Source organism: Pseudophryne corroboree, chromosome 6 (assembly GCF_028390025.1).
Source record: "Pseudophryne corroboree isolate aPseCor3 chromosome 6, aPseCor3.hap2, whole genome shotgun sequence".
Classification (NCBI taxonomy): domain Eukaryota; kingdom Metazoa; phylum Chordata; class Amphibia; order Anura; family Myobatrachidae; genus Pseudophryne; species Pseudophryne corroboree.
This window is the reverse complement of record NC_086449.1, coordinates 717,529,643-718,613,678: the sequence shown is the minus strand read 5'-3', so window position 1 is coordinate 718,613,678 and position 1,084,036 is coordinate 717,529,643. Positions and strand designations below refer to the sequence as shown.

At 46.5% G+C, this 1,084,036-nt stretch overlaps 1 long non-coding RNA gene across 6 annotated transcripts; it reads right to left on the bottom strand.

Annotated features, from left to right (window-relative positions):
• Positions 1-109,071: 109,071 nt before the first annotated feature.
• Positions 109,072-700,629, bottom strand: LOC134933289 (uncharacterized). 6 transcript variants are annotated; one of them, XR_010179669.1, is made up of 5 exons: positions 700,533-700,629; positions 468,745-468,822; positions 415,943-416,021; positions 339,871-339,944; positions 109,072-109,205 (listed from the first exon to the last, which is right to left on the bottom strand). It is a non-coding gene; the product is annotated as an uncharacterized LOC134933289 (long non-coding RNA). The 6 variants fall into 6 exon arrangements; XR_010179664.1 differs by lacking the exon at positions 415,943-416,021 and having other exon boundaries at positions 700,533-700,618; XR_010179665.1 differs by lacking the exons at positions 415,943-416,021; positions 700,533-700,629 and adding an exon at positions 644,807-644,941.
• Between the last annotated feature and the right edge of the window lie 383,407 nt (positions 700,630-1,084,036).

Below are 1,084,036 nucleotides of genomic sequence, written 5' to 3'. Positions count from 1 at the left end.
AACGTGGCTGGGTCTTCCAGCATGACAATGACCCCAAACACACCGCCCGGGCAACTAAGGAGTGGCTCCGTAAGAAGCATTTCAAGGTCCTGGAGTGGCCTAGCCAGTCTCCAGACTTCAACCCAATAGAAAATCTGTGGAGGGAGTTGAAAGTCCGTGTTGCCCGGCGACAGCCCCAAAACATGACAGATCTAGAGAAGATCTGCATGGAAGAGTGGGCCAAAATACCTGCTACAGTGTGTGCAAACCTGGTCAAGAACTACAGGAAACGTTTGACCTCTGTAATTGCCAACCAAGGTTATATTACAAAGTATTGAGTTAAACTTTTTGATTGTCCAAATATTTATTTTCCGCAAGAATATACAAATAAAATGTTTAAAAATCATACAATGTGATTTCCTGGATTTTTTTTCTTCAGATTCTGTCTCTCACAGTTGAAGTGTACCTATGATGGTAATTACAGACCTCTCTCATCTTTTTAAGTGGGTCAACTTGCACAATCGGTGGCTGTCCAAATACTTTTTTGCCCCACTGTATATATGCTTTATAATGTGTGCCGGTGTTAGGACCACATTGTTCATGCATTATCTTTACAGCCATTATTAATTTTTTTTATATAAAATGTTTCCTTTTAATTACTTTATTGCAGCCTCCAAATTAAGTCTGTTATAATTACTATTCTCTTGCTGCACAATAATAATAGATTGATGGATAAAATGAATGCTGTATTAGTAAAAATAAAACCCAAACTATTCTTTGGAAAGAGGTATGTGTTTTTTTAAATTATAAATGCATAATTGTATTTAGCCATCTCAGTGGGCCGGATGTAACGGATTGCGAGACGGCCAGAGCTCCGAGAGCCTGTCCGGATTTGTACGTTTGTTTAAAGCAGCAAGAGTCTTGGAGCTGCGTCCGTCTCGCAATCCATTACATCCGGCCCAGTGTCTGTAATCTTTACATGGAGCTCAGCAATTTGATTGTTTAATGCCTCTATTTCTGTCTTTCTTCTTACATTGTATAACCAAATTGATAAATTGCTTTAGCATTGTTGTTTTGCTTTTGTATTGGTCTACTTGCAGTACTCAGCCCTTTCCCCATATTCTCTGCTATTCTTCTCTCTTCCTGCAGTAAAGCTGCCAGCATCACTATCTTTCTCTCTCTCATTCTTTCACTTCCTTTCTCAATTTCATTTCTGCCATTGTGAAGACGGTGAACTGTTCTGAATAGTCACCCACATCTTTGTCCTTTCTTTCTAACATCACCTTCAGATCACTCAGTTCTTCTTCCAATTTATGCAGGTCATAAACTAATTGAGAATTTCTTAAACAATTTCTGTGGTGTCTCTTATGTCGCTTCTCTCTCCAATTCCCTCTTCTCTTCCTTTTTCTATTTACTCACTTCTTATTATGTCATTTTCCAGTTATGCTGATCTGGTAATCAGTTTTCCTCTCTACTTTTGTATTTGGTCTTTATCTGATATGGCTTTCTGTTTCACATTGTACAATGCACTGACCATATCTTCTTGTCTGTAATGCATGAAACTTTTTAAATAAAGTATTGAAAAAATATATATACAGTAATTATTTATATTTTTGCTGGGAATTGTTTTTGGGTTTTTTGTTATAAGCATCCCCTGGATGTATAATTGGGGTTCCACAGCAACTATCTGCTGTGAAGCCCCTATTTATGATTGCAACAGCAGCCCCACAGGTATTTATGGGAGCTGCAATATTGTGAAATTTCCCAAGCACCGGAATGCAAATCATTTTTGAGCTTGGACCCAGTAACTAACACCATCTTTAGATGGCATTAGCCAGTGTAGCCTATAGGCTACATATCGCACAAGTTGCCAGGATGGCCATCAACATCAATGATTCAAAATCATTGATGGTCTATGACCGATTGTAACTACTTTTACCATCGATGGGGGAGAACCAGATGGTTTCCCGCCATCGATGATAAAGAGTTATCAAATATATATATATATTTTTTACTCCAGGGTGTCAGGGACATGGAGCATAGCACCGCCGCAACACCCACAAAGCCACGTCCACAGGCCCTGATTTGCCCGCAACTCACTCAATGTCAAAGTAAGGGTGACTATCGAGGGTCAAATCCATCGATGGTTCCCTTACAGATGATTTCCCACCATTGAGGTTATCCATCAATGGTACCATCGATGGTAATCATCAATGGATAACCCAGCGATGGCCATCTCTACCAGGAGAGGGGTCCTATGATATGGCTACACACCATACTTGCCTACTCTCCAGCAAGTTGTGGGAGACTCACAATTTCTCAGGCAGTCCCTGCACCCACGGAAGAGTGGCTGGATTTCCAGCATCCTGCCTGTTTCCTAGTGAAGTGGACAGAATGAGATTATATAAGGAAATAAGGGGACGAGGCTAATGTAAATGTGATGTAACTGTGCATCATTTATCCCCATCCTCCCTGCGGACCTGCAAATCACACCATTTTGCGGGTATGGCCTACTGACTGACAGCCCCACCCCCAACAGTGGCAAGCAGCGTCTCCTCTCCTCCCAGTGAGGTGACTCTGGGGCTTCGTTGCGCTTGCCCCCTCTGCCGGCATTCTGCTGCCGGACTTCCCAGCGCCGGTCAGCCCTACCCAACCCATACAAATCACATTACTGCTGAATAAGCCACCCCACTGGTTAAATACTGGGCTGTTCATGGACTCAGGGCATCCACTGGTGTGTGTCGTATCACCACCAGTTGTACACACATATTCCAACGATCTGTACAGTGAGTAAGTGGGCGCAGATGTCAGTGTCAATATGTCTATTATAGATGATAAGGAACACAACTATTTCAAATACCATAGAAATATATTATCTCGTCCAGTCGTGGTATAGGAGTGTAGTATACTATGCCCATCTACAACGCAACTGTGTGTTATATGTGCCAATTTACCTAAACTGTACCTGTAACATTTATATTAGTTTCTTTTGCCTTAATAAAATTCTTTAGAAAAATGCCATCCCATAAATGATAGTCCTGCAGCCTTTACTCACAGTACTGAGCTCTACTGAATATACCTGCTCATTACCATACACTACTTATCACTATTTTAAGATACAGTGACTTCAAGGGAAACCTTGCTCAATACTGAGTGAATAGGGACAGATTCAAGGCAAATCTTTAAAGCCTAGGACAGCCCCTGCAAGTTAGGGACAGTTGGCAAATGTGTTGTAAATCCTGCGCTGCTCTCCACAAACTTCTGTGGTCCTGGCAGAAAGTGAGTGGCTCTGCTAGCAGCAGAGTGAAGGGCCACATACACTTATCTGACCGCATGTCGGGGGCGATCGCAGGTGATCACCCCAGCAGCCTCCCGGGGGCAGGATCGGCCAAGATACATTGTATGCTGCCCTTTTGCACCCAATGTATCCTGTGCGATCCCAGCCGAGTGTGGATCATTAGATCGACTGTGTCTAGGTCGACAATGTTTAGGTCGACAGTCACTATGTCGTCAGGGTTTGAAGGTCGAGATGGTTTCTAGGTCGACATGTTCTAGGTCAACAGGTCAAAATGTCGACATTGGGGTTTTTTCATTTTTTTTGGTGTCGTTTTCTCCATACAGTGGGGGTCATTCCGACCCAATCGCTCACTGCAGTTTCTCGCAGCGCAGCGATCAGGTCGAGAATTGCGCATGCGCCAGCGCCACACTGCGCCGGCGCATAGCAGCCATTGTTGCCTAGCGATCGCCTCTGAGGCAGAGGCGGTCGCTGGACGGGAGGGGGCTTAATGCCGCCATTTAGGGGCGCTATCCGGCCAACGCGGGCGTGGCCGGAACGTTGGGGGGGAGGGCCGCAGTGGCTGCGTGACATCACGCGCAGCCGCTGCGGTCCGGGGAGCGATGAGTAGCTCCCGGCCAGCACGCTAAAGCTGCACTGGTCGGGAGCTACTCTTGAAGTGCAAAGGCATCACCGCTGTGCGATGCCTTTGCACTTATGCAAGGAGGGGGGGCGGCACTGACATGCGGGGCGGACTAGCCCTGTGCTGGGCGTCCCCCCGCATGTCAGTGTGAATGATCGTAGCTGTGCTAAATTTAGAACAGCTACGATCAACTCGGAATGACCCCGATTTCACCCAATATATCGGGCCGAATGCCTGAATTGGGTTGAAATCGGGCATAATCGCTCTAGTGTATGGGGCCCTTAAGGCTTAGTGAGCATCAATGACAATCTTTGCAAAGTGTTACAAATGTCTGTGAAAAAAAACAAAGGGCCTCATTCAGACCTGACTGCTCCTCTGCGTTTTTGGTCTGCGATCACGCAGTCGCTGCCCTGAGAGAGTGAAAACCCGCCCCGTGCAAGTGTGGGAATGCATGTGTACGCTATGAGAAAACTTTGCCTGACAGCGGACAGCTGCAAATCCGTTCGCAACTCACTCACCATCAAATGATTTTTCTAGTCTATGCACAGCCCAGGACTTACTGTACTCCTACAGTGCGATACAAACAGGCTGTTTGGGGCCACACCCTCCTCTAAAACGCTTGGTAACGCCTGCGTTTTTACTGACACTCCCAAAAAATGGCCAGTTACCCCCCCCCCCCCCCAAACGTCTCCTTCCTGTCAATCACCTTGTGAAGCCTAGCAATCAAAATTTTCACACCATCCTGTTGCTGTTTGGCAACACGCATGTGCGCATTGCAGTGCATATGGGCAGTCATTTGCTAATCGGCCGCTGTGCGAATTCGCACAACAGCGACCAGGTCTGAATTAGGCCCAAAGTACCAACATGGCATAAGATCCTGAGGGGGAGATTCAATTAGCGGCAAAAACGCATCTTCATGGTAATGACACAAAATTAGCATGAATCATAGTAATTTCACCAAAGTGCCTATTCAATTGTCCGCAAAAACTTTTTTCACTGTCATTTTACCGCAAATTTCAATTTACCAACTCTGAGCAGGTGATATACTGTACTTGGGCAAAATCACTATTTTAAGTTCAAAATGTCAGGATTTGGGTCTGAACCCCTTGGACACCCCCCTGAATGACTAATTAGGCACTTAGAGAATTGTAATTATTTTTAATTGCCCAATAATGACATGTCATCTTTGGGGTGAAACAAAGTACAAAATGATGGAAATTGGGGTACAGGTATATTGGGGTGATTTATGAGTGCGACAAGTGTTTTAAGACTTGCAGATGGGAGTAATCGGTCTGTTTCCACTTTTTTTTTTTTTTTTTAAGTGTCCCCTAAAATTACCCAAATATATACTTATACATAGGGTTACCAATCCCGGGATCAGGATCGGCGGGATCCCAGGATTTAAACCTAAAATTGTCCGGGATTCAATCCCGGGATTGTATTTGGGAGACCCTCTCTCCCTTGCTGCCCTGTTTAGTAGAGCAGTGGTGAATAGACGCTATGTATCTATTCACCGTGAGAGGTACTGGGGGCATACCCAACAGTGATGAAAATAGAGGCGTGGCTTGTGGCCATGGCACTTACTACAAAGCCACATCCCCTAGCCATGGATCCATGCCCCCAATTGAGGCCACACACCCTTTCACACATAATAAGAAGGTCTTTCAGCAATCATCAGAGAAAAACAAGGATAATTACTGTAAATTCCAGATTACTGTGGTTCTTCCCAGAATTAATCCGTTGTTGTATATTTTTCGCATCTCCCATTCTGCCTTCCTCCAGTTAACCAGAACTTACTGTTAAGTCTGAGCAACCATCTTTTAAAAGCTATCTTCTTAGAACATGGTCAATCCTGAAAAACAGTCATGTTAGGAACAACCTCCCCAGGTATAGTTATCCTCTCCTAACGTGATACCCCACATTGCGAGATATCCCTTCCCAATGTGGATGCAGATGTCTGGAACTACTGCCCCCAGGATACAGAGAAAGTAAAGTTAAACCTCAGGAGTTTCAGATTGTATTAAAGGGGCTTTTGGAGCAGTTTTCGTGAAAAACTGCTCCAAACCCTTTAATTGTCATTTTTATAGTAACCCAGTTGCATTTCCCATACTTATAATGGGAAATGCAATATGGCCGAATTTACAAAACAATAAAGTAAAAAAATTCCACAGTGAGCCCTGTGATAATTCCGCCAGGCATAATTATCTGTAGGATCCCTCCCAGGAAAAGCAATTCCTGTAGAAACCTATGGGGTCTGCTTTTTCAGATGAAAATGGGGGATCTCAGCAGATACCTCTGATATTTGCTGCCATCCCCTGTAGATATATTCAGTTGATACCTAATAGTTGCAGGTACCCCCATGAAAACAGGTGTTTTGGGGTAAATTCCACAAATATAATTTGATAAGTAGGCACCCAAATCCTGCAGTCTGACTTCTCTCTCTTCCTTCAATACTGCTCCTTGGGGTTCGGTCGGGATGCCGGCTGTCAGTATACCGGCAACGGCATCCCGGCTGCCAGTATGCCGGCAGCGGGGCGAGCACAAAGAGTCCCTTTGCGGGACACCCATGAGAGGGAATAGTCTTGTTTTGCCGGATCCTGAACGCCGGGATCCTGACAGCCGGCAACTTCAACGTATAGCGCTCCTTGCAGTGACTTCATTAATTCATGGGCATTCACTGGAATGCCTGTACTCCCGTTTAGAATGTAAGCTCTCACGAGCAGGGCCCCCTCCCCTTATGTGCTTTTCCTTCGCTTACTTAAACCATCTTCTACTCCATATTCCCTTCAACGGCACCAAATCCCACAGTTTTATATACATACTTGTCCTATATTGTCTTGAACTGTAAGTCACTCTTTACTTGTTTTGCTTGCTTGTTATTTACTCTGTAATTTGGCGCTGGCAATCCCTTGTGGCGCCATATAGAGGATAATAATAATAGTAGTAGTAGTAGTATACCGTACTCAACATTTCCCCATTGTTGTGGTGGCAAATAAGGCTAATTTCATAACTCCCAACTTTGCAATATCTTGCCCTAATATTCCTTGTGTCCATGAGACCAAGCCCCCTGGTGCATGAGGTCTGGGGTGTGACTGCGTATGCTCTCATCCCCTCTCGATAAGGTTTCTGCCCTATCACAATGGTGTCTCCGCAGTAGCCTGGCTGCAACTGTCCATCTCAATCTACCCTGGCTCTTGTCTCCGCCTCTCAGTTTTGCACGCTCTCACCAGCGTCTCCAGGTTTCTAGTGTTGAAGCGCACGCCGTGCACCCTAAGGTTTTTAGGAGCTATAGTTAAGTACGCCTTGTAGCAATGCGGGGTATCACAACAGCACCCTGGTTGGAATCAAGCCTTTGCCCGTAATGTGGCTGTTCCAGCTGTTAGCTGGCGTTCTTATCATTTCTTCATATATAGTCACATTTTTTATAAAGGAGCAAAAAATTTATCTGGGTGGGAATGATGCACTGGAGTATTTGAAAAATTGTTTTAGCACCTGATTATTCTGATGGCTCAAAATTCAATTGAAGTGGCATGCAACCCGTGAAACGCATTATATACTTAATATTATGGAAACAAATGCTTTTTATAAACTGCTACATACTCCAACATTGGCGAAAAAGGAATATGTAAGCATTGATCAAATTCTTGGAGCTCATTCACTGGTATCGGACATTTTCCCTTTCTGGTAAGCCTGCACTTACAAAAAACTTTCTTTGCTACAATAGCCAAACAACCAGATCAGAGAACACTTTGGTCAGATTGCATTGATCAGATTGTTTAAGCTCAACGAACAAACAACAATAACATGATTATCATGGTAAGTCCTGAACCTCAAGGCCCAATGATGACCGCACAAAAGAAGCAATGGCTGGAGTGTCACCTTTTTTTTCCAACTATTCACGATCAAATATGCATCTACACTATGTAATGTTTGGTGATATGGTCAAGAATATCAAATTGATCAATGGAGGTGATTTAGAGATGGATGCTAATTGCTATAGCTATCCTAAAATATTCTAATGCTGGAGGAGGTGTCTGAGGGCACAATCTGAGTGCTGCATTGGAAGATGCAGTATCTGATCACCATTGCGATCATCAATCAGGCTGTGGCTTAGATGGCCAGTGGCACAGAAAGGGGTGGAAGCAGGTGCTATTTACACAGGCCAGATGGAAGGGCCAGGGTCTATGATCGCGCTCCCACTGTTCTGCCCACTACCGCTGGCTGCACCTGTATAGTAGTACATTGGGTAGTGAGGGAGTGGAGACTGCTGCTACAGCAATTTCCTCTCGCTGCCCAATGCACTGCTGGACTGCGTTGCGATGCAAGCAAAGCCAGCAGTAGTTGGTAGAAAGGATTGGTGTCCCCTGCGGCGCCCCCACTCCCCTGGAGCTGACTCCTTTTTTTAAGAGGGGTCATGGTAGCGTCTAGTTTCCCTTCGTGGGCAGGACCTTTCCCATAAGCCCCTGGGCCCATGTCACAAACTATTTGGAATAGAAACCTGTGGCGAGCGAAGCAGAGCGAGACACCGAGCCCGAAGCGTGGCGAGCGTCCACCGGTGCATAGGAATTTTTCTCATACGTCCTAGAGGATGCTGGGGACGACATCAAGACCATGGGGTATAGACGGGATCCGCAGGAGACATGGGCACTCTTAAGACTTTTCATTGGGTGTGAACTGGCTCCTCCCTCTATGCCCCTCCTCCAGACCTCAGTTTTAGAAATGTGCCCAGGTCGACTGGATGCACTCTGAGGAGCTCTACTGAGTTTCTCTGAAAAGACTTATGTTAGGTTTTTTATTTTCAGGGAGAACTGCTGGCAACAGGCTCCCTGCTTCGTGGGACTGAGGGGGCAGAAGTAGGAACCAACTTCCTGAAGAGTTTCATGGCTCTGCTTCTGGCTGACAGGACACCATTAGCTCCTGAAGGGAACTGAACGCTAGCCGTGTCTAGATGCTCACTCCCACAGCACGCCGTCACCCCCCTCACAGAGCCAGAAGTCAGAAGACAGGTGAGTAGAAGAAGACAGATCTTCTATCAAGAAAAGTGACGGCTGAGGTACAGCGCGGCTGGCGGGAGCGCACCGCGCCTTTGCTGCCCACACACACAGGCACTGCAGGGCGCGGAGGGGGGGTCCTGGGCAGCAAAAACACCTCTATAAACTGGCAAAAAGGGGGCATAAGATGCCCAGGCACAGCCCTACCCCCGCCAGTATAAATATTATGAAAAGTTTCTGAGGTAAAAAGGTTGGAGCTTCTTCCTCAGGCAGCCAGCACACTGTTCAGTGCCATGTTCTCTCTCCTCAGGCTGCAGAGAAATCGCTGGTCCTCCTTCACTTCTGACTACAAGTATCAGGGTGCAAAACAGGGGGGGCACAAGCAGGGCCGGTGCAAGGTTTCTCGGCACCCTAGGCAAAACTTCTGCCTTCTGCCCCTTCCCCCGGGTGGTCTTCTGGTTGCCGAATGTCGGGATCCCGGCGCACAGTATACCGGCGCCGGAATCCCGACACCCGGCCTACCGACACATATTCTCCCTCGTGGGGGTCCACGCCCCCCCTGGAGGGAGAATAAATAGCGTGGCGCGCTTAGCGCGCCTCCGTGCCTGCAGCGCGGCGAGCCCGCAAGGGGATCATTTGCGCTCGCCACGCTGTCGGTATGCCAGCGGTCGGGCTCCCGGCACCGGTATGCTGGTCGCTGGGAGCCCGGCCGCCGGCATACCATACTACACCCCCTTCCCCCTACCCACCCTTCAGATGAAAGGCATGTTGCTCTCACCCCCTCCCCCCTACTCTGGTAAATGTCTGCTGTTCTATCCCCCCAAAATCTGTGTGCATGCTGCTGCTCATCCCCCCAGACTGTGTGCATGCCTGCTCCTTATCTCCTCCCCCCAACCCCTCACCACACCGCTGCTCTCGCCCTCTTTCCTTATCAATGCAGAGAATGCACTGTGCAGCCACCTTACCTGCAGGCTGCAGTGCAGAGTTGAAACTGAGTAGTCTGTGAAAGAGCCTGGAATGAAGAGCAGTGCTCCATGTCACCCCCAGCCAGGACTCCAGGAGCTGTCAAAGTAACTGCCTGTGCCGGGTGGAGGTGGAGCTGGAGGCTGCAATACGGGAGCTTAGCAGTCACGGCTACTGTAAGATACGCATTCTGGGGGATTGCAGTGGCTGTAAAAGGTAGGGCAGCTGTAGCAGGCCGCCCCCTCAGGTCCCGGCGCCCCTAGGCAGCTGCCTAAAGCTGCCTAGTGGAAGCTCCGGCCATGGGCACAAGCGAATTTGGTGCTTTACAAGTGTGTTTTACTGTGTAAAAAGCGCTGCATGTCAGTGGGCATTCTGTGTTCACAGGCATTAGATACTGGCGCTGGGGTTGTGAACTGGCTGCTCCTAAACTGTGTCCCTCTGACAGATTTTACTGTGGGTCTGTCCCCTATAAGTCCCAGTGTGTCTGTGTGTGTGTTGTACACGTGTGTAAGACATGTCAGAGGCAGGGAGATCCTCCCCGGAGGAAACCATTTTAGGGACACAGAAGTGTAATGTGGTGACGCTGCCGGCACACCAAGAGCCTGCATGGGTGAAAGAAATACGTGATAGTATGCATCATATCAATAGGAGATTAGATAAGTCTGAATCTCATGCTGAGTGCTGGAGAAATTCTGCGGAGAATGTGATTTTTCAGGGCTCTTTCTTCCATCCGCAGGAGACCCCTCTGGGTCACATAAGAGACCATTTGCAAATATTGTGAATACTGATACTGACATGGACACTGATTCTTGTGTCGACGATAGTGACTCCAGGGAAATAGATCATAAATTGGCAAAAAATATACAATATATGATTGTGGCTATAAGGGATGTTCTGGAAGTCACAGAAGCCACTCCTGTACCTCAGGAGAAGGCTTATTTCTATAAAGAAAAGAAATCTAAGGTCATTTTCCCTCCTTCCCACGAGCTTAATACACTCTTTGAAGGGATGTGGGTGAATCCCGAAAATACATTTCGTATTCCCAAGAGAATTCAGATAGCTTATCCTTTCCCGGTGGAGGACAGGAAAAAATGGGAGTCACCCCCTGTGTTAGACAGTGCACTGTCCAGGTTGACAAATAAAGTAATTCTCCCTGCACCTGGCACGGCTTCACTAAAAGAGCCGGCAGACCGAAAGATGGAAACTACATTGAAATCCATTTATGTTGACAATGGTACGCTGCTCAGGCCCACAATTGCTTGCGCGTGGTTGAGTCGCGCTATTGAAAAATGGTCAGAAAGCGTGTCATCAGAAATTGACACAATTGATAAAGATGTGATACTCCTTAAGTTAGGGAATATCAAAGACGCTGCCGCACACATACTAGAAGCGATGAAAGATATTGGACTCTTGAGTTCACAAGCCGCTACCATGGCAGTATCGGCTCGGCGGGCGTTGTGGATTCGCCAGTGGAACGCGGATGCAGATTCCAAAAGAAATATGGAGGCTCTCCCATATAAAGGTGAGGCCTTATTTGGCGATGGACTGGATGCGTTAGTCTCGGCGGCTACCGCAAGTCAACATTTTTGCCCTCTGCGCCTGCACCGGCAAAAAAGACATATCACCCGCACATGCAGTCCTTTCGGCCCAATAAATACAAAAAAGCGAGAGGTTCCCCCTTCTTTGCGGGTAGGGGAAGGGGAAAGAGAAAGAAGTCCACAGCAGCTTCAGGTTCCCAGGAGCAGAAGTCTACCCCTACTTCTGCCAAATCTTCAGCATGACACTGGGGCTCCTTTGCGGGAGGCCGCTCGGGTAGGGGCACGTCTCAAACTGTTCAGCCAAGGTTGGATTCTGTCTGACTTGGATCCCTGGGTGTTGCATATAGTGTCCCAGGGATACAAGCTGGAGTTTCAAGACGTTTCCCCATGCCGATTTTTCAAATCGACCTTGCCAGCTTCTCTTCCAGAAAGGGAAGCAGTAACAGCGGCAATCCAAAAATTATGTCAGGATCAGGTCATAGTCCTGGTACCTTTGTCACAACAAGAGGAGGGGTTTTATTCAAGCCTTTTTTGTAGTTCCGAAGCTGGACGGCTCGATCAGACTGATCCTAAACCTGAAAAATCTGAATCTCTACTTGAAACGATTCAAGTTCAAAATGGAATTACTGAGGGCAGTGATTTCCAGTCTGGAGGAGGGGGACTACATGGTGTCGGTAGACATAAAAGATGCTTACCTGCATGTTCCCGTTTATCCTCCTCACCAGGCTTATCTGAGATTTGCGGTTCAGGATTGCCATTACCAATTCCAGACGTTACCTTTCGGTCTCTCCACGGCGCCGAGGGTATTCACCAAGGTGATGGCGGAGATGATGGTTCTCCTGCGTCAAAAAGGAATCAATATACAGTAATTCCTTATCTAGACGATCTCCTGATAAAGGCGAGATCCAGGGAGCAGTTGTTACAAAGCATCACACTCTCCCTGTCAATACTCCAACAACACGGTTGGATCATAAATGATCCAAAGTCACAGTTGGTACCGACGACAAGATTGTCTTTTCTCTGGATGATTCTGGACACAGAAGTTCAGTGTCAAAGTCGAAAAATATTGCAGTACACACATCATGTACAAACTACACACAGGTGGCCTGCTGTGCTGTGCGTGCGCATATTCGCGTATGGTCGCCCCCACGGTCCTGCGCATTAGCGCGTGGTATGAGTATTTACGGTAGAGTTTGTGAGCGCATGGAAGGCTATCAAAACACATTACATATTTAATCCAAATAGTGCACAATGTACACATAGGCCCTCATTCCGAGTTGATCGGTCGCAAGGCGAATTTAGCAGAGTTACACACGCTAAGCCTACGCCTACTGGGAGTGTATCTTAGCTTCTTAAAATTGCGACCGATGTATTCGCAATATTGCGATTACAAACTACTTTGCAGTTTCTGAGTAACTTCAACCTTACTCTGCCTGTGCGATCAGTTCAGTGCTTGTCGTTCCTGGTTTGACGTCACAAACACACCCAGCGTTCGCTCAGACACTCCCCCGTTTCTCCAGCCACTCCTGCGTTTTTTCCGGAAACGGTAGCGTTTTCATCCACACGCCCATAAAACGCCGTGTTTCCGCCCAGTAACACCCATTTCCTGTCAATCACATTACGATCGCCGGAGCGATGAAAAAGCCATGAGTAAAAATACTATCTTCATTGTTAAATTACTTGGCGCAGTCGCAGTGCGAATATTGCGCATGCGTACTAAGCGGATTTTCATTGCGATGCGATGAAAAATACCGACCGATCAACTCGGAATGAGGGCCAAGGTTTCAGACATGGGCCCTCATTCCGAGTTGATCGGTCGCAAGGCGAATTTAGCAGAGTTACACACGCTAAGCCTACGCCTACTGGGAGTGTATCTTAGCTTCTTAAAATTGCGACCGATGTATTCGCAATATTGCGATTACAAACTACTTTGCAGTTTCTGAGTAACTTCAACCTTACTCTGCCTGTGCGATCAGTTCAGTGCTTGTCGTTCCTGGTTTGACGTCACAAACACACCCAGCGTTCGCTCAGACACTCCCCCGTTTCTCCAGCCACTCCTGCGTTTTTTCCGGAAACGGTAGCGTTTTCATCCACACTCCCATAAAACGCCGTGTTTCCGCCCAGTAACACCCATTTCCTGTCAATCACATTACGATCGCCGGAGCGATGAAAAAGCCGTGAGTAAAAATACTATCTTCATTGTTAAATTACTTGGCGCAGTCGCAGTGCGAATATTGCGCATGCGTACTAAGCGGATTTTCATTGCGATGCGATGAAAAATACCGACCGATCAACTCGGAATGAGGGCCATAGTCTCCTTGCACCACATCAGAAATTAACAGCAGTTTAAATGGTAACAGAACAAAGTGATTCACCTTTACAGGATAGGAGGGGACAGAACAAGGTTACAAGGTGGTGTTTGGTATCCAGCTGTAGGGTACTTTAAGGGAAACATTCCGGTGTTGGTTTGAGGAAGATCGCATGTTCCTGCGGATAGTTATGTGCAGGAGCAGAATATAGATATAAACTGTATTTACTGTACATTACGTATGCGGCGGGAATCCAGAGGAGACCACCCACAAGAACAGTGAAAATAGACATCGCCCACCTATTCAAACAGACCTATGACCTCTCCTGTACTGTAAATGACCATCCCTGTGTCCAATGGACAAAGAGATTACAGTATCCATTGTGTTATGTTTTGGATGAAGTGAATAAAGAGAGCCTGCAGCAGGCCTGGTCAGACACAAGGCTCACAACGTTATCTATCAGATGACCGAGGACCGGACCGGGTTGCGCAAGCGAATCCACTCACGTATGTAACATTGACTGTAGCCATTTAATCTGTTATATTGTATTGTATTGTTTGTATTGTAACCCCCTTTCAGCAATAATACGCTGTGGTGTCCGAACCCAGTGGTTTAACTACAGACTGGTGTCGTGTATTTCTTTCCCTGCTAAGGTTTAAAGTATAATAGCATCACACTGCATTGCTGCATAAGGTTTAAAGTGTAATAGCATCACACTGCATTGCTGCATAAGGTTTAAAGTGTATTCATTGGGTGTGTACGCACTGTGTGTACTTTGTACCATCAGCGTGGCATTTGTACGCAAAGCCTGTACACGATACGGGACTCTATACGCTAACAGCGTAAAAAGTACGTAAAGTGTGTTTAAGGTATAGCTTTCATTCCTGTATATAAATCAGCATTGTCAATTGGGGGCTCGTCCGGGATATCACGTTCTTAATGATGCACTGTACATTACAAACGCGGCTGTAATTGACCGGCTCCAATGGACGCATTGAGAAGCTGATGAAAATAACATCCACGTTAATGTAATTTTGTGGTATCAGTAAGCCGCTGGTATGAAATTCAAGGGACAATGCGTTTCTCATAATATTTAAGATGCTAAAATTTATTTTTATTGTTGCAAAACAAGGTTCAAATAAGTCATATTGTGTTTGAGTCAGATTGGATTGTTTATCTGTTAAGTAGGTTTAAAAGTACATTTAAAAGTTGCTGCATAGCCTTGATATAGTTTTATTTTTAACTCAGGCCTAAAAAAACTTCTGGTACTTGTATGATGTGTGATTTCTTTGTGACAAAGGAAGCCGCATGGTCTGTCCTCCATTTTGGACTAACCACATGGCCTGTCCACCATTTTGTGTAACCCTCATGGATGTGGAAGGGGGAGGAGCAGCGGCCATTTTGGGAAGGTCATTTCTCTAAATGGCTGATTTTCAGTCTGCTCAGAATAATCAGCTTTCCTTGGTCACATGAAACACGATTTATGAGTTACCAATGCATTTATTTAACCCATGCCATAGTCAATTACAAATAGTTTCAATAGGGCCTAGTGAAAGTTAATAGTGAGATGAATACTTGATGTAAGAATTACACACAGATATAAACAAAGTTTTTTTTGTTTTGTTTTTTCTCTAGGATTTAGTTAACTCTGCTTGCTATAAGATAGCCATTGAAATGCAAATTAACCTGTGTAACTGCTTTTTCCTAGCAGTGAAAAACCACCTTTACAGGCAGCCAAAAGCACATAGCATTGATATGCAAATTAGAAGCACTGAATGGGTAAATGAGTCCCATAGGAGACCAGTGAATAGTACATATACAGGTTGAGTATCCCTTATCCAAAATGCTTGGGACCAGAGGTATTTTGGATATCGGATTTTTCCGTATTTTGGAATAAGTGCATACCATAGTGAGATATCATGGTGATGGGACCTAAATCTAAGCACAGAATGCATTTATGTTACATATACACCTTATACACACAGCCTGAAGGTCATTTTAGCCAATATTTTTTATATCTTTGTGCATTAAATAAAGTGTGTCTACATTCACACAATTCATTTATGTTTCATATACACCTTATACACACAGCCTGAAGGTCATTTAATACAATATTTTTAATAATTTTGTGTATTAAACAAAGTTTCTATACATTGAGCCATCAAAAAACAAAGGTTTCACTATCTCACTCTCTGTTAGGGTCTCCTGCCCTGTGCTGCCACGTCGTCATGGCAACCGGGAGACAAGTGCTAGCGGAGTAACCTGAGCGCAGCTGATACTCCGGTTCGGGTCTTTTGCTGTGCAGTGGTTACAGGCAGGGGATCCGGTGCTGGTTTTTGTGCTCACAGTCTGTGAGGTCTGAGGGGGGCGTGGACAGCACCTGCTTTATAAGGCCTCTTCTCAGGTTAAGCAGATGCTGCTGAATCTTTGTTGGTTAGTCAGTTCCTGAAAGTTAGCCAGTACTGTGTAGCTTTGTGTTTGTTGTTGCTTACTGCAAATAGGCCTGGGGATTTGGTACTACACTCTGCCAATCCAGACCTAGCAGTAAGACTGGAGTCAGTCGTTTAGCCTGCTGAGGTTCTTTTGATATTCTGTGAACCCAGCAGGTTTGTGGCTGTACTTTCAGACCTGCCTGCTTAATCCTCTCTCACTGTGCAGGGTGTCCATGTGTCAGTTTAGTGGCAGTAAGCTGTACCTGGGCCCTGCAAGTGAGAATTAGGATTGTGGAGACTCTCCTTGTGTCTATTATTCCATCTCTGACCAAGGAGTTTACTGCCACACCCGTTGGTAACCCTTTAGGGTTTTGCTGTTGCCCTTAGCAACAGCATTTCGGGTTCTCTACGTATTAAAACACAACATCTTGCTTTTTCCATCTGAGCATTTCTAATACTAGGGAGACACCCAGTTTCTTAGCCTCTGGGCTTCTCTGTTCACTCTGTGTTGGTTTTGTTACCCTATCACCTTCTGTGTACGTTATGTCATATTTCCCAGTCTGTCTGTGAGTTCATTTGTTTTGCATCCCTCTCTGTTCAGACACCAGTACATTCCTGCAGGCACTGGTGTGCATAACAGTTCAAACACCAGTACATTCCTGCAGGCACTGGTGTGCATAACATATTCAGCAGCCCAATACTCCTGTTGAAATTTTGTGGGAATATGGAGCATACCCCTCAAAATACGTTGCAACAGGTGGTCGATCAGGTGCAGGTCCTGACTCATCAATTTAATGATTTGTCCATTAAAATGCACACCTCCCAGGCCGCTGGCGGAGCTCCCGCAGCAGCAGCACCTTCAGGGGTTAAGGAGCCGAAAGTAAATCTTCCGGATCGTTTTTCTGGAGATCGCTCGCAGTTCTTTTGTTTCAAGGAGAGCTGCAAGTTATATTTCCAGCTTAGGCCTCAGTCTTCTGGGTCAGAGATTCAGCGGGTGGGCATAGTGATTTCCTTGCTACAAGGAGACCCACAGGTCTGGGCATATGGGTTGCAGCCTGACTGTCCGTCGCTTAAAAGTGTTGATGCTTTTTTTACGGCACTGGGCATGTTGTATGATGACCCTGACAAGACGGCCTCAGCCGAGGCTCAGATTTCGATCCTTAAGCAAGGGCGAAGGCCAGTTGAGGTTTACTGTACGGAGTTTCGGAGGTTGGCCCATGATACCCAGTGGAATGACCCAGCCCTGAGACACCAGTACCGAAGAGGTCTTTCTAACCAGATAAAAGACCAACTGGTACAATATCCCTTGCCTGATAGCTTGGATCAGCTCATGCAGTTATCCATCCGGGTGGATAGACGGCTGAGAGAGCGTAGGCTTGAAAGGGAGACCGAGGTTTCCTTCTTTCCCAAGGGAATCTCAGACTCTGAGGAATTTTCCGAGGAGCCTATGCAGATTGGGGCTACCCGCCTCTCCTCGCGTGAGAAGACGCGGAGGAGACAGCAGGGGTTGTGTTTGTACTGTGGGAATAAGGGTCATGTGGTAGTATCATGCCCCGAAAAGCCGGAAAACTTCAGGGCCTGAGGGTGATGGGAAATATCCTGTCAGGCCAGAAGTCAGAATTTCCCAAGAAGACTTTTATCATTCCGGTGACCTTGAAGATCCTCGGTCAAACTGTCAAGACTGGGGCCTTTGTGGACAGTGGGGCCGACGGGGTTTTTATGGACCGCCAATTCGCCCTGAAACACTCTGTTTCCTTAGTACCCTTGGCGTCGGAAATTGAGATTTGTGGGTTAAACGGGGAACCATTATCCCAGGGTAAAATTACCTCTTGCACTAGCCAGATTTCTTTGTTTATTGGAGCCACACACTCTGAAAAATTGTCCTTTTATGTGACTGTCTGTACTTTTGCCCCATTGGTGTTGGGGTTACCCTGGTTAAGGGCCCACAATCCTCAATTTGACTGGGTCTCTGGGGAGATTCTTAGTTGGGGTACTGATTGTTTCAGGAGTTGCTTGAGCCTTCCAGTCAGGCTCTCGCAGCTAAGTTTGCCAGGATTGCCAGGGTGTTATGCAGATTTTGCGGACGTGTTCTCCAAAAAAGTTGCAGAGGTACTACCTCCCCATCGCCCCTATGACTGTGCCATTGATTTGTTGCCGAATGCTAAGCTTCCCAAGAGCAGGTTGTACTCCCTGTCACGTCCTGAGACTCAGGCTATGGCAGAGTACATTCAGGAGAACTTGGCTAAAGGATTTATCAGACCTTCACAGTCTCCAGTTGGGTCGGGGTTCTTCTTCGTGGGTAAAAAGGACGGTTCATTGCGACCCTGCATCGACTTCAGGGAATTGAACCGTATCACGATTAAAAACTCATACCCACTGCCTCTCATTTCGGTCTTGTTTGACCAGCTTCGTACTGCCACCATTTTTTCTAAGATTGACCTACGCGGTGCGTACAATCTAATCCGAATAAGAGAGGGGGATGAATGGAAGACTGCCTTTAATACCCACTCAGGGCATTATGAATATTTGGTGATGCCTTTTGGGCTCTGTAATGCCCCGGCAGTCTTCCAGGATTTCATGAACGATGTGCTCAGGGAATATTTGGATAGATTCTTAGTTGTATACTTAGATGACATCCTAATCTTCTCCCATTCCCTGGAGGAACATCGGAAGCATGTACGCTTAGTCCTCCAGAAACTCAGAGACCACCGGCTTGGGGCGAAGCTGGAGAAGTGCAAATTTGAAGTTCAGCAAATCGCATTTCTAGGATATATTATCTCCCCAGAAGGTTTCCAAATGGAGGGTTCCAAGGTACAGGCAGTCCTGGATAGGGTGCAGCCCACTAGTTTGAAGGCGCTTCAGCGTTTCCTGGGCTTTGCAAATTTTTATAGACGATTTATCGCTGGATTTTCGTCTATAGTGGCGCCCTTGGTGGCACTCACTAAGAAAGGGGCGGATGTTGCTCACTGGTATCGTGAGGCCAAAGCGGCTTTTGCCCGTCTCAAAAGGGCATTTGTCTCGGCCAAGGTGCTGCGACACCCAGATCCAGAGCGTCCTTTTGTGGTGGAGGTGGATGCCTCTGAGATGGGTATTGGGGCAGTGCTCTCTCAGATGGGAGTGTCTGATAATCGCCTTCATCCCTGTGCTTACTTTTCCCGTAAATTTTCGCCTGCCGAGATGAATTATGACGTGGGTAACCGGGAATTGTTGGCTATTAAGGATGCACTCGAGGAGTGGAGACACTGGCTTGAGGGGGCTAAGTTTGTGGTCTCAATTCTCACCGACCATAAGAATTTGGCATATTTAGAGTCAGCGAAGCGTCTCAATGCCAGGCAGGCACGATGGGCTTTGTTTTTTGCTCGCTTTAATTTTTTGATAACATATCGCCCTGGGTCAAAAAACATCAAGGCTGATGCGCTCTCGCAGAGTTTTGCTCCAATCCAGGAGACCACCGAGGAGCCGTTGCCCATTGTGTCCCCATCATGTATTAAAGTGGGCATTACCCAGGACCTCTTGGCATTAGTCCTTAGAGCACAGGAGCAGGCTCCTCCAGACCTTCCGGTAGGTCTTTTGTTTGTGCCTCCTAGGTTAAGACAGCGAGTGTTCCTGGAATTCCATGCCAAGAAGTCGGCAGGTCACCCGGGTATTGCCAGAACTCGGGAGTTGCTATCTAGGGTGGTGTGGTGGCCCTCGGTGGCTAAGGATGTGGATCAGTGGGTTCGGGCATGTGACATCTGTGCCCGAAATAAGACTCCTAGAGGGGTTCCTGTTGGCCCATTACATCCACTCTCTATTCCATCTAAGCCATGGACCCACATTTCAATGGATTTTGTTGTGGACTTGCCCAAATCCTCGGGGATGACAGCCATCTGGGTTGTCGTTGACAGGTTTTCGAAGATGGCGCACTTCGTTCCACTGGTTGGGCTGCCATCGGCCAGACGCCTGTCTGAATTATTTATGCTGCATGTTGTGCGTCTCCACGGGTTGCCACTTGATGTGGTCTCTGACCGCGGATCCCAGTTTGTGGCCAAATTCTGGAGGGCATTTTGTTCCGATCTCCAGATTTCTGTCAGCTTGTCGTCAGGCTACCATCCGCAGTCTAATGGGCAGACTGAAAGGGTGAACCAGTCCTTGGAGCAGTTCCTCAGGTGTTATGTCTCCAAGTGTCAGACTGACTGGGTTGCTCATCTGTCAATGGCGGAGTTTGCCTATAACAACGCGGCTCACTCTGCTACAGGGATCTCTCCCTTCCTTTGTGTGTATGGGCATCATCCTAAGGCCAATTCTTTTGACCCCTGGACTCCACGCCTGGTGGTTCCTCTGTCGTTTCGGTCCTTAGAGGTATTTGGAGGAAAGTGAAGAAAGCCCTTGTGTCTGTGTCATTAGTGACCAAAAGGGTTTTTGATAAGCGGAAAAGACCCTGCAGCTTCAAATTAGGAGACTTCGTCTGGTTGTCTACCAAGAATTTGAAGTTGAGACAGCCATCTCATAAGTTAGGCCCCCGGTTCATCGGCCCTTATAAGATCACCAGGGTTATCAATCCGGTGGCATTTCAGTTAGATCTGCCCCGTTCTTTGGGTATCAATAAAACATTTCATTGTTCCCTTTTAAAACGGGCGATTAGTAATCCTTCTTCCAGAGGAAGACCTTCCCCTCTTCTGATACGTGGCCAGAGGGAGTTTGTTGTTGAAAGGATTCTTGACTCCAAGATCGTTCGGGGTCGGCTGTCATTTTTGGTGCACTGGAAGGGGTATGGCCCGGAGGAGCGGTCGTGGGTGCGCAGTTGTGATCTTCATGCCCCCAGACTGATACGCTCTTTCTTCTCGCAGTTCCCCGATAAACCCGGTGGTAGGGGTTCTTTGACCCCTCGTCAGAGGGGGGGTACTGTTAGGGTCTCCTGCCCTGTGCTGCCACGTCGTCACGGCAACCGGGAGACAAGTGCTAGCGGAGTAACCTGAGCGCAGCATAATTTGATATTCTGTGAACCCAGCAGGTTTGTGGCTGTACTTTCAGACCTGCCTGCTTAATCCTCTCTCACTGTGCAGGGTGTCCATGTGTCAGTTTAGTGGCAGTAAGCTGTACCTGGGCCCTGCAAGTGAGAATTAGGATTGTGGAGACTCTCCTTGTGTCTATTATTCCATCTCTGACCAAGGAGTTTACTGCCACACCCGTTGGTAACCCTTTAGGGTTTTGCTGTTGCCCTTAGCAACAGCATTTCGGGTTCTCTACGTATTAAAACACAACATCTTGCTTTTTCCATCTGAGCATTTCTAATACTAGGGAGACACCCAGTTTCTTAGCCTCTGGGCTTCTCTGTTCACTCTGTGTTGGTTTTGTTACCCTATCACCTTCTGTGTACGTTATGTCATATTTCCCAGTCTGTCTGTGAGTTCATTTGTTTTGCATCCCTCTCTGTTCAGACACCAGTACATTCCTGCAGGCACTGGTGTGCATAACAGTTCAAACACCAGTACATTCCTGCAGGCACTGGTGTGCATAACACTCTCACTCAAAAAAGTCCGTATTTCAGAATATTCCGTATTTCGGAATATTTGGATATGGGATACTCAACCTGTATATATTATATTATAGTTATATGTGTGTTTATATCAATGTATGTTCTGCAAGATGGCTATCCAATCTGAATCATATCATTAAAAATGATTGATTATTGCTAGAGTCATTATAGATCTCTAAAATACAAATTTGCACCTGGCGCTGTCACTACCCAAAGTGAAAAGCAGCTACACTCTGAGGGATGATCCTAACCCCTCCACAACAGAATACAGCAAACAGAAATGAGAAAGCGCTATTCACTTTGGTGAATAGCGCTTTCTCATTTCTGTTTGCTCATTATAGATCTGTGTGAAATAGGATACATTTGTTGCTATATAGGTACATTTATAGGTAAACCTGAAATAACAGTATTTTAAGGAAGTAAGCGTAAAGCACAAACACAGTCTGGCCTAGTTGTAAAGGTTTATACGGAACAAGTGTGTGTTGTGTTTAGTGGGCAATAGTAGTTTTATTGCTCACATTTATAGAAGTTGTGTGATCTGTTTTATTGCGTACGCACATTGGTATACGTGATACGGAACGTGAGGACAGCGTACAAAAATGTGCACGTAGCGCAAGGCCGCACACATGGCATAGAGGTACGCACGGTTGCGTAATTACGCAAGCTTGCGTAGGGTTGTGCGCGCATAATAAAACCACACGATAGGTTCGTTTAGTTTAAAGGTGGGACAGTAGCCACGCTACAATAGAACCAAACCACCCGGTTTCTAAAGAAATTTAGTATAAAAACAAAATTTAGTATAAATATATTTTTTAAATTGCCTCTGGGGGTAAAGCTGCCAACTTGAATGAATCCTAATTTTCTGTACAGAAAAATAAAGTGTATTTGAGTGAGCGAATGCAGGAGTGAGTGGATACTGAACCCAAGAACTGAAGTGGTCTAGGTGGTCTAAGCTAGGTGGTCTAGGTGGACACACTGGGTTAGTAGAGGCCCGGTGGCATAGGGTTCGCAACCCTGCGTTATTAACTAGGTGGTCTTAGTGGACTGCGTGGTATCCCATACAACTCTTAGTGGTCTGAAGTGGTCTAGGCTAGGTGGTCTACAGCAATCGTAGGGCATATAGATAACTGGTATCTATAGGCTGTGCTAGTGCATCACATGTCCATTTGTTCTGCACAGCACAACGTGATATTATTGTGTCATATGAGCTGTGGAAGAGCATACGCAGACGTGATTGTATAGACAAAGGGGCTTTTCTTTGATAACTTCGGGAAATCTCCCTGGTGGGCTTCTCTGGAAAGGGTGAAAGATAGTTATCTAATTTCTCTGTTTTTCACCCTACAAACAATTCCAGTTGAAAGATACCGAAAAGGAAATTTTCACTGCCTCTCTCAGGAAAACAGAACTTCCACCGATAGAAATTAAGGTGTAAGGTCTGATAGGAGCCCTAAGTTGGGTACATTGCGATCCGCTACCAACAGTGTATCGTTGTACTGGCCAGCGTGGGCGAGAGCGAGTGGAAGGCGCTCGGGTATACTTCCACCGTCTACTTATATTGAGTGTTTTGGTGTTTGTGGGATTTTTTTTTTTAATTATTAGAAGAGACCCACAAATATGGGAGCCAGTTGCTCAAGTAGGAGACGTTTAGACAGGGTTCAGGCAGAATTGTGGCCAAAAGGCTCAGCAAGGTTTATCATGTGTGAAAAATATGGTTCACACACAGAAGTTTTATGCAATGAGTGGGTATGTATGACTAACAATGATAGGGTACCATTCCCTAGAGTGGGCAGCTTTGAACCAGAGGTATTACAGAACTTAAGGATAAGGATATGTCTGATAAAATCCAAGAAACAAAGGAGTAGACATACAGATTGTTTAAATTTATGGCAACAGGAGGGAGACGTGCAAAGGGAATTAGCTCGCGCAGCAGGTTTCAAACCTAGAGGGAAAATAATGGCGACCGCACCACCACCACTACCGTATATTGCGGGGGAGAAGATGGCTACAGTCAATGGTATATCCGTAAAATATAGTAGTATGTAAAAACAATGTATTAACCCTAATTATTTTTTGCAAGATGTATCCTGTTTTTGAAGTCTTTTCAAGGTTATAGGTCACAAGAGGATGATGGACTTGCTGGCAGATCAGTTCCTGTATTTATTTACAGAGAGAGAGAGAGACATAAGATGCATTGGAGGGAATGGTAATTGTATCGCTGGCCTGTAACTGTAATTGTATGTAACTGTATGTTTTAACTGCTTACTGTATGAGTTGTAACTATAGGTATACTGTACTTTGTAATATATATATTGAATCTATATCTTTTTTTTTTATAACAAATATATCCAGCCAAATCGCAGCTCTCCTCCAAGCAGTCACCTTGCTGCAGGAAACTCAGGTGTGGCCTGTCCGACCAAGTAGAGCAGTAACAATATTCCCCAATGAAAGAACTGGTGAGGTCACAGCTACCGGTAAGTGTGAGACAGTTCATTGCACAGAGACAACAACACCACACAGTAAACAGATTAGGAACGGAATGGTAGGATTACACCCTGTCTTGGAAATAGTAACCCCCAATGGGGGAACCGATAGTCAGGGAATAATCCTCACCAGGAATAATGCAATGTATTGCCCGTGGCCCAGAGATGAGCTGCGATCAATCATTTCAGAATTCCCCGACCCTCGGAAGCATTTAGCCAGATGTCAGAAATTTTTCAGAGATCTGGGTAATGCGTATGAACCGACAAACAAACACTGGCGGATATTTTTGAAAGCGTGCCTACCTCCTAATATTGACACCCAAAAATGTATCACTGATTGTAGATAAGAGTCGGATAGTCTTATGACTGACAAAACACAATCAGGAGAACTTAGAGCAAATTAACATGCAACTAGAGTTGTATTTCCCCACAACTGTTAAGTGGAGAAAAAAATTTCTCCATAAAACAGAGGGAAAATGAAATGACATCTGAATACTTCCATCAGGACCTGCAATTAATAGATAGATACATGGGGGTATCAGATACAGGGAACAATGCGAATTACAGGAAGATAGCTGTTTCTGTATTAATGGACGGACTCAATCAGACAGTAAGGGACAGGGTACAAACATTTTTTGCCTGATTGGAGAGGGGCCACAGTAGCTTGTCGTAGAGAGTGCGCGATTGAACACCATAAGAATATTGCTAGGCGTAGAGAACTGCATGAGAAGAGGCTGGGGATTGAAAGTATACAGGCTCTTACACCAGAGTCTCATCAGCCTAAACCCCAAAAACACTGGTGGTAAGAAAAGACAGAGAAATTGTTACATTTGTAAAAAAATAAAGGACATTTTGCTAGAGATTGCAAGAGTAGTAGAGCACATAGCCAATATAGACCCCTAGACAGAGAAAACAAGCTACGTTATTAAACACATAGACGGGATCAAGGGACATATAGTAAGGAGTCACGAGCCATATAGAAAACACAGATTCGGTTAATGGGAAGGTGATGGAATAAATGCAACTTTACCCTTTTGACAGTACTTACTGGGGTTAGGAGGAGGTCTCTAAACTTTTGCCTCTTTCTCTAGCAGAAGTGACCTCTAATTAATTTAACAGAAGTTTTGTTAGAGATGGTATACATATAGCGTGCTCCCGCCCAGAAAGTACGAATTATGTTGGATACCCACGAAGACTAAGGTTGCATTTCGCTGTTCTAGATACATGTCCATCACAGGTAGAGGAAATTATCTCAAAGATACCGGGTTCCCTATGAATTTAGAATGGACAGGACACTGGATTGATGGCTGGGAAAGTCCCAGTAGAGATATAACACACATAGATTTTTTTTTGGGGGGGGAGCAGACCGAGTAGAGAATCATTCCCCTTAGTGCCCAATCCAGATGTCAAACTTTGTAAAATCTTTTTTGCCTCTACCAACTTATCTTTTACTAAACTCTATGTGATTTGTCTTCAAAGCTTCCTCTTCATCTCTTACGTTCACCGACAGGGTTACAGTTCAGACGCCACAGGCCTACTCGGTCTTTCAGAGTTCTGCCCAAATCCAGTATATCTCACCAACATAGGGACACCAGTATCAGTGTGCCTGGTCATGCACAAAGGGTGGAGAATGGGAATACGGGTGAAGGGAGACTGTATATAGACACCGATATGCATGATGGCGTGACAGCCTGATGGTGAACGCAAATCTGAAAAATTTTCTTTTTATTATTTCCTTTCTCTTTTCACTCTCCACAGATGGTTTACATCACACAACTGATAATACACAACAGTTAAACACATTGAAATGCAAGATTTATGTTCCCTACAGAAAGGTCGTTGACCCGGAGAGAACTCGTGACAAAGAGCAGAGTGTAGAGAACCTCGTATCACTGGAGTGTCTGTTCCGGGAAGGTTGAGAGGCAGGACTGTTGAAGGGCATCCGAGCACAGATCTAGAATGGTTGTAGTATCATTCTTTGTTATCACCTCCCCCTGCATTTTCCTGTCTTTTCCCCTTCTTATTTTCCTCCTTTCCCTAAACGAAATGGATCGATCACAAGAGACTGCGTTTAGGGTTCTATTAGTAATTCTGGTTTTGATCAAGTTTGTTTTGGTGAGGATCCCAGAGAGGTCGAGCAGGGATCTGGAATGGGTTCTGATGACGAGTATGAATTTGTAGAATCTCAGGAGCGGCACATCGCTCAAGTAAAGGCTAGCATCAGTAAGCGCTCTGGTAGTCAGGGAGCTCGGAGGCACTGTGAGGGGTTATTGTCTGATGAATATTGTATTTGTTGGAATTGTGAGAATATAGTTGAGGATGGGTGCATTCAGAGATGTCAGTCCAACCTTAATATCGACATGGACCGTCATCCGTTGAGTGATTACCACTCACTAGTGGGTAAGGTCTTAAACCAGACAGAATGCTGGGTGTGCTCACAGGTACCTCAAGGTCAGAGCAGGTCAGGATTAGTACCGTACCCTTTAGCAATAGATGAGGTACTCGAATTACGGGGTGGGAGACCGGTGGACAAGAAATTCAATATCTCTAGGCCCCCTAGTTTGAAGCTCCACCAGTATCATGTAGACAGGTCCTTATTATGTTTTAATATTTCCAATTACCGAAAACCGGGAAATTGGGAAGTGACGTGGAATAACCAGACAATGACCTTTTCACACAGAGCTGATAGGATACCCATAGACTCTGAACTTGTACGCCAAATAGCCAACAGTGGGAGGTATTTTCGGTATAGGTATACTCGTGGAAGCAAGACCATGTGGGTTGGAAAAGTATTGCCAGGGTATTGTGCCCATATCATCCAGCCCGATACTTGTACTGAGCAGATGGGAGAACTAGGGATTGGTTTCTTCACTTAGAAAGTTTGTAATATGGTGATGTCATATTTTGTCCCCTATGTTCTCCCAGATGATGCCTATTTCATATGTGGGAGGAAGGCGTACAAGTGGCTTGCCCCGAGCTCAGAGGGATTGTGTTATATTGGGAGAGTACTGCCAGAGGTCATGACCATGTACCGGCAGCGCGGCGTATGTACGCAAAGTCCGTACACGATACGGGACTCTGTACGCTAACAGCGTAAAAAGTACGTAAAGTGTGTTTAAGGTATAGCTTTCATTCTGTATATAAATTAGCATTGTCATCAGAGAGTATTTCTTCCGCTGGAAAAGGCTCTGGAAATCCAGAAAATGGTAAAACAGATATTGAAACCATCAAGTGTGTCGATCCATCAGTGCATTCGGTTGTTGGGGAAGATGGTGGCGGCCTACGAGGCCATACAGTTTGGCAGGTTCCATGCCAGGGTATTCCAGTGGGACCTGTTGGACAAGTGGTCGGGATCCCACCTACACAGGCAAGATAATCCTGTCGTCAAAAGCCAGGATTTCGCTCCTGTGGTGGCTACACAGTTCTCACCTACTAGAGGGATGCAGGTTTGGAATTTAGGACTGGCTCCTGGTAACCACGGATGCAAGTCTCCGAGGCTGGGGAGCTGTCACTCAGGGAGAAAGCTTCCAGGGAAAATGGTCAAGTCAGGAAGCCTGCCTTCACATAAACGTGCTGGAATTGAGAGGCATTTACAACGGCCTTCTACAAGCAGTACATCTTCTTCAAGATCATCCCGTGCAGATCCAGTCGGACAATGTAACAGCAGTCGTGTACATAAACAGGCAGGGCGTAACGAAAAGCAGAGCGACAATGGCAGAGGTGACGAAGATCCTCCTCTGGGCAGAAAGACATGTAAAGGCTCTGTCGGCAATTTTCATTCCGGGAGTAGACAACTGGGAAGCAGACTTCCTCAGCGGACACAATCTCTATCCAGGAGAGTGGGGCCTACACCAAGAAGTCTTCACAGAGGTGACAAGTCTTTGGGGAGTTCCTCAAGTAGACATGATGGCATCTCATCTCAACAAGAAGCTTCAGAAATTTTGTTCCAGGTCGAGAGACCCTCAAGCAATAGCAGTGGATGCGCTGGTGGCCCAGTGGGTGTTCCGGTCGGTGTATGTCTTCCCTCCACTTCCGCTGATCCCAAAAGTGCTCAGGATCATAAGAAGAACAAGAGTTCGAGCAATCTTCATTGCCCCAGACTGGCCAAGGAGGGCTTGGTACCCAGATCTTCAGGAGTTGCTCATAGAAGATCCTCGACCTCTTCCTCTTCGCGAGGACTTGCTGCAGCAGGGGCTGTGCATGTATCAAGACTTACCGCGGCTACGTTTGACGACATGGCTGCTGAGCGCCGGATCCTAGCCCGAAAGGGTATTCCCAAGGAAATCATCCCCACCCTTATTCAGGCCAGGAAAGGAGTAACGTCGAAACATTACCACCGTATTTGGAGAAAATATGTGTCTTGGTTTGGATCCAAGAAGGCTCCTACGGAAGAGTTTGAGTTGGGACGTTTTCTCCATTTTCTGCAGGCTGGTGTGGAGGCGGGCCTACGATTGGGATCAATCAAGGTCCAGATTTCGGCCTTGTCAGTGTTCTTCCAAAAACAACTGGCCTCTCTTCCAGACGTTCAGACCTTCGTGAAAGGGGTTCTGCACATCCAGCCTCCATTTGTGCCTCCAGTGGCACCATGGGACCTTAACGTGGTGTTGCAGTTCCTTCAATCGGATTGGTTTGAGCCTCTACAAGAGATAGAGTTGAAGTATCTCACTTGGAAAGTGGTGATGCTTTTGGCATTGGCATCCGCGCAGCGGGTGTCTGAATTGGGGGCCTTGTCTCACAAGAGCCCTTACCTGATCTTCCATGAAGATAGGGCAGAGTTGAGGACTCGTCAACATTTTCTTGCAAAGGTGGTTTCATGTTTCCACATAAACCAACCTATTGTGGTGCCAGTAGTTACTGACACGTTCAATGAGTCAAAGTCTCTAGATGTGGTTAGGGCTTTGGAGATTTATGTCACTAGAACAGCTCGAATACGGAAAACAGAGTCTTTGTTTTTCCTGTATGCTCCCAACAAGATTGGGTGTCCTGCTTCCAAGCAGACTATTGCGCATTGGATCAGAAGTACGATTCAGCATGCTCATACTACGGCTGGATTGGCGTTACCGACGTCGGTGAAGGCCCATTCCACTAGGAAGGTGGGCTCATCCTGGGCGGCTGTCCGGGGGGTATCAGCATTGCAACTTTGCCGAGCAGCTACTTGGTCAGGGTCCAACACATTTGCTAAATTCTACAAGTTTGACACCTTGGCCGATGAAGACCTCAAGTCAATCGGTGCTGCAGGGTCATCCGCACTCTCCCGCCCATACTGGAGCTTTGGTATAGACCCCATGGTCTTGATGTCGTCCCCAGCATCCTCTAGGACGTATGAGAAAATAGGATTTTGATACCTACCGGTAAAACCTTTTCTCCTAGTCCGTAGAGGATGCTGGGCGCCCGTCCCAGTGCGTACTTTACCTGCAGTTTAGTTATTAGGATTACACAAGTTGTGTTATCTTAGTTTTCAGCATGTTGCTGCAATTAGTTCATGCCTGTTGGCGTGTGTTATGTTGAATACCATGTGTGCGGCATGGTTGAGGGTGTGAGTTGCTAGATATCTCACCACTAGTTTAAGTAATTCTTTCCCTCGAAATGTCAGTCTCGCTGGGCACAGTTCCTACAACTGAGGTCTGGAGGAGGGGCATAGAGGGAGGAGCCCGTTCACATCCAATGAAAAGTCTTTAGAGTGCCCATGTCTCCTGCGGATCCCGTCTATACCCCATGGTCTTGATGTCGTCCCCAGCATCCTCTATGGACTAGGAGAAAAGGATTTACCGGTAGGTATCAAAATCCTATTCTTTTTTTACCTCAAACGAACGGAGAACGGAGAAAACATTTAGGTGCTGTAAGGGCGGAAGTTATCTACTGCCCTCTTATTATGTCACTTCCAGGTCCTGATCATGAAGGTAACATAGACACAACCTAGGGGTCATAGCCACGTGTTCTCAGATTTGGTTACACCCACCCAGTACCTGGGCCCGTCAGGATATAGGCACTGTGTGCTCATATGTAGGACCCTCTCTGCACATGCACAGAACGGGTCCACCCACCATCGGAGTACTATGCAAAAATCTGACTGATGCTCCAGCAGCAACTGTTAAACCAGCCAAGCAGGTATCTGCCAAGCATAAGGATTACTAACACGGTTCTACTGAAGGGTATTCTATAAAAGAACAGAAGTGGCAGAATCGGAAAATGTTCTTAAAATATCTTTGATGGGGTGACTATAAAATTTGATACCCTATTCTATTAAAAAGTCTTTATGAAGGATGTAAAACCTTCATTTTTTACTCTTTTTTTTTCTCTAAAGAAAATATATGTTTTTATAGTCACCCTGCTCTTTCCCGACAGGATAATTTCCAACTCTTTTATGTGAAATGCTGATTTAGTCATGAACAAAAATACCCCATAAACTAAGAGGTTTTATTTTTTTTAAAGAAGAGGCATAAGTGATGAAAATAATGGTGATATAACATTATAAAATATGCATTACATAGAATAATCATTTCCATTACTTTTCTTTTATAGAATCCTCCTAACATTAATGGTTAATGGTGCTATTATATATCATGCATATTATGATGGAGTAAAACATTTGTAATTGCAAATCCTCGTGTCCTGGGTTCCTTTTCTGGATTGTCAATTGTTCTTTGCAGAAATCACAATCATTTTTATAGAATATATTTATATACTTATAGATTACGGGGCCTATTTAATAAAACAAAATGCCCTCTTTCTAGCAAACACAGCCATTGTTGTCTGAAATAGGACTTCCCAGAGCTTCCTAAATAGGCCCTTAGGTCAACGAGGCCACATTTGTTGTTCAGCCTCCTTCTACTTCACCATGTTCTTCAAACCCACAGAGCAACACATCAAATAATAACAAATAAATGTATTCAGCTCATCAAAACATTAATGTTCATGCTATCAGGCATACACATACCCACCAAATGCCCATCTTATGGTGGGATAATTACAATTTGGAAGGACTACCCAGGGCAGTCAACATGTTGTCCCCATGTTGTCAGGTCGTCACTGCTGCAGGACTGGCTCCACTGTATCCTGGGATCCCACACCAGGGATTAGTGTAATAATTAGGTCATTTGTCTTTGGGCACTTTGCTGCGGTTGACAAGTGGGACTTGTCATCCGCAGTTTAAATCATACTGTATGCAGATGAAAAACCCCACTGGTCCACTGCAGGAAGGGGTTAAAGTGCAATTTACACCCTTGGGTTGTATCTCTACCATAATTTGTAACCCTACCTCAATGTGGCATGGCCATATCTCCTTTTTCGGCAGAACATGCACTTTGTTACAAAAGGACAAAACTAAATGTTGGAGGTAAGCATAGAGAATGGTAAAAGTGACAAGGAAACAAGAGGCACCTGGCATTACTGTGTATCTGCCACCCTAAGATAGATCATATGATGCTTTCACACAGGTGCTTTACACTGTGCATATAAACACCTCAGGTAATCCTGACATTCCATAACTCTGTACTAACAAGAACATCTCAGGAGACTTCCAAACTAAAGTTCATGATATCTTTGGCAGCGGAACTGTCAGTTACTGCTGAATTTCCTGAAGACCCGCCCAAGAAACCCATCAATGATTGTCATCTCTTGCTCCCCTGAGATCCCTCAGCAAGCAAGCAGCTTACTGAGCTGGCTTCTGTGATGGACAAGAGGCCTCATGTGACAGCACAAATTATTAAAATCTCACTAGCCCAAGGGACAAACATTCCCCAAAGACCCATCGCTCGCTTCTGTAAATCTCCAGTGTTACAAGACTTAGGGCTTATTTACTACATGAAAATAGGTTGCACATACAAGGATTTCAAACATAATACCCTATAAATTAATCATGTACATGCAATAATAGAATCACAGACTTGAAGACGATAAGAATAACACAATGTATCCAATATTAGGGAATGACTTCCTTACAACTGCTTGTGAGGAGCAAACTACATTTACTGTATGTTATATATTACCAAAATATATTATCTTATGTCATTGCTAATAATTACTCAGGTATCTTACAAAGTATTTATATAGCATCGCAAGATTCCATAGCCCAGTACAGTGAGCAAGAAGCATACTACAAAGACATAAAGAACCAACAAGGAATTATAACACAATGAGAGACAAATGGAAAAAAAACTTTAATGCAAGTATAGCAATAAAGCATAACATTGTACATAAGAGATGACAGGTAAAATATGTATCATAGAGCATGTATGAGTTATGATACAAGGACGGGTGAATGAAGGTGGAACAGACGATCAGACAGGAGGAAGGATGGCCCGGCAAGCGAGAGTTTACAATCTGATGGGGAGGGGCAAGACTGAGATAAGGGCTCTAGGAGCCACCCAAAAAAATCTGACGGTACTGTTACAGTTTTCTTACTGGTTCCAAATGGATTTATGGAGCACAATGGTGAATCCGAAATACAGATGTTAGTTCCAATTTGCGGCATACTGATTCCGAGCTCCCACACATATGGAAATAACAAATATCAGATGCGGGTGTGATTATGGGGTAAATACTGATTGCCTTACAGGGTATGGTTTGTTGGGTCAACACAACTTAGGTCTACAGTCATTAGATCGACATGTACTAGGTCGACAGGTCAAAAGGTCGACATGAGGTGTGTGTTTTTTTACTTTTTTCGGTGTAGTTTTCTTCGTAAAGTGACTGGGAACCCCAATTAGTGCACCATGTCACCTCGGTGCCTCACTCCGCTACCGCTGAGCTCAGCACAGGTTACCGTTAACCAATTGTAGTCCACGTGGATCGTAAAGTATAAAAAAGTTTTTAAAAAAATAAAGAAATGTGAAAAACTCATGTCGACCTTTTGAACTGTCGACCTAGCGACCCTGTCGACCTAATGCATGTCGACCAATAGTGGTCGATATAATGACTGTCGACCTAAGTGGTGTAGACCTAATGACCACATCCCGCCTTACAGCATACTTGCCTATTGTTTGGACCTCCCTAATCGTATATTCTAGAGGAAAAGACCAATGAGTAAATGCAACATGTCCCTATGCATCAGGGTCTGATGATACAAACGGTGACATCATGTTCCACTTCCCACCACCTCACAAGAATGAGAAGCATACTCGGCTTCCAGTTACACTTGTATAAAACAATATGTATAAGAAATAAAAATTATATATTTTCATAATTATATCCACACACTCCACTTTTGCAGTGAAAGGAAGGTACTCTCCTTGAGTTATTATTTATATTATATAAATTATATAAATTATTATCATCACTTTTTTCCTGTGCGTTGCCACAAGGAGGACTGTGGCGGGACTTGGACCACCTCAGTCCTTGTCTAACAGGTGACATGGGGAGAGCTGTCTCAGGAGAAATCTCTTTGACGGTGGCACTTGTAGCCAGGCATAGGACACCAGTAGCCTTTGAAATATAGGAAAATAAGGTGTCACTTGAATAAATAGGCCCCTTATTGTTAGCTAAGTGCTGTGTATGCAATATATGAAAAAGATCAAAACATAAAAAATGGGTTGAGTATGCGTGACCAGCGGACAGTATAACTCCACCAGTATTCCTGCAGCGGAATGCCACCGGGGGTGTGAGCGGAACAAGCCCCTTGTGGGATCGCTGCGCTCGCCATGCAGCAGGTTCGGTGGTGACTGCAGGTTCTATTCCCACTCTATGAGTGTCGTGGACACCCACGAGTGGACATATTCTCTGCTAGTCGGCATGCCGACTGTCGGGATTCTCAGCGGGCGGGATGTAGGGGGAGGTGTTGTAACCGGCAGATAACTCATCAAAAATATATGGCTGTGATTGCTTAAACTACAGTTTTAATCCATCTGTTTAATCAGTGGTTTCTTTTCAGGACAAGATCTAATTTGTTTTATTAAATCCAAATGGTTTCTGCGTAGACAAATTAAAAACCATTGATTAGACTAGACCTACAGCTCTCATTTTTGTGAGTCCAGAGATGATAATTATTCTATGCTAAGTACATACTGAACCATAATTACTAGGAGATTTATACTGCACCGTCTATAAGTATATTAATTTCACATACTTATTTAACTTTTTTAGTAACTGTCCACATAACTTACATATTCCATAATTGCTCATTAGTTTAGACAAGGAAACGTTTCCCTGCTTACCGCCATATTCTTTTCCCAATACATTAGTTTTATCTGTTTCTTTGAATTACATTTTTCGATCATTGAAATTATATTATTTTCATTTTCTGTTACAGATGAACTAAGCTGATAATAAATTTACAGATTTGACCCTGAAAAGATATTGTAATACAGGTGGCAGTCATTAAATCATGTTAAAAATACATTGCCTAAAAAATGTATGAAATAAATGATAAATACATTTTACAATATTAACAAATTGTATGAAATATACTAAGGCTGGGTACACACTTGGCAATGTGCACCCAATATATCATCCGAACCAGCGGATTGGCCCATATATCGTTCACATCGTCCAGTGTGTATTCACTATATCGTTAACAACGCGTGCTCCCGTGGGTCGGTAACGATGTTCAAATATCTTTCGTTTTCACATTGAAATCTAAAGATATTGGACAAAACTGGGGGCCCAATGTAATGAAGTGCGAGTTTGCAAAATGTGCGAGTTTAGAGCTACACTCACACATTTTGCAAACCCGACCGATGTAATGGGGTGCGGAAACATGCAAACTGTTTCCTGCAGTCCCAAAATTCGCATTCAGATGTTTTGCCATTGCAAACATACAAATCAGGCAATGTAATAGGATGCAAGTTTACAACTCACACCGAAAACATGACCAAAATCTCGACAATAAATAGACCAGCTTCTGGCTGGCAAGATTTACAGAAGCATGCACAGATCAGTGAGATTTGTGCATGCTTCGGTCTGTAAAGTGTAAAAATAGTTAAAAACTAAAAAAAAAAAAAAAAGACGTGCAGGTCCTCCGCAAAAGCATAACCAGCCCTGGGCTCTCTGAGCCACTCCTGGTTGCTAAAATACAGGAAATACTTACTCTTGTGGGTGACCTCAATTAACCTTAGACGATAATGGGGATTTCTTCCCCCATTATTGCCTATGCGCTCCCTGATTGGCTGGCAGGTTGCCAAGTGACAGGAGTCATGAGGGGTACCGCATTCGGAGACAAGGGTATCCATGTGTACACATGGATCCTCTTAAGTTGCGTGGACCGGGTATTTTGCATTTTTTTATTTTTTTTAACCCCCCGAACGAAGAGGACCGATCTACACCAGAGCAGGTGAGAATAGGATTTTTTATTTACAAGTACCCTATGGACTCTACTGGATAATGGGATGTGAATGGCAGCGTGGGCAGTAGGTAAGTATGTGTAAGTGTGTGTGTGTATGTATGTGAGTGTGCAAGAGTGATTTATTAAAGTTTTACTTTTATGGTGTGTGTGTGTGTGTGTGTGTGTGTGTGTGTGTGTGTGTGTGTGTGTGTGTGTGTGTGTGTGTGTTATCTTTGTTTTAATATTTCTTTTGTTGTGGAACTACAGGTACCAATGGGCCTTTTAATTCCCTGCATGTGTATACTTGTGGTTCTCCAAGTACCAGCATGTGGGGGAGGCTTGCTCGAACTTGTAGTTCCACAGCAAAAGACTATATATATATATATATATATAATACATTTTTACACAAAAAGCTATGAAGTTGACACCGATAGTCCAGGGGTGGCGGCCATAGCCCCGAGCTTCATCCCTAGCCCTTGGGTGCCTGTAGGCAGGGGACCCCTTTATTATAGGGGTCCCCACTCCCCCAGGGAACCACAGCAAGGGGTGACTAGTTGGGGAGGTGATGCTGCAGCCGCAGAGACCTGTATAAAAGTGTCCCACGGCTGTGGCATTACTTCCCTGGCTAGTGGAGCCTGGTGCTGGTTCCAAAAACATGGGGGACTCCTACGTCTTTTCGCCCCTGTATTTTTGGAACCAGGACCGGTCCAAGAGCCCAGTGCTGGTTGTTAAAATACGAGGAGCCCCTACACATTTTTTTCCCTGTATTTTAGCAACCATGACCGGCTCAAAGAGCCTTGAGCTGGTTATGCTTTTGGGGGGTTTGCTCGTCTTTTTTTTTTTTTTACTTTTTTAACTACAGTATTTCTTTACTTTTCCTGACAGAAACATGCACGGATCTCACTGCTAATTATTTTTAATATGTTGATAGTTACATCCAACTCATTGATAACGTAATAACTGGAAAATATAAACGCGGGCAACGCCGAATACTTCAGCTAGTGGATAGATAGATAGATAGATAGATAGATAGATAGATAGATAGATAGATAGATAGATAGATAGATAGATAGATAGAATTTTTTATCTCTTCATTGGTGATAAAAATTACATCCAATGACTTCTATATGAAAACAGACAACCTTATACTTTTCGTGATTAATACATTTGAATTAATAAAAGTGTTTCTTCTTTTGACTTAGGTGGTTGGGATTTAAAGATACTGCTAAATATGTCTGAAAATCTGATTGACCTGAGTGGGGGTCAACTCATTAACTGAGCCATGGAGATAGTGGGGCCGACTCTGACTCTTGCGGATCTCTCTTTACGGACGCAAATGGCGAGTTTTTGCATACAGCGCATGTGCATTTATGTCATATACTGAGTTGGATAAAGCTTGGCCAGATCTGTCTTTTCTTAGGCGTTTTGGGGTGAAAACTGGGTGGTGGCAAAGTGGAAGTGGGAGTGTTGTGGGCATGTATCAAAAGTCACGCATAAGTGAAGCCTGTTACTAATGGATCTTTTGCACCCAGCATGGTGCTGGTGCACCTGCCAATTCTAATGATAACCGTTGCAGCGGCTTGCATTAAATAAAAAAATCAGTGGGGGCACTGGTTACCGCTTGTACATGCATGATCGCCTGCATTAGTTGAAGCAGTACAACTAGATCCCGCAAGTGCCTGCAACTAAAGCCACATTGCATGTAACTTAGAATCATCCAGAGGCGTAACTAGAGTTTTCGGAGCCCACCAAAAGAAGCATGTGCGCGCGCCGAAGGCGCACGCGTTGGAAAAATGGGCGTGGTCACACACCAGAAGGGGTGTGGCAACGCACCAGAAGGGGTGTGGCCACTGAAAATGGCCCACAGTGCCAGTTACATTGCTCCACAGTGCCAGTTACATTGCTCTACAGTGCCGGATACATGCCCCACAGTGCCAGATACATGCCCCACAGTGCCAGTTACATTGCCCCACAGTGCCAGATACATGCCCCACAGTGCCAGTTACATGCCCCACAGTGCCAGTTACATTGCCCCACAGTGCCAGTTACATTGCCCACAGTGCCAGTTACATTGCCCCACAGTGCCAGTTGCATTGCCCCACAGTGCCAGTTACATTGCCCTACTGTGCCAGTTACATGCCCCACTGTGCCAGTTACATGCCCCACTGTGCTCCCCCCCCACCTCCCCGGTCACTCACCGCTTGCGGCTCGCCTCTGATATGTGAGGGGAGGAGAGCGCAGCGCAGCGTCTCTCCTTACCCTCACCGCTCAAGGTCTCCGGCAGCTGTGTGGCGCCGGTTCGCTAGCCAATCAGAGCTCGCGGACCGGCAACCAATCAGGAGCCGGTCCGCAAGCTCTGACTGGCTAACGCCGCCGTAGACCAAACACGCAGCGCTGCTGGCAGCGGCCGTGAGGGGAGGGAGAGACGTTGCGCTCTCCTCCCCTCACATTTCGTCATGACAGGGGCGAGTGGGGCATGATGCCCTGGCCGCCGGCGGCGCCCCCCTCTCCTGGCCCTGCCAAGGCGCCCAGGGCACGTGCCCCACTCGCCCTACCCTAGTTACGCCTCTGGAATCATCTCCCCGACTCTTATATGATATTGCATGTACTGTATCTGGAGTAGTTGGAGTGTGGCATTGAACAGCAAGCAGGGCTGTGATGATGTGATGCACCGGGCCACCCTCCAAAAACATACACACACACCTTCTACCTGTTCCCACCCTCCGGTATTTAAAATGTTGGCTGTATGACTTTTTGCCTACAAGTTGTAAACCACTATATAGAGTTGTCTCACATGAGAATGGTTGTAAACATTTTAAACATGTTTTCAAGGATCTATGTACCGAGGAACGATTGGTGGATTTCCAGACTTTCCTTCACCTTTGGCTTAGTACATAGGGCCTAATTCAGATCTGATCGCTGCTGTGTGTTTTCGCATAGCGGGTGATCAGATCCGATCTGCGCATGTGTATGCACCGTAATGCGCCGGTGCATAGCACAACAGCAACAGGCATCGGCGCCTAGCGACGGGATGGTGCGAAAAACCCAAATGCACGGCCGTTCGCAAGGTGATTGACAGGAATAGGCCGTTTGTGGGTGTCAACTGACCATTTTCCAGGAGTGTCCGGAAAAACGCAGCTCAGGCGTATTCAGGGAGGGTGTCTGACATCAGCTCCGGACCCGACCAGCAGGAAACAATCACATGGGAAGAGTTAGTTCTGGGCAGCGCAAAGACTGCACAAAATCCGTTTTGGAACAATACTTTGAAAAGTCTGATTAAAACTTGTTTGCATTTTAAATACTCCTACCTTAAAACAAAGCCATTAACTTGGTTCAGGCCGCCCTTTAGTGTCTCAGACTTTTTGCGGCACCCCTAGGTGAGGGACAAAACTCCGAGAAGGGACAGCAACATGGTGACACGGGTTGGTATCGCGTGACCGACTGCCGATCAACATACCGACGCCGGGATCCCGGCATTGAAATTTCCGGCAGTACTCGCCGCGCTGCGGGCTCGGTGAGTGGAAATAGTTCCTTTTAGTCAGCATGCCGACTGTTGGGATTGTGTGGGGGGCGGGATGTAGGTGCCAGTATTGTGATCGGTGGTCTCCTGATCGCCGGTCACATAACTACATCCCGGTGACACATATACTGGGTCCTGGAGATGGGGATAGTGACACACGTACTTTGTGTTCTGGGAACACACACACACATACACACACACACACACACACACACACACACACACACACACACACACAAGAAGGGGGAACATGACGACACACACACACTGGGGCCTGTGGGGGGGACATGGTGACATACACAATGCCTGGGGATGGGGACAGTTATGTACCATAAGATGGGGCAGAGCAGGACTGCAGAGACTGTAACACCAATGGGGAAGGATCACATCACAGGGAGTGCAGCCTGTACACAGGAGAAGCTATGGAAACGGGTCCTGAGTGGCAGTGCTTCCAATTGTTCACCTTGTCATTTGTTATGTCATTGCTTCGCAGCTGCATTGGGGAGAAAAATGAGGTGTGGCATCATCACTTAGGAGGTAAATCAGACTGCACTGCTGCAGCGGCAGCGATCACAGTCTGAATTACTATACGCAGTGGGCACGCACGGCGGGTGCACTGCGCATGTGCAGACAGTGAGATGTGAAAGCATCTCACTGGTGCGATCGCCTCTGCTTGATTGACAGGCAGAGTCGGTCGCGGGGCAGGAGGGGGCGTTAGAATGCCGTTGGCGGGGCGCTGTCTAGACAACGGAGGCGTGTCCGGACCATTGGGGGGGCGGGCTGCAGCGGCTGCAACCCAGGATATGGCGGTTAGCCCCCAGGAGCTGCGCTGGCAGTGAGCTACTTTTCATTTACAAAAGCATCTCGCAGCCGTGCCATGCTTTTGTACCTGTGCGGGGGTGGGGGTGGGGGGTGGGGGTGGAGAGGACCTGACATGTGGGGCGTACTAGCCCTGTGCTGGGCGTCCCCCCGCATGTTAGAGAAACTGATAGTAGATGTGTTAAATTCAGCACATCTACGATCAGGTCTGAATTACCCCCTTAGTACTGCCGAAGCCCACCTCCAATCTCCATCTGGCACTCATTGCTTCAGCTCCACCCACACCATGCCTACACATGCATGCATTGATCACCAATACAGTTCATTGGGGATTGGTGCATCTACTCCCTAAATCTTCACACAGACCGTATTGACCTCCTGGATGCAGCACCCCTGTAAATGTGCTGCGGCACCCCAGGGTGCAGCGGCGCACAGTTTGAAAACCGCTGCATTAACTTATAAAGGCACAGGGAATAGGATACAGCATTTCTAAAAAAAATTATTTTTTTGTTATAGTAGGTCAATACTGAGACATTCCCATTGACAATGCTTTCCAGACACAAATCTTAAAACCTTGGACTGTGTGTAAGAAACTGAGGCAGTTGTACCCTGGGTGCTTGGCAGTGGAAGCTGATGAATTGGCCAAAAGGGCATTGTGCCCCATAGGATTCTCAATGTGGAACTGATAAATACTCTCACATTGATTCAGTGCTGCAGTTACCAGGCTGACCCAAAGCAGCAGCCACACAGCAGATGTTCCCACAAGACAGGGCAGCACATATTCATCACTATGATTATCATGCAGGAGGACACAGAAGCCAGATCATCGTCAGTAGTTACTGTACTTCTGTGATTCTGAGTCGGACTACACAAAGCGGCTGTGTCTGCGTTATGCCGCGGAAGCCTGATTCACTACCTTCTGCTCATGTGAATTTTCATAGGGCTAATGCAAAGATCTGTGCGGCTTCAAGCAAGCCGCTCTACCTGTTGTTTTTCTGATCTCATGTGCCAGCCCAATGCTGGGGGCCAGAGACCCACCTGAAACAGGCTGCCCTTCCCCATGCACACCCCCAGAGGCATCACCGGGTGTGGTGACACCCAGTGCGCACCTTTGTGGTGACACACGGTGCGCACCCTTGTTATGCCAGCACGCCTGAGGCGCGCTCGCGGCAAAAAGGGATCGTGGCCGCCAAGAAAGGGGGCATGGTCTCACTGATCGTCACTCCGGGGGCGTGCCCATCATCTCCGGAGATGCTGGGCTGTACTGATCTGCCCCCGGAGACTGTCTGCAGCGCTGTCGGCTCCTTTGCTATGACGGGAGCCAGGTGCTGTAGCAGAATTTCCCACTGCAGCACCTGGCTCCTGTCACCGCAGAGGAGCCCACAGATTGGTGTCACCTCCTTCTAGGCGTCACACCCGGGTGCGGGCTGCACCTTCCGCACCCGCCTTGTGACGCCATTGCACTCCCCTCAGAATAGTATGGAACTCTAGCTACACTCCCATACACTCCCACACGACAGAACAGCTCTGTATGATTACATTGTCGCCGCCCATTTCACACACAGTGAGAGCTAGAAAGAGATCTGTTCAGCTTAGCTTTAGATGGAGATAAACACAAATGTGTAAATTCACCTCTTGCTACTTGTATCCCCTAAGAACCTTTGCAGGATGCATCATTTCAAAAATCTCCCTGGAGGTTGCAAAGTATGTCTGCCAGTCACATACACATGCATGCACTGGCTCACAGCTCTTGTCAGGTCATGTGCTAGCAGATGGGGGTGGGGAGGAGAATCTAAAGGGCCCTACACACTTGCTGATGTGTGCGGGCGATATGAATGATCTCCTTCCATAATGAACGAGAAATCGTTCATATCGCTCAGTGTGTATGCACCAGCGATAAACGATGCGCTGTCCCGCGGTCGTTCATCGTTGGTACTCCGTCGCTTTGCAATGCAATTCAATTTGGACGATGATCGTTCATCATTCAGATTGCTCATCGGCAAAATTGAATGCATCGGCAAGTGTGTAGGGGGCTTTAGAGTTCATAGAGCAGACAAACCTCAGATGGGCAATCCGAAGCCCCACTGCTGACGAAATCATGTGCCATGTGACTGTGGTTGCCATGACTCTGTAGAATAATAAATTATTAGAAGTCTGAAGAAACAAACCAAAGCAAGATAGTAAATACCAGCATTATTATAGCTTACCACATTTAATTAAAAAAAAATCTAATTTTTTTGCCCAGGGAATTACCACATAACATATAATTAAAATCCATCAGTTCATTAGACATTTGTGTATCAAGAAAGACATCTCAAAACTGACAAATTCTTTTGCTGATTTAGGTGTTACATATGTATTACTGAAAGGTACACACTCTGCATGGAACAACAGAACAACCAGTATCTTCGCTGTTTTGTGTTAGATGTTTTTAAAGACATGCCAGGTTGTTGCTCTAGAAAGAGCTGTACATCATTTAATCGTGATTAAACTCTAACTGAAAATGATTTCTAGGACTCCACACTGCACTCAAGGCTGAATTTAGAATACTCAGTGGGCTGTGATAGGAAGCACATCGCACGCACAGTAGGCAGATTGAGGATAGTGTTTAACAGCTTTGCAGGGACTAGTGTGCGATAAGATCTGAGATATAGGGAGGGACAGAAGCAAGTTGGGATTTGAAGAATTTCAAATAAGCCTGGGAAGAAATGAATACATTTCCTCATATACTTGACATTTAGTCTGTGCTCTCGCTCTAGATAGAAATTATTGAGTTATGTTCACTGGTCTCTGAGCTGGGTACTCTCTGCCTACTGCAATAAGTGCACTAGTTTGCAGCACTGGCAAATGACCTGTCATATAAAGCCTTTTATCTCAATGAAATAAATTCTTAAAATGTCATTATCTCTTCATAAAACACATTGGAATACATAAAAAAATAATAAATAAATGCAATGTTTCTAAGCCAAAGAACGTCCAGGCTTGTAGAAGTGGCAGAATAGCATGATGTGCTATACCCAACCAAATAACCCTCTACACTTAAGAGAGAACATCTGACTCTATACACTGTTCATCTGCAATGTTCTCTGCCAGAGCAGGCTTCCCCCAACCTGTACAAGAGAGCTGCAAGATGTATGGGAGCGAGCATTCTGCTCTGGCTAAGCTTTCAGATGTTTACTCTCAGGCCGAGTCGTATTTAAAAGCTTCCCTCCCCTGAAATGCAACCTCCTAATTACCACCATTGGACATCTTTCTCTTTTTTCCCCCTGATAATGTCCTTAGCTATATGACGTCCTATAGAATTTTAATCTTAGGCTCTTAGTATGCTGGGTAACGCCAGGGCTCCTGGTAAATTGGTCTCAGAAAGTCAAGGTGTTTGTATAAAAGTCCGTCCTCGCCACCCGAAGAAGCCTGCTGAGTCTCCTCTCCGGGCTACTCCCTGAGACAAGATTAAAAGGTAGGCAACTATGGATTATGGATTATGGGGGGGGGGGGGGGGGGGGGGTACGTAACCCTTTCCTGAAAGCAGTCCACTTTGACCAACATCCTCTTGAAGGACTCCTCTGCGCAACAATGCTATAGGCAGCAACCCATGGACAACAGTGTAATACTGTCGAAAGCATCTACCCATAACATCCAAATGGTGAGTGCCAAATACTTAGTACATGAAGAGAACTGATGCAGTGTAGGAGACAATGCACTATGCTACTCCTCTTCTCATCCTTTCATGAGCTCTCTCCCTATTCATCGACATCTTCTTCAAATACTTTTTATGTAACGCTGCAGGAAGCAATCACAGTCGGACACCAGTGCATTACTGTCCAATGTCTGATACTACTCATTTATTAGGGAAGTCACATCAAAATGTACATGGTAACCACCAAACCAACGTACACCACATACTTTTTTCCTTTCATTCCATATCTCTGGACAATCATGAAGAACATACACAAAAAAAAGATCTAAAGACCTAAGAAGTGCTGGATTATCACCCCCAAAACCCCCAGTTACCATTTCTAAACTGCTGGTGATCAGTTCAAGACATTCCTGGCCGCAAACTTAGAGTCCTGCACATTGTGGCCACCCTGACGTGAGTTACATCCAATCCCACCAATCATTTAGGTACCTAGGCATTAGATGCAATTGTATCTGCAGATTTGTTATAGCGGCTAAAGCAGAGAAGAACACATCAGCCATTGTTGTTCTTTCGTGTATTGCTTGCATATCTGCCTGTATGCCAACTCATCCATATGCTTACTTTCACAGTCATCATCGTTATCAGGGCTCACCTGCCCCAGCCCAATACTTGGTGCAAAAGATATGTCTGAACACAAGTGTAATCACACATACGCACAACTCAGCATAGCCAGCAACTCCGTCGATACACCTTCACTAAAGTTAGCCTATATGTGAGAACACCCTGTCAACACCCAGTTATGCCCCCTCAATCTTCAGAGAAGCGGCATCTGAGTTGCATATGAACAGGGCCATAACTACGGGTAGTCAGGTGAGGAGTGCAGGGCTTGGGGGAGGGAGGGGGCACTATGTCTGCCTCACGACCCTTGTTTCTGGCTAGCAGTATGCCTGGAACACCATCCTGTAGCCAGTATCATACCAGAGTGTCCTTTGGACATCCAGGTAGGCACCCTGCAGTCTGCAGCATCTCAGAGCATTCTCAGGACCTTACAGGTACCGACAACCCAATCCCCTCTGCGTGACATCATGACTTCAAGTGCTTTGAGGGGAGGGGTTGGTAGTGGGCGCTGTGGAGACCTTTATGCGTGCTTCAAAACACCCAGTGCAGTGCAAAAAATGTGCTGCGGGTAAGGGATATAGACCCTGTTCAAAAGGAGAAGGGCCCAGTTATTCCCCAGCCCCACAACAAGGTTCAATGAGTAGAAAAAATCTTCAGAACCCAAAGCTCGGGGGGAAACCCTTGAATCCCCGACGTCTGGAGTCAAAAGGCACCAAAAGACTCTACATCATGGTTCGAAGCTTCCCCATGGGGAATGGAGAGAGCCTCAGAAAACATGAGGAGAGGACAGGCCATAAGGGTCTTGCGGTGAAAAAAGTGCAAAAAAGAGCATAGTACAATAAATAAAGTGGGTTTGGGGGATAAAAAAATTATCCTTGCTCCAGCCAGAAGGACTGGGCAAATTAATAATCGTGCATTCTGAAATTAAAGTGCTTAGTGCACCGCGAAAAGTCCCCAGAGTATTTGCAGGCACCCATGGCTCAGGAGGCACCAGGGGCACAAAGCACCTCAGGCTTCAAGCTGCCGGCCTCTTGGCCAGAGGATCAAGTGACGGTCCATCGCCTACTGGGGGCGCCTTTTAGCCCACAAACATACATGGACAATTACGCTTGAGGTTAGCCAATGAATCTGCATACCCCGGAGTATGCACAGATAAATTGCCAAAGCTGACTTGCATTCAACTTTGCATCAGCCTGATCATCAATAAATTTAATGTCTCTCTGGTCAGAATAAATGTGCATACACACTAGGTGTTTTTACCCAGCGTGTATGCAGAGCAATGATGTGAACAACGCTGGGCGGAAAATCGCTCAGTGCATGCACACTGAGCGATGTTCACCCCAGCCCAGAGATGTTCACGAGGGTGAACCACTTTCCACAGTAGGAGATTGTGGAAAGTGGTTCACTCGGATTGTAAAAACAAGCCGATGGACGGCGGCGGCCAGCGATGATGAACATCAGCGTTCACCACTCATCACCCGCCCATACACACTAGATCAAAGTAGCTCAAAATGCCAAAACTGAGCTACTTTGAGCTCACAATCAAGTAGTGTGTATGAGCCGTAAGAACCTAAGTAGAAGTCATTCAGACTTTCAATATTAAGTTAATTTGCCACTCAAAATAACATCAGAAAAATAATGTACTGTACCAAATATGTTCACATTGCATATTTAAATTTTACTCAAATGAGGCATGTTAATTTCTGAATATTAATAAGACAGGGTCCCTAGCAGGAGGTCACTGTCAATTATTTAATAATTTCACTTATTTATTGTAAGCACCATCTCAAGCATGAAGTAATGTAAATGTCATGTGTCAGGAGGATTAGACTGAAATTACTCTGCCCAGTCAAAACATTCATAAAACCACAAACCTGAATAAAAGAAGAAAACGCTCAATCTCCTTAGTTTTTCCCCCATGTGATGTTTTACGTCAGATGTCTATAATAATCTGTTATTCTGTCAGAAAATTGTTAGTAGCAAGTTGATGCAAATACCCGTGAAGAAAATCTGCCATTAACTTTTTTTTTCTTAATACAAATAATTTTTGTTTGCTCCTTGAGGCTGATCCTTCATTAAGTTTTTCTTCATGAAAGAAAATGTATTTTATAGGATTTTCTGTTTTCATCAGGTCTGCGAGTGATGGGCAAATTTGCAATTTATTGCTTCTCCTGTTATAATCTCACATACACACAGTGTTACAGCCAGATGAAGGGGTACTAGGACTTCATTCAGGTGCGGATGCACCTGCGCCCATTGCTGCCAAGTACTGATGTTTGCAGGGGCGGATACAGAAGAAAATGAAAGGGGGGGCACCATGATAGGGGAACGGTAAATTATATTTACATGTACCTAAGGCACACGTGCTCCCAGATAAGGGGTGTGGTATCACAGGGGCGTGGCCTCACAGAATACGCCATCAGGTAATGATTGGCTGTAGGAGCGCATCCTGGTTTATTGCCAATGTTTCACCCTGATGAAAAGGCTGATTGGGCCTTGAAATGTTGGTCACCTTTTCCATTAGTTATGGGAGCCTGGAAGATACCCCAGCACAATATAATTATTATAGTTTTTAGTTGGTGGTGGCAGGTGCAGCATACCTTGTTTTAGGCACTGCACTTAGACTCAGACTGCAGGACACGAACTGCCCATCTTTGATTAGCAGAAGCAGCCAGCCGGATCTCCAACAAGCAGCATAAGACATCTGCAGGACAGCCCTGTCACAATCACACCGCCTTCTCAAAGCTGAGGCTTAGTTTGACTGCACCTAGCATGGTGGTAAAGGAAGTGGAGGAAGTGCTGGGAAACTGTGTGGTGCAGTGAGGGCTAATGAAGCCTTCTGCGCCGTCATAAGTAACAGTCTTACTCGATGCTGACATTGGACTCTGGCCAGCTGTCAGTGGGGGAGGTAGGTTGCGGTGTAAGCAGGGGGAGCCTGGAGCTGCAGCTCCAGCCTCCCCATTGGTTACCACACGGACTTGCTGTTAGAGCCGCGGTGGGTCCTAGTGCCTGCCGACTATTTTATCAAATCTGACTGACGGAAATAGCTGTAGCTGCTGCTGTTCTCCTTTTTTGAAAAAAAAAAAAGAAGAAGTCAGAAATGACAAGGGGGGCAAGGGCCCAAGCAGGGCAGCCATCAGGGGGGGGACTGCGGGGACTGGAGTCACGGGCCCTTATAGATAGGGGGCCCACCCCTGGCTCCTATCGCCAATACCTGGAGAGCTGCAGAGGCTGCACAACAACAACGGGCTGATGCGCATGGAGGACTTAAACAAGCCTTCCCCAACTCTCTGTGAATCGTTTGTGCAAGTTTGCAATGCTCAACCCACATGTAACATCATGATGTGTGACATCACATACGGGTGGAGCGGTGTGGCAGAATCTTTTTTTTGTGGGGTGGTCCTGTCTATTTTGTCAGTCCCGGGCCCCACAATTTTTGATGGCAGTCCTGGACCCGAGTGCCCCCACCCTGGATCTGGCTATGGATGTTTGGTATTTAGCGCATGCGCAGGACCGATTCTGCACGTGCGTGAATTGGTCCTGCGATATAGGACGCATGCCAGCTTCAGACTGTAACGCCATTTCGGAGGCGGCGACGGCCTCTGTTTGTGAAAATGGAGGCGTGTCGCCGCTGTTTAGCTGGAGGGAAGTGGTCAGGAATCTCTGTCCCTGGATGGAGATTTCCCAGCCTCTGCGATGGGTGACTTGCGTGGCACCATGGATGCCACAAGCTGCCCAATGGTGGGTACCTGATCTGATGCTATGTCCTAGGATGAAGGTCGGATCACTACTGCAGCAGGAGGCATCTGCTTGTAATAGGCTCCTCCTGCGGCATTACCATACGTAGTTTTCACTGCTGCTTGTAAGAAACCAGTGAAAGCAACTCCAGCCACAACTGAATGAACACTCTTGTCAGCTACATTAACTGGAGGCAGCCATTTTGTAAATGGGTCCAATATGAAATCATATGGAGTCTAGGAGTTCCCTTAGAACAATCTTTTTTTTTGCATTATGATTTCTAGAAATGTCATTAGAGAGCACAATGGATATAGGAGGTACAAATCTCATGACGGACAATGCACACGTTTCAGATGGACCTTTTGCACCGGGTATGGGTGGATGCAAGTCCAGAAAACAATGAGTTTTAGTACACATGGGCAGATAAAGTAGACTGCAGCGGCTGTACGCAAAAGAGGCAACAGACGCATCCAACACAAAGGCGTTTTCAATATGTACTGTATAATGAATTAGACTTCAAAGGGTCAGCTAGTTCATTGAGCAGAGTTTGGAGAAAAAAACAATATCCCAAGCTGATGTAAGATTTAACTTGAGATCTTGGATCACAAGCATCCTTAATGACCATGAAGTAATCACTAAATAATCCACTGGTCATTTGTGATCTATTTGTGCTGGGAATACTGACAACAAGTACAGTATTCCTGCACAAAGAACAGGTATCAGAATGGTTGAGAACCCTGCCATTCTTTATAGTCTTTGGCATAGGTCAGCTTACTGCCAGCGCGGTGTCAATGGTCCTCTGTAAAGCCTTGAGTGCCATCTTGTTAATCTCCTGACATAGGGGCTGGTTCAGAGGTGGATGATATAGCACAGCTACAGTGTCTTTGTATGCAGCGACCGTGCTTACATGTTTAAAAGCCGCAGGAGGAACCTTAAGTAAGCAGCCTCAGAGCAACTGCGTGACCATCTGACATCTGAGTAACCCTCGGGGTACTCAGGAAGGATGTCTGGTGTAATCAATCTGCTGGGGCAAGTGAAGCTGGGTCCAAGAATTATTAGATCTACATTAAAAGTAATAAGTATTGTGCAAATTGTCAGGCCTGCCCGATGCAAAACAAATCTAACAATGCAAACAATACGAAGGTACCTCTGATGGTACATGGAGATAGGAGTCATCCTGTCAACCTTACACATCCAGTCCATCAGCTGAAACTTTTTGATATACTATTGATATAAAACTACATCAAGAACATTTTGGCACACAGGAATCTGTTCAGTTTTCCAGGTGCCATAACCAGAGCCGGCCCTAACCAATATGATGCCCTAGGCAAGATTTTGACTGGTGCCCCCTAGCACCGCCACTAGTTCTGCAGGAGATGCCTGGCATGATTCATCTGGCAGCTCTGCTAACGTCTGGCGCCTTTTGTTTCTGGAAATGCATCTTATTTGCATTACTATGTGGCTAGGATGCACAAGCAGCTTCTGCTGATTAAAATAATATGCAGCATGCCTATATTCTGTGTACATCTGTGGCTGTATCTGCATACGAAATGCTACATTACAGTGATTTCCAGGAATACACTGCAATGTAGTATTTCATATGCAGATACAGCCGCAGTCACACACAGAATATAGGCATGCCGCATATCATTTTAATCAGCAGAAGCTGCTGGTGCCCCTAAGCATACCAAATGCCCTAGGCATTTGCCTAGTTTGCCTATGCCTAAGGCCGGCTCTGGCCATAACGACCTGAATTCTTTAGAAACGTACCATAAAGAAGAGAGGGCATGAGACACCTACAGTTTTTCACACTGAGAGGGAGATTTATCAAAGCATGGAGAGAGAGAGATAAAGTACCAACCAATCAGCTCCTGTCATTCTTCAAACACATGGCTGTTAGTAGCTGGTTGGTACCTTATCTCACTCCAAGCTTTGACATACCTCCCCGACTGTCTCTCAGTTCTTAAAGGATGCTCAATAGTGCCCCTCTGGTCTCTGACATCTTATGATTCTCCAATAAAATAAACTTATTTTGTCATTAAGAAGCTTAAAACAGAAGACGTATTCTTCAAGAATTATCTCTAGGACCCAGCTATTTTCTTTTTTATAATCCATACACTTCCGAAAAAACGTTAATCTGCTGACTACTGGAATCTGTTGGGCAACACAGACTTTATTGCTACTTACTTTATATCCTTTTTTGGATGCTTTAAAGAATGCAGCTTTGATTGCCTTCCATAACGTTGGTCAACAAGTGTTTAGTCTGTACGGTGGCCTGATTCTGATTAGGACGTTGTTAGCATTGCTGCTGTGTCCTTGGCAATCCTAACATATGTTAATACAGTAGGAGGTGTCTGGTCTAAATAGACGCCTCCTGCATGCATGTGTAATCCGCAGGTGGCTCTGAGAACTCAGCATTGGATCACCCTGCGACACCATCCACCAGATAAGTAACCTTCAGGTTACACTGAATGGCCGTTGCAGCAAAGTGAACAAGTCCAGGAAATCTGTGTCGGCAGCCACAGACCCTGGGACTGGCACTCCCCAGAAAAGGGGGTGACGCACACCCATTTTTCAGAAACGCTGGCCAGCACCACCCCTTTCCTTCTCTCAAATGGCCGCAACCTGTCAATTAGGCTGTGGCTGTCCGGGCACTGCACACGTGATCGCAGGACTCGTCCTGCACATGCGCAGATAGCCCACCATCGGATTACCACATAAACCATTGTTTACGTATTAATCGGAATTAGGCCCCATGTTGTCTGTTCATGAGGCTATGCAGATGTAGCCATGCTCATCTTTGCTGCGATGCATGGCATACCAGGCTACGACTATTACGACTATTCGATAGCCGGCTGCAAATAGTCAAGCTTGGTGCGTCATGCAGCAAGCTGTGATGCAGCGTGCCGCATCGCAGCAAAGATGAGAGCAGCTACACCTGTACCTCCTCCTTTTCTACTGTGAATGACAAGAACATTTACCTGCTGAAGCCTTGCAGATAACAGAATAGATATTCTACAGTTGGCAGAACTTTGAAGTAGTGACTTCGTAACTTTGTAAAAACACTATAGATCTTCTCGTGGAACACCGAAAACGACATGAGCTTTGTTAGAGCCTCTACTGCAGCCCTAGCCAAAGATCCAGAGACTTCAATTCAAAATAATATTCGGAAGATAAGTCTGGCAAAGGTTTCTCCTCTAATTGCCCCCAGATAATACAAAAAAAAAAAATCAGTGATTCCTGAACATGATATTTGAATTTCAGAGGAATAAGGGGTACATTTATTAAGATGGGAGTCCTATTTAAGATGGGATGTTGCCCACAGCAACCAATCAGATTCTACTTCTCATTTATCTAGCACCTTCTAGAAGATAATACCTGGAATTTGATTGGTTGCCATGAGCAACATCCCATCTTAAATAGAACTCCCATCTTAGTAAATTTACCCCTAAGTGTACGAACTTCATGGTGTCTGTACATCTTCTGTGTCTGCAAAACCTCGGCTTCAGATTTTTTGACTCAACACCACTTCAGTGACTACCAAAAGGACCTCTTCATCCAGTCTGTTAACAAACCAATTTGGTTGATGCGGATAAGGCATTTCAGCAATCCAGCATACGCGTTTACCTCAGAGGGCATACTTTTCACAGACTATACATTCAATTATTGATGTTCTTCCTCCTGTCCTGCTACTAGGAGCTTCAAAATCTAAATTAAAATACAGAATATTACATTGATGTCCTCTACTGTACTCACCCACTTGAAACAAAATGAGAGTTCCTGGAACTCACTCTCACCACACTAAAGCCGAGAAGGATTAATAAACACTTGAAGCATAATTGCTAATATACTGTATATGTTGAAATATGGACAACAGACTATGGTTTTGTTTATATGCATGTAGTTACCGTACAGGGGCAGCAGATGGCGCTGTATAGTTACAGAGATGTAGTGTTTGTCTGTTGCATATGTTATGTACTTGTTTGTTTTACCTCACATGTGTGTCATTCTAGAAGAGTCTCTGAGGGAGAAAGGACATAAGCTGATGATACTGAAACCTGTTGTATTGATCCTGCTTTTTCAGTACTATATAAAGAAGATATACATCTCAAGTCTCGTTCTGTCTGTATACAAGGTAACTCCTGAGGTAATACTTTATCTAAGGCTCCCCACTGCACACCTATGGTATCGATCCATCGCACTATACCAACAGGTTATGGGCCCAGACTGGAGTCTGTATAAGATAAAAGTTTTCAGGAGTGCATCCTAAGCAGCATCCAGATCACGAGTCGCACTGCAAGTCCCAGCAGGCGCAGACAGCAGACTGTGTAACACACAAGAAACAACCCAGGAGAACCTTGGAAAGAAAACTGTGAGTAAAACAAGTTTAATACCACAGAAGAATAGAGAGATCTATACAAGGAAGGGTTATGGCAAATTACACAGATCTCAGACTAGCTGCAAGCAAGCTTTCTAATGAGAACTATCAAACATGGAAGTTTAAAGTAGAAATGCTATTAACCAGAGATGATTTATGGGATGTTATAAATGCAGACAGACCTGAAGGAGAGGATCAGCAGTGGATTAAGAAGGACAGACAGGCAAGAGCCACTATAAGTTTACTAGTGGAAGATGAACAGCTTATACACATAAGACAAGAGAGTACAGCTAAAGGCATGTGGTGTGCTTTGCAGAGAGTGCATGAAGGAGCAAGTTTGAACAGCAAACTATTCCTATTAAGAAAATTATATCAAATGAGATTTAATAAAGGCAAGACAATGCAAGAACACATCAGTGCACTACTAGAGATAACCATACAGCTCAGGTCAATGGGAGAAGAAATCAAAAGCAACCACATAGTAGCCATCCTCCTTTGCAGTTTACCAGATACATACAGTGCACTAATAAACGCACTAGAAATGAGACCTGAAGCAGAAATCACACTAGACTTTGTGAAGAACAGGCTCATAGAGGAGTATCAACGCAGAAAGGAGCTTACAGAGTGCAATACTGAAAGTGACACAGAGAAAGCACTTAAAATGGCGGACACTAAGCCACACACCAGGGAAACAAGAGCATGTTTCAGATGCAAGAAAGTGGGTCACCTGAAAAGAGATTGCACCATATGGAAGACAGAGCAGCACAAACCACCAGAAAGATTACACAAACAAAGAGCCAAAGCCACACTTACAGATACAGGAGCACACAATTGGAATGGAACATTTAAAGCGACAGTAAACCAATTATCAGAAAAGTGGTATGTAGACTCAGGAGCGACTAGTCACATGACAAATAACAAGGACTTTTTTACTGAACTTGATTTGAACCATAAAGAAACAATCTACCTAGCAGATGGAACAAATATCATTGCAGAAGGGAAAGGGAATGGTAAATTCCTATGTTCCAAGGGTAATGGCAGCTATACAGAAATACCCGTAACAGATGTGCTATATGTTCCCAAGCTTGAGGGAGCACTGCTATCAGTAAAGAATCTAGTAGAAAAAGGACTTACTGTAAAGTTTCAGAATAATAAGTGTTTTATCCAAAACGGAAGAGAAACACTAGCTACAGCCAGAATAAAAGAACATTTATACTGTCTGGATATCGCAGCACAGCAGGCAAAGCTGAGTACACAGAAACACGCTGACTGTATTCATAAGTGGCATAGAAGATTAGGACACAGACACCCAGATTGCATAAAGGAAATGCAGAAGAGAGACCTAGCCAGGGATCTCAAAGTGTCAGACTGTTCAGAAATGATGAAGTGTCAATGTTGCATAAAAGCGAAAGCGACAAGAACAACAATTCCTAAGAAAAGTGAAAACAGAGCTTCCAGACCACTAGACCTGGTACATAGTGATGTATGCGGACCTATGAAAACGCGAACCGTAGGAGACAAAAGGTATATGCTGACATTCATTGATGACTACTCCAGGTTCACAGTCACTTATCTAATAAAAAGTAAAGATGAAGTCTTAGAAAAGCTGCAAGACTATGTGAACATGACCAGAAACAGGTTCAAGAGGAATATGCTAACTCTACGCAGCGACAATGGAGGCGAGTTCACAGGACAGAAAATAGAACGGTACTTAAGAGGACTCGGTATTGAGCATCAGAAGACAGTACCATATACACCAGAGCAAAATGGCGTATCTGAGAGGAAAAACAGATCACTAACAGAAATGATAAGGTGCATGCTTACAGATTCAGGACTACCTGATAAATATTGGGGTGAAGCAGCAGCAACAGCCACCTATCTTCAAAACAGACTACTTTCCAAAGCAGTAAGGAAGACACCATATGAGCTGTGGTACGGTAAGAAACCCAGCTTAAAGCACATTAGAGTTTTTGGATGCAGAGCCTTCGTTTACATTCCTGCTGAAAAACGAAGCAAGTTGCAGAACCGAGCAGAAGAGGGAGTTCTAGTCGGCTATAGTGAACATTCAAAAGGCTACAGAATCCTAAATCCAAGAACTGGAAAAGTAGTTATAAGCAACAGTGTGACATTCATAGAAGAAACACGAGATGATGTCATAACTCCAGTAGACTCTACTGAAGAAGAAGAAAGCACCAAATCCAAAGAAACAGATGATGTAGAGATCACTCAAGAAGTTGAAGTACAACACAAGACAAATACCAGCGACACTCATGAGAGTGCATCCGAGGGTGTGAGACGCTCTTCAAGAGAAAATAAGGGAAAAGCACCTACACGTTTATCTTACAAAGCAAAAGCCATTAACATACAAGAACCTGCAACATGGGAAGAAATTGCTAATTTTTCTGAAAGAGAAGCACAGAAATGGCTAGGAGCCGCAAAAGAAGAAATGGAATCAATGGAAGACAATCAGACATGGACATTGACCAGACTACCATTAGACAAAAAGGCCATAGGATGTAAATGGACTTTTAAGGTCAAGTATGATTCTGAAGGAAAAATAGAAAGATACAAGGCAAGACTTGTTGCTAAAGGATATTCACAGAAATTTGGAGAAGATTATGATGAAACGTTTGCTCCAGTTGTGAAGCACACTACCATAAGAACCTTACTCCTAACAGCAGCCATAAAGGATATGCAAGTGAAACATTTCGATGTAAAGACGGCTTTCCTACATGGTGAACTAAAGGAAGATATATACATGGAACAACCACCAGGCTTCGTGAATTCTCAGAACCCAGATCACGTATGTAAACTGAACAAAAGTATATATGGTCTTAAACAAGCAGCAAGAGCATGGAATACAAAGATAAATGGAGTTCTGACAGAAAAGGGATTCATCAGAAGCAAAGCAGACCCATGTCTCTATACGAAGTTGATAGAGGGAAGATGGTTCTATATATTAATTTACGTGGACGATTTGCTAGTTTGTTTCGAACAAGAAGGGGACGAAGTTGAATTGTTACAAGAACTAAACCGTCAGTTTGAAACAAAAGACCTCGGCCACATAACGCATTACTTGGGAATGCAAATCTCAAGAGAAGGTGATGGAACATTCACACTAAGTCAGAAATACAAAATTCAGGAAACCATTGAGGAATTTGGTATGCAAGATGCAAAGACAGCAAGCACTCCTATGGAGACAAGCTATGAAAAGGAACCAAATGATCAGAGCAACCTGTTAGAGGACAACCATCTATACAGAAAAGCCATAGGAAAATTGCTATACATTGCAACCGTCACCAGACCAGATATCTCCACAGCAGTCGGGATTTTAAGCAGAAAAGTCTCTAAACCAACAAAGATGGATTGGAATGCAGTTAAGAGGGTAATTCGTTACTTAAAGGGAACGATTAACAAGAAGCTTAAGCTCTCAGCAAACACAAGTCACAAGTTAACAGGATACGTTGACGCAGATTGGGCTGGAGACACAAGTGACAGAAAATCCACAAGTGGATATCTATTCTCTATTGGAGAAGGATTAATCAGCTGGACAAGCAAGAAGCAGTCTACCGTAGCACTATCTTCTACAGAAGCTGAATATATTGCAGCAGCTCACGCAAGTCAAGAAGTGGTATGGTTAATGCAACTACTATCAGACCTAGGAATGACTCAAGAAGAACCTATCAAGATATATGAGGATAATCAAGGATGCATTGCATTAGCGCAAACAGAAAGAGTGAACCCAAGAACCAAGCACATTGATGTCAAGCATCACTTCCTGAGGGATCTACAGGAACAAGGTCTTATAGAGTTGAACTATTGCCCAACAGAAGATATGACAGCTGATATCATGACTAAGCCTCTTACCAGAGAGAGACATTGGAGACTTACGTCAAAGATGGGTCTAACTGAAGAAACCCAGTCTGTTGAGAAGGGGTGTTGAAATATGGACAACAGACTATGGTTTTGTTTATATGCATGTAGTTACCGTACAGGGGCAGCAGATGGCGCTGTATAGTTACAGAGATGTAGTGTTTGTCTGTTGCATATGTTATGTACTTGTTTGTTTTACCTCACATGTGTGTCATTCTAGAAGAGTCTCTGAGGGAGAAAGGACATAAGCTGATGATACTGAAACCTGTTGTATTGATCCTGCTTTTTCAGTACTATATAAAGAAGATATACATCTCAAGTCTCGTTCTGTCTGTATACAAGGTAACTCCTGAGGTAATACTTTATCTAAGGCTCCCCACTGCACACCTATGGTATCGATCCATCGCACTATACCAACAGTATATACATATTTATAAATGCTCACAGCAGTGCTCTTGGCTACTCGATGCTTACAGAGGCAAGAAACCTGCAATTAAAGTGTCCTTATATGATAAAGACATCCAAATATATATATGACCCTTTGCTGAGTACATAAATATGGACATGGGGCCTAATTCAGACCTGATCGCTCGCTAGGGATTTTTTGCACTGCTGCAAACAGAAAGTTGCCGCCCATAGGGGAGTGTATTTTTGCTTTTCAAGTGTGCGAACACACGTGTAGCAGAGCTGTACAAACAGATCTTGTGCAGTCACTTCAGCCTCTCCGGGACCGGAATTGACGTCAGGAACCTTCCCTGCAAACGCTTGGACACGCCTGCATTTTTCCAACCACTCCCAGAAAACGGTCAGTTGCCACCCACAAACAGCTTCTTCCTGTCAATCTCCATGCGATCGCCCGTGCAAATGGATTCTTTGCACAAACCCATCCGCTTTTTACCTGTGTGACGCGTCTGCACATTGCGGTGCATACACATGCGCATTTCTGACCTGATCGCAGTGCTGCAGAAAATGCTAGCAAGCAATCAGGTCTGAATTACCCCCATGGATAGGAGGGGAACCTGTTGATCGTTGGCTATCCATGCAGAATATGAAACATGACCATGGGAAGAATTAATGTATATTGATTTGTGTGCTTTTCCATTCTACTGACTGTATGCTACTAAAAGCTATATATGGCCAAGAAAAAAAAAATATAATAATATAAAATACTGTACGTTTGGTTGGAGTAGGATAATAAAAATATACTCCTGTAGAAACAGATGCAGCATAAAACAATTAAAATCAGACGCATCACAGTGTTATATGCCCCCTTCTGCCTCTGGAAGGAGGTTAAAAAATGTGAACCTGTATTATAATACACAGTATGAGAATCAAGTCACTGTAAAGATATATTGAAAAGTATTCTGCAAACTCAACTACAGAAAATTCCTAATATTTCTATGGGTTTTATTTATTACTCCTAAAAGCATGCAGTCATGGCTAGGGTTTAGGGCTAGTACCCCGGAGATATTACAGATACCTCCTGTGTTAGGGAAAGTAAAGCAGAATACCAAGCACTCCATAATTTGGAATGGAGACTGTGCTCTTCTGTGCTCCCCCCCCCCTCCCACACCACACACCCCTCCTCCCTTCCACGTTGTAGATTGCGGAACTTGGGGCAGGGAGAGAGAGAACTGACTGTTGCTGCAGCAGCCTCTCTCCCCAGCCCAGCATGCGCTGGGGGGAGAGGAAGCTCCAGAAGTAGTGTCCTCTCTCTCCCTGCGTGATGTGCGAGGGGGAGGTGAGCAATCACACTATATCCCCCCCTCCACTCAGCCTCAGTTCCCGTAGCCAATTGGTCCTCATCCGATGCCCCCCTGCGCGGCACATGCGGCCGCACATATACTATTCTTTTAATATTTCCTGAGGAGGGGAGATGGCTACACCTCCCTGCATTGGCCATAGCCCCCGCCGAGCAGCTGTCGGCACCCCTACCTATAGTTGCCTACTCTCCTGGAATGGGCGGGAATAAACCTCAGGGAAACCTTGTGGGCAGAGTGGTGATGATGAATTTAAAATCCTCATAGGTTTTACCCCTTCCACTTTATAACATGATCACCTCTTTTTGTATACCTCTCTTCCGCATGAGGTATGAAAAGTAGGCATATGTCACTAACTAAGCCAGGAGTAGATCTCCCTGGGCACTAGTGCCAGAAGGTGGCACATGAGGATGCTTTTAGTCATAGTTGCCTAACCTCCTGCACTATGCAGGAGACTCCCTGAAATAGCAGCAATCTCCCTGACTCCCTGAATGGACCATCAATCTCCCTGATTTCACCTTATCCCTATTATGCAGCTGTTACAGTCTTGAGGGGGGAAAAATCAGAGATACATACATTCAATTGGGCATATCAGTGCCACTTCCCTGCATTGGTTATAAGGCACAATGGGGCAAATGTATTAAGCCTGGAGAAGTGATAAAGCCGTAATAAGTGCAAGGTGATAACACACCAGCCAATCAGCTCCAATATGTAAATTTACATATTGGAGCTGATTGGCTGGTGCGGTATCACCTTCCACTTAGCACTGTTTTATTACTTCTCCATGCTTATTACATCTGCCCCAATGATCCCTATGGTACATGTATTTTAAATAAGGTTTCCTGTGGCCACTTACAGTATATGGAGCCTCTTGTAAAACACAATACACAAATAAATCCTGAAAAATATCAGTGTCTTTTCCTCAACAAGGAGATCTTACTAACTTTGGGGCTCATTTACATTTGGATGTACACACAGAGCGATGTTCAGCTAATTTCTAAGCAATCTGACTAGATTGCTTAAAAATTAGCTGAACATCGCTCCCTGTGCAGGGGTGCCGGCGATAGCGATGCGCGGTCCCACGTGTCGCTATCTCTGATGCTAGGTTGACCTGCATGCAGGCACAATCTAGCAGGTCCCTCATTTCACCGCTGGGTGAAATGAGCGTCCCCCCCATGTCCGTCCCCCCCCTCGCTCAGCACATCGCGCTGTGCTGAGCGGGGGGAGAGATGTGTGCTGAGCAGTCTGTGCTAGAACACTCAGCACACATCTCTGGGGAAATCTCCTCGTTAGTAAGGCCCTTAAGTCATTTTTATGACACGCCTCTCAGATGTAGTATACAGGTGCAAGAAAAAGTATGTGAACCCTCAAAAGTATGCAATAACCTCAACCAAACGTTTCCTATAGTTGCATATCAGACCTGCACAACGGTCAGGGGGGAATTTTGGACCATTCCTCTTTACAAAACTTTCAGTTCAGCAATATTCTTGGGTTGTCTGGTGTGAATCGCTCTCTTGAGGTCATGCCACAGCATCTCAATCGGATTGAGGTCAGGGCTCTGACTGGGCCACTCCAGAAGGCATACGTCAGCCTGACAGGTGTTACTTTCACAATATCCCTAATTTTTTTTTTCAAAAGTACCTAAGTATGCTTTGACTGGCACCCGCAGGGTCAATTCCTCTCCTACTAGGCAAGTTGCTCCTCCCCTCAAAGAGAAGACCTTTTTGGTGTGCTAGACGTTCCCAAAACAGGGTACGCAAGAGTGGTCTGTATTCCCATTGAAGCCTGGGACTCTGGTGAGTGAACTTTGCCACAGTTAGTGCTGATCACTGCCAAATAACAGTGCAAAATTCTGAAGAATTTCTTAATCTCTAGACAAAAATTAGCAATTTATAGTAACCTGAGCAAACTGCCTACAGCAAAATAAAGCCAGATAAGTGACTTAGGGGTCTATTCATGAAGTAGTGAAAAGACTGGAGAAGTGAGCCAGTGGAGAAGTTGCCTATGGCAACCAATCAGCACTGTAGTAACATTTATCATTTGCATACTATAAAATTATACAAAGCAGCTGATTGGTTGCCATGGGCAACTTCTCCACTCTTTTCACTGCTTCATGGATAGACCCCTAACACTTTTAGGCCCAGATTTATCAAGCCTTGGAGAGTGATAAATTACACGGTGATGACCAATCAGCTCCTAACTGTCATTTTTCAAACACAGCCTGTAACATGGCAATTAGGAGCTGATTGGTTGGTACTTTATCACCGTGCAATTAATCACTCTCCAAGGCCTGATAAAACTGGGCCTAAAAGTGTTAGGGGTCTATTCATGAAGCAGTAAATAGTGTGGAGAAGTGAGCCGTTGGAGAAGTTGCCCATCTATTACTTTTGAAAATGTTTGCATGTGTTTTTGTTGATACTCAGGAATTTTTTTTATCTTGTAATGTTGACCGTCTGGCACCCAAATACAAAAAGTTTGCCTACCTCTGAATTAAAGAAAAGTATAATTTAAGTTGCTTTTTTCCCCTGTTCTATTTGATGGCTAATGACAAAACAGCTATTCTCTGCTATCATAGATAAGTACATTTTAATGTACATGAATCAATATTTGCCTGCTCCAGCAATATAAAGAAAGTATAACGATACCAATCACAATCGTTCTAGCATAAAAGCTTATTCAGCGCTCTTCTGTAAAATGGCATCCAGCTACTGATCCTGTCTCGCTGTTTATTCAGCCTAATAATGATTACTGCCTTCCATATGGAGTTATGAAAGCATGCTAATGAATTGAGTTTCTTCACATGGAAAGCACAAATGGCAACAGGCAGCCTGATTATGAGCCTTACTTACTGGTTTCCTGTGCAGATTTATGACCCTGGCAGTGACTGCACACAGACTTCTGCTTGTAGGGGTTGTTTTGCCTTCACTATGCTTATTTGTGCACTTATTGAGCTTTGGGTGAAGGATATGTCTGTGGAATTACCAGATTGTATTGCTCAAACGTTTCTGTTTTTTAAAACAGATTTAGGGCCTAATTCAGTAAAGATTGCAAATTCTCCCCCCCCCCCCCCCCCCCTTCAACAAGCAAAAATTGCAAACGCATCGCAATTTCTGCTTGTTAGCAGAAATTAAGGATACCCCCGCAGGAGGCCCGTCGCCATGTTTCCGATCACGGCGGATCACGCCCCCGCCATGCCCGTTCACAACGCCCCCCATCTGCCGGCCTCCACACACGCAATCCTCAGTCTCCACCCCGGAAACAGAGCGTTGCCACCCCCTCTGCCCCGCGACCACCTTTGCCTGGCATAGGCGATCACATTTTCTGCCCCCCCCCAGCAGAAAATGCGGACGCATGCGCAGGACAGGCGCTGCGCATGCGCCCGCATCTTTTTCTCATTTTTTCGCACACTATGATCCAACCTGAATAAGCCCCTTAGTACAGGTTAGTCAGTGCAGTCTTAAGAGCATTGTAATATAGCTATACTAAAATACCGTAGCTGCAAAGAACTGCAAAATGGGAAAACAGGAACAGATCAGACCACACCCAAATCCGACACAACCTCACCTGGATACTCCGCTCAAACTCAACCCAGTTCTTCCCAAAAAATCCAATTTTTTTTTTAAACTTCTAGTCCAGAGGTTCTGAAACGCAGTCCTCAAGGCACCCCAACGGTTCAGGTTTTAGGTATATCCATGACTAAACATAGATAGTTAAATCAAATTGACTGAGGTGCTAATTAAGTCACCTGTGGCTAAGCATGGATAAACTTAAAACCTGGACTGTTGGGGTGCCTTGAGGACCGCATTTCAGAACCTCTGCTCTAGTCTTTGTTGAGGTGGCAGGCTTATATTGCATTTTGGGGAAATTATACCACTTTACCATTTACTAATAGGTGTGTCAGTTTTCTTAATGGGCAAAGGGCCTGGTTCCGATCTGTAGGGAATTGCACAGGCGATTCCATACAAATAACATGCAAATACAGCAGGAGAAAGACGTCTCCTGCATGCGTCTCTGTGATCTGAGTGCTGCGTCTGAGCAATGGTAGCAGCACTCCGAAGCCAAAGCTTACTCAGACTGCCCGCTGGATCCAGACAGCCGGGTCCAGGAAGTCTGAGTCTGACGACACCGACCCTGGGGCCGGCACGCCTTTAAAAACGAGGGTGACAGCCTCCCCTATTTTAAAGAAAAATGCTTATTGCCCCTCAAATGCTGTATCATGTCAATCACGCTGTGGTTGACGGGGCTGCAAGCGATACTGTAAGACCTGTTCTGCACATGCACAGGACTTGTCTTGAGCATACATAGACCACAAACCATCAGATTGGCACATTAACCATCGGGTTTACGCATACATCTGAATCAGGCCCAAAGTGCCATAGAGGACTACTTGCTGAGTTACAGTAGCTGTCATTGCCGAGTTTTTGTTACCTTAGCAGATGTTAATGGACATATTAATGAAAGGGTGAATTTGCATACTTCCCAACTGTCCCGATTTTCGCAAGATAGTCCTGTTTTTCTGGGACTGTTCTGCTGTCCCAACCACGGGCAGCAGTGTCCAACAGTGGGGGGCAGTTTGGAGGCCGCCTGTCACTATTTGCACTGCAGTGAATAGATACTGTGTTCATCTACTCACGGGAAACAGGAAGGCTGGGGGCATGGCCAGCTACTCACAGAGCACTGGGCATGCCCCCACAGTGATTAAATGGGGACGTGGCTCGCATGCGTGGCATTCCTGCAAAGTCGCGCCCCTTTTCCAAGAAGCCATGTCCCCTTTTCTGAACCAGGTTGGAACTTCTAAATGTTGGCAGATATGCTATTGCTTGTGAAAATTCTAAAGTCCCATGCACACTAGATGAGAAAGTAAAAGATATCGCTCAGAAGGGCCATTCTGAGATATATCTTTTACTAGCTCGTCTAGTGTGTTCACTCAATATCATTAACGACCCCCTCCCTCTTCTGAACAGTCCAGCCGAGGGAGGACCTCTTTAACGATGGACCGTTGCTCCCTTCAGACTGGCATCTGCAAGTGTTAACAGGTGTTGGTATTAAATCAATAAATAAAATTTAATATAATCAAATTAGTAAAATAAACACATATTAAAATCAAAACAAGCCTCATAAGCCAGTGATACGACCAAACACAAAAAAGATGTGTTCTCAGAACAAGCAGAGTCAATGATTGACTCTTTTAATTATCGGGGCTATCCTAAGGAATTAGTAAGGAAAACATTTGAAGATGTCTCGGAGTTAGATAGAGAGACACTTATTTTTGGGAAGAAGAAGAACACCAACTTTCAGTATAGGGATCTGGCCTTCATCACTAAATATAACAATAGATCTGGAGAAATTATAAAAAAAGTTTTAGTCGAAATTATAACATTTTGAAGCAGGACCCTCTTTTGAAAGAAGACCTTCCCTGTATTCCGAAAGTTATTTTCAAAAAGAATAGGTCACTCAAAACCATGTTGGCTCCAAGTATGCTTAAGAATGATCAGGGCTCGAGTGGGAAATCCGGGGTAGGAGGGTGGTTGACCACTAGAACTAAGGGATTCTTTAAATGCGGTAGAACAAGATGCACCACCTGTACCCATGTTATGAACCAAACAAAAAGTATTGCTATAGATACAAACGAGGACACATATAGTATAAAAAGCTTTATTAATTGTAATACAGATTGGGTTATTTACATGTTGCACTGTAGTTGTAACATGAGGTATATTGGTAGGACCACACGCCCCCTAAAAACCAGATTTATGGAACATCGACGTAATGTCATAAATAAAAAACTGGATCATAGTGTATCTCGACACTTTTTTGAATGCCATCATGGGGACCCTAGTACATTGAAGGTTACTGGTTTGGAACAAATCATAAAAACAAAACGAGGAGGTGACAGGTTTAAAACCCTGTGTAAACAGGAGATCTATTGGATATTTAAGCTTAATTCCTTGCATCCTCATGGATTGAACGAGGCATTGGAACTCAATTCGGTCCTATGATGGACTAGTTTTAGGTTTGAGTTTATCTCAATATGTGGTGGGGTTATGGGTCTAGATAGAGTCTAAGCACCTGTTAAGGAAAAGAGCATCGTCACCATCTAAAAATGGTGATTTCTTTTTAATTTAGGTTAATTAAATAAATATGGTTTGGAATATTATTATGGTCTTGGAACAGAATCAGAAAATATCCATGCACACAATGGGGGGTGTTGTCTATGTTGTATTTTTATGTTTAGAATGTGGAAAATTGTCTCCTTAAATTGGGGACGCATTTATTTAGGTATTATTATTTATCTATGTTTATAGTTTATATATAATAATTTTTAGTAATTATAATTTATAATATATCTGTATTAAGAAAAGAAATATATATATATGCTGTGCTTGTTGTGGCTTATATTCTATATAATCACTTATAAATTGGATAAGGTTTTTAATAGATAGATTATCCATTTAAGTTCTGTAAGGGATAAAACGGGTTGCTTTTTTCTATTATATGTTATAGCCTTATCACGTGATTACAATTACATTAGAGGTCCTCGTCCGACCATGTGACCATGCCCACGTGGTTGGAGAGTACCGGTGCTGGGTATATGAATGGCAGTAATAAAGGCTAACATTGTGAGATATGTTCCGATCACGTGATTGTAGACACGTGACTGTAAAAGAATACGTCATCGGTTGTATGAGAATATACTCGGGCATCCGGGATGACGTGGTCGTCATATCAACAGGTCCGATCACGTGACTGTAAGCACGTGACCGGAAGTATGACGTTGCCGGACATCCGAATATGGGCTTGATCAATCAGGAGTCTGAACGGAGATTCCTGAGATGTCAACAGGTCCGATCACGTGACTGTAAACACGTGACCGGAAATATGACGCTACCGGACATCCAAATATGGGCTTGATCATTCAGGAGCCTGAACGGAGATTCCTGAGTTACCATAGCGACATGATTTGTTGTGGGTAATGGCCAATGACAAGGTATAGAGTGGTCATGTGTTCATGATCACATGACCGTGGGTTTAAATATGTGAGTTGAATAAGTCCTGTTTTAAACAGTTTATAAACTTCGTTTTTCGATTTAAAGTTATGATTACTATATAGTCTGCTCTCCTGCTGCTTCATAGAAGATATGAAATCATTTTAAATAAATACATGTAATTAATGTTTATTCAGGTGTTGGTTCTTTTCTTATTAAATTACCTATATAAGGGGAAGTAAGCCTCTAGTACATCACCTTTGATAAAGCTGCCAAACAGACAGTGAAACGCGTTAGGTTGCCAGCCTATGACCAGGACATCGCTAAGGCCAGAGAACTTATGGTATATATCATCCATCATCTTGCCATAAAATTGGATACAAATGTTTGGGATGACCCGCAGTGGTCTTCAGAGCTCTGACCCATCCAATATACATCTATCCGGAGACCGATCCATGCATGTGGACATTTAACAAAAAGGGAGAACCACCAATTCCAATTGCGCAGGACAGAATCATCATTACCGCGCTAGGTGGGATACCCTGCTACCTTCCACCCAGGATCTGGTAATTATCTTATGGTTATCCGTGCAGGATATGATATTATAAAGCATTGGAACGATTCTACCATCACTTGGCCTTTTTAGAGTCCACAGAAATACCGTTTGGTCGTATCACTGGCTTATGAGGCTTGTTTTGATTTTAATATGTGTTTATTTTACTAATTTGATTATATTAAATTTTATTTATTGATTTAATACCAACACCTGTTAGCGCTGTTTATTTATTGTTTTGTTTTGCTCTATATGGTGACTGACTATCACCTTTATTTAACAGCCGCTTTGGGAAAACAACTCTGTTAAAGCGCCCGGAGAGAAAATTATACTGATTTATCAGTACAGGTTTTTTCAATAATTATATCTGGCATCTGCAAGTGTGTATGCACTAGCCGATGCCGGCACCCCGCCGGGTCTCAGCCGCAGCCAATATCACCGGTTTACACACATCGGCTAGTGTGTGCCCAGCTTTACTATTGATTCATCCTACACAGGAAGGGATCACGGATCACTGCTGGCATTTGCCTATAACAGATTCCTTTACATAGGTAATCCTATTTAAAAGGATCGTCGCTGTATAGGTTCCCGCTGCAGTATTTGTGCTGCTATCTGGAGGCTTTCAGTTCCACTGGGAAAGTCTCCTAGCGACCTCATGACTGCATATTTCAACCGTAACTGGCTCGCAAAGGAGTAAAGCCCCCCCCCCCTCCCCATACATCTGCCAACCGTGTGCCCTCTTCCTCAACCCACAGATCGGATGATCGTCGATCTGTCGGGAAATCAGATATTTTTTTCAAGGGAAGCGGTTAAAATACCGCCGCACGGGATCCCAGTGATCGCAATGCCGACACCGGAATCCCGCACAGCGGTACAATTAGGGTTACCACCTCATCCCTTTAATTCTGGACACATATTAATTACACAGTTTCTGTGTCTGATTAAAACCAGGTGAAATGGAGTCTTGAAGTCAGAACCTGTGTAATTAATTCTGTGGCTGGCTGTGTAATTAATATGTGTCCAGAATTAAAGGGATGAGGTGGTAACCCAGGGTACAATATCGGTGCTGGAATACCGGCAAGATAGGTGATTCTCCCTCTATGGGTGTCCACGACACCCATAGAGGGAGAAAATAACTGGTGGCGAGCGTAGCGAGTCCGCAAGGGACTAACTAGCGCTCGCCCTGCTGCCGGCATACTGGTGACCGAAATGCCTGTGTCGGTGTACTGACAGCTGGCATCCCGAACATTGGTATTTCATACCGAACCCATTTTTCATGTTAAAAATCCCAGATTTGCCGGTCCTGATTTTTCAACTTAACCCCCTCCCCCACAAAAAAAACAAAAAAAATAAACAAAAGGTCGGTAATTGCTGTATCTATGTACCCCAATCCCTTATAATTACCCAACTGTGTGCTCATCCCTTCTTGTCTGTTTTGTATCTATCTTTATTTGAGAATGCCAATTGAGAAACAAAACAAAAAATATTCAAAATTAAAATTAAATGGAGAATGTAATTAGACTAGTAAGTGTCACACAGTCTGTTTCAGTATGTGCACTATTATCAGCGATACAGTTATGATTTGTTTTCATAAGTATATTAGAAGCAAAGCAAATATTTGCATGCAATTAGTTTAATAAGATATCAGTTTAACATTAAGCTGCCAATTACAATGAAAATAATTTACAAAGTTACAAAAACATATGAATTGATATTACATTATTAAATTAGCAGTAGCAAAACTATGTTTTTGTTATTTTAAATAATGAGTATTGGAAAATTAACGCATTTCACTAACACATTAGCCAGATCCACCCAAGCCACTTATGGACAAAGAAAATCTTGGCCCCAAGGGCGTAGCTACCATAGGTGCAGGAAGCACAGCTGCTATGTGGCCCAGAGCTGAAAGGGGCCACCTTCCCTGTCAAAGTTACATGTATTATATACATTATTCACCATTGGGTGGTACGTAGGGGTCCTTTCAAAAATTTTCCTTGGGTCCTGCAATATATCTAGGCATGCCCCTGGACCTGATCATTGTAGTATGGTATAAAATGAACTGGAGGGCATTTTAATGTTATATAATATGAACCGGGGCACTGTAATGTGGCACAATATGAACGGGGGGGCACTATATATCATAATGTAAATTGGGGGTACTGTGCGGCATAATGTGTATTGGCAGCTCTGAAATGTGACATAGGGTGAACTTAAGCACTACTGCGATTCATAAAAGAAAGTAGGGCAGTACTATGGGGCATAACATTAAATAAGGGTCTACTGTGGTTAACTACTGTAGGGCACTATTATAGGGCATAAAATTAACAACTGCTGCAGAAAAGTGTCTCTAGAAGCACTGGGACAGGGGCCCCTTCAAAATGTTGCTATATGGCCCACAAAGTTCTGGCTACGCCCCTGCTTGGCCCCTCATTTACCCAGTTACGTCCATAGGGGTCTGATAAGCTAAAGCATTGCCTCAAATATCATTAGAAGGTATGATATGTTTGCCCTAGAATTGAGCAAATTAATTCCAGTGAGAAAAAATAATAATAATAATAATAATAATAATAATTATATATATTGTCTGCACCTCTTGTCATCTGTCTGTCGCCCCTCCCCACTAGATTGTTAGCTCTTCAGAGCAGGGCCCTCCTTCCTCTTGTTACCTAAGCCCTCGTCTCGACACATTTCACTCATAGCTCTCCCCTAACTCAACGACCATCTTTACCCTGCTAATAAAGGCTCATCTCCATCTATGGCCACCAGCCTCTAGTAGTACGATGATCACTCCCTCAATACGTACATCTTAGCTGTATTATGTCTTGAGAATGTGTGGTGCTCTATGTTACCTGTACTCTATTTCTGTTATTTACTTACTGTAATGCTATGTTTTGTCTCCCTGTACTGTCCTTTTTACGGCGCTGCAAAACACATGTGGCGCCTTATAAATAAAATGTAATAATAATTTTATATATATATATATATATATATATATATACGTTGATTAGAAGAAGGCGGCACTCAGTCAGACTATCATTGGAAAATATGGGTCATTTATTTAGACCAAGTAGGCCGACATGTTTCGGGGTGAACCCTCGTCCTCAGGGCCAAATACAGCAATATTGTATTTGGCCTTGAGGACGGGGGTTCACCCCGAAACATGTCGGCCTACTTGGTCTAAATAAATGACCCATATTTTCCAATGATAGTCTGACTGAGTGCCGCCTTCTTCTAATCAACGCATATAGTGACCACGGTCACCAGGAGGGCACCGCAGCCATTACTTTAACAAGGTACAAGGGAGTGCCGGGCCACCTTGCTTTTTATCTATCTATATATATATATATATATATATATATATAATTTAAAAAGAAAAAAAAAATCAAGATATAAGTTAGAAGAATAACACAATTAAGTTACATTATAAGTGGATGGCACTGACCTAGGTTGGGGGTGTTGTGAACTCGGGGGTTCTTCCGATGGTAGGGAAGAGGAACCACAGTTGGGTCGGAACAGGGATGGCCTGATATAGGTCTTCCTCATACAGGACTCTGACAGTAAGGCTTGATGAAAATATTCAAGAACTTTATTACAGGAAGGGAGCAACACAATGTCACATAGCAGAGAAGGAACGTATGGGGAAATGTCCAGGCCTATAGAAGAACTTGTAAGCAATGTTAAAGATACTAGTAAATTAAGTACTTGTGAGTGATGGTAAAAGATACTGGTGACTGAAGAACTTGTGAGTGATGGTTTTAGAGACACTGATGATTTGAAGAACTTGTGAACGGTGTTTAAAGACACTGATGATTTGTAGAACTTGAGAGCGGTGATTAAAGACCGCCGGGAGCCGCGCCAGCCAGACGCCGGAGCCCGTGGACCACCGAAGGTGGAGGCCGCAACACCGACCAGCAGGCACGCAGGGGTAAGCGTGGTGAACGCCGCCTCTGGCATGTGACAGTACCCCCTCCTCCAGGAGTGGCCCCCAGACACTTTCCAGGTTTTGTTGGATGCCTGGAATGGAAAATCCGCACCAGTCGGGGAGCTATTACTTCAGTAGCCTTGACCCAGCTCCTCTCCTCGGGGCCAAAACCTTTCCACTCCACCAAATACTGTAGATTCTTGTGAAGATAACGAGAGTCAAGAATAGCTTTGATTTCAAAGTCCATTCCAGCTTCAGTCTCTGCAGAGGTTGGCCTCGGGGACTTTGAATGGAACCGGTTTAAAATAAGGGGGCGAAGGAGAGAGACATGGAAAGAATTTGGTATCCGGAGGTGGGAAGGCAATCCCAATTTGCAGACAACCGGGTTCAGGACTTGTAACACGGGGTAAGGACCAATAAACCGCGGAGCAAACTTCATAGTGGGCACCCTTAACCGAAGATTGTGGGTAGAGAGCCATACCCTGTCACCAACCTTGTATTGGGGAGCTGCTCGTCGCTTCCTATCCGCAAAGAACTTATAGCGGGCGGAGACTCTCTTGAGGTTAGCATGAACTCGACTCCAAATTTGACTGAAGTGCCGGAGAGTAGAGACTGCAGCAGGAACATCCTCCGGAGGACAAATGGGTAATACTGGAACTTGAGGATGGAATCCATAATTAATGAAAAATGGGGACTCACCAGTCGAAGAGTGGTACAGATGATTATGGGCAAACTCGGCCCATGGCAACAGTTCCACCCAATCATCTTGCGAGGGAGAGAGATAAACACGGAGAAAAGTCTCTAAATCTTGATTGACGCGTTCAGTTTGCCCATTGGTTTGTGGATGGTGAGCGGATGAAAACTTGAGTTTTATTTGTAAGGCCGTACAGAGAGCTCTCCAGAATCTTGCAGTGAATTGTACCCCACGATCAGAGACGATTTCCTGAGGTAACCCGTGTAGGCGGAAATGTTCTCGGATAAATAACAAGGCCAACTTGGGAGCTGATGGTAACCCGGTCAAAGGTACAAAATGCGCCATCTTAGAGAAACGGTCAATAATTACCCAGACAGTATTGTGACCCTTGGAGAGGGGCAATTCGGTGATAAAGTCCATAGAGATATGGGTCCAAGGCCTCTTAGGAATGGACAGTGGATGCAACAACCCCGCAGGAGGCAGATGAAGAATTTTGTGCTGAGCACACTGAGGACATGAGTTGACGTAATCTTGAATAACCTTCTTCATAGTGTCCCACCAGTAAGATCTACGTAGAAACTCCCACATCTTTTGAACTCCAGGATGACCGGAAAACTTGGAAATATGAGCCCACTGCAACAACCTTGGTCGAAATTTAGCTGGCACAGACATTCTCCCAGGAGGAGGACCCAGAGCGGTGGGAGCCGCTGACATAGAAACTGGACTGAGAATCAAAGCCTTCTCAACGGAATTCTCCTCATTCGAAGCTGTTAAGGAACGGGATAAAGCATCAGCCTTGGTATTAAAAGTCCCAGCCCGGTACTTAATAACAAATGAGAACCGAGTAAAGAAGAGCGCCCATCTAGCTTGACGGGGATTCAAGCCCTGGGCCGTCTTGAGGTACAGCAAATTCTTGTGATCAGTGAAAATTGTAATTAGGTGTTTAGAACCTTCCAAAAGATATCTCCGTTCCTCCAAGGCAGATTTTATTGCTAAAAGCTCTTTGTCTCCAATGGTGTAATTCCGTTCAGCAGGAGAGAACTTGCGAGAATGGAAACCACATGGATGTAACTTCCCGTCTGGAGCGTACTGCGAAAGCACGGCACCTATGCCTACCGTGGAAGCATCAACCTCCAAAAAGAATGGTTTTGAAAAATTTGGTTGTTGAAGTACTGGAGCGGACATAAAGGCTGCCTTCAACTGAGCGAATGCTGATACAGCTTCAGAAGACCAATGACTTGGGTCAGAACCCTTCTTGGTTAGGGCAGTGATAGGTGCCACAATGGTAGAGAATCCCTTTATGAACTTCCGGTAGTAATTTGCAAAACCCAGAAATCGTTGTACAGCTTTCAAGGAAAGAGGCTGAGTCCAGTCCCGAATGGCAGTGAGTTTCTCTGGATCCATACGAAGCTCCGTGCCCGAAATGATGTAACCAAGAAATGGAATAGAAGGGACCTCAAAGGTACATTTGGAAATCTTGCCATAAAGATGATTCTCTCGCAATCGAAGAAGTACCTCTTTGACCTGTATTCTGTGCTCTGTGAGATTCTTAGAAAATATCAGAATGTCATCCAAATATACCACTACACTTAGGTATAGCATATCCCGAAAGACTTTATTAATGAATCCCTGGAAGACGGCTGGGGCGTTGCTGAGGCCAAACGGCATTACCAGATACTCGTAATGCCCGTCCCTGGTATTGAAGGCCGTCTTCCATTCGTCCCCCTGTCGGATACGTATCAAATTATAAGCTCCCCTTAAATCGAGCTTGGTGAAAACTCGGGCTCCGCGAACTCTATCAAAAAGCTCCGTGATGAGCGGCAAAGGATACTTATTCTTAATGGTGACATCATTTAGACCACGACAGTCAATACTTGGTCTCAGCCCTCCGTCCTTCTTCTTCACAAAAAAGAAACCCGCCCCCGCCGGGGAGGTAGAGGGGCGGATGAATCCTTTCTGCAGGTTAGACTTGATATAGTCCGACATAGCTTGGGTCTCGGGTAATGATAAGGGATAAGTGCGACCTCGAGGTGGCATTTTCCCCGGAATGAGCTCAATGGGGCAGTCCCAGGATCTATGCGGTGGTAACTGATCAGCCGCCTGTTCCGAGAACACGTCTGAAAACTCCCGATAGGCCTCCGGAATGAGTCCTTCATCTGACTTGGAAGATACATGGAGCGGGTAGACAGGAGTGAGACAATTTGAATGACAAAATGGACTCCAAGATGTTATTTGTGTCGAACTCCAGTCGACATGAGGGTTGTGAAGTTTAAGCCAAGGAAGGCCAAGAACCAGATCGTGGGGCATCTCCCGAATCACTAGGAACTCCAGGTGTTCTTGATGCAGAGCTCCCACTTGCAGCTTGATTGGTACTGTACAACTTGAAATCAGACCGTTACAAATTTGGGTACCATTGATATCAGTCAACGTAATAGGTAATTCGATCGACAGTAACTGAAAACCCAGATTCTGGGCACAGGAAAGGGAAATAAAATTCCCTGCAGCCCCTGAGTCCAGCAGAGCCTTAACGGGTTTGGCTATTGACTCAGAAAACAGAGACACGGAGTGTAAACAGTCCACTGTCGGAGAAGTTTAGAAGAAACCCCTAGCTCGACTCCTCCGGAACAAGCTAGGACTGCCCGTTTCCCGGGGCGAGACTTGCAAAATTTTAGAAAATGATCCGCGGCTCCACAGTAGAGGCAGAGTCTACCCTCACGACGACGCTGACGTTCTTCTGGGGACAGCCGAGATCGATTAATCTGCATGGCTTCGTCAGGACTCGGATTAACCGTTTGCTTAGATGGAAGAGATCGGACCCTTGATCGATCTGACCGACTACGTTTGCTACCTCATTCCTGCATGCGAAAATCCACCTTTACACAGAGCCAGATCAACTGTTCTAAGGAATCTGGCAAATCTCTAGTGATCAACTCGTCCTTTAGACGATCGGAGAGCCCGTTCCAAAAGGCAGCCCGGAGGGCATCATTATTCCAGCGCAGTTCTGAGGCTATGGTCTGAAAATTAATCACATACTGTCCCACTGAACGAGAGCCTTGTCGGACACGGAGCAAGTCTGCAGAGGCAGCAGTCGTCCTGCCGGGCTCATCAAAGATCCTCCGGAATGACGTAATGAAATTGGTGTAACTAGAAACCAATGGATCAGATCGCTCCCATAACGGAGACACCCAATCCAACGCTGAACCCTCGAGCAAAGGAATAATGTATGCCACCTTGGACCGATCCGTAGGGAAGTTATGTGAAAGGAGTTCAAAATGTACCTCGCACTGATTGAGAAAACCACGGCAATTCTTTGGATTCCCATTATAGCGAGAAGGAGTAGGGAGCTCAAGGCGTGACCTGGTTCCGGAGAAGGATGGAACATTACTAGAGACAACCACTGGAGCGGGTACTGAAACTGGGACCGGCACTACTGAAGCCAGAGAAGTCTGAATTTGATCCAGCCGGCCAGATAATTCCTGGAGATAATGCATCACCTGGCCCTGTGCTGCTTCCTGACTTTGAACTCGGGAAACCAAGTCCTGGATGGTACTTGCCTCTGGGCTCCGATCCCCCGGGTCCATGAGGCCTGAGTATACTGTTACTTACCAAGGTTGGGGGTGTTGTGAACCTCGGGGGTTCTTCCGATGGTAGGGAAGAGGAACCACAGTTGGGTCGGAACAGGGATGGCCTGATATAGGTCTTCCTCATACAGGACTCTGACAGTAAGGCTTGATGAAAATATTGAAGAACTTTATTACAGGAAGGGAGCAACAAAATGTCACATAGCAGAGAAGGAACGTATGGGGAAATGTCCAGGCCTATAGAAGAACTTGTAAGCAATGTTAAAGATACTAGTAAATGAAGTACTTGTGAGTGATGGTAAAAGATACTGGTGACTGAAGAACTTGTGAGTGATGGTTTTAGAGACACTGATGATTTGAAGAACTTGTGAACGGTGTTTAAAGACACTGATGATTTGTAGAACTTGAGAGCGGTGATTAAAGACACTGATGATTTGTAAAACTTGTGAGCAGTGGTTAAAGACACTGATGATTTGTAGAACTTGAGAGCGGTGGTTAAAGACACTGATGATTTGGAGAACTTGAGAGCGGTGGTTAAAGACACTGATGATTTGTAGAACTTGAGAGCGGTGATTAAAGACACTGATGATTTGTAGAACTTGAAAGCGGTGGTTAAAGACACTGAGAATTTGTATAACTTGAGAGCGGTGTTTAAAGACACTGATAACTTGTGGAACTTGAGAGCGGTGTTTAAAGACACTGGTAACTTGCAAAACTTGAGAGCGGTGTTTAAAGACACTGATGACTTGTACAACTTGAGAGCGGCGTTTAGCCCGCAGCCCACGCTGACTCCAAGAAGCACTGGTGACTGGACCGCAGAGGAACACACCAGCCGCTGGGAACGCTGGAAACGCTGGAAACTGTGCAGCAACTGGCACCTGGAAATGCCGGAGACACTGGGGTACAACTGCAGAGAGATTCGCCGGGAACAAGAGCACTGGCATCCACTTCAGGGGAAAAGACGATACTCAGGTGCCGAGGCTCTGCCCGGCGTCTGACTTTGAATCTCCCGCCTCCGCTGGATTGGCGGAACAGTCTGATGACGTCATCTGCTCCCCGCCCACGTGATGCCGGGTGTTATGGCGGCGCCACTGCCCCAGGGAACCGTCGGGAGCCGCGCCAGCAAGACGCCGGAGCCCGTGGACCACCGAAGGCGGAGGCCGCAACACTGACCAGCAGGCACGCAGGGGTAAGTGCGGTGAACGCCGCCTCTGGCGTGTGACAGTGGAATTGTATAGGGCTAAATCTATTGGCTTATACTTGTCATCTTTCTACCATCCTGTGATGCTTTTCAACAATTACTTTAAACCATCAGACGCCATTGTTTTTTTTTTTATTGCATTGGGATGACACAAAGGTCCTGATTCAGAGGTAAAAGCAGTTGTGTCTTTTCATGCAGCCACGACTGCAAATTTATGGTAATGCTGCGATCGATGGTTGTACTACTGAGCTGCTTACTGGCTTTGGCATTAATCCGCCGCTGTGCATATTAGGATCTGTGCCTGGCTGAGGGGTGCAGGGCGCCCCCTGTGCATGCAGACGACGATCCACAGCGCATAAACAGTATGTTTTGCATGTGTTTTTAAAAAGGGGGGTGCCCGCAGCTCTGTGATTAGGCCACGCCCCCTGCTTTACCGAGGCCTGCCAATCTCTCTACGGACCTGTTCATCACCTCAGCTGGTTGATCAGTATTGCCCCATAAAGAAGTAGGATAAAGCAGGAACTCATTCTGGTTGTGTGATCCGGTAACAGTAGACTGGACACCACGTTTAGACTGGAGGTAGGATTGCCAGGTACATGGCACCCACTTCTCAAATTTGGATGGGATAGCTTTTTGGGGGGTTAGTAGGTGTTGCTCAGCTTGTGCATGGTAAGCAGCTGACTGTAGGCGTAAAGTCTAGCATGGAAATCTCAGGCTTAGGAGCTGATTTATCACCACACGCATCTGATGATGCGGACGACAGGTGATAATATCGACCAAATTCGCAATGAGATAATTGAGTACATCGCATGGATGTATCAATTCGCATGCAGGGACAGAGCTTGCAAGAAAGCTCTGTCCCTGCGATGCCTGCCTGTAGCATCATCGGGGTAGCATCATTGGGGTGTCAGCTGCTCCAGGAGGCTGCCGGGCGCCGGATCCTGCTGCTATGTGCGACCCCGGTGCTGTAAAGTGAGCTACCGATTTGCAGCGTCACCAGAGCACCGCTCCCCGTCTCTTGGGACAGGTAAGTATGTTTTTTTTTTTTTACTTGTTCTTTTTTGTAAAAGTAATCAGTTTGTGTCTCCAACAGATACACAGAGCTGATCACACTGGCAGGGTCCCGCACAGCTGGCTGAGAAAGCTGGGCAAAAGGCTGCATATTGCAGTGCTGCCCTGTGATTACGCCAGCTGTAGCTGGCATAATTATAACAGGGCACACTGCTGTGTTTTTTAACTATTTTTTTAAGTAAATTCAGCCACATTGCATTTCCCATTATAAGTATGGTTGCATTTCCCATTATAAGTATGGGAATGCGATGTAGGTTACTAATGAAAATGACAATTAAAGGGTTTGGAGCAGTTTTATCTAGCACCTTCTAGAAGATAATACGTGGAATCTGATTGGTTGCTATTGGCAACCTTCCCTTCTTAAATATAATTCCCATCTTAGTAAGTTTACCCCATTGAGTGATACTAAACAATGTGAAAAGGGTGTGAAAACAAAAAATATTATATAAGATTTCTCGTGGCAATTTATATGCAAGCCCTAAAACAACATCGTCATCTTTTCATCAACAAGTAGATCTTACTAACTGCTTTGGGGCTCATTTACATAGTTGAAAACATAGGTCTATATGATGCTGCACAGAGATGGGGGCAAGCACCAGGGATGGACTGGGGGCCAAAATTGTCCCTGACATGTGCATGCACGCGCACTGTGAACGGGGGGCTCGCCGGCACTAAAGACGGGGGCGTGCCATGAGTCAGGGGGGTGTGGGGACTCACGGTACGCCCCTATTTCCAAGGAGATGGGTGGGGGCGGGCGACACGCACACGGAGGCATGCCGCGAGTCGTGGGAGCATGGACTCGTGGCACGCCTCTATTTTTATGGAGGCGGAGGAGCGGGCAGAGCAGTGAGCCGGAGCCTTGCTGGCTCTCAGTGGGACCAGACCAGACCATCGCCCCTTCTGGCATTTGCCAGAAGTGCCAGATGCGCTGTCCGGCCCTGGCAAGCACCAATCAGAACCCGCAGCCTCTATATCTAGTGCCCTAGAAATAAGGCCTTCAAGGAACTGTCCTAGCCTAAGGCATGGGTAAGTAAAATCTAGCAATCCATTCAGCACAGTGTTCAAAAAGTCCTTAATGATCTCTGCACATATCATCCTGAGATCAGCATTTACTTACTAACTATCAGCGGTATCCAGTGGCGGCATCAGAGATGGGTCTGCAGCGCAGTCCAAGATTGAAATAGGGGAGCCACACCAACAGCCAGTAAGTCCCGGCTTTTGATGTGTGGCAGCGTTTGGAGTGGCAGTTGGTGTAGCTTCCCTATTTGAATTTTGGACTGCCACCTCCCACCTCTGGAGCCGCCACTGGTGGTATCTATTACTGAATCTCCATACATAGCCCAAGTACAGTACTGTAACTTCAGTACTGAGTCCTGAAGCTTTATAGTCCAAAAAACAAGTAGAAATACACGCAGTTAGACATAAAACACTCCAATAGATTACACCTTAATCTTATTTTTTTCTTTTAAATTATCTTCTACTTGCTTTCAACTGAAGCTGAGAAATGTATTCAAGGGATGGTTCATTCTTCCCTGGGGAATTTCCACAATATCTAATTTGTCGACCTTTCACAACCACAAGTTGATGGTAAATATCAGCTCCGTCCTCTGTCAAAATCCCAGTGTGCGTCTACGCTCCTCCTGACACTTCTCCCCACCGCCTGCAGCTGACAGGGCTTAAAGGTCACGCATGCATCTGTCTGGACAAGGGGGCTAAACAGCCCATTTAGTTTGAACAGGCAAACTGTAAATGTTAGTGCTGACTTCATATATTGGAGCCTGCAGCGCACACTACATTTCCTATAGTAACTATATAGGCACCATGCCTCACTGTTTGGGGGAGGGGAGGGGTCAGCTTAGCAATGGTTTTAAGATACATTTTTTAATTATTCCTTTTCTGTTATTATCTTCTTGATCTTTACCAACTGCCTATTTTTTTCCAGCAATATTAATGGAAGACCTGTTGGAAAAGCGGCACAATTATATGACTTGCACTAATAAACTTACTAAGCACAATGCTTGCTCTGAATATGGCATAGACCAGAGGTTCCCACACACGGCCCTCAAGACACCCCATCAGTCCAGGGTTTAAGGATAACCAAGCTTGTACACAGCCATGGATATCCTTAAAAACTGGACCATTACGGTGCCTTGAGGATCGCGTTTGGAAACCTCCGGCAAAGACTATGATCAGTTTGCAGGTTTAAAGAGGTTGATGCCTACAGTAACACTCATCATGGGGCTAAAAAAAAAAATGTATTAGAATGACTAATGTAAGTTTTGCACTGTGTACACTAATTAATGCCCAGCATTTCTGATTAGGGAAGGTAAGTCCAGTTTGAGGGCTATGTCCCAATCGGGACTGCATTGTACTGATCTGCGTAGCATGTTTGGAGTTCACTGCATCGTGGCTCACCTTCTATAGGTGTGCATGGCAGTAAAAGGGTGATTGGAAGAGATGGTAGAGGACTAAAGGGCAGCTTAGTGCTCTTCAGAACTAGGAATGCCCCTAGGAGTGTCACCCCGCACCCTCCATAATGCATACTTGCCTACTCTCCTGGAAGTTGCGGGAGACTCACGATTATTTGGTTATTCCCCTGCACCCCCGGAAGAGTAGGCAGGTCTCCTGCATCCTGCACAGTTCCTAGTGAAGCGGGCAGGATTCCATAAGGAGAAGGGCTTAAGTATGATATTAGCATCATTTTAACTCTGCAAATCTCAACACTTTGTCATGAAGGGGGTGGGGCTTAATGACACGCGAGTCCCCATGAAGTGTCCACCAGGTTCTCTTCTATGGGATTCTCCTGAAGAGGAGACAAAGAATGTAGGTAAGTATACCATGATGTAGCCACGACTCCCACCATCCTGGAAAGAGATAAATTGGAGAAGCTGGCCATAACAACAGCTTCTAATTGTCATAAAAGACTGTGCTAGATAAATAACAGCTGGAAGCTGATTGATTGCTCTGGACAAACTTTCCATTTTATCTCTCTCCAAGGCTTGATATAATTGAGGGTTGTGATACACTGGGAAAAGAATAGACAGCTAGACCATGGAGTTACTTTCTAATTGCAGACAAAACTTAATGGACGATATTCAAATTATATATCATGCCAAATCTTCTTTCTAAAGTGATCCCCATTATCGAGCATATCGCGCCCATAGTAATCAGGTTTAGCTGCACAAAGATTTAGGGCGCCTCGCTACCCCCGAGCGTAGTGAGCTGAAATTATGATACCACACCCGTCACCAGAAACAGAATGGGTGTGAAAGGGGGCAGAAAGAATTGAATACAGCCCAATATGTAGTTACATATCTGAACATTGGTTCTCCAGTTTAGTACAGATGCCTGTAATCTGTAACCTCCAAGACACTGGGTGGGTTTTAGGGCATGGCCATTGCATCTTCTTGGAGTGGTAATGGCTTTTTTGCACTGCCGGGCCCACAGAGAGGTCAGGATACTCTGTAGATGCCCGCACCCCTCTCAGTTTCTTTGCCATTAAATGGCAAGTTCAGGAGGTCCCTCTTCTGATTATAGAGCTTTCTCCATGAACTTCTTATTTACATCATAGCTGACAACATTTTGGTTCCATCAGTAGGGGGCAGCCTGGTTGGTGATGCAGTAGAGGCATGACAGGTATGACCTGAAATAACTTTTAGAAAAAAAAAAAAACACTTACAGCAATATATTATATTGCAATATTATATTTTAGAAAAATCCACAAAGATATAGTGATACTCAGCATCCCTGGCAATAATGTCCGAGAGCAGTTGGGTTACTTACTGGTACACAGTTCTGCAGTTGCGAGCCAGCCGTAGGGTTTGTCTCCCATTAATATAAGTTCTAGTAAGTTATAAGAATAGCAGTGACTTTGAGAGCAATCTCCTTTCTCATATTCCGTTACACAAATTCAATCAATCCCTAGGTATCTGTCTGACAGGGCACCTTCAACATCATTGTAAAGAACAGACTTGTAGATTGTTAGAATACTTTGTGACATTTGAAAATGACTTTATTCATAAATTGTTCTGCCCTGGGTGAGTAAATATCACTATTAATGTTTCTCTGTCACGATTCTCTTCTCAGCTGTCAGTTTGGTAACTGACCAGACATCATGTTACATAAAAGGGCTAACAGTACAAGGTTGTCAGAGCAACTGTCTCGCCCAGCATCTCACACATTACAGCATCTCTTTCTAGGTCAATACAAAGGAGGCAGATAACAAGGTATGCTAGATCTCATACTAATAAATCTGAGTGTATAACAACAGCGGGATCGCCGGCTGATATAAGCAACACCACTGTAAACATAACAGATACGTTTTTTCTAGCTTGCAGAAATCACCCTTTCGCTGCCGTCACAAAAGCATATATCCAGACGCTCTAAAAACACATGGAATTCTGGGACCACTTCTACCATTTCCCAGTATCTCGTTCCTTTACCACTATTTCCTCAGATTCCATCTGGGCAGCAGAAAAAATATATACATAATAATATACCTGGGAGAAGGTCCCACGTCAGGTATAACACTGGTATCACTCACTCTTACTTTATGTTACTCCCACTGCTTCACTAAACCAAGTCTGGGCAGTGAATTGGTTAATGCAGGAGGATCATCCATGCATGGAGCAGGAGGGAGGTTGTCGTTATGCGACCACTGGGGGTGAAACGCGCCAAATCGGACGGAACTAGTTAAGTAGCACGCAACGTATTGTAGAGAGACCGGGACCGAGCACTGAGAGGCAACCCTGGCACCGCAAGCCTCACTCTATAAACAGAGGCATGTTCAATGTATAGTTTAGTTGCAATCAGTTGAGTTCAGCTGAGGCACCGTGAGCCTACCCGAGGTACAGTGGATCAGTCAGTTATAAGTACAGTGAGCCTGCCTGAGGTAGAGTGGATCGGTCAGTTAGAGGTATAGTAAACCTGTCTGGGGTGCAGTGGATCAGTCAGTCAGTTAGTGGCACCGTGAGCCTGCCCGAGGCACAGTGGATCGGTCAGTTATAAGTACAGTGAGCCTGCCTGAGGTAGAGTGGATCAGTCAGTTAGAGGTATAGTAAACCTGTCTGGGGTGCAGTGGATCAGTCAGTCAGTTAGTGGTACAGCGAGCCTGCCTGAGACGCAGTGGATCAGTCAGTTAGAGGTACAGTAATTTTGTCTGGGGCACAGTGGATCAGTCAGTCAGTTAGTGGCACCGTGAGCCTGCCCGAGGCACAGTGGATCGGTCAGTTATAAGTACAGTGAGCCTGCCTGAGGTAGAGTGGATCGGTCAGTTAGAGGTATAGTAAACCTGTCTGGGGTGCAGTGGATCAGTCAGTCAGTTAGTGGCACCGTGAGCCTGCCCGAGGCACAGTGGATCGGTCAGTTATAAGTACAGTGAGCCTGCCTGAGGTAGAGTGGATCGGTCAGTTAGAGGTATAGTAAACCTGTCTGGGGTGCAGTTGATCAGTCAGTCAGTTAGTGGCACCGTGAGCCTGCCCGAGGCACAGTGGATCGGTCAGTTATAAGTACAGTTAGCCTGCCTGAGGTAGAGTGGATCGGTCAGTTAGAGGTATAGTAAACCTGTCTGGGGTGCAGTGGATCAGTCAGTCAGTTAGTGGCACCGTGAGCCTGCCCGAGGCACAGTGGATCGGTCAGTTATAAGTACAGTGAGCCTGCCTGAGGTAGAGTGGATCGGTCAATTAGAGGTATAGTAAACCTGTCTGGGGTGCAGTGGATCAGTCAGTCAGTTAGTGGTACAGCGAGCCTGCCTGAGACGCAGTGGATCAGTCAGTTAGAGGTACAGTAATTTTGTCTGGGGCACAGTGGATCAGTCAATCAGTTATAAGTACAGTGAGCCTGCCTGAGGTGCAGAGGATTATTCAGTTGAGGCACAGTGAGCCAGTCTGAGGCACAGTGGATCGGCCAGTTAGAGGTACACTAAGCCTGCCTGAGCCCTGAGGCACAGTGGATCAGTCAGTCTTTGAGGTACTAGTGTCTGAGGAGACACAGGTAGTGACCAGGAGGTGACCCAGCAAATAGGTACCCACATTAGTAAGACTTTGGCTGAAATGTGTTACTGATCACATTTATTATGTGATCAGCAACATATATCATTACAGACTTGTCAGCTTTAAAATCTGTCGGAGCGCTGTATTAAAATCCTGCTGGGACATCTCCCCAATATACCGCTGTCCCCACAAAGTCTTCACTTCTCAGTTTCTGACCTGCCTGAAGGATTGCGAATGCGCGGCCAGCGGTCTGTGTAATTGCTAGTGGCCACTATTGGAGAAGGATCCTTCTGATCCATCTCAAGGCCAATTTGCAATATTGCAGCCAATACAATGCAATGGCTTTCCGGAGCTTAGCTCTAGTAGCTTCTACCAGCTTTAGATGGTGTAAGTTACACCATCTAAAGCTGGAAGGAGCTATTGGAGCCAAGCTCCAGGAGGCTACCTTTCCAGAGCTTGATACATTCGGCCAGATTGCAGCCCCATAGAAATCTACATGGAATGTTGTGCCGAGGGACTGCTGTGTGGACAATTCTATATATATTCTATGTCTAAAACACTGAAGCCATGTGAAATCAGGACTAAATAAGCCCATCTTCTAAACACCAAAATCTTCCCCGATAAACCAAAAGTTCTCTGCAGGCCAGAAGCAGGAGCTGTGGGGCAGCGACGGCACCACTTACACACCCACCTATAGTTATGGTCCTGCAGTCAAGCTCAAAAAGCTAAGTTTTTCAAAGCTTGGTAAATGTCCCAGACTATTGACCCCATTGAGAATAATGGAAACTGCTGCCTGCCGCATTAGAATGCATAGCGCAGAAGATATCGATATGATTTTCTAATTATACAGCCCCATTAGTTTCCACAGTGTACACGAAAAGGACGAGTGGAAAAAGAGGACAGGTGACAATGAGGAAAGGGTTAGAGCTGTGGGAAGGTAGTGTTCCAGATGCTGTAGAATAAGCTGTGATGAGGAGCAAGGAGCCAGGAATGGCCAATCAGAAGTCTGATATCAATATTCTGAATTGATACTGGATCAGTACATGTGATATATACAAATATTATACATAAGAAAGTGTAAAAGTTATTACTAAACTGTGGTGACAAAACGATCACACGTGAGAGCGGTGCAAGGTAAATGTATAGAAAATTAAACCTTAAGGCACTGAATAAAAAAATAATAAAGCATAAAAGATATATATGTATGACAGCTTCTCTCACCTGATGGAAATCTCTGTGATTCGGAAGGCAAATGGAAAGTAATAATAGAGTCTGACAGCATATCAAAGTAATGAAATAGATTATTCAATATTTAATCACAGATATAAAAAGTGGATCTAATCCTCAAAAATAACCACACAACAAATGTCACAAATATAATACACAATGACACATAGCTTGTTGTAAAAAAAAAAAAAAAAAAGCTCTGCATAGAAAAGCTCACACAGAGCGTGTGGTGTGGGTTGTCGACATTTACCATGCAGACAGTCACCAGGTCAATATTAGAATGTAGACAGTGGCCATACTGATATTCATCATGTCTACACTAATATGTCGACATGATGAACAGTCGACAAACTGTCCTTGGTGGTCTAGTGGTCTCTTGCCTTCTCCCGGTAGCCACGGTAGGTCCAGAGTTTTCTTCCAGGTCCTGGTGGTCATGTGAGGAGTAGTTCTGGTGCAACGTGTAAGTATTTTACCCAATATCCTAATCTACATTCCTAAGTGCCTAACCATAACTGTCAGCATCCTCAGAATGTTAACACTGCACAAAGTGAGGTTACAAACAACAATAAAATTAAAATGTACCAACACATTGTGATAAAGCAGATTTAGGCAACATTGCTTGCAAACAGTTGAGTAGTGCTTATTAAGGCAATATACAAAGCAGCTGCATGAGGAGGAGGTAACAGGAAGTCACAGGTGTTAGGCGCGGCGGCTCTCGCCAGCACCCGACCATTGCTAAGCAACGGTCCCGGCGCGTCACGTCCACCGCGCCTCCTCCTGCTCCCCGCACTGAGCCTGGCAATGCCAGGACGCTGTGCGTACTGAGCCGCCGGGTCCTTGGCAACGGGGATGCTTACAGGCGGACCGCGTTCCCCGTTGCCATATAATTAAATTATCACCTGTCTGCGTGTGGTCGTGCAGCAGGGCAGCTGCCCGACATTATCAATTTAGGTTCTCTGCAGCTATTGGTGCAGATACCTGTTATATTCTCCCTCAGTGCCTTACACAGACGCCGGTGATAGCTTCCTGTGAGCTGTTCCTGCTCTGGAGAATTCCCTGTTCGGTGTTCTGTGATCTGGTCTACCTGGTTCCAGTGGTCCTGTGTCCTGGTGTTCGGAAGCCTGTCTTTGGAGTCCTTCTAGCCCTCCAGTCGGTAGAAACCTGTGTCTGTGATCTCGGGGTTCTCGTGCACCTGCGGTAGTTCCCCCCCGGTGTTGTGAGTACTGGCTTTTGTCGCGTCTTGCGGCCTAGGCCGTAGTATTTTCGTTATACTTGTTGCTGGTGCTTTTGCGGAGGTTTCCGCCCTAGCTGTCCTCCCCGGTACACGACGGTGCCGTGTAGGGTGTGGACAAAATTACCTTTGTTCTCTTTTTCCATTGGCGGCCATGCCGCACATACGTTTTGTTCGAGTTCTGTAGTAGCCCCTAGCTCTGTGTTTTATTTAGTTAGAGGTCCCCTTGTTCTCGCCCCGTCTCAGTTTACGCCTTGTCTCCAATTAAGACCGGGGGTCATTGGAGTTGGGCAGACTTAATCCGCCCTTCAAACGCGGCTGCCGTGGGCCCAAGAAAACATAGTCTTGCAGGCGTAGACTGACCACGCGGGTGGGACAACGGAGTTAGGGTCCTAGGGGTTGCTGCTGAACTTCGCTCTTATTACAGCGTCACGTTCCTGTGCTCAGGATTTACCCACTCAGTATCTTACGTTCTGAGCACAGAGAACGCAACAACAGGAGACTCTTTCTGGGGTCTATTCATGAAGCAGTTGCCCATGGTAACCAATCATTGTTGAGATAACATTTCTAAAGCGCATTCTATAAAATTATAAGTAGCAGCTGATTGGTTGCCATGGGCTTCTCCACTAGCTCATTTCTCCACACCTTTCACTGCTTCATGAATAGACTCCTCTATCTCCGAACTGGCCACCTGGCATTTCTAGCAAAAGCCAGATAAACTGAAGTTCTAATGGGCCGTCTAGGGGCGAGTACAGGGGCCCAGACAAGTTGGAGAGGTCTGGTGGAGGCCCAGATCCGCTGCCTCCCACTCCTATCCCCTCTTAAGGGGGGTACACACAGAGAGATCCGTGCTTAAATTCTAAGCAATCTGACTAGATTGCTTAGAAATTAAGCATGGATCTCTCCATGTGTAGGGTGCCGGCGACAGCGATGCGCGGCCCCGCGCATTGCTATCGCCGGCTCTAGATTTGGCGAGATTGCTCATTTCACCGCTGGGTGACATGAGCGTGCCCCCACCCCGCGCTGTGTGCTGAGCTGGGGGGAGAGATGTGTGCTGAGCGGTCTGTGCTAAATTGCTCAGCACACATCTCTGGGGAAATCCCCACGTGTGTATGGTGCTTTACCTGTCAGCAGCAACTGCTGTGGTGGATCCAGGGAGGCTGCTGATGTGCGGGGGGGGGGGGGGGAATAAACACACTGATCATCTCTCACTCTTCCTGGATCTGCTCCTCTGCCTGCATGATGTGCGGTGGGGGGGGGGGGAGAAAGTTGGGGCTGATCTCGCTGGATCTGTGTGGCATACAGCACCACTTTGTCACAATCAATATTATTTCATACCTTTTTTTGTAGGGGGCATGGCCACTCCTGTATGATTACGCTATGCCCCCTACAGTACCCTGGCCCGGCACCAATCTCTACGGCTTGTTCTGAATTTAATATAACTGCTCCTTTAAACCCAGCGTCCGAAACCTGAGAAGCCACGGCGGCTTTGAAAAGTGCTGCATAGTAAATTTACCCCCTGGAGTCATGTTTTATTTGAGTAAAGTCCAAAAAACCACATATGATATAAGTTCAATATCCGTAAATGTAATGTTGTTTTTGCAAATGAGAATCCCTGTGCTGCAGAGACAAGAGGGCTGAATGTGTTCTACCAGGAAAATCTTTTATTTAGAACCCTTCTTGTATAAGTTAACTTGCGTAAATCTGTTGTATTAATAGACCACACACATTTACCAACAGGTTGCTATGGCAACACTAGCCAAACTTTCTCTAGAGAACATCTTTTTTTTTTTCCCATCAACATCAGTAAATATTTTTGAGGGTTATTAACTTTCACTGTCTTGCACCAAGCAGATAAAAGCTAATCGCTGATTAACTGCTGAGGTTCAATGCAATTTTTTTTACTTTAGTGCAAGGTTAATTAATAACCTTCACTGTGCATTATTTGGGGATTTGACCTATGTCAATATAAGAGATATTATAGAGCTGATAAAGAATATTGTACAATTTGCTGCAGCTCTTTGAGCTTTGATTTGACCATTTAATTGAAACATTAGGCCGGATGTGTTGGAATGCGAGACGGCCGTAGCTCCGAGATTCCGGCAGAACTTGTACATTTTTAGTAAAGCAGCGAACGTTTACAATGCAAAACCAGGTCGGATATGCCTTGTAAACGTTTGCTGCTTTAAAAATACATATGAGTTTGGCTGGAATCTCAAAGCTCCGGCCATCTCACATTCCAATACATCCGGCCACTTGTGGTTTACCCATACTCTACAATTCCACAGTTTTAGAACTGAATAGCTGTGTCCATATATAGGATTATTAGGGGCATATCCAATTAGCTGCAAAGTTTACCCAGCACCTAACTGGCGGCTCGGACTATTGGGTCCTGCATGCCCACGCGTTAAGCCACAGAGGGTGCTCTTTTCCTTGCAACCTCAGGAGCTGGTATTTAAAAAAGTATATAGGTTTCCTGGTGCATTTAATGCACCAGGAAACCTATAGATCCCAGCATTGTTAAGTGAAATCGATGAGCTACCACGCATTACCCACGGGTATACAGCACTGGGAAAATGCTGAATAATTGAATAGCCATGGGCAGTGCTGGATTACCAAATAGGCAGAGTAGGCATAGACAGAGTTGGCACCGGCCTATGGGCACCGCACCTTTTAGGGGCCCCACAGCTTTCTTAAAATGTTTCCAAAAGATAGAAAAAATTAAATTAAAGAAACAACCACTTTACATTAAAGACTCTACAGAGAAAATACTGTATTCATGTAATGTACCTATTAGCAACTTAAAGTAAATAAAGCATAGACATCAGATTCACATTACAGTTTCCAGATCGTAGACTGTTAGTTGGTAAAATTAAAAACAAATTTGAAGATAACTTTTAAGGGGGGCCTAGAATCCGGCAATGGCTATAAGCGTTAAACTCAGAGTTTTTCTCCATGCAGTAAACCCCATGCCCAATTGGATATGCCTCTTCACTCATTATATGGGCTGTGTTGGTTAATGTTTATTAATGAGGAATACTTACAACTGGAAAAACCTGTCAACACATGACAATGTGCCATAGTTACCTAATGTTCCGGAAGGATGTAGTTATGCTCCCGGCGGTTGGGAAATCCCGGACGCCAGAATGCCGGCAGGGGACCCAGGACTATTCCCACTCGTGGGTATCCACGACACCTATAGAGTGGGAATAGAACCTGTGGAGAGCGTAGCGAGCCTGCAAAGGGCTTCATTGCACTCGCCCTCCTGCCAGCATTCTGGTGGCCGGGATCCCGGCATCGGTATGCTGACTGCCGGGATCCCGAGTGCCAGTCACCTGATCCCAACCCGTTCCGGAGACTCCACAATTATGACAAGTTCTCCCTAACCACCAGGAAAGTAGACTAGCCTACCGGTTCCTACCAACTGCACCGGAGAAGTACCAGGCATGGCGCTGTAAGTAGCAGTGAATTGCATCACTGAACCCCCACTCCCTGAACATCTCTATTGGACCTCCCCTATCCATGGTTCTCTCAAAGGGATGGCATAAAATGTTGACAAGAACCCATTTTGCATATCTGCCAACCATATATATATATAAAATGCAATACCCAGCTCAGTGGCCCCCTGTCTCACCTGCGTGTCCAAGAAAGTGCCGCTGGCTGTGAGGGTGGAAGGAAGGCAAGAGCGCTGTCCTCCGTCTCCGCACGCACCACAGCACCACTGCCTTCAGGACTACCGCTGCTGTAGAAGCCAGCTGCTGTAGAAGCCAGGGAGGGAGAGCTTCAACGCCAGTCACCGCCGTGTCCCGCCGCCACTTCCGCCGCTGCGTATGGGTGATTGGACAGCGGATCCAGCACTGGATCCGCTGTCCAATCACAGCTGCCTCGCTGACATAGGAGTGGTGTCCCTGTCAACGAGGCACTTGTAAAAGTGCCGCTTTCACCATTTTTTTTATAGGTTTTTTCAACCCAGGTGCTAGGCCCTGCCCCACTGCTATCGGTGCCTCCCAACCCAATTTAAGGTACTAAAATGATTAGCATAATATACAGATGATGCTTATAAGTATCTTCTTTGTATTATTTTAATCATTAATGACAGTGGAGGCACTGTGTCCCCTGACTGCACGTCCCTGCTGCCAACAGAGCAAAAGGAGAGTGGCACTGGACCCAACCTATTCTATTACTGGAGGATCTCTGGGTGATTTGGGATATACCGTGACAAGTTTAATGAGATAATGAGCCACTGCAAATGGCAAATTAGTATATACAAATAAGCATAACCGGTCACTTGGATTGATTAGAATGGTTTAGAAAATTGAACATAGTTATGGGGGGAATACATGTGGTTTTCAGTAACATTGAGCAATCAATGTAATAGGGTTTTAGACACATATGTATCATACCTGTTCCAGCTGTTATTCCTGAATTTTTAATTTATTCTAAGAGTAATTTAAGATTTAATGTGAAATAAAATTATTATAGATGAATTTTACAATTTACACTGGCTGAATCTATTGTCAGGTGGTGTTTACAAATGCAGTTAGAATTTTCTTCTTTATGTATTTTTTTGCAGCTGACTCTGTACATCCAATCAGAATAATAGGGTACATCCCCTTTGATCTTTTGATATCTGGGACATATCGTAATTGCCTGTGTGGTATCATCTCTTATAAATAGTTGGTTTCTCTCTCCAAATTCTCCTTTTCTGTGCCCATAAAATTTATATATTATTTGGATAGAAAAAAACTTCAATATTTTTTCTGACAGCAATATTGCAAGATCTGATTTAGTGATAGCCAGATGTTTGAAAAGTGTCAAAAAGGGACTGGGAATATAAGGCATTAAATAATCACTGACTTATATATCTTGGTGCATCACATTTTTTCATTTCCTGTCAAAAAAAAAGTAAAAAAAAAAAAAAGTGTGATTTCCAGTGTCTGCTTGACCAAAAACCTGATTTTATGGGGCATAATGGATGAAGACACTTGGAGAAAATTAATATTTTTCTGTGTCCTGAAACCTAAAAAGCTTTATATTATTAGATATTACATGTGTTTGACTTGTAGGAAGATATTAATACTGAAGGCGGTATCCTATTAGCCGTTGTAAATAAACGCGGCTAATTACCTCGTCTGGGACTATCCTATTTACCCCGATGCTGGCACTTATCGGGGATTTTGTTTCGTCTGCCTCAGATCTGCAATGAGAAGCCCTTTTTTCCCCCGAATGTGGGCACGAAAATACATAGGTCCGCAAGTTTTTGCAGATTCTATGGGTTTTCGTGAAGGAAAAAAAAAAGTACAATTTTCAGAACAAAACAAATAATGGGGTTTGATTGGAGACCCCCAAACGAATATCATGAAAAACAAACAAACGTGAAAACCCCCCCGTTTTTCACTTTCCAAAGTATTTTTGCAGCTAATAGGCTACCCCCTAAAGTGTGACTCTGGAATGCATAAATCAACAAATCAAAAGTAGCAATTTCCATAATCACGAACGTCATTCACTTTATTTAAAAAAAACTTGACCAAAGTCTCTGTGAAATATATTATGATGTATTACTCCCAGAGCTGTAGGCAGTGCCGATGCATTCACAGGTGAGTGATTATCGGCAATCTGTGCATGCATCTACGTCTGCACAAGGGGGGTAATTCAGACCTGATCGATAGGCTGCGTTTTCGCACAGCGGGCGATCAGGCACAAACTGCGCATGCATATGCACCGCAATGCACAGGCGCATTGCACGGGTACAAAGCGGATCGCCGCTTAGCGATGGGTTTGTGCGACAGATCCGTTCGCAAGAGCGATCGCAAGGAGATTGACAGGGCGTTTGTGGGTGTCAACTGACCGTTTTCAGGGAGTGTCTGGAAAAGCGCAGGCGTGTCCATGCGTTAGCAGGGAGGGTTCCTGATGTTAATTCCGGTCCTGGACAGCTTGATGTGATCGCAGCGCCTGAGTAAGTCATGGACTGCACAGAGACTGCACAAAATCAGTTTGTGCAGCTCTACTACACATGCGTTCGCACACTTGCACAGCTAAAATACACTCCCCCGGTAGGTGGCGACTATCTCATTGCAGCAGTGCAAAAATTGCTTACTAGCGATCGGGTCTGAGTTAGGCCCAAGGTACCTTAGCAATGACGTTCGCAGTGAGGATTCATTTACAAAGTGATTGACAGTCAGGAAGTGTTTGTGGAAAGTAGCAGGTAGCGGCGACAAAAGCGTAAGTGTGTTGTAACCGTTTTTGGGCATGTCTCAGCCTACAACTATGATCCCATACTGAGAAAGCATGGCACCTGTGTCTCATTAAACGCGGCCATCTACTCAGATGATTGACTATTGAAGAATCTGCGCTAACGCTGTGTACGCAGATTTTGAGGTTTGCGAGGCCGCCGGTGTGCCCCTTAATCCATTACCCGGCGGCAGCAGCATTAGCAAGCATACAGTACTTTCGCACAGTACCGTCATACGGTGTGGAGGCATTAGTGTACAACTCTGTATCAGGACAAGAGATTGTAAGTGCCATTGTTTTGAAATGCAAAACCAATCTCAATCTGCAAACCGCAATAACCCATTAAACGCAATAAGATGGACATATCATCTGTGTTTTATACATAAACGTGCATCTGACACCATAATCTTCCTGCAGTTGTAGCTCTAGTCCCATCTCTTCCACTACGTAACTCTCAGTCTGTGGTTTCCTGCCTGGCACCATTCATTTGTTTCTCATCATGATGCAGCATGCTGCCTCTGTCAAATCATCACTGTCCCCACTAACATAATCAGACGAGTGGACAGGTCTCTCTACCCTCCACAAGATCAGTGCACTCATCTCCATACTCTGTTCAGCTGTGAACACTGTAATGATTTGATAGACAGGCTATTCCATCCCCATTCAGATTAGCAGGAGATGAATGCTGATGATAACCCTAGCCAAATTCCCTGTGTGGCACAGGTTCCCAGTTACCATGGTTGTCGCACTGAGAATATATGCAATTCTCTCCCCATTGTGGCCTGATGCGGCCAGTATGGAAACAAGGGCCACTCACTCTTTAGTTACATTACACACCTTGCATTTTTTTTACTTGGAATCTCGGTTGTCATGTGAGTGTGCACACAATCACACAGAATAGCTTCTTCTAAGGAGATACAATTACATATGCAGGAGATCTGGACATAATTCTTTTCAGTTCTCTTCACTGAGCCACTCTTAGCAACAGTAGTATGTAGCTCAGTTATACATTGTGATGACATTTTGAAGAACAATGAGAAACATTTTAGGAAATAGGAAACACTGGGAACAGAGGAAAGCAGAAGGAACAAGGATGAAGTGGGGTAGCAGGAAGCGGCGGTACCCTGGAAGGCACCTGCTTGCGTCGCACCCTCGGCACATGTAATGTCATGACATCACAGAACAAGCGCAGTGAGAGCATGACAGCTATCATGGGCGATATGTAGCATCAGCTTTTTCCATTGCATGAGAAACTATTGCACCCAAAGGTGTAGCTACCATAGGGGCTCAAGCTGCACCCCTGGGCCCACCTCGCCTTGCAACCACCACTCATCTCACGCCACAAAATAGCGTGCTGCTGGGAGAGACAGTCACATCACACCTCCCAGCATTCCCAGCCAGCATTCATATCTCCTGTCCCTGACTGACTGTGGCACGCCTGCTGTCCTCCCTAATCCCGCCAACCGCTCGCCCCAGCACACCAAATCCTGGCCACCAACACCCTCTGTAAGCCCTCCACCATCCACCCCCTGCTGTGAGTCAGACTCAGACAGCGTGGTGAGTGCTGTCCAGCTAAGCCGGATGGACAACTTTCAGGCATGGTCTCTAGAAGTTATGGGTGGCCCCTTCAAAATGTTGCTACCAAGTGGTACTGAAAGCCCAAATATGTCCTAACTTTACCACTCTTTGTCAGTATCACACAGCCAGCTCAGTAAAGGAATATTTTTTTCTCAAATTGCAAATATTAGAGGTTTTTTTATCGCATTGACAAGAAAAAAAAACTGCTTTATTGTCATTATTGGGACTCTCTTGATACAGATGCTTCTTACACTCCAGAGATGGCTGGATAACAATAAATGTAAAATAAATAAAATAAAACTACCTTTCTACAACTTTACATTTATTGGGCAGATCATCACAGCAAAAAGAAATCCACCCTCTGCAGCTTAGGGCATGGGGTCCTGCAGCTGAGTCGGGCAGCGCATTAAACCACACACCTAACTGTCTCTCCCCCTACACATCAAGTCTTATCTGTTCCCCAATGGTACTTTTTGCTTTAAATTAAATTATCTGTATTCGTAGTGGCTCTAACCCAGTGATGGCAATGTTTGGGATCCTAGCTAGTCCGAGTGTAAAATTGCATTACAGCATTATAGAACTGTATTACAGTGTTGGGAAAATGATGCTTCTCTCATGTAAATAGAGTGTCTCCTTATTTAATGGGTAATAATAAGTGACACAATGGCAGCCAATGGATTTTAGCAGAATTAAACAACCTTCCAGGACAAGAATTGACTGTCAAGATTTATCTTTACTGGGATTTGATGATTAATTAATTATATTTACTTTGATTTGATGATTGCGTATAATCTTTACTGGGATTTGATCATTAGGTGATTACTGTATCTTTACTGGGAATTGATAATTAATTAACTATCTTTACTGGGATTTTGATGATGAATGTGGTGACATACAGTACAAGCAATTTACTGTATCTTCAGCTTCAGCTGTAACCTCCCACCTTGCTAGGACAAACAGTATAGGGTCTGATTCACTTAGAGGTGATGTGCTGAAGAACATCCCGCAATGTTTGACTGCGCACATATCTACCTACTGTCATAGGCTCCTCACTGTTATTATTGCAGTGCACCTCTATGGGGTGCAAGGAGAAACTAGCATGTGTTATTGCACACAGCCGCTGAGCCGCTAATTGCTAATCATAATAACTATAATTTTATTTATATAGCACTTTTCTCCCAATAGGACGCAAAGCACTTTACATATGCACATAAGAGGAACATATGCATTGCCTCCGTAGTTCTTGTACAGGGAGAGAGCCAGGTTCCCGGTGTCTGATTTATTTGCTACATAAGTGCACGTAAGACACATACTGCAAACAGAGATGGGTGATTTGGGCTAAATTTCAGAGATTCGCCATCTGCTATTATTGCATGAATCAGTACAGATTTGCCAAAAATGTGATGAATTCATAATTCCCACTGGATAATCAACCAATCATACTGCCGAAAAGGTAAATAAGCCAATCAGCAAGCATCATCAAATGTCACATGTCCACAGCTTTCTAATAAGGGCGCACACGTTCCGGACACACATTCTTCCTGTATTATGCTAGAGGGAAATCTGCATGACTCCTGAATTCTGCCCAGTTTTGAGACTAGGCTGTGTGGGGGCATGGAGGACGCAAATGCTGGGAAATGCACTATAACGGGCTTGCATCCACCACGTGATAGCTCTAATAGTAGAACTGCACAATGTGTAGCGGGCCCACAATGATACGCGTCATTATATCCCCTTCCTTGCCCCTTGGACCTCCTCTATGGAATGACAGATTTCACACCTTCACTACAATACAATCACTGTGGAAAGGCACAGCTGTTCTCTGAACTGGTCATTGGTGACACTACCAATCTAGGTGTACCAATAGTTGTTGTCTTAACTTTTGTATTTTTTTGAAACGCACCACCCATTGCAAAGCACCAGTGTTTTTCCTTTACAACTAAAACGGGGCGAAAATGCCCCCTTTGCCCCCGAACATGTGACATAAATACATCACAATGATGGCCTGGACCTCCAAGACCAAGGACAAGCTGAGTGTCCAGAATGTCCTGAGGGCGCCCTGAGCAGCTCTGCGATGGATTGACTGGGACCAGGGATACATTCAGTTATATATGTTCATGTATTGGGTATTTATTAAAATGATAGAAGCAGAAACATACAATTCTCACATACCCGTATGCACTGTACATTGAGGGGAGCACTGGATTTTGCAGGGAACAGGATACAAATAAATATCAGGCATCAACATGAAATGGAAGGTAAAGCTGTCCCTGCCCAACTGGAAAGTCTGTGCAGCTACAGTACGGGAGCAGCATCATCAGCTACCAATAAATGGCATCACTATGCAGCTAACGGCCAGTGGTTGGAATGAAGACAGACAGTGGAAGGTGGAGACACAAAACATGAACCAGTCACTGTGGAAACCTGGCAACATAATTGTCCTTCTGTATCTGTTACACTGTAGGTGAGGGTCCTTTTCTTGTGTTTGGAGGCAAGGGATGCTTCTATTCAGCAACCTTCCTCCCTCTCTCTACAAAGAGAATACATTAAAACAATACAAGTAAAAATCTATTTCATGGCTACAATACGACATAGTTTCTGACTTGGGCAAGTTCCTCTCTGGGAGTTCCCAGAAGAAGACAGTACAGCTGGGAAGATTAGGAGCAGCAGGGCTGTGAATCACATCATCGTGACCCCACTGTGGGGTGGCCACAATGATGCAATTCTTTGCAAGGGTTGGTCAGGGAGTAAGTGGAGGGTGTGGGAGAGTTACCCATTTCAGGAGTCAGTGAAGTATGTATGCGGTATGATGATTTTTTGGTTGAAAAAGAGTGTCTTCTAACTCAGGAACAGCAGATTGTGGAAGCATACCTGACCTTTCATACAGTATTTTCAGTCAGGAGAAACTTGACCTGTGTCCATTATACAGGGCTCTCTTTATAAAGATTTTTTTGTAGGTATTGGTCAATTTCATGGTTAAAAAAAAGAAAATAAAACTTTTTTTAGTAATTGAAAAAATAAACAATAAAAACCTCCTGCGATTTTCTGTTGTCGCCTTCTCTCAGTGACCTTCTGAAAAACACTTGTCTCAGTAGAACACATGCGTAGACAGGACACCCTGCACATGCGTACTTGCATAGAAACAGATAATTTGACGTCCCCTTTTTTGAACCTTTCAGTAACTTCAACCCTATTTAATTATTCGTCCTTTCTAAGGATATTCTTATGCATATCCCATGCCCAGTATGTTTAAATTGCTTTAATGTCTTATCCTCTACCTCTTCTGATGGGAGGCTATCCCACTGAACCTCCCTCCCTCCCTCCCTCCAGTTTCAGTACTTCTGTTCCTTTGAAGAATGTCTCTTTCCTGTACTTTGTTAAAACCCTTGATATATTTGAAAGTTTCTATCATGTCCCCACTTTCCCTTCCCTGCTCCAAACTATACATATTACGTTCTTTTAATCTTTCTGGATAATGTGATGTTGACCATGTTAAAAGGAAAGGTAAACTGGCAGGGGTCATTTGCAAGTTCCACTAGAAGCAGAGGAGTAGCATGGAGCCATTGCATCCAGAGCAAGCTCATGTCACTGCGCCCTCCCCCATATATACACAAACACATTCCCATCACCTTCCTCAGCCACAGCCACCATCACCTTCTTCAGCACCCAGACCCATCACCATCCTCAGTTCCCAGACTCATCTTCCTCGGCCACAGTCCCATCTTCAGCCCCCATCACCTTCAGACCTCAGCTCCTCATCTTCCTCAGCCTCAAGCTCCATCACCTTCCTCAGCCCCAGCTCCATCATCTATCTCAGCCCCTAGCTCCACCCTTCCTCAGCTCCCAGCCCCCTCACCATCCTCAGCCACAGACCTTTCACCTTCCTCAGCCCCCAGCTCCATCACCATCCTCAACCCTCACCGTCCTCGGAACCCAGCTCCATTTGCCTTCCCTGCAGTGGCAACCTGAATTATGCCATGGTAGAGTTCCTTACATACATTACACCTCAGTAGAGCCCCTTATATACATCTTAGTTGCGAAGTATGTTAGTGCAAAGTATGATATAATCTTTGGAGATATACGGAGATGCCTCAGCTGAAGTGACCTCTACATTCTCTTTGTCTTCCTCAGGTATTGACAATCTCTCACTGCTGCAACTTTTACATCCATCCATTACATGCTTTTTGAACTATGCTAGGTATTGACAATTGTATCTTTAATTAGTGATTTCTATGCCAGACTATAGTCTGTTCTCACTGTGTATTAGTGGGGGTATAGTGGTTTGTTCACACCTTGAGGCAACCTTTTGTTGTGGGTGGAGTTTTCAGAGGGTGGGTGTTGCTATCAATTAACCCTATATCCATGTCTGCATGGTTATTTAACTAGTATAGATCAAAGCTGCAAGCATCTTAGTTGCGAAGTATGTTAGTGCAAAGTATGATATAATATTTGGAGATATACGGAGATAAACAGGAGAGAAACAGAAGGACAGCAGACTATCTCCCCCACCTCCACAAAAGAACTGCAAATAACAGACTACAGTGAGTTACCTATACCACTACCAGCAACGACTGCAGCCTGCACAGCCTGGACACTGAACTATCTGTCTGATTAAGTAGCAGCCCTACTGCTTTCACACATTGCTCACACTCTCATTTACACAATCTACAACCACTGTGTATCCATCTCAGCCTTTCCGCTCCTAACATTATTTCTTAAAATTCTGTTTGCACTGTCTTTTGCTTACATAACACCCCACATTCTCCTTGTTCATTCTATATTACACCCACACCATTCTATTCCTCTGAACACTACTGTACCAAATTATGGCTCCTCGATCATGTCACATACCAATCCTCACTGCCAGGTCTCACCCCCCAAATTCAAAATCACCCACAAACACTCAGAACCCAGCCAACCTTATCCCTATCTCCCCTGTCCCCTCCCTTCCTTTCTCCTGTGCACTCTGGAATGCTAGATCAATCTGCAACAAGCTGCCAACTATCCACGACCTCTTCATCTCCCACTCTTTTCACCTTCTCGCCATCACTGAAACCTGGCTCTCCTCCTCTGACACCACCTCCCCTGCTGCCCTCTCCTACGGAGGCCTCTCCTTCACCCACACGGTCAGACCTGATGGTCGCCAGGGTGGAGGCGTGGGCATCCTTCTCTCCCCTAACTGCACCTTTCGTGGCATCCCACCTGAGCCCTCCCTCACCTTCTCCACCTTCGAGGTCCACACTATCTGCCTCTTCTACCCCATTCCCCTCCTTGTGGCAGTGATCTACTGCCCCCCCCTGGCCACTGTTCACCTTTCCTTGACAACTTTGCTGCCTGGCTTCCCCACTTTCTCTCCTCCGACCTCCCCTCTGGTCATCCTCTGTGACTTTAACATCCCTATTGACATCACTAATGCCGCTTCCACTAATCTTCTCGCCCTTTCCACCTCCTTGGGACTTTCGCAATGGACCTCCACCCCTACTCACAATCTCGGCCATTCCCTCGACCTTGTCTTCACCCACCGATGTGATCTCTCTGATTTCTCAAACTCTTCCTTCCCTCTCTCTGACCACCATGTGCTTTCTTTCACCCTCTCATCCTCCTTCCTCCTCTCCACACCCAGACCCACCACCACCAGACGCAATCTCAGGTCTCTCAACCCCACTTTCATGTCCTCCCTCGAAACTTTCCTATCTCCTCTTTCCACTATAACTTGTCCCAACCAGGCAGCCTCCTTCTATAACTCTTCCCTAACCGCTGCTCTCGACTCTGTGGCCCCCCTCTCCTCTGTCCCCCTCCGCCGCTCCAAACCCCAACCCTGGCACACCAAACTAACACGTTTCTTACAAAAATGCTCATGCTCCGCTGAACGCTCCTGGAGGAAATCTCAATCTCTGCCGGACTTCCTCCATTTCAAGTTTATTCTCTCCTCCTACAGCTCTGCTCTTTCCCTCGCCAAGCAATCCTTTTTCCAAGCACTCATTTCTTCTCAGTCCTCCTGTCCACGCCGTCTCTTTGAAACTTTCAACACTCTCCTTCGCCCCCCTCCTCCTCCCCTCCCATCCTCCCTCACTGCCACTGACTTTGCCTCCTTCTTCATCTCCAAAATTGAGGACATCCAGCACATCTCCCGCTGTCACCCCTCTGCTACCCCCCTGCCCCCTTTATCCCTCCCCTCCATCTATCCCACCCTGTCCTCCTTCTGTCCCACTTCAGAAAAGGAAGTCCACTCCCTCATCTTATCCTCCCCCCCTCCACCTGCCCCCTGGACCCCCTTCCCTCCCGCCTTCTCCGCTCCCTCTCCCCCACTGCCTGCTCCCACCTTGCTCACCTCTTTAACCTGTCCCTCTCCACCGGCATCTTCCCCTCACCATTCAAACATGCTCTGGTCTCTCCTATTCTCAAAAAACCCAACCTCGACCCCTCATCACCCACTAACTACCGCCCCATCTCTCTTCTCCCTTTCGCCTCCAAATTACTTGAACGACTAGTCTTCAGCCGTCTCACAAGCTACCTCTCTGACAACTCCATCCTCGATCCACTACAATCTGGCTTTCACCCACTCCACTCAACTGAAACTGCCCTGGTGAAAGTCACCAATGACCTGCTTTCGGCCAAATCCAGGGGCCACTTCTCTCTGCTCATCCTTCTGGACCTCTCTGCTGCCTTTTACACCGTAGATCATCCTCTCCTCCTCCGCACACTCCAAAACGCTGGCCTCTCTAGCACTGTCCTTGACTGATTTTCTTCTTACCTCACTAACCGCTCCTTCTCTGTGTCTGCTTCCAGCACCACCTCACACCTTTCCATCCTTCCTGTTGGTGTCCCTCAGGGTTCTGTCCTTGGACCCCTTCTGTTCTCCCTGTATACCTCTTCCCTGGGTGCGCTCATTAACTCATTTGGCCTTCAATACCACCTCTATGCTGATGACACACAACTCTACCTCTCATCTCCTGATCTGTCCCCCTCTGTCCTCTCTCAGGTTTCCAGCTGCCTCTCCGCAATCTCCTCCTGGATGTCTGAACGCTCTCTAAAGCTCAACATGGACAAAACTGAACTCATCATCTTCCCCCCATCCAGAGCAACACCCCCGACCAATATCTCCATCATTGTTGACAACACCACCATCTCCCCCGTTCCCCAACTCCGCTGCTTGGGCGTCACTCTTGACTCCTCCCTCTCCTTTGCACCCAACATCCAAGCTCTGGTACAATCCTGTCGTTTCCAGCTACGCAACATTGCTCGTATCAGGCCATATCTCTCCCAGAGTGCAACTAAACTCATCATCCACTCACTGGTCATCTCACGACTTGACTACTGCAATGTCCTCCTCACTGGCCTCGCTTGCTCCCATCTTGCTCCCCTCCAATCTGTCCTGAACTCCGCAGCTAGGCTTATCTTCCTCTCCCGCCGCACCACATCTGCCACTCCCCTTTGACAAAATCTACACTGGCTCCCATTCCCCTACAGAATCCTCTTCAAACTCCTCACCCTCACATACAAGGCCATCTCTAATTCCACTGCTCCCTACATCTCCAACCTCCTTTCCCTTCATACTCCCTCCCGCCCCCTACGGTCGACTAATGACCGTCGCCTCTCCACCGTCCTGGTCACTGCTTCCCATGCACGAGTTCAGGATTTTGCCCGTGCTGCACCCCTTCAGTGGAACGCACTCCCCCGCTCCATTAGACTCTCCCCGACCTTGCAAAGCTTCAAACGGGCACTAAAACCCCACCTATTCATCAAAGCATACCCTCCCGATGCATAACCCAGTGCTGAAGCCGCGCCTCCACCCCCCTGCCTCATGCCGTGAACATCTCAGCTTTGCTTGCATACTGCCATCAGGCTACCTCCCACTTGCCTGCACCTCTTGTCATCTGTCTGTCACCCCTCCCCACTAGATTGTTAGCTCTTCAGAGCAGGGCCTTCTTTCCTCTTGTGATCTAAGGCCTCGTCTCGACACATTTCACTCTCAGCTCTCCCCTACTCAACGACCATCTTTACCCTGCTAGTAAAGGCTCATCTCCATCTATGGCCACCAGCCTCTAGTAGTACGATGATCACTCCATCAATACTTACATCTTAGCTGTATTATGTCTTGAGAACGTGTGGTGCTCTGTTACCTGTACTCTATTTCTGTTATTTATTTACTGTAATGCTATGTTTTGTCTCCCTGTACTGTCCTTTGTACGGCGCTGCGAAACACATGTGGCGCCTTATAAATAAAATGTAATAATAATAATAGGTCAGGTAGGCCCCTTTTACACATTACGCCAGGTAGCCCATTATACACATTATGCCAGGAAGCTTATTATAAATATTACGCCAGGTAGCCCATTATACACAGTACACCAGGTAACCCATTATACATATTATGCCACGTAGCCCCTTATACACATTACACCAGGTAGCCCCATATACACATTACACCAGGTAGCCCATTATACACATTACACCAGGTAGCCCATTATACATATTACGCCAGGTAGCCCATTATACACAATACACCACATAGGCCCTTAAACACATTATGCCACCTAGCCCCTTATACACATTACACCAGGTAGCCCCATATACACATATTGCCAGGTGGATCCATATACACATTACGCCAGGTAGCCCATTATACACATTACAATAGGTGGCCCTTATATATACATTGCGCCAGGTTGCCCTTATATACACATTACGTCAGGTAATCCTTATATACACATTATGTCAGGTAGCCAGGAAAGAGTGAGAGTGCGTGTGTCTCACACTCCTAGTGGCTCCGGTGACCCGTCACCTGCCGCTCCACTACTCACATTTGCAGCAGCTCCGGGACTCACTGCTCCGCTACTCACCCTCCCAGCATCTACGGTATCCACTGGCGCCCCCTGACCGTTTCGGCACCTGGAGCTTGCGCTCTGCAGAACTGCCCTCCCTACACCCCTGGCTAGAAGTGGGGACTTTCTACATTCCTTGGACTTAACTGAGACAATTGTTTCCACACTGGTCACGTGTGAGCTGATAAGGTCAGGTATGCCCAGTCAAAACTTCAACTTTTATCAGTACCGCATGTGCAAGACAGAATTCATACGTATGCAGTACCACTTTTGCCCAGGATACATATGTATGGGAAGAAAAGCGAACTTTGATGAATACTGGGAGACCATAGAGGAAATCCTCCTGCACCAAGCAGTGAGAAAACCCTTTATCACTAATAAAGGGGTTTCCATAGCTTTTAAAATACTGTAGTGCCCCTATAATTAAATGCGCCACTGAAACATTTTCCTGCACAAATTTGAATGAACTGTCTGTGTCACTGGTTGCTATGGGTTACAATGCATACTCGGTCTTTGCACCATGGGGGTCATTCCGAGTTGATCGCTCTCTAGCTACATTTAGCAGCCGTGCAAACACATAGTCGCTGCCCACGGGGGAGAGCGTTTTCACTTTGCAAGTATGCGAACGTCTGTGCAGCCGAGCGGGACGAAAAAGGTTTTTGCAGTTTCTGAGTAGCTCTGGACTTACACAGCCCTTGCGATCACTTCAGTCTTTTTGGTGCTAGAATTGACGTCAGACACCCGCCCTGCAAACGCCTGGACATGCCTGCATTTTTCCAAACACTCCCCGAAAACGGTCAGTTGACACCCATAAACTCCTTCTTCCTGTCAATCTCCTTGCGATTGACCTGTACAACGCGCATGCGCATTGCGGTGCATACACATGCGCAGTAGTAACCTGTTCGCAGCGCTGCAAAAAACTGCAGCGAGCGATCTACTCGGAATGACACCTATGTTATTAGACAGCTACCTACAGTAAGAGCAAAACATGAAAAACCCTTGCATAAGCGTAAAGAAGGGGGGAAAACATGGCTTGCAGCCACTAAGCCCTGCTCACAGGTGATGTGTTATTCTGCTCACCATGATATATTCTGATGCTTGTATTACACTCATGGTGGGATGTAATTAATCTTTTCTACAACGTTGTATTATGACAGGATTACCCGCTTGCCAGCTAGACCTGCCATGGCCCTTTCATAAAACCCTGACTCTAATTAATGTTCTTTTTAACAGCCAGGTCATATTTTCCTGTGTCTTTCTAATTGGCTTCTGTTTAGCGTTATTATTCTTTCCAGTATTTGTACGTTCCACACACATCATTTTGCTTGATGACCTAATTAGCAGAATGATTTTCATGTCAGTAACTTTAGAGACCAGTTAGAGGACAGAATTGTCTGGTAAGTCTCATACACATTGCTGGTATTAGACCTCTGTCACCCTGTTGCTATGTCCTTATTGGAAGGGATAAACATTAAATGGACTTTATGCTGCGATCGTACTTACAGCGTGTGCCCGTTTCATATACAAAATCATACTGCACATTGGGCAGAATAGGTTATTCTATAGTTGTCACTAATACCCCTTTCACACATGCAGCTACAGTATATCCTAGGTTTTTACACGAGAACACGCATCAACCCGGGATTTCTGCATGTGTGAAAGGAAACAACCCTGACTAATAAGGTCCTTAGTCCGGGTTGTTTCCTTTCACACATGTAGTTCAGTAAGGATTGCAGAATCTGCTTTTTTTTAGCAGAATCTGCAGGGCTTGCAATGGCATGCTGTGGGATGCCCAGCATGCAATCACACTGTAATTGCACCACAATTACAGCGTGGTCGCAGAAACTGAGGATGCATGTGATTGTACCACAATTACAGCGTCGTCGCAGAAACTGTGGATGCCTCTTGCTGGCGCATTCTGATTGTCATGGCAGGAGTCCCAACGCCATTTTTGATGACACAGCCGCCCTGAAAACACCGCCCTCAAGCCCCCGTTTCTCCATCGCCGCTCTGAAAATGCTTGGATGCTGCCCTGCGAACGCCTCTGCCTGTCAATCAGGCAAAGGGGTTCGCAGTTAACACAATGCAGTTGCATTAACTGCTCACACACAGGGGGGCACTCTCAGAAAATGTGGTCGCATGACATTTTCAATGCGACCTGAATTAGGCCCTAAGTCCCGGATCCACGACCCTGCTCCCAACAAGGTTTATGGCACTGAGATCCGGGAGTTTGCCAGCTTGCTACACCCAGCAAATTCCCGGGTCACATGTCTGAAAGGAGAATTACAGTAGTAGATGTATTTTCAGTTCAGCAGCAGAGACTCAGCAAATTGAGGAGGGGCTGGCTGGACTGCCTTGTGGCTGTGTAAATTGAGGGCTATTATTGTACAGCTGTTTAGGTAGGATCTGGTGAGGATCCCGGTAGTCGGAGTACCGATGCCGGATTACCAACATGGAATGAAATGTCCGCACTGGGATCCCAATCGAACCCTGCCGGATGTCCTCAGTTATAAACCATAAGGGAAGGGAGGTTAGGTTTAGGCTGTGGGTGAGGGTTAGGATTAGGCTACAGGGAGGGGGATGTTAGGGTTAGGCACCTCAGGGGAGGGTTAGGCTGTGGGGGAGGAAGGGTTATGTTTAGGCTGCTGGGAGGGGGAATTAAGGTTAGGAACCACCGGGGAGGGTTAGGCTCAGGGAAATAAGGATTGGAGTTAGGGAGGTTAGGGGTATATTACTCACCAAATAGGTGTCGGGACCCGGAACGCCGGGATGCCGCTGTTGGTATTCTGACTGTCGGCTTCTGAACGCTGGGATTCTGATACCATCCCGTTTAGGTGTGTTGCACCACGGTCAGTGTGCCTATTGTATTCATTCTCATCGTGTGCACTTCCATGTGTATCTAGTTGTAAAATGACATTTTTGCCTGCTCTCCGGAAATGTCAGGGAGCCTCCTGCTACCCCGGGACAGATGACCAGCCTCCTGGATAGCAGCCATTTCCCCAGCTGAGTGGAGTTGATTCAGGATGAACTGCCTTACTGCACAATGCTGCGAGTCAGGACATATGTACAGCATGCGCGGGGCAGCAATTATGCAATTCACAATGCCACGTCCTCCTCACCTCCCACCAGGTCTATCCCCTCCAAGATCTACCCCAGGTCACCATTCAAATGTTGGCAAGTATGTTTTCAGGTGATAACGGCAACATAAAGAATGATTAGAAAAATGATAGTGCTTGCCTAGTAGGGACGGTGATCTGACTCTTGTGAATGTTATAGTGAGGAATGGATTGCATGTGATAGTGGTAGCATAGAAACGGGTTGGGTATGGGTGACCGGCAGTCGGGCTTTCCACCGGGCGGGATTCCGGCATCGGTACAGTGATTGGCGGTCTCCAGACCGCCGGTCACATAACCGCATCACCATAGAAACAAGTTGGAAGTCCCTTAGTTAAAGGAGCAAATTCTCTCTCAGCACATGGTAGTAATGGGAGGCTCATGTCACACTGGCATATAAAACAAAGATTATATATACATCAAACTTGTGTAACAAATCTAGGACAAAAGAAACCAAACCAAAAAGGAGCCCTAATGATGCTAATATCTCTTTGGACAGAATTCAGAGCGATACTCTACATATCTATAGAGGAAAATCACGTTCACATAGGACAAGCGCTAAAGCAGCTTGATTGCCCCGTGTGTATTGGTTTGTCCAATTCTGATCCTCTGTAACACAAGCACATGTTCTGCAGTGTCACGCTCCAATGACTTAATCCTTCTGTGGTTTTTGCAATATGTCAAACTTCTGCTCAATGCAACTCAAAAATAAACTCTGACTTGTTGAGTCTTGTTTCCAGACCCCGTGTGCCAATAAACATTAGTGCAACGCTTCCATGCCTGACTGACCATGTCCACCAGAGAATGATACAGTATGAAAGCAGCAGCTTAAAAAATACAGTCAGCCACCTTTGGAAATATCTGCCTGTTTTTTTCTTTCCTGTAACAGATGTATACAGGAGAGCCTCAGCATCCCAGCTCCAAATGTGTTTGTAATAGCCGTAAACTTTTACTAAGTTCTGCAAAAAGTAGTCAGCCGCGATGGACTGCAGAGGGCCGTGACTGGCATATAAGGCCAGGGCAGAATTCTCATTGAAGTTCCGAATGCACTATTTTATTGAAGAACAGTTTTCCTTGACAGGTCCACTGAGGTAGCAGCAGAATTTAATAAGGGATCTTTTAAGCTTGGCTTTCATGGTTATTTTAAGCACTGCTTGCCAATTTGGGTCCTCTGGTAAGATTACACTGACTGCCTCTCAGTTCCGCTAGGAATTCTCCCTCCGTATTTCTCACAGAAGTCTCTGATCAGCTCCTGGAACACATCTCATGTTTCTGATATGAGTTTAATAAATGTATCTTATGCTAAGTGCTCCCAACCTAGCCTGGGCTATTAGTGCTTCTTACTCATACAGCCGCATGAGCAGGATGTTTAGGCAACCCAGAGCTCTCTCTGCCTTCCAAGACATATTATTACCGTGCTGCCTTTCAATGCCGTCATTACTTCTTCATTAGGTATCTTGTGGATTAAACATGTGATTGACAGCTAGTTTACTACTTATGTAACAGTTTATGCCTTTAAAAAGAAAAATGTACCACAATATTTATGTAAACATTATCTATAAGGTATAAAAATGTATAAAACTGTAGGAAGTGTCAGAACAAATCAACTTATTTCACCTTGTCAGGTCTGCAATGAATAGTTCCAATCTTTATATAGCAATATGTAAAATTCCAGAATAGCTGTAACTACCTTGGTTTACTGCTAAATCACAAATCTGTGAAATAGTAAAAATCTAAGATATGCTCTTATATTAGTAGCCTAATGGCAATTGTCAGAAGTATGTTCTACTCAGAGGTGTCAGAAGGGGGGTGCGGACTGCGGGGTGTCATCTTTCTAAGGGGTGACACCAAAATGCCGACTCCTCACTGAGAAGTAGCTGACAGTGCTGGAAGAGTGTCTGGGGGTAGACCCACCCGCCCCCAGAGTGAGGTAATTTGGAGCTTCCTGTGAGGCCACGCCCATTTAGTGATGCAAGCAGGCTCCCACAAGTCACCCCCCCCCCCTACTCGCACAAACACGCCCCCTTCTCAGATGCCATTACTGGCTCTACTGAATGGGAGAGCATATTGTTGTATTAGGGCAGTGCTTGAGGCAGTGCTCCAGAAACTGTAATGTTATGGGAGGGGTTGGGTCCACCAGTAGGAGAAGTGTGTATAGCTGCCAGGATTCTACAGCCTCCAGGCAGTGTCCTACAGATGCTGCGGTTAGATACAGGGGCCACAGAGCCGTGTCTGTACCGCCCCTGGGGCCTCTGCACAACGTCACCATTCGCACATCCCTCCCTACAGCCCTGTATTAGGGAGTAGGTTGGCAATCTCCCTAAGGGGTCTGTCTATTCATCATTACTTAAGTTATATAAATGCAGATAAAGATTTACATTTTCACCTTTTTTGTGTAAAATTAGGTGTCGCTACTGTCCATGTAGATGGTAATGCATGTGATATAGCCATTGTTATACTCATTGTTAATCTGAGCCTGGTACACATCGATGCAGGAAAGACAAAGTAACTACATATGTGCACTGTGTGCTATGTATGAATTTAGACATTTGATTTTCAAAGGGAGTAAAACCTAATGCTAGCTGTGAGAATGTGAGGCCTGGTATGACAGCCAGGGCACGCTACTGGGAAGTAAACCAACCACCACATAACTCAGAAGATGCTGGAAAGCTTTGTGCAGAACAGAGAACACAGGGACTGCAGATATGCATTGCTCAGATGATACAATCTTTGCGTTTGCTGTTATTTTGCCATTCGGCACATTTTGTGTCATTTGTATTCTAAAACTAGATCTGGGACAACGAAGATCACTTCATTCTGCTGTGTGATGTCACGGCGCAGGTCTGGCAACACTTACAACCATAATTCACCAGCAAAACATTCATCACTTAGCGGCCAACTGTGTAACGAGTCACACATTTAGCAAATCTCTCTGATCTCTACCTGCTACCATTCTACAACAACGTATTGGCGTTTTACTCCAAAATCCATCAACTAACTACAACAAAAATCCCCCCCAGCAGCAAAAACTAATGGGTGGGCTTATCATTAGACTAGACAAACAGCTAGTGTCACAGAAATGCAAACTCCCCCAATACAGCAATGCTGACGATTAGCAAATTACTCCATCAATCAAGCCAGAGGTGTCCCTATAATGAGGCAAACTTAGGCAGCTGCACCAGGCAGCAGGTTAAAGGGGAAAGAAAAAATCATAGACAAAATACCAGATTTCTTTCTGCAGAAGTCGTGTGTACACACGGTGAGATCCTTGCTATGTCCTATTTTTACTTGCGATTTCCCTTGAACTCCCCGGAGCCCAGATAGGACAGATTTTGACTAACTTTTCTTGAGATATGGACTATGTGTGCTTACGATTTTGGCTTATGTGAGATTTTGGCTTATGTGAGATGTCATTGACATGTGAGATGAACTAGATAGTACACCGATCTAGCAAGGATTGACTTGCCTGCACAGTCTATCTTTTCTTGCGATGCCGACCTGGCGGGACCGCGCATCGGGATCGCAAGGTGACTTTCACCTTGCGATCTGCACTAACTTTTCTTACGATTTTGACTATATAGTCAAAATCTTAAGAAAAAAATCTCACCGTGTGTACACACCTTAGTTGGTGTTTCCACCTTATTGCTAGAGAATAAAAAATGTGACAATATCAGTCTTTCATACTGCATTCTATAGGAAGCTCTATTTTGGTTGTGGCAAATAGTTAATCACACCTCACAACACTAATAGGCAATTATTGGGGTCATAGGACCTTATTCAGCTTCAGTCACTCGCATGCTGTGGGCTGGCCTGCATAGGGCATGGCCCCCCAGCATCCTAATGGTGACCAGCGATATGATCGCAGTACAGTTGCAATCGCATCGCTGATTTAGGGTAGCCCACTGCCTGCGCAGCCTGGCTGTGAAGGCACTTGGGCCGCTGCCATTTTCCCCATTGCAGCGGCCGCGCGTGACATCACACGGCCACCCTGAAAATGGCGCTGCCCCACCCTCATTTTATCCGCCCCACCCTGGTAACGCTGCCCCACGAACGCCTCCACCTGTCAATCAAGCAAAGGCGTTCATATCAATGCAATGCGATCGCACTGTCCAGACCTCACACATGTGGAAAGGGACCTGGGGACAGGAGAATGCAGTAGAATAAGGCTTGCGTGCCAGCAGGGCTCTCTTACTGTACCTCTCTATTGCCCAGTCTTACTATTACTGTTTTGTTACCAGTTGCGAGAATATATATGCTGGCACCCTATAGGATGAGAAGGAGGAGGATGATGAGGAGAATTGTTGATGCCATCAACATCATTAAATGGTGTGTGTGTGTGTGTGTGTGTGTGTGTGTGTGTGTGTGTGTGTGTGTGTGCTCATTTTGCAGGTAGGTAAGCTCCCTTGCAAGCTTACTGCCTGTTTGCCTGTTCTCTTGGAAGTCCGAGAGGTCTTCATTTAATTGAGGAGTCTCTCAGACGGGTCTGGGACTCAGGGTCGACAGCACAAAGGTCGACAGACTTTAGGTCGACACCAATTGGTCGACACACATTAGGTCGACAGGGTCAAAAGGTCGACAGGGTCAAAAGGTCGACAGGAACAAGGTCGACATGGAAAAAGGTCGACATGAGTTTTTTATGTTTTTTTGGTGTCGTTTTCTTCGTAGAGTGACCGGGAACCCGAATTAGTGCACCGCGTCCCCTCGCATGGCTCGCTTCGCTCGCCATGCTTCGGGCATGGTGCCTTCGCTCCGCTACCGCTTCGCTCGGCACACTTTACCGTTCCAATCGTAGTCCACGTGGATCGTTAAGTATGAAAAGGTTCAAAAAAAGAAAAAAATCATGAAAAACTCATGTCGACCTTTTTCCATGTCGACCTTGTTCCTGTCGACCTTTTGACCCTGTCGACCTTTTGACCCTGTCGACCTAATGTGTGTCGACCAATTGGTGTCGACCTAAAGTCTGTCGACCTTTGTGCTGTCGACCTGGAGTCCGGATACCCTCTCAGACATACCGGGAGATGTATTACTTTCTTTCCATCGAAATATACCATCATGAATACTAATTGACTAAACACATTTGATTAAGAAAGTATTACTTTTTGTCCAAGACAAGAGAGCCAGCACACTGTAGACCTTACCTTGATCAGTCCTAATCAGCTTTGGGCAGTATCCGTATCAAAGCATCTAGACTCAGTTGGATTGCAGAATGTCAGCGCAGTTCCTATACCAGACCTGACAGTGTCCCGGGAGGGGGGAGCGGATATATCTATGCCACCTGCAAGTGAAGGAGAATATTATTGGGATGAGCATGATAATACTTAGGAACCTGAATCTTGATGTCTGCCCTAAAGGTATTTTTGTTCTGACTTGTGGGAATAAAATAACTTTGCATATGAAATGTTTCTCTACTGTTCTGGAACCTCAATGAGGGGGATGAGGACAGTATAACAGGGATTTTAGTGGGTTATCTTCAAAGAATAACATTTTAGTGACACAAAACATTAAAATAAACAAAACATTTTCTATAAAGTTTTTATGATTTGTTTGATTCTTTAAATCAGGGGTGGGGAACCTGCGGCCCCCCAGCTGTTGCTGAACCACACATCCCAGCATGCCCTGCAACCGTTTTAGCATGGCCAAATAGCAAAAACTGTAGCAGGGCATACTGGTATGTTTAGTTCAACAACAGCTGGAGGGCCAAAGGTTCCACACCCCTGCTTTAAATTAATCCTAGAAAATAACACAACTATGATAAAGCTGTATCCTTGTTTTATACAGATAAAAGGAACCATACTATACTGTATTTTACTAAATAAGATACAAAGTAATAATGGGCGGGATGTAACGCAGGCTGAGTTCGGTGGCCGTGCGGGATGCTGGCCGAACTCAGGCTTCTTTTTATAGGGGCAGTCACTTACAAGGCATGATTTTGTCGTGTAAGGGATTGCCCCTTTTAAAAGCATCCCGCACGGCCGTCATACTCCGGCGGCATTACATCCCGCCCAATGTGAATTAAGAAAAGAGACTCCAAATTGGCTAAGGCAAGTGTCTGGCAATGTTCTCCTACCTCACACATGCTGCTTATTAGTGAGCACAGGGAAGAGTGAGGGGTAGGAGGCAATGAGAGAGGAACGTGCCCCGCTGCTACCCAGGTAAGGAGAAGTCATTGGGGAGGGGCAGAGACATTAGGCTATAGTATACAGTATCATACTCTAAGTCTCATATAGTAACATAGTTAATGAGGTTGAAAAAAGTCAAATTGTCCAGTTTAAATGCAATTTTATAGGCTACATCCTTGGATATCTTTTTCATTTATAAATTTATCTAATCCGTTTTTAAACTTAATGGCTGAGTGTCACAACTGAGGGCCTGAGCTGACGGGAGGCAGCCTCAGTTGTAGGGGCTGAGATGTAACGGAACCTGGGAGGTTGTATCAGACCCCTAGACATGTAAGTAACATGTAGAAGAAATGCCCGAAGGCGTGAACACGACAACCAGGGTAAAAGTCAATGTTGTTTATTTATGACAAACTCCGTAACACAGCAGCAGTAAAAGAAAACATAAAAATCAGCAGAGGATAAATACAGTTCCTGGGTTCTACAGGGTGGCAAGGGCCACAGGGCTCTGGTAGTGTGAGATAGTTCTTATAATCTTCTAGTTGGAAAGTCCTTACCAGGCCCGACTGTAGCAATGGAGATAGCCCAGGATCGTACCAGCTGGTGTTCCAGGAAAAGCTGGGCTGCTGTGGATAAAACGGCTGCTGTGGGTACTGGCTGGAACCAGACTGATGTTGGCACGGAGTGGATACTGGCTGGAACCAGTTAAATGATAAATGTAGCTTGAGAGCGATGAAATATGAAGTGATGTTTGGAGCTTGAGAGCGGTGAAATAATAATGCCGGTGATAAATGATAATCTGTAGAAAAGGGTACCGGCACTTTAAGAAGAGCTGATCTCTGCTGGAAGCTGATTGCTGTAAGCAGGTGGATCTGTAGCTGGAAGCAGATGAATCCAAATGGATAGGAGAGTCAGGCTACACCGCAGGTGGAATGCTGGTGCGGGTCTCTTTAGTGGAGGTTTGGAGATAGGAACTGGAACCTGGAAAACAACTACAGGAGAGAGACAAACTGGAACAAGGTTTGACAACCAAAGCACTGACGCCTTCCTTGCTCAGGCACAGAATATTTTTACCTGCAGCAAGGAAGGGATTGGCTAGGCAATTATGCAGATTAACAATGCAAACAACAGATTGGTGGAAATGAACAGATGACAGAATCCAAGATGGCTGCGCCCATGCAGACACTTGGAGGGAAGTTTGGTTTGTAATCCATGTGGGAATTAAAACAGCAATGGCGGCGCCGGCCACAGGAGACGCCAGACTGATAAGTGCACATCTAAACCACGCGGGCACAGCGGAGGCCGCGGCTGACGTAATCACCACTCTGACACTCTGCATGCAGAAACTCGGGGACAGCGGCGGAGGCCGCGGGAGACGCCATTCCGGATGTAACATGGCGCCGCGGTGACCGCGTCTCAGAGTGACAGGAGAGGAGGCAGGAATGTGGATATCAGTATAACAGATGGGATCCGGTCCTGGAACGCTGAGCCAGCCTTAGGAGGCATCTGAAGGGTAAGTAATGGCGTCCAGATACCCGGATCGTGACAGCACCCCCCCCTTTAGGAGTGGCCCCAGGACACTTCTTTGGCTTTTGAGGAAACTTGGAATGGAATCTCCGGACCAAGGCAGGAGCATGGACATCAGAAGCATTGGTCCATGAGCGTTCCTCAGGGCCGTAACCCTTCCAGTCAATAAGATACTGTAGTTGACTGTAACGGTGACGTGAGTCCAGGATCTTGGCCACTTCATACTCAACACCTCGTTGAGTTTGGACTTTCGGAGTTGGAGGAAGTGAGGAATGAAACCGATTCAGGATCAGCGGTTTCAATAGGGAAACATGGAATGTCCTGGGTATTTTTAAGAAGGGAGGTAACTGAAGTCTGTAAGCAACAGGATTGATGACTTGCTCAATTTTGAAAGGACCAATGTAGCGAGGTGCAAACTTCATACTGGGGACTCTTAACCTCAAATTCTTCGTGGATAACCATACCCGATCACCCACCTTGAGAGCAGGAACCGCTCTACGCTTCTTGTCCGCAAACTTCTTATACCTGAACGATGCCTTGAGCAGAGCTGCTCGTACACTCTTCCAGTTGTTTGCAAACTGATGCAAGGTGATATCCACTGCTGGAACAGAAGTTGCTGGGAGCGGTTGGAATTCAGGGACTTTAGGGTGGAATCCAAAGTTGGTGAAGAATGGTGTTGAAGAAGATGAGGAATGATACTGATTGTTATGACAGAACTCGGCCCAAGGAAGGAGTTGAACCCAGTCATCTTGAGAGGAAGACACATAGATGCGGAGGAAGGCCTCCAAGTCCTGATTCACCCTCTCAGTTTGACCATTGGTCTGAGGATGGTAAGCCGTGGAAAACTTTAGTTTGACTTGGAGGACTTGACATAAACTTCGCCAGAATTTGGCTGTGAATTGAACTCCTCGATCTGAGATAATTTCTTCAGGCAGACCGTGGAGTCGGAAGATCTCTTGTATGAACACTTGAGCCAACTTGGAAGCTGATGGAAGACCGGTGAGAGGAATGAAGTGTGCCATCTTGGTGAACCGGTCAACTACCACCCAGATGGTATTGAACTTGTTGCACATGGGTAAGTCTGTAATGAAATCCATCGACAAATGGGTCCATGGTCGACGTGGAATGGATAGTGGAACCAGTTGCCCCGCAGGCGACTGGCGGGAGACTTTATGTTGGGCACACTTTGGGCAAGATGCAATAAACTCCATGACGTCCTTTCTCAGAGTTGGCCACCAATAGGACCTAGAGATAAACTCCAGGGTTTTTTGGATACCTGTATGTCCGGCAAAACGGGAAGCATGGGCCCAATGCATGAGCTTCTTCCTCAGTACCGGCTTCACAAAACTTTTCCCTAGTGGGGGCGTAGAGTCCATCCCTACCGTGGAGAATGCCAACGGATTGATAATAGGATGCTTAATTCAAGGGAAAAGGGAAGGATTGGACTGGTAGTGGCGCACTCAAATTAAACAAATGTAATTAAAATATAACTTTTATTAACGTCTTCATAAAAGAGCCAAGAACTGTGAAATTGATAAAAACAATGCAGACAAATGTGAGACAAGGTGCAACATATAATGTTAAAAACACACACTCTCTATATCCAATGTGCTGTGCAATGTCCAATCTATACTATAAACGTATTCTAGGTTCTATGACCTTGCCAGTAATTAATTGGTGCTGTCAGATATCAGATCAGGTACAAGTTAGAGTCAGAGTTATGGCATTACGGTGTTAATAGTTGTTTTCTTATCTAATAAACTCAGAGAATCAATCTGACTTATTATGTACTGCGTGATAATATGTATAACAAATTGTATCGGGAGATTGTTCTTTAATATATTAAGTCGTATGGAACAGACCTAAGCGCTCTCAGTCTCAGCTGTCAGCGCGTTCATCTAATGGTAGGTATGCACAGCTTGTGCCTGTAATTTCCTTAACACAGAGTTGGACAAGGTACCACTATTTATTCAGGACAATAACACGGGCTCTCAGTCTCTGCTGTCAGCCCTTATTTATTCCTTATCACGAAATAAATCTGTAGTCATAAATTGTATAAACATATGGTGGGCAAAATACCCCTCTATTGTTTGAGGTATTAGTCAGTGCTCTCAGTTCTCTGCTGTCAGCACTCATAGAGGGTATCCCCCATAGTTAAATCCATAACAATAATGACTACCATCTGCCAAACTTCATAAGTGATACCCTTTATTTGGGGTCTGTTAGCCACACTGCGGTGTTCACTATAATACACCTGGACTCCCTATAATGGGATTAGAATATCTCTTTCATTTGATGCTCTCAGTCTGAGGTATCAGCACTTATTATTTAAGCCAGTGAAAGGTAGATATGGAGTAAATAATATAACAAACCGATGGGTGTAAGAATTTGACACCTTGATGTGTGATCACAAGTGTTATATATATATGGTTGCAAATCTCTGTTTCAGATATTCACTAATTTCAGTCACTGTGGTTAGTGTTGGAGTCTCATTTATCAAAGTAGACTAATCATAGAGGCTACATAAATTATCTTTTTCCTCTATATTGATTTTAATAATAATGACTTATATATAGCGTTTGTAAATTCACAGTGGTTACTGAGATCTCCAATTATATATTCAAAGTATCGGTTTCACTAAATTCAATTAAGTTAATGAATGCCTATGTACTAAATTTCTGATTGCCAGTTATTTTCCAACACTGTGTGCAGTATTGCTCAATCATGATTTATTGCCTGGGCCATATTAAACATGTATAGGGGGCCCTGTGTCATTCATGATTAAAAGCAATTCCTGATTACTGTTGTAAACTGTTGCATAAAATAGCTACCTATAAGCTGTTTAGTATAACAAGATAGCTGTTCGCATATAGCAGTGGTGGGTGAAAGTTTAATCAAAGCTCCTCTATATATTTGTACTGGGAGCTGAGAGGCCGATACAATGTTGCTAAACAGAGTTGCAATCTGAGCTGAGCTGAGGCATGGATAGAGCCGATACTACACTTGACCCTATGCCTTGTCTCACGTACAGTTCCTTGTATAAATACACACAATCACTGACTAATACATCCTTCTGACTAGCACATTGAAACAGGACATGCACAATGGATTAAACACATGGTTAGGAGTGTGAATCGCCGACGCGCGTTTCACAGTTTTAGTTTCGTCAGGGCTAACCAGAATGACTGCCCCGCTTAGAATATCACTATTAAGCCGCACCAATCAAGGAGCGGTATTGTGGTCACGTGATAAAGCCGGCCTATCATTGCGCGGCTCTCGTCATTCAAAATCTAATGGTCCGGTCACGTGGTCAAAATAGGCCAGTTGTGAGCCGGATACCGTCACTAGAGGAAGAATACATATGTTAATTGTATGTCTGATGTGCTGGGCTTCATATTGCCGCCATGAAGCCTAAGTCACTCAAAATCTAGTGATACGGCTAGTCCGGTCACGTGATCCGGATAGACCAATCATGAGCCGGATTCTGTCGATAGAGGAAAAGATGAATGTTAACTGTATGTCTGATGTACTGGGCTTCGTTTTACTGCCATGAGATCTAGGTCGAGTAGCTGTGTTTTCGTGTACGATTCCACTATCCCGTGCTTTGTGAGCTTTCACTTATAATTAGCAGATCCTGTATATATATATTCGGGGACCATATTTATACCATAAATCTAATAATAAATGTGAATATCTAATAAAACAAAAAAACGTGATATGTGAGTGTAGAAAAAACCAAAACAAAACACACAGTGAAAATATATGCAAACACAGTGCGGGTGATAATGAAGAAAATATTGCAACATATGGTGCAAGTGGTGATGTGTAAAGGCATAGATGTAATTAATAACGGTATCATTATTAAACACCTATATGCACATAGGACTGTGATAAAATTATCCTAACATTAATAACAAAAATTAATAAAAAATGTTTAATTGAAAAATGAACTTGTGATGGTGTCTGGTGCCTTGTGAAAATGTTGAGTGAATAAATATACTGACGTGAAATTAGTTAAAACAAAAGAGAATTTTATAAAATTATATATTATTCCCTGGTGATTATCTCATGCCCGTGAATGAATGTTTGGTCTATACCAAAACTCCATGTTGTGCTTAATAATTAGTGTTAAAGTATTTATAATGGGTGACTTCAGTGTGTACTATCTATCCTGCCTGTAGTACCACTTACACTATTGTTATATTGTAATTAGATATATCGTTAATTCCTCTGCCCCCTATTAGATAGATCGTAGTGTCTTTTATTATATATACTGTCATGTTTTGGTTATAGTTGTGATTATGTTAATTGTGTAATATTTAAGTTATTAATTAATCAATCACTTGTTGTCTATTTCCTTCCACAGGATCATCTCAGCTACTCATCATGGTAAGTATCTAGCCCTAAAACATAGTCACTTTATCTGGGTTCAGCCTTAAGAGTTCATTAAAGATTATTTAGTGGTCCATTCAATGTTGTCTGTCTTTTTCATTTTTTGTTTTTTGTTTTTGTGTTTTGATGTTAATCTGTAATCTTTGTACATATAGGGACAACGATTGTTGTTGTTTAATAAATCGGATTATGTCTGTAGTACGAATCTTTCTAGACGCACAGAGGGATTGAGACAGGGAGCTATATACCCATTGTCAGATAAATAACCTCAAAAAAGAGTGGAATACCCCATTTTTGGGGATTTCTTCCTACCAGCCTTATTACACTGAGTCTAATTGAATTACAGAGGAGGAACATAAGTTTACATTCCTCTTTAATACAATAGCATTTATCCCTACACAAATGGAAGGTAACTATTGTATTCATTAAGCCCCACTGGTTGCATGCTGCCCATCAAGAAAATGAGTTTGGTTTCCAATTTCAGTAATTCTTTATCCACATTGCCACCTCTGATACCCAGCTGGATACGTTGCATGCCATATGCTTTCAGGCCTCCGGTCTCTCCTCCATGATATTGCAAGAAGTGTTTGGCCACTGATGTGAGGGTTCTAAACCTCTCTACATCCCTTCTTGCATTTTTTATATTATTGGCATGTTCCAAAATGCGGACCTTAAGCGGGCGGATGGTCTTACCGATATAGATCTTACCGCATGGGCATTCAAGATGATACACTACACCCAATGTGGTACAGTTGATAAAATTCTGGATCAGCCATTTCTTACCGAATTTGTCTGTATACGACTGTTGTGTTATCATATATTGACAGGCTTTGCACCGGCCGCATTGGTATGATCCTTTCTTATGGTACAGTTGTTTTGAGGGTACCGTAAGATGACTATGTACAATAAGATCCTTCAAATTCTTTGATCTCCTCCAGCTGCTTTGTACCCGGGTGGGTAACACTTGCTTTAGGGCTTCATCCGTCTGTAGTATAGACCAATGTTTTTGCAGGATATCATTGATTTCCTTCCATCTGGAGTTAAACGTGCTGACAAATCTGACTGGTTCCTCCTTTTGGGGTCTGATTTTGGGGGTTAATAGTGAGTCTCTAGTATATGATTTGACATTCTGAACGGCGGATTTGATAACCTTGTTACTATATCCCCGTTTCTTGAGTCGGTTACACACTTCAGTCTCACGTTCTCGATAGGTCTTCTCGTCAGAGCAATTTCGTTTGATGCGGAGTAATTCCCCCTTGGGGATTGCTTTAATAGTTGAAGGTAAATGAGAGCTGTTGTAGTGTAAGGTACTGTTAGTTGCTGTTCTTTTACGGAAGACATCAGTACTAATCCTACCATCACTTTCAATCGCAATACTCAAATCCAAGAAGTGAATCTCTTTCTGATCTCTCTCTCCTGTTAGTTTTAAGTTGAGATCATTGTGGTTCAGGGTAGTGATGAATTCATCCAGCATCTTTCCTTCCCCCTCCCAAATCAATAAGATGTCGTCGATATAGCGGAGGTATAGTAGGATGTGCTGTGTGTATTCCTCCATCGTCTCATTAAATACCTGTTCCTTCTCCCACCATCCAAGATAGAGGTTTGCATACGATGGGGCACAGGCCGTCCCCATCGCGGTCCCCCTAACTTGGAGGTAGAATCTTTCTTCACTAATGAAATAGTTCTTTGTGAGTATAAATTGCAATAGTGAAATTAGAAAGTCATTGAACTCATAGTGTATCCCCATATTCAGGAAATACCTTATGGCTGCCAATCCTTTGTTGTGGTCAATGCTCGTATACAAGCTTTCGACATCGTAGGTGGCCAACCATGTTCCCTGGTTGACAGTCATGTCCTGTAATTTTTTCAATACATCCATGGTGTCCCTGATGTAGGATGGTAATGTTAATACGTGATGTCTGAGATATTGATCGACATACATACTCGCTTTCTCTGTTAAGCTTCCTACACCAGAGACAATCGGTCTTCCAGGGGGAGTTCTTTCATCTTTGTGGACTTTCGGTAAGAGGTATAGTGTTGCCACCTTTGGATTATCAGTTTTCAAAAAATCCAAGTCTTTTTTCCGTATAATTCCACTCTGATGTGCTTTTAAAATGATGGAATTATATGCATGCAGAAAGTTTTTGGTAGGGTTAAAGATCAATAACCTATAACAGTTTTGATCACTCAATTGTCTTCTCAATTCGGCAGTATACATTTGTTTCGGCCACAGTACTACATTCCCCCCTTTATCTGAGGGTTTAATCACAGTGTCTTCCCATTTGATAATTTCCTGTAAAGCTGTTCTTTCTCCTCTTGTCAAATTGTCAGTACCTAGTTGGGGGAATTGTTCTCGCATGAACAGATGGTTGAGATCAGCGGAAACCAGGTCATAGTAGACTTTGGCTGGGGGAGAAATTTTATAATCAGGGAAGAAGGAGGATTTATTTTTAATTTTTTGAGGATCAAAAGGAGAGGGGGCAGCAGCAGGGTCATTTTCTGATTCCAGTTCTTCCAGTATCTCAATGGCTGCTTGGTCTTCAGTAGTTAGGGATGGCCCAGATGTCACTAAGGCGGGGATTGCACCTAAAAGGGAATTATCTTCTCTCATCTGTTGTTGTGTGAGGAAGAATTTTTTAAGTAAAATTTTTCTCATGAAGAGTTGTAGGTCTTTCTCACATTCAAATCTGTCGGGTCTATGAGTAGGTGAAAAAGATAGGCCCTTACTTAATAGACCTATTTGGTCAGTTGTAAGAGTCTTGTCTGTGAGATTAATGATCCGTAATGAATCATCACTGACTACCTCCGTCTCCTCTGTTCCCTGGGTTCCTCTCTCCATTCTCTGCTGTCTCGTTTTCTTCTGACCCCCCTTCCCCCTCCTGATCCTAGTTCGTCCATATTTGTGTGACTTTGCGCCCCCCTGGGAGTCTGTTCTAAAAAATCCCTATGGTGGGGTCTTCTCCTATTGGAAAAATCTTCTCCCTCTGAGGATTCTATGTCTGAAGTGGTATAATTCAATTGATTAGTGTTCCTATTCCGTTGTGGATAAGTTCTCCACTTATAGACCTTATCTTGAGCAAAATCGTTCTTATCCCTTGAAAGTTTCTTTTTCTTTCTTTCTATCACTTCCTGTTCTAGATCATCCACTTCTTTCTTGTATTTATTATAAGTGGTTTGGAATTTATCAACCGTTTCAAATTTTTTCAATTTTTCCCCCAGTGATGAAATTTCTTGGGCATACTGGGCTAATAAAATCTCATCATGTTTGATTAGTATTTTAATCAGATCTTTAGAACATTGTGTTAATGTCCTTTCCCATTCTTTTTTAAGGTCGGCATTCGCCAGTTCAAAGTTTGGGAATACTCGCGGTCTGAGTCCACGTGGAGTGATATTATGTTTGATGTAACTGTCAAACATCATTCGGTTCCACCACGTTTTCCCTTGTCTAATCAGTAGTTGCTTAAGAGAATAAAGGTCATCAGACCAATCTCTGTTGGATGAGTCCAGATTATATACCTCACTTCCAAAGGCTGAATCCAGGCTGTTTCTTAATTTTTCACGTCTATCGTCCAAATCCTTAGTTAAACTAAAGGCAGACATTCTGGTGTTGCTGGTATAAATCTGTTAGAATACTCAAAGTAAATCAAGGCTAAATGTAAGCCAAAGTAAACTGTGCTAGTAGTGAGAATGCTGAAGTCTCAGCTGTCAAGTATTATAAGAAAGGAAAAAGGGATGGGGAGACTACTGCACTAGTAACAAGGTTTGTATACAATACCCCTTCATAGGTTATACTGCCTAGTATCTGGTCTAATTTAGGGGGTGCTGCCACTTAACATATTGTTGCCAATATAAAGACTAAATTCAAGGGAAAAGGGAAGGATTGGACTGGTAGTGGCGCACTCAAATTAAACAAATGTAATTAAAATATAACTTTTATTAACGTCTTCATAAAAGAGCCAAGAACTGTGAAATTGATAAAAACAATGCAGACAAATGTGAGACAAGGTGCAACATATAATGTTAAAAACACACACTCTCTATATCCAATGTGCTGTGCAATGTCCAATCTATACTATAAACGTATTCTAGGTTCTATGACCTTGCCAGTAATTAATTGGTGCTGTCAGATATCAGATCAGGTACAAGTTAGAGTCAGAGTTATGGCATTACGGTGTTAATAGTTGTTTTCTTATCTAATAAACTCAGAGAATCAATCTGACTTATTATGTACTGCGTGATAATATGTATAACAAATTGTATCGGGAGATTGTTCTTTAATATATTAAGTCGTATGGAACAGACCTAAGCGCTCTCAGTCTCAGCTGTCAGCGCGTTCATCTAATGGTAGGTATGCACAGCTTGTGCCTGTAATTTCCTTAACACAGAGTTGGACAAGGTACCACTATTTATTCAGGACAATAACACGGGCTCTCAGTCTCTGCTGTCAGCCCTTATTTATTCCTTATCACGAAATAAATCTGTAGTCATAAATTGTATAAACATATGGTGGGCAAAATACCCCTCTATTGTTTGAGGTATTAGTCAGTGCTCTCAGTTCTCTGCTGTCAGCACTCATAGAGGGTATCCCCCATAGTTAAATCCATAACAATAATGACTACCATCTGCCAAACTTCATAAGTGATACCCTTTATTTGGGGTCTGTTAGCCACACTGCGGTGTTCACTATAATACACCTGGACTCCCTATAATGGGATTAGAATATCTCTTTCATTTGATGCTCTCAGTCTGAGGTATCAGCACTTATTATTTAAGCCAGTGAAAGGTAGATATGGAGTAAATAATATAACAAACCGATGGGTGTAAGAATTTGACACCTTGATGTGTGATCACAAGTGTTATATATATATGGTTGCAAATCTCTGTTTCAGATATTCACTAATTTCAGTCACTGTGGTTAGTGTTGGAGTCTCATTTATCAAAGTAGACTAATCATAGAGGCTACATAAATTATCTTTTTCCTCTATATTGATTTTAATAATAATGACTTATATATAGCGTTTGTAAATTCACAGTGGTTACTGAGATCTCCAATTATATATTCAAAGTATCGGTTTCACTAAATTCAATTAAGTTAATGAATGCCTATGTACTAAATTTCTGATTGCCAGTTATTTTCCAACACTGTGTGCAGTATTGCTCAATCATGATTTATTGCCTGGGCCATATTAAACATGTATAGGGGGCCCTGTGTCATTCATGATTAAAAGCAATTCCTGATTACTGTTGTAAACTGTTGCATAAAATAGCTACCTATAAGCTGTTTAGTATAACAAGATAGCTGTTCGCATATAGCAGTGGTGGGTGAAAGTTTAATCAAAGCTCCTCTATATATTTGTACTGGGAGCTGAGAGGCCGATACAATGTTGCTAAACAGAGTTGCAATCTGAGCTGAGCTGAGGCATGGATAGAGCCGATACTACACTTGACCCTATGCCTTGTCTCACGTACAGTTCCTTGTATAAATACACACAATCACTGACTAATACATCCTTCTGACTAGCACATTGAAACAGGACATGCACAATGGATTAAACACATGGTTAGGAGTGTGAATCGCCGACGCGCGTTTCACAGTTTTAGTTTCGTCAGGGCTAACCAGAATGACTGCCCCGCTTAGAATATCACTATTAAGCCGCACCAATCAAGGAGCGGTATTGTGGTCACGTGATAAAGCCGGCCTATCATTGCGCGGCTCTCGTCATTCAAAATCTAATGGTCCGGTCACGTGGTCAAAATAGGCCAGTTGTGAGCCGGATACCGTCACTAGAGGAAGAATACATATGTTAATTGTATGTCTGATGTGCTGGGCTTCATATTGCCGCCATGAAGCCTAAGTCACTCAAAATCTAGTGATACGGCTAGTCCGGTCACGTGATCCGGATAGACCAATCATGAGCCGGATTCTGTCGATAGAGGAAAAGATGAATGTTAACTGTATGTCTGATGTACTGGGCTTCGTTTTACTGCCATGAGATCTAGGTCGAGTAGCTGTGTTTTCGTGTACGATTCCACTATCCCGTGCTTTGTGAGCTTTCACTTATAATTAGCAGATCCTGTATATATATATTCGGGGACCATATTTATACCATAAATCTAATAATAAATGTGAATATCTAATAAAACAAAAAAACGTGATATGTGAGTGTAGAAAAAACCAAAACAAAACACACAGTGAAAATATATGCAAACACAGTGCGGGTGATAATGAAGAAAATATTGCAACATATGGTGCAAGTGGTGATGTGTAAAGGCATAGATGTAATTAATAACGGTATCATTATTAAACACCTATATGCACATAGGACTGTGATAAAATTATCCTAACATTAATAACAAAAATTAATAAAAAATTTTTAATTGAAAAATGAACTTGTGATGGTGTCTGGTGCCTTGTGAAAATGTTGAGTGAATAAATATACTGACGTGAAATTAGTTAAAACAAAAGAGAATTTTATAAAATTATATATTATTCCCTGGTGATTATCTCATGCCCGTGAATGAATGTTTGGTCTATACCAAAACTCCATGTTGTGCTTAATAATTAGTGTTAAAGTATTTATAATGGGTGACTTCAGTGTGTACTATCTATCCTGCCTGTAGTACCACTTACACTATTGTTATATTGTAATTAGATATATCGTTAATTCCTCTGCCCCCTATTAGATAGATCGTAGTGTCTTTTATTATATATACTGTCATGTTTTGGTTATAGTTGTGATTATGTTAATTGTGTAATATTTAAGTTATTAATTAATCAATCACTTGTTGTCTATTTCCTTCCACAGGATCATCTCAGCTACTCATCATGGTAAGTATCTAGCCCTAAAACATAGTCACTTTATCTGGGTTCAGCCTTAAGAGTTCATTAAAGATTATTTAGTGGTCCATTCAATGTTGTCTGTCTTTTTCATTTTTTGTTTTTTGTTTTTGTGTTTTGATGTTAATCTGTAATCTTTGTACATATAGGGACAACGATTGTTGTTGTTTAATAAATCGGATTATGTCTGTAGTACGAATCTTTCTAGACGCACAGAGGGATTGAGACAGGGAGCTATATACCCATTGTCAGATAAATAACCTCAAAAAAGAGTGGAATACCCCATTTTTGGGGATTTCTTCCTACCAGCCTTATTACACTGAGTCTAATTGAATTACAGAGGAGGAACATAAGTTTACATTCCTCTTTAATACAATAGCATTTATCCCTACACAAATGGAAGGTAACTATTGTATTCATTAAGCCCCACTGGTTGCATGCTGCCCATCAAGAAAATGAGTTTGGTTTCCAATTTCAGTAATTCTTTATCCACATTGCCACCTCTGATACCCAGCTGGATACGTTGCATGCCATATGCTTTCAGGCCTCCGGTCTCTCCTCCATGATATTGCAAGAAGTGTTTGGCCACTGATGTGAGGGTTCTAAACCTCTCTACATCCCTTCTTGCATTTTTTATATTATTGGCATGTTCCAAAATGCGGACCTTAAGCGGGCGGATGGTCTTACCGATATAGATCTTACCGCATGGGCATTCAAGATGATACACTACACCCAATGTGGTACAGTTGATAAAATTCTGGATCAGCCATTTCTTACCGAATTTGTCTGTATACGACTGTTGTGTTATCATATATTGACAGGCTTTGCACCGGCCGCATTGGTATGATCCTTTCTTATGGTACAGTTGTTTTGAGGGTACCGTAAGATGACTATGTACAATAAGATCCTTCAAATTCTTTGATCTCCTCCAGCTGCTTTGTACCCGGGTGGGTAACACTTGCTTTAGGGCTTCATCCGTCTGTAGTATAGACCAATGTTTTTGCAGGATATCATTGATTTCCTTCCATCTGGAGTTAAACGTGCTGACAAATCTGACTGGTTCCTCCTTTTGGGGCCTGATTTTGGGGGTTAATAGTGAGTCTCTAGTATATGATTTGACATTCTGAACGGCGGATTTGATAACCTTGTTACTATATCCCCGTTTCTTGAGTCGGTTACACACTTCAGTCTCACGTTCTCGATAGGTCTTCTCGTCAGAGCAATTTCGTTTGATGCGGAGTAATTCCCCCTTGGGGATTGCTTTAATAGTTGAAGGTAAATGAGAGCTGTTGTAGTGTAAGGTACTGTTAGTTGCTGTTCTTTTACGGAAGACATCAGTACTAATCCTACCATCACTTTCAATCGCAATACTCAAATCCAAGAAGTGAATCTCTTTCTGATCTCTCTCTCCTGTTAGTTTTAAGTTGAGATCATTGTGGTTCAGGGTAGTGATGAATTCATCCAGCATCTTTCCTTCCCCCTCCCAAATCAATAAGATGTCGTCGATATAGCGGAGGTATAGTAGGATGTGCTGTGTGTATTCCTCCATCGTCTCATTAAATACCTGTTCCTTCTCCCACCATCCAAGATAGAGGTTTGCATACGATGGGGCACAGGCCGTCCCCATCGCGGTCCCCCTAACTTGGAGGTAGAATCTTTCTTCACTAATGAAATAGTTCTTTGTGAGTATAAATTGCAATAGTGAAATTAGAAAGTCATTGAACTCATAGTGTATCCCCATATTCAGGAAATACCTTATGGCTGCCAATCCTTTGTTGTGGTCAATGCTCGTATACAAGCTTTCGACATCGTAGGTGGCCAACCATGTTCCCTGGTTGACAGTCATGTCCTGTAATTTTTTCAATACATCCATGGTGTCCCTGATGTAGGATGGTAATGTTAATACGTGATGTCTGAGATATTGATCGACATACATACTCGCTTTCTCTGTTAAGCTTCCTACACCAGAGACAATCGGTCTTCCAGGGGGAGTTCTTTCATCTTTGTGGACTTTCGGTAAGAGGTATAGTGTTGCCACCTTTGGATTATCAGTTTTCAAAAAATCCAAGTCTTTTTTCCGTATAATTCCACTCTGATGTGCTTTTAAAATGATGGAATTATATGCATGCAGAAAGTTTTTGGTAGGGTTAAAGATCAATAACCTATAACAGTTTTGATCACTCAATTGTCTTCTCAATTCGGCAGTATACATTTGTTTCGGCCACAGTACTACATTCCCCCCTTTATCTGAGGGTTTAATCACAGTGTCTTCCCATTTGATAATTTCCTGTAAAGCTGTTCTTTCTCCTCTTGTCAAATTGTCAGTACCTAGTTGGGGGAATTGTTCTCGCATGAACAGATGGTTGAGATCAGCGGAAACCAGGTCATAGTAGACTTTGGCTGGGGGAGAAATTTTATAATCAGGGAAGAAGGAGGATTTATTTTTAATTTTTTGAGGATCAAAAGGAGAGGGGGCAGCAGCAGGGTCATTTTCTGATTCCAGTTCTTCCAGTATCTCAATGGCTGCTTGGTCTTCAGTAGTTAGGGATGGCCCAGATGTCACTAAGGCGGGGATTGCACCTAAAAGGGAATTATCTTCTCTCATCTGTTGTTGTGTGAGGAAGAATTTTTTAAGTAAAATTTTTCTCATGAAGAGTTGTAGGTCTTTCTCACATTCAAATCTGTCGGGTCTATGAGTAGGTGAAAAAGATAGGCCCTTACTTAATAGACCTATTTGGTCAGTTGTAAGAGTCTTGTCTGTGAGATTAATGATCCGTAATGAATCATCACTGACTACCTCCGTCTCCTCTGTTCCCTGGGTTCCTCTCTCCATTCTCTGCTGTCTCGTTTTCTTCTGACCCCCCTTCCCCCTCCTGATCCTAGTTCGTCCATATTTGTGTGACTTTGCGCCCCCCTGGGAGTCTGTTCTAAAAAATCCCTATGGTGGGGTCTTCTCCTATTGGAAAAATCTTCTCCCTCTGAGGATTCTATGTCTGAAGTGGTATAATTCAATTGATTAGTGTTCCTATTCCGTTGTGGATAAGTTCTCCACTTATAGACCTTATCTTGAGCAAAATCGTTCTTATCCCTTGAAAGTTTCTTTTTCTTTCTTTCTATCACTTCCTGTTCTAGATCATCCACTTCTTTCTTGTATTTATTATAAGTGGTTTGGAATTTATCAACCGTTTCAAATTTTTTCAATTTTTCCCCCAGTGATGAAATTTCTTGGGCATACTGGGCTAATAAAATCTCATCATGTTTGATTAGTATTTTAATCAGATCTTTAGAACATTGTGTTAATGTCCTTTCCCATTCTTTTTTAAGGTCGGCATTCGCCAGTTCAAAGGTTGGGAATACTCGCGGTCTGAGTCCACGTGGAGTGATATTATGTTTGATGTAACTGTCAAACATCATTCGGTTCCACCACGTTTTCCCTTGTCTAATCAGTAGTTGCTTAAGAGAATAAAGGTCATCAGACCAATCTCTGTTGGATGAGTCCAGATTATATACCTCACTTCCAAAGGCTGAATCCAGGCTGTTTCTTAATTTTTCACGTCTATCGTCCAAATCCTTAGTTAAACTAAAGGCAGACATTCTGGTGTTGCTGGTATAAATCTGTTAGAATACTCAAAGTAAATCAAGGCTAAATGTAAGCCAAAGTAAACTGTGCTAGTAGTGAGAATGCTGAAGTCTCAGCTGTCAAGTATTATAAGAAAGGAAAAAGGGATGGGGAGACTACTGCACTAGTAACAAGGTTTGTATACAATACCCCTTCATAGGTTATACTGCCTAGTATCTGGTCTAATTTAGGGGGTGCTGCCACTTAACATATTGTTGCCAATATAAAGACTAAATTCAAGGGAAAAGGGAAGGATTGGACTGGTAGTGGCGCACTCAAATTAAACAAATGTAATTAAAATATAACTTTTATTAACGTCTTCATAAAAGAGCCAAGAACTGTGAAATTGATAAAAACAATGCAGACAAATGTGAGACAAGGTGCAACATATAATGTTAAAAACACACACTCTCTATATCCAATGTGCTGTGCAATGTCCAATCTATACTATAAACGTATTCTAGGTTCTATGACCTTGCCAGTAATTAATTGGTGCTGTCAGATATCAGATCAGGTACAAGTTAGAGTCAGAGTTATGGCATTACGGTGTTAATAGTTGTTTTCTTATCTAATAAACTCAGAGAATCAATCTGACTTATTATGTACTGCGTGATAATATGTATAACAAATTGTATCGGGAGATTGTTCTTTAATATATTAAGTCGTATGGAACAGACCTAAGCGCTCTCAGTCTCAGCTGTCAGCGCGTTCATCTAATGGTAGGTATGCACAGCTTGTGCCTGTAATTTCCTTAACACAGAGTTGGACAAGGTACCACTATTTATTCAGGACAATAACACGGGCTCTCAGTCTCTGCTGTCAGCCCTTATTTATTCCTTATCACGAAATAAATCTGTAGTCATAAATTGTATAAACATATGGTGGGCAAAATACCCCTCTATTGTTTGAGGTATTAGTCAGTGCTCTCAGTTCTCTGCTGTCAGCACTCATAGAGGGTATCCCCCATAGTTAAATCCATAACAATAATGACTACCATCTGCCAAACTTCATAAGTGATACCCTTTATTTGGGGTCTGTTAGCCACACTGCGGTGTTCACTATAATACACCTGGACTCCCTATAATGGGATTAGAATATCTCTTTCATTTGATGCTCTCAGTCTGAGGTATCAGCACTTATTATTTAAGCCAGTGAAAGGTAGATATGGAGTAAATAATATAACAAACCGATGGGTGTAAGAATTTGACACCTTGATGTGTGATCACAAGTGTTATATATATATGGTTGCAAATCTCTGTTTCAGATATTCACTAATTTCAGTCACTGTGGTTAGTGTTGGAGTCTCATTTATCAAAGTAGACTAATCATAGAGGCTACATAAATTATCTTTTTCCTCTATATTGATTTTAATAATAATGACTTATATATAGCGTTTGTAAATTCACAGTGGTTACTGAGATCTCCAATTATATATTCAAAGTATCGGTTTCACTAAATTCAATTAAGTTAATGAATGCCTATGTACTAAATTTCTGATTGCCAGTTATTTTCTAACACTGTGTGCAGTATTGCTCAATCATGATTTATTGCCTGGGCCATATTAAACATGTATAGGGGGCCCTGTGTCATTCATGATTAAAAGCAATTCCTGATTACTGTTGTAAACTGTTGCATAAAATAGCTACCTATAAGCTGTTTAGTATAACAAGATAGCTGTTCGCATATAGCAGTGGTGGGTGAAAGTTTAATCAAAGCTCCTCTATATATTTGTACTGGGAGCTGAGAGGCCGATACAATGTTGCTAAACAGAGTTGCAATCTGAGCTGAGCTGAGGCATGGATAGAGCCGATACTACACTTGACCCTATGCCTTGTCTCACGTACAGTTCCTTGTATAAATACACACAATCACTGACTAATACATCCTTCTGACTAGCACATTGAAACAGGACATGCACAATGGATTAAACACATGGTTAGGAGTGTGAATCGCCGACGCGCGTTTCACAGTTTTAGTTTCGTCAGGGCTAACCAGAATGACTGCCCCGCTTAGAATATCACTATTAAGCCGCACCAATCAAGGAGCGGTATTGTGGTCACGTGATAAAGCCGGCCTATCATTGCGCGGCTCTCGTCATTCAAAATCTAATGGTCCGGTCACGTGGTCAAAATAGGCCAGTTGTGAGCCGGATACCGTCACTAGAGGAAGAATACATATGTTAATTGTATGTCTGATGTGCTGGGCTTCATATTGCCGCCATGAAGCCTAAGTCACTCAAAATCTAGTGATACGGCTAGTCCGGTCACGTGATCCGGATAGACCAATCATGAGCCGGATTCTGTCGATAGAGGAAAAGATGAATGTTAACTGTATGTCTGATGTACTGGGCTTCGTTTTACTGCCATGAGATCTAGGTCGAGTAGCTGTGTTTTCGTGTACGATTCCACTATCCCGTGCTTTGTGAGCTTTCACTTATAATTAGCAGATCCTGTATATATATATTCGGGGACCATATTTATACCATAAATCTAATAATAAATGTGAATATCTAATAAAACAAAAAAACGTGATATGTGAGTGTAGAAAAAACCAAAACAAAACACACAGTGAAAATATATGCAAACACAGTGCGGGTGATAATGAAGAAAATATTGCAACATATGGTGCAAGTGGTGATGTGTAAAGGCATAGATGTAATTAATAACGGTATCATTATTAAACACCTATATGCACATAGGACTGTGATAAAATTATCCTAACATTAATAACAAAAATTAATAAAAAATTTTTAATTGAAAAATGAACTTGTGATGGTGTCTGGTGCCTTGTGAAAATGTTGAGTGAATAAATATACTGACGTGAAATTAGTTAAAACAAAAGAGAATTTTATAAAATTATATATTATTCCCTGGTGATTATCTCATGCCCGTGAATGAATGTTTGGTCTATACCAAAACTCCATGTTGTGCTTAATAATTAGTGTTAAAGTATTTATAATGGGTGACTTCAGTGTGTACTATCTATCCTGCCTGTAGTACCACTTACACTATTGTTATATTGTAATTAGATATATCGTTAATTCCTCTGCCCCCTATTAGATAGATCGTAGTGTCTTTTATTATATATACTGTCATGTTTTGGTTATAGTTGTGATTATGTTAATTGTGTAATATTTAAGTTATTAATTAATCAATCACTTGTTGTCTATTTCCTTCCACAGGATCATCTCAGCTACTCATCATGGTAAGTATCTAGCCCTAAAACATAGTCACTTTATCTGGGTTCAGCCTTAAGAGTTCATTAAAGATTATTTAGTGGTCCATTCAATGTTGTCTGTCTTTTTCATTTTTTGTTTTTTGTTTTTGTGTTTTGATGTTAATCTGTAATCTTTGTACATATAGGGACAACGATTGTTGTTGTTTAATAAATCGGATTATGTCTGTAGTACGAATCTTTCTAGACGCACAGAGGGATTGAGACAGGGAGCTATATACCCATTGTCAGATAAATAACCTCAAAAAAGAGTGGAATACCCCATTTTTGGGGATTTCTTCCTACCAGCCTTATTACACTGAGTCTAATTGAATTACAGAGGAGGAACATAAGTTTACATTCCTCTTTAATACAATAGCATTTATCCCTACACAAATGGAAGGTAACTATTGTATTCATTAAGCCCCACTGGTTGCATGCTGCCCATCAAGAAAATGAGTTTGGTTTCCAATTTCAGTAATTCTTTATCCACATTGCCACCTCTGATACCCAGCTGGATACGTTGCATGCCATATGCTTTCAGGCCTCCGGTCTCTCCTCCATGATATTGCAAGAAGTGTTTGGCCACTGATGTGAGGGTTCTAAACCTCTCTACATCCCTTCTTGCATTTTTTATATTATTGGCATGTTCCAAAATGCGGACCTTAAGCGGGCGGATGGTCTTACCGATATAGATCTTACCGCATGGGCATTCAAGATGATACACTACACCCAATGTGGTACAGTTGATAAAATTCTGGATCAGCCATTTCTTACCGAATTTGTCTGTATACGACTGTTGTGTTATCATATATTGACAGGCTTTGCACCGGCCGCATTGGTATGATCCTTTCTTATGGTACAGTTGTTTTGAGGGTACCGTAAGATGACTATGTACAATAAGATCCTTCAAATTCTTTGATCTCCTCCAGCTGCTTTGTACCCGGGTGGGTAACACTTGCTTTAGGGCTTCATCCGTCTGTAGTATAGACCAATGTTTTTGCAGGATATCATTGATTTCCTTCCATCTGGAGTTAAACGTGCTGACAAATCTGACTGGTTCCTCCTTTTGGGGTCTGATTTTGGGGGTTAATAGTGAGTCTCTAGTATATGATTTGACATTCTGAACGGCGGATTTGATAACCTTGTTACTATATCCCCGTTTCTTGAGTCGGTTACACACTTCAGTCTCACGTTCTCGATAGGTCTTCTCGTCAGAGCAATTTCGTTTGATGCGGAGTAATTCCCCCTTGGGGATTGCTTTAATAGTTGAAGGTAAATGAGAGCTGTTGTAGTGTAAGGTACTGTTAGTTGCTGTTCTTTTACGGAAGACATCAGTACTAATCCTACCATCACTTTCAATCGCAATACTCAAATCCAAGAAGTGAATCTCTTTCTGATCTCTCTCTCCTGTTAGTTTTAAGTTGAGATCATTGTGGTTCAGGGTAGTGATGAATTCATCCAGCATCTTTCCTTCCCCCTCCCAAATCAATAAGATGTCATCGATATAGCGGAGGTATAGTAGGATGTGCTGTGTGTATTCCTCCATCGTCTCATTAAATACCTGTTCCTTCTCCCACCATCCAAGATAGAGGTTTGCATACGATGGGGCACAGGCCGTCCCCATCGCGGTCCCCCTAACTTGGAGGTAGAATCTTTCTTCACTAATGAAATAGTTCTTTGTGAGTATAAATTGCAATAGTGAAATTAGAAAGTCATTGAACTCATAGTGTATCCCCATATTCAGGAAATACCTTATGGCTGCCAATCCTTTGTTGTGGTCAATGCTCGTATACAAGCTTTCGACATCGTAGGTGGCCAACCATGTTCCCTGGTTGACAGTCATGTCCTGTAATTTTTTCAATACATCCATGGTGTCCCTGATGTAGGATGGTAATGTTAATACGTGATGTCTGAGATATTGATCGACATACATACTCGCTTTCTCTGTTAAGCTTCCTACACCAGAGACAATCGGTCTTCCAGGGGGAGTTCTTTCATCTTTGTGGACTTTCGGTAAGAGGTATAGTGTTGCCACCTTTGGATTATCAGTTTTCAAAAAATCCAAGTCTTTTTTCCGTATAATTCCACTCTGATGTGCTTTTAAAATGATGGAATTATATGCATGCAGAAAGTTTTTGGTAGGGTTAAAGATCAATAACCTATAACAGTTTTGATCACTCAATTGTCTTCTCAATTCGGCAGTATACATTTGTTTCGGCCACAGTACTACATTCCCCCCTTTATCTGAGGGTTTAATCACAGTGTCTTCCCATTTGATAATTTCCTGTAAAGCTGTTCTTTCTCCTCTTGTCAAATTGTCAGTACCTAGTTGGGGGAATTGTTCTCGCATGAACAGATGGTTGAGATCAGCGGAAACCAGGTCATAGTAGACTTTGGCTGGGGGAGAAATTTTATAATCAGGGAAGAAGGAGGATTTATTTTTAATTTTTTGAGGATCAAAAGGAGAGGGGGCAGCAGCAGGGTCATTTTCTGATTCCAGTTCTTCCAGTATCTCAATGGCTGCTTGGTCTTCAGTAGTTAGGGATGGCCCAGATGTCACTAAGGCGGGGATTGCACCTAAAAGGGAATTATCTTCTCTCATCTGTTGTTGTGTGAGGAAGAATTTTTTAAGTAAAATTTTTCTCATGAAGAGTTGTAGGTCTTTCTCACATTCAAATCTGTCGGGTCTATGAGTAGGTGAAAAAGATAGGCCCTTACTTAATAGACCTATTTGGTCAGTTGTAAGAGTCTTGTCTGTGAGATTAATGATCCGTAATGAATCATCACTGACTACCTCCGTCTCCTCTGTTCCCTGGGTTCCTCTCTCCATTCTCTGCTGTCTCGTTTTCTTCTGACCCCCCTTCCCCCTCCTGATCCTAGTTCGTCCATATTTGTGTGACTTTGCGCCCCCCTGGGAGTCTGTTCTAAAAAATCCCTATGGTGGGGTCTTCTCCTATTGGAAAAATCTTCTCCCTCTGAGGATTCTATGTCTGAAGTGGTATAATTCAATTGATTAGTGTTCCTATTCCGTTGTGGATAAGTTCTCCACTTATAGACCTTATCTTGAGCAAAATCGTTCTTATCCCTTGAAAGTTTCTTTTTCTTTCTTTCTATCACTTCCTGTTCTAGATCATCCACTTCTTTCTTGTATTTATTAAAAGTGGTTTGGAATTTATCAACCGTTTCAAATTTTTTCAATTTTTCCCCCAGTGATGAAATTTCTTGGGCATACTGGGCTAATAAAATCTCATCATGTTTGATTAGTATTTTAATCAGATCTTTAGAACATTGTGTTAATGTCCTTTCCCATTCTTTTTTAAGGTCGGCATTCGCCAGTTCAAAGGTTGGGAATACTCGCGGTCTGAGTCCACGTGGAGTGATATTATGTTTGATGTAACTGTCAAACATCATTCGGTTCCACCACGTTTTCCCTTGTCTAATCAGTAGTTGCTTAAGAGAATAAAGGTCATCAGACCAATCTCTGTTGGATGAGTCCAGATTATATACCTCACTTCCAAAGGCTGAATCCAGGCTGTTTCTTAATTTTTCACGTCTATCGTCCAAATCCTTAGTTAAACTAAAGGCAGACATTCTGGTGTTGCTGGTATAAATCTGTTAGAATACTCAAAGTAAATCAAGGCTAAATGTAAGCCAAAGTAAACTGTGCTAGTAGTGAGAATGCTGAAGTCTCAGCTGTCAAGTATTATAAGAAAGGAAAAAGGGATGGGGAGACTACTGCACTAGTAACAAGGTTTGTATACAATACCCCTTCATAGGTTATACTGCCTAGTATCTGGTCTAATTTAGGGGGTGCTGCCACTTAACATATTGTTGCCAATATAAAGACTAAATTCAAGGGAAAAGGGAAGGATTGGACTGGTAGTGGCGCACTCAAATTAAACAAATGTAATTAAAATATAACTTTTATTAACGTCTTCATAAAAGAGCCAAGAACTGTGAAATTGATAAAAACAATGCAGACAAATGTGAGACAAGGTGCAACATATAATGTTAAAAACACACACTCTCTATATCCAATGTGCTGTGCAATGTCCAATCTATACTATAAACGTATTCTAGGTTCTATGACCTTGCCAGTAATTAATTGGTGCTGTCAGATATCAGATCAGGTACAAGTTAGAGTCAGAGTTATGGCATTACGGTGTTAATAGTTGTTTTCTTATCTAATAAACTCAGAGAATCAATCTGACTTATTATGTACTGCGTGATAATATGTATAACAAATTGTATCGGGAGATTGTTCTTTAATATATTAAGTCGTATGGAACAGACCTAAGCGCTCTCAGTCTCAGCTGTCAGCGCGTTCATCTAATGGTAGGTATGCACAGCTTGTGCCTGTAATTTCCTTAACACAGAGTTGGACAAGGTACCACTATTTATTCAGGACAATAACACGGGCTCTCAGTCTCTGCTGTCAGCCCTTATTTATTCCTTATCACGAAATAAATCTGTAGTCATAAATTGTATAAACATATGGTGGGCAAAATACCCCTCTATTGTTTGAGGTATTAGTCAGTGCTCTCAGTTCTCTGCTGTCAGCACTCATAGAGGGTATCCCCCATAGTTAAATCCATAACAATAATGACTACCATCTGCCAAACTTCATAAGTGATACCCTTTATTTGGGGTCTGTTAGCCACACTGCGGTGTTCACTATAATACACCTGGACTCCCTATAATGGGATTAGAATATCTCTTTCATTTGATGCTCTCAGTCTGAGGTATCAGCACTTATTATTTAAGCCAGTGAAAGGTAGATATGGAGTAAATAATATAACAAGTCTTTATATTGGCAACAATATGTTAAGTGGCAGCACCCCCTAAATTAGACCAGATACTAGGCAGTATAACCTATGAAGGGGTATTGTATACAAACCTTGTTACTAGTGCAGTAGTCTCCCCATCCCTTTTTCCTTTCTTATAATAATAGGATGCTTGTCTGAAGACTCTGACTCATTTTCTTGCTCCCAAGAGCGGGAAAGGGCATCGGCCTTGCGATTCTGAGAGCCCGGACAGAACTGGAGTTTAAAGTCGAACCTGGAAAAGAAAAGTGCCCATCTGGCCTGACGAGGGTTGAGACATTGTGCGCCTTTCAGATATAAAAGGTTCTTGTGGTCTGTAAGTATGGTGATTGAATGAGAAGCTCCCTCCAACAGATATCTCCACTCCTCTAGAGCGAGCTTGATGGCTAGCAACTCCTGGTCGCCAATGGCATAGTTGCGCTCCGCTGGGGAGAACTTCCGAGAGAAGAAACTGCAAGGATGTAAATGGCCATCTTTAGCCCTCTGAGATAACACCGCTCCTACTCCAACGGAGGAGGCATCCACCTCTAAGATGAAAGGAGAGTCGATGTCGGGCTGTTTCAGAACTGGTGCAGAGATGAACCGTTGTTTTAAGAGATGAAAAGCTTGCGTAGCTTCTTCAGACCACTTGGACGGGTTAGCACCCTTCTTAGTTAAAGCAGTAATAGGCGCCACAATGGTGGAAAAGTCTCGTATAAACTTTCTGTAATAATTGGCGAACCCTAAGAACCTCTGGACCCCTTTGAGGGTTAAGGGTATCGGCCAATTCTGGATTGCTTGTAGTTTCTCAGGATCCATCTCTAGTCCGGAACCGGACACAATGTAACCTAGAAACGGAATGGACTTGACTTCAAAGACGCATTTCTCTAATTTGCAATAGAGATGATTGACACGGAGACGGGACAGAACCTCTTTTACCCAAAAACGATGTTCCTCTAAATTGTTGGCAAAAATGAGGATATTATCTAGATAGACCACGACATGACGGTATAAAATGTCTCTGAAGATCTCATTGACAAAATGCTGGAAGACAGCTGGAGCATTGCTCAATCCGAAGGGCATGACGAGGTACTCATAATGTCCGTCAAGGGTGTTAAAGGCGGTCTTCCACTCGTCACCCTCACGGATCCGGATGAGATTGTATGCACCTCTCAAGTCCAGCTTTGTGAAGATGGTAGCTCCGCTAACTCTATCAAAGAGCTCAGTAATCAGGGGTAGTGGATAGCGGTTCTTGATGGTAATGTCGTTCAGACCTCTGTAGACAATGCACGGCCGCAGACCACCATCTTTTTTCTTTACGAAAAAGAAGCCTGCGTCGGCTGGAGAAGAGGAAGGTCGAATGAACCCTTTTGCTAGGTTCTCTTTAATGTATTCCTCCATAGAATGCGTCTCAGGCAGAGACAACGGGTAAGTTCGGCCTCGAGGTGGAACCTTCCCTGGAACGAGATCAATCGGGCAGTCCCATTCTCTATGAGGAGGAAGGATATCAGCAGAAGCCTTACTGAACACATCCGTGAAATCTTGATATGGAGGAGGTGGAACATCAGACGACCTGGGGGAGGAAGAACAGACAGGCAATACTTTAAACAAACATGTCTCAGCACAGGAGGGACCCCATGCCAGAATCTGCGTAGTCGTCCAATCAATAGATGGATTGTGAAGACGGAGCCATGGAAGGCCCAGGACCACAGGATGTGTGGCCCTTGGAATCACTAAAAAAGAAATAAATTCGGAATGAAGAACTCCCACTCTCAGACGAACTGGTAGAGTCCTTAGGGAAATAACTGCATCAAAAATCTTGCTGCCATCCACGGCAGTTAAGGAGATGGACGAAGGAAGTCTCTCGGTGGGTAGGGACCACCGTTTAACATAGGCTTCGGTAATAAAGTTCCCAGCTGCTCCGGAATCAAGGAGGGCAATGACGTTCCGATAACGTTGAGCAATTTGGAGCGACACTGGGAGATTACAATCATGAGGAGATGGAGGGGAGATCATTACTCCTATCCGGCCCTCTCCTGGGCGAGCTAGGGTTTGGAGTTTTCCCGGACGTTCGGGACAGGCATTGATGGTGTGAGACGGAGCTGCACAGTAAAGACAAAGAGACTCAGAGAGACGTCTTCGGCGCTCAGCAGGAGTTAAACGGGAACGGCCAATTTGCATGGGCTCGTCTTTAGATAGTGACAGTTGGCGAGGAGGAGGAGCAGAAGATTTTGGAGCAGATGATCTTCCACGCTCAGTTGCTCTCTCTCTGAAACGTAAATCAACTTTCGTGCAGAGTGAGATTAGCTCATCTAACTTGGAAGGTAAGTCTCTGGTAGCTAACTCATCTTTAATACGCTCAGATAAGCCATGCCAGAATGCAGCATACAGGGCCTCGTCGTTCCATGCCAGTTCGGATGCCAGGATCTGGAACTGTATAAGATATTGTCCTACAGTACGTGATCCCTGGCGTAAACGGAGAATCTCAGATGAAGCTGAAGTTACCCGGCCTGGCTCGTCGAAGATACGCCTGAATGTTGAGACGAATGCAGTGTAGGAGGATAGCAGGGTGTCGGACCTCTCCCATAACGGTGATGCCCAATCAAGGGCTGAGCCACTGAGAAGAGAGATAATGTAGGCAATTTTTGTACGGTCACTGGGAAAATTGCCAGGTTGTAGCTCAAACTGAATCTCACACTGGTTGAGAAATCCCCTGCAGAATCTTGGAGATCCGTCAAATTTTGCTGGCGTTGGAAGATGAAGACGTGGAGCAGAAATGGGTAAGGTGGGTGGGGTCATAGCTGGAGTCACTGTGGTTGACGCACCGGACGCGTCTGATCCACGGAGGGTTGTCTGAATCCCATCCAGCCGAGTAGAGAGATCCTGGAGACAGCGGATGATGTGGCCCTGTGCAGCCTCCTGATGTTCAAGTCGGGCTGCCAGTTCTTGCATCGGCCTGGCCGCTTGATCCTGGTCTCCGGCTGGATTCATATGGTCAGTGCTTACTGTCACAACTGAGGGCCTGAGCTGACGGGAGGCAGCCTCAGTTGTAGGGGCTGAGATGTAACGGAACCTGGGAGGTTGTATCAGACCCCTAGACATGTAAGTAACATGTAGAAGAAATGCCCGAAGGCGTGAACACGACAACCAGGGTAAAAGTCAATGATGTTTATTTATGACAAACTCCGTAACACAGCAGCAGTAAAAGAAAATAAGAATTTACTTACCGATAATTCTATTTCTCATAGTCCGTAGTGTATGCTGGGGACTCCGTCAGGACCATGGGGATTAGCGGCTCCGCAGGAGACAGGGCACAAAAGCAAGCTTTTAGGATCACATGGTGTGTACTGGCTCCTCCCCCTATGACCCTCCTCCAAGCCTCAGTTAGGTACTGTGCCCGGACGAGCGTACACAATAAGGAAGGATCTTGAATCCCGGGTAAGACTCATACCAGCCACACCAATCACACCGTACAACTTGTGATCTGAACCCAGTTAACAGTATGATAACAATGAAGTAGCCTCTAAAAAAGATGGCTCACAACAATAATAACCCGATTTTTGTAACAATAACTATGTACAAGTATTGCAGACAATCCGCACTTGGGATGGGCGCCCAGCATCCACTAAGGACTATGAGAAATAGAATTATCGGTAAGTAAATTCTTATTTTCTCTAACGTCCTAGTGGATGCTGGGGACTCCGTCAGGACCATGGGGATTATACCAAAGCTCCCAAACGGGCGGGAGAGTGCGGATGACTCTGCAGCACCGAATGAGAGAACTCCAGGTCCTCCTCAGCCAGGGTATCAAATTTGTAGAATTTTACAAACGTGTTTCCCCCTGACCACGTAGCTGCTCGGCAAAGTTGTAAAGCCGAGACCCCTCGGGCAGCCGCCCAAGATGAGCCCACCTTCCTTGTGGAATGGGCATTTACAGATTTTGGCTGTGGCAGGCCTGCCACAGAATGTGCAAGTTGAATTGTACTACAAATCCAACGAGCAATGGCCCTCATTCCGAGTTGATCGGTCGCAAGGCGAATTTAGCAGAGTTACACACGCTAAGCCGCCGCCTACTGGGAGTGAATCTTAGCTTCTTAAAATTGCGACCGATGTATTCGCAATATTGCGATTACTAACTACTTAGCAGTTTCAGAGTAGCTCCAGACTTACTCTGCCTGTGCGATCAGTTCAGTGCTTGTCGTTCCTGGTTGACGTCACAAACACACCCAGCGTTCGCCCAGGCACTCCCACCGTTTCCCCGGCCACTCCTGCGTTTTTTCCGGAAACGGTAGCGTTTTCAGCCACACGCCCCTGAAACGCCGTGTTTCCGCCCAGTAACACCCATTTCCTGTCAATCACATTACGATCGCCGGAGCGAAGAAAAAGCCGTGAGTAAAATTACTTTCTTCATAGTAAAGTTACTTGGCGCAGTCGCAGTGCGAACATTGCGCATGCGTACTAAGCGGATTTTCACTGCGATGCGATGAAAAATACCGAGCGAACAACTCGGAATGAGGGCCAATAGTCTGCTTAGAAGCAGGAGCACCCAGCTTTTTTGGGTGCATACAATATAAACAGCAAGTCAGACTTTCTGACTCCAGCCGTCCTGGAATTATATATATATATATATATATATATATATATATATATATATTGTGACAAGAACACTGGGATAGTGTTTGAGGGCAGGTATATTTGTCCCAGGTTCTTGTCTTACATGTTTTAGAAAATGTTAACTTCTAGGAAAAATGCTTTTTGTTTTGTCTGAACCTTTTCAGTTTGCTGTAAAAGCTGGGTAAAGGCTCTGAGAGAGAGATAAGGCGAGTTCTAGACATTGGGCCCAGTTCGGGTCTTTGGCCTCACAGAGGGCTAATCAGGGTTTCAGCTGTGTAAGAGTGATATAGTGCTTCTAACCTGATTAGTATGGGCAGACTGCCTGGGAAGGCTGCAGGATCTGTGTGTGAGAGACACGCTTTCTGATGCAAGTAAGCTATACAGTATGTACTGAAGAACTCTGTGTTTTGTTTAGTGACAGTTAGGAACGTCTTATGTTTAGTTAGTGCCGGACAGGCAAGGTATTTTTATTTTGGGGTTTGTTTTATTTTCTGTTTCAATAAAACTGGCCGGGGTCAGTTGTACCAGAAACTGGACTTGTGTTGTTCCTCAGCTGCTGCGTACTGCCATATTCCCCAGGAAAAGGCACCTTGCACCCCTACAGTGTTACAACTTGGTGGAGAATGCGAGCAGGCCGTTCTGCGCATAAGTGAAAGCAGCAGCTTTGTGAGGCCTGCAGAAAACGGTGGTTTATGCAGATACAGCCCAGTGTGAAGTTACTGAGACTCACCCCTGAGGGTTTGATATATGTCCTGGGTGAAAGCAGCTGCAAAGCCGCCTGAAAAATCTGTTGACATGGAGGATCTGCTTAAAGCCTTGCTGCAAGCTACAGCGGCTCAGCAGGAGGCCAACCGACAGCAGCAGGTGGCAATGGAGGAAAATTGGAGACTACAGCAGGAGGCCAACAGACAGCAGCAGGTGGCAATGGAGGAAAATAAGAGACAACAGCAGGCAGTTGTTGATGAACTTTACAGGCAACAGCGTCAGGATAGAGAGGCCTTAGCAGAAGTGGTGCAGAGACTTGCAGCTCGGGTTGGAGATGTGGCCGTCAGTGCTCCAACCAGCTCTAGTTCTATACGAGCCAGTCACTTCCTGCAGAAAATGACAGAGGCTGATGATGTGGAGGCCTATCTGACCACGTTTGAAAGGACTGCCGAGCGTGAGAACTGGCCGAAAGCACAGTGGGCCAGTCTGCTGGCACCTTTCCTGTCAGGTGAGCCCCAAAAAGCTTACTTTGATTTAAGCCCTGCTGAGGCTCGGGACTATGATAAACTAAAGACTGAGATCCTGACCCGCCTGGGAGTCACGCTGTCAGTACGAGCACAACGGGTGCACCGTTGGCTGTACGCCATGGAGAAGCCTCCGCGCTCCCAGATGCACGACCTTATTCAGCTAACAAAAAAATGGCTACAGCCAGAGACATTAACTGGTCCCCAGATGGTGGAAAGAGTCGTCATGGACCGCTACTTGAGATCTTTGCCCATGGTCCTGCGCAAGTGGGTGAGCCATGGAAACCCGGGTACTGCTGACCAATTAGTGGACATGGTAGAGAGGTATTTGGCAGCAGAGGAACTACTGATGACCACCCAGCAGCCCATAGATCCTCGACAGCGCCCTTCAGTAAAGACTGGTAAGACTGTTCCGTGGGAAAACGTTGCTGGGCGGTTAAGAGAACGCAAGGCTGGAGAGACTGTAAACACTGGCCCTGGAAACAGGCCAATGGGGCTAGAACGGTCTATGCTGCCCAAATGGGTTGATAATCGTGTGGTTAAATGTTTTAGGTGTGGTATGCCAGGTCATGTTATTGCCAATTGCCCAGTCACGCAAGAACCCATGCAATGTGATGCTGCCTTTGAATGTCGCAGAATGTCTTTCTTTGCTAGGTTAGCCTGTACTGTGGTACCTTCACCTGAGCTGGAAAAACAAATGTGTGATGTGTTCTTAGAAGGTAACCGGGTAGAGGCCTTGCTAGATTCAGGAAGTTTAGTTACCCTCGTGAAAGCTGGGTTAGTGAACCCCTTAAAGGTCCAGCAAATACCTATTGGGGTAACTTGCATACATGGGGATACCCAACATTATGCCACTGCTGAGGTGAATATAGAAACTTGTTGTGGGTCAGCAATGGTTAAAGTGGGACTGGTCCCTACCTTGGTGCATGAGGCCATAATAGGGAGGGATTTTCCTCATTTTTGGAAACTGTGGGAATCACGGTTATCAACAGATGTGAGAAGTAAAAAGCCAGTTGATAATACCGGTGATTTTATGGATGTACGTGGGTCTTCGGAACTTTCTGGCCCTTTGCCTTTTGCTAGTTTGGCTGGGGAAGTGACAGATGGGGAGTCCAGTGAGGACCCTCTTGCCGGGAACAGAGACATAGTAGTTAGAACTGAAAGCGTGCCTGACCTGGAGGTAAAGAAGGATCTGTTTGCGTCTGAACAGTTAAAGGATCCTACCTTAATAAAGGCTAGAGAGAATGTTAAGATTGTTAATGGGGAACCTGTGGTACCAGGTGACAGGGTTACGTATCCCCACATGGCCATCTGTAATGAGCTCTTGTACCACATTGTCAAAAGGGGTGAGGATGTGGTGGAACAGCTGGTAGTTCCCCAGCCTTATCGGAGAACGGTACTAGATTTAGCTCATAGTCACGTTACCGCAGGACATTTAGGGGCAGAAAAAACCACTGAAAGAGTTTTACAAAGGTTCTTTTGGCCAGGGGTTTATAAAGAAGTGTCTGAATATTGTTCTTCCTGTCCTGAATGCCAGTATCATGCCCCTAGACCCCATTTCAGGAGCCCACTAGTTCCCATGCCTATTATAGAGGTCCCGTTTGACAGAATAGCCATGGATCTCGTGGGGCCCTTGTTAAAGTCTGCTCGGGGCCATCAGTATATCCTGGTAACTATGGACTATGCCACTCGATATCCTGAGGCTGTCCCTTTACGCACTATCACAACCAAGGCGATAGCTAGGGAGCTGGTGCAGGTATTTAGTAGAGTGGGAATACCAAAAGAAATTTTGACTGACCAAGGTACTCCATTTATGTCAAGGATCATGAAAGAATTGTGCAAGTTATTTAAGGTCACTCACCTCAGGACGTCCATCTACCATCCCCAAACTGACGGGTTGGTGGAAAGGTTTAATAAAACATTAAAAAGTATGTTAAAAAAGGTTGTTGAGCGAGATGGGAAAAACTGGGATTGTTTGTTGCCCTACTTGTTAATGGCCATCAGAGAAGTTCCTCAGTCCTCTACGGGGTTTTCTCCATTTGATTTGTTGTATGGTAGACACCCCAGAGGGCTGTTGGATGTTGCCAAAGAGACGTGGGAAGGACAGCCCACTCCTTATAGAAGCGTTATTGAGCATGTAACACAAATGCAGGATAGGATTGCAGCCGTGGTACCTGTTGTCAGAGAGCACATGGAACAGGCCCAAAGTGCTCAACAGAGGGTCTATAACCGGAGTGCCAAGATACGGGAATTTGCTCCTGGAGATAGAGTTCTTGTTTTGGTACCCACTGTGGAAAGCAAATTCCTAGCTAAATGGCAGGGTCCATTTGAGATTAGGGAAAAAATGAATGAGGTTAATTACAAAGTATACCAGCCGGGAAAGAGAAAACCCGAACAGATCTACCATGTTAACTTAATCAAACCCTGGAAAGATAGGTTGTCTCTGTCAGCGGAGCCTTGCCCTTCGGTGTCTTCACCCCGGTTGCTTCCCGCAGTGAAGGTGTCAGAGACATTATCAGCTGATCAGAACAATCAGGTTAAAGAATTTCTCATCCAAAATAGGGAGGTATTTTCAGAGCTGCCTGGCCGAACGACCATAATAAAACATGACATTGTCACAGAACCAGGGGTCAGGGTTCATTTAAAGCCATATAGGATTCCTGAAGCTCAGCGAGAAGCTATTTCTAAGGAAGTTAAAACCATGTTAGAACTTGGAGTCATAGAGGAGTCTAACAGTGAGTGGTCCAGTCCCATAGTGCTCATCCCGAAGCCCGACGGTAGCATACGCTTCTGTAATGACTTTCGTAAGTTAAATGAGGTGTCCAAGTTTGACGCATACCCCATGCCCCGTGTGGATGAGCTTGTAGAAAGGCTGGGAACAGCCAGGTTTCTCACCACATTGGACCTGACCAAAGGTTACTGGCAAATACCTTTATCTGATAGCGCCAAAGAAAAAACAGCCTTTTCGGTTCCGGAGGGGCTGTACCAGTATAAGATGTTACCCTTTGGGTTGCATGGGGCTCCAGCAACCTTTCAACGGGCGATGGATAAAATTTTGAGGCCCCATAGAAAATATGCAGCTGCCTATTTGGATGATGTGGTAATTCACAGTACAGACTGGGGGTCACATTTGGTTAAAGTACAAGCAGTACTGGACTCAATCAGAGAGGCAGGGTTAACTGCTAACCCAAAGAAGTGCTGCCTCGCAATGGAGGAGGTCAAATACTTGGGCTTCACCATAGGCAGAGGTCTGATTAGGCCCCAATTGAATAAAGTTGATGCTATTCAAAACTGGCCTCGTCCAGTGAATAAAAAACAGGTAAGGGCTTTTTTGGGAATTACTGGGTACTATAGACGGTTTATTCCTAATTTTGCGACCACAGCGGTGCCGTTGTCAGACCTTACCAAAGGGAAGCAGTCAAATGTGGTGAAATGGAACCCTGATGCAGAAAAGGCGTTCCAAGCGTTAAAAGTGGCTTTGTGTTCACAACCGGTGTTGATAACACCAGATTTTTCAAAAGAATTTGTGGTACAGATAGATGCCTCAGAGGTAGGGATAGGTGCTGTGCTGTCCCAAACCAGAGATGGGGACGAACACCCTATAATTTATTTGAGTAGGAAACTCAATGAGCATGAAAAAAGGTATGCCATTGTGGAAAAGGAGGCTTTGGCCATTAAGTGGGTATCACTGACCTGGTTTGGGAGTGTTGTGGACTCGGGGCTTCTTCCGATGACCGGGAAGAGGAACCGCCACTGGGTCGTAGTAGAGATGGCCGGATGTAGGTCTTCCTCATGCAGAACTAAGACGGCAGGCGGGAGGCCCAGAGGAATTCTTGTAGGTCTCCTGTAAGACAAGACTTGTAGAAATAATGAAGGCTGGGGTACTGAGATATTGGAGACACTGTGGTATTGAAGGCACTGAGGTACTGGGAGTACAGGGAGTGCTGGGAGACCCTTGGAGGCACGGAGGTGTTTGGAGGCACGGAGGTGCTTGGAGGCACGGAGGTGTTTGGAGACACCGAGGTGTTTGGAGGGACGAGGTGCTTGGAGGCACGAGGTGCTTGGAGACACGGAGGTAACTGGAGGCACGGAGGTGCTTTGAGGCGCGGAGGTGCTTGGAGGCACGGGGTGCTTGGAGGCACGAGGTGCTTGGAGGCACGGAGGTGCTTGGAGGCACGGAGGTAACTGGAGGCACGGAGGTAACTGGAGGCACGGAGGTAACTGGAGGCACGGAGGTGCTTGAGGCGCGGAGGTGCTTGGAGGCACGAGGTGCTTGGAGGCACGGAGGTGCTTGGAGGCACGGAGGTGCTTGGAAGCACAGGTTGCTTGTAGGCACAGGATGCTTGGAAGCACAGGTTGCTTGTAGGCACAGGATGCTTGGAAGCACAGGATGCTTGCAGGGACAGGATGCTTGGAAGCACAGGATGCTTGCAGGGACAGGATGCTTGGAAGCACAGGATGCTTGCAGGGACAGGATGCTTGGAAGCACAGGATGCTTGCAGGGACAGGATGCTTGGAAGCACAGGATGCTTGCAGGGACGAGGGAGCTCTGGATCATAGCTTCCACAGGAGAAACGAAGATACTCAGGCATCGGATCTCTGCCTGGTATCTGATTTTAAATTCCCCGCCCTAGCCTGATTGGCGGAGCAGGCAGGTGACGTCAGACCTGCTCCGCCTCCTTGCCCTTGCTTGTGATGGCGGCGCCCTTGCTTCCGGGAAGCCGCCGGAGAGCAGCGCCGACCCGCCGCTGAAGCCGGAGACTGACAGGGGAAGAGAGGCGCCGGGCAGACCAGGCCACCCGCAGGGACAAGCGCGGTCGCCGCTGCCCGAGGTTCGTGACAGTACCCCCTCCTCCAGGAGTGGCCCCTGGACACTTCCCGGGCTTAGTCGGATGTCTGGAGTGGAAGATCCGAATCAGACGAGGAGCCGTTACTTCAGTAGCCCCAATCCAACTTCTCTCCTCAGGTCCATAACCCTTCCAGTCCACCAAGTACTGTAATTTTTTATGAAGATAACGAGAGTCCAGAATAGCTTTGATTTCAAACTCCGCTCCAGCTTCTGCCACTACGGACGTTGGCCTTGGGAGTGCTGAGTGGAATCGATTCAGTATGAGGGGACGGAGTAGAGAAACATGGAAGGCGTTAGGTATGCGAAGATGGGCAGGCAAACCCAGTTTACAGACCACAGGATTTAAGACTTGTAGCACAGGGTAAGGACCGATGAACCTTGGAGCGAATTTCATGGTGGGCACCTTCAACCGGAGATTCCGTGTGGACAGCCATACCCTGTCCCCAACTTTATATTGAGGTGCGGCTTGCCGTTTCTTATCTGCAAAGAACTTGTACCGAACAGAAACCTGCTTAAGATTAGCATGAACCTTTCTCCAAATTTGTCCAAAGTGTCGTAGAGTGGACGCTACAGCAGGAACCTCTATTATCGGAAGGCTTGGAAATTCCGGAACACGGGGATGGAACCCGTAGTTGACGAAAAATGGTGATTCCCCAGTGGAAGAATGAAACAAATGGTTATGGGCAAACTCCGCCCAAGGCAACAACTCCACCCAGTTGTCCTGTGAAGGAGAGAGATACAACCGAAGAAAAGTCTCTAGATCTTGATTGACTCGTTCCGTTTGTCCATTTGTTTGGGGATGATAAGCCGACGAAAACTTAAGTTTAATGTGTAGAGTTGAACAAAGGGCTTTCCAAAACCTGGCGGTGAACTGTACTCCACGGTCAGAAACAATCTCTTGTGGCAACCCATGCAAACGAAAATGTTCTCGGATAAACAATAGAGCCAGTTTCGGTGCTGTCGGAAGACCAGTCAAGGGCACAAAGTGTGCCATCTTCGAAAAACGGTCAACGATAACCCAAACGGTGTTGCAACCCTTGGAACAGGGCAAGTCAGTGATGAAGTCCATGGAAATGTGAGTCCAGGGTCTCACAGGGATAGGCAGAGGACGAAGTAACCCTGCAGGAGGCAGACGAGGAGATTTATGTTGTGTACATTGGGGACATGAATTAACGCAATCTTGTACATCCTTCCTCATGGTGTTCCACCAGTAAGACCTTTGCAGAAACTTGTACATCTTCTGAGCGCCGGGATGACCGGAAAACTTGGAGTTATGGACCCACCGTAGTATTCCTGGGCGGAATCTAGCTGGTACGGACATTCTTCCAGGAGGAGGAGCTGGAGTAGTTAAAGCAGCAGAGACAGAAACTGGATTCAGAATTAAACCCCGCTCCGGAGGTTCATCCTCGTCTGTGGGAAGCTGTGAACGGGAAAGCGCATCTGCTTTAATATTGAGAGTCCCGGCACGGTACTTGATAATGAACGAGAATCGGGAAAAGAAAAGTGCCCATCTCGCCTGGCGAGGATTCAAACATTGTGCGGATTTGATGTACAGTAAATTCTTGTGATCCGTGTAGATGGTAAACACATGTTTAGCCCCTTCTAGAAGATATCTCCATTCTTCCAAGGCAGATTTGATTGCCAAGAGTTCCTGGTCTCCAATAGAGTAATTTCGTTCGGCTGGAGAGAATTTACGAGAGTGGAAGCCACACGGATGTAATTTCTTATCAGAGGAATGCTGGGAGAGGACAGCCCCCACCCCGACTGAAGATGCATCAACTTCTAAGAAGAAGGGTTCCTCGAAATTTGGTTGTTGGAGAACTGGAGCCGTCGTGAAAGCTAACTTTAAGCGAGAAAAAGCTACAATGGCTTCCGGAGGCCACAAACTAGGATTAGAACCCTTTCTCGTCAGGGCAGTAATGGGTGCAACAATGGTGGAGAAACCTTTAATGAATTTCCTGTAGTAGTTCGCAAAGCCCAGGAACCTTTGTATTGCTTTCAGGGAAAGAGGCTGAGTCCAATCACGAATGGCCGACAACTTTTCCGGATCCATGCGAAGCTCCGTCCCCGAGATGACATAACCGAGGAACGGAATAGATGTTACTTCAAAGGTACATTTGGAAAGCTTGGCGTAGAGATGATTCTCTTGTAAACGGTGTAGCACCTCTTTGACTTGAGTCCTGTGTTCGACAAGATTCTTGGAAAAAATCAGTATGTCGTCCAGATATACCACAACGCTCTGATACAGCATATCACGAAAGATTTCGTTGACGAATCCCTGGAAAACCGCGGGAGCATTACTAAGACCAAACGGCATCACCAAGTATTCGTAATGCCCATCTCGGGTATTAAAGGCAGTCTTCCATTCATCCCCCTCTCGGATGCGTATAAGATTATAAGCTCCTCTCAAGTCGAGTTTTGAAAAAATGCGGGCACCACGAACCCTATCAAATAACTCTGTGATTAGTGGCAAGGGGTATTTATTCTTAATAGTAATGTCGTTTAGGCCGCGGTAGTCGATGCATGGTCTCAACCCCCCGTCCTTTTTCTTCACGAAAAAGAAGCCTGCACCAGCAGGGGAGGAAGAGGGGCGAATGAATCCCTTGAGCATATTGGACTTAATATACTCCGACATGGCTTGAGTCTCGGGAAGAGACAGAGGATATGTGCGACCACGAGGTGGCGTCTTCCCTGGGACAAGGTCAATAGGGCAGTCCCAAGGCCTGTGAGGTGGTAACAGGTCAGCAGCTTGTTCCGAAAATACGTCCTTGTACCCTTGATATGCCTCCGGAATGTGCTCTTCATCCGTTTTGGAGGTAACACGGAGCGGACAAACAGGAGTAAGACAATTAGTGTGACAAAAGGAACTCCAGGACAGAATTTGTGACGACTTCCAATCGATGTGGGGGTTATGACTTTTCAGCCAAGGCATTCCAAGAACCAGATCATGGGGCATTTCTGGGATTACCAAGAGTTCCAAATCTTCCTGATGTAGAGCCCCGACCCGCAGCTTAACTGGCCCCGTGCGCCACATTATGAGACCTTTGGAAATTCTAGTCCCGTTGATAGCCGTCAGTGAAATTGGCCGCTCGATAGGCCGTAACTTTAAACCCAAACTTTGGGCACAGAAGGAAGAAACGAAGTTCCCTGCAGCTCCGGAATCCAATAGGGCTTCACAAGACCTGGAGACTGAATTGGAGACTAGAGTTACTGGAAGCAAGCAGTCCGAAGTTGGAGAAGCTTTTGTCGTAACTCCCAGCTTGACTCCTCCGGAACAAGCTAGGTCTGCCCGTTTCCCGGACGGACTTTACAAGATTTAAGAAAATGATCTGCGGCTCCACAGTAAAGGCAGAGTTTACCCTCACGACGACGCTGTCGTTCTTCCGGAGACAGTCGGGAGCGGTTAATTTGCATGGGCTCATCTGAGCTAGGTGAGGCCACCGGCCTAGGAGTAGGATTCCGGAACCTGGAACGATCCGAACGGTTACGTTCTCTTCCACGCTCCTGCATCCGAAGATCCACCTTGACGCAAAGGGAAATCAAATCTTCTAATGGATCCGGCAGATCTCTAGTAACCAGCTCGTCTTTCAGCCGGTCGGAAAGACCGTTCCAGAAGGCAGCTCTCAGGGCATCATTATTCCAGCGTAGTTCGGAAGCAATGGTCTGGAAATGAACCACGTACTGGCCCACGGAACGGGCGCCCTGCCGAACACGGAGCAAATCGGAAGAAGCAGTGGTCATTCTGCCGGGCTCGTCGAAAATCCTTCGAAAGGACGAGATGAAGTTGGTGTAGTTGGAAACCATGGGATCAGATCGTTCCCATAATGGAGACACCCAATCCAAAGCAGAACCTTCCAACAGAGAAATAATATATGCTACCTTGGACCGGTCTGTAGGAAAGTTGTGTGCAAGTAGCTCGAAATGTACCTCGCACTGGTTCAAGAAACCACGACAATTTTTGGGATTCCCATTATAGCGGGACGGAGTAGGCAACTGAAGGCGTGGAGTGACACCGGCCGATGGTTGAACATTGCTGGCAACGGCAACTGGTGCGACTGCTGGAACAGGAGCCGGAATTACTGAGGCCAGAGACGCCTGAATCTGATCCAGACGCCCGGACAACTGCTGGAGGTACTGCATCACCTGACCTTGTGCTGCTTCCTGACTTTGCACTCGAGAAGCCAGGTTCTGGATGGCACTAGAGTCCGTGTTCCGATCCCCCGAGTCCATGAGGCCTGAGTATACTATCACTGACCTGGTTTGGGAGTGTTGTGGACTCGGGGCTTCTTCCGATGACCGGGAAGAGGAACCGCCACTGGGTCGTAGTAGAGATGGCCGGATGTAGGTCTTCCTCATGCAGAACTAAGACGGCAGGCGGGAGGCCCAGAGGAATTCTTGTAGGTCTCCTGTAAGACAAGACTTGTAGAAATAATGAAGGCTGGGGTACTGAGATATTGGAGACACTGTGGTATTGAAGGCACTGAGGTACTGGGAGTACAGGGAGTGCTGGGAGACCCTTGGAGGCACGGAGGTGTTTGGAGGCACGGAGGTGCTTGGAGGCACGGAGGTGTTTGGAGACACCGAGGTGTTTGGAGGGACGAGGTGCTTGGAGGCACGAGGTGCTTGGAGACACGGAGGTAACTGGAGGCACGGAGGTGCTTTGAGGCGCGGAGGTGCTTGGAGGCACGGGGTGCTTGGAGGCACGAGGTGCTTGGAGGCACGGAGGTGCTTGGAGGCACGGAGGTAACTGGAGGCACGGAGGTAACTGGAGGCACGGAGGTAACTGGAGGCACGGAGGTGCTTGAGGCGCGGAGGTGCTTGGAGGCACGAGGTGCTTGGAGGCACGGAGGTGCTTGGAGGCACGGAGGTGCTTGGAAGCACAGGTTGCTTGTAGGCACAGGATGCTTGGAAGCACAGGTTGCTTGTAGGCACAGGATGCTTGGAAGCACAGGATGCTTGCAGGGACAGGATGCTTGGAAGCACAGGATGCTTGCAGGGACAGGATGCTTGAAAGCACAGGATGCTTGCAGGGACAGGATGCTTGGAAGCACAGGATGCTTGCAGGGACAGGATGCTTGGAAGCACAGGATGCTTGCAGGGACGAGGGAGCTCTGGATCATAGCTTCCACAGGAGAAACGAAGATACTCAGGCATCGGATCTCTGCCTGGTATCTGATTTTAAATTCCCCGCCCTAGCCTGATTGGCGGAGCAGGCAGGTGACGTCAGACCTGCTCCGCCTCCTTGCCCTTGCTTGTGATGGCGGCGCCCTTGCTTCCGGGAAGCCGCCGGAGAGCAGCGCCGACCCGCCGCTGAAGCCGGAGACTGACAGGGGAAGAGAGGCGCCGGGCAGACCAGGCCACCCGCAGGGACAAGCGCGGTCGCCGCTGCCCGAGGTTCGTGACAGTGGGCACTAGATACCTTGAGATATTACCTCTTGGGTAGACAATTCAGACTAGTGACAGACCATGCCCCTTTAAAATGGATGTATGTAAATAGAGGCAAGAATGCTCGTGTAACTAGATGGTTTCTAGCGTTGCAGGACTTTAAGTTTACTGTCGAACATAGACCGGGAACACAATTGGCCAACGCAGATGCATTGTCTCGCATCTTCTGTTTGGGGGCTACAAGTGTTCCGGCCCCTAGGTCGAAACAGGGGAGGGGGATATGTGACAAGAACACTGGGATAGTGTTTGAGGGCAGGTATATTTGTCCCAGGTTCTTGTCTTACATGTTTTAGAAAATGTTAACTTCTAGGAAAAATGCTTTTTGTTTTGTCTGAACCTTTTCAGTTTGCTGTAAAAGCTGGGTAAAGGCTCTGAGAGAGAGATAAGGCGAGTTCTAGACATTGGGCCCAGTTCGGGTCTTTGGCCTCACAGAGGGCTAATCAGGGTTTCAGCTGTGTAAGAGTGATATAGTGCTTCTAACCTGATTAGTATGGGCAGACTGCCTGGGAAGGCTGCAGGATCTGTGTGTGAGAGACACGCTTTCTGATGCAAGTAAGCTATACAGTATGTACTGAAGAACTCTGTGTTTTGTTTAGTGACAGTTAGGAACGTCTTATGTTTAGTTAGTGCCGGACAGGCAAGGTATTTTTATTTTGGGGTTTGTTTTATTTTCTGTTTCAATAAAACTGGCCGGGGTCAGTTGTACCAGAAACTGGACTTGTGTTGTTCCTCAGCTGCTGCGTACTGCCATATTCCCCAGGAAAAGGCACCTTGCACCCCTACAGTGTTACAATATATATATATATATATATATATATTTTCAGGGCCCTGACAACGTCTAGCAACTTGGAGTCCTCCAAGTCCCTAGTAGCCGCAGGCACCACAATAGGTTGTTTCAGGTGAAACGCTGACACCACCTTAGGAAGAAACTGGGGACGAGTCCGCAGTTCTGCCCTGTCCGAATGGAAAATCAAATATGGGCTTTTGTAAGACAAAGCCGCCAATTCTGACAATCGCCTGGCCGAGGCCAGGGCCAACAGCATGGTCACTTTCCATGTGAGATATTTCAAATCCACAGATTTGAGCGGTTCAAACCAATATGATTTGAGGAATCCCAACACTACGTTGAGATCCCACGGTGCCACTGGAGGCACAAAAGGGGCTGTATATGCAATACTCCCTTGACAAATGTCTGGACTTCAGGAACTGAAGCCAATTCTTTCTGGAAGAAAATCTACAGGGCCGAAACTTGAACCTTAATGGACCCCAATTTGAGGCTCATAGACACTCCTGTTTTCAGGAAGTGCAGAAATCGACCTAGTTGAAATTTCTTCGTGGGGCCTTCCTGGCCTCACCCACGCAACATATTTTGCCCACATGTGATGATAACGTTGTGCGGTCACCTCCTTCCTGGCTTTGACCAGAGTAGGTATGACCTCTTCCGGAATGCCTTTTCCCTTAGGATCCGGCGTTCAACCGCCATGCCGTCAAACGCAGCCGCGGTAAGTCTTGGAACAGACATGGTACTTGCTGAAGCAAGTCCCTTCTTAGCTCCCGAGGCCATTAGTCCTCTGTGAGCATCTCTTGAAGTTCCGGGTACCAAGTCCCTCTTGGCCAATCCGGAGCCACGAGTATAGTTCTTACTCCTCTACGTCTTATAATTCTCAATACCTTTGCTATGAGAAGCAGAGGAGGGAACCCATACACCGACTGTTACACCCACGGTGTTACCAGGACATCCACAGCTATCGCCTGAAGGTCTCGTGACCTGGCGCAATACCTGTCCCGTTTTTTGTTCGGGCGGGACGCCATCATGTCCACCTTTGGTCTTTCCCAACGGTTCACAATCATGCGGAAAACTTCCCTATGAAGTTCCCACTCTCCCGGGTGGAGGTCGTGCCTGCTGAGGAAGTCTGCTTCCCAGTCGTCCACTCCCGGAATGAACACTGCTGACAGTGCTATCACATGATTTTCCGCCTAGCGAAAAATCCTTGCAGTTTTGCCACTGCCCTCCTGCTTCTTGTGCCGCCCTTTCTGTTTACGTGGGCGACTGCCGTGATGTTATCCCGCTGGATCAATACCGGCTGACCTTGAAGCAGAGGTCTTGCTAAGTTTAGAGCATTATAAATTTGCTCTTAGCTCCAGTATATTTATGTGGAGAGAATTCTCCAGACTTGATCACACTCCCTGGAAATTTTTTCCCTGTGTGACTGCTCCCCAGCCTCTCAGGCTGGCCTCCGTGGTCACCAGCATCCAATCCTGAATGCCGAATCTGCGGCCCTCTAGAAGATGAGCACTCTGTAATCACCACAGGAGAGACACCCTTGTTCCTTGGATATAGGGTTATCCGCTGATGCATCTGAAGATGCGATCCGGACCATTTGTCCAGCAGATCCCACTGAAGAGTTCTTGCGTGAAATCTGCCGAATGGAATTGCTTCGTAATAAGCCACCATTTTTACCAGGACTCTTGTGCAATGATGCACTGACACTTTTCCTGGTTTTAGGAGGATCCCGATTAGCTCGGATAACTCCCTGGCTTTCTCCTCTGGGAGAAACACCTTTTTCTGGACTGTGTCCAGAATCATCCCTAGGACCAGCAGACGTGTCGTCGGAACAACTGCGGTTTTGGAATATTTAGAATCCACCCGTGTTGTCGTAGAACTACTTGAGATAGTGCTACTCCGACCTCCAACTGTTCTCTGGACCTTGTTCTTATCAGGAGGTCGTCCATTTTCTTTGAAGACGAATCCTCATTTCGGTCATTACCTTGGTAAGGACCCGGGGTGCCTTGGACAATCCAACGGCATCGTCTGAAACTGATAGTGACAGTTCTGTACCACGAACCTGAGGTACCCTCGGTGAGAAAGGCAAATTTTGGGACATGGAGGTAAGCATCCCTGATGTCCCCGGACTCCCGGTTCGCTATCACTGCTCTGAGTGACTCCATCTGGATTTGAACTTTTGTAAGTGTTCAAATATTTCAGATTTAGAATAGGTCTCACCTAGCCTTCTGGCTTCAGTACCACCATATAGTGTGGAATAATACCCCTTTCCTTGTTGTAGGAGGGGTAATTTTATTATCACCTGCTGGGAATACAGCTTGTGAATTGTTTTCAATACTGCCTCCCTGTCGGAGGGAGACATTGGTACAGCAGACTACAGGAACCTGCGAGGGGGAAACGTCTCGACATTCCAATCTGTACCCCTTGGATACTACTTGTAGGATCCAGGGGTCCTGTACGGTCCCAGCGTCATGCTGAGAACTTGGTAGAAGCGTTGGAGGGCTTCTGTTCCTGGGAATGGGCTGCCTGCTGCAGTCTTCTTCCCTTTCCTCTATCCCTGGGCAGATATGACTCTTATAGGGACGAAAGGACTGAGGCTGAAAAGACGGTGTCTTTTTCTGCAGAGATGTGACTTACGGTAAAAAACGGTGGATTTTCCAGCAGTTGCCGTGGCCACCAGGTCCCATGGACCGACCCCAAATAACTCCTCCCCTTTATACGGCAATACATCTTTGTGCCGTTTGGAATCTGCATCACCTGACCACTGTCGTGTCCATAAACATCTTCTTGCAGATATGGACATCGCATTTACTCTTGATGCCAGAGTGCAAATATCCCTCTGCGCATCTCGCATATATAGAAATGCATCCTTTAAATGCTCTATAGTCAATAAAATACTGTCCCTGTCAAGGGTATCAATATTTTTAGTCAGGGAATCCGACCAAGCCACCTCAGCTCTGCACATCCAGGCTGAGGCGATCGCTGGTCGCAGTATAACACCAGCATGTGTGTGTATACTTTTTTCAGGATATTTTCCAGCCTCCTATCAGCTGGCTCCTTAAGTACGGCCCTATCTGTAGAAGGTACCGCCACTTGTTCTGATAAGCATGTGAGCGCCTTATCCACCCTAAGGGGTGTTTCCCAACGCGCCCTAACTTATGGCGGGAAAGGGTATACCGCCAATAATTTTCTATCGGGGGAAACCCACGCATCATCACACACTTCATTTAATTTATCTGATTCAGGAAAAACTACAGGTAGTTTTTTAACATCCCACATAATACCCTTTTTTGTGGTACTTGTAGTATCAGAAATATGTAACACCTCCTTCATTGCCCTTAACGTGTGGCCCTAAAGGAAAATACGTTTGTTTCTTCACCGTCGACACTGAAATCAGTGTCCGTGTCTGGGTCTGTGTCGACCGACTGAGGTAAATGGGCGTTTTACAGCCCCTGACGGTGTTTGAGACGCCTGGACAGGTACTAATTTGATCGCCGGCCGTCTCATGTCGTCAACCGGCTTGCAGCGTGTTGACATTATCACGTAATTCCATAAATAAGCCATCCATTCCGGTGTCGACTCCCTAGAGAGTGACATCACCATTACAGGCAATTTGCTCCGCCTCCTCACCAACATTTTCCTCATACATGTCGACACACACGTACCGACATACAGCACACACATAGGGAATGCTCTGATAGAGGACAGGACCCACTAGCCCTTTGGGGAGACAGAGGGAGAGTTTGCCAGCACACACCAAAATGCTATAATTATACAGGGACAACCTTTATATAAGTGTTCCTCCCTTATAGCATTTAATATATATTCATATCGCCAAATCAGTGCCCCCCCTCTCTGTTTTAACCCTGTTTCTGTAGTGCAGTGCAGGGGAGAGCATGGGAGCCTTCCCACCAGCATTTCTGTGAGGGAAAATGGCGCTGTGTGCTGAGGAGAATAGGCCCCGCCCCCTTTTCGGCGGGCTTCTTCTCCGGAGTTTGTGATATCTGGCAGGGGTTAAATACATCCATATAGCCTCAAGGGCTATATGTGATGTATTTTTCGCCATACAGGTATTATACATTGCTGCCCAGGGCGCCCCCCCCCCGCGCCCTGCACCCTCCGTGACCGCTGTGTGAAGTGTGCTGACAACAATGGCGCACAGCTGCAGTGCTGTGCGCTACCTGATGAAGACTGAAAGTCTTCTGCCGCCTGGTTCCGGACCTCTTCAATCTTCAGCATCTGCAAGGGGGGTCGGCGGCGCGGTTCCGGGACGAACCCCAGGGCGAGACCTGTGTTCCGACTCCCTCTGGAGCTAATGGTGTCCAGTAGCCTAAGAAGCCAATCCATCCTGCACGCAGGTGAGTTCACTTCTCTCCCCTAAGTCCCTCGATGCAGTGAGCCTGTTGCCAGCAGGACTCACTGAAAATAAAGAACCTAAAAACTTTTTCTAAGCAACTCTTTAAGAGAGCCACCTAGATTGCACCCTGCTCGGACGGGCACAAAAACCTAACTGAGGCTTGGAGGAGGGTCATAGGGGGAGGAGCCAGTACACACCATGTGATCCTAAAAGCTTGCTTTTGTGCCCTGTCTCCTGCGGAGCCGCTAATCCCCATGGTCCTGACGGAGTCCCCAGCATCCACTAGGACGTTAGAGAAAACATAAAAATCAGCAGAGGATAAATACAGTTCCTGGGTTCTACAGGGTGGCAAGGGCCACAGGGCTCTGATAGTGTGAGATAGTTCTTATAATCTTCTAGTTGGAAAGTCCTTACCAGGCCCGACTGTAGCAATGGAGATAGCCCAGGATCGTACCAGCTGGTGTTCCAGGAAAAGCTGGGCTGCTGTGGATAAAACGGCTGCTGTGGGTACTGGCTGGAACCAGACTGATGTTGGCACGGAGTGGATACTGGCTGGAACCAGTTAAATGATAAATGTAGCTTGAGAGCGATGAAATATGAAGTGATGTTTGGAGCTTGAGAGCGGTGAAATAATAATGCCGGTGATAAATGATAATCTGTAGAAAAGGGTACCGGCACTTTAAGAAGAGCTGATCTCTGCTGGAAGCTGATTGCTGTAAGCAGGTGGATCTGTAGCTGGAAGCAGATGAATCCAAATGGATAGGAGAGTCAGGCTACACCGCAGGTGGAATGCTGGTGCGGGTCTCTTTAGTGGAGGTTTGGAGATAGGAACTGGAACCTGGAAAACAACCACAGGAGAGAGACAAACTGGAACAAGGTTTGACAACCAAAGCACTGACGCCTTCCTTGCTCAGGCACAGAATATTTATACCTGCAGCAAGGAAGGGATTGGCTAGGCAATTATGCAGATTAACAATGCAAACAACAGATTGGTGGAAATGAACAGATGACAGAATCCAAGATGGCTGCGCCCATGCAGACACTTGGAGGGAAGTTTGGTTTGTAATCCATGTGGGAATTAAAACAGCAATGGCGGCGCCGGCCACAGGAGACAGGAGACGCCAGACTGATAAGTGCACATCTAAACCACGCGGGCACAGCGGAGGCCGCGGCTGACGTAATCACCACTCTGACACTCTGCATGCAGAAACTCGGGGACAGCGGCGGAGGCCGCGGGAGACGCCATTCCGGATGTAACATGGCGCCGCGGTGACCGCGTCTCAGAGTGACAGGAGAGGAGGCAGGAATGTGGATATCAGTATAACAGATGGGATCCGGTCCTGGAACGCTGAGCCAGCCTTAGGAGGCATCTGAAGGGTAAGTAATGGCGTCCAGATACCCGGATCGTGACACTGAGTCCACCATTGCCACCTTCTCTGGCAGAGAATTCCAAATCCTTACTGCCCTTACTGCGAAGAACCCTTTCCTTCGTAGGGTACAACATTTTCTCTCCTCTAACCTCAGATGATGTCCGCGTGTCCTGTGTACAGCTTTTTCAGTAAACAATGCGCCTGATAGCTCAATGTATTGTACCTTTCTATATTTGTAAATATTAATAATGTCTCCTCTTAGACGTCTCATTTCTAGTGTAAACATATCTAACCTAGTAAGCCTTTCCTCATAATCCAATGCCTCTAACCCTTTAATCAATTTTGTAGCTCACCTCTGAACCCTTTCAAGGTCTAAGATATTTTTTTTATAGTGCGGTGCCTAGAACTGTACACAATACTCAGATGTGGCCGTACCAACGATTTGTACAGTGTCAGAATTACACTCTCATCCCTTGTCTCAATTCCCCCGTTTTATGCATGCTAACACCTTATTTTGCCTTCATTACTGCACTTTGACATTGGGTACTGCTACTAAAGGTGCATACACACAGAGAGATTTTAACTATGAGAGATTTTGACTGAGCGTTTTCCCTTGAACTGGCAGTAGGAGATTTTGACTCACTTTTTCAGCGATTTTGACTAACTTTACCAGCTATTTTGGCTATGGGCGATTTTGGCTAACTCATTTAAGCAAGGGGATGCTTTTTCTATTCCAGCGACCTAGCCAAAATTGACTTGCCTGCACAGTCTATTTTTAGCAGTGATAGCGACCTGCGGGGACACGTATTGCTATCGCTGGCTGTGTACACAGAGTGATATGCACTAACTTTCTGAGCAATTTTTACTATATAGTCAAAATTGCTCAGCTATATCGCTGTTTGGATTATTGTTATTTTTATTTTTTTCTGGGGTCCATGTTGTAACATCAAAATGTGAAAAACCCCAAGGGGAATAAATACCTTTTATAGCCATTGTATTTGATGCCATTTTCTATACTTGATCCACTTAGTTTCATTAGGTGCTACAAGGACACAAATTGCTTCAAATATAGAACTTTTTTTTTCTATGCAATACAAAAATAAGATTTTAAACCTACCGGTAAATCTTTTTCCCGTAGTCCGTAGAGGATGCTGGGGACTCCGTAAGGACCATGGGGATAGACGGGCTCCGCAGGAGACATGGGCACTTTAAGAAAGACTTTGACTCTGGATGTGCACTGGCTCCTCCCTCTATGCCCCTCCTCCAGACCTCAGTTAGAGAAACTGTGCCCAGAGGAGACGGACAGTACGAGGAAAGGATTTTAGTTAATCCAAGGGCAAGATTCATACCAGCCACACCAATCACACCGTATAACTTGTGATATACTATCTAGTTAACAGTATGAAAAAAACAACATATCATCGGTCCAAAACCGATGAAACAATAACATAACCCTTATGTAAGCAATAACTATATACAAGTCTTGCAGAAGTAGTCCTCACTTGGGACGGGCGCCCAGCATCCTCTACGGACTACGAGAAAAAGATTTACCGGTAGGTTTAAAATCTTATTTTCTCTAACGTCCTAGAGGATGCTGGGGACTCCGTAAGGACCATGGGGATTATACCAAAGCTCCCAAACGGGCGGGAGAGTGCGGATGACTCTGCAGCACCGATCGAGCAAACAGGAGGTCCTCCTCAGCCAGGGTATCAAACTTATAGAACTTTGCAAAGGTGTTTGACCCCGACCAAGCAGCAGCTCGGCACAACTGTAGTGCCAAGACCCCTTGGGCAACTGCCCAAGACTAGCCCACCTTCCTAGTGGAATGGGCCTTAACCGATTTCGGTAACGGCAATCCTGCCGTAGAATGCGCCTGCTGAATCGTGTTACAGATCCAGCGAGCAATAGTCTGCTTTGAAGCAGGGCCGCCAACCTTGTTGGCTGCATACAGGACAAACAGTGCTTCTGTTTTTCTGATCCTAGCCGTTCTGGCCACGTAAAATTTCAAAGCCCTGACCACATCCAGGGACTCGGAATCCTCCAAGTCATGTGTAGCCACAGGCACGACAATAGGTTGGTTCATATGAAAGGATGAAACCACCTTAGGTCTATCCATATGGAAAACCAGATAGGGGCTTTTATGTGATAAAGCCGCCAATTCCGAAACTCGCCTAGCCGAAGCCAAGGCTAACAACATGACCACCTTCCAAGTGAGATATTTCAACTCCACTGTTTTAAGTGGTTCAAACCAATGTGACTTAAGGAAACTTAACTTAACACCACGTTAAGGTCCCAAGGCGCCACCGGAGGTACTAAAGGAGGCTGAATATGCAGTACTCCCTTCACAAAAGTCTGTACTTCAGGTAAAGAGGCCAATTCCTTTTGAAAGAAAATGGATAAGGCCCAAATCTGAACTTTTATGGAGCCTAATTTTAGGCCCAAATTCACTCCAGTTTGTAGGAAGTGAAGAAAACGGCCTAGATGGAATTCTTCCGTAGGAGCATTCCTGGCCTCACACCAAGAAACATATTTACGCCATATTCGGTGATAATGTTTAGATGTCACGTCCTTCCTAGCTTTTATTAACGTAGGAATAACCTCATCCGGAATACCTTTTTCCGCTAGGATCCGGCGTTCAACCGCCATGCCATCAAACGCAGCCGCGGTAAGTCTTGGAACAGACAGGGACCTTGTTGTAACAGGTCGCCACGGATCTTCTGTGAGCATTTCCTGTAGATCCGGATACCAGGTCCTTCGTGGCCAATCCGGAACAATGAGTATTGTTCTCACTCCTCTTTTTCTTATTATCCTCAACACCTTGGGTATGAGAGGAAGAGGAGGAAACACATAGATCGACTGGAACACCCACGGTGTCACTATGGCGTCCACAGCCACCGCCTGAGGGTCTCTTGACCTGGCGCAATACCTTTGTAGCTTTTTGTTGAGACGGGACGCCATCATGTCTATTTGAGGCAGTCCCCACCGACTTGCAATCTGCGCGAAGACTTCTTGATGAAGTTCCCACTCTCCCGGATGCAGGTCGTGCCTGCTAAGGAAGTCTGCTTCCCAGTTGTCCACTCCCGGAATGAACACTGCTGATAGGGCGCTTACATGATTCTCCGCCCAGCGAAGAATTCTGGTGGCTTCCGCCATTGCCACCCTGCTCCTTGTGCCGCCTTGGCGGTTTACATGAGCTACTGCGGTGACGTTGTCTGACTGAATCAGAACTGGTCGATCGCGAAGTAAGATCTCCGCTTGATGTAGGGCGTTGTATATGGCCCTTAGTTCCAGGATGTTGATGTGAAGACAAGTCTCTTGACTTGACCAAAGGCCTTGGAAATTTCTTCCCTGTGTGACTGCACCCCAACCTCGGAGGCTCGCGTCCGTGGTCACCAGGATCCAGTCCTGAATGCCGAACCTGCGGCCCTCTAGAAGGTGAGCACTTTTCAGCCACCACAGGAGAGATACTCTGGCCCTGGGGGACAGGGTGATCCGCTGATGCATTTGCAGATGTGACCCGGACCATTTGTCCAATAGGTCCCATTGGAATGTCCTTGCATGGAATCTGCCGTAGGGAATTGCTTCGTATGTCGCCACCATTTTTCCCAGGACTTGAGTGCAATGACGTATTGGCCCTTGTTTTGGCTTCAACAGGTTCATGACTAGAGTCATGAGTTCCTGCGCTTTTTCTGTTGGAAGAAAAATCCTCTTCTGGTCTGTGTCCAGAATCATGCCCAAGAAGGGCAGACGAGTTGTAGGATTCAGCTGCGACTTTGGAATATTGAGAATCCAGCCGTGTCGCTGTAACACAGTCAGTGAAAGTGATACGCTGTTCAGCAACTTCTCCCGTGATCTCGCTTTTATGAGGAGATCGTCCAAGTACGGGATAATTGTGACACCCTGTTTGCGCAGGAGCACCATCATTTCCGCCATTACCTTGGTGAAAATTCTCGGGGCCGTGGAAAGCCCAAACGGCAACGTCTGAAATTGGTAATGACAATCCTGTACCGCAAATCTCAGGTACGCCTGATGAGGAGGATATATGGGAACATGCAGGTATGCATCCTTTATGTCCAGAGATACCATAAAATCTCCCCCTTCCAGGCTGGCGATGACCACTCTGAGCGATTACATCTTGAACCTGAACCGTTTTAATTAAAGGTTCAGGGATTTTAAATTCAAAATGGGTCTGACCGAACCGTCCGGTTTCGGGACCACAAACAGAGTTGAGTAGTACCCCTTCCCTCTTTGAAGCAGGGGAACCCCTACCACCACTTGTTGAAGACACAATTTGCGAATCGCATGTAACACTATCTCCCTTTCCAGGGGGGAAGTCGGTAGGGCCGATTTGAAAAAACGGCGAGGGGGGACCTCTTCGAATTCCAGCTTGTAACCCTGGGAAACAATTTCTATTGCCCAGGGATCCACCTGTGAGTGAACCCATATGTGGCTGAACAGTCGAAGACGTGCCCCCACTGGGGCGGACTCCCTCAGGGGAGCCCCAGCGTCATGCGGTGGATTTTGCAGAGGCCGGGGAGGACTTCTGTTTCTGGGAACTAGCCGTGTTATGCAGCTACTTCCCTCTGCCCTTACCTCTGGCAAGAAAGGACGATCCACGTACTCTCTTGCTTTTATTGGACCGAAAGGACTGCATTTGATAATGAGGCGCTTTCTTAGATTGTGAGGGAATATATGGCAAAAAATTCGATTTACCTGCCGTAGCCGTGGAGACGAGGTCCGAGAGGCCCTCTCCAAACAATTCCTCACCCTTGTAAGGCAACAACTCCATATGTCTCTTGGAGTCGGCATCACCTGACCACTGTCGGGTCCATAAGACACGCCTAGCAGAAATAGACATAACGCTTATCCTGAAACCCAGTAAACTAATGTCTCTTTGAGCATCCCTCATATATAAGACAGCATCTTTTATATGCCCTAGGGTCATTAAAATGGTATCCTTATCAAGGGTCTCAATATCCGCTGATAAGGAATCTGTCCATGCTGCTACAGCACTACAAACCCAGGCCGACGCAATAGCCGGTCTGAGTAACGTACCAGAATGTGTGTAAATGGACTTCAAGGTAACCTCCTGCTTGCGGTCAGCAGGATCCTTGAGGGTAGCCGTATCTTGGGATGGAAGCGCTATCTTTTTTGATAAGCGCATCAAAGCTTTGTCTACCCTAGGGGAGGATTCCCACTGGATTCTGTCCTGTGACGGGAAAGGATACGCTATTAGAATCCTTTTGGGAACCTGCAGTTTTTTGTCTGGAGTTTCCCACGCTTTTTCGCATAATTCGTTCGGCTCAAGTGAGGATGGAAAGGTGACCTCAGGTTTCTTTCCCTTATACATGTGTACCCTCGTGTCAGGGACAGGGGGTTCTTCAGTGATATGCAAAACATCTTTTATTGCGATAATCATATATCGAATACTTTTAGCCACCTTTGGCTGTAATTTTGCATCCTCGTAGTCGACACTGGAGTCTGAATCCGTGTCGGTATCTGTGTCAACTATTTGGGATAGTGGGCGCTTCTGAGACCCCGAAGGTCCAGGCGACATTGGGACAGGCATGGGTTGACTCCCTGACTGTATCCCAGCTTCAGCTTTGTCTAATCTTTTGTGCAATAAATTAACATTAGCACTTAAAACATTCCACATATCCATCCAGTCAGGTGTCGGCACTGCCGACGGAGACCTAACATTCATACACTCCCCCTCCTCCTTAGGTGAGCCTTCAATCTCAGACATGTCGACACACGCGTACCGACACACCACACACACACACAGGGAAGCTCTTTTCTGAAGACAGGTTCCCCACCAGGTCCTTTGGAGAGACAGAGAGAGAGTATGCCAGCACACACCCCAGCGCTATATGACCCAGGAAAAAAACACAGTATGTTTACTCAGTAGCGCTTTTGTTATGTATATGCGCCAATTATGTGCCCCCCCTCTACTTTAAAACCCTTCTTTCACCGTGTGTTAAGCAGGGGAGAGTCCAGGGAGTTTCCTCTCAGCGGTGCTGTGGAGAAAAATGGCGCTGGTGAGTGCTGAAGGAGAAGCCCAGCCCCCTCGGCGGAGGGCTTCTGTCCCGCTCAAATTTCTCAATAACATGGCGGGGGCTCTTTATATACATGTACAGTGCCCAGCTGTACATGTATATATCTATATATGCCACAGGAGAGGTTTATATTGCTGCCCAGGGCGCCCCCCCCTGCACCCAGCACCCTTACAGTGACCGAGGTGTGTGAGGTGAATGGGAGCAATGGCGCACATCTGCAGTGCTGTGCGTTACCTCTATGAAGATCAAGGTGTCTTCTGCCGCCTCTGATGTTCTTTTCCTCAATACTCACCCGGCTTCAATCTTCCGGCTCTGCGAGGAGGACGGCGGCGCTGCTCTGGGACGGACGGCTAGGGTGAGACGTGCGTACTGATCCCTCTGGACCTAATGGTGTTCAGTAGCCTAAGAAACAGAGCCCTGAAACTCAGAGAAGTGGGTCTGTTTCTCTCTCCTCAGTCCCTCGATGTAGGGAGTCTGTTGCCAGCAGTGCTCCCTGAACATAAAAAACCTAACTAAAATGCTTTCTTTACAGGAAACTCAGGAGAGCTCCTGAAATGCACCCAGTCGCCACTGGGCACAGTATCAAACTGAGGTCTGGGGGAGGGGCATAGAGGGAGGAGCCAGTGCACACCCAGAGTCAAAGTCTTTCTTAAAGTGCCCATGTCTCCTGCGGAGCCCGTCTATCCCCATGGTCCTTACGGAGTCCCCAGCATCCTCTAGGACGTTAGAGAAAAATCATTTTTAGCAGAGGACACTCAGTGTGACCGCTGCATTACCAGTGTTCTCAAAAGGAAAAATACCCAATAAAGCTCATAGGGGGTTCATTTGGGGACAATATTCGGATCAAATTCAGCGATAACGTATCTAATAGTCTAACTCCCTTTTCCATCCTAGCTGTAAATCTGACCACTGGAAAAACAGTCATTATCTCCCAATATTACACAGGCCTTTCATTTCATGCGGAAAACATGCAGTTTAATTGCTTGATTTAGATCTTGTTGGCAAAAGAAAAAATAACAGAAGCTGAGGCATTGCTTTTAATTATGTTAATTTCTATCCAAGAAGACAAATTTGCAAAGAAAAAGAAAACAATTAAATTAATTATTTATTTCCCTATTAAGGCTAATTGACTGACAGGGATTCTTAAGTATGTTTCTGAGTTTATTCATACTGTTGTGATAAGTTCACATTCCCTCTTCACCCTGTTCAGCTGTCACTTTCTTCCATATCTGTCACTCAACAGAGCTACAGGAAAGGCAAAATAATAGAATCACACAACACGGGGATATTTAAAGTCACACATGACAAAGTACAGGAAAGGAACGATGCACCTTATTTTTAGCAGTAAGATATTGTGGAAAATTTAAATAGTATTAAAAAAAAGAAAAAAAAAGATTACCAAGTGAAAAAATATACAGATACGCAGCGCAATTACTGGCAGATATATCACAGAGCGAAAATATCTACCATAGGCGAAATGTAAGTATGTAAGAAAGGGTTCTTCCAGTGACAGCAATGGCTTCCGCAATCGCCAAGTATGATAACAGAAGTCTGAAATGAAGCCTGAAGGCAGGTAAACCCCGAGGCTCATAGTGACCATTTTGCACTAAGTGATTGTACAGAGTTTTGAATGATTGACAGCACGAGCGACCATGTCTATTGGGGGGAGGCTTATGGGGGGTGGTTGTTAGGAAACTGCTCCAGCAAGACTCACGTCATCAAACCTCTTTGTTCCTGAATTCTTCTCTAGCCCTCCCTCCCAGACAGTTACTGTATGTGTGATTTGGTGTGTGTTTGGTTCTCTGCTGTTTGGGTGGCGGTAAAGAATGGCAGTAGTTAAGGGCCCTATACACTAGAACAATAATGCCTGATTTTTCATCCAATTTTGGGCATTCAGGCTGATATATCGGGTGAATTCGGGCATTTAAATTAAATGGACGTGACTGAGTTGTTCTAAAGTTTACTTAATTAGCTGTTTTTGCTTTGGCGCTATATATATATATATATATATATATATATATATATTTATTCAGTGGCAAATTTGCCATTAGGCATCTGCAGGGGGGGTTTCTGAGTACCCAGAACCCGCCCCCCCCCCCCCGACTGTACAAATTTGTTTGTGTGTGTGGACAGATGCACAAAGTCACATTGACAGTTACTGCAGCGTGCTGCTCCTTAGATTGAGAGCTCTGCTGTCATGACGTCTCTCCCATAGATTCAGGGAGCGGCGGCACAAAGAGCAGCAGCAGTCGGGAAGCAGGAGCGGGGCTGGTTGAGTTTTTTTTTTGTAAGCGGCGCTATTTGGGGCATAACTACAGGGGCACAGCTACAGGGGGCAGAACTCTACTGGGGCACAGCTACAGGGGGCAAAACTCTACTGGGGACAAAACTCCACAGGGTGCACAGCTACAGGGGGCAAAACTCTACTGGGGGTACAGCTACAGGGGGCAAAACTACTGGGGGCACAACTCTACTGGAGGCACAGCTACAGGGGGCACACCTCTACTGGGGGCACAACTCTACTGGTGGCACAGCTACAGGGGGCAAAACTCTACTGGGGACAAAACACCACAGGGTGCACAGCTACAGGGGGCAAAACTCTACTGGGGGTACAGCTACAGGGGGCAAAACTACTGGGGGCACTACTCTACTGGGGGCACAGCTACAGGGGGCACACCTCTACTGGGGGTACAGCTACAGGGGGCAAAAGTAGAGGGGCCACGGGGGGGGGGGGGGGGGCAGATACCGGCAGTGATACTGAACTGTGAGTAGATTTCAAAGTCTGGAAATTCCTTTACTAATGCATGCTCCTACCCTTTCCATAGTGATGCCGTAAGATTTCTCAGCTGTATGGGAATTTACCCAAAGTGTCTTCACGCGTATCTCTCTACATTTGCCCAGGCAACATCAGGGCAAAATAAACCTTATCTCCGATCTGTTGAAAGCTAAAAACTGTTTGTAACAGTCATGCAATACTATGTTAGAATGCAACACAGTAGCTGAAATATGTACCTGCTGGAGAACCACCCTGGAGCAAAGGCACCCTAGGCATTTGCCTATATAGCCTATGCTCAGTGCCGGTTATGCTGCAGGAACTTGCAATAAGCCAGTGACCAGCCACCTTGAATTTACCGTTTTCAAAATACTGGTATTTTGAAACGGTTAAAAAGCAGGGTCCTACCCGGTTCAGAACTGTTTCACTGTGCAGTGTGAAAGGCTCTGAAACGATATTTCCAAGCCACAGGAGGTGATAGGCTGTCTCCATGTGTGATGTCACCAGGCAGAAGCAGGAAGCTGGAGGAAAAACACATCAGACACATGAGAGTGGGTTTAGAAGCGTTTTCTTACTGCAAATATATTATACAATGGCAACTTGGAGTGATGAAGAGGTGAGGGAGCTGCTAAGAATCAGAGGGGATGAGGAAATCTGCAGACAAATAACTGGGACAGTCAAGGATGCACTCATATATAAAAACATGGTTAAAATGCTTCAAGCTGCTGGGTTCCATCGTACGACTATCCAAATTATTAATAATTAATTAATTAATTAATAATTATTAATAATGTGTGGGCCAGAAAAGTCAATTTATAATGACAACCACTGTTTTCTATGGGTGAAACGGGTTCAGTGTGAAAGGTACCAAAACGGTAATGAAATGGTAATATACTGGTTACAACATGCGATGTGAAGGGGGTTTAACTGCTCAGACCCGTTTTAAGAACCGTTTAAAGAACAGTTTCAAAAGCAGGTTTTGCGATGTGAAAGCAGCATAAGTGTATCCAACTTAACAATATGACATTCTGTTGAACTTTATCTATACATATATCTGTGACTGACACACATAACTTTGGTACAGTATGTTGGATCTAGTGCTTTTTAGGTTTCATTTATATTCAGTACACTGCAGTTTTTTATAGCATCTGCCAGTGTATGCACCCAAAAAATGAAATTCAGACTATGAATAAGTATTTCTCCCAGTGGTATAACATCTGTATTAACAGTACATGCTGTTCTTTCTGCTATAATGATGATTATGGTTATCAGCATTCATTTATATAGTACTGTGTTATTCCACGATGGAGTGTGGTGGGAAGCAAAGAAAGACTTAAGGAAGAAAAACAAACAGATGGAATACTCTGCCTTATATGTTACTGCCATTGACTACAGTACAGTATGACTTTCTCACGTAAGCATTTCTCAGACGAGATAAATCTATTCATGTTTACCAGACACCTGCTTACACTTAGCCTAATTTACATACCAGAACATTTGCCCCCCACAGTGCATTTAATTCTGCACAAATGCAGCTGTCAGCCACGCACATGTCCCAGTGTGGGAAGGGTCCCTGTACATATGCCGTATGACCAATTGCGGATTGTGAGGCCAGATGGAAAGTGCACGTTGGCCAGAATAAAAAAAAATCACTATCAGTCCACCCAATTCCCTGATTACATTTCTCTGATATGACACATGCACTATTGTATCACATTGGTAGAATTCTGCAAATTTATGCTGATTCTGATTTGGGAGCACAGCAAAAAATAAAAATAAAAAACTTGGCACAAACCATGAGGTAAATGTACGAAGTGGCGATATGGGGGGGAGGGTGGGGGGGGAGCAATATCAGCGCACGTTATGTGCACTGATACCGCTTCTCCCCCATGTACTACGGTACTACAGTGGCGGTGCATGCAGAATGACAGGGGATATCAGTGCTGCTATCTAAAAAAACAGCACACCGATATGCGGGGGCAATGCATGATCGGTCAGTGGCACTGACCCTTCCGCCACCTGGAGCTGCAGGTGTTGTTGCCCATACACCACAGCAGAGATAGTTCTGATACAGCGTGCCATTCTGCAGATGTCGCGTCCATGTCATACTGTTGCCATAAGTCAGTATCACAATGATGCCCAAATTCAGCTTCTTGCACTGTCTTCATTGTGTGTTGACCAGCATGGGCTCCCCCCACAGTGATAGTGTGCACTTGGCAGTGATCAGGTTAATAAAATAAGTGCCCAGCATGGTGAGCCGAAGCGTCTCATGAATATTCAATGACAATTCAGCAGCGTAATCTCAGGGAGGATATTCCACATCACACGCTGAGCCCAAATAATCATGAGAAAGGTTATTAATGAAAGATGAGCTACAGAACCGCCATGCTAACATGCAGCAACACCTGGAGGCAGGCGTTCCGTGCATGGTTGTAATTATCAAGTGAAGGCAAAAAATGAAAAATGATTTGGGGTTTAAAAAAGTAGCACGGGCTCGGATTGTGGTGAACCTGTGCAGTTGGATTATAGTGTAAACTGACCACAGGTGCTTCCCGACCATATAAACAGGATATGTGCACGCAGAGGCATTATTCTTTGGTGTCAGCCAGGAACCATAGGAGTAGCTGTGGTGTGCATCTAGCCATAGATACATGGCTCTCTCCAGGAATAAAGGGGACCTCATCCGGACTTCCAAGAGAATACACCAATCACCCGTATCACTGTGGAAATAAACAGTCTGGGGACTTGATGACGAGATTTGTGGTGAATTGCGTCTTCCTGGCCACGGCACACTCTGATGTAAAGCATGACATTACTGGGGTCTATTTATCATTAATCACATACTCAATGCAATCTGGGAGCGATATTAGCGCCCAGAATAGCATTGTAGTATGTGATTATACCAGGCAAATGTACCGTATTACTGATCAACTACAAGGACAGGCGCTTGTCCCTGCCATGTGCCCTGAGTGGAAGCAGGACTCCTTCACATGTGTGTTCTTGCTGACCATGCATGCACAGCGGGCATTGCTGAGGAGGGTTCCGGAGAAACCGGCTAATTATGCAGAGTGAAGCCCAGAGAGGCTACAGTGGGCTAACGCCATCTTCAGATAGTGTTAGCTGCTGGAGGTAACCTCGGGAGTTTGGTCAATTTGACAGCATTGAAACCTATGAGTGTTGCGACTGCAGTCGGGAATTGAGGGGTCGCTGCAGGTATTGGAGATATCTGTCGGGGTCCCTCAGTCATGCATTAGAGTGACACTAAATAACTGCAGTTACACCCATTTTCCGGGACCAACCCGCAAATATTTAATGATAAATGGGCCCCATTAATTGACAAGAGTTTGGGTGATGAGGACGCAAATCACTACACCACACCTCCTGCACCCACCACCTGCGTCTGCTCTCCGGATCCCCTGGACAGCTTTACTAAAATATCGACAAGTATACAAGATGGTGTCACATGAATCTGATGTTGCACCCATTGTCTGGTCATTTGTTATAATATATATTTATTTGGCCAAAGGACAAAAAGATGACTTCTGCCTAAGGAGCAACTGTATGACATACCTAATTCCAATGTGTTAGATAACTGTTGAATGTGCTGACATGTCCCGTAGATTACACCAATGAAAATAAAATGCTTATAACACTCTATTATATATAGAGCCACTATGGGATTTCCATCAAAGCGGGCAAGTGCTATCTATAATTGCTTTTGATTATTTTATATCAATTCAATTTAAAATTCATGAATACTTTACCGTTGTGTTTTATACGTGGTACAGAATTGTGGGATGATTTGAAATATCATTATTGCCTCCAGCCATTGGTTCATTATTTTTTATTATATGAGTAGAACAGCATTTCTATTGCTGAATAGCAATTACATCCAGGGCCGCGGATAGTAACAATATAATTCACAGTGGAATATAACACTATTAGGATTACTAATAATGTAAATGATAAGAAATGACCAGAAAATACACAACCATATAAAAGCTCAGGTCTTCAGACCCAGACTTTCTATGCAATGCAAGAAATGTGTTATAAATTAATGACACAGTCAAGCAGGGGTGGTATTCACGTGACCGGCAGTAAGGAGACCGACGGTCACATGATCTCCCCAAAAATCCGGCCCCCTCACCTTCCCGACGGTCAGCATGCCGACCAACAGGGACTATTTCTACTCGTGGGTGTCCATGACACCCATAGAGTGGGAATAGAACCCGTGGCGACCACATGTCACCACCGAGCCCGCAAGGGGCTTGCTGCACTCGCCCCTCCCTGACAGGATCCCGACGTCAGGAGACCATCGGTTAGCCATGCCACACCCAGGCAAGCAGTGGTAATGTCACTTCTCTGTCTATCACCATCCTAAGATGAGTAGTCATAAGAGGAAAGTGGCGGCACTTGTACTTCTGCTGTTATGGTAAATAGGATACCGCATAGGCAGCCTTCGCCAATGAGTCCTGGTAAAAACCTACCTACAACTGTTAATTCCCCTGCTAATTAGTAGCGGTGGAATCCTACACTGTCGCGAACTGAACCTTCACCATAATGCCCCGCCCCTTTTTCAGGCAAGTGTTGGTTCCAAATTTAAACTTAGGAATGTTGGGAGGCAGGGCTGCCATCAGAAATGATGGAGCCCGGGACTGACAAATGAGGAAGTGCCCCCCACCCCCCCAACACACACACTGACTGCCCCATTGCTCCCCTCTGCATCTCCCAAACTTACGTTTGGAGGGGGCGTGGGAGACAGCATTTTGAGGAAGCCCAATGAGGACCAGGGACAGGGCCCGCTGCTTGCACACTGGCAGGCAGCCACAACACGCAGCCACGGCATAGAGGGACAGAGCCATGGCAGTATTCTTACTACAGAGCCAGCCATGAGCCAATCAGTGCTCACGGACCGGAAGCTAATCAGGAGCTTTGGAAGGGCAGCTCCTGATTGGCCGCTTGTCCGCAAGCTCCGATTGGCTCACGTCCGGCTCTGTAGTAATACCACCGCGGCTCTGTTCCTCTGAGGCTGCATGCAGGTGCGCAGGCAGGCAGCTGGCATAGCCTCCGATCCTGACTGTATCCACCCAGGCCCCATCTCAGGCCCAGGACTGTAGTCTCCACCGTCCCCCCTTGATGGTGGGCCTGTTGGGAGGTATGGTTTAGGTTTAGGCAGCGATTAGGGATTAGTTTAAGGTTAGAGCTATCAGTGTAGAAAAAATGTTATGCTGACACGCACAATGTCAACATCCCAAATGTCAACATTTTGTCTCATACCAAAACTAGAATATTTACATGTGTAAGGGGCCCATTATGTCCCTTTATTTCTAAAGTACCGTATATACTCGATAATAAGCTGACTTTTTCAGCACATTTTTCTATGCTGAAAAAGCCCCCCTCGGCTTATACTCGAGTCACCCTGCAGGCACCGGCTGCAGCAGACGCCGTGGGCTGTGTGGGCGTCCGCTGCAGCCGGCTACAGGGACAGACACTAGAGGTCATTATTGACTTCTAGTGTCTGTGCTGCGCTGCTTTGGGAGAGACGTCGTCATGACGTCTCTCCCATAGAGAGGAGCGGGCGGCCAGACGGACGGAGCAGCAGCAGCAGCAGAAGAAGCGGTCGGGAAGCAGGAGCGGGGCAGTGGTAAGTATTGTTTTTATTATTTTGTGTGTGTGTGTGTGTGTGTGTGTGTGTGTGTGTGTTTGTAAGCGGCGACAGGTGGCAAAGATAGAGGGGGCACATCTACTGGGGGCAAAGAATGAGGGGGCACAACTACTGGGGGCAAAGAAAGAGGGTGCACAACTACTGGGGGCAAAGAATGAGGGGTCACAACTACTAGGGGCAAAGAAAGAGGGGGCACACTACTGGGGGCAAAGAAAGAGGGGGCACAACTGCTGGGGGCAAAGAAACGGGGCACAACTACGGGGGCAAAGCAACAGGCACTGTGGGGGATATCTGTCACTGGGGGTATATGTGGCACTGAAGGCACAGCCCTAGCAACAAGCATTACTCCCTGGCAACAAGCATAACACCTACCTCATGAAACCCCTGGCAACGAGCATGACACCCTGAGCATGAAAACCCCTGGCACTGTGCATTTCCCACCCTAGGCTTATACTCAAGTCAATCATTTTTCCCAGTTTTTTGTGGTAAAATTAGGTGCCTCGGCTTATATTCGGGTCGACTTATACTCAAGTATATACGGTAGATATGCATCATACATACCTGAGTACATTTGATGTTGCCGTTACTATTCTATGGTGCGCTTAGTGACTGATAAAATTACAGGCATTATATATTTCTTATCTCAAGTTATTTGAGCCAATCAGCTTAGAGAAAAAATCCCAATATTCACAGCACAGAGGGACAGAAATTAAAGGCACTAAACTCTCCTCTTGTATTTAATAAGATATTACTATATGAAAATTCCAAAGCTTTAATGTGTTCTCAGTAATGTCAAACATGATGTAAGAACACTTGATGAGGCTCATGAGACTGTGTGGGCTACAAGGTCTCCAAATCTCTCTACACTATCATTTTGTTTATGAAGAAACCTGCCATTTATTACCTGAAGAGCTGTTTAAATAATGTAGGTGTCTTCAAGTGTACACTTCAGGCAGGAATCTCGGAGGTTTTGCAAATACAGTTTAAAACACTGTAATTTCCTCCATGGAGAATTAAAGTTTAAAAAAAAAAGAAGCTTTTACAGCCTTTCGGCCATCTTTTAATCCTGGTCATGTCTCAATGCAGGCAAAATTAAACTTATATAATGTATGAGATATCTGCAATGGGATGTGGTTATGTGACCGGCGCCAGGATCCCGCACCCTCAATAGGCCGCCGGTCGGCATGCTGGCCCATAGTTGTGGGAAAAGAACCTGTGGCAAGCACAGCGAGCCACAGAGAGCCACCGAGAGCCACCAAGCCCGCAAGGGGCTTAAGGGGGACACACACGTAGCGATGTGTGCTTAAAGTAGCACACATCGCTCCCTATGTATGCCCCATAGCGATTGCATGCAGGCACAATCTAGTCAGATCGCTCACTTCACCGCTGGGTGAAGTGAGCCCCCCGTCCGTTGCCCCACCCTCTTCTAGCACACATCGCGCTGTGTGCTGAGTGAGGGGAGAGATGTGTGCTGAGCGTTCTGTTCTGTGATAGATTGCTTAGCACACATCTCCCCGTGTGTACCCCCCTTTAGTTGCGCCCCTTCCCCCCGGGATCCCGATGTCTGCATTGTGACCAGTGGTTTCCTGAGTGTATTGAAAAAATGAGTGCAGGGTGTGCTGTGTGGTACCCCCATTATTGATAGCCAGTGGCACCACCGTACACACTGCACGATCCACTGTATGACAGCACGATGTATCGTTACATGCTGCATGTAACGGAACTGAATCAGCCATGGAATCATCCCATTGGACATGCAGAAAATCCAATGGGATGATGCCACAACCCAATTAATCAAACAATTAAATTTGGTGGATTTGAGGGTACACGATGATATGGATTGTGTACCCTCATTGTTTGACATATCATTTTGGGGGGAATTCAGTTAGCCTCAATAAATAGTTTTTGCCGTAAAAACAAGGCTTTTATCGCAACCCAAGATCAGCCGCTATTCAATTGATCGCAATAAATTTTTGGTGATAATTCTCCATAGGTTTACTGCACATTTCACTTCACCACCTCTGAGCAGGTGATAAGCTTGAGGAAAATCCCTATTTTAAGGTAAAAATGTCAGGATTTGGTTCAGAACCCCTGGGACAACCCCCTGAAAGACTAATTAGGCACTTAGAAGTTCTTCATTATTTTTAATTTGCCAATAATGACATGTCATTTTTGGTGTCAAAAAAGGCAAAATGATGGAAATTGGGGTACAAGGTATAGGACTGGAATGCTTTATGAGTGGGACAAGTGTTTTTAGGCTTGCAGGTGGGATTAATTATTTTCTGAAAGTGCCTTAAAATGACCCAAATACTTATACCCATATCTATGTACCCCCAATGTAATACTGTATTTTGCTGAAAAACACTTACTATTTATTATTTTTTTACTTTTTTCCAAAATGCATGTAACAGCCATTTGATAAAATTTAAGAGGAAATTACGTACACCAAACCTTTTTATTCTGCCCACTAATAGACTTTTATACTGTTTCCTATATTTAGTTTGACTTTTGTTTGGGTACAGGCAGATTTCCTAATTTTCTCCTACAATTTTTATCTTTAGATATATCAGTGCATCTAGTGGTGTGTACAGGGCGGTCCGCCAACCGTCCGTACACTTGCTGTGGGGGCTGACATCACAACTGGGTCAGCAAAATCAAATGCCCGCCTGGCAGTGATGCAAGACGACACACCGAGCAGCCGATTGGTAAGTGTATATGCTTACCTAGATCAGTCGCTCTGTTAGCTGTGACTGTGTGCTCGTGATCGAGTTTTGGCGGTGTGTACCCTGCATAAGAGTATATTGTATTAGCACATAGTTATTCTGAGCAGATAACGCTAATGATTATTTCTCTTTCATCCATCTGGGGGACGCTGCGCCGTTACTTGTGGGTTAGAGGTGTGTGGTTGTGGAGTTTGGCACAGAACTATTAGAATCTAACTCCTCCCCCCTCTAACCCCTCCCATCTCCTTCCTGCCTAGCCAGTGCCTCAGTCTTAGTTTTGTGCCTGTGGAGTACAGACACAGTTCTTTTCTTTCTCCTTAGATAGTGAGGTTTTTATTATTTTTAGACTTTTCTGAAGTACCTAGTCCCTGTTTACAGGTGGCAGGTACTGCTGGAGTGGATTTAGTTAGTTTTGTTCCACTCTGCGCTGCCGCTGGAGGCCACCACACTCCGGTCACTGGGGCCTCGTTTTACTCTACACAGGATGCGGCAGGGATAAGGTACACAGCCACAATCTGTCACTGACAGTATTGGGCTGTCCGCTCTATTACTATATATATTTGTACTTTTGTCAGCCTCTCTATACACTACTACCACGCGCGCCCCCCTTCCACCTTCTCTCCTCCAACATGGGACTCGTTCCGGGGCTGGACAGTCAACTTTATTTGGGGGTTTACTGTCAGGGGCTGTGGTAGTGATACTGCTCAGGGGCCGGGAGAGTGGTGTCGCGCTCCCCGGGGCTTACATTCAGTTGCCGTACAAGCCGCTCTGTACAGCGGCGCGCGGGAGAGACTGACTTCCGGTTAGAAGTCTCTCTCTGTAAGCAGCCGCGGCTTTTACATAATTGTACAGGGACGGCTTCCCGCCCTGCTCTGCAGCTCGCGCGCTCCCCTCCAGCGTACAGAGGACTCCGGGCGCCATCTTCTTCTACTGCTGATAGGGGACGCTGTGCTGCTCAACACGGAGAGAAGTTTCTATAAGAAGCAACAGCACTTCTCACTTTGTCTTCTCAAATGGGGATAAGCTAACTGCAAGTATATTTGTGGGGTTTTGTTTCTCTAGCCATAGTGTGAGCTAACAGTCATCACCTTAGGTGTCACTAGCATTATGGGTTCACTGCTAGGTCACTGTTATAGGGGATTTATAGTGCATTTATAGTCCTATTAAAGATTGGTTTATTTTTCTTGTTCAAGGGACACTACCCTCCATTTCTGAATTGCGTCAGTCTAGATCGGTGACTGAGTCCGGTCAGACTCGGGTGGAGCCTCTGTGGGCTCAGATTATGGGCAAGACGGATTATGGGCGGACACGGATACCCTCTGTGCTTCATGCTCTGGTGCATCTGTGGTGGACCAACAGAGAGGTTCCGTCGATCAGACTATGTCTTCTAGGGCCAGGAACATCCGGTGTGGACTCAAAATCTGGACAGATGTCTTGCTGAATTAACTCAATCCCTAAACAAGTTTGTAAACTCTGCCGGCAGTTCTTCTGCTACAAAAAAAAACAACAAAAAAAACGACACAGACGTTGCCCGCTATAACTTTCTGGGGGAGGAGTTGGAGTCATTCCCGTTGGAGGATGGGGAACTAGACCCAGAGTAGGATGAGGTTTCGGTCTGGGAGGATGATTTTTCTACTAGCTTAGGTGTTAGATAGACACCATCCTTCAGACTCTTAATAACAGGGATATTTTAAAGGAGCCCTGACTTAAGCCGGATTCCCGTTTCCAAGCCCTAAGAAATTAAAAATTTCTATAGCCTTTTGCAGAGGAGGCTATGAGATTTTGGGAAACAGCCCAAAAGGTGGATGCTCCCATTTCACATTTAGCAGGAGCTACGGTTATTTCTTCTATACTGTCTGTGACGTTGAAAGATCCTACAGATGGGAAGATTGATACAATGCTTAAATCTGTTTTCTTTATCACAATTCTAGCTGGCGCTTGGGTCCTCGAGGCTGCAGACGACTGACTAGCACAGGTCATAACTGGAATGCAGTCTGACGATCCATCGGACATTCAATTAGCAGAACAGATTTCGGAAGCTCTTACTTATGTGGGTAAGGCCTTGGTTGATTCTACAATCCCGTATTTCTGCCTTGACCGTGACAGGAAGACGGTCTCTTTGGCTTCGGGTTTGGAATGCCGATTTTGACTCCAAACAGACCTTTTTGGCGGTACCCTTTAAAGGTGAGTTCTCTTGGGGTCGGAATCAAGAAGATTATTTCAGATACTACAGGAGGGCAAGAGCCCTTTCTTCCAGTTGCTCCTACGAAACCGAATGCTACAAGGTTTCGGTCCTTTCGTATACAGGGAAAAGGTAGTTTCCATTCCTTTCGTGTTTTTTACAGATACCCACGAAGAGAGGCATTCAGAGGTAGAAGTAAACCTGCCGACAAACCTACTGCATGACGGTTCAGGATCTCCGGAGGGATCAGTGACGGTTGGGGCTCGGTTACTACAGTTCAAAGAAGTGTGGCTCCTGTCGAAACCAGATCGGTGGGTGACGGAGGTCATATCCCGAGGATATCTGTTAGATCTCGAGGAACCAGTCCCATATCGTGTGTTCATCACTCCTCTTCCAAGCGGTCCCTCCAGACGTCGAACTCTTCGTCATGCAACAGCCACTCTTTTACGAAATGAAGAAATTCTTCTAGTTCTCGCTCAGCAGAGGGGTCGGGGATTTTACTCGTGGACAACCTGGACGGTTCATTTCAACCCAAAAGTTCAAGATGGAATCCATCCGCTCGATTATCGTCACCATGGAACCAAGGTGATATTTGGCCTCTTTAGACATAAGACACCTATCTGCTTGTCTCTATTTGGACGGGCCATCAATCTCTTCTGAGATTCGCAGTCGGCCTTGACATTTTCAGTTCAGGCTCTTCCCTTGGGTCTATCCACGACTCCTCGGGTATTCACAAAGGTCATGGCCCATGTGGTGGCAGTTTTGCAGTGTCAGGGAGTCATCATGACTATATATTTGGATGATCTGTTGATCAAGGCCCCGTCAGAGTTACTTCTTCACAAGAGCTTGCGTTTCACAAGAGAGACTCTACAGTCATTGGGATGAATAATAAATTGTTCGAAGTCTTCTTTGCTTCCTTCCCAGAAAATAATGTTTCTGGGACATTTATTCGACGCCAACAACCAGAAAGTGGTTCTTCCTTAGGACAAGATTCAGGACATACAGTCCAGAATTCGAGCATGGCTGCATTTACCGGTGGTTTCGGTTCTCCGATGCATGCAGGTATTAGGCAAGATGGTGGCAACCTTCGAGGCAGTTCCATATGCCAAGTTTCATGCTCGACCCCTTCAGGCTCCGGTTTCTCAACTGTTGGACTCTGATAGGGCCTCATTTCAAAATGCAGCTGGTCCGCTTGTCTATACAGAATCGTCAGTCGCGTCGCTGGTGGCTTCACAGTTCCAATGTGACCAAAAGCTGTTCCTTTCACAATTTGGTCTTGGGTGATGGTCACTACAGACGCCAGCCTCAGAGGTTGGGGGCAGTGTTTCAGACTCATCAATTTCCAGGGCTCTGGACCAGTCAACAGTCAAAGTTGCAGATCAACATCTCACAGTTGAGGACAATCCGGTGGGCGCTACTTCGGATTCGAACCATGGTTCAGGGTCATCGAGTGCGGATTCAGTCCGACAACGCCACGGCAGTGGCTTACATAAACAAGCAAGGCAGCACTCGAGGCTACTCCGCCAGGAAAGAAGTCGCTCAGATTCTCACAGGGGCGGAACATTGGGTTCCGACCATATCCGCGATTCATATTCCAGGAATCGAGAACTGGGAAGCGGTTTCTTAAGCCATCACACAATGCTTCTGGGAGAGTGGGAGTTTCACCAGGAGGTGTTTCTGACTCTAGTAACCCGGTGGGGGATGCCCGATGTAGATCGGATGGCGTCTCGCCTCAACAACAAACTTCCTTTCTACGGGTCGTGTACTCAGGACCCTCCAGCAGTTCTAATCGATGCACTGTCAGCGCCGTGGCACTTTCAACTGGGATATGTGTGTCCACCGTTGCCATTGTTTCCACGTCTGCTTCAACGCATTCAGAGAGACGGTCTTCCTATCATCCTGGTGGCCCCAGATTGGCCACGCTGACAGTGGTACACTCTTCTGCGCAAGATGGTCATCGAGGAGCCATTCCGACTCCCTCTGCGCCCAGATCTTCTGATTCAGGGACCATGTCACCACCCAGGTTTGGTCGGCTGGCTTTGACGGCTTGGTTCTTGAATCCAACTTTTTAAGGGAAAAGAGGGTTTTTTTCTCGCTCTGTTGGGTAAACGATGATTTAGGCTAAAAAGCCGGTGACTTATGGAATTTACCACAGAGTGTGGCGTATTTACATTGCTTGGTGTGAAAAGCGTGGTTTAACACCGGATTTGTTTAGAGTCCCTCGTCTGTTACCCTTTCTTTGGGAGGGTTTCAATAAGGGTCTGAGACTTTCTTCACTGGAGGTCAAGTTTCTGCCTTGTCGGTTCTTTTTCAAAGCTATCATTCCAGAAGTTCAGACGTTCCTTCAGGGAAGTTCTTCGGATTCAGCCACCTTTTGTTCCTCCGGTTCCTCTCTGGGAATTTCACTTAGTCCTTACGGCTCTTCAGAAGTCTCCATTTGATCCTTTGGAATCTGTAGAATAGCGGTATCTAACGTTCAAAAGTTGTTTTCCTATTGGCAATTGCCTCCGCAAGACGAGTATCTCAATTGGCAGCTCTCTCCCTTTTTTCTTGCAGACCACCCTTGTTGGTGTTTCATGATGACCGGATGGTTCTGCGAACAAGACCTTCCTTCCTTCTAAAAGTTGTGTCAGCGTTTCATCTAAATCAGGACATTGTCCTTCCAGCGTTTACTCCTTCTCCTTCCGGGGAGGATTCCCATTTGGTTCTCTTAGATATGCTTAGGGCCTTACGGTTTAATTATCTCATACGGATCATATCTGTCGTACGGATGCATTGTTGGTTTTTAATTGATGCGTCTAAACGAGATTGGCCGGCTTCCAAGAACACAGTGGCTCGTTGGGTGACTTCGACCATCAAACAGTCTTCTGATGTTTCAGTTCCTGACTCAATTCCAGCTCATTCGAGTTGGAGCTTCTTGGGCTGCTCGCGGGGGTGCATCTATTGAGCAGCTGTGTAGGGCGACGACCTGGTCGTCGGTGCATACGTTTGTTAAAAAAAAAAGTTTTACCGTTTTCATACTTTCGGTTTGGAGACTGCCTCTGTTGGGCGTCAGATGTTACGGACGGCTATGCTGTCTACTTCTCCCTCCTCTCATTAGCTTGCTTTGGGAAATCCCACAAGTAACAGCGCAGCGTTCCCCAGATGGATGAAAGGGAAATAGGGATTTTTGTTTACTTACCGTAAAATCTCTTTCTCTGATTCCATCTGGGGGACGCTGCGATCCCTCCCATATGTTTGTCTGGTTTAACCAGTTAATTCTTTTCGGTCTATCTCCTTTGGCTTGGCTAAACGTTAACTGAGGTACTGGCTAGGCAGGAAGGAGATGGGAGGGGTTAGAGGGGGGAGGAGTTAGATTCTAATAGTTCTGTGCCAAACTCCACAACCACACACCTCTAACCCACAAGTAACGGCGCAGCGTCCCCCAGATGGAATCAGAGAAAGAGATTTTACGGTAAGTAAACAAAAATCCCTATTCCTTACTTCACATGAATACATTCAGATGTACTGCACAATGATGCAACTGTTGTGAATATAACCTGCCACACGGTACGAAAGTGAAGAAGTTATATAGTAGCAATGTTTTACTTTTAATGGCAATGTATTTGAGAAGTACCGTAGCATAGTGTTCTGTACTGTGCGCTAGATACTTATAGATATAACTTACTTCATACAATCAGTTGCCTGGGAGATAAAGCCTCTGTTTCAGGGTCATACAAAGTGTTGGCACTTTGATTTTCTTTTTGCCGGATTCACGCAATCATTATAGAGTATTCAGAGAACAATACTAATTCTTCTGTGCAAAGCATTGGAATGGTAAGAATAGGTGGTTTGCATCATCTTACACTTTATTATTATTACTAGTTAAAAGCCCGTCACAATGATGGACACCAGGGCTGGATTATAGGAGGGGAAGGGCGCTACTCAAACAGGAGCTGCCGGGTTTCTGGAAGTCCTGCTGCTGGGAGCTGGGGCTCTGTCATGCCGAGAGTGTAGCGTTAGCCTTATATATATACATATATATATATATATATGTAAACAACAAGAAAAAATAGCGCCACTTGTGGTAGGTTGGCCCTCACTGCAAATGTAAAATGTATGTCCAAATTTTACACTCCCTTGGTACAAAGGGTGTCAGCTGGCCCCAAAAATAAAAACAGCAGTGGTAAATTGCTGTAAAAAATGTTGTAAAAAGCCAAGAAATTGGGTGCGAGCGACCAATGGTGTCTATATTAAAGGAACGTAAAAAGGATTGTATATAAAAAAGACGTATTTATTTTTGCACGATAAAAAGGAGGGGGAGGGTAATACACTGTGGTTTATAAAAAATTCATAAAACACAACAATTAATATAAAAATGGAGTACAAAGTAGAAGGAATAAAAAAAGGTACAAGGTGCATATCAATTGGTAGTATATATATAAAAAAAATGCTTATCTTAGGTACAGGAGGTAGGTCTGAGAAAGATCATGGAGTGCCCAACGCGTTTCGTCCTTCAGGACTTCATCAAGGGTGGTGTGGTACTGAGACAAAGCTCCTATTTATACCACTATCAATTAAACTATGTATGACATCACTTCCTCCCAGAGTGATGTTCAGGGAAAACCACATATTTTGTATGTTTTCAAAATTAGACAAATTATATGTAGGTAATGGGTGTCTTAAGAACAGAGCTAGTTACAAACATCAACTTAAAAAACGAGCAGTGTAGTGAGTGTAATCTATTAATTGTTCATATGAGTACTGGCATCCCGGACTTCCGCCCCACTTCCTGTAGTGTGACGGGTTCTTTTGCGCATGCGTCAACTCCCGAGTACACGTTCGGGTGACGGATGTCTCTTTAATGGTCCTTCTGCGCTTGCGTTGACTCCCGCGCAATGTTTGCGTTCCACGTGCGTTTCAAGACAAGCCTCCGGAGATCATTCGCTGAATTAAGTTCCCACAGGAAGTGACGCACAGAGAGCTCCGATTCCTGAGTGCGGTTCACGATGCATCGCGGTTCCGGGTTCCTGTATGCAACGTGACATCCGGTGAAGTGTACGACAATTTCCGGGACAAGACACTGCGCGGGAGTCAACGCAAGCGCAGAAGGACCATTAAAGAGACATCCGTCACCCGAACGTGTACTCGGGAGTTGACGCATGCGCAAAAGAACCCGTCACACTACAGGAAGTGGGGCGGAAGTCCGGGATGCCAGTACTCATATGAACAATTAATAGATTACACTCACTACACTGCTCGTTTTTTAAGTTGATGTTTGTAACTAGCTCTGTTCTTAAGACACCCATTACCTACATATAATTTGTCTAATTTTGAAAACATACAAAATATGTGGTTTTCCCTGAACATCACTCTGGGAGGAAGTGATGTCATACATAGTTTAATTGATAGTGGTATAAATAGGAGCTTTGTCTCAGTACCACACCACCCTTGATGAAGTCCTGAAGGACGAAACGCGTTGGGCACTCCATGATCTTTCTCAGACCTACCTCCTGTACCTAAGATAAGCATTTTTTTTATATATATATACTACCAATTGATATGCACCTTGTACCTTTTTTTATTCCTTCTACTTTGTACTCCATTTTTATATTAATTGTTGTGTTTTATGAATTTTTTATAAACCACAGTGTATTACCCTCCCCCTCCTTTTTATCGTGCAAAAATAAATACGTCTTTTTTATATACAATCCTTTTTACGTTCCTTTAATATAGACACCATTGGTCGCTCGCACCCAATTTCTTGGCTTTTTACATATATATATATATATATATATATATATATTTAGATGCTGTATATCTCCACTGGTGCGCAGTATGTATAAGGCAATTAAGCCGATTATCTGCCTCCTCACCCACATCATCTGCAGCCCCATCGCTGAACCCTCCTGCTCCCGATCACCGCATTGCTCACCCTACACAGGGCCTCACCCCTTCCTGCCAGATTGATTCACCTTCTCATTCCACCAGTAAGTGGCCACACGGTGCTTCCACTCTGAGCGCTGTGGGACCGTCTGGAAGTTCCTGGATCCATTTCCTGGTTACTGCTGCTACTTGTTGCCAAGTCCAGGGATGACAAGTAACCTGGAGTTGCAGCATAGTATATGGAGGACAGTGTGCAGAGTAGGCGGTATATGGTGGAAGCAGTATATGGAGGAGGGATGTACCATGTATATAGAGGAGGGGTATGAGGGTGCAGTGTGTATATAGGGGCAGTATATGGTGGGGGGTGCAGTGTACATAGGGTGTGTGTGTGTGTGTGTGTGTGTGTGTGTGTGTGTGTGTGTGTGTGTGTGTGTGTGTGTGTCCTTGTCCCTTCAGTGGCCGCCAGTGGCACACAGAAGTGAGGAGCAGCGTTAGGTTAATGTATCCGTAAGTGGAAACCAAACAAAAGTATAGAAAATTCTGTCAGTTTTGAATATAAAAGGTTGTTATAAATGGCAACTGCCACACCAAAAACCTACCCCTACCCCCACTCTCTCCCTCCCCAGCAACCTCTCTCTATATTCAGCAAGCATTAAACAGTCAGATCAGTGTTTTTATGTAATTAGCAGCAGGCTGTAACATCTCCCAGAATGATCACTTTCATTTTCATTTGGTCTGTGTGGCGGCCTCCAGGGGCCACCAGTGCACATAACAGAGGGGAGGAGCAGTTAGCCTTTTATTATATAGTATTATTATTATTATTATTATTATTATTATTATTATTATTATGGATTTATTCACTTATATAGAGCCAGCATACTCTGCATCCCAGCGAAGTTGTCATATTTAGAGACAGAAGGGTATGGAAAGGACAGGCATCGAAGAGTGCAAGAAATAGACAAGAGGAAGACAGAGGGAATAGAGAAGAAAAAGGAGTGGAGAAGAAATTATAGAGAAGAAAGGGGAAGAGAAGAACTAAAGAAGAAAGAGGAAGTAGAGAAGAAACAAGGAGTAGAGCAGATAGAATAAAGAAAAATGGAGTAGAGAATGAAGAGAGTAAAGAAGAAAGAGGGAGTAAAAGGAGAAAGAGTGAGTGGAGAAGAAACATAGGAATTGATAGCAGATAAGAACCGCTTGGCCTATGAAGTCTGGCCCTTTTTTGCCTTTTGCTAACCTCAACCCTATTTGAATGAGTAAAGAAGAAAGTCTGTAGAGAAGAAATGAGTAGAGTAGAAATGGGGAAGAGAATAAAGACAGAATAATGAAAGCGGGAGTACAGAAGATAGAGTGAGTAGAGTTTAAAAAAAAAAAAAAAAAAGAAGTAGAGAAGTGAGAGTAGACAATAAAGAAGGAATACAGTACAGAAGAATGAGGGAGTAGAAAAGGTAGATAGAAGTTTGCACAGCCAGAATTAAAAAAAATGAGTGTATTACAGAGAGGACAAAGGACATGGAGATGGAAAGGGGGAAAGGCAAAATGAAAGTATAGAGCAGAGTAAAGGTTACAGACTATTTGCTGTCCTTTCTACTGGCCTGCACAGAGGAACTGAAGTGGGAGGCCCAATTAGGCGACACATGATGCTGTGAAACACATCACTATGACCCCCACTATCGTCGCACAGCTATATGCAGTGGAGGCAGGAGCCAGGGTTATGTGATTTCTCAAGAATTATATAACTGAGCCCCTGAATTGCCCAATTCTCTGGAGAAATGTAAAGATTTGGGAGACTGGCCTACTCTCTCAGGATTCTGGGAGGGCTCCCCAAGAAGGCAAGTGTATGTTAGAGAGAAATGGTAATGCAGGGAGGGATTAAAAAAGTGAGCAGAACGTAGAGAGAGTTACAGGAAGTTACTAAACCCAAGAGTGGAACACAGCATCGACAGGAACTATAGCAACATTTGGGGGAGGGTCATTATGGTGGTCTACTATCCCCAGGCCCTGTGCTCTACCCAACTGATGCTAGTGCCACCGTTCACAAGAGGCAAACATGGTATACAGGAGAGAAAGAGAGGTGGAAGAATGAATGGAGAGCACACAGATGGAGCAATACACAAAGAAGATCAAGTGAGAGGGAAGGATAGACTGCAGGATGGGTTAGAGGCAAAATAAAAGTGAGGGTACAAAACAGGATTCCAAATATATTGTATTGTTTATATCAAACTGCATTACATTACATTATTTGCTGTATATGTTAAAATGTATGGCTTACCATAAATGCTCATAATGTACCCCCCAATACAATGCTTGTGCATTATGTATATATACCTCGGGAGAGGGGGGAGCAGGATTACTTCCCAGTGCGAGACAGATAAAGATACATCTTGTTGTGCTCACCAAGCAGGATCCCACTGAAACAGTGATTACAGAAATACTAAGAAGGGGCCTCCTGGGAGAAGCAGCCCCTCCAGTGAAGAGTCTCATGCAGAACCTGCTGACTCTACAAGAGAGATTAGGAAAATGATGACAATAGTGCAGGGTTTGAACATTTATAAGAGGGGGTTGATTTACCACCTGATTAGTCAGAGAGAAAAGAATATATGAAATATAAATGTACACAGAATATTGTAGGTACTATGGGATAGGAATTAACTCTACACCACCCAATGCACTGCAGAGTTCAGATCTTGAACATGCTGTGAAATGACTGGATCAATCTTTAATAATAAAGAAAGAATGCTATACCCTCAGATAATTTTATTGTACAGGTTTGTAAATGACGAGCTGCAAATTTTTCTTAATATACTGATTTGGGTGGAATGATACTTTAATAGTTTTCTTCTCTGTTTTCTGATTTTGTAACCAATGTAGTTGGTTTTTTGTTGTCACTGAAATCCATTAATACTGCTTTGGAGATGACTGTAGGCCTAATTCAGACCTGATCGCAGCAGCAAATTTTTTAGCTAATGGGCAAAACCATGGCCCTCATTCGAAGTTGTTCGCTCGCTAGCTGCTTTTAGCAGCATTGCACACGCTAGGCCGCTGCCCTCTGGGAGGGTATCTTAGCATAGCAGAATTGCGAACGAAAGATTAGCAGAACTGCTAATAATTAATTCTTTGCAGTTTCTGAGTAGCTCCAGACCTACTCACAGATTGCGATCACAAACACGCCCTGCGTTCGGCCAACCACTCCCCCGTTTCTCCAGACACTCCCGCGTTTTTCCCTGACATGCCTGCGTTTTTTAGCACACTCCCAGAAAACGCTCAGTTACCACCCAGAAACGCCCCTTTCCTGTCAATCATTCACCGATCAGCAGTGCGACTGAAAAGCGTCGCTCGAACACCAGCAAATCTACTAAGTTTTGTGTTAAATAACTTAGCGCATGCGCTCTGCGTACCATGCGCATGCGCAGTTAGCAACAAATCGCAGCATAGCGAAAATCGGCAACAAGCGAACAACTCGGAATGACCCCCCCATGTGCAGTGCAGATAGGACTGATATAACTTGTGCAGAGAGAGTTAGATTAGGGTGAGATGTTTTGAAACTGAAATCTAAATTGCAGTATAAAAATAAAGCAGCCAGTATTTACCCTGCACAGAAACAAAATAACCCACCCAAATCTAACTCTCTCTGCAAATGTTATATCTGCCACACCTGCAGATGGTTTAGCCCATTAGCCAGTGGTGCAAGTGGGCGGGTACGGGGTACCCTTAAGAATTTAGTCGTGTGTACGATGTACCCACCGCCGCCGGACCGCCGCTCACTGCACTCACCAGCTAGACCAGCGGTGGCCAACCCGCAGCTCACGAGCCGCATGCAGCTCTTTCAACCTCCGCATGCGTCTCGATCGCCTCCAGGCCACCGCACCCTACCTCCGCTGCTGCTCGCTGCGCTGCTGCTGTGAGGGGAGGAGAGTGCAGCATGCACCTCTTCTGCCCCTCAGTGTCTACCTTCAATTCGGCGCCGGCATATGAGCCAATCAGAGCTCGCGGACCGGCAGCCAAGACTTCTCATTGGCTGCTGGTCCGCAAGCTTTGATTGGCTCACGGATAGGTGCCTAATTGAAGGTAGACACCCACACCACTGCCGGAGACTGAGGGGCAGGAGAGGCGCACTCTACGCTCTCCTCCCCTCACACACAGGACAGCAGCAGGTAAGCAGCAGGGGAAGGTGGGGGTGCACTGTGAGGACATGTGTACCTGTTACTGGGGGCATATCTGGCACTTCGGGGACATGTGTATCTGGCACTGGGGGCATATCTGGCACTGGGGGCATCTCAGTATCTGGCACTGGAGGCATATCTGCCACTGTGGGGGCATTTCTGTATTTGGCATTGGGGGCATATCTGGCATTGGGGGGCATATCTGGCACTGGGGGGGACATGTGTATCTGGCACTGGGGGCATTTCTTTATCTGGCACTGGGGGCATATCTGGCATTGTGGGTACATGTGTATCTGGCACTGGGGGCATTTCTGTATCTGGCACTGGGGGCATATATGTATCTGGCACTGGGGGCATATCCGGCACTGGGGGCATATCTGGCACTGTGGGGGCATTTCTGTATCTGGCACTGGGGGGCAATGTATATCTGACTCAGTGAGGGCATTTGTGTGTTTGGCACTGTGAGGCAATGTATATCTGGCACTCTGGGGGCATTTGTGTATCTGGCACTGTGGGGCAATGTGTATCTGGCACTGTGGGGCAATGTGTATCTGGCACTGTGAGGCAATGTATATCTGGCACTGTGGGGGCATTTGTGTATCTGGCACTGTGGAGCAATGTGTATCTGGCACTGTGGAGCAATGTGTATCTGGCACTGTGAGGCAATGTATATCTGGCACTGTGGGGGCATTTGTGTATCTGGCACTGTGGGGCAATGTGCATCTGGCACTGTGGGGCAATGTGCATCTGGCACTGTGGGGCAATGTGCATTTGGCACTATGGGGCAATGTGCATCTGACACTGTGGGGCAATATATATCTGGCACTGTGAGGCAATGTATATCTGGAACTGTGGGGCAATGTGTATCTGGCACTACTGGGGTCATTTGTGTATCTGCCCCCCCCCCCCCCCATCCTTCATATGTGTATCACATTGTGTATCAAAGTTGCAGGCATTACAAAAACAGGTCGCAGCCCCACAGTTGGTTTATCAATGGTCAAAAATACCTACTCTCCCAGAATACAGTATCTAGGAGATTCTAGAATTTCGTTGAGTTTTCCTGCACTATTCATTGAGATAACCACCCTCAAGGATTCTATCCCCATCTCCTATGAGTCATGGCTTTTCAGCATGGGTAGAGCCATGATGTCAGGGACACAAACAAGATTTACGGAGTGGGTGGTGTGTTCCAAATGTTTGATTTTAGAGTGATTGTTGGCAGCCCATGAAGGATGCATAATTAGCAAATAACAAGTTATACTCTGCCCCAAACCAAGTGCAGTTTATGTAATACAGTGCTTCAGACATGTGCAGGCCCAATGATCATGGTAAGCCACTTACCAGATGCTCTGTCTGCTTGAGTACTCAGATCCGCAGACATCACAGACACAGCAGACTTGGTAGGAATCTGCAAACACTGGGCATGTGCAGCAGCTCCATTCTGCAATTTATACTGCATGTAGTGGCTGCTGGCCAGGCTGTGGGGAAAGGGGGTGTTTCAGGGGAAAGGGGGTGTTTCAGAGAAATTGGAAACCCTCCCTGAACTTTCCTATGGATAACATAATTTGCATCACTATACCCCATGTACGTACCTGGAGGGGACTACATCAAAGATTCAGATACAGCACCCTGAAATGATGATCACATACATCGTCAGGTGCTGTTCTAGTTAAAATCAGTATGATCCTGTTCAGATGCTGGTTAAGATCAGCAATGTTTTTAGGCCAATGCAAGATGCATCTTGTGAATTCTTTACCTAACCTGGCTGGCTAAATTGCAATGTGACCAAATGTGCAAAGGTGATCATTTAAAATAAAGTCAGATTTTATTTCATAATTATGATGTCCGGTGTTTTAGTAATTGGAAAGTGTTCTGTGCATACAGTATTCTGCACACAATGGGGCAGATGTATTAAGCCTGGAGAAGGCATAAAGAATTGATAAAATGGTGATAAGTGCAAGCTAATAACGCACCAGCCAATCAGCTCCAATATGTAAATTGACAGATATGAGCTGTGTCAAAGTCGAAAAATATTGTAATGCATGCCTAACTTACTAACCCCATGCACATGCCCGCTGCTCGTGCACTCAGTCCTCCGTGCGTGCACATATCCGCAATTTGCGTAGGATCGCTCCGGCGATCATGCGCGTGATATGCGTATTTACGGCGGAGTTTGTGAGCGTGTAGCGTATTATTAGAACATTACATATTTAACCCAAATAGTGTACATTGTAGATATAGTTCCCCTAGACCATGTCAGCGAGTATTATTAGTTTAAACAGTTCCTGGACAGAGAGATTCGCCTTTGCATGATAGGAAGGGTCAGATAAAGGTTGGAAGGTGATGTCTAGTATCCAGCTGTAGGGTATTTCGAGGGTAACATTCCGGTGTTAGTTAGAGAAAGATCGCTTGTTCCTGCGTATAGTTATGTACAAAAGTAGAATATGAACATTAACTGTATTTACTGTATTTTATGTATGCGGCGGGAATCCAGAGGATACCACCAACAAGAGCAGTTGGGGAATGACATCGCCCACCCTTTCAAATCTACCTATGACCTTTGCTGTAATGTAAAGACACATCCCTGTGTCCAATGGACAATGAGATTACAGTGACCATTGTATTGTGTATGCATGTTGTGTATAAAAAGACCATTGTTGCCTGGCCGGTCAGAAGACTCTAAAACGCTATCTGTATGACCAGCGGAGGACCGAGCCGGGTTGCGCTTGCGAACATTCTCACGTATGTATATTCTCTGTAGCCATTATTCTGTTTAGATTTACTTGTTAGCCTGTAGTGTATAATTTGTATTGTTTTTACCTTTTGGAATTAATCCACGGAGGCCTTAGAACCCTGTGGTTGCAACTACAAATCAGTGTTGTGTTTTCACTTTCCTGCATGGGCTTTTAAAGTAGATTTATCTGTATAAGGTGTATAGCATTGATAAGGTGTACGCACTGCGAGTACTTTGTATCGCCAGCGCTACTTAAGGTTTAAAGGTATTACATCATTACAGTACTTTACTGTTAAGGGTTTAAAGTGCAAGCATATCATTACATTGTATCATTAACAAGGTTTAAAGGTTATCAATTGTGTGTGCGCTCGCTGTGTGTACTCCGTACACTCAGCGCGGCGTGTGTACGCCAAGTGCGTACCACGTGCAGGACTCTGTACGCAAATAGCGTACAAAGTGCGTAGCACGTGCATGTAGTCTAGCGGCCATAGTGGCTCAACGGTAAAAGTGTATTTAGAGGTATAGCTTTGCGGTCTAAGATAATATCGACATTATCAGCTGATAGTCTGGTGCATTATCACCTTGCACTTATCACTGCTTTATCACTTTTTATGCCTTCTTCAGGCTTCATACATCTGCCCAGTGGTGCAAGTAGAATTTTTTTCTTAGTGGTACTGATAATAAAAATGGGTGTGGCCACGTGTCATAAGGGGAAGTGGTCACACAAAACTAGAGGAGTGGCTACATGACACCTTACACATTATGCCAAACACCATAATGCCCATTACACATTATGCCACACACCATAATGCTTATTACACATTATGCCACACACCGTAATGCTCATTACACATTATTCCAGACACCGTAATGCCCATTACACATTATTCCAGACACCGTAATGCCCATTACACATTATGCCACACTTTAATGCCATTTACTTATTATACCTCACACCGTAATGCCTATTACATATTATACCACACACAGTTATGCCACTGACACCATTTTATGTCCCACACACAAAAATGTCTATTACAAATTATGCCCCACAGTAAGGCTTCTATTTTCTTTCTGCCAGGGCTTTCATGGTAAAAGATGCAGCTTTCTGCATCTTCTCCTGGCGGTGCCAGCGTTCCCAGCACTTCTGGGTAACGCTATACATGGAGTGGCGTAATTATACATATTGCGCCCCCCTATGGCATTTTAGTGCCGCTTACACGCATAATGCCTCTTGTAGTGCCGCTTGCATGCATAATGCTACCTGCAGTGCTGCTTACACGCATAATGCCCCCCTGTAGTGCCGCTTACACACACAATGCCCCCTGCTGTGCTGCTTACATGCATAATGCCCCACTAGTGTCACTTGCACACATAATGCCCCCTGTAGTGCTGCTTACACATATAATGCCTCTAGTTGGACTTACCGCCCCACATGCTAGTTTCCAGGGGTTTCTTGCTCTTTGCCAGGTGTTACATGTTCATTGACAGGGGTTTCATGCTCGTTGCCAGGGGTTGCATGCTCATTGCGGACAGAGTCCCTGCGACACTGGCAGTGGGTTAATGGTACAGCGTACCACCACCATACTTCCTAATGGTACTCCGTACCACCCAGTACCACCCTACTTTCAGCACTGCATCTGCCCCATGTAGATTTACCTGCCCAGGAGCAAAGTTCCCAGGAAATGATTTTCAAAAAGTGGCCATTACTCTGATAGAGGCTCGAAATTGCATATGGCTGCTGAGTACAGTCTAGCTTCACTGGTAATTTAACAAGACCCAGGACTGACAAAGCTTATACCTTTCACTATAACTTTGTCTGTTTTTTAGACAACGCTTTATTCCTTCCTCTACTGAGTGAAAAGGACGGATTTTCCGTTTTTGATGTAATTTATTGTGGCATGCCGTAATAAATGACTTGCTAAAATCTAAGTAAGCCTTAGCAATTGAAGTCCTACATGCCTGTTTCTTAAAATGCTGCCTTAGGCAAAGTACTAACATTGCCTCATGACCAGCACAGCACTGAAGATGACCCCATCCTGTCATCATCTGGCTATGCAACCATAGCATCCCATAGAGTGTAATATTCCAAAGCAGTTTATTACCACAGGCAAAAGTGGATGTAATCTATGTCATAATGACAAGGTGATGACAGATTTGAGGCATGGCTAGGCAGACCTGGGCACAGCTGGGCAGATCAGAGGTGTGTTAAATTGTGAAGGTTGGTAGATACAAGGCCACCACCCGGGGGGTACAGGCAGGCTTGGACTGGCCCACAGGGGTACAGGGGAAACCACCAGTGGGCCCTACTGCCTGGGGGCCCACCTTCTGCTCTAAGGATCAGGTTCCAGACTGTGCACATGAATTATACATTATGCATATGTTACCTTCCGAGGCGTCGGAACTGGGGGGGCAAGGGGGCAGCTCGCCCCCCCCCCCCAAACATAGAGAGGCACCGATCAGAGTAGAGGAGGAGCGGAGGAGCGATGTGCGGTCAGGTGAAAGACCGCACATTACATCCTCCGCTCCGTGTAGTGAACGTCCCGCGCCCAGTGCGGATCCCTCCCCCGTCATTTTCAGGCATTTTTTTGTTTGTTATAGCTACCGCTGCGCTGCTAGTCACACAGCAGCAGCAGCATCCCTGCAGCCAGAGGAGCTCCGCCTCCTTGAGCTCTGCTCTGCGAGGTGCGAGCATCCCGGCCGTCAGCTTGAGGGAGGAGGGGATCTCTCCGCGCGCGATGGATGCAGCCGATGGCGGACCTACTGAGCCTGGAGCCGGACAGGTGAGCGGGAACGGAGAGGGTGAGGAGACTGGCTGTGGACTGTGCGGCTGGAGGCATCCCCGGGGACAGCGTGGGGGAGAGAGGGAAGAGACGGCTGGAGGCATCATCCCCTGTGACAGCGGGGGAGGGGGAGGAAGCTGCCTTAGACGCCGCTGGAAGCATCCCCTGTGACTAGGGGTAGAGGAGGCTGGCTGTGCCACTGGAGGCATCCTCTGTGATCTGTAAAAGCCGAGGTGGGGGAGGAGGCTGTCAGTGCTGATGGGAGGCATCCCCTGCCCCTGTCACCGTGCAGTGGGGGGGGGGGGGGGGTTAGGAGGCTGGCTGTGCCCTATCATTCACTATCCCCCTGTCACCCTCACCATGTCACCCACTATCCACCTGTCACCCTCACTATGTCACCCACTATCCACCTGTCACCCTCACCATGTCACCCACTATCCCCCTGTCACCCTCACCATGTCACCCACTATCCCCCTGTCACCCTCACCATGTCCCCCACTATCCCCCGTCACCCTCATGTCACCCACTATCCCCGTCACCCTCACCATGTCACCCACTATCCCCCCATCACCCTCACCCTGTCACCCACTATCCCCCTGTCACCCTCACCATGTCACCCACTATCCTCCCGTCACCCTCACCATGTCACCCACTATCCCCCGTCACCCTCATGTCACCCACTATCCCCGTCACCCTCACCATGTCACCCACTATCCCCCCATCACCCTCACCATGTCACCGACTATCCCCCTGTCACCCTCACCATGTCACCTACTATCCACCTCTCACCCTCACCATGTCACCCACTATTCCCCTGTCACCCTCAGCATGTCACCCACTATCCACCTCTCACCCTCATAATGTCACCCACTATCCCCCTGTCACCCACTATACCCGTCACCCTCACCATGTCACCCACTATCCACCTCTCACCCACTATCCACCTGTCACCCTCACCATGTCACCCACTATCCCCCCGTCACCCTCACCATGTCACCCACTATCACCATGTCACCCACTATCCCCCTGTCACCCTCACCATGTCACCCACTATCCACCTCTCACCCTCACCATGTCACCCACTATTCCCCTGTCACCCTCAGCATGTCACCCACTATACACCTCTCACCCTCACCATGTCACCCACTATCCCCCTGTCACCCACTATCCCTCTGTTACCTTCACTGTCACCCACTATCCACCTCTCACCCTTACTATGTCACCCACTATCCCTCTGTCACCCTCACCATGTCACCCACTATCCCCGTCACCCTCACCATGTCACCCACTATCCACCTCACCCTCACCATGTCACCCACTATCCCCCTGTCACCCACTATCCCCCTGTCACACTCACCATGTCACCCACTATCCACCTGTCACCCTCACTGTCACCCACTATCCCCCCATCACCCTCACCATGTCACCCACTATCCACCTGTCACCCTCACTGTCACCCACTATCCCCCCGTCACCCTCACCATGTCACCCACTATCCACCTGTCACCCTCACTGTCACCCACTATCCCCCGTCACCCTCACCATGTCACCCACTATCCCCCCGTCACCCTCATGTCACCCACTATCCCCCGTCACCCTCACCATGTCACCCACTATCCCCCCGTCACCCTCACCATGTCACCCACTATCCCCCTGTCACCCTCAGCATGTCACCCACTATCCACCTCTCACCCTCACCATGTCACCCACTATCCCCCTGTCACCCACTATCCACCTGCCACCCTCACTATGTCACCCACTATCCACCTGTCACCCTCACCATGTCACCCACTATCCACCTGTCACCCTCACCATGTCACCCACTATCCCCCTGTCATCCTCACCATGTCACCCACTATCGCCCGTCACCCACTATCCCCCTGTCACCCTCACCATGTCACTCACTATCTCCCTGTAGCTCTCTCTCCCTGTCACCCTCTCTACCTGTCACCCAGTGTCTCCATCACCTAGTATCTCCCTGTCTCCCTCACCATGTCACCCACTATTTTTCTGTCACCCAATGTCTTTTTGTAAGCCACTATTTCCCTGACACTTTCTATCTCCCTGTCACACCTCCTTGCTGAGAAATGCTGCTGTTGCTGCCGGCTGCCAGCGCTTGTCACTCTGACAGGCAGCAGCTGCGTCGGCAGCATGAAAAGCGGCTCCCCCCTCTCTGCCTCCTTACTGAGGAAGCCGCACAGTCCTGCCTGTTGCTGCCGCTGCTGCCAGAGCCTGTCTCACTTACCACAGGCAGAGCAGCAGTGGCGATGGTGGCATGAAGAGATGTGCCGCTCACCCGCCCAGGAAGACCACACTATCTCAGGCAGCTCTAGGTACTCTCCGAGTCCCGAGCTCCGCCTCCCCAGTGGGCTGCTCTAAATCAAAGGGATAGCCGTAGCACACAGACAGAATCCCACGTGTGACAGGCTGGTGCTTTTTCCTAAAGAAAAGAGGAGACGCTACTTACACTCCAAATATATGGTAATCAGCAGCCGGTGGGGGGGGGGGGGGGGGGGGTAGTGGCTCTCCGTATGTTATAATCTGTATGTGAATGTTTAATCCACACTTGGATTTAGAGTATTTTATTTGTTCTAATAAAGCTATTTTTATATGCCCCTTCCCTCACTCCCTGTAAGTCCACCCTCGGTGCCCCTGCCCTCACCCTCCCTGTAACTCCCCCCTCAGTGCCCCTGCCTTGACCCTCCCTTTAACACCCCATCAGCACCCATGCCCTCACCCTCCCTGTAACTCCCCGTCAGCATCCCTGCTCTCACCCTCCATGTAGCTCCCCCCTCAGTGTGCACTCATCCTCCTTCTAACTCCCCCCTCAGCATCCCTACTCTCACCCTCCCTGTAACTCTCCCCTCAGCGTCCCAGTCCTCATTCTTCCTGTAACTCGACCCTCAGTGCTCCTCACGCTCCTTCGTACTCCCTGTCAGCACCCATGCCCTCACCCTTCCTGTAACTCCCCGTCTTTGTCCCTGCCCTCAACCGCCATGTAACTCCCCATCAGTGTCCCTGCCTCACCCGCCATGTAACGCCCCGTCAGCGTCTCTGCCCTCACCCTCCCTGTAACTCCCCCCACAGTGCTCCTCACGCTCCTTCTAACTCCCTGTCAGCGCCCATGCCCTCACCCTCCCTGTAAATCCCCGTCTATGTCCCTGCCCTCACCCGCCATGTAACTCCCCATCAGTGTCCCTGTCTCACCCGCCATGTAACGCCCCGTCAGCGTCCTCAGCTCCTCACACTCTATCTAACTCCCTGTCAGCATCCCAGCCCTCATCCTCCCTGTAACTCCCCCTCAGCATCCCTGCCCTCACCCTCCCTGTAACTCCCATGGCAACTACTATCAGTCACCATGACGCCAGCACTGCACTGGTCACTGCTAGTGCTTGACCTACTCTCCCTGCTACATGGGGCACGTGGTGGGAAACTAGAGGGACATGGGAGAGCTGAAGTGCTTATTTTGCTGTTCTGTGTTCAAATAGTCGCCACCTCCAAGGGGAGTGTATATTTGCCGTGCAAGTGTGCGACTGCATGTGTACGCCGAGCTGCTAAAATCCACTAAAATCCACTTTGTGCAGTCTCTGCGCAGCCCAGGACTTACTCCTACAGTGCGATCACATCAGGCTGATCGGGCCGGAGCTGACACCAGACACCCTCCCTGAAAACGCTTGGGGACACCTGCGGTTTTCCGGACACTCCCAGTAAATGGTCAGTTTCCACCCACAAACGGCCACTTCCTGTCAATCACCTTGCGAACGCCCGTGCCAACGGATTTTTTGCATCATCCTCTCGCTGACCAGCGACACCCTTTGTTGCTGTCCAACGCCACTGCACCGTTAATACCTGATTGCCTGCTGTGTGAAAACATACAGCAGCGATCAGATCTGAATGACCTCCTTAGTGTGGATCTGTCCTTCTCAATGTATTTCAGGTGGATCTGGCCTTTAGCGATTCAGCAATTTAGGGGCGCCAAAATGAGACTATATCTTGCCCCCCCCCCCCAACCTAAAAACGTTCTGACGCCCCTGGTTACCTTATACTGGATTATGGTGTATTTTCTACAGTTCATTGCTGTTATTAATCTGGTACATTACCATGCATGCAGCAGCAGTATTTACTGAATTTAATGAAGGGGCCCTGATGTTGCACTCTCTAATGGTTAGTCAAACCAATGTGGTGGCTGGCCACAGCCCCTCTGCAGACTGGCCACACCCTAAACATGGGCCCCTATCACTGCACTCCCCCAGTGGGCCCTACATGCCCTAGTCCGACACTGGGTACAGGGTGTACTAATGTATGAGGCCTGAACTAGTCAGGGGACAGGACTGACCAGGGTGGCCTGCCAGGGCTTCCAGAGTGGCACAGTTATGCCTTCAAGATTGCATGGCCACCTCCATCAATATTTGGAAGGGTGCATGGCCACGCTACCCCATGTTTGGCTCCAGGTAATGGGCCCAGACAGTAAACAAACAAAATGAGCACATGTGCAAATTACTTTACATTTTTAATGCTTCACAGATGGCAAGAGGTTTGCACTGAAGTTTCAGCGCAAACAAAAGGTCTCACATATAAAATTAGAATACATTTGTAAAAAGGCCCCTCACAGTTGAAGGAACCTCTAGAAAATCCATTCTTGATGTTCTGCTTTTGGCATGCCACATATTACTAAATGTACCCAAGTGCAGGACAATATGGAAACATGATGACAACACATTGCATTACAGAAACTATAATCTTATATTATGTCACTTTGTATTTGTACATTATAAATATTAAGGGATGCATTTATAAATATATATTGTCTAATGGACTTTACTTACAGTACTTTATATAATAGTGCTATCTATCCTGCTTTCAGAGCTCACCTTTTAGTATAGGTGCTAAAAATTGTTCTTTCCTCGCTGTAATTCCTTAATCTTTAATCTTTATAGTTGAACCCCCAAATTGGCATCACTGGTTAGATTGGCATGGTTTGGGTTAGGCTGCGTCAGTGAAGTGTTAAGGGGCTTACACATGGTGCGATTCTGCCTGTGTGGCCAATTTGTACTATATGATTTCCCTTGAACTCCCTGCAGCCCAGGACCACCGATATTGACTATACAGACAGTGCGATTTTGGCTATGTACAATTTTGGCTATGGCCAATTTAGACTATACTATGTACTAGATCAGTGGTGTCCAAACTGTTTTGATTCACGACACCCTCCTAGAGTATTAGAATTTTTGTCATGGCACCCCTAGGCCAAAAGTTTCTTATTGAGAAATTTACAAAGAAATATTAAATTAAGTAAATTGTGTTTATACTGTATGTCATCCTTAGTGTCAGTTATATGGTAAGGGACAAGATTTGCTTCTGTTTGTCCACATATGTTATGATTGGCTGCCACCAGCACTGGTTTTACCTATTACAGTGACCAAAAATAATTTGAATTGGTCCTGGACAACCAATCCAAGGCACCCCTGCAAGTGTCCCGAGGCACACAGTTTGAGAAACACTGTACTAGATTGTACAATTTCTTGTCAATATTGACCTACCTGCACATTCTATTTTTTTTGTGATACCGACCCCGCGGGAGCACACATCAGCATCCCAGGGTGTATACACACAGTGCAATATGCACTATGTTTTCTACCGATATGGACTATATAGTCCATATCGGTAGTTATATTGCATCGTGTGCATGCAGCTTTATTAGATTTAGGCTGTGGGAGGGGAGGGTTAGGGTAAGGCTACCAGAAAGGAGGGTAAGGCTGCATGAGAGGAGACTAGGATTAGGCATTAGTGGAAGGGCTAAGGGTTAGACACTGAATCCGCTGAACAAGATGAGTCATCGCTGGACTACCATGGATGTTTAGTCATTAGTGAATGTCGACAAAATATACTGAACCTGGACCAGGTACCATCCACACCAATAGGCTTATTAGTATGAGTACTAAATACCAAAGTAATTTGTACCACAGTAATCATTCTCCTAATTATTTACTCTCGATTTTTTTGTAGTCCCTCACATCCCCGGAAGAGTGGGTGGCTATCCCACATCCACCCACTTATAAGTGATTCTGAGTAGGATGGGTAAATAATACCAAGATTTGTGAGTCTGTATGGAGAGGGTGGGGCTAAACTTACACAAATCATCCGAGAGATCACACCCCCACCCCCAGAGCGATCAGCTACTTTTCCTCTCCAGGCTTCTCCTGGAGCGGAGAAACTAAAAGTAGGTAATTATGTATATACTACACATACAGAACCTTGGCTTAATCTAAGATCCTCTGCTCTTCTCTATCTGTACTAATTATCTGAGAAAACAAATAAGTTTTGATGGGTTTCAGAATCACCTCTAAGGAGATGATATCCAAACTAATCACTCCTCTCTGGGTGTTTCACGGTCTGTTATGGTGCTGCTTCCTCGGTATCTTTCTGCCATGTAATCTTGGAAGATCTCAAATTCAGGGCTAGATGCATCATCGCTTGGAAAGTGATAAAATGGAGAGTGAAAAAGTACCAGCCAATCAGCTCCTAACTGACATTTTTCAAACACAGCCTGTGACATGGTAGTTAGGACCTGATTGGCTGGTGCTTTTTAACTCTCCATTTTATCACTTTCCAAGTGATGATGCATCTAGCCCCCTATCTTTTAAAACACTGACCTATTAATCTTTTCGCCAACAAAAGCTACTTACCTGACACCTCTAATTGTGTTAGCATAGCAAACCCCACCCCTCAAGCTCACTGGTTAGAGGTAATCCTTGACTTGTAACTGTCCTTAGTTCCCCATATACAAGATGTCTCTATACCTTGTTATATTATATGTACTTATGAATGGTCTTGAGAACACGCATGTTTGTCATAAGACACTGCTAAAATGATCATCTGTATCATGCACTCACTAATTGACAGTCTTCCTGCTGCCCGAGTTCAGGGGGGTCAGGGAAACTGCATTGCAGAAGCCCTGCCAATCCCTGCTCTCTCCCCCTCCCAGCCAGCAGTGTGTGATGGGTTATCCTAGGATCACCCCCTAATGGTGGCCCATCTTCTTGCAGGACTGTGAGACTTACTGATGCCACATGGGTTGACCGAATCATATGAGATAACGGAATACATATGTATTACCGGCAGACGGGATGCCGGCTGCCAGTATACCGACATCGGCATCCTGTTTGACAGAATCCCAGCAGTGAGTCCCCTTGTACTCACCCTGCGCCAGGCTCAGTGGCTCACTTTGCTCGCCACAGGTTATTTTCCCACCCACGGTGGTCGGGAATCCGGTGGTCGGTATTTCACCAGCTGTCGGGATTCGGCATCGGTCTCCTAATCGCCAGGATCCCGACAGCCAGTATTTCACCTTCCTTTCTTTAGTGGTATATGTGTAATTCCCCTATTTTTAGCAGTCATATACAGCGCAGGTTATTTAGATATTTGATCTAAAGACAGAGGCAATAAGGTGATTAGTAGACTAAGACAAGAGACTTCCATAAAATGGCCGCTGGAGATTTGTTTAATCGGCCACTATTGTCTAAAGGTTTTAGGGGAATAGGTAATATGGCATCTGCCATATTGTACAGCAGACTACAAGTCCGCAGCGTGCAAATAATGCTGTGGTTATTTAAACTATGTGAACGTTAGTGTCATATGTGTAGGCTTATTACACTCACACCAACCACCACTGCTGTGCGTTTTTGAGCACTGAACATCGATAATGCATGTTCGGCGCTGTTAATATCTGTTTAGCCACAATATAACGGGATATTGACTTACCATGCATGCACAGAAACCTCCAAAATGGCAGATATGGGAAAATTACAACAACCTCCTGATGAAGTCCAGTCCCAATTACAGGTACATAAGAGACGAAACGCGTTGAGGCGACTTGCACAGCACCAGCAGTTTACTCCAAATCTGCACTTTTGAATGTAAGCTCTTTTATTCTGTTTTTATATTATGTGGTGTATATAAATAAAACTCCAAGTGATGTAGATTTTGGTGAAACAAATCGACATAATTAACACACCATGATTAAATATTGTTAATGTTGTATTTATGCTAACATATGTTATGATGTATGACATCAAGTTTATTCAAAACAAATGACAATTATTCTTGATATGTTAATACTTGCTTACTCATGATGACTCAATAAAGACATTGAAATAAAAAAAATAAACCTCCAAGTAAATGAAAGCACTGTGGGAGTAATTGCCTTTTATATCCACATGGTATAGCTATTGAGTGTTCTTTAATACGGGGAAAAAGAGGAACAAAAGGGACCATTATTGAAAGTTCTGGGTGCACCATGGCCATTCCATGATGACAGCATAGTCTGGAGAGTGGATCCTACTGGTTCTGTAGAGACACCCACTGATGAGCATTATAAACACTGAATTGCGGTATGCATATTACCTATTTCCCCATGGTGGATACCTAATAGTTACACTGAAGAGCGCTGATTTCTCATTCTTTTTTAGTATATATATATATATATACAAAAGTGTGTGTGTGCGCGCAAAGTTTTCTTTAACTGAATAAAAGTGTTCTTTTTCAAAAATACCCCAAAACTTTACATTTAAATGATCAATTTATGTAAATAAGAACTATTTAACCTATATTCAATTATTTTAGTAACAAATTTGCATATTAATAAAATCATACTGAATAAGGTTCAGCTCTTATCTTACATAATTGAATAATTATAAAAGAAAATCATACATTTTAAGGTAATTTTTTGGGAAAAATATTAGCCAGTTAAGTGGTTAAAAATCACCCGTGAACTCTACAACCTCTCCTGCATTGCCTATTGCAAACCCTTTTAAACTTTTCTTCACCTAAAAAGATTTCAATATATTTTGAACAAGTGGCCAGTCTAATTTTCCAAATGTTTTCCACTACTGCTCCGCTCTGCCAGTCCCTACATTGATTGTCTATACTTTACAGGATCCAATATAAAACAACTCTCACATAAAAAGAATGAACAAACCTGCAGCAACAAGCATTTCTTCACTTGTCTCAAAATATCTCCCAACTTGGGTGGTCATTCCAAGTTGATTGCTCGCTAGCTGTTTTAAGCAGCCATGCAAACACTATGCCGCCTCCCACTGAAGTGCGAACGAATGGATCGCAGAGCGGCTACAAAAAAATTTTGTGCAGTTTCAGAGTAGCTTCAGACCTACTCAGCGCTTGCGGTCACTTCAGACTGTTCAGTTCCTGTTTTGACGTCACGAACACGCCCTGCATTCATCCAGCCACGCCTGCGTTTTTCCTGGCACGCCTGCGTTTTTCCGAACACTCCCTGAAAACGGTCAGTTGCCACCCAGAAACGCCCACTTCCTGTCAATCACTCTACGGCCAGCAGTGCGACTGAAAAACTTTGCTAGACCTTGTGTTAAATTACATTGGCCGTTGTGAAAGTACATCGCACGCGTGCATTGCGCCGCATACGCATGCGCAGAAGTGCTTTTTTTGCTTCATCGCTATGCAGCGAACATTTTCAGCTAGCGATCAACTCGGAATGACCCCCTTGATCCCCCCCACTCTGAAGTGTCTGCACCATATCTGCCCCTTTCCTCCACACCATGCCCCTAAACATTTACAGATGCCAAATCAGGACAAAATAGGTCCTACCCCCGATCTTCTCAAACTTTGCCCCAATCTGGCAAAAACGGCTCGTTTGGCAGAAATGCCACTCTTTTTGTGGTCCGCAAATTGGGACTTTCCTGTGAACATGGGTACAATTGGGGGTTCCGGTATGAATGATCGACCATGTTATGGTCGACAGTCATTAGGTCGACCCCTATTGGTCGACATTGACATTGTCGACATGGACACATGGTCGACACATGAAAATGGTCGCCACGTGAAAAGGTCGACATGGATTTTTGAACTGTTTTTGGTGTCATTTTTTCCGTAACATGACAAGGAACCCCAATTAGTGTACCGCGTCCCTTTGCATGGCGCGCGGCTGCGGTCAAGGTGTCGTTCCCAATCGTAGTCCACATGGATGATAAAGTATGAAAAATTTAAAAATATCTTTAAAAAAAAAGAGCCATGTCGACCTGTTCATATGTCGACCTTTCAGACGTCGACCATGCATCAATGTCGACCATGTCAGTGTCGACCAATAGTGGTCGACCTAATGACTGTCGACCATAACATGGTCGACCATCCAAACGGATACCCAATTGGGAGGTATGCCAACCAGAAACCTATATTTGTGCTTTCCGTTCCCCTTGTTAAAAAAAAAAAAAAATATATATATATATATATATATATATATAGAAAAAAATAAAATTATATTTTTCTAGTAGTGTGATTTTTTAAATTTATTTAATTAAATTATTTATTAATTCCTTTTCATTGAATTTCTCCTGTTATTGCAACCCAGGGATGCTTGTTACATAAGCTTCCCTTTGCATGGGGAAAGTATTTGCTGGAGAAACGCAGAGGATCTCTTCACTGGTGGTGTAGAGGGGGGGGCTACCTTCAACCATACTGCAGAGGTAGACATTGAAAGATACAGAGAAAATACCAGTTCTTGAATATGGCTTTTGTATGTGTAATGAATAGGTGTCCCAATCTTATTAGATTGCTCTATTTGTTCAAATTTATAAAGCTCCAAAGAGTATGTTGGTGATCTAAAAAATGTAAAATCAATATATGCAACTCATTCAGACTGTAGTCATCTCAGACTACATCAGCTTGACAGCGTGGCCTAGAGGTAGCCCAGAGATATGTGTGAGGTGAATGAGATGTGGTCAAGATAGCAGCCAGCAAAGCAGTAGACACAAACTCATGATGATACATTCCAGCATGTACAGGGGAAGAACATTAAATTATAGTTCCCAACCATCCTTTTGGTAAGACTGTTCTGTGTTTTTTTTTAACTTGTGTACTTTTGATTGAGTTTTTCAGAAATGACAAACAAAGCAAACAAGAAAAAACAACAACAACCCAATACATAACATACATCGATTCTATTCGGCAACTAATGAATAGCGCCGGGAATTAGCTCCCGACGCTATTCAATACAGCAACTAATTACCTGCAATTGTCGGGAATTCTTCTCTCATCCCCGGGGGATGAGAAGAGAAACCCGACAAAAGTGCTGCCTCGCGGCCGGCGCGAGGCTGATTCTGTCGGGAATCAGCCTCGCGCCGGGGAGTTAAGTCGGAGAATGTCCGTTCTCCCGACAATTCAACCTGTTTTGTCGGCGAGAACGGGCCATCGCCGACGTAACTAGTTGCTGAATTGAATAGCGTCGGGAGCTAATTCCCGGCGCTATTCATTAGTTGCCGAATAGAATCGACCCCATTGCTTGTATCACAGTTTACAAATATATGAATAAAGATTGCCTTGTGGACCACAAGAGAATCAAGGTGTGGTTATTGCCCAGGTACAGAGTCAATAGTGTAAGCAAAATAAATACATAAAGACAGCGGTGTCCTATCACATTATACAAAAACATGCAGACAAATGAGGCACCATACTGAACAGCACACATCTAGTAATAACTCTCATGTTATGAGGATGAAGCCGACGGGAGAGAGAAAGGGGAAAGAGAATCACATTCGATGCCCTCTGACAAACAGCTCAATCCCAGTCCACAGGTCGCAGAATTAGACAGAAGGTATGGTATCTATGGCTAGGCGCGAGGTGTTCCATCTATCCCATTTGTTAAAATAGTGGGAAAGGGTACCTCTAGATCTATATGTAAACCTTTCATGACCAGAGACTACATTAACCAAAGCACGCCAGTTATATAAATTAAGATAGGATGCAGCAAACCAGTTTCTGGCAATAATTACTTTAGCCAAATTAGTTAAACACAGAACATATTTATATATTGCAGGACAATAAGAATCTTCCAGGTCCATAGCAAACATATATAGTTTAGGAGAGAGAATGGGCAGCGTTGGCTCTGTTAGCAATATGTCTGCCCAGACTGCGTTCCAAAAAGCATGCACTGGTGGGCAGGACCCCAATAAATGCCAAAAATCAGCATCAGGGAAACCACATCTTGGACAGGTATTATCAGGTCTCAGTTCCGCTTTATGTAAAGATACAGGGGTTCGGTAGGTTCTATGCAACACAAAAAAAAAATCTGTTGGAACCTGATACATGGGGTAGTGTATTTAATAGAGCCTAACACCTTCAACCATTGGTCCTCATCTATCGGTCCAATATCCAGTTCACATTTAGCTTTAAGTGGGGCAAAAACATGGGGATTAATGTGGGCATTAAGATTAGCATACAAAATGGATATATGGCCTTTTGTGCCTAAATTCTCAATTAGTACCTTGACTGGCGAACTAGAAATAGGTGAGTTACCAAATTGTGCCTGTACTGCATGCCACAGCTGCAGGTAGGGTCTGTTCTGGTTTTGAAGGACTGTCCTGTGATCCTGGACATTTGTCCTGATCCACAAGGTGGGGGAAGTGTTGCACTGTACATGCTGTTTAGGGAGGTGTCTTGAGAGCATACAGCATAAAAAATAAAATATCTATTAAAAAAAACCCAACCACTTGGCACAGCCAAGTCCCAGTGTGCCACAGCCCCTATGTATCAGACTTCTGATGTTGGGAGGTCTGTATTTCTAATACCCCTTTTTCACTAGCTAAAAAAAACACGGGTAAATGCACGGGGCGCACATTTACCCGTGTTTTTTGCTAGTGGAAAAGGGTCCCTCTGCAAAAACCCGGATCAAGTGACCCGGGAATCCTACCAGGGTAGCTACTTGGGTAGGACACAGGAATGATCCGGGTAAGGTTGTAGTGTAAACAGAAGCCGTGTCGATGCGACAGAGCTCCCGTTTACACTGTATGGAAGGGCGGCGATGGGAGATCATGTGATCTCCCAGCGCCGCCCTTGCCACGTCACCAGAGCGTCACCAACCCGGCAATATGCCGGGTTGGGTGAGTGCAGTGGAAAAGGGGCTCTGATGCGGGTCGCAGCCGAGTAGCTCCCGTGTCAGGCTCCCGGCTGCGACCCGCGACAGTAGTGGAAAAGGGGTATCACATACATGTGTCCCTCGAGGAAATACAATTCTTTCAAAGTGTAGATGTTTTACTTTAATGTAACAGTTGACCAGTTGTATTGCTTAGTACAGCTTAGACCACTCATGGGGAAATCTAGTGAAATGGGTTACAGTTGGTGCGATGCAGTCTGTCAGTCACAGAGCCATTTTAGCTATATGATTTGACACAGTCTCGTTCTGAAGCTCTGTCTTGCATATCAGTGTTAGTGTGACAGTCCAGCAATAATATCTAAGGCATTGGATGCTGTAATATATAGTCCATAGTGAAAGCAAAGATTTATTTTGAACCTGATTATTTCTAACAAACATGTTAATCTTGATAAATACCCCCATTAGCATCTAGTGGCAGCTTGTTAATGTACTGTCTGCTTTCATTTCCCACCTAACTCTTACATGCCCTGGGAGTAAGAGAGGCCAAGACATTATTCTGGCGCTCAGTGTATTACACATATCATCACAAAATCATTCAGGAACTCTTAAATACCGTGCATTAAATAATTGTAATTTATGAAACTAAAATTAAAGTTTTGCCCAGGTCCTGTAACAGGGGGTTTATTTACTAAAAAGTTAGTTTTTTTTAAAGTGGAGATGTTGCCCATAGCAACCAATCAGATTCTAGCTATTATCTTGTAGAATGAAAAGTAGAATCTGATTGGTTGTCATGGGCAACATCTCCACTTCTAAAAAACTCGCACTTTAGTAAATTTACCCCCTAGACTACTAAAGTCCAGAGGACACTTTTATCATTTTAATCCAGATGCTTAAGGCTGACTGACCTGAGTGTGCAAATATAGTAAAATAAAAACACATAAAAAGATACATTTATATATATAAGAAGATCATTGTAAATGAGTTCTGAGGGGCATATTCAATAAATAGACAGGTTTTCCCCATAAACTGTATCCTCTTATTGCACCTATTCGCCATTGTTTGAACATGGCCTTGTTACAGTGCATGCACGGACAGCAAAGAACTCTGCAAAGAGGGAGGGCTTGAGCCAGAACTTTGTGGGCCCCATAGCAACATTTTGAAGGGGCCACCGTCCCAATGCTTCTAGAGAGACACTTCTCTGCAGCAGTAGTTCATTTCATGCCCTATAATAGCTCCCTAGTAAATTTTCTGAACCATAGTAGAGCCTTATTTAATGTTGTGCCCCATAGTACTGCCCTAGTTTCTTTTCTGACTCACAGTAGTGCTTAAGTTCACCCTATGTCACATTTCAGAGCTGCAAGTACACATTATGCTGCACAGTACCGCCAATTCACATTATGATATATAGTGCGGGGAGCATATTGGTCATATTGGTCATATTGTGCCTCATTACAGTGACCCGGTTCATATTATATAACATTAAAATGCCCTCCAGTTCATTTTATACCACACTAAAATGAGCAGGTCCAGGAGCAATACCTAGATATATTGCAGGCCCCAAGAAAAAAGTTTGAAAGGACCCCTACGTACCACCCAATGGTGAAAAATGTATATAAAACATGTAACTTTGACAGAGAAGGTGGGCCCCTCCAAGCTCCGGGCCCCATAGCAGTTGCACTACCTGCACCTATGGTAGCTATGCCCTTTGGTTGAGCTCCAGCCCATCAGTTCCCTCTCGACGGGCTTTCACAATAGATGGTGTTACGTAATGAGACAAGCTACAATAAGCTAAAGTATTGTCATCCCCACAGAAAACTATGGGGACGATTCTTTATGAGTTATTCTTAAATAGTGGTGATACTTATTTTTGCCTTAAATATGCCGAAGCAGTAGCTTTCAAATGTTTTATGTAAATAATAAATAGTTTGCTAAATAAGCCTGTTAAACTATGCCACTATTAATTTACAACTAGAGTTCTTAGGATTTATTGCAAATAAATATTTTATAATTATGTTTTATTTAAAAATAATAATAAAAATAATACTAATCAAAATACTAAATTTATCAGAACACACCATGACAGTATCACCAAAGCCGCACACCGATCCACGCTGCTTTTGCCTCTGAATCAGCCCCTATGCCTTTACCATTGTGACTGTGTCTGCAAACATCCTTCAATATTTTCTTACAGAAAAAAAAACTAGATTGTAAATTTCTTGTTCAAATTGGACAAAGAAAGCTTTTATAAGAGAAGCAGTATCTCTAGCACAATCAATGTATATACAATGTTACCTGGGGAGAGTGAACAGGATCCAGTTTCTTTGTGTTAATCCGCACAACATGTCCTTAGTAATGGAATGCATCACAAAGAAACATCATTTTATGTTGGGAAGTCAAAAGAGATTATCACAAGAGCCAAAGAAATTCAAAAACTCTCCCGGCTCTGTGCTATAAATGCCAACAACTCCTAACTTTCAGAAGTAATGTCAGCTTTTAATACTGGAATATTATTTCCCATCAATTGACCATTTTTATTACTGATTAAATGCACAATTCCACCTCCAATCTAAAAATTTTAGTCATTTGCATGGCGATTTGCAATTCACCTCCAATATTAAAAGCAAAACACATGTAAAGCTCCACTTCTTGAATGTGCCCCCCCCTCCTCCCCCCCAAAAAGTCAAAAATCGAAGGGATATATTAAATTAAAGTCGGATCCATTCCGACATGCATTTGTTGGAATGGATCTGACAACCCCTATTCAAATTTCATCTCAAATCAACTTTTTCAAGTCGAATTGAGATGAGGGACCCAGAGGGGGAGAGGGGGGGGGTGGGGGGAGCTGCGGGGAGACCAGCGGGGACAGCCGCCGGAGATCAGTGCTAGAGTGGCGCTGCAGGAGGATGTCACGCAGCCGCCCGACCTCACGGCAGTGTCCACCTGGCTCCAGCAAGCGTGACCTCACTTGCTGGAGCCAGGTGGATGCTGCCGTGAGCGGCGCAGCTGTGTGACATCCTGCTGCAGCGCTACTGTAACGCTGATCTCCCCCATATGCCCGCGGATGTCTGCCCGTCTTCCTGTGCCCCCTCCTCCTCTCGGGTCCCACATCTCAGTCCGACATTTTTTATTTCGGACTGAGATGGTCGAAAAGGGGGCCAAAACCATTTTCGACACAAGCACGTGGATCGGCAGCCATTCCGCCGATCCACGTGCTTTTCGACAAGTCTAATTCCTCGATTTGTGGAATAGCATTGAATAGGTCGAATCACGTTTCGACCTTAAAAAGTAAAAAACTGACGAGTTTTCGACAGACGGCAGTTTTCGACACCAATTGAATATACCCCTAAGTATGTATAATTTTTTTTTTTTATTTTGCATTGTGAAATGTTAAGCAGGGAGAATATGTCATTTTATATATCACCATGGAAATCTCGAAAAATAATCTCTCTGCTTTCAGAAAGTCCAGATGGACGGAATAGCATTTTCCATTAATTTCAAGGGACAACACATTTCAATTGGTGCAGAAAGGCCACAGACATGCATGGTCAATTGAATGGAAAAAGTTCCATTATGTAAATAAAGATATAAACTATATAACAACAATAACTTTAAAAAACAGGATTTTTATACCTATCGGTAAATCCTTTTCTCCTAGTCCGTAGAGGATGCTGGGGTCCACTTCAGTACCATGGGGTATAGACAGTTCCGCAGGAGCCATGGGCACTTTAAGAATTTTCTAGAGTGTGAACTGGCTCCTCCCTCTATGCCCCTCCTCCAGACCTCAGTATAGGAACTGTGCCCAGGGAGACGGACATTTCAAGGAAAGGATTTACTTTTAAGTTAACGGTGAGATTCATACCAGCTCACACGTCAACCATGCCGCACACATGGCAATCAACAAAACACATGATAACTGGCATGAACAACTCAGCAACCCTGCTGAAAACATTTTTAACAAAATAACAACAGCAGGTAAAGTACGCACTGGGTCGGGTGCCCAGCATCCTCTACGGACTAGGAGAAAAGGATTTACCGGTAGGTATAAAAATCCTGTTTTCTCATACGTCCTAGAGGATGTTGGGGTCCACTTCAGTACCATGGGGTTATACCAAAGCTCCAGTACGGGCGGGAGAGTGCGGATGACCCTGCAGCACCGATTGACCAAACTTGAGGTCCTCATCGGCCAAGGTGTAAAACTTGTAAAATTTAGCAAATGTGTTTGTCCCTGACCAAGTAGCTGCTCGGCAAAGTTGCAATGCCGAGACCCCCCGGGCAGCCGCCCAGGATGAGCCCACCTTCCTAGTAGAATGGGCATGCACCGACGTCGGTATCGGCAATCCTGCCGTGGAATGAGCGTGCTGAATCGTACCTCTGATCCAGCGCGCAATGGCCTGCTTAGAAGCCGGATAACCAATCTTGTTGGGAACATACAGGACAAACAGAGCCTCTGTTTTCCGTATTCGAGCTGTTCTTGCAACATAAATTCTCAAAGCTCTGACCACATCCAGAGACTTTGAACCAGCTAAGGTGTCAGTAGCCACTGGCACCACAATAGGTTGGTTTACATGGAAAGAAGAAACCACCTTTGGAAGAAATTGCTGACGAGTTCTTAACTCAGCCCTATCTTCATGGAAAATCAAGTACGGGCTCTTGTGTGACAAGGCCCCTAACTCAGTCACCCTTCTTGCGGATACCAAGGCCAACAGCATGACCACTCTCCAAGTGAGAAACTTCAATTCTATCTCCTGGAGAGGTTCAAACCAATCCGATTGAAGGAACTGCAACACCACGTTAAGATCCCATGGTGCCACAGGAGGCACAAATGGAGGCTGGATGTGCAGAACCACTTTCACGAATGTCTGAACTTCTGGAATGGTGGCCAATTGTTTTTGAAAGAAAACGGACAAGGCCGAAATCTGGACCTTGATTGAACCCAATCGTAGGCCCGCATCCACACGTCCTAACTGAAACTCTTCTATTGGAGCCTTCTTGGATTCACACCAAGACACATATTTTCTCCAAATACGGTGGTAATGTTTAGACGTTACCCCTTTCCTGGCCTGAATCAGAGTGGGAATGACTTCTTTGGGAATACCCTTCCGGGCTAGGATCCGGTGCTCACCAGCCATACCATCAAACGTAACCGCAGGTCCTTGCGAAGAGGAAGAGGCCAAGGATCTTCTATGAGTAACTCCTGAAGATCTGGATACCAAGACCTCCTTGGCCAGTCCGGGACAACGAGGATCGCTCGAACCCTTGTTCTTCTTATGATCTTGAGAATTTTTGGTATTAGTGGAAGTGGAGGGAAGACATACACCGACCGAAACACCCACTGGGTCACTAGTGCATCCACTGCTATTGCTTGAGGGTCTCTTGACTGGAACAATATCTCTGAAGCTTCCTGTTGAGACGAGATGCCATCATGTCTACTTGAGGAACTCCCCAATGACCTGTCACCTCTGCGAACACTTCTTGGTGGAGGCCCCACTCTCCTGGATGGAGATTGTGTCTGCTGAGGAAGTCTGCTTCCCAGTTGTCCACTCCCAGAATGAAAATTGCTGACAGAGCTCTTGCATGTCTTTCTGCCCAGAGAAGGATCTTTGTCACCTCTGCCATCGCCGCTCTGCTTTGCGTTCCGCCCTGACGGTTTATGTACACGACTGCTATTATATTGTCCGACTGGATCTGTACGGGTTGATCTTGAAGAAGATGTACCGCTTGTAGAAGGCCATTGTAAATGGCTCTCAACTCCAGAACGTTTATGTGAAGACAAGTTTCTTGACTTGACCATCTTCCTTGGAAGCTTTCCCCCTGTGTGACTGCTCCCCAGCCTCGGAGACTTGCATCCGTGGTTACTAGGACCCAGTCCTGAATCCCGAACCTGCGTCCCTCTAGTAGGTGAGAACTGTGTAGCCACCACAGGAGAAAATTCTGGCTTTGGATGACAGGATTATCCTCTGGTGCATGTGAAGGTGAGAACCGGACCACTTGTCCAACAGGTCCCACTGGAATACTCGGGCATGGTATCGGCCAAACTGTATGGCCTCATAGGCTGCTACCATCTTTCCCAACAACCGAATGCATTGATGAATCGACACTCTTGTTGGTTTCAGAATTTGTTTGACCATTCTACTGGAAGAAATACCCTCTGTACTTCTGTGTCCAGTATCATCCCCAGAAAAGACAATCTTGTCGTCGGTTCCAACTGTGATTTTGGAAAATTTATGATCCAACCGTGTTGTTGAAGTACTGTCAGGGAGAGTGCAATGTTCTGCACCAACCTTTCCCTGGACCTCGCTTTTATCAGGAGATCGTCCAGGTAAGGAATTATATTGACTCCTTTCTGTCGAAGGTGGACCATCATCATCCCTGCCATCATCTTGGTGAACACCCTCGGTGCCGTGGAGAGTCCAAATGGCAACGTCTGAAATTGGTAATGACAATCCTGTATCGTGAATCTCAGATAAGCTTGATGTGGAGGATAATTGGGAACGTGTAAGTAGGCTTCTTTTATATCCACTGACACCATGAAGTCCCCTTTCTCCAGACTGGAAATCACTGCCCTCAGAGATTCCATATTGAACTTGAACCTTTTCAGGTAGAGATTCAGAGTTTTCAGGTTTAGATTCGGTCAGACCGAGCCGTCCGGCTTCGGAACTACAAATAGGCTTGAGTAAAACCCTTCTCCTTGTTGCGAACCAGGACAATCACTTGATCCTGACACAATTTTTGTATTGCTGCCTCTATCACTTTCCTGTCTGGGATAGAAGCTGGTAAGGCCGATTTGAAAAAACGGCATGGGGGAATGTCTTGAAACTCCAGTCTGTACCCGTGGGACACTATTTGTACAACCCACGGGTCCAGGCCAGATTGAACCCAGAACTGACTGAAGAGTTTCAGACGTGCCCCCACCTGAGCGGACTCCCGCAAGGGAGCCCAAGCGTCATGCTGAAGATTTGGCAGAAGCAGAAGTTGATTTCTGCTCCTGTGATCCTGTAGACGCTGCAGACTTTTTTCCTTTTCCCCTTCTTTTACCCACAAAGAAGGGGGAACCTTTACCCTATTTATATTTATTGGGCCGAAAGGACTGCATCTGAGAGTGATGTAACTTTTTCGCCTGCGCAGGAGCATTAGACAAGAATGTCGACTTACCAGCGGTAGCTGCAGAAACTAAAGCATCCAGCCCATCTCCAAACAAGGCCTCACCTTTATACGGGTGAGCCTCCACATTCCTTTTGGAATCTGCATCAGCATTCCATTGGCAGATCCACAACGCCCTCCGTGCTGAGATTGCCATGGTAGCGGCTCTTGATCCCAAGAGACCAATATCTTTCATGGCTTCTAGCATGTATGCAGCAGCGTCTTTGATATGACCTAACGTTAGGAGTATCTCATCTCTATCTATTGTGTCAATGTCTGATGACAAGTTTTCTGACCACTTTTCAATAGCACTACTCACCCACACACAGGCAATGGTAGGTCTGAGTAGTGTCCCATTGGCCACATAAATAGATTTTAACGTATTCTCCAACTTGCGGTCTGCCGGCTCCTTTAGGGAAGCCGTCCCAGGTGCAGGGAGAATCACCTTTTTTGTTAATCGTGACAGGGCACTGTCTAAAACGGGGGGTGACTCCCACCTTTTCCTGTCCTCTGCCGGGAAAGGATAAGCTACCTGAATCCTTTTGGGAATCTGAAATGTATTTTCAGGGTTTACCCAGACTCCCTCAAAGAGAGTGTTCAGCTCATGAGATGGAGGAAAAGTTACGTTAATTTTCTATTCTTTATAAAAGTAAGCCTTCTCCTGAGGTAAAGGAGGGGGCTCCGTAACTTCTAAAACCTCCTTTATAGCAACAATCATGTACTGAATGTTTTTCGATAACTTTGGATCTATTCCCCTGGAATCATTAGTGTCGACACAGGAATCAGAGTCCGTGTCGGTATCAGTCTGTACAACCTGTGTAAATTACCTTTTATGTGACCCAGAGGGGTCCCCTGTGGATGAAAAGGCAGAACTATTAAAAATTACATCTTCAACAGATTTTCTCCAGGTTTCTGCATGAGACTCAGACTTATCCAATCTCTTACTGATATGATTCACACTATCACGTAATTCTTTCACCCATTCAGGCTCGTGGTGTGCCGGCAGCGCCACCACATTACAACTCTGTGTCCCTAAAATGGCTCCCTCAGGGGAAGAGCTCCCTGCCTCAGACATGTCACACACATGCACAATCACACTACAGACACTACGGGGCTTAATGGGGACAGACGCACAGTAAAGTCTGTCAGAAGGACACAGAAGGAATTGCCAGCTTACAACTCAGCGGCAAAATAAAAAAATCCCCGTGTCGCGTACTTTGACAGAGACAAATTCCCTGTGTCGCGTACTGTGTACACAGAGATCTTCAAGCGCTTTATATTACCAATAATAGGTTTTAGCACCGAATATTACACTCCCCCCCCCCGTCCCATTTTTAGCACCCTGTTACTTGAATCAGAGGTGGAGAGGAGGATCAGTGTTTCTTGCCCCGCAGCTGCTGTGAGAAAATGGCGCTGAGCAGTGTATTGGCTGCCTGAGGAAGCCCCGCCCCCTGTAATGGCGCGTTTTTCCTTAGCTTTAAATAGATATTTATACTTGCGGGGGTGTAGGACAGTGTAAATACAAAGTATGCTAATTTTTGCCAGTGAGAGTAGGTTTCATGCTGCCCAGGGCGCCCCTCCCCCCCACCCCCTCCCGCACACCCTGCACCATGCTGTGCACTGTGTTATGGATAGCTCGCTGCGCGGTACCTTGAGCCATCATGATGACCGGAGATCCCTCTCTGCAGATCCCTGGTAATAATACTCACACGTCTTCTGACTTCTGGCTCTGTTAGGGGGTTGACGGCGTGCTGTGGAAGTGAGCGCATAGCCGCAGCTAGTGTTCATTTCCCTTCAGGAGCTAATGGTGTCCTGTCAGCAAGAAGCAGAGCCATGAAACTCGTTAGGAAGTTGGTTCCTACTTCTTCCCCCTAAGTCCCTCGAAGCAGGGAAACTGTTGCCAGCAGTCTCCCTGAAAATAAAAAACCTAGCATAAAGTCTTTCAGTGAAACTCAGTAGAGCTCCACTGGAGTGCGACCAGTCTGCCTGGGCACATTTTCTAAACTGAGGTCTGGAGGAGGGGCATAGAGGGAGGTGCCAGTTCACACTCTAGAAAAGTCTTAAAGTGCCCATGGCTCCTGCGGAACCGTCTATACCCCATGGTACTGAAGTGGACCCCAGCATCCTCTGGGACGTATGAGAAAAATTAAATACCATTGTTAAAAGTTCCAGAAAGCCCTGGCAGCTATTTATTGTTTAAATTCTGGTTGTTTTGGAACTACAAGACCAAGCAATTAAATTTGTGGAATTACAAGTAACTACATGCTGTGTCAGCCCAGGGGCTCTAGAACAGTTGAACAGTAGTATTATCTTGCTTTGCTTCCAACTTTTTTTTCTGAAATGAGCTTGGGGAAAGTAGCTGGTTATACAATCACATGGCCAGCATTGTTTGTGTTTGCCTGAGCTTTTCCCATTCATTTCTATGTATAATGAATTTAAATGGGCTTTGTACTCTCATTGAAATATATTATCCATTAAATGAATCCGAATAAAACTGTTTTTGTTCAGCAGAGTAAAATCGCCATAAATGGTCAGAATTAAGATTTAATTGGTTTCGAAAAGGTTGGAGAGTTTGGGTGATGAATTAATAATTTATTCATGAAGATGTTAACATTTATAGAATTTACGATTAATATTTCTTGCTTTTTTTGTGTACAGAAGAATTTATTTTTCACGCGGGGAGGTTTAGGGGGATATTACGGTACAAATTATTGTGTCCCCATTTTGGCTTTAATTAAATCAGGTAAGTTAGGAACAGGGAGAACCACGTATATGTTAAGTTTTTAAGTTTTTATTTATGTAATTCTTCAGTTTTCTTTATTTAATGTCATATAGCAAATTCTGTTGAAAATTAGGCTTCCCAGGTCAGCCATCTATAGAACATGGCAGGAACGTGCAGTCAGGGGAGGCAGGGGTGCCTCCCCTGTAATCAATGATTAAAATAATACAAAAAGATACATATGACACATATTCAGTGTCATATGTATCTTCTTTATATATTCTATTCATTTTAGGTTATTAAACTAGTTTGGGAGGCACTGATAACTAGTGCCTCCCGCTGATAGTGGGAACGGGGACAGAGCGGGGGGCGGGGCCAAACACTAGGCTGTAAAAGCCCATTCAAAAAACACTGAAAGCGGCACTTCTACAAGTGCCTCGCTGACAGGGAAAGCACGCCCCTGCCAGCGAGGCACATGTGATTGGACAGCGGATCCAGTGCTGGATCCGCTGGTTCAATCACACAGTGGGACAAGGAAGGGACTCAGAGCTCTCCCTTCTGCCACTGAGTACCGTGATCTGCAGCAAGAAGAACCGGCGCCCAGAGCCGGCCCTAGCTTCAGCTAGGTGCTGGATCAGCAACCGCTACTGCTCTATGGGGCACCCGATGTTCAGCACTGCTGGTGGCTCTGCTCTTGCATATCTGAGCAGAGAAGCCTGCTGTAGCGCCAAAGAGGGAACGGATTGTGTGTGCCGCGGTTAGCCGCCACTGGAAGGTCCCTGCCGTCAACCACCGTAGTGTCGTGGGCTCCCTGACCGCCGGCCCTTGCTCGCTACCGCTTCCTCCTCCTGCCATCCCGGAGCTGCCTGCTGAGACCATCCCGACCACAGGCTGCCAAGTTGGAACTGCCTGCAGCAGCACCCAGCCAGTGTCCAGATCACCCCCGTGTCCAGGTGAGATGTGAGCTGAGGGGGGAGAGCACCGGGAATAGGCCAGCGCTATCACTCCTCTCTCCTGTCCCCTATGTCCTGTCCCTATCCACTCTGACCTTGCCCTGTCACCATATTGTGTTCCTGTCACTTCTCTCTCCTGTCCCTTCTGTTCTGACCTGTCCCTGCCCCATCTGTCCTGGTGCTGACACCTGTGTTCTAGCCCTGTCCATGTCACCTCTGTCCTGCCTTGCCTTTTGTTCTGCCATCACTGTCCAGTCCCTGTCACCTCTTTCCTGCCCTGTCACCTCTGCCGTGGTCCTGTCCCCTCTGTCCTGTCCCTGTCACCCCGCTCTCCTGTCCCCCCTGCCCTGATCCTATGACCTCTGCCCTACCACTGTCCTATTCCCTCAGTCCTATCACCTCTGTACTGTCCTCACTGTATCGTCCCAGTCCCTACTGTCATATCCCTGTCCCCTCTGTCTCAGCGCTATCACCTCTCTGCCCTGTCCCTATCCTCTCTAACCTAGCCCTGTCACCTCTGTTGTGTTCCTGTCACTCCTCTCTCCTGCCCCATCTGTCCTGGTCCCTCTCCCAGTCGTCCACTATCTCCCTTGGGAGGTGGGGGGGGGGGCACCAGACAGAATCTTGCCTAGGGCATCAAATTGGCTAGGGCCGGCTTTGCCGGCGCCTCAAGTGTGGGACCATTTCGGTAGCTCCTCGCCTCTCCCGAAACTGGGTCAGTTGATGATCGGCGAGATAGTAAGCCATTTGCGGTTGCGGCGGGCATCGGCTCAGAGGCAGTAGCGGCATTGGCTCGGTGGCGGTAGGGGTCATCGGCAGGATTCGGCGGACATTATGGCTGTAGTGCCTCACCAGCCACTGACCTCACCGCACGCCACTGGAACATGGCATATAAGCGCACACATACACACACTCACGTTGCATGGCTGCATTGCGACTAGGTACATCTGTAAGTGACTGCTGAGATAATGGATTTTTATTTCTCGTTTAATACCTGAAACAAATACAAATCAATATAATCCATGACTACAGTTACATGTTGTTATGCTGCATGCTTACAAACAGTAGTAAAAGTCATAGGGGGTCATTCAGACCTGATCGCACTCAGGCTATTTTTTGCACTGCAGCGATCAGGTAGTCGCCACCTACAGGGGAGGGGGTAATCGCTGTGCAGAGGTACGAACGCTTGTGCAGAGAGCTACCTCTGCACAACTCAGGACTTACCCGCTGCGATGATCCTGGACGGAGCTGACGTCAGGAACCCTCCCTGGAATTGCCAGGCACGCCTGCGTTTTCCTGGACATTCCCTGAAAACGGTGAGTTGACACCCCCAGACGGCCTCTTCCTGTCAATCTTCTTGCGTTTGCCGGTGCAAACGCTTTCTTTGTACAATCCGTCACTGCCCAGCGCCGGTCTTCGCCGGCGGCCGATGCGCCTGCACATTGCAGACCACACGCATGTGCTGTTCAGACCCGATCGCACGTCTGCGAAAAAAGACAGCGTGCAATCGGGTCTGAATGACCCCCATAGTTCAGTTCAGGGCACCATTAGAAAGGTCAAGCTCAATAAGTGGCCATAGGTGATGGAGGCATGGCCACGGCACTTTAGCAATTTCTGGTACAATAGATAGAAGTGTGATGAGATCATGTTGAGCGTATGATTGTACTTCTCTGGTATTCATGGGCCCAGGGGCGGATTGACCATAGGGATCACCAGAAAGATTCCTGGTAGGCTGATATATATGTGTGTGTGTGTGTGTGTGTGTGTGTGTGTGTGTGTGTGTGTGTGTGTGTGTGTGTGTGTGCGTGCGTGCGTGCGTGCGTGTTTGTGTGGTGGTGGTGGGGGGGAGGGGGGAGACCTGTTTTGTGTTGTCATGTGGCCCCACTCCCCACATGATAGACAGCCCACTTAACTCAGTACACTGCATTGTCCCCATTCATTCTATCATACCAACTCTGCAGTGCAGAAACTCTGCAATCCAGTGATGCTGCCATGGCTACACAGTATATCATACCTCTTGTGCTGCCTTTGTCGGGCCACTTCTACAAAATTTTACTGGGCCACTTTTAGTTCCCAATCAGCGACTGGTCTCAGACACAACTGCAGCAAAAGATGCAAGGAAGGCCACATTTGTGTACAATCAGGCCCTATGAAGAGGGATCCCGCCCCCCTCAACAGACCCCACCCCCTCATCAAACTGCACATCTATTAGGGCTGCTTCCATAAATTCCTGGGCTGGTTTTCCATCCCAATCCGCCCTGCATGGGCCCATTGTACTTTAACCACCACCCCCACCCCTCTCCCAGCGGCAGCTCTTATCATGCTGCACACCCTTTAACAAATTCCAAATTTTATATGTGACATGGGTATAATATTGTAATAAGACTTTAACATTTCATGGTTACTGCTGTGTTTTGCAATCATGGCATTTCTTTGCTATTTTGTCTCCATAGGTCACTTTTACACATATGGAACAATGTACAGATGGAGCCTCGCTCATCGAGCCTTCTCTGGTGCACCATGGTGCACCAAGGTTTATTAGCATAAGCCTTTCATCTATTGTTCTCAGCTGCAATATAATACATAGAGAACAATACAGCAGGAGATGAAGTCATTACAGCAGGGGATTAAGTCCGATAGCATTGGTTTAGTTATTCCTATCAAAGGGATAGATGAGCAGGGCTCCATCTGTACTGTACAATGAAATATTTTAACTAGTTTGTGCCTTTTACTTATTAAGTTTATAGTTATCTGCAACAGAATTTGCTATAAATGGTTTACAACTATACACAATCGATACCTCCCACCTGTACTGGAGGTAAATCGGGACAACCTGAGTGTTTTGTGGTATCCTACACTGAAGTAAGGGTATGGTTACATGAAGCTGGTGGCAACCATGTCCTAGGCAATACTCTAGACCTATTCCCCATCTTTAAAGAAGCACTGAATTGGCGCATGAACTCGTGGACATGTGGACATCTTCCACATGTGCGGACCTTTGAGACGATCCCCTGAAATCGTGACTCTCCTGTCAACATTAGGGCAGTTGGGATGTACACGCAATGTCAGAATATCTCTCCCGTGTGTATTATTGTAGTAACAAGATAGACTAAATTTGAACTTACCACTACTTTTTTCTAAATGATGGATGTAATTGTGACTGTGCACTGGCATCAGAAATGTGTTGGGAAAGTGCTGGGTGTTCCTGAATGGGGACTAGCAGGCAGCTAAACAGACCCTTGGAGATGGTCTGTTTTAAGGGCGTGTTATAGAAGTGTTCAGAATGTGTTGCTGAAGTGTTTGCGTACACAGATGCTCAATTATTCACAACAGAGGCCAAACTCAGATGTAAAATCTGCTCCAGTCATACAGCTGGCGCAAATTTCAATGGTGTGACTGACGGTGGTGTGTAAAGATGCACCAGGCAGTATTACAGCACCTACAGATGATGAAAGTGGGCATCTCAGTCCTTGCACATTCACATGCAGACGTGTATGCCAGCACCAATCTACTTAAAGTCGCAGACAGGCGCTCACCAAAAGATGCAGCTGAATGAGGCCCATTGTCTCAGTACTTCAATTTGTGTGCGCCAAATAGGACAGTTCATGCTTCTCAAGCCACAGTTTTTCCAGAAGATATTGGAGGCAAATAGAGTGCAGGTTTTCCAGAAACAAATACATCTAGTATACAGTTTGTAGGAGCTCTTCCTGATATCTGTGTTGATGGATGACTTATCAATTCTCTGACGGATAAGCAATTTCCCTTCTTGGCCAATGGAGACTCCCAGGTCTCCATCCCAAGCAAGTTGGAATGATTCTGTTGTATAATATATGTTGTCATTCCAATGCGGTGAGGTTTCAAATTCTGGGTGTTCTACTCTGGGACTCAAAGAAAATGCAAATCTGAATAGAACTAAATTGCAACAATCTAGAAATAGGGTATCCATCACACAAGTGAGAGACGAACTGGGGTTCAAAATCACAAAAAAATATGGAACAATTTGTCTATGCCCAAATTAACACATGGGAGCATGTTGGCAGATAATGCCAAATACACACCCTACAGGAATATCAGTATGGGGAGGGTACAAAGAGAGGTCGAATGTTCTCTTCAGTTGGTCTCAAATATCTAGAGTGAATTGATAAATGGAATAACATATGCTGAGGCTAAACTCAGGGACCCTAAGGATCCAAAGAAGGAATCAAACGTCTTGGTCTTTCACTGGTGACTTTTCTTTATCAACCCAAGTGCCACACAACAGGATAGACTTTGGGTAGCATTCAACTGTGCCTGTAATTTTTCGGGTGGAAAAATAGGCTGTTTTTGCGATGTTTGCCCAATGTTGTTTAACGGGCAATTCAATTGCAACCACTTTTATTTCTCCCAAAAATTTACCCATTTTCATGCGAAAACACACGGATCCAGGATAAGTTCCCGGATCCATGTGTTTTCACAGTTGCAATCTTGAAAACAGGTCAGTTAGCTGGTGAGAAAAAATAAGAATTTACTTACCGATAATTCTATTTCTCGGAGTCCGTAGTGGATGCTGGGGTTCCTGAAAGGACCATGGGGAATAGCGGCTCCGCAGGAGACAGGGCACAAAAGTAAAGCTTTCCGATCAGGTGGTGTGCACTGGCTCCTCCCCCTATGACCCTCCTCCAAGCCAGTTAGGTACTGTGCCCGGACGAGCGTACACAATAAGGGAGGAATTTTGAATCCCGGGTAAGACTCATACCAGCCACACCAATCACACCGTACAACTTGTGATCTAAACCCAGTTAACAGTATGATAACAGCGGAGCCTCTGAAAAGATGGCTCACAACAATAATAACCCGATTTTTGTAACTATGTACAAGTATTGCAGATAATCCGCACTTGGGATGGGCGCCCAGCATCCACTACGGACTCCGAGAAATAGAATTATCGGTAAGTAAATTCTTATTTTCTCTATCGTCCTAGTGGATGCTGGGGTTCCTGAAAGGACCATGGGGATTATACCAAAGCTCCCAAACGGGCGGGAGAGTGCGGATGACTCTGCAGCACCGAATGAGAGAACTCCAGGTCCTCCTTAGCCAGGGTATCAAATTTGTAGAATTTAGCAAACGTGTTTGCCCCTGACCAAGTAGCTGCTCGGCAAAGTTGTAAAGCCGAGACCCCTCGGGCAGCCGCCCAAGATGAGCCCACCTTCCTTGTGGAATGGGCATTTACATATTTTGGCTGTGGCAGGCCTGCCACAGAATGTGCAAGCTGAATTGTATTACACATCCAACTAGCAATAGTCTGCTTAGAAGCAAGAGCACCCAGTTTGTTGGGTGCATACAGGATAACAGCAAGTCAGTTTTCCTGACTCCAGCCGTCCTGGAACATATTTTCAGGGCCCTGACAACATCTAGCAACTTGGAGTCCTCCAAGTCCCTAGTAGGTGCAAGGCACCACAATAAGCTGGTTCAGGTGAAACACTGACACCACCTTAGGGAGAGAACTGGGGACGAGTCCGCAGCTCTGCCCTGTCCGAATGGACAAACAGATATGGGCTTTTTTGAGAAAAAACCACCAATTTGACACTCGCCTGGTCCAGGCCAGGGCCAAGAGCATGGTCACTTTTCATGTGAGATGCTTCAAATCCACAGATTTGACTGGTTTTAAACCAATGTGATTTGAGGAATCCCAGAACTACGTTGAGATCCCACAGTGCCACTGGAGGCACAAAAGGGGGTTGTATATGCAATACTCCCTTGACAAACTTCTGGACTTCAGGAACTGAAGCCAATTTTTCTGGAAGAAAATCGACAGGGCCGAAATTTGAACCTTAATGGACCCCAATTTGAGGCCCATAGACACTCCTGTTTGCAGGAAATGCAGGAAACGACCGAGTTGAAATTTCTTTGTGGGGCCTTCCTGGCCTCACACCACGCAACATATTTTCGCCACATGTGGTGATAATGTTGTGCGGTCACCTCCTTTCTGGCCTTGACCAGGGTAGGAATGACCTCTTCCGGAATGCCTTTTTCCCTTAGGATCCGGCTTTCCACCGCCATGCCGACAAACGCAGCTGCGGTAAGTCTTGGAACAGACATGGTACTTGCTGAAGCAAGTCCCTTCTTAGCGGCAGAGGCCATAAGACCTCTGTAAGCATCTCTTGAAGTTCCGGGTACCAAGTCCTTCTTGGCCAATCCGGAGCCATGAGTATAGTTCTTACTCCTCTACGTCTTATAATTCTCAGCACCTTAGGTATGAGAAGCAGAGGAGGGAACACATACACCGACTGGTACACCCACGGTGTTACCAGAACGTCCACAGCTATTGCCTGAGGGTCTCTTGACCTGGCGCAATACCTGTCCCGTTTTTTGTTCAGACGGGACGCCATCATGTCCACCTTTGGTATTTCCCAACGGTTTACAATCATGTGGAAAAAACTTCCCGATGAAGTTTCCACTCTCCCGGGTGGAGGTCGTGCCTGCTGAGGAAGTCTGCTTCCCAGTTTCCATTCCCGGGATGAAACACTGCTGACAGTGCTATCACATGAATTTCCGCCCAGGGAAAAGTCCTTGCAGTTTTTGCCATTGCCCTCCTGCTTCTTGTGTCGCCCTGTCTGTTTACGTGGGCGACTGCCGTGATGTTTTTCCCACTGGATCAATACCGGCTGACCTTGAAGCAGAGGTCTTGCTAAGCTTAGAGCATTATAAATTTACCCTTAGCTCCAGTATATTTATGTGGAGAAAAGTCTCCAGACTTGATCACACTCCCTGGAAATTTTTTCCTTGTGTGACTGCTCCCCAGCCTCTCGGGCTGGGCTCCGTGGTCACCAGCATCCAATCCTGAATGCCGAATCTGCGGCCCTCTAGAAGATGAGCACTCTATAACCACCACAGGAGAGACACCCTTGTCCTTGGATATAGGGTTATCCGCTGATGCATCTGAAGATGCGATCCGGACCATTTGTCCAGCAGATCCCACTGAAAAGTTCTTGCGTGAAATCTGCCGAATGGAATTGCTTCGTAGGAAGCCACCATTTTTACCAGGACCCTTGTGCAATGATGCACTGTTTTTAGGAGGTTCCTGACTAGCTCGGATAACTCCCTGGCTTTCTCTTCCGGGAGAAACACCTTTTTCTGGACTGTGTCCAGAATCATCCCTAGGCACAGCAGACGTGTCGTCGGGATCAGCTGCGATTTTGGAATATTTAGAATCCACCCGTGCTGTTGTAGCAGTATCCTAGATAGTGCTACTCCGACCTCCAACTGTTCCCTGGACTATGCCCTTATCAGGAGATCGTCCAAGTAAGGGATAATTAAGACGCCTTTTCTTCGAAGAAGAATCATCATTTCGGCCATTACCTTGGTAAAGACCCGGGGTGCCGTGGACAATCCAAACGGCAGCGTCTGAAACTGATAGTGACAGTTCTGCACCACGAACCTGAGGTACCCTTAGTGAGAAGGGCAAATTTGGGACATAGAGGTAAGGATCCCTGATGTCCCGGGACACTATATAGTCCCCTTCTTCCTGGTTCGTTATCACTGCTCTGAGCGACTCCATCTTGATTTGAACCTTTGTAAGTGTTCAAAAAAATTTTTTTTTTTAGAATAAGTCTCACCTAGCCTTCTGGCTTCAGTACCACAATATAGTGTGGAATAATACCCCTTTTCTTGTAGTAGGAGGGGTAATTTAATTATCACCTGCTGGGAATACAGCTTGTGAATTTTTTCCAATACTGCCTCCTTGTCGGAGGGAGACCTTGGTAAAGCAGACTTCAGGAGCCTGCGAAGGGGAAACTTCTCGACATTCCAATCTGTACCCCTGGGATACTACTTGTAGGATCCAGGGGTCCTGTACGGTCTCAGCGCCATGCTGAGAACTTGTCAGAAGCGGTGGAACGCTTCTGTTCCTGGGAATGGGCTGCCTGCTGCAGTCTTCTTCCCTTTCCTCTATCCCTGGGCAGATATGATCTTATAGGGACGAAAGGACTGAGGCTGAAAAGACGGTGTCTTTTTCTGCAGAGATGTGACTTAGGGTAAAAACGGTGGATTTTCCAGCAGTTGCCGTGGCCACCAGGTCCGATGGACCGACCCCAAATAACTCCTCTTCCTTTATACGGCAATACACCTTTGTGCCGTTTGGAATCTGCATCACCTGACCACTGTCGTGTCCATAACATCTTCTGGCAGTTATGGACATCGCATTTACTCTTGATGCCAGAGTGCAAATATCCCTCTGTGCATCTCGCATATATAGAAATGCATCCTTTAAATGCTCTATAGTCAATAAAATACTGTCCCTGTCAAGGGTATCAATATTTTTAGTCAGGGAATCCGACCAAGCCACCCCAGCTCTGCACATCCAGGCTGAGGCGATCGCTGGTCGCAGTATAACACCAGTATGTGTGTATATACTTTTTATGATATTTTCCAACCTCCTGTCAGCTGGACCTTGAGGACGGCCCTATCTATAGACGGTACCGCCACTTGTTTTGATAAGCGTGTGAGCGCCTTATCCACCCTAAGGGGTGTTTCCCAACGCGCCCTAACTTCTGGCGGGAAAGGGTATACCGCCCATAATTTTCTATCGGGGGGAACCCACGCATCATCACACACTTTATTTAATTTATCTGATTCTGGAAAAACTATGGTAGTTTTTTCACATCCCACATAATACCCTCTTTTGTGGTACTTGTAGTATCAGAAATATGTAACACCTCCTTCATTGCCTTTAACGTGTGGCCCTAATAAGGAATACGTTTGTTTATTCACCGTCGACACTGGATTCAGTGTCCCTGTCTGTGTCTGTGTCGACCGACTAAAGTAAACGGGCGTTTTAAAACCCCTGACGGTGTTTTTGAGACGTCTGGACCGGTACTAATTGTTTGTCGGCCGTCTCATGTCGTCAACCGACCTTGCAGCGTGTTGACATTATCACGTAATTCCCTAAATAAGCCATCCATTCCGGTGTCGACTCCCTAGAGAGTGACATCACCATTACAGGCAATTGCTCCGCCTCCTCACCAACATCGTCCTCCTACATGTCGACACACACGTACCGACACACAGCACACACACAGGGAATGCTCTGATAGAGGACAGGACCCACTAGCCCTTTGGAGAGACAGAGGGAGAGTTTGCCAGCACACACCAAAAACGCTATAATTATATAGGGACAACCTTATATAAGTGTTTTCCCTTATAGCATCTTTTTTATATATTTCTAACGCCAAATTAGTGCCCCCCCTCTCTGTTTTAACCCTGTTTCTGTAGTGCAGTGCAGGGGAGAGCCTGGGAGCCTTCCCTCCAGCCTTTCTGTGAGGGAAAATGGCGCTGTGTGCTGAGGAGATAGGCCCCGCCCCTTTTTCGGCGGCCTCGTCTCCCGCTCTTAACGGATTCTGGCAGGGGTTAAATATCTCCATATAGCCTCCGGAGGCTATATGTGAGGTATTTTTAGCCAAAATAGGTATTCATTTGCCTCCCAGGGCGCCCCCCTCCCAGCGCCCTGCACCCTCAGTGACTGCCGTGTGAAGTGTGCTGAGAGGAAAATGGCGCACAGCTGCAGTGCTGTGCGCTACCTTTAGAAGACTGAGGAGTCTTCTGCCGCCGATTCTGGACCTCTTCTTACTTCAGCATCTGCAAGGGGGCCGGCGGCAAGGCTCCGGTGACCATCCAGGCTGTACCTGTGATCGTCCCTCTGGAGCTGATGTCCAGTAGCCAAGAAGCCAATCCATCCTGCACGCAGGTGAGTTCACTTCTTCTCCCCTAAGACCCTCGTTGCAGTGATCCTGTTGCCAGCAGGACTCACTGTAAAATAAAAAACCTAAGCTAAACTTTTCTAAGCAGCTCTTTAGGAGAGCCACCTAGATTGCACCCTTCTCGGCCGGGCACAAAAATCTAACTGGCTTGGAGGAGGGTCATAGGGGGAGGAGCCAGTGCACACCACCTGATCGGAAAGCTTTACTTTTGTGCCCTGTCTCCTGCGGAGCCGCTATTCCCCATGGTCCTTTCAGGAACCCCAGCATCCACTAGGACGATAGAGAAATCCTAGATAGTGCCGGCTTTCGGGGCTAACTGGATAGTTCCCGGGGGATCAATTAGCCGTGGTAAATTACCCCTAATTACCTCTAACTGAATCCCCCCCTTGACTCTGTTGTATAGTATGGCAGTATCATTCAAAGATAGGATGACCCAGGTCATATTTAGTTAGTAGAGACATTTTATTTCTTCCATTTCCAAATGAAATTACTGCAGATGAGGACTGTGGACACATTTAAATAACTGTCTGTTAATGTTCTTTCAATTATTGCTAGTTCTTTAGTTTCCCTTTAAACATAGCGGAACATTATTAATAGGAACAAGAAATCTGCACTGGCAAAACAGCTAGTTATCATAACCTTTGCAGAAAAATCCATTATTCCGATGTGACCCCCAAACACAAATCCGTATCTGCAGCAGTTTGGGGAAAGTGTAACCTCTGCCCAGCAGTGGCCACTGGTGCCATAGCTGAATTGTAAAAACAAAAACAAAACCACAGCTCATTTCTCCTGAGCCTGTTAAGAATTCACACATTCCCCACCATGCACAATAAAGAAGTCAGCGGCTATGAAAATCTCCATGAACGTAAAATAAATAATATTATTTTTGTTCCTGGTGAGATCTATGCTGTGTTTCACTTGAATCAGTGAGTCACTGAAAGCTGTACATATTATATCAAAGCAGTAATTTTCTGTTATTTGCAAAAAATCTATCTAACCTTCTTTCTCTCCTCTCCTCCCAGTTACAGCACTAAAATACACTTCGAGTCCTGAAGAAGGAAGAGTCCAAAGACTCGAAATGTTTTAGTGGCATTGGATGATTACCTAAACCTGAATTAAGTAACCTTTTCTGTGAATTCTCCGGTAACTTGCCTTGAAGGTAGGGAGGTAAGATATCCATCCAGAACCTCCCAATTTGAACTCACTTCTTCACTCCATGGTATGGTTCCATTCACATTGTTATTTTCATTTGGAGCTGTTTCACTGGCTTTTTTATGTACTGCATGATGGATTGTCCATTGTGATTTTCTAAGCAATAAATTATGTAAAGTTTTTAGACATTCTACATTCTGAGCATGCTAAGACACCAGCTGTCCCATTTGGGGGCCAGGCAGGGACTGTTCTACAAAATGGGGGCAACACAGATTCCTGGCCCTGGCAGAGGAGTTCTGTTACCCATTCTTAGCAAGCTTAAGGCCCATACACACTTGGGGAGAAAATGAGCGACGCAGCTCATTTTCCCCTTTCCTGAGCGAAGTCGCTCATTTTCTCAGCAAGTGTGCTTGCCACCAGCGATGATTGATGCACGGCCCCGTGGGTCGGCAACGATCGTCGCTGTCGGCAGTGCATGCATGCTCTATCTGGACTGTCGTCCAGGAGCTGCATGCACGGCCTGGTCATATCGCTCAGTGTGTACAGGCGGCAGTCAACCACCCGGCCCGGGAGGGGAAACACTAGACGACGTTGCAAATAGAGCAACGTCATCTATTGTGTATGGACCTTTAGACTTACTCAGATGGGCAATGACTGCGCCAATTGCGACCGTTGGACATGATGGTGATCATGCGATGCTGACAGAAGGAATCTGGTTTTCTTCAGACACCTCCTCTGGCATTTGACATGCAAATACAGAGGTGTCCACAGCCATCTTACTGCAATGCATTTGCATCAGAGTAAGATACCCACGGCAAGTGTGTCTGCGAGCGGAAGCATGCGTACGCAAACACCTGCGCCCCATTCGCATATAGCCGCCTGTCTCATGTGCGACCAACCGCAGCAAGGCGCGGCAATTCTCACACATGGCTATTCTTAAACACACGCATCATGTCTAAGATGTGAGGGGACACATCTGTAGCGTTCACCTCTGGATGAGTCCCTCAGTATGACTAGGTCCCTAGACAAATAGTTAAATCAACAGATTCTATAAAGTAACTTTACAGAAAAAAACACAAGGCTTGCAATTATCGTGTTAGATGCGCCTGCAGCGTTTTATATGACAGCCACGCCACTTAACACAAACATAAGAGATCAGATCTATAATACAGCAGAAAGACTTTTTATTTTTGCCTTTAATTATCTCACTGATGTACAAGATGCTGATCTTCAGTTGCTGTCATTCCAAAAAAAGGGTTATATATTATTACTATCATTTTTTTTTACCAAATCTTTCTAATTTTGTAGAAATTGTTCTTTGCAAGATGCTGGGCAGCTGCTTTACATGCAGAGAGGGAAGGCAGTACCATGGACAGCAGAACAAATATATTGCTAACACAAGAAATATGGGTGTAGTATGGCTGACCGGCGGTCTCCTGACCGCCGGTCAGCTTACCGACGCCGGGATCCCGGCAGCATACCGACGCCAGGATCCCGGCGGGAGGGGCGAGTGCAGCAAGCCCCTTGCGGGCTCGCTGTGCTCGCCACGCTGCGGTCGCCACGGGTTCTATTCCCACTCTATGGGTGTCGTGGACACCCACGAGTGGAAATAGTCCCTGTTGGTCGGCATGCCGACCATCGGGATACTGAGCCGGCGGGATGGTGGAGGAGGTCATGTGACTGTCGGTCAGCAGACCGCCGGTCACATGAATACCACCCAAGAAATATAACCCAGGACCGCAGCAGACAAAGGGGCTAATTCAGATCTGGTCGCTGGGCAGCGTTCTTTGCAGCCCAGCGATCGGATAGTCACCACCTACGGGGGGAGTGTATTTTAGCTGTGCAAGTGTGCGATCGCATGTGTAGTAGAGCTGTACAAACAGATTTTGTGCAGTCTCTGCGCAGTCCAGGACTTACTCAGCCGCTGCGATCACTTCAGACTGTCCGGGACTGGAATTGACGTCAGGAACCCTTCCTGCAAACACATGGACACGCCTGCATTTTTCCAAACCTTCCCTGAAAACGGTCAGTTGCCACCCACAAACGCCATCTTCCTGTCAATCTCCTTGCGATCGCCCATGCAAACGGATCCGTTACACAAACCCATCGCTGAGCGGCGATCCGCTCTATACACATGCGACGTGCCTGTGCATCGCGGTGCATATGCATGCGCAGTTTGTGCCTGATCGCCCTCTGTGCGAAAACACAGCCTAGTGATCAGGTCTGAATCGGCCCCAGAGACGCTAATGAAATAGTGCCCATCTCACTGCCCCATGGATAATATTGGTAATTATGCAAGACAGTATAGCCTGGCATTTATCGAGCACAACTTTTGGGCAAATTTTTAAACGCATCCCCGTGTTGGTGTTTTTTTTTTGTTTTTTATTGAAATAAACCTATGGCAAGTTGGGACAAATACGCCAATCACAGGCTGGGTAGTAATGATAGAAACTTCTGAGATTCTTTGCAGTGAAAAACAATTCACATAAGTAAAAGAATAAGGAGGTCTACTTATCAAGTAGTGATAGTGTATCTCTCGGGCCCCCCCTCCCGCCACTTGAACAAACAGGGATATCGCAGAGAAGTCATTGATTTCTATTGTGGTCCCCTTTATTTTATTTTATCATACGTCCTAGAGGATGCTGGGGTCCACTTCAGTACCTTGGGGTATAGACGGTTCCGCAGGAGCCATTGGCACTTTAAGACTTTTCAAGGGTGTGAACTGGCTCCTCCCTCTATGCCCCTCCTCCAGACTTCAGTTTTAGAAATGTGCCCAGGCAGACTGGATGCACTCTGAGGAGCTCTACTGAGTTTCTCTGAAAAGACTTATCTTAGGTTTTTTATTTTCAGGGAGAACTGCTGGCAACAGGCTCCCTGCTTCGTGGGACTGAGGGGGAAGAAATAGGAACCAACTTCCTAAAGAGTTTCATGGCTCTGCTTCTGGCTGATAGGACACCATTAGCTCCTGAAGGGAACTGAACGCTAGCCGTGCCTAGATGCTCACTCCCACAGCACGCCGTCACCCCCCTCACAGAGCCAGAAGTCAGAAGACAGGTGAGTGTTAGAAGACAGATCTTCAATCAAGAAAGTGACGGCTAAAGGTACCGCACGGCTGGCGGGAGAGCAGCGCGCCATGTTGCCCACACATACACAGGCACTGCAGGGTGCAGGGCGCGGGGGGGGGGGGGCGCCCTGGGCAGCATGAAATTTATGGAAACTGGCATAAATAAGGGGCATAAGTTGCTGAGGCCTAGTCCTACCCCCGCCAGTATAAAAAATTACCTCATAAAAGCTGAGGAGAAACACGCCATTGAAGAGTGGAGCTTCCTCCTCAGTCAGCCGGCACACTGCTCAGTGCCATTTTTTCAGATTCCCAAAAGGAACTCAGGCAGCTTATCTTTTTCCAAAAGGTGGGAGTCACCCGCATTTTAGACAGGGCCCTGTCATAAAAGAGAAAAGGTGTTTCTCCCTGTGCCTGGAATGGCTTCACTTAAGGAGCCGACAGACCGCAAGTGAGTGAGGTGATCTATTGATGTGGCCAATGGGACACTACTCAGGCCTACCATTGTCTGTGCGTGGGTGAGTAGTGCTGTTGAAAAGTGGTCAGAAAACTTGTCATTAGACATTGACACAATAGATGGAGACGAGATACTCCTAACGTTGGGTCATATCAAAGACGCTGCTGCATACGTACTAGAAACCATGAAACATATTGGTCTCTTCAAGAACCGCTACCATGGCAGTATCGGCTCGGAGGGCGTTGTGGATTCGCCAGTGGAATGCTGATGCAGATTCCAAAAGAAATATGGAGGCTCTCCCGTAAAAGGATGAGGCCTTGTTTGGTGATGGGCTGGATGCGTTAGTCTCGATGGCTACCGCAGGTAAATCGACATTCTTGCCTTATGCTCCTACACCGGCGAAAAAGACACATCACTCTCACATGCAATCCTTTTGGCCCAACAAATACATAAAGGCCAAAGGTTCCCCCTTTTTTGCAGGTAGGGGAAGGGGAAAATGAAAGAAATCCGCAGCGTCTCCCGGATCGCAGGAGCAGAAGTCCACCACTGCTTCTGCCAAATCTGCAGCATGACGCTGGGGCTCCCTTGCGGGAGTCCGTTCGGGGGGTAGCACGTCTGAAACTTTTCAGTCAAATCTAGATTCAATCTGGTCTGGACCCATGGGTCTTACAAATAGTGTCCCATGGGTACAAACTAGAGTTTCAAGACGTCCCCCCCATGCCGATTTTTCAATTCGACCTTGCCAGTTTCTCTTCCAGAAAGAGAGGCAGTAACAATGGCAATTCAAAAATTATGTCAGGATCAGGTCATTGTCCTGATACCCTTGTCCATTCCCCCATGCCGTTTTTTCAAATCGGCCTTACCAGCTTCTATCCCAGACAGGAAAGTGATAGAGGCAGCAATACAAAAATTGTGTCAGGATCAAGTGATTGTCCTGGTTCCCTTGTCGCAACAAAGAGAAGGTTTTTATTCAAGCCTCTTCGTAGTTCCGAAGCCGGACGGCTCGGTCAGACCGATTTTAAACCTGAAAAATCTGAATCTCTACCTGAAAAGGTTCAAGTTCAAGATGAAATCCCTGAGGGTAGTGATTTCCAGTCTGGAGGAGGGGGACTTCATGGTGTCAGTAGACATAAAGGATGCTTACTTGCATGTTCCCATTTATCCTCCTCACTAAGCTTATCTGAGATTCGCAGTACAGGATTGCCATTACCAGTTCCAGATGTTGCCGTTCGGACTCTCCACGGCACAGAGGGTATTCACCAAGGTGATGGCGGAGATGATGGTCCTCCTTCGTCAAAAAGAAGTCAATATAATTCCTTATCTGGACGATCTCCTGATAAAAGCAAGATCCAGGGAACAGTTGGTGCAGAACATCGCACTCTCCCTGTCAATACTCCAACAACACAGTTGGATCATGAATTTTCCAAAGTCGCAGTTGGAACCGACGACAAGATTGTCCTTTTTAGGGATGATTCTGGACACAGAAGTACGGAGAGTATTTCTTCCAGTGGAAAAGGCTCTGGAAATCCAGAAAATGGTCAAACAAATATTGAAACCAACAAGCGTGTCGATCCATCAATGCATTCGGTTGTTGGGGAAAATGGTAGCGGCCTACGAGGCCATACAATTTGGCCGATTTCAAGCCAGAGTATTCCAGTGGGACCTGTTGGACAAGTGGTCCGGATCCCACCTACACATGCACCGGAAAATAATCCTGTCCCCCAAAGCCTGGATTTCGCTCCTATGGTGGCTACACAGTTCTCACCTACTAGAGGGACGCAGGTTTGGGATTCACGACTGGGTCCTAATAATCACGGATGCAAGTCTCCGAGGCTGAGAAGCTGTCACACAGGGGGAAAGCTTCCAAGGAAAATAGTCAAGTCAGGAAGCCTGCCTTCACATAAACGTGCTGGAATTGAGAGCCATTTACAATGGCCTTCTACAAGCGGTACATCTTCAAGATCATCCCTTGCAGATCCAGTCGGACAATGTAACAGCAGTCGCGTACATAAACAGGCAAGGCGAAACGATTTTGCAGAGCGGCAATGGCAGAAGTGACAAGCATTCTCCTCTGGGCAGAAAGACATGTAAGAGCTCTGTCAGCAATTTTTAATTCCGGGAGTGGACAACTGGGAAGCAGACTTCCTCAGCAGACACAATCTCCATCCAGGAGAGTGGGGCCTCCACCAAGAAGTCTTCACAGAGGTGACAAGTCTTTGGGGAGTTCCTCAAGTAGACATGATGGCATCTCGTCTAAACAAGAAGCTTCAGAGATATTGTTCCAGGTCGAGAGACCCTCAAGCAATAGCAGTGGAGGCACTGGTGACCCAGTGGGTGTTTCGGTCGGTATATGTTTTCCCTCCACTTCCACTGATTCCAAAAGTTCTCAAAATAATAAGAAGAACAAGAGTTCGAGCAATCTTCATTGCCCCAGACTGGCCAAGGAGGGCTTGGTATACAGATCTTCAGGAGTTGCTCATAGAAGATCCTCGGCCTCTTCCTCCTCGAGAGGATCTACTACAGCAGGGGCCGTGTGTGTATCAAGACTTACCGCGACTACGTTTGACGGCATGGCTGTTGAGCATCGGATCCTAGCCCGAAAGGGTATTCCCAAGGAAGTCAACCCCACTCTTATTCAGGCCAGGAAAGGAGTAATGTCTAAACATTCCACTGTATTTGGAGAAAATATGTGTCTTGGTGTGAATCCAAGAAGGCTCCTACGGAAGAGTTTGAGTTGGGACGTTTTTCTCCATTTTCTGCAGGCTGGTGTGGATGCGTGCCTTAGATTGGGGTCAATCAAGGTCCAGATTTCGGCCTTATCAGTTTTCTTTCAAAAACAATTGGCCTCTTTTCCAGAGGTTCAGACGTTCGTGAGAGATGTTCTGCACATCCAGCCTCCATTTGTGCCTCCAGTGGCACCATGGGAACTTAATGTGGTGTTGCAGTTCCTTCAATCAGATTGGTTTGAACCTCTGCAGGAGGTAGAATTGAAAGTTCTCACTTGGAAAGTGGTGATGCTTTTGGCCTTGGCATCCGCAAGGCGGGTGTCTGAGTTGGGGGCCTTGTCTCACAAGAGCCCTTGCCTGATCTTCCATGAAGATAGGGCAGGGTTAAGAACTCGTCAACAATTTCTTCCAAAGGTGGTTTCGTCCTTCCACATAAACCAACCTATTGTGGTGCCAGTAGCTACTGACACTTTCACTGAGTCCCAGTCTCTAGATGTGGTTAGAGCTTTGAAGATTTATGTCGCAAGAACAGCTCGGTTACGGAAAACAGAGGCTCTGTTTGTCCTGTATGCTCCCAGCAAGATTGGGTGTCCTGCTTCTAAGCAGACTATTGCGCGCTGGATCAGAGGGACAATTCAGCACGCTCATTCTACGGCAGGCTTGCTGGTACCGAAGTCAGTGAAGGCCCATTCTACTAGGAAAGTGGGCTCATCCTGGGCGGCTGCCCGGGGCGTGTTGGCTTTACAACTTTGCCGAGCAGCTACTTGGTCATGGTCAAACACATTTGCTAGATTTTATAAGTTTGACACTTTGGCCAATCGGTGCTGCAGGGTCATCCACACTCTCCTATCCGTACTGGAGCTTTGGTATAACCCCATGGTACTGAAGTGGACCCCAGCATCCTCTAGGACGTATGAGAAAATAGGATTTTAATACCTACCGGTAAATCCTTTTCTCCTAGTCCGTAGAGGATGCTGGGCACCCGACCCAGTGCGTACTTTACCTGCAGTTTGTTCTTTATAGTTAGATATGTTGTGTTTCATTTGTTTTCAGCATGTTGCTGTAAATGGTTCATGTCTGTCGGCGTGTGTCATGTTGAATGCCATGTTGTGCGGCATGGTTGAGGTGTGAGCTGGTATGAATCTCACCATTAGTATAACAGTAAATCCTTTCCTCAAAATGTCCGTCTCCCTGGGCACAGTTCCTATAACTGAGGTCTGGAGGAGGGGCATAGAAGGAGGAGCCAGTTCACACCCTTGAAAAGTCTTAAAGTGCCCATGGCTCCTGCGGAACCATGGTACTGAAGTGGACCCCAGCATCCTCTACGGACTAGGAGAAAAGGATTTACCGGTAGGTATTAAAATCCTATTTTTAACTTATGGGGCCCATAGCCTGCTAAGGTGATTACTGTATTTAGATGATGTTACCTAAACCCGGCATTGGGGGACCCAGTGAAGCCAAACAGTCCACATGCTGGTGGCCGCACAAGCGCTTTCTACTGCAGCCTTTCTCTTGCAGCGTTATGTTGCTATGAAGGTGAGATAACCTCTGTGTAGGAGCGTGAGTTTTCATTGGGGCTCCAAGGGAAGCCGTGCATTGATAAATACATGACTCCACTTCACTACCAATCATAAATATACACCTTAGCACACAAGATCAAATATACAGTGGCGGGAGGAGGGCGGGAGCTAAATGATAAAACATCATATCAGAGTATGGGGATTAACTACGCACCAGGCAGAGAAAAAACTGCTTAACAGCATGCTCACCACAGATCAACATGAGCAAATTAAAAATGTATGTGAAAATTAGATATAGAAATGAACAGCCTATAAAAAAGTGGTCCTTTATCTTTCCTTTGTTTACTGTATTCTTTAAAAGCCAAGAACACAGGCGTACAGTATATTAGTCTGGAGACAGCAAGTGAACACTCCGGTGTTGATGTAGATGGAAAGAGCTTTCCCAGCGAACAAAATTGCATTAGCATATCAAAGCTATAAGACAGAAATCCAACAGTGTAACAGTCAGAGGTGTAACCCCTTCAGTGCCGGGGGGAGAAGGGGGGAACGAGGGGGGGGGGACACAAGAACAGAAAACGATTGCACAGGCGCTGCAGTTGTTGTCTTGGGAATCCCTCCCCTGCTTTGAAATCTCAAATATTAATACTTGGGAGGAGAAGTCTGACAGCGAGACCTGTCAATTATCATGGCAAGTCTATGTATGCTTTCCATCTCTGCAGAATGCAGGCAGAGTGATTACTGTAATTGCTAAGTAGTATTACTTTCTGACACCTCTCTGCACAGTGTTGCTATTTAAACAGAGAAGGCTGAATATGCAGCTGCTATTGGTAGTCAAGATGGTCTTTAGTACTGGAGAAAGAGCGCGCTAAACAAAATGATAAGAAAATAGATTAATGATGTGCGTCTACTGTATGTCAGTGTGTTCAGTGGTTACCCTTTAAGCCCTATTGCTATAACGGTTAGCAAGCACGGCTGACAGAACACCTCCTCCTCCCTTACATCACAGGAGTCCCTCCACCAATCCGCAGCTAGCATCTCCTTCCTAATCTAACTGCACATAACCATCAGGTTTAGGGCTCTATTTATCATTGGTTGTCAGTGCCTGCATTCTGTGTCACTGCATATCGCAGCGATGTACAGTAGGAAGAAGTGGCCGATGTAACAATATGGACTTCTCAAAAAAAAAAAAAAAAGTTATTAAATTGTTGCATGATAAATGCGAAAATGTAGTATCAGTCAAAAGCATTAAGCAAGGAATTAAGATTTCTCTAACGTCCTAGTGGATGCTGGGGACTCCGTAAGGACCATGGGGAATAGACGGGCTCCGCAAGAGACATGGGCACTTTAAGAAAGAATTTAGATTCTGGTGTGCTCTGGCTCCTCCCTCTATGTCCCTCCTCCAGACCTCAGTTTGAATCTGTGCCCGGACGAGCTGGGTGCTGTTCAGTGAGCTCTCCTGAGCTTGCTGTAAGAAAGTATTTTGTTAGGTTTTTTATTTTCAGGGAGCTCTGCTGGCAACAGACTCCCTGTATCGTGGGACTGAGGGGAGAGAAGCAGCCCTACTCTCTGAAGATAGGTCCTGCTTCTTAGGCTACTGGACACCATTAGCTCCAGAGGGATCGTACACAGGATCTCACCCTCGTCGTCCGATCCCAGAGCCGCGCCGCCGTCCCCCTCGCAGAGCCGGAAGACAGAAGCCGGGTGAGCATAAGAAGCAAGAAGACTTCGAAATCGGCGGCAGAAGACTCCAGTCTTCACTGAGGTAGCGCACAGCACTGCAGCTGTGCGCCATTGCTCCCACACACACCTCACATACTCCGGTCACTGTAAGGGTGCAGGGCGCAGGGGGGGCGCCCTGGGCAGCAATTGGGACCTCTTTGGCAAAAGTTTAGCATATATACAGTTGGGCACTGTATATATGTATGAGCCCCCGCCAAGTAAATGTATATTTAAGCGGGACAGAAGCCCGCCGTCGAGGGGGCGGGGCTTCTTCCTCAGCACTCACCAGCGCCATGTTTTTTCTCCACAGAACCGCTAAGAGGAAGCTCCCCAGCCTCTCCCCTGCAGATACACGGTAGAAGAGGGTAAAAAGAGAGGGGGGGCACATAATTAGGCGCAAAAATCAATATAAACAGCAGCTACTGGGTTAACATTAAGTTACTGTGTTATTCCTGGGTTAATAGCGCTGGGGTGTGTGCTGGCATACTCTCTCTCTGTCTCTCCAAAGGGCCTTGTGGGGGAATTGTCTTCAGATGAGCATTCCCTGAGAGTGTGGTGTGTCGGTACGTGTGTGTCGACATGTCTGAGGTAAAAGGCTCCCCTAAGGAGGAGATGGAGCAAATGTGTGTGTGAGGGGTGTCTCCGTCGACAACGCCGACACCTGTTTGGATATGTGTAATTAAGTGCTTAGGTGAATTTATTGCACAAAAGATTAGAGAACAGACAGGGAATCTACCCATGTCTGTCCCTATGTCGCAGAGACCTTCAGAGTCTCTCAATGCTCACTATCCAAAATAATAGACACTGATATCGACACAGGGTCTGAGTCCAGTGTCGACTACGATAATGCAAAGTTACAGCCAAAATGGCAGGAAAGTATTCAATATATGATTATTGTAATAAAAGATGATTTGCATATCACCGATGACTCATCTGTCCCTGACACAAGGGTACACATGTTTAAGGGGAAGAAAGCTGAGGTAAATTTCCCTCCTCTCATGATGAAAAAGAGCGGGAATCTCCAGACAAGAGACTGAAGTTTCCCACAAAGAATTCTCAGGGAGTATCCTTTCCCTACTGGGCCAGGATACAATGGGAATCTTCCCCTAGGGTGTCACGTTTGCCCAAAAGGTAGCCCTGACTTAACAGCTATCCTCAGGGATCCTGCAGATAGCGTGCACATTCTGGTACACTACTCAGACCGGCGATTGTGTCGGCATGGGTTTATAGCGCTGTAGCAGCGTGGACAGGTACCTTATCAGCAGAGATTGAGACCCTAGTATGTATATATATATATATATATATATATGTATATATATAGATATATATATATTAAAGATGCTGTCTTAAGATATATATATATATATATATATATATATTAACCATGCCCAAAGAGACATTAGTCTACTGGGTTCTATAGTCAACGCTATGTCGATTTCTGCTTGACGGGTCCTGTAGAATATGCAATGGACAGGTGAATCCGACTTAAGAGGCATATGGAAGGCTGAGGATTGTGTGGAGAAGGGATCTCGGACCTGGTCTCCACAGCTATAGCTGGTAATTCTGATCTTTTGCCTTATATTCCTGCACAGCCTAGGAAAGCACGACATTATCAAATGCAGCCTTTCGAATACAAAGAAACAAGAAAGTCCGAGGTGCGTCCTTTCTTGCCAGAGGCAGGGGCAGAGGAAAGAAGCTGCACAACACAGCTAGTTCCTAGGAACAGAAGTCCTCCCCGGCCTCTACAAAATCCACCGCATGTCGCTGGGGCTCCACAGGCAGAGCTAGACCCGGTGGGGGCACGTCTTCGTAATTTCAGCCACAAGTGGGTTCACTCCCTGTTGGATCCCTGGGCAATAGATATTGTGTCTCAGGGATACAAGCTGGACTTTGAGGAGATTCCCCCTCACCGACAGCCCTGCCGGCTTCCCCCCATGAGAGGGAAATAGTGTTAACTGCAATTCACAAATTGTATCTTCAACAGGTGGTGGTCAAGGTTTCCCTCCTTCAACAAGGAGGGGGTTATTATTCGACCATGTTGTAGTCCCGAAACCGGACGGTTCGGTCAGACCCATATTGAATTTAAAATCCCTGAACATATACCTGAAAAGGTTCAAGTTCAAGATGGAATCGCTAAGAGCGGTCATCGCAAGCCTGAAAGGGGGAGATTTTATGGTGTCTCTGGACATAAAGGATACATACCTTCATGTCCCCATTTATCCACCTCATCAGGCGTACCTCAGATTTGCGGTACAGGATTGTCATTACCAATTTCAGACGTTGCCGGTTGATCTCTCCACGGCCCCGAGAATCTTCACCAAGGTAATGGCGGAATTGATGGTGCTCCTGCGGAAGCAAGGTGTCACAATTATCCCGTACTTGGACGATCTCCTCATAAAAGCGAGATCAAGAGAGCAGTTGCTGAACAGCGTATCACTTTCTCTGGAAGTGTAACGGCAAAACGGCTGGATTCCATATATTCCAAAGTCACAGTTGGTTCCAACGGCTCATCTGCCTTTCCTAGGCATGATTCTAGACACAGACCAGAAAAGGGTTTATCTCCCGATAGAGAGAGCTCAGGAGCTCATGACACTGGTCAGGAATCTATTAAAACCAAAACAGGTGTCAGTGCATCACTGCACTCGAGTCCTGGGAAGGATGGTGGCATCATACGAGGCCATTCCCTTCGGCAGGTTCCATGCGAGGACCTTCCAAAGGGACTTACTGGACAAGTGGTCCGGATCACATCTTCAGATGCATCGGTTAATCACCCTGTCCCCCAGGGCCAGGGTGTCACTCCTGTGGTGGCTGCAGAGTTCTCACCTTCTAGAGGGACGCAGATTCGGAATTCAGGACTGGGTCCTGGTGACCACGGACGCTAGCCTCCGAGGGTGGGGAGCAGTCACACAGGGAAGAAATTTCCAAGGTCTGTGGTCAAGTCAAGAGACTTGCCTTCACATCAACATCCTGGAACTAAGGGCCGTATACAACGCCCTATGTCAAGCGGAGCACTTGCTTCGCGACCAACCGGTTCTGATTCAGTCAGACAACATCACCGCAGTGGCTCAGGTGAACCGCCAAGGCGGCACAAGGAGCAGAGTGGCGATGGCAGAAGCCACCAGAATTCTTCGCTGGGCAGAGAATCACGTAAGCGCTCTGTCAGCAGTGTTCATCCCGGGAGTGGACAACTGGGAAGCAGACTTCCTCAGCAGACACGACCTCCACCCGGGAGAGTGGGGACTTCATCAGGAAGTCTTCACACAGATCACATATCAGTGGGAACTGCCACAGGTGGACATGATGGCATCCCGCCTCAACAAAAAACTACAGAGGTATTGCGCCAGGTCAAGAGACCCTCAAGCAATAGCGGTAGACGCCCTGGTGACACCGTGGGTGTTCCAGTCGGTCTATGTATTTCCTCCTCTTCCTCTCATTACCAAGGTGCTGAGGATAATAAGAAAAGGAGGAGTGAGAACAATCCTCATTGTTCCAGATTGGCCTCGAAGGACCTGGTCTCCAGATCTGCAAGAAATGCTCACCGAGGACCCGTGGCCTCTTCCTCTAAGACAGGACCTGTTGCAACAGGGGCCCTGTCTGTTCCAAGTCTTACCGCGGCTGCGTTTGACGGCATGGCGGTTGAACGCCGGATCCTAGCAGAAAAGGGCATTCCGGACGAGGTCATTCCTACGCTGATAAAGGCTAGGAAGGACGTGACAGCTAAACATTATCACCGTATATGGCGAAAATATGTTTCTTGGTGTGAGGCCAGGAATGCTCCTACAGAGGAATTCCAGCTGGGCCGTTTCCTTCACTTCCTACAGTCAGGAGTGAATTTGGGCCTAAAATTGGGCTCCATTAAGGTCCAGATTTCGGCCCTATCCATTTTCTTTCAAAAAGAGTTGGCTTCTCTACCAGAAGTTCAGACGTTTGTAAAGGGAGTGCTGCATATTCAGCCTCATTTTGTGCCTCCAGTGGCACCTTGGGATCTTAACGTGGTGTTAAGTTTCCTGAAATCACACTGGTTTGAACCACTTAAAACGGTGGAGTTAAAATATCTCACGTGGAAGGTGGTCATGCTATTAGCCTTGGCTTCGGCTAGGCGTGTGTCAGAATTAGCGGCTTTGTCACATAAAAGCCCCTATCTGGTTTTCCATATGGATAGAGAGGAATTGCGGACCTGTCCACAATTTCTGCCAAAAGTGGTGTCATCTTTTCATATGAACCAACCTATTATGGTGCCTGTGGCTACTCATGACTTGGAGGATTCCGAGTTACTGGATGTGGTCAGGGCTTTGAAGGTTTATGTAGCCAGAACGGCTAGAGTCAGGAAAACGGAGTCGCTGTTTATCCTGTATGCATCCAACAAGCTGGGTGCTCCTGCTTCAAAGCAGACTATTGCTCGCTGGATCTGTAACACGATTCAGCAGGCTCATTCTGCGGCTGGATTGCCGCTGCCAAAATCAGTTAAAGCCTATTCCACTAGGAAGGTGGGCTCTTCTTGGGCTGCTGCCCGAGGGGTCTCGGCATTACAACTATGCCGAGCTGCTACTTGGTCAGGTTCAAACACTTTTGCAAAGTTCTACAAGTTTGATACCCTGGCTGATGTGGACCTATTGTTTGCTCAATCGGTGCTGCAGAGTCACCCGCACTCTCCCGCCCGTTTGGGAGCTTTGGTATAATCCCCATGGTCCTTACAGAGTCCCCAGCATCCACTAGGACGTTAGAGAAAATATTTATTTTATTTATTTATTAACAGTTTCTTATATAGCGCAGCATATTCCGTTGCGCTTTACAATTAGAACAACAGTAATAGAACAAAACTGGGTAAAAACAGACAGACATAGAGGTAGGAAGGCCCTGCTCGCAAGCTTACAATCTATAGGGAAATAGGCATAGATACACAAGGATAGATGCTACCTATTGCATAATGGTCCACCAGATTGCTAGGTTCTTAATGGGTTGTATGATGATACCCCACAAAGTTATCCAAGTGTCAGGAGGGTGTGAGACTAAAGAAAGACAAGATATGTGATGTTATGAATACTCTACAGAGGATGTAATTAGATAGGGAAGCATTGAAGGTTATGTGGGTGGGTCTGGAATTTGATAGGCTTGTCTGAAGAGGTGAGTTTTCAGGGAACATTTAAAGGTTTGGAGACTAGAGGCGAGTCTTACTGTGCGTGGGAGGGCATTCCACAGAGTGGGTGAAGCCCGGATAAAGTCCTGTAATTTTGAGTGTGAACAAGTAATGCGTGTGGATGAGAGACGTAGATCTTGTGCAGAGCGGAGAGGTCGGGTAGGGAGATATTTTGAGATGAGTGAAGAGATGTATGTTGGTGCAGTTTGGTTAATAGCCTTGTATGTGAGTAAAAGTATTTTATATTTAATACGGTAGAATACCGGTAACCAATGGAGGGACTGACAGAGCGGATCTGCAGACGATGAACGTCTGGCAAGGAAGATTAGCCTCGCAGCTGCATTCAAAATGGATTGTAGTGGTGAGAGCCTATGTTTGGGAAGACCGGTCAGGAGACTATTACAATAATCAATGCGGGAGATAATGAGAGCATGGTTTAGAGTTTTTGCTGTGTCTTGTGTAAGATAAGGGCGTATTTTGGATATGTTTCTTAGATGTATGTAACATGATCTTGAGAAAGATTGAATGTGGGTAACAAAGGACAGTTCAGAGTCAAGAATGACACCTAGGCAGCGAGCTTGTGGGGTAGGGGTGATTGCAGAGTTCTCAACAGTGATAGAGATATCAGGTTGGAAACTACTATTGGCCGGTGGAAATATAATTAATTCTGTTTTGGAAATATTAAGTTTGAGGTGGCGAGATGTCATCCAAGATGAAATGGCAGAAAGGCATTCAGTGACACGGCCCAATACAGATGGTGACAAATCAGGGGAGGATAGGTAGATTTGAGTATCATCCGCATACAGATGGTACTGAAATCCGAAAGAGTTGATTAGTTTGCCAAGAGATGTGGTATAGATAGAGAAAAGCAGAGGACCTAGGACTGAGCCTTGCGGTACTTACCGGTAAATCTATTTCTCGTAGTCCGTAGTGGATGCTGGGCGCCCGTCCCAAGTGCGGACTTCTTCTGCAATACTTGTATATAGTTATTGCCGCAATAAGGGCTATGTTATTGTTGCATCAGGGTTGATCTGATGCTCTGTTGTTGTTTATACTGCTGACTGGGTAAGTTTATCACAAGTTATACGGTGTGATTGGTGTGGCTGGTATGAGTCTTGCCCTGGATTTCCAAAATCCTTTCCTTGTACTGTCAGCTCTTCCGGGCACAGTTTCTCTAACTGAGGTCTGGAGGAGGGACATAGAGGGAGGAGCCAGAGCACACCAGAATCTAAATTCTTTCTTAAAGTGCCCATGTCTCCTGCGGAGCCCGTCTATTCCCCATGGTCCTTACGGAGTCCCCAGCATCCACTACGGACTACGAGAAATAGATTTACCGGTAAGTAAAATCTTATTTTTTTTCCGATGAAAATGATTGTGATAAATATCTACTGTATTTAGTAATGGGCGTGAAAAATAGAAGGAATGCGATATTATTCACTGCAAATGTTTATTGGATTTTCTTGCTCCTGTGTATCGCCGCCTCCGTACGGACCTGTGATTCCCAGTGTTTTCTCCCCATCCTGCACACTTCACTAGCAAGTGGGCGGAGTCCTCCCACATTGCCGTGGATGCGAGGACTCCCCGAAAAATTTGAACTTTCCCACTCCTTGTGAGCAAAAGCCTTCATCATAGACCACTTCTACTGAATTTTTCATTATTCTGCAATATTAAATCAATGGATCCACAATATTTTAGATAATTTGAGTAATTGTAATTCTATTTTACTGGTAACGGGCATGCAAAATATGTTTCCAGCAAGAACTTCCTCTTCCAAAACAAACAAGAAGATACTCTCCACAGACTCTTCCTCTTCCACTGCGCATGTTTTCTGGCGCATGCATACTATGGGCTATATTCAATAAGAGTCGGAAACTGCCGTCTTGTCGGAAAGACGGCAGTTTCCCACTGGAATAGGTCGGAAGGGGTTCTGACCTATTCAATAGGGGCACATTTTTTCTGACAAGTCGGGAAACCTGACTTGTTGGAATGCTGTCGGAAAGCATGTGGATCGGCGGAATACTCGCCAATCCACCTGCTGCTGTCGGAAACGGGGCCAAATCCGACATGTTTTGGCCCCCTTTCCGACAAACTCAATCCGACTTGAAAACAAGTCGGATTGAGGTGAGGAGACAGGGAGTAGTGCGGCGGGCTACGGGGATGATAGTACCTGCAGTGCCTCCTCCGCCGCCGCACAGATCACTCCCGCTGCCAGCTCTGGCCGCCGCTGGAAGCTCCCCCGCCGGCCGCCGCACACTGCTCCCTCGCTGGCCGCCGCACACTGCTCCCCCCGCCGCTGCTGTCAGCGCACCCGGCAGCCGGTGACAGCAGTGGCAGGACAGGACACAGGGAACGGCCAAATCCGACAGTCGGATTTGGCCGCTCTTTGAATAGGGGTTGTCGGGTCCATTCCGACAACTGCATGTTATTGAATATACCCCTATAAGAGACTACAGGGTAAAAATGGGGATGGAAATCAAGAGAAAATAAAGATCGCATATCGAAATTTATTACGCATGATATGACAGTTATCGCAGAGCTAATTTTGCATCTTTACTTTTGATACATTCCCACAAAAAAAAACATATTTTTTTTTAACGCAGTGCCAAATAAAGCAAAGCGGTGCGGGGATCATCGCATTCTTTGGGCAATATGTAACTGCCAGGTCGTTTTTTTTTTTTTTGTCTTGTAATTGATTGCCACTTTAAAAATATGGGGAGAATCACAGAAATTCCCGAACAGCCTACATCTCGCAGATTATATATTGCCCTTTATGCGTATAATGATACATGGGTCCCACAGTTTATCAATCTTAAGAAGAGGCTTTCTCGATATACACACAGCCTAATCCTGCCAGTGAAGGTTTCTAGAAGTATACGCAAGCACTGCTAAATTTGGGCATAGAAGGTTGACCAGGAAGGAATCCAGCTACATTGGTAGCCACTGTCGTGTACAGGCAATGCCATCTGATAAGTTGAGTTAAATCGCCGTCCGCACCCAGAGGTCTATGTGGGTTGCGGTACAGGGTGGAAAGAAAAGTAAATAGGTAAGTAAGTAAGATAAGGTATGACAAGATAGCATTTAACGCTTTGTTAAATAGAGCTTTCTGCCAGTGTTTTATCTTTACAGCCACAAAGCTAGATAGAGCATAGTTGTGAATGGTGAAGAATTTACATTGATGTAAGGCCAGGGCAGTGGAGACACTGTGTGATTACAGCATGACCGACCACTCTGACATGAAAATTAATAATACTGGGAGGAGTGGATTACACCACACAACCAGAAAGGTACCCAGCAAAGAAAACAAAATCATTAGATAAACCAATCAATCAATCAATCAATCAATCAATCAATAATAAAGTCACCCGCAGTCCTGCTGCAGGTGGGGAAATGCACTTGCTGATGTTGCCCATTTCTTTGTGTTTCGATGCTGAGAAATACGGGCAGATACTTATCCATCATGCAATACCATCAGGGAGGCGTCTAATTGGCTCCAATGTATTCCAATTTATTCTGCAGCAGGACAATGACCCCAAACATACAGCCAATGTCCCTAAGACCTATATTCAGCATAAAGAAGAACAAGGAGTCCTGGAAGTGATGAATGGCCCCCACAGAGCCCCGATCTCAACATCATCAAGTCTGTCTGGGATTACATGAAGAGACAGGAGGATTTGAGTAAGCCTACATCCTCAGAAGATCTGAGGTTAGTTCTCCAAGATGTTTGGAACATTCTATCTGCAGAGTTGCGGGGCGGGAGGTGGCATGCTAGCGGCGTTTGAACGCCGTTAGGGGGAGCAGGCGCATCCAACCTTTGTTGGGGTGGACCGCTGCGGCTGCGTGACGCAGCCGCTGTGACCCAAGACATGGCGGGTAGCTAGGCTGCGTAGGCAGGGAGCAATTTGCCGGGTGCGAAAGCATCGCCGCCGAGCAATGCTTTCGCACCTCTGTGGGGGGGGGGGGGGGGCTTGACATGCGGGGCGGACTAGCCCTGTGCTGGGCGTCCCCTCACATGTCAGTGATTGTGATCGAAGATATACTATTTTTAGCAAATCTGCGATCAGCTGTAAATCACCCCCTAAGTCCTCCTACTGTATGGTACTTTTTTCATCTACTTTAATTATCTCCATATCTGGAAAACAGCCCAGCATCAAACAGATGAAGAAAGCTCATAGTATAGTATGCACTCATTTGCTGTCTAAGCGCTTTTCACAGAAGTTTACAGTGATAAATACATTCTCAAAGCGGAACACAAGACACTGCCACAGTGTGATACCCTTGATATATGAATGTTGACGCTGAATGATTTCTTCATTTAAGGTTCATGCTATGTTGCTATACCTAAAATAAATCAATAACTCAAGTCTGTCACACACATAATAAAAGCCCAGGATTCCAGAGCCTCCCAATATTTCTTAGCAATAAGAATAAGGAAGTAAACGAGTTTAGAGCACAAATCTCGCTGGTTTTCCTGGCATTAAACGGGGGGGAGGGGGGGAGTTTTTGTTGTCCGATTGCACAGTGTCAACAGGAATATGTACAGTGTGATAATTTATATTTCATAGTTCCCAGAAATGTATTTCTGAGTGTGTATGGGGCCTTATGAGAAAGATCACTGTACATTGTGTTTGTTATCTGTTTGGTATAATCAACAGAGAGAGTCTGTACACTTTGCCAGCACAAACTACCTCAGTGGTTGGTTACAGATAATATGAACAGCACTGAGGAAAGTAAAAAGTAGGCAGTAAGGCTTATTAAGGGCTCATCCACACCAGTTTTCTCTTGTTGTGCCAAGTTAGTAAGGCATGGCTGTGCTTAACCACTTAACTGACATTTTATTTCCCCCAAAAAAACACTCAGAAATTGTTGGAGGGGTTTTATGAGTGAATTAGGTGAAGAACATGAATTTAACAATATCCAAAACTATTTTAGTAAAAAAAAAAAGAAAGTATTTATATATATATTATATATATATATATATATATATATTTTGGGAGCAAACGGGGGGATGAGGGATATATAGCGACCACAATGTCAATGCAACAATTATAAACTTGCCAATTATATTAAATGAAAAGATATTTATTAACGTACAGTTATACATAAAAGAAACATGCATAAAAAAATGGGACAACAATAAAAGCACAGCTGAACTAAAAGCACTTAAATGAATATATAAAACTACAATAAGAACAAGTATTAAGAAGGTTTTTCCTTAGCTTAAATGAGGTAAGTAAAAGGATTACCAACGCGTTTCATCTCACCAGACTTCTTCAAGGGGTGAGACGAAACGCGTTGGAAAACCTTTTACCTACCTCATTTAAGATAAGGAAAAACCTTCTTAATACTTGTTCTTATTGTAGTTTTATATATTCATTTAAGTGCTTTTAGTTCAGCTGTGCTTTTATTGTTGTCCCATTTTTTTATGCATGTTTCTTTTATGTATAACTTTACATTAATAAATACCTTTTAATTTAATATAATTGGCAAGTTTATAATTGTTGCATTGACACCGTGGTCGCTATATATCCCTCATCCCCCCGTTTGCTCCCAAATTCTATCCAGGGATCACCATCCCTGTACATTTTTTAGGGATTCAGCTGACGCCCCAGTAGCAGCATAGGGGTGTGTCACATTAGCTCGCCTTATTTTCCTTTATACAACATATCTGGTTCTTATCACAAGTGGCGCAATATTAATCCTTGTTCTATAAATAAATAAATATATATATATATATATATATATATATATTTAAATTCATTTTTTTTGTCAAACATCTGAACATTGGTCGGAAAGATCAGTAACATTGCAACGTTTCTCTTTAAACCCAAGACAGCTGCCAGGCACAAGGGAGTGGAGGGGTGGGGCTGGAGATGGCTTGGGGTGGTTTTTTTTACACTTTTCCAGCGGCTGCCATTGTCTGCAGCTGCTGGGTGCGGGCTGCTGCGTGCTGAGAGAACACTGAGGGGAGGGTGTTACAGCGGAGGGAAGTTTCCGTTCCCTGCAGCTGCTAACACTCTTTATCTGACTGGTCGTATCCTGTGCGACCAGGTCAGATAAAGCACATGCTTGTGTGGTCGCACCTGATGCGACCATGCCAGGCAAGTGGTTCATGAGCTTGGTCCAAATAGCCAAGCTGTCCTTGATCTAGTTAAGTAACTGAAGGGGAAGTCCTATAGGCATACTTGCCTGCTCTCCCGACACACCCGAAAATTGTGCTGCCCTCCTGACCGCCCGGGAGAGTGGGCAAGTCTCCTGGAGCCTGCTGCAACCCACTTACCAAATGAAGTGGGAGGACAATGATGTGATTTGCGCTGAATTGTGTAATTGTAGCTTCACCCCCACTGTACAATGCTGTAGATTGTTGGGAGGGGCTGGGAAAGACCCGGCAGTCTTGGTGCATGTTGGCACCAATGACAAAGTAATACCTCTTTTCCACTAGCTCAAAAAACGCAGGTAAATGCACGGGGGCACGCATTTACCCGTGTTTTTTGCTAGTGGAAAAGGGTCCCTCCGCAAAAACACGGATCAAGTGACTCGTGAATCCTACCTGGGTAGGACACGGGAATGATCCGGGTAAGGTTGTAGTGTGGGAGATTATGTGATCTCCCCGCGCCGCCTCTGCCGCGTCACCAGAGCGTCACCAACCCGGCATCGTTTTTTTAAGTATATAAACGGTAAAAGGTTAAAAAAAAGAGGGGTGTGGTATGGAGGGTAGATAGTAACTAGGTCGACAATGTCTAGGTCGACCACTATTGGTCGACAGGGTCTTTAGTTCGACATGGTCTAGGTCGACAGGTCAAAAGGTCGACATGAGTTTTTAATGTTTTTTTGGTGTCATTTTCTTCGTAGAGTGACCGGGAACCCCAATTAGTGCACCATGTCCCCTCACATGGCTCGCTTCGCAGATTACCGTTCCAATCGTAGTCCATGTGGATCGTTAAGTATGAAAAGGTTCAAAAAAAGAAAAAAATTGTGAAAAACTCATGTCGACCTTTTGACCTGTCGACTTAGAACATGTTGACCTAGAGACCCTTTTGACTTAGAAACCCTGTCAACCTAGTTACTGTCGACCAATAGTGGTCGACCTAGATAGTGTCGACCTAGTTACTGTCGACCTAGAGACCGGATCCCAAAAAAGAGAATATAGGACCTCTTAAAGGAGAGTTGGGAGTATTGACTAATGATGACAAGCAAACAGCAGAAATATTGAAAATAAAATTTCATCAGTATTTACTAGAGAGGACCAGATGGTGGCGATAGTGTGGGACGGGGCGGGGTTGGAGGGGGGATGTGAGGTGCAAGAAAGTTGGCAAGTATGGGTATGAGATAAACAACCATAATGTTGTCATTCAACATAGCGACATGATCTGAATATCGACATTCACTATGCTGGTTTTTCAGTGTAAATGATTGCCACTAATAATAAGGGCAGATTGCCACATCTTGCAACTCAAAGGCTATTACATTTTATACCTTATCTCCATGTATTGCAGTACATACTGGTAAGCTATTAATGTTGATGAAAATCAGCGGTGCAAGTGGGCAGGTACGGGTTGGTACGGACTACTCTTAAGAATTTAGCTGTGGGTACGCCGTACCCACCGCTGCAGGTCCGCCGCTCCCTCCCTCCGCTGCTGCTCACACCGCGCTGATGCGAGGGGAGGAGAGCGCAGCGTGCGCCTCTACTGCCCCTCAGTGTCTACCTTCAATTCAGCACCGGCCCGTGAGCCAATCAGAGCTCGCGGACCGGCAGCCAAGGCTCCTGGTTGGCTGCTGGACCGCGAGCTTTGATTGATTCACGGATCGGCGCCTAATTGAAGGTAGACACGGTGACCAGCATGCTGCGCTCTCCTCCCCTCACACACAGGAACAGGTAGCAGCAGCGCGGTAAGAGCAGCAGGGGGGGGGGGGGGGCATGTGTACCTGGCACTGAGGGGCATCTCTGTATCTGGCACTGGGAGCATATCTAGCGCTGTGGGGGCATGTCTGTATCTGGCACGGGGGCATATCTGGCACTGGGGGCATATGTATCTGGCACTGGGGGCATATGTATCTGGCACTGGGGGCATTTCTGTATCTGGCACTTGGTGCATATCTGGCACTGGGGGCATCTCTGTATCTGGCACTGGGGGCATATCTGTATCTGGCACTGGGGGCATATCTGGCACTGTGGGGGCATTTCTGTATCTGGCACTGGGAGCATATCTAGCGCTGTGGGGGCATGTCTGTATCTGGCACGGGGGCATATCTGGCACTGGGGACATATGTATCTGGCACTGGGGGCATTTCTGTATCTGGCACTTGGTGCATGTCTGGCACTGGGGGGACATGTGTATCTGGCACTGGGGGCATTTCTGTATCTGGCACTGGGGGCATATCTGGCACTGGGGGCATTTCTGTATCTGGCACTGGGAGCATATCTGGCACTGGTGGGACATGTGTATCTGGCACTGGGGGCATTTCTGTATCTGGCACTGGGGACATATGTATCTGGCACTGGGGGCATTTCTGTATCTGGCACTTGGTGCATATCTGGCACTGGGGGGACATGTGTATCTGGCACTGGGGGCATTTCTGTATCTGGCACTGGGGGCATATCTGGCACTGGGGGCATTTCTGTATCTGGCACTGGGAGCATATCTGGCACTGGTGGGACATGTGTATCTGGCACTGGGGGCATTTCTGTATCTGGCACTGGGAGCATATCTGGCACTGGTGGGACATGTGTATCTGGCACTGGGGGCATTTCTGTATCTGGCACTGCGGGCATATGTATCTGGCACTGGGGGCATTTCTGTATCTGGCACTGGGGGCATATCTGGCACTGGGGGGACATGTGTATCTGGCACTGGGGGCATTTCTGTATCTGGCACTGGGGGCATCTCTGTATCTGGCACTGGAGGCATATCTGGCACTGGGAGCATATCTGGTACTGTGGGGGCATTTCTGTATCTGGCCCTGAGGGCATATCTGGCACTGGGGGACATGTGTATCTGGCTCTGGGGGCATTTCTGTATCTGGCACTGGGGGCATATCTGGCACTGTGGGGGCATTTCTGTATCTGGCACTGGGGGCAATGTATATCTGACACAGTGGGGGGCATTTGTGTATCTGGCACTGTGGGGCAATGTATATCTGTCACTCTGGGGCCATTTGTGTATCTGGCACTGTGGGGCAATGTATATCTGGCACTGTGTGGCAATGTATATCTGGCACTGTGGGGAAACGTGTATATGGCACTATTGGGGCCACATGTGTATCTGCCCCTCTCCCCATGTGTGTATCACGCCCCATTTTAATTGCCCATGCCCCATGTGGCATTTGGCCACACCCATTTTTTGGCGCGCCCGCCTTCGGTGTGCGAACACAGTACCTATAAGACGTTTTTTCTACTTGCACCAGTGATGAAAATGCCTGTTTGTTTACAGTATATAACCTGGAGGGCTATGGGGAGTTAATCTACTTCTAATAGTAAGTGCCACTGCCAGTGCACAAACAATGATTCAGCAGTGATCCCTGGGGAGCCCCTTTTTTCTAACACCCAGATTGAAGAACGTGAAGGAGACTAAAAGTACTAAAGTGTATTGCATGTCCTAACCTTTCATTCCCAGTTATTAGGGGCCGTGTAGTAGGTGGTGACTTACCCAGTTAATGTAAAGAAACTGCAGAATACATACATTGGTTCTGTACTCTATATACCTACATGGGACAGCATTTAATTAATTATGATTTTTAACAAAGAATATTAACTTGCTTATTTATCTGTGTAAGCTAAAATGCCAAGGCAATCATCTGGTGTTGATGCGTAAACTATAATTCTGCACAGTCAACATATTTAACTCAATAACATCCTCACATCAATGCATGATCAGTACGTATCTGAACAGTAATGTTTGTTCTACATATAAAATGTTCTGTTCTACAGACAAAGACATACTGTACACAGGTTTACACCGATTGTCAGTGTGAGGCAAGCCTCACATAAACCCTTACCGGTACACTCGTCTTTTCATAACTGTTTCAGATAAATGACTGCTATGTATGTTCTGTGCAACTTTTTTCTATAAGTATTGGCAATGGCCTTCATTCAGGTTGGATCGCAAAACGCGATCCAACCAGAAAAATGACAAAGTGGATGCGGGCGCATGCGCAGTATATGCAAACGCCTCTGTCTGTCAATCAGGCAGAGGCGTTTGTGGAGTGAGAGGAGGCGGCAACGCTCCATTCCCTAGGCGGACACGGATCGCTGCGGGGGTCGGCATCTGGGAAACGGAGGCTGCGGCAGATGAACGGGCAGCGTGGCGTGGGCGTGATCGGGGCGCCGGCAGGAGGCATCAGCAAATTATGCGATCACGCTGAAATTTCAGCATGGTCGCAGGTGGGAGGCGGTGGGTAGCATGCTGGACGGCCTTGCCCTGCGATGTGCGGCCCCCGGCATGCGATCAAAAGGATTGCAAATTTTGCTTAGAAAGCAGAATTTGCAATCCTTACTGAATGAGGTCCTACAGTATGAGTAGTAAACGCATCACTGTGAAAACAAAGGGACATGAAGGCCACACAACACTTCGGCACCATCATCATGCTGTCCATCAGTATCCTCATAACGTGTACAGACTGTGTTTAACAGGGAGCCAGAAAATAGAATTATTAGGAGTGAGAGGTAACTATTATATCCCCTTGGCTGTGCAGCAGAAAACATATAGGGGGATATTCAATTGTTTGAAAAGTCAATCTAATAGACAGGAAAAAAACAGACGCCCAACCGACTTTTCAAACATTTGAATTCCCCCCCTAGACTAGTCATTAAAAAGATATGCAGCTAGTGAGTTTGGTTTAACACGCTCAGGGACTGTGTTCTGCTGGCTGACATAGATTTTACACATCAATCATATACGGATAAGTAAGGAGATCATCCCTATGACAGATTGAAAACTGTTACTTTTTTAATCCCATATTTTAGAGGGAGCACTGAAACTGAAAGCCTGGACGAGACGTTAAAATGAGAAGCATATCGTTCTCCGTGTATTTCCGCGGAAGCAGCACCGTCAGCCTGATCTGGGATCCTTGCCATTTTGCCAAGATCTAACTAAACCCAAATTATATACTGATGTTTGTTGGCCCAATACACCAAAGGCTCTGATCATGAAGCCGGCTATTTGTGTAATGATTTTAATTAATGCAGGTTTTGTTTTTACTTTGCAAACATTTTTATAGCATCATTCATGTCTCATCACAATGTAACAGGTCAAGGGAAACAAAATTGACAATAAATCAATTTATTGTGCCATATTACCCACTCTTTCATAATTACATAAAAATGGGCGGCGAAATATGTTGGCTATATGTCAACAACTTCCTATTTCCAAGAATGTATGGGAAATCTGTGACAGGCAGGTGTCCAGGGGCTAAATGTAGAGGAATCTACACTGAGACATTATCTACTGGCACTAGTATATCATGGGACAAAATATAATTACATAAGGAATGCAGTATACGCATTACCAAGGCATACCAGCTTCTTTTTCTTTTTTTTAGGGGGGGGGGGGTGGGGTGGGGCAGCTGCTATAATAATGTAGGGGTGTGATTGCCATTACCACTCGCAGAGACAGCCGGTATAACTGTGTATGAGGCACTTCTTATAATGCCTGAGGGGCAAACTGTGATAATCAGAGGAGGAGGCCCTGGCTAAAACCCTATTTGGTTTTACTGAGTTGTTTACTACAAGATGTATTTATTTACATTGTGCCACCAATTATATACAGAGAATAATTGACATTCACATAATTTCCTGCCTCTTTGGAGCTTACACTTCAAACCCATGCAAACTTAGGGAGCACATACAAACTCCACATTGATAGGTCTCTAGTCAGGAACTTTAATTCTGTGAGACAGCAATGCCAACCACTGTACTACTTATTATTGCCCTGTCTCTTACTGATCTGTTGGTTAGCCAGTGAAATATACCTGGAAATCCTCCAGGTTAACTCAAAAAGCAAACCTTAGTTTTGTAGACTGTATCAGGGACACTTTTTAAATCAAACCTGTAAAACGTTTTCTCTATCTTAAAAGTAACGAGTCACTTTAAACGCTTTCATTTACAGGCTAGAATAGATCCAGTCAATTTTACACCCTCATTGCATTTCGCCTTTTAAAGACAATTAAACGCCTCAGGTCCTGCTCTCACCATCCACGGACCTTGGCACAACATATAAGCTAAAAAAGATCAATTTTCATAAAATGCACGGAGGTACTTTGCATTAATTTTACACTCTTTCAGCAACACTGACTCGATTGTCGTAAAACAACTTACTCTATTAGAGGAATCTGTAAAATCTGAAACGAGTAAAAATGTGCCAACCTTGACTTCAAGTAGTCATTTCCAGATATAAATTGGCCATGGATTTAAGATAAAGATATGATAAAGATGAGTTTTTCTTTGCAATTATTGCTAGTGACTCCATTACTAAAGTGGGCATCCAGACACAGATACCTACAGCTAGAAACGTCTCCTGTGAAACATACAGAAGTGAATTTAATTTGACTGTAGCTTGTATAGTGTGAAATGCAGAATAATGGTAATACACACTTCAATCCACTTGCTAACATTGGACACTCAGTGGAATAATTCAAAATCTGAATCAGTAACTGGTCTATTAAGCGGAAAATAGTGTACAGCTCCGACACATCATTATAAAGGGAATAGCTCCTTAATGAATAAGGCACGTCTGAGCTGTTCTCTCTAATGTAAAGCAGTGCATTTAATTTGATGCGCTTCTTTCAAAGTTATGCATCAAGGGCTTCTCCTGACGTCATCTGAATAACAATGAGAGACAAGCTAGCTGGGAGTGATGATGCTGTACTGCTATCTTCACAGCATGGTCCTGCCAATTGAGGCTCAGGATGGTCAGGGAGACCGGATGAGAAACTGTAATTACTATCAGAAAGCAGTGACACTTCCTAACTTTCTAACGAGCAGACTTGTGCTTTGTGCTTTGAGTGGATAATCACATTTAATTATGAGAGGAAAGCAGTGTCAGAAACTGATTGTGAGCTGCCTGTAGCAAGCACTCGAGCAATCTAGGCTGTGTTAGCATTTAAAGTCTATCCAGAGCTGGATTATAGGAGGGGCGACAGGGGCGGTCATCCCGGGGCCCCCCACACATTAGAGGCCCCCAAACACAGTCCTCTGGCACTATTTTGTCCTCCTCACTACAGTCAGGAGCCGGCGAAGCACTCTAACGTAGTGCTGGCTCAGCCCCTTCAGCGTTGCAGCAGCCGCCTCTGGTACAGTGTTTCGTGGGATACTGACGGCAAATTATGCGAAACACTGTAACACAGCCGGCCGCTGCAATACTGAAGGGGATGAGTCACTGGTTCCCCACTCTTCTAAGTAACGCTTAGGGGAAGGGGGGTATGCATGCTCTGCCGGTCACCCGCACTTCCAGGTAACGCTCTGGGGGGTGGTGTGCTCTATCGGCTCCCCGCACTTCTAGGATGTGTGTGTGCTATACAGGCACCCCGCTCGCCCAGGTAATACTCTGGTGGGGGGGGCGTGTGCGTGTGCTATAAGGGCTCCCCTCTCTCCAAGATAACGCTCCTGTGCGGGGACGTGGGGGTGCTGGGGCTCAACATAAACAGGGGGTTGCCATCAATTTACTTAGTGGGGGCCCCCACAAGCCTTAATCCGGCCCTGAGTCTATCTGTCAGCCATTTTGTGAGGTCAAACAATATTTGGACTATGATTTCCCTAGGACCTAGTAGCCTCGTTGGAGCATGAGGCACTTGTGAGGCATAAGCTTCACTAAGTAGTGAAGCCATTGAGGCATAATGTATAACTACACAGTGTAAACTGTCATTGGGGAAGCATTAGAGAGACAGTGAAGTTTCCAGCAGAAACCAATCATCTTCCAACTGTCAATGGTTCCCAACCACGGTCCTCAAGGCACACTAGCGGTGCTGGTTTTAAGGATAGCCATACCTGAGCACAGGTGAATTATTATGGGTATCCGTATGACAGTTCGACACTAAATGGCCGACATGCATTAGGTCAACAGGTACAAAAGGTCAACAGGTACAAAAGGTCGACACAGCAATTATTGACACACAAATGGTCGACACGTGTTTTTGGGAGGCTGCAGGGTGGGGTGGGTTTACATTTTTTCACAACTTTACTTGATTTACTATCCACGTGGACTACGTCTGGGAATAGTAACCAGTTGTGAGCACAACGGTAGCAGTGCAAGCCACCTTGCCCGAAGCGTGGTGAGAGAAGCCCACAAGGGTACACATTTTGACTGATTGTGGTCACATATGATGAAACATACAACATGACACCCAAAAAACTTATGTCGACCATCTTTTTTTGTGTGTTAACTATTGTCAAGTAGACATTTTGACCCTTTGTTTCTGCTGACCTTGCCCACTGTCTACCTTTTACCTGTCAACATTTTGTCCCTGTTAAGACGCATTACCTGAAAAGCAAAAAGTAGGTTAACAATGTTTATGTTTACACTCTTTTTGTGAATATTTAAGTGACAGAACTGATGCAGTGAGGAGAGCGCAGGGCGTCCAAGTGGGTGCCAACAGTTTGATGGTCTGAACCGCAGCTCTGGATGTTAAATAGTTAAGCGAGATGACTCTCCCTAACTTTGCCCTACCTGCTTCACAGCAGTTCTCCGGCTGGTAGCCTCCGTTCTCCGTCCTCAGTGCTGTGAAATGCTGCTCCCCGGTGCCGCGTAGTAGCGCTGCCCGGTGGCTTGAGCTAGCGTGTCCGTCCTAATGCCGCAAAGTCGTCAGCACGCTCCGGAGAACTGCTGTGAAGCAGGTAGGGAAAGTTAGGGAGAGTCATCTCGCTTAACTATTTAACTTCCAGAGCTTCGGTTCACTTGGACGCCCTGCGCTCTCCTCACTGCATCAGTCCTGTCACTTAAATATTCACAAAAGGAGTGTAAACATAAACATTGTTAACCTACTTATTGCTTTTCAGGTAATGCGTCTTAACATTTAAACATTTATACAAGCGCTCTGCTATTACTATATTCTGTGCACTATTACACATCACAGCAGCTGGATATTTTTCATCTAACCTTAGCGCAGTTCCTACCCATTTTTCTAACATTTTGTCCCTGACATTTTGACCTTGTTGACCTAATGCATGTTGACCTTATGGAGTCGGCCTAATGACTGCCTATCTAGACACTGTAGATCTTCTATACAACACCGGGGACTGGGGAACAAATGCATCTGAAGATTTTGAATATTAGGCAGCCCTACTGAGTACCTAATATTTAGTGGCTCATTACTTAAAACATGCAGAAACACATAAGTGATGACGAATATGTCTCTATATAGCAATATTAAAAAAAAATATATATATCCAAAGACTATTTTGGAAAGTAATATAAAATAAATACATATATATATATATATATATATGTGTAGAAAATGTAAACATCCACATGTAGGGAACATATATGATATTAGGTTTGTTCTTACATGCAATACCACTCATGTAGTGTACGTGGTGGTCGGTCCGTGTGGCTTATACTATGTCGGGCAGACCACACGTGAATTTAAAGAACGCATGAACGCTCATAGATCGTCCATCCAACTTTCTCTCAATGGTAAAGATATTGACCAACCAGTCCCACGTCATTTTAGGGACTGTAAACATCCATTAGATTCCATTAGATACTTTATAATTGATCATGTCCCGGAATCCTTGCGAGGTGGGGATAGAGCAAAAACTTTGCTGATTAAGGAATCCCATTGGATTTTGAGATTGGGGACAACTAAGCTGGGTGGCCTTAATGATAAAATTAATTGGAATACTTTGGTGTAAGGCTAATACTGGTACCATTGTGCTATTTTGTGGTAGGGGTGTGTTGCTCTGATGTATCCAATATGAATTTTACAATTAATATGATACTATGTTATATTTAATATGTATTATATATCTTTAGGGGTAATTATTATGATGCTTTCTATTCTATGTAATGTGTATTCGTTCTGTTTGTTTATTTGTGTATAATCATTGTTACTTTTGTGCTGCTGTGTCCTCTAAATCCTGCTCTGCTCATATCTCTATAGACTAGAGATGGCCACTGACTCACTGTCTCAACACAGTGACTCGAATCATCAGGAAGTGTGAATGATTCGAGTCACTCACTGTTTAATGAGTCGAGATAGCTGCAGCAGCAGCCTCTCTCAAAGGGAGGAAACTCAGTGTGTCCTTCAGTCAGTCAGTGTGTTCTGCTAAGTGTCTTTAGCTGTGATTGGCCAGAGGCTATACCAGGTGACACCCAGTGGGAGGGGGGAGGGAGCAGCCACGACTCACCAGTCAGTGAGTGCTGTGCTGCTGTGCCTGAGTCATGTCATGAATCATGATTCATCCTGAGTCTGCCAGTGAGGGAGACAGTTGTACACTGTGGAGACTCAGTGACTCAGTGAATGAATCTGATTCATGCAGCATAAGCCTGCAGGAGGTGGAGCCCCTGTGGTACAGGGCTCTCAACTCACTGTTCCTGCTCAATGTGATTGTGGGTGGCAAACTCCCTGGAGGCTAGATAGTGGATAATATAATAAATACAAGCCCACCTAAAATTATATAATTAGTAAAGTATGCAAAGTAAAAAAAAAATGTTTTTATTTGGTTTAGTTACAGACTGAATGATGTGTTTCATGGCTGTTAAGCTTTCTCTCCTCAGCCAGAAGTTATGTGCATATTCTGTAACTAGTATGCAATAAGTGGTTATTAATAATATATCAACATAACACTGAATCTATGTTAATATATTATTAACAATCAGTGCATAAGCAGCTGCCTCCCCCAGATACACTGCACAATCACTGCAGCTGAATAACTCCCTCCATGAGTCCAGCACTGATCTGCCAGCACTGGCAACTCACTGACTCATGTGCAGTCTCTGCAATACATTCCACTACAAATGAGTCATGACTCATGTGCCGAGTGTCTCGAGACACTTCACTGAACTGAGTCATGTGTCTCAACACAGTTCAGTGAATCACTTTGCCCATGACTACTATAGACTCGTTATGCCCCACGGATTAGCACAGGTGGAACGCAACCGCACGGCTGTTGGAGCGCACACTGGGGTGTTTCCATGGTGACGGCTGGGGGTGACTACGGGAAGTGCGTCATTGTGTGCGTCCTGGCTGGTGGGTCCCGGGATCTGAGCGGTGGTGAAGGAGGAGGAGACAGTACTATGTGGGGTATAAGTGGGTATAAGTTTACACTGTGATGTTTAATTATCTTATCTGTATTGGTGTGGTCCTGAGGACGGGGCGCAGTCCCCGAAAGTACCTGACCGGAATACACTTAATTTGTGTTTGCAAAATTGTTGTATCCTGAGTGCCTTCTCACATGGACATATATATATATATACATACACACATATACGGGTTGAGTATCCCTTATCCAAAATGTTTGGGACCAGCAGTATTTTAGAATAACTGCATACCATAATGAGATATCTTGGCGATGGGATGCATTTATGTTTCATACACACATTATACACACAGCCTGAAGGTCATTTTAGCCAATATTTTTAATAACTTTGTGCATTAAACAAAGTGTGTGTACATTCACACAATTCATTTATGTTTCATATACACCTTATACACACAGCCTGAAGGTAATTTAATACAATATTTTTAATAACTTTGTGTATTAAACAAATATGGAATACACTGAGCCATCAGAAAGCAAAGGTTTTACTATCTCACTCAAAATATTGTGTATTTCAGAATATTCCGTATGTCGGAATATCTGGATATGGGATACTCAACATATATATATATGTACACACACACAAACACATATATATATATATATATATATATATATACAAGTGGATGGACAAGTCACTCCAATAAGCTTAATTGGAACAAACGCCGGTGCCTCCGTAAAACAAAGCAATTTCTAGAAGAGAAAAAGGTGGCACTCACGGCAGATTTCAATAATCACGACCACAACAATGAATTGTAGCAGAGCAACGTTTCAGTGGCACCCCACTGTCGTCAGGCTTTAAAGCCACGTTTTTCTCTTTATATATATATATATATATATACATATTATTTAGCAATATTTCATTAGCCTTTTCTCTGTGAATGTGGTATCCTGAAAATGCGTCATTTTTAGCAGATTGTTATGTATCAAAAACAATTTTTAAGCAGTTACCGTTAAGTCCATGCAACAGAGTAGTATCCAGTTTATGACAAACCCCCTCTTACCCAGATTAACAATGGCCTCCCGCTGCACAGAACCATTACTGGATGTCTCTTTATTAGAATTTCATTTTTAATAGTAATCTACTTACAAAATCAAAGAACCATAAATGGTTATACAATAGAGGTAAGAGCACTAGAGAGATTAGTTTTCATATCCGTACAACGTAGTCATGCTCATGTATGATTAATGTAGTCACTAAAATAGCCATGACTATATTAACGTCCTTTCCTTATACATTTTCTATTCCTGCCTCAGAACAAAACCTCGAGCCACCTCGGTGTGGCCTGTGGGAAGGTCAGGACACACTGCAGCCGTGTCACCACCCACACAATTATTACACATGTGTGTCACACAGTAGCTTAATCAAGAATCAGTCTCATTTATATTGATTGGTTTTGACAATTTCAAGTAGTTTTGAAAATAAATATTGATCTGGATATGAACCTGAAATTAAGAGCGATGGAGGTTGATCAAACATGGACAAGCTCCGCATTAACTCACTGTAACCTCACATTATCGATATACTTTCTTTTATCGGGGGAAGACATTTTTAGTAACAAGTAAATAGTTTCCTCCCAGGTAAAATAAGTGTGGGGAAAACTCTATGGGGGGAATGTAATAGAGTGTGAGAATCAGAAAGTGAGAGATTTTGTGAGAGTTCTCCTATTTTGTTTTGTTTTTAAAGTGGCAATCATTTATATGGCAAAATCAACCTGGTTTTTGCCATGTAAATGATTGCCACTTAAAAAGAAAAAGCAGGAGAACTCTCACAAAATCTCTCAGTTTCTATTTCTAACACCCTATTACATCCCCCCCCATGGGGTATATTCAATTAGTGCCGAGTTTTCCGACAGTCGGAAAATCGACACTAATTCGACCTGTACGGGCGTTTCAATAGCGGACAGTTTTTTGGTCCATTTTCGCCACATGGTTTCGACTGTGCGGATTTTCGACCAGTCGAAAAAACGGCACAGGCAAGCGAAAACTGCAGTTTTTTCGACTGGTCGGAAAAACGGCACTAATTGAATACCCCCCCAATATGTGCAGTCATTGTAATCTCACTAGTAGCTGGAAACATTCTGGAGCTGGAAGACTGTAGGTACAGTAGCACAGAAAAACATCTTTTGAAAATGTTCCTGTCTCCGGGGGTAAGAACAGTCTCTTGCTCAGCTGCCCGGCACTGGTGGAAACCCACGGTGGGCTTAATCTAGCAGTAAATCGTTTGAGGGGACAAAATAAGCTTGATCTAGTACAGAGCGCACTGCTATTCTTGGAATAAACTGTTGACTAAAGCAGGGGGGTTCTTAATCTTTTTCAATCAGAGCACCTCCCCCAAACATGGTTTTTAAAAACGGATTACCATAAATATTCTAAAAACAAAATTGCTGCAGCTACTGTAGAAACGCAAATTTAGCGATAAGACATAGGCCCTCATTCCGAGTTGATCGCTCGCTAGCCGCTTTTAGCAGCAGTGCACACGCTAGGCCGCCGCCCTCTGGGAGTGTATCTTAGCTTAGCAGAAGTGCGAACGAAAGATTAGCAGAATTGCTCGAAAATCTTTTCCTGCAGTTTCTGAGTAGCTCCAGACCTACTCCTAGATTGCGATCACCTCAGTCCGTTTAGTTCCTGCTTTGACGTCACAAACACGCCCTGCGTCCGGCCAGCCACTCCCCCATTTCCCCAGACACGCCTGCGTTTTTATCCGGGACGCCTGTGTTTTTTAGCACACTCCCCGAAAACGGTCAGTTTACGCCCAGAAACACCCACTTCCTGTCAATCACACACCGATCAGCAGTCCTCTTACATGCGCTACAAGTCGCGTTACACATAACGTGTGAGTACCGTGTAGTGGTGAACGCCTTTTACTTTTTTTACTGCGAAAATGCGTCTTAGGCGTAATGTAATGCAATAAGATGCACGAACAGCTTCTGCTGATTAAAATGATATGCCTATATTCTGTGTGTGACTGCGACTGTATTTGCATACAAAATGCTATGCTACAGTGTTTTCCTGGAAAACATTGTAACGTTTCATTTTGAATGCAGATAGAGCCGCTATTACACACAATATATGCATGCAGTATATCATCTTAATCAGCAGAAGCTGCTTGTGCGTCCTATTACATTACATTGCGTCAAATAAGCATTTTCGTTTTCAACGCCAGAATCCCAACACCCGGCAGAATCTTGATGCCGTAATCCCGACAGAGTCAGGAAACCGACGCCAGAATCCCTGCAGCCGGCATCCTGCCCGTAAGTATAGCGGGCGGTTTAGGGCCGGGGGGGGGGGGGGGGTTTGTTAGGTTTAGGAGCAGCTGCTTCTATAGCTTACTGGGGGCCACCCAGCGCAGGACAAAGCCGCCCAGCATTCTAATTGGCGGCCAGCAATGCGATCCCAGAATTAATTATGTCTACCACCATTTTCTTCATAGGAGCGGCTGCGTGTGACATCACGCAACTGCCCCGAAAACGGACCAAACCTGTCTGCACTGGGGAGACTACTACCCCGCAACATTGCCCCCCCCCCCCCCGACGGCCGTCGCTGTCAATTTATAGTGTGATTGCATCCTTCACTGTGAATGCTAACGCACGTGCTGTGTGGCTGCAGCGCATGCAGTTTGCAGAAAATCCTTAGTTTGCGATTTTCTGCAAACAGCACTGCGACCTGAATGAGGGCCTCAGGCTGCAAATTTTGTGGAGCTCTTCCAGGATCCCGAGAGTGCAGCCCCCCCCCCCTCCCCCCTCCCCCTGGCCTCTCATCACAGCATTAAGCAGTAGGGTGCGGGCTGCGATGACGCAATTCTCTGCACCACATCCCCAGCACCTCCCACCTGTGCCTGCACCTTCTGGATGTCACGTAGGACATAATTAAAATATGGCCTATTGTGCTGAAGGAATCAAACGTTTAAATGCCTAAATGGCAACTGTGAATCAGAGGACAATTGCGGATCTCAATGACAAAGATACAAAACCATAAGTCATAGGTTGCCATCATTTCACCATACTATTTACTGCAGAGAAATGGAAGGCAGATCTTTCATCCCTTCCCTCCCCTCCAATAAGGAACACAATGCATGTGCTGCACTCTGCCAATCTCTGCACTTATACAAAGGTGCAGTTCAGTCAGTAGAAAATAAATTGTCTGCAGAGACAACAACATACATTCCTCTAAATGGCAAGCTGATCTTTAAAAGGTGTGCACCTCCTGGCTGTTCTTTATAAGCCCTTTAAGAGCGCTTGGGATAGACACACTTCCCGAAGACAGTGACAAATGGACCCTTGTGCCACGATAACACACTACATAAATACTTTTACACTATGTCTCCAGTGTCTGCTAAATTGCCAAGATTTGTTCTGCACAAAGTGAAGTGTAATGACTCAATTGCATCAGTAGAAAAGAGCACATTAATTCAGTGCAGTGAGACACAGGCGCAGAGGATGGATTCTCTTACCTAGAACAGACCTAAGATCTTATCCGTCTGTCCACAGGGCTCATAAACTGTTCCTTCTGCCATTAAATCAATTTCAAAGGGCCAAATTTAATATACTGTGATTATCCATATTACTATTATTGCCAAATAGCAGTGTCTGTCCCCATTTGGTTGATGATCATGTACCTATAATGGTAGTAACACTGTCTTCATCTTTCTGCTGTCAGAATGGATTTCGCTAATTTCCTTTGTAATGGGAAAATAACCTAGAGAGCAAACTTTGAGAAGATCATTTTAAAAAGTTACCAGTTATAGATAGTAGACTACAACGTTAATAGGCGCAGAGTGCCAGACCTACCTGTGAGCTTCCATCAGATGTGTATGTATGTCTAAATCCAGGGCATGTGTTGAGGTAAATGGATGAGGAGGCACTGGCTAGTACCAGAACCAGATTTACACAATATACTGTATGAGCCCAAAGGTCCATGTGGGCATTATACACAGGTGCAGCAGTATATACATGTGGGCATTATGCACAGGCGCAGCAGTATATACATGTGGGCATTATACACAGGTGCAGCAGTATATACTGCTGGAAATTTGGCGAGTTTTGATTGGAGATGTGCGGACAAGGTAGGCCGGGGGGGGGGCCTCTTTACTGTTTAGATACTGCGCACGTTTGTGGTTTCCGTTTCTTTACCATTTTGCTATTGTATGAAGAGCAGCAGGTGAGATAAAGTGATTACCCAATATTTTTCCCTGTGGACACTGTGGCCTGTGGGTGAAAAAAAGTGGGTCCATGATGATTTGAATATACATATTTACACGTGTAAGCATAATTACATGCATATCCCTATCAGTTTGATCATGTGGGTGTGGGGGAAGGGATAAAACAAGAAGAGACCAGAGGAAGGAGGGTGTTGCCTGTGAGAGGAGGGAGGGTCTTGCCTGTGAGAGGAGGGAGGGCTTTACCCTGTAAGGAGGGAGGGTGTTACCTGTGAGAAGAGGGAGGGTCTTGCCTGTGAGAGGAGGGAGGGCTTTTCCCTGTAAGGAGGGAGGGTGTTGCCTGTGAGAGGAGGGAGGGTCTTGCCTGTGAGAGGAGGGATGGCTTTTCTCTGTAAGGAGGGAGGGTGTTGCCTGTGAGAGGAGGGAGAGTCTTGCCTGTGAAAGGAGGGATGGCTTTTCTCTGTAAGGAGGGAGGGTGTTGCCTGTGAGAGGAGGGAGAGTCTTGCCTGTGAGAGGAGGGAGAGTCTTGCCTGTGAGAGGAGGGAGGGTCTTACCTGTGAGAGGAGGGAGGGTCTTGCCTGTGAGAGGAGGGAGATTCTTGCCTGTGAGAGGAAGGAGGTCTTGCCTGTGAGAGGAGGGAGGGTCTTGCCTGTGAGAGCTTTAAAACTATAACTATAATTCCATATAATTTCATATGCACTTTTTGAATGTTTAATTGCTTTTTTTTAAAGCAATTACTTAATAAGAATGGCAATAGTCTAAAGTAGTTTTTTTGTTTATTTCTGTCTTTCCCCCTGGCTACGTGTGGACCCGGAAATGTTAATCTCCACACTGTAAGTATCATTGTCTGTGAAAAGGTACGTTTTGATCCATCCTAGGCCCCTGATTGGATAGACCATGCTTCCTATTGGCCAGGCTGATAATCATTGCAGCCGGCAGAATTTTATGATACCATGAAGAATCATAAGTAAAATTAATTTATTTCTACAACTGGAGTACAAAAAATAAATCAAACTATGTTGTGCAGGAATGAAAATAAAACCAATTACATTTTATTTTACGCCACATTTTATTAATCATAGAATCTTTTAATTCTCTCTGACTTTGTGATTCTTCTTTTAGCTACTTTACCATAATTAATTCAACTTCCCCAATTTTGCATTTATTAACATGCAATACCAAAGGCTTGTGCATAATATAAACTTATGCTTTACGTCTTTCCTACCTTTTGCTTTTGTTTTTACCTGCTCTCCAGGAGAAGCCCGGAGAGGAGTTGCAGTTGAATACTGCAAAATGCAGGTCTAAGGCTGGGTACACATGAGACGATATACCGGACGGGAACAATATATTGCCCATATCGATCGATGTGTACTGGTGATTGCACGTTCCCAGCCATCGTCAGTCCCATCTAGTGTGCTGCATGTCAGACGGGCTGAACCTGCTGATGAAGAGTATGCAGGTGAATGTGGCAGATATAAAGGTATATATTGTGCGACAAACACCTGATCGTGTATGGTGCATGGGGAGGGGAGGTTTGGGGGTATGGTGCAGCATATTAGGCGAGGTGAGGGCGTGGCTGCATGGTTATATAATTGTGGCTATGCCCCCACTACACAATGACAACATTGAACAGCAGGGGGAGTGGCTATGATAACATAACTCGGCATAAATAGCGTTATCTTACATCCGCACCACCTGCTTCCATTGGTAAATGGGAGTCGGGCGGCAGGTGGTGGCTGGGTCTGGGAGACTTGCCCACTCTTCCGTGTGGGCGGGAGCGCCACCCGATTTGCACTCATAGACAATACGCAACTTTCTGCCAATGCTTGAAAAATCAGAGAAAATTGTGACAACGCCATTTTCCAGGAGCTATAAGAACCACAGAGAAAATTGTGACAACGCCATTTTCTTGGAGCTATAAGAACCACAGAGAAAATTGGCATTAGAGCCGTTATCCCAGTGCTATGCACATGAGCAGTACACTGTGTGAGAGAGTGTGACTGCTCTCTTAAAACACCTCTGGCTCATACAGCATGTGTTCCAATAAAAAAGCAACTTCTTGGTGTAAAAATGTGAATGCCTTGCCAACATCGGAACTTTAAGGAAGTGAGCGGACATATGTAAAACTATCACACCTGCATTTTTCCCCCAACAAAAAATTGTTTAGATCTCTGCCCTTCCTTTCCTGCTTTCATTTCCTGCCTACTAATAGGACCTCCATAATGACTGCAGAAGTTGTTACCCCATTTTAACATACAATTGACTACATACATTCAGAGCCATAACTAGACTTTTGGTGCCCTGTGCCAGAAAGATAATCCCCCTGCATTTTTCCAATAGGGACATAAGACATATGCCCTCCTGGGGAAGGGGCATGCAGCATAGAAAGAATGCTAGGAGTGTAACTACAGAGGGATAACGGGCAGCCTAGCACTACACACGCCCCCTTCTTAATGTGGCCACGCCTACATTCCAGATCAGTTTACCACCAAATATTTGGAAGTATGCTATCCAGCATTACTGTGCACATGCTTTCATAGCCACTATCACTATAACTGGATACAACCACCACTCCTATACCTGGTGCAAGAGATAACAGGGTAAATTTACTAAGGTGGGATTTTTTGATTCTATCTATTCTATTATCTAGAAGCAGCTAGATAAATGTTAAGTAGAATCTGATTGGTTGCTATGGGCAACATCACCAGTTCTAAAAAAAAACCTCCCACCTTAGTAAATTTGCCCCAACAAGTCAAAACGGGTGGAATTATGCATATGCAGAACTCTGCATAGCCTGCTTTTTCAACTGGCGTTACTCACTAAACTTCCTACATAAGAATGGTCTGCTTCCATCAAGTTCCGCCACTTCATCTGCAAGTGGAGATGTGACTAATGAAAGCCATACATCTACAAGCCGATTCCCCATTCTGCCAATGCTGATCCGCCAATGATCGGTGATTTGTTGGGCAACTGGCAAAATCCTACATGTCAAAAATCCCCAACTCTCCGACTGTGATAATTTTTGGGTCAGAATTGAACATATTGAATTTTGAAAATGGCAAAATGGGAAATTGCCCCTATTGATTGTACATACTGTAGGTAAACACGAGGGGGGAGGGGTTCCTGGTTGCCTGGAAACCCCCCTCCTCTTGGCAAGTGGCTCAAATCATGGCAATAGCAATTGTATTTGATATGATTACTAAAGCTGCCTCCACATCATGCAGTTTAATAAAACAGAACAGAGCTGCTGCACATGTCTTGTGGTAGCAGCTTCTTCTACCAAGTTTGCTGTGTGTGTGGAGTCCTCCATCAGTGCAGTGGACCAGAGAGTAGCTACCAGGAAGAAGAGACAGAAGCATTGCCATGAGGTGGGAGAATGTGTGCTTAGAAAGTGCAGTACTGGGTCTATTATGTTTGTGTATTTATCTACTATGGTATATTTAACCGTTTCCTGACAACTTATTTATAGTATTTATATGTTTGATACAGCCTATACTATAGAACATCTAAAGTGTTAAATATTAATACTGTTTTCCATACAGTATCCAGTGTATAGTTTACATTAATATCCAGGGTCATTATTAGGTTCTTCTACCGTTCCCCCAGACTCCTACACTTGCTCCAATGTTCTGCAGAGTGGGAAATTGTGGACTGCATTTGGAAACCCCCTCTAGAAACCCTGCGTTTGCCACTGTTGTAGATATACGGGCCCCATGAGTTATCTACAAGTCTGTATCACCTGTAAATGCGTAAGCTCAGCTATGGAACTAGTGCAGGGCAAAAGGAAGCAATTCATTTGCATTCAATTCTGCCCCCTCCCCTACATGTGTTAAACACCATTGTACAGTTTAAGTATATATTTGTGAATGCCTACCTCTTTTCCTCTAGGGCTTCAACAAATTAATTTTCCACTAGTCACAATGTACTCTTAACTAAATGTTTTCCTTCGCCCAGCAGCGAAGGAGCCGCCACTCGCTGTAGAGTTTCATCTACGTTAACACTGTATTCTGAATTTATCACCAGGGAGTTTAATTACTATTACTGTGTCACCAGTCAAACATACAGTATAATAAATACATATATTCCCACTATTGTAATGAAATACTCATAGATCTGTCTCGAGAGCAGATTGAAACCCAATTCCAAATGCATGATTGCTGCATGGGGAGGGTAGAAGAAGGAAAGGAATAAAACAATTGGTGATGTTACAATAGACCACATCAGGCTCAATGCTCTTTGCCTTAGTTCCCTCTACTTGCTTAATGGAAATGTATCCAGCTGGCTAGAGGAAAAAAATATTCTATGATCACTATGAAGATGTGACAGGTGTCATTTTATTGTATTAGTATGTAGTATGATGTATCAGCAAAAAACAAACATAAAAGGATAGCTAAGCAAAGCACAGCATACCTCCTTGCACTTGGTTGTCTCAGATCAATTGTGGTGGACGGCCACATAATATTGGGGTGTGATGTACCCCAGGTTACAGAGAAGGGAGGGGCGCTAGGAGGGAAGCCAGAGCAGCCATCCAGCTCCAAAATGGATGAAAACAATAAAACAATGCTATAAAACCAGAAGTTGGCTGCATATGGTTATCCCCTCCCAGCTTATCTAAGCACATACTTCCCTACTCTCCCGGAAGTAGCTAGAAAATCTGTTAGTCCCCAGAACCCCTGGAAAAGTAGGCAGCTCTCCCGCATCCTGTCCACTTCCTAGTGAAGTGGGCAAGACAGAGAGATAATTACCATCAATGGCAATGCCACGAGAAAGGGGCAGAGCTAAATAATGCGAATTAGGCTTTACCTGGAAATCGCTGCATTTTGCAAAATGGGGGTGGGGCTTGATGATGTCAGAGCTCGGCCCTGCACCAAAACAGCTTACCCTCTCTGGGATTCTCCCTGAGAGGAGAAAAAGAAAAGTAAGTATCGTAAGTACAGTATGTCTTAACAATGGTAAGAATAAGGAGATAAAGTGTCAAGAATTTTTTTTTGTATGACACTGAGGGAGGCAATTAGGATGATAATGTACATTAAATTATTTAATGATGTTGGGGCAAATTAAAAAAGGGGATTATGGAGGTAATGATTATAAAGAATAAATTATAATTATGTTGAATAGGAATAGTACAATGATGCTGAATTAGTTCATGGTTTTTGAGGAAGGGATAATTATTGATGTCGGAATGATATTGTAAGGAGATTAAAAATACTCTGTATAATATGGCGGTCACAATTACTCTGTATTTTATGGCAGACAATGATGCTCTCTGTATTAAATGGCGATCTCTGATGCTCCCTGTACTATATTGCGGTCACTGTGATGTTCCCTGCATTATATGGTGGTCACTGTGATGATCTCTGCACTATATGGAGGTCACTGCAATGTTCTGTGGTGGGTGAGGTAGTGTAGTACAGACAGCGATACTTACCTTTGAATCTTGAGAGAGTGGATAATGTATGCTCTATTTAAGTGAAAACACCCTAAAACCACAAAATAGCAGCAGGCATTGGCACCTTAGTGTAATAGGTTTTGCCCTCATCTACAAACATTTCAGTTTTTACAGTGTTGATGTCTGTATTCAACCAAGCGAAGGGTGACAACTATCTACAGGAGAGCGCTGGCGTCAAGCTGGGTCTTTGCCCACGGTGACAGAAAATCTAGCTTCAGCCCTGCATATTTTTATGCAGTTTAAGCTATTCTCCTGAAATATACCATAAAACATTTTCATATACCATATTCACTTATTTAGGGTGACAGGAAACTGGATCTAATATCTACTATTACTATAGTTACTATAAGATCCATTTCAATATATGGGGAATTCAATTAGGCTAACTGATCCCCCAGGGGGCTATACAATTAGCGCTGAAGTGGCGGCTGCAGCAGCTATTACCAGGGATATTTTTTTCCTCCGAAGCCTCTGTAGGCACCCAAAAAATACCTAATAATTAGACTTTTTTCCCGAATCGTCAGTGAAAAACACATACTGTAGGTCTGTGAATTTATCACATTGCTAATTGGATAGCTTGAAAAAAAAATTGTGAAAACTAGGGAAAAAAACAACAAAAAAAACGGTAGTTTTTCACACCCGGAAAATATTTTTTTGTGCCTAACTGAATTCCACTCCCATAGCTGTACCAGTAATGGTGTGCATGGTACATGCGAATGATGCAGGTTCTGACCCTTCTATCCTGTCAGGCAGCAAGATTTTCTTTATACAAAGGAGAAGATACTGGAAATGTCTCCAGTTAGCATATTGTGTTGTGTTGAATACTTTGGAACTCAGTAGTTAAACGGCATACTAAGTCTATTGTAATGGGCAACACGCGGAGATACTGCACCTCATGTCCGCCTTTGGTCATTCTGAATATACATCAGATGGTGACACTGATTTCATTATGTATTCATATGGTTTGGCTATTGCGGAAAGACTTGTTGAAAAAAAATAAACAAGAACAAAACACTTTTTTGGGGTATTTTTAACAAGTGAAATTAAAAGAAAAAGAGAGCGCTAAGTGGAAGATTACCAAACTTGGCAGAAACACAGAGGACAAGCCAAGGTATGCACTTTTGTAAATTGCAGTACTAAACTTTGGCGAGATTTCAAGACATTAAAGGTTAAAATCTGCCTTTCAGAGCATGCACAAAGCAATTTCTGTGATCTTCAAAACCAGTGTTCAAAATATTGCTAATCCAGTCTTATATCAGTGTCACTATGGGGGTTACTCCACAGAGCAAGCGGTGCTCATACAATAATTTGGGGATGATGGTCTCAACCTCGTTCTGTTGACAGTTACATCTATATGGCATGCTAAGATAGTGCAGTATGTCAGCCTATCGGAATTTATTGCATCTCCCCCCTGAAGGTTCATATTCCATTGCCTGCTGTGTAAAACAAGTGGTTTCAAACTCAATTTCCTAGGTTTTAAGGATATTCCATCATCAGCAAGTGGCAGAGCCATTTTTATTCAAACAAGTTTTTGACAAATTGGCATCAAATATAATCTTTAATAACATATATATATATATATATATATATATATATATATATATATATGGAAATAGCAAAAGAAGGAGAATGCGCTCATAGTGCAAATCAATTTAATTCATAAACCACATATATACACAGGATAGGTCAAATGAATAGCAGTGGACTCGTACCCTGATGTGTATCCCATGAAAAGTAAAACCACAAGGCAAAAGCTGCAGCCCGCTGCACCTGGATCTGGGACCACGCACCGCACCAGCTTCAGTGACTGATCCGTCAGGACACCTGTACCGGGTGAAGTCGGGGATGACAGCTCATGTGGAATAAGAAGCGCCTGGTAAGCCCCACCTCCAATTGATTCACAGGTACTGAGCTTCCATTGCAGATTCGCAGAAGGTTCCCTATCTAAGTGATTTTTCTGTACCTGGGTATCCGAATTTTTCTTTTACAAGTAGTCTCACTACAAGGCCAAACTGGTTGTTTACCAGAAAGCCCCGGTGATATATGGGATTTCCCACCAAGCACGTATGAATGATTCTTTTCGAGTTATGCTATTCGTATAAACAACTATACGTTCCAGTCGTTTGAGATGTACCCCTGATGAAGTTTTTTTGTACAAGACGAAACGCGTTGAGTTATCTGTATTGTGATGTTATCTCCGAACCAACTGTAAGGAGAAGGAGGAGACTGTTGTGAATCACCTACAATTGTATTCAACGCTAAAAGTCATACTGCTTAAAGTGTGGAATAACACATCTCCTTTGTATCAATTTCGACTTTGAATTTGTTGTCATATTTTAATAATTTTTTTTATGATGGAACATGTTATCATTATGTTTTAAACAATAACCATTTAAGGGTTAAAAATTGGGTGTTGATACGACCCCCTGGCGCCGATTCTCCTATTGTCATATATTTTTATCTTTAGTTTCTCCTAACAAGGAACTTAGCTGAATTAGGCTGCCTTCATCAAATTTCCCTTTTATTAATTAAGGTGACAGTCTTAATTGAGTTAATTTGTTAGCGCAGAGGGAGAGTATTTGGCTGATATATATATATATATATATATATATATATATAGTTTTGGTGGTTAATAAAGAAAAAACCTGTTGGCTGATGCAGAGTTGAACATACGCCTTTCTGTGCAGGGTGTATTTTTCCAAAACCGAGCATATGTAAGTATGGCAATGCAGAGTAGTACGCATTTCAGTCTCATCTATGCTTGCGACTGAAGGGCGTTGTTGGGCTTTATCTAAGAACGTGTAAATGGAGTTGCCATCTATCGTAAATACTGTTTTTCATTTGCACCAAGTACAGGCTGCCGCAAGTGTGCCCTGATGATTGCGAAAGTTATCACACTAAGGAGCCTAGTCAGTAGCCAGGGCCACCAGTAAGTAAATGTGAGTTGCAATGGTGTATACCATACATGCATACATTCAGACTCCCTCCTCCAAGAGGATACAGCCAGGACGGCAAAGTAGGGGGTGCGGCCGTGGCACGAGGGGGCGTGGCATGGGGCAGTGACACCAAATACACATTAACGAGATTACCGTGCCGCGACTTAACACAAATCGCGTCATCGGACAGCGCTAACTGTAGGGGACTTCCGGGACTCGGTTTGGGGGGTTCCAGCCGGAAGACTTGCCCACTCTTTCAGGAGTCCGGAAGCGCCACCCGATTTTCAAAAGCCTCCCGGGCATTCCGGGAGATTAGGCAAGTAAGGTGTTACCTAAGGTACCGGAGCAATTCTTTATTGCTCCGGTTGAGGATAGGCATCACAATTGTAGATGCTGGTAATAGACCGAGAGGCTCCTCCCTCCTAACATGGCAGTCTGCTACAAAGCCGTGAATGAGAACATGGCGACGAAACTAATTAAGGGCATGGAGACGCTGGAATACGAGGAAAGGCTTGCAAGGCTAGGCATGTTTACACTGGAAAAGAGGAGCCTAAGAGGGGACATGACCAACATCTACAAATATATAAGGGGACAATACACAGAGCTTGCACAGGACCTGTTTTCGGTAAGATCAGCACAGAGGACACGTTGGACACTCGCTTAGGTTAGAGGAGATTCCGCACAATGCGGCGTAAAGGTCTTTTCACAGTAAAGACAATACTTGTTTGGAATTCCCTGCCTGAGGGAGTTGTAATGGTGGACTCAGTCAACACCTTTAAGAATGGGTTAAATAAATTCCTAATGGATAAGGATATGCAGGGTTATGGTGCGTAGTCACGCACTATAGTTTATATGAAAAGAGGAATAAAACACAACGGCCGACATTAGCATCAGACAAAATTTAGACCAAAATAATCCTGCATAGGAGACCACAAATAGGTTGAACTTGATGGACAAATTGTCTTTTTTCAACCTTAGATACTATGTTACTATGTATGTATTTAGGTTTAACAGTTATTTTTACTATGTATTTTAATGTCACCTTTCATTAGCGGCTCCACTTGTCTCATGACAGACGTTTGAGTAAAGTTTTTGAAAATCTAACAAATACCATTTCACGTGTTACCCATCTATGGGTGGAATTCAAATGTTTGAAAAGTCGGTTGGGTGTCTGTTTTTTTTCCTATTAGATACGAAAACACAGACACCCAACTGACTTTTCAAACAATTGAATACCCCCCTATGAGTTCTTCACTTCCATAAAGTTATCACTTGAAACAAAACAAAAAAAGATATTTTACAGATTCCAGGTCCGCTTAAGTATAAAAAGGAAATACTTGGCAAAGGACCCAAATATTATGTTCCATTTTTTTATTGCATGTGTCGGGTGCCTGATTGACTTTACATTTCTCAGAGAGATACCTGAGCATTTTAATGATGCACACATCTAATGATTGTAGTAAAAATATCTTCCCGCTGTTTCTGGAAAGGGAATTTGCCGGACTGTCTAGCAGACTTTGATCACTGGAACTCTCCTTGGTGACACTGATGGACCTGAGCAGGTGGCTGGCTTGTCACCTGAAGTCAGATATGATTGATCAGTGTGCGGTGCCCAATGTCAGTCACTGCCAGCTTCTCTACCAACACTGAAGAAACCTTGATGCATGGACAGCTCCAGAGCTAAATGTCGGGTACACACTTTCTAATGCAGCGGAAAAGGAAAAAAACTTGGAGAAGTAGCTTGTGAATGTAAATGGCTGCTGTGACAAAACTATAGAAGGTAGTCATTTTCCTGCTGTAAGAAAGAGACGTAAGGGCATGATTCAGATTTTTACACACAGATCCGATTGTTTCGGCATTCTGAATAAGAATGAATTGCAAACTGAATGCTTATACAGCTATAAGTACATTTTAATTTTAATATGTATTTAATGCACTGCCCCACTAATACTATATGCCAGAGTACTAGTACCTGAAGTTATACCTACCAGGGAAGTAGGGAGGGGTATGCAAGTAGTGGTGTCGCATAGGTGCAGGGCCCAAAAGGGACACTAATGCTGCCTCACGGCCCCTGCGGCTGGCAAGCAAGGTGCTTGGATCGGCATCCTGCAGCCATTAATACAGCTTCTGCTTGGAGCATCCAAGAACACTTTGGGCATGTAGGTGTGCCCGGAGCATCTAAACAGCACTCCACACTTCTTCTGCTGCTACTGGTCCCACCCTCTAGTGTGATGTCATGTGTTGAGGCGGGGCTGTCACAGGGCGCCAGGGATCACTGCTCCAGCACTGACACCTATACCATGCTAGGGGAGAGATACGGTTGAAATAAGCGGCCCATCGGCTTATGCAGAACACGAATATGGTGTGACTCACTCCACGACTTTGTGGGACCAACTGACACCCAGAAATGCCCATCTTACTGGTAGAAACGTCCGAGGCCTGTCCAACTCAAGACCGCACTGACATACCCAAAGAGTTCACTATAGCACATGCACAGTTTGCTAAAACTCGCTAGATGTAGCAGCTTTGGGACCTGTGAGCGACTCAGTATGAGGCCCATATAAAGTGGCACAGCTCTATGGCTACTTACATGTAATCTCTGCCTCAACAGCGTGCTACGATGTTATATTTCTCCAGCAGTATACTAGTAATGTAGCCAGTACTGCTTACGCTACTGTCACACGGGTGTAAAAGTTCTGGAAGTCTCTATATGACACACTACACCTGAGCTATGGGAAAGCTGCCTGCAACGTTCTCTTAGCTGAGGCGCTTCCTGAGTGAGGGGAGAACCCAATTTATCTCTTCATTGCTCTGCCTAGCATCTTCAGAATCCACTGCTTTCCCATTTGGAAAAACACAGCATTTACATTTACACAAGAGGTTAGCGAAACCTTTTAGCAAAATTCAAGTTTATACGTAGTGCATTTTGTTCCTGTGGTTGGTGAGTCAGTCTGAGGAAATTGCCCTGAAAATAAAATGGAAAAGAAATCAAGTCCTCGCTTAAAGGGCCGGCGGCAAAGAAGTATAAATGCCCTATAGCAAGCCTGGTCAACCTGTGGCTCTCCAGCTGCTGTAAAACTACAAGTCCCAGCCTGCTCTGCCACAGCTTTGCTATAAGAGAATGCTAAAACAGTGACAGGGCATGCTGGGATGTTCAGTTTCACAACGGCTGGAGAGCCACAGGGCGGCCCAGCCTGCTCTATAGGAACAGATTAGGAACAGTTGTTGCCAGGGCTTGTCCTTAGGGTATGCGGTTAGCATACTACTTGTCGGGATCTGTCTTAACACCTACAGGGTCACCATGCCGCCACTGGAATATTGGCGAGGTAGGTGACTCCCCCTTCATGGATGTCCACGAGATGGTGCCAAAATCCCAACACCTGTCAGAATGGCGTCACCGGAATCCAGACAGCCGGCATCCTTATTGTTATTATGGCGGGAAGGATTAGGCTGCGGGGAAGGCGGGAAGGTTAGAGGTAAGGTTAATTAATTGTATGCAAATTGTTGGTACAATGGTGGTTGGGATGCCGCTTGCACTATTCTGACCAGCAGTATCCCATACTCAACCTCAATTAAATATCCCCACCAGACCCCATATACAGTATATATATATATACACATATATATATCTCCTATATATTACCTATATATTAGCCCAGATCTGTGACTCTGTGTCTAACGCTGGGCGAAGTCACAGCACTGGGCGGAGTCACAACGCTGTGATGGAGGGCTGCGTACCCCGGCAGGCTGCTGTGCCCCCTCTGACCCATGCATACCCAGTGTGCCCCATGCAGCCGGGCACACACGCCCGCCGACACTAAAGGTAAGCCAGGAGGCGGCACCGGGCACACTGACAGCAGGGATCCACCAGCACCGTATTCATTTATCTTTTACAGTATTACACTATGTTGTGTTTTATGTTTTTTATTTCATGTTGGTTTGAATATCTTCATACTACATTGTGAGGACCTTTGGACTGTTTGGACATTTGGAAGCGCAAAGTGAGATTGTACTTTTCTTTTTTCTATTGTTGTAATAGGTTGGTGACCTATTTAGTACTATCTCTTGCTGCCTCTATTGCAGCGCCATAGGGGGAATTTTTTCTGTTTATTTGTACATTGACCTGTAGGAGGTAACCCACTGCATGCTGCAGACTGACGCCACAGCACCCGGTGGATGCGAGGTAACCCGGATGGGTGTGTGCTGGGAATGGGCGGATGACAAAGCAGCAGCCCGCCCTCGGATGGTCGGACACAGGCATACTCAGGCTCAGACATCCGTTCCCACATGGGTCGGGGGCCCATCAGGGGCCCCGGGGTGGTGATTGCCTCCTCCCCCTTGGCCAGGTACCCATACATCCACGGTGGGCACCCGACGGTGGCTGCGGGCGGTGCTGGGGGAGCGGAGCACACACCGCCAGCTTTGGGCTCCCGGAGCCGGTCTGTAGGGGAATCCGCAGCCAGGCCCAGCTCAGACAGGCCGGGCTGACCATACTGGGAGCAGCCAGGGACTCCGGCAGCAGCACACCGGAGGGAGGGAAGCAGGGAGCGGGCACCGCTGGAGGAGGCTCCCGGCTACTGATTGCTGCCCTCTCACCTCTCCCCACACCTCTTCGGGGGTAAGTGCTGCGGTGCTGTCATCACGTGTGTGGTAGTGGTGGGGAACCATGACTTTAGTGCATGCCACCCCTCCCGAATACCTAATATACAATATAGTGTGTATATATAGAAACTGTTAATAAATATAGCAAAAGTGCATATGTGTAAGCCCTGCTGTAATACAGCTATGTGACTAGAGTGCATTGCTCCTGTATGAAGGTGAAACTATTCCTGTCACCAGACTCTAACATGCTGTAATGTAAATGTTGGTGTATCTACTATATATTCCTCCCCCATCGGCAGCAGCCCCGCACCTGCCCCTCCTCCACCCGCAGCGCCTTCGGACCCCCATCCGTGCACCCCCCATTCGCGGCCCCCACTCGAACCTCCCCCACCCGCAGCACCTCCCGACCCCCTCCCCCATCCGCGCACCCCCCCGCATCCGGCCTTCCCCCACCCGCGGCACCCCCGGACCACCTCCCCCATCCGCGTCTCCCCTGCACTCACCACTCCCCGAACCACAGCACCTACTAGACGCTGTACACGTCGTTGCAAGGGGCTACGGCCCCTTAACCATCGCACACCCTTTGTCCGTGCAATATTTAACCACTCACAAAATTATATTTGGAGGTAATACTCCATATAATAAAAAGGGCATGCAGGGGTTAAGGGGGCACAGCCCCTCGCGACGGTGTGAAGAGCGCCCGTAGGGCGCGATGAGTCACCTAGTATATATATATATATATACTTTTATCCCGGCACTCAGCAGTCCTGTATGATTCCCAAGATGCCAGCTAGCGTGTATACATAAAGAATAGATGGCATTCAAGGACTTGAACCTGAAGGACATGTTTGTGGTCAATGACATCTCACGTTTGCAGCCGGCACCAAAGAGTAATTTCCTGACTAGGTAACCCAGTTGTTACAAATGCACCGGCTGCACAACGTGCACCTATATGGAGACGGGTCCTAATTTCACACATCCCCTAACTGGCAAATGCAATAGCATCAAACATGTGCTTACTTGTTCGAGTATATTTGTAGCCTACTTTATCCGCTGCCCCTGTGGAATGTTCTATGTGGGCAAAACCACTTGCACCTTTAAAGAAAGGATGGCGACACACAGGATGTCTATTCGTCAAGCATTGGAAAGCTCAGATTCTGAGCAACCTTTAGCGAGGCACTTTAAGGCACAGAAGCATAGCTTGGCGACCTTACGCTGCAAAATAATTGACCACGCCCCCCCCCAATCTAAGGGGTGGGTACCGCGGCAAGCGGCTACTTCACCTAGAGACTAAATGGATACATACCTTAAATACTGTTGCCCCACTGGGACTCAACGAACAAATCAACTGGATTTTCTCTTCCCCTTGGTAACGGCACTGTTTGTTTATTACTATTTGTTGCTAGGAGACGTCGGGACTGGAACTGGCGCGGAAGAGCGCCCGTTGCAATCATGTGACATCATCAACCCGGCATCCCGCACGTGTAATGCGCATCCTGGCTCACTGGGTGACAACTATTTAGGTAAGCCTCTTTGTACTGTAACTTGCTCTGATGAATAATGTATGTAATTAAACTGAAACGTTAACCTGCTGGGGATGGTGCTAGTCGCCTGATTTATTAAACCTCATCAAGACCCCGTGAGTACCGCTGCATCTCTCTTTCTCTTTCTATATATATATATATATGAATAAATATATACACACACATATACGCACACTGTATAACACCATATATGGGGTCTGGTGTGTTGTCCCTTTTCTTTATATACTGTATGTATTATGATGCAATTCACCCCAGCCCACCTAGTGGCCACCTGCTAACTCCCCTCTGAGAGGTGTGGGAAAAGAGGGGGTTTTGCAGGGTTGTGGGCGCTAGGTTGAAGCTTAGCCTAGGGTGCAAATAGACCTTGCACTGGCCTTGGGTGTTGCCCATAGCAACAAATCAGGGTCTGTCTACCATTCTGTAGAAAGCAACAGAGAAATCATAGCCAAATTGTGACTGGCTGCTATGGTCAACACTGTATATACTTTGTTTTAGAAGCTTTAGTAAACATACCCCTAACTGTCATTTTACAGGCTACGGAGGAGATGTGCTAAGCCTTGGAGAGTGATAAAGTGGATAGAGATAAGGTAGCAACCAATCAGCTGCTTACTGTCATTTTTCAAACACGGCCTGTAACATGGCAGTTAGGAGCTGACTGGCTGGTATTTTATCTCTCTCCACTTTATCACTCACCAAGGCTTAGTACATCTCCCCCTGTGTTTGAAAAATGACAGTTAGGAACTGATTGGTCGGTATTTTGTCTTTCATTTTATCTCACTCCAAGCTTTGACACATCTCCCCCTTAATTTTGCGGAAGGCAGTCTTTTTGGAAGCTGTATCAATATTCCGTCTATCAGTTCACTAGTAATTTATGTCCAATGTCTTAAGGGCCCCACACATTAAGCGATCCACCGCCAAGCTACCCGACGGCGGATACGTCATCCCCTCGTCACCTGGCTCCATAGAAGTGCAGGCAAATATGGACAAGATCGTCCATATTGGCCTGCATGCACAGGCGACGGGGCACCAGCGATGAACGAGCGCGAGGCCGCGCATCATTCATCGCTGGTGCCTCCACACTCAAAGATATGAACGGTACCTCGTTCATTAATAAACGAGATCGTTCATATCTTTGAGTATTATCGCCCAGTGTGTAGGGCCTATTAGACATGTCCTTGTCAATTGATAGGTTGCATTCTTATAAATGTCGGTCTAGCCCACAACATGGCCGCCCTACTATGTGCACAGTAAAGCAAAAAAGCAAGTTTACTTTGTGTCTGGGACAAACCATGTTGCCATGCAAGGGGAGCAAATACATTTATATTGTTTCTGTACAGAGTAAAGAACACGGAGGACATTGCTATATGCCGGCAGTGTCATAAACCTCCTGGCTCTGCAGTCTTGGGCTCCTATCAGGCACACAAAGGGTTAGTGAATTTATTGGGAGGGGTTAAAGGGAATAGTCATCGGAATGTGATTGGAAGTGGCTGTAGAGGAGGAGTTAGGATATAAATAGGTAGGGAAGTTTCTAGAAGGTTCAGCCTCTTTTTGGACGTTGGACAGAGAAGTACAGTGTGCTCAGCACATATACTATTCACTCTATTGTCTTTGATATTCTCTTCATTCTTCTATAACTACAACTATTCTGCTTTGCTCTTCTGCTCTATTTCTATATTATTCCTTCCTATTCTATATTCCTTTCTTTCTCTTTCTGCTTATTCTTAATAAATATCTCCCCCTAGCTGTATTTATGGAGCCCCTCGCTGTGTGCACTGCCAGGCTGCGTAGAACAGTTACTGCCCCCGCCCGTTACCTCTCGTCACCCGGCCGGGATCAGGCATCAGGCGGCAGGGCCGTGGACGGGGCCAGAGCACCTCTGACTGTGCGCGGCCGCACGGCTTCCGGCCGGGGGTCGGCGGCGGAAGGAGTGAGTCTGCGCAGTGACGGTCCGTCTCTCCCCGCGCGCTACCTCACGGACTCCGGCGGGAGTCGGGTAGCGGGTAGCGCGGGGAGGGGCAGGGGGGGGAGCAGGTCGCGGGCGCTCGCGGCTGCGGGCGCCCGTGACTGACACGGTCATGCCAGCGGTTAGGGGCAGGGGCCGTCCCAGGGACCGGGCTGCGATCCGTGGCCTTTCAGGTTCTATGGGACGGGCCCCTGCTGCAGTGGCCGCTGGGCGCGCGTCTCGGCTGAGACGCGGGGGGGGGGGGGCTGTTAGGGCAGATGACAGAGCCGGGGGCAGTCGGGCCAGCTCTGAGCTGGTGTCAGCTCGGGAGCGACCGGCAGGACGCGCTTCCGGCAGCGGATCGCGCAATGGCGCGTATGGGGGAGGGGGCGGAGCGGCTGCTCCGAGCAGTGCACTTAGGGCCAGGCGGCCCGCGGGCAGGGGTGCCCCTCCTTTAGGTGGAAGGGAGACGCAGGAGTCTGAGTCTACTGACTCGGACGGGGGGGTCAATGCGAGGGCCCGCAGGAGAATTAGGTGCCAGGGGCAGCATGAGAGCAGCAGCTCATTGTTAGGCAGCAGCGTCTCTTCCACGGAGAGAAGAGTGCTAGGAGATGACTCCGTTAGGGCATGTGCGTCCACATCCCGTAATAGGGGGGGCGCAGCTCCCTCTTTGCGAGACGGACGGTCATACGCCGCGGTGGTTAGGTCTCCGGCCAGGAGGGGGACAAGGGGTCAGAGGGCTCCAGACGGTGATCGAGCACCGGGGGCATCGGTTGATACTACGGGCGCGTCTTCTATATGCGCGGCGGTAGTGGCGGCCTTGGTCCCCTTGCTTGCCACCGGACCCGGTGGGGCGCTAGGGAGTGGCGACGTGGATGCTGGGACGGTGTCGTCCCGAATAGCGCGTGCATTGGAGCCAGCATTGGCCTCCGCGTTAGCGGGCTCATCGGTTAATGGTTCGCTTGCAGCTCCTAGTGCCAGCAATGTTCCCGGGGGGACGGGTGTGTTAACCGCTTTCACATCTGCAGCAGCGGTTAATCGATCTGGCGAAGACGTGATGGAGCGAGAACAGGCTTCAGATTCCAGAGAAGGCGCGGCTGTGGAAGGACGGGCAGCTGGCGCGTCAGGTGAGTCCGCGTCTGACCCTGACTGGGTCGGCTCTGCAGCGAGCGTTGCAAGTGCGTCTTCATCTGCTTCGCAGGGGTCCTCTTCCTCTGCATATGACCGAAGGCGTAGGCATAGACGGTGCAGGAGGGCGCGAGACGAAACTAGTTTGTATTCCACATCCTCTGGGTCCTCGGAATCTTCTAGGGAACGGAGGCGCGGCTCCAGGCGCAGAGGAGGGAAGAAGCGCAGGCATTCGTCGTCATCCAGCATGTCGGTGGAAACGGGGCAGTCCGACGAGGTGCGGTGCGCGAACACGGCGGTCCTTCGGGGTCTACGGCCCAGGGTGAAGGAACAGATTAGGAAGGGCCGTTATGTGAACATTTTCGCACTAACGGGCAAGACTAAAAAGGCGCTGGCAGCCGCTAGGAAAAAAGGGGGTGCGGCGGAAGAAGCCTACATGTCCTATCAGAATTGGCTGCGAGGCATGTATGTCTTTGCAGCCTGTTACCTGGGGTCGCGACCTGATGAACATATTAACGTTGTTCATTTTATGTTCCTCATTCACAAGCTTTCCACCAGGGGTTCGGCATGGCGCTCCTATGATGAGGAGTTTCGCCGAAAGCAGCATGGGCGAGACGTGATGGACTTTGGCAAAAAGGATGTCGAACTCTATGTGGAGGTGACGAATGACGATGACTCACCGATTGAGGCGGTGCCGGCTCGGCGAGCGGGGCGCGGTTTCTGGAATGCACCGGCCAAGGCGGCCGCCCGTAGGTCGGGCGGCTCGCGGATTGGGCACGGAAAATGCTTCGCGTTTAATAATTGGCAGTGTTCGTTGGGTGCAAAATGCAAATTCCGGCATCTTTGCATTCGGTGTGGAGGCCCCCACCCGATCAAGGATTGCTCGCGGTCGGGGGGGGGGGAGGTGGCGGCACAGGCCAGCAAAACCGCGGTCCCGCGGAGGCCAACTCTAAATAGAGCCCCCACCCCTGTCCGCGTGGAGGCTATGTCGGGATGGCTTAATGATTATCCCGACTGCGCGGCAGCGGAATTTCTGTACTCCGGGTTTGCAGAGGGGTTTTGCCTGCCTATCACTGGGGAAGTCAGGTCAGGTACCGGCAGAAATTTGCGTTCAGCGAAGGAATTTCCGGGTTTATTACGGGAGAAGGTGATGGGTGAAGTGGTTTTGGGACGCATGGCGGGTCCCTTTCAGGATCCTCCGGTCGATGGCTTACTGCTATCGCCGGTGGGCGTAGTACCCAAAAAGGCCCCGGGCGAGTTTCGGCTGATTCAGCATCTATCTTCTCCGGAGGGTTTCTCGGTGAATGATCCCATTGAGGGTGGCCTCTGCAGCATGACTTATCAGTCATTTGAGTCTGCGTTGGCATTAATCCGCTCCTTTGGTGCGGGTGCCCTCCTATGCAAGCTGGATGTTGAGTCGGCTTTTCGCTTGTTGCCATTACATCCGTCGGCATTTAAATATATGGGTTTTCGGTTGGACGACGGGTTTTATTTTGACAAGTGCTTGTCAATGGGTTGTGCCATATCCTGTGCGTATTTTGAACTCTTTAGTTCATTTTTGCACTGGTGTTTGGTGCAATACTCGGGGGAGGAAGGGGTCGCACATTATCTGGATGACTTCCTCCTGGTGGGTCCGGCGGGGTCCTCACGTTGCGCTCAGCTCTTGGAAAAAGCGGAGAGGCTGTTCCGCGGTTTTGGGGTTCCCATAGCAGAGGACAAAACAGAGGGGCCTGCGGAAGTCATTACATACCTGGGTATTGAAATAGATACCGTGGCAGGTTTATGTAGGCTTCCTCGGGAAAAAGTGGCGCGTTTGCACGACGGAGTCCTGCTGGCATTAGCTGGGGGTAAGGTTACACTTAAGCAAGCCCAATCACTCTTGGGTTTGTTTAATTTTGCGTGTCGAGTAATCCCAATGGGGCGGGTTTTTTGCAGGAAGCTTGAGAGAGCTACGGTAGGGGTGCGACGTGCTCATCATTACATTCGGTTATCCAGGGAGATTCGGAGGGATCTTCTGACCTGGGACATGTTTTTGGATAGCTTTAATGGGGTTCGGATTTGGTTGTCGCCCCCTATCGCCAGCCCTGTTCTCCAGCTCTTTACCGATGCGGCCGGGTCCACCGGGTTTGGAGCAATTTTGAATGAAGCCTGGTGTGCGGCTCCTTGGCCAGTTGAATGGGTTCAGCAAGGGCTGACCGTAAATATGTTGCTGCTCGAGATTTTTCCGATTATGGTGGCTCTCGAGCTATGGGCTGGGGAGCTGGAGCACAGGCAGGTGGTGTTCTGGTGCGACAACTTGGGTGTGGTACAGGCCATTAACAGGCAGCGGTCAACGTCGCTTCCTGTTATACGAGTGGTGGCATAGATAGTATTGCGCTGCTTGCAACACAATATTGCGTTTAGCGCTCAGCATGTCCCAGGCGTGGATAACGGGATTGCGGATGCACTGTCGCGTTTTGACTGGCCACGGTTTAGACGGCTGGCCCCCAATGCTAACTTATGTGGTGACTCTTGCCCTCCTTATGTATGGCAGGTTATCCATCCGACATGGAGGGACTAGCCCACCATTCCTTGGCCCCGGCGACTTATGCGGCTTACCTGGCCGCTTGGGAGCAGTGGAGCAATTTTTTGATCCGCAGGGGTGCTGGAGGTAAGAGTAAGATGTCATTACTTTTGACTTTCGTTTGGGAATTTTATTCGTCGGCAAGGTCCAGGGTATACGTCGTTAAGCTGCTGGCGGGAATATCCTATTTCCTCCGTTTACGGGGGGAACAGGATATTACCAAATCCTTCTTCTTGTCGCGGGTCCTAAAGGGTTGGGCGCGTATAGCGCCTACCCCTCCGGACACGCGTTTGCCTATAGATGCGCCCCTCCTCGGGCGACTGCTACGTGCTTTACCTCTGATTTGCGCTTCTTGGTTTGAAGCGGCATTATTCAGAGTGGCAATTTCGGTGGCTTTCCATGGGGCGTTTAGGGTGGGGGAGCTGGTCGCACCCTCAAAGCGGTCGGCTTCTCCTCTAATGACGTCCCAAGTTGTGCTTCAAATCGATACCTTGTGGTGTCAGGTGCAGCGGTCCAAGACGGATCAGGTTGGTAGAGGACATTGGATCTCCATGGGTCGCTGCTCGGAAAGCAGGATCTTCCCTGTGGCCTTGGCGGGATCCGGATTGAAAGTCGACAGTAACTAGGTCGACAATGTCTAGGTCGACCACTATTGGTCGACAGTAACTAGGTCGACAGGGTGTCTAGGTCGACAGGGTCTTTATGTCGACATGTTCTAGGTCGACAGGTCAAAAGGTCGACATGAGTTTTTCACAATTTTTTTCTTTTTTTTGAACCTTTTCATACTTAACGATCCACGTGGACTATGATTGGAACGGTAATATGTGCTGAGCGAAGCGGTAGCCGAGCGAAGGCACCATGCCCGAAGCATGGCGAGCGAAGCGAGCCATGCGAGGGGACGCGGTGCACTAATTGGGGTTCCCGGTCACTCTACGAAGAAAACAACACCAAAATAACATTAAAAACTCATGTCGACCTTTTGACCTGTCGACCTAGAACATGTCGACCTAAAGACCCTGTCGACCTAGACACCCTGTCGACCTAGTTACTGTCGACCAATAGTGGTCGACCTAGACATTGTCGACCTAGTTACTGTCGACTTTCAATACCACACCCGGCCTTGGCAGCGGCTTATGTGGTTCGGCGTCCATCAATTCCTGGGTCTTGGCTGATTCATGCCGACGGTAGCCCGTTGACCCGTTATCAATTCGGGTGGGTCTTGAAGCGCTGTATCTTCCACCTGGGTCTTTCACCGGATGTCTACGGTACGCATTCCTTCCGTATCGGTGCCGCTACGGCTGCCGCTGCAGCAGGTTGGTCCGCGGACGAGATCCGGGCACTTGGCAGGTGGAGGTCTGGAGTATTTCGGAGATACGTCAGACGTTGACCTGGTTGGTGCAACCTAACTTGAGGAGTAGCCACTCGTCGCCATTAGGCGGGGGTCTTGAGGAATTTTTTGTTTAACTAGCAGTTTTAGTTACGGTTTTTACCGGCTGTCGGATGTTTGCGTTTTTTGCCTCAAGTCAAGTTAGGAGACCCGTGCCCACTAAAGTTCTGTCCCTTCATCGGCTAGGGCTAGGAGTGTTTCCCCATTTTTAGCACCCTCTGTTAGATTTAGTGGTTGTTGTTGCTTGGCAGTTGCTGGTTTGGTTTTTTCCGTTTTAAGTTTTGTGAAGTCCTGGTTATTAATGAAATTTTATATTCTCCTACAGGAAAGCATATTGACGAGCAGTTTATTTGGGTGCTAGGGCACTCGTTTGTGTACTGGGCGGCTCGTTCATCATTGCTGGCGGATTGCGCCACTTACCTGGAAGTCGGTTTGATGCGCTGGCTTGATTGGAGAGGCATGCGCTGGGAGGATTTCCAGCAAAGGTTGGAGGAAGCGGTACAGAGTTTTGGGTTCCCGTTGTTCCTCATTGTCCATCTTGGGGGCAACGATCTGACGTTAAGGTCATCCCTGGATCTCAGATGCCAGATCCGGCGTCAGTTGGTGGAGTTGGTGGCAGAATGGCCATTCTGCAAGGTAATCTGGTCGGATATTGTGCCGCGTTTGGTATGGCACGGTGCCGACAGGCCAGGTGCCATAGATTTGGTACGGAGGAGAGTGAACGCGGTGGTGGGCCACGCGGTTGTGGCTGCTGGTGGCGGCGTGATCTCGCATCCAGCCATCTCTTATAGGGAACGTACCCTGTTCCGAGGTGATGGCGTGCACCTGTCAGAGGATGGGATGGCTAGATTCCTGGAGGATATCTTTAGGGGGATTAGGTTAGTTTAGGGGTAAGTTGTAGGATAAGTGTTAGTGTATGGTGGCGGCGCAGGTTTGTTGGCAAACCTTTGTGTTGGCCGGTATCAGAACGGCTTAGGTATCGTTTTGGGTAGGCATTGGTTAATTTTCCCTGGGGAGCAGTTCAGTCACGGAGGAGTATGGGCATGGTAAGCAGGGGCGGAATGGAGGACATCATCGGACCCGGTGGGCCTCCTTTCTCCTTACGCATGGCTGAACTGCTGCCTCAAGTCGATGCTGATGTGGGCAGATGGCCTCATCAGTTTGGAGTGTTGTCCCTGCAAGGCGTGGGCAGTTGGTCCTGCCTTGGCGAGTTTAGATGGCAGTTGGCCCTTCCTTGCCGGTCGGGCAGTTGGCCCAAGTTCATATAGTTCATGGTTAAGAATGTTTCGCTTATGCTAGGCCGTTCTTATCCCGCCACCATACCTTAGTTAGTTCTAAATATAAATAAAATAGTTAGCTTAAACCCTCTCAATAAATAAGCTGACCCATTTCACCGCAATTACAGTTGTCCGTTTATTTATTTATAGATAAGTTGGTGTGCATGGAGTGTGGGAATGCATGAGCCATGGAGAGTTTAATACTTGCTGGTAAATTTTGCAAGTAGGCCACAAATGTTAGATACCTTTATTTTTACACTGCAATTTAGATTTCAGTTTGAACACATCCCACCCAAATCTAACTCTCTCTAAACGTTACATATGCCCCACCTGCAGTGTACCTGGTTTTGCCCTGTTGCAGGCTTTTTTGCTTTACTTATACCCCTTTCACACACGCGCCTACATCCTGGGATTTTGCACATGAATGTGCATCAACCCGGGATTTCTGCATGTGTGAAAGGAAACATTTTGGGACTATGAAAGTGTAAAACTGCAACTTTTTGAATTTAGTACGACTAATTTACTAAGCTGTCGTATTCTGCATTTTCGTATTTACCGATGTCGATGTCATTCGTATTTTTTGGCAGTGTTTTACGGGAGTGAATTGTAAAACACTGCCGACTTTAACACAATGAATCTCGGCCGGATCTGTGAGATCCGTGCTGGGCTTCATTGTGCACCTTTCGTAAAAAATAAAACATTGTTAAAATTAAAAAAAAAAAAATGCGTGGGGTCCCCCCTCCTAAGCAAAACCAGCCTCGGGCTCTTTGAGCAGGTCCTGGTTGAAAAAATATAGGGAAAAAAGTGACCGGGGTTCCCCCATATTTAATCAACCAGCACCGGGCTCTGCGCCTGGTCCTGGTTCCAAAAATACGGGGGACAAAAAGCGCAGGGGTCCCCCGTATTTCTGAAACCAGCACCGGGCTCCACTAGCCAGATACATAATGCCACAGCCGGGGGACACTTTTATATTGGTCCCTGCGGCCCTGGCATTACATACCCAACTAGTCACCCCTGGCCGGGGTACCCTGGAGGAGTGGGGACCCCTTCAATCAAGGGGTCCCCCCCCTCCAGCCACCCAAGGGCCAGGGGTGAAGCCTGAGGCTGTCCCCCCCATCCAAGGGCGGCGGATGGGGGGCTGATAGCCTTTTTGACAAAATTTGAATATTGTTTTTTAGTAGCAGTACTACAAGTCCCAGCAAGCCTCCCCCGCAAGCTGGTACTTGGAGAACCACAAGTACCAGCATGCGGTGGAAAACCAGGCCCGCTGCTACCTGTAGTACTACTACTAAAAAATACCCCAATAAAAACAGAAGACACACACCTTGAAAGTAAAACTTTAATTCATACATCCACACCTCCAAACATACATACTTACCTATGTTCACACGAGGGTCGGTCCTCTTCTCCATGTAGAATCCATGGGGTACCTGTTGGAAAAATTATACTCACATAATCCAGTGTAGATGGGTCCTCCTCTGTTCTATTTGTAATCCACGTACTTTGCAAAATAAAAAAACGGACACCCGACCTCGCACTGAAAGGGGCCCCATGTTTTCACATGGGACCCCTTTCCCCGACTGCCAGGAACCCCCGCTGACTTCTGTCTAAGAGGGTTCCTTCAGCCAATCAGGGAGCGCCACGTCGTGGATCCCTCCTGATTGGCTGTGTGCTCCTGTAGTGTATGTCAGGCAGCACACGGCAGTGATTGTAACCAATGGTGGGAACTTTGTGGTCAGCGGTGAGGTTACTTTCGGTCAACCGCTGACCACAAAGTTCCCACCATTGGTTACAATGGAGCGCATAGGCGCTACATTGTATCACTGCCGTGTGCTGCCTGACATACACTACAGGAGCACACAGCCAATCAGGAGGGTTCCACGACGTGGCGCTCCCTGATTGGCTGAAGGAACCCTCTTAGACAGAAGTCAGGGGGGGGTTCCTGGCAGTCGGGGAAAGGGGTCCCATGTGAAAACATGGGGCCCCTTTCAGTGCGAGGTCGGTTGTCCGTTTTTTTATTTTGCAAAGTACGTGGATTACAAATAGAACAGAGGAGGACCCATCTACACTGGATTATGTGAGTATAATTTTTCCAACAGGTACCCCATGGATTCTACATGGAGAAGAGGACCGACCCTCGTATGAACATAGGTAAGTATGTATGTTTGGAGGTGTGGATGTATGAATTAAAGTTTTACTTTCAAGGTGTGTGTCTTCTGTTTTTATTGGTTTTTTTTTTAGTAGTAGTACTACTACAGGTACCAGCGGGCCCGGTTTTCCACCGCATGCTGGTACTTGTGGTTCTCCAAGTACCAGCTTGCGGGGGAGGCTTGCTGGGACTTGTAGTACTGCTACTAAAAACAATATTCAAATTTTGTCAAAAAGGCTATCAGCCCCCCATCCGCCGCCCTCGGATGGGGGAGACAGCCTCGGGCTTCACCCCTGGCCCTTGGGTGGCTGGAGGGGGGGGACCCCTTGATTGAAGGGGTCCCCACTCCTCCAGGGTACCCCGGCCAGGGGTGACTAGTTGGGTATGTAATGCCAGGGCCGCAGGGACCAATATAAAAGTGTCCCCCGGCTGTGGCATTATGTATCTGGCTAGTGGAGCCCGGTGCTGGTATCAGAAATACGGGGGACCCCTACGCTTTTTGTCCCCCGTATTTTTGGAACCAGGACCAGGTGCAGAGCCCGGTGCTGGTTGATTAAATATGGGGGAACCCCGGTCACTTTTCCCCCCATATTTTTTCAACCAGGACCGGCTCAAAGAGCTCGAGGCTGGTTTTGCTTAGGAGGGGGGACCCCACGCATTTTTTTTTGTGCAAATTTAACACTTTCCCACCCCTTCCCACTGATAAACATGCACGGATCTCATGGATCCGTGCATGCCTATCAGAACACGGTAAAAAAAAAGCAGGTCTGTTTTATTTTAGCACTTTTTTACGATTTGTATTTTTTCACGGCAGTGTTGGGCTATTGTCGGCAGTGTTTGTGAATTGCACTTTTTAGTAAATGACCGAGTTCTACCAAATTACAGGCGTATTTGACCGATGGTGTATTCATTCGTATTTTTTTAATTGGACTTCCAAAAAAATACGAATGCCCTCATCACTGCCGTGATTTTTGAGTTTAGTAAATTCCCGAGATGACACTTTGAAGAAAAAATACCATCTCGGTCAAAATCGGGACCTTAGTAAATATACCCCTAAGGGTCTAATTCAGAACTGATCGCAAATGCAACATTTTTCTCTAATGGGCAAAACCATGTGCACTGCAGGTGGGGCAGATATAAAATGTGCAGAGAGAGTTAGATTTGGGTGGGGTTTTTTGTTTCTGTGCAGGGTATATACTGGCTGCTTTATTTTTACACTGCAATTTAGATTTCAGTTTGAACACGCCCCGCCCAAATCTAACTCTCTCTGCACATGTTACATCTGCCCCACCTGCAGTGCACATGGTTTTGCCCATTAGAGAAAAATGTTGCTGCTGTGATCAGGTCTCAATTAGGCCCTAAGTCCCAACTAGGGTCATGGAGCTGAGACCCGGGAATTTGCCAGCATGCTAGACCAGGCAAATTTCTGGGTCGCATGTCTGAAAGCGGCATAACAAACATGAATCAGGCCCAGGGTTAGACTCAGAGGAGCTTAGGTAGTAAAGGTTTTATCTCCCCCAATATTCAAATTAGTGACAAAACATAATTATCTACAAGCTTATTATTAAATACATCTCTAACAATATTGAATAACAATCTATCCAGGAAAACTCCTGTTCATTGGGGCCCTTTGGATGCTGCAGCCCAGGGACAATGTCCTCTATGGCATTCCCAAAAGCTTCGCTGACAATGGTGGTCATTCTGATTTGATCGCTAGCTGCTTTCGGTCGCTGTGCAGCGATGAGGCAAAAACCCGGCACTTTTGCGCATGCGTATGCGGCGCAATGCGCATCGTACTTTTACAACGGGCGATGTAGTTTCACACAGGGTCTAGCGAAGCTTTTCTGTCGCACTGCTGACCGCAGAGTGATTGACATGAAGTGGGCGTTTCTGGGTGTCAGCTGACCGTTTTCAGGGAGTGTTCGAAAAAACGCAGGTGTGCCAGGAAAAACGCAGGCATGGCTGGGCGAACGCAGGGTGTGTTCGTGACGTCAAAACAGGAACTAAATAGACTGTAGTGATCGCAAGCGCTGAGTAGGTTTTGAGCTACTCTAAAACTGCACAAAAAAACTTTGCCGCCGCTCTGCGATCCTTTCGTTCGCACTTCTGCTAAGCTAAAATACACTCCCAGTGGGAGGCGGCATAGCGTTTGCACGTCTGCTAAAAACAGCTAGCGAGCGAACAACTCGGAATGACCACCAATGGCCCTCATTCCGAGTTGATCGCTCGCTAGCTATTTTTTACAGAGCAGCGATCAGATAGTCGCCGCCCACGGGGGAGTGTATTTTCGCTTTGCAAGTGTGTGAACGTTTGTGCAGCCGAGCGGGATGAAAATGTTTTATTTTTTTAATGTTTTTATTGGAAATTTTTCAATAATAAATACAAACAGTCAGTCGGTATCAAGGAGCCATGTAGCATTAGAATTGCGCAAATCAGTATATGAGAAGATATGGAGGGACATATATTATCATCTCAGAAACACAGGCTTCAAACAACTCCCCAAAATATAAAAAGAACGGCAATACACATAACCAATGTAATAAACTGATTTGAAAAGACATTCAACCACACATTCATACCACAATACATACTAACGAAAAGGGAGGGGGTGGGGTGGGGAAGGGGGGGGGGGGGGCAGGATTCCCCTACCAGTAGTCGAAAGAGAGAATAAATCATTTTATAACATATAATGAGACAATAACAGAACTACTAAATAAAATAATCAGTCATCAGACACAGTTTTGTATGATGTCAATGAAAGGCTGTCAAACAATTGTAGAATATGAGCACGTTGCAAGGGAGCTAAGGATTCCACCAGGGGGCCCCATTTAGGGACGAAAAAGTTTTTAGCAGTTTCTGAGTAACGCTGGACTTACTCAGCCCTTGCGATCACTTCAGCCTGCCCGGTCCCGGAATTGACTTCAGACACCTGCCCTGCAAACGCCTGGACACGCCTGCGTTTTCCCTACCACTCCCAGAAAACGGTCAGTTGACACCCATGAACGCCCTCTTCCTGTCAATCTCCTTGCGATCGGTTGCGCAAATTGATTCGTCGCTAGCAGCATTGCACAGCAACGATGCTGTTTGTACCCGTACGACGCGCGTGCGCATTGTGGTGCATACGCAAGCGCAGTAGTAACCTGATCGCTGCACTGCGAAAAACGGCAGCGGACGATCAACTCGGAATGAGAGCCAGTGTGTCCAGTAGGCAACAATGTACATTTAACAACTGGGGGGCTGTTTTATAAAGCCCAAAATACAGTAAACACTTTAAAAACTTCCTTTTCCTGAAAACTGACTAATATTGAGCATTGGGGCAATCTAACACATCAGGGCTATTAAGCACATCTGCCCTTCCCTTCTTTACGCTCTCAAAAACAGTTCACTGCCGAGGCCAGTAAATCTACTTCAGAAGACTAAGACACTAGCACTTCGCCAAAATGTAGGCGTCATTCCTCCATTTTGGAACACAGCCCCCGTTTTCACCCGGGGATCACTGCTGCCTGAGATGTTGATCTCGGTCTGCGACGTCGCAGGACGAGATCTTCACAAGCGCAGTGTGTTTTGCATATGCGCATATGTCATACTATCGGAGATGTGCATTCAAATCGAGTTAATGTACGTCTAGATATCAGACCCAGAATCACCAGTCTTTTTATTACATTGCCATACGCATCAGCAAATGGTTCCGTCTGCTTTGTGTTTGGCCTCATACACAGTGACCACATGAGACGGTGCATTGATACTTGACACAATGGAACTTAGCACAAGTACTTGGTTGAAAAACCCGACTGTTCAAACAGATTTTCATAAAGCAGATTGAACTACTGCAGCCGCACTTCCTGCTACAGCGGGATTGTCCTGCCCTACACCGAAGTACAATGATACCAAGTATTTTTAGTGCACTCTGAGTTAGGCAGAGAGAGAACCAGGGGGAGATTATGGCCCTATATGATATTAAATAGATCTAGCTTTATTACGGCCCTTTTAATCAAAACAACGTTATCTTTTTTTACTTATATAAAAAGGCAGAAGTCGTGACACGTGAAAAGGAATTGCTGCTTCCAGCTGCTGACTCGTGATGAGCCAGCCACAGTGTAATAACATTTAATCATATGCTAAGTGTAAATAATGATGAACATAGGGGTTGTCTTGTGATGAAATGGGAGGCGTGTGTCAGGACGCTGATTTCTTCTTTCACAGCCTCACGTCAAAGCTTCAATTGTAGCCTCTTAAAAGCTTTAAGTGTAAACAGCAGTAACTCATTTAGCCTGTAAATTGCTCAAATGTTTTGACATACTTACGGAATCAGTGGAGAACTAACTGTACCTCATTATAGCTACTATTGAAAGTTGCGGAACTCTCTCTCCTGGACTATTTCCCTCCTGCAGAAACAAAGATTTTCTGTAGTACATTCCCTACGACCCTTTTTTACAGCATGAAATGCAGAATTTTTCAAAATATCGAGTTGTTCCACCTCTAAATGTGCCCAGGCGGCAGATTCTCGTTCTCAACCTGGGCACCAAGAGCTATGCCCATTTGGGCTTCACAGCTGTTTGGCATCTTGGCCAAGTGTGTGGGGGCAATGAGGTACAGCAGTAGGAGTATGACGATGATCACATAAATGGTCAGGTAATTATCATTCAATAGTAGATTTTTTTTTATCTCTTAGGATCATACTTATAACTTTCTGATATACAGACATTCTATTCTAGCCCTCTCAATGTCTACCTGCTGCAAAGTACTTTGTACTACTAGCCATATCCTGTTTTCAACCTGTTGGATTTAATGTACTTTTATATCCTGTTTTCAACCTGTTGGATTTAATGTACTTTTGCTTAACAACCATGATGCTGATTTATTGGAGGAGTATCTTGAAATCAGGATTTGTTTTAATATCATACTGTCACGATCCGGGTATCTGGACGCCATTACCTGCCTTTCAGATGTCTCCTGAGGCTCGCTCAGCGTTCCAAGGCCGGATCTCATCGGTGTCCACATACTGCACATTCCTCCTGTCACGCTGAGATGCTGTCACAGCGGCACCATGTTTGAATCCTGAATGGCGTCTCCCGTTCTCCGCGGCCTCCGCCGCCGCTCCTGTGTTATAGGTGCAGGTTGTCAGTGTGGTGTTCCATGCCTGCCGCGGCCTCCGTTGTCATCCACGAGTCTCAGCATACATTTGTCAGTCTGGCGTCTCCTGTCCTCTGTGGCCGGCGCCGCCATTACAGTTATGTTTCCACATGGTTTCCCAAGCCAGTTTTCCCTCCAAGTTCTAACATGGGCGCAGCCATGTTGGATCTAATCACATGCTTCAGTTCCTCCAATCCACTGCCTGGAAATCTGCATAATTGCCCAGCCAATACCTGCATTGCTGCAGGTATAAGTATCCTGTGCCTGGGCCAGGAAATGGTCAGTGCTTTGTTTGTCATACTTGTTCCAGTCTCTCTCCTGTGGTTGTGTTTCCAGGTTCCAGCTCCTGTCTCCAGCATCCACCAAAGAGACCCGCACCTGCCTATCATCCTGCGGTGCAGCCTGACTCTGCAGTCCTCCGTGGCTGATCCAGTTTCCAGCTTCCAGCTATTTCATCTGCTTCCAGCAGTATCCACTACCACCGGTAATCATCCTTCAATTCCTCTGTTTCCACGCTCCCTAGCATCTTACTATATTCACTCCGTGTTTCATCACCTGGCTGGTTCCACCCAGCATTCATTCAGTGACTTTATCATCTGGCTGATTCCATTCCGCATCCACTCCATGTCTTACCACTTGGCTGGTTCCATCCAGCAATTACAACAGCTGATTCAAGTTACCAACTTCATCTGTTCCATCTACTGGCATGTTCCTTGGATATCTTCACTACTACAGCCAGGCCTGGTAAGGTTATTCCATCTAAGGACTGTAACAGCTGTTCTTACCTACCAGTGTCCTGTGTAACCATTTCATGGTCAGAGTGCTCCAGGAATCATATTATTTATCATTGCCATTATTTACCTTGAATGCTGTTTGTTTACACGGAGTCTGTTAATAAACTTTTATTTTGACTTTTACCTGGTTGTCATGGTCACACCTTCGGGTTTCCTTTTAACACTTACATGTCCAGGGGTCTGATTAAACCTCCCCAGTTTAAGTTCCTCTCAGCCCCTACAACTGAGGCTTTCTCCTGTCAGCCAAAACCCTCAGTTGTGACAGTAAGCACTGACCGACCATATGAATCCAGCCGGAGACCAGGATCAAGCGGCTAGGCCGATGCAAGAACTGGCAGCTAGACTCGAACATCAGGAGGCTGCACAAGGCCACATCAGCCGCTGTCTCCAGGATATCTCTACGCGGCTGGATGGGATTCAAACGACCCTCCGTGGACCTGGCACGTCCGGTGCGTCCACTACAGTGACACCGGCTGTAACTCCACCCACCTTACCCATTTCCATTCCACGTCTTCATCTCCCAATGCCAGCAAAGTTTGACGGATCTCCAAGGTTCTGCAGGGGATTTCTTAACCAATGCGAAATCCACTTTGAGCTTCAGCCTGGCAATTTCCCCAGCGACCGTACTAAAATTGCCTAGATCATTTCCCTTCTCAGCGGCTTAGCCCTTGACTGGGCATCACCTTTATGGGAGAAGTCTGATCCCCTGCTGTCCTCCTATACGGACTTTGTGGCAACATTCAGGCGCATCTTCGATGAGCCAGGCCGAGTAACCTCTGCTTCGTCTGAGATTCTCTGTTTACGCCAGGGAACACGTACCGTGGGACAGTATCTCATACAGTTCAAAATCCTGGCATCCGAACTGGCATGGAACGACGAGGCCCTATATGCTGCATTCTGGCATGGCTTATCAGAACGCATCAAGGATGAGTTAGCTACCAGAGACTTGCCCTCTAAGTTGGATGAGCTAATTTCTCTTTGCACGAAGGTTGATCTTCGTTTCAGAGAGAGAGAGCAACCGAGCGAGGAAGATCGTCTTCTCCAAAATCTTCTGCTCCTCCTCTTCGTCAACCGTCTCCATCCAAGGATGAACCCATGCAAATTGGCCGTTCCCGTCTATCTCCCGCTGAGCGCCGAAGACGTCTCTCTGAGTCTCTCTGTCTCTATTGTGCAGCTCCGTCTCACATTATCAACGCCTGTCCCAAACGTCCGGGAAACTCCAAATCCTAGCTCGCCAAGGAGAGGGCCGGATAGGAGTAATGATCTCCTCTCCATCTCCTCATGATTGTAATCTCCCAGTCTCGCTCCAAATTGCTCAACGTTACAGGAACGTCATTGCCCTCCTTGATTCCGGAGCAGCTGGGAATTTCATAACCGAAGCTTATGTTAAACGGTGGTCCCTACCCACCGAGAGACTTCCTTCGTCCATCTCCTTAACTGCAGTAGATGGCAGCAAGATTTTTGACGCAGTTATTTCTCTAAGGACTCTACCAGTTCGTCTGAGAGTGGGAGTTCTTCATGCAGAATTTATTTCCTTCCTAGTGATTCCAAGAGCCACACATCCAGTGGTTTTGGGCCTTCCATGGCTCCGTCTCCACAATCCGTCGATTGACTGGACGACTACGCAAATACTAGCATGGGGTCCCTCCTGTGCTAAGACTTGTTTGTCCAAAGTGCTTCCTGTTTGTTCTTCTTTCCCCAGGTCGTCTGATGTTCCACCTCTTCCATATCAAGACTACACGGACGTGTTCAGTAAGGCTTCTGCTGATATCCTTCCTCCTCATAGAGAATGGGACTGCCCAATTGATCTCATTCCAGGGAAGGTTCCACCTCGAGGCCGAACTTACCCGTTGTCTCTGCCTGAGACGCACTCCATGGAGGAGTACATCAAAGAGAACCTGGCGAAAGGTTTTATCCGACCTTCTTCTTCTCCAGCTGGCGCAGGCTTCTTCTTCGTTAAGAAGAAGGACGGTGGTCTGCGACCGTGCATCGATTACAGAGGTCTGAACGACATTACCATCAAGAACCGGTATCCTTTACCTTTGATTACAGAGCTCTTCGATAGAGTCAGCGGAGCAACCATCTTTACAAAGTTGGATTTGAGGGGTGCCTACAATCTCATCCGGATCCGTGAGGGTGACGAGTGGAAGACCGCTTTTAACACCCGTGATGGACATTATGAGTACCTCGTCATGCCCTTCGGATTGAGCAACGCTCCAGCTGTCTTCCAGCATTTCGTGAATGAGATCTTCAGAGACATCTTATACCGCCATGTCGTGGTTTATCTAGATGATATCCTCATCTTTGCCAATAATCTAGAGGAACATCGTTTCTGGGTAAAGGAGGTTCTGTCCCGTCTCCGTGTCAATCATCTCTATTGCAAATTGGAGAAATGTGTCTTTGAAGTTAAATCCATTCCGTTCCTAGGTTACATTGTGTCCGGTTCCAGACTAGAGATGGATCCTGAGAAACTACAAGCAATCCAGAATTGGCCGATACCCTAAACCCTCAAAGGGGTCCAGAGGTTCTTAGGGTTCGCCAATTATTACAGAAAGTTCATACGAGACTTTTCCACCATTGTGGCGCCTATCACTGCATTAACCAAGAAGGGTGCTAACCCGTCCAAGTGGTCTGAAGAAGCTACGCAAGCTTTTCATCTTCTAAAACAATGTTTCATCTCTGCACCAGTTCTGAAACAGCCCGACACCGACTCTCCTTTCATCTTAGAGGTGGATGCCTCCTCCGTTGGAGTAGGAGCGGTGTTATCCCAGAGGGCTAAAGATGGCCATCTACATCCCTGTAGTTTCTTCTCCCGGAAGTTTTCCCCAGCTGAGCGCAACTATGCCATTGACGACCAGGAGTTGCTAGCCATCAAGCTCGCTCTTGAGGAGTGGAGATATCTGTTGGAGGGAGCTTCTCATTCAATCACGACACTTACCGACCACAAGAATCTTTTATACCTGAAAGGTGCACAATGTCTTAACCCCCGTCAGGCCAGATGGGCACTTTTCTTTTCCAGGTTCGACTTTAAACTCCAGTTCTGTCCGGGCTCTCAGAATAGCAAGGCCGATGCCCTTTCCCGCTCTTGGGAGCAAGAAAACGAGTCAGAGTCTTCAGACAAGCATCCTATTATTAATCCGTTGGCATTCTCCACGGTAGGGATGGACTCTACGCCCCCACCAGGGAAAAGTTTTGTGAAGCCGGTGTTAAGGAAGAAGCTCATGCATTGGGCCCATGCTTCCCGTTTTGCCGGACATACAGGCATTCAGAAAACCCTCGAGTTTATCTCTAGGTCCTACTGGTGGCCAACTCTGAAGAAGGACGTCAAGGAGTTTATTGCCTCTTACCCAAAGTGTGCCCAACACAAAGTTCCCCGCCAGTCTCCTGCGGGGCAACTGGTTTCATTATCTGTTCCCAGTCGACCGTGGACCCATTTGTCGATGGACTTTGTTACAGATCTGCCTATATGCAATAAGTTTAATACCATCTGGGTGGTAGTTGATCGGTTCACCAAGATGGCACATTTCATACCCCTCACCGGTCTCCCGTCAGCTTCCAAGTTGGCCCAAGTGTTTATCCAAGAGATCTTCCGACTTCACGGTCTTCCTGAAGAGATCATCTCCGATCGTGGAGTACAATTTGTAGCCAAATTTTGGCGAAGTTTGTGTCAAGCCCTCCAAGTCAAGTTAAAGTTTTCTACAGCTTACCATCCTCAGACCAATGGTCAAACCGAGAGGGTGAATCAGGACTTGGAGGCCTTCCTCCGCATTTATGTGTCTTCCTCCCAAGATGACTGGGTTCAACTCCTTCCTTGGGCCGAGTTTAGCCACAACAATCAATACCATTCCTCATCCTCCTCAACACCATTCTTCATCAACTATGGATTTCACCCTAAGGTTCCAGAATTCCAACCGCTTCCAGCAACTTCTGTTCCAGCAGTGGATGTCACCTTGCGTCAGTTTTCAAACAACTGGAAGAATGTCCACGCAGCCCTGCTTAAAGCCTCATTTAGGTACAAGAAGTTTGCCGATAGGAAGCGTAGAGCGGTTCCTGCTCTCAAGGTGGGTGATCGAGTATGGTTGTCCACGAAGAATTTGAGGTTGAGAGTTCCCAGCATGAAATTTGCTCCTCGTTACATCGGTCCTTTTAAAATTGAACAAGTCATCAATCCTGTTGCTTACAGACTCCAGTTACCTCCCTTCTTGAAAATACCCAGGACATTCCATGTTTCCCTGTTGAAACCGCTGATCCTGAATCGGTTTCATTCTGCACTTCCTCCAACTCCTAAAGTTCAGACTCAACGGGGAATTGAGTATGAGGTGGCCAAGATTCTGGACTCGCGTTTCCGTTACGGTCAGTTGCAGTATCTTATTGACTGGAAGGGCTATGGTCCTGAAGAAAGCTCTTGGACCAATGCGTCTGATGTCCATGCTCCTGCCTTGGTCCGGAATTTCCACTCGAAGTTTCCTCTAAAGCCTAAGAAGCGTCCTGGGCCACTCCTAAAGGGGGGGGTGCTGTCACTATCCGGGTATCTGGACGCCATTACCTGCCTTTCAGATGTCTCCTGAGGCTCGCTCAGCGTTCCAAGGCCGGATCTCATCTGTGTCCACATACTGCACATTCCTCCTGTCACGCTGAGATGCTGTCACAGCGGCGCCATGTTTGAATCCTGCATGGCGTCTCCCGTTCTCCGCGGCCTCCGCCGCCGCTCCTGTGTTATAGGTGCAGGTTGTCAGTGTGGTGTTCCATGCCTGCCGCGGCCTCCGTTGTCATCCACGAGTCTCAGCATACATTGTCAGTCTGGCGTCTCCTGTCCTCTGTGGCCGGCGCCGCCATTACAGTTATGTTTCCACATGGTTTCCCAAGCCAGTTTTCCCTCCAAGTTCTAACATGGGCGCAGCCATGTTGGATCTAATCACATGCTTCAGTTCCTCCAATCCACTGCCTGGAAATCTGCATAATTGCCCAGCCAATACCTGCATTGCTGCAGGTATAAGTATCCTGTGCCTGGGCCAGGAAATGGTCAGTGCTTTGTTTGTCATACCTTGTTCCAGTCTCTCTCCTGTGGTTGTGTTTCCAGGTTCCAGCTCCTGTCTCCAGCATCCACCAAAGAGACCCGCACCTGCCTATCATCCTGCGGTGCAGCCTGACTCTGCAGTCCTCCGTGGCTGATCCAGTTTCCAGCTTCCAGCTATTTCATCTGCTTCCAGCAGTATCCACTACCACCGGTAATCATCCTTCAATTCCTCTGTTTCCACGCTCCCTAGCATCTTACTATATTCACTCCGTGTTTCATCACCTGGCTGGTTCCACCCAGCATTCATTCAGTGACTTTATCATCTGGCTGATTCCATTCCGTATCCACTCCGTGTCTTACCACCTGGCTGGTTCCATCCAGCAATTACAACAGCTGATTCAAGTTACCAACTTCATCTGTTCCATCTACTGGCATGTTCCTTGGATATCTTCACTACTACAGCCAGGCCTGGTAAGGTTATTCCATCTAAGGACTGTAACAGCTGTTCTTACCTACCAGTGTCCTGTGTAACCATTTCATGGTCAGAGTGCTCCAGGAATCATATTATTTATCATTGCCATTATTTACCTTGAATGCTGTTTGTTTACACGGAGTCTGTTAATAAACTTTTATTTTGACTTTTACCTGGTTGTCATGGTCACACCTTCGGGTTTCCTTTTAACACTTACATGTCCAGGGGTCTGATTAAACCTCCCCAGTTTAAGTTCCTCTCAGCCCCTACAACTGAGGCTTTCTCCTGTCAGCCAAAACCCTCAGTTGTGACACATACTAGACTCCACAAGGCATTTTAATTAGCAGAGCAAGCTAAAACTGCAGTATGAACTAGGGTTGGAAATCCAATTGTTTGCCATCAATGGTCTTCATTGATGGATCCATCAATGGCAGGAAACAAATAATGGAAACAAGTGATGGTTTGAAGTTGAACCAATAGGTGGCATAAAAGGGGACATGTGATATAAGTGGGCCATTCAGAGAAAGAGGATGAGGCTGATGATGGACACCAGGAGGGTGGGGCTAATCAATGTGCCACAGAGGAGGAAAATTACTAGCTGCATAAGCATTGGAACTCGGACATCGATAGCAGAGACAGAAAACAAAAAACAAAATAAATCATCAGATATCCGCCATTGATATCAAATAATAAACTATCGATAGCAATCCATTAATGGTTGCTAAATGGCAGGTGTCCATCCCTAGTATGACTTTTCAAGTTCGTAAGTATTCAATGTCAGCGTCCGGAGTCTTACCGGTACGCTGGGGCCGCAGGGCTGGCTTCTCTGGCGGTGTGCGGGCAGCGGCGGAGGTGGGCTGCTGCGCCGGGTCCGTGGGCAGCAGTGGTGGCGGTGAGGGGGTCCGCTCGTGGTGGCGGGACGCTCTTGCTGAGCCGTTGCTAGGAGACCAGAGGCAGTGAGCAATGTGGCTTTGCAGAAAGGTCTGCATTACTGGGCGCCGCCATGTTGGAGACCAAGTTTTAAGCATAGTTCCTGTTTCCTGTTTCTTCTAGCCAATCCAGGGGAAGCTCTCCCTATTAAAGGGGGCTGGTTTAGGACAGGGACGCCAGTGCTTCAAGTTACAACCCTGTTGTAGGTGCTTTAGCCTGTGCTCCCAGGATCCTTGTCGTATTCTGGTTACTCCTGATCCTGCTTGGTCGGTTCTCTGTTGCTGCTGCAGTCCTGCCATTCCTAACCTGCTACTGCCTGTGGAAGCGCTCCTGGAAAACCCGGTCCAGTAAGACTCTTGGGGCACAGTCGGCCCCGGGTCTTCTGCCTCGTCTTTCAAGCCACACTCCACAGATCTACGTCACCAGCCACGTCTTTGTACCACCGACCACAACCTGCAGATTGTTATCTTCAGCCTCATCCTCCAAACCACAGTCCACAGTCTTTGTCTCTAGCCACGTCTTCAACTATCATCCACAGTTCCATAGTTCATTATCTACAGTCACGTCTTTCAAATCACAGTCCACAGTTCTTTGCCGCCAGCCACGTCTTTTAATCACTATCCACAGTTCCGCAGTTCATTATTCACAACCTCGTCTTTCAAGCCACAACCTGCAGTTCCTTATCCGCAACTACGTTCTTTAACCATCGTGCTCCAGCCACAGTTCTCTACCTCAGCCCTGTACATAATAAATACTATTCATTGACTCTCAACCCCGCCTACGTTCTTCATTGCTCCGTGTCCCATGCGAAGGAACTATTTCCAACCCCCTCATCTTGTTCACCCACAGCCACCTACCTCCTCGGGCAAGTCTCAGCTGCCGGATCCTCAAACTTTGCTAGACGTGACATTCAAAGTGGACTAAATCAATATTGAGAGTGCAAATTATTAACTCACTAGGAACCAGTGACTAGGCGTAAACACGTTTCAGTTTTGGCAGAAATTTAGTTGACAGCGCCAAAGCTCATGAGCGCGTAACTTATCAGTGTTTGTGCTATGTAGTCCTTGATCAATAGATCACTAAGTGAACGGCACTGGGAGTAATCACGGTACTGATCTTAAACACTGGATTGTCCAGAAATCAATTGACATCCAAAGTCTCTGAGTGGAGCAATGCATTATTAGTAACCCTACCACTGCTCAGGGTAAGCCTAAATAACGACACTGTTGTTATATAAAGAGGCTACAAAGAGTACTAATTACTGAAGCGCAGTGATCCTCTTTCCTCAAGTACTTATCTGTAAAAGCAAAAGCAAAATCAACCCTTACTGGAGATTGCACCTTTGTGCCTGCAGTGCAGATAGTCAGGAGTACAGAAATTCTACTACAGAACACAGCTTTTTTTACATTATAGAAAGTAACTGCGTAAAACGGATACTTTCACTTTAAGAGTACAAGGATGTTCATTGTACTGGAAAGAAGGGGAAAATGCTTAGTTTTATATCCAATGTAGTTGGGGTTTTAATTGGAACAATCAAGCTGACATAAGTATCAATATCAGTATTTTCCTTGTCCATAAATAATGAGACGAGAACTTGAAGGTGAGAGGCGCACAGGGTAACATGAAACCTCTTTAAAGAGCAATCAGTCTGCAGATCCATGCTCCAAGGAGCCCTCAGACCGGCATCAGGATCAGATTCCAGCTTAATCAGCTAAGAAAAAGAGCAAATTAACTTGTCCTACAATGAGGAGGGTGTCTGAGTAAAGAAAACAGCCAACAGAAGCAATACAACACCTAGAAAAGGCCTGACACATCCAGTCCTGCATTCACCCCTCACTCTGCTGTCTGCCTAACCACTTAACATTTAAACCACTCTAATACTCCTACATAATAAATACTCCACTTGTCGATTGTATTCACTTTTCCCACTTTTTGTTTATTATCCATTATTTATATTTCTGCACAATCAGCCCTGCTCTAGTGCAGCTCTCATGGAACATCTGGGAGACCCACAAATTTTGTGGAGTTCTCCCGGACTCTTGGAGGATCAGAGTTACTTCCTATATCCAACTTATGAAACTGTGTGTTAGAGAGAGAGGGGGGGGGGAGTCATAATGGTGCGGAGTGCGTTGCAACAACACCTGCACTTCGATCCGCCTCTCAGATTTCCCACACGCATATTTGCCGACTATTGTGAAGCCCCCTCTGACTGGTCATGACTTGCGATTGCGTACTAGTGGATCCATTCACTGCTGATCAAAGCCTTGACCTAAAGCATTTTATGGCAGGCAGCTGGGCCACAGTGATGTGATTCAATGGGAACTGTGTCATCACACTACTGGGCCACCACCACACTTGGGAAGATGGCAACCTGCAGGAGCTTGGTCCACTATTTTAGGAGTGTAAGGGGTATTTTCAATTTAAGTCGGATCCATTCCGACATTCATTTGTCGAAATGGATCCGACCTCGGCTATTCAATGCAATCTCAATTCGACTTTAAAAAAAGTTGAATTGAGATGCGGGAGTAGAGGCGGGGGAGAGCCGCGGGCAGACTGGGGAGAGCAGCGCTACAGCAGTGTAGCCGAAGGATGTGTCACAGCCGCTGCTCACGGCAGCGTCCACCTGGCTCCAGCAAGCGAGACCTAGCTTGCTGGAGCTAGATGGACGCTGCTGTGAGCGGCGGCTGTGACACATCCTCTGGCTACGCTGCCGCTGCTGTAGCGCTGCTCTACCCCGTCTGCCCGCGGCTCTCCCCCATCTCTGCTCCCGCATCACAGCCACCGCTCACTGCAGCGTCCACCCGGCGCCAGCAAGCGAGGTCTCGCTTGCTGGAGCCGGGTGGACGCTGCTGTGAGCGGCGGCTGTGATACATCCTCCGGCGCTGCTGTCCCCCATCTGCCCGCGGCTCTCCCCCGTCTCTGCTCCCGCATCTCAATTCGTCTTTTTTTAAAGTCGAATTGAGATGGTCGAAAAGGGGGCCAATACCTGTCAATTTTGGCCCCGTTTTCGACACAAGCACGCGGATCGGCAGCTATTCCTCCGATCTACGTGCTTTCCGACCTAAAAGAGTCGAAAACTGCCGTCTTTTCGACAGACGGCAGCTTTCGACTTCAATTGAATATACCCCTAAGAGAGAACCTTGGAATGTGGGACAGGAAGCAAGAACAGAGGGTAGCAAGCATGAATATTAGTACGTTTTTGGGCTAAGGAAGGAAACCAGAGTACCTTGAGGAAACCCACAGGAACACAAAGAACACACAGGCTCCATGCACTCATCACCAGTCAGAACTAAATCTAAGGAAGTAGTACAGTGAGGAATCACAGTACCGTCACAGCTAAACAAAAAACCCTAACACACTCTGTCCCTTCCCATACACCACTGAGACATGTATTGTCCCACTCCCATCCCTCACCCTTACATTACATTAAGCCACTGTCACCTTCTAAACAGCTGCTGTGGTGTTAATCCAAGGCAGCAGGCATGCGCCTAGATGTACACCACTGGTTACTGACTGGGCAGTCATACGTAATGTTCCACGCTGTGTAAGGAAAGCCTAATTGGCCCACACTGTGGACAAGGAGACACTGTTGACAAAAAAAATAAGAAGAGAGGCAGAAGGAGAAGAAGAGCAAGAGTCAGAGGGGCAGGAGAGATACTGTAGAGACTAAGGAGCAAGTGGGGCAGCAGAGAGATGGGGAAGAGGTAGTGCAGGAAGAGAGAGATGGTGTAATAGTAGGAAATAGAGGGAAAGAGGAGTAGAGAAATAGGGGAGTGGGGGTGGCACAAGCAGAGCCGCCCCTTGGCATTGGGCAGTATAGGCAAATACCTAGGGGCATCTGGCTAAGCTGGACATCTAAATTCTAATTAGCAATTTCGGGATGTAGCTTTATTGTAGCCGCACTAGCGATGGCCGATGCAATAAAAACTTGTTATTTGTGGAGCAGCGTGTGAGACGTCCTGAAGTCATGCAGCACCACTGAGACAGGCAGAGCAGAGGAGCTATGGCGGCGGGCAGCTACAAGACATCAAAGAAGGTAAGTTTGGTGGCTGGAAAAATATTTGAGTGGACTGGGCTTGAGATATTATATAATTGTGTACTATTTTGACAATATTCTGGAGCTAGAGAGACACTTGTGCGGGCTGGAGAGACATAAGAGGGGGATGAGGCTGTGTAGAATGGGAAGCACAACACAATGTGGAAAAGGGGCAAAGCACCAGAAGGCCATGACCTTCCATGATACCAGGTTCCTTTCAGGAGGCCATGACCATTTTTTGTGTGCGGCATGCAAAAGCTCCCACATGGGTGGGGGGAGGGGGGCACCAAACAAAATCTTGCCCAGTGCCCCAAATTGATCAGGGCCAGCTCTGGGGACAAGGCTAAAGAGAGGAAAGAGGCAGTAGGAAAAAAAAAAGAGAGAAATAAAATCCAGATGCCATGGACAACAGTTACTTTCCAGCAGCAGCTACAAATTGTCGTCTTTCCGGGAGACTTGTCCACTCTTCTCGGAGACCGGGAGTGCCACCAGATTTTCAGGAGCCTCCCGGCTGTTCCGGGAGAGTAGGCAAGTATGGTGTACATATGTCACATGTAAGTTCTGTTATCATGCTGAATCCCTCACATATAATTTGTGAATGTCAAGTAGAAAACATCTTGTATTTCCCTGCATGTACATGAGAGCTGGAATCGTGATCACGGAGCAAATAGAGAAAAAAGAGAACTGCACAAAATAACACCGGATACTTGTCAGTCATATACATCATACAAACTACAAATGTATTTAAAAAGAAAAAATACTGCGGCAGAGCAGGTACATACAGCTCAAGAAAGATATTTCTTCTTATCAACCTGAGTAATATTTGTGGCTGGTTGGAGTCGGAATTAAGCCTCTTCGTACAGTCGCTGCACAATATAAATGACCTAGTTTGTTGACTGTCCCTAAGACATTTAATGCTGCAAACTAGAGATTGTCTGGTGTCTTCTCCAACTTCCAGTACTCCAGCTGTTACTAGCTTACTGATTCTGTAATCCTAGGATGGGATATTGGGAGGAGCGGCCAGTGAACAAAAGAAGCACTGACTCAAATTCCGAAGAGATCGTTGCATGTTTATTATGGCAGACAATATAATATTTTAGGGTATTTAGTATTATAACAATCCATCAGCCCTTCAAGCAGAATTTCTTGTTTATCATCTTTAATTATCATCAGTATTAACAGGTATTATATACTGAACCTCCCAACCTTTTTGTATTGCAGCAGGACAGCCTTGTTTGAATGGGACTTTTAGAAAGTCCCTGCAATCACATTCATTCCAATTTGCAGGCAGTAGGTACTGTAGGTATTCCCCTGTGATCGGAGTTTTTGCTGAATATGCCAGTCATGTATATGACATCGCACATTCCCAGTGTGCCACGGTCACATCCCATTGCGAAACTGAACTTGCAAATACTGGGAGGTACAGAATGTATATATATATATATATATATATATATATATATATTGGGAGGTACACAATGTATCTATCTATCTATCTATCTATCTATCTATCTATCTATCTATCTATCTATCTATCTATCTATCTATCTATATCCACAGAATGCACATCTCTGCATGAAATCCAGGCTGTTCAGATTGTCCTCCAAATGTCTCTTGTGGCCACCAGCCTCTGTGAAAGCTGGATGACTTACCTTTTTAATTGTATTCACATAGGGGGTAATTCCAAGTTGATCGCAGCAGGAAATTTTTTAGCAGTTGGGCAAAACCATGGGGGTCATTACGAGTTGTTCGCTCGGTAAATTTTTTCGCATCACAGCGATTTTCCGCTTAGTGCGCATGCGCAATGTCCGCAGTGCGACTGCGCAAAGTAAATTTGCTATGCAGTTAGGTTTTTTACTCATGGTTTTTTCTTCGTTCTGGTGATCGTAATGTGATTGACAGGAAGTGGGTGTTTCTGGGCGGAAACTGGCCGTTTTATGGGTGTGTGCGAAGAAACGCTACCGTTTCTGGGAAAAACGCGGGAGTGGCTGGAGAAACGGAGGAGTGTCTGGGCGAACGCTGGGTGTGTTTATGACGTCAAACCAGGAACGACAAGCACTGAACTGATCGCAGATGCCGAGTAAGTCTCGAGCTACTCAGAAACTGCACAGAGATGTCTTTTCGCTATATTGCGAATCTTTCGTTCGCAATTTTAAGAAGCTAAGATTCACTCCCAGTAGGCGGCGGCTTAGCGTGTGTAAAGCTGCTAAAAGCAGCTTGCGAGCGAACAACTCGGAATGAGGGCCCATGTGCACTGCAGGGGAGGCAGATTTAACATGTGCAGAGAGAGTTAGATTTGGGTGGGTTATTTTGTTTCTGTGCAGGGTAAATACTGGCTGTTTTATTTTTACACTGCAATTTAGATTGCAGATTGAACACACCACACCCAAATCTAACTCTCTCTGCACATGTTAAATCTGCCTCCCCTGCAGTGCACATGGTTTTGCCCAACTGCTAAAAAATTTCCTGCTGCGATCAACTTGGAATTACCCCCATAGTTAGAACATAAATCATAGACATTCTTGGAGAACAATAATAAGATTTTACTTACCGATAAATCTATTTCTCGGAGTCCGTAGTGGATGCTGGGGTTCCTGAAAGGACCATGGGGAATAGCGGCTCCGCAGGAGACAGGGCACAAAAAGTAAAGCTTTTCCGATCAGGTGGTGTGCACTGGCTCCTCCCCCTATGACCCTCCTCCAGACTCCAGTTAGGTACTGTGCCCGGACGAGCGTACACAATAAGGGAGGATTTTGAATCCCGGGTAAGACTCATACCAGCCACACCAATCACACCGTACAACTTGTGATCTAAACCCAGTTAACAGTATGATAACAGCGGAGCCTCTGAAAGATGGCTTCCTTTAACAATAACCCGAATTAGTTAACAATAACTATGTACAACTTATGCAGATAATCCGCACTTGGGATGGGCGCCCAGCATCCACTACGGACTCCGAGAAATAGATTTATCGGTAAGTAAAATCTTATTTTCTCTATCGTCCTAGTGGATGCTGGGGTTCCTGAAAGGACCATGGGGATTATACCAAAGCTCCCAAACGGGCGGGAGAGTGCGGATGACTCTGCAGCACCGAATGAGAGAACTCCAGGTCCTCCTTAGCCAGAGTATCAAATTTGTAAAATTTTACAAACGTGTTCTCCCCTGACCACGTAGCTGCTCGGCAAAGTTGTAATGCCGAGACCCCTCGGGCAGCCGCCCAAGATGAGCCCACCTTCCTTGTGGAGTGGGCCTTTACAGATTTAGGCTGTGGCAAGCCTGCCACAGAATGTGCAAGTTGGATTGTGCTACAGATCCAACGAGCAATCGTCTGCTTAGACGCAGGAGCACCCATCTTGTTGGGTGCATACAATATAAACAACGAGTCAGATTTTCTGACTCCAGCTGTCCTTGCAATATATATTTTTTTTAATGCTCTGACAACGTCCAGTAACTTGGAGTCCTCCAAGTCACTTGTAGCCGCAGGCACTACAATAGGCTGGTTCAGATGAAATGCTGACACCACCTTAGGGAGAAAATGCGGACGAGTCCGCAGTTCTGCCCTGTCCGAATGGAAAATCAGATATGGGCTTTTGTAAGATAAAGCTGCCAATTCTGACACTCTCCTGGCAGAAGCCAGGGCTAGAAGCATGGTCACTTTCCATGTGAGATATTTCAAATCCACCTTTTTTAGTGGTTCAAACCAATGAGATTTTAGGAAGTCCAAAACCACATTTAGATCCCACGGTGCCACTGGAGGCACCACAGGAGGCTGTATATGCAGCACTCCCTTAACAAAGGTCTGGACTTCAGGGACTGAAGCCAATTCTTTTTGAAAGAAAATCGACAGGGCCGAAATTTGAACCTTAATAGATCCCAATTTGAGACCCATTGACAATCCTGATTGCAGGAAATGTAGGAATCGACCCAGTTGAAATTCCTCCGTCGGAGCACTCCGATCTTCGCACCACGCAACATATTTTCGCCAAATTCGGTGATAATGTTGCACGGTTACTTCCTTCCTTGCTTTAATCAAAGTAGGAATGACTTCTTCCGGCATGCCTCTTTCCTTTAGGATCCGGCGTTCAACCGCCATGCCGTCAAACGCAGCCGCGGTAAGTCTTGAAACAGACAGGGACCCTGCTGAAGCAAGTCCCTCCTTAGAGGTAGAGGCCACGGATCTTCCGTGATCATCTCTTGAAGTTCCGGGTACCAAGTCCTCCTTGGCCAATCCGGAACCACTAGTATCGTTCTTACGCCTCTTTGCCGTATAATTCTCAATACTTTTGGTATGAGAGGCAGAGGAGGAAACACATACACCGACTGGTACACCCAAGGCGTTACCAGCGCGTCCACAGCTATTGCCTGCGGATCTCTTGACCTGGCGCAATACCTGTCCAGTTTTTTGTTGAGGCGAGACGCCATCATGTCCACCATTGGTCTTTCCCAACGGGTTACCAGCATGTGGAAGACTTCTGGATGAAGTCCCCACTCTCCCGGGTGAAGATCGTGTCTGCTGAGGAAGTCTGCTTCCCAGTTGTCCACTCCCGGGATGAACACTGCTGACAGTGCTATCACATGATTCTCTGCCCAGCGAAGAATCCTTGCAGCTTCTGCCATTGCCCTCCTGCTTCTTGTGCCGCCCTGTCTGTTCACATGGGCGACTGCCGTGATGTTGTCCGACTGGATCAATACCGGTTTTCCCTGAAGCAGAGGTTCTGCCTGGTTTAGAGCATTGTATATTGCTCTTAGTTCCAGAATGTTTATGTGAAGAGACGTTTCCAGGCTCGTCCATACTCCCTGGAAGTTTCTTCCTTGTGTGACTGCTCCCCAGCCTCTCAGGCTGGCGTCCGTGGTCACCAGGATCCAATCCTGTATGCCGAATCTGCGGCCCTCCAATAGATGAGCACTCTGCAACCACCACAGAAGAGACACCCTTGTCCTTGGAGACAGGGTTATCCGTAGGTGCATCTGAAGATGCGACCCTGACCATTTGTCCAACAGATCCCTTTGGAAAATTCTTGCGTGGAATCTGCCGAATGGAATCGCTTCGTAAGAAGCCACCATTTTTCCCAGGACTCTTGTGCATTGATGTACAGACACCTTTCCTGGTTTTAGGAGGTTCCTGACAAGCTCGGATAACTCCTTGGCTTTTTCCTCCGGGAGAAAAACCTTTTTCTGAACCGTGTCCAGAATCATCCCTAGGAACAGCAGACGAGTTGTCGGCATTAACTGGGATTTTGGAATATTCAGAATCCACCCGTGCTGTTTTAGCACTTCTTGAGACAGTGCTAATCCCATCTCTAGCTGTTCTCTGGACCTCGCCCTTATTAGGAGATCGTCCAAGTATGGGATAATTAATACGCCTTTTCTTCGAAGAAGAATCATCATCTCGGCCATTACCTTTGTAAAGATCCGAGGTGCCGTGGACAATCCGAACGGCAGCGTCTGAAACTGATAGTGACAGTTTTGTACAACGAACCTGAGGTACCCCTGGTGTGAGGGGTAAATTGGAACGTGGAGATACGCATCCTTGATGTCCAAGGATACCATAAAGTCCCCCTCTTCCAGGTTCGCTATCACTGCTCTGAGTGACTCCATTTTGAACTTGAACTTCTTTATGTACAGGTTCAAGGACTTCAGATTTAGAATAGGCCTTACCGAGCCATCCGGCTTCGGTACCACAAAAAGAGTGGAATAATACCCCTTCCCTTGTTGCAGAAGAGGTACCTTGACTATCACCTGCTGAGAGTACAGCTTGTGAATGGCTTCCAACACCGTCTCCCTTTCGGAGGGGGACGTTGGTAAAGCAGACCTCAGGAAACGGCGAGGTGGATCTGTCTCTAATTCCAACCTGTATCCCTGAGATATTATCTGCAGGATCCAGGGATCTACTTGCGAGTGAGCCCACTGCGCGCTGTAATTTTTGAGACGACCGCCCACCGTCCCCGAGTCCGCTTGAGAAGCCCCAGCGTCATGCTGAGGCTTTTGTAGAAGCCGGGGAGGGCTTCTGATCCTGGGAAGGAGCTGCGTGTTGCTGTCTCTTCCCTCGACCTTTGCCTCGTGGCAAATATGAATAGCCCTTTGCTCTCTTATTTTTAAAGGAACGAAAGGGCTGCGGTTGAAAAGTCGGTGCCTTTTTCTGTTGGGGAGTGACTTGAGGTAGAAAGGTGGATTTCCCGGCTGTAGCCGTGGCCACCAAATCTGATAGACCGACTCCAAATAACTCCTCCCCCTTATACGGCAAAACTTCCATATGCCGTTTTGAATCCGCATCGCCTGTCCACTGTCGCGTCCATAAAGCTCTTCTGGCCGAAATGGACATAGCACTTACCCGTGATGCCAGTGTGCATATATCCCTCTGTGCATCACGCATATAAAGAAATGCATCCTTTATTTGTTCTAACGACAGTAAAATATTGTCCCTGTCCAGGGTATCAATATTTTCAATCAGGGATTCTGACCAAACTACCCCCGCACTGCCCATCCAGGCAGTTGCTACAGCTGGTCGTAGTATAACACCTGCATGTGTGTATATACTTTTTTGGATATTTTCCATCCTCCTATCTGATGGATCTTTAAGTGCGGCCGTCTCAGGAGAGGGTAACGCCACTTGTTTAGATAAGCGTGTTAGCGCCTTGTCCACCCTAGGAGGTGTTTCCCAGCGCTCCCTAACCTCTGGCGGGAAAGGGTATAATGCCAATAATTTCTTTGAAATTATCAGCTTTTTATCAGGGGCAACCCACGCTTCATTACACACGTCATTTAGTTCTTCTGATTCAGGAAAAACTATAGGTCGTTTTTTCATACCCCACATAATACCCTGTTTAGTGGTACCTGTAGTATCAGCTAAATGTAACGCCTCCTTCATTGCCAAAATCATATAACGTGTGGCCCTACTGGAAAATACGGTTGATTCGTCACCGTCACCACTGGAGTCATCGCCTGTGTCTGGGTCTGTGTCGACCGACTGAGGCAAAGGGCGTTTCACAGCCCCTGACGGTGTTTGAGTCGCCTGGACAGGCACTAATTGATTGTCCGGCCGTCTCATGTCGTCAAACGACTGCTTTAGCGTGTTGACACTATCCCGTAGTTCCATAAATAAAGGCATCCATTCTGGTGTCGACCCCCTAGGAGGTGACATCCCCATATTTGGCAATTGCTCCGCCTCCACACCAATATCGTCCTCATACATGTCGACACACACGTACCGACACACAGCAGACACACAGGGAATGCTCCTAATGAAGACAGGACCCACTAGCCCTTTGGGGAGACAGAGGGAGAGTTTGTCAGCACACACCAAAAGCGCTATATATATATCAGGGATAGCCTTATAATAAGTGCTCCCCTATAGCTGCTTTGTTATATAAAAATATCGCCATAAATTTGCCCCCCCTCTCTGTTTTACCCTGTTTCTGTAGTGCAGTGCAGGGGAGAGACCTGGGAGCCGTCCTGACCAGCGGAGCTGTGAGAGGAAATGGCGCCGTGTGCTGAGGAGATAGGCCCCGCCCCTTTTCCGGCGGGCTCGTCTCCCGCTATTTTGAGAAATCAGGCAGGGGTTAAATATCTCCATATAGCCTCTAGGGCTATATGTGAGGTATTTTTAGCCTTTATAGGTACTCATTTTGCCTCCCAGGGCGCCCCCCTCCCAGCGCCCTGCACCCTCAGTGACTGCCGTGTGAAGTGTGCTGAGAGGAAAATGGCGCACAGCTGCAGTGCTGTGCGCTACCTTTAGAAGACTGCAGGAGTCTTCAGCCGCCGATTCTGGACCTCTTCTGTCTTCAGCATCTGCAAGGGGGCCGGCGGCGCGGCTCCGGTGACCATCCAGGCTGTACCTGTGATCGTCCCTCTGGAGCTTGATGTCCAGTAGCCAAGAAGCCAATCCATCCTGCACGCAGGTGAGTTGACTCCTTCTCCCCTCAGTCCCTCGCTGCAGTGATCCTGTTGCCAGCAGGAATCACTGTAACATAAAAAACCTAGCTAAACTTTCTCTAAGCAGCTCTTTAGGAGAGCCACCTAGATTGCACCCTTCTCGGCCGGGCACAAAAATCTAACTGGAGTCTGGAGGAGGGTCATAGGGGGAGGAGCCAGTGCACACCACCTGATCGGAAAAGCTTTACTTTTTGTGCCCTGTCTCCTGCGGAGCCGCTATTCCCCATGGTCCTTTCAGGAACCCCAGCATCCACTAGGACGATAGAGAAAATCTTATATTTCTTATAGCACCTGTTCACTTTTTTAATATGAAGTGGGCCACACACAGAGGTGTCACTGGGTGTGGTGACACCCGATGTGCACTCTGCCCTATATCCCTGTGCTGGAGGCGCGGCTGCCCAAAAAAGAGGCAAGACCTAATTAAAAGGGGACATGGCCTCGCTGGGATCATCACTCCGGGGGCATGTCCAGCACCCCCTGAGATGCTGGCTGTCCCCGGAGACTGGGCAGTGTGTGTGGCGGCTCTTCATCTGTGACAGGAGCCGAGTTCTGCAGGTGAATATCACTCTGCAGCACCCGGCTCCTGTCACTGCAGAAGAGCCGGCACTTTGGTGGCACCCCTTCTGATGGCGACACCCGGGTGCGGGCCGCACCTAGCATGTGATGCCACTGGCCACACATTTGTTAAATGGCTCATGGTCCAGGTAGTAATAAAGTAATGATGTCATAAACCATAATCTGTAAAGGCTGTTTGGGATATCAGGGCCACAAAAAAATTCTTGGAGGTTGCACATGTCATGTTGGCGTACAGCTGGATAGAATTCACTAGCTAATAGGGTCTAGGACATAGCATCCATTAGTGCAAAAGGTACAATGTCTTGACCATGGTATGTTAAGGGGATCCTATCAGGAACCCGGTGGTCAGGATCCCGGCAATCAAAATACCAATGCCAGAATCCCGACATTCCTTAGAAGGCAATGTACAGTATTTCATCTGGGCTTAAACTTTCCATTAAAGTCATAGAGACACACAACAATAATGCCTGATGACAGGATTACCCAAACTCCACCATTACAATCCAGATTTTAAGGATATCCATGCTTGAGTCCAAATGGTTTAATCAAATAGATTTAGGTACTAATTAACCACCTGTGCTCAAGCATGAATATCCCTAAAACCTGGACAGTAATGGCGGAGTTTGGGAAATTTATCATACAGCACCCAAAACATTCTCCAGGCATCTCAACACTATTTGTTGTTATGCATTTAGAGCACGGCTTCCCAACTTCGCTTCTCAAGTACCCCTGACAGTTCATGTTTTTAGGATTCCCTTAATTGGACTGGACAGTTATCCTGTGTGTTCCAGTAGAGTGAAATCATTAAAACATGACTTGTTGGTGGCACTTGAGGTCTAGAGTTGAGAAACACTGACATACTGTATAAAATGCCAGTGCTATATGTAATATATGCTTGCCCAGTAGTCTTTTAGACTCCTGCAATGCTAGGCTTTTCCTATAGCAGCCACCTTTCCAGGGTGAATTAGGTCCACCCCGTACTTAGATGCCCCCAGGTTTTATGTATGGACAAGGCGACTATTGGAGGCTGGGCAAGAGTAAATTGCAGACGGTGAGACGTTAACTGAACACCACCTAGGTACTGCTGCACTACACACAGGCAGAGAGAAATAATCAAATGCACGTGAGTGCAACAATGCACAGGTTGGAATATAATCTTAACACAATCAACAATCAATATGTACATGCAATAATGCATCTGGTGTTATTAGCAACTAGACTGTATATACATGCAACAATGCACAGGATGATATTAATAATGAATAAATGCAAGGAAAGAATCTGTTTGGCGTTCCACACAAAACCTGAATTCTAGGAGAGCTGGTTCCAATAAGGAAAGTGAACAAGACAAGGTATCTGAATTTCAGGAGTTCTCAGAGCTGACAGGTTCACCATGTAAACAAACAAAGAGGAAGGGGGGTGCAAATCCCCACCCCCAGGTTCACCATGTAGCAGGAAACAGGAACTATCACCTGCATTTTGGGAGAGAACTGAGAGGGAATATAAGTGGGTCATTGCCCAATCACAACCTGATTAAACAACTAAGTACAGCTGCCCTGCTGCACGTCCTAACAGATGCTAAGCAACGAGGAACGCCGTCTGCTTCTGGCATCCCCGTTGCCTAGGAGTGCGGCGGGTCCCAGCGCCCGGCGTCAGCCTGTTGCTAGGCACCGGGCGGGGTCAGCGGGAGGCATGGCGTCCCGGCTCCTAGGCAACAGCCGGGACGCGCGCCCGGTGCTAACAGCGAGATATTATATTACGCTCTTCATAGCCCTTTTCAACATTCTTCCCAGTTCCTTTTCAATCAACTAGCTAGCATCAAAAGGGTTAAGGCAACATTCTCCTTCAGCTAAATATATGTTACCCACATCATGGCCAACCAGCAAGGTGGAGAGGTCCCATCAGCTTAATTTATTCTGTCTCAACTATATAAAGACATTGGGAATTTGAATTTTCAGTATTATTATTGACTACCTTCATTAATCACTCGAAAGGACCTTGACACAGTTTCAAGCAGTGAAAGTCTACAAGTCACATGCAGTACTTTTTTTATAGCCTATTTCGGCTTTCACAATATTAGTCTACTTCAGATAATCAGAAAAGTAAGATGTATTTTGTAACATTTAAGGAGTTGAAGACGCACCTGCTGACAGTTTTATTTCTTTGTTACTACATGTTCTAGCATTCTGCTCAAATAAACAGCGTAAAGTGGTTAATGGAATATTACCGTCCAACGTTCTGACCGTCAAGACAAAGATGTCAATAGCCAGGATAGGTAGAAAGACCCATTTAATGCATACCACCCAACTATCCCATGTTGCTGATCTCAAACAGAGTTTGGCTGATAATGGGCAGAATTTCATCCAAAACTGGGTGCATAGGAGAATGTGGGCATGGGGTGGATTGGCCATAGGGCTCACCAGGAAGATTCTGGTAGGCCGACGTGTCTGTGGGGCCTGTTCTGTGTGTTGCTTTGTGGCCCCACCCCCACATGACAGGCAGAGCCCACTGCACTCAGTACACTGCATTGTCCCCATTCATTCTGGTATTCCATCTCTGCAGTACAGTGATGCTGCCATCCAGTGATACTGCCATGCTTACATACCTCTTGTGCTGTCCCATGCCGGGCCACTTCTACAAAACTTTACAGGGTCCGCTTTTAGGGGGTAATTTAGAGTTGATCTCAGCAGCAAATTTGTTAGCAGTTGGGCAAAACCATGTGCACTGCAGGTGTGGCAGATATAACATGTGCAGAAAGAGTTAGATTTGGGTGGGGTGTGTTCAAACTGAGATCTAAATTGCATTGTAAAAATAAAGCAGCCAGTATTTACCCTGCACAGAAACAAAATAAACCACCCAAATCTAACTCTCTCTGCACATGTTATATCTGCCCCCCTGCAGTACACATGGTTTTGCCCAACTGCTAGCAAATTTGCTACTGCGATCAACTCCTAATTAGGCCCTTAGTTCCCAATCCGCCCCTGGTCTCAGACACAACTCCTGCAAAAGACGCAAGGAAGGCCGCAATTGCGTACAATCAGGGCCTATGAGAAGGGATCCCACTCCCATCAACAGACCACACCCCCTCATCATACTGCACCTCCATTAGGACTGCGTCCATCCATTTCCCAGGCTGGTTTTCCAGTCAGTGATTTCTGACATCAGCACTTCAAAATATTTAATTGGGAAAGCATATATATTATAAGGAATAATGCACCCCTACTGCAAAATATTTGGATTATTAGACGTGACTTTGGGTTTACACGACTATAATTATAATTATGGGGTTTAGGACCAGGTAATTAATAAATATGCCCCTCATAATTAAGTCCAAATCCAGCTAAAGGATGCAGATTTACACCTGGACAAACCACACAGATGGAATGTGCCCTTTGCATGCGGTGATACTTCCTGTTTTTGCTTGTAGTGCACAAATACGGTTGTGTCTATGTTACCTTCGTGCTCAGGACCTGCACGTGACAAAACGAGAGGGCACGAGAAAACTTCCGCCCATACAGCACCTAAATGTTTTCTTCGTTCTCCATTCGTTTGGGGTAATTTTTTTTTGTCTATGTAGCATTGGACCCTCGCGGGCTCGCTTCGCTCACCATGCTTCGGGCTCGGTGTCTCGCTCCGCTCGCCACACTTTACTATTCCAAATAGATTGTGACATGGACCCAGGCGGTTATGGGAAAGGTCCTCTCCACGAAGGTAAACTAGACGCTACCGCACAAATACTAAGGAGATTTATTTTTACACTGAAATGTACCGGTTGAGCTTGAATTCAGCCCACTCCCAACTCCAATTCTGCCCCTGCATTTGAAATGTGATTTCCTGCAGAGCATCATGGTTATGCAGAGAAACAAAATTGCACCTTCCAGATGGATTTACTCCTAGCTCAATATAAGAATTTAAGTCAACTGATAAGAATTCTCTACTGACTTTCAGCAGCTTTCTCCATGGCTGTGTACAGAGATCTGTCCCTAAGAGATAATTCTGTTGAGAAGCAGTGATAGCATGTGATCCTTTGTTACTGCCAGTACCGCTGGAAGAGATGAAGGGGAAATTCCCACAAAGTGAATCTCCCTCAAGGTTATTAGAATAGCCCCTCACTGATGTTCAATCATCTCCTACTGTCAGGCCCATAAAGAAAAAGTATGCTGTGAGAATTACCATTGTCAGTGCCTTCATTGTATTAAAATGACTGTAGATTATCAGGAAACATTGGATTTATGCCAAAGTCCTCTGATGTTCTTCCCATACGGCTCCTTCTACATGTGACAAACTGTCGAGAGCTAACGTTGGCGCAGCGGTTTCACTGTCTACTATAGGTCACAGACAAATGACACGTTGCCATGTTTAGCAGATTATTTAGTAAGAATAAATAAACCGGAGTTGCGTCTTCTCTCAATATACTATAGGGATAGGTACGGCAATTGCCGGGGGCAGCCTCTCGCCGGAGAAACTATTTAAGAAGCACAATGGTGGTGCTACTGAGCGCCAACTCTGGATAGTGATAGCAGGAGCAGCATACAGAAAACAAACTTCATTTATTGAAATAAAACATTATATATATATATATATATATATATATAAAACAAAGATTCAACCCTAATTTCCTGCGCTATACCACTAGTCTCAAACCACTTAAGAAATACCCTCTGTCAGATAAGGTATTAAAAGTGGATTTGGAATAGAAAAGGATTCTCGTGGGAGCCAATATGCCTTTTGTATGACAATAATTAAAAGTTTTTATTCATACAGAAACAAACGATATTTATCCTAAACGTTCGTCATTGGTACAAAATTCTAAAAATTCAATAAAACAATATTACAGTCTTATGCATAAATATATTCCAATTGATGTGAGGATTTTGCAGTCAGGTGATCACAGTCAGAACTTGAAATAGATGTATCTCCAACCAGATGCTTGTAGTAAAGGCTTTATTAACCCGATGTCGCGAAACCCAACGCGTTTCGTCCGTTAGGACTTCATCAGGGGTTTACAATCACTGATTAGAACAGGTTAGAATTTCCAATGTTACATCCAATCACATGTTCGATTCAATAAATATGGTATCTATTCTCATCAGGGATGGTGGAGCCCTATAGTCAACCTTTGTTTCAATAAGCGTCACCAAACAGAGGACTTTGGAAAATTTCAAATCCTGAACAGCGCTATTCCTTTTTCATAGGAACAAGCACAACCTCACTGGATCCCAACTGGTAGTTGGGATCCAGTGAGGTTGTGCTTGTTCCTGTGAAAAAGGAATAGCGCTGTTCAGGATTTGAAATTTTCCAAAGTCCTCTGTTTGGTGACGCTTATTGAAACAAAGGTTGACTATAGGGCTCCACCATCCCTGATGAGAATAGATACCATATTTATTGAATCGAACATGTGATTGGATGTAACATTGGAAATTCTAACCTGTTCTAATCAGTGATTGTAAACCCCTGATGAAGTCCTAACGGACGAAACGCGTTGGGTTTCGCGACATCGGGTTAATAAAGCCTTTACTACAAGCATCTGGTTGGAGATACATCTATTTCAAGTTCTGACTGTGATCACCTGACCGTAAAATCCTCACATCAATTGGAATATATTTATGCATAAGACTGTAATATTGTTTTATTGAATTTTTAGAATTTTGTACCAATGACGAACGTTTAGGATAAATATCGTTTGTTTCTGTATGAATAAAAACTTTTAATTATTGTCATACAAAAGGCATATTGGCTCCCACGAGAATCCTTTTCTATTCCATATATATATATATATATACATACACACACAGAGAAAACCACAGGACTCGCCACCCCAGAAGCGGGGCACAGCTATGCACTTACCACTCACAGGGTGGGGTGCACGTAACACAGCAGTCTCCACCACAAAAGCGGGGTACACAGCTGTACTTACCACTCACAGGGCGGGGTGCATGTAGCCCATGACCACATCGCTCAAATAAATACAAACAAAAAACCCAGCACTCACCAAAGTAAGCTCACTTATCCTCAACAATTCAATAAATAAATGATGGGGGTTTAGTTAGTGGATTGGCCAATGCACGGAAGCCTGCATACCGATCTCCAAGGTACCCCACCTTCATGCAGGTCCTACACTATCACAGAGTCTTAAAACCTGACTACTTCACTGCTGTTACACACATCATCTGCCTGCTAGATTTAATGTGTACCTGCCACACCCTTTATGGCTTTTAAAGGTACACTAGTCACCTTACATTGGCTTAGATAGATTGCTAAGGAACAGCTGAGACAGGTTCAGGATAACAGAGTCCACACAGGGGTGCATGAGAAAGCTAGTGGCCACGGTTAATAAGAGTTAACCATAGATTAACCCCATCGTATACACACAGAGAGAAAACCACAGCACTCACCACCCCAGAAGCGGGGCACAGCTATGCACTTACCACTACCGTTTGTATTTATTTGAGCGATGTGGTCATGGGCTACATGCACACCGCCCTGTGAGTGGTAAGTACAGCTGTGTACCCCGCTTTTGTGGTGGAGAGTGCTGTGTTACGTGCACCCCACCCTGTGAGTGGTAAGTGCATAGCTGTACCCCGCTTCTGGGGTGGCGAGTGCTGTGGTTTTCTCTCTGTGTGTATACGATGGGGTTAATCTATGGTTAACTCTCATTAACCGTGGCCACTAGCTTTCTCATGCACCCCTGTGTGGACTCTGTTATCCTGAACCTGTCTCAGCTGTTCCTTAGCAATCTATCTAAGCCAATGTAAGGTGACTAGTGTACCTTTAAAAGCCATAAAGGGTGTGGCAGGTACACATTAAATCTAGCAGGCAGATGATGTGTGTAACAGCAGTGAAGTAGTCAGGTTTTAAGACTTTGTGATAGTGTAGGACCTGCATGAAGGTGGGGTACCTTGGAGATCGGTATGCAGGCTTCCGTGCATTGGCCAATCCACTAACTAAACCCCCATCATTTATTTATTGAATTGTTGAGGATAAGTGAGCTTACTTTGGTGAGTGCTGGGTTTTTTGTTTGTATATATATATATATATATATATATATATTATATACTGATGTGGCTTTCCTCTCTGTCGTATACAGGCTGTGTGAGAGCCAGGGGACTTGCTGACTAGCATGATCCGGATACAAGCGAGCAGGCTGACTCAGAGGACAAGTCCGATGCATGCTGGATTTTAACTACTTTAGCTGTATGTGAGTTTATAACAAGTGCTCCCTTATAAAATACTCACGCTGTGTGCCCTTCATTTTCTCTTTACATGTGGATACACTGTGCGTGTGGTTGAAGCAAAACAGGAGGTGCTGCATGGATAACTATACTATTAGGAAACGGACTGCTGATTTTAACACACAGACTTTGCTAATTCTCTCTCTCTCTCTATATAAAAAGTGTATATCTATCTATATATATATCTGGCTCATCTGATAAACCGGTGGCACAGCACTTCTTAAAAGCGGGACATCAGGGCTCAGCACTTAGGTGTCGTATAATTGATTGGGTTCCGGAACCCGAGAGGGGCGGAGACCGTGCCCTTATACTGAGAAAATTGGAGGCGAGATGGATTTTTAGATTGGGAACTCTAGCCCCCAACGGATTAAATGAGAATAATCACCTTGGGATTTTTCTTAGATAAAGAAGAGGGGCTTCTTGCCCTTTATGACCAGTGCACTGTAAAGTGTTAATTAAAGACACTTTACTTTTAATAGATGTCCATATATGCATGTTTAGACGCATGCATATGTGCACTCATGTTTATGTATTTATGTTGTATGTTGATGTTTGTCATGATAGAGTATTGTCCACACCTCATTGGCTCCTTACTGCCCACATTTTCATTTTTTACTTTTATTATTATCTTTATTTTTGTTTTTTGGAACAGCCCTATTGATCATCCATAAAACTAGTATGTGGATCCCTATATATATATATACATATAGTTCCTGTCCCATATTACTATAAGCATGTCTTTATATAAAGTGGTTTCCCCTGCCAGCAGGCGATTATAGTTCCGCCCGTCTATGCCTGGTTGCGTGGCAACCATAGGTAACCTATGCGGTGAGTCGCCCGGAGGGTCTCCTGGCAACCAGTGATTCATATCATTATCATAGGCCGTGTGGTGAAGCTCGGAGGGTTGCCTGGCAACCAGCCCGAGACGTCATTTCCGCCCAGGCGGTCGCCTGCACTATATCACTTGTAGAGTGACGCTCGGAAGGTTGCTAGGCGACCATTCCGATACGTCACTTTCGTTTAGGTCCCGATTGGCGGCTGATAGAGAAGGGGCAGCTGGGTAGTGGTTGCTAAGCAACCACTACGATCTTCACTCAGGTATATTTTATAATATTGAGATTCCTGTTGGGATTGGTGACACTATTATGAGATGGGTGATCTGCACTAATATTTATATGTATTAAATATGTGGTTGTTCATATGCATAATTACGAATATACAGGGCTGACTCCGCCCACAAAATGACGCAATTTAGGCGCGTTTTTTGAATGATGGGTATTTAGGGAGCCGGTGAGGCATGGTCAGTTAGGCTGCTGATGTTTTAAATATGATGTGACAGCTCTCTGATGTTTCCTGTGTCCCCTGATGACGGTCTGGATATGGCCGAAAACGTTTGGGCTTTTTTCAAAGATATTGGACTGTAGCAAACAGTCATGCTGTGCTATTTAAGCTGTCTGGAGAAATAAAATTTCAATTTGATATCTACACCTATGCAAAGACTGGTGAGTGCTCCATTTGCCTTTTTCTTTAATTGGATTCTCTGGAGGGAATTCATGGATGACACCCCAGCTGTTGTATTGAAGATAATACGTGAGTGCGACTTGTTCTTCTATATCTATATATATATATATATATATATACAGATCCAGCAGCAGCCGGCACTCCAATAACAAAGTCACTGATGCTCAGGTGCCAGAACGAAGCATATGCACACATCCAACAAAGAACGGCACTCAGAGACAGAACATGAGAAAAATTGTATTCCAAACCATCAGTCAACGTTTCGGGGAGACAATCCCCGTCGTCAGGACAAATACACAGCACAATAACAGACAAGACGATCACTTACCCTCCTAAATACCCAAGCAGTGCTCATTGCCGCCAGTCCCTCCGCGCACGCCCGCAGCTCTCTCTGCTTCCGCCGACGTCTCTAACCCTCCACTTCCGGAAGACGCCGTTTCCATAGGAACCACAGCTTGCGGTTCACAACGTCCCCGGCTGCGTTCCAGCAGCGGGGGGGAGACGCAGGACACGTAAACAGAGGAGGCAGAGCTGTAACGAGGGAGAGACGGACACTGTAATGAGACACTATACATAAAAAGACATACAATAGAAAAATAAACAGTATCATATAGAGCCTGTCACAAATAACATTTAACAACCCAAATTAGACACAAATAAAGCAACAAAATTACACAAGCATATTCCAGTTGATTTTTTCATTTAAACCACCGGGAGCACAAGTACCCAGTCTCATGATCCACTTGGTTTCTTTGACTAGCAGGGACTTAACACGATCACCCCCCCTTTTATTGAGGGGCACATGATCGATGATAAAGTATCGCAAAGACTCCAACGAATGGCACGCACTCTTAAAGTGTTTGGCCACCGGTTGGTCAATAGGTTTACCTTCCAGGGTGAGTTTGATGGCCGATCTATGTGCGGCCATCCTTTCGGAAAACTTACGTGTAGTCTGGCCGACATACATGAGCCCACAAGGGCAAATGATGATATATACAACAAACATAGATGAACAGGTTAACACAAACCTGATATCATATGTTTTGTTGCAATGGGGGTGCTTAAAAGATTTACAGTTCAGCATAAGTTTACATGTCGCACATCCACTACAACGGTAGCATCCATTAGGTTTATAGTGAACATTAGGGTGCCTAGTAACACCCATACCAGTGATGTCAGTTCTCACTACTCTATCCTTAATGTTACGCCCCCGACGAAACGACATCAGAGGAGTGGTGTGATGGAACACTTTTAATTCAGGATCTGATGACACAATAGGCCACAAGGCCTTGGTGGCTCTACTGACACCTCCACTCGAAGAGGTGTAGTCACAGGGGAAGGGAATCCTACGAGTGAGATGTCTGAACTTCGGTTCCAGAAGGGATTGCCGAGACATACCCAGCACTTCCTCTTTCTGTCTATTAAGCATAACAGGATCATACCCACGTGAGGCAAACCTATGGACCAAGGAGTCAAGTTCTGCAGGAACTTTGGAGGGGTCTGAGGCTATCCGGGCTATTCGCATCATCTGCGACCGAGGGAGCCCATTCTTCAGGGGCACGGGATGGTGACTGGACGCTAATAAAAGGGTATTCCGGTCGGTTGGTTTATGAAAAACCTCAGTAGACAGACAGCCATTCTCGAGGTGAATCTTCACATCAAGAAAATGGATGTCCGTCAAACTGCACGAGTATGTGAATTTAATGGGAATATCCGAACTGTTAACACCATCTATATACTCCACAAGCTTATCAAGACCTCCACCCCACAATAAAAAAATATCATCGATATAGCGACAGTATAATAAAATACTGTCGCCTATCGATGGATCAGGAACTTTATTATGCTGCTTAGATGTCTGCAGTCTATATACGGCTATCCCACATCATGCCGGTCTATCAGCTATGAGGAATTTCTTAAGGGCTGAACTTCCTGTACAGCTTTTTGACCACGACCTGTTTTTGTCCCTCCTTGAATTAACCCTCAATCGCAATTATTTTTTATTTGATGGCTCTTTTTTTCTTCAGCTCAGAGGCTGTGCGATGGGGTCCCCTGTGGCCCCGTCATACGCAAACATCTTTATGTTTGAACAAGAGCAAAATATTTTTTTCTCTGATCCATCGATAGGCGACAGTATTTTATTATACTGTCGCTATATCGATGATATTTTTTTATTGTGGGGTGGAGGTCTTGATAAGCTTGTGGAGTATATAGATGGTGTTAACAGTTCGGATATTCCCATTAAATTCACATACTCGTGCAGTTTGACGGACATCCATTTTCTTGATGTGAAGATTCACCTCGAGAATGGTTGTCTGTCTACTGAGGTTTTTCATAAACCAACCGACCGGAATACCCTTTTATTAGCGTCCAGTCACCATCCCGTGCCCCTGAAGAATGGGCTCCCTCGGTCGCAGATGATGCGAATAGCCCGGATAGCCTCAGACCCCTCCAAAGTTCCTGCAGAACTTGACTCCTTGGTCCATAGGTTTGCCTCACGTGGGTATGATCCTGTTATGCTTAATAGACAGAAAGAGGAAGTGCTGGGTATGTCTCGGCAATCCCTTCTGGAACCGAAGTTCAGACATCTCACTCGTAGGATTCCCTTCCCCTGTGACTACACCTCTTCGAGTGGAGGTGTCAGTAGAGCCACCAAGGCCTTGTGGCCTATTGTGTCATCAGATCCTGAATTAAAAGTGTTCCATCACACCACTCCTCTGATGTCGTTTCGTCGGGGGTGTAACATTAAGGATAGAGTAGTGAGAACTGACATCACTGGTATGGGTGTTACTAGGTACCCTAATGTTCACTATAAACCTAATGGATGCTACCGTTGTAGTGGATGTGCGACATGTAAACTTATGCTGAACTGTAAATCTTTTAAGCACCCCCATTGCAACAAAACATATGATATCAGGTTTATGTTAACCTGTTCATCTATGTTTGTTGTATATATCATCATTTGCCCTTGTGGGCTCATGTATGTCGGCCAGACTACACGTAAGTTTTCCGAAAGGATGGCCGCACATAGATCGGCCATCAAACTCACCCTGGAAGGTAAACCTATTGACCAACCGGTGGCCAAACACTTTAAGAGTGCGTGCCATTCGTTGGAGTCTTTGCGATACTTTATCATCGATCATGTGCCCCTCAATAAAAGGGGGGGTGATCGTGTTAAGTCCCTGCTAGTCAAAGAAACCAAGTGGATCATGAGACTGGGTACTTGTGCTCCCGGTGGTTTAAATGAAAAAATCAACTGGAATATGCTTGTGTAATTTTGTTGCTTTATTTGTGTCTAATTTGGGTTGTTAAATGTTATTTGTGACAGGCTCTATATGATACTGTTTATTTTTCTATTGTATGTCTTTTTATGTATAGTGTCTCATTACAGTGTCCGTCTCTCCCTCGTTACAGCTCTGCCTCCTCTGTTTACGTGTCCTGCGTCTCCCCCCCCGCTGCTGGAACGCAGCCGGGGACGTTGTGAACCGCAAGCTGTGGTTCCTATGGAAACGGCGTCTTCTGGAAGTGGAGGGTTAGAGACGTCGGCGGAAGCAGAGAGAGCTGCGGGCGTGCGCGGAGGGACTGGTGGCAATGAGCACTGCTTGGGTATTTAGGAGGGTAAGTGATCGTCTTGTCTGTTATTGTGCTGTGTATTTGTCCTGACGACGGGGATTGTCTCCCCGAAACGTTGACTGATGGTTTGGAATACAATTTTTCTCATGTTCTGTCTCTGAGTGCCATTCTTTGTTGGATGTGTATATATATATATATATATATATATATATATAGATATATCCCTAGATCTATATCCATTTTTTGTGTATGCGCGCTACAGTTGGGCGGCCCCAGTTGAAGTGTTTAATATTGCACTATGTGTACCCTTCTGTCTTGTTTCTAACACTCAGCTCACAGAAGCGTGTAGGACTGGCTGGCATGTCTCCTCTTACCATACCACTGTCACTCAACTGTCCTGGCAACATTTTATTAGTAAATTGCGTAAATGATAATCGATGCGCGACAACAAAAAAACATTGTTATCAAACTTCATAAATAGCCCCATTAGGCTGTAATTGGTGTACTAGGGTATAGCTTGCCCTTATTTAGACTTTCCTACAACAGTAGCCCTACACTTATATAAAGGACAACATTCATATAATATTTTTTACATGTAATGTAGTGTAGATGCAGTCTGGTTTATGTAGGAAAGACTACATAATGTGATGAGACAAATCTCGATCTGACGTCAATATTTTAACCAATCATTAGCTTTTAAGTTTATCGAGATTAATATTCTGACATACTAAATTCCAGTTTCCAGGGGACATCTAAGGACCTATGGCCCTCATTCCGAGTTGTTCGCTCGCAAGCTGCTTTTAGCAGCTTTGAACACGCTAAGCCGCCGCCTACTGGGAGTGAATCTTAGCTTATCAAAATTGCGAACGAAAGATTAGCAAAATTGCGAATAGACACTTCTTAGCAGTTTCTGAGTAGCTCCACACTTACTCGGCAACTGCGATCAGTTCAGTCAGTTTCGTTCCTGGTTTGACGTCACAAACACACCCAGCGTTCGGCCAGACACTCCTCCGTTTCTCCAGCCACTCCCGCGTTTTTCCCAGAAACGGTAGCGTTTTTTCGCACACACCCATAAAACGGCCAGTTTCCGCCCAGAAACACCCACTTCCTGTCAATCACATTACGATCACCAGAACGAAGAAAAAACCTTGTAATGCCGTGAGTAAAATACCTAACTGCATAGCAAATTTACTTGGCGCAGTCGCACTGCGGACATTGCGCATGCGCATTAGCGACTAATCGCTCCGTTGCGACAAAAAAATAACGAGCGAACAACTCGGAATGACCACCTATGAGGGGAGAACAAAGAGAGTTTAGCATAATACTTATTGGATGGAAAAAATTGGCACTGTCCTATTTGTGGGCCTAATTCTGCATCCCCCCCTCCCTCTCCCCTCTCCATCTCTCTATGATTTCCTCCTTAGTGGCAAGAGGTTGAGAAGGAAATTTGCTCAGGCACATTTTCAAGCTCAGCTGGTTGGATTTACACTGTTAAGACAGCAAGGAAGGCAATTGCAGCATAGGGGGAACATTAATTCAATTTCAGAGTGGGATGGAAGCAGTGGGTGAGAGCTATCTAATATGAGCTTATCTCTTTTGTCTGATCGGCAGTCATCAAGCTGTGACTGGGAGAGAAATTGGCAGGGGGAGACCTAGGCAGAAGAGTCCGGCTTACAGAAGTAAATGTAGATCTAAATAAACACACAGTGCACTCAGCAAAATTAAACATGGATGGGGCGCATCAATTATCTACCAGACATAAGCTTAAATGTTTCTTTAAAAATATATGTAAAAAAAAACACAAAAACACCCCAAAAACAACGGAATATGCTGCGCTATATAAAAAACTGTTAATAAACAAACAAATAAATAAATAAATATTTTACTTATTTATAATACGTTATTTTTTGTTTGTTTTTTAGTTTTCCCTGCCAGCTCAACTTTATTCTCTTTGTACTTATAGTATGTTGATGTTTATTTCCATAATTGTTCATTAAAATAACATTTCTTTCTTTTTACTCCATCCTGTAGTCAGATCTGATTTTATTTCACTTGTGAGGCAGAAGTTTAAAGGAGTAGTAAGACCTGCAGAAATGACTTATAATTAGTGTATGAAAGGCTCAAGATCAATATAAAGAGAGATAACATCTCTGTGTAGCAGGAAATTTGAGGACTTAATGAGGGTGATTCCATTATCTGCGATGTACAGTGTTCATGGATAAATACAGCAAGTATCATTGCTCTTTTACTGTGCACCTCTATGGTACAAGGCATAAGGAGTGAATTTGCACCTGTAATGTGACGCTGTTTTTCGAGTCCTTCCGACTGAACAGAATGGGCTTCCCTTTTAATTTGGCCTTAAGCGCTCTCCACCTAAATATTATTATTCTTATTTAAAGAGCACTGACATATTATGCAGCACCACACATTCAGGGATCCAGTGGCACACCTGGCGTTGGGGGGTGGGGGGTTCCCTGGTATTCCAGATTCTAAAAATGATGTGGGGTAGTGAGTTTGTAGTGAAGGCGACAATAATAGGTATACAGAAAGGACAGAGGGCCTGTTTCTGAGTCGCAAGCAGTGTCGATGCCTTCGCGCAGAAGAGACACACGGTCTGCTGAGTTCAGTGGTCCTACCTCAGAGGTAACAGTGGGGTAGGTAAGCAGATGAAGGCATTTCACGAGTGTGTTACTGTAAGCAGCTGTGCCCAAAGACGCACAACAGCACACACAGAAGCATACCTCCCAACACTGATGATATGGGATACAGGACTTTTGCGCGGCGAAGCTGTGCACAATATCGAAAGGGGGCATGGCCTATTGGGAAAGAAGGTGTGGCTTCACAGGAATCGCGAGCCATGCCTCCGTTTTCATCACTGAGGGGGCATGCCCAGCGCTCTGTGAGTTGCTGCCATGCCCCCTCTCCCTCTGTCTCCAGTGAATAGGCGCAGTGCGCATGCGCACAGCGTCTATTCACCATTGCTCTGCTAAGCAGAGCAGCAGTGACAGGAGCTTCCCAACTGCGGCCCGCGAGTGGGACAGCCCCAAAAAAATGGGACTGTCTGCGACAATCGGGAAAGTTGGACGGTATGCGGTATGCAGGAGGCCATCTTCAGACAGAGAAACTGCACCACTGGTGCTTCTAAAGTCGCACTGAAATGGATTTGCACCATCACAAGATGCTGGTATTGACTTGAGTATCTCATATTCACAAAATCATCTGTGGAATTTACATAAAGAGGCAGCAATGGATGAGTGCAACTCAGAAGCCGCCTGAGAGTGTGGTTAATCGGCTGGCAATGTGCATGAGAGAGGATGGCTGCACTTATGACACAAAATACACATAATATAACATGTACTGTACTGTACTTACATTTACAACTAAAGCTTATATCCACTAACATCCCAGATGGCAGAACTGTAAGGAATGCATGCCAAGGGATCAGAACCAGCCACTCAGCCAACTCCTTCCTGACAGTGCTCCAATGTCCTGGCATTGATGATGTGTGTGCGAGCTCATACTGTAGGTGTCAATGGGGGACTGATGTGAATCTATCAATTTTCTTGGAGGACAAATAATGTCATTAAGGCAGCGCACGACATTGTGCCTCCCTGTCTTGTATCCTCTGCTGAGTGTGTTGTGCCGGCCCTGGTTACAATTAAGGGCTTGGGGGTGTCTGTTTCCTTTGCTACAATACTTAGTTATAGCCCTGAACTTAATCTTGGTTATAATGTAAAACAATACATTTAATGACAAAGACACTTATTTATAATAACATATCAGCAAGCGTTTTAAGCTGGAAGGAGCTGGGGGCTGCAGGTCACACTTGCCTACTCTCCCGGACTGGCCTGGAGGTTCCTAAAAATTGGGTGGCGCCCCCTGGAAAGGTAGGAATGTCTTCTGGAGCCGGACTCACCCCTTCACAACCTCCCACACACCCCCTTCCAAGCCTCCCACACCCCGCCTCAGCTGTCTTTGGGCCTAATTCAGACCTGATCGCAGCAGCAAATTTGTTCGCTAATGGGCAAAACCATGTGCACTGCAGGGGGCAGATATAACATGTGCAGAGAGAGTTAGATTTGGGTGGGGTGTGTTAAAATCTAAACTGAAGTGTAAAAATAAAGCAGCCAGTATTTACCCTGCACAGAAACAATATAACCCACCCAAATCTAACTCTCTCTGCAAATGTTATATCTGCCCCCCCTGCAGGGCACATGATTTTGCCCACTAGCTAACAAATTTGCAGCTGCGATCAGGTCTGAATTATGCCCTTTGAATCGAATCATTGTAGCCCAATTCCCACTACACAATGCCAGTAATCTGTCCACACCCCCCATATCATCCACGCATGATGAGGCCATGCTCTCTGTTGTGCTGACCTGGCTGCCCCCTCCTGCATGGGGCAGCCGGAAAGTATGCTGCAGCTGAAGGCTCAGAGGGCAGCCTGTTGTATACAGGGGTGGTCTTCAGTATGCCGAATGTCGGGATCCTGGCGCACAGTATACCGGCGCCGGAATCCCGACACCCGGCATACCGACAGCTATTCTCCCTCGTGGGGGTCTACGACCCCCCTGGAGGGAGAATGCGCACAGTGCCCGCAAGGGGCTCCTTTGCGCTCACTACGCTGTTGGTATGCCGGCGGTCGGACTCCCGGCGCCGGTATGCTGGTCGCCGGGAGCCCGAGCGCCGGCATACCGTACTACACCCGTATACAGTAGGGATGGGAATCATTTGATGTTTCATCGGAAACATCGGATATACAGTTCCAATGTTCGATGTTTAACCCTGCAATGTTGAGGAGCCAATGTTTCCTCACCATCGCTAGATTTCTCCCCCGATGTTTTTCTCAATTTTCCAAATACATTTTTATTTTTGTGTCACTGTGTGGTGCTTTCACTGCTTTTTTAAAAGACTGATACAAAACACACTGTCACTGACTGGGCTCCTCTGTGTGCAATGCTGCTGCTGCTGGGGGTGGTGGTTGACAGATTGATAGACACTCTGGCAGATAGGGCGAATAAGTGTCTTAGCGCACACCTAACTTGGGTGTATAGATTATACATTGTATCTACAAAGAATATCTACAATGAGACGGGGTTATAAATGTCAATTTATTTGTATACGTAATTAAAATTAAAAATATCTAAAAACCTGGTAAGTCAAAAAGTACAGGTATATGGCTAATACTGTGTTGCCTTATAGGTAATTGTCTGCACTTAGTATAATATTAGGGCAATGGATATTGTCTGAATCAAAATATAATTCATTATAAATAGGCGATGTTACCATAGTGGACAGTATACTGGATATATATAGTAAGGAATAGATATGAAATAAGTTTGAATGTATGAGGTAATGTTTAGCTGATTTAAGAGATTAGGTTTGTGTATGTGTTTATATAGATATACTGTATATTTGTGTTTTACAGCAAGATGGTAAAAAATAGTGTAGGGAACAGGTTTATTCTGCTCTAGTCATAAATAAGGCCAGAGAGGTTACAGTAAGATCAAGAGTCATTGTAGAGAAAAGGTATTAGGCCATAAATGATAATAGGTATGTGACAGAGCTCTGTTGGTCATTGGAATTCACAGGTGTGCTTACAGTAGATCAGAATCTACTGGTTTGTCTATTGTCCAGTGAAGGTTAAAAGCTAGGGAGTATAAATTAACTACTATGAAAAGAGATCACATCCATTGATAAAACATTGTGTAACCGACCCCAGGAAAACTTGTCAATACAACAGAACTTTGGATGAAAAGACATTCCAGATTTTACAATACTATACTTGCTTAAGGCAGTGTGGACACCACACTTTTATGACACCATGCCTCCGTGAACAGGACACGACAGCCCAGTTCAATGTTTGTTTTATTACACCTTGGAATCTGACAAACCTATAATTACCTATTCCATTGGAAACTATGAGAATATGATAGTTTGAATTGGTAAAATATGAGATAAAAGGACCAGACTTGTAGTTAGGAGTTAGAAGGAAGAGGGAGAGGGAGAAGAAGAAGGAGAAGGAAGGAAGTCAGTCAGGAGGAGAAGTCATGGAGAACATGCAGAAGGAATGATTCTTGGGATGGCAATCTTTAACTTGCAAGTATACATTTTATGTTAGCAATTGAAACTGTTTGTGAAACTTATGTCATGTTGTTTTATGTTATGTAACGAAGGAAGCATATATAATTATAATTAGTATATATATCACTACTGTGTATATCTTATTCTGTACGATTTGATCTGCCTGTAAATAAAGAATCATATAAAAAGAGCGGTAATATTCAAGCTTGAACTCTCTTTAAGGAATCTTAACTTAATAACTTCATAAGTCATATGTATAAGGACTGCATATATGTATCAGCCAATTAGTTTGTAAGCCTGACATAATATATTTGCAGATATATATGATAAATGCATATTAATTGAAATATATCCATATATTAAATACCATATATGATATATTAAATATTAATATTCATAAATATGATTCCATAAAGCAATATTGGCGACCACGAATTGGACTTGTTATTACTGAATCTGATTATCTGATCTATAATATTTATGAGGAGTAGCAGATGCTATAAGCTGGCTACCAAATCTGCAGAATCACGGTGGGGATGTATCTATGAAAATTTATTACCATTGTGTAATGTCAATTTTGTATTCTGTATAACCTAGGATAAATGTGTTAGTGCAATATACGTTATTTTAACTAACATAATATCTATTAGGAAGCAGCACCAAAGGCTATAAGCCTGCTGGCAAAATACAAGATCACAGTGGAATAGGTTACAAATGAGAATAAAGAATTTAAAGGCCTAGAATAGAAAATGTGCACAGTGGAAAAGAGTATTTCCAAATAAATGTATAAATGTACCAGGTATTAGAGTTTAACCTTAAGACACCGGTCAATCTTAAGGAGAGGATACCTTCAGTACTAAAAACAAAGAATATATAAATTTAGCATTGAAATGTTAAAAATGCAAAAGTTTTCTGTAGCATTTAGAAAAATGCGCAGAACTGCGGCTCTAGAAGCCAAACAGAAATGTAAAGAAGAATCAGGTTCACGTCTTCGTAAGGCGTGCCTGACCATTAATGCAAAAATGCATTCGTTATTTAAGTCCCTTAAACAGAAAAATAAACAGAAAAAGTTTGGGGCAGAAGCGAAAAGCCTGACAGTTTGTAATCAAATTGTCAAGATCTCTGATGAAGAGATAACATCCAGCAAGCAAGCTGAGATAGAAACACCAAACAGGAATAGTGTTGAGGTATGTGAAACTCTGTACACAGAGTCTACAGGAGTCAGAAATGACTTAATCAGTCAAGATCCTAAAATTAAGGAAAGTTACATGTTGCAGGACTGCATCAATGTGCAGCGCATGGAGTCTGCTATGGTCACACAGACCACCAGCAGAACAGCCTCTGTGGTAAAGGAAGAAAGTAGCAATGTGCCGGATGTGTCTATCATCAGACAGCACATTAATGTAAAGGAGGTAGCAGCAATAGGAGATGTCCCCTATACTGTGTCTAGTAAGGGGGAAGATCATTGTAACTCAGATTATGAGTATTCTGCTGAATACACTCTCAGAGTTCCCAATGTAAATGAAGAATTTGTTATGCCCTTAGGCAAAGGTGAATTGTCAGCAGATTTAAACACTGATAGCAGCAGTACAGTGCACACAGGGGTGGGGAAGTTCCCCATGGTGAAAACTCCCATGGCAACCAGAGTTGCAAACCTTGAAATGTATTCACCTGGAAACATGTTTAAAGGGAAAATCCATGAAATTAATTCAGGAATGCATGTTTACAAACAAAGTTCCCAAACTTATGTAACCCCCACAGAGCACTCAGAGACTTCTAGTGATGGTGCAAATGTTTGCATGCTCTCAGAGAGACCACATGCAGAGTGTCATTCTGCAAACCACACACCAATTAACAATGACAAAAAGGATCACCAGGATGAAAATGTTTTTATGCCCTGGTGCCATAACCATTTTATTACAGGTGTGGAAAGACAGAAAGCCCTGGGACCTGCAATACATATTTGGCAAAGTTTAACAAGTTTCTCTCCCCACAAAAGTAGGTTTTTTCAGAAGCTCCAAGATTCTTCCAAACTAAGGAGCCACACCAAGCAGCAAACGCTATGGTTAAAGACAGTCTGGGACCAGGCTGCATCACAAGGGAGTATGGTCACAAGTGAATACGGTAGTATCATTCCTTTACTTGTTAGATCCAATGAAGCCATTGTTTGCTTTGATGTTCAAACAGCCACAGTTTCCAAATTAAACCTGCATCATATCTGCAGCGACAATTGTGCTGTCATTGACACACAATGTGACAGGAAAGATTGGCACAGGCCAGAAACAATTGTTTGTTTGTTATTCAATCGTTAAAAGACACATTTGTAAATTCTGTACCTGATAACATGCAGCAGATAGGACAGAATGCATAGCAAGCTATGTTAAATCACTGTATAAATATCTGTGATAGTCATTGTATGTATTTTTGTTTGATTCATAGTAATCCTGGCAACCTGTATACAGAATGGTGCAAGACTCCAAAAAGACTCCAATTTACAAGGGAAAAGGTCTTCATTAACCCTTTCATCGCTGCTATCCAGCAAAATCTACATAGCATCCCTAAAGACTGATATATGGACAAATCCTCAAGGAGTTTTCCAGTTTCACAAGAAAGGGGAAGGTTTTCATTAACCCTTTCATCACAAGTAATCATTACTTGTCTTTCAAACTACATGTACACTCCCACAACAGTGTACAGCACATCTCATCACTGTGATTATACAGAACTGTCTCATCCCTTCATATACCTTAATCACATATATGTAAACATTTGTCTGAGATATATTTTATATCATTGCATATATACCTTGTAAATATTTTATGTTTTTTTTATATATTACACAATAGATACTACCTATGCTTCCTTCGTAAAAGCTTCAAAAGTAATTAAATATCTAATACAGGATGGTATACCACGTTATAACAAATTGGGCCGAGATTATTAAGTGGGATGAATAATTCTCTTAATAAAGACTGTCACAAGTCTAAGATAATTATTTGTAGCATAACAGGGTCACTGTATATGCACATGGCTGCATATAAAATAATATTGGATGGAATTAGATATATTTAAAGCCATTCCTAAATGATATTTAATATCTGTTTGAAGCAAAATTATATTCATTTATTGTATTGATAGGATGTTACTATATACACATCAAAAGCATTTTAAATAATTATTAGTCAAAATATAGGTAGGATAGAAAACGCCTTTATATGGGTTAAACTGGTATAAGTTTATGTAAGATTGAGATGTATAAATAGGTACAAGGTAGAATAAGGAGATTTAAGACTGCATGGTAATTTATTCAGTGAGGAAATACAGAACAGAGTAGGTGTACTACTCACAGCCATTTGTGGTACTATTGCCCGAAGACAATTAAGACCTACTATTAACAAGCAAGGAAAGAAAGAAAGAAAGAAAAAAAAAAAAAGACTGTTTCATATATGCCTGTTCTATTCAAAATCACAACCTGTTTGTGCAAAAGCAATATGGACACTGGTCACAACTGCGGCATTGGATAAACGCAAAGGAAACAGAACTGCTAAAGACTGTATAAAGACTATTACTATTACTGAGGGTCGTCACAAGTACTGAATGTTCAAGACACAGCACTCGACGTACACAGCCCTCTGCCTCAAACAGCGAAATGGCAAGCAAAGGAGCAGCTGCTACGAAGAATTCTACTTCTAGTAATGGTGCAAATGTTGCAAACGCAAGGCCATAATGCAAACGCAAGGCATCTCCAATTGCAAGCAAACCACGCAGATGACAGTCTTATCCCAGTAAATTGCTACATACAAGAACAGCAAAAATGTCCAAACGTACTGATCCAGATACAGAAAAAAGGTCTACAATTGGGCTATGGTATTCCAAATGTCTGTAGAAATTAGTTTTCCTCATGAATACTGAATAAAAACCTCAGTTTTGTCTGCTTTAGTTAAAAAGTAGAATAAGGTTAGGTAAGCTAAGAATTTTTAGAGATTTTTAAAATCATAATGGTTATTATTATTACACTTATGGTATATATTATGGTTACAACGAAAGTTATGTTTGAAGGAATATTTTGAAATGTATTTGGAAGCAATTACGCTAGTTTAATGTGTGGCCAATCAAAAGAATTTCTCATGGCCACAAGGGGGCGACTGTTGCCTTATAGGTAATTGTCTGCACTTAGTATAATATTAGGGCAATGGATATTGTCTGAATCAAAATATAATTCATTATAAATAGGCGATGTTACCATAGTGGACAGTATACTGGATATATATAGTAAGGAATAGATATGAAATAAGTTTGAATGTATGAGGTAATGTTTAGCTGATTTAAGAGATTAGGTTTGTGTATGTGTTTATATAGATATACTGTATATTTGTGTTTTACAGCAAGATGGTAAAAAATAGTGTAGGGAACAGGTTTATTCTGCTCTAGTCATAAATAAGGCCAGAGAGGTTACAGTAAGATCAAGAGTCATTGTAGAGAAAAGGTATTAGGCCATAAATGATAATAGGTATGTGACAGAGCTCTGTTGGTCATTGGAATTCACAGGTGTGCTTACAGTAGATCAGAATCTACTGGTTTGTCTATTGTCCAGTGAAGGTTAAAAGCTAGGGAGTATAAATTAACTACTATGAAAAGAGATCACATCCATTGATAAAACATTGTGTAACCGACCCCAGGAAAACTTGTCAATACAACAGAACTTTGGATGAAAAGACATTCCAGATTTTACAATACTATACTTGCTTAAGGCAGTGTGGACACCACACTTTTATGACACCATGCCTCCGTGAACAGGACACGACAGCCCAGTTCAATGTTTGTTTTATTACACCTTGGAATCTGACAAACCTATAATTACCTATTCCATTGGAAACTATGAGAATATGATAGTTTGAATTGGTAAAATATGAGATAAAAGGACCAGACTTGTAGTTAGGAGTTAGAAGGAAGAGGGAGAGGGAGAAGAAGAAGGAGAAGGAAGGAAGTCAGTCAGGAGGAGAAGTCATGGAGAACATGCAGAAGGAATGATTCTTGGGATGGCAATCTTTAACTTGCAAGTATACATTTTATGTTAGCAATTGAAACTGTTTGTGAAACTTATGTCATGTTGTTTTATGTTATGTAACGAAGGAAGCATATATAATTATAATTAGTATATATATCACTACTGTGTATATCTTATTCTGTACGATTTGATCTGCCTGTAAATAAAGAATCATATAAAAAGAGCGGTAATATTCAAGCTTGAACTCTCTTTAAGGAATCTTAACTTAATAACTTCATAAGTCATATGTATAAGGACTGCATATATGTATCAGCCAATTAGTTTGTAAGCCTGACATAATATATTTGCAGATATATATGATAAATGCATATTAATTGAAATATATCCATATATTAAATACCATATATGATATATTAAATATTAATATTCATAAATATGATTCCATAAAGCAATAACTGCTAATCGTGCTGTACGCCCCCTTCCGAATCCCTATCTGTATGTCATGCATTTGTACTGTCCATCTCCTCCCCATCTGTATGTGCTGCATTGTGTTTACCCCCATCTGTATATCTTGCATTGTGCTGTCATGTGTGTTCTCCACAAACCCTGACTCATTGGCACTGCCAGATCCTGCACACTACCATCCATGACATCCTAGCATTGCCAGGCCTCACTGATACATCACCTCTATGTATGAGAAGGACTTAATCCCCCTGATGGCACACTGGCTAGTAACACTCATCCGTCACATGGCAGGTACCAAAGTGGCCACGCTGGTAGGTCATGTGGATTGGAATCCTTGCCCATTCCACCATACATAAACCAGACATTCTGTTGACCTATATTAAATGGAGATCCTGGAGCTGGAGCTTCACCTGCCCCATGGTTAATCCAGCCGTGTGTGTATAAATAAATACAGTAAGTGTGTGTGTGTGTGTGTGTGTGTGTGTGTGTGTGTGTGTGTGTAACCTGTAAGTCTCCAACAAGATAAACATAATAAGTTTATAATACTCCTTTCACACTGCCAATGCCGAATCCCACTCGGGAATTGGAAACGGGTCCTTCCCGGGTGGGATCCGGCATTGGGCGCTGCTGCTGGTTTCCCCGACACGGCAATATGCCGGGCGGGTTGCCATAGCAGCGGGGGATGGAGCCGGCAGCGGGGGTGGAGGTGGAGGCGGCACTGGGAGATGATCATCTCCGTGCCGCCTCTCCCTTTTGTAGTGAACGGGTCCTGGCTCACATCGACCCGGGAGCCCGTTTACGCTGCCACTGACCCGGTATTCAACCCGGGTATAACACTGCTTTATTCCCGGGTTGAATTGCCGGGTCAAGCGACCCGGGATTTCAGCTATGGCGCTTTCACACCGCACGCTGACCCGTGTTGACCCGGCAATATGCCGGGTCAATACCGGGTTATTTGTGCGTTGTGAAAGGGGTATTAGTGTGTTATATTCTTAGGTAGCCAGTTTATTTAATAAAAAAATAGAAACATTGGTTAACATCGGTTTCACAGTACCAATGTTTAGGTCTAAACAATGTTTGGTAACCAATGTTGAAAAACATAATTAAACCGATGTTTTCTTTCGATGTCCCATCCCTAGTATACAGACACTTTGGATTTTTATCTGGTTGTCAGCAAGAACTATTGCTTCATTGGACAGTTCTGCAAGTTGGAGGAGAGGTAGTTGTGTAAATCTGTACTTTTATATACAGCTATCCTTAATGCCCATTTTCAATAATGTGTAAAACCTGATATTTCAAGGTTTATTAAGCAGGAAATGTTGCACTTAGCAACCAATCAGATTCTTACGAACATTTTCTAGAATGTACTAAATAAATGATCACTGGTGAGACTGGTTGCTAGTTAATATTTAATCTACCCCAAATTGTGATTTAAAAAGTATAATCCCTTGGGGTGTATAAAATACAGCTGAAACACACGAGTGAACAAATTAGAGTTATTGGAACCATAAAAAAATAATAAAAGTGTTTGTGGAGAGCATGAACCAGGAGTTCTATTTAACATGGGATGTTGCCCATAGCAACCAGTCAGAATCTCTTCTCATTTATTTACCACCTTCTAGAAGATAATACCTGAAATCTGATTGGTTGCTATGGGCAACATCCCATCTTAAATAGAACTCCCATCTTAGTAAATTTACCCCATAGAGTAACACCTAACACCAACAACTAAGTAGATCCGATCAGTGTATCAACTAGCATAGGGGCAACCCATTGGCTTACTCACCCCCCAAAAAAACTTGATAGGAATCAAAACAATGTGTCTGTACTGCTCTTCGGTGTAATTAGGCTTTAAGGGGCGGATGTACTAAGCAGGGATAAAAGTGGAGAAGTAAGCCAGTCGAAAAGTTGCCCATGGCAACCAATCAGCTGCTCTGTATACTGTTATAGTATGCAAATTCTAAATATTTTGTCAATGCTGATTGGTTGCCATGGGCAACTTCTCCACTGGCTCACTTCACTATTTTCACTGCTTAGTATGTCTCCCCATAAGTCGTTATGGCTCCTGTCCAAGCCTTTTTTACGCAATCCAAAAACAAAAACTTCAGGCATTGCATGGTGATTCGACATTTTGTCAGAGCTTAAACTTTGTGCTCTGCAAAAACCAGGAAGGAGTTATTGATCTGCCCTTTGTGCTGTGAGGAAGTTACAACAGTGCATTGATTAGCTATGCTATGAAATTGTTACATTGCTTACAATAGTTGAAGGTTGTCTTAATTCATAGACATGTATTTAGCAACAAGCTCACAGACTAGGGGGCACATTTAGCAAAATGTCTTTTTTTTTTTTTAATCAGCCCAAAAAGAAGTCACTTATCACGGTAATTTAGATAAAAATATCATAGGCAGCTGTGCTTTACTTACTGCCACAGCAATCGTGGCCATGGGCAGGTAAGATTTAACTTACCACTTTGTCGGAACCGTCTCTCCAATTGTACGTACTTGTATGCGCGTGTCGGCAGATCTGGGCTTTCAGGACCACTAGTGAAAAAATATATATACATATTGTTTAAAACTAGATAAAATCAATTTTAAAACTGAATTAAATATCTTACAGCATGAATTCATTTAAAAAGCCGCCCGCTGCAGAGACCAGGAAATTTCTGTCCTGCGACGGAGATCCCTGGCCTCTTCCCTCCCCCTAAACGGCGGTGTAACGCCTCTGTTTTCACAAATGGAGGCTGTTGCCACGCCAGCCCGCTCCTTCAGACGGCAGCAGACTGTCAATCACTGTCAGCCATCCTGCTACTTTCACGGCACGACCCGTTCCCGCATGCACAAAATGGGTCTTGTGCATGTTTAAAGTACCGATAATAAATACTTTGCACACTGTGGTAGTTGCGACGGGATCTAATGAACCCCAATATTTGTGATGCAAGATATAAACTGGTTGACATTAATGCCAACAGGGCAATGGCCAGAAGAGGCAATGTTATTGGTGGTGAGAAGCTTCTTTGTGCATTCTGCAAAACAACAATAAGCCCTCTCACCAGCAAAATGCAATGTCTTTTTGCCCCTGCTTACGGTAAATCTGTCCATAAGAATGAGTTTTTAAAAATAGAAAGGTTATTATCTTATTCATCACCAAAATTGCAGTTCTTAATACAATAATTAGTAAATTCTTGTTAAAATTCCATATCATGCCTTCTGGTGTGAGTAAAGTACTTACTCAAGCTGTTAATGTAGCTGGGTGTGACTTGAGCAATTGAATAGGGCTGTAATCCAAGAAACCTATTTATTAAGCTCAATGGGACTGATACACGTGCAGAAATCCTACTTTTCACATGTATCACAAGTAAATGGCAACATGGACGGTGTAATGTACTCTGGTTTCTTCCCACAATCCAAATATATAATGATAGGTTAATTGGCTCCGGAAAAAAAATTAACCCTAGTGTGAATTTGTGGGCGTGTACATGTGGTAGGGCTATAGGGCTATAGATTGTAAGCTCCACTGGGGCTGAATATTCTCTGTGAGGTGTTGCAGAATTTGTGTATGTTATATAAATACCTGGTAATAAATAATAATAAATGGCTCATTCATCATTGTAGTTGCCGCATAGTCAAACTCCGAAAACAAATTCTTCAGAGCTTGGGTGCGCTAACTGAAGTCATCCTGAAGGCCTCCCGCTTCCTATTGAATGAAGTTTTAGAGTGCGAACACTTCCAGTGGCCCTCTATACCGGCCTACACTGTAGCTAGTAGCGGTACATGTGTCAGTGTTATGAATTGCGGAACGTCTGCTTTTCAGCTGCAACCTACTGAAGTGCTCTGGTACTTTATTATCTACAGCCGCAACTTGTGGCGAGTGGATACTTTATTATTTGGTTCCAACTGGCCCTCAATATTTTTCATAATCACAAACTAATTACAGCACTACCTCCTGACTACCTCCCTTGGAAATTCAGTATAAAGGGTTAGAGTTACTAAGTGACGTCTTTTTAACGCAGAAGATTCTCAGCGGGTTTGACCCCTAAATTTAAAACAGGAATAAGATTACATACAAAACCATTTAATATTATTGAAATTTTAATTACATTTTACAAGGCACTGCTTAAGCTGGGTACACACACACTGGTCAGTATATGTTGGCATGTACTATACAGGTGACCCGCCAACCGCCCGTACACTGGCTGCAAATTAAATGCCCACCCAGTTGTGAAGTCTGGAATGACAGATCGAGCGGACAATTGGGAAGTGTGTATGGCTTACCTAATCAGCCGCACGGTTGGCGTGACAGCAGATTGGCAGATACTGTATATCTTTGCAGTGTGTACACAGCCTTAGTAAATCTACCTTCAAAAACTTAAATGACTTCCTTCAAGTTCCAGGTGTCAAAGCTTTGCACTATTAGCCTCAGGGTCTGAAGGGCTTGATGTCACCAGATGCTTGTATGCAATCACTTTTCAATAGGGCACCAAATGACTATATATGTCCTTGAATTATTGCACTGTACTTCCAAATGATCACCCAACACTCCTCCCAAACTGCTAAGGTAAGAAGGGGATGCAAACGTTTCCGCAGACCGTGGTGTAGATAGCCCTCGATCTGATACTGACATGCTTATATTATTATTACCAGTTATTTATATAGCGCACACATATTCCGCAGCGCTTTACAGAGAATATTTGGCCATTCAAATCAGTCCCTGCCCCAGTGGAGCTTACAATCTATATTCCCTACCACATGTGTACAAACACACACACACACAAACACACATTCACGCTAGGGTTAATTTTTTTGTTGGGATCCAATTAACCTACCAATATATTTTTGGATTGTGGGAGGAAACCTGAATACCCCATGTTTAATACAATTAATCACATAGGACCTAATTCAGACTGGATCGCTGCGCAGTCTAAAGCCCTTGCTGGAGTGCGAACGCGCAGTGGCCGCACTGCACGTGCGCACCCCAGGAGCATAGTGAGATGCTATCAGCATCTCAGGGCTGCGATCGCCTCTGCCTGATTGTCAGGCAGAGGCGGTTGCGGGGTGCGAGGGGGCGTGCCAACGGCGTTAGAACATCGTTGGCTGGTTGCGGTCCAGACAACAGAGGCGTGTCCGGACCGTTGGGTGAGCGGGCCGCGGCGTTTGCGTGATGTCACGCGCAGCTGTTGCGACCCGGGACGTGGCGAGTAGCTGACTGCCAGTGAGCGCGCAGGAGCTGCGCTGGCAGAGAGCCACTCGCCAGGTACAAAAGCATTGCCGCCATGCAATGCTTTTGTACCTGTACTGGGGATGGGGGGGCCTGACATGTGGGGCGGACTAGCCCTGTGCTGGGCGTCCCCCCCACGTGTCAGAGTAAATGATCGTAGATGTGCTAAATTTGTCACATCTACGATCAGATCTCAATGACCCTCATAGTTCTCTGCGTCTTAACAATATAACTGAGCAAGGCAAATGCATTACTAAACCAGAGTTCAAAGAGAATTGATTAAATATTACAATTATACTCAGGTAATACAGTCACAGTGCTTATACAGAAATATTATGTCAGGACATATATAAGCACTGGCTTACAAGGCAGAAATAAAATGCAATAAGGTTACCAGTAAAGATACTAATAGGCGTACTGGAAGTTTGGAGAATTAAATCTGATATCTCAATAACAAGGAAGCGGTTTCTTGCTTCTCTCAAACTGAAACAGCAATGTAAAGATCTATTTGTCCCAGTGCCATTGGGAAGGGCTGAAGTCCAGCCTTTGGTTGGGGGATGGTTTCATATAGGTTTATAACTGTCTCTCTGAGTGGTCCTGCAAAAGCCTTTGATCCACACTCTCTATCAGGCAGGATGTTCTGAGGTCATAACGTGATTGTGCCATAAAAAAATATTGCATTATCAAACCCTACCCTGCTCACTTCACTAGGGAAGGTGGAATCCGTGAGGGTTTCCTGTCCTCCTGGAAGTCAGGGAGAACTTCCCAATACTCTAGCATCTCCTGAATATTCTGAAAGAGTAGGCAAGTATGGATAAATGAAGGAAGGGATCATTTTTATTGGACACGCTTAGTAGATGATAGCCAATAGGTTTTCCAACAACAATAACAGGTTAGCGTGGAGCTGGAAAGGATCTGGCTCCTTGAAGATGAACAATCTACTTGATTATAATTCAGCCATGTGTGGACAGCTTAAGTGAAATTTATACTATCTGAAACTAGGACAAAGATAGAACCAATACACATGTCCACTTGAATGCTCTAGATTCCACCCACGGCCAAAAACACAAAGCGATATTTTAAATGTTTTAGAAATAACTTGGCCCCAAATACACTATGTAGACAAAAGTGATCACCCCCGCACCACTGAAATTATGTGTTTCTACAGCAAACACACATTTGTGAAGGTATAAAACAGGTAGAGGGGTACTGACTAGATCATTTGCTAACGAAATGGCTTGCTGGAAGGAGATGAGTTTGAAAAGGGGATCAACGTAGGCTGCATGATGTCATGTTTCCCGGACGACGCTGGAGTGGAATACAGAAAATTCGGTAACCCGGATGGACTGGCCAGCTCAGAGTCCAGATCTTAACCCCATTAAGAAACTCTGGGACGTATTGGAGCAACAGGTGCATTCTAGGACTTGACCTTCTTCAGTGTCGCAGTTGGTCACTGTACTTAAGGAAGAATGACAAAACATACCACCTGCTGTTGTCCAGGATCTTGTGGACAGATTGCCAAGAAGGGTGTCTGCAGTAACCACTGCACGTGGTGGATGTACTGATGTCAATAAAATCTCATTGATCTATTTGCTGTCAGTGTCCAATCACTTTTGTCCACATAGTCTACTTACCTACTCTCCAAAAAAGTCTGGATTATTCAGTGAGTTCCCCAGATCCCTGGAAGAGTAGGTAGTCCTCGAAGTAGGCAGGACAGGAATATAATGCCAGCTTTCGAGGGTCCATTGGGGAGGGGGTTAGGCCAATATGACACGAGAATTCTGTCATTTTGGCTCCACAAGTGGGTGGGTCAATCACAAAGAACCTAGCCCCGCCCCATCAGCTGTTCCCCTCATCTCCCTTCTAGGTATCTTCCGGAGGGGAGAAAGAAAAAGTCAGTATGTATGTAATAGCATATGGACTATTATCTATCTCAAGTGTCTGTCATGTATTTATGAATACACATTTACCAATTCCTTCAGGATAAATCTGTTTTACCTACAAATTTCTTCTACAAAAAGCATATGTATATTTTATAATACCGAGAAACCTTGAGCGTCATGTGTGAGTAAAAGACAATGGACAAAGAAGGAAAGACTCAGATTCAAGAGAAAATTGCATTTTCTAGGAGTATTATACACCACACATGACACACGTGTTCCAGCTTACTGTATAAACCCTGTATATGCTAGTTTAGCTTCAAATAAATATTGGATTAGCAGAACATGGTGTGTATTAAATTAGCAGGTAATAGTAAATGAAAGATATGACATTAGTGGGAGGAAAGACAAAAATGAATATTTGAAAATACATTACCGGAGGACTGACAGTCAGTATAATAGATTACATTTGCATAATATCCATGCTGATATTGAATTTACAGTATATATACACTGCTTCACTGCTTGTATAAGGATTTAATTAGCAAAGGATAAACACATTGCATGTTGGCATAACGGCATTCTATGTGTTTCCTGAATTATGCAGGGACATACACAATATTCTCTTAGGCTGCATACACTGAATTTAGGATAAATGAAAGAGAAATAAAAGCAGCGTCTGCTTTCTCTTAAGTGATTACACCTTGGAGAGCGGGGGAAGCGGAAGAAAGGGATTTTTTAATATGCAATTACAGTTATAGGGGTCAATTCAAATAAGTGCGAAATGTGATCCAGAATGCGGTTCCACATTGCCCCTACATTGTGGATCTCTGTTTGCGGCATAAGGGTCAGTTACCAGGGCACACATCTTGGACAGGGACAAAAAATTCGAATTACTTGGAATTTAGGGGTATTTTGGTATGATGCTTACTATGGGGTGTAGTACGGATGACCGGCGGTCTCCTGACCGCCGGTCAGCTTACCGACGCCGGGATCCCGGCAGCATACCGACGCCGGGATCCCGGCGGGGAGGGGCGAGTGCAGCAAGCCCCTTGCGGGCTCGCTGCACTCGCCACGCTGCAGGCTCGGTGGCGACCTGCGGTCGCCACTGGTTCTATTCCCACTCTATGGGTGTCGTGGACACCCACGAGTGGAAATAGTCCCTGTTGGTCGGCATGCCGACTATCGGGACAGTGACCCGTCGGGCTGGTGGAGGAGGTCATGTGACTGTCGGTCAGCTGACCGGCGGTCACATGAATACCACCCCTTACTATGTTTTAACAAACGTGTATTGGGGAACCATGGCTTGAGGACCACGAAGGGCCCATGGCTTTTTCCAAATGTATTAAGAATGAACACAATTACGGGGGGAAATAGGATTTTACTTACCGGTAAATCTATTTCTCGTAGTCCGTAGAGGATGCTGGGACTCCGTAAGGACCATGGGGAATAGACGGGCTCCGCAGGAGATAGGGCACTTTAAGAAAGCTTTGGATTCTGGGTGTGCACTGGCTCCTCCCTCTATGCCCCTCCTCCAGACCTCAGTTAGGGAAACTGTGCCCAGAGGAGATGGACAGTACGAGGAAGGATTTTTGTAAATCTAAGGGCGAGATTCATACCAGCCACACCAATCACACCGTATAACTTGTGATAAACTACCCAGTTAACAGTATGAACAACAACATAGCCTCGGTCCAACCGATAAAACTACGACATAACCCTTATGTAAGCCATAACTATATACAAGTCATGCAGAAGAAGTCCGCACTTGGGACGGGCGCCCAGCATCCTCTACGGACTACGAGAAATAGATTTACCGGTAAGTAAAATCCTATTTTCTCTAACGTCCTAGAGGATGCTGGGACTCCGTAAGGACCATGGGGATTATACTAAAGCTCCCAAACGGGCGGGAGAGTGCGGATGACTCTGCAGCACCGATTGAGCAAACAGGAGGTCCTCCTCAGCCAGGGTATCAAACTTATAGAACTTCGCAAAGGTGTTTGACCCCGACCAAGTAGCTGCTCGGCACAACTGTAATGCCGAGACCCCTCGGGCAGCCGCCCAAGAAGAGCCCACCTTCCTAGTGGAATGGGCCTTAACCGATTTAGGCAATGGCAATCCTGCCGTAGAATGCGCCTGCTGAATCGTGTTACAGATCCAGCGAGCAATAGTCCGCTTTGAAGCAGGAGCGCCAACCTTGTTGGCCGCATACAGAACAAACAGAGCCTCAGTCTTCCTGATCCTAGCTGTTCTGGTCACATAAATCTTCAAAGCCCTGACCACATCCAGGGACTCGGAATCCTCCAAGTCCCGTGAAGCCACAGGCACGACAATAGGTTGGTTCATATGAAAAGATGAGACCACTTTTGGCAGAAATTGAGGACGAGTCCTCAACTCCGCCCTATCCACGTGAAAAACCAGGTATGGGCTTTTATGTGATAAAGCCGCCAATTCTGAAACACGCCTTGCCGAAGCTAATGCCAACAACATGACCACTTTCCAAGTGAGGTATTTCAACTCCACTGTTTTGAGTGGTTCAAACCAAGGGGACTTGAGGAAACGTAATACCATGTTAAGATCCCAAGGCGCCACCGGAGGTACAAAAGGAGGCTGAATATGCAGCACCCCCTTAACAAAAGTCTGTACTTCAGGAAGAGAGGCCAATTCTCTTTGAAAGAAAATGGATAAGGCCGAAATTTGGACCTTTATGGACCCTAGTTTAAGGCCCAAATTCACTCCTGTTTGAAGGAAGTGAAGTAGACGGCCCAAATGGAACTCCTCTGTAGGAGCAGCTCTGGCCTCACACCAAGAAACATATTTTCGCCATATACGGTGATAATGTTTCGATGTCACGTCCTTCCTAGCCTTGATCAGGGTAGGAATGACCTCTTCCGGAATCCCTTTTTCCGCTAGGATCCGCCGTTCAACCGCCATGCCGTCAAACGCAGCTGCGGTAAGTCTTGGAACAGACAGGGCCCCTGCTGCAGCAGGTCCTGCCTTAGAGGAACAGGCCACGGATCTTCTGTGAGCAACTCTTGCAGCTCCGGATACCAAGTCCTCCGTGGCCAATCTGGAACAATGAGGATTGTTCTGACCCTGCTTATTCTTATTATTCTCAACACCTTGGGTATGAGAGGTAGAGGAGGAAACACATAGACCGATCTGAACACCCAAGGTGTCACCAGAACGTCTACTGCTACCGCCTGAGGGTCTCTTGACCTGGCGCAATACCGCTTTAGCTTTTTGTTGAGACGGGATGGCATCATGTCTATCTGAGGCAGTCCCCACCGACCCGTGATCTGTGCGAAGACTTATTGATGAAGTCCCCACTTTCTCGGATGCAGGTCGTGCCTGCTGAGGAAGTCCGCCTCCCAGTTGTCCACCCCCGGGATGAACACTGCTGATAGTGCGCTTACATGGCCTTCCGCCCAGCATAGAATCCTGGTCGCTTCTGCCATGGCCACTCTGCTCCTTGTTCCGCCTTGGCGGTTTACATGAGCCACTGCCGTGACATTGTCCGACTGAATCAGAATCGGTTTGTCCCGAAGCAATTCCTCCGCCTGACGTAGGGCGTTGTATATGGCCCTTAACTCCAGGACGTTGATGTGGAGACAAGTCTCTAGATTTGACCAGAGACCTTGGAAATTTCTTCCTAGCGTGACCACTCCCCAGCCTCGGAGGCTGGCGTCCGTGGTCACCAGGACCCAGTCCTGAATGCCGAACCTGCGACCCTCTAGTAGGTGAGCACTGTGCAGCCACCACAGGAGAGATACACTGGTCCTGGGAGACAGGGTTATCCTTTGATGCATTTGTAAATGGGACCCGGACCATTTGTCCAATAGGTCCCATTGAAAGGTCCTCGCATGGAACCTGCCGAAGGGGATGGCCTCGTATGAAGCCACCATCTTCCCCAGAACCCGTGTGCAATGATGCACTGAAACCTTTTTTGGCTTCAATAGGTTCCTGACCAGGGCTATGAGCTCCTGAACCTTTTCCATCGGAAGAAAAACCCTCTTCTGGTCTGTGTCTAGAATCAGGCCCAAAAAGGTCAGACGCGTTGCAGGGACTAGCTGGGACTTCGGTATATTGAGAATCCAGCAGTGCATTTGCAACGTCTTCATGGACAGAGACACGCTGTCCAGCAACTTCTCCCGAGATCTCGCCTTTATGAGGAGATCGTCCAAGTATGGGATAATTGTGACACCCTGCTTGCGCAGGAGCACCATCATTTCCGCCATTACCTTGGTGAAAATTCTCGGGGCCGTGGAAAGCCCAAACGGCAACGTCTGAAATTGGTAGTGACAGTCCTGTACTGCAAATCTCAGGAACGCCTGGTGAGGGGGGAAAATCGGAACATGAAGGTATGCATCCTTTATGTCCAGGGACACCATCCAATCCCCCCCCTCCAGGCTGGCGATGACCGCCCTGAGTGATTCCATTTTGAACTTGAATCTCTTCAAGTACAGGTTCAGGGATTTTAGATTTAAAATGGGTCTGACCGAACTGTCCGGTTTCGGGACCACAAACAGGGTTGAGTAATATCCCTCTCCTTGTTGGAGATGAGGAATTTTGACAATCACCTGTTGAATATACAATTTTTGGATTGCAGCTAACACTAGCTCCCTCTCTGACGGGGAAGTCGGCAGAGCCGATTTGAAAAACCGGCAAAGAGGCATGTCTTCGAATTCCAGTCTGTATCCCTGAGAAACAATCTCTAATGCCCAGGGATCCACCTGCGAGTGAAGCCAGACGTGGATGAAAAATCGAAGACGTGTCCCCACTTGATCTGCCTCCCCCCGGGAAGCCCCAGCGTCATTCGGTGGACTTTGCAGATGCAGGGGAGGACTTCTGCTCCTGGGGACTAGCTGCGTGCAGCTTTTTTCCCTTGCCTTTACCTCTGGCAAAAAAGGACGATCCCCGTACCTTCTTGCTCTTATTGGAACGAAAGGACTGCATCTGATAATGGGGTACCTTCTTAGCATGCTGCGGGGGAACATAAGGTAAAAAATTCGATTTACCGGCGGTAGCAGTAGAGACAAGGTCCGAGAGGCCGTCTCCAAACAACTCCTCCCCCTTGTAAGGCAATGACTCCATATGCCGCTTTGAGTCGGCGTCTCCCGTCCACTGTCGGGTCCACAAGAGTCGCCTAGCAGAAATAGACATAGCGTTTATTCTGGAGCTTAGTAAACAAATGTCTCTTTGAGCATCTCTCATATACAAGGCAGCATCTCTGATATGCTCTATGATCATTAAAATGGCATCCCTATCTAAGGTGTCAAGCTCCGTAGATAAGGAATCTGCCCATGCCACGACAGCACTACAAACCCAGGCCGACGCCATAGCCGGTCTAACAATAGTAACTGAATGTGTGTAAATGTGCTTCGTGGTAATTTCCTGCTTGCGATCAGCAGGATCCTTGAGGGAAGCTGTATCCTGAGAAGGTAGTGCCACCTTCTTGGATAAGCGTGTCAGCGCCTTGTCTACTTTAGGCGAAGATTCCCATCGTATCCTATCCTTTTGTGGAAAGGGATACGCCATAAGAATCCTTTTGGGAACTTGTAGTCTCCTATCTGGAGATTCCCAAGCCTTTTCGCACAATTTGCTTAGCTCAAATGAGGACGGAAAAGTGACCTCAGACTTTTTCCCTTTATACATGTGTACCCTCGTGTCAGGGACAGGGGGTTCCTCAGTGATATGCAAAACCTCTTTAATGGCAATAATCATGTAACGAATACCCTTTGCCACCTTCGGCTGTAATTTTGCATCTTCATAGTCGACACTAGAGTCAGTATCTGTGTCGGTATCTGTGTCATCGACCTGGGATATGGTGCGCTTTTGAGACCCCGAAGGTCCTGGCGCCACAGGGACAGGCATGGTCTGGCTACCTGACTGATCCCTAGCTTCAGCCTTGTCTACCCTTTTATGCAGTAAATTTACATTTGCATTTAAGACATTCAGCATATCCACCCAGTCCGGTGTCAGCGTTGCCGACGGCGACCTGACATTCAAGCACTCCCCCTCCACATTAAGCGAGCCTTCCTCGTCAAACATGTCGACACACGCGTACCGACACACTTCACCCACACAGAGAAACTCTTTTTCTGAAGACAGTGGGGTAAATTTACTAAGGTCCCGATTTTGACCGAGATGCCGTTTTTTCATCAAAGTGTCATCTCGGTAATTTACTAAGCAATAATCACGGCAGTGATGAGGGCATTCGTAATTTTTTGCAAGTCCAAGAAAAAAATTACGAATGAATACACCATCGGTCAAAACGCGGCTGTTTAAGTATGAATCTCGGTCATTTACTAAGAAGTGCAAAGCAAAAAACAAACAAACACTGCCGTGAAAAATTACAACTCGTAAAAAAGTGCTTTAAAAAAACAGACCTGCTTTTTTTTTCCGTGATTGGATAGGCATGCACGGATCCATGAGATCCGTGCATGTATATCAGTGGGAAGGGGTGGGAAAGTGGTTATTTTCTTTAAAAAAATTGCGTGGGGTCCCCCCTCCTAAGCATAACCAGCCTCGGGCTCTTTGAGCCGATCCTGGTTGCAGAAATATGGGGAAAAAATTGACAGGGGTTCCCCCATATTTAAGCAACCAGCATCGGGCTCTGCGCCTGGTCCTGGTTCCAAAAATACGGGGGACAAAAAGAGTAGGGGTCCCCCGTATTTTTAAAACCAGCACCGGGCTCCACTAGCTGGACAGATAATGCCACAGCCGGGGGTCACTTTGATATAGTGCCCTGCGGCCGTGGCATCAAAAATCCAACTAGTCACCCCTGGCCGGGGTACCCTGGGGGAGTGGGGACCCCTTCAATCAAGGGGTCCCCCCCCCCCAGCCACCCAAGGGCCAGGGGTGAAGCCCGAGGCTGTCCCCCCCCATCCAATGGGCTGCGGATGGGGAGGCTGATAGCCTTTTGTGATAATGAAAAGATATTGTTTTTAGTAGCAGTACTACAAGGCCCAGCAAGCCTCCCCCGCATGCTGGTACTTGGAGAACCACAAGTACCAGCATGCGACGGTAAAACGGGCCCGCTGGTACCTGTAGTACTACTACTAAAAAAATACCCAAAAAAAGACAAGACATTGTTATATCTGTCAGGTACAGGAGAGAGTAATGCTGGTCACCGTAGCTGAATAAAATGAATATTTTCCACATCTACAGCTTCAATACTTGGGATTATTTATACAGGGCCTGTAAGTCTGATCAGGTTTTTACTGTTAACACAAATACAGGCAAAAATGTCCGACTGCATTTACAGATCATGTTTGTACAAGCATCTAAGTCTTTTTGCCCATAGGGCTTGTAGTAGGACACAAAAGCAGAGATATTGGAGCATATATCGCCAGCATCAGATTGTTTTGAAGAAAGACGGGCACTTCAGTGGCTAAACCGCTTATAGGGGTTGAATATATAAAATAAACACAAAAGGTCTGTTTTGCAAATACAACCCCTATCCTGTAAATTATTTCTTAATCACGTATTAGAGAGATTCTACAGACGCTCCTGCCATTGTCAGGATGATGTCCATCCTTTGTCTTCTAAGGCCCAGTCCCCCCGAGTCACAAAGTCAGTGGCATTAAGAATGGACTACACAGCACAAGCTGCTTTCTGCATTAACCTGTTCAGTATTAATAATGCTGGCAACACAAAGCTGTAGTAGGCAGAGCCGTAACTAGGTGTGTGCCAGCGATGCCTGGCACACATCGCAAATGTGCTGTGGGCGCAGAACCCCCACCAGCAACACCCGCAGTTCGGAGACGTAATGATGTGTCCGTGGTAGTGGGTGTAGCACCCAGTGACTTGTTGGAGGCGGGCAGCGCTGTATTCTGTCGGTAGCATGCAGAGTCTGTGCCAAGCGGTAAACATAGGCTGGAGGCATCGTATCCTCTGCTGTGCCATCTAATGCTTTGGGGTAGCAGACCTCCGAGAGGCTGGAACATAGCAGAGCCGCCAGGCTATTTGATGGAGACGCGGAATAAAAAGATGTGCCGGGACCAAGGGAAGAGGAACCTCCCTAAATCTGGCAGAAGTGGGCACACTGGGCAGACATCAGCAATCTCTCTCACCTGGTCGGAACTGCTGGCATCCTGGAGCTCAGACGTCAGGAGTAGGGACCAGAGGCAGGCACTCATTCAGTCAGTCACACTGGCGAGCGGGAGAAGATGCCACTTTGAGAAGCCTGGCTGATTCATCCAAAGTGAGGACAGCAGCAGCACCACCACTCCCTCTCACCCTTACCATGTCACTCTCATCAACCCTCCCCTCACCTGCATCAATGAGAGGATCAAGATAAAAGAGGTGATGTTGACAGAAACAAAAATTTTCTTGAAGCTAGAGGAAAGAAAATTTATTAGGGGCACTCAACTCTCTCTCACTCTCCCTCTGTCCCTCCCTTTGTAAGATGGGACTCTGCAGCCATAATGTGTAAAAAGGGGACTCTACTGCTGTAAAGTGTAAAAAGCAGGACTCTGCTGCCATAATGTGTAAAAAGGGGACTCTGCTTCTGTAATGTGTAAAAGGAGGACTCTGCCTGCCGTAATGTGTAAAGAGGAGACTCTGCCTGCCATAATGTGTTAAAAGGGGACTCTGCTGCTGTAATGTGTAAAAAGGGGGAATATGCTGCCATATTGTGTAAAGGGGGACTCTGCTGCCGTAATATGTAAAAAGGGGACTCTGCCTGCCTAATGTGTAAAAGGGGTACTCAGCCTGCCCAATGTGAAGAAAGGGGTACTCAGCCTGCCATAATATGTAAAAGGGGGACTCTGCCTGCCGTAATGTGTAAAATGGGCTCTACCTTGTGTAATGTGTGTAAGTGGCGCTACTGTGCGGCGCAATTTGAATAATGGAGACTACTGTACAATGTAATATGAATTGGTATTATTTTGTGGCCAATGCTGTTTCTTGCACACAGCGCTGAAATGTCCAGTTACGACACTGGTAGTAGGGAATGGCTTTGGTGGAGAGACCCACAAAATATGACAGGAGCTGTAACAGGGGGTGGTCTTCTGTATGCCGACTGACGGGATCCCGGCGCACAGTATACCGGCGCCGGGATCCCGACAGCCGGCATACCGACACTTATTCTCCCTCGTGGGGGTCCACGACCCCCCTGGAGGGAGAATAAAATAGTGTGGCGCGCGTAGCGCTCCACCGTGCCCGTAGCGTGGCGAGCGCAGCGAGCCCGCAAGGGGCTCATTTGCGCTTGCCACACTGTCGGTAAGCCAGCAGTCGGGCTCCCAGCGCCGGTATGCTGGTCGCCGGGAGCCCGACCCCTGGCATATCGTAGTGAACCCGTAACAGGAGTAAGTGGTAGCTAAACTCTACTAGAGAGAATATACTGCAGATGGTGCAGACAGGAGAAGGATTATGGGGAAGGTGTATCAATCCTTATACAAAGTGGAGAATGGGACAAGTGGAGAAGTTGCCACTAGAAACCAAGCAGCTTCTACCTATCATTATATGAATTATTATTATCCTTCATTTATATAGCACCACAAGGGATCCGCAGCACCCAATTACAGAGTACATAGTGAAATAAGCAAAACAAGAAAACAGTGACTTGCAATTTCAGACAATGTAGGAAAAGTACAGGGTAAAAAAAAACACTGGATTTGGTGCTGTTGAGGAGACTATGGAGTAGAAGATGGTTTATGTAAGAGAAAGAAAGTCACATTAGGGAAGAGGGCCCTGCTCTGCTTACATTCTAAAAGGGAGGGGCAAACAGACAGGGGTGACACAGATGGGGCAGACAGTGAGCATGGAACAGAGGGTTAGGATGAGATTTGGCTGGGTTTGTTAAAAAAGTAGCTCTTGAGAGCCCGTTTAAAGGTATGTAGAGAGGTGGAGAGTTTGATATGGAGAGGTAGAGAATTCCAGAGATAGGGAGCAGCATGTGATAAATCTTGAAGGTAGGAATGGAAGGAGGTAACCAGTAGGCAGGAGAGGCGGCGTGCATTAGCAGAGTGAAGCGGATAGGTGAGAGTATAGAGGAATATAAGGTCAGAGATGGAAATGGGAGAAGAGTGGGTTAGGGCTTTGTGAGTGTGAGAAGCTTGTATTGGATATTAAAAGGTAAGGGTAGTCATTGAAGGGTTTGTAAGAGAGGGAACGTGGACGATCTGATCGCTGCTGTGCATTTTTGCACAGCGAGCGTTCAGACCCTAACTGCGCATGCATATGCACCGCAATGCGCACACTCATCGGACAGTTACAACAGGCATCGCCGGTCAGCTACGGGATGGTGCGAACGATCCATTCGCACGGGCGTGTGCAAGGTGATTGACAGGAAGAGGCCGTTTGTGGGTGGCAACTGACCGTTTACAGGGAGTGTACGGAATAACGCAGGCGTGTCCAAGCTTTTTGAGGGAGGGTGTCTGACGTCAGCTTCACCCCCGATCAGCAAGATTCAATCACACTGGAAGAGTAAGTCCTGGGCTGCGCAGAGACTGCACAAACTGATTTTTAGCAGCTCTGCACAGCAAGAAAAACACTCCCCTTGTAGGCGGCGACCATCTGATCACAGGACACCACAAAAGGCAGCCCAGCAATCAGATCTGAATTAGGCCCATAGTACGTTTGGTGAGGAAGATGAGCCTGGCTGCAGCATTGAGGATAGACTGGAGTGGAGAGAGGCATTTGTCAGGGATGCCACATACAGTAGGAGGAGATTACAGCAGTCCAGTCTGGGGATGACCAGTGAGTGGATAAGGGTCTTAGTAGCACCTTGGGTGAGAAAGGATCTGATACTGGAAATATTTTTATGATGAAAACGACAGGTTTGTGAGAGGTGCTGAATGTGCGGTTTGAAGGGGAGGAAATAATCAAGGATTACTCCAAGACAGCAAACTTGGGAGAAGAGAAGATAGTAGTGCCATCAATAGATAATTACATTGTTGGAAGTGAGGTTGTGCGGGAGGGTGGGAATATGATCAGCTCATTCTTAGATATGTTGACTTTAAGAAAGTGCTGGGACATCCAAGAAGAGACAACAGAGAGACAGTTGGAGATACAAGTGAGGAGAGCGGTCAGGGGAGGAAAGGTAGACTTGAGTTACATCAGCATAGAGATGATATTGGAAGTCAAAAGAGCTAATGAGTTCACCTAAGGAGGACATATAGTGAGAGAAAAGGAGAGGACCAAAAACAGAACCTTGGGGCACACCTACTGTTAGTGGAATGTACTTGATAGATGCTACCTAGAAGCTGGTTCTCCACTTTTTACAAGGTTTCATACATTTTTCCCTGATAAAACGAGAACTTTTGGGCTCATTTACAGTTAGGTGCAATTGTCACTTCCAGTCATACCATGTTGTCATATACGGACCAGCTCAGTTTTTACATTGAGCTTTCCAGTTAGGCAACCTGTTCCCCATTCTAAATAGTCAAGCACAATTTGCAACCCCCCGGTCCCCACACATCACAAAATGGTGTGTCCAGGGGCAAATACTGTACCCCGTAACTGATTCACCGTTGATCTATTTTACATATGTAATTGCATGAAAAAAATGACATTAGTGTAGTATTCCTTTAAGAAGACGCTAGTCTATTACACTGTAACATGTTCCCCTTATACTTCATGAGGTTTCAATTATTTGCAGTGTGTGCTCTAATTTGCAACACTGCACTGTTAATATAGATACCAATTTTACAGATACATATGCACGCGTTCAGACACACATAGGGTGATATGAAGGCAGATGGGAGAAGTGAAGCGCAGTCCGGGCAGAATTGCATATTAGCGAGAGCATGCATGCGATACCATATGGAGACATTTCAGGTAGTACATAATATTAGGAGCTGTCATTTTTCTGACTTCACAGTCAATGATGTTTCCTATTTGCATAAAAGAAATATGTCTCATCAGCATAAAGGGCAGAACCATCAACAGTGCTCATATCATGAGTGTGATGGAGCAGTAACAAGGACTGTCCCAATATCAGCAAATTTCATCCTCTCCTACATGATTCATATCCTGTTCTCTTCCAAGGACGACTGTCTGGTTCATGCGGATTAGTTGGGCATCTGGCTGTGTTTTCAAGGGGACAGTCCAGAAAATCTTAATATCACGGCCGTGGTTCTGAGCTCACAGTAATATTTCTTTATGGTATTATGATGCTACCCACTGAAGGAAACTTCTTTTTCCTCTGCTTGTTATTGTCTCTGCATTCTGCTTGTCTAGGCAGCAGATAGCTTTGCAGTTTTGTATATAATTGCTTTTCTTGGCCCAACATGTGACATGCTTCTTACTCCGTCCCGGATTTAGGTGGGACCTTTATGGTTTGAGTGGACTGTCCAGACTCACAGGAATTTGGGTGGTACAGAACATGATAGGCCATAGTTAGAAGCTATTTCAGGGGATGTGTGTGAGACTGGGAGCATGTTAGTGCTATGAAACCCTTTCATGGCAAGACCATAAACTAACAATTCACAATCACTTGATCATGTGCACAGCCAGCTATGTAAGCGCAAGCGTTAATAGCATTCAAGCTCTACGTCATGACACATTAAAGTAATAGGTGGAACTAGTGTACTGTGAAAAAAAAAAAAGTTGGTTAGAGCAGTGAGTTAAGGCACAAACTTTTTCCTACCTTCAAATGGCTTTTTACAAAACTTTTCATGTCAACAGTAACTTAAATGCTGTATTTTTATGATTGCTTTTTTTTGTAATTTCTTCACGGACTACGGTTATAAAACGACTCTAACAAATGACCATTTTCCATTCTAAAAAAAAAAAATTCACATTGAAGAACAGTTTTATTTTGAGCCTAATTTAAAGTATAACAAGAACGGAACTTTTAGTACGCCTGGCAAATCCTAAACATTAAAGAATCCACTCCAGCAGAAGATATTTAATATATGAAACAACAAGACAAAGAACCTTATCCATTTCCAGCAGCAGGTGTGTAGTTTAGGATTCTTATCAGCTGTCACCTGAGTCTCTCTTTTCTCTCTGTCTCTCTTTCGCCATAATTTAAAGCGTACCCATCACCTACAGACTTTGGGCGGTATTCAATTATTTTCACCCCCTTCTACACACTTTCTGTTTCTGCTGACAGGCGTGGTATAATCATTACAGCTCGCTAACCCCGGGGAAGGGAGGGTGCCCAACCCTTAACGCAGCTAAACCTGATTACTAAGGGTGCAATATGCGTGATAATGGGGATCACTTTAGAAAGGATATTGGGCGTGATATATCATTTGAATACAGCCCTTTGAATGCATCCGTTTTTATGAGCTGAATCAATATTCGTGAAAAAGCAACTTATTCGCCTGCTAGGAAGAAGTGGCATCAATGAGGCACGAGGTACGTTATCTCTTTAGTTCTATTTATTAAAGCGTAAAACAGGGCTGTAGGGAGAGGTTTACAAGCTGTGCCATCACTGCCCTGGGAGTGGCACTGTCGCTGCCCCGTGGCTCCTGCATCTGGCTAGTAGAGTGCTTGAAGTGGCACCCTGCTACCAGTAGCAAACCCGGCAGCTCTACACTTTCTCCTGCTGGCAATAAGTAAATAGATCTATCTCTGGTGAAACTAAGGGGGTGATTCAGATCTAATCGCTGGGCTGCTGATTTTGCTGTCCTGCGTTCAGACAGTCGCCACCTCCAGGGAGAGTGTATATTCGCTGTGCAAGTGTGCGATCCCATGTGTACGCCGAGCTGCTAAAATCACTGTGTGCAGTCTCTGCTCAGCCCAGGACTTACTCCTACAGTGCGATTACATCAGGCTGATCGGGACCGGAACTGACGTCAGGCACCCTCCCTGAAAACCCTTGGGAACGCCTGTGTTTTTCCGGACACTCCCAGTAAACGGTCGGTTACCACTCACAAACGGGCTCTTCCTGTCAATCACTTTGCGAACGCCCGTGCGATCTGATTTTTCGCACCATCTCGTTGCTGACCAGCAATGCCCTTTGTTGTTGTCTGACGCGCGTGGGCATTGAGGTGCATACACATGCGCAGTTAGTGTCAGATCGCCCGCTGTGCGAAAACGCACAGCAGTGATCAGATCTGAATGACCCCCAAGGGCCCCATTTAAGAACAGACCTTATTACCAGCGGCATATTTTGTGTAGTATCGTAGTGATATTAATGAATATGCTTTTGGTATTCAACGTTACTTACCTTGCTGGTGAGGTCCAGCATTGTCCGCTCTGCTGCTGGTAACAGGTTTCAGTGTCATGTGCATGGGCGACGGCCAGTCTGTGCATGTGCATGACCCATTCCCCTGGCAGGAACCTGGCAGTGCCTGCCTGGAAGGCTTCACTGAAGCCGTAAAAGCTGCTGCCAGGTCCCAATTGCTGGCAATGGGGAGCATATTGCTCTTACCATCTATTAATGGTGTAAGCGATAGTGACAGACAGCAGTAATCGGATATTACCACTGCTTGCGGAATACTGAAAGGAGGACATAACTCCATTAGTGAGTTCATTCTTAAACGGGGCCCCAAATGTTTTTTTTTTCCAAGAGACAGGGGTTTGCCCATACTTGCCTACTCTCCCTCAAGTTTTTCGGGCACTCCCCCACACCCATAGAAGAATGGCTGCATCTCGCCCCTTCCTAGTGAAGTGCCCCCCCCCCCCCCCCCTCCCAAATGACAGACAGCCCACTGCACTCAGTACACTGCATTGTCCCCATTCATTTTGTTATTCCATCTCTGCAGTTCAGCAACTCTGCCATCTAGTGCTGCCATGGCTACACGGGCTGGTTTTCCATCACAATCCGTCTTTGGCTTTGGCTATTGGGAAGGGTGCTTTTGCTAATTCTTTAGCATAGATGGTAGTGCAGCTTTAAGTCTCTTTCCCATTCTTACAGATAAGCCCACTGTATATACTGTACTCCATGCTTATTCCAGATAAGCATGGAAAATATTTTCCCAGGATCTACAGTCTTTTAGTGTTTCGGAGAGAAAGCAAGAAATCTCTTTCCACTTGCAATCCAGTTCTTTGGCAGCTATGGTCACTGATAACAGTAATCTCTTTTCATCTCAGGTTCTATCCTTACTCAACAATTGGCAATTTCAACTGTTCTATGTATACATCTCCACTGTCCTTATCACCGTCCTGTAGTCGGAAAGTCTGGAGGTATCTTCCATTTCCCCATTGCTCTGCTTAAGAGAGACGCAGTGACCATAAACAACGCTCACCTACTACTGGTGCAGACAGCAATTAATGGGGGTTTGAGGGGGGAATGATGGTGGCTAAGGGGCAGGCAAACAGTTTAGATCAGGGGTGGGCAATTATTTCAGCTGGGGGGCCGCTTAACACTTCCAGCGAATATTCGAGGGCCACACACAAAATACTCACAAAGAGATCCCTTTTTACACATTACGGCAGACAGCGTGCCCTTTTTACACATTATGGCAGACAGTGTCCCCCTTTTTACACATTATGACAGACAGCGTCCCCTTTTTACAGATTACGAAAGACAGCACCCCCATTTTTATAATTACGGCAGACAGCGCCCCCGTTTTTATACATTACGGCAGACAGCGCCCCCGTTTTTATACATTACGGCAGACAGCACCCCCGCTTTTATACATTACAGCAGACAGCGCCCCCGTTTTTATACATTACGGCAGACAGCGCCCCCGCTTTTATACATTACGGCAGACAGCGCCCCCGCTTTTATACATTACGGCAGACAGCGTCCCCGTTTTTATACATTACGGCAGACAGTGCCCCCGTTTTTACACATTACGGCAGACAGCACCCCCGTGTTTACACATTACGGCAGCAAGCGCCCCCGTTTTTACACATTACGGCAGACAGCAACCCCTTTTTAAACATTACGGCAGACATCGCCCCCGTTTTTACACATTACGGCAGACAGTGCCCCCGTTTTTACACATTACGGCAGACAGCACCCCCCGTTTTTACACATTACGGCAGACAGCACCCCCGTTTTTATAATTACGGCAGACAGCGCCCCCGTTTTTATACATTACGGCAGACAGCGCCCCCGTTTTTATACATTACGGCAGACAGCGCCCCCGTTTTTACACATTACGGCAGACAGGGACCCCGTTTTTACACATTACGGCAGACAGTCCCTACCCCCTTTCCCCACCCTCCCCTAAACCTATATAGCAGTCCTTACCCTCCCCCTCCCCTAAACCCATATAACCGTTTTTAACTCCCCTCCCCTGAACTTTTATGGCAGCTTTAGCTTTATCCAGGACACGGGGTTTACCTATTTGTCAGTGGCAGACGATTCCCGCTGTCTGATGATCCGCGCTGCTGCTGCCGCCGCCGCTTCTCCTCACTGGCTGCCGCTTCTTCTCCCCGCTGGCCGCCGCTTCTTCTCCCCGCTGGCCGCCGTTTCTTCTCCCCACTGGCCTCCGCAGTGCTCCCCACTGGCCGCTTCTGCTCCGAGTCCCCACTGCAGTGCCCGCCCAGCGCCGCCCCCCGTGACGCCCAGCGCCGCCCCCCGTGACGCCCAGCGCATGATAGAGGAAATCCCGGTCAGCTGACCCTGTGACGTGACCGGGATTTCCTCAGCGGCGCCGCGTCTGAGAGCAGTGCAATGACAAGCGGCCTGTCGGGCCTCTTGTCATTGCACTCTGGTGGGGCACAGCGGGCCAGGCAGGATCGGTCCGCGGGCCGCATCCGGCCCGCGGGCCGCCTGTTGCCCACCCCTAGTTTAGATAGTACTATGCATAGACTATACACCCACCTCACCGTGATGTGACCCTTCTCCCTGACCCAATACCTGGATATGAAATACTGTATGTTAGGTGTATAAGCCTTTTACATAAGGAAAGGAGATGTGTTGCCCATGGCAACCAATCCGACTCTATCACATTTATGATAGTACTAGATAAATGAAAACTATATTCTGATTGGTTGCTATGGGCAACACATCCTCTTTTCATTACTAGAAGGTTTGAGAAATCTCGGCAAACTAATATTCTTATACAGAGGTGTTTTCCCAGAATACAATTATAGAGTCAGCTCTTGTGGGGTCTCATAACTATAGCACATTGAGGGCGTGGACTTGGACTGAGATACAGTGGGGAGAGATTAAGTATTGACCAATCAGCTTTTTTACAGGCTGAGCTAGAAGCAATGTCTCCACTTCTCGAAGATTTTACAATTTTTTTTACAAATTTGACCCTAACACTTGGGGTCCTACGATAGATAAAATAGTGCCACTGTTCTCCAGCAGACAATAGTCCAGAACTCATCGTAACTGCTTGGGAAGAAGAACGAATCTGTCTCCTCGTAACTGCACAGGTGCTTTCCCTGACTTCTAAGTGACCTTTCGCTGTACCAGCTTCCAGCCTTACTTTCTTGGCTGTCACAACAACTTTAGCCCCTACTCAATTAAAGGTTGATTATCTGTCATAGTTTGGTACTGCACATGTAATTGCATCTATGCTTTTATTTCTTAAGTAGACTATTGGTCCCAGACTCAGGCTGTCTCAGAGTGTTAGGATCAGGACTTAGAACCATCATATTGTGTTTTATCATTATCTGTGAGCAGCCAACTGTGATAACTTTTTATTTATGATGGTCAATGGAGCAATTATTAGTATAAAAACAAGTGGCACCTACAAAATCTCTCTAACTAATTATCAGATGGTCATGGGCAGAAGCAGGACAGGGTGAAGAAGATGAGGAATGAAAGAGGAAAGGGTTTTTGGATAAGCAATCATGTTTGCAATAAAAGATTACACCTCTGACCATTCTGTCCTGAACTGGCTGTAAAAATTAGATTTCAGAATCTTAACATACAGATACAGTATATGCTCTTCCCTTATATATACTTAGATTTGTTATTTATTGCTAAATACGCAGATATAACATGTGCAGAGAGAGATAGATTTGGGTGTGGTAAATTCAATCTGCAATCTAATTTGCAGTGTAAAAATAAAGCAGCCAGTATTTACCCTGCACAGAAACAAAATAACCCACCCAAATCTAACGCTCCCTGCACATGTTATATCTGCCTCCCCTGCAGTGCACATGGTTTTGCCCAATTGCTAAAAAATTTCCTGCTGCGATCAACTTGGAATTACCCCCATTGTTGCTATCCATTATAAACCAAAATCCAGCATAGTGACCAGTTTTATAATTCAAGAGGGAGGAGAAGGGAAGGGAGGCACTGAGAGAAAGGAGATGGCATGGCAGACCGTATAACGGAAGAGGAAGAAAAGGGACAGACCCAGAAAGAAACAGGAGAGGAGAAAGAGGGAAAGAGGTCCAGGTGGGTACCGTAGGCACCAAACTTATTAGTGAAGTAAGTCAACCTAACTCAAACTGGAGCGTTTTGCCATACCTCCCAACATGGACAGGACCCTTTTGTGTGCTGAAGGCACGCGCGGCTAAAAAGGGTGTGTGACATTGGTCCAGTTATGAAGGTGTTTTGGTGGCGTGACCACATGTCACACCCTCCATTTTCACATCATGCACCCAGCTTCCTCTGTGTACTGAATGTGCGCGCCATCCATTCACCTTCACCGGGACCGCAGCTCAATCTGCATAGCAGGGCAGAGTAAAGCAGCAGTGGTGACAGCGTGTCCCCAAACGGGTGGGACATGGGGACAGTCCTCGAATAGCGGGACGGTTGGGAGGTACGGCTTTGTGAAGATATCCAGGGGTCCCAAGCTCAAAGGATTTGGAGGAGTTGTTACTAGTACTGGTCATGCATTCCCTACAACCTATGAGCTTTAAGGGCTGTTCACGCATGTGCATTAGCAAACAATCGCTCAGCTGTGAACATCGGCCCTGTGTGCGACAGTCAGGCTCTAAATGCTTTATACAGTATTTTAATTATGCAAAGGGTATTTCTCTGCAACCACAGACATTCCTGTATGTACAGATACACTGCTCAATCTATATTGACAGACAGGGAACTATGGTAGAACCATTCCTTTGCAGTATTGACATATATTCAGCCCAATACATTTCTGTAGCCACAAGCTGCATAAAATCATTTAGTCAATAAAACATATACACAAAGCTGTTATATGTATCTATGCTCTCAAATATAAACGCTGAGCAAAACAATTTACAATCTAGCAATGTTTATACAGTCAGTGAAGATATGATTATGGAATCAGGAAATTGATAATAAACGCACAGTGGTTATACACAGCAGCAACAGAACGCTGCGGGTTTCCACCTAGAAAAAGCGCAGAGCTCACAAGCACTGAATCATTTTTATATCCATTAAACTGAAGGGTTAGGTGGCAGGAATTGTGGCCTACTTAACAATAGGCCGATAAGTAGATTATTTTTTCTTTTGCCACAATAAATGACTCGCCTGACTCTGCAATGTTGAACTGGAGCGGCAAGGGTTATCTTACCACTGCGTCAGGCCAGGGGATATAAGCAGGCATGAGCTGTCTTGACAGTAATGTGGAAAAAATAACATTTATACAGATAGATTACATAGAGGGGATGCAGTCAAGATCCCGCCGGATGGAATCCTGGCGGTCGAAATACCGACACCGGGATACCGACCGGCACAATCCCGACATATTCTCCCTCTGTGGGTGTCCACGACACCCATAGAGGGAGAATAAATTAGTGTGCCGAGCGTAGCGAGGCACCGTGCCCGCAGCGAGCCCGCAAGGGGCTGCGTTGCGCTCTCCCCCCTGTCTGGGTTGTGCCAGTCAGGATCCCGGTGTTGGTATTCCGACCGCCGGGATGCCGTCCGGCGGGATTTCGTACTGATCCCACATAGATAACGCAACATGTTCCAGATATAGAAAAACGATGTAATAAAAAAAAAAAAATGGTAATGAAACAGCTATTGTGACGGCAGAAGTGCAAAGGCGTAATTGGGCCTTCACTGGCCGATGAATTTTACTGACAGCAATAACATTTTCATTTATCAAAGTTAAAAAAAGTCCCATCACCAGCACAGTCAGTTATATCCTTTCTTGAAATACTCTTATTTGACAGCGGAAATGCAGTGTGGCCTTTGCACATGTGTAAACCGGCTAGCTGGGTCATGCATGCATGTATCTCCCTGTGACTTAAATGGCCAAAACGATAAGCTAAGTTTTACTGCTTTACTGCTCCAGGCGGGCAAAACCTTGTTGCGCTGCAGATAGAACAGATGTAACATGTGTAGAGAGAGTTAGATTTGGGTGGGTTTATATTGTTTCTGTGCAGAGGGGGTCATTCCGAGTTGTTCGCTCGGTAAATTTCATCGCATCGCAGCGTTTTTCTGCTTAGTACGCATGCGCAATGTTCGCACTGCGACTGCGCCAAGTAATTTTGCTATGAAGATAGTTTTTTTACTCACGGCTTTTTCTTCGCTCCGGCGATCGTAGTGTGATTGACAGGAAATGGGTGTTACTGGGCGGAAACACAGCGTTTTATTGGCGTGTGAATAAAAACGCTACCGTTTCCGGAAAAAACGCGGGAGTGGCTGGAGAAACGAAGGAGTGTCTGGGCGAACGCTGGGTGTGTTTATGACGTCAAACCAGGAACGACAAGCACTGAACTGATCGCAGATGCAGAGTAAGTCTGAAGCTACTCTGAAACTGCTAAGTAGTTTGTAATCGCAATATTGCGAATACATCGGTCGCAATTTTAAGAAGCTAAGATTCACTCCCAGTAGGCGGCGGCTTAGCGTGTGTAACTCTGCTAAAATCGCCTTGCGAGCGAACAACTCGGAATGAGGGCCAGAGTAAATACTGGCTGCTTTATTTTTACATTGCAATTTAGCCTTCAGTTTGAACAAACCCCACCAAAATCTAACTCTCTCTCTGCACATGTTACATCTGTCCCACCTGCAGTGCACATGGTTTTGCCAATTAGTGTGCTTTTTTGGTTTGCTAACAAACCTGAAAAAGGCCACAGGTCAGTATTGCCCAGTGCTGCTCAGCTGCCTCAGTTAAGTTCTGTTAATAAATCCTGGTGATAGATGGTTTGCGATAGAAAGCCAACTCTATTGCCATGTCTTAATAAATAGACAGCTGAGGAAGAAAAGGAGATGGGCATCCCTCCAACAAAGGACTCTTGTTGTGTATGTCCTCTGATTTAGGAGGACAACCTGCTCCTCTATTTACCCTCATTATTATTAATAATAATAATAATAATAATTTTATTTATATAGCTCTCTTTCTCCAGTAGGACTTAAGGCACTTTTAATACTATGACTAATTCTAATGTTATTTATATACGGCTTTTCTTCTAAAAGGGCTCATACATGGCGTGGCTTGGCCGAGCATGGAGTAAGGAGATAGGAGTTAGAGCTCCGTCTATCCTGCTTTCTTTATCCTGATTCCCCCGCTGGTGATCGCTCCTGACCTGGCTCACCCTTTGTGTCTCTTGGCCCTGCACATTTTGGGGGGTCTGCGGGACTGTGTCTCTGCCCTGGGCGGCCGCTGGACGGATCGCGGCCTACACCGCTCTGCCTCACTCCTTCCGTCTGACCGGAAGTGCGGCGCCATATTGAGAACTAACAGCGGAGGCCGGGGACGCGCTGGGCCGGAGCTCCCTTCACCCGTGCCCTCTGCTGCTTCTGCTGCTCCGGAGGTCGACGTGTGCCCCTGTCTCCCTCCACCTTGCGACTGGCGGGCTGACTGTCCCTGTGTGGCGGTGATTGCTGCTGACAGTGCGGGGGTGCATCTATCTGCATTGACCATCCCTCCTGACGTGACGACCCCTGCCTCCCTGCACTGCTGGTTGGAGCCTCCCTGTCTGCACTACTCTGCCTGCGGGGCTGCCTGGACACCTGCTGCTATCCTACTCTGCCTACATTGCTGGTTGGCGCTTCCCTATCTACACTACTCTCCATGAGGGTCCACTTGAAAGCCAGCTGCTGATTATACAGCCTGACTGTTGCCACTAAAGATTTCCTTTTCCCTGCTTGTGTTCATTCACCTAAGTGAGACTCTGGAAGCCTGAAGATTTTACAGCCTGTGGTGAGCACGTATTGTTTGTTTTATATCATCACTACGGGAGTCCTCTCTCTGCATTACTTCAGTAGCTTTGCTCTCGCACTTGGCCTCTACTGTTATTGCTATTTCTACCTCCACCTCCGTGTTCCACCCGTGTCCCATCATGGTGCGTGGGGGCAGTGCTGCTGCTGCTACCACTGCTGCTAAGCTTGAAAAATATGCTAGAGGCTCTCAGTCTTCCTCCCAACCCACCCGGGGTACTGCTCCCCCATCCCCTCCTTCCTCCTCGAGAGGATGACACGTCCCAGTCGACGCAGCAAATTCTTTTGGCCATATCCACGTCCGAACACAGATTCATGGATAAAATCGGCCAAGTACAGGTGGATATCACTTTAATCAGACATGACATGCAAAAGATTCGTGAACGGGTGGGGGAAGCGGAGCACCGTATCTCCGACTTAGAAGACATCACCAATCCTCTTAAAGATACGGTTTCCAATCTCACAACTCAAATGTCGGCAGTTAAGGCGAAGCTCTCTGATATTGAAGGAAGACTACGTCGTAATAACGTCCGCTTTGTGGGCCTCCCGGAGAGAGCGGAGGGCTCCTCCCCAGAATCGTTCCTTGAAACATGGCTTCTCCGATTATTTCGACGCAATTACTTTGGTCCTCAGTTTTCTGTGGAGAGGGCGCACCGATTGCCTGCCAAGGCTCCTCCCCCGGGCGCACCTGCACGCACTTTCATAGCCCGTTTCCTACACTACAGGGACCGGGATGCGGTCCTGCGGCTGGCCCGCACACAGGGTCCTTTGAAATTTGACAACCACGATATTTCTGTTTATCCGGACTTCGCCGTAGATGTCCAGAAGTCGCGTGCGCAGTTCCTTCAGGTCAAAAGGAAGCTTCGTGACCATCAAATCCAATATGCCATGTTGTTTCCGACACGTTTAAGGGTGGTGTATGATGGCACCACACACTTCTTCAATACCTCTCAAGAGGCGGAGGCCTGGCTGCAGCGTAGACCTCGGGCCCCTAACTGAGGACTGTTTCTCTCTCAGGGGTCGCATTGTTTGCTGGGTTTTGTACTCCTGCTATTCATGTAGCGGGGACGATCTTTAAGTTTAGGAGCTGAATGCTAGGATATAGCCTTTTTGTAGAGGCAATACTTGTCTCTACTCCCTGGGGTTGCTATAGGTTTTCAGATTTAGTTTAGTTGGTTTTTTGGGATCCAGGCGTGTCTAGTTTGGGATGGATATGCAGGGAGGGGGGTGTTTGGGCTGTTTTGGGTTTGTTTTTCTTGTATATGTATTGCTCCATGTGTCACTGTGTTATTTTTTTTCTTGAACTGCAATGTGTCTATGTTTTTTCTTATATGTGCCTTTTGGTCTCCGGATGCTTTACCTGCTTGCTGGTGGAGGGCCGCAGTGGTCCCTTTGCTCCTTCCTGCTCTACACTCCGGGTTCCTCTCTGTTACGTGTCCTGCTTGCCTTGGATATTCCTCTTCTTCTGCCTCTCCATATTCGCCCCTTGCTTCTTTTCTCCTTCTGTCCTTTCTTTCTTATACTCATGGCTGCAGGGGTTGATGGACTCCGCATACTCGGCTGGAATGTGAGGGGCCTGAATGACCGCATCAAGCGGGCTCTGGTTTTATCTCAGGTGAGGAAGTATAAGGCAGATGTCATATGCCTCTCCGAAACACACTTGGTTGGTACTAGAACCTTGGCTCTCAGGAAGCCCTGGGTTGGTCTCTCCTATCATTCCACCTTTTCTGCTAATTCCAGGGGGGTTTCAGTTTTGGTGCGGAAGTCGGTTAATTTCCATTTAGTTCATAGTCAAATTGACCAATATGGCAGGTATGTATTCCCTAGGGCTTATGTTAACCGTACACTTTTGCATATACTTGCTGTTTATATCCCCCCCCCCTACAATAATGAAGTACTCCGACAGGCAATGTCGTTTATTGCTACTTCTCCCTCAGCATCGTTCCTTTGCATCGGAGATTTCAATAATGTTTTAGATAAAGTTTTAGATCGGTGGGCTGAGCTTCCCCCTTCTCTACCCTCTACTTCCCCGTCCCCCACACCGTTTGCGAGGCTGGTTGCCGAGCTTGGGCTCCTGGATGTTTGGAGGCTGAGACACCCCAAACAACTACAATACTCTTGCCACTCGGCCAGTTTTCACACGTTCTCGAGAATAGATTTGGCCCTCGTTTCCTGATCTCACTGCTAGAATACTAGATGTCCAGTACCTACAGAGGGGAATCTCAGGCCACTCACCCTTGCTGGTGGCCCTAGATTCTGTGCCTGTCTGTGGGGCTAAACTTTGGAAATTGAACCCCTTTTGGCTGACCTTGTTGACTGATCATGAGGCCTTGGTTCGTGAATGGAGTGATTTTGAGGTTCATAATGCATCCTGTTCTGATCAACTGGTTAAACATGACGCATTTAAGGCTTCGCTACGGGGATCCTTCATACGACAAATAGCTAGTGTAAAAAAATCTAGTAGGGAGGAGGAGGTGCGCCTGGAGCTTGCCTGTTCCCAATCTGAGTCTGTTTACCTTTCTACTAAGACCCTTAGTGACCGAGTGAGGTGGGATTTGGCCAGGAAAGCCTGGTCTAACCATTTACTTGATAAATCAAGGCGCAAATTACTTTTCTCCCAGCACACCCTCTATTCACAATCGGACACGGGGGGTAGTTACTTGGCTTTTCTAGCTCGGGGGGAGAGAACTGGTGGTTCCATTCAGCAGATCTGTGATGCCCAGGGCGAAATGGTCTATGCCACTCCTGAGATAGCCCAGGTTTTCCAGTCCTTTTATTCCTCGTTTATGCCTCTAAAGTCACTTATACCTCCAGTCAACTACAGCAATATCTTTCATGTATTGTCCTACCACAATTGTCCCAACAATCTATAGATTTTTTAGATGCTAGTATCACTTCAGAGGAAGTTGAGGCAGCTATTGCCTCCTTCCCTAATAAAAAGGCCCCGGGTAGCGATGGTATACCGGTTGAAGTCTATAGACAATATCGTGCATACTTTGTCCCCTATCTTTTGACTCTCTTTAATGTTTTGCTAGAGGGTGCTCGTTTGCCTCCTTCTATGTCAGAACCTATTATTGTGGTGATCCTCAAACCAGGTAAGGACCCTACGGTCCCAGAATCCTACCGCCCAATCTCATTGCTACCTACTGATGTCAAGATTTTGGCCAAAATTCTGGCACTTAGTCTCAATAGTGTTATCACTTTGATCATTCATGATGATCAGACAGGATTTATGCCAGGCAAGTCTACTCTCCAAAATTTGAGGCAACTGTTTTGTCACCTGCAGATGGGGGACCAGTCCGAGTCGGGGGCTGTGGTGGTTTCCCTGGATGCTGCCAAGGCCTTCGACTCTGTGGAATGGGAGTATTTGTGGGAAGTCCTTAGACGATTTGCTTTTGGCCCCAAATTCATACACTGGGTACAATTACTCTATTCCTCCCCCGTGGCTCGAATATCTGTCAATGGTTATGTAACATCCCCATTTGCTTTGTCTCGTGGTACTAGACAGGGCTGCCCACTGTCCCCTGCCCTTTTTGCCCTGGCTGTGGAACCATTGGCGAGTTTCATTAGAGCGTCCCCTGATGTTAGGGGCATTACTATTGACGGACATGAGGATGTTATTGCATTATATGCCGATGACATGCTTTTGTTTCTCAGTGACCCTGATGCTTCCCTGACCTCCCTTCTAAGTATTGTTGATACATTTGGCCTCTATTCCAGCCTGACTATCAACTGGAATAAATCTAATGTCTTTCCCATATCTGGTATTCTTCCTGACCCATTGCCTATTGTGTCCTCCTTTCACTGGACCCTTCGCTTTCAGTATCTTGGTGTCTGGATCACTCCTAATGTTAAGTCTTTTGTACATCAAAACATTGACCAGGTCACGGTGGATCTGAAGCGACGGATCCATGTATGGAAGAAGCTTCCCCTTACTGTCACGGGTCGCATTAACTTGATCAAGATGGTGATACAACCAAAATATCTTTATCTATTGCAGCACTCTCCCACTTATATCCCCAAGAAAATTTTCACTAGCATTGATAGTGTGCTTTCCTCTTTTGTTTGGGGCGACAAAACGCCTAGGGTTGCCCTGAGAGCTCTGGTTAGGGCTAAATTGGATGGAGGTTTGGGTTTTCCCAATCTGCGGGCCTATTATCTAGCTGCCCAACTTGCGCATTTGTCTAATTGGATTCTCAGTAGCGATAGTCCCACGTTTGAGAGATTCTTTGCCGAGTATGTGGGGTCCCACTTCTCTCCTGTCCAGTTCCTTCTCTCTGCCTCTTCTACTGCTGGTCTTCCTCCTTTACTCCGTCAGTCGCTACTTGTATGGCGTCAAACTCACTCCTACTATGCATGGCGGGGTACAGATTCTGACACGCCACTTTGGTTTAACCCAGCGTATAGGGAGTTATTGCAGCTCTCACAGGACAATATATGGATTGGGGCGGGCCTTACCACAGTTTCACAACTGTATGATAATGGTGTTTTTAAATCTTTCACACAACTGCGGGAGGAGCTTGAAATATCCAATAGATCCTTTTATCGTTATCTACAGCTCCGCCATGCGGTGCAAGCACAGTTTGGGGCCTCACCTCCGTCCATTTCTGATTCCCCGATTAAAGACATGGTTATGAATTTGGGTACAAGTCACCAAGTTTCCACTTTATATGGTAGTCTTAATGCCCACATCTGCCCGAATATATTTGACCAACATAAACTTAAGTGGGAGCAAGACATTGGCCCACTTACAGATGACCAATGGCTCCAGGTGTTGTGCTCTCTTAAATATACTACTCAGTGTGTCAAGTACCAGCAGGTTTATTTCTTTGTTTTACATAGGACGTATAGAACTCCAGTTTCTTTATGTAAAGCAGGTCTACGGCCTGGTACTACCTGCCCAAGATGTGGTGCCCCTGAAGCTACCTTTGGCATTTATTATGGCTGTGCCCCACTGTATATGCCTTTTGGGAAGCAGTCTGGACGGACATTCTGCTTACTGAACCTACGCTCCCCCCCTTTCACCTACACTGTGTATGTTTGCGCTAGACTTAGAGGAATCCTATTGCCCGGCATTATATAAATATGTTCTTTGCCTGACTACCTTAGCTAAGGTGATTATAGCGCGTAATTGATTTGCTACTTCTTCCCCTAATGTGTACAATTGGCGAGCTCTAGTAAACGAGGTATAAGGACATGAGAGGTTTACACATAGGTCTAGAGCAGGCATGTCCAAACTGCGGCCCTCCAGCTGTTGAGAAACTACACATCCCAGCATGCCCTGACACAGCTTTAGCATTCTCTGACAGCAAAACTGTGTCAGGGCATGCTGGGATATGTAGTTTCACAACAGCTGGAGGGCCGCAGTTTGGACATGCATGGTCTAGAGGGACCCTGCCCCATTACCTCAGCAAGTGGGATAGGTGGAATACCTCCCGTCTGGCTGCAGCTGGGGCACTATTCTCTAACTGATTTAGGCTTGGTATGTGAATTTGCGAGATTGTCGTGACACTTATTATCTTTATCTATGTGACACTGTGACACAGATTGCATTACTTGCTGTATTTTTCCTGTACCTTTTTTGTTTTGTTTTGTTTTTTGTTTGGTGTTTTGGCTTTGTTCTGTATTTAATGTTTTTTTTGTTTTTCCCTGAAAAACTTCAATAAAAAAATTACACAAGTAAAAAAAAAAAAAAAAGGGCTTATACATATACTGTGGGGCAGATCTAGTACTAACTAATCAGATCCTAACTGTCATTTTTCAAACACCCTGTAACATGACAGTTAGGTGCTGATTAACTGGTACTTTATCTCTCTCCACTTTATCGCTCTGTAAGGCTTAGTACATCTTCTTCTATTATCAAACTTCCTCCAACCAGGGGTGAATATTAGGCCTTAGTGACCTAGAGCAAGAACTCAACTTGATGAACATCTGTCGATGGTAAAACTATTTACTATTGATGGTAACTGTCCATCAATGGTCATCCATCCCTAGGATGGCTTCATTCTTCCACTTCTGCAAGCCTTTTCCTCTGCGTGCAGTGCTTCCATATCTGAGTGCAGACACTGGAGTGGTAACAGGGTCCGGATGAAGGTCTGTGGGGGCCCCTGGGCAACAAACTGGTGGGGGACCTGATCAATAAACGTCACACCATTGTATGTTATAAAAATAAAATGTATCAATCATCATCGTGATTGTGTTCAGTCCAATAATTTTCCTATAAATGCCAAAAAAATGTAATACATATCTTGTTATGATTAAGCTAATAAACCTAGTAAACTAATAACTCCTTAGGAAGAATGACTGATTCAATAATAAATATTTTACATTTGAAACAAGAATTTGAGAATGTGCACATATAACAAGAATAAGATTTATATTAAAATACAGTATTTTGCCATTTATAGTAAAACGATTGCTATCTTATATTGTTATATAAATAGAGACTACTATTACTAGGCAGCAGATTAAGTAAAAAGACTCACATTAATCATATGATTATACTAAGTATGCACTGTCAGCACAGCACCATCACACTCTGACTCCAACTGTCTGAGTCAGTGTCAGTGACTAAAGGGCAGACTCAGCAGGCTGTATCGCAGGAGTGAGGAACCCGGCCACGGCAAGCTGCCACCGCCGCCACTGAGGTTGTCTGAGGCCGGGCAGAGTAAAATGGTTCCTCACTCAGCAGCTCCGTCAGCTCAGTCTGCTCCTACCGTGGCTCCCTGGGATTTGAGTTCCTGTGAGATTGACTGTGTATGTGGCTGGGAGGGCATTTTAATAGTGTGGGTGGCGGCAAAGCAACAGGATCCAGGATCCGATTAAGGGGGGGCGGTGAGGGAAGAACGCCTCTGTCGCCCCTTCTTTAATCTGGCCCTGGGTGGGAAGATTGTGGGGTCCAGCTAATGAAGGATGTTTTTTTTCAAAAATGGACAAGACCTTTACGAAAAGCTCTTTTGTGACACCTACATGAATCATGTTCAGTGTTCCTACTCAGATGAAAACCTAGAGCCACTAGCAACCTTTGTACTTGTCCTGTAATCTTGCTGTCCTTAGTGTGGGGAAAAAAACAGATTAACCCTTCAGCTAACGTCTATCATCTAGAAAGCTGCAGGCTTCTAATGTAGCAGCTGGATCTGCAAGCAAATAGAATTTCATCTGTGTTCTTGCTCCATTAGATACTTTATTAACCTGAAAGAAAATAAGCAGAAAAACAAGGAAGGAGCTCATCGCCACCCACACTCTCCTGTTTGATATACACCTCCTGTATATCACGCAGTCAGGCTCTTGTATCTGTTAAGGTATGGCGCTGTCACCAGCGGGAGCTGAAAAATGAGCGCTGTGAGGTTTTATTCATAAACAGCTTCTAATGATGAGATGGCTCTTTAACTGCATAGAAAGCAAAAAGATACAGCTTTGCCATGGGGTTTTCTGCACCTCCCTGGGCAAGATCGGGTTAATATAAAAGTAGCACTTTTGCAAGAAGTATCCAGCAGTCAATAAAGCAAAAGGCTTTGTCCAGTCTTGTTCAGTCGTTAACCTCTGTCGCCTTATTTTATGATCTGTTTAATAGCTTTCCAAACTTAAGTCCAAAATAGGAACCAAAAGATCAGCAAGGCATATAAAACCACAAACATAAATCCGTAATTATGTTATGGAGAATCTGAAAGGGACTTCAAGGAGTCGACCACAAGTTTGCAATAGCTGGCCTTGCACAGAGTGACCTCTGGCCCGGATCGGCTAAACAGTTCTAGAGGTAGATTGCAGTGAAATGACAAGGAGATTTAAAAAGATGTAACATGTCAGAATCAAATAGGATATACGATGAAGATAAAAAAAATATGCTGTGCCAAATGAAATAGAAGAGACTAATGTTTGGTGTCGTTTTGAGAAACAACTCTTGACAAATTGAAAATCAAACATAAGGTCAGTTGAAAAGATCAAAGCATCTTCACTTGGGGATTGATATGAAATTCCCTGTTTAAGTAAATACATTTAAATGTATAAAAAGTTTATGATCCTTATACCTATACAGTGCATCCGGAAAGTATTGACAGCGCTTCACTTTTTCCACATTTTGTTATGTTACAGCCTTATTCCAAAATGGAATAAATTAATTTTTCCCTCAAAATTCTACACACACTACCCCATAATGACAACGTGAAAAAAAGGTTTTTTTTTTAGATTTTTGCAAATTTATTAAAAATAAAAAACTAAGAAATCACATGTACATAAGTATTCACAGCATTTGCCATGAAGCTCAAAATTGAACTCAGGTGCATCCTGTTTCCACTGATCATCCTTGAGATGTTCATACAGCTTAATTGGAGTAAATTCAGTTGATTGGACATGAGTTTGAAAGGCACACACCTGTCTATATAAGGTCCCACACCTGACAGTGCATGTCTGAGCACAAACCAAGCATGAAGTCTAAGGAATGGTCTGTAGACCTCACAGACGGGATTGTCTCGAGGCACAAATCTGGGGAAGGGTACAGAAAAATATCTGCTGCTTTGAAGGTCCCAATGAGCACAGTGGCCTCCATCATCCGTAAATGGAAGATGGTCACTCTGTCAGAGCTACAGCATTCCTCTGTGGAGAGAGGAGAACCTTCTAGAAGGACAACCATCTCTGCAGCAATCCACCAATCAGGCTTGTATGGTAGAGTGGCCAGACGGAAGCCATTCCTTAGTAAAAAGCACATGGCAGCCTGTCTGGAGTTTGCCAAAATACACCTGAAGTACTCTCAGACCATGAGACACAAAATTCTCTGGTCTGATGAGACAAAGATTGAACTCTTTGGCGTGAATGCCAGGCGTCATGTTTGGAGGAAACCAGGCACCGCTCATCACCAGGCCAATGCTACAGTGAAGCATTGTGGTGGCAGCATCATACTGTGGGTATGTTTTTCAGCGGAATGAACTGGGAGACTAGTCAGGATAGAGGGAAAGATGAATGCAGCAATGTACAAAGACATCCTGGATGAAAACCTGCTCCAGAGCGCTCTTGACCTCAGACTGGGGCGACGGTTCATCTTTCAGCAGGACAACGACCCTAAGCACACAGCCAAGATAGCAAAGGAGTGGCTTCAGGCCAACTCTGTCCTTGAGTGGCTCAGCCAGAGCCCACACTTGAATCCGATTGAACATCTCTGGAGATATCTGAAAATGGCTGTGCACCAACGCTTCCCATCCAACTTGATGGAGCTTGAGAGGTGCTGCAAAGAGGAATGGGCGAAACTGCCCAAAGATAGGTGTGCCAAGCTTGTGGCATCATATTCAAAAAGATATGAGGCTGTAATTGCTGCCAAACGTGCATCAACAAAGTATTGAGCAAAGGCTGTGAATACTTATGTACATGTGATTTCTTAGTTTTTTTATTTTTAATAAATTAGCAAAAATCTCAAAAAAACTTTTTTTCACTTTGTCATTATGTGGTATTGTGTGTAGAATTTTGAGGGACAAATGTATTTATTCCATTTTGGAATAAGGCTGTAACAGAACAAAATGTGGAAAAAGTGAAGCGCTGTGAATACTTTCCGGATGCACTGTATATACTGTTTGCCCTGAGTGATGCACCTGAGTTGTATCTTGCCCTGTTTATGTGACTTTTTTTTTTTCTTTTTTCTGTTCCTATGCTACTGTGTAGTCCATGGTTCCTTTCTTTCTGCATTGCCGTTGCCATCCTACGTTATCAACTTTGGTGACTTTAATAAAAACCTTTAATGCAAAAAATAAATAAATAAATTATGATCATGCATACTTACTGGATGTTGTGTGTCCATTTCCTGAGGATGTGAGTCCACCCCAATTCTGAGAGGGTCTAACTCACTTGGGGACATATTGAGAATTTTCCACCTTTAAATACAATTTCTTATTGCTGCAAATGTCTCTGTTGGGATACGGATTCCGATAATAGCTTGTCCGCCATCACTTTACTTTCGTGTACAGACCTGCCGAGGCTAACGCATAAGTACAGGCCGACGGGTAGGGATCTGAAGATAACCAAAAAACACTGCAATACATTAGCCAATAGGCTAAAATGGGCTAACACCATCTGAAGATTCGCCATTATTGCAGCCCCCATATACAGCTATGGGGACTGATTTTATGAATGATAGCAGAAGGACCCCAGCAGATATCTCTGATACATGACGCAGTAACCTCATCATAAATGGCCACGCTACATAAAAGATGAAAAAAGCCCTGGAAGAGTTTTTTTCTGGAGGATTAGCACAAATCTAGATTAATAAATGTTTTTGAGAAATATAGGGCTTCTCCTTGCTGGGTCTGTAGAGCATGGGGAAGCCTAATTTATGAAGGATTGCATCAGTGCACCTCAGGATGATAATAGCGGGAGTGGTATTGTTTTTAGGTTTTATCAATTCCTACTACTTTTGAAGTAACTTTAACTAGGAGTCCAAGTCCAGACTTTCAGTTTACCTGGACAAGGAATCCACACTGACCGGTCAATCTGTTAAATTGAGTCAATAGAAACTACTACTAACTGTAATCACAGCAGTACATGAGTTGCACATGATTATACTAGCAGTGAACCTAATATCTAAAATGCACCAGATGGAAATGGCGATTGAAATCCCGGTATTCAGGAGACCGATGCTGGAACCCAGACAGCCGGCATTTTGCCGACAGATGGCATACCAACATTCACCTCTAATTCCCACTAGGTCTGTCAGTATACGCTACCAAACAGTGTGGGAATAGAACCTGTGGCGAGCAAAGCTCGCCACCTGGCCTGCAAGGGGTCTTGCTGCCTTACTGCCGGTATTCCAGCACACAGGATGTCGCTGTCGGTATACTGACAGTCGGCATCCCATCTGCCGGTATATCATAACGGAACTGGGCATGGCAAATCACCTTGCTTTTCTACAGAGTTCTGTAGACTAGACATTGCTCGGGAATCCCATTGCCAGTAACTGTGTCAGTTTGTTAGAAAGAGACCCCACTGTCAGTCACATGATAGGGTTTCCCTATATCTGTCCCCGTTACACAGAGACCTTTGATACTGCCTAGCCATGTATGAAAGAAATCCCACCGCCAGTCTCATTGCAGAGGCGCTATGATCATATCACAAAGAGATGCCATTGCCATAGACTGTATTAGAAGTTATATGAGAAAAAGATGATATTGCAGAGACCCTAATAGCAGTTATATCAGAAAGGGTCCCTATCATCAGTCACACCACGGTTACCCTATTGATATCTATATTACATATGTACAGTATATATTTATTACATTTCTATATGTATTTATTTATTTAAAAGCAGTTTTTCCAAGAAGACACCATTAATCATCCGCAATACTGCATGGTGTCTATCTTCTGCACCATATAATGGCAAGCTTTAAACTTTTATGTTTTCAATCGTAACTGCATGTATTGCAAGACACAGCATGCGCAGCTGAAAGTAAGCACGTACATAAGCTTCATTATATGCCTACGCTACTGATGCAAATGCAGCCTGCTTTACATGAGCCTCTAGCTCTCAGCTCTAGGGATGAGTGGAATTTTCGAAACTGTTCTGAATGTTCCGCTTATTCCGTAGCTGGCAGGGAAATTTAGATGTTTCCAGTTCTTCTGGCCTTAAGTGTTCCTCTAGGAATTCTGCCTATAATTTTTGTTTCAAACGTAACTCCCCCAATAATTTTTATACTGCCTGAACTTCTTCCTTATCCCCATTCACATCGCATAGCATGCTGATTAAACACCATTGCTATTCCATTTATTCACTGAATTATGATTTATTTATAGCCAATAAATTGCAGAAAATGCAGAAGTTACAAATACAGTGTGGAATGCCATTCCACCGGATGGTGGATCAAAGGAGGACTTGAAGACTGCATTGTCTCACCCATGTGAGATGGACTGTTCTGCTTCACAATGTGATTTATGTGACTTTTCTTTTTGCAAATCATAACCCTCACTGTTATGGGCCCTACACACTTGGCGTTATACACGGCCGATATGAATGATATTGTTCAAAAATGAACGATAAATCATTCATATCGGTCAGCGTGTATGAACAATGCGCGGCCCTGCAACCTTTCATCGTTGATCTATCCTCATTTATACATGCAGGTCAATTTGGACAAGATAGATGCATGTACTATCACAGAGGCTTCCAAACGCGGTCCTCAAGGAACCCCAAAGGTCCTGGTTTTAAATTTACCCATGCTTGGCCACAGGTGACTTAATTAGCACCTTAGTCAATTTGATTTAACCATCTGTGCTGAGCCATGGATATACCTAAAACCTGGACTGTTGGGGTGCCTTGAGGACCGCGTTTGGGAACCTCTGTACTATCATATCATCCAAATTGGCCATCGTTATCATCTAGTGTGGGCAAAAATCATTGGTGAAAATATCAACCATCAATAATATCGTTGATCGATAAAATCACTAAAATCGCCAAGTGTGTAAGGCCCATAAGTGTCTGTTATTGCCTTCCACTGCCACTCTTGGCTTTTCCAGATCTCCAAATAGCCTGAGTCTGCAGGGACTTTCCCAAATCTGAAAGTTGAACAGGAATTTGCAGTTTGATTAATGGAATTTTTGGCGTGGTTTGATGCAACTGGTTTTAAGTGCTTCAGGTCATGAGCCCTTGCGTGTTTTGTCCTGACTTTGTTTTTTAAAGCATTAGTATCAAAGGAGTATTTATAGAAGATGTAGGAATAGAATGTGTGGGGGCCCTTGGATGCAGGGGTCTGAGTGTACCACATCTTGCACCCAAAGCAGCATACTCAGGGCTGCCATCAGAAATTGTGGGGCCCAGGACACACAACCCCCACCCCCAACTTCCCCTCCACCTTCTGCTCACCCTGCAGGCCTCGCAACACTGGTTACTGGTCCCAGGACAAAGCCGCAGGACATCAGATAGCACCCCTAGGCAGAACCAATTGGCTTGCGGCCAGCTCCAAATTCAAAATGTCAGTGCTGTCCCTCTATGGCAGTCTGTGGTGCGCTCCAATCCACACCACTGCCATGAGGGCCCCGTCGTGGCCCGGGCCCTGATGACTGTCCCGTCACTGACTATAATTTTTCCAGTGATAATTTCTGGAAGATGGCACCGCACAGTGAAAGCAAAGATTCTGGCATTGAAGCCATAGCCTTTGCTGTCGGGCTATACATGCTCCATCTTGTCACTGGGTATCCAGTGGGTAAAGTTATAAAGACGAGGGAGGTGGGACCCAGGTGATAAAAACTGACCAATGAGCCCAGGACCAGACATTCCAGGAGGCACATTAACATCCCCAAAATGACATGGCCATGCCCCTCAAGATGGCAATGCCCCCTGCAACATGTAAAGAGACCCCTTTCATTGGCAATGGGTCATGGTTTCACCCACACACAATTTGTTGTGATTCCATTATTGTGCCCTGACAGATCTACGGCAGCCTTGATTACATCACTGGTTTGTCATTGCCCTTATTTTAGCCCAGATAAATATATCTACTATCACCAATTATTGTGGCAGTAAGACGTTTATATCGGAGCAATGAATTAAAAAAATAAAAAACCTTGCAGGAACATGTACAAGCAGCCATTACTGAAAATAAAATAAATGAAATAGTGACATGTAGCCTATATACTGTAGCTAAACATTTGGAGTTTGATACACTTGGCAATATCAAAGTCCCCATAGAAACCTATGGTGACTACTCCGGTAACCAAAACTAGACCGACCGCAGCAGGTATCGGAGATAGCTGATGCAGTACCCTAGTAATACATGTTAGGGGTGTTTAAAATGTGGAAATCCTCCAAAAACTGCAGTTTCCGGTGGATTGCAGATCTGCAGAATGACTTTAAAAAAAAGTCCCCAAAGTATGTTCAACTTCACTTAAATGCCATGTGTATTATATTGTAAGGTCAAGGGCTGAGGGTCATTATTATTGACCTAGTATATGTCGCTGTATGGTCGGCACCAAAATCAAATGTACATGTCGGCAGGGCGGCAACAGAAAAATACAATTAAACATAAGTACTGTAGTACAAAACACAATGAGACTGCTATTTCAATGTGAAGTGGAGTCTGCTGGGAACTGTGGAATTAATTTTATGACAAAGGCATAAAAGTAGAGTGAGGAGAGCCGTGAGGTCCTCCAGTTACAGGAAAATACACCATTTTTAAAATTTATTTCCCTTTAAAGGCAAAATATTCAGGATACACTTGGAAATGAGAGGTGATTTCTTCCTGGTAATAAAGACAAGTCGTAAGTTAACCCTTACTGCTCCAGGGCAGTATCACTGTGGCAGGTAAGTAAAGGGGGATACACACTAAAGAGATGTGTGCTGAGCGATCTATCAGTTACCGCTCAGCACACATCTCTCCCCCCGATCAGCACTTAGCGCAATGTGTGCTGAGCGAGGAGGGGGAGGGACGGGGGGCCGCTCACTTCACACAGCGCTGAAGTGAGCGACCTGCTCGATTGAGCCTGCATGCACGTTTCAGTACGTTTTGTAAACATGCACAAATTGTTACAAAATACAACAACTTGTTCTGAAAACAAGAAGAAACAAGAAAGAAGAACAAGAAGACTTTCCTGTCCTCCCGGCTGTTGAGAATCCCCCTGACCGTTCTAAAGTACAATAGGAGGGTCGTCAGGATCGCTTTCACGGCTATTCCCATCAGAATCCTCATCACTACTCTCTTCATTGGATTATTGGCCCGATTCAGACCTGATCGCTGTGCGGCAAATTACACTGTCCTGAGATCAGATAGTCGCCGCCCAGGGGGAGTGAAAAATCATGTAAGTGCATGCGCAGTAGTTCGATAATCGCCCACTGTGCGAAAACGCACAGCAGCGATCAGGTCTGAATCGGGCCCTTAGATTCCTCCTCTCTGGACTGGGCAGGAAAAATGTCACACAGGGTCTACAAACTTTCGGCATCGATAAGACCTCGTCATACGTGTGGCATGCTGATTCCCCGAAAGGCAGATGGACTGAGTGACTTGTAACAAAACCACAGCGCACTAACCTCAGCAAGTGGTAACGTGCATATAGGCAAACGCAGGTGGGGTTTCTGGTTGCTCAGAAACCCCCCTTCTCTTGGCTCAAATTTTGACAATACCAACGGTATATAATACGATTACTAGAGCTGCTGCCACATCATGCAAGTTAAGAGACAGAGCAGAGCTGCTACACATGCCCAGTGGTAGCAGCTTCTTCTATCAAGTTTGCGGTTTGTGGATCTGAGCACTCAATCAGTGCACTGGACCAGAGAGTAGCTACCTGGAAGAAGAGACAGGAGCCTTATCATGAGGTGGGAGAATGTGTGCTTAGAGAGTGTAGTACTGGTTCCATTGTGTTTGCGTATTTATGTATTATAGTATGTTTAACTTTTTTCATGACCACTTAACTTATTTATATTATTATTATGTTTGATACAGTCTGTACTATAGACCGTCTATAGTGTTACATATTAATTTAATACTGTATTCCATGTTCTGCAGTGTGGTAGACTGTGGACTACATTTGGAAACCCCCCTCTAGAAATCCTGCGTTTGCCACTGGTGCATGCAGCTGCATTCTTGCTGCTTAGCTCAGCCCTGTTGGCGCGGTCTGTCGCTATGCACATTCAAGGAAACGTGTTCAGCGCAGCTAAGTGGAAAATGCATTTTGCCAGCGCCACAGATATTTTTTGGAAGCCAGAGCGTTATTCTACTCCAGACATAATATATGGAATTGGAAACCAAATATGTGCATCATGTGCAAGCAGGCCACTACTTATGGCAGTGCATAGATGCAGATAAATGCAGAGTACTTGCATATGGAACTTCTCTTCTGCCAAAAATATATGGTTTATCCACATCAGACATGGTATTAGGTTACAGAACAAACGTCAAAAAACGAAATCATCAATTTTTTCCATTGTTACTGCGACAAAACTTAGGAGCGGTCATATGGTAAAGTGAGGTAAAAATTTTAAAATTTGATTTTCTGTTGGTTTTCAAAAATCGTTTTAGCACTTTTTTTTTAATATAATCAACTAAATTATTTTAAGCCACAAAATGACATAACATTAAGTACCTAAATAACAGAGCAGCAACGCTTCAAAATTTGAAAAGGGTCAACTGACAACCCGTGGTAAACCTAGTGTTATATACTCCCTTCCAATACATGTATCCCTATAGGACAGGCTAGCAAGAATAGATGGTGTCAAAGTCAGAAAAATATCATGATGCACACTGCCATATTTGCACCTCATACGTGTCCCCGCTGCGCATGCGTACGCTCTCCCGTGCGTGCGCATACTCGCTGTTGCGTGCACCCGCAGGCGCACGGTATGCGCATTTACGGTAGAGTTTATGTGCGCCTAGCGTGCGACTCGAACGTTACATATTTTTACCATATAATGTATTTTGTAGATTATGGTCTCTTTGATAGAATCTGAAAGTTTAGTTAATGTAGCATGTTCATGGACAAAGAGATCCCTCTTTGTTTGATACGAAGGGTCAGACAAGGGTTATACAGTGGTGTTTAGTATCCATATCCGGTGTTGGTTTGAAGCGGATAACTCGCTCGTGCGAATAGTTATGGACATAAGAAGTTTATGGACTTTTACTATATTTGCACTTTATTATCCATGCGGCGGGAAACCTAGTTTCCCACCCACCTGAGCAGTTAGGAATAGTCACAGCCCACCTGTATGAATCAACCTATGACCTTTTGTTATAATGCGAAGGGGAATTCCTGTGTCCAATGAACAATAAGAATTTAGGGACCATTGTACTGTATTGTGTGTAGTGTATAAAAGGACAAGCCGATCTGGGCCAGCGCTATTCTCTTCAACGGTTCTCATCACTGATAATCGGGAGCTGGATATCCAGGAGGCGCATGCGATTGTTACCCTTTGTGCGTAAGTTTCTCTGCAATCATATTGTCTTTGTTTATTGTTATAAGCCATTCTCTCTTTCTCTTTCTCTCTTTCTCTCTCTCTCTCTCTCACTCCCTCTCTCTCTCCCTCCCCCTTTAAAAGTGATTGTATCTTTATTGTATTTTATGTGTAGTTATCTGGTTAGGAATTCTATGTTATTTTGGTAGTGTATAACTTGTATTGTATTATTCTTTTTGAACGTTCATTCATTTCCTTAAAAGGCGTTAGACCCTTAGACCGGTATTGTGTGTGTTCATTATATTGCAGTGGGTAATAGGAGCGTCTCTATCGCTCAAACAGCTTTAGTGTAAACAAGGTTAAGCAGCGTTATATCGCTACAGTGTTTCAGTACAAGGTTTACAGTATAAGAATATCATTTCTGTGTGTTACATTCAAGGTCTACTGATTGTTATCTTGTGAGCGTCTGCGCCGCTCGTGATCTCCTCGTGGTCTCGAGCGTCCGCTACGCTGATAGCGTAGCATTACGGTAGTCGCTTACCTATAGTGTGCCCGATACCAACAGCGTATTCTCGCGAGCGTTTGTGTCGCTCGAGCGGCTCGCTCCCGACACAGCGTCCGCTACGCTAAGAGCGTACCCTTACGGTACCTCGTGCGCCAATTGCGTACTGTGTTCTTTAACCTTTTAGAGTGTTTTAAATAAGATAAATATTAGGCTTTATCAATTGGCGGCTCGTCCGTCCTTCACATATCTGCACTAGGTAATTTCAGCAGACATTATCGATCAGCAAAGGGCGGGAGGTAATATTCCTCATAGTGCTGACCCGATAAGCGTCTGCTTCACTTAGTAAAGGGTGCTGAAGGAATCCGGAACCGGAGGTAAGAACAATACGCTAGTGTCTTTTAAAACTGTTTTTTTTTCTCTCTGTTCTGTCTTGCGTACGCAAGCACGCATACATCTGCATTTCTTTTCATTTGTGTATTTTCATATCACTCTCCTGTTTGCCATTTCACAATTGTTAACGGGCTAAGAAAGATTTGTTGCTATCAGTAGTTAAAGAGTAAAGGTAATACATTTAAGGGGTAATTTGTAAAGCACGCACACAGCTTTGCCTAAAGATACAAGGAGAGATCTGTGTGGTGCTCGGTAGATGATCGAGGATCACCTACATTGATAAACGTGTTAATTGTGTTACGGTGGATATCTGCCTTGCGTACACGTGTTTCTAACAAAAGGGTTAGACTAGTGTACGCAACGTAAAGGCCGACGCACGCGGCGTATATTATGCAACGGAGTGTCCGGGTACGCCCACGTAACTCAAATCACACGATAGTATTATTTTAACAGGTGAAAAGGTGGCAACGCGATAAATAGCGCAAGTCAATTTTAGTGTCCGAAATCTAAAACTAATAGATCCTTCTCTAAATTTACGACACATCTGGTCTAAAGGAAAGATATTTCTGCGCAGAAATAGAAACAAAAGTAAAGTGTACATGTGGTGAGTGAGTGTTTGCATATATATGTTTTTACAATTTTTGGGTTGAACCACAAGAAGTCGAGTTCTCGTGAGGTACATACATGTAAGTGACGTGCATGGTGGCTAGGGAGGCATCCCTTGTTAAACATTAAAAAAAGAGCATTAGAGTATAGCAGACCAGAAGGTCTACTGTAGAACAGACCAGGAGGTCATACAGACCAGGAGGTCTAGGTACAGCAGACTAAGAAGTCTGCTATAGATAGAAAGAGCACAACCCAGGGGGTTGGTGCAAAACCCATATAGGCCATTGAAGCTCAGGCTGAAGGAATTCGCAGCCATAATTTTCGATTCCACTGGTCGCTCCGCACATAAGATTAGTTGCTTATGTGCAGACTGATTGTACCGCACGTAATTGTGTGCATTAGTTAGTAATTTGACCCAGTACCATTTGTGTACGAAAGGGGTCATAAACGCTATTTGTACATTCTAACGTGATTTGTGTAATTTTTTTTATTTTAAGGGAGGTTCGCCAGTCACTTGGGAACTATCCAGCAACCAATAGTTACTGAAAAGAGTAAGTGCTCTTCGGATCACCCTCACATGTTTCAGTAAATAGAGGTTCAGGTCGCAGGGGCCCTGGGTCGAGTACGCCAGCGCTAAGGCAGTGTGTGGGCGTATTGGTCGGCGTGGGCGAGTGAGTGGGGTACTCGGTAAACCGCCACCGTCGGCCTATCTTGAACATCTTGGTTTTTGTAAGGGTTCGCTGAAGACCCTGATTGAAGGTCAGAGGTAGTCAAAGCAACACCTGCAAGTTATTGGGGCCAGTTGTTCAGGTAGGGGGCGATCAACCTCGGTTCGGGTTGATTCAGTAAACCGACCAATCGGGTCGGCAAGGTATGTAATGTGTGAAAAATACGGTTCACACACAGAGGTTTTATGTGATGAATGGGAAAGAATGACTGTACATGACGGGGAGAAGTTCCCAAGAGTAGGCAGCTTTAGCCCAGATGTGTTACTAAATCTAAGGAGAAGGATATGTCTCATTAAATCAGCAAAGAGACGGATCGAACATTATGGTTGTTTAAAGTTATGGCAAAAGGAAAGTGAAATACAACGAAACTTAACTTACATAGCTGACTCTCATCTTGGGAAGAGAGACATGGCAATGGAGAGGATTATGATTGCAGAGAATGGCGCAATAGGGTACGATAAAAATGCACTTAGTAACTGTATTAAGAATGAAAGTAACAAATGTAATAATGGTTATGAAAATGAAAGTGTAAAAATTACAAATGTTAACCTGTGCAAGTCGCACCCCATGTTAAACTTCCCTCAGGACTACAAGCAAGAACGTGAGCCCAGCACGATGTCTGCACCTTTTCCAGCAGCCATCACACAAGACATCCAGGTGGATGCGACCAAATCGGTAAAGGCAGTAATCAAACCCCCTAACGGAGGGTCAGGTGAGGTCGTGTCCACAGGTACGTACAATGTTATATATCACGCACAAACAAATGTACCTCATATTGTAAGACCAACACAAGGTGATGTAATTGAATTTAGTCCTGTCAGGGTGATCACAGTCCCCAATGGGAAGACTGACGATCAGGGAAGCATTCCCGTCAAGGACAGTGCAATGCGCCGTCCCTGGTCCCGGACAGAATTAAGATCAATCATGTCTGAATTCCCTGATCCCAGGGAAGATTTAGTTGCATGTCAGAGATTTATTAAAGAACTAGGAAACTCAACAGAACCCACCAACAAAGATTGGCGGACAGTGCTGAGGGCATGTTTGCCCTCCAGTGTTGAATCTGCGAAATTTATTGCCGATTGTAAATTAGACACAGAGGTACCTTGTACGGAGGAACACAATCAGGAATGTATTAAGCAGATCAACCGACAGTTAGAAATATATTTCCCAGCCATTGTCGAGTGGAACAAAATCTTCTCCATAAGACAAAGCAAAGGTGAAAGTACTTCTAATTATTTCCACCGGGCATTGCACGACATGACTAGGTATACAGGTATAGAAAACATTGAAACAAGTGCACCGCACAGAGAAGTGGTAGTATCTGTGCTAATGGATGGTTTAAAGGAAGTGTTGAGAGCAAGGATACAGATCACCAATCCATACTGGAGAGATAAATCAGTAGCTGCATTAAGGGACTCTGCTGTTGGGCATGAGCAAAGCATCAGCAAGCACAGGGAAACAAAGAAGCCCCAGATTCCGGAGGGTAAGTCAAAGGTGAAAAGCTGTTACAACTGCTTAAGAGAAGGTCATGTTGCACGAGATTGTAGGTCTAAGAACACACACAAGGTATATACACCCCCTAGACAATGACATGACCATAATAGTCAAAGAACCAGAGAAACACAGGAAGAGCGGTTGATGGCGATGGGCATCCAAGCATTAGAGGAGACATCAAATCAACCAAAACCCCAGGCCATTGGCACATGGAGGAAATCAAGGATTTGTTATCGTTGTAAAAGAGAAGGGCATTATGCCAGCAACTGTAACAGCCCACATAAAGTCAGACCCCCTAGACAAAGAAATGAGTAAAGTTATGACACACCAAATTGTAATCAGGGATCAGATAGGAAGAATTTTGGCCCACACCCATGATATGTAGTCAGGAAAGGTGATCACTAGGACAGATGGTAAGCCTGAGGTTATTGTTAACAAGTTGGGAGGTCATTCCTTGAGGACACAGGAATGACCGGGTAAAATTTGTAATGTATCTGTGAAATGATTTCTTTTTCCCATCTCTGACAGTCATCGGCAGGACTCAAACATTGCATAGCTACTTGGTCCTTGCAGAAGTCTACCAAACCCCAGCATGACCTACCAGCGTCAATGTATCCTGGCCAGATACAAAGGGTGGAGTATGGAGGTGCTGGTGGGAGGGACTGCGCAAGGATACCATTGGACATGTAGATATGACAGCCTGATGAACAATGTTTTAAAATGTTTGAAAAATGTTTTTCCCTGTTGTTGTTTATTGTTGGTTTATGTAATATATACGTATATGAATTGTTCTCTTTCTCTTTTGTTTTTTTTTGTTTTCTCTCTTCTCATTCATGTTTTCATGTTTTAAAGATGGTATGTCACACATCAGTTAGACAAATGGTAATGCAAGATTTTTGCTCCTTACAGAAAGATCGCTGGTTTGGAAGAAATATTGTATCACCGGAGTGTTCGGTTGGAAGACTGAGAGACAGCACCTTTGAGATGACAGCAGAACAAGAAGAACAACAAGACTAGAGAACTAATTATCGTAACAAGTTTCTCTCCCCCTCAAATTTTTATTCTGTACCCCCATTACAAATTTCTCCTTTTCTCCTCCTGTAAGATGGACTTGCCCTAAGAGACTGTGATATGGATTTTCATGTTGACCCTGATGTTGACCAGAGCAGTCTGTTTCGGTGAGAGTACCAGTGAGGTCGAGAAAGGATCCAGAAGGGTTTCTGATGACTAGGACGGAGGTGTAAATTTCCAATAGCAACACAATCACCAAGCAAAGGCGAGTACCGGAAACGATCTAGCAGCCATGTTATTTGTAAACATTGTGAAGGATTGTTAGCTGAAAAGAGAACTGTATCTGTAGACTCTGTGACAGTGTAGTAAAGGATGGGTGCATCAAGAAATGTCAGTCCAGTTTTAATATCCACATGGACCAGCATCCATTGAGTGACTATCACTCCTTAGTGGGTAAAGTGTTAAATCAGACAGATTGTTGGGTATGCTCTCAAGTGCCTCAAGGCCATAGTAAATCAGGCTTAGTACCATTCCCTTTAACGGTAGGGGAGGTACTTGAGCTAAGTGGTGGGAGGCCGGTGGACAGGAGATTTAATATCTCCAGTCCTCCTAGTTTGAAGCTCCACCAATATCATGTGGATAGATCCCTAGTATGTTTTAACATTTCCAATCCCCGAAAGCCGGGAAATTGGGAAGTGTCATGGAATAACCAAACCATGACCTTTTCATACAGAGCCGATAGAATGCCAACAGATACAGAACTCATACGCCACATAGCCGGTAGTGGAAAATATTTCCGATATAGGTATACCCCAGGAAGTAGGACCATGAGAGTTGGAGAGGTATCACCAGGATACTGTGCACATATCGTACAAATTGATACGTGTACTAAACAGATGGGAGAATTAGGGTTAGGAAATTTCATATGGAAAATGTGTAATATGGTTATGTCCTACTCCGTCCCATATGTTCTCCCCGATGATGCATATTTCATATGCGGGAGGAAGGCGTATAAGTGGCTTGCCCCAAACTCTGAAGGATTGTGTTATATTGGAAAAGTACTGCCTGAGGTAATGACTGTACAGCATACAAAAATAAAAGATATTCACCGTGTTGCCCAAGCTCCATTACGAGCACATCGTTAAACGTCATCTAATAGAAAGAACAGAGCATCCGGCCTCTGACCTGATCCATGAATCCACCGGGATTCAGGTTCTACTCGCGTTAGACATCACTCGCACCGCCAGAGGAGTGTTGAACTATAAATACATATCTGCGCTTGCAAATTTATTAGACAATATCACTGAAATGTATGATGACACATTCAGGTATACTGGAAGGGAGCTCCAAGCTTATAAAACAGAACTGGTTCAGCATAGGATGATTCTCAATTATCTCACAGCTGTGACGGGTGGGTATTGTGTCACCCTAGCAACTCAGTATGGAATAAAGTGCTGCACGTATATCACAAACAGCACCGAGGACCCGGTCGAGGTCATAGACCAAAAGATGGACGACATTCTCCAATTAAAATGGGAGTTCCGAAGGAAACACAATCTCACCCTTGCTGCTGTGGGTAATGAGCTGACCAGTTGGGTGTCATGGTTGAACCCGCGAAATTGGTTCTCCGGTTTAGGAGAATGGGCTCAAGGAGTTATAATGGATGTAGGGAAGTTTCTTCTATGTATCTTGGGTGTTGTCATATCGAATGGCTTGATATTTAGATGCGTTCAGGCTTTAACGAAGTGTAAACAAAGTACTAAAGTAATGAGTCTAAGGAGTGAGAACATTGTAATTCCAATGGATTTGATTTACGACCCAACGATAGAGACACTGTTGTGATGAAAATGCGATTCTACGGTCCGTTTCTTTCACCCGTTTCTCCTTTGTTTTTCCCCAAGGTAAAAAGACCCACTTGGAAGAAGAAGTTTGACAACCTTGTATACAGACAACAGATGGACTAAAGAAGAAGTTTGACAACCTTGTACACAGACAAACAGATGGACTATGCCATAGACCCCCAGTTTCCCTAGAAATTTTAAATTTACGCTAGCCCAATTTTTTTTGTAAGTCTATGGACATTGGCCCTCATTCCGAGTTGATCGTTCGCAAGGCGATTTTAGCAGAGTTACACACGCTAAGCCGCCGCCTACTGGGAGTGAATCTTAGCATCTTAAAATTGCGAACGATGTATTCGCAATATTGCGATTACAAACTACTTAGCTGTTTCAGAGTAGCTCCACACTTACTCGGCATCTGCGATCAGTTCAGTGCTTGTCGTTCCTGGTTTGACGTCACAAACACACCCAGCGTTCGCCCAGACACTCCCCCGTTTCCCCGGCCACTCCTGCGTTTTTTCCGGAAACGGTAGCGTTTTTTCCCGCACGCCCATAAAACAGCCTGTTTCCGCCCAGTAACACCCATTTCCTGTCAATCACACTACGATCGCCGGAGCGATGAAAAAGCAGTGAGTAAAAATACTATCTCCATTGTAAAATTACTTGGCGCAGTCGCAGTGCGAATATTGCGCATGCGTACTAAGCGGAATTTCACTGCGATGCGATGAAAAATACCGAGCGAACGACTCGGAATGAGGGCCATTGACAAGGCTTTTTGCATACCGTTAATAGCAAAAGCCCAAAGGAGACTACAGACAAGACTTCAGACAAGACTTCAGACAAGACTTAAACCAACAAATGCATATTAACCTCACATAGAATAAGACTGCATTTACCATAATTGTTTCTTATCTTCATCTCTACAACCTTCAGGTAATGACACACATAATCGATAGGGAATACAGGCACAGATATCAGCAATCACATATCCCCCATTCATGTATCATCAACTAAAATGTGCTCCCCCATTTTGTTGCAACCAAAAGCCGAAGAGAGCTCGGTAAAGTTTGACAGCCCATCCACAGACCCGTACCACGGGATAAGAAGGAATTCAAATGTATACTTCGCAATACCTCGAAGCTTGATTTAAAACACGTACGGCACGATGATACATGACCCCCCAAACATGGATTCATACACACATGCTTCTGCTATCTCACTAGGTCATACCCGTTTCCTACCTTCTCCTCTCCTCCCCTACCCAACCATAGAAATGTATTTACACATGACATATATTTTTCTCTTTTTGAAATGTTTTAGAAAGTGGCAGTTATTGGTGACTGCCAAAGGGTAGACTGTCAAAGTCAGAAAAATATCATGATGCACACTGCCATATTTGCACCTCATACGTGTCCCCGCTGCGCATGCGTACGCTCTCCCGTGCGTGCGCATACTCGCTGTTGCGTGCACCCGCAGGCGCACGGTATGCGCATTTACGGTAGAGTTTATGTGCGCCTAGCGTGCGACTCGATCGTTACATATTTTTACCATATAATGTATTTTGTAGATTATGGTCTCTTTGATAGAATCTGAAAGTTTAGTTAATGTAGCATGTTCATGGACAAAGAGATCCCTCTTTGTTTGATACGAAGGGTCAGACAAGGGTTATACAGTGGTGTTTAGTATCCATCGGAAGAGTATTTAATTAGCAATAATCCGGTGTTGGTTTGAAGCGGATAACTCGCTCGTGCGAATAGTTATGGACATAAGAAGTTTATGGACTTTTACTATATTTGCACTTTATTATCCATGCGGCGGGAAACCTAGTTTCCCACCCACCTGAGCAGTTAGGAATAGTCACAGCCCACCTGTATGAATCAACCTATGACCTTTTGTTATAATGCGAAGGGGAATTCCTGTGTCCAATGAACAATAAGAATATAGGGACCATTGTACTGTATTGTGTGTAGTGTATAAAAGGACAAGCCGATCTGGGCCAGCGCTATTCTCTTCAACGGTTCTCATCACTGATAATCGGGAGCTGGATATCCAGGAGGCGCATGCGATTGTTACCCTTTGTGCGTAAGTTTCTCTGCATTCATATTGTCTTTGTTTATTGTTATAAGCCATTCTCTCTTTCTCTTTCTCTCTCTCTCTCTCTCTCTCTCTCTCTCTCTCTCTCTCTCCCTCTCACTCCCTCTCTCTCTCCCTCCCTCCCCCTTTAAAAGTGATTGTATCTTTATTGTATTTTATGTGTAGTTATCTGGTTAGGAATTCTATGTTATTTTGGTAGTGTATAACTTGTATTGTATTATTCTTTTTGAACGTTCATTCATTTCCTTAAAAGGCGTTAGACCCTTAGACCGATATTGTGTGTGTTCATTATATTGCAGTGGGTAATAGGAGCGTCTCTATCGCTCAAACAGCTTTAGTGTAAACAAGGTTAAGCAGCGTTATATCGCTACAGTGTTTCAGTACAAGGTTTACAGTATAAGAATATAATTTCTGTGTGTTACATTCAAGGTCTACTGATTGTTATCTTGTGAGCGTCTGCGCCGCTCGTGATCTCCTCGTGGTCTCGAGCGTCCGCTACACTGATAGCGTAGCATTACGGTAGTCGCTTACCTATAGTGTGCCCGATACCAACAGCGTATTCTCGCGAGCGTTTGTGTCGCTCGAGCGGCTCGCTCCCGACACAGCGTCCGCTACGCTAAGAGCGTACCCTTACGGTACCTCGTGCGCCAATTGCGTACTGTGTTCTTTAACCTTTTAGAGTGTTTTAAATAAGATAAATATTAGGCTTTATCAATGGCAAGCACCTTATCACACAAAGAATAACTTGGCAGATACTGTTAAATAGGGAGAAATTGTAACAAACCTGGAACCTCTCCATGAAATTATTATATTCACAAATCTCCCATATTTGGAACATGTTAAATCAGAACACAGCAAAAGGATATTTGGCTTTGCCCATTAAAGGGTGTTGTCACACACCCGGGGCATGCTCCCAAAGAGATAGATCAGCTCAAGGCATGCGAAAGTGGGGTATACTTCCCCAATGTACCAGAATTGGAAGCAAATCCTGATTATTGGGACAGTAGGACATTCTCCTTATATTAGGACTGTCTTGCTTAATTCCAGACACTTAGGAGTTATGTAGTGAGAGTTGCCAACGTTTTAAAGTAAATAACAGGTTGCATTCCATATAGTCTCCACTGGGGATGCGGTTATGTGGCTGGCGCACGGGATCCCGGTGGTCACCATACCAACGCCGGGATCACAAACACTCACAATGCCGCCAGCCACAATAACAGAGGCTATTCCTACTCATGGGTGTCCACAACACCTATAGAGTGGGAATAGAACCTGTGGAGAGTGCAGCGAGTCTGCAAGGGGCTTTGTTGCGCTTGCCACCCTGACGGCATTCTGACGGCCGGGATCTCAGCGTCAGTACGCTGAACACCGGGATCCCTTGCGCCGGCCATGTAACCGCAACCGGTCCACTGACATTGGAGTACTTCTAAATGGCAGGTTCCATTAGTCACAAGTTAATCCACAAGGTTTGTTTTCCCGCGTGCCCAGAACTGTTCAGTTATAGGGCCCGATTCAGACCTGATCACTGTTGTGCGAATTCGCACAGCTGCCGATTATCAAATGACTGTGCATGCGTATTCACCGTAATGCGTAGGCACAAGCCCAAACTGTGACAGAATGGTGCGAAAATTTTGATCGCACGTCGGCCCTCATTCCGAGTTGATCGCACCAAGCAACTTTTTGCTGCTGGTGCGATCAACTAATCTCCGCCTATGGGGTATTTTAGCATAGCAGGGCTGCGATCGCTTGTGCAGCCCTGCTATGCTAAAAAAGTTTCACACAAAAAAATACCAGCCCTGGACATACTTACCCTGTACGACAGGTCCAGCGATGATGGTGACGGCTTTGACGTCAGACATCCGCCCTCCGTTCGCCTGGACACGCCTGCGTTTTTCTTAGCACTCCCGGAAAACGGCTTCAAACGGTCAGTTGACGCCCCGGAACACTTTCCTGCTGTCAATCTTCTAGCAGTCGCCACTGCGACCGTTTTCTTTGCTGTCAGCGTTGTTGTGGCAATGACGCGCGTGTGCAATGCGCACGCCGCGCATGCGCATTCCAGACCCGATCGCACCGCTGCAAAGAAGTGCAGCGTGCGATCGGGTCGGAATGAGGGCCGTTGTACGAAAGGTGATTGACAGGAAGCGAAAGTTTGGGGATGGTAACTGGACGTTTTCTGGGAGTGTCAGGAAAAACGCAGGCATTCCCAAGTGTTTTCAGGGAGGGTGTGTGACATCAGCTCCAGCCCCGATCGGCCTGTTTGTATCGCATGGTAGGAGTAAGTCCTGGGCTATGCACAGACTGCACAGAATGGAAAGATCATTCGATGATGAGTGAGTTGCGAACGGATTTGCAGAAGTTTTTGCACGGCGTACACATGCATTTGCACACTTGCACGGGCGGGTTTCACTCTCCCTGGGCGATGACTATCTGATCACTGCCCTCTGCAAATTTGCAGCACAGTAATCAGGTCTGAATTAGGCGCATAGACTGTCTGAAGGTGTGAGCAGAAATAGTGTTAATTGCAGTCTCTAGGCTGATCGTGGGTCTGTAATTAAATATCTCTGGGCAGTTTACCAGGGAGAACAAACAGTGTGGCTCAGCCGGCGACTAGTTGAATCTACCTCATAATGTGCTAATATTGCCCTTTTTCACTATTTATATATTGTAGTTCTCTTCAATAAATGCAAACTTCTAAAGCCTACATAATACAATACATAGTAATGTATGGGATGCGGTCAAGATCCCGCAGGACGGGACCCCGGTGGTCGGAATACAGACACCGGGATCCTGACATATTCTCCTTCTGTGGGTGTCCACGACACCCATAGAGGGAGAATAAATTAGCGCCCGCAGCGTGGCGAGCGTAGCGAGCCCGCGTGGGGCTGCACTGCGCTCGCCCCCTGTCGGGATTGTGCCGGTCGGGATCTCGTGTCGGTATTCCGACCGCCGGGATCCCGTCCGGCGGGATCTCGTACTGATTCCTAATGTGTGTATATTAAGATTTGCATAGAATAGACAGACTAGGGGGTTTATTGTGCAGTTGGCTAATTCTAAAAAAAACCCAAAAAACTAGTAACATTTCTAGAGACTAATCTTTAAAACATAAAACTATATTACGTTCTACCTGTTTGAGTCTTATTTTTTTATTGGACATACTGTATTTAACATATCTACAGGTTTAATTAGGGAGACTCCCCTGATGTATAGAGTCTATAATATACTTACCTTAGACGGCACTATTACAGAAACAGCAGGAGGAACATACTATATTTTCCAGGAACAGTGCTTGGGGAATTCTCACAGTTGTCTGCGAGGTTGTACCATCCTCCCAATCAGGGTCCAGTGGCGGATTTAGCGGGGGGCGATTAGGGCGAACGCCCCCCCTACATGTACCGGCACCGGGATGGAGGCCGGGTCCCGCTGCGGTGGTGGGAACGGGGTGGATAGCGGTGCAGCGCGGCGGGGGAAGGGGAGAGAGAGAGCGTCCTGACACGCGTACAGCGGCCTCTGTTTTTACCACGCCCCCTCCTCCCTGTACGCGCGTCAGGACGCTCTCTCTCTCTCCTCGTCCCCCGCCGCTCTGCACCGCTCTCCGCCCCGTTCCCAATACCGCGGCGGGATCCGGCCTCCATTCACTGTCAGGTGTGTGTGTGAGTGTGTGTCTGTCAGGTGTGTGTGTGTGTGTGTGTGTGTGTGTGTGAATTTTTCGCCTCATACATTGTGCTATAATGTGCATTTAGGATCATTCTGCGTGCTATAATGTGCATTTAGGATCATTCTGCGTACTATAATGTGCATTTAGGATCATTCTGCGTGCTATAATGTGCATTTAGGATCATTCTGCGTGCTATAATGTGCATTTAGGATCATTCTGCGTGCTATGATGTGCATTTAGGATCATTCAGTGTGCTATGATGTGCATTTAGGATCATTCAGTGTGCTATAATGTGCATTTAGGATCATTCTGCGTGCTATAATGTGCATTTAGGATCATTCACTGTGCTATAATGTGCATTTAGGATCATTCAGTGTGCTATAATGTGCATTTAGGATCATTCTGCGTGCTATAATGTGCATTTAGGATCATTCAGTGTGCTATAATGTGCATTTAGGATCATTCAGTGTGCTATAATGTGCATTTAGGATCATTCTGCGTGCTATAATGTGCATTTAGGATCATTCAGTGTGCTATAATGTGCATTTAGGATCATTCTGCGTGCTATAATGTGCATTTCGGATCATTCAGTGTGCTATGATGTGAATTTCGGATCATTCAGTGTGCTATGATGTGAATTTCGGATCATTTTGCGTGCTATAATGTGCATTTAGGATCATTCAGTGTGCTATAATGTGCATTTAGGATCATTCTGCGTGCTATAATGTGCATTTAGGATTATTCAGTGTGCTATAATGTGCATTTAGGATCATTCAGTGTGCTATAATGTGCATTTAGGATCATTCTGCGTGCTATAATGTGCATTTAGGATCATTCTGTGTGCTATAATGTATATTTTGGATCATTCTGCGTGCTATAATGTGCATTTAGGATCATTCTGCGTGCTATAATGTGCATTTAGGATTATTCAGTGTGCTATAATGTGCATTTAGGATCATTCAGTGTGCTATAATGTGCATTTAGGATCATTCTGCGTGCTATAATGTGCATTTAGGATCATTCAGTGTGCTATAATGTGCATTTAGGATCATTCAGTGTGCTATAATGTGCATTTAGGATCATTCAGTGTGCTATAATGTGCATTTAGGATCATTCTGCGTGCTATAATGTGCATTTAGGATCATTCTGCGTGCTATAATGTGCATTTAGGATCATTCAGTGTGCTATAATGTGCATTTAGGATCATTCTGCGTGCTATAATGTGCATTTAGGATCATTCAGTGTGCTATAATGTGCATTTAGGATCATTCAGTGTGGTATAATGTGCATTTAGTATCATTCTGCGTGCTATAATGTGCATTTCGGATCATTCTGCGTGCTATAATGTGCATTTCGGATCATTCTGCGTGCTATGATGTGCATTTCGGATCATTCTGTGTGCTATGATGTGCATTTCGGATCATTCTGCGTGCTATGATGTGAATTTCGGCTCATTCAGTGTGCTATAATGTGAATTTCGGATCATACTGTGTGCTACATTGTGAATTTCAGCCCATACAGTGTGCTATAATGTGAATTTCGGCTCATTCTGTGTGCTATAATGTGAATTTAGGCTCATTCTGTGTGCTGTAGAAACAGAATTTGTCGGCAGATAAGAACCACTTGGCCCATCTAGTCTGCCCCTTTTTATTTTATTTTTTTACATTATTTTTATCTCTAACCTTATCTGATCCTTATTTCTTTGTAAGAATATCCTTATGTCTATCCCATGCATGTTTAAATTGCTCTACTGTCTTAGCCTCTACCACCTCTAATGGAAGGAATGGTGATTCGCCAGTCTGTATCACCAGTGCGCAGGGTTCTCTCCACTAACTGGCAACATTTTATTAGTAATGGCAACAATAGGACATTTTTAGAAGCGAACGGGAAGGGCATTACTAAGTGGGAGGGGCTATGATTAGGGGAGGAGTCATAATTCTTAAACCGCCCCCCCTAAAAGTTAAGTCTCCTTATACCATCAAATTAGCCCAACCCATTATGATCTATCCCTGCAGCTGTGAAAGAGGAGGGATCTAAAGTAGGGACAATGGGGGTAATTCTGAGTTGATTGCAGCAGGAACTTTGTTAGCAGTTGGGCAAAACCATGGTGGTCATTCCGAGTTGTTCGCTAGCTGCTATTTTTAGCAGAATTGCTAATAGGCTAAAATACGGGAGTTCTGCGCATGCGTATGCACAGCAGGACGCATGCGCTAAGCAATTTTACACAAAACTATGCTATTTTACTCACGGCGAACAAAGCTTTTCAGCCGCTCTGTTGATCGGAGAATGATTGACAGGAAGTGGGTGTTTCTGGGTGGTAACTGAGCGTTTTCCGGGAGTGTGCTAAAAAAACGCAGGCGTGCCAGCAGAAAACGCAGGAGTGGCTGGAGAAACGGGGGAGTGGCTGGCCGGACGCTGGGGGGCGTGTTTGTGACGTCAAACCAGGAACTAAACGGACTGAGGTGATCGCAATCTAGGAGTAGGTCTGGAGCTACTCAGAAACTGCAAGGAAATACTTAATAGCAGAATTGCTAATCTTTCGTTAGCAATTCTGCTATGCTAAGATACACTCCCAGAGGGCGGCGGCTTTGTGTTTGCATTTCTGCTAAAAGTAGCTAGCGAGCGAACAACTCGGACTGACCACCAATGTGCACTGCAGGGGAGGCAGATGTAACATGTGCAGAGAGAGTTAGATTTGGGTGGGGTGTGTTCAATCTGCAATCTAAATTGCAGTGTAAAAATAAAGCAGCCAGTATTTACCCTGCACAGAAACAAAATAACCCACCCAAATCTAACTCTCTCTGCACATGTTACATCTGCCTCCCCTGCAGTGCACATGGTTTTGCACAACTGCTAACAAATTAACTCAGAATTACCCCCAATGTCATTTACCTGTCGGCGACTGATTGCATAAGAAAACAACTCTATTGCTCATTGCTTTTGAATTCCTCCATCCTATAGAAATAATCTGTTGTTTGCCTTCATTTTCCTTTAAGATCCCCTGGTCTGGCAGGCATGTTCTGCTTTTGAATTCAGAAAGGATCTCATCTGTTTGATGCAGGTTCTGGCTCTGCGCTCTTTCACATTTTATCTCCTGTGGCCAGATGTTTGCAGAGGGAACAGATGCTTATAGGAGAATGAGTAAGACTACGTTGGCAAACCCGCATTTATCATGAATAAAACACTATTAATCTTTCCCCAGTCAGAACGCAGAGGAGATGGAAGAAGAGAATTTGATTCGGAATGCCATACCATTTCCTCTGCACCCTACAGTGTGCGCACAATGCACCCAGCATGCTCTATGCATGCCAAGACTAAACAGAAATTACAGGGACAAGGACATGCAGAAGGGAACACACAAGACCGGTGTGGAGTTCTCTTTAGTGACTCATGGTAACAAATAGACTGCATTACATCACTGATAGTGAATACGGGCAGTGCATAGGCAGAGAAACACATGCTTAGAGTAACACTGTTCTGCTGAACTCATAGTGCAGGCTCTTTGACTGCCTCTATTCATCCTATCATAGAACTGACCCCGATAGCTACATTATAGCAGGGTTTTCCAGAAAACTGAGCTGTAGAAGATTTGCTCATCTCTTCATGATACTAATATGCCCCAGCTTAGTGCTAAAAGCTTTAAAAGAAACTTCCATTGAAGTGCTGTTGCTTAACCCCTTCCTGACCCAGGGTATTCCATCCAGTCACGCATAGACCACAGTTCAGAGTTTTGTTAGGTGCTGGTTAAACTGTGAATCTATTTGAAGGACTATTAAAATGTCACAATATCTTTTATTCTAGGCATATAGGGATATTTCTTTGTAGCACAATGTAATAAAGAACTGTCTATGTCCATTAAATGTATTTATTTATATATAAACTAGGTGATTCATCGCGCCCTACGGGCGCTCTTCACACCGTCGCAAGGGCCTACGACCCCTTAACCCTTGTACGCCCTCAGGGCGTGCAATAGTTTTATTATATGGAGTATTACCTCCAATCATAATTTTGTGAGTGGTTCAATATTGCACGGACAAAGGGCGTGCGATGGGTAAGGGGCCGTAGCCCCTTGTGCCGGCGTGATGAGCGCACGCAGGGCACAATGAATCACCTAGTAGGTGCTGTGGTTGGGGGAGTGGCAGTTGTGGGAGGGAAGCAGATGGGGGAGGGGGTCCGGATGCGTCGAGAGCAGGGGAGGGGTGGCTGCAGAGGTGCCACAGATGTGGGAGGGAGTCTGTGGGCGCTGCGTGTGGGGGAGGGGCGGGTGTGGGGGGGAGGGTGCGGGGGGTGTAGGGGGTCCCGAGGCGCGGCGTGTGGGGGAGGTAGGTGTGCCACAGGTGTGGGAGGAGCAGGTGTGGGAGTGTGGCGGATGGGGTGGGGGTCCAGAGGCGCTGCGGGTGGGGGAGGGCTGGGGGTGCCGCGTGTGGGGGAGGGACAGGTGTGGTGTGAGGCGGATGGGGGAGTGGTTCCGGAGGTGCTGCGGGTGGGGAAGGGGCGGGTGCATGTGTGCCGCAGGTGGTGGAAGGGGTTCGGAATTGTGGCTTGTGGGGGTGGGGTGGGGTACCGCGGGTAGGGGAGGGGCAGGTGCGGGGGTATGACGGATGCGGGAGGGGTCCGGAGCCGGAGGTGCTGCGGGAGGGGGAGGGGTGGGGGTGCCGCGGGTGGGGGAGGGGCAGGTGCAGGGGTGTGGTAAATGGGGGAGGAGTCCGGAGGCGCTGTGGGTACTGTACCTGCCAAAAAGGTAGTTGGAGGATATGCAGTAACAACTAGCAGCCACACTGCTAATCTCTCTCCCTATTATCCCTTCTCTCAGCAGCAGCAGCAGCATCTCCAGCACACACATGCCATGTCTCACTATATGCGGCAGGGGAGAGGTACCAGCGCTCAGACAGGCGGGGATCGGCAGAGCTGCAGAGCGGCAGACAAAGAGCCGCCTACCGGCCTCATATCACCGTCGCGGCACAGGGGTGAGGTTTTTTCCTTCTGGACTGGACCTTGGGCGGAAGACTGGTAGCTGGAGTCAATACGCCGGGAGGTGGGATCCCGGTAACTGACCTGCGCCCAGAGCGCTCCTGGGAGACGGAGCGGGGCCTCGCAGTTGGGGTGGCGGCGGTGCCGCAGCAGGAGCAGGTGACGGGCGGGAGCACGCTGGGCAGTGACATGTGCAGGGCGCGCCCCCGGCGGCTGACAGAGAGTCTGGACTGGTGATCCTTGGTGACCGCAGCACAGCAACGGCGGGAGGCGGCCTCATCCTCCGCAACATGGCATCCTGTGGCCAGGCTCAGCCGCCCTCCTAACCCCAGCACAGGAGCCGGGAACCGCGAGGAGGAGGAAGCGTCCGGTCGGGAAGATGGCGGAGAGGTATTTGGTCAGATCTGTAACTCTATGACTGTAACTCTGCCCAGCGTTAGCCACACAGTCACAGAGTGACAGATCTGGGCTAATATATAGGAGATATATACACATTAAAACACAATTACCAAAGAAATATTCTCCACATTGTCACATACACCCACATAGTGCCGCCATATAAAGGTGTGGTCAATCTAGTTCTTCTAATTGTAGAATACGATATAAGTAAGGGGTCTAGTACATTATGCTGGCTGTCGGGATCCCGGCGCCCAGAATACCGGTGGCGGGATCCTGACTACCGGCAGCGGGGCGAGCACAAAAGAGCCCTTTGCGGGATCACTGTGCTCGCCATGCTGCGGACACGATGGCTCATTTATTCTAACTCCAGGGACCCCCCAAGATGGAGAATAGTTGTTGGTATGCCAGCTGTCGGGATCCCGGCGCTGGTATGTTGAGCGCCGGGAACCCGACAACCAGCATATCAAATGCCTCCCATAAGGAAGATATGGTATAATTATAGGGTTTAGAAATATAGGTAGATGTCACGTTTAGATGTTTATGTTATTAGGATTGTACTTATTTGTACTTGTTTAAAATGTAATATATACACACAACCAGTGTGGTGTGGTGGAAAAAAAAGCAATCAATTAGCAATACAGTATGTGAACCCTTAACTAAGAGGATACAGAAAACACATGTATTGCACAAAACATAACATCCAACATTTGGGCAAATTGCATAAAAAACATGTACTGTAGTTTAAAAGATGCCGCTTGTCAATGGCTTTAATCCTGCAATGGGAGGGACATCTGTCATCACTAATGTGTTTCATCATTCAAAGTACAGCAGCTGTGAACCTGATAGAAGAATCTTTACATTCAACTCTATATCAGGCACGATAATTGTAACATTGGGGTCATTCCGAGTTGTTCGCTCGCAAGCTGCTTTTAGCAGCTTTGCACACGCTAAGCCGCCGCCTACTGGGAGTGAATCTTAGCTTAGCAAAATTGCGAACGAAAGATTAGCAATATTGCGAAAAGACTTCTCTGTGCAGTTTCTGAGTAGCTCGAGACTTACTCTGCCAGTGCGATCAGTTCAGTGCTTGTCGTTCCTGGTTTGACGTCACAAACACACCCAGCGTTCGCCCAGACACTCCTCCGTTTCTCCAGCCACTCCCGCGTTTTTCCCAGAAACGGTAGCGTTTTTTCACACACTTCCATAAAACGGCCAGTTTCCGCCCAGAAACACCCACTTCCTGTCAATCACATTACGATCACCAGAACGAAGAAAAAAACTCGTAATGCCGTGAGTAAAATACCTAACTGCATAGCAAATTTACTTGGCGCAGTCGCACTGCGGACATTGCGCATGCGCATTAGCGACTAATCGCTCCGTTGCGAGAAAAAAATAACGCGCGAACAACTCGGAATGACCCCCATTGTGCACATGGCAATACCTTAAAGATACAGGGGGTGATACAGAGTTGAAAACAAGTCAGCTTTGCAGAGCTTTTCTTGGTTGTTTTTGCACTGCATGTTACTCTGAAGCTCAGCATAGGTAAGTACGGACGATGTAGAGTCATATGCAACCGAGTTTCAGCTCTACATGCAGCTAAAAGGATGTAACCAGATGGCAACAATGTATTTGCACCAGGGGTGGATCCAGGGGGAGTCGATATGGGTGATCACGGCCAGAACAGAGACTGGTGTTGCTCCACTGCAGCCTCTCTCCCCAGTCCAGCACACACTGCTGAGGAGGGTCCGGGAGGCTTCTGCCCCATCCCCCTCAGATCAGTTACTAAATTGATAGTGGCTATGACACCAAACATACAGATAGTGGCTGTCTGGCCACAGACATGCGTACAACATATTTAGCTCCTTGTGTGCAAAGTGGGAGCTATTACGGCTGATCTGTGTTCAATTCTGCATCATCCTCATAGTATGTAGTGTTAACCATTCCTATTGTTGATATTTACCATGTCGCCATTTGGCAGGGAGAGACTCTGCAGATTACATACGGCAACAAAAGGAAAACCAGAAGGTGAATAGTTAAATGAATGTATATGATTGTGTTGCTAAATAATATTAAATGATATCAATGGCAGAAGAGGGTTTAGTGTTGCTACTGATTTGAGTCCTAAGATTCCATCCTGGATGTGAAGTTTGATAAAGACAGATTTAGTCTCAGAGGTAGACGGATAATGTGGGAAGCAGATAGGCCGCTTGGCAGGAGCTTGCAGTAGCTGAAGTATTAATGAAACAAAGCATGAATGAGAGAGTGCGCCTTGATGGCTGCAAGACTGCAGTACCACAAGGTAAAGCCTGCCACCCAGCTCAGAGTCAGTGAAGCCAGATGCAGTGTGTGACTGCACTGGCTTCACTGTGACTGGCAGGGACTTCCTATTGGAAGTTCTACCTATCAGTCACAGACACACAAGGCAGTCCCATTGGGAGGCATTTCCTCCCCTCAGGGCTGCCAGACCGGGCCGCAATAAACAGAGAGCTGGCTCCCTGCCTTTCTGGCAGCCAAATCCGGATTCTATGTCTTAAGGCCCCCATCCACTAGTCCGATTTGGGCAGTTTTCTTCAGATTTCGACACATCTGACCGTCATATCTGAAGAAAAGTGTCACATCGGATGGCTCTTCCGATCCGATGCGCACTCCCGTGTCAGATATATCTGAACTAGAGATCTCTGAGGCTGCCCCAACTATTTATCTGAATCTGAAGAAATCAGGTGCACATCGGATTGTTTCTTTTACTTCAGATGTATCTGATCAGATTCATCTGAAGCGTCACTTGACTGGCATCTCCCTAGACACTCCCACCCACCAAGAGGGGGAACAGCGGCAGCAGCAGCATCAGATCAATCGCATGTAGCATGTGTGCATCAGATATATCTGATGCGATCTGGCACATGATATATCGCATCAGATATATCTGAAGTGAATGTAATTAAAATTAAAGCCAGGGTCTGATCCAATTCCCGGGACGCTCCCGGGAGAGTTCAAGAGAAATCTGATGCTATTTGCAGTTCAGACAAGTCTGAGTAGTGGATGGCCACCTTTACAGTTGGTGCAGTCCAAAGAAGATGGGCATCTGTGTATGCGTCGGTCCCGGCACCTGCCGGATCCATTGTGCAGGTGCCGGAACCCGGGGACTGCCTGTCTCCTTTCCTCTCCGGCCACGGGGGTAGCGACAACCCCCCCCCCCCCCCCACCACCACCACCACCACCAAATGTGAGTAGGATCCGCCGCTGATAACGATTCATTATTGATTGAATATGTTTGTAACAGATAAAACTGGCACATGCCTCAAGGTGCTGGAACTTGAATTTAACCAACATTGTAACTTAAGTACAGTTACATAGAATTTGACGGCAGATAAGAACCACTTGGCCCATCTAGTCTGCCTTTAATTGCAGCAATACAAAGTTGTCTCAGATAACAATCCATACTGTATGTTACTTCAGTGAGCGCAGTAAGTGCAGGCTGAATATTTGGGAGCCTGATTCAAGTTATTGCAGCTTTATTTGCACAAATCCATCTGCAGCTTGAAATGAATTATCTGCATTGCGGCTGACCTGTTTCCTGGGGTTCTACCGTATTGAGTGTTTGCTTTTCTGTTTGCCACTTGAGTAAAGATGTAGTAAGAGCGGGAGGACCAATAACAATCTGTGTCTTTTTTTTAGTGGTCCAGCCGGTCACAAACCCTCCCCATAGATTCACACTGTAACTAGCTTTTGGTGAGGGGTGCCTTAATCAAAGTCAAAGATTCACCCCACCTATTGATACCACCTGCTAAAGGCGATGGCTTGAGGACAGTTTGCAAGCCAGGCCCGGGGCCTTCTGCGTATGTATGAGCTCAGGCTTGAACTATCCAAAAATGTGTAAAAGAAAAAAAGAAAAAAAAGAGGAAAACACAAAATATTTTACCACCCCCCCCCCCCCCCCCGGATTTAGTTTCATATTACTTTCCGGACAGACTCTGTATTATATGAAACAGGCCCAGGGGGGAGAGGGGTTGGAACCTGATTTGGCATTCTAATACTCTTGAAGAATTGGCTTTTGCGCTAGATAGCGGTCATTTATGGTTTGGATTGGGGGAGGGGGTCTCTTCCCCATTTCTTTAGTAATGGCGTTCTTAAAACGATTGATGAAACTAAATCTATGTTCATCCACTATGTTCAGCTTCGTCATGCCCTATGTTCTCAGTTTTCTTCTCTTCCACCACTGCTCTTGATCTTATTAAAACCCTCTTGCAAACGTCTGGTGAAAAGAAATGGATTTCTAGGCTTTACTCCTATCTCCTTACTGAAAGCTCAGACTATGTACTGACATCGCTTCGACTTAAATGGGGGGAAGTCTTAAGCCCACTGGAGGACAAGGAGTGGTCTTTGATGATAGGCAGTCCTCGGTCCGCCACTTCTACAGTGTGATTTCAAAAGATTCAGTTTTATATACTGAATAGGATTTATCTGGCCCTAAGAATAGATTTGGGTCCTAAGTTGTCTACCCCAGAGTGCTCCTTTTTGGCATTTCATCTGGGTGTTCTCTGGTGTCCAGCCATTTTGAGTCCCAGTTACCAATTGTATGACTAAAAGAGGGGGTAAAATTCCTCCTAAAATCTGATTTTTTGGCTTGGGTCTCTGTGATAGGGTCCAACACCTCATTGATCACTATATACTTAATGCATTGACCCAGGCCAAAGTTTGTATTGCCTGCACTTAGACTGCCTCTACATTTGCTGAGTAGTGCTGGCTGATGCGTGAAGTGGTGGGACATGAAAGACTTCTCTATACTAATCTTAATTGCATACATATGAGCATATATGGGGTTCATGGAATGCTTCTATTTATTGTGTTGCAAAGGAGTGGGATCCCCCTGCTGTTAATTTTGGCACTCAGTGAGATGGCGGGACAATCACCATGATGTTTTATGATTGATGAGGTTTCTCTGATGTTATTTATTGGATAATTAGCTTACATTGCTAATTCTTATAGTATGCGCCTCCTGTATTGTTTTTCGTCAGGCATTGGCTATACTCCATGTTACTGTTTTATTGAGTGTGTATTGTGTGGGTTTAGTGGGAGGTGGGAGGGTTTTACATTCCTAGTTTAATGTAAGTTTCCGTGTCAAATTTTCGACAACAAAAAAATATTGAAAAATTAATTAAATAAATATAAATATATATAGATAGATAGAATAATAAAACATTTTCTCCAAAAAAGGTCCACTGCCATCTCTATCAACAAGCATAAAAATATTGTGTCAGAATCTGTACCACCACCGAGCTCCATTTTAAACAGGCTTTCGATGCAGCCTAGAGTTGCGAGACTAAAATCATGGTTCATCAGGGGCATGTATGGTGGCCAATCCCGGGATCGGGATCGGCGGGATCCCGGGATTTAGGCCCAAAAATGGCCGGGATTCAATCCCGGGATTGGAAGCTCCAATCCCGGGGATTGAGGGATCAGCGTTGAGCGTCCACAGGATGCTTAAACGCTGCCCGGCTTCCTGCTTCCGGGTCCCCAGCGCAGCGTGAGAGGTCACGCTGCGCTGATAGCTGCTGCTGGGAGATGCCAGCAGCGTTCACACGGTGTTCCCCTCCCGCCCGCCCCCGGTACATGGTGAGTTATATGTGCGGGGCGGGGCAGGGTGGGGCGAGGGGGCGGCCACCTAGGCAAAAGCCAATCCCGGGTATCCCGGGAATCTTGGGATTGGCCATTTTTCAATCCCGATACCTGGGATTGAAAAAATGGCCCGGGATTGGCTTCCCTAGGGGCATGGTTGCGTAGGTTGTGTAGTGGTTGTGCAGATTAGGTCCTGATACTTCCATTATAAATGTTATGAGACAAGTTTAAGGAGTTAGTAAAATTGCAACAAGTAACTACTGAGGAAACCAAGGCGCCCAACATTGCATGTCTTGGCAGGGGTGGTGCGAAGATGTGGCACACTGAAGACGTGACCTCCTATTCGATTGAGCTGGTTGCACCCCTGGTGCATGCAGCAGTGTAACACATTCCAACCCCTCTGAAAATTGGGACAAATATCCTGATCGTGGGACAGTACTAGAAAAACCCAACTGTCCCACCAAAAGCGGGAAGGTTGGGAAGTATGCGAAAGTACTGATGTACTAAAGAGCACCTCTCATTTACATTATCTGCAGGCAACCTTTTCATTGGTGATCAATCCCAAGAGAACAAAGACTACATTTGGAAAGTGTTTTTTTGCTAAGGCAGAGGAACATCAGATGTGCAGCGAATAGAAACATTACTGGCTCCAGATTGAGTAGGAACCTGTGACATCACCGATGCAGATAGATATGTAAGACAGATGGACACCCAAATCATAGAAGATAAAATATCTATGTCTTAATGTCTAGGTTGCCACAATATTGCTAAAAGCCGCTATATTTATGGAATAATTACAGAGAAAATTATAGGTCAGACCCTGGAAGTTCCTTTCAGTTTAAATAATTTTATATAATAAAATTAATGATTTACTGTTACTGTCAAAAATGGACTGCTCAGTAATACAGAACACATGCACAAATCTATCACTAGCTTATACTTTATTACACAAAAAACAAGATTATTGGAATAATCAATGAATTCCCAAGGACACTCTTACTTCTGTGCTTGATCAGAAGGGTATTCCAAAAACATTGCCTACAGAATGTAATCTTCATGTTGCACCTTAACATGTGCATGAAATATGGCTTCTTGCAGACCCCCGGCCCACTCCAGCCTCTGTGGGGCAATCATACAGGGTATTTAATTAAACGTGCTATTACATGTGATTCATCTCTGACGGTGTGATTGTAGGGTGGTTCGTGGCAAACATACAATCAATGGCTCATTTATTGCCAGTCATGAGATGCAGCAGTCAAGCTCTTCACTATATAAATAGATAGATACACATAGAATCTATACTACGTGGATAAATGAAGCGTAAGAAAAAGGTGACAACTGTTAGATTAACCCAGCAACTCATCAGCAGAACTGATATCTGCACCACATTAGCCTGCAGTGTTCATCTCTATCTTTCCTGCAGGAGCAGAAGGGGCTGGGAATATGACGTGCATGACGCTTGTGTTGCTAATCTCTCTTTACAAACAAATTCGTGCTAAGCACTTGTATTAGCTTAGAGTACTGTTCTGTCCTCAAGGGTGGCTTTAGAGCAGATTTTGCAGAGATCTCTATTTAACAGATAATTAACTCATTAACATTGTTTTCAAAGTCTACTCATTGCCTACACAAAAGTGTAGACGGCCCTTTCATAAGTCATAAGCAGATCTGCTATATCTGACATCAGGAATATGTTGACAAGTGTTGCTGCTGGGGTTTATTTAGCATAGTGTCACACCACACGCTGCATAATGAATGTAGTGATATAGCACTATTTAAATAAACCTAATGGTAGAACAAAAATGATTGCAAAAACATTATTTTAAAAAATATATACAGTATATATCTGGCAAACGTGGCTCAGGGGAAGAAAAAAATCAAAAGCTGCTGGATAGAGTTTCTGATGAATGTCATCAATATCATCACTGGGCAAAATTGCGCAACCTTCCCGATACGTGTCCTGCGAGGCACATCTATGGCTGCATCCACAGCTACAGCTAATTGTGTCTTAAGGTGCCCATACACTAGAGCAATTTTGCCCGATTCCATCCGATTACGATGTTTCAGGACGATAAATAGGATGAAAACGGGCAAATCGCATGTGCTTTACCTCCGATCAGAAGTGCGGCCCAGTGACTATCGGATCGGAGCTCCTAGATCGCAAATACTACACTACAGATATCTCGGATCTCGCAGGCATGGCTGGGATCACATGCGACTTACCTCGGAGAAGTCGCATAAGTGTATGGGCACCATTACTGTACTCCAGCAAATCAATGATGCACATAAAAGTATACACTGGGGGCACATACCGTACTGAGTTGAGAATAAAGCAAAAATAAAGAGCAAGTAACTGTGGACCTGGAACAAACGAAGTTGCAATGCAAGTACTGTACTTGTTTTCTGCATGCAAAGCAGTGGCGTATGTATAATGGGTGCGGGTGTACAGTGCGCAATCAGGCCCACACTGCACACCGAGCACCCATGTGCCTTAATACTAACTCTACCTCTTCGGTGTTCCGTGTAGGCAGCGCCGCAGCTGCTGAAATCACTGGGAAAATGGCACTGTGGACAGTAGTAAAAAACACTGAAAATAGCACCGTGCCACCATACTTCCAAACTTTTGGCCACTCAGCACCCAAAATTTGGGGGTGTGGTCTCATTGATAGGAGGCGTGGCCTTATGGGAAATGTCTTGCTCACGAGTCACGCCCTGGTTTATATCATCGTGGGGATATGCCCAGAGCGCCGTAACTGCTGCCCAGGTCCTCTGTCCCTCATTCCCGTGAATAGATGCTGGGCGCATGCGTGCGGCATCTATTCACTACTGTGAGTGAGAGGGGCCTCCCAACCTTATCCCCCACCGCAGAACAGTACAGTCTGCCAGTGGGACAGTGCCCAAAAAGAGGGACTGTCCTACCAAAATTGGGATGGTTGGGAGGTATGTATGTATAGAAGCATACGGGAAAATCAGATATTGCCTCATTCCCAGTCCCTGTTTAACTCCAGTGCTCAGAGCTGTGACAGAACCTAGGACAATTCTGTTCAAACCTAATAGTGAATGTGTATTTATTTTGCTATGAAATAATTGTGTGTAAGTGTATCTGAAGTGTGCCTGGCGTAAACCCGGCCCATGTAATTGGTGCAGACCTATACGCATTTTGTAATGTGTCCAGATATGTACAATTACGTTCCTTTTGTGAACGCATTATATGTTAAAACTCTGCATCAGCCCCTAATGAGGGTTGTTGAGAGCTGCACACGGCCCAGGTACTGGGGGTGAAAGTGGGGACCTAGAAGGCACAGTCGCACCACTGCACCCCTTGTGGACAAAAAATATATACTACGCATGGTGCTGTAAAAGGGGATATTTGTCCCCCTCAGCAGCTGACCTTGACCCCCATCAGGCTGCTCCACCAGGCCCTTTGCGCCCCACAGTGTCACCCTCATGTAATCACAGAAAAATAACTACAATGTAAGTAGTGGCCTGAGCAAGTCAAACAGATGATAACACTGTGATGCTGTAACGCATAAGTATATCATTATACAAGTAGCAAATTATTTAATTAAGAAGTCTTGGCTCACTCCATTCTACTCATACCTGGATCCACTTTACATATTGCTGCTGGTAGTTGCGAGACTTGAATATTTGATGATATAATGCAATAAATGTTTGAGAAATGCACACTTATAGGCTAAATGATTACTTAGATGGTGTAATGGATTGTAAATGGGAGTGGAAAGAACAGTCAGAGAAAGAGAAGAGAAGTTTAGAGGAAGCAGGGCTGTATTTACAGAATACTCCCCTACATTTCATACCACACCCACTGCGTCACAGTCCTTACATGGAGTAGTGGCTTGCCTTTCTGCTAGAGGTCTCTCTGTGTTTGCTCTGTGCTACTAGATATTTACAGCCTGATGTATTAAACCCTATAAAAAGAAGTGGACGGGTGCACGTTGCGGGAGAGTCCCGACTTTTCAAGTAGTCCCCCGCACCCACCGGAAAGCGTCTGGATCTTCCTAGTGAAGCGGGCAGGATGAGTAGATTATACAGGAAAACATGGCAACAAATGGAAGGGGTGGGGCTAAATTACATAAATTTGCACCATTTAGCCCCGCCCCCTCCAGCAGACCAGTGAATCGTACCATGCCAAGCAGTGTCATCTCCTCTCCGGGTCTCTGGGCTTCTCCTGGAGAGGATACATGAAACATAGGCAGCTATGCACTGTCCTTGCCAGACTAATGTGTCCTGTATACTCAGACATTTTTCTTATCTATATACAGTAGGAATTTATAGGAATATACAGAGATGTATAGGAATGTAGCTTATCTGACTGCCATGTCTGATTTTGCCTCTTTAGCTTTCACCTCTGGCTATATACTGTACAGTGGCGGAACCAGCGAGCGGTGGGCCCATGTGCGACAAAATGGCTTGGCCCCCCCCCCCCCCCCCCCCCATCCCATCCAAGTCCACCCCCTCACCCCTGGAGAGGATCTGGTGAGGGAAACCTGCTCAGGGAAGTGGATACCTAGCAACAGTGCCGTAACTAGACATTTTGGCACTGTGTGCAAGAAACGGCATTGGAGCCCCACCCCTGCATGCAAAACAGGGGCAGTGCGCGCCGTAGGCGCGTGCAAAAATACATAGTGGCGTGGCTTCGTGGGGAAGGGGTGTGGCCACAAAATAATACCAATTCATAAAACGGTGCACAGTAGTCTCCATTATTCAAATTACGCGCACAGTAGCACCACTACACCAGGTAGAGACCCTTTTACACCTTACGGCGGACAGATTCCTCTTTTTACACATTACAGCAGACAGCGTCCCCTTTTTACACATTACGGCAGACAGCGTCCCCCTTTTTTACACATAACGGCAGACAGCGTGCCCTTGTTACACATAGCGGCAGACAGCGTACACTTTTTTCACATAACGGCAGACAGCGTGCCCTTGTTAAACATAGCGGCAGACAGCGTACACTTTTTTCACATAACGGCAGACAGCGTGCCCTTGTTACACATTACGGCAGGCAGATTCCCCCTTTTTACACATTGCGGCAGACAGCATGTCCTTGTTACACATAGCGGCAGACAGCGTACACTTTTTTCACATAACGGCAGACAGCGTGCCCTTGTTAAACATAGCGTCAGACAGCGTACACTTTTTTCACATAACGGCAGACAGCGTGCCCTTGTTACACATTACGGCAGGCAGATTCCCCCTTTTTACACATTGCGGCAGACAGCGTGTCCTTGTTACACATAGCAGCAGACAGCGTACACTTTTTTCACATAACGGCAGACAGCATGCCCTTGTTAAACATAGCGGCAGACAGCGTACACTTTTTTCACATAACGGCAGACAGCGTGCCCTTGTTACACATTACGGCAGGCAGATTCCCCCTTTTTACACATTGCGGCAGACAGCGTGTCCTTGTTACACATAGCGGCAGGCAGATTCCCCCTTTTTACACATTGCGGAAAGCAGATTCCCCCTTTTTACACATTGCGGCAGTCAGATTCCCCATTTTTACACATAGCGGCAGGCAGATTCCCCATTTTTACACATTGCGGCAGGCAGATTCCCTGTTTTTACACATTGCGGCACACAGTCCACCTTTTTTGTAGGAAAGAAAGAAAAAGAGAAAGAGGAAAGACAGAAAGAAGAATTATTCTTACCCTCTCCGCTGGCTCAGGCTCCTCGGTGCAGCGTCAGACAATTCCCGGGCAGGAGAGAAGAAGGAGGAGGGAGGTGGAGGAGGGAGCCGCAGCAGCGCTGTGTCATTGGTGGAGGCGCTGCTGCTGCTGCCCCTCTGCTTCACTATAGGCTGTTCTCGGAAGACAGCCTATAGTGAAGCAGAGGGGCAGCAGCAGCAGCGCCTCCACCAGTAACAAAGCGCTGCTGCGGCTCCCTCCTCCACCTCCCTCCTCCTCCTTCCCCCATCCGTGCCGCTGCTCCTCTCCTCTCCGGGCGGCTGTGCGCTGCGGGCAGCGGTTGCCCGCAGCGCACGGCGGCATGTAATGAGTCAATTTGACTCATTACATGCTTGGGCCCCTGGACAGAGGCGGGCCCCAGTGCAACGCACTGCTTGCACTGGCGGTAGTTCCGCCTCTGATACTGTATATGCACGGTCACTTATCAATAATTTTTTGTCCATCAGAAACACGAATCTGATTTGTGCAGAAGTCCAGGGGGTAACTGAGTAACAGTAAGCAGGTCTTGTTATGTTTTATGGGAAAGGGTGGTGCCGGAGGTAAATGGCTCAAAAGCTTCAAACACTCCTGTTTGCTGTGGAGAGTCCTAAGGGAACGTGCTAGTTCGATTATTTATTAAGATTTACTTATATAGCGCCAGCATATTCTGTAGTGCTTTACAGTTATAGCTGTTATAACACTGGAATGCTGGCCAACACTATTGTGCTTGATTATTATTTTTTGTACCATGCATACGTTTATCACTAAATATCATATCTGGAATCCTAGAAGCCCTACAATCAGGTTACAGTTTCATCAGAGGGCATAATAGTCTCCATTCTTTACAATGGGAAAGCTTTTTATCATATTATCCGAGCTGCAAAGAAAGAACAGAACCTGCTAAAAGCATCGTTTCAAGCACAGAGTTCGTCATCTGAGACCTCACGTTTTTCCCCATCACTTTTGATCGAGGACGTGCGTTGTGTCTGTGCAGATATCCTAAAATCTATACTTTCCAGTTATTGTTATCCTGAAGCCTTCATTACCTGAACACACGTATTCTTCTCTCCCCAAAATGCTACACCTTCGGTGGTCCTTCTCACTCAGATTTGAAATATCACCCAGATAAAAAATGTCTCCCCCTTAGCTACTGAGAATAATAGTGTATAATAGCTGGCTGTTTGTTGTATTATAAAGTGAAAGACATCTGTTCCAGTCCATTATTCACAATGTACTATAGTGAAAAGGCACATGAACTCATTAGATGACATTCCAGAGTAATCAGATAGACTGTGTATCAAAGGAAGATGCTAGCTGGCTTTAAGATTGGGACGCAAATTAGAAAAGTTTCATTGCTATAAAATAATAAAAGACAGTAAGAAAGTAACTTCTGATTGTTTTTTTCTTGTTTTTTTTTTCTTCTTTAACAATGTAATGTACTATGGACCCTATTCGGGATCGGTATGATTTACCAATAGCCCGGATGCCGTCCGTCATTATACCGGCGCTGGAATCCCGCTGCGTGCACAGTGGCTCGCTGCGCTCGCTACAGGTTATATTCTCCTTCTATGGGTGTCGTGGACACCCATAGAGGGAGAAAAGCCTGAGGCGCCGGTATTCCGGCGCCAGCATTGCACCGCTGCGCGGGATCCCGGAGTTGGCACTGTGATCGCAGGGATCCCGTGCGGCAGTATGTTAACCACATAACGCCTATTGAGGTTGGATTGCAGATTCTGCCAAAAAGCAGTTTTTAAGGTAGGACGGCAAACTGAGGTCATTTATCAAGCGGCGACTAGCTTAGCTTTTTGGCACAAACAAATACCATCTCAGGATGGTGTTACTGCTCCTCTACCCATCAATGGAGTCTTGCGACGTTAGGGAGGTTAGCAGTGCTTGCACACAGCATTTCCACAATTTGCTGGTAGTGTTAGACTGTAGCCTGTAGCACCCAGAGCAGCCCTGGCATGGTATATGACGGCGATACATCATTATGTATTGCTGTGATACGCACCACCATACCAGTCATTACATGACAGACTCCATACACCCACAGCAGCCCTGGCATTTTATATGACGGCGGTACATCATTATGTATTGCTGTGATACGCACCACCACACCAGTTATTACATGACAGACTCCATGCACCCACAGCAGCCCTGGCACGGTATATGACGGTGGTACATCATTATGTATTGCTGTGATATGCACCACCATACCAGTTATTACATGACAGACTCCATGCACCCACAGCAGCCCTGGCATGGTATATGATGGTGATACATCATTATTTATTGCTGTGATATGCACCACCACACCAGTTATTACATGACAGACTCCATGCACCCACAGCAGCCCTGGCATGGTATATGCCGGCGATACATCATTATGTATTGCTGTGATACGCACCACCATACCAGTTATTACATGACAGACTCCATGCACCCACAGCAGCCCTGGCATTGTATATGATGGTGATACATCATTATTTATTGCTGTGATATGCACCACCATACCAGTTATTACATGACAGACTCCATGCACCCACAGCAGCCCTGGCATTGTATATGATGGTGATACATCATTATTTATTGCTGTGATATGCACCACCACACCAGTTATTACATGACAGACTCCATGCACCCACAGCAGCCCTGGCACGGTATATGACGTCGGTACATCATTATGTATTGCTGTGATACGCACCACCAGACCAGTTATTACATGACAGACTCCATACACCCACAGCAGCCCTGGCACGGTATATGACGTCGGTACATCATTATGTATTGCTGTGATACGCACCACCACACCAGTTATTACATGACAGACTCCATGCACCCACAGCAGCCCTGGCATTGTATATGACGGCGGTACATCATTATGTATTGCTGTGATACGCACCACCACACCAGTTATTACATGACAGACTCCATGCACCCACAGCAGCCCTGGCACGGTATATGACGGTGGTACATCATTATGTATTGCTGTGATATGCACCACCATACCAGTTATTACATGACAGACTCCATGCACCCACAGCAGCCCTGGCATTGTATATGATGGTGATACATCATTATTTATTGCTGTGATATGCACCACCACACCAGTTATTACATGACAGACTCCATGCACCCACAGCAGCCCTGGCATGGTATATGCCGGCGATACATCATTATTTATTGCTGTGATACGCACCACCATACCAGTTATTACATGACAGACTCCATGCACCCACAGCAGCCCTGGCATTGTATATGACGGCGGTACATCATTATTTATTGCTGTGATATGCACCACCATACCAGTTATTACATGACAGACTCCATGCACCCACAGCAGCCCTGGCATTGTATATGATGGTGATACATCATTATTTATTGCTGTGATATGCACCACCACACCAGTTATTACATGACAGACTCCATGCACCCACAGCAGCCCTGGCATTGTATATGATGGTGATACATCATTATTTATTGCTCTGATATGCACCACCACACCAGTTATTACATGACAGACTCCATGCACCCACAGCAGCCCTGGCACGGTATATGACGGCGATACATCATTATGTATTGCTGTGATACGCACCACCACACCAGTTATTACATGACAGACTCCATGCTTGAGACGTGAGTACATTTGATTTTATCTGACATTGTTAAATGTTTTGATCAAAATAATAATGAGTACCTAATACTTTCATATTACTAGATACAGATGTAGGCTTTTCCAGATCACATGAGCACAGTGAAAGCACTGACTTCCAATTCTAGAAAAAAAACAATATAACAATTAATTTGGTGCCTACAAGATAGAAAATGATGCATTATTATTATTATTATTCTTTATTTATATGGCGCCACAAGGGATCCGCAGTGCCCATTACACAGTACATAATCAAATGAGCAAACAAGAAAACAGCACTTACAGTACAAGACAATATAGGACAGGTATAGAAAACCCGGGGTTAGGTGCCAATCAAGGGGAGTATGGAGTATAAGATTGTGTAAGTAAGAAAAGGAAAGGCACATGAGGAAAGAAGTCCCTGCTCTTGCGAGCTTACAGTCTAATACCCCTTTTCCACTACAAGCACGGGTCGCAGCCGTGTCTCCTGACATGGCTGCGACTCGTGCTACAGCCCCCTTTCAGACAGCGCTCACCAACCCGGCATATTGCCGGGTTGGTGACGATGCTAGTGACGCAGCAGGGGCGGCGCTGGGAGATCACATGATCTCCCAGCGCCGCCCTCTTATACACTGTGAAAGGGAACCGTGTCGCCTCGACACGGCTCCCGTTCACACTAGACAGCTTACTGGGTTGAACACGTGTTCAACCCAGCAAGCTACCCGGGTAGGATTCCCGGATCACTTGATTCGGGAATTTGCAGGGGGACCCTTTTCCACTAGGGAAAACACGGGTAAATGCGCGCCCCCGCGCATTTACCCGTGTTTTAAGGACCTAGTGGAAAAGGGCATAGACAAGAGGGTTAGGAGGAGAGTTGGCTGGGTTTGGTGTAGAAGTGGGTATTGAGAGCCCGTTTGAAGTTTTGCAGAGAGGTGGAGATCATTGCCCTTTGATGGGGAAATGTGCCATAAATGAATGGATTAACACATTTATCCAGGCAGTTATCCAATTTAGAGAATGAGGTCAGCAGAAATGTATATATAATCGGGTGAACAGACCGGGGAGAGTGGGGTACTAAGTAATAGGGCTATGGAATGTTGGGGGCCTGAGCCTGCCAATGAGTTGCAGTCATGCCCTCCAAGATGGTGTACCTCCTTCAGCATGTAAAGAGGCCACCAGCCCCAATGAGGTACAATCATGCCACCACCACCACCAACACCACCACCACCACCACCACTACACCCACACTTAGACACACATTCCTAGAATCAGTGCATGAAAGATTTCTTGGTAGCCTTGCATACCTCAGCAGGACAGTCTCAAATTGGTCTGCCATCACGATTGTAAGTTAGGTCCCATCAATCACAGGGGTGGACGGGTGCTGCACGCACCTGCCTCTGGTGCATGCAGGAGCAAATGTACTAGGGCACCCACCATGGCATGAGCACCCCCCCCCTCCCGAATGTGACATAGCCATGACCCCATATCCGTCATCCCCTAACACCCAGAACTTCCTCCCCCCCCCCCCCCCCCCCCCACACACACACACACACACACACGCACACACACAATAAAAAAATATATATATTGGTAGTTAGGTAGTGTTAGTAGTCTGCAGTAATGTATACTGACAGGGGATGGAGCAGACATATGACATTATCGTAGAGCTTAGGAGTCTCCATCACAATTGTGCTATGGGGGAGCAGACATTCCCTATTACGCCCATGACATCCATAGTCAGCTAATGTTACATTGTATGTCTTTTCTAGTGTGTGTATTATGGCTATAGATGCTGCTTCTAGGGCATGCCATTCACCAAGCAAATACGCCGCAGGTTACGCAAGTATTATGGTAATATGAGTTAGGTACATAAATACAGTACATAATTTTCAATATTGAATCGTTTGCATCTAATTATTGATAATGTTCTTCATCCCAGCATGGTATTTCACAGTATTACAGGATTTGGGCTTATTCTGGAGACATGTAAATAGATGTAAGCGGCAATAAATATGGAAATATGATATAGCTGTCATTACTGTGCTGAATCTGCCAGTTATTCAGTTCATTGCAGCACATTTACTCTCTCTGGAAGCGGAACACAATACCATGCTACTGTCGTATGGACTGTGGTGTCCTGTTCAATCAGCTCGTGTGTCTGAACTTGAATGATTCCCAATTGTCAACAACACCAGGATAAGAAGCTAATGTGACACTGGCAGGGGTGAGTGAGAGATGCAGAGTAAAAAATACATTAATTTGGGATAAAATCTCCAACCTCCTAAGCACAGGCCAACATTATAATCTCTCCTCAGGTCCTTTCTCCTGGGGCTCCGCAATGAAAGACAACCCGACTGGTAAGGTGGCGACCGAGATCCTAAGCATTGCTCAATGTCTCCGCCTAGATTGTGCCACAATTCTGATGGCACAAAAACTAAAAAGGAAAAAAAATCAGATTTGAAGCTTTGGCTGATAATAAACAAAAGTATATGGTAATAGAAAGATTGTGGGGGAGGGGGTTGGGGGGGGAGCAGAGGGTACATTTTCTGTTAACAGTACTAGGCTTTACGCGCAAGAGCTGGTGCCCAGTGTGGGACTGGGGTGTGAAGGGCCCACCGGGAATGCCGTGATAGGGGCGCAGTTTTAGGGGTGTGGTCAGTCTACAAAGGGGGTGTGGCCTACCACATTGGTTTGCCTAACTATTATAAAGTGTATGGTCTGGGCCCCTTCATAAATATATTTAGTAATTACTGCAAGTACATGCATGATAAAATACCAGATTAATAACAGAAATGCACTGTAGAGAATACACCATAGTCCCCAGTATAAGGTAACATATGTATAATGTATAAGTCAAGTGCACAGCCTGGAACCTGATCCCTAGAGGAGGAGGTGGGGCTCCCTTGCAGTGGGAACCACCGGGGGTTTTCCCTGTACCCCTGTGGGTCAGTCCAGCCCTGCTGGTGCCACTATAGCAGAGGGGACATACAGCATGGGGTCCCCTCGCCAGACTGATAACCAGCACAAGGCAGGTCAGCACAAGGCTATGGAGACTGTGGTAACAGGTGTATAATAGGCTGAATATCTCTGCTTTCTCCGTAAACTCTGTAAACCTCTTTACTTTCCCTTCTCCAACTTGCATGTGCAGTGAGAGCCTGGGAGCCCCAGCGGTTCCCAGTGCTAGGGAAATGGGACAGACACTAGCCTATCAAGAAAGGACTTGGAGGAGAAATGCACCACTGGTGCCCATCAAGTAAGGGCCCAGGACGGAGCAGGGAGTGGAGTCTTTTGCATGGGACAGAGCGGGGCAGTACAGCAGATGGAGGCAGGGAGGAGCGAGGTGGCACCGGTGGGGGCAATACAGTCTTGTAAGGAAATACACAAGGAGCAGGAGGAGAGCATTCCTGAAGATCATCCATCACTGCTGCAGTATTGCCTGGGTCCTGTTGATCGCCTATCACAGTCTGGGTGGTCGTGAGAAGCTGCCCGTGGCTGCCCTGAGCTCAGGCTGCAGGAAGACTGTCGTCATGTAGCCATGGGATGCTGTGGATGGGACTGGGGGAGGTTGGTGTGGTAACAGTGGGGTCAGCAGCCTGAGCAGAGCATGGTGGCTGTCAGAAGATTACCTTACAGCAGCCACTGTGTGCTGACCTGATCGCATCAGACATGACAACGCCACGCAAGTAGATAACAGGTAGGGTTAACTGGGGTAATTTACAAATGTATTTTATTGAATTTTCAGATTTTAAAACAGACAAAACAGAAAACAAAAACAGAGAATCATATACATTTCCAGTAGTCACAACACAACAAACGCATATAGAAACTTAGCTGAAAAGATGTGACTGGAGAATTTCAGGGGCTAAAACAGCCTTCCTTATAGCTACAATAAAAATAAACTGGTCACAGCAATTTAAGCTACAAGTACGCCTTGTAAAATCAAGTTACTTGTATTGTGTCATATAAAAGTGTCTTACTTTCAGGCATTATTTAACTTTACACTAGACCCGTCATTGCCATATAAACCCACAGAAATGTCTATGAAATAGTAAAGACTGCCTACCTTGTGTTAAACATACCATATAAACTAATAAAGGAGCCTTGGTAAATGCATTTTCATTAATAGTGGCAAAGCTTTAGGAGTCTATTTATCAAATAGCCCAGAAAAGGGGCCCATTAAAAGAAAAAAAAATTCCCATGACAACAGTAGAGATGTGCACTTGAAATTTTTCGGGTTTTGTGTTTTGGTTTTGGGTTCGGTTCCGCGGCCGTGTTTTGGGTTCGACCGCGTTTTGGCAAAACCTCACCGAATTTTTTTTGTCGGATTCGGGTGTGTTTTGGATTCGGGTGTTTTTTTTCAAAAAACACTAAAAAACAGCTTAAATCATAGAATTTGGGGGTCATTTTGATCCCAAAGTATTATTAACCTCAAAAACCATAATTTCCACTCATTTTCAGTCTATTCTGAATACCTCACACCTCACAATATTATTTTTAGTCCTAAAATTTGCACCGAGGTCGCTGGATGACTAAGTTAAGCGACCCTAGTGGCCGACACAAACACCGGGCCCATCTAGGAGTGGCACTGTAGTGTCACGCAGGATGGCCCTTCCAAAAAACACTCCCCAAACAGCACATGACGCAAAGAAAAAAAGAGGCGCAATGAGGTAGCTGTGTGAGTAAGATAAGCGACCCTAGTGGCCGACACAAACACCGGGCCCATCTAGGAGTGGCACTGCAGTGTCACGCAGGATGGCCCTTCCAAAAAACACTCCCCAAACAGCACATGACGCAAAGAAAAAAAGAGGCGCAATGAGGTAGCTGTGTGAGTAAGCTAAGCGACCCTAGTGGCCGACACAAACACCTGGCCCATCTAGGAGTGGCACTGCAGTGTCACGCAGGATGGCCCTTCCAAAAAACACTCCCCAAACAGCACATGACGCAAAGAAAAAAAGAGGCGCAATGAGGTAGCTGTGTGAGTAAGATAAGCGACCCTAGTGGCCGACACAAACACCGGGCCCATCTAGGAGTGGCATTGCAGTGTCACGCAGGATGGCCCTTCCAAAAAACACTCCCCAAACAGCACATGACGCAAAGAAAAAAAGAGGCGCAATGAGGTAGCTGTGTGAGTAAGATAAGCGACCCTAGTGGCCGACACAAACACCGGGCCCATCTAGGAGTGGCACTGCAGTGTCACGCAGGATGGCCCTTCCAAAAAATACTCCCCAAACAGCACATGACGCAAAGAAAAAAAGAGGCGCAATGAGGTAGCTGTGTGAGTAAGATAAGCGACCCTAGTGGCCGACACAAACACCGGGCCCATCTAGGAGTGGCACTGCAGTGTCACGCAGGATGGCCCTTCCAAAAAACACTCCCCAAACAGCACATGACGCAAAGAAAAAAAGAGGCGCAATGAGGTAGCTGTGTGAGTAAGATAAGCGACCCTAGTGGCCGACACAAACACCGGGCCCATCTAGGAGTGGCACTGCAGTGTCACGCAGGATGGCCCTTCCAAAAAACACTCCCCAAACAGCACATGACGCAAAGAAAAAAAGAGGCGCAATGAGGTAGCTGTGTGAGTAAGATAAGCGACCCTAGTGGCCGACACAAACACCTGGCCCATCTAGGAGTGGCACTGCAGTGTCACGCAGGATGGCCCTTCCAAAAAACACTCCCCAAACAGCACATGACGCAAAGAAAAATTAAAGAAAAAAGAGGTGCAAGATGGAATTGTCCTTGGGCCCTCCCACCCACCCTTATGTTGTATAAACAGGACATGCACACTTTAACCAACCCATCATTTCAGTGACAGGGTCTGCCACATGACTGTGACTGAAATGACGGGTTGGTTTGGACCCCCACCAAAAAAGAAGCAATTAATCTCTCCTTGCACAAACTGGCTCTACAGAGGCAAGATGTCCACCTCATCATCATCCTCCGATATATCACCGTGTACATCCCCCTCCTCACAGATTATCAATTCGTCCCCACTGGAATCCACCATCTCAGCTCCCTGTGTACTTTGTGGAGGCAATTGCTGCTGGTCAATGTCTCCACGGAGGAATTGATTATAATTCATTTTAATGAACATCATCTTCTCCACATTTTCTGGAAGTAACCTCGTACGCCGATTGCTGACAAGGTGAGCGGCGGCACTAAACACTCTTTCGGAGTACACACTTGTGGGAGGGCAACTTAGGTAGAATAAAGCCAGTTTGTGCAAGGGCCTCCAAATTGCCTCTTTTTCCTGCCAGTATAAGTACGGACTGTGTGACGTGCCTACTTGGATGCGGTCACTCATATAATCCTCCACCATTCTTTCAATGGGGAGAGAATCATATGCAGTGACAGTAGACGACATGTCCGTAATCGTTGACAGGTCCTTCAGTCCGGACCAGATGTCAGCATCAGCGGTCGCTCCAGACTGCCCTGCATCACCGCCAGCGGGTGGGCTCGGAATTCTGAGCCTTTTCCTCGCACCCCCAGTTGCGGGAGAATGTGAAGGAGGAGATGTTGACAGGTCGCGTTCCGCTTGACTTGACAATTTTCTCACCAGCAGGTCTTTGAACCCCAGCAGACTTGTGTCTGCCGGAAAGAGAGATCCAAGGTAGGTTTTAAATCTAGGATCGAGCACGGTGGCCAAAATGTAGTGCTCTGATTTCAACAGATTGACCACCCGTGAATCCTTGTTAAGCGAATTAAGGGCTCCATCCACAAGTCCCACATGCCTAGCGGAATCGCTCCGTGTTAGCTCCTCCATCAATGTCTCCAGCTTCTTCTGCAAAAGCCTGATGAGGGGAATGACCTGACTCAGGCTGGCAGTGTCTGAACTGACTTCACGTGTGGCAAGTTCAAAGGGCAGCAGAACCTTGCACAACGTTGGAATCATTCTCCACTGCGCTTGAGACAGGTGCATTCCACCTCCTATATCGTGCTGAATTGTATAGGCTTGAATGGCCTTTTGCTGCTCCTCCAACCTCTGAAGCATATATAGGGTTGAATTCCACCTCGTTACCACTTCTTGCTTCAGATGATGGCAGGGCAGGTTCAGGCGTTTTTGGTGTTGCTCCAGTCTTCTGTACGTGGTGCCTGTACGCCGAAAGTGTCCCGCAATTCTTCTGGCCACCGACAGCATCTCTTGCACGCCCCTGTCGTTTTTTAAAAAATTCTGCACCACCAAATTCAAGGTATGTGCAAAACATGGGACGTGCTGGAATTTGCCCAGATTTAATGCACACACAATATTGCTGGCGTTGTCCGATGCCACAAATCCACAGGAGAGTCCAATTGGGGTAAGCCATTCCGCGATGATCTTCCTCAGTTGCCGTAAGAGGTTTTCAGCTGTGTGCGTATTCTGGAAACCGGTGATACAAAGCGTAGCCTGCCTAGGAAAGAGTTGGCGTTTGCGAGATGCTGCTACTGGTGCCGCCGCTGCTGTTCTTGCGGCGGGAGTCCATACATCTACCCAGTGGGCTGTCACAGTCATATAGTCCTGACCCTGCCCTGCTCCACTTGTCCACATGTCCGTGGTTAAGTGGACATTGGGTACAGCTGCATTTTTTAGGACACTGGTGACTCTTTTTCTGAGGTCTGTGTACATTTTCGGTATCGCCTGCCTAGAGAAATGGAACCTAGATGGTATTTGGTACCGGGGACACAGTACCTCCAACAAGTCTCTAGTTGGCTCTGCAGTAATGATGGATACCGGAACCATGTTTCTCACCACCCAGGATGCCAAGGCCTCAGTTATCCGCTTTGCAGCAGGATGACTGCTGTGATATTTCATCTTCCTCGCAAAGGACTGTTGGACAGTCAATTGCTTGGTGGAAGTAGTAAAAGTGGTCTTACGATTTCCCCTCTGGGATGACCATCGACTCCCAGCAGCAACAACAGCAGCGCCAGCAGCAGTAGGCGTTACACGCAAGGATGCATCGGAGGAATCCCAGGCAGGAGAGGAATCGTCAGAATTGCCAGTGACATGGCCTGCATGACTATTGGCATTCCTGGGGAAGGAGGAAATTGACACTGAGGGAGTTGGTGGGGTGGTTTGCGTGAGCTTGGTTACAAGAGGAAGGGATTTACTGGTCAGTGGACTGCTTCCGCTGTCGCCCAAAGTTTTTGAACTTGTCACTGACTTATTATGAATGCGCTGCAGGTGACGTATAAGGGAGGATGTTCCGAGGTGGTTAACGTCCTTACCCCTACTTATTACAGCTTGACAAAGGCAACACACGGCTTGACAAATGTTGTCCGCATTTCTGTTGAAATACTTCCACACCGAAGAGCTGATTTTTTTGGTATTTTCACCAGGCATGTCAATGGCCATATTCCTCCCACGGACAACAGGTGTCTCCCCGGGTGCCTGACTTAAACAAACCACCTCACCATCAGAATCCTCCTTGTCAATTTCCTCCCCAGCGCCAGCAACACCCATATCCTCCTCATCCTGGTGTACTTCAACACTGACATCTTCAATCTGACTATCAGGAACTGGACTGCGGGTGCTCCTTCCAGCACTTGCAGGGGGCGTGCAAATGGTGGAAGGCGCATGCTCTTCACGTCCAGTGTTGGGAAGGTCAGGCATCGCAACCGACACAATTGGACTCTCCTTGTGGATTTGGGATTTCGAAGAACGCACAGTTCTTTGCGGTGCTTTTGCCAGCTTGAGTCTTTTCATTTTTCTAGCGAGAGGCTGAGTGCTTCCATCCTCATGTGAAGCTGAACCACTAGCCATGAACATAGGCCAGGGCCTCAGCCGTTCCTTGCCACTCCGTGTGGTAAATGGCATATTGGCAAGTTTACGCTTCTCCTCCGACAATTTTATTTTAGATTTTGGAGTCCTTTTTTTACTGATATTTGGTGTTTTGGATTTTACATGCTCTGTACTATGACATTGGGCATCGGCCTTGGCAGACAACGTTGCTGGCATTTCATCGTCTCGGCCATGACTAGTGGAAGCAGCTTCAGCACGAGGTGGAAGTGGATCTTGATCTTTCCCTAATTTTGGAACCTCAACATTTTTGTTCTCCATATTTTAATAGGCACAACTAAAAGGCACCTCAGGTAAACAATGGAGATGGATGGATACTAGTATACTTATGGATGGACGAGCGACTGCCGACACAGAGGTAGCTACAGCCGTGGACTACCGTACTGTGTCTGCTGCTAATATAGACTGGATGATAATGAGATGAAATCAATATATATATATATATAATATCACACTAGTACTGCAGCCGGACAGGTATATATATTTATTATGTAATGACTGATGACGGACCTGCTGGACACTGTCAGCTCAGCATCACCGCAGACTGCTACAGTAAGCTACTATAGTAGTATGTATAAAGAAGAAAGAAAAAAAAAAACACGGGTAGGTGGTGTACAATTATGGATGGACGAGCGACTGCCGACACAGAGGTAGCTACAGCCGTGGACTACCGTACTGTGTCTGCTGCTAATATAGACTGGATGATAATGAGATGAAATCAATATATATATATATAATATCACACTAGTACTGCAGCCGGACAGGTATATATATTTATTATGTAATGACTGATGACGGACCTGCTGGACACTGTCAGCTCAGCAGCACCGCAGACTGCTACAGTAAGCTACTATAGTAGTATGTATAAAGAAGAAAGAAGAAAAAAAAAACCACGGGTAGGTGGTATACAATTATGGATGGACGAGCGACTGCCGACACAGAGGTAGCTACAGCCGTGGACTACCGTACTGTGTCTGCTGCTAATATAGACTGGATGATAATGAGATGAAATCAATATATATATATATAATATCACACTAGTACTGCAGCCGGACAGGTATATATATTTATTATGTAATGACTGATGACGGACCTGCTGGACACTGTCAGCTCAGCAGCACCGCAGACTGCTACAGTAAGCTACTATAGTAGTATGTATAAAGAAGAAAGAAAAAAAAAAACCACGGGTAGGTGGTATACAATTATGGATGGACGAGCGACTGCCGACACAGAGGTAGCTACAGCCGTGGACTACCGTACTGTGTCTGCTGCTAATATAGACTGGATGATAATGAGATGAAATCAATATATATATATATAATATCACACTAGTACTGCAGCCGGACAGGTAGATATATTTATTATGTAATGACTGATGACGGACCTGCTGGACACTGTCAGCTCAGCAGCACCGCAGACTGCTACAGTAAGCTACTATAGTAGTATGTATAAAGAAGAAAGAAAAAAAAAACCACGGGTAGGTGGTATACAATTATGGATGGACGAGCGACTGCCGACACAGAGGTAGCTACAGCCGTGGACTACCGTACTGTGTCTGCTGCTAATATAGACTGGATGATAATGAGATGAAATCAATATATATATATATAATATCACACTAGTACTGCAGCCGGACAGGTAGATATATTTATTATGTAATGACTGATGACGGACCTGCTGGACACTGTCAGCTCAGCAGCACCGCAGACTGCTACAGTAAGCTACTATAGTAGTATGTATAAAGAAGAAAGAAAAAAAAAACCACGGGTAGGTGGTATACAATTATGGATGGACGAGCGACTGCCGACACAGAGGTAGCTACAGCCGTGGACTACCGTACTGTGTCTGCTGCTAATATAGACTGGATGATAATGAGATGAAATCAATATATATATATATATAATATCACACTAGTACTGCAGCCGGACAGGTAGATATATTTATTATGTAATGACTGATGACGGACCTGCTGGACACTGTCAGCTCAGCAGCACCGCAGACTGCTACAGTAAGCTACTATAGTAGTATGTATAAAGAAGAAAGAAAAAAAAAAACCACGGGTAGGTGGTATACAATTATGGATGGACGAGCGACTGCCGACACAGAGGTAGCTACAGCCGTGGACTACCGTACTGTGTCTGCTGCTAATATAGACTGGATGATAATGAGATGAAATCAATATATATATATATAATATCACACAAGTACTGCAGCCGGACAGGTAGATATATTTATTATGTAATGACTGATGACGGACCTGCTGGACACTGTCAGCTCAGCAGCACCGCAGACTGCTACAGTAAGCTACTATAGTAGTATGTATAAAGAAGAAAGAAAAAGAAAAAAACCACGGGTAGGTGGTATACAATTATGGATGGACGAGCGACTGCCGACACAGAGGTAGCTACAGCCGTGGACTACCGTACTGTGTCTGCTGCTAATATAGACTGGATGATAATGAGATGAAATCAATATATATATATATATATAATATCACTAGTACTGCAGCCGGACAGGTATATATATTTATTATGTAATGACTGATGACGGACCTGCTGGACACTGTCAGCTCAGCAGCACCGCAGACTGCTACAGTAAGCTACTATAGTAGTATGTATAAAGAAGAAGAAAGAGAAAAAAAAAACGGGTAGGTGGTATACAATATTATATATATATTATATACAATTATATATATATATATATATTAAACTGGTGGTGATTATTAAACTGGTGGTCAGGTCACTGGTCACACTATCAGCAACTTGCAAGTAGTACTCCTAAGCAGACAATCACAATATATATTATACTGGTGGTCAGTGTGGTCACAATGGCAGTGTGGCACTCTGGCAGCAAAAGTGTGCACTGTACGTTATATGTACTCCTGAGTCCTGCTCTCAGACTCTAACTGCTCCCCACTGTCAGTGTCTCCCCCACAAGTCAGATATACATTATACAGTCACACTATCTATCTATCACTTCAGCAAGTAGTAGTACTCCTCCTAATGCTCCCCAAAATTACTACTGTGTCTCTCTCTACTCTAGTCTCAATCTCTTCCCTATAAACGGAGAGGACGCCAGCCACGTCCTCTCCCTATGAATCTCAATGCACGTGTGAAAATGGCGGCGACGCGCGGCTCCTTATATAGAATCCGAGTCTCGCGATAGAATCCGAGCCTCGCGAGAATCCGACAGCGGGATGATGACGTTCGGGCGCGCTCGGGTTAACCGAGCAAGGCGGGAAGATCCGAGTCGCTCGGACCCGTGTAAAAAAACCTGAAGTTCGGGCGGGTTCGGATTCCGAGGAACCGAACCCGCTCATCTCTAGACAACAGTGCGACGCTCAGCTCCCTGGCATTACTGCCCAGCAACAGTAACCATAGATTTTTCGCTTTGCCAGCCAGGTGGTGTCATGCTTGTTGACTTTTAAGTACTCCTCTCCTGGAGAAGCCCAGAAAGAAGCTGCAGCTGCCAAGTTCGGGGGGCAGAGCCGGGTTCTCGCGTCATTAAGTCACACCCCCATAATACGCTTTCCATCATTTAGCCCCGCCCCCTCATTACACACTCGCATTATCTCCCCATGCTGTCCACTTCACTAGGAAGGTGAGTAGAATGCGGGAGATCCACCCACTCCTACAGGGGTGCATTGGACTACCCAAAAAATTGTGAGTCCCCACCAACTTTCAGGAGAGTCGGTAAGTACGGATGGCGTCGCTCCTGCTTACGAATGACCCAGCACTGAGCTGTCACATAGAAGCACCTGTAAGTCCTGTCTTCAAATATTATAAATAAAAAAGAATGATAAAAATTGTCAAAAAAGAACACTTTCTTTTACAAAATGCTTTTTATCACATCTGCTTTCCTGAGATCACACAGGAGACAAGCTGACGGTACATGTTCCACCACTGTCCTTTATAAATATGCAGTAAATAGCTTCCTGATGAATGGCGTGGGGATCCTTGAAAAAGTGAGGAATAACCTGATGTCAATGGCCGTACCGGATGGCTACTATTTATTTGTGCTGGTAACCAGACCTTCTGCTACACACTGTTCTATCCCAGTGGTTCTCAACCCCAGTCCTTAAGATACCCTAACAGTCCAGATTTTAAGGATATCCATACTTAAGCAAAAGTGATTTATTTAGTACTGCATCAGTTTGATAATACCATCTGTGCACAAGCATGTATAGCCTTAAAACATGGATTGTTAATGTGCCTTGAGGACCGACTTTGGGAAACCTTGGGGGTGATTCAAACCTGATCGCTGTGTGCGTTTTTGCACAGCGGGCGATCAGGTACTAAATGCACACGCGCACCGGACAGCAACAAAGGGCATCGCCGGTCAGCGACAGGATGGTGCAAAAATTCCGATCACACAGGCGTTCTCAAGGCGATTGACAGGAGGAAGCCGTTCGTGGGTTGCAACTGACCGTTTACTGAGAGTGTCCGGAAAAACGCAGGCATTTTCAGGGAGGGTGTCTGACGTCATCTCCGGCCCCGATCAGCCTGATGTAGGAGTAAGTCCTAGTCTGCGCAGAGACTGCACACAGTGGATTTTTGCAGTTCTGCGTACACATAGCCTCGCACACTTGCACGGCGAATTTACACTCTCCCTGGAGGCGGCGACTATCCGAACGCAGGACAGCAAAGTTTGCAGCCAGGCGATCAGGTCTGAATCACCCCATTGTTCTAACCGCTGCTGTATGGCCCCTGCTATCTACTATTACAGCCACAGTATGGTTGATACTTGAAACACTACTTATCTGCTAAATCGGAAGGGGAGGATTTTACTGCTGGACTCAAAAGAACCTTCCCTAATAACTTTGCAATCTGACAGAAAGACTATAGATTATTACTCCTCTCACAGCTGCTGATAAAAAATGGGAAATATTTCCTAGAGTAAATAAGTTTGGAACAAAAAAAAGTAACCCGTCATAAAGGTAGTCTTTGCCGAAATAAACGTTTATTTATGATTCACTACATAGGGTCTTATGGTGTGTACACACGGTGAGATTTTTTCTTACGATTTTGATTATATAGTCAAAATCGTAAGAAAAGTTAGTGCAGATCGCAAGGTGAAACTCACCTTGCGATACCGATTCGATGCCGATGCGCGGTCCCGCACGGTCAGCATCGCAAGAATAGATAGACTGTGCAGGCAAGTCAATTTTGACTATCTCTATAGAAGAGAAAGTCAAAATTGACACTTAGACAAAATCGCATAGTCAGTATCGCAGGCACATTCATTATGTGCTTGCGATACTGACTATGTGCCAACCTAGCCCCTGTTGCATAGTGAGAATCGGGCATAGGCCGAATCTCACCGTGTGTATGGGCCATCAGTCAAAACTAAAATCTACATCCACTGACAAGTTGTAAGATATTGAGAAATTGTGGAATGTAATGTGGTGTGAGAATCAGAATGTGAGAGATTTTGTGAGAGTTCTCCTGGTTTTTTAAAGTGGCAATCTTTTACGTGGCAAACTCAAACTGGTGTTGCCGTGAAAATGATTGCCAATTTAAAAAACCAGGAGAACTCTCACACAATCTCTCACATTCTGATTATCACACCCTATTACATTCATCCCATTATCATTTATAATGAAAAGACAAATAAAGACTAAAAGATTTTAGAATTACATAACATAAACCCTGGAGAGGATTGTGGGAAACTACAGAAGTAAGCACAGACAGTAACAAATGATCAGAGAAGAAGACCTCTCACCCCAGACTTCACATAAAGAAAGTCATTTGGAGGGACTTCCAGGGGCCCTGACCCGCCGCTCCTCCATGCAGTCATCTCTGAGTAATGCATTAGCTAGGTTTCTATAGTTAATCTATAGTAAAGATAATATCTTATATTTATAGGACAGTGACCTGTTTACACTACCAGTCACCTCTGACCTCTTAAGCTTACATTTCATTCTCTTAATGTGCAAGGTTCACAGAGTTAATATGTGCTGCTTAGTGAACCGAAAGAAAGCGTAGATATCATTACAAAGCAGATTCTCCCAGTGAATAATAACAATACAAGAAATGTTTCTCCCATAGATATACAAAAAGTGTGTTTCTAGATAATGCAGCACTTCCCTAAACTGTATAGATTGTCAAAAATTAGATGTAAAGAAAAGTTTAAATATAATGTTATAAAAACACTTAGAAGATCCGGCTGCATCATCCAACACAGTGGGCGGGATGTACTAATGTACATCGCCGCCCATCGCCTCCCTGCGCCACGATGCTGATCGCATATGTACTAACATATGCGATCAGCATTGCGGAGGACAGCTCTTCCGATAAGAGCTGTCCTCCGCGATGCGCAGCGGCAGCCTGACTTCCGGGATTCGGCCCCAGAAATCACTCTGCGCATGCGCAGGGTGACGGGGGCGGCCGCAGGGCATGCTGGGAGGGATCCGATCGGATCCCTCACACAGCGCCGCGGAGAGAAGCCCATAGGCTTCTATGGACGTACGCCAGCTAAAGCTGGCGCACCCCGCCGCAGCGCTGTACTGCCGGCCGGGGGTTAGTACATCAGGAAAATGCGGTAAACAGGGAGTTTACCGCATTTTCCGCTTAGTACATCCCGCCCAGTAAATGCTGCTTTACCCTTGTTGTCCTCTGGCTTTGCCCCAACCTCTCTCATCGCCACCACAACCTTGAACCTGTCAGACAATTACAATGCAATAAGGCAGGGAAGAACATGCCAAAAACGACACTAATTAGTTTGTTTGGACACATATTTAGGGCATACTTGCCTGCATTCTGCAGGAGACTCCCTGAAATAGTAGCAATCTCCCTCACTCCCTTAGTCCAACAATCTCCCTGATTACACCTTACCCCCATTATGTAGCTGTTATATTCTTGGAGGGAGGGGGGAATAAATCTGAGATACATACATTCAGATGGGCTCATCAGTGCCATTTCCCTGTATTGGTTATAAGGCACAATGATCCCTATGGCTACATGCATTTTAAATAAGGTTTCTTGTGGCCACTTACAGTATATGGCCACGAGAAACCTTATTTAAAAACACAATACACAAACAAATGTTTCAAAATATCAGTGTCTATTCTTATGACACGCCTCTCAGATGTAGCAGGACACGTCCGCGCTGATAGGCGTCACTTTCACATCTCCCTGAAATTATTTTTCAAAAGTAGGCAAGTATTATTTAGGGGCATAAGAGCCGGATGATGCAGCAGCAAGTTAACATATTAAAAATGTTCAAGTAGTAAATATTAATAACTAGGTAAAATAATAATTGTTTAAGTTTTTTTTATATGAATGACAATAAAGGGGTATACACACGGTGTGATTCTGGCTATGAACGATTTTAGCTTAACGATTTCCCTTGAAGCTCCTGGAGTCCAGCACCAACGATATTGACTATACACACAAAACTATTTTGGCTATGAACGATTTTGGCTATACGGTGGGCTGGTGAGTGGGACTTAGGGAGGGGATAATCATTATCGTTGGCTTATATTGTTAGTATGGTACACACACAAACGATATGCACTATCTAAGCCAAAATAGACTGTACATGCACAGTCTATTTTTTCCAGCAATGACAATATGCGGGAGCGCGCATTGTTCATCTTGCGTACACACGGTACAATATGCACTAGTTTTGCTAACGATATAGACTATATCGTTAGCTCATAGCGCTCCGTGTGTATGCAGCTTATGCATTATTTGGTAACAGTTACATATAAATGTTACTTTATTTGGTATTTTTCACAAATACTATAGAAATCTACATCTTTTACTGTACTTTGTCTTTCTGTTTTATTTTCTCTTTGCATAAAACATAATCCGCTGCCAATGAGATTTCATAAGTTATGATTCCAATACGGTTAAATTATTACTTTCTACAGAACAGAAGAGGAATTACATTTATGAGCAGATTTAATTACAGACAAGCTGCCATAAGGGTGATTTTAAACATCCCTAGTAATAACCACTCTTAAGGCCCCCATCCACTAGTCCGATTTGGGCAGTTTTCTTCAGATTTCAACACATCTGGCCGTCAAATCTGAAGAAAAGTGTCACATTGGACGGCTCCTCCGATCCGATGCGCACTCCCGTGTCAGATATGTCTGAACTAAAGATCTTTGAGGCTCTCCCAACTATTTATCTGAATCTGAAGAAATCAGGTGCACATCGGAGTGTTTCTTTTACTTCAGATGTATCTGATCAGATTAATCTGAAGCGTCACCTGACTGGCATCTCCCTGGCCACTCCCACCCAACACAGAGCGTGGTGGCAGCAGCAGCATCATCAGATCAATAGCATGTAGCAAGTGTGCATCAGATATATCTGATGCGATCTGGCACATGATAGATCGCATCAGATATATCTGAAGTGAATGTAGTGAAAATTAAAGCCAGGGTTCGATTTGATTCCCGGGACGCTCCGGGGAGAGGTCAAGAGAAATCTGATGCGATCTGCAGTTCAGACAAGTCTGAGTAGTGGATGGCCACCTTTACTATGGGGTATATTTACTAAAGAATGGGTTTATAGAAGTGGAGATGTTGCCCACAGCAACCAATCAGATTCTAGCTATTATCTTCTAGAAGGTGCTAGATAAATAAGTACAATCTAACTGGTTGATACAGGCAACATCTCCACTGCTATAAACCCGCACTTTAGTAAATATACCCCTATGCCTCCAAACTACTCTGACAACCTTTCTTGCCTCTGCCAATGGATGGACTCCTCTACTAATAAGGATGGTGACTGTTTGATCTACTTTTCCCTAAACTATGCTGTGTCTGACCTAACACTCCTTTCATTCTCCCTCAGATCATCACCTGCAAACTGTACTCCATTACTTTTAATGGGTTTGGTATGTATTACCGGCGGACGGGATCTCAGCTGTCCATATCCTGACAGCGGCATCCCGCCCATCAGAATGCCAGCAGCGGGGCGAGCGCTAAGAGTCCCCTTGCGGGCTCGCTGTCTTGCTGCACTCACCACAGGATCTATTCAGACTCTTTGGGTGTCGTGGACACCCACAAGTGGGAATAGCCCTGGTTTCCAGCTGGCGGCATTTCGGCGTTGGTATCCTGAACGCCGGGATCCAGACCACCGGCAAATTGACTGCATCCCCTTTTAATGCTCTGCCGACAAACCCTTCCAAGTTTCCTCATACCCACAGAATTCTCAGTTCTATTGATTGACGCTTGACCTTTCTTTCTGCAACAACTTCAATCACCAATTTCTACATTCTCCTGCTCTGATATGGCAGTGTAACATCTTAACCAAACCCTAGCAACAGGCCTTGATCACGTAGACCCAGCAGGGCGGCAATGGGGGGCGTGGCTTCGTACAGGGGGCGTGGTCATTTACGCCCCCTGTACAGGCTACTGTAGCGCTCTGAAATGTGCCCCCCCGCTGCCCGCTGTCCGCTGTGAAGCCCTTCGTAGAGAGGTCCTTTAATGTGCGGTGCGCGATGACGTCATCGCGCACAGTAAAGGACCTCTCCACGAAGGGAAACTCTAGTTTCCCTTCACAGCGGCCAGCGGCAGCGGGGGGCACAGCAGCAGCGGATCTTGCCCTGGTGCGGCGCCCTCCGGATGGCGCCGGCGCCCTCCGGAAGGCGGCGCCCCGGGCAAAAGTCCTGCTTGCCTGTGGCAAGATCCGCTACTGAGACCCAGCTAACTACTCTTCACACTTGCTTTGGCCTCGACGTTAGCACACTAATAAAGAAACTAATCATCTTCAAAAACCTTAATGCAAAGTAGAATATCATTAGGGGAAATGTGGTACTTTGTTTTTTCATATAGTGAAATTTACCAATGCTCCCCATTAAGAGATTTTGCCTTTTAAACGATTGCCGCTTTAAAAAAAAACAAAAACAGACAGACTCTATGGAATCACACCAGTGCAGGCTATTACATCTTAAACAAAAGTATACATTTTTGGGACTAAAAAAAAATCCCCTTCAAGTTAAGAAACGTGTGTGTCCCTTATCAACCATTCAGATTCTGCCTATCATTTTCGAGATTGGGATAGATAAATGATAGCTAGAACCTGATTTGGTTGCTATGGGCAACGCCTCTTCTTTTCCTTCATTTTATTAAATGTATCTCTTGGTTTCATTCAACAATATAAAATTTTGTTTTTAAAGTAATTTTATAAGCATTATTTTAATGGGTTTGCAACCTGCAGAAATGAAAACAAGTAGATAATTCTCCAACTGTAGAGATAGTTGTTGAATGTCAGGAGCACCAATTTTATCCCTGCAGGGAGAACTCTGCCAGGCCACAAAGTGCCTCAGGCCTCAGTGATATCACCTAGTGAATTAATGAACTGCTTACTCATGAATATTGATTCAGACCACAAGATGGCTGCATCCACTAGGCAGAGGTGACAGGTGTACTTACATAAGCATGGGGAAACTCTTCGCTAATTGGTAATGGTAAAAGTAAAGTAATGGTGCAGAAATAAACAGCAAAACCACAAACCACATATCTATCTATCTATCTATCTATCTATCTATCTATCTATCTATCTATCTATCTATCTATCTATCTATCAATTAACTAAAGTACTGACAATTTACATATTTGGCAAATGGACTATGGGGCCTATTTATTAATAGACAAATTTCTTTTGCAATAAATAATCCCTCACAATTTACCCAGAATACATTGCAGCAACAATAAATTAGTTTATATAGCTATATATTAATTTTCTCTTGCTTACACTATTACTTTATTGCTGGGTTTGGACCCTGCTTACATACTGCCTAGGGCAGGCATGTCCAAACCGCGGCCCTCCAGCGGTTGAGAAACTACACATCCCAGCATGCCCTGACACAGCTTTAGCATTCTAAGACGGCAAAACTGTTGTCAAAGTCAGAAAAATGTCTCTATGGACGTTGCCATATTTGCACCGCACACTGGTCCGCGCTGCGCATGCGTACGCTCTCCCGTGAAGGCGCATACCCGCGATAGCGTGCACTCGCAGGCGCGGTATGCGTATTTACGGTAGAGTTTATGTAGTCGTAGCGTGCGACTCATTCGTTACAAATGTTCACAATTAATGTAGTTTGTAGATCATGGTCCCCTTGATAGATTCTGAAAGTTTGGTTAAAATAGAAGGTCCCTGGTTAAAGGAATCCCTCTTTGTATCGTACGAAGGGTCTGACAGGAATCATACAGCAGTGTTTGGTACCCATCGGAAGAGTATTTAATTAGTAATATTCCGGTGTTGGTTTGGAGCGTATTAATCGCTCGTGCGAATAGTTATGGACATAAGAAGTTTATGTCCATTTCTATTATTTACACATACTCAGGTATGCGGCGGGAAACCCAGTTTCCCACCCACCTGAGCTGTTGGAAATCGTCACAGCCCACCTGTATGAATCACCCTATGACCTTTTGTTATGATGCAGGGCCGAATTCCTTCGGCCAATGGACAATGGGATTGTAGGACCAGGAGATTGCATTGTGTGTGGGGCATAAATAGGCAGGCCGACCACATCCAGCTCTCACTCTCTCATCAACGGTTATCTGCTGATAGCCGGGAGCTGGATATCGAGGCGCAGGCGATCATACCCTTTGTGCGTAAGTTTCTCTCCGTAATCATTGTCTTTCTGTGAGCCAATTTCTCTCATCTCTCTCTCTCTCTCTCTCTCTCTCTCCCTGTTCTGTTCTCTCATATCTCCCCTAGACTAGGCTAGTATTGTATTGTATTAGATAGTATTGTATTGTATTGCATTTAGGTCAGTGTAGTATTGTCCTTTTGTATTTATTGTTTAGTTCTGGGGTTAGGAAGTCTCTGTTATATTGTAGTGTATCATTTGTACTGTTATCCCCTTTTACAAATATATTAGATATAATACAGTTAATAGGCTTTGGAACCTAAACCAGTATCTGTGTATTTTCTATAGTGTTAAGTGTTCACTTGAGCGTCGGTGACGCTCAAGCAGCTTTGTAGTTAGTCAGGTTACACAAGGTTGCACTTACACCCTGTATTCACATTAAGTTATTCTGTGTATTTCATTGGTATAAGGTTTAAACATTAAGGTATAGCGTTGTGAGCGTCTGCGCCGCTGGTGACCTCCTCGTGGTCTCGAGCGTATGCTACGCCATAGCGAATCATTACTCTAGTCATAGCCAATAACGTGTCCTGTGATCACTGGGCCGTGAGCGAACGTGACGCTTGAGCGTCTCGCCTACGGCTGAGCGATCGTTACGCAACTAGCGTACCATTACGGTACTTTTTAAGCAAACAGCGTACAGTGTTCTTAGACTTCATAAAGGGTTATAATTACGACAAAAGGAATTTAGCATTGTCAATTGGGGACTCGTCCTATCCTTCTCATATCTGCACTAGGTAGATCAGCAGACATTATCCCCCAGCAAAGGGTGGGAGGTTGTCTCCCAGTGCTGACGGGATAAGCGTCTGCTTCGCTTAGATAAAGAGTGCTGAAGGAATCCGGGAACCGGAAGTAAGAACAAAACGCTTGTGTCTTTAAAAAAACTGTTTTATTTCTCTTCTGTCTTGCGTATACACGCACGCATACATTTATCTGCATTTCTTTTTCAATTTCGTATATCACTATTCCTGTTTGCCAATTTTTATAGTTGATAGAAAGTGCTAAAAAGAGATTTGCTGTTATTTCATAGTAAAGGTAATAGTTAAAGTATAGAACAACACACGATCTGCCTGGGAGATAAGGCAGTCAGTGTGGATTGCGGTAGATGATCAGGGATCATTTACATTGATAAAAGTATATATTGTGTTACGGTGGATCTTTGCATTGCGTACACGTGTCGCTAACAAAGACTAGCGTACGCAATCCAAAAGGCAGACGCACGCAGCGTACATTACGCAACGTAGCGTCTGGTTACGCTCACGTAGCTCAAGTCACGAAAAAGGTGAATTAGCGCAAAGCGAGAATTAGCGCAAAGGCGATAAGTAACGCACAGCGGTAGATAACGCGAAGCGGTAAATAACGCAAATCTATTTTTGGAAAAATCTGAAATTTAGTTTAACAGATCCTGCTCCTAATTGGTAACACTGTTGGACTGAAGACAATTTCTGCGCAGAAATAGATATAGAAACAAAGTGTACATGTGTTGAGTGAGTGTGGTTTTGTATACATAAGTTTATACAACTTTAAGGTGGAACCAAAAGGAAAGCCGGGTACTCGTCAAGGGACACACGTGTAAGTGACATATACGGTGGCTAGGGAGGCATCCCTGGTTAAATAATATTTGAGCATTAGAGTATAGCGGACCATAAGGTAACAAGACCAGGAGGTCATAAGGTAACAAGACCAGGAGGTCATAAGGTAACAAGACCAGGAGGTCGTAAGGTAAAAGGTCCGCTATAAAAGTCCAGTGGCACAACGCCTGGGGTGTTGGTGCAGAACCCATATAGGCCATACAAGCTCTTGCTGAAGGAATCGCGGCCGGAAACATCGATTCCATTGATCTTTCAGTACATAACAAGTAGTGCTTGTGTACTGAACGATTGGACCGCACGTAATTGTGTGCAGTAGTTAGTAATCTGACCTAATACCATTAGAGTAAAGTGGTCACAAACGCTATTTGTACATTCTGACGTGATTTGTGTAATTTTTTATTTTTGGAAGGGAAGTTCGCTGGTCACTCAGGAACTATCTAACAACCCCACCTTTACTGGAAAGAGTAAGTGTCCTGCGGGTAACCCTCATATGTTCCAGTAAACTGAAGGTTCCATAGGGGCCCTGTATCGAGTACGCCAGCACCACGTCGGTGTGATCAGGTCGTATTGGTCGAGGTGGGCGAGTGAGTGGGGTACTCGGTAAACCGCCACCGCCGGCCTACTGTGGAGTAATTTGGTTGTCTGAAAAGGCTTGCTGAAAACCTTGATACAGAGATCCAAGGAGGACTAAGCAACACCTGCAGACTATGGGGGCCAGTTGCTCAGGTAGGGGGCGATCAACCCTGGTTCAGGTTGATTCTGTGAACCGACCAGTTGGGTCGGCACGATATGTAATGTGTGAAAAATATGGAAGTCACACCGAATCTTTATGTGATGAATGGGAGAGAATGACTGTACAAGACAGGGACAAATTCCCAAGAATAGGTAGCTTTAGTCCAGAAGTGTTACAAAATTTAAGGAGGAGGATATGTCTCGTAAAATCAGCAAAGAGACGAATTCAGCATCATGATTATTTACAGTTATGGCACCAGGAAGGTGAGATACAGAGAGGTTTGGCTCTGGCGGCAGGATCTGGGGCAGTCAGGAAGCTGATAGCCACAGCTCCTCCTCCACCATACATTGCAGGAGAGAAGTTGATTACGGAGAGAAACGCACTGGGTTATAAAACAAAAACTCTTAGTAACCTTGTAAATGTTAATGATGTTAACCAAATAACTCATGCAAGTATTAACCCGTGCAAGATGTACCCTGTTTTGAACCTTCCTCAGGAGTGTGATCAAGAAGACGATTCAGCAACAATTTCAGCTCTCTCTCTTGCAGCCACCATAGCAGAGACCACAGTAGGCACAGCGACACCCACGAGATTAGTGAAAGCCCCTAGCGGAGGGATAGGTGAGGTCGTGTCAACGGGTAAGTACGGCACCATGCTCTACACTGAAACAATTGTACCACAACAAGCTGTAGAATCTACACAGGAAGAGGCTGTTAGAATTGCTCCTGTAAGGGTAATAGCAGTTCCCAATGGAAAAACAGATGTGTCCGGAGCCACTCCCATAAGGAACATTGCCATGTACACTCCATTTTCCAGAATGGAATTGAGAACAATAGTGTCCGAATTTCCTGACCCCAGGAAGGATTTAGTTGCTAGCCAAAAATACATCAGGGATCTAGGTAACACTGTAGAACCCAACAACAAGGATTGGCAGATACTGCTAAGAGCTTGTTTACCTTCCAATGTTGACGCAACTCAATTTTTAGCTGACTGTGCATTGGATAAAGATGTACCGCTTACAGACGTGTACAACAAGGATAATGTAAAAAGGATAAATTTACAGCTAAAGGAGTATTTCCCAGCCGTTGTTAAATGGAATAAAATATTTTCCATTAAGCAAAAGGAGTCCGAAACGGCAACAGAATATTTTCACCGGGCACTATTAGAAATGGCAAAGTACACTGGTATAGAAGACATTAAGACCAACCCAAACCATCGAGAAGTAGCGGTATCTGTACTGATGGATGGTTTGAAAGAAACATTAAAAGCTAGGGTACAGACCACGCAACCATGCTGGCGAGGTCTGTCAGTGTCCACATTGAGAGAGGCTGCTATTGATTACGACAGAAATATCACTAGGCACAGGGAGTCGCAAAGTGATAAGTTGATGTCAGTAAGTATACAGGCGCTGACCACAAAGCAGCCTGCGTATGTACCACCGAATCCTGTGGGTAAGGCAAGTGTAATAACATGTTTTTCTTGTAACAGACCGGGACACTTTGCACGAGAATGTAGAACAAAGAATGTACAAAGATCTTTTCAACCCCCTAGACAACGACACGACACACGACATTGGGAGCAGGGTCCACAGAGGCGGAGTTTTGAGCCACATACAGGGGAAACAAAAAGATATCCCCCGAACAGAGATTGGCATGCCTCTGGTAGTTCCCAGCTAACCCCCGCACAAGTAGTCGCTGCCAGCGGGATTCAGGGAGGTCAGCATACCCAATAGGGGTGTGGCCATACCTGTAATCTGCACCCAGTTAAGTTGATTGCTAGTCTTGGAAGCGAACCAGAGATTGCAATCAATGTAGCTGGTAAAACTTTAAACTTTCTTGTAGACACAGGGGCGGCCAAGTCAGTGATAAATTCGACAGTGGGCATGAGAACCACTGGTAGGACAATTCCAGCCATGGGAGTAACAGGAGTAGTCCAGCACTACCCTGTTAGCAAACCAGCCGAGATTACAATAGGGCCTTTGCATACCAAGCATTCCTTTTTGCTGGCTGCATCGGCACCAACTAATCTCCTGGGAAGAGACTTACTATGTAAAATGGGTTGCGTCATTTATTGTACTCCTGAAGGTGTATTCTTGGACATACCTGAGAATCACGCTCAGGAAGTACGAGACATGTTAGACTCCCCATCAAAATTAATGTCACATTCCATTATGACAAATAGGAATCCATCCCAAGTAGAAGAGATGACATCTCAGATACCAGAGTCACTTTAGACAAAAGATGGACAGGACACTGGATTAATGGCAAATGTAGCTCCAGTAGTTGTACAAGTAAAAGATGGTAGGATAGCTCCAAAAATCCCACAGTATCCTCTGAAGCCAGAGGTGGAGTTAGGAGTTTTTCCCGTAATAGAGCGCTTGCTACAACAGGGCATTCTAGTAAGAACGTCCAGCACAGCAAATAGTCCCATCTTCCCTGTTAAAAAGAGTGGGGGGAGGGGTTACAGGCTAGTGCAAGATCTAAGGGGGATTAACAAAATAGTTGAGAGTCAGTTCCCCGTAGTGCCTAATCCAGCTGTCATCCTAATGCAAATTCCTCCCACTGCCAAATTTTTCACTGTTATTGACCTCTGCTCCGCATTCTTTTCGGTACCTCTGCACCCTGACAGCCAATATTTGTTTGCATTCACATACAGAGGAGTCCAATACACGTGGACTCGGTTACCCCAAGGTTTCATAGATAGTCCAAGTATATTTTCTCAGGCTTTGCATGATTGTTTACAGTCTTTCCAACCGGAGAGTGGATCAGTGTTGATACAGTACGTGGATGATCTACTACTGTGTTCTGATTCATTGGAAGCTTCCCTGAAGGATACGAAACAGCTCCTGTTTCATCTTTCAGACACAGGTCACAAGGTTTCCAAAGACAAGTTACAATTATGCCAAACTAAGGTAAAATATTTGGGACACTGTCTAACACAAGGACTGAGACACCTGACCGCTGATAGAATCCAAGCCATTAGAGACATGACACTGCCACAAACCCAGCAACAGATCAGGACGTTTCTAGGAATGTGTGGGTATTGCCGTAATTGGATCCCAGGGTTTTCCATATTGGCGCTACCTTTGCAGGAAATGGTCTCTTCAAACAAACCTGATCGGATTTCGCATACAGACGAATCTGAAACGGCATTTGAGAGACTCAAGCAATGCCTAACGCAGGCACCAGCACTAGGTATGCCAGACTATGGGAAACCCTTTGAACTATACGGAACAGAAAGTGCTGGGTGCGCAGCAGGTGTACTAACACAAAAACACGGTGATGCCAGCAGGCCAGTTGCATATTACAGCGCTCAGCTAGACACGGTAGCGCGATCCCTCCCCACATGCTTGCGTAGCGTTGCGGCGATAGCATTGCTAGTGACAAAAAGCGAAGATGTCGTGCTAGGCCACAACCTCACAATCCATACACCGCATGCGGTATCTGCCTTATTGAATTCTGCCCAAACCAGACACGTCTCATCAGCAAGGTTTACAAGATGGGAATTGGCATTAATGGCCCCAGTAAACATCACCATAAGGAGATGCAGTGCATTAAACCCTGCAACATTTCTCCCAGGTGTGCCTGGTCAGGCACAAAGGGTGGAAGGTGAGAGTGATGGGGAAGGAGGATTTAATGCAAAGGAAGATACACATGATTGTATGGAATATTTGACCCAAAATTTTACCGCAAGGCCTGACATCAGTGACAATCCACTGGAAGATGCAGAACTCACGTTCTACACGGACGGTAGTTGTCACAGACAGTCAGACTCGGGAGACTTGTGTACTGGATACGCAGTCGTAGATGACCAAGACACCATAGAAGCGGAACCGCTAGGCCCACCTCACTCAGCCCAGGTTGCTGAACTGGTCGCCCTAACCAGAGCATGTGAATTGGCTAAGGGTAAGTCAGCCAATATCTACACCGATTCTAGATACGCCTTCGGGGTAGTCCATGATTTCGGAGCCCTATGGCGGCTCAGAAATTTCATGACGGCAGCTGGCACACCGATAGCGCATGCAGCTCACATAAAAAGGCTTCTAACAGCGATACAGGAACCCGACAGAGTGGCTGTTATCAAATGTAAAGCACATACATATAGTCAAGACCCAGTGTCACTTGGTAACAGCCGAGCAGACGAAGCCGCAAAGCTTGCAGCTGCTACCCCCATACAGACAGACACCACACAACTGATGGTATTTAATACCATCAACACACAAAAGTTGTGTGAGATGCAGAATTTGTGTTCCACACAGGAAAGAGCAGTCTGGAAGGCAAAGGGATATGGCCAGGAGTCCTCAGGGCTCTGGACGGATGGACATGGTAAACCGGTGGCCCCCAGGGCATACCTTCCATGTCTGGCTGAAGCAGCTCACGGGCTGACTCATCTAGGCAAGGAGGGGATGTGCAAATTGGTAAGAGCATACTGGTGCGCCCCAGGATTCTCCTCTCATGCGGGTAAAAGAGCAATGTCATGCCTTACCTGTCTGAGAAAGAATATTGGAAAAGCAATACCTACAGAACCATCCCATATCCCACCTGCCGGCGGCCCTTTCCAGGTAATACAAATTGACTTCATTCAATTACCCCCATGTCGAAATTTGAAATATGTACTTGTCTGTATAGATGTTTTCTCGAATTGGGTCGAAGCATTTCCAGCAGCTACAAATACTGCCATGTTTACAGCTAAGAAAATTGTGCAGGAATTTGTATGTAGATATGGTATCCCTAGAATCATTGAAAGTGATAGGGGTACCCATTTTACAGGTGATGTCTTTCAAGGAATGTGTAAGTTGATGGGAATTGATAGTAAGCTGCACACTCCGTACCGTCCACAGGCGAGTGCGAAGGTCGAAAGAGTGAACAGCACTATTAAAAATAAATTGAGTAAAGTAATGACAGAGACAGGATTGACGTGGCCAGAAGCTTTACCCATTGTTTTGTATAGCATCAGAACCACTCCCAGGTCCCCTCTTAATCTGTCTCCTTTTGAAATCTTGTTTGGTCGACAACCGCATGTCATGATTAACCCTCAGGATGATTTGAAATGTAACAATGAAGTAACTGTAAAATACTTAATTAACATGAGTAAACAGTTGAGGAATCAAAATGATAATCTGAAGTTGGTGATTCCTGATTTACCAGATAGTAATTGTCATGACATTGAACCTGGGAATTATGTAATGATACGAAATTTTCTACGCTCAGGTTGTCTTATTGATAGATGGGAAGGACCATACCAGGTCTTATTGACTAGCACCACAGCATTGAAGGTTGCTGAGAGAGAGACTTGGGTCCATTCATCCCACTGCAAAAAGGTTGCTGATCCAGAGAAGTCCCGTGATAAGGAACAGACGGTAGAGGTTGTATCACTAGAGTGTCTGTTCCAGGAGGACTGAGGCGGCACCTGAGCCTTGAAGACCGGAAGCAGTTGTCGACTCCCCTCTCCCTTTTATTGTTTTTCTCCACTTCCCAGCCCCTCTCCCTTAAAAAATTTCTTTTTCCCCCTTCTCATTCTTCTCTATTTCCTCCTCAAAGATGGACTTGCCCCAAGAGACTGTGATCCGGATTTTGATGTTAACCATGATGTTGACCAGAGCAGTCTGTTCCGGCGAGAGTACCATAGAGGTCGAGAGAGGTTCTGGAATGGGTTCCGATTATGATGATGGAGGCGTAGTTTTCCAAGATCAACCAAACCAACAAGCAAAGGCGAGTATCAGAAAACGATCCGATAGAAGAAATTGTGATGGATTGTTAGCTGAAGAAAATTGTATCTGTAGGCTCTGTGATAATCTGGTTGAAGATGGATGCATAAAGAAATGCCAATCTAGTTTTAATATCCATATGGACCGGCATCCATTGAGTGACTATCACTCCTTAGTGGGTAACGTGTTAAACCAAACAGATTGTTGGGTATGCTCTCAAGTACCTCAGGGTCACAGCAAATCAGGGCTAGTACCATTTCCTTTAACGTTAGGGGAGGTACTTGAGCTAAGTGGTGGGAGACCGGTGGACCGGAGGTTTAACATCTCCAGCCCTCCTAGTTTGAAGCTCCACCAATACCATGTGGATAGGTCCCTCTTATGTTTCAACATCTCCAATCCCAGAAAACCGGGAAATTGGGAAGTGTCGTGGAGCAACCTTACCATGACCTTTTCACACAGAGCAGATAGAATGCCTACAGATACAGAGCTCGTACGCCACATAGCCAGTAGAGGAAAATCTTTCCGGTATCGATATACCTTAGGAAATAGGATTACTAGAGTTGGAGAGGTATCACCAGGATACTGTGCACATATCGTACAAACTGATACGTGCATTAAGCAGATGGAAGAATTAGGGTCAGGAGATTTCACCTGGAAGGTTTGTAACATGGTCATGTCCTTCTCCGTCCCTTATGTTCTCCCCGATGATGCATATTTCATATGCGGGAGAAAGGCGTACAAGTGGCTTGCCCCAAACTCTGAAGGATTGTGTTATATTGGAAAAGTATTGCCTGAAGTGATGACTGTAACACATGACAAAATGAAGGACATACACCGTGGTGCCCAAGCTCCTTATACTCACACTCATTACGAGCACCGAGTTAAAAGACAACTGTCAGAAAGGTTAGAGCATCCGGCCTCTGATCTTATCCATGAATCCACCGGGATTCAGGTTCTGGTAGCGTTAGATTTCACTCGCACCGCTCGAGGTGTGATGAATTATAGATACATTTCCGCACTCGCCAATTTGTTAGATAATATCACTGAAATGTATGATGACACGTTTAGATACACTGGAAGAGAACTTCAAGCTTACAAAACAGAACTAGTTCAGCATAGGATGGTTCTTAATTATCTTACAGCAGTAACAGGCGGATATTGTGTTACATTGGCAACACAGTACGGCATAAAGTGTTGCACGTATATCACAAATAGCACCGAGGATCCGGTAGAGGTCATAGACCAAAAGATGGACGATATTCTCCAATTGAAGTGGGAATTTCGTCGAAAACACAATCTCACCCTTGCTGCTGTAGGTAATGGGCTGACTGGTTGGGTGTCATGGTTGAACCCGCGAAATTGGTTCTCCGGTTTAGGAGACTGGGCTCAAGGAGTCATAATGGATGTTGGAAAGTTTCTCCTATGTATCTTGGGTGTTGTTATATCGATTGGATTGATATTTAGATGCGGGCAGGCTTTAATGAGGTGCAAACAAAGTACAAGAGTGATGAGCTTGAGGAGCGAGGAAACTGTAATTAACCTGGATTTGATTTATGACCCAATGATAGAAACCAGAATGTGATGAAAATGCGATTATACGGTCCGTTTCTTTCACCTGTTTTTCTGCTTTTCTCCAAGATACAAAGACCCCCTTGGACGAGGAAGTTGACGAGACGCTATACAGACAACAGACAAGCACCAAAGAAGAAGATTTGACAACTTTAAATATGGACACTTGATGAACTTTGCCATGGATCCCCAGTTTCCCTAGTATTTTTAAACTCACGCTAGCCCAACATTTTTGTAAATCTGATGGCACTGACAAAGCTTGTTGCTCATGCCTAAGGAGCAAAACAGCGCAAAGAAGACGACTCTCAACAGATACCGAACACAACTTCAACAACAGATGTACATTTCCCTGACATAGAATATCATTGCATTTTTTCGTAAGTGTTCTTTATCTTCATCTCTACAACCCTCAGGTAACGACACACATAGACGATAGGGAACACAGGCACAGATATCAGCAACCACATACCTCCCCCATTCATGTATCATCAACTAAAATGTGCATCCCCATTTTGTTACAACCACAGCCGAAATGAGCTCGGTAGAGTTTGACAGCCCATCCACAGACCTGTACCACAGGATAAGAAGGCATTCAAATGTATACTTCGCAATACCTCGAAGCTTGATTTACCACACGTACGGCACGATGATACATGACCCTCCAAACATGGACTCATACACACATGCTTCTGCTTTCTCACTAGGTCATACCCTCTTCACACCTACTCCACTCTTCTCCCCTACCCAACCATGGAAATCAATTAACCCCTGACTTACATTTTTCTCCTTAAATATTTTAGAAGGTGGCAGTTATTATTGACTGCCAAAGGGTGGACTGTCAAAGTCAGAAAAATGTCTCTATGGACGTTGCCATATTTGCACCGCACACTGGTCCGCGCTGCGCATGCGTACGCTCTCCCGTGAAGGCGCATACCCGCGATAGCGTGCACTCGCAGGCGCGGTATGCGTATTTACGGTAGAGTTTATGTAGTCGTAGCGTGCGACTCATTCGTTACAAATGTTCACAATTAATGTAGTTTGTAGATCATGGTCCCCTTGATAGATTCTGAAAGTTTGGTTAAAATAGAAGGTCCCTGGTTAAAGGAATCCCTCTTTGTATCGTACGAAGGGTCTGACAGGAATCATACAGCAGTGTTTGGTACCCATCGGAAGAGTATTTAATTAGTAATATTCCGGTGTTGGTTTGGAGCGTATTAATCGCTCGTGCGAATAGTTATGTACATAAGAAGTTTATGTCCATTTCTATTATTTACACATACTCAGGTATGCGGCGGGAAACCCAGTTTCCCACCCACCTGAGCTGTTGGAAATCGTCACAGCCCACCTGTATGAATCACCCTATGACCTTTTGTTATGATGCAGGGCCGAATTCCTTCGGCCAATGGACAATGGGATTGTAGGACCAGGAGATTGCATTGTGTGTGGGGCATAAATAGGCAGGCCGACCACATCCAGCTCTCACTCTCTCATCAACGGTTATCTGCTGATAGCCGGGAGCTGGATATCGAGGCGCAGGCGATCATACCCTTTGTGCGTAAGTTTCTCTCCGTAATCATTGTCTTTCTGTGAGCCAATTTCTCTCATCTCTCTCTCTCTCTCTCTCCCTGTTCTGTTCTCTCATATCTCCCCTAGACTAGGCTAGTATTGTATTGTATTAGATAGTATTGTATTGTATTGCATTTAGGTCAGTGTAGTATTGTCCTTTTGTATTTATTGTTTAGTTCTGGGGTTAGGAAGTCTCTGTTATATTGTAGTGTATCATTTGTACTGTTATCCCCTTTTACAAATATATTAGATATAATACAGTTAATAGGCTTTGGAACCTAAACCAGTATCTGTGTATTTTCTATAGTGTTAAGTGTTCACTTGAGCGTCGGTGACGCTCAAGCAGCTTTGTAGTTAGTCAGGTTACACAAGGTTGCACTTACACCCTGTATTCACATTAAGTTATTCTGTGTATTTCATTGGTATAAGGTTTAAACATTAAGGTATAGCGTTGTGAGCGTCTGCGCCGCTGGTGACCTCCTCGTGGTCTCGAGCGTATGCTACGCCATAGCGAATCATTACTCTAGTCATAGCCAATAACGTGTCCTGTGATCACTGGGCCGTGAGCGAACGTGACGCTTGAGCGTCTCGCCTACGGCTGAGCGATCGTTACGCAACTAGCGTACCATTACGGTACTTTTTAAGCAAACAGCGTACAGTGTTCTTAGACTTCATAAAGGGTTATAATTACGACAAAAGGAATTTAGCATTGTCACTGTGTCAGGGCATGCTGGGATATGTAGTTTCACAACCGCTGGAGGGCCGCAGTTTGGACATGCCTGGCCTAGGGAGACCAATCCCAGGCCATTTTATTTAATCCCAGGTATCGGTTTGTTTCCTGTGTCCCCGCCCTGCACACACAACTGGCCACCATAGTACCTTCAATTCTTCTAGTTCGGTGAGGTATGTGCGGCGGGGGGCGGGCGGATGGCTGCGCAGCATGACCTCTGACTTTAAGTCAGGCTGCACAGGGGGTGCGACGGGTGTGAAGTCAAGAGAGGTGCTGAAGCGCTCTACCTTGTAGCAGGACTGACGGCTATATGGTAAAAAGGGAACTAAAGTTATCCATGGAAAAATTCAGTGACCCTCCACTACAAAATAACATTCCTGTGTGAACAATTATCCTCCACAAACAGGCCTGCTCCCTGCATTCTGGAAATGACAAGTGCACCTAGCTTTGCTGAGGTGGTGGACAAATCTCAATTGGAGTACACTGTGCAAAACTGTACATTCTAAAGTATCATTTCTAACACTAGTACCAGCTATGATTTGTCTAGTGTACAGCGCCTTTGAGTCCTGCTGGAGGAAAGCGCTATATAAATAAAAATGATAATTCTAATGATTAAGTTGGGACAGAGCTTGCATGGCAGTGCAATCTAGTGCTTTTGCAGAGTGCAAACATTCTGAATCCCAAATAGTTCACCATCTATCCACCCTTATCTCATTTATATAATGTTGTAGTGCAGACGCAAATTTACTGTAGTTTTTGCTTTGCTCTGTAAATGGCTGCAACCTTGAACTGCAAAGGCAGGTTTTTGGTGAAAAGACAGGCACACCTGTACAAATCACAATGCTCATTTTCCTCTGCGCCTTGGCTATTTGTGGTCTGTAAATGAGAAGCGGGATATGTTTGTCACCCCAGCAGACAAGATGCCAGCAGTCAGAAGACCGGCGCCGAGACTCCGACAGCTGACACACCACTGGTAAGTATCGGGTTGGTTTTTAGGGTTAGGTCCGGGGTGTGTGTGTGAGGGTCAGGCATTATAGGGGGGTTAGGGTTAGGCACTAGGGGGTGGTTAGCTGCAGCCACCACCCCCTAGATTTAGCCCTAGCCACCACCAAGGGAGGGTTGGGGGGAGGGTTAGGGTAGTTTACTCCAAAACCTGTCGACATTCTAGTATTCACGATTCCGGGGTCAGACATGTCATCGCCGGTATCCTGATCGTCGGGTAAATGAATCACACCACGAGAAGCATATCCTGTATTTTACTTTTATGACTATTTGGCTATATTCCTGGTAAATATCTGCTTTGTCCCTTAAAGGCACAAACAGTACCTGTAGCTGACTAATGCTGGGTGCACACTGGACTATATATCTTTTAATAATCGGCGGGTGTGTACAAACAATATGTCTGTGAATAATGTTCAGAGACATATCGCCACAGATGTGCTGCACAGCTGGTGCCCAATATATGTGCAGATATAATGGTGCATCATGCTTTGTGTATTGATGACTCACTGATCACGCAATAGGTCAGCTCTTCATTGTGTCACCTGGATGGGCGGGCTTATTCAAATAATCTTCCTGGTGTCTGCGTGGGAGCAGCAGCTTCTGCAGTGCTTCAGCGTGGGACAAAATACTGCCGCCAGAGTTCACCGGTGATTTGGCAGAGGTGAGTCGTTTACTGCCAGGGTAGGGGCGGTTAATGCAGGTGACCCTGTCTATTATGTAAATTTCAGGAAGATTTGGCACATTTCACAACGATGTGCCAGTGTGTACACAGGACAGGTTAATTTTCCAATGTCCTCAACAACAGGTATATCTGCAGTTGGCAGTATGTGTATGAACAACCACCCTCTGCAGATATATCTTTAGCTGTGTAGAGTGTAAGGCTGAGTACACATTTAGCTGACCGATCAGTTGTGCGGCTGATCAATCTATCGATTGGTAAGGTGTATGCACAAACGGTCTTGTGTATACATACTTACCAATCCACCACCCCATGTGTCATTGGAATTCGCCCTTCCACTTGTGGCGTCATATTCAATATCTGCTGTGTCTGACCTATCGCGCTGTCGGCCATACACACAACCAGATGTACCGATTGATGAATGAAGGATGCATAATCGTTCATTCATCAATAAAATGAATTATATATTGAAGCGTGTATCCAGCCTAAGTGCATGATTCAGAAATAGACGCAAATGCCTTCACAGCATCGGCTGTGTGAAGATAAGCAAATGTTGCAGTCGCTGTGATATGTATTGAGGAGCCCACTGGAGGCATCACAGAACTGCCCCTTGTGTAGGAAAAGGAAACCATCACACACACATCGGTTGATAACTGACCTATAGCCGCGCAGGCGGGCAGCCGGAATGGAGATTCCAGAGCATGTTAGACAGCGTACACGATTGCAGTCGCAGACAGTTACATGGTCTTGACATGCCTGCATTTAAGTAGCTACTTCCACCCTGTACCACCCGCAGACTGTGTCTGACTGTCACTCCTCACTGTGACCACCGTCGCAAGACCATTGCGGCACATGTGCACTGCGCAGAGGCAAACATATTGCTCCACTGCGTACAACATCGACAGTGCGTCCATCTCTGAATCAGGGCCTAAGACCAGATATCCCTGACGCTGCATTAGTGCTCGTTACTATATTGATTTGTATGCAGAAATCGTACATTTTGAAGCCTGTAATATGGTTTGCAAACTAGTAGCCACCCATAGAGTAACATTGCAGACTGGGGGGATTCAATTATCTGCAGTAATTTACAGCGGGCTCATTGAGTCCCCGGGGTATACAATTACCCATTGGCGTAACTAGAAATTTTTCTCCCCCAAACCAAAACATTCTCTGGCAATGCCCGTTATACATTATGCCACACACTGCAATACCCCTGAGACATTATACCACATACCACAATGCCCGTGATATAGTATACCACACAACGTAATGCCTGTGACACATGACACACACCGCAATGCCCGTTATACATTATGCCACACACTGCAATGCCCCTGAGACATTATACCACATACCACAATGCCCATGATCTAGTATACCACACACAGTAATGCCTGTGACATATTATGACACACACCGCAATGTCCGTGACACATTATGCCACACACTGCAACGGCCATTACACATTAAGCCCTACAGTAAGATTTCTAATTACTTTTAAATTACCTGCTCGTTGCCAGGGGTTTCATGCTCTTGGTTCCATGCACGGTGCCAGGGGTTTTCATGCTCGTTGCCAGGGGTATCATGTGCTGGGTGTCAAGCTTGTTGCCAGTGGGTAATATTAATTTCCAGGGGCTTCATGCACTGGGTGTCATGCTCGTTGCTAGGGGGTAATGTTTGTTGCCAGGGATTTTATGAGCTGGGTGTGTCGTGCTTGTTACCAGGGAATAATGCTTGTTGCTAGGGGTGTGCCTCCAGTGCCACATATGCCCCCAGTGCCAGATATTCCCCCACAGTGCCAGATAAAAATATGCCCCCACAGCACCAGATACATATATGCACCCAGTGCCAAATATGCCCCCCCTAGTGCCAGATACACATATGCCCCCAGTGCCCAATATGCCCCCCTAGTGCCAGGTACACCCCCCTCCTGCTCACCACTGCTGTGCTGTCCGAGAAGGAGGGCACAGCGCGCGCCTCTCCTGTGTCCGTCCTGTGTCTCCGGCGGCGTGTTTGTCAATTGAAGCGCTGGTTCGTGAGCCAATCAGAGCTTGCGGACCGGCTGCTGCGGCTCCTGATTGGCTGCCAGTTCGTGAGCTCTGATTGGCTCACGAACCGGCACTTTGTTTGACAGACACGCCGCCGCTAGAGACACAGGAGTCAGGACGTCACAGGAGAGACGAGCGCTGTGCCCTCGCCCTCCTTCCCGGACTCACACACACAGCACAGCAGCAATCAGTAGCGGCGCCCCGCAGCCCTGCGCCTCCGCAGTGGCTACAGGGGTGGTAGTTACACTACTGCAATTACCCCCAAAGACAGCCTGCAAACTGCACTTAACAGGGAAAAAATATTTTCAGGTCTGAGCAGACCCGAAAAGTAACCCCGATAAACTGACTATTTTCAGGTGCCGTGATCGCGTTAACTCATAGGTCTGGGAACTTATCCTGGACGAGTTAACTTCCAAAAATAGTTATTTTAACGTACAAGAAGAAGGGGCTCTAATTGAATAGCCCCGAGTGATAAAGCTCAAGACTACCTCCCTTTTTCACACCATTAAATGAATAGGTCTAATTTAATTCCCACCTTATTGGCTTATAAAATTCCCTTCTAAATTCTCCTAATAATGTCCTATACAACTTCAATCGTGACAATATGATTAGTGTAATTTGCCTTGTCCTGCACACATGCCCCCAGACCCCCTGTCTCCCGTGAACAGACCACTATTCACCGCTGCTCTGCTAGACAGAGCTGTGAGTGACAGGAGCCTCCCAACTGCCCCTCCACCACCACACCGCGGGACACTGCGGCCCGCAGGTGGGACAGCAGGACAGTTCCCCCCAAAAATGTACTGTCTTGCAAAAATCGTGAACGTTTGGGAGGTATGCGCACACCATGTAAAGTAGGTTAGTATTCTTGGGCTACATACACAAAGGCATTCTAATTTATGCATGTTAAACTCAGGGGGGGAAAAAGCACATAAAACACACTGTATGTCGGCTGCACTGAAATGGAACAAGAAGTACTAAAATATAACACACTACAACGTGAAACCTCAAATATTTATTATCTCAGATACTTCAATTATTTTTAATTTCACATCTGTTTACCAGCATTAAATGTGCATTAAAAGCAAAACATGTTAAACACATAATTTTAATGGCAGTAGGTACGTAGCATAATATAAGCAATATATACTAACGGAGAGAAAAGATTAAGTTTGATGTATGAAAATAATAATTTGCATGTATATAGCCCTCGGTTTAATCTTAATTAATATACACATAAAATGAAGAAACGAGATTGCAGAAACAGGACTTGCAACCTAATGACTGACACAGAGGAGAAGGTCCTAACAGAATTTTCACAACTAAAAGTGGATAAATCAATGGGATCAGATGGGATACACCCAAGGATACTCAAAGAGCTAAAAGATGTGCTGGTTACACCATTAACAGAATTATTTAACCAGTCACTAAATACAGGTGCTATTCCAGAGGACTGGAAAAGAGCAAATGTAGTTCCACTGCACAAAAGTGGAAGCAAGGAAGAAGCAAGTAACTACAGACCAGTTAGCCTTACATCAGTAGTGGGGAAAGTAATGGAAAAACTATTAAAAGAAAGAGTTGTGGAATATCTTAAATCAAACCACTTACAGGATCCAAAACAGCATGGATTTACTGGTGGTAGATCATGCCAAACAAATCTTATTGACTTTTTTGACTCTGTGACGAAAATAATAGATCAAGGGGGAGCTGTAGATGTAGCATATCTAGACTTTAGTAAGCCATTTGACATCTGGAATACTGTGTCCAGTTCTGGAGACCATATCTCCAGAAGGATATAAATACATTAGAGAGTGTACAAAGAAGGGCAACTAAAATGGTGCATGGCCTACATCACAAAACGTACCCGGAAAGGCTAAAAGATCTTAACATGTATAGTTTGGAGGAGAGAAGAGAAAGGGGGGACATGATAGAAACTTTCAAATATATCAAGGGTCTTAACAAATTTCAGGAGGGAAACATTCTTCAAAGGAAGAGAAATATTAGAACTCGAGGACATACACTGAGACTGGAGGGGGGGAGGTTCAGGGGAAATTTAAGGAAAAATTACTTCACAGAAAGGGTAGTGGATAAGTGGAATAGTTTCCCATCAGAGGTGGTAGAGGCTAAGACTGTAGAGCAATTTAAACATGCTTGGGATAGGCATATGAATATCCTTACAAAGAATTAGGGTTCAAAAAGGGTTGAGATTACATAAAGGATAAAAAAAAAAGGGGCAGACTAGATGGGCCAAGTGGTTCTTATCTGCCGTCAAATTCTATGTTTCTATGTTACAGAATCCATTAATCCTGGCAATGTGCAGCTCATCCCAGTGGCATCAAAGAATAAGATTCTTCAGCATTACAAGCCATCTGGTGCTTATGAGGTTAATACATATTCCTTTCCAGTCATCCCTTTGAGGGCTATTTATCTCAGGCCAAGCTGCTGAAAAATAGCCATTCTCCCAGCCCAGGAGAGGAGGTCAAGGGGAGCTGAGGGCAAATGCTGGTCCTGAGTGTGGAGGGTGATAAATGGGCCCTTATCACAGGATGAAGGATGTTAGGGAGGTGAGTCGCACAGATTAGAGGGCAGGCTAGCACGCCACACACATCCACCAAAGCTCTGTCTTAAATCGACCATACCATTAATAAAGGAAATGTGTTTAAACATACGGAAGAGCTAAGTGCAAACAAGTTCATATTTGCTCTCAGCACCTAACATAATTCAGCAGGAACACTGTTTGAAGCTACATAAGTTTGATAAATATCTGTAGCACCTAATGCATTGCAGGCCGTTCTTAGCGCTATCATAGAATCGTATCTCAGGATAGATATAACAGAAGAGAATTATTAACAAAATGTGGAAAGGTTTTTCGTTTTTTTGTTATTAATCATTTTCATCAATTTTTTCCCCTTTTTTAGATGGGTCATGTAACATGTGCAGAGGGCTACTGATAAATAGAAGAGAAGAGCAGCAGCAGATCCCCCACTGTACCATCCAGTTGCTGCTATATGGCAAAGGGGAAGTGCAGAATCTTGAATACAATTCTCATTTATAAATATTTTCATTTTTAAAACAAATTGTGTAAACAACAGCACTGCATTATGAACTACTGTATATCTGGAAAACATTTTTTCAAAGATATTGTGAATTGATTAGAATGGAGAAAAATATTGTCCCATTATGGTGTATCGTTCTGCTAAGGAACCTGGATCTGTACTAAGAATTGGTGACATGCGGATACATGTGGCACTTAGTGATTACAAATATTTCAGAAACTGGCAAGCTGTAAAGTCACAATAGATGTCTCTAGACTAGTTTTATCAATGTAATGATGGTACTGAATATGGTTTTTGAAGGACTAATGTAGTAGGGTAGATTGGGATGGAAAATCAGCCTAGGAAATTTCTGTAAGCAGCCCTAATGGAGGCGGGGTCTGTTGAGGGAGTGGGGTCTGTCAAGGGGGTGGGATACCTCTTCCTAGATGTCACAATTGGTCGCACCACTGAAACTTGCTAGGTGCAGACCATCTGTCTGAGTACGGCCTCCAATGTGAGCGATTCAACATCTCTATACGCAGCCACCTTCAACAACACACCTGTATCACCCCAATACATCTATGTCTGATTTGCCAACCCCCTGTAACTGCTCGAAAACGCCCAACACACTTCTAATACACTTTTTGGGGTGTGCGTCTGACTCTGTCCTGCGACTGTACAAACACAATGGGGGTCATTCCGAGTTGTTCGCTCGTTATTTTTTTCTCGCAACGGAGCGATTAGTCGCTAATGCGCATGCGCAATGTCCGCAGTGCGACTGCGCCAAGTAAATTTGCTATGCAGTTAGGTATTTTACTCACGGCATTACGAGGTGTTTTCTTCGTTCTGGTGATCGTAATGTGATTGACAGGAAGTGGGTGTTTCTGGGCGGAAACTGGCCGTTTTATGGGAGTGTGCGAAAAAACGCTACCGTTTCTGGGAAAAACGCGGGAGTGGCTGGAGAAACGGAGGAGTGTCTGGCCGAACGCTGGGTGTGTTTGTGACGTCAAACAGGAACGACACTGACTGAACTGATCGCAGTTACCGAGTAAGTCTGGAGCTACTCAGAAACTGCTAAGAAGTGTCTATTCGCAATTCTGCTAATCTTTCGTTCGCAATTTTGATAAGCTAAGATTCACTCCCAGTAGGCGGCGGCTTAGCGTGTGCAAAGCTGCTAAAAGCAGCTTGCGAGCGAACAACTCGGAATGACCCCCTATGTGCAGTTCAACTCAGAAGCAAACGCAGATAAAAAAAAACATTGCATAAGAAAAAGATAAAACAGATTGCCGCTAAGGAAAATAATATAACTTAGCAGACACACGAGAGCCAGTATAAGAACCAGAGTTGGATTAAGGTTTGGGGAGATCCAGGGCAACACACTTCTGGGGGCCACTATACCAACCAGAACACCTGCCCCCACCACCAGAGCACACTTACTGAATGGGCCCTTGGCTCACTGGAGACACTTAAGCAAGCTGTGAGCACCTCCTCAGGCTGCCTGAGAGTGACATGGGACTTACAGCAGGGTAACATCCAGATCCTGTTCTAATACGCAGGATCCATGCTCCCCTAATACCTAAATGTGGGCATCTCCAGGGTCTGTGATCCAATACGGTACATGTAAACTTTAGGGAGCTTATCAGAACTGAAGATAAATGTGAGATAGCATTGTGACTGGAAAGAGATCTATACTGACACACAGCAGACGTACTGTTACTAATCATATTGGGAGAGATGTACTAAGCCTTAAAGAGGGATAAAACGGAGAAAGAAAAACTACCAACCAATCGTATGCTAACTGACATTTTACAGGCTATGTTTGAAAAATGATAGTTAGGAGCTGATTGGTTGGTAGTTTATCTCTATTCACTTTATCACTCTCCAAGTGTGAGTACATCTGCCCCACTGAGCGATACACTCAGCCACTATTAGCCACCTTAAATAACTGATAGCACATAACAGTAGTATACAATCAGATGTGTGGCATAGCAATGTGGACTGGAGTCAGCGGAGGCCATTTTTTGCTGTGCACCAATCTACTGTAGCCACTGTCCAGCAGATGAAGATGCTGCAACCGCTGACAAGTTGGCAGAGCTAAATTAAGGCAGAAGCCCCTTGCTCACAGAGGGGATCAGGGAACCCCAGTGCTTGCCATCTTCCTGCACGTGTGACCAGTGGTGCAAGTGTGTGGGTACGGGTGGGTACGGCGTACCCGTAATAATTTAGCCGTGGGTACGCCGTACCCACACCGACGGGCCGCCGCCGCTCCTCTTCCCTCACTCCCTCTGCTGCTCCCCGCCGTCCCCGCCGCACCGCCGCTGATGTGAGGGAAGAAGAGCGCAGCCTGCACCTCTCCTTCCCCTCAGTCTCCGGCGGGTGTCTCAGTTTATTTCAGCGCCGATCCGTGAGCCAATCAGAGCTCGCGGGTGCGAGCTCTGATTGGCTCACGGATCGGCGCTGAATTAAACTGAGACACCCGCCGGAGACTGAGGGGAAGGAGAGGCGCAGGCTGCGCTCTCCTTCCCTCACACAGAGAGGACGGCAGCGGCCAGCGGCAGCGGTGAGCGGGGGGGGGGGGGCATGTTATACCTGGCACTGGGGGATATCTGGCACTGGGGGGGGGGGGGGCATTTCTATCTGGGGGATATCTGGCACTGGGGGATATCTGGCACTGGGGGGGCATTTATATCTGGCACTGGGGGGGGCATTTATATCTGGCACTGGGGGATATCTGGCACTGGGAGATATCTGGCACTGGGGGGGGGGCATTTATATCTGGCACTGGGGGATATCTGGCACTGTGGGGGCATTTCTGTATCTGGCACTGGGGGGCAATGTATATTTGACACAGTGGGGGCATTTGTGTATCTGGCACTGTGGGGCAATGTATATCTGGCACTGTGGGGCAATGTGTATCTGGCACTGTGGGGCAATGTGTATCTGGCACAGTGAGGCAATGTGTATCTGGCACTGTGGGGCAATGTGTATCTGGCACTGTGGGGCAATGTATATCTGGCACTGTGGGGCAATGTGTATCTGGCACTATTGGGGTCATACGTGTATCTGCCCCTCCCCCCATATGTGTATCACGCCCCCATTTTCATTAGCCATGCCCCATGTGGCATTTGGCCACACCCATTTTTTGCGCGCGCGCCGAAGTACCCGTAAGAAATTTTTTCTACTTGCACCACTGCGTGTGACTGACATGAAGGATGGATGTGTATCTGCTGGGCCATGTGATGTCATGTGATGATGAACGCATGTGAAGTCACATGCTAATAGTGTATTCTTGCTGCACCTCTGACTGGAAATATAAATACAATGTCAAACACCTGAAGTTCTGTCAAGGTATGGGAACATTTACCTATATAAGTGAGGCGGTCATTAGAAGGATAAAATAATTAACAATTTATTAATATAACAAAAGCCGTAAACAGCTGTACTTACAAAGAGAAATCTACAGCTGCAAGGTGTGGATAGTACAACCATCCAAAAGGTCAGAGGTGGATGGGTATGCCACCTCAAGGCACAACATTATTGCCCCCCACCCCCACCACACATAACTTCTGGCTCTGCCCCCTTTAGGTCAGGGACAGTCTCAATGCCACCGAACAGCCATGGTAGCCCTAACCGCACCCACTACCTCCTGTACCACAAGTCACAGTCTGTGAAACGCTACCTACGCCGGTTCAAAGTTTAAAAAAAAGGAATTGTAGAGACAAGAAAAAAACAAAACACTCAGGCTCCAGACAGTCCCATCAGGCCAGTGTCTCTGAGGCAGGAAGGCTTGCGGTGCCACCCCCGGCATTATTTCCTAGTGCCTCAGGTGTCTAGTGGGAAATCACCACAGCACAGAGGGACATGACATCCAGCAACTTACACCCTGAGATCCCATTTTCAGTTTTGATACTTTTAGTGTCACTCTACATAGAGTATATCGCAATACTTTTCCAGTCCCTTTCCGTACAATCTACGCAGTGTAATACTGATATTCTACAATCTACACGCTCACTTTTTTATCTTTAAGCCCCCCCACTCCCGGTTCAGTTGTGGTTGTGACTGTAACATAAGTAATACTGGGAAAGTTGTTAGTTTCTGTACATACCCCAGAAGCACTAATTTACTGCTATGGGCACCAGCCTGTTCTCATTAACACCGTCTGAGCTGGTTACACACCGAGGCTCACTCAGGATCCTTTTTGCTGCCGGATGCATAATATGGCCAGAATTCTGCAACGCCTGTACAGACTCATTTCTTTTCAAATAAATGTTAACATCTCATCCTGTTAATATGCCTTGTTTTATAGGCCCAATTTGCAGCTCCTGAACCCTCTAAATTGTCATCTTTTAAGTCGCCATGTATAAACTTGCCAGGGATCAGCTGATGAAATCGGCTTAATTACATTTGCAGCCTGATTTAAATGTTATCCAACCGTCTGTGCCAAGCGGCAGACAGAGTAACACAGCAGAGTACATCTACATGAACTGATACCAGTCATCTCTGTGTTTTTAATAGCAATGCTGGATCACTCGCGGAAGTTTTTTTTTTTTTAATTAAGCTTTTTTTTTTGCCTCCTTTCACCTTCTGCTCTATGTAGAAACCTATCTCACAGCAATTTAATGAATCCGAGACTCCCGACCCCTCCAGGGACATAAAATAGTGCTGCCACCCTGTTGAGATAATCTGTTACATTGTGATGTCATGAGAGATACAGTAGTGTGCGTGGAAATGACACAATGGCCTATCAGATCACAATTACCAGTCCGGACTCAGGGTCAGTATTCCAAGTATAGATTTATTTTATATGAAGACTGGGCGTGGTTCATTAGGTCCATATGAGTTAGGTCGACATACATTGGGTCGACCACGTTTGGTCAACATGCATTAGGTCAACATGATCACTAAGTCGACATGGACATTAGGTCGACATGTACTGGGTCGACGTGGAAAAAGGTCGACATGGTTTTTAATACTTTTTTTGGTGTAGTTTTCTCCGTACAGTGACTGGGAACCCCAATTAGCGCACCGTGTCCCGTCGCTCCGCTTGCCATGCTATGGGCAAGGTGCCTCGCTCCGCTACCGTTGCGCTCGGCACAGGTTACCGTTCCCAATTGTAGTCCATATGGATCGTGAAGTATGAAAAAGGTAAAAAAAAAAGAAAAATAAATTGTGAAAAACTCATGTCGACCTTTTTCCATGTCAACCTAGCACATGTCGACCAAATGACTATGTCGACCTAGCGATGATGTCGACCAAATGTATGTCGACCTAACTCATGTTGACCTAATGACCGCCATCCATGAAAACTGCCACATGATACTTTTCCGTAATCATTAAAAACAATTACAAACATATAAACCCTAAACTCTAATACAGGTTGAGTATCCCTTATCCAAAATGCTTGGGACCAGAGGTATTTTGGATATCGGATTTTTCCGTATTTTGGAATAATTGCATACCATAATGATATATCATGGTGATGGGACCTAAATCTAATCACAGAATGCATTTATGTATCATATACACCTTATACACACAGCCTGGAGGTCATTTTAGCCAATATTTTTTTTATAACTTTGTGCATTAAACAAAGTGTGTGTACATTCACACAATTCATTTATGTTTCATATACACCTTATACACACAGCCTGCAGGTCATTTAATACAATAATTTTAATAACTTTGTGTATTAAACAAAGTTTGTGTACATTGAGCCATCAAAAACAAAGGTCTCACTATCTCAGTCTCACTCAAAAAAGTCTGTATTTCGGAATATTCCGTATTTCGGAATATTTGGATATGGGATACTCAACCTGTAGAAAGTTTATATCTATAGTTGCTCTAAAGTAGTATTCAATGCACTGCCATGGTTGCAAACCCTTAAAAAAAGATTTGCTTACAATTTTATAATGATATACAGGAATGAAAATATTTTATTGACATATTGGGGCGGATTCGGAGTAAAAACTGCGCTTGCATGGGTTTCCTCTGGGTACGCCAATTTCCTCTCACAATCCAAAAATATACCGGTAAGTTAATTGGCTCCCAACAATAATTTTAGCCTAGTGTGTAAGTGTGTGAGTGTACAAGGCTAGACTAGATGGGCCCAGTGGTTCTTATCTGCCATCAAATTCTATATTTCTATGAACAATGTTGTTACATTAACCCGGTGAAGCTGCCACAGGCCACGGGAGATAACATACAGTAGTGGGGGCGTGGCCTGGAGGCTGAGGTGGAAGGCAGCTCGCACAAAGAGCTCTGACTAAAAAAGGAAATAAAACCTTTTATTTCTCCCCCTGCCCCGCTGAAATCCTCTAAAATCAACTCCCCTGACAGTGAGAACAAACCGCTGTGGTGACGCAGAGCCGCGGAATCGGGGAGCCGGTCTACTGGCTCCCGCGGATTGCGGCCTACCCGCCACCACAAAGCCGGGGCCTGGATTTGAGAGACCGACGCTGCGGACCGGACGGAGCAACGGGCCGGAGGTCGCCCTCGGAGCACGCCTGTTTGTGCCACCTGAATCCGGACTTACTCCACTACTTCCCTACTCCCCTACTACCCGAACCACCGCGCCGGCCGGCGCCACGGGAGAGAAGAGGAACGACCAAAGCGCGGCCCTGGGTTCCGGAGGTGGCGGCCATCTTGAGTCTCGGGACCCACAGAGTGGAAAAGAGACACATCAGAAGTGCAGCCCGACAGCTCCGTGCAGCTAAAAAGGTGAGCCGCTCCCCTGAATCACTCATCCCCCGGCTAATGGCACCTGCACCGCTCATCAGAGGGCGGTCGCGACCGGAGGCCCGGTTCTAGACACCCGGACAAACGAGGCAGCACTGCGGACCCTGCCCTGCGGCTGACCCTTATAACCCCTTTGGGACTGAACAGCAGTGGTAAACCCCTGGAAACCCGCTCACCTCCACCTCCTTCACCCACCGCTAACCGGGAATAGAGATCAAATCTGGTTAATGCAGACTCCGGGTGCGCTCTGTTGGCAGCTGATCGCAGAACCATACCGCACAAGAGTGTACCGCACCACAACAGGCACCTATCCTCCACTAAGAGGCACACCTCACATCATCAACCCCCGGGCAGGGGTGAGACCCGACACTTGAGCACATGCACCTGAACTAACCACCCGGTGCCGAATTGTGATCTGCTCACCCACCCCCCATCACCTCCCCCACTATAACGCACACAAACAAGTGTGCAAATAAATGACGGCGGCCATTTTGGGTCTCAAAGAAAGTGTTGACCCGGCTGCTTGAGGGATCCCTAGCATCCTATAACAACGTGCTGTTGTTACCTGCTAACCCCCCTGGATCCCACGCTACCCCTATCCCCCAACCCAACCCAGCACAACACAACTGAGTGCATAAAAAACACATCCTACTAACACAGAAACAGTAGTTCCTTGCTTCATAACTCGAGAATCTACAAAACGTCTGAAACCTACCACCACATTGGAGGATATATTCCCCACCATGGAAAAATACGTGGCCAAAACACCACGCACGAATAAAAATTCTCAAAACAAAAACAAGGCAACAGCCAAGGAAAGAGAACCCAGCCTTATCCCTCAAGGATCCCCTTATTCACCAAACAGGCGAGCTACTGACGACACGATACCCATCGACACCCAAGCTAGCCCATCCTCAATACAAAGGGCCAGAGAAATATCAGACATATCTCCTTTGCTGGACGCAAAATTAGCACCACTAATGGAAGCTATCACATCAGCAGCAGCACAACTGACCCAACACACACAACGCCTGGCTGAAGCCGAAGACCGAATATCTACATTGGAAGACGACTATCAAACAATTCATTTCCAACAACAAACACATGATAACACCCTAGTGGCCAAGGCCGACAAGATCGAAGATTTAGAAAATCGAAATCGCCGGAACAACCTACGCCTGATTGGACTTCCAGAAACCGTCAGACAAACAGATCTAATGGACTTGGTCACACATTGGCTTCCCTCAGCTCTTAATCTACCCTCATCCCTCACCTCCTATCTGGTGGAAAGAGTTCACCGCATTGGTCCTGACAAACAATCTTCACAATCCTCTTCACCACGCCCCAGGCCAGTCATTTTCAGGCTACGAAATTACCTCGACAAAGTCAAAATCATGGAAGCCTACCGCAAATGCACTGACCTACGATACAAGGAATCCAAACTTCTCTTGTTCCAGGACTTCTCCTTTCAAGTCTCGACACAACGGCGGGAGTTCTCCCCAATATGCAAAGAACTTCATGCCAAAAACATCAGATTCGCCCTTCTGTACCCAGCAAAACTGAGAGTCCATCATGACGGCAAACCTTACTTCTTCGACAATCCAGATGCAGCTCGGAACTTCCTCAAATCACTACCACCATCACAACCTGATCCTCGAATGGACGATGCGGACTGATTTTCCCAGACCCAAATATCCCCCTCCGTTGTTACATCTTTTTCCCCTATCCAATGGATAGCACATGGTTGATAGTTGTTTTGTGGTTATCATCACCTCTCTCCCTCCCCTCCCCTACTAACCAACCTAAAGTTTCTGTTACAGATGGACGGTTATTACTACTGTCTTCCTGGGTTCAAAAATTTGTAAAATGTTATGACTGGTGGCCTATACTATATCGGCTACTATCTTCTTTCTGCATTGCATTGTTCAGTTATCTTATATCTACCCTAACTCCGTTAGTTTGCCCTACACATTATCCTAGTCCTCCCCATGCGAGCTGGGACAGGGGAAAGGACTACCGCTTGTGGCTACTCCTTCTACGTTCCACTAGAATGGGAATTGGATAATGACGACTCCTAGGGAAAATGGGGCCTCCAAAGACGGCTCAAAGACATCCCTTAAGTTAGTCTCATGGAACGTAGAGGGTCTAAATACACCAATCAAAAGAAAAAAGGTATTAACCCACCTTAAAAAGTTTCACCCTGATATAGTGTTCCTACAAGAAACACACTGGCGTCTCAATGACCCCAATACACTTAGAGACGCTTGGGTGGGAGACTTCAAGAGCGCCTCTTATACTACTAAAACAAGGGGAGTACTTCTTCTATTTCGTAGATCTTTACACTATAAGATCAAAGACGACTGGGTAGATCCCGAGGGCAGGTTTTTGTTCCTGAAGATGGAGATAGAGGGTGAACTTTTTACGCTGGCATGTATTTACGCCCCTACGGGGCCGAACGCCTCCTTCTTCTCAGACATCTATGTTAAACTGCAGGACTGGACGGAGGGAGTCTTAATCATAGGGGGAGACCTTAATATCGTGCTAGACCCATTACTAGATGCATCAGGCGGCCCCAGACAACTGAATTACAGCAGATCTACGCCACCATCCCTGTCACTACTGCAAGACTCCCTACAACTGATAGACCCATGGAGATTCCTCCACCCTGATTCTAGGGAATACTCCTTCTTCTCGCACCCACACAAAATATTTTCAAGACTGGACTATTGGCTAGTACCGACCTCTGCAATACATAGAATCCTGGATTCCACCATAGCCGCTATACTCATATCAGACCATGCTCCCATTACCCTAACAATTAAACTAAACACACCCCGACAACACTCCTATACCTGGCGATTCCCTGAATACCTTGCTCACTCTGAAGACTTCAAACTATTCCTGACACAATCATATCTCAACTATACACAGGATAACACAGAACATATCAATGACCCAAACCTTTTCTGGCAGGCTTCCAAACCTGTACTCAGAGGACAGATCATTTCTTATGTGGCAGCCAGGAAAAGGCAGCTTCGGGAGAGGATGACAGAGGCGTCCCTCCAGGTAGCTTCGACCTATTCCCAATTACTAGCCGACCCATCCGAAACTAACAGGAAATTATATAAGGACACCAAATCAGTATATGATACTCTATGTACAGAACGGGCCAAACTATTCCTCTCCTTCCAGTCTAATAAATACTTTCGCTGGGGTAACCGTCCAGGGAAGCTATTAGCTAACATGGTAAAAACTCACACAACACCTAAGTACATCCCGACAATTAGAGACACAGACGGACCCCCCTCAACGACGCAAGAACAAATTAGTGACACTTTCCTAACTTTCTTTGAGAAATTATACACTGCACCACCTGATAACCCTACAGCAGGCATGACATTTTTGACACAGGCGAACCTCCCCACACTATCAGTGAGTGATAGAGATCTACTCACCAGCCCCGTTACCGCAGCAGAATTGGAATCAACCATCAAATCCCTTACAAATGGGAAATCCCCAGGACCTGACGGTATGTCAGCGTCCTATTACAAATTACTCCTCCCACATTTAAGCGAACACCTTAGACGATTGTATAATGCGCTTTTGGAAGGACACCCCGCCCCAGCAGATTTTAACACGGCCCGAGTTATAGTCCTCCCTAAACCCAACAAGGATCACACCTTGGTATCATCCTATCGCCCAATCTCATTACTGAACCAAGATTTTAAAATATTCACAAAGATTCTTGCCACCCGTCTCCAAGCAGTCCTACCAAAACTACTACATCCTGCGCAAACAGGATTCATGCGACACAAACACTTAGTGCACAATGTTCGCTCACTGCTGGCAGCCATGTACAAAACCCACGACGCATCAGAACTAGACAATTTAGTACTAAGCTGCGACGCAGACAAAGCCTTTGACCGAGTGTCGTGGGCCCACATTGACAGATTACTCAAACTTCAGAACTTTGGCACTGCTTTTGTTAAGGTGTTTCATATTATTTATCAAACGCCACAAGCCTTTCTGACGGTGAATGGACACAATTCAAGACTATTCTCCCTATACCGCGGCACCAGACAAGGTTGCCCCCTATCCCCCCTCTTATTCAACTTAGCCTTAGACCCCCTCCTTCGCCACTTCTGCAGAGAAAATAGATGGCATGGCATAAAACTGGCCAATCACGAAATCAAATTTTCAGCATTTGCAGATGACATCCTACTTTATTTTAGCAATCCCCGAATAGCCATGCCATACCTACTCAACATTCTAGACTCATTTGAACTAGTCTCTGGCTTTAAGATCAATCCCTCCAAAACAGAAGCCTTAGCCTTCTTTCCCTCAATAAAGACAGGCCGGGATGACACGTTCCCATTCCACTGGGCCACAAATAATTGCATTACATACCTAGGCATTAAATTCCCTGATCATCCATCCAAACTATACTCGCTTTATCTCCCACCACTATTGACCAGGACATACACAGACTTCGACAGATGGTCCCACCTCCCCCTTACGTACACTGGCAGGAGCCACCTGTACAGAATGATTAGTTTCCCCCGCTTCCTTTATGTACTACAGATGCTCCCACTGAGTCCGCCCAAACACACATTAGCTCAACTAGACAAAGCACTGTCCAAATTTATTTGGGCGGATAAACATCCTAGATTTTCATTATTCAAATTACGCCAACCCCGTTCTCTTGGAGGCCTTAATTTACCATGCCTCTACTCCTACGTCTTGGCAGCCAACTACAGGATAGCTTTGGACTGGATTGGCGGGCGCGATATATACGCTAACATACAGTTGGAACAGTCTTTTATCCCAACCCAGGCTCTAACGTCCCTACTACACACCTCACCCGCCTCCATTCCACATAGTGTATCAGACAACATACTTATTTCCACTACCTGCGTTGCATGGAGACAGACCCGCTCACGATTGAAATTATCACAACATACATCATTATTTCTACCTCTCTGGAATAACCCAAAATTCAAACCTCACAACACCTCCCCCATATTTCAGACCTGGCACGATGGTGGGCTGAAATTCATTCATCATTTCTTACATGCAGAAACTCTAACCTTACTTACACATTCTCAACTCATAACACGTTTCCCATCCTTACCAATCCCCTTTTTCCCTTTCCTTCAAGCATGCAGCTATGTACAAAAGGTCACATCTTCATTATCCATACAGGATAGATCCCATGCCCTGGACAACACATTACGACGCACCCGAGATGGTAACTTTCCCACAGCACTCATATATACTTACTCCCGCACCCTGCTAGATGTAGACACCGGCTCAATAGGCCTCCTGAAATGGAGACTGGAATTGCCAGAACTTACAATGAAACAGATCCTAGAGGCCAACACCTACTTAGATAAAACACTAGGCTCAGTCACATACTCAGAGATGCACCAAAAAATTTTACATAGAGCTTATATCACCCCCAAACTACGACACCTTATCGGAGCAGCCCCATCCTCTCACTGCTTTAAATGCAATGCGCCAGAGGCTGACCTCGTGCACTGCCTATGGTCATGCCCCAAGGTGTATACACTCTGGCAGGCACTCCAATCATACATCACAACAGACTTACAACTACAATTTACCATCACCAAGATGTGGGCGTTCTGGGGCATATTCCCGAAACAACACCACCCCGACCTGTCCAAGGGACAACGTATTCTTTTAACTAAACTAGCAGCAGCCACAAAAAAAACGATCCTATCACAATGGATATCCACTGACCCAACCCCCGTCTCACTACTACATCCTAGGATCTCTCATCTATTCCATCTAGATTGGACCAATACCACTTTACACAAAGACAAACTGACAGAGAAATTTTTTAAGACGTGGCTACCCTATGTCCAGGGCCTCCCCCAGGTTACAAGGGAAGCCCTGCGAAACTGTTTCAAAGACACGAAATGGTACCTACAGGAGACATTAGACTCCACACCCCCTCCTTTCTAAACCCCTGACTCTATAATACTCAAAATCACATATGCTTAATACCTAAATCTCCCACACTTCAGTGGCTAACATACAACCTCTACAGTTTCCTATATTATTACTATGTGGGGCCAATACGGCTTATACGGAGTATACTAACATACACCGATACTACTTGTTTGTAATGTATTGTTCATATAATGCATACTATTAATCCTGTTGTACTAGTATTTTACTGGTCAATAAAAACACTTTAAAAAAAAAACATACAGTAGTGGCCTTCAAAATCACTCAGGTTCAGGGCACAGTCTGAAACATTACAGCATACATCTACTGTAGACAACAAAAATAAGTCTCAGAGTATTGACAGTGTTCGTAAGCACCCTATAGACTCGGTGATCCGCTGCCAATCTGCCCGACAGCAGGTAACGGCCGACGGGCGACCCGTTGGCGGGTGAGGGGGGGGGGGGGGTATGATGGGGGGAGTGAAGTTTCTATATTCTCCCCATCACCCGGCACCATAGCAATGCATGCTAATATGGACGAGATTGTCCATATTGGCCTGCATGCAGAAGCGATGGGGCACCAATGATGAACGAGCGTGGGGCTGCGCAACGTTCATTGTTGGTGCCCACACACTGCCTGATATGAACGAGTTCTCGTTCATTTATGAACGAGAACGTTCATATCGTGCAGTGTTATCTGCCAGTGTGTAGGGCCCTTTATTCTTTACACATGGGATGAGGTGGGGGGTGGGAAGGGGAGGACAGATGCAAGTGCTCCTTCTCACACATGGTGCCAAAATGTATAGTAACAGGTATTGTGAAGCCGTAAATAGATACCTCTGAAGCCCGCCCCACTCTGATATTATGGTACTGCACATGTGATCCTAATTCACAGCACAGATCCAGTCACCGGCTACATGAAGTATCTACCTGGGCTACCTCCCTCCCTCCCTCCCTCCCATGTAACTGTAGTGCATCCTGTCTAATATAATGCACACTAATAATATGCAGGACTGACACCAATATCACAAGGGGCCCTCTCCCAGTACTGTATTTTATTACATTACCAACAGCCTAAGGGGCTAATACACAGATGGACCAGCACCACCTGGGCAGTACTAGGCACGCTTACCTGCTGAGGAGAGCGGTGTCAATTTTGCTATGAAGCCCACAAACTTCTAGTTACGCCCCTGCCGGCAGCTGACCACACCTGAAGAGAGGAACAATTGATTAGCTCCGTTGGACGCCATCTACTGGCTGCCAGCGATAAAACAATTGAATACCGCCCTTTGAATTTAATAGGGGAACAGGCTGTTTCACAAATGTATGGAAGTCTGACAGTAGAAATTAAAGCTTATATACCTATATATAGAGCTTGGAAGATGGCAATGTCATTCCATTCTGTCATTCAATGTCATTCCGTGGGGTTGGGGTGTAATAAGGTAGAAGTATGGGCAGGATGTAAACTATGAATTTGGTATAAAACAAACATCATAGGAAAATTACATGCAAATCCCTATAGGGACAATGGGGGTCATTCCGAATTGATTGCTAGCTGCCGTTGTTCACATCGCAGCGATCAGGCTAAAAATCGGCATTTCTGTGCATGCGTATGCACCGCAATGCACACGCGTGATGTACGGGTACAAAGTCCTTTGTGGTTTTGCACAGGTTCTAGCGACGTCTTCATTCGCACTGAAGACTGACAGGAAAGGGGCGTTTCTGGGTGTCAACTGACCGTTTTCAGGGAGTGCTTAGAAAAACGCAGGCGTGGCTGGGCGAACGCTGGGCAGGTGTGTGACGTCAAAAGCCGTCCCTCCGTCATTAGAATCAACGCACACGAAGAGTAACTACAGGGCTGGTCTTGTTTTGCACAAAATGTGTTTGCAGGCGCTCTGCTGCACAAGCGTTTGCACCTCTGCAAAGTGAAAATACACTCCCCGGTGGGCAGCAACAATGCGTTTGCACGGCTGCTAAAAACTGCTAGCGAGCGATCAACTCGGAATGATCACCAATGTCACCGGAGAAATGTGCAAAATTCAGCTCCCGAATGCAGAATCAGGCAAATATCCTACAGAAAACTGTTTCATACATTTTGAACATATTGAGTATTTTCTTTACTATTCTTCTTTCTAGGAACCACTCCAAAATTTCTAACTTAAAGCTGACAGGCCGTGGATCCACAGATGCACATTATCACTCTATAATCACACATGGAATATGTCCATTTATATAGCAAAACAACTTAAATTATTATCTTTTATATATATGAAGCCACAAGGGGCCTGCAGCGCTTTACAAAGTACAGAAACAGTATGAACAAAACAAGAAAAGAGTGACTTACAGTACAGAACATTGCAGGACATGGGCCCTCATTCCAAGTTGATCGCACCAAGCAACTTTTTGCTGCTGGTGCGATCAACTAATCTCCGCCTATGGGGAGTGTATTTTAGCATTGTGCTATGCTAAAAAAGTTTCCTGCAAAACAAGACCAGCACTGGACATACTTACCCTGTGCGACGGATCCAGCGATGAAGGTCCCGGCTGTTATGTCAGACATCCGCCCTCCATTCGCCTGGACACTCTTGCGTTTTTCTTACCACACCCTGAAAACGGTCTCCAATGGTCAGTTGACGTCACAGAACGCCTTCCTGCAGTAAATCTTTTTGCGATCGCCGCTGCGACCGCTTTTTCCGCTGTCAGCATCGTTGCCTGGCGACGGCTGTCGCCAGGCAACGACGCGCGTGCGCATTACGGCCCCCGCGCGTGCGCAGTAGTGACCAGGTCACAGCTGTGCGAATGAAAGCATGCTGCGATCGGGTCGGAATGACCCCCATTGACCTGGTTTATACACATTGCTGCATCAGCGGTCATAGGACCCAAATAAGCAGCAGGGCGGCAGATCCCAAAGGTTAGGAGCCATTGTAGGCAGTGGGGAGGAGACAATGTAAAAGCGAGGAAGCAAACGTACATAAGAGAAGAGGGCCCTGCTCATGACAGCTTACAGTCTAAAGGGGTGGGGCAGACAGACGGGTGGAAGGGAGCTAAGTTGGTTTTTATAAGAAGTAGGTCTTCAGAGTAGGGATGGCCATCGGTGGGTCATCCATCGATGATCACCATCGATTGTGCTATTGATAGTTACCACTGATGGTATGAAAACATCTGCTAGGGAGCCATCAATGGTTTCACCCACCGATGGTCATCCCTTTTTTACTATGGAGTTGGCTGACGGCCAATCAGTTAATGGGAACTGGGCTTCACAGGTGTCAGGCAGGAAACCATCTGGTCCTAAACCTGGCTAAAGTATTTAACATCAGCCATAGATCATCAATGATTTTAAATCATCGATGGTCGATGGGCATCCCTACTTCAGAGTCTGTTTGAAGTTTTGTATAGAGGTGGAGAGTCAGATAGGGAGGTTGTCCCAGAGGCAGGGAGCAGCGCTCTCTGTGCATTTCCCTCATTCTCTTGTTCCCTTTAGTTTCATTTGCTCTCTAGATTAATGCACAAAAATTTTTTTTTGTTTTTTTTTAAATGTTCATTTACTGATACAAATTTTACCCTCTTCATAAACTTTCCCTAATATTTGTCATTTTTTTAATGGAAAAAAATCTAATAAAATTATATTTAAAAAATCAAATAAATTCCACCTTCGCATTGCTGCTTCTGATTATTTTCCATGTTTATCACCAGTAGCGGCAATAATTGCTGTATTATGTCACTACAGCTGTCCTTGAGGCTGCTGAATGGCCACAGGCTCATCTAGAAATTACTTCATTTTAATGTATTATAGATTGAAACAAATAAGCTCCGCCATCAATTTCTTACTTTATTTTGATGTGTGTATGTTACAGGTAAAATGGGAAAGTCATAATGCCTGAAGCTTTTAGGCAAAGTGGGGAATGAAGACACTGTTCCCTACTTTGCCTAGGTTCTGTTCTCTATGGCTAAATGCTTTTAGGCAAAGTGGTAAATGCAATTTGCAAACTCTCTTCCATTGTCTGATCGGAGAATGGATGGTGCTCCGACAAGAGTGAAAATGTAAATTAAATTATAAGCCGGGGGTATGAAAAAGGTGAAACTCCAGCTGCTATGGAACTATACATCCCAGCATGCCCTGGAACTATTTTAGAATGCAAAACTGTGGCAGGGCATGCTGGGATTTGTAGTTCCAAAGCAGCTAGAATGCCACATGTCCCCAGCCGCACATTTATCGAATTAAGTGGGCTGTCCGGGTGTCAGATGACGCACAAAGCTGGTAATATCTGCATTACATAGGGGGGGTCGTGGCCATGATTATGTGAACATGCACCACGCCCACTCACTGCCTCCTATGTCACCCGAAGCGGCCCCGATGTGGTGACCTGGCTGCCCCCCTCCCAGAGAGAGGCTTCTGGATGTCGGCAAGTATGTCTAACAGACTAAGTGGTTCTCTGGCAAGGTAGGGAATCCATTTCTCATACCGTCTAACAGACATTAGGCACCATTAACAATTCCTAGGTAAAGTAGGTTATAAAGATAACATGTCAGGCATTATACATTCTATACATTATCCACAGTGCCTGCTTACCCACTTACTTGTCACATATATTTTCCTAATATCTTGCATGTTATGGATATTGTGTTTCATATATAAGGTGATAAATAAGCCCTCCACCCCAGGACAACTTTGAATCATTTATTTGTAGCTGTCCTAATGTCCTACGACCATTGCAATCATCGGACACAGCTTACGATTCGGTGCTGCATGCAGGAGGTGTCTCTAAATTACTATACAGGGGGGAGATTATATTAAGGAGAAGTTATCCAAAAATGCTACATGTGTCTGAGCTGCTGCACAAGAGAGCTTGAATACCAGATCATACCTGTTTTTAGGTCATCTGCTTTGATGGCCCATGTCCTATAAATATACTGTCCATCTGTAAATCTGTATACAGGAACTTCATTGCCCTTACAGGTAAGGGGTTAAGCGTAGCACTTTGTGTAGCAGTGGCAAAAGTTAAGTTGGCAGCAGAAGGAGGAGGATGGGTGAGCGGTTAGGAAGAACAGACAAAGCAGAAGATATTACTGTAAGATAGATAGAATATTGGGAACAGTGCGCTAGTGAGCTGGAACAGATAAGGGAGAAAACCAGCGTCATGCTTATATAAAATTGCAAGTCGATTTTTTTTCTTCTTTCTTTTGCAAATGATTTGGAAACACATTTAACTATTATCAGGTACATTATCTTTTAACTTGGAATGATTCACTTATAAGATTGCTCTGACCTACGAAATAATATTAAAACACCCTCATATAAATGGCTGAAACCTCTCCCACTCTCTCTCTCTCTCTGTCACACGATGTGCATTCATTATTAACTTTTCATTTTTCTGAGACAGAAACAATACCAGACAAGGCCACTTGTAGTTAAGGCTTAAGTAGGTGCTTCTGCTATCTGTCACCATGTCACCCCTGTACACATCACAACAGCAGAAGAGACTCTTCTGGTGGCTCATCAAGGAATGTGCTGACCTACTTCCACAGGGATGTCAGGGCTGCTTAATTAAGGCTTTACATGCAGTGGCGTACAGCAAATCCAAGGCACAGAGAACTTCAAACCCTTGCAACAGCTTTTTTTCCCTAACATTGGAGCTAGTGAATGCCATTTGTATCTTAACACACTGCATGGGAGACAACAATATTCTGCACTAGGGAAGCCTAGCCCACAAGGGGGTAACTTATGTGATACAGCGATTACCTGGGGCCTTAGAGATGGATATATAGGGTCAAATGTAATAGAGTGAGAGTTTCAGAAAGTAAGAGATTCGGTAAGGTTTTTCGTTGTTTTTTTTTTAAAGTAGCAATAATTTACACTGCAAAACCAGGTTGATCTTGCTGTGTAAATGATTGCCACTTTAAAAAAACTGCAAAACCTTACCAAATCTCTCACTTTTTGAAACTCTCACTCTATTACATTTGGCCTATAGCATTGGATCAGACAGGTGCCTCATCAGAGCATGGAATTGCAGAGTGACCAGAGAAGGGCAGTACAGTCCACAAGGCTGCCTATGTCATTACTATTTTAAGGGGTCCAGAAGGCAGGCCTTAACAGTGGCGGAAGTTCCGGAGGCAATGGAGTTGGCTGCTGCCGGGCTCCAGCAGGGAAGGGGGCACCTTCTCCATTGTCTCTGGTGCACTTCAGTCACTGTGCGCCAGCCGCTTACAATGTATGATCACGGGTGCTACCGTCAACAGCAAAATAATTTATGCAGTGTAGCGGCACAAAGTTAACCCCCTGTTTATTCAGTGAATGGGGAGGTGGGGTTGGCTGGCAGTGTGCCCGCCCAGATCAACACCCCAGCTCCCGCCCCCTCACACTGCGGGCTGCCCGGCTCTCTCCCACTGACTCTCATGCTGCCCAGCTCCCTCCTGCAGACATCCTGGCTCCCGCCCCCTGGCACCGTGGCTGGCCGGCTTCCTCCGGCTGACTCCCCAGCTCCCACCCACTAACACCGTGGCTGCCTGGCTAACTCTCGCTGATCCAACCAACTCCCCCACCACTGTCCAGTATATATGTGTGTATGTATATATGTGGCTGGGGTGTATGTGGCTGTGTGTGTGTATATATATATATATATATATATATGTGTGTGTGTGTGTGTGTGTGTGTTTATATGGCTGCTGTATGTGTATTTGTATATATGTGTGTTTGTATATGTGGTTGTATGTGTATACCTGTAACAGAAATACTGTACAACCCATTAATTACTAATTAAAGTAGAAAACAATAGATTACATACTTCAGGGGATTTGGGTGGCCACACAGGAGTGGGGCTGGGGAAAGCAACGCCTGGATATAGGGTTCAGGGGTGAGAATCTTGAATGAAAGTAAGAGTTTTAAGGGCACGTTTAAAAAATAAGCGGCTGGATAAAATTATGAGGGGTATATGTATGACCTGGCAATATGGGGGGAAGTGGTATCAGTGCACGTTATGTGCGCTGATACTGCTTCTCCACCATATATGACTCTGGCGGTGTGCATAGTGACAGGGGCGCTATGTGCCCGTCTATATCAGCGCTGCTATCTACAAGATAGCATACCAATATACAGGGTTTTGAGTGAATGGTCAGTTGTACTGACCATTCCGACACCTGAAGCTATCGATTTCGACAGCTGCAGGTGTCGTTGCCCATACACCACAGCCAGGGACATCTCTGGCTGCGGCAGCTTCCGGCCCCAAGCTACATGTGAGATCTCGCGTATGCCCAGAGGAGCCAACTTATCAGCACTAGGCTGATGTGCTGTTGTGGTCTGGCAGTAATCACCAGATGGGGGAGTTTTCACTCCCCCACTTCGGCTCGGTGCTGCTTCCTTCCTCGGTGAAGAGGCGAAGCAGGAGGTGCTATAGTATAATACATACACCCCTGAGTGTTGGAGGGCTTTGTAGAAGTTGGGAGTGGGAATGGTTATCAGGGGAGAGGTGAAGAAGTGGTCATTGGTGAACTGGGCCGACGGGCGTTTGGTATGAACTTACGCCCCTGGGTCTTAAGGCACGGAAATAGACTTCATGACTGTGTCTGTGATCTGGCTGTTCCCATGTTACGATTACAGCCCACCTAATTACAGATTTACAGCAGACAGGTTACGGTTAACTGTCATAACAGCTTATATCCCTCTCACACTAAGCGAATTGCCCGGGATATTGGCGGGGCAGGCTGGAGCACCCCGGGCATTGTCTAACTGTGAAAGGGGTATTATTAGGCTCCGTAACGTACTATGACTTGCCACAAGTCATGGCCATGTGACACCAATATATGTAAGTAACATAATAACATATTAATAACACAATATAATAAAGAGACAGATATTGAAATAAAGAAAAAAATGGTCACAATTTATTTGACATAAAGCAGCAAAGGATACAGGGAAGTAAGGAAGTATGGGGTAAATGTATTATAGCGGCACAGATCGTGCCACAGCTCAGTGCTGAAGCGCTGTGTCTCCCTGTCCCGGACGGCTCCAATGCGCCTGCGCGGGATCTCGCTACTCACATGAGATCCCGCGCACTTCGGAGCCAGCACTCACCACAGCCAGGGACAGCTCTGTCCCTGCTGTGCTGAATGGGCATCGACAGCTGCAGGTGTCGTAACGGTCAGCATCCATCGGCCGGACAGCGGAGCATGTCACCCTGCACACACCACTGCCTTAATACATGGAGGAGAAGCGGTATAGCGCACATAACGTGCGCTGATACCGTTTCTCCCCCATAATCACTGGTAATACATTTGCCCATATGGCGGTTATTAGAGAGCGACTGAATAACAACTGATTACTACCAAACCATTACAAGGCAGCCTCCCTTAGAGACAACTTATGGAGACCCCACACAGACGAGTACAGCCCATAGGGGGTCATCAGCAGCCGTCAAACTAAAGGAGGGCGCACATAACTGTATTAAACATCTAAAACAGTTGTAATTAATGCCCAGAGTTTCTTATCTGCCTTCAATTTTATGTTTCTAGGTTTCTATGTAACATCCAAAAGCAACATCTTTAGCGTAAACAAATATAACAAGCCACCTAGGCAGTGCAGTGAGATCAATGGCTGGGGAGGCAATGGCCAGTATCAGTGCCATTTACACAGACATATGAACCTGATGGACCATTTAAAGACCATTCTAAAATTGCACATACCTTGGTATTTGAACCATACTTGCCTACCCTCCCGGAATGGCCGGGAGGCTCCCGAAAATCGGGTGGCCCTCCCGGCCCCCCGGAAAGGTGGGCAAGCCTCCTGCTTTCCCTTGCTGCCCCTCCACGACCCTCCTCGGCCGCGAGCAGCAGAGAACAGGTGGGCGGTCCGATGACGCGATTCGCGCTGAATCGTGTCATCGTAGCTCCCCCCCCCCCGCTATACAGCGCCTCTTTTCTCGGCACTGCATAGCGGGGGCGGAGCCACGATTATGTGATCCTGATGCCACGCTCCCGGACTGTCCACTACCCTGTTGGCCACACTCCGGAACGCCCATCCTGCTGCCGGCCATGCCCCCATGCACCTACAACGCTGCCTCCTCCCGGAGGAGGTGGCAGCAAAGTAGGTAAGTATGATTTGAACATAAATCAATTTTTTTTTGCATCATTTATGAGAAGAGACAGACTAGTCTGATGTGATGAACAGATCTTGTGCCCTCCATGCCATGCCCAGCAGTTCCACGGCATTTTAACCATCTTAATCATCAACTTCTCCTTCATGTTGGCTGCTCCTGGTTGTGTGCTGGGGAACTTCCTGGATAGGTCACCTGACACTGCATCAAGCCATGCCCTGGGATGGGGTGGGAGGCAGACCGAAGTGGTCTGGCATAAGCCGGGTCCCTTTAGTAGCTCTTAGATAATTGTCAACAATGCAATCGTATGGGGCCACCGACTAATAATGGGAAAACAGATGGTTCGCCCTCTTCTCTCAGTTTATACACTTTCCTTGTAAAATATTGTATGTATAACTGTATATCCAATTAGGCAAAGGCCCTGACCTGCTGGCACCTCCTCCACAAGGGGTAAGGAGAAGGACCAAGAGACAGCTCTCTTCTAGTTCCGCCTCTCTCCAGTGTCCTCTCCTTCAAGAGAACTGGGGCAGGAAAGAAGCTATTGTATTGTCAAGGATTATCATTCCCAAATTATACCAACAGCAGAACTCTGCGAGGAGATAAATGGGATCCGGACTATAGGTCGACATACATTAGGTCGACAGTCATTAAGTCAACCCAATATGGTCGACAGACACAAGGTCCACACTGGAAAAGGTTGACAAGTTCAAAAGGCAGACAAGTTAATATGGTCAACGACAATGGTTGACACACATATGGGCGACATGTTTTTTGGGGGGGCTTTGCATGTTTCTGGACTTGTTCCTTCCTTGTCTATCCATGTCACGAAACTTAACTTTTAGTAACCTTGTGGTGAGCGAAGCGAGATACCGTGCCCGGAGCGTGGTGAGCGAATCGGAGCAAGACACCGTGCCTGAAGCGTGGCGAACGCATGTAGATCTTCTATACCACACCCAAGATAAACATAGGCTAAATAATAACTAGTGATCTCAGCATATGGATTTAATCCCACCACTCTACAGCCCAGGATATCTCCAATAGCAAGAGTTGTTTCACATACAGTCCACAACATGAAATGTTGACATCTCGCTATGTGGTCATTTAGTATTGAGAGTCAGATATACAAGAAAAGCATTACCATGCATCTTGTGCTTGGTATTAACAATAGGAAGTCATAAAACACTTGTTGATTTGAAGTTCGCATGTACTCCTGGAGCCCCTGTGTGCTATAAATGTGTAGTTATTTCCCAGTACTAACAAAGTCCATTTGTAAGTATCCTGTCCTATATTGCATGAATCATGAGTTATTACCTTCTTGATGTATACAGCAAGATAGAGGGAAATCTGGGCTACTTAGATCATACTTGCCTACTCTTGTAAAAGCATTTTAGTCAGATTATGACAGCAACAACTGAGCACAGTGGTAAATTGGACGTGTAATACTCCACCTGAGCAGTGTTCTATTGTTGCTCAGATGTCACTGACATAATCCAGTCAATGTTTTTTCAATGTACAAGCAACATGTAAGTAAAAATCTTTGGTTTTAAATGATACTGCACTATCTGCATCCATTTCTGTCTGAATGCTGGAATCTTCACTGCCCTTGGAGAAGAGTAATTAAGGGAGCGACAGCTGTAGAATTGTCTGGACTTTAAATAAGGACATATAACTTGAGAGACTATGACTGGGTTTTGCGCAGGGAACACTTTGTGCTATCTATCTATCTATCTATCTATCTATCTATCTATCTATCTATCTATCTATCTAAATACATTTTTCCCAATTATATAACAGCTACATAATGTAGGTATGGTGCAGTCTGGAAGATTGCTAGACTCTTGATTAAATCAGGGAGATTGCGGCTATTTGAAAGAGAGTTGCACGTACGATTTAGGTAGATAGATAGATAGATAGATAGATAGATAGATAGATAGATAGATAGATAGATAGACAGATGGATAGATAGACTGATTCCATAAATAGATTCCATAAATAGTGACACACATATCTTGTATTTCTGGGTATCTGATATCCAGGGGCACGGAGACGGTAGGGGGGCATTTGCTCGATGGGTGCTCAGGCATAACAGAGAGGTGCAACCGCCCCCAAGATGGAGCAGACATGCCCCCTGCATAACATTCCCCACCTGAAGGAGTACAGCCACACCTCATTGGTCATGCCCCCAGTACTGGGGATAAGGCCTCGGGTCCCAGTGTACCGGTTTGTCTACTACTTATTAAAGTGTTATTACTAAGAACAGAGTATGTCTGGGATGTCACCAGTTTATTAGCCTATGAGATCATCTGAATGCTCACAGCAGCACAGACTATTTCAGAAAAGTGATTGTGCTGACATACTAGGAGGCACAGAAATATTCACTGTGCAGGGCTGTTTCTAGCCAATTTGGCTCCCAGTGCGAGATTTCAAAATGCGCCCCCCATGACATAAAAAAATGTGCCCCCCCCCCCCCCACACACACACGCCTAGATGGAAAAAAAAACTTGCGCGCACACCCGACAAGGGGGCGTGGTCTCATCTAAATGGGTGTGGCCTCATTTAAATGGGCGTGGACTCATTTGAAAAGACTACCTCACAATCCAGTTTTTGACCCTGCTCCAACAGATCACGACCACCACAGGAAAAAAAAATTCTACCATATTAAGCCCCCATATTAAGCCCCCATATTAATGCCCCCTGCACCATATTATGCCACACACCGCAATGCCCTTGATACATTAAATCCCCACACTACGGCAGGCAAGAGTCCTCATTTCACACATTACGGCAGGTGTCCCCATTTTACACATTGAGGGAGAGAGAGAGAGAGAATACTTACAAAGGTGATTACCGCTCTTCGGCCCGCCTCACCATTCGCTCCTCGAGCCGGCGTTTCCCTCTTCCTAACTTGGATCCCCCTCTGTACTCCGCTCGGGGGAAGGGGGGGGGGGGTTCGCGGAGTGACAGGGTTGCGTCGTGACGTAACGATGCAACCGCGTCATTCCGTGAAACTCCGCCCCCCGAGCGGGTTACTCGGGGAGAAATAGGAGGGGGAAGCAGGGAGCCACAGTTAGTGCCGCGGCGGGTGCCCAGTGCGGTTGCACTGCTCGCCTGCCCCAAGAAACGGCCCTGTCACTGTGTTATATAGTGATGAGAGGGTTGCACGTGATATGGCCTCCGAGATCACCAGAGGTGCGGGTTTCCCGGCTTATCTCTCTTGACTTTTTTTAAATAGGCAATAACAAGGCATGGTTTTACCTTATAAATAATTGTCTCTTTAAAAAAAGTTTGAGCTTGGCCGGCATCCCGCACCTCCAGCGATCTCGTACGCCATTACTTCCCACCGACTATGTGAGTAGGGGGATCGAGGCAAGCATGAAGTTCATAAAGCCACCTTCATATGGACCGGTGTGACGAAGTGAGCTCCACAGATGCAGATTTATCAATAAGGGTGTACAGTATGAAAGTAAAGGAATTTAAGTATACCCTGAATGAATCTATTAATTATTTCAGTCATTGCCCTCATTTACCAAACGCATTGGAATCTCAGCCAAAAATGTTTTACACTGGAGCGCCTAAATGCCCAGCACATATTAGGGTGACTGTCTATTGTGCTGCCTCGGAAAACTAGAAGACCCATCTTTGTGTACAGCTGGCTAAGCCTCATGAGGCTAATATCACATCAGGCGCAATGTACAAATGTGTAAATAAAGCATCAAAACGCCAACCAGTTTATTAAATAACCAACACTCTCAGCAGATAAATGATATTGTTTTCCTTCTAAAGTATTGCACAGATAATAATTTCTGGCGTACCGAATCATGACTGTGATAGGACTGTCTTTATTACAAAGTGCGCAAAACACAACCCATTAAAGGTATATGTTCTAACTAATGTCCACAAGCCAGAGCCGGATAAAATCCCATGGGGCCCTAACCAGCATAATGGTTTGGATCCCTCTACTTGTTTTAAAAACCCAGTGGGTAAAGGAATGAACTCACAGGGCTGCCATTTTCTAGAAGCCCATACGTACCCCTTATTGTTGGTACTGGTAGCAGTGCTCCCTTCATAGTATTTGTCATGCCACAGTTCTTGGTTGCATTCATGACATTTGCTTGAATGAGATGCATCTTTTAGCAAAAGCCAGCGGCCCGCCTTGGCAACAACCCTACAGCTGGCAGCATGTCTGCTGTACCCACAATGTATCTCCTTGTCCTTGTGTGCCCTTGCATGGTATTGCATTCGTTTAGTCATTTTTTTTCATAAATATCACACCGGTACCGGGAAACTCTGCTGGTATGTGAAAATCAGCCTGAAATTGTTCTGTCCTGTCACAGAGCCCATGAAATGCTTTAAAGCTCTATTATCTCTGACATGAAGGAGTAAGCGAGGGAGGCAAGGGAGCAAGGGGGATGGGAGGAGGACGCTGAAGAGCAGCAGAGAGAGCGAGAGCCTGAACATAATCCACATAGCTGCTGGGAGATGGATCTGTGTCTGGATGGAAAACTACAATTCTAGCAGAGTTTACGTATATGAGGAAGACCAGATACAGAGAAAGGGGGACATATTCCACAGTACCAGAAGCTTACATTGATTGAACTGATTTTCAATACATTTATTTTCTTCTCATGAGCCTGATGATGAGGACCAATATCTGAGAGCACTTATCTGCCAAGTGTGTCCTAACAAGGGTTCTGTGCTACCAGACTGGCTATTTAGAGGCCTTCCACATAGTAATAATGTATTTGAAATGCACATTTTTATGTTATCCGTCTGTCCAAGCTGTGAGCAAACTTATTAATTGTCCATCATGATTCCAAACTTCCCTCCCGGCCGCAAGCCAAATACACTACACCAGCCACTGCAACTAGGGTGCCTCCCTGACCAGCAGACAAGATTAATGTCCAATTTGCCCACATATGTACTGTAGGTTGCCAAACTGGATGCCATAAAGCCCCACAGGCCCAACAACCACATATTTTCCACCACTGCAGATTGTCAATAGGTGGCTGGACGTAAAATCTGATACTCGCCATCCACAGACCCCAGTTACAAACATGCTGGTTAATGGTTCTGTTGATTTTGATAGGATCCTTATAGCTCAACACGGTTCTTGCACACTGCTATGGGACCGATTACCTAAAATCAGCTGAAATATGACCGCATGTACGCAGGGTCGTAGAGAGTCACGCCGAGCCGTGGAGAAAGGGAGGCGTGGCTTAAAAAAGGGTCATGACAACGCCCTTTATTATAAAAATGTTACTATAAAAATATAATTGCGCACTCCACAGGAGGGCGCAATTTTAATGCAGAGGCAGTGTGGGGGAGGGCAGCCGCTTCCTGCCTTACCTGAACGGGAAGCCAGTCCCTCCATCCGACCCAACCCCATCTTCCCAGTGATATTTGGGAAGATGACACTGGCCACTAGAGAGCAAAGACTCTGTCTTTGCTTTCTATGTGTGGCACCATCTTCCTGAAGAGATTACCGGGAAGATGGCACCGCCGATGCCGGCAACAGGTATACTTGGTGGGGAAGGAATCAGACCTGGGCCCCTCCAGCAACCCGGGCCCAGGTAATTTGTACCCGCCATCCCCTGGGCGCCACTGCATGTACGACCAACATAAGAATATCAAGATGCCTTGGGAGGAGCATAGAGGGACATGGGGCAGAACACAGAACAACACTAAGGTGCTCTGAGGAACACTGAGGGGCCCTACACACTGGCCGACCCGCCGCCAAGCTGCCCGACGGCGGATACGGCCGACGAGCGACCCGGCGGCGGGGGGGCAGTGACGGGGGGAGTGAAGTTTCTTCACTCCCCCCGTCACGCGGCTCCATAGAACTGCAGGCAAATATGGACGAGATCGTCCATATTGGCCTGCATGCACAGCCGACGGGGGACCAGCGATGAACGAGTGCGGGACCACGCATCGTTCATCGCTGGAGCCTCCACACTGAAAGATATGAACGAGTTCTCGTTCATTTATGAACGAGATCGTTCATATCTTTCAAAAAATCGGCCAGTGTGTAGGGCCTATTAGCTTTGGTGATAACTTTTTAGGGGTTTACATAAATTCTGCATGTTATTTTTACTTTACACATTCATTCACTTATTTTTTTTTCTGTTGAAGTGGTAGTATGCCCAGCTACTAACTTTCCCTAATTTCCAGTGCCAGTCCCAAAGATTAAATATCGTTCACAGGAAATGTCCCAGGTTTTCATTATAGAGTTACAGCACAAGAAAAAGAAATGTTCTTTTACAGTAAATGTTAGATGTGCTTTTTTAAGTTTATTGAATAGAAGCCTTTTATGCTAACAAGTGTTTTATCACATTCTGAAAACAAACCTCAATTGTGGTTGGGCTTTGGTACAACTGGCTCAGCAACTGAGAGTCCCTGGAAACTATTTGGACATGTTGGTGACTATGATTATTGACTGATCATTGATTGTATACAGGTGTAAAAAACATGCACAGCAAACAGAGGGGTAGATGTTTTAACCTGTAGAAGGCATAAGGAAGTGATAAACCAGTGATAAAGCAGTGTTAAATGCAAGGAGATAATGCACCAGCCAATCAGCTCCTAACTGTTAATTTACATATGGGAGCCGATTGGCTGGTGTGTTTATCACCTTGCATTTATCACTGGTTTATCACTTCCTTATGCCTTCTCTAGCTTAATATATCTGCCCCAGAGTTCACAAAATGACAGGGAGAGAGCAAATCGAACACATAAATGTAACAAAGAATAACGAGAGCCCTAAATAATAATTATGCTATGTTAAACAAAGAGAAGGAAAAAAGTGGAAAAAATCGGGCGTTTCTAGAAAGGAGGGGTGTGCCGGCTTCGGTTGGGCCACCTCCTCTCTAGCTGGCAGCGCTGTGTAGACCCTGGGCACTAGGGTGCCTAGCGCTGTCCCAGAGTCTACAGCGCATGCGCAGATCTCCGGGAAAATGGCGCGGCGGGCATTTTCCCAGTGATTTTCCTACTGCGCATATCACCGGGAAAATGGCGCCGCACCATTTTCCCAGTGATTTCAGCAACGCTGCTGCTGCGCCGTGGGACTCCGGAGGGTATTTCAATTAATGGGTGTGCGGTGTGGGCCCCCCTGGACCCCCAGAAGCCTGTGTGCACCGCACACACCGCACCCATTATAAATACGCCAGTAGAAAGAATCTTACCACCTGCAGATGTATTCCCCTTGTGTCTACACAGTGGAGCAATTATGTGCAACAGCGCATGTTCATGAAATTCCAGAAAACCCCTACGGCGCATATGTTACACAGAGTGTATGTGAGCAAAGGCTGTTGTGATCGGGACAGGCGGCATCAGAAATAAGTTGGCAAAGTGATGGGCGTTCCAGGTCGGTGACTATAAGTGAACGCAAAAAATCCACCTTGTGTGTGTGTTATGGAGGTGGTACAGGTGGGTCAGTGTAGCGTCTGCGTTCCCAGATGCACAGCCACAGAGACCACAGTCAGGTGGAGACATTGCACCCGCCATAGGGCAGCTGCAAGTGTCGATGGTGCAGGTGATGGTGGCATCTAAAGCATCAGGAAGCAGAAAGTGGGCCTCAGTCCTTGCATTCAGACGCAGACCATGTGCTTGCTGATACTAGCATTTGCTTACTGATGTAGCTGTGACTACAGCACATACACAAGAGCTGGTGCAGCAGCGTCCACCTCAGAATCAGACCCTTTCACACTACAGTCATGTGCTACACAAGAGAGCTGCTCATTACACTTACTCTCAGTAATAAGCTATGGGCCTAATTCAGATCTGATTGCAGCAGCAAAATTTGTTTTCTTATGGGCAAAACCATGTGCACTGCAGTGGGAGGGGGGCAGATGTAACATGTGCAGAGAGTTAGATTTGGGTGGGGTATGTTCAAATTGAAATCTACATTGCAGTGTAAAAATAAAGCAGACAGTATTTACCCTGCACAGAAACAATATAACCAACCCAAATGTAACTCTCTCGGTCAATGTTGTATCTCCCCCACCCGTAGTGCACATGGTTTTGCCCATTAGAGAAAGATTTTGCTGCTGCAATCAAGTCTGAATTAGGCCCTATATGTATGCATAAAGAAACTCCTAGTGGTAGTAACAGTTGGCAGGTTAAAACGTGTTACAAGGGGATGCAGTCAACATACTGGCTGTCGGGATCCCGGAGTTCAGCAGACCGAGGCCAGAATCCCATCAGCCAATGAAATACCGACAGCCGGAATCCTGACCACTGCCAGGTATTCCCAGTCAGTTGGTGGGTCCACACCACCAACTCTGGGCCCGAAGCGTGGTGAGCGCAGCAAGCCCGTGAGGGGACTCACTTCCTTGCTGCCGGGATTCCTACAGACGGGATGCCGCTGCTGGTATACTGACAGTCAGCATCCAGTCTGACGGTAATACATATGCATTCCATTACAAGTTATATCAAATAAAGCTGACAATAAAGCAGGGTGGAGATGGGGGGAGGGGGGCCACATGCGGCCCTATGATACTCTCTCCAAGAATCTCCATGAGACTCCTGAATTTCTTGGAACTTTCTCAGACTCCTGGGAGAGTAAACCAGCCTCTTAGACTCCTTCCTCTTTCACAGTGAAGTCAGCTGTCCTAGGGGCGGTTTTGTAATCATGGCACCGCTACCTTATGCATGACTGGGGCAAGAGTGACACAATTCATGTCCCACACTCACGCACCACGTGACGGAGAGATCATCACAAGGGTGACTTAAGAGTGGAGTCAGCCCGTGTGCAGTTTCTGAGTGGGCCCCTCGTCTCTTGCGAGTAGGCTACAGCGAATGTGCAGGTCTACGGGAAGATGGCGCTCATGCCTTGTTCCTGTTTTGTTTTGTTTTTTGCATTGCCATACCAGACTCCAGAGATGTCCAATATAATGTATGGGTGCAGGCTGTGCGTTTTGGCCCCTTTGGGAACACACTGCACACCCTGCATAGATACTGTATCATCAATATGAAGTCATCAAGTATGCCCTACGGTTGCCGATTGCCCATCATTGCAATGTCTGAGGGACTGCACGGTAGGAAGGGCAAAGACAAATGGGTCAATCCAATGAGGTGCGAGTTGCAGAATGCGAGTTGCCGTTTTCTCTGCAAATTAATTTTGCAATACAATTAGAAACTCGCATTGAACCAGGCAGGGTAAACTCACATTTTTCCATTCGCACTTCACTGAGGGCAAGAGATGGTGGGGAAAATCCTTATTTTAAGGTTAAAATGTCAGGACACTGTACAGAATATGGACACCCCCCTAATGACTAATTAGACAATTGGAAGTCTCCAACTAGCTTAATTAGTCCAATAATTACATATAATCGTTTGGAGTTTAAACAATAAATGACCTAAAATCAACAGTTTTATTGCTTTATGCACCCAAATTTAATTGGGGTATTTATTTATCTTTATAAATATTTTTTTCTTCCTTTTTTTCACATGAAAGTAAACGAATAAAGTTAGATAAGTTAAAGGAAAATTGCACAAGTCAGCCATTTAACACTTTTTTAAAACCTGCAGTACTTTCCTGATGCACACTATCACACCATATGATTCTGCAAACAAAATTGTTTATTTTTTTGGAGGGTCCAGCAAGGTCTAACCACTTTTTCATGCACTTTTCTCACATCACATTTGGCAGACAAATTGGCAAACCCCCACCCGTGAGTACAGCGAATTGGCATTTTTAATTAGATTTTAAAATTCTCAGGTGCACGCATTCGTGCGAAGTCCGCGAGTCTCATGAAATAAACTCGCACCTAATTGGACTGACCCCTTAATTTATAGACATTTGAAGTAGGATCGGTATGGGATCCCTGCGTACGGGATGTCACTATACCGACAGCGACATCCCGTCCGCCACAATGCCGGCAGCGGGACGAGAGCATCGAGCTTCGTTCGCAATAGGTTTTATTCTCCCTCTATGGCTGTCATGGTTTTATTCTCCCTCTATGGGTGTCATGGTTTTATTATCCCTCTATGGGTGTCATGGTTTTATTATCCCTCTATGGGTGTCATGGTTTTATTCTCCCTCTATGGGTGTCATGGGCACCTATAGAGGGAGAATCACCTACCCTGCCAATATTTAGGTGGCGGCATTGTACCCCTGTTGGGATTTTGGTGTCGGTATTGCGATCACTATTTTAAACACATACCGGAACGGAAGTACCTGAGCTGTCTAACAACTGTCAATGATGCCAGTAACAGTTAAACCTAATGGAAGGTTGACGAGATGGGCCAATCTATCTTTTTCAACACTCAATGCAAGACAGCACCATGGCCACAATGGATCAGGATGGTGACAAAAGACTGCTCCATCACCTATTTCAAATTAATTTACGTAACTTTGCATTAAAAATGTCATAAGACAACACCATTTCATGTGACTACTCCGGTCGTGTGGCAAAGATATTGCAGGTGGCGATGAAAGCATGTGGGACACAAGAAGCTGAGACTTGCATGTTCCTATAAGAAAAATTAGCAAAACATTAATTTGACTCATGAACAGCAAAAGATTATAATCTTTTGGATATTTCGAGTACATAAAGCTATCCATACACATTGGGCGGTATTCTATTAGGGGCAATGCGATTTTGTCCGATCAAAACGGCTGGATATCGTGAGTAATGACAGATAGTCTTAATTGTGGTATCCACTTAGAGGACGTTTTGATCGACCGAAACTCCACGAAAACACATCGATCCCATGTGTTATCGCGGCTCCGGCGGCGCCTGAGGCACCCGAAGCATAATCCCTGATAAGTGCCGGCATTGGGAGAAAACGATGCCGGTATCAGGGCTAACAGGATAGCCCCCAGTGATCCTATTAGCAGCGGGAAAGTACCGCTACTAATAGGATACCACCCATTGAGATCTGTTCTGGTTAATAAGTTTGGAAGGGAAGCAGTTAGTGATCAATATACCGACGCCAGGATCCCGATGTAGGACGCAATGCCGGTATCCACACACCGACGCCAATCGGGATGCTGGCGTCACATTACCGACAGCTGGCATCCCTCCCCAATAGGGGGGAGGGGTTTGGGTGAGGGAGTTAGGTTTAGACAGGAGAAGGGGGGTTAGGGAGCAGGGATGGGAAGGTTAGGGACCGTGGAGGGAGAGTTAGGCACTTAGAATGAGAGGTTAGGGTTAGGCATTAAGCGGGGAGGGTTAGGTTTAGGCAGCTGGGAAGGGAGGGTAGGGTTAGGAACCACCGTGACGAGTTAGGCACCACCGGGGGGGAGGGTGAGTGGGTTAGGGTTAGGCACCCAGAATGGTAGGGTTAAAGTAGGGAAAAGGTGAGGGTTAGGGGGCTGAATGGAGGGCTTTCGGGATTATGATGGACGAGATGCCGCTGTCGGTATACTGACAACCATCATCGGCAAATCATACGGAACCCGTTTGGATGTATCCATTCACACTGGTTGAGCTGCATTTAAAGCAAGGGCTGGTCTACAAACCTGTTGACTTCTTCCAGAAACCAAATAAAAAAAAAATGAATAAAAAGATGAACTCTTTGGGCGGTATTCAAATGATGTATCACGCCCAATCTCCTTTCTAAAGTGATCCCTGTTATTGAGCATATTGCGTCCATACTAATCAGGTTTAGCTGCATAAAGGGTTGGGCGCCCTCGCTGCCCCAGGGATAGTGAGCTGAAGTTATTATACTACACCCATCAGCAGGAACAGAACGGGTGTGGAAGGGGGTGAAAAGAATTGAATACCGCCCTTTGGGGGTCATTCCGAGTTGTTCGCTCGCAAGCTGCTTTTAGCAGCTTTGAACACGCTAAGCCGCCGCCTACTGGGAGTGAATCTTAGCTTATCAAAATTGCGAACGAAAGATTAGCAGAATTGCGAATAGACACTTCTAAGCAGTTTCTGAGTAGCTCCAGACTTACTCGGCATCTGCGATCAGTTCAGTCAGTGTCGTTCCTGGTTTGACGTCACAAACACACCCAGCGTTTGCCCAGACACTCCTCCGTTTCTCCAGCCACTCCCGCGTTTTTCCCAGAAACGGTAGCGTTTTTTCACACACACCCATAAAACGGCCAGTTTCCGCCCAGAAACACCCACTTCCTGTCAATCACATTACGATCACCAGAACGAAGAAAAAACCTTGTAATGCCGTGAGTAAAATACCTAACTGCATAGCAAATTTACTTGGCGCAGTCGCACTGCGGACATTGCGCATGCGCATTAGCGACTAATCGCTCCGTTGCGAGAAAAAAATAACGAGCGACCAACTCGGAATGACCCCTTTGTGTGTAGAATGTTAGCATGTAGGAAATTGCGATACATTCCTCTCTCTAGCAAGGATCTCATATACAGTGCTACAAACTTTACTAAAGTGTTTGTCTAAAATACAATTTATAGCCAAAACAGTCAGAATTTGATTATGCTAAATCTAAAGGTGTGTACACACGGTAAGATATTTTCTTCCGATTCTGACTATATAGTCAGAATCGGAAGAAAAGATAGTGCAGATCGCAAGGTGACAGTCACCTTGCGATCCCGATCCGATGCCGATGCGCGGCCCCGCGCGGTCGGCATCGGCAGAAAAAATAGGCTGTGCAGGCAAGTCAATCCTGGCTATCTCTATAGAAGAGATAGTCAGGATTGACATCGCACACAGCCAGCATCGCAAGCACACTCATTATGTGCTTGCGATACTGGCTAAGTGCCGACCCGGCCCCCTGTCGCACGGTGAGAATCGGATAAGTCCGAATCTCACCGTGTGTATGCACCCTTAGATCACAAAAATACGTAGAAACTCTCCACAGTACAGATTATAATCTTATTAAAAAGATTCTGCACTGTGCTTGGATTTTACTACTCATGATATTTGCAGTGACATGAATAGGAGAACACAAAGGCCTAGCTTGATTAAAATCGTAAATTTACCGCAGGCGATATTTTCTAAATACATGTTTTTAGCACAACTACTGGGCCAGAAAGCACAGAGAATGGAAAATCAGGCTATACTTCTTACAATACTACATTTTGATAGCTTGTATGTTTATTGGTTTTTAAGCCTCTTTGTTTTACTGCTATTGTTACATATTTTTATCTAGGTCTTGGTATAATTATGCATAGATGTGCAGACTTATAACTGTAATAAAAATAAGCCTTGTGCAAAGTCATACAACTTGGGGAACTAAAATATGTTTATTTATTGGTTAGGTACTCCATAATATCTGAAAAGCTGCTGTCTTTATTAGCTGTGTGGCTCTGCAATACACTTTTATCCAAATCCAAAGAAATGTTTATGGTTTGTCCTCATCTATAAGGAATATTTCAGTGTTTATGATTTTTGCATTTTAAAAATGGTTTATTAATTAAAAATTTTTATAGCGCCAGCCATTACTGTTGTTAAATTTGTTTCTGGTTTTTTCAAGAAAGAAAACTAGAAACCGTGTAATCAAATGAACTTTATTGAAAACGGACACGAACAACACAGCTGACAATGGGGTGGAACCTTTCGTTGAAAGGACACTCATAGGGCTGTGTAATGTGTGCAAATGTTTCCTCACACCTCTAGCCTCAATACAACAGGTGTAGTATGGTATGCCGGCTGTCGGGGTTCCGGCGCACAGCATACCGGCGCCGGAATCCCGACCGCCGGCATACCGACAGCGTGGCGATGCAAATGAGCCCCTTGCAGGCTCGCTGCGGGCACGGTGGTGCACTATCTATTCTCCCTCCAGGGGGGTCGTGGACCCACAAGAGGGAGAAATGGTGTCGGTATGCCGGCGGTCGGTAGTCTGTCGCCGATATACTGTGCGCCGGGACCCCGACAGACGGCAAATTGAAGGCCACCCAACACAACATGTGGGATTCTGCTTCTGTGAAGCATCTTTTTGCGCCTTAAAATGCGGCTAATGTAGCCCATACACTTGTGAGATATGGCATACAATCCTTCAATTTCGACCGCATCTGTGAGAGAAATCAAAGGATTGTATGCATATTTAAGGTACCATGCGGCGCGATGCGCGGGCACGCCGCTGGAATATCGCGTCTCATGATAGCATGTGCTGCACTTAATATTTATCGCATCGCAGTGCGATCGCATGTGTTGTTAAAAACACATGCAATATATTGCACTGCGATGCATGATGAGCACCCGCTGGGAGCGGCCAGAGGCACTAGGCGGTTATGTGCCCATCATGTGATTACCATGCGATCTATCGCATGATCGCATGGTAATCACTTTGGCAGTTCAGGTGCGATTTCATTGCACCTGAACTGCCGGTGTGATGCCCGGCGATGTCGCGTCACGGGGCATCGCACAAGTGTATGGGCACCATTAGGGGGCTATTCATGAAGCAGTGAAAAGAGTCGAGAAGTGCACCGGTGGAGAAGTTGCCCATGGCAACCAATCAGCTTTTAAGTAACATTTGTCAAATGAATTCTATAACATTATACGCAGCAGCTGATCTGTTGCCAAGGGCAACTTCTCCACTGGTTCGCTTCTCCACACTTTTCACTGCTTCGTGAATAGACCACTTAGTCACAATGCAATGTGACTAGTAGGAAGCACACTGGGAGACTGTGTTGATCAATTTTATATGCGACATTTGTATATCTGTGTGCGACTGAGTCTGTATATAGAGCACAGAGGAACTTGGCATGGAAAAAAATCTGCAGCTTTGTATACAGATTTAGAGACTCAAGTCACAAATCAAATTAATCAGCACAGTCACTTGGTGCATCTAGTCCCAGATTAAGGATCACATGGGCCTGGAGCTGAAATTTCTGAAGGGCCTATTGTGTGCTGCCAGAGGAGGTGCGAATAGTGATGAGTATGTGGGGGGAGACATGACTAGTGCTGTGGGGTGTGGTCTTCAAAGGAGGTCAGCTCTGCATCATGGACTGCAGCAAGCGCCTACATTCATTCACCTCAATCGCCTTCCCCACTTCACTTATATCAACAACGTAATGTGACAGTCTACAACTGAACAAAAATTACCAACATATAATGCAAGGAGCATCAGTTACTGCCATATAATACAGAGAGCATCAGTGACTACCATATAATACAGAGCGCATCAGTGACCGTCATATAATATGAAAAGCAACAGTGACCAACATATAATGCAAAGAAATATATGGGTGTTGCTTCATGGGGAAGATGCATGGCCACAGAATAGTACCAATTTATATTACACCAAACTGTAGTATCCCTTATACATGTTATGCCACAGTAGAGTTCCTTACACACATTAAAACAGGTAGAGCCCCTTGCACACATTACACTGGGTAGAGATCCTTACACACATTACACCAGGTAGTACCCTTATACACATTATGCCAGATAGAGCCCATTACACACATTACGCCAGGCAGAGCCCCTTACTCACATTATGCCAGGTAGAGCCTCTTATACACAATACGTCAGGTAGAGCACCTTATACACATTACGCCAGGTAAAGCCCCTTATACACATTACGCCAGGTAAAGCCCCTTATACACATTACGCCAGGTAGAGCCCCTTATACACATTATGCCAGACAGAGTCCCTTATATACATTAAGCCTGGCTAAGTCCCTTATACACATTGCGCCAGGTAGAGCCCCTTATACACATTACGCCAGGCAAAGCCCCTTATACACATTATGCGACGCAGAGCCCCTTATACACATTATGCCACGCAGAGCCCCTTATATGCAGTATGCTTATATTCTGTGTGTAATTACAGCTGTATCTACAACCAAGGAAAACACTGAAGCATAGAATTTTGTATGCAAATACAGTCACATTCACATACAGCATATAGTATGCTGCATATCATTTTAATCAGCAGAAGCTACTCATGCATTCTATTACCTTATATTGTGACGCATTTTTCGGGGGGAAAAACAAAAACGCTTGGTGCTTCCGAGTCATACGGCACTCACATGCTATATGTAACACAACTTATACAGCGCACAGAGAGATGTAAGAGGACACCTCTGTATGTCCCATTAAGCTTCCTCTCCTAAGTCCGAGTATACGGACTGTTCCCGTTTTATTAATGTGCAGAGATGTGTGAGATATATATTGTGCTTTAGCCGTTACTTTTATCTGAGCTGTTATCACAACTATATCATACTTTGGGCTTTTTTTAAGGGTGATACTAAATGCCGGTGGCATATTGTGTTTAGTGTCAGTGTGATACATACAAATATGCCAATGATATTTACCATCACTTACCTGTCCGGCGAGGACCAGTATTGTCCGCCTCTGCTGCATCCTTTGCTTTTTGGCTGGCAGCCAAACGCTGCCAGTGATGGGTTACTGACTAATGCACATACTGATGACCGTCTGTGTATGCGAATAGAGCTCAAACCCTTGTGGGGATTTAGGAAATAGCGATAGAGCTTTTTGCTTAATCTAGCATTGCAGTCCTAACCCCTTATACCACCAGAAATGAGTGCTAAAGGGGTTATAACTCTTTCTTAAACTAAGTACCTAAATATTAAGATGGTGCTAGTGTTCATTCTTCTTTCCCTCCCTTCTTCCCTCTCTCTCCCTGTCTTGACTCTCTCCACACCAACCCACTTTCCCTCTCTCCCCTACCCACTTCTCCATCTTTCTCTCCTCTACACACTTCCCCTTCCATTATCCCTATCTTGTGTCTTTCTCTTTCTCCTACCCACATCAACATCTCTCTCTCCCTATCTTGTCTCTCTCTCCTACCTACTTCCCATCTCTCTCCCTATCTTGTCTCTCTCTCTCTCCTACCCACTTACCCTCTCTCTCTATCCCCTACCCACTTCCCCTCTACTCCATATCTTGTCTCTTTCTCTCTCCAACCCACTTCCCATCTCTCCCCCTATCTTGTCTCTCTCTGTCCTACCCACTTCCCCTCCTTCTCCATATATTGTCTCTTTCTCTCTCCCCTACCCACTTCTCCTCTCTCTCTTACCTACCCTCTTCCACTCTCTCTCTCCCCTACCCACTTCCCCTCCTTCTCCATATATTGTCTCTTTCTCTCTCCCCTACCCACTTCTCCTCTCTCTCTTACCTACCCTCTTCCCCTCTCTCTGCCCTACCCACTTCCCCTCCTTCTCCATATATTGTCTCTTTCTCTCTCCCCTACCCACTTCTCCTCTCTCTCTCTTACCTACCCTCTTCCACTCTCTCTCTCCCCTACCCACTTCCCCTCCTTCTCCATATATTGTCTCTTTCTCTCTCCCCTACCCACTTCTCCTCTCTCTCTTACCTACCCTCTTCCACTCTCTCTCTCTCCCCTACCCACTTCCCCTCCTTCTCCATATATTGTCTCTTTCTCTCTCCCCTACCCACTTCTCCTCTCTCTCTGTTCTCTTTCTCCGTTATCTAGTTCCCCTCTCTCTTCCCCTATCTTGTCTGTCTCTCTTCCTTACCCACTCTGCCCCTCTCTCTCTCTCCTCTACCCACTTATCTGTCTCTTTCTCTCATCTACACACTTCTTCTCCCATTAGACCCCGGGGAAAAAATAAGATTTTACTCACCGGTAAATCTATTTCTCGTAGTCCGTAGTGGATGCTGGGTACTCCGTAAGGACCATGGGGAATAGACGGGCTCCGCAGGAGACTGGGCACTCTAAAGAAAGATTTAGGTCTACCTGGTGTGCACTGGCTCCTCCCCCTATGACCCTCCTCCAAGCCTTAGTTAGGACACTGTGCCCGGAAGAGCTGACACAATAAGGAAGGATTTTGAATACCGGGTAAGACTCATACCAGCCACACCAATCACACCATATAACTCGTGATAGGAACCCCGGTTAACAGTATGATAACAATGGAGCCTCTGAACAGATGGCTCGCAATAACAACCCGATTTTTGTAACAATAACTATTTACAAGTATTGCAGACAATCCGCACTTGGGATGGGCGCCCAGCATCCACTACGGACTACGAGAAATAGATTTACCGGTGAGTAAAATCTTATTTTCTCTGACGTCCTAGTGGATGCTGGGTACTCCGTAAGGACCATGGGGATTATACCAAAGCTCCCAAACGGGCGGGAGAGTGCGGATGACTCTGCAGCACCGAATGAGAGAACTCCAGGTCCTCCTCAGCCAGGGTATCAAATTTATAAAATTTTGCAAACGTGTTTGCCCCTGACCAAGTAGCAGCTCGGCAAAGTTGTAAAGCCGAGACCCCTCGGGCAGCCGCCCAAGATGAGCCCACCTTCCTCGTGGAATGGGCTTTTACAGATTTAGGCTGCGGTAGTCCCACCGCAGAATGCGCCAGCTGAATAGTGCTACAAATCCAGCGCGCGATAGTCTGCTTAGAAGCAGGTGCACCCAGCTTGTTGGGTGCATATAAAATAAACAGCGAGTCAGTTTTCCTGACTCCAGCCGTCCTAGAAATATAAATTTTCAGGGCCCTGACTACGTCCAGAAACTTGGAATCCTCCAAGTCCCTAGTAGCCGCAGGCACCACAATAGGTTGGTTCAAGTGAAAAGCTGATACCACCTTCGGGAGAAACTGAGGACGAGTCCTCAACTCTGCCCTATCCATATGGAAAATCAGATAGGGGCTTTTACAGGACAAAGCCGCCAATTCTGACACACGTCTGGCCGAAGCCAGAGCCAACAACATAACCACTTTCCACGTGAGATATTTTAAATCCACAGTCTTAAGTGGCTCAAACCAATGTGATTTCAGAAACTCCCAAAACCACATTGAGATCCCAAGGTGCCACTGGGGGCACAAAAGGAGGCTGAATATGCAGAACTCCCTTGACAAAAGTCTGAACTTCAGGCAGTGAAGCCAGTTCTTTCTGGAAGAAAATCGACAGGGCCGAGATCTGGACCTTAATGGACCCCAATTTGAGGCCCAACGTCACACCTGCTTGCAGGAAACGCAGGAATCGACCCAGTTGAAATTCCTCCGTTGGGGCCTTCTTGGCCTCACACCAAGCAACATATTTTCGCCAAATGCGGTGTAATGTTTTGCGGTGACATCCTTCCTGGCCTTGATCAGGGTAGGCATGACTTCCTCCGGAATGCCTTTTTCCTTTAGGATCCGGCGTTCAACCGCCATGCCGTCAAACGCAGCCGCGGTAAGTCTTGGAACAGACAGGGTCCCTGCTGCAGCAGGTCTTGTCTGAGCGGCAGAGGCCAAGGGTCCTCTGCAAGCATCTCTTGAAGCTCCAGGTACCAAGCCCTTCTTGGCCAATCCGGAGCCACGAGAATAGTTCTCACTCCTCGCTTTCTTATTATTCTCAGTACTTTGGGTATGAGAGGTAGAGGAGGAAACACATAAACCGACTGGTACACCCACGGTGTCACTAGAGCGTCCACAGCGATCGCCTGAGGGTCCCTTGACCTGGCGCAATATCTTTTTAGCTGTTTGTTGAGGCGGGACGCCATCATGTCCACCTGTGGTTTTTCCCAAGGGTTTACCAGCATCTGGAAGACTTCTGGATGAAGTCCCCATTCTCCCGGGTGGAGGTCGTGCCTGCTGAGGAAGTCTGCTTCCCAGTTGTCCACTCCCGGAATGAACACTGCTGTCAGTGCTAACACATGATTCTCTGCCCATCGGAGAATCCTTGTGACTTCTGCCATTGCCCTCCTGCTTCTTGTGCCGCCCTGTCTGTTTACATGGGCGACCGCCGTGATGTTGTCTGATTGGATCAGTACCGGCCGGTTCTGAAGCAGGGGTCTTGCTTGGCTTAGGGCATTGTAAATGGCCCTTAGCTCCAGAATATTTATGTGAAGCGAAATCTCCTGATTTGACCACAGTCCTTGGAAATTTCCTCCCTGTGTGACTGCACCCCAGCCCCGAAAGCTGGCATCCGTGGTCACCAGGACCCAGTCCTGTATTCCGAATCTGCGGCCCTCTAGTAGATGAGCCCTCTGCAGCCACCACAGCAGCGACACCCTGGTCCTTGCCGACAGGGTTATTCGCTGTTGCATCTGGAGATGGGACCCGGACCATTTGTCCAACAGGTCCCACTGGAAAGTCCTTGCGTGGAACCTTCCGAATGGAATCGCCTCGTACGAAGCTACCATTTTTCCCAGGACTCGTGTGCATTGATGTACCGACACCTGTCCCGATTTTAGGATGTCTCTGACTAGAGATGACAACTCCTCGGCTTTTTCCATTGGAAGAAACACTTTTTTCTGGTCTGTTTCCAGAATCATTCCCAGGAACAGAAGACGTGTCGTCGGGACCAGCTGTGACTTTGGAATTGAGAATCCAGTCCTGCTGTTGCAGCACTTCCGGAGAAAGTGCTACCCCCTTACCAACTGTTCCTTGGACCTCGCCTGTATCAGGAGATCGTCCAAGTACGGGATAATTAAAACTCCCTTCTTGCGAAGGAGTATCATCATTTCGGTCATTACCCATGGTAAAGACCCTCGGTGCCGTGGATAATCCAAACGGCAGCGTCTGGAACTGATAGTGACAGTCCGGTACCACAATCTTGAGGTACTCCTGGTGAGGAGGGTAAATGGGGACATGCAGGTAAGTATCCTTGATGTCCAGAGAGACCCTGTAATCCCCCTCGTCCAGGATCGCAATAATCGCCCTGAGCGATTCCATCTTGAACTTGAATCTTTTGTTATATGTGTTCAAGGATTTTAAATTTAAGATGGGTCTCACCGAACCGTCCGGTTTCGGTACCACAAACATTGTGGAAAAGTAACCCTTTTCCTGTTGAAGGAGGGGTACCTTGATAATCACTTGCTATGAATACAGTTTTTTGGATAGCCACCAACACTGCCTCCCTGGCAGAGGGAGTTGCCGGTAAGGCAGATTTTAGGAAACGGCGGGGGGGGGGGAGACGTCTCGAATTCCAGCCTGTACCTCTGAGATACTGTTTGAAGAACCCAGGGATCCACCTGTGAGAGAGCCCACTGTGCGCTGAAATTTCTGAGACGGGCCCCCACCGTACCCGGGTCCGCCTGAGCAGCCCCAGCGTCATGCTGTGGACTTACCGGACGCAGGGGAGGACTTCTGCTCCCGGGAACTAGCTGTGTGCTGCAGCTTTTTCCCTCTACCTTTTCCTCTTGGCAGAAAAGATGAGCCTCTAGCCCTCTACTTTTCTGGGGCCGAAGGGACTGTACCTGATAATACAGTGCTTACTTTTGCTGTGGGGTAGCTTGTGGCAAAAGTTTTGATTTCCCAGCCGTAGCTGTGGAAACGAGGTCTGAAAGACCATCCCCAAACAGTTCCAACCCCTTCTAGGGCAAACTTCCATGTGCCGTTTTGAATCGGCATCGCCCGACCATTGCCGAGTCCATAACCCCCGTCTGGCGGCAATGGTTTTACATAGCGCTTATTAGTGATACCAGTCGGCAAATATCCCTCTGTGCATCACGCATGTATAAGACAGCGTCTTTTATATGCTCTATTTTCAGCAAAATATTGTCCCTATCTATAGTATAAATATTATCCGAAAGGGAATCTGACCACGCAGCTGCCGCACTGCACATCCATGCCGAGGCAATAGCAGGTCTCAATATAATGCCCGTGTGTGTGTATATAGCTTTAAGGGTAGTTTTCTGCTTTCTATCAGCAGGTCCTTCAGGGCGGCCGTATCCGTGACGGTAGTGCCACCTTTTTTAATAAGCGTGTAACCGCTTTATCTACCCTAGGGGTTATTTCCCAACGTGACCTATCCTCTGGCGGAAAAGGGTACGCTGCTTAGAAATTATCAATTTCTTATCGGGGGAAGTCCACGCTTCCTCACACACCTCATATCAATTCCTCAGATGCAGGAAAACTACTGGTAGTTTTCTGTCACCAAACATAATACCCTTTTTTGTGGTATCTGGGGTATTATCAGAAATGTGTAATACATTTTTCATTGCCTCAATCATGTAACGGGTGGCCCTATTGGAAGGTACACTAGTCTCATCGTCGTCGACACTGGAGTCGGTATCCGTGTCAACATCTGTGTCTGCCATCTGAGGTAGCAGGCGTTTTAGAGCCCCTGATGACATGTGAGACGCTTGGACAGGCACAAGCTGAGCAGCCGGCTGTCCTATGTCGTCAAACCTTTTATGTAAGGAGTTGACACTGTCACGTAATTCCTTCCATAAGTCCATCCACACCGGTGTCGACCCCGCAGGGGGTGACATCCCATTCACAGGCATTTGCTCCGCCTCCACATCATTATCCTCATCATACATGTCGACACAGCAGTACCGACACACAGCACACACACAGGGAATGCTCTGACAGAGGACAGGACCCCACAAAGCCCTTTGGGGAGACAGAGGGAGAGTATGCCAGCACACACCAGAGCGCTATATATCACAGGGATATCACCTATAGAGAGTGTTTTCCCTTATAGCTGCATAATATATATATACTGCGCCTAATTTGTGCCCCCCCTCTCTTTTTAACCCTTTTCTGTAGTGCAGGACTGCAGGGGAGAGCCAGGGAGCGATCCCTCCAGCAGAGCTGTAAGGGAAAATGGCGCCAGTGTGCTGAGGGAGATGGCTCCGCCCCTTTTTCGGCGGGCTTTCTCCCTCTATTGTAAAAGTTCTGGCAGGGGTTAATAAACACCTATATAGCCCCTGGGGCTATATATGGTGTCAGTTCGCCAGCCAAGGTGTTAATATTGCTGCTCAGGGCGCCCCCCCCCCCAACGCCCTGCACCCATCAGTGACCGCAGTGTGTGGTGTGCATGAGGAGCAATGGCGCACAGCTGCAGTGCTGTGCGCTACCTTGGAGAAGACAGAAGTCTTCAGCCGCCGATTTTCCGGACCACCTTCTTGCTTCTGGCTCTGTAAGGGGGACGGCGGCGCGGCTCCGGGAACGGACGACGAGGTCGGGTCCTGTGTTCGATCCCTCTGGAGCTAATGGTGTCCAGTAGCCTAAGAAGCCCAAGCTACCACCACTTAGGTAGGTTCGCTTCTTCTCCCCTTAGTCCCTCGGTGCAGTGAGCCTGTTGCCAGCAGGTCTCACTGAAAATAAAAAACCTAACATATACTTTCTTCCTAGGAGCTCAGGAGAGCCCCTAGTGTGCATCCAGCTCAGCCGGGCACAGAAATCTAACTGAGGCTTGGAGGAGGGTCATAGGGGGAGGAGCCAGTGCACACCAGGTAGACCTAAATCTTTCTTTAGAGTGCCCAGTCTCCTGCGGAGCCCGTCTATTCCCCATGGTCCTTACGGAGTACCCAGCATCCACTAGGACGTCAGAGAAAGTAAAAATGCAAATTTTGGGAAACAGAAGAGATGACTTGGTTATGCAAGGTTAGTGGGTGGGTGGTCTGGGCAAACACTGCATTTTGATTGTCGGGATGCCGCTGTCGATCTCCTGACTGCCGACATTCTGGCAGCCAGCATTCCATACCCAATCCATCTACATACTGCTAGCAGTCTGCTATGGTCACTGTCCCATAATCCTTTTATATCCTTCCAAAACTACGCCTTTTTATTATCCTATGTGTATATGGCACCACAAGGGGTCTGCAGTGACTTACAATGTACAGAGACAGTATGAACAAAACAAGAAAAGAGTGACTTACAGTACAGAACAGTGCAGGACATGGACAAAGTTTATACACATTGCTGCATCAGCGGTCATAGGACCCAAATAACCAGCAGGGCGGCAGACCCCAAAGGTAAGGTGCTGTTGTAGGCAACAGAGAGGAGATGACGGTATAAGTGAGGGCATGAAAAACACATGAAGGAAGAGGGCCCTGCTTGTGAGAGCTTACATTTTTATTAATACAGTATGGAGTATATTCAATTGATGTTGGATCCTTTCCAACGTAAAGGATCCGATGTTTCAGTAATCAGTTAGCGGCCAAATCTAACAGGATTTGGCCGTTCCCGAAAATGCCAATTCGACTTTTTTTAAATCCGCCAATCCACGATTACGTGGATCGGCGGATTTCCGACACGTCGGATTTTCTGCTTGTCGGATAAACGGAGTTTGATTGAATAGGCCGAATCTGGATTCGGCCTTAAACTCCCGTTTATCCAACAAGTCGGGAAATCCGACTTGAATTGAATACAGCCCTATGTGATCATTTGCTCATAACACAACAGTTATTGGTGTGGTCTAGTGACATGTGATGGGTTTTACTCCATTGGGGGTATGGCATAATGTCATTACTGACTTTCTATTGGCGAGTAAAAGGCGACTAAGAAACTATATAGTGCTTGTGCAAAGTAAATATAACATAGCCTAGGTATAGTTATATGTTGTTTGTTCAGATATCTCTTTAATGTGTAAGTTGCGTGTAGGTGACATGTACGTTTTAAGCTAGTTGTGATCACTACAACAGATCACATGAGTGTAACAGAAGATCTAGTTCGGGAACAGCTATAACTCTTAAGGGTGCTACACATTTACCGATTACACTGAAAGATATGAACGATCTCATTCATTAATGTACGAGATATCGTTCATATCTTTCAGTGTGTAGGCACCAACAATGAATGATGTACGGCCCGCGCGCTCTTTCATCGTTAGTGCCGGCTCGTTTATGCCTGCAAGCCAATATGGACAATATGGTCCATATTAGCATGCAGGGCTATGGGGCCGAGTGAAGGGGGGAGTGAAGAAACTTCACTCCCCCCGTCACCACCACCCCGCCGTGTTGTCCGTATCGCCCATCAGGCACCTCGGCGGGCAATCAGCCAGTGTGTAGGGCCCTTAAGGTTACTAGGTCCCACAACAGTCTCTGAAGTGTGCCTGCCCCTTAAGTCCCATTATGTATTTGGTTCTTGGAAGCCAGTATGAAAATTGATAGCATTCCGCAGGAAAGATCACCTGTGTGGCATTTGCAGATCAGTAGCAATGATGCAGCAGGGGACGAGTGCTTTATTGTGGCAGCGCTCTGAGGGCCATAACTAACCGTTCCCTTCTGAGAGTAAAACAACATGTAGATCTTAACGGCAGCCACCAGCTGCAGCATCATACGAGGCAGACACAAAGCGAGACGGCATCCATTTCCATAACTCACATCACAAGTCTGTCCCCTCGTGCTAAAGAAGGCTGTAAATCCCAATATATTTTGTATACAGCTGCTGAAGTACATTATTCATTATTATTATGATATTCTATAGTAAAATGTATTTCTGCAGCAATAGGAATAGTGTCCCTCTCTACCCACAAAGGTGTGCCCACTGCAATATCACTTGTTTTTACATAAAAGGTTTGCTGAATAGAACTCTGTTGCTGTGTATGGGTGATTCATTATACCATGCACATGTAATGACCAATGGGCATTGGAACTCCATGTCATACAGCAGCTGCCATCAGCTGACCGTTTAGATAAATGCTCACAGAAGGGGGGAATATTGGGATGGACTAAGGGGTGTGGTATGGAAGGTCGACAGTAACTAGGTCGACCACTATTGGTCGACAGAAACTAGGTCGACATGGTCTCTAGGTCGACATGTTCTAGGTTGACAGGTCAAAAGGTCAACATGAGTTTTTTATGGGGGGGGGGGTTGTGTCGTTTCCTTCGTACAGTGACCGGGAACCCCAATTAGTGCACCGTGTCCCCTCAGCATAGGTTACCGTTCCCAATTGTAGTCCACTTGGATCGTTAAGTATGAAAAGGTTAAAAAAAAAGGAAAAATTGTGAAAAACTCATGTCGACCTTTTGACCTGTCGACCTAGAACATGTCGGCCTAGAGGCCCTGTCGACCTATAAACCCTGTCGACCTAGTTACTGTTGACCAATAGTGGTCGACCTAGTTACTGTCGACCTAGAGACCGGATCCCAGATTAAGAGCCAGCAGACAACGTCCCCAATCCTCCAGTAAAAAGGATCCATTTACAAAATACAAACAGGCAAACATTTCTACGGTATAGCTGTCCCCGGTATGTGACGGAGCATGGTTTGATTGGTGAGATATATGCGTACATAATCTGAGATTGAAGTTTAAGAAAAGCGGCGTTGGATTGATAAATCGACGCATTCCACACAAATTATGAACGTGGGACCCTGGCACCCAGCACTCTGATTGATTGTATAATCTCTTGATTGATTTGCTTTATTCTGGGAGGCATATAAAGCAGGTGACAGGTGATTTCTCCACCGTACGGCTGAACTTACACTTCTGTAGAGATATCTGGAAATTCTATTCCTTCCAAGAGCAGAAAATGTTTAGAAATGTATTGGCTCTTTCTCCATTTCTATAGGTCAACTGCTCCAGGCGGTATGGAAACAAGGTGTTGTCAACAGTCAGTTAATAGTGGATGACATAAATCGACAGTCCTCCGGGTTTAGGATGTCTTAGTGGCAAGGCCAAGGGGAGATAATATTAAAGTGATCAAGTGATGAAAGAAACAGGCATTTTTTTCACAATTTTCCTTCAGCACTGTGTAAAGTCACCACCGTACACAGAAAGGAGATGGACTGTATGACCAGCGGTTTATTTACTATATATTTTTTAACATTTATATTACTTTCATATTACTCCCTACTTTCCGCTCATCCACTGATCAGGAACTGCCTCACCTCATTTCAAACATGCAGAGCTGCTAAATGTGAAATCTTTAAGCAGACCTGTGACTAGACATTTTGGTGCCCTGTGCCATAACGAGCAATGGTGCCTAAGACGCACAACCAGAAAGGAGTATGATATTGCAGGAAAAGGTGTGGTCATACAATAGTACCTAGTGTTCACTCTAGGATTTTTTTAGGGCAGGGTGCTGATCACGGGGAGGGCACATTTTTCATTCGTGAGGGCACATTTTTAAGTTATAAGGGCAAAATTAGGTGCATACTATAATGCTTGGTGCTCCCATGCCTATAGGCGAAAGCATGGACAGTGCGCGCCGGAGGCGCGCAGCAAAAATTTAGGGGCGTTGTTTTGTGGGGAAGGGGCGTGACCAGATAATAGTACCAAATCACATTATACCACACAATAGTGCCACTTATACACATTGCACCAGGTAGAACCTCCTATACATACTGCGCCAGGTAGAGCACGTTATACATATTGCGCCAGGTAGAGCACGTTATACATATTGCGCCAGATAGAGCACGTTATACACATTGCACCAGGTAGAACCTCCTATACACACTGCGGCAGGTAGAGCACGTTATACATATTGCGCCAGATAGAGCACGTTATACACATTGCACCAGGTAGAACCTCCTATACACACTGCGCCAGGTAGAGCACATTATACATATTGCGTCAGGCAGAGCACTGAGGCACACTGCACCAGGGAGAGAATACTGAGGCACACTGCACCAGGGATAGAGCACTGAGGCACACTGCACCAGGGAGAGAACACTGAGGCACACTGCACCAGGGAGAGAACACTGAGGCACACTGCAACAGGGAGAGAGCACTGAGGCACATTGCACCAGGGAGAGAACACTGAGGCACACTGCACCAGGGAGAGAACACTGAGGCACACTGCTCCAGGGAGAGAACACTGAGGCACACTGCAACAGGGAGAGAGCACTGAGGCACATTGCACCAGGGAGAGAACACTGAGGCACACTGCACCAGGGAGAGAACACTGAGGCACACTGCAACAGGGAGAGAACACTGAGGCACACTGCAACAGGGAGAGAGCACTGAGGCACACTGCACCAGGGAGAGAACAGTGAGGCACATTGCACCAGGGAGAGAACACTGAGGCATATTGCACCAGGGAGAGAACACTGAGGCACATTGCACCAGGGAGAGAACACTGAGGCACATTGCACCAGGGAGAGAACACTAGGAGGATGGGAAGGACGGGCACAGGGCAGATGCAGAGCGGCACTCACCGTTGCGGAGGAGAGCGCTGTGCCGGGTTAGCAGGGCCGGTCTCTTGATGCTGACGGCGGAGCCCAGGTCAGCGCGCAGTGCCATGGTGAGGGGGAATCAAACCATGCCGGAGGACTGGCGGAAGACACCGCAGGCTCTGATTGGCTGCTCCTCCCCACTGCAAGCTGACCCTGTCTCCGCCTTCAGCTGAGAGCTATCAGCGCAGCGGGGGAGAGAAGTGACAGCGCGGCGGGGGGAGAAGTGACAGCGCGGCGGGGGGAGAAGAGCAGTCCTTAGCAGGGCGGGCACAAACGGGCAGAGCGGCATTCTGTCACTAAAAAAAGGGGCAGGGCGCAGTGCCCTGCGAAAGAAGCTTAGAGTGTGCCACTAATACACATTATGCCACACAGTAGCGCCTCTTATACACATTATGCCACATTGTAGCTTCTCTTATACACATTATGCCACATAATAGTGCCTCTTATACACAATATGCCACACAGTAATAGAACATCTTTTACAATTTATTCCACACAGCAGTGGTGACCTTTATAACACATTATGCCAAACAGTAGTGCCCCTTATAACACATTACACAGTAGTACCACTTATACACAGTATGTCACACGGTAGCACACCTTATAAACAGTACACCACAAAGTAGTACACCTTATACACGTTACGCCACAGTAGTACCCCTTATATACAGTATGCCACAATAGTACCTTTATACACAGTATGCCGCACAGTCGTACACTTTACAGTATGCTACGCAGTATTATTGACAATACAAAACACTAGTCCTGCCAGACCTAGACAGTGTGTGGAAGTTGTTGGTGGTGGGGGTGTGTGGCGTCTTTGGAATTTTACTATTACATTGAAGAAGAATAAATTACTGTTAATTCTAAAAAAAATGTATTCCATTATTGTTTATTCCAATATCCCCCTTCCTCGCCCTACTGCCTAAGTCTGATCTAGCAGCACTGCATTGGTTTTTATTTGATTGTAGTGTGTCATCTGTGAGTCTCCTGGCTATCTACATCACAACTACCTGTGCTTGTAGACCATAACATCTGGTACACCTGAGGGGACTACAGGTCCATTGCTTGAGTGTGAAGCTGGTAAGTGGAAGGTCTTCATCCGCAATGGGCAGTTTCCTCTTTCCTTCATGTGCTTTTGTCTACCACATTGTATAGACCACAGTAGTTGGAAGAAGTTTTGACCGCATGTGCCTCGCTGCCTGCTCTAGGCGATCACAAGCTTCTTTTATCCCACTGGGCCTGGGCCAATAGGGAATTCCCTCTTACCATCATTAACCGCCCATTACTGACTTTAACCACTATGCAGTAGGTGGGTATTTTGTTGCCACTATCAGGTTCCTTTAATCGGCACCTGGAACCGGTTCTGCTGCGTATGCGTAGACAAGCTGTGGCCACACCTTCTGGTTGGTGTTGGCTAGTCCCTACTGGTCACTCACCATGGACCAGGCCCAGCACGGTAGCTGGCAGAGGGTGGAGCTTGGAGACGCTCGGCACAACCCAGAACAGCCGGACAACGGAATTGCATTTGGCGCAATTCTGCTAGTCACAAGAATTTAGATGTAGCCGTTTTAAATGCAAGATGTTTGTTGCTCAGTCTTATAAAAGACTCTTCACTTTTGCAGGTTTTGCTTGGGGGGTATATCAGCATACAGATGCTCAAAGCGGTACCACACTTCTTGATGTCACAGAAGGTATATATACCTAACTCAGGGCTCACAGACCCTTTATATATAGTCAGGCGACACATTACAGATAATGCATGTAGAAATCTTCTCCCATATAATTTTAGGGCTCATATATCAATCAGGCCAGCTATCTTACAAACATAAATACAGATTACATTTCAAAGGGGCCACCCAATTTCCTCTTTCCCTTCATATATCACAGAATTCTCTTTATTAACACCTTACCGCAGGAAACTGCAAAATCCAGCCACATCACCTAGAGTGCACTGACCAATATCAAAGGCCTTATAATTCCCCAGACCCCCTGATAGGAAACCACAATTACTGTACCATCTAATTTCCTACACTCACAGAAGATGGTCATTCCTTATACTGTACATTAATGAAGAAGGTGGTAATTCCTATAATTTATATAGTAAGTGCATTTTTACCTTTAAAATACATTGAAACACATCTTAAATATAATTACACTTACACATGCAATTCTACAACCATGTATAGAGCACTAAAAACACATTACTACCTATACATTTACAGTATGGCACCTAGTGCTGATTCATTGTTCTCGTTTATCAGAATTATGCTATTGCGCACTTTTGTTTCCTTTGGGACGTTATACAGAGAATGGGATTTGTTCTTTTACGAAAGGATTTTCTCTAATTGGTATTATTATTGCTGGAACATGAGATATCTTTCACATAAGGATCGTAAAAGCTTTATGTTGAAGCACCTATGTGCCTGATGGTGTTTTCTTGTGTATATTGTGTTACTGCTCTGGGTCTGTATTAAATTACACAAGTTTGATAAAATGCAAGCAAACAGGGATAATTGGTGGGATTGTTGCGGTGCGTGCCATACCTCCAAATGTTGTTGGTTGTAAATCAGGATGGGATAGCATTGCTGCGCCATAAAGAAGTCTGACCATATCATGGTAGGTGTCGTCAGGGGCGAATATGGATGAAAAACCAGCTTGGGAAATTTATGAAAGCAGCCCTAATAGGGGTGCTGTCTGATGAGGCGGTGGGGTCAGTTGAGGGGGGCGGAATCCTTCCTCATAGGGACTGATTGTACGCAATTGTGGCCTCCCTTGCGCCTTTTGCTGCAGTTATGTCTGAGACCAGGGGCGGATTGGGCATTAAAAGTGGGCCTGTAAAATTTTGTAGAAGTGGCCTGACATGGGCAGCACAAGAGATATAACTTACCGTGCAGCCATGGCAGCATCACTGGATGGCAGAGTTTCTAAAATGCAGAGCTGGTATGACAGAATGAATAGGGACAATACAGTGTACTGAGTGCGGTGGGCTGCCTGTCATGTGGGGGGTGGAGCCACATGACAACACACAAAACAGGCTCCAAAGACACGTTGGCCTACCAGGAATCTTCCTGGTGAGCCCCATAGGCAAATGCAGTGGGGGTTTCTGGTTGCCTGGAAACCCCCCTCTTGGCCAGCGACTCAGATTATGACAATAGCAATAGAATAGAATATATTTACGAGAGCTGTCGCCACAACCTGCAGTTTAAGGGTCAGAGCTGCTGCACATGCCCAGTGGCAGCAGCTTCTTCTACCAAGTTTGCTGTGTGTGTGGATCTGAACCCTCAGTCACTGCAGCAGACCAGAGAGTAGCTGCCAGGAAGAAGGGACAGGCACCTTACCATGAGGTGGAAGAATGTGTGCTTAGAAAGTACAGTTCTATCTCCTACTGTGTCTCTAATGTTTGTGTATTTATTAATTATGGGATGTTTAATCTTTACCTGACCACTTATTTTATTTATATTAGTTAAATATGTTTGATACAGACTATAATATAGATCACCTATAGTGTTAAATATTAATACTATATTCAACACGGTATCCAATGTATAAAAAGACCAATATGTACATTAATGTCCAGAGTTGGTACTAGGTCCTTCTACTGCTTGTCCAAACTCCCATACTTGCTCCAATGATAGTGAATTGTATTTGGAAATCCCCATCTAGAAATCCTACGTTTGCCACTGTGCCCTATGGTCAATCCGCTGCTGGGTGTTGCCATGCCTCTAGTGGGTATTTTTAAAAAGACAAATAACACATTTTTTATGCTGCATGCAGTGGATACAGTACCTCCCCGACCCTTCCAAATTGGGAAAATTTGGAGGTGATTATTGCTGCAATCAAGGGAGATTAACATTAAATAGGGCCTAATGTGAGAGAGCCTTAAAAATAGGATTTTAATTACCTGCCGGTAAGTCCTTTTCTTGTAGTACGTAGAGGATACTGGGGTCCATTTAGTACCATGGGGTATAGACGGGTCCACTAATAGCCTTGGGCACTTTAAGAATTTGACAGTGTGGGCTGGCTCCTCCCTCTATGCCCCTCCTACCATACTCAGTCTAGGAAACTGTGCCCGAGGAGACGGACATACTTTGAGAGAAGGATAGATAAGGATAGTGGTGAGATTCTGACCCAGCACACACAACAAGAGGAAAGCCAAGCTAACCAAACTTGAAACAGGAACAGCAACGGCTGAACTAACATTACTTAACCAAGTAACAGTGCAGGAAGAACGAATCACTGGGCGGGTGCCCAGTATCCTCTACGGACTACGAGAAAGGGATTTACCGGTAGGTAATTAAAATCCTATTTTCTCTTACGTCCTAGAGGATACTGGGGTCAATTTAGTACCATAGGGATGTACCAAAGCTCCCAAACCGGGTGGGAGAGTGCCGAGGTTCCTGCAGAACTGACTGACTAAACTGAAGGTCCTCAGAGGCCAAAGAATTGAACTTGTAGAACTTAGCAAACGTTTTCGAACCTGACCAAGTAGTTGCTCGGTAGAGCTGTAAAGCCGAGACACCTCGGGCAGCCGCCCAGGAAGAACCCTCCGACCTAGTAGAGTGGGCCTGTACAGATTTTGGACAAGGCAAACCTGCCGAGGAATAAACATGCTGGATAGTAAGTCTGATCCAGTGTGCAATTGTCTGCTTTGAAGTAGGACACCCAATTTTATTGGGATCATAAAGAATAAACAGCGAGTCCGTGTGACGAGCCGTTTGCTTGACATACACCTTCAAAACCCTCACAACATCCAAAGACTTTGTAGCAGAGGTGTCAGTGACAACCGGAACCACAATAGGTTGGTTGATGTGAAACGTAGACACCACTTTAGGAAGAAATTGCTGACGAGTTCTGAGTTCAGCTCTGTCCTCATGGAAAATTAAATAGGGACTTTTGTAAGACAAAGCCCTCAGCTCCGACACACGTCTTGCTGAAGCCAAGGCCAACAGTGTGACGGTCTTCCATGTAAGATATTTTACTTTCCACCTCCTGTTCAAACCAATCCGACCTCAGGAACTGCAGCACCACATTAAGTTCCCAAGGTGCCGTAGGAGGCACAAAGGGAGGCTGAATGTGCAGAAAGTCTGAACCTCAGGGAGGACAGCCAATTGTTTCTGGAAGAAAATGGACAAGGCAGAAATCTGGACTTTTATGGAGCCCAAACGCAGGCGCACATCCACACCTGCTTGCAGAAAGAGGAGAAACCGCCCTAGTTGAAACTGCACCGTAGGAAACTTCTTGGATTCACACCAAGACACGTACTTTTTCCAAATTCGATGGTAATGTTTAGACATTACTCCTTTCCTAGCCTGTATCAGGGTAGAAATAACCTTGTTTGGAATGCCCTTCCGAGCTAAGATATGGCATTCAACCTCCATGCCGTCAAACGTAGCCGCGGGTAAGTCTTGAAAAGCGAATGGCCACTGTTGCAGAAGGTCCTCGTGAAGAGGAAGAGGCCTCGGATCTTCCAGCAGTAACTCCAGAAGATCCGCGTACCAAGCCCTTCTTGGCCAGTCCCGAGCAATGAGGATCGCCTGAACTCTTGTTCTTTTATGTAGTTTGAGAATCCTTGGGATGAGTGGAAGTGGAGGGAACACAAACACTGACTGGAACACCCACGGAGTTACCAGGGCGTCCACCGCCACTGCCTGTGGGTCTCTCGACCTGGAACAGTACCTCCGAAGCTTCTTGTTGAGGCAGGAGGCCATCATGTCTATTTGAGGTATGCCCCAAAGACTTGTCACCTACGCGAACACCTCCGGGTGGAGGCCCCACTCTCCTGGATGGAGATCGTGTCTGCTGAGGAAGTCCGCTTCCCAGTTGTCCACTCCCGGAATGAAGATTGCTGACAGCACCACCGCGTGCTTTTCCGACCAGAGGATGATTCTTGTTACCTCTGACATTGCAGCTCTGCTCTTCGTTCCGCATTGTCGGTTTATGTAGGCCACTGTCGTTACATTGTCCGACTGAACCTGAATGGCCTGATCTATCAGAAGATGCGCCACTTGTAGAAGACCGTTATACTTAGTTCCAGACTGTTGATCGGAAGGATGGATTCCAGAATTGACCACCTTCCTTGGAAATTTTCCCCTTGGGTGACTGCACCCCAACCTCTAAGACTTGTATCCGTGGTTAGGAGGATCCAATTCTGAATCCCGAACCTGCGGCCCTCTAGTAGGTGAGAAGTTTGCACCCACCAGAGGAGCAAGATTATGGCTTTCGGTGACAGACGTATCCACTGGTGCATGTGAAGATGAGATCCCGACCATTTGTCCAGGAGATCAAGTTGGAAAGACCGTGCATGAAATCTTCCGTACTGTAGAGCCTCGTAGGAGGCAACCATCTTCCCCAGAAGGCGAATGCACTGATGAACCGATACCCGGGCTGGCTTCAGGACATCCCGGACCATTGTTTGAATCAGCAACGCTTTCTCCACTTGCAGAAACACCCTCTGTACTTCCGTGTTGAGGATCATCCCCAGGTGGACAGTCTCCTTGTCGGCTCCAAATGCGACTTTGGAAGATTCAGGATCCATCCATGATCCCGGAGTAGTTGAGTTGAGAGAGCAATGCTCTGCAACAGCTTCTCCCTGGAAGACGCTTTTATCAGCAGATCGTCCAGATAAGGAATTATGTTCACACCCTGCTTGCGGAGGAGTAGCATCATCTCCGCCATGACCTTGGTGAACACCCTCGGTGCCGTGGAGAGGCCAAACGGCAGTACCTGGAACTGATAATGACAGTCCAGCAGCGCAAACCTTAGATAAGCCTGGTGAGGCGGCCAGATCGGAATGTGAAGGTACGCATCCTTGGTATCTAGGGATACCAGAAATTCACCGTCCTCCAGACCTGAAATCACCGCTTTCAGAGACTCCATCTTGAATTTGAATTCCCTCAAATAAGGGTTCAATGACTTTAGGTGCAATATTGGCATGACAGAACCGTCCGGTTTCGGTACCACAAACAGGTTTGAGTAACAACCCTTGTTTGTTAGGTGAGGTGGAACTGGAACAATGACATTTGACCTTAGCAATTTTTGAATGGCTTCCTGTAGGATAGCACTTTCTGTCAGCAAAGCTGGTAAGCCTGATTTGAAGAATCTGTGAGGTGGGAGTTCTTGAAACTCCAGTCTGTACCCCTGGGTAACAATATCTTGTACCCAGGGGTCTAGGCATGATGACGCCCAGACATGACTGAAATTCTTGAGTCTTGCTTTCACCTGCCCGATCTCCAGGCTGGGAGGTACACCGTCATACCGAGGATTTTGAGAAAGCAGAACCAGGTTTCTGTTCCTGGGAACCTGTTGGAGCAGGTTTTCTGGCTTTCCCCCGACTTCCTCTAAAGAAAGTGGAAGGCCGTTTAACTTTCTCGGTCCGAAAGGACTGCATGGTAGACATAGGATAAATTTTCCTAGTCGGCGATGTTGCTGAGGGAAGGAAGGCTGACTTACTCGCAGTTGCCATGGAGATCCACGCATCTAATGCTTCCCCAAACAGAGCCTGACCTGTGAAGGGCAGGTTCTCCACACTATTCTTGGATTCCGCATCCGCAGACCATTGGCGCAGCCAGAGTCCCCTGCGTACCGAGACAGCCATGGAAGAAGCCCTGGCATTAAGATGGCCAAGGTCCTTCATGACCTCCACCATGAATCCTGCAGAATCCTGTATGTGACGTAAAAACAATTCAATGTCACTTCTAGCCATAGAATCCAATTCCTCTAGTAATGTGCCTGACCACTTTACTATGGCTTTAGAAATCCACGCAATGGCAATAGTGGGTCTTAAAGCTACGCCAGTAGCTGTGTATAGTGATTTGAGCGTAGTCTCAATCTTGCGGTCAGCCAGCCCTTTTAAAGCGGTGGACCCAGGGACAGGTAAAACCCCCTTCTTTGACAACCAAGATACAGAAGCGTCTACTACAGGCGGGATTTCCCACTTTTTCCTGTCCTCCTCAGGGAAAGGAAAAGCAACCAGAACCCTTTTTGGGATCTGGAATTTTTTCTCTGGGTTATCCCAGGATTTTTTCAAACAATGCATTTCGTTCCTTAGACGCAGGGAATGTAAGGGAGGATTTCTTATTGTCAGTAAAGTAAGCCTCTTTTACTTGCTCAGGTACCTTCTCATTAATGTGTAAAATGTCCCTAATAGCCTCAATCATGAGTTGCACCCCCTTAGCAAGGGATGCATCTCCCCCCTGCATATCCCCATCACCGTCCCCTGTATCAAAGTCGGTATCCGTGTCAGCTTGCATTATCTGGGCAAGAGCACGCTTTTTAAGTTATACAATTGGGGTCTTTGATGAGGTAGTGGGAGCTGAATACAACAAAACTTCAACAGACTTTCTCAAAACCTGTGTTTCAAGACTCATTTTGAGCTATCCGCGATGAAATCTCTGATATCATTACCCTAATAGAATCCACCCATGGGGGGTCGGATTCAGAAGGCTGAGACAGTATATTACAGACCTGAGTACATGGAATAGACTCTTCAGGAGAAGATACACACTCTGCAGCACAAGATACAGAGTTCCTAGACATGTTTATGTGAGCTACACACACACACACACACACACACACACACACACACACACACACACACACACACACACACACACACACAAAATGCAGACACTGTTTCCCCCAGAGTACCTTCAGAGAGAAACACAGTATATGGAGCCAGCCACACAGCGCCCTAGTAGGCAGTTAATACACAAAACGTCCGGCGCTGACTGAGTAACCTTAATAGATTATACAGTGATTATTGCACTCCCCCCCCCCGCCCTGTCTATAACACCCTGGTACCGCAGAGGTATGCTGGAGTTATGTAGAGGGCAGCGTTCCTGTCAGCGTCTCTTCAGTGTGATCTGCAGGGAGAAAATGGCGCTGGCGAGTGCTGGATCCGCTATGAGAAGTCCCGCCCCCTGTAATGGCGCGTCTTCCCGCTTTCACATATTATACTGGCCTGAGGTGATTTAGCTGCTAACAGTGGGATTATCCCCTGTTAGCATATGTGACCAGTGTGGGGTATTTGCGCTGGCCCAGGGCGCCCCTCACAGCGCCGCACATAAAGTACCACTGAGCCCTCCGGAGCGCAGCCTGTCAGAGCTGCGCTCCCACCCTTGTCCCGCCATTCCCGCCGGCGACCCGCTTACCGGGTCGCCGGCGTCATACTCACCACTCTTCTATCTTCTGGCTCTGTTAGCGGGTGGCGGCCGTGCTGCGGGAGTGAGCAGTCGACTCGTGGGCTTGCGATCAGCACCCTCAGGAGCTCAGTGTCCTGTCAGCGGAGACAGAGAACCATTAACTTCTAGAGTTGGTAGGAGGGGCATAGAGGGAAGAGTCAGCACACACTATTAAACTCTTAAAGTGCCCATGGCTCCCAAGGGACCCGTCTATACCCCATGGTACTAATGTGGACCCCAGCATCCTCTAGGACGTAAGAGAAACAATGAATATCTAGCACAAAAGCCATTTGCCTCAGCCCTGATACTACTGTTAAGGGTCGTACAGACGGGAGATATGGAGGGAGATGTGTGCTGAGCGAACGGGACCGCGCATCGCTGTCGCCGGCACCCCTACACGCGGAGTGATGTGTTCCTAATTTCTAAGCAATCTAGTCAGATTGCTTAGAAATTAAGTGAACGTCGCTCCGTGTGTACCCCCTTTTTAGAAGACATTGTTTATAAAAACACGGATTAAGGTCGTTGTTCGCTAAAGCATTGTTGTTGAAAGTTTTAGTTGTCCAAGTAGCATTTTGCAATAGTTATAAATGTCATCTCATTATTTGGAGCCTAGAGTGTGCATTACAATTAAATGCATTCAGCCACTCAATGGGCTGAATGCAATTTTCAAGAAAGAAAAATCATTGCTTAATTGCTTATCATCGCCAGTCCTTTCATGATACGGAATAAAACATGTAAATCTTTCCTTCTGATACTATACCGGAATCTGCAATTTTCTTTTTCAATCAGAGGTATACACGTATATTAGAAGTCTCAAGACGTCACATGGCTGCAAAATTGTCACAGCATGACACATTTTCTATTGGCGTCACATCAAATAAATAAATCAGGTTTTCACTCAGCTTCCTCCTGCAAATTGCGCTAATGCAGGGTAATGAAATAAGAGGTTTCCAAATCTTATAGGACAAGAAAACAAGCATGTTATAAAGCTCAGTGCTCTGTAACCTACAGCACCCAATCAGATGAGTTCACTTATCATACTTGCATAACACTGATCAGAGCCATTATCTTACAGGTTACAGCACATGGGGTTTTCACCTTTCCTTATTTTCAGTTAATAGTTAGTGTTGTCTTGCCCAGTAGCTTCATGACAGTTACTTCAGGAGACGCTAAGACACACTTTATTCAAGTGGACCTTAATCTTCATGTTTAACTGACTGTGAACACAAAACTGCAGTTGTGCAGCCCACTGTTTCCCAAACTTGATCCTTAAAGCTCCCTAACAGTCTGGGCTTTAAGGATATCCATGTTTCAGCACAGGTGACTTATGGCTTGGTTCAGACTTGTATGTTAACCCGATGGTTAGTGTACATGTCCGATGGTGGTAAAGGTAAAGCCATTTTGAGTTCTGCAGGAGAAAAGCACTATATAAATAAAACTATTATAATTATGTGGGCAGGAGTTAAGTCAATGAGCTGGTCACGAAAGCTGCTTTCTCATGCCTAATGCACAGGATTAGCCATGTGTCTTCACCTGTGCTAAGTGGCAGGTGGGCTGTCGTTAGGGCACGCCCGGCACTTGTGCCCAGCCCCAAAGCCCTACTTTACCTCAGGGGAACGTGAGCAGGAATCTGCGATAGGTGCGGCCTCGGGGCTGGTTTTCCAAAGCAAATTAATTAGCTCCTGACCACTTCAGACAAGAGCTAATTCTCTGACACAACTGAATCACCGCCACTGTGTCCCAGGTATTTATTTATTTTTAATATTGTGCCACCAAGTTGCCCTTGGACATGACATAAATTGGCATCACATTCAACAGGTTAGATATCACCAGCACAGATCACGTTCATGGACGTTCCTTCAAAAACAAATATTTTTTAAAGATTTTAAAACTTTGGCAGAATAATGACTACACTGCTACCCATGCTGCTAATGATAAGGGTTACCCTCTGTTTTGCTGCCAGAATATCTATGATTATATGTAATACACCTAAGCACTGGAACACAGTGTCTTACTCAAAGTAAATAATTCAGGTAGCACTAATCGCTACAAGCTGCCAAATACATTTAAAAAAAAAAGTAGAATTCATATATAATGCACGGGTCTGCTACAGGCGTTAATATTATAATATACTGTAATACCCCTAACAAGGATCAGCCCTCGTGTACTGGCCTCAAACGTAAAGTCAACATCACTGAACGGAGGATGAAAGAAACAAACAGTGACTGTAATGCATTACAGGATTACAATATTTGGATGGTTTTGTGTTGTACTTAGTTCCCTGTCGATCGACACCGCTGTTAATGAACTCAGTTTCTGCAAAAATTGCCTTTCTGGTATCAGTTGGAGTGGTCAAGCCGCCCCAGAATGCTTTGCTGCTTCTGCAAACAACTCTCAGCGTGTGACACTGCTTACCTACAAATACTGTCAAGCCACGGCTGCAAGATCAGCACTTTATAAAATACAGTAATAATCACCCCTGTAATAGTCTCTTTCCCATTCTCCTGCTTTCTCCCTGCTCAGGCCCTGATAATAAAGTCCCTCTGCGGAGCTGCAAAGCCCTGACAGGGTGTCACGTTTGATAAATGCATCCTGTTATTTCTGTCTGTTGTATCTAGGGGCAGTGGCATTTTTTGCACGCGTTTAGCTGAATACAGTGCTTAGAGGGGGTATAAAAGGCTACTTGGACAGGGAGACAAATGATGAAGAATTTAAATGAAGCAAGAAAGGATAATGGATTACAGAGAATTACCCCTTCATCTGTGACCCTGCCTATTGCCATCAATTTGTGTCCATTAAATTAACATGTTATTGTGTGTCTCATTAACTTGAAGTAATGGAGGTTCTGTCTTTTGGTTATTCCTAGTCTCCTATGGAATTTCCTGCATCTGTACGGTGTACGAGCAATATGGTTTAATTTGGCTACTTGTACTGCATAACTATGGAGCTTGACGGAGATTCTAGGCCAGCACTCCACTAATCTTACACCAAGAAAAGACCACATTTGCAGATTTTTCTCAATCTAGAATAGGCGGGTTATTATGATTAAGGAATTATATATATATATATATATATATATATATATATATATATATTATGAAATAAGGGACCTCCTTTGTCAGCTTAAGAAGGAGAACTTCCTATGATTGTAATTAACTTGATTTTTTATTACATACAGTATACAATATATATACATATATCGTTCCTCATTATTGTGACATTATATCACTTAGTGGTATGATGATGAATCATATTTTATATTAATGTATGTTGAATAACTTGAGTTCCGAAAACTTTATTAATTCTTGTCACAATGATTCTGAATTGGATTATTGATGCTTCAATGAAAAAAAAAAAGTAAAAAGAAGAAAAGCTTCTCTGTGATGTAGCAGCACAGGATGAAATGGGACTTCCAAGGTCCAACAGATCTACCGTACTTTGCGGGCCTCAGCCTAGAAATATGCATTGAATTGAATTGAAATTTTTTTATTGACATTTTACAAAAACAACCTACTTGACAACTAAGTACATTTCCAAGACTCCCAGACCCTTGTATAGCAGAGCACATTTTCCAACTCTGTACTATATCACTGCACACCAACTTTTTGTCATGTGAAGGTCCCATCATGATCACTGCGTTTCAGTGTCAGGACTTTTCAGTGTCAGTTCGCAGAAGCAGTGCAATACCACGACGTACAAACTATGATTGTCCCAATTATTCAGAAAATAGAGCAAAGTGAGTGACCCGAAAATGGGGGGGTGCACTCATGTGGGAGGAGGCGTGGTCTCAGATGAGTGGGTGTGGTCTTGCAACAGGGACTTCTTTCTGCTACTTGGGGGGCGTGTCCACCACTCCCCGAACAGCTGTATAGCCCCTGGCTCACCTCCCTGCACTGGCATATATTCAGGGATTACTTGCAAAGCAGAGGGTGATCAAAGGTTCTCCCAACTTCCCCTCCACCCACGGGACACTGCGGCCCGCTGGTGGGACATTATCCGAATAGCGAGACTGTCCCACTGGACTGTAGGGAGGTACGGAAATGTATTCCTGTTATCTTCAAACTTTGATTCTAATATCTGTACTGCTTGTAGCTTAGTCATGTGACGGTAGACATTTTGGTGACGGTAGACATTTTGGTGACGGAAGTACAAGAGATGACTGTAAAATTACTGTGCATTTCGCCTGCTCATAGGACACGGATGTGCTCATTGTACAGTCATTAATAAAGGGACAGTCAAAACACCCATACCTTACAGATATCAACTTCACCAGTTTTATTCGCATGGAGCGCAGATAAGTGAGCAATTTTTGGGTTACCATCATTCTTTGGAATGCGTGCAGCTGAACATTGTGCACCGCTGATAACTCAATTCCCTCTGACATTGATTAAGTTCTGCAAAACTTTTTGATTTTAGTACAGATTCAACTAACCAGTTTGGGAAACAATTTGCGGCCAGTTCATGAAACGTTTTCTTGAAAGGTCAGGGTGTCAATTCTCTTTTTCTCCAATTGCACCCCTGAAACATTTCATAACCAATAATAGTAAGTCCTATCCTAGTCTAGACAAGAGGTAGGTGCTCCTATTGAAGTGATTGAATGCAGACCCCAAAATGGCTACCTGTTGTAGTGTGTTATGTGTACTTTAACTTGAAGCGCACATTTTGGAGCTGACACAGAGTTGCTTGCACGCCAGACTCTGTAGCATCTTGAATGTTGTCGTTCTTACACATGCTTCGGAATCAAGCGTATGCAAGTAGAAGCGAAGCACTTTTCAACCTAATTTTCACTGAAGGGATATAAGTGGGTGCACACTGGGAGATCAACAAAAGATTAATATTTTAGATAGGGCAAAGCACAACTAAATAAAGAGATGATAGGAATTTTCCAGTATGTTTCCTCACATATTTTTTAATCCTTTTTTAATGTGACAGGTTTTTATGTCCTTTCGTTCTAATGTGTGTCTACATGTGTTAAACATAATGACCGTCAGCAGTGTTTAAACCTAATTAGGCAAAATGCTAATGCATTCTTTTTTTTTCACACTCCTTACCACATGCAATTGTGAGGCCATTTGACATCAATAAGAAGTGTGGATCTGACCTACAGGAACATTTATGGGACATTGAGTTTATTACGGTTGTGGTATACAGCAACCATATGGATAATAGGAGTAGCATTTTCTGTTTTAAATGCAGATGCGGCAGGTTTGGGCAATAATCCCATCAATGGCTTTAAGGATTTTCTTCTGTGGCAGCAAATATGGCAGAAGTGGAAAACAGAAAGAGGAAAACAGTTTCCTTTTAAGTGTTTCTGCAATATCCTTAAAGAAATGCAGAGTATTACAGAGGAGAGAAGAGAGCACAGAAGTTCTGAATAATTTCAGAATATGCAAATCAGTACGGCAATGTGAGCGGCTTTTACCTTCAGATCTACATTTCTAGGCCTCATTTTGTTAATTCCCTAAATTCAATCACATAGCTTACATATAGACAGGCCAGACATTAGGATCATTCCGTTTTGTTCGACTAGCTTAAATAAAACGAGTTCCCAAAGGAGTACTTGCTGTCGCAATGGGAGCGCCAGGCTAAAATAAAAATATGTATTGCCACCCTGCTGCCTATAACTGTCCCAAATCTTCTGCCACGTGTGTCCACAATAGCCAACAGCAGCACTGTAATGTGATTTTCCAGCACTAAATTAAATATAAAGCAACTCTAAAAAGTACTTTTAAGTGAAAACTTTTCCTTAGTCTTGGATGGCTTTATCGGCTCATGTGACAGAGAGTCGTGTTAAGACTGCTTCATTTGAAGGCAGGATACAGCAGTGAATTGATTTCATTACTGGGTACTGACATTGCCCCCTCAGGCTTCTTCCCCGTAAGTGAGAGGAGGGGAAGCTTTTCACTGCCACAGAAGCAGCTCAACATGCCTAAGTCAAAAGACATAAAACTGCAGGCTTCCAGAGCTAAACTCTCCCCATCACACGTACGCAGCCTGCATGGAGACGTCTTGCAGGCCACGCCGCTGCCCTTCGTTTCACACTGCCTTTGACCTTGCCCGGTCCCCTGAAGTAAACAAGCATGGATGCATTAGAAAATCAGGAAAGCAACCATCTGCTTATACATTACAAGAGGACAGACCTAGCCGATAATGATCATTATCTCTTTCACCTTAGCAATAACTGAAGCACCATGTCGGCGGCGGCCATTACTCACTTTACCTCATAAACGCCACTTCCTGTAATGAACTTATATCTTTGGCTCACGGTTGCATATAAAAACTCACATACACTCACACTCATATATAGCTGCTGCTTTATGCCAAATTGTCATTGACAAACCACAGAACAACAAAAATAATGTTAAGTCCCAATACTGGACCCTATAGATCATTTGGATCATGATGATTAAAATAAGTAAATAAATACAGCTGATTGAGATAAGGCTGACAAGATCAAGTCAGGATATTTTTTTCATTATTTTTGTGGTTTGACTCATGAGCTGAGACATTGATTTTGCTATAACCCATTCATTGGCTGTGATAATGTCTCCCTCTATTTTCCTCCTGGTTAGTGAGACTTTTATTCTCTATGCAGATAGTGAGGTGTCATAAACTCTAAAGATGCTGGATCTTAAATGGTTTTCCCTGCTCATCTGTTTTCTAAAGCCACAAAGCATCAATACTGAAAGCTGGCTTATCTTGAAAAGCTTCTGTCAGCTGTATTTATACATTTTGTAGAAACGTACATTTAAACGGAATTTTGCAACAATATATTTAATTTTACTGAAGAAAGTGCAATTTTTCCATGGAGCGGCCAGTCTGCGTAAAAATAATAGTTGTGTTACTCTTACATTGTCCCCTTAGCCTGTGCGCAATGTACATACATTATACACCCATGTGCCAGAAAATTTGAGACACCCGTGAACAGTCTAGTAACACGTGGGCTTCCTTTTAATCAAATTACCACAGCAACGCTACGGGACATGAGCTCCTGGAGCTCTCTGAAAGTCCTGTGTATGCCTCGTTACTAATGCTCCAATATCCCCTAATGTTCACCAGCGGTGGAACCCTGCCATTGATGGCATGTTGAACTGCGTCCCACATGTGCCCTATTGAGCACAAATCCCCAAAAGGGGCCAAATCATGATTCCAAACTCACTTACAGGGGTTTGGCATCTACAGGGGTACGCCATTTAGACCCCTTTCATACCACACAAATAACTCGGTTTATTGTCGGGTCGATGCAGGCCGCTGTGTGGTGTGAAAGGGGTAACTGCCGAATTCCCAGGTCGCCGGACCCGGTATTTCAACCCGGGAGTAACGAAGGGTTATTCCCAGGTCAGGTGCAGTGTGAACGGGTTGCCGGGTCGATGCGACCCAGGACCAGTTCACAGTATAGCCAGAGTCGGCATGGAGATGATCTCTATCTCCCAGTGCTGCCTCGTCCCCCGATGGCAACCCGACCCGGCAAATAGTTGGATCGGGAAGCCAGTCTCAAAGGGTCCAATGCCAGGTCGTACCAGGGAAGGACCCATTTCCAATCCCCGGGTGCTACCCAGCATTGTGATGTGAAAGCGGCATTACAGGGGTGCAGCATTTATGGGGTCGCAGCATTTACAGGTAGACGGTACTTACAGGGGAACGGCACTTACAGGGGCGCAACATTTACAGGAACGCGGTACTTACAGGGGAAAGGCACTTACAAAGGAACAGCAGTTACCCATTAGTATTGGCACTAATGCCAGCCCCATGCTGGGCGCAAAAGGTCCATCAGAAACAGGCGTCACGTCTCCGTACACACACCTCAAACTGGCATGGAAGTCTGGCTACACGCACACAAAACTCCTTCTAGATGGATGACTAGGCAAGTATATAGAGACCCGGCCACACAGCCACTCTCATACCCGCACGCTAGGTGTGCATGCAAGGATCCGATCTGCCGGCTTGTAGGTTTGCATCAGACAAATTAGGCCCATGATAAGGGGTAGATCTTGATGCAACAGGACCATAACGCATCTTTATATTTGTCTTTGTCATGAACGTTCTTGTTTATATTTCTGCTTATGGGAAACCTATGCCCTGTATGGGATGCAGTTAAGTTGCTGGCGGTCGGGATCTCGGCGGCCAGGATACCGACGTCAGGATCCTGACCACTGACAATGTCGACAGGCGGTATCCCGGCTCTCAGGGGCTATACCCACTCGTGGGTGTCCACGACACCCATAGAGTGGGAACAGAACCTGTGGTGAGCGTAGCGAGCCCGCAAGGGGACACTTTGCGATCGCCCGGCTGGCGGCATACTGACGGCCAGGATGCCGTTGTCGGTATACTGACAGACGGCATCCTGGGCCGGTATCTCATACTGATCCCACCTGTAAATGCACCCTCCATCAGGTAAGGTCTGGGGAGAGGTGTACTAATCTGTGGTTTGATCAAAGCTCAAGTTTCCAGGTGCTTAGATATGCGATTTATAAACCAAGCAATTTACTCAGCCCAAAAGACTTCAAAGCGCATTATATTTAACAGTAAGGTTTAAAACCAGACTGCATGGCAAACCATATTATTACAACAACAAAAAAGAGCGATGGGGTTCATGCAAAAAAAAAAAAGGAAAAAGACAAAAGTAGTTTTATAGGCCATCCACACCTACAGTTTATCAATCCAATGCTGTGCAGCACTGGGCACTTCCATACTGGCGAGTTTGAGGGGAAAAAAAGTTGGGTTATCGGGTACAAGCAGGGACGGACTAGGGCTATGAATCGGCCCTGACATTTGTGAACCCATGCAAACGTCTTGGGGGGCACATGCACATCACAGGAGGTGCCCGTATGTCAAAGGGGGTGCATGGACACGGCGCACAGGGGTGTGAACGCGCTGCGTGTCGGGGGGGGGGGGGTGAACTCACAACATGCCCCCGTTTTCTTGAAGGCGCACACTTTTGATGGGGGAACGACCAAACCAACAAGAAAGCCGTAGGCTGCGAGCGGCCTTCCCGGCTCTCTGTGGGACCGGACCGACCCACCAGACCATCGGCCCTTCTGGAATGTGCCAGTAGTGCCAGATGGGCAGTCCAGCCCTGGGTCCAAGTGCATTCTAGCATATTTGGTGGCGTTATTGTGCGCTACAAGTGTACATCCCCTAACAAACATATAATGCATGTACCCATTACTATACATTGCCCAGCAACCCCCCCATGCTGCTGACAAACATGGGCTGTCCGGGTAGGACTGCTGACGCAATTTGCGCTGAAACAGATCATCATGACCCTGCCCCCTGCTATGATGTCGGAGATCACATCGTCATGCCCCCTGCTCTGTCCCTATATAGCGTCATTCACTCTGAATTACAGTGTCCTGGTAATTATATAACTGACTAGTTGTGTTTTCTGGACACGTCCCCCGATGGGATGTTACCACACCCCTAGTAGGACATGGACGGTATCCGGACTCCAGGTCGACAACAAAAAGGTCGACACACCTTAGGTCGACGCCAATTGGTCGACACACCTTAGGTCGACATGGACAAAAGGTTGACATGGACAAAAGGTCGACAGGGACAAGGTCGACATGGGAAAAGGTCGACATGAGTTTTTCACAATTTTTTTCTTTTTTGGAACTTTTTAATACTTAACGATCCACGTGGACTACGATTGGAACGGTAATCTGTGCCGAGCGAAGCGAAGGCACCATGCCCGAAGCATGGCGAGCGAAGCGAGCCATGCGAGGGGACACGGTGCACTAATTGGGGTTCTTGGTCACTCTACGAAGAAGACGACACCAAAAAAACATAAAAAAACTCATGTCGACCTTTCTCCATGTCGACCTTGTTCCTGTCGACCTTTTGTCCATGTCGACCTAAGGTGTGTCGACAAATTGGCGTCGACCTAAGGTGTCGCCCTTTTTGTTGTCGACCTGGAGTCCCAGACCCGACATGGACACACCCTCATGACATTTGTCAAGACTCTTCATGTGTGACACATGTACATTGTATTGACTGCCTAACTACAAAAGGTGGGAGGTTTGCACTGCAGTATGTATTATTATTATTATTACTACTATGTAGTGCTATTACCTGTCTCTGCTATGTTGTGCATTGCTTGTGATTTCCTTGTTTGTTGCTTTATATACTGAAGTCTTGAAGTGTTTGGGATTAAAAGCAACGGATAACAACCTCAGCACTGAGATCAAGGGCATAGCTACCACAGGTGCAGGGAGTGCAGCTGCTATGGGGCCCAGAGCTGAGAGGGGCCCACCTTCCCTGTCACAGTTACATGTGTTATACATTTATCACCATTGTGTGGTACATAGGGACCCCTACATACTTTACCATTGGAGGCTACAATATATGTGGACCTGTTCATTGTAATGTGGTATAAAATGAACTGCTAGACATTATGTTACATAACATGAACTGGGGCACTGTATTGTGGCATAATATTACATGGGGGCACTGTAGTGTGGCATAATATGAACTGGGGACATTGTATATAATATATAATGTGTATTAGGGATAATGTGTCACATAATATGTACTGGCAACCCTACAGTGTGCCGTAACTTACTAGGGCACTACTATGGTTCAGAAAATGAACTAGGGCACTACTATGGGCGAAAACATTAACAACTGCTGCGGAGAGGTGTCTCTCTAGAAGCACTGGGATAGGGGCCCCTTCAAAATGGTGCTATGGGGCCCATAAAGTTCTGACTACGCCCCTGAGTGAGATGATATGGCCAGTTATGTTTACTGGGTCACTGGTGAAAAACATAGAGATACGTTATTGAGTAAAGGGCCCTACACATTGATCGATCCGCCGCTGAGCTGCCAGACGGCGGATACGGTCGACGGGCGACCCGGCGTCGGGGGGGGGGGGGGGGCAGTGACGGGGGGGGTGAAGTTTCTTCACTCCCCCCGTCAAGCACTCCCCACGTCACCCGGCTCCATAGAAGTGCAGGCAAATATGGACGAGATCGTCCATATTGGCCTGCATGCACAGCCGACGGGGCACCAGCGATGAACGAGCGCGGGGCCGCGCATTGTTCATCGCTGGTGACTCCACACTCAAAGATATGAACGGTATCTCGTTCATTAATGAACGAGATCGTTCATATCTTTGAGGATTATCGCCCAGTATGTAGGGCCTATAAGCCTTTTTGGAAAGCAAGTAAAGCGTTTATTTCACATTATTATATAACAAATCTGTATATCACTGAGCTGCATAATGGGGGTAATTCCAAGTTGATCGCAGCATGATTTTTTATAGCAATTAGGCAAAACCATGGTGGTCATTCCGAGATGTTCGCTCGTTGCCGATTTTCGCTATATTGCGATTAGTCGCTTAATGCGCATGCGCAAGGTTCGCAGAGCGCATGCGCTTAGTTATTTTACACAAAAGTTAGGTATTTTACTCACGGCATAACAAGGAATTTTCATCGTTCTGGTGATCGTGCTGTGATTGACAGGAAGTGGGTGTTTCTGGGCGGAAACTGGCCGTTTTCTGGGAGTGTGTGAAGAAACGCTGGCGTTTCTGGGAAAAACGCGGGAGTGTCTGAAGAAACGGGGGAGTGTCTGGGCGAACGCTGGGTGTGTTTGTGACGTCAAACAAGGAACGAAACTGACTGAACTGATCGCAATGGCTGAGTAAGTCTATAGCTACTCAGAAACTGATAAGAAATTTCTATTCGCAATTCTGCTAATCTTTCGTTCGCAATTCTGCTAAACTAAGATACAATCCCAGAGTGCAGCGGCTTAGCGTGTGCAATGCTGCTAAAAGCAGCTAGCGAGCGAACAACTCGGAATGAGGGCCCATGTGCACTGCAGGGGAGGCAGATATAACATGTGCAGAAAGAGTTAGATTTGGGTGGGTTATTTTATTTCTGTGTAGGGTAAATACTGGCTGCTTTATTTTTACACTGCAAATTAGATTGCAGATTGAACACACCCCACCCAAATCTAACTCTCTCTGCACATATTATATCTGCCTCCCCTACAGTGCACATGGTTTTGCCCAATTGCTATCAAAAATCCTGCTGCGATCAACTTGGAATTACCCCCAATGGGGGGTCATTCCGAGTTGTTCGCTCGCAAGCTGCTTTTTGCAGCTTTGCACACGCTAAGCCACCGCCTACTGGGAGTGAATCTTAGCTTATCAAAATTGCGAATGAAAGATTAGCAGAATTGCGAATAGACACGTCTTAGCAGTTTCTGAGTAGCTCCAGACTTACTCGGCATCTGCGATCAGTTCAGTCAGTTTCGTTCCTGGTTTGACGTCACAAACACACCCAGCGTTCGCCCAGACACTCCTCCGTTTCTCCAGCCACTCCCGCGTTTTTCCCAGAAACGGTAGCGTTTTTTCGCACACACCCATAAAACGGCCAGTTTCCGCCCAGAAACACCCACTTCCTGTCAATCACATTACGATCACCAGAACGAAGAAAAAACCTCGTAATGCTGTGAGTAAAATTCCTAACTGCATAGCAAATTTACTTGGCGCAGTCGCACTGCGGACATTGCGCATGCGCATTAGCGACTAATCGCTCCGTTGCGAGAAAAAAATAACGAGCGAACAACTCGGAATGACCCCCAATATGCCTGGAAAATTTAAGTTGTTTATGCTATAATATCTTTATCATGATCTCTAACATGCCTTCGTTGCAGGTTGCCATTTAGAACAAAGGGGTCTATTTATTAAGCGGTGATAACAAATATATTTTATTGCCGAACCAGTCTCACCAGATATCATTTTTGACCCATCTAACCAGTTCACACATGTGCACACACTTGCACTTTCAGTTTCACAAAAAAATGTATATATATTAGGAAAAAAATAACAATATTATAATAAATTGTAAAATAGCTTTCAGTCTTAAAATAAGAATTTACTTACCGATAATTCTATTTCTCGTAGTCCGTAGTGGATGCTGGGGGCTCCGTAAGGACCATGGGGATTAGCGGCTCCGCAGGAGACTGGGCACATCTAAAGAAAGCTTTAGGACTATCTGGTGTGCACTGGCTCCTCCCCCTATGACCCTCCTCCAAGCCTCAGTTAGGATACTGTGCCCGGACGAGCGTACACAATAAGGAAGGATCTTGAATCCCGGGTAAGACTCATATCAGCCACACCAATCACACCGTACAACTTGTGATCTGAACCCAGTTAACAGCATGATAACAGAGGAGCCTCTAGAAAAGATGGCTCACTACAGCAATAACCCGATTTTTTGGTAACAATAACTATGTACCAGTATTGCAGACAATCCGCACTTGGGATGGGCGCCCAGCATCCACTACGGACTACGAGAAATAGAATTATCGGTAAGTAAATTCTTATTTTCTCTAACGTCCTAAGTGGATGCTGGGGACTCCGTAAGGACCATGGGGATTATACCAAAGCTCCCAAACGGGCGGGAGAGTGCGGATGACTCTGCAGCACCAAATGAGAAAACTCCAGGTCCTCCTCAGCCAGGGTATCAATTTTGTAGAATTTTACAAACGTATTTGCTCCTGACCAAGTAGCTGCTCGGCAAAGTTGTAAAGCCGAGACCCCTCGGGCAGCCGCCCAAGATGAGCCCACCTTCCTTGTGGAGTGGGCATTTACAGATTTTTGGCTGTGGCAGGCCTGCTACCGAATGTGCAAGCTGAATTGTACTACAAATCCAACTAGCAATAGTCTGCTTAGAAGCAGGAGCACTCAGCATGTTGGGTGCATACAGGATAAACAGCGAGTCAGTTTTCCTGACTCCAGCCGTCCTGGAAACATATATTTTCAGGGCCCTGACAACGTCTAGCAACTTGGAGTCCTCCAAGTCCCTAGTAGCCGCAGGCACCACAATAGGTTGGTTCAGGTGAAACGCTGAAACCACCTTAGGGAGAAACTGAGGACGAGTCCTCAATTCCGCCCTGTCCGAATGGAAAATCAGATAAGGGCTTTTACAGGATAAAGCCGCCAACTCTGACACGCGCCTGGCCCAGGCCAGGGCCAACAGCATGACCACTTTCCATGTGAGATATTTTAACTCCACAGATTTAAGTGGTTCAAACCAAGGTGACTTTTGGAACCCAAAACTACATTGAGATCCCAAAGTGCCACTGAAGGCACAAAAGGAGGCTGTATATGCAGTACCCCTTTTACAAACGTCTGAACTTCAGGGACTGAAGCTAGTTCTTTTTGGAAGAAAATTGACAGGGCCGAAATTTGAACCTTAATGGACCCCAATTTCAGGCCCATAGACACTCCTGTTTGCAGGACATGTAGGAAACGACCCAGTTGAATTTCCTCCGTCGGGCCTTACTGGCCTCGCACCACGCAACATATTTTCGCCAAATGCGGTGATAATGTTTTGCGGTTACATCCTTCCTGGCTTTGATCAGGATAGGGATGACTTCATCCGGAATGCCTTTTCAGGATCCGGCGTTCAACCGCCATGCCGTCAAACGCAGCCGCGGTAAGTCTTGGAACAGACAGGGTCCTTGCTGGAGCAGGTCCCTTCTTAGAGGTAGAGGCCACGGATCCTCCGTGAGCATCTCTTGAAGTTCCGGTTACCAAGTCCTTCTTGGCCAATCCGGAGCCACGAATATAGTGCTTACTCCTCTCCATCTTATCAATCTCAGTACCTTGGGTATGAGAGGCAGAGGAGGGAACACATACACTGACTGGTACACCCACGGTGTTACCAGAACGTCTACAGCTATTGCCTGAGGGTCCCCTGACCTGGCGCAATACCTGTCGAGTTTTTCCCAACGGTTTATAATCATGTGGAAGACTTCTGGGTGAAGTCCCCACTCTCCCGGGTGGAGGTCGTGCAGAGGAAGTCTGCTTCCCAGTTGTCCACTCCCGGAATGAATACTGCTGACAGTGCTATCACATGATTTTCCGCCCAGCGAAGAATCCTTGCAGCTTCTGCCATTGCCCTCCTGCTTCTTGTGCCACCCTGTCTGTTTACGTGGGTGACTGCCGTGATGTTGTCCGACTGGATCAACACCGCTCTGACCTTGAAGCAGAGGTCTTGCTAAGCTTAGAGCATTGTAAATGGCCCTTAGCTTCAGGATATTTATGTGAAGTGATGTTTCAGACTTGACCATAAGCCCTGGATATTCCTTCCCTGTGTGACTGCTCCCCAGCCTCGCAGGCTGGCATCCGTGGTCACCAGGACCCAGTCCTGAATGCCGAATCTGCGGCCCTCTAGAAGATGAGCACTCTGCAACCACCACAGGAGGGACACCCTTATCCTTGGTGACAGGGTTATCCGCTGATGCATCTGAAGATGCGACCCGGACCATTTGTCCAGCAGGTCCCACTGGAAAGTTCTTGCGTGGAATCTGCCGAATGGGATTGCTTCGTAGGAAGCCACCATTTTACCCAGAACCCTTGTGCATTGATGCACTGAGACTTGGCTCGGTTTTAGGAGGTTCCTGACTAGCTCGGATAACTCCCTGGCTTTCTCCTCCGGGAGAAAAGCCTTTTTCTGGACTGTGTCCAGGATCATCCCTAGGAACAGAAGACAAGTCGTCGGAACCAGCTGCGATTTTGGAATATTGAGAATCCAATCGTGCTGCCGCAACACTACCTGAAATAGTGCTACACCGACCTCCAACTGTTCCCTGGATCTTACCCTTATCAGGGAATCGTCCAAGTAAAGGATAACTAAAATTCCCTTCCCTCGAAGGAATATCATCATTTCGGCCATTACCTTGGTAAAGACCCGGGGTGCCGTGGACCATCCATACGGCAGCGTCTGAACTGATAGTGACAGTTCTGTACCATAAACCTGAGGTACCCTTGATGAGAAGGGTAAATTTTGACATGAAGGTAAGCATCCTTGATGTCCCGAGACATCATGTAGTCCCCTTCTTCCAGGTTCGCAATCACTGCTCTGAGTGACTCAATCTTGAATTTGAACCTCTGTATGTAAGTGTTCAAAGATTTTAGATTTAGAATCGGTCTCACCGAGCCGTCCGACTTCGGTACCACAACGGTGTGGAATAATACCCCGTTCCCTGTTGCAGGAGGGGTACCTTGTTATCACCTGCTGGGAATACAGCTTGTGAATGGCTTCCAAAACAGTCTCCCTGTCAGAAGGAGACATCGGTAAAGCCGACTTTAGGAAACGGCGAGGGGGAGACGTCTCGAATTCTAATTTGTACCCCTGAGATATCACCTGAAGGATCCAGGGGTCTACTTGCGAGTGAGCCCACTGCGCGCTGAAATTCATTGAGACGGGCCCCCCACCGTGCCTGATTCTGCTTGTAAAGCCCCAGCGTCATACTGAGGGCTTGGCAGAGGCGGGAGAGGGTTTCTGTTCCTGGGAACTGGCTGATATCTGCAGCCTTTTTCCTCTCCCTCTGTCACGGGGCAGAAATGAGGAATCTTTTGCCCGCTTGTCCACGAAAAGACTGCGCCTGATAATACGGCGTCTTCTCTTGTTGAGAGGCGACCTGGGGTACAAACGTGGATTTCCCAGCTGTTGCCGTGGCCACCAGGTCTGAAAGACCGACCCCAAATAACTCCTCCCTTTAATAAGGCAATACTTCCAAATGCCGTTTGGAATACGCATCACCTGACCACTGACGTGTCCATAACCCTCTACTGGTAGAAATGGACAACGCACTTAGACTTGATGCCAGTCGGCAAATATTCCGCTGTGCATCACGCATATATAGAAATGCATCTTTTAAATGCTCTATAGGCAAAAATATACTGTCCCTATCTAGGGTATCAATATTTTCAGTCAGGGAATCCGACCACGCCAACCCAGCACTGCACATCTAGGCTGAGGCGATTGCTGGTCGCAGTATAACACCAGTATGTGTGTAAATACATTTTAGGATACCCTCCTGCTTTCTATCAGCAGGATCCTTAAGGGCGGCCATCTCAGGAGAGGGTAGAGCCCTTACAAGCGTGTGAGCGCTTTATCCACCCTAGGGGGTGTTTCCCAACGCACCCTAACCTCTGGCGGGAAAGGATATAATGCCAATAACATTTTAGAAATTATTAGTTTTTTATCGGGGGAAAACCACGCATCATCACACACCTCATTTAATTTCTCAGATTCAGGAAAACTACAGGTAGTTTTTCCTCACCGAACATAATACCCCTTTTTGGTGGTACTCGTATTATCAGAAATGTGTAAAAACATTTTTCATTTTTCATTGCCTCAATCATGTAACGTGTGGCCCTACTGGAAGTCACATTTGTCTCTTCACCGTCGACACTGGAGTCAGTATCCGTGTCGGCGTCTATATCTGCCATCTGAGGTAACGGGCGCTTTAGAGCCCCTGACGGCCTATGAGACGTCTGGACAGGCACAAGCTGAGTAGCCGGCTGTCTCATGTCAACCACTGTCTTTTATACAGAGCTGACACTGTCATGTAATTCCTTCCAACAGTTCATCCACTCAGGTGTCGACCCCCTAGGGGGTGACATCACTATTACAGGCAATCTGCTCCGTCTCCACATCATTTTTCTCCTCATACATGTCGACACAAATGTACCGACATACAGCACACACACAGGGAATGCTCTGATAGAGGACAGGACCCCACTAGCCCTTTGGGGAGACAGAGGGAGAGTTTGCCAGCACACACCAGAGCGCTATATATATACAGGGATAACCTTATATAAGTGTTTTTCCCCTTATAGCTGCTGTATATTTAATACTGCGCGTAATTAGTGCCCCCCCTCTCTTTTATAACCCTTTCTGTAGTGTAGTGACTGCAGGGGAGAGACAGGGAGCTTCCCTCCAACAGAGCTGTGAGGGAAAATGGCGCCAGTGTGCTGAGGAGATAGGCTCCGCCCCCTTATCGGCGGCCTTATCTCCCGTTTTTTTATGTATTTTGGCAGGGGTTAAATGCATCCATATAGCCCAGGAGCTACATGTGATGCATTTTTTTTGCCATCCAAGGTGTTTATTATTGCGTCTCAGGGCGCTCCCCCCCAGCGCCCTGCACCCTCAGTGACCGGAGTGTGAAGTGTGCTGAGAGCAATGGCGCACAGCTGCAGTGCTGTGCGCTACCTTGTTGAAGACAGGACGTCTTCTGCCGTCGATTTTCCGGACCTCTTCTGCCTTCTGGCTCTGTAAGGGGGCCGGCGGCGCGGCTCTGGGACCCATCCAGGCTGGGCCTGTGATCGTCCCTCTGGAGCTAATGTCCAGTAGCCTAAGAAGCCCAATCCACTCTGCACGCAGGTGAGTTCGCTTCTTCTCCTCGATGCAGTGAGCCTGTTGCCAGCAGGTCTCACTGAAAATAAAAAACCTAAACTAAAACTTTCACTAAGAAGCTCAGGAGAGCCCCTAGTGTGCACCCTTCTCGTTCGGGCACAGAAATCTAACTGAGGCTTGGAGGAGGGTCATAGGGGGAGGAGCCAGTGCACACCAGATAGTCCTAAAGCTTTCTTTAGATGTGCCCAGTCTCCTGCGGAGCCGCTAATCCCCATGGTCCTTACGGAGTCCCCAGCATCCACTTAGGACGTTAGAGAAAACTAATTTATAAATTGGTTGTTAAATAGACCTAACAATTTCCTCTTTACACTGGAAAGCTATCGCAATAAAATATCAATGGTAGTCCCTTGATACACAGGACATGCCATTTAACAGGGCCTTCCACCCATATGGGGGCAACACTACAGTAGCTTAACAGACGGAACCTCCAACATTTGAAGTGAGTCAGATCCCATGCCATGGCAAGGGGTGCGATGACAATGGGGTCCGGTGATGCCAAGCCAATCTCCGGCGTTCCCTGCTGCACTCTCCTGGGCATGCGTGCAGGGCAGCGCATCCATACTAAAACCTTATTTAGGCTTTCAAGTTTTCCTGAGCATGTGCAGGCCCCCGGAAAATGGCTCGGCTCCCACCGCCTCCAAATTTTGGCCTGGTGCCCATTGATGGAGTCGTGGGAGCAAATATAGGTGGTCATTCAGATCAGACCTGATCGTAGATGTGCTAAATTTAGCACAGGGCTAGTCTGCCCCATATGTGTGGTCATACCCCCCCCTTACCGCACGGATGAGAAAGCATTGCACGGTGGCGATGCTTTTGCACCCGCCGAGTAGCTCCGTGCCTGCCAGCGGCTACGGCTACGTGTGACGTCACGCAACCTCCACGGCCTGTGCCCGCAACAGTCCGGACACGCCTAACCGCGCCCCACCAACAGCATTCTAACGCCATTGGCACGCCCCCTCCGGCCCCGTGGCCGCCTCTGCCTGTCAATCAGTCAGAGGCGATCGCAGCCCTGAGATGCTTTTGCATCTCACTGGGCTTCACGGAGTGCCAGTGGCAAATGCAGGATTTTGAAAGGGGGATTTCCAAATATAATTGGTAACAGACCAATTAAAAAAAGTCGAACCAGAATAAGTCTGCAACATAGGGGGTCTATCCAATTATATCCGATCCGCTTTCGGCTTGTAAAAAAAGGACGGATATCTCAATTAATGGCCGATGGTCATTGTCACGGTATCCAATTAGGGTCCATTTTTATCGTCCGATAACGAATCCACGATCGCACAAAAACACATGGGATCGGGGATAAAGCATAATCCGCAATAAGTACCGGCATCGGGGATAATAGAATAGCCCCTGGGGATACAATTACCGCGGGTAATTGGATACCCCCCATACACTTTATTGTGTACTTCAAGTGTTTTCATTTAATTAACAATAAATAATATTGTTATTTATATTACATGTTTCTATGTATATATGTTTGTGTGTGTGTGTGTGTGTGTGTGTGTGTGTGTGTGTGTGTGTGTGTGTGTGTGTGTGTGTATCCTTATGACGTAGCTCTCAGTATGTAATATAATGTAAGTGCAGGTGCATTCCTTAATAAGGAAACTCCAAGGCGGCGTCACCAGAATATACAATTGAATAGCAGGCGGCACTCATTGCAGGAATAATCAGACAAGAGACGAAGAGTTCACCGACATTTCAATGTTATTCAATTCAGTATTAGGTGGTCTGGCTCCCTCCATGACGCCAATGTTGGCGACTCCGTGTGACATCATTCTTCTGCGCACCAGGACCTGCAATCAGATGGCGCCATGGATAGTCCGGATAGATAAGTCCTTTTTCAATTTGATGAAAATATTGAATTGAATAACATTGAAACTTCAGTGAACTCCTCATTTCTTGCTTGATTATTCCTAGGATGTGACTGGGGCTCTGTGTGACAGCACAATCATTACTCACCTCATACAACCCACTGCAGCGATCCAGTCTGAATGACCCCTATAGTTTTTAAACTAACACAGAGGCATATAATGGACATCACCTTTTTTACTGTATATAACAAATTCAATGACAGCTCTAAAAGACTTTTTACGACTTGTTCTTTAACACAATACATTACCATCAACATTAAAAAAATGGGTCAAATATTAAGTCAAATTACAACTTGCCTGGAAGCAATCATTCGGTTCTGTGTAATAAATGCAAATCTGCAGAGCCTTAACTTAAAGCTATATGTTTTGTGGAATATTTCTAGTGACATCTAGGTAACTGAATTCATCCTGAACGCGTATCTCTAATACATAATAGGGATCTGTAAAATATTTCCCTTACAATATAATTAGTGTTATTTTAGGTTTAAGTGCATCTATGTCACCAAGTTATCAGATAAGAACTCTGCGCCAATAATAAAAAGCATTTCCGCTACATGCTGCAGTAAGGGAATCTGTGACTATCTTGGGGGTTGTCAGGCTCAGTTTGGCTGCCAGCTCTGCATATAGAACTGGGAATCCTGACTTTCCTTCCTCTAGTTAATGCACAGGCCGCCAGCATCCACCGCCGTGACTGACAGATTTTTGTGGGTGCCTGCTTAATTCAAGTGGATAGTTATTTTCTGCCTTATTGCCTCCGGGCTGGCAGCATCTGTCCTCCATGGGCCAGGACAAACCTAGTGGAGTTGGTGACATCCGCAGACTAAAGAGGATCTGGACAGAGCAAGCTCAGGATTGTTCAAGCGAGTCTTGATAGTGCAGACGTGATACTGAGCCGCCTCGGGCTCAAAGTCTGCTCTGCCGCCTTCCGTTGTGGGAGGGAGATAATCAGAAGTGCTGAGAGACATCTCTTAGACTGGTGCAATTAAAAAGGCTGATTTCAACTGCTGGGAATGGCAAACACAAGCAGGGGAGAGTGAGACTTATTAGAGCGACACAATGCAATAAAGCAAGAGAATCAAACAGCAGTCTAGCACTAATTAGGAACGTGCCCGAAGTGAATTGCTGAAAGGATAATGCGACGGGTTATATGATCAGCATCTTCGCTGTGAGCCAAGTAGGAAAGACTCCTTCCCTGATTCAGTGATGTAGCTCATTACAGCAGAGAGGAGAGGTGTGGGCTGCTGGTGCGATCCCTGTATTGATCACGCATCAGAAGGAGCAGGGCTTGGGTAGCCATACACTCTGGGGAATAAACAGAATTCAGTTAGAATAGAATGGACAGAGTGGCTTCTTTTAAGGGGAAAAGGCAACCATTGCAGCTGGCAATTAGGCTCTATGGGTGGCAAGAACACAGTTTTGCTGTAGTCGAAGTACAGTAACCAATCAAATACTTGCAACCCAAATTTCACAGTAATGAGAAGACCTAATTTTTGATTGGCTGATATATACATTTTCAACCAAGTGCACCTGGAGAATATGATGCAGCACTCCTGGACATGTTAGGCTACCAAGTACGGTCACATTTATAACATGGATCACTGTACCATTTGATAGCACGCTAAAATGAGCTATAGACATCAGAGGAGTCAGAACATGTGAATGCTATAAAGGGGGGGAATCAATTGTTTTTTTTAGGGCGCTCTGCAGCCGATGGAGCAATTCAATTGTTGCTCCGTTCCTTGTCGTGTAATAGTTAATAAACGGGTTTAGCGGTTTTACGCTGCTACACCCACTCTATTTGGACACAACCAGTGCAATAAAGAAACAGCCGCCAAGAGCCAGAGCAGCAGTTGCATATCCCTCTGTCTAAAATGACAGCAAGCGGGCACAACAGGGCACGGTAAAATAATTGAATCACCACCTATAAGCCTAACAGTAGTCAAAAATGAAATACGCTCAATTTATCTCACAATAGGATCAAAAAGTTGAGTTTAAAAAAAATAATAAACCTATTTTGGAGGAACTTTTCAAATATGCAATAGGACATTAGGATTCTATAGAGCATTTACACAGGTACTGGTACTTGGGCTGAGAGATGTTGAGGTTACAAGTATTTAAATTATGAATACATCTCTTTTATGACACCAGGAACCACAGCTCAATATAAGTATAATGAAAGGTGTGTTGGTTCAGGAAAAGGAGAAATGGAGCAATAAATTATGTAAATTAAAATTTCTACAAGCAAAAATATCTGGAGCATTGAATAGCGTACCTATGGCTATAATGTCGATAGAGATGTCGATTGTTTTATCTGAAAAACTGCTATCAATATATTTCTGAAGTATCTGGTGCATTACAACGCATTGTAGGACATGGCCAAAAAGTTTGGATGATGTCAGCAGGGGATTGCTGGTCAGTAGCTGATGTAGAAAGAAATCCATGGAGAAGAACTAACATACAGTAAATGGACAGGATGGATAGATTTCAAGTTTATGCAAAGAGGTCTTCTGAATAAAGAAGAGTGAGACTGCAACTCAGGGAAGGAGTCACAACTGGGCAATTCTCCAGAAAGTGAACATAAAGTCCCGTGTATCACACGCTTACATTTTTTTTCCCTTTTAAACTGGTCTGTTAAGAAATTGTTCTTTTATGAAAACTTAAGGGGTAATTCTGAGTTGATCACTCGCTAGCTATTTTTTGCAGCGCAGCGAACAGATAGTCGCCGCCTATAGGGGAGTGTATGTTTGCTTTGCAAGTGTGCAAACGCATGTGCAGCCGAGCGGTACAAAAAAGTTTTGTGCAGTTTCTGAGTAGCTCAGAACTTACTCAGCCACTGCGATCACTTCAGCCTTTTCTTGTCCAGAATTGACGTCAGACACCCGCCCTGCAAACGCTTGGACACGCTTGCGTTTTTCCAACCACTCCCAGAAAACGGTCAGTTGCCACCCACAAACGCCTTCTTCCTGTCAATCTCCTTGCGATTGGCTGTGCGAATGGATTCTTCGTAAAATCCATTGCTCAGCAGCGATCCGCTTTGTACCCGTGCGCCACGCCTGCGCATTGCGGTGCATATGCATGCGCAGTTATGACCTGATCGCAGCACAGCGAAAAATCCTAGCGTGCGATCAGGTTGGAATGACCCCCTGTCAAAGTCTAAAAATATTGCAGAACACACATCACGTACAAACTGCACACACATGCCCACTGCGCGTGCACTTGTTCTGCTGTGCGTGCACATATCCGCAATTTGCGTATGGTCGCTCCCGCGGTCCTGCGCATCGGCGCGTGGTATGGGTATTTACGGCAGAGTTTGTGAACGCATGAAGAACCATCAAAACACATTACATATTTAATCCAAATAGTGCACAATGTACACATAGTCTCCTTGCACCACATCAGAAAGTTATAGCTGTTTAAATGGTTGCAGAACAAAGGGATTCACCTTTACAGGATAAGAGGGGACAGACTAAGGTTATAAGGTGGTGTTTGGTATCCAGCTGTAGGGTATTTTAAGGGTAACATTCCAGTGTTGGTCTGCGGAAGATCGCATGTTCCTGCGGATAGTTATGTGCAGAAGCAGAAAATAGATATAAACTGTATTTACTGTATATTATGTATGCGGCGGGAATCCAGAGAAGACCACCCACAAGAGCAGTTGGGAAAGACATCGCCTACCTTTTCAAATCGACCTATGACCTCTCCTGTACTGGTAAAGTGCATTCCTGTGTCCAATGGACAAAGGGATTACAGTATCCATTGTATTGCTTTTGGATGAATTGTATAAATAAAGCCTGCTGCAGCCTGGCCTGAGAGAAGACTCACAAAGTTATCTATCAGATGACCGAGGACCGGGCCGGGTAGCGCAAGCGATTCCAATCACGTATATACATTGACTGTAGCCACTATTATGTTATATTGTCTTGTATTGTAGTGTATGATTTGTATTGTAAAACCCCCTTTCAGAAATAATCCACTGTGGTGTCGGAACCCAGCGGTGAAATCACAATTGGTGTCGTGTCCTCATTGCCCTGCTAAGGTTTAAAGTGTATTATTATTATTGCATTGCATTGCTGTAGAAGGTTTAAAGTGTATCTCTGGGTGTGTATGCGCTGTGAGTACTTTGTACCGTCAGAGCGGTGTTTGTACGCTAAATCCGTACACAGCACGGGACTTTGTACGCTAATAGCGTACAGAGTACGTAGAGTGTGTATTAAGTATAGCGGCCTCACACGCAGCCTGGCCTAGTATAGCGGCCGCACACGCAGCCTGGCCTAGTTATAAAGGTTTATACAGAACGAAACTGTGTGTTGTGTTAAGTGAGCAATTATAGTTGGTATTGCTCACATTTATAGAAGTTGTGGAATTTGTTTGATTGCGGACGTACGGTTTTGTACACGTGTCTCGGACAAAGTACGGGACTGCGTACTCAGCGTAAGAAGACACGCACGATCGCGTGCTTACGCAAATTGCGTAAGAAATATGGTCGCTAAGTACAAATTACACAATAGTTAGTTTAGTTTAAAGGCGGGACAGTAGCTACGCTACAATAGCACCAAACTACCCGGTTTCTAAAGAAATTTAATATAAAAACAAAATTTAGTATAAATAATTTTCTTTTATTTAAATTGCCTCGGGGGGTAAAGCTGCCAACTTGAATTAATCCAAATTTTCTGTACAGAAAAATAAAGTGTATTTGAGTGAGCAAATGCAGGAGTAAGTGGAAACTGGACCCAAGAACTAGGTGGTCTTGGTGGACGGCTAGGTGGTCTAGGTGGACACACTGGGTTAGTAGAGGCCCGGTGGCGTAGGGTTCGCAACCCTGCGTTATTAACTAAGTGGTCTAGGTGGACTGAGTGGTATCCCATACAACTCTAGGTGGTCTGCTAGGTGGTCTACAGCAATCGTAGGGTATATAGATAACTAGTATCTATAGGCTGTGCTATTGCATCACATGTCCGTTTGTTCTGCATAGCGCAACGTGATATTATTGTGTCATATGTGCTGTGAAAGTGCATACGCAGACGTGATTGTATAGACAAAGGGGTTTTTCTTTGGTAAACTTCAGGAAATCTCCCTGGTGGGCTTCACTGGAAAGGGTGAAGGATAGTTATCTAATATCTCTGTTTTCCACCCTACAAACAATTCCAGTTGAAAGATACCGAAAAGGAAATTTTCACTGCCTCTCTCAGGAAAATATTCCAAACAGAACTTCCACCGAAAGAAATTACGGTGTAAGGTCTGATAGGAGCCCTAAGTTGGGTACATTGCGATCCGCTATCAACAGTGTATCGTTGTATTGGCCAGCGTGGGTGAGAGCAAGTGGAAGGCGCTCAGGTATACTTCCACCGTCTACTTATATTGAGTATTTTGGTGTTTGTGGGAATTTTTTAAAGATATTAGAAGAGACCCACAAATATAGGAGCCAGTTGCTCAAGTAAGAGACGTTTAGACAGGGTTCAGGCAGATTTGTGGCCAAAAGGCTCAGCAAGGTTTATCATGTGTGAAAAATATGGTTCACACACAGAAGTTTTATGCAATGAGTGGATATGTATGACTAACAATGATAGGGAACCATTCCCTAGAGTGGCCAGCTTTGAACCAGAGGTATTACAGAACTTAAGGTTAAGTATATGTCTGATAAAATCCAAGAAACAAAGGATTAAACATACAGACTGTTTAAATTTATGGCAACAGGAGGGGGATATGCAAAAGGAACTAGATCGCGCAGCAGGTTCCAAACCTAGCGAGAAAACAATGGCGACGGCACCACCACCACCATATATTGCTGGGGAGAAAATGGCTATAGGCAATGATACATTGGTACAGGATAAAAGTGTAATTGATAAATGTGATAATGCTAACCCTTGCCAGTTGTATCCCATTTTAAATTTTCCCCAGGACTGCGAACAAGAAGATGAGCCCAGCATGATATCGGCACTCTCTCTAGCAGCCACCATACAAGACACTCAGGTGGGCACGGCCCAACCAACAAGAGCAGTAGTCAGGCCCCGTAGCGGAGGGATAAGTGAGGTCGTGTCCACAGGTAAGTATGGTACCGTACATTATGCAGAAACCATAGCACCCCACATTGTAGAATCAAACCAGAATGATGTAATTGAATTAAATCCTGTCAGGATGATTGCAGTCCCCAATGGGAAGACTGACGCTCAGGGAGTAACTCCCGTCAGGAACATTGCCATGCATTGTCCCTGGTCCCGGACAGAATTGAGGTCAATTATGGCAGAATTTCCCGATCCCAGAAAGGATCTAGTCGCATGCCAGAGCTTCATTAAAGAGTTAGGTAACGCCACCGAACCCACAAACAAAGATTGGCGAACAGTGCTACGGGTATGTTTACCCTCCAATATTGACCCCGCGAAGTTCATAACTGATAGCAACTTAGACGCAGAAGTACCTCTCACTGATGAGTACACTCAGGAGAAGGTACGACAAATCAATCTGCAATTAGGAATATATTTCCCTACTGTTGTCAAATGGAATAAAATCTTTTCCATAAGACAAAAGGAAGGTGAAACGGCATCTGAATATTTCCATCGAGCACTGCAGGAAATGGCTAGATACACTGGGATCGAGGACATTAGAGACAATGCACATCATAGGGAGGTAGCTGTTTCAGTATTAATGGACGGGTTGAAGGAGGCACTCAAAACAAGGGTACAGACCTCTCTACCAAACTGGAGAGGTATCTCAGAGGCTGCAATGAGAGAGTCCGGTGTCGAGCATGATAGGAACATCATTAAACACAGGTAGTCACAGGGGGAAAAACTGATGACGGTAAGTATACAGGCCCTTATGGCAAAACCCCATCAGTCGAAAACCCGGACCCCTGTTGTTTGGGACAGACCTAGAACATGTTTCATTTGTAGGAAGGAAGGGCATTTTGCCAAAGACTGTAAGAGTAGTAGAGCGCATAGCCAAGATAGAACCCTAGACAGAGAATACGAACCACACTACTACTCACATAATTGGGATCAATGACCACATAGGAGAAGTTACGAGCCACATGCAGGGGAAACAAGGAGGTACCCACCAAGGAGAGATGGGCAGACCTCCGGAAATTCTCAGCTACCTCCCCCACATATCGTAGCTGCCAGCGCGCTGCGGGAGGGTCTCACCACACAATAGGGGTTGGGCCACACCTGTAGTCTGCAGCCAGTGAAGTTGATTGCTAGCCTTGGTAGTGAACCTGAGGTCACGGTTGATGTAGCTGGTATGCCATTACCTTTTCTTGTAGACACAAGTAGTCAGTGTTAAATTCAACTGTAGGTATAAAAACGATAGGGCCCTTGCAAACTGCAGCGGCTCCGACTAATCTGCTCGGCAGAGATTTATTGTGTAAAATGCGCTGTGTCATATATTGTACTCCTGAGGGTGTCTTCTTGGATATACCCGAGAATCACGTTCAAGAAGTGCAAGATATATTAGACACCCCTCAAAGGCTAATGTCGCACTCTGCTGTTATAGACAAGTGTACATCAAAGGTAGAGGAAATTATCTCACAAATACCGGGTTCCCTTTGGACCAAAGATGGACAAGACACTGGATTGATGGCGAATGTAGCTCCAGTAGTAGTGCAAGTAAAAGACGGTAGGATAGCTCCAAAAATCCCTCAGTATCCTCTGAAGCCAGAGGTAGAATTAGGAGTGTACCCCGTCATAGAGCGGTTGCTACAACAGGGCATCCTAGTCAGGACGTCCAGCACTGCCAATAGTCCCATCTTCCCTGTGAAAAAGAGTGGGGGGAGGGGTTACAGGCTAGTGCAGGATTTAAGGGGGATAAACAAGATAGTTGAGAGCCAATTCCCCGTAGTGCCCAATCCAGCTGTCATCCTCATGCAAATTCCCCCTACTGCGAAATTTTTCACTGTTATTGACCTCTGTTCTGCTTTCTTTTCTGTCCCTCTGCACCCTGACAGCCAATACCTCTTTGCATTTACATACAGGGGAGTACAGTACACCTAGACTCGTCTCCCCCAAGGTTTCATTGACAGCCCAAGTATTTTCTCCCAGGCTTTACATGACTGTTTACAGTCCTTTCAACCTGAGAATGGATCAGTATTAATACAGTATGTCGATGGCTTATTGCTGTGTTCTGATTCACTCGAATCGTCCTTGAAAGACACGAAACAGCTTCTGTTTCATCTTTCCCATACAGGACACAAGGTTTCAAAGGATAAGTTGCAGCTGTGCCAGACCAGGGTAAAATATTTGGGACATTGCTTGACTCAAGGACTTAGACATCTCACCGCTGATAGAATACAGGCGATTCGCGACATGACTCTGCCACAAACTCAGCAACAGATCCGCACTTTCCTTGGAATGTGTGGGTACTGCCGAAACTGGATCCCAGGATTCTTCATACTGGCTTTACCTTTGCAAGAAATGGTCTCCTCGAACAAACCAGATCGGATCTCGCACACAGATGAGTCCGAACTGGCATTTGAGAGACTCAAACAGTGCCTATCACAGGCACCTGCATTAGGTATGCCAGATTATGGGAAGCCCTTTGAATTATACGGTACAGAAAGTGCAGGGTGCGCAGCAGGAGTTTTAACCCAGAGACATGGTGATGCCAGCAGGCCGGTAGCTTACTACAGTGCACAGTTGGACACCGTAGCATGGTCTCTCCCCACATGCTTGCGAAGTGTTGCAGCAATAGCTTTGCTAGTAAGTAAAAGCGAAGACGTAGTGTTAGGACACAACCTGACCATCCATACACCTCATGCAGTATCAGCCTTACTGAACTCCGCCCAAACCAGACATGTCTCATCAGCACGGTTTACAAAGTGGGAATTATCACTGATGGCCCCTGTAAACATCACCATAAAGAGATGCAGCGCACTAAATCCTGCAACTTACTTGCCAAGTGTGCCTGGACAGGCACAAAGGGTGGAGGATGAGAATGATGGTGAAGGAGGATTTAGTGCAGATACTGATACGCATGATTGTATGGAATACCTTAATCAGACTTTCACTGCGAGACCTGACATCAGTGACAACCCACTGGAAGGCGTAGACTTTACCTTTTACACTGACGGTAGTTGCCACAGACAGACGGACTCTGGAGACTTGTGTACTGGATACGCAGTTGTAGACGACAGAGGTATCATAGAAACTGAACCCTGGGCCCACCGCACTCAGCACAAGTTGCTGAGCTGGTCGCCCTAACCAGAGCGTGTGAATTGGCCAAGGGTAAGTCAGCTAATATATACACAGATTCTAGGTATGCCTTTGGAGTGGTGCATGATTTCGGGCCCTATGGCGCCTCAGAAATTTCATGACGGCAGCTGGCACACCTGTAGCGCATGCGTCCCACATAAAAAGGCTTCTAACAGCGATACAAGAACCGGACAGAGTCAAAGGGTCAAAGGGGTATGGCCAGGAGTCCTCAGGACTCTGGACAGGTGGACAGGGTAAGCCAGTGGCCCCCAGAGCATATCTTCCAAGTTTAGCTGAGGCGGCACACGGTCTGACTCATCTGGGTAAAGAGGGTATGTGTAAGCTGGTGAGAGCCTACTGGTGTGCGCCAGGATTCTCTTCTCATGCGGGTAAGAGAGCAATGACATGTCTTACTTGCTTGAGGAAGAATATTGGAAAGTCAATACCAACAGAGCCATCCCATATCCCTCCGACAGACAGCCCTTTTCAGGTAATACAAATTGATTTCATACAGTTACCACCCTGTAGGAATTTAAAATATGTGTTAGTCTGTATTGATGTATTTTCCAATTGGGTAGAAGTGTTCCCTGCTGCCACAAATACTGCTACGTTCACTGCAAAGAAAATTGTGCAGGAATTTGTGTGTAGATATGGTATCCCTAGAATAATTGAAAGCGATAGGGGTACCCATTTTACAGGTGAAGTCTTTCAGGTAATGTGCAAACTGATGGGAATTAATAGCAAGCTGCATACTCCGTACCGACCACAGGCGAGTGCGAAGGTGGAGAGAATGAACAGCACTATTAAGAACAAGCTGAGCAAAGTGATGGCTGAGACTGGATTGTTGTGGCCAGAAGCTTTGCCACTAGTATTGTACAGCATCAGAACCACTCCCAGGTCCCCCTTAACCTATCACCCTTTGAGATTCTTTTTGGCCGACAACCTCATGTAATGATAGACCCCCAGGATGATTTGAAATGCAATAACAAAGTGACTGTGAAATATTTGGTTAGGATGAGCCAACAGCTGAGAAATCAAAATAGAAATCTAAAGCTGGTGATTCCTGACCTACCGAACAGTAATTGTCATGACATTGAACCTGGGGATTATGTAATGATTCGAAATTTTCTATGCTCAGGTTGCCTCATAGACAGGTGGGAAGGACCGTACCAAGTCTTGCTAACCAGCACGACAGCATTAAAAGTTGCCGAAAGAGAAACTTGGGTCCACTCGTCCCACTGTAAGAAGGTCGCTGACCCGGAGAGAACCCGTGACAAAGAGCAGAGTGTAGATAACATCGTATCACTGGAGTGTCTGTTCCGGGAAGGTTGAGAGGCAGGACTGTTGAGACGGCACCTGAGCGCGGAGAACAACAAGACCAGAGGCGGTTGTCGCACCAGTTTTTCTTTTTCTCTCCATCTCCCACTACCCTCCTTCTCTTCTTCTCTTTCTCCCCCCCTTCTTGTTTCCCTTCTCTTCCCTTAACAAGATGGACTTACCCCAAGAGACTGCGTTTCGGGTTTTCCTGTTAATCCTGTTGTTGACCAGGACAGTCTGTTTCAGTGAGGGTCCCAGAGAGGTCGAGAAAGGATCTGGAATGGGTTCTGATGGCGAGGATGGATTTGTAGAATCTCAAGAGCAATACATCACTCGAGCAAAGGCGAGTATCAGAAAGCGCTCTGGTAGTCAGGGAGCTCGGAGGCACTGTGAAGGGTTATTGTCTGAGGAAAATTGCATTTGTAGGAATTGTGAGAACATAGTCGAGGATGAGTGCATCCAAAGATGTCAGTCCAGCCTTAATATCGACATGGACCGTCATCCATTGAGTGAATACCGCTCAGTAGTGGGTAAGGTCTTAAACCAGACAGAATGATGGGTGTGCTCACAAGTACCTCAAGGTCAGAGCAAGGCAGGATTAGTACCGTACCCTTTAGCAATAGATAAGGTACTCGAATTACGAGGTGAGAGACCGGTGGACAAGAAATTCAATATTTCTAGGCCCCCTAGTTTGAAGCTCCACCAGTATCATGTAGATAGATCCTTATTATGTTTTAATATTTCCAATTACCGAAAACCGGGAAATTGGGAAGTGACGTGGAATAACCAGACAATGACCTTTTCACACAGAGCTGATAGGATACCCATAGACTCTGAACTTGTACACCAAATAGCCAACAGTGAAAGGTATTTTCGGTATAGGTATACTCGAGGAAGCAAGACCATGTGGGTCGGAGAAGTATCACCAGGGTACTGTGCTCATATCATCTAGCCCGATACTTGTACTGAGCAGATGGGAGAACTAGGGATTGGGTTTTTCACTTGGAAAGTGTGTAATATGGTAATGTCATATTCTATCCCCTATGTTCTCCCAGATGATGCCTATTTCATATGTGGGAGGAAGGCGTACAAGTGGTTTGCCCCGAGCTCAGAGGGATTGTGTTATGTTGGGAGAGTACTGCCAGAGGTCATGACCATAACCCATGATAAAATGAAAGACGTTCACCGCAGTGCTCAGGCTCCTTATACTCATACTCACTATGAACACATCGTCAAGAGACACCTTATAGATAGGACAGAGCACGTAGCCTCTGATTTGATCCACGAATCCACCGGGATTCAATTCCTTCTCGCATTAGACATCACCCGTACTGCCAGAGGAATTATAAATTATAGGTATATCCATGCGCTAGCGAACTTGATAGATAATATCACTGAGATGTATGACGACACCTTCAGGTATACGGGAAGGAAGTTACAAGCTTACAAGATGGAACTGATTCAGCACAGGATGGTCCTAAATTATATCACGGCCGTGACGGGTGGGTACTGTGTCACTTTGGCAACTCAATATGGTGTGAAGTGCTGTACGTATATTACAAACAGCACTGATGACCCAACGGAGATTATCGATCAAAAGATGGACGATATCTTGCAGTTGAAGTGGGAGTTCCGGAGGAGACACAACCTTACCCTGACGGCTGTGGGTAATGAGCTGACCGGCTGGGTCTCATGGTTGAACCCACGAAATTGGTTCTCAGGTTTGGGAGAGTGGGCTCAAAATGTTATTATGAGTGTAGGGAAGTTTCTCCTTTGTATCCTGGGAGTCGTCATAATTATTGGCTTGATATTTAGGTGTGTTCGAATTCTGACGCGGCGCAAGCACGGCACAAATTTGATGAGTTTAAGGAGCGAGGGCATTGTTACAGCAGCAGATTTAATCTACGACCCATCCATAGAGACAGTGTTATGATAAGGATTGCAAATGAATTCCATGGCCTGTTTCTTTCACCCGTTTTTCCTTTGTCTCCCCCTCTGCCCAGATACACCCATCCGGAAAAGACATCAGCCCTACCCAAGAATGTTTATGAAAATGTTATGTGAATGTATTTTAGATATGTGTCTTATCTTCATCTCTACAACCTTCAGTTAATGACACACATAGTCGACAGGTGATATCCACATATACTAGCACTTACATATGTTCCCCCTCCATGTATCATCAACTAAATGTGCACCCCATTTGTTGGAACAACAAGCCGAAAAGAGCTCGGTAGTGTTTGTTGGCCCACTTACAGACCCTTAATACGGGATAAGAAGGATTTAATGTATACTTCGCAATACCTCGAAGCTTATCTAGAACATATACGGCACGATGATACATGCCCCTCAGACATGGATTCATACATACATGCTTTTACTATCCCACTAGGTCATACATTTCCTGCCTACCACTCTCCTCCGACCATCCAATCGTCTGTAGATATTGTATTGATATTTTTCTGTTTAGTGATTAGATAGTGGTAGTTATTGGTGACTGCCAAAGGGTGGACTGTCAAAGTCGAAAAATATTGCAGAACACACATCACGTACAAACTGCACACACATGCCCACTGCGCGTGCGCTTGTTCTGCCGTGCGTGCACATATCCGCAATTTGCGTATGGTCGCTCGCTCCCGCGGTCCTGCGCATCGGCACGTAGTATGGGTATTTACGGCAGAGTTTGTGAACGCATGGAGAACCATCAAAACACATTACACATTTAATCCAAATAGCGCACAATATACACATAGTCTCCTTGCACCACATCAGAAAGTTCTAGCTGTTTAAATGGTTGCAGAACAAAGGGATTCACCTTTACAGGATAAGAGGGGACAGACTAAGGTTATAAGGTGGTGTTTGGTATCCAGCTGTAGGGTATTTTAAGGGTAACATTCCAGTGTTGGTCTGCGGAAGATCGCATGTTCCTGCGGATAGTTATGTGCAGAAGCAGAAAATAGATATAAACTGTATTTACTGTATATTATGTATGCGGCGGGAATCCAGAGGAGACCACCCACAAAAGCAGTTGGGAAAGACATCGCCTACCTTTTCAAATCGACCTATGACCTCTCCTGTACTGTAAAAGTGCATTCCTGTGTCCAATGGACAAAGGGATTACAGTATCCATTGTATTGCTTTTGGATGAATTGTATAAATAAAGCCTGCTGCAGCCTGGCCTGAGAGAAGACTCACAAAGTTATCTATCAGATGACCAAGGACCGGGCCGGGTAGCGCAAGCGATTCCAATCACGTATGTACATTGACTGTAGCCATTATTCTGTTATATTGTCTTGTATTGTAGTGTATGATTTGTATTGTAAAACCCCCTTTCAGAAATAATCCACTGTGGTGTCGGAACCCAGCGGTGAAATCACAATTGGTGTCGTGTCCTCATTGCCCTGCTAAGGTTTAAAGTGTATTATTATTATTGCATTGCATTGCTGTAGAAGGTTTAAAGTGTATCTCTGGGTGTGTACGTGCTGTGAGTACTTTGTACCGTCAGCGCGGCGTTTGTACGCTAAGTCCGTACACAGCACGGGACTTTGTACGCTAATAGCGTACAAAGTACGTAGAGTGTGTATTAAGTATAGCGGCCGCAGCGGCTAAAGGTTTAAAGTGTATTTAAAGTGTGTATAAGGTATAGCTTTCTTTCCTGTAAGATAATCAACATTATCACCCCTTAATTTCTTAGTAGTAATGCCTTACCCTATAACTTAAGACTCACCAAAATCTTGGTATTTTGGAGAAGTATGAAGTTTGAATTTGTGTAGCTGTCCCATGCATCACGGAGAATCGCCCAACTAGAGAATAGATGAGACTACAATGGGGAAGCCAATAAATACCAGGTGTAAGCTAATAACATTAACAGGACTCAAATACAACAAGGCTGTCAGACAAATCTAAGACAGTAACACTAATGGTGCCCATACACTTGAGAGATAATCGGTGCTAACCTTCGATTTCAACCGAATCTGTGAGAGAAATCGAAGGATTGTATGCACATTTTAGGTACCTTGCGATGCGATGTGCGGGCATGCCGGTCGAATCTCGCGTCTCAAGATATTATGTGCTGCACTTAATATTTATCAAATTGCAGTGCGATCGATGGGCACCCGCCAGGCGCGGGCACGCCGGTCGAATCTCGCGTCTCAAGATAGTATGTGCTGCACTTAATATTTATCGAACCGCAGTGCGATTCGCGATGGGCACCCGCCGGGAGCAGACGGGAGCCGCCCCCACTCGGTGGTGACGTGCCTATCACGTGATTACCATGCGATTTATCGCATGATCGCATGGTAGTCACTTTGGCAGTTCAGGTGCGATTTCATCGCACCAGAACTGCCGGTGCGATGTCCCGCGATGTCGCGTTGCGGGGCATCGCACAAGTGTATGGGCACCATAACAGGATGGGGGGAAATGAAAAACCTGTTACCCAAATCACTACTGGTGAACCAAGCTCTCAGTCACAGCTTGTTCTTGTGCCTACAGCAGTTGTCTTTGACCTCCAGTCTGCTCTCATGCCTTATTCCCCAGGATTTGGAATATCATGAGGAGCATCAAAAATTCTGTAGACCAAAAACGTATCAATAAAATAAGTACAAGGCAGTCAAGGGCTAAACAATGAGGCAGATAAAAACAGGATAAGCAAGACAGAGAAAATATTGGTACAAGATTACAGGCACAAGCCCAAGACAATGAAAAGAATAGAGACAAAACTCTAATAGAAATCAGGACTGCATACAGGGACTGGCCATACATTGCTCCAGGCCTTGCTGGGAACTTGATTCTGGTGGGCTCAATAGATTAGAGAAGGAGGAAAAGAAGAAATACACCGGCCCATTGAAAGAGAGGTACACCACTGTATGTACTTCAATAGCCTTGAGGCTAAAGAGCATATGAGGAAGTACAGAGGTCCTGGGCTCAAACTGTGCATGGCTTTACAAATGTCTAATATTAGACAAACTCATCAAGTACATCCTTCAATAGGAACCTTGAGGAGCACTGCTAAACAAGGCAGTGAACAGTTCCCAGTGCCAGTACATGGAAAGGCAGGGTCAATATCTATTTCTATCAAATATTAGGAACTAGGTGCTTCATCGCGCCCTACGGGCGCTCTTCACACCGTCGGAAGGGCCTGCGCCCCTTTAACCCCTGCAGAGACGCGGGGCGTCGGGGAGGGGACACAAAGACGCGGGGCGGCAGGGAGGAGACAGACGGGGAGGGGACACAGAGATGCAGGGCGGGGACACAGAGACGCAGGGAGGGGACACAGAGACGCAGGGCGGGGACACAGAGACGCAGGGTGGCAGGGAGGGGACACAGAGAGGCGGGGCGGCAGGGAGGGGACGCAGAGAGGCGGGCGGCAGGGAGGGGAGGGGAGGCATATACTCGGGGCAGCAGGGAGGGGACGCAGAGACACGGGCGGCAGGGAGGGGACGCAGAGACGCGGGGAGGGAGGGGACGCAGAGACGCAGGGTACCAGGGAGGGGACGCAGAAATGTGGAGCGGCAGGGAGGGGACGCAGAGAGGCGGCAGGGAGGGGACGCAGAGAGGCAGGGAGGGGAGGCAGATACGCGGGGCGGCAGGGAAGGGACGCAGAGAGGCGGGCGGCAAGGAGGGGACGCAGAATGGCGGGGAGGCAGGGAGGGGACGCAGAGACGCAGGGAGGGGACACAGACGCGGGGTAGCAGGGAGGGGACGCATAGACGCGGGCGGCAGGGAGGGGACGCAGAGACGCGGGCGGCATGGAGGGGACGCAGAGACGTGGGCGGTAGGGAGGGGACGCAGAGACGCGGGCGGCAGGGAGGGGACGCAGAGACGCAGAGACGCGGGCGGCAGGGAGGGGACGCAGAGACGCGGGGCGGCAGGGAGGGGAGGCAGAGACGCGGGCGGCAGGGAGGGGACGCAGAGACGCGGGGTACCAGGGAGGGGACGCACAGACGCGGGCGGCAGGGAGGGGATGCGGAGAGCCGGGGCAGCAGGGAGGGGACGCGGAGAGGCGGGCGGCAGGGAGGGGACGCAGAGATGAGGGACGGCAGAGAGGGGACGTGGAGACGCGGGGCGGTAGGGAAGGGACGCCGGGCGGCAGGGAGGAGACGCGGAGAGGCAGGGCGGCAGGGAGGGGATGCGGAGACGCGGGGCGGCACGGAGGGGACACAGAGAGGCACGGTGGCAGGGAGGGGACACAGGGTGGCAGGGAGGAGACGCGGAGAGGCGGGGCGGCAGGGAGGAGACGCGGGGCGGCAGGGAGGAGACGCGGGTGGCAGGGAAGGGACGCGGAGAGGTGTGGCGGCAGGGAGGGGACGCGGAGACGTGGGGCAGCAGGGAGGGGACGCGGAGAGGCAGGGAGGGGACGGGGAGAGGCGGGGCAGCAGGGAGGGGACACGGAGAGGCGGGGCGGCAGGGAGGGGACGCGGAGAGGCGAGTGGCAGGGAGGAGACACGGAGCGGCAGGGAGGGGACGCGGAGAGGCGGGGCGGCAGGGAGGGGATGCGGAGAGGGAATGCAGGGAGGGAATGCGGAGAGGCGGGGCAGCAGTGAGGGGACGCGGGGTGCAGGGAGGAGACGCGGAGAGGCGGGACGGCAGGGAGCAGACGCAGGGCGGCAGGGAGGAGACGCGGGGCGGCGGGGAGGGGACGCGGAGACGTGGGGTGGCAGGGAGGGGACGCGGAGAGGCAGGGAGGGGACGGGGAGAGGTGGGGCAGCAGGGAGGGGACGCGGAGACGTGGGGCAGCAGGGAGAGGCAGGGAGGGGATGGGGAGAGGCGGGGTGGCAGGGAGGGGACGCGGAGAGGCGGGGCGGCAGGGAGGGGATGCGGAGAGGCAGGGAGGGAATGCGGAGAGGCGGGGTGGCAGGGAGGGGACGCGGAGAGGCAGGGAGGGGATGCGGAGAAGCGGGCGGCAGGGAGGGGTCGCAGGGCGGCAGGGAGGGAATGCGGACAGGCAGTGAGGGGACGCGGGGCGGCAGTGAGGGGACGCGGAGACGCGTTGTGGCAGGGAGGGGATGCGGAGAGGTGGGGCGGCAGGGAGGGGTTACAGGTAAAGTATGGGGGGCCTGGTGGATGTGGGCAGTGGTGGAAGTGCTGACAGCGTGACCCCACATACCTAGGTATCTGGAGTTGCAGATCTCTGTCCTGGCCCCCAGTGCGCACCTGTCACTCTCAGTAAGACGCACGCTGTCCGTGTCCCCGTCTCAGGCGGCAGGGCATGTCCTGTGGTGTGCAGTGAGGGACTCGGCTCTGGCGAGAGGCAGCGTCACGTGTGTGGAGGAGGTGGCGGGTCTCTGTACGCGGTGCAGGGAGGGCTACGAAAGCTTCTCCTGCACTAGCCGTCCCTCGTGTATTGCGGCGGCAGTTGTGCGTCAGCCAGGCACCGCGGCCGGTGAGTGGGAGTGTGCTGATGGCCGAGGGGGTGAACGACAGGCAGCAGTTGTTGTTGTTGCCGCGGCCGGGGAGCGAGAGTGTGTTGATCGCCGAGGGGGTGAAGGACAGGCAGCAGTTGTTGTTGTTGCCACGGCCGGGGAGTCGGAATGTGCTGATGGCCGAGGGGGTGTTGGACAGGCAGCAGGAGGAAGGACGCAGCACATGTGATGGGCTCTGTGACTCCGCCCAGCGTTAGAAATGCAGGCACAGAGTCACAGGGCAATTATATAGGAGATGGTTCACCACATTATGGAAATATCTTTTATCTGAAAAACCAAAAGTGGGTGTAACAAGCAGTCTCCAGGCACCATAGAACGGTGATGCGTAGCTCCACCCCAACTCCTTCCTTCTAAGCAAACCTGTTATATCTTAGGGTCCCATCATCAGTCTTATGGTTGACACATTGCAGGGTCCACCTCACTGAAGAAGCCCACAGTGGCAAAATTAGTTGCCATATTAAAACAAAAAAACAAAAAATAAGAATTTACTTACCGATAATTCTATTTCTCGGAGTCCGTAGTGGATGCTGGGGTTCCTGAAAGGACCATGGGGAATAGCGGCTCCGCAGGAGACAGGGCACAAAAAAGTAAAGCTTTTACCAGATCAGGTGGTGTGCACTGGCTCCTCCCCCTATGACCCTCCTCCAGACTCCAGTTAGGTACTGTGCCCGGACGAGCGTACACAATAAGGGAGGCAATTTGAATCCCGGGTAAGACTCATACCAGCCACACCAATCACACCGTACAACTTGTGATCTAAACCCAGTTAACAGTATGATAACAGAAAGAGCCTCTTAAAGATGGCTCCTTAACAATATAACCCGAATTTGTTAACAATAACTATGTACAGTATTGCAGATAATCCGCACTTGGGATGGGCGCCCAGCATCCACTACGGACTCCGAGAAATAGAATTATCGGTAAGTAAATTCTTATTTTCTCTATCGTCCTAAGTGGATGCTGGGGTTCCTGAAAGGACCATGGGGATTATACCAAAGCTCCCAAACGGGCGGGAGAGTGCGGATGACTCTGCAGCACCGAATGAGAGAATTCCAAGTCCTCTTTTGCCAGGGTATCAAATTTGTAGAATTTTACAAACGTGTTTTCCCCCGACCACGTAGCTGCTCGGCAGAATTGTAATGCCGAGACCCCTCGGGCAGCCGCCCAAGATGAGCCCACCTTCCTTGTGGAATGGGCCTTAACAGATTTAGGCTGTGGCAGGCCTGCCACAGAATGAGCAAGTTGAATTGTGTTACAAATCCAACGAGCAATCGTCTGCTTAGAAGCAGGGGCACCCAACTTGTTGGGTGCATATAGTATCAACAGCGAGTCAGATTTTCTGACTTCAGCCGTCCTTGAAATGTATATTTTTAAGGCTCTGACAACGTCCAACAACTTGGAGTCCTCCAAGTCGCCAGTGGCCGCAGGCACCACAATAGGTTGGTTCAGGTGAAACGCTGATACCACCTTAGGGAGAAAATGCGGACGAGTCCTCAGTTCTGCCCTATCCGAATGGAAGATTAGATAAGGGCTTTTATAAGATAAAGCCGCCAATTCAGATACTCTCCTGGCGGAAGCCAGGGCCAGTAACATAGTCACTTTCCATGTGAGATATTTAAAATCCACCTTTTTCAATGGTTCAAACCAATGGGATTTGAGGAAATCTAAAACTACATTTAGATCCCACGGTGCCACCGGAGGCACCACAGGAGGCTGTATATGCAGTACTCCTTTAACAAAAGTCTGTACCTCAGGAACTGAGGCCAATTCTTTTTGGAAGAATATTGACAGGGCCGAAATTTGAACCTTAATAGATCTCAATTTGAGACCCATAGACAATCCTGATTGTAGGAAATGTAGGAAACGACCCAGTTGAAATTCCTCCGTCGGAACACTCCGATCCTCGCACCACGCGACATATTTTCGCCAAATGCGGTGATAATGTTTCGCGGTGACTTCCTTCCTTGCCTTAATCAAGGTAGGAATGACTTCTTCTGGAATGCCTTTCCCTTTTAGGATCTGGCGTTCAACCGCCATGCCGTCAAACGCAGCCGCGGTAAGTCTTGAAAGAGACAGGGACCCTGTTGTAGCAGGTCCCTTCTCAGAAGTAGAGGGCACGGGTCGTCCGTGACCAACTCTTGAAGTTCCGGGTACCAAGTCCTTCTTGGCCAATCCGGAGCCACTAGTATTGTTCTTACTCCTCCTCACCGTATAATCTTCAATACCTTTGGTATGAGAGGCAGAGGAGGAAACACATATACTGATTTGTACACCCAAGGTGTTACCAGTGCGTCCACAGCTATTGCCTGTGGATCTCTTGACCTGGCGCAATACTTGTCCAGTTTCTTGTTGAGGCGAGACGCCATCATGTCTACCATTGGTCTTTCCCAACAGTTTATTAGCATGTGGAAGACTTCTGGATGAAGACCCCCCTCTCCCGGGTGAATATCGTGTCTGCTGAGGAAGTCTGCTTCCCAGTTGTCCACGCCCGGGAAGAACACTGCTGACAGTGCTATTACGTGATTCTCCGCCCAGCGAAGAATCTTGGCAGCTTCTGCCATTGCACTCCTGCTTCTTGTGCCGCCCTGTCTGTTTACATGGGCGACCGCCGTGATGTTGTCCGACTGAATCAACACCGGTTTTCCTTGCAGGAGTGGTTCCGCCTGGCTTAGAGCATTTTAGATTGCTCTTAGTACCAGAATGTTTATGTGAAGAGACTTTTCCAGGTTCGTCCATACCCCCTGGAAGTTTCTTCCTTGTGTGACTGCTCCCCAACCTCTCAGGCTGGCGTCCGTGGTCACCAGGATCAAATCCTGTATGCCGAATCTGCGGCCCTCCAATAGATGAGCCTTTTGCAACCACCACAGAAGATATACCCTTGTCCTTGGCGACAGGGTTATTCGCAGGTGCATCTGAGGATGCGACCCTGACCATTTGTCCAACAGATCCCTTTGGAAAATTCTTGCATGGAATCTGCCGAATGGAATTGCTTCGTAAAAAGCCACCATTTTTCCCAGGACTCTTGTGCATTGATGTACAGACACCTTTCCTGGTTTTAGGAGGTTCCTGACAGGTCGGATAACTCCTTGGCTTTTTCCTCGGGAAGAAAAACCTTTTTCTGAACCGTGTCCAGAATCATCCCTAGGAACAGCAGACGTATCGTCGGAAAACAGCTGCGATTCTTGGAATATTTAGAATCCAGTCGTGCCGTCGAAGAACTACTTTAGATAGTGCTCTTCCGACCTCCAACTGTTCTCTGGAACTTGCCCTTTTTAGGTCGTGCAAGTAAGGGATAATTTAGATGCCTTTTTTCTTTGAAGAAACATCTTTTCGGCCATTACCTTGGTAAAAAGGCCCGGGGTGCCGTGGATAATTCAAACGGCATCGTCTGAAACTGATATTGACAGTTCTGTACCACGAACCAGAGGTACCCTTGATGAGAAGGACAAAATTTGGACATGGAGGTAATCCTTGATGTCCAGGGACACCATATAGTCCCCTTTTTTCCGGTTCGCTATCACTGCTCTGAGTGACTTTATCTCGATTTGAACCTTTTATGTAAGTGTTCAAAACATTTTAGATTTAGACTATGTGTCACCAAGCCGTCTGGCTTCAGTACCACAATATAGTGTGGAAAAATAATACCCTTTTCCTTGTCGTAGGAGGGGTACTTTGATTATCACCTGCTGGATATACAGCTTGTGAATTGTTTCCAATGCTGCCTCCCTGTCGGAGGGAGCCGTTGGTAAAGCAGACTTCAGGAACCTGCGAGGAGAAGATGTCTCGACTCTCCAATCTTTACCCCTGGGATAATACTCGTACGATCTAGGGGTCAACTTGCGAGTGATCCCACTGCGCCCTGAGACTCTTGAGACTACCCCCCCACCTTGAGTCCGCTTGCACGGCCCCAGCGTCATGCTGAGGACTTGGCAGACGCGGTGGAGGGCTTCTTTTCCTGGGAAAGGGCTGCCTGCTGCAGTCTACTTCCCTTACCTCTATGTCTGGGCAGATATGACTGGCCTTTTGCCTGCATGCCCTCATGGGAAAGGAAAGATTGAGGCTGAAAAGACGGTGTCTTTTTTAGCTGAGATGTAACTTGGGGTAAAAAAGGTTGGATTTCCCAGCTGTTGCTGTGGTCCCCAGGTCCGATGGACCGACCCCCAAATAACTCCTTCCCTTTATACAGCAATACTTCCATCTGCCGTATGGGATCTGTATCACCTGACCACTGTCGTGTCCCTGACATCTTCTGGGAGATATGGACAACGCACTTATCTTGATGCCAGAGAGCAAATATCCCTCTGTGCATCTCACATACATATATATAGAATGCATCCTATTAAATGCTCTACATGAATAAAATATTTTCAGTCAGGGAATCCGACCAAGCCAACCCAGCACTGCATCTCCAGGCTGATGGCGATCGCTGGTCGCAGTATAACCACCGTATGTGTGTATATACTTTTTAGGATATTTTTCCAGCTTCCTATCAGCTGGCTCCTTGAGGGCGGCCGTATCTGGAGACGGTAACGCCACTTGATAAGCGTGTGAGCGCCTTATCACCCTAAGGGGTGTTTCCCAACGTACCCTAATTTCTGGCGGGAAAGGGTATAACGCCAATATTTGCTATCGGGGTAACCCTACGCATCATCACACACTTCATTTTATTTTATCTGATTCAGGAAAAACTACAGGTAGTTTTTTCACTCCCACATAATACCCTTTCTTGTGGTACTTGTAGTATCAGAAACACGTAACACCTCCTTCATTGCCCTTAACGTGTGGCCCTAATGAGAAATACGTTTGTTTATTCACCGTCGACACTGTATTCAGTGTCCGTGTCTGTGTCTGTGTCGACCGACTGAGGTAAATGGGCGTTTTTAAAACCCCTGACGGTGTTTCTGAGACGCCTGGACCGGTCCTAATAGATTGTCGGCCGTCTCATGTCGTCAACCGACCTTGCAGCGTGTTGACATTCTCACGTAATTCTCTAAATAAGCCATCCATTCCGGTGTCGACTCCCTAGAGAGTGACATCACCATTACAGGCAATTTCTCCGCCTCCTCACCAACATCGTCCTCATACATGTCGACACACACGTACCGACACACAGCACACACACCGGGAATGCTCTGACAGAGGACAGGACCCACTAGCCCTTTGGGGAGACAGAGGGAGAGTCTGCCAGCACACACCAAAAACGCTATAATTATATAGGGACAACCTTATATAAGTGTTTCTCCCTTATAGCATCTTTTATATATATACAATATCGCCAAAATCAGTGCCCCCCCTCTCTGTTTTAACCCTGTTTCTGTAGTGCAGTGCAGGGGAGAGCCTGGGAGCCTTCTCTCCAGCTTTTCTGTGAGAGAAAATGGCGCTGTGTGCTGAGGAGATAGGCCCCGCCCCTTTTTCGGCGGGCTCGTCTCCCGCTATTTTTGAAGTTAGGCAGGGGTTAAATATCTCCATATAGCCTCTGTGGGCTATATGTGAGGTATTTTTTGCCTCTAATAAGGTTTTTATTTGCCTCTCAGAGCGCCCCCCCCAGCGCTCTGCACCCTCAGTGACTGTTGTGTGAAGTGTGCTGAGAGGAAAATGGCGCACAGCTGCAGTGCTGTGCGCTACCTTTATGAAGACTCAAGAGTCTTCAGCCGCCGATTTTGGACCTCTTCTCTCTTCAGCGTCTGCAAGGGGGCCGGCGGCGCGGCTCCGGTGACCATCCAGGCTGTACCTGTGATCGTCCCTCTGGAGCTAGTGTCCAGTAGCCAAGCAGCAAATCCACTCTGCACGCAGGTGAGTTCACTACTTCTCCCCTAAGTCCCTCGTTGCAGTGATCCTGTTGCCAGCAGGACTCACTGTAAAGTAAAAAACCTAAGCTAAACTTTCTCTAAGCAGCTCTTTAGGAGAGCCACCTAGATTGCACCCTTCTCGTTCGGGCACAAAATCTAACTGGAGTCTGGAGGAGGGTCATAGGGGGAGGAGCCAGTGCACACCACCTGATCTGGTAAAAGCTTTACTTTTTTGTGCCCTGTCTCCTGCGGAGCCGCTATTCCCCATGGTCCTTTCAGGAACCCCAGCATCCACTTAGGACGATAGAGAAAAAACAAACAAACCTGAAACCTTATGTTTATTTTAAGTATAAAAAGAACATTGACATTCCTAAGGATATTTCTTCAGTAATCATAATTGTACACATCATTATATGAAAGCTACTAGCGTAAGACTAGTGTGTATGAAATAAAAGATAATATATTAAAAGGATATTTGCCGGAGGTGCACTATATTTAAATACATGTGATGCCTTTTTTATTTTAAGCCATTAGATTTGCTTTGAAGCTTATTTTCTAGTGTCTTATCAGGATCACTGCACCATTCTGTCAGTAATGCAGATTTTATTTGCAGTTTACAGGAACAGCAGAGCAGAAAATAATAAAAGTAATAACGGAATTAAAAATGTGTGCTGTAACCAAAGTTGGCCACAGCTGGTGGAACATGTAGATGTGAGCACTTTTATAGGAGTAGCCCCCAGCATAGAACTGTAGGTGTGATGCTAAAAGGGGCAACGCCAGGAATAAATATGGAGAGAAAGAATGGAGTAGGCATGAGCTAGATACACACTAGAAGATTTATCGTACTCACTGTATAGGGTGCGTGTACCCCTGATCCATTGTGCCCGGCCATTGTTTATTTAATCGTTCCATCGGGTGTGCCGCACCGCCATTGGGACAATTGCATAGCCGACCGCAGCATAGTTACATGCAGCATGTAACGATACATAGCACCATCGTGCAAATGATTGTAGAGTGTGTACGACAGATGTACAGTATTGGTACATCGCATAGCCACTGGGTCGTACCACCACATGGTGTGTACCAAGCTATGTGCCAAGTCCACTAATAGTGAGGGATGACCTAAAAGAGTTGGGCAGTGGCAGCTGTAAGAAGCAGCAACTTCCAGGATGGTTGAACAACCACCTGGATATGACAGTTTAGATAGACAGGGGAGTGAGTGTAACAGCAGGAAGCTCAGCAGAGAAGGACAAGGAGAAGTGGCATGAACCTAAAGACAGGTTTGAAAGCGTTTTTACTAGACAGACATCTAAAGTTAGACACCACTAAATTAAAGTGATGTGATAAAGTGAGTACTAACGATACAGCTATATAAAGGTGTATACACACTTGCCGATTTTGAGCTGAAAGTAGTTAATTTTTGACGCTTTGAGCTACTTTGAACTCAAAATTGCCTAGTGTGTATGGCCGGGCGATGAGTGGTGAGCGCTGATGTGCGCTCTCGAATCATTGCTGGCCGCCGCCGTCCGTCGGCCTGTTTTACCGGCTAAGTGAACCACTTTCTACAGTCTCCTACTGCGGAAAGTGGTTCCACCCCATGAAAATCGCTGGGCCGGGTTAAAATCGCTCAGGGTGTATGCACCTTTAAAATCTGCTAAGGTCTGTCCCATCATCAACATATACTGTATGTGTATCTAACGGCTCCTATACAGCAAACGACAGGACAGACCTGGACAGAGGACCACCCTGGGCCAAATAGGGTTCAGTATATACGAGGAGGGGATGGGGTGGGATGCGGAGGAGTGGTGGATGGTCCTAGTGGGGCTGGCATCTGCTGGCTCTGTTATACAGTACTGGTATTACATACTGCTGCAAATGATCATAGGCCCTCATTCCGAGTTGTTCGCTCGGTAAAAATCTTCGCATCGCAGCGATTTTCCGCTTAATGCGCATGCGCAATGTTCGCACTGCGACTGCGCCAAGTAAATTTGCTATGCACTTAGTAATTTTACTCACGGCTTTTTCATCGTTCTGGCGATCGTAATGTGATTGACAGGAAATGGGTGTTACTGGGCGGAAACAGGCCGTTTTATGGGCGTGTGGGAAAAAACGCTACCGTTTCCGGAAAAAAAGCAGGAGTGGCCGGAGAAACGGAGGAGTGTCTGGGCGAACGCTGGGTGTGTTTGTGACGTCAAACCAGGAACGCCAAGCACTGAACTGATCGCAGATGCTGAGTAAGTCTGGAGCTACTCAGAAACTGCTACGAGGTGTGTAATCGCAATATTGCGAATACATCGTTCGCATTTTTAAGATGCTAAGATTCACTCCCAGTAGGCGGCGGCTTAGCGTGAGCAACTCTGCTAAAATCGCTTTGCGAGCGAACAACTCGGAATGACCTCCATAGTACATTGAGGCACCAATTTTGATATTTAAGACTGAAGAGAGACCTGGAGAGCATTGGGGAATAATTTTATTGTAAAATACATTCTGAGTCTCATCTTGGATTTATAAAGTATTATTTGGGCCCCCAACACTGCAAATACATCACAGTAACCTGGGTTACCAACACTGCAGTAACAACCTCAACATCCTCAAAGGTCACCATAGACTATGAACTATATTATTGTTTTATTGCACATATTGTTACCAGTTGCATAAATTTGAGAGCCTCATTATGCAGTGCTTTGCAGAAACTATTACATCATTTACATCAGTCCCTGCTTCAGGGGATCTTCACCTGTCCCACAGTAGTGTGGGAATGTGTCCTGTTTTACAGGACACATTCCAGCTGCAGCAGCCAGGGAGCCTGTGTCCCCTGCGGGACAACGTCGCTGACAGCGCTGGGACAGCGCTGGGACAGCTTGTCTGTCCCCAGCGCCTGTCAGTGTGTGGCGGCGGGTGTCCGGTGCAGGGATTACCCTTTTCCCTGCACCGGACCAGAGGCTGCGGGGACATTTGAATGTTGGCGCCCTCCGGGAGCCAATCGCGGCTCTCGGAGCGGCAGCCAATAGGAGAGGGGCGCGGCGAGCCAATCGGCGCTCGGCGCGTCATAGGCCCCGCCCCCGGCGTCTGACGTCAGACGCCGGGCGGGAGCCTGAACTGAAGACCGCGCGCGGGAGCGCGAAGAGAGAAGACGCCGGGAGAAGACGCCGCGCCGAAGAGCGGTGAAGAGGTCCTGAGGCCGCGGAAGAGGCCAGGAGACGCCAGGCCCCTTGAAGAAGATGTCCAGCGGCGGCTGGACGCGGAGAAGAGACGGAGGCGCCGCTGGCCAGGACGGGCCAGCGGCAGAAGAGGGTGCCGGAGACCCCCGGATTAGGTGAGGCCTCAGTAAGGCTAACCTTCCCCCTCCCCTTTTCCTTCCTCGACCACCAGGGACGGGCATTAGGCCCGAGGGCACGTGCGGGCAATAGGCCCGAGCGCAGTTAGGAGTGCGGGGGGGTCATTGACTGTCACGGGGGTTTGGGCATTAGGCCCAAGCCACCCCTTTCCGGCACAGTAGGCGGGCACTAGGCCCGAGGGACAAAAGCAGGCAATAGGCCTGGGGACAAATAGAGGGCACTAGGCCCTAGTGTATTTTGGGCAGTAGGTACCTATAAGGTGACCCTGGGCACAAGGCCCAGGTCACCCAACGGTCAACAAGTTAGGCGGGCGCTAGGCCCGTGGGTGAAGTCAGGCCTCCGGCCTGGGCGCAGTCAGGGGGCGCTAGGCCCAGCGAGTAAGTACCCCCCGAGGTGAATAAAGGTGGCACTGGGCGCTAGGCCCAGGCCACCCTGAGGTATTTAGGTAGGCAGGCCTGAGGCCCACATAAGGGAAGGTACAGGAGGTGGGTAGGCCGTGCGGCGCCCACCCCCTTTCCAGCGGGGGGGATTTAAAGGGACAGCACCGTGTGATCTTGAATTCCGATATTGTGATGTATGTTGTTACCGTGCAGGGCAAAGTGTATGCGTTGTTTAAGTTGTGCATAGTTGTGTTGCACCACCCACACGAGCTAGTTTGAGGGCTCTGTTTATGTAGCTAGTGTAGCGGACGCACACTAGGGTAGTTCTTGGCCCTGCACGGCTGTTTCTCTTTGCCTCCTTACAGGGACCTGTAAGTGGAGAAGATCGGAGTGCAAGACTTGTGACGGTGAGTAGCATCCGTATATGTTTGTCCCTTGTCTGTCCCCGAGCGCCGGAGTCGGGATTGCTCACGGACGTGAGAATCCTTTTCATCACACTACGTGCGAGAGCGCGAGTGTGTGAAAGCTGGGTGGCTGAGGCTTTGTGCCAGTGATGACCTTTCACCCAACCGGTGAAGGTCGCGGTCGCCCCTGGGGTATCCCCTTTTCCAGTGGAAGAAGGGTCGATACCCCCTTTAAGGTAAACTATTCTCTCCTCAGCTCGGTCGTCAGTCAGCTCCGAGAGGGAATCGCCGTGTTCGGATCCGATTGAAGATTGCCAGGTCCGTTGAAGGTTCCGGTACCTGAAGGTGAGAGAGAGCGGCGCCTGGTGAGTACCGAATCTACACCTGCACGGCAGCAGGCACCACCACACGCAGCCGCACCTCTTACATTTTGGCGTAGTCGGCAGGATCAAGGATACCGGATCACGGACACGATGTGGAACGCAACCAAGAAGACCTCCCTGCGGACGGCTCCGGAACAGACTCACCCCCGGACGTGTGCGGACCAGAGCGACTGGGTGACGGTGTCTGGGGCAGACCTCCTGAAGATGGTGCAGCGGTCGGTCCAGCGTGAAAAGGAAGAGCGCCGGGAGAAGGGGCGCAAGAAGGCCGCTGTGACGCCCTGCAAGAAATGTCGGCAAACAGGGCACTTTGCCGACAAGTGTACTTGGCGAGAGACGTCCCCAAAGAAGGTGGTCCAGGAAGCGGATCGAAGACGTCAGAAGGGCCAAGCGAAGAAGGAGTCCTGGTGTTTGCTCTGCGGAAACTACGGGCATGAGCATAACAGTTGTCCCTGGGACGAAGAGTTGAGCCAAGACGAGGTTGATTCCTGGTGTGAAAGCTGTGGAGATCCCCGACATCGGCTCCTGGAATGTCCATGGACCGAAGACAGGACGGACTACGAGGCCACGGTGAAGCAGATGACGGAGTCTCGTCAGCAGCTTTGGGACCGGGTGGCTGCAGAGCCTGTGTGTGCGCTCTGCGAGGCGAGAGGACATGCGCTTCCCGATTGTCCGTGGAATGAAGACCGGATGATTGCGGATGGTCGCGCCCAGAGATGGGAGGAGGAAACCAGGGAAATGGAGCGGAAGACCCTGCTTGAAGGTAGTTCGCAGGTGCCCATTTCCTCTGAGCCGGAACCAACGGGTGAAAATTCCCCAGTGAAGGAGGTGGACCAGGAACCCGTCTTGGAGAAGGTGGCAGTGGCCCTCCCTTGTTGGAAGTGTCGGCGATCAGGTCATGCGGCCAGTGAGTGCCCCTGGGAAGATGCCGCGGACCTACTCTGTCCCAAGAAAGTGACCCCAGTAAGGCAGAATCCTTTCCCGCATAAGGCGGAGGTGGATGACTGGGAGGTGAAGAGACCACACGGCGAAGAAAAGCGTGAAGACCCAGTGACTGAGACGTCCGGAATCTCCCCGCGATGGAACCGTCCACGACCAGGACGTGCGGAACAGATGTGTCCTGGGTACCTAGAGATGCCAGCGGAAGCGAAGGAGTACGCTGAGGAAGTAACGATGCCAGCGGAAGCGAAGGAGTACGCTGAGGAAGCAGAGGTGCCAGCGGAAGCGAAGAAGTACGCTGAGGAGGAAAGTAATACCCCAGTCCAGATATCGGAGGAGGACTCGGACTACGAAGAGCTGTCCGCCGACGAATCCCTCCAAGAACAGATGGAGGACGACTCTGGCATCGGAAGCGCCGACGAGAGTGACTGGCAGGATCGGGTGGAGTCGTGCTCCCAGTTGAATGCCCTCCGTGAAAAGGAGGAGATGGTCCTGGAGCAAGAAGACCTGCCGGAAGTGCCGAAATGGACGGACGTACGGGGAGAGGATCGAGATGCCGTGGGAGGACCCGTTCCAGAGGAAGACATGGGACCTTTGGAGATGCCCCACGAGGAGATGCGACAGATGGTGGTTGTTGCCCGGGAGGAAACGGATGCCCCGGAGGATTCCACTGTTGGGTGGTGGTCAGTACCACACCCTGAAGACAGGGACGATGCCACAGACGATCCGAAGGGCCAGGAGTGGGTGACTGTTGTCCCCGTGGAGGAAGAGTCCCCTTGGTGGCCAACGTCGAGCGACCGTGAGGAGATGCCACTCCCCCAGAGGATCCGCCGATGGAGGTCAGGAGGTAAGAAGAGGAACCCGGAGCTGGAGGTAGAAGGATGTGGGGTCACAGCCCGTCCGGGCTGGGCCCTCGAACACAACCTCGCCGGCAGGACCTCGGAATTCCCTGACCCGCGGACAAGGGACGTCGTGGAGACCTTTGTAGGGACTACAAAGGAAAAAGGGGGGGGAAATGTGGGAATGTGTCCTGTTTTACAGGACACATTCCAGCTGCAGCAGCCAGGGAGCCTGTGTCCCCTGCGGGACAACGTCGCTGACAGCGCTGGGACAGCTTGTCTGTCCCCAGCGCCTGTCAGTGTGTGGCGGCGGGTGTCCGGTGCAGGGATTACCCTTTTCCCTGCACCGGACCAGAGGCTGCGGGGACATTTGAATGTTGGCGCCCTCCGGGAGCCAATCTCGGCTCCCGGAGCGGCAGCCAATAGGAGAGGGGCGCGGCGAGCCAATCGGCGCTCGCCGCGTCATAGGCCCCGCCCCCGGCGTCTGACGTCAGACGCCGGGCGGGAGCCTGAACTGAGGACCGCGCGCGGGAGTGCGAAGAGAGAAGACGCCGGGCCGCGCCGAAGAGCGGTGAAGAGGTCCTGAGGCCGCGGAAGAGGCCAGGAGACGCCAGGCCCCTTGAAGAAGATGTCCAGCGGCGGCTGGACGCGGAGAAGAGACGGAGGCGCCGCTGGCCAGGACGGGCCAGCGGCAGAAGAGGGTGCCGGAGACCCCCGGATTAGGTGAGGCCTCAGTGAGGCTAACCTTCCCCCTCCCCTTTTCCTTCCTCGACCACCAGGGACGGGCATTAGGCCCGAGGGCACGTGCGGGCAATAGGCCCGAGCGCAGTTAGGAGTGCGGGGGGTCATTGACTGTCACGGGGGTTTGGGCATTAGGCCCAAGCCACCTCTTTCCGGCACAGTAGGCGGGCACTAGGCCCGAGGGACAAAAGCAGGCAATAGGCCTGGGGACAAATAGAGGGCACTAGGCCCTAGTGTATTTTGGGCAGTAGGTACCTATAAGGTGACCCTGGGCACAAGGCCCAGGTCACCCAACGGGCAACAAGTTAGGCGGGCGCTAGGCCCGTGGGTGAAGTCAGGCCTCCGGCCTGGGCGCAGTCAGGGGGCGCTAGGCCCAGCGAGTAAGTACCCCCCGAGGTGAATAAAGGTGGCACTGGGCGCTAGGCCCAGGCCACCCTGAGGTATTTAGGTAGGCAGGCCTGAGGCCCACATAAGGGAAGGTACAGGAGGTGGGTAGGCCGTGCGGCGCCCACCCCCTTTCCAGCGGGGGGGATTTAAAGGGACAGCACCGTGTGATCTTGTATTCCGATATTGTGATGTATGTTGTTACCGTGCAGGGCAAAGTGTATGCGTTGTTTAAGTTGTGCATAGTTGTGTTGCACCACCCACACGAGCTAGTTTGAGGGCTCTGTTTATGTAGCTAGTGTAGCGGACGCACACTAGGGTAGTTCTTGGCCCTGCACGGCTGTTTCTCTTTGCCTCCTTACAGGGACCTGTAAGTGGAGAAGATCGGAGTGCAAGACTTGTGACGGTGAGTAGCATCCGTGTATGTTTGTCCCTTGTCTGTCCCCGAGCGCCGGAGTCGGGGTTGCTCACGGACGTGAGAATCCTTTTCATCACACTACGTGCGAGAGCGCGAGTGTGTGAAAGCTGGGTGGCTGAGGCTTTGTGCCAGTGATGACCTTTCACCCAACCGGTGAAGGTCGCGGTCACCCCTGGGGTATCCCCTTTTCCAGTGGAAGAAGGGTCGATACCCCCTTTAAGGTAAACTATTCTCTCCTCAGCTCGGTCGTCGGTCAGCTCCGAGAGGGAATCGCCGTGTTCGGATCCGATTGAAGATTGCCAGGTCCGTTGAAGGTTCCGCTACCTGAAGGTGAGAGAGAGCGGCGCCTGGTGAGTACCGAATCTACACCTGCACGGCAGCAGGCACCACCACACGCAGCCGCACCTCTTACAGTAGTGATGACCATCGATGGCTTAAACCATTAATGGTTTACTGCCATCAATGTAAAGTATCAAAGCATCGATTGTGAACTACAAGCAAACTGATATGCAAAATAGAGGAAAAAGTATGCACTCTTGTAAAAAGGAAAAAGAAAGGTATGCTATGAGTGTCCCACGTCATGCATCGTTATGTTTTAGCTGAGACTTTTTCTAATTCCTTTGCAAGAAACCTAATACTATGTACCTGGGGCCTGATTCAGAGATGTACATTAACTCGATGTTAATGCAAATCTCTGATGGTTTGAGATCTGCGCATGTGCAGATCTTGACACTGCATCCTCATTGACAAGCTGAGCCCGTTTGGTGGGCGGCGAAGGGGAGTGTTCTACAATACAGGGGCATGTCAGCCCTATTTTGCAGGTTTGCCAAGGCCAGGGTGTGCATCTGCCGACACATAATTACTGGCCTCTGCAGCACGCTTTAACCGGACATCCTGAGTGACCTGAAGGTTACTCAGAAGTCTGATGGTCACTCAGATGATACATGGTGCGTCCTCCGACTCAGCAGCGAATCACAGAAGCCCGCAGAGGGCGTCTTTTAGCTGGAGATACCCCCCTGTGGCTTATACATATTTAAGCAGAGCTGTTGATTACAAAGACGCAGCGGCTGTGTTAACTGCGTCCATCTCTGAATCAGGCCGTTAGCGCCAGGGCAGCCATCAGGGGGGAGGGGGGGGAAGGGGGGTTGGGGCAGTGGGGACTGGTGTCCTGGGCCCTTACAGAGAGGGGGCCACCTCTGGGTCCTACCACCAATATCTGTAGAGCTGCACCAGTCTGTGAATCAGCAGCAGGTTGATGTACAAAGAGGACCTCTTAAAACAAACCTTATCTGTGCATCGGCTCTCTGTAAACCATTCCTGTAGGTCCGCAACACTCCACCTATATGTAATATCACAATGTATGACATCACATAGGGATGGAGCAGTGCGGCAGAATCTTTCTTTTGGGATGCAGGGACCCTATCTACTTTGTCAGTCCCCGGCCCCATAATTTCTGATGGCAGCCCTGGTTAGCGTACTATGGGCCTAATTCAGATTTGTATGCACTGTGATTTTTTGGCTTACAGACTAATCATCGCAAGTGAGGCATCCACCCAGAGAAGACTAGAGACATCTACCGCGGAATTCACAAACCCCTTAGCTACTGTGTACACAAACGCAGAATCGACATAGTAACGAGGAACATTGGCTCCCGATGTTTCTCTACGTACACGGTCGCAGCTGAATGCATAACCTGAAAACGGCCATGACATGTCTGCGTTTTTGCTGCCGCTCCCTGTTACCTCCCCCAAACGGTCTCTTTCTGTCAATCACTCTGCATTAAAATTCTCCCTGCAAACGGAATCGCAAAAGTACCTTGTCAGGTGCGCAGTGCGATTGCAGCACATACACAACCTACTGGTAATCGTCCAGTTGAGTGAACATCAGCATTGCATACAAATCGGAATTAAGCCCTATGACCCTCATTCTGAGTTGATCGCTCGCTAGCTACTTTTAGCAGCCATGCAAACACATAGTCGCCGCCCACGGGGGAGTGTATTTTCGCTTTGCAGAAGTGCGAACGCCTGTGCAGTCGCGCGGCAGCAAACACATTTTGTGCAGAACAAGACCGGCCCTGTAGTTACTTATTCTGTGCGATGATTGCTGCGACGAATGACACGGTAATGACGTCAGATACCCGCCCAGCAAACGCCCGGCCACGCCTGCGTATTTCCAAACACTCCCAGAAAACGGTCAGTTGACACCCAGAAACGCCCTCTTCCTGTCAATCTCCTTGCGTTAGGCTGTGCAATTGGAATCGTCGCTAGAACTAGTGCAAAACCATAAAGGACTTCGTACCCATAAGACGCGCATGCGCATTGCGGTGCATGCGCAGATTAGCCTTTTTTTCACTGATCGCTATGCAGCGATCAACAGCAGCTAGCGATCAACTCGGAATGAGAGCCTATATGCGAACTAAGATGCAATAGCAACAAGTGAGAAAAGAGTGCACAGAAGGGAAATTGCACCGCATGGCGCAAAAAAGGATAGTTATATGAGGATGCGTATGTCTGTATATTGCATTTAGATACATTTTTTCAAACTGACTACAGAAATCATTCTGCAACATCATTATAAAGGTTATTTTGCTATAGTTCTGTACAATTATTAAGATGACCTCTTAGGAGGCAAAAAATGACAGCTCTCACTGAAATATACACAGACAAATGATGAGACAATATTATTATTTAATAACAGTTTCTTATATAGCGCAACATATTCCGTTGCGCTTTACAATTAGAACAACAGTAATAGAACAAAACTGGGTAATAACAGACAGACCTAGAGGTAGGAAGGCCCTGCTCGCCAGCTTATAGGATATGTTCCAAATATTTATTACTAGGTAAGCATCCCCAAGCACCAGGGGCACCAGAACGTGTTGTTGTTGGAGGGGGCATATATAAAAATACATTTTGGTCCTCTCCCCCCACGATTATCCACCCCCACCCCACGTGGGGAGCACTTACCCCCCCAGATCACCGCAGAGAATCTGGTTCAAAACTTCGTCGCCACAGTGTGCTGCCCCGTGTCCTCCTCTCAGATGCATTACTGGGAGGAGGCGTGGCCATGCTGAGCCTGCTGGGACATCCCCGCCTCCTCCCAGTAATGCCTCGTGAAGAGTCGGCTGGACAGGACACGGGGCAGCACGCTGCAGTGCCGAAGTTTTGAAGTCACAGTCAAAAGCAGGACAGTTGGGAGTGATGTAATAAGATGGCTATTATAATAATTATTATTATTATTATTATTATAATGCCATTAATTATTATTATCATTATTATTATTTTTATTTTGGCTATACTGGTTTCACAAGCCAAAGGGAGAAAGCAGCCTGGTATAATGAGCAGCGAGTTGACTTACCTACTTTGGTATGTGTTGTGTGACCTTTGGTTAATATAATGGAAGTAAGAAGTTATTGAAAGTCAATTAACTACTTTCTTACTTGGAAAAGCCAAGACCAGTGGGGGTGTGCAAAAATCCAGCACTTCTTGCAATCCGCCATCCAAACACCATGACGGAGGACATTTTTTAAAGGTCAGATAAAAATTATTTCACACCAATATTTCTCCAAAGTAGAGAACTAGAGGAGGGTTCTGCAGTGAAAGATGTGATTAGGATTGGTAATAACAGCTGCTTCAATAAGCACTCGGCCTCCTCTTACGGATAAACCGGGGACGGAATTTAATCTGATCTTCCATCATTTTTATTGCAGAAATTGACAAAATAATTCATTCACCAAAAAGGTAATAAATGACATACATTTAATAAGCAAATACTGACAGATCTAATGAGTAAAGGCTAAAGATGCCATTTAACCCATCGTATAACGCTCACCATCTTTTATCTCATCCGCTTTGCCTTATTGATAACCTGACAATATGATTTAATGTCATCTTTTTACCACTTCCAAGGCGTTGCATTGATAATATAATTAATCGGAAAGATATAAGGAAAAGGTTATAAATGACTGAAATTTCATACATGAATTCAGCGCTGACAATGCTAATGAGAATATCCTATTTTAAGATGCAGACCGCATTGATCTAATGATGCAATATGTTTAATGGTCTGAACTGGGTGACTGATTGTTACCTTTTAAATCAAATAATTATCACCCACTTGAAATAATATAATTATGTCAGTATTTACAGCAAAATTAAGGGAAGTTCTTGCCCTTAAAAAAACATTTATACTTAAATATTCTGCAAGCGTCTTCTTGAAATAGTTATATTGGCATTCACAAAAATGCTGTGCCCTTCATATGTACTGGTCTATTCATAAGTAAATAGAGTGGTAAAGTCAGCCAGTGGAGCTGTTGCCCACAGCAACCAATTAGCTTCTAGCTATCATTTATTAACTACAGTCTATAAAATGATAGCTAGAATCTGACTGGAAGGTATGGGCAACTCCTCCACCTTTGCTCATTTCTCTAAGAAATAGAAAGTTGAATACTTTCTCCACATACAAGTAAGTTGACTACTTTAGGTGAAAGGGCCACAGCAGAGGAGGCCATCTTGTGGACGGAACCTATATTTATAAAAATAATACCTGTCTAGTCACTAAAAAACTGGTGACACCACCGAGGCATTTCCTGACATTACTAATGAGGCAATGGTTGTGAAGCAATTAGTTACCTACATTCTCATAAATATTCTAATAGTCCACAAGATGGCTGCCTGCACAGTAAATAATGTAAAAAAAAAAAAAAAACCAACCTTTAGCTGGTTGCTGAAACTTTTGAGGGCAATTTAAACTGAAACAAAAATATTGTTTTCATTTTTGTAATATACAATATATAAGTTGAGATGAAATGAAACATTGTCACACAGACTACTTCACAGCTCTCCAGAACACATACAGAGGAGATGAGACTGTGGACATGTCACACCGAGGGCATGTCCATTTCATATTGCGGAGTGGATTATGCTTCACTAGGTGTGCCTGCTACTACCTCTATAACACAAGGCTTATCTTTAACTCCCTTACCACCCATCAAAATAACAAATTACTGCCACGCACAACTGCCCCTGGTGTGTCCAGCAGCAGTCCACGGCCCGTCTACACACCTCCCAGGATTCCGTTCCACGGAACAACACTGGTTGGGACAGTAGGACAGGGGGGCTAATTCAGACCTGATCGCTGCTGTGCGTGTTCGCACAGTAGCGATCAGGTCTGAAGTGCACATTCACCGGTGCCACAGTGCGCCGGTGCATGGCAGACAGCCGACGGCTGTCTTAGCCCTGCGATCGCCTCTGCCTGATTGACAGGCAGAGGTGGTCACTGGGCGGGAGGGGGCAGGCCGGCGGCCAGACGGGGGAGCGGTCCGGCCAAAACAGGCGTGCCCGGACCGTTGGGGTGCGGCAGCTGCGTAATATCACACGCAGCCGCTGCAATCCAGGCAGCGACGAGTAGCTCCCTGCCAGCGTGCAGGAGCTGCACTGGTATGGAGCTAGTCCTACAGTACAAAAGCACCGCCGCTGTGCAATGTTTTTGCACTTGTACGACGGGGTCGGCCCTGACATGCGGGGTAGACTAGCCCTGTGCTGGATGTTCCCCCGCATGTCAGGGAAGCTGATCATAGATGTGCTAAATTTAGCACATCTAGGATCAGGTCTGAATCACCCCCAGGGTTGGGACTGCTATGCCTAAAATGGGAAAGTTGGGAGCTATGCAGGGCAGTACGTATGGTGTAATAGTTAGCATTACTGCCTCACAGCACTGTGGTCATGGGTTTGATTCCCACCGTGGCCCTAACTGTGTGGAGTTTGTATATTCTCCCCGTGCTTGCATGAGTTTTCTCCGTGTACTCCGGTTTCATCCCACAATCCAAAAATATACTGGTAGGTTACGACAAATATTAACTCTAGTATATGCGTGTACATGTAATTAGGGCAGACTAGATGGGCCAAGTGGTTCTTATCTACAGTCAAAATGTAATCTAATTTGGGGGGTATTCAATTAGGTCGGTTTTTTTCGCCTAGGCTATTTTTAGGGTGAATGGGGATTCGCCCTATTCAACAGTAGGGCTGTTTTATCGCCTAGGTAAAAAACTCAGCAGGAGCGAAAAACATGTGGATCGGCGAATTCACGTGTTTTCTCACCTGCACCGGAGAAAATGCAGGCCGTTGTAGCCGAATTTAAGGCTTTTTCGCCAATGCCTTTTCAACTTTTTTTTGGGGGTGAAAATGCATTGGCGAAAAAGCCTTAAAAACGAGGGAAAACATCTCGCAATTGAATAGGTAGGTGGGGCGAATTCAACAGCTCCGAGATTACCGGAGCTAATTGAATACCCCCCTATGTGTCATAAAAAGGTTAAATACAGTATGTGCTTTTTATTCCATAAGTTTTTAGACAAATCATCTTAGACAATATTGGTTCTGAGGTGCATTTGAACAGGGTCAGACAGGAGCAGGAGGATTGTGGTGTCAAACTCAATTTATTAAAATTAGTAACATTTAAGTATAATTTCTCTTTTATATATCTGTTAATTATATGTGCTAAACAACAACCTATTATAACAAGCTTAAACAAAATATCCAGCTATGGGTTATTACCCTCACTTCTGTCATATAATGCCTACAGATAATATTACTTTGAACTGAAATATTTTTATCCTCTTACAGAAATGCTCAGACATTGCTTAGAACAGGTCAATGGAAAAAGAACCCCAGTAGAAAATGAATTTCTTTTTACCTTGAAGATCAGCATCCTCTGAGAGACAGTAATAAATCTGCTCCAAGTTCACCAATCAACACAAATAATTCACTCAAATGAGCTTCTGAGCTGTCAGTCTGTACCAGCCTCTTGCTTGTCTGACACATACGGGGATCTAATATGTGACCTTTCCGGCAAAGGTCATTTATTAGATTCCCCCCCTTCCCCACCCCCGCCACCAAAGAAGCCGGACTCTGTCTTCCCGAGACCCTTTATGAGCTTTCACCATCGATTTTCAGGGCCACATGTGATTTCACTGCTGTCCAGATATTATTATCAACATTATCAATGTTGTTCATTAAATGCAAGCTGTGTTTTTGTAATGCGCTATCCACGGACGCCAGCCTAGAAGATAGGTCAAAGATGACCGCAGACACGTAACATCTTCTCATTACGGCCGTATGCTTTTTATGAACTCTAGCGTTGAGGATGGAAGAGCTTAGATGGCATATTGCAACATTAAAGCTAAAATTGATGTTAAGGCCTTAACGTTATTTTAAAGCATTTATCGTCCGTTCTAAAGCCCATTTAAACCACTTTGATGCTGATAGTCACAAAATATTATAAAGCAAAAGAACTTGCACACCTGACAAATGTTCACTTTGCATCAATTTAAATGTTGCCTGCACTACCAAGAAGCATTCATACTTGGGGGCTGGTTCTAGGTAGCACCCAATGCCAAAATGGTCGGTGTTTATCACCTGCACATGTCTAAGTTGCAAAAAGAGGTTTTTGGTACCTACCGATAAATCCTTTTCTCTGAGTCCACAGGGGACACTGGCAGATTACACTGGGGTATTGAGGCGTGGCTAGTGGGAGCTGGCACTTATTAGAATGTAAAGTATGATGCTCCTCCCCCTAACTACCCATCATCCGCAGTTAGAAAAATGTGCCTAAGGGAGTTGGTCACACTGGATTTGGCTCCAGTGTCCATTTAGGTAGTTTTAGTTTTCATTTCTTTCATTTTCTAAAATTGCACAGCGCATATGTCCCCTGGCGTTTAGGCGCAGTTTTGAATGAGACGAACAGTATCCAAAGTATGTGGTGGCTATTCAGACACACAAAAATGGTCCATCAGTGTTATGGGAGTGTCGCAGGCGTGTCCCTGAACTGGGTGCGAACACAGTCGCTTAATTGCTCACATGGGAGGCCACACTCTAATAGAGACTCTGCCGCTAACTTGGGTCTGGTGCGCGTTTCGATGGTTGCATCTAAAGATGTAACAAGTGGTATTTCACTTTCTAAAGACGCGTCCAGGCGTGCCCGGCCTAGTCACAGTCCATCTGTAGCAGCAATCCCTTGACGACGTCACAGCTTTAGGAGTAATCCATTTGTTGCTGGAGAGATTATCGGGTCATAAAGTGCTGCAGTGCAAAGTCCAAACTGGAGTAGAAGTCCAAACTGTACCAAGGTAGAAGGCAGGAGTCCAAGCGGTTAATGGGGAGTAGAAAAGGCTCAACGAATTTCACTGGTTAAAGAGCATCAAGCTTCATCAGGAGCATCTATTGGAGAGTGTCCTAGCCAAGTTTGCAGAATCTTTAATAGGAGTACACAAGTGAACAATTGTGGATTACGTATATATTATACAGGTGGCAATATATAGATTCAAATTTCTTATACAAATGTTTTATATATAGTTTTATTATTTTTCATTTCTATGTGATTATTATTCATGAAACATACCGTCTACCATTTATGTGTTGTTTTTTTTAATGTGTTTTTTTTACAGCCATCGCTGGTATATATATTATTTTCCGAATAAAACAGAGGGAGCTTCCTTGCTTTGCATAATCCATAACTCCTAGCATTTCTGACCCATGAATCAGGATGACCTCTCCTCCAAATACCCACTCACCACCACACTCCTATGCAGAGCAACAGAGAACAGGACATAGGAGGAAATGTATCCAACCTTCTAAAAAGCATTGATCAAGTACAATCTATAAAATGATAGGTAGAGCAGATTGTTTGCTATGGGCAACTTTGTGGAAAAGACATGCAGCAAGATGTATTATACCCGCGGTATCATGTGGGTATAGCGCATCGCGGGAAGCAGTAGCGACAAGATGTATAAACATCGCGGATGCCAAAGTGGGGGAGTTTTCTCCTGTGATCTCTGCTAGTGCTGATGCGCTGTGTCTCTCCCCCGGCCAGCTCCCAGGGCATGCGCAAGATCTCGCTATTATCGCAAGCTCTCATGGGCAGCCCGAAGCTAGCAGTGGCCACAATAAAGGACAGCACTGTCCCTGATGTGATGATGGGGCAACGTCAGCTGCAGGTGTCGAAAATTGATAGCTGCAGGTGTCGGAACAGCCAGTGCCACTGACCGTTCATACATTGCCTTGCATATCGGCTTGCTAGCTTGTAGAGCACTGAACGCACTTCTCAGTCACACATGGGGGAGAAGCCGTATCAGCACGCATAACGTGCGTTGATACCACTTCTCTCCTATAACGACATTTAATACATCTACCCCAAGTCGTGACACTTGGGAGGTATGATTCTCTCCTCCAACATAGGCTTTGGTGTATTACGTTTCCGGTATCATTGTAAGTTTAAATCACCGGCCATCTTGTAAGAAAGTCACTGAAAGTATTAAGCATTAACAGATTCTGATTGATTACCCTGAAACCCCAAAACCTATGCATCCAATTTCAAGGAGCGTACATGAATTATTCTGACACTTCCAAGGTAGTGCAGCTTTAAAGTGCATTCAGCAGATGGCGACTTATTTCTATGCCCATACATACATGCTGTAAATGGTTTGCATTGGTAATTTGGTAGTGAAGACTATGGGCCTAATTCAGACCTGATCGCCAGGGTGCGTATTTTGCATCCCTACGATCAGGTAGTCGCCGCCTACAGGGGAGGGGGAAATCGCTGTGCAGGGGTGCGATCGCATGTTCAGGAGAGCTGCACAAACAAAAGTTTGTGCAGTCTCTGACTCTCTGCACATCCAAGGACTTACTCAGCCGCTGAGATGATCGGGGCCGGAACTGACGTCAGAAACCCTCCTTCCAAACGCCTGGATCCGCCTGCGTTTTTCCGGACACTCCTTTAAAACGGTCAGTTGCCACCCACAAACTTCCTGTCAGTCACCTTGTGATCGCCCGGGCGATCGCTTTGTTCGCACCATTCCGTCTCTGCCCGGTGCACCCCGGCGCTGCGGACCGGTGCGCCTTTGCATTGCGGTGTGTACGCATGTGCAGTTCAGACCCGGTCGCCCGCTGTGCGAAAATGCACAGCAGCGATCGGGTCTGAATTAGGCCCTATGAGGGCAATTGCACTGGACGTTTGGACAGGCTGCAAAAATTTGCTAGGAACACCTTTCACGTTATAAAGGAAACAAGTGTCCTGCATAGAAACGTACAAGAACAGACTCTATAACGCAGTGTAATTACAATGGATGTCTCTCCTCTACTGTGCACCCCTAACTTTAGCCCTGTAGAAAACCTGCTTTCTCCATAGAGTAACAGGGATTTCTTTTCAGACAGCACATGATATAAGATAAAGGCAGCTATGAATCAGAGTCTAGTAACAACATGTAGTCCATCAATTATTTACTGTAACTTCCTTTTGTTAGTACATGAAATGTAATAAATAAATATTTCATGCCTGGTACATTGGATTCACTTCTCACGGACAAGGTTACATTCAGCTGAAACTTGCGGGATTACTACATTAATCCACTTTGTTCTAATTCTTCACTCTCCTTTTTCACATTAGTAAATAAGTCAGGTACACATACAAGTAGGATGGGGACACATGTGGAAGGGTGAAAATAATGCCTTCTTGACTGACTGCACATCAGCTTAAGGGGTATATTCAATTGAAGTTGAAAGCTGCCGTCTGTCAAAAAGACGGCAGTTTTCGACTTTTTTAGGTCGGAAGGGGTTCTGACCTATTCAATATAAACCCAAATTTTTCGACAAGTAGATGAATTCGACTTGTCGAAAAGCACGTGGATCGGCGGAATAGTTGCCGATCCGCGTGCTTGTGCCGAAAACGGTCGGTTTTGGCCCCCTTTTCGACCATCTCAGTTCGGCTTTAAAAAAAGTCAAAGTGAGATGGGGAGAGCAGCGCCGGAGACGGGAGGAGCCGAGGCGGGGACGGGGTGAGCAGCGCTGGAGGATGTCACAGCCGCCGCTCACAGCAGCGTCCACCCGGCTCCAGCAAGCGAGACCTCGCTTGCTGGAGCCGGGTGGACGCTGCCGTGAGCGGCGGCTGTGATGCAGGGACAGAGAGGAGGGACAGGGAGAGGCAGAGAGACTGGGGGGCAGACGGGGGAGAGCCGCAGGCAGACGGGGGAGAGCAGCGCTACAGCAGAGCGCTGCTTTCCCCCGTCTGCCCGCGGCTCTCTCCCGTCTCCCCTTCTGCATCTCAATTCGACTTTTTTTTATTTATTTTTATTTTTTATTTCAATTGAAGCATAACAAAGAGTCACAGCAAAATACATCAATGCATACAATCAGTACTGATTATAACACAAATGCCCGTCTACAAAAAGAAAGGGAAGGCGACATTGCGACCCAAATGGTAACCAACGTGCACACATGGGTCAAAAAAAAAGAGGTCCTTACAAGTATTGAAGACAGGCAAAGTGGGCCCGGATCCATGCCCACAACCACAACCACTTCCACCCCCTCCCAGGATGGAATATCATGTACTCCCCTAGGTTATATATGGCAAGAAATTAATCATCTGTAAATGAAATTGGGGGGTCCTGGTCGTAAATAATTTGACTTTTTTAAAAGTCGAATTGAGATGTCATTGAATAGCCCAGGTCGGATTAATTCCGACAAATGAATGTCAGAATGGATCCGACTTCAATTGAATATACCCCTGAATGTACGTAAATGTTTCCAGTAATGACACTCCTCAATGACTGGAATGAATACAGCACCGCTATGTATGACTGTGCCTCCTGCAGCGTACCTCTCTCCTCCGTTACTGCCCTCTAATAGGGAAGCCCGCTGCCAATACAGAGATAGGAGCACCATAAAACCAGCTCTGTCTTCTGAAAATTGAAATTACGTCACTGGGAGGAAACACTACGGCATTACTTATAATACTCAAAACATCCTAATTAATATTGATAATTACATTGTATGATAATTAACACATATTATTTATATAAAGATTATGAATTAATTACTGATAGATCAATAGAGATAGAAAGATAGAAAGATAGATAGATAGATAGATAGATAGATAGATAGATAGATAGATAGATAGATAGATCTATCTTCCCTCATGTGCTTCTCCTTCTCCCACTTAAACCAACTTTGATGGCACCAAATCCCTGATACTTATTTCAGTGGCGTCTGCTGATGCAGCTACAGATGTGTCCACTAGCCTCCCTGCATATTAAACAGCCATTCTAGTTAGACCATGCCGCAGAGTGACTCGGTAGCGCCGAGCATCTTTAAGTGCGACTTTTTCATTTAAAATGCGTCTTATTCGCAAAATGATGCAACAAGGACGCACATGCAGCTTAAGCTGATTAAAATGATATGCGACATGCCTATATTCTGTGAGCGACCGCGGCTGTATCTGCATACGAAATGCATCGTTACTGTTAGCGATGCGAATAAGACATATTTTCAGCAAAAAAGAAAAAGACGACCAACGCTAACGGAACTGCACGGGACCTGTCAGTTCACTCACACCAGGCATCTCCCACTACCTGGCGTATTGATGCAAGATATATGAGGACACAGCTGTATGTTTATGTACCATTTACTAGTCCTACATTGTCTTCAACTGTGAGTCACTGGTATCCTGTTTTGCTTATTCATTTATGTACTCTGTAATTGGGTGCTGCGGATCTATTGTGGTGCCATATAAATAAAGGATGATAATAATACTAATAATAATAATAGATTTTTTGCAGTTTATTAGAGAATATATTATTACTTTTAAGGATGATGAAGTCGTTAATGTAAAAGTCTACTTAAACTCTATTAGTAAAGGGTTTAAAGGGCCCCATCTATCTCAATCCACATTTTTAATGCGGATAATGGCCCTCATTCCGAGTTGATCGCTAGCTGACGTTGTTCGTAGCGCGGCGATCATGCAAAAAATCGGCACTTCTGCGCATGCGTATGGTGCGCAGTGCACACGCGCGACGTACTTTCACAAAAGCCAATGTAGCTTCACACAAGGTCTAGCGACGCTTTTCAGTCGCACTGTTGACCGCTGAGTGATTGACAGGAATGGGGCGTTTCTGGGAGGTAACTGGCCGTTTTCAAGGAGTGTGCTGAAAAATGCAGGCGTGTCAGATACAAACGCAGGCGTGCCTGGGGAAACGGGGGAGTGGCTGGCCGAACGCAGGGCGTGTTTGTGACGTCAAAACAGGAACTAAATAGCCTGAAGTGATCACAAGGTAGGAGTAGGTCTGCAGCTACTCAGAAACTGCATGACAAAATTTTGGTGCCATTCTGCGATCCTTTCGTTCGCACTTCTGCTAAGCTAAGATACACTCCCAGAGGGCGACGGCTTAGCGTTTGCACTGCTGCTAAAAGCAGCTAGCGAGCGATCAACTCGGATTGAGGGCCAATACACATTATTTTCACAATAAGTAACAAACTCTTGCCGGGAGATGGGCTGGAACCAGAGTGATACTCTGCTTCCAGGTGTGTGTCCTCTGCGCATACTGCAGGTGTGGCCGCCACATGCTTCACTGCAAGTTAAAGTGGCCCATAAGCTTCTATATAAAGTAGAAGTATAGGAAACTTGCGCTTCTCCCTCTATTTTGACATGCTGCTGAATGGGATACAAATACCTGTAATCCCCTACAGGAAATTAAATAAGTATAAAAAAGAGGTTTTTCCCACAGCGCTTATTCAAAACATAACCATTTGCAGCATCAGCGCATATCCGACTAACATCGACCCCCAATGTAAATCTATGGTCTTGCGGAGACATGCCCAGAAAATGGTTGTGACATGTCTGCGTTTTTGCTGCCACTCCCTGTTACCTCCCCTACACAGTCCCTTCCAATCAATCACTCTGAGAATAAATCCTCACGGAGTGCCTTGGCGTGTGCCCAGTCTGGCATAAGCGGACGTCCCATAATCTATCAGTTATGTAAAAACTGGCATTACGTACAAATCGGAATCAGGCCATGTACACTGTGACCAATTTTATGTAAATTGTATTTCTATGTAGTATACATGGACATACGTCCAACTCTAACCTTGATGAGCAATATTCACAGCCCACATCATAAAATGTAAAAAAAAAAATAACTTGTTAAGAAAATCCATATTTCCTGTGCAAAAGGGGTGGGGCCTCCCAGTTTGTGGTAGGAATGGCCATAGTCCATCCCTGGCTACCAACCATTGGTCTTCCACCAGTGGCTTTGCCATGGAGGTACAGTTTTTCTTCTCTATTGATGGCACAGATGCAGCAATGTGTTTTTTGTTGTTGCATGTCTCTTCACTCTGCCCTCCTCCCCACTTAGCCTCACTCCCTTCCCCTGATTGGCCACTCTGTGCAACACAGGAATGTGTCTGACCAATCAGGACAGGGGCAGGGCTAAGCAGCACACATAGTGATGTCAATCGATTGTTGAAACCATCAATGGTGTATTGTGGGCGGATCATAATTGATTGGCATGTGGTTGCTAGGATTTGGTGAATGGTATGTAGATTTGCTAGGATTTGGTGAGTGGTATGTAGATTTGCTAGGATTTGGTGAGTGATACAGTATGTAGATTTGCTCAGATTTGGTGAGTGATATGTAGATTTGCTCAGATTTGGTGAGTGGTATTTAGATTTGCTAGGATTTGGTGAGTGGTATGTAGATATGCTAGGATTTGGTGAGTGGTATGTAGATTTGCTAGGATTTGGTGAGTGGTAAGTAAGAGTGGCCACACTATTAGGAAACAGCCCAGTCACCAGACCAGATCGCAACATTAGAATTAGACAATCTTGTGCCCACAAATAAAGGCCAGTTAGGTTTTGGGCTAGTTGTTGGTTGTTGTTATTATTATTATTATTATTATTATTATTATATTATAAATTATCATTATTATGTGAATCTAGACAGCAATGCAAACATTATATATTTATTTATTTATTTTTTTATTTTAATTACAATGATAAAATTACAGACATATTTTTTTCAGAATAATGACCAAGGCAGTACGAATGGAGAGAGTTAATTCAATTGTCCTCATGATCTGAAATTCAAGGTTGCTTGTTATACCCAAGAAAGGGTCAGATGTCTTGTAAAAATAAATCTCTCACATGAAGTATGAACTGGCAGCTGATTCCTTGTGCTGCCTGCCAAATCCGTTATAAAATTATAAGCAAATATGTTAGTGTTTATTTATAGGGCACAAGCAATGTAATCTGGATATGAAAACCACTGGCACTGAAATAACGTTATTTAAACAAAATAAATATTTTGACAGCTTATTACACAGTGGTACCGAGTTTCTAACACCCCGCCCCCCCACAAAAAATAAATAAAGAAAAGATAAAAAAATTAAAAGTTCAAAGGAAAATTGTAATTTAATACGACAGTTTCTCATTTTTGCTTTTTTTTTTTTTTGTATTACACATGAAACCAGACATTAACCGTGTGTGGTATGGTCTACGTCGACAGGTCAAAAGGTCGACATGAGTTTTTAATGTCTTTTTTGGTGTCGTTTTCTCCGTACAGTGACCGGGAACCCCAATTAGTGCACTGTGTCCCCTCGCATGGCTCGCTTCACAACGCCATGCCTCGCTCTGCTACCGCTGCGCTCGGTACAGGTTACTATTCCCAATTGTAGTCCACGTGGATCGTTGAAAGTATGAAAAAGTTTTAAAAAAAGAAAAAATCTGTGAAAAACTCATGTCGACCCTTTGACCTGTCGACCTAGAACATGTCGACCTAGAGACCCTGTCGACCTAGTTACTGTCAACCAATAGTGGTCGACCTAATTACTGTCGACCTAGAGACCGGACCCCAAATTAACCATATCACAAATCTAATATGTCTATATGGGAGTGCTCCATATAATGAATACAGTCATTTTTGGCTGCAACCGCAAGGAGCAGTGTAGGGAATTTGTGCCTTGTGTTGTCCATGCCATACAACTCGCCAAAACTGGTTGATGGGTAAATCTCATCAATGGGTAAACGGCCCTGATCAGGAAGAAACCTCTAACACATCTAAAGGTATTTAACACTCGGGGGAATTCAATTAGCCGTGGTAATTTACTGCAGGCTAATTGATCCCCCGGGGCTATTCAGTTAGTTAATGTGGATTTCTTTCTGGGTCTGAGCCGACCCGAAATAATCCCCAATAAATCGCCTGTTATCAGGTGCCTCACTTAACACATCCCTTAACACATAGGTCCGGGAACTTAACCAGGACTCTATGTTATCACCCAATAACAGGGTAATTTATCGAGCAAGAAAAAAGGACTCTAACCGAATAACCCTGGGTGTTAAAGCCAGAGGCTACCACATTTTTTCACCCTCAATAAATTACAGAGTCTTATGCTGGGTACACACTGATAGATATATCCATAGCTCGATTGGGCAGTGTGTTGTGCATACACACTGCCCGTTCCGTCGTGACTCACGTCACGAACTGGGCGGACATTTACATGTGCCCACCCAATTCAACCGTCAATCACCACCGTTTGCCGCAGCATGTGTACGGGCGGTCAGCAACGATGCACCAATATATCTGTAGATATATTGGTCATCGTGTGTGCTGCAGGGCCGACGCGGTATGTCTGTGAACGACGGCATACAGACATATCGTTGGTACATACTGGCCGACGGACCAGCAATATATCGGTTGTTTGATAGAACAGCCGATATATCGGCCAGTGTGTATCCAGCATGATGTAACTGAATTTCCCCCTTACTGGTTTTGATACATACTTGTCTGCTCTCCTGGAATGTTCAAGAGGCGCCTGACTCACTGCTCCTCCCTAGTGTACAAGCTGAGAACTGAGACATTGAACACCGGGTGGTCCACATCTCCAGCCAGGGACTCCCCTCCAGCATTTCCCTGGCAACAAGTATGGATTGAGAGTGGAACCCCAAACATATAATACACTGCAAAGTTACAAATAACAGCATTAAAATGCCAGGTGTAAAAATAAGATTTTACTTACCGGTAAATCTATTTCTCGTAGTCCGTAGTGGATGCTGGGGACTCCGTAAGGACCATGGGGAATAGGCGGGCTCCGCAGGAGACATGGGCACTTTAAGAAAGAATTTACATTCTGGTGTGCTCTGGCTCCTCCCTCTATGTCCCTCCTCCAGACCTCAGTTAGAGAAACTGTGCCCGGAAGAGCTGACAGTACAAGGAAAGGATTTTGGAAATCCAGGGCAAGATTCATACCAGCCACACCAACCACACCGTATAACTTGTGATAAACTTACCCAGTCAACAGTATGAACAACAACAGAGCATCAGTTCAACCCTGATGCAACAATAACATAGCCCTTATTGTAGCAATAACTATATACAAGTATTGCAGAAGAAGTCCGCACTTGGCACGGCCGCCCAGCATTCACTACGGACTACGAGAAATAGATTTACCGGTAAGTAAAATCTTATTTTCTCTAACGTCCTAGTGGATGCTGGGGACTCCGTAAGGACCATGGGGATTATACCAAAGCTCCCAACTGGGCGGGAGAGTGCGGATGACTCTGCAGCACTGATTGAGCAAACACAAGGTCCTCCTCAGCCAGGGTATCAAACTTGTAGAACTTTGCAAAAGTGTTTGAACCTGACCAAGTAGCCGCTCGGCAAAGCTGTAATGCCGAGACCCCTCGGGCAGCCGCCCAAGAAGAGCCCACCTTCCTTGTGGAATGGGCCTTAACCGATTTAGGCAGCGGCAATCCAGCCGCAGAAAGAGCCTGCTGAATCGTGTTACAGATCCAGCGAGCAATAGTTTGCTTTGAAGCAGGCGCCCCAACCTTGTTGGAAGCATACAGGATAAACAAAGATTCTGTTTTCCTGACCCTAGCCGTTCTGGCCACATAAACCTTCAAAGCCCTGACCACATCCAGTAACTCGGAATCCTCCAAGTCAGTAGTAGCCACAGGCACCACAATAGGTTGGTTTATATGAAAGGATGAAACCACTTTCGGCAGAAATTGTGGGTGGGTCCGCAATTCTGCACTATCTGCATGGAAAACCAGATAGGGGCTTTTATGTGACAAAGCCGCCAATTCTGACACACGCCTAGCCGAAGCCAAGGCTAGTAGCATGACCACCTTCCACGTGAGATATTTCAATTCCACCGTTTTGAGTGGTTCAAAGTAGTGTGACTTAAGGAAACTCAAGACCACGTTAAGATCCCAAGGTGCCACTGGAGGCACAAAAGGGGGCTGAATATGCAGCACTCCCTTTACAAACGTCTGAACTTCAGGTAGAGAAGCCAGTTCTTTTTGAAAGAAAATGGATAGGGCCGAAATCTGGACCTTAATGGACCCCAATTTTAGGCCCAAAGTCACTCCCGACTATAGGAAGTGAAGGAAACGGCCCAGCTGGAATTCCTCCGTAGGGGCATTCCTGTCCTCACACCAAGCAACATATTTTCGCCATATACGGTGATAATGTTGAGCCGTCACGTCCTTCCTAGCCTTTATCAGCGTAGGAATGACCTCATCCGGAATGCCTTTTTCTGCTAGGATCCGGCGTTCAACCGCCATGCCGTCAAACGCAGCCGCGGTAAGTCTTGGAACAGACAGGGCCCCTGTAGCAACAAGTCCTGTCTTAGTGGCAGAGGCCACGGGTCCTCTGTGAGCATTTCTTGCAGATCTGGATACCAAGTCCTTCTTGGCCAATCCGGAACAATGAGTATTGTTCTCACTCCTCTTTTTCTTATGATTCTCAGCACCTTGGGTATGAGAGGAAGAGGAGGAAATAAATAGACCGACTGGAACACCCATGGTGTCACCAGTGCGTCCACAGCTATCGCCTGAGGGTCTCTTGACCTGGCGCAATACTTCTGTAGCTTTTTGTTGAGGCGGGATGCCATCATGTCCACCTCTGGCAGTTCCTACCGACTTGCAATCTGCGTGAAGACTTCTTGATGAAGTCCCCACTCTCCCGGGTGGAGGTCGTGCCTGCTGAGGAAGTCTGCTTCCCAGTTGTCCACTCGCGGAATGAACACTGCTGACAGTGCGCTTACGTGATTCTCCGCCCAGCGAAGAATTCTGGTGGCCTCCACCATCGCCACCCTGCTCCTTGTGCCGCCTTGGCGGTTCACATGAGCCACTGCGGTGATGTTGTCTGACTGAATCAGAACCGGTTGGTCACGAAGCAGAGACTCTGCTTGACGTAGGGCGTTGTATATGGCCCTTAGTTCCAGGATGTTGATGTGAAGGCAAGTCTCCTGACTTGACCACAGACCCTGGAAATTTCTTCCCTGTGTGACTGCCCCCCACCCTCGGAGGCTTGCATTCGTGGTCACCAGGACCCAGTCCTGAATGCCGAATCTGCGGCCCTCGAGAAGGTGAGCACTCTGCAGCCACCACAGGAGAGATACCCTGGTCCTGGGGGATAGGGTGATTAACCGATGCATCTGAAGATGTGATCCGGACCATTTGTCCAGTAAATCCCATTGAAAGGTCCTCGCATGGAACCTGCCGAAGGGAATGGCTTCGTATGATGCCACCATCTTTCCCAGGACTCGCGTGCAGTGATGCACCGACACCTGTTTTGGTTTTAATAGGTTTCTGACCAGTGTCATGAGTTCCTGAGCCTTCTCTGTCGGGAGATAAACCCTTTTCTGGTCTATGTCCAGAATCATGCCCAGGAAAGGCAGACGAGTCGTAGGAATCAACTGCGACTTTGGAATATTTAGAATCCAGCCGTGTTGGCGTAACACTTCCAGAGAGCGTGCTACACTGATCAGCAACTGCTCTCTTGACCTCGCTTTTATGAGGAGATCGTCCAAGTATGGGATAATTGTGACCACTTGCTTCCGCAGGAGTACCATCATTTCCGCCATTACCTTGGTAAATATTCTCGGTGCCGTGGAGAGACCAAACGGCAACGTCTGAAATTGGTAATGACAATCCTGTACCACAAATCTGAGGTACGCCTGATGAGGTGGATAAATGGGGACATGAAGGTAAGCATCCTTTATGTCCAGAGACACCATAAAATCCCCCCCTTCCAGGCTTGCGATGACCGCTCTGAGTGATTCCATCTTGAACTTGAACCTTTTCAGGTATATGTTCAGGGATTTTAAATTCAATATGGGTCTGACCGAACCGTCCGGTTTCGGTACTACAAATATGGTCGAATAATAACCCCTTCCTTGTTGAAGGAGGGGAACCTTGACCACCACCTGTTGAAGATACAATTTGTGAATTGCAGCTAACACAATTTCCCTCTCGAGGGGGGAAGCTGGCAGGGCCGATTTGAGGTATCGGTGAGGGGGCATCTCTTCGAATTCCAGCCTGTATCCCTGAGACACAATATCTATTGCCCAGGGATCCAACCGGGAGTGAACCCACTTGTGGCTGAAATTTCGGAGACGCGCCCCCACCAGGCCTAGCTCCGCCTGTGGAGCCCCAGCGTCATGCGGTGGATTTAGTGGAAGCCGGGGAGGACTTCTGTTCCTGGGAACTAGCTGCGTTGTGCAGCTTCCTTCCTCTGCCCCTGCCTCTGGCCAGAAAGGACGCACCTCGGACTTTCTTGACTTTTTGTGATCGAAAGGACTGCATTTGGTAATACGGTGCTTTCTTAGGTTGTGAGGAAACATATGGCAAAAAATTTGACTTTCCAGCAGTAGCTGTGGAGACCAGGTCCGAGAGACCCTCCCCAAACAATTCCTCACTCTTGTAAGGTAAAACCTCCATGTGCCTTTTTGAGTCGGCATCACCTGTCCATTGTCGAGACCACAGGACCCTTCTGGCAGAAATCGACATAGCATTTATTCTAGAACCCAGTAGACTAATGTCTCTTTGAGCATCTCTCATATATAGGACAGCATCTTTTATATGCCCCAGGGTCATTAATATAGTATCCTTGTCTAAGGTATCAAGTTCCTCAGACAGGGTGTCCGTCCATGCTGCTACAGCACTACACACCCAGGCCGACGCGATCGCTGGCCTCAGTAAGGTACCTGAATGTGTATTAATGGACTTCAGGGTACCCTCTTGCTTTCTATCCGCAGCATCTTTGAGGGTGGCCGTATCCTGTGACGGCAGGGCTACCCTCTTGAATAAGCGTGTTAAAGCTTTGTCCACCCTAGGGGAGGATTCCCAGCGTAACCTGTCCGTTGGCGGGAAAGGATACGCCATAAGCATCCGTTTGGAAATCTGCAGTTTTTTATCCGGAGATTCCCAAGCCTTTTCACATAACTCATTTAGCTCGTGTGAAAGGGGAAAGGTCACCACCTGCCTTTTTTCCCCATACATGTGAACCCTCTTGTCAGGGACTGGGGTTTCCTCTGTGATGTGCAACACATCCTTAATCGCTATAATCATATAACGGATGGATTTAGCCAATTTTGGCTGTAGCTTTGCATCATCGTAATCGACACTGGAGTCAGAATCCACGTCGGTATCTGTGTCAACAATTTGGGATAGTGGGCGCTTCTAAAACCCTGACGGCCTCTGCGACATAGGATCAGGCACGGGCTGAGACCCTGACTGTCCTAAGGCTTCAGCTTTATCCAACCTTTTATGCAAGGAATTAACATTATCATTTAAAACCTTCCACATATCCATCCAATCAGGCGTCGGCGCCGTCGGCGGAGACACCACATTCATTTGCTCCCGCTGTGTTTCCACATAGCCTTCCTCGTCAAACATGTCGACACAAGCGTACCGACACACCACACACACAGGGAATGCTCTTTTTGAAGACAGTTCCCCCACAAGGCCCTTTGGAGAGACAGAGAGAGAGTATGCCAGCACATTCCCCAGCGCTATATAACCCAGGAATAACACAGTAACTTAATGTTAAACCAGTAGCCGCTGTTTGTATTGATTTTTGCACCTAATTATGTGCCCCCCCTCTCTTTTTCACCCTTGTCTACCGTGTATCTGCAGGGGAGAGCCTGGGGAGCTTCCTCTCAGCGGAGCTGTGGAGAAAAAATGGCGCTGGTGAGTGCTGAGGAAAAAGCCCCGCCCCCTCAGCGGCGGGCTTCTGTCCCGCTTCAATGTACAATTTTTGGCGGGGGCTCATACATATATACAGTGCCCATCTGTATATATGCTAACTTTTGCCAAAGAGGTCCTAATTGCTGCCCAGGGCGCCTCCCCCTGCGCCCTGCACCCTTACAGTGACCGGAGTATGTGAGGTGTGTGTGGGAGCAATGGCGCACAGCTGCAGTGCTGTGCGCTACCTCAGTGAAGACTGGAGTCTTCTGCCGCCGATTTCGAAGTCTTCTTGCTTCTTATGCTCACCCGGCTTCTGTCTTCCGGCTCTGCGAGGGGGACGGCGGCGCGGCTCTGGGATTGGACGACGAGGGTGAGATCCTGTGTACGATCCCTCTGGAGCTAATGGTGTCCAGTAGCCTAAGAAGCAGGACCTATCTTCAGAGAGTAGGGCTGCTTCTCTCCCCTCTGTCCCACGATGCAGGGAGTCTGTTGCCAGCAGAGCTCCCTGAAAATAAAAAACCTAACAAAATACTTTCTTACAGCAAGCTCAGGAGAGCTCACTGAACAGCACCCAGCTCGTCCGGGCACAGATTCAAACTGAGGTCTGGAGGAGGGACTTAGAGGGAGGAGCCAGAGCACACCAGAATGTAAATTCTTTCTTAAAGTGCCCATGTCTCGTGCGGAGCCCGTCTATTCCCCATGGTCCTTACGGAGTCCCCAGCATCCACTAGGACGTTAGAGAAAATGCACACTCGCAGAGAACAGTACAATTATGGCAGCATTCTCATTTTAGAGGAAATTATCTAACAATTGTCGATCCTGTCTAAAAAATTGTTTTTGCATTACGCGTACAGTACATAGCAGAATGCTGGGAGAAAACTTGGCCATGCTTTAGATCACAGTGCCGCTCAACTGCTGCGCCAAGACAAAGCAGCCATTTGGTAAGCATCAGGACTGTTGGAGGTAGGTGCTTATCTCCGTTCTCATTAACACGCACTGTCTGTATAATAAAACACACACACTAGCTGCAGATCTCAAATGTGTACCCACAACGCAGAATAATAAAATGTACTGTCAAAGCATCAGACTATCTAAACACAAAATATGTGTATCATATATTCAAACAGCATTACGCCGGATTTTCTATTTTCAGCTCCGCAATATAATTATCTATCACTTTTATTTTAGATGATTTACATTTTAATAATGCTGATTAACATCATGAAACATCTGTATCACTTTGCTAGTTTTAGCTTAATGCCTCGTCTAACACAAGAAGCTTCTGTTGCTGCACTACATATCTGTATGTAATAATGAATGCTGTACAATCATTTTCTATACAAACAAAACCAAATTCTTACATTTTATTGGGCGAGTGGTTGTCTTTTTTCTGATGTTCAACAGAAAGATCTTCTAGATGTGTCTGGCAAAAAAAAAAGAACATTCTATCTGCAGCCCATTCTTCACACTTTTTCTGTACCATCTGTCACCCAAAATCAGAACGGTAAGGGGGGAAACTCAGGCCCGATGCAATGGATTAATGGCCTCTGCCCGCCGAGGCTGCACGTAGTTCATGCAAACATACAGATGTGTCCTCTTACGTTCTTACTGCAGTCATGCTAAACAGTCCTTCGAGTCGCGCCATGCTGTGGCAGGACTCAGTGGCGCTGAGCGTCTTTCTTTGTATTTTTCTGCAAAAAAAATTGAATCTCAAAGTATTGATATAGGATGCACGGACCGCTTCAATGATATGCAGCATGCCTATGTTCTGTGTGTAACTGTGGGAAAAACACAAAAAAGATGCTCGGCGCTGCCGAGTCACATGGCACTCACACGTGACTTGTAGTGTATGAACCAAAGATGTAAGAGGACACATCTGTATGAGTGTGTGATCACAACAGGAAGCTACTGGTTTGCATGGTGTCCTATCCACGTTCTCCCTCTGCCTAAAATACTGCTATAGATGGGCAAGGCAGCCAGATCCGTAGGCACCTGATTTTGCCCAATAAAAATCATGTAAGAATTCTTCTGCTCCCCTCTCAGCGCAACTCCCCATGATTCCTTGCATAAAATTACAGAAATGGTACCTAATTTACCACTTAAAAATTAGGGCTATTTCCCTTTGATAAATATACCCATTCTCGTATCTATAATGAGTGCAGTGTGTGTGGTGCACGCAGGCCCCTCGGATCAAGAGGGGCCCACATCACATACGCTGCACCATTTTATCAGCACTCACCTATCAGGAGTACTGCGTACACTGCGGCAGCTCTGTAAAAGCACCAGGGAAATGGTGTGGTGGCCTTTATTCCAGCATTTTGTACATACACAGTGGGGGGAATCACCGGGAAAATGGCCAACGCTCCATTTTCCCAGAGCTCTGCGCTTGTATTCTATGACAGCATTAGAGTCTACTAGAAGCTGCTGGCAAGACAGAGTGAGTCTGCACATGGGTCTCTTTTAAAACGCCCCTGCTCAGAGATAAATGTAAACCACCCATATTTTGGAAAGTAAAAAAACTGGAGTGCTGTGTTCCCTGAAGTTTGCTTAAACTAAACAAGAAAAAACAACGTTACTTATTTGTGGGTGCTAAGTAAAGTAAAACGTATACCTGTATTTTCATTACTCAAGAGTCTGAATTCTACAAAACAAATATTCCAAGACTGAGACACATATAGAAGCTCTAGAGATGGGAGAATGTGGGCAAACAAGTAAATGAAATGTACTGTAATAGGGTAATGCACCAGAGTACAGTAACTAAAGTTCAATAAACAGTAGACCTCAGTGGGAATTTACACCATTAATAGTATAGACAAAGTAGTCTGTAGGTAACTTTGTTATACAACTGTGTCATATTCACCACCTAAGCTACAATACATTCCAGTGGAGAGTTTTCAAACGAGTGGAGGTGTTGCTCAAAGCAACCAATCAGATTCTAGCTAATTTTTATCTAGTACATTCTATAAACTAAAATCTGAGTGGTTGCTATGGGCAACAACTCCACTTATCCGGTTTAGAAATCTCCTTCATGTTTATTATGATAAGTACTAATCAGAATGAAGTCAAGAGACTTACCTAGCAGAAGAGGTCTTCCCATAGTATGCTTTCATCTGATCAAGTGATCATCACCTACATCCGGTATCCAGTCATTAGGTCGACCACCATTGGTTGACATGCATTAGGTTGACATGGTCACTAGGTCGACATGGAAAAAGGTCGACATGAGTTTTTTTTTTTAAATCTAATTTTTTTTTACTTTTTCATACTTTACGATCCACGTGGACTACAATTGGGAACGGTAACCTGTGCTGAGCGCAGCAGTAGAGGAGAAAGGCACCTTGCCCTTGCATGGCTCGCTTAGCTCACCATGCGAGGGGACACGGGGCACTATTTGGGGTTCTCGGTCACTTTATGAAGAAAACAACACAATTTAAAAGAAAAAACCCAAAAACTCATGTTGACCTTGTTCATGTCGACCTAATGGCCGTGTCGACCTATTTCAGGTGTCGACCTGGACAATGTTGACCAATAGTGGTCGACCTAATGACTGTCAACCTAAGTGTGGTCGGCCTTATGATCCACCCCCCCCTACATCCTACCCTGGCAATATTACTCTGGGAGATCTATCAGGCCCTAGAACATGGCGATCAGGCCCATACTGGGGCCCTCTGCAGAAGCTGCGCACCTCAGCTAAGTGGAGGTGTGCCAATGAATGGGGTGTAGCTGTCCCCGTTTGATGTTCATCCAGGTGGGAAACACTTCTACAGAGTCCCCTGACTACAAAAAAAACACAAATATCGCAATGCAGTCGAAGAATTTCTATTCATTGTATTTTTTTCATAGCTCTTTTCATGTAATGTGAAAGAAAAAATCAAGCTACTGTAATTGCAGATATATGTGAAGCCCAAGTTACCATCAGCAGCTTGCATGTAATTGAGAAGTGAATGCTAATCCTCTTATGAAAGTTAAGATGAAAGATTCTCTGTATATATTGTTCTATAAGCTACAGATAAGAAATCTCTCCTCCATTCACTCTCCTCACTCTGTCTTCCAGTATCCTCCCTCCACCTGACCCCTCTAGTCTCTCCTTACTTCCCATAGAAAAATGCAGGGGGGGTTCCCGGTTGGTATATAATGGTAAAATGGTATATAATACAATTTTAATAGAGTGCCGCCACATCATGCAGTTTAAGGGACAGAGTGGAGCTGCTGCACGCGCCCAGTGTTAGCAGCTTCTTATACCAAGTTTGCTGTGTGTGTGGATCTGAGTCCTCAATTAGAGCACTGGACCAGAGAGTAGCTACCAGGAAGAAGAGACAGAAGCATTACCATGAGGTGGGAGAATGTGTGCTTAGAAAGTGCAGTACTGGTTTTATTATGTGTGTGTATTTATTTATTAAGGGATGTTTAACCTTTTCCTGACCACTTATTTACATTATTTAAATGTTTGATACAGCCTATACTATAGACCATCTGTAGTGTTAAATATTAATACCGTATTCCGGGTGTAGTATGGTTTGCCAGCGGTCGGGTTCCCGCCGTCCGGCATACCGGCGCCGGAATCCCGACCGCCGCCATACCGACAGCTGGGCGAGCGTAAATGAGCCCCTTGTGGGCTCGCTGCGGGCACGGTGGCTACGCACGCCACGCTATCTATTCTCCCTCCAGGGGGGTCGTGGGAGAAAAGATGTCGGTATGCCGGCGGTCAGGATTCCGGCGCCGGTATGCTGGTCGTCGAGACCCCGACCGTCGGCAACCTGAAGACCACCCCCGTATTCCATACAGTATCATCCAGTGTATAAAAACACCAATGTTTACATTAATGTCCAGGGTCGTTACTCGGTTCTTCTACCGCTCCGCCAGACTCCCGCACTTGCTCCAATGTTTCACAGAGTGGGAGATTGTGGACTGCATTTGGAAACCACAATCTAGAAACCCTGCATTTGCCACTGCTTCCCATATGTTCTCTCACCTCCCCACTCTTCTTCCTTTCCTCTCCCGCATCATCTCCCAATTCAGAGACCAGGGAGTAAATGTAACAGCGTCCGAGTTGACGGAGGTTTGGGATTTCATCTGAGAATGTCCGTATTCATATCCAGGAGGGGGCAGCCAGGTTGGCACTGCGATCAGTGTGGCATGGCATGAGGGGTCGTGGCAAAGATAAATGATGTGATATAGGGGATGGAACAAGGGTATGACCGCACAATTGCGTCATCGTGGCCCCGCTACACAATGGCGAGATTACAGATGGACAGCGACGTAGGGAGAGGGGGTGTTGCTGGAAGATGCAGACTGGTGATGCCAGCCGGGAGACCTGCCCACTCTGTCGGAAAGGCCAGGAGCACCACATGATTTTTTGGAGAGTAGGTAAGTATGCTCTGAAGCCAAAAGCCCACCAGTTATGATGTAGCTCCATCATAACATATTTCAAACATTTCGACCCTGGTGATACACACCAACTGAAACCCCCCACACACACACACACACACACACACGCACACACACATGCACCCTCTTTTTTTCATTTGTTTTTTGGTCACAGTCAGACCAAAACTATGAAACTATGCCCACAATAAATGAGATAACCTCCCCTGCTTCTCATCTCCACGTATCTTTTATCAGGTTAATTATCATTTTCTATCCCCTGTGTTATTTGTATTGTTGACCATGCTTTCTTGGCTGCTAATTCACTTATGGAATATTGCCACTTATGGAATATTACCCACTTTTGTTTATTGTGTATTTGAAAAAAAATGTCAATAAACAAATAATAATAATTACAAAAAAAATATTGGCCATACCTCTAGTGGTGCATCATGACTTGAAAGCAGCATATACTACCACCAAAGTGGTGAGGTTCTATTTACTTTTGCCCACTTCAATAAAATGTCTAGTTACAGCTCTGGACCTGCAGACAACACAAACACCTGTGGACAATCCTCTGGCATTCGGTTTGCAGTTGCAAGCGCAGTCTGACTGAGCAGCAAATAAAATGCCGGGTCACGTCTCAGATGAGTGCGCTTTCTGTCAGGCCAGTATGCATATACTTCTTTATAGTAACCACAACCTCTTTTAGACACGAGCAAAGAGGAGAAAACTATGCTGCGGGATACAAGATTGGGGAAGGTACTACTTTTTTATTTAGATATCAGAGCCCACATAAACTAATACAAATAATAATACAGCTTGCAGAAACGCTTTAAAAACGTAAATCGGGCTGCACCCACTCTGTGGAATGCCTTACTGCGCCCAATAAGACTCTCCCCTAGTCTCCAAACCTTCAAGCGTTCCCTGACAACTCAACAGCTTATCACATTCCAGAACCGCTCATATAACCTTCATAAGCTATCCCATCCAGTTACATCCCCACTGTACAGGCCACACATATCCTCGTGTATTTTCACTGTGTGACCATATCATACAGCCCACCATGAACCTTTGAAATCTGGTGGACAAATATGCAATAAACATCTTAGTGATATTTGGTGGACCCCTTTCTTTGAAAGTAAAGCATTCATAACCTAGAACCAGAAATAACGACACTGAGACTTGAATTATGGCAGAAAATTGCTAGCTATTTATTTGTCCCTATCCATTAGGAAACCTGTAATAAAGAAATTAATTTAATATGCCGCTCCAGCTGGCATATGGTGGCGGCCCAAAAGAACGGCTCAATTAATCTGAATTAACTTTAAATAACTAACCCTATAAATTTACTAAAACTTACTATAAACCGGTAATAGGTGACAACTCAACCCCCACAGTGACTACCCACCGCTCCTGGGTGCCCTGCCGCTGCCTTCCCGGACGGGTGGTCAAGCGGCCATAAGTCGATGGAGGTGAGTGCACCTAAACCACAACAAACTGTAAAAAACACTACAGTTTTCCCTACAATACAAAACTGCCGTTCTTTTCCGCCAATAAATAGCCAACGAAAACAGCCAACAACTTAAAGCCAAAGCCCACGTGCCACAAATTCTTAATACCAGGGCGGGAGGGTGGGAAAGCAAATCACCAAGAGACTTAAAATGGCCTCTCCTTCCCTATATATAGCAAACCTTCCCCCTAAAGAAGGCTGTACTTTCCTCACAGCTAGGTCCACCCCTCCCCAGATGTTTAACTCTTTCCTCTCCTATGCAGTCAATACTCTCTCCTAAACATCTTAGTGATATTTGGTGGACCCCTTTCTTTGAAAGTAAAGCATTCATAACCTAGAACCAGAAATAACGACACTGAGACTTGAATTATGGCAGAAAATTGCTAGCTATTTATTTGTCCCTATCCATTAGGAAACCTGTAATAAAGAAATTAATTTAATATGCCGCTCCAGCTGGCATATGGTGGCGGCCCAAAAGAACGGCTCAATTAATCTGAATTAACTTTAAATAACTAACCCTATAAATTTACTAAAACTTACTATAAACCGGTAATAGGTGACAACTCAACCCCCACAGTGACTACCCACCGCTCCTGGGTGCCCTGCCGCTGCCTTCCCGGACGGGTGGTCAAGCGGCCATAAGTCGATGGAGGTGAGTGCACCTAAACCACAACAAACTGTAAAAAACACTACAGTTTTCCCTACAATACAAAACTGCCATTCTTTTCCGCCAACAGCGAAAGACTCATCCCCAAAGTCTTTCGCACCGCCACCATAAACCTACCCTAACTCCTGCAAAGCGAAACCTAGATCCTCCAGAAAAAACATCATCCCCTCATTGGATAGATGTACTCCATCGCGCCGGAAAAGGTGGCTGTCTCTGAACCGTATCCTCGGGTGGCGAACCACCCTCCCACCGTGGGACAGCACCCACTTTGCCACCGCTCCGTTCACCTTTTTCCGGGCCTCATCAATCTGGCGACCATCCGCCACACCCCTCCAACACAATCTTGGCACCATCATGGAAAAAACCAACACACAATTGGTCCATGCCGCGGTCACACTTGCCAGATCCTGTATCATGGCCCACCGCAGATCCAAGGATGTCCTCTTCCCCAGGTCGTTGCCACCTAGATGGACAACCAAAACCCTAGGGACTCCATGCTTGCTGGCCTGACTCACTAACCTACTCCTCAGCTCACCCCACATCATTCCTCGCCAGCCAAGCCATCTGACACCCTGTGTTCCTAGCAATGCCTGAGACCCTTCCGAGGCCACAAACCTGGCCGCCCAGTAAATGTAAGAGTGGCCAACCACCCAAATGGGCAAATAGTCTCCGAACCATCCTGAAGGGAAAAAGAGGGGTAGAATTGATTACTAAGAGGCTTATTAATTGTTTATACTGAAGGATCTGCCAAAAAAGAAAACTTTAGATCTCGCCATTGCAGCAGTCACGGCCTAGCCGACTGCACCATGTTCCGTTGCCAATTTAAAGCGCAATTAAAGACACAAAGGGGAAGGATCAAATAAAACAAACGAAATAAAAAAGGGGGGGGGGATATAAAATGGGAAACACATGTAATAACTCAGCTGGAGGTGAAACGTAAAGACCTGCTGAGGGACTCTGATTAGACCAAATTAGCCGAATTATAGATTAGAATTCAGTCCGTCAAGTCAGGCAAAAAATCGCAAATAACTCCAGACCCCCGCTGCCGACTCATGCCAGCAACGGCGAGTAGCTAATCCCTGAGTAGGATAAAAAAGGGGGAACACCAACAGACGCACAACACCATAAAATCACAGAACTGGAACAACGTAATACATTGCCATTTAAACAAAGCCCCAAGCGCAAACCGACCTCTCATGTGACGGGGCGAATATATCGTCTGTAACTTGACGACTTCCATCGCCCCACCGCTTGGATTTCAGTTCTGGAGCAACCCGCCGCAGCAGCCGACGTCGCTGCGCCTATGCGAAAGGAATGGGTACCGAAAGCAGTGGGTGGGAGGCCCAAGCCCGCCAAACAACGACTCAGCATCCAACGAAACTGGTATTTCGTGACTGGCAGCCCATCATAATGCAACAGCCAAGACCCCTCCTTAACGGGTCGCACCACCACATATTGCCTTGCCAGCCAACTGGGCAAACGCTCTCCTCTAGCGCTGGAACCATTGTAACCCAGCGCCCTCTCCCCACTTGATCCGTCTTGGAGCGTCGCAACCTGCACAGCAAGGACCTCTCACCCACTACCACGTCCCCGACCAGCATGCGCGAATCTGCTCTCTTTTAAGGCGCTACCAACTCAAAAACTCGAAAGGCCCCGTGGTAAGCCATTGAGAACGCCAAACTAAACAAAAGCGTCTCAAACCTGGACGACGCGACTCGCCCTACCGCCTCGATGACGGCTGGCAACAAAGCCGCATCGATGGGCCGCCTCCTATCCGGTGGCGACGGCGCAACTCGCGCCCACCCTTTCATTGCCTTCCGCAGAACCTCGCTTTTTGTTACGTCAGGGACGCCTCGCAGCTTGCAGAAAAATGAGATGCCTGCCAAATACCGCGATACCACTGCTCGTGACCTACCGGAGACGTAAAGCTGCCACATAAAAGAAAGCATCAGCCGATGCCTACTCTTACCTTGATGCTGACGCCCTTGGACAAACTCCTCCCATTCACTCCAAGCTTGTTCGTAAGCCTTGAGCGTGGCTGGCGCTACTGACCGCAACGCTAGACCCTCCAGTCCGGCCCGATCACCTGCCAAACCTAACCGGGACAATGAAAACCTTGCTCGTTGGCCTCAGGTGCCAACAACCAACACCTCTCCCACTGTCCTCACGACAAAGCGTCGACAATCCCATTCTCCAAACCGGGCACATGTTGCGCGCGGAACCACAGGTTCCTATGCAAGCATGTCAAAAGCAATTGCCCTAGCACCCGCATAACCACCAACGACTTTGCCCTCTGGTTATTAATCGCATGCACCACGCCCAGATAATCGCATCTAAACAAAATGCTGCGATTAGCCAGCCGATCGCCCCAGACCTCCAACGCCACCATAATGGGAAAAACTCCAGAAGCAAAAGGTCCTTCGTGAAACCCCCGCGATGCCATTCTGCCGGCCACGAGGCCGCGCTCCAAGATCCCTCCAGATGGCAACCGAATCCAGAGGCGCCCGCTGCGTCGGTGAACAGCTGCAAACTAGCGCTGTCCGCCATTGGGGCCTGCCATATACACACCCCGTTGAAGTCCTCGAGGAACGAGGCCCATATTGCCAAATCCCTCTTAATCTCTGAGGACAAACGCACGAAATGGTGCGTTCTGGCACACCCCGCAGTCGCCCTTCATAGCTTCCGGCAGTACACACCTAAAAGCGAACTCAAATGAGCCGGAAGGCGCCTGGAGCCTTCTTAGGAACCACCCCCACTGGAGAGATGACCAAGTCATCCCCCGAAGGAACACGCCGCGTTGTTAAACGTGAAACATTTTCCTTTTGTGGTGGCACGCCCCCCTGCGCGGACTGCCGACCTACCTGACTTGGCCAATCCGCCGTCCGCGCCGAACCACTGGGAGGACGACCCTGCGTGGTGCCCGTCCGCCCCCGGCTTCTGGGGCTCCTCCGCCTGTAGCGAAGCCCGGGTGACCTTGAGCCCAACCTCAACGTCCTTGAACCCGAAGTCCATGACCTGCAAACCTTCCTGTTGTTCCCTGAATTCCTGATCGTACCTGCGCCACTCCGATCCCGAAGACGTGCGCTGCATGTCATGTACGAGATGCAGGTACCTAATTATATTCGTGTGCTCTGCCGGCCTGTCCTCCAGGTAAGATGCCGCGAAGACCCAGAACCCGGCCAGGCAATTATCGAAGGTACGGAATGCCTCAGCCCCGATGCCCTTCTTTGCGCCGCCACCTTATACTCTTTCTTCGCGACCTTCGTCAATACGAACACGCCCACGAAGTCGCCCCTCCAAATCTTCTTGCGGCAGCTATCTCGCAGCCCCCGCAGTACAGCAGTATAGACGAATCGCACGACACCGGGCAAATTGCGAGCTTCTTGGCCCTACGCGCTTCCTCGCTAAGCCGCTTGCGCCTGTTCCGCTGCCCTCTTGGCGAATTTAGTTGCCCGCTTCTTTGCCCTAGTTGTGCTACTGACTTCGGACGCCTGTGACGACATTGAAGATGAGGAAGAGGAAGAACTACGCGAACTAGAGCTCGTGGAGGAACCCGAATACCGACTGCACCACCTTACCTGATGCCGCCGACTGCCCCGACATGGAATCTTCCGGCGCGTCCAAATCGTTGCCTTCCTCCTCGAAATCTGCCATCGCCTCATCCCCGAGTTCCCTTGAAAAAGAGGAAGAAGCGGAGGACCCCTCCAGCACTCGCGGCACATGCCGCGGCCTCAGTGCTGGGGGCGTTGCGGTCGTGAGCTCCCCCGCGTCCTGCCCTGGACCCTGTTGTAATTCTGCGGCGACCGTCCCGAGCTCACGGCAGGCGCGTGACACCCGCTGCGCCGCCATAGCCCGCAGCCCGCCGGAACGAACAGCCGTTCTAGGGGAGGCAGCTGCGGCTAGCGGCCCTAACACCTTCACCGCTGTGGCCAGGGCCGAGCCAGCACTCCGGAGGGGTCGTGACTGCCCCAAAACGCGGTCCTGGGTCCTTCGCCGGGGCCCGCGTGCGACCACGCACTCGCCGCCCGACATGCGTGTGCCGGGCATCCGACGCACGCTGCCCTTGCGGGAAAGCGGAGGCACCGCTGTCGACGCCCGCACTGCCCTCGCCTCCGAATTTGTCCCCTCTTCCCGTGTATCGGAACTATCCGATGTCGCAGAGGGGGGGGGGGACCGCCGCGAGCTCCTGCGGCGCGTGCAGCAGCCCCGCGGCCACTAACCCATTCCCTGTCCCCCCTCCTCCCCCGCAGGCCGCTAGATTCCTGCCCTGGGGGAGTGATCTGAAAAGACCGGGAACCCCGCGGCGCAGCAGAGCGCGCGCGCACTGCTCCGCTTTCAGTGGACACGGGCTCGCGCACCCGGTGACCTCTTGCTGCCGCACCCCTTCTCCTTGGTATCGCACTGCCCTGCCAGTGATCATAATTGCCCTGTCTCCCCTCTCCCCCCGGCTCCCGCCGGACTCCGGCTGCCTGGGAGATAGCAGGGGAGACAGCAGGGCCGGCGGCGCTGCTGCGCACACACGTGCGCGGCTAGCGGCGCCAGAGGCGAGCGTGGGCGCGCGTGCCCCACTGCTCTCTGTCACCACAAGGCCTCTTGCCTGGGCTCCTGCATTAAGAGCTCCATTAGCTTAACCTGGTTGATCACTGCCTCTCCCCCTCCCTCCCCGCTCCACACCGTGTTCCGGCTGCGGGGGAGAGGGCTGAGGAGACAAGGAGGAAAGCGGCGCCGCTGCCCGCACACGTGCGCGTGGGCGCGCGCGCGTCCCACCGCTTCCGGTCCGTGCTCTCTCAGCCGAAGCGTTTGGGGATGACGCCGTGCGAGGCCCTGCGACAGGCCTCGCTCGGCTGGCCACCGTCCCCCGCCCAGTGCCCTCCCCCCGCCTGGAACCACTAGCCGGCCACGGCAAGGGGGAAGAGCTGGGCATCGAACTCAGTCTCCGGTCCCTGGATGAGCGCCTGGCGCGGCGCGCTCCCGCGGGCACCCGGCACTGGGGCTTCCCCGGCCATGCCCGGAGGCAAGGGCTGCTGCCCGCCCACCTCCGGGCGGCCTGACTCCCTCTCTGATCCTCCTCGTCGGCCGCTCCCGCCAGTCACATCCGGCCCGGCTTCCGCCAGATCCCTCGAGGAGGCCCTAGGAGACGGGACGCCGTCCCCAGGGCCAGCCAGCTCGCCCCCGGAACCAGCCCCCACCGCCCGATGAGCGGTAACGGGCTGGGGTCCCGGCGGACCGTCGTGGGCGAGTGGCAGCCAGAGCACTGATGTGTGACCTAAATGCAGGGAGCTGACAATAGAGATGGCTACTGACTCTCTGTCTCAACACAGTGACTGGAATCATCAGGAAGTGTGAATGATTCGAGTCACTCACTGTTTCATGAGTGGAGACAGCAGCAGCAGCAGCTTCTCTCAGACAGAGGGAGGAAACTCTGTGTCCTGTGTCCTTCAGTCAGTGTGTTCTGCTGTCTTTAGCTGTGATTGGCCAGAGGCTATACCAGGTGACACCCAGTGGGAGGGGGGAGGGAGCAGTCACGACTCACCATTCAGTGAGTGCTCTGCTGCTGTGCCTGATCCATGTCATGAATCATGATTCATCCTGAGTCTGCCAGTGAGGGAGACAGTTGTACACTGTGTAGACTCAGTGACTCAGTAAATGAATCTGATTCATGCAGCAGGAGGTGGAGCCCCTGTGGATAATATAATAAATCCAAGGCCACCTAAAATCATCCAATTAGCAAAGTATGCAAGATAAAAAAAAAAAAAACGTTTTTATTTGGTTTAGTTACAGAATGAATGATGTGTTTCATGGCTGTTAAGCTTTCTCTCCTCAGCCAAAAGTAATGTCATATTCTATAACTAGTATGCAATAAGTGGTTATTAATAATATATCAACATAACAGTAAATCTATGTTAACATATTATTAACAATCAGGGCATAAGCAGCTGCCTCCCCCAGATACACTGTACAATCACTGCAGCTGAATAACTCCATGAGTCCAGCACTGATCCTCCAGCACTGGCAACTCACTGATTCATGTGCAGTCTCTGCAACACATTCCACTACAGATGAGTCATGACTCATGTGCCGAGACACTGACTCCAGACACTTCACTGAACTGAGTCATGTGTCTCAGCTCAGCTCAGTGAATCACTTTGCCCATGACTAGCTGACAAAACACTGAAATGTATAAATCCGAAAAAGAAAATGGGGGGATTCTGCAAAGCAGCACTCACCCCAAAGCAAATCACCAAGAGACTTAAGATGGCCTCTCCTTCCCTATATATAGCAAACCCTCCCCCTAAAGAAGGCTGTACTTTCCTCACAGCTAGGTCCACCCCTCCCCAGATGTTTAACTCTTTCCTCTCCTATGCAGTCAATACTCTCTCCTAAAGAACACATACGCTTGTGTATCAGTGCCTGTTTCCCTATAGATTATAAGCTTGTGAGCAGGGCCTTCCTACCTCTGTGACTGTCTGTTATTACACAGTTTTGTTTTATCATTGTTGTTTCCAATTGTAAAGCGCAACGGAATATGCTGCGCTATAAAAGAAACTGTTAATAAATAAATAAGTCACGGGAAACATCTTAAGGACCAAATTCACAAAAACAAACTAATAAATCTCTCCGTGACTTTAGTTTAAACCTGATTACGTTTTTGTCTCATCCCTATATTTGCTAAGAATTTTGCTGATACCAGGCAGTTATGTTGATATGCTATATAAACCTGTCTGATTTGTTGGTGACAGACTATCTTTTGGCACTGATATATGTTGTGTGCTGTAGGCCTGTGTATAAAAATAAAAGCTAAGCACACACACTAATAGACCCGCTAACATTAATAGTGCAGTGACTAATCCTTGTATCAGCCAAAAGTGAGGGTTCTATATATAGTGCTGTGCAGTAAGTTGCTAACATGGGAAGGGTGCAGTGTTTGCATGCATGCACCCATACTGACCTCATCACAACCTACGCAGGGAATATGACAGGTGTGAGACAGAAGAGTGGAAACAGCTGGAAAGTAATGATATAACATAACAGTACAGGAGAGAAGAGAGAAATAATAAGTGGTTGTAGCACAGGCGGCAGGGCCGGTGCAAGGTTTCCCAGCACACTAGGCAAATCTTCGGCAAATCCCCCCCCCCCTCCCCTCCTCAAAGAAAACCAAATGAAAAAAATAATTATATTTTATATATATATATATATATATATATATATATATATATACTGTCCGAGTGCCGCCTTTCTTCCACGTTTATGCATAGTGGATTCATTCCCCTGGGAGGGCACCGCAGCACGTATTTACCTTAAGAGGAGTGCCGGGACTTTTGTATGTATGCATGTATATTATATATATATATATATATATATGTATATATAGTGGTCGAAGTGGAAATTTTTAAGTGGGGGTATGCAAGAGTCAAGGACGCAATTATGCGCGCGCGCTCCAGAAAAGGAGGTGTGGTCATCCAAAAGGGGGCATATCCAGTGTAGTAGAACCCCTTATACTATCTAGTACTGGTGCCCCTTTCACATTATAGCACACGGTACAAGCCGAAATTCACATTATAGCACACAGTACGAGCCGAAATTCACATTATAACACATTGTACGAGCCGAAATTCATATTATAGCACACTGAATGAGCCGAAATTCACATTGTAGCACACGGTATGAGCCGAAATTCACATTGTAGCACACTGAATGAGTTGAAATTCACATTGTAGCACATTGAATGAGCCGAAATTCACATTGTAGCACACTGAATGAGCCGAAAATTCACATTGTAGCACACTGAATGAGCAAAAATTCACATTATAGCACACTGAATGAGCCAAAATTCACATTATAGCACACTGAATGAGCCAAAATTCACATTATAGCACACTGAATGAGTCAAAATTCACATTGTAGCACACTGTATGAGCCGAAATTCACCTTGTAGCACACTGAATGAGCCGAAATTCACATTGTAGCACACTGAATGAGCCCAAATTCACATTGTAGCACACTGAATGAGCCGAAATAACACATTATAGCACACTGAATGAGCCGAAATTGTGACAGCAGAGAGAGAGAGTGATGACGGAGAGAGAGAGTGATGACAGGGAGAGAGAGAGTGACAGTAGGGACAGGGACAGTAACGACAGGGAGAGAGGGTGACAGCAGGTGAACATTACCTGACTCATTTGTTGCGGCTGAGCGGCTGGTGGCTGGCAGATGGTGAGCGGTGAGCAGTGAGTGGCTGGCGGTGGTGAGCGGCGTATGGCTGTGAGCTAGTACAGCGCTCTACACAGCCGCCGGCAGCCGAGCAGGGACGGGAGCAACATCAGTGATCGCACGGAGCAAAAAAAAATTGTGGGTCCCTGGGACCCCTCACTATAGAAAATTGGGGTCACACTTCACCATTTCTGGGTCCCATAACATATTATTGGCGTGTTTGTGTGTGTGTGGGGGAGGGGGTCATGCAGATGTTGGGGCAGTGCTGAGGATAGGGTGGGGGTAAGGGTAGATAGCGGCTGGGGCAGTACTGGAGGGCAAGGAGGGGGTTAGAGGCAGGTAACACTGAGTGGTAGGGAGATGGTAAGGGTGGCTAGTAGTTAGGGCACTATTGGGGGCAAGGAGGTTTATTGGGAGAGGCAGTACTGGGGGAGTAGGAAGGGTATTAGATAGCTGGGGTAAGGGGAGATAGGCAGTACTATGGAAAGTGCCTGGGGGGTAGGGGTATATAACTGGGGCAGTACTTGGGAAAAGAGGGGGTTAAAGACAGCTAGTACTATGGGCAGTGCTGGGGAGATGGGGTAGATGGCAGTTAGGGTAAGGAGAGGGTTAGGGGCACGCAGTGCTGGAGAGTAGGGAGGGGGTAAGGGTAGATGGCAGATTGGGCAATACTGGGACACAGAGCACACAGATACCCACCATCACCACCACGGGAACAATAAGCACACCTGCCACTTACACCCACCAGAGCGATGAGCATCTCCTCTCCCTCCCCCCCAGCCACAGGGACACTGAGCACACAGCCAGCTGCAACTCTCCCCCGCCGAAGCCGAGCACTGAGCATCAGGACCCCTGTTCCCCCGGCTGCCTACCAGACACGGGGACACTGAGCAGGATGCCATTTACCCCCGCAGGAGCCGAGCGCCCGGCCTCGCATCCTCTCCAAACCCCCCTGCGCACCAACCACGGGAACACTGGGAACCACTCCCCCATCGCTGCGGAAACATCCAGTCCCTCCATCCAGTCCAATCCAGCCGGGCTGCTGTGGAGCGCGTCCCAGGGACCCGCCCACCCGCTGCGAGGGGTGACGGATCTGCCGTTAGTGGAAGAAGTCCTTTCCTCCCTGGGTGAAGGTGCCGCCCCCGGTCATCGGGGCGGGTAACAGAAGGGAGGGGGAGTGAACGACGCAGCAGTGAAGGAGTGGTGAGCAGAGAGCGGTGGCCTTACATATATATTTTTTTTATGTTGTTTTACTCAGCACCGCCCTTCAAGTGCCGGCGCCCATAGGCAGCTGCCTAAAGCTGCCTAGTGGTAGCGCCGGCCCTGACAGGCGGTGAAGACAGAGAAAGTAAACAGGATCTGGAGTAGAACAAGGGAAATAGTACATGTTATGGGAACATCCAGATTTTTACATCAGTCCAAACCATGTCCCGAAATAAATAGTGTTCATTCTAGCACCCTGCACCTGTCACAGTGCAGTTCCTTTTTCTTGTCTGAGGTGTCAATCTCTGCTCTGGTGCTTCTATCACATTCTGGTCTGTATTTCAGCACTGAGATACAGATTAGAGTGTACTAGAAGCACCAGAGCAGAGAGTGACACCCCAGACATGAAAGAAGAACTGCACAGGTTGTGACAAGTGCACGGTGTACTGTTAGAATGAAAACTATATAACCATGCCATGTTCATTCCCAGTAAGGCCAATGCCCTTTTCTTGTTGGCTTAATCCCTTTTGAACTCGGGGAATTGAGGCTCTATTGTGAAACTTTGGGTATACCTCAGAAGAGCACCAATTTTCACAAGTCTCCTATACTACAGATTTGAGAGACATGAGATGAAGGGGTAGAACAAGGGAGACAAACCGGAGCAGAGCAGGTGGTAGAAAAATAGGAGCTAGAGTAGATAGTAAGAAGACATGACATGGGATAGGACAAGGGACTCAGGAGTTGAGTAGGTAGTAGGAAAACAAGAGTTGGATTAGAACAAGGACAATGGGAGCTGAATAGAGAATAGGAAGGTAGGAAATTGGATAGTACACAGGAAAAGAGTTGGGTGGAGAATCTGGGGTACAATAAAGAGACAGAAGTTGAGTAGACTGCTAAAAGACAGGTGGTAGAGTAGAACCATTGAAACACACACTACTGTATACTATTCAGTAAAGATGATAGGAGATGAGCAGAGAGTAGATTGACAGGTGCTCCAGAAGCGAGTTTGACAACAGGAGATGGGTTAGGACACGCTCAACAAGATAATTGGAAGATAAGAGCTAGGACAGAACAAAGGCCCAGATTTATCAAGCCTTGGAGAGTGATAAATAACACGGTGATAAAGTACCAACCAATCAGCTCCTGTCATTTTATAAACACAGCCTGTAACATGGAAGTTAGGAGCTGATTGGCTGGTACTTTATTGCGTGCTATTTATCATTCTCCAAGGCTTGATAAATGGGGGCCAAGGTAGGAAGGATCTGGGTAGATAATAGTAAGAAAAAGAGCTGAGTAGGGAGTAGGATGAGAGAAGCTCAGTAGAGAATAGGAAGACAGGAGATGGAATAAACAAGGAAGAAATGATATGAGTGGAGTGGAGAATAGGAAGACAGTAACTGAGGTAGAACAAAGGATGTCAGGATCAGGAGTAGAACTTCCAGTACAGGACAGGAGATGCTGTATTTTAACCCGCCACACACACTGTGATCTATTGTATTGTGTATAGCAGCTACTGGCTCCTTTTCATCGGGCCCTGTAACCACTGCAGCCCGTATATTGGCGATAGTTCAGCCATTTGTTACAGGAGCTGTACAGAGAGTAGAAAGACAAGAGCTGAGTAAGAGTAATAAGACAGGAGATGGAGAAGAACAATTGCTGCAGTAACTAATTAGAACTTTCAAACTCAAAAGGTAAAGTAGAAGAATAGACATAGGAACTGGGCTTAAAAAACAATACCTCACAACACACTTTACCAGACTCCTCCATTACAGTCCAAGTTTAAGAATATTTATGCCTGTGTCCAAATGGTTAATTCAAATTGACTGACAAGCATGGATATCCTAAAAACCTGGTCTGTAATGACAGAGTTTTGGAAACTGTCCCTCACAACATTCTTGATTGCATCATAAAGGACAAATTAGATTTCTTTCCCAAACACTCCATACTATCTTCAGATCTAAACATATTACCGGTACTTAAATTTCCTGTAAGTCCAAAGGACCCCTTTTTTGGTTGGTAGACCTCAGAAAATTGAGACTGCTGTAAGTAAGTAATGGAACAGGAGATGGAGTGGAACAAATGAGAAAGCAACTGTTTAGAACAAGGCAGATTGCGCTATATAGAGAACAGCAACACACTGAGGACGTTAGCATGTGATAGCACATTGATATGACCAAAGGTGAGTCCAACTATTAGAATAAAACATCTTTATTATGGGTTCTCTTCATGAAAAGGAGACAACAATGATTTTCATATATAGCATGTATTATTAGCTGAGATAGAAAGCGTCTTTGCTAGCCATAGGTTGTTACTCATGTGCTGCAGGGAGACTACCTTCTATAATGTGACTCAAAAGATAATTCTGCACTTTCACTTTTCAAGTCCTGTCACACTGCTCTTCCTATCACCAATTTAAGCTGTAACTTAAATTGTCAAGACGAATATAACAACTTGACAATAATATCTTTCCATATAAATTAGGACAAACTGAACAGGACACCACCAATGCACTAAACTACATCCTGATGCACCCATTCCACAGCCATTACCACAATGCCACGCTCTCTCCGACTCCTGAAAATTGGAACTGCTGAGGGGTTTTTCAGGTATAAAAATCCAGGGGAGATAAAATACGTTTTTCGAGGCAACAGATTTACTATGTCAACTGGGGTAATACCATATCTAGGAACAGTCCCAAGTTTCAGATTTGTGTCTGCAAATTTTTGTTCCTGCAAAATTCCCTATTTTTCAGCAATGATCAGCTGCACAGAAAAATTCTGTAAGAAAATGTTGTTCATGTTAGATTAAATTCTTGCAATCTATTCCTGTTATATAATTTATTAGTTGCTTGAGAGGATTATATAAAAGTAAAATTAAAATATTACCATTAGATTCAAATTGTTTGTTTTAAACCCAAAAATCCAGAAGAAACAACACTAAGGTTTTTTTCTGGTGATTAAGGTTAAACAGGTGAAATCATTTAAAATAATTCCTCATCGCCTTCCCTCATTCACTGCGGTGTCTTATTGGTAATGTTTATTACTTATTCCTAATGGTTGCTTCCAAAAATTAAAAAGTAGAGGTGCTGCCCATAACAACCAATCAGATTTGAGCTATCATTTCTTTACTGCACTCTAGAAAATGTCACACAGAATCTGATTGACAGCTATCATCCACACATCCACTGTTTTAGAAGCTTTAGTAAATCTACAGTACCACCTACATGTTCCCTACTCCAGTTTTCATAGTTTTTTTATTGTGGTAACTATTGCTCCAGCTACTTATTGTAATATGCTGATTGCATTAATAACACATAAAAAATAATTCCTCACTGAAGTCTCAAGAAGTCCGTGCAGGTGACAGAGAACATCAGGAACGTCATCAAGCTGTTTTCCACACCAGCTTGTGAATCGCGAGTTTGAAGTTCCTGAGTTTATGTGCTGCTGCTGCTACTACAGATGGGGTCCTGATATTTGGCACCCACTCATCTTCCCAGGCATCACTTTATATCTCCTGGAATTCTCTCCTCCCCATTTGCATGTCTTCATTTTCTATGGCAACCCCTGCACTCCATTGGCAAACTCATTGTTCTCCTGGGACCATCTTCTCTCTCCTGAAACCCACCCTGGCATTCACTTTAGGTGTATTAAAAAGATTTGCACTTGATCAGTAATTTTAAGGAGTCTATTTACTAAGCCTTGGATGGAGATAAAGTGGACGGAGATAAACTACCAGCCAATCAGCTCCTAATGCTGCATTCACACCGCAAATGCCGGGTCCTACCCGGTAAGACAAACGTGTACTTACCGGGTGGGATCCGGCATTTGCGCTCCGTTGCAGGCTTCCCGACCCGGCAATATACCGGGTCGGTTGCCATGACAACGGAGGCCGCAGCAGCAGGGGCGGGGGTGGAGGCGGCGTCGGGAGATGAGCTCATCTCCAGCGCCGCCTCTCCCTATCTTGTGAATGGGAACCGTGTCGCATCGACACGGCTCCCATTCACACCGCACCTGACCCGGTAATCAACCCGGGTAAAACCCTTCTTTTTTACCGGGTTGATTTACCGGGTCAGGCGACCCGCTAAATCGCCCAGTGTGCTTTCACATCGCACACTGACCCGGTTCGACACGGCAATATGCCGTGTCGGTACCGGGTTATTTGTGCGATGTGAAAGGGGTCTAAGTGTCATGTCACGGGCTGTGTTTGAAAAATGACAGTTGGGAGCTGATTGGCTGGTACTTTATCTCCATCCACTTTATCTCAATTCAAGGCTTAGTAAATAGACCCCTCAGAGTCATTTGTTCCTTAGAAAAAAACCCTGTGCCCTTTTGTCAAATGATTGGTTTCTTAAGTTATTTAAAACAAACACAGCTAGAATTGATGATCACCCCATGGAAGCAATTAGTATAAGTTTAATGAGTCTGCAAATATTTCTCATTGCATATATTTCAGCAATGAGAAATATCCCAATAAAAAAAATGCAGATTGACTTTTAACTTAATAAACAGTAATGTGCCCAATAGTCACAATGTTAGTTGGACCTAATACTGGGGATTTAAGTACTGTCAAATCTTCATGCTTCACAGCATTTAGACATGCAAAGTCAGGAAAACATGAACCCCCCCACCAATCTGGCCAAACATTGCCCTACTCAGTCCACCTATGGGCAAAACCCTGTTATTTTCCAATCTGCAAATTGGGACTGTCCCATCACAATCAGAATAATTGGGAGGTATGAAATCCTGTGATGTCTCAGAACTGACCTTTGCTCAGCATTTTGAAGAATGCGCACATCTCACACAAGGCATAAACTTTAATTCATGCACTCATTATTCCTCCACTCCCTTGCACAACAAAACGTTCTTCAAGCCACCCACATAACCTCCATAAGTTAGTCTACCCAATAACCTAAGTTAGTCTACCCAATAACTTCCCTTTAGACAGTTCCCACACAAAACTTACAAATTGTTCACTTTCTACACTCACACAAATATCTGGCCCCAAACCATCAATGCTCTGACTGGATCATACAACCAACCAAGAACCTGTTTCCTTTATAAACTGACTTTTTTCAATTGGTAACAGTATTATCCTCTTGTGTCAAATTCCTATCTTATAGACTGTAAGTTTTTGAGCAGGACCTACTTAAGCTAGGTACACACTATACAATTCTCAGGCAGAGCAGACAGATATTGGGTCACTGACCCAATAATAATTTAGTGTGTACATAGCAACAGGGCCCAAGGGTCAGTCGAAAATCCATTGAATCAGCTCCCAACATAGTGAGTACTGCACTTACTATATCGTTCACATCGTTTTAGAACTTAGCTATTATTGGGTAGCGTATATGCTGTACATCGGCCATTTTCTTGATCGTTTTGGTTGGTATGAATATAGCATCGTTGGCAAAATCTTATAGCTTGACTCCTTTCTGTGGCTGTTACCTAATGTTGTCAAATTACTGTTTTGTATCAAATCCAAATATGCTGGTGCTACATAAATAAACCAGTATATTGGACTAGGCCACACTACTCCAGGTCCCTCCTCTATGTTCCCCAGCACTACGCATGTCTATCTCAAGACAGGCTTTGTAATATTATTAAAAAGAATATAAATACATGTTAATAAATATGACTAATTGTCTTAATAGTAATTTGAGATTGGCTGGGGTGAAACGAGCATGGCCTGGGTGGTCCATGTGTGGTTTCAGAAAATCTGGGTTTAGTTTGTCCTGGTTTGATTTTGAAAATATTGTTCTTAGTAAATGTTGTATGAAGCCAATATATTAAAGTTTCCTGGACATACAAAAATAACCACTTCAAAAAGTCTGTTCAAGTCCTTTACTAATCAGGTAGCAGCTCAATACAACTTTGCAGATATTTTAAGAAATATTCAAAATAAACACTTGAAAAGATATTAAGCGAAAAATAAAGTTGAAATAGATGTAGTTAATCCAAGGATTCATATGTCCCCAGACATAACTGTGTAGCAGAATCTTACACAACAGGCCTCTTCTCTGGCAGCGTACACTGATCTAATTAGGCACAAACATCTTTTGTTTGCAGTCATAAATGCAATAATGAAAAGCAAAATCTGTTTTGAGCACTGTAAATACAACTATTAGATCTCCTGACTTTCACAGCATTTTGTTTCTACTGCTATTCAGACTGGTATACCTGAGACGGCTGAGAGAACATTAGTGGGGAGATGTTCTAATAAAGCAGAATATAAAGATACCATTTCTCTATATTGACAATGGTATGTGTCACAGCGTCCCCATTACACCAGGGACAATCATTACAGCTTAGCTCATTTTCCAATACATTTGATGCAGTATTTATTTTTGTTAACTAGACCTTCTGTATTTCCAGACACAGAAACAGACAGATTAGAGAGAAAGTTCAAGTTCACCAAATTTTATCTTCCTGGCAGATTTGTTTATTTTCATTGTCACTATATGGGTTGAGGCTGTGAGACCGGCGGTCGGGATCCCGGAGGTCAGCATACTGACCCCGAGATCCCGACTGCAGAATGCTGGCGGGAGGGGAGAGCGCAACAGAGCCCTGCGCGTGCTCACTGCGCTCGATACGCAGCGGGCTCAGAGTTGTGCAACAGGAATAGCCCCTGTTAAATCGGCATGCCGACTGTGGGGTGTCTGATCACTTGGGATCCCAGTGTCGGCATGGTGACCGCTGGGATCCTGAGCGGCGGTCACATGACTGTATCCCCACTATATATGACATGGACATCAAGGTGTGGTTTTACTTGGCACTAGGTGTAGTTGGGCTGGTGGTGGGCACAGTTAATTTGTGTTTTTTAAATGTTGGGTGGTACCTGTTTCACCGTACATACGTGCACCGCAAAATAAGCAAAACTGGATCTGTAGAGGCTTCCACACTTTAAATGGAGCCATCACATGAAATTAAGTGTGATCAGTGCATACTGCCAAGCAGATACTAGAGAGTGCCAAGGTGGATGGCAGTGCACAGACGTTCGGCGTACATACACATAACAATTTAACCTTTCACCGGTAGCATTAAGCTGCCAGGGAATAGGAAAAAAATAATGGGTTCCCACAGTAGCCTGGCCTGATAAATCTCAGCGATACAACATTCTCTATACTGCTGCGATAAGCGGTGATACAATGGGGAGTATTCATATAGCTCCGACAAATTGCGGGCCTTTTTCGCCCATTTTTAAGGCATTTTCTCGAATGCCTTTTCACTTCTTTTTTATTTGTGAAAAGGCATTGGAGAAAATTGCATCAAAACGGCATGCGTTTTCGCAGGCGCAGGTGTGAAAACATGTGGATCCGCTGATCCACATGTTTTTCGCTCCTGCTGAATGTTTCGCCAAGGGAAAAAACGTCCCTAATTGAATACCCCCTAAAATGCTGTAGTACATAGCGCCCATAGAACATATTTATTTACACAACAGTGAGTTTAGTAACACTGCTCACAGGCACAGATCTGCACGACACCATAAGAACCAAGCAGTAATTAGTGTAGGTCAGGCATCAGGGCTCGTTTATTAATACTGCATTTAACAGCAATTAACTTTCATCTATCCAGTACAAGGTAGAGAATGAAACCAAGTATCTGATCCAGCTGCTATGGTTTAGTGCAAGTTTACACCTAAATCCATGGGGGTAATTCAGACTTGATTGTAGATGTGCTTAATTTAGCACATCTACGATCACTTTCGCAGACATGTGGGGGGACGCCCAGCACAGGGCTTGTCCACCCTACATGTCTGGCTCTGCTTCCCCGTCTCTGCACAGGTACAAAAGCATTGCATGGAGGCGATGCTTTTGTACCTGAAGAGTAGCTCCCTGCCAGCGCCCAACGCCGCCGACCAGCCCCCTCCTGTCAATCAGGCAGGGGCGATTGCTGGGCTGAGATGCCGATCACATCTCTGGCATGCGCCGGCGCACTGCGGCATACAAATAAAGCAAAAGTCTCATTGGACACGAAAGATGTAGCAGGTGAAATTAAAAATCCTTTTAATTAAACAAAACAAAAAAACCAACAGACTCTCCTGTAGTAATATGATGGAGCTGAAATGCAGCACAAGTGACATCACAAGATGTGACAGGCAGGAATACATACATAACCTGGACACAGTAATGCAAAATGGGATTCCAGGATGTCTGAAATCATTATATATAGCCCATCTTAGTCTACTCTACAGAATGTCCAGGGGGCTCTGAAATTTTGGAAAGCTCTACTGGGAGAGTAGAGCAACTTCCCGGAAAAAGGAAACATTATAAGCAGGGCTAGGAAATGGTAACTGAAAAAAAAAAAAAAAAAAAAATAGGAAAGAAAACAGAAGGGGGCAATCTGATGGCAGACGAATGGTGCAATTTTCACAGTTTTGTACGTAGTTTTATGGGGCTGCAAACAAAATCGAGTCTCAGCTACTCTAAAGTGCGCGCTAACTAGCGGAGGCGAAAACATCGCTCGCAGTTGGATTGGAGGGAAGGAAGGAGGGACGGAAGGAAAGAAGGAAGTCACTAATGGAGAAACAAAGGAAGGATTGAGGGTGAAAAAGGGAACATAAAAAGGTGAAGGAAAATGGAAAAGGAAGGTAGGTGGGTACAGAAAAGGAGCAAAAAAAGAAAGCCAAAAAAAATTGTAAAAAAAAAAACAATAAAAGGAAAAGCAGAATCAATTTAAAAAATGAATAAAAAGTAGAATGATGAAAAAAGTAAAAAAGAAAGGAAAGAATAAAGGAAAATGAACAGGTAGCAATGAGAAGAAAAAAAAAGTTCTCTATATTTTCCCTTTGCATTCAGGTCACATGTCCTACTGCGAAGTTGTCTTTCACTTGTCTATTTTGAGGAATATTAATGTGCCCAAGAACTCTCAGTACAGAAACTACTTTGCTGTTTAACGGTGATCACTGGGTACGAGCACTCAGCATGCGACGCATGCAGCAGGCTTGTCTCAGCCAGCCATAAATGCAGAACAGAAACAGCATGTGTCGTAAACTTTAAGACGTCAGGGTGTTTTCTCCTGTGACATGTTTAAAATTATGTTAAATTCTAAAGCTGCTATTATGCGCAATAAAATAGTGCATTCGCTAACGGCAACTACTGTCAATTTGATCATTGATGCCATTAAACACTATCTGGAGTTTTACAAATATTAACTAGCTGAAAGCCAAAAGGCACATGAAAGGTTAATGCCATTTCTGCCCCACAATGTCTCAAGTAATACTGTGCATTAGCGCCTGGGAGAGCAGCAGGCGCCACGACAAGGGACGCCTTTCAATAAGATGTTTTTCTGTGATTTGCTCACATCTTCTAACTGGCAGAGACCTCTGCATCTCCCCGTGTAGAAGTGCAGATAAGTGGAACAGCGCTCAGTTTAAGTATCCGAGAGACAAGGATTCCCCATGGACCTTGATAAGGAGGACACTTCTCTCCCATCATCTCTAGAACATCGAATGTCTGTCTCCGCCACAATGACATGGCCATTTATACTGTGCTGCCTTTAACCACTCGCCAGTCTGCACAAATTGGACAGGAATGTGTAGATTAGAATTTACCCTGTTTTGCAAATTCTGGATTTCCTGGTTTTAATCTGAAAAATCCTGGTAATATTCCCTATCATAATATGTAGATAGGACACTACATATGCAGCCACTGACTGTGAGAAGGAACGCACTGGAAACAAGGTCAGCGCAGGGTGAGAACCAATAAACGTACAATTTGACGGGCAGATAAGAACCACTTGGTCCATCTAGTCTGCCCTAAACACATGCACATACACTAGGGTTTTTTTTTAAATTGGGAGCCAATTAACCTATGTTTTTTGGAATGTGGGAAAAAACCAGAGTACCCGGAGGAAACCTGCAAAATACAAGGAGAACATACAAACTCCAACCTCGCCATGGTGGAAATCAAACCCATGACCTCAGTGCTGTGAGGCAGCAATGCTAACCATCACACCATCCGTTCCGCTGGAGTTGGAAGGTATAGAGCCCTGCTAATGAGAGACTACAGAGTAAGGGGGGAATTCAATTAGCTACAGTAATTTACCAGACTAATTGACACACAATCCCCCCCCCCCCCCTTATCATGGATTCTATGTTCGCACGAAAACAGATTATTCTTTGGGTACAAAAAAAACGGGGCCCTATGCGAAAAAGTCCTGTTTTGTTGCCCCCCGAACTGAATTCCCCCCTTTGGCAGAACATTTGATTGACAAAGATATCAAAATCAAAACAATAAGGACAGTGTTTCACTGGAGATGATCACAGCTCCCAAACATTTCACTAGATGAAGACTTGAACAGAAAAAAAAATAAGAATTTACTCACCGGTAATTCTATTTCTCGTAGTCCGTAGTGGATGCTGGGAACTCCGTAAGGACCATGGGGAATAGCTGCTCCGCAGGAGTCTGGGCACATCTAAAAGAAAGCTTTTAGACTACCTGGTGTGCACTGGCTCCTCCCACTATGACCCTCCTCCAAGCCTCAGTTAGGATACTGTGCCCGGAAGAGCTGACACAATAAGGAAGGATTTTGAATCCCGGGTAAGACTCATACCAGCCACACCAATCACACCGTATAACTCGTGATACCATATCCAGTTAACAGTATGAAATTTAACTGAGCCTCTCAACAGATGGCTCATAACAATAACCCTTTTGTGAACAACAACTATGTACAAGTATTGCAGACAATCCGCACTTGGGACGGGCGCCCAGCATCCACTACGGACTACGAGAAATAGAATTACCGGTGAGTAAATTCTTATTTTCTCTGACGTCCTAGTGGATGCTGGGAACTCCGTAAGGACCATGGGGATTATACCAAAGCTCCCAAACGGGCGGGAGAGTGCGGATGACTCTGCAGCACCGAATGAGAGAACTCAAGGTCCTCCTCAGCCAGGGTATCAAATTTGTAGAATTTTGCAAACGTGTTTGCCTTTGACCAAGTAGCAGCTCGGCAAAGTTGTAAAGCCGAGACCCCTCGGGCAGCCGCCCAAGATGAGCCCACCTTCCTTGTAGAATGGGCTTTTACTGATTTAGGATGCGGCAGTCCAGCCGCAGAATGCGCCAGCTGAATTGTGCTACAAATCCAGCGAGCAATAGTCTGCTTAGAAGCAGGAGCACCCAGTTTGTTGGGTGCATACAGGATAAATAGCGAGTCAGTTTTCCTGACTCCAGCCGCACTGGACACATAAATTTTCAAGGCCCTGACTACGTCCAGTAACTTGGAATCCTCCAAGTCGCTAGTAGCCGCAGGCACTACAATAGGTTGGTTCAAGTGAAAAGCAGATACCACCTTAGGGAGAAACTGGGGACGAGTCCTCAATTCTGCCCTATCCCTATGGAAAATCAGATAAGGACTTTTAAATGACAAAGCCGCCAATTCTGATACACGCCTGGCCGAAGCCAAGGCCAATAACATGACCACTTTCCACGTGAGATATTTTAGAGCCACGGTCTTTAGTGGCTCAAACCAATGTGATTTTAGGAAATTCAACACCACGTTGAGATCCCAGGGTGCCACTGGAGGCACAAAGGGGGGCTGAATATGCAGCACTCCTTTTACAAATGTCTGAACTTCAGGTAGTGAAGCTAGTTCTTTTTGGAAAAAAATCGACAGAGCCGATATCTGTACCTTAATGGAGCCTAATTTTAGGCCCATAGTCACTCCTGCCTGTAGGAAGTGCAGAAATCGACCCAGCTGAAATTCCTCTGTTGGGGCCTTATTGGCCTCACACCAAGCAACATATTTCCGCCATATGCGGTGATAATGTTTTACCGTTACATCTTTCCTGGCTTTAATCAGCGTAGGAATGACATCCTCCGGAATGCCCTTTTCCTTTAGGATCCGGCGTTCAACCGCCATGCCGTCAAACGCAGCCGCGGTAAGTCTTGGAACAGACAGGGCCCCTGCTGCAGCAGGTCCTGTCTGAGCGGCAGAGGCCATGGTTCCTCTGAGATCATCTCTTGAAGTTCCGGGTACCAAGCTCTTCTTGGCCAATCCGGAACCACGAGTATTGTCCTTACTCCTCGTTTTCTTATTATTCTCAGTACCTTTGGTATGAGAGGCAGAGGAGGGAACACATAAACTGACTGGTACACCCACGGTGTCACTAGAGCGTCCACCGCTATCGCCTGAGGGTCCCTTGACCTGGCGCAATATCTCTCCAGTTTTTTGTTTAGGCAGGACGCCATCATGTCCACCTGTGGCCGTTCCCAACGATTTACAATCAGTGTGAAGACTTCTGGATGAAGTCCCCACTCTCCCGGGTGGAGGTCGTGCCTGCTGAGGAAGTCTGCTTCCCAGTTGTCCACTCCCGGAATGAACACTGCTGACAGTGCTAGCACGTGATTTTCCGCCCATCGGAGAGTCCTTGTGGCTTCTGCCATTGCCGTCCTGCTTCTTGTGCCGCCCTGTCGGTTTACATGGGCGACCGCCGTGATGTTGTCTGACTGGATCAGTACCGGCTGGTGTAGAAGCAGGGGTTTTGCCTGATTTAGGGCATTGTAAATGGCCCTTAGTTCTAGAATATTTATGTGCAAGGAAGTCTCCTGACTCGACCATAGTCCTTGGAAGTTTCTTCCCTGTGTGACTGCCCCCCAGCCTTGAAGGCTGGCATCCGTGGTCACCAGGACCCAGTCCTGTATGCTGAATCTGCGGCCCTCTAGGAGATGAGCACTCTGCAGCCACCACAACAGAGACACCCTGGTTCTTGGAGACAGGGTTATTAGCCGATGCATCTGAAGATGCGATCCGGACCATTGGTCCTACAGGTCCCACTGAAAGATTCTGGCATGGAACCTGCCGAAAGGAATTGCTTCGTAAGAAGCCACCATCTTTCCCAGGACTCGCGTGCAGTGATGCACCGACACCTGTTTTGGTTTCAGGAGGTCTCTGACTAGAAATGACAGCTCCTGGGCTTTCTCCTCCGGGAGAAACACTTTTTTCTGGACTGTGTCCAAAATCATTCCCAGGAATAGTAGACGTGTCGTCGGAACCAGCTGTGACTTTGGAATATTCAGAATCCAACCGTGCTGGTGTAGCACCTCCTGAGATAGTGCTACTCCTACCAACAACTGCTCCCTGGATCTCGCCTTTATTAGGAGATCGTCCAAGTACGGGATAATTAAAACTCCCTTTTTTCGAAGGAGTATCATCATTTCCGCCATTACCTTGGTAAACACCCTCGGTGCCGTGGACAGTCCAAACGGCAGCGTCTGGAATTGGTAATGGCAATTTTGTACCACAAATCTGAGGTACTCCTGGTGAGGATGATAAATGGGGACATGCAGGTAAGCATCCTTGATGTCCAGGGATACCATGTAATCCCCCTCGTCCAGGCTTGCAATAACCGCCCTGAGCGATTCCATCTTGAACTTGAACTTTTTTATGTATGTGTTCAAGGATTTCAAATTTAAAATGGGTCTCACCGAACCGTCCGGTTTCGGTACCACAAACAGTGTGGAATAGTAACCCCGTCCTTGTTGAAGTAGGGGCACCTTGACTATCACCTGCTGGGAATACAGCTTGTGAATTGCCTCTAGCACAGCCTCCCTGCCTGAGGGAGTCGTTGGCAAGGCAGATTTGAGGAAACGGCAGGGGGGAGATGCCTCGAATTCCAGTTTGTACCCCTGAGATACTACTTGCAAGATCCAGGGATCCACCTGTGAGCGAGCCCACTGATCGCTGAAATTTTTGAGGCGGCCCCCCACCGTACCTGGCTCCGCCTGTGGAGCCCCACCGTCATGCGGCGGACTTGGAAGAAGCGGGGGAGGACTTTTGCTCCTGGGAACCTGCTGTTTGTTGCAGCCTTTTTCCCCTACCTCTGCCTCTGGACAGAAAGGACCCGCCTTTTCCTCGCCTGTTTCTCTGGGTCCGAAAGGACTGTACTTGATAAAACGGCGCTTTTTTAGGCTGTGAGGGAACCTGGGGTAAAAATGCTGATTTCCCAGCTGTCGCTGTGGAAACTAGGTCAGAGAGACCATCCCCGAATAACTCCTCACCCTTATAAGGCAAAACTTCCATGTGCCTTTTGGAATCTGCATCCCCTGTCCACTGCCGAGTCCATAAGCCTCTCCTAGCAGAAATGGACAATGCACTTATTTTAGATGCCAGCCGGCAGATCTCCCTCTGTGCATCTTTCATGTATAAGACTGAGTCTTTTATATGCTCTATGGTTAGGAGAATAGTGTCCCTGTCTAGGGTGTCAATATTTTCTGACAGGGAATCTGACCATGCAGCGGCAGCACTGCACATCCATGCTGACGCAATAGCTGGTCTAAGTATAATGCCTGAGTGTGTATATACAGACTTCAGGATCGCCTCCTGCTTTCTATCCGCAGGCTCCTTTAGGGCGGCCGTATCCGGAGACGGAAGTGCCACCTTTTTAGACAAACGTGTGAGCGCTTTATCCACCCTAGGAGGTGTTTCCCAACGTGCCCTATCCTCTGGCGGGAAAGGGAACGCCATTAGTAATTTTTTAGGGATTACCAATCTTTTATTGGGGAAAGCCCACGCTTCTTCACACACTTCATTTAATTCTTCAGATGGGGGAAAAACTACGGGTAGTTTTTTCTCCCCAAACATAATACCCTTTTTAGTGGTACTTGGGTTTATATCCGAAATGTGTAATACCTCCTTCATTGCCTCAATCATGCAACGAATGGCCCTAGTGGACATTAGATTTGACTCATCGTCGTCGACACTGGTATCAGTATCCGTGTCGACATCTGCGTCTGCCATCTGAGGTAGCGGGCGTTTTAGAGCCCCTGATGGCCTTTGAGACACCTGGGCAGGCACGAGCTGAGAAGCCGGCTGTCCCGCATTTGGCATGTCGTCAAATTTTTTGAGTAAGGAGTCGACACTTGCACGTAATTCCTTCCATAAAACCATCCACTCAGGTGTCTGCCCCGCAGGGGGTGACATCACTTCTATAGGCATCTGCTCCGCCTCCACATAATTTTCCTCATCAAACATGTCGACACAGCCGTACCGACACACCGCACACACACCGGGAATGCTCTAACAGAGGATAGGACCCCACAGAAGCCCTTTGGGGAGACAGAGAGAGAGTATGCCAGCACACACCAGAGCGCTATATAATGCAGGGACTAACTGAATTATGTCCCCTATAGCTGCTATAATATTTACTGCGCCTAAATTTAGTGCCCCCCCTCTCTTTTTTACCCTTTTCTGTAGTGTAGACTGCAGGGGAGAGCCAGGGAGCTTCCTTCCAGCGGAACTGTGAGGGAGAAATGGCGCCAGTGTGCTGAGGGAGATAGCTCCGCCCCTTTTTCGCTGACTTTTCTCCCGCTTTTTTAAGGATTCTGGCAGGGGTAATTATCACATATATAGCCTCTGGGGCTATATATTGTGATTGTTTTGCCAGCCAAGGTGTTTTTAATGCTGCTCAGGGCGCCCCCCCCCCCAGCGCCCTGCACCCTCAGTGACCGGAGTGTGAAGTGTGTATGAGGAGTAATGGCGCACAGCTGCAGTGCTGTGCGCTACCTTGGTGAAGACAGAAGTCTTCATGCCGCCGATTTTCCGGACTTCTTCTTGCTTCTGGCTCTGTAAGGGGGACGGCGGCGCGGCTCCGGGACCGAACACCAAGGCCAGTTCCATGCGGTCGATCCCTCTGGAGCTAATGGTGTCCAGTAGCCTAAGAAGCCCAAGCTAGCTGCAAGCAGGTAGGTTCGCCTCTTCTGCCCTTAGTCCCTCGTTGCAGTGAGCCTGTTGCCAGCAGGTCTCACTGTAAAATAAAAAAACTAAATTATACTTTCTTTCTAAGAGCTCAGGAGAGCCCCTAGTGTGCATCCAGCTCGGCCGGGCACAAAAATCTAAGTGAGGCTTGGAGGAGGGTCATAGTGGGAGGAGCCAGTGCACACCAGATAGTCTAAAAGCTTTCTTTTAGTTGTGCCCAGACTCCTGCGGAGCAGCTATTCCCCATGGTCCTTACGGAGTTCCCAGCATCCACTAGGACGTCAGAGAAATAGGATTTTAATACCTACCGGTAAATCCTTTTCTCTTAGTCTGTAGAGGATGCTGGGGACTCCGTAAGGACCATGGGGTATAGACGTGATCCGCAGGAGACATGGGCACACTAAAAGACTTTTACTGGGTGTGAACTGGCGCCTCCCTCTATGCCCCTCCCCCAGACCTCAGTTAGAAAACTGTGCCCAGGGACATGGACATTTCGAGGAAAGAATGTATTGTTTAAACACGGTGAGTGTCATACCAGCTCACACCACGAACATACCGCAGAACGTGGCATTCAATAGAATACCAGCCAACGGCATGAACAATACACAGCGACACGCTGAGAGACTACATAACACAACCAGTGTGTCAACACAACCAATAATAAGACACCGCATGCCATGGCATGAACAACGTCAGCAACAGCCTGACAGAAAAGAAACACCACCAGAGTGTAACCATAACCAATAACTGCAGACACAGTACGCACTGGGACAGGCGCCCAGCATCCTCTACGGACTAAGAGAAAAGGATTTACCGGTAGGTATTAAAATCCTATTTTCTCATACGTCCTAGAGGATGCTGGGGACTCCGTAAGGACCATGGGGTTTATATCAAAGCTCCAGACCGGGCGGGAGAGTGTGGACAACTCTGCAGCACCGATTGAGCAAACATGAGGTCCCCATCAGCCAGGGTATCAAACTTTTATAGCTTAGCCAAAGTGTTTGAACCCAACCAAGTATCCGCTTGGCCACGTTGAACCGGCGAGACTCCTCGGGCATCCGCCCAAGAAGAGCCCATCTACCTAGCAGAATGGGTCACCACTGACTTCAGTAACGGCAATCCAGCCGTAGAGCGAGCACGTTGAATCGTATCACAGATCTAGCATGTAACAGACTGCAAAGACGCAGGCGCCCCAATCACGCTGGGGCATACCGAACAAACAGAGCCTCTGTTTCCCCAATATGAGCCAAATTGGCGACATAAATATTCAAAGCCCTGACTACATTGAGAGACCTTGAATCAACCAATGCTTAAACAACCACAGGCATCAAATAGGCCGGTTTCTGTGAAACACCGAAACCACTTTTGGCAGAACTAGTATCCGAGTTCTCAATTCCTCTTTATCCACCTGGAAAATCAAACAGGGGCTCTTGTGAGACCCAGCCGCTACTTCCGACATCCGCCCTGCGGACGCCTAAGGCAAAAGCATGACCACTCTCTAAGAGAGAATTTTTTAACACAACCTTTTACAAAGGTGCCAAACATTCTGACACAAGAAAACGTAACACAACTTCACGGTCCCACGGTGCCAATGGGGGCACAAATTGAGGTTGTACGTGCAGTACTCCTTCCACGAAGGACCGAACTTTCGGAAAGGTTGCCAAGTCTTTCTCAAAAGAAAATTTATAAGGCCAATACGCACTGAAATGGAGCCTAACTTCAGGCCTGCACCCACACCGGCTTGCAAAGAATGGAGAAGAACGACTCAGCTGAAATCTTCCGTAGTAGACTTCTTGGATTCACACCAAGACACATATTTTCTCCAAACACGGTGGTAAGGCTTTACCGTTATTTCCTTCTTAGCCCGAAGAAGTGTGGAAATGACTTCACTGGGAATATCCTTTCTGGTTAGGATATGGTGTTCAACCGCCACGCCGTCAAACGCAGCCGCAGTAAGTTTTGATACACGCCCGGAACTTGTTGTAACAGTTCCTCACGTAGAGGAAGAGGCCAGGGATCCTCTATGAGTAAATCCCGAAGAACTGGACACCAAGCCCCCCTTGTTTAGACCGGAACAATGATGATCACCAGAACCTTCGTTCTTCTTACGTTTATCACCTTCAGAAGAGTGAAAACAGAGGGGACACATGGACCAACTGAAAACACCCAAGGTGTCCCGAGGACGTCCACTGCTATAGCTTGAGTGTCTTCTGACCCGGAACAATATCACTGAGATCTCTCGTTGAGGCGAGATGCCAACATGTCCAATTGAGGCACTCCTCGAAGACTTGTCGCTTCAGTGAAAACTTTTCGATGACAACCGTATTTCTCCCGGATGGAGATCGCGTCACAGAGGAATCTAAGTCTCTGTCGCTCACATCCGGAACGAAGACTTATAATATAGCGTTTACCAGTCTTTCCACCCAGCGGAAACATATTATTTATTTATTTATTTATTTATTTCATCTGCCATTGCCGCTTTGCTCCTTGTTCTGCCCTAGCGGCTTACTTACGCCACTGCTGTCAAGTCGTCCGACAGAATTAACACGGACAGATCACGAAGCATATGTTCATTGACAATAGCTCTTATTCAAGAAAGCTTATTGCAGACAAGCTTCCCAGCTTGACATTTTTCTCCGGAAATACTTCCCTTGCACGGACTACTCCCCAGTCTCGGAGATCTGCATGCACGGACACCAGGATCTCATCCTGTATTCCGAACCTTCGTCCCTCTAGGAGGTGAGAACTGAGCCGACACCACAGGAGCGAAAACCCGGCCATTAAGATTATCTTCCGGCGCATGCGCAGGTGAGACCCGGACACATTTACAACTGGCCCCGTGAAAACCAGTCTGACATTTGACCTGCTCACCGAAAAAAAGGCCTCTTAGGCCGCACCGATCTTCTTCATCAACAGAACATATTGATGGATTGTCACTGCAAATCTGATCCGACTCTGGATCCTCAGAGCTCTTTCCACAGGAACACACAGAACTTCAACCGTTCATATCTACACTGATACCCACCTCCGACGCGTGCGTCGTTGGGAACACCAGCCTTCCCCTGTGTTGAAGAACGGTCAGAGAGAAACCAACGATTTGCACCACTTGTGTCCTGACTTCGCCTTTTACAGGAGAGTGTCCCAGTACAGAACAACAATGGCTCTTACTATTGAAAGAATACCATCCCACTGCCATCACTCCAGTGAAATGGCAAAGACAGACCTGGATATCCACCCAGGCAATCTGAATGCGGAGAACAACGCATTTAAACCTCTTAGATTTTTTATTTTTTATTTTTTTTAAACAGGGACAGCAGGACAATGCCCTGAACCGGACGCACCTCTGGTATGGCGTCGCGTACTACCTCCCCTTCCAGAGGGTGAACGGCAAGATCTATTAGAAAAATCAGTGAGGGGAAACATCTGTAACGCCAGAATGTCCCCCCGTTTGATTCTATAATTAACTCACAGGTCCTCTTCTATTCCCGGACTGACTGAAAAGTAGTAAACGAGTTTCCACCGGAGTGGGCTCCAGCCAGATATACTCAGCGACATGTGGTGGATGTGGTAGAAACAGAAAACGACCTCCGCTTCTGCGAACCTCACAAGGCTGCAGAACCCTTACCTTTTCACCTTCCACTGTCTGCACAGAAAAGGAAAAAAAAAGAACGGCATCGAACCGGTTAAAACGACTGCATCCCACAAAAGAATGCGTCACCAACCCTTGTGAAGGAGACTAACTCACGAAGTTAGATTTAGCAGCAGTATGCGCCGAGATTGACTGAACTGAGTTATCCCCAACAGCCGTACACTGTCACCGGGAAAAACTCCAGTATCTCTCGGAGTGAGCCTCAGCATTCCCCCGGCCACCTCTCCTGTATACGCACGGCAGCCTGCCGCAATGTTATAGAGAAGAATTAACATAAGAAACATCCCCTCTCTCTTTAGGGTAAATCTATCGGATGCTTTTCCAAATATACACACTCCCTCACGTGCATGTAATGCAATGAAGCCCAAAGCATAGAAATAAAATATCACTTAGCTTCCTGTGTACGATCCATTGCGACAGGGCCCCGCATCGACCAGGAGTTGACTTTGACAGTATTCTATCCGCGGTGGGAAAAGAATAAACCTTTGGACTCCTTGCGAGCATCTGAGACCAACCTGTCATGGCCGACCTAGAGCTTTATCAACAGAGCGACCAGCACAAGAGAGGAATACGTTTACTTCAGCATTCATTATAACTCATAATATGAATATACATAATGTAATACACAAATACACACATATCCTATATATATATATATATATATATAACATACATATAAGCGGATTGCTCAGAACCGTCGGTTCCCTAGTGACATTAATGTGTTCTGAATGTGTATGACCATGTACTGAATGCCCCAATTGTGGATCTAACAGGAAAACTTATTGTCGACAGAACACCTAGTATTCATCGAAAGCAGGGAGTAGTAACAAGGCAAAATAACATATTTGCGCCCCCGAGGGATCCGAGGGGAGTATAGATAAATAATTTTAATAATACTCCCCCACATATAGTACCATGTCTGTACTCGAGCTATAGGCCCATGGAACCGCACCATACTGTACCTATACACATACATATATATACAGATATAAGGCAGTACAGCAAATTAATTTATACCCAGAAATAACAGTTGGTGCCGACAGGGTCACCCACCTACTACTATGTTTCCCCTACAGTGTTTACTTTCTTGACCAGTATACAACTACCGACCCGCTGACACTGCATCTATCAACAGGCGTCGGCAATGCCGATAATGATCCCCACAAGAGTTTGAGACAGAGCACTCATGCCTGTCGACATCTGTCGACTAAAAAGCTATAGTGGGTATCTGACAGGGAACACACAGATATTTATGCCCAACACACAGATGACATGCCCATTAATCCAAATAGTGCTATATTGTCCTCTATATAGCACTAAACACTGTGCCCCCCCCAAGTTTGCAGTGTTTTACATTGCCTTGGCGGGTACATGGAGAAAATGGCGCTGATGTGAGGGCTAAGCCCCGCCCCCTCTCGGCGCGCTTCAGCCCACTATAAAAAAATAAGAATTTACTTACCGATAATTCTATTTCTCATAGTCCGTAGTGGATGCTGGGGACTCCGAAAGGACCATGGGGAATAGCGGCTCCGCAGGAGACTGGGCACAAAGTAAAAGCTTTAGGACTAGCTGGTGTGCACTGGCTCCTCCCCCTATGACCCTCCTCCAAGCCTCAGTTAGGATACTGTGCCCGGACGAGCGTACACAATAAGGAAGGATTTTGAATCCCGGGTAAGACTCATACCAGCCACACCAATCACACCGTACAACTTGTGATCTGAACCCAGTTAACAGCATGATAACAGAAGGAGCCTCTGAAAAGATGGCTCACAACAACAATAACCCGATTTTTGTAACAATAACTATGTACAAGTATTGCAGACAATCCGCACTTGGGATGGGCGCCCAGCATCCACTACGGACTATGAGAAATAGAATTATCGGTAAGTAAATTCTTATTTTCTCTAACGTCCTAGTGGATGCTGGGGACTCCGAAAGGACCATGGGGATTATACCAAAGCTCCCAAACGGGCGGGAGAGTGCGGATGACTCTGCAGCACCGAATGAGAGAACTCCAGGTCCTCCTCAGCCAGGGTATCAAATTTGTAGAATTTAGCAAACGTGTTTGCCCCTGACCAAGTAGCTGCTCGGCAAAGTTGTAAAGCCGAGACCCCTCGGGCAGCCGCCCAAGATGAGCCCACTTTCCGTGTGGAATGGGCTTTTACAGATTTTGGCTGTGGCAGGCCTGCCACAGAATGTGCAAGCTGAATTGTACTACAAATCCAACGAGCAATCGTCTGCTTAGAAGCAGGAGCACCCAGCTTGTTGGGTGCATACAGGATAAACAGCGAGTCAGATTTTCTGACTCCAGCCGTCCTGGAAACATATATTTTCAGGGCCCTGACTACGTCCAGCAACTTGGAATCCTCCAAGTCCCTAGTAGCCGCAGGCACCACAATAGGTTGGTTTAAGTGAAATGCTGAAACCACCTTAGGGAGAAATTGAGGACGAGTCCTCAATTCTGCCCTGTCCGTATGAATTTTTTTTACTCTAAGCAGCTCAGGAGAGCCACCTAGATTGCACCCTTCTCGTTCGGGCACAAAATCTTAACTGAGGCTTGGAGGAGGGTCATAGGGGGAGGAGCCAGTGCACACCAGCTAGTCCTAAAGCTTTTACTTTGTGCCCAGTCTCCTGCGGAGCCGCTATTCCCCATGGTCCTTTCGGAGTCCCCAGCATCCACTAGGACGTTAGAGAAATGTATTTATGATGGCGGGGGTCCCCATACTGTGTATACACACTGTATAACTGTGCTGACACCCTTAAAAAGTTATATCTTGCTGCCCAGGGTGCCCCCACCCCAGCGCCCTGCACCCATGTAACAACGTTGGCGTGTGGGAGCAAATGGCGCGCAGCGCGACCGCTACCTCAACTGGCGGGGGTATCGTGCCCGGTGCCCGGGCACCAAATATGTATCTTGTGCCAGCTTTATTTAAGACACTCAGTAAATTGCTGCCCAGGGCGCTCCTCCCCGAGGGCCCTGCACCCTGTGAGTGCGCTGGTGTGTGGGAGCATGGAGCTCAGTGCGACCGCTGCGGTTACCTCCGTTACTGAATTCTTCTGCCGTCACTGAAGTCTTCTGTTCTTCTCATACTCACACGGCTTCTTTCTTCTGGCTTCTGTGAGGGGGGTGACGGCGCGGCACTGGGAACAAGCAGCTAGGCGAACCAAGTGATCGAACCCTCTGGAGCTAATGGTGTCCATTAGCCTAAGAAGCAGAGCCCTTGAACTAAGAAGAAGTGGGTCTGACTTCTCTCCCCTCAGTCCCACGATGCAGGGAGCCTGTAGCCAGCAGGTCTCTCTGAAAGTAAAAAACCTAACAATAAGTCTTTAGAGAAACTCAGTAGAGCTCCCCTAGTGTGTGTCCAGTCTCTCCTGGGCACAAAGTCTAACTGAGGTCTGGAGGAAAGGCACAGAGGGAGGAGCTAGTTCACACCCAGTAAAAGTCTTTTAGTGTGCCCATGTCTCCTGCGGATCTTGTCTATACCCCATGGTCCTTACGGAGTCCCCAGCATCCTCTAGGACGTATGAGAAACAAGGTATTTCCTAAAATGGTGGTAGATGTATAAATATAAAGTAAACCACAGCACCCAATTAGACATTTGTTTCCTTCATTTTATTAAGAGTGTGATTAAATGCCATGATTACGGCACATTTGCGCACTCTACACTTCCCCCCCCTTTTTAAATAAGCCCCAAGGATGTTTCCTGCAGATTTATCATTGTGCTTGGCTGAACATATGTAGATTAAATTGCACAAATATACCCTACCATTATGAAATCTCCCAATATTGGGCGAGTGTGAATTGGAAAGGGTGTGTGGCTGCAGCTGTGTCATAAGGGGTGTGTCCATGGCCCGGTGGGCGCTTTATTAGAGGAAATAATATTTCTTTATATTAGAAGCCCTGAAGGCACTTGATTCTCTTGTGTTTGTCACATATATATATATATATATATATATATATATACACATTCTCTTTAAAAATCTGGATGAATAAAGTTTGTATATATAGTAGTGAGTACGACAGATCAGTCTTCTAATATTTCACATAACACTGCTTTTTCCACTATCCCTAAAGGTGCATACACATGGTGCGATGTAACCTTACGATTTTCACTATGTATTGAAAGTTAGTGAACATCGCGCCATGTGTACACAGCTTGCGATACCAATGCGCGCTCCCGTGGGGTCGGTATCGCAAGAAAAGATAGACTGTGCAGGCAAGTTGATCTCGACTATATTATGTACAATTTAGTACATAGTATAGTCGAAATTGGCACTTTAGTCAAAATCTCAAGTAAAGAGTCAGTATCAGCGGTTCAGAGCTCTGGGGAGTTCAGGGGAAATTGCAAAGTCAAAATCGGAGATAATCAATATCTCACCGTGTGTATGCACCTTTACAGTATGGCTTCCCGCTACTATACTACTGTTCCCCTCCTCACATCATGACACTGTCACATGAAGCCCTCCCTTCCCTAACAAGGTCACATGGGTGGATGGGTTATGCCTTGCAGAAAAAAGCACACTCGCCTACTTAAATACACTGTGTTACTGAGCATTTAGAATGGGATACGGTCAATTTACCTACAATCAAAATTCCGACGGTCAAAATACCGACAACCATTGACCAACGTCAAAATCCCGACAAGGTAAAAATACAGACATTTAAAATGTTGACAGGTCAAAAAGTTGACATGACTTTTTCATGATTTTTTTTATTGAAACTGACTTGTTCATACTTTACCATCCCAGTCGACCTGGAGGGGGAATATAATAGTGTAAGCATGGTGAGTGCAGTGAGCCACGCGAGGGGACGTGGTACACTTATACGGTGTCCATGTTGACCTATGTCGACATACACACAAAAACAATTAACTAACTTGTGTTGACTCTTTGACCTGTCAACATTTTAAATGTCTGGATTTTGACCTTGTCAGTATTTTTAATGTCAAGATTTTGACCATGTTGGGATTTTGACTGTCGGTCAATTGTTGTTGGTATTTTGATCGTCAGGATTTTGACCTTGTCAGGATTTTGACCATCGGTCAATTGTTGTTGGTATTTTGACCGTAGGGATTTTGATTGTAGGTATTTCATACTAAACCCTTTAGATCTATATGGCTACAGGTTGTTGTTGTTGTTTTTTTAATCGTAACTACTTTTAAATGGGGTCCATAGACACATTCCCAAAATAGCAGGCTACCCTCCTGGGTCCTGCATTTCTTTCCAATGAAGAGGGAACGGGGCCTTTATGACTTATTCCCCTCTGCGGCATGAGGATGCAGAGGAATGGTCTATAAAGCAAGCAGGTACGGTCTATTTATCAGAATAGTGATAAATGGCTGAACACCTTACATTCCTATTTGCAGCAATTTAGAAACGGGTTTCAGGACTATTTATCATGACCAAGGTGCCGGCTGCTCTGATAGGCAGGTGTCTATACGAAACCTTACAAACACATTCACCACTCCTTCCCAGCAACGTGCATGTGTGACATTAGGTAACGTGCCCTCTGTGTGGGGCAAGAAGACAGTGGGAACCAAAAAGATCCCTCTTTAAACTCTGGACCTTCCTCCCATAGATAGGAGTGAGCTAATGCCATTTGAAGAACATGGCTATACAGTAGTTCCTGCAGTCAAGCTTGACAAATAGCACAACAACCCCAAAAATTGTATAGGTACCGCAGAGTGCTCCATTACATAGAGGTATCTCCTGTGTTAAAGGCTTAATAAATAGCCTCTTAAACCAAGGGCGTAGCTACCGTAGGCACAGGCAGTGCAGCTGCTATGGGGCACAGAGCTGAGAGGGGCCGACCTTCTCTGTTGCATGTGTTATATACATTGTTTGCCATTGGGTGGTACGTAAGGGTCCTTTCAAACTTTTTACTTGGGGCCTGCAATATATCTAGGTATGCCCCTGGACCTGCTCATTGTAGTGTGGTATAAAATGAACTGGAGGGCATTTTAATGTTATATAATATGAACTGGGGCACTGTAATGTGGCACAATATGAACCAGGAGCACTATATATCGTAATGTGAATTGGGGATACTGCGTGGCATAATGTGTACTGGCAGCTCTGAAATGTGACATAGCAGAGGCGGAACTACCGCCAGTGCAACCAGTGCGTTGCACTGGGGCCCGCCTCTGTCCAGGGGCCCAAAGCATGTAATGAGTCAAACTGACTCATTACATGCCGCTGTGTGCTGCGGGCAACCGCTGCCCGCAGCACACAGCCGCCCAGAGAGGAGAGGAGCGCACTGCAGCGGCCACGGAGGAGAAGGAGGGAGGTTGAGGAGGGAGCCGCAGCAGCGCTTTGTTACTGGTGGAGGCGCTGCTGCTGCTGTCCCTTTGCTTCACTATAGGCTGTCTTCCGGGAACAGCCTATAGTGAAGCAGAGGGGCAGCAGCAGCGCCTCCACCAATAACACAGCGCTGCTGCGGCTCCCTCCTCCACCTCCCTCCTCCTCCTTCTCTCCTGCCTGGGAATCATGACCAGAAGCTGCACCGAGGAGCCTGAGCCAGCGGAGAGGGTAAGTATAATTCTTCTTTCTTTCTTTCTTTCTTTCTTTCTTTCTTTCTTTCTTTCTTTCTTTCTTTCTTGGGACTGTCTGCCGTAATGTGTAAAAAGGGGGAATCTTCCTGCCGCAATGTGTAAAAAGGGGGAATCTGCCTGCCGCAATGTGTAAAAATGGGGAATCTGCCTGCCGCAATGTGTAAAAAGGGGGAATCTGCCTGCCGCAATGTGTAAAAATGGGGAATCTGCCTTCCGCAATGTGTAAAAATGGAGAATCTGCCTGCCGCAATGTGTAACAAGGACATGCTGTCTGCCGCAATGTGTAAAAAGGGGGAATCTGCCTGCCGTAATGTGTAAAAAGGGGGACACTGTCTGCCGTTATGTGTAACAAGGGCACGATGTCTGCCGTTATGTGTAAAAAAGGGACGCTGTCTGCCGTTATGTGTAAAAAGTGCACGCTGTCTGCCGTTATGTGTAAAAAGTGTACGCTGTCTGCCGCTATGTTTAACAAGGGCACGCTGTCTGCCGTTATGTGTAAAAAGTGTACGCTGTCTGCCGCTATGATGTAACAAGGGCACGCTGTCTGCCGTTATGTGTAAAAAGGGGACGCTGTCTGCCGTTATGTGTAAAAAGTGCACGCTGTCTGCCGTAATGTGTAAAAAGGGGGACGCTGTCTGTCGTAATGTGTAAAAAGGGTACGCTGTCTGCCGTAATGTGTAAAAGAGGAATCTGTCCGCCGTAAGGTGTAAAAGGGTCTCTACCTGGTGTAGTGGTGCTACTGTGCGGCGTAATTTGAACAATGGAGACTACTGTGCACCGTTTTATGAATTGGTATTATTTTGTGGCCACACCCCTTCCCCACGAAGCCACGCCACTATGTATTTTTGCGCGCACCTACGGCGCGCACTGCCCCTGTTTTGCATGCAGGGGTGGGGCTCCGATGCCGTTTCTTGCACACAGTGCTAAAATGTCTAGTTACGGTACTGTTGCTAGATATCCATTTCTCTGGCCCTGAGCAGGACCCCCTCACCAGATCCTCTCCAGGGGTGAGGGGGTGGACTTGGATGGGATGGGGGGGGGCAAAGCATTTTGTCGCACCTGGGCCCACCGCTCGCTAGTTCTGCCACTGTGACATAGGGTTACTTTAGTACTACTGCAATTCATAAAAGAAACTAGGGCACTACTATGGGGCATAACATTAAATAAGGCTCTACTATGGCTCAGAAAATGAACTAGGGCACTATTATAGGGCATAAAATTAACAACTGCTGCAGAGAAGTGTCTCTCTAGAAGCCTTGAGACGGGGGCCCCTTCAAAATGTTGCTATGGGGCCCACAAAGTTCTGGCTACGCCCCTGTCTTAAACTAGCGGTAGTCAGTGCTTTTGCTGCATGATTACCGCAGATCGAGGGCGTGATAAATAGGTCCTTAAGTCTGATAACAAAAATTTGCTCTGGCTCATGGCAAATTCACTTAAAAAAGTGACTTTTCCACATTAATTGGTGATGCATTTATTATGGAGAATGTAATTAATAGCAAGTGGAAACCCTCACTGCTGTCTCGCCATGTGTTATCTTTTACATTACCATTTTTTAATCAAGGTTTAAAGATTGTTGTTTCTTTTTTTTCCTAAACTATGTTTCCTGACTGTTCATGGAAACATATGGGCATTAGTTATTATGCATGGAGAAGCTCATTTCCCTGCATGTCTTTGCATCTTTTAACAGTGTAATAAACACCTGCACCGATATAAGGAATTACTTGTAAGGTGCTCCGACAGAAAGATAAGAGCATAATGCAATTATAAGTGGTGATTTAGAGTTGGATGGAAGTGAATTTGCACATCGTAATTTTGTGTGTAAAACTGTATGTGCGCACAGATTAGGTCAGTATTCTGAACTGCACATTATCTAACACCAGCAGTTCCAGAAGTGGAACAGGTGCTTTCACAGACAAATACAGTATAGTATGGGTATGGAGCTACAAGTTAACTGCAACCCTATGAAGGGTGCATATAGGGGGTCATTCGAGTTGATCGCTAGCTGCCGATGTTCACTGCGCATCGATCATTAAAAAAAATGGCAAAACTATGCATGCGTATGGGGCTCAATGTGCACGCACGGCATACGGGTACTAAGAGCATCGTTGTTTTGCACTGCTTCTAGCGACGATTCCATTCGCACAGTGGGAGTTTATGGGTGTCAACTGACCGTTTTCTGGGAGTGCTTGGCAAACGAAGGCGTGTCCATGCGTTTGCAGGGGGGTATCTGACGTCAATTCTGGGACCTTCGTTGCAGCAATCATCGCACAGAATAAGTAACTACAGGGCTTCGGCTGCACAGGCTTTCGCACTCTTGCAAAGCGAAAATACACTCCCTCGTGGATGGTGACTATGCGTTTGTACGGCTGCTAAAAGTAGCTAGCGAGCGATCAACTCGGAATGAGGGCCCTAATTTGGGTCAGTGCTACCCACACAGGTTGAGACAGTGGCGACACATGTCTGTGGGCCAAGCGGTTCATAGGCCCTTCTCAGCCTGAAGACACCTAAGAAAGCTGTGACACTTACGTCTCTGACCTGCATCTATGTAAAGCACAGCACACTGCACTGAGGCCCCGCCCATCATGTTCATTTCAACCAGTCACAGTGGGGGGAGATGGCTTGGTTGCACCGGCTATTACTTTTTGCGTGAGCCATGGACTAGAACGGTAATGGTGAACAAGAGTCAGACATTTCTGTACTGACATTTATTAAGAGTAGAAATCAAAAATACTCAATAGATCTCTGTGGAACAGCGCTCCCTGACTAACTAAGGCAGGGGTGGGGAACCTTTTTTCTGCCAAGGGCCATTTGGATTTGTTCAAAACAATTTGCGGGCCATTTTTGAAGCACTCAATTCCCCACCCCCACCCCCACCCCCTTCAATCCAATGCGCGTGCTCTCCCAGCAAAGTGGGCGTGGCCTTATACATAATGCCCACATTAGTGCTCCTTACACATAATGACCACAGTAATAGCTGCTCACACATACTACCCCCAGTAATGACAAAGATAATGTCCCAGTATAGTGCCAGCATTGCACTCACCACAACTGCAGGACAGGTTCCGTCCAGACTCCTGCACACCACTGGTCCCGGTTCTGGGTCCTCTCTGCACCGCAGCACAGCCACAGCCATGCCTCCTGCCCTGCACACCACTGATCCAGGTCCTGGGTCCACTCTGCACAGCCACAGCCATTCGTCCTGCCCGTTGAGCTCGCTCTCAAAACTGCCTCACATCACCGCCCGAAGCAGTCTCTTACGCACTGCATCATGGGAGATGTAGTTTTCTTACACTGCACACTGTATACAGTGCACAGTGTGAGAAAACTACATCTCCCATGATGCCGTGCGTGGAGGACAGCTCTACACTCTGCAGCTGCCTTGGGTACTGGGCCGGAAAAAATGATTCTCCGGGCTGTATTAGGCCTGCGGGCCGGAGGTTCCTCACCCCTGAACTAAAGAAACAACTTGGTCTGCATTCATGTTCCATTTATAAATGTAGTATTCTACATTTAAAATCCTCTCTTCTCAACCAACCCGAGAGGTTCATAGGCAGAGTCAGTGTAAGCTTCACACTGTAATGTACAGTAGGTATACACTGGGTGATATATTGCAAGCCGGCCGGAAACTGTGTACACCTGATATTTCTGTGAAAGATGCTGTTCACAGACACATCGTGTCGACCCTGCAGCACAGAAGCCCGATAACTCTGCATATATACTGGAGCATCTGGATGTGTGCACGTTCCACTTGCTGTGAGGACTGAAGTCGAAGCTGGATGGCCAAATTCAAATGCCTCCCCAGCTATGAAGTCATGATGACGCCTCAGGCAGCCCATCGGGAGGCCCGTATGCGTGCCTGATTTGGCTGCTCGGTCAGTGCGACGACTGGTCCGCTGACGCATCGGCGCATTGTGTACTCAGTCTAAGCTTCAACTCAAAATAACAGTTCAATAAATTAGTAAACAATTAACCCTATACAGGGAGTTCGGAAAGTCCCTCCGCAGTGAGCGTTGCATCTGGCTGCAAATCTCCTCTGCAGCTGCGAGAGGCAAGATAGGGACAATACTTAATATAGATAAGTACAACACGTAACAAATGCTGTTTTATTTCAGGTGAATAAAGGATTTAAAAAAATTCTGTTGTCATACTGCATAACACACAGTCACTGTGGAGGAACTTTTTGAACTTCCTATACAATACTGATTATGATAAAAATTTACTTTTTAAAACTATAACAGGTTGCTTGGCATACATTTATACACAACATAACAAATTAACACACTTTAGGGGGTAGTTGGAATAAATTAAAACGGATTAAGGGGTAGTTGCTAAAGATTTGCACTTATTAGGAGGTACATGATACATAAAAGGTTGAAAACTTGATGATTTGATGGGATGTGGATCATTAGATCGACAGTATCTAGGTCGACAATGTTTAGGTCGACCACTATAGGTCGACAGTCACTAGCTCGACAGGGTTTGAAGGTCGACAGGGTTAATAGGTCGACATGTTCTAGGTCGACGGGTCAAAAGGTCGACATGAGTTTTCAATTTTTTTGGGGGGTGTCGTTTTCTCCGTACAGTGACCGGGAAGCCCAATTAGTGCACCGTATCCCCTCGCATGGCGAACGAACTTCGGGCAAGATGCTTCGCTCCGCTACCACTGCGTTCGGCACAGGTTACTATTCCCCATCGTAGTCCGTGTGGATCGTTAAGTATGAAAAAGTAAAAAAAAAAGAAAAAAATTTGAAAAACTAATGTCGACCTTTTGACCTGTCGACCTAGAACATGTCGACCTAGAAACCCTGTCGACCTTGAAAACAAATCGACCTAGTGACTGTCGACCTATAGTGGTTGACCTAAACATTGTCGACCTAGACACTGTCGATTTTCTGTCGGATCCCGATTTGATGGATAAGAGAAATGGGCATTTATATCCAGATGGCACAATGGAGTTGGAAATGTTGTCTTGACATTCATCATACGCACATGAGGCTGTCGATATGGTCGTAGATTTGGCATGCTCGGCATGTCGACATTGACCATGTCAACATTCATAATGTCGACGCTGATGAAATCTCAACATGATTAGAATGTCGACAAAACTGTGTATCCCAGCAGTGCAGTGGCTTCACTTACCTGGTAGCAGTTGCAGTGATGCAGCAGTGTCTTCTGGGTCCAACGGTTATCTGATCCACCAGCTGTGAATACGCTACCTCTATCCCTAACTTTAGCCCTAATCCTAACCACGTCCCGCTGCCTAACCTTCCCATTAGTGCCTAACCCTCCCCTCCGGCGACTAACCCTAACCCTCCCCCCCAGCAGATACACCCTAACCCTCCCTTCCCGTAACCCTACGCAAAGCCTTCCTTACCGCAGCCAAACCCTTATATCTGCATTCTACAGATCTGGCAATAGGCTGGTTTATTGCAGTGATAAAAAAAAAAAAACTATCGCCATAACTTATCAATAAAATATCTGAGTATTGCTCTACCTGCGTTCCTGTCCCTTCAGACCGTTACTTGTCACCCCTATATTTATCAGTTCCAATTTTCATAGGTCCGTTCAACACTAAATAATGTTTGAAAAGAACAAAGATATAAAAAGTTATTTCTGGTGAAACTATAACATCACAAGAAGAAATATGAAAATTGTCGTGGTCATTGAGGTACAAAGTACCACCCGTCACTAATTAGTTAATGCAAGCTCTTAGGTAAATAGGATGATAACATTTTAATGATCAGCTCCTTCAACTAAGGTAGGGAAGGCTAAAGCGTCTTTAAGTGCCTCTTTGGCAATGAAGAGGTTATCGAAGGAACAATCAATGGATTACTGGACTGCTGCAAGAAAGGGAGTAAGACCGATAACAGCGCAGCCCCAGTTCTCATTTTCCAGGGAGCTGAAAGGATCAGCGGAGATAAGGAGCGTATTACTGGAGTTCCTTTTCAGCTTGGGCACAATAAGGGAAGAATGGGAAACAGAGTGCAGAGACGGGCTATAATGCACCACGTTTATTGGCAACAGTATCGCTAGGGTTCCACGTATAGCAAAGTGCAAGTAACGTAAACAGAACAGCAGGAGTCTCTGAGCTGCTGCTGTGTTAAGAACCATGAAAAAGACATTACACTATAGCACTTCTCTGAAAGGGAAAAGACAGTAACGTGGTTCTTGTCTTTATTCTTACTCAGCGAGACGTTTTACCATCCCTCTGTCTCCTCCACATACGCTGTGATCATTTGTCTCCTTCTAATACCTTCTACTTGCTCCAATATAAATCTCCCATGCCAACTCTCATCCCATCTTTCTTAACCATCTCCAGTCTCAGGTTAATATTACAGCTTCACTAGCTCCACGCTGAGCTGATACTATCCCAGGATGGTAAGGGTTAACTTTGCGGGTCCAGACAACCTTACCCATCCAAACGGGATGTGGTCACGATCCCGGCGGTCAGCATACCGACGCTGAATCTTGGCTGCCAGAATGCCGTCTGGGGGCCGAGGGCTATTCCCCACTCGTGGGTGTCCACAACATCCCTAGAGTGAGAATACAACCGAGCACAGAGCGTGGCGAGCGCAGCAAGTTCACAAGGGGCTTTGTTGCGCTGGCCCCCTTTGTTGCACATTCTGGCGGACGGGACCCCAGCGTCGGCATGATGAACACCGGGATCCTGACCACCGTTATCCTGAACCCAACCCATACAAACACCCTCGGACTGACCCACGGGACACTGCGAGCCACAGGTGGGAGAGCAGGACAGTGTCCAAATAGCGGGACTGTCCTGCTGAAATCGGGACAGTTGGGAGGTATGTGTGTGTGTAGATGTATATTTGTTCATACACAAAAGGGTTCAAATCTAAATCACCCCCTGTGTGCCTATCTGGTATGAGTGATATACATTCACTATTCAGGTTAGTGACGCGGCGGTGTGGGCTGTAGATGAAGGACTCAGTACAGACAGACCACTGAGGATGGGAGGAGCATGAGATAGGAGCTATATTTGTAACTAGCTGCACATCTCATTTCACAAAGTATCTCTCAGATATGGGAGAGCTATTGTTCTACTCGGAAAGGAAAGACTAACACACCACAAAGTATTTTTAAATAATAATATTTTCAAAAATAATTATAGCAAAATGCAAGGGGTGTGAAAAAGTTCTATCCCTAATCTCCAACATATAAAAAAGCAGACACAGTAAGGTTATTTACTGACTTTGTACAAACCAAATATACTTAGACTAAAGTTACAGTAGATGCAAATAGATTTTTAAAAAGGGCAAGCTAAAAATAATGGTTTGGAAGTAGGTTAGAAATGTACCTTCATTTACGAGGAATTTCACCTTTCTGCTGAGTTGCTGGTATTTCTGCTGCTGGACTGTCCTATCCATATGCTTGGTTTCATAGCCATCATCATTATCACAGCGCACTTACACATCATTATCCTTGGTTTCAAATTATTCATGTGAAGACAGGGGTATTTATTTATTTATTTTATTTATATACACAACTCTGCATAGCTCGCAATTGCATTGACACACCCATACAGAACTTAGGGCCTAATTCAGACCAGGACGCTGCAGCCGGAGAAGTATGCGCACGGGTACGCACTGCGCGTACGCAGACAGTGAGATGCGACGACACTGACAGGCAGATGTGGTCGTGAGGTGGTCGGGGGCGTGTCAGCAGCGTTGGGGCGGCGTTGGGGGTGTGTGGTCTGGATAATGGAGGTGTGTCCAGACCGTTTGCAGGGTGGGCCGCGGCGGCTGCTTGATGTCACACGCAGCCGCTGTGACCCTAAACATGGTGGGTAGCTGTCTGCCTTTGCAGCTAGTCTGCTTAGGCAGAGGGCTACTCGGCAGGTGCAAACGCATTGCCGCCGTGTGATTGTTTTCGCATGTCTGTGGGGGGTGGCTGGATCCGGCATGCGGGCCTGACTTGCCCTGTGCTGGGCGTCCCCCCGCATGTCAAAGATTCTGATCGTAGATGTGAGTTTTTTCGCACATCTTCGATCAGGTCTGAATTAGGCCCTTAGTCCAGTGACCTCCATATTATATAGACATCATCCCAGTGGCTGTCACACAATACAGAGAGCTTAACAGAATAGAATACAGAGAGCATCCTAGTAACCATCACACAATACAGAGAGCATCCTAGTGAGCACCATACAATACAGAATGCATCTCAATAATACAGAGAGCATACCTCCCAACACAGCAACGTTGAATTGACACTGTGCGCATGCGCACAGCGGCTATTCACAGAGACAAGAGGGACTGGGGTCATGCCAGCAGCTCACAGATCGCTGGCCATGCCCCCACTGTGACGGAAAACAGGAGACGTGGCTCGCGATCGCGGCAGTGCCGCTTGGCCACGCCGCCTTTGCCAAGGTCACGCCCCCTTCAACGAGGCCACTCATTAAAAGTTGGGAGGTATGCAGAGAGCATTCCAGCAATCTCCATACAACTCAGATAGCATCCAAGTAACCATGATGCAATACAGAGGGCATCCTAGTGGCCACAGTACAATATAGAGAACATTCTACTTTTCACCTTCCTTCAGCCCGCTCACCTGTTGCTAATCATCGTCCTGTCTAGGCTGCTCTCACACAGCACAGCCATGGGGTGAGAAGAAAGGGTCTCACCCCACTGTGTTAGGGAGAAGTGTCTGACAGAGGAGGCACCAGCCGTGTTCTGTAACAGTAGGCTGCATGAATCCTTGCAGGGAGACTGATTAAGTACTACATCCGCCCTCCCACCAGGCTCTCATCCTGTACCTTATTGTGTGCCAATATGCACTGCACTTATTAGGTATAAAATGTTCATAAAAATGTCAGCGTACGGGTACATTAACCTATCACAGCCAATCAGATTATACCTGTCATTGTTTTCTATTGCAGATTAGTAAATGGAAACAAACATCTGACTGGCTGCAATGAGCTTTCCCATATTTGAGTGCCAAGTATTATTACATTGGCTTCTTTCTTTTTCTACTAATCAAAAACTTCCTTCCTCTATGCATAGAAAGAAAGAGCATTAAAAGAGAACCTCACAAAACAGTATTTTCTAAATGCATATCCCTTAATAATATCATGATGCCTTAAATTTTATTTTGGTTTATTAAAGTTGTCAGCGAAGTATGAGACCCTCCTCCCAACAGGCAATCATTGCTAGTGGGAGCCAAAAGTGGGGAAGACGACTTAGTAATGGAAATATATGTGACTGTTTTCATTCCAAGAAGAAACAGTAAAAGTATTAGACTGAAGTTATGACAGATCAAAATCAAGATGATGGACAAACAGTCATAAGTAAGAACATGGCCTTTCAGTGACCTGCAAACATTCTGCCCCTGCATGTATAGTAGAGAAGATCTTTGTGTTTGCAACTATCATCGAAATAATCCTGCACACTTCTGACAAAGTCACTATGTTAGATCCTACAATCCGATATAACAGGGCAAATACAGGTGCAAATGTGACAAATCAGAATAAAATCGCATGAATACCGTGCAGTAAACGGCAATAAAACAATGGAAGTGTTCTATGGCACCATCTGCTGTCCATATCTGGCACTAAACCATTTCTGTATTTATGGGTGCATTCTAGTCATGTTGGGTCGGGGGGATGCAATTCTATGTGATGTGCCAATGAATAACACTGCGCACATAGGGGGTCATTCCGAGTTGATCGCTCGCTAGCTAGTTTTAGCAGCCGTGCAAACGCTATGCCGCCGCCCACTGGGGAGTGTATTTTAGCTTAGCAGAAGTGCGAACGCATGTGCAGCCGAGCTCTGCAAAAACAGTTTGTGCAGTTTCTGAGTAGCTCTGAACCTACTCAGCGCTTACGATCACTTCAGCTTATTCGTGTCCGGATTTGACGTCATATACCTGCCCAGCAGACGCCCAGCCCCGCCTGCGTTTTATCAGACACGCCTGCGTTTTTGCAAGCACTCCCTGAAAACGGTCAGTTGACACCCAGAAACGCCCCCTTCCAGTCAATCTTCTTGCGGCCGCCAGTGCCACTAAAAACTTTGCTAGAACCTGTGCACAACCACAAAGGGATTTGTACCCGTACGTCGCGCATGCGCTTTGCGGAGCATACGCATGCGCAGAAATGCCGATTTTTAGCCTGATCGCTGCGCTGCGAACAACAGCAGCTAGCGATCAACTCGGAATGACCCCCATAGTTTAATGCAGTAGTCAATCTTTGCTTTTTTTCTCATTACATATTTGGGGGGGGAATGAGAAAAGCTATATGATCGCAAAGCACCTTCATCTGACCGTTGTGGCGACACCCAAATTAATTTAAGACAGTCACTGACAAAGAGCTGACTCAGAAGGACTGAAGACACCTGAGAGACATGGTGGGGGGGGGGGGGGGGGGGGGTTCTCTGTCAACTTTTATTGCTAGTACAGTTCCAGGTTTGCAATGTACATTGTTATATGAGGATTTCAATAAAGAATAGCTGATGGTGGATAGGAGGGTCCTTCAATGTACTGTAACAGGCTTTCATCAACATTTATATGTATACACAGTGTGTGTATATATATATATATATATATATATAATGTCAATATAATGTGTATGCATAGGCATTTCTATAATGGTCCCACACGGCACCCCCTGCACCCATATTTAGGGGTCTATTTACTAAGCCTTGCATGGAGATAAAGTCATTGGTGATAAAGTACCAGCCAATCGCCTCCTGCCTGTCATTTTTCAAACACAGCCTGTGGCATGACAGTTAGGAGTCGATTGGCTGGTGCTATCTCCAGTGACTTTATCTCCATCCAAGGCTTAGTAAATAGACCCCTTTATTACTTACCTCTCCGGAGTCCCACATCGGCACTGCTGATGCCGGAGAAATCACTTGGAAAATGGTGCAGTGGCCATTTAACCAGTGATTAGCGCATCTAGTAGAGATTTGTCTCCGGGAACATGGCGGGCATTATGTTTTCGGAGACCTGCACATGCGCAGTAAAGATTAGTCCCTGGGAACATGGTGGGTCCAATGTTTGAGGATGCCTGTGCATCTGCATAGTCTACAGTGCTGCAGAGGGAGAGGCCCCACAGAGAGGAGTCTGCACACAGGGCCCCTTCTCTCTTTAGCCGGCCCTGTATATATGAATTATAAAAATCTAGATCTAATTTTACAAAAGGAACAATATTTTACGGGATAAGTATTTTTGTGAAACTGTCATTAATTAAATACAGTACACTCCCCACATACGGCAAACAGAGGTGGCTCTCTGGTTCCCGGCTATTTACATGAAACCCAGAGCTGGATTGCTTATTATTGGTTTAAAGCAGCTGAAGCATGGGCGACATCACTCTCCTTGTGTATAGTTTTCTATAAGCCCGCCCCCAACTCCCATTAGCTCATAGGAGTCAGGAGCAGGCTTATAGAAGATGACAGACAAGCAGAATGCTGTCTCCCGTGCCTCAGCTGGTCAGTGATACACACAGCGGTGTCTGATGATCCCTGGGTAAGGTAGCCATCACATATATTACATACAACATCACATGTATGTTTATATGTGATAACTGGCTCCCCCCCTGCATTGTGTAGTTGGTGCTGCCGCCCCTGGCTATAAATAAGGTCAGCACCTCTACTTCACTTTCTATACATTTTGTTTTATTTTGATAGGCGCTCCGGACTACGGTGGCCAATCCCGGGCCATTTTTTCAATCCCGAGTATCAGGATTGAAAAATGGTCAATCCCGGGATTGGTTTGTTTCCTGTGTCACCGCCCTCATAACTCACCACCATGATACCTGGGAGTGCGGGTGAGTCACTTCCCCCGGTTTGGTGAGGTCTGTGCGGTGGGCAGCTGACTGCGCAGCGTGACCTCTGACTTCATGTCACAATGCGGACAGGGAGCAGGGAGGAGGGAACCAGACAGCGTCTTAGCCTCCTGAAGAAGCTCAACGCTGCCCGACAGTAAAAAAAACATAGGACCGCCTGATCCCGAAATCCCCGGGATTGGAGTTTCCAAACCCGGGATTGAAGCTTCCAATCCCGGGATTGAATTATGTAGAGATGACAAAGGGGAGAGGGCCCTGCTCATACAAGCCTACATTCTATAGGAGATATGGATGAATGCTACAGGAGAAGAGGTCAGAGGAGGTAAATTAGTTAACTAAGGTGCCTTAACCCTTAGCTGGACCACTAGGGGCTGCTAATGGACTTGTGCCTGCTGTCCCCAGGTCTCTGCCAGCTCTTTGATAAAGAGCTGTCAAATCTTTTTCACTTGTCACTTCATAATGGCGGCAGATGATGGTTGTGAGCTGGAGAGCAGATCATAAGCCGAAATCTCTTGCAGCTTCTGATGGTTCCTCCAGCTCACACTTCCACCTCTAGTTTTTGTCTGGGGCTGTTGGAGAAAACATACATGCATGCAGAGGAGACCATATAGAACAAGAGCCAATAACTTGGAATTTGGCTAAACAACCATACCCCGACTGTCCCTTCCTCACTGTAGGCAGTCAGTGTGGCCTGAAGGTGACCGCATACAAAGCCAACAGAGGAACTTCTCTCATTTGTGGATTGCATTTATCAACATACCCCATCATTTTACATCAGTATGATCACTACTGGTCATGGCTGTCATTTTCGGCTACATAGCTATCTACTGCCCGGCACCAAGTGAGATATCTACGCATATGTAGACAACATATGTACAAGAAACTCCAATCTCCAACTGGCCTTCCCACTACAGTTCCCAAATTCCCTGCCAGCAGATGAGGTCCATGGCCTACAAACTGACAAAAGCTGGAAAGACATAAGTGATAAATACCTGACATAAGTGAATCCTAAGAGGGCCAGATGTCCCCTGACACAGCTGCAGCACAGTCCACATAGAAGTCTATTCCAATATATACATAGTGAGAAATTGAAAAAGATTATTCTGAATATTTTCCATTTCGCAAAGTGGATTTTCAAGAGCGGACTATGCAGAGAATAAATTGCTTCTAGCTCCTTTTTGATAAAAAAAAACATTATTTTAGCAAGGATGTTACCGCTCTTACACTTTTTACGACAGGCAATGAATACAGTAAGTCTCTAATGCACTACTGGTTCCTGTCAGTCACTAAAAAAAAACCAACAAGGTATAAAGCATGCGGTATAGTCAGAAGAGGATGCTTGCAAACTTTACAAAGTTGAATACCTTGTTCCGCTGCATTACAAACATAATACATGTTTAATAATACAGGGGTTTCTACTAAGTGTGCTGTTAGCTTACGGAGTACAACTGATATAAATCCATTTTCCTCCTCTCCCTGTACACCCAATTACAATTTCTCTGCAAATTACTTAGCTTCCAGTCACAGACTGAAAATGTCTCTTGGAAGCTGTGATTCCCCGGCTCTGTCAGCCTGTGGAATACAGGCAGCTTTCAATGAACATTTTACGATTAGCAGGAAGAGCTGAGATTCTCTCAGTGATGCATTGGAGTCGCAGGCTGTGATGAAGTCACATACACAAATAGTATCTGGCAAAACCATACATGCACAAAGAACGTGTTCTAAACATCTCAGGTAGCATATTAAAAGATTATAGACAGAAATATTTCACAGAATCGATTTTATCAATTTATGCCTGATCTAAAATATGAATACTGTTAACATTATCCAGGCTTTGAAATTATCCTATTTTATTGTTTAAAGATAGCTGTTAATACAATCATGAAGGCTATTTTCAATCCCATACTATCTATAGAAGGACCAATATGAGGGTTGGAGGAAATATAGGTTACTGTTAACCAGTATTATCGATTTCCATGATATATATCATATATTCAAATTTTGCTTATGGACATATCCCCGATTCATCCAACCCCATATGACAGTAGTATTAGAAAACTGAAATACTGTACAAAATTGTGAACAATTGTTATTGCCAGACTGTCCAAACAAAAATAACCATCCACAGCTGCAACATTATTGAGTTCTATATAAAACATTATCACATCCATCATTGTGCACAGTGGCTTCCAATGCATTTCAAGTTACAGATTTGATTCCCATTTAGTAGAGGCATGTATCCAGTACTTTGAGCTACATAATCTCATATAATCTACACAGGACTGAGCATGGACAGTGATAAGTACTTATTTTCTGTATGACAATATCAGCCAAAACACCATGACACAAAGTCTCATATGAATACACTGCTCATCATCATTAAACATTGGCTCTTAGTTAATCACACACTGCCACTATGAGTCAGAGCACCCCTGTCACACTCACAAGTTACACACTATCTCAATGCAAGGATCTGGATTAGGATTGGTTTCCAGTCGGGGATACTGGTTCCCAGTTGGTAACATCTGAACAATAAACAAAACTGAAGTTTACTGCTAATGGCAGGAGTAGTAGCTGTATACTGTACATTTATCAGCTATATAACAGACATCAATTCCAATGTATATGCACACACAGCAGTGCTATGCATCAATGTTCACTTACTGTGATAGATATAGGTATGGATATATCGTCCAAAGAACTGATGGGGTCATCATGTTAATTTCTAAATAAATCCATATTATTGCACATTGCTGGACCTACTACTGTACATGCAGGTATCACAGGCGCAGATACTGGGTTCTGCAGATTCCCAGTTTATTGCACTGGAACACAATGTATCAGGTCACAGAGTATAGACTTTTATACACTATAGTTTCCAACTGGCTACAAATGACAGATACTGTTTGCCAACCAGGATGCCCACTTCCATACCGGGCACAGCGTAGTGCCATGGTGGGGGCAGCTACAACTTCCATCACCCCATGTCCTAGTTTCCCTTCATCGGGGTCCTCCTGGTTGGCAGAGTCCCTGGAACAACGACAGATTGCTGATTGCACAGGGCACGGCTGGTACCCGCTGGCTGCCACCTACTGCTGCCAGCTCCCATGCCCAGGCGTGGGTACCAGCCAGCAGCGCTCAGTGCCTGGGTCAGTGATGGGAGAGGGGAACGTACTCACCACGGTCCTCGGACACGGTCTCCCCCCCCTACGGTCCGGTTATCCAGTAGCGGCGGCCGGAGGCTCCGGGAAAGTCCATGAGTAGCCCGGGAGCAGGACGGCCTCTGATCAGACAGCAGCGCTCCCTCCGCTCCCCTCCCTCTGCCCGTCCTCCTCCTCCTCTCCCCTCCCTCCTTCATCCCTCCTCGCCCTCCCCTCTGCCTCCTCTCTCTCCCGCTCGTGTCCTGTGTATCTCCTATCCGCTGCTCAGCCTCTGCCCTGTCTCCTGCTGTACAGTATGTATCTGTATGTCTGTGTATGTGCATCTATCTATCTATCTATCTATCTATCTATCTATCTATCTATCTATCTATCTATCTATCTATCTATCTATCTATCTATCTATCTATCTATCTATCTATCTACTGTATCTAAGTATCTACTGATTCTGTAATCGTCCCCTGCCTCTCTCCATCTGTCTGTGTACCCATTCTCTCTCATGTGTCCTGTTATATTTGATCGTTTCTGTCTCTCAGTTGTCCCTGTAATACTCCTCCTGGTTCTCCTCTTTCTCCTGTAATCCATCTCCTACTAGCTGTTATTCCTCCTCATCTCTCCTATGTCTCCTGCAATACCTTATTCCCATCATTTTATCTCCCACTATATTGTCATTATTCCAGATTCTCTCCTTAATGTCCCCTCATATATCAAAGTATGCCGGCAGCGGGGTGAGTGCTAGAATGCCCCTTGTGGGCTTGCTGCGCTCGCTACGATGCTGGCACAGTGGTTCGCTGCGCTTGCCACAGGATCTATTCTCCCTCTATGGGTGTCGTGCACAGCCACAGAGGGAGAAAAGCCTTTCGCGCCAGTATTCCGGCGGTGGGATTTCACCGCCTGTTGGGATTCCGGCATCGGCATTGTGACCGCCGGGATCCCGAGAGGCGGTCTCATGATCGCCTCCCTCTCGTGTCTATCCAATTTTCCTGATGCACGACACCATTTATTCTCTCATGTCATATTCTCTTAACTATGAACCTAATTACTCAATACTCTATCCCTCTTGGTTTCTGCTCCACTAAATCTTATTTCTTCTGACTTTCTCCAACATCTCTTATATTTCCCAGTTCACTCAAGTCACTTTGGGGCCCATTTATCATTGATTGCATTTGCAATGCGATCTGTTTGTAATATTAGCATCCAAGATCACATTGTAGAATGTCTCACCTGCATAGCCGTCCCTGCTGTGTGCCAAGTGTGGTGCCAGGACTGCTGTGCATGCGTGGTCACGCTGACCACCATGCACAGGGGCCATTTCTGGCAGAGTTACTAATGAACCCTGACGGAACTACAGACCCATTCTGTAGCCCATAGGCTACAACGAGCTACCGCTATCTGAAGATGGCGGCAGCCAACATCGGGAATGCTTTGCATTCCGGATATTGATAAATCTGGCAGTATCGTATCCCCTAGAAAAACCTATGGGGGATGCGGCTGCCGTTGGGAACGGGTTCACTACGATATGCCGGCGGTCGGGCTCCTGGCGACTAGCATACCGGCGCGGGGAGCCCGACCGCCGGCTTACCGACAGTGTGGCGAGCGCAAATGAGCCCCTTGCGGGCTCGCTGCGCTCGCCACGCTACGCGCGCCACACTATTTTATTCTCCCTCCAGGGGGGTCGTGGACCCCCACGAGGGAGAATAAGTGTCGGTATGCCGGCTGTCGGGCTCCCGGCGCCGGTATGCTGGTCTCCGGGAGCCCGACCGCCGGCATACTGAAGACCACCCGTTGGGAATGGAGGGATTGCAGCAGGTATTGGAGATACATGATGCGGTCCCTCTTCCAAACATCCAGTTTATAGTTAATATTTGTGGCTAACCCTTGAAAACGAGTGTTTCCAGGGAAATAGCCGCAAATATTAGTTGATAAATGGGCGCCTTTGCCATCTCTTACTATTTCCTAGACCTTTAATATGTTCTTCTACTATCTCCTAATGCTCTGAATTCTCTTTTACATCTCTATCTCATAGTGGTCCGATATCTGTTCCCCATCTCTTATTATCCTATAGTACTCTGATTTCTTTTCTCCATCTCTTATTATCTCCTAGTCATCTGATATCTCTTCTCAATCTTTTTTTTTAATGCAATAGTTTTATTGAAGAGATGTCGAATAAATCAATACAGATCAAACAGGAGACGATGGCACCAAATAAGTTCCTCTTCTCAATCTTTTACTATCTCTCATTCCTCAGTCTATTACTAACTCCTTGGGGTAAATGTAATAGCCACCAAACGGGTGGTATTCATGTGAATAGATAGTGGGAATAGAACCCGTTGCGACCGCAGGTCACCACCGAGCCCGCAGCGTGGCGAGCGCAGCGAGCCCGCAAGGGGCTTGCTGCACTCGCCCCTCCCCGCCGGGATCCCGGCGTCGGTATGCTGCCGGGATCCCGGCGTCGGTAAGCTGACCGGCGGTCAGCAGACCGCCGGTCAGCCGTACTACACCCCACCAAACTGCAGGCATTAACAGGTTTTACCTTTAAAACGAGATGCTACTTTAAAACATTGGACAGACGCACTGGGAACCCGCCAATACCTGCAGTTCGCAGCCTATTACATTTAACCCCAGTCTGATATTTTCCTCAATCACTTGCTATCTCCTCTGATATTTCTCCTCCATCTCTTATTGTCTCCTAGTCATCTGATATGTATCCTCCATCTCTAATTATCTCCTAGTCCTCTGATATGTCTCCTCCATCTCTTACTATCTTCTAGTCATCTGATATGTCTCCTCTGTTTCTTACCAACTCCCAGTTATCTGATATGTCTCCTCCATCTCTTACTACTCTTACTACTTTCTAGTCATCTGATATGTCTCCACTTTAATCATATGATATGTATCCTCCATCTCTGACTATCTCCTTGTCATTTGATGTCTTCTCCATCTCTTACTATCTCCTAGTCATCTATGTCTCCTCCATCTCTTGCTATCTCCTAGTCATCTAATATTTCTCCTCCATCTCTTACTATCTCCTAGTCATCTGATATGTCTCCTCCATCTCTTACTATCTCCTAGTCATCTATCTCTCCTCCATCTTTATCACCTAGTCATCTGATATGTTTCCTCCATTTTTATTATCTCCTAGTCATCTGATATGTCTCCTCCATCTCTTACTATCTCCTAGTCATCTATCTCTCCTCCATCTTTATCACCTAGTAATCTGATATGTCTCCTCCATTTTTACTATCTCCTAGTCATCTGATATGTCTCCTCCATCTCTTACTATCTCCTAGTCATGATATCTCCTACATCTCTTACTATCTCCTAGTCATCTGATATGTCTCCTCCATCTCTTACTATCTCCTAGTCATCTGAGATGTCTCCTCTTTCTTTTTCTATCTCCTAGTCATCTGATGTCTCCCCCAACTCTATCTACTAGTCATCTGATAGGTCTCCTGTATCTATTACTATCTCCTAGTCATCTGCTATATCTCATCCATCTCTATCTCCTAGTCAACTGATATGTCTCCTCCATCTCTAACCATCTCCTAGTCAACTGATATGTCTGCTCCATCTCTATCTCCTAGTCATCTTATATGTCTCCTCCATCTCTTACTCTCTCCTAATCATCTGTTATCTCTCAAGTAATTCTTACAACAGTATGTTGAAGTTCTCTTCAATCTTTATTTCCTAATTCTCTGATATCACCACACAGTCTCTTACTATCTCCTAGTCATCTGATGTCTTTGTGGAGTTTTTATATTACCTCAGTGCTTACTTGGATTTCCTCCCACAATCCAAAAATATAATGGAAGGTAAACTGACTACCAAACAAAATAATTAACCTTAGTGTACAGTATGTGGCAGGGAATGATGTGAATGGCCAAATATTCTCTGTAAAGCGATGCAGAATATGTATCTATATGCGCTATATAAATAATTAGAGATGTGTGGGTTCTGATTTACTTGGTTCTTAATGCCAAAATTAACGCAAGTTCAAATTTATCCAGATTTTTCTTATTGGCAATCCAAAACATGTGACATCCGAGAGCCCATAAGATGCTGTTTTGAGATTGGGGTAAATCCGAACCCACATATCTCTATAAATAATTGGTAATATGTAATAATTTTCTTCTCTATATCTTACTAAATTCTATTTATCCCTTTCTAAATAGGATCACTCTGATTGTACTGTTCTAGACTCTCTGGGAAAAAAAATCTTCCTCTACATTCCATTCTATCATATTCCACCCTATGCTCTCTTACTACCATTAGGACAGTGCACTTATTTCTACTTATTCCTACTGGTTGGCCCTTCCTGTCATATCCTGTTTTACATTTACCTCTGTTTCTACCTATTTCCTATTCATTTTATTTCTATCTCCCCAAGAAACTAATTTCATACCTTTTTGTGTTTGGCTTATTATTTTCTTCTTTAAAATTTATGTATATGTGAATCTCTAGCATGTCCAACAGTACTGCTTTGTATAACTTTTATTTCTCTAATTAACCATTAAAAATGGATCCCTTTAAGGAAGAAATCAACTACGCTACCATACCTCCTTCTATCTCACTATGTTCAATGGTCTTCTACCTGTAGCTCTATCTGTACGTCTCTCCTACATTTGCCTCTCAGATCATGGTGAGTATGTCATCTCTGCTGATCTCATTGCTACTGATGGATATCTGTCCACCCTTTAATGGTGCCAATTGTTTATTTTAATGCTATGAGCCTGATGTCCAAACTGCAGATGAAAAATGCATTTGCAGGGGCGGAGGTCGGTGTATGACGTTTTATTAAACTTATATACCGTACTAAAACTTTATTTTTACACTACAAAGCTTCATGCTGATGATCAGCAGCCTCACTATGGAGTGAGTGTCGGCAATAGGCTTATCTGCGGCTGCATCTACCTCTGCTTAAGGGTACGCGTTGTTTTTTTCCAACGTGTGATGCAGAAAAATGTATGCTAAAAAACAGACGCCTGCCAGGCCCATGTAGCAATGGGCCCTATCGGAGCTATTAATCCATCACTGGCTTCATATGCCCTAAAGAAGTGATAGTGAGTGTCTGTCCCTGTTGTTTTTTGATCACTCAATATACTTTAATTATGTGAACCTGACAATATATAGTGTTCATTGTAGCACCCTTCATTGTAGCACCCTGCATCTGTCACAGCCAGTGCCGTTCCTCTTTCCGCCTGGGGTGTCGCTTTCTGCTCTGGTGCTTCTAGCACACTCTAATCTGACCAGAGTATGCTAGAAGCACCACAGCAGAGAGCGACATCCCAGACAGGAAAGAGGAACTGCATGGGGATGACCATTAAAGTCTTATCTTAATGGCAATTTACTAGGGAACTCTAAGCATATGCTTTTATTTTAGATCACAGTGACAGATATTAAAACTATGAATATACAGAAAAAATTCAGGCAAATAGTGAAATCAACCCCAGTGCGGTTGGTACTGAAAAAGGCGTGTCCTACTTTAATGAGCCCCAAAGCTGTTACACAGTTCGGCATACACACATGTACTATATATACACTTCAAAAGGAGGACACTCACTAAGCAGATAGGCAAAACAATAGTTTACATGTATCACACAGATCCACATACATATATTTCAAGCAACATAACAGATAGTCACATATACATATCCACGTATATTATGTTACAGTCAGGATTAACTTTTTTCAAGGACATTTACATTAACAATATACCACACTGTACAGTTTTCTAGCATATTAAATGACCCTTCTAACATTCTCTCTTTACACCAAATACATGTAGTTTGTCACATATACTCTGTAATGCAGCATACATCCTTTGGCACAGATACCCTGTGCCTTCACCGCCTGTGATGCAACACAACATGTCCTTTAATGGAGCACACATCACTAGTACATCAGCACACTTCCTTGGTCACAAATCACCTGTAATTCATCACACATCCTTGGACACGCAGCCAATCATGTAGCTATCAGTGTGCTGGAGAGGAAGCCATTTTGATGTAGCACACATGCTCCTAAAGGTCCATATAGACTAGACGATGTCACTCTATGAGCGACTTTGTCAGTGTTTCCCCTCCCAGGCTGGGCGGTCGGCGGCCGCCCGTACACATTGAGCGATATGACCGTGACGTCACGCAGTCGCCGGCCATGCATGCAGCTCCTGGACGACAGTCCAAATCGAGCATGCATGTACTGTCGCCAGCGACGATTGCTGCCGACTTGCAGGGCCGCGCATCGATCGTCGCTGGCGGCATACAGACTGGCCGAGATAATGAGTGATGTCGTCCAGGAAGGGGGAAAATGAGCGACGTCGCTCATTTTATCGGCACGTGTGTATGGGCCATAAAGTCTTCACCCCAGTTTTTCCTCCATTTTGGAAGGAAAGTGATGATGTCATCACTGAGTTTTGCCCCTCTGGTCAAGTCTCAGGTAGACGCTTCAGGGAGATCACCACTATTTCAGAGAGTCTCTCATGGAGAGTTGGCACGTATGAATTGGGTTCAATTTGGAGCAAAATCACTCGCGTGCGCAGCACATTTTATTAGGGGGTGCACCGTCGGGGGGGGGGGGGGGGTGTCTAGCACCGCCTTTTGGGCGTGTCTAGCACCATCTATTGATGGTCAACGCATATAAAATATCCACTTTTGTACCAATCCTAATAAAGCAGATACATTGTCAGATGTTGTAGTGTGCACCAAACAAACACCCCTGATGGCACTCACTGCAATTACACTGCTCCTCCTCAGCCTGGTCTGGCTCCCCCTCTCTTTCCCCTGCAAGCTGCAGCAGCTTACTTACAAGTCAGTCACTCACTGACACTGACAGTCCCAGACTAGTACAGCTGCTGCTGGAAAAACGAGTGACGTGTCAATGCTGCTGCCGACCGCCTGCCAGTATTAAATTTGTCTTCCTAAGAGGAACACTGGCTCCATGCTGATCCTCATCAGTGGCTGGCGTTGGCATAGCATAGAAGGAGAGAGGTGGGCGTTTGGCAGGTGTGACGGGTGGGCGTGCAAGCAGCATGACGTAATCACGTCACATCACGCTGTTTTTGTACATGGAGGTGGAGCTGGGAATTTGAAAGCCGGTGTCAGTGGCACCCTTGATTAACCCAGGCATCCGGTCAGTAATGCAATTCTGACAGGGTGCAGCGCAGAGGGGACAGTGATCAGTTAGCTCGGCGATCGCTGCATCAGGCATGTGAGATCGGGGTGCCGGACATTAGGGGGTGCCTGTGTGCACCAAGCACCCCCCCTGCGCACACCTATGAGCAAAATGCTTTGTGATAAGAGGGCTATGGAATAAGTACTGCAATCTCATAACATGGCAAACATTTGTGAAAGGCAACCCTGAATGCTTTTCCTTACAAAACAAAACATGAAGAACCAGAGTATAAGAAGAATGGGGAAATGTACTTATTTCACACTATGCTCACAGGTTCCAATATTCTTCTAAATGAGTTTGTATTTTGTAAACGTTTCAAAGTGATTATAATAAACCTTTATATAAATATATAGTAAGTAATCATAATTTGTATGCTGCAAAATATAAAGAATGTTTAGAAGAGTAAGCAAACAATTAAAACAAAAAAACCAACACAGGCATAAAACACTATTCATTTTGGTTAATGACTTACAGGAGCACACGTTTGGGATGGAACATTTGCTATAATCAGTAGTTGGAGTAAGAAGAGTAATGTAACTTAGAATCTTCTATAAAGACATGTGGATAATGATTATATACGGAGGAACAGTCAGGTGCATTGTCTTCCACGCGTTAGTATCTAGGTAACAGATGTACCCGTACCTAAAAATGCACTTCCTTTAATAGCTCTGCAGAGAGTTTAAAACAAATAGTTTGTCCATTACCACTTGGTCTAGTTCACCTCTTTTAGAGGATATTTAATCTATTAGCTATTTGCAATGTATTCTGCTCTTGGAAAGTACAAGTCACATAAAGATATATATCATCAATGCAAAAGCCGGCATTCCAATGCTGTGTAAGTGTAATTGCTCCCGGTGCCCTCCAGGTGTATTCGGCCCCGATGGGTCAATCACCATATATACTGTAGAGAGGCAGCACTCACGACATCTAATAAATGATCGCACGGACCCCTGATCTACATACTGGGGTCCATGTGATCATTTACTAGACGCCGTGAGTGCCGCCTCTCTGCAGTATATAAATATATATATATATATATATGTATATATATATAAAATAAAGGGAGAAATAGGCGCCAAGGTAAGTGAACTACGTGTTTTAGACCGGTAATAGCAACACAAATCTTAATACACCCGTCAACTATAATGGAGCAGCAGCTTTCTCAATAAGATATGTGTTAGCGAGACACACAAGTGGTAGTAATATAGTACGTTTGAGTGAATATAGCGCCTAATGGTGTGCTCCCATTCTGGAGGATCCCATAGCAAAGCCTCCTCTGATAGGTGGGATTCTGGTCAGCTGATGCAGCAGCGATCAGCAGACTAGGCTGGCAAGCCTGGCATTATGCTGTGTGAGCGGATGAAAATAAAGAAAGGAATGATGGACGCAGACTTTAATATAAAGGAAGCTAAGCGTATCTTTGTATCACAATTTTTTATTATTTTCCACACAATTAGGTGCTATATTCACTCCAATGTACTATATATATCTATATATATATATATATATTTAGGAATACAGGCATTCGGCACTCCAGACTGTTCAGTTCAATTGCCCGGTGCCCTCTCTTGCAGAGTAACCCGCTGTATGTACGGTCAAAGATGAGCGCCACTCACAGGTCTTGTATTATAAATAAAGGGAACACTTAAACAACACATCCTAGATCTGAATGAATGAAATATTCTTATTAAATACTTTGTTCTTTACATAGTTGAATGTGCTGACAACAAAATCACACAAAAATTATCAATGGAAATCAAATTTATTAACCCATGGAGGTCTGGATTTGGAGCCACACTCAAAATTAAAGTGGAAAAACACACTACAGGCTGATCCAACTTTGATGTAATGTCCTTAAAATAAGTCAAAATGAGGCTCAGTAGTGTGTGTGGCCTCCACGTGCCTGTATGACCTCCCTACAATGCCTGGGCATGCTCCTGATGAGGTGGCGGATGGTCTCCTGAGGGATCTCCTCCCAGACCTGGACTAAAGCATCCGCCAACTCCTGGACACTCTGTGGTGCAACGTGGCATTGGTGGATGGAGCGAGACGTGATGTCCCAGATGTGCTCAATTGTATTCAGGTCTGGGGAACGGGCGGGCCAGTCCATAGCATCAATGCCTTCATCTTGCAGGAACTGCTGACACGCACCAGCCACATGAGGTCTAGCATTGTCTTGCATTAGGAGGAACCCAGGGCCAACCGCACCAGCATATGGTCTCACAAGGGATCTGAGGATCTCATCTCGGTACCTAATGGCAGTCAGGCTACCTCTGGCGAGCACATGGAAGGCTGTGAGGCCCCCCAAAGAAATGCCACCCCACACCATTACTGACCCACTGCCATGCTGGAGGATGTTGCAGGCAGCAGAACGTTCTCCTTGGCGTCTCCAGACTCTGTCACATGTGCTCAGTGAGAACTTGCTTTCATCTGTGAAGAGCACAGGGCACCAGTGGCGAATTTGCCAATCTTGGTGTTCTCTGGCAAATGCCAAACGTCCAGCACGGTGTTGGGCTGTAAGCACAACCCCCACCTGTGGACATCGGGCCCTCATACCACCCTCATGGAGTCTGTTTCTGATCATTTGAGTAGACACATGCACATTTGTGGCTTGCTGGAGGTCATTTTGCAGGGCTCTGGCAGTGCTCCTCCTGTTCCTCCTTGCACAAAGGCGGAGGTAGCGGTCCTGCTGCTGGGTTGTTGCCCTCCTACGGCCTCCTCCATGTCTCCTGATGTACTGGCCTGTCTCCTGGTAGCGCCTCCATGCTCTGGACACTACGCTGACAGACACAGCAAAGCCTCTTGCCACAGCTCGCATTGATGTACCATCCTGGATGAGCTGCACTACCTGAGCCACTTGTGTGGGTTGTAGACTCCGTCTCATGCTACCACTAGAGTGAAAGCACCGCCAGCTTTCAAAAGTGACCAAAACATCAGCCAGAAAGCATAGGAGCTGAGAAGTGGTCTGTGGTCACCACCTGCAGAACAACTCCTTTATTGGGGGTGTCTTGCTAATTGCCTATAATTTCCACCTGTTGTCTATTCCATTTCCACAACAGCATGTGAAATTGATTGTCAATCAGTGTCGCTTCCTAAGTGGACAGTTTGATTTCACAGAAGTGTGATTGACTTGGAGTTACATTGTGTTGTTTAAGTGTTCCCTTTATTTTTTTGAGCAGTGTATATATATATATACTGGATGTGTGGTGCCCTCTCCGTTGGTAATGCAATACTCAGGTGCCCCCTCAGTGGATCATGCATACACAAATGAAAAAGGCAGCGGCACTCCAGGATTTAAACAAGTGCTGTAGTGTATTTAAAAAAAGAGTCACATGAAAAGCAACGTTTCGGGGCCCGTAGCCCCCTTATTAAGGTGTGAATATTAAAATATTTAAATAAGGTGCCAATGGCAAAGGTATTTTTCATCTTTCAAATTGTTTGAAAAATTGTACACTCAATTTTCGTTTGTCAGGGATCTGGGAAGTACAAGGGAAATTGCTCAACTTCCACACTTTTCATCTTTCACATTGGTCATGTCTTCTAGTGTGTAGGGCCCTTTAAGAAAGGTGAAGCAACGGGAGTCCGCACAGAATGTAACTAGCATGTGACACATCCAGGAAACGATCTGTCTCGCTCCATTGACTCCCCCTTTGACCTGGATATTAAGAATGTCAATATGCTTCTTAGGAAGGTTATGAAAGTGTCAGACAAATGAAATTATTCTTTAGGCCAGTAACATTAAACTGAACTTGTCACAAAAGAAATATAGAGGTCTTGCATAGAACATTATGTATACTTTCTACTTTGTGCATAGTAAATTGAATACTACAAAGATTATTTAGGAAACAGTGCTGATCACAATCATTATATACAATCTTTGTAGTTATGCTATGTATATTTGGTATCTGCCGGGAGCCTGCAGTCTGCGCTCAACACAGTGATAGGGAAAATACAGTATTTGCTGGCGTATAAGACTACTTTTTTGCCCTGAAAAACATGCCTCCAAGTGGGGGGGTCGTCTTATACGCCGGGTGCACTTCAGTTGGGATAGACATAGCTGCCATAGTGGCCTTCCGATACTCGCCCGGTGCCCATAGTGGCCTCCCGATGCCCGCCCACCTCATTCTACTCACCATCCAGTATCGCGCGATATCCAGTGCGGCCGCGGTGGGTCACTAGTGCCAATTACAGGGAGATGCAGGGACTGGCCGGAGGCGCTGCAGTCGCGTTGTGGCCGTACAATGGTGACAATGACAGGTACTGTAATGGCACTAATACTAATACTAATGGCACTCATGTGAAACCGGTAACACTAAATGCACACAGGGGTATACTTTTATACATTTTACAACTTTCTCCTCGCCCCCTCCCCCCTTCTTATGCATACCTTGATAAATACTCCCTATCCAAATCTCTTATCAGGTCATAATATACAGTATGTCACAAATCTGATGTTCTTTTACGTTTTATTTGGTGTGTGGAAGGGGGTAGTCTTATACGGCGAGTATATAACAAACTCTATATTTTGAGTGGAAATGTTGGGGGTCGTCTTATACGCCCAGTCGTCTTATACGCCGGCAAATACGGTAAGTAAAATAATAAGCCTTTGGCTCCTGCTTCCCATACTGTACTGATCAGGACCTGTTACCACCTGTTTGGAAAATCAGGATACATTTGACCATGCCTCCATTAGACAAACCAGCTGTAAACACTTTAAACCATATCCAATTAAACCAGGCCACACCCATCTTTAGTGTAAGTCCACACCCCTATTGACCATGGGAATTATGGCAGCAGGTATAAGGCTGGGTACACCCTATACAGATATATTGTTTGTTAGCAATGAAGTATATATCTGTAGTGGGTCAGCAAGTGCGTACACGCGATATGTCTGTGAACCATATTTGCCTATTCTTCCAGAATGGCAGGGAGGCTCCCGAAAATCAGGTGGTGCTCCCGAAAGAGTGCTCAAATCTCCCGGCCGGGCGCTGTCAGCCTGCTCCCCCAACCTCCGCATTGCCCAGCAACCCCTCAAGCTGCTGTCCGAAGTGGGCGGTCCGGGGGTGTCAGATGACGTGATTCATGGCCCCGCCCCCTGCATATCAATGCCGGTAATCTCTGCAATACGTTGCAGGGGGCGGGGCTAAGACACAATTGTGTGGCCATGCCGCCAGCTCCGCCCCTACACAGTGTCATTGACACACACCACGCCCCTCCCTGTGCCGAACTGGCTGCCCCCCCTCCCACATGGGGCAGCCAGAAGATCGGCAAGCATGCTGTGAACCTGCTGACCGTCCATACAATGGCTGCAGGTATTGGCATCACAGCTTGGTGGGCAAATTTAAATGCCCGTTCAGTTGTGATGTGTGACTCGACATATCAAGGGCCAATTGGTAAGTATGTATTCTTGCCTAATTGGCCACCCTGTCAGTGCGACAGCGGCTCAGCTAACATATTGCTGCGGTTTGTACCCAGTCCAGTGTCGGACTGGGGCATGAAGGGCCCACCAGGGAAATGCAATCACAGGGGCCCACTAAGGGGTGTTGCCATATGCTGGAAGGGGTGTGGCCAGCCATTATGGGCGCCATCTAATATAGTATATAAAGAAAGAGCTCTACCTCGCTGCCCACTTTAAGCTGTCATGTATGTGCCTGGGTTACACCGGGAGAGAACAGTAGATACACATAATGACCCCAGTAGTGCTGTGCCAGATACACATATGAAAGAAATATCTCCACATCTTCATATCTGTGCAATAATATTATAGAGAAAATATGCCGGGCAAGGTGGGCAAGTAAAATAAAATTCTTGTATACTGTATTTATTCAAATTGTACAGAATCACTCAGATACATAAAAATACATTGTTCTACATTTCTTGTTTATGTGATTATTCTGCAAGGCCTTTACAGCAAAAACGGTTATAACTCTGGAACACAACACAAAGCTTCTTTATGGATACCACTGTACAAGGTACACAATAGATTTCATGTTCAACAGTAATGTGGTACAGCAATGATGATATAAAGACACTGATAAAAAAGCACAGACCACTATATTTAGTAAACGTTGCAGGATGGGAGTACAAGTCAGTAAATTAAAGTTTCATTAGGGGGTAAAACTGCTTTAGAAAGATAAACAGACTGAATTTTTGCTGAACACTTAACTCACTGGTCATCTGCAGTTTTAAAGAAATCATGTTCTGTCACCGCCGCCGCCCGGGATCACTTGCTGCTCCGCGGCTGAGGGACAGGGAGGAGAGCAGCTCACCGCCGCCGCCCAGGAATCGGATCACCCGCTGCTCCTGTGGCTGGGGAGGAGAGCGCAGCGCGCACCTCTCCTCCCCTCGGTCACCGACTCACCGCCGCCGCCCAGGAATCGGATCACCCGCTGCTCCTGTGGCTGGGGAGGAGAGTGCCGCGTGCACCTCTCCTCCCCTCAGTCAAACTCTTGTAGGCCTCACATAAAGGAGGGCGTGGAAAAAACTCGGCTGGGCCTACCGGTGAGTTCACCGACTCCCCTGTGGCCCAGTCCGAGCCTGACCCAATGTAACAGAGTGGGAACATTATGAACAATTTATTTGAGCTTCATTTTATTTTTTTCCAGGGTCCAAGAACAAGTTCAAATGGTTCTTACAAAGGCCCTCATTCCAAGTTGTTCGCTCGCTAGCTACTTTTAGCAGAAATGCAAACACAAAGCTGCCGCCCTCTGGGAGTGTATCTTAGCATAGCAGAATTGCTAACGAAAGATTAGCAATTCTGCTATTAAGTATTTCCTTGCAGTTTCTGAGCAGCTCTAGACCTACTCCTAGATTGCGATCACCTCAGTCCGTTTAGTTCCTGGTTTGACGTCACAAACACGCCCAGCGTCCAGCCAGCCACTCCTCCGTTTCTTCAGCCACTCCTGCGTTTTTACCTGGCACGCCTGCATTTTTTAGCACACTCCCTGAAAACGTCCAGTTTCCGCCCAGAAACACCCACTTCCTGTCAATCACACTACGATCAGCAGAGCGATTGAAAAGCTTTGTTCGTCCGTGAGTAAAATAGCATAGTTTTGTGTAAAATTGCTTAGCACGTGCGCCCTGCTGTGCATACGCATGCACAGAACTGCCGGATTTTAGCCTATTAGCAATTCTGCTAAAAATAGCAGCTAGCGAACAACTCGGAATGACCACCAATATACGCACAATACAGAGCATGCAGATGACGTGATATTGGGGGTAATTCCAAGTTGATCGCAGCAGGATTTTTTTTAGCAGTTGGGCAAAACCATGTGCACTGCAGGGGAGGCAGATTTAACATGTGCAGAGAGAGTTAGATTTGGGTGTGGTGAGTTCAATCTGCAATCTAATTTGCAGTGTAAAAATAAAGCAGCCAGTATTTACCCTGCACAGAAATAAAATAACCCACCCAAATCTAACTCTTTCTGCACATGTTATATCTGCCTCCCCTGCAATGCACATGGTTTTGCCCAACTGCTAAAAAAAATCCTGCTGCGATCAACTTGGAATTACCCCCATTATTATACACATTTATGCATCACATTTCACTTTCCTTCATATATATGAAAAGATATGAAAGTAAAGGCATGAAGGTATAATTCACTTTATGGACACGTACATTGAGTATTATCTTCACTTTCCATTACAGACAGCTAAAGTCACATCCCACTTCTTTTGGTCATTGAGCGTCTGATACATGCCAGAAAACTTTCCTTTCATTTATGCAGTTATGTCTAGGTTGATACCTATAGGTCGACAGTGGCTAGGTCGACACTAGAAATAGGTAGACATGGCCATTAGGTCGACATGAAGAAGGTCGACATGAGTTTTTCATGCTTTTTGGTGTTGTTTTCTTCGTAAAGTGAGTGGTCCACTCGCATGGCTTGCTGCCTCACTCGGCTGCGCTCGGCGCAAGTTACCGTTCACAATCGTAGTCCACGTGGATCAGAAAGTATGAAAAAGTTCGAAAAAAGAAAAAAAAGTGAAAAACTCACGTCGACCTTTTTGTATATCGACCTTGTTCATGTCGACCTAATGGCCGTGTCGACCTATTTCTAGTGTCGACCTATTCACTGTTGACCAATGGGTGTCGACCTAAGTGGTGTCGACCCAGAGTCCGGATACTGGCTCATAGTGATATAAGCTACTGAAGCTTCCCCTTCACAAAACAACTTGCAGCAAAAGGGTGAGAGAACTCGCAATAGTCCTATTAAGCTGTCAGTATATTGTAATCAGGGGAGCTGAGTGAGTCAGATACTCTAGACCAGGGATGGGGAACCTTCAGCCCTCCAGCTGTTGCTGAACTACACATACCAGATTGCCTTGTTACAGTTTTGCTATTTGGCCATTCTAAAACTTGCAGGGCATGCTGGGATGTGTAGTTCAACAACAGCTGGAGGGCTGAAGGTTCCCCATCCCTGATCTAGATGATGGTTCCAGAATGCAGAGGATAGAACTCCAGGATTCGCCAATTCACCACCACAGATGAGCCATATTATTAATATGGGAAGTGACTGCACAGACATATAGATTCCTATAGGTTCATGTGGTGACAACCTTCCCAGTGAGGAACAAATTTGCCAAAGCTGTGAGCGCAGCCAGGGGTGGGCCCAATAAACAGCTGTACTGGGATTGAAGACAGCTATCAGCAGCCTCACACCTTACATATACTGTATTTTATTCACCTCAGTTATACACAGCCAGGATATACACGTCAAACTGTAATTTTGCTCCAAACACAAAATCCAGTGTTTGCTCCTTTCTCTAAAGAGATTTCTGATCAATACAGCTCCTTTTGCTACCCCTATAAGAGTGTGTCATGTATGTACTATCCTTTTCAGGTAGTCTTTATATACTATAGGCATTCATTCCTAGTTTTCTATGGTAAGAATTCTAACAGACAGTAAACGTGTCAGGATTGTAATCTGTAGAAGAAAGCATGGACTGTTTCCATAGGATTAGGTCTGTAGACCCAGTTACAGTTAATCCATCATTTTACACAAAGGAGGCAACAAACTGTAGGCAGAATCAATATTTATGAACATGCAGTATATTAGCTTACTAGAAACAAGTGACATAACTTCTGTCATTTTTCCCTTGTTCTGTTAATTGAACTGATCAGGAATCGCTGTTCAGCCCACAAAATCTCTCCGCCATCGCTCAACATTCTGGAAGACGACCAGTTTTCACTTACGAAATCAACCAACACCAAACAATCAATGATCGCTTCTTAACACCTGGGTGACTTAAAGTGGACAGTGTGATTTATAGGCACATTGGGGGTCATTCTGAGTTGATCGCTCGCTAGCAGTTTTTAGCAGTTGTGCAAACGCTAAGCTGCCGCCCTCTGGGAGTGTATTTTAGCTTAGCAGAAGTGCGAACAAAGGGATCGCAGAGCGGCTACAAAAAAAAAGTGCAGTTTTAGAGTAGCTCCAGACCTACTCAGCGCTTCAGACCATTCAGTTCCGGATTTGACGTCACAAACACGCCCTGCGTTCGGCCAGCCACGCCTGCGTTTTTCTTGGCATTTTTCGAGCACTCCCTGAAAACGGTCAGTTGACACCCAGAAACGCCCTCTTCCTGTCAATCACTCTGCGGCGGCCATTGCGACTGAAAAGCTTCGCTAGACCTTGTGTAAAAAAAATCGGCCGTTGTGAAAGTACGTCGCGCGTGCGCACTGCGCCACATACGCATGCGCAGAAGTGCCATATTTTTAGTTAATCGCAGCGCAGCTAACATTTTTAGCTAGCGATCAACTCAGAATGACCCCCATTATCATTAGAAATTCCTTCCCTCCCCTATTTCCATTTTTCCCTCTTCCCTTACCCCCCACACCTTACTAACGTTCACCCTATCTTTCACATTCTCTGCAACCCTTCTCTCATCACCTTTTCTCCTCCTAATCCTTTCCTTCCGCCTCTCTTTTTCCTTCCCTGTCTTCTCTTACTCCTCTGTTCTCTCTCTAGAATACAGCTCCCATATATCTTTTCCTTCTATCTCATTGAGTTGTCATATATTGCCTACAGACGTCTTTGTCTTTGCTTAGTGTTGAATAAAGGCTTGCCCTCTTGCTGTGCACAGCTCTTTTTGTTTTGATTCTTTCACCTTTATAGTCAATGTGACACTGTGAATGGGTGACATGGGAATGCATGCATCATCTGCACTGTGCCAGGAGAGGCTGGGGGCTGCCCAGCAACTTCTGTAGTGCTGGGGAAGCCCCCAGCGTGATGACATTGGGGTATGATGCGCAGTCACGCCCCCAAAATGTGTGCAATGGGAGGTGTCGTCTCACGCATTATGAGGCCATGGCCATTATTCAGGCATTTGCTAAAAGCGCACACACAGAAGTTCTGACCCCATGCTCCCCAATGTTGGGATGCACACGCAACACTGAGGGCATGTAGTCAGAATTCAGGCTGTTTAGAGGTGACTGTACACAGGGATCCAACACATAGGGACAATGGCTACTTTCACAAGCGGATGGCTAGGGCTGGTTCAGCCACATATGCATGCAGGTTTGATTAAGGGAAAAGATCCACATTTCCAAGAGCGCAGTGCAGCCACACCTGCATTCCTCCTTGTTGCGTTACTGCACTTTGGTTGTCAGCTGCCCGCACTGTATACCTCTGATCTGCTACCAGACAAACTCTTGATCGCATTAAAATTAGACTCAACTCAGCCACTTCTTGGAATCCAGCTGTTTCCCATCAGGAGTCTCCTTTCTATCAGCATATATGCTCCACATAAGTATACAGCAAAGTCGTCTTTCTACACTCAAGATGGCTAGTACAGTATTGGTTGGGCTCAACTCCAATCTACAGATCCCCTCCCCAAAGTATCACTATTCAGTAACCCCCTAAAGGGTACATCCCACTAAAAGTGCTTACCCTATAGTGACATTACACATTGAGCTGGAGCAGTCACATAAACTTGTGGAGGTTGTTATTTTGTACGCTGAATGATAGTATATTATCCATCCTCGTGACTATCAGTCATTGCCTCGGTGATGGCAAACTGAAGACCACCCTGAGAACACTGCTTTGCTATGTAGTGGTTCAGTCCAGAAAGCTGTTCTCTGTGGAGGCCACAGGTCCTCATTAAATGAGACCTTTTCCTTTAACTATTGTAATTATCAACCAAACCTTAAACTAGTTAATCCGGCCAATCAGCCTTTGTAAGCAAACCCCACCTGTGATCCCGCCAAATAACCAGGGATTACCCATCTGCATAATCACCACCGTGCTAAGGGCGATAGTTATAAAATTCAATGATATTGGTCATATTTAAATTTGAGTCAAAAGCAATATTTATGGGAGGTAAATCATAGGTCAGCATTCAGAATGTCACCGTTCACATTGCTGACAGGGTAATGTCGAACAGAAAATGCAGACGCGGTAGCAATGTTGTTTCAAACATTTTAACAGTAATAACATTATAACTTTAAACATGATTCTTTGCCATCAGGTTTAAAGTCATATTGCCGACATGGTTACAATGAAATAACATTACTACTGTGTCGGCGTTATCTGCATGACATTACACTGTCAGCAATGTGATCATCGACATTCTGAAAGCGGACAAATTATAATAATTCTGATTATAAAAAAGGGAAGGGATTGTAGCAGCTGCTTTCCTTGGTACAAGATGAGCAGTGGCGATACCCTAGACAAAATAAACTGCGCTAGCACCCCCTAGGGGATCTGACCATGCACACCCATCCTGTCCTTGCCCATCTACTCTGCACATGTGGGGTATAACATGCCAGACTTATGCACAAGTCAATGTCATGTGACCTAGAACTTCCTCACTTCCTTTTATAGAACTGCTGTGAAACAGTAACATCTGATGGAGAAGTGAATTTCATAGATGACACTGTCAGTAAGTAATGGTTTCAGTAACACGTAGAATCTATTAGGCATGGCCAGGATGTATGGCGAATATGGATTTGGAGGAAAGCAATGCTTCTCTTTCTGTGAAGTCTGGTACTAGAGAGTTAAACTGCAGGACACCTAATCGCAGGGAACAAAGAGAAGAATGTCACTAGACTTTTCAGAAACAATGTTCCGGCAGCACAAGCCTGCCATTCTTACCTGTGCCTGACCCACATACCAAGTCCCTCTCTCGACCTCTCCAAGTCTCAACTTTCACTTTCTAATGGGGATTCAGCTGTCCCTTGGATAATATTGATCCATGTCTTCACTAGCAATTGATTATTCTTCATTCCTCTATTAAAATGTCCTTTGAGTATATCGGATCTTTAGAATTCTCTATTGTCAACTAAGTTGACAGACTCGGAGGAAAGCAGAGGATAAAGGGGCTGATTACGTAAGGAGTCTGTGCAGTGTGGGGGGATTAAGAAAGGATTCTGGAAATTGTTTTCTAAAAACTCCAAATAATGAAAATCTGTATTTGACAAGTAGTGGATATGAGAGGGAATTGTGACTCATACACAACATCATCGTGCTCCAGGCTTCACATATATCCTGAATCAACTATTTGTGGCACTCCGGCGATAATGCTTAGTAAGCAACTGACTGTACGTCAGCAAGGCTGGAATGATAAAGGTTCATAAGGTCGGCTACATATAGGCGTTATGTATGTGCCAATTAACACAAATGCAAAGTATGTAAGAACACAGAGAAGTACTATGCATCTGCAGAGGTGTTTGATATGTGATTTACATGTAGCATGTTGGCATGTTTTAGTAGGGTTTCCAGCATGAAGGATCACCAAAGATATTAAAGCGAGATTAAAATGAGAATAAATAAATAAATGGCCCTTTAAAAGTCAGCCGAAACATCTATAATTACAAAAGCAACAGCTCTTTAAAGCTTGGGCTTGATCCCATAGTTAGAGTGCAATGAGCTTGAGGACCACTTGCTTATTTGAAGGAGTTCCAATGTATAGATAGACAGTGTCTAGGTAGACAGTCAATTGGTCTAGACCATATGGTCCACATGCATTACGTCGAAAGGGTTAAAATATTGATAGGTAAAAGGTAGAGTGCTTAAGGTCGACATAATGATTGACACACATATGGACGACACAAGGTTTTTTTACATGTTTTCCAACTTTTGCTTAATTTGCCATCGAAGTGGACTCTGATTGGGAATAGTAACTTAGCAGAGTGAGCCACCTTGCCTAAAGCATGGCGAGCAAAGTGTGCCTCGCAAGGGTACATGTTACACTAATTGTGGTCCCATATAAGGAAACATACAAAATGACACAAAAAAATAAAAACTAGTATCGTCCATTGTCATGTTGCCCATCTGACCATATTGACCTTTTGAACCCGTCGACCTTATCTGCTGTCTATTTTTCACCTGTTGACCATATGGGGTGGACCTAATGACTGTCTATCCAATCACTGTAGATCTTCTATATCAAACCCACATTGAGGACCAGCACCAAGTTACATAAGTTGAGGACCAGCACCAAGTTACACAAGTTGAGGACCAGCACCAAGTTACACAAGTTGAGGACCAGCACCAAGTTACACAAGTTGAGGACCAGCACCAAGTTACACAAGTTGAGTTGCTGACACCAGGGGCTTATATCCTGTCAGATGCAGGCGCGGGTGCTATTCTGGAGAGTCTGCTGGAATAATATGAAAGGGAAACTAGTCTGATTTACAATGTAATTATTGCTGTTTTAATTGTAGCATGGGGTTCCTGTCATAGTGCTCAGTCAGTGTTTATGGACGGGATCAGTACGAAATCTCGCCGGACGGGATCCCGGCGGTCGGAATCCCGACACCAGAATCCCGACTGGCACAATCCCGACAGGGGAGCGAGCGCAACGCAGCCCCTTGTGGGCTCGCTGCACTCACCACGCTGTGGGCACGGTGCCTCGCTGCGCTCGCCACACTAATTTATTATCCCTCTATGGGTGTCGTGGACACCCACGGAGGGATAATATGTCGGGATTGTGCCGGTCGGAATTCCGTTGTCGGTATTCCGACCGCCGGGATTTCGTCCGGCGGGATCTTGACCGCATCCCTTATGGACGGCCACTGGCATTAAACAGTCATGCCAGGGGCAAGGTTTCAGTGCCAGTAGATAACCGCCCCAACCCTGAAAATCATAAACAAAGTATATTATGGCCATCTGTGTGGATTAATGCGAATGATTAAATATTCTATGATGTGATCTTTAATATGCTGGCATAATATAAATAAAAATATATGTGATTATACATATGGGCCCTGATTCCGAGTTGCACGCAACGCCAATATTCATGTAAAAGGTCCATGCCTTTCAACTGCGCATGCATCTGTCACTAAACAGACACATGGTGCATGTGTCCCGCAGTGTGTACGCACAGAGGCGTAGCAGCGATTGAGACCCTAGGTCTCAGAATTGCATTGGGCAGTGAATGGGAGGTAGCTATTCAGGCGCATGTAAATACAGTGTTTTATGGGCGTGTTATGTGAGTGCCGATGGTGTGTCACATAACTGGCTGTATACTTAGATGCTTCATTGCTAACAGCGGAGGCCATACTCCGACAGGAAATCTGCACCTAGCAAGGGCTGGTACAAGTTTCCATGATTTGATCGATGTTTGCCTCTAAAGACACACCAAGCAGGAATGTTACATCTGAAGGCGCATAAAGTGGGCTTCTCAGTCCTTGCACGTTCATATGCACGCTCGTACCTCAGGGGAAGGGCTTATACTAGCAGCAGCATAAAGTCTCAGATGCGACTACAGCAAAAGACTTAGGGCTCTATTTACTAAGCCTTAGATGGAGATAAAGTCGCTGGAGATAAAGTACCAGCTAATTGGCTCCTAATTGTCATTTTTCAAACACAGCATGTGACATGAGAGTTAGGAGCTGATTGGCTGGTACTTTATCTCCATCCAAGGCTTAGTAAATAGACCCCTCAGTTACAGCATCATGAATCAGCCCCAAGAGTCACTCTGTGTTACAGAGAAATAGATTCTTCATTATTCACATTTTCAAAACAGTGCGTGAAGTTAGCCATCATCCGGGTAGCTGTGGATATTCATTTGCTGGCCAGAGTGTTCCAGGGAAACTGTGTGACATGAAACTCAGCTTTCACTTCATTGGCTCTAAATGATCACATTGGAGCCACAGGAACTGTGCGTATATTTGGTACCCTTATAGCAGCTAATTAGGGCAGGAACTGTGCATTTCTGGACCTCATAGCAAAATCTTGGAGAGTACCCTGTAATGATTGCTCAAGCCTACATGGAGTCCCCGAGCTCTGCATTAAAAATCAGCCTCTTTGATGGTTATGCCTGATTTACATATAAAGCATAGACTTTGCTTTTGGAAGACCTGAAGGCAATGTAGATTAGGTACTATAGGTTGTCTTGATAACATGCTTTGCACCAAAAATTGTTTGGGACAATCAAACTAGTAAGCTCTGCACAGCTCAATACTCATCCTCATTACACCCTGCAACTACTGTAGGGGGTTGAAAGTAATAGCCTGCGACTTGCAGACATTGGCAAGATCTGCCACTTTAAAAACATCGGGAAGACTCACCGCCATCTCGCAAATGCCTGCAAGTCGCAGGCTATTACATTTACCCCCAGGCGTTTTCAAGGGTGGACTGGGCTGGTTATATGGTAGACATCATCGCCCCACCCAACTTGTGGCTGGCGAGATCTGTCTGCCTTCTCAGACGTTCTGTAGGTCTCCCCTAATTTGTGTATGATCAGAGAAGCCATAGGGACAATATCAACATGTTGGATCAATCTGCTATCGATAGTGATTTATTGATAATCATTGATAACTCACAGAGCCAGATTCCACCCCATCATTTATTATTATTAGATTTTTCTGTTAAGATCAATAACAACTGCGCATGCTTGAAGGAGACCGGCATCTTCAAGAAAAGAATGCCATTAGATGATAAGCTGTTGTATTAATGTTTTGTTTCAAGGCTCCATTGGCATAGACAGAGCGGAATGCCTTGCAGAGCAGCTGCCTTGCCTTCTGAGTTTATCTTTATTGTGCTTAGTGAAAGACTGTGACTACACGCATTCTGACTTCCAGGCATCCCTTGCTCCCAGAGACCAGAGCAATGAAAAACAAACACTTTGCTCAAACACTTGTTTTAACATTGCAGTAATACGGTATACTGATGTGCAAATATTTCTACGTTTATATTTACATTAATCTTTATGGTTCTTTGATGAATTGGGATCCGGTCAGGATCCCGGCATTAGGGCTCTTGGCAGTTATAATACCAATGCCGGAATTCCAACACTAGGAATACCAACGCCAGGATGTTGTTATTGATCGCAATGCTGGTGCCAGAATCCCAAACACGGAGAGGGGCGGTTAGGTTTAAGCACCACTGGGGTGGGTTAGGCTAAGGCTGCAGGCGTGGGTTAGGGGGAATGGTTAGGGTCAAGCTGTGGGTATGGAGGGTTAGGGGGGGTTGGGGATTATGGTACTTACCCACCAGGTGTCAGGATCCTGCGCGGCGGGATGCCGCTGACGGTATTCTAACTGCCGGCATTCCAAGCGCTGGGATTCCAATACCATCCCGATGTCTTGGTGCCAAATCGATACAACCGAAATTTCTGGTTTCTTGAATTGATACAAAAGGTCTTTACTACTATACCAAGATATCACTATTCGGTGCTCATCTATACCGGTGAGTAGGCAACTATGACAAGAAGTTTCTGGGTGTGTTTACTTAACAGCGGCCTTTTAAAGCCACAGCTTTGACTGCTGGATTTAAAACTGTAATAGCAATAGATACACGACAAGCCTGATTTAGCAATATTACTATTTACGTTTTAAATTCAGCAGTCAAAGCAGGGGCGTCTCTAGAGAGGAGGGGACCCGTGTGTGGGCCTCCTTCTCTCCTGTAGCCGCCGCGCCGCTGCTAGCGCTCTGAGCACTGTAGACTCTGGCACAGTGCCAGAGACTACAGAGCATGTGCAGGACTCCGAAAAATAGCCACCGCTCAATTTGTTCGGAGTCCTGCGCATGCGCTTAGACTCTGGCAGTGTGCCAGAGCCTCTAGTGGTCACTGGTCAGTGCGCTAGAAGTGGCGCAACAGCTACGGGAGAGGAGGGGACCCACACACGGTCAGCGATGGACTCCGGAAAGGTAAGTATAGGAGAAATGGGTGCAGTGTGTGCAGTGTGGCCCCACCCCCCTAGACCCAGGGGCCCGTGTGCACCGCACACACTGCACCCATTATAGAAACTAGCTCAAGCCACTGTGAGTGTGAATCGTCTTTCAAAATCTGCTGTTTAGTAATGGATGGCATTGCTGGTATATTTTTAAGTTAAAAAGGATGACAGCTACTAAAATTTGGTGACGCCATTTTCTGCCCTAAAAATCTATTTTCATTCCTGAGCTCCCGGAAGATAATTCTTTATACCATATCTGCTTTCCGGGCAGTGTTTGCTATTGCAAGGCCTGCTCTGAGCCGCCACACCAAACGGCAGCCTTGATAATGACAGGGGGATAATGAATAGAAGAGGGTCACTAGATGGTACAATTTCTCCACTCTGCTTTGCCGCCGTTCTGCATAGTTTTACTGAAAATCTTGACACTGCTTGGATCGGACTCCTTGCAGATGCAGTTAATGAGCCTGATGGGAATTTCAAATGTCTTAAAAGAGCAAAACACTTTCGAGCGACAGGAGACCTCGAACTCCACGCAGTGGATGATACGAGTTCATTCTTACCAATTATCCCAATCAATACATTGATTCAGGTAGAAGAATCACCAGGCAGGGAGGAAAAAAAGAAGTTGAAGGTTGCTGCTGACGGTGGGGACAACAACCTAAAAGATCTGAACGTAACAATATTCTGCAGATTAATGACATTAACGTACTGTAAAACGATGTCTTTTCATTTATATGTTGTGAAAAAATACACAGGACATCTCTATCAAAGTCCATTTACCAGCGTATCTGGCTAAGTGATATTTCCCCTGGGTAGATTGAATGGATGTGACAGCACACAGTCTCGCACCTCCGTTCATTCACTGGCAACGCTATGATTGTATCTCGTACAGCAACTTACAACAAACACTCAAGCACTCATTTACAGCTATTGATATTCTACTTGTTATAATATAAGCCAGGCTCAGGGCGGGACTGTTGTATCCTTCTGCTAACTCCTTTCAAACATGCAATTCATAGAGCGATTTGATTCTTTAAAGGGGCAGGATATTCATAAAGGACTTTGCTGCTGTACCATAATTACCTGTGCAGGATATTCACTAATATTGCCCAAACGTAATGACCAGCACTAAAACCATAGCAACCAGACCTTTGCTTTAGTTGCCCGACAAGCTACTAGAGAGATTAAATGTGATTGCTTATTGGTTGCTATTGCTGCAGTTAGGGGCATAACTAGAACTTTGTGGGCCCCATAGCAAAATGTTAAAAGCACCCCCACCAATGTCACTACAATGCCCCTTAGAGGAGCAGGAGAGAAAGAGAGTGAGGGTAGTGAGATAGAGAGAAAAAGAGAGAAGAGCGAGAAGTAGAGGGGGTGAGGGAATCAGGAAAAGTGAGGGTTTCATGGAAAAACAGGGAATGAGAGAGCGAGAGGGTATCAGGGAGAGAAAGAGATGAGAGGGGTGAGAGCATCATGGAGGGAGAAAGATAGGGTGTCATAGAGAGAGGTGGAGGAGCAAGAGAGAGAGAGCGTCAGGGAGGGAGAGAGAAAGAAAGTGGAGCAATAGTGAAACAGTGTCAGAGAGAGAGAGAGGGAAAAAGGGACACAGCTACTTTCTTGAACAACGGGATCCTGGCAGTTGAAATACCGCCGCCTGAATCCCGACAGCATGGAAAATGTTGGCCACGCCACCACCCTAAAGGTAATATAAAAGTGGCTCGTCACTGAGCCCGAAACATGGCAAGCACAGCAAGCCCGCGAGGTGACATGCTACGCTCGAGGTCAGCATTCTGGCGTCGGTATTTAGAGTGCAGGGATCCCGACAGTCGAGATTTCATACCGAATCCAAAAGAAGTTGTCAGGGACAGAGAGAGAGGGGGTGTCAGGGAGGGAGATAGATAGAGAGAGAGAGAGAGAGAGTGTGTCAAGGAGAGAGAGGATGTCAGGGAGAGAGAGAGAGAGCAAGGGAGAAGGTGTCAGGGAGAAAGATGGGGTGTCAGAGAAAGAGAGTGTGAGAGTGTCAGGGAGAGAGAGGGAGACAGTGTCAAGAAAAGAGAGGGAGACAGTGTCAGGGAACGAAGGAAAGAGAGCAAAAGGTAGAGAGCCAGGGAGAGAGACAGTGTCAGGGAGAGAGAGTGTCAGATAAAGGGAGAGACAGTGTCACGGAGAAAAGTAGAGAGACGGTGTCAGGAAGTGAGACCAAAGCACCATATGGGGCATAAATGGACAGACAGATGAGGGCGGCACAGACGAACAGACAGGGATAGGAGGGTATAGACAGACAAACAGAGCACCATATGGGGGCATAGATGGGCCAACAGATGGACGGGGGGGGGGGACCATAGACATACAGTCAGATGGACCTTCAAGGTGGGGGCTCGGATAATTGGACAGACTGGGGGTGTGTGATGTGGCGGCATAGATGGACAGAGAGATGGACTGACAGGACATAGGCGGACAGATGGGGAGCAGACAGAGGCAGATCAAGATATGGGGGCATAGTCGGACAGATGGACGGGGATCATGGATGGACAGAGCACCATATGAGAAGGCATAGACGGACAGACCAACATATGGGGGCATAGAAGGACATACCACCATATGGGGGCAAAGACGGACATACGGACTGGGGGGACTCAGACGGAGAGAGCACCATATGGGGGCATAGACAGACGGACAGAGCACCATATGGGGGCACAGATGCATAGATGGACGGACAGAACACCATATGGGTGTGTTGACGGACAGACGGATGGGGGCCGCATAGATGGATAGGAGAGACAGACAGAGCTCCATATGGGGGCATCGATGGACAGATGGACAGGGGGAGGTGGGCACAGACAGATGGAGAGAGCACCATATGGGGACATATGATCAGACAGACTGACGGGTGGGAGTGGGTATCACTGTCAGCGGGACTGGGTACACACTGAGCGCAGCTCTGCACACCTCTGGCGCGTGGCACTAATAATTAAAAAATTGCCTGCTGAGGCTTCGGGTCCCCCAATCGGCCGTTGCATCCCCTGTAGTTACGCCACTGGCTGCAGTGCAGATTTGCACCTTTATGCAGTGTTAATACTGTTTATTGGGGTTACACTTGGGGTCTGATTCAGAAATAGACGCAATGTAGCTGCTATACTCAGTGGAGAGACATTATTTACTACTGCACTTGTGCCGCTATAGTCTTGCGGTTGCAGTGAGGATTTATTTGCAAAGAGAGTGACAGGCACGGAGCATTTATGGGCGGAAATGGGGTCAATGTCGCTCAAATACAAGCGCGTTGATCGACGTGCGTCCAATGTCTGCATTCTTGTACACAAGTGGTGGATCTCTGGTGGCTCCTGTGGGAGCCTCAGTGCAAATCCTGACGGCTGTGACATTTGCATATTTTCATACATCCGCTGCGTGTGAAATCACAGCTGTGAAGGGATTTGCGAATGTCTCAGAACCAGACCCTTGGTTTAAAGAACAGAGTTAATAAAATGTAAAAAAGCTGATTTCTGCAGTGGTTACATATATACAGGTTGAGTATCCCATATCCAAATATTACGAAATACAGAATTTTTTGAGTGAGACTGAGATAGTGAAACCTTTGTTTTCTGATGGCTCAATGTACACAAACTTTGTTTAATACACAAAGTTATTAAACATATTGTATTAAATGACCTTCAGGCTGTGTGTATAAGGGCCCTCATTCCGAGTTGTTCGCTCGGTATTTTTCATCGCATCGCAGTGAAAATCCGCTTAGTACGCATGCGCAATGTTCGCACTGCGACTGCGCCAAGTAACTTTACTATGATGAAAGTATTTTTACTCACGGCTTTTTCTTCGCTCCGGCGATCGTAATGTGATTGACAGGAAAATGGGTGTTACTGGGCGGAAACACGGCGTTTCAGGGGCGTGTGGCTGAAAACGCTACCGTTTCCGGAAAAAACGCAGGAGTGGCCGGGGAAACGGTGGGAGTGCCTGGGCGAACGCTGGGTGTGTTTGTGACGTCAACCAGGAACGACAAGCACTGAAATGATCGCACAAGCAGAGTAAGTCTGGAGCTACTCTGAAACTGCTAAGTAGTTAGTAATCGCAATATTGCGAATACATCGGTCGCAATTTTAAGAAGCTAAGATTCACTCCCAGTAGGCGGCGGCTTAGCGTGTGTAACTCTGCTAAAATCGCCTTGCGACCGATCAACTCGGAATGAGGGCCTAGGTGTATATGAAACATAAATGAATTGTGTGAATGTACACACACTTTGTTTAATGCACAAAGGGGGTAATTCCAAGTTGATCGCAGCAGGATTTTTTTTAGCAATTGGGCAAAACCATGGCCCTCATTCCGAGTTGATCGCTCGCAAGGCGATTTTAGCAGAGTTACACACGCTAAGCCGCCGCCTACTGGGAGTGAATCTTAGCTTCTTAAAATTGCGACCGATGTATTCGCAATATTGCGATTACAAACTACTTAGCAGTTTCAGAGTAGCTTCAGACTTACTCGGCATCTGCGATCAGTTCAGTGCTTGTCGTTCCTGGTTTGACGTCATAAACACACCCAGCGTTCGCCCAGACACTCCTCCGTTTCTCCGGCCACTCCTGCGTTTTTTCCGGAAACGGTAGCGTTTTTAACCACACGCCCATGAAACGCCGTGTTTCCGCCCAGTAACACCCATTTCCTGTCAATCACATTACGATCGCCGGAGCGAAGAAAAAGCCGTGAGTAAAAATACTATCTTCATTGTTAAATTACTTGGCGCAGTCGCAGTGCGAATATTGCGCATGCGTACTAAGCGGAATTTCACTGCGATGCGATGAAATATACCGAGCGAACGACTCGGAATGAGGGCCCATGTGCACTGCAGGGGAGGCAGATATAACATGTGCAGAGAGAGTTAGATTTGGGTGTGGTGTGTTCAATCTGCAATCTAATTTGCAGTGTAAAAATAAAGCAGCCAGTATTTACCCTGCACAGAAACAAAATAACCCACCCAAATCTAACTCTCTCTGCACATGTTATATCTGCCACACCTGCAGTGCACATGGTTTTGCCCAATTGCTAACTTTCTTGCTGCTGCGATCAACTCAGAATTACCCCCAAAGTTTTTGAAACTGTTGGCTAAAATGACCTTCAGGCTGTGTGTATAAGGTATATATGAAACATAAATGAATTGTGTGAATGTACACACACATTGTTTAATGCACAAAGTTATAAAAACTATTATATTAAATGACCTTCAGGCTGTGTGTATAAGGTGTATATGAAACATAAATGAATTGTGTGAATGTACACACACATTGTTTAATGCACAAAGTTGTAAAAAATATTGGCTAAAATGACCTTCAGGCTGTGTGTATAAGATGTATATAAAACATAAATGCATTCTGTGCTTAGACTTGGGTCCCATCGCCATGATATGTCATTATGGTATGCAATTATTCCAAAATACGGAAAAATCCGATATCCAAAATACCTCTGGTCCCAAGCATTTTGGATAAGGGATACTCACCCTGTACTATAGTAATACAGCACTTTACAAAGAATATTAATCACTCATACCAGTGACTGCTGCAAGGTAGAAACATTTATGGGGTCAATTTAATGATCCCATAAATGGCAATCAGAATAATTCCCTGTATTAATCTACAGTAATGCAAACTAATAATTACAGACAGAGATATCATTTCTGGATCAATCAGAAAAAAAGCCAAAACAAATTTAAGGGTAACTAAAGTTGTAGTAAATTGTTTTATTTCCAGTAAAAAAAATGTTAAGACATTGGCGCTCAGAGGCTACATTTTAAATAATAATTTAATTACATTTTAAATAATAATTTAATTTATTCTACAAATGAGTTACAGTATTTGCCCCTTTTGAGTGAATTTTCTGTTTCACAAATTTGGCTAAGAACACCCAAAATTCCAAATAAAAATTAATCATTTTCATCATTACATGTTTGTGGATATTTTCTCCAAATATACAGTGTATCTTTATTTCCTTCTTCCTCTCCCCTTCTTTCCTCTATGTGATTCATAAGAAAGTCTCCTCAACATGAATAAGAGAGTGGGGGAGAGAGGTATATGGATGTCATGAAGGATGTCTGACATATTTGAGTCCAATTTGGCTACAAAAGTAGGTTGACCACCAGGGGCGTCAAGAGAGGAGGGGACCTGTGTGCAGTCTCCGTCTGTACCAGAGTCGAGTGCGCATGCGAGGGGTCTCCTGGAAAATGACGCGGCGGGCCATTTTCCCAGCAATTTTCCTACTGCACATGCGCAAAACACCAGGAAAATGTCCGACACGCTATTTTCCCTGTGATCTCTCCCTGGACCCAGAGGCCCATGTGCACTTTGCACTCATTATAGATATGCCAATGTTGACCACACTCCACAGCATGTTAAGTACTGATCAATTGAAATCCAGATGGCTACTAACCGCTCACACCCACCTTTAGTAGTCAGTGAAACTCAGAAAAATAGGATTTTAATTACCTACCAGTAAATCCTTTTCTTGTAGTCCGTAGAGGATACTGGGGTCCATTTAGTACCATGGGGTATAGACGGGTCCACTAGGAGCCATGGGGACTTTAAGAATTTGATAGTGTGGGCTGGCTAATCCCTCTATGCCCCTCCTACCATTCTCAGTCTAGGAAACTGTGCCCGAGGAGACGGACATACTTTGAGAGAAGGATAGATAAGGATTGTGGTAAGATTCCGAACCAGCGCACACAACATGAGGGAAGCCAAGCTAACCAAACTTGAAACAGGAACATCAATGGCTGAACCAACATTACTTAACCAAGTAACAGTGCAGGAAGAATGAAGCACGACCGGGCGCTTAGTATCCTCTACGGACTATGAGAAAAGGATTTACTGGTAGGTAATTAAAATCCTATTTTCTCTTACGTTCTAGAGGATACTGGGGTTTATTTAGTACCATGGGGGTGTACCAAAGCTCCCAAACTGGGTAGAAGAGTGCTGAGGTTCCTGCAGAACTGATTGGCCTCTGGGGACCTTCAGTTTGGTCAAAGTATCAAACTTGTAGAACTTAGCAAACAAGTTCAAACCTGACCAAGTAGCTGATTGGCAGAGCTGTAAAGCCGAGACACACCGGGCAGCCACCCAGGAAGAACTCACCGATCTAGTAGAGTGGGCACGTACAGATTTTGGACACGGCAAACTTGCCGTGGAATAAGCATGCTGGATAGTAAGTCTGATCCAGCGTGCAATTGTATGCTTTGAAGCAGGACACCCAATCCCATTGGGATCATAAAGAACAAACAGCGTCTGTCTTTCTGTGATGAGCTGTTCTTTTCACATACACCTTCAAAGCCCTCACAAAATACAAAGACTTTGAAGTAGCAGAGGTGTCGGGGACAACCGGAACCACAATAGGTTGGTTGATGTGAAATGCGGACACCACTTTAGGAAGAAATTGCTGACGAGTTCTGAGTTCAGCTCTGTCCTCATGGAAAATTAAATAGGGACTTTTGTGAGACAAAGCCCCCAGCTCCGACACACGTCTTGCTGAAGCCAAGGCCAACAGTGTGACGGTCTTCAACGTAAGATATTTTACATCCACCTCCTGTAATGGTTCAAACCAGTCCGATTGGAGGAACTGCAGCACCAAATTGAGATCCCAAGGTGCCATGGGAGGCACAAAGGGAGGTTGGATGTGCAGAACACCTTTTAAGAACATCCGGACCTCAGGGAGAGAAGCCAATTGTTTCTGAAAGAAAATGGACAAGGCCGATGTCACAACTGAGGGTCTGGGCTGACAGGAGGAAGCCTCAGTTGTAGGGGCTGGGATAAACTTAAACTTAGAAGGTTTAATCAGACCCCTGGACATGTAAGTGTAGTGGAGAAGGATCACCCGAAGGTGTGACCATGACAACCAGGGTTTAAAAGTCAATAAAAGTTTTATTAACAAACTCCGTATTTTGCACAGCAGTAAATAAAGAATAAGCAGTGATAAAATGGTACAGTTCCTGGATCACTAAGATCTTGGCTGGAGCCACAGAGCACTGGTAGGATATGGATCAGATGTTAAAGTCCCATAGATGGATTGTCCTTACCAGGCCTGTCTGTAGTAGTGAGGATAGCCGAGGAACACGTCAGCAAATGTAATTCTTGGAGCTGGATCACTGTAGCTGAAAGGACTGCTGTGAATGCTGGATGGAACCAGCCAGATGATGAAAATACGGAGTGGATGCTGGATGGAACCAGCCAGGTGATATGATGAAGCTAGGGAGCGTGGATACTGGAAAGATGAAAGGTGGTTACCGATGGTTTGTGGATACTGCTGGTATGAAGGTATCCGTTGGAACAACACCGGCACTTTAAGGAAGCTGGATACTGCTGGAAGCTGATCGCTGGAAGCAGATGGTTTGTAGCTGGAAGCTGGAGTAGTCACGGAGGACTGCAGAGTCAGGCTGCACCGCAAGATGGAAAGCAGGTGCGGGTCTCTCAGTGGCTGCTGGTAACAGGAGCTGGAAACCTGGAGAAACGATCATAGGAGAGAGAGAGACTGGAACAAGGTTTGACAACCAAAGCACTGACCACTTCCTGGCCCAGGCACAGGATACTTATACCTGCAGCAAGGCAGGCATTGGCTGGGCAATTATGCAGATTCCAGAAGCAGCGGATTGGTGGAAACTGAGGCATGTGATTGAAACCAACATGGCTGCGCCCATGTAAGCACTTGGAGGGAAAGTTAGTTTGAGAAACCATGTGGAGATTCGGCAGTAATGGCGGCGCAGACCGCGGAGGGCAGGAGACGTCACACTGGCAACCTGCACACTGGAACCACATGGATGACAGCGGGGATCGCGGCAGACATGAAACGCCACACTGACAATCAGGAATCCGGAAACACAGGAGCGGCGGCCGCAGAGGCTGGAGACGCCAAACGTGATGCCGCTGTGACAGCGTCTCAGAGTGACAGGAGGGAGATGTAGAGCATGGACATCAGTAACACAGGTGAGATCCGGCCCTGGAACGCTGAGCCAGCCTCAGGAGACATCTAAATGGCAAATAATGGCGTCCAGATACCCGGATCGTGACAGCCGAAATCTGGACTTTTATGGAGCCCAGACGAAGGCCCACATCCACGCCTGCCTGCAGAAAAAGCAGGAAATGTCCCAGATGAAATTTCACGGCAGAATAATTTCTGCTCTTACACCAAGAGACATATCTTCCAAATACGAAGGTAATGCTTAGACGTTACCCCCTTCCTGGCTTGGATCATAGTCAGGATAACCTTGTTAGGGATCCCTCTCCTGGCTAGAATCAGCCGTTCAACTTCCTTGCCATCAAACGTAGCCGTGGTAAGTCCTGATAGAAGAACGGGCCCTGTTGCAGAAGATCCTTGCGAAGAGGTAGAGGCCACGGATCTTCGAGGAGCATCTCCAGAACCTTTTCCCTTTTTATTTGTTTTAGAATTACAGGTTGAGTATCCCTTATCCAAAATGCTTGGGACCAGAGGTATTTTGGATATGGGATTTTTCCGTATTTTGGAATAATTGCATACCATAATGAGATATCATGGTGATGGGACCTAAATCTAAGCACAGAATCCATTTGTGTTTCATATACACATTATACACACAGCCTGAAGGTAATTTTAGGCAATATTTTTTTTATAACTTTGTGCATTAAACAAAGTGTGTCTACATTCACACAATTCATTTATGTTTCATATACACCTTATACACACAGCCTAAAGGTCATTTAATACAATATTTTTAATAACTGTGTATTAAACAAAGTTTGTGTACATTGAGCCATCAAAAAACAAATGTTTCACTCTCTCACAGTCCGTATTTCGGAATATTCCGTATTTCGGAATATTTGGATATGGGATACTCAACCTGTATTGGGATCAGAGGAAGTGGAGGAAACACATACACCATCTGATAGACCCATGGAGTTGTCAGGGCGTCTATCGCCGCCGCCTGCGGGTCTCTCGACCTGGAACAATACCGCCTGAGCTTCTTGTTGAGATGAGAAGCCATCATGTCAATCTGTGGATATCCCCATTGACTTGTCAAGCACCGGAACACTTTCAGGTGAAGGCCCCACTCCCTCGGGTGCAGGTCGTGTCTGCTGAGGAAGTCTGCTTCCCAGTTGTCTACTCCCGGAATGAAGACTGCTGACAACGCCACAGTGTTTCTTTCTGCCTAGAGGAGAATTCTTGACACCTCTGACATTGCTGCTCTGCTTTTCGTTCCACCCTGTCAGTTTATGTATGTTACTGCCGTCACATTGTCCAACTGGACCTGAATTGCCCGATCTTGAAGAAGATGTGAGGCCTGCAGATGGGCGTTGTATATGGCCCTGAGTTCCAGAATGTTGATTGGAAGGATGACTTCCTGACTTGACCATCTTCCCTGAAATTGCACACCCTGAGTGACTGCTCCCCAACCTAATGAGGCTTGCGTCTGTGGTTAACAGAATCTAGTTCTGAATTCTGAACCTTCGTCCTGCGACGAGGTGTAGCCACTACAGAAGGGAGATCCTGGCCTTTGCTGACAGACGGATCCTATGGTGCATGTGAAGATGCGATCCGGACCATTTGTCCAACAGATCGAGCTGGAAGGGTCTTGCGTGTAACCTTCCATATTGAAGTGCCTCGTAAGAGGCCACCATTTTCTCCAGAAGGCGAATGCACCGACACCCATAATGGATAATACGGCCCTTATCCTGTTAAATAGTGTCATTCCTCAGTCTTGAAAAGAATTTGAATTTTCTCAAACTAGGTTAACATTTTATTTCGAAATACATCCCTTATGAGGACAGTGGAAGCAGCCATTTTGTGGGCGGAGTTTATATTCATGAGACCTATTCACCAAAAGACTGAAACAGCAGTGAACTAATCGATTCAGCAACAGGTACAATTAAATGCGTAAACACAACCAGGTATTTCGCACAGATCATAACCCAGTATTTCTCACAGACGAATAAATCACTATTTTGAGATTTTATTTCTCTAATAGGCCCTACACACTGGCCGATTTTTTGAAAGATATGAACGATCTCGTTCATAAATGAACGAGAACTCGTTCATATCTTTCAGTGTGGAGACTCCAGCGATGAACGATGCGCGGCCCCGCGCTCGTTCATCGCTGGTCTCCCGTCGGCTGTGCATGCAGGCCAATATGGACGATCTCGTCCATATTTGCCTGCACTTCAATGCAGCCGCGTGACGGGGGGAGTGAAGAAACTTCACTCCCCCCGTCACTGCCCCCCCGCCGCCGGGTCGCTCGTCGTCGGCAGGTCGGCCAGTGAGTAGGGCCCTTTAGAACGCCACATTTCACTAGTATTTGTGAATATTATTGCTACATAGACTGCAACTTATACTTTAACTTTCATGTTCCTTTAAATCATCTGTAACTAATTTCGGCATATTTTTATAATGACTTTCAGATAAAGTGTGATGAAACTACACTTTACAATTTCCCACTCTGCATGCCAAACAGACAATTATAGTCAGAGAAATATTTAGAGAAGGATATTAGACATCCTAATAATGCTTCCTATAATTAAGATCGGCTTTGGTTCATCACCATTGTTCATTTAAAGTTTTCTGTCCGCACTGATTGTTTTAAAATGCCTTTTATACCCTGAACATGTCTAAGCAACATCATAAGAATAATAGAGCATGATTGCTAATTAATATCATACATTCCAATTAGACATTAAAACATGGAGCCAGTTCACCCAAAAGTAAAGTTTAATCACAACATAGAGACACATGAGATAATTCACCTGCTGCAGGGCAACAGAGACAGTCTCAATGCTAGAGGGGGCGTGGTCAATCATAGGGGCGTGGTCATACCCTGCTCAGCTTATTGTGCATTTGCTTAGAATGTGCACAGAGAAATGGGGGCATTGCTCAGTCTCTCTGACTGAACCAGGGCCCGACCGAGGGGCGCCTCAGAAAGGCCTGGGCCCGAATCAATTGTGCCTGCCCTATCCCCCTCTCAGCGCCCCTGACCCACTGCTGTAAAATATTATAATGGTATTAGGCATATCAAAAAGATCCGGTACCATGTGAGCAGCTGTGATGTCAGGAGTCACAGGCTGAGTGCTTTAATACAGGCCACAGAATCAAAAATGTGAAATGTTATATGTATATGTCACAATAGAGGATGCATTATTCCATTAAAAAATTAGAGATGTGCACTTGAAATTTTTCGGGTTTTGTGTTTTGGTTTTGGGTTCGGTTCCGCGGCCGTGTTTTGGGTTCGACCGCGTTTTGGCAAAACCTCACCGAATTTTTTTTGTCGGATTCGGGTGTGTTTTGGATTCGGGTGTTTTTTTCAAAAAACACTAAAAAACTGCTTAAATCATAGAATTTGGGGGTCATTTTGATCCCAAAGTATTATTAACCTCAAAAACCATAATTTCCACTAATTTTCAGTCTATTCTGAACACCTCACACCTCACAATATTATTTTTAGTCCTAAAATTTGCACCGAGGTCGCTGGATGACTAAGCTAAGCGACCCTAGTGGCCGACACAAACACCTGGCCCATCTAGGAGTGGCACTGCAGTGTCACGCAGGATGGCCCTTCCAAAAAACACTCCCCAAACAGCACATGACGCAAAGAAAAAAAGAGGCGCAATGAGGTAGCTGTGTGAGTAAGATAAGCGACCCTAGTGGCCGACACAAACACCTGGCCCATCTAGGAGTGGCACTGCACCGTAATGTGCATAGACCTCGCTTATCCCAATGTAATTGAGCTAGGGGATTGTGACGCTCCTTCAGCATTGCCCCCTGAACTGTGAAATGTATGCCATACTGTATCTCACTACATATACGAGCGCTGCCACGTGCTGGGGGTTCACGGTCGGTGGCCATTTTTAGTGTGCATAGAACTCGCTTATCCACATAGGCCCCTGTGTTTTTAACTACTATATTGAGATGCACATTTCTAGGCCTACAGTATTTAATATACAGTAAGCAGCATTGTTGTTAGGCAATAATTGAAGAATTTACATACAGTACTGACATGTACTGTATGTAATGCTTGTACATCATGTCAGTCGACCCTTATGCTGTACACTACTGTAAGTCTCACAGGGCCCATGCACTTCCAAGGAGGGTTATTTACTGTACTGTATCTGTTTCATACAGGAAACTAATTGCAGTCCATAACACTGAAGTTGTATTTTCAGTACTGTACAGTTTACAATACTTAAATTTGAACATCAGGTACTGGATAGTAAACATGTACAGTATTAACTTCTATCATAAAACTCTTATGCATTTTCAGATGTGTAAATTTTAGACTACAGTATTCACAAATGTTTTCTCTCCATACAGGAATTATAGTTGGACAACATGCCAGTAACTATCAACAAAACGATGAGCAAGATAATCGCCAACATGAAAAAAGAAAATAAAACCATCAAAGAGATCCATGCATGGCTCAAGGAAAGTGGCATTATAGTCACTTTAGAAACGGTGCGCTATCATGCATTCGAGAGAACAACGCCCAGATTTGTATTTCCTACAAAATGCACATGGTACGTACTGTACACTACTGTAATGTTTAAATGACTTGCTTTATACCATAAACAATTTTTTTGAAATAAAATAAAAACTTCATCAATTGTAACTGTGATTGTGCTGTTCATGAATTCATATTTTTCATACTGTATTGTACTGTAGGAGAGTGCAACAAATTGTGGAGGAACTAACTCGTGAGGATGATGAGCGTACTGCTCTGCAAATAAAACGAATTCTCCATTCCAAGTATGACCTGGACATATCGGCCACCAGCATCAGAAGGATGCGACGGAAAATGGGATGGACCTTTGGCGCAACAAGGTAAAATACTGAAAGCAGTATAAACCATACAGTAAATGCACTGTTAATAATCCCTTGATACGTGATATAATAATGCCATAAATCATTATACAGAGTGTGTACTTTATACTATATACAGTATGTGTGTGTGTATATACTGTATATATTCTATCCCAAAAGAGATACCTACTGTATAGGCACTCAGAGACAGCAATGAAGCATTGCCGGCTTATTGTGATGATTACATACTGTATACTGTGTGTGTGTGTTTGTGTGTATGTACAGTATGTATATATATATTACTCTGTATGTAACTTAATGTACTGTATGTACAGTTTAATGTATACAGTAGGTATATAATACAGTATACTGCACATACAGTCTACTGTATATACAGTAATCTGTAAATCTGTAATTTCATAACTGTATCTGATTTCATTATTTTTGGCTCTTCACAGGATATCTCCAATGATAAGAGATGTGAATAAAGAAAAGAGAGTGGAACAGGCACGGCGATGGATTGAGAGTGGTGAAACATTTGATGATGTCATTTTCACAGATGAATCGTCTGTTGCCCTTGAGCGGTTCTCCAGAATGTCATTCAGGAAACGTAACCATATCTCTTTAAAACCACGCCCAAAGCATCCATTGAAAGTCCATGTATGGGGAGGCATATCACGATTAGGAGCTGGTCCCCTATTATTTTTCGAAGGTACAGTACTATACTTTATTCTGTGCCTGTGTTCTGTAAAAATACATGTTGTACTGTAGAGTACGTGTAACTGCACAATAAAAGGAGTTGCTTATTAATGAACAACATTTTTTGATTTCTGTAGGAATCATGGATAAGAAATATTTCCAAGAAACAATAGTAGAGAAATGTATGGTGCCATTTGTGAATAAATATTACCCAACTCACCATAGGATATTCCAAGACAATGATCCTAAACACTCCGCCTCAGCCAAATTTATGGAAGAGAAAGGTATGAATTGGGAACGCACACCACCAGAGTGAGTATTCTTTCAACAGTGTACAAGTAAAATTTTGGATAGCACTCTAGTACTGTAAAAAAAATTTTTGTTTAATAAACAGTACAATATTGTATGTTTAATTTTCTCTATTTACTGTAATGTAATTAATTTTTTCTATACGCTTTTTTTTTATTTTTATATAGATCACCAGACATGAACCCAATCGAATTAGTGTGGGCTCAATTGAAGAGGTACGTTAGGAGTGTTGCAAAGCCAACAACAAAACAGCAACTGGTGGATGGGATAAAGAAATTTTGGCTAGAAGTACTCACACCTGAACATTGTAATAATTATATAAATCACCTGTATAAAGTATTACCTGTTGTAGTTGAAAGAAATGGTCAAGCCACAAATATGTAGTTCTGTATTTTCTGTTTAAAATTTTAAATTGGTGCATTATTAAAAAAAATGATAAAATTGCCTTTGTCTGATTATTGCATAAACTAATGTAGAATATTATACAGTAGTAATGTTATTGATGTGTACTGTATGAACAGTTATTTTCAGTTTTATAAGTCCTGAATAAGAGTACTGTACATTTTGATCAGTGCAGTACATGGAATCGGATGTTGTAATACTTTATTTTTACATTAATATTGATGTTTTTCCAATAAATATTCAATTTTACAGTATGGTACGGTACAGTACATGAGGGTACCTGTACAGTATGATACGTCATTATGGGGGAGAAATACTGTATCCACTAAATGTACAGTAAAATGTTTTTTTCTTATTACAAACACACAAATGCATCTCAGATGGAAATATGCTATACACAGCAGACAGCTTATGGTGACAGAACTTCCCTACTGTATCCCCACCCATAGTCGTGGTATATTTTAGATTGCCTAATGAGACACTCCTGCAGCATTGCCAATGATTCATGTAAAACCTGTGTGCAAACAGTATCTGTATTGAATGCAAAGTACAGTAAGAGTACAGTATACAGTATTATCAGAGCCAAACCTGACCAACATGATGCCCTAGGCTAGATTTTGGCTGATGCCCTCTTGCACAGATGCTACGTAGTTCCGCCTCTAACCCTGCACCCCTTTCCCAGCACCATCACCCATTTTGGCGCTCCTACCCCCTATAATCTAAATAAGAACAATGTGCACATTTAGTGCCAGCCCAAAACAGTGTACAGTATGTTCTTGCTGGGAAGGGGCATGGTAACACAATAATACCCGAAGATGAAATGACACAACACAGTACTGCAACTTTATTCACATTATATCATGCAGTGGTGTCTCTTATTCTCATGACATCATATCATAGTACCACATTACTCCTAACAGTAATGCCCCTTATTCACATTACACCCCACCACATTCATCTTTATTTACATTAGACCACAGGTTCTCAAACTCAGTCCTCAGGACCCCACACAGTGCAGGTTTTGCAGGTCTCACAGAATCACAAGTGAAAAAATTAGCTCCACCTACTGTATGGACCTTCTAAAATGTGTCAGTTAGTAATGAATACATCTGTGCACTTGCTGGTTTACCTGCAAAACATGCACTGTGTGGGGTCCTGAGGACCAAGTTTGAGAACCACTGCATTAGACCATGCAGTAGTGCCCTTTCCTTATGTTACACCAGAAAATATTGTAGTACACCTTATACACATACAGTACAGTAATGCCACACATTAGTAATGCATTTCATATTTAAATTTTCTGATTTAATTTCATAGAGCCGCAGTCACTCACAGAATATAGGCATGTACTGTAGCATCTCATTTTATTCTGCAGAAGCTGATTATTCCCGTTTGGCTAGTTTGCCGCCTCTGTACAGTATATCACAATAGAAAAAAGTTATAGTGTCAGTGAAAAAAGCACCTCATGACAGATACTGTACACAAGCTCATGTCTAAATACTGTATACTGTAAGCAGTGACATTAAGGGGTACAGTACTGTATATGCAATTGCAGTCGAATTCCGGAAGGAATACGGAAAAAATGGACACGGGATCCCCCATCTTTTTAGAACCAGCACCGGGCTCTGCGCCTGGTCCTGGTGCAAAAAATAAGGGGGACAAAAAAAGCGTAGGGGTTCCCCATATTTTTTGAATCAGCACTGGGCTCCACTAGCTGGACAGATAATGCACAGCCGGGGGAGACTTTTATACCGGTCCCTGCGGCCATGGAATTAAATACCCAACTAGTCACACCTGGCCGGAGTACCCTGGAGGAGTGGGGGCCACTTAAATCAAGGGGACCCCCCTCCAGCCACTCGATTATCTCTATCACCCCTGTGTATTGTAGCTAGGGGATTGTGACGCTCCTTCAGCATTGCCCCGTAGCCTGCAAAATCTGTGCTGTTATTTGCTCCATAGCTGAGTGCCTCCTAGGAGCTACTGTAGGAGTCACAGGCGGTAGCCATTTCAATTGAGTCTGCCCTGCTATAGAATTGTACAGGTATGTGTACATTACCGTACGGTGCATAGAACCTTTACAGTAGAAACTCTCCTGCAGCTTTGGCCTGCTTTACTGTATGTACTGTAAAACTTGTGTTTTGTCAGTTTGCTATGCGACCGAGCCCGGTGTAACGTACAGTACTGTAATGTGCATAGACCTCGCTTACAGTATCTCTGTGTATTTTGGCTAGGGGATTGTGACGCTCCTTCAGCATCGCCCCGTAGCCTGCACAGCTTATGCCATTTCTCATTCCATACCCAACTGCTGCATGCCACGAGGTGGGGGTTCAGGAGGTGGGGGTTCATGGGTAGTGGTCGTTTTGACAGTGTGCTATGCGATTGAGTCCGGTGTACCGTAATACTGTATGCAATCCTACAGTGGCTTATCCCTCCCCTGTGTATTTTGGCTAGGGGATTGTGACGCTCCTTCAGCATTGCCCCATTACCTGCACAAGGGTTCAGGGGCGGCGGCCATTTTGCCAGTGTGCTACAGTATGTCATCGAGTCCGGTGTACCATAATATGCATACTGTGTATTTTAGCTAGGGGATTGTGACGCTCCTTCAGCATTGCCCCATAGTCTGTACAATCTGGACTATTACTTGCTCCGTAGCCTAGGGCCTCTGTGGGGCAAGGAGTCATAGGTGGTAGCCATTTCTATTCAGTCTGCCCAGCTACAGAATTGTATGTGTACTGTGTACGGAGCATAGTACCTTAACCTGCATAGAACCTGCACATTATGGTACACCGGACTCGATCGCATAGAACCGCTCATGCAGCTACTGTATGCCCTGGTTTACAGTATGTGAATAAAAAAAATAATAAAGTGTCTGAAAAAAACTACAGTAACATGCATTCGTACTTAAGGAATCGAACCCTGGACTCTGAGTATAGGAAGCGAAACACTTCACCACTTCGCCGCAGACAAATGTATAAATCCGTTGGTTTTGATTATGCTGTAATGGCTACGGGATTAGGACGATAACATACTGTAGAAAATTCCTAATCTTGAGAGGCAATAGTGAACTTGTAACACACATCCATTTGCGACAGTGTACACTACTGGTTTTACAGTACTGTGTTTTGTCTGCGGGACTTGGACGCTCACATACAGTATTCATAAAGTATTGTAGATGGATCATATACTGTATGCTGTACTACTGTATTTGCGTCGGTGTCGTACTGTATATACAGTACTGTATTAAATAATGCAGCATAATGAGTACAGTATTTGCTGTATGCAGCGTAATGAGACGCCTTAGTAAAGTAGTCCTTATTATGTATGTCAGTATTGTATTTTACGGGAGACCACACGCATGCGCAGTGGTGATTGTAAAAAGCGACATCTGGTGGCTGATCGCAGGTATTACACGTAAAGGTAACGCCAAACGTCAAATGTCTGTCTCCGTGCGATTAGATAGCCTCTCTGTGGCTAGGCGCGCCTCGCTACGCCACAGTACGCTGCGTATGGTCGAACGGGACAACCGCCGCGGCCACTCAAGATAAAGGTGGCTACATCTGTAGCTGTGTAAGTAAGATAAGCGACCCTAGTGGCCGACACAAACACCTGGCCCATCTAGGAGTGGCACTGCAGTGTCACGCAGGATGGCCCTTCCAAAAAACACTCCCCAAACAGCACATGACGCAAAGAAAAAAAGAGGCGCAATGAGGTAGCTGTGTGAGTAAGATAAGCGACCCTAGTGGCCGACACAAACACCTGGCCCATCTAGGAGTGGCACTGCAGTGTCACGCAGGATGGCCCTTCCAAAAAACACTCCCCAAACAGCACACGACGCAAAGAAAAAAAGAGGCGCAATGAGGTAGCTGTGTGAGTAAGCTAAGCGACCCTAGTGGCCGACACAAACACCTGGCCCATCTAGGAGTGGCACTGCAGTGTCACGCAGGATGGCCCTTCCAAAAAACACTCCCCAAACAGCACATGACGCAAAGAAAAAAAGAGGCGCAATGAGGTAGCTGTGTGAGTAAGCTAAGCGACCCTAGTGGCCGACACAAACACCTGGCCCATCTAGGAGTGGCACTGCAGTGTCACGCAGGATGGCCCTTCCAAAAAACACTCCCCAAACAGCACATGACGCAAAGAAAAAAAGAGGCGCAATGAGGTAGCTGTGTGAGTAAGCTAAGCGACCCTAGTGGCCGACACAAACACCTGGCACATCTAGGAGTGGCACTGCAGTGTCACGCAGGATGGCCCTTCCAAAAAACACTCCCCAAACAGCACATGACGCAAAGAAAAAAAGAGGCGCAATGAGGTAGCTGTGTGAGTAAGCTAAGCGACCCTAGTGGCCGACACAAACACCTGGCCCATCTAGGAGTGTCACTGCAGTGTCACGCAGGATGGCCCTTCCAAAAAACACTCCCCAAACAGCACATGACGCAAAGAAAAAAAGAGGCGCAATGAGGTAGCTGTGTGAGTAAGCTAAGCGACCCTAGTGGCCGACACAAACACCTGGCCCATCTAGGAGTGGCACTGCAGTGTCACGCAGGATGGCCCTTCCAAAAAACACTCCCCAAACAGCACATGACGCAAAGAAAAAAAGAGGCGCAATGAGGTAGCTGTGTGAGTAAGCTAAGCGACCCTAGTGGCCGACACAAACACCTGGCCCATCTAGGAGTGGCACTGCAGTGTCACGCAGGATGGCCCTTCCAAAAAACACTCCCCAAACAGCACATGACGCAAAGAAAAAAAGAGGCGCAATGAGGTAGCTGTGTGAGTAAGCTAAGCGACCCTAGTGGCCGACACAAACACCTGGCCCATCTAGGAGTGGCACTGCAGTGTCACGCAGGATGGCCCTTCCAAAAAACACTCCCCAAACAGCACATGACGCAAAGAAAAAAAGAGGCGCAATGAGGTAGCTGTGTGAGTAAGCTAAGCGACCCTAGTGGCCGACACAAACACCTGGCCCATCTAGGAGTGTCACTGCAGTGTCACGCAGGATGGCCCTTCCAAAAAACACTCCCCAAACAGCAAATGACGCAAAGAAAAAAAGAGGCGCAATGAGGTAGCTGTGTGAGTAAGCTAAGCGACCCTAGTGGCCGACACAAACACCTGGCCCATCTAGGAGTGGCACTGCAGTGTCACGCAGGATGGCCCTTCCAAAAAACACTCCCCAAACAGCACATGACGCAAAGAAAAAAAGAGGCGCAATGAGGTAGCTGTGTGAGTAAGCCTAGATGGGCCGACACAAACACCTGGCCCATCTAGGAGTGGCACTGCAGTGTCACGCAGGATGGCCCTTCCAAAAAACACTCCCCAAACAGCACATGACGCAAAGAAAAAAAGAGGCGCAATGAGGTAGCTGTGTGAGTAAGCTAAGCGACCCTAGTGGCCGACACAAACACCTGGCCCATCTAGGAGTGTCACTGCAGTGTCACGCAGGATGGCCCTTCCAAAAAACACTCCCCAAACAGCACATGACGCAAAGAAAAAAAGAGGCGCAATGAGGTAGCTGTGTGAGTAAGCTAAGCGACCCTAGTGGCCAACACAAACACCTGGCCCATCTAGGAGTGGCACTGCAGTGTCACGCAGGATGGCCCTTCCAAAAAACACTCCCCAAACAGCACATGACGCAAAGAAAAAAAGAGGCGCAATGAGGTAGCTGTGTGAGTAAGCTAAGCGACCCTAGTGGCCGACACAAACACCTGGCCCATCTAGGAGTGGCACTGCAGTGTCACGCAGGATGGCCCTTCACAAAAATACTCCCCAAACAGCACATGACGCAAAGAAAAATGAAAGAAAAAAGAGGTGCAAGATGGAATTGTCCTTGGGCCCTCCCACCCACCCTTATGTTGTATAAACAGGACATGCACACTTTAACCAACCCATCATTTCAGTGACAGGGTCTGCCACACGACTGTGACTGAAATGACGGGTTGGTTTGGACCCCCACCAAAAAAGAAGCAATTAATCTCTCCTTGCACAAACTGGCTCTACAGAGGCAAGATGTCCACCTCATCATCATCCTCCGATATATCACCGTGTACATCCCCCTCCTCACAGATTATCAATTCGTCCCCACTGGAATCCACCATCTCAGCTCCCTGTGTACTTTGTGGAGGCAATTGCTGCTGGTCAATGTCTCCACGGAGGAATTGATTATAATTCATTTTAATGAACATCATCTTCTCCACATTTTCTGGAAGTAACCTCGTACGCCGATTGCTGACAAGGTGAGCGGCGGCACTAAACACTCTTTCGGAGTACACACTTGTGGGAGGGCAACTTAGGTAGAATAAAGCCAGTTTGTGCAAGGGCCTCCAAATTGCCTCTTTTTCCTGCCAGTATAAGTACGGACTGTCTGACGTGCATACTTGGATGCGGTCACTCATATAATCCTCCACCATTCTTTCAATGGGGAGAGAATCATATGCAGTGACAGTAGACGACATGTCCGTAATCGTTGTCAGGTCCTTCAGTCCGGACCAGATGTCAGCATCAGCAGTCGCTCCAGACTGCCCTGCATCACCGCCAGCGGGTGGGCTCGGAATTCTGAGCCTTTTCCTCGCACCCCCAGTTGCGGGAGAATGTGAAGGAGGAGATGTTGACAGGTCGCGTTCCGCTTGACTTGACAATTTTCTCACCAGCAGGTCTTTGAACCCCAGCAGACTTGTGTCTGCCGGAAAGAGAGATCCAAGGTAGGTTTTAAATCTAGGATCGAGCACGGTGGCCAAAATGTAGTGATCTGATTTCAACAGATTGACCACCCGTGAATCCTTGTTAAGCGAATTAAGGGCTCCATCCACAAGTCCCACATGCCTAGCGGAATCGCTCCGTGTTAGCTCCTCCTTCAATGTCTCCAGCTTCTTCTGCAAAAGCCTGATGAGGGGAATGACCTGACTCAGGCTGGCAGTGTCTGAACTGACTTCACGTGTGGCAAGTTCAAAGGGCAGCAGAACCTTGCACAACGTTGAAATCATTCTCCACTGCGCTTGAGACAGGTGCATTCCACCTCCTATATCGTGCTGAATTGTATAGGCTTGAATGGCCTTTTGCTGCTCCTCCAACCTCTGAAGCATATATAGGGTTGAATTCCACCTCGTTACCACTTCTTGCTTCAGATGATGGCAGGGCAGGTTCAGGCGTTTTTGGTGTTGCTCCAGTCTTCTGTACGTGGTGCCTGTACGCCGAAAGTGTCCCGCAATTCTTCTGGCCACCGACAGCATCTCTTGCACGCCCCTGTCGTTTTTTGAAAAATTCTGCACCACCAAATTCAAGGTATGTGCAAAACATGGGACGTGCTGGAATTTGCCCATATTTAATGCACACACAATATTGCTGGCGTTGTCCGATGCCACAAATCCACAGGAGAGTCCAAGTGGGGTAAGCCATTCCGCGATGATCTTCCTCAGTTGCCGTAAGAGGTTTTCAGCTGTGTGCGTATTCTGGAAACCGGTGATACAAAGCGTAGCCTGCCTAGGAAAGAGTTGGCGTTTGCGAGATGCTGCTACTGGTGCCGCCGCTGCTGTTCTTGCGGCGGGAGTCCATACATCTACCCAGTGGGCTGTCACAGTCATATAGTCCTGACCCTGCCCTGCTCCACTTGTCCACATGTCCGTGGTTAAGTGGACATTGGGTACAACTGCATTTTTTAGGACACTGGTGAGTCTTTTTCTGACGTCCGTGTACATTCTCGGTATCGCCTGCCTAGAGAAGTGGAACCTAGATGGTATTTGGTAACGGGGGCACACTACCTCAAGAAATTGTCTAGTTCCCTGTGAACTAACGGCGGATACCGGACGCACGTCTAACACCAACATAGTTGTCAAGGCCTCAGTTATCCGCTTTGCAACAGGATGACTGCTGTGATATTTCATCTTCCTCGCAAAGGACTGTTGGACAGTCAATTGCTTGGTGGAAGTAGTAAAAGTGGGCTTACGACTTCCCCTCTGGGATGACCATCGACTCCCAGCAGCAACAACAGCAGCGCCAGCAGCAGTAGGCGTTACACGCAAGGATGCATCGGAGGAATCCCAGGCAGGAGAGGACTCGTCAGAATTGCCAGTGACATGGCCTGCAGGACTATTGGCATTCCTGGGGAAGGAGGAAATTGACACTGAGGGAGTTGGTGGGGTGGTTTGCGTGAGCTTGGTTACAAGAGAAAGGGATTTACTGGTCAGTGGACTGCTTCCGCTGTCGCCCAAAGTTTTTGAACTTGTCACTGACTTATTATGAATGCGCTGCAGGTGACGTATAAGGGAGGATGTTCCGAGGTGGTTAACGTCCTTACCCCTACTTATTACAGCTTGACAAAGGCAACACACGGCTTGACAAATGTTGTCCGCATTTCTGTTGAAATACTTCCACACCGAAGAGCTGATTTTTTTGGTATTTTCACCAGGCATGTCAACGGCCATATTCCTCCCACGGACAACAGGTGTCTCCCCGGGTGCCTGACTTAAACAAACCACCTCACCATCAGAATCCTCCTTGTCAATTTCCTCCCCAGCGCCAGCAACACCCATATCCTCCTCATCCTGGTGTACTTCAACACTGACATCTTCAATCTGACTATCAGGAACTGGACTGCGGGTGCTCCTTCCAGCACTTGCAGGGGGCGTGCAAATGGTGGAAGGCGCATGCTCTTCACGTCCAGTGTTGGGAAGGTCAGGCATCGCAACCGACACAATTGGACTCTCCTTGTGGATTTGGGATTTCGAAGAACGCACAGTTCTTTGCGGTGCTTTTGCCAGCTTGAGTCTTTTCATTTTTCTAGCGAGAGGCTGAGTGCTTCCATCCTCATGTGAAGCTGAACCACTAGCCATGAACATAGGCCAGGGCCTCAGCCGTTCCTTGCCACTCCGTGTGGTAAATGGCATATTGGCAAGTTTACGCTTCTCCTCTGACAATTTTATTTTAGATTTTTGAGTCCTTTTTTTACTGATATTTGGTGTTTTGGATTTTACATGCTCTGTACTATGACATTGGGCATCGGCCTTGGCAGACGACGTTGCTGGCATTTCATCGTCTCGGCCATGACTAGTGGCAGCAGCTTCAGCATGAGGTGGAAGTCGATCTTGATCTTTCCCTAATTTTGGAACCTCAACATTTTTGTTCTCCATATTTTAATAGGCACAACTAAAAGGCACCTCAGGTAAACAATGGAGATGGATGGATACTAGTATACTTATGGATGGACGAGCGACTGCCGACACAGAGGTAGCTACAGCCGTGGACTACCGTACTGTGTCTGCTGCTAATATAGACTGGATGATAATGAGATAAAATTAAAATATATATATATATATATCACACTAGTACTGCAGCCGGACAGGTATATATTATGCAATGACGGACCTGCTTGACACTGTCTGTCAGCACTGCAGACTCCTAAAGTAAGCTACTAGTATCAAGAAGATAGAAAAAAAAAACACGGGTAGGTGGTATACAATTATGGATGGACGAGCGACTGCCGACACAGAGGTAACTACAGCTGTGGACTACCGTACTGTGTCTGCTGCTAATATAGACTGGATGATAATGAGATAAAATTAAAATATATATATATATCACACTAGTACTGCAGCCGGACAGGTATATATTATGTAATGACGGACCTGCTGGACACTGTCTGTCAGCACTGCAGACTCCTAAAGTAAGCTACTAGTATCAAGAAGATAGAAAAAAAAAAACCACGGGTAGGTGGTATACAATTATGGATGGACGAGCGACTGCCGACACAGAGGTAGCTACAGCCGTGGACTACCGTACTGTGTCTGCTGCTAATATAGACTGGATGATAATGAGATAAAATTAAAATATATATATATATATATATATCACACTAGTACTGCAGCCGGACAGGTATATATTATGTAATGACGGACCTGCTGGACACTGTCTGCAGAATGCGTTTATAAAAACACCACACGACGAGTGTTTAACTTTTTCAGGCAGACAATCACAATATACTGGTGGTCAGCAGACAATCACAATACTGGTGGTCAGTGGTCTCTGGTCAGTCACACTGGCAGTGGCACTCTGGCAGCAAAAGTGTGCCCTGTACTTAAAATATGTACTCCTGCTATAACTGCTCCCCAGTCTCCCCCACAATTAAGCTGTGTGAGCAGTGAGCACTCAGCAGTCAGATAATGATATACAGTATATGATGCAGCACACTGGGCTGAGCACAGATATGGTATGTGTGACTGTGTCACACTGTGTATCGTTTTTTTTCAGGCAGAGAACGGATTAATTAAACTGGTGGCACTGGTCACTGGTCACACTATCAGCAGCAAGTAGTACTCCTCCTATATGCTCCCCAAAATTTGTGTCTCTCTCTAGTACTAGTCACTCTAAACGGAGAGGACGCCAGCCACGTCCTCTCCCTATCAATCTCAATGCATGTGTGAAAATGGCGGCGACGCGCGGCTCCTTATATAGAATCCGAGTCTCGCGATAGAATCCGAGCCTCGCGAGAATCCGACAGCGGGATGATGACGTTCGGGCGCGCTCGGGTTAACCGAGCAAGGCGGGAAGATCCGAGTCGCTCGGCCCCGTGTAAAAAAACCTGAAGTTCGGGCGGGTTCGGATTCCGAGGAACCGAACCCGCTCATCTCTATTAAAAATATGTATTTGTTTCATGACAAAGAAATTCAAACAATCATAGGCAACTTATCGAGGTGTACGGTGATAATGTCATGTCATGGAAACAGGTTTGGTGCACTGCCTAGGACAGACGTTCAAGATGAGCAGCGATCCGGCCGGCCAAGCTCGTCCACCACAGATGACAACATGTGCCGCACTGAAGGTCTGATTCAGGAGGACAGATGCATTCCAGTTAGTGATATCGCTGAGGAACTGAACATCTCAGTGTAGGACAGCAAGCTGCCATGTCCTGGCTTCAGGCGCTTGACACTGATTTCTTCTATGCCGGTATAGATGCCTTGATAACACTTATACAAATGCTAAGACAAGTATGTGGACTATGTATATAATAATCCGTACAAAAGCTATACTAATGATTATGTGCACATATACAAATTACATTTACACAATGGGAGGTCTTGTTACTTTATTTTTTGAACCACACCCTCTCATCACCCTCATCTGCATTGTTTGGCTTTATGGGTAGGCAGATGGCTAATAATAATAAATAATAATAATCAGTGCTCTCTCTCGCACAGGGCACTATTATGTCTAGTTACAGCACTGCTGAGTACTCAATATAATTATAAATAATAACTAAACCAAGACACCTATATACCATCCCAGGGGTGCTAAATTACCAAAGTGGTATATTCTTGGGGATGCGGTTATGTGACCGACGGTCGGGAGACTGCCTGTCACTATACTGACGCCGGCATCCCAAATGGTGAATAGCTCAACGGTCAGCATGCCTACCAACAGGGACTATTCCCACTGGTGGGCGTCCACAAGCGAGCCCGCAGGGGGCTTCGTTGTGCTCGCACCCCAACCCTCCCATGCTGGCGAACTCAAAGTCGGGATCCGCCGTCGGTATGGTGACCGGTGGTCTCCCATCTGGTCACACGAACCCAACCCTGTTCTTGTTATCATTCATTACGAATGATAAACGATGCTCCAGCCAATCAGCTCCTAACTGTGATGTGTCTGAAAAATGACAGTTAGGACAGAGCTGATTGGCTGGAGCATGAGTGATAACAAGAATATCTCATGTTGTTAATCTGCCTCAAAGTTCGCCCAAGATGCCTGCATCGCCTGATCCTAAATTGTGTAGACTGAACAATGCATGGTTCTGATATTTTGTGAGAACCTCACATAGAGGGGCATGTACTAAACCTTTGGAAAGTGATAAAGTGGAGAGAGATAAAGTGGAGAAAGATAAAGTACCAGCCAATCAGCTCCAAACTGCCATGTTACAGGCTGTGTTTGAAAAATGACAGCTAAGAGCTGATTGGTTGCTAGTTTATCTGTTTCCTATTTATCACTCTCCAAGGCTTATTACATATGCCCCCTAGTGTTTTTATCTCTCCCACTATGGGCCTAATTCAGAACCGCACACAATTTGCACACAATGCCGATGTTCGGGTAATTGAGAGACTAAATACCTTAAAATCCCTACAGTGCATGCATCACACAGAGCGTATGCACTAAGGTGATGCTGTGGTCGGGAATGAGAATGGGGGTCATTCCGACCCGATCGATCGCTGCAGTTTGTCGCAGCACAACGATCGGGTCGGAACTGCACATGCGCCGGTGCTGCAGTGTGCCAGCGCATGGCAGTCGTCGGTGCCCAGCGATCGCCTCTGAGACAGAGGGGGGTCGCTGGCCGGGAGGGGGCTGAACGGTGGCGTTAAGCCGCCATTTAGTAAGCACGGTCCGGCCAACGCAGGCGTGGCCAGACCGTTGGGGGGGCGTGCCGCGGTGGCTGTGTGATGTCTCACGCAGCGGCAGCGACACACAACTCCCGGCCAGCCGCAGGAGCTGCGCTGGCCGGGAGTTACTCCTCAAATACAAAGGCATCGCCTCTGTGTGGTGCTTTTGTATTTGTGCGGGGGGGCCGGCACTAACATGCGGGGCGGACTATCCCTGTGCTGGGCGTCCCCCCGCATGTCAGGGAAGATGATCGTAGCTGTGCTAAATTTAGCACAGCTACGATCAACTCGGAATGACTCCCAATATCAGAAAGGCGGCAGAAAAGTGATGGGAGTTCCTGGGTAGTGACTGGCAGGTGGCTAATAGTGCACAAGAAAATAGGGCGCTCAGTGGGTGTATTATGGGAGTATCGTGGGCATTTCAATGCAAGCTGAAACATTGCATTTCCAAACGTACATCTGCAAGCATAGGAAACCATGGGGGTCATTCCGAGTTGTTCGCTCGTTATTTTTTTGTCGTAACGGAGCGAATAGTTGCTAATGCGCATGCGCAATGTCCGCAGTGCGACTGCGCCAAGTAAATTTGCTATGCAGTTAGGAATTTTACTCACGGCATTACGAGGTTTTTTCTTCGTTCTGGTGATCGTAATGTGATTGACAGGAAGTGGGTGTTTCTGGGCGGAAACTGGCCGTTTTATGGGAGTGTGTGAAAAAACGCTACCGTTTCTGGGAAAAACGCGGGAGTGGCTGGAGAAACGGAGGAGTGTCTGGGCGAACGCTGGGTGTGTTTGTGACGTCAAACCAGGAACGACAAGCACTGAACTGATCGCAGATGCCGAGTAAGTCTGGAGCTACTCAGAAACTGCTAAGAAGTGTCTATTCGCAATTCTGCTAATCTTTCGTTCGCAATTTTAATATGCTAAGATTCACTCCCAGTAGGCGGCGGCTTAGCGTGTGCAAAGCTGCTAAAAGCAGCTTGCGAGCGAACAACTCGGAATGACCCCCCATGGTCAGATGTAGAAAGTGCACTTACCGTAGGGCTGGTGTGACTGACGGTGGTGTATAATCATGATTAACTAATATTACAGAACGTTTGGACGCTAACAGTTGACGCCTCAGTCCTTGCACATAGGGTAGGAGTTTGAAGGCCATATGCATAAGCTCGCAGACAGCTGCTGTTGCATGCGATTCAGAATCAGCCTTTGTGGCCAGACTCCCTCCTTAGAAATGATTAGTTAGGTATAGGCTGCAGGTGGATGGTTAGGACTAGGCTGCAGGGAGGGAGGGATAGGTTTAGGATGCAGGAAAGGAGGGTTAGGGTTAGGTACTCCCAGGGAGGGTTAGGCTGCGGGGGTCCATTACTGAACATTACTTTTCTTTAGAATGCTCCAACCACAAAATACATTTCAAGGTGGTCACAAGGGCATCTGTCCTGTGAAATAACACCATTCGCAGACAACCTCATCAAACATCAAACACCAAACAAAATGTACAGCAAATATTAAACAAATGTAAAACAATCTAACCATACAGGTTGGGCCTGGATGACCAGCGATTGGGATCCCAGTGGTCAGCATACCGACGCCACGATCCCGGACGTCATGATGCCGGCAGGGGGGCGAGCGCAACAAAGCCCCTTGCGGGCTTGCTGCGCTCGCCAAGCTTTGGCCTCGGTGGCTCGCTGTGCTCGCCACAGGTTCTATTCCCACTCTATAGGTGTGGTGGACACCCACCAGTGGGAATAGCCCTGGGGCCCATACCAGCATCCTGGTGGCTGGGATCGCGGCGTCGGTCACCTGACTACATCCCAATCATACAGTACATACAGTTTCACAGTGAACACTGAAAAAGCTGTAGCCCTTGCTCTGGTAAACTGCTATAACTATGTCTACAAATGATGAGAAAACTATTATTTAAACATTCAAGCAATTTATAAAAATATTAAAGCAATTATTAAATTAAATAAATAAATAAATATAAGTTTTAAAATACTTCTAAAAGACAAAGCAAAAGTGGCAAATAGTTCCTGTAACATCTGATTATATAACCACGCTGCTCGGTGAACACAAAAGACATAAAACGCAAACATCTCATTAGAGCACCCAGCATGAGCCTAACGTATTTTCTTCATTTACAAAACCACATTATCCCAACTACAAATGTATCAATGAATTGCACTGATGCATTTCTATCAATAGAGTTCATTCAGGTTGTACCACACATGGGATGAAACAACTTCTAACCAATAAGATTTCTCTTTCTCTGACCTATCAGAAGGATGTCAGTAGCGGAGCTGCTCCATAAGGTGTGCCTCCTTGTTGTTAATAGAATGAAGGGGACACCTCTGGATTTAGGGTATCTGGATGATACATAGACAGTGTCTAGATAGGTAGGTTGACACCATACGGTTGACATGCATTAGGTCGACAGGGTCAATAAGTCAACATGGTCAAAGGATCGTCAGGTAAATGGTAGACAGGGCTTAAAGATGACCGGCACAAAAGGTCAACAGACTCAAAAGGGCGACGTGACAATGGTCGACACACATTTGGTCGACACAAGTTTTTAAAGGTTTTTTTTTTGCATATTTTTCTACTTTTGCATGATTTTCCATCCTCGTAAACAACGAACGGGAATAGTAACCGCTGCCGATCACAGCAGTAGCGGAGCGAGCTACCTTGCCGGGAGCATTGCGAGCAAAGCGAGACTGCAAGGGCAGACGTTTGTACTGTTGTGGTCGCATATGCTGAAACATGGAAAATGACACCCAAAAAACTTGTTTTCCCTTTTTTTGTCGACATTTTGACCTTTTGTCCCTGTCGACCTAATGCACGTAGACCATATGGGGTCAACATACTGTCTGTCTAATTTACGTAGATCTTTTATACCATACCCAGGATTTAGGTGATGAATGTGGAAGAAGAGGTGAGTGTTAAGCTTTCCATGCACCTAAGGATTTATTGTCCGATGTGGCTGGTTGGAACTAAAATCTGATAATGGATGGAAACAAATGACAAGTGACCATTTGCTCCCAAACACTGAAAAACAGACAAAAATGGTCAATCAGTCAAATTGGTTAAAATCCATTTGATTTAACCAATTTGTCTGAACGACCATTTTTATAATTGTCCCGGCATTTCGGAGAAATGGTCAATTGTCGTTTGCTCTCACCCATTACCAGATTTTCATTCTAACCAGACAGATTGGACAATAAATCTTTAGGTGTATTGGCAACTTTACACATATAGGGCCAAATGTAATAGAGTGAGAGTTTCAAAAAGTGAGAGATTTGGTAAGGTTTTGCAGTTTTTTTTAAAGTGGCAATCATTTACACAGCAAGATCAACCTGAATTTGCAGTGTAAATGATTTCCACTTAACAAAAACCCTGAAAAAACCTTACCTAATCTCTCACTTTCTGAAACTCTCACTCTGTTACATTTGGCCCATTATCTGCAATCTATCTATCTATCTATCTATCTATCTATCTATCTATCTATCTATCTATCTATCTATCTATCTATCTATCTATCTATCTATCTATCAGTACAACGTATATAATAATAAAGCTAAGTTAAGTGGCAATAAATGTATAATAAGTTACCTATATCACAAAATAATATACTGCATGATTAAACAAAATTAACACAGTAAGGCAACATAGTCACAACTGCCACAACTCAATGCAAAAATAGTGAGACTGGTACTATCATTTCTGCTGTAATACATAAGGGATTAACCCCTATAAAGTGAAGGTTTGTTCCACCCCCCATACCCCACCCACACACACAAACACCCTTTGATACCACTTCTACCTCAAAAACAAACAACAACAACAAAAACAGCCTTAAAAAGTGTCTGTGAACAAACCAGAAAGTGCAGTAAAAGTGAATTGTATCCGTACCGTTGTGACGATCTGTCAGAGAGAATCCTCCCTGAGTATACACAGTCTGGAAGTAACGGCTATTTCTGTCCACAGGGTAGATGACACATATAGAACACTGCCCTCCCTTTCTGACACTCAGTCATGGCAGCACCTGTTGCCCTCCATAATGGGATCAGAGCAAGTATTTCACATCTATTCAAGACAGTGTTCTTAGGAGACAACGTATTTAAATAGATTTAGATTTTTCATATGACACATAGGGGTGAATGCGCTAACAGAGCATGTAACGCTATGCTTATAGGTCTCCTGCTTTGATGATTACTGATGCAAAGCAGACAGCATTTTCAGCAGCATGTATTATACTTTCTTAGTCGAAATGTGGGGGGGGGGGGGGGAACAAACCCTCTGGCAAGTACAGTACATGTCATACGTCAAGCCTCCAGGTGGCTCATTTGTCAATGTGCAAGAGCTCAGTGCAGGCTGATGGTGAAGCACGAGGATATCTAGTGATGCCAAATACACATAACGCCATCCTTAAGATGGGAACACGCCTAAAGATTTATCTGTCCAATCTGCCTGGACGGAAAAAATCTCTGGTCGCGTATGGGAACAAATGACAGTCAACCATTTGCAGCCAAACACTGGAAAACAGACAATGGTCATTAAGAGAAATTGGTTAAATCTGGTTGATTTAACCGATTTATCCGAACAATTGTTTTTGTCTGTTTTCGGGTGTTCGGGAGCAAATGGTTGATTGCTATTTGCTCCCATACATTACCAGATTTTTGTACTCATCAGGCAGATAAATCTTTAGGTGAGTACCCAGCTTTAGCTGGTGCTATGTGCTAGAGGGCAAGCACAGCTTTTCATCTTGATGCAGTCAATTTACCTACAATCAAAATCCCAATGGTCAAAATCCCGACAACCATTGACCGACTGTCAAAATACCGACAAGGTCAAAATACAGACAAAGTGAAATGTCGACAGGTCAAAAAGTTGACATGAGTTTTTCATGACTTTTTCATTGAAACCGACTTGTTCATATTTTATCATCCCAGTGGACCTGGAGGGGGAATATAATAGTGTCCTGAGCGCAGCAAGGTACCGTGCCTGAAGCATGGCGATTGCAGTGTGCCATGCGAGGGGACACGGTACACTTATACGGTGTCCATGTCGACCAGTGGCGTGCGGTGAGGTCAGTGGCTGGTGAGGTACTGCAGCCATAATGTCCGCCGAGTCCTGCCAACGAAACCTACCACCGTGGAACCAATGCCCGCTACCATCGCCATCCCTGATGCCCGCTACCCCCACCACTAATGGCCACTGCCCCCACCGATGGCTTACAAAATCACCCACCATCAACTGCCCAGGCCCCCCGCCACTAATTCGCATCTCAGTCTAATACCGTCGATGTCAATGCCTGCAGCCAGCCTGCTCAGAAGACTTGTGATGAGCAAGCGGCTAATATATTGTACATTTTTATAAAATAAATATTAGTGTTTAGGACTGGGGAGGGAGTGGGAGGAGGACATGAATGCAATTTTGTTGTCCTGGGCTTCCATTAACTTAATAGCGCCGTGGGTGCGGCGCTATTAATTTAATGGAAGTCCTGGACAACAAAATAGCCAGCAGTGGGTGACAGGGAGACGTGACGCCAGCTAGTTGACAGCAGTGGGTGAGAGGGAGAGGGTGACAGGGACACGGTGACGCCAGGTAGTTGAGAGCAGTGGGTGAGAGGGAGAGGGTGACAGGGAGATGGTGACGACAGAGAGGGTGACAGCAGTGGCTGACAGGGAGAGAGTGACAGGGAGATGGTGACGACAGAGAGGGTGACAGCAGTCGCTGACAGGGAGAGGGTGACACCAGCGAGAAGGTGACAGGGTGAGTGTGATGCCAGGGAGACGGTGACAGCAGTGGATGACAAGGAGAGGGTGACACCAGCGGGAAAGTGACAGGGAGGGTGTGATGCCAGGGAGATGGTGACAGCAGCGGGTGACAGGGAGTGACGCCAGGGACAGGGTGACAGCAGCGGGTGACAGGGAGTGACGCCAGGGACAGGGTGACAGCAGCGGGTGACAGGGAGTGACGCCAGGGAGAAGGTGACAGCAGTGGGTGACAGGGAGTGACGCCAGGGAAAAGGTGACAGCAGCGGGTGACAGGGAGTTACGCCAGGGAAAGGGTAACAGCAGCGGGAGACAGGGAGTGACGCCAGGGAAAGGGTAACAGCAGTAGCAGTGGGTGAGAGTATGACAGAGAGATAAAGGGTAATGGGGATAGGCAGTGAATTACATTATAGTGCTATTTACTTACCCGGTCTTGGGCCTAGAACTGCAGTGTGGCGCTTAAGGGCCCCATACATTAGACCGATAATGCCCGCTTTCAGCCCAATTCGGGCATTCGGCCCGATATATTGGGTGAAATCGGGCATTTTTGGTGTGCTTTCCCCCCGATCCGATGCGCGTTCCCGTGTGCATTGGATCGGATCCCCCTAGATCCGACATATCACGAGTGCTGAACTCGGTATATGTCGGATCCCGCAGTTAATGGATGGGAAAGTAAAAGATACATCGTATGCAAAAAAAACGGCATACGATATATCTAATACTATCTTACCAACGGGGAGGATGCCGGGAGGTTGGAGGAAATCTTATATGACATGACGGACCGTCATGTTGTATAAGTGTATAAGAAACAGCATTGGCACTAGAGATGAGCGGGTTCGGTTCCTCGGAATCCGAACCCGCCCGAACTTCAGGTTTTTTTACACGGGTCCGAGCGACTCGGATCTTCCCGCCTTGCTCGGTTAACCCGAGCGCGCCCGAACGTCATCATCACGCTGTCGGATTCTCGCGAGGCTCGGATTCTATCGCGAGACTCGGATTCTATATAAGGAGCCGCGCGTCGCCGCCATTTTTCACACGTGCATTGAGATTCATAGGGAGAGGACGTGGCTGGCGTCCTCTCCGTTTATAGAGATTCGAGAAGAGAGTGAGACAGAGAGAGACACAGTAGTAATTTGGGGAGCATTAGGAGGAGTACTACTACTACTAGTACTTGCTGAAGTGATAGAGAGAGATAGTGTGACTGTATTATCTGACTTGTGGGGGAGACACTGACAGTGGGGAGCAGTTAGAGTCTGAGAGCAGGACTCAGGAGTACATATAACGTACAGTGCACACTTTTGCTGCCAGAGTGCCAGCCACACTGCCATTGTTTGTGACCACACTGACCACCAGTATAATATATATTGTGATTGTCTGCTTAGGACTCAGGAGTACTACTTGCAAGTTGCTGATAGTGTGACCAGTGACCTGACCACCAGTTTAATAATCACCACCAGTTTATGAGTTTAATATATATATATATATATATAATTGTATATAATATATATATAATATTGTATACCACCTAGCACCTACCCGTGTTTTTTTTTTTTTTCTTTCTTCTTTATACATACTACTATAGTAGCTTACTGTAGCAGTCTGCGGTGCTGCTGAGCTGACAGTGTCCAGCAGGTCCGTCATCAGTCATTACATAATAAATATATAATATATACCTGTCCGGCTGCAGTACTAGTGATATTATATATACATATATATTGATTTCATCTCATTATCATCCAGTCTATATTATCAGCAGACACAGTACGTTAGTCCACGGCTGTAGCTACCTCTGTGTCGGCACTCGGCAGTCCATCCATAATTGTATACCACCTACCCGTGGTTGTTTTTTTTTTCTTTCTTCTTTATACATACTACTATAGTAGCTTACTGTAGCAGTCTGCGGTGCTGCTGAGCTGACAGTGTCCAGCAGGTCCGTCATCAGTCATTACATAATAAATATATAATATATACCTGTCCGGCTGCAGTACTAGTGATATTATATATACATATATATTGATTTCATCTCATTATCATCCAGTCTATATTATCAGCAGACACAGTACGTTAGTCCACGGCTGTAGCTACCTCTGTGTCGGCACTCGGCAGTCCATCCATAATTGTATACCACCTACCCGTGGTTGTTTTTTTTTTCTTTCTTCTTTATACATACTACTATAGTAGCTTACTGTAGCAGTCTGCGGTGCTGCTGAGCTGACAGTGTCCAGCAGGTCCGTCATCAGTCATTACATAATAAATATATAATATATACCTGTCCGGCTGCAGTACTAGTGATATTATATATACATATATATTGATTTCATCTCATTATCATCCAGTCTATATTATCAGCAGACACAGTACGTTAGTCCACGGCTGTAGCTACCTCTGTGTCGGCACTCGGCAGTCCATCCATAATTGTATACCACCTACCCGTGGTTGTTTTTTTTTTCTTTCTTCTTTATACATACTACTATAGTAGCTTACTGTAGCAGTCTGCGGTGCTGCTGAGCTGACAGTGTCCAGCAGGTCCGTCATCAGTCATTACATAATAAATATATAATATATACCTGTCCGGCTGCAGTACTAGTGATATTATATATACATATATATTGATTTCATCTCATTATCATCCAGTCTATATTAGCAGCAGACACAGTACGGTAGTCCACGGCTGTAGCTACCTCTGTGTCGGCACTCGGCAGTCCATCCATAATTGTATACCACCTACCCGTGGTTGTTTTTTCTTTTTCTTTCTTCTTTATACATACTACTATAGTAGCTTACTGTAGCAGTCTGCGGTGCTGCTGAGCTGACAGTGTCCAGCAGGTCCGTCATCAGTCATTACATAATAAATATATAATAGATACCTGTCCGGCTGCAGTACTAGTGATATTATATATACATATATATTGATTTCATCTCATTATCATCCAGTCTATATTAGCAGCAGACACAGTACGGTAGTCCACGGCTGTAGCTACCTCTGTGTCGGCACTCGGCAGTCCATCCATAATTGTATACCACCTACCCGTGGTTGTTTTTTTTTTTCTTTCTTCTTTATACATACTACTATAGTAGCTTACTGTAGCAGTCTGCGGTGCTGCTGAGCTGACAGTGTCCAGCAGGTCCGTCATCAGTCATTACATAATAAATATATAATATATACCTGTCCGGCTGCAGTACTAGTGATATTATATATACATATATATTGATTTCATCTCATTATCATCCAGTCTATATTAGCAGCAGACACAGTACGGTAGTCCACGGCTGTAGCTACCTCTGTGTCGGCACTCGGCAGTCCATCCATAAGTATACTAGTATCCATCCATCTCCATTGTTTACCTGAGGTGCCTTTTAGTTGTGCCTATTAAAATATGGAGAACAAAAATGTTGAGGTTCCAAAATTAGGGAAAGATCAAGATCCACTTCCACCTCGTGCTGAAGCTGCTGCCACTAGTCATGGCCGAGACGATGAAATGCCAGCAACGTCGTCTGCCAAGGCCGATGCCCAATGTCATAGTACAGAGCATGTAAAATCCAAAACACCAAATATCAGTAAAAAAAGGACTCCAAAACCTAAAATAAAATTGTCGGAGGAGAAGCGTAAACTTGCCAATATGCCATTTACCACACGGAGTGGCAAGGAACGGCTGAGGCCCTGGCCTATGTTCATGGCTAGTGGTTCAGCTTCACATGAGGATGGAAGCACTCAGCCTCTCGCTAGAAAAATGAAAAGACTCAAGCTGGCAAAAGCACCGCAAAGAACTGTGCGTTCTTCGAAATCCCAAATCCACAAGGAGAGTCCAATTGTGTCGGTTGCGATGCCTGACCTTCCCAACACTGGACGTGAAGAGCATGCGCCTTCCACCATTTGCACGCCCCCTGCAAGTGCTGGAAGGAGCACCCGCAGTCCAGTTCCTGATAGTCAGATTGAAGATGTCAATGTTGAAGTACACCAGGATGAGGAGGATATGGGTGTTGCTGGCGCTGGGGAGGAAATTGACCAGGAGGATTCTGATGGTGAGGTGGTTTGTTTAAGTCAGGCACCCGGGGAGACACCTGTTGTCCGTGGGAGGAATATGGCCGTTGACATGCCTGGTGAAAATACCAAAAAAATCAGCTCTTCGGTGTGGAAGTATTTCAACAGAAATGCGGACAACAGGTGTCAAGCCGTGTGTTGCCTTTGTCAAGCTGTAATAAGTAGGGTTAAGGACGTTAACCACCTCGGAACATCCTCCCTTATACGTCACCTGCAGCGCATTCATAATAAGTCAGTGACAAGTTCAAAAACTTTGGGTGACAGCGGAAGCAGTCCACTGACCAGTAAATCCCTTCCTCTTGTAACCAAGCTCACGCAAACCACCCCACCAACTCCCTCAGTGTCAATTTCCTCCTTACCCAGGAATGCCAATAGTCCTGCAGGCCATGTCACTGGCAATTCTGACGAGTCCTCTCCTGCCTGGGATTCCTCCGATGCATCCTTGAGTGTAATGCCTACTGCTGCTGGCGCTGCTGTTGTTGCTGCTGGGAGTCGATCGACATCCCAGAGGGGAAGTCGTAAGCCCACTTGTACTACTTCCAGTAAGCAATTGACTGTCCAACAGTCCTTTGCGAGGAAGATGAAATATCACAGCAGTCATCCTGCTGCAAAGCGGATAACTGAGGCCTTGACAACTATGTTGGTGTTAGACGTGCGTCCGGTATCCGCCGTTAGTTCACAGGGAACTAGACAATTTCTTGAGGTAGTGTGCCCCCGTTACCAAATACCATCTAGGTTCCACTTCTCTAGGCAGGCGATACCGAGAATGTACACGGACGTCAGAAAAAGACTCACCAGTGTCCTAAAAAATGCAGTTGTACCCAATGTCCACTTAACCACGGACATGTGGACAAGTGGAGCAGGGCAGGGTCAGGACTATATGACTGTGACAGCCCACTGGGTAGATGTATGGACTCCCGCCGCAAGAACAGCAGCGGTGGCACCAGTAGCAGCATCTCGCAAACGCCAACTCTTTCCTAGGCAGGCTACGCTTTGTATCACCGCTTTCCAGAATACGCACACAGCTGAAAACCTCTTACGGCAACTGAGGAAGATCATCGCGGAATGGCTTACCCCACTTGGACTCTCCTGTGGATTTGTGGCATCGGACAACGCCGGCAATATTGTGTGTGCATTAAATATGGGCAAATTCCAGCACGTCCCATGTTTTGCACATACCTTGAATTTGGTGGTGCAGAATTTTTAAAAAAACGACAGGGGTGTGCAAGAGATGCTGTCGGTGGCCAGAAGAATTGCGGGACACTTTCGGCGTACAGGCACCACGTACAGAAGACTGGAGCACCACCAAAAACAACTGAACCTGCCCTGCCATCATCTGAAGCAAGAAGTGGTAACGAGGTGGAATTCAACCCTCTATATGCTTCAGAGGTTGGAGGAGCAGCAAAAGGCCATTCAAGCCTATACAATTCAGCACGATATAGGAGGTGGAATGCACCTGTCTCAAGCGCAGTGGAGAATGATTTCAACATTGTGCAAGGTTCTGATGCCCTTTGAACTTGCCACACGTGAAGTCAGTTCAGACACTGCTAGCCTGAGTCAGGTCATTCCCCTCATCAGGCTTTTGCAGAAGAAGCTGGAGACATTGAAGGAGGAGCTAACACAGAGCGATTCCGCTAGGCATGTGGGACTTGTGGATGGAGCCCTTAATTCGCTTAACAAGGATTCACGGGTGGTCAATCTGTTGAAATCAGAGCACTACATTTTGGCCACCATGCTCGATCCTAGATTTAAAGCCTACCTTGGATCTCTCTTTCCGGCAGACACAAGTCTGCTGGGGTTCAAAGACCTGCTGGTGAGAAAATTGTCAAGTCAAGCGGAACGCGACCTGTCAACATCTCCTCCTTCACATTCTCCCGCAACTGGGGGTGCGAGGAAAAGGCTCAGAATTCCGAGCCCACCCGCTGGCGGTGATGCAGGGCAGTCTGGAGCGACTGCTGATGCTGACATCTGGTCAGGACTGAAGGACCTGACAACGATTACGGACATGTCGTCTACTGTCACTGCATATGATTCTCTCACCATTGAAAGAATGGTGGAGGATTATATGAGTGACCGCATCCAAGTAGGCACGTCACACAGTCCGTACTTATACTGGCAGGAAAAAGAGGCAATTTGGAGGCCCTTGCACAAACTGGCTTTATTCTACCTAAGTTGCCCTCCCACAAGTGTGTACTCCGAAAGAGTGTTTAGTGCCGCCGCTCACCTTGTCAGCAATCGGCGTACGAGGTTACATCCAGAAAATGTGGAGAAGATGATGTTCATTAAAATGAATTATAATCAATTCCTCCGTGGAGACATTGACCAGCAGCAATTGCCTCCACAAAGTACACAGGGAGCTGAGATGGTGGATTCCAGTGGGGACGAATTGATAATCTGTGAGGAGGGGGATGTACACGGATATATATCGGAGGATGATGATGAGGTGGACATCTTGCCTCTGTAGAGCCAGTTTGTGCAAGGAGAGATTAATTGCTTCTTTTTTGGTGGGGGTCCAAACCAACCCGTCATTTCAGTCACAGTCGTGTGGCAGACCCTGTCACTGAAATGATGGGTTGGTTAAAGTGTGCATGTCCTGTTTATACAACATAAGGGTGGGTGGGAGGGCCCAAGGACAATTCCATCTTGCACCTCTTTTTTCTTTAATTTTTCTTTGCGTCATGTGCTGTTTGGGGAGTATTTTTTGGAAGGGCCATCCTGCGTGACACTGCAGTGCCACTCCTAGATGGGCCCGGTGTTTGTGTCGGCCACTAGGGTCGCTTATCTTACTCACACAGCTACCTCATTGCGCCTCTTTTTTTCTTTGCGTCATGTGCTGTTTGGGGAGGGTTTTTTGGAAGGGACATCCTGCGTGACACTGCAGTGCCACTCCTAGATGGGCCCGGTGTTTGTGTCGGCCACTAGGGTCGCTTATCTTACTCACACAGCTACCTCATTGCGCCTCTTTTTTTCTTTGCGTCATGTGCTGTTTGGGGAGGGTTTTTTGGAAGGGACATCCTGCGTGACACTGCAGTGCCACTCCTAGATGGGCCCGGTGTTTGTGTCGGCCACTAGGGTTGCTTATCTTACTCACACAGCTACCTCATTGCGCCTCTTTTTTTCTTTGCGTCATGTGCTGTTTGGGGAGGGTTTTTTGGAAGGGACATCCTGCGTGACACTGCAGTGCCACTCCTAGATGGGCCCGGTGTTTGTGTTGGCCACTAGGGTCGCTTATCTTACTCACACAGCTACCTCATTGCGCCTCTTTTTTTCTTTGCGTCATGTGCTGTTTGGGGAGGGTTTTTTGGAAGGGACATCCTGCGTGACACTGCAGTGCCACTCCTAGATGGGACCGGTGTTTGTGTCGGCCACTAGGGTCGCTTATCTTACTCACACAGCTACCTCATTGCGCCTCTTTTTTTCTTTGCGTCATGTGCTGTTTGGGGAGGGTTTTTTGGAAGGGACATCCTGCGTGACACTGCAGTGCCACTCCTAGATGGGCCCGGTGTTTGTGTCGGCCACTAGGGTCGCTTATCTTACTCACACAGCTACCTCATTGCGCCTCTTTTTTTCTTTGCGTCATGTGCTGTTTGGGGAGGGTTTTTTGGAAGGGACATCCTGCGTGACACTGCAGTGCCACTCCTAGATGGGCCCGGTGTTTGTGTCGGCCACTAGGGTCGCTTATCTTACTCACACAGCTACCTCATTGCGCCTCTTTTTTTCTTTGCGTCATGTGCTGTTTGGGGAGGGTTTTTTGGAAGGGACATCCTGCGTGACACTGCAGTGCCACTCCTAGATGGGCCCGGTGTTTGTGTCGGCCACTAGGGTCGCTTATCTTACTCACACAGCTACCTCATTGCGCCTCTTTTTTTCTTTGCGTCATGTGCTGTTTGGGGAGGGTTTTTTGGAAGGGACATCCTGCGTGACACTGCAGTGCCACTCCTAGATGGGCCCGGTGTTTGTGTCGGCTACTAGGGTCGCTTATCTTACTCACACAGCTACCTCATTGCGCCTCTTTTTTTCTTTGCGTCATGTGCTGTTTGGGGAGGGTTTTTTGGAAGGGACATCCTGCGTGACACTGCAGTGCCACTCCTAGATGGGCCCGGTGTTTGTGTCGGCCACTAGGGTCGCTTATCTTACTCACACAGCTACCTCATTCGCCTCTTTTTTTCTTTGCGTCATGTGCTGTTTGGGGAGGGTTTTTTGGAAGGGCCATCCTGCGTGACACTGCAGTGCCACTCCTAGATGGGCCAGGTGTTTGTGTCGGCCACTAGGGTCGCTTATCTTACACAGCTACCTCATTGCGCCTCTTTTTTTCTTTGCGTCATGTGCTGTTTGAGGAGGGTTTTTTGGAAGGGACATCCTGCGTGACACTGCAGTGCCACTCCTAGATGGGCCAGGTGTTTGTGTCGGCCACTAGGGTCGCTTAGCTTAGTCATCCAGCGACCTCGGTGCAAATTTTAGGACTAAAAATAATATTGTGAGGTATTCAGAATAGACTGAAAATGAGTGGAAATTATGGTTTTTGAGGTTAATAATACTTTGGGATCAAAATGACCCCCAAATTCTATGATTTAAGCTGTTTTTTAGTGTTTTTTGAAAAAAACACCCGAATCCAAAACACACCCGAATCCGACAAAAAAATTCGGTGAGGTTTTGCCAAAACGCGGTCGAACCCAAAACACGGCCGCGGAACCGAACCCAAAACCAAAACACAAAACCCGAAAAATTTCAAGTGCACATCTCTAATTGGCACCCCCCTCCTCGTATTTAAAATAGGGCCAGTGCGTGCAAAAAAATATAGGGGCATGGCTTCATGTGGATAGGGGCGTGGCCACAAAATAATACCAATGCAGATTAAGCTGTACAATAGTCTCCATTATTCAAATTACGCCGCACAGTAGCGCCACTCACACACATTACACAAGGTAGAACCCCTGTCACACATTACGCCAGGTAGAGCTCACTTTTACACAGTACGGCAGGCATTGTCCCCTTTTTACACAGTACGGCAGGCATTGTCCCCTTTTTACACAGTACGGCAGGCATTGTCCCCTTTTTACACAGTACGGCAGGCGTTGTTCCCTTTTTACACAGTATGGCAGGCATTGTCCCCTTTTTACACATTACGGCAGGCATTGTCCCCTTTTTACACAGTACGGCAGGCATTGTCCCCTTTTTACACAGTACGGCAGGCATTGTCCCCTTTTTACACAGTACGGCAGGCATTGTCCCTTTTTACACAGTACGGCAGGCATTGTCCCCTTTTTACACAGTATGGCAGGCATTGTCCCCTTTTTACACAGTACGGCAGGCATTTCCCCTTTTTACACAGTATGGCAGGCATTGTCCCCTTTTTACACAGTATGGTCAGGCATTGTACCCTTTTTACACATTACGGCAGGCATTGTCCCCTTTTTACACATTACTGCAAGGCATTTCCCCTTTTTACACAGTATGGTCAGGCATTGTCCCCTTTTTACACAGTACGGCAGGCATTGTCCCTTTTTACACAGTATGGCAGGCATTGTCCCTTTTTTACACAGTACAGCAGGCATTGTCCCTTTTTACACAGTATGGCAGGCATTGTCCCTTTTTACACAGTATGGTCAGGCATTGTCCCCTTTTTACACAGTACGGCAGGCATTGTCCCTTTTTACACAGTATGGTCAGGCATTGTCCCCTTTTTACACAGTACAGCAGGCATTGTCCCTTTTTACACAGTATGGCAGGCATTGTCCCTTTTTACACAGTATGGTCAGGCGTTGTCCCCTTTTTACACAGTACGGCAGGCATTGTCCCTTTTTACACAGTATGGCAGGCATTGTCCCTTTTTACACAGTACGGCAGGCATTGTCCCTTTTTACACAGTATGGCAGGCATTGTCCCTTTTTACACAGTATGGTCAGGCATTGTCCCCTTTTTACACAGTACGGCAGGCATTGTCCCTTTTTACACAGTATGGCAGGCATTGTCCCTGAGAAGGGTGGAGGCACAGGGGCAGCAGAGCCCGCACTCACCTCATGCTCCCCCGGGCCGCTATGCTTGAAGTGGGTGTAGAGGGAGAAGGGGGCACCACCGCCCTGGAGTTCCACTGCTCCGTGCTGCGTGGATGGCCTCCAAGTTGCCCAGTGTGGGGAACTGCTGCCGGGTGATCCGCATTGCTGTGGCCAGCCGTAGTGCGGTCACTGCGTAGGCGCCGGCTAACAGAAAGACATTTCAAGTTCTGAAGGCACCGGGCACCCCCCTCTTAGGTCTGTCACTATACAGGGGGACGGGCTGGGGGATGGGCGGGCAGGGATGGCGGGGCATGTTCCTTGGTGCCCCCCTCCCGATTCAACCACTGGCCAATCGATTCCGACTAAAGTGACAGGGGCGTGCTTTCATATGAGCTGAAAGCACGCCCCTGTCAAAGCGGCACTTGTACTAGGTGCCGCTTACAGGGATTTTTTCAAAGGGTGTTTGCTGTCCATCGCCTGGCCCAGCCCCCCGCTTCCAAACAGAGGATAGCAACAACCAGCATAACAAGCACAGCAAAGCAAATCCCACATAGCAAAGGGGCCGCAACTGTGGCTCAACCAACACTTACTTACATCCAGTAAACAGGATACGAAGCACTGAGGCGGGCGCCTAGTATCCACTACGGACTGCGAGAAAAGGAATTACCGGTAGGTATTAAATTCCTATTTTCTCTTACATCCTAGTGGATACTGGGGAACTGTACTTTAGTACCGTGTGGTAGTCCCAAAGCTCCCAAAACGGGTAGGAGAGTGCTGAGACCCATGTAAAACCGCCTGACCAAACTGAAGGTCATCCTTGGCCAAGGTGTCGAACCTGTAGAACTTCACAAATGTGTTTGAACCAGACCAAGTAGCTGCTCAGCTGTAAAGCCGAAACACCCCGGGCAGCCGCCCAAGAAGAACCCACCGACCTTGTCCAGTGGGGGGGAATAGACGTCAGCAAAAGCTGAGCCGCCAAAGTATTGGCCTGTTGAATAGTTAGCCTGAGCCAACGAGCAATAGATTGCTTAGAAGCCAGCCTACCAATTTTGGTGGCATAATAAAAGACAAACAGCGAGTCATATTTTTCCGAAAATGAGCCGTCCTTTTTACATAAATACTCAGAGCCCTCACCACATCCAAGTACACTGGGCCCAGAGAAACATCAGCCAGCACCACAATTGGCTGATTCACGTGAAAGGGTGACACCACTTTAAGCAAAAACTGAGGTCGGGTCCTGAGCTCAGCCCTGTCCTTATGAAATATCAAGTACTGACTCATACAGGATAAGGCCCCCAATTCAGAAACCTGTCTTGCAGACACCAACGCCAGCAACATGACGGTCTTCCAAGTGAGAAATTTCAATTCCATCTTCTGTAAAGGTTCAAACCAGTCCGATTAAGAAAGGACAAAACCACATTTAGATCCAACGGAGCCGTGGGAGGGACGAAGGGTGGCTGCAGATGAAGAACTCCTTTCAAGAAAATGCACCTCAATTAGAATTGCCTGAATGCTTTCCCTTTGGAGTCTTTTTAGAACTTTTGGAATGAGCGGGCTTGGAGGGAACAGGTAAACAAACTGGTAAGTCCATGGGCCCGCCAGCGCGTCCACTGCCACAGCCTGTGGATCCCTAGTTCTGGAACAGTAACGGCGTAGCTTCTTGTTGAGACGAGAAGCCATCAGGTCTATCTGCGGACACCCCCAAGATGAAGGCCCCATTCCCCTGGATGGAGGTCGTGCCTGCTGAGGAAGTCCGCTTCCCAGTTGTCCAACCCTGGAATGTATATGGTTTAGATGGCCCTTGTGTTGGCCTCTGCCCAGAGGAGTATCTTTGACACCTCTCGCCTTGCTGCTCTGCTTCTTTTTCCTCCCTGTCGGTTTATGTACGCCACCGCCGTGGCGTTGCCCGACTGAACTTGGATGGCTTGATCCTGGAGAAAGTAGGAAGCTTGAAGAAGGGCATTGTATATCGCCCTGAGTTCCAGGACATTGATTGGTAGTGCAGATTCCTGACTCGACCACCGTCCCTGGAACTGGGCCCCTTGAGTCCCAACCCCCCAACCCAGGAGGCTGGCATACGTTGGCAGTAGAATCCACAACTGGGTACTGAAACTCCGGCCTTCTACCAGGTGAGGTACTTGTAGCCACCACAACAGAGAAATCCGTGCTTTCGGAGATAGGGTCACCATCTGATGCATCTGCAGGCGAGACCCTGACCACTTGTGCAGCAAATCCTACTGAAAAGGTCGGGCATGAAACCTGCCATTTGTGACTGCCTCGTATGCGGCCACCAACTTGCCCAGAAAGTGTATGCAAAGATGTACTGAGACCTCGCAGGGTCTGAGCACTAAGCGTACCATAGCTTGGATAGATAAAGCCTTGTCCATAGGGAGAAACACCTTCTGAGACACCGTATCCAATAACATCAACCGGAACTGAAGACGCTGGGATAGTTCTCCAAGTGAGATTTTCGAAAATATAGGATCCATCCATGATTCATCAGCAGACGAGTTGTCAGGTTGATGCTTTGCAGCAGACGTTCCCTGGACATTGCCTTTATCAGGAGATCGTCCAGTAGAGGACAATGTTGACACCCATTTTTTGCAGTTGTAGTATCATCTCCGCCATGACCTTCGTGAAGACCCGTGGTGCTGTGGAGAGACCAAAGGTTAAGGCCTGGAACTGGAAGTGGTTGTCCAAAGTGGTGAACCTGAGGTAAGCCTGATGAGGAGGCCACATAGGGATGTGCAGGTAAGCATCCTTGACATCTAGGGTCACTAGAAATTCCCCTTCCTACAGACCGGACACCACTGCCCAAAGAGATTCCATCTTGAATTTGAGAACCCACAGATAAGGGTTTAACACCTTCAGATTTAAGATGAGCCGTACCTAACCATCCATCTGTGGCACGACAAAAGGACTGGAGTAAAACTTCCTGTGAGGTACTGGAACCACAACTCCCATCTGTAAAAGTTTCTGAATGGCTTCTTGCAAGGTAACTTTTGCTACGGGTAAAGCTGCCAAGCTTGACCTGAAAAATCTGTGAAGAGGAAGTGTTTGAAAATCCAGCCGGTATCCGTGAGAAATTAGGTCCCTCACACAAGGATCCTGTCAGGACTTTGCCCACACGTGCGCAAACTGTTGAAGGTGGGCACCTACTGGAAAGTCGCCCTGTTGAGGCCAACCGTCACGCGGAAGGCTTTGTGGTAGAGGTTCCGGGCGTTTGGTCCAAGGAAACTGCAGCTGCAGTTTTTCGGGGCTTACCACGAGAATCTCTAGGAGAATTGGATGCTCGTCGACCTCTGAACTTCGCCACACGAAAGGACTGCAAGGAAGGTCCAGAGTAAGGGCGCCTAGCAGGTGGCGCAGCCGATGGCAGATAGGTAGACTTACCCGCCGTCGCCTGAGAAATCCATTTATTTAATTTATTACCAAACAAGGCATCACCTGTAAAGGAAAGATTTTTCACCCCCTCTTTGGAATCAGCATCCGCTGACCATTGACGTAACCATAGAGCTCTGCGGGCCGAAACCGCCATAGCAGTGGTTCGGCCATTTATCTGACACAATTCTTTTACAGCTTCGCTCATAAGGTTTGCAGCATCTTGTATATGTTGCAGTAGTGTAGTCATCCTGGGGCAGCGAGTCAAATCCATTAATAACATTATCAGACCACTTGACCACTGCCCTTGAAATCCAACCACAAACTATCGTGGGACGTCGTGCTACGCCCGCTGCCGTATATATTACTATGAGAGTGGTCTCAATTTTACGGTCAGCTGGGTCTTTCAGGGATATAGTCCCAGGTACTGGCAGTACCAATTTTCTAGACAGTCTGGACACAGACGTATCGACTGATAGACGGTTTTCCCATACCTTCCTGTCATCAGCTGGGAGGGAAAAAAAGATAATAACCTCTGAGGAGTTTTGATTTTTTTTTTGTCAGGGTTTACCCTTGCCTCCCAGGCCAGGGAGTTTAATTCCTTTGATACAGGCAGCGGTGCAAATGTGCGGGTACGGGTGGTTACGGTGTACCCATAAGAATTTATTTGTGGGTACACCGTACCCACACCGACGGGCCGCCGCTCCTCCCCGCTCCGTCCCTCCCTCCCTCCCTCTGCTGCTCACCGCCGCTCCCGCTGATGTGAGAGGAGGAGAGCGCAGCCTGCGCCTCTCCTGCCCCTCAGTGTCTTCGTTCAATTCAGCGCTGCACGTGAGCCAATCAGAGCTCGCGGCCCGGCAGCCAAGGCTGCCGGACCACAAGCTTTGATTGGCTCACGGATTGGCGCTGAATTGAACTAAGACACCCGCATCCGCCAGAGACTGAGGGGAAGGAGACACACAGGACAGCAGTGGTGAGCAGCAGGGGAGGGGGGGGGGGCTTCATGTATACCTGGCACTGGGGGCATATCTGGCACTGGGGGGGCATGTGTACCTGGCACTGGGAGCATATCTGGCACTGGGGGCATATCTGGCACTGGGGGGGGACATGTGTACCTGGCACTGGGGGCATATCTGGCACTGGGGGGACATGTATACCTGGCACTGGGAGCATATCTGGCACTGAGCATATCTGGCATTGGGGGGACATGTGTATGTGGCACTGGGGGCATATCTGGCACTAGGGGCATGTCTGGCACTGCAGGGTCATGTGTATCTGGCACTGGGGGCATATCTGGCACTGGGGGACATGTGTATCTGGCACTGTGGCCATATCTGGCACTGCAGGGACATGTGTATCTGGCACTAGGGGCATATCTGTCACTGAGGGTATATCTGGCACTGGGGGGACATGTGTATCTGGCACTGGGGCAAATCTGGCAGTGGGGGGCATTTATGTATCTGGCACTGGGGGGCAATGTATATCTGACACAGGGGGGCATTTGTATATCTGGCACTGTGGGGCAATGTGTATTTGGCACTGTGAGGCAATGTATATCTGGCACTGGGGGCTTTTGTGTAATTGGCACTATGGGGCAATGTGTATCTGGCACTGTGAGGCAATGTATATCTGGCACTCTGGGGGCATTTGTGTATCTGACACTGTGGGGCAATGTATATCTGGCACTGTGGGGCAATTTATATCTGGCACTGTGGGGCAATTTATATCTGGCACTGTGGGGCAACTTGTATCTGGCACTATTGGGGTCATATGTGTATCTGCCCCTCCCCCCATATGTGTATCACCCCCCCCCTTTTCATTGGCCACGCCCCATTTTCTACTTGCACCACTGGATACAGGAAAAGTGGCTGAGGGTTTTGGTTTTACATTAAAGTATAATTCTTCATCTGGTTCTGCCTCTGGATCGGGCATGTTAATAACCTCCCTCACAGCATAAATGAGGACCTCCACCCCGGGTGACAGAGAGCTCTCCTCCTCCATATCATCAGTGTCATCCACATCAGGCAGGTCAGAATCAGACTGGAGTACCTGTGGCAGTGAGCGTTTATGTGAAACCAACAGAGGGGGCTGAGAAGCCTTTCTGTTATCCGCAGCTTTAGCCATACAATCAACAGACTGTCCTAACACCTGTCTCTGATTCCTAGCTGCAGCTAGTTCTGAATTAACACTATGAATCATGAAAAGCATCTAACCAAAAAGGTGCCTGAGAACTGCTTCCCCTTGGGGATAATGAACACTGTTCACACATGAGGGACCCCTCAGAAGAAGGGGTAGAATTACAAGCAGTACATATAACTTTGTGAGCAGACATAATTTTACAGTGACAATACAGTTAAACCCACTGCACACCTCCACAAAGACCCTAGAGAGCCTCTGGAGTGACACAGAGAAAGGAGACCAGCACACAAACACAGCAGCACAGTGTACAATTGTATATAAGAATCACACTATCTACTGTGGTAGTGAGCATTTTGTGTGACACCGCTCATGCGCTCCCCCCTGCTATGACCCCCCTGGTACCAGTACAGAGTCTGAACAGCCTGGGTCCGTGGAGGAGCAGCTTGCATGCAGCCGTGTGATCCGTAGCAGCAGGAAATGGCGCCTTTCCCGCCTCTGGTCCCGCTCTCTGGGTAGCCCCGCCCCCATAATGGCGCACGGTCCCTATTAATTATACTGGCTGTTACAAACTCCTCCGAGCCAGTGTGGTCCGCGGCGGGCAACGCAGCTCATGGCCCGTGACCGCCGCAAGACATGATGGCAGCTGCACAGAGGACCCGCTAACTGGGACCCCGGTGTTAACACTCACCGCACCTGCGTCTCTTCGGCATCTGTTAGAGGGTGGCGGCTTGCTGCTGGTGTGTGCACACACAGTGTGGTGTGTGAAACAGCACCTCAGGAGCTCAGTGTCCTGTCAGCATGGATTATGAGCCATTAACCCTCAGGAGGTTGGTTCGGTCCCCCCTCTAAGTCCCACAAAGCAGGTAGACTGTTTGCCAACCAGTACTACCTGAAATAAACAAACTAAAATAAAAACATAAAGGAAACTCTCTGGAGCTCCAGAGGAATGCACCCGGCTCCTTGGGCACATTTTTCTAAACTGAGTCTGGCAGGAGGGGCATAGAGGGAGGAGCCAGCACACACTAAATGGTTTAAAGTGCCAGGCTCCAGTGGACCCGATATATACCCCACGGTATTAAAGTACAGTTCCCCAGTATCCACTAGGACGTAAGAGAAAAATAATAAAAAACTTGTGTCAACTTTTTGACCTGTCGACCTTTGACCTGTCGACATTTTAAATGTCAGTATGTTGACCCTGTCGTGATTTTGACCGTCCGTCAATTGTTGTCGGGATTTTGACCGTCTGGAGTTTGATTGTAGGTATTTCATACTAAACCCCTATTCATTGCTTAGTAAATAGGTAATAACATTCCACCGCATAGCTGGCTATGGTGGTAGCATTATTTATATTATTATTATTATTACATTTTATTTATAAGGCGCCACATGTGTTTCGCAGCGCCGTACAAAGGACAGTACAGGGAGACAAAACATAGCATTACAGTAAATAAACAACAGAAAGAGAGTACAAGTAACAGAGCACCACACGTTTTCAAGACATAATACAGCTAAGATGTAAGTATTGATGGAGTGATCATCGTACCACTAGAGGCTGGTGGCCATAGATGGAGATGAGCCTTTACTAGCAGGATAAAGATGGTCGTTGAGTAGGGGAGAGCTGCGAGTAAAATGTGTCGAGACGAGGGCTTAGATAACAAGAGGAAAGAGGGCCCTGCTCTGAAGAGCTAACAATCTAGTGGGGAGGGGCGACAGACAGATGACAAGAGGTGCAGGCAAGTGGGAGGTAGCTTGATGGCAGTATGCAAGCAAAGCTGAGATGTTCACGGCATGAGGCAGGCTTATAAAAGCCAAATCTATGATTTCTCTAACGTCCTAGAGGATGCTGGGACTCCGTAAGGACCATGGGGATAGACGGGCTCCGCAGGAGACATGGGCACTTTAAGAAAAACTTTGGATCTGGGTGTGCACTGGCTCCTCTCTCTATGCCCCTCCTCCAGACCTCAGTTTGATACTGTGCCCAGTGGAGACTGGGTGCATTTCAGGGAGCTCTCCTGAGTTTTCTGTAAAGAAAGTATTTTAGTTAGGTTTTTTATGTTCAGGGAGCCTGCTGGCAACAGACTCCCTGCATCGAGGGACTGAGGAGAGAGAAACAGACCCACTACTCTGAGTTTCAGGGCTCTGTTTCTTAGGCTACTGGACACCATTAGCTCCAGAGGGATAGGTACGCAGGTCTCACCCTAGCCGTCCGTCCCAGAGCAGCGCCGCCGTCCTCCTCGCAGAGCCGGAAGATAGAAGCCGGGTGAGTATGAGAGGAAAAGATTTCAGAGGCGGCAGAAGACAGCTTGATCTTCATAGAGGTAACGCACAGCAGTGAAGCTGTGCGCCATTGCTCCCATTCACCTCACACACATCGGTCACTGTAAGGGTGCAGGGCGCAGCTGGGCACTGTACATGTATATAAAGAGCCCCCACCATGTTTTTAAGAATTTTGAACGGGACAGAAGCCCGCCACCGAGGGGGCGGGGCTTCTCCCTCAGCACTCACCAGCGCCATTTTTCTCCACAGCACCGCTGAGAGGAAGCTCCCCGGACTCTCCCCTGCTTGATACCACGGTGAAAGAGGGTTTTAAAGTAGAGAGGGGGGGGGGGGGGCACATAATTGGCGCATATACATACTTGAAAAGCGCTACTGGGTAAACATTCTGCGCCGACACCTGACTGGATGGATATGTGGAATGTTTTAAGTGCTAATGTTAATTTACTGCACAAAAGATTAGACAAGGCTGAAGCTAGGGTACAGTCAGGGAGTCAACCCATGTCTGTCCCAATGTCGCCGGGACCTTCGGGGTCTCAGAAGCGCCCACTATCCCAAATAGTAGACACAGATACCGACACGGATTCAGACTCCAGTGTCGACTACGATGATGCAAAATTACAGCCAAAAGTGGCTAAATGTATTCGATATATGATTATTGCAATAAAAGATGTTTTGCATATCACAGAGGAACCCCCTGTCCCTGACACGAGGGTACACATGTATAAGGGAAAGAAACCTGAGGTCACCTTTCCCTCCTCACATGAGCTGAACGAATTATGCAAAAAAGCTTGGGAAACTTCAGACAAAAAACTGCAGATTCCCAAAAGGATTCTTATAGCGTATCCTTTCCCGCCAAAGGACAGAATACAGTGGGAATTCTCCCCTAGGGTAGACAAGGCTTTGACACGCTTATCAAAAAAGATAGCGCTCACATGCCAAGATACGGCTACCCTCAAGGATCCTGCTGACCGCAAGCAGGAGGTTACCTTGAAGTCCATTTACACACATTCTGGTACGTTACTCAGACCGGCAATTGCGTCGGCCTGGGTTTGTAGTGCTGTAGCAGCATGGACAGATTCCTTATCAGCGGATATTGAGACCGTTGATAAGGATACCATTTTAATGACCCTAGGGCATTTAAAAGATGCTGTCTTATATATGAGGGATGCTCAAAGAGACATTAGTTTACTGGGTTCCAGAATAAATGCTATGTCTATTTCTGCTAGGCGAGTCTTATGGACCCGACAGTGTACAGGTGATGCCGACTCAAAGAGGCATATGGAGTTTTTGCCTTACAAGGATGAGGAATTGTTTGGAGAGGGCCTCTCGGACCTCGTCTCCACAGCTACGGCAGGTAAATCGAATTTTTTGCCTTATATTCCCTCACAATCTAAGAAAGCGCCTCATTATCAAATGCAGTCCTTTCGTTCAAATAAAAGCAAAAGAGTACGTGGATCGTCCTTTCTTGCCAGAGGTAAGGGCAGAGGGAAAAAGCTGCACAACACAGCTAGTTCCCAGGAACAGAAGTCCTCCCCGGCCTCTGCAAAATCCACCGCATGACGCTGGGGCTCCCCTGAGGGAGTCCGCTCCAGTGGGGGCACGTCTTCGACTTTTCAGCCACATCTGGGTTCACTCACAGGTGGACCCCTGGGCAATAGAAATTGTTTCCCAGGGATACAAGCTGGAATTCGAAGAGGTGCCTCCTTGACGGTTTTTCAAATCGTCGCTACCGACTTCTCCCCTGGAAAGGGAGATAGTGTTACATGCGATTCACAAATTGTGTCTTCAAAAAGTGGTGGTCGAGGTTCCCCTGCTTCAAAGAGGGAAGGGGTACTACTCAACTCTGTTTGTGGTCCCGAAACCGGACGGTTGAATTTAAAATCACTGAACCTTTACTTAAAACGTTTCAAATTCAAAATGGAATCACTCAGAGCCTGGAAGGGGGGGGGGGGGGGTTTATGGTATCTCTGGACATAAAGGATGCATACCTGCATGTTCCCATATATCCTCCTCATCAGGCGTACCTGAGATTTGCGGTACAGGATTATCATTACCAATTTCAGACGTTGCCGTTTGGGCTTTCCACGGCCCCGAGAATTTTCACCAAGTTAATGGCGGAAATGATGGTGCTCCTGCGCAAGCAGGGTGTCACAATTATCCCGTACTCCTCATAAAAGCGAGATCACGGGAGAAGTTGCTGAACAGCGTATCACTTTCACTGAAGGTGTTACAGCGACACGGCTGGATTCTCGATATTCCAAAGTCGCAGCTGAATCCTACGACTCGTCTGCCCTTCTTGGGCATGATTCTGGACACATACCAGAAAAGGGTTTTTCTTCCGATAGAAAAAGCGCAGGAACTCATGATTCTAGTCAAGAACCTGTTGAAGCCAAAACAAGTGTCAGTACATCATTGCACTCAAGTCCTGGGAAAAATGGTGGCGACGTACGAAGCCATTCCCTTCGGCAGGTTCCATGCAAGGACTTTCCAATGGGACCTATTGGACAAATGGTGCGGGTTACATCTGCAAATGCATCAGCGGATCACCCTGTCCCCCAGGGCCAGGGTATCTCTCCTGTGGTGGCTGCAGAGTGCTCACCTTCTAGAGGGCCACAGGTTCGGCATTCAGGATTGGATCTTTGTGACCACGGACGCGAGCCTCCGAGCTTGGGGAGCAGTCACACAGGGAAGAAATTTCCTAGGCCTTTGGTCAAGTCAAGAGACTTGTCTTCACATCAACATCCTGGAACTAAGGGCCATATACAACGCCCTAAGTCAAGCGGAGACCTTACTTCGCGACGACCAGTTCTGATCCAGTCAGACAACGTCACCGCAGTAGCTCATGTAAACCGCCAGTGCGGCACAAGGAGCAGAGTGGCGATGGCGGAAGCCACCAGAATTCTCCGCTGGGCGGAGAATCATGTAAGCGCACTGTCAGCAGTGTTCATTCCGGAAGTGGACAACTGGGAAGCAGACTTCCTCAGCAGACACGACCTGCATCCGGGAGAGTGGGGACTTCATCAGGAAGTCTTCGCACAGATTGCAAGTCGGTGGGGACTGCCCCAAATAGATATGATGGCGTCCCGTCTCAACAAAAAGCTACAAAGGTATTGCGCCAGGTCAAGAAATCCTCAGGCGGTAGCTGTGGATGCCCTAGTGACACCGTGGGTGTTCCAGTCGGTCTATGTATTTCGTCCTCTTCCTCTCATACCCAAGGTGTTGAGAATAATAAGAAAAAGAGGAGTGAGAACAATACTCATTGTTCCGGATTGGCCACGAAGGACCTGGTATCCGGATCTGCAGGAAATGCTCACAGAAGATCCGTGGCCTCTTCCTCTAAGACAGGACCTGTTGCAACAGGGTCCCTGTCTGTTCCAAGACTTACTGCGGCTGCGTTTGACGGCATGGCGGTTGAACGCCGGATCCTAGCGGAAAAAGGTATTCCGGATGAGGTCATCCCTACACTAATAAAGGCTGGGAAGGATGTGACATCTAAACATTATCACCGAATATGGCGAAAATATGTTTCTTGGTGTGAGGCCAGGAATGCTCCTATGGAAGAATTCCATCTAGGCTGTTTTCTTCACTTCCTACAACTGGAGTGAATTTGGGCCTAAAATTAGGCTCCATTAAAGTTCAGATTTCGGCCTTATCCATTTTCTTTCAAAAGGAATTGGCCTCTCCACCTGAAGTACAGACTCTTGTGGAGGGAGTACTGCATATTCAGCCTCCTTTTGTACCTCCGGTGGCACCTTGGGACCTTAACGTGGTGTTAAGTTTCTTTAAGTCACATTTGTTTGAACCACTTAGAACAGTGGAGTTGAAATATCTCACTTGGAAGGTGGTCATGTTGTTAGCCTTGGCTTCGGCTAGGCGAGTTTCGGAATTAGCGGCTTTATCACATAAAAGCCCCTATCTGGTTTTCCATATGGATAGAGCGGAATTGCGGACCCGTCCTCAATTCCTACCTAAGGTGGTCTCATCCTTTCATCTGAACCAACCTATTGTCGTGCCTGTGGCTACACGGGACTTGGAGGATTCCGAGTCCCTTGATGTGGTCAGACTCAGGGCTTTGAAAATTTACGTGGCCAGAACAGCTAGGATCAGAAAAACAGAAGCACTGTTTGTCCTGTATGCAGCCAACAAGGTCGGCGGCCCTGCTTCAAAGCAGACAATTGCTCGCTGGATCTGTAACACGATTCAGCAGGCGCATTCTACGGCAGGATTGCCGTCACCAAAATCGGTTAAGGCCCATTCCACTAGGAAGGTGGGCTCGTCTTGGGCAGCTGCCCGAGGGGTCTCGGCACTACAGCTGTGCCGAGCTGCTACTGGGTCGGGGTCAAACACCTTTGCAAAGTTCTATAAGTTTGATACCCTGGCTGAGGAGGACCTTCTGTTTGCTCAATCGGTGCTGCAGAGTCATCCGCACTCTCCCGCCCGTTTGGGAGCTTTGGTATAATCCCCATGGTCCTTACGGAGTCCCAGCATCCTCTAGGACGTTAGAGAAAATAAGATTTTACTTACCGGTAAATCTTTTTCTCGTAGTCCGTAGAGGATGCTGGGCGCCCGTCCCAAGTGCGGACTACTTCTGCAAGACTTGTATATAGTTTTGCTTACATAAGGGTTATGTTATAGTTTTCATCGGTCTTGGACTGATGCTATGTTGTTTTCATACTGTTAACTGGTTAGTATATCACAAGTTATACAGTGTGATTGGTGTGGCTGGTATGAATCTTGCCCTTAGATTAACAAAAATCCTTTCCTCGTACTGTCCGTCTCCTCTGGGCACAGTTTCTCTAACTGAGGTCTGGAGGAGGGGCATAGAGGGAGGAGCCAGTGCACACCCAGATCCAAAGTCTTTCTTAAAGTGCCCATGTCTCCTGCGGAGCCCGTCTATCCCCATGGTCCTTACGGAGTCCCAGCATCCTCTACAGACTACGAGAAAAAGAATTACCGGTAGGTTTAAAATCTTATTTTCTCCATCGTCTGTATTTTACTACATTTTAGAGAAGTGGCAACAGCTCCTTTTTACCCTTGGTTACATATACCCCATGATAACAAAAGAACTGCAGGAGGAGAAAAAGGGCAGCCACATAAAGATGTAAATACGCTTCATGGTGTGACAATCACTATGGCGCAACTTGGCGCATCATCGTTACAGCGGCATCCGGATGGTCACAATTACACTTTTCTAAATCTCTCCCAATCTGTTCTATCAGTGCCCTACCTGCACATGGCTACCATCCTATTTCCAATACTGCTTCTCTGTACCACCTCCAATAATCCACCCAACCAGACCTTCACGTCTCATTCTTACCGCCTAAGCTACTGCTCTTCCTTTGGCCTTTGCGCTAAGAGAGCAGAGAGCCGGGTGCCTTCAGGGTCCAGGGGCGGTAAGCTGTGCCTAACCCTCTGCCTTGTACCCTGGGTAGCAGTACCAGTCACACTGCCCTTAATGCAGACTTCTGTTTTATACATCATGCTGCTAGTGAGTTCTGATTTGTATGCTCTGTACAACTCCACTGTGTGATCTAACATCTTCGGTAACCTGGGAGCACAGTTTATTCCAGAGAACTGAAAAATAAACTTATTGATTGGAAACATCAAAGACAACAGCCCATCACCTGCCATTTGTCCTTTAAATTCCCCTAGCGTCACCTACGGTAGAACCAGTTGTCAAGGAAGAATGATAAATGTCATACACATCAACTGGAGATATTAAAGGGGTTTTCCACATTCAGAGGACTTACATTTATTGCTGATTACAAGCACATGTAAATACACAGCTTTTTCTTATTAGCTTTCCTCCAATTATTTCATTTTAAATTCGGGCAGTGACGCTCAATACTAGCTGCAGGATATGTGGATACACAGCACATCTCGTTTTGCTCACATGATCCTATTTGTCTGAGATGAAGCTTAGATCCACATACTAATCCCTAATAATATTGATTTTGCTTAAACCTGAATCTCTGAGGTACAACTTTAATACAAGTACCCTAGATGTCTTATAATGTACAGTGCAATAATTCTCTCACCTTACCGCAGTACACAAGGAGAAATGGCAAGACATTTGTGCCAATTAGGACAAAGCACTGGGCAAGTTCTGAATAAAGCAGGGGTTTTATATAGATCTTGGCCTCATGATTTTCCTGCCCATGTGCTAGTCTCAGGGAAAATGGCACCCGAGCCATATTCCTGGTGATTTCTGCAGTGCTGATGCCTGAGAGCAGGGGTGTAGCCAGGACTTTATGGGCCCCATAGCAACAATATGAAGGAGCCCCTATATGCAGCAGTTAATATATTCCCCTATAATAGTGTCCTAGTTCATTTTGTGAACTATAGTAATGCCTTAGTTAACGTTATGCCTTATAGTAGTGCCCTCATTTATTTTATGAACCATAGTAGTGTCCTACTTCACGTTATGTCGCACTGTAAGGTTGCCAGTACACAGTATGTAACACAGTACCCCCCCAATTCACATTACGACATGAAGCAGGATGTAATGATGCCGAAGCTGTGAGCTGTTGGCTGATCATAGACGTTTTTTTAAAGGGGCAATCACTTGCAAGTCAAAACCATGCCTTGTAAGTGAATTCCCCTTTAAAAAAAATGTTAGAGATCGGCCAGCATCTCGCTGCTCCAGTGATCTCGGGCACCATTACATCCGGCCCATAGTGTCCCCATTTCATATCATGCCACATTACAGTGCCCCCAGTTCATATTATGCCACACTATACTGCCTCCTCTTCATATTGTGACACTTTACAGTGCCCCCACCAGTTCATATTATGCCACACTATTGTGCCTCCACTGCATATTGTGCCACATTACAGTGCTCCAGTTCATATTACTGCATACTTACCGACATTTCAAATCTCCTCTCCGGGAGATGCCCGGAGAGGAGAAGCAGGTGGGCGGCGATGAGGGCGGGGCTGAGATAATTACATTATTAAGCCCCGCCTACTCACCAGGAAAAGCCCACAATTGGTTAATATTTGCATAGGGGGCGGAGCTAAATGACGCGATTAGCATATAATCACGTCATTAGGCTCTGCCCCCTCCACCAGTCCACGATTTTGCTGTGTCTTTCTCCACATTCTGCCCACTTCACTAGGAAGTGGGCAGAATGCAGGAGCTGTGCCCACTCTTCCGGGGCTGCAGGGGACTACTCGAAAAACCGGGTGTCTCCCGCAGAATGCGGGAGAGTAGGTAAGTATGTGTTACTGTATGTAACATTATAATGCCCTCCAATTCATTTTATACCACATTACAATGAGTAGGAGCAGTGGCATAACTAGATATATTACAGGCTCCAAGCAAAAGTTTTTAATAGCCCCTATGTAACAAACAATGTTGAAAAATGTATATAACACATGTAACTGTGACAGGGAAGGTGGGCCCCTCTCACCTCTGGGCCCCATAGCAGCACCTATGGTAGCTACACCATTGCCTGGGAGGTAATGTATGTATGTATGCATGGCACACCATAACCCCATTATTGGTACGCACATGTTTAAAAGCCCCAAGAAACTGGGTTTTTATAAAAAATAGCCACATGAAATAATGGGGCACAAATCATACAAAATCAGTCATTGTGACAATTCGCACATATCTCCCCCAATTTATAGTATGAGGGTAACAGGACCCCAAAATACTGTCACAAAAATACAACTGCTGGAACACACTATGGGGGTAATTCAGAGTTGATCGCAGCAGCAGATTTGTTAGCAGTTGGACAAAATCATGTGCACTGCAGGGGGGCAGATATAACATTTGCAGAGAGAGTTAGATTTGGGGGTGTTATTTTGTTTCTGTGCAGGGTAAATATTGTGTGCTTTATTTTTACACTGCAATTTAGATTTTAGTTTGACACACCTCACCCAAATCTAACTCTCTCTGCACATGTTATATCTGCTACCCCCCCCCCCCCCCCCTGCTGTGCACATGGTTTTGCCCAACTGTTAACAAATTTGCTGCTGTGATCAACTCTGAATTACCCCCTATGCTCCTTAGTAGTTAAAATGGTTAACAATTCACACAGCCACAATCAAAGGGTTAACATGTAAAGGTTGTTACACAAATGTAGCCTCTGGCACAAACCTATCGAGTTAACATTTAACACATTCAAAAAAGTTAACACAACCTATACTAGCTTGCAAGGAGTTAATACAATCAATCTATCAAAGGCTTAGCATGGTTAAGCAATAATTCTCACCATAAAAGCCTATGTATTCACTAGAACAACCAGGACAAAACCTTTTACATTTTAGAGTTAATATAAGAAGGTACAGGGTATTCAATATAATAATAAAGGATAACAACTGACACACAAAAGTGCACTTGCAGGCACAAAAAAATCTAACACATACGGAAAAATCTAACACATACATGTAGTCTGTAGCCTGGGACAAGGCAGAATAACATGGGTCACACTTCAAATGAACTAATTTCCCAGATCTGACAATTTTCCCTTATAGAGCATACAGTATATCCAATTAGCTGTGGGGTTACCGTGCTGGGATAGCTCCAAGTTTAACGTCTGGAGATATTCAGTTATTCAGCATTTTCTGCGCATGGTAAACCTGCAGTAACCAATAGATTCTGCGTTAAATACTGGAAGCTATGGTTTTGCTCATGCGTAAAACCCTAGAGCAGGCTTTTTCAACCAGTGTGCCGCCAGCAGTTGCAAGGTGTGCCGCGGAGCCAGAGCAGTTCCTGCACCTTCAGAGTGAACTGTTGGCCCGGGCTCTTCTTAGAGGATTAGTCGTGATTAGTAGTCATGGCCACCCACCCGCCTGCATACACATCTTCCAGGTCCTGCCTGCATACACAGCTTTCCTTGCCCACCCACATCCACACCTACGTGACTGCCCGCTACTCAGCATTCGCAGCACTCCACTGAGAACAACACTCGCCACTGAGGGACAGGAAGGAGGACAGCTGACCGGTAGGGGCTAATATTTGTTATTTTATTTTTCCTGCGGGGAACAATAGGATTTATGTGGGGAGAATAAGGATTTATGGGGGGGAACAATGTGAATAATTCATGTGGGGAGCAATAGGATTTATGTGTGGAGAAATGTGATTGATTTATGTGTGAGCAACATGATTTATGTGGGGAGAAATGTCATTGATTTATGTGTGAGCAACATGATTTATGTGGGGAGAAATGTCATTGATTTATGTGTGAGCAACATGATTTATGTGAGGAGCAATGTATTTGATTTATGTGGGGAGCAATAGGATTTATGTGGGGAGCAATAGGATTTATGTATTGAGCAACATGATTTATGTGGGGAGCAATGTAATTGGTTTATGTGGGGAGCAATAGGATTTATGTGGGGAGCAATAGGATTTATGTATTGAGCAACATGATTTATGTGGGGAGCAATGCGATTGTTTTCTCTGTGTAGACCAATGTATGTGTGGATTTTTTTCACTGTGTAGGCCAATGTGTGTGTGTTGTTTTTTTTCTGTGGGGAACTTATGGTGTGCCTTGGCAATTTTAAAATATTGTTTGGTGTGCCACGAGTAAAACAAGGTTGAAAATCACTGCCCTAGAGGGTAAATTTACAGCAGATTTATCCTCATAGTTCCTGAGTCTGTGAGGAAGAATCCTTGTTACATGTGGGGATGCAGGACCTACAGTAATTGGATATGCCCCATAGAGTTTAGAAACTTTTCCCACAGGGAGCATGCTCTGATAGGCAGTATGGTGTGTTTGGAGAAGGTATGGGAGTGGTAATTTCTCCTAGGTGTGAATCCTAGGTGGAAATTTACCAATTCCCCTATTTGAGTTTGCATTTTGATCCGAAAATGCAACTTGGCAATTTACTAAACAGCAATCACGGCAGAGTTTAACTAATTCGTGTTCACTTTCACAGCCAACAACACAAATATGAATTAATAGACCATCGGTCAATCACAGTTGGATTTTCACTAGTGATGAGCGGGTTCGGTTTCTCGGAAACCGAACCCCCCCGAACTTCACCCTTTTTACACGGGTCCGAGCCATACTCGGATTCTCCCGTATGGCTCGGGTAACCCGAGCGCCCGAACGTCATCATCCCGCTGTCGGATTCTCGCGAGATTCGGATTCTATATAAGCAGCCGCGCGCCGCCGCCATTTTCACTCGTGCATTGGAAATGTTAGGGAGAGGACGTGGCTGGCGTACTCTCCTTTATTGTTGAACTTGATTGTGCTGTGCACTATTGCTTAATTGTGGGGAGGGCTGGGGAGCAGCTGTATAATATAGGAGGAGTACAGTGCAGAGTTTTGCTGATCAGTGACCACCAGTTATCCGTTCTCTGCCTGAAAAAATCGCTCCATATCTGTGCTCAGTGTGCTGCATATATCTGTGCTCACACTGCTTAATTCTGGGGACTGGGGAGCAGCTGTATTATATAGCAGGAGTACAGTGCAGAGTTTTGCTGACAGTGACCACCAGTATACGTTGTCTGCCTGAAAAACACTCCATATCTGTGCTCAGTGTGCTGCTTTATTGTGGGGACTGGGGACCACCAGTATAATATTATATAGGAGGAGTACAGTGCAGAGTTTTGCTGACCAGTGACCACCAGTATATAATATATAGCATTACGGTACAGTAGGCCACTGCTGTACCTACCTCTATGTCGTCATTAAGTATACTATCCATCTACATTCTATACCTGTGGTGCATTTTAGTTTTGCAGTTTGCTGACACAGTGACCACCAGTATACTATATATAGCAGTACGGAAGGCCACTGCTGTACCTACCTCTGTGTCGTCATTCATTAAGTATACTATCCATCTACATTCTATACCTGTGGTGCATTTTAGTTTTGCAGTTTGCTGACACAGTGACCACCAGTATACTATATATAGCAGTACGGAAGCCACTGCTGTACCTACCTCTGTGTCGTCATTCATTAAGTATACTATCCATCTACATTCTATACCTGTGGTGCATTTTAGTTTTGCAGTTTGCTGACACAGTGACCACCAGTATACTATATATAGCAGTACGGAAGGCCACTGCTGTACCTACCTCTGTGTCGTCATTAAGTATATTATCCATCTACATTCTATACCTGTGGTGCATTTTAGTTTTGCAGTTTGCTGACACAGTGACCACCAGTATACTATATATAGCAGTACGGAAGGCCACTGCTGTACCTACCTCTGTGTCGTCATTCATTAAATATACTATCCATCTACATTCTATACCTGTGGTGCATTTTAGTTTTGCAGTTTGCTGACACAGTGACCACCAGTATACTATATATAGCAGTACGGAAGGCCACTGCTGTACCTACCTCTGTGTCGTCATTCATTAAGTATACTATCCATCTACATTCTATACCTGTGGTGCATTTTAGTTTTGCAGTTTGCTGACACAGTGACCACCAGTATACTATATATAGCAGTACGGAAGGCCACTGCTGTACCTACCTCTGTGTCGTCATTCATTAAGTATACTATCCATCTACATTCTATACCTGTGGTGCATTTTAGTTTTGCAGTTTGCTGACACAGTGACCACCAGTATACTATATATAGCAGTACGGAAGGCCACTGCTGTACCTACCTCTGTGTCGTCATTCATTAAGTATACTATCCATCTACATTCTATACGTGTGGTGCATTTTAGTTTTGCAGTTTGCTGACACAGTGACCACCAGTATACTATATAGCAGTACGGAAGGCCACTGCTGTACCTACCTCTGTGTCGTCATTCATTAAGTATACTATCCATCTACATTCTATACCTGTGGTGCATTTTAGTTTTGTAGTTTGCTGACACAGTGACCACCAGTATACTATATATAGCAGTACGGAAGGCCACTGCTGTACCTACCTCTGTTTCGTCATTCATTAAGTATACTATCCATCTACATTCTATACCTGTGGTGCATTTTAGTTTTGCAGTTTGCTGACACAGTGACCACCAGTATACTATATATAGTAGTACGGAAGGCCACTGCTGTACCTACCTCTGTGTCGTCATTAAGTATACTATCCATCTACATTCTATACCTGTGGTGCATTTTAGTTTTGCAGTTTGCTGACACAGTGACCACCAGTATACTATATATGGCAGTACGGAAGGCCACTGCTGTACCTACCTTTGTGTCGTCATTAAGTATACTATCCATCTACATTCTATACCTGTGGTGCATTTTAGTTTTGCAGTTTGCTGACACAGTGACCACCAGTATACTATAGCAGTACGGAAGGCCACTGCTGTACCTACCTCTGTGTCGTCATTCATTAAGTATACTATCCATCTACATTCTATACCTGTGGTGCATTTTAGTTTTGCAGTTTGCTGACACAGTGACCACCAGTATACTATATATAGCAGTACGGAAGCCACTGCTGTACCTACCTCTGTGTCGTCATTCATTAAGTATACTATCCATTTACATTCTCTACCTGTGGTGCATTTTAGTTTTGCAGTTTGCTGACACAGTGACCACCAGTATACTATATATAGCAGTACGGAAGGCCACTGCTGTACCTACCTCTGTGTCACCATTAAGTATACTATCCATCTACATTCTATACCTGTGGTGCATTTTAGTTTTGCAGTTTGCTGACACAGTGACCACCAGTATACTATATATAGCAGTACGGAAGGCCACTGCTGTACCTACCTCTGTGTCGTCATTCATTAAGTATACTATCCATCTACATTCTATACCTGTGGTGCATTTTAGTTTTGCAGTTTGCTGACACAGTGACCACCAGTATATATAGCAGTACGGTACGGAAGGCCACTGCTCTACCTACCTCTGTGTCGTCAAGTATACTATCCATCCATACCTGTGGTGCATATCAGTTGTGCGCAGTAAATATAGTAGTAGGCCATTGCTATTGATACTGGCATATAATTCCACACATTAAAAAATGGAGAACAAAATTGTGGAGGTTAAAATAGGGAAAGATCAAGATCCACTTCCACCTCATGCTGAAGCTGCTACCACTAGTCATGGCCGAGACGATGAAATGCCATCAACGTCGTCTGCCAAGGCCGATGCCCAATGTCATAGTAGAGAGCATGTAAAATCCAAAAAACAAAAGTTCAGTAAAATGACCCAAAAATCAAAATTAAAAGCGTCTGAGGAGAAGCGTAAACTTGCCAATATGCCATTTACAACACGGAGTGGCAAGGAACGGCTGAGGCCCTGGCCTATGTTCATGGCTAGTGGTTCAGCTTCACATGAGGATGGAAGCACTCATCCTCTCGCTAGAAAAATGAAAAGACTTAAGCTGGCAAAAGCACAGCAAAGAACTGTGCGTTCTTCTAAATCACAAATACCCAAGGAGAGTCCAATTGTGTCGGTTGCGATGCCTGACCTTTCCAACACCATTTGCGCCTACCACCATTTGCACGCCCCCTGCAAGTGCTGGAAGGAGCACCCGCAGTCCAGTTCCTGACAGTCAAATTGAAGATGTCACTGTTGAAGTACACCAGGATGAGGATATGGGTGTTGCTGGCGCTGGGGAGGAAACTGACAAAGAGGATTCTGATGGTGAGGTGGTTTGTTTAAGTCAGGCACCAGGGGAGACACCTGTTGTCCGTGGGACGAATATGGCCATTGACATGCCTGGTCAAAATACAAAAAAAATCACCTCTTCGGTGTGGAATGATTTCAACACAAATGCGGACAACAGGTGTCAAGCCGTGTGTTGCCTTTGTCAAGCTGTAATAAGTAGGGGTAAGGACGTTAACCACCTCGGAACATCCTCCCTTATACGTCACCTGCAGCGCATTCATCATAAGTCAGTGACAAGTTCAAAAACTTTGGGTGACAGCGGAAGCAGTCCACTGACCACTAAATCCCTTCCTCTTGTAACCAAGCTCCTGCAAACCACACCACCAACTCCCTCAGTGTCAATTTCCTCCTTACCCAGGAAAGCCAATAGTCCTGCAGGCCATGTCACTGGCAAGTCTGACGAGTCCTCTCCTGCCTGGGATTCCTCCGATGCATCCTTGAGTGTAACGCCTACTGCTGCTGGCGCTGCTGTTGTAGCTGCTGGGAGTCGATCGTCATCCCAGAGGGGAAATCGGAAGACCACTTGTACTACTTCCAGTAAGCAATTGACTGTCCAACAGTCCTTTGCGAGGAAGATGAAATATCACAGCAGTCATCCTGCTGCAAAGGTGGCAGCCTGGGTGGTGAGAAACGTGGTTCCGGTATCCACCGTTAATTCAGAGCCAACTAGAGACTTGATTGAGGTACTGTGTCCCCGGTACCAAATACCATCTAGGTTCCATTTCTCTAGGCAGGCGATACCGAAAATGTACACAGACCTCCGAAAAAGACTCACCAGTGTCCTAAAAAATGCAGTTGTACCCAATGTCCACTTAACCACGGATATGTGGACAAGTGGAGCAGGGCAGACTCAGGACTATATGACTGTGACAGCCCACTGGGTAGATGTATTGCCTCCCGCAGCAAGAACAGCAGCGGCGGCACCAGTAGCAGCATCTAGCAAACGCCAACTCGTTCCTAGGCAGGCTACGCTTTGTATCACCGCTTTCCAGAATAGGCACACAGCTGACAACCTCTTACGGAAACTGAGGAAGATCGTCGCAGAATGGCTTACCCCAATTGGACTCACCTGGGGATTTGTGACATCGGACAACGCCAGCAATATTGTGCGTGCATTACATCTGGGCAAATTCCAGCACGTCCCATGTTTTGCACATACATTGAATTTGGTGGTGCAGAATTATTTAAAAAACGACAGGGGCGTGCAAGAGATGCTGTCGGTGGTCCGAAGAATTGCGGGCCACTTTCGGCATTCAGCCACCGCGTACAGAAGACTGGAGCACCACCAAACAGTCCTGAACCTGCCCTGCCATCATCTGAAGCAAGAGGTGGTAACGAGGTGGAATTCAACCCTCTATATGCTTCAGAGGATGGAGGAGCAGCAAAAGGCCATTCAAGCCTATACATCTGCCCACGATATAGGCAAAGGAGGGGGAATGCACCTGACTCAAGCGCAGTGGAGAATGATTTCAACGTTGTGCAAGGTTCTGCAACCCTTTGAACTTGCCACACGTGAAGTCAGTTCAGACACTGCCAGCCTGAGTCAGGTCATTCCCCTCATCAGGCTTTTGCAGAAGAAGCTGGAGACATTGAAGGAGGAGCTAAAACAGAGCGATTCCGCTAGGCATGTGGGACTTGTGGATGGAGCCCTTAATTCGCTTAACCAGGATTCACGGGTGGTCAATCTGTTGAAATCAGAGCACTACATTTTGGCCACCGTGCTCGATCCTAGATTTAAAACCTACGTTGTATCTCTCTTTCCGGCAGACACAAGTCTGCAGAGGTTCAAAGACCTGCTGGTGAGAAAATTGTCAAGTCAAGCGGAACGTGACCCGTCAACATCTCCTCCTTCACATTCTCCCGCAACTGGGGGTGCGAGGAAAAGGCTAAGAATTCCGAGCCCACCCACTGGCGGTGATGCAGGGCAGTCTGGAGCGAGTGCTGACATCTGGTCCGGACTGAAGGACCTGCCAACGATTACTGACATGTCGTCTACTGTCACTTCATATGATTCTCTCACCATTGAAAGAATGGTGGAGGATTATATGAGTGACCGCATCCAAGTAGTCAGACAGTCCGTACGTATACTGGCAGGAAAAAGAGGCAATTTGGAGGCCCTTGCACAAACTGGCTTTATTCTACCTAAGTTGGCCTCCCTCCAGTGTGTACTCCGAAAGAGTGTTTAGTGCAGCCGCTCACCTTGTCAGCAATCGGCGTACGAGGTTACTTCCAGAAAATGTGGAGAAGATGATGTTCATCAAAATGAATTATAATCAATTCCTCCGTGGAGACATTCACCAGCAGCAATTGCCTCCACAAAGTACACAGGGACCTGAGATGGTGGATTCCAGTGGGGACGAATTAATAATCTGTGAGGAGGGGGATGTACACAGTGAAAGGGGTGAGGAATCGGAGGATGATGATGAGGTGGACATCTTGCCTCTCTAGAGCCAGTTTGTGCAAGGAGAGATTGATTGCTTCTTTTTTTGGTGGGGGCCCAAACCAACCAGTCATTTCAGTCACAGTCGTGTGGCAGACCCTGTCGCTGAAATGATGGGTTCGTTAAAGTGTGCATGTCCTGTTTATACAACATAAGGGTGGGTGGGAGGGCCCAAGGACAATTCCATCTTGCACCTCTTTTTTCTTAAATTTTTCTTTGCATCATGTGCTGTTTGTGGACAATTTTTTTGAAGTGCCATCCTGCCTAACACTGCAGTGCCACTCCTAGATTGGCCAGGTGTTTGTGTCGGCCACTTGTGTCGCTTAGCTTAGTCACACAGCGACCTTGGTGCGCCTCTTTTTTTCTTTGCATCATGTGCTGTTTGGGGACAATTGTTTTGAAGTGCCATCCTGCCTGACACTGCAGTGCCACTCCTAGATGGGCCAGGTGTTTGTGTCGGCCACTTGTGTCGCTTAGCTTAGTCACACAGCGACCTTGGTGCGCCTTTTTTTTTTCTTTGCATCATGTGCTGTTTGGGGACAATTTTTTTGAAGTGCCATCCTGCCTGACACTGCAGTGCCACTCCTAGATGGGCCAGGTGTTTGCGTCGGCCACTTGTGTCGCTTAACTTAGTCATCCAGCGACCTCGGTGCAAATTTTAGGACTAAAAATAATATTGTGAGGTGTGAGGTGTTCAGAATAGACTGGAAATGAGTGGAAATTATGGTTATTGAGGTTAATAAAACTATGGGATCAAAATGACCCCCAAATTCTATGATTTAAGCTGTTTTTTAGGGTTTTTTGTAAAAAACACCCGAATCCAAAACACACCCGAATCCGACAAAAAAATTTCGGTGAGGTTTTGCCAAAACGCGTCCGAATCCAAAACACGGCCGCGGAACCGAATCCAAAACCAAAACACAAAACCCGAAAAATGTCCGGTGCACATCACTAATTTTCACATGCACCTCATACAACACATGAATTTACCAAGAATTCGTATTCTGCAATCTCTGCGGACAATGGGGGTCATTCCGAGTTGTTCGCTCAGTAAATTTCTTCGCATCGCAGCGATTTTCCGCTTAGTGCGCATGCGCAATGTCCGCATTGCGACTGCGCCAAGTAAATTTGCTATGCAGTTAGGAATTTTACTCACGGTTTTTTCTTCGTTCTGGTGATCGTAATGTGATTGACAGGAAGTGGGTGTTTCTGGGCGGAAACTGGCCGTTTTATGGGAGTGTGTGAAAAAACGCTACCGTTTCTGGGAAAAACGCGGGAGTGGCTGGAGAAACGGAGGAGTGTCACTGTGTGGGCGAACGCTGGGTGTGTTTGTGACGTCAAACCAGGAACGACAAGCAGTGAACTGATCGCAGATGCCGAGTAAGTCTCGAGTTACTCAGAAACTGCACAGAGATGTCTTATCGCAATATTGCGAATCTTTCGTTCGCAATTTTAAGAAGCTAAGATTCACTCCCAGTAGGCGGCGGCTTAGCGTGTGCAAAGCTGCTAAAAGCAGCTTGCGAGCGAACAACTCGGAATGACCCCCAATAGCCAAACACTGCTGCAAAATGATAGAATTTGTAAAGAAATAGAACTTTCAAACAGAACTGCTTTTGGCTGGTGTGTTTGTAGAATCATGTGTGCATACTTCTCTGTGTAAAAATGTGTTTATTACAAAATAAAAAAGAGAATTGCATGGGGTCTCCTGAATATAACCAGCCCCGGGTTCTTTGAGCCGGTCCTGGTTGTTGAAATAATGGGGGAAAAATGTGTAGGAGTTTCCAGTATTTTAATAAACAGTTCCGGGCTCTTGGACCGCTCCTGTTACCAAAAATATGGGGAAAAGACGTAGGGGTACCCCAAATTTTTAAAAACAGCAACGGGCTCTACTAGTCAAGAAGATAATGCCACAGCTGAGGGACACATTTATACAGGTCCCTGCATCCGTGACATTAACCCCCTTAACTAGTCAGCCCTGGCCAGGATTCCCTGAGGGAGTAGGGACCCCCCCAATAAACGGATTCCCCCCCTCTAGGCACACAAAGGGCCACGGTTGAAACCTGAGGCTGTCCCCAGCACAGTCTTCAGTTTGCCGGCTGTCGAGATCCCGGCGCACAGTATTGCTCATTTGCGCTCACCCTGCTGTCGGTATGCCGGCGGTCGGGATTCTACACCCCCACAGCACTGTGGACGATGGGTACCAGGCTGATAGCCATTACGTGTAAAATGAAGAATAAATATTGTATTTTGCTGTGGAGCTATAGGTTCCAGCAAGCCTCCCCCAAATGCTGGTACTTGGAGAACCACAAGTACCAGCATGTGAGGCATTAAATGGCCCACTGGTCCCTGTAGTTCCCCAGCAAAACTAATATAACAATAAACACAGGGCAGGACACTGTGATAATACAACTTTAATAAAACATTCATGCATTTACTGCTAAATTAGGGAAACCATAAGGGTCAGCCCCAATTGACCTCGTGATTTAGAGGGGGAAATCGTTATTTTAACAACCAGGATCGGCTCAAAGAGCCTGGGGCTGGTTATATATTCCGGAGGGGGTCCCTACGCAATTTATTTACATTTTTTTAACTATTTAAATACTTTACACAATGAAGCCCTGCACAGATCTCACTGATCCGGTGGGCTTCATTTTGTAATGTTCAGCAGGGTTTTACTAAACTCTCCCATAAAACACTGCCTTGCAATACGAATGGCATTGACATTGGAAAACTTGAATCTCACAAACACGGTAGTTTTTAGTCAGGCCCGCCATCAGGGGGGTGCTGCGGGCACAGATGTCCGGGTCCCGGCCTCTCTGACAGGAGGAGAGGGCCCGGGCCACTCATGCCACTGTCCTCCGCCGCGATGCTTCGCCCACTTTTCATTACTGAGTTCTCGCACTGTCAAAGGAAGGAAAGAGGACGCTATAAGCTTCTATTGTAAACATCCCTCCCAAAATGGCTGCCGCCTCAGAGGAGACAGTTATTAAAGATACTTGAGGAGGCTCCTCTCGTATCTTTAATAACTGTCTCCTCTGAGGCGGCGGCCATTTTGTCAGGGACTTTTCAATAGAAGCTTGCAGCGTCCTCTCCCCTCTCCTGTGACAGTGCCAGATCTCGTCATGAAAAGGGGGCAGAGCTACACAAAATGGAGGGGGCGGAGCTACACGGAACCAGTCTGCTACAGCTTCGGCCAGCCTGCGATCGGTAAGTTGAGGGACAGTGAGTGGGAGAGAGACAGTGTGTGTGTGTGTGTGTATGTATGTGTATATATATTTATTTTGTATGGCATATATAATTTATGTTAATTTTTTTTAAAGGTGCCCTGCCTATTTTGCGAGTCCCGGGCCCCAGAATTTCTGATGGCGGCCCTGAGTTTAGTAAATTACCTATGTTTTGGGGGGGGTTTTCTTCAAAAAGTTGCAATTTCACACTCGAATTCACTCTCAACTGAAATCGTCTGAAACATGAGTTTTATTAAATTTACCCCATAGTTTAGGAAATATAGAGCCTTATTCAAGGTTGATTGCAAAAGCAAAATCTTCCTCTAGTGGGAAAAACCATGTGCACCGCAGGGGGGAGGAAGCAGATATAACATGTACAGAGAGAGTTAGATTTGGGTGGGTTATATTATTTCTGTGCAGGGTATGTGCTGTGCATGTGCTAACTCTCTCTGCACACTGCCCCACCTGCAGTGCACATGGTTTCGCTCATTAGAGGAAGATTCTGCTTTTGCGATCAACCTTGAATTAGGCCCATGGGGGGGTCATTCCGACCAGATCGCACGCTGTGCTTCGTTGCAGCCATGCGTTCGGGTCGGAACTGCGCATGCGCTGCAGCCGCATTGCGCAGGTGCGTCGTTGCCCGTCGACGGGCGTCGCGAGGCAGCGACGTCACTAGCAAAGAAAGCGGTCGCAGCGGCGACTGCAAGAAGATTGACAGGAGGAAGGCGTTCTGGGGCATCAACTGACCGTTTTCTGGGAGTAGTGCGGCGAACACAGGCGTGTCCAGGCGTTTGGAGGGCGGATGTCTGACGTCAATTCCGGGACCTTCAACGCTGGATTGATCGCACAGGGTAAGTAACTCTTACCCTGGTTTAGTTCTGCACAAAACTTTTTTTGCATAGCAGGGCTGCACAAGCGATCGCAGCCTTGCTATGCAAAAAAACACTTTCCCATAGGTGTGCGATCAACTCGGAATGACCCCCATAGTCCGAAACATTTGACATTCTCTAACTATGGGGGTAATTCTGAGTTGATCGCAGCAGGAACTTTGGGGGTCATTCCGAGTTGTTCGCTCGTTGCCGATTTTCGCTATGCTGTGATTTGTTCCAAAATGCGCATGCGCAAGGCACGGCGCATGCGCTTAGTTATTTAACTAAAAACTTAGTAGATTTGCTGTGGATTCTGCGGCGCTTTTCAGTCGCACTGCTGATCGGTGAATGATTGACAGGAAAGGGGCGTTTCTGGGTGGTAACTGAGCGTTTTCCGGGAGTGTGCTAAAAAACGCAGGCGTGTCAAGGAAAAAACGCGGGAGTGGCTGGACGAATGCAGGGCGTGTTTGTGACGTCAAACCAGGAACTAAACGGACTGAGCTGATCGCAATCTGTGAGTAGGTCTGGAGCTACTCAGAAACTGCAAAGAATTATTTATTAGCAGTTCTGCTAATCTTTCGTTCGCTATCCTGCTAAGCTAAGATACACTCCCAGAGAGCGGCGGCCTAGCGTGTGCAATGCTGCTAACAGCAGCTAGCGAGCGAACAACTCGGAATGAGGGCCCTTGTTAGCAGTTGGGCAAAACCATGTGCACTGCAGGGGAGGCAGATATAACATGTGCAGAGAGAGTTAGATTTGGGTGGGTTATTTTGTTTCTGTGCAGGGTAAATACTGGATGCTTTATTTTTACACTGCAATTTAGATTGCAGATTGAACACACCACACCCAAATCTAACTCTCGCTGCACATGTTATATCTGTCCCTCCTGCAGTGCACATGGTTTTGCCCAACTGCTAACAAAGTTCCTACTGCGATCAATTCAGAAATACCCCCCATATCACAGTATCTTTAGGACCTATCCAGGAAGTAATATGTTTACTGTAGCTACCCTAAACATACATTATTTATAATCTGCACTTATTTTTCCTGAATTTATATTGCCATCCATATTTTTCAAACCATTAAATATTAAGAAATAATTGCAAAGTATTTTTTTTTTCATATACATACTTTGATACTTTGAACTTCCTGGTATCTACATGCGGAATACATTCAGGATCCCGACACCCAAAATACCGACGTCGGAATACCCACAGCTGCCAGAACACCAACACTGGAATCCCGAATGATTCAGCATCCCGATGCCGGCATACTAACAGTCAGGATCCCGAAGGTAAGTATAGCCATAAAGGTTAGGATTTGGCTGTATTGGGGGTGTTAGGTTTAGCCTCCACCTGGGGCGGGGTTAGGGATAGGTGGCGGGGTGGGGGGTTAGGGGAGTGTGTGTGCGGGGTATAATACTTCACTCACCAATGTCAGGATCATGAACATCGGAATGCCGGTGCTGGTATAGTGACCGTCATGATCACATACCGTTCCCCTAAATGCTACTGCACTCACATGTCACCTGGGTATGTCAAATGTGAACCCTCTGGAGATAGGAGGTGAAATATAATCAGTATTTGGCTTTAGGTTTTGAAAGTGTCAACCAGGTTGGCAGTCAAATTTAAAGCTGCAATTTTAACTAAGGCAAAATAAACCTGCTTTTGACTTAATGAACATTGCTGTTTTAAATCTGACTGCAGTGCTAACTCGCCAAAATCTATACACCTTCATAAACTGGCTCACTATTAAATTTTGCCCAGGTTGTCTGGGTTAGCAGGCAATACTCCCTTGCCATCTCACAATAATGTTGGTGTAGTCCCTCCGCACAGGTATAAGGACAATCCATAGACCAGAGAAGAAATCCAGTTTACACTACATGCAGGATAAGATTCTTTTAGATATAAATAAGGCTGAATATAATTATCAGTGCTTCCCTAGGGTTTAAAAAGCAATACTTGCACCAAAGGAAAGAAATAAACTGTTTTTGTGCTGGCATTCTTAACAATATTCAGTTAAAATATATTTTATTAGGTAAAATGTAAAAATATCCAAAACAGACAATTCTAACAACACATGTACATAATTCTTATTTGTTCTCAGAGTCTCACAACTGATGTCTCAATTCTCGATATGTATGGTTGCGATGTGCACCTGTGAATTGAGTGATGTTGCGCTTGCGATATGCCGCCCTACCGCTGCTACATCACTTTCCATAGGTGTCAGAACAGGTAGGGTAAGGGGGTGTCTCCCCCCCCAAAAAAAAACCAAAAAAAACATTTGAGAGGCGCCAGTTAATGTACTGGGTTGCAGGGGCATCCGCCATCTAGGGTTAGCACGGGCAGTGTCAAGATGAAGATAATCCACTTTCTGGCTGCTCCGCCTCCTCCGTCTCCACATCCCTTCTCCACCCACCTCCACCTCACTGCACCCAGCTCCAGCCCCTACATTGTGTACAGTGGTATCACATGTCAGGTGGGGTGACACCAAAGTGCCAGCTCTTCTGCAGTGACAGGAGCCGAGTGCTGCAGTGTGATATTCACCTGTAGCACTCTGGCTCCTGTCACACATGAAGAGCCACCACTGCATTCAGCCAGTCTCCGAGGGCAGGCAGCATCTCCGGGGATGCTGGACACCCCCCCCCCCCTCTTCCCCGGAGTGAAGAAACAGAGACCCCCACGAGGCCATGTCACCTTTTGTTAGGCAACACCCCCTTTGCGGGTGCCCGAACCTAAGGCAAGGGGGGGGGGGGGTGGATAGTGCAGAGTGCGCACCTGGTGTCACCACACCTGGTGACGCCTCTGATTGTGTAGATAGTTGCTGTGGGCTGTCCTCTTCAAATTTTCCTCCCCCCTCAGCTTCCCCTTCATCCGTCTCCCCCCCTTGGACCTAAACACTCCCAACCTCTACCTTCTGGCACTGACACTGTACATAGAGATATCTATATAGATATATCTCTGTCATCAGGTAGGTGGTACGGCGGATAACTGTTGCTGCCTGTTGGGGGTGGAATTTGGCGATTTAGGGGGCCAAAAAGGATATTTATGGTAGACTTACCATAGTTAAATCTCTTTCTGCGAGGTACACTGGGTTCCACAGGGAATACATCGGGGTGTAGAGATGGATCTTGATCCAGAGGCAGCAACAGACTAAAGCTTTAGACTGTCCCAGAATGCATTGCGAGGCCTCCTCTATAGCCCCGCCTACAGGCACTGTGAGCTCAGTTTTGTTAACCAGTCCAATGCAGAAGCAGGTAAAAGAGAAGGCAGATGTTAGTCACATAGAACCACGTTCTTCTCACGACAGGAGACGGGACTAGCTGCTAATGCCATGCAAACACAAAGAAGCTAAGTGCGTCAAGGTTGGCGCCCTGTGGAACCCAGTGTACCTCGAAGAAGGAGATTTAACTATGGTAAGTCTACCATAAATCTCCTTTTCTGCAGCGGGGTATACTGTGTTCCACAGGGAATAAATCGGGGATATCCTAAAGCAGTTCCTCAAGGGAGGGGATGCACCTTAGCGGGTATGAGAACTCGGCGTCCAAAGGAAGCATCCTGGGAGGTGGAAGTATCAAAGGCATAGAACCTAATAAACGTGTTTACTGAGGACCACGTAACCGCCTTGCACAATTGTTCTGCGGATGCGCCACGACTGGCCGCCCAAGAGGGTCCAACAGACCGAGTAGAATGGGCTTTAATAGCGGCAGGAGCTGGGAGTCCAGCTTGCGCATTAGCTTGTGCAATCACCATTCTAATCCATCTGGCCAAAGTTTGCTTATTCACAGGCCAGCCATGTTTGTGGAAACCAAACAGTACAAAGAGGGTATCTGACCTTCTGACAGAGACAGCCCTCTCCACATATATATATGGAGAGCCCGTAACAAATCCAAAGACCGTTCTTTGGAGGACAATTCGGAAGAGATGAAGGCTGTAACCACAATCTCTTGATTAAGGTGAAAAGATGACACCACCTTAGGTAAATAACCAGGGCGAGTTCTAAGAACTGCTCAGTCACAATGAAATATCAAAAAGGGTGGACGATAGGACAAAGCTCCGAAGTCTGACACCCTACTAGCAGAGACAATAAACAGCAGAAACAGGACCTTGGCTGTGAGCCATTTAAGGTCCACTGACTCAAGAGGTTCAAATGGAGACTCTTGCAGGGCATTCAGGACAGACAAATCCCATGGAGCCACAGGAAGGACATAGGGAGGTTGAATCCGCAGTACGCCCTGAGTGAAAGTATGAACGTCAGGTATAGACGCAATTTTTCTCTGAAACCACACCGACAAGGCAGATATGTGAACCTTGAGGTAGGCCAGACAAAGTCCTAAATTCAGGCCTTGTTGCAAAAAAGCCAGAAGTCTGTAAGTACTGAATTTGTAAGCATCGTAATTCTTAGCAGCACACCAGGTGAAGTAAGAATTCTAGACCCTATAATAAATCCGCGCAGATGCCGGTTTGCGGGCCTTCAGCATACTTTGGATGACCGCCTCGGAGAATCCTTTGGCCCTCAGGAGTAAAGCTTCAAGAAACACACCATCAAAGCCAGTCTGGCCAGGTCTGGATAGACACAAGGGCCCTGAACGAGGAGGTCTGGGCATTGAGGAAGTAGAAGAGGACGCTCTATCGATAGACTCTGCAGGTCTGAGAACCAATGCCGTCTGGGCCATGCTGGAGTGACTAGAAGTAGTATTCCTCCTTCTTGTTTGAACTTCCATCGTACCCTGGGTAGGAGTGACACTGGAGGGAACACGTAGGGCAGCCAAAAGTTCCATGGAATTGCCATCGCGTCTACGAAATCTGCTTGACGAACCCTGCTTCTTGATCCAAAGACCGGAATTTTGTGATAGTGTTGAGACGCCATCAGGTCTACATCTGGTAGGCCCCACTTGTTCACTAGGAGTTGAAAGACTTCCTGATGAAGACTCCACTTTCCAGCATGCACGTCCTGAAGACTGAGGAAATCACCTTCCCAGTTCAAGACTACCAGAATTAACACTGCCAATATTGCTAGCAGGAGGCGTTCCGCCCAACGAAGGATTTTTGACACTTCCATCATTGCCATGCAGCTTAGAGTGTCGCCCTGATGGTTTATGTACGCCAATGTGATGGCGTGGTCTGACCGTACTTGAACAGGCCTGTTCTGTATCAAAGGCTTGTCGAGAGACAAAGTATTGAACACTGCCCGCAATTCCAGAATGTTTATCAGGAGGAGTGATTCCTCCATGGTCCACCGACCCTGGAAAGAGTGTTGCTCCAACACCACACCCCCAACCCTTCAGACTGGCATCCGTAGTCAGTAGGACCTAGCTGGGGGTCCAGAAGGGGCGGCCTCTGCTCAACTGCTGGTCCTGTAGCCACCAGGTCAGCGACAGGCGAACCTCCGGAGTCAAGGAGATCATGTGAGACCTGATCCAATGAGGCAGGCCATCCCACTTGGAAAGGATTAACCTCTGTAGAGGGCTGGAATGGAATTGAGCGTACTCTACCATGTCGAAAGCCGACACCATGAGGCCTTGTACTTGCATCACCAAGTGTACCGACACTCTTTGGCGAGAAAGAAAGTATCTAATCCTGTCTGGAGACAGAAACAGCCGTTAACTGTGTATGTCCGGTAGTGCCCCCAGGTACACCATGCTCCGAGCAGGGACCAGCGAGGACTTCCTCCAGTTGATGAGCCACCCGTGGCCTTGTAGGAAGTTTACCATCAGTTGTAGATGACTGAGGAGGACATCGTGGAAGCTTGCCAGAATCAGCAAATCATCCAGATACGGCAGGAACCTGACTCTTTGGCGACAGAGATGAGCCGTCATCATGGCCATAACCTTGGTGAAGACCCGAAGGGCCGTGGTCAGTCCAAATGGCAGAGCTTGGAATTGATAGTGAAGGTTGCCATTAGCAAACCGCAGACATTGATGATGCGATATGGCAATAGGCATATGCAGGTAAGCATCTTGTATAACCAGGGATACCATATAGTCTCCGGGTCCATGGCCAGTACAACTGAGCGCAGTGTTTCCATACGGAACTTGGACACTCTCACAAACTTGTTCAGTGATTTCAGGTTGAGAATAAGCCGGAGAGACCCATCAAGTTTCGGGACTAGATACAGGGTCGAGTAGTATCCTCTGCCTCTCTGGGACAGAGGTACCAGTACTACCACTCCTGTATCCAGGAGTGAACGCACAAACATCAGTAGAGCTTGCACCTTTAACGGATCTGAAGGGATAACTGATGTGCCAAACTGGCGAGGGGGACGTCTCTGGGAAGAGACTGCGTACCCGTGAGAAACAACTTCTCACACCCATGCATCTTAAGTGGTCATTAACCAGACCTGGATGAATCGTAGAAGTCGGCCCCCCACCCTGGGACCCCCTGTCCCATCATACAGCAGACTTGGCATGAGAAGCCAGCTGACGAGCAGCCCAGGAGCATTGGGCCTTGGGCTTAGTGGTTGTTGGGTATGCCTGACCTTCGCTTTCCCTTAAGGCCGAAAGCAGAGAAAAGTGGTACCTTTTGCCTTCTGCAGAAGAAGTAACATTTGGGAAAAAGGCATTCATGGTAGCCGCCGATTCAGCCCCCATTTTTAATTAGGTCATCCCCAAATAAGATGTCCCCAGTAAAAGGGGTATACCTCCAAGGACTTTTGGAGTCTAGGTCCACCATCCACGACCTCAACCACAGAATTCGGCGAGCTAGGACAGACGTATTCGATGTCTTGGCAGCCAACACACCCGCCTCAGGGGAAGCCTCCTGGTGAAGAAAAATGTGGCAGTGGTATTGTGAGACAGGGAATGTCTGGCATTGTCAGATATATCCTCGGGCAGGTCTTCCTCTAATGCCTGATCCAGTCATCAATCTATTTTGCAGCCCAAGAGGACGCAATCGTGGTCTATGTACAACACCAGTAAGGGAGCAATAGACTTCAGGCATCCCTCCACATGCTTACCTGTTGGTTCCTACAGTGAGGGGACAGTGGTGAGAGGCAGAGTGGACGACACCCGATCGGTGACACATGAGTTCACTAGCAGTGAATTACCCATTCGTTCTATAACTCTGCAGGGGGAGGATATTGAGCTAATGCTCGTTGTAGACAGGGGGAATGTCTTCCCTGGATTAGACCAGGAGTCTTTTCTGATGTACACTGAATGGTCAGATTGTGGTAAAACAGATTTAATTACTCTCTGACGTGTAAATATATCAGTTTGCTTAACCACAGTAGGGGAATCCTCTTATGATCAGTGATTTGTAAGATTTGTTACCCAGTAACCACAAGAGCAGTGGTATAATTTAGCAATGGAAAATCCTTGTCAGGAACACATAATATAGGGACTGACAGGACAGCATTATCCCCCTCTCTTCAGATAAAATATCAGAGAGATTATTGGATAGGGAGGAAGAAGCAGCCCGCTCAGATGACCCAGAGACACGAGAGTGACCTGGAATAGGGTTTTGCCTGACCAGGGAATGAGTCATACGCTACAATGAGGTAACATTTTCCCGCCCAAAGCGGAGTAACCATGGGGACATCAGAGACTGTAATGTTACTGGTGGCCCCATAGGGGGCATAAAGCGTTCAACTAGAGAACCCAGTAGGTTTGAGAACGCAGCCCAGGCAGCGGACTGACTGGGAGATGAAACATAGCACACAGACCATCACACAAAACTTCCCCCTCAGGTAAATCTGTTGCGCATGCTCTTCAGGATGCAGGAGCATCCCCAGATTTACTGCCCTACATGTTAAACATTATACACAAATGCAACAATACCTGCGAATAAGTCCGTTAGCATGTGACTGAGTACCCAGTACACAACACCTGCAAATAAATCCGGTATTATGTGACTGCAGCAGCAGCAATCGCAGTCTAAAGCCCTTTGCGGAGTGCGCTCGTGCACCCCGGGAGCCCAGTGAGATTCTAAAAGCACTTCAGGGCTTTTAGAAAAAAAAGCACTGACAGGCAGAGGCGGTTGCGAGGCGGGGTGCCGTTGGCAGGGCGCAATTCGGACCACTGCGGTGGTGGGCCGCGGCGGCTGCGTGACATCACACGCAGCTGCTGCGACCCGGGACACGGCGGGTAGCCGCCTGGCAGGGAGCTACTCAGCGGGTGCAAAAGCATTGCTGCTGTGCGATGCTTTTACACCCTTGCGGGGTTGGAACAGAGCCAGGCATGGGGGGCGGACTAGCCCTGTGCTGGGTGTCCCCCCGCATGTCTGAGAAACCAATCGTAGATGTGCTATATTTAGCACATCTACGATCAGATCTGAATTACCCCCATAGTTTTAATACCAGTTCTGTAATTTGGCGCCTTATCACTACATTTAGGGGGTCATTGAGACCCGATCGTATGCTAGCTTTCTGTTGCAGCGATGCGATCGGGTCTGAACTGCGCATGCATATGCACCGCAATGCGCAGGCGCATCGGCCGCCAGCTACGGGGTTCACTGGACAGCGACGGAATCTACGAAGAAAGTGATCGCACTGGTGATTGCAAGAAGATTGACAGGAAGAGGCCGTTTGTGGGTGGCAACTGACCGTTTCTTGGGGTTCACTACGGCTGGCCGGCGGTTGGGCTCCCGGCGACCAGCATCCCGGCGCCGGGAGCCCGACCGCCGGCTTACCGACAGCTTGGCGAGCGCAAATGAGCCCCTTGCGGGCTCGCTGCGCTCGCCACGCTACGGGCACGGTGGCGCGCTACGCGCGCCACACTATTTTATTCTCCCTCTATGGGGGTCGTGGACCCCCACGAGGGAAAATAATTGTCGGTATTCCGGCTGTCGGGCTCCCGGCGCCGGTATACTGAGCGCCGGGAGCCCGACCGCCGGCAAACAGAAGACCACCCGTTTCTTGGGAGTGTCCGGAAAAATGCAGGTATGCCCAGCCGTTTGGAGGGAGGGTTCCTGACATCAGCTCCTGCCCAGATCATAGCAGTGGCTGAGTAAGTCCTGAGCTGTGCAGAGACTTCACAAACTTTTGTTTGTGCAGCTCTCTGCAGAAGCGATCGCACCCCTTCACAGCAATTTCCCCCTCTCCTGTAGGCGTTTTTTTGCAGTGCTGCGTTCAGGTCTAAATCATCCACCAGGTCATTCACATTTTTTTCTTTGTTTCTTTATGCTACTATGAGGGTGGTTCAATAAGTAAGGTAAGAAGACCTCTCACGTATGTAATGTTCTCTATTTTGTTCAAAATTCCAGCCAGGCCAGGGCAGGTAAACCACTGCTTCCCCTGACGGTCATTAGACTGTGCCTCCTATCAGTCATACTGTCCCAACATCATCTGTGAGAGGGCGGGTGTGGCAGAAACACGGTCACACATTGAGGTGCGTAGTGTGATTAGATGTCTGTGTCTAAAGGGCATATCAGAAGCTGAAATTAATTGCCAGCTTGTTGTGTACAGTGAAAATGTCAGGTCACGGAAATGGGTTTGGTGTACTGCCTTTGATAATGGCAGGACAGATCCATCGGCCAAGCATGTCCACCACAGGCAGGGCCGGAGCAAGGTTCCTCAGCATCCTAGGCAAAATTTCAGCCTGCTGCCCCCCCACCAAACCACACACCGAGTCTTAATACATACAGGATATGCAGTAAAACCCAGGAAACAGGTTTTATCTAGTACATCCCATCCAGCTGACTCTTAAGGTGCATACACACTGGGCATAGCAGGACACTATGGAAAGCCGCTCACCCCGCCGTTCATCTACTGGTAATACCAGCGATGAAGCAGGAGCGCGCATCAGCGCTCACCGCTCATCACCGGGGCATATATACACTGGGCGGTTTTGAACTGAAAGCAGCTCAACACACCAAAAGTGACCTGCTTTCAGCTCAAAATCACCCAGTGTGTATGGGCCTTAAGTGGGAACTTCAGGACCGATTGCTGCTGTAATGCTACAGGCGTTCTACCCAGGGTGCGCAAGAACTGCTAGACCAGGGCTGGATTAAGCCTTTAGGTGGCCCAGGGCACCATAGGGGGGGGGGGGTGTCCTTCAGTGTAGTAGGACCCCTTATACTATCTAGTACTGAATACTGATGCCCCTTTCACTTTATACCACACAGTATGAGTCAAAATTCACATTATAGCACACAGTATGAGACGAAATTCACATTATATCACACAGAATGAGCCGAAATTCACATTATAGCACACAGTATGAGAGGAAATTCACATTATATCACACAGAATGAGCCGAAATTCACATTATAGCACACGGTATGAGCCGAAATTCACATTATAGCACATGGTATGAGATGAAATTCACATTATAGCACATGGTATGAGCCGAAATTCACATTATAGCACGCGGAATGAGCCAAGATTCACATTATAGCACACGGTATGAGTCCGAAATTCACATTATAGCACACGGTATGAGACGAAATTCACATTATAGCACACGAATGAGCCAAAATTCATATTATAGCACATGGTATGAGCCAAAATTCACATTATAGCACATGGTATGAGCCAAAATTCACATTATAGCACAAGGTATGAGCCGAAATTCACATTATAGCACATGGTATGAGCCAAAATTCACATTATAGCACACAGAATGAGCCGAAATTCACATTATAGCACACGGTATGAGACAAAACATGGTGTCACACACGCAGGGGGTGTACAGAGCACCATAAGGGCACAGGTTGTCATCACACAGGGCAACAAGGGTAGGGGAGCAGTGGGTGAAACACACACATAGGCAGCGAGGGGGGGGGGGCAGGGGGGCACAGAGGCAGGGTCCACACACATGGGGAATGGGAGGGGGGCAGGAGGGCACAGGGCTCTCCAGCAGTCACTCACCGCCACCAGTGTTTTTCCACTTTAATTTTGAGGGTGACTCCAAATCCAGACCTCCATAGGTTAATAAATTTGATTTCCATTGATAATTTTTGTGTGATTTTGTTGTCAGCACATTCAACTATGTAAAGAACAAAGTATTTAATAAGAATATTTCATTAATTCAGATCTAGGATGTGTTATTTTAGTGTTCCCTTTATTTTTTTGAGCAGTGTATTACATGTTAAGAGGCTTAAGGCGGTATCCTATTTGCTGTGGTAAAACATTGGACGTTACCTAACACTGCTCTATTTCGGTATTTCCAGCTTAGACACGCTGTACAGGCCCAATTTTTCACGAAAACCTGCATGTTTTCGTGAGAAACAGACTCATTTTCGCTTGAAAACAGGGCTGTTTCTGGGGATTTGGTTTTCGCTGAGGCAGGCGAAGCACAATCCCGATAAGCTGATGCTCGCACCGGCTTATCGAGGCTAATTGGATAGTCCCGGGTGAGACCTTTAGCTGCGTTAATTTACCTCGGCTAATAGGATACCGCCCTTAGGGGGAGATGTACTAAGCAGTGATAAAAGTGGAGAAGTGAGCCAGTGGAGAAGTTGCCTAGGGTAACCAATCAGTATTGACGTAACATTTAGAATTTGCATACTATAAAAGTATACAGAGCAGCTGATTGGTTGCCATGGGCAACTTCTCCACTGGCTCACTTCCCCACTTTTATCACTGCTTAGTACATCTCCCCCTTAGTTTATTGGTCAGATTCAATTAACTGTGGAAGCCACCAAAAGACTGACCCCTGGTGGCTTTGAGCTTTATGTCACAGAATGCTGCCCATTGTAACTAGTCAATATATGTGTAACGCTATCTGCTGACAGCAGTTTAAGTCTAATTCAATCTGCGTGTGTGTGTGTGTGTGTGTGTGTGTGTGTGTGTGTGTGTGTGTGTGTGACTGGCAGCCAAACTTCTCTGTTCTCTAGAAAGAAATTGGAAAGGAGTTAGTGCTTTATAGAAAAATAATAGTTATGGTAGACTTACCGTTGATAACTCTATTTTTCCTAAGTCCACAGTATCCACAGGATAAACATTGGGATATGAGGTAGCGACAGTGGATTGGCACCAACGATCAAAGCTTTCGGCCTACCAGAATGCAACAGGCCAGTCCCCTATATCCCCGGCAATTCAGTTGTTTTCCACAGCTCAAGGCAGGAGCATCATAGAGAGCCCTAATCAGGCGAGAAGAACACATATACACACCCTTCCGTACAAGAAGGTAGAGGTTAGTATGTGACAGGATCTTCAAATCAGGTGCATCAGGGTGGGATCCCTGTGGATCCTGTGGACTTAGGAGAAACAGAGTTATCAACGGTAAGTCTAACATAACAATTATTTCTCCTGCAGGGTCCACAGGTTATCCACAGGATGAACATTGGGATGTCCCAAAGCAAATTTAGTGGTGGGGACACTCCTGAATGGACAGGAGAATCCTTTGCCTGAATTCAGCGTCCTGAGGCAAAGGTATCAAAGGCATAATGTCTAATAAATGTGTTAATGGAAGACCATGTTGCTGCCTTATATATCTGTTCAGCTGAAGCACCACGTTGTGCTGCCCATGACGGACCTACCTTACGAGTAGAGTGAGCAGAGACATTAGCCTGAATTGAGAGATCAGCTTGAGAATATGCTTCTGAAATCGTCATCCGAAGCCACCTCGCCAGTGTCTGCTTGTCAGCAGGCCATCCTCTCTTGTGAAATACGTAGAGAACGAAGAGAGTGTCTGTCTTTCTGATGACACTGGTACGATCCACGTAGATCCTTAACGCACGGACTACGTCCAATGATGCATCTCCCGCAGAAAGATCCGGCCCTTGGAAGGGCGGGACAACAATTTCTTTGTTAAGGTAGAATTTAGGCACCACTTTAGGAAGATAACCAGATTTGGTTCTAAGAACCACTCTACCTGGATAAAAAAAATCAGAAAAGGAGGACGACATAACAATGCCCCTAAATCTGACACTCTTCTAGCTGAAGCAATAGCCCGTAGAAAGAGAGCTTTAGCTGTCAACAATTTAAGATCCACTTTCCTTAGTGGTTCAAACTTGAAGCGCCTTTAGGACTAAACTTAAATCCCAAGGCACTGCAGGAGAAACAAAGGGAGGTTGGATGTAAAGCATTCCCTGAAAGTGCGAACATCCTGTAGGTTAGCAATTTTCTTTTGGAACCATACAGTTAATGCTTACACCTGCACTCTCAAGGAAGCCACCCGTAGACCTTTGTCCATTCCTGTAGATCTGGACGTTGAGGGAGTAGAAATGGAGCATCCATCGACAGCCTCTGCAGATCTGTGTACCAATGTCTTCTGGGCCAAGCCGGAGCTATTAGTATCGCAGCGACCTTTTCTTATGTTACCTTTCGCGTCACCCTGGGCAACAGGGCGTTTGGTGGAAACACATAGGCCAGACAAAATTCCCATCTCACTGACAGGGCATCCACAAAGGTCGCTCTGGGATCCTGTGTTCTTGACCCGTACACGGGAACTTTGTTGTTTTCATGGTACGCCATGAGATCTATCTCCAGTTACCCCCACTTGTCTACCAGAGTCTGGAAGACCTTGAGGTGCAAAGCCCATTCGTTTGCATGAATGGCATGTTGATTGAGAAAATCTTCTTCCCAGTTTAGGACCCCCCAATAAACACTGCGGACAAGGTTGGATGATGAAGTTCTGCCCACCTTAACGTGCAGCTTACCTCCTTCATTGCTTTTTGGCTGCGAGTTCGTCCTTGATTATTGAGGTACGCTACTGCCATTGCATTGTCCAAGCAAATTTGAACTGGTTTCCCCTGAATTTCCAACAGTGAACCAGAGTGATACAAGTGCGCAATCAACAGCAGCTGGATAGAGGGAGGTCAAACCCCCTGAAGGGTATAAATATAAGAAAATACTAGTAATAGATAATAAAAAGTGCAAACTACAGGTCGGTATATGATGGAATGTTTACCAGATGGAATTGAAGTGATGATTCCTGTATGGTCCACGGATCCTACTCCATACCTCTGCACAGTATTGGAACATCTGGCATTCAGATTGGAACCTTTTGGACACCTTTTTTTCATCATTTGCATCCAGATTACAGCGACATCCCTACAGCCACTGAAATGGACTTTTCCTAAGGCTGATGCGACCATACAGGGATCATCACTTCAATTCCATCTGGTAAACATTCCATCACTTTACAGTGACTGCATCTAATTAGAAAGTGTCCTAGCCTACCAAATTGCCAAACACTGTGCACTAACTTATGAGTGGACTATTTACAGATCCTTTGGGAGATTTCTCCATATATACCCACCTGCAGTTTGCACTTTTTATTATCTATTACTAGTATTTTTAGCTATTGTGTATGTACAGTGTATGAAATAAATTGTATCTTTTACGAAGCAAGCCGTCCTAGACATTTGATTTTACATTTACAGCCAGCGCTGGTTTCTCTCTTTTTTCCTTATGGTTTCCCCTGAAGAATGTCCTTTGCCTGAATAAGTGCCATATAAATGGCCCGAAGTTCTAATATATTTATTGGGTGGTCTTCTGTATGCCGGCGGTCGGGCTCCCGGCGCTCAGTATACCGGCGCCGGGAGCCCGACAGCCGGCATACCGACACTTATTTTCCCTCGTGGGGGTCCACGACCCCCATAGAGGGAGAATAAAATAGTGTGGCGCGCGTAGCGCGCCACCGTGCCTGTAGCGTGGCGAGCGCAGCGAGCCCGCAAGGGGCTCATTTGCGCTCGCCACACTGTCGGTAAGCCGGCGGTCGGGCTCACGGCGCCGGTATGCTGGTCGCCGGGAGCCCGACCGCCGGCCAGCCGTAGTGAACCCATATTTATTGGCAGGCACCTTCTTCCTTCGTCCACTGTCCATGGAAACAACTTCTTCCTGGCACTGCTCCCAGCCCTGAAGACTGCCACCTGCTGTCAGAATTTCCCAATCTGATATCCAAAAGGTCTCCTGTTGTCCAGATGGGATGTGTGTAGCCACCAGGCTAATGACTTCTTTACTTCCAGAGGAAGGACCATAGGCTGCGTTTTTATTGTCTGATGAAAACCATTCCATTTGGAAAGGATCAGACGTTGCAGAGGCCTCGAATGGAAATGAGCATACTCCACCATGTCGAATGTCGACACCATCAATCCCATCACACGCATTGCTGCATGAATGCATACCCTTTGACACAGTAGCAGCTCCTGAATCCTTGACTGAATTTTGGATATTTTGTTCAGAGGTAAAATTACTCTCTGAAGGCCCGAATCCAACACAGCCGCCAAGTGAGTAATCCGTTGTGACGGAACCAGGTACAACTTTGCCCAATTTATGAGCCAACCGTGTCTCTGCAAACAAGCTATTGTCTGTTGCAGATGACACTGAAGCAATTCCTGAGATTGTGCCAGGATTAATGAATCGTCGAGGTATGGAAAAATCCTTTTCCCCTGCCATTACCACCATATTTTTGGTGAATACTCTGGGAGCTGTGGCCAGTCCAAATGGTAGGGCCTGAAACTGAAAATGTTGCTGGAGGATAGCAAACCTGAGATACTGTAGCGCTGATGGGACAGTGCTATAGCAACATGTATGTAAGTATCCTGGATATCCAGGGATACCATAAAATCCTCCGGCTCCATGGCCAAAATAATGGAACGTAAAGTCTCCATATGAAATCGAGGCACCCATATGTACTTGTTCAGCACTTTGAGATTAAGTATGGTCCAGAACGATCCATTTCGTTCTGGACTAGAAACAGGTTGGAATAAAAACCTTGTCCTCATTGTGCAGGAGGAACTGGAATTATCACTCCTGACTGAAGGAACTTCTGAACTGCCTCTTGCAAAGCCCTGGCCTTCGTTTCCACTGAAGACGGGCTGGTACAAAAAACCTTTGAGGAGGGTGTTTCTTGAAAGTAAACGCATAACTGTGAGATACAGCTTCTTGCACCCAGGCATTTGTGGTGAACTGCTGTGAGGTCTGTGCAAATAGAAGAAGTCGGCCTCCCACCCTCGGGTCCCCCAGGTGGAGGCCTGCACCATCAGGCTGATGGCTTATCTTCTAACTTGGATGCCGGCCCTCTGGTAGCCCAATGCTTTTTAGACTTGTCAGATTGAGACTGCATGCCATAACCCTTTCCTTTTGCTTTTCCTTGAGTATGAAAGGGCCGAAGAGCTGGAAATCTAGGCTTGGATTTGTGTGTGGAAGGAAACTTCACTTTCTTGGAGTCTGTGATAATGTCAATTATTATCTTCAAACATAAAGCTATACACTATTTCCGTGGAGCCGCTATGGCCGCTAGACCACGTGCACGTGCTACGCACTTTGTACGCTATTTGCGTACAGAGTCCCGCACGTGGTACGCACTTGACGTACACACGCTGCGCTGAGTGTACGGAATACACACAGCGGGCGCACACACAGTTGATAACCTTTAAACCTTGTTAATAAAACACAGTAAGAATATGCTTATACTCTAAACCTTAGTAGTCAAATACTGTAATGATGTAACGCTTAAAAACCTTAACAATGTGTATGCTGTTTGAGCGATTGAGACGCTAAGAGAGCCCTTTGCAGGAAAGTGAAAACACAACACCGGGTTTGGTTAAAACCACAGCAGCTCTAACACTGCCGTGGATTAATTCTAATAAAAGGTAAAACAATACAAGTCACACACTACAAACTAACAAGTAAATCTAAACAGAATAATGGAGAATAATGATGAACAATGGCTACAGAGAATATACATACGTGAGAAATCTTTCGCATGCGCGACCTGAATTCAGTCCTCAGCTATCAGGGAGAAAGCCTTCAGAGTCTTGTGTGACCAAGCCTGCTGCAAGCTCTATTTATTCACTTCATCCAAAACAATACAATGGTCACTGTAATCCCTTTGTTCATTGGACACAGGGATATGTCTCTACATTACAGCAAAGGTCATAGGTGGATTTGAAAAGGTGGGCTGTGTCTTTCCCCAACTGCTCTAGTGGGTGGTATCCTCTGGATTCCCCCCCGCATACACAATACACAGTAAACACAGTCAATGTTCATATTCTACTTTTGCACATAACTATACGCAGGAGCGAGCGATCCTTTCCTAACTAACACCGGAATGTTACCCTTAAAATACCCTACAGCTGGATACTAGACACCACCTTTCAACCTTTATCTGACCCTTCCTATCATGCAAAGAGGAATCTCTCTGTCCAGGAACTGTTTAAACTAATCATACTCGCTGACATGGTCTAGGGGAATATTATCTACAAAATGCACTATTTGGGTTAAATATGCTACGATCGAGTCGCACGCTACACGCTCACAAACTCTGCCGTAAATACACATCTCATGCGCACGAGACGCTGGATCGTCTTTTACGCAATTTGCGGGTATGTGTACGCACGGGGGACCAGGTGCACGAGCAGCGTGCATGTGCACGAGGGGTTAGTACAAAAGGATATGCATCATGATATTTTTCGACTTTGACATCTGCATCTGACTCCAAAATACTGTTTAATTATTTACCCAAAAAAGTATCTCCAGTAAAAGGCAAATACTCCAGAACCTTCTTGGATTCTGAGTCAGCTTTCCATCATGTACAAAGCCAGACCGCTTTGCGAGCTGCTACTGCTGAGGCTGATGACTGAGAGGCAATTGTACCTATATCCAAGGCTGCTTCTTCTATAAAAATAGCCGCCTGTTTGATATGTGCAATATGTGATTTTTGCTCCTTAGATGCCAATGAAAGATCATCCTCCAGTGCATCAGCCCAGACTGCCACTGCTTTTGCCATCCAGGCTGAAGCCATGGCTGGTCTCATGATTGCCCCAGACAAGGAGAAAATGGTTTTTAGAAACCATCTATTTTCCTATCCGTGACATCATTTCATGATGTTGAAGGCAGAGATAATGTAGATTTTTTGCACCAATCGAATGACATGTGTATCTACTTTGGGAGGCACCTCCATTTTTTAAACAGTCCCCAGCCGGAAGAGGATAATGGAAATCCCATTTCTTTAGAATTCTAAACTTCTTACTGGGTGTTACCCACGCCTCTTGCATAATTTCCATCAGTTGTTCTGACCCAGGAAATTCAGTCCTAACTGTTTTGGGACGTTTAAACACAGGTGCCTTATATGTTAACAAAGGCTCTGCTGCTTCCTCTAAGGATAGAATGGCTTTCATAGCACTAATTATAGCTCAGGTATATCCACTAAGATAATACCTTCATCCTCATCTCTGTATGCACACCTGGAGTGCGATGAGTCCTCATCCTCTAACGAGTCCCAATCTAAAACATGTGTAGATTGTGAAGATGTTGTTTCATGCCTATGTGATTCACTGTCCATCGACCTTTCAGCCTGTTTTTGTTGAAAGGCTGCAGATTCCTGTACTGGATGTGATAAATCCCAGGTGGAATGTTGCATGTAAGAGTTAATTGGGTAACCTATCCCTGGTATAGGAGCTGGCATTATCCACTCCGCTATACTGGATAATGTCTGTGCAAACATAGCCCATGGGGGTTCCATTTAAACATGTGCCTGCCTTGGATTATTCAGGAGGCTTTGGTGAAAACTAAAACAGTTTGCACATAATCCATTTTGCACCAGATCCTGAGAGGTTAACCCAGCTTTGCAAGACAAACATGAAATGAGTGTTGATTCTGTTGTGGAGAGTGTATCCTCCTCACACTTGCCTCTCTTAGACATGATAAACAAATCACACACCTGTACAGTGTTAACTAGATAATTTGTGACTGAAATCACCTTAAAACTTTTTATAGTGACATACAATCTGATCCCTCCCTGCTTTGCACCAGCACTAAGGATCGGAATTCACAGAAACTGACAGAAAATAGTAAAGTCAGCAATCACACTAGCAATCAGTCACAGGTTATACATCAATATAATAAGCAATATGAGCACATATTCAACTACAGATACATTTCAAGTATGTAGGAGAAATATATTACTGCATTACCTTATATAAGAGTTTAAACGCATTCAGTCGCACAGCGAAAGAAACAGCAGCAATAGTTTACAGGCTCATATGCATCAGGCACGTATCTAACTATTCCTACTCAATGGTAGATAGAGACTTAAGGTGGGTACACACCAATAGATATATCTGCAGATCAATTGATCTGCAGATATATCTATGGACAGATCGGGCAGTGTGCTGTGCATACACACTGCCCGATCCGTCGGGGACTAACGCCATGAACTGTGCGGGCGTGTACACACGCCCGCCCAGTTCAGCTGTCAATCACCGCTGGCCGCCGCAGCATGTGTACGGGCAGTCGGCAGACCGCGCTGTACACACACAGCGACGCGCCAATATATCGGTAGATATATTGGCCGTCGGCTGTGCTGCGCGGCCGACGCGATACGTCTGTGAACGACGGAGTTCACAGACGTATAGGCCGTACACACTGACCAACGGACCCACGATATATTGGCCGTTCAGGAGAACGGCCGATATATCGACCAGTGTGTACGGGCCTTTAGTGCTGTATCACTCAGCACAGGAGAGTGGGATACAGGGAGACTTCACCCCGCTTCCAGGATCGATCAAAACGTTAGTGAACGCTGAGTGGATCCAGACGCTATTAGTGTACACAACCATCTCGTGAACCTACAGTGAACACCGACGCCCAAGTGAACACCGACACACCAGTCATACAGCCGCCTATGCTGTGACTGGGTCCTTTTAGATACACAGTGTCTCAGACGGAAGCAGGAAATCAGTTCATGGCGGGTAATTTGGAGGAAACTGGTCATGAACCAGGGGGATGGGCAACCAGGGGAGCGTCTTACTGCTGACATCAACCCCAGGGATCGCGGCCTCATACTACCAATGGAGCGTATGATCCCTGAGGCCTTGCACTGGAGCATCCGAGGTGGCATCCTGAAACAGTGAGGTTGTGTTTCTTGCGTTTCCCCTGTTAAGTGGAATGATGCCTTACCTTCTCCCCATGCTGCGGTCACAGTCTGTTAACGTCTGCTGGACTTGCTAGTATATCCTACACAGACGCCCGACGAAACAGCACTGTACACATGGGTAAGCATTGTCGCGACCCAGCGGGGAGTTGTTGGAGCAACTTTTTCTAAGGTATGTATAGGATGCTTTTTAGAAAGATCGCTCACAAAAAAGAGTAAGACTATAACAATAAAATAATAAAAAGCTTATGGCTTCTAAAAACTAGCAGCCCATTACCATGGTCCGGCTCCTGCCGCATCAAACAAAAAACTGAATTGCCTGAGCCAGGAGGCAGGGATATAGGGGACTGGCCCATTGCATTCTGGGAGGCCGAAACCTTTGATCGTTGGTGCCAATTCGCTGTCGCTACCTCATATCCCAATGTTTATCCTGTGGATAACCTGTGGACCCTGCAGGAGAAATAGCTCATATGCATACTTAAAAGGTACTTAAGACATTAAAAAAACGAGACATTAAAAAAACGAGATTTATGGTAAGAACTTACCTTTGTTAAATCTCTTTCTGCGAGGTACACTGGGCTCCACAAGGATAGACATTGGGGGTGTAGAGTAGGATCTTGATTCGAGGCACCAACAGGCTCAAAGCTTTGACTGTTCCCAGAATGCACAGCGCCGCATCCTCTATAACCCTGCCTCCCTGCACAAAAGCTCAGTTTTTAGTTAACCAGCCCAATGCAGTAGCAGGAAAAGAGACGACAACGGTTAGTAGCCACATACACCACACTCTCACGACAAGAGAAGTGTCAGCGGCTAATGCTATACCAACCCAAAGAAGCTAAGTGCGTCAGGGTGGGCGCCTTGTGGAGCCCAGCGTACCTCGTAGAAAGAGATTTAACAAAGGTAAGTTCTTACCATAAATCTCGTTTTCTGCTGCGGGGTACACTGGGCTCCACAAGGATAGACATTGGGGATGTCCTAAAGCAGTTCCTTATGGGAGGGGACGCACTGTAGCGGGTACAAGAACCCGGCGTCCAAAGGAAGCATCCTGGGAAGTGGCAGTATCGAAGGCATAGAACCTTATGAACGTGTTCACTGAGGACCACGTATCCGCCTTGTACAATTGTTCAAGGGTTGCACCACGGCGGGCCGCCCATGTCGCACCACGGCGGGCCGCCCAAGAAGTTCCAAGAGACAGAGTAGAATGGGCCGTAATGTGAGCAGGAGCCGACAGACCAGCCCTCACATAAGCATGTGCAATCACCATTCTAATCCATCTGGCCAAAGTTTGCTTGTGAGCAGGCCAGCCCCGTTTGTGAAATCCAAACAGTACAAAGAGAGAATCAGATTTCCTAATAGAAGCAGTTCTCTTCACATAGATACGGAGAGCCCGTACCACATCCAAATACCTCTCTTTGGGAGACAGATCAGGAGAAACTAGTGCCGGAAACCACAATCTCCTGGTTAAGGTGGAATGAGGAAACCACCTTAGGTAAAGATCCGGGACGAGTCCTAAGAACCGCCCGGTCACTGTGAAATATCAGATATGGGGAACTACAGGACAAGGCACCCAAATCCGACACTCTTCTAGCTGAAGCAATAGCCAGCAGAAACACCGCCTTAAGGGAAAGCCACTTAAGATCAGCTGAACCAAGAGGTTCAAACGGAGACTCTTGTAACACCTCAAAACCACCGACAAGTCCCAAGGAGCCACAGGCGGGACATAGGGAGGTTGGATATGCAACGCACCCTGAGTAAAGGTATGCACATCAGGTAAGGTCGCAATTTTTTTCTGAAACCACACCGACAAGGCAGAAATATGAACCTTGAGGGAGGCCAGACGCAGGCCTAAGTCCAGGCCCTGCTGAAGAAAACCCAACAACTTGGCCGTACTAAACTTGGAAGCGTCATAATTGTTAGATGCGCACCAAACAAAATAAGAATGCCAGACCCTATAGTAAATCCGAGCAGAAGCCGGTTTCCGGGCCCGCAACATAGTTTGAATGACCGCCTCAGAAAACCCTTTAGCCCTCAAGACGGAAGCTTCAAAAGCCACGCCGTCAAAGACAGCCGGGCTAGGTCCTGAACGAGAAGGTCTGGGCATTGTGGAAGTAGAATTGGACGCTCTGACGATAGACCCTGCAGGTCTGAGAACCAGTGCCGTCTGGGCCACGCCGGAGCTATGAGAAGCAGAATCCCTCTTTCTTGCTTGAACTTCCGAATTATCCTGGGCAGGAGTGACACCGGAGGGAACACGTACGGCAGCCGAAACCTCCACGGCACCGCCAGCGCATCCATGAATGCTGCTTGAGGATCCCTTGTCCTTGCTCCGAAAACCGGAACCTTGTGATTGTGTTGAGACGCCATCAGATCTATGTCTGGAAGGCCCCACCTTTCCACTAGGAGTTGAAATACTTCTGGATGGAGGCCCCACTCGCCGGCATGTACGTCCTGACGACTGAGAAAGTCCGCTTCCCAATTCAGGACTCCCGGAATGAAGATTGCCGATATGGCCGGTAGATGGCGTTCCGCCCAATGTAGAATCCGTGAGACTTCCTTCATTGCCAGACGGCTTCGAGTGCCGCCTTGATGATTTATGTAAGCCACTGTGGTGGTGTTGTCCGACTGCACTTGAACAGGACGGTTCTGAATTAAATGCTGGGCTAGGTTCAATGAATTGAAGACCGCCCGCAATTCCAGAATGTTGATTAACAGGAGGGACTCCTCCTTGGTCCACCGACCCTGAAGGGAGTGTTGCTCCAGCACCGCGCCCCAACCTCTTAGACTGGCATCTGTCGTCAACAGGACCCAGTTGGATATTCAGAAGGGACGGCCCCTGCACAATTGTTGGTCCTGGAGCCACCAGAGCAGTGACAGACAGACCTCCGGAGTCAATGAGATCATTTGAGACCTGATCCGGTGAGGCAGGCTGTCCCACTTGGCTAGAATCAGCCTCTGGAGGGGGCGAGAATGGAATTGAGCATACTCCACCATGTCGAATGCTGATACCATGAGGCCCAGCACCTGCATCGCCGAATGTATCGACACTTGCGGACGAGAGAGGAAGCAATGAATACTGTCCTGAAGCTTCAGGACTTTCTCCTGACACAAGAACAACCTCTGGTTGTGAGTGTCCAGTAGCGCTCCCAGATGCACCATGCTCTGAGCAGGGACCAGGGAGGATTTCTTCCAGTTGATGAGCCACCTGTGGGCTTGTAGAAACCGGACCGTCATATCCAGATGGCGTAGGAGAAGTTCTGGGGAATTTGCCAGGGTTAACAAGTCATCCAGATACAGCAGTATCCTGATCCCTTGACGGCGGAGTACCACCGTCATCACCGCCATGACTTTGGTGAAGACTCGCGGAGCCGTTGTTAAACCAAAAGGTAACGCCCGAAACTGGTAATGGAGGTTGCCAATCGCAAACCTCAGGTATTGCTGATGTGACGCTGCTATAGGAATATGCAGGTAAGCATCCTGTATGTCCAGGGAGACCATGTAGTCCCCAGGTTCCAAGGCCAGAACTATAGTGCGAAGGGTTTCCATACGGAACTTGGAAACCTTCACAAACCTGTTCAATGCCTTGAGGTTGAGAATGGGCTGGGAGGATCCATTCGGTTTCGGGACTAGACACAGCGGAGAATAGTACCCCCGGCCCTTCTGCGCAAGAGGCACCTGTACTACGACTCCTGTATCCAGGAGGGTCTGTACCACCAAATGTAGAGTGTTTGCCTTTGTCTGGTCCAACAGGTCGTCTGTCCGGCAAAATCGATGAGGGGGTCGGTTTTTGAAGGCTATGGCGTAACCTCGAGTGACGACTTCCCGTACCCAGGTATCTGAAGTGGTCTTCAACCATTCCTGGGTATACCCTAGAAGCCGTCCCCCCACCCCGTCATGCGGCAGGCTTATCGGCCTTGGAAGCTGGCTGACGGGCCGCCCAGGCTCTTTTGGGCTTTGGCTTACCAGGTTTGAAAGTGCGGGCCTGCTTGTTGTACGCCTGACCTTTTGCTTTACCTGAAGGATGAAAGGGACGAAAGGAAGTACCTTTAGCCTTCGACACAGAAGGAGCGGTACTTGGCAGACAGGCAGTTTTGGCAGTAGCCAAGTCAGCCACTATCTTATTTAAGTCCTCCCCAAACAAAATATCTCCCTTGAAAGTGTGTACCTCCAGGGTTTTTCTAGAGTCCAGATCCACAGACCAGGATCTCAGCCACAATATCCGGCGAGCCAGGACTGACGTAGTAGAGGCCTTGGCTGCTAGAATACCGGCATCAGAAGCCGCCTCTTTAATATAGCGAGAAGCTGTGACAATATATAACAAGCATTGTCTAGCATGTTCAGAAGAGATTTCAGCTTCTAACTCCAAGGCCCATGCTTCAATAGCCTCTGCAGCCCATGTTGCTGCAATAGTGGGCCTTTGTGCAGCACCCGAGAGGGTGTAAAATGCTTTCAGACAACCCTCCACACGTTTATCCGTAGGCTCTTTTAGAGACGTGACGGTAGTGACAGGTAGAGCTGAGGAAACCACCATCCTAGCCACATGTGAGTCTACTGGAGGAGGCGTTTCCCAATTCTTAGACAGCTCTGGTGCGAGGGGATAGCGAGCCAGCATCTTCTTTTGAGGCACAAACTTCGTAACTGGAGTTTCCCAGGGTTCCTGACGTATATCCACTAGGTGGTCAGAGTGAGGTAAAACTTGTTTAATCACCTTCTGACGCTTGAACCTATCTGGTTTCTTAGGAGGGACGGATGGCTCGGGATCATCCGTAATCTGTAGAATTAACTTAATAGCCTCCAAAAGATCAGGAACATCCACATGTGAACTACCCTCCCCATCAGCAGTATCTGAGTCAGAACCTGTGGGGTCAGTGTAAGTGCCGTCTTCATCAGACGAGGTGTCAGTGACAGCAGTGGATTGTGAGGAGACAAGAGCTCGCTTAGAGGACCCTTTGGACTTAGGCGAGCGATGGTCAGACTTTTTAGTAGTCAGGGACTGGTTCAACTTCTTCAATTGAGCAGATAAATCGTCCGCCCAAGGCGGGTTAGCTGCAGGCACCACATACGGTTGTACCGGCATTGGGGGTCCCATATGGGGTGTTAGTTTATTAACTAGCGTATGTAGAAGCGTGGAAAATGAGGCCCACGGTGGGTCATTATGTACCTCCGTTGCCACAGTCCCACTGGGGGGCAAGGAGCCCCCAGAACCAGAGCCCACGGCTGCTATATTTTCCTCATAGGGATCCGTGGCTTCAGCAACACCGGCAGTGTGTTCAGCCCCAGAACCGTTACCCTCATAAGCAGACATGATATAACTTGCAGTATCAGGTAACACAGTACAATTGTCAGCAGCACAATACCTCTTACCCAAACCCCTGCGCAGTGTAGTCAGCACTAGCAGAGATAAAGGAGAGATATGGTGACAAAAATCACAGAGAAAAATACGTATTAAAGTATATCTTTGTGAAAATCCTATATCAATATAAGACGCACCAAGCCCCCTCAGGTTATAGAATATAGGGATAGCAAGTTGAGTGAAAGACACGAAATGGACACCACTCAGCTAGCTAATGCACACACAGATAGTCACAGTTTGTACAATGCAGAGGTTATTACTAACAATAATACTGCACTGGACTAGCTTATATATATAAAGCTATGTAGTCAATAGATATAAAACTGCACAGTAAGAACTGGATGTATATCACAGGGTAATTGTACTAGAAAACCCTGACTAAGTGCACTCTTTCTTAACTAGCACTGTCTAAAAAGGCAGGTAGAATACTTAAGTGTCATGTAAAGTCACAGCACTGACAACCAGGCGGCTTTACACAGGAGGATTTGCCCAAGCAGTCCCAGGAACAGTGAAGCTGAGAGATAATGGTGCCCAGACACTGACAGAGAGTGAGGGAGAGACAGATATGCAGCTCCAGGGCGGGAACATTTGCGGGAAATGGCGCCCTGGGGCTGGGGGAGGGGCTTCAGGTCTAAGCCTTATCCCCCTGCTGGCAAAACCACCGGGTACTGTGGGCTACTGAAAATGGATTAGAGAGAAAACCTGACCTGCACCCATGCCCTGGTGATCTAGTGGGATCGCCTGTACTGCCACAGTGTCCACCGCCAGCGCGCGTTGGCCGCCTCCCACTGACCGCGCCGGAACGCGATAAAGACCGGGTCCCGCAAGCGGGACCCACTCACCACCTCCCGAAGCGCGGCCACACGATCCCGGAGAGCCCCCGTCGTGTGTGCCTGACCGTGAAGAAAACCGGAGCCTCCTGCTGTAGTTACCCGGCAACCAGGGCTCAGGAGTGTACAGCGCTGCTGGGGAGAGCTGGAGCTGCAGCAGTGAATGTCTTCTGACATTTACCACCGCTGCTGCCCTTGTAGTCTTCACTTTTTTCTTCAAAAAAAGCTCTTCTTAGGGCTGCCTGGAGCAGCCCCTCTGGGGTTCACTACGATATGCCGGCGGTCGGGCTCCCGGCGACCAGCATACCGGCGCCGGGAGCCCGACCGCCGGCTTACCGACAGTGTGGCGAGCGCAAATGAGCCCCTTGCGGGCTCGCTGCGCTCACACGCTACGGGCACGGTGGCGCGCTACGCAAGCCACACTATTTTATTCTCCCTCCAGGGGGGTTGTGGACCCCCACGAGGGAGAATAAGTGTCGGTATGTTGGCTGTCGGGCTCCCGGCACCGGTATGCTGGTCATCGGGAGCCCGACCGCCGGCATACTGAAGACCACCCGCCCCTCTGTTATGTGCCTGCTTACTGCAGCACCAACTACAAAACTGAGCTCCTGTGCAGGGAGGCGGGGTTATAGAGGAGGCGGCGCTGTGCATTCTGGGAACAGTCAAAGCTTTGAGCCTGTTGGTGCCTCGGATCAAGATCCTACTCTACACCCCCAATGTCTATCCTTGTGGAGCCCAGTGTACCCCGCAGCAGAAAAACACTTTTGTGGGGAATTGTAAAGAGTATTATGAGTAAAACTCGTTATCAGAAGTTTGCTTACCTGCAGTCTGGGCGGCCCCTCAGCATATTGTGTTTGCCACAGTGCTACTTGCTCCTGCTTGTTCCCATAAGCAGCATGTTGTCAGTGGATGGCGCATAGACTATTCAAAGAAAAGACCGGTTTGTCAGGAGGAATCCTAGCCATACAACACACACAAACAGCAGGGTTGCCTACCCTCCCGCATTCAGCGGGAGGCTCCCGTTTTTTACATGAGCCTCCCGCTGCCCCGCAAAACCTCCGGGTCCTCCCGGTTTTTAGTGGAACTTAGCGAAAATCCGGGTTGCCAGGGGGCGATGTCGTATAACGTGGAATGCCTGGCGCCGCCGCCGCTAACCACAACCGCACGGCAGTCCTCATTTAAATAAGATGACGCCCACATTATGACGCCCACGTGCAGGCCTTGCCCCCGGCATTCAGCGTTTTCGGCAAGTCCGGAATACCAGGGGCGGGGCCTGCATGGATGTCATAATGTGGGCGTCATGTTTTGTAAATGCCGGGTGTGTGTAGCGGTGGCCACATAGGAGGAGAGGAGACTGTTTCTGGGCGGCAGTGTCACCAGCGGCAGGCGGCAGCAATGGGAGTCTCTTCCACACGATAGTTTGCTATAACTAAAAATAATGTAAGTGAAACTAAACAGCTGGGAAGTTGGCTGGGACGGATGCATGCAGGCTGGGATGAATGCATGGTGGTTGGGCTGGGATCCGTGTGGCTGGCTGGAATATGTGAGCAAAGTAATGCAGCAATACGCCTTTTTCCCCTCACCTCACTTACACTGAGTTTTGATTTACATTTTATTTGCATTATGGACAGTGCTTAGATATTGTGACTGTTGCTGGCTATAAAAACACTATGGGGCCTATTTCTCATTGAGCGCATATTCACTGCGATCTAGACTCGATATTAGCGCCTAGTATTGCACTGCAATATGCGATCATATTGGCTAGATTAGTGGTCGCCAGAGCCGGATTATCCTAGGGCGACAAGGGCAGCCGTCCCGGGGCCCCCACAGACTGCTTTATAAATCGGAGCAGTCTCCCTCAGCAGCCGCCGAGGAACTCCGTGTACAAAGTGTACACGGAGCTCCTCGGCCGCTGCTCACAGAGACTACTCCAATTTAAAACGCTGTCTGTGGGGGCCCCTAACGTGTTACTCAGTAACGCACGCCGGCAGCTCAGTCAGTGTCTCACGGGATTTCACTTCACTACCCCGCGAGACACTGACTGAGCCGCCGGCGTGCGCTGCTGTAAAGCTGCTGCTCCGTATGTGGGTGAGTATGTGTGTGTGAGTCATTTTGTGTGTGTGAGTGACTGTGTGTGTATGTGAGTGTGCGAGTGCACGCCGACCCGCCCGTGCACGGGGGGGGGGTCTTTGGCCGCAAGTTTTAGTAGTGGGGGCCCCCACACGTTCGTTGCCTTAATCTGGCCCTGGTGGTCGCCAACCCGTCGCTCACAGCCGCATACCGGGTCGCTTGATGTTGGCTATTATCGCTCCATGTTGGCTATTATCGCTCTGAGAGATTCCATTTTGAATTTGAAGGAGTACCATCATTTCCGCCATTACCTTGGTAAATATTCTCGGAGCCGTGGAGAGACCAAACGGCAACGTCTGAAATTGGTAATGACAATCCTGTACCACAAATCTGAGGTACGCCTGATGAGGTGGATAAATGGGGACATGAAGGTATGCATCCTTTATGTCCAGAGACACCATAAAATCCCCCCTTCCAGGCTTGCAATGACCGCTCTCAGCGATTCCATCTTGAACCGGAACCTTTTTATGTACAGGTTTAGGGATTTCAGATTAAAAATAGCCGGTTTCGGGACCACAAATAGGGTTGAGTAGTAACCTCTTCCCTGCTGGTGCAGGGGAACCTTGATTATCACTTGCTGTATACACAGCATTTGAATTGCAGCTAACACTATATCCCTTTCCGATGTGGAAGCTGGTAGGGCCGATTTGAAAAATCGGCGTGGGGGCACCTCCTCGAATTCCAATTTGTAACCCTGGGAAACTATTTCCAACACCCAGGGATTCAGGTCCGAACTGACCCAGGCCCAACCCCTGGCAACAGGCATGGCACCCTGAGCATCACACCCCAGGCAACAAGCACGATACCCAGAGCGTGAATCCCCTGGCAATGAGCATGAAACCCCTGGCAATGAACGTGGAACCCCTGACAACCAGCATGAAACCCCTGACAATGAGCAGGAGACCCCTGGCAATGAGCAGGTAACTTATAAGTAATTAGAAGCCTTACGGTGGGGCATAATGTGTAATGGGCAATATGGTGTGTGACATAATGTATCATGGGCATTGCAGTGTGTGGCATAATTTAGCAAGGGCATTGCAGTAGGTGGCATAATGTGTCACAGACATTATGGTGTGTGGCATAATGTGTCACGGGCATTATGGTGTGTGGCATAATGTGTCACAGGCATTATGGTGTGTGGCATAATGTGTCACGGGCATTGCGGTGTGTGACATAATGTGTCACAGGCATTACTGTGTGTGGAATAATGTGTCAGGGGCATTGCAGTGCATGGCATAATGTGTCATGGGCATTGTGGTGTGTGTAATAATGTGTCAGGAACATTGCTGTGTGTGGAATAATAAGATTTTACTTACCGGTAAATCTATTTCTCGTAGTCCGTAGTGGATGCTGGGGACTCCGTAAGGACCATGGGGAATAGAGGGGCTCCGCAGGAGACATGGGCATTTTAAGAAAGAATTTAGATTCTGGTGTGCTCTGGCTCCTCCCTCTATGTCCCTCCTCTAGACCTCAGTTAGAGAAACTGTGCCCGGAAGAGCTGACAGTACAAGGAAAGGATTTTGGTTATCCAGGGCAAGATACATACCAGCCACACCAATCACACCGTATAACTTGTGATAAACTTACCCAGTCAACAGTATGAACAACAACAACAGAGCATCAGTTCAACCCTGATGCAACTATAACATAACCCTTATTGCAGCAATAACTATATACAAGTATTGCAGAAGAAGTCCGCACTTGGGACGGGCGCCCAGCATCCACTACGGACTACGAGAAATAGATTTACCGGTAAGTAAAATCTTATTTTCTCTAACGTCCTAGTGGATGCTGGGGACTCCGTAAGGACCATGGGGATTATACCAAAGCTCCCAAACGGGCGGGAGAGTGCGGATGACTCTGCAGCACCGATTGAGCAAACACAAGGTCCTCCTCAGCCAGGGTATCAAACTTATAGAACTTTGCAAAAGTGTTTGAACCTGACCAAGTAGCCGCTCGGCACCGCTGTAATGCCGAGACCCCTCGGGCAGCCGCCCAAGAAGAGCCCACCTTCCTAGTGGAATGGGCCTTAACTGATTTTGGCAGCGGCAATCCAGCCGCAGAATGAGCCTGCTGAATCGTGTTACAGATCCAGCGAGCAATAGTTTGCTTTGAAGCAGGAGCACCAAGCTTGTTGGAAGCATACAGGATAAACATAGACTCTGTTTTCCTGACCCTAGCCGTTCTGGCTACATAAACCTTCAAAGCCCTGACCACATCAAGCAACTCGGAATCCTCCAAGTCAGTAGTAGCCACAGGCACCACAATAGGTTGGTTTATATGAAAAGATGAAACCACTTTCGGCAGGAATTGTGGACGGGTCCTCAATTCTGCTCTATCCGCATGGAAAACCAGATAGGGGCTTTTATGTGACAAAGCCGCCAATTCTGACACACGCCTAGCCGAAGCCAAGGCTAGTAGCATGACCACCTTCCACGTGAGATATTTCAATTCCACCGTTTTGAGTGGTTCAAACCAGTGGGATTTCAGGAAACTCAACACCACGTTAAGATCCCAAGGTGCCACTGGAGGCACAAAATGGGGCTGAATATGCAGCACTCCCTTTACAAACGTCTGAACTTCAGGTAGAGAAGCAAGCTCTTTTTGAAAGAAAATTGATAGGGCCGAAATCTGGACCCTAATGGAACCCAATTTTAGGCCCAAAGTCACTCCTGACTGTAGGAAGTGAAGGAAATGGCCCAGCTGGAATTCCTCCGTAGGGGCATTTCTGGCCTCACACCAAGCAACATATTTTCGCCATATACGGTGATAATGTTGAGCTGTCACGTCCTTCCTAGCCATTATCAGCGTAGGAATGACCTCATCCGGAATGCCTTTCTTTGCTAGGTTCAACCGCCATGCCGTCAAACGTAGCCGCGGTAAGTCTTGGAACAGACAGGGTGTCAGGAACTGGTGCAGAATCCGGAATTCGGGATCAGGTACCAAGTGGTTGACGTTACCCAGAACAGAGGCGCGTAGTCTAACACGCCGGAAGGTTTTCACCAGGGAACCCCGCAAGGGGATATGGGCTTCGCGGCTTCCGACGTGCAGGTCGCGGCCCCCTGTCTGGGTCACTTGATACCTGAACTCGACTAGAGTTATGGTAGAGGTGTTGTATATGATCAGCCGCAGGGATACACAGGAACGAACAGGAACTGGAGAAGGTGGCAGGGTGCACACGGCCAGATGGTACGCTGGGGCTGTGGAGATGGAACAGCAGCAGGCACTCCAGGGGTGACACAGGAGGTAGCGGCACACGGACGGACTGGGGTGCAGACACTTGGAGACAGGGTAACGGCAGTCGGCAGACTAAAGTCTTCAGCAAGATGTTGAAGCTGGAATTCAATACTGGAACAAGGCAATACCCACTGGACAGATGAACTGAGACCAGAGAGGAACCAGAGAGCAGAACACCACATGGAGTAGCTATAACTGGCAAAGCTTCTTGGGATTGAGAGGCTTAAAAGAACAGGCTGGACCAATCAGTTGTGAGCACCAGACAGGCCCCCAGTAATTGATATAACATGCAGCTGCAGTGCAGACTGAGCAGGCTGACAAGCTGAATAGTAGTTTTCAGGTAACGAGCTGTAATTACAGAATCCAGACACCTGTGAAGTCAGTTGCTGAGTGCAGGAGCAAAGGCACTGGGAGACAACTATGCATGAGCTAGCTGTGACCTGTAGTTCCACAAACTGAAGCAAAGGTAATTATAACAATAACAAAACATGAGTGCTCAGGATTGTAACACAGGGCCCCTGTTGCAACAAGTCCTGTCTTAGAGGAAGAGGCCACGGGTCCTCTGTGAGCATTTTTGGCAGATCTGGATACCAAGTCCTTCTTGGCCAATCCGGAACAGTGAGTACTGTTATCACTCCTCTTTTTCTTATGATTCTCAGCACCTTGGGTATGAGAGGAAGGGGAGGAAATACATAGACCGACTGGAACACCCACAGTGTCACCAGGGCGTCCACAGCTATCGCCTGAGGGTCTCTTGACCTGGCGCAATACCTCTGTAGCTTTTTGTTGAGGCGGGATGCCATCATGTCCACCTGTGGCAGTTCCCACCGACTTGCAATCTGCGTGAAGACTTCTTGATGAAGTCCCCACTCTCCCGGGTGGAGGTCGTGCCTGCTGTGGAAGTCTGCTTCCCATTTGTCCACTCCCGGGATAAACACTGCTGACAGTGCGCTTACGTGATTCTCCGCCCAGCGCAGAATTCTGGTGGCTTCCGCCATTGCCACCCTGCTCCTTGTGCCGCCTTGTCGGTTTACATGAGCCACAGCAGTGATGTTGTCTGACTGAATCAGAACCGGTTGGTCGCGAAGCAGGATCTCCGCTTGACGTAGGGCGTTGTATATGGCCCTTAGTTCCAGGATGTTGATGTGAAGGCAAGTCTCCTGACTTGACCACAGACCTTGGAAATTTCTTCCCTGTGTGACTGCTCCCCACCCTCGAAGGCTTGCATCCGTGGTCACCAGGACCCAGTCATGAATGCCAAATCTGCGGCCCTCGAGAAGGTGAGCACTCTGCAGCCACCACAGGAGAGACACCCTGGCCCTGGGGGATAGGGTGATTAACCGATGCATCTGAAGATGTGATCTGGACCATTTGTCCAGTAAGTCCCATTGAAAAGTCCTTGCATGGAACCTGCCGAAGGGAATGGCCTTGTATGATGCCACCATCTTTCCCAGGACTCGAGTGCAGTGATGCACTGACACCTGTTTTGGTTTTAATAGGTCCCTGACCAGTGTCATGAGTTCCTGAACTTTCTCTATTGGGAGATAAACCCTTTTCTGGTCTGTGTCCAGAATCATGCCCATGAAGGGCAGACGAGTCGTAGGAATCAACTGCGACTTTGGAATATTTAGAATCCAGCCGTGTTGCCGTAACACTTCCAGAGAACGTGCTACGCTGATCAGCAACTGCTCTCTTGACCTCGCCTTTATGAGGAGATCGTCCAAGTATGGGATAATTGTGACCCCTTGCTTCCGCAGGAGTACCATCATTTCCGCCATTACCTTGGTAAATATTCTCGGAGCCGTGGAGAGACCAATCGGCAATGTCTGAAATTGGTAATGACAATCCTGTACCACAAATCTGAGGTACGCCTGATGAGGTGGATAAATGGGGACATGAAGGTATGCATCCTTTATGTCCAGAGACACCATAAAATCCCCCCTTCCAGGCTTGCAATGACCGCTCTCAGCGATTCCATCTTGAACCGGAACCTTTTTAGGTACATGTTCAGGGATTTTAAATTCAATATGGGTCTGACCGAACCGTCCGGTTTCGGTACCACAAACATGGTCGAATAATAACCCTTTCCTTGTTGAAGGAGGGGAACCTTAACCACCACCTGTTGAAGATACAATTTGTGAATTGCAGTTAACACTATTTCCCTCTTTAAGGGGGAAGCTGGCAGGGCCGATTTGAGGTATCGGTGAGGGGGCATCTCTTCGAATTCCAGCTTGTATCCCTGAGACACAATATCTATTGCCCAGGGATCCAACTGGGAGTGAACCCACTTGTGGCTGAAATTTCGGAGACGCGCCCCCACTGGGCCTAGCTCCGCCTGTGGAGCCCCAGCGTCATGCGGTGGATTTAGTGGAAGCCGGGGAGGACTTCTGTTCCTGGGAACTAGCTGTGTTGTGCAGCTTCTTTCCTCTGCCCCTGCCCCTGGCAAGAAAGGATGCACCTCGGACTTTCTTGTTTTTCTGTGATCGAAAGGACTGCATTTGGTAATATGGTGCTTTCTTAGGCTGTGAGGAAACATATGGCAAAAAATTTGACTTTCCAGCCGTAGCTGTGGAGACCAGGTCCGAGAGACCCTCCCCAAACAATTCCTCACCCTTGTAAGGTAAAACCTCCATATGCCTTTTTGAGTCGGCATCACCTGTCCATTGCCGAGTCCACAGGACCCTTCTGGCAGAAATCGACATAGCATTTATTCTAGAACCTAGGAGGCTAATGTCTCTTTGAGCATCTCTCATATAAAGGACAGCGTCTTTAATATGCCCCAGGGTCATTAATATAGTATCCTTGTCTAAGGTATCAAGTTCCTCAGATAAGGTATCCGTCCATGCTGCTACAGCACTACACACCCAAGCTGACGCGATTGCCAGCCTCAGTAAGGTACCTGAATGTGTATAAATGGACAGTGCCGTAACTAGGCATTTTAGCGCTGTGTGCAAGAAACGACAGTGGCGCCCCCCCCCCCCATGTAAGATAGGGGCAGAGTGCGCCGTAGGCGCGCAAAAAAATTCTAGGGGCGTGGCTTCACGGGGAAGGGGCGTGGCCACAAAATAATAGCAATTCATACTACGGTGCACAGTAGTCTACATTATTCAAATGACGCTGCACAGTAGCGCCACTACACCAGGTAGAGCCCCTTTTATACATTACAGCAGACAGTGTCCCCCTTTTTACACATTGCGGCAGCCAGTCCCCCTTTTTACACATTGCGGCAGATAGACCCTTTTTACACATTGCGGCAGCCAGTCCCCCTTTTTACACATTACAGCAGCCAGTCTCCCTTTTAACACATTGCGGCAGCCGGTCCTTCTTTTTACACATTGCGGCAGACAGCGTCCCTTTTTTACAATTACAGCAGACAGCGTCCCCGTTTTTACACATTACGGCAGACGGTGTCCCCCTTTATACACATTGCGGCAGCCAGTCCCCCTTTTTACACATTGCGGCAGCCAGTCCCATTTTACACATTGCGGCAGCCAGGACCCCATTTTACATATTGCGGCAGCCAGTCCCCATTTTTTACACATTGCGGCAGCCAGTCCCATTTTACACATTGCGGCAGCCAGTCCCATTTTTTACACATTGCGGCAGCCATCCCCATTTTTTACACATTGCGGCAGCCAGTCCTATTTTTTACACATTGCGGCAGCCATCCCCATTTTACACATTGCGGCAGCCAGGACCCCATTTTACACATTGCGGCAGCCAGTCCCCATTTTTTACACATTGCGGCAGCCAGTCCCATTTTTTACACATTGCGGCAGCCATCCCCATTTTTTACACATTGCGGCAGTCAGTCCCATTTTTTACACATTGCGGCAGCCAGTCCCATTTTTTACACATTGCGGCAGGCGGTGTCCGAGAGAGAGATAGAGAGAGAGAGAGAGAGAGAGACAGAGAGAGAGAGAGAGAGAGAGAGAGGGGGGGGGGGAATATACTTACCTTCTCCCCGCTGACAGGCTCCTCGTGCTGCTCCCTCGGTGGCGGCAGTGAGATGAGAAGGAGGAGGAGGGAGGGGGAGCAGGGAGCCGCAGCAGCGCTATGTTATTGGTAGTAAGCGCCGCTGCAGCATCCCCCTCTCCTTCTGTATTGGCTGCCGGGCAGCCAATACGGAAGGAGAGGGGGATGCTGCAGCGGCGCTTACTACCAATAACATAGCGCTGCTGCAGCTCCCTGCTCCCCCTCCCTCCTCCTCCTTGTCCGCTGCCTCCGGCGCTGGTCTCTCTCCTCCAGCGCGGCGCACGGCGCACACAGAGGCGGCATGTAATGAGTCAATTTGACTCATTACATGCCGCTGGCCGTGCGCCCCCAGGGCATCTGCGCTGTGTGCCAAGCCCCCTTGGCACACACGTAGTTACGGCTCTGTAAATGGACTTCAGGGTACCCTCCTGTTTTCTATCCGCAGCATCTTTGAGGGTAGCCGTATCCTGTGACGACAGGGCTACCTTCTTGGATAAGCGTGTCAAAGCTTTGTCCACCCTAGGGGAGGATTCCCAGCGTAACCTGTCCGTTGGCGGGAAAGGATACGCCAAAAGAGTCCTTTTGGAAATCTGCAGTTTTTTATCTGGAGATTCCCAAGCTTTTTCACATAACTCATTGAGCTCGTGTGAGGGGGGAAAAGTTACCTGCAGCTTCTTTTCCCCATACATATGAACCCTCCCGTCAGGGACTGGGATTTCCTCTGTGATGTGCAACACATCCTTAATAGCTATAATCATATAACGGATGGATTTAGCCAATCTTGGCTGTAACTTTGCATCATCGTAATCGACACTGGAGTCAGAATCCATGTCGGTATCAATGTCAATAATTTGGGATAGTGGGCGCTTCTGAGACCCTGTCGGCCTCTGCGACATAGGATCAGGCATGGGTTGGGACCCTGACTGTCCTGAGGCTTCAGCTTTTTCCAACCTTTTATGTAAGGAATTAACATTATCATTTAAAACCTTCCACATATCCATCCAATCAGGTGTCGGTGCCGTAGGCAGAGACACCACATTCATTTGCTCCCGCTCTGCTTCCACATAGCCTTCCTCATCAGACATGTCGACACAAGCGTACCGACACACTACACACACAGGGAATGCCCTTTTTGAAGACAGTTCCCCCACAAGGCCCTTTGGTGAGACAGAGAGAGAGTATGCCAGCACCCCCCCCAGTGCTATATAACCCAGGAATAACACAATAACTTAATGTTAACCCAGTAGCTGCTGTATATTGTGTTTTTAGCGCCTAATTAATTATGTGACCCCCCCTCTCCTTTTACCCTTTTCTACTGTGATCTGTAGGGAGAGCCTGGGGAGCTTCTTCTCAGTGGAGCTGTGGAGAAAAAATGGCGCTGGTGAGTGCTGAGGGAGAAGCCCCGCCCCCTCGACGACGGGCTTTTGTCCCGCTAAAATACATATCTTTTTGGCGGGGGCTCATACATATATACAGTGCCCAACTGTATATATGAGTACTTTTGCCAACAGAGGTCCATATGCTGCCCAGGGCGCATCCCCCTGCGTCCTGCACCCTTACAGTGACCGGAGTATGTGAGGTGTGTTTGGAGCAATGGCGCACAGCTGCAGTGCTGTGCGTTACCTCATGTGAAGAACGGAGTCTTCTGCCGCCGATTTCGAAGTCTTCTTGCTTCCATACTCACCCAGCTTCTGATTTCCGGCTCTGCGAGGGTGACGACGGCGCGGCTCTGGGATCGGACGACGAGGGTGAGATCCTGTGTACGATCCCTCTGGAGCTAATGGTGTCCAGTAGCCTAAGAAACAGGACCTAGCTTCAGAGAGTAGGGCTGCTTCTCTCCCCTCTGTCCCACGATGCAGGGAGTCTGTTGCCAGCAGAGCTCCCTGAAAATAAAAAACCTAACAAAATACTTTCTTACAGCAAGCTCAGGAGAGCTCACTGAACAGCACCCAGCTCGTCCGGGCACAGATTCAAACTGAGGTCTGGAGGAGGGACATAGAGGGAGGAGCCAGAGCACACCAGAATCTAAATTCTTTCTTAAAGTGGCCATGTCTCCTGCGGAGCCCGTCTATTCCCCATGGTCCTTATGGAGTCCCCAGCATCCACTAGGACGTTAGAGAAAATGTGTTAGGGGCATTGCAGTGTGTGGCATTTTGTGTAACGGGCATTACGGTGTGGTATATTGCGTAAGTGGCATTACGGTGTGTGGTATATTGTGTAATGGGCATTACGGTGGGTGGCATAATGTGTAATGGGCATTACTATAAGGAGGAAAAATGACAAATAATGTAAGGGGTATGAATCAGGATTTTTTTTTCATGTGGTGGCCAACGTCTGGGTGTGCAGGTTGCAAAACTGGGGTATAATGTAGTCATTTCCTGCAATGCCATGCCCCTTGCAGTGAGGCCACACCCTACTTTTCACATGACAATGGGAGGTGGCGCCAGAAACTTTTTTGGCAGGGGGGTGCAAAATGTATAGCTACTGCACTGCCAACGAGTCTGGTCTTAACACTGAGAAAGTCCCAGCAACCATTGAAATACAGCATTTTTTCCCCAAAAAATGTTAGTAGAACCTCAGGAGGTTTAATTTTTCTCGAGCATCTCACACCCCAATTAAGGTTGGAAACCACTGAGCTAGGTGTATCATCGGGTACCTGCATGGACAGGCCCCTGTGATGTGCCGAGTGTGGTGCTGGTGCAGCTGCTCATGTGTGGTCCCGCTGACCACACAGAGGCCAGTTCCTTGGAGGGTTCCAGGGAAACTATCTGCCTGTGGGGGGCAATATTGGGAATGCTTCGCATTCCGGATATTGATAAATCTGGCAGTATCCCCCATGGAAACCTATTGTGTGCATCTGCTGGCCGGAATGGAGAGATCGTAGCAGGTAATGGAGACATCTGCTGCGGTCCCTCCTACATAGATTCCAAGAATACCTAATATTTGTGGCTAACCCCCAAACAGATGTGTGTTTTGAGGGAAATAGCCGCAAATATTTTTTGCTAAATGGGCCCCTAATTTAGACAAATACCCCTTTCAGACCGCCAGCTTTGAACATGGGTTATTTGCACATGAGCGCGCATAACCGTGTTGCTGTGCGGTGTAAAAGGGCCCAGTTGGATAATTTGGGTCGAGCGACCCTGTATTCAAACTCGGGTAGCGAGCAGGGTTGAACGCGTATTCAACCCAGCTTGCTGTGCTGTGTGAACGGGAAACCGGGTCGATGCGACCCATTTCCTGTTCACATTGTGTCGACGGGCACCGCTTGGAGATCATGTGATCTCCAAGCACCACTCCACCGGTGTCACTGCTGATGTCACCAACCTGTCAATAAGTCGGGTTGGGGACAGTGGAGGCGAGGTGCCTGAGGTGGGTCGCACCCGGGAAGCACCTGTGTATGGCTCCCAGGTGCAACCCGCTTTAGGCGGTCTGAAAGGGGTAAAAGTGACCTCTCATTGCAGTAGATTGTAGAAGTATTTGGAAGATGTTCTTATATTTCTTTATATATTTCTTTGTGATGGAACTATCTCATGGGTGCTGGTATACTGGAAGAGTTTGGGTGTCGATGGAAGCAATAATCGACACAACAGGTCACTGCAGTCATAACCTGAAATCACTGTAGATGTACGTTTCCCTTATGATGAAATAGACTAAGTTCCATGAAAACACATGGGGGTATATTTACTAAGGTCCCGATTTTGACCGATTTGGTGTTTTTTCTTCAAAGTGTCATCTCGGGAATTTACTAAGCACAAATCTCGGCAGTGATGCGGGCATTCGTATTTTTATTACGGCTGTGTAGTAAAAATACGAATGAATACACCATCGGTCAAACGCGGCTGTTTAGATATAGAACTCGGTCATTTACTAAGCATTCGTATTTGTAATTTCTACCGTGAAAAAGGAATTGCGGCCGCAAAAAATTACTAATCGTACAAAAAGCCTAAAAAAAAGTAGACCTGCTTTTGAGAAGCGTGTTTACATGTGTTGTCAATTCTACATTAGTCACACCTGCCTTGTTGGACCTTTAAAAGGGGCCCCAACACATTTTTCACCACTCTCAATCTGAAATGGCTGCTACTGTGTGTAGTACTGCTGTCTTGTTTGCTGGGGGATACCTGACACTGCTCCATGAGGCTACAATAAACCCAGGCCAGGAAAATCAACAGGGTCAGCAGGTTGTACATGTTCCGCGTAGGCTGGCCATGGCTTGTTTTTTTTAGTGGGCGTTTAAACGATAACAAAATTGCTGATGACCATGTTATACAGATGCTCAGACTAAATGTAAATAATATTTTCACTCTGTATGACCTTGTCAAACTGAACCTAGACCCTGAGACAGTACGCTCTCGCTCTGTCTCAGGCCTGCACAAACTCTTGCCTGTGTAGCACTTTCTGGCTACTGGCAGCTTCCAGCCTGTGACTGGCGATGTAATTAGTATCTCACAGGCCACCTTTTAAAAATATGTTATTCAGGTGAGTTAAAACATACATTCACGTCTATGTCTAAGTGGTGCTTCTGTAATGTAATAGAACACAGCAGTGCCGGCCTTAGGCATAGGCAAACTAGGCAAATGCCTAGGGCATTTGGCATGCTTAGGGGCACCAGCAGCTTCTGCTGATTAAAATGATATGCGGCATGCCTATATTCTGTGTGTGACTGCGGCTCTATCTACATACGAAATGCTACGTTGCAGTGTATTCCTGGAAATCACTGTAATGTAGTATTTCGTATGCAGATACAGCCGCAGTCGCACAAAGAATATAGGCATGCTGCATATCATTTTAATCAGCAGAAGCTGCTTGTGCATCCTAGCCACACAGTAATGCAAATAAGATGCATTTTTATAACCAAAAGGCGCCCGACGTTAGCAGAGCTGCCAGCTGACTCATGCAAGGCATCTCCTGCAGAACTAGCGGCGGTGCCAGGGGGCACCAGCCAAAATCTTGCCTAGGGCATCATATTGGTTAGGGCCGGCTCTGGAACACAGTATTGTATTGATTACAGGTCATGACACTCACCTTGAATTTTTGAATGGCCACTCAGGTTTTGGATGTCTTGGATGGCTACATAGATGTCTCTCTCTGCTTCCCTACCCAGGAGTCGCAGTGGCATGCAGTCAGGGTAGCTTTATGTGATCTTGCGGCCATGGCCAATGTGCTGGGTGCCATAGATTAGACACACGTTGAGCTGAGGACACCTAGGGGTAGGCAATATATTTATAGCAATACACATCTGGCCCTAGACACTAATGTGGAGGTTGTTTGTGTAGCGAATTAAGCAATACACATATTCCGTGTTAACAATTTTTTTTTTTAACACACCAATTTATTACTTAAAAAACAGAAAAAAGTTAAATGGTCACCATATTCTGTGCATGCATTATTATCTTTTTTTTTTGTGTGTGTGCTGGGTGCGGAGGATTGTGCCGGCTCGTTGGCGCGGCTTCGACTTGAGCGTCGAACTGGGGTGTTGCTTGGTGTAGTTGTCCCCGAGCTCGATGTCACATGGTGTGATGCCAACACACTTAGGCTTTGACTAAGATTGTTCAAGCTTGCTGTGAGCTGCGTATTAGCGGCAGTGTTTTTTGAGATCATTCTTGATAGGTTATCATTTATCATTTGATTATGTTGGATGATCTGGATGAGTGTTTGTTGCTGGCGCTGCTGTTCATCCAAGATGCGTTGGAGGTTTGACTGCATTTGGGTGTTGTCTGCCCTCATCTGTTCCATGGAGTTAGCGATTCGGCCCACCTGCACTATAAGTCTGCCTGAGTTGCGACTCAGTCTAGGCAAATGATGGGGCAGACTTGACAGGTATTGGCTGTGGGTGGTGAGGCACGCGTAGTGTTGTGCCTGTTGTGACGACCAAAACTCAGGGCCCATTTGTGTGTCTCCAAACGGCTCCAAAACTCAGGGCCCATTTGTGTGTCGTCTTGTGTTGTTCTCAATTGGGGGCTATGGGATGTTTGGGGTTGTTGGGGTATGTCCTGAGGCGTGGTTGGCTGTGTCGGATCGATGGGCTGCAGGTGGAGTGTGAAGGTCTCCTGGTCACGTTACTGCTGGACATCCTCGGTGATGATGCCTGGGTCTGTATGGGTTTGAAGACAGCCACTATTTAGTACATATGTAGCATTGGTCTTACTATAGCTTTACGTCAACATGCATTACTTCTTAATATTAATGTAATAGCTAAATAGATTGTGGCCTAAACTTAACTATGTTGGTCACCTTTTATTAAAAATATGTGGCTTCTAACGTTCACTACTCAGTTGTATAAAGTTTGTGGGAATAGTAGAATTCAGAGCCATAATTACTGTTTAAACACAAAGAACTCTAACAAATACAAAGTACTACATTAACATATTGGGTATGAAATTTCCTTTGGAACAACACACACAATACAATAAATGTGTTGACCAATACATTGTTCAAGGCAGTCAGTGGTCTGCCCAAACGTTAACTAATATAGTGGTCTAAAATGTCCACATTAACAATGGGTGAAAAAGTTTTAAGGTGCCCTATGTTTAGAAGTGGTGTTGTTGGCCATGCAAAACAATTGGATGAGACTTAACATTTATGTTGTTTTTTTTGGCCAAAAATTCTGTTTCAAAAATGTGTTGATATGGCCAACATCACATCTGACATTAACCATCTAAAATTACCTTAACACCATCTGCTTGTTGTTGTCGATTATTGCAAGGATGACTTGGCATTTGTGTCATTTTTTTTTCTGTACTAACAGTGGTGCAGATGTATAAACCTGGAGAAGGCATAAGGAAGTGAAAAACCAGTGATATGTGCAAGGTGATAAATGCACAAGGCAAACAGCTCCAATATGTACATTAACAGTTGTGTTTATTTTGTACTGCTGCCTTTATCATCTTGCACATATCAGTGTTTTTTCACTTCCTTATGCCTTCTCCAGGTTAATAAATCTACCCCACTGTTTTTTTACTTATTTACACGTAATTGTTAGGTTTACTCACCAGACAACTGAGGGGATTGTGGATCCTCACTTTGGGGGCTGGCCAATAGAGCTAGTGGTGGCATGGCCGACACTGCGGAGATGCGCCGTTGCGGTGGTGATGCTGGTGCTGGAGCTTGAGCCTCAAGACGGGGCCTCTTGGGTGGCCTCGTAGCCACAGTAACCGAGCCCTGTGCTGGGCACCTTAGTGGAGGTGGATTAGCCGAAGAACCTATGTGATAAGATAATCATTAACATTTTGTGTTTCTATGTGTTTGCAGAATATGTGTTTACAGTTAAATCTTACCTGCATTGCCACCATCTGCATCTCTTGGCAGTGTTGGATGTGGCCTGGCTGTGCTGCTTCTCCGGCGTACTGTAGAAATATGAAGAATGTCCTTATGAACATACTCTTTTGTTGATATGTTTATGCAAATTACTTATTGGGATGTAAACATATGTGGTACCTGATGAGAAGTAAACTAAACGATGCTTAGGCTTGAATGCATAACTTCATTGGGTGTGTATAATTTAGATGCGAAACAATTTCACCAAACAATACATACACAAAGGCGCATAATGCACAATATTATACTACTTAAAACCCAAACGTCGTAGCTTGACACAGCCACAATATTGCACGCCAAGTTACCAATTTTAGACGCTAACAAGAAAACACTAGCCACAAATATCTGCACAAAATTGTAAACATCAAATCCAAAAATGCATGAAAAATCACATCATCAACACAAATGACAACCCAGAACAACACAAAATAAACATAAGTCCATTGAAATTGAAAAAATAAAAACATATGCATAAAACACAGTAATCACACTTCTTTAAAATACACCGACTAACATTTACTTGGGAAATAAGACACCAGAAAAAGGCCAAGGCAACCAGAAACATTGACAATACATAGGCAAAAAACATACAGAATTGAGAGTAACACTACATCAGGCCTGGCCAACCTGTGTCTCTCCAGATGTAGTGAAACTACACATCCCAGCATGCCCGGCAACACATTTTGAATTCACTAATAGCAAAACTGTGGCAAGGCATGATGGGACTTGTAGTTTTACAACAGCTGGAGAGCCACAGGTTGCCCAGGCCTGCACTACATCACCAACACATTAGAAGAATGAACCAACTTACAATCACAATTAGCGCAAAGACATTTCACACAACTAAGGACAAAGCACAGATGTTTAAATTTAAAAAACAAACAAAAAAAACCTCACCATCCTGCCTTGGCAGATCCGAATCCCGGACATGAGTCGCACCAACCACTTCAGGCGGAATCACGAGTACGAACAGGCTCCTCCCAATCCCGATAAGACCCTCGGAAGGGGTGTCCACCCCCGGTTTGGCGGGCTGATTTAGCCTCCTTCGACATCTTTGCCTTCACACGGCGCTTGATGTCGTAGAAGCGCTTACGACAGGTGTCCTCGGTCCGCCTCACCACACCCTCGCTATTCACAGCCGCTACGACCTTCCCCCACAGAACAGTCTTCCTGCGTGACGACACCTTTGCAGCATCATGTCCAAACAACTGGCGATGATGCCTCATCAGCTCCCGCACCAGAGCCATATTTTCAGCGTAACTGAACTTAACATTGCGGCCCGTCTTTGTAGTGGTGCATGGCTGCGGAGCCACAACACCATCACTATCACTATTAGTGGAAGCCGCTGCAGCAACCTCCCCCTCCTCCTCACTAACCTCCTCCCTCTCACTCACCTCCTCCACCTCACTCACCTCCTCCCTCTCACTCACCTACTCCACCTCACTCACCTCCTCCACCACACTCACCTCTGACTGGGACATAATCAGGACAAACAACAAATAACACTGAGAAAAAAAAACAATTAACACACTCCTCCACTACCACTACACACCTCACACCAAACACACACACACACAGTCACTCACTCACAAATAATGACAATAGACGTAAAAAAAAAACAAAGACAAAAAACTAGACAGACTTTTAAATAACTACACAACAAGTATGACAAGACTACTTACACACACAGTACAGCACTCAACAATCGCAAAACTCCTCCTCAAATCCTCCACAAACTCCACAAAACTCACCAACTCCTAACACACCTTCCTCTCTCCTCTCCACTAGCTAAACCCACGAGGTGCGGCCGGTTTGGGGCATTTTTATAGTAATGAGCACAGACACTCCTCCATCACGAATCAAACCAATTACGGACGAGTGACAAAATCGAAACTTAGAAAAAAAAACGCGTCCGGGAACGGATAAACACTGCCGTAACCGAAATGTGACGCAGTCGTAAAAAAAACCTCATAACACGGCCGCAAAACCACTAAATCGGCCGCATTATACCTTACAAAAAATACGAATGACATTGACATCGGAAAACGCGACAGCTTAGTAAATGAGGCGTAACAAATTCAAAAAGTTGCAAAATTACACTTTCGATGTCATTCGTGATAACTCTCTCCCCAAATCGGTACAAATACGAATTTTAGTAAATTTACCCCATGATATGCTGTTGGAAACTAGAAAATGCTGGATCGCTAGCTACCAGGTTGCAGGGGATTTTTTTCTATTTTCTATTCTTCCATCGCCTATCCCTGTCAGTAGCTTGTGATCTAGGCAAAGTCCTGTGTGATGAGGTCCTGGAAATTTCATCTCCATAATGACACACTGGAGGGTCAGGCGGAGGTGCCAGATCTGGCTGCATGGTCTCCGTCGGTGGCATTAGTGTCGGGGTGTGGGTTGGGCCCAAGTTGTTATGGGCTTAGCTGGATGCAGATAGTACTGGAGGAGGTGATTGGTTCCGCTATCTTTACATACAGTGAACTGTGGGGTAGACCCTATGTCTGCAGCACTAGGAGCTGTGGGGGGGGGCTCCTCTAATCTCTAGTCCTCAACTTCTGAACAGAATTTAAGCGGTTTACATAATAGATATCCATGTTTATAATATTGTGCTGTTACACAATTCTGGAGAGATATTGGGGGTGATTCAGATCTGATCGCTGCTGTGTGTTTTTGCACAGCCGGCAATCAGGTCCTAACTGTGCATGCGTATGCACCGTTAGGACCTGATTGCCGGCTGTGCAAAAACACACACACGTGTGCCAGACAACAACAAAGGGCATGGCACGGGCGTTCGCAAGCTGATTGACAGGAAGAGGCCGTTTTTTATGAGTGGCAACTGACCGTTTATTGGTAGTGTCCGGAAAAACGCAGGTGAGCCCAAGCTTTTTAAAGGAGGGTGTGTGACGTCAGCTCCGGCCCCGATCAGCCTGTTCCCATCGCACTGTAGGAGTAAGTACTGGGCTGCGCACAGACTACACACAGTGGATTTTTGCAGCTCGGCGTACACATGTGATCACACACTTGCACGGCAAATTTACACTCCTCCCTGGGGGAGGCGACTGTCTGAACACAGAACAGCAAAGTTAGCAGCCCAGCGATCAGGTCTGAATCACCCCCATTGTCTCCAGGCCATTAGAAGATGCAATTGCATTGAGATAGTAAGAAGTGAAGAGCATTGTAAAAATTCAGATTGCAAACATTGACTTGTAAGGATGGCTTTTCTAAATGTGTATTTAGTTGTTTCCGTCTTCCTGTTAGGTAAAGTATGATGACTTTTTGGAGAAAGCTGATCTGTGTTGTAATTTTGATTTCAAGAATACATTGAGAAAACCTATCACTAATGTTGAAGTTTAGATCTAAAATATTAACACAAACAATAAAGAAAAAAAATCATGCCAAAAAACAAACAAACACACACACACACACACACACACACACACACACACACACACACACACACATACAATAAAGGGGAAAATTGGATAAATGAGTTTGATTTTCTAGTGACAAATTCTGCTAAGTTAAATCCTTTTAAATGGCTCCCCTGTAGTTAGTTTACATTTGTGATAATGCTCTCACCAGTGCTGTCAAGAGATCATCTGAAACCCGATATTAATGGGGAGCGGCTATGCCACATAAGGGACCCTCTGCTATTTTGGGATTGGCGCAAAATTTCCATGCACTGTCTGGCTATTTGCATAACAATATAACTTTAATACCCTATCCCTAATCCTCTATCCCAAACTGCTAAACAAAACCTAATACCCAGTGGCTCCCAAGCTGTGTGCCTAGGCACTCTGGGGTGCAACGAGACACTTGCAGGGGTGCCTCAGGTTGGTGGTCCAGAACCAAAATAAATTATTTATTGTCAAATTGATAGGCAAAACCAGTGCTACTGGCTGTCAATTATAAATTATTGGGCAATTAGAACCACAACTATGTCCACCACCACATAACTGAACCTAAGGGTGACAATTAAGTACAATTTACATAATGTAATATAATTTTTAAAATGTATCAATAAGAAACTTTTGGAGTAGGGGTGCCTTGAAAAAATGCTGATATTCTAGGGTGCCATGATTCAATAAAGTTTGGATACCACTGCCTAACCCCTAAACTAACTCTAATAGCCTAACCATAGATGGTAGATTGGATGGGCCATTTGGTTCTTATCTGCCATCAAATTCTATGTAATGCTAACCCTTCATCCTTAAACTAATGCCCTATCCCTCACCCTTAGTCCAAATACCCTTACGCTAATCAAGGGCTGGCTGACAACTTTTAGCCTGGGAGGGCAACATCAATCAAGTGGCCCCCGTCTTTTCTAGCAGCGCATGACAATAACAAAATGGATGTGGCGCCCACAGGAAAAAAAAAACACATACATTGGCCCCAACAGAAGAAATTAAAAAGCAAACGCATTGTACCCACAGGAAGAACAAAAACCTATTAATTGCCCCAGGTCCCCACAGAAGACTGACTATATGTGTTGGTAGCAGAACAGAAGATTGAGAGGAGCTCACAGTCTCTTCCTCTATCTCAGCTTATAGGGGTACAGAAAGTGGGCGTCTCAAGACATGCACATTGAGGTGAGCGCACGTGCACAACAGATAGGCCGAAACTAGATTTGCATATTATTACTCCCGTGGTTCCAGCAACAGCTGCTAGAGCGGATGCAGTAGCGTCCACCTCTAAATCAGGCCCAGAGTGTTCCTGAGCTCAGCCACATTAATTTCTTGGTAGATCACAGGTTGTCTAAAGTGAATGTGGAATCTGATGTCTGGAGGGACACCACCACTCAAACCCTGTCCGGCAGCATGCTGTACTTAGTATTTTTGTCCGGCAGCATGCTGTACTTAGTACTTTAGGTTTCACCTGCCACTGCAGGACACACCCCTGAGTAACAATAGATATGCCCATAGGTGGAGCTAGATACACCCTTTGGGCGGAGCATGACACACTCTCTCAGCGGCACGGAACATTCTCCTACCAGCTAAAATCTCCCTCATTCTAGTTTTCAAAAGTAGGCAAGTATGACAAACAGGTAGTCATGAAAGTGAATTTGGTTGATTTCTGGTGTAATAATAAAACATAACTTTTGATGAAATCATAAAAACAGTCGACACTAGATTGGTTGTGGGGGAAAGACGGCGCACAGGGCTACCCTATTGCAGGTATAATATATAGATAGACCGGAATACAGATGAATAATAAGATAAATATTCCCCTATTTATGGGCAAAAACAAATTACTGTACTCACAAATGAAAAAAACCCGGCGGTGCTCCCTTAAGTTGTAAAGAACAAATCACATGAATATAGAAGAAGAAAAGACAACTCTTTTTATGGGGCACTCTTTACAGAAAATCTAAAACTTAACTTTTATTAATAGAAATTAGGACTCACATTAACATACTAACATATAACATATATTCACAATTAAGGTAATTGAGATGTCACTAACTTGACCTCAAAGGATACTATCTAAATTACCTGCTGACTCATTATAAACCTGATTGTAAAATTCATTACATAAGTATCTATTTCTAGCCAGTGTCTTACCAAAGATTGATTGTGACCCGACACACCAATCAGATGTTTATTAAACCCCAATCTTGGTGTATTATGACAATCAATAGTTCCTAAAGTTGTATATAAGGTAATAAAAACAGCTGGCAGGACACACTTCCAAACAGTCATATATGTTAGGGCCGAGTTTTTCAGCCAATCACAGGTGTGTAATTTTATGACCAATTGGAATATGACACAAAATAATTATAAACAAATATAAAAGTATATATAGAGAGAAAAAAGTCAGAAGGAAGAAGGGGAAAAAATAGGTGACTAAATGCCGGGTTTCTGCTTTTGGTGATCTGCTATAAAGCATCGAATTCCCAATGAGAGAACCACCTGGAGCACATGCACCAATCCCAAGACATATATCTGCTGTTAACTTATACTGCCCAATTACGGGCAAAGTTAATGAGAGTGCAGGGGAGAGGTCCCTAATCAGTGAATTACATCTGTATAATTTAATACTTAAAAGCCCATTGAAAAATTAATGATAATAATGATTATGATAATAACCACAATGTTATGGTTTTAAACCATTTATGACCCTTCAGTCATAATAAAAAACTATAACATCCAAAGAAAACACTCTGAAATCCAGAAAGACAGAGGAGTAACTAATCAAATAATCCTCCTGTCCAAATTATGAATACTGATAGTTAATTAATATAGTTGACCAGAAAGTCTCTAGGAAATACAGATTTCATATGCAATAACATCCAGGATTTCTACTGTCCTCAATCATATCAATCGACATCGAATTGAAGATGAGAGGATCCTTTGGGCGTTTATGCAAATTGAAAAGAGCGTGCTTCTGCTGTTGGTATCTCAATAAATGAGTTAAGCCAATGAGAGTGCACAGAAAAGAGAGAGAAAATCATATAACTGGTACAACATGTATTCTTAAGAGTGTGTTCATGGATTGTATAGTAACATGTACCTAAGTATCTAGTAAACTAGCCCTCATATATTCTGTTAGTATCTATAATAAATATAACATTGTTTTTCAAAAGTGTAATTGAGGTTATTTCCATAGAAACAGACTATATTAACCTAGGTACAAATGCAATGGTATTATCAAAATTATATCATATTTGCGTGATATTTAATATAAAAATTGCATCATATTTGCATAGTAAGAAAATTGCATCCTATTTGCAGTCAGTGTCTTGTATACACGTCACCAATTAATTAATTAATAGTACATTAAATTATGTGCTATTTAACTGCTAGTGGCAAAGAAATGGAAAATAATTCTACTTATCTGCTGCAGACTTGCCAACATCAATTTCCCTTTTATTGATTACATCTGATGCGGTATCCCGGATTAGATGATAGAAATCCACCCACGATCCAGCTCCCTTTAGTGGAGTAGCGGAGTGCAGTAACAGTAGCTGTTTTCTTATAAATTTCCTCCTCTACATATAGCACTAATACAGGGGCCACTGGATCAAGTTATTAAATGGGTTAAATAACCATAATTCTCTGCTCATGGTCAGTCAATCAAAGTGGCGTATGAAGCCACTGCAGGCAGCGTCCGGCTCACAGACGATTTTCGAGTTCACACTCGGAGGCTGCAACTGCTAGGTCCCGGGAGCAACCGAATCACATTAAAAGACAGGTCAAATGACCATAATTCTATGCTCACAGTCAGTCGATCAGAGCGGCATATGGAGCCGCTGCAGACAGCGTCCGGCTCAAAGCCGATTCCCGAGTTCTCACTCGGAGGTTGCAGCCGCTAGGTCCCGGGTCCGCATCTAGAGGTAGAGATAGCAGAATAGGTGACATGCACATACGCTGTGTGTCCGTATCCTCCGACGTGCACGTTTCACCTGGGCGGCTTCGTCAGGAAGTGTAATGTCCTACCTACTGGCCTAGGTATTTACCTGTACAGGTGTATTTCTCTAGCCAATCGCTGTGTGTATTAGATCAACCTAATTGGTTCCCGAACAGATTGATTTCTGGGACATGTAGTTTCTAACACAGACAGATTCAGATAAATGAATATACAAGTTCCCATATGGCCAACGGTAATAATAAAAACAAAACTGTATAGCTACTGATATAGGACAATAATAGTAGTTTCAGGACATGGAAAGACATATACCTATCTCTGAAAATTATAAATATATATATGGATAAAAATAAATATAGAATAATTATAAACGAACAATGAAAACATTATATTAGAAATAATAATAAATAAAATGAAATAAAATAAAATGAAATACATTGAAATGATACTAGAATAATTAACACTAGTAAGTGATGACAAAAAAAGGAAAAAAAGAAAAAAAGAAGAAAAGAAGAAGGAAGGAGAAGATACTGAGCTGATTACATATATACCAATTATAGGTATAACCGGATGCATTTGAATAGTAGGCATCTATGTATGTTTAGGATTGTTATATTACTTTTTATTTTTTACATATCAAATAGCAATTATTCGGAGAGGAAGAAAAAGAAAAGGAAAAATATATTGAAAAAGAAGGGGGAGGGGGGAAAGAAGAAAAAAGAAGAACAAAAAGAGGAAGAAACAGGAAAGGTGAAAAGAAAAATATTAATATTAAATATGTTTTGAGTGTAAGAAAAATAGTGTATAAGTATTTATGTATGAATGAATAAATCAGAGTGCCCCATAAAAAGAGTTGTCTTTTCTTCTTCTATATTCATGTGATCATAAAAACAGTGTCAGATTGGCCCAGCAGGAAAACGAATAAACACCCAGTGGGCCCCCTATCTTTAGAGCTGCGCCCACAAAAGTGCGGCAGGGATAATATAGCAGAGCAGCTATTATCCATAGGTGCCGTCACTGTTAACTAGTGATGAGCGGGTTCGGTTTCTCGGAAACCGAACCCCCCCCGAACTTCATCCTTTTTACACGGGTCCGAGCCATACTCGGATTCTCCCGTATGGCTCGGGTAACCCGAGCGCGCCCGAACGTCATCATCCCGCTGTCGGATTCTCGCGAGATTCGGATTCTATATAAGCAGCCGCGCGTCGCCACCATTTTCACTCGTGCATTGGAAATGTTAGGGAGAGGACGTGGCTGGCGTCCTCTCCGTTATTGTTGAACTTGATTGTGCACTATTGCTTAATTGTGGGGAGGGCTGGGGAGCAGCTGTATAATATAAGAGGAGTACAGTGCAGAGTTTTGCTGATCAGTGACCACCAGTTATCCGTTCTCTACCTGAAAAAACGCTCCATATCTGTGCTCAGTGTGCTGCATATATCTGTGCTCACACTGCTTAATTGTGGGGACTGGGTAGCAGCTGTATTATATAGCAGGAGTATAGTGCAGAGTTTTGCTGACAGTGACCACCAGTATACGTTGTCTGCCTGAAAAACACTCCATATCTGTGCTCAGTGTGCTGCTTTATTGTGGGGACTGGGGACCACCAGTATAATATTATATAGGAGGAGTACAGTGCAGAGTTTTGCTGACCAGTGACCACCAGTATATAATATATAGCATTACGGTACAGTAGGCCACTGCTGTACCTACCTCTGTGTCGTCATTAAGTATACTATCCATCTAGATTCTATACCTGTGGTGCATTTTAGTTGTGCAGTTTGCTGACACAGTGACCACCAGTATATATAGCAGTACGGTACGGAAGGCCACTGCTGTACCTACCTCTGTGTCGTCATTAAGTATACTATCCATCTACATTCTATACCTGTGGTGCATTTTAGTTTTGCAGTTTGCTGACACAGTGACCACCAGTATACTATATATAGCAGTACGGTACGGAAGGCCACTGCTGTACCTACCTCTGTGTCGTCATTAAGTATACTATCCATCTACATTCTATACCTGTGGTGCATTTTAGTTTTGCAGTTTGCTGACACAGTGACCACCAGTATACTATATATAGCAGTACGGTACGGAAGGCCACTGCTGTACCTACCTCTGTGTCGTCATTAAGTATACTATCCATCTACATTCTATACCTGTGGTGCATTTTAGTTTTGCAGTTTGCTGACACAGTGACCACCAGTATACTATATATAGCAGTACGGTACGGAAGGCCACTGCTGTACCTACCTCTGTGTCGTCATTAAGTATACTATCCATCTACATTCTATACCTGTGGTGCATTTTAGTTTTGCAATTTACTGACACAGTGACCACCAGTATACTATATATAGCAGTACGGAAGGCCACTGCTGTACCTACCTCTGTGTCGTCATTAAGTATACTATCCATCTACATTCTATACCTGTGGTGCATTTTAGTTTTGCAGTTTGCTGACACAGTGACCACCAGTATACTATATATAGCAGTACGGTACGGAAGGCCACTGCTGTACCTACCTCTGTGTCGTCATAAAGTAAACTATCCGTCTACATTCTATACCTGTGGTGCATTTTAGTTTTGCAGATTGCTGACAGTGACCACCAGTATATATAACAGTACGGTACGGAAGGCCACTGCTCTACCTACCTCTGTGTCGTCAAGTATACTATCCATCCATACATGTGGTGCATTTCAGTTGTGCGCTGTATATATAGTAGTAGGCCATTGCTATTGATAGTTACTGGCATATAATTCCACACATTAAAAAATGGAGAACAAAAATGTGGAGGTTAAAATAGGGAAAGATCAAGATCCACTTCCACCTCGTGCTGAAGCTGCTGCCACTAGTCATGGCCGAGACGATGAAATGCCATCAACGTCGTCTGCCAAGGCCGATGCCCAATGTCATAGTAGAGAGCATGTAAAATCCAAAAAACAAAAGTTCAGTAAAATGACCCAAAAATCAAAATTAAAAGCGTTTGAGGAGAAGCGTAAACTTGCCAATATGCCATTTACGAGGAGAAGCGTAAACTTGCCAATATGCCATTTACGACACGGAGTGGCAAGGAACGGCTGAGGCCCTGGCCTATGTTCATGGCTAGTGGTTCAGCTTCACATGAGGATGGAAGCACTCATCCTCTCGCTAGAAAAATGAAAAGACTTAAGCTGGCAAAAGCACAGCAAAGAACTGTGCGTTCTTCTAAATCACAAATCCCCAAGGAGAGTCCAATTGTGTCGGTTGTGATAATGCCTATTCTATACCTTGTATAAAACACTCTAAAAGGTTAAAGAACACAGTACGCAATTGGCGCACAAGGTACCGTAAGGGTACGCCCTTAGCGTAGCGGACGCTGTATCGGAAGCGAGCCGCTCGAGCGACACAAACGCTCGCGAGAATACGCTGTTGGTATCGGGCACACTATAGGTGAGCGACTACCGTAATGCTACGCTATCAGCGTAGCTGACGCTCGAGACCACGAGGAGATCACGAGCGGCGCAGACGCTCACGAGTTAACAATCAGTAGACCTTGAATGTAACACACAGAAAGGATATTCTTATACTGTAGACCTTGTACTGAAACACTGTAGCGATATAACGCTGCTTAACCTTGTTTACATTAAAGCTGTTTGAGCGATAGAGACGCTCCTATTACCCTCTGCAATATAATGAACACACAATACCGGTCTAAGGGTCTAACGCTTTTTAAGGAAATGAATGAACGTTCAATCGCAAAAGAATAATACAATACAAGTTATACACTACCAAGATAACATAAAATACCTAACCGGATAACTACACATAAAATACAATAAAGATACAATTACATTTAAAAGGGGGGGGGGGGGAGAGAGAGAATGGCATATAACATTAAATAAGAGACAATATGGTTGCAGAGAACTTACGCACCAGGGGAAACAATCGCATGCGCCTTTCTGGATATCCAGCTCCCGATTATCAGCAATGAGAACCGTTGAAGAGAGTCGAGAGCTGGCCCAGATCGGCTTGTCTTTATATACACTACACACAATACAGTACAATGGTCCCTACATTCTTATTGTTCATTGGACACAGGAATTCGTCTTCGCATTATAACAAAAGGTCATAGGTTGGTTCATACAGGTGGGCTGTGACTATTTCAAACTGCTCAGGTGGGAGGGAAACTGGGTTTCCCGCCGCATGGGTAATAAAGTGCAAATATAGTAAATGTCCATAAACTTCTTATGTCCATAACTATACGCACGAGCGATTAATCCGCTTCAAACCAACACCGGAATATTGCTAATTATATTCTCTTCCGATGGATACTAAACACCACTGTGTAACCCCTGTCTGACCCTTCGTATCAAACAAAGAGGGATCTCTTTGTCCCCGAACATACTACATTAACTAAACTTTCAGATTCTATCAAAGGGACCATAATCTACAAAATACATTATATGACTAAAATATGTTACGATTGAGTCGCCCGCTAGACGAACATAAACTCTACCGTAAATGCGCATACCGCGCGCCTGCGGGTGCACGCAACTGAGAGTATGCGCATGCACGGGAGGGCTCATGCACACGCAGCAGGCACTCGCATGAGGTGCATATATGGCAGCGTGTAGCGTGATATTTTTCTGACTTTGACAGTCCACCCTTTGGCAGTCACCAATAACTGCCACTTCCTAAAACATTTCAAAAAGAGAAAAATATATGTCATGTGTAAATACATTTCTATGGTTGGGTTGGGGAGGAGAGGAGAAGGTAGGAAAAGGGTATGACCTAGTGAGATAGCAGAAGCATGTGTGTATGTATCCATGTTTGGGGGGTCATGTATCATCGTGCCGTACGTGTTTTAAATCAAGCTTCGAGGTATTGCGAAGTATACATTTGAATTCCTTCTTATCCCGTGGTACGGGTCTGTGGATGGGCTGTCAAACTTTACCGAGCTCTTTTCGGCTTTTGGTTGCAACAAAATGGGGGAGCACATTTTAGTTGATGATACATGAATGGGGGAATATGTGAGTGCTGATATCTGTGCCTATATTCTCTATCGACTATGTGTGTTATTACCTGAAGGTTGTAGAGATGAAGATAAAGAACAATTATGGTAAATGCAGTGATAAACTATGTGAGTTTAATATACATTTGCCGATTGAGGTCTTGTCTTGTGTCTTGTCTTGTCTTGTCTCGATGTACATGTTGACTGTAGTCTCCCGATGCTTTTGCTATAAACGGTGTGCAAAAAGCTTTTTCAATGTCCATAGACTTACAAAAAAAGTGTTGGGCTAGCGTAAAATTTAAAGTACTAGGAATATGGGGGGTCTATGGCATAGTCCATCAGTTGTCTGTGTAAAAGGTTGTCAAATTCTTCTTCCAAGCGGATGTCTTTGTACCTTGGAGGAAAACAAAGGAGAAACGGGTGAAAGAAACGGACCGTGGAATCACATTTTCATCACAACATTGTCTCTATCGTTGGGTCATAAACCAAATCAGTCGTTGTTATTACAGTATCTTCACTTCTTAAACTCATCACTCGGGTGCTACGTTTACACTTTGTTAAAACCCGAACGCATCTAAATATCAGACCGATCAATATGATGACACCCAGAACACACAAAAGAAATTTCCCTACATCCATGATAATTCCTTGAGTCCATTCTCCTAAACCAGAGAACCAATTTCGTGGGTTCAACCATGACACCCAACTGGTCAGCTCATTACCCACAGCGGCAAGGGTGAGATTGTGTTTCCTTCGGAACTCCCATTTTAATTGCAAAATGTCATCCATCTTTTTGTCTATGACCTCGACCGGGTCCTCGGTGCTGTTTGTAATATATGTGCAGCACTTTATTCCATACTGAGTCGCTAGGGTAACACAATACCCGCCTGTCACAGCTGTGAGATAATTGAGAATCATCCTATGCTGAACCAGTTCTGTTTTATAAGCTTGGAGCTCCCTTCCGGTATACCTGAATGTGTCATCATACATTTCAGTGATATTGTCTAATAAATTTGCAAGCGCAGATATATATTTATAATTTATCACTCCTCTGGCGGTACGAGTGATATCTAACGCGATTAGGAATTGAATCCCGGTGGATTCATGGATCAGGTCAGAGGCCGGATGCTCTGTTCTTTCTATTAGGTGCCGTTTAACGATGTGCTCGTAATGAGTGTGAGTATAAGGAGCTTGGGCACTGCGGTGAATATCCTTCATTTTAGTGTGGGATACAGTCATTACCTCAGGCAGTACTTTTCCAATATAACATAACCCTGCTGAGTTTGGGGCAAGCCACTTATACGCCTTCCTCCCGCATATGAAATATGCATCATCGGGGAGAACATATGGGACGGAGTAGGACATTACCATATTACACATTTTCCATATGAAATCTCCTAACCCTAATTCTCCCATCTGTTTAGTACACGTATCAGTTTGTACGATATGTGCACAGTATCCTGGTGATACCTCTCCAACTCTCATGATCCTACTTCCTAGGGTATACCTATATCGGAAATATTTCCCACTACCGGCTATGTGGCGTATAAGTTCTGTATCTGTAGGCATTCTATCGGCTCTGTATGAAAAGGTCATGGTTTGGTTATTCCATGACACTTCCCAATTTCCCGGCTTTCGGCGATTGGAAATGTTAAAACATACTAGGGATCTATCCACATGATATTGGTGGAGCTTCAAACTAGGAGGACTGGAGATATTAAACCTCCTGTCCACCGGCCTCCCACCACTTAGCTCAAGTACCTCCCCTATAGTTAAAGGGAAGGGCACTAATCCTGATTTGCTATGGCCTTGAGGTACTTGAGAGCATACCCAACAATCTGTCTGATTTAACACTTTACCCACTAAGGAGTGATAGTCACTCAATGGATGCCGGTCCATGTGGATATTAAAACTGGATTGGCATTTCTTGATACACCCATCCTCAACTACACTGTCACAGAGTCTACAGATACAGTTCTCTTCAGCTAACAATCCTTCACAATTTCTTCTATTGTCAATGCTACCAGATCGTTTTCTGATACTCGCCTTTACTCTGTGATTATGTTGTTCTTGGAAATCTACGCCTCCATCTCTGTCATCAGAACCCATTCCAGAACCTCTCTCGACCTCCATGGTACTCTCGCCGGAACAGACTGCTCTGGTCAACATCATGGTCAACAGGAAAATCCGGATCACAGTCTCTTGGGGCAAGTCCATCTTATAGGAGGAAATGGAGAAGAATGAGAAGGGGGAAAGAAACAATTGAGGGAGATGGGATGGGAAGTGGAGAAAAACAATAAAAGGGAACAGGGAATCAACAACTGCCTCCGATCTTATTATTCTCAATGCTCAGGTGCCGTCTCAGTCCTCCTGAAACAGACACTCCAGTGATACAACTTCCTCTACCGTCTGTTCCTTATCACGGGACCTCTCTGGATCAGCAACCTTCTTACAATGGGACGAATGAACCCAAGTCTCTCTCTCGGCAACCTTCAATGCTGTCGTGCTAATCAATAAGACTTGGTATGGTCCTTCCCATCTGTCAATAAGGCAACCTGAGCGTAGAAAATTCCGTATCATTACATAATCCCCAGGTTCAATGTCATGACAATTACTATCTGGCAGATCAGGAATCACTAACTTCAAATTATCATTCTGATTCTTTAGCTGTTTACTCATCTTAACCAAATACTTTACAGTCACTTCATTGTTACACTTCAAATCATCCTGAGGGTTAATCATGACATGCGGTTGTCGACCAAACAGAATTTCAAAAGGGGACAGATTAAGAGGGGACCTGGGAGTGGTTCTGATGCTGTATAATACAAGGGGCAAAGCTTCTGGCCATGTTAATCCTGTTTTCGCCATAACTTTGCTTAATTTATTTTTAATAGTGCTGTTCACTCTTTCTACTTTTGCACTCGCCTGGGGGCGGTACGGAGTGTGCAGCTTACTATCAATTCCCATCAACTTACACATTCCTTGAAAGACATCACCTGTAAAATGGGTACCCCTATCACTTTCAATTATTCTAGGGATACCATATCTACACACAAATTCCTGTACAATTTTCTTAGCAGTAAACATTGCGGTATTTGTGGCCGCAGGAAATGCTTCGACCCAATTTGAAAACACATCTATACAAACTAGTACATACTTTAAATTTCGACAAGGGGGTAATTGTATGAAATCAATCTGTATTACCTGAAAAGGACCGCCTGTAGGTGGGATATGAGATGGTTCTGTTGGTATTGCCTTTCCGATATTCTTCCTCAAGCAGGTGAGGCATGACATTGCTCTCTTTCCCGCATGGGAAGAAAATCCTGGGGCGCACCAATATTCTCTTACCAACTTGCACATCCCTTCCTTGCCTAGATGAGTCAGCCCATGTGCTGCTTCAGTCAAACTTGGAAGGTATGCTCTGGGTGCCACTGGTTTACCCTGTCCATCTGTCCAGAGTCCTGAGGACTCCTGGCCATATCCCTTTGCCCTCCAAACTGCCTTTTCCTGTGTGGAACACAAATTTTGCATTTCACACAATTTCTATGTGTTGACGGTATTAAATACCATCAGTTGTGTGGTGTCTGTCTGTCTGGGGGTACCAGCTGCTAACTTAGCAGCTTTGTCTGCTCGGCTGTTACCAAGTGATACTGGGTCTTGACTATATGTATGTGCTTTACACTTGATAACAGCCACTCTGTCGGGTTCCTGTATCGCTGTTAGAAGCCTTTTGATGTGAGCTGCATGCGCTACCGGTGTACCAGCTGCCGTCATGAAATTTCTGAGGCGCCATAGGGCTCCGAAATCATGGACTACCCCGAAGGCGTATCTAGAATCGGTGTAGATATTGGCTGACTTGCCCTTAGCCAATTCACATGCTCTGGTCAGGGCAACCAGTTCAGCAACCTGGGCTGAGTGAGGTGGGCCTAGCGGTTCTGCTTCTATGGTGCCTTGGTCATCTACGACTGCGTATCCCGTACACAAGTCTCCCGAGTCCGTCTGTCTGTGACAACTACCATCAGTGTAGAAAGTAAGATCTACATCTTCCAGTGGGTTGTCACTGATGTCAGGCCTTGCCGTGAAATTTTGGGTCAAATACTCCATACAATCATGCATGTCATCTCCTATATTAAATCCTCCTTCCCCATCACTCTCATCCTCCACCCTTTGTGCCTGTCCAGGCACACCTGGGAGATATGTTGCAGGATTTAATGCACTGCATCTCTTTATGGTGATGTTTACGGGGGCCATTAATGCCAATTCCCATCTTGTAAACCGCGCTGAGGAGACGTGCCTGGTTTGGGCAGAATTCAGCAAGGCTGACACTGCATGCGGTGTATGGATTGTGAGGTTGTGTCCTAGCACTACATCTTCGCTTTTTGTAACTAGCAATGCTATCGCTGCAACACTTCGCAAGCATGTGGGGAGGGATCGCGCTACCGTATCTAGCTGAGCGCTGTAGTATGCTACCGGCCTGCTGGCATCACCGTGCTTTTGGGTTAGGACGCCTGCCGCGCAACCAGCACTTTCTGTTCCGTACAGCTCAAAGGGTTTCCCATAGTCTGGCATACCTAATGCTGGTGCCTGCATTAGGCACTGTTTAAGTCTCTCAAATGCCATCTCGGATTCGTCTGTATGCGAAATCCGATCAGGTTTGTTTGATGAGACCATCTCCTGCAAAGGTAATGCTAGAATGGAAAAACCTGGGATCCAGTTACGGCAATACCCACACATTCCTAGAAATGTTCTGATCTGTTGCTGGGTTTGTGGCAGAGTCATGTCTCGAATTGCTTGAATTCTATCAGCGGTCAGGTGTCTCAGTCCTTGTGTCAGACAGTGTCCCAGATATTTTACTTTAGTCTGGCATAATTGCAACTTGTCTTTGGAAACCTTGTGTCCTGTGTCTGATAGATGAAACAGGAGCTGTTTCGTATCTTTCAGGGACGCTTCCAGTGAATCTGAACATAGTAGTAAATCATCCACATATTGGATCAATACTGATCCACTCTCTGGTTGGAAAGACTGTAAACAATCATGCAAAGCCTGTGAAAATATACTTGGGCTGTCTATGAAACCTTGTGGTAATCGAGTCCATGTGTATTGGACTCCTCTGTATGTGAATGCAAACAAATATTGGCTGTCAGGGTGTAGAGGTACCGAGAAGAAGGCGGAGCAGAGGTCAATAACAGTGAAAAATTTCGCAGTGGGAGGGATTTGCATTAGGATGACAGCTGGATTTGGCACTACGGGGAACTGACTCTCAACTATTTTATTAATCCCCCTTAGATCCTGCACTAGCCTGTAACCCCTCCCCCCACTCTTTTTCACAGGGAAGATGGGACTATTGGCAGTGCTGGATGTTCTTACCAGAATGCCCTGTTGTAGCAAGCGCTCTATTACGGGGTATACTCCTAACTCCACCTCTGGCTTCAGAGGGTATTGTGGGATTTTTGGAGCTATCCTACCATCTTTTACTTGCACAACTACTGGAGCTACGTTTGCCATTAATCCAGTGTCTTGTCCATCTTTAGTCCAAAGTGACTCTGGTATTTGGGATGTCATTTCTTCTACCTGGGATGAACTCCTATTTATCATAACGGTCTGTGACATTAATTTTGATGGGGAGTCTAGCATGTCTCGCACTTCCTGAGCGTGATTCTCAGGTATGTCTAAGAATACACCTTCAGGAGTACAATAAATGACACACCCCATTTTACACAATAAATCTCTTCCCAGGAGATTAGTCGGTGCCGATGCAGCCAGCAAAAAGGAATGCTTGGTATGCAAAGGCCCTATTGTAATCTCTGCTGGTTTGCTAACAGGGTAGTGTTGTACTACTCCCGTTACTCCCATGGCTGGAATTGTTTTACCAGTGGTTCTCATGCCCACTGTCGAATTTATCACTGATTTGGCCGCCCCCGTATCTACAAGGAAATTTAATGATTTACCAGCTACATCAATTGTGATCTCGGGTTCACTTCCAAGACTTGCAATCAACTTCACTGGCTGCAGATTACAGGTGTGGCCACACCCCTATGGGGTATGGTGACCTCCCTGAATCGCGCTGGCAGCAATTACTTGTGGTGGGGGTAGATGGGAACTATCAGAGATTTGCTATTTCAAACTGCTCAGGTGGGAGGGAAACTGGGTTTCCCGCCGCATGGGTAATAAAGTGCAAATATAGTAAATGTCCATAAACTTCTTATGTCCATAACTATACGCACGAGCGATTAATCCGCTTCAAACCAACACCGGAATATTGCTAATTATATTCTCTTCCGATGGATACTAAACACCACTGTGTAACCCCTGTCTGACCCTTCGTATCAAACAAAGAGGGATCTCTTTGTCCCCGAACATACTACATTAACTAAACTTTCAGATTCTATCAAAGGGACCATAATCTACAAAATACATTATATGACTAAAATATGTTACGATTGAGTCGCCCGCTAGACGAACATAAACTCTACCGTAAATGCGCATACCGCGCGCCTGCGGGTGCACGCAACTGAGAGTATGCGCACGTACGGGAGGGCTCATGCACACGCAGCAGGCACTCGCATGAGGTGCATATATGGCAGCGTGTAGCGTGATATTTTTCTGACTTTGACAGTCCACCCTTTGGCAGTCACCAATAACTGCCACTTCCTAAAACATTTCAAAAAGAGAAAAATATATGTCATGTGTAAATACATTTCTATGGTTGGGTTGGGGAGGAGAGGAGAAGGTAGGAAAAGGGTATGACCTAGTGAGATAGCAGAAGCATGTGTATATGTATCCATGTTTGGGGGGTCATGTATCATCGTGCCGCACGTGTTTTAAATCAAGCTTCGAGGTATTGCGAAGTATACATTTGAATTCCTTCTTATCCCATGGTACGGGTCTGTGGATGGGCTGTCAAACTTTACCGAGCTCTTTTCGGCTTTTGGTTGCAACAAAATGGGGGAGCACATTTTAGTTGATGATACATGAATGGGGGAATATGTGAGTGCTGATATCTGTGCCTATATTCTCTATCGACTATGTGTGTTATTACCTGAAGGTTGTAGAGATGAAGATAAAGAACAATTATGGTAAATGCAGTGATAAACTATGTGAGTTTAATATACATTTGCCGATTGAGGTCTTGTCTTGTGTCTTGTCTTGTCTTGTCTCGATGTACATGTTGACTGTAGTCTCCCGATGCTTTTGCTATAAACGGTGGGCAAAAAGCTTTTTCAATGTCCATAGACTTACAAAAAAAGTGTTGGGCTAGCGTAAAATTTAAAGTACTAGGGATATGGGGGGTCTATGGCATAGTCCATCAGTTGTCTGTGTAAAAGGTTGTCAAATTCTTCTTCCAAGCGGATGTCTTTGTACCTTGGAGGAAAACAAAGGAGAAACGGGTGAAAGAAACGGACCGTGGAATCACATTTTCATCACAACATTGTCTCTATCGTTGGGTCATAAACCAAATCAGTCGTTGTTATTACAGTATCTTCACTTCTTAAACTCATCACTCGGGTGCTACGTTTACACTTTGTTAAAACCCGAACGCATCTAAATATCAGACCGATCAATATGATGACACCCAGAACACACAAAAGAAATTTCCCTACATCCATGATAATTCCTTGAGTCCATTCTCCTAAACCAGAGAACCAATTTCGTGGGTTCAACCATGACACCCAACTGGTCAGCTCATTACCCACAGCGGCAAGGGTGAGATTGTGTTTCCTTCGGAACTCCCATTTTAATTGCAAAATGTCATCCATCTTTTTGTCTATGACCTCGACCGGGTCCTCGGTGCTGTTTGTAATATATGTGCAGCACTTTATTCCATACTGAGTCGCTAGGGTAACACAATACCCGCCTGTCACAGCTGTGAGATAATTGAGAATCATCCTATGCTGAACCAGTTCTGTTTTATAAGCTTGGAGCTCCCTTCCGGTATACCTGAATGTGTCATCATACATTTCAGTGATATTGTCTAATAAATTTGCAAGCGCAGATATATATTTATAATTTATCACTCCTCTGGCGGTACGAGTGATATCTAACGCGATTAGGAATTGAATCCCGGTGGATTCATGGATCAGGTCAGAGGCCGGATGCTCTGTTCTTTCTATTAGGTGCCGTTTAACGATGTGCTCGTAATGAGTGTGAGTATAAGGAGCTTGGGCACTGCGGTGAATATCCTTCATTTTAGTGTGGGATACAGTCATTACCTCAGGCAGTACTTTTCCAATATAACATAACCCTTCTGAGTTTGGGGCAAGCCACTTATACGCCTTCCTCCCGCATATGAGATATGCATCATCGGGGAGAACATATGGGACGGAGTAGGACATTACCATATTACACATTTTCCATATGAAATCTCCTAACCCTAATTCTCCCATCTGTTTAGTACACGTATCAGTTTGTACGATATGTGCACAGTATCCTGGTGATACCTCTCCAACTCTCATGATCCTACTTCCTAGGGTATACCTATATCGGAAATATTTCCCACTACCGGCTATGTGGCGTATAAGTTCTGTATCTGTAGGCATTCTATCGGCTCTGTATGAAAAGGTCATGGTTTGGTTATTCCATGACACTTCCCAATTTCCCGGCTTTCGGCGATTGGAAATGTTAAAACATACTAGGGATCTATCCACATGATATTGGTGGAGCTTCAAACTAGGAGGACTGGAGATATTAAACCTCCTGTCCACCGGCCTCCCACCACTTAGCTCAAGTACCTCCCCTATAGTTAAAGGGAAGGGCACTAATCCTGATTTGCTATGGCCTTGAGGTACTTGAGAGCATACCCAACAATCTGTCTGATTTAACACTTTACCCACTAAGGAGTGATAGTCACTCAATGGATGCCGGTCCATGTGGATATTAAAACTGGATTGGCATTTCTTGATACACCCATCCTCAACTACACTGTCACAGAGTCTACAGATACAGTTCTCTTCAGCTAACAATCCTTCACAATTTCTTCTATTGTCAATGCTACCAGATCGTTTTCTGATACTCGCCTTTACTCAGTGATTATGTTGTTCTTGGAAATCTACGCCTCCATCTCTGTCATCAGAACCCATTCCAGAACCTCTCTCGACCTCCATGGTACTCTCGCCGGAACAGACTGCTCTGGTCAACATCATGGTCAACAGGAAAATCCGGATCACAGTCTCTTGGGGCAAGTCCATCTTATAGGAGGAAATGGAGAAGAATGAGAAGGGGGAAAGAAACAATTGAGGGAGATGGGATGGGAAGTGGAGAAAAACAATAAAAGGGAACAGGGAATCGACAACTGCCTCCGATCTTATTATTCTCAATGCTCAGGTGCCGTCTCAGTCCTCCTGAAACAGACACTCCAGTGATACAACTTCCTCTACCGTCTGTTCCTTATCACGGGACCTCTCTGGATCAGCAACCTTCTTACAATGGGACGAATGAACCCAAGTCTCTCTCTCGGCAACCTTCAATGCTGTCGTGCTAATCAATAAGACTTGGTATGGTCCTTCCCATCTGTCAATAAGGCAACCTGAGCGTAGAAAATTCCGTATCATTACATAATCCCCAGGTTCAATGTCATGACAATTACTATCTGGCAGATCAGGAATCACTAACTTCAAATTATCATTCTGATTCTTTAGCTGTTTACTCATCTTAACCAAATACTTTACAGTCACTTCATTGTTACACTTCAAATCATCCTGAGGGTTAATCATGACATGCGGTTGTCGACCAAACAGAATTTCAAAAGGGGACAGATTAAGAGGGGACCTGGGAGTGGTTCTGATGCTGTATAATACAAGGGGCAAAGCTTCTGGCCATGTTAATCCTGTTTCCGCCATAACTTTGCTCAATTTATTTTTAATAGTGCTGTTCACTCTTTCTACTTTTGCACTCGCCTGGGGGCGGTACGGAGTGTGCAGCTTACTATCAATTCCCATCAACTTACACATTCCTTGAAAGACATCACCTGTAAAATGGGTACCCCTATCACTTTCAATTATTCTAGGGATACCATATCTACACACAAATTCCTGTACAATTTTCTTAGCAGTAAACATTGCGGTATTTGTGGCCGCAGGAAATGCTTCGACCCAATTTGAAAACACATCTATACAAACTAGTACATACTTTAAATTTCGACAAGGGGGTAATTGTATGAAATCAATCTGTATTACCTGAAAAGGACCGCCTGTAGGTGGGATATGAGATGGTTCTGTTGGTATTGCCTTTCCGATATTCTTCCTCAAGCAGGTGAGGCATGACATTGCTCTCTTTCCCGCATGGGAAGAAAATCCTGGGGCGCACCAATATTCTCTTACCAACTTGCACATCCCTTCCTTGCCTAGATGAGTCAGCCCATGTGCTGCTTCAGTCAAACTTGGAAGGTATGCTCTGGGTGCCACTGGTTTACCCTGTCCATCTGTCCAGAGTCCTGAGGACTCCTGGCCATATCCCTTTGCCCTCCAAACTGCCTTTTCCTGTGTGGAACACAAATTTTGCATTTCACACAATTTCTATGTGTTGACGGTATTAAATACCATCAGTTGTGTGGTGTCTGTCTGTCTGGGGGTACCAGCTGCTAACTTAGCAGCTTTGTCTGCTCGGCTGTTACCAAGTGATACTGGGTCTTGACTATATGTATGTGCTTTACACTTGATAACAGCCACTCTGTCGGGTTCCTGTATCGCTGTTAGAAGCCTTTTGATGTGAGCTGCATGCGCTACCGGTGTACCAGCTGCCGTCATGAAATTTCTGAGGCGCCATAGGGCTCCGAAATCATGGACTACCCCGAAGGCGTATCTAGAATCGGTGTAGATATTGGCTGACTTGCCCTTAGCCAATTCACATGCTCTGGTCAGGGCAACCAGTTCAGCAACCTGGGCTGAGTGAGGTGGGCCTAGCGGTTCTGCTTCTATGGTGCCTTGGTCATCTACGACTGCGTATCCCGTACACAAGTCTCCCGAGTCCGTCTGTCTGTGACAACTACCATCAGTGTAGAAAGTAAGATCTACATCTTCCAGTGGGTTGTCACTGATGTCAGGCCTTGCCGTGAAATTTTGGGTCAAATACTCCATACAATCATGCATGTCATCTCCTATATTAAATCCTCCTTCCCCATCACTCTCATCCTCCACCCTTTGTGCCTGTCCAGGCACACCTGGGAGATATGTTGCAGGATTTAATGCACTGCATCTCTTTATGGTGATGTTTACGGGGGCCATTAATGCCAATTCCCATCTTGTAAACCGCGCTGAGGAGACGTGCCTGGTTTGGGCAGAATTCAGCAAGGCTGACACTGCATGCGGTGTATGGATTGTGAGGTTGTGTCCTAGCACTACATCTTCGCTTTTTGTAACTAGCAATGCTATCGCTGCAACACTTCGCAAGCATGTGGGGAGGGATCGCGCTACCGTATCTAGCTGAGCGCTGTAGTATGCTACCGGCCTGCTGGCATCACCGTGCTTTTGGGTTAGGACGCCTGCCGCGCAACCAGCACTTTCTGTTCCGTACAGCTCAAAGGGTTTCCCATAGTCTGGCATACCTAATGCTGGTGCCTGCATTAGGCACTGTTTAAGTCTCTCAAATGCCATCTCGGATTCGTCTGTATGCGAAATCCGATCAGGTTTGTTTGATGAGACCATCTCCTGCAAAGGTAATGCTAGAATGGAAAAACCTGGGATCCAGTTACGGCAATACCCACACATTCCTAGAAATGTTCTGATCTGTTGCTGGGTTTGTGGCAGAGTCATGTCTCGAATTGCTTGAATTCTATCAGCGGTCAGGTGTCTCAGTCCTTGTGTCAGACAGTGTCCCAGATATTTTACTTTAGTCTGGCATAATTGCAACTTGTCTTTGGAAACCTTGTGTCCTGTGTCTGATAGATGAAACAGGAGCTGTTTCGTATCTTTCAGGGACGCTTCCAGTGAATCTGAACATAGTAGTAAATCATCCACATATTGGATCAATACTGATCCACTCTCTGGTTGGAAAGACTGTAAACAATCATGCAAAGCCTGTGAAAATATACTTGGGCTGTCTATGAAACCTTGTGGTAATCGAGTCCATGTGTATTGGACTCCTCTGTATGTGAATGCAAACAAATATTGGCTGTCAGGGTGTAGAGGTACCGAGAAGAAGGCGGAGCAGAGGTCAATAACAGTGAAAAATTTCGCAGTGGGAGGGATTTGCATTAGGATGACAGCTGGATTTGGCACTACGGGGAACTGACTCTCAACTATTTTATTAATCCCCCTTAGATCCTGCACTAGCCTGTAACCCCTCCCCCCACTCTTTTTCACAGGGAAGATGGGACTATTGGCAGTGCTGGATGTTCTTACCAGAATGCCCTGTTGTAGCAAGCGCTCTATTACGGGGTATACTCCTAACTCCACCTCTGGCTTCAGAGGGTATTGTGGGATTTTTGGAGCTATCCTACCATCTTTTACTTGCACAACTACTGGAGCTACGTTTGCCATTAATCCAGTGTCTTGTCCATCTTTAGTCCAAAGTGACTCTGGTATTTGGGATGTCATTTCTTCTACCTGGGATGAACTCCTATTTATCATAACGGTCTGTGACATTAATTTTGATGGGGAGTCTAGCATGTCTCGCACTTCCTGAGCGTGATTCTCAGGTATGTCTAAGAATACACCTTCAGGAGTACAATAAATGACACACCCCATTTTACACAATAAATCTCTTCCCAGGAGATTAGTCGGTGCCGATGCAGCCAGCAAAAAGGAATGCTTGGTATGCAAAGGCCCTATTGTAATCTCTGCTGGTTTGCTAACAGGGTAGTGTTGTACTACTCCCGTTACTCCCATGGCTGGAATTGTTTTACCAGTGGTTCTCATGCCCACTGTCGAATTTATCACTGATTTGGCCGCCCCCGTATCTACAAGGAAATTTAATGATTTACCAGCTACATCAATTGTGATCTCGGGTTCACTTCCAAGACTTGCAATCAACTTCACTGGCTGCAGATTACAGGTGTGGCCACACCCCTATGGGGTATGGTGACCTCCCTGAATCGCGCTGGCAGCAATTACTTGTGGTGGGGGTAGATGGGAACTATCAGAGATTTGCTATTTCAAACTGCTCAGGTGGGAGGGAAACTGGGTTTCCCGCCGCATGGGTAATAAAGTGCAAATATAGTAAATGTCCATAAACTTCTTATGTCCATAACTATACGCACGAGCGATTAATCCGCTTCAAACCAACACCGGAATATTGCTAATTATATTCTCTTCCGATGGATACTAAACACCACTGTGTAACCCCTGTCTGACCCTTCGTATCAAACAAAGAGGGATCTCTTTGTCCCCGAACATACTACATTAACTAAACTTTCAGATTCTATCAAAGGGACCATAATCTACAAAATACATTATATGACTAAAATATGTTACGATTGAGTCGCCCGCTAGACGAACATAAACTCTACCGTAAATGCGCATACCGCGCGCCTGCGGGTGCACGCAACTGAGAGTATGCGCACGTACGGGAGGGCTCATGCACACGCAGCAGGCACTCGCATGAGGTGCATATATGGCAGCGTGTAGCGTGATATTTTTCTGACTTTGACAGTCCACCCTTTGGCAGTCACCAATAACTGCCACTTCCTAAAACATTTCAAAAAGAGAAAAATATATGTCATGTGTAAATACATTTCTATGGTTGGGTTGGGGAGGAGAGGAGAAGGTAGGAAAAGGGTATGACCTAGTGAGATAGCAGAAGCATGTGTATATGTATCCATGTTTGGGGGGTCATGTATCATCGTGCCGCACGTGTTTTAAATCAAGCTTCGAGGTATTGCGAAGTATACATTTGAATTCCTTCTTATCCCATGGTACGGGTCTGTGGATGGGCTGTCAAACTTTACCGAGCTCTTTTCGGCTTTTGGTTGCAACAAAATGGGGGAGCACATTTTAGTTGATGATACATGAATGGGGGAATATGTGAGTGCTGATATCTGTGCCTATATTCTCTATCGACTATGTGTGTTATTACCTGAAGGTTGTAGAGATGAAGATAAAGAACAATTATGGTAAATGCAGTGATAAACTATGTGAGTTTAATATACATTTGCCGATTGAGGTCTTGTCTTGTGTCTTGTCTTGTCTTGTCTCGATGTACATGTTGACTGTAGTCTCCCGATGCTTTTGCTATAAACGGTGGGCAAAAAGCTTTTTCAATGTCCATAGACTTACAAAAAAAGTGTTGGGCTAGCGTAAAATTTAAAGTACTAGGGATATGGGGGGTCTATGGCATAGTCCATCAGTTGTCTGTGTAAAAGGTTGTCAAATTCTTCTTCCAAGCGGATGTCTTTGTACCTTGGAGGAAAACAAAGGAGAAACGGGTGAAAGAAACGGACCGTGGAATCACATTTTCATCACAACATTGTCTCTATCGTTGGGTCATAAACCAAATCAGTCGTTGTTATTACAGTATCTTCACTTCTTAAACTCATCACTCGGGTGCTACGTTTACACTTTGTTAAAACCCGAACGCATCTAAATATCAGACCGATCAATATGATGACACCCAGAACACACAAAAGAAATTTCCCTACATCCATGATAATTCCTTGAGTCCATTCTCCTAAACCAGAGAACCAATTTCGTGGGTTCAACCATGACACCCAACTGGTCAGCTCATTACCCACAGCGGCAAGGGTGAGATTGTGTTTCCTTCGGAACTCCCATTTTAATTGCAAAATGTCATCCATCTTTTTGTCTATGACCTCGACCGGGTCCTCGGTGCTGTTTGTAATATATGTGCAGCACTTTATTCCATACTGAGTCGCTAGGGTAACACAATACCCGCCTGTCACAGCTGTGAGATAATTGAGAATCATCCTATGCTGAACCAGTTCTGTTTTATAAGCTTGGAGCTCCCTTCCGGTATACCTGAATGTGTCATCATACATTTCAGTGATATTGTCTAATAAATTTGCAAGCGCAGATATATATTTATAATTTATCACTCCTCTGGCGGTACGAGTGATATCTAACGCGATTAGGAATTGAATCCCGGTGGATTCATGGATCAGGTCAGAGGCCGGATGCTCTGTTCTTTCTATTAGGTGCCGTTTAACGATGTGCTCGTAATGAGTGTGAGTATAAGGAGCTTGGGCACTGCGGTGAATATCCTTCATTTTAGTGTGGGATACAGTCATTACCTCAGGCAGTACTTTTCCAATATAACATAACCCTTCTGAGTTTGGGGCAAGCCACTTATACGCCTTCCTCCCGCATATGAGATATGCATCATCGGGGAGAACATATGGGACGGAGTAGGACATTACCATATTACACATTTTCCATATGAAATCTCCTAACCCTAATTCTCCCATCTGTTTAGTACACGTATCAGTTTGTACGATATGTGCACAGTATCCTGGTGATACCTCTCCAACTCTCATGATCCTACTTCCTAGGGTATACCTATATCGGAAATATTTCCCACTACCGGCTATGTGGCGTATAAGTTCTGTATCTGTAGGCATTCTATCGGCTCTGTATGAAAAGGTCATGGTTTGGTTATTCCATGACACTTCCCAATTTCCCGGCTTTCGGCGATTGGAAATGTTAAAACATACTAGGGATCTATCCACATGATATTGGTGGAGCTTCAAACTAGGAGGACTGGAGATATTAAACCTCCTGTCCACCGGCCTCCCACCACTTAGCTCAAGTACCTCCCCTATAGTTAAAGGGAAGGGCACTAATCCTGATTTGCTATGGCCTTGAGGTACTTGAGAGCATACCCAACAATCTGTCTGATTTAACACTTTACCCACTAAGGAGTGATAGTCACTCAATGGATGCCGGTCCATGTGGATATTAAAACTGGATTGGCATTTCTTGATACACCCATCCTCAACTACACTGTCACAGAGTCTACAGATACAGTTCTCTTCAGCTAACAATCCTTCACAATTTCTTCTATTGTCAATGCTACCAGATCGTTTTCTGATACTCGCCTTTACTCAGTGATTATGTTGTTCTTGGAAATCTACGCCTCCATCTCTGTCATCAGAACCCATTCCAGAACCTCTCTCGACCTCCATGGTACTCTCGCCGGAACAGACTGCTCTGGTCAACATCATGGTCAACAGGAAAATCCGGATCACAGTCTCTTGGGGCAAGTCCATCTTATAGGAGGAAATGGAGAAGAATGAGAAGGGGGAAAGAAACAATTGAGGGAGATGGGATGGGAAGTGGAGAAAAACAATAAAAGGGAACAGGGAATCGACAACTGCCTCCGATCTTATTATTCTCAATGCTCAGGTGCCGTCTCAGTCCTCCTGAAACAGACACTCCAGTGATACAACTTCCTCTACCGTCTGTTCCTTATCACGGGACCTCTCTGGATCAGCAACCTTCTTACAATGGGACGAATGAACCCAAGTCTCTCTCTCGGCAACCTTCAATGCTGTCGTGCTAATCAATAAGACTTGGTATGGTCCTTCCCATCTGTCAATAAGGCAACCTGAGCGTAGAAAATTCCGTATCATTACATAATCCCCAGGTTCAATGTCATGACAATTACTATCTGGCAGATCAGGAATCACTAACTTCAAATTATCATTCTGATTCTTTAGCTGTTTACTCATCTTAACCAAATACTTTACAGTCACTTCATTGTTACACTTCAAATCATCCTGAGGGTTAATCATGACATGCGGTTGTCGACCAAACAGAATTTCAAAAGGGGACAGATTAAGAGGGGACCTGGGAGTGGTTCTGATGCTGTATAATACAAGGGGCAAAGCTTCTGGCCATGTTAATCCTGTTTCCGCCATAACTTTGCTCAATTTATTTTTAATAGTGCTGTTCACTCTTTCTACTTTTGCACTCGCCTGGGGGCGGTACGGAGTGTGCAGCTTACTATCAATTCCCATCAACTTACACATTCCTTGAAAGACATCACCTGTAAAATGGGTACCCCTATCACTTTCAATTATTCTAGGGATACCATATCTACACACAAATTCCTGTACAATTTTCTTAGCAGTAAACATTGCGGTATTTGTGGCCGCAGGAAATGCTTCGACCCAATTTGAAAACACATCTATACAAACTAGTACATACTTTAAATTTCGACAAGGGGGTAATTGTATGAAATCAATCTGTATTACCTGAAAAGGACCGCCTGTAGGTGGGATATGAGATGGTTCTGTTGGTATTGCCTTTCCGATATTCTTCCTCAAGCAGGTGAGGCATGACATTGCTCTCTTTCCCGCATGGGAATAAAATCCTGGGGCGCACCAATATTCTCTTACCAACTTGCACATCCCTTCCTTGCCTAGATGAGTCAGCCCATGTGCTGCTTCAGTCAAACTTGGAAGGTATGCTCTGGGTGCCACTGGTTTACCCTGTCCATCTGTCCAGAGTCCTGAGGACTCCTGGCCATATCCCTTTGCCCTCCAAACTGCCTTTTCCTGTGTGGAACACAAATTTTGCATTTCACACAATTTCTATGTGTTGACGGTATTAAATACCATCAGTTGTGTGGTGTCTGTCTGTCTGGGGGTACCAGCTGCTAACTTAGCAGCTTTGTCTGCTCGGCTGTTACCAAGTGATACTGGGTCTTGACTATATGTATGTGCTTTACACTTGATAACAGCCACTCTGTCGGGTTCCTGTATCGCTGTTAGAAGCCTTTTGATGTGAGCTGCATGCGCTACCGGTGTACCAGCTGCCGTCATGAAATTTCTGAGGCGCCATAGGGCTCCGAAATCATGGACTACCCCGAAGGCGTATCTAGAATCGGTGTAGATATTGGCTGACTTGCCCTTAGCCAATTCACATGCTCTGGTCAGGGCAACCAGTTCAGCAACCTGGGCTGAGTGAGGTGGGCCTAGCGGTTCTGCTTCTATGGTGCCTTGGTCATCTACGACAGCGTATCCCGTACACAAGTCTCCCGAGTCCGTCTGTCTGTGACAACTACCATCAGTGTAGAAAGTAAGATCTACATCTTCCAGTGGGTTGTCACTGATGTCAGGCCTTGCCGTGAAATTTTGGGTCAAATACTCCATACAATCATGCATGTCATCTCCTATATTAAATCCTCCTTCCCCATCACTCTCATCCTCCACCCTTTGTGCCTGTCCAGGCACACCTGGGAGATATGTTGCAGGATTTAATGCACTGCATCTCTTTATGGTGATGTTTACGGGGGCCATTAATGCCAATTCCCATCTTGTAAACCGCGCTGATGAGACGTGCCTGGTTTGGGCAGAATTCAGCAAGGCTGACACTGCATGCGGTGTATGGATTGTGAGGTTGTGTCCTAGCACTACATCTTCGCTTTTTGTAACTAGCAATGCTATCGCTGCAACACTTCGCAAGCATGTGGGGAGGGATTGCGCTACCGTATCTAGCTGAGCGCTGTAGTATGCTACCGGCCTGCTGGCATCACCGTGCTTTTGGGTTAGGACGCCTGCCGCGCAACCAGCACTTTCTGTTCCGTACAGCTCAAAGGGTTTCCCATAGTCTGGCATACCTAATGCTGGTGCCTGCATTAGGCACTGTTTAAGTCTCTCAAATGCCATCTCGGATTCGTCTGTATGCGAAATCCGATCAGGTTTGTTTGATGAGACCATCTCCTGCAAAGGTAATGCTAGAATGGAAAAACCTGGGATCCAGTTACGGCAATACCCACACATTCCTAGAAATGTTCTGATCTGTTGCTGGGTTTGTGGCAGAGTCATGTCTCGAATTGCTTGAATTCTATCAGCGGTCAGGTGTCTCAGTCCTTGTGTCAGACAGTGTCCCAGATATTTTACTTTAGTCTGGCATAATTGCAACTTGTCTTTGGAAACCTTGTGTCCTGTGTCTGATAGATGAAACAGGAGCTGTTTCGTATCTTTCAGGGACGCTTCCAGTGAATCTGAACATAGTAGTAAATCATCCACATATTGGATCAATACTGATCCACTCTCTGGTTGGAAAGACTGTAAACAATCATGCAAAGCCTGTGAAAATATACTTGGGCTGTCTATGAAACCTTGTGGTAATCGAGTCCATGTGTATTGGACTCCTCTGTATGTGAATGCAAACAAATATTGGCTGTCAGGGTGTAGAGGTACCGAGAAGAAGGCGGAGCAGAGGTCAATAACAGTGAAAAATTTCGCAGTGGGAGGGATTTGCATTAGGATGACAGCTGGATTTGGCACTACGGGGAACTGACTCTCAACTATTTTATTAATCCCCCTTAGATCCTGCACTAGCCTGTAACCCCTCCCCCCACTCTTTTTCACAGGGAAGATGGGACTATTGGCAGTGCTGGATGTTCTTACCAGAATGCCCTGTTGTAGCAAGCGCTCTATTACGGGGTATACTCCTAACTCCACCTCTGGCTTCAGAGGGTATTGTGGGATTTTTGGAGCTATCCTACCATCTTTTACTTGCACAACTACTGGAGCTACGTTTGCCATTAATCCAGTGTCTTGTCCATCTTTAGTCCAAAGTGACTCTGGTATTTGGGATGTCATTTCTTCTACCTGGGATGAACTCCTATTTATCATAACGGTCTGTGACATTAATTTTGATGGGGAGTCTAGCATGTCTCGCACTTCCTGAGCGTGATTCTCAGGTATGTCTAAGAATACACCTTCAGGAGTACAATAAATGACACACCCCATTTTACACAATAAATCTCTTCCCAGGAGATTAGTCAGTGCCGATGCAGCCAGCAAAAAGGAATGCTTGGTATGCAAAGGCCCTATTGTAATCTCTGCTGGTTTGCTAACAGGGTAGTGTTGTACTACTCCCGTTACTCCCATGGCTGGAATTGTTTTACCAGTGGTTCTCATGCCCACTGTCGAATTTATCACTGATTTGGCCGCCCCCGTATCTACAAGGAAATTTAATGATTTACCAGCTACATCAATTGTGATCTCGGGTTCACTTCCAAGACTTGCAATCAACTTCACTGGCTGCAGATTACAGGTGTGGCCACACCCCTATGGGGTATGGTGACCTCCCTGAATCGCGCTGGCAGCAATTACTTGTGGTGGGGGTAGATGGGAACTATCAGAGATTTGCTATTTCAAACTGCTCAGGTGGGAGGGAAACTGGGTTTCCCGCCGCATGGGTAATAAAGTGCAAATATAGTAAATGTCCATAAACTTCTTATGTCCATAACTATACGCACGAGCGATTAATCCGCTTCAAACCAACACCGGAATATTGCTAATTATATTCTCTTCCGATGGATACTAAACACCACTGTGTAACCCCTGTCTGACCCTTCGTATCAAACAAAGAGGGATCTCTTTGTCCCCGAACATACTACATTAACTAAACTTTCAGATTCTATCAAAGGGACCATAATCTACAAAATACATTATATGACTAAAATATGTTACGATTGAGTCGCCCGCTAGACGAACATAAACTCTACCGTAAATGCGCATACCGCGCGCCTGCGGGTGCACGCAACTGAGAGTATGCGCACGTACGGGAGGGCTCATGCACACGCAGCAGGCACTCGCATGAGGTGCATATATGGCAGCGTGTAGCGTGATATTTTTCTGACTTTGACAGTCCACCCTTTGGCAGTCACCAATAACTGCCACTTCCTAAAACATTTCAAAAAGAGAAAAATATATGTCATGTGTAAATACATTTCTATGGTTGGGTTGGGGAGGAGAGGAGAAGGTAGGAAAAGGGTATGACCTAGTGAGATAGCAGAAGCATGTGTATATGTATCCATGTTTGGGGGGTCATGTATCATCGTGCCGCACGTGTTTTAAATCAAGCTTCGAGGTATTGCGAAGTATACATTTGAATTCCTTCTTATCCCGTGGTAGGGGTCTGTGGATGGGCTGTCAAACTTTACCGAGCTCTTTTCGGCTTTTGGTTGCAACAAAATGGGGGAGCACATTTTAGTTGATGATACATGAATGGGGGAATATGTGAGTGCTGATATCTGTGCCTATATTCTCTATCGACTATGTGTGTTATTACCTGAAGGTTGTAGAGATGAAGATAAAGAACAATTATGGTAAATGCAGTGATAAACTATGTGAGTTTAATATACATTTGCCGATTGAGGTCTTGTCTTGTGTCTTGTCTTGTCTTGTCTCGATGTACATGTTGACTGTAGTCTCCCGATGCTTTTGCTATAAACGGTGGGCAAAAAGCTTTTTCAATGTCCATAGACTTACAAAAAAAGTGTTGGGCTAGCGTAAAATTTAAAGTACTAGGGATATGGGGGGTCTATGGCATAGTCCATCAGTTGTCTGTGTAAAAGGTTGTCAAATTCTTCTTCCAAGCGGATGTCTTTGTACCTTGGAGGAAAACAAAGGAGAAACGGGTGAAAGAAACGGACCGTGGAATCACATTTTCATCACAACATTGTCTCTATCGTTGGGTCATAAACCAAATCAGTCGTTGTTATTACAGTATCTTCACTTCTTAAACTCATCACTCGGGTGCTACGTTTACACTTTGTTAAAACCCGAACGCATCTAAATATCAGACCGATCAATATGATGACACCCAGAACACACAAAAGAAATTTCCCTACATCCATGATAATTCCTTGAGTCCATTCTCCTAAACCAGAGAACCAATTTCGTGGGTTCAACCATGACACCCAACTGGTCAGCTCATTACCCACAGCGGCAAGGGTGAGATTGTGTTTCCTTCGGAACTCCCATTTTAATTGCAAAATGTCATCCATCTTTTTGTCTATGACCTCGACCGGGTCCTCGGTGCTGTTTGTAATATATGTGCAGCACTTTATTCCATACTGAGTCGCTAGGGTAACACAATACCCGCCTGTCACAGCTGTGAGATAATTGAGAATCATCCTATGCTGAACCAGTTCTGTTTTATAAGCTTGGAGCTCCCTTCCGGTATACCTGAATGTGTCATCATACATTTCAGTGATATTGTCTAATAAATTTGCAAGCGCAGATATATATTTATAATTTATCACTCCTCTGGCGGTACGAGTGATATCTAACGCGATTAGGAATTGAATCCCGGTGGATTCATGGATCAGGTCAGAGGCCGGATGCTCTGTTCTTTCTATTAGGTGCCGTTTAACGATGTGCTCGTAATGAGTGTGAGTATAAGGAGCTTGGGCACTGCGGTGAATATCCTTCATTTTAGTGTGGGATACAGTCATTACCTCAGGCAGTACTTTTCCAATATAACATAACCCTTCTGAGTTTGGGGCAAGCCACTTATACGCCTTCCTCCCGCATATGAGATATGCATCATCGGGGAGAACATATGGGACGGAGTAGGACATTACCATATTACACATTTTCCATATGAAATCTCCTAACCCTAATTCTCCCATCTGTTTAGTACACGTATCAGTTTGTACGATATGTGCACAGTATCCTGGTGATACCTCTCCAACTCTCATGATCCTACTTCCTAGGGTATACCTATATCGGAAATATTTCCCACTACCGGCTATGTGGCGTATAAGTTCTGTATCTGTAGGCATTCTATCGGCTCTGTATGAAAAGGTCATGGTTTGGTTATTCCATGACACTTCCCAATTTCCCGGCTTTCGGCGATTGGAAATGTTAAAACATACTAGGGATCTATCCACATGATATTGGTGGAGCTTCAAACTAGGAGGACTGGAGATATTAAACCTCCTGTCCACCGGCCTCCCACCACTTAGCTCAAGTACCTCCCCTATAGTTAAAGGGAAGGGCACTAATCCTGATTTGCTATGGCCTTGAGGTACTTGAGAGCATACCCAACAATCTGTCTGATTTAACACTTTACCCACTAAGGAGTGATAGTCACTCAATGGATGCCGGTCCATGTGGATATTAAAACTGGATTGGCATTTCTTGATACACCCATCCTCAACTACACTGTCACAGAGTCTACAGATACAGTTCTCTTCAGCTAACAATCCTTCACAATTTCTTCTATTGTCAATGCTACCAGATCGTTTTCTGATACTCGCCTTTACTCAGTGATTATGTTGTTCTTGGAAATCTACGCCTCCATCTCTGTCATCAGAACCCATTCCAGAACCTCTCTCGACCTCCATGGTACTCTCGCCGGAACAGACTGCTCTGGTCAACATCATGGTCAACAGGAAAATCCGGATCACAGTCTCTTGGGGCAAGTCCATCTTATAGGAGGAAATGGAGAAGAATGAGAAGGGGGAAAGAAACAATTGAGGGAGATGGGATGGGAAGTGGAGAAAAACAATAAAAGGGAACAGGGAATCGACAACTGCCTCCGATCTTATTATTCTCAATGCTCAGGTGCCGTCTCAGTCCTCCTGAAACAGACACTCCAGTGATACAACTTCCTCTACCGTCTGTTCCTTATCACGGGACCTCTCTGGATCAGCAACCTTCTTACAATGGGACGAATGAACCCAAGTCTCTCTCTCGGCAACCTTCAATGCTGTCGTGCTAATCAATAAGACTTGGTATGGTCCTTCCCATCTGTCAATAAGGCAACCTGAGCGTAGAAAATTCCGTATCATTACATAATCCCCAGGTTCAATGTCATGACAATTACTATCTGGCAGATCAGGAATCACTAACTTCAAATTATCATTCTGATTCTTTAGCTGTTTACTCATCTTAACCAAATACTTTACAGTCACTTCATTGTTACACTTCAAATCATCCTGAGGGTTAATCATGACATGCGGTTGTCGACCAAACAGAATTTCAAAAGGGGACAGATTAAGAGGGGACCTGGGAGTGGTTCTGATGCTGTATAATACAAGGGGCAAAGCTTCTGGCCATGTTAATCCTGTTTCCGCCATAACTTTGCTCAATTTATTTTTAATAGTGCTGTTCACTCTTTCTACTTTTGCACTCGCCTGGGGGCGGTACGGAGTGTGCAGCTTACTATCAATTCCCATCAACTTACACATTCCTTGAAAGACATCACCTGTAAAATGGGTACCCCTATCACTTTCAATTATTCTAGGGATACCATATCTACACACAAATTCCTGTACAATTTTCTTAGCAGTAAACATTGCGGTATTTGTGGCCGCAGGAAATGCTTCGACCCAATTTGAAAACACATCTATACAAACTAGTACATACTTTAAATTTCGACAAGGGGGTAATTGTATGAAATCAATCTGTATTACCTGAAAAGGACCGCCTGTAGGTGGGATATGAGATGGTTCTGTTGGTATTGCCTTTCCGATATTCTTCCTCAAGCAGGTGAGGCATGACATTGCTCTCTTTCCCGCATGGAATAAAATCCTGGGGCGCACCAATATTCTCTTACCAACTTGCACATCCCTTCCTTGCCTAGATGAGTCAGCCCATGTGCTGCTTCAGTCAAACTTGGAAGGTATGCTCTGGGTGCCACTGGTTTACCCTGTCCATCTGTCCAGAGTCCTGAGGACTCCTGGCCATATCCCTTTGCCCTCCAAACTGCCTTTTCCTGTGTGGAACACAAATTTTGCATTTCACACAATTTCTATGTGTTGACGGTATTAAATACCATCAGTTGTGTGGTGTCTGTCTGTCTGGGGGTACCAGCTGCTAACTTAGCAGCTTTGTCTGCTCGGCTGTTACCAAGTGATACTGGGTCTTGACTATATGTATGTGCTTTACACTTGATAACAGCCACTCTGTCGGGTTCCTGTATCGCTGTTAGAAGCCTTTTGATGTGAGCTGCATGCGCTACCGGTGTACCAGCTGCCGTCATGAAATTTCTGAGGCGCCATAGGGCTCCGAAATCATGGACTACCCCGAAGGCGTATCTAGAATCGGTGTAGATATTGGCTGACTTGCCCTTAGCCAATTCACATGCTCTGGTCAGGGCAACCAGTTCAGCAACCTGGGCTGAGTGAGGTGGGCCTAGCGGTTCTGCTTCTATGGTGCCTTGGTCATCTACGACAGCGTATCCCGTACACAAGTCTCCCGAGTCCGTCTGTCTGTGACAACTACCATCAGTGTAGAAAGTAAGATCTACATCTTCCAGTGGGTTGTCACTGATGTCAGGCCTTGCCGTGAAATTTTGGGTCAAATACTCCATACAATCATGCATGTCATCTCCTATATTAAATCCTCCTTCCCCATCACTCTCATCCTCCACCCTTTGTGCCTGTCCAGGCACACCTGGGAGATATGTTGCAGGATTTAATGCACTGCATCTCTTTATGGTGATGTTTACGGGGGCCATTAATGCCAATTCCCATCTTGTAAACCGCGCTGATGAGACGTGCCTGGTTTGGGCAGAATTCAGCAAGGCTGACACTGCATGCGGTGTATGGATTGTGAGGTTGTGTCCTAGCACTACATCTTCGCTTTTTGTAACTAGCAATGCTATCGCTGCAACACTTCGCAAGCATGTGGGGAGGGATTGCGCTACCGTATCTAGCTGAGCGCTGTAGTATGCTACCGGCCTGCTGGCATCACCGTGCTTTTGGGTTAGGACGCCTGCCGCGCAACCAGCACTTTCTGTTCCGTACAGCTCAAAGGGTTTCCCATAGTCTGGCATACCTAATGCTGGTGCCTGCATTAGGCACTGTTTAAGTCTCTCAAATGCCATCTCGGATTCGTCTGTATGCGAAATCCGATCAGGTTTGTTTGATGAGACCATCTCCTGCAAAGGTAATGCTAGAATGGAAAAACCTGGGATCCAGTTACGGCAATACCCACACATTCCTAGAAATGTTCTGATCTGTTGCTGGGTTTGTGGCAGAGTCATGTCTCGAATTGCTTGAATTCTATCAGCGGTCAGGTGTCTCAGTCCTTGTGTCAGACAGTGTCCCAGATATTTTACTTTAGTCTGGCATAATTGCAACTTGTCTTTGGAAACCTTGTGTCCTGTGTCTGATAGATGAAACAGGAGCTGTTTCGTATCTTTCAGGGACGCTTCCAGTGAATCTGAACATAGTAGTAAATCATCCACATATTGGATCAATACTGATCCACTCTCTGGTTGGAAAGACTGTAAACAATCATGCAAAGCCTGTGAAAATATACTTGGGCTGTCTATGAAACCTTGTGGTAATCGAGTCCATGTGTATTGGACTCCTCTGTATGTGAATGCAAACAAATATTGGCTGTCAGGGTGTAGAGGTACCGAGAAGAAGGCGGAGCAGAGGTCAATAACAGTGAAAAATTTCGCAGTGGGAGGGATTTGCATTAGGATGACAGCTGGATTTGGCACTACGGGGAACTGACTCTCAACTATTTTATTAATCCCCCTTAGATCCTGCACTAGCCTGTAACCCCTCCCCCCACTCTTTTTCACAGGGAAGATGGGACTATTGGCAGTGCTGGATGTTCTTACCAGAATGCCCTGTTGTAGCAAGCGCTCTATTACGGGGTATACTCCTAACTCCACCTCTGGCTTCAGAGGGTATTGTGGGATTTTTGGAGCTATCCTACCATCTTTTACTTGCACAACTACTGGAGCTACGTTTGCCATTAATCCAGTGTCTTGTCCATCTTTAGTCCAAAGTGACTCTGGTATTTGGGATGTCATTTCTTCTACCTGGGATGAACTCCTATTTATCATAACGGTCTGTGACATTAATTTTGATGGGGAGTCTAGCATGTCTCGCACTTCCTGAGCGTGATTCTCAGGTATGTCTAAGAATACACCTTCAGGAGTACAATAAATGACACACCCCATTTTACACAATAAATCTCTTCCCAGGAGATTAGTCAGTGCCGATGCAGCCAGCAAAAAGGAATGCTTGGTATGCAAAGGCCCTATTGTAATCTCTGCTGGTTTGCTAACAGGGTAGTGTTGTACTACTCCCGTTACTCCCATGGCTGGAATTGTTTTACCAGTGGTTCTCATGCCCACTGTCGAATTTATCACTGATTTGGCCGCCCCCGTATCTACAAGGAAATTTAATGATTTACCAGCTACATCAATTGTGATCTCGGGTTCACTTCCAAGACTTGCAATCAACTTCACTGGCTGCAGATTACAGGTGTGGCCACACCCCTATGGGGTATGGTGACCTCCCTGAATCGCGCTGGCAGCAATTACTTGTGGTGGGGGTAGATGGGAACTATCAGAGATTTGCTATTTCAAACTGCTCAGGTGGGAGGGAAACTGGGTTTCCCGCCGCATGGGTAATAAAGTGCAAATATAGTAAATGTCCATAAACTTCTTATGTCCATAACTATACGCACGAGCGATTAATCCGCTTCAAACCAACACCGGAATATTGCTAATTATATTCTCTTCCGATGGATACTAAACACCACTGTGTAACCCCTGTCTGACCCTTCGTATCAAACAAAGAGGGATCTCTTTGTCCCCGAACATACTACATTAACTAAACTTTCAGATTCTATCAAAGGGACCATAATCTACAAAATACATTATATGACTAAAATATGTTACGATTGAGTCGCCCGCTAGACGAACATAAACTCTACCGTAAATGCGCATACCGCGCGCCTGCGGGTGCACGCAACTGAGAGTATGCGCACGTACGGGAGGGCTCATGCACACGCAGCAGGCACTCGCATGAGGTGCATATATGGCAGCGTGTAGCGTGATATTTTTCTGACTTTGACAGTCCACCCTTTGGCAGTCACCAATAACTGCCACTTCCTAAAACATTTCAAAAAGAGAAAAATATATGTCATGTGTAAATACATTTCTATGGTTGGGTTGGGGAGGAGAGGAGAAGGTAGGAAAAGGGTATGACCTAGTGAGATAGCAGAAGCATGTGTATATGTATCCATGTTTGGGGGGTCATGTATCATCGTGCCGCACGTGTTTTAAATCAAGCTTCGAGGTATTGCGAAGTATACATTTGAATTCCTTCTTATCCCGTGGTACGGGTCTGTGGATGGGCTGTCAAACTTTACCGAGCTCTTTTCGGCTTTTGGTTGCAACAAAATGGGGGAGCACATTTTAGTTGATGATACATGAATGGGGGAATATGTGAGTGCTGATATCTGTGCCTATATTCTCTATCGACTATGTGTGTTATTACCTGAAGGTTGTAGAGATGAAGATAAAGAACAATTATGGTAAATGCAGTGATAAACTATGTGAGTTTAATATACATTTGCCGATTGAGGTCTTGTCTTGTGTCTTGTCTTGTCTTGTCTCGATGTACATGTTGACTGTAGTCTCCGATGCTTTTGCTATAAACGGTGGGCAAAAGCTTTTTCAATGTCCATAGACTTACAAAAAAAGTGTTGGGCTAGCGTAAAATTTAAAGTACTAGGGATATGGGGGGTCTATGGCATAGTCCATCAGTTGTCTGTGTAAAAGGTTGTCAAATTCTTCTTCCAAGCGGATGTCTTTGTACCTTGGAGGAAAACAAAGGAGAAACGGGTGAAAGAAACGGACCGTGGAATCACATTTTCATCACAACATTGTCTCTATCGTTGGGTCATAAACCAAATCAGTCGTTGTTATTACAGTATCTTCACTTCTTAAACTCATCACTCGGGTGCTACGTTTACACTTTGTTAAAACCCGAACGCATCTAAATATCAGACCGATCAATATGATGACACCCAGAACACACAAAAGAAATTTCCCTACATCCATGATAATTCCTTGAGTCCATTCTCCTAAACCAGAGAACCAATTTCGTGGGTTCAACCATGACACCCAACTGGTCAGCTCATTACCCACAGCGGCAAGGGTGAGATTGTGTTTCCTTCGGAACTCCCATTTTAATTGCAAAATGTCATCATCTTTTTGTCTATGACCTCGACCGGGTCCTCGGTGCTGTTTGTAATATATGTGCAGCACTTTATTCCATACTGAGTCGCTAGGGTAACACAATACCCGCCTGTCACAGCTGTGAGATAATTGAGAATCATCCTATGCTGAACCAGTTCTGTTTTATAAGCTTGGAGCTCCCTTCCGGTATACCTGAATGTGTCATCATACATTTCAGTGATATTGTCTAATAAATTTGCAAGCGCAGATATATATTTATAATTTATCACTCCTCTGGCGGTACGAGTGATATCTAACGCGATTAGGAATTGAATCCCGGTGGATTCATGGATCAGGTCAGAGGCCGGATGCTCTGTTCTTTCTATTAGGTGCCGTTTAACGATGTGCTCGTAATGAGTGTGAGTATAAGGAGCTTGGGCACTGCGGTGAATATCCTTCATTTTAGTGTGGGATACAGTCATTACCTCAGGCAGTACTTTTCCAATATAACATAACCCTTCTGAGTTTGGGGCAAGCCACTTATACGCCTTCCTCCCGCATATGAGATATGCATCATCGGGGAGAACATATGGGACGGAGTAGGACATTACCATATTACACATTTTCCATATGAAATCTCCTAACCCTAATTCTCCATCTGTTTAGTACACGTATCAGTTTGTACGATATGTGCACAGTATCCTGGTGATACCTCTCCAACTCTCATGATCCTACTTCCTAGGGTATACCTATATCGGAAATATTTCCCACTACCGGCTATGTGGCGTATAAGTTCTGTATCTGTAGGCATTCTATCGGCTCTGTATGAAAAGGTCATGGTTTGGTTATTCCATGACACTTCCCAATTTCCCGGCTTTCGGCGATTGGAAATGTTAAAACATACTAGGGATCTATCCACATGATATTGGTGGAGCTTCAAACTAGGAGGACTGGAGATATTAAACCTCCTTCCTGTCCACCGGCCTCCCACCACTTAGCTCAAGTACCTCCCCTATAGTTAAAGGGAAGGGCACTAATCCTGATTTGCTATGGCCTTGAGGTACTTGAGAGCATACCCAACAATCTGTCTGATTTAACACTTTACCCACTAAGGAGTGATAGTCACTCAATGGATGCCGGTCCATGTGGATATTAAAACTGGATTGGCATTTCTTGATACACCCATCCTCAACTACACTGTCACAGAGTCTACAGATACAGTTCTCTTCAGCTAACAATCCTTCACAATTTCTTCTATTGTCAATGCTACCAGATCGTTTTCTGATACTCGCCTTTACTCAGTGATTATGTTGTTCTTGGAAATCTACGCCTCCATCTCTGTCATCAGAACCCATTCCAGAACCTCTCTCGACCTCCATGGTACTCTCGCCGGAACAGACTGCTCTGGTCAACATCATGGTCAACAGGAAAATCCGGATCACAGTCTCTTGGGGCAAGTCCATCTTATAGGAGGAAATGGAGAAGAATGAGAAGGGGGAAAGAAACAATTGAGGGAGATGGGATGGGAAGTGGAGAAAAACAATAAAAGGGAACAGGGAATCGACAACTGCCTCCGATCTTATTATTCTCAATGCTCAGGTGCCGTCTCAGTCCTCCTGAAACAGACACTCCAGTGATACAACTTCCTCTACCGTCTGTTCCTTATCACGGGACCTCTCTGGATCAGCAACCTTCTTACAATGGGACGAATGAACCCAAGTCTCTCTCTCGGCAACCTTCAATGCTGTCGTGCTAATCAATAAGACTTGGTATGGTCCTTCCCATCTGTCAATAAGGCAACCTGAGCGTAGAAAATTCCGTATCATTACATAATCCCCAGGTTCAATGTCATGACAATTACTATCTGGCAGATCAGGAATCACTAACTTCAAATTATCATTCTGATTCTTTAGCTGTTTACTCATCTTAACCAAATACTTTACAGTCACTTCATTGTTACACTTCAAATCATCCTGAGGGTTAATCATGACATGCGGTTGTCGACCAAACAGAATTTCAAAAGGGGACAGATTAAGAGGGGACCTGGGAGTGGTTCTGATGCTGTATAATACAAGGGGCAAAGCTTCTGGCCATGTTAATCCTGTTTCCGCCATAACTTTGCTCAATTTATTTTTAATAGTGCTGTTCACTCTTTCTACTTTTGCACTCGCCTGGGGGCGGTACGGAGTGTGCAGCTTACTATCAATTCCCATCAACTTACACATTCCTTGAAAGACATCACCTGTAAAATGGGTACCCCTATCACTTTCAATTATTCTAGGGATACCATATCTACACACAAATTCCTGTACAATTTTCTTAGCAGTAAACATTGCAGTATTTGTGGCCGCAGGAAATGCTTCGACCCAATTTGAAAACACATCTATACAAACTAGTACATACTTTAAATTTCGACAAGGGGGTAATTGTATGAAATCAATCTGTATTACCTGAAAAGGACCGCCTGTAGGTGGGATATGAGATGGTTCTGTTGGTATTGCCTTTCCGATATTCTTCCTCAAGCAGGTGAGGCATGACATTGCTCTCTTTCCCGCATGGGAATAAAATCCTGGGGCGCACCAATATTCTCTTACCAACTTGCACATCCCTTCCTTGCCTAGATGAGTCAGCCCATGTGCTGCTTCAGTCAAACTTGGAAGGTATGCTCTGGGTGCCACTGGTTTACCCTGTCCATCTGTCCAGAGTCCTGAGGACTCCTGGCCATATCCCTTTGCCCTCCAAACTGCCTTTTCCTGTGTGGAACACAAATTTTGCATTTCACACAATTTCTATGTGTTGACGGTATTAAATACCATCAGTTGTGTGGTGTCTGTCTGTCTGGGGGTACCAGCTGCTAACTTAGCAGCTTTGTCTGCTCGGCTGTTACCAAGTGATACTGGGTCTTGACTATATGTATGTGCTTTACACTTGATAACAGCCACTCTGTCGGGTTCCTGTATCGCTGTTAGAAGCCTTTTGATGTGAGCTGCATGCGCTACCGGTGTACCAGCTGCCGTCATGAAATTTCTGAGGCGCCATAGGGCTCCGAAATCATGGACTACCCCGAAGGCGTATCTAGAATCGGTGTAGATATTGGCTGACTTGCCCTTAGCCAATTCACATGCTCTGGTCAGGGCAACCAGTTCAGCAACCTGGGCTGAGTGAGGTGGGCCTAGCGGTTCTGCTTCTATGGTGCCTTGGTCATCTACGACAGCGTATCCCGTACACAAGTCTCCCGAGTCCGTCTGTCTGTGACAACTACCATCAGTGTAGAAAGTAAGATCTACATCTTCCAGTGGGTTGTCACTGATGTCAGGCCTTGCCGTGAAATTTTGGGTCAAATACTCCATACAATCATGCATGTCATCTCCTATATTAAATCCTCCTTCCCCATCACTCTCATCCTCCACCCTTTGTGCCTGTCCAGGCACACCTGGGAGATATGTTGCAGGATTTAATGCACTGCATCTCTTTATGGTGATGTTTACGGGGGCCATTAATGCCAATTCCCATCTTGTAAACCGCGCTGATGAGACGTGCCTGGTTTGGGCAGAATTCAGCAAGGCTGACACTGCATGCGGTGTATGGATTGTGAGGTTGTGTCCTAGCACTACATCTTCGCTTTTTGTAACTAGCAATGCTATCGCTGCAACACTTCGCAAGCATGTGGGGAGGGATTGCGCTACCGTATCTAGCTGAGCGCTGTAGTATGCTACCGGCCTGCTGGCATCACCGTGCTTTTGGGTTAGGACGCCTGCCGCGCAACCAGCACTTTCTGTTCCGTACAGCTCAAAGGGTTTCCCATAGTCTGGCATACCTAATGCTGGTGCCTGCATTAGGCACTGTTTAAGTCTCTCAAATGCCATCTCGGATTCGTCTGTATGCGAAATCCGATCAGGTTTGTTTGATGAGACCATCTCCTGCAAAGGTAATGCTAGAATGGAAAAACCTGGGATCCAGTTACGGCAATACCCACACATTCCTAGAAATGTTCTGATCTGTTGCTGGGTTTGTGGCAGAGTCATGTCTCGAATTGCTTGAATTCTATCAGCGGTCAGGTGTCTCAGTCCTTGTGTCAGACAGTGTCCCAGATATTTTACTTTAGTCTGGCATAATTGCAACTTGTCTTTGGAAACCTTGTGTCCTGTGTCTGATAGATGAAACAGGAGCTGTTTCGTATCTTTCAGGGACGCTTCCAGTGAATCTGAACATAGTAGTAAATCATCCACATATTGGATCAATACTGATCCACTCTCTGGTTGGAAAGACTGTAAACAATCATGCAAAGCCTGTGAAAATATACTTGGGCTGTCTATGAAACCTTGTGGTAATCGAGTCCATGTGTATTGGACTCCTCTGTATGTGAATGCAAACAAATATTGGCTGTCAGGGTGTAGAGGTACCGAGAAGAAGGCGGAGCAGAGGTCAATAACAGTGAAAAATTTCGCAGTGGGAGGGATTTGCATTAGGATGACAGCTAGATTTGGCACTACGGGGAACTGACTCTCAACTATTTTATTAATCCCCCTTAGATCCTGCACTAGCCTGTAACCCCTCCCCCCACTCTTTTTCACAGGGAAGATGGGACTATTGGCAGTGCTGGATGTTCTTACCAGAATGCCCTGTTGTAGCAAGCGCTCTATTACGGGGTATACTCCTAACTCCACCTCTGGCTTCAGAGGGTATTGTGGGATTTTTGGAGCTATCCTACCATCTTTTACTTGCACAACTACTGGAGCTACGTTTGCCATTAATCCAGTGTCTTGTCCATCTTTAGTCCAAAGTGACTCTGGTATTTGGGATGTCATTTCTTCTACCTGGGATGAACTCCTATTTATCATAACGGTCTGTGACATTAATTTTGATGGGGAGTCTAGCATGTCTCGCACTTCCTGAGCGTGATTCTCAGGTATGTCTAAGAATACACCTTCAGGAGTACAATAAATGACACACCCCATTTTACACAATAAATCTCTTCCCAGGAGATTAGTCGGTGCCGATGCAGCCAGCAAAAAGGAATGCTTGGTATGCAAAGGCCCTATTGTAATCTCTGCTGGTTTGCTAACAGGGTAGTGTTGTACTACTCCCGTTACTCCCATGGCTGGAATTGTTTTACCAGTGGTTCTCATGCCCACTGTCGAATTTATCACTGATTTGGCCGCCCCCGTATCTACAAGGAAATTTAATGATTTACCAGCTACATCAATTGTGATCTCGGGTTCACTTCCAAGACTTGCAATCAACTTCACTGGCTGCAGATTACAGGTGTGGCCACACCCCTATGGGGTATGGTGACCTCCCTGAATCGCGCTGGCAGCAATTACTTGTGGTGGGGGTAGATGGGAACTATCAGAGATTTGCTATTTCAAACTGCTCAGGTGGGAGGGAAACTGGGTTTCCCGCCGCATGGGTAATAAAGTGCAAATATAGTAAATGTCCATAAACTTCTTATGTCCATAACTATACGCACGAGCGATTAATCCGCTTCAAACCAACACCGGAATATTGCTAATTATATTCTCTTCCGATGGATACTAAACACCACTGTGTAACCCCTGTCTGACCCTTCGTATCAAACAAAGAGGGATCTCTTTGTCCCCGAACATACTACATTAACTAAACTTTCAGATTCTATCAAAGGGACCATAATCTACAAAATACATTATATGACTAAAATATGTTACGATTGAGTCGCCCGCTAGACGAACATAAACTCTACCGTAAATGCGCATACCGCGCGCCTGCGGGTGCACGCAACTGAGAGTATGCGCACGTACGGGAGGGCTCATGCACACGCAGCAGGCACTCGCATGAGGTGCATATATGGCAGCGTGTAGCGTGATATTTTTCTGACTTTGACAGTCCACCCTTTGGCAGTCACCAATAACTGCCACTTCCTAAAACATTTCAAAAAGAGAAAAATATATGTCATGTGTAAATACATTTCTATGGTTGGGTTGGGGAGGAGAGGAGAAGGTAGGAAAAGGGTATGACCTAGTGAGATAGCAGAAGCATGTGTATATGTATCCATGTTTGGGGGGTCATGTATCATCGTGCCGCACGTGTTTTAAATCAAGCTTCGAGGTATTGCGAAGTATACATTTGAATTCCTTCTTATCCCGTGGTACGGGTCTGTGGATGGGCTGTCAAACTTTACCGAGCTCTTTTCGGCTTTTGGTTGCAACAAAATGGGGGAGCACATTTTAGTTGATGATACATGAATGGGGGAATATGTGAGTGCTGATATCTGTGCCTATATTCTCTATCGACTATGTGTGTTATTACCTGAAGGTTGTAGAGATGAAGATAAAGAACAATTATGGTAAATGCAGTGATAAACTATGTGAGTTTAATATACATTTGCCGATTGAGGTCTTGTCTTGTGTCTTGTCTTGTCTTGTCTCGATGTACATGTTGACTGTAGTCTCCCGATGCTTTTGCTATAAACGGTGGGCAAAAAGCTTTTTCAATGTCCATAGACTTACAAAAAAAGTGTTGGGCTAGCGTAAAATTTAAAGTACTAGGGATATGGGGGGTCTATGGCATAGTCCATCAGTTGTCTGTGTAAAAGGTTGTCAAATTCTTCTTCCAAGCGGATGTCTTTGTACCTTGGAGGAAAACAAAGGAGAAACGGGTGAAAGAAACGGACCGTGGAATCACATTTTCATCACAACATTGTCTCTATCGTTGGGTCATAAACCAAATCAGTCGTTGTTATTACAGTATCTTCACTTCTTAAACTCATCACTCGGGTGCTACGTTTACACTTTGTTAAAACCCGAACGCATCTAAATATCAGACCGATCAATATGATGACACCCAGAACACACAAAAGAAATTTCCCTACATCCATGATAATTCCTTGAGTCCATTCTCCTAAACCAGAGAACCAATTTCGTGGGTTCAACCATGACACCCAACTGGTCAGCTCATTACCCACAGCGGCAAGGGTGAGATTGTGTTTCCTTCGGAACTCCCATTTTAATTGCAAAATGTCATCCATCTTTTTGTCTATGACCTCGACCGGGTCCTCGGTGCTGTTTGTAATATATGTGCAGCACTTTATTCCATACTGAGTCGCTAGGGTAACACAATACCCGCCTGTCACAGCTGTGAGATAATTGAGAATCATCCTATGCTGAACCAGTTCTGTTTTATAAGCTTGGAGCTCCCTTCCGGTATACCTGAATGTGTCATCATACATTTCAGTGATATTGTCTAATAAATTTGCAAGCGCAGATATATATTTATAATTTATCACTCCTCTGGCGGTACGAGTGATATCTAACGCGATTAGGAATTGAATCCCGGTGGATTCATGGATCAGGTCAGAGGCCGGATGCTCTGTTCTTTCTATTAGGTGCCGTTTAACGATGTGCTCGTAATGAGTGTGAGTATAAGGAGCTTGGGCACTGCGGTGAATATCCTTCATTTTAGTGTGGGATACAGTCATTACCTCAGGCAGTACTTTTCCAATATAACATAACCCTTCTGAGTTTGGGGCAAGCCACTTATACGCCTTCCTCCCGCATATGAGATATGCATCATCGGGGAGAACATATGGGACGGAGTAGGACATTACCATATTACACATTTTCCATATGAAATCTCCTAACCCTAATTCTCCCATCTGTTTAGTACACGTATCAGTTTGTACGATATGTGCACAGTATCCTGGTGATACCTCTCCAACTCTCATGATCCTACTTCCTAGGGTATACCTATATCGGAAATATTTCCCACTACCGGCTATGTGGCGTATAAGTTCTGTATCTGTAGGCATTCTATCGGCTCTGTATGAAAAGGTCATGGTTTGGTTATTCCATGACACTTCCCAATTTCCCGGCTTTCGGCGATTGGAAATGTAAAAACATACTAGGGATCTATCCACATGATATTGGTGGAGCTTCAAACTAGGAGGACTGGAGATATTAAACCTCCTGTCCACCGGCCTCCCACCACTTAGCTCAAGTACCTCCCCTATAGTTAAAGGGAAGGGCACTAATCCTGATTTGCTATGGCCTTGAGGTACTTGAGAGCATACCCAACAATCTGTCTGATTTAACACTTTACCCACTAAGGAGTGATAGTCACTCAATGGATGCCGGTCCATGTGGATATTAAAACTGGATTGGCATTTCTTGATACACCCATCCTCAACTACACTGTCACAGAGTCTACAGATACAGTTCTCTTCAGCTAACAATCCTTCACAATTTCTTCTATTGTCAATGCTACCAGATCGTTTTCTGATACTCGCCTTTACTCGGTGATTATGTTGTTCTTGGAAATCTACGCCTCCATCTCTGTCATCAGAACCCATTCCAGAACCTCTCTCGACCTCCATGGTACTCTCGCCGGAACAGACTGCTCTGGTCAACATCATGGTCAACAGGAAAATCCGGATCACAGTCTCTTGGGGCAAGTCCATCTTATAGGAGGAAATGGAGAAGAATGAGAAGGGGGAAAGAAACAATTGAGGGAGATGGGATGGGAAGTGGAGAAAAACAATAAAAGGGAACAGGGAATCGACAACTGCCTCCGATCTTATTATTCTCAATGCTCAGGTGCCGTCTCAGTCCTCCTGAAACAGACACTCCAGTGATACAACTTCCTCTACCGTCTGTTCCTTATCACGGGACCTCTCTGGATCAGCAACCTTCTTACAATGGGACGAATGAACCCAAGTCTCTCTCTCGGCAACCTTCAATGCTGTCGTGCTAATCAATAAGACTTGGTATGGTCCTTCCCATCTGTCAATAAGGCAACCTGAGCGTAGAAAATTCCGTATCATTACATAATCCCCAGGTTCAATGTCATGACAATTACTATCTGGCAGATCAGGAATCACTAACTTCAAATTATCATTCTGATTCTTTAGCTGTTTACTCATCTTAACCAAATACTTTACAGTCACTTCATTGTTACACTTCAAATCATCCTGAGGGTTAATCATGACATGCGGTTGTCGACCAAACAGAATTTCAAAAGGGGACAGATTAAGAGGGGACCTGGGAGTGGTTCTGATGCTGTATAATACAAGGGGCAAAGCTTCTGGCCATGTTAATCCTGTTTCCGCCATAACTTTGCTCAATTTATTTTTAATAGTGCTGTTCACTCTTTCTACTTTTGCACTCGCCTGGGGGCGGTACGGAGTGTGCAGCTTACTATCAATTCCCATCAACTTACACATTCCTTGAAAGACATCACCTGTAAAATGGGTACCCCTATCACTTTCAATTATTCTAGGGATACCATATCTACACACAAATTCCTGTACAATTTTCTTAGCAGTAAACATTGCGGTATTTGTGGCCGCAGGAAATGCTTCGACCCAATTTGAAAACACATCTATACAAACTAGTACATACTTTAAATTTAGACAAGGGGGTAATTGTATGAAATCAATCTGTATTACCTGAAAAGGACCGCCTGTAGGTGGGATATGAGATGGTTCTGTTGGTATTGCCTTTCCGATATTCTTCCTCAAGCAGGTGAGGCATGACATTGCTCTCTTTCCCGCATGGGAATAAAATCCTGGGGCGCACCAATATTCTCTTACCAACTTGCACATCCCTTCCTTGCCTAGATGAGTCAGCCCATGTGCTGCTTCAGTCAAACTTGGAAGGTATGCTCTGGGTGCCACTGGTTTACCCTGTCCATCTGTCCAGAGTCCTGAGGACTCCTGGCCATATCCCTTTGCCCTCCAAACTGCCTTTTCCTGTGTGGAACACAAATTTTGCATTTCACACAATTTCTATGTGTTGACGGTATTAAATACCATCAGTTGTGTGGTGTCTGTCTGTCTGGGGGTACCAGCTGCTAACTTAGCAGCTTTGTCTGCTCGGCTGTTACCAAGTGATACTGGGTCTTGACTATATGTATGTGCTTTACACTTGATAACAGCCACTCTGTCGGGTTCCTGTATCGCTGTTAGAAGCCTTTTGATGTGAGCTGCATGCGCTACCGGTGTACCAGCTGCCGTCATGAAATTTCTGAGGCGCCATAGGGCTCCGAAATCATGGACTACCCCGAAGGCGTATCTAGAATCGGTGTAGATATTGGCTGACTTGCCCTTAGCCAATTCACATGCTCTGGTCAGGGCAACCAGTTCAGCAACCTGGGCTGAGTGAGGTGGGCCTAGCGGTTCTGCTTCTATGGTGCCTTGGTCATCTACGACAGCGTATCCCGTACACAAGTCTCCCGAGTCCGTCTGTCTGTGACAACTACCATCAGTGTAGAAAGTAAGATCTACATCTTCCAGTGGGTTGTCACTGATGTCAGGCCTTGCCGTGAAATTTTGGGTCAAATACTCCATACAATCATGCATGTCATCTCCTATATTAAATCCTCCTTCCCCATCACTCTCATCCTCCACCCTTTGTGCCTGTCCAGGCACACCTGGGAGATATGTTGCAGGATTTAATGCACTGCATCTCTTTATGGTGATGTTTACGGGGGCCATTAATGCCAATTCCCATCTTGTAAACCGCGCTGATGAGACGTGCCTGGTTTGGGCAGAATTCAGCAAGGCTGACACTGCATGCGGTGTATGGATTGTGAGGTTGTGTCCTAGCACGACATCTTCGCTTTTTGTAACTAGCAATGCTATCGCTGCAACACTTCGCAAGCATGTGGGGAGGGATTGCGCTACCGTATCTAGCTGAGCGCTGTAGTATGCTACCGGCCTGCTGGCATCACCGTGCTTTTGGGTTAGGACGCCTGCCGCGCAACCAGCACTTTCTGTTCCGTACAGCTCAAAGGGTTTCCCATAGTCTGGCATACCTAATGCTGGTGCCTGCATTAGGCACTGTTTAAGTCTCTCAAATGCCATCTCGGATTCGTCTGTATGCGAAATCCGATCAGGTTTGTTTGATGAGACCATCTCCTGCAAAGGTAATGCTAGAATGGAAAAACCTGGGATCCAGTTACGGCAATACCCACACATTCCTAGAAATGTTCTGATCTGTTGCTGGGTTTGTGGCAGAGTCATGTCTCGAATTGCTTGAATTCTATCAGCGGTCAGGTGTCTCAGTCCTTGTGTCAGACAGTGTCCCAGATATTTTACTTTAGTCTGGCATAATTGCAACTTGTCTTTGGAAACCTTGTGTCCTGTGTCTGAAAGATGAAACAGGAGTTGTTTCGTATCTTTCAGGGACGCTTCCAGTGAATCTGAACATAGTAGTAAATCTTCCACATATTGGATCAATACTGATCCACTCTCTGGTTGGAAAGACTGTAAACAATCATGCAAAGCCTGTGAAAATATACTTGGGCTGTCTATGAAACCTTGTGGTAATTGAGTCCATGTGTATTGGACTCCTCTGTATGTGAATGCAAACAAATATTGGCTGTCAGGGTGTAGAGGTACCGAGAAGAAGGCGGAGCAGAGGTCAATAACAGTGAAAAATTTCGCAGTGGGAGGGATTTGCATTAGGATGACAGCTGGATTTGGCACTACGGGGAACTGACTCTCAACTATTTTATTAATCCCCCTTAGATCCTGCACTAGCCTGTAACCCCTCCCCCCACTCTTTTTCACAGGGAAGATGGGACTATTGGCAGTGCTGGATGTTCTTACCAGAATGCCCTGTTGTAGCAAGCGCTCTATTACGGGGTATACTCCTAACTCCACCTCTGGCTTCAGAGGGTATTGTGGGATTTTTGGAGCTATCCTACCATCTTTTACTTGCACAACTACTGGAGCTACGTTTCCCATTAATCCAGTGTCTTGTCCATCTTTAGTCCAAAGTGACTCTGGTATTTGGGATGTCATTTCTTCTACCTGGGATGAACTCCTATTTATCATAACGGTCTGTGACATTAATTTTGATGGGGAGTCTAGCATGTCTCGCACTTCCTGAGCGTGATTCTCAGGTATGTCTAAGAATACACCTTCAGGAGTACAATAAATGACACACCCCATTTTACACAATAAATCTCTTCCCAGGAGATTAGTCGGTGCCGATGCAGCCAGCAAAAAGGAATGCTTGGTATGCAAAGGCCCTATTGTAATCTCTGCTGGTTTGCTAACAGGGTAGTGTTGTACTACTCCCGTTACTCCCATGGCTGGAATTGTTTTACCAGTGGTTCTCATGCCCACTGTCGAATTTATCACTGATTTGGCCACCCCCATATCTACAAGGAAATTTAATGATTTACCAGCTACATCAATTGTGATCTCGGGTTCACTTCCAAGACTTGCAATCAACTTCACTGGCTGCAGATTACAGGTGTGGCCACACCCCTATTGGGTATGGTGACCTCCCTGAATCGCGCTGGCAGCAATTACTTGTGGTGGGGGTAGATGGGAACTATCAGAGATTTGCCAGTCTCTTCTTGGGGGATACCTTTTTGTTTCCCCTGCATGTGGCTCATAGCTCCGCCCTTTCGGTCCTTGATCCCAATGTCTCGTGTCAGGTCGTTGTCTAGGGGATTGATATGAATTTTGTATTTGTCTTGCTTTACAAGCACGTGACATGTGTCCCTCTCTGTGACAACTATAACATTTTATACCTCTTGACTTACCCACAGGGGTCACAGTTCTGGGCTGAGGTGGCCGGGTAGTGAGGGCCTGTATGCTTACAGCCATTAACTTATCACTCTGTGACTCCCTGTGTCTGATGATATTCCGATCATGCCCAGCAGCAGCCTCTCCCAATGCATCCACCGACATACCTCTCCAATCAGGCCTAGTGGTTTGTATTCTATTCCTTAAAACCTCTTTTAGACCGTCCATTAATACTGAAACAGCTACTTCCCTGTGGTGTACATTTGTTTTAATGTCATCTATACCAGTGTACCTAGCCATATCCTGCAGAGCCCGGTGAAAATACTCTGGTGTGGATTCACCTTCTTTTTGTTTTATTGTAAAGATTTTATTCCACTTTACTACTGCAGGAAAATATACCCCTAACTGTAAGTTGATTCTCTTTACATTATCCTGATTATACTCGTCTGTTAGTGGTACTTCCTCATCTAACTTGCAATCAGCGATAAACTTTAACGGATCAACACTGGGGGGTAAACATGCCCTCAAAACTGTCCTCCAATCTTTGTTATTTGGCTCTGCAGAATTTCCTAGTTCCCTAATATACTTTTGACATGCAACTAAGTCTTTCCTAGGATCAGAGAATTCAGACATCATTGACCTTAATTCCGTTCGGGAAAAGGGACAGTGCATGGCGATGTTCCTGACAGGAGTTGCTCCTGAAGCTTCAGTTTTCCCATTTGGCACTGCTATTACCCTAACGGGATTAAGTCCAATGACATCATTCTGAGTAGATTCTACAACATGTGGTGAAATGGTTTCAGCATAATGTATGGTGCCGTACTTACCAGTCGATACGACCTCACCTGTCCCTCCGCTAGGGGCCTTTGATGCTAATCTTACGGGTTGAGTCGTGCCTACTGCTGTTTGGTGGCTGCTAGGGAGAGTGCTGATATTGTTGTGGGCTCATCCTCTTGGTCACAATCCTGGGGAAAGTTCAAAACAGGGTACAACTTGCACGGATTAGTGTTAGCATTAATTACTTTGGTTACATTATCCTTAACTTCTACACATTTAACATGACCCTGAGTGCCATTCTCTGCAACCAATTTCTCTCCAGGTATGTATGGTGGTGGGGGAGCAGTGGCTATCAGTTTCCTGATAGGGTTAGATCCAGTGGCTTGCGCCAACCCCCTTTGTATTTCACCTTCCTGTTGCCACAATGTTAAATAATCATAATGTCTAATACGCTTTTTTGAAGACTTAATCAGACAAACTCTTCTCCTTAAATTCTGTAACACTTCTAGGTTAAAACTACCTACCCGGGGAAACTTTTCCCCGTCATGCACAGTCATCCTCTCCCATTCATTGCACAACATTTCTGTGTGATGACCATATTTCTCACACATGATATACCTTGCCGACCCGATTGGTCGGTTTACCAAATCAACCTGAACCTGGGTTGATCGCCCCTTACCTGAACAAGTGGCCCCCATCTCTGCAGGCGTTGCTTTCACTACCTCTGACTTCCAATCAGGGTCTCCGGCAACCCTCACAGAAAACCAAAATGTCCGGGGTAAGGCTGCGGTGGGGGTTTTGCCTCGAGGTCCGCCCACTTAACTCCGCCCACGCTGGCCAATACGGCGACCAAAGTTCCCAGAGGTTCCGTACCCAACCTAGGGCCCCTAAGTACGTCTACTTGCTCGGGCGTGTGGGAGTGTCTTACCCTCCCCAGCAAGTGTCAGTCGCTGGAATGTCCCCGAGTGATCAGGCTACTTCCCTTAAAATAAAAAAAATTACACAAATCACGTTAACAATGTGCAAGTAGCGTTCTTTTGAATTTAAGACACGCTAATGCACACAATCACATGCGGTACAATCGTATCTGCACATAAGCAACTAATCTTATGTGCGGAACGATCAGTGGAATCGAAAATTTTCGGCTGCGAATTCCTTCAGCAATGAGCTTCTTTGGCCTATATGGGTCTAGCACCAACCCTCTTCGGTTGTGCTTCTCTACTTCTAGTCTGCTGTACCTGAACCTCCTGTTCTGTGACCTCCTGGTCTGTGACCTCCTGGTCTGTGACCTCCTGGTCTGTTATGTACAGCAGACTCTACTGCTCATAAATGTGTCGAGTCTAACAAGGGACGCCTCCCAAGCCACCCCACGATATCACTCTCGCTGGTGTATCTCTTTCTACTGGCCTATGGTTACCACTTCCGTAATAAAAGAGAAATCTTATATATACACACACTCTTACCACATGTACACTTTAATTTTTATTTCTGCGCAGAAATCCTTTCATTCGGTATTAGCTTAACCCAGAAGAATTGCAACAGAGAAAGTGTTTTTCTTTTAACTTTTAAACTTTTGGATTTGAGAAAGATTTGTATTATTTTTCGCGTTATTTCCTTATCGCTTACTAAACAATACTATCGTGCGGTTTGTATCATGTGGGCGTATCCGTACGCTCCGTTGCGTAATACACGCTCCGTGCGTCGACCCTTGCTGCGTACGCCCTGCCCTTGTAAGGACACGTGTACACAGACCAAGTACGTCCACAGTTACACACTACACGTTTATCAATGTGAATGATCTTTAACAGTAATCCTTCACTGACCACCACTCAAATCTCCCTTGTATTCTAGGCGAGATTGTGTGCGTGCCTTTTACAATTATTCCCTTAAATATTACTTTTAACTATTAATAACAACAAATGTCTCAACACGTTTATCACTAGTATGTGGCAATCAGGAGAATGAGGCACGAAAACAATACTAAACAAGAAATACAGATGTGTATGCTTATTGCTTACGTTCGCAAAACAGAAACTAAACAGGTTTTAAAAGACAATAACGTACTGTTCCTACCTTTTGGTTCCGGATTCCTTCAGCACTCTTTACTAAGCGAAGCAGGCGCTTATCTGGTCAGCACTACGAGGAATATTACCTCCCGCCTTTTGCTGACCGATAATGTCTGCTGGAATTACCTAGTGCCGATATGTGAAGAGCGGGCGAGTCCCCAATTGATAATGCCTATTCTATACCTTGTATAAAACACTCTAAAAGGTTAAAGAACACAGTACGCAATTGGCGCACGAGGTACCGTAAGGGTACGCCCTTAGCGTAGCGGACGCTGTATCGGAAGCGAGCCGCTCGAGCGACACAAACGCTCGCGAGAATACGCTGTTGGTATCGGGCACACTATAGGTGAGCGACTACCGTAATGCTACGCTATCAGCGTAGCGGACGCTCGAGACCACGAGGCGATCACGAGCGGCGCAGACGCTCACGAGATAACAATCAGTAGACCTTGAATGTAACACACAGAAAGGATATTCTTATACTGTAGACCTTGTACTGAAACACTGTAGCGATATAACGCTGCTTAACCTTGTTTACACTAAAGCTGTTTGAGCGATAGAGACGCTCCTATTACCCTCTGCAATATAATGAACACACAATACCGGTCTAAGGGTCTAACGCTTTTTAAGGAAATGAATGAACGTTCAATCGCAAAAGAATAATACAATACAAGTTATACACTACCAAGATAACATAAAATACCTAACCGGATAACTACACATAAAATACAATAAAGATACAATTACATTTAAAAGGGGGGGGGGGGGAGAGAGAGAATGGCATATAACATTAAATAAGAGACAATATGGTTGCAGAGAACTTACGCACCAGGGGAAACAATCGCATGCGCCTTTCTGGATATCCAGCTCCCGATTATCAGCAATGAGAACCGTTGAAGAGAGTCGAGAGCTGGCCCAGATCGGCTTGTCTTTATATACACTACACACAATACAGTACAATGGTCCCTACATTCTTATTGTTCATTGGACACAGGAATTCGTCTTCGCATTATAACAAAAGGTCATAGGTTGGTTCATACAGGTGGGCTGTGACTATTTCAAACTGCTCAGGTGGGTGGGAAACTGGGTTTCCCGCCGCATGGGTAATAAAGTGCAAATATAGTAAATGTCCATAAACTTCTTATGTCCATAACTATACGCACGAGCGATTAATCCGCTTCAAACCAACACCGGAATATTGCTAATTATATTCTCTTCCGATGGATACTAAACACCACTGTGTAACCCCTGTCTGACCCTTCGTATCAAACAAAGAGGGATCTCTTGTCCCCGAACATACTACATTAACTAAACTTTTAGATTCTATCAAAGGGACCATAATCTACAAAATACATTATATGACTAAAATATGTTACGATTGAGTCGCCCGCTAGACGAACATAAACTCTACCGTAAATGCGCATACCGCGCGCCTGCGGGTGCACGCAACTGAGAGTATGCGCACGCTCGGGAGGGCTCATGCACACGCAGCAGGCACTCGCATGAGGTGCATATATGGCAGCGTGTAGCGTGATATTTTTCTGACTTTGACAGTTGCGATGCCTGACCTTCCCAACACTGGACGGGAAGAGCTTGCGCCTTCCACCATTTGCACGCCCCCTGCAAGTGCTGGAAGGAGCACCCGCAGTCCAGTTCCTGATAGTCAAATTGAAGATGTCACTGTTGAAGTACACCAGGATGAGGATATGGGTGTTGCTGGCGCGGGGGAGGAAATTGACAAGGAGGATTCTGATGGTGAGGTGGTTTGTTTAAGTCAGGCACCCGGGGAGACACCTGTTGTCCGTGGGACGAATATGGCCATTAACATGTCTGGTCAAAATACAAAAAAAAATCAGCTCTTCGGTGTGGAATTATTTCAACACAAATGCGGACAACAGGTGTCAAGCCGTGTGTTGCCTTTGTCAAGCTGTAATAAGTAGGGGTAAGGACGTTAACCACCTCGGAACATCCTCCCTTACACGTCACCTGCAGCGCATTCATCATAAGTCAGTGACAAGTTCAAAAACTTTGGGTAACAGCGGAAGCAGTCCACTGACCACTAAATCCCTTCCTCTTGTAACCAAGCTCCTACAAACCACACCACCAACTCCCTCAGTGTCAATTTCCTCCTTACCCAGGAAAGCCAATAGTCCTGCAGGCCATGTCACTGGCAAGTATGACGAGTCCTCTCCTGCCTGGGATTCCTCCGATGCATCCTTGAGTGTAACGCCTACTGCTGCTGGTGCTGCTGTTGTTGCTGCTGGGAGTCGATCGTCATCCCAGAGAGGAAGTCGGAAGACCACTTGTACTACTTCCAGTAAGCAATTGACTGTCCAACAGTCCTTTGCGAGGAAGATGAAATATCACAGCAGTCATCCTGCTGCAAAGCGGATAACTCAGGTCTTGTCAGCCTGGGTGGTGAGAAACGTGTGTCCGGTATCCACCGTTAATTCACAGGCAACTAGAGACTTGATTGAGGTACTGTATCCCCGGTACCAAAAACCATCTAGGTTCCATTTCTCTAGGCAGGCGATACCGAAAATGTACACAGACCTCAGAAAAAGACTCACCAGTGTCCTAAAAAATGCAGTTGTACCCAATGTCCACTTAACCACGGACATGTGGACAAGTGGAGAAGGGCAGACTCAGGACTATATGACTGTGACAGCCCACTGGGTAGATGTATTGCCTCCCGCAGCAAGAACAGCAGCGGCGGCACCAGTAGCAGCATCTCGCAAGCGCCAACTCGTTCCTAGGCAGGCTACGCTTTGTATCACCACTTTCCAGAAGAGGCACACAGCTGACAACCTCTTATGGAAACTGAGGAAGATCATCGCAGAATGGCTTACCCCAATTGGACTCTCCTGGGGATTTGTGACATCGGACAACGCCAACAATATTGTGCGTGCATTACATCTGGGCAAATTCCAGCACGTCCCATGTTTTGCACATACGTTGAATTTGGTGGTGCAGAATTATTTAAAAAACGACAGGGGCATGCAAGAGATGCTGTCGGTGGCCCGAAAAATTGCGGCCCACTTTCGGCATTCAGCCACCTCGTACAGAAGACTGGAGCACCACCAAACATTCCTGAACCTGCCCTGTCATCATCTGAAGCAAGAGGTGGTAACGAGGTGGAATTCAACCCTCTATATGCTTCAGAGGATGGAGGAGCAGCAAAAGGCCATTCAAGCCTATACATCTGCCCACGATATAGGCAAAGGAGGGGGAATGCACCTGACTCAAGCGCAGTGGAGAATGATTTCAACGTTGTGCAAGGTTCTGCAACCCTTTGAACTTGCCACACGTGAAGTCAGTTCAGACACTGCCAGTCTGAGTCAGGTCATTCCCCTCATCAGGCTTTTGCAGAAGAAGCTGGAGACATTGAAGGAGGAGCTAAAACAGAGCGATTACGCTAGGCATGTGGGACTTGTGGATGGAGCCCTTAATTTGCTTAACCAGGATTCACGGGTGGTCAATCAATTGAAATCAGAGCACTACATTTTGGCCACCGTGCTCGATCCTAGATTTAAAACCTACGTTGTATCTCTCTTTCCGGCAGACACAAGTCTGCAGAGGTTCAAAGATCTGCTGGTGAGAAAATTGTCAAGTCAAGCGGAACGTGACCCGTCAACATCTCCTCCTTCACATTCTCCCGCAACTGGGGGTGCGAGGAAAAGGCTAAGAATTCCGAGCCCACCCGCTGGCGGTGATGCAGGGCAGTCTGGAGCGAGTGCTGACATCTGGTCCGGACTGAAGGACCTGCCAACGATTACTGACATGTCGTCTACTGTCACTTCATATGATTCTCTCACCATTGAAAGAATGGTGGAGGATTATATGAGTGACCGCATCCAAGTAGGCACGTCAGACAGTCCGTACGTATACTGGCAGGAAAAAGAGGCAATTTGGAGGCCCTTGCACAAACTGGCTTTATTCTACCTAAGTTGCCCTCCCTCCAGTGTGTACTCCAAAAGAGTGTTTAATGCAGCCGCTCACTGTTGGGATAGTCTGCTTATGTCCCCTCGATATGATGGCCCCTTTGGTACCAGTGAGAGCAAGGCTTAACGTAATATGAAACACACGAGTCAATGGTTAAGAATTACTCTGTTTATTATAAAAATTACAGCGTACTATATAGATAAGAAACATTTTTCTATAATATTTACTATATTTAGTAACACACAGAAGTAGAAGTAACAGTTTTGATCTGGTATGTAATTGTCCTTGAAGATAAGACACAAACAAGCCTTATATTATATGAACAGACAAGGGCATCCTGTAGAGAGTGCGTACGTGTCTATTCAAGCACATAACAGTTCATATAGCATGTTTAACCCTTCAATCCCCTCTTAGAATCATATATTTATATAACATGATTCTTTACATGGAGCTTTTTATTTCTATATTCAGTTAGGTATTGCTTATAGGCTGCAGGGGAGTTAGGAGGGATTGTAAGGATGGCTTTATACATAAGCGAGTTTTCAATACCTTTTGTGGTGAGTTTTCTGCAGCAGGGTATAATGCAAAAGAAAACAACACAAAAAATTGCTATCACAATCAATATGTAGATTCCTAGTTGAACAAGACCCTGTTTCCAATTTTCAAACCAACCAAAGTATTGGCTCCATGGGTTATCAATACCTGAATTCTTTTTTAGCTCTATGGATAAATCATCTAGTTTTTTTATGGCTAGGGTAACTTTACCATTTGGCCCTGTGTTGTCAGGGATAAAGGTACAACATCCTTCTACCTGTTTTATGTAGACACAAACTCCACCCTTTTCAGCTAGTATCATGTCTAAGGCCATACGGTTTTGGAATGTCATTTGAGAGGTGGCTTCTAATTGTTCAGCTATACCTTTGAGTGCAACTTTGGTATCATTAATGAATCTCTGTTGGTTATAGTAGATATAATTGATCCATGCAACATTTTTATTGGCAGTTATTATAGGAATTAAGGATTCAAATCCTGCAGCTACTTCATCTCTAGCTTTGAATTCGTCTGGCACCCCTCTTGGGACCCCAATTGTGTCAATATAAACATGTGGATCGAAGCTACCTATTGGAGATTCCCTTTTTCTTCTATGTGTGGGAGCAGTGTTTGAGGTAGGGGAACCTTCATTAGTTGGGAGTATGTGTAATGGCATAATTATTTTGGCTAAGGCACATTGACCTTTCCATGGGATATTTAATCTAGTTCTGAGTTTTAAATCTCCACAGATATAATAAATGTCCCCTAGGGACTTGGTTTGATTAACTAGGATGGTGTTACGTGTTTCTGAGCAGTATCCAGGAGGAAAATTTTTAAAATCCTTGCCAGAGTGGCTAGTGGAGTTGTAGCAGGTGTAGTTACCTGGGTATATGGTTATTGTGTTACCAGGGTTGGGGTTTTTTGAGAGTATGGGGTATTCCTTTTTCCACATTTCACATTGGCTGTCATTGGTTTTGGTGCCGTTGTAAAGGCTGAAAAAACAACTTTCCTGCTCTAGGGGTATATTAAGGGGCACTGTGCCTAGGTGAGGCCTAGATCTGCCACAAACCTAGCAGTTACTTTTATTATGTTTATTGGCGCTATATTTCATCCATTCTAACCAGAAATTGATGTCAGAGAAACCAGTTTCAATAGCTAGGATGTCTTCAAAGGTGGGATTGTTAATGGCTATCATATCCTTGAAGGTAGCTATATGAGGCCTTAGGGGTTTGCCTTGGGGGATAGCCTTAGACTGATACGCTGGATTGTTAAACATGTCCCATAAATGAAAGTTTTGCCTTTCGCTATAGTACCCTGTTCCCCACCATATTCCAACTACATAGGTACCATTATCTGCTCTGCTGGGGCGTTCTATGTTTAATCTGAACCTATATGCACTTAGGCCCTCGTCCATCTTAAAGATAGACATTCTAGAGAGTAGAGGTATTCCATCAGGTTGGCTCCATCTATTTAAAGCGTCTGATGGTCTGTACCCCCAGTCAATTCCTGTGTTCCACCCCACAGATTCCCAGGAATCACAGTTGTATCCCCACCATGAATCAGTAACACAAATATAAACTGTCTCAGATATTCCTGATTTTCTTTTTTTGTGTATAGAGTGTTTTGCTTCAGCAAGCTTGGAGAACATAAAGTAATCTAAGACATAGGTGGCTACGTGTGTGTTGGAGGAGTTATACCATAAGGTGGTCACCCCTTCCTTTTGTGAGATGTCAACCTCAGTTCTACAGGGAAGTGTTAGGACTGTGATGAGGGTTAGGATAACACATGCCCAGCGGGGTCCGTGGTTCACAATCATCTTCTCCATGTGTGAGGTCATCTTGGTTGGAGGTCAGGGCTGTCTGCCCCCGTTAGTACCTCTCCTCGTTGGAGGTCAGGGCTGTCTGCCCCCGTTAGTACCTCTCCTGGACTTGCTTCGCGGTTTGGGCTGGGTATCTTCTTTACTCGGGATGCATGGATCCAGGTGGGCCCCTCCTCAGTAAGGACAGCTGTTCTGGTTACTGCAACAACTTCTGTTTCTGGACCATAGGTGAAGTCTCCTGGACTCTTATTCCTGGGAAGCACCTTCACCACGACTCTGTCTCCGACCTGGAAAGGGTGTGTTGGTTCCTGTGGGTTAAAAGGATTTTTACAAACAACCTTGTGTTCAATTTCATCTAGTTTTGTTATGAGGGACCTGACGTATTCTTCCCTTATGAGCTCTAAGTCTCCTTCCTGTACTACTAATGGTTTCTTAGCCCAGGGTGTAGGGAAGGGCCTACCCATAAGTATTTCAAAGGGTGAGTAACCTAGGGTCTTTTGTGGGGTCATTCTGATTTCTGCTAAGATAATGGGAAGGACCTGTTTCCATTTGTGGAAGGTACCTCCTGTGGCCTTCCTAAGTTTGTCTTTGAGGGTCCTATTCATCCTCTCTACGACCCCTGAACTCTGCGGGTGATATGGAATATGGAATTTCCATTCAATTTGTAAGGCCTTCACCAGGGCCTGTGTGATTTTTGCTGTAAAGGCTGCGCCTTTATCACTGTTTATCTGTAGTGGGCATCCCCATCTAGGGATGATTTCTTGGGTTAAAATCCTTGCTACAGTCTTAGCATCTTCTGATTTTGTTGGAAATGCTTCTGGCCACCGTGAAAACATATCAACTATGACCAAGGCATATTCCTGTTTTCCTTTACCTGGTATGTGTGTAAAATCAATTTGCAAATGCGTAAAGGGTGTAGTAGGGTATTCAAGATGCTGATGTTTTGCTTTATCAGGATTATTTGGGTTGTTGCGTAGACAGGTAACACATCTACTGACGTAATGATCTACCAGTGTTTTAACATCAGTGATATAAAAGTCTTTGCTTAAAAGTAAGGCTGTGGTGTTCTTGCTATGATGTCCTACCCCATGGTAATGAGCAATGAACAAAGGGGCACTTGTTTGGGGTATACAAGGTTTCCCCTCTTTGCAGATTAATCCTGATTTGGGATTTTTCTGCAATACAGGATATATCCAGTCATCCAAATCCTTGTTGGAGGCTGTGGCCTGTAGCTCCGTGATAAGATATTGATCATTTATGGCAGGGGGGGTCATGACAGCCATATGGGACTGGGCAATGGGTTGTAGAGCTGCTTCTTTGGCAGTTTTGTCAGCAAGGGCATTGCCTTTGGATATGTCGTCCTTGCCACCAGTAGGGGCCCTGCAGTGCAAAATTGCAATATCAGAGGGCAGTGTGATGGCATGGAGGAGGTTTGTGATAAGCTGTGCATGGGAAATGCCTTTTCCATCGGCTCCTACAAAGCCTCTTCTTGCCCAAATAACTCCATGGTCGTGGACAACGCCATGGGCATATTTGGAGTCTGTGTAAATTGTAACGGGTTTGTTTTGGTACATTTGGCAGGCTCTGGTAAGGGCTATGAGCTCTGCAGCCTGTGCCGACTGGTAAGGTATGGGCTTTGCTTCAAGAATGTCATTGGGCAGGCGCACAACGGCATAACCTGCTTGGTATGTGGAGTCATTTGGTCTGCTACAGGAGCCATCAACAAAGACATTGTCCGAACCGGGTATGGGTACAGGGGACATGTCTAATCTCGGGGAGGTCTCTGATTCTATTGATGTTGAGCAGTCATGGTTGTCAGGTATGTCATCTTGGGGACCCTTTAGTCCTAGGAGTGCATTAAGAATGGGTGCTGGGCCTGATGACGTGTTTGCATATTTGATGATGAGGGATGGGTTGCTTTGCAATAGGACTTCATACCCACTAAGGCGTTGGGCTGACATATGCTGTGTATGCAAGCCGTTAAGTATTGCTACTACATCATGTGTTGTGTGTAGAATTGTTGTGTGACCTAAGGTGAGTGTAGTTGCCATCTCAGCCACCATTGCACAAGCTGCCAGTGCTCTGAGGCAGGCAGGCATACCTTGGACCGGAACAGGCATTACTTTGGAAAAAAATGCCACGGGGCGCAGTTTGCTTCCATGAAATTGAGTCAGTACCCCCGCCATGGTTTTACAGTTGTCCCTTGCATATAAATGAAACGGTAGTACATAGTTTGGGAGGCCCAGTGCCGGACTTTTTACCAACATACATTTTAGACTTTCATATGCAGTTAACATTTCTTGTGACCATTGAATCTGTTTAGGTTTGTCATTGAGAGTGGCTTGTCTCAAGATATTGTCATAGTAGGAACAATCAGATATCCACTGTCTGCAATAATTAATCATGCCCAGAAAGGATAGCATTTCCTTCTGAGTAGTTGGGGTGACCAGGCCCAATACAGACTGAATGCGTTGTGGACTGATTTTCCTTTCTCCTCTGTGTGAGCACAAAACCCAAATAGTTAACATGCTTTTTACACCATTGCATTTTTGTTTTAGACACCTTGTGTCCACATTCACAGAGCCAGTTTAACAGTGATATACCATCCTGTCGGCAGGCCTCCTCCGTTTGACTACAGAGAAGCAGATCATCTGCATACTGTAGCAGGACAGAACCATAGGGGGGGTGCCAGGGAGCCAATGTGGCTTGGAGTACAATGCTATACACAACAGGTGAATCAATCCATCCCTGTGGTAATCTGCACCATGTTAACTGCTTGCCCTCAAAAGAAAAGGCAAAAAGTAACTGTGTTTGGGGGTCCACTGGTATGCTGAAAAATGCATTTTTTAAATCAATCACTGAGAAAAATGCAGCATCTACAGGGATGGCTGAGAGGAGTGAGTTTACATCAGGTACAATTGGTGCAATGGGAACAATTAGTTGGTTGATTGCTCTGAGATCTTGTACAAATCTCACAGACCCATCTGCTTTTGCTACAGGGTTGACTGGTGTGCAGTATGGGGATACTACATGTCTAAGAATGCCTTGTTCTAAAAATTGCTGTACCATAGGTCTAAGACCTTCTATTTTTTCTTTTGACAAAGGGTATTGTTTGTGAGTCAGGTTTGAGTGTAGCTTTGTATGGTGTACATGATATTAGGCCAGTGTCATAGGGCCCTTCTGACCATACCTGGGGGTTTACAGTTTCTAACTCAGGTGGTGTGTCAAGGTTTACCCACACAGGTAAATGAGGTGATACAACATCCATGCCGCTACTTGAGGCAGAGGGACTAATTGTGATTTCGAGACGGCTGAGAAGATCCCTTCCCAGTAGGTTTATTGGGCATTCAGGTATTACAGTAAAGTTGTGTCTTCCCATATAAACGCCCTTCAAAGTTTCTATACTGATGGCGTCGGTAATATAGGCTTTTGTGGGTATCCCATTAATTCCCATTGAAGGAGCAGTCCTTTCCAGGTGACCATTGTACAGGTCCTTACACAAAACACTGGTAGTAGCACCACTGTCCACTAAGAAGGGGACGGTTTTTCCTCCCACAATTAGAGTGAGCAGCGGTGGGTCCTTCCAATGCTTTGTGATTTGGGCAAAGGCTGAGATACCCTCCTCCGGGCCCCGTCAATGGGTTTGTTCCTGCCAGTCAACTCGAAAACGGGGAAAGTCTTTAGTCTGGTCTCTAGGTTGGCTGCGGGGTGGTGCATCGTTGTGCATAGGGTCCCGGGCCTGTCGGGGTCTGCTGGGGGGATATGGACAATCCCTGGCCCAGTGGCCATCTTTCCCGCAATTGTAACATGTATTGGTCTGTCTCCTAGAAATAGGTGGAGGTCCCATAGGGCCCCTCTGGAACCTATTGTCTTGGGGTGGGCGGAAAGACCTATTCGGCTTTCCCGGGGGGTTCTGGTAGTTATGTGAGGGTATAGTACTGACAGATTTCCTCATTTCAAAACAACCCGCTGCTTCTTTCTCATATAAATGTTTCTCAAATTTTTCTACAGTGTCAGAGGTCCAGCTAGAAACACTCTGTTTTACTGTGAGGCCAATAGAGGGCAGCAGATTATTAACAAATGTGGAAACAAGAAGATTATCATTGTTTACCAGGCTCAACCCTGCTTCCTCGGTCCAACACTTCTTAAATCTTTTCCAGAACTCTGTTACTGATTCACTAGGTTTCTGTTTACATGCTACGGCAATCGGGAGAGATGAACAGGTTTTAAATACCACATTCATGTGATCACTAAGTTCCTTCCACATTTTGTCTATTCCATCCTGCGTATTTAAAGGATAATTAGTGGCAGTTTGATTATCTGCTGTTATGGGGGTGTTAATTGTGGGTACTTTTGTCCAATCCCACCCATTGTAGTGATCTATGACCCCATCTATGATGAGTCTCATGTCTTCTTGTGTGAAACTCCGTCCCTTAGAAGCCTTTTTTAAGTAAGCAATACATCCTAAAGGGGTGACCATTGGTTTAGGACAATTTTTAATAATCCTATCTAAGTCTTCAATTTCAATGGGTTTTTTAAGTAACTGGTCACCCACTGTCATAAAAGGTAGATGTAGGGCTGTTACTTGTTGGCTGCCTTCGGAAAGTGAGATAGGTCTACCGGAACAGGTGTGTGAGGGACTAGTGATTTCGTTGGTGACTATGGTGGAATCTGCTGACTGATGGCTGGTTGTGAAAGGGCGAAGGGGTGATGTTAAAATATTGGATAGAGTATCCCAAGATGATGTGGGTAGGGGGGCGGGTGGTGATTGGGACGGTAATGTCCTGTTAGAGACCGGGGTCACTTGGGTTGTGATGACTGTCTCACGAGGGGCAGTCGGCAGTGGAACATGGGCGGGAGTGGGATTGGAAGCCTGTGGTCGGGTTAAAGCAACGGCTGCCATGATGTCTTCATTAGTTAGTGAAGGATACAGTGGACCATAGGGGGGCGGACAAGTATTTTTAATTATCTTACTTGTTCTGTCTTCTTCTGCCGTATGTAATTGGGTAGTTATATTTTTTAGTTTTCTTTGTTTCTTATTAGTGGAACTATCATACCAATAGGGTGCTATAGTAAGCCACTGTTCCCCTCCTGCTCTCATGTATGTCATATTCCATTGTGGATCATGATCATACCATGGCCAGGCTGCTTTATCTTCTAAACATAGTCCCTTAACCATATCCATATAGAAGGGAAAATTTGTTCCATCCCGTGGGAAAGGTTTGGGACTTCCTACGGCTTCTGTCCAGCCTGCCAGATTATCTACCCATGGGTTAACAAGATAAAAATTTGTAGGAGAAACACGGCCGACATAGTCTTTACATGTTTCTCTGGGGAGGGGCGGGGGATATTCAGTCTTTTTACTCTGACTTGCTCCCATCTCTTAAATAAACTTTCAAAACAAACTAACAACAGATTATACAAGTATATATATGCGATTATATAAAAAAGTCACTGAGGGGGAATATCAGTTTACGTATGCATTCAGCTGATCTGATCATAGATCATTGGTAACATGTTGGATTACACATTCCTACATAAACCAAAGGGACATTGGGTATACAAAATGTTTTTATGATATCAACCATACGTACACTTACCACCCGTATAATTGATATTTTGCAAATAAAGTACAATTTTCTTGCATAAAATAACTGTAAATAGCAATGTTATATGACATTCAGTGTCCGTACACTTACCACCCGTACACTGAATATCCTAATACAAATAAACAATATAATTTTTACAAATATATGGCCATATTCAAACTAACTAGGCGATCAGATCGAGGAGGCGTTGTTATTTGGACCCCTGGTCCATCTATGGTATCCCGGATACCTGTGCCTTTAAAGATTATATGGACCCCTGGTCCTTCTATGGTATCCCTGATACCTTTATGTGGCGCCCGGCGCCTTTAAGAAAACAAGTTTCTTTTCTGCCAAGTCCCGGACTTGGATTGTATTTCTTGTCACGTGTTCCCGGAACACGAAATGAGTTCAGATCTAGTAGTAATCGCAATCCCTGAACGGAAAAGACAGACAATAAAATTCTCTATCTTACCGGGCAGGGGACGATCGCCTAGATTCCGGACTTCGAGCCCCCAAACTGTTGGGATAGTCTGCTTATGTCCCCTCGATATGATGGCCCCTTTGGTACCAGTGAGAGCAAGGCTTAACGTAATATGAAACACACGAGTCAATGGTTAAGAATTACTCTGTTTATTATAAAAATTACAGCGTACTATATAGATAAGAAACATGGGTGTATACAATATGTGCAAGCATATGATTGGATAAATAGAAGTAGCATACGACATTACATGCAGGATATTTAGTAACACACAGAAGTAGAAGTAACAGTTTTGATCTGGTATGTAATTGTCCTTGAAGATAAGACACAAACAAGCCTTATATTATATGAACAGACAAGGGCATCCTGTAGAGAGTGCGTACGTGTCTATTCAAGCACATAACAGTTCATATAGCATGTTTAACCCTTCACTCACCTTGTCAGCAATCGGCGTACGAGGTTACTTCCAGAAAATGTGGAGAAGATGATGTTCATCAAAATTAATTATAATCAATTCCTCCGTGGAGACATTCACCAGCAGCAATTGCCTCCACAAAGTACACAGGGACCTGAGATGGTGGATTCCAGTGGGGACGAATTAATAATCTGTGAGGAGGGGGATGTACACAGTGAAAGGGGTGAGGAATCGGAGGATGATGATGAGGTGGACATTTTGCCTCTGTAGAGCCAGTTTGTGCAAGGAGAGATTGATTGCTTCTTTTTTGGTGGGGGCCCAAACCAACCAGTCATTTCAGTCACAGTCGTGTGGCAGACCCTGTCGCTGAAATGATGGGTTCGTTAAAGTGTGCATGTCCTGTTTATACAACATAAGGGTGGGTGGGAGGGCCCAAGGACAATTCCATCTTGCACCTCTTTTTTCTTTAATTTTTCTTTGCATCATGTGCTGTTTGGGGACAATTTTTTTGAAGTGCCATCCTGCCTGACACTGCAGTGCCACTCCTAGATGGGCCAGGTGTTTGTGTCGGCCACTTGTGTCGCTTAGCTTAGTCACACAGCGACCTTGGTGCACCTCTTTTTTTCTTTGCATCATGTGCTGTTTGGGGACAATTTTTTTGAAGTGCCATCCTGCCTGACACTGCAGTGCCACTCCTAGATGGGCCAGGTGTTTGTGTCGGCCACTTGTGTCGCTTAGCTTAGTCACACAGCGACCTTGGTGCGCCTCTTTTTTTCTTTGCATCATGTGCTGTTTGGGGACTATTTTTTTGAAGTGCCATCCTGCCTGACACTGCAGTGCCACTCCTAGATGGGCCAGGTGTTTGTGTCTGCCACTTGTGTCGCTTAGCTTAGCCATCCAGCGACCTCGGTGCAAATTTTAGGACTAAAAATAATATTGTGAGGTGTGAGGTGTTCAGAATAGACTGGAAATGAGTGGAAATTATGGTTATTGAGGTTAATAAAACTATGGGATCAAAATTACCCCCAAATTCTATGATTGAAGCTGTTTTTTAGGGTTTTTTGTAAAAAACACCCGAATCCAAAACACACCCGAATCCGACAAAAAATTTACGGTGAGGTTTTGCCAAAACGCGTCCGAATCCAAAACACGGCCGCGGAACCGAATCCAAAACCAAAACACAAAACCCGAAAAATGTCCGGTGCACATCACTACCAATGGGCAAGCAGAGCAACACTGTCACGGCAGGTTAGTAGTGGCAGAGCCCCTTCTGCTATTTTATATATTGTAGCAGGCTACACTATTTTAAATGTGATGTTTTATAAAACATAAAATAAATGTGGGACAGATTATATACTAGCAGTTGTCGCCAGCTTTGCCTGAGAATGTCCCCTCCTCCTCTTACTCCATCTCACTCTTTCCATGCTATCTCTTCCCCATCACTCTCTCCTTCCCTCTCTGTCTGTTCCGCCTTATCTATGTGACACTCCTTCAGTCTTCATCCCCTACATGTCTTAATTTTCCTCCCTGTCAGTCTCAGTGCCTCCTCCTCCATAGGACTTCATTTGCCGCGGTGGTCACACACACACTATCATTTACCAGGTGCATACTGGCATCTAACGTGCACAGCGTGCACACGGGCATCTAGTAACCAGTACCCGCGTTGAATAGATTTGTCTCAGTATCTCAGTGCTGCCAGGTATGACATGAAGTGTAGGTATTATGATGCCCGGCGCTCACTCAGCACTCTCCCCTCCCGGCTTTATGGAGTTGCTCACCCCGCTACAGTGCAGCTCACATTTTTTTCCTCTCCACTGATCCCCCCTCTCCTACTCCCCCCTTGCCTTTCTCCTCCCTTCTGCAGACTACGGGTGTCTCTGCCCCTCTCACTGTGTCAGTGTCCTGCAGGCTCTGCTCACCACATACGATTATTTTTCCACTAAAAGTTGTTCAAATTAAAGGGGCGCAGAACATTATTCTACTACTATTATTATTATAAAACTATGTTGTGTTCTTTGTGGGATGGCCATGTCCCCAGATGATGACCACACCTACCAATGGCTGGTCCCTGCCATTGCATTCTCCTGTGGGCCCTCATGCCCCTGTCAGATACTGCATAAACATATCAACACCGAGTAAAACACTAAAATACAGAAGTAGTTGTGTATAAAGTTAGAAATTACCTCAGTTCTCTCCTGTGGCAAAAGTTGACATTTGCCACTATCATAGCAAAGATCCAGCTAACCTATTACACAACCTTTCATATACAGGGTGATTCAAAAGTCGCAGTACACACTTTTGTTTAAAAAAAATGTGCAGGAAATGGAAAAACTGAATATTCCAGTAAGGTATGGGTGAGGTGGGCTATGTTTTAGGGCATGTACCGAACATGGGCGCCATCTTGAAATCAGCCATCTTGAATCTAAGTCAGTTTATTCAAATGGAAAGGGGGTCGTGTAACATATCAAACAACATCAGAATGGTTCAAAAGTTACAACACTTTTTTTGTTGCACGTAACTGAAGATGGCTTTGACAAAAGAGGAGAGAACTGAGATTTTGATGTCTGGAGAACAAAGTTTCCGTGTTATGGCTGCAGATTTTAACAACCGCCACCAAGAAAGACCTCCAATTTTAACAACTGGCACCCAGAAACCGGCAGCCTCCAATGTGGTGTGGGATATGGGGTACCCCATTTTCAATGACCAGAACCTAAATGCACAATGCTACCTTGAAATGCTGCAAGAAGTGGTGTTCCCCTCAGTTCTGAATAAAGATGGCAGCTTCCCCTGTTACCTTCAACAGAATGGGGCTCCACCACACTACGGCGCAGTTGTTTGTCAGTGGTTAGATGGTCTATTTCCTGGTCATTGGATTGGCTGACATGGTTCTGTGGAATGGCCACCCAGACCACCTGACCTCACGCCACTTGACTTTTATCTGTGGGGTCTTTAAAGCAACTTGTGATTGTGGAGAAAAAAAGAAACAGACATCATCTCCAGCAACTCATTGAAGAAGTGTGTGCAGAGGCGGATTGGCCATAGGGTCAACAGGGAAGATTCCCGGTGGGCCGACGCACCCGTGGGGGCCTGTTTTGTTTGAGGACATGTGGTCCTATTTATAGACATAATTAATAAGATGCCAAACAATTTGCATATATGAAAATTACTTTGCCACTTAGCCTGTGATTGCAGATGATCTAGTGTATGCTCTGTCTGCCTGCTTGACTGACATATAAGATTGAGTGAATAGTGATTAGGATACGGTTGGTGTAATAAGCAAGAAAATATATCTTTCTAAAGAATTATATAGTTTCCTAAATTCTAAAGGTGTATCATATAATGTGCTCATAACATTTAATTTTATTTCCTTTTAACTTCCCCTTGATGCTGGACATCCCCACTATCTGGAAAGTCTTGGACTAGGGTGCTGCTGCCATGGCCCATGGCTAGACCGTACACCTCTGGGGCTGCCCAAGTGGGGCCACTAGTACAAATTTTTTCAGGGCTGCTTTTTGATCCCAATCCGCCCCTGAGTGTGTGCCAGCATTTCTTTGGAAATCCTTTTGCGAGTACATGACGATTGGATCCAGAACCTTCAAATTTGTGTTGACCAATAGGGACAACATGTTGAACACATTAAATGACTGTCCTTTATGGAGAACAGTTCAGCCTTAGCAATGCAGTCCGTAGCAATGCAAATGCAGAAGGAACTGCATACCACCTACTCCGTGCATTTGCAATGCGATTGCATCTCAGACGAACATTGCAACCATTGCAGTGCGGCTTGCGGGGCCAAGGTAACTGCGTCACACGACACAGTGCTTGGCCTCGCCCCTCCTGGAAAAACTGGGGCGACGCACCCCTGTTTTCCCGAACGCCGGATGTCAATCAGGCAGAGGCGTTCGCATTTCAGAGAAGAGATCGCAAATGCACATGCGCAGAACAGCATCCAGTCCCCGAACATCAGCTAAATGCATTACGGATTGCTTTTGCGATCCTTACTAAATTAGCCCCTTACTGAGGTAGATATTAGACAATTTCATATATCTGGTTCTACACTGATGCAATATACAGGTACTGAGTATATAGCTCACTTAGGTATTAGGAACTAGAACACAACCTTGCCAGGCCTGCTGTATATTTCTGCAGATTTAATAAAATAAAATAAAACAAAGGCAAATTAAACGCTTATTTCAGTTTACATTAGAGATGAGCGGGTTCGGTTTCTCTGAATCCGAACCCGCCAGAACTTCATGTTTTTTTTCACGGGTCCGAGCGACTCGGATCTTCCCGCCTTGCTCGGTTAACCCGAGCGCGCCCGAACGTCATCATGACGCTGTCGGATTCTCGCGAGGCTCGGATTCTATCGCGAGACTCGGATTCTATATAAGGAGCCGCGCGTCGCCGCCATTTTCACACGTGCATTGAGATTGATAGGGAGAGGACGTGGCTGGCGTCCTCTCCGTTTAGAATAGATTAGAGAGACACTTGATTTACTAATTTTGGGGAGCATTAGGAGTACTCAGTACAGTGCAGAGTTTTGCTGATAGTGACCAGTGACCACCAGTTTTATTTATAATCCGTTCTCTGCCTGAAAAAAGCGATACACAGCACACAGTGACTCAGTCACATACCATATCTGTGTGCACTGCTCAGGCTCAGGCCAGTGTGCTGCATCATCTATTATCTATATATAATATTATATATATCTGTCTGACTGCTCAGCTCACACAGCTTATAATTGTGGGGGAGACTGGGGAGCACTACTGCAGTGCCAGTTATAGGTTATAGCAGGAGCCAGGAGTACATAATATATTATATAGTGAGTGACCACCAGACACACAGTGCAGTTTATTTAATATATCCGTTCTCTGCCTGAAAAAAGCGATACACACAGTGACTCAGTCAGTCACATACCATATCTGTGTGCACTGCTCAGGCTCAGGCCAGTGTGCTGCATCATCTATATATATTATATATCTGTCTGACTGCTCAGCTCACACAGCTTATAATTGTGGGGGAGACTGGGGAGCACTACTGCAGTGCCAGTTATAGGTTATAGCAGGAGCCAGGAGTACATAATATTATATTAAAATTAAACAGTGCACACTTTTGCTGCAGGAGTGCCACTGCCAGTGTGACTAGTGACCAGTGACCTGACCACCAGTATATATAATATTAGTAGTATACTATCTCTTTATCAACCAGTCTATATTAGCAGCAGACACAGTACAGTGCGGTAGTTCACGGCTGTGGCTACCTCTGTGTCGGCACTCGGCAGCCCGTCCATAATTGTATATACCACCTAACCGTGGTTTTTTTTTCTTTCTTTATACATACATACTAGTTACGAGTATACTATCTCTTTATCAACCAGTCTATATATTAGCAGCAGACACAGTACAGTGCGGTAGTTCACGGCTGTGGCTACCTCTGTGTCGGCACTCGGCAGCCCGTCCATAATTGTATACTAGTATCCAATCCATCCATCTCCATTGTTTACCTGAGGTGCCTTTTAGTTGTGCCTATTAAAATATGGAGAACAAAAATGTTGAGGTTCCAAAATTAGGGAAAGATCAAGATCCACTTCCACCTCGTGCTGAAGCTGCTGCCACTAGTCATGGCCGAGACGATGAAATGCCAGCAACGTCGTCTGCCAAGGCCGATGCCCAATGTCATAGTACAGAGCATGTCAAATCCAAAACACCAAATATCAGTAAAAAAAGGACTCCAAAACCTAAAATAAAATTGTCGGAGGAGAAGCGTAAACTTGCCAATATGCCATTTACCACACGGAGTGGCAAGGAACGGCTGAGGCCCTGGCCTATGTTCATGGCTAGTGGTTCAGCTTCACATGAGGATGGAAGCACTCAGCCTCTCGCTAGAAAAATGAAAAGACTCAAGCTGGCAAAAGCAGCACAGCAAAGAACTGTGCATTCTTCGAAATCCCAAATCCACAAGGAGAGTCCAATTGTGTCGGTTGCGATGCCTGACCTTCCCAACACTGGACGTGAAGAGCATGCGCCTTCCACCATTTGCACGCCCCCTGCAAGTGCTGGAAGGAGCACCCGCAGTCCAGTTCCTGATAGTCAGATTGAAGATGTCAGTGTTGAAGTACACCAGGATGAGGAGGATATGGGTGTTGCTGGCGCTGGGGAGGAAATTGACCAGGAGGATTCTGATGGTGAGGTGGTTTGTTTAAGTCAGGCACCCGGGGAGACACCTGTTGTCCGTGGGAGGAATATGGCCGTTGACATGCCAGGTGAAAATACCAAAAAAATCAGCTCTTCGGTGTGGAGGTATTTCACCAGAAATGCGGACAACAGGTGTCAAGCCGTGTGTTCCCTTTGTCAAGCTGTAATAAGTAGGGGTAAGGACGTTAACCACCTCGGAACATCCTCCCTTATACGTCACCTGCAGCGCATTCATAATAAGTCAGTGACAAGTTCAAAAACTTTGGGTGACAGCGGAAGCAGTCCACTGACCAGTAAATCCCTTCCTCTTGTAACCAAGCTCACGCAAACCACCCCACCAACTCCCTCAGTGTCAATTTCCTCCTTCCCCAGGAATGCCAATAGTCCTGCAGGCCATGTCACTGGCAATTCTGACGAGTCCTCTCCTGCCTGGGATTCCTCCGATGCATCCTTGCGTGTAACGCCTACTGCTGCTGGCGCTGCTGTTGTTGCCGCTGGGAGTCGATGGTCATCCCAGAGGGGAAGTCGTAAGCCCACTTGTACTACTTCCAGTAAGCAATTGACTGTTCAACAGTCCTTTGCGAGGAAGATGAAATATCACAGCAGTCATCCTACTGCAAAGCGGATAACTGAGTCCTTGACAACTATGTTGGTGTTAGACGTGCGTCCGGTATCCGCCGTTAGTTCACAGGGAACTAGACAATTTATTGAGGCAGTGTGCCCCCGTTACCAAATACCATCTAGGTTCCACTTCTCTAGGCAGGCGATACCGGAAATGTACACAGACGTCAGAAAAAGACTCACCAGTGTCCTAAAAAATGCAGTTGTACCCAATGTCCACTTAACCACGGACATGTGGACAAGTGGAGCAGGGCAGGGTCAGGACTATATGACTGTGACAGCCCACTGGGTAGATGTATGGACTCCCGCCGCAAGAACAGCAGCGGCGGCACCAGTAGCAGCATCTCGCAAACGCCAACTCTTTCCTAGGCAGGCTACGCTTTGTATCACCGCTTTCCAGAATACGCACACAGCTGAAAACCTCTTACGGCAACTGAGGAAGATCATCGCGGAATGGCTTACCCCAATTGGACTCTCCTGTGGATTTGTGGCATCGGACAACGCCAGCAATATTGTGTGTGCATTAAATATGGGCAAATTCCAGCACGTCCCATGTTTTGCACATACCTTGAATTTGGTGGTGCAGAATTTTTTAAAAAACGACAGGGGCGTGCAAGAGATGCTGTCGGTGGCCAGAAAAATTGCGGGACACTTTCGGCGTACAGGCACCACGTACAGAAGACTGGAGCACCACCAAAAACTACTGAACCTGCCCTGCCATCATCTGAAGCAAGAAGTGGTAACGAGGTGGAATTCAACCCTCTATATGCTTCAGAGGTTGGAGGAGCAGCAAAAGGCCATTCAAGCCTATACAATTGAGCACGATATAGTAGGTGGAATGCACCTGTCTCAAGTGCAGTGGAGAATGATTTCAACGTTGTGCAAGGTTCTGATGCCCTTTGAACTTGCCACACGTGAAGTCAGTTCAGACACTGCCAGCCTGAGTCAGGTCATTCCCCTCATCAGGCTTTTGCAGAAGAAGCTGGAGGCATTGAAGAAGGAGCTAAAAGGGAGCGATTCCGCTAGGCATGTGGGACTTGTGGATGCAGCCCTTAATTCGCTTAACAAGGATTCACGGGTGGTCAATCTGTTGAAATCAGAGCACTACATTTTGGCCACCGTGCTCGATCCTAGATTTAAAGCCTACCTTGGATCTCTCTTTCCGGCAGACACATGTCTGCTGGGGTTGAAAGACCTGCTGGTGACAAAATTGTCAAGTCAAGCGGAACGCGACCTGTCAACATCTCCTCCTTCACATTCTCCCGCAACTGGGGGTGCGAGGAAAAGGCTCAGAATTCCGAGCCCACCCGCTGGCGGTGATGCAGGGCAGTCTGGAGCGACTGCTGATGCTGACATCTGGTCCGGACTGAAGGACCTGACAACGATTACGGACATGTCGTCTACTGTCACTGCATATGATTCTCTCAACATTGATAGAATGGTGGAGGATTATATGAGTGACCGCATCCAAGTAGGCACGTCACACAGTCCGTACTTATACTGGCAGGAAAAAGAGGCAATTTGGAGGCCCTTGCACAAACTGGCTTTATTCTACCTAAGTTGCCCTCCCACAAGTGTGTACTCCGAAAGAGTGTTTAGTGCCGCCGCTCACCTTGTCAGCAATCGGCGTACGAGGTTACATCCAGAAAATGTGGAGAAGATGATGTTCATTAAAATGAATTATAATCAATTCCTCCGCGGAGACATTGACCAGCAGCAATTGCCTCCACAAAGTACACAGGGAGCTGAGATGGTGGATTCCAGTGGGGACGAATTGATAATCTGTGAGGAGGGGGATGTACACGGTGATATATCGGAGGGTGAAGATGAGGTGGACATCTTGCCTCTGTAGAGCCAGTTTGTGCAAGGAGAGATTAATTGCTTCTTTTTTGGGGGGGGTCCAAACCAACCCGTCATATCAGTCACAGTCGTGTGGCAGACCCTGTCACTGAAATGATGGGTTGGTTAAAGTGTGCATGTCCTGTTTTGTTTATACAACATAAGGGTGGGTGGGAGGGCCCAAGGACAATTCCATCTTGCACCTCTTTTTTCTTTTCTTTTTCTTTGCATCATGTGCTGATTGGGGAGGGTTTTTTGGAAGGGACATCCTGCGTGACACTGCAGTGCCACTCCTAGATGGGCCCGGTGTTTGTGTCGGCCACTAGGGTCGCTAATCTTACTCACACAGTCAGCTACCTCATTGCGCCTCTTTTTTTCTTTGCGTCATGTGCTGTTTGGGGAGGGTTTTTTGGAAGGGACATCCTGCGTGACACTGCAGTGCCACTCCTAGATGGGCCCGGTGTTTGTGTCGGCCACTAGGGTCGCTAATCTTACTCACACAGCTACCTCATTGCGCCTCTTTTTTTCTTTGCGTCATGTGCTGTTTGGGGAGGGTTTTTTGGAAGGGACATCCTGCGTGACACTGCAGTGCCACTCCTAGATGGGCCCGGTGTTTGTGTCGGCCACTAGGGTCGCTAATCTTACTCACACAGCTACCTCATTGCGCCTCTTTTTTTCTTTGCGTCATGTGCTGTTTGGGGAGGGTTTTTTGGAAGGGACATCCTGCGTGACACTGCAGTGCCACTCCTAGATGGGCCCGGTGTTTGTGTCGGCCACTAGGGTCGCTAATCTTACTCACACAGCTACCTCATTGCGCCTCTTTTTTTCTTTGCGTCATGTGCTGTTTGGGGAGGGTTTTTTGGAAGGGACATCCTGCGTGACACTGCAGTGCCACTCCTAGATGGGCCCGGTGTTTGTGTCGGCCACTAGGGTCGCTTATCTTACTCACACAGCGACCTCGGTGCAAATTTTAGGACTAAAAATAATATTGTGAGGTGTGAGGTATTCAGAATAGACTGAAAATGAGTGTAAATTATGGTTTTTGAGGTTAATAATACTTTGGGATCAAAATGACCCCCAAATTCTATGATTTAAGCTGTTTTTTAGTGTTTTTTGAAAAAAAACACCCGAATCCAAAACACACCCGAATCCGACAAAAAAAATTCGGTGAGGTTTTGCCAAAACGCGTTCGAACCCAAAACACGGCCGCGGAACCGAACCCAAAACCAAAACACAAAACCCGAAAAATTTCAGGCGCTCATCTCTAGTTTACATATTTACAACTTGACTTATTTTGCGACTGCAATCTAATTGTCTTCCTGCTAAGAATCCTAGTAGATAAGTGAGAGTGCCTGACATCTTATGCTAATTATAGCTTGTACTGGAGTGTAAGAGATCCCCTGCATAGATCACTCCCCCATCCTTAGGCAGAATAGTACATTTTCTTCAACGGCGTATATAATTGAGTTGCTCTACTCCACAATGTTCAGTACTGGTATATTACTGTGCAGCGGCATACGCTAGATTTGTCTGCACGGTGCAAAAACTCCACTTTTCATATTCATACACGAGTGTGCAAAACCCCATTCTCTTTAAAACAAAAAATAATAATATTGTCCACATAAACAGGGGCTATTCTGTATCAGACGCAGAATGGTGGAATAATCAACAGTATTTTACTGGGGTGTGGTTCATAGGGTCGACCGCACTTAGGTCGACAGTGACTAAGTCGACACCCAAAATAGGTCGACATGAGCAAGGTCGCCTTGACAAAAGGTCTACATTACTTTTTTTTATTCTTTTGGTGTCGTTTTCTTCTTTCTTCGCAATTAGTGCACCGTGTCCCCTCGCATGGCTCGCTTCACTCACCATGCTTCGGGCAATGTGCCTCGCTCCGCTACCGCTGCGCTCGACACAGGTTACCGTTCCCAATTGTAGTCCACGTGGACCGTAAAGTAAGAAAAAAAAGAAAAAAAAATGTGAAAAAATCACGTCCAACTTTTGTCATGTCGACCTAGAACATCTCAACCTAATGAATGTCGACCAATAGTGGGCGACCTAATGACTGTCGACCTAAGTGTGGTCGACCTTGAGACCGGATACCTTTTTGAAGGGGATTTATATTTTGATGAACATACACTACTGCAAGACACTAGCTGGAAGGATTACACATCACACACACTCTAACACACCACCACTATGTACTGTTACAAACAATGGCATAGCAACAGTCCCCACCGACTCCGCAGTGGCTTGGAGGCACTGGGATTATTGTGGGGACAACTATTCTGGGCCACCACGCCAGACTAAGAAGTAGCACCATGGTCCCTCCCAAAATGGCCACCGCTTCATAGGACACAGTTATTAAGGATGCTAGAGGAGGCAGCGGCCATTTTGGGAGGGACATTTTCAATAGTATGAAGGGGGCAGGGCAAACAGTGAACCCAGACGGCACTGCAGACCCGCGTTGGTGGCTGGGGGGGATCCCCTGACAATGAGCAGAACCTCTGAAAATGAGCAGGAACTGCGAGTCATGGGGCATGGACTCGTGGTACGCCCCCATATTTCTGAAACCCAGACACTTCGGGCAGGAAAGCAAAAATAGAATTTTAATTACCTACCGGTAAATCCTTTTCTCATAGAGGGTCATTCCGACCCGTTCGCACGCAGCGTTTTTTTGCTGCTGTGCGAACGGGTGTGGAATGCGCATGCCCGGCGGGCACAGAGTGCTTGCGCGACGTTGCACGGCGGCAGAGGTCGCCGGGTTACGTTGCGGCTTCCGGCGGGAGCGGTCGCAGCGGTGACCGCTAAGAAGATTGACAGCAAGGAGGTGTGGAGGGGCGGATCCGGACCGTTGGAGACCCTTTTCGGGGAGTGGTGAGTATAACGCAGGCGTGTCCAGGACAATGGAGGGCGGAGGACTGATGTCAAAGCCGGGCACATCATCGCTGGATCCATCGCACAGGGTAAGTATGTCCAGGGCTACTCTTCTTCTGATAGAATTTTTCTTAGCTTAGCAGGGCTGCACAAGCGATCGCAGCCCTGCTAAACTAAGATACACTCCCCCATAGGCGTGGACTGTTGATCGCAGCAGCTGCTAAAAGTTGCTAGCTGCGATCAACTCGGAATGACCACCATAGTCCGTAGAGGATGCTGGGGTCCATTTTAGTACCATGGGGTATAGATGGATCCACTAGGAGCCATGGGCACTTTAAGAGATTAATAGTGTGTGCTGGCTCCTCCCTCTATGCCCCACCTACCAGACTCAGTCTAGAAACTGTGCCCGAGGAGGCGGACATACTCCGAGAGAAGGAAATACACAGATAGTGGTGAGATTCACACCAGCTCACACATACAACAAAAGGAAAGCCCAGCTAACCGACTCGGAACAATTCAGCAACGGCTGAACCAACAATACTGAACCAAGTAACAATGCAGGAATATGAAGCACTGGGCGGGCGCCCAGCATCTTCTACGGACTACAAGAAAAGGATTTACCGCTAGGTAATTAAAATCCTATTTTCTTTTACATCCTAGAGGATGCTGAGGTTCCTGCAGAACAGATTGACCAAACTTTAGGTCCTCAAAGTATCGAACTTGTAGAACTTAGCAAACATGTTCGACCCTGACCAAGTAGCTGCTCGGCAAAGTTGTAAAGCCGAGGCAGCCACCCAGGAAGAACCCACTTTACGAGTAGAGTGGACCTTAACAGATTTTGGACACGGCAAGCCTGCCATAGAATAAGCATGCTGGATAGTGAATCGGATCCAGCGAGAAATTGTCTGCTTAGAACGAAGCAGGACACCCAACCTTGTTTGGATCATAAAGGACAAACAGAGCGTCCGATTTCCTGTGACGAGAAGTTCTCTGCACAAATATTTTCAAAGCCCGCACAACATCCAGGGACATTCGAGGCAATCGAGGTGTCAGTAGCTACTGGCACCACAATAGGTTGGTTGATATGAAAAGCCAACACAACCTTTGGAAGAAATTGTTTACGCGTTCTGAGTTCAGCCCAATCTTCATGGAAAATCAAGTAGGGGCTCTTGTGCGACAATGCCCCTAATTCAGACACACGTCTTGCAGATGCCAATGCCAACAGTGTAACTGTCTTCCAAGTAAGAAACTTTACGTCCACCTCCTGTAAAGGTTCGAACCAATACGATTGCAGGAACTGCAGCACCACTTTAAGATCACACGGTGCCGTAGGAGGCACAAAGGGTGGGTGGATGTGCAGAACTCCTTTCAAGAAAGTCTGAACCTCAGGGAGAACAGCCAATTATTTCTGGAAGAAAATGGACAAGGCCGAAATCTGGATCTTGATGGAGCTCAAGCGTAGGCCAACATCCACACCAGCCTGCAGAAAGAGGAGGAAACATCCCAGTTGAAACTCCACCGTAGGAAACTTCTTGGATTCATACCAAGACACATACTTTTTCCAAATCCGATGGTAATGTTTTGACGTTACTCCCTTCCTAGCCTGGATCAGGGTAGGAATGACCTTTTTCGGAATGCCCTTCCGAGCTAAGATCTGGCGTTCAACCTCCATGCCGTCAAACGTAGCCGCAGTAAGTCTTGATAGGCAAACGGCCCCTGTTGTAGAAGGTCCTTGCGAAGAGTAAGAGGCCTTGGATCCTCCAGCAGTAATTCCAGAAGATCCACGTACCAAGTTCTTGGCCAGTCCAGAGTAATGAGGATCGCCTGAACCCTTGTTCTTTTTATGAGTTTGATAATCCTTGGGATGAGTGGAAGTGGAGGGATCACATACACTGACTGGTACGTCCACAGAGTTACCAGTGCGTCCACCTTCACTGCGTGTGAGTATTTTGACCAGGAACAGTACCTCCAAAGCTTCTTGTTGAGGCGAGAGGCCATCATGTCTATCTGAGGTACACCCCATCGGCTTGTCACCTCTGCGAACACCTCCGGGTGGAGGCCCCATTCTCCTGGATAGAGATCGTGTCTGCTGAGGAAGTCCACTTCCCATTTGTCCACACCTAGAATGAAGACGGCTGACTGCACCACCGCATGCTTTTCTGCCCAGAGGAGGGTTCTTGTTACCTCTGACATAGCCGCTCTGCTCTTCGTTCCGTCCTGTCGGTTTATGTAAGATACTGCCGTTACATTGTCCGACTGAACTTGAATTTCCTGATTTTGCAGAAGATGTGCCGCTTGTAGGAGTCCGTTGTATATGGCCAGTAGTTCCAGAATGTTTATTGTGAGGATGGATTCCAGACTTGACCACTTTCCTTGGAAATGTTCCCATTGGATAACTGCTCCCCAACCTCTGAGACTTGCATCCGTGGTTAGAAGGATCCAATTCTGAATCCCGAACCTGCGGCCTTCGAGTAGGTGAGAAGTTTGCAGCCACCAGAGGAGTGAAATTCTGGCTTTCGGCGACAGGCGTATCCGCTGTGCATGTGAAGATGTGATCCCGACCATTTGTTTAGGAGATCTAGTTGGAAGAACCTCGCATGGAATCTTCCGTACTGTAGAGCCTCGTAGGAGGCAACCATCTTCCCCAGAAGGCGAATGCACTGATGAACCGATACCCGGGCTGGCTTCAGGACACATCGGACCATTGATTGGACCACCAACGCTTTCTCCACCGGTAGAAACACCCTCTGCACTTCCGTGTCGAGTATCATCCCCAGGAAGGGCAGTCTCCTTGTCGGCTCCAAATGTGACTTTGGAAGGATTAGGATCTACCCATGATCCTGGAGTAGTCGAGTTGAGAGAGCAATACTCTGCAACATCCTCTCCTTGGAAAACGCTTTTATCAGCAGATCGTCCAGATATGGAATTATATTCAATCCCTGTCTGCGGAGGATTAAACATCATCTCTGCCATGACCTTGGTGAACACCCTCGGTACTGTGAAGAGGTCAAATGGAACTGATAGGGACAATCCAGCAGCGCAAATCTGAGATAAGCCTGGTGAGGCGGCCAGATCGGGATGTGAAGGTAGGCATCCTTGATATCCAGGGATACTAGGAATTCCCCCTCCTGCAGACCTGAGATCACTGCTCTCAGAGACTCCATGTTGAATTTGATTTACCTCAAGTAGGGGTTCAATGACTTTAGGTTTAATACCGGCCTTACCGAATCGACCGGTTTTGGTACCACAAACAGGTTTGAGTAATAACCCTTGTGTTGTAGGTGAGGTGAAACTGGAACAATGACATTTGTTTGAATCAATTTTTGAATGGCTTCCTGTAGGATAGCACTTTCTGCCAGTTAAGCTGGTAAGCCTGATTTGAAGAATCTGTGAGGTGGGAGTTTTTGAAACTCCAGTCTGTATCCCTGGGCAACAATATCCTTTACCCAGGGGTCTAGGCATGATGACTCCCAAACGTGACTGAATGCTTTTAGCCTCGCTCTCACCTTTTCCGACCCCCAGGCTGGGAGGTGCACCGTCATGCTGAAGATTTTGAGGAAACAGAACCTGGTTTCTGTTTCTGGGAACCTGTTGGTGAAGGTTTTCTGGACTTTCCCCCGACCTCCTCTAAAGAAGGTGGGAGGGGGCTTGGATTTATTACATTTTGCGGTCCGAAGGACCGCAGTGTAGGCGAAGGATTAGATTTCCTAGCCGGTGGTGCTGCTAAGGGAAGAAAGGTTGACTTACCCGCAGTTGCCGTGGAGATCCACGCATCCAATGCTTCCCCAAACAGAGCCTGATTTGTGAAGGGTAGGTTTTCCACGCTTTTCTTGGATTCTGCATCCACAGTCCATTGATGTAGCCAGAGCCATCTGCGTGCCGAGACCGCCATGGAAGTAGCCCATGCATTCAGCATGCCAAGGTCCTTCATGGCCTCCACCATGAACCCTGCAGAATCCTGTATGTGACGCAAAAACAATTCAATGTCACTCCTATCCGTAGTATCTAAGTCCTCTAGCAATGTGCCTGTCCACTGTACTATAGCTTAAGAAATCCACGCACAAGCAATAGTGGGTATTAAAGCTACGCCAGTAGCTGTGTATAATGATTTGAGGGTAGTCTCAATCTTACGGTCAGCCGGCTCTTTCAAAGCGGTTGAACCAGGAACGGGTAAAACCACCTTTTTTGACAACCTAGATACAGAAGCGTCAACAATAGGGGGTTTTCCCACTTTTTTCTATCCTCTTCAGGAAAAGCAATGAGAACCCTTTTTGGGATCTGGAATTTTTTATCTGGGTTTTCCCAGGATTTTTCAAACAAAGAGTTTAACTCCTTGGAAGCTGGGAAGGTAAGCAAGGATTTCTTACTTTCTGTAAAATAAGATTCCTCTACCTGCTCAGGTACCTTCTCAGTTATGTGTAAAATGTCCCTAATGGCTTCAATCATTATTTGCACCCCCTTAGCAAGTGATGCACCCCCCCCCCCCCTGCATATCCCCATCACCGTTCCCTGTATCAGAGTCGGTATCAGTGTCAACTTGCATTATCTGGGCAAGTGTTCGTTTTTGTGGGTACGTAGGGGGGTTCTTAGACGAAGCAGTGGGGGCTGAGTATGCCAAATCTTCTCAAAAACTGTGTTTCTTTCTCAGTCTGTGACATCGTAGTTGAAATCTGGGAAATCATGCACCGTAAAGAATCCTGCATTTGTATTAATTGCTTAATACAGGTTCTGGCGCTATGACTGTGCTGGTTCTCTAAGCTGCTATCATGGTGAGAGACAGTCAATCTCTCATATGACTGATATTAACACAAAGAAAAGGAAAAGATAGCGCTAACAAGTATTCTAAACACAGGTGTTTTCATAAAATAAATCACATTTATTTCATGATACTCAGCATGTATCGGTAAAATAGTTTTACACATATAAAACCATAAAATTTAGAGCCTCTTATAGCCAGTCTCTGACCACCGATAATTGATGTATATAAGCACACCTAATATTAATGGTAATGTCCCTGTGACCGGTCACAATATCAACAGGATCCTTAATACTGATTTTGCAGACGTATCCAATCTTGTGGTATAGTTACCAGAAATTCAGTGGATTGGCCGGGTGTCCCACCTAGCGAAGGTCCAGAGGTTGTCTCCGATCTGACACAGATGTTTTGGTGGTTTTCCCTGTATTAATTTTCCACGTCCATAGATAGGAAATGTCCAGAAAGACAATGGCTGTCAAGGTATCCTGAAGGTGGCTTTAAAGTGTCAGGGTCAAGGCTGGTCCCCTAACACATTTCGCTGGCGTTTTGGCAGCTTTATCAAAGATGCTTATACTGGGCTCATATGGCTCTTATATAGGGATATCAATTATCCATATCTAAAACACCTGTTAACATTTTATTACATTCATAATCACAAAATAGCTATATATATATGCATCTATAGTAGCAGCAAGGCAAACATCTTTTAATGGTATCAATCTACCTAAAAAACGAGATGAATAAAAGTGTTTAAAAAGCAATTTTTATTAACTATCAGAAGAAGTCCGATCACATGACCTATGTCACATGGTGTAGATTTTCTACACATCGGGAATCCCATTGGTCAATGATCCAACCGATTAGTTTATGGGAAAAAGTCTGGGAAAATACATTGCTGTCCTGAGTAAATGAAATAGACAGGAGAAGATAAACACTCTACAGTACAGAACACAGATTCCTTAGACATGATAACACTTATACACCCACACAGGAAAATGTCAGACACAGTTTCCCCCCAGAGTATCTGCAGCAGGGCCAGATTAAGCATGGTGGGGGCCCCAGGCAATGAAGTTGTGGGGGCCCCCAATACAGTAGATGACAGACCCCTGAGTCCACCCTCACACACACACCCATGCTGCACACAACACACACATGCTGCACACAACACACATACACATACACCCATGCTGCACACAACACACACACACACACACACACACACACACACGCACGCACGCACGCACGCACGCACGCACGCACACACACACACACACACACACACACACACACACACAGACACGTACACACACACACATATGCGCGCACGCTACCTGTCCATCCGGCGGTGCAGCGGATGCTGGAGTCAGGGCCCCCACACCCAGGAGCGTAGTAGTCTCCCCCCTCCCGGAGGCTCAGCTGTTCATTAACAGCGCCGCCGAGGAGGTGTTCCTTACAGCATTTAATAGTCTCGCGGGATGCTGCATTGAAATCCCGCGAAACTATGAAATGCTGTGCAAGGAACACCTCCTCGGCAGCGCTGTTAATGAACAGCTGAGCTGAGCCGCCGGGAGGGGGGAGGCTACCACGCTCCTGGGTGTGGGGGCCCCTCCCTTAATCCGGCCCTGACCTGCAGAGAAGCACAGACTATAAGGAACCAGCCACCACACAGCGTCCCTGAGGGCAGTTATTATGATAAAAGCCCGGCGCTGACTAACCAACCTTAATAGGTTAATTAGTACTAACAAACACACTCCCCCCTGTCTATAACAGCCTGGTACCGCAGAGGATAACTGGAGTTATGGGGAGGTAAGCGCTCCCTGTCAGCATCTTGTTCTTAAGATTTGCAGGGAGAAAATGGCGCTGGTGAGTGCTGGATCTGCGATGAGAAGCACCACCCCCTGTAATGGCGCGCGGCTTCCCGCACAATTTGATTATACTGGCCTGAGGTTTTGTATGCTAACAGTGGGATTAGCCCATTAGCTGTGTTGTACCAGTTTAGGGTGATTGCGCTGGCCCAGGATGCCCCTCAAAGCGCCTACACTATGTGTTGCTGAGCCTTCATGGAGCGCAGCCTGTCAGAGCTGCACTCCCACCCTTGTGCCGCCATTCCTGACGGCGACCCGCTAACCGGGCCACCGGCGCTGTACTCATCACTCTTCTTTCTTCTGGCTCTGCTAGGGACTGGCGGCAGTGCTGCGGGAGTGAGCGGTTGCCTCGTGGGCTTGCGATCAGCACCCTCAGGAGCTCAGTGTCCTGTCATGGAGATAGAGAACCATTAACTTCAAGAGTTGGTTCCTACTCCCCGCTCTAAGTCCCACGAAGCAGGGAGGTTGTTGCCAGCAGCCTTCCTGTAACCTATTACTCTATTAAAACAAAAAAACTAAGAAAACTCCTAGGAGCTCCCCTAGCTGTGACCGGCTCCTCCGGGCACATTTTCCAAACTGAGTCTGGTATGAGGGGCATAGAGGGAGGAGCCAGCCCACACTAATAATCTCTTAAAGTGCCCATGACTCCTAGTGGATCCGTCTATACCCCATAGTACTAAAATGGACTCCAGCATCCTCTAGGACGTAAGAGAAATGTGTGCAGCTTTCCTGGCTCTCTATGTGCCAGACCGGCTAACCAGCCCATCGGCTTTTCTGTCATATACCAAAAGTGGACACACAACTGCGTCATCGTAACCACGCCCCCTGCTGTATAATGCCGGTAATCGCGGCATTACACGGCGGGGGCTTAAATGACGCGGTCCAGAAGCCACGCCCCGTTCTGCCTCTGGCCCGCCTTCGTTCCGCCTCTGGCCCGCCCCCTGTCACGTCACCTCACTGCCCGCCCCCCCTGCTGAGCCGACGGGCTGCTCTTTCCCGGAGAGAGCAGCCCAGAAGTCGGCAACTATGAGCTTTTGTTACTATACTATTCATAGTTACATGGCTCAGAAAGGTGTGCCTCATCATTCTGCTGCCCAGTATATGAACTGAGAGACAGCCCCCTTCTCATGCATTACTACTAGACAGTTGTAATATCCTAATGTACCCAGTAAGTGACACATAATGCCATATTACTCCGTGTTGGTTAATTAAAATAAGATTTTACTCACCGGTAAATCTATTTCTCGTAGTCCGTAGTGGATGCTGGGAACTCCGTAAGGACCATGGGGAAAAGCGGCTCCGCAGGAGACTGGGCACAACTAAAGAAAGCTTTAGGACTACCTGGTGTGCACTGGCTCCTCCCTCTATGACCCTCCTCCAGACCTCAGTTAGGATACTGTGCCCGGAAGAGCTGACACAATAAGGAAGGATTTTGAATCCCGGGTAAGACTCATACCAGCCACACCAATCACACCGTATAACTCGTGATACTATACCCAGTTAACAGTATGAAATATAACTGAGCCTCTCAACGGATGGCTCAACAATAACCCTTTAGTTAACAATAACTATAAACAAGTATTGCAGACAATCCGCACTTGGGATGGGCGCCCAGCATCCACTACGGACTACGAGAAATAGATTTACCGGTGAGTAAAATCTTATTTTCTCTGACGTCCTAGTGGATGCTGGGAACTCCGTAAGGACCATGGGGATTATACCAAAGCTCCCAAACGGGCGGGAGAGTGCGGATGACTCTGCAGCACCGAATGAGCAAACTCAAGGTCCTCCTCAGCCAGGGTATCAAACTTGTAGACTTTTGCAAAAATGTTTGAACCCGACCAAGTAACAGCTCGGCAAAGTTGTAAAGCCGAGACCCCTCGGGCAGCCGCCCAAGAAGAGCCCACTTTCCTTGTGGAATGGGCTTTTACAGATTTAGGGTGCGGCAGTCCAGCCGCAGAATGTGCAAGTTGAATCGTGCTACAGATCCAGCGAGCAATAGTCTGCTTAGAAGCAGGAGCACCCAGCTTGTTGGGTGCCTACAGGATAAATAGCGAGTCAGTTTTCCTGACTCCAGCCGTCCTGGAAACATATATTTTCAGGGCCCTGACTACGTCCAGTAACTTGGAGTCCTCCAAGTCCCACGTAGCCGCAGGCACCACAGTAGGTTGGTTCACATGAAAAGCTGATACCACCTTAGGAAGGAATCGGGAACGAGTCCTCAATTCCGCCCTATCCATATGAAAATCAGATAAGGGCATTTGCATGACAAAACCGCCAATTCTGATACACGCCTGGCCGACGCCAAGGCCAACCGCATGACCACTTTCCACGTGAGGTATTTTAGCTCTACGGATTTAAGTGGCTCAACCCAATGCGACTTCAGGAAATCCAACATCACGTTGAGATCCCACGGTGCCCCTAGAGGCACACACGGGGGCTGAATATGCAGCACTCCCTTAACAAAAGTCTGAACTTCAGGCAGTGAAGCCAGTTCTTTTTGGAAGAAAATGTACAGAGCCGAAATCTGGACCTTAACGTAACCCAATTTTAGGCCCGTAGTCACTCCTGACTGTAGGAAGTGCAGAAATCGACCCTGTTGAAATTCCTCCGTTGGGGCCTTCCTGGCCTCACACCAAGCAACATATTTTTGCCATATGCGGTGATAATATTTGCGATCACATCTTTCCTAGCCTTAATCAGCGTAGGAATGACTTCCTCCGGAATGCCTTTTTCCTTTAGGATCTGGTGTTCAACCGCCATGCCGTCAAACACAGCCGTGGTAAGTCTTGGAAGAGGCAGGGGCCCTGCTGCCGCAGGTCCTGTCTGAGCGACAGAGGCCATGGGTCCTCTGAGATCATTTCTTGAAGTTCTGGGTACCAAGCTCTTCTTGGCCAATCCGGAACCACGAGTATAGTTCTTACTCCTCTCCTTCTTAGTATTCTCAATACCTTGGGTATGAGAGGCAAAGGAAGGAACCCATACACCGACTGGTACACCCACGGTGTTACCAGAGCGTCCACAGCTATCGCCTGAGGGTCCCTTGACCTGGCGCAATATCTTTTTAGCTTTTTGTTGAGGCGGGACGCCATCATGTCCACCTGTGGCCTTTCCCAATGGTGTACAATCATTTTGAAGACTTCTGGATGAAGTCCCCACTCTCCCGGGTGGAGGTCGTGCCTGCTGAGAAAGTCTGCTTCCCAGTTGTCCACTCCGGGAATGAACACTGCTGACAGTGCTAACACATGATTTTCCGCCCATCGGAAAATCCTTGTGGCTTCTGCCATCACCATCCTGCTTCTTGTGCCGCCCTGCTGGTTTACATGGGCGACCGCCGTGATGTTGTCTGACTGGATCAGCACCGGCTGGTGTTGAAGCAGGGGTCTAGCCTGACTTAGGGCATTGTAAATGGCCCTTAGTCCCAGAATATTTATGTGTAGCGAAGTCTCCAGACTTGACCATAATCCTTGGAAGTTTCTTCCCTGTGTGACTGCCCCCCAGCCTTGAAGGCTGGCATCTGTGGTCACCAGGACCCAGTCCTGTATGCCGGATCTGCGGCCCTCTAGAAGATGAGCACTCTGCAACCACCACAACAGCGACACCCTGGCCCTTGGAGACAGGGTTATCAGCCGATGCATCTGAAGATGCGACCCGGACCACTTGTCCAACAGATCCCACTGGAGGATCCTTGGATCCTTGCATGGAACCTACCGAATGGAATTTCTTCGTAAGAAGCTACCATAATTCCCAGGACTCGCGTGCATTGATGCACCGACACCTGTATTTGTATTAGAAGGTCTCTGACTAGAGATGACAACTCCTTGACCTTCTCCTCCGGGAGAAACCCTTTTTCCTGTTCTGTGTCCAGAACCATACTTAGGAACAGTAGACGCGTCGTAGGAACCAGCTGCGACTTTGGACTATTCAGAATCCAGCCGTGCTGTTGTAGCACTTCCCGAGATAGGGCTACTCCGACGAACAACTGTTCCCTGGACCTCGCCTTTATAAGGAGATCGTCCAAGTACGGGATAATTATAACTCCCTTTTTTCGAAGGAGTAACATCATTTCGGCCATTACCTTGGTAAATACCCTCGGTGCCGGGGACAGACCAACGGCAACGTCTGGAATTGGTAATGACAGTCCTGTACCACAATTTTGAGGTACTCCTGGTGAGGAAGGTAAATGGGGACATACAGGTAAGCATCCTTGATGTCCAGTGATACCATGTAATCCCCTTTGTCCAGGCTTGCAATAACCGCCCTGAGCGATTCCATTTTGAACTTGAACCTTCGTCTATAAGTGTTCAAGGATTTCAATTTTAGAATGGGTCTCACCGAACCATCTGGTTTCGGTACCACAAACATTGTGGAATAGTAACCCCGTCCTTGATGAAGGAGGGGTACCTTGATTATCACCTGCTGGAAGTACAGCTTGTGAATTGCAGCCAGTACTACCTCTCCTCGAGGGCAGCAGGCAATGCTGATTTGAGGTAACGGCGAGGGGGAGTCGCCTCGAACTCCAGCTTGTATCCCTGTGATACTATTTGCAGAACCCAGGGATCCACCTGTGAGCGAGCCTACTGGTCGCTGAAGTTCCCGAGACGCGCCCCCACCGCACCTGGCTCCACCTGTGGAGCCCCAGCGTCATGCAGCGGACTCAGAGGAAGCGGGGGAAGATTTTTGATCCTGGGAACTGGCTGTCTGGTGCAGCTTTTTCCCTCTTCCCTTGTCTCTGTGCAGAAAGGAAGCGCCTTTGACCCGCTTGCTTTTCTGAAGCCGAAAGGACTGTACCTTATAATAGGGTGCTTTCTTAGGCTGTGAGGAAACTTGGGGTAAATATTTTCCTTCCCAGCTGTTGCTGTGGATACGAGGTCCCAGAGACCATTCCCAAACAATTCCTCACCCTTAGAAGGCAGAACCTTCATGTGCCTTCTAAAGTCAGCATCGCCTGTCCACTGCCGGGTCCCTAATACCCTCCTGGCAGAATGGACATTGCATTAATTCTGGATGCCAGCCGGCAAATATCCCTCTGTGCATCCCTCATATATAAGACGACGTCTTTAATATGCTCTATGGTTAGCAAATAGTATCCCTGTCCTGACAGGGTAATAGACCACGCTGCAGCAGCACTATCCATGCTGAAGGCCATTGCTAGTCTCAGTATAGTACCTGAGTGTGTATATACAGACTTCAGGATAGCCTCCTGCTTTTTATCAGCAGGCTCCTTTAAAGTGGCCGTATCCTAAGACGGCAGTGCCACCTTTTTGACAAACGTGTGAGCGCCTTATCCACCCTAGGGGATATCTCCCAACATGACCTATCCTCTGGCGGGAAAGGGTACGCCATCAGTAACTTTTTAGAAATTACCAGTTTCTTATCGGGGGAACCCACGCTTCTTCACACACTTCATTCACTCATCTGATGGGGGAACAAAACACTGTCTGCTTTTTCTCCCCAAACATAAAACCCCTTTTTTGTGGTACCTGGGTTAATGTCAGCAATGTATAACACATTTTTCATTGCCGAGATCATGTAACGGATGTTCCTAGTGGATTGTGTATATGTCTCAACCTTGTTGACACTGGAGTCAGACTCCGTGTCGACATCTGTGTCTGCCATCTGAGGTAGCGGGCGTTTTTGAGCCCCTGATGGCCTTTGAGACGCCTGGGCAGGCGCGGGCTGAGAAGCCGGCTGTCCCACAGCTGTTACGTCATTCAGCCTTTTATGTAAAGAGTTGACACTGTCGGTTAATACCTTCCACCAATCCATCCACTCTGGTGTCGGCCCCACAGGGGGCGACATCACATTTATCGGCATCTGCTCCGCCTCCACATAAGCCTCCTCATCAACCATGTCGACACAGCCGTACCGACACACCGCACACACACAGGGAATGCTCTGACTGAGGACAGGACCCCACAAAGTCCTTTGGGGAGACAGAGAGAGAGTATGCCAGAACACACCAGAGCGCTATATAATGCAGGGATTCACACTACCCACAATGATTTTTCCCTTATAGCTGCTATAATACACATATTTGCGCCTAAATTTAGTGCCCCCCCTCTCTTTTTAACCCTTTGAGCCTGAAAACTACAGGGGAGAGCCTGGGGAGCTGTCTTCCAGCTGCACTGTGAAGAAAAAATGGCGCCACTGTGCTGAGGGAGATAGCCCCGCCCCTTTTTCGGCTGACTTTTCTCCCGCTTTTTTTATGGATTCTGGCAGGGGTATTTATCACATATATAGCCTCTGGGACTATATATTGTGATTTTTTGCCAGACAAGGTATTCATATTGCTGCTCAGGGCGCCCCCCCCCAGCGCCCTGCACCCATCAGTGACCAGAGTGTGAGGTGTGCATGAGGAGCAATGGCGCACAGCTGCAGTGCTGTGCGCTACCTTGTTGAAGACCGAAGTCTTCTGCCGCCGATTTCCAGGACCATCTTCATGCTTCTGGCTCTGTAAGGGGGACGGCGGCGCGGCTCCGGGACCGAACGATCGAGGTCGGGTCCTGTGTTCGATCCCTCTGGAGCTAATGGTGTCCAGTAGCCTAAGAAGCCCAAACTATCTCCAGTCAGGTAGGTTCGCTTCTTCTCCCCTTAGTCCCTCGTAGCAGTGGATCTGTTGCCAGCAGATCTCACTGAAAATAAAAAACCTAAAATATACTTTCTTTTTCTAGGAGCTCAGGAGAGCCCCTAGTGTGCATCCAGCTCAGCCGGGCACAAGATTCTAACTGAGGTCTGGAGGAGGGTCATAGAGGGAGGAGCCAGTGCACACCAGGTAGTCCTAAAGCTTTCTTTAGTTGTGCCCAGTCTCCTGCGAAGCCGCTATTCCCCATGGTCCTTACGGAGTTCCCAGCATCCACTAGGACGTCAGAGAAATGAGGTTAGTAACCACTCGTTTTGATTTTGCAGCAAGAATAATGGTTATTTGTACTGCTCCCCTAACGCTGCCAGCTGCCAGGATCTACTGTACTACACTGATTTTGTGCTGCCAACTGCTGTAGTACTACAAGTCCCAGCAGGCTCCGCCAGTCTAAGGCCAGCAGGGCATGCTGGGATATGCAGTTACACAAAATGTAGAGAGACCCTCCTCGCCTACCTATTCTTTACAGTAAAACCCTCCTTATAGTCACATTCCTCATATTGTGCCTGTATACAATTGCACATATAATTGTGCTCGGTAACAGATTCTCATGATTCTGAATAACTGACAACAATTATACATCTAGTGTATGTTTGTGTATCTGTATATCATTTCTTGTGTAATTATGTATTATTGTGTGATTGGAAGTTAAAATGTGATGTATAATTATATACTTCCGTAGAGTGTAATAACTGTATATTATTTTGCAATGGTTTGTTTCATACACGTGTGGATGTAACTCTCGGGGAGATATACAAAAGCTTTCCTGATTATACCTTATAAAGACTGCACTGTCTGTTCATCAGCGGTTACATTATAGATGTTACTTTTTTAAATCTTCGGATGTTTTGATTATAGATCAGTGATTGGGAATCTAGGTCTCAGCCAAAACTGTGATTTATTTATTTCCAGCCATTCATACACACACCAAACACGTTGGCTATGTCTAAAGGTGCATACACACTTGCCGAGAAACTGAACGACATTCATTTTCACCTTTCCTGAAAGATGTCATTCACTTTATCGGCAGGTGTGTATGCCGGCAACAACCTTTGCTGTCGGCTGTGCATGCAGCTCAATTTGGACTGGCTTCCAAGAACAGCCTGCGCGGCCAGGCCGCGGCGTGATGTCACTGAGCGATTTGGTCGTCATATGGCTCAGTGTGTGTATGCACTGCCGCCGACCGCCCAACCCAGGAGGGGGAAACACTAGGCGACATCGCTCATAGAGCACCTCGTCTAGTGTGTACCCACCTTAACAAGCCCTATTTGATGGTTTATTTTACTTATTTAAAAACAAATATTTAATAACTAGTGTACATAACTAGCTGCACAAAGATTTTCAGACGTTTAAAAAATATAAAATTCACTTGTCAGAAGACAATGGAAATGGGGAAAGGAATTTAACGCTGCGGCAAAACTCACAAAAGTAACATGGGACAAACTGCTGATGTGGGACGCGGCAGAGCGATGTGTTTCTACTGCGCATGCGTGTCCCAATTGTTGGCGCACGGAGTCTCAGTACTGTTTCAGACACACGGCCTCTGGAATGTATTAGAAATGTACTAGGCGGTCCAGAGGTTGGATAATCGGTTGTACAGAGATGGTCCATGTGGGAGTGTTATTGAAGCATTGTGGGCATGTGGTGAAAGCAGTTGTGTACACAGACGTCTAATCACTCACACTAGAGGCCGTACTCAGCAAGAGAATCTGCATCTAACAAGGTGCTGGTGATAGTTTTGATGGTGTGACTGATGTTGGGGTCTAAAGACGCACCAAGCGGCAAGACAGACTGGGGGCTGAAGCAGCTCTGGCATTCTAGCGTGTGCACCGCAACAATAGGCGTGGCCATAGCCTAGCCATTGTGGCGCCCCGTGTGAAAATAGGGGCATGGCTTCATACAGAGGCGTGGTCAGTTATGCCCCCTGTAGAGTTGTGCCCCCAGTAGAGTTGTGCCCCCTTTTGTGCCCCCAGTTGAGTAGCGTCGCTTACAAAAAAAAATAATTAATTAATACTTACTATCCCCGCTCCTGATTCCCGACAGCTGCTGACCTCCGCCGGCGCCGCTCCTCGGATCTATGGGAGAGACGTCATGACGTCTCTCCCATAGCACAGCATAGACAATAGAGGTCCTCTCCACGAAGGGAAACTAGATGGGTAGCGTCTAGAGCCAGATTAAGGCTATGGGGGGCCCGGGGCACTTCAGACTGTGGGGCCCTTACTAAAGAGGAAGTAGATTAAAATAAGATTTTACTCACCGGTAAATCTATTTCTCGTAGTCCGTAGTGGATGCTGGGACTCCGTAAGGACCATGGGGATTAGCGGCTCCGCAGGAGACTGGGCACAACTAAAGAAAGCTTTAGGACTACCTGGTGTGCACTGGCTCCTCCCACTAAGACCCTCCTCCAGACCTCAGTTAGGATACTTTGCCCGGAAGAGCTGACACAAATAGGAAGGATTTTGAATCCCGGGTAAGACTCATACCAGCCACACCAATCACACCGTATAACTCGTGATACTATACCCAGTTAACAGTATGAAATATAACTGAGCCTCTCAACAGATGGCTCAACAATAACCCGTTAGTTAGGCAATAACTATAAACAAGTATTGCAGACAATCCGCACTTGGGATGGGCGCCCAGCATCCACTACGAACTACGAGAAATAGATTTACCGGTGAGTAAAATCTTATTTTCTCTGACGTCCTAAGTGGATGCTGGGACTCCGTAAGGACCATGGGGATTATACCAAAGCTCCCAAACGGGCGGGAGAGTGCGGATGACTCTGCAGCACCGAATGAGCAAACTCTAGGTCCTCCTCAGCCAGGGTATCAAACTTGTAGACTTTTGCAAAAATGTTTGAACCCGACCAAGTAACAGCTCGGCAAAGTTGTAAAGCCGAGACCCCTCGGGCAGCCGCCCAAGAAGAGCCCACTTTCCTCGTGGAATGGGCTTTTACAGATTTAGGGTGCGGCAGTCCAGCCGCAGCATGTGCAAGTTGAATCGTGCTACAGATCCAGCGAGCAATAGTCTGCTTAGAAGCAGGAGCACCCAGGTTGTTGGGTGCATACAGGATAAATAGCGAGTCAGTTTTCCTGACTCCAGCCGTCCTGGAAACATATACTTTTCAGGGCCCTGACTACGTCCAGTAACTTGGAATCCTCCAAGTCCCAAGTAGCCGCAGGCACCACAATAGGTTGGTTCACATGAAAAACTGATACAACCTTAGGAAGGAATTGGGAACGAGTCCTCAATTCCGCCTTATCCATATAAAATACAGATAAGGGCTTTTGTATGACAAAGCCGCCAATTCTGATACACGCCTGGCCGATGCCACGGCCCACAGCATGACCACTTTCCACGTGAGGTATTGTAGCTCCACGGATTTAAGTGGCTCAACCCAATGCGACTTCAGGAAATCCAACACCACGTTGTGATCCCACGGTGCCACTTGAGGCACAAACGGGGGCTGACTATGCAGTATGCAGCACTCTCTTAACAAAAGTCCGAACTTCAGGCAGTGAAGCCAGTTCTATTTTGGAAGAAAATCGATAGAGACGAAATCTGGACCTTCATGGAACCCAATTTTAGGCCCATAGTCACCTCTGACTGTAGGAAGTGCAGAAATCGACCTAGCTGAAATTTCTCCTTTGGGGCCTTCCTGGCCTCACAGCACGCAACATATTTCCACCATATGCGGTGATAATGGTTTGCGTTCACTTCTTTCCTAGCTTTAAATAGCGTAGGGATAACTTCCTCCGGAATGCCCTTTTCCTTCAGGATCCGGCGTTCAACCGCAATGCCGTCAAACGCAGCCGCGGTACATCTTGGAACAGACAGGCCCCCTGCTGCAGCAGGTCCTGTCTGAGCGGCAGAGGCCATGGGTCCTCTGAGATCATTTCTTGGAGTTCTGGTTACCAAGCTCTTCTTGGCCAACCCGGAACAATGAGTATAGTTCTTACTCCTCTCCTTCTTATTATTCTCATTACCCTGGGTAAGAGAGGCTGAGAAGGGAACACATACACCGACTGGTACACCCACGGTGTTACCAGAGCGTCCACAGCTATCGCCTGAGGGTCCCTTGACCTGGCGCAATATCTTTGTAGCTTTTTGTTGAGGCGGGACGCCATCATGTCCACCTGTGGCCTTTCCCAACGGTGTACAATCATTTGGAAAGCTTCTGGATGAAGTCCCCACTCTCCCGGATGGAGGTCGTGTCTTCTGAGAAAGTCTGCTTCTCAGTTGTCCACTCCGGGAATGAACACTGCTGACAGTGCTAACACATGATTTTCCGCCCATCGGAGAATCCTTGTGGCTTCTGCCATCGCCATCCTGCTTCTTGTGCCGCCCTGTCGGTTTACATGAGCGACCGCCGTGTTGTTGTCTGACTGGATCAGCACCGGCCGGTGTTGAAGCAGGGTCTAGCCTGACTTAGGGCATTGTAAATGGCCCTTAGTTCCAGAATATTTATGTGTAGGGAAGTCTCCTGACTTTTCCATAGCCTTGGAAGTTTCTTCCCTCTGTGACTGCCCCCCAGCCTCGAAGGCTGGCATCCGTGGTCACCAGGACCCAGTCCTGTATGCCGAATCTTCGGCCCCCTAGAAGATGAGCACTCTGCAGCCACCACAACCGCGACACCCTGGCCCCTGGAGACAGGGTTATCCGCCGATGCATCTGAAGATGCGACCCGGACCACTTGTCCAACAGATCCCACTGGAAAATCCTTGCATGGGACCTGGCGAATGGAATTTCTTCGTAAGAAGCTACCATCCTTCCCAGGGCTCGCGTGCATTGATGCACCGACACCTGTATACGTATTAGGAGGTCTCTGTCTACAGACGACAACTCCTTGGACTTCTCCTCCGGGAGAAACCTTTTTTATCCTGTTCTGTGTCCAGAACCATACCCAGGAACAGTAGACGCTAGAGATGAGCGGGTTCGGTTTCTCTGAATCCGAACCCGCCCGAACTTCATGTTTTTTTTCACGGGTCCGAGCGACTCGGATCTTCCCGCCTTGCTCGGTTAACCCGAGCGCGCCCCGAACGTCATCATGACGCTGTCGGATTCTCGCGAGGCTCGGATTCTATCGCGAGACTCGGATTCTATATAAGGAGCCGCGCGTCGCCGCCATTTTCACACGTGCATTGAGATTGATAGGGAGAGGACGTGGCTGGCGTCCTCTCCATTTAGATTATAAGAGAGAGAGATTTACTGGAGCTTAGGACTAGGAGGAGTACTGTAGAAGTGTAGAGAGTGCAGAGAGTTTACTAGTGAGTGACCACCAGACAGTGCAGTTTATTTAATATATCCGTTATCTGCCTGAAAAAAGCGATACACACAGTGACTCAGTCACATACCATATCTGTGTGCACTGCTCAGGCTCAGCCCAGTGTGCTGCATCATCTATATATATTATATATCTGTCTGACTGCTCAGCTCACACAGCTTATAATTGTGGGGGAGACTGGGGAGCACTGCAGTGCCAGTTATAGGTTATAGCAGGAGCCAGGAGTACATAATATTATATAGTGAGTGACCACCAGACAGTGCAGTTTATTTAATATATCCGTTCTCTGCCTGAAAAAAGCGATACACACAGTGACTCAGTCACATACCATATCTGTGTGCACTGCTCAGGCTCAGCCCAGTGTGCTGCATCATCTATATATATTATATATCTGTCTGACTGCTCAGCTCACACAGCTTATAATTGTGGGGGAGACTGGGGAGCACTGCAGTGCCAGTTATAGGTTATAGCAGGAGCCAGGAGTACATAATATTATATTAAAATTAAACAGTGCACACTTTTGCTGCAGGAGTGCCACTGCCAGTGTGACTGACCAGTGACCTGACCACACTGACCACCAGTATAGTTAGTAGTATACTTATATTGTGATTGCCTGAAAAAGTTAAACACTCGTCGTGTGACTTCACTTGTGTGTTGTTTTTTTTTTATTCTATAAAAATAAAACTCATTCTGCTGACAGACAGTGTCCAGCAGGTCCGTCATTATATAATATATAATATATACCTGTCCGGCTGCAGTAGTGATATATATATATTTTTTATATCATTTATCATCCAGTCGCAGCAGACACAGTACGGTAGTTCACGGCTGTGGCTACCTCTGTGTCTGCACTCGGCAGGCAGTCCGTCCATAATTGTATACCACCTAACCGTGGTTTTTTTTTCTTCTTTATACATACATACTACTACGACATCTCTTTATCAACCAGTCTATATTAGCAGCAGACACAGTACAGTACGGTAGTTCACGGCTGTGGCTACCTCTGTGTCTGCACTCGGCAGGCAGTCCGTCCATAATTGTATACCACCTAACCGTGGTTTTTTTTTCTTTCTTCTTTATACATACATAGTTACATAGACATCTCTTTATCAACCAGTCTATATTAGCAGCAGACACAGTACAGTACGGTAGTTCACGGCTGTGGCTACCTCTGTGTCTGCACTCGGCAGGCAGTCCGTCCATAATTGTATACCACCTAACCGTGGTTTTTTTTTCTTTCTTCTTTATACATACATAGTTACATAGACATCTCTTTATCAACCAGTCTATATTAGCAGCAGACACAGTACAGTACGGTAGTTCACGGCTGTGGCTACCTCTGTGTCTGCACTCGGCAGGCAGTCCGTCCATAATTGTATACCACCTAACCGTGGTTTTTTTTTCTTTCTTCTTTATACATACATACTACTACGACATCTCTTTATCAACCAGTCTATATTATTAGCAGCAGACACAGTACAGTACGGTAGTTCACGGCTGTGGCTACCTCTGTGTCTGCACTCGGCAGGCAGTCCGTCCATAATTGTATACCACCTAACCGTGGTTTTTTTTTCTTTCTTCTTTATACATACATAGTTACATAGACATCTCTTTATCAACCAGTCTATATTAGCAGCAGACACAGTACAGTACGGTAGTTCACGGCTGTGGCTACCTCTGTGTCTGCACTCGGCAGGCAGTCCATAATTGTATACTAGTATCCATCTCCATTGTTTACCTGAGGTGCCTTTTAGTTGTGCCTATTAAAATATGGAGAACAAAAATGTTGAGGTTCCAAAATTAGGGAAAGATCAAGATCCACTTCCACCTCGTGCTGAAGCTGCTGCCACTAGTCATGGCCGAGACGATGAAATGCCAGCAACGTCGTCTGCCAAGGCCGATGCCCAATGTCATAGTACAGAGCATGTCAAATCCAAAACACCAAATATCAGTAAAAAAAGGACTCCAAAACCTAAAATAAAATTGTCGGAGGAGAAGCGTAAACTTGCCAATATGCCATTTACCACACGGAGTGGCAAGGAACGGCTGAGGCCCTGGCCTATGTTCATGGCTAGTGGTTCAGCTTCACATGAGGATGGAAGCACTCAGCCTCTCGCTAGAAAACTGAAAAGACTCAAGCTGGCAAAAGCACCGCAAAGAACTGTGCGTTCTTCGAAATCCCAAATCCACAAGGAGAGTCCAATTGTGTCGGTTGCGATGCCTGACCTTCCCAACACTGGACGTGAAGAGCATGCGCCTTCCACCATTTGCACGCCCCCTGCAAGTGCTGGAAGGAGCACCCGCAGTCCAGTTCCTGATAGTCAGATTGAAGATGAAGATGTTGAAGTACACCAGGATGAGGAGGATATGGGTGTTGCTGGCGCTGGGGAGGAAATTGACAAGGAGGATTCTGATGGTGAGGTGGTTTGTTTAAGTCAGGCACCCGGGGAGACACCTGTTGTCCGTGGGAGGAATATGGCCGTTGACATGCCTGGTGAAAATACCAAAAAAATCAGCTCTTCAGTGTGGAGGTATTTCAACAGAAAAGCGGACAACAGGTGTCAAGCCGTGTGTTGCCTTTGTCAAGCTGTAATAAGTAGGGGTAAGGACGTTAACCACCTCGGAACATCCTCCCTTATACGTCACCTGCAGCGCATTCATAATAAGTCAGTGACAAGTTCAAAAACTTTGGGCGACAGCGGAAGCAGTCCACTGACCAGTAAATCCCTTCCTCTTGTAACCAAGCTCACGCAAACCACCCCACCAACTCCCTCAGTGTCAATTTCCTCCTTCCCCAGGAATGCCAATAGTCCTGCAGGCCATGTCACTGGCAATTCTGACGAGTCCTCTCCTGCCTGGGATTCCTCCGATGCATCCTTGCGTGTAACGCCTACTGCTGCTGGCGCTGCTGTTGTTGCTGCTGGGAGTCGATGGTCATCCCAGAGGGGAAGTCGTAAGCCCACTTGTACTACTTCCAGTAAGCAATTGACTGTCCAACAGTCCTTTGCGAGGAAGATGAAATATCACAGCAGTCATCCTGCTGCAAAGCGGATAACTGAGGCCTTGACAACTATGTTGGTGTTAGACGTGCGTCCGGTATCCGCCGTTAGTTCACAGGGAACTAGACAATTTATTGAGGCAGTGTGCCCCCGTTACCAAATACCATCTAGGTTCCACTTCTCTAGGCAGGCGATACCGAGAATGTACACGGACATCAGAAAAAGACTCACCAGTGTCCTAAAAAATGCAGTTGTACCCAATGTCCACTTAACCACGGACATGTGGACAAGTGGAGCAGGGCAGGGTCAGGACTATATGACTGTGACAGCCCACTGGGTAGATGTATGGACTCCCGCCGCAAGAACAGCAGCGGCGGCACCAGTAGCAGCATCTCGCAAACGCCAACTCTTTCCTAGGCAGGCTACGCTTTGTATCACCGCTTTCCAGAATACGCACACAGCTGAAAACCTCTTACGGCAACTGAGGAAGATCATCGCGGAATGGCTTACCCCAATTGGACTCTCCTGTGGATTTGTGGCATCGGACAACGCCAGCAATATTGTGTGTGCATTAAATATGGGCAAATTCCAGCACGTCCCATGTTTTGCACATACCTTGAATTTGGTGGTGCAGAATTTTTTAAAAAACGACAGGGGCGTGCAAGAGATGCTGTCGGTGGCCAGAAGAATTGCGGGACACTTTCGGCGTACAGGCACCACGTACAGAAGACTGGAGCACCACCAAAAACTACTGAACCTGCCCTGCCATCATCTGAAGCAAGAAGTGGTAACGAGGTGGAATTCAACCCTCTATATGCTTCAGAGGTTGGAGGAGCAGCAAAAGGCCATTCAAGCCTATACAATTGAGCACGATATAGTAGGTGGAATGCACCTGTCTCAAGCGCAGTGGAGAATGATTTCAACGTTGTGCAAGGTTCTGATGCCCTTTGAACTTGCCACACGTGAAGTCAGTTCAGACACTGCCAGCCTGAGTCAGGTCATTCCCCTCATCAGGCTTTTGCAGAAGAAGCTGGAGACATTGAAGGAGGAGCTAACACGGAGCGATTCCGCTAGGCATGTGGGACTTGTGGATGGAGCCCTTAATTCGCTTAACAAGGATTCACGGGTGGTCAATCTGTTGAAATCAGAGCACTACATTTTGGCCACCGTGCTCGATCCTAGATTTAAAGCCTACCTTGGATCTCTCTTTCCGGCAGACACAAGTCTGCTGGGGTTGAAAGACCTGCTGGTGACAAAATTGTCAAGTCAAGCGGAACGCGACCTGTCAACATCTCCTCCTTCACATTCTCCCGCAACTGGGGGTGCGAGGAAAAGGCTCAGAATTCCGAGCCCACCCGCTGGCGGTGATGCAGGGCAGTCTGGAGCGACTGCTGATGCTGACATCTGGTCCGGACTGAAGGACCTGACAACGATTACGGACATGTCGTCTACTGTCACTGCATATGATTCTCTCAACATTGATAGAATGGTGGAGGATTATATGAGTGACCGCATCCAAGTAGGCACGTCACACAGTCCGTACTTATACTGGCAGGAAAAAGAGGCAATTTGGAGGCCCTTGCACAAACTGGCTTTATTCTACCTAAGTTGCCCTCCCACAAGTGTGTACTCCGAAAGAGTGTTTAGTGCCGCCGCTCACCTTGTCAGCAATCGGCGTACGAGGTTACATCCAGAAAATGTGGAGAAGATGATGTTCATTAAAATGAATTATAATCAATTCCTCCGCGGAGACATTGACCAGCAGCAATTGCCTCCACAAAGTACACAGGGAGCTGAGATGGTGGATTCCAGTGGGGACGAATTGATAATCTGTGAGGAGGGGGATGTACACGGTGATATATCGGAGGGTGATGATGAGGTGGACATCTTGCCTCTGTAGAGCCAGTTTGTGCAAGGAGAGATTAATTGCTTCTTTTTTGGGGGGGGTCCAAACCAACCCGTCATATCAGTCACAGTCGTGTGGCAGACCCTGTCACTGAAATGATGGGTTGGTTAAAGTGTGCATGTCCTGTTTTGTTTATACAACATAAGGGTGGGTGGGAGGGCCCAAGGACAATTCCATCTTGCACCTCTTTTTTCTATTCTTTTTCTTTGCATCATGTGCTGATTGGGGAGGGTTTTTTGGAAGGGACATCCTGCGTGACACTGCAGTGCCACTCCTAAATGGGCCCGGTGTTTGTGTCGGCCACTAGGGTCGCTAATCTTACTCACACAGTCAGCTACCTCATTGCGCCTCTTTTTTTCTTTGCGTCATGTGCTGTTTGGGGAGGGTTTTTTGGAAGGGCCATCCTGCGTGACACTGCAGTGCCACTCCTAGATGGGCCCGGTGTTTGTGTCGGCCACTAGGGTCGCTAATCTTACTCACACAGCTACCTCATTGCGCCTCTTTTTTTCTTTGCGTCATGTGCTGTTTGGGGAGGGTTTTTTGGAAGGGACATCCTGCGTGACACTGCAGTGCCACTCCTAGATGGGCCCGGTGTTTGTGTCGGCCACTAGGGTCGCTTATCTTACTCACACAGCGACCTCGGTGCAAATTTTAGGACTAAAAATAATATTGTGAGGTGTGAGGTATTCAGAATAGACTGAAAATGAGTGTAAATTATGTTTTTTGAGGTTAATAATACTTTGGGATCAAAATGACCCCCAAATTCTATGATTTAAGCTGTTTTTTAGTGTTTTTTGAAAAAAACACCCGAATCCAAAACACACCCGAATCCGACAAAAAAAATTCGGTGAGGTTTTGCCAAAACGCGTTCGAACCCAAAACACGGCCGCGGAACCGAACCCAAAACCAAAACACAAAACCCGAAAAATTTCAGGCGCTCATCTCTAGTAGACGCGTCGTAGGAACCAGCTGCGACTTTGGAATATTCAGAATCCAGCCGTGCTGTTGTAGCACTTCCCGAGATAGTGCTACTCCGCCGAACAACTGCTCCCTGGACCTCGCCTTTATAAGGAGATCGTCCAAGTACGGGATAATTATTTCGGCCATTACCTTGGTAAATACCTCGGTGCCGGGGACAGACCAACGGTAATGTCTGGAATTGGTAATGACAATCCTGTACCACAATTTTGAGGTACTTCTGGTGAAGAGGGTAAATAGGGACATGCAGGTAAGCATCCTTGATGTCCAGTGATACCATGAAATTCTCTAGGCTTGCAATAATCGCCCTGAGCGATTCCATTTTGAACTTGAACCTTCGTATATAAGTGTTCAAGGCTTTCAATTTTAGAATGGGTCTCACCGAACCGTCTGGTTTCGGTACCACAACATTTTGGAATAGTAACCCCGGCCTTGTTGGAGGGGTACCTTGATTTCACCTGCTGGAAGTACAGCTTGTGAATTGCCGCCAGTACTACCCTTCTCCGAGGGCAGCAGGCAAGGCTGATGTGAGGTAACGGCGAGGGGGAGTCGCCTCGAACTCCAGCCTGTATCCCTGTGATACTATTTGCAGAACCTAGGGATCCACCTGTGGGCAAGCCCACTGGTCCCTGAAGTTCCCGAGACGCGCCCCTACCGCACCTGTCTCCACCTGTGGAGCCCCAACGTCATGCGGTGGACTCAGAGGAAGAGGGGGAAGATTTTTGATCCTGGGAATTGGCTGCTGGTGCAGCTTTTTCCTTCTTCCCTTGTCTCTGTGCAGAAAAGGAAGTGCCTTTGACCCGCTTGCTTTTCTGAAGCCGAAAGGACTGTACCTGAAAATACAGTGCTTTCTTAGGCTGTGAGGAAACCTGAGGTAAAAATTTTTCTTCCCAGCTGTTGCTATGGATACGAGGTCCCAGAGACCATCCCCAAACAATTCCTCACCCTTATAAGGCAGAATCACCATGTGCCTTTTATAGGCAGCATCACCTGTCCACTGCCGGGTTTCTAATACCTTCCTGGCAGAATGGACATTGCATTAATTCTGGATGCCAGCCGGCAAATATCCCTCTGTGCATCCTTTATCTCTAAGACGACGTCTTTTATATGCTCTATGTTAGCAAACTATTATGTCTTAGAGTATTAATATTATCTGACTGGGTATCAGACCACGCTGCAGCAGCACTATTTATACTGAGGCAATTGCAGGTCTCAGTATATAACCTGAGTGTGTATATACAGACTTCAGGATAGCCTCCTGCTTTTTATCAGCAGGCTCCTTCAAGGTGGCCGTATCCTAAGACGGCAGTGCCACCTTTTTTGACAAACGTGTGAGCGCCTTATCCACCCTAAGGGATATCTCCCAACGTGACCTATCCTCTGGCGGGAAAGGGTACGCCATCAGTAACTTTTTAGAAATTACCAGTTTCTTATCGGGGGAACCCACGCTACTTTACACACTTCATTCATTCATCTGATGGGGGAACAACAAAACACTGGCTGCTTTTTCTCCCCAAAAATAAAACCCCTTTTATGTGGTACTTGGGTTCATGTCAGAAATGCAAGACACATTTTTCATTGCCGAGATCATGTAACGGATGTTCCTAGTGGATTGTGTATATGTTTCAACCTCGTTGACACTGGAGTCATATTCCGTGTCGACATCTGTGTCTGCCATCTGAGGTAACAAGCGCTTTTTTGAGCCCCTGATGGCCTTTGAGACGCCTGGGCAGGCGCGGGCTGAGAAGCCGGCTGTCCCACAGCTGTTTTACGTCATCCAGCCTTCTATGTAAGGAGTTGACATTGTCGGTTAATACCTTCCACCTATCCATCCACTCTGGTGTCGGCCCCACAGGGGGCGACATCCCATTTATCGGCCTCTGCTCCACCTCCACGTAACCTTCCTCATCCCACATGTCGACACAGCCGTACCGACACACAGCACACACACAGGGAATGCTCTGACTGAAGACAGGACCCCACAAAGTCCTTTAGGGAGACAGAGAGAGAGTATGCCAGCACACACCAGAGCGCTATGTAATGCAGGGATTAACACTATAACTGAGTGATTTTTCCCCCAATAGCTGCTTGTATAAACAATATTGCGCCTAAATTTAGTGCCCCCCCTCTCTTTTTAACCCTTTGAGCCTGAAAACTACAGGGGAGAGCCTGAGGAGCTGTCTTCCAGCTGCACTGTGAAGAGAAAATGGCGCCAGTGTGCTGAGGGAGATAGCTCCGCCCCTTTTTCGCTGACTTTTCTCCCGCTTTTTAATGAATTCTGGCAGGGGTATTTATCACATATATAGCCTCTGGGGCTATATATTGTGATATATTTGCCAGCAAAGGTGTTTTTATTGCTGCTCAGGGCGCCCCCCCCCCAGCGCCCTGCACCCTTAGTGACCGGAGTGTGAAGTGTGTATGAGGAGCAATGGCGCACAGCTGCAGTGCTGTGTGCTACCTTGGTGAAGACTGATGTCTTCTGCCGCCGATTTTCCGGACTCTTCTTGCTTCTGGCTCTGTAAGGGGGCCGGCGGCGCGGCTCCGGGACCGAACATCAATGGCCGGTTCCATGCGGTCGATCCCTCTGGAGCTAATGGTGTCCAGTAGCCTAAGAAGCCCAAGCTACCACCAGTTAGGTAGGTTCGCTTCTTCTCCCATTGTCCCTCGCTGCAGTGAGTCTGTTGCCAGCAGATCTCACTGTAAAATAAAAAACCTAAACTATACTTTCTTTCTAGGAGCTCAGGAGAGCCCCTAGTGTGCATCCAGCTCAGCCGGGCACAAGAATCTAACTGAGGTCTGGAGGAGGGTCTTAGTGGGAGGAGCCAGTGCACACCAGGTAGTCCTAAAGCTTTCTTTAGTTGTGCCCAGTCTCCTGCGGAGCCGCTAATCCCCATGGTCCTTACGGAGTCCCAGCATCCACTTAGGACGTCAGAGAAATATATATATATATATATAGATATATATACATAGATATAGTCGAAGCAATGTGCGGCACTCAGGTTAGAAGGAACAAAAAGTCACCACTATCCGTCTATTTCAACGTTTCTGAGTGCCGCACATTGCTTCGACTATATGTACCTTTTGCAAAGTGAAGGCACCAGGGGACTTTGCATATGTAATTGGAGTGCCGAACCCTTTGCAGCATATATATTTATAGATATATAATGTTTGGATGACCCGGGAGGGCACTGGGAAAAGTAAAAACATTTACCATTGGAGTGCCGGCATTTTTTCAACGAAGAAATAAATAACTAAATAAATAAATAAATATATATGCAAAACAAACTTCTGTAAATGCGTCACTCTTCAGACTTAAGGGGGCGTGGGTGGGCAGCGGCGTCATTAAAGGGGGCGTGGGCGGCTGGCGGTGTCACCTAAGGGGGCGTGGGCGGCTGACGGCGTCACAAAAGGGGGCGTGGGTGGCGTCACTAAAGGGGGCGTGGCTAGCACCTACGGAGGTGCTGGGCTTCCCCCAAGCGCACTCCCGTAGCGTGAATGGATGCTGTGCACATGCGGACGGCATCTATACGCACTGGGAGAGCAGGAAGCGGGTAGGCTGTTTAGCAGGGTGCTGCAGAAAGGGCAGGGCGGGCTTTGCCTTAATAAAATCGGGCAGGGCGCGGGGCCCTGCTAAAACAGCCTAGAGCGAACACTATATATATATATATATTAAAAAATGAAGTATAAAAAGCGCCTAGTAGTGTTGGTGACTCACTCCTCGTGAAAAAATTGTGATAATAAAACAGATATAGTATAGTAAACTTAGCTGCGGGTATTTCTGGTAGATGACTCTTATAGACAGCACATGTAAAGGAGAGATAAAATAAACATAGTGTGTACTGTTTTTAAATTTCCACAGGTGTTTTTCTGTATATATAAAAAACAATTTATAGGAACTATGCAGGTTCCAATTTTAAAGGAGAAACTATGTTTAGTTAAAAACAATAGTTTAATAGACACACTCCTGCCCAAACATGCAGGTTACATATATAAATAAAACAGTACACAAAATCAAAGGACATATATAGCAGCTGGTTCAATTGTAAAAATGCAGGTATTAATCGTACAATGTTAAAAAATATAGCAGGCTTATCTGTCCACAAATATGGGTATTGGATTAGATTTCATCCATGAATGCAAGTATCAAACGTACAAGATATAAGGTAAAAACATGGCTTATCTGTCCACGGATAGGAAGTCAGAAAGGGGTGGGCATCCAGTCCCTGTCCCAACGCGTTTCGTCCTAAAATGAGGACTTCTTCAAGGGGATGACATGCTGTGGGAGTCCTGGGGTTTTTATCCTTCTCTTTCCTGGCCGGGCACCGTGGTATGGCTGCTGTTAGAGATCCACCTGTACGTTTGATACTTGCATTCATGGATGAAATCTAATCCAATACCCATATTTGTGGACAGATAAGCCTGCTATATTTTTTAACATTGTACGATTAATACCTGCATTTTTACAATTGAACCAGCTGCTATATATGTCCTTTGATTTTGTGTACTGTTTTATTTATATATGTAACCTGCATGTTTGGGCAGGAGTGTGTCTATTAAACTATTGTTTTTAACTAAACATAGTTTCTCCTTTAAAATTGGAACCTGCATAGTTCCTATAAATTGTTTTTTATATATACAGAAAAACACCTGTGGAAATTTAAAAACAGTACACACTATGTTTATTTTATCTCTCCTTTACATGTGCTGTCTATAAGAGTCATCTACCAGAAATACCCGCAGCTAAGTTTACTATACTATATCTGTTTTATTATCACAATTTTTTCACGAGGAGTGAGTCACCAACACTACTAGGCGCTTTTTATACTTCATTTTTTAATATTTATCTCTATATTGTTTAAAAGCTGCCACTTACGTATATGTAAGGAGTGTTAGGTGTGACCATATAGTCATTTTATCCCTTTGTATTTAGGGGGTCTTACTGAATTTACCTAGGCGCTATTCTCTACTTTTTCATACATATATATATATATATCTATATATATAGTCTATATATATATATAGACTATATATATATATATATATATATATATATAAAACCCAGGGCATACTTTTTTTTTTTTTCATTTTTAGCAGCAGGGAAAAAAACAATGAAAGATAGTCAGCCTTACTTGTTCAGGCTGCTGTTAGTGTCTGCTGAGACAGAAGAGATCGAGAGCTTGATCCTCTCTGCCTCTAGTCTCCGTTAAGGGCACCAGGCTTCCTCTGCTGGGCTGGCTCCACATGCTTCGGTCTCTTCTTCCTTCCTCCCCTCTGCAGCCTGCGCGCCCAGCCAATGACTGAGCCGCAGGCTGCTGCTTCAACCGCTATTGGACAGCTGAGCCGTCGCTCAGCAATAGAGAGGTGGATGCAATGTTGGTTTGTGGATCAGAGCGACTATTGTACTGCACATGCGTCGCAATGCGCCTGTGTCCTGATGCACTAGCGATACCGGTAGCAGTGAGGACTTGGCTGCAGTGTGACAGACAGGGTGTATTTGTGGTGGCAACAGGGGGATGGTGACTGAAACACAGGCGCGCTGCAGACATTCCTGGGATGTGTCTGAGCCTGCCACTGTGTATGAAGTTAGAATGGCTACAGTGGCTCACTTCCAACGCACATTCTGAGCAATGACAGGGTAGCCCAGATGTCCGATGGTGTAACTGATACCAGTATGTAAGTGGTGGATGAGGCGTAGACTGCTGGTATAATGGTACAAATTCCTGCAGCTGCCAGATTTGCCCATTTCTGTGAATCCGCTGCATACCGTATCACAGTTACAACGGGATCCGCGCCAACCTCTGAATCAGGACATATACACTAACGCACAATCAGCCCCAGAATGAACTGTACATGGCTTCTCTACATATATCTAATGCAATAGCGAGTGTTATGGCTGTAATGCAGCTAGCCATCAGACTGCAACAGCACCAGGCCCAAATAATTATTATCTAATATCACACTAGCCAACAAGACCTGTGCCCACAGCTTCCACCTCTGCTTATTACCCAACATAAATGACTTGGCCTGAGTGTACGTATATAAGTATATTTGTTTTTCCATCAATCCCGTTTTACAGTCCAAATTACTGTAGGACTATCAAAGAAAAAAGTTTTATTTAAAGAAAAAATAAAATAAAAATAGGAATTTTAATACCTATCGGTAATTCCTTTTCTCCTAGTCCGTAGAGGATACTTGGGTCTTGTATTTTAGTACCATGGGGTATAGATCAGGTCCACTGGAGCCTGGCACTATAAAACCTTTAGTGTGTGTATGTGTGTGCTGGCTCCTCCCCTCTATGCCCTTCCCACCAGACTCAGTCTAGGAAAACTGTGCCCGAGGAGACGGACCTAATATGAGAGAAGAACAATACAACAGCGGTGAGGCAACAAGCCAACATACAACCATGAACGAAAGAGGGCGCTAACCAGAACAGAGGATAGCAACACCAACCTAACTCGGATAGCACAGCTATCCCAACAACATAAAGGGGACCGCAACGTCGGTCCAACAAAATATTTACACAGGTAAGCAGGAACGCCCAGTATCCACTACGGACTAGGAGAGAAGGAATTACCGGTAGGTATTAAAATTACTATTTCTCTTACGTCCTAGTGGATACTGGGGTCTTGTACTTTAGTACCATGGGGAAGTCCAAAGCTCCCAAACGGGCGGGAGAGTGCTGAGACCCCTGTAAAACCACCTGACCAAACTGAAGGTCATCCTTGGACAAGGTATCGAACCTATAGAATTTAACAACTGTTAGGCCGACACACCCCGGGCAGCCGCCCAGGAAGATCCCACTGACCTCGTCAAGTGGACCTGAATAGACGTCGGCAAAGGCAGAGCCGCCGAAGTATAGGCCTGTTGAATGGCCAACCGGAGCCAACGAGCAATAGATTGCTTAGAAGCTGGCCGACCAATCTTGGATGCATCATAAAAGGACAAACAGCGAGCCATATTTCCGATGACGGGCTGTCCTTTTGACATAAACCTTCAGAGCCCTGACCACGTCTAAGGACTCATGACCAACAGAAGCATCAGATAACACCGGAACCACAATAGGCTGATTCACATGAAAAGCGGACACCATTTTAGGCAAAAACTGAGGACGAGTCCTAAGTTCTTCCCTGACTTCATGAAAAATTAAATAAGGGCTCATATCGGATAAGTGTCACGCTTGGCTGGATTTAAGGATCCGGCAACTGAGATTTGCCCACGGAAGCGATTGCCTGTGGATGAAGACGAGGGGGCTGGATATAGTTCCTTCTCATGAGAAAAGAGATCAATGGAGGACGTAGGCAGAGCTAGAAGATGGAGAGTTGTAGTTAAAAAACAAGACTGAAGATAAAGAACTACGGACTTGTAGACTGTGGCTTGCAAGACGAGGCTGAACTGCGGACTTGTGGACTGTGGTTTGAAAGAAAAGGCTGAGGATAAAGAACTGCGGACTTGTGGCTTGAAAGACGAGGCTGAAGATAATGAACAGCGGACTTGTGGACTGTAGTTTGAAAGACGAGGCTGAAGATAATGAACTACGGACTTGTGGACTGTGGTTTGAAAGACGAGGCTGAAGATAATGAACTGCGGACTTGTGGACTGTGGTTTGAAAGACGAGGCTGAAGATAATGAACTGCGGACTTGTGGATTGTGGTTTGAAAGACGAGGCTGAAGATAATGAACTGCGGACTTGTGGACTATGGTTTGAAAGATGAGGCTGAAGATAATGAACTGCGGACTTGTGGACTGTGGTTTGAAAGACGAGGCTGAAGATAATGAACTGCGGACTTGTGACTGTGGTTTGAGAGACGAGGCTGAAGATAATGAACTGCCGACTTGTGGACTGTGGTTTGAAAGACAAGGCTGAAGAAAATGAACTGCAGACTTGTGGACTGTGGTTTGAAAGACGAGGCTGAAGATAATGAACTGCAGACTTGTGAACTTTGGCTTGAAAGACGATGCTGAAGAGCACGGGAACTGTCTGTGACCTGAGACCCTTACCGGGTATGGGTTCCCAGATGCGCTCTCACAAGCGGCAGTAGGTTAAAAACGGCAGGGCTGCTACAACTAATAAATGACGGCAGAGCAGAGCCAGGGAGTAACTAAGACACGGAAGTAATCCTGGGAGCACAGAGCAGTAGCACCTACACCTTAGTAGTAACTTGAAGCACTGGCACCCCTGTCATAAACCAGCCCACTTTTATATGGAGAGATCTCCCTGGATTGGTTGTACACAACAAGGAGCCTGCACTATTGCTCAGAATTGGTCTCCAACATGGCGGCTCCCTGTAAGGCAGACATTCTTGCTGCTGCTTAGACATTCTCCTGTTCCTGGCCTCTGCATTCAGTGAGATCCGCCTCACCAGCATCCCGCCACCGCGAGTGGACTCACCACAGTCGCCTACCCGCCGTAGCAGCCCTCCTCCAACACTGCCCACAAGCCGCACGCATGGCAGACCCCACGGCCCCGGCGTCCAGGGAAGATCCCGGATGCTGACAATAAGGCCCCTAATTCAGAGACACGTCTGGCAGACGCCAATGTCAATAACATTACCGTCTTCCAGGTAAGAAATTTCAACTCCACCCTATGTAAGGGTTCAAACCAATCCGATTGGAGAAAGGACAGAACTACACTGAGGTCCCACGGAGCCGTCGGAGGTACAAAGGGTGGTTGCATATGAAGAACACCCTTCAGGAAAGTCTGTACTTCTGGTAACATGGCAAGTTGTTTCTGGAAGTAAAAAGAGAGCGACGAAATCTGAACTTTGACTAAGCCTAAACGTAGGCCGATATCCACTCCCACTTGCAGGAAAAGTAGAAAATTACCAATTCTAAATTCCACGGGAGAAGCCTTTCTACTTTCACACCAGGAAACATACTTCTTTCAGGTACGATGATAATGTTTCGATGGTAACCCTTTCTTGCTAGAATCTCCTTCTCAACTTCCAAGCCGTCAAACGTAGCCGCTGTAAGTCTAGAGAGATGAACGGACCTTGCTGAAGAAGATCGTCTTGGAGTGGCAGAGAAGAGGCCAGGGATCCTCCAGAGACATGGCCAGGAGGGCCAAGTACCACGTCCGTCAAGGCCAACCGGGGCAATTAGAATTACGTGAATGTGGGGGCGTGATCTGGCTGCTGAAGGAGGCAGCTGTGTTTTCACAGAGCTCCCGGGACCAGCAGCTAATAAAATATATAACCCAACTCCCAGAACCCTCTTACCTGCCCCAATACCTTTCCTGACCCTCCTGTGGCCCCTGCTAATTCCCCCCGAGGTGCCGCGGAATCGGGGAGCAGTTTTCACTGCTCCTGCGGGTTGCGGCCTACGGGGATTTCCGAGGCCGGGGCCTCAGGTACTCTTTCTGGCCGGGGATAGTTCCGGGACCCATAACTCGGGCCGCGGACTTCCCCCGGAGCTCCGTCCTCTACACCCCCGCTGGCCGCTGACCGCGGCTAGAAGCATCTCCTGGCTGCCGGCGGTTTGCAGCACACTTCCGCCCGGCGGGGACCCGAAGACAGGCCGTGAAGGACGGCGCCGGCGGGCGCCCGGCGGCCATCTTAAAACAGTCAGCAACACCTTCTGAATCTCTCTCCTGCTGGGCTCCCAGAAATAAACGCACCAGTACTGGTGTGATCAGGCAAAGGTAGGGAGAGGGGCACACAGATAAGGTTAGGTCACACAGACCTTTTAGCAATATACTTCTGTCTAAAGTGCCCCCCCCCATTCATCCATCCATTCATCCATCCGCCCATCCATCCCTCCACTCACTCAAATACCTGCACCAGCCGGTTCCCTGTTCAGTGATCTCCACACAGCCTGCCACCCGCTGCCGTCATTTATTTATAACACCGTGAAGCGGTGGTGTGGCAGAATACTTTCTAACACGTAGTGTCCCGCAGAGACACCTCAATCAGACCAAGTCGGATGTCTTGTCACTGTGAATTGACATATGGTGTCCTAGCTATGCGTCTGCCTGCCTGATGCTGCCCTAAGATCACGTGGGGGCTCTTGCACGGTGACGGCCCACATGCTTCATACTGCCGAAGATATGTGAAAGTGTAACTATATACTGCTCTCCTTGAAGACCGATCTCATGGTGAGAGGGATAAAGAAAAAAAAGGCCAAGACCAAGCCGGACGCGACCCCATCCCCTGCGAACCGACACTCATCAGATCTGCGTCAGTTCTTAACTACTCCAACCTCACTTCTCGCTACTTCCTCTACTGTCCCGACCTCTCCACATCTGCACGGACCGGCGGTCGACATGACATCCTCTGAGACTCCGTTGCCCTCACAGGCCCTCTCTCTGTCTGCGGAGATAAGCGAGATATTGTCTCATGTAAAGACACTCCCCACGAAACATGATTTCTCAGCCTTGGAGACTCGCTTGCTTTCCACCATCACTCAGGAAGTGACAGCGCTCCGACAAGAGATGTCCCAAGTTGCGACCCGTGTCGATGTCCTGGAACGCCATGAATCGTCTAATGTGGATTCTCTGACTAAATTTCGGGAGGTGCTATCTCATCAACGGGACGATATCTCATTTCTAAAATCACGTATTGAGGATATGGATAATCGCGGCCGGCGAAATAATATCAGAGTTAGGGGCTTACCGGAGAGTGTTCAACAGGCTGACTTGACAGCGGCCTTAACCACGATATTTGGAGAAATTATCGACCTGGATCCAAACAAAGACATTATATTTGATAGAGCTCACCGAGCTCTCCGTCCCCGAGGATTGCCCTCTGACAGACCGCGGGACGTGATTTGTAGGCTCCATTACTATGTCCAAAAAGAGGAAATAATGAGGTCGGCCCGTCAGCTGGACAGCATTGTCTTTCAAGGGGACAAGATTCAGATATTTCCTGACCTTGCCTGGTCGACCCTACAACAACGTCGAGCCTTGAAGCCTCTTACAGACTCTCTCAGGAAACTCGAGCTGAAATATAGATGGGGCTTTCCTTTCTCCCTCCAGGTTTCTCATGGTGGCAAAGTCGCGAGTCTCTTTAGACCTTCGGACTTACAGGTCTTCTTCACGACCTTGGGAATCCCTCCGGGACCGCTACCAGATTGGGACGCCTTTCACCATCTACCAGACCTACCGGTTGTGCTCCCTCCAGACGACGCATGGCAGCAAGTACGTTCCCCACGGACGCGGGGAACCACTCCGGGTTCACGTTCTTCAAAGCCTCCCTGAATGAGATGTCTCATCCCTGAATTCTCTTGCTACCCATGTTATGCACTGAGTTCTTTCTCTTAAATAGCGCTCTGTGTTGCTCACACGTGAGATCGGTTCCTGTAACTTTGTGACAGTTTATAGTTATTATGGTTTCTTGACATCATCGACATGTTATTCTGGAATTTATATTTTATTTCTTATTTTTTCATGCTGTATATATTATGTTGATGGCGATGCTCAGATACACAATTGATCAGCCTGTATGAAACCGGGTTTGATAGCTTAGAGTTTATATACACACTTTTATATAAGCTTTCATATTTTTATTTTATGTTTCACTTGTGCCTTTGTGTACATTTCGGTAACACCATATATTTGTTTAGAGTTTATTTTGTGGATGGTCGCTGACCTGGGCCCCCCGTAGGACCCCCACTATGCTGCATCCCCTGTTTCTTTGGACTGGGAGTCGGCAGGATTCCGCTCCTGTCCTTTTTGCAGCAGTCCTCTTTGTAGTACTATCATCTCTGTCTAATGTCAAAGTACTTTACGGCGTGGATTCCCACGCTGCATCTTTTTTTCTTCTTTTCTATACTTTCTCTTTTTTTCTATTTCCTTCCTTTGCTACTTTTCCTTCCCCTCCCTCAGTGTCTGACGTAGGGAAGACTATTGCGAAGCATTTAGGTCTGCCTGACAATGGGGGTGAATGACCTACATGTAACTACCCTTAACGTCAAAGGGTTAAATGTTCCTGAGAAAAGGTCTAAACTTCTTAAATGGCTTAGAGATGAAAAAGTTGATGTTGCTTTTATTCAGGAAACACATTTCAAGATGGGACACGTGCCGTCCCTAAAATGTCACTATTATCCTCATGTTTTCCTGTCTAATAATTCTGCTGGTAAGACATTAGGCGTGGCTATATTACTGGCTCGCAACCTGCCTGTCCTTAATGTTGCTTCCCATAGAATAGCTGAGGGTAGGGGGTTGCTGGTGAAATGCGATATACATGGTCAACGGTTTTCTTTCTTGAATATATACGCTCCCAACGCTAAACAACCTTCCTTTATATCCTCAGTTCTAGATAATGCGGAACCTCTCCTGGAGGGGGTGGTGGTGATGGGAGGTGACCTAAATTGGACCCTAGACCCCAGCCAGGACAATTCAAAAAAGATCTCTTGCAGGCCGGAGAAGGAGCATAGGAGAATGAGGCGCGCCCTGCTTGACCACCAGCTGATTGACACATGGAGACTGACACATTCTTCGGAGATAGATTACTCCTTTTTCTCACACCCACATCAGACATATTCCAGAATTGATTACTTGTTTCTGAGCCACCGGCACTTACACCTCCTTTCTGATGCCTCTATAGGACAGATTGTGTGGTCAGATCATGCCCCAGTTAACCTCACATTACGCTTGCCCCCCAGTGCACATCGCCAATGGTCCTGGCGTTTTAACGACACTTTTTTGCAGGACGCAGACTGTCGGTCTCGAATCGACAACGCTTTAGATTCTTATATCTGTACCAATGACTTGGATGATATTTCTAAAGTCTCAGTCTGGGAAGCTCAGAAATGTGTCATTAGGGGGGTTTGTGTCCAGTTAGGATCCTTCCGCAAAAAACAGAGAGAGAAACTTCGGGGTGATTTATTGTCTAAAATACAATCTCTCGAGCTTCTCCACAAGAAATCCCAAACCCCACAACATTATGCTGATCTCGAAGCCGCTAGGGCTGATCTGAATAAGCTACTCTCTGATAGAGTAAGGTTTTCTTATCGGAAGTGCCGTAGCAGATACTATCAATGGGGCAACAAACCTGGGAAACTACTGGCCAAAGCCCTTAGAGAACAACGCGCTAATACTTTTATTCACACAATTAAAAATAGTCATGGTCAGCCCCAACATGAGACACCCCACATCGCTAAGGCCTTTAGGGCATATTATTCCACTCTGTATAACCTTTCTGGTCCGACCGGAAGACCTGACAAGTTGTCCCATCAAACAGCCATAGCTGACTATTTACGGGCCCTAGACTACCCCACGCTATCCATAAAAGAAGTGGAAGATCTAGATGCCCCTTTTTCCACTGAGGAGGTTCAGAAAGTTATTGAATCTTCTCCCAACGGCAAGAGTCCCGGCCCTGATGGATATACCATTGCTTATTATAAAGCTTTTAAAGAGAAATTAGTCCCTTTACTCACTAGAGCCTTTAATACTATATCAGAACAATCGCCTTTCTCCCCACAATCTCTAGAAGCCCATATTGCAGTTTTACCCAAAAAGGGTAAAGACCCCAGTCTTTGCTCCAGTTATCGGCCAATTTCACTATTAAATATAGACATAAAACTTTTTGCCAAGCTGATTGCAAACCGCCTTAAATTATTATTACCTGGTCTGATACATGGAGATCAAGCTGGATTTGTTTTGGGCCGAGAGGCTAGAGATAACACCTCTAAAGTACTCAGCATGATTCACTATGCCGGCCAGCTTTCATCCCCATCAATCATACTGTCGACCGATGCCGAAAAAGCATTTGACAGAGTTGACTGGGACTTTCTGGTTGGTATACTGAAGCATCTTGGGCTTGGTAGCGCCTGTCTTCACAGAATCCTATCTCTTTATACTTCCCCATCCGCCAAAATTAGGATTAATGGCTCCCTTTCCGATTCCTTTCCTATTTCCAATGGCACACGACAGGGCTGCCCACTATCCCCATTGCTCTTTGTCCTTTGCATGGAAACATTAGCTCGAAGCATTAGGAATAACCCGAATATCTCGGGTTTGCTGGTAAAAGGGACTGAATACAAACTGGCTTTATATGCCGACGACCTACTCGCTATAATCACAAAACCGGTCACTTCTTTGCCAAACTTGATGGTAGAATTTGAGAAGTTTGGAGCCCTCTCCAACTTCAAAATAAATTATTCCAAATCTATTGCCATGAATTTAACTACTCCTCCTGATATAGTAGAGGGACTGAAACATGCCTTCCCCTTTACCTGGCACGATCACAAATTAAAATATTTGGGGGTGTTACTGACCAACGATTTATCTAAATTATTCTCCCTAAATTTTAACCCCTTATTGGCTAGGCTTCGCCTAGACTTCCAGAAATGGAAGAAACTAAGACTATCTTGGTTTGGCAGGATTAATGTTGTCAAAATGAACGCCCTCCCTAGGATACTATTCTTTCTCCAGACCCTCCCGATACACATCCCCCTACTTTGGCTCCGAGACGTCCAGAATCTTATCCGCGCGTTTGTTTGGGGTCGTAAGACACCCAGGTTTAAACACGACATCTTATTTAGGAGAAAACATCAAGGGGGGCAACAACTCCCACATATTTCTAACTACTACCATGCAGTACATTTGAATAGGATTCTGGAATGGACGCGTGCTAAAGACCGCAAACAGTGGGTCCTGCTAGAGGAGGGCTGTCTTCCACATTATATTGAAATAGCACCTTGGCTTCCTACCCTTCCGAAGGTTACACACCCCACGGTCTCCCCCACGCTTAAACTATGGGCCACGCTGAGATCTCAGAGCCATATATCTTCCAAATGGTCCCCCCTAACCTCCTTTCTCCATAACTCAGAATTTACTCCAGGTCTTCACGAGACAGCTTTTGCTCCATGGGCGGCAGCCGGGATTTTTAGAGTCGGTCAGCTGGTGAGCTCGGGTAGGGTGCGCTCTTTTTCAGATGTTCAGTCTTCTTGGAACCTACATAGCACTGAGTTTTGGAGGTTCCGGCAGGTTCACCACTTCATATCATCTTCTAAGAACCTCTCTGACATAACTAGGGATCTCACTGGGTTTGAAAGACTATGCACTTCTCCTAGTTCTCCCACACATACTATCTCACAAATCTATGCACTTATCATGGAAAACTTTTTCCCGCAACCTCCTACCTTCATGGCTTCCTGGGAGAGAGAACTGGTAGGGTTCCCCACGCAGATCAATTGGGATTCCGTATTCAACAACGCCCAGGCGAGTTCTCTATGCTTATCGACATTAGAGACCCTCTATAAACTTATATATAGGTGGTATAGGACTCCTATTGTTCTCAATAAAATGTTTCCCTCTCTCTCGAATCAGTGTTGGAGATGCAAGAATGCCCCAGGGAGTTTTATACACATTTGGTGGGACTGCCCTCTTATAACTCCATTTTGGGCAGAGGTATTTAAGTGTTCCGAACTGATAGTGGGAGATGAGATCCCGAAAGAACCCGGTTTTTGGCTCCTCAATCACACCTCCGCAAAAACACACTCCTACAAACACTCCCTGTTGAGACACCTTAGCAATGCAGCAAAAGCGGTTGTTCCAATACTATGGAGATCCATCTTACCACCCTCGATTAAATTATGGTTCACAAAGATTGATTACTTTTTAGAAATGGAAGATCTTGTCTCCTTTTCATCTGGGAAAACCGTCAACTTTACAGCTATCTGGTTTCCCTGGTACGATTTTAAGGACACACCTTTGTATCGGTCCTACATGGTGACATGACCCCCCTTTTACTTTTACTTTTATTCATACTTATATTCACATTCATATTCCGATTAGGATATCTTTATAATATGTCTCAGACTCCCATTTGGTGGAGACCCCCCCCCTTCCCCCAAACAACCCGTCCTTACTGAACAGACACTCACACCTGACTCTACCTATTCTAAATTTCCCCCTCCTTTCTTTTCTTCTTTCTTTTTCTCCTCTTTCCTAATTTCCTATGCTGTTTTGTTAAAATGTTTCTCTTTTATAAATTTATAAATGTTGATGTTGTAAGCGATGCAGACAAATTATTTTTATATTTTGGACGCTCTATGTGTAGGGTGCTGATATGTGATGTCTTTGTCCTCACTTTTTCCGGAAAAGTATTGCTGTAATGTATTGTCTGCTGCTGGAATTAATAAAAACAATTTACACAAAAAAGAATTACGTGAATGCTTTCCCTTCTTAGCCTTTTTAGCACCCTTGGGATCAGCAGTAGAGGAGGGAACAGGTACACAAACCGGTACATCCACGGTGTCGTCAGCGCGTCCACTGCTACAGCCTGCGGATCCCTCGTTCTGGAACAGTAACGACATAGTTTCTTGTTGAGACGAGAAGCCATCAGATGTATCTGCGGACAGCCCCACAGGCGATCTAACTGTTCAAACACCTGGGGATGTAGGACCCATTCCCCCGGATGGAGGTCGTGCCTGCTGAGGAAGTCTGCTTCCCAGATATCCACTCCTGGAATGAATATGGCTGAGATGGCCCTTGCGTTGGCCTCCGCCCAGTGGAGGATTTTTGATACCTCTCACATAGCCGCTCTGCTTCTTGTTCCCCTTTGTCGGTTTATGTACGCCACCGACGTGGCGTTGTCCAATTGAACCTGGATCGCCTGACCCTTGAGGAGATGGAAGGCTTGTAGAAGAGCAATGTAAATTGCCCTGAGTTCCAGGATGTTTATCGGTAAAGCCGATTCCTGAACTGACCATAACCCTTGGAACTGGGCTCCATGGGTCACCGCTCTCCAACCCCGGAGGCTGGCATCCGGGTTGTCAGTAGAATCCCGAGTGGATATTGAAACATCTGCCCTCGAACAGGTGAGGAATTTGAAGCCACCATAATAGAGAAATCCAGGCTTTCGGAGATAGGGTCACTTCCTGATGCATATGAAGGTGAGAATCTGACCATTTGTCTAGCAGATCCAGTTGAAATGGGCTGGCATAAAACCTTCCATATTGGATTGCCTCGTAAACAGCCACCATCTTGCCCAGTAATCAGATGCAAAGATGTATGGACACTCTGTGAGGACTGAGCACCGAGCGGACCATAGCCTGTCCATCGGGAGAAACACCTTTTGAGATACCGTATCCAGTATCATCCCCAGGAACTGAAGACGCTGGGTCGGATCCAGGTGAGATTTCTGAAAATTTAGGATCCACCCATGATCTGTGAGTAGGCGAGTAGTCAGATCGATGCTGTGCAGTAGACGCTCCCTGGACACAGCCTTTATTAGGAGATCGTCTAAATAGGGGACTATAGGGGTCATTCCGAGTTGATCGTAGCTGTGTTAAATTTAGCACAGCTCCGATCAACTCGGAATGACCCCTATAGTCCCCTATTTAGACGACATGCGGGGGGACGCCCAGCACAGGGCTGGTCCGCCCCGCATGTCAGTGCCGCCCCCCCCCCCCCCCCCCACAGAAGTGCAAAAGCATTGCACAGTGGCAATGCTTTTGCATTTGAGGAGTAACTCCCGGCCAGCGCAGCTCCTGCGGCTGGCCGGGAGAACCTCTTCGCTGCCCGGGTCGGAGCGGCTGCGTGTGACATCACACAGCAGCCGCCACGGCCCGCCCCCCCAATGGTACGGCCACACCTGTGTTGGCCGGACCGCGCCCCCTAAACAACGTCTTAACACCGCCGTCCGGCCATCTCCCGCCCAGCGACAGTGTCAATCAGGCAGAGGCGCCGGCTGCGGCACCGACGCATATCCGACCCGATCGCTGCGCTGCGATAAACTGCAGCGAGCGATCGGGTCGGAATCACCCCCTATGTTCACACACATCCTGCGCAGCTGCAGCATCATCTCTGCCATGACCTAGGTGAAGACCCTCGGAGCTGTGGATAATCCAAAGGGTAAGGCCTATAACTGGAAATGGTTGTCCAAGATGGTGAACCTGAGTTAAGCCTGATGTGGACACATGGGAATGTGTAGGTAAGCATCCTTGACATCCAGAGACACCAGGAACTCCCCTTCCTCCAGAGGACACCACCGCTCGCAGTGACTCCATCTTGAATTTGAACACCCGCAGATACGGGTTTAGAGACTTCAGGTTCAAGATGGGGCACACTGAACCGTCTGGTTTGGGAACGACAAAAAGACTGGAGTAAAAACCCCTGTTGTGTAACAAGTTTTTGAATAGCCTCTTGCAAGGTAACTTTTGCTGCGGGTAAAACTGGTAAGCCCGACTTGAAAAACCTGTGAGGAGGGAGTGCTTGAAATTCCAGCCGGTATCCGTGGGAAATGAGGTCCTTCACCCAAGGATCCTGGCAGGATGCCGCCCACACGTGGGCGAAGTGTTGAAGGTGAGCACCTACCTGAAAGTCACCTTGTCGCTGGTGCCAACGTCACGTGGAAGGCTTAGCGGCAGGGGATCCAATGGTCTGGTCCAGGGAGACAGCAGGTGCAGGTTTACGGGACTTACTACAAGATCCTCTGGAAGTGGTGGAGACCCCTCGGCCCCAGCCTCTGAACCTTGCCACACGAAAGGATTGCAAGGAGGGTTCCGGAGTAAGAATGTCTAGCAGGTGGCGCACCCGACGGCAGATAGGTAGACTTACCCGCCGTTGCTTGGGAGATCCACTTATATAATTTGTCTCCAAACAAGGCATTACCTGTAAAGGGAAGATTTTCGACACCCGTTTTGGAATCAGCTTCCGCCGCCCATTGACGTAACCACAGAGCTCTGCGTGCTGAGACAGCCATCGCAGTAGTGCAGCCATTTATCTTACACAACTCCTTAATAGCCTCGCTCATAAAATCTGCAGCATCCTGTATATATTGCAGCAGAGTGACAACCTCATCCTGGGGTAGAGCGTCTAAACCATCATAACAGTATCACACCTGGAGCTCCAGAGAAGTGTACCCGGCTCCTTGGGCACATTTTTCTAAACAGAGTCTGGTAGGAGGGGCATAGAGGGGAGGAGCCAGCACACACATACACATATTAAACACAGTTCATCTTGGGAGTGCCGGATTTTGGTAATGGATATATATATATTAGTGATGTACACCTGAAATTTTTCGGGTTTTGTGTTTTGGTTTTGGGTTCGGTTCCGTGGCCGTGTTTTGGGTTCGAACGCGTTTTGGCAAAACCTCACCGAATTTTTTTTGTCGGATTCGGGTGTTTTTTTCAAAAAACCCTAAAAAACAGCTTAAATCATAGAATTTGGGGGTCATTTTGATCCCATAGTATTATTAACCTCAATAACCATAATTTCCACTAATTTTCAGTCTATTCTGAACACCTCACACTTCACAATATTATTTTTAGTCCTAAAATTTGCACCGAGGTCGCTGGATGGCTAAGCTAAGCGACACAAGTGGCCGACACAAACACCTGGCCCATCTAGGAGTGGCACTGCAGTGTCACGCAGGATGGCCCTTCCAAAAAATACTCCCCAAACAGCACATGACGCAAAGAAAAAAAGAGGCGCAATGAGGTAGCTGTGTGACGACTAAGCTAAGCGACCCTAGTGGCCGACACAAACACCTGGCCCATCTAGGAGCGGCACTGCAGTGTCAGACAGGATGGCACTTAAAAAAATAGTCCCCAAACAGCACATGATGCAAAGAAAAAAAGAGCTGCACCAAAGTCGTTGTGTGACTAAGCTAAGCGACCCAAGTGACCGACACAAACACCTGGCCCATCTAGGAGTGGCACTACAGTGTCACGCAGGATGGCCCTTCCAAAAAATACTCCCCAAACAGCACATGACGCAAAGAAAAAAAGAGGCGCAATGAGGTAGCTGTGTGACGACTAAGCTAAGCGACCCTAGTGGCCGACACAAACACCTGGCCCATCTAGGAGTGGCACTGCAGTGTCAGACAGGATGGCACTTAAAAAAATACTCCCCAAACAGCACATGACGCAAAGAAAAATGAAAGAAAAAAGAGGTGCAAGATGGAATTGTCCTTGGGCCCTCCCACCCACCCTTATGTTGTAAAAACAGGACATGCACACTTTAACGAACCCATCATTTCAGGGTCTGCCACACGACTGTGACTGAAATGACTGGTTGGTTTGGGCCCCCACCAAAAAAGAAGCAATCAAGCTCTCCTTGCACAAACTGGCTCTACAGAGGCAAGATATCCACCTCATCATCATCGTCCGATTCATCACCCCTTTCACTGTGTACATCCCCCTCCTCACAGATTATTAATTCGTCCCCACTGGAATCCACCATCTCAGGTCCCCGTGTACTTTGTGGAGGCAATTGCTGCTGGTGAATGTCTCCATGGAGGAATTGATTATAATTCATTTTAATGAACATCATCTTCTCCACATTTTCTGGAAGTAACCTCGTACGCCGATTGCTGACAAGGTGAGCGGCGGCACTAAACACTCTTTCGGAGTACACACTGGAGGGAGGGCAACTTAGGTAGAATAAAGCCAGTTTGTGCAAGGGCCTCCAAATTGCCTCTTTTTCCTGCCAGTATACGTACGGACTGTCTGACGTGCCTACTTGGATGCGGTCACTCATATAATCCTCCACCATTCTTTCAATGGTGAGAGAATCATATGCAGTGACAGTAGAAGACATGTCAGTAATCGTTGGCAGGTCCTTCAGTCCGGACCAGATGTCAGCATCAGCAGTCGCTCCAGACTGCCCTGCATCACCGCCAGCGGGTGGGCTCGGAATTCGTAGCCTTTTCCTCGCACCCCCAGTTGCGGGAAAATGTGAAGGAGGAGATGTTGACGGGTCGCATTCCGCTTGACTTGACAATTTTCTCACCAGCAGTTCTTTGAACCTCTGCAGACTTGTGTCTGCCGGAAAGAGAGATCCAACGTAGGTTTTAAATCTAGGATCGAGCACGGTGGCCAAAATGTAGTGCTCTGATTTCAACAGATTGACCACCCGTGAATCCTGGTTAAGCGAATGAAGGGCTCCATCCACAAGTCCCACATGCCTAGCGGAATCGCTCTGTTTTAGCTCCTCCTTCAATGCCTCCAGCTTCTTCTGCAAAAGCCTGATGAGGGGAATGACCTGACTCAGGCTGGCAGTGTCTGAACTGACTTCACGTGTGGCAAGTTCAAAAGGTTGCAGAACCTTGCACAACGTTGAAATCATTCTCCACTGCGCTTGAGACAGGTGCATTCCACCTCCTTTGCCTATATCGTGGGCAGATGTATAGGCTTGAATGGCCTTTTGCTGCTCCTCCATCCTCTGAAGCATATAGAGGGTTGAATTCCACCTTGTTACCACCTCTTGCTTCAGATGATGGCAGGGCAGGTTCAGGTGTTTTTGGTGGTGCTCCAGTCTTCTGTACGCGGTGCCTGTATGCCGAAAGTGGCCCGCAATTCTTCTGGCCACCGACAGCATCTCTTGCACGCCCCTGTCGTTTTTTAAATAATTCTGCACCACCAAATTCAAGGTATGTGCAAAACATGGGACGTGCTGGAATTTGCCCAGATGTAATGCACGCACAATATTGCTGGCGTTGTCCGATGCCACAAATCCCCAGGAGAGTCCAATTGGGGTAAGCCATTCTGCGATGATCTTCCTCAGTTGCCGTAAGAGGTTTTCAGCTGTGTGCGTATTCTGGAAAGCGGTGATACAAAGCGTAGCCTGCCTAGGAACGAGTTGGCGTTTGCGAGATGCTGCTACTGGTGCCGCCGCTGCTGTTCTTGCAGCGGGAGGCAATACATCTGCCCAGTGGGCTGTCGCAGTCATGTAGTCCTGAGTCTGCCCTGCTCCACTTGTCCACATGTCCGTGGTTAAGTGGACATAGGGTACAACTGCATTTTTTAGGACACTGGTGAGTCTTTTTCTGACGTCCGTGTACATTCTCGGTATCGCCTGCCTAGAGAAGTGGAACCTAGATGGTATTTGGTAACGGGGGCACACTACCTCAAGCAATTGTCTAGTTCCCTGTGAACTAACGGCGGATACTGGACGCACGTCTAATACCAACATAGTTGTCAAGGCCTCAGTTATCCGCTTTGCAACAGGATGACTGCTGTGATATTTCATCTTCCTCGCAAAGGACTGTTGGACAGTCAATTGCTTACTGGAAGTAGTACAAGTGGTCTTCCGACTTCCCCTCTGGGATGACGATCGACTCCCAGCAGCAACAACAGCAGCGCCAGCAGCAGTAGGCGTTACACTCAAGGATGCATCGGAGGAATCCCAGGCAGGAGAGGACTCGTCAGACTTGCCAGTGACATGGCCTGCAGGACTATTGGCTTTCCTGGGTAAGGAGGAAATTGACACTGAGGGAGTTGGTGGTGTGGTTTGCGCGAGCTTGGTTACAAGAGGAAGGGATTTAGTGGTCAGTGGACTGCTTCCGCTGTCGCCCAAAGTTTTTGAACTTGTCACTGACTTATTATGAATGCGCTGCAGGTGACGTATAAGGGAGGATGTTCCGAGGTGGTTAACTGCCTTACCCCTACTTATTACAGCTTGACAAAGGCAACACACGGCTTGACACCAGTTGTCCGCATTTCTGTTGAAATAATTCCACACTGAAGAGCTGATTTTTTTTGTATTTTGACCAGGCATGTCAATGGCCATATTCCTCCCACGGACAACAGGTGTCTCCCCGGGTGCCTGACTTAAACAAATCACCTCACCATCAGAATCCTCCTTGTCAATTTCCTCCCCAGCGCCAGCAACACCCATATCCTCATCCTGGTGTACTTCAACAGTGACATCTTCAATTTGACTATCAGGAACTGGACTGCGGGTGCTCCTTCCAGCACTTGCAGGGGGCGTGCAAATGGTGGAAGGCGCAAGCTCTTCCCGTCCAGTGTTGGGAAGGTCAGGCATCGCAACCGACACAATTGGACTCTCCTTTGGGATTTGGGATTTCGAAGAACGCACAGTTCTTTGCTGTGCTTTTGCCGCAAGTCTTTTCTTTTTTCTAGCGAGAGGATGAGTGCTTCCATCCTCATGTGAAGCTGAACCACTAGCCATGAACATAGGCCAGGGCCTCAGCCGTTCCTTGCCACTGCGTGTCGTAAATGGCATATTGGCAAGTTTACGCTTCTCCTCAGACGCTTTTAATTTTGATTTTTGGGTCATTTTTTTACTGATCTTTTGTGTTTTGGATTTTACATGCTCTGTACTATGACATTGGGCATCGGCCTTGGCAGACGACGTTGATGGCATTTCATCGTCTCGGCCATGACTAGTGGCAGCAGCTTCAGCACGAGGTGGAAGTGGATCTTGATCTTTCCCTATTTTTTTAACCTCCACATTTTTGTTCTCCATATTTTAATGCGCACAACTAAAAGCCACCACAGGTATACAATGTAGATGGATGGATAGTATAGTATTATATTACTTATGGAGGACGAGTGCACTGACGACACAGAGGTAGGTACAGCCGTGGCCTACCGTACTGCTTATATATATATAATATACTGTATATAACGGACCTGGTGGACACTGTCAGCAGACTGCTAAACTAGTATGAAGAAAAAAAAAACCACCACAGGTAGGTAGGTATACAATACAATGTAGATGGATGGATAGTAAGTATAGTATTATATTACTTATGGACGACGAGTGCACTGACGACACAGAGGCAGGTACAGCTGTGGCCTACCGTACTGCTTATATATATAATATACTGTATATAACGGACCTGGTGAACACTGTCAGCAGACTGCTAAACTAGTATGAAGAAAAAAAAACCCACCACAGGTAGGTATACAATACAATGTAGATGGATGGATGGATAGTAAGTATAGTATTATATTACGTATGGACGACGAGTGCACTGACGACACAGAGGTAGGTACAGCCGTGGCCTACCGTACTGCTTATATATATAATATACTGTATATAACGGACCTGGTGGACACTGTCAGCAGACTGCTAAACTAGTATGAAGAAAAAAAAACCCACCACAGGTAGGTATACAATACAATGTAGATGGATGGATAGTAAGTATAGTATTATATTACTTATGGACGACGAGTGCACTGACGACACAGAGGTAGGTACAGCCGTGGCCTACCGTACTGCTTATATATATAATATACTGTATATAACGGACCTGGTGGACACTGTCAGCAGTGTCCATACTAGCTAAACTAGTATGAAGAAAAAAAAAACACCACAGGAGTGTTTTTCAGGCAGACAAACGTATACTGGACTGGTGGTCAGCAAAACTGTGCACTGTACTCCTGCTATAACTGCTCCCCAGTCCCCACAATTAGGCAGTGTGAGCAGTGTGCACTCAGCACAGATATATCATGCAGCAGTGCAGCACACTGAGCACAGATATGGTGGAGCGTTTTTTTTAAGGCAGAGAAACAAAGGATTAAACTAACTCACTGGTGGTAAACCCTGCACTGTACTCCCTAACAGCTGCTCCCCGTCCCCAATCCTCCCCACATAACTAAGTCACTCAGTTTACTCTGTTCTTTTCTAATATAACGGAGAGGACGCCAGCCACGTCCTCTCCCTATCAATCTCAATGCACGTGTGAAAATGGCGGCGACGCGCGGCTCCTTATATAGAATCCGAATCTCGCGAGAATCCGACAGCGGGATGATGACGTTCGGGCGCGCTCGGGTTAACCGAGCAAGCCGGGAGGTTCCGAGTCGCTCGGACCCGTGTAAAAAAAAGGTGAAGTTCGGGCGGGTCGGATCCCGAGGATCCGAACCCGCTCATCACTAATATATATACATATATATAGATATATATATTTCTCCTGTTTGATGTAATTCTAAATTTCTCTAAAATGTGTATTCACCAGAAACCAGCCTTTCTGAGCCCTTATTGCAACTGGGAATGGCACAAGCAGTATCAGCTCAGCTCCCACACACAACCGAGGCTGCTGCTGCTGGCTAAACACCTGGTTACACAGCGTGTCCCACCTCCGCTGGTTGGCTGCCAAAGACATCTGCTGACCACGCCCACCGGGAACGTCTCGAGCCACCCTCCCAGTATGCCACGCCCACCGCTTCAAGCCGTGCGCCGGCTCTTTCCAACGGTTTTCGAGCCTTCTACATTTTAACTGACAACGGCGACATCTCCCGCTCCCGCCACGGTGTGCCGCACTGATGACAGCCCCGACATCTCCCGCCACGGTGAGGGCCCCGTATAGTGTATGTGTGTATGACACCCTGAGCTTCACCCATTCCCGCCGCCGTGAGGGTATGTGGGGGCAGGGCCGGTGCAAGGTTTCTCGGCACCCTAGGCAACATTTCTGCCTACAACCCCCCCCCCCGTCCTCCCGTCCTCCCGGCCCTCCCCTTCCCCTGTTGCTTGGACGGATCACGTTATCTAGAGGCTGTGTTAACAGTATGTTGATCCTCCTGAAGCAGCCAAATAACAGCAAAAGATAACCTGACAAATATTATATTAAATGCACACAAGTTAAAAAGCATCCAGCCCCACATCCATATATAGTATAATACCACAGTCTGTAGTTTTATACAGTATTATAGATAGGCACCAGGGTTGTAACTAGAACTTTGTGGCAGTGACGTGCGGTGAGGTCATTGGCTGGGGAGGCACTGAGATTTTATATATAATATATATATATATATACATATACACACACACATACATATACAGTGGTCGAAGTGGACATTTTGAAGTGGGGGTATGGAAAAGTGAAGGTTGCAATTATGCGCGCGCCTCCGGAAGAGGGGGTGTGGCCACTCAAATGGGGGCGTGTCCTTCAGTGTATTAGGACCCCTTATACTATCTAGAAATTCTCATACTATCTAGAAATTCACATTACAGCACACGGAATGAGCCGAAATTCACACTACAGCACATGGTATGAGCCAAAATTCACACTACAGCACATGGTATGATCCAAAATTCATATTTTACCACACAGTATGAGCCGAAATTCACATTACAGCACACCGTATGAGCCGAAATTCACATTACAACACACAGTATTGTTAGGGTCTCCTGCCCTGTGCTGCCACGTCGTCATGGCAACCGGGAGACAAGTGCTAGTGGAGTAACCTGAGCGCAGCTGATACTCCGGTTCGGGTCTTTTGCTGTGCAGTGGTTATAGGCTCTGTGCACGGCAGGGGATCCGGTGCTGGTTTTTGTGCTCACAGTCTGTGAGGTCTGAGTGGGGCGTGGACAGCACCTGCTTTATAAGGCCTCTTTTCAGGGTAAGCAGATGCTGCTGAATCTCTGTTGGTTAGTCAGTTCATGAAAGTTAGCCAGTACTGTGTAGCTTTGTATTTGTTTGTTGCTTACTGCAAATAGGCCTGGGGATTTGGTATTACACTCTGCCAATCCAGACCTAGCAGTAAGACTGGAGTCAGTCGTTTAGCTTGCTGGGGTTCTGTTATTACTCTGTGAACTTAGCAAGTTTGCGGCTGTATTCTAACACTTGCCTGTCTAATCCTGTCTCACTGTGCTAGGTGTCAGGGGTCAGTTTAGTGGCAGTAAGCTTAAACCTGTGCACTGCAAGTGAGAATCAGGATTGTGGAGGCTCTCCTTGTGTCTATCATTCCATCTCTGACCAAGGAGTTTACTGCCACACCCGTTGGTAACCCTTTAGGGTTTTGCTGTTGCCCTTAGCAACAGCATTTCGGGTTCTCTACGTATTAAAACACAACATCTTGCTTTTTACATCTGAGCAGTTCTAATACAAGGGAGATACCCAGTTCCTTAGCCTCTGGGCTTCTCTGTTCACTGTGTGTGTATTTTGTTACCCTATCACCTTCTGTGTACGTTATGTCATATTCCCCAGTTTGTCTGTGAGTCCATTTGTTTTGCATAACAGTTCAAACACCAGTACATTCCTGCAGACACTGGAGTGCATAACAGTTCTGACACTAGTACTTTCCTGCAGGAACTGGTGTGCATAACATATTCAGCAGCCTAATACTCCTGTTGAAATTTTGTGGGAATATGGAGCATACCCCTCAAAATACGTTGCAACAGGTGGTCGATCAGGTGCAGGTCCTGACTCGACAATTTAATGATTTGTCCATTAAAATGCACACCTCCCAGGCTGCTGGCGGAGCTCCCGCAGCAGCAGCACCTGCAGGGGTTAAGGAGCCGAAAGTAAATCTCCCGGATCGTTTTTCTGGAGATCGCTCGCAGTTCTTTTGTTTCAAGGAGAGCTGCAAGCTATACTTCCGGCTTAGGCCTCAGTCTTCTGGGTCGGAGATTCAGCGGGTGGGCATAGTGATTTCCTTGCTACAAGGAGACCCACAGGTCTGGGCATATGGGTTGCAGCCTGACTGTCCGTCGCTTAAAAGTGTTGATGCTTTTTTTACGGCACTGGGCATGTTGTATGATGACCCTGACAAGACGGCCTCAGCCGAGGCTCAGATTTCGATCCTTAAGCAAGGGCGAAGGCCAGTTGAGGTTTACTGTACGGAGTTTCGGAGGTTGGCCCATGATACCCAGTGGAATGACCCAGCCCTGAGACACCAGTACCGAAGAGGTCTTTCTAACCAGATAAAGGACCAACTGGTACAATATCCCTTGCCTGATAGCTTGGATCAGCTCATGCAGTTATCCATCCGGGTGGATAGACGGCTGAGAGAGCGTAGGCTTGAAAGGGAGACTGAGATTTCCTTCCTTCCCAAGGGAACCTCAGACTCTGAGGAATTTTCTGAGGAGCCTATGCAGATTGGGGCTACCCGCCTCTCCTCGCGTGAGAAGACGCGGAGGAGACAGCAGGGGTTGTGTTTGTACTGTGGGAATAAAGGTCATGTGGTAGTATCATGCCCAGAAAAGCCGGAAAACTTCAGGGCCTGAGGGTGATGGGAAATATCCTGTCAGGCCAGAAGTCAGAATTTCCCAAGAAGACTTTTATCATTCCGGTGACCTTGAAGATCCTCGGTCAAACTGTCAAGACTGAGGCCTTTGTGGACAGTGGGGCCGACGGGGTTTTTATGGACCACCAATTCGCCCTAAAACACTCTGTCCCCTTAGTACCCTTGGCATCGGAAATTGAGATTTGTGGGTTAAACGGGGAACCATTATCCCAAGGTAAAATTACCTCTTGCACTAGCCAGATTTCTTTGTTTATTGGAGCTACACAATCTGAAAAATTGTCCTTTTATGTGACTGTCTGTACTTTTGCCCCATTGGTGTTGGGGTTACCCTGGTTAAGGGCCCACAATCCTCAATTTGACTGGGTCTCTGGGGAGATTCTTAGTTGGGGTACTGATTGTTTCAGGAGTTGCTTGAGCCTTCCAGTCAGGCTCTCGCAGCTAAGTTTGCCAGGATTGCCAGGGTGTTATGCAGATTTTGCGGACGTGTTCTCCAAAAAAGTTGCAGAGGTACTACCTCCCCATCGCCCCTATGACTGTGCCATTGATTTGTTGCCAAATGCTAAGCTTCCCAAGAGCAGGTTGTACTCCCTGTCACGTCCTGAGACTCAGGCTATGGCAGAGTACATTCAGGAGAACTTGGCTAAGGGATTTATCAGACCTTCACAGTCTCCAGTTGGGTCGGGGTTCTTCTTCGTGGGTAAAAAGGACGGTTCGTTGCGACCCTGCATCGACTTCAGGGAATTGAACCGTATCACGATTAAAAACTCATACCCACTGCCTCTCATTTCGGTCTTGTTTGACCAGCTTCGTACTGCCACCATTTTTTCTAAGATTGACCTACGCGGTGCGTACAATCTAATCCGAATAAGAGAGGGGGATGAATGGAAGACTGCCTTTAATACCCACTCAGGGCATTATGAATATTTGGTGATGCCTTTTGGGCTCTGTAATGCCCCGGCAGTCTTCCAGGATTTCATGAATGATGTGCTCAGGGAATATTTGGATAGATTCTTAGTTGTATACTTAGATGACATCCTAATCTTCTCCCATTCCCTGGAGGAACATCGGAAGCATGTACGCTTAGTCCTCCAGAAACTCAGAGACCACCGGCTTGGGGCGAAGCTGGAGAAGTGCGAATTTGAAGTTCAGCAAATCGCATTTCTAGGATATATTATCTCCCCAGAAGGTTTCCAAATGGAGGGTTCCAAGGTACAGGCAGTCCTGGATTGGGTGCAGCCCACTAGTTTGAAGGCGCTTCAGCGTTTCCTGGGCTTTGCGAATTTTTATAGACGATTTATCGCTGGATTTTCGTCTATAGTGGCGCCCTTGGTGGCACTCACTAAGAAAGGGGCGGATGTTGCTCACTGGTCTTGTGAGGCTAAAGCGGCTTTTGCCCGTCTCAAAAGGGCATTTGTTTCGGCCAAGGTGCTGCGACACCCAGATCCAGAGCGTCCTTTTGTGGTGGAGGTGGATGCCTCTGAGATGGGTATTGGGGCAGTGCTTTCTCAGATGGGAGTGTCTGATAATCGCCTTCATCCCTGTGCTTACTTTTCCCGTAAATTTTCGCCTGCCGAGATGAATTATGACGTGGGTAACCGGGAATTGTTGGCTATTAAGGATGCACTCGAGGAGTGGAGACACTGGCTTGAGGGGGCTAAGTTTGTGGTCTCAATTCTCACTGACCATAAGAATCTGGCATATTTAGAGTCAGCGAAGCGTCTCAATGCCAGGCAGGCACGATGGGCTTTGTTTTTTGCTCGCTTTAATTTTTTGATAACATATCGCCCTGGGTCAAAAAACATCAAGGCTGATGCGCTCTCGCTGAGTTTTGCTCCAATCCAGGAGACCACCGAGGAGCCGTTGCCCATTGTTTCCCCATCATGTATTAAAGTGGGCATTACCCAGGACCTCTTATCATTAGTCCTTAGAGCACAGGAGCAGGCTCCTCCAGACCTTCCGGTAGGTCTTTTGTTTGTGCCTCCTAGGTTAAGACAGCGAGTGTTCCTGGAATTCCATGCCAAGAAGTCGGCAGGTCACCCGGGTATTGCCAGAACTCGGGAGTTGCTATCTAGGGCGGTGTGGTGGCCCTCGGTGGCTAAGGATGTGGATCAGTGGGTTCGGGCATGTGACATCTGTGCCCGAAATAAGACTCCTAGAGGGGTTCCTGTTGGCCCATTACATCCACTCTCTATCCCATCTAAGCCATGGACCCACATTTCAATGGATTTTGTGGTGGACTTGCCCAAATCCTCGGGGATGACAGCCATCTGGGTTGTCGTTGACAGGTTTTCGAAGATGGCGCACTTCGTTCCACTGGTTGGGCTGCCATCAGCCAGACGCCTGTCTGAATTATTTATGCTGCATGTTGTGCGTCTCCACGGGTTGCCACTTGATGTGGTCTCTGACCGCGGATCCCAGTTTGTGGCCAAATTCTGGAGGGCATTTTGTTCCGATCTCCAGATTTCTGTCAGCTTGTCGTCAGGCTACCATCCGCAGTCTAATGGGCAGACTGAAAGGGTGAACCAGTCCTTGGAGCAGTTCCTCAGGTGTTATGTCTCCAAGTGTCAGACTGACTGGGTTGCTCATCTGTCCATGGCGGAGTTTGCCTATAACAACGCGGCTCACTCTGCTACAGGGATCTCTCCCTTCCTTTGTGTGTATGGGCATCATCCTAAGGCCAATTCTTTTGACCCCCTGGACTCCACGCCTGGTGGTTCCTCTGTGGTTTCGGTCCTTAGAGGTATTTGGCGGAAAGTGAAGAAAGCCCTTGTGTCTGTGTCATTAGTGACCAAAAGGGTTTTTGATAAGCGGAAAAGACCCTGCAGCTTCAAATTAGGAGACTTCGTCTGGTTGTCTACCAAGAATTTGAAGTTGAGACAGCCATCTCATAAGTTAGGGCCCCGGTTCATCGGCCCTTATAAGATCACCAGGGTTATCAATCCGGTGGCTTTTCAGTTAGATCTGCCCCGTTCTTTGGGTATCAATAAAACATTTCATTGTTCCCTTTTAAAACGGGCGATTAGTAATCCTTCTTCCAGTGGAAGACCTTCCCCTCTTCTGATACGTGGCCAGAGGGAGTTTGTTGTTGAAAGGATTCTTGACTCCAAGGTGGTTCGGGGTCGGCTGTCATTTTTGGTGCACTGGAAGGGGTATGGCCCGGAGGAGCGGTCGTGGGTGCGCAGTTGTGATCTTCATGCCCCCAGACTGATACGCTCTTTCTTCTCGCAGTTCCCCGATAAACCCGGTGGTAGGGGTTCTTTGACCCCTCGTCAGAGGGGGGGTACTGTTAGGGTCTCCTGCCCTGTGCTGCCACGTCGTCATGGCAACCGGGAGACAAGTGCTAGTGGAGTAACCTGAGCGCAGCTGATACTCCGGTTCGGGTCTTTTGCTGTGCAGTGGTTATAGGCTCTGTGCACGGCAGGGGATCCGGTGCTGGTTTTTGTGCTCACAGTCTGTGAGGTCTGAGTGGGGCGTGGACAGCACCTGCTTTATAAGGCCTCTTTTCAGGGTAAGCAGATGCTGCTGAATCTCTGTTGGTTAGTCAGTTCATGAAAGTTAGCCAGTACTGTGTAGCTTTGTATTTGTTTGTTGCTTACTGCAAATAGGCCTGGGGATTTGGTATTACACTCTGCCAATCCAGACCTAGCAGTAAGACTGGAGTCAGTCGTTTAGCTTGCTGGGGTTCTGTTATTACTCTGTGAACTTAGCAAGTTTGCGGCTGTATTCTAACACTTGCCTGTCTAATCCTGTCTCACTGTGCTAGGTGTCAGGGGTCAGTTTAGTGGCAGTAAGCTTAAACCTGTGCACTGCAAGTGAGAATCAGGATTGTGGAGGCTCTCCTTGTGTCTATCATTCCATCTCTGACCAAGGAGTTTACTGCCACACCCGTTGGTAACCCTTTAGGGTTTTGCTGTTGCCCTTAGCAACAGCATTTCGGGTTCTCTACGTATTAAAACACAACATCTTGCTTTTTACATCTGAGCAGTTCTAATACAAGGGAGATACCCAGTTCCTTGGCCTCTGGGCTTCTCTGTTCACTGTGTGTGTATTTTGTTACCCTATCACCTTCTGTGTACGTTATGTCATATTCCCCAGTTTGTCTGTGAGTCCATTTGTTTTGCATAACAGTTCAAACACCAGTACATTCCTGCAGACACTGGAGTGCATAACAGTTCTGACACTAGTACTTTCCTGCAGGAACTGGTGTGCATAACAAGTATGAGCCGAAATTCACATTACAGCACACGGTATGAGCCGAAATTCACATTACAGCACACGGTATGAGCCGAAATTCACATTACAGCACACAGTATGAGCCGAAAGTCACATTACAGCACACAGTATGAGCCAAAATTCATATTTTACTACACAGTATGAGCCGAAATTCACATTACAGCACACGGTATGAGCCGAAATTCACGTTACAGAACACGCTATGACCCAAAATTTCAGATTTTACCACACTGTATGAGCCGAAATTCACATTATAGCACACGGTATGACCCGAAATTCACATTACAGCATACAGTATGAGCCAAAATTATGATTTTACCACATGGTATGAGCCGAAATTCACATTATAGCACATGGTATGAGCCGAAATTCACATTATAGCAAACGGTATGACCCACAAATCAGGGACAGGGAGAGAGTGTGACAGCAAGGACTGAGAGAGTGACAGCAGGGACTGAGAGAGTGACAGCAGGGACTGAGAGCGTGACAGCAGGGACATAGGGTAACATTACCTGATATGTGCAGCGGAGGTGCGGAAGGGACTGTGGTTGTCGGTGGCGGATGAGCCCATGGTCTGCGGGGGATGCGGCGGTACTAAGCTGTCCTTCTTCGCTGAGGCGTTGATGTCCCTCTGACCACCGCCAGTTGTGGTCTGCGGTGGTCAGCTTTCAATGGCGGTGCAGCGTGCAGAAGTGAGCGCTGGTCAGCGGTGGGAGGCGGGCAGCTGTGATATAAATATATAATTTTTTTACATTTATTTTATTTATTTTTCCCTGTCCCTGCGTCCAAGTGATCTGGGGGTGAGCTGGAGTCCAAGTGATCTTGCCCAGATCACTTGGACTGCAGCTCACCCCCAGATCACTTGGACTGCAGCTCACCCCCAGATCACTTGGACTGCAGCTCGCCCCCAGATCACAAGGGGGGGAGCTGCAGTCCAAGTGATCTGGGGGTGAGCTGCCCAGACACTTGCCACCAAGCACAACTCCCCCCACCCCTCGCCTTAGTGGTCCTGGTTCCTCAGTCCCGGAGGAAGCAGATGCTGCCGGAGATGCTGAGGGCACGGAAATAGAGGTAACAGCGCTGCCTGTTGTCTCCGGAGCTGCCGCTGCTGTGGCAACTCCAACATCGGGAGGCGCGGGGCGGCAGGGAGGGAGGGGATAGGGAGACGTGGGGTAGGAGGGAGGGGATAGGGAGACGCGGGGCGGCAGGGAGGGAGGGGATAGGGAGACGTGGGGTGGGAGAGAGGGGATAGGGAGACGCGGGATGGAAGGGAGGGGATAGGGAGATGCGGGGTGGGAGGGAGGAGATAGGGAGGCACGGGCCGGCAGGGAGGAAGGGGATAGCGAGACGCGGGGCGGCAGGGAGGGGATAGTGAGACGCGGGGTGCGAGGGAGGGGATAGGGAGACGCGGGGCGGCAGGGAGGGAGGGGATAGGGAGGCGCGGGGCGGCAGGGAGGGGATAGGGAGGCGCGGGGCGGCGGGGAGGGAGGGGATAGCGAGACGCGGGGCGACAGTGAGGGGATAGTGAGACGCGGGGTGGGAGGGAGAGGATAGGGAGACGCGGGGCGGCAGGGAGGGAGGGGATAGGGAGGCGCGGGGTGGCGGGGAGGGAGTGGATAGTGAGACGCGGGGTGGGAGGGAGAGGATAGGGAGACGCGGGGCGGGAGGGAGGGGATAGGGAGGCGCGGGGCGGCAGGGAGGGAGGGGATAGGGAGACTTCTCTTGCCTTTCAGATGCTCCAATTAAATATATTTCACAAAAAAAATTTATATTTTGATAAGTAAGCCCAGACCAGGGGCGGCCGCAGCGAGGGTCTAGCCTGCCACAGCCGTCAGTCACCTCACCTACGCCAGTGTGTTGATTTCCCTGCTCCATGTCTCTAACAGAAATAGACGGAGCTGCGCGTATAAGAGAGCAGGTCAGGAGAGCTGCACGTCACCCGCAGGCACGGGAGCTGATGGTGAGCGCCGTCATGTCACTGCCATACCTCCCAACTTTAAGCTTGGTAAATTGGGTCCAACCAGGGGGCGTGTCCTCGGGTGGAGTGGGTGGGGACTCGGGCGGAGGGGCATGGTCTAGCGCTGCAACCCCCGCTTCCGTCATTTTGTGGGCGTGGCCAGCGCTCCCATAGCAGCTGGGCAGCCCCCGACTAACCCACCCCGCACTGATATATGCTGTTTCCATGCACACGGTATCTATTCAGTGATCCCCGAATGCTTTGCAGAGCAGCAGTGATCACTGACTCTCCATATCTGCCCCCCCCCTCCCTGCAGGACACCCCCCTTCCCCCTCTTCCCTGCAGGACACCGCGACTCGCAGTAGGAACATCGGGACAGTGTCCAATTGGCGGGACTGTCCAGCTGTATTCGGGACAGTGGCGAGGTATGCACTTCTCCTTCGGGAGCCCCAGCGTTCTGCGCATGTGCGTTCAGCTGAGCACCCATAGGCGGCGGCCTGCAGCAATTGCCGGGGGAACACTATTATTTCTGCAGAATGTGGCCCATAGGCTACAGCGGCTAACGCCATCTTCAGTCGCGGCTGCTGTGGGAAATGGAGGGGCTGTAGCAGATATGGAGATACCCGCTGCCGTCCCTTCTTCATACATTTGGGGTCGCTTAATATTGCAGATGCCCCCTGGAAGCAGGTGTTTTTGGTGATGTGCCACAATAAATAATGATTGTGCCCCAATGTCACTAGAATAGCAAATGTAAAACATCAATGGCATTATCACTGGAAGAGCGAGACAGATGGTGTGTGTTTCTCTTTTGTGTGGCCCCGATAGTGTCGTCCCACTCCAGAGTTGGTGCTGGGTCACGTAGCTTAGCTTCACCACTGGGAAACCTCATCCCCAGCTTCTGATTCTCCCACATGACAGTTAGTGAAACAGCAGAGATGACTATCGGTGGGTATAACCATCGATAGTCACCAATTGTATAGCTTGCTACCTTCACTCACACTTCCACCATTGATGGTGAGCACACCGATGGTAATCCTTACTTATACTGCAACATGCTGGTGTGCAGTCCAGTACTAATTTTTACGCAGATGGTGACCCTTCTCCTGTTGTGTCATTTATTCTGAGTGTCCTGCAGGAAGCTGTGGGCGGGGCTGAGCCAGTCACCATTGGAGAAAAAGCATTGAGGGAATTCAATTGAATGCGATGTGTCACAGGGCATTGTTCTGTACATTTTTGGTAAATAAAATTGTGTGTGGCCAGTGTGTGCTCCTTGCGTTCCTTCCGTGTGTGAGCAACCAGTGTGTGCTCCATCCCCCCAGCCTTGCTTCGTGTGTGCCAACTGCATCCTGTGTGTACTCCCACCCCCTCCTAGCGCTGCTGGGTGTGTGTTGTGTGCAGCCTGTGTGTACTCCCACCCCCTCCTAGCGCTGCTGGGTGTGTGTTGTGAGCAACCAGTGTGCGCTCCATCCCCATATCCATTTGATAGATAGACAGGGGTATATTTACTAAGGTCCCGATTTTGACCGAGATGGTGTTTTTTCTTCAAAGTGTCATCTCGGGAATTTACTAAACTCAAATCACGGCAGTGATGAGGGCATTCGTATTTTTTTGGAAGTCCAAGAAAAAAAATACGAATGAATACACCATCGGTCAAATACGCCTGTAATTTGGTAGAACTCGGTCATTTACTAAAAAGTGTAATTCACAAACACTGCCGACAATAGCCAAACACTGCCGTGAAAAAATACAAATCGTGAAAAAGTGCTAAAATAAAACAGACCTGCTTTTTTATCCCGTGTTTGGATAGGCATGCAGGGATCCATGAGATCCGTGCATGTTTATCAGTGGGAAGCGGATGGGAAAGTGTTCATTTTTAGAAAAAAAACATTGCATGGGGTCCCCCCTCCTAAGCAAAACCAGCCTCGGGCTCTTTGAGCCGGTCCTGGTTGAAAAAATATGGGACAAAAAGTGACCGGGGTTCCCCCATATTTAATCAACCAGCACCGGGCTCTGCGCCTGGTCCTGGTTCCAAAAATACGGGGGACAAAAAGCGTAGGGGTCCCCCGTATTTCTGAAACCAGCACCGGGCTCCACTAGCCAGATACATAATGCCACAGCCGGGGAACACTTTTATATTGGTCCCAGCGGCCCTGGCATTACATACCCAACTAGTCATCCCTGGCCGGGGTACCCTGGAGGAGTGGGGACCCCTTCAATCAAGAGGTCCCCCCCCTCCAGCCACCCAAGGGCCAGGGGTGAAGCCCGAGGCTGTCCCCCCCATCCAAGGGCGGCGGATGGGGGACTGATAGCCTTTTTGTCAAAATTTGAATATTGTTTTTAGTAGCAGTACTACAAGTCCCAGCAAGCCTCCCCCGCAAGCTGGTACTTGGAGAACCACAAGTACCAGCATGCGGTGGAAAACCGGGCCCGCTGGTACCTGTAGTACTACTACTAAAAAAATACCCCAATAAAAACAGGACACACACACCTTGAAAGTAAAAGTTTATTACATACATCCGCACCTCCAAACATACATACTTACCTATGTTCACACGAGGGTCGGTCCTTTTCTCCATGTAGAATCCATGGGGTACCTGTTGTAAAAATTATACTCACATAATCCAGTGTAGATCGGTCCTCTTCTGTGCTATTTGTAATCCACGTACTTTGCAAAATAAAAAAACGGACACCCGACCACGCACTGAAAGGGGCCCCATGTTTTCACATGGGACCCCTTTCCCCGACTGCCAGGAACCCCCCCTGACTTCTGTCTAAGAGGGTTCCTTCAGCCAATCAGGGAGCGCCACGTCGTGGCACCCTCCTGATTGGCTGTGTGCACCTGTAGTGTATGTCAGGCAGCACACGGCAATGTTACAATGTAGCGCCTATGCGCTCCATAATAACCAATGGTGGGAACTTTGTGGTCAGCGGTGAGGTTACTTTCGGTCAACCAATCCTGGGATGTTCGCCGCGATATCTTTCACCTGGTTGAACTTATGTTGTTTTATTTTTATGTTTTTGTATTCTGTTTTGATTTGAGGTCACTTGCACTGCTATTGGTTTTTCCTCTTCTGGTTCCATAGGGCTACACAGGGAAACATTGGGGTTGTAGGTGGTGGGATCAGTTCCGGGCACCAAACATGGGCCCTCATTCCGAGTTGATCGGTCGCAAGGCGAATTTAGCAGAGTTACACACGCTAAGCCGCCGCCTACTGGGAGTGAATCTTAGCTTCTTAAAATTGCGACCGATGTATTCGCAATAATGCGATTACTAACTACTTAGCAGTTTCAGAGTAGCTCCAGACTTACTCTGCCTGTGCGATCATTTCAGTGCTTGTCGTTCCTGGTTGACGTCACAAACACACCCAGCGTTCGCCCAGGCACTCCCACCGTTTCTCCGGCCACTCCTGCGTTTTTTCCGGAAACGGTAGCGTTTTCAGCCACACGCCCCTGAAACGCCGTGTTTCCGCCCAGTAACACCCATTTCCTGTCAATCACATTACGATCGCCGGAGCGAAGAAAAAGCCGTGAGTAAAAATACTTTCTTCATAGTAAAGTTACTTGGCGCAGTCGCAGTGCGAACATTGCGCATGCGTACTAAGCGGATTTTCACTGCGATGCGATGAAAAATACCGAGCGAACAACTCGGAATGAGGGCCATGGCAAGGTTCTGTCCATTATGCTCTTCTATTTTACTTAAATGTTTATGGGCCTAATTCAGACCCGATCGCTAGGGTGCGTATATTGCATCCCTGCGATCAGGTAGTTGCCGCCTACAGGGGAGGGGGAAATGGCTATGCAGGGGTGCGATTGACTGTGCAGGAGAGCTGCACAAACAAAGATTGTGCAGTCTCTGCACAGTCCTGGACTTACTCTTCCAGTGCGATGATTGGGGCCGGAGCTGACGTCAGAAACCCTCCCTTCAAACGCCTGGTTCTTCCTGCGTTTCTCTGGACACTCCTTAAAAACGGTCAGTTGCCACCCACAAACGGCCTCTTTCTGTCAGTCACCTTGCGATCACCCGTACAATTGCTTTTCTCGCTCATCCTGTCGCTGCCTGACGATCCCCGTCGCAGCGGACTGACGCGCTTGCACATTGCGGTGCATGCACAGTTCAGACCTGATCGCAGGCTGTACGAAAACGCAGCCTAGCGATCAGGTCTGAATTAGGCCCTATATACGTCCATTCCTGTTTACATGTGTATATATTTTCCCAGTATGTATAGTTTTTATCCCAGTATATATTTTATATTTTGAGATATATATTTTTGTATAGATTTATATTTTTTTATATATTGTATATATTTTATTTTTATATTTTATTACATATTTTCTATATTAACTTCATTTATATAGACTGTAAGCTCCTATGGGGCAGGGTCTGATACGGATGACTTGTGTTCTCTATACAGCACTGACTGCATTTATTTGTGGTAGTATATAAAGAAACAATAATAAATATACATGTATATCAGGAACATATTATCGCGCCTCAATTTTTTTTTTCAGGTGGACCATCTCCATGATTGAATTGTGAGGTCATCAGCCACCAACCTACATCTCTGGGCTTCTGTGAGGTCGTCTTTACTACAAAGCATACTCTGAAGATAGAACCGCAGGAGTAGCTGACCCAAGCCAGGTAATTAATATTATTATTAATTACCGATAATCCTCAGGCTAGACTTGACTTCTAGACCTGTAGAGGCGTGGTATTATGTTTCTGGTGTACATGGATATTTATTAAATGTGTATGTTTTGTAAACACCCTCTTGCTTATAGTGTTTTCAGAGCTTGATGAATTTAGGTCCTCATACTGTTGTATGGGGACAGCGGGCCAGATGGGGACTTGATGGTGACCCTGATAAAGTGCGTCTTATTGGGGTGTGGCCTGGATGGGCATGGAATAAGACATTAGTCTTACTGCTCTCCGGGCCGATTATTCTTTTTACCTAACCTTTGGCCTCCGAAAGAGTAATTATCCAGTTTTTTAGTGCTGGCGTGCAACTCCCTGGCACTCTATACTGACCAGAGGGTTTCCTGCAGCTCCAGACGCCTGGTCGCCGTCTTTACGGTCTCCAGTTCAGGCTTGTACTGGGCTGTATATGGGTATTTAGTGAAATTCCGGTAGGCCCATAAAATTCTTAGCCACACCCTTTATCGCTAGTGGCCTAGACGAGGTCACAGGGGCGGTTCATTATAGCAGGCTGGACAGTGCAGCTGCTTGCTGGGCAGTCATCAAGCCGTTGACTGACCCAGCTGATTGCTTCAGGCTGTGGTTGGGGAGGATCAGTCTCTGTACTGCCAATCACCCCCATTTGCACTGCGCTGTCTGGCCTTTATGTATGTGTGTGTGTGTTTTTATATATGTACATGTATACTATGTATGTATTTGCCCTTGACCCCCCCGCCTCTATTTACGTCATTGCCCCCTTCATTTCACATGCCAGTACGGATGCCTAGAGACCAGTAAAGCAGCCCCAGCTTCGTGCTACTACCAACTCCTGGACCATAATTTGCTGAACTTATTATCCATGCCCTCTATCGCTAGAAGCCTAGACGAAGTCACAGGGGTGGTTCATTATAGCAGGCTGGACAGTGCAGCTGCTTGCCGGGCAGTCATCAAGCCTTTGACTGACCCGGCTGCAGGCTGTGGATGGGGAGGCTCAGTCTCTGTGCTGCCAATCAGCCCCTTTTGCACTGGACTATCTGGCCCTTATGTATGTGTTTGTTTGTGTGTGTATTTATATATGTACATGTATGCTATGTATGTATTTACCCTTGATTCCCCATGGTGCCGCCTTGCCGCATGATTCTCCTGCAAGCCAGGGCCTGATTGGATCCTGAACTGTGATCCAGATTTCTCCCGTGGGCTGTGCCGGGTGACATTGCTCTGCTGGTTTGAGGGTCATCCTCTACCACTTTTCAGCTCCCGATTGTGACTCCCTCCCTGGTGACTGCTGCTCTCCTGTGTCTGCTCCTATGCTGGGGTTCTGTTTTGCTGACTGCACCTACCCACTGGTCGCTTCTCTGCTGCTGGGGTCTACTGTCTGACGCCATTTTGAAAGCAGTATCCATGGGCGGATTTAGGGGCGAGACCGCCCCTAGGCAAATTATTGGCTGCTGTACACCCACCCCCTCCCCTCGCCTCTTATCACGTCATTGCTCCCTTCATTTCACGTGCCAGTACGGATGCCTCAAGACCAATAAAGCAGCCCCAGCCTCACCCTACTACCAACTCCTGGACCACAATTTGCTGCCCTTGTTCCACCCCTATCATTTACTAAATACAACATTAAAAAAAAAGTCTGAATGATGAAAAAAAGAATCACCTGGCCCTTATCAGCCTGGTGTGCCGCTCCTATGCACGTGCCTAGTGGGAAATCCGCCACTGGCCGTATCATGTGTCTGTGGGACACTGGTGACAGTTGATTAGTGTGCTGTCCTGCTTCCTCGCTCTTGTGATACCGGACATCCTGATCGCCTTGAGCTCTGCTGGTGTTAAGCTATCGTCATTCCCTCAACTGCTCTGTTGATCTGGTCACCTCAGTCTCCAGTTCAGTGCTACTCTGTTTAATCCTCTTGATACTTACCTGCTGCAGCCTGGTTGTCTTTTACTTGAACTGTTCCCTTCACTCGTTCGTCTGTCTCGCTGCCTCTATATTTCCATCATCAGTTCAATGTGACCCTGTGTAGCTCCTTACTATACCTTCAGTCTCCTATCCCAGGTTATACTGTGGATTTTTGCTATGACTTGCTCTGTTGATTTGGTCACCTCAGTCTCCTGTACGGGGCTAGCTTGTGGAACTTTTCTGTTATCCTACATTTGCTGTTTCTTCTTTGTCCATTACATGTCAAAATATGCAGGTGATGGAGGATGGGTCTGGTGAGCCCGAGTATCGTTTTTCTATCCTGGAGGACTGTGGTGTCTCTGTCCATGGCCAGTTGATCTCCTTGGACTCTCACGTGAGAACATACCGGCCCAATCCTGGGATGTTTTGGGTCACCTTCGCCGCAATATCTTCACCTGGTTGAACTTATGTTGTTTTATTTTTATGTTTTTGTATTCTGTTTTGATTTGAGGTCACTTGCACTGCTATTGGTTTTTCTTCTTCTGGTTCCATAGGGCTACACAGGGAAACATTGGGGTTGTAGGTGGTGGGATCAGTTCCGGGCACCAAACATGGCAAGGTTCTGTCCATTATGCTCTTCTATATTACTTAAATGTTTATGGGCCTAATTCAGACCCGATCGCTAGGGTGCATATATTGCATCCCTGCGATCAGGTAGTCGCCGCCTACAGGGGAGGGGGAAATGGCTATGCAGGGGTGTGATCGAATGTGCAGGAGAGCTGCACAAACAGAAGATTGTGCAGTCTCTGCACAGCCCAGGACTTACTCTTCCAGTGCGATGATTGGGGCCGGAGCTGATGTCAGAAACCCTCCCTTCAAACGCCTGGTTCTTCCTGCGTTTCTCTGGACACTCCTTAAAAACGGTCAGTTGCCACCCACGAACGGCCTCTTTCTGTCAGTCACCTTGCGATCGCCCGTTCAATTCCTTTTCTCGCTCATCCTGTCGCTGCCCGCCGATCCCCGTCGCAGCGGACTGACGTGCTTGCACATTGCGGTGCATGCGCAGTTCAGACCTGATCGCAGGCTGTACGAAAACGCAGCCTATCGATCAGGTCTGAATTAGGCCCTATATACGTCCATTCCTGTTTACATGTGTATATATTTTCCCAGTATGTATAGTTTTTATCCCAGTATATATTTTATATTTTGAGATATAGCTTTTTGTATAGATTTCTATTTTTTTTATATATTGTATATATTTTATTTTTATATTTTATTACATATTTTCTATATTAACTTCATTTATATAGACTGTAAGCTCCTATGGGGCAGGGTCTGATACGGATGACTTGTGTTCTCTATACAGCACTGACTGCATTTATTTGTGGTAGTATATAAAGAAACAATAATAAATATACATGTATATCAGGAACATATTATCGCGCCTCAATTTTTTTTTTCAGGTGGACCATCTCCATGATTGAATTGTGAGGTCATCAGCCACCAACCTACATCTCTGGGCTTCTGTGAGGTCGTCTTTACTACAAAGCATACTCTGAAGATAGAACCGCAGGAGTAGCTGACCCAAGCCAGGTAATTAATATTATTATTAATTACCGATAATCCTCAGGCTAGACTTGACTTCTAGACCTGTAGAGGCGTGGTATTATGTTTCTGGTGTACATGGATATTTATTAAATGTGTATGTTTTGTAAACACCCTCTTGCTTATAGTGTTTTCAGAGCTTGATGAATTTAGGTCCTCATACTGTTGTATGGGGACAGCGGGCCAGATGGGGACTTGATGGTGACCCTGATAAAGTGCGTCTTATTGGGGTGTGGCCTGGATGGGCATGGAATAAGACATTAGTCTTACTGCTCTCCGGGCCGATTATTCTTTTTACCTATCCTTTGGCCTCCGAAAGAGTCATTATCCAGTTTTTTAGTGCTGGCGTGCAACTCCCTGGCACTCTATACTGACCAGAGGGTTTCCTGCAGCTCCAGACGCATGGTCGCCGTCTTTACGGTCTCCAGTTCAGGCTTGTACTGGGCTATATATGGGTATTTAGTGAAATTCCGGTAGGCCCATAAAATTCTTAGCCACACCCTTTATCGCTAGTGGCCTAGACGAGGTCACAGGGGCGGTTCATTATAGCAGGCTGGACAGTGCAGCTGCTTGCTGGGCAGTCATCAAGCCGTTGACTGACCCGGCTGATTGCTTCAGGCTGTGGTTGGGGAGGATCAGTCTCTGTACTGCCAATCACCCCCATTTGCACTGCGCTGTCTGGCCTTTATGTATGTGTTTGTGTGTTTTTATATATGTACATGTATACTATGTATGTATTTGCCCTTGACCCCCCCCCCCGCCTCTAATTATGTCATTGCCCCCTTCATTTCACATGCCAGTACGGATGCCTAGAGACCACTAAAGCAGCCCCAGCCTCGTGCTACTACCAACTCCTGGACCATAATTTGCTGAACTTATTATCCATGCCCTCTATCGCTAGAAGCCTAGACTAAGTCACAGGGGTGGTTCATTATAGCAGGCTGGACAGTGCAGCTGCTTGCCGGGCAGTCATCAAGCCTTTGACTGACCCGGCTGCAGGCTGTGGAGGCTCAGTCTCTGTACTGCCACTGGGCTATCTGGCCCTTATGTATGTGTGTGTTTGTGTGTGTATTTATATATGTGCATGTATGCTATGTATGTATTTACCCTTGATTCCCCATGGTGCCGCCTTGCCGCACGATTCTCCTACAAGCCAGGGCCTGATTGGATCCTGAACTGTGATCCAGATTTCTCCCGTGGGCTGTGCCGGGTGACATTGCTCTGCTGATTTGAGGGTCATCCTCTACCACTTGGCAGCTCCTGATTGCGACTCCCTCCCTGGTGACTGCTGCTCTCCTGTGTCTGCTCCTGCGCTGGGGTTGTGTTTTGCTGACTGCTGCTACCCACTGGTCACTTCTCTGCTGCTGGGGTCTACTGTCTGACGCCATTTTGAAAGCAGTATCCATGGGCGGATTTAGGGGCGAGACCGCCCCTAGGCAAATTATTGGCTGCTGTACACCCACCCCCTCCCCCCGCCTCTAATCACGCCATTGCTCCCTTCATTTCACGTGCCAGTACGGGTGCCTCAAGACCAATAAAGCAGCCCCAGCCTCACCCTACTACCAACTCCTGGACCACAATTTGCTGCCCTTGTTCCACCCCTATCATTTACTAAATACAACATAAAAAAAGAAGTCTGAATGATGAAAAAAAGAATCACCTGGCCCTTATCAGCCTGGTGTGCCGCTCCTATGCACGTGCCTAGTGGGAAATCTGCCAATGGCCGTATCATGTGTCTGTGGGACACTGGTGACAGTTGATTAGTGTGCTGTCCTGCTTCCTCGCTCTTGTGATACTGGACATCCTGATCGCCTTGAGCTCTGCTGGTGTTAAGCTATCGTCATTCCCTCAACTGCTCTGTTGATCTGGTCACCTCAGTCTCCAGTTCAGTGCTACTCTGTTTAATCCTCTTGATACTTACCTGCTGCAGCCTGGTTGCCTTTTGCTTGAACTGTTCCCTTCACTCATTCGTCTGTCTCGCTGCCTCTATATTTCCATCATCAGTTCAATGTGACCCTGTGTAGCTCCTTACTATACCTTCAGTCTCCTATCCCAGGTTATACTGTGGATTTTTGCTATGACTTGCTCTGTTGATTTGGTCACCTCACTCTCCTGTACAGGGCTAGCTTGTGGAACTTTTCTGTTATCCTACATTTGCTGTTTCTTCTTTGTCCATTTCATGTCAAAATATGCAGGTGATGGAGGATGGGTCTGGTGAGCCCGAGTATCGTTTTTCTATCCTGGAGGACTGTGGTGTCTCTGTCCATGGCCAGTTGATCTCCTTGGACTCTCAGGTGAGAACATACCGGCCCAATCCTGGGATGTTTTGGGTCACCTTCGCCGCGATATCTTTCACCTGGTTAAACTTACGTTGTTTTATTTTTATGTTTGGTATTCTGTTTTGATTTGAGGTCACTTGCACTGCTATTGGTTTTTCCTCTTCTGGTTCCATAGGGCTACACAGGGAAACATTGGGGTTGTAGGTGGTGGGATCAGTTCCGGGCACCAAACATGGCAAGGTTCAGTCCTTTATTGCTCTTCTATTTTACTTAAATGTTTATGGGCCTAATTCAGACCCGATCGCTAGGGTGCGTATATTGCATCCCTGCGATCAGGTAGTCGCCGCCTACAGGGGAGGGGGAAATCGCTATGCAGGGGTGTGATCGAATGTGCAGGAGAGCTGCACAAACAGAAGATTGTGCAGTCTCTGCACAGCCCAGGACTTACTCTTCCAGTGCGATGATTGGGGCCGGAGCTGACGTCAGATACCCTCCCTTCAAACGCTTGGTTCTTCCTGCATTTCTCTGGACACTCCTTAAAAACGGTCAGTTGCCACCCACAAACGACCTCTTTCTGTCAGTCAATTTGCGATTCCCCGTACAATTGCTTTTCTCGCTCATCCTGTCGCTGCCCGCCGATCCCCGTCGCAGCGGACTGACGCGCTTGCACATTGCGGTGCATTCGCAGTTTAGACCTGATCGCAGGCTGTACGAAAACGCAGCCTATCGATCAGGTCTGAAATAGGCCCTATATACGTCCATTCCTGTTTACATGTGTATATATTTTCCCAGTATGTATAGTTTTTATCCCAGTATATATTTTATATTTTGAGATATATATTTTTGTATAGATTTATATTTTTTTATATATTGTATATATTTTATTTTTATATTTTATTACATATTTTCTATATTAACTTCATTTATATAGACTGTAAGCTCCTATGGGGCAGAGTCTGATACGGATGACTTATGTTCTCTATACAGCACTGACTGCATTTATTTGTGGTAGTATATAAAGAAACAATAGTAAATATACATGTATATCAGGAACATATTATCGCGCCTCAATTTTTTTTTCCAGGTGGACCATCTCCATGATTGAATTGTGAGGTCATCAGCCACCAACCTACATCTCTGGGCTTCGGTGAGGTCGTCTTTACTACAAAGCATACTCTGAAGATAGAACCGCAGGAGTAGCTGACCCAAGCCAGGTAATTAATATTATTATTAATTACCGATAATCCTCAGGCTAGACTTGACTTCTAGACCTGTAGAGGCGTGGTATTATGTTTCTGGTGTACATTAGTGATGAGCGGGTTCGGGTCCGAGGCAGACTCGGATCTTCCCGCCTTGCTCGGCTAACCCGAGCGCGCCCGAACGTCATCATCCCGCTGTCGGATTCTCGCGAGGCTCGGATTCTATCGCAAGACTCGGATTCTATATAAGGAGCCGCGCGTAGCCGCCATTTTCACACGTGCATTGAGATTGATAGGGAGAGGACGTGGCTGGCGTCCTCTCCGTTTAGAATAGAAATAGATAGAGAGTGAGAGTGAGACACTTGATTTACTGGAGCTTAGGAGTACTCAGAGAGTGCAGAGTTTACTAGTGACTGACCAGTGACCACCAGTGCAGTTTTATTATTATTTAATATAATCCGTTCTCTGCTTGAAAAAAACGATACACAGTGACACAGTATACCATATCTGTGCTCAGCCTCAGTGTGCTTCATCATCTATGTATATCTGACTGTGCTGAGTGCTCACTACTCACACAGCTTAATTGTGGGGGAGACTGGGGAGCAGTTATAGCAGGAGTACATTAACAGTGCACACTTTTGCTGCCAGAGTGCCACTGCCAGTGTGACTGACCAGTGACCACTGTGCACCAGTATATTGTGATTGTCTGCCTGAAAAAGTTAAACACTCGTCGTGTGGTGTTTTTATTCTATAAACGCATTCTGCTGACAGTGTCCAGCAGGTCCGTCATTATATAATATATACCTGTCCTGCAGTAGTGATATATATATATTTTTTATATCATTATCATCCAGTCTATATTAGCAGCAGACGCAGTACGGTAGTCCACGGCTGTAGCTACCTCTGTGTCGGCAGTCGCTCGTCCATCCATAATTGTATACCACCTACCTGTGGTGTTTTTTTTTTTCTATCTTCTTGATACTAGTAGCTTACTTTAGGAGTCTGCAGTGCTGACAGTGTCCAGCAGGTCCGTCATTATATAATATATACCTGTCCGGCTGCAGTAGTGATATATATATATTTTTTATATCATTATCATCCAGTCTATATTAGCAGCAGACGCAGTACGGTAGTCCACGGCTGTAGCTACCTCTGTGTCGGCAGTCGCTCGTCCATCCATAATTGTATACCACCTACCTGTTGTGTTTTTTTTTTCTATCTTCTTGATACTAGTAGCTTACTTTAGGAGTCTGCAGTGCTGACAGTGTCCAGCAGGTCCGTCATTATATAATATATACCTGTCCGGCTGCAGTAGTGATATATATATATTTTTTATATCATTATCATCTAGTCTATATTAGCAGCAGACGCAGTACGGTAGTCCACGGCTGTAGCTAACTCTGTGTCGGCAGTCGCTCGTCCATCCATAATTGTATACCACCTACCTGTTGTGTTTTTTTTTTTTCTATCTTCTTGATACTAGTAGCTTACTTTAGGAGTCTGCAGTGCTGACAGTGTCCAGCAGGTCCATCATTATATAATATATACCTGTCCGGCTGCAGTAGTGATATATATATATTTTTTATATCATTATCATCCAGTCTATATTAGTAGCAGACGCAGTACTGTAGTCCACGGCTGTAGCTACCTCTGTGTCGGCAGTCGCTCGTCCATCCATAATTGTATACCACCTACCTGTGGTGTTTTTTTTTCTTTCTATCTTCTTGATACTAGTAGCTTACTTTAGGAGTCTGCAGTGCTGACAGTGTCCAGCAGGTCCGTCATTATATAATATATACCTGTCCGGCTGCAGTAGTGATATATATATATTTTTTATATCATTATCATCCAGTCTATATTAGCAGCAGACGCAGTACGGTAGTCCACGGCTGTAGCTAACTCTGTGTCGGCAGTCGCTCGTCCATCCATAATTGTATACCACCTACCTGTTGTGTTTTTTTTTTTTCTATCTTCTTGATACTAGTAGCTTACTTTAGGAGTCTGCAGTGCTGACAGTGTCCAGCAGGTCCGTCATTATATAATATATACCTGTCCGGCTGCAGTAGTGATATATATATATTTTTTATATCATTATCATCCAGTCTATATTAGCAGCAGACGCAGTACGGTAGTCCACGGCTGTAGCTACATCTGTGTCGGCAGTCGCTCGTCCATCCATAAGTATACTAGTATCCATCCATCTCCATTGTTTACCTGAGGTGCCTTTTAGTTGTGCCTATTAAAATATGGAGAACAAAAATGTTGAGGTTCCAAAAATAGGGAAAGATCAAGATCGACTTCCACCTCGTGCTGAAGCTGCTGACACTAGTCATGGCCGAGACGATGAAATGCCATCAACGTCGTCTGCCAAGGCCGATGCCCAATGTCATAGTACAGAGCATGTAAAATCCAAAACACCAAATATCAGTAAAAAAAGGACTCAAAAATCTAAAATAAAATTGTCGGAGGAGAAGCGTAAACTTGCCAATATGCCATTTACCACATGGAGTGGCAAGGAACGGCTATGGCCCTGGCCTATGTTCATGGCTAGTGGTTCAGCTTCACATGAGGATGGAAGCACTCAGCCTCTCGCTAGAAAAATGAAAAGACTCAAGCTGGCAAAAGCACAGCAAAGAACTGTGCGTTCTTCGAAATCACAAATCCACAAGGAGAGTCCAATTGTGTCGTTTGCGATGCCTGACCTTCCCAACACTGGACGTGAAGAGCATGCGCCTTCCACCATTTGCACGCCCCCTGCAAGTGCTGGAAGGAGCACCCGCAGTCCAGTTCCTGATAGTCAGATTGAAGATGTCAGTGTTGAAGTACACCAGGATGAGGAGGATATGGGTGTTGCTGGCGCTGGGGAGGAAATTGACCAGGAGGATTCTGATGGTGAGGTGGTTTGTTTAAGTCAGGCACCCGGGGAGACACCTGTTGTCCGTGGGAGGAATAGGGCCATTGACATGCCTGGTGAAAATACCAAAAAAATCAGCTCTTCGGTGTGGAAGTATTTCAACAGAAATGCGGACAACATTTGTCGAGCCGTGTGTTGCCTTTGTCAAGCTGTAATAAGTAGGGGTAAGGACGTTAACCACCTCGGAACATCCTCCCTTATACGTCACCTGCAGCGCATTCATCATAAGTCAGTGACAAGTTCAAAAACTTTGGGCGACAGCGGAAGCAGTCCACTGACCAGTAAATCCCTTCCTCTTGTAACCAAGCTCACGCAAACCACCCCACCAACTCCCTCAGTGTCAATTTCCTCCTTCCCCAGGAATGCCAATAGTCCTGCAGGCCATGTCACTGGCAATTCTGATGAGTCCTCTCCTGCCTGGGATTCCTCCGATGCATCCTTGCGTGTAACGCCTACTGCTGCTGGTGCTGCTGTTGTTGCTGCTGGGAGTCGATGGTCATCCCAGAGGAGAAGTCGTAAGACCACTTTTACTACTTCCACCAAGCAATTGACTGTCCAACAGTCCTTTGCGAGGAAGATGAAATATCACAGCAGTCATCCTGCTGCAAAGCGGATAACTGAGGCCTTGGCATCCTGGGCGGTGAGAAACGTGGTTCCGGTATCCATCATTACTGCAGAGCCAACTAGAGACTTGTTGGAGGTACTGTGTCCCCGGTACCAAATACCATCTAGGTTCCATTTCTCTAGGCAGGCGATACCGAAAATGTACACAGACTTCAGAAAAAGACTCACCAGTGTCCTAAAAAATGCAGTTGTACCCAATGTCCACTTAACCACGGACATGTGGACAAGTGGAGCAGGGCAGGCTCAGGACTATATGACTGTGACAGCCCACTGGGTAGATGTATGGACTCCCGCCGCAAGAACAGCAGCGGCGGCACCAGTAGCAGCATCTCGCAAACGCCAACTCTTTCCTAGGCAGGCTACGCTTTGTATCACCGCTTTCCAGAATACGCACACAGCTGAAAACCTCTTACGGCAACTGAGGAAGATCATCGCGGAATGGCTTACCCCAATTGGACTCTCCTGTGGATTTGTGGCATCGGACAACGCCAGCAATATTGTGTGTGCATTAAATCTGGGCAAATTCCAGCACGTCCCATGTTTTGCACATACCTTGAATTTGGTGGTGCAGAATTATTTAAAAAACGAGAGGGGCGTGCAAGAGATGCTGTCGGTGGCCAGAAGAATTGCGGGACACTTTCGGTGTACAGGCACCACGTACAGAAGACTGGAGCACCACCAAAAACGCCTGAACCTGCCCTGCCATCATCTGAAGCAAGAAGTGGTAACGAGGTGGAATTCAACCCTCTATATGCTTCAGAGGTTGGAGGAGCAGCAAAAGGCCATTCAAGCCTATACAACTGAGCACGATATAGGAGGTGGAATGCACCTGTCTCAAGCGCAGTGGAGAATGATTTCAACGTTGTGCAAGGTTCTGCAACCTTTTGAACTTGCCACACGTGAAGTCAGTTCAGACACTGCCAGCCTGAGTCAGGTCATTCCCCTCATCAGGCTTTTGCAGAAGAAGCTGGAGACATTGAAGGAGGAGCTAACACAGAGCGATTCCGCTAGGCATGTGGGACTTGTGGATGGAGCCCTTAATTCGCTTAACAAGGATTCACGGGTGGTCAATCTGTTGAAATCAGAGCACTACATTTTGGCCACCGTGCTCGATCCTAGATTTAAAACCTACCTTGGATCTCTCTTTCCGGCAGACACAAGTCTGCTGGGGTTCAAAGAACTGCTGGTGACAAAATTGTCAAGTCAAGCGGAACGCGACCTGTCAACATCTCCTCCTTCACATTCTCCCGCACCTGGGGGTGCGAGGAAAAGGCTCAGAATTCCGAGCCCACCCGCTGGCGGTGATGCAGGGCAGTCTGGAGCGACTGCTGATGCTGACATCTGGTCCGGACTGAAGGACCTGACAACGATTACGGACATGTCGTCTACTGTCACTGCATATGATTCTCTCCCCATTGAAAGAATGGTGGAGGATTATATGAGTGACCGCATCCAAGTAGGCACGTCAGACAGTCCGTACTTATACTGGCAGGAAAAAGAGGCAATTTGGAGGCCCTTGCACAAACTGGCTTTATTCTACCTAAGTTGCCCTCCCACAAGTGTGTACTCCGAAAGAGTGTTTAGTGCCGCCGCTCACCTTGTCAGCAATCGGCGTACGAGGTTACATCCAGAAAATGTGGAGAAGATGATGTTCATTAAAATGAATTATAATCAATTCCTCCGTGGAGACATTCACCAGCAGCAATTGCCTCCACAAAGTACACAGGGAGCTGAGATGGTGGATTCCAGTGGGGACGAATTGATAATCTGTGAGGAGGGGGATGTACACGGTGATATATCGGAGGATGATGATGAGGTGGACATCTTGCCTCTGTAGAGCCAGTTTGTGCAAGGAGAGATTAATTGCTTCTTTTTTGGTGGGGGTCCAAACCAACCCGTCATTTCAGTCACAGTCGTGTGGCAGACCCTGTCACTGAAATGATGGGTTGGTTAAAGTGTGCATGTCCTGTTTATACAACATAAGGGTGGGTGGGAGGGCCCAAGGACAATTCCATCTTGCAACTCTTTTTTCTTTCATTTTTCTTTGCGTCATGTGCTGTTTGGGGAGTAGTTTTTGGAAGGGCCATCCTGCGTGACACTGCAGTGCCACTCCTAGATGGGCCAGGTGTTTGTGTCGGCCACTTGGGTCGCTTATCTTAGTCACACAGCTACCTCATTGCGCCTCTTTTTTTCTTTGCGTCATGTGCTGTTTGGGGGGTGTTTTTTGGAAGGGCTATCCTGCGTGACACTGCAGTGCCACTCCTAGATGGGCCAGGTGTTTGTGTCGGCCACTAGGGTCGCTTATCTTAGTCACACAGCTACCTCATTGCGCATCTTTTTTTTCTTCTTTGCGTCATGTGCTGTTTGGGGAGTAGTTTTTTGAAGGGCCATCCTGCGTGACACTGCAGTGCCACTCCTAAATGGGCCAGGTGTTTGTGTCGGCCACTTGGGTCGCTTATCTTAGTCACACAGCTACCTCATTGCGCCTCTTTTTTTCTTTGCGTCATGTGCTGTTTTGGGGGTGTTTTTTGGAAGGGCCATCCTGCGTGACACTGCAGTGCCACTCCTAGATGGGCCAGGTGTTTGTGTCGGCCACTAGGGTCGCTTATCTTAGTCACACAGCTACCTCATTGCGCATCTTTTTTTTCTTCTTTGCGTCATGTGCTGTTTGGGGAGTAGTTTTTTGAAGGGCCATCCTGCGTGACACTGCAGTGCCACTCCTACATGGGCCAGGTGTTTGTGTCGGCCACTAGGGTCGCTTAGCTTAGTCACACAGCTACCTCATTGCGCCTCTTTTTTTCTTTGCATCATGTGCTGTTTGGGGGGTGTTTTTTGGAAGGGCCATCCTGCGTGACACTGCAGTGCCACTCCTAGATGGGCCAGGTGTTTGTGTCGGCCACTAGGGTCGCTTAGCTTACTCACACAGCTACCTCATTGCGCCTCTTTTTTTTCTTCTTTGCGTCATGTGCTGTTTGGGGAGTAGTTTTTTGAAGGGCCATCCTGCGTGACACTGCAGTGCCACTCCTAGATGGGCCAGGTGTTTGTGTCGGCCACTTGGGTCGCTGAGCTTAGTCATCCAGCGACCTCGGTGCAAATTTTAGGACTAAAAATAATATTGTGAGGTGTGAGGTGTTCAGAATAGACTGAAAATGAGTGGAAATTATGGTTATTGAGGTTAATAATACTTTGGGATCAAAATGACCCCCAAATTCTATGATTTAAGCTGTTTTTTGAAAAAAACACCCGAATCCAAAACACACCCGAATCCGACAAAAAAAATTCGGTGAGGTTTTGCCAAAACGCGTTCGAACCCAAAACACGGCTGCGGAACCGAACCCAAAACCAAAACACAAAACCCGAAAAATTTCCGGTGCTCATCACTAGTGTACATGGATATTTATTAAATGTGTATGTTTTGTAAACACTCTCTTGCTTATAGTGTTTTCAGAGCTTGATGAATTTAGGTCCTCATACTGTTGTATGGGGACAGCGGGCCAGATGGGGACTTGATGGTGACCCTGATTAAGTGCGTCTTATTGGGGTGTGGCCTGGATGGGCATGGAATAAGACATTAGTCTTACTGCTCTCCGGGCCGATTATTCTTTTTACCTATCCTTTGGCCTCCGAAAGAGTCATTATCCAGTTTTTTAGTGCTGGCGTGCAACTCCCTGGCACTCTATACTGACCAGAGGGTTTCCTGCAGCTCCAGACGCCTGGTCGCCGTCTTTACGGTCTCCAGTTCAGGCTTGTACTGGGCTGTATATGGGTATTTAGTGAAATTCCGGTAGGCCCATAAAATTCTTAGCCACACCCTTTATCGCTAGTGGCCTAGATGAGGTCACAGGGGCGGTTCATTATAGCAGGCTGGACAGTGCAGCTGCTTGCTGGGCAGTCATCAAGCCGTTGACTGACCCGGCTGATTGCTTCAGGCTGTGGTTGGGGAGGATCAGTCTCTGTACTGCCAATCACCCCCATTTGCTCTGCGCTGTCTGGCCTTTATGTATGTGTGTGTGTGTTTTTATATATGTACATGTATACTATGTATGTATTTGCCCTTGACCCCCCCCCCCGCCTCTAATTACATCATTGCCCCCTTCATTTCACATGCCAGTACGGATGCCTAGCGACCACTAAAGCAGCCCCAGCTTCGTGCTACTACCAATTCCTGGACCATAATTTGCTGAACTTATTATCCATGCCCTCTATCGCTAGAAGCCTAGACGAAGTCACGGATGGTTCATTATAGCAGGCTGGACAGTGCAGCTGCTTGCCGGGCAGTCATCAAGCCTTTGACTGACCCGGCTGCAGGCTGTGGATGGGGAGGCTCAGTCTCTGTGCTGCCAATCAGCCCCTTTTGCACTGGGCTATCTGGCCCTTATGTATGTGTGTGTTTGTGTGTGTATTTATATATGTACATGTATGCTATGTATGTATTTACCCTTGATTCCCCATGGTGCCGCCTTGCCGCATGATTCTCCTGCAAGCCAGGGCCTGATTTGATCCTGAACTGTGATCCAGATTTCTCCCGTGTGCTGTGCCGAGTGACATTGCTCTGCTGGTTTGAGGGTCATCCTGTACCACTTGGCAGCTCCTGATTGTGACTCCCTCCCTGGTGACTGCTGCTCTCCTGTGTCTGCTCCTGTGCTGGGGTTCTGTTTTGCTGACTGCACCTACCAACTGGTCGCTTCTCTGCTGCTGGGGACTACTGTCTGATGCCATTTTGAAAGCAGTATCCATGGGCGGATTTAGGGGCGAGACCGCCCCTAGGCAAATTATTGGCTGCTATACACCCACCCCCTCCCCCCGCCTCTAACACGTCATTGCTCCCTTCATTTCACGTGCCACTACGGGTGCCTCAAGACCAATAAAGCAGCCCCAGCCTCACCCTACTACCAACTCCTGGACCACAATTTGCTGCCCTTGTTCCACCCCTATCATTTACTAAATACAACATGAAAAAAGAAGTCTGAATGATGAAAAAAAGAATCACCTGGCCCTTATCAGCCTGGTGTGCCGCTCCTATGCACGTGCCTAGTGGGAAATCCGCCACTGGCCGTATCATGTGTCTGTGGGACACTGGTGACAGTTGATTAGTGTGCTGTCCTGCTTCCTCGCTCTTGTGATACCGGACATCCTGATCGCCTTGAGCTCTGCTGGTGTTAAGCTATCGCCATTCCCTCAACTGCTCTGTTGATCTGGTCACCTCAGTCTCCAGTTCAGTGCTACTCTGTTTAATCCTCTTGATACTTACCTGCTGCAGCCTGGTTGCCTTTTGATTGAACTGTTCCCTTCACTCGTTCGTCTGTCTCGCTGCCTCTATATTTCCATCATCAGTTCAATGTGACCCTGTGTAGCTCCTTACTATACCTTCAGTCTCCTATCCCAGGTTATACTGTGGATTTTTGCTATGACTTGCTCTGTTGATTTGGTCACCTCAGTCTCCTGTACAGGTCTAGCTTGTGGAACTTTTCTGTTATCCTACATTTGCTGTTTCTTCTTTGTCCATTTCATGTCAAAATATGCAGGTGATGGAGGATGGGTCTGGTGAGCCCGAGTATCGTTTTTCTATCCTGGAGGAATGTGGTGTCTCTGTCCATGGCCAGCTGATCTCCTTGGACTCTCAGGTGAGAACATACCGGCCCAATCCTGGGATGTTTTGGGTCACCTTCGCCGCGATATCTTTCACCTGGTTGAACTTACGTTGTTTTATTTTTATGTTTGGTATTCTGTTTTGATTTGAGGTCACTTGCACTGCTATTGGTTTTTCCTCTTCTGGTTCCATAGGGCTACACAGGGAAACATTGGGGTTGTAGGTGGTGGGATCAGTTCCGGGCACCAAACATGGCAAGGTTCTGTCCATTATGCTCTTCTATTTTACTTAAATGTTTACGGGCCTAATTCAGACCCGATCGCTAGGGTGCGTATATTGCATCCCTGCGATCAGGTAGTCGCCGCCTACAGGGGAGGGGGAAAACGCTATGCAGGGGTGTGATCGAATGTGCAGGAGAGCTGCACAAACAGAAGATTGTGCAGTCTCTGCACAGCCCAGGACTTACTCTTCCAGTGCGATGATTGGGGCCGGAGCTGACGTCAGAAACCCTCCCTTCAAACGCTTGGTTCTTCCTGCATTTCTCTGGACACTCCTTAAAAACGGTCAGTTGCCACCCACAAACGGCCTCTTTCTGTCAGTCAATTTGCGATCGCCCGTACAATTGCTTTTCTCGCTCATCCTGTCGCTGCCCGCCGATCCCCGTCGCAGCGGACTGACGCGCTTGCACATTGCGGTGCATTCGCAGTTCAGACCTGATCGCAGGCTGTACAAAAACGCAGCCTATCGATCAGGTCTGAAATAGGCCCTATATACGTCCATTCCTGTTTACATGTGTATATATTTTCCCAGTATGTATAGTTTTTATCCCAGTATATATTTTATATTTTGAGATATATATTTTTGTATAGATTTACATTTTTTTTATATATTGTATATATTTTATTTTTATATTTTATTACATTTCTCTGATGTCCTAGTGGATGCTGGGAACTCCGTAAGGACCATGGGGAATAGCGGGCTCCGAAGGAGACTGGGCACTCTAAGAAAGAATTAGGACTACCTGGTGTGCACTGGCTCCTCCCTCTATGCCCCTCCTCCAGACCTCAGTTAGAATCTGTGCCCGGCTCGAGCTGGTTGCACACTAGGGGCTCTCCTGAGCTTCTAGTAAAGAAAGTATTTATTAGGTTTTTTATTTTCAGTGAGATCTGCTGGCAACAGACTCACTGCAACGAGGGACTTAGGGGAGAGAAGCGAACCTACCTGCTTGCAGCTAGCTTGGGCTTCTAGGCTACTGGACACCATTAGCTCCAGAGGGATCGAACACAGGCCCAGCCTCGGTCGTCCGGTCCCGGAGCCGCGCCGCCGTCCCCCTTGCAGAGCCAGAAGCATAAAGATCTTCACGGAAATCGCGGCTGAAGACTCCGGTCTTCATTAAGGTAGCGCACAGCACTGCAGCTGTGCGCCATTGCTCCCTGTGCACACCACATACTCCGGTCACTGATGGGTGCAGGGCGCTGGGGGGGGGCGCCCTGGGCAGCAATTAGAGTACCTTAGAGTGGCTAATCACACATAATATAGCCTAAGAAGCTATATATGTGTAAAATACCCCTGCCACATTATTATTATAAAAGCGGGAGAAGTCCGCCGAAAAAGGGGCGGGGCTATCTCCCTCAGCACACTGGCGCCATTTCCTCTCACAGCTCCGCTGGAAGGACACTCCCCAGGCTCTCCCCTGCAGTTTCCAGGCTCAATAGGGTAAAAAAGAGAGGGGGTGCACTAAATATAGGCGCAAATACTATATATATAGCGGCTATAGGGTAAATCACTTGTGTAGTGTAACTCCCTGCATTATATAGCGCTGTGGTGTGTGCTGGCATACTCTCTCTCTGTCTCCCCAAAGGACTTTGTGGGGTCCTGTCCTCAGTCAGAGCATTCCCTCTGTGTGTGCGGTGTGTCGGTACGGCTGTGTCGACATGTTTGATGAGGAGGCTTATGTGGAGGCGGAGCAGGTGCCGATAAATGTGATGTCACCCCCTGCGGGGTCGACACCTGAGTGGATGGATATGTGGACGGAATTACGCGACAGTGTCAACTCCTTACATAAAAGGTTTGACGACATAGCAGATGTGGGACAGCCGGCTTCTCAGCCCGTGCCTGCCCAGGCGTCTCAAAAGCCATCAGGGGCTCATAAACGCCCACTACCTCAGATGGCTGACACAGATGTCGACACGGATACTGACTCCAGTGTCGACGACGATGAGACTAGTGTACATTCCAACAGAGCCACCCGTTACATGATTACGGCAATGAAAAATGTGTTGCCCATTTCTGACATTAACCCAGGTACCACAAAAAAGGGTATTATGTTTGGGGAGAAAAAGCAACCAGTGGTTTTTCCCCCATCTGATGAGTTGAATGAAGTGTGTGAAGAAGCGTGGGCTTCCCCCGATAAGAAATTAGTGATTTCTAAAAAGTTGCTAATGGCGTACCCTTTTCCGCCAGAGGACAGGATACGTTGGGAGACATCCCCTAGGGTGGATAAAGCGCTCACACGCTTGTCAAAGAAGGTGGCACTACCGTCTCAGGATACGGCCGCCTTAAAGGAGCCTGCGGATAGAAAGCAGGAGGCTATCCTGAAGTCTGTATATACACACTCAGGTATTATACTGAGACCGGCTATTGCTTCAGCATGGATGTGCAGTGCTGCTGCTGCGTGGTCAGATTCCCTGTCTGATAACATTGATACCCTCGACAGGGACACTATATTGCTAACCATAGAGCATATTAAAGACGCAGTCTTATACATGAGAGATGCACAGAGGGATATTTGCCGGCTGGCATCTAGAATGAATGCAATGTCCATTTCTGCCAGGAGAGGATTGTGGACTCGGCAGTGGACAGGTGATGCAGATTCTAAAAGGCACATGGAGGTTTTGCCTTACAAAGGTGAGGAATTGTTTGGGGACGGTCTCTCGGACCTCGTTTCCACAGCAACATCTGGGAAGTCGACATTTTTACCCCATGTTCCCTCACAGCCAAAGAAAGCACCGTATTATCAGGTACAGTCCTTTCGGCCCCAGAAAGGCAAGCGGGTTAAAGGCGCGTCCTTTCTGCCCAGAGGCAGAGGTAGAGGGAAAAAGCTGCACCATACAGCCACTTCCCAAGAACAAAAGTCCTCTCCCGCTTCCTCTAAGTCCACCGCATGACGCTGGGGCTCCACAGGCGGAGCCAGGTGCGGTGGGGGCCCATCTCCGGAACTTCAGCGACCAGTGGGCTCGCTCACGGGTGGATCCCTGGATTCTACAAGTGGTATCTCAGGGGTACAAGCTGGAATTTGAGACGTCTCCCCCTCGCCGTTTCCTCAAATCAGCCTTGCCAACAGCTCCCCCAGACAGGGAGGCAGTGCTGGAGGCGATTCACAAGCTGTATTCTCAGCAGGTGATAATCAAGGTACCCCTCCTTCAACAAGGACGGGGTTACTATTCCACAATGTTTGTGGTACCGAAACCGGACGGTTGCCGTTTGGTCTGTCCACGGCACCGAGGGTATTTACCAAGGTAATGGCCGAAATGATGATACTCCTTCGGAAAAAGGGAGTTTTAATTATCCCGTACTTGGACGATCTCCTTATAATGGCGAGGTCCAGGAGGCAGTTGTTGGTCGGCGTAGCACTATCTCGGGAAGTGCTACAACAGCACGGCTGGATTCTGAATATTCCAAAGTCGCAGCTGGTTCCTACAACGCGTCTACTGTTCCTGGGGATGGTTCTGGACACAGACCAGAAAAAAGTGTTTCTCCCGGAGGAGAAAGCCAAGGAGTTGTCATCTCTAGTCAGAGACCTCCTGAAACCAAAACAGGTGTCAGTGCATCACTGCACGCGAGTCCTGGGAAAGATGGTAGCTTCCTACGAAGCAATTCCATTTGGCAGGTTCCATGCAAGGATCTTTCAGTGGGATCTGTTGGACAAGTGGTCCGGATCGCATCTTCAGATGCATCGGCTGATAACCCTGTCTCCAAGGACCAGGGTGTCTCTGCTGTGGTGGCTGCAGAGTGCTCATCTTCTAGAGGGCCGCAGATTTGGCATACAGGACTGGGTCCTGGTGACCATGGATGCCAGCCTTCGAGGCTGGGGGGCAGTCACACAGGGAAGAAACTTCCAAGGACTATGGTCAAGCCAGGAGACATCCCTACACATAAATATTCTGGAACTAAGGGCCATTTACAATGCCCTAAGTCAGGCAAGACCCTTGCTTCAACACCAGCCGGTGCTGATCCAGTCAGACAACATCACGGCGGTAGCCCATGTAAACCGACAGGGCGGCACAAGAAGCAGGTTGGCGATGGCAGAAGCCACAAGGATTCTCCGATGGGTGGAAAATCACGTGATAGCACTGTCAGCAGTGTTCATTCCGGGAGTGGACAACTGGGAAGCAGACTTCCTCAGCAGACACGACCTCCACCCGGGAGAGTGGGGACTTCATCCAGAAGTCTTCAAAATGATTGTAAACCGTTAGGAACGGCCACAGGTGGACATGATGGCGTCCCGCCTCAACAAAAAACTAAAAAGATATTGCGCCAGGTCAAGGGACCCTCAGGCGATAGCTGTGGACGCTCTAGTGACACCGTGGGTGTACCAGTCGGTTTATGTGTTCCCTCCTCTGCCTCTCATACCCAAGGTACTGAGAATAATAAGAAGGAGAGGAGTAAGAACTATACTCGTGGTTCCGGATTGGCCAAGAAGAGCTTGGTACCCAGAACTTCAAGAAATGATCTCAGAGGACCCATGGCCTCTGCCGCTCAGACAGGACCTGCTGCAGCAGGGGCCCTGTCTGTTCCAAGACTTACCGCGGCTGCGTTTGGCGGCATGGCGGTTGAACACCGGATCCTAAAGGAAAAAGGCATTCCGGAGGAAGTCATTCCTATGCTGATTAAAGCTAGGAAAGATGTGATCGCAAAACATTATCACTGCATATGGCGAAAATATGTTGCTTGGTGTGAGGCCAGGAAGGCCCCAACGGAGGAATTTCAGCTAGCTCGATTTCTGCACATCCTACAGTCAGGGGTGACTATGGGCCTAAAATTGGGTTCCATTAAGGTCCAGATTTCGGCTCTGTCGATTTTCTTCCAAAAAGAACTGGCTTCACTGCCTGAAGTTCAGACTTTTGTAAAGGGAGTGCTGCATATTCAGCCCCCTTTTGTGCCCCCAGTGGCACCTTGGGATCTCAACGTGGTGTTGGATTTCCTAAAGTCGCATTGGTTTGAGCCACTTAAAACCGTGGAGATAAAGTACCTCACGTGGAAGGTGGTCATGCTGTTGGCCTTGGCGTCGGCCAGGCGTGTATCAGAATTGGCGGCTTTGTCATGTAAAAGCCCTTATCTGATTTTTCATATGGATAGGGCGGAATTGAGGACTCGTTCCCAATTCCTTCCTAAGGTGGTATCAGCTTTTCATGTGAACCAACCTATTGTGGTGCCTGCGGCTACTCGGGACTTGGAGGATTCCAAGTTGCTGGACGCAGTCAGGGCCCAGAAAATATATGTTTCCAGGACGGCTAGAGTCAGAAAAACTGACTCGCTATTTATCCTGTATGCACCCAACAAGCTGGGTGCTCCTGCTTCAAAGCAGACTATTGCTCGCTGGATCTGTAGCACGATTCAACTTGCACATTCGGCGGCTGGACTGCCGCATCCTAAATCTGTTAAAGCCCATTCCACAAGGAAGGTGGGCTCTTCTTGGGCGGCTGCCCGAGGGTCTCGGCTTTACAACTTTGCCAAGCTGCTACTGGGTCGGGTTCAAACACGTTTGCAAAATTCTACAAGTTTGATACCCTGGCTGAGGAGGACCTTGAGTTTGCTCATTCGGTGCTGCAGAGTCATCCGCACTCTCCCGCCCGTTTGGGAGCTTTAGTATAATCCCCATGGTCCTTACGGAGTTCCCAGCATCCACTAGGACGTCAGAGAAAATAAGAATTTACTCACCGGTAATTCTATTTCTCGTAGTCCGTAGTGGATGCTGGGCGCCCATCCCAAGTGCGGATTGTCTGCAATACTTGTTTATAGTTATTGCCTAACTAAAGGGTTATTGTTTGGAGCCATCTATTCGAGAGGCTCAGTTGTTGTTCATACTGTTCACTGGGTATAGTATCACGAGTTGTACGGTGTGATTTGGTGTGGCTGGTATGAGTCTTACCCGGGATTCCAAATCCTTTCCTTATTGTGTCAGCTCTTCCGGGCACAGTTTCCCTAACTGAGGTCTGGAGGAGGGGCATAGAGGGAGGAGCCAGTGCACACCAGGTAGTCCTAATTCTTTCTTAGAGTGCCCAGTCTCCTTCGGAGCCTGCTATTCCCCATGGTCCTTACGGAGTTCCCAGCATCCACTACGGACTACGAGAAATAGAATTACCGGTGAGTAAATTCTTATTATTTTCTATATTAACTTAATTTATATAGACTGTAAGCTCCTATGGGGCAGGGTCTGATACGAATGACTTGTGTTCTCTATACAGCACTGACTGCATTTATTTGTGGTAGTATATAAAGAAACAATAATAAATATACATGTATATCAGGAACATATTATCGCGCCTCAAATTTTTTTTTTTTCAGGTGGACCATCTCCATGATTGAATTGTGAGGTCATCAGCCACCAACCTACATCTCTGGGCTTCAGTGAGGTCGTCTTTACTACAAAGCATACTCTGAAGATAGAACCGCAGGAGTAGCTGACCCAAGCCAGGTAATTAATATTATTATTAATTACCGATAATCCTCAGGCTAGACTTGACTTCTAGACCTGTAGAGGCGTGGTATTATGTTTCTGGTGTACATGGATATTTATTAAATGTGTATGTTTTGTAAACACTCTCTTGCTAATGGGTGGTATTCATGTGACCGCCGGTCAGCTGACCGACAGTCACATGACCTCCTCCGTGAGCCCGATTGGCTCACTATCCCGATGGTCGGCATGCCGACCAACAGGGACTATTTCCACTCGTGGGTGTCCACGACACCCATAGAGTGGGAATAGAACCCGTGGTGACCGCAGGTCGCCACCGAGCCCGCAGCGTGGCGAGCGCAGCGAGCCCGCAAGGGGCTTGCTGCACTCGCCCCTCCCCGCCGGGATCCCGGCGTCGGTATGCTGCCGGGATCCCAGCGTCGGTAAGGTGACCGGCGGTCAGGAGACCGCCTGTCACCAGTACTACACCCCTTGCTAATAGTGTTTTCAGAGCTTGATGAATTTAGGTCCTCATACTGTTGTATGGGGACAGCGGGCCAGATGGGGACTTGATGGTGACCCTGATAAAGTGCGTCTTATTGGGGTGTGGCCTGGATGGGCATGGAATAAGACATTAGTCTTACTGCTCTCCGGGCCGATTATTCTTTTTACCTATCCTTTGGCCTCCGAAAGAGTCATTATCCAGTTTTTTAGTGTTGGCGTGCAACTCCCTGGCACTCTATACTGACCAGAGGGTTTCCTGCAGCTCCAGACGCCTGGTCGCCATCTTTACGGTCTCCAGTTCAGGCTTGTACTGGGCTGGTTATGGGTATTTAGTGAAATTCCGGTAGGCCCATGAAATTCTTAGCCACACCCTTTATCGCTAGTGGCCTAGACGAGGTCACAGGGGCGGTTCATTATAGCAGGCTGGACAGTGCAGCTGCTTGCTGGGCAGTCAACAAGCCGTTGACTGACCCGGCTGATTGCTTCAGTCTGTGGTTGGGGAGGATCAGTCTCTGTACTGCCAATCACCCTCATTTGCACTGCGCTGTCTGGCCTTTATGTTTGTGTGTGTGTGTTTTTATATATGTACATGTATACTATGTATGTATTTGCCCTTGACCCCCCAGCCTCTAATTACGTCATACCCCCCTTCATTTCACATGCCAGTACGGATGCCTAGAGACCACTAAAGCAGCCCCAGCTTCGTGCTACTACCAACTCCTGGACCATAATTTGCTGAACTTATTATCCATGCACTCTATCGCTAGAAGCCTAGACGAAGTCACAGGGGTGGTTCATTATAGCAGGCTGGACAGTGCAGCTGTTTGCCGGGCAGTCATCAAGCCTTTGACTGACCCGGCTGCAGGCTGCGGATGGGGAGGCTCAGTCTCTGTACTGCCACTGGGCTATCTGGCCCTTATTTATGTGTGTGTTTGTGTGTGTATTTTTATATGTACATATATGCTATGTATGTATTTACCCTTGATTCCCCATGGTGCCGCCTTGCCGCATGATTCTCCTGCAAGCCAGGGCCTGATTGGATCTTGAACTGTGATCCAGATTTCTCCCGTGGGCTGTGCCGGGTGACATTGCTCTGCTGGTTTGAGGGTCATCCTCTACCACTTGGCAGCTCCTGATTGTGACTCCCTCCCTAGTGACTGCTGCTCTCCTGTGTCTGCTCCTGCGCTGGGGTTGTGTTTTGCTGACTGCTCCTACCCACTGGTCACTTCTCTGCTGCTGGGGTCTACTGTCTGACGCCATTTTGAAAGCAGTATCCATGGCCGGATTTAGGGGCGAGACCGCCCCTAGGCAAATTATTGGCTGCTGTACACCCACCCCCTCCCCCCGCCTCTAACACGTCATTGCTCCCTTCATTTCACGTGCCACTACGGGTGCCTCAAGACCAATAAAGCAGCCCCAGCCTCACCCTACTACCAACTCCTGGACCACAATTTGCTGCCCTTGTTCCACCCCTATCATTTACTAAATACAACATGAAAAAAGAAGTCTGAATGATGAAAAAAAGAATCACCTGGCCCTTATCAGCCTGGTGTGCCGTTCCTATGCACGTGCCTAGTGGGAAATCCGCCACTGGCCGTATCATGTGTCTGTGGGACATTGGTGACTGTTGATTAGTGTGCTGTCCTGCTTCCTCGCTCTTGTGATACCGGACATCCTGATCGCCTTGAGCTCTGCTGGTGTTAAGCTATCGTCATTCCCTCAACTGCTCTGTTGATCTGGTCACCTCAGTCTCCAGTTCAGTGCTACTCTGTTTAATCCTCTTGATACTTACCTGCTGCAGCCTGGTTGCCTTTTGCTTGAACTGTTCCCTTCACTCGTTCGTCTGTCTCGCTGCCTCTATATTTCCATCTTCAGTTCAATTTGACCCTGTGTAGCTCCTTACTATACCTTCAGTCTCCTATCCCAGGTTATACTGTGGATTTTTGCTATGACTTGCTCTGTTGATTTGGTCACCTCAGTCTCCTGTACAGGTCTAGCTTGTGGAACTTTTCTGTTATCCTACATTTGCTGTTTCTTCTTTGTCCATTTCATGTCAAAATATGCAGGTGATGGAGGATGGGTCTGGTGAGCCCGAGTATCGTTTTTCTATCCTGGAGGACTGTGGTGTCTCTGTCCATGGCCATTTGATCTCCTTGGACTCTCAGGTGAGAACATACCGGCCCAATCCTGGGATGTTTTGGGTCACCTTCGCCGCGATATCTTTCACCTGGTTGAACTTACGTTGTTTTATTTTTATGTTTGGTATTCTGTTTTGATTTGAGGTCACTTGCACTGCTATTGGTTTTTCCTCTTCTGGTTCCATAGGGCTATACAGGGAAACATTGGGGTTGTAGGTGGTGGGATCAGTTCCGGACACCAAACATGGCAAGGTTCTGTCCATTATTGCTCTTCTATTTTACTTAAATGTTTATGGGCCTAATTCAGACCCGATCGCTAGGGTGCGTATATTGCATCCCTGCGATCAGGTAGTCGCCGCCTACAGGGGAGGGGGAAAACGCTATGCAGGGGTACGATCGAATGTGCAGGAGAGCTGCACAAACAGAAGATTGTGCAGTCTCTGCACAGCCCAGGACTTACTCTTCCAGTGCGATGATTGGGGCCGGAGCTGACGTCAGAAACCCTCCCTTCAAACGCTTGGTTCTTCCTGCATTTCTCTGGACACTCCTTAAAAACGGTCAGTTGCCACCCACAAACGGCCTCTTTCTGTCAGTCAATTTGCGATCGCCCGTACAATTGCTTTTCTCGCTCATCCTGTCGCTGCCCGCCGATCCCCGTCGCAGCGGACTGACGCGCTTGCACATTGCGGTGCATTCGCAGTTCAGACCTGAACGCAGGCTGTACGAAAACGCAGCCTATCGATCAGGTCTGAAATAGGCCCTATATACGTCCATTCCTGTTTACATGTGTATATATTTTCACAGTATGTATAGTTTTTATCCCAGTATATATTTTATATTTTGAGATATATATTTTTGTATAGATTTATATTTTTTTTTATATATTGTATATATTTTATTTTTATATTTTATTACATATTTTCTATATTAACTTCATTTATATAGACTGTAAGCTCCTATGGGGCAGAGTCTGACACGGATGACTTATGTTCTCTATACAGCACTGACTGCATTTATTTGTGGTAGTATATAAAGAAACAATAATAAATATACATGTATATCAGGAACATATTATCGCGCCTCAATTTTTTTTTTCAGGTGGACCATCTCCATGATTGAATTGTGAGGTCATCAGCCACCAACCTACATTACTGGGCTTCTGTGAGGTCGTCTTTACTACAAAGCATACTCTGAAGATAGAACCGCAGGAGTAGCTGACCCAAGCCAGGTAATTAATATTATTTTCTCTGACGTCCTAAGTGGATGCTGGGACTCCGTAAGGACCATGGGGATTAGCGGCTCCGCAGGAGACTGGGCACAACTAAAGAAAGCTTTAGGACTACCTGGTGTGCACTGGCTCCTCCCACTAAGACCCTCCTCCAGACCTCAGTTAGATTCTTGTCCCCGGCTGAGCTGGATGCACACTAGGGGCTCTCCTGAGCTCCTAGAAAGAAAGTATATTTTAGGTTTTTTATTTTACAGTGAGATCTGCTGGCAACAGACTCACTGCAACGAGGGACTAAGGGGAGAAGAAGCGAACCTACCTAACTGGTGGTAGCTTGGGCTTCTTAGGCTACTGGACACCATTAGCTCCAGAGGGATCGACCGCATGGAACCGGCCATTGATGTTCGGTCCCGGAGCCGCGCCGCCGGCCCCCTTTCAGAGCCAGAAGCAAGAAGAGTCCGGAAAATCGGCGGCAGAAGACATCAGTCTTCACCAAGGTAGCGCACAGCACTGCAGCTGTGCGCCATTGCTCCTCATACACACTTCACACTCCGGTCACTGAGGGTGCAGGGCGCTGGGGGGGGGGCGCCCTGAGCAGCAATAAAAACACCTTGGCTGGCAAATATATCACAATATATAGCCCCAGAGGCTATATATGTGATAAATACCCCTGCCAGAATCCATTAAAAAGCGGGAGAAAAGTCCGCGAAAAAGGGGCGGAGCTATCTCCCTCAGCACACTGGCGCCATTTTCTCTTCACAGTGCAGCTGGAAGACAGCTCCCCAGGCTCTCCCCTGTAGTTTTCAGGCTAAAAGGGTGAAAAAGAGAGGGGGGCACTAAATTTAGGCGCAGCTATTGGGGGAAAAATCACTCAGTTATAGTGTTAATCCCTGCATTATATAGCGCTCTGGTGTGTGCTGGCATACTCTCTCTCTGTCTCCCCAAAGGACTTTGTGGGTTCCTGTCCTCAGTCAGAGCATTCCCTGTGTGTGTGCTGTGTGTCGGTACGGCTGTGTCGACATGTGGGATGAGGAAGGTTACGAGGAGGTGGAGCAGAGGCCGATAAATGGGATGTCGCCCCCTGTGGGGCCGACACCAGAGTGGATGGATAGGTGGAAGGTATTAACCGACAATGTCAACTCCTTACATAGAAGGCTGGATGACGTAAAACAGCTGTTGGACAGCCGGCTTCTCAGCCCTCGCCTGCCCAGGCGTCTCAAAGGCCATCAGGGGCTCAAAAAAGCGCCCGTTACCTCAGATGGTAGACACAGATGTCGACACGGAGTCTGACTCCAGTGTCGACAAGGTTGAGACATATACACAATCCACTAGGAACATCCGTTACATGATATCGGCAATGAAAAATGTGTTACGCATTTTTGACATGAACCCAAGTACCACATAAAAGGGGTTTTTATTTTTGGGGAGAAAAAGCAGCCAGTGTTTTGTTCCCCATCAGATGAATGAAATGTGAAAAGTAGCGTGGGTTCCCCCGATAAGAAACTGGTAATTTCTAAAAAGTTACTGATGGCGTACCCTTTCCCGCCAGAGGATAGGTCACGTTGGGAGATATCCCTTAGGGTGGATAAGGCGCTCACACGTTTGTCAAAAAAGGTGGCACTGCCGTCTTAGGATACGGCCACCTTGAAGGAGCCTGCTGATAAAAAGCAGGAGGCTATCCTGAAGTCTGTATATACACACTCAGGTTATATACTGAGACCTGCAATTGCCTCTGCATAAATAGTGCTGCTGCAGCGTGGTCTGATACCCAGTCAGATAATATTAATACTCTAAGACAGGGATAATAGTTTGCTAACATAGAGCATATTAAAGACGTCGTCTTAGATATAAAGGATGCACAGAGGGATATTTGCCGGCTGGCATCTAGAATTAATGCAATGTCCATTCTGCCAGGAGGGTATTAGAAACCCGGCAGTGGACAGGTGATGCTGCCTATAAAAGGCACTTGGAGATTCTGCCTTATAAGGGTGAGGAATTGTTTGGGGATGGTCTCTGGGACCTCGTATCCACAGCAACAGCTGGGAAGAAATTTTTTTACCTCAGGTTTCCTCACAGCCTAAGAAAGCACTGTATTTTCAGGTACAGTCCTTTCGGCTTCAGAAAAGCAAGCGGGTCAAAGGCGCTTCCTTTCTGCACAGAGACAAGGGAAGAAGGAAAAAGCTGCACCAGCAGCCAGTTCCCAGGATCAAAAATCTTCCCCCGCTTCCTCTGAGTCCACCGCATGACGTTGGGGCTCCACAGGTGGAGACAGGTGCAGTAAGGGCGCGTCTCGGGAACTTCAGGGACCAGTGGGCTTGCCCACAGGTGGATCCCTAGGTTCTGCAAGTAGAATCACAGGGATACAGGCTGGAGTTCGAAGCGACTCCCCCTCGCCGTTACCTCACATCAGCCTTGCCTGCTGCCCTCGGAGAAAGGTAGTACTGGCGGCAATTCACAAGCTGTACTTCCAGCAGGTGAAATCAAGGTACCCCTCCTTCAACAAGGCCGGGGTTACTATTCCAAAATGTTGTGGTACCGAAACCAGACGGTTCGGTGAGACCCATTCTAAAATTGAAAGCCTTGAACACTTATATACGAAGGTTCAAGTTCAAAATGGAATCGCTCAGGGCGATTATTGCAAGCCTGGAGAATTTCATGGTATCACTGGACATCAAGGATGCTTACCTGCATGTCCCTATTTACCCTCTTCACCAGGAGTACCTCAAAATTGTGGTACAGGATTGTCATTATCAATTCCAGACGTTGCCGTTGGTCTGTCCCCGGCACTGAGGTATTTACCAAGGTAATGGCCGAAATAATTATCCCGTACTTGGACGATCTCCTTATAAAGGCTAGGTCCAGGGAGCAGTTGTTCGGCGGAGTAGCACTATCTCGGGAAGTGCTACAACAGCACGGCTGGATTCTGAATATTCCAAAGTCGCAGCTGGTTCCTACGACGCGTCTACTGTTCCTGGGTATGGTTCTGGACACAGAACAGGATAAACAGGGTTTCTCCCGGAGGAGAAGTCCAAGGAGTTGTCGTCTCTAGACAGAGACCTCCTAATACGTATGCAGGTGTCGGTGCATCAATGCACGCGAGCCCTGGGAAGGATGGTAGCTTCTTACGAAGAAATTCCATTCGCCAGGTCCCATGCAAGGATTTTCCAGTGGGATCTGTTGGACAAGTGGTCCGGGTCGCATCTTCAGATGCATCGGCGGATAACCCTGTCTCCAAGGGCCAGGGTGTCGCTGTTGTGGTGGCTGCAGAGTGCTCATCTTCTAGGGGGCCGCAGATTCGGCATACAGGACTGGGTCCTGGTGACCACGGATGCCAGCCTTCGAGGCTGGGGGGCAGTCACACAGGGAAGAAACTTCCAAGGCTATGGAAAAGTCAGGAGACTTCCCTACACATAAATATTCTGGAACTAAGGGCCATTTACAATGCCCTACGTCAGGCTAGACCCCTGCTTCAACACCGGCCGGTGCTGATCCAGTCAGACAACATTACGGCGGTCGTTCATGTAAACCGACAGGGCGGCACAAGAAGCAGGATGGCGATGGCAGAAGCCACAAGGATTCTCCGATGGGCGGAAAATCATGTGTTAGCACTGTCAGCAGTGTTCATTCCCGGAGTGGACAACTGAGAAGCAGACTTTCTCAGAAGACACGACCTCCACCCGGGAGAGTGGGGACTTCATCCGGAAGTTTTCCAAATGATTGTACACCGTTGGGAAAGGCCACAGGTGGACATGATGGCGTCCCGCCTCAACAAAAAGCTAAAAAGATATTGCGCCAGGTCAAGGGACCCTCAGGCAGGGGTGTATCTTCCTATTGGCCAGGATGGCACTCGCCAGGGGCGCCAGCCGAGCAGGGGCGCCGTCCAGAGGTGCCACCCACGGGCAGTAGGTAGAATCACTTTTAGAGGCAGCAGCTATCCCCCCACCCCCGTGTAGTTCCTCACCAGCAGGGATGCCCAGTAATGATCACAGCATGCAGCATCGGCTGCTGGGAGGTGTAGTTTATGTAGAGTTTCTTGTCTGTATTATGGTGCGGTGCAGGACCCCGGCGCCAATCACAGTGCCTGATGTTGCATTCTTTGATCATTAATGGACATCCCTGCTGTTGAGGAACTAAATGGGGGTGGGGGGATAGCTGCCACCTCTAAAAGTGAATCTACCTAAAAGTGCTGCCTTTAATAGTAAAATCAACATGGGGCATATGTGTGTCTGGCACTGTGGGGGCATATGTGTGTCTGGCACTGTGGGGGCATACGTGTATCTGGCACTGTGGGGGCATACGTGTGTCTGGCACTGCGGGGGCATACGTGTGTCTGGCACTGGGGGCATACATGTGTCTGGCACTTTGGGGGCATATGTGTATGTGGCACTATACTCGGAGGCATTATGTGTATCTGACACTGCACTACTGGGGTCATTATGTGTAACTGGCACTATACTGGGGGACATTACGTGCATTTGACACTATACTGGGGACATTATGTGTAAGGAGAACTACTGTGGGTATTGTGTGTAAGGCTGCTAATTGTGTGCGTGCATGTGTAGGGGGTGTGATTATATATTTATAGTTTGATATCATAATATAAAATTGTGAGGGCACGCCCACTTTCCCAGGAGCATGCACGCCTTCCCATATTATATATATATATATATATAGCATACTTGCCTACCTGACCCTCTCCATGAGGGAGAAAATGCTCTGTTCCTGGACTTGCCTGGTAATGTATGATTGCCATCACCTGTGGTGAGCTAGGTAGTTGATAAGAAAGGTGTTTCACCACAGGTGATGGCAATTATACATTACCAGGCAAGTCCAGGAACAGAGCATTTTCTCCCTCATGGAGAGGGTCAGGTAGGCAAGTATAATATATAGGCACTACTGTATGGCATAATGTGTATAAGGGGTACTACTGTGTAGCATAACATGAATAATGTACATTACTGCGCTGTGTAATGTGGGTAAGGCACACTACAGTGGTGTAATTTGAATTGGGGTACTATTGAGTGGCCATGCCCCTTTTTTTGGCACACGTGCCTTCACTATTTCAAATATGGGGGGGGGGCACCAGTACTTTAATTTGCCAGGGGCGCTTGGACCCCTAAATACACCCCTGCCCTCAGGCGATAGCTGTGGACGCTCTGGTAACACCGTGGGTGTACCAGTCGGTGTATGTGTTCCCTTCTTTGCCTCTCTTACCCAGGGTAATGAGAATAATAAGAAGGAGAGGAGTAAGAACTATACTCATTGTTCCGTGTTGGCCAAGAAGAGCTTGGTAACCAGAACTCCTAGAAATGATCTCAGAGGACCCATGGCCTCTGCCGCTCAGACAGGACTTGCTGCAGCAGGGGGCCTGTCTGTTCCAAGACGTACCGCGGCTGCGTTTGACGGCATGGCGGTTGAACGCCGCATCCTGAAGGAAAAGGGCATTCCGGAGGAAGTTATCCCTACGCTATTTAAAGCTAGGAAAGAAGTGAACGCAAACCATTATCACCGCATATGGTGGAAATATGTTGCGTGCTGTGAGGCCAGGAAGGCCCCAAAGGAGAAATTGCAGCTAGGTCGATTTCTGCACTTCCTACAGTCAGAGGTGACTATGGGCCTAAAATTGGGTTCCATGAAGGTCCAGATTTCGGCTCTATCGATTTTCTTCCAAAATAGAACTGGCTTCACTGCCTGAAGTTCGGACTTGTGTTAAGGGAGTGCTGCATAGTCAGCCCCCGTTTGTGCCTCAAGTGGCACTGTGGGATCTCAACGTGGTGTTGGATTTCCTGAAGTCGCATTGGGTTGAGCCACTTAAATCCGTGGAGCTACAATACCTCACGTGGAAAATGGTCATGCTGTGGGCCGTGGCGTCGGCCAGGCGTGTATCAGAATTGGCGGCTTTGTCATACAAAAGCCCTTATCTGTATTTTATATGGATAAGGCGGAATTGAGGACTCGTTCCCAATTCCTTCCTAAGGTGGTATCAGTTTTTCATGTGAACCAACCTATTGTGGTGCCTGCGGCTACGTGGGACTTGGAGGATTCCAAGTTACTGGACGTAGTCAGGGCCCTGAAAAGTATATGTTTCCAGGACGGCTGGAGTTAGGAAAACTGACTCGCTATTTATCCTGTATGCACCCAACAAGCTGGGTGCTCCTGCTTCTAAGCAGACTATTGCTCGCTGGATCTGTAGCACGATTCAACTTGCACATGCTGCGGCTGGACTGCCGCACCCTAAATCTGTAAAAGCCCATTCCACGAGGAAAGTGGGCTCTTCTTGGGCGGCTGCCCGAGGGGTCTCGGCTTTACAACTTGGCCAAGCTGTTACTTGGTCGGGTTCAAACATTTTTGCAACAGTCTACAAGTTTGATACCCTGGCTGAGGAGGACCTAGAGTTTGCTCATTCGGTGCTGCAGAGTCATCCGCACTCTCCCGCCCGTTTGGGAGCTTTGGTATAATCCCCATGGTCCTTACGGAGTCCCAGCATCCACTTAGGACGTCAGAGAAAATAAGATTTTACTCACCGGTAAATCTATTTCTCGTAGTCCGTAGTGGATGCTGGGCGCCCATCCCAAGTGCGGATTGTCTGCAATACTTGTTTATAGTTATTGCCTAACTAAAGGGTTATTGTTGAGCCATCTGTTGAGAGGCTCAGTTATATTTCATACTGTTAACTGGGTATAGTATCACGAGTTATACGGTGTGATTGGTGTGGCTGGTATGAGTCTTCCCCGGGATTCAAAATCCTTCCTATTTGTGTCAGCTCTTCCGGGCACAGTATCCTAACTGAGGTCTGGAGGAGGGTCTTAGTGGGAGGAGCCAGTGCACACCAGGTAGTCCTAAAGCTTTCTTTAGTTGTGCCCAGTCTCCTGCGGAGCCGCTAATCCCCATGGTCCTTACGGAGTCCCAGCATCCACTACGGACTACGAGAAATAGATTTACCGGTGAGTAAAATCTTATTATTAATTACCGATAATCCTCAGGCTAGACTTGACTTCTAGACCTGTAGAGGCGTGGTATTATGTTTCTGGTGTACATGGATATTTATTAAACGTGTATGTTTTGTAAACACTCTCTTGCTTATAGTGTTTTCAGAGCTTGATGAATTTAGGTCCTCATACTGTTGTATGGGGACAGCGGGCCAGATGGGGACTTGATGGTGACCCTGATAAAGTGCGTCTTATTGGGGTGTGGCCTGGATGGGCATGGAATAAGACATTAGTCTTACTGCTCTCCAGGCCGATTATTCTTTTTACATATCCTTTGGCCTCCGAAAGAGTCATTATCCAGTTTTTTAGTGCTGGCGTGCAACTCCCTGGCACTCTATACTGACCAGAGGGTTTCCTGCAGCTCCAGACGCCTGGTCGTCGTCTTTACGGTCTCCAGTTCAGGCTTGTACTGGGCTGTATATGGGTATTTAGTGAAATTCCGGTAGGCCCATAAAATTCTTAGCCACACCCTTTATCGCTAGTGGCCTAGACGAGGTCACAGGGGCGGTTCATTATAGCAGGCTGGACAGTGCAGCTGCTTGCTGGGCAGTCATCAAGCCGTTGACTGACCCGGCTGATTGCTTCAGGCTGTGGTTGGGGAGGATCAGTCTCTGAACTGCCAATCACCCCCATTTGCACTGCGCTGTCTGGCCTTTATGTATGTGTGTGTGTGTGTTTTTATATATGTACATGTATACTATGTATGTATTTACCCTTGACCCCCCCGTCATTGCCCCTTCATTTCACATGCCAGTACGGATGCCTAGAGACCACTAAAGCAGCCCCAGCTTCGTGCTACTACCAACTCCTGGACCATAATTTGCTGAACTTATTATCCATGCCCTCTATCGCTAGAAGCCTAGACGAAGTCACGGGTGGTTCATTATAGCAGGCTGGACAGTGCAGCTTCTTGCCGGGCAGTCATCAAGCCTTTGACTGACCCGGCTGCAGGCTGTGGATGGGGAGGCTCAGTCTCTGTGCTGCCAATCAGCCCCTTTTGCACTGTGCTATCTGGCCCTTATGTATGTGTGTGTTTGTGTGTGTATTTATATATGTACATGTATGCTATGTATGTATTTACCCTTGATTCCCCATGGTGCCGCCTTGCCGCATGATTCTCCTGCAAGCCAGGGCCTGACTTGATCCTGAACTGTGATCCAGATTTCTCCCGTGTGCTGTGCCGAGTGACATTGCTCTGCTGGTTTGAGGGTCATCCTGTACCACTTGGCAGCTCCTGATTGTGACTCCCTCCCTGGTGACTGCTGCTCTCCTGTGTCTGCTCCTGCGCTGGGGTTCTGTTTTGCTGACTGCACCTACCCACTGGTCGCTTCTCTGCTGCTGAGGTCTACTGTCTGATGCCATTTTGAAAGCAGTATCCATGGGCGGATTTAGGGGCGAGACCGCCCCTAGGCAAATTATTGGCTGCTGTACACCCACCCCCTCCCCCCGCCTCTAACACGTCATTGCTCCCTTCATTTCACGTGCCACTACGGGTGCCTCAAGACCAATAAAGCAGCCCCAGCTTCACCCTACTACCAACTCCTGGACCACAATTTGCTGCCCTTGTTCCACCCCTATCATTTACTAAATACAACATGAAAAAAGAAGTCTGAATGATGAAAAAAAGAATCACCTGGCCCTTATCAGCCTGGTGTGCCGCTCCTATGCACGTGCCTAGTGGGAAATCCGCCACTGGCCGTATCATGTGTCTGTGGGACACTGGTGACAGTTGATTAGTGTGCTGTCCTGCTTCCTCGCTCTTGTGATACCGGACATCCTGATCGCCTTGAGCTCTGCTGGTGTTAAGCTATCGTCATTCCCTCAACTGCTCTGTTGATCTGGACACCTCAGTCTCCAGTTCAGTGCTACTCTGTTTAGTCCTCTTGATACTTACCTGCTGCAGCCTGGTTGCCTTTTGCTTGAACTGTTCCCTTCACTCGTTCGTCTGTCTCGCTGCCTCTATATTTCCATCATCAGTTCAATGTGACCCTGTGTAGCTCCTTACTATACCTTCAGTCTCCTATCCCAGGTTATACTGTGGATTTTTGCTATGACTTGCTCTGTTGATTTGGTCACCTCAGTCTCCTGTACAGGTCTAGCTTGTGGAACTTTTCTGTTATCCTACATTTGCTGTTTCTTCTTTGTCCATTTCATGTCAAAATATGCAGGTGATGGAGGATGGGTCTGGGGAGCCCGAGTATCGTTTTTCTATCCTGGAGGACTGTGGTGTCTCTGTCCATGGCCAGTTGATCTCCTTGGACTCTCAGGTGAGAACATACCGGCCCAATCCTGGGATGTTTTGGGTCACCTTCGCCGCGATATCTTTCACCTGGTTGAACTTACGTTGTTTTATTTTTATGTTTGGTATTCTGTTTTGATTTGAGGTCACTTGCACTGCTATTGGTTTTTCCTCTTCTGGTTCCATAGGGCTACACAGGGAAACATTGGGGTTGTAGGTGGTGGGATCAGTTCCGGGCACCAAACATGGCAAGGTTCTGTCCATTATGCTCTTCTATTTTACTTAAATGTTTATGGGCCTAATTCAGACCCGATCGCTAGGGTGCGTATATTGCATCCCTGCGATCAGGTAGTCGCCGCCTACAGGGGAGGGGGAAAACGCTATGCAGGGGTACGATCGAATGTGTAGGAGAGCTGCACAAACAGAAGATTGTGCAGTCTCTGCACAGCCCAGGACTTACTCTTCCAGTGCGATGATTGGGGCCGGAGCTGCCGTCAGAAACCCTCCCTTCAAACGCTTGGTTCTTCCTGCATTTCTCTGGACACTCCTTAAAAACGGTCAGTTGCCACCCACAAACGGCCTCTTTCTGTCAGTCAATTTGCGATCGCCCGTACAATTGCTTTTCTCGCTCATCCTGTCGCTGTCCGCCGATCCCCGTCGCAGCGGACTGACGCGCTTGCACATTGCGGTGCATTCGCAGTTCAGACCTGATCGCAGGCTGTACGAAAACGCAGCCTATCGATTAGGTCTGAAATAGGCCCTATATACGTCCATTCCTGTTTACATGTGTATATATTTTCCCAGTATGTATAGTTTTTATCCCAGTATATATTTTATATTTTGAGATATATATTTTTGTATAGATTTATATTTTGAGATATATTGTATATATTTTATTTTTATATTTTATTACATATTTTCTATATTAACTTAATTTATATAGACTGTAAGCTCCTATGGGGCAGAGTCTGACACGGATGACTTATGTTCTCTATACAGCACTGACTGCATTTATTTGTGGTAGTATATAAAGAAACAATAATAAATATACATGTATATCAGGAACATATTATCGCGCCTCAATTTTTTTTTCCAGGTGGACCATCTCCATGATTGAATTGTGAGGTCATCAGCCATCAACCTACATCTCTGGGCTTCTGTGAGGTCGTCTTTACTACAAAGCATACTCTGAAGATAGAACCGCAGGAGTAGCTGACCAAAGCCAGGTAATTAATATTATTTTCTTTGACGTCCTAGTGGATGCTGGGAACTCCGTAAGGACCATGTGGAATAGCGGCTCCGCAGGAGACTGGGCACAACTAAAGAAAGCTTTAGGACTACCTGGTGTGCACTGGCTCCTACCTCTATGACCCTCCTCCAGACCTCAGTTAGAATCTTGTGCCCGGCTGAGCTGGATGCACACTAGGGGCTCTCCTGAGCTCCTAGAAAAGAAAGTATATATTTAGGTTTTTTATTTTCAGTGAGATCTGCTGGCAACAGACTCACTGCTACGAGGGACTAAGGGGAGAAGAAGCGAACCTACCTGCTTGCAGCTAGCTTGGGCTTCTTAGGCTACTGGACACCATTAGCTCCAGAGGGATCGAACACAGGGCCCGACCTCGATCGTCCGGTCCCGGAGCCGCGCCGCCGTCCCCCTTACAGAGCCAGAAGCAAGAAGATGGTCCTGGAAATCGGCGGCAGAAGACTTCGGTCTTCACCAAGGTAGCGCACAGCACTGCAGCTGTGCGCCATTGCTCCTCATGCACACCTCACACTCCGGTCACTGATGGGTGCAGGGCGCTGGGGGGGGGGGGCGCCCTGAGCAGCAATATTATACACCTTGGCTGGCAAATCTACACAATATATAGTCATAGAGGCTATATATGTGTAAAAAACCCCTGCCAGAGATCCATATAAAAGCGGGAGAAGTCCGCCGAAAAAGGGGCGGAGCTATCTCCCTCAGCACACTGGCGCCATTTTCTCTTCACAGTGCAGCTGGAAGACAGCTCCCCAGGCTCTCCCCTGTAGTTTTCAGGCTCAAAGGGTTAAAAAGAGAGGGGGGGCACTAAATTTAGGCGCAATATTGAGTATACAAGCAGCTATTGGGAAAAATCACTCAGTTATAGTGTTAATCCCTGCATCATATAACGCTTTGGTGTGTGCTGGCATACTCTCTCTCTGTCTCCCCAAAGGACTTTGTGGGGTCCTGTCCTCAGTCAGAGCATTCCCTGTGTGTGTGCGGTGTGTCGGTACGGCTGTGTCGACATGTTTGATGAGGAAGGTTACGTGGAGGCGGAGCAGATGCCGATAAATGTGTTGTCGCCCCCTGTGGGGCCGACACCAGAGTTGATGGATAGGTGGAAGGTATAACCGACAGTGTCAACTCCTTACATAAAAGGCTGGATGACGTAACAGCTGTGGGACAGCCGGCTTCTCAGCCCGCGCCTGCCCAGGCGTCTCAAAGGCCATCAGGGGCTCAAAAAACGCCCGCTACCTCAGATGGCAGACACAGATGTCGACACGGAGTCTGACTCCAGTGTCGACGAGGTTGAGACATATACATAATGCACTAGGAACATCCGTTGCATGATCTCGGCAATGAAAAATGTGTTACACATTTCTGACATTAACCCAAGTACAACAAAAAAGGGGTTTTATGTTTGGGGAGAAAAAGCAGCCAGTGTTTTGTTCCCCCATCAGATGAGTGAATGAAGTGTGTGAAGAAGCGTGGGTTCCTCCGATAAGAAACTGGTAATTTCTAAAAAGTTACTGATGGCGTACCCTTTCCCGCCAGAGGATAGGTCACGTTGGGAGATATCCCCTAGGGTGGATAAGGCGCTCACACGCTTGTCAAAAAAGGTGGCACTGCCGTCTTAGGATAAGGCCACTTGAAGGAGCCTGCTGATAAAAAGCAGGAGGATATCCTGAAGTCTGTATATACACACTCAGGTACTATACTGAGACCTGCAATTGCCTCAGCATGGATAGGGCTGCTGCAGCATGGTCTGTTACCCTGTCAGGACAGGGATGCTATAACCATAGAGCATATTAAAGACGTCGTCTTATATATGAGGGATGCACAGAGGGATTTGCCGGCTGGCATCCAGAATTAATGCAATGTCCATTCTGCCAGGAGGGTATTAGGGACCCGGCAGTGGACAGGTGATGCTAACTTTAAAAGGCACATTGAGATTCTGCCTTATAAGGGTGAGGAATTGTTTGGGGATGGTCTCTGGGACCTCGTATCCACAGCAACAGCTGGGAAGAAATTTTTTTACCTCAGGTTTCCTCACAGCCTAAGAAAGCACCGTATTATCAGGTACAGTCCTTTCGGCTTCAGAAAAGCAAGCGGGTCAAAGGCGCTTCCTTTCTGCACAGAGACAAGGGAAGAGGGAAAAAGCTGCACCAGACAGCCAGTTCCCAGGATCAAAAATCTTCCCCCGCTTCCTCTGAGTCCACCGCATGATGCTGAGGCTCCACAGGGGGAGCCAGGTGCGGTGGGGGCGCGTCTCTGGAACTTCAGCGACCAGTGGGCTCGCTCACAGGTGGATCCCTGGGTTCTGCAAGTAGTATCACAGGGATACAAGCTGGAGTTCGAGGCGACTCCCCCTCGCCGTTACCTCAAATCAGCCTTGCCTGCTGCCCTCGGAGAAAGGGGAGGTAGTACTGGCGGAAATTCACAAGCTGTACTTCCAGCAGGTGATAATCAAGGTACCCCTCCTTCAACAAGGCCGGGGATACTTTTCCAAAATGTTTGTGGTACCGAAACCAGATGGTTCGGTGAGACCCATTCTAAAATTGAAATACTTGAAGACTTATATACGTAGGTTCAAGTTCAAAATGGAATCGCTCAGGGCGGTTATTGCAAGCCTGGACGAAGGGGATTACATGGTATCACTGGACATCAAGGATGCTTACATGCATGTCCCCATTTACCCTCCTCACCAGGAGTACCTCAAAATTGTGGTACAGGACTGTTATTACCAATTCCAGACGTTGCCGTTGGTCTGTCCCCGGCACCGAGGGTTTTTACCAAGGTAATGGCCGAAATGATGATACTTCTTCGAAAAAAGGGAGTTATAATTATCCAGTACTTGGACGATCTCCTTATAAAGGCGAGGTCCAGGGAGCAGTTGTTGGTCGGAGTAGCACTATCTCGGGAAGTGCTACAACAGCACGGCTGGATTCTGAATATTCCAAAGTCGCAGCTGGTTCCTACGACGCGTCTACTGTTCCTGGGTATGGTTCTGGACACAGAACAGGAAAAAGTGTTTCTCCCGGAGGAGAAGGCCAAGGAGTTGTCATCTCTAGTCAGAGACCTCCTAAAACAAATACAGGTGTCGGTGCATCAATGCACGCGAGTCCTGGGAAAGATGGTAGCTTCTTACGAAGAAATTCCATTCGGCAGGTTCCATGCAAGGATCTTCCAGTGGGATCTGTTGGACAAGTGGTCCGGGTCGCATCTTCAGATGCATCGGCTGATAACCCTGTCTCCAAGGGCCAGGGTGTCGCTGTTGTGGTGACTGCAGAGTGCTCATCTGCTAGAGGGCCGCAGATTCGGCATACAGGACTGGGTCCTGGTGACCACGGATGCCAGCCTTCGAGGCTGGGGGGCAGTCACACAGGGAAGAAACTTCCAAGGACTATGGTCGAGTCAGGAGACTTCGCTACACATAAATATTCTGGAACTAAGGGCCATTTACAATGCCCTAAGCCAGGCTAGACCCCTGCTTCAACACCAGCCGGTGCTGATCCAGGGGCGGAAAATCATGTGTTAGCACTGTCAGCAGTGTTCATTCCCGGAGTGGACAACTGGGAAGCAGACTTTCTCAGCAGGTACGACCTCCACCCGGGAGAGTGGGGACTTCATCCAGAAGTCTTCCAAATGATTGTACACCATTGGGAAAGGCCACAGGTGGACATGATGGCGTCCCGCCTCAACAAAAAGCTAAAAAGATATTGCGCCAGGTCAAGGGACCCTCAGGCGATAGCTGTGAACGCTCTGGTAACACCGTGTGTGTACCAGTCGGTGTATGTGTTCCCTCCTCTGCCTCTCATACCCAAGGTACTGAGAATAATAAGAAGGAGAGGAGTAAGAACTATATTCGTGGTTCCGGATTGGCCAAGAAAAGCTTGGTACCCAGAACTTCAAGAAATGATCTCAGAGGACCCATGGCCTCTGCCGCTCAGACAGGACCTGCTGCAGCAGGGGCCCTGTCTGTTCCAAGACTTACCGCGGCTGCGTTTGACGGCATGGCGGTTGAACACCGGATCCTAAAGGAAAAAGGCATTCCGGAGGAAGTCATTCCTATGCTGATTAAAGCTAGGAAAGATGTGATCGCAAAACATTATCACTGCATATGGCGAAAATATGTTGCTTGGTGTGAGGCCAGGAAGGCCCCAACGGAGGAATTTCAACTGGGTCGATTTCTGCACTTCCTACAGTCAGGAGTGACTATGGGCCTAAAATTGGGTTCCATTAAGGTCCAGATTTCGGCTCTGTACATTTTCTTCCGAAAAGAACTGGCTTCACTGCCTGAAGTTCAGACTTTTGTTAAGGGAGTGCTGCATATTCAGCCCCCGTTTGTGCCTCCAGGGGCACCGTGGGATCTGAACGTGGTGTTGGATTTCCTGAAGTCGCATTGGGTTGAGCCACTTAAATCCGTAGAGCTAAAATACCTCACGTGGAAAGTGGTCATGCTGTTGGTATTGGCGTCGGCCAGGCGTGTATCAGAATTGGCGGCTTTGTCAGGAAAAAGCCCTTATCTGATTTTCATATGGATAGGGCGGACTCGAGGACTCGTTCCCAATTCCTTCCTAAGGTGGTATCAGCTTTTCATGTGAACCAACCTATTCTGGTGCCTGCGGCTACTTGGGACTTGGAGGACTCCAAGTTACTGGACGTAGTCAGGGCCCTGAAAATATATGTTTCCAGGACGTCTGGAGTCAGGAAAACTGACTCGCTATTTATCCTGTATGCACCCAACAAGCTGGGTGCTCCTGCTTCTAAGCAGACTATTGCTCGCTGGATCTGTAGCACGATTCAACTTGCACATTTTGCGGCTGGACTGCCGCACCCTAAATCTGTAAAAGCCCATTCCACGAGGAAAGTGGGCTCTTCTTGGGCGGCTGTCCGAGGGGTCTCGGCTTTAGAACTTTGCCGAGCTGTTACTTGGTCGGGTTCAAACACTTTTGCAAGAGTCTACAAGTTTGATACCCTGGCTGAGGAGGACCTTGAGTTTGCTCATTCGGTGCTGCAGAGTCATCCGCACTCTCCCGCCCGTTTGGGAGCTTTGGTATAATCCCCATGGTCCTTACGGAGTTCCCAGCATCCACTAGGACGTCAGAGAAAATAAGAATTTACTCACCGGTAAATCTATTTCTCGTAGTCCGTAGTGGATGCTGGGCGCCCATCCCAAGTGCGGATTGTCTGCAATACTTGTATATAGTTATTGCCTATCTAAAGGGTTATTGTTATGAGCCATCTGTTAGTGAGGCTCAGTTATATTTCATACTGTTAACTGGGTATAATATCACGAGTTATACGGTGTGATTGGTGTGGCTGGTATGAGTCTTACCCGGGATTCCAAATCCTTTCCTTATTGTGTCAGCTCTTCCGGGCACAGTATCCTAACTGAGGTCTGGAGGAGGGTCATAGAGGGAGGAGCCAGTGCACACCAGGTAGTCCTAAAGCTTTTTTTAGTTGTGCCCAGTCTCCTGCGGAGCCGCTATTCCCCATGGTCCTTACGGAGTCCCAGCATCCACTACGGACTACGAGAAATAGATTTACCGGTGAGTAAAATCTTTTTATTAATTACCGATAATCCTCAGGCTAGACTTGACTTCTAGACCTGTAGAGGCGTGGTATTATGTTTCTGGTGTACATGGATATTTATTAAATGTGTATGTTTTGTAAACACTCTCTTGCTTATAGTGTTTTCAGAGCTTGATGAATTTAGGTCCTCATACTGTTGAATGGGGACAGCGGGCCAGATGGGGACTTGATGGTGACCCTGATAAAGTGCGTCTTATTGGGGTATGGCCTGGATGGGCATGGAATAAGACATTAGTCTTACTGCTCTCCGGGCCGATTATTCTTTTTACCTATCCTTTGGCCTCCGAAAGAGTCATTATCCAGTTTTTTTAGTGCTGGCGGGCAACTCCCTGGCACTCTATACTGACCAGAGGGTTTCCTGCAGCTCCAGACGCCTGGTCGCCGTCTTTACGGTCTCCAGTTCAGGCTTGTACTGGGCTGTATATGGGTATTTAGTGAAATTCCGGTAGGCCCATAAAATTCTTAGCCACACCCTTTATCGCTAGTGGCCTAGACGAGGTCACAGGGGCGGTTCATTATAGCAGGCTGGACAGTGCAGCTGCTTGCTGGGCAGTCATCAAGCCGTTGACTGACCCGGCTGATTGCTTCAGGCTGTGGTTGGGGAGGATCAGTCTCTGTACTGCCAATCACCCCCATTTGCACTGCGCTGTCTGGCCTTCATGTATGTGTGTGTGTGTGTGTTTTTATATATGTACATGTATACTATGTATGTATTTGCCCTTGACCCCCCCGCCTCTAATTACGTCATTGCCCCCTTCATTTCACATGCCAGTACGGATGCCTAGAGACCACTAAAGCAGCCCCAGCTTCGTGCTACTACCAACTCCTGGACCATAATTTGCTGAACTTATTATCCATGCCCTCTATCGCTAGAAGCCTAGACGAAGTCACAGGGGTGGTTCATTATAGCAGGCTGGACAGTGCAGCTGCTTGCCGGGCAGTCATCAAGCCTTTGACTGACCCGGCTGCAGGCTGTGGATGGGGAGGCTCAGTCTCTGTGCTGCCAATCAGCCCCTTTTGCACTGGGCTATCTGGCCCTTATGTATGTGTGTGTATTTATATATGTACATGTATGCTATATATGTATTTACCCTTGATTCCCCATGGTGCCGCCTAGCCGCATGATTCTCCTGCAAGCCAGGGCATGATTGGATCCTGAACTGTGATCCAGATTTCTCCCGTGTGCTGTGCCGAGTGACATTGCTCTGCTGGTTTGAGGGTCATCCTCTACCACTTGGCAGCTCCTGATTGCGACTCCCTCCCTAGTGACTGCTGCTCTCCTGTGTCTGCTCCTGCGCTGGGGTTCTGTTTTGCTGACTGCACCTACCCACTGGTCGCTTCTCTGCTGCTGGGGTCTACTGTCTGATGCCATTTTGAAAGCAGTATCCATGGGCGGATTTAGGGACGAGACCGCCCCTAGGCAAATTATTGGCTGCTGTACACCCACCCCCTCCCCCCGCCTCTAACACGTCATTGCTCCCTTCATTTCACGTGCCACTACGGGTGCCTCAAGACCAATAAAGCAGCCCCAGCCTCACCCTACTACCAACTCCTGGACCACAATTTGCTGCCCTTGTTCCACCCCTATCATCTACTAAATACAACATGAAAAAAGAAGTCTGAATGATGAAAAAAAGAATCACCTGGCCCTTATCAGCCTGGTGTGCCGCTCCTATGCACGTGCCTAGTGGGAAATCCGCCACTGGCCGTATCGTGTCTGTGGGACATTGGTGACAGTTGATTAGTGTGCTGTCCTGCTTCCTCGCTCTTGTGATACTGGACATCCTGATTGCCTTGAGCTCTGCTGGTGTTAAGCTATCGTCATTCCCTCAACTGCTCTGTTGATCTGGTCACCTCAGTCTCCAGTTCAGTGCTACTCTGTTTAGTCCTCTTGATACTTACCTGCTGCAGCCTGGTTGCCTTTTACTTGAACTGTTTCCTTCACTCGTTCGTCTGTTTCGCTGCCTCTATATTTCCATCATCAGTTCAATGTGACCCTGTGTAGCTCCTTACTATACCTTCAGTCTCCTATCCCAGGTTATACTGTGGATTTTTGCTATGACTTGCTCTGTTGATTTGGTCACCTCAGTCTCCTGTACAGGGCTAGCTTGTGGAACTTTTCTGTTATCCTACATTTGCTGTTTCTTCTTTGTCCATTACATGTCAAAATATGCAGGTGATGGAGGATGGGTCTGGTGAGCCCGAGTATCGTTTTTCTATCCTGGAGGACTGTGGTGTCTCTGTCCATGGCCAGTTGATCTCCTTGGACTCTCACGTGAGAACATACCGGCCCAATCCTGGGATGTTTTGGGTCACCTTCGCCGCAATATCTTCACCTGGTTGAACTTATGTTGTTTTATTTTTATGTTTTTGTATTCTGTTTTGATTTGAGGTCACTTGCACTGCTATTGGTTTTTCTTCTTCTGGTTCCATAGGGCTACACAGGGAAACATTGGGGTTGTAGGTGGTGGGATCAGTTCCGGGCACCAAACATGGCAAGGTTCTGTCCATTATGCTCTTCTATTTTACTTAAATGTTTATGGGCCTAATTCAGACCCGATCGCTAGGGTGCGTATATTGCATCCCTGCGATCAGGTAGTCGCCGCCTACAGGGGAGGGGGAAAACGCTATGCAGGGGTGCGATCGAATGTGCAGGAGAGCTGCACAAACAGAAGATTGTGCAGTCTCTGCACAGCCCAGGACTTACTCTTCCAGTGCGATGATTGGGGCCGGAGCTGACATCAGAAACCCTCCCTTCAAACGCCTGGTTCTTCCTGCTTTTCTCTGGACACTCCTTAAAAACGGTCAGTTGCCACCCACAAACGGCCTCTTTCTGTCAGTCACCTTGCGATCGCCCGTACAATTGCTTTTCTCGCTCATCCTGTCGCTGCCCGCCGATCCCCGTCGCAGCGGACTGACGCGCTTGCACATTGCGGTGCATGCGCAGTTCAGACCTGATCACAGGCTGTACGAAAACGCAGCCTATCGATCAGGTCTGTAATAGGCCCTATGTACGTCCATTCCTGTTTACATGTGTATATATTTTCCCAGTATGTATAGTTTTTATCCCAGTATATATTTTATATTTTGAGATATATATTTTTGTATAGATTTATATTTTTTTATATATTGTATATATTTTATTTTTATATTTTATTACATATTTTCTATATTAACTTCATTTATATAGACTGTAAGCTCCTATGGGGCAGAGTCTGATATGGATGACTTATGTTCTCTATACAGCACTGACTGCATTTATTTGTGGTAGTATATAAAGAAACAATAATAAATATACATGTATATCAGGAACATATTATCGCGCCTCAATTTTTTTTTCCAGGTGGACCATCTCCATGATTGAATTGTGAGGTCATCAGCCACCAACCTACATCTCTGGGCTTCTGTGAGGTCGTCTTTACTACAAAGCATACTCTGAAGATAGAACCGCAGGAGTAGCTGACCCAAGCCAGGTAATTAATATTATTATTAAATACCGATAATCCTCAGGCTAGACTTGACTTCTAGACCTGTAGAGTCGTGGTATTATGTTTCTGGTGTACATGGATATTTATTAAATGTGTATGTTTTGTAAACACTCTCTTGCTTATAGTGTTTTCAGAGCTTGATGAATTTAGGTCCTCATACTGTTGTATGGGGACAGCGGGCCAGATGGGGACTTGATGGTGACCCTGATAAAGTGCGTCTTATTGGGGTGTGGCCTGGATGGGCATGGAATAAGACATTAGTCTTACTGCTCTCCAGGCCGATTATTCTTTTTACCTATCCTTTGGCCTCCGAAAGAGTCATTATCCAGTTTTTTTAGTGCTGGCGTGCAACTCCCTGGCACTCTATACTGACCAGAGGGTTTCCTGCAGCTCCAGACGCCTGGTCGCCGTCTTTACGGTCTCCAGTTCAGGCTTGTACTGGGCTGTATATGGGTATTTAGTGAAATTCCGGTAGGCCCATAAAATTCTTAGCCACACCCTTTATCGCTAGTGGCCTAGACGAGGTCACAGGGGCGGTTCATTATAGCAGGCTGGACAGTGCAGCTGCTTGCTGGGTAGTCATCAAGCCGTTGACTGACCCGGCTGATTGCTTCAGGCTATGGTTGGGGAGGATCAGTCTCTGTACTGCCAATCACCCCCATTTGCACTGCGCTGTCTGGCCTTCATGTATGTGTGTGTGTGTGTGTTTTTATATATGTACATGTATACTATGTATGTATTTGCCTTTGACCCCCCCGCCTCTAATTACGTCATTGCCCCCTTCATTTCACATGCCAGTACGGATGCCTAGAGACCACTAAAGCAGCCCCAGCTTCGTGCTACTACCAACTCCTGGACCACAATTTGCTGAACTTATTATCCATGCCCTCTATCGCTAGAAGCCTAGACGAAGTCACAGGGGTGGTTCATTATAGCAGGCTGGACAGTGCAGCTGCTTGCCGGGCAGTCATCAAGCCTTTGACTGACCCGGCTGCAGGCTGTGGATGGGGAGGCTCAGTCTCTGTGCTGCCAATCAGCCCCTTTTGCACTGGGCTATCTGGCCCTTATGTATGTGTGTGTTTGTGTGTGTATTTATATATGTACATGTATGCTATGTATGTATTAACCTTGATTCCCCATGATGCCGCCTTGCCGCATGATTCTCCTGCAAGCCAGGGCCTGATTGGATCCTGAACTGTGATCCAGATTTCTCCCGTGGGCTGTGCCGGGTGACATTGCTCTGCTGGTTTGAGGGTCATCCTCTACCACTTGGCAGCTCCTGATTGCGACTCCCTCCCTAGTGACTGCTGCTCTCTTGTGTCTGCTCCTGCGCTGGGGTTCTGTTTTGCTGACTGCTCCTACCCACTGGTCGCTTCTCTGCTGCTGGTGACTGTTGATTAGTGTGCTGTCCTGCTTCCTCGCTCTTGTGATACCAGACATCCTGATCGCCTTGAGCTCTGCTGATGTTAAGCTATCGTCATTCCCTCAACTGCTCTGTTGATCTGGTCACCTCAGTCTCCAGTTCAGTGCTACTCTGTTTAATCCTCTTGATACTTACCTGCTGCAGCCTGGTTGTCTTTTACTTGAACTGTTCCCTTCACTCGTTCGTCTGTCTCGCTGCCTCTATATTTCCATCTTCAGTTCAATGTGACCCTGTGTAGCTCCTTACTATACCTTCAGTCTCCTATTCCAGGTTATACTGTGGATTTTTGCTATGACTTGCTCTGTTGATTTGGTCACCTCAGTCTCCTGTACAGGGCTAGCTTGTGGAACTTTTCTGTTATCCTACATTTGCTGTTTCTTCTTTGTCCATTTCATGTCAAAATATGCAGGTGATGGAGGATGGGTCTGGTGAGCCCGAGTATCGTTTTTCTATCCTGGAGGACTGTGGTGTCTCGGCCCAATCCTGGGATGTTTTGGGTCACCTTCGCCGCGATATCTTTCACCTGGTTGAACTTACGTTGTTTTATTTTTATGTTTGGTATTCTGTTTTGATTTGAGGTCACTTGCACTGCTATTGGTTTCTCTGACGTCCTAAGTGGATGCTGGGACTCCGTAAGGACCATGGGGAATAGCGGCTCCGCAGGAGACTGGGCACAACTAAAGAAAGCTTTAGGACTACCTGGTGTGCACTGGCTCCTCCCTCTATGACCCTCCTCCAGACCTCAGTTAGAATTTTGTGCCCGGCTGAGCTGGATGCACACTAGGGGCTCTCCTGAGCTTCTAGAAAAAGAAAGTTTATTTTAGGTTTTTTATTTTCAGTGAGATCTGCTGGCAACAGACTCACTGCTACGAGGGACTAAGGGGAGAGAAGCGAACCTACCTGCTTGCAGCTAGCTTGGGCTTCTAAGGCTACTGGACACCATTAGCTCCAGAGGGATCGAACACAGGGCCCGACCTCGATCGTCCGTTCCCGGAGCCGCGCCGCCGTCCCCAATACAGAGCCAGAAGCAAGAAGAGTCCTGGAAATCGGCGGCAGAAGACTTCGGTCTTCAAACAAGGTAGCGCACAGCACTGCAGCTGTGCGCCATTGCTTCCCATGCACACCTCACACTCCGGTCACTGATGGGTGCAGGGCGCTGGGGGGGGGGGCGCCCTGGGCTGCAATATTAAGTACCTTGGCTGGCAAAAAAACACATAATATAGTCATAGAGACTATATATGTGTAAAATACCCCTGCCAGATATACATAGAAAAAAGCGGGAGAAGTCCGCCGAAAAAGGGGCGGGGCTATCTCCCTCAACACACTGGCGCCATTTTCCCTCACAGCTCCGCTGGAAGGATCGCTCCCAGGCTCTCCCCTGCAGTTTCCAGACTACATAGGGTAAAAAAGAGAGGGGGGGGGGCACTAAATTTAGGCGCAATATTGTGTATACAAGCAGCTATTGGGAAAAATCACTCAGTTATAGTGTTAATCCCTGTGTTATATAGCGCTGTTGGTGTGTGCTGGCATACTCTCTCTCTGTCTCCCCAAAGGGCTTTGTGGGGTCCTGTCCTCAGTCAGAGCATTCCCTGTGTGTGTGCGGTGTGTCGGTACGGCTGTGTCGACATGTTTGATGAGGAGGCTTATGTGGAGGCGGAGCAAGTGCCGATAAATGTGATGTCAACCCCTGCGGGGCCGACACCTGAGTGGATGGACTTGTGGAAGGAATTACGTGAAAGTGTCAACTCCTTACATAAAAGGTTTGACGACATATCAGATGTGGGACAGCCGGCTTCTCAGCTTGTGCCTGCCCAGCGGTCTCAAAAGCCATCAGCGGCTCTAAAACGCTACCTCAGATGGCAGACACAGATGTCGACACGAATACTGAATCCAGTGTCGACGACGATGAGACAAATGTACATTCCAATAGGGCCACACGTTACATGATTGAGGCAATGAAAAATGTGTTGCACATTTCTGACATTACCCCAGGAACCACAAAAAAGGGTATTATGTTTGGGGAGAAAAAACTACCAGTGGTTTTTCCCCCATCTGAGGAATTAAATGAGGTGTGTGAAGAAGCGTGGGCTTCCCCCGATAAGAAACTGGTAATTTCTAAAAGGTTACTAATGGCGTACCCTTTCCCGCCAGAGGATAGGTCACGTTGGGAAACATCCCCTAGGGTGGATAAAGCGCTCACACGTCTGTCAAAAAAGGTGGCACTACCGTCTCCGGACATGGCCGCCCTAAAGGAGCCTGCTGATAGGAAGCAGGAGGCTATCCTGAAGTCTGTATATAAACACTCAGGTATTATACTGAGACCAGCTATTGCTTCAGCATGGATGTGCAGTGCTGCAGCTGCGTGGTCAGATTCCCTGTCGGAAAATATTGATACCCTAGACAGGGACACTATATTGCTATCCATAGAGCATATAAAAGACGCAGTCTTATACATGAGAGATGCACAGAGGGATATTTGCCGGCTGGCATCTAAAATAAGTGCAATGTCCATTTCTGCCAGGAGAGGATTATGGACTCGGCAGTGGACGGGTGATGCAGATTCTAAAAGGCACATGGAAGTTTTGCCTTATAAGGGTGAGGAGTTGTTCGGGGATGGTCTCTCGGACCTCGTTTCCACAGCAACAGCTGGGAAGTCAGCATTTTTACCCCATGTTCCCTCACAGCCAAAGAAAGCACCGTATTATCAGGTACAGTCCTTTCGGCCCCATAAAGGCAAGCGGGTTAAAGGCGCGTCCTTTCTGCCCAGAGGCAGAGGTAGAGGGAAAAAGCTGCAGCATACAGCCAGTTCCCAGGAGCAAAAGTCCTCCCCCGCTTCCTCCAAGTCCACCGCATGACGCTGGGACTCCACAGGTGGATCCAGGTACGGTGGGGGCCCGTCTCAAAAACTTCAGCAATCAGTGGGCTCGCTCACGGGTGGATCCCTGGATCCTTCAAGTAGTATCTCAGGGGTACAAGCTGGAATTCGAGACGCCCCCCCGCCGTTTCCTCAAATCTGCCTTGCCAACAACTCCCTCAGGCAGGGAGGCAGTGCTAGAGGCAATTCACAAGCTGTATTCCCAGCAGGTAATAGTCAAGGTGCCCCTCCTTCAACAAGGATGGGGTTACTATTCCACAATGTTTGTGGTACCGAAACCGGACGGTTCGGTGAGACCCATTTTAAATTTGAAATCCTTGAACACATATATAAAAAAATTCAAGTTCAAGATGGAATCGCTCAGGGCGGTTATTTCAAGCCTGGACGAGGGGGATTACATGGTATCACTGGACATCAAGGATGCTTACCTGCATGTCCCCATTTACCATCATCACCAGGAGTACCTCAGATTTGTGGTACAGGATTGTCATTACCAATTCCAGACGTTGCCGTTTGGTCTGTCCACGGCACCGAGGGTATTTACCAAGGTAATGGCCGAAATGATGATACTCCTTCGAGAAAAGGGAGTTTTAATTATCCCGTACTTGGACGATCTCCTGATAAAGGCGAGGTCCAGGGAGCAGTTGTTGGTCGGGGTAGCACTATCTCGGGAGGTGCTACAACAGCACGGTTGGGTTCTAAATATTCCAAAGTCACAGCTGGTCCCTACGACGCGTCTACTGTTCCTGGGGATGGTTCTGGACACAGAACAGAAAAAAAGTGTTTCTCCCGGAGGAGAAAGCCAAGGAGCTGTCATCTCTAGTCAGAGGCCTCCTGAAACCAAAACAGGTGTCGGTGCATCACTGCACGCGAGTCCTGGGAAAAATGGTAGCTTCCTAGGAAGCAATTCCATTCGGCAGGTTCCATGCAAGGACTTTTCAGTGGGACCTGTTGGACAAGTGGTCCGGATCGCATCTTCAGATGCATCGGCTGATAACCCTGTCTCCAAGGACCAGGGTGTCTCTGCTGTGGTGGCTGCAAAGTGCTCATCTTCAAGAGGGCCGCAGATTCGGCATTCAGGACTGAGTCCTGGTGACCACGGATGCCAGCCTTCGAGGCTGGGGGGCAGTCACACAGGGAAGAAACTTCCAAGGACTATGGTCAAGTCAGGAGACTTCCCTACACATAAATATTCTGGAACTGAGGACCATTTACAATGCCCTAAGTCAGGCAAAACCCCTGCTTCAAAACCAGCCGGTACTGATCCAGTCAGACAACATCACGGCAGTCGCCCATGTAAACCGACAGGGCGGCACAAGAAGCAGGACGGCGATGGCAGAAGCCACAAGGATTCTCCGATGGGCGGAAAATCACGTGTTAGCACTGTCAGCAGTGTTCATTCCGGGAGTGGACAACTGGGAAGCAGACTTCCTCAGCAGGCACGACCTCCACCCGGGAGAGTGGGGACTTCATCCAGAAGTCTTCCAACTGATTGTAAACCGTTGGGAAAGGCCACAGGTGGACATGATGGCGTCCCGCCTAAAAAAAAAGCTAGAAAGATATTGCGCCAGGTCAAGAGACCCTCAGGCGATAGCTGTGGACGCTCTAGTGACACCGTGTGTGTACCGGTCGGTTTATGTGTTCCCTCCTCTTCCTCTCATACCCAAGGTACTGAGAATAATAAGGAGAAGAGGAGTAAGAACTATACTCATTGTTCCGGATTGGCCAAGAAGAGCTTGGTACCCGGAACTTCAAGAAATTATCTCAGAGGACCCATGGCCTCTGCCGCTTAGACAGGACCTGCTGCAGCAGGGGCCCTGTCTGTTCCAAGACTTACCGCGGCTGCGTTTGACGGCATGGCGGTTGAACACCGGATCCTGAAGGAAAAGGGAGGAAGTCATTCCTACGCTGATTAAAGCTAGGAAAGAAGTGACCGCAAACCATTATCACCGCATTTGGCGAAAATATGTTGCGTGGTGTGAGGCCAGGAAGGCCCCAACGGAGGAATTTCAGCTGGGCCGTTTTCTGCACTTCCTACAGTCAGGGGTGACTATGGGCCTAAAATTGGGTTCCATTAAGGTCCAGATTTCGGCTCTATCGATTTTCTTCCAGAGAGAACTGGCTTCACTACCTGAAGTTCAGACTTTTGTTAAGGGAGTGCTGCATATTCAGCCCCCTTTTGTGCCTCCAGTGGCACCTTGGGATCTCAACGTGGTGTTGGATTTCCTAAAGTCACATTGGTTTGAGCCACTTAAAACCGTGGAATTAAAATATCTCACGTGGAAAGTGGTCATGCTGTTGGCCTTGGCTTCGGCCAAGCGTGTGTCAGAATTGGCGGCTTTGTCATGTAAAAGCCCTTATCTGATTTTCCATATGGATAGGGCAGAATTGAGGACTCGTCCCCAGTTTCTCCCTAAGGTGGTATCAGCCTTTCATTTGAACCAACCTATCGTGGTGCCTGCGGCTACTAAAGACGTGGAGGCTTTCAAGTTGTTGGACGTAGTCAGGGCCCTGAGAATTTATGTTTCCAGGACAGCTAGTGTCAGGAAAACTGACTCGTTGTTTATCCTGTATGCACCCAACAAGCTGCGTGCTCCTGCTTCAAAGCAGACTATTGCTCGCTGGATCTGTAGTACGATTCAGCTTGCACATTCTGCGGCTGGACTGCCGCATCCTAAATCAGTGAAAGCCCATTCTACGAGGAAGGTGGGCTCTTCTTGGGCGGCGGCCCGAGGGGTCTCGGCTCTACAACTTTGCCGAGCAGCTACTTGGTCGGGGTCAAACACATTTGCTAAATTCTACAAGTTTGACACCCTGGCTGAGGAGGACCTAGAGTTTGCCCATTCGGTGCTGCAGAGTCATCCGCACTCTCCCGCCCGTTTGGGAGCTTTGGTATAATCCCCATGGTCCTTACTGAGTCCCAGCATCCACTTAGGACGTCAGAGAAAATAAGATTTTACTCACCGGTAAATCTATTTCTCGTAGTCCGTAGTGGATGCTGGGCGCCCATCCCAAGTGCGGATTGTCTGCAATACTTGTATATAGTTATTGTTTAACTAAAGGGTTATTGTTGAGCCATCTGGTGAGAGGCTCAGTTATTGTTCATACTGTTAACTGGGTATAGTATCACGAGTTATACGGTGTGATTGGTGTGGCTGGTATGAGTCTTACCCGGGATTCAAAATCCTACCTTATTGTGTCAGCTCTTCCGGGCACAGTATCCTAACTGAGGTCTGGAGGAGGGTCATAGAGGGAGGAGCCAGTGCACACCAGGTAGTCCTAAAGCTTTCTTTAGTTGTGCCCAGTCTCCTGCGGAGCCGCTATTCCCCATGGTCCTTACGGAGTCCCAGCATCCACTACGGACTACGAGAAATAGATTTACCGGTGAGTAAAATCTTATTTTTTCCTCTTCTGGTTCCATAGGGCTACACAGGGAAACAATGGGGTTGTAGGTGGTGGGATCAGTTCCGGGCACCAAACATGGCAAGGTTCTGTCCATTATGCTCTTCTATTTTACTTAAATGTTTATGGGCCTAATTCAGACCCGATCGCTAGGGTGCGTATATTGCATCCCTGCGATCAGGTAGTCGCCGCCTACAGGGGAGGGGGAAAACGCTATGCAGGGGTACGATCGAATGTGCTGGAGAGCTGCACAAACAGAAGATTGTGCAGTCTCTGCACAGCCCAGGACTTACTCTTCCAGTGCGATGATTGGGGCCGGAGCTGACGTCAGAAACCCTCCCTTCAAACGCTTGGTTCTTCCTGCATTTCTCTGGACAATCCTTAAAAACGGTCAGTTGCCACCCACAAACGGCCTCTTTCTGTCAGTCAATTTTCGATCGCCCGTACAATTGCTTTTCTCGCTCATCCTGTCGCTGTCCGCCGATCCCCGTCGCAGCGGACTGACGCGCTTGCACATTGCGGTGCATTCGCAGTTCAGACCTGATCGCAGGCTGTACGAAAACGCAGCCTATCGATCAGGTCTGAAATAGGCCCTATATACGTCCATTCCTGTTTACATGTGTATATATTTTCCCAGTATGTATAGTTTTTATCCCAGTATATATTTTATATTTTGAGATATATATTTTTGTATAGATTTATATTTTTTTTATATATTGTATATATTTTATTTTTATATTTTATTACATATTTTCTATATTAACTTAATTTATATAGACTGTAAGCTCCTATGGGGCAGGGTCTGATACGGATTACTTGTGTTCTCTATACAGCACTGACTGCATTTATTTGTGGTAGTATATAAAGAAACAATAATAAATATACATGTATATCAGGAACATATTATCGCGCCTCAATTTTTTTTTTCAGGTGGACCATCTCCATGATTGAATTGTGAGGTCATCAGCCACCAACCTACATCTCTGGGCTTCTGTGAGGTCGTCTTTACTACAAAGCATACTCTGAAAATAGAACCGCAGGAGTAGCTGACCCAAGCCAGGTAATTAATATTATTATTAATTACCGATAATCCTCAGGCTATACTTGACTTCTAGACCTGTAGAGGCGTGGTATTATGTTTCTGGTGTACATGGATATTTATTAAATGTGTATGTTTTGTAAACACTCTCTTGCTAATAGTGTTTTCAGAGCTTGATGAATTTAGGTCCTCATACTGTTGTATGGGGACAGCGGGCCAGATGGGGACTTGATGGTGACCCTGATAAAGTGCGTCTTATTGGGGTGTGGCCTGGATGGGCATGGAATAAGACATTAGTCTTACTGCTCTCCGGGCCGATTATTCTTTTTACCTATCCTTTGGCCTCCGAAAGAGTCATTATCCAGTTTTTTAGTGCTGGCGTGCAACTCCCTGGCACTCTATACTGACCAGAGGGTTTCCTGCAGCTCCAGACGCCTGGTCGCCGTCTTTACGGTCTCCAGTTCAGGCTTGTACTGGGCTGTATATGGGTATTTAGTGAAATTCCGGTAGGCCCATAAAATTCTTAGCCACACCCTTTATCGCTAGTGGCCTAGACGAGGTCACAGGGGCGGTTCATTATAGCAGGCTGGACAGTGCAGCTGCTTGCTGGGCAGTCATCAAGCCGTTGACTGACCCGGCTGATTGCTTCAGGCTGTGGTTGGGGAGGATCAGTCTCTGTACTGCCAATCACCCCCATTTGCACTGCGCTGTCTGGCCTTTATGTATGTGTGTGTGTGTTTTTACATATGTACATGTATACTATGTATGTATTTGCCCTTGACCCCCCCGTCATTGCCCCCTTCATTTCACATGCCAGTACGGATGCCTAGAGACCACTAAAGCAGCCCCAGCTTCGTGCTACTACCAACTCCTGGACCATAATTTGCTGAACTTATTATCCATGCCCTCTATCGCTAGAAGCCTAGACGAAGTCACGGGTGGTTCATTATAGCAGGCTGGACAGTGCAGCTGCTTGCCGGGCAGTCATCAAGCCTTTGACTGACCCGGCTGCAGGCTGTGGAGGCTCAGTCTCTGTGCTGCCAATCAGCCCCTTTTGCACTGGGCTATCTGGCCCTTATGTATGTGTGTGTTTGTGTGTGTATTTATATATGTACATGTATGCTATGTATGTATTTACCCTTGATTCCCCATGGTGCCGCCTTGCCGCATGATTCTCCTGCAAGCCAGGGCCTGATTGGATCCTGAACTGTGATCCAGATTTCTCCCGTGTGCTGTGCCGAGTGACATTGCTCTGCTGGTTTGAGGGTCATCCTGTACCACTTGGCAGCTCCTGATTGTGACTCCCTCCCTGGTGACTGCTGCTCTCCTGTGTCTGCTCCTGCGCTGGGGTTCTGTTTTGCTGACTGCACCTACCCACTGGTCGCTTCTCTGCTGCTGGGGTCTACTGTCTGATGCCATTTTGAAAGCAGTATCCATGGGCGGATTTAGGGGCGAGACCGCCCCTAGGCAAATTATTGGCTGCTGTACACCCACCCCCTCCCCCCGCCTCTAATCACGTCATTGCTCCCTTCATTTCACGTGCCAGTACGGGTGCCTCAAGACCAATAAAGCAGCCCCAGCCTCACCCTACTACCAACTCCTGGACCACAATTTGCTGCCCTTGTTCCACCCCTATCATTTACTAAATACAACATGAAAAAAGAAGTCTGAATGATGAAAAGAAGAATCACCTGGCCCTTATCAGCCTGGTGTGCCGCTCCTATGCACGTGCCTAGTGGGAAATCCGCCACTGGCCGTATCATGTGTCTGTGGGACATTGGTGACTGTTGATTAGTGTGCTGTCCTGCTTCCTCGCTCTTGTGATACCGGACATCCTGATCGCCTTGAGCTCTGCTGGTGTTAAGCTATCGCATTCCCTCAATTGCTCTGTTGATCTGGTCACCTCAGTCTCCAGTTCAGTGCTACTCTGTTTAATCCTCTTGATACTTACCTGCTGCAGCCTGGTTGTCTTTTACTTGAACTGTTCCCTTCACTCGTTCGTCTGTCTCGCTGCCTCTATATTTCCATCATCAGTTCAATGTGACCCTGTGTAGCTCCTTACTATACCTTCAGTCTCCTATCCCAGGTTATACTGTGGATTTCTCTGACGTCCTAAGTGGATGCTGGGACTCCGTAAGGACCATGGGGAATAGCGGCTCCGCAGGAGACTGGGCACAACTAAAGAAAGCTTTAGGACTACCTGGTGTGCACTGGCTCCTCCCACCATGAACCTCCTCCAGACCTCAGTTAGAATCTTGTGCCCGGCTGAGCTGGATGCACACTAGGGGCTCTCCTGAGCTCCTAGAAAGAAAGTATATTTTAGGTTTTTTATTTTACAGTGAGATCTACTGGCAACAGACTCACTGCAGCGAGGGACTAAGGGGAGAAGAAGCGAACCTACCTAACTGGTGGTAGTTTGGGCTTCTTAGGCTACTGGACACCATTAGCTCCAGAGGGATCGACCACAGGACCCGACCTCGATGTTCGGTCCCGGAGCCGCGCCACCGGCCCCCTTACAGAGCCAGAAGCAAGAAGTGTTCCGGAAAATCGGCGGCAGAAGACTTCTGTCTTCAACAAGGTAGCGCACAGCACTGCAGCTGTGCACCATTGCTCCTCATGCACACCTCACACTCCGGTCACTGATGGGTGCAGGGCGCTGGGGGGGGCACCCTGAGGGCAATATAATACACCTTGGCTGGCAAATCATCACAATATATAGTCCCAGGGCTATATATGTGATAAATTACCCCTGCCAGAATCCATGAAAAAAGCGGGAGAAAAGTCAGCCGAAAAAGGGGCGGGGCTATCTCCCTCAGCACACTGGCGCCATTTTATCTTCACAGTGCAGCTGGAAGACAGCTCCCCAGGCTCTCCCCTGTAGTTTTCAGGCTCAAAGGGTTAAAAAGAGAGGGGGGGCACTAAATTTAGGCGCAATATGTGTATACAAGCAGCTATTGGGGGAAAAATCACTCAGTTATAGTGTTAATCCCTGCATTATATAGCGCTCTGGTGTGTGCTGGCATACTCTCTCTCTGTCTCCCCAAAAGACTTTGTGGGGTCCTGTCCTCAGTCAGAGCATTCCCTGTGTGTGTGCGGTGTGTCGGTACGGCTGTGTCGACATGTTGGATGAGGAAGGTTACGTGGAGGCGGAGCAGAGGCCGATAAATGGGATGTCGCCCCCTGTGGGGCCGACACCAGAGTGGATGGATAGGTGGAAGGTATTAACCGACAATGTCAACTCCTTACATAAAAGGCTGGATGACGTAACAGCTGTGGGACAGCCGGCTTCTCAGCCCGCGCTTGCCCAGGCATCTCAAAGGCCATCAGGGGCTCAAAAAACGCCTGTTACCTCAGATGGCAGACACAGATGTCAGCACGGAGTCTGACTCCAGTGTCGACGAGGTTGAGACATATACACAATCCACTAGGAACATCCGTTGCATGATCTCGGCAATGAAAAATGTGTTACACATTTCTGACATAATCCCAAGTACCACATTAAAGGGGTTTTATGTTTGGGGAGAAAAAGCAGCCAGTGTTTTGTTCCCCCATCAGATGAGTGAATGAAGTGTGTAAAGAGCGTGGTTCCCCCAATAAGAAAATGGTAATTTCTGAAAAGTTACTGCTGGCGTACCCTTTCCCGCCAGAGGATAGGTCACGTTGGGAGATATCCCCTAGGGTGGATAAGGCGCTCACACGTTTGTCAAAAAAGGTGGCACTGCCGTCTTGGGATACGGCCACTTTGAAGGAGCCTGCTGATAAAAAGCAGGAGACTATCCTGAAGTCTGTATATACACACTCAGGTACTATACTGAGACCTGCAATTGCCTCAGCATGAATAGTGCTGCTGCAGCGTGGTCTGATACCCTGTCAAATAATATTAATACCCTAGACAGGGATAATATTTTGCTAACATAGAGCATATTAAAGACGTCGTCTTATATATGAAGGATGCACAGAGGGATATTTGCCGGCTGGCATCCAGAATTAATGCAATGTCCATTCTGCTAGGAGGGTATTAGAAACCCGGCAGTGGACAGGTGATGCTGCCTTTAAAAGGCACATGGAGATTCTGCCTTATAAGGGTGAGGAATTGTTTGGGGATGGTCTCTGGGACCTCGTATCCACAGCAACAGCTGGGAAGAAAATTTTTTACCTCAGGTTTCCTCACAGCCTAAGAAAGGTACAGTCCTTTCGGCTTCAGAAAAGCAAGCGGGTCAAAGGCGCTTCCTTTCTGCACAGAGACAAGGGAAGAAGGAAAAAGCTGCACCAGACAGCCAGTTCCCAGGATCAAAAATCTTCCCCCGCTTCCTCTGAGCCCACCGCATGACGCTGGGGCTCCACAGGTGGAGACAGGTGCGGTGGGGACGCGTCTCGGGAACTTCAGGGACCAGTGGGCTTGCCCACAGGTGGATCCCTAGGTTCTGCAAGTAGTATCACAGGGATACAGGTTGGAGTTCGGGGCGACTCCCCCTCGCCGTTACCTCACATCAGCCTTGCCTGCTGCCCTCGGAGAAAGGGAGGTAGTACTGGCGGCAATTCACAAGCTGTACTTCCAGCAGGTGAAATCAAGGTACCCCTCCTTCAACAAGGCCGGGGTTACTATTCCAAAATGTTGTGGTACCGAAACCAGACGGTTCGGTGAGACCCGTTCTAAAATTGAAATCCTTGAACACTTATATACGAAGGTTCAAGTTCAAAATGGAATCGCTCAGGGCGATTATTGCAAGCCTGGAGAATTTCATGGTATCACTGGACATCAAGGATGCTTACCTGCATGTCCCTATTTACCCTCTTCACCAGGAGTACCTCAAAATTGTGGTACAAGATGGTCATTACCAATTCCAGACGTTGCCGTTGGTCTGTCCCCGGCACCGAGGGTATTTACCAAGGTAATGGCCGAAATAATTATCCCGTGCTTGGACGATCTCCTTGTGAAGGCGAGGTCCAGGGAGCAGTTGTTCGTCGGAGTAGCACTATCTCGGGAAGTGCTACAACAGCACGGCTGGATTCTGAATATTCCAAAGTCGCAGCTGGTTCCTACGACGCATCTACTGTTCCTGGGTATGGTTCTGGACACAGAACAGGATAAAAAGGGTTTCTCCCGGAGGAGAAGTCCTAGGAGTTGTCGTCTCTAGACAGAGACCTCCTAATACAAATACAGGTGTCGGTGCATCAATGCACGCGAGCCCTGGGAAAGATGGTAGCTTCTTATGAAGAAATTCCATTCACCAGGTCCCATGCAAGGATCTTCCAGTGGGATCTGTTGGACAAGTGGTCCGGGTCGCATCTTCAGATGCATCGGCGGATAACCCTGTCTCCAAGGGCCAGGGTGTCGCTGTTGTGGTGGCTGCAGAGTGCTCATCTTCTAGGGAGCCGCAGATTCGGCATACAGGACTGAGTCCTGGTGACCACGGATGCCAGCTTTCGAGGCTGGGGGGCAGTCACACAGGGAAGAAACTTCCAAGGACTATGGAAAAGTCAGGAGACTTCCCTACACATAAATATTCTGGCAAGGGCCATTTACAATGTCCTAAGTCAGGCTAGACCCCAGCTTCAACACCGGCCGGTGCTGATCTAGTCAGACAACATCACGGCGGTCACTCATGTAAACCGACAGGGCGGCACAAGAAGCAGGATGGCGATGGCAGAAGCCACAAGGATTCTCCGATGGGCGGAAAATCATGTGTTAGCACTGTCAGCAGTGTTCATTCCCGGAGTGGACAACTGGGAAGCAGACTTTCTCAGCAGACACGACCTCCACCCGGGAGATTGGGGACTTCATCCAGAAGTCTTCCATTCAGAAGTCTTCCGTTGGGAAAGGCCACAGGTGGACATGATGGCGTCCCGCCTCAACAAAAAGCTACAAAGATATTGCGCCAGGTCAAGGGACCCTCAGGCGATAGCTGTGGACGCTCTGGTAACACCGTGGGTGTACCAGTCGGTGTATGTGTTCCCTTCTCTGCCTCTCTTACCCAGGGTAATGAGAATAATAAGAGGGAGAGGAGGGGGAGGGTGTTGTGGACTCGGGGCTTCTTCCGGTGACCGGGAAGAGGAACCGCTACTGGGTCGCAGTAGAGATGGCCGGATGTAGGTCTTCCTCATACACGATGAAGACGGTAAGCAGGAAGCACGGAGGAATGCTTGAAGGTCTCCTGGAAAACAAGACTTGTAAAAGTGCTGAGTGCTGAGGTACAGAGGTGCTGGTGATATTGAGGTGCTGAAGGCACAGAGGCGCTGAGGCACTGAGGTGCTGGAGGCACAGAGGTGCTGAGGCACTGAGGTGCTGGAGGCACAGAGGTGCGTAGAGGCGCTCGGGCGCTGAGGCACGGAGGTGCGTGATGGCGCTCGGGCGCTTGGAGGCATGGAGGTGCGTGTTGGCGCATGGGCGCTTGGAGGCACGGAGGTGCTGGGAGGCACAGAGGTGCGTAGAGGCGCTCGGGCGCTGAGGCACGGAGGTGCGTGATGGCGCTCGGAGGCACGGAGGTGCGTGTTGGCGCTCGGGCGCTTGGAGGCACGGAGGTGCTGGGAGGCACAGAGGTGCGTAGAGGCGCTCGGGCGCTTGGAGGCACGGAGGTGCGTGATGGCGCTCGGGCGCTTGGAGGCACGGAGGTGCGTGATGGCGCTCGGGCGCTTAGAGGCACGGAGGTGCGTGATGGCGCTCGGGCGCTTGGAGGCACAGAGGTGCTGGGAGGCACGGAGGTGCTTGGGAACGCTGAGATGCTGGAAACACAGATATGCTTGGAAGCACAGCGGTAACAGGGACAAGGCTTTAAACCTCCCGCCTTTGCCTGATTGGCGGAGCGGGCAGATGACGTCAGCCCCGCTCCGCCTACCTAGTCCCAGTCAACATGGCGGTGCCCTCGCTCCGGGAAGCCGCCGGAGAGACCCGCCGACCCGACGCCGGACCCCCGAGACCGCCGGAGGAGAGAGGCGCTAGGCCATCCAGGACACCCGCAGAGGCAAGCGCGGCCGCCGCTGCCCGCGAGGTGTGACAGTACCCCCTCCTCCAGGAGTGGCCCCTGAACACTTTCCGGGCTTAGTTGGATGTCTGGAATGGAAGATCCGAACCAGTCGGGGAGCCATTACCTCAGTAGCATTGATCCAACTTCTCTCTTCAGGACCATAACCTTTCCACTCTACCAAGTACTGTAGTTTTTTATGAAGATAACGAGAGTCAAGAATAGCTTTGATTTCAAATTCTGTCCCAGCTTCAGACACTATAGTAGTTGGCCTAGGAGACGCTGAGTGGAACCGATTCAGAATGAGAGGGCGGAGGAGAGAGACGTGGAAGGAGTTTGGAATTCGAAGGTGGGAAGGCAACTCCAATTTGCAAACGACCGGGTTTAAGACTTGCAGCACTGAGAAAGGACCAATGAACCTTGGGGCAAATTTCATAGTAGGTACTTTCAAACGAAGATTGCGGGTAGAGAGCCATACCTTGTCACCAACCTTATATTGAGAAGCTGCTCGTCGCTTCCTATCCGCAAAGAATTTATAGCGACCGGAAACTCTCTTAAGATTGGCATGAACTCGACTCCAGATTTTGGTGAAATGTCGGAGAGTTGAAGCTGCAGCAGGAACTTCTTCTGGAGGACAAATGGGCAACTCCGGAACTTGGGGATGAAATCCATAATTAATAAAGAATGGAGACTCACCAGTTGAAGAATGATATAGATGGTTGTGGGCAAACTCAGCCCAAGGCAACAACTCCACGCAGTTATCTTGAGAAGGGGAAAGGTAAACACGGAGAAAAGTCTCTAGATCCTGATTGACGCGTTCAGTTTGCCCATTAGTCTGTGGATGGTAAGCAGAAGAGAACTTGAGTTTAATTTGTAGAGTCGAACAGAGGGCTCCCCAGAATCTTGCTGTAAACTGTACTCCCCGATCTGAGACTATTTCCAGAGGTAACCCGTGCAGGCGGAAATGCTCCTGGATAAATAACAGGGCCAACTTGGAAGCGGATGGTAATCCGGTCAACGGAACAAAATGTGCCATCTTAGAGAATCGGTCAATGATCACCCAAATGGTGTTATGACCCTTAGAGAGAGGTAATTCAGTAACAATGTCTATCGAGATATGAGTCCAAGGACTTTTAGGAATGGATAAAGGATGCAACAAACCCGCAGGCGGCAGACGTGGAGTTTTGTGCTGAGCACATTGAGGACACGAATTGACATACTCTTGAACATCTTTTTTCATAGTGTCCCACCAGTATGATCTTCGCAGAAATTCCCACATTTTCTGAACTCCCGGATGACCAGAAAACTTAGAAGTGTGAGCCCACTGCAACAGTTTCGGTCGAAATTTAACTGGTACCGACATTCTTCCAGGAGGAGGGCCCAACCTAGTGGGAGCTGCAGAAATAGAGATGGGACTAAGGATTAATGCCTTCTCCATTGTATTCTCTTCATCCGAAGCCATCACTGAACGGGATAGGGCATCCGCCTTGGTATTAAGAGTTCCAGCCCGATACTTGATGATAAAGGAAAATCTGGCAAAGAAGAGCGCCCATCTTGCCTGACGGGGATTCAAACATTGGGCCGTCTTTAGATACAGTAAATTCTTGTGATCCGTAAAAATTGTAATTAAGTGTTTAGCACCCTCCAGAAGATATCTCCATTCTTCTAATGCAGATTTAATTGCCAGTAGCTCTTTGTCTCCAATGGTGTAATTTAATTCAGCAGGGGAGAACTTGCGAGAATGAAACCCACACGGATGCAACTTCCCATCTGAGGCGTACTGCGAAAGTACAGCACCTATGCCTACCGTGGAAGCATCAACCTCCAGAAAGAATGGTTTTAGGAAATCTGGCTGCTGAAGTACGGGAGCGGATATAAAGGCTGTCTTCAGCTGTTTGAACGCTGCTACTGCTTCAGAAGGCCAATTGCTTGGGTCAGCCCCTTTCTTAGTCAGAGCCGTAATAGGTGCCACGATAGTTGAGAAACCTCTTATAAATTTCCGATAATAATTTGCGAATCCTAGAAATCGTTGCACTGCTTTCAAGGAAAGAGGTTGAGTCCAATCTCGGATGGCCGAGAGTTTCTCCGGATCCATACGCAATTCAGTTCCAGAAATAATGTAGCCCAAAAATGAAATAGAAGGAACCTCAAAGGTGCACTTGGAGATTTTGCCATAAAGATGATTCTCGCGCAACCGAAGGAGTACTTCCTTAACTTGTAGTCGGTGCTCAGAAAGATTATTTGAAAAAGTCAGAATGTCATCCAAATAGACTACTACATTCAGATACAACATGTCCCGAAAGACTTCATTAATGAATCCCTTAAAGACGGCGGGGGCGTTGCTGAGGCCAAATGGCATTACCAGGTACTCATAATGCCCATCTCTAGTATTGAAAGCCGTCTTCCATTCATCTCCTTGTCGAATACGTATCAGATTGTATGCTCCCCTTAAGTCAAGCTTAGTAAATACTCGAGCTCCACGCACTCTGTCGAAAAGCTCTGTGATGAGCGGCAGAGGATACCTGTTCTTAATGGTGACTTCATTTAAACCACGATAGTCAATACATGGTCTCAGGCCTCCATCTTTTTTCTTTACAAAGAAGAAGAAAGCTCCCGCTGGGGAAGTGGAGAGACGGATGAACCCCTTCTGCAAATTCGACTTAATGTACTCTGACATAGCTTGTGTCTCTGGAACCGACAAAGGATAAGTGCGACCTCGGGGCGGCATTTTCCCAGGAATGAGCTCAATAGGACAGTCCCAGGCCCTATGTGGAGGTAATTTATCAGCCGCCTGTTCCGAGAAGACATCTAAAAATTCTCGATAAGCCTCAGGAACTGACTCCACGTCCAACTTGGCCGATGCACGGAGTGGAACGACAGGAGTAAGACAATTCAATCGACAGAAAGGACTCCAAGAAATTATTTGTGTCGACCCCCAGTCGACATGAGGGTTGTGAAGCCTGAGCCAGGGAAGACCCAAAACGAGATCATGAGACATCTCCTGAATAACCAGAAACTTCAGTTGTTCTCGATGCAAAGCTCCCACTTGTAGCTGAATTGACTCAGACTGACTCGTAATCAAGGCGTTAGGAATTTGAACACCGTTAATAGCTGTTATCGTAATAGGTCGTTCGACCAACTGTAACTTCAAGCCCAAACTCTGGGCGCAGGGGAGAGAAATAAAATTCCCCGCAGCTCCTGAATCCAAAAGAGCCATAACAGTTTTGACTTCTGTTTCAGTAGACAAAGATACTGAGAGTAAACAGTCCACTTCTGGAGAAGATTGAGAAACCACACCCAGCTTGACTTCCCCGGAACAGGCTAGGATTGCCCGTTTCCCGGGCGAACCTTGCAAGACTTGAGAAAGTGATCCGCGGCTCCACAGTAGAGGCAAAGTCTATTCTCACACCGACGCTGTCGCTCCTCTGGAGACAGTCGAGACCGATTAATCTGCATGGGTTCGTCTGGAGCTGTCGTAACCGATTGTTTAGACGGAGGAGCCCGGAATCTGCATCGATCAGACCGAGAACGTTCGCCAACTCGTTCCTGCATGCGGAGATCCACTTTCACACAGAGCGAGATCAACTGTTCCAAAGAATCTGGCAAATCTCTTGTAATCAATTCGTCTTTAAGACGGTCGGACAGCCCGTTCCAGAAAGCGGCCCGTAAGGCATCATTATCCCAGCGCAATTCGGAGGCTATGGTCTGAAAATGAATCACATACTGACCCACTGAACGGGAGCCTTGTCGAACTCGGAGAAGATCTGAAGAGGCAGCGGTCGTTCTGCCAGGCTCATCAAAGATCCTGCGGAAAGATGAGATGAAATTGGTGTAGCTGGAAACCAAAGGATCAGATCGCTCTCATAACGGAGACACCCATTCCAGCGCTGAGCCCTCAAGCAAGGAAATAATGTATGCTACTTTAGATCGATCCGTGGGAAAGTTGTGTGCAAGGAGTTCAAACTGTACCTCGCACTGGTTAAGAAAACCACGGCAATTCTTCGGGTTGCCGTTGTAGCGAGAGGGAGTGGGAAGCTGAAGGCGTGACCTGGTTCCGGACACTGCATGAGCATTATCGGGGGCGACTACCGGAGTGGGTACCGGAGCTGGAACCGGAACTACTGAAGCCAGGGAAACCTGAATTTGATCCAGCCTGCCGGATAGTTCTTGGAGATACCGCATCACCTGGTTTTGCGCCGCTTCCTGACTCTGAACACGGGAAACCAGATCTTGGATGGCACTCGCTTCTGGGTTCCGATTCCCCGGGTCCATGTGGCCTATGTATACTATCACTGACCTGGTCGGAGGGTGTTGTGGACTCGGGGCTTCTTCCGGTGACCGGGAAGAGGAACCGCTACTGGGTCGCAGTAGAGATGGACGGATGTAGGTCTTCCTCATACAGGATGAAGACGGTAAGCAGGAAGCACGGAGGAATGCTTGAAGGTCTCCTGGAAAACAAGACTTGTAAAAGTGCTGAGTGCTGAGGTACAGAGGTGCTGGTGATATTGAGGTGCTGAAGGCACAGAGGCGCTGAGGTGCTGGAGGCACAGAGGTGCTGAGGCGCTGGAGGCACAGAGGTGCATAGAGGCGCTCGGGCGCTGAGGCACGGATGTGCGTGATGGCGCTCGGGCGCTTGGAGGCACGGAGGTACGTGTTGGCGCTCGGGCGCTTGGAGGCACGGAGGTGCTGGGAGGCACAGAGGTGCGTAGAGGCGCTCGGGCGCTGAGGCACGGAGGTGCGTGATGGCGCATGGGCGCTTGGAGGCACGGAGGTGCATGTTGGCGCTCGGGCGCTTGGAGGCACGGAGGTGCTGGGAGGCACAGAGGTGCGTAGAGGCGCTCGGGCGCTTGGAGGCACGGAGGTGCGTGATGGCGCTCGGGCGCTTGGAGGCACGGAGGTGCGTGATGGCGCTCGGGCGCTTAGAGGCACGGAGGTGCGTGATGGCGCTCGGAGGCACGGAGGTGCTGGGAGGCACGGAGGTGCTTGGGAACGCTGAGATGCTGGAAACACAGATATGCTTGGAAGCACAGCGGTAACAGGAACAAGGGAGCTCTGGAGATCACGGTTTCTGACAGGCAGAATTGATGATACACAGGCGCCGGATCTCTGCTCGGCGTCTGGCTTTAAACCTCCCGCCTTTGCCTGATTGGCGGAGCGGGCAGATGACGTCAGCCCCGCTCCGCCTACCTAGTCCCAGTCAACATGGCGGCGCCCTCGCTCCGGGAAGACGCCGGAGAGACCCGCCGACCTGACGCCGGACCCCCGAGACCGCCGGAGGAGAGAGGCAACAGGCCATCCAGGACACCCGCAGAGGCAAGCACGGCCGCCGCTGCCCGCGAGGTGTGACAAGGAGTAAGTACTATACTCATTGTTCCGGATTGGCCAAGAAGAGCTTTGTACCCAGAACCCCAGGAAATTATATCAGAGGACCCATGGCCTCTGCCGCTCAGACAGGACCTGCTGCAGCAGGGGGCCTGTCTGTTCCAAGACGTACCGCGGCTGCGTTTGACGGCATGGCGGTTGAACACCGGATCCTGAAGGAAAAGGGCATTCCGGAGGAAGTTATCCCTACGCTAATTAAAGCTAGGAAAGAAGTGAACGCAAACCATTATCACCGCATATGGCGGAAATATGTTGCGTGCTGTGATGCCAGGAAGGCCCCAAAGGAGGAATTTCAGCTAGGTCGATTTCTGCACTTCCTACAGTCAGGGTGACTATGGGCCTAAAATTGGGTTCCATTAAGGTCCACATTTCGGCTCTATCGATTTTCTTCCAAAATAGAACTGGCTTCACTGCCTGAAGTTCAGACTTTTGTTAAGGGAGTGCTGCATAGTCAGCCCCCGTTTGTGCCTCCAGTGGCACCGTGGGATCTCAACGTGGTGTTGGATTTCCTGAAGTCGCATTGGGTCGAGCCACTTAAATCCGTGGAGCTACAATACCTCACGTGGAAAGTGGTCATGCTGTTGGCCTTGGCATCGGCCAGGCGTGTATCAGAATTGGCGGCTTTGTCATGCAAAAGCCCTTATCTGATTTTTTATTTGGATAAGGCGGAATTAAGGACTCGTTCCCAATTCTTTCCTAAGGTGGTATCAGTTTTTCATGTGAACCAACCTATTGTGGTGCCTGTGGCTACTTGGGACTTGGAGGATTCCAAGTTACTGGATGTAGTCAGGGCCCTGAAAAGTATATGTTTCCAAGACGGCTGGAGTCAGGAAAACTGACTCGCTATTTATCCTGTATGCACCCAACAAGCTGGGTGCTCCTGCTTCTAAGCAGACTATTGCTCGCTGGATCTGTAGCACGATTCAGCTTGCACATTCTGCGGCTGGACTGCCGCATCCTAAATCAGTGAAAGCCCATTCCACGAGGAAAGTGGGCTCTTTTTGGGCGGCTGCCCGAGGGGTCTCGGCTCTACAACTTTGCCGAGCAGCTACTTGGTCGGGGTCAAACACATTTGCTAAATTCTACAAGTTTGACACCCTGGCTTAGGAGGACCTTGAGTTTGCCCATTCGGTGCTGCAGAGTCATCCGCACTCTCCCGCCCGTTTGGGAGCTTTGGTATAATCCCCATGGTCCTTACGGAGTCCCAGCATCCACTTAGGACGTCAGAGAAAATAAGATTTTACTCACCGGTAAATCTATTTCTCGTAGTCCGTAGTGGATGCTGGGCGCCCATCCCAAGTGCGGATTGTCTGCAATACTTGTATATAGTTATTGCCTAACTAAAGGGTTATTGTTGAGCCATCTGTTGAGAGGCTCAGTTATATTTCATACTGTTAACTGGGTATAGTATCACGAGTTATACGGTGTGATTGGTGTGGCTGGTATGAGTCTTACCCGGGATTCAAAATCCTTCCTCATTGTGTCAGCTCTTCCGGGCACAGTATCCTAACTGAGGTCTGGAGGAGGGTCATGGTGGGAGGAGCCAGTGCACACCAGGTAGTCCTAAAGCTTTCTTTAGTTGTGCCCAGTCTCCTGCGGAGCCGCTATTCCCCATGGTCCTTACGGAGTCCCAGCATCCACTACGGACTACGAGAAATAGATTTACCGGTGAGTAAAATCTTATTTTTTGCTATGACTTGCTCTGTTGATTTGGTCACCTCAGTCTCCTGTATGGGGCTAGCTTGTGGAACTTTTCTGTTATCCTACATTTGCTGTTTCTTCTTTGTCCATTTCATGTCAAAATATGCAGGTGATGGAGGATGGGTCTGGTGAGCCCGAGGGGTGGTATTCATGTGACCGCCGGTCAGCTGACCGACAGTCACATGACCTCCTCCATGAGCCCGACGGCTCACTATCCCGATGGTCGGCATGCCGACCAACAGGGACTATTTCCACTCGTGGGTGTCCACGACACCCATAGAGTGGGAATAGAACCCGTGGCGTGCGCAGCGAGCCCGCAAGGGGCTTGCTGCACTCGCCCCTCCCCGCCGGGATCCCGGCGTCGGTATGCTGCCGGGATCCCGGCGTCGGTAAGGTGACTGGCGGTCAGGAGACCGCCGGTCACCAGTACTACACCCGAGCTCGAGTATCGTTTTTCTATCCTGGAGGACTGTGGTGTCTCTGTCCATGGCCATTTGATCTCCTTGGACTCTCAGGTGAGAACATACCGGCCCAATCCTGGGATGTTTTGGGTCACCTTCGCCGCGATATCTTTCACCTGGTTGAACTTACGTTGTTTTATTTTTATGTTTGGTATTCTGTTTTGATTTGAGGTCACTTGCACTGCTATTGGTTTTTCCTCTTCTGGTTCCATAGGGCTACACAGGGAAACATTGGGGTTGTAGGTGGTGGGATCAGTTCCGGGCACCAAACATGGCAAGGTTCTGTCCATTATGCTCTTCTATTTTACTTAAATGTTTATGGGCCTAATTCAGACCCGATCGCTAGGGTGCGTATATTGCATCCCTGAGATCAGGTAGTCGCCGCCTACAGGGGAGGGGGAAAACGCTATGCAGGGGTACGATCGAATGTGCAGGAGAGCTGCACAAACAGAAGATTGTGCAGTCTCTGCACAGCCCAGGACTTACTCTTCCAGTGCGATGATTGGGGCCGGAGCGGACGTCAGAAACCCTCCCTTCAAACGCTTGGTTCTTCCTGCATTTCTCTGGACACTCCTTAAAAACGGTCAGCTGCCACCCACAAATGGCCTCTTTCTGTCAGTCAATTTGCGATCGCCCGTACAATTGCTTTTCTCGCTCATCCTGTCGCTGCCCGCCGATCCCCGTCGCAGCGGACTGACGCGCTTGCACATTGCGGTGCATGCGCAGTTCAGACCTGATCGCAGGCTGTACGAAAACGCAGCCTATCGATCAGGTCTGAAATAGGCCCTATATACGTCCATTCCTGTTTACATGTGTATATATTTTCCCAGTATGTATAGTTTTTATCCCAGTATATATTTTATATTTTGAGATATATATTTTTGTATAGATTTATATATTTTTTATATATTGTATATATTTTATTTTTATATTTTATTACATATTTTCTATATTAACTTCATTTATATAGACTGTAAGCTCCTATGGGGCAGGGTCTGATACGGATGACTTGTGTTCTCTATACAGCACTGACTGCATTTATTTGTGGTAGTATATAAAGAAACAATAATAAATATACATGTATATCAGGAACATATTATCGCGCCTCAATTTTTTTTTTCAGGTGGACCATCTCCATGATTGAATTGTGAGGTCATCAGCCACCAACCTACATCTCTGGGCTTCTGTGAGGTCGTCTTTACTACAAAGCATACTCTGAAGATAGAACCGCAGGAGTAGCTGACCCAAGCCAGGTAATTAATATTATTATTAATTACCGATAATCCTCAGGCTAGACTTGACTTCTAGACCTGTAGAGGCGTGGTATTATGTTTCTGGTGTACATGGATATTTATTAAATGTGTATGTTTTGTAAACACTCTCTTGCTTATAGTGTTTTCAGAGCTTCATGAATTTAGGTCCTCATACTGTTGTATGGGGACAGCGGGCCAGATGGGGACTTGATGGTGACCCTGATAAAGTGCGTCTTATTGGGGTGTGGCCTGGATGGGCATGGAATAAGACATTAGTCTTACTGCTCTCCGGGCCGATTATTCTTTTTACCTATCCTTTGGCCTCCGAAAGAGTCATTATCCAGTTTTTTAGTGCTGGCGTGCAACTCCCTGGCACTCTATACTGACCAGAGGGTTTCCTGCAGCTCCAGACGCCTGGTCGCCATCTTTACTGTCTCCAGTTCAGGCTTGTACTGGGCTGTATATGGGTATTTAGTGAAATTCCGGTATGCCCATGAAATTCTTAGCCACACCCTTTATCGCTAGTGGCCTAGACGAGGTCACAGGGGCGGTTCATTATAGCAGGCTGGACAGTGCAGCTGCTTGCTGGGCAGTCATCAAGCCGTTGACTGACCCGGCTGATTGCTTCAGTCTGTGGTTGGGGAGGATCAGTCTCTGTACTGCCAATCACCCCCATTTGCACTGCGCTGTCTGGCCTTTATGTATGTGTGTGTGTGTTTTTATATATGTACATGTATACTATGTATGTATTTGCCCTTGACCCCCCAGCCTCTAATTACGTCATTCCCCCCTTCATTTCACATGCCAGTACGGATGCCTAGAGACCACTAAAGCAGCCCCAGCTTCGTGCTACTACCAACTCCTGGACCATAATTTGCTGAACTTATTATCCATGCCCTCTATCGCTAGAAGCCTAGACGAAGTCACAGGGGTGGTTCATTATAGCAGGCTGGACAGTGCAGCTGCTTGCCGGGCAGTCATCAAGCCTTTGACTGACCCGGCTGCAGGCTGTGGATGGGGAGGCTCAGTCTCTGTGCTGCCAATCAGCCCCTTTTGCACTGGGCTATCTGGCCCTTATGTATGTGTGTGTTTGTGTGTGTATTTATATATATGTACATGTATGCTATGTATGTATTTACCATTGATTCCCCATGGTGCCGCCTTGCCGCACGATTCTCCTGCAAGCCAGGGCCGTATTGGATCCTGAACTGTGATCCAGATTTCTCCCGTGGGCTGTGCCGGGTGACATTGCTCTGCTGGTTTGAGGGTCATCCTCTACCACTTGGCAGCTCCTGATTGCGACTCCCTCCCTAGTGACTGCTGCTCTCCTGTGTCTGCTCCTGCGCTGGGGTTCTGTTTCTCCTTCATCCACTAGGGGCCACTGGAGCGTAGTTACAATGGGGAAATAGTAGGCAGTAATTAGGAGCTGGCACTTTAAAATTCTCACACTGTGGCTAGCTCCTCCCCTACTATCTCCCCTCCAAGCCAGTCTGAGTTAGTGCCCGAGGGAGCTGGTTCACTTGGGTTTAGCTGAAGAATTTTTTCTTTTCTTTATTATTTTATTTTTCTTACTATCACACACAGACTGGCAGCTCTGCCACTGCCAGTCTGCACCGCGGGAGCTGCCGGCGGGGTCCCATCGCAGCTGCATGCGGCTCGGGATAGGCCTCGGCTGAGGGAGACACTGAGCTCTCCTGAGCTGGCTGGACACCGCTGCGTGCGGCGCGTGTCGGGGCCGCTCCACCAGCAGAAGACTCCGGCAGCACGGCAGCGGTAAGTAACAGTGGCCGGACACCGCTGCGTGCGGCGCGTGTTGGGGCCACTCCGTCGACAGAGGCCGGACACCGCTGCGTGTCGGGGCCACTCCATCTGAAGCAGTGGTGAGTAAACACCCCCCCTTCACATTGATGTATGATTTATCTATTACATTACACATTTACTGGTGCAATATGCTCTAAGTAATATGTTTATTCCTTCAGTGTGCCACTGTATGATCTCATGTGTCTGGAGTGGGTCAGATTATAACCAGAGGCGCTTTTTCTAGTTCAAATTCGGCGCCATTAAGGGGGGGGCGGAGCTTCAGTGCGCTATGCACAGCGCCCGCTCTGTACTGCGGCTCAGCGCTCCCTGCTCCCCGCCCGCGGCACACATTGCCAGCGGGGGATGCAGGGCGCTCACCTGGCGGGTTCGTTTAAATTTTGCGCCAGAGCGGGGGGCGGAGCTAACTCCTGCTCGTTACAGCGAGCGCTCCCCGCGACCCGGCCGCTGCACGCTCCCCAGCCACAGCATTCCTGCTCTGTACAGCGGGCTCCCTGCTCCTCGCACGCTTTGCCGGCAGGGGATACAGGGCGCTCACCGCTCCGGGTAAACTACAGGCTCCCGCGCTGTACAGCGGGCTCAGCGCCCCGCTCCCCAGCCACTGCATTCCCGCTCTGTACAGCGGGCTCCCTGCTCCCCGCACGCATTGCCGGATGGGGATACGGGGCGCTCACCGCTTCGTGGAACTGAAGCGGGTTAGTTAAGTTTTGGGGGCCGACCTAATTCCGCTCTGCACAGCGGGCTCCCTGTTTCATTTCACGCATTGCTGGAGGGAGAGTCAGGGAGCTTACCGCTTCAGTTAATGTTTGAACTGGGAGGGGGAGGAGCTTAATCCCGCTTTGCTCAGCGGGCTCCCCGCTCCCCAGCACACACACATGGATTAGAGCCTGCTCTATATCAGGGGCTCATTAATGCATCATCATTATAAAGAGCTTTTATAGCTTGGTGGCCATAATAGTGGAGCAGATTATGCATAGGAACCCAGGTTCACATATCACCCTCTACCCAATTAGCTTAATTATGTATATATATATAAATATGTGGGTATATATATATGTATGGGGTTATGTATGGGTGTGTGTGTGTATATATATATATATATATATATATACTGTTACACTACCATATATAGTGGCAATGTTTTTATTATAAGACAGACCTGGTTTCACATTAGCTCCGCCTTGCCACATCACTTTTCCCCCCGGCTTTTCTCGCAGACTGGACGCCATTTTGGGAAACCAGCGGAGCCTCCGAGAAACATGTATTGTGTCTTCCTAATTTAGCAGTACTCTACATACAGGGCGGGTGTTACCTTCCCTTTATTATTCCTTTGTTTCACTTAATAATAATAATACTGGTAGTAATTTGGGGAATGTGTGTGGCATCAGACAAACAGTCGCTGTAGCGGGTATCTGAAGGGACCAGGGTTTGAATCCAAAAAAAAAAAAAACTACTTTAGGGGGAGCTCCTATAGTCTAGTGGCTAAGACTCCTGTCCCACAGCGCAGACCTACTGGTTCAGGTCTCCGCTGCTCCAGAAAGTTTATTTGAATCGTGTCGGTCACTACACATTATAGTGCAGACCTTACATAGGGCTGTGTTTATTTAACCCACCTTTTCTCCTTTCGTTTGTCTCACCTGGGATAGTCAAAGAATTCCCTCTTAGGTGTGAAGTATGCGGTGGAGCCATCTGCTTAGCCCTCCACGCACCTGCAGGACGCTCCTGTTTGAACAGCTCAGATTATGCAGGTAATGTCACTGTTAACCAGAGACCTTGAACGTCATTTCACCTCTCCAGGTTTCTAAAAGAACCTTGCTAACCTTCCATGTTACACAACTCGGCAGTGGAAACGCCTCTCTGGGAGGAGGAGAGAGATGTCCAGGATACTGATGAGGTCCGTTTTCTGTGGAGTCTGAACCAGTGTCTCAGAATATCCAGGTGCATTATACAGCAGTTCGTCTGATACTGCAGGTAAAGGAGGCGGACAGGTCAAGTCCATCAGGGTTCGATGCGATGACGAAATGACAGCGACTGGTCCAGTTTCGGATGAGCTGGGCAGGCTCCGGTGGGCGGCCGGCAGACACCCGAATATACAATTTCAGGTATCAAACAATGTTTGTTTTCCTATCCTTTCCCCGCAGACGGCAGGAAATGGTATCAGAACCTCTCCAGGGTATACCCCTCGATGTATCGCCGGTCCAACAAGCTGCCGTTTTCCTGAGGCAACCGTGCTCAGGGATCCATCGAAGACACATATGCGGCAGCGGGGTTCTACCTTGTCCGGAGCAGGTAGGTAGGGGAACAATTGTCCTCTAGGTTACAGGATGTTTCGCATCAGGATCATTTGATACTTTGGTACAGGTCAGAATCACGATTCTGCTTTATGTTCTTTGGAGGTCTCCACGTCTGCAGACTCGGAACCTGCATTTTCACTTGGGCTGTCTTAACCCGACGACCTCTGGGGCTGCGACAGTGACAGGTGAACATGAAATCCTACGGGGCAGATGGTTCAGGGGAAGGAACTTTCTGCAGGATTTCTTGAACCATTGGAGGTAAGTCCACTTTGCTTTATCCTACTACTGCCCCAGCTCCAAGACAGACCTTTACCGGTCTTTCCTTTAGATTTTTCCGTGCCCTTTTAAGCTTTCGACTCCACACGGGCGATATCTCCGTCGCCAGGGGATCCCAGGGTAAAAGGCTGAAGCAGAGGTTCAACATCCTCGGTCCAGTCTGATTTTAGGTCATCCTATACACCCACTACAGGTCAGACCTTCCTACCACCTGGAGGGTCCCAGGATAGGCGCATGTTGGTGGGAGAAGGCTTGGGCGGTTACAGACTAGATTTTGGAGTACAACCGTCTCAGGAGTCCCTCGGCAGGGGTCGGCCGATTTACGATGACAAGAGAGTCATACTGCAGGCGGCGCTCCATATGCTTCTAACCGCAAAGGGTGTTGATCCCTGTTTTTCACATATCATTTGAATCGGGACAGTTCTCAGGCCTTTGTTTTCTTTTCACGTTCCGAAGCCAGTGGGCTTGGCCAGGCCTATTCTGGCCTTAGAATCCTTTCAGTCTGTGATTGCTAGTTTGAACAAGAAATGGAGTTTTACGTGTCCCTTGTCTTCAGGGATGCCGGTTTACTGATTTCCGCTGGGTTTCCTCATCGGGCTTTTCTCAGATTCGCATTGCAGGATTCTCATTTTCACTGTCAGTCCTTTACTTTCGGTCTCTCTTCCGCTCCCACAGGGTTCAGTAAGATCACAGAATAACTCTTTTTCAAGGGCAGGAGGTGATGTTGGTTCCCTAATGGGACAATCTACTGCTACTATCCCACTCTGTACATTAGGTGGCTTCTGAATATCCGGAGGATCCAGGAGCTTCTGGTTCGACACAGATCCAATTTATGCTCCTCGTAGACGTTTTCTCAACACGGTCCGTCAGAGGATTTTTCCTTCCTCGGCACCAGGTACTCTATTTCTTCAGTCAAGTTGCGACGCAATGAGTGGTCGCCTACATTCCCCTCTGAGCGGATCTTCTTTCCAGGTCAAGCCACCATGTCAGACTCCCGGGTGAGGGAACATTCCCCGGAGTTTGTCAGCTGGTCCAATGTTGGCGGAGATTTCGGATCGACCTCAGGGCGTTCTGACTGACTCTTTAACCCTTTACTACTCTCGGACGTGAGCTCTGGCGGCAGTAGCCGAGGATGCCCTCAGGGCTCCTGGGAGTTTCTGGTTATTCTATCCTGCCTCCTTTTCTATTTCTACCTCACTTTCGGTAACACAGGAGGGGAATATGCGTGCTAGTCCTCTCGTTGGCTCTGGTTGGGCCACCCATAACTTGAAGATACGGCTACACCTGTTGTCAGTAGAGGAGCCTTGGCTCCTACCTTGACTGGGCTGTCTACTTCAACAGGGTCCTTTTCTTTGTTCAATCTTACACTGGTTTCATTTAACCGTGTGACTGTTCACGAGACCTCAGAAGGGAGGAGTTCCCTAGTTCGGTTAGGCCTATTGGGCCCCGATTTCAGAAGTCTGTTACCTCTTCTCGCTTTTGCCACTCTTGGAAAACGGTATGGGACATAATAAGGATAAAAGGGGTTTTCCCCTTCTTTCAGTTACCATTCAGCCGTCATCTTTGGTTCCTCTGGGAGGTTTTGCTCCACTGCGCTTCAAACCACATTGACATGAATTTTAGGTCTCTGCCTTTTTCGGTTTTCTTCCAAAAGAGGTTAGCCTGGCGGCCGTAAGTTCGGGCTCTCTTTCAGGGAGTACTCTATTGGCAACTCCCCCGGCTGAGCTTCGGCCTCAGCGGTAGTTTCTTCCAAAGGGGATGTCCGTTTTTCATATAAATCTGACACTAGTGTTTTTTCAGTCCTCTTTGACTGTTGTCAGGGCTCGCCGACTCTCTCTACAGAGGTCGTAGGCTATTTGACGAAGGGTTTTTCTTCTTTGTTCTGTACGATGCTCCCGTACTAAATAGCCGGGGTCCCAGCATATGCTGGGCTGTTGGATACATCTGACCATCAGACAGTCTTCTTGGCGGTTGCTCGGGAGCCTCCGTTTTCCATTTCAGCGCACTTTACGCGCGTTGTGGGACCTTCGTGGGCAGCTGCCCGTGGGGTCTCCATGCATACTTTATGTCGGGCGGCTACTTGGTCGGACCGACATTTGTTTTGTCAAATTCTACAAGTTTGACACTTTTGTGGCCTCTGCATTACAGTTTGGCCGAGCGGTTTTACAGGACTCTCAGGGCTCTCCCACCCGTTTTGGGAGCTCTGGGACGTCCCCATTGTAACTACGCTCCAGTGGCCCCTAGTGGATGAAGAAATCAGGATTTTGGAACTTACCGATAAATCCCTTTCTCCGATTCCACAGGGGCCACTGGACGCCCGCCCAGCGCTGTTCCTCCTTGTTTTTTGCTTAACAGTTTGCAGATCACCATATGACTGCTTGTTGAGTTCGAGCTAGCCGGTTGTTTGTTAGGTTCTGTTCCAGGTTTGGTTTGTGTTATCCTGGTTTACAGGGCTTCATTAACCTCCTCTACCTTACGGTTTGTTTATTCCAGCTCTCCTCTGGCACAGTTTTACGTAGACTGGCTTGGAGGGGAGATAGTAGGGGAGGAGCTAGCCACAGTGTGAGAATTTTAAAGTGCCAGCTCCCAATTACTGCCTACTATTTCCCCATTGTAACTACGCTCCAGTGGCCCCTGTGGAATCGGAGAAAGGGATTTATCGGTAAGTACCAAAATCCTGATTTTGCTGACTGCTCCTACCCACTGGTCACTTCTCTGCTGCTGGGGTCTACTGTCTGACGCCATTTTGAAAGCAGTATCCATGGGCGGATTTAGGGACGAGACCGCCCCTAGGCAAATTATTGGCTGCTGTACACCCACCCCCTCCCCCCGCCTCTAATCACGTCATTGCTCCCTTCATTTCACGTGCCAGTACGGGTGCCTCAAGACCAATAAAGCAGCCCCAGCCTCACCCTACTACCAACTCCTGGACCACAATTTGCTGCCCTTATTCCACCCCTATCATTTACTAAATACAACATAAAAAAAGAAGTCTGAATGATGAAAAAAAGAATCACCTGGCCCTTATCAGCCTGGTGTGCCGCTCCTATGCACGTGCCTAGTGGGAAATCCGGCACTGGCCGTATCATGTGTCTGTGGGACACTGGTGACTGTTGATTAGTGTGCTGTCCTGCTTCCTCGCTCTTGTGATACTGGACATCCTGATCGCCTTGAGCTCTGCTGGTGTTAAGCTATCGTCATTCCCTCAGCTGCTCTGTTGATCTGGTCACCTCAGTCTCCAGTTCAGTGCTACTCTGTTTAATCCTCTTGATACTTACCTGCTGCAGCCTGGTTGTCTTTTACTTGAACTGTTCCCTTCACTCGTTCGTCTGTCTCGCTGCTTCTATATTTCCATCATCAGTTCAATGTGACCCTGTGTAGCTCCTTACTATACCTTCAGTCTCCTATCCCAGGTTATACTGTGGATTTTTGCTATGACTTGCTCTGTTGATTTGGTCACCTCAGTCTCCTGTACGGGGCTAGCTTGTGGAACTTTTCTGTTATCCTACATTTGCTGTTTCTTCTTTGTCCATTACATGTCAAAATATGCAGGTGATGGAGGATGGGTCTGGTGAGCCCGAGTATCGTTTTTCTATCCTGGAGGACTGTGGTGTCTCTGTCCATGGCCAGTTGATCTCCTTGGACTCTCACGTGAGAACATACCGGCCCAATCCTGGGATGTTTTGGGTCACCTTCGCCGCAATATCTTCACCTGGTTGAACTTATGTTGTTTTATTTTTATGTTTTTGTATTCTGTTTTGATTTGAGGTCACTTGCACTGCTATTGGTTTTTCTTCTTCTGGTTCCATAGGGCTACACAGGGAAACATTGGGGTTGTAGGTGGTGGGATCAGTTCCGGGCACCAAACATGGCAAGGTTCTGTCCATTATGCTCTTCTATATTACTTAAATGTTTATGGGCCTAATTCAGACCCGATCGCTAGGGAGCATATATTGCATCCCAGCGATCAGGCAGTCGCCGCCTACAGGGGAGGGGGAAATGGCTCTGCAGGGGTGCGATCGAATGTGCAGGAGAGCTGCACAAACAGAAGATTGTGCAGTCTCTGCACAGCCCAGGACTTACTCTTCCAGTGCGATGATTGGGGCCGGTGCTGACGTCAGAAACCCTCCCTTCAAACGCCTGGTTCTTCCTGCGTTTCTCTGGACACTCCTTAAAAACGGTCAGTTGCCACCCCCAAAAACGGCCTCTTTCTGTCAGTCACCTTGCGATCGCCCGTACAATTGCTTTTCTCGCTCATCCTGTCGCTGCCCGCCGATCCCCGTCGCAGCGGACTGACGCGCTTGCACATTGCGGTGCATGCGCAGTTCAGACCTGATCGCAGGCTGTACGAAAACGCAGCCTATCGATCAGGTCTGAAATAGGCCCTATATACGTCCATTCCTGTTTACATGTGTATATATTTTCCCAGTATGTATAGTTTTTATCCCAGTATTTTATATTTTGAGATATATATTTTTGTATAGAGTTCTATTTTTTTTAATATATTGTATATATTTTATTTTTATATTTTATTACATATTTTCTATATTAACTTCATTTATATAGACTGTAAGCTCCTATGGGGCAGGGTCTGATACGGATGACTTGTGTTCTCTATACAGCACTGACTACATTTATTTGTGGTAGTATATAAAGAAACAATAATAAATATACATGTATATCAGGAACATATTATCGCGCCTCAATTTTTTTTTTCAGGTGGACCATCTCCATGATTGAATTGTGAGGTCATCAGCCACCAACCTACATCTCTGGGCTTCTGTGAGGTCGTCTTTACTACAAAGCATACTCTGAAGATAGAACCGCAGGAGTAGCTGACCCAAGCCAGGTAATTAATATTATTATTAATTACCGATAATCCTCAGGCTAGACTTGACTTCTAGACCTGTAGAGGCGTGGTATTATGTTTCTGGTGTACATGGATATTTATTAAATGTGTCTGTTTTGTAAACACTCTCTTGCTTATAGTGTTTTCAGAGCTTGATGAATTTAGGTCCTCATACTGTTGTATGGGGACAGCGGGCCAGATGGGGACTTGATGGTGACCCTGATAAAGTGCGTCTTATTGGGGTGTGGCCTGGATGGGCATGGAATAAGATATTAGTCTTACTGCTCTCCGGGCCGATTATTCTTTTTACCTATCCTTTGGCCTCCGAAAGAGTCATTATCCAGTTTTTTAGTGCTGGCGTGCAACTCCCTGGCACTCTATACTGACCAGAGGGATTCCTGCAGCTCCAGACGCCTGATCGCCGTCTTTACGGTCTCCAGTTCAGGCTTGTACTGGGCTGTATATGGGTATTTAGTGAAATTCCGGTAGGCCCATAAAATTTTTAGCCACACCCTTTATCGCTAGTGGCCTAGACGAGGTCACAGGGGCGGTTCATTATAGCAGGCTGGACAGTGCAGCTGCTTGCTGGGCAGTCATCAAGCCGTTGACTGACCCGGCTGATTGCTTCAGGCTGTGGTTGGGGAGTATCAGTCTCTGTACTGCCAATCACCCCCATTTGCACTGCGCTGTCTGGCCTTCATGTATGTGTGTGTGTGTTTTTATATATGTACATGTATACTATGTATGTATTTGCCCTTGACCTCCCCGTCATTGCCCCCTTCATTTCACATGCCAGTACGGATGCCTAGAGACCACTATAGCAGCCCCAGCTTCGTGCTACTACCAACTCCTGGACCATAATTTGCTGAACTTATTATCCATGCCCTCTATCGCTAGAAGCCTAGACGAAGTCACGGGTGGTTCATTATAGCAGGCTGGACAGTGCAGCTGCTTGCCGGGCAGTCATCAAGCCTTTGACTGACCCGGCTGCAGGCTGTGGATGGGGAGGCTCAGTCTCTGTGCTGCCAATCAGCCCCTTTTGCACTGGGCTATCTGGCCCTTATGTATGTGTGTTTGTGTGTGTATTTATATATGTACATATATGCTATGTATGTATTTACCCTTGATTCCCCATGGTGCCGCCTTGCCGCATGATTCTCCTGCAAGCCAGGGCCTGATTGGATCCTGAACTGTGATCCAGATTTCTCCCGTGTGCTGTGCCGAGTGACATTGCTCTGCTGGTTTGAGGGTCATCCTGTACCACTTGGCAGCTCCTGATTGTGACTTCCTCCCTGGTGACTGCTGCTCTCCTGTGTCTGCTCCTGCGCTGGGGTTCTGTTTTGCTGACTGCACCTACCCACTGGTCGCTTCTCTGCTGCTGGGGTCTACTGTCTGATGCCATTTTGAAAGCAGTATCCATGGACGGATTTAGGGGCGAGACCGCCCCTAGGCAAATTATTGGCTGCTGTACACCCACCCCCTCCCCCCGCCTCTAACACGTCATTGCTCCCTTCATTTCACGTGCCAGTACGGGTGCCTCAAGACCAAAAAAGCAGCCCCAGCCTCACCCTACTACCAACTCCTGGACCACAATTTGCTGCCCTTGTTCCACCCCTATCATTTACTAAATACAACATGAAAAAAGAAGTCTGAATGATGAAAAAAAGAATCACCTGGCCCTTATCAGCCTGGTGTGCCGCTCCTATGCACGTGCCTAGTGGGAAATCCGCCACTGGCCGTATCATGTGTCTGTGGGACACTGGTGACAGTTGATTAGTGTGCTGTCCTGCTTCCTCGCTCTTGTGATACCAGACATCCTGATCGCCTTGAGCTCTGCTGGTGTTAAGCTATCGTCATTCCCTCAACTGCTCTGTTGATCTGGTCACCTCAGTCTCCAGTTCAGTGCTACTCTGATTAATAATCCTCTTGATACTTACCTGCTGCAGCCTGGTTGCCTTTTGCTTGAACTGTTCCCTTCACTCGTTCGTCTGTCTCGCTGCCTCTATATTTCCATCATCAGTTCAATGTGACACTGTGTAGCTCCTTACTATACCTTCAGTCTCCTATCCCAGGTTATACTGTGGATTTTTGCTATGACTTGCTCTGTTGATTTGGTCACCTCAGTCTCCTGTACAGGTCTAGCTTGTGGAACTTTTCTGTTATCCTACATTTGCTGTTTCTTCTTTGTCCATTTCATGTCAAAATATGCAGGTGATGGAGGATGGGTCTGGTGAGCCCGAGTATCGTTTTTCTATCCTGGAGGACTGTGGTGTCTCTGTCCATGGCCAGTTGATCTCCTTGGACTCTCAGGTGAGAACATACCGGCCCAATCCTGGGATGTTTTGGGTCACCTTTGCCGCGATATCTTTCACCTGGTTGAACTTACGTTGTTTTATTTTTATGTTTGGTATTCTGTTTTGATTTGAGGTCACTTGCACTGCTATTGGTTTTTCCTCTTCTGGTTCCATAGGGCTACACAGGGAAACATTGGGGTTGTAGGTGGTGGGATCAGTTCCGGGCACCAAACATGGCAAGGTTCTGTCCATTATGCTCTTCTAATTTACTTAAATGTTTATGGGCCTAATTCAGACCCGATCGCTAGGGTGCGTATATTGCATCCCTGCGATCAGGTAGTCGCCGCCTACAGGGGAGGGGGAAAACGCTATGCAGGGGTACGATCGAATGTGCAGGAGAGCTGCACAAACAGAAGATAGTGCAGTCTCTGCACAGCCCAGGACTTACTCTTCCAGTGCGATGATTGGGGCCGGAGCTGATGTCAGAAACCCTCCCTTCAAACGCTTGGTTCTTCCTGCATTTCTCTGGACACTCCTTAAAAACGGTCAGTTGCCACCCACAAACGGCCTCTTTCTGTTAGTCAACTTGCGATCGCCCGTACAATTGCTTTTCTCGCTCATCCTGTCGCTGCCCGCCGATCCCCGTCGCAGCGGACTGACGCGCTTGCACATTGCGGTGCATTCGCAGTTCAGACCTGATCGCAGGCTGTACGAAAACGCAGCCTATCGATCAGGTCTGAAATAGGCCCTATATACGTCCATTCCTGTTTACATGTGTATATATTTTCCCAGTATGTATAGTTTTTATCCCAGTATATATTTTATATTTTGAGATATATATTTTTGTATAGATTTATATTTTTTTTATATATTGTATATATTTTATTTTTATATTTTATTACATATTTTCTATATTAACTTCATTTATATAGACTGTAAGCTCCTATGGGGCAGGGTCTGATACGGATGACTTGTGTTCTCTATACAGCACTGACTGCATTTATTTGTGGTAGTATATAAAGAAACAATAATAAATATATCAGGAACATATTATCGCGCCTCAATTTTTTTTTTCAGGTGGACCATCTCCATGATTGAATTGTGGGGTCATCAGCCACCAACCTACATTTCTGGGCTTCTGTGAGGTCGTCTTTACTACAAAGCATACTCTGAAGATAGAACCGCAGGAGTAGCTGACCCAAGCCAGGTAATTAATATTATTATTAATTACCGATAATCCTCAGGCTAGACTTGACTTCTAGACCTGTAGAGGCGTGGTATTATGTTTCTGGTGTACATGGATATTTATTAAATGTGTATGTTTTGTAAACACTCTCTTGCTTATAGTGTTTTCAGAGCTTGATGAATTTAGGTCCTCATACTGTTGTATGGGGACAGCGGGCCAGATGGGGACTTGATGGTGACCCTGATAAAGTGCGTCTTATTGGGGTGTGGCCTGGATGGGCATGGAATAAGACATTAGTCTTACTGCTCTCCGGGCCGATTATTCTTTTTACCTATCCTTTGGCCTCCGAAAGAGTCATTATCCAGTTTTTTAGTGCTGGCGTGCAACTCCCTGGCACTCTATACTGACCAGAGGGTTTCCTGCAGCTCCAGACGCCTGGTCGCCGTCTTTACGGTCTCCAGTTCAGGCTTGTACTGGGCTGTATATGGATATTTAGTGAAATTCCGGTAGGCCCATAAAATTCTTAGCCACACCCTTTATCGCTAGTGGCCTAGACGAGGTCACAGGGGCGGTTCATTATAGCAGGCTGGACAGTGCAGCTGCTTGCTGGGCAGTCATCAAGCCGTTGACTGACCCGGCTGATTGCTTCAGGCTGTGGTTGGGGAGGATCAGTCTCTGTACTGCCAATCACCCCCATTTGCACTGCGCTGTCTGGCCTTTATGTATGTGTGTGTGTGTTTTTATATATGTACATGTATACTATGTATGTATTTGCCCTTGACCCCCCCGCCTCTAATTACATCATTGCCCCCTTCATTTCACATGCCAGTACGGATGCCTAGAGACCACTAAATCAACCCCAGCTTCGTGCTACTACCAACTCCTGGACCATAATTTGCTGAACTTATTATCCATGCCCTCTATCGCTAGAAGCCTAGACGAAGTCACAGGGGTGGTTCATTATAGCAGGCTGGACAGTGCAGCAGCTTGCCGGGCAGTCATCAAGCCTTTGACTGACCCGGCTGCAGGCTGTGGAGGCTCAGTCTCTGTGCTGCCAATCAGCCCCTTTTGCACTGGGCTATCTGGCCCTTATGTATGTGTGTGTATTTATATATGTACATGTATTCTATGTATGTATTTATCCTTGATTCCACATGGTGCCGCCTTGCCGCATGATTCTCCTGCAAGCCAGGGCCTGATTGGATCCTGAACTGTGATCCAGATTTCTCCCGTGTGCTGTGCCGAGTGACATTGCTCTGCTGGTTTGAGGGTCATCCTGTACCACTTGGCAGCTCCTGATTGTGACTCCCTCCCTGGTGACTGCTGCTCTCCTGTGTCTGCTCCTGCGCTGGGGTTCTGTTTTGCTGACTGCACCTACCCACTGGTCGCTTCTCTGCTGCTGGGGTCTACTGTCTGATGCCATTTTGAAAGCAGTATCCATGGGTGGATTTAGGGGCGAGACCGCCCCTAGGCAAATTATTGGCTGCTGTACACCCACCCCCTCCCCCCGCTTCTAACACGTCATTGCTCCCTTCATTTCACGTGCCACTACGGGTGCCTCAAGACCAATAAAGCAGCCCCAGCCTCACCCTACTACCAACTCCTGGACCACAGTTTGCTGCCCTTGTTCCACCCCTATCATTTACTAAATACAACATGAAAAAAGAAGTCTGAATGATGAAAAAAAGAATCACCTGGCCCTTATCAGCCTGGTGTGCCGCTCCTATGCACGTGCCTAGTGGGAAATCCGCCACTGGCCGTATCATGTGTCTGTGGGACACTGGTGACAGTTGATTAGTGTGCTGTCCTGCTTCCTCGCTCTTGTGATACCAGACATCCTGATCGCCTTGAGCTCTGCTGGTGTTAAGCTATCGTCATTCCCTCAACTGCTCTGTTGATCTGGTCACCTCAGTCTCCAGTTCAGTGCTACTCTGTTTAATCCTCTTGATACAGGTTGAGTATCCCTTATCCAAAATGCTTGGGACCAGAGGTATTTTGGATATGGGATTTTTCCGTATTTCGGAATAATTGCATACCATAATGAGATATCATGGTGATGGGACCTAAATCTAAGCACAGAATGCATTTATGTTACATATACACCTTATACACACAGCCTGAAGGTCATTTTAGCCAATATTTTTTATAACTTTGTGCATTGAACAAAGTGTGTCTACATTCACACAATTCATTTATGTTTCATATACACCTTATACACACAGCCTGAAGGTCATTTAATACAATATTTTTAATAAATTTGTGTATTAAACAAAGTTTGTGTACATCGAGCCATCAAAAAACAAAGGTTTCACTTTCTCACTCTCACTCAAAAAAGTCCGTATTTCGGAATATTCCGTATTTCGGAATATTTGGATATGGGATACTCAACCTGTACTTACCTGCTGCAGCCTGGTTGCCTTTTGCTTGAACTGTTCCCATCACTCGTTCGTCTGTCTCGCTGCCTCTATATTTCCATCATCAGTTCAATGTGACCCTGTGTAGCTCCTTACTATACCTTCAGTCTCCTATCCCAGGTTATACTGTGGATTTTTGCTATGACTTGCTCCGTTGATTTGGTCACCTCAGTCTCCTGTACAGAGCTAGCTTGTGGAACTTTTCTGTTATCCTACATTTGCTGTTTCTTCTTTGTCCATTTCATGTCAAAATATGCAGGTGATGGAGGATGGGTCTGGTGAGCCCGAGTATCGTTTTTCTATCCTGGAGGACTGTGGTGTCTCTGTCCATAGCCAGTTGATCTCCTTGGACTCTCAGGTGAGAATATACCGGCCCAATCCTGGGATGTTTTGGGTCACCTTCGCCACGATATCTTTCACCTGGTTAAAATTACGTTGATTTATTTTTATGTTTGGTATTCTGTTTTGATTTGAGGTCACTTGCACTGCTATTGGTTTTTCCTCTTCTGGTTCCATAGGGCTACACAGGGAAACATTGGGGTTGTAGGCGGTGGGATCAGTTCCGGGCACCAAACATGGCAAGGTTCTGTCCATTATGCTCTTCTATTTTACTTAAATGTTTATGGGCCTAATTCAGACCCGATCGCTAGGGTGCGTATATTGCATCCCTGCGATCAGGTAGTCGCCCCCTACAGGGGAGGGGGAAAACGCTATGCAGGGGTACGATCGAATGTGCAGGAGAGCTGCACAAACAGAAGATTGTGCAGTCTCTGCACAGCCCAGGACTTACTCTTCCAGTGCGATGATTGGGGCCGGAGCTGACGTCAGAAACCCTCCCTTCAAACGCTTGGTTCTTCCTGCATTTCTCTGGACACTCCTTAAAAACGGTCAGTTGCCACCCACAAACGGCCTCTTTCTGTCAGTCAACTTGCGATCGCCCGTGCAATTGCTTTTCTCGCTCATCATGTCGCTGCCCGCCGATCCCCGTTGCAGTGGACTGACGCGCTTGCACATTGCGGTGCATTCGCAGTTCAGACCTGATCGCAGGCTGTACGAAAACGCAGCCTATCGATCAGGTCTGAAATAGGCCCTATATACGTCCATTCCTGTTTACATGTGTATATATTTCTCTGACGTCCTAGTGGATGCTGGGAACTCCGTAAGGACCATGGGGAATAGCGGGTCCGCAGGAGACTGGGCACAACTAAAGAAAGCTTTAGGACTACCTGGTGTGCACTGGCTCCTCCCTCTATGACCCTCCTCCAGACCTCAGTTAGAATTTTGTGCCCGGCTGAGCTGGATGCACACTAGGGGCTCTCCTGAGCTCTTAGAAAAAGAAAGTTTATTTTAGGTTTTTTATTTTCAGTGAGATCTGCTGGCAACAAACTCACTGCTACGAGGGACTAAGGGGAGAGAAGCGAACCTACCTGCTTGCAGCTAGCTTGGGCTTCTAGGCTACTGGACACCATTAGCTCCAGAGGGATCGAACACAGGCCCAGCCTCGGTCGTCCGGTCCCGGAGCCGGGCCGCCGTCCCCCTTACAGAGCCAGAAGCAAGAAGAGGGTCCTGGAAATCGGCGGCAGAAGACTTCTGTCTTCATCAAGGTAGCGCACAGCACTGCAGCTGTGCGCCATTGCTTCCCATGCACACCTCACACTCCGGTCACTGATGGGTGCAGGGCGCTGGGGGGGGGGCGCCCTGGGCTGCAATATTGAGTACCTTGGCTGGCAAAAAACACATAATATAGTCATAGAGACTATATATGTCTAAAATACCCCTGCCAGATATACATAGAAAAAAGCGGGAGAAGTCCGCCGAAAAAGGGGCGGGGCTATCTCCCTCAGCACACTGGCGCCATTTTCCCTCACAGCTCCGCTGGAAGGATCGCTCCCAGGCTCTCCCCTGCAGTTTCCAGACTACATAGGGTAAAAAAGAGAGGGGGGGCACTAAATTTAGGCGCAATATTGTGTATACAAGCAGCTATTGGGAAAAATCACTCAGTTATAGTGTTAATCCCTGTGTTATATAGCGCTGTTGGTGTGTGCTGGCATACTCTCTCTCTGTCTCCCCAAAGGGCTTTGTGGGGTCCTGTCCTCAGTCAGAGCATTCCCTGTGTGTGTGCGGTGTGTCGGTACGGCTGTGTCGACATGTTTGATGAGGAGGCTTATGTGGAGGCGGAGCAGGTGCCGATAAATGTGATGTCACCCCCTGCGGGGTCGACACCTGAGTGGATGGTTATGTGGAAGGAATTACGCGACAGTGTCGACTCCTTACATAAAAGGTTTGACGACATAGCAGATGTGGGACAGCCGGCTTCTCAGCCTGTGCCTGCCCAGACGTCTCTAAAGCCATCAGGGGCTCTAAAACGCCCGCTACCTCAGATGGCAGACACAGATGTCGACACGGATACTGACTCCAGTGTCGACGATGATGAGACTAGTGTACATTCCAATAGAGCCACCCGTTACATGATTACGGCAATGAAAACTGTGTTGCATATTTCTGATATTACCCCAGGTACCACAAAAAAGGGTATTATGTTTGGGGAGAAAAAACTACCAGTGGTTTTTCCCCCATCTGATGAATTAAATGAAGTGTGTGAAGAAGCGTGGGCTTCCCCCGATAAGAAACTGGTAATTTCAAAAAAGTTACTAATGGCGTACCCTTTCCCGCCAGAGGACAGGTCACGTTGGGAGACATCCCCTAGGGTGGATAAAGCGCACACACGTCTGTCAAAAAAGGTGGCACTACCGTCTCCGGACACGGCCGCCCTAAAGGAGCCTGCAGATAGAAAGCAGGAGGCTATCCTGAAGTCTGTATATACACACTCAGGTATTATACTGAGACCGGCTATTACTTCAGCATGGATGTGCAGTGCTGCAGCTGCGTGGTCAGATTCCCTGTCGGAAAACATTGATACCCTAGACAGGGACACTATATTGCTAACCGTAGAGCATATTAAAGACGCTGTCTTGTACATGAGAGATGCACAGAGGGATATTTGCCGGCTGGCATCTAAAATAAACGCAATGTCCATTTCTGCCAGGAGAGGATTGTGGACTCGGCAGTGGACAGGAGATGCAGATTCAAAAAGGCACATGGAAGTATTGCCTTACAAGGGTGAGGAGTTGTTTGGGGATGGTCTCTCGGACCTCGTTTCCACAGCGACAGCTGGGAAGTCAGCATTTTTACCCCATGTTCCCTCACAGCCAAAGAAAGCACCGTATTATCAGGTACAGTCCTTTCGGCCCCAGAAAGGCAAGCGGGTTAGAGGCGCGTCCTTTCTGCCCAGAGGCAGAGGGAAAAAGCTGCAACATACAGCCAGTTCCCAGGAACAAAAGTCCTCCCCCGCTTCCTCTAAGTCCACCGCATGACGCTGGGGCTCCACAGGCGGAGCCAGGTACGGTGGGGGCCCGTCTCAAGAACTTCAGCGACCAGTGGGCTCGCTCACGGGTGGATCCCTAGATTCTACAAGTAGTATCTTGGGGGTACAAGCTGGAATTCGAGACGTCTCCCCCTCGCCGCTTCCTCAAATCTGCCTAGCCGACAGCTCCCCCGGACAGGGAGGCAGTGCTGGAGGCGATTCACAAGCTGTATTCTCAGCAGGTGATAATCAAGGTACCCCTCCTTCAACAAGGACGGGGTTACTATTCCACAATGTTTGTGGTACCGAAACCGGACGGTTCGGTGAGACCCATTTTACATTTAAAATCCTTGAACACTTATATAAGAAGGTTCAAGTTCAAGATGGAATCGCTCAGGGCGGTGATTGCAAGCCTGGACGAGGGGGATTCCATGGTATCACTGGACATCGAGGATGCTTACCTGTATGTCCCCATTTACCCTCCTCACCAGGAGTACCTCAGATTTGTGGTACAGGACTGTCATTACCAATTCCAGACGTTGCCGTTTGGTCTGTCCACGGCACCGAGGGTATTTACCAAGGTATTGGCCGAAATGATGATACTCCTTCGGAGAAAGGGAGTTTTAATTATCCCGTACTTGGACGATCTCCTTATAAAGGCGAGGTCCAGGGAACAGTTGTTGATCGGTGTAGCACTAGCTCGGGAAGTGCTACAACAGCACGGCTGGATCCTGAATATTCCAAAGTCGCAGCTGGTTCCTACAACGCGTCTACTGTTCCTGGGGATGGTTCTGGACACAGAACAGAAAAAAGTATTTCTCCCGGAGGAGAAGGCCAAGGAGTTGTCATCTCTAGTCAGAGACCTCCTAAAACCAAAACAGGTGTCGGTGCACCACTGCACACGAGTCCTGGGAAAGATGGTGGCTTCTTACGAAGCAATTCCATTCGGAAGGTTCCATGCAAGGATCTTTCAGTGGGATCTGTTGGACAAGTGGTCCGGATCGCATCTTCAGATGCATCGGCTGATAACCCTGTCTCCAAGGACCAGGGTGTCGCTGTTGTGGTGGCTGCAGAGTGCTCATCTTCTAGAGGGCCGCAGATTCGGCATACAGGACTGGGTCCTGGTGACCACGGATGCCAGCCTTCGAGGTTGGGGGGCAGTCACACAGGGAAGAAACTTCCAGGGACTATGGATAAGTCAGGAGACTTCCCTACACATAAATATTCTGGAACTAAGGGCCATTTACAATGCCCTAAGTCAGGCAAGACCCCTGCTTCAACACCAGCCGGTGCTGATCCAGTCAGACAACATCACGGCGGTCGCCCGTGTAAATCGACAGGGCGGCACAAGAAGCAGGATGGCAATGGCAGAAGCCACAAGGATTCTCCGATGGGCGGAAAATCATGTGTTAGCACTGTCAGCAGTTTTCATTCCCGGAGTGGACAACTGGGAAGCAGACTTTCTCAGCAGACACAACCTCCACCCGGGAGAGTGGGGACTTCATCCAGAAGTCTTCCAAATGATTGTACACCGGTGGGAAAGGCCACAGGTGGACATGATGGCGTCCCGCCTCAACAAAAAGCTAAAAAGATATTGCGCCAGGTCAAGGGACCCTCAGGCGATAGCTGTGGACGCTCTGGTAACACCGTGGGTGTACCGGTCGGTGTATGTGTTCCCTCCTCTGCCTCTCATACCCAAGGTACTGAGACTAATAAGAAGGAGAGGAGTAAGAACTATACTCATTGTTCTGGATTGGCCAAGAAGAGCTTGGTACCCAGAACTTCAAGAAATGATCTCAGAGGACCCATGGCCTCTGCCGCTCAAACAGGACCTGCTGCAGCAGGGGCCCTGTCTGTTCCAAGACTTACCGCGGCTGCGTTTGACGGCATGGCGGTTGAACGCCGGATCCTGAAGGAAAAGGGCATTCCGGAGGAAGTTATCCCTACGCTTATTAAAGCTAGGAAAGAAGTGACCGCAAACCATTATCACCGCATATGGCGGAAATATGTTGCGTGGTGTGAGGCCAGGAAGGCCCCAACGGAGGAATTTCAGCTAGGTCGATTTCTGCACTTCCTACAGTCAGGGGTGACTATGGGCCTAAAATTGGGTTCCATTAAGGTCCAGATTTCGGCTCTATCGATTTTCTTCCAAAAAGAACTGGCTTCACTACCTGAAGTTCAGACATTTGTTAAGGGAGTGCTGCATATTCAGCCCCCTTTTGTGCCCCCAGTGGCACCTTGGGATCTCAACGTGGTGTTGGATTTCCTAAAGTCGCATTGGTTTGAACCACTTAAAACCGTGGAACTAAAATATCTCACGTGGAAAGTGGTCATGCTGTTGGCCTTGGCTTCGGCCAGGCGTGTGTCAGAATTGGCGGCTTTGTCATGTAAAAGCCCTTATCTGATTTTCCATATGGATAGGGCGGAATTGAGGACTCGTCCCCAATTTCTCCCAAAGGTGGTTTCAGCGTTTCATTTGAACCAGCCTATTGTGGTGCCTGCGGCTACTCGTGACTTGGAGGACTCCAAGTTGCTGGACGTAGTCCGGGCCCTAAAAATCTATGTTTCCAGGACAGCTGGAGTCAGAAAGACTGACTCGCTATTTATCCTGCATGCGCCCAACAAGTTGGGTGCACCTGCTTCAAAGCAGACTATTGCTCGTTGGATCTGTAGCACGATTCAACTTGCACATTCTGCGGCTGGACTACCGCAACCTAAATCTGTGAAAGCCCATTCCACGAGGAAGGTGGGCTCTTCTTGGGCGGCTGCCCGAGGGGTCTCGGCTTTACAACTTTGCTACTTGGTCGGGGTCAAACACATTTGCTAAATTCTACAAGTTTGATACCCTGGCTGAGGAGGACCTAGAGTTCGCTCATTCGGTACTGCAGAGTCATCCGCACTCTCCCGCCCGTTTGGGAGCTTTGGTATAATCCCCATGGTCCTTACGGAGTTCCCAGCATCCACTAGGACGTCAGAGAAAATAAGATTTTACACACCGGTAAATCTATTTCTCGTAGTCCGTAGTGGATGCTGGGCGCCCGTCCCAAGTGCGGATTGTCTGCAATACTTGTATATAGTTATTGTTTAACTAAAGGGTTATTGTTGAGCCATCTGTTGAGAGGCTCAGTTATATTTCATACTGTTAACTGGGTATAGTATCACGAGTTATACGGTGTGATTGGTGTGGCTGGTAAGAGTCTTACCCGGGATTCAAAATCCTTTCCTTATTGTGTCAGCTCTTCCGGGCACAGTATCCTAACTGAGGTCTGGAGGAGGGTCATAGAGGGAGGAGCCAGTGCACACCAGGTAGTCCTAAAGCTTTCTTTAGTTGTGCCCAGTCTCTTGCGGAGCCGCTATTCCCCATGGTCCTTACGGAGTTCCCAGCATCCACTACGGACTACGAGAAATAGATTTACCGGTGAGTAAAATCTTATTTTTCCCAGTATGTATAGTTTTTATCCCAGTATATATTTTATATTTTGAGATATATATTTTTGTATAGATTTATATTTTTTAATATATTGTATATATTTTATTTTTATATTTTATTACATATTTTCTATATTAACTTCATTTATATAGACTGTAAGCTCCTATGGGGCAGGGTCTGATACGGATGACTTGTGTTCTTTATACAGCACTGACTGCATTTATTTGTGGTAGTATATAAAGAAACAATAATAAATATACATGTATATCAGGAACATATTATCGCGCCTCAATTTTTTTTTTCAGGTGGACCATCTCCATGATTGAATTGTGAGGTCATCAGCCACCAACCTACATCTCTGGGCTTCTGTGAGGTCGTCTTTACTACAAAGCATACTCTGAAGATAGAACCGCAGGAGTAGCTGACCCAAGCCAGGTAATTAATATTATTATTAATATTATTATTAATTACCGATAATCCTCAGGCTAGACTTGACTTCTAGACCTGTAGAGGCGTGGTATTATGTTTCTGGTGTACATGGATATTTATTAAATGTGTATGCTTTGTAAACACTGTCTTGCTTATAGTGTTTTCAGAGCTTGATGAATTTAGGTCCTCATACTGTTGTATGGGGACAGCGGGCCAGATGGGGACTTGATGGTGACCCTGATAAAGTGCGTCTTATTGGGGTATGGCCTGGATGGGCATGGAATAAGACATTAGTCTTACTGCTCTCCGGGCCGATTATTCTTTTTACCTATCCTTTGGCCTCCGAAAGAGTCATTATCCAGTTTTTTAGTGCTGGCGTGCTGGCCCTGCGTCTGCTCCTGCGCTGGGGTTCTGTTTTGCTTACTGCACCTACCCACTGGTCGCTTCTCTGCTGCTGGGGTCTACTGTCTGATGCCATTTTGAAAGCAGTATCCATGGGCGGATTTAGGGGCGAGACCGCCCCTAGGCAAATTATTGGCTGCTGTACACCCACCCCCTCCCCCCGCCTCTAACACGTCATTGCTCCCTTCATTTCACGTGCCACTACGGGTGCCTCAAGACCAATAAAGCAGCCCCAGCCTCACCCTACTACCAACTCCTGGACCACAATTTGCTGCCCTTGTTCCACCCCTATCATTTACTAAATACAACATGAAAAAAGAAGTCTGAATGATGAAAAAAAGAATCACCTGGCCCTTATCAGCCTGGTGTGCCGCTCCTATGCACGTGCCTAGTGGGAAATCCGCCACTGGCCGTATCGTGTCTGTGGGACACTGGTGACAGTTGATTAGTGTGCTGTCCTGCTTCCTCGCTCTTGTGATACCGGACATCCTGATCGCCTTGAGCTCTGCTGGTGTTAAGCTATCGTCATTCCCTCAACTGCTCTGTTGATCTGGTCACCTCAGTCTCCAGTTCAGTGCTACTCTGTTTAGTCCTCTTGATACTTACCTGCTGCAGCCTGGTTGCCTTTTGCTTGATCTGTTCCCTTCACTCGTTCGTCTGTCTCGCTGCCTCTATATTTCCATCATCAGTTCAATGTGACCCTGTGTAGCTCCTTACTATACCTTCAGTCTCCTTTCCCAGGTTATACTGTGGATTTTTGCTATGACTTGCTCTGTTGATTTGGTCACCTCAGTCTCCTGTACAGGTCTAGCTTGTGGAACTTTTCTGTTATCCTACATTTGCTGTTTCTTCTTTGTCCATTTCATGTCAAAATATGCAGGTGATGGAGGATGGGTCTGGTGAGCCCGAGTATCGTTTTTCTATCCTGGAGGACTGTGGTGTCTCTGTCCATGGCCATTTGATCTCCTTGGACTCTCAGGTGAGAACATACCGGCCCAATCCTGGGATGTTTTGGGTCACCTTCGCCGCGATATCTTCCACCTGGTTGAACTTACGTTGTTTTATTTTTATGTTTGGTATTCTGTTTTGATTTGAGGTCACTTGCACTGCTATTGGTTTTTCCTCTTCTGGTTCCATAGGGCTACACAGGGAAACATTGGGGTTGTAGGTGGTGGGATCAGTTCCGGGCACCAAACATGGCAAGGTTCTGTCCATTATGCTCTTCTATTTTACTTAAATGTTTATGGGCCTAATTCAGACCCGATCGCTAGGGTGCGTATATTGCATCCCTGCGATCAGGTAGTAGCCCCCTACAGGGGAGGGGGAAAACGCTATGCAGGGGTACGATCGAATGTGCAGGAGAGCTGCACAAACAGAAGATTGTGCAGTCTCTGCACAGCCCAGGACTTACTCTTCCAGTGCGATGATTGGGGCCGGAGCTGACGTCAGAAACCCTCCCTTCAAACGCTTGGTTCTTCCAGCATTTCTCTGGACACTCCTTAAAAACGGTCAGTTGCCACCCACAAACGGCCTCTTTCTGTCAGTCAACTTGCGATCGCCCGTGCAATTGCTTTTCTCGCTCATCCTGTCGCTGCCCGCCGATCCCCGTCGCAGCAGACTGACGCGCTTGCACATTGCGGTGCATTCGCAGTTCAGACCTGATCGCAGGCTGTACGAAAACGCAGCCTATCGATCAGGTCTGAAATAGGCCCTATATACGTCCATTCCTGTTTACATGTGTATATATTTCTCTGACGTCCTAGTGGATGCTGGGAACTCCGTAAGGACCATGGGGAATAGCGGCTCCGCAGGAGACTGGGCACAACTAAAGAAAGCTTTAGGACTACCTGGTGTGCACTGGCTCCTCCCTCTATGACCCTCCTCCAGACCTCAGTTAGAATTTTGTGCCCGGCTGAGCTGGATGCACACTAGGGGCTCTCACGAGCTCTTAGAAAAAGAAAGTTTATTTTAGGTTTTTTATTTTCAGTGAGATCTGCTGGCAACAGACTCACTGCTACGAGGGACTAAGGGGAGAGAAGCGAACCTACCTGCTTGCAGCTAGCTTGGGCTTCTAGGCTACTGGACACCATTAGCTCCAGAGGGATCGAACACAGGCCCAGCCTCGGTCGTCCGGTCCCGGAGCAGCGCCGCCGTCCCCCTTACAGAGCCAGAAGCAGGAAGAGGGTCCAGGAAATCGGCGGCAGAAGACTTCGGTCTTCATCAAGGTAGCGCACAGCACTGCAGCTGTGCGCCATTGCTTCCCATGCACACCTCACACTCCGGTCACTGATGGGTGCAGGGCGCTGGGGGGGGGGGGGGGGGCGCCCTGGGCTGCAATATTGAGTACCTTGGCTGGCAAAAAACACATAATATAGTCATAGAGACTATATATGTGTAAAATACCCCTGCCAGATATACATAGAAAAAAGTAAGAGAAGTCCGCCGAAAAAGGGGCGGGGCTATCTCCCTCAGCACACTGGTGCCATTTTCCCTCACAGCTCCGCTGGAAGGATCGCTCCCAGGCTCTCCCCTGCAGTTTCCAGACTACATAGGGTAAAAAAGAGAGGGGGGGGCACTAAATTTAGGCCCAATATTGTGTATACAAGCAGCTATTGGGAAAAATCACTCAGTTATAGTGTTAATCCCTGTGTTATATAGCGCTGTTGGTGTGTGCTGGCATACTCTCTCTCTGTCTCCCCAAAGGGCTTTGTGGGGTCCTGTCCTCAGTCAGAGCATTCCCTGTGTGTGTGCGGTGTGTCGGTACGGCTGTGTTGACATGTTTGATGAGGAGGCTTATGTGGAGGCGGAGCAGGTGCCGATAAATGTGATGTCACCCCCTGCGGGGTCGACACCTGAGTGGATGGTTATGTGGAAGGAATTACGCGACAGTGTCGACTCCTTACATAAAAGGTTTGACGACATAGCAGATGTGGGACAGCCGGCTTCTCAGCCTGTGCCTGCCCAGACGTCTCTGAAGCCATCAGGGGCTCTAAAACGCCCGCTACCTCAGATGGCAGACACAGATGTCGACACGGATACTGACTCCAGTGTCGACGATGATGAGACTAGTGTACATTCCAATAGAGCCACCCGTTACATGATTACGGCAATGAAAACTGTGTTGCATATTTCTGATATTACCCCAGGTACCACAAAAAAGGGTATTATGTTTGGGGAGAAAAAACTACCAGTGGTTTTTCCCCCATCTGATGAATTAAATGAAGTGTGTGAAGAAGCGTGGGCTTCCCCCGATAAGAAACTGGTAATTTCAAAAAAGTTACTAATGGCGTACCCTTTCCCGCCAGAGGACAGGTCACGTTGGGAGACATCCCCTAGGGTGGATAAAGCGCTCACACGTCTGTCAAAAAAGGTGGCACTACCGTCTCCGGACACGGCCGCCCTAAAGGAGCCTGCAGATAGAAAGCAGGAGGCTATCCTGAAGTCTGTATATACACACTCAGGTATTATACTGAGACCGGCTATTGCTTCAGCATGGATGTGCAGTGCTGCAGCTGCGTGGTCAGATTCCCTGTCGGAAAACATTGATACCCTAGACAGGGACACTATATTGCTAACCGTAGAGCATATTGCTGTCTTGTACATGAGAGATGCACAGAGGGATATTTGCCGGCTGGCATCTAAAATAAACGCAATGTCCATTTCTGCCAGGAGAGGATTGTGGACTCGGCAGTGGACAGGAGATGCAGATTCTAAAAGGCACATGGAAGTATTGCCTTACAAGGGTGAGGAGTTGTTTGGGGATGGTCTCTCTGACCTCGTTTCCACAGCGACAGCTGGGAAGTCAGCATTTTTACCCCATGTTCCCTCACAGCCAAAGAAAGCACCGTATTATCAGGTACAGTCCTTTCGGCCCCAGAAAGGCAAGCGGGTTAGAGGCGCGTCCTTTCTGCCCAGAGGCAGAGGTAGAGGGAAAAAGCTGCAACATACAGCCAGTTCCCAGGAACAAAAGTCCTCCCCCGCTTCCTCTAAATCCACCGCATGACGCTGGGGCTCCACAGGCGGAGCCAGGTACGGTGGGGGCCCGTCTCAAGAACTTCAGCGACCAGTGGGCTCGCTCACGGGTGGATCCCTGGATTCTACAAGTAGTATCTTGGGGGTACAAGCTGGAATTCGAGACGTCTCCCCCTCGCCGCTTCCTCAAATCTGCCTAGCCGACAGCTCCCCCGGACAGGGAGGCAGTGCTGGAGGCGATTCACAAGCTGTATTCTCAGCAGGTGATAATCAAGGTGATAATCAAGGTACCCCTCCTTCAACAAGGACGGGGTTACTATTCCACAATGTTTGTGGTACCGAAACCGGACGGTTCGGTGAGACCCATTTTAAATTTAAAATCCTTGAACACTTATATAAGAAGGTTCAAGTTCAAGATGGAATCGCTCAGGGCGGTGATTGCAAGCCTGGACGAGGGGGATTCCATGGTATCACTGGACATCGAGGATGCTTACCTGCATGTCCCCATTTACCCTCCTCACCAGGAGTACCTCAGATTTGTGGTACAGGACTGTCATTACCAATTCCAGACGTTGCCGTTTGGTCTGTCCACGGCACCGAGGGTATTTACCAAGGTATTGGCTGAAATGATGATACTCCTTCGGAGAAAGGGAGTTTTAATTATCCCGTACTTGGACGATCTCCTTATAAAGGCGAGGTCCAGGGAACAGTTGTTGATCGGTGTAGCACTAGCTCGGGAAGTGCTACAACAGCACGGCTGGATCCTGAATATTCCAAAGTCGCAGCTGGTTCCTACAACGCGTCTACTGTTCCTGGGGATGGTTCTGGACACAGAACAGAAAAAAGTATTTCTCCCGGAGGAGAAGGCCAAGGAGTTGTCATCTCTAGTCAGAGACCTCCTAAAACCAAAACAGGTGTCGGTGCACCACTGCACACGAGTCCTGGGAAAGATGGTGGCTTCTTACGAAGCAATTCCATTCGGAAGGTTCCATGCAAGGATCTTTCAGTGGGATCTGTTGGACAAGTGGTCCGGATCGCATCTTCAGATGCATCGGCTGATAACCCTGTCTCCAAGGACCAGGGTGTCGCTGTTGTGGTGGCTGCAGAGTGCTCATCTTCTAGAGGGCCGCAGATTCGGCATACAGGACTGGGTCCTGGTGACCACGGATGCCAGCCTTCGAGGTTGGGGGGCAGTCACACAGGGAAGAAACTTCCAGGGACTATGGATAAGTCAGGAGACTTCCCTACACATAAATATTCTGGAACTAAGGGCCATTTACAATGCCCTAAGTCAGGCAAGACCCCTGCTTCAACACCAGCCGGTGCTGATCCAGTCAGACAACATCACGGCGGTCGCTCATGTAAACCGACAGGGCGGCACAAGAAGCAGGATGGCAATGGCAGAAGCCACAAGGATTCTCCGATGGGCGGAAAATCATGTGTTAGCACTGTCAGCAGTGTTCATTCCCAGAGTGGACAACTGGGAAGCAGACTTTCTCAGCAGACACGACCTCCACCCGGGAGAGTGGGGACTTCATCCAGAAGTCTTCCAAATGATTGTACACCGGTGGGAAAGGCCACAGGTGGACATGATGGCGTCCCGCCTCAACAAAAAGCTAAAAAGATATTGCGCCAGGTCAAGGGACCCTCAGGCGATAGCTGTGGACGCTCTGGTAACACCGTGGGTGTACCGGTTGGTGTATGTGTTCCCTCCTCTGCCTCTCATACCCAAGGTACTGAGACTAATAAGAAGGAGAGGAGTAAGAACTATACTCATTGTTCCAGATTGGCCAAGAAGAGCTTGGTACCCAGAACTTCAAGAAATGATCTCAGAGGACTGTTATGAGCCACGGCTGTGGCTCATTCCTGTTTTGCAGTTTTGTTCTGTATTTTATGTTTATAAAGTTGTCTTGCATGCCAGGATTTCCTGTTGCTCTGTTTTAGAATACTCTTGTCTGCTGCCGCTGGTGAGTCTGTGTAATTGCAGCTTGTTCCCATGTGTTCAGCCTCACCTGGCTGCTAATTGCATCTTGTCAGTTTGGAATCATGCAACAGGGCAGCTGCATGGGATTATTAATTAGGCCTCTCTGTTATATGCTGGCTGACTGCAATTCACAGATGCTGGTGATATTTCTTGGTTTTCAGTCTGCTTGAAGTCTGACCTGGTTCCTGCCAGTCCCTGAGCTCCTGTATAGCAGTGTCTGACTAGCTGCTTCCTGTGTTGATTCCTGTGTCAGTCCCTGTGTCGATTCCTGTGTCTGTTCCCGTGTCCTGCTGTGAGGCGTTCCTGCCATGAGGTCCAGTGGCTTTGCCTATCCCTGGTCAAGTTCCTGGTTTCCTGGTGTCCACCGGTCTGTCGTTTGGGATTCTGCCTGTCCTCCAGTTCTGAGAGTGTGTGTCGGCATCATTGAGGGTTCCTGTCCGTTTGCCAGTATTCGTACCGGTTCCGTGAGTAGCGGCTCTCCCGCGTCCGTTGGCCTAGGCCGCTGTATTTCATTATTGTTTCTGTCCCTGGTGTTTTGCAGAGGGTTCTGCTTATGCTGTCACCGCCGGTACACAAAGGTATTGTGTTGGCGTGTGATCAGCATTTCCTTTGTTGTTATTTTCCTTTGGCGGTTTCTCCGCACATATTTTAGGTTTTTAGTTAGCTTGTAGCCCCTGGCATGTTTGCTTAGTTAGAGGGCCTCTTGTTATCATCCTGTCTCGGATTTCCCTTTGTCTCTCACTAAGACCGGGGGGCATCGGAGTTGGGCAGACATAATCCGCCCTTCAAACGCGGCTGCATAGTCTCGCAAGGGATTTCTGACAGCACGGGTGAGACAACAGAGTTAGGGCGCCAGGGGCTATTCCCTTTCCATTCCCCTTTCCCAGCGTTACGTCCTGGTGCTCTGGACTCACTTCATGAACATCTCCCTTGTTCTGAGCACCAGGAACCTAACATTATCACCAGCCATACCACAAAAAAGAAATAAAACTTTTTTTTCTTTTTTGGCCCAGTCCAGTGTCTAGTCTAGAATCCAGTCCTGTCTAGAATTCAGTGTGCAGAATCCAATCTGGTGTTTAGAATCCAGTCTTGTCTAGAATTCAGTGTGCAGAATCCAATCCGGTGTTTAGAATCCAGTCCTGTCTAGAATTCAGTGTGCAGAATCCAATCCAGTGTTTAGAATCCAGTCCTGTCTAGAATTCAGTGTGCAGAATCCAGTCCGCTGTTTAGAATCCAGTCCGCTGTTTAGAATCCAGTCCGCTGTTTAAAATCCAGTCCGATGTTTAGAATCCAGTCCGGTGTTTAAAAAAAAAAAAAAAGTCTTGTTTTGTTTAGCAAATTTAGTCTTGCCTTGTCTTGTCTAGTTTTAAATCCTCCTATGTCTACTATGCAAGCCCTGCAGGCATCTCTCGCAGCCCTGAACTCTGTTTTCAGTGCTTTGAGACCAGAGCGACTAGAAGTTTTGCAGCAATCCCTAAAGCAACTGCAAAACCTTCTGACTAAAATCTTGCTCATCTTGCCAGAAGTCGTTGAGAGTACATCTATCTCTAAAGAGACTCTTGTTCACAGTATGGTGACAAGAGAATCCTCTGGTTTAATTGAAGAGAAAAGGTTTAAAAGTTTTCTGCGGCCCAGGCTTTCAGAAGAGGAGCGTCTGCGTCGCAGAAACTTAAACTTATGCCTATATTGTGGGGGTTTAGGCCACTATCTGCAGACCTGTGAGTTGCGCAAGCCAAAGTGTGGTGACGAGTCTTGCCCTCTGGCCAAGTTGAGTCAGGATACAAGACCTACTCCTGTCTCTACTGTGGCAGAGGTACTTGTCACACAACCCACACTAAAAAGCTCTCTGTCCTATAATTGGGGTCCTTGGGCAAGGGAGCCCCATTATAGATTCAGGAATCAAAAGAGAATGTTTCTCTCCTCTCTTGAGGTTCCTGTGGAAGCGGAGTTGCAAGCCCCTGGAGTGGTGCCCGATGCCCAGGGTCCTGGAGTGGTGCCCGATGCCCAGGGTCCTGGAGTGGTGCCCGTAGCCCAGGGTCCTGGAGTGGTGCCCGTAGCCCAGGGTCCTGGAGTGGTGCCCGTAGCCCAGGGTCCTGGAGTGGTGCCCGTAGCTCAGGATCTTGGTGCGGTACCTGATGCCCAGAGTGCTGGTGCGGTACCTGATGCCCAGAGTGCTGGTGCGGTACCCGATGCCCAGAGTGCTGGTGCGGTACCCGATGCCCAAGCTTATAGAGGGACATCAAATATTGTAGTTCAGGTGTCCATACCAGAAGGGGTCTCAGAAGCTGTTACCCCAGGTAGGGACTTGAAGAGCGCAACCCTAGAAAGGGTCTCTAAAACCATAGTTCTTGAAGGGAACTCGAGAAGCAAAACCCCAGAAGGGATCTTTGAAGTAATATCCCCAAGTGGGGTCTCGAGAGACGCAGCCCCAAAGAAGGGTCTAGAAGTCGCTTCCCCAGGAAAGAACTTAAGAAGCATAGCATTAGTGGAGGATCTGAACGTTATTGCTTCAGCAAAAGTCCCGGAAGTCATAGTCCCGGGAGAACTTTCGATAATTATCGACTTGGAGAGGGAGGCCGATGGCCCGATCCCAGTCAGGGAGGCCAACGGCCCGGTCCCAGTAAAAGAATCCGAGGTGCTGACCCCAGCGGGGTTCCCGGAGGCCACTGCCCCAGCGGGGTTCCCGGAGGCCACTGCCCCAGCGGGGTTCCCGGAGGCCACTGCCCCAGCGGGGTTCCCGGAAGTCACTGCCCCGGGTGGGGTTTAGAAAGTCACTGCCCCGGGTGGGATTCAGAAAGTCACTGCCCCGGGTGGGATTCAGAAAGTCACTGCCCCGGGTGGGGTTCAGAAAGTCACTGCCCCGGGTGGGGTTCAGAAAGTCACTGCCCCGGGTGGGGTTCAGAGAGTCTCAGCCTCGAGTAAGGTCAATAGTGACCAGGTCCTAGCAAAGCACTCCAGTCAGTCAGATGAGAAGGAAACAGATCCTGACTCTGATATCTCAACATCCATAACCTTTGATGGGGACTTAGCCCAATTTCTGGCGCTTTTCAAACACTATTACACTATTATGTTGTCTAGACCATTTCTGGGCATCACTTCAGAAAACCTTGGGCTCTATCTGATTTATTCTTTTAGAGGAGAGCCTTTTGAGTGGGCGACCAGCCTAATGAAAGCTGAAGATCCCATTCTTCAGGATCCCCTAGCATTCAGTGATGCAATTATTAAAAGATATGGTTCCAAAGAAATTGGTTCAGGTTCCTCTAGGTCACCCGTCTTATATGCTGAGAGTCCACCAAATACTGTAAACTCAGCACAAGAGTCTCAGCCCGTTGTTTTGACTGCAGGATGTGCTTTTCTGACTTCTTCTTCTAATAATAGTACTTTACCAGAAAGTTCAGCTCCCAAGGGTAAGAGACCTGTCATTGATTTGAACGCAGCCTTGCTGGGTGGTACCATCAGTTCAGACAATGTGTGGGGAATTACCTTGGTCAGACCTAAAGAGCTTTGTAAAAAGAAGAAGAAGAAAAAGAAATAATTTTTGACTCTTGCCTTGATAAAAAAAAAAAAAAAAGATTTTTTTTTTCCCTTGTCTTGTGTCCAGTGGCCACCATCAAGGGGAGGGCACTGTTACAAGTTGTTGCTACAGCTTGTTTTTGTTTTCTTGTCTGTTAGACCAGTGTGTCAGGTTTTTTTTTTGTATCCCTTGTTCTGGATAGTCTGAATTTTGAGGTCTTTTGACCCCTCCTCAAGGGGGGGGGGGGGGGGGGGGGGGGGGGGGGGGGGGGGGTAATGTTATGAGCCACGGCTGTGGCTCATTCCTGTTTTGCAGTTTTGTTCTGTATTTTATGTTTATAAAGTTGTCTTGCATGCCAGGATTTCCTGTTGCTCTGTTTTAGAATACTCTTGTCTGCTGCCGCTGGTGAGTCTGTGTAATTGCAGCTTGTTCCCATGTGTTCAGCCTCACCTGGCTGCTAATTGCATCTTGTCAGTTTGGAATCATGCAACAGGGCAGCTGCATGGGATTATTAATTAGGCCTCTCTGTTATATGCTGGCTGACTGCAATTCACAGATGCTGATGATATTTCTTGGTTTTCAGTCTGCTTGAAGTCTGACCTGGTTCCTGCCAGTCCCTGAGCTCCTGTATAGCAGTGTCTGACTAGCTGCTTCCTGTGTTGATTCCTGTGTCAGTCCCTGTGTCTGTTCCCGTGTCCTGCTGTGAGGCGTTCCTGCCCTGAGGTCCAGTGGCTTTGCCTATCCCTGGTCAAGTTCCTGGTTTCCTGGTGTCCACCGGTCTATCGTTTGGGATTCTGCCTGTCCTCCAGTTCTGAGAGTGTGTGTCGGCATCATTGAGGGTTCCTGTCCGTTTGCCAGTATTCGTACCGGTTCCGTGAGTAGCGGCTCTCCCGCGTCCGTTGGCCTAGGCCGCTGTATTTCATTATTGTTTCTGTCCCTGGTGTTTTGCAGAGGGTTCTGCTTATGCTGTCACCGCCGGTACACAAAGGTATTGTGTTGGCGTGTGATCAGCATTTCCTTTGTTGTTATTTTCCTTTGGCGGTTTCTCCGCACATATTTTAGGTTTTTAGTTAGCTTGTAGCCCCTGGCCTGTTTGCTTAGTTAGAGGGCCTCTTGTTATCATCCTGTCTCGGATTTCCCTTTGTCTCTCACTAAGACCGGGGGGCATCGGAGTTGGGCAGACATAATCCGCCCTTCAAACGCGGCTGCCAAGGGCTCAAGAAACCATAGTCTCGCAAGGGATTTCTGACAGCACGGGTGAGACAACAGAGTTAGGGCGCCAGGGGCTATTCCCTTTCCATTCCCCTTTCCCAGCGTTACGTCCTGGTGCTCTGGACTCACTTCATGAACATCTCCCTTGTTCTGAGCACCAGGAACCTAACAAGGACCCATGGCCTCTGCCGCTCAGACAGGACCTGCTGCAGCAGGGGCCCTGTCTGTTCCAAGACTTACCGCGGCTGCGTTTGACGGCATGGCGGTTGAACGCCGGATCCTGAAGGAAAAGGGCATTCCGGAGGAAGTTATCCCTACGCTTATTAAAGCTAGGAAAGAAGTGACCGCAAACCATTATCACCGCATATGGCGGAAATATGTTGCGTGGTGTGGGTTACAGGAAGGCCCCAACGGAGGAATTTCAGCTAGGTCGATTTCTGCACTTCCTACAGTCAGGGGTGACTATGGGCCTAAAATTGGGTTCCATTAAGGTCCAGATTTCGGCTCTATCGATTTTCTTCCAAAAAGAACTGGCTTCACTACCTGAAGTTCAGACATTTGAGAAGGGAGTGCTGCATATTCAGCCCCCTTTTGTGCCCCCAGTGGCACCTTGGAATCTCAACGTGTTGTTGGATTTCCTAAAGTCGCATTGGTTTGAACCACTTAAAACCGTGGAACTAAAATATCTCACGTGGAAAGTGGTCATGCTGTTGGCCTTGGCTTCGGCCAGGCGTGTGTCAGAATTGGCGGCTTTGTCATGTAAAAGCCCTTATCTGATTTTCCATATGGATAGGGCGGAATTGAGGACTCGTCCCCAATTTCTCCCAAAGGTGGTTTCAGCGTTTCATTTGAACCAGCCTATTGTGGTGCCTGCGGCTACTCGTGACTTGGAGGACTCCAAGTTGCTGGACGTAGTCCGGGCCCTAAAAATCTATGTTTCCAGGACAGCTGGAGTCAGAAAGACTGACTCGCTATTTATCCTGCATGCGCCCAACAAGTTGGGTGCACCTGCTTCAAAGCAGACTATTGCTCGCTGGATCTGTAGCACGATTCAACTTGCTCATTCTGCGGCTGGACTACCGCAACCTAAATCTGTGAAAGCCCATTCCACGAGGAAGGTGGGCTCTTCTTGGGCGGCTGCCCGAGGGGTCTCGGCTTTACAACTTTGCTACTTGGTCGGGGTCAAACACATTTGCTAAATTCTACAAGTTTGATACCCTGGCTGAGGAGGACCTAGAGTTCGCTCATTCGGTACTGCAGAGTCATCCGCACTCTCCCGCCCGTTTGGGAGCTTTAGTATAATCCCCATGGTCCTTACGGAGTTCCCAGCATCCACTAGGACATCAGAGAAAATAAGATTTTACTCACCGGTAAATCTATTTCTTGTAGTCCGTAGTGGATGCTGGGCGCCCGTCCCAAGTGCGGATTGTCTGCAATACTTGTATATAGTTATTGTTTAACTAAAGGGTTATTGTTGAGCCATCTGTTGAGAGGCTCAGTTATATTTCATACTGTTAACTGGGTATAGTATCACGAGTTATACGGTGTGATTGGTGTGGCTGGTATGAGTCTTACCCGGGATTCAAAATCCTTTCCTTATTGTGTCAGCTCTTCCGGGCACAGTATCCTAACTGAGGTCTGGAGGAGGGTCATAGAGGGAGGAGCCAGTGCACACCAGGTAGTCCTAAAGCTTTCTTTAGTTGTGCCCAGTCTCCTGCGGAGCCGCTATTCCCCATGGTCCTTACGGAGTTCCCAGCATCCACTACGGACTACGAGAAATAGATTTACCGGTGAGTAAAATCTTATTTTTCCCAGTATGTATAGTTTTTATCCCAGTATATATTTTATATTTTGAGATATATATTTTTGTATAGATTTATATTTTTTTATATATTGTATATATTTTATTTTTATATTTTATTACATATTTTCTATATTAACTTCATTTATATAGACTGTAAGCTACTATGGGGCAGGGTCTGATACGGATGACTTGTGTTCTCTATACAGCACTGACTGCATTTATTTGTGGTAGTATATAAAGAAACAATAATAAATATACATGTATATCAGGAACATATTATCGCGCCTCAATTTTTTTTTTCAGGTGGACCATCTCCATAATTGAATTGTGAGGTCATCAGCCACCAACCTACATCTCTGGGCTTCTGTGAGGTCGTCTTTACTACAAAGCATACTCTGAAGATAGAACCGCAGGAGTAGCTGACCCAAGCCAGGTAATATTATTATTAATTACCGATAATCCTCAGGCTAGACTTGACTTCTAGACCTGTAGAGGCGTGGTATTATGTTTCTGGTGTACATGGATATTTATTAAATGTGTATGTTTTGTAAACACTCTCTTGCTTATAGTGTTTTCAGATCTTGATGAATTTAGGTCCTCATACTGTTGTATGGGGACAGCGGGCCAGATGGGGACTTGATGGTGACCCTGATAAAGTGCGTCTTATTGGGGTGTGGCCTGGATGGGCATGGAATAAGACATTAGTCTTACTGCTCTCCGGGCCGATTATTCTTTTTACCTATCCTTTGGCCTCCGAAAGAGTCATTATCCAGTTTTTTAGTGCTGGCGTGCTGGCCCTGCGTCTGCTCCTGCGCTGGGGTTCTGTTTTGCTGACTGCACCTACCCACTGGTCGCTTCTCTGCTGCTGGGGTCTACTGTCTGATGCCATTTTGAAAGCAGTATCCATGGGCGGATTTAGGGGCGAAACCGCCCCTAGGCAAATTATTGGCTGCTGTACACCCACCCCCTCCCCCCGCCTCTAACACGTCATTGCTCCCTTCATTTCACGTGCCACTACGGGTGCCTCAAGACCAATAAAGCAGAACCCAGCCTCACCCTACTACCAACTCCTAGACCACAATTTGCTGCCCTTGTTCCACCCCTATCATTTACTAAATACACATGAAAAAAGAAGTCTGAATGATGAAAAAAAGAATCACCTGGCCCTTATCAGCCTGGTGTGCCGCTCCTATGCACGTGCCTAGTGGGAAATCCGCCACTGGCCGTATCATGTGTCTGTGGGACACTGGTGACAGTTGATTAGTGTGCTGTCCTGCTTCCTCGCTCTTGTGATACCGGACATCCTGATCGCCTTGAGCTCTGCTGGTGTTAAGCTATCGTCATTCCCTCAACTGCTCTGTTGATCTGGTCACCTCAGTCTCCAGTTCAGTCCTACTCTGTTTAATCCTCTAGATACTTACCTGCTGCAGCCTGGTTGCCTTTTGCTTGAACTGTTCCCTTCACTCGTTCGTCTGTCTCGCTGCCTCTATATTTCCATCATCAGTTCAATGTGACCCTGTGTAGCTCCTTACTATACCTTCAGTCTCCTATCCCAGGTTATACTGTGGATTTTTGCTATGACTTGCTCTGTTGATTTGGTCACCTCAGTCTCCTGTACAGGTCTAGCTTGTGGAACTTTTCTGTTATCCTACATTTGCTGTTTCTTCTTTGTCCATTTCATGTCAAAATATGCAGGTGATGGAGGATGGGTCTGGTGAGCCCGAGTATCGTTTTTCTATCCTGGAGGACTGTGGTGTCTCTGTCCATGGCCATTTGATCTCCTTGGACTCTCAGGTGAGAACATACCGGCCCAATCCTGGGATGTTTTGGGTCACCTTCGCCGCGATATCTTTCACCTGGTTGAACTTACGTTGTTTTATTTTTATGTTTGGTATTCTGTTTTGATTTGAGGTCACTTGCACTGCTATTGGTTTTTCCTCTTCTGGTTCCATAGGGCTACACAGGGAAACATTGGGGTTGTAGGTGGTGGGATCAGTTCCGGGCACCAAACATGGCAAGGTTCTGTCCATTATGCTCTTCTATTTTACTTAAATGTTTATGGGCCTAATTCAGACCCGATCGCTAGGGTGCGTATATTGCATCCCTGCGATCAGGTAGTCGCCCCCTACAGGGGAGGGGGAAAACGCTATGCAGGGGTACGATCGAATGTGCAGGAGAGCTGCACAAACAGAAGATTGTGCAGTCTCTGCACAGCCCAGGACTTACTCTTCCAGTGCGATGATTGGGGCCGGAGCTGACGTCAGAAACCCTCCCTTCAAACGCTTGGTTCTTCCTGCATTTCTCTGGACACTCCTTAAAAACGGTCAGTTGCCACCCACAAACGGCCTCTTTCTGTCAGTCAACTTGCGATCGCCCGTACAATTGCTTTTCTCGCTCATCCTGTCGCTGCCCGCCGATCGCCGTCGCAGCGGACTGACGCGCTTGCACATTGCGGTGCATTCGCAGTTCAGACCTGATCGCAGGCTATACGAAAACGCAGCCTATCGATCAGGTCTGAAATAGGCCCTATATACGTCCATTCCTGTTTACATGTGTATATATTTTCCTAGTATGTATAGTTTTTATCCCAGTATATATTTTATATTTTGAGATATATATTTTTGTATAGATTTATATTTTTTTATATATTGTATATATTTTTATATTTTATTACATATTTTCTATATTAACTTCATTTATATAGACTGTAAGCTCCTATGGGGCAGGGTCTGATACGGATGACTTGTGTTCTCTATACAGCACTGACTGCATTTATTTGTGGTAGTATATAAAGAAACAATAATAAATATACATGTATATCAGGAACATATTATCGCGCCTCAATTTTTTTTTTCAGGTGGACCATCTCCATAATTGAATTGTGAGGTCATCAGCCACCAACCTATATCTCTGGGCTTCTGTGAGGTCGTCTTTACTACAAAGCATACTCTGAAGATAGAACCGCAGGAGTAGCTGACCCAAGCCAGGTAATATTATTATTAATTACTGATAATCCTCAGGCTAGACTTGACTTCTAGACCTGTAGAGGCGTGGTATTATGTTTCTGGTGTACATGGATATTTATTAAATGTGTATGTTTTGTAAACACTCTCTTGCTTATAGTGTTTTCAGATCTTGATGAATTTAGGTCCTCATACTGTTGTATGGGGACAGCGGGCCAGATGGGGACTTGATGGTGACCCTGATAAAGTGCGTCTTATTGGGGTGTGGCCTGGATGGGCATGGAATAAGACATTAGTCTTACTGCTCTCCGGGCCGATTATTCTTTTTACCTATCCTTTGGCCTCCGAAAGAGTCATTATCCAGTTTTTTAGTGCTGGCCCTGCGTCTGCTCCTGCGCTGGGGTTCTGTTTTGCTGACTGCACCTACCCACTGGTCGCTTCTCTGCTGCTGGGGTCTACTATCTGATGCCATTTTGAAAGCAGTATCCATGGGCGGATTTAGGGGCGAGACCGCCCCTAGGCAAATTATTGGCTGCTGTACACCCACCCCCTCCCCCCGCCTCTAACACGTCATTGCTCCCTTCATTTCACGTGCCACTACGGGTGCCTCAAGACCAATAAAGCAGCCCCAGCCTCACCCTACTACCAACTCCTGGACCACAATTTGCTGCCCTTGTTCCACCCCTATCATTTACTAAATACACATGAAAAAAGAAGTCTGAATGATGAAAAAAAGAATCACCTGGCCCTTATCAGCCTGGTGTGCCGCTCCTATGCACGTGCCTAGTGGGAAATCCGCCACTGGCCGTATCATGTGTCTGTGGGACACTGGTGACAGTTGATTAGTGTGCTGTCCTGCTTCCTCGCTCTTGTGATACCGGACATCCTGATCGCCTTGAGCTCTGCTGGTGTTAAGCTATCGTCATTCCCTCAACTGCTCTGTTGATCTGGTCACCTCAGTCTCCAGTTCAGTGCTACTCTGTTTAATCCTCTTGATACTTACCTGCTGCAGCCTGGTTGCCTTTTGCTTGAACTGTTCCCTTCACTCGTTCGTCTGTCTCGCTGCCTCTATATTTCCATCATCAGTTCAATGTGACCCTGTGTAGCTCCTTACTATACCTTCAGTCTCCTATCCCAGGTTATACTGTGGATTTTTGCTATGACTTGCTCTGTTGATTTGGTCACCTCAGTCTCCTGTACAGGTCTAGCTTGTGGAACTTTTCTGTTATCCTACATTTGCTGTTTCTTCTTTGTCCATTTCATGTCAAAATATGCAGGTGATGGAGGATGGGTCTGGTGAGCCCGAGTATCGTTTTTCTATCCTGGAGGACTGTGGTGTCTCTGTCCATGGCCATTTGATCTCCTTGGACTCTCAGGTGAGAACATACCGGCCCAATCCTGGGATGTTTTGGGTCACCTTCGCCGCGATATCTTTCACCTGGTTGAACTTACGTTGTTTTATTTTTATGTTTGGTATTCTGTTTTGATTTGAGGTCACTTGCACTGCTATTGGTTTTTCCTCTTCTGGTTCCATAGGGCTACACAGGGAAACATTGGGGTTGTAGGTGGTGGGATCAGTTCTGGGCACCAAACATGGCAAGGTTCTGTCCATTATGCTCTTCTATTTTACTTAAATGTTTATGGGCCTAATTCAGACCCGATTGCTAGGGTGCGTATATTACATCCCTGCGATCAGGTAGTCGCCGCCTACAGGGGAGGGGGAAAACGCTATGCAGGGGTACGATCGAATGTGCAGGAGAGCTGCACAAACAGAAGATTGTGCAGTCTCTGCACAGCCCAGGACTTACTCTTCCAGTGCGATGATTGGGGCCGGAGCTGACGTCAGAAACCCTCCCTTCAAACGCTTGGTTCTTCCTGCATTTCTCTGGACACTCCTTAAAAACGGCTAGTTGCCACCCACAAACGGCCTCTTTCTGTCAGTCAACTTGCGATCGCCCGTACAATTGCTTTTCTCGCTCATCCTGACGCTGCCCGCCGATCCCCGTCGCAGCGGACTGACGCGCTTGCACATTGCGGTGCATTCGCAGTTCAAACCTGATCGCAGGCTGTACGAAAACGCAGCCTATCGATCAGGTCTGAAATAGGCCCTATATATGTCCATTCCTGTTTACATGTGTATATATTTTCCCAGTATGTATAGTTTTTATCCCAGTATATATTTTATATTTTGAGATATATATTTTTGTATATATTTATATTTTTTTATATATTGTATATATTTTATTTTTATATTTTATTACATATTTTCTATATTAACTTCATTTACATAGACTGTAAGCTCCTATGGGGCAGGGTCTGATACGGATGACTTGTGTTCTCTATACAGCACTGACTGCATTTATTTGTGGTAGTATATAAAGAAACAATAATAAATATACATGTATATCAGGAACATATTATTGCGCCTCAATTTTTTTTTCAGGTGGACCATCTCCATGATTGAATTGTGAGGTCATCAGCCACCAACCTACATCTCTGGGCTTCTGTGAGGTCGCCTTTACTACAAAGCATACTCTGAAGATAGAACCGCAGGAGTAGCTGACCCAAGCCAGGTAATATTATTATTAATTACCGATAATCCTCAGGCTAGACTTGACTTCTAGACCTGTAGAGGCGTGGTATTATGTTTCTGGTGTACATGGATATTTATTAAATGTGTATGTTTTGTAAACACTCTCTTGCTTATAGTGTTTTCAGAGCTTGATGAATTTAGGTCCTCATACTGTTGTATGGGGACAGCGGGCCAGATGGGGACTTGATGGTGACCCTGATAAAGTGCGTCTTATTGGGGTGTGGCCTGGATGGGCATGGAATAAGACATTAGTCTTACTGCTCTCCGGGCCGATTATTCTTTTTACCTATCCTTTGGCCTCCGAAAGAGTCATTATCCAGTTTTTTAGTGCTGGCGTGCTGGCCCTGCATCTGCTCCTGCGCTGGGGTTCTGTTTTGCTGACTGCACCTACCCACTGGTCGCTTCTCTGCTGCTGGGGTCTACTGTCTGATGCCATTTTGAAAGCAGTATCCATGGGCGGATTTAGGGGCGAGACCGCCCCTAGGCAAATTATTGGCTGCTGTACACCCACCCCCTCCCCCCGCCTCTAACACGTCATTGCTCCCTTCATTTCACGTGCCACTACGGGTGCCTCAAGACCAATAAAGCAGCCCCAGCCTCACCCTACTACCAACTCCTGGACCACAATTTGCTGCCCTTGTTCCACCCCTATCATTTACTAAATACAACATGAAAAAAGAAGTCTGAATGATGAAAAAAAGAATCACCTGGCCCTTATCAGCCTGGTGTGCCGCTCCTGTGCACGTGCCTAGTGGGAAATCCGCCACTGGCCGTATCATGAGTCTGTGGGACACTGGTGACAGTTGATTAGTGTGCTGTCCTGCTTCCTCGCTCTTGTGATACCGGATATCCTGATCGCCTTGAGCTCTGCTGGTGTTAAGCTATCGTCATTCCCTCAACTGCTCTGTTGATCTGGTCACCTCAGTCTCCCGTTCAGTGCTACTCTGTTTAATCCTCTTGATACTTACCTGCTGCAGCCTGGTTGCCTTTTGCTTGAACTGTTCCCTTCACTCGTTCGTCTGTCTCGCTGCCTCTATATTTCCATCATCAGTTCAAAGTGACCCTGTGTAGCTCCTTACTATACCTTCAGTCTCCTATCCCAGGTTATACTGTGGATTTTTGCTATGACTTGCTCTGTTGATTTGGTCACCTCAGTCTCCTGTACAGGTCTAGCTTGTGGAACTTTTGTTATCCTACATTTGCTGTTTCTTCTTTGTCCATTTCATGTCAAAATATGCAGGTGATGGAGGATGGGTCTGGTGAGCCCGAGTATCGTTTTTCTATCCTGGAGGACTGTGGTGTCTCTGTCCATGGCCATTTGATCTCCTTGGACTCTCAGGTGAGAACATACCGGCCCAATCCTGGGATGTTTTGGGTCACCTTCGCCGCAATATCTTTCACCTGGTTGAATTTACATTGTTTTATTTTTATGTTTGGTATTCTGTTTTGATTTGAGGTCACTTGCACTGCTATTGGTTTTTCCTCTTCTGGTTCCATAGGGCTACACAGGGAAACATTGGGGTTGTAGGTGGTGGGATCAGTTCCGGGCACCAAACATGGCAAGGTTCTGTCCATTATGCTCTTCTATTTTACTTAAATGTTTATGGGCCTAATTCAGACCCGATCGCTAGGGTGCGTATATTGCATCCCTGCGATCAGGTAGTCGCCCCCTACAGGGGAGGGGGAAAACGCTATGCAGGGGTACGATCGAATGTGCAGGAGAGCTGCACAAACAGAAGATTGTGCAGTCTCTGCACAGCCCAGGACTTACTCTTCCAGTGCGATGATTGGGGCCGGAGCTGACGTCAGAAACCCTCCCTTCAAACGCTTGGTTCTTCCTGCATTTCTCTGGACACTCCTTAAAAACGATCAGTTGCCACCCACAAACGGCCTCTTTCTGTCAGTCAACTTGCGATCGCCCGTACAATTGCTTTTCTCGCTCATCCTGTCGCTGCCCGCCGATCGCCGTCGCAGCGGACTGACGCGCTTGCACATTGCGGTGCATTCGCAGTTCAGACCAGATCGCAGGCTATACGAAAACGCAGCCTATCGATCAGGTCTGAAATAGGCCCTATATACGTCCATTCCTGTTTACATGTGTATATATTTTCCTAGTATGTATAGTTTTTATCCCAGTATATATTTTATATTTTGAGATATATATTTTTGTATAGATTTATATTTTTTTATATATTGTATATATTTTATTTTTATATTTTATTACATATTTTCTATATTAACTTCATTTATATAGACTGTAAGCTCCTATGGGGCAGGGCCTGATACGGATGACTTGTGTTCTCTATACAGCACTGACTGCATTTATTTGTGGTAGTATATAAAGAAACAATAATAAATATACATGTATATCAGGAACATATTATCGCGCCTCAATTTTTTTTTTCAGGTGGACCATCTCCATAATTGAATTGTGAGGTCATCAGCCACCAACCTATATCTCTGGGCTTCTGTGAGGTCGTCTTTACTACAAAGCATACTCTGAAGATAGAACCGCAGGAGTAGCTGACCCAAGCCAGGTAATATTATTATTAATTACTGATAATCCTCAGGCTAGACTTGACTTCTAGACCTGTAGAGGCGTGGTATTATGTTTCTGGTGTACATGGATATTTATTAAATGTGTATGTTTTGTAAACACTCTCTTGCTTATAGTGTTTTCAGATCTTGATGAATTTAGGTCCTCATACTGTTGTATGGGGACAGCGGGCCAGATGGGGACTTGATGGTGACCCTGATAAAGTGCGTCTTATTGGGGTGTGGCCTGGATGGGCATGGAATAAGACATTAGTCTTACTGCTCTCCGGGCCGATTATTCTTTTTACCTATCCTTTGGCCTCCGAAAGAGTCATTATCCAGTTTTTTAGTGCTGGCGTGCTGGCCCTGCGTCTGCTCCTGCGCTGGGGTTCTGTTTTGCTGACTGCACCTACCCACTGGTCGCTTCTCTGCTGCTGGGGTCTACTGTCTGATGCCATTTTGAAAGCAGTATCCATGAGCGGATTTAGGGGCGAGACCGCCCCTAGGCAAATTATTGGCTGCTGTACACCCACCCCCTCCCCCCGCCTCTAACACGTCATTGCTCCCTTCATTTCACGTGCCACTACGGGTGCCTCAAGACCAATAAAGCAGCCCCAGCCTCACCCTACTACCAACTCCTGGACCACAATTTGCTGCCCTTGTTCCACCCCTATCATTTACTAAATACAACATGAAAAAAGAAGTCTGAATGATGAAAAAAAGAATCACCTGGCCCTTATCAGCCTGGTGTGCCGCTCCTGTGCACGTGCCTAGTGGGAAATCCGCTACTGGCCGTATCATGAGTCTGTGGGACACTGGTGACAGTTGATTAGTGTGCTGTCCTGCTTCCTCGCTCTTGTGATACCGGATATCCTGATCGCCTTGAGCTCTGCTGGTGTTAAGCTATCGTCATTCCCTCAACTGCTCTGTTGATCTGGTCACCTCAGTCTCCCGTTCAGTGCTACTCTGTTTAATCCTCTTGATACTTACCTGCTGCAGCCTGGTTGCCTTTTGCTTGAACTGTTCCCTTCACTCGTTCGTCTGTCTCGCTGCCTCTATATTTCCATCATCAGTTCAAAGTGACCCTGTGTAGCTCCTTACTATACCTTCAGTCTCCTATCCCAGGTTATACTGTGGATTTTTGCTATGACTTGCTCTGTTGATTTGGTCACCTCAGTCTCCTGTACAGGTCTAGCTTGTGGAACTTTTGTTATCCTACATTTGCTGTTTCTTCTTTGTCCATTTCATGTCAAAATATGCAGGTGATGGAGGATGGGTCTGGTGAGCCCGAGTATCGTTTTTCTATCCTGGAGGACTGTGGTGTCTCTGTCCATGGCCATTTGATCTCCTTGGACTCTCAGGTGAGAACATACCGGCCCAATCCTGGGATGTTTTGGGTCACCTTCGCCGCAATATCTTTCACCTGGTTGAACTTACATTGTTTTATTTTTATGTTTGGTATTCTGTTTTGATTTGAGGTCACTTGCACTGCTATTGGTTTTTCCTCTTCTGGTTCCATAGGGCTACACAGGGAAACATTGGGGTTGTAGGTGGTGGGATCAGTTCCGGGCACCAAACATGGCAAGGTTCTGTCCATTATGCTCTTCTATTTTACTTAAATGTTTATGGGCCTAATTCAGACCCGATCGCTAGGGTGCGTATATTGCATCCCTGCGATCAGGTAGTCGCCCCCTACAGGGGAGGGGGAAAAAGCTATGCAGGGGTACGATCGAATGTGCAGGAGAGCTGCACAAACAGAAGATTGTGCAGTCTCTGCACAGCCCAGGACTTACTCTTCCAGTGCGATGAACGGGGCCGGAGCTGACGTCAGAAACCCTCCCTTCAAACGCTTGGTTCTTCCTGCATTTCTCTGGACACTCCTTAAAAACGGTCAGTTGCCACCTACAAACGGCCTCTTTCTGTCAGTCAACTTGCGATCGCCCGTACAATTGCTTTTCTCGCTCATCCTGTCGCTGCCCGCCGATCCCCGTCGCAGCGGACTGACGCGCTTGCACATTGCGGTGCATTCGCAGTTCAGACCTGATCGCAGGCTGTACGAAAACGCAGCCTATCGATCAGGTCTGAAATAGGCCCTATATACGTCCATTCCTGTTTACATGTGTATATATTTTCCTAGTATGTATCGTTTTTATCCCAGTATATATTTTATATTTTGAGATATATATTTTTGTATAGATTTATATTTTTTTATATATTGTATATATTTTATTTTTATATTTTATTACATATTTTCTATATTAACTTCATTTATATAGACTGTAAGCTCCTATGGGGCAGGGTCTGATACGGATGACTTGTGTTCTCTATACAGCACTGACTGCATTTATTTGTGGTAGTATATAAAGAAACAATAATAAATATACATGTATATCAGGAACATATTATCGCGCCTCAATTTTTTTTTTCAGGTGGACCATCTCCATGATTGAATTGTGAGGTCATCAGCCACCAACCTACATCTCTGGGCTTCTGTGAGGTCGTCTTTACTACAAAGCATACTCTGAAGATAGAACCACAGGAGTAGCTGACCCAAGCCAGGTAATTAATATTATTATTAATTACCGATAATCCTCAGGCTAGACTTGACTTCTAGACCTGTAGAGGCGTAGTATTATGTTTCTGGTGTACATGGATATTTATTAAATGTGTATGTTTTGTAAACACTCTCTTGCTTATAGTGTTTTCAGAGCTTGGTGAATTTAGGTCCTCATACTGTTGTATGGGGACAGCGGGCCAGATGGGGACTTGATGGTGACCCTGATAAAGTGCGTCTTATTGGGGTGTGGCCTGGATGGGCATGGAATAAGACATTAGTCTTACTGCTCTCCGGGCCGATTATTCTTTTTACCTATCCTTTGGCCTCCGAAAGAGTCATTATCCAGTTTTTTAGTGCTGGCGTGCTAGCCCTGCGTCTGCTCCTGCGCTGGGGTTCTGTTTTGCTGACTGCACCTACCCACTGGTCGCTTCTCTGCTGCTGGGGTCTACTGTCTGATGCCATTTTGAAAGCAGTATCCATGGGTGGATTTAGGGGCGAGACCGCCCCTAGGCAAATTATTGGCTGCTGTACACCCACCCCCTCCCCCCGCCTCTAACACGTCATTGCTCCCTTCATTTCACGTGCCACTACGGGTGCCTCAAGACCAATAAAGCAGCCCCAGCCTCACCCTACTACCAACTCCTGGACCACAATTTGCTGCCCTTGTTCCACCCCTATCATTTACTAAATACAACATGAAAAAAGAAGTCTGAATGATGAAAAAAAGAATCACCTGGCCCTTAATAGCCTGGTGTGCCGCTCCTGTGCACGTGCCTAGTGGGAAATCCGCCACTGGCCGTATCATGTGTCTGTGGGACACTGGTGACAGTTGATTAGTGTGCTGTCCTGCTTCCTCGCTCTTGTGATACCGGACATCCTGATCGCCTTGAGCTCTGCTGGTGTTAAGCTATCGTCATTCCCTCAACTGCTCTGTTGATCTGGTCACCTCAGTCTCCAGTTCAGTGCTACTCTGTTTAATCCTCTTGATACTTACCTGCTGCAGCCTGGTTGCCTTTTGCTTGAACTGTTCCCTTCACTCGTTCGTCTGTCTCGCTGCCTCTATATTTCCATCATCAGTTCAATGTGACCCTGTGTAGCTCCTTACTATACCTTCAGTCTCCTATCCCAGGTTATACTGTGGATTTTTGCTATGACTTGCTCTGTTGATTTGGTCACCTCAGTCTCCTGTACAGGTCTAGCTTGTGGAACTTTTCTGTTATCCTACATTTGCTGTTTCGTCTTTGTCCATTTCATGTCAAAATATGCAGGTGATGGAGGATGGGTCTGGTGAGCCCGAGTATCGTTTTTCTATCCTGGAGGACTGTGGTGTCTCTGTCCATGGCCATTTGATCTCCTTGGACTCTCAGGTGAGAACATACCGGCCCAATCCTGGGATGTTTTGGGTCACCTTCGCCGCGATATCTTTCACCTGGTTGAACTTACGTTGTTTTATTTTTATGTTTGGTATTCTGTTTTGATTTGAGGTCACTTGCACTGCTATTGGTTTTTCCTCTTCTGGTTCCATAGGGCTACACAGGGAAACATTGGGGTTGTAGGTGGTGGGATCAGTTCTGGGCACCAAACATGGCAAGGTTCTGTCCATTATGCTCTTCTATTTTACTTAAATGTTTATGGGCCTAATTCAGACCCGATTGCTAGGGTGCGTATATTACATCCCTGCGATCAGATAGTCGCCCCCTACAGGGGAGGGGGAAAACGCTATGCAGGGGTACGATCGAATGTGCAGGAGAGCTGCACAAACAGAAGATTGTGCAGTCTCTGCACAGCCCAGGACTTACTCTTCCAGTGCGATGATTGGGGCCGGAGCTGACGTCAGAAACCCTCCCTTCAAACGCTTGGTTCTTCCTGCATTTCTCTGGACACTCCTTAAAAACGGCTAGTTGCCACCCACAAACGGCCTCTTTCTGTCAGTCAACTTGCGATCGCCCGTACAATTGCTTTTCTCGCTCATCCTGTCGCTGCCCGCCGATCCCCGTCGCAGCGGACTGACGCGCTTGCACATTGCGGTGCATTCGCAGTTCAAACCTGATCGCAGGCTGTACGAAAACGCAGCCTATCGATCAGGTCTGAAATAGGCCCTATATATGTCCATTCCTGTTTACATGTGTATATATTTTCCCAGTATGTATAGTTTTTATCCCAGTATATATTTTATATTTTGAGATATATATTTTTGTATATATTTATATTTTTTTATATATTGTATATATTTTATTTTTATATTTTATTACATATTTTCTATATTAACTTCATTTATATAGACTGTAAGCTCCTATGGGGCAGGGTCTGATACGGATGACTTGTGTTCTCTATACAGCACTGACTGCATTTATTTGTGGTAGTATATAAAGAAACAATAATAAATATACATGTATATCAGGAACATATTATTGCGCCTCAATTTTTTTTTTCAGGTGGACCATCTCCATGATTGAATTGTGAGGTCATCAGCCACCAACCTACATCTCTGGGCTTCTGTGAGGTCGTCTTTACTACAAAGCATACTCTGAAGATAGAACCGCAGGAGTAGCTGACCCAAGCCAGGTAATATTATTATTAATTACCGATAATCCTCAGGCTAGACTTGACTTCTAGACCTGTAGAGGCGTGGTATTATGTTTCTGGTGTACATGGATATTTATTAAATGTGTATGTTTTGTAAACACTCTCTTGCTTATAGTGTTTTCAGAGCTTGATGAATTTAGGTCCTCATACTGTTGTATGGGGACAGCGGGCCAGATGGGGACTTGATGGTGACCCTGATAAAGTGCGTCTTATTGGGGTGTGGCCTGGATGGGCATGGAATAAGACATTAGTCTTACTGCTCTCCGGGCTGATTATTCTTTTTACCTATCCTTTGGCCTCCGAAAGAGTCATTATCCAGTTTTTTAGTGCTGGCGTGCTGGCCCTGCATCTGCTCCTGCGCTGGGGTTCTGTTTTGCTGACTGCACCTACCCACTGGTCGCTTCTCTGCTGCTGGGGTCTACTGTCTGATGCCATTTTGAAAGCAGTATCCATGGGCGGATTTAGGGGCGAGACCGCCCCTAGGCAAATTATTGGCTGCTGTACACCCACCCCCTCCCCCCGCCTCTAACACGTCATTGCTCCCTTCATTTCACGTGCCACTACGGGTGCCTCAAGACCAATAAAGCAGCCCCAGCCTCACCCTACTACCAACTCCTGGACCACAATTTGCTGCCCTTGTTCCACCCCTATCATTTACTAAATACAACATGAAAAAAGAAGTCTGAATGATGAAAAAAAGAATCACCTGGCCCTTATCAGCCTGGTGTGCCGCTCCTGTGCACGTGCCTAGTGGGAAATCCGCTACTGGCCGTATCATGAGTCTGTGGGACACTGGTGACAGTTGATTAGTGTGCTGTCCTGCTTCCTCGCTCTTGTGATACCGGATATCCTGATCGCCTTGAGCTCTGCTGGTGTTAAGCTATCATCATTCCCTCAACTGCTCTGTTGATCTGGTCACCTCAGTCTCCCGTTCAGTGCTACTCTGTTTAATCCTCTTGATACTTACCTGCTGCAGCCTGGTTGCCTTTTGCTTGAACTGTTCCCTTCACTCGTTCGTCTGTCTCGCTGCCTCTATATTTCCATCATCAGTTCAAAGTGACCCTGTGTAGCTCCTTACTATACCTTCAGTCTCCTATCCCAGGTTATACTGTGGATTTTTGCTATGACTTGCTCTGTTGATTTGGTCACCTCAGTCTCCTGTACAGGTCTAGCTTGTGGAACTTTTGTTATCCTACATTTGCTGTTTCTTCTTTGTCCATTTCATGTCAAAATATGCAGGTGATGGAGGATGGGTCTGGTGAGCCCGAGTATCGTTTTTCTATCCTGGAGGACTGTGGTGTCTCTGTCCATGGCCATTTGATCTCCTTGGACTCTCAGGTGAGAACATACCGGCCCAATCCTGGGATGTTTTGGGTCACCTTCGCCGCAATATCTTTCACCTGGTTGAACTTACATTGTTTTATTTTTATGTTTGGTATTCTGTTTTGATTTGAGGTCACTTGCACTGCTATTGGTTTTTCCTCTTCTGGTTCCATAGGGCTACACAGGGAAACATTGGGGTTGTAGGTGGTGGGATCAGTTCCGGGCACCAAACATGGCAAGGTTCTGTCCATTATGCTCTTCTATTTTACTTAAATGTTTATGGGCCTAATTCAGACCCGATCGCTAGGGTGCGTATATTGCATCCCTGCGATCAGGTAGTCGCCCCCTACAGGGGAGGGGGAAAACGCTATGCAGGGGTACGATCGAATGTGCAGGAGAGCTGCACAAACAGAAGATTGTGCAGTCTCTGCACAGCCCAGGACTTACTCTTCCAGTGCGATGATTGGGGCCGGAGCTGACGTCAGAAACCCTCCCTTCAAACGCTTGGTTCTTCCTGCATTTCTCTGGACACTCCTTAAAAACGGTCAGTTGCCACCCACAAACGGCCTCTTTCTGTCAGTCAACTTGCGATCGCCCGTACAATTGCTTTTCTCGCTCATCCTGTCGCTGCCCGCCGATCCCCGTCGCAGCGGACTGACGCGCTTGCACATTGCGGTGCATTCGCAGTTCAGACCTGATCGCAGGCTGTACGAAAACGCAGCCTATCGATCAGGTCTGAAATAGGCCCTATATACGTCCATTCCTGTTTACATGTGTATATATTTTCCTAGTATCGTTTTTATCCCAGTATATATTTTATATTTTGAGATATATATTTTTGTATAGATTTATATTTTTTTATATATTGTATATATTTTATTTTTATATTTTATTACATATTTTCTATATTAACTTCATTTATATAGACTATAAGCTCCTATGGGGCAGGGTCTGATACGGATGACTTGCGTTCTCTATACAGCACTGACTGCATTTATTTGTGGTAGTATATAAAGAAACAATAATAAATATACATGTATATCAGGAACATATTATCGCGCCTCAATTTTTTTTTTCAGGTGGACCATCTCCATAATTGAATTGTGAGGTCATCAGCCACCAACCTACATCTCTGGGCTTCTGTGAGGTCGTCTTTACTACAAAGCATACTCTGAAGATAGAACCGCAGGAGTAGCTGACCCAAGCCAGGTAATATTATTATTAATTACCGATAATCCTCAGGCTAGACTTGACTTCTAGACCTGTAGAGGCGTGGTATTATGTTTCTGGTGTACATGGATATTTATTAAATGTGTATGTTTTGTAAACACTCTCTTGCTTATAGTGTTTTCAGATCTTGATGAATTTAGGTCCTCATACTGTTGTATGGGGACAGCGGGCCAGATGGGGACTTGATGGTGACCCTGATAAAGTGCGTCTTATTGGGGTGTGGCCTGGATGGGCATGGAATAAGACATTAGTCTTACTGCTCTCCGGGCCGATTATTCTTTTTACCTATCCATTGGCCTCCGAAAGAGTCATTATCCAGTTTTTTTAGTGCTGGCGTGCTGGCCCTGCGTCTGCTCCTGCGCTGGGGTTCTGTTTTGCTGACTGCACCTACCCACTGGTCGCTTCTCTGCTGCTGGGGTCTACTGTCTGATGCCATTTTGAAAGCAGTATCCATGGGCGGATTTAGGGGCGAGACCGCCCCTAGGCAAATTATTGGCTGCTGTACACCCACCCCCTCCCCCCGCCTCTAACACGTCATTGCTCCCTTCATTTCACGTGCCACTACGGGTGCCTCAAGACCAATAAAGCAGCCCCAGCCTCACCCTACTACCAACTCCTGGACCACAATTTGCTGCCCTTGTTCCACCCCTATCATTTACTAAATACACATGAAAAAAGAAGACTGAATGATGAAAAAAAGAATCACCTGGCCCTTATCAGCCTGGTGTGCCGCTCCTATGCACGTGCCTAGTGGGAAATCCGCCACTGGCCGTATCATGTGTCTGTGGGACACTGGTGACAGTTGATTAGTGTGCTGTCCTGCTTCCTCGCTCTTGTGATACCGGACATCCTGATCGCCTTGAGCTCTGCTGGTGTTAAGCTATCGTCATTCCCTCAACTGCTCTGTTGATCTGGTCACCTCAGTCTCCAGTTCAGTGCTACTCTGTTTAATCCTCTTGATACTTACCTGCTGCAGCCTGGTTGCCTTTTGCTTGAACTGTTCCCTTCACTCATTCGTCTGTCTCGCTGCCTCTATATTTCCATCATCGGTTCAATGTGACCCTGTGTAGCTCCGTACTATACCTTCAGTCTCCTATCCCAGGTTATACTGTGGATTTTTGCTATGACTTGCTCTGTTGATTTGGTCACCTCAGTCTCCTGTACAGGTCTAGCTTGTGGAACTTTTCTGTTATCCTACATTTGCTGTTTCTTCTTTGTCCATTTCATGTCAAAATATGCAGGTGATGGAGGATGGGTCTGGTGAGCCCGAGTATCGTTTTTCTATCCTGGAGGACTGTGGTGTCTCTGTCCATGGCCATTTGATCTCCTTGGACTCTCAGGTGAGAACATACCGGCCCAATCCTGGGATGTTTTGGGTCACCTTCGCCGCGATATCTTTCACCTGGTTGAACTTACGTTGTTTTATTTTTATGTTTGGTATTCTGTTTTGATTTGAGGTCACTTGCACTGCTATTGGTTTTTCCTCTTCTGGTTCCATAGGGCTACACAGGGAAACATTGGGGTTGTAGGTGGTGGGATCAGTTCCGGGCACCAAACATGGCAAGGTTCTGTCCATTATGCTCTTCTATTTTACTTAAATGTTTATGGGCCTAATTCAGACCCGATCGCTAGGGTGCGTATATTGCATCCCTGCGATCAGGTAGTCGCCCCCTACAGGGGAGGGGGAAAACGCTATGCAGGGGTACGATCGAATGTGCAGGAGAGCTGCACAAACAGAAGATTGTGCAGTCTCTGCACAGCCCAGGACTTACTCTTCCAGTGCGATGATTGGGGCCGGAGCTGACGTCAGAAACCCTCCCTTCAAACGCTTGGTTCTTCCTGCATTTCTCTGGACACTCCTTAAAAACGGTCAGTTGCCACCCACAAACGGCCTCTTTCTGTCAGTCAACTTGCGATCGCCCGTACAATTGCTTTTCTCGCTCATCCTGTCGCTGCCCGCCGATCCCCGTCGCAGCGGACTGACGCGCTTGCACATTGCGGTGCATTCGCAGTTCAGACCTGATCGCAGGCTGTACGAAAACGCAGCCTATCGATCAGGTCTGAAATAGGCCCTATATACGTCCATTCCTGTTTACATGTGTATATATTTTCCTAGTATCGTTTTTATCCCAGTATATATTTTATATTTTGAGATATATATTTTTGTATAGATTTATATTTTTTTATATATTGTATATATTTTATTTTTATATTTTATTACATATTTTCTATATTAACTTCATTTATATAGACTATAAGCTCCTATGGGGCAGGGTCTGATACGGATGACTTGCGTTCTCTATACAGCACTGACTGCATTTATTTGTGGTAGTATATAAAGAAACAATAATAAATATACATGTATATCAGGAACATATTATCGCGCCTCAATTTTTTTTTTCAGGTGGACCATCTCCATAATTGAATTGTGAGGTCATCAGCCACCAACCTACATCTCTGGGCTTCTGTGAGGTCGTCTTTACTACAAAGCATACTCTGAAGATAGAACCGCAGGAGTAGCTGACCCAAGCCAGGTAATATTATTATTAATTACCGATAATCCTCAGGCTAGACTTGACTTCTAGACCTGTAGAGGCGTGGTATTATGTTTCTGGTGTACATGGATATTTATTAAATGTGTATGTTTTGTAAACACTCTCTTGCTTATAGTGTTTTCAGATCTTGATGAATTTAGGTCCTCATACTGTTGTATGGGGACAGCGGGCCAGATGGGGACTTGATGGTGACCCTGATAAAGTGCGTCTTATTGGGGTGTGGCCTGGATGGGCATGGAATAAGACATTAGTCTTACTGCTCTCCGGGCCGATTATTCTTTTTACCTATCCATTGGCCTCCGAAAGAGTCATTATCCAGTTTTTTTAGTGCTGGCGTGCTGGCCCTGCGTCTGCTCCTGCGCTGGGGTTCTGTTTTGCTGACTGCACCTACCCACTGGTCGCTTCTCTGCTGCTGGGGTCTACTGTCTGATGCCATTTTGAAAGCAGTATCCATGGGCGGATTTAGGGGCGAGACCGCCCCTAGGCAAATTATTGGCTGCTGTACACCCACCCCCTCCCCCCGCCTCTAACACGTCATTGCTCCCTTCATTTCACGTGCCACTACGGGTGCCTCAAGACCAATAAAGCAGCCCCAGCCTCACCCTACTACCAACTCCTGGACCACAATTTGCTGCCCTTGTTCCACCCCTATCATTTACTAAATACACATGAAAAAAGAAGACTGAATGATGAAAAAAAGAATCACCTGGCCCTTATCAGCCTGGTGTGCCGCTCCTATGCACGTGCCTAGTGGGAAATCCGCCACTGGCCGTATCATGTGTCTGTGGGACACTGGTGACAGTTGATTAGTGTGCTGTCCTGCTTCCTCGCTCTTGTGATACCGGACATCCTGATCGCCTTGAGCTCTGCTGGTGTTAAGCTATCGTCATTCCCTCAACTGCTCTGTTGATCTGGTCACCTCAGTCTCCAGTTCAGTGCTACTCTGTTTAATCCTCTTGATACTTACCTGCTGCAGCCTGGTTGCCTTTTGCTTGAACTGTTCCCTTCACTCATTCGTCTGTCTCGCTGCCTCTATATTTCCATCATCGGTTCAATGTGACCCTGTGTAGCTCCGTACTATACCTTCAGTCTCCTATCCCAGGTTATACTGTGGATTTTTGCTATGACTTGCTCTGTTGATTTGGTCACCTCAGTCTCCTGTACAGGTCTAGCTTGTGGAACTTTTCTGTTATCCTACATTTGCTGTTTCTTCTTTGTCCATTTCATGTCAAAATATGCAGGTGATGGAGGATGGGTCTGGTGAGCCCGAGTATCGTTTTTCTATCCTGGAGGACTGTGGTGTCTCTGTCCATGGCCATTTGATCTCCTTGGACTCTCAGGTGAGAACATACCGGCCCAATCCTGGGATGTTTTGGGTCACCTTCGCCGCGATATCTTTCACCTGGTTGAACTTACGTTGTTTTATTTTTATGTTTGGTATTCTGTTTTGATTTGAGGTCACTTGCACTGCTATTGGTTTTTCCTCTTCTGGTTCCATAGGGCTACACAGGGAAACATTGGGGTTGTAGGTGGTGGGATCAGTTCCGGGCACCAAACATGGCAAGGTTCTGTCCATTATGCTCTTCTATTTTACTTAAATGTTTATGGGCCTAATTCAGACCCGATTGCTAGGGTGCGTATATTGCATCCCTGCGATCAGGTAGTCGCCGCCTACAGGGGAGGGGGAAAACGCTATGCAGGGGTACGATCGAATGTGCAGGAGAGCTGCACAAACAGAAGATTGTGCAGTCTCTGCACAGCCCAGGACTTACTCTTCCAGTGCGATGATTGGGGCCGGAGCTGACGTCAGAAACCCTCCCTTCAAACGCTTGGTTCTTCCTGCATTTCTCTGGACACTCCTTAAAAACGGCCAGTTGCCACCCACAAACGGCCTCTTTCTGTCAGTCAACTTGCGATCGCCCGTACAATTGCTTTTCTCGCTCATCCTGTCGCTGCCCGCCGATCCCCGTCGCAGCGGACTGACGCGCTTGCACATTGCGGTGCATTCGCAGTTCAAACCTGATCGCAGGCTGTACGAAAACGCAGCCTATCGATCAGGTCTGAAATAGGCCCTATATATGTCCATTCCTGTTTACATGTGTATATATTTTCCTAGTATGTATCGTTTTTATCCCAGTATATATTTTATATTTTGAGATATATATTTTTGCATAGATTTATATTTTTTTATATATTGTATATATTTTATTTTTATATTTTATTACATATTTTCTATATTAACTTCATTTATATAGACTGTAAGCTCCTATGGGGCAGGGTCTGATACGGATGACTTGTGTTCTCTATACAGCACTGACTGCATTTATTTGTGGTAGTATATAAAGAAACAATAATAAATATACATGTATATCAGGAACATATTATCGCGCCTCAATTTTTTTTTTCAGGTGGACCATCTCCATGATTGAATTGTGAGGTCATCAGCCACTAACCTACATCTCTGGGCTTCTGTGAGGTCGTCTTTACTACAAAGCATACTCTGAAGATAGAACCACAGGAGTAGCTGACCCAAGCCAGGTAATTAATATTATTATTAATTACCGATAATCCTCAGGCTAGACTTGACTTCTAGACCTGTAGAGGCGTGGTATTATGTTTCTGGTGTACATGGATATTTATTAAATGTGTATGTTTTGTAAACACTCTCTTGCTTATAGTGTTTTCAGAGCTTGATGAATTTAGGTCCTCATACTGTTGTATGGGGACAGCGGGCCAGATGGGGACTTGATGGTGACCCTGATAAAGTGCGTCTTATTGGGGTGTGGCCTGGATGGGCATGGAATAAGACATTAGTCTTACTGCTCTCCGGGCCGATTATTCTTTTTACCTATCCTTTGGCCTCCGAAAGAGTCATTATCCAGTTTTTTAGTGCTGGCGTGCTGGCCCTGCATCTGCTCCTGCGCTGGGGTTCTGTTTTGCTGACTGCACCTACCCACTGGTCGCTTCTCTGCTGCTGGGGTCTACTGTCTGATGCCATTTTGAAAGCAGTATCCATGGGCGGATTTAGGGGCGAGACCGCCCCTAGGCAAATTATTGGCTGCTGTACACCCACCCCCTCCCCCCGCCTCTAACACGTCATTGCTCCCTTCATTTCACGTGCCACTACGGGTGCCTCAAGACCAATAAAGCAGCCCCAGCCTCACCCTACTACCAACTCCTGGACCACAATTTGCTGCCCTTGTTCCACCCCTATCATTTACTAAATACAACATGAAAAAAGAAGTCTGAATGATGAAAAAAAGAATCACCTGGCCCTTATCAGCCTGGTGTGCCGCTCCTGTGCACGTGCCTAGTGGGAAATCCGCCACTGGCCGTATCATGTGTCTGTGGGACACTGGTGACAGTTGATTAGTGTGCTGTCCTGCTTCCTCGCTCTTGTGATACCGGACATCCTGATCGCCTTGAGCTCTGCTGGTGTTAAGCTATCGTCATTCCCTCAACTGCTCTGTTGATCTGGTCACCTCAGTCTCCAGTTCAGTGCTACTCTGTTTAATCCTCTTGATACTTACCTGCTGCAGCCTGGTTGCCTTTTGCTTGAACTGTTCCCTTCACTCGTTCGTCTGTCTCGCTGCCTCTATATTTCCATCATCAGTTCAATGTGACCCTGTGTAGCTCCTTACTATACCTTCAGTCTCCTATCCCAGGTTATACTGTGGATTTTTGCTATGACTTGCTCTGTTGATTTGGTCACCTCAGTCTCCTGTACAGGTCTAGCTTGTGGAACTTTTCTGTTATCCTACATTTGCTGTTTCTTCTTTGTCCATTTCATGTCAAAATATGCAGGTGATGGAGGATGGGTCTGGTGAGCCCGAGTATCGTTTTTCTATCCTGGAGGACTGTGGTGTCTCTGTCCATGGCCATTTGATCTCCTTGGACTCTCAGGTGAGAACATACCGGCCCAATCCTGGGATGTTTTGGGTCACCTTCGCCGCGATATCTTTCACCTGGTTGAACTTACGTTGTTTTATTTTTATGTTTGGTATTCTGTTTTGATTTGAGGTCACTTGCACTGCTATTGGTTTTTCCTCTTCTGGTTCCATAGGGCTACACAGGGAAACATTGGGGTTGTAGGTGGTGGGATCAGTTCTGGGCACCAAACATGGCAAGGTTCTGTCCATTATGCTCTTCTATTTTACTTAAATGTTTATGGGCCTAATTCAGACCCTATTGCTAGGGTGCGTATATTACATTCCTGCGATCAGGTAGTCGCAGCCTACAGGGGAGGGGGAAAACGCTATGCAGGGGTACGATCGAATGTGCAGGAGAGCTGCACAAACAGAAGATTGTGCAGTCTCTGCACAGCCCAGGACTTACTCTTCCAGTGCGATGATTGGGGCCGGAGCTGACGTCAGAAACCCTCCCTTCAAACGCTTGGTTCTTCCTGCATTTCTCTGGACACTCCTTAAAAACGGCCAGTTGCCACCCACAAACGGCCTCTTTCTGTCAGTCAACTTGCGATCGCCCGTACAATTGCTTTTCTCGCTCATCCTGTCGCTGCCCGCCGATCCCCGTCGCAGCGGACTGACGCGCTTGCACATTGCGGTGCATTCGCAGTTCAAACCTGATCGCAGGCTGTACGAAAACGCAGCCTATCGTTCAGGTCTGAAATAGGCCCTATATATGTCCATTCCTGTTTACATGTGTATATATTTTCCCAGTATGTATAGTTTTTATCCCAGTATATATTTTATATTTTGAGATATATATTTTTGTATATATTTATATTTTTTTATATATTGTATATATTTTATTTTTATATTTTATTACATATTTTCTATATTAACTTCATTTATAAAGACTGTAAGCTCCTATGGGGCAGGGTCTGATACGGATGACTTGTGTTCTCTATACAGCACTGACTGCATTTATTTGTGGTAGTATATAAAGAAACAATAATAAATATACATGTATATCAGGAACATATTATTGCGCCTCAATTTTTTTTTTCAGGTGGACCATCTCCATGATTGAATTGTGAGGTCATCAGCCACCAACCTACATCTCTGGGCTTCTGTGAGGTCGTCTTTACTACAAAGCATACTCTGAAGATAGAACCGCAGGAGTAGCTGACCCAAGCCAGGTAATATTATTATTAATTACCGATAATCCTCAGGCTAGACTTGACTTCTAGACCTGTAGAGGCGTGGTATTATGTTTCTGGTGTACATGGATATTTATTAAATGTGTATGTTTTGTAAACACTCTCTTGCTTATAGTGTTTTCAGAGCTTGATGAATTTAGGTCCTCATACTGTTGTATGGGGACAGCGGGCCAGATGGGGACTTGATGGTGACCCTGATAAAGTGCGTCTTATTGGGGTGTGGCCTGGATGGGCATGGAATAAGACATTAGTCTTACTGCTCTCCGGGCCGATTATTCTTTTTACCTATCCTTTGGCCTCCGAAAGAGTCATTATCCAGTTTTTTAGTGCTGGCGTGCTGGCCCTGCATCTGCTCCTGCGCTGGGGTTCTGTTTTGCTGACTGCACCTACCCACTGGTCGCTTCTCTGCTGCTGGGGTCTACTGTCTGATGCCATTTTGAAAGCAGTATCCATGGGCGGATTTAGGGGCGAGACCGCCCCTAGGCAAATTATTGGCTGCTGTACACCCACCCCCTCCCCCCGCCTCTAACACGTCATTGCTCCCTTCATTTCACGTGCCACTACGGGTGCCTCAAGACCAATAAAGCAGCCCCAGCCTCACCCTACTACCAACTCCTGGACCACAATTTGCTGCCCTTGTTCCACCCCTATCATTTACTAAATACAACATGAAAAAAGAAGTCTGAATGATGAAAAAAAGAATCACCTGGCCCTTATCAGCCTGGTGTGCCGCTCCTGTGCACGTGCCTAGTGGGAAATCCGCCACTGGCCGTATCATGAGTCTGTGGGACACTGGTGACAGTTGATTAGTGTGCTGTCCTGCTTCCTCGCTCTTGTGATACCGGATATCCTGATCGCCTTGAGCTCTGCTGGTGTTAAGCTATCGTCATTCCCTCAACTGCTCTGTTGATCTGGTCACCTCAGTCTCCCGTTCAGTGCTACTCTGTTTAATCCTCTTGATACTTACCTGCTGCAGCCTGGTTGCCTTTTGCTTGAACTGTTCCCTTCACTCGTTCGTCTGTCTCGCTGCCTCTATATTTCAATCATCAGTTCAATGTGACCCTGTGTAGCTCCTTACTATACCTTCAGTCTCCTATCCCAGGTTATACTGTGGATTTTTGCTATGACTTGCTCTGTTGATTTGGTCACCTCAGTCTCCTGTACAGGTCTAGCTTGTGGAACTTTTCTGTTATCCTACATTTGCTGTTTCTTCTTTGTCCATTTCATGTCAAAATATGCAGGTGATGGAGGATGGGTCTGGTGAGCCCGAGTATCGTTTTTCTATCCTGGAGGACTGTGGTGTCTCTGTCCATGGCCATTTGATCTCCTTGGACTCTCAGGTGAGAACATACCGGCCCAATCCTGGGATGTTTTGGGTCACCTTCGCCGCAATATCTTTCACCTGGTTGAACTTACATTGTTTTATTTTTATGTTTGGTATTCTGTTTTGATTTGAGGTCACTTGCACTGCTATTGGTTTTTCCTCTTCTGGTTCCATAGGGCTACACAGGGAAACATTGGGGTTGTAGGTGGTGGGATCAGTTTCGGGCACCAAACATGGCAAGGTTCTGTCCATTATGCTCTTCTATTTTACTTAAATGTTTATGGGCCTAATTCAGACCCGATCGCTAGGGTGCGTATATTGCATCCCTGCGATCAGGTAGTCGCCCCCTACAGGGGAGGGGGAAAACGCTATGCAGGGGTACGATCGAATGTGCAGGAGAGCTGCACAAACAGAAGATTGTGCAGTCTCTGCACAGCCCAGGACTTACTCTTCCAGTGCGATGATTGGGGCCGGAGCTGACGTCAGAAACCCTCCCTTCAAACGCTTGGTTCTTCCTGCATTTCTCTGGACACTCCTTAAAAACGGTCAGTTGCCACCCACAAACGGCCTCTTTCTGTCAGTCAACTTGCGATTGCCCGTACAATTGCTTTTCTCGCTCATCCTGACGCTGCCCGCCAATCCCCGTCGCAGCGGTGCACATTGCGGTGCATTCGCAGTTCAGACCTGATCGCAGGCTGTACGAAAACGCAGCCTATCGATCAGGTCTGAAATAGGCCCTATATACGTCCATTCCTGTTTACATGTGTATATATTTTCCTAGTATGTATCGTTTTTATCCCAGTATATATTTTATATTTTGAGATATATATTTTTGTATAGATTTATATTTTTTTATATATTGTATATATTTTATTTTTATATTTTATTACATATTTTCTATATTAACTTCATTTATATAGACTATAAGCTCCTATGGGGCAGGGTCTGATACGGATGACTTGCGTTCTCTATACAGCACTGACTGCATTTATTTGTGGTAGCATATAAAGAAACAATAATAAATATACATGTATATCAGGAACATATTATCGCGCCTCAATTTTTTTTTTCAGGTGGACCATCTCCATGATTGAATTGTGAGGTCATCAGCCACCAACCTACATCTCTGGGCTTCTGAAAGGTCGTCTTTACTACAAAGCATACTCTGAAGATAGAACCACAGGAGTAGCTGACCCAAGCCAGGTAATTAATATTATTATTAATTACCGATAATCCTCAGGCTAGACTTGACTTCTAGACCTGTAGAGGCGTGGTATTATGTTTCTGGTGTACATGGATATTTATTAAATGTGTATGTTTTGTAAACACTCTCTTGCTTATAGTGTTTTCAGAGCTTGATGAATTTAGGTCCTCATACTGTTGTATGGGGACAGCGGGCCAGATGGGGACTTGATGGTGACCCTGATAAAGTGCGTCTTATTGGGGTGTGGCCTGGATGGGCATGGAATAAGACATTAGTCTTACTGCTCTCCGGGCCGATTATTCTTTTTACCTATCCTTTGGCCTCCGAAAGAGTCATTATCCAGTTTTTTAGTGCTGGCGTGCTGGCCCTGCGTCTGCTCCTGCGCTGGGGTTCTGTTTTGCTGACTGCACCTACCCACTGGTCGCTTCTCTGCTGCTGGGGTCTACTATCTGATGCCATTTTGAAAGCAGTATCCATGGGCGGATTTAGGGGCGAGACCGCCCCTAGGCAAATTATTGGCTGCTGTACACCCACCCCCTCCCCCCGCCTCTAACACGTCATTGCTCCCTTCATTTCACGTGCCACTACGGGTGCCTCAAGACCAATAAAGCAGCCCCAGCCTCACCCTACTACCAACTCCTGGACCACAATTTGCTGCCCTTGTTCCACCCCTATCATTTACTAAATACAACATGAAAAAAGAAGTCTGAATGATGAAAAAAAGAATCACCTGGCCCTTATCAGCCTGGTGTGCCGCTCCTATGCACGTGCCTAGTGGGAAATCCGCCACTGGCCTTATCATGTGTCTGTGGGACACTGGTGACAGTTGATTAGTGTGCTGTCCTGCTTCCTCGCTCTTGTGATACCGGACATCCTGATCGCCTTGAGCTCTGCTGGTGTTAAGCTATCGTCATTCCCTCAACTGCTCTGTTGATCTGGTCACCTCAGTCTCCAGTTCAGTGCTACTCTGTTTAATCCTCTTGATACTTACCTGCTGCAGCCTGGTTGCCTTTTGCTTGAACTGTTCCCTTCACTCATTCGTCTGTCTCGCTGCCTCTATATTTCCATCATCAGTTCAATGTGACCCTGTGTAGCTCCGTACTATACCTTCAGTCTCCTATCCCAGGTTATACTGTGGATTTTTGCTATGACTTGCTCTGTTGATTTGGTCACCTCAGTCTCCTCTACAGGTCTAGCTTGTGGAACTTTTCTGTTATCCTACATTTGCTGTTTCTTCTTTGTCCATTTCATGTCAAAATATGCAGGTGATGGAGGATGGGTCTGGTGAGCCCGAGTATCGTTTTTCTATCCTGGAGGACTGTGGTGTCTCTGTCCATGGCCATTTGATCTCCTTGGACTCTCAGGTGAGAACATACCGGCCCAATCCTGGGATGTTTTGGGTCACCTTCGCCGCGATATCTTTCACCTGGTTGAACTTACGTTGTTTTATTTTTATGTTTGGTATTCTGTTTTGATTTGAGGTCACTTGCACTGCTATTGGTTTTTCCTCTTCTGGTTCCATAGGGCTACACAGGGAAACATTGGGGTTGTAGGTGGTGGGATCAGTTCCGGGCACCAAACATGGCAAGGTTCTGTCCATTATGCTCTTCTATTTTACTTAAATGTTTATGGGCCTAATTCAGACCCGATTGCTAGGGTGCGTATATTGCATCCCTGCGATCAGGTAGTCGCCGCCTACAGGGGAGGGGGAAAACGCTATGCAGGGGTACGATCGAATGTGCAGGAGAGCTGCACAAACAGAAGATTGTGCAGTCTCTGCACAGCCCAGGACTTACTCTTCCAGTGCGATGATTGGGGCCGGAGCTGACGTCAGAAACCCTCCCTTCAAACGCTTGGTTCTTCCTGCATTTCTCTGGACACTCCTTAAAAACGGCCAGTTGCCACCCACAAACGGCCTCTTTCTGTCAGTCAACTTGCGATCGCCAGTACAATTGCTTTTCTCGCTCATCCTGTCGCTGCCCGCCGATCCCCGTCGCAGCGGACTGACGCGCTTGCACATTGCGGTGCATTCGCAGTTCAAACCTGATCGCAGGCTGTACGAAAACGCAGCCTATCGATCAGGTCTGAAATAGGCCCTATATATGTCCATTCCTGTTTACATGTGTATATATTTTCCCAGTATGTATAGTTTTTATCCCAGTATATATTTTATAATTTGAGATATATATTTTTGTATATATTTATATTTTTTTATATATTGTATTTATTTTATTTTTATATTTTATTACATATTTTCTATATTAACTTCATTTATATAGACTGTAAGCTCCTATGGGGCAGGGTCTGATACGGATGACTTGTGTTCTCTATACAGCACTGCATTTATTTGTGGTAGTATATAAAGAAACAATAATAAATATACATGTATATCAGGAACATATTATCGCGCCTCAATTTTTTTTTTTCAGGTGGACCATCTCCATGATTGAATTGTGAGGTCATCAGCCACCAACCTACATCTCTGGGCTTCTGTGAGGTCGTCTTTACTACAAAGCATACTCTGAAGATAGAACCGCAGGAGTAGCTGACCCAAGCCAGGTAATTAATATTATTATTAATTACCGATAATCCTCAGGCTAGACTTGACTTCTAGACCTGTAGAGGCGTGGTATTATGTTTCTGGTGTACATGGATATTTATTAAATGTGTATGTTTTGTAAACACTCTCTTGCTTATAGTGTTTTCAGAGCTTGATGAATTTAGGTCCTCATACTGTTGTATGGGGATAGCGGGTCAGATGGGGATTTGATGGTGACCCTGATAAAGTGCGTCTTATTGGGGTGTGGCCTGGATGGGCATGGAATAAGACATTAGTCTTACTGCTCTCCGGGCCGATTATTCTTTTTACCTATCCTTTGGCCTCCGAAAGAGTCATTATCCAGTTTTTTAGTGCTGGCGTGCAACTCCCTGGCACTCTATACTGACCAGAGGGTTTCCTGCAGCTCCAGACGCCTGGTCGCCATCTTTACGGTCTCCAGTTCAGGCTTGTACTGGACTGTATATGGGTATTTAGTGAAATTCCGGTAGGCCCATGAAATTCTTAGCCACACCCTTTATCGCTAGTGGCCTAGACGAGGTCACAGGGGCGGTTCATTATGGCAGGCTGGACAGTGCAGCTGCTTGCTGGGCAGTCATCAAGCCGTTGACTGACCCGGCTGATTGTTTCAGGCTGTGGTTGGGGAGGATCAGTCTCTGTACTGCCAATCACCCCCATTTGCACTGCGCTGTCTGGCCTTTATGTATGTGTGTGTGTGTTTTTATATATGTACATGTATACTATGTATGTATTTGCCCTTGACCCCCCCCCCCCGCCTCTAATTACGTCATTGCCCCCTTCATTTTACATGCCAGTACGGATGCCTAGAGACCACTAAAGCAGCCCCAGCTTCGTGCTACTACCAACTACTGGACCATAATTTGCTGAACTTATTATCCATGCCCTCTATCGCTAGAAGCCTAGACGAAGTCACAGGGGTGGTTCATTATAGCAGGCTGGACAGTGCAGCTGCTTGTCGGGCAGTCATCAAGCTTTTGACTGACCCGGCTGCAGGCTGTGGATGGGGAGGCTCAGTCTCTGTACTGCCACTGGGCTATCTGGCCCTTATGTATGTGTGTGTTGTGTGATCCTGATAAAGTGCGTCTTATTGGGGTGTGGCCTGGATGGGCATGGAATAAGACATTAGTCTTACTGCTCTCCGGGCCGATTATTCTTTTTACCTATTCTTTGGCCTCCGAAAGAGTCATTATCCATTTTTGTAGTGCTGGCGTGCAACTCCCTGGCACTCTATGCTGACCAGAGGGTTTCCTGCAGCTCCAGAAGCCTGGTCGCCGTCTTTACGGTCTCCAGTTCAGGCTTGTACTTTGTATGTATTTTTGTATTATTTTAATCACACCACTTACATAGCACTTCTGTGCTTCTTATTAACCATTATTAACTCTCACTTGTGTGCTGGCCTGGGGTGGCCGACCTGTGCCGACGTTATGGGGTCCTGCACCCCGGACCCATACCTAGTATTAGGGACCCCCAGTGACGGAGAAGCCTTGTCGATCGGCCTGGGGGCTTAACCCTATATCTGCAGATATACGCAACTAAGATCTCCGTATTATCTGACTATTATGTAGTAATATTTCTCTGATGTCCTAGTGGATGCTGGGAACTCCGTAAGGACCATGGGGAATAGACGGGCTCCGCAGGAGACTGGGCACTCTAAAGAAAAGATTAGGTACTATCTGGTGTGCACTGGCTCCTCCCTCTATGCCCCTCCTCCAGACCTTAGTTAGAATCTGTGCCCGGCCAGAGCTGGGTGCTCCTAGTGGGCTCTCCTGAGCTTACTAGTAAAGTATTTATTAGGTTTTTTATTTTCAGTGAGCTTCTGCTGGCAACAGACTCACTGCTACGTGGGACTAAGGGGAGAGAAGCAAACCTACCTGCTTGCAGCTAGCTTGTGCTTCTTAGGCTACTGGACACCATTAGCTCCAGAGGGTTCGAACACAGGCACCTGTCCTCGATCGTCCGTTCCCGGAGCTGCGCCGCCGTCCCCCTCGCAGAGCCAGAAGAACAGAAGCTTGAAGACAACGAAATCAGCGGCAGAAGACTCCTGTCTTCATTTAAGGTAGCGCACAGCACCGCAGCTGTGCGCCATTGCTCCCAGCACACTTACACACTCCGGTCACTGTAGGGTGCAGGGCGCTGGGGGGGGGGGGGGGGGGGCCTGGGCAGCAATTGAAGTACCATTTGGCAATAAAAATACATATATACAGTCTGGCACTGTATATATGTAAAAACCCCCGCCATTTTTTCACACAGAAAGCGGGACAGAAGCCCGCCGCTGAGGGGGCGGGGCCTTCTTCCTCAGCACACCAGCGCCATTTTCTATTCACAGCTCCGCTGGAAGGAAGCTCCCCAGGTTCTCCCCTGCAGTATCCAGATACACAAAGGGTGAAAAGAGGGGGGGGAGCGGCACATAAATTTAGGCGCAAATTTGTATATACAGCAGCTACTGGGTAAACACTGAGTTGTAGTGTAATCCCTGGGTTATATAGCGCTGGGGTGTGTGCTGGCATACTCTCTCTCTGTCTCTCCAAAGGGCCTTGTGGGGGAACTGTCTTCAAATAGAGCATCCCCTGTGTGTGTGGTGTGTCGGTACGCATACCCTCCAACTGTACCTTTTTAATAGGTACAGTACCTTTTTTTCATGGTCTGTACCGATTTTTGGCTCTCCAAACTTCCATTGAAAGTATAGGAAAAGGGGCTACCCGCGGCCACGCCCCTTTTTCGGATTTGTACCGATTTTTCAGTGTAAAATGTTGGAGGGTATGCGGTACGCATGTGTCGACATGTCTGAGGTAAAAGGCTCCCCTAAGGAGGAGATAGAGAAAATATGTGTGTGAGAGGGTGTCTCCGTCGACAACGCCGACACCTGTTTGGATATGTGTAAGTGCCGAGGTGAATTTATTGCACAAAAGATTAGAGAACAGACAGGAAATCTACCCATGTCTGTCCCTATGTCGCAGAGACCTTCAGAGTCTCACAATGATCACTATCCAAAATAATACACACTGATATCGACACGGAGTTTGACTCTCGACTACGATAATGCAAAGTTACAGCCAAAATGGCTGAAAGGTATTCAATATATGATTATTGTAATAAAAGATGATTTGCATATCACTGATGACTCATTTGTCCCTGACACAAGGGTACACATGTTACGGGGAAGAAAGCTGAGGTAAATTTCCCTCCTCTCATGAGGAAAAAGGGCGGGAATCTCCAGACAAGAAACTGCAGCTTCCCACAAGGAATTCTCAGGCAGTATCCTTTCCCCACTAGGGCCAGGATGTGATGGGAATCTTCCCCTAGGGTGTCACGTTTGCCCAGACGGTAGCACTAGCTGTTCTCAGGGATCCTGCAGATAGCGTGCACATTCTAGTACACTACTCAGACCGGCGATTGTGTCGGCATGGGTTTATAGCGCTGTGGCAGCGTGGACATGTACCTTATCAGCAGAGATTGAGACCCTAGTATGCATATAGATATATATATATGTATATGTATAAATATATACATATTGAAGATGCTGTCTTAAGATATATGCAAATAGGGGTTTGTGAGGACTGCGCTTTCACCTGGTGGTAAATAAAGAGTAGCTGCTATGGAGAGAAGTAAGGTTACCACAGACCTTATTTGTAATGTTATAGGAAAAAATGTTACTCCCAGCGCTTGCTCGATATCACACATATAGCTTGTAGGTTGTAAAATAAATTTTTGTTTTTATTCAAAATTTATACAGAAAGTCATAAATATATATTATATGGTAAAAAAATATATATATATATATATATATATGTTGCTTATAAATATCAGAGTTAAAATTTTGAAATACCGGTATGTATTGATAACATAAACACAAACAAAAACATATAAACAAGACAGAAATAAGACAAAAATAAGAAAGGACTTAGAGTTTAGTGAAAATAGAAAAGTACCAGATGAAGAGAAATTCTTAAGGATGTTTTGAAGAAAACGGGTAGACACGCTGTTAAGCGTTTTACTCTATCCAATATGTATGTGCACAGTGAGTTGCTTTTGGTCATTCAAAATTGTTTATGAAAAACAGTATGGGTGGTAATAGTCCTGGAGAATGTAACAATGTTGTTACTTAGTTTCCGTCCAAAAGGATTTTATGCAGATGGATACAGTGTATCAGTTCAAGTCTGTATCGTTACTCACAGTCTCTGAGGTCTGAAAGTGCTGCTGCGCTTGTCCAGGGGATCCTCCGTGTCCTGCTGAATGCCGCTGCTTATAGCGTACTGGGGTGTTTGCATGCACCCGTCCGGGCGGTCTTCTGTGTTCAGCCCGGGGCTCCCCTTGGCGGCGTGTAAGCGGGCACTGGTATAAGGACGGAGTCCGTTGTTGTCTGCCGGCAGACTGAATGGAGCTTTTGCCGCGGGAGGACAGTGTCGGTGTCCGGACCCGTGGCCAATCAACGCGTTTTCCCAAAGAGACATGAGTATACTGGGTCCTGGAGTCAAAGCTATGTCGATTTCTGCTTGACGTGTCCTGTAGAATATGCACTGGACAGATGATGCCGACTTAAGAGGCATATGGAAGGCTGAGGATTGTGTGGAGAAGGGTTCTCGGACCTGGTCTCTGCAGCTTTAGCTGGTAAATTCTAATATTTTGCCTTATATTCCTGCACAGCCTAGGAAAGCATGACATTATCAAATGCAGCCTTTCGAATAAAGAAACAAGAAAGTCCGAGGTGCGTCCTTTCTTGCCAGAGGCGGCGGCAGAGGAAAGAAGCTGCACAACACAGCTAGTTCCCAGGAACAGAAGTCCTCCCCGGCCTCTACAAAAATCCACTGCATGTCGCTGGGGCTCCACAGGCGGAGCTAGGCCCGGTGGGGGCACGCCTGCGTAAGTTCAGCCACAAGTGGGTTCACTCCCTGTTAGATCCCTGGGCGATCGATATTGTGTCTAAGGGATATAAGCTGGACTTTGAGAAGATGCCCCCTCACCGACGGCCTTGCCGGCTTCCCCCGAGAGGGAAACAGTGTTAACTGCAATTCACAAATTGTATCTTCAACAGGCGGTGGTCAAGGTTCCCCTCCTTCAACAAGGAGGGGGTTATTATTCGACCATGCTGTAGTCCCGTAACCTGACGGTTCGGTGGGACCCATATTGAATTTAAAATCCCTGAACATATACCTGAAAAGGTTCAAGTTCACGTTGAAATCGCTAAGAGCGGTTATTGCAAGCCTGAAAGGTGACTCGGGACATAAAGGATGCATACCTTCAGGTCCCCATTTATCCACCTCATCAGGCGTACCTCAGAATTACGGTACGGGATTGTCATTACCAATTTCAGAGGTTGCCGTTTGGTCTCTCCACGGCCTTGAGAATGTTCACCAAGGTAATGGCGGAAATGATGGTGCTCCTGCGGAAGCAAGGTGTCACTATTATCACGTACTTGGACGATCTCCTCATAAAAGCGAGATCAAGAGAGCAGTTGCTGAGCAGCGTATCACTTTCTTTGGAAGTGTAACGGCAACACGGCTGGATTCTATATATTCCAAAGTCGCAGTGGGTTCTTACAGCTCATCTGCTTCTCCTAGGCATGATCCTAGACACAGACCAGAAAAGGGTTATCTCCCGATAGAGAGAGCTCAGGAGCTCGTGACACTGGTCAGGAATCTATTAAAACCAAAACAGGGGTCAGTGCATCACTGCACTCGAGTCCTGGGAAGGAGGGTGGCCTCATACGAGGCCATTCCCTTCGGCGGGTTCCATACGAGGTCCTTCCAATGGGACTTACTGGACAAATGGTCCGGATCACATCTTCAGATGCATCGGTTAATCACCCTATCCCCCAGGGCCAGGGTGTCTCTTCTGTGGTGGCTGCAGAGTGCTCATCTTCTCGAGGGCCGCAGGATCGGCATACAGGACTGGGTCCTGGTGACCACGGATGCAAGCCTCCGCGGATGGGGGGCAGTCACTCAGGGAAGAAACTTCCAAGGGCTGTGGTCAAGTCAGGAGACTTGTCTGCACATAATAAGATTTTACTCACCGGTAAATCTATTTCTCGTAGTCCGTAGTGGATGCTGGGTAATCCGTAAGGACCATGGGGAATAGACGGGCTCCGCAGGAGACTGGGCACTCTCTAAAGAAAGATTAGGTACTACATCTGGTGTGCACTGGCTCCTCCCTCTATGCCCCTCCTCCAGACCTCAGTTAGGGAAACTGTGCCCGGAAGAGCTGACATTACTAGGAAAGGATTTGGAATCCCGGGTAAGACTCATACCAGCTACACCAATCACACCGTACAACTCGTGATAACTATACCCAGTTAACAGTATGAACAACAACTGAGCCTCATTAAACAGATGGCTCAGAACAAAAAACCCTATAGTTAAGCAATAACTATATACAAGTATTGCAGAAGTCCGCACTTGGGACGGGCTCCCAGCATCCACTACGGACTACGAGAAATAGATTTACCGGTGAGTAAAATCTTATTTTCTCTGACGTCCTAGTGGATGCTGGGTACTCCGTAAGGACCATGGGGATTATACCAAAGCTCCCAAACGGGCGGGAGAGTGCGGATGACTCTGCAGCACCGAATGAGTAAACTCAAGGTCCTCCTCAGCCAGGGTATTAAACTTGTAGAATTTTGCAAACGTGTTTGATCCCGACCAGGTAGCAGCTCGGCAAAGTTGTAAAGCCGAGACCCCTCGGGCAGCCGCCCAAGAAGAGCCCACCTTCCTCGTGGAATGGGCTTTGACTGATTTAGGATGCGGCAGTCCAGCCGCAGAATGTGCAAGTTGAATCGTGCTACAGATCCAGCGAGCAATAGTCTGCTTAGAAGCAGGAGCACCCAGCTTGTTGGGTGCATGCAGGATAAACAGCGAGTCAGTTTTTCTGACTCTAGCCGTCCTGGAAACATAGATTTTCAGGGCCCGGACTACATCCAGCAACTTGGAAGCCTCCAAGTCCCGAGTAGCCGCAGGCACCACAATAGGTTGGTTCAAATGAAACGCTGATACCACCTTAGGGAGAAATTGGGGACGAGTCCTCAATTCTGCCCTGTCCATATGGAAGATCAGATAGGGGCTTTTACATGACAAAGCCGCCAATTCTGACACACGCCTAGCCGAAGCCAAGGCCAAAAGTATGACCACTTTCCACGTGAGATATTTCAACTCCACGGTCTGAAGTGGCTCAAACCAATGTGATTTTAGGAAATCCAACACAACGTTGAGATCCCAAGGTGCCACTGGAGGCACAAAAGGGGGCTGAATATGCAGCACTCCCTTAACAAACGTCTGAACTTCAGGCAGTGAAGCCAGTTCTTTTTGAAAGAAAATAGACAGGGCCGAAATCTGGACTTTAATGGATCCCAATTTTAGGCCCATAGTCACTCCTGACTGTAGGAAGTGCAGAAATCGACCCAGCTGAAATTCCTCTGTTGGGGCCTTCATAGCCTCACACCAAGCAACATATTTTCGCCATATGCGGTGATAATGTTTTGCTGTCACATCCTTCCTAGCTTTTATCAGCGTAGGAATGACTTCAACCGGAATGCCCTTTTCCATCAGGATCCGGCGTTCAACCGCCATGCCGTCAAACGCAGCCGCGGTAAGTCTTGGAACAGACAGGGCCCCTGCTGTAGCAGGTCCTGTCGGAGCGGCAGAGGCCAAGGGTCCTCTGAGATCATTTCTTGTAGTTCCGGGTACCAAGTCCTTCTTGGCCAATCCGGAACGATGAGTATAGTTCTTACTCCTCTCTTTCTTATTATCCTCAGTACCTTTGGTATTAGAGGAAGAGGAGGGAACACATAAACCGACTGGTACACCCACGGTGTCACTAGAGCGTACACAGCTATCGCCTGAGGTACCCTTGACCTGGCGAAATATCTTTTTAGCTTTTTGTTGAGGCGGGACGCCATCATGTCGACCTGTGGTCTTTCCCAACGATTTACAATCAGCTGGAAGACTTCTGGATGAAGTCCCCACTCTCCCGGGTGGAGGTCGTGCCTGCTGAGGAAGTCTGCTTCCCAGTTGTCCACTCCCGGAATGAACACTGCTGACAGTGCTATCACGTGATTCTCCGCCCATCGGAGAATCCATGTGGCTTCTGCCATCGCCATCCTGCTTCTTGTGCCGCCCTGTCGGTTTACATGGGCGACCGCCGTGATGTTGTCTGACTGAATCAGCACCGGCTGGTTTTGAAGCAGGGGTTTTGCTTGACTTAGGGCATTGTAAATGGCCCTTAGTTCCAGTATATTTATGTGTAGGGAAGTCTCCTGACTCGACCATAGTCCTTGGAAGTTTCTTCCCTGAGTGACTGCCCCCCAACCTCGGAGGCTTGCATCCGTGGTCACCAGGACCCAGTCCTGAATGCCGAATCTGCGGCCCTCGAGAAGGTGAGCACTCTGCAGCCACCACAGCAGAGACACCCTGGCCCTAGGGGACAGGGTGATCAACCGATGCATCTGAAGATGCGATCCGGACCACTTGTCTAACAGATCCCACTGAAAGATCCTTGCATGGAACCTGCCGAAGGGAATTGCTTCGTAAGAAGCTACCATCTTTCCCAGGACTCGCGTGCAGTGATGCACCGACACCTGTTTTGGTTTCAGGAGGTCTCTGACCAGAGATGACAAATCCTTGGCCTTCTCCTCCGGGAGAAACACCTTCTTCTGTTTTGTGTCCAGAATAATGCCCAAGAACAGCAGACGCGTCGTAGGAACCAGCTGCGACTTTGGAATATTCAGAATCCAGCCGTGCTGTTGTAGCACTTCCTGAGATAGTGCTACTCCGACCAACAACTGCTCCTTGGACCTTGCCTTTATAAGGAGATCGTCCAAGTACGGGATAATTAAAACTCCCTTCTTTCAAAGGAGTATCATCATTTCGGCCATTACCTTGGTAAATACCCTCGGTGCCGTGGACAGACCAAACGGCAACGTCTGGAATTGGTAATGGCAGTCCTGTACCACAAACCTGAGGTACTCCTGGTGAGGTGGGTAAATGGGGACATGTAGGTAAGCATCCTTGATGTCCAGTGATACCATAGAATCCCCCTCTTCCAGGCTTGCAATAACCGCCCTGAGCGATTCCATTTTGAACTTGAACTTTCTTATATAAGTGTTCAAGGATTTCAAATTTAGAATGGGTCTCACCGAACCGTCTGGTTTCGGTACCACAAACATTGTGGAATAGTAACCCCGTCCCTGTTGAAGGAGGGGAACTTTGATTATCACCTGCTGGAGGTACAGCTTGTGAATTGCCGCCAGTACTACCTCCCTGTCCTGGGGAGTAGCTGGCAAGGCTGATTTGAGGTAACGGCGAGGGGGAGACGTCTCGAACTCCAGCTTGTATCCCTGAGATACCACTTGTAGAACCCAGAGATTCACCTGTGAGCGAACCCACTGGTCGCTGAAGTTCCGGAGACGGGCCCCCACCGCACCTGGCTCCACATGTGGAGCCCCAGCGTCATGCGGTGGACTTAGTGGAAGCAGGGGAGGATTTTTGTTCCTGGGAACTGGCTGTCTGGTGCAGCTTTTTCCCTCTACCCCTGCCTCTGGGCAGAAAGGACGCGCCTCTAACCCGCTTTCCTTTCTGAGGCCGAAAGGACTGTACTTGATAATACGGTGCTTTCTTAGGCTGTGAGGGAACCTGAGGTAAAAAAGTCGACTTCCCAGCTGTTGCTGTGGATACGAGGTCCGAGAGACCGTCCCCAAACAATTCCTCACCCTTATAAGGCAAAACTTCCATGTGCCTTTTAGAATCAGCATCACCTGTCCACTGCCGAGTCCATAATACTCTCCTGGCAGAAATGGACATTGCATTAATTCTAGATGCCAGCCGGCAAATGTCCCTCTGTGCATCCCTCATATATAAGACTACGTCTTTAATATGCTCTATGGTTAGTAAAATAGTGTCCCTGTCAAGGGAATTAATGGTATCAGACAGGGAATCAGACCATGCGGCTGCAGCACTACACATCCATGCTGAAGCAATAGCAGGTCTTAGTATGGTACCTGAGTGTGTATACACAGACTTCAGGATAGCCTCCTGCTTTCTATCTGCAGGCTCCTTTAAGGCGGCCGTATCCTGAGAAGGTAGTGCCACCTTTTTTGATAAGCGTGTGAGCGCCTTGTCCACCTTAGGGGATGTCTCCCAGCGTAACCTATCCGTTGGCGGGAAAGGGTACGCCATTAGTAACCGCTTAGAAATCACTAGTTTCTTATCTGTGGAACCCCACGCTTCTTCACACAATTCATTTAACTCATCAGATGGGGAAAAGTCACTGACTGCTTTTTCTCCCCAAACATAATACCCTTTTTAGTGGTAACCGGGTTAATGTCAGAAATGTGCAACACATTTTTCATTGCCGTAATCATGCATCGGATGGCCCTTGTGGATTGTACATTTGTCTCATGCTCGTCGACACTGGAGTCAGACTCCGTGTCGACATCTGTGTCTGCCATCTGAGGTAGCGGGCGTTTTTGAGCCCCTGATGGCCTCTGAGACGCCTGGGCAGGCGCGGGCTGAGATGCCGGCTGTCCCAAAGCTGCGTCATTAACCCTTTTATGCAAGGAGTTGACACTGTCGGTTAATACCTTCCACATATCCATCCACTCAGGTGTCGGCCCCGCAGGGGGCGACATCACACTTATCGGCACCTGCTCCGCCTCCACGTAAGCGTCCTCATCAAACATGTCGACACAGCCGTACCGACACACCACACCACACACACACAGGGAATGCTCTGACTGAGGACAGGACCCCACAAAGTCCTTTGGGGAGACAGAGAGAGAGTATGCCAGCACACACCAGAGCGCTATATAACAGAGGGATATACACTATACCCAAGTGAATTTTCCCCCAATAGCTGCTTATATCACAATATGCGCCTAAATTTATATGCCCCCCCCCCTCTCTTTTTTACCCTTTCTGTAGTGTATACTGCAGGGGAGAGCCTGGGGAGCGTACTTCCAGCGGAGCTGTGAAGAGAAAATAAGAAATTACTCACCGGTAATTCTATTTCTCGTAGTACATAGTGGATGCTGGGTACTCCGTAAGGACCATGGGGATTATACCAAAGCTCCCAAACGGGCGGGAGAGTGCGGATGACTCTGCAGCACCGAATGAGCAAACTCAAGGTCCTCCTCAGCCAGGGTATCAAACTTGTAGAATTATGCAAAAGTGTTTGAACCCGACCAAGTAGCAGCTCGGCAAAGTTGTAAAGCCGATACCCCTCGGGCAGCCGCCCAAGAAGAGCCCACCTTCCTCGTGGAATGGGCTTTTACTGATTTAGGATGCGGCAGTCCAGCCGCAGAATGTGCAAGCTGAATCGTGCTACAGATCCAGCGAGCAATAGTCTGCTTTGAAGCAGGAGCACCCAGCTTGTTGGGTGCATGCAGGATAAATAGCGAGTCAGTTTTTCTGACTCTAGCCGTCCTGGAAACATAAAGTTTCAGGGCCCGGACTACGTCCAGCAACTTGGAATCCTCCAAGTCCCTAGTAGCAGCAGGCACCACCATAGGTTGGTTCAAATGAAACGATGATACCACCTTAGGGAGAAATTGGGGACGAGTCCTCCATTCTACCCTTTCCATATGGAAGATCAGATATGGGCTTTTACATGACAAAGCCGCCAATTCTGACACACGCCTAGTCCAAGCTAAGGCCAAAAGCATGACCACTTTCCACGTGAGATATTTTAGCTCCACGGTCTTAAGTGGCTCAAACCAGTGGGATTTTAGGAATCCAACACACGTTAAGATCCCAAGGTGCCACTGGAGGCACAAAAGGGGCTGAATATGCAGCACCCCTGTAACAACGTCCGAACTTCAGGCAGTGAAGCCAGTTCTTTTTTTAGAGAAAAAGGGATAGGGCCGAAATCTTGGCCTTTATGGATCCTAATTTTAGGCCCATAGTCACTCCTGACTGTAGGAAGTGCAGGAATCGACCCCCCTGGAATTCCTCTGTAGGGCCTTCCCGGCCACACACCAAGCAACCTATTTTCGCCATATACAGTGAAAAAGTCTTGCTGTCACGTCTTTCCTAGCCTTTATCAGCGTAGGAATAACTGCATCCGGAATGCCCTTTTCCGCTAGGATCCGGCGTTCAACCGCCATGCTGTCCAACGCAGCCGCGGTAAGTCTTGGATCAGACAGGGTCCCTGTTGCAACATGTCCTGACTGAGAGGCAGAGGCCATGGGTCCTCTGAGAGCATTTCTTGCAGTTCCGGGTACTGAGTCCTTCTTGGCCAATCCGGAGCAAAGAATATTGTTCACACTCCTCCGTTTATTACAATTCTCAGCCCTTGGGTCTGAGAGGAAGAGGAGGGAATATATAGACCGACTGGAACACCCACGGTGTTACTAGTGCGACCACAGCTATCGCCTGAGAGTCCCTTGACCCAGCGTAAAACCTTTTTTTATCTTTTTATTGAGGTGGGACGCCATGTAGTCCACCTGAGGCAGTTTCCATCAATTTGCAAAACTGCGTGAAGACTTCCTGATGAAGTCACCACTTTTCCGGGTGGAGGTCGTGTTCACTCCCGGAATGAACACTGCTGACAGTGCGCTTACTTGATTCTCCGCCCAGCGAAGAATTCTGGTGGCTTCTACCCTCACCACCCTGCTCCTTGTGCCGCCCTGGCGGTTTACATGAGCCCCTGCGGTCTGACTGGATCAGAACCGGTTGGTCGCGAAGCAGGAACTCCGCTTGACTTAGGGCGTTGTATATGGCCCTTAGTTCCAGGATATTGATGTGAAGGCAAGTCTGTTGGCTTGACCACAAACCTTGGAATTTTCTTCCCTGTGTAACTGCCCCCCACCCTCGGAGGCTTGCATCCGTGGTCACCAGGACCCAGTCCTGAATGCCGAATCTGCGGCCCTCGAGAAGGGGAGCACTCCGCAGCCACCACAGGAGAGACACCCTGGCCCTGGGGGATAGGGTGATTAACCGATGCATCTGAAGATGTGATCCGGACCACTTGTCCATTAAGTTCCATTGTCCTTGCATGGAACCAGCCTCGTATGATGCCATCATCCTTCCCAGGACTCGAGTGCAGTGATGCACTGACACCTGTTTTGGTTTTCAATAGATTCCTGACCAGTGTCATGAGCTCCTGAGCTCTCTCTATCGGGAGATAAACCCTCTTCTGGTCTGTGTCTAGGATCATGCCTAGGCGAGGCAGATGAGCTGTAGGAACCAACTGCGACTTCGGAATATATAGAATCCAGTCGTGTTGCCGTTTCACTTCCAGAGAAGGTGATACGCTGTCCAGCAACTGCTCTCTTGATCTCGCTTTTATGAGGAGATCATCCAAGTATGTGATAATAGTGACACCTTGCTTCCGCAGGAGCACCATCATATCCGCTATTACCTTGGTGAAATTGGTAATGGCAATCCCGTACCGCAATTCTGAGGTACGCCTGATGAGGTGGATAAATGGGGACACGAAGGTATGCATCCCTTATGTCCCGATTCATTTCCGGCTTGCAATGACCGCTCTTAGCGATTCCATCTTGAACCTGAACCTTTTCAGGTATATGTTCAGGGATTTTAATTCAATATGGGTCTAACCGAACCGTCTGGTTTCGGGATTATAACATGGTCGAATAATAACACCCTCTTGTTGAAGGAGGGGACCCTTGACCACCACCTGTTGAAGATACAATTTACGAATTGCAGTTAACACTGGCTCCCTCTCTTGGGGGGAAGCCCGCCGGGTCCTCGGTGAGGGGGCATCTTCTCACAGTCCAGCCTGTATCCCTGCGATACAATTTCTATTGCCCAGGGATCTAACAGGGAGTGAACCCACTTGTGGCTGAACTTACAAAGGCGTGTCCCCACCGGGCCTAGCTCCGCCTGTGGAGCCCCAGCGACATGCGGTGGATTTTTGTAGAGGCCGGGGAGGACTTCTGTTCCTGGGGACTAGCTGTGTTGTACAGCTTCTTTCCTCTGCCCCCGGCTCTGACAAGAAAGGACGCACCTCAGACTTTCTTGTTTCTTTATTCGAAAAGCTGCATTTAATAATGTCGTGCTTTCCTAGGCTGTGCAGGAATATAAGGCAAAATATCAGAATTACCAGCTATAGCTGTGGAGACCAGGCCCGAGAACCTTTCTCCACACAATCCTCAGCCTTCCATATGCCTCTTAAGTCGGCATCATCTGTCCAATGTATATTCTACAGGACACGTCAAGCACAAATCGACATAGCTTTTGTCTCTAGGACCCAGTATACTCATGTTCCCTTGGGCATGCTTTATAATTATATATCTATCACTTAAGACAGCATCTTAAAATATTTATATGCATACTAGGGTCTCAATCTCTGCTGATAAGGTAATCCACGCTGCCACAGCGCTATAAACCCATGCCGACACAATCGCCGGTCTGGGTAGTATACTAGAATGTGCACACTATCTGCAGGATCCCTGAGAATAGCTAGTGCAAACAGGACACCCAAGGGAAAGATTCTCAACACATCCTGGCCCTAGTGGGGAAAGGATACAGCCTGAGAATTCTCTTGTGGGAAGCTGCCGTCTCTTGTCTGGAGATTCCCGCTCTTTTTCCTCATGAGAGGAGGGAAATTTACCTCAGTATTCTTCCCCTTAACATGTGTACTCTCGTGTCAGGGACAGATGAGTCATCAGTGATATGCAAATCATCTTTTATTCCAATAATCATATATTGAATATCTTTTAGCCCTCTTGGCTGTAACTTTGCATTATCGTAGTCGACAGTGGAGTTAAACTCCGTGTCGATACTTTGTTATTTTGGATAGTGAACATAGAGAGACTCTGAAGGTGTCTGTGACATAGGGACAGACCAGGGTAGATTTCCTTTCTGTTCCCTAACCTTTTGTGCAATAATTTTACCTCAGCACTTACACATATCCAAACAGGTGTCGGCGTTGTTGACGGAGACACCCTCCCACACACTTATCCGCTCTATCACCTCCTTAGAGGAGCCTTTTACCTCAGACATGTCGACACACGCGTACCGACACACCACACACACAGGGGATGCTCTATTTGAAGACAGTTCCCCCACCAGGCCCTTTGGAGAGACAGAGAGAGAGTATGCCAGCACACACCACAGCGCTATATAATACAGGGATGTGCACTATACTGAGTGATTTTTCCCCTATAGCAGCTTATATACACAGTTTTTCGCCTAAATTTATGTGCCCCCCCCTCTCTTTTTTACCCTTTGTGTACCAGGATACTGCAGGGGAGAGCCTGGGGAGCTTCCTTCCAGCTGAGCTGTGAAGAGAAAATGGCTCCGGTGTGCTGAGGAAGAAGGCCCGGCCCCCTCAGCGGCAGGCTTCTGTCCTTTTATGTACTTTAATGGCGGGGGTTAATGCACATATACAGTTTATCAGACTGTATTATGTGCTTTTCGCCAAGTAAGGTAATCTAATTGCTGCCCAGGGCGCCCCCCCCCCCCAGTGCCCTGCACCCATCAGTGACCGGAGTGTGTGGTGTGCTAAGGGAGCAATGGCGCACAGCTGCAGTGCTGTGCGCTACCTTAATGAAGACCGGAGTCTTCAGCCGCCGATTTTCAACTTCTCTTCGTTCTTCTGGCTCTGCAAGGGGGACGGCGGCGCGGCTCCGGGACCGGACGACCGAGGACTGGGCCTGTGTTCGATCCCTCTGGAGCTAATGGTGTCCAGTAGCCTTAGAAGCCCAAGCTAGCTGCAAGCAGGTAGGTTCGCTTCTCTCCCCTCAGTCCCACGTAGCAGTGAGTCTGTTGCCAGCAGATCTCACTGAAAATAAAAAACCTAACAAATACTTTCTTTTCTAGGAAGCTCAGGAGAGCCCCTAGGGTGCATCCAGCTCTGGCCGGGCACAGACACTAACTGAGGTCTGGAGGAGGGGCATAGAGGGAGGAGCCAGTGCACACCAGATATAGTACCTAATCTTTCTTTTAAGGTGCCCAGTCTCCTGTGGAGCCCGTCTATACCCCATGGTCCTTACGGAGTACCCAGCATCCACTAGGACGTCAGAGAAAATGGCACTGGCTGTGCTGAGGAAGATAGCCCCGCCCCTTCAGCGGCGGGCTTCTCCCGCTTTTTTAATGAAAATTATGGCGGGGGATTAGGCACATATACAGTTTAGAACTGTATTATGTGCAGTTTGCCACCTTAAGGTATACTAATTGCAGCCCAGGGCGCCCCCCCCCCCCAGCGCCCTGCACCCACCAGTGACCGGAGCGTGTGGTGTGCTGTGGGAGCAATGGCGCACAGCTGCAGTGCTGTGCGCTACCTTATTGAAGACCGGAGTCTTCAGCCGCCGATTTTCTCCGGTATCTTCCGTCTTCTGGCTCTGCAAGGGGGACGGCGGCACGGCTCCGGGAACGGACGATCGAGGTCGGGCCCTGTGTTCGATCCCTCTGGAGCTAATGGTGTCCAGTAGCCTTAGAAGCACAAGCTAGCTGCAAGCAGGTAGGTTTGCTTCTCTCCCCTAAGTCCCACGTAGCAGTGAGTCTGTTGCCAGCAGATCTCACTGAAAATAAAAAACCTAACAAATACTTTCTTTATAGTGAACTCAGGAGAGCCCACTAAGTGCATCCAGCTCTGGCCGGGCACATATTCTAACTGAGGTCTGGAGGAGGGGCATAGAGGGAGGAGCCAGTGCACACCAGATGTAGTACCTAATCTCTCTTTAGAGAGTGCCCAGTCTCTTGCGGAGCCCGTCTATTCCCCATGGTCCTTACGGAGTACCCAGCATCCACTAGGACGTCAGAGAAAAATATACTGGAACTAAGGGCCATATACAACGCCCTGAGTCAAGTGGAGCCCCTGCTTCGAGACAACCAGTGCTGATTCAGTCAGACATCACGGCGGTCGCCCATGTAAACCGCCAGGGCGGCACAAGAAGCAGGGTGGCAATGGCGGAAGCCACAAAGATTCTTCGTTGGGCGGAGAATCACGTGCAAGCACTGTCAGCAGTGTTCATTCCGGGAGTGGACAACTGGGAAGCAGATTTCCTCAGCAGACACGACCTCCACCCGGGAGAGTGGGGACTTCATCAGGAAGTCTTCACACAGATTGCAAATCGATGGGAACTGCCACAGGTGGACATGATGGCGTCCCGCCTCAACAAAAAGCTAAAAAGATATTGCGCCAGGTCAAGGGACCCTCAGGCGATAGCTGTGGACGCGCTAGTGACACCAAAGTGTTCCAGTCGGTATATGTGTTTCCTCCTCTTCCTCTCATACCAAAGGTGCTGAGAATTGTAAGAAAAAGAGGAGCGAGAACAATACTCATTGTTCTGGATTGGCCAAGAAGGACTTGGTACCCGGAACTGCAAGAAATGCGCACCGAGGACCCATGGCCTCTGCCTCTCAGACAGGACCTGCTGCAACAAGGGCCCTGTCTGTTCCAAGACTTACCGCGGCTGCGTTTGACGGCATGGCGGTTGAACGCCGGATCCTAGCGGTAAAAGGCATTCCGGATGAAGTTATTCCTACGCTGATAAAGGCTAGGAAGGACGTGACAGCAAAGCATTATCACCGTATATGGCGAAAATATGTTGCTTGGTGTGAGGCCAGGACGGCCCCTACAGAGGAATTCCAGCTGGGTCGATTCCTGCACTTCCTGCAGTCAGGAGTGTCTATGGGCCTAAAATTAGGGTCCATAAGGGTCCAGATTTCGGCCCTATCCATTTTCTTTCAAAAAGAACGGGCTTCACTGCCTGAGGTTCAGACGTTTGTTAAGGGAGTGCTGCATATTCAGCCCCCTTTTGTGCCACCAGTGGCACCTTGGGATCTTAACGTTGTGTTGTATTTCCTGAAATCCCACTGGTTTGAGCCACTTAAGACCGTGGAACTAAAGTATCTCACGTGGAAAGTAGTCATGCTGTTGGCCTTAGCATCGGCTAGGCGTGTGTCAGAATTGGCGGCTTTGTCATGTAAAAGCCCCTATCTGATCTTCCATATGGACAGGGCAGAATTGCGGACTCATCCCCAATTTCTCCCAAAGGTGGTATCATCGTTTCATTTGAACCAACCTATTGTGGTGCCTGCGGCTACTCGGGACTTGGAGGACTCCAAGTTGCTGGACGTAGTCAGGGCTTTGAAAATATATGTTTCCAGAACGGCTGGAGTCAGGAAGACTGACTCGCTGTTTATCCTGCATGCACCCAACAAGCTGGGTGCTCCTGCTTCAAAGCAAACTATTGCTCGCTGGATCTGTAGCACGATTCAGCTGGCTCATTCTGCGGCTGGATTGCCGCATCCAAAATCAGTAAAAGCCCATTCCACAAGGACGGTGGGCTCTTCTTGGGCGGCTGCCCGAGGGGTCTCGGCTTTACAGCTTTGCCGAGCGGCTACTTGGTCGGGTTCAAACACCTTTGCAAAGTTCTACAAGTTTGATACCCTGGCTGAGGAGGACCTTGTGTTTGCTCATTCAGTGCTGCAGTCATCCGCACTCTCCCGCCCGTTTGGGAGCTTTGGTATAATCCCCATGGTCCTTACGGAGTTCCCAGCATCCACTAGGACGTCAGAGAAAATAAGAATTTACTCACCGGTAATTCTATTTCTCGTAGTCTGTAGTGGATGCTTGGGCGCCCGTCCCAAGTGCGGACTTTCTGCAATACGTGTATATAGTTATTGCTTAAATAAGGGTTATTGTTATGAGCCATCCGTTGAGTGAGGCTCAGTTGTTGTTCATACTGTTAACTGGGTAAGGTTATCACAAGTTGTACGGTGTGATTGGTGTGGCTGGTATGAGTCTTACCCTGGATTCCAAAAATCCTTTCCTTGTAATGTCAGCTCTTCCGGGCACAGTTTCCCTAACTGAGGTCTGGAGGAGGGGCATAGAGGGAGGAGCCAGTGCACACAAGATGTAGTACCTAATCTTTTCTTTAGAGTGCCCAGTCTCCTGCGGAGCCCGTCTATTCCCCATGGTCCTTACGGAGTTCCCAGCATCCACTACGAACTACGAGAAATAGAATTACCGGTGAGTAAATTCTTATTTTTTCACTCGGTGTGCATTAGGGAACACATTGTTTTTTCCTACACATTGGGGGTAATTCCAAGTTGATCGCAGCAGGAAATTTTTTAGCAGTTGGGCAAAACCATGTGCAGTGCAGGGGAGGCAGATTTAACATGTGCAGAGAGAGTTAGATTTGGGTGTGGTGTGTTCAATCTGCAATCTAATTTGCAGTGTAAAAATAAAGCAGCCAGTATTTACCCTGCTCAGAAATAAAATAACCCACCCAAATCTAACTCTCTCTGCACATGTTATATCTGCCTCCCCTGCAGTGCACATGGTTTTGCCCAACTGCTAAAAAAATTCCTGCTGCGATCAACTTGGAATTACCCCCAGAATTACCCCTCCCTTTTAGCACCTGAGTGACATCACTATCTGATTGAGCAGCTCACCATTTTGTGCATTGTACTGGGCTGTATATGGGTACTTATGAAATTCCGGTAGGCCCATGAAATTCTTAGCCACGCCCTTTATCGCTAGTGGCCTAGACGAGGTCACAGGGGCGGTTCATTATAGCAGGCTGAACAGTGCAGCTGCTTGCTGGGCAGTCATCAAGCCGTTGACTGACCCGGCTGATTGCTTCAGGCTGTGGTTGGGGAGGATCAGTCTCTGTACTGCCAATCACCCTCATTTGCACTGCGCTGTCTGGCCTTTATTTATGTATGTATGTGTGTGTGTGTTTTTATATATGTACATGTATACTATGTATGTATTTGCCCTTGACCCCCCGCCTCTAATCACGTCATTGCCCCCTTCATTTCACGTGCCAGTACGGATGCCTAGAGACCACTAAAGCAGCCCCAGCCTCGTGCTACTACCAACTCCTGGACCATGATTTGCTGAAATTATTATCCCTGCCCTCTATCGCTAGAGGCCTAGGTGAGGTCACAGGGGTGGTTCATTATAGCAGGCTGGACAGTGCAGCTGCTTGCCGGGCAGTCATCAAGCCTTTGACTGACCCGGCTGCAGGCTGTGGATGGGGAGGCTCAGTCTCTGTGCTGCCAATCAGCCCCTTTTGCACTGGGCTATCTGGCCCTTATGTATGTGTGTGTTTGTGTGTGTATTTATATATGTACATGTATGCTATGTATGTATTTACCCTTGATTCCCCATGGTGCCGCCTTGCCGCATGATTCTACTGCAAGCCAGGGCCTGATTGGATCCTGAACTGTGATCCAGATTTCTCCCGTGTGCTGTGCCGAGTGACATTGCTCTGCTGGTTTGAGGGTCATCCTGTACCACTTGGCAGCTCCTGATTGTGACTCCCTCCCTGGTGACTGCTGCTCTCCTGTGTCTGCTCCTGCGCTGGGGTTCTGTTTTGCTGACTGCACCTACCCACTGGTCGCTTCTCTGCTGCTGGGGTCTACTGTCTGATGCCATTTTGAAAGCAGTATCCATGGGCGGATTTAGGGGCGAGACCGCCCCTAGGCAAATTATTGGCTGCTGTACACCCACCCCCTCCCCCCACCTCTAACACGTCATTACTCCCTTCATTTCACGTGCCACTACGGGTGCCTCAAGACCAATAAAGCAGCCCCAGCCTCACCCTACTACCAACTCCTGGACCACAATTTGCTGCCCTTGTTCCACCCCTATCATTTACTAAATACAACATGAAAAAAGAAGTCTGAATGATGAAAAAAAGAATCACTTGGCCCTTATCAGCCTGGTTGTGCCGCTCCTATGCACGTGCCTAGTGGGAAATCCGCCACTGGCCGTATCATGTGTCTGTGGGACACTGGTGACAGTTGATTAGTGTGCTGTCCTGCTTCCTCGCTCTTGTGATACCAGACATCCTGATCGCCTTGAGCTCTGCTGGTGTTAAGCTATCGTCATTCCCTCAATTGCTCTGTTGATCTGGTCACCTCAGTCTCCAGTTCAGTGCTACTCTGTTTAGTCCTCTTGATACTTACCTGCTGCAGCCTGGTTGTCTTTTACTTGAACTGTTCCCTTCACTCGTTCGTCTGTCTCGCTGCCTCTATATTTCCATCTTCAGTTCAATGTGACCCTGTGTAGCTCCTTACTATACCTTCAGTCTCCTATCCCAGGTTATACTGTGGATTTTTGCTATGACTTGCTCTGTTGATTTGGTCACCTCAGTTTCATGTCAAAATAGGCAGGTGATGGAGGATGGGTCTGGTGAGCCCGAGTATCGTTTTTCTATCCTGGAGGACTGTGGTGTCTCTGTCCATGGCCAGTTGATCTCCTTGGACTCTCACGTGAGAACATACCGGCCCAATCCTGGGATGTTTTGGGTCACTTTCGCCGCGATATCTTTCACCTGGTTGAACTTATGTTGTTTTATTTTTATGTTTTTGTATTCTGTTTTGATTTGAGGTCACTTGCATTGCTATTGTTTTTTCTTCTTCTGGTTCCATAGGGCTACACAGGGAAACATTGGGGTTGTAGGTGGTGGTCCTCCAGGACCACAGTCCTCCAGGATAGAAAAACGATACTCGGGCTCACCAGACCCATCCTCCATCACCTGCATATTTTGACATAAAATGGACAAAGAAGAAACAGCAAATGTAGGATAACAGAAAAGTTCCACAAGCTAGCCCTGTACAGGAGACTGAGGTGACCAAATCAACAGAGCAAGTCATAGCAAAAATCCACAGTATAACCTGGGATAGGAGACTGAAGGTATAGTAAGGAGCTACACTGGGTCACATTGAACTGAAGATGGAAATATAGAGGCAGCGAGACAGACGAATGAGTGAAGGGAACAGTTCAAGCAAAAGACAACCAGGCTGCAGCAGGTAAGTATCAAGAGGACTAAACAGAGTAGCACTGAACTGGAGACTGAGGTGACCAGATCAACAGAGCAGTTGAGGGAATGACGATAGCTTAACACCAGCAGAGCTCAAGGCGATCAGGATGTCCGGTATCACAAGAGCGAGGAAGCAGGACAGCACACTAATCAACAGTCACCAGTGTCCCACAGACACGTGGTACGGCCAGTGGCGGATTTCCCACTAGGCACGTGCATAGGAGCGGCACACCAGGCTGATAAGGGCCAGGTGATTCTTTTTTCATCATTCAGACTTTTTTTTTTATGTTTTATTTAGCAAATGATAGGGGTGGAACAAGGGCAGCACATTGTGGTCCAGGAGTTGGTAGTAGGGTGAAGCTGGGGCTGTTTTATTGGTCTCGAGGCACCCGTACTGGCACGTGAAATGAAGGGAGCAATGACGTGATTAGAGGCGGTGGGAGGGGGTGGGTGTACAGCGGGCAATAATTTGCCTAGGGGCGGTCTCGCCCCTAAATCCGCCCCTGGATACTGCTTTCAAAATGGCAGCAGACAGAAGACCCCAGCAGCAGGGAAACGACCAGTGGGTAGGAGCAGTCAGCAAAACAGAACCCCAGTGCAAGAGCAGACACAGGAGAGCAGCAGTCACCAGGGAGGGAGTTGCAATCAGGAGCCGCCAAGTGGTAGAGGATGACCTCCAAACCAGCAGAGCAATGGTACCCGGCACAGCACACGGGAGCAATCTGGATCACAGTTCAGGATCCAATACGGCCCTGGCTTGCAGGAGAATCGTGCGGCAAGGCGGCTCCATGGGGAATCAAGGGTAAATACATACATAGCATACATGTACATATATAAATACACACATACCTAAAGGCCAGATAGCCCAGTGCAAAAGGGGCTGATTGGCAGCACAGAGACTGATCCTCCCCATCCACAGCCTGGTCAGTCAAAGGCTTGATGACTGCCCGGCAAGCAGCTGCACTGTCCAGCCTGCTATAATGAACCGCCCCTGTGACCTCGCCTAGGCCTCTAGCGATAGAGGGCATGGATAATAAGTTCAGCAAATTATGGTCCAGGAGTTTGTAGTAGCAAGAGGCTGGGGCTGCTTTAGTGGTCTCTAGGCATCCGTACTGGCACGTGAAATGAAGGGGACAATGACGTGATTAGAAGCGGGGGGTCAAGGGCAAATACATACATAGTATACATGTACATATATAAAAACACACACACACATACATAAAGGCCAGACAGTGCAGTGCAAATGGGGGTGATTGGCAGTACAGAGACTGATCCTCCCCAACCACA